General features: G+C 43.8%; 2 protein-coding genes and 1 pseudogene across 4 annotated transcripts; 2 read left to right on the forward strand and 1 right to left on the reverse strand.

The window, feature by feature from the left end:
* The first annotated feature begins 2,059 nt into the window (after positions 1 to 2,059).
* Positions 2,060 to 256,781, forward strand: DPF3 (double PHD fingers 3). Of its 3 annotated transcripts, XM_060004289.1 has the most exons (11): positions 2,060 to 2,173; positions 109,061 to 109,221; positions 124,858 to 124,965; positions 139,957 to 140,084; positions 146,842 to 146,937; positions 155,549 to 155,627; positions 176,974 to 177,111; positions 201,523 to 201,651; positions 245,725 to 245,837; positions 255,441 to 255,522; positions 256,089 to 256,781. In XM_060004289.1, exons 1-11 carry the CDS (start codon positions 2,142 to 2,144, stop codon positions 256,157 to 256,159), a joined length of 1,137 nt encoding a protein of 378 aa, XP_059860272.1. In that variant the 5' UTR covers positions 2,060 to 2,141; the 3' UTR covers positions 256,160 to 256,781. The 3 variants fall into 3 exon arrangements, 1 of the variants encoding a protein (XP_059860272.1); XR_009518321.1 differs by lacking the exons at positions 255,441 to 255,522; positions 256,089 to 256,781 and adding an exon at positions 204,529 to 205,911 and having other exon boundaries at positions 245,725 to 245,811; XR_009518320.1 differs by lacking the exons at positions 245,725 to 245,837; positions 255,441 to 255,522; positions 256,089 to 256,781 and adding exons at positions 204,529 to 205,911; positions 213,158 to 214,915.
* A 58,521-nt stretch (positions 256,782 to 315,302) lies between these two features.
* On the reverse strand, positions 315,303 to 888,427 carry RGS6 (regulator of G protein signaling 6). The gene is made up of 18 exons (XM_060004290.2): positions 887,843 to 888,427; positions 854,701 to 854,804; positions 497,624 to 497,723; positions 416,959 to 417,009; positions 413,870 to 413,976; positions 412,534 to 412,585; positions 407,054 to 407,118; positions 403,410 to 403,486; positions 400,675 to 400,756; positions 399,162 to 399,236; positions 397,585 to 397,683; positions 395,888 to 395,949; positions 382,041 to 382,151; positions 369,442 to 369,567; positions 361,120 to 361,306; positions 345,930 to 346,019; positions 342,157 to 342,210; positions 315,303 to 315,464 (listed from the first exon to the last, which is right to left on the reverse strand). The coding sequence occupies exons 2-18, from the start codon at positions 854,782 to 854,784 to the stop codon at positions 315,414 to 315,416; spliced, it is 1,473 nt and encodes a 490-aa protein (XP_059860273.1). The 5' UTR covers positions 854,785 to 854,804; positions 887,843 to 888,427; the 3' UTR covers positions 315,303 to 315,413.
* LOC132421158 (protein phosphatase 1 regulatory subunit 14B pseudogene) lies at positions 804,561 to 807,132 on the forward strand (annotated as a pseudogene).
* Positions 888,428 to 1,067,567: the final 179,140 nt, after the last annotated feature.

The raw sequence follows: 1,067,567 nt of genomic DNA on the forward strand, positions 1-1,067,567 counted from the left end.
TTAATATGTAATATAAATTTGTCTTCCCTTTCCTATTGTAAGCCTTGTTCAGGGCAGGCACTACCTTTCCTGCTTATTTATCTAGCTGCGTATATTACAATGCACTGTTGTCTTCTAATCTGAATTGCTGTGCTTTTGATATCTCAAAGAGGCTTTGGGAGTTCTGACTGGTAGTTCAAACTCATACTTCTTGGGTCAGAAAACAGTGCTTGCTTTTTAATGTTGTCAAGGCCCATCCCAGAAAAGTATTAGCTTTTGAACCAATCCCTTGACAAATTAATAAGGACAGGATTTTTTGAACTTAAAGGGGATAACTTTTTCAAACTGCAAGATGCTGTGCAAAGAAGTTACACAGGGAGGTTGGGGTTAGCAGATGTAAGATGCAGATGTAAACGATTATATATAGAATGGATAAACAACAAGGTCCTACTGTATAGCACAGGGAACTATATTCAATATCCTATGATAAACCATAATGGAAAAGAATATAAAAAAGAATGTATATATATATATATGTATAACTGAATCACTTTGCTGTACAGCAGAAATTAATACATTGTAAATCAACTATACTTCAGTTAAAAAAAAGTTACAAAGCAATCTATAGAACTTGACTCTGCTATTAACTAGGCAGAAAGAAGGGGTTAAAAATGTCAAGTCTTACAAACATACTGATTCAGTCATGTTCTGTTTATCTGTAACTCTAATAGTATATGGAGTTGAACTCGGAAAGTTGTGGAACGTAAAAAAATTTTTATTTTATTTTATCCATTGCTCTGAGGGGAACACTGAGAAAGGAAGTGAGAGGGCACAGCTTTGAAGAACTGGCAATTTGGTATCTCCTCTCCCCCCTTTTCACTCCTCCCCCACTATCTTAGCTATTTGACCCGATTAAACAACTTTGGGATGGTAGCCAGATTTCTGTATACTGACGAGGCCCCTATTCATGATTTAGTGCGATTTCATCCACCCCGACCTAACAGGCTGCCCAGTGGAAGCTTGGCTTCGCAGAGGTCTCCTGATTTTGTCAGGGGTTCGCCAGTGAGGCGTTCGCACTGACTTGAAGCAGACAGAGACTCTCTGAACGCTTTGGGTCACATCGGATTATTCATTAGCAAATTCTTTTCACCTTCTATCTAATCAGTTAAAGTTGACGCCAGAATCGCGTGTGCTACTCCCCGAAAGAGAGCCTGGCAACACCCAGGCTAGGTTCCACAACTTCTGTCTAGTTACTCGCTTTCCTAGGGGTAGAAAGCGTTTCCAAAGTTCCCTTAAACCTCTCCTCCCCTAAGCCTAAAGGTCAGAGCCTCAGGCCCCAGTTAGCTCTCAAGCCAGCCGGAATCTGACCATTTCAGAAGTTTCTGGTGTGTGCGAGAACAGAAGAGGTGGTAGTGGGGAACCGCCAGAGTTACCACCGCGCATTACGTAACGAAAGCCCAGGCTGCAGGAGGGAGCGAGCCTGACATTGAGACATTGCAGGGGGAGGGGAGTTGCTGTTCTGGAGTCGCCAGGAACGGCGGCGGCAGTTCAAGAAACCAAGAGAGGAAGGTGGCCGAGATAAAGACGACACTTCGGGAAGGAGAATATTAAGAAGCCGCAGGACCCAGAGTATTAGCAAACGGCAGGACACGTGTAGTAATTTGTTAGACGAAACGGCCGCCTTTCAACTTTTGCACGGGAACAAGGGGATTTGCCCTTTGCGGGATTAAAAACGTAACAGCAAAGCCAAAAGCTAATGAATGGGGTTCAGTGGTTTGTTGGCAATACTTAAATATTTCTGTCCAGGACTTAAACATTTCTGTCCAGGAGCGCAACTCTCTGCAGTTATTTAGAAAGTAGGGATTCAAACCAAACTAAAATACTCTCCTGTGCGTCTCCACTTTCCTCAATCCGAAAAAGAAGCTGCTCGCGCGGTACTGCCCCTTTAAGACCTGCTTGCTCTCGGGCTCTACAAAAGGGAGTGACCTCTGGGCTTTGACAGCTCCCCTAATAACTACCACCGTGCAGGCCCCGCCCACCTGGCGACCAGCCGCGCCGATTGGCCGGCGGGCCGGTATCCCGTGCTCTGATTGGCTCTCCGCTTCCCCTGAGCAAACCTTTAGAACTCCGAGACAGACAATATTCTGTTACATTGTAGCAAAATGGCGACTGTCATTCACAACCCCCTGAAAGCGTAAGTAAGACTAAAAAATGTACATATTCCGCGTGGTTTCAATTTGAAAAAAAAAAAGGCGCCTTCTGCGGGCCGAGCGCTGCCTATGCACTGCGCTTGCAGGCGCCTACAGCCGCGGCGGGGCTTCTCTCTTTTCTTTCAGCTCTTACTTCTTCATCTTTTTTTTTTTTTTTTTCCCTCAACGCGCAGAAATGTCAGGAGATGCAATTAACAAGAAGAAAATTGTCACATCTGTGTTCTTCTAAATTGGCGGACAGAGAGAGAGGGGTTATCGGCAGGGAAGCCAGGCGCTCGAGCGCTCTACAGCTAGGGGATCGTGGGCAGCTCGGGGACAGCACGGTCCCCTGAGCCCCCGGCTTCGCGGGGAGGTGAGCGCGGCGCGGGGGGCGGCCCTGCTGGGGGCGAGCGCCGGGCTGGGGTGGCCTGGGTGCACTTGGCTGAGCCCCGCGCCTCCGGAGCCCGCGGCCCCCGCCCCGCAGCTAGGTCCGCCGGGGTGAGCGGACCGCTGCAGCTCCGGAGTTTGCAAGACGCTCTCCGCCTTCCGATCGCTTGCGGGGAGTTTGTGCAAACCTTCCAGAGTTGGGAGGACCGCAGGGGGAGCAGCGGGTCCCGGGAGCCCTGGGGCCCAGGTGGTTGCCCGGGGCTTTCCTGCCGGGGCAGCCCCCGGAGCGTGACGGCGCTTCGGGCGGTCGCCGGTGTGTCTCCGAGTGTGTTTGTGGGGGAGCTGGCTGTAGTAAATTAACGACTCGGGTTAACTTGGGGTTGATTTGGAGACCGGGAAGCTGCAGGTCTTATGAATGGTGTTCTCGCCTCCCCCGGGTGAAAAGCCGAGGCAGGCGAGAGGCAGCTTGGGGCTCCCCGCCTGAGCGGGCTGCGTCTGCTCCCGGCCAGACGAGGGGCAGGTGCCTCTGGCCGCCGCCGGGAGACTTTGAGCGGACGCCCAGATCCGGGACGGAGGGGGCGGGCTGGGAGAGGACACGCGGGGGCCAGTCCGCGGGTCCGACAGCCAATTCCTGCTCGCCTTCCTTCCCCCTCCCTTTTATCCTGGCTTCCTTCCTTCCTTCCTTCCAGTCGGTGGAACTGTTAAGCCGCCAAGTCCGCTCGCGATCGCGGAGCCGGGGGTGGCTTCGGAAAACTAGCGTCTCTCTAAAAGGGGTGCTATTGGCAGTAATGTTGGCAGAGGGGCGCTCCCTCTCTCGGCGCGGCGTGGGTGGGTGGGTCTGCGCGCCTGGGATTAGGACTTCCCAGCTGGAAGTCGCGGGAGAGGGGAGGGAGAGGTGCGCGTGGGGGCCGTTTCGTGCCGAATTCTCGCGGGTGCGTGGCGGATGCCCACCCAGGTTCTTTCAACTTAGCGCATCCGCGTCAGCACCCGGGGCTCCCCTCGGAGTTGAAAGCCAGGTTCGCACGCGGGGAGGCGGGAGGGCGGCAGGGGGTTCTTAACGCGAAGGAACGCGCAGGGAGAACGGGAGGTGTTTGCACCAGCTTATCTCCTATTGGCAATAAGGGAAAGGGGTAGGAATGTCCCAGATCTCGGAGTTTTAAATGTCTGTATATGTATTAACGCTGCTAAGAGGACATTGGAAGCTGAGGCTGATTACAGAGCAGCCCTCGGCTTCAGTTCTCGCTCGGAAGCTCGGATAGGATACGCTGCACTTGAACGGTACAGCGTTTCACCCAAGAAAGAAGATGTTTTGTGGCAGAATAAACGGGCGTAACTTCGCCGCATCCCCTCTCCTCGTCGCTAGCGCTGCCACGCAGCTGATGCTGTGAGTTTTTACCGAACCCACAGCCGATTTGGAGTTTTCACATTTCCAGCCGAAAACGCGTAGCGGGGCTGATGCCTCCTGGTAAACTCAAGTTAGAGAAATCTATTTTCACATGTGCGCCAGGTTTGTTGCCTACTGGGAAAGCGGTACCCTAGTTATTACCCGGGAGCCCGCTTACGCGCGGGCGGGCGCAAGGTCTCTACACTGATTCCTGCCGCTCCAGTTTTTTATTTTTGCTTTTTGGACCGCAGAAGGGTGCGTATTTGGGGAGAGTGGCTGTGTGGGGTGGGGTTAGAAGTGGGGAAAGGGACAGAGAAGCGGGCTGATTATTGGAATTAGTTCTGAATTATTACACTTGTACTTTGTATAATTAGAAACAGGTGCAATGTGATGTATTTGTAATTCTGTGTCGCCATACACACAACACCCCAGCCTGCTTTTTCTAGGTGGCAGTTGAATGGTCATTTATAATTAGCCGCTCATTTTTTTGCATCCCGACCCCTTTCCCTGGCGGTAAGGGTGTGTAAACAATACCCCCGACCAGCCGAGCCTCCTGCGCCGTAGAAGGTTTTTAAACTGCTAACGTAGGAGCACGCATGTTGTTACAGCGAGACCTACAACATCTGCCTTTATTTTTAAAAACAACTTGTTTAATAGATCACCTTTATATGTTTCATTTGTTTTTAGAAGTTGCTGATCAGGAAACAATACACACGTGAATAAATTATGCATGGGCTAAATTAGAACAAAGCGCAGAGACGCATCCAGCGGAAGGGATGGATGGGGGTGCTGGGAGGAGGGGAGCAGGGAGAAAGGTTTGGAGAGCTATGTTTTTATCTTCCTGTGTCCCTCTTGACAATGAAACGGAGCTGAACAACATCAGCATTTTCTCTGTGTGCGTTCTGAGTCTTTCTCTCCCTTCCCTTAAAAAAAAAAAAAAGGCCAACACCAAGGACGCCCCCTATAGAAACTGGTCACACAAAGGTTTCCTCTAGGATTGGGGGATAAAGTGGTGGTAGGTAATGTTCTGGGAAGAAACAAGCCCAGGTTTCATGCAACATCTTTGTAGGGCTCTGCCTATGCTGAGTGTAGACCATTTTTCATCACACTAGCTTTTTCCACGCGGGACATTCAATAATTCAATAGCTTGAGTAACTGGATGGCACAATTTGAATCTCATTGCTTTGGGGTCTTCTGTAGGGCCCCAAGCTCCTGGAGCCACATCTCCTCTCTCAGCAGTTTAGCTTTCTTCCTGCCTGTCTTTGATCTCCCCTCAACTCCCTTTCTTATTCCTCCTCCTTGTACCCTTCACCCCCGTCCTCTCTGAAGCTGACAGCCTGGCTTTTCTGTCTGTTGTCGCCTTTAACATCTTATTACTGCCCAATAGGGTGTTAGAGGCAGAAACAGGAGCCGCCTGGACTGATCAGATCACAAAGGGGACACGGCAGGTGGCTCCACAACCAAGCAGTCACATCTGGGCTGATAGAATTTAAAAGCATCGATAGACATGTATGATGTGTAAATAGGTATTGCACATTATTTAATTTAGCAGCTACATTGTCTGAGCCTAGATGTGTGAGTCACCCTTATTTCTTACATGTACATGCAAGATAAGGGCCATGTAGTGAAGTAAAAGGCCATGTTATATAGGTAACATAAATATGAATTTGATAAAGGTCTATGTGTAAGTCCGCCACATTACCTATCGTATTCTGGTTGATTTCTACATACCTAGGAAACATAAAGCTTTTTTTTTTTTTGCCCTGCTATATTCTTTTTTTGTTTTTGCTTTTAATATAGATTCTAATCTTATTTGATATTCTACTTCAGGTTAGCCAGCCTCCCCCAAATCTGCTATCAACAGTTTAAACAACTTACTCTTTTATTAAATTATCAAAACCCTGGTTTGTATGCACTTAACTGGGAATGTCTGCCACCTTCTGCCAGACTGGATTATGCACGTATATATCTATTATACTAATTGCCTGCTTAGAAAAGAGTAACAGTTACTATTATTTAATTATTCCATATAAGCCAATAGGGATTTACCCCAAGAAACTATTTGTTTATAAATAATGAGAGCAGAAAACTATTTGGTCATGCTTGTAACATGTGAACATACATATACGTAATTGTATTGAAACTTTTTTGTAAGGAGTTTCCCTTGCTTGTAGGCATGATTTTACATCTCTGTTTTGTTATTAAGGACACAGCTCTGGGAGAAGCAAATATACTTACTCAGCCAAGGTCAAGCAGCTGGTCATGTGCATAGATGGACCTCAGATCTTCATCTTTTTATACAGTCTATGATCTGGAGACAGTGTATTCTAATCTAAAGTGGTTTTGTGCCTGTGAAAGTTGTGTAATTGTTGCCACTTAGAAGCCAGACCTCACTCTTGCTGTGGCACTCAGTTTAGATATCAGAGAGGATGGTGTAGGGGGGACACATTCCTGGTTCTAATCTCCTTCTGGCTCTTTCTGTTGGGGTGGGGGGGCGTGGGTAGGTACTAAATGGGGAACATTGCAGTTGGGAATTTGTGAACTTGCAGCTTTTTTTTTTTTTTTTTTTTTTTGTGGTACGTGGGCCTCTCACTGTTGCGGCCTCTCCCCTTGCGGAGCACAGGCTCCGGACGCGTAGGCTCAGCGGCCATGGCTCACAGGCCCAGCCGCTCCGCGGCATGTGGGATCTTCCCAGACTGGGGCACGAACCCGTGTCCCCTGCATCGGCAGGTGGACTCCCAACCACTGCGCCACCAGGGAAGCCCAAACTTGCAGCTTTTTATGGGCATTATTTTAGCCCCTTATGAAAAAGGACCCTCAGACATTTTAAGCCGACAGATGCCTAAGAACCACCTTCTGCATCTGCTTATGGTTGCCACTGGAGAAAAAAAATCCTTAAAATTTCCAAACTTTGTTAGCACACATTATTTTTCAGTGGGAAGAATGTCTGGTTTGGATGAGATACCCATAAAGGATATTAATTTCTGCCAGAACCCAAATGAAGGCATTGTCACAGGTTAAACCTCTGAAAATTGCCGGACCTGCAGACCACCTGGGAGACATCCAGAGGTCTCCAGTTGAATGGGAGCTGCTCAGTTCCATAAAGTGGGCAGGAATTCAGAGGCAACTTAATTGGAGACTCCTTATCCTCCTTTGTCTTTTTGGAATCATGCAGGTAGCTGAAATTTAGGTACATCTGAGAAACACTGTAATGTCTAAAGCTGTTCCAGAGCCATCTGCTCAGATCAAGGCAAAAAATAAAATGCCACCGTCAACAGGCTTTGTTTTGAGCCTGTGCCGGGAAAAGAAAGGAAACTGAGGCTGATGTTTCAGTTTTGAAAGTGCAGCCATGCTGATTGTAGTGGTGCTGGGGGTGGGTCATAAAAAGGCACCAGAATCCAGTCCTGTTTATTATCCCAACCTCTGCAAAGTAACTTTTGTGGTTTCTGAGTGTTCTGAAAGTCACTAGAAGACAAATGTAGCCCAATGTGGCAAGCTCCTGGCCACAGAAGTGCCACAACCACTGAAATAGTTTTTGCCCAGCCAGGGTTTTCCAGCAGGGGCCTATGTAAGCATGACCCTAGCTTTAAATAATCTTTAAACATGTAGGTATTTAACAAGAAAAGATAAAAGAGTGGCCTGGGGTGGGGGTGGGGAGAGGATAGGTAAGTGGATAAAACCACTGTGTGGTCTGGAACTTTGAAAAGATGATTGTTTAACAGCAACAGAGACTGATATTATGATCTACTGCAAGTTCCAAAGTTTTCTTTTTTTAAAAAATTTATTTATTTATATTTATTTTTGGCTGTGCTGGGTCTTCGTTTCTGTGCGAGGACTTTCTCTAGTTGTGGCGAGCGGGGGCCGCTCTTCATCGCCGTGCACAGGCCTCTCACTGTCGCAGCCTCTCTTGTTGCGGAGCACAGGCTCCAGATGCGCAGGCTCCGTAGTTGTGGCTCACGGGCTCTAGAGCACAGGCTTAGTGGTTGTGGTGCACAGGCTCAGTTGCTCCCCGGCATGTGGGATCTTCCCTGAGCAGGGCTCGAACCCATGTCCCCTGCATTAGCAGGCAGATTCTTAACCACTGCGCCACCAGGGAGGTCCCCTTCCTTGTTTTTAAAGTGTGGCTCTAAAGGGGAGTTAAGACTGGTAGACTCTTCCGTAGTTTCATCTTCTCTGATCCAGTCTTGCCACATTATGCTACCATTTGGGGTTCTAATCTCTCCCTTCTCAGGGCCCAAGCCTGAGGACCAGGTGGTGGCCCGTTTAAAATGTGGACTTTTCTTCTGATTATCCCTTTTGAACACTTTTCTTCTCATTAGCACTCCAACTAGAGGATGGAAAGAGAAGTGGGAAAACTAGCCTATTTTGTTGTTTACAAGCACTCAGATAAAGTTTTTGGTTGTGCAAAAGACTGGAATTATTGAGAACATCTATCTTTTTCTTCCTCTTTTCTTTAAATGTATGGAGGGAGACAGGGAACCAAGCAAAAGATTTTTCTTCTCTGGATTTCATTTATCTACAGTCTCCTTGGAACAGCTCTCCCCTCTACCACGGCACCCATCCCAATTAACATGTAAATAAAGTGCTTATTTCACTTCCATCTGGGCAGCTGCAGTTACCTGACTGTTCAGTGAGCCGAAGCATGTGGGCCTGTACTGATGTCTCAGTGAGCTTCCTCTGTTGTATCCCGTGATAACTGCTGAGGAAATGGAGGTGTCTAGCAGACACACAGAGTCTGGCCATACCCAAGTGGATATTAGCAGTGTCTAAACTGGAATTCACTGCCTCTCATTCAGTGACATGCCTCCAGAACATCCCAGATTCTTCTGGAGGTGTTATTATCAGGCTTTCCTTTGTTTGGAAGCTCCCTTGGCAATTTGCTACAAGTCTAAAGGAGGAAGAGGGGTTGTAAAGCCTATCAGAATTCATAAAAGCCTAAATTGTGAGAGATAAAATGAAAGAAAAACAAAACAAAATGGTCACCCTGACCTCCAGCATACAGAGGCAGCCCCTTAAATTTTTTTACTACTAGTGGTAAAATGCACTTAACATTTATATTTAGCATATATGACATGTAGATGTGCCATTTTAACCATTTTAAGTGTCAGTTCACTGGCATTAAGTACATTTATAATGTCCTGCAACCATCCATACTATCCGTTTCCAGAATTTAAAAAATCGTCCTAAACAAACTCTGTACCCATTAAACAATAACCCCTCATCCTCCTCCCGCCCCCATTCCAGTCCCTGCTAACCACCGTTCTACTTTCTGTCTCTATAAATTTGCCTCTTCTAAGCACCTCATATAAATGGAATTATACAATATTTGTCCTTTTGTGACTGGCTTATTTAGCTTAGCATAATGTCCTTAAGGTTCAGCTTTGTTACAGCCTGTGTCAGAATTTCCTTCCTTTTTATGGCTGAATAATATTCTATTGTATGTATATGCCTTATTTTGTTTATCTGCTCATCCAATGATGGGCACTTGGGTTGTTTCCACCTTTTGGCTATTGTGAATAATACTGCTATGAACATGGGTATGTAAGTAGCTATTTGAGTCCCTGCTTTCAGTTCTTTTGGGTATGTGCTTAGGTCCCCCTTCATTTTTAGACTTATTAAAACCCAGGGAGTACATTTCTAGATAGTACAGGCGACTCCCTCCTTGTAAACTTAAAAAAAAAAATACTGATAGTATCATAGAATTCAACCTTTTTACCCCCCTCCCCCGTGGAACAACCACTGTTTTGGGGAGGAGGGGTAAATGCCCTGGGAACCCAGAGACTCACTTCTCTCATCCCCAGCCACAAGGATTGCCTTCACTTTGTCCCCCTAACCCCAACCCTTTGAGAGCAGTGGCTCCCTGTGGGGGCCAGGGTTTGGGTTTGGGGGGGGCTCCAGAAGCTGCAGCAGTAGTAGTTACCTGGTGAGACTTGGAGTGAGGGTTTCCTAGGCAGAGTGGAGGTTTCATCTGGCAACAGGGGTTCAGGTGGAAGGAGCACCTGGGATGACAGGACAGCTTGAAAGTCAAGAGGTAGCAAATCTGGCCTATTTTTTCATAAGGTGAGAAGGGCTTGTATCTCCTTTCGCTTCCTTTCCCTGTACCCAGCCCTGCTTACCCCCTGCAAGGGGCCCAGATGAAATAATGGTTGTGAAAACATTTCAGAAGGTGTAAAGTACAAATGTGAGGTGTTACTAGAACTGCAAAGTTTCTCGTAGCTAACTGAGGCCTTCTCAGAGAGTCAGCAATGTCTCATAAACATTACTATATTAAAACTAAAATAAACGAAAAGATCCTGGCATTACATATCATATCTAATCATTGTTTCTCAGTAAATGCAAAGCCTCACTCGTCCAGCTGTGTGTAAATAGCCCTGGGATCTCAGTGGGCTTTTTTACATTGTCTGGGTTTGAAATAGGTGAGAATATGAGCTCAAGGGAAGTCCTCATTTCATTTCCCACTGTCAGCCCTGTACTGAGTCCACCCGTGATCAGAGGAATCAGACGCTGGCGGGCAGAGGGAGTGCTCTCCTGGAACTTGGGCTCCTGTCATCAGCCCGTCTCTGGCTCCTCCTTCTATCAAGAAGACTCCAGGGAGGGAGAGGGGGTGACAGGGGGGCTGGGGTTTAAATCTGCTTGTGAGCAAGGAGGGTGTGCTGTTGACATAGGGGGTCAGCGGCAAGAATTGATTCTTTATACAAGAGTAGACTATGGACAGCATCGTGGCGAGGGTCAAATATCAGAATGACAGAGTTATTTGCCAGCCTTGGAAATGCTTCAGATCCAAGCTTGCTGCAAACCCACAGCATTCCTGTACTTTATAAAAGCAAATTAAATGAGAAACGTCATCCCTACTCCCATTATCCTCAACCAAGGACTCTTTACATATCTCTGTTTGCTGCTAGTTGAGCTCAGGGAGAACTGTCTCACTCTCTTTGGAGCTTTTTTCATCCTGTCCTGGCCAATTCTGATTGCGAGCCTGCCCCTCGCAGCTAAGCGGCATAGAGCCTCCCTCCCTGTATCTAGGAGCTTCCACTCCAATGAAGGCCTCCAGTCCGTTTCTCCTTCCAGACCCTTGTTCTTTGGCAGGGCAAAGTAAGTGCTTGTAAACCACGAGGCGGACTGCTCCCTTAGGCTTCTAGTGAAACCACTGTCAGTTGTGGGGTTGGGGGGAGGGCGGAGGCAATGTGGTGCTGGAGGTGGGGGAGGGCAGGGTGGTTGGGGTAGTTGAAGTGGAGAGAATATATTCTCTCCTGCTAATTATTTTCCCTGAGGACTTAGCCAATGCAGAACCATCTATTATCGTGGGAGTGCTCTATGGTGGTTTTGCCTGTGATGAATGCTAAGTGGAAACAAGCAAGAAAAATTAACAGGCGGCTGCTTCTGTCCACCTAATTAAAATGCATATCCAAATGCATAATTCCTTATGTTTCCCCATGCACACACCCCCTTCCAATCCCAATTCTATGGAGGGAAAAAAAACCCACTTTCTCCTAATCATTTCTCTTGATTATATTTCCATCAAGGAAGAACTGGAGGGTTCCCTTAGAATAGAGAAGGGCCGTTTTTGTAATACACTAAAATTGCTGGTTTTTTTTTTTAACTTAGATTGGCCCCCAAAGTTCTGAGCTCTTTTTTGTTTAAAATGAAGAACAGAAACTTTATCTGACTGCAGAGAAAAGGGGGAAGGAAGGAAGTAGAGAAAGAAAGGAGGAAAAAGAAAGAGAAAGCAAGAAAGAAAAAAAAAAGAAAGTTCCCACAATTTCCACTGACCTTTTAGTTTTGCGCTAAAAGTCTGGCTTGGATCAACAATGAGAATTTTGAAGGTCTTTTTTATCTCCTCTTCCTCTTCATTTCTTTCCCTGACTTTGCACTGCTTCCCCCAACCCCCAAAACAAACATAGCCCAGGGTTTTGCAGAGAGAATTTAGAAGAGGCATCTACCTGTGCAGATCAGGTAGAGAGAAGAAACAAAAGCCTCTGCATCTGAGGCAAGATCAGAGATGCTGACATCATGGTCCCAAGTAAGTCTTGAATCAAACAAAAAATACCTCTTCACCCTTATCTTCCTCACTTTTTGTTCACCCGAATGATCATTTTCTCCCCGCTTGGAAGAACAGCTTTATTCAGTGGTCATAAAATATTTAATAAGACACGAAACTTAAGTCACTGTGTTCAACTGGACGTCACTGCCATCTCTGCAGCAGCCCCCCCCCCGGCCGGCAGCCCCCACCCCCGCACCCCACTCCTGAAGCCCCCTGACTGCCCTCCACAGAAGCCCCAGCTGTTGATTTATCAGGGCCGGCTGGCTCAGCAGTGCATGGAGATTGCTTTTAATTAACTCTCTTCATTTTTCCCAATCTTCAGGGAGCAGCAGCCCTTTAATGATTTTAATATTTTATCTGGATTTATATCCGCCTTATTTGTTGTTGTTTGACTTCCGCATTTGTTCTTCCTGAGTCGCTTCCTGACTGATATATATTTGTTTGCCCCTTCCCCCTGGCCCCCAAGACCTTCCAGGAGAACGGGTTCTGAAGAAGGCCCAAGCTTTCTTCCCAAGCTTTCTACCATTGTGCAGGGAGAGGTGCCTAGTGTTGGCCTGTGCCATGATTTGGATTAGAACTTTGGTCTTAGGAATCCCAGTCTCACCTGCCTCAGCAGAAGGAGTTTCTGAGCTTTTCATTAAAGAAAAAACAAAAAAATCTGAATTTTAGAAAGTGAGGTCTCTTTGCCTCTTTGATGCTTGCTGCCTCTGTAAGGGAGCGAGCTGCCCTGGAGAGCTGGATAAAAACTGCTCCCTGGGTCTGGAGGTCTGTCATCTTGCTCACCCCAAACTGACGTAGTTCAGTGGAACTGCTAGAGGATGATGACTTCAGGGCAGGGCTGGATGTAGGTGCAGTCAAGTCTTCCTGCCACTTTCTGCACCTTTAGATATGGCTGGGATTTGCTCAGCAACTGCTCAGAAGAGTAATTGTAGGTACGGTCTGAAAGAGGACCTGCAGAGGCACCAATTGCCTTCTCTATTTGAGGCTGCCTGCTTCCTCAGCCCTCGGTTCCCTGTTTCTGTGCCCACTTGTTACACACCACCATCTGAACACCTTCCACCCCCTCTTCCAGCTTCCTTTTGGCTGCAAAGTCTGCTTCTTCCCCCAACAGTCCCAGAGAGGCCTGGAAGACAAACTTGCGCGGGGGCTAGTTTTCAGAACCAGCTTGTCCACAGAATGCCCTTTTGGCATCTCTATTTGGTGATGTGTCTTCAGGGTTATTCGTTGCTAGGCAACTGCCAACTAAAGTTTGAGCCTGATCTGGGATTGCAGTGATTTGCCCTGGGTGACTTGTATCCACATTTAGGGACTTGGCTTTGCAATCCTGTGAACAGGAAATTGAGAAGATATTTTTCCATGTGCCTTTATGTTAAGAGGTATTGGTTTGTAAAATCTAGCCCACTGACTGGCACACGAATGTCTGTGCACACAATGTTTGTTTCGGTGATGAAAATGGCGATTTCTTCCCATCTCCTTGTATTCATCCCTTGAGCTCTGCTAATTCTGAAAACCTATGATATGTCAGGTACTAAACATCACAGTTTGGTGTTCAGGCAACTCAATGTCCTATTGAGTGTTTCTTTTTCACTTTTCCTTGGCAATTACAGGCCCTTTTGAGAATCCTATGGAAGTTCTGGATCATCTCCCCAGAAAAAATGCAGATAGGTGTGAACATATGCCTATGGTTTTATGGGGTTCACAGACTTGGAGGAGCCCATCAGCAGATGGGCTAGAGGTACATGGGCTCCAGGTTAAGAACCTTAGAATGAGCGATGTGGGTGAACTTGTTACCGTGAAAGGATGCTTCTGTATCCCTGCTCAGACAGGTGGCACCATTCCCACTTCCCCTATAGTCTTACCAAACTGCTTGTGGCTCCTCAGCCCTATCCTGCCCCAGAGGCACATGACGAACATCTACTTGCTCATCTTCCAGACACTTCAAAGTCCCCTCTTCCCTGGCAAAGCCCTTGCTGGCCCTCAGGTAGAATTGGCCACCCCTGTCCTTGGCCCCATAGTCCCAAGCATACTCTTCTCTCCCCGCCACTGAAATACTTAACGCTGGTTGGTTAGAATGTAAGGCCTTGGAAGACTGGAAGGGTGGCTGCCTGTGCTTTTCTATCCCTATAGGATCTAGCATAGCAGGCACTTAATAAATGTGTGTGGAGTAACTGAGCAAATGAAGCCAGCAGGCTCTTCCCACCTAATTTGCTTCTAGCTCTTTAGAGTCCACTTGTTTCTCATTCTCTCCCTGGCAGGAGTTTGGAAAAGGCAGCAGAATTCCTTTCCCCCAATTCTACAGTTTCAGTAGTCGGAAAATAGGCACAAGCTTGCCCTGCTTGCGTGTAGCGTGTGAGGCTGTGATGATTGTCAGCGTCATTTATTCTAGCCCGTTGTCTCTTTACCACTTCATCCTTGTGGATCTGAAAAACTTGGCTTTCCTTCCCTTTGGTCTTGGGAATTAAAGGCAAGTCTTTTTGCTCTGTCCTCTTTCAGGGACTAAGTAACCCAGGGCTTGTGACTAGCCACTGATAAATCAACCACACTTTTACTAAGTGCCTACTATATGCTCAGCTGTGTATGGGATTTCCTTTAGCCTTTGGTATACCTGAGGACTTTTATGGGTTTTTAAGGTGGAAGAGACCAGAAGGTACAGGTACTATAATGGTTTAACCCAAAGTTGGGATCTGGTGAGAGTCTGTTGCCTGTCCTACTGAGCTTTGGAGGTAACTGTGGCCCAGTCACTGTTTTCAGATAGATATTCTTTGACAGAATTTCCTATACTTTCATAATGCCTACATAGATATAACTTTCCCTATGACTCTCTCCCACCCATGTTCAGTGCAGGTAAATTCATGTGACAATGAAACAAAAAATGATGTCCTGGGGATCATGTGAGGACCTTTATTCTTCATATTGAGAGAGAGAGAAATCTCTATCCTCATAACTTTTGCATGTCCTCTTGCTGCTTTTCGACCCTCCAGAACATTCAGTGTTGGGACCATGTGGAGGAAGGTGCCACACTGGAGAGGCCTTTCTGTGTCAGAAGGAAGGTGGAGACAGGCTATTCAAGTCAAGTTTTAACTCAGATTCTCGTCCACTAGACATCCTTCAACGTGGAGAGCTAGAAAAAGTGCTGATGGTGCACGAAGTATAGGCTGGAGGAGCAGGGTTGTACCAAAGTGTTTGTGAATTCAGAGAGGTTCATACTGCACCAGCACCTACTCTGGAAGTTAACTCTCCTTCAGTCCCGGGTATAGCCCTTCAGTACAGAGGGTGCACATGGGGCCATCCGGTTCCTGGTGCTCATTTCCTTTCTGGGCAGCCATCCCAGTATAACAGATACTTATACATATTCTGTCCTCATTTTATCTAATTACACACATCTCTGGGGGATGGGAAACAGGTTTGGATCATTCGATTTTAGGTCAGTTATGCACAGGGTAGCTGAGATGAACACTGATCTACGGAGTTCTATGAAATTCAGAAATTTCCCATAGTTCCCTGGTCCATAGCACACCAGGGGGCATTGTTTGCTGTCTCAGGGGCTGGAGATCCCAGTCAGCATGGGGGAGGGATAGAGCCTGACTGGTTCGTGGGTCTGAATGTAGGAACCTTTCTGAGATGGAGCTAGCTCTTGATATCCTTGGAGCAATAGGATTCTTTTATTATTTGGTGCTCTGCCTAACTGAGAGACCCAATTATATAGGTCCCTCTTCTGGTGATCATTTATGTTCACCCATTATCTGCCTACAATGTGTTCAGCTTCCTGAGAAATACAGGCCAAAAGAAGCTCTGATGGATGCAACCATCTCTATCATTGCCCAGTGTTGCCAGGAGTTCCTGTCTCCTTTGTGACGCAGATGAACTGGTCTGGACAATATAAAAGCTCTGAAATGTCCCCACCTTTCTCCAAGACCCAGAGCTGGCAGCCTTGGGCAGTCCAACCTCCTGGCATCTCTGCTTCAGGCTCTATTGTAGCTTTTCAAATCCCCAGGAAGGAAAAGCCCACTGGTTACTCTTTTCTTTTACTTTCTGCTTCTTATTTCATTCCTTGACTCAGATCTAAACCTCCCCAATGCTCTGTGAGCCCTAGATAGAGGAATAATCCACTTAATGCTTCATATCAAGGTTTGCACCTCCAGCCTTGGTTTCGTTCTGACCTTGTCCCCTTCATCTGTGCCCTGTTGACATCTTTCTCCTTTCCTCATGCATCGCACCTTGATCAAAAAGCATTGAAGAGGGCTTCCCTGGTGGCCCAGTGGTTGAGAGTCCGCCTGATGATGCAGGGGACATGGGTTCGTGCCCCGGTCCGGGAAGATCCCACGTGCCGCGGAGCGGCTGGGCCCGTGAGCCATGGCCGCTGAGCCTGCGCGTCCAGAGCCTGTGCTCCGCAACGCGAGAGGCCACAACAGTGAGAGGTCCGCGTACTGCAAAAAAAAAAAAAAAAAAAAAGCATTGAAGAGGCACAAAAGGAAGGGAAGAGTATTCTGCCTAGTCCCCAGGAGGGCACACTCTATCTTATCTATGTGGGAGCAGGGAGAGAGAAGGAGGAAAAGGCAAAGCTTGCACACAGCAAACAGGTGAGAAGAAGCCGTGGAGAAGAAACAGAGTGCGTGAGGTTACATGGTGGGATTAACTGCGCTCTGTGAGCGGTCCAGCCCCCGAGGGGTCTGTGAAATTGGAAGAGAGAAAGCGGTCCCACGGTGGGTATGCCAGAGGTTTCAGGGAGGAGGTGGCTTGGAGCTGAGTTTGGAAGGAAAGTGGGATCTGGTCAGGCTCAGGAGTGGTGGAGGCTGAGGATGGAGAAGTTCAGGCATGAAAGGGATGTGAACAAGGATTTGGGAAGCATTTGAGTAATTCCTTAGAGAACCCTCTTCCTTTGGGGTGGTGGTGGGAGGGCCAGGTAGGAAGGGATGTGTGGGTGATAGCAAATGGATCCATGTGGCTGGACGGGAGTGGGAGGGGTCTATGAACAGAAGGTAAAAAATGAAATAGCCTGGGGCCAGGTAGCTCTGAGTGGAGCCCCAGTTTGGCAGCCAATTCTCAGGAAGAACTTGAACACCTCAGAGGCCAAAAGAGAGACTCCAGGGGGAGGTAGGGGTTGTCATCCTGTGTCCCTCAGCAGGGAAGATGTCCACCTCCAGAGACTCCCTCTCACTGATTCTTGGTTTCCTTGGTTATATGTTCTGGGTCTTTCCCAGGGCACCTCCCAGAGGGGGTGAGGGTGAGGGGGACCCTTGGGGGCTTGCCCTGGATGAGCCATCCATCCCATCGGGTACAGGACAGCCCTGGCCAGCTGCTTGGGCACATTTGCCAAGTGGTGCAGGATTGTAGGATAAAGCCTGTCCCAGTGCTGGATCTAAAGGTCTTTCCCCCTTTCTATACTTTAATCACCACCCCCTTTCTTCAACAAAAGCAACAGTGATCACAACCCATACATGGTTATAAATAAAATACACAAATCCAGTCTAGGGAAGAAAACATAAATGCTGACCCTCCAGTCTAGGGAAGAAAACATAAATGCTGACCCTCGTAGTGCAGTCAAAGGCTGGTGCCCCGAGGATTGGTTTCATGGTTCACATGGGAGTGGGGTTTGCAGGGAGTGAGGTGGGAGTGTGGGACGGGGCGCAGGCAGTGAGGCTACAGGTCTCTAAGACTGTGTTTCTTCCTGGGAGGATGGAAGTGGTTTACTCTGAAGGTAATGCCTCTCCACTCCCACCCAGGCACCCAGGCACCCCGTTACCCATCCAAGCTGCTTACCTAATGTTTATTTCCTCCTGCCGGAAGGCCTGGGCCCCAGGGAGCTAGCTTTCAGGGGGAGGCTGGTGTTACCCCAGTCCTCAGGTTCTTTGGAGCCTCAAACTCTTTGAGAGCTCAGATGCCCATCCTAGGGAGTGAGAGGGTGGCGAGCAGTGCCATGTGGCTTACAGCTTGGCTATGGGCTCTAGAGCTGGAGAGAGTGGGTTCACATCCAAGCCCCATGACCATGGGCAGGATTCCTAACCCCTCTGTGCCTCAAATTTCTCCTCTGCGAAGTGCGAGAGATGGTTTCTGCCTTTAGAGGGTTGTTGGAAGAATTAAACAAGTTAATATACGTACAGTGCTTAGAAGAGTTGGTGCTTCTTATCCTCGTAATAGACGTTGGCAGTGACCCCATTTTTCTATCTGTAAAATGCAGTCACACTAGCTGATTTTTCCCACAGTGGCCTCTTAAGGAATATAAGATAATAAGTAGGAGAAGCTCTGATTTTCTTAGAAGAAAGACACTCTAGAACTTGATGGCATTATTATTAGTAACTCTTAGAACAAATGTGCTAGAAGAGACTTTGAGAGAGATTTAGCTACGGGATGCTTTGTCCGGGAGTTCAGGTTATTGCATGCCACTGAATCGGTGCTGATATTGGGTCCTTCTGAGAAAGAACGAGAATGTCACAGCTGCAGAAACACAACACATTGAGGTGAACCGTCATGTGATTGAACGCCTGGCTCCTGCTTCCATTCACTGATGCCTCTTCCAAGGGAGAGGCAAGTGTTTTCTGCCCGAATGAACTCTGCCCTTTCCACAGCTAGAAAAGGGCTTGAACATCCTTCAGACCAGAGTGTGTAGGGGTGAGAGCTGGTCTGTGCACTTTGCTCCCATGTGGCCCGCCAACCTGTTGTCGGACACCTTGCTGATCGCAGCCCTCCTGTCCCGGTGGGTGTGTGTATACATGTTCCCAGCACACGCTTTTTGTAGGCAGCGATCTGTGCTTGACAAGCTGGCATTCCAAACTCCAGATCTTCCAAACACCAGACCCCTATGTTATTTTTAACTGTCCAAAGTTTTTTCCACGTCGTGTAATTGATGGGACTCCATAGCCTCGTCAGAGAATCTAAACTTCAGCTTGTTTTGCCTCCCTTGAATGGGCATATGTCTGATGACCAAGCAGAAAAACACCCTGTTTTCAGAGCTGACTGGTCTAAATCTTCATGTCCACCCCACACCCCGCGCATCTCTGGGGAACAGAAGTGAACACAAAGATAACCTGAGCTCGCCTGTTTCTGTGGCTCCAGATAGGAGGGGGGCAGATCCCTTCTGTCTGTGACCTTCTTGTCCCCGCTCTCTCTCGGCGTCCTGATAGTGAGGGACAAAGCTATGTTTTCAGAGAGATAACAGGCAGGGCATTGAGGAGTTGGGCGTGCAATCTCTCCTGGCCCTCTTTTTCAGCCCCCACATTCCCCGAGGGGCAAGTCACATTCTCATCATCCTCTGGGGACAGTCCTGGACAGACACTTTTATTTCAGAGAACCCGAGATCTTGTGGCGTCAGTGACCACCATCCTTGTGACACTGGAGAAGATTCTCAGCCCTCCAAGTCCAGGAGAAAGTGCGCCATCTCACACTGGCCTGTCATTTGCATTGTGAATTTCTCCAGCTTTGTGTGCCATTTCTCTTTTTCCTTCACACATCTCTCTAGACCATGGTGCACTTAGCACCTATGTTAGTCGAGCATGTACGGGTTACCAGCTACTGTGGCACTGAGTATACAGTGGTAAGCAAAACCGATATGGACTTCTATCTTTGTGGAGCTTGTGGTCCAGTTGGGGAGATAGACGTTAATCACATAAATATATAAATAAAAGTTGAATCTGTGTTATGTTGGAAGGTCAGGAAGATAGAAGAGAGTAGGCTGAGGGAATTGCTCTAGTCTAATATGTTGAGGAAAAGTTTCCTTGAAGAGGCAACGTTTCATCCCAGGCAGAGGGAACAGCACGTGCAAAGGTCCTGTGGCATGTTGGAAGAACCAAGGAAGGCTGCTGTGGCTGGAGTGCAAGAAAGAAAGGGAAAGTGTGGCTCATGATAGGGTAAGAGAGGTCAGGAGGGACCAGAACATGCAGGGCCCTGACGGATATTTTAAGGGTGTGCACTTTCTCCTAAGAGCAGTGAGCAGTCCAGGGTTTAAGTCAGGAAGTGACTTAATCCCATTTATGTTCTAAAAATTTCCCCCTGGCTGAAGGGAGATTTAGCAATAGAGCCTGGAAAGGATGGGCTGAATGAGTTCTGAGGAGGCTTTTCTGGGTAAAATTTAGAAAATAAAAATGAGACATATGCGTGTCATGAAGGACAGGCATTAGCTGGACAAGGTTGTGACGATAGAGTTTTCCCTTGAACTGCTTCCCTCCTTCCGCTCATTCTCAGTTCCATTTGGTAGTTTTTATTTTTTATTTTTCCATTTGGTAGTTTAAAGAAGCTGATAGGCCGCCCCCATCCTCGGAAGTTTTTGACACTGTGGAGAGATCTGTTTTCTTCCTAAGCAGAGTCTGGAGCAGTCCTCCTGCTGTCCCTGCTGCTCCCTCCAACTACCCTTTGAGCATCTCAAGGTGTGGCCCGAGGATTACGTACACAAGGAGCATGGGTGTGACTGGTGAAAGGTGAATTCTGGGCCGCCTCCTGGACCCACTGAATAAGGGCTGAGACCATGCACTCTGGTTCTTAGTTCTTCTAAAGCTTGGGAACCGCTGTTCTTTCAGCCCTGCACATGCATCAGTAAGTGTAATGACGCTTTAAATGGGAGGTGGGGGGTAGATGGGTACCAAGTGCTTTCGAGGCAAAGAAGGAAAGAAGGTCTTCTTTAGGCCTCACAATAATTTGCTTGAGGAGACAAGGCTCTGGTAACTTCATTTACCAGATGGAGTTGTGGGAGGAGGGAGCTCCAATTGATGTCTGACTCCAAGCACTTTCCTTTGCCTTTCTTTCTTCCCACTCTATTCTCCAGTGGGCAAAGGTTAAAAAGTACTGACTTATAATTTCCAGATGTAGTTCCTTTTTAAAAAAAGATCCAGTACCTTTTTGGGGGCTCATGAGATCCATCTAGAAAGTGAGTATCCAATTAGTACATGAAAGGGTGGAATTAGGTGAGTTAATAGTAATTATTATTATAACATTCTAATATGGAAGATATCAAACCTGTACAAAAATACACAGAATAACACAAAGAACCTCCATGTATCCAGCACCCAACCCAGCTTTAACAGTCACAAGGGGGGTGGGCATCTTTTCAGTTGTTCAGACTTTGCTCTGTGATGCTCTCATTTCTATGTCCATTGGATGAAATACCTGATAGGTGAGTGGGCAGCAGGAACAGAGAAGCTTTCAAAGTACCCCACCAACTAATGACCAAAGAGGGACAAAGCTCTTTTGATTCAATTTGTCTGTCAATTGTACAGCTCATAGGCAGAGCTAGTGCTTGGAACTGTAGATCTAAGAAATACCTTAGAGACCATTGATGGTCTCCCTCACTGTAGGACATGGCAGCAGAGGCCAGAGCAAGGTCTGGGGACAGTCCTCAGGCTCTGCACAGCTAATAAGAGGCAGGTCCTCCAGCCCTGCCTTCCTTACACAGCACAGAGGGTCTCTTGGCATTTTTGTTCTAGTATTTTCTAGCATGAAATTGTGGGACAGAAACCCCACCAGAGCCCTCATGGTTGAAATACCAGTATTCGACCACCTCAGCTTTTGCTTCCTCTTTGTGAAAAAGATCCTTGGTGTAGCCCAGCGGTCTCCTGGTCTGGCTAGGATAGATACATCTATGAGTACTGGTGAAAGCAAAGTGGGCCACATGCTCAATCGCCCTTAGCTCTGCCTGCCCTAAAATTTTAGAAGCCCTGAAGCAAAATATGACAAGTTAGTGAGTGCCATAGACTTTCAAGAAAGGAAGAAACCAGTTTCACTGACCAGCTTCCTGGAGGAGGTGGGGGTGGGTGGTAGGTGTTGATGGGTGGGTAGAAGTTAGGGAGTTGAGGATAGAGAAGGCTTCCCTTTAAGAGGGGAACCAATCTCTCAGCACCGCACATCGATCAGGAATTATTTAGCACCTCCTGAAGCGGAAGGTTCTGTACTTCACAGTAAGGGCGATACCGAGAAGCAGAGGATACAATTTCTATTCTCCAGGAACTTTCTGTCTAGTTGAGGGACAAGACATATGTTGAATATTAATATAAGTGGCAGACTCTAAGACGGTAAGATGCAAGTTGACTTTTAAGATCAGCCTGAAGAAGAGTGCAGTGGAAACTAGGAGGTGAATCACAAAGCAGCACGTAGTAGCAATATTAATGGCATGGACCCAATGTCTTCTGCGTGTGTGGCTGTGTGCTGGATGCGGCGATAACTGCCTCGTTACACGGCAGCTTTTAAAGTAAGAGTCACGCTCATTCCAGCTACCATCTCTTGAACACCTATGTCTGCTCGGCAGCCCTGTGTTGTGTGCTTACACACATGAACTCATTTAATCCTCCTAGGAAGCAGGCAGTATTAACTATTTTATAGATGAGAACACTCCAAAGAGTTTAAGCAACTTGCCCAAGACCTGAAGCATGGACCTGGGTCTGTCCATCCAAATGAACTTGGGTTCAAAAAGGAAGTGTGAATACCAGCCAGGCTGAGTAGTTGGGAGAGAGAAGGCTGAACAGGTAACAAAGGACCTATTATAGACACCTGTGTTAAAAATTTGGCACTGATCCTGTAGATGTTGGGGCGTTATTTAAGGTATGTCAGGATGGACGTTGAGGGTGATTAATTTGCAGGATGGTTTGAGTGGGAAAGCTGTGGCAGGAAGCGACTGGGGTCTACGAGGGGGTGGTGGTGGAAATGCGCCTGGTCAGACCAAGTAATGAAAACCCTCACAGCCCATCAAACTTAATTAAAATCAAATAAACACTCTGGCAAACCCGTCTCATACCAAGTAGAGGTAGAGATTCCGGATCTTACTAGGGCATTATTTCTGGTTTCAGTATAGCTGCAGGGACATAGAGCTTCATCATTATATAATATTTTTAAAATATGAATATGCTTTGCGTTGATAGGCTACCTTACACATCCACAGTGTCAGCCCTCAGCTTGGTCCTTGGTGCCCCACCATAATCTCTTTTCTCACCCCTTTTTATTTCTCCCCGACAGCAGTTGTTTCAGTATTTTACCATTTGCATGAAATTCCTCTCCATCCTCTTACTCTTAGCAGATGATTTCACCCCAGACTTGTTCAAGAAAATCAAAGTCGTGAAGCAAGGAACTTCCTTGTCATTCTTGCCCTCTGCCTCATCATGGCAAAAGCCACTTCTTCAGAGGGGCCTCCCCTGCCCACCCCATGTAATACTGTCCCTGCATAACCCTCCCATTACCCTGGTGTATTTTTTTTCACAGTGTGTACAACCATCAGAAATTATCTTTATGCATTTGTTCACCTGTCTTATGTTTGCCTTTCCTCTTGGAATTTACGTTCCATGAGAGCACAGACTGTGCCTGTCATGGGCACTGTGGCATCCGAAGTTAGCACATAGTAAGTGCCTGGAGCAATGGAAGGTGCTCAGACGTGGAAATGAATGAGTGGATTCCCATGACTTCAGCCAGCGCTCATGATTTGATCTTCCTCTCTCCTCCTGACTGTCCTACTGCCTACTCGACTCCATCGGGTTGTCCCTCCTCAAACTTATATTCTAAATAAAACTTTCTTCTTCCCCTAAAGCTGCTTATTTCTCTTGGGGTTCACTATCATTTAAGCAAAAATCTCAGGGTCATCTTTGGCTCTTCTCTCTCCTCACTCCTACATATACTTAGTCCCCAAGTCCTGTTGACTTAACCTTGGCAATGTCTCTGGACTCTGTCCCTTCCTCCATTCACCTCTCATTCAGGTAACATAAGTGCTCACAGGGACACTGGCAGGAGCTTCCTAATTGACTTCCTAACGTGTAATGTCTCCTCATGTCAGGCTATCCCTACCCACAGGGAGAGCTTTGCACTGTTCAGTTTCTTTATACTTTCAGTGGTGCCTACTGATTGTAGAATCCATCCATCTGCCCAGCTACCCATCCATCCATCCATCCATCAATCCATCCACCCACCCACCCAACCATCTAGCCTTTCCATCCATCCATCCATCCACCCACCCATCAACTATTTACTGAGAACCGATCATGTGCACTATGGGAGGTGCTAGGTAGAGAACTGAGAGCACAGTCTTTGCTTTCATATCAATTTTCAACCTTGTAGGGGGGGACAGATATAAACAACCCTGATCTTCAAGTGTTACAAGTGCTTTTTATTCATTCATCAACTATTTATTGAGTTTCCGCTATGTGTCACGCACTGCAGGTGCTGGGGATACAGCCAGTCAATAAAACAAAGTCCCTGCCTTCACGGAACATACATGCTAGTGAAGGAGACCAACAGTGGACAAAGACATAGGTATAAATGCTATGGGGAAATACAGTGAGGGCAAGGGGCACGTGTTTGTGGGTTGCCCCCTGGAGAGGGAATTCAGAGATGGCTTCACAGAGAGGGTGATGTCTGAGCAGATACCTGGAGGGCGGGAGGGAGCGGCACTTGCAGACAGCTTGGGAGGAAAGCATTCCAAGCAGAAGGAACAGCCAATGGCCTGTGCCAAGGCCCTGCTGGGCTGGGAATGTGCTTTGGGGAGTGTGTACAGGGCATGGTGGGATACAAAGGAGGGGAGGAATCTACTCTACCTGGAGGGACCAGGGGGCACTCCTCAGAGGAGGATGCCAAACTCCCTAGCATGACGATTCAGCCTCCCATTCCACCACCTGTCCATGGACTCTGAGCTTGAATCATGCCAGATTGTGGACTTTCCACCTCCAGGCCTTTGCTTCTCTGACCATCTCTGCCAGGTCTTCTTCCTCTGACCCCCACGCCTCTCCCTGATGATCTCTTCCAGCTTCCACTCACCCTTCAAGAACTGAGCCACCTCCAGGCAGAACCAGCTGCCCCTCTGTGGGTCCCATAGCACTTTGTTCATGCCAGGGGAGCACTTAGCACAGTGACATCCGGTGAGCTGTGTCTGTGCCAGTCACCTCTGCCTGCCAGAGCTCCCTGTAAGAAGGAACCATATCTTAGACCTTCCTGGGTCTCCAGCACCTTGCACTGTGTTGGGCACACTGTAGGTGGTTCGGTGCATGTCGTGTTGGAAAACATCTTGTTTTGTTATCAGACCTCTCTATATAGACATATGGGCAGACATACATGCCCCTTTTCTTCACATCAGTTGCTTAAAAAAAGTTCTGCTGTTCTTAGTGAAAGCAAGAAGGTCATGAAATTAATTTGTCACCCTGATGCCAGCTTCACTCAGCCGACTCATGGGCTGGGAAGGGGTTTTTAAACATGTGTTTCTAATTGCTGTGCTAATTTTTCTTCCCTTTCTCAGTCATCTTCTCTTCCCCTCAAACTTGTGGGTGGTAACGCCTTCAGGTCTGGTGGCACCTGCACCTCCTCCTCCATCCCTTGAGCAGATGTTTTCCAGCTTTGGGCCTGATAGAAGGGGAGGCGGTCTCTGATTTAGGAAGGGTGAGAGGGAGTAAAAATGAAGTGAGATTTCCTCCCCTCTCGAGATTCATTAGAACTTGCTTGTTTGCTTGAGAAAGGCCTGAAATATGTATGTTTTGCTATGAACTGGATCATATGTTTTTAAGGGGATTCTGTGATTTATTTTTTCCTCCATGATGGGGAGTTAAGACTATTTCTAGGTGTCCTGGGATTAATTTATTAATTCAGCAAATATTTACTGAGTACCTAGCACTATTCTGGGTGCTGGATACCAGCGGTGAAAAAAAATGGGCAAAATCCTGGCCTTCTTTAAGCCTTCATTCTAGCGGAGGCAGACAGATGGTAATCTAAGTAAGTGAATAACTGGGATGGTGCTAAATCTATCAGGGAGTTGTGGTAGGGGGTGTTGGGGGAGGACAGTTAAGGTGGCCAGGGGAGACCTCACTGAAAAGTGACATTTGAGGGTCATCTGGGGGAATAAGATTCAAGGCAGACAGAGGAGCAAGTGCAAAGGTTCTGAGGTGAAGCTATGCCCGATGTTTTGCAGAACAGCAAGAAGGCCAGTGTGATTGGAGCAGAGTTGGGGGAGAGTAATAGGAAAACTTTGGCTTATCTTTGGAGTTGGGAACCTACTGGAGGATTTTTACAGCATCACCCTGGCTGCTCAGTTGGGAGTAAACAGAAAGACCAGTAACGAGGGAGTGGCTGGGGCCAGGGTGGTGATTGCAAAGGTTGTAAGAAGCGGCTGGATTTGGAATACAAATTGTAGATAGGGAAGACAGCTTTTGCAAAAAAATTGGAAGTGGGCTGTGACAACAAGAGAGGCATCGTGGATGACTCCAAGGCTTTTGACCTGAGCAAGTAGAAAAATGGGATTGCTGAGCTGGTGAGGATCGTGGGGGAGCAGGCGTGTGTGGGCCCAGCTTTGCCCTTGTTAGGCTTGAGATGCTGATTCAACATTTGGATGGAAATGTCCAATAGGCAGGGGCGTTGTTGCATCTGCCCTTGTTGGACCTCCACCCGGGGAGGAGATTAGGATGTGGTCCAGTGAATCTTGTTGGGACCTGGATTCAGATTGGTTGTGCTGGGCATGTGCCATTGCACTTTTTTTTTTAATATGTATTTCTTTTCTTATTTTATTTTATTTATTTTTGGCTGCATTGGGTCTTCGTTGCTGTGTGCGGGCTTTCTCTAGTTGCCGCGAGCGGGGGCTACTCTTCATTGCGGTGCATGGGCTTCTCATTGCAGTGGCTTCTCTTGTTGCGGAGCATGGGCTCTAGGCGCGTGGGCTCAGTAACTGTGGCTCACGGGCTCTAGAGCGCAGGCTCAGTAGTTGTGGCGCATGGGCTTAGTTGCTCCACGACATGTGGGATCTTCCTGGACCAGGGCTCGAACCCATGTCCCCTGCATTGGCAGGTGGGTTCTTAACCACTGCACCACCAGGGAAGTCCTGTGCCATTGCACTTTAATTAAAAAAATATTTTTAAAGCATATTTGGATTCAATTCAAGAAATATCTACCAGTACCAACTATATGCCAGGCATTGTGTTAGGTGCTGAGGGTAAACACAAAAGTAGGGCTGAAAGGTTTTTTTCCTCTTTGAGTTTGTAGTCAATGGGGGAAAATGTGCAAAGCATGCATTTTTAGTAGAACAATGGTGAATCCACAATTAATACGAGATTAGACCCTATATCTTTTTTTTTTTTTTTTTTTTTTTTTTTTTGCGGTACGCGGGCCTCTCACTGCTGTGGCCTCTCCTGTTGCAGAGCACAGGCTCCGGACACTCAAGCTCAGCGGCCATGGCTCACGGGCCCAGACACTCCGCGGCATGTGGGATCCTCCTGGACTGGGGCACGAACCCGTGTCCCCTGCATCGGCAGGCGGACTCTCAACCACTGTGCCACCAGGGAAGCCCAGACCCTATATCTTGATGAATAAATTAAAACCTTCACTCACAACACTCTATTGCCATTATTGTGATAGAGCAAGAAAATTGGAAAATGTTTGTGGTTTTTCCAAATTGAATTTTTTTTTTGGCCAAGAAATTTGATTTGGAAGTCCTTGTGTCCTGATTGCAGGCATAAGTGATTCACTGAATAATGCTAAACATTTTCCCATGACCACACATTCACATAGGAGGCCCCTGGTTGTATTATTGAGGTCGTATAAGTCATTCCTGTAAGGGAAGTTTTGTTTTTAAAAACTGCTACAGTTATGCATCCTAGTAAAACTTTACCTAGTTCACCGTCAAATGTGGATGCAAATCCTTTGTCAAAGTGGCAGCAAAGGTTATAGACACTCTGATACGAATGTGGCAAGTGGTGGGCCCGGCGTGGTGAGGCCTGGCTGCCCTTTCCTCTGCCATCATTTACTTACCCAGTGGTGGCCTTGGTTTGGTCTTTGTGTCCCATGAAATGGGGAACCGGGGTGGGGTGGGTTGTTGGGTGTAATTCGATCTCTTGGCATCAGATAATGTTTGTCTTTATTTTGGACAAGATCCCACGTGATTCAGGGATGTCTTAGAGAATACACCCCTGACCCTAGATCTTGGAGCTACATCTACAGTAGCCCCTCCTCCAGTGTGAAAACTCTGCTGCGAAGGTGGCACTTTTGTCTTGTTCACCATCCCTGGCTCAGTTTCTGGCACAAAGTAGGTGATCGGTAAGTATTTGTTGAATGGGTCAGTGAAACGTGCCCCCCACCATCTACAGTCAAGCTGTTCTGCTTCTAAATAAACAGAGCCTGATAGTAGCTGACTTTGAACAGGGGTGTGTGGGAGTATTGCTCAGGCCCATACCTTCTGTCCCCTGGGCAAGGGTAAGGTCAGATAGAGTGGCCTGGGCACAGAATGTACCAACAGACCTGATGGATAATTCTAGAAAGTTTGGGGGAATGGTGTGGGAGTGGAAGAAAGCCACAGAAAAAAATGAAGTTAAACTGTAACAGTGAAAGAGAAGAGTTAGCCTAGGATGATGAAAAGCTCAGGTAGAAAGATTGCTGGCTGGGGACTTAGCTTAGCTTTTGGGAAATATTGCTTCCCTGTTGGCCTTGAAAGAGGCGTCTCTTTTGCTGTATATTATGAAAAATTTCAAACATACATAGTATAATGAATATCATATACCCATCACGCAGCTTCAACAATTAGCAACTCATAGCCAGTCTCACCAAAAGCCTACCCTGACCCTCCCATACTAGGGATATTTTGAAATAAATTCCAGACATCATTTTATCTATAAATATTTCAGTATGTCTCTACAAAACAAAAGGATTCTGTTTAAAACCAAAGTCACAATCTCACTGGAGTTAACAGTAATTTCTTAATAATATAAAATATCCAGTTAGTGTTGAAATATATATGTCTGTGTATATATGTATGCATATAAACATGCATATATATATTGTTTTAGTGGTGTTTCAAAATGAATTTATTATTTTTATAAAAATGATGTATATTTGTTACTAAAAATTGAAGCAACACAAAAATGTAAAAAGATGAGAGCAAAAATATTACCCCAAATCCATTAGATGAACGTCATTTTAGACACTTCTCCATGCCTATGTTTACAAAGAAGAACAAATAGAAGATGGGTATAAATGCTGTCAGAAATACTTTTTTATATTAAAAAGGAATCGCTGAGTAGTATTTTAGAGCTGAAAGGGCACCCAAGGCTCTTTAGCTTTTGCATAAGGCAGGGCTAGTCTGCAGAGCCCTTGAGAGCAGGGCCGTGCCTCAGTTATGTTTATACACCCATTCCCCCATCACTCAGGTGGCACTCAGGTGGTCAGTGACTGTAGTTTGAATTGAGGGGGCCCTTAAGAAATCACTCAGCCATCTTATGAGACAGAATGGCCCATGAGCTGAAATCACTTGCCAAGATCCCACAGCTACTTAGGGCATGTGTGGGGCTGGAGCCTGTGCTCCCAAGTCCCCTTTCAATGCTCTCTCTCCGGACCATGGGATTGAGCTGTAGCAAAGCAGTTCAGTGCACAAGCTTGGAGTCAGACACACCTGGGCTTAATTCTGCTCTGAATCTTTCTCCTGACTTAGTGGCTGTGAGACATCTCTTACCCACACAGTTTGCCTACCTCAAAGGGCTGTTGCAGAGAGTAAAAGAGATAATGCCTAAAAAGCTTGTAGCGTGGTTCCTAGCTCATACCAGGTGCCAAATAAATGTTAACTGTAATTATTATTATTTGTAGTAAGAGCAGCAGCCATAGTAAAATAGTATCATTATTTTCTCATTCTACTAGAATTGTCAACTGGAACTCAAAGAGAGCTCAGCCCTCTCCCAGCCTCCACTCCCCTCAGGTTCCTGGTTGCAGATGGAACACAGTCTATAACTTTGACTTTTGCTTTCTTCCTGCCATTGGGAAGAAAAGCTTCTCTCATGTGGGAATCCTTTTCCTGTATTGCATCAGCTTCTTGTTGGCAGTTTGGTGGTCAAGGTTCGTGTGTCTTCTCACTGTATGTAGTTTAGTGGTGCTGCCTTAACAAGAGCTTCGCAAATAAGTATTCTAAGCTCTTCAAATAGAAACAGCGGGCAAAGGGCTGGGTGCAAGACATTTGGCCTTCCCCGTCGCCCCTCCAGTCTGCTGACTCAGCAGCTCTTCCAAGGCCCTCCTCCAGGTCCTGGGTCTGTCAGGTCACTAATGGAATCTGCTGGAAGCAAATTAACTCATGAAAACAGGGCTAACAAATCGCTCCAGCTGTTGGTGTCCGCCCCAGGGTGGCTGGCATTTCCCCAGTCACTCAGAAGAGCTCACCTCACATTTCATACCTCTCTGGGGGAGCCCCGCTTTCTTCTGCATGGTTACTGAGGAGCATAGGGGTTGTGCTGGGATCTCAGCCCTCACAGAAGACCTATGGCCTGTACACGTGAGGCTGCCATCTGTGCAGCCTGACACGCCTTCCTGTGCGGGAGGCCCGAGAGCTGGCTGCATGCATTATTCACACTTCTGGGTTTGGGTTGGTTAACCATTTGCTTCAAGTTGAGGCTGGGAAGGGTTGGGGGTGTGGGGGGCAGGTCTTAAGCATGGTCTTTCCTTCTTCCCTCATCAAATGTGTGCTCTTTTCAAAATATCATCTCCTGTGAGGTGGAATCCATACTCCACCTGGGTCTGTTCAGTCCCCTGCAACTCCTGGAATGCAGTGTCCCTCCCTAGACCAGTGCAGGGTTTGGGGGGCCTTCATGAAGCAGGCTGGGGAATGCTTGCATCCTTCCAGAAGTAGAAGGCTGCCACTGTGACATTCTTCCTCTTCTCTCTCCTCACCCCTCTCGCCTCTCCCAAAGTTGCCTCATGGATTCCTGAGTAACTTGAGGGCGTTCTGGTGGGGGTCCTGCTGGCTACAATAGGGGTGATAAGAGAAGATGGAAAGGTGTTCTCCTTCTGCCTCGGAGAGAGTGTTCGGGGGGAGGATTTTTGGGGTCAGAGAAGCCCCAGCAGCATCCCATGGTGTCTGTGGAAGAGAATTTGAGTAATGGAGTGGGGATGGGACAGTGACTGATAATATGTCTGGGCTGGAAGGAACCAGAGACATCCTCTTCCTCATTCTGTCAGTGGAGAAAGTCCATGTCATGCCTTGCCTGAAGCCATTGCATGAGACGAACTCTGTGAGGGCCCCAAAAATAGGCCAGGCCTTAGAGAAGATGCTCATTATACACTTGTTTCTGTCTTTCCTTCCAATTCACCCAGGTCTTTGATAGCAGTGGTTGATCCTAGATTCTAGAACATAAGTTTCCTGACGTTTCATAAGAATAGAAACTACACCTGAGTGCAGGGATCATTATCTGGGGCTACTGCTGATTACTCATGCCTTGAGCTGTTAAAACCCCCTGAGATAGGGGTTCCCAGCTAACAGCACCCAGGTGTTCACTCCTGACCTCTCCATCTTCTCTCCTGGCCTCATGACCCAGGGATGTCCATGTCTGCTTTGTATCAAACTGACACATGGGATAAAGAGTCAGTAGAAGCCTTTGCTTTCCCTACTACCCCCTTGGCCAGTGGGACTCTGAGACTGTCTTAGTTAAAAGACTCTCTGTGCAGAAGCAGGGTGAGGTCAAGGAGAGAGCTCTAGGCTGGTACAGAGGAAGCCTGAGTTCTGTATCTCCAGGTGGCTGAGTCTTCCAGACTCAACCCAAGACCAATATCACTGGAATGCATTTCAATGTTCTGAACTGACCAGTGCTGCTTCTACAAACCACACTGCCCAGGTCAGTTCACCACTCTGTGCCTCAGTTGCTTTTTCTGTAAAATGGGGCTAATAATAATGGTCTACTATCTCACCAGGGATAATGATGAGATAGTATATATGAAATCTCTTTGAAAAGAAGGCAAAGGGTGGGCTCAATTCCTAGTTCCCTTATTTGTATTGTACTGTGTATTTTCTTCCCCCTGTCATGACAAATAAGCCATTTGAGAGGTAATTGCATTCATCTCACAGATAAAAAGTTGGCGAGGTAAGTGTACATCATCCTTGCTTAATAAATCAGAGCGATCATCATTGGTGAGTCAGTACTGGAGCCAGCAGAAGCTGGGCCCTGGGCCTCCCAGTTTGGTCTCCCCACCCCTCCTGCCTGTTACTTTTTCATATTCCATATCAAAGTCTCAATCGTTCTTTCAAGTCCCGTATAGTCTGGGCTCTGATCATCCGGGGACTGCACAATTCTTATTAATATTAAAGGTGAGATTTTTCTTAGCCTACTTCCCTTCGTTTCTAAATCAGTCTCTGGAAGGAGAGGGCAAAAGTAGAATTGGAAGGACATCTATGCCCCCCAAGGAATGCATTCTGGACTGTTGCAAATTCGGACTCCCTCTGGTGACTTTAAGGCTTGTGATGAGTGAAGTGTGAACACTAACTGATTAGCTGCAGAACTTCTGTGACTATTAGAGTTTTGATTTCAGTGTTAGGCTGAAATCGACAATTTGATCCTGCTGCCCAGCTCTGCCAAATACTAGGAGTTGAGAGACCCAGAGTGTACATTTTCCTTCATTTCAGACTCCTAGTCACTGATTTGCTGATAATAACTGTATCTAGCTGTATTCGTGAGGAAAACAGATGTAAGTGAAAATTTTGTAAATGAATTGGATTTTCCTGTTGGCCTCATCACTTAAACCCTGCTGGTTTTTTTTTTTTTTTTAAAACTCATTTCTAATTCCTTTGCAAATGGTTAAGAGCCCTTTGAGATTAGATCTGCATCTCTCAAGCTTCCAACAGACGTATTCTCTAAATAAACACTTAAATGATGGAAGAGGTTGGTGTCACTTGAAAAGTCCATTCTTTAAGAGAAGAAAAAGATGATTTTTTTTTTTTTTTTTTCCCCCGGTGCTCGGGCCTCTCACGGCTGTGGCCTCTCCCGTTGTGGAACACAGGCTCCAGACGCGCAGGCTCAGCGGCCATGGCTCACGGGCCCAGCCGCTCCGCGGCATGTGGGATTTTCCCGGACCGAGGCACGAACCTGTGTCCCCTGCATCAGCAGGCAGACTCTCAACCACTGCGCCACCAGGGAAGCCCGAAAAAGATGATTTTAATAATTGGAGGGATTCCAGCCTATCGGCTGTTTTTGTGAATTTGTGTGTTCTGGCCATTCATAGGGACCAAGAATTGGGAGTGGGAGTCGTGTCTGATTTGTGTAGAATGGCTTTTCAGTTGTGTTTCTCAGATAATCCCTAAGGAAGTTGAGTCCAGAAGCCTCAGTTGTTTCCTAGGTATTAGAGGTACATTTCTGCCTCTGACTGATGCAGCTTCACCCTCCTCTGTGAAGTAGGTTTCAAGATATTGTCCTTTCTTAGCTTGGTGCATTTTAGATGAAGCAGCCCGAGTGTTGGCAATATTGTGATGAAAGTTTATAATATTTTTTGTGTACGAGACAGCAAGCTATTTCCAAAACCTACTTGCTTACTTTGCACTGGCATGGGGACAAAATGCAACACTTGGGGAAAAAATGATCTTAGAGTGACTTTTCATTTTATAATTTTAAGCATTTAAGATGTGATGCACTGATTGTAAAAAAAAAAAAAAAGCAGAGTACAGAAGGGCATAAAAAGAGAAAAAAAAGAACAGGAAAAAAAAAAAGACTTCTTCCCGTCTTGCCCATTCTGCCCCCCGCAGTTAAGGACAGTTTTTTTGTACATCCTTCCAGATATTTTCTACGCCTCTGAAAGCATACACATGTATACAGAAGGCTATGTCAGAATGGCTGTTGGTAGTTGAATGAAAAAAAAAAAGTCCATTTTAGGATGATTTCTTTTATTTCTTTGACTAAATGGTAAATTGAGAGCAAACTCATTCAGACCCTTTAGGAAAATCCTTTCTATAAAAACTTAAGTATCTCCAATAAGCCTATAATTTGCCCATGGCATGGGCTCAGTTTAGGGGTGCAAACAGCACATAGTGTGCGACAAAGAAAGTTATTTGAAATTTTTGACAAAACACAGACTAAAAACATACAGTGTAGAAATCAGTGTGTAAGGTTACTGCCTGTGTGTGGAGAAGAGATTGTGGGGTGTTTTATAACATTTTTAACAGTGGCATACAACTTTTCCAGGTGTCTCAGAGCAAAATATTAAAGGTCGAATAAACGTTTAATGTGAGAATGTGTGACATTTATTGCCAAACACAGTGACAGACTGTGATCCTTGTGAGCTGTGGGAAGCTCTGGATTGGTTCTCCTGAGATGGAAAGACCAGCCTGGCAGGGGATGGCCTCTGTGTACACACACATATCCTCCCCCTCCCCCTTTCAAGAAACGGGCTGGGAGTACCAAAACAGACTCAGTGTGGCAAATTGGGTCCAGATTTCCGTTTTTCCTCCCATGTTCAGTGGCGAGTAGGCTCTAAAGAAGGGGTTTTGAGCCCAAATCCAGTCATTTGAACTCTTTCTCTGGTTCCGGGCTTGGTGCACACAGAGCCGTGCTCAGGGCTCTCACCCTGTTTCACTTTGCAGCCTCCTCTGGGATGGGGCAGTAGGAGCCTTGAGGGGCACCCTCAAAAGCAGTGGCTTCTCAGACGCCTCCTCCTTTGCCCCAATTCTGTTGGTTCATTCTTCTCCCGCAACTTGACTCTCTCCGGAGAACAGATCTGGGGCCCAGGGCCCAGTGCTCTGTTTTCTCTTCTGCCCTCCCTTCAACTACCTGCGGTACCTCTTAGCTTCCACATCCTCAAAAGGGATAATGTTCTCCCTGAAAGCATCTTTTGAGGATTAATTGATGTTTGCTCTATGCTTTGAACAGAGAATCCTATCAAGTCGCTCTGCTGTCCTCAAAGCTGGCCCTGGTTCCAGCTGGTGCCAGGCCTGGCCAATAGGGACGCTGGGCAAACGTGCCTCTCTCATTGGCTGCCTTTCTGGGCATATCGTTTGCCTGCTCAGTACCCACAGTAGAAGGGCGATTACCCAAATAGGAGGCACAGATCCTCAAGTGGACATTTTGTACATTGTATGTTTTTCACTTGGAGAAAGAGTATTTGCATCAAAATGATCATCCCACGGGAAGCCTGTTTGTGGCAATCTGTGACATTTTCTCGTTTGGAGATTGTTCTTTTCTCTCTCTTTTTTAAAAAAAGCCTTAGAAGTGAAGGAGCCAGAGTAGTTATAATCTGCCACCTCCCCAAGAAGTCCCTTTGCCTGCCATTTCTATGTTTATTGCGTGTGGTCGGGGAGGAAAAGGGCGTTACCTGGTTCATGATAAGCACTTTCATCTCAATGAACTCTTTGTTAGAGTTGCTTAATCAAAGGAATGGAAGCTGCAACCTACTTATTGGACAGATCCACATAATGCAGTGTGAGTTAAGAACTTGAGGGTTCTAAGGAGAAGATGAATAAGAAAAATAAGGTTTGTTTCAAGGACAGCCCAAACAGGGAGTTAGAAAAAAAAGGAAACGAGTCAAAGATACCTTAGCTGTCTTGTCATCATGGAGGACAAAGCTGGAGGGCCAAGCCAGCCAAGCAGGCTAGGGTCCTCTTCCAAGTCCTAGGATGGGTGTCAGGACACCTGGGATGAGGGATTGAGCACCTGCTGCTGACCATTCCAATGGGGCGTTTCAAGGGGAGCCTGCATTGCCTGCATTACCTATCAGCCCTCCAGCACCTGTTCTTGTAGAGTCTCTCAAGCACCGGGGCTGGGGGTGAGTGTGCGGGTGGTTTGTTTCTCAGCGCTGGTTTTATTAATAGCAATCATTGTTTCCCTTTTCTAAATTATATTCCTGGATTCTTGAAAAATCAGAGACGTGGCAACCCTGAACCTTCATTCCACCAAGGGACCACCAGCAGCTGCTGCCCCTTTTATGGGGCAGGGGGACAGATACTGGTTCACCACTTGGGGCAAATGTTGACTTCTCACCTGTGTGGGAAGTTCATGAGGAGATAGTGTTAATCCAGAAGCACATGTGTGAGCACACTTGTGTACACACACACACACACACACACACACACACACACACACACACACACACACACACACACACACACACACACACACACACACACACACACACACACACACACACACACACACACACACACACCATCCAGGATTTCGGCCCCGAGGGGATTACCTTATAGAAAGGTCACATCTCAGCAGGTTCAGAGTGTATAATCTGAATGAGAGGTTTGAGAAAAGTTAATCTGGGGTGAGATGAGGAGAATCAGATTATGATGGTACACGATAAAAGAGGTGTTTGTGATCTGAATGTTGAAAAATGCAGTGCCGGGAACTTCCCTGGTGGTGCAGTGGTTAAGAATCCGCCTGCCAAGTCAGGGGACATGAGTTCAAGCCCTGGTCCGGGAAGATCCCACATGCCTCAGAGCAACTAAGCCCGTGTGCCACAACTACTGAGCCTGTGCTCTAGAGCCCGTGAGCCGGAGCTACTGAGGCCCACATGCCTAGATCCCGTGCTCCGCAACGAGAAGCCACCGGAATGAGAAGCCTGCGCACCACAACGAAGAGTAGCCCCCGCTCGCTGCAACTAGAGAAAAGCCCGCGTGCAGCAATGAAGACCCAACACAGCCATAAATAAATGAATAGACCAAAAAAAAAAAGAAGACATTCACATTATCAATGAACAAGTGAAAAAAAAAAAAAAAAAGAAAAATACAGTGCCTTTCTTTGGCCTGTCCTTGCGTTTGGAGCAGCAGTGTGGAGGCGGGTAGTGACTAGAGAGAGGCAGGGGCAAGGCACCTGTATTTAAACCTCTGTGATGCTCGGGACAGTGCCTGGGACACCCAGGAGCTTGATAATTAGTATCTAACGATAGGCAGCCTTGGCTTTGCTGATGAATTCAAATTTGAGACCTGGAAGAATAAGCGGTCTCCCCGCTTTCTCAGTTTGCTCATCAGCAAAACAGAGACGCCACAGCAGGCACTGCAAACACAAATGCCCGTAGGGGCCAGGCAGGCCGTGTAAATGAGTGAAGGGATGTCTGGATGGGAAAAGTAGAACAGGGAATAGAGAGGACTGTGGTAAAATGGAAGTTCCTGTCCACCCATCGGGATGTCCAAATTCAACTCCAGCCATTTGCCACATGGGAAGGAGGGCCCACTGTTGCCAGGACTCCTGATTTTTCAAGAGAGGCTTGAAATCTGAATGTGTATATAAGCTCTAACAACTTTTTTTTTCACATCTGTATAATTGCTTTATAATGTTGTATTCGTTTCTGCTGTACAACAAAGTGAATCAGCTATATGTGTACATACATCCCCATATCACCTCCCTCTTGCGTCTCCCTCCCACCCTCCCTATCACAGCCCTCTAGGTCATCACAGAGCATCAAGCTGATCTCGAAGTGCTATGCAGCAGCTTCCCACTAGCCATCCATTTTACATTTGGTAGTGTATATATGTCAATGCTACTCTCTCACTTTGTCCCAGCTTCCCTTTCCCCCTACTGTGTCCTCAAGTCCATGCTCTACATCTGCATCTTTATTCCTGCCCTGCCCCTAGGTTCATCAGTACCGTTTTTTTAGATTCCATATATATATATGTTAGCATACGGCATTTGTTTTTCTCCTTCTGACTTACTTTGCTCTGTATGACAGACTCTAGGTCCATCTACCTCACTACAAATAACTCAATTTCATTCCTTTTTATGGCTGAGTAATATTCCATTGTATATATGTGCCACATCTTCTTTATCCATTCATCTGTTGATGGACATTTAGGTTGCTTCCATGACCTGGCTATTGTAAATAGTGCTTCAATGAACATTGGGGTGCATGTGTCTTTTTGAATTATGGTTTTTCTCAGGGTATATGTCCAGTAGTGGGATTGCTGGGTCATATGGTAGTTCTGTTTTTAGTTTTTTAAGGAACCTCCATAATGTTCTCCATAGTGGCTGTATCATTTTACATTCCCACCAACAGTGCAGGAGGGTTCCCTTTTCTCCACACCCTCTCCAGCATTTATGGTAAGCTCTAACAACTTCTGATATAACTAATTCAATTTTCAAAAAGCATAGTACAACCAAACAAAACATACTTGGGGGCCATATTTGTCCCATAGACTCTAGGTTTACAGCCTCTTTGGATAAAGCCTGCTTGGTGCCTCCCTCCCTGGCTGCTGACTCTACTTTGCTGAGTGTAGGGCATGAGGAGGAAGGAGCTGGTGGAGGTGAAGAATGGCTGTGAGGACAAAGTTGGGGTGAAGGTGGGATGTGAAACTTGGACCACACCATTACCAAGCTAGATGGGCAGATCTGGACTGTGCGGCTTCAAGGAGGAGAGTTTCAGGGCCTGGCAAGAATTGTGCATGGAGGCAGACCAGAGAGCAAATCCAGGGGAGGCAGCTGAGGGGAAAGGATGCAGTCTGTGGGTGGCAGTGGTGTGGGCAGCGGGGTGCAGAGGTCTGGGGACAGCAAGGGCAGCCCAGGGAGCAGGAGAAAGCAGGAGGGAGCTAGGTGGGTCCTGGGGCCTCGGCTGTTTGCCCTGTGCCCTGCTGAAGCCTGGTGGGTGTGTGTAGCCTCTCACCAACTATGCACAGAGGAAAAGTGTCATGTCCACACTGTAAGCTCGGTGCATCAGGCATCTATTCAGATAAGCATAAAACTTGGCCCAACCCTCCCAATATAGTAGGGAACAGAAGCCTGCCATACATGGAGAGAGGCAGAGTAGCATAGTGGGTAAGAAGAGTAAGTATAGGGCTCAAGCAACTTGGGTTTGACTCTGACCTTTGCCACTTACTAGCCATGTGGCCGGGGCACGTTACTTAACTTCTTTCTGAGCCTGGTGTGCTCATTTGGGGATAATAAATGTTCCTATCTTTTAGGGTTGTTGTGAGGATTAAATGAAAACGAATGCCATAATGTGTGTGAAGTGCTTAGTACAGTACCTGGGCTTCAGTAAGTGCTCAAATTGAACTCATCATTATTGAGAGACAAGCGGTAACCTCAGCTAACTTGTGGTTAAGCGCAAAATCCATCGTCTCAGCAGAGAGCTGACACAGATACAGTACAAATTTACTCCTCCCCTGTTACAAATGCTTCCCTAAACATAGGCTCTCTGGCCAGAGCTCCTGTTTGCAAGGAAAGCGGGAGACATTGTACCCACCTGGATAAGGGTCATCTACTGAGCTTGGGTAAGTCTGTTTGGCCCCAGTATCACCTGGTTTACATAATGGCCCCAGTATCATCTGGTTTACATAATGGTGTTTTCATTTATCTTAACAAATATTTGATGAGCAACCTACTATGTTCCAAGCGCTAAGAGAGGGTTTTGGGGATGCTGAGTAGAATAAGACAAGGTTTGGGACTTCAGATGCTGAATCTAGCATATAAGGGTAAGCTGCTATAAATTTCCCCAAACAGAATGGCTAAAGAAGACAGGTTCTTATTTAATATAAGTCCTAGGGGGATCATACCAGGCTGGCAAGGTAACTCTATGAAGTCATTCTTGGGCCCAGGTATTTTATTTTGTTTTTTTACCATTTTTCATCTCTTAGTCTTTCAAAATGTGGGAAGCAGGAGGTGAGGAAATCCAAGGCAAGCAGTTTGTCATTAAGGGGCTTCCACTCACATCTCATTGGCTTGAACTTAGTCACATGGCCACATCTAGCTGCAAGGGGTGCTGGGAAATGTAGTCTGGAGCTGATGACCATGTGTCAATACTTAGGTAAAGCCTGGGGGTGGAGATTATTATAAAAAGGGAGAAGGAATGAATACTGAGGGGCAGTTAGCAGTTTATGAGTCAGGGAGATAGAGAAGTAAATGAACTCTCACAACACATTTAGGTAAATGCTCCTCATCAGAGTACCAGCTGTAATCCTTGAGTAGAGAAATATGTTGTGGTCTTCATGGGAGCCTGGGCTTGGGAATCAGACTTCTGGGTTCAAATCCCAGCCCTCTCTTTCACCTCTGACACCTGCCCCATAGGGTTGGTGTGAGGATTAAATGAGTTAACCCACACGAAACTCTTAGAAGATGGTCTGAACCAGTGTCAGGGCTCAGGAAGTATAAACCATTCCCGCTGGGGAGTGAGGGTGGGCGTGTTTGAGAAAGTCAGTTGACTCAAGGGTATCTGGGGCATTGCTCATGGATTCACCACCTCTCTCAGGCTTATGTCTTCCCGTGGGTCTTGTCTCTCTGGATGCAACATTGGGTATTGAACCCTTGGTCACTGAGAAATGGTAATGAAGATGAACAAAGCCATCTGAAGGGGCTGGTGTTTTGAGAAAATAGAATCAATTAGTGATTGCCTGGACTGGACATAGTGGAGGAATTTAGAGAGGATGTTTCAAGGTCACACTTAGCCTTCTATAGCTTGAGTAGGAGCCAGTGCCTTTAGTTCATGGTCCACAGGCCTCTTCTTGGGTGTGTCTCCAAGTAAAGAGCTCCAGGAATTATTTTAAGACTCTACTACTCAGCTAAATAAAAGGGATAGTAAGCAGTGAGGCCTCACTGGGGGCCAGGGAGAACTTTGCCCTTGGGGAAGGCCCTGGTGGCCTTTCTAGGGCCCCTTCAGCAAGAGGAGAAAAAAGAAAAAGCTGCCGCCACTGGGTGCTGCACTGGCAGGAATTGGGGTGTCCGCTTACCGGGAGCTGGTGTCCTGTGATATGCAGAGGGTATCACATTTTCCATCTTCTACAGGTGTTGTGTGGAAAAAGAACCTTCCTCGTTTTAGAACAAGAGCCTTAACTTTCCTTGGCAACTCACACAGTGGATAGATTTTAGCAGAAAAATAAATAGACATTGGAAAATTGTTTTCAACCAGCTTTCTGCACTCTCATCTTTGGGTCTGAGGAGCTTTCATACCTTTTTACCCCAGGTCTTAGAATTGGACCTCGCACTATTCTGGAAAGGAGCATAAGATGCCATGTCACAGTGGGCACCGTTTTTGACTCTCTAAAAATATCTAATTGACTCCCAGGAAATGGGATGGACTTGGGAGAAGGGAGCACATATTGGAAGATTCATATGCATTTAGGACCCTCTGTGCCTGTAGAGAGGCCAGCAAAGGTGGGCCAGTGGCGTGGGTGTAGCATCTGGAGGCCTGGGTCAGAGCTAGTTCATGGGCAAGTAGGCAGTGGTTGCGTTCCTGCCTGCCTCTTGTAACCTTAGTTGACCTCCTGGATTTGACCTCTAGGTATCATGAAGAGCCTACATCTGGCTGGCCTGGGTCTTTAGTGGCCATGTCCTCAAGTTTTCAACCACATTTTCTCCAGCTCTGTGAACCTCATTTCTTCTCTATCACTGCTTCCCAGCTAGGCTTTCATTGTTCCTTACCACTGGGATGAATCACTTTATTCTTCTTCCCTTAAGAAAGGCTTATTAAGAGGGTGGGGGCGGTAGTGGGAGCTGATTAAACTTGGGTCTCCCATTCATTGAGGACTCAAACGAAACTTTGTTACCTCTGCATGAGTTTATATTGTGTAGTTACCAAGATGTTCATCACAAGACATCCAATGTATAGTCTGTGGCTAGACCACACTGTCCATGGGGTACTCTCTGAATTAATATTTTTAAAAAAAATCCTGTTAATGTCTCTTGAGATCATAATTATTTTACATTGTATTTAAGTTTGTGTGTGTGTATATGTAAAAAGTGTGAATTTGTTAAGTGTGAGCATTTAAAATGTGCCATAAGTGTAGTAATCCTGCTTTGCATTTCTTCCATTTTTTAATAACCTGGGCACCTTTTGAGAGGCCCTGTATTGGAGCCTGCTAGATCAGTGGTGAGCAATCCATTTTACACAAGAGGGCAATTCAGGAAAAGTAAACAAACATATTTACAAGTTTTTTTTCCCCCCCAATCAAAATGAAGAGAGCTTTATTGAGTCTCATGAGCCAGGAGTGGGTGGGGCGTCAAGGAATATTTATCCATATAATTTACTGAGAAGAATAGTATCAAGGAATTTTTTTTTTAAGTATTAAGGAATTTTATTCTTTTAATTTACTGAGAAAGTGGGCAGTGCTTTTTAGTCATTGAAAACTTACATCCAGGCGTTTGGAGAGAGTTTTCTAACTTTTCATTCTGGAATTAGACCTCTGGATGCCTGTGTGAACTTCATCACTGCATGGACTAACCCTGTAACCCACGGATCGGTGTTTTCTGTATATCAGTACCTCTCTTGCCCAGTATAGTGCCCAGCACGTAATAAGGGCTTAGTAAACGCTTGTTAGAAAGCAATATGATATAATGGTTAAGAAGGCAGATTCTAGCCAGACTGCCTAGTTCTGTCACTTACTAGCTGTGTGACTTTGGGCAAGTTTCTTAACCTCTCTGAGCCTCAGTCTCAGTCTGCAAAGTGGGGGTTATACAATCTTTACCTCACAGATGGAGATTGAATAAGTTAATGTATCTGAGCACTCAGAGCCATGCCTAGCATATGTAAACCCTGCATATGTGTTAGCTGTTACTGTAAATATTGTTATTGAAGTGAATGGAAACCAAGTTTGTCTGTGGTATTAGAGCGTTATAGAGAATCTCTTTTCTTCTCTGGCTTCAACTTTGATATCGTTGATCAGTTTTTCTTTCCAGTCTCTATCTGTAAAAATGGATTTGATTTCCATATAAAATAATGATGCCTTTTCCCCTCATTCCAAACATTTTTTTAAGAGAAGAAAAGCAAAAACGAAAATCCCGAATGTTTTTGAAGGAAACCTGGGTCCATCTGTAATGGATAGTGCATTGGATTAACTACCCGGCTGGAGGCTGCATATCTAGATTTTGTGAAACCGCTCTTTTCCAAAGAAAGTGCCAGTTTCTGTTCCCACTTTCATCTCTTCTCACAGAAGCCTCTTCTGCCACATTCAGCTAAGCAGTCTTTGCATGGACAGGAGAGTCCTCGGGAATGACACATGCCAGATAAAACCTGGCTCCAAGAGCCCTGTCCACCTGATTATTTTCCTCTTAATCACTTTTATTTTTGTTCAATGTCTTATTTTTTAAAAAAATATTTATTTATTTATTTAGGCTGCGCCAGGTCTTAGTTGCAGTGCGCGGGATCTTCGTTGCAGCATGCAGGACCTTTTAGTTGCGGTGTGTGAACTCTTAGCTGAGGCATGTGGGGTCTAGTTCCCTGTCCAGGGATCAAACCTGGGCCCCCTGCGTTGGGAGTGTGAAGCCTTACCCACTGGACCACCGGGGAAGTCCCTCAATGTCTTATTTATTAAAGTTTTAAAACTTGAAGTATAGCATATATACAGAAAAGTACACACTTACTCAGCTCAAGAAATTCTGACTAGTTACATTTACTTGTGTCATCCATGTCCAGATTAAGAAACAAGAGGACAGAAGCCCACCTGTGCCCCTTTCAGTTACCACCACACCTCCTACCCCTGCCCCCCACCACCAAGGGTGACCATTCTGATTGCAGCCCCCTATGGAGTGGAATCCTCTAGTATGTCCACTTTAGTGTCTGGATTTCCCCCATCAACATTGAGAGATTCATCCATAGTGTCGGCTGTAGTTACAGGTCTTGTAGGTTGTGCATTCTGGGTGCTGTGTAGTATTCCGTCATGTGAGTCTACTATGGTTTCTTTGCCTGTTTCTATTCTTGACGAGCTCGTGGCAATTGCCGGTTTGGGACTTCTCTGAGTTGTGCTGTGAGGAACATGCTGGCACATTTGGAGATCTGAAGTGTGCATACCTGCCAGTGGGGCGGCTAGGTCCCAGGGTAAGCTATGTTCAATAGATGCTGCCAAGAGCTCGTCGGGAGGTGGGGTGTCCATCATCTGCTCGAATTTGATGAAGACAATTGTTACGTGTTCAGATTTGATTTGAGTTTTAAAGCAGAATAACATTACACTAATTCTGTTGATTTTTATCATTCCTATTGCTCCGCTCTCATGTGCTATGAGCCATATGGTAACCAGGCAAATTCACTTGAGTTGCCGTAACAGCTTCTTTACAGGGAGGTTCTTGAAAGACTTAAAACTGCTACCTCAAATGGAAGGTTTAGGAGTCCACCCCTCCCCAGAGTGTCTCCTTTTTTTCAAGAACAGAAAATGCTATTACCACACCCCCTGCAAAAGAAGTACACCCCCTCCCCCCAACCTTATACCTTTTATTGAATGAAATTTGGAGCTTAGAGAACTTTTGAGTGAAAATCAGACGTCACTGAGATCACTGATTTTCCAAAATCTGGTCACTGGATCATTCCTCTCATAACTTCAATTACAGCTGCTCCTCTTTGGAATGTGACAAAGCCCGGCAGGTGGAGAGTCAAAAGTCCCTCTGTCTAGTCCTGACTTTGGGTTGTAAACAATCTCAGTGCAAAACGTACTTCAGGAAGGCGGAGAGACAGAGGCCTTCCTCTCCAGCCCCAGCAACTTTCTAAAGTGGGACCTCTGAGTCTTTTATAAATTTATTTATTTTTGGCTGCATTGGGTCTTCTTTGCTGTGCGCAGGCTTTCTCTAGTTGCCGCGAGCAAGGGCTACTCTTCGTTGCGGTGCTTGAGCTTCTCACTGCGGTGGCTTCTCTTGTTGTGGAGCATGGGCTCTAGGCACACGGGCTTCAGTAGTTGCAGCACGCGGGTTCAGTAGTTGTGGCATGAGGGCTCTAGAGCGCAGGCTCAGTAGTTGTGGCACACGGGCTTAGTTGCTCCGTGGCATGTGGGATCTTCCCGGACCAGGGCTCGAACCCTTGTCCCCTGCATTGGCAGGCGGATTCTTAACCAATGCACCACCAGGGAAGCCCAAGACCTCTGAGTCTTAAAGGGAGTTTAATTGAAACTCTTAGTTTTGGCTTACCCTCCCTTTCTTGACCCCCCAAACAACAAGCTAGAAGCAACATCCTATGGAATAACAGCAAAAATAGCACTTCACACACTGCTCCCTCATAAACTCCCCTCACAAGAGCACTCTTGAATCCTACCCCGATGAGCAGTTATTATTTTACTTTACAGATGGGAAAATTAAGACCTATAGAGTTGACACAGTAAGACCCTGGAAGAACTAGGGGTTGGAGGTCAGACCAATGCTTGGGATTTCTACTTCTAAGACCAGAGGAGTCCTTTTCTAAGGGGACTTTTTTTTTTTTTTTGGGGTACGTGGGCCTCTCACTGTTGTGGCCTCTCCCGTTGTGGAGCACAGGCTCCGGACGCACAGGCTCAGCGGCCATGGCTCACGGACACAGCCGCTTCGCGGCATGTGGGATCCTCCCGGACTGGGGCACGAGCCCGCGTCCCCTGCATCGGCAGGCGGACTCTCAACCACTGCGCCACCAGGGAAGCCCTCTAAGGGGACTTTTAAGGATGATGTGACCATATTGGGAGCTCATCATCATGTCCTTTTGATGGATGACTTACACATCCAGACTTGGGCATTTTGTCGGTAAGGAAATGGTCTTTGGTAAGAACATATACACAGGATTTTATAGCTGTTTTGTTTGTTAGTGGCCAAGAATTAAAACTCAGTGAATACCCATCAGTAGGAAAATGGTCTGATAGAAATGGTAACTTCATACCATGGGTCATTACAGAACCATTAAAGGGATTTTAGCAATGTATGGCAGAATAAACAAGAGGGAGAAGAGTGTATACCTCTCCCCAGACCCCTATTTATGTATGTTTGTGTGCGTGTAAAATTACATGGGTATGGGGACAAATGTGGAAGGACACAGACTAAAATGTTAACATGGGCCACCTGGGGAAAGCAGGGTCAGGGGTGGGATGCTAATGTGGGAAAATAGAGTATAGGAAAATAGCATAAGTGATAAAATGCATTTGAATAAATTATATATATACATATATGCATAAAGAAACTCATAAAAAGAATATGCCTAAATAAAAAATTCAAATAAACAAACAAATGGTCCCAATAAGAACAAGGCTGTGAACCGTATATGGGTCAGTTAGCTTGGCAAGGATGAGAGCTTAGTCTTGTGAGTGAAGGCTTTACCCTCCATGTCAGTTATGTTGCAAGTGAAGGACACGGGCAGAAGGGGATCAGGGAAAATGTGTGAGTGACTGAGCACAGACACACTGCTGCATCTGGCAAACCGATAATCATAGGTACCATCTTTGAAGAGTTGGCATTTTCATAATTTCTCAAAGTTACTTATTTTTTTTATAATTAAAATTTTTTAAAAAAAATTTATTTATCTTTGGCTGCATTGGGTCTTTGTTGCTGCTTGCGGGCTTTCTCTAGTTGTGGCGAGCGGGGGCTTCTCTTGCTGCAGAGCACGGGCTTTAGGTGCACGGGCTTCAGTAGCTGTGGCTCGCGGGCTCTAGAGCGCAGGTTCAGTAGTTGTGGCGCATGGGCTAAGTTGCTCCGCGTCATGTGGGATCTTCCCGGACCAGGGCTCGAACCCGTGTCCCCTGCATTGGCAGGTGGATTCTTAACCACTGAGCCGCCAGGGAAGCCCTCAGAGTTAGCTATTTTTGTTTTTGTTTTTGTTTTTGTGGTACGCGGGCCTCTCACTGCTGTGGCCTCTCCCGTTGCGGAGCACAGGCTCCGGACGCGCAGGCTCAGTGGCCATGGCTCACGGGCCCAGCCGCTCCACGGCATGTGGGATCTTCCTGGACCAGGGCACGAACCGGTGCCCCCTGCATCGGCAGGCAGACACTCAACCACTGCGCCACCAGGGAAGCCCAAAGTTAGTTATTTTTATCCCCATTTTATGGATGAGGAAAACTGAGAGCAAACACTCAAGGCCACATAGTGAGTGAGTGGTGCTGAGATTCAAGCCCAGGTCTGTCAGATTCCAGAACTCCTGCTTTTTAGGCCTCATCATGCTCGGAGTTCACATCCTGCTACTCTTGGTGGGGTGAACAGGGCCAGCTTGCTTTGATCCAAATGGAGATTTCTGCAGGGCTCTCTCTCACAGGTATGGGTCCTAAAGGACAGGTTTTGCTGTTGAAACGAGCCAAGCCATCATCTGGTGAATGTTCCTGTGTGTACTCACTGGCCTGGTTTTGGATGGTAAAGCTTCTTACCTGTGTGGGGGCAAAGCAGTCTGTTTGGGCCTCTGGTCCCAGGGGAGCAGGGCTACATGGAAAAGTAGGGCATCTGGACACCTACCTCAGGACAGGTGAAAGGCAGTCTGGCTTGTTAAAAAGGAGGACAGTGTTACCAAGTCTGACATCTGGCCCCTGAACCATATCAGCAGCCTCTTTGGGAGTAAATGGCTGGGCTTTCATGGGGCTCTGTCTCCCACCTCTTCTCACCACTCGCCCCCTAGCCCCACTAAACACAAAAGAACTAACAGTAGTGGCTTGTTTGGTGGCCTGGTAATGGGGCTTTCATCCAAATCACTGAGTGCCTGTGCTGTCACCAAGGGTCCCCCAAAGTGAGTACATAAGATAAAAATCTCCGTTCTTCATATCAGTGTCACCTGGGATGACCTTTCTCTTTTCTTTGCCCTGGTTTCCTCATTCATAAAATGGGGATTGGATTTTTTTCCTGCTTAAGAATAAAAGAATATATTTATGATGTATGATTTTTTTTTAACACAAGAGACATGTTATAGATTTAGCAAGGTAAAGCCAGTTCTGTGTGTTAGGTTTTGGCTGAAAACAACAGTGCTGCTGACACCAGTAGCAATCGCCATTTTTATTTCGTAAGTCTGGACGCTGCCAGTGCTGCAGGACCACTGTTTTCTAGCTGGTACTGTGTCCTAACAATGGCATCGATGACTTCCAGGAGCAGTCCCGCTGCATGAAGTTTAGCTTGACCGCAGAGGGCGAGCTGGCTGCAGGGATGACCTTCCCTGGGCCCTCCTGCCTTTCTGCATGGCCGATGGTCGCCGTTTCCCTGCTGGGGCTGTAGCAGCTGGAGCTGGAGCCTCCGCCTGCTGCCTTCCGTCACGGCCCGGGAGAAGGATCCTCTGCAGATCCCAGAGCAGAGGACAGAAGGAGGAGAAAGCGTGCAGCAGGCTGTCGTCTTCACTTGAGGCTTTGGGGAGAGGCCTGCCCATGCCTGAGCTTTTGCTCCCTGCCCACAGGTTGTAGACGGAGGCTCCTGGCCATGGGCAAACTGCCTGGTCTTTCAGAGCCTCAGTTTCTCTATCTTTTTAGTGGAGCAAAATCTTTTTGGACAAACCTGTGTAGCTGTCACGATTGTGAACAGTCATCTTGTTATTAGTTCCTTGAAGACTGGGACTCCAGTACTTGGTGCAGTGCCTGGCACACAGTAGGGACCCAAAGAAATGCTTTTCATTGACATGGAACCCCTAGAGCTTCATGGCTAGACAGCGTGGAAAGTAATCATTTAGGAAATATTTTTCTTTCTTCTTTTGCATTCTTCTGTGCATGATAATGATAAGTATGGGGTTTGTAAACCTTTCCCTCTAGCCTTATTTTTCTTTGCCTTTATTTTACTTAAAAAGTGATTTCTTTCTGTCCAGTTAAGTAAAGCTGACAGGACCTTATCACACATCCCTGTCCTGTTTGCATTTCTGAGAGCTGGTGAAATCTGTACTCTGCTTAAATGCAGGGAGAGATTGACCAGATGGGAGGAGAGCTTCTCTGTGTCCTGAGAGCTGCTCCTAACTCTTCTCTGCTTCCATTAGGGCTGTAGAGTCTTCTCAGGTCCCCAGACAGTGTAGTTTACCTGGGTCTAGATTAAGACAAGGGCTAGAGCTCCCACTGGGCTCCCAGGTATTGGATAGGAGGATGTCCTTTAGAGAAAAGGAAAAAAAATCCACCCAGATGGAATGATAAGAGGAATGACATCACAGTAGGCATGGCAACCACAGGGTAATCATAATCTCCCCACGAGGTGGTCAGAACCCCAAGGGAAGACCTGGTTTCATTGTGCTCCGTTTCCCTTTGGGGCGGGCAGGAGCAGGGAGGCATGGAGGAGGGGTTGCTTACCCAATGGCTAGAACAGGCCAGAGGTTTTGCTTTTCACTCCAGATCTGCCTCCCTGCTCTGATGGTCTCTCCGGGGTGGTGGGGTGCCACCTCGAAGCATTTTCATTCTGTCACTTTACTATCCAGGGTTACCCTGGGAGTTTGGCGGGAGAGGGGGAGCAAAAAGAGAGGGAAGCACGTCATTGGAGAGGGAAGTAGAGATGAAATCATCATCAGGAAGTTCTGCGGAACCCCAGAGCTCCGTCCTCAGGTTCTGCTCCCCAGAGACTCTGAGCTCCTCTGATAAACTCACGGTCCGTCTCCTGTCCCACACTCGGCTTCTTGGGGCCTTGACTTTTGCAGCCGACGGTGTTGAGCTGGGTGTCAACCACGTAAGTTGTGCTAATTTCAAAGTCACTTGTGTCCAAAGCCCAATGAGATTCGGAGCAACTGCCTGAGGCACCGTGTGGACAGAGAGCTGCTATATATATGTGGTGAATGCTGATGCTCTGGACAGCTTGGAATGCTGTCTCACGAGGTTGTCTTGAACATAGTGCAGGGGTTTTAGGTGTTGAATAAGGGGCAGGAACTGGGAGGTTGCCATTCTGGGGCTTCTGGGGCTTACCCTGGACCTGGAAATTTTTTCTCTTTTCTGTCTTTGTGGAGTTACTATGGCCAGGTCATGCCTGGTTGCTGTCTCTCTGTAGGTCCAATCAGAGGCTGCTTGTTTGGCATTTTGGGGTCGTAGAAGTGAGGCAGCCTGGCCAAGGCATGAGTAGCTATCATGAGGCTCCTGCTGCATCTCTACTCATCAGCAGGGTCCCTCACCCCCAACCTATGGTCATTTGAAGACATTTAAGTGTCTTTTGAGAAGCATGCTCTTTGGCTTCTTTAATTAGAATATCTGGAGTTTGGGCTTCTTTAGTCAGAATATCTGGGCAAGCTGGAGAAATTGCTTACCCAGCTCCTCTTGCCTATGGGTAACTTTGTAAAGTGAGTTTATTGTCTAAAATGTGTTTTTATTGAGATAAAATTCCCGTAACATAAAGTTCACCATTTTAACCGTGTACAATTAATTGGGTTTTTTTTTCAGTATTTTATTTTAAAAGTTATTTATTTATTTAAATGGAAAGGATTAAAAAAGAATAAAAACAGAACCATGCCATTCTTCCGCCTGAAAACAGCATAAAATAATTCCTTACTTCATTTATATCCAGTCAACGTTCAAATATTGATTTTTAGTATTTTAAAGTATACAATTGAGTGGTTTTAGTATATTCACAATGTTGTACAAACATCACCACTCTCTAATTCCAAAGCATTTCATCACCCCAGAAAGAAATCTTTTACCCAATAAGCATTCTCCCCTCCCCCAGGCCCTGGCAACTACAAATCTGCTTTCTGTATCTATGGATTGCCCTGTTTTGAATATGTCATACAAATGGAATCAGACAATACATGGGGTCTTTTGTGTCTGGGGTCTTTAACTTACCATGTTTTCAGTGTCTGACCATATTGTACCGTATATCAGTCCTTTGTTCCTTTTTATGGTAGAATAATATTCCGTTGTGTGGATATTTTATTTATCCATTCATCAGGTGATAGACATTTTGTCTGTTTCTACTTTTTGGCTATTACGAGTAATGCTAATATGAGCATTCAAGTACAAGTCTTCGTGTGGACACATGTTTTCAGTTCTCTTGGGTATATGCCTAGGAGTGGAATTGCTGGGTCGTATGATAACTCTATACTGAATTTTTTGAGGAACTGCCAAACCGTTTTTAGAGTGGCGCCACCATTTTACATTCCTACCAGTGGTGTATGAGGGTCCAACTTCTCCACATCCTTACTGACACATGCAATGATCTTTGTGACTATAGCCATCCTAGTGGATATGAAGTGACATCTCTTTGTGGTTTTGATTTGCATTTCTCTAATGATTAATGGTGCTGGGTATCTTTTCATGTGCTTATTGACTATTTGTATATTTTCTTTGGAGTAATGTCCATTCAAATTCTTTGCCCATGTTGTAATTGGGTTGTTTCTCTTCTTGCTGTTAAGAAGTGAGTTTATTTTAGTACATTATTGTTCCTTCCTCTACTCCAGCATGGTGTGACCAGCTTGGGGAGATGGAGGAGTTTAGTGGGCCACTTAAAATCAGGCTGAGGTCTCTGCTTCTTAGACCAGTCCTCAGTGTTCTTGGGGGGTGGGGGTCTCCTCTTCCTTGCCTACCCTTAAAACACTTCTGTTCCCCAGAGTTTCTGTCCTTGATTCAATTCTTGTTTTGCTCTCAGTTTCTCTCCAGTTGACCACCTCCACACCCATGACATCCATGACCATATGTATGCTGATTACTCTCAAATGCGTATATCTGACCCGCACTTCTCTCTGGGGCTCCATATTTACATATGCAGGTGAAACCTCAGCATGTTCAAAACTTACTACAGTCCTCTGCCAAACCTTCTCCTGGATCCCCCATCTGAATGACCAGCAGCATCATTTACCAAGTCAGCCGAGCTGGAAGGCACCTTGGACTCCTTCTCTCTCTCAGGCACATCTGCCCTCTTCCTGTCAAGGACTATCCATTTGCTGTTTTTAATAGCCCTCTCTAATTTGTCCTCAGTTCTTCACTCCCACTCTGTTCAGATTTTTGTCATTCCAATTAGACTCCCTAGTTTTGAGTTACTGCCATCCATCCATCCTCTGCCAGAATGATCCAATTATATCCATCCCATCTTAAAACCCAGTGCTTCCTTGTTGCCCTCAAAATAAACTTCTTATTCCTTTGTCCAGCATACAGGCCCTCCTGGATCTGACCTCTACCTATCTTTCCAACCTCATATCCTTCTGCCCATTCTCCTTTCAACCCTTATTTTGGCCATAAGGAATTCCTTCGAGTTTCTTGAATGGGTTGTATTCTCTCAAACCTCCATGCCTTGAATGCTATGCTATTGGCATGAGTTTTATATATATGGTCAAGGGTAGATTTTCAGGGCTGGATTATGGATTCCATCTGACCCAAATTAAATACTACTATGAATAGAGAACATGGTGACTGTGGGTCAGGTGTGGATTTTGATTCAATAATTCATTTATGTGAAAGAATTTCCATACTGAATAGGAATTAAACTGCATTCTGTTGTATTTATGAACCACCTATATTGAAAAGGTGATGAACTGTTTTGGGAAAATTCTGACTTTGCCCCATCCATAACCTGTTGTGACTTTATTTTCTGAACCAAAACCACCATGATACATGATGTGACAAGCATATGTGTATTTGGGGAGCTAATGGGACAAAATATGTGAACTCAGATATGGATCCCAAGGTTACCGTAGCTGCTGCCTACTATGAGCACATACCTGTCTGGAGCCCTATGCCTCTTAACCTCTGGGATGTCTTACAACTCTTTCTGAGGATGTTAGTCCTTAGATAGAGAAGCTGTGAGAAACTGAAGGAGTGAGTCCTGATTCCTTCCAAATAAATAAAACAAGTTAATTTAGATTATGATCTAGTGCTTTCTCTCCCTGAAATTTTTACATAGAAAAATTTCACACCTTCTGAAAAGTTGCAAGAGTGGTACAGTGAACTCTTTGCTTAGATTCACCATTTACTAATATTTGGCCACAGTAGTTTCCTCTCTCTCCTCCCATCTTATGCACATGTGTGCCCTGCACCCCCCAACACCCCCCATCCCCCAAACGGTCTTTACAGTTCTCTTTGTATTTTGGTTATAGTATTTTGTATTTTGGTTATAGTATCAAATGGTCTGGAGAAGACAGATGACACATGATGGGGCAGAGAAAGGAGTTTCTGGATTCTTGTGTGGAAGGTGACTTCTTCTCTTAACAGTTTCCGAATGGAAGGAGAAGCCATAGGACTAGATCGGTGGCCCCTTCCGAGAACTTGTTAAGCCTCTCCTCTTCTAAGGCTGCAAATGTGAGCAACTGTATTTTCAGGAAGGGTGAGGTTCAGTTCATAACACGCCTTGCTCTTCTCTGGGTATGTCTTGGAGCCCCCAGCAAAGCTGTGTGCCAAAACTGTAGCCTTGAGCTCTTAGCTCAGTGCTGCCGCTACCTGGAGCACACTGAGATGATCCTGAGCAAGTTCCTTTCTCTCTCCGAGCCTCAGTTTCCCCATCTGTAAAACGACAGCTTGGGTCACCTTCTCTTTAAGTCTCCTCCCTGTGATTATGTCCTATGACCCTGTGATGGCGAGAAAATCTCCGTCCTTTGGGAAATTGTCAGAAGATGCTTAATGTACGTGTGAGGTGAACCCCAGAAATGTATGTTGGCTGGACTTCGGCTAGCACCATGTCTGATTTATAATGAGGAGTGTTTTTTCCCCTTGTATGAGCTACCAGTGCTCTGTCTGCTGGGGCAGGAGGTGGGCTTGGTGGGGACAGAGGGAGCAGCGGGAACTCTGACCCCTTTGTTGGAGCCTCCCCCCCTCCCCTTCCCTTGAGTTTGCCTGCTTGTTTAATTTGTTGTTTGCCTTGTTTCCCATGCCCTTTTATAGATACTTTTGCTCAAGGATATTGCCACCTCCTTTTCCTGTCCCTGGCCTACCTCCAGTTTAAATATCTAAGGAGGATGAGAGCAACCTGACGATGTTGATGGAATGGTTGACTTAAATGGTGGACCTGAGCAAGGCTGCACTCTCATATGTGGGGTGAGAGTTACTCAAAGTCCAGGTAGTGGGTGGGTAGTGTGTTGATACAGATTGTTAGAGGGTTCCCCAGAGTTCTCACCCACAGAGCAGGGGTCCTGGAGTGGCCAGACTTCTTTTATGGGTTTAATTCCCATGAGTAGGTTTTGAGAAAGTTCTGGTAACAGAGGAATGAACTTAGATGTGCTGGGATTGAGGAAAGAACTGGTGAGAGCAGGGTGATTGGGGGTTCATTTATTCATTCAATAAATGTTTATTAAATGCCTACATTATGGGCAAGGTCCCTTTACCCAGAACATCCTAAATCTGGGTAGCCATCATTATGTGCCAGACACTGTGCTATGTGGTATAGAAGAGGTAGAAATAATATTAGTAATTGTCATACCCCCTCTGCCAACAATCACGTGCCAGGCATGTTGCTAAGTGGGTTACATCGATTCCATTTAATCCTCCCAACTCCGATGGAAGGTGCTGTCCTCATCCTTCAGGAGAGGAAAGGGAGGCTTAGAGCAGGCACTCATTCAAAGTCAGGCAATGAGTAAGAGGCAGATTTGGGACTTGAGGTCAAGTCTGATTTCAAATCCCATCTTCTTAACCTCTGTGCCTCTCCTTCCTCAAAGCTGTTTTATGGACTGATGCCAGTTCGTGATGAAGTTTTCATTGCTCTAAAATATAAGGATGATATAACTAGATTTTTCATAAGGCTTACTTTATTTAATTCAGTGGTTCTCAACTGAGATGATCTTGGCCCCAGGGGCTGTTTGGCAATGCCTGGAGACATTTTTTGGTTGTTACCAAAAAACTTGAGAGTGCTACTGGCATATACTGAGTAGTTACCAGGAATGCTGCAGAACATCGTACAGTGCACAGGATCGCTCCCCATTCCCTTCCCCCATCCCCACAGCAAAGCCTTATCTGGCCTAAAGTGTCTGTCAATCGTGCTAAGATTGAGGAACTGTGATTTTATTTGAAGGATTATCCCTAATCTTAAAACTATATTATTCTGACTTGTGGGTCATGTATTGTCTCCTTTCTTTTAAGAAACAGTGAAGTAGATGGCAGTTGGGTTTTAGAATGTCCTTATTGGGCAAAATAAACAAGTTGGCAAGACTGTGGTGATCTCTCTAATTTTTTTTTTTTTTTCTGTTGTGAAAAGTTTCCTGAACTTTGAAATCCAAACATCAAAGAATTACTCCATCTAGGTATTATTTAAAAAACCCTGTTTGTTAAGGATTAAAGAAGGAAACAGTCTCACATTGCAGTTAAGGCAGGCAATGCCTAAGGTGCCCTTGGGGCTCCTGGATTTGATTTAATAACTAACGTTCATTGACCACTTAGTGCCTAGTACTGTGCCAGGCCCTATGGGAGGTCAAAGGAATTTTGCCTTGATGGGCTTGTGATCTCTGTAGGATAAAAAGTGAACATGCGTAAAACAAGTAGGGAACAAGGAAATAACCTGGCAGATGATGGCTAAGTCACTGGTTGATGCTAACGTGGCAAACCAAGGGGTTTCTACCGGAAAGAATTTTAGATTCCTGGTTTGGGTCTGCCATCAGGTAGTTTACGTGACCTTAGGCAAAGCACTTCATTTCTCTGCCTCTTGCTTTCTTATTGGTTTCCTGTCTTGGACGAGGGCCCCTTAAGCCCCCGCGATAAAGCTGTCTCTGACACCTCCTTTCCCTCCTACCGCCGAGGGGACACCCAGTCCTGTTGATTCTATTTTGGAAAGGTCTCCAGGGCCTGCTCAATCTCTTCCTATTCCAGTGCATTCTCCACCCAGCGGCCAGAATAAACTTGCTAAAACATAAATCTGATCACGTCACCTGCCTCTGCTTAAAACCCTTGGTGGTTTCCTCGTTACCCACGGGACAAAGTCCAAGCTCCTTGGCAAGACTTTCCTGGCTCCCCAGCCCACCCCTCCAGTCTCGTTTCTCACGCTGTGCCCTTCACCACCGCTCACCCCGTGATCTGGACACAGCATCACTCTTCTCTGAGCACAGATGGCAGGCCCACCTCCTTGGAATTTCCTTTCCTCTCGGCAAAATCATACATATCTTTTAAGGTCTGTCTCAGTCATCTCCTCTGGAAGCTGCCGCAGATCCTGGAGACTGAGTGCGTGTCCCGTCTCTCTCCCCCACCGGACTGTGAAGCTGTTGAAGGTGGGGCCCGCATTTGTCTTGCTCTGTCTTGTAAACGTCATACCCTGTGTGGTACACAGTAGGTGCTCAACTGTTGTTGAGTAGAAAGCAAATGGAGAAAGGAGGAAAAATTTAGAGTGGAGATAACAGTGTTTATTCTTTGTTACCATCCAAGGTTACTCGTGGCATGAATGTGAGATAATATTTTTTGAAGAACTGAAGAATGAGAGGCTATACAAATGCAAAACAAGGTATTCATCATTGTTTTCAAAAGGAGACATTGTTAACTTTGGAACCATGGATGAAAAACCTTAGAATTGCCTCCATCACATCATCATTCATGTGTGTGCACATGTGTTTATGCCTAAACACACACACACACACACACACACACACACACACAGAGCAGGTCTAAGAGTAAAGGTTGTCGGGTGCTGGGAGTGGGTGTATCAATTAGAAAAATTCAGATAGCCAGAGCTTTGCACAGTTCAGCGAAAATATGCCTCGTTGGTGCAGGAACAAACGTGGCATGAATTGTGACTCGGTGGCCTGGACCTGCTCAGGGCCTCTAGTGACAATAGGTCCTCTTCTTTCCCAGAACTGGGGCTGAGTGTAGAGAGGACAGTGGCAGGAGGGGGAGGGGCTTGGCTTCCTTTTTCTTTTGTGTCCCCTTTCTTTCCCCTCTTTCTGATTCCTCTGTTTCCTGAATATTATCTGCCCTAGTCACCCACATTGAACATGGTACATCAAAGAAAGGAGAAGCAAAGAAATGGAAATAGAGGTCTGGACATGGGTAGCACTTTGCAAATACTATTGTACTCACCTTTATTATTAATACCTGCATAGGTACCTTATTCCCAGCACCAGCCCCCAGACTGTAATTCCATCCCAAGCAGGTATGTTCTTTGTATACTTTGGCACCCTCTGCAGGTGCCTCACACCGTAGTAGGTGTACACGAGTGTTTGCTGAATGAATGAGTGAACTCACAGAGTAAAGACAAAGTTTACCCCCTGTGCCAGTTCCCTGGTGTGTCGCGTCTCTCTCTTGTTTTTGGTATTTTCTGAAAGGAGGGATTCTTCTTCCTTTTACCCAGATGGAGGACAAGGCAATTGTCTTTGACACTCCCTGTGGGCACCCCTGCTGCTGCCCCACAGGTTTGATATTTCTATGGACACCACCAGAGGACTCAGAGGCACTGAGCCTTGGGCCTGGATCCCTCCTCTTCTCAGACTCCTGAAGGTTGCCCTGTCCCAGAGCTGGGGGGAGCGGGGCCCTACAGGGTGCAGGGAGGGAGCCTAAAGAATGAATTGGTTAAACTTTATTACAAAGGCTGGTCCTAATGTTTACAGGCCATTAAAAACCATTATTGTCTTCCCAGGCTGGGCAGACAGCAGCTAGCTCCTTTGATGCATGTCTTAGAGCGATAAGGAAAATTTATCCCTTGTTTTGACTTCAGAATTTCTTCTTGGTTTATTATTTGACGCACTAGTCAACTTTCTCTCCCAAAGTCCCTGGTCTCAGACAAGTTTTTCGAGTTGTTGGCAGGGGAGGTTCAGATTAGGATCCCATAACTTTGGAACTGGAAGAGACCTGAGATAAATGACTCTCCCTAACCTACCCCCTCCCTCTCCCACCTCTACCCCTATTTTTCCCCCAGAGCAGAGCAGTTCCTGGACATACCAGCTTCTCAAGGAATTTGCACCTATTGAGCTCTGAGCAGGGTGACTTTTCCCATGACCTTCAGCGAATCCTCCCGCCTCCATGATCATGTCTACTCTGCTGAGGCTTCCTAGAGCCCTCCCCACACTCCACATTGCCAGCCCCTTACCTAGCATTCCCAGAGTACCGTGCCCTTAGATGGGGGGGTTGTCTTTACTCTGCCCTCTTCTGTGATAGGCTTATCTAGGCTTCCCCTGAGTGGGCTGGGCAGAGCCCTTGAGGGCCCTCACCCACCTCCCAGACAATCGATCTCCCCCAGGGATCCCTCTTGAGGGGTGTGACTTTCCATCTGGACAGATATGGGCATCAGGATGTAGGCTGCACCCACCTTGCAGTGGTCAGGTTTTTGTCCTGTGATTCTGTGGAATGTTCTATGTCCTGGAGCTGAGAAGAAGCCCTCATACTGAAGCCTGGATACTGAAACTCACTTTTCAGCTGATTGATTGAAGAGTTCCAGTGTGCTCTGTTAGAGATGAGCCAGCTTGCCAGATCTTGGGCACTCACATGCTTTTTGAACAAATGGATGGATATAGGAATAAGGAATGTCAGCCAGTACCAGGTCAATCCTTATGGGTCTGTGTAGTCAACTCATTAAGTATTTACTGAGAGTATGCCGCGGAAGAGTTGGTGCTGGGGGTCAAAAGATGTGTGAGACCTTGTTCTTGACATTCAAGCATTTATATCTAGAGGGAAGTGAGACTCTTATAAGACAAGGCAGGTAAGCACACATGGAACTAGAGATACAGCGACTTGTTGAAGGAGTATAAAGGGTGGTGGGTTAATTCTGAATGAAGGGATCGGGAGAGCTTGGGGAAGGATATGGTTTGTAAGGATTTCAGTGAACAAGAGAAGAGAAAGGAAAGCAGACGCAGACTGGTAAACAGCAAGGGCAAAAGTTTTGATACGTGACAGTACCCTCAGCTTGCCGCAGACCAGGCCTGGCAGCGCCACCCAAAGCCACTTCTGTCTTCAGCCAGCGTGGCTCCAAATCCATCTCAGACAGCACCAAGTAATCCCCGGAATTCTTCCAGGCGCCTGGCCCTGGGCAAGGCCTGGGGCGGACACTTCTCTCCTCCGGACCACGAGGGCCCCACGTGGCTGGATTTGCTCTTTGCAGGGTGCATAGGACAAACTCAGGGGTGCCCTGGAGTTGGTGAAGGGTGTGGATAAGCTTCCAGCACTAGATCGCTCGGTCTCCATAAGTTTCTTGCCCCTCCCCGCAGCCGTTCTCGTTGCCAGGACTGGCGTCACCCTCTTCCCTGGCTTTTCTCATGCTGTTCGCTCTCTAGGAAGGCCTTCCTCTCATTTCTGTTTGTCCAGCTTCATCCACTCTTCCCCAAAGGCCCAGGCTCCTTTTGATAGGAAATGCACTTTTTTTTTTTAACATCTTTATTGGAGTATAATTGCTTTACGACGGTGTGTTAGTTTCTACCTTGTAACAAAGTGAATCAGCCATACATATACGTATATCCCCATATCCCCTCCCTCTTGCTTCTCCCTCCCACCCTCCTTATCCCACTTCTCTAAGTGGTCACAAAGCACCGAGCTGACCTCCCTGTGCTATGCGGCTGCTTCCCACTAGCTATCTATTTTACATTTGGTAGTGTATATATGTCCATGCCACTCTCTCACTTTGTCCCAGCTTACCTTTCCCCCTCCCCGTGTCCTCAAGTCTAGCCTCTACGTCTGTGTCTTTACTCCTGTCCTGGCCCTAGGTTCTTCAGAACCTTTTTTTTTTCTTTTTTAAGATTCCATATATATGTGTTAGCATACGGTATTTATTTTTCTCTTTCTGACTTACTTCACTCTGTATGACAGAATCTAGGTCCATTTACCTCACTACAAATAACTCAATTTAGTTCCTTTTTATGGCTGAGTAATATTCCATTGTATATATGTGCCACATCTTCTTTATCCATTCATCTGTCGATGGACACTTAGGTTGCTTCCATGTCCTGGCTATTGTAAATAGAGCTGCAACGAACATTGGGGTGCATGTGTCTTTTTGAATTATGTTTTTCTCAGGGCATATGCCCAGTACTGGGATTGCTGGGTCTTTTGGTAGTTGTATTTTTAGTTTTTTAAGGAACCTCCATACTGTGCTCCATAGTGGCTGTATCAATTTACATTCCCAAGGAAATGCACCTTTTTTTTTTCTGAGCTCCCAAAGCAGATCTCCTGCGGAGGGCGGGGTTGGAGATTGGGCCCTCCCTGTCTGTTGGGGCATGCCACAGGATGGCCATCCCAGAGACGGAAGGAAAGAATGGAGCTTCCTACTGTCCCAGTTTTATTAAAAACAAGTATCCAGGGTCAACATGTTTTTAACACATTAAAAAAAACGTTGCAAACCCTCCTGATTTTTCATGTTCTCAAGGTAACTGCTTAGTTACCGTCCAGAGAGTGGGAGGAAACCGAGAAAGAGAATTCTTAATCTTGAGGAGCAGGATTGAGCGCAGAAATGTCTTGGAAATGGAAGATTCCCTTGGCTCCTTTTTCCAGCAGCACTGCAGCCGTATATAACTATGGGCGAGCGCTCCCTCTCTGAGTTGCTTATCTCTGCCTCACATTCACAGACTTACCAGCCTGGAGTCTCCCTGGATTTTGGCCAAGCCAGTTGGGAATGCATAATAGCTGAGATATGGGATGGGGTGAGCCCACCACGTCCTTGCACGCTGCCGTGAAGTTCTCCCTTCTCCCCTTTCTCCACTTCCAGCCTTTCTTTGGCATTGGGAACTCGTCTTTGTGGTCCCACCTCTCTAATCTTTGAAAGAAGGGAGATTCAGATTCTATGTTTGCAGGTGGCTGTGCTAGTAATTATGGACACCCCTTGGAGACTGGGAGGGAGGTCTGGGTGAGCAGATTTAGGCCAAATGGCATTTAGCTAGTTGCCATTTTGAAATCTCAGTTAAAGGGCCGTGTGAGCTTAAACCGTCTCTATCAAACCCCATCCAGCTCACTTGCTTTTTATGACCAGTATTTTGGTTTTGCTTTAGTGTCTTTCTGTTTTGCTTTTTGACCTGGCAGAAATAGGGACGAGAAAAGGAAAGGCCACTGGAAAGAAGAACCTGTCTAGCCTGATGGGAGCAAGGGCTGCTGGGAAATTTGGGGAGGTCTGGTTGGGGGTCTGGAGCCTGCACTGGAGGTGTGGGAGAGGCACATGGTGGGGGAACCTCCTGTGCGTGCTCTTGCTGTGGCAGCAGCTCTGTTTTGGGTGTATACTGGGCACAGTGGCTGATAGAGCTACAGTACAGTTGTGGAAGCTAAAGCTTCCTTGTTGAAGATGTCTTGGGCGCTGTTAGAAAGGGTAGTTTCCATTTCACAGACAAAAGCTGAGTCACTAGCTAGAGTTACCAGGGGTCTCCTGGTGTGTCCTTTTCTTCCAGTGCCTTTAATGCAACACCATGGGATTCTGGACAATGGCTCAGTTCTCTTTAGGTGAGTGGGACAGTACTGACACACGCACAGGATTGTAATAAAGTCAAATGGCTTTGTTTGTTGTTTTACGTTTTTAAATTAAGTGTTTTGTGTGTGTGTGTGTGTGTGTGTGTGTGTGTGTGTGTGTGTGTGTGTGTGAGGGGTTGGGGGAGGGAGGGAGAGAGAACGTGAAGAATTTACCCCATAGCTACAGGCATGGGGGTGGAGTAAGCTGATGGGTTGATTGGTTATGGGACAAGGTGCTGGGGATGTTTGTTTCTAGGATAGCTGGTTTGATCTTTGTGAACCTTATCATTTTTTTTGTCTGTTTGATTTCATGTTAATATTCCTCCCTGTATTAGTCTGCTTGGGCTGTTGTTATAAAGTACCAGAAACTGAGACACTTAAACAACAGAAATGTATTGCGGTTCTGGAGGCCAGAAGTCCAAGATCAAATTGTCAGCGGGGTGGAATCCTGAGAGCTGTGAGGGAGAGCTGTTCAGGACTCTTGTAACTTCTGGAGGTTTGCTCGCAGTCTTCGGTGCTCCTTGTCTTGTAGAAGCAACACCACGATCTCTCCCTTCATCTTCACATAGTGTTCTCCCTGTGTGCATGTCTCTGTGTGCAAATTTCCCCCTTTTATAAGGACAACAGTCATATTGGATTAGGGCCCACTCTAATTACCTCGTTTTAACTCATTAGGTCTGCAATGACCCTATTTCCAAATAAGATCATATTCTGAGATACTGGGGGTTAGAACTTTAACATATGCATTTTGAGAGGACACACACAATTCAATAACACTCCCCTTTCTTCTTCTGAAAAAGGTGGTGTTTTTTTGTTTTTTTAGGGGTTTTTACTTTTTAAAAAAGAAAGACCTCTATGTGGTAAAAAATTAAAACACTACAGAGAGTAAACAGAAGAGGAAAGTAAGTCTCCCTCCCATCCTCAGTCCCTAGTTCTTCAGTTTACTTTTTTTTTTGGCGGTGCCGCACAGCTTGCAGGATCTTGGTTCCCCGACCAGGGATTGAACCCCGGCCAGGGCAGTGAAGGTGCCGAGTCCTAACCACTGGACCACCAGAGAACTCCCCCTAGTTCTTCAATACAGAGCCAAACACTGTCACCCATTCTGTTTCTTCCCTGTGTCTTTCTGGAGATGTTCTATGAGCATAAATGTCTATCTGTCCTTTTTTTTGCCCCTTAAAATAGTTGCATTCTACGTGCCTTGTTTTTCTGCACCTTGCTTTTTCAATGTAACAATATATTTCAGAGATCCATATCAATAGGTTTACGTCTGTCCTATTTTTAACAGATGCACAGTATTTCATTGTGTGGATATACCACGATTTATTTAACTTCACCTCTCTGAACAGACATTTAGGTGATTTCCAATCTTCGCTGTAATGAAAAAATTTATATATACATTTCTGTGCCCACTAGTGGAAGTCATCGATATATTTCCTTCTTAAAATTCTTATGTAATATATAAAGAAGTACATTTAAGCGATATTTGTTAAGTTCCTACTATGAACAAATATTTGTTATTTCATCATATTGATATTCGTATTTACTTAGCCCAGTGGCTTGTCCTAAGTCAGTAATGAAAATTCTTGCATATTGATCTCTAGTTTTGATTATTCTTTAGCATAGGTTCCTAGAAGTAGGTCAAATAATCTGGAAATTGTTAATTGGATCCTTATTCCCAAATTATATTCCAGAAATGTACCAATTTATGTTTTGCCAGCAGAGTGCTTATCTTACCCTACAAGACTAGCCTTATTATTAAAACAAACAAACAAAAAAAAAACTTTGCAAATTTGGTATGTGAAATACGACATTTCATTGTTTTAATTTTTTCTTGTTTATTAGCTATTATTTTTTTTAATAAATTTATTTATTTATTCATTATATTTGGCTGTGTTGGGTCTTCGTTGCTGCACGTGGGCTTTCTCTAGTTGTAGTGAGTGGGGGCTCTTTGTTGCGGTGCACGGGCTTCTCATTGCGGTGGCTTCTCTTGTTGCGGAGCACAGGCTCTAGGCATGTGGGCTTCAGTAGTTGTGCCTCGTGGGCTCAGTAGTTGTGCCTCGTGGGCTCTAGAGTGCAGGTTCAGTAGTTGTGGCTCACGGGCGTAGTTGCTCTGCGACATGTGGGATCTTCCTGGACCAGGGCTTGCACCCGTGTCTCCTGCATTGCCAGGCGGATTCTTAACCACTGTGCCACCAGGGAAGCCCTCATTAGCTATTCTTATTTCCTCTTTTGTGGCTTGTCTGTGTCCTTTGGCCTTTTATCTGTTAAGGTCTTAATGCTTCTTATATCAATTTGTATGGGTACTTATTGATTTGTCATATCTGTCATATATGTGGCAAATGTTTTTCTTAGTTTGTGGTTTGACTTTTAAAAAATTATTTTAAACCAACTTTATTATGGTATAATTTACGTACAATAAAATGTACTAATTTAAGTATGGAGTTCTATGAGTTTTGGCAAATGTATATATCCATGTAACCACAACCACAACAGAATATTTCTATCATCCCCCAAAATTCCCTTGTGTCTCTTTGCAGTCCACCCCATCTCTTGCCCCAGGTGACCATTGATCTGCTTTCTGTCACTATAGATTAATTTTTGCGGTTCTACAATTTCACATAAATAGAATCACAAAGTGTGTATTCTTTTAGATCTAGCTTATTTTACTCAGCCTTTTTTTTTAAGATTTATCCATGTTATTGTGTATGTTTGTTTGTTTCTTTTTATTCCACTCTATGAATATACCACAATTTTTTATCCATTCACCACTTGATGGACATTTGGGTTGTTTCCGATTTTTGGCTACTATGACAGAAGCTGCTATGAGCATCTGTGTATAAGTCTTTTTGTAGACAAATTTTTTCCTGCCTTTTTGGGTAAATGCTTAGAAATGAATCTGCTCAGTCATATAGCAAGCATGGTTCTATATAGGCAACTGCCATACTCTTCCAAAGTGGCTGAGCCATTTTATATTCCCATCAGCAATGTATGAGCATTTTGGTTGCTACACCTCTTCACCGGCACTTAATATTATCAATTTTAAAAATTTTAGCCATTTTAGGATAAAAAAGATGTGGTACATATATACAATGGAATATTACTCAGCCATTAAAGAGAATGAAATAGTGCCATTTGCAGCAACATGGATGGACCTAGAGATTGTCATACTGAGTGAAGAAAGTCAGACAGAGATAGAGAAATAGCTATCGCTTATATGCGGAATCTAAAAAGAAATGATACAAATCAACTTATTCACAAAACAGAAACAGACTCACAGACTTAGAGAATGAACTTACAGTCACCGGGGGGAAGGGTGGAGAGGGGAGGGATAGGTAGGGAGTTTGGGATTGACATGTACACACTGCTATATTTAAAATGGATAACCAACAAGGACCTACTGTATAGCACAAGGACCTACTGTATAGAACTCTGCTCAATATTGTGTAACAACCTAAATGGGAAAAGAATTTGAAAAAGAATTGATACATGTATATGTATAACTGAATCACTTTGCTGTACACCTAAAACTATCACAACATTGTTAATCAGCTATACTCCAATATAAAATAAAAGGTTAAAAAAATTTTTTTAGCCATTTTAGTGGGTGTGATATAGTTTAAGTTTGCATTTCCCTGATGACTAACGATACTAAGCATATTTTCACGTGCTTATTGGCTGTCTGTGTTTTTTTGTGAAGAGTCTGTTCAAATCTTTGCCCATTTTAAAAAATTGGATTCTTTGACTTCTTAATACTGAGATGCTAGCGTTCTTTATATGTACTGGATATAGGTCCTTTGCCACATATATGTATGACGAACACTTTCTCTCAGTCTGTGTTTTGCCTATTCATCTTCTTAACAGTGTCAATAAAATTATATATAACACACAAGATGCCATTTTAACCATGTTAAGTGTACAATTCAGTGAAATCAATTACACTTACATAGTTGGGCAACCGTTATTCCTGTTTTTAAGAGTCTTTTGAAGAATAGAAAATTTTTACAAAGTTCAAATTATTCTTTTCCTTTTGTGGTTCTTGCTTTTTGTGTCCTAAGAAATTTTTGTCTACACTAAGGTCATGAAGATTTCCCCCTATGTTTTCTTTTGGAAGTTTTATAATTTTAGTGCTTACTTTAATTTTATGATCCATTTGGAGTTATTTTTTTGTGTATTACATGAGGTCAAGTTTGATTTTATTTATTTTTAATACTGATATCCACTTAAATTAAGTAGAACTTAGTAGATGTTAACTATTATTCCTTTTTGTTAGCCACTGATTTATTTCATTGCTGTTTAGCTTAGAAATTCCTCACCCCCATTCAGCCATCAGATAGATGATAATTACCTATATAATTGTTTCTGTTTTTTTTTTTAAACCTCAGTTCTTTGATTCACTTGGAATGTGTTGAGCTTTATGTTAAGAGTTGAGGGACTGATTTGATTCCCCCTCAACAGTTAATTGAATAGTGGGAGAGGGAGTTCTAATGGGGACATAAGGTGGGCAGAGGGTAGAGCTTTTGTGAAATGCGGGCCGCTTGGGCTCGCCTGGGAAGACGTAGTTGTCGGAGACAAGCCAGAGAGGCTGGCTGGGGTAGCGGCAGCCCATGGAGGACCCCTGGACTCTGTCCCCTCGGGGGTCATGAGCCACTGATAGATACGATGGGAGTGTTGCTTTAACAATGTGTAGGTTGGTTCTGACCAGGGAGAGACAAGAGGGATGAGAACAGAAAGTGGGAGCTGGCAACTTGTAGCATTAAAGGGGGACTGACTGAGACAGAGAGGATGGGATGGGGGTGGGGGTGAGGAATTGCCCCCAGAAAGGGTGAACCCGGAACGAGGAATTAAACATTGACTTTGAGATTCAAGTTGAGCTGTTGGGTAGAACTTCTCTGCTCTAACCAGAAATAAAGAAAGCAGGAGGAGAAACTGGCTTTCCGAAGGAATAAAAGAAACTTTATATTTAAAAAAATTTAAGTCTTTAATCCATTTGGAGTTAATTTTTGTGTATGGTGTGATATAGGGGTCCAGTTTCATTCTTTTGCATGTGGCTGTCCAGTTTTCCCAGCACTATTTATTTATTTGTTCTTTGGCCACGCTGCGAGGCACGCGGGATCTTAGTTCCCTGATCAGGGATCAAACCCGCGCCCCCTGCAGTGGAAGCGCAGAGTCTCAACCATTGGACCACCAGGGAAGTCCCCAAAGAAACTTTAAAAAGATACTTCTGGAGAGAATTTATGACATTCCTTCAGAGTATAATCAGAACAGTGCCTTACCTTTTGTACATTTTAAAGTTTCCAAAATGCTTTTATACATACTTTCTTCCACCTTTTGAAATTCTTTCACTTATGCATTGTTTGATAGGCAGGGCAGATATTACCCCATTATCCGTCCTACAGAGGAGGAATGTGAGGCTCAGCGAGGTTAGCAGGCTTGGCCCAGTTCTGTTCTCTGAGTTACAGGCACTGCGGCGTGGGGAGCAGGAAGCCTGCAGTAAATTCTGATTTGGCTTCTATCTACTTGCTGGGAGAGTGTGGCCAGCCTCCCACCCTCAGTACCTCAGCTTTCTGATCTATTAAGTGGGGTTGATAATATCTGCACCCTTAGCCTCACACAATGGGGAAGTCCAAGCAAAATAACCTGTGTGAAAGAGTGCTGACAAATATACAGCAGGATGCAAACATCAATCTTATTAAGGTTGTAATTTCATCAAACTGGGGCTGGGAATCGGTTGGTCCCAGGGCAGGGAGAGCCGGAGACCCAGGGTCATGCTGACTCCACAGGCTGAGTTGCTGCTGAGGTGTCCAGAGGCAGGTACCATCTCTCATGGAGCAGGGAGGGGATGCAGGGCTCTGAGACGTGGTGAAGATGCCCATTCAGCCTCCAAGGTTAACATGCGGACATCTGAGAGCTCACATGTACTGGGAAAAACTCTGGATTTGGATTCTGAGGCCTTGGGCTTGCACAGGATTCTCACCATGCCCTAGCCCTGGGGTGGGATACTTGATCTCTCCGACTCTCAGTTTCCTTATCTCTGAAACGTCTCATTATAATACTCTGGAAATACGGAACTGCTTATAAGTTCCCCAAAATTGCTATGCCTTTGTGCCTTTGGTCAAAGTCCTGCTCCTTCAAAGCAGAGGTGAGAGAGAGAGAGAAAGAGAGAAAGAGAGAGAGAGAGAGGAAGAGAGAGAGAGGTGCCATACTGCTGGCCCTGAGGGAGGAACATGAGCCCAGGAATGCAGGTGGTCTCTAGAAGCTGGAAAAGGTAAGGAAACGGGTTTTCTCCTCAGAGCCTCCAGAAGGATCTAGTCCTGTTGACACCTTGACATCACCCCAGTGAAACTGATTTTGGACTTATGATCTCTAGAACTATAGGATAGTAAATGTGTAGTGTTTTTTTTTTTTTTTTTTGCGGTACGCGGGCCTCTCACTGCTGTGGCCTCTCCCGTTGCGGAGCACAGGCTCCGGACGCGCAGGCTCAGTGGCCATGGCTCATGGGCCCAGCCACTCCGTGGCATGTGGGATCCTCCCGGACCGGGGCACGAACCCATGTCCCCTGCATCGGCAGGCGGACTCTCAACCACTGCGCCACCAGGGAAGCCCTAAATGTGTAGTGTTTTAAGCCACTAAGCTTGAGATAATTCATTATAGTAGGAATATGAAACTAGTACAGTGCACTTAAGATTCATCCAAGTTATTGCATGTATGGATGCGTTCCATTGTATGGATGTATCAGCACTTGCATATTCATTTATCAATTGACAAACACTTGGGTTGTTTCCATTATGAATAAAGCTGCTATGAACATTCATATATGTAGGTCTTTGTGTGGACATATGTTTTCATTTCTCTTGAGCAAATGCCTAGGAGTGGGATTGCTGGGTCATAAGTGTATATTTAATTTTATAAGAACTGCTAAAGTGCTTTCCAAAGTGGTGCATTCCCACCAGCAGTACATGAGAGTTCCAGTTATTCTATATCCTTGCCAGTGCGTGGCATTGTCAGTCTTTTTAGTTTTAGCCATTATAATAGATGTTTAGTGATAGCTCATTGTGATTTTAATTGCATTTTCCTGATGACTAATGATGTTGAACATTTTTTCACAGGCTTTTTGGCTATCTATATTACTTCTTTTGTGAAATGTCTATTCAGTTCTTTCGGCCATTAAAAAAAATTGGGTCATTTGTCTTCTCATTATTAAGCTTTAAGAGTTCTTTATATATTCTGACTACATAACCTTTATCAGATTTATGTTTTGCAAATATCTGCTCCAAGTCTGTGTTTTTATTTTCATATTAGTGCCTTTTTAAAGAGCAGGCATTTAAAATTTTGATCAAGTCCAGTATATCAATTTTTTTTCTTTAATGGCTTATGCTCTCTGTGTCCTAAGAAATCTTTGCTTAACCCAAAGTCACAAAGATTTTCTTCCACATTTTCTTCTAGAAGTTTGATAGTTTTAGCTCTTATATTTAGCTGTATGATTCATATTGAGTTGATCTTTATACATGGTGTGAGGTAAGGGTTATGGTTTTTAAAATTTAAAAAAAAATTGATAATGCCTTTGACTAGTTAGGGTACCAGGTTAATGCTGGCCTCACAAAATGAGTTAGTATTATACTAGGTGCTGCGGGGAATGTAAAGGTCAGATCCAACTCTTGCTGGAGTCACACACATAAACACACCCCAAGAATTATAAAGGCAGAGTTTAATGAGCTCCATAAGGGAAGTACAGATGCACTGCTTTTGGCATTGCAAGAAGGAAGAGGCTGTGGGAAGCCTTAGGAAAGGCTTCCTGAAGGTGGTGACACTAAAAAAGCGCTTTAGTAGGGCTGCAACTTTGCCCGCCCTTGGGGTCACTGTTCAAACGCTAGTCTATTGAATGGTGCTCCCTTCAGGGCTCATAGAATAGAACATGGATGGCACCCCCCTAGAGTTGTAAGCAGTGGCCCTGCTAAAATACATCTACCAGCTGAGACACTATGGGGAAGGTGGGTGGGGTGGGCAGGGGTACCGTTTTAGAGGGGATTCTATTAAACTCATGACTGGTTGTTTTATATAAGAATGCTTTTGTCTCCCCAACTTTTTAATTAAACTCCCACTGATCTGCATCCTCCCCCCCATTGAATATGGTGCTGGAGGCTCTGCAGAGGAAGGGGCCCAGCCCTCATGGAGCACCCTGGCTTTGTGCTTGATCTCAGTTCTCCCACCAACTCTACAATCGCAGTTTCTTTATCTCCACTTTTGCAGATTAAAAAATGAGACGTGTAAAGGCTAAATGCCTCGCCCAGGGTCAGCGGCTAGTGAGTAGCAGAGCTGAGATTGCAGTCTGCCCCCCTAGCTCCCCTCGGCCTCTGCAGCACTCTCCCCCTGGGCTCTGAGACAACTGCACTTCCGAGGAAGGCAGGCACATAGACAGGAAAGGAATGGGTGCCAGGGGGAGGTCAGGACGAGATATTTATGAGTGGGTTTGTTCTGATTTAGCAAAAACACTCAGCGCTCTGGGCCGGGCTGCGGCTGACTGGCTGTGTGGTCAGGGTTTGCAAAGCTTCCAAAGATCCTTTTGCTAGCAGGGCTTTAAAAGCTGCAAGCTCTCAGCAGTTTCTATCAGTCCGGATTCTTTCCCCCCAGATTGAATCCTGTCAGGGTTTTACTGGCTTCTGTGTTCCCAGATTGACTCATGTCTCCCTCACCTGAGCAGCCCTGCTTTGTCCTCATACTGCTTCCTGTCACCAGTGCCTCCTCAAGAAAGAATTCTTTACCATTCTTTACCAGGTCCCCAACACCTGCCTCTTCACTCTGTCAGAACCCTCTGGTTTCTCCAAGAAATGTGGACTCAAGCACATCAGGGACAAAGGAACGCCAGGACCTAGTTTTGATCCAGCTTTGGGGGTTTACTCCTTTTCCTGGTCTCATGTTTTTAAAAGAGCACTCAAAAACAAGGGCACCATGAGAAGCAAATGCTTGAGGGGCTCAGATGCGCCTGGGAAATCAGAGGGCCCCACGTATGAAAGTTCCTGTTGCCCCCGACTCTGTTCCAATGCCCTGACCACGCGGAATGCCCTTATCCTCAGACCCCTCTCAGGGAGTCTTGCCGGCTTGCCCTGGGCATTGGCTTCTTGTCCTTTGTTTGGTCACCATGGGCCCTGCCCCTGCCAACTCAGAGGCAAACAGAGATAGGGCCGGGCCCAGGCTGCCCGACATTGCGGACAGCATCACACACTGCTCTGTGTCAGCAGAAAAAGCATCCACCGTCACCTGCATCCTAGAGCCCTCCCCCCACCGCCTTGTGAGGGCTCTGCGCCGGCTGGCCCTGCCCACAGGCCAAGCAACCTCTCTGCCCGCCAGCAGCGCTCCAGGAATTCTGAAGTGCAGCCCCGGTGGCCCTCGGTGACTTCATGGGAAGTGTTCTGGGTTGGTTCTCCTTGCCTCCACCTCCTTACAGGACTTGCCGAGGATGATGCCTCCAAGCCCCTCCCAGCTCCCAAAATACCAGCCCTGCCTCCTGGCCCTGCCAGAAAATGCTTAGCACATTAGCGGGTTTAGCTGCCACAGTTGCAGCCATTTAGGAAGCTGCAGAGGCACATAGATTTCATTCTGGAATTCTTTCCAGCTGCTCGCTATTTTGACAACACTGGGTGGCACCGTTACCAGGAACCTGCGGGGCCTGTGAGCTGGAAGTGGCTGGGGGCCTGGGGGTGGGTGGTGGGCGCAGCAGCCTCTTCTCCCTGGCTGGCCTCCCTCTTGCCTTCTGGAGCTAGCTTGGAACAGATCTTGGATACCAGTTGCCACTGTGCTGTGGCTTCTGCTTGTGGGAGAGACAAGAGGCAGAAAGACAGAGTAAAATGAAACAGCCCCACCAAACATCTTCTTGGACTCGCTGCAGTTGCTTTCCTGCCACTTAGTAGCTGAGTGCTAGTAAGAGAGTCACCAACTCTCCAGAACTCAGCTGTTCCCATCTGTGGAAGGGCTCACGTGACCCTCCCCTCCATCTCAGTATAATGTCTGGGGTCTACAAGAGATGATGTATGTGAAAGTGTTTTGTAAACTGTAAAGTGGCAAACATTTGTATTTCTGTGAGCTGCTGGAGGGCAGGGACTCTGTTTTGTTCATCTTTTTTTTTTTCTTTTTTTTTTTTTGCGGTATGCGGGCCTCTCACTGCTGTGGCCTCTCCCGCCGCGGAGCACAGGCTCCAGATGCACAGGCTCAGCGGCCATGGTCCATGGGCCCAGCCGCTCCGCGGCATGTGGGATCCTCCCGGACCGGGGCACAAACCCGTGTCCCCTGCATCGGCAGGCGGGCTCCCAACCACTGCGCCACCAGGGAAGCCCCTGTTTTGTTCATCTTTGAATTTCTTCTACCATGTTGGTTTGTTGGATAGAAAAGTAAATATAGTGACTTTCTGGAAGTATCTCATTTGCTCATTGATGGTCACTGTGGTGAAAAAAAGTAAGGCTATGGGGGTATTAGTTTGGTAGGACTTTTGTAGCAAAATACCACGGACTAGGTGGCTTAAACAACAGAAATTTATTGCTTCATAGTTCCGGAGGCCAGAAGTCTGAGATCAAGGTGTCCGCAAGGTTGGTTCCTTCTGAGGGCCGTGAGGGAGAATCTGTTCTAGGCCTCTCGTAGCTTCTGATGCTTTGCTGGCAACCTTCAGTGTTCCTTGGTTTGTTGAAGCATCACCCTGATCTCTGCCTTCATCTTCACACAGTGTCCTCCCTGTACGCATGTCTCTGTACCCAAATCTCCCCTTTTTAAAAGGACACCAGACATGTTGGATTAGGGTCCACCCTCATGACCTCATTCTAACTAATTACTTCTCAGCCCTATGTCCTGACATGTTGGACAGGGGTCTTCTGAGCCCAGGGGCCAGTGGAGGATAGGGAAGACCAAGGCAGTGTGCCAGGCCTGACTAGGAAAAGAGTTCTGATGCAGATGCAGGTGGTTGTGGGTGAGGGACCCCATTTTCTACTACCATTCTTGGATTTGGGGTGTGGGGGTTTGTTCCTAGACTGAGTTTTGGGTTTTTTTTCCTTCTGAGCAGTTCCTGTTAACTAAAATCTCTCCATTTGTGTTTAGACCCAAATGCAGTACCTGTTCTTGCTCTTCATCCCCCTTTCTTTTTCGTGCCCCTCTTTCCCTTCAAGACACCAACCCCATACACGCAGGATTCACCTTTCTTCCAACTCTGAAATGTGGGTACTCAGTTGCCAATGCAGAACATTGCGGGGTGAATATGGGTCCCATTCTCTGCCTTCCCCTCCTCCTTTTGAAACTGCACAACTCAGGTGGGACTCGAACCCAGCCAAGACTTTCAGATTGGGTCTTGAACTTGAAACAGGAGGGAAGGAGGCGGGGCACAACCTTTGAAAGAATGCCGTAGCTCGAGGACATGACATAAACCGATTAAAACCAAATGGGTCCAAGATGGCAGACAAGTCGACTTCCACTAGACCTTGAGCCTCAGTACTTGCTCATTGTAACACATCAGCAAGCTAAATGACACACCCGCAGGCGCCATGACAGTCCTAAGGCGACCATAAGGATCAAAAAATGGGCGGTGGCCCAATTCCTGGAAGTCCCCGCCCCTTCCTGAAATAGATGGAATACTCCACCCACTCATTAGCCTATGAAATTACCCACCACTATAAAAACTGACAACCCCATATCCTGGTGCCTTTCTCACCTTCTGAGATGGCCCACACTCTGTGGAGTGTGTTTCTCTCTAAGTAAATCCACTTCTCACCTATCACTTTGTCTCTCACTGAATTCCTTCTACGATGAGACATCAAGAACCTGAGTTTCATTAAGTCCTGAAACCAGGTGTGTGAGCTCAGTTGGAAGATTGTGGGGTTTGGCCAGGTTCGAGTCCTGGCCACGTGGATTCAAGTCCTAATCTGAGGTACACGGTTTCAAACCCATTGACTGGGACTCGAACCCACTGTCTTTTAATTGAGTCTCAGGACTTAATGAAGCTCAGGTTCTTTATGTGTCAGAGCAGAAGGAATTCAGCAAGAGGCAAAGCGATAGGTAGGAAGTGGATTTATTTAGAGAGATATACATTCCACAGACAGAATGCGGTCTGTGTCAAAAGGCAAGAGCAGCTGAAATATGGGGCGGTTAGTTTTTATGGGCTGAGTAATATCATAGGCTAACGAGTGGGAGGATTATTCCAACTCTTTTGGGGAAGGGGTGGGGATTTCCAGGAATTGGGCCTCTGCCTACTTTTTGACCTTTTATGATCAGCCTCAGAACTGTCATGGCACCTGTGGGTGTGTCATTTAGCATATGCTATACGGAGGCTCAAAGTCCACTGGAAGTCAAATCTTTGGCCAATTTGGGCCTAGCTGGTTCTAAGCAGTTTATGTCGTACTCACAATTCATTCGTTAGGGGTTGTGCCCTGCCCCCTTCCCTACTGTTTCCCTTGTCACCCTTTTTGTCCCCCACCACAGTCTCTTTTCAGGGCATATCTCTGATGGGATTCCCCTCATTCCATGAGCACCCCACTCTGCTCTGGGTGCTTGCACATCAAAGCATGTTCTGGGTGGTGTTCCTGGACCATGGTGTTGGTGCTGGTTGTGAGGGTACAGGGACGCCTTGGTGCCCTGCCTTCTGTGTTTGAGGCTTCACTGCGGGCCATCCCCATCTTTCCCGTGACATGCTCCAATTTAGGAAGGGGCTGACAGGGAAGAAGGCGTTTATAAAAACCACCCCCTGGGGCTTCCCTGGTGGTGCAGTGGTTGAGAGTCCGCCTGCCGATGCAGGGGACACGGGTTCGTGCCCCGGTCCGGGAAGATCCCACATGCCGCGGAGCGGTTAAGCCCGTGAGCCATGGCCGCTGAGCCTGCGTGTCCAGCGCCTGTGCTCTGCAACGGGAGAGGCCAAAACAGTGAGAGGCCCGCATACCGCAAAACAAACAAACAAACAAAAAAAACCCACCCCCTGAATAATAAGAGGGAATCTACTGAATTCTTACCGTGTACGAGGCACAGTGCTAGGTGCTTTCCATCCTTTTTCTTATTTATTTCTCTCAGTAATCCCAAGAAGCAGGTACTTTCCTTATCCTCATTTTGCAGGTGGGCAGTTGAAGTTTTGAAAGAAAATAAAGGAAATATGAACTTCCCAAACTGTCAGCTAAAGAGGGATGCATACAGTTCTCAAGTAGAACCTCAGGTTCTACTCTTCTTATCCACAGGGGGCCTCAAAGGGCGGGCAATGGCCCACTTGCATCAGAATTAGCTGGAGAGCAGAGTGAAAAGTCAGGCTCCTGGTCTCCACCCTAATCTACTAAATCAGGAGAGAGTGGGGCGGGGCGCCGGGAATCTACATTGCATAGTTGTTCCTCAGGGACTCTGGTACACCGCATGGGCTGTGAACCCTTCCCAGGGGTCTGCTTCTTCCCCAGCGCCTTCTTCCCTTCCTGTTCCACCGTGGCTGCCCAGAACCTGCCCTTCCCCACAGATCGCATCTGAAATGTAGGGCACGTGTGCTCTGCAGCCCCACGTCCTCCTTCCCTGGTGTTGCGCTGTCCGGAAGTTCTGGTGGAGGGAGGGCAATCGGGTATAGGGGAGCAGAATATGCCACCCCCAAATATGTCTCTTTGGCATATTAATTATTTTAAGCTGGTTATTTTCTAAGAAACAGACGACAGGGAAAAAACTCTGAACACCAGGTAGGAGTTACAGCTTTGTAAGCAACATTTACATTGGTAAGGGAAATCTCCATTTGTAAGGGCATCTCCCTCACTGTACCGAAGAGTTGACCAAGTCTCTGGAAACACTATCCATGGAGAAGGCAATGACTTTAAGCTGCCTAACGACCTTACCCTTTTTGGCTCTGCTTTTGCTGGTCACCCCCCAGAGCTGACCCCCCCTCCCCCAGTCCCAGCAGCCTCTCTGGTCTTCAGCTGAGAATGGTAATTAGGATGAGGACTTGGGCCGTTTGTGGGGAATTACTCAGTTTTCCTGGATTTCTCCCATGCATACATGTTATTACATTTTTGTTTGATTTTTTTCCTATTAATCTGTCTCAAGTCCAGGTAATTCTTAGACCAGCCAGAAGAACCTAGAAGGGTAGAGGAAAAATTTTTCCTCCCTGACACGGGCTTGCACACGGGTTGGGAGAAAGAGTGGCTTGTGTGACCTGTGCTGACCTGCGGGCTTCTTACCCTTTCTCCATGTCCCCGTGTCCTTCCCCGGCTCCACTCTGCCCCAAGGCCCTGGTGGAGGGACCAGGTCTTGGGTCATCAGGCAGTAGCCGGGCAGGGCTGGGCAGGCCTGAACCGTGTTTGGTGATGATATTAAAGTTTCCTGTGACTGAAAAGGAAGTGGATATTCTGGAGTGAAGTCTTTGACCCCGGCAGAAGCGTGGGGTTCTCCTGGGGCCTCCATTAGAGTCACACATCTGTTCTCTGCTCTATCTTCCTCTGCACACATTCTGCCTTCCTCAAGGCTCTTCCTGTACCCACAGTCCCATTTTGCAGCCCCTCATCAGAAAAAACACACCGCTACCAAAAAATAATGCCCCCCCGCAAAAAAAACCACCACAAAAACCCAGTATATTTCAGCAGCTTAAAACTTTTTTGAAGGAAGAAGTTACCGTTGTCCTACTTACTAACTGGGCGACAATTACTTAATCACCCATAAACTTTACGTTCTATCCTATGGAGCCTCTGCCCCATCTCTTTTTCTGAGATGTACAAGCACACCATACAGGGTGTATTCTTCATAGGCTCTTAGGAGTTCATAGGACGTTGGAGCTAGAATGTAAGCCCCATAAGGGCAGGAACCTGCTGTATCCCCAGAGTCTAGAAAGTGTCCGACATGTAGTAGGTGCTCAGTGAACACTTTCTTTTTTGACCGAATGAGTATTAGAGCTGAAAGGCACTGCCAATAAGCTTGTCCAGAAGGGCCAGATGAGCAAACAGAGGCTCAGAGAGGTGAAATCACTTGCCTGAGTTTGCACAGCAAGTAGGTGGTCTGGCTGAGGCTGGAACTCAGATCAACAGGACTGTTCCTGAACTCCCAAGAATATCAAAATCCAAGCCATGGCTTCTGAATTACATTCTATGAGGGCTGGCCAAAAAAGTTCATTCGGGTTTTCCTGTAACATCTTACAGAAAAACCCAAACGAACTTTTTGGCCTACCCATTATGAGCCCAGAGACGTCTGGCTGGTTCCCTGGTGGAAGAAGCTGTTGAGACCCCTCTCTCTTTCTGGGTCCAAGATCTCAGAGGTCTGGATAGAAGCAACAAGCTTTTGGGAGGGTTTTTTCCCCCCTCCCAGAATAGACAGCATCTCTGAAAATGCTAGCTTGGATTTCTAGGCTGGTATTCTAAACACTACCTCATCCTAAAAGTAAATGGTGAACTATTTTCACACACTAGTAAAATTTTAATTTGGAAAACTCTTGTCCTCGGAATGCAAAATTCACCAGTCATTTTATATCCTGTGGGCGGACCTAGTTACTAGAACCTTCTTGCCAATCCCACTTGTGAGCCCCACTTGTGGAGAAGGACCAGTGGGATTGGACCAGCTTAGTGGCTTTTACTGTTTGAGTTCAAAATGCCTTGTTTGTTTAAAAATGTTCATTCAGTTCAGGGTTCTCCCCTCTGCCCCCCCAGCACATGCACTTCTCTTTACAAAGCAGGACATTTTGATTCTATAGTGGGGGGTGATGGTGGTGGAAAGTTAAAATTGTTAATGTGAGCTTCCATCAGATATTCCTAATTTCACCTAATTTCTGCCGCCCTCCAAAGCTGACCCTTACTCCATTTCTCATCTCCCCTCTTCCAGACCTTCCATCCATCCTTGACCCTTTTCTTTTCCTTCTTCTTTTCCTAATTATCAGTCTTTACCCCAGTTCTAACCCTCACCACATCCCTCACCCCATCTCTGAGCTTATCTTTTCCAATCCCTGAGGTCAGGGTAGGGTGACCTTAGGAAGGGAGGGAGGTTATCTGTTTCTCACACTACCTGGTATTTTCTAAAAGCTGAAAGTTTAGTGGTTTGTCTTTTAGGCATTGTCAAAAGGCCCTTCTGTCAAAACTAGCCAAGTCAAAGGGCAGTAGGAAAGTTATGCTGGAGTCACTATCATGCCCCCTTTCTAACCTGTTAATAATAATAAGAATAAAATATTTTTTGAGACTTTATTACGTATTAAGCATATAGCACTAGACACTTTCTCTAGTACTTGTTTGCCAAATCCTCACAGCAAACCCTAGGAGTCAGGTGTGTTAATCCTTATTTGATTGATGGGAAAACAGGAACAAACCTCTTAAGGAGTTTGGTCAAAGGCATACAGTAAATAAGAAAGGCAATTACAGAATTACAGAGCCTTGTGTCCTGAAAGGCAATTACAGAATTATGGAAACACCTTGTGAGGTGTTTCTTTCAAGGTCCTTCTTGTGGATGTCCAACTGGTGGGCCTGCTTGGATATCTTGGTGCAGTGTGATGGTGGCCTCTGAAATGCCCAAGATCAGAGAAAGCTCTCCTTCTTAAACCCTGTAGGTAGGTAGGCAAGCACTCCCTTGGGCCATGCTAGAAATAAACCTGGGAATAGTTTTCCAAAGGGACGAATCGTATAGAGATGAGATTCGGTATTGAACTTCTCCCTGATCTTGCTGCATTGTGACTAATATTTAAGCACTGGGCAGTATGGGGACTAAAAAGAGACCAGCCTGCCCTCCAGGATCTCATGGTGCAGGGGAGACTGACACAGTTAATCTGTGGTAAGGCACACGGCACCGTGCTAAGGGAGAGCGGCTCAGTGAGCGGAGGATTTGGGAAGAGCGTGTCACATTTCAGGAGTCATTTGGTTGCACTTCCACTACAGGTTTTCCGTGCTTCCAAAACAGTGTTCCTTGCAAGAGTAGCCTCTCTCTAAGTGAAAGAGATTATTGCAAATGTAAAATGATTTCCCAGAGTTTGCAGGACTGAACTTTGTTATTGTAAGAGGCGATGAGTAGGGGCTGGTCAGAGTGCAGTGGTGTTTACACTTAATTGATCATAGCCAGTTACAGATTTCTGGGACTTCCCTGGTGGTCCAGTGGTTAAGACTTCGCCTCCCAATGTGAGGGGTGCAGATTCGATCCCTGGTGGGGGAGCTAAGATCCCATATGCCTGGCGGCCAAAAAACCCAAACATAAAAACAGAAGAAATATTGTAACAAATTCAATAGAGACTTAAAAAAAATAAAAGAGGTGATGAGTATGGAGGTGCTTTTCGTTCTTTACAGCCCTTGGCTGATGTGAGGTGAGAGTTGGAGCCAAGGTAGTAGATATGGAGAGATGGGTAGAGGGGTGAGGACTGGGTCCTACGATTGCCCTGTAGCCCCACCACCTGGCCCCAGATGCAGGGAACTTTCATTGAGGGAACTAAATGAAAGACGAGAATCAGGGTTCTGTGGGTTTCAAGGAGTACATGGCTAATACTGTCAAATGTTGGTAAAGCAGCATTATGACTAGGAGGTGGTAAAAAAAAAAAAAGGAGGAAATTAATGACTATGAAAAAGTAGTTCTGAGGAAGGATGGTGAAGAGCTCAGCAGAATGGACAGATGAGAATATTGTATATTTGAGGAGCTTCTCAGTAAATGTAGGAATGAGGTTGGATCATTGCTAGAAGGGCCTTTGACGATTTAAAAGAATGATCGTGCCGCCCCTGTGTTAGTATGTGGCGCAGGTGAGAGGAAAGGAGGCTGAGAAGTGTGGAGACCTGAGCGGGAGGGTGCCCGGCCTGGAGTCCAGGAGAGGCAGAACACAGAGGCCACCCTTCAGGAGGATGGGCCCCTTTGGAGAGAAGAGACACCTTTTCCTTAGAAACTAGAGACAGCCCTCTTTCCCACATGCTTGCTGTTATCAGGACACACCAAGATGACCCTGCGTGTCCATGGCATGCTGTTCCTACTCCTTTGCTCAGAGTTCAGGCTTCATCTCAGCTTTAGAAGCAGCAGACTTTCTCCTTCCTCCGTGACGGCCTATGGAGGCCGGTCCCATGCGGGGCTGGGGCTGCACCAGGAACTTAAAAGCAGGCATGTGTGTGTGTGTGTGGCCAGGGCTGGTAGGGACTCTCATTTGGCAATAGTAGGAAACTAAGGCTCAAGAGAGGAGAGTGATTACTTCTTTGTTGTTTCCCTCAGTTGCTAGCTCGATGCCTTGCATGGGGCAGAAATGGAACACCTGTTTCTTGAATAAACCAAGGAAAGAACTAGTTATTGCAGAGAGGTGAGAATTCAGTATTCTGATTTTGTTTTGGTCGCTGTCTTTTCCATGACACCATCCAGGGTTCTGTGTATTTTATACCAAACTCCCTGGAAACTAGTTTCATTGGAGTAGTGAAATGGCATCTCTTTATTAAAGTGGAATGGGTTCACTGAGTAGAGGCAGGTTCAACTACCTTTGTGTCATCCCCTGTCCCACATTCCTGTGTGTCATCCCCTATCCTTGGTGTTTTCTCATGCCCCACCCCCTGACTGCTTCCTCTACATTCTGCCTCCTTATTGAAAAAAAAAAAAAAAAAAACCAACCTCCCCACTCCTTCCCCCAATACTCTTTATCAATTCCAATGAAAGAAGTCCTTGTACTTAGATAATTACGTGGAAAAAAAAATCCTGCCCTCAGATAAATGTGAAAGGGTACCGGCGTGGGCAGTTTTCAGTCTTTATTTAAATTAGGGATTTTGTGGATTGTTGCTGTTTTGTTGTTGTTCTTGTGGGATGGTCTCCAGTATCCCAGTGTTCACGCAATGTCTTGACTTTACTATCGCTTCTCCTAGGATAATTATAGGTTGGCATAATGTAGCTATTGTTCTGTTTCACAAAGAAACACTGTCATAGAGTGATAGGATGGGGCTGGGGGGGCATGCAGTGTGGATCTAGAAGGAGGATCTTTGTGCTTGTGTGAGTGTGTATGTCCTGGACAGCCATGCTGCATCTTGAATTATTTTTCTTATGCCATTCTTTGGATCCCTAGCCACCTGTGCCCTATTCCCCCAGTTGTTCATCCCTTATTTTCTTCACCAAGTTCCCATTTTTGGCTTCTTTATACTCTTCCCTCCTGGGGTTATCACTGGGCCTAGTTTGAGGACTTCAGCTAGAGACGCTGAGCTGGGGTGTTGAAGGAAGTGTTTAAAATTGTTTCAGTGCCATCTCCAAATACAGTTGTATTCTGAGGCACTAGGGGTTAGGACGTCAGCATATGAATTTGGACCTAATTCAGCTCATAGCACCCTTAGAATCAAGTATTGAAATAAACTGAATTTAGAACTGATCTTTGAATTGTTTCACGGAAAAAAACATCATGTTTAATCACATTGCTTTTACTTAAAATATTTGTAATTAATCATATTTTAGTTAGGGTGAAATGGTTATTTTACCTTCCTCTTACATATTTAATTTTTAAGAAAAGTAATAAAATGATTTTTAAAATAAAAAAAAATTGTTTCAGTGAAGTTATTTGCCTGAGTCTGATGGCTCAAGGGCTCGTGGTATTGCAGATGCCCTCAGACATCATCCAGGCCAACCCCTTTCACTGGACATCTGAGTTGTTCAGAGCCCTTGCGCTACAAAGCTCATGTTACTTTCTGGGACATATTGGATAACTGGGCATTCATCCACTCATTCAACATAAGCTTACCGAGTGTTTGCCATGTGGCTAGGTCCTGGACTAGACGGTGGGTATATAGTGATGAGAAGAAAAGGGCACCAATCCTGCCCTCATGGAGCTTCCACTCCAGGTGCTCATGTAGGCAGGTGAAAGATTTGCAGGTGTTGTTAGGCCCACTCAACCCTTATGGAATCCAGGGTTGGGGGACATGCTGGCCTTGTCTCTTGAAGCTAGAAATTAGGACCAGATCTTCATGGCCCATGTGTCAGCTATTGCCAGGCAACACCTTTCTTTCTTTTTTTTTTTATTAAGGGTAGTGAGATCTCTTAGACTGAGATCTCCCTTGGAGATTTTTAGGGTAATACCTGTCTCACATTTCTCCTTCTCTCCCACCTCCCCCTCTCACCAGACTCTTCTGCACTGAGGCTGGTAGTTATGTGTAGAAATGTTTTGGATTCTAGCCATAAGCAGTTTTTTTTTTTTGACCAACCACCACTGGCATCTGAATGGGATGACTACCTATGTTACCGTGAACCTCAGAGGCCGTGGCCTTCACAGTTCACCCTTAAAGAAGCAAAGGCAGGCTTCACTGAAGCCAGGCGACGTGAGGGCCACTGGGCTGAGATTCTGTAAACACGCTTAGAAGGAGAGAAGATCTTTTCTATCCTCGGAAGGAACCTGCCTCAGTCTTGCCACCTGGAAAGGCAAATGTTATACTAAAAATTTATGTTCTTTATCTAACACTCAAATTTAACTGGGAATCCTTATTTTATCTGGTGGCCTTACAGGGCAGGGAAGGTAGAAAGGTGGGCAGTGGCCAGGTACCCTGCATCCCCACAAGGCTGATGGTGGCAGGATGTAGTTATTGGAGTGCCGAGGTCCCGAAGGATGATGTGACAGTTCCCCATGAGCAGGGTAGCGAAAGAGACAGATCAGAAGACAGGAGACTGAAAATCTCTGCCATTTGGAGAAATCGCCATGGAGGAATTGTACTCTCATGAGCCAAGAGAAAAGAGTGGTCTTTAGCCTTGCTTCTCACCCGGTTGTATCTGAAAATACATTCCGTAAAATAAACAAATGTATTCCCTTTGTGTATATTTTAAAAAGAATCCAAATTCTTTCCTCCTGATGAATTAAAACAAACACCCAGGGCTGAAAGTCCATGTGCTCAGGGACAATCAAAAGTGTGTCTCAGGCCTGGGGCTGCTTGGGGGCCTGTGCCTTGAGGTGTGTGCTGATGCGAGGGGTTGGGGGCTCAGCACCTTTGCGCCCAATCCCGGAAGTTAACTCTGAACTTTGATTTCTACATGACTCTCAAAAGCATAATGTATGAACACTGGGCAAGTCCTTGGAGATCAGCCAATCTGAGAACCAGAAACACTCAGAACTGACCAGCTGTGAGGGGTCTCGCTTTACAGATGAGGAAACTGAAGCCCAGAAAACTTAGTGACGAACTTCAAACACCCAAAGCAACAGAGCGGGGTGAGATCCAGGTCTCCTGACTCCCAGGTTGTATGTGTTTTACTGTGACTGTATACTCACTGGTCTTGTAGCCTCTCTCAAATACAAGCATATTGAGGGCAGAGACTGTGGGCCTCGTCTGTTTCATAGTGTCCCAGGGGGCCAATGACAGTCCTGCACACCAGCTGTTCCTGTTAGCCACAGGCAATGGCACAGTTGCTGACTGGTACCCACATGCTGCCATTTGTTGGTGCCATTCCCTTTGCTCCTCTGTGGCAATTTATTTTACATGGCTCATTCGATGCTTGTGATTCCTGGGCTCTGGGACTGAGTCATCCTGAAGGTGGATGCCTGGCAGGGATGGTATACACCATCGAGGGTTATTCCCAAGGAAACAAGTACTTCTTACCCCCCAGCAGCTACCCTTCTTTTATGTCCTTGGACTAGTTATGTGTGTAGCTCTATTTTCTCCCACTCTTGTAAGCAGTCATTTCCTGGCTGTAAGGAGAGATGAAATGCAGAGCCTCACACTTTGTGTTTGTGTCTCACCTTTGTCGTGGCTTACCCAGCACGACTGTGCCTTGTCCAGGTGCGTTGAGTATGGGTGCTGCTTCCTGGTCTGTCCATATCCGAAGCAGCTGAACCTACCTGGTTATGGGATCAGCCCGCAGTGATCCCTGGAAAGATTCTTTTGCTCAGAACTTTGTGATGACTTCACAAAGACAATGGAAGGGGGACTGTGGTTCATAGTGGAGTGAATGGTATATGGTTTCCTAAGTGATTGCCTGTGAGCATACACAACCACAATGAATGGTTCACAGTGTGGTTCTGTGTGAATCACCAGTTACCTCCCTGAGGTCATGGTGATGCCTTCAGCCAGGGGGCAGAGGAACAGGCCTTGTCCTTGCTCTGAGCCTTATCTCTCTAGCTGCTATCTCTCTGTTTTTTTTTTTTTCTCAGTTCTTTGAGCCACTTAGTGTCCCTCCATAGCCACCCTGGACTCCTCATATCTTTGCTTCAAGGCCCAAGCCTCACAGATACATTTGTGGACATCTGCCTGCAATGACTCCAAGTCCAGACACCAAAGCACAGGGCCCGCATCCTTAGTAATTCTTTCTGTTTGTGCGGCTGCTGCCCATATCTGAGTAGATGCTGAGGATTGACGAGAGGCCACTGCCTCGGGCCAGTTTTTCATGTGATGTAGCTGCCTGTGAATGCCAGGAATGGTTCCTTCTTGTGCCACAGTATTGGTGGGATTATGTTAACCACCCTGGCTTGGGAGGGAGGAGAATAACTACGGGGTGAACGCTACCCAGAGAGTCTTGTCCCCTAGTGTTCCAAAGATGAAAGCCACGTGGAATTAAGCATGTGGTTATTTCCTGTCCCGTACTATCAAGTGATCCCTGAATGCAGTGGCCTGAAGTTATTATTCTTTGTCTCATGCCTATTTGTAGGTAGGCTCAGTTTGCAAATACATAACCACTTGCTTGTCTGCCCATCTGCCATCCATCCATCAATTCATCCATTGGTTGATTAACTGATCTATACATTCATCCATCCATCCATCCATCCATTTAAGGAGACAAGGCAGGTAAAGTAAATGAGGAAAATGGGCTTGTTAAATACAATAGGGAGTGGTGGGGACTGTGGTGAGCTAGAGAGTGCAGTTTGCTGAGCTGCCGTATATAACATTCTCTGGCTCTGACCTCTCAGGTTTGATGTGTGGCACCTGATGGCCATAGTGAACCATCTTTATCTCAAAAGCATTTGGGTTGGAGTGGCCTAGAGCTGTTTGGATGGGGCCCCTGGCCTCTTCTTCAGCCTTGTCTAGAGTGTCTTAGTAAAACCAGACTCTGGAATGTGCATCTGTCACGGCTTTTAAAGGTTGCAAATGGCAAGAAACTCAACTCGAACTGCTTAAGCACGAAGAGAAATGTAGGGGCTCATGAAACTAAAAGTTCGGTAGCACATCTGCTTCATTTGGGCCTGGATCTAGGGGCTCACCTAGGTCACCTGGATTCCCTCCACCTCCCCTCTCGGTTCTTCTTTTCTCTACATCTCCTCTGCAGAGAGGTCTGCTTCATGGGGGTCTCCCAGCAGCTTCGGATATACAGTGTGTTAGCTTTTCCATACCAAGAGAAAGTAAGTGCCTCTTTCTCACAGCGAATCCAAGTCTGGCCCAAATTTGCCTGCCCTGGACCACGTGTTCATTCATCTTTGAAGCAATCACTAAGGCCTGGGGAGGTGGTTTTCTCACTGGCCAGGGCTGGGTCACAAGCCTCTCTCTAAAGTTGAGGGATGAAGTGGGGTTGATCTTACTCAGCTGATGGTGGGGAAAGCTGGTTCCCTAGAGGAAATCGGAAGTGTTGTTACTGGAAGGAGGTGGAATGGCAGCTTGGCAGACAGATGACCCATGCCCAGCACAGGGGGGATGGGTTGATGCACGGTCTCTGTGAGTGGGACCCAGGACACTGAGCAGGACCAGAGCTGCCTACTCTTTCAGCCCTACCTGCCTGGTTTGAGTAGCGACCACTGCTGACCTCTGTCCAGCCCTCATCAGGCACAGGATGAGTGTAGCACAGGGCTTAGTGGGCACAGACTATCTGTCCTCTATGCTCCGAGATGCTTGGGTCTAAGGAAACCTGATGCTCACCCCAGAACTATGACTTTCAAAGGTTTTGCAGTTTGGGAGAGGGCAGTAAACCAAGAGGGTCACAAAGTGCTCAGAGAACTCTGTGAACTTCCAACCTGGTTCTGCCATTGTAGGAGGAGTCGCCAAGACTCGTTTCAACAGTGCCTGACTTGGGCTTGGAACTCGGCTACACTGATCCCATGACTGGGCCCAAGGCAGAAACTGAGGCTGTTGGAAGAGCCCTACTTGGAATTTGGAGACTTTGACTTTCCACCCTGGGCAGAAGCTGCTGGAAGAGGAGTGGGACCAAGCTGTATCCTCAGCAGCTGGCAGCCCCTGGTGTGGCCTAGTGGGGACCCAGAGTTCTCTATTGGGACTTTGGTCCCGGAGAGTAAATCAGGCAGGTGTCAGGTTTGACCTTAGTCACATGGAATCCTCAGTGCCAGAAATACCACCTCTCGGATTGAGCAACAGTTTTCCCCTCACCATCAAGGATAATTTTAACTGTTTCCTACCTTGTTTTTGTTGTTGTTGAAAAGATGGCTACCAGAGAGCAAAATGTGGGAAGAAAGATAGAGAAAGGGTAAATGGAGCTTATAGAAGGATATATTTATAAAAGCACTTGAAACTGTTAATAAGTAAAACTGTGCTTAGTAAGAAGTAGAATTATTGATGGCGAAAAGCACCCAAGAGCCTTCACACTCCATCTCATTTGCTACAACAACTCAGTGAGGGGATGACAGGGGAGGGTCATTTTCCTTTTAATATCTATTTTACAGAGGTAGAAATGGTAATTAAGAGAATTAGTAAAGTCTTGCAGTTATTGGAAAAGTTGAGTCTAGAACTCAAATCTCTAAACAACTAGTCTGGTTTTTTAATCACCGTACCCTACATTATAACTTCAGGTGCAACTTTCTTTTTCACTTGACTAAACTTGGTGAAAAAGAATGTTGACTGAGAAGAAGAAAGGAAGTGGGTCTTCTTATTAGGTATCTCATAACCCAATTTGAGAATATTCCTTAAACCAAGGTATCTCAATAGAATTATGCGATCTGACATAGTTTCAACTTTCCAGCATGTCATTCATTAGTTCACAGTTTTATTGATTCAGTACTTTATTCATGAAGCAGTTACTGTGTAACTGTTACATGCCAGGCCTTGTATTGGCTATTGAGGACATAAAGATGAAAGAGACACTGGTTCCTATTAGTTTTGCTTCTTACCAAAACGCCCCAAGGCTTAGTGTCTTCGAAGAGCAACCATTTATTTTGCTTACTGTTCTGTGGGTCAACAGCTTGATCTGGGCTCAGCTGGGTGGTTCTTCTGATCTTGGCTGGGCTCACTTATGTGTGTGTTTCTGGTCAGCTGCTGAGTAGGTTATGGGCTGGCTGGACTAGAAGAGCCTCAGCCGGGATGGCTTCTCTCTGCTCCACATCTATATTCACCCTCCCGCAGGCTAGCCCACTCTTCCTCACATGCCAAGCAACTAGGCAGGCTTCCAGGAGAGCAGGGTGGAAGCTCGCAAGGCCTCCTGAGGCCTGGGCTTGGAACTGGCACAGCCTAGCTTCCATTGTATTCTACTGGCCAAGGCAAGTCAATGAGTGTATCCTAGCAGACGCTGCAGCTGCAGGAAGGCAGTTTTACTTAGTGTCCGATCCAGGTGCAGTGCTTAGTCTTATCCCCTACATGCCTTGCTTCTCACCTTACCCTGTTGGGAAGACCTACCCTCTCTCCTTTTTGCTTTTCTCTAATTCTACCTACCTTTCAGATTCTACCTTCACAAAACCTTCTGGGGATGATTCTAGACTCAACTGACCTCTCAGTTCTTTTTTATCAGCAACAGTATTTATAGATTACATTTAGCACTCACAGCGTATTTGAATTAGGGGCTGAAGATGTAAAGAATATCCTTGCCCCAAAGAGGTCTACTTTCTAGGAAAACAGAAATAATAATAATAATAAGCAAAACCTACCTCATAGAGTTGTTGTAAGGGTTAAATGAATTAATATGCACAATGCCTCTCAAGGTGTCTAAAACATGGTAAGGGCTCCATAGATCCGACATGCTGAGGGTTTTATGTGATATTTAACCATTCAACCATGTAAAAGGCAAATTTTCCTATCTCCTTTACAGATGAAGAAAGGGATGCTCAGATAAGTTATACAGTTTTCCTGAAGTCACACAGCTAATTTAGCAGGAGAGCTGAGATTCAAATTCTAAAACTCTTTTTAACCTCACTTGAGATACTTCAGTGAAGGAATCAAGTGACTCACAGTGATGTTGTAAGATAAAGTCCTTTTTCTTTGGGTCCCGGCCTCAGTTTGCCCATCTACAAAATGGGAAGGTAGAAAGATTCATAATGGGAACTGTTGACTGTAACCTGCAGCCCAAATTGATCACAATACAAACTAAAATAATACGCCATTATCTGTAAGAGAAAAAGACACATAGGGGAATGGAGTATGAGTTTGTGGAAGAGAAGAGTACTTGGGCCTCACACTCATCTTCTTTCTGCAGAAAGTAAACTGAGATCCCTGTTTCTGGACTATGTCCCGACTAGGAAATTCTGAGCATGAATTTAGGTCTTTGGGTGTCTCTGCTGAGGCCCCTCTGGCCTCATAGGGTCAGTCTGCATTGGGCTGAGTGGCCCTTCTGCTTCCTAGGGCCTGACAGGGCCTGCTGGTATTTGCTGACAGTCAAGTAGTTCATGTCAAACTGGTTTATTTAGTGACTGGGCTGATAAGAGCAGAGTAACTGACCAATGGGACCAGTGGGTAGCTCATTGACTGCCATTCACTAAACATTTATTGTGAACCCAGCATAGAGAGAAGGGTGTGTTTCATTCTTTATTCCTTATGATATAAGTGGTAAGTTAGTACATACTTCTAGTTGGAGAAATAGAAGCTGACACAGACACTAAGTAATGGAGCCAGGGCTGGGTGTCCAAAGCCTGTGCCCTTAGGCACCATGTGCCTTCCACTTTAATTAGATTTTTTCCTCAAAGTAGGACATCTTCAATATTCTTTTAATTTTTATTATTTATTAATTTATTTAAAAATTAAACTATAGTTGATGTACAATAGTGTATAAGCTTCAGGTGTACACCTTCAGTATTCTTGAGTTTAGGGAGGAACCTTACTCGTCACAGTCTCACTGTTGCTATAACAGATCTCCAGTGCCCTTTGCAGCAGAACCCACCTTTGGCAGACAGACTAGGGGCCCCTCAAAGATGTTCACACCCTAACCCCTGGGACCTGTGAATATGGGGAAAGGGACTTTGTGGATGTGATTAAATTAAGGACTTCGAGATGGGGAGGTTATCCTGGATTATGTGGGTGGCCCCGACGCAGTCACAGGGGTCCTTGTAGAGGGAAGCAGGAGGATCAGAGTCAGAGATGGTGATGTGACAGGGGAAGCAGAAATCGAAGTGGTGCAGTGGAGGGAGGGGCCGCAGACCAAGGAATGCGGGCGGCCTCTAGAAGGGGCAAAGGGCAAGGAAACAGATTCTCCCCCAGAGCCTCCAGAGGGAGCACAGCCCTGACGACACCTCGATTTTAACCCTCTAGGACTTATTTCAGACTTCTGACCTCCAGAACTGTCAGATATAAATTTCTGTTTTCTTATGGCACTAAGTTGTCATCATTTGTTACATCCAGCAGCAATAGGAAACCACTGTACCACCTTTTCACATGTCCTGTTGAATATTCCAAAGTTCCAACCTGCGAAGGCCTTTTCCTCTTTTGTGACCAAGTGCCCTTTAAGCAAAGGGGATAGAAGCCCTTGACCCACCACTGGGAAGATCTGTGCTATGAGTTAGGTTCCTGCTGGTGCGGATGGTTTGTACTGAATCAACCACACACTCATGGTTGAGCTTCTGAGCACTGATCCTATTGGCTAGACAGCTGACTGGTGGTGGAGGTGCTATCTGAGCCAGTGGCATTGAGCTGTTTTAGTTTTTAATACGTTCTGCTGCTCTTCATCCTGGTGGACAGAGAGCCTAGTGGAACAGACAGTCCTGCCTGAGAGTGACGCCAGCTGTCTTTTCTGCCACTGGTGGTAGCAGCGAGTGGAGGTGAGACCCCAACTCATAGTAACAACAGCTAATATTTACTCATTGCTCGCAGTGAGGTTATGTCATCTGTTCTCAGTGATCTACGAAGACGGTCCTATTATCCCCATTTTACAGATGACGAAAGTGAAGCTCAGGTCAACAAGTCAAACAACGGATACATGAGGAACCAGGAATCAAACCTGGCCTCCTAAGGCCAGCGCCCAGCCCTTCACTGAAATGCTTTGCTGCCTCTCAGTGGTGTGGCATGCATGGAGTCGTCACTCCTGACACTCTTACTGGCTCGATGAATGAATGGCTGTCACTCAGATAGGCCAGGAGCAGCTTTGTGAACCCCCATCCAGGCGTGGCAGGGTAGACTGAGGGGCTGCTAGGAAACCCAGCTGGACAGAGAGGAATTTACTCCTGCTGGTGCAAAAATAACATGGAGCTGGCTATCTCACTTAGCATCTTGTGCCTGGACTTGTGGGCGGGCCCAACTAAATTCTTGTTGAGTTTGCTGGTGTCTTCTCTCCAACAGAGCTCCAGGCACCAAGCAGGAGGTGGGGATGGTGATCTCTCAAGGTCTCCCTTTTCCTGGGGCTTCTCTCACCCCATCTTTGGATGCTCCAAAGGGCCCAACTAGGGTGGGAGTTGGGTGTGGGCTTATTAATTTCCTTTCTTCCTCCCGGAATATGGAAGAGAGAAGGGAGGAGAGCGTTGATGGATTTAAACTTAGTGTGAAGCTGTCAGGGGAGCCCACATGGCCTTTGCCTGCTTAGAAATTACCACGTCCCTAATAGATTGCCAGCTTGTGTGGATACGTCCTCCCTTTTGCTTTCTTTTATGTCTTGCTTTTGTGAGAGAGAGTTTACCACTGATGAACCTCATGGCAGATAATGAATAGAAGGCAAGTGACCCCAGCTGCCTCTGCCCCTCCTACCATCCCCAGGAATGCCTTGTCAGCCATAGTGGTCTTCTTTGCCCAGCCAGTTCATATGGGACGATGCTCCTTCATTAAATTGCCTCATGACTGCTGTCTGACAGTTTTGGTTTCCTTCCTCTCCAAATCTCCCTCAACTTATGACTTCATTTGCAGCACTGGTCAGAGCAAGGCAATTCTATTGATTTTCCTTCTTTTGTTCTCAGTTTCTCTGTATATTAATTGGGTCTAATCATGTTTGCCATTCTCCTATCTTTAGGGGAGATTAAATTGTTGGTGTTTAAAGGGAAGGGCAAGGAGTGTTTCTGATTAGAGTGAGAGTATTCAAATTACAGTAGTACACAGATTTAGAACGAGTTTTGTGTGTTTCAATACATATATATATTTTTAAAGGACATTTTCTGTCTGGCTGTTTTCCAAACAGTCTATAAAATGCTGTGGGAGCCATTCACCTAGAGATGTCACGTCAGTGATTTCAGATTTGGAGGGACTGGGGGAGAGGAGATGGGAGCTATTCACCTAGAGATGTCACGTCAGTGGTTTCAGATTTGGAGGGACGGGGGGAGACGAGATTCAGGACGGCTCTGGAGGTTTGGGCCCCATCTCACGCTGGGTCGCTGGAAATGGCTTCTGCTAATTGGACCTTGTCCTGTCAGGACACATCAGACAGGGCCATGGCGACACCCGAGCTTGTGGGGGTGGAATGGTCTGCAGGAGCAGGTGTCACTGCTGCCGGGCCCTGGGAGTGCTTTGTTACTCTGGGGAACGAGCAGGCCAGTAGTCATGTGGACCGAGGTCAGGAGGCTGTGCCGAGCTGGGTTCTCCAGGAGCCCAGGAGCCAGGACCAAAGCGTGGACTATTTTGGGCTGTGTGGTGACAGAGCTGGTGTGTGTGTGTGTGTGTGTGTGTGTGTGTGTGTGTGTGTGCATCCTCATGAGTGCGTGTCCTCCAAAAAATCACTCCCAAGACCAAAAATGTGTTTTTTTGCCATTGCCTTCCAAAAAAGAAACAAGGTCTTTAGTCCCTGAATTGGGGGAATGGAGAATATTAGGTCCCACAGCAGGGAGACTTCCTCCCTTTTTGTTTCCACCTGGTCCCTCCACCTTCCCCTTCACAGTTGCCTCATGACTGTCCAGGGCAGGGGTGTGGAAGGCCCGAGCCTGCGGCGGGTTTTGTTGAAATGCTGGTGTGTGCCCCAGGACGAGCACACAGCTTCCTGCTGGCTCTGCAGGTTCCCGACCCCCGGCTGGTCAGTGCTCGCTGTGGCCAAGCGATGCTGTGCCCCTTGGACAAAGTGATTCCAGGCAGCACGGGGCCCTCCACACCCTTCCCTAGCCCATACCCCACTCCACCCGACTCCCGTCTGGCCATGGGCGGCCAGTGACTCTGAGCTGCCTGCCTGGACTGGGTTCGCATCTGTGGCGCTCCTGCAGAGTGAAGTGCTGGGCTGTGAGAACGCGTGGACTGGTGGGAAGTTAAAGCCTGTGGCCTTGGACTGGCCTGTATTCTAATCCCAGCTCTACCACTTAGTAGCTTTGGTTAAATACTCTGTCCTCTTTGAGCTGCAGTTTCCTCATCTGTTGATTTTAGGGCGAACGTCTGCACATGGCAATTGAGTTCTGTACCTGCCGCACTGTGGTGGCCCGACAAGTGGTACTGTGATCACTGAAGTTGGGAGGTTGGCTTTGTTTGAGTCACTGGTGCCTATCTGCAGGATCCCCAGCAGCCTGCCCAGGAGAAGCCTGAGCCCAGCAAAGGAGACCCCTACCCTGGACCCGATAACCTCTGCTTTCGTTCTTGTCCCAGGCAACAGCTTGTTGTGGCCCTTGCAGGGCTGCCCTGGAGCGCCCCTTTCCCCCCAGTATTGCCTCAGTGGTTGGCAAAGAGCAGAGGCTGACAGGAAAACCTTCCAGCCAGCAAGTCAACGTTTATTTATAGGTCTTGGAGGGAGACAGCCCCCAGGCCATGAGGAAAGGCCTGGCGGAGGCAGCCGCAGTGAGCAGGGGCAGTAGAGGGGGCAGTGACCATGGTGGGGGGACTGGAGGAGGAGGCGTTTCTGTGTTTCAGGGTTCCAGCAGAAAGCCGCGGAGGAAACGAGGAGTGTTTAATAAGATGGCTATTTATGAAAAGGCGGACAGGGAAACATACAAGGGGATGGCAGCACCCCAGGACGAGGTCAAGGGGAGAGGGGAAGGTCACTGGGATGGCAAGGGGTAGCTGTGTGGAGAGGGCTGCCCGACAGGAGCTGGGACCTTCAGTAGATGTTGCAGCCACCCCACAGTGACCCAGTGAGGAGGCGACTGGGGAATTAAGTACCCCATCTCACTCTTTTTCTTCTCTCTGATCTGCCGCTGGCCCAGGCCACCAGAAGCAGAGGGGAGGGAGCAAGTGGCTGATCATACAGGACTCCTGGGGGCACTCAGCCCGAAGAAGTATGGCAGAGAGAACCTAGAAGGGCCAGTGCAAGACACTCAGGAGGCAGACAGAATGGGGACTGAACTCACCCTGCTTCTGTGTGGTCTTGGGTGAATGTGTGACCTTGCTAAGCCTCAGTTTCCTCATCTGTAAGATGGGATGGTAAAGACATTCTCTCTCTCATAGTGGGGTACAATGAAATACTAAGTACTCAGCAAGATTCCTGGTACGCTGTAAAGGCTCAATAAATGAAAACTGAACAGATCAGAGGGTTTACGTGAAAGTGTCCAACTGAGCAGCCGCCATGTGTTCCATAAGGCCCAGCGGTATATCATTTATACAGTGCCTACGGGATATTTATTGAGTGCCTCCTCTATGCCAGGTACCCAGTCTTAGGCACTGGGAATGCTGGGGTGAGCAAACCAGACCAGTCTTTCTCCCAGGGAGCTGACGTATCTAGTGGGGGGAAGACAGGTAGTAAGTAAATATAAGTAAAATAAGTTTTGATAGTTGGCAAGGTGCTGAAAAGGCCCTAAACCAGAGAGATGGGTTAAGAATGGGCGCTGTGGGTCAGGAATTCGGGGAGGGCCTTTCTGAGGGGGCGGGCTGAGCGGAGCGGAAGCAGCAGAAACAGCCTGCCCTGTGACGATGAAGAGAGGGCGCCTGTAGAGGGAGCTGCAGGTGCAAAGGCCCTGAGCCAGGAGGAAGTTGGTGTCTCTGGGGCAGACAGAAGGCTGGAGCCGAGCATGGGGCCAATAATGGCGTCTCCCTGCAGGGTGGACGGGAGGACTGGCACCTACACATGTGCAACTACACACACGCAATGACTGTTAGCTGATGGCTGTTCTTATTATCACTTTAATAAAAATTATTATTTTAGAAAAGAGTACTGTAAATAAGTGGGTAGGTACAATATAAAATGTTCCGATGGATCAGCAAACTTTTACTGTCAAGGCAGCGTGAGTGGAATGCTGAAGAGTGGAGATTCTGAGACAGATGGCCTGCTCACATCCTGACTCGGCCACTCCCTAGGTTATCTTGGGCTCATGACTTAAGCTGTCTGAGCCCCAGTGTCCTCACCTGTGATGGGGGATAGGAGGAGCATCTCTCTCACGGGGCCATTGTGCAGATGAAATGCATCTCTATTTCTTTCTTTTTTCTTTTTTTTGTGGTATGCGGGCCTCTCACTGCTGTGGCCTCTCCCGTTGCGGAGCACAGGCTCCGGACGTGCAGGCTCAGCGGCCATGGCTCACAGGCGCAGCCGCTCCGCGGCATGTGGGATCCTCCCGGACCGGGGCACGAACCCGTGTCCCCTGCATCGGCAGGCGGACTCTCAACCACTGCGCCACAAGGGAAGCCCTCTTTTTTTTTTTTTTAATATTTTTTATTAAATTTGATTTCATCTGTGTTTTTCACTTATTATTATTTTAAAATTAATTAATTACTTAATTTTAATTTTTGGCTGCGTTGGGTCTTTGTTGCTGCGCGCAGGCTTTCTCTAGTTGCGGCGAGCGGGGGCTACTCTTCTTTGCGGTGCGCGGGCTTCTCATTGCCGTGGCTTCTCTTGTTGCAGACCATGGGCTCTAGGTGCGCGGGCTTCAGGAGTTGTGGCGCACGGGCTTAGTTGCTCCGCGGCATGTGGGATCTTCCCGGACCAGGGCTCGAACCTGTGTCCCCTGCCTTGGGTGGATTTTTAACCACTGCGTCACCAGGGAAGTCCGTATCGCTATTTCTAAAGCGCTTAGAAGAGTGCCTGGCCCGGTGCGTGGTACTGCTGAGACTCAGGAGCAGATGCTGGCACAAGGGGACTTGAACCAAGGCCTGCTCTCAGGACCTCCCAGTTGGGGCTGGGACATGTGTTTATAGAGACCCCGGCCCCCCAAGGCAGCATATGATGGTTACTGCATAAATGGCCAGACCATTACTGGAGGGAGCCATCATTGGAGCGCTGCGGGTGGGGACAGAAGGCTTTGAGGAGGGATGTGAAGACAAAAAAAATTAACGCTAACCAGATCTGCTGGCATCAGTCAGCTGAAGACAAAAATAGTTAGATCAGTCTGCCCCAAAACATTGCTTCTGCTTTGCCTGTGTAGCCTTTTGCTGCAACCCCTTGCCCAGCCTCAACTTATCTCTCATGTCTATCAACACGGGACAGCCCCCCAACCTCCTCGGTCAGCTCCAGTGAGCCTTTAAATCTGCTGGAAGTTATTGAGACTCTTCTACCCTCAACTTCCCTCAGGCCAGAGAGGCGAGGAAAGGTTAGAGGTCAGAGGACTGGAGCTGGGGAGCTGGGAGGGCTGGGTAGAGGTGGAGGGCAGGGTGGGTGGAATTAACCAGAACCCTGTGTTGTCTGGCAACTGGCAGATTCTTCTGGTAAGATAAGTGTAACCCTCTGCAAGGTAATTATTAGAGAGCATAAATTCCCCAGATAACCTGTCCTCAGAAGAGATATTGATGACTGTGGGGCAGGCAGGTGCTCCAGGCTGCTCCCTCTCTGCTATATTGACTCCTGTCCCCGGCCTCCTCCTCCCCTTCCTCTTCCTCCTCTGTTACCTTTTCTCTAATCAGCTGCCCTGCCCGTCCCTCTTCCCCTACAGACGTCAGCCTCTGGCTCAAGTTGGCTCTTCTGTTCCTTTCTTTCTTTTCGCTTGCCTCTCAGCTCGCTTAATGACGGAGTTCCCACAACACAACCACGGCCTTGTGGTTGAGCAGAATTGGTAGATGAGGTGCAGCCCCCGTGGGAAGGAGTTTCTAAGAAGAAAAGGAGGCTCTGAGCTTCACTTGGGTCCAGGTCCCCAGAACGAGTCAGAGTTGGGCTCAGTGAAGGGCCTGGACTGGACCTGGTCCTGGGGATTGTAGATCAGGTACTTAGCAGTGCAGGCAGGTGGTAAGTACCTGTTGGTACATCGCTGCTCTTACAGTACTTTCTGAAGCCCCCTCTTCTCTCCAGGGCTGATATTCTCTAAATATTTATTTAACAAATATAAGAAGAGGCAAAGGGCTGGCTGAGGGGCCACCAGAGAAGCCGGGTCACTGGAGGCAACCTCTCCTTTCTCATCCCAAACAATTCAGTTCTGGCCCGTGACCTGCACCCCAATTCTTGACCGAACTGGACATGTCTTCCTTAGAAGCCCATTTACTGCCATCACTGACCATGTTCTGGGTGGGGGGAATCTCACTGTTCTCTGACTCTAAACAGCTTATCAGTAGGGTGACCTGATCATTTATCAGCCAAGCAGAGGCACTTCTGAGAGGGAAAGCAGGAGTTATTAGCAGTTATGCCAGGACCTCGATGTGAACCGAGACTGTTCCACAAAGACCGGGTCCTACTTCTTGAAGTTCTCTGCCTGAGGTAGTGCTGGTAAATATAAGCCTCTGCAACTTTCCACATTCCTGGTGGGGTTTTACTATGACTTAGAGATTGGACCCAGGGTGCTGCCTGGCTGACCTGCCTTGTCCCTTAATTGGGCTCTGTCCATATTCCATCATTTGGAATATGTGAGGATGATTCTCTCCATTTGAGAGGTGGGAGCCCAGGGCCCAGAGAGGCTGAGAGACTTGCCTACCCCCAGTGATTAAGTTCCAACTCTGACCTAGAACAGAGGTCCAGCCTCGATTCCCACCTCAGCCCAGCAGGGGCCAAGCACCATCCCTCTGTTCCATGGACTGGACCATCCTCATCAAAACAGCCAAGGGCTGGGATGCTTCTCTCAGCCTTATGCTGATTCTGATCACTTTCTGGGGAAGAGAGAGATGGATGAGAGAGGCAGGGAAGCACCAGGGGCAGAGGAAGCATAAATGAGAGTCTCTGCTGTGCCTGGTTGTTCCTGACGGTTTTATTCAGAGTAAGGGGGACAAGTGGGTTTTAACACCTCCTCTTTGACAGAGGGCACCCCAGGGAGGGGCACTGCTCTCAATCCCCCCACTATCTCAGCAACCGTCTTTAACTCATCAGGAGGAAATGAGGTCTGTGCAATTGTATGAAGTATCATTTTGCCCATTGGCCGAGAGTATTTCCTAAGTGCAAAAGGGCTTTCAAGGGAGGCTAGAAAAAAATTTTCAGTGATGAGTTTTCCTTGCTGTGGTTAACGATAATTATTAAATAGGTAGGGTGAGCTAGTGCTTGTTTTCCTTATTATTAACTGTATTTATGGGTTTTTATTAAGTTGTACCCAGCTGGGATAATTGTAAAACTATCTGCTTAAGACTCTTTGGCCTCCCATTCTATTTTCTTTCATTCCAAAGGTGGAGTCTTTTCATTATTCAAGGCTTATACTGTAAACCAGGAGTTGGCAAACTTTGTCTGTAAAGATTCAGAAGGTAAATATTTCAGGCTTTGCAGGCCGTGCGATCTCCACTGGAACCACTCAGTTCTACCACAATAGCATGAAAGTGACCACAGTCAGTACATAAATGAATGGGTGTGACTGTCTTCCAATTACACTTTATTTATAGAAATTCACGGTGGGCTAGATTTGGCCCGGGGACTGCAGTTTGCGGACCCCTACTGTAAACAGTGGAGAAGTCCCTGAACTGGCAGCCTGGAGGCTGAGGACTGACTCTCAGCCCTGCCCCTGTGTGACTGGAGGAAGTCACCTCATCTTTCTGGTTGTTGGTTTTCCTTGCAGTACAACAAAGGCATCAGACCAGACGGTCTCTAACGCTCTGGGGTTCTTAACTCTGACCCTAGTTTATGATAACCTGGCATCTTTCTTTTCCTCCCTTCAGTAGATGTTCAGACCCACAGGGCCTCTCAGAGTCCATCACCACTTGTCCACCTTCCAGATGGCTGTGGTTTCTAAACTACACCATGACATTTTGTATTTCTCTGATGGTATCTTCTCAGGCAGCCCCATAACCAACCTACTTCTTGAGTTACTGAGGATGACTCTGTGATTGGAAAGTTTACCTCTGGACTGTTTGGCAGTTTGGGAAACTGAGGCCCAAAAAGAGAAGTAGCTAAGATTACCCAGCAAATTGGTGATGCTCTTAGAGAAACCAGGTGCCTCCAAAAAAAGACGTATTGTCCAAGTCATTCCAGTTCTGGAGGCTCAACTCACCGTGAAAGGGCGGTGGTGTCCCTGTGGGAGGTTGATAGTGTAGCAGCCGAGAGCAAGACTGAAATTGCCTGGGCTTCTGTCTTCACAATGCCACTTAAAACCCTAGGCACATCGCTTAAAACTCTGAGTCTCAGTTTCCTAATCTGTGAAATAGGGGGAAATAGAAGGATGGGGTTGTTGTGAGGATGAAATGAGATTATACATATAAAGTGCTGAGAACAGTGCCTGGCACACATAGTAAGTGCCCAACAAATGGAAACCTTGCCACTGTTATTTTTATGATCATTATCATCTTGTCATCCTTCTATAAATATGTTGAGGGTGTCTCGTCCTCATTTTTATGCCAGACTCATCTTCACCTTTTGGGTTGGAGATGTGGGCTGAATGCTTTTCTCCTGTTCTGTATGTTAACTGACTCTTGATGAGGTGGAAAGACTGGGGGAAGAAGATGAGGAAAGGCATGGGAGGGGAAGAAGGAAGGAAGGAAGGAAGGAAGGGAGGTAGGAAGGAAGGAAGGAAGGGAGGGAGGGAGGGAGGGAGGTAGGAAGGAAAGATGGAAGGAAGGAAGGGGACTTGGGAAAATAGGTCCATGAGGAAAGGAGAATCAGGTTCTAAATCCAGTCATGTTTCCTAATAGTTGTTGGGATGGGAAGAAAAATAGACCTCCTTTAAGCAGTGTGGAGGTTTTGGTATCCTTTGTCATTATCCTGGGATGCAGAGGTTATGAGGGCCGATTTAGGTATTTCTAGAGTGCACTCACCTTTCAGTTTTGGTCTTGAGTTTTCAAGACAGTTCTACCTTTTCCACCAGAGAATTTAAATTTGGAGACATGACCAGCCTCTCGGTTAGCCTGGCTTTGTTCTGTCTTTATTAAAAGGTTTACAAGTATGTGCCTCTAAAAGCAGCAGGCCTGGGACAGTTTTCCCAGGGGGCTGCCAAGAGAAATTGGGGTGACTCTCAACCTTGTGGCAGGTTAAATGAGACTCAGTGCTTCTTTGTTTGGCTTGATGTCCCTTCGAAGGACGGCCCAGAGATCATTTGGTCTGCAGGGTGTTTGCTTCGGCAGGCTGATTTTAACCAACTCTGACAGGAGGGCAGAGGTCTCCAAGCGAGGTCAGGACCACAAATCCCATCCCAGCAGGTGCATGATGGGGAGACAGCGCCCTCCAGATGACCTTCAAGTTCCCATTGATTTCCCATCAAGCAGTGCTTCCCCACCCGCACGCTGCTCCTGCCTCTGCCACTACCGGTGGGCTTGGGGCTCTGGAAGAGGACATGTGGATCAGCTCTCTGAGAACGTACACACAGAGGAGGTTAATTCAGAGAGAGGCCCTTTCAGGGAACTGGAGTAAGTTACTCTGGGGACCACTTCTGGCCACCACTAGTTTATGGTGCCAGTATCAGTCCTGGAAAGTCCTTTTTGGGCATAGAAAGGAGTGGCTGATACCATGAATGGCAGCATTTATCCACTTGGTCCCACTTCTCTCCAGGCTTTGGGTTGTATAGGTGGCGTTGTGGGGTCATGAGCAGGATTTGGGTATGGACGGTAGACTTGGTCCCTCACCCACTGTCACGGGTGTGTGAGAGGATCGGAAGTGAGAAGGTGGCGGTGTGATTCTCACTGCCTGTGCTGGGGGCACAGTCCGCTGACCTTCTTGCCCTCTGGAAGGCTGGGCTTCCATACCCTCCAAACTCTGTGCTGCAGGTTGGCCTGGATCTTTCATTTATTTTTTCAGCGTTATCTGACAAGCATTTCCTATGTGCCAAATCCTGTGTTAGGTATAGGGGATGCAGTTATCAGGGAGATAAAGGTCCTTCTCGCCCAGAGTTCACAATTTTGTTATGTAGAGGTGATCAGCAGGCCAAGAGAAAGCAGAGACTTTTTTATATTTTTATTTTTTTTTAAAGTTATTTATTTTGGCCGCACTGGGTCTTCCCTGCTGCGTGCATGCCCTCTCTAGTTGCGGCGAGCAGGGGCCACCCCTCGCCGCGGCACATGGGCCTCTCATCATGGTGGCCTCTCTTGTGTGGAGCACAGGCTCCAGGCACGCGGGCTTCAGTAGTTGTGGCTCGCGGGCTCCAGAGCGCAGGCTCAGCAGTTGTGGAGCATGGGCTTCATTGCTCTGCGGCATGTGGGATCCTCCCGGACCAGGGCTCGAACCCGCATCCGCCGCATCGGCAGGAGGATTCCCAACCACTGAGCCACCAGGGAAGCCCCAGAGACTTTTTTAGAGCGGTAAATAGTATGGAAAAAACAAAATAGGGTATGAGATAGTAGAGGCTAGAGCAGGAGTGGAATAGGTTGGGCTACCCTAGATTCAGTGAGTGAAAAAAGACTTCTTTGAATAGAAGCCAGCCATGAGAAGATCTGGGAGAAATGTATACCAGGAACAGGGAATAGCATGTGTAAAATCCTGAGATGAGATGATTTTAGTTTATTAGAGAGACAGAAAGAAGTGCAGTGAGGATGGAGTCCAGTAGGGAAGGGGGGTAGGAGACAAGATGAAGCAGGAAAAGTGGGCACAGCCAGATAGTCTGGGGGCCTGTAGCCACGGGAAGGAGTTCAAATTATATTCTAAGTGCAGTGAAAGCCATTGGAGGGATTTAAGGAGGAGAATGTCGTGATCTGATTTCCATTTTAAAAAGATCCCTTGGACTGCTGCATCGAGAATTGACTACAGAGGATGTGTTCTTTGTGGCTGTGTTTTAAATGCCAGACCAATATTCCCTTTACTGGGGAGGGCAGCACTGAGGCTCTTATTTTCCAGCAGCAAAGATGGGGTCTAAGGATGTGTTTGTCCGAGAATTGTCTCTAATCCATGGGCTGCTTCTCCTGGCCATCACCCTCGGGGGACAGCATACTGGTGTCCAGCACATAGCTGGGATTTCAGAAAGGACTTAGTCTATGAACCAGGGAAACTAAAACTACTTAATCAATGAAGTTTCTGTGGTGGGTGTGTGTTTTCTTTCTAGGTCTGCTTCACCCTAGATAAAGCAACCCCCCCCCCCCCCCACTTTTGAAAGTTGGTTGCGTTCTACACATTCTTTAGCTTCTGGAGGAGAGATTTATTTTGTCAAGTCTGGATGCATTTGAAAGGCAAACCTTGGCTACAAGAAAAGCTACAGTCTTCCTCCCCGCCCAGAGCATCCCCCTTTTCTCACTCCCCTTCCCCCATTCTCCCATTATTTACTGGAAGGAATCACACTGCTTTTCTCCTACCTCTAGTCTCCTGTCCTTGGCTGCCCCTTGACTTCAACCCCAAGTTGCGTATGTCATCAGTACACCCAGTGGCAGCTCAGAAATCATGGCCAGGTTCTCAATATAAATTCCGTCTTGCTTAGGCAGCTTTGCATAATAAGTCCCTGAAAAATCTTCACCAGAGCAGATGCCGGAAAAGGGATTTATTGGGTCTAGCGGGCCTGAACCTCAGACTGAGCGGCATTTCAAGTCACGATGGGAGTTTTAGGGTTCAAATTCTTCGTTTGACTTGGCTTTTGCAAGGCGATACCCTCGTTCCCCAGGTGCCTTTCCTGTGATGTTAGGAAGGTCAGAGTCGCCTCCAGAGTGACCGCCCTAAGGAAGTCAGGATCTCCGTACGGTTGTCTTGACCAGGCCTTGTGGATGTTTTGTGAGAGATGCGGACTTCTGTGGGACGCGTCTGCTGCAGGTGAGTGCTGCCAGGTTAATCCATGTCTGCTGCCTGAAAAACATTTCCCACAGGAACAAAACAAGCTGAGTTAAAGTCAGTTAACCAGGCTTTCCTGCTCTGCTGTTACAACATGGCTGAAGAGCATCACAGGGTTCTCTTGTTCTTGCCCTTGCTTTGGAGTTTGGGGGAACTGTCCTTCAATTAGTGAGTCTCATATTTCTCAGAATCACTGGGGGAATCTGTCAAAAATCCAGATGTCTGGATCACAGGCACACCTCCAGCATCAGAATTGCACAATGCCACCCCACCCTCCTGCCCGCATTGATGCTGATACAAACCAAAGTTTGAGAACCTCTGCCCTAGATCCTTCTTCTGGAAGGTGGAGTGACGGCATTCTTGATAAACACAGAAGGGGTGTTTCCTGCATCAGCAGAAGAGGAGCAAGTTTTCCTGGGGTGATCTGATGATAGCACAGCACAATATTCAGTGAGCTTCTTATAGAGTTCACAGAAGAGGAATGTTTTGCATCTTGGCGTGAGTACTGTAGATGGAGAAATACAATCTCAAGAGCTGAAGTGACCCTTTTTAAGATGATGAAGAGAATTCAGTAGAATTTGAACTTATCCTGTGCTCTGGAGAAGCCACGTAACTTCAGGCTCACTTCATTATCATCTGGAGAAAGAAGGTCCTCAGCATCCCCCAACTGTGAAGCTCCCATGAGTTTGCTAAGGATGGCGTGACATTTCAAACAAGCAATCTGTATTTATCACATGCTTCTCCATTCTCAGCACTGTGCTTGGTGGGGTAGCACAGAAGTATATAACTCTTAGTCCCTGTCTTCAAGATGTTTATAATCCAGTTGGGTGGGGAGAGAGAAGGACGGTGGTAGAGACTGGCCAAACATGAGTGAGACAATTAGGGAGCTCAGAGAGGCAGAGAGCAAGAACCATTGGCAGGAATAACTGGGGAAGCTTCCTGGAAGAGGTGGGACTTCAGCCAGCCCTTGAACAGGGTAAGGTCAACCAGGCCAAGGACAGGAGGCAAGAATTCCAGACTCGGGGTGGGGGGTTCTGAGTAAAGTATTTTGTTGGGGTCCAGAAGGCCTGTCTGCTTCATATACGCAGGAAGGTCAGATAAGGATTCATTCATTCATCCACTCAGTCCTTCATCATCAACCCAACACAGCAAGCTCTGCTGGGCTTGGAGATAGAGCAGCAAACAAGCCAGATGTGGTTTCTGCACCTGGGGCAGGCTTTAGACTCCTGAGGTCATCGTGCAGCATCTACTCTGCTCTCCTTGATGCTCTCCTTGGTGCCTCACCACCCTGCTGCCTAATGTCTTGGCTTGGAGGTTTGTGTGGGTACCTGACAACCTCAAAGATACTGTTGTGTTTATGTGTGTCACATGGAGGGCATTAGCCTGCTCAGGCAGAGGGTCAAGTCATAAAGTGGCAGAAAACACTGCTCTTTGAAGGAAGGAGAGAGGAATCACCACTGATGACAGGCATTTACCTCTGTGAGTCAGAGGTTCTCATTTAATTATCTTGGAGCTGAAGTAGGAGCTATGTACCCATATTGTGGGAAGGAGAATTTAGGCTCAAGGAGAGTAAGTAACTTGCCCCAGGTTCGTGTAGCCAGTAAGCAGTGGAGCTGGACTCATCTGCCTGATTCCAAGTCTCTTTTCTACCTCAATACCAAGACTCTCCAAGGGCCTTAACAGCTCAGTAGAAGAATTTGGCACTCTTGGGAGCCATCTTGGCTTCTGTACTGAGGAATGCAAGATTGAAAACTGGGTTCGAGGGAGACTTCTTTTTGTCAGCTGGGTAGGAGAAGAGCTGTAGCGATTGCAGTCAGGAGACTGCTGCAGGAACAGGGGCCGGGTGCTGAGGACTAAGTGGAAGTGCCTGCAAACATTCTTTTAATATTTTTTTTAAAGTTGCAAGTAGACAGTCATGTAATCTAAATCCCCAACCTATATGTGCAAAAAACTCAGAAGACCATGCATGCACCATATGCTTTACTGCTCTGACTGAAACTCCTGCCATAAGTTAGTGGTATATGAGTTGTTGAAAGCAATTCAACAAAGAATTATTGGACACTTACTGTGTGCTGGGCTCTGTGTTAGATGCTGGAGGTGAACCACTAAAAAAGCCAGGTATGCAGGGCTGCTGGGTTACACTGCTCCAGTACGATTCACACTGGAGTTTATATGAAAGGTGCGCCTGGTGTGGTTTAGTGTAAAATCTGAATGGCTGTGTGCAGTGGCCCTGCAGATGTGGTCCCTGCCCTCGTGGAGTTTGTAGTCTAGTAGGGAAGACAAATATTAAATATTGAGTTGAGTTAAAATTGCCATTGTTAATAGTATTATTATTGTTGTTTTTGTTGGAAGAGAACAGAATGAGGAGGAAGGGGATTGAATCTCTCTCTTAAAATCCTCTATATCCCTTCCTATTTTATATAAGAAACCCTGTCTTAGCTGGGGCTGCTATAACAAAATAACCATAGACTGGGTGGCTTAAACAACGGACATTTATTTCTCACAATTCTGATGGCTGGGGTGTCTGAGATCAGTGTGGCAGCATGGTCTAGGTGAGGTCTGGTAAGGGCCCTCTTCTTGGGTCACAGGTAATTGCCTTCTTGCTATGTCCTCACATGGCAGAGAGAGAGAGAGAGAGAAAGAGAGAGACAGAGACAGAGAGGGAGGGAGAGGGAGAGAGAAAGCCATAATCCCATCTTGGGTGCTCTACTCTCATGACCTAATTACCTCCCAAAGGTCCCATCTCCAAATACCATCCATTGTGGGGTCAGGGCTTCAACACGTGAATTTCACGGGTGTGGGGGGGATGCAATTCAGTCCATAACAAACACTAAACTTGGTTTTCTTTCAAGGGCAGCTTGAGGAACAGTGTAACCGTGAGGAAAATGAAAAGGTTCCCCCACCTTGGCAAATATTGCCCCCTGCTTGCTAATTATTACAAAACACGACACAAATGGGAGATGGCTTTCCCTGCCACAGTTAGAGTTAAACGTGTTTAAATGCAAACAGGAGGAAGTTAGCAAATTGGTGTAGATGAGTTTTAATGTGTGTGTGTGGGCCGTTGTGGAAGTTGGGCAGCTGAGTGAGACAGCAGGAAAGCCAGGTGCCCACAGAGAAGAGGGGCCGATGGGGGAAGGCAGGGCCAGCAATCTGCCACAGGCCTGAGCTCCTCTTTATCTCTGCTTATCTCTGTTTATGAGCACAAATAGCTGTGATGGGCCAAGGTCCTGTTTTTACAGCTGGAAGGGACCTGTGGCCCGGGGGTGGGAAAGGAGAGAATGGGAGAGCTCCCCGAGACATGAAAGAATTCAGTGCCAGCTGGGCTGAAGGATAGGGGAGGGTCAAGGACACGGTGCTGGGGAGAGACAGAGCAGGGTTCCCTCAGGTCCCCGCTCCCACCCCTGTGGAGACTGGGGAGGGAGCAGTCTTTGGCAGGGCATGAAGAATTCACTCTTGGACACATGTTTGAGGCAGGGCAGGACACTTGTCCTTGGGTCAGAACATGGGACCACAGGGACAATGAAGAGGGAGGGGCCCTAGGTGTCTGGGTTGGGGGTCGGAGTTGGGAGCCTGTTCGGCACAGTGGACATGGAATCTACGAGAACAGGCAAGGTCTCGAGAGAGGGAGGTGGAAGTGTGAGGAAGGGGAGCAGGGCGTCTTGGAGAGGGTATGACAGGCTCTGAAGATCACATGTGGAGCCTAGCTGGCAGTCATTTTGGAGAAGTCTTATTTTTCTCCACTCTGAATCCTCTTTGGTGCCTAGAATCCATTTCTCCACAGATACGCTCAAGGAGGGCCACTGGAAAGCTCTCAGAGCTAGGATGGCTCTCTCACTCCAGAAGGGATGGCTAAGGATCCCACAAAACCCCTCACAAAAGCTCCGGCGCGGGGCAGCCAGCACTGCTCCAAGCAGCAGGCCGTGAGGGGCTCCTGCTCTGGCGGAGAGCCCAGCACTTTGTTCCCCCTGCCTTTCCTGCTTCTGATTTCAGCCTTGAGTAGCCTGAAGTCAGTTGTTGATGAGACCATCATTCAGCTCTGCCTCGTGCCAGCTTCTTTGAGCCCAAGACATCTATCACCCTGTGGAAAATCTAGCCCCCTTGGTTTGATGCAGACAGGTGATGGCTGAGGCTGGGCCGTGCCTGTCCCAGCCTGGGGCACACTGGTCACCACTACACGAAATGATTCATTTGCTGCCAGCCTTTCCCAGCTTCCTCTGCCCCTTCCTCTGCCCCTTGCAACTTTCTTTTCTTTTTTTTTTTTTTTAATATTTATTTATTTTTTATTTTGGCTGTGCTGGGTCTTAGCTGTGGCATGCAGACTCTTAGTTGTGGCATGCACGCGGGATCTAGTTCCCTGATTCGGGCCCCCTGCACTGGGAGCGAGGAGTCTTAACTGCTGGACCACTAGGGAAGTCCCTGCCCCTTGCAACTTTAATGCAAATGTCACCCCTGGGATCCTATCAATGTGGGATTTTTTTTTTTTTTTATGTGGTACGCGGGCCTCTCACTGTTGTGGCCTCTCCTGTTGCGGAGCACAGGCTCCGGACGCACAGGCTCAGCGGCCATGGCTCATGGGCCCAGCCGCTCTGCGGCACGTGGGATCCTCCCGGACCGGGCACGAACCCGTGTCCCCTGCATCGGAAGGCAGACTCTCAACCACTGCACCACCAAGGAAGCCCCCAATGTGGGATTTTTTAAAAAGAAATACCACATGGGGAGAGGAGAGATAAATTAGGGATTTAGGGTTAACATATACATACTACTATGTATAAAATAGGTAAACAGCAAGGACCTACTGTATAGCACAGGGAACTATACTCAATATCTTATAATAACCTATAATGGAAAAGAATCTGAAAAAGTATATGTATATATGTATGTATAACTGAATCACTTTGCTGTATGCTTGAAATTAACACAACATTGTAAATCAAGTATACTTCAATTTAAAAAAAAAGAAATACCACATTGAAAAGGACATTTGTCCTCTCTCCTGTTTAAATTGCTTTCCATGGGTTAGGGAGACCTGGCCATTGATTTTCTTCTAGAGAACAGAGCAAGCCCTGTGAAGCTTTTGGCTAATTAACTTTTGGAGAAGTGCAGCTTGAATTTATCAGAGGATGAAGTCTCTTTTCTCCTCACATATCTTAAAAAAGGCTTTAAACTTTTGTTTCCAAATCGCTGCCAATGCCTGGCCTGTTTAAAAGTGACTTCCCTGGAGGCGATGGCAGAGGGTGACGGCTGTCACGTTTTTGTAGCTTCAGTCTTTAATACGGTTGTTCCAGTCCTCAGAAAATCTCTCCTGTTTACATGAGGGAGGTATCATTCACACAAAGATTACATTTAAAAATACACATTTCCCCGCAGCATGCCTGTTACTAATAACATTGCATGTTATGAAAGTGGAAAGTATTTAAGATGAAATTAATTTTCACCCAGTGAGCCACTTTGTTTGACTTTTTCGTTCCATTCAGTATGGGGCATGGACTTGGCCAAACGCACTTCTCATTTTCAGTTCACTTTCTTGTTTCTCTTTTTGGGATTGAAGCTGTTGGAAGCGAGTTCCAGGCATATCGAGAAAAGTCTGATTTGAGATCCTATTGTAGATTTCTTTTGTACTGGCTTCCAGAAGTTTGTTTTGAAAATGGAAACCCTCTTCTCTCCAGTTGATGAGTTTTTTTTTCTTTATTTTTTATTCTTTTGAAGGCATCTTTATTTTATTTATTTATTTTTTTAACGTCTTTATTGGAGTATAATTGGTTTACAATGGTGTGTTAGTTTCTGCTTTATAACGAAGTGAATCAGTTATACATATACATATGTCCCCATATCTCTTCCTTCTTGCGTCTCCCTCCCTCCCACCCTCCCTATCCCACCCCTCTAGGTGGTCACAAAGCACCGAGCTGATCTCCCTGTGCTATGTGGCTGCTTCCCACTAGCTATCCAGTTGATGAGTTTTAGTGTACAATTTTCTTCCTTCCTTCCTCTCCCTCCCTCCTTCCCTCCCTCCCTCCCTCCTTCCCTCCCTCCCTCCCTCCCTTCCTTCCTTCCTTCCCCTCCCTCCGTCCCTCCCTCCTTTCCTTCCATGGTTTCTCTTTAAGCAGAAGTTTTGGAATTGGAATAGTTAACATCTTTCTTGGCAGTCTGTCAAAATATCCTGGGAAACCAGATAACGGCTTCTCACATCAGACGCTTCTCTGTCGTGTGTTCTTGTCAGTTCTCGTCCATGTGATGTGACTGGTCTCTGTTATGTGGAGGGAAGCTGGAGCCCCCAGGACACCCTGGACAGGCTGTGTGTCACCTTGCCTGGGCTGAGCTGCCCTCGACAGTTCTGTTACACTGAGCTGCATCGCCTTAGCAGAAGGAGGTATTTAAACTAGTGGGACACAGATGCGAACGCTTTGCAGGAAATGGTTCTTTATTTTTGATCAATCTCATGATCCTTGTTACTAACTTTGATTACATCAGCTTTTGTGCAGTTCCATTTTATAGCATTTTGATGGGCTTTCATTCCCCCTCCCCAATTCATTTCCAGCTGTGTGACTATTATAATTTGATTACAGTTAGGTTTTGCAACTGCTAGACACTTTCTGAGCTGTTATGCCGTCCTTGCGAGAGGGAAGATGCCCAGAGGTAAAAAAGGAGCAAAGGGCTTTTTTTTAGGAGGCACGTCCACAAGTAGTTTCCAAAAGATGCCTCAGAAGCTTCAATGATTGTATCCTCCCAGAATAAGGAATTTGCTTTAAAATTTTTGGTAGTCTGACCCCTTGACTTTTAAAAAAGTGTAAGAAGACAAATACTGTATGATAACACTTATATGTGTAATCTAAAAAATACAACAAACTAGTGAATATAACAAAAAAGAAGCAGACTCACAGATAAAGAGAACAAACTAGTGGTTAACAATGGGGAGAGGGAAGGGGGAGGGGCAAGATAGGGGTAGGGTATTAAGAGGTACAAACTATTACATATAAAATAAGCTACAAGGGTATACTGTACAATACAGGGAATATAGCCAATATTTTATGATAACTATAAATGGAATATAACCTTTAAAAATTGTGACTCACTATATATTGTACACCTGTAGCTTACAAAATATTGTACATCAACTACACTTCAATAAAAAAGTGAAAAAGAGTACAGAAGAATCCATTTAAATTTTTCTTTCTTTACTGCTCTAAATATTTTGGTTAAGAAATATATTATTTTAAACTTAGACCCCTCCCCCCCACCCCCCCCCCCATTTTGGCATTCTTGGATCTACATAGACCAAAAAATAGCGACATTCATAATGTCCCTTCAAAATGAGCTGCTTGAGTCTCCCTTTTGGCTCTGTAATCCCTGAGGCTCCTCCTCTTCCTGCCTTTTCCTCACTCTCCTCACTAAGAATCTCTGCTTTACCTGGTAGACATCATGTGATTACATCTGTAATTCCTTGGGCCATTATTTTTTTTCAATTTATTTTATTTATTTTTGGCTGCATTGAGTCTTTGTTGCCGCGCGGGCTTTCTCTAGTTGCAGCGAGCGGGGTCTACGCTTTGTTGCAGTGCACGGGCTTCTCACTGCAGTGGCTTCTCTTGTTGCCGAGCGCGGGCTTCAGTAGTTGCGGCATGTGGGCTCAGTAGTTGTGGCTCGCGGACTCTAGAGCGCAGGCTCAGTAGTTGTGGCACACGGGCTTAGTTGCTCTGCGGCATGTGGGATCTTCCCGGACCAGGGCTCAAACCCGTGTCCCCTGCATTGGCAGGCGGATTCTTAACCACTGCGCCACCTGGGAAGGCCCCTTGGGTCATTATTAACCTCTGCCATATGCCTATCTTTTACTTGTTAGGTATTTGATCTCATTGATTATGTTTTAAGATTGATCAATTATAGAATGTTGTATTTTTGGTTTTTGAAAAGGACATTGTCTTAAAATTAGTAGCATCACCACATGTCCAAGGATACCAAAGATTCAGACACTAAAATTTACTGTGCTTAATCAGATCACCACTCCAGCAAACCAGAAAGGTCTTTCTATTTGTGTATTAAACTCTGGGAATTGAATTATTTTGAGGTCAAAAATCAACTATTATTATTTCAAATGTTTCTTTTGTTTGTTTTCCATCAGAAAGTTATTTTTCTTTAAGTGTGTGGTTTTAAACGATTGGTGCATGCCCTTCTTCACCTCCTTCCTCCATAATAGCTCTACTTTTACAGGATGTTTCCTCTGACCTTCTAGTCTTTTCTATGGCGTGTTTCTCTTCTATTGTAATGGAAATCTTTGTATCTGTGCTGGTGGTTTGGGTTCAATCTAGAGTGCCTTTGTTGGTTACCACTGAGAAAAAAGTGTGGCTCATGGGGGATTTTAAGGGGCAGGGGGCTCTAGAAGCCTGGTGTCCTAGTAGATCCCATGCAGGAGGTTGTTCTAGAGCTACCTCCATTCTGGAGTGGGACCTCATGCTTCCTAGAACAGGGACGTGTCACTTTTACTGGTGGTTTATTCCTGGGGTCCTCATTTCTTTGTTAAAGGGGTTTCTAAGTTTCCTGGTGGATGTAGTACAGGAAATAGAACCTATTGGAGACCTGACACTGAGTTGGATTCCGCTGCTTGGCAAAGCTCTTGGTACACATTGCCTTGGTCTTCATAACAGCAAAATCTTCCCTGGGAGGTGGGTGGGTGACTTCAGATTCCTTCTGCGTGTGTTCTGGTTTTCCCTGACCTCATTCCTCCTCTCTCTGTCTCCCGGCAGGCTCGGGGACCAGTTCTACAAGGAGGCCATTGAGCACTGCCGGAGTTATAACTCGCGCCTTTGCGCAGAGCGCAGCGTGCGTCTCCCATTCCTGGACTCGCAGACCGGGGTGGCCCAGAACAACTGCTACATCTGGATGGAGAAGAGGCACCGAGGCCCAGGTGAGCCATGCCACCCCTGGGACTTGCACATGTTCAGGATCCCAGCCTGGATGCAGGCCGACTAGAGATTGTCTGGCAATCCCCGCAGCTTGGGTGTGCATGGGGGTGGCGCAAGCTGTACAGGGAGCCTAGGATGCTTTCAAGAAACTCAACTGCTTCTATAACTCCAAGGTGCTCCAAGGGTGCTCCAATGATGGTGTGGGATATTGAAGCCACATTGGCAGGGAGGGGCAGAGTGAAAGAAGTCAGGATGCTTAACCCAAAAAAGGGAAGACTGAGGCCATGACAGCCCTCTTCACCTTTATAGCTTAGTGGTTATAAGCTGGAAATCCGCAGTCAGATTTTGGTTTGAGGCTGAGCTTTGTCATCAAACCTATTGCCCTCAGGTTCCTCATCTGTAAAATGGGATAATAATTATACCTACCTCAGGACTTTGTCAGGATTATGAAAATCTTCATAAAAAGCTCATAACCTGAATTTAGCACTTAGTAAGTATGTGCTCCAAAAATGTTGGCTGTTATTGTTGATATTATTATTATTACTATTACTGTGATACTAGTCTTCTAGGCTCCAGAGAACAGAAGAAAGACCAATAGGTGGAGATCAGGGAGGTAATTATAAGAATTCAGTTTTCTGGCTCTATAAGGGTATATTACAAAAATTTGTTTTTAATTTTTTAATTTTTGGCTGTGTTTTGGGTCTTTGTTGCTGTGCGCGGGCTCTCTCTATTTGCGGCAAGTCGGGGCTACTCTTAGTTGCGGTGCGCGGGCTTCTCATTGCAGTGGCCTCTCCTGCTGTGGATCAGGGGCTCCAGGTGCATGGGCTTTAGTAGTTGTGGCCCATACGCTCAGTAGTTGTGGTTCGTGGGCTCTAGAGTGCAGGCGCAGTTGTTGTGGCACACAGGTTTAGTTGCTCTGAGGCATGTGGGATCTTCCCAGACCAGGACTCAAACCCATGTCCCCTGCATTGGCAGGTGGATTCTTAACCACTGTGCCACCAGGGAAGCCCTAAAATTTTTATTATGAAAAGTTTCAAAGCCATACAAAAGTGGAGAGAATAGTAAAATGAACTTCTATGTACTTATCACACAACCTTAACACCCAGTGATCAACTCATAGTCAATCATTTCATTTATGCTCACCTCCCACTTTCCTCCTTGAACCCTGGTTATTTTGAAGCAAATCAAGACAGCATATTATTTCATCTGTAAATTTTTCAGTGTGTATCTCTAAATGCTAAGAACATAAATAAACATACCAACCATAGCTATCAAAGCTCAAAGTTAAAAACAAGACATTAATAGCATCAAATATTTGTTCAACATTTATTTCCCCCTATAGTTGAAATCAGGATCCAAATAGGACTCCTGCATTACAACTGGCTGATGTGTCTCTTAAGTCTCTTTAAATCTGTAGGTTTCTTTCTCTCTCTCTCTTTTTCTCTCGTTATTTGTGGAAGAAACTGGGTTGTTTGCACTGTAGGGTTTCCCAGAGTCTGGGTTTTCTCACTGCATCCCCATGGTGTTATTCCTGTGAATTGGTAAGAGCAGATTCACGTTCAATTTTTGGGGCTGGAACAGTTCCTAAGTGGTGATGTGTACGTTCATCAGGAGGTTCATGGGGTCTAGATATCACTCTTTTACTGATGTTAGCAGCCCTTGATGAAAATTGCCTAGATCCTTTATTCTATACAGGGTTGCAGAATGGTGCATTCAATTTGAGGATATCATTATTTCTTCATTTATTAGCTCTACGGCGTTTATAAAGAGAAATATCTCCTCAGTAAAGTTTTAGTTATTGTGTGGTATAGTTCACATATGAAAGGATGGATAAATGATTTTTTCCCCTTTATTTATCAGTTTTCAAAATAATGAGTTGGTTCCCTAGTATTCTCCAAAGGTGATCAATAAAGTTATTTTTATTATCTTGAGTACCATCATGAATTCACAGATTTATACATTTTGGCTACATTTTAATCCATTGCAAGTATTATTCTTGATGCTTAAATTGTCCCATCTTTGGACAGTAGGGGTTTTGTCCGGTGCTAGTGTTTTGAAACTGCCTAGTAGTTTCTCTAGCATCCTTGATATCCTAATATTGGGACAAATGTTTCAGGCTCATCTTGTACATGTCCTGGCCCAGACCTAGAATCAGCTATTTCTCTAAGAAACCCTGTTTCCTCTTTTTTTTTTTTTTTTTTTTTGTGATACGCGGGCCTCTCACTGTTGTGGCCTCTCCCGTTGCGGAGCACAGGCTCTGGATGCGCAGGCTCAGCGGCCATGGCTCACGGGCCCAGCCGCTCCGCGGCATGTGGGATCCTCCCAGACCAGGGCACGAACCCGCGTCCCCTGCATCGGCAGGCGGACTCTCAACCACTGCGCCACCAGGGAAAACCCCTATTTCCTCTTTGTAGGAATATTATTTAGAGAGCACAATCTGGTGGTGCTCATTGCTTCTGGGTTGGTTGTTGATTCTAGGACTTTGCAGTGAGCAGAACTAAGAAATATGATTTCTTGTTTCATTATTTCTCTTTTTAAGGGAAAATACATTATGAAATTTACTGGTATTTCCCATTCAATTCAGTTTTTGACAGTTTTAACTATCTTAATTCTCTATCTCCTTTCTCCCACACCAAAAAAGGATACTGGCTCTTAATGAGGCCAGCATAATTACTTATCTGTTTTATTCTGTGATAAACACACAGCAATATCAGAATAAAATGAGACTACCATCAGTAAGGTTACTTAAATGGTTTAAGTTTTTATTTCTTTCTTTGCAATTGTTTTTTTGTCCTTAGCGTATTTCCTATTAAGGATGTAGAGTCAAATTACTGTGTTTAAGGTCACTTAAAATAATTCCTCTGTGTGGTTGTACTACTAACTCAATACACAGTTGGATTTATTTGTTTCATTTTTGCTTTCACTTATTAGGTATTGCTGGGGTTTTTTTTTTTGTATTTTATGTAATTACATTTTTAAATTAACTTTTTATTTTGAAATAATTATAGATCCACAGGAAGTTGTAAATATAGTACAGAGAGATCGCCTGTACCCTTCATGCAATTTCCCCCAATGGATATATCTTGTGTAACTATAGTGTAATATCAAAACCAGAAAATTGACATGGATGAAATGTGTGTGCATAGCTCTATGCCATGTTATCACACGTATAGATTTGTGGAACCACCACCACAATCAAGATACAAAACTATTCCATCACCACAAAGATCTCCCTCATCCTACCCCTTTATAGTCACACCCACCTCTTCCTCTCTTCATTTAAATCCTTTATCCTCTCGCATTTATAACAACAGTATCTTAAATATTTCCTCTACATACATTGGAAACCACATCAGACAGATGTCTAATTCTTGCTTCAATTGTCAAATATAATTTAGAAAACTTAAGTGTCTGTTGTATTTACTCATATTTTTACTCTTTTGCTGTTGTTTCTTCCTTTCTGATGTTCCAAGATGCCTGCTTTTATAATTCCTTTCTGATTAAGTACTTTCTTTAGCCATTCTTTTTAAGTAGGTCTGATAGTAACAATTCTTAGTTTTCCTTCTTCTGAGAATGTCTTGATTTTTCCCCTCATTCCTTTTTTTTTTGGCCACACTGCACAGTATGCAGGATCTTATTTCCCTGACCAGGAATTGAACCTGTGCCCCCTGCAGTGGAAGCGCAGAGTCCTAACCTGGGCCTAACCTGGACCACCAGGGAATTCCGCCCCTCATTCCTGAAAGATATTCTTATTTTATTTTATTTTATTTTATTAATTTATTTTTTTATTGGGGTATAGTTGTTTTACAATGTTGTGTTAGTTTCTACTGTACAGAGAAGTGAAGCAGGGTTCTCTGTGCTATACAGCAGGTTCTCATTTCAAGAGTTGATCTATTTTATATATATTAGTTTATATACGTTAATTCCAATCTCCCAATTCATCCCACCCCACCTTTCCCCCCTTGGTGCCCATACATTTTTTCTCTACATCTATGTCTGTATTTCTGCCTTGCAAACTGGTTCATCTGTACCATTTTTCTAGATTCCACAAATATGCGTTAATATACGATATTTGTTTCTCTCTTTCTGACTGACTTCACTCTATATGTCAGTCTCTAGGTCCACCCACATCTCTACAAATGACCCAATTTAGTTCCTTTTTATGGCTGAGTAATATTCCATTGTATATACGTGCCCCATCTGAAGGATATTTTTTTTGTTGGATATAAAATTCTGGGATGACCGTCCTTTTATTTTAACACTTGAAAAATGTCTTGCCACTGCCTTTTGGCCTCAGTAGTTTGTGATGAGAAATCTCCTGTCATTCAGATTGTTTTCTCTTATAAGTGAGGTATCATTTTTCTCTCACTGCTTTTGAGATTTTTTTGTTATTAGTTTTCAGAAATTTGATTTTGATGTCTTGGTATAGATTTCTTTGAGTTTATCCTTGTCAGAATTCACTCAGCTTCTTGAATCTTATGTTTTTTGCCAAATTTGGAAAATTTTCAGCCGTTATTTCTTTGAATATATTTTCAGCCTCACTTTCTTTCCCTTCTCCTTCTGGGACTCCACTGGGAAAGAAAATTCTGGAACTCCAAAATGTTAGATCTTTTGTTATAGTCCCATAAGTCCCCCAGGCTCCCTTCTTTTCTCCTCCTCCTCCTCCTCCTTCTTTTTTCCAATCTATTTTCTCTCAGTTGCTCAGATTGGAGGATTTCTATTATACACTCTCCAGATTCATTACTTCTTTCATCTATCCTCTGCATTCTGCTGTTGAGCCCATTCATTGTGGGTTAGTTTGGTTTTTGTCATTAGTTCTTCTTTATATCTTCTATTTCTTTGTGGGACTTTATATTTTTTCATTTGTTTCAAGTGTTGATGATTGTTTGTTTGAAACATTTTTATGATAGCTACTTTAAAATCCTTGTCAGATAATTCTAACATTTGTGTCATTTCAGTGTTGGTACCTGTTGTATTTTCTCATTCAAGTTGAGATTTTCCTGGTTCTTCATATGACTGATTTTGATTGAATCCTGGACATTTTGGCTATAATGTTATGAGACTCTAGATGTTATCTAAATCTTCTATTTTCACAGACCTCCTCTGACACTGTGCTGACAGGGGAAGAGAGGTGCCCCTTGTTACTGTCGGATGAATGTGGAAGTCCATGTTCCCCACTCGGTCTCTGTTGCCACCCTGGTGGGGGAGGAGTACCTTATTATTGCTGGGTGGGGGTGGGAATTCAGATTCCCCACTAAGCCTTCACCAATACCACCCTAGTTTGGAGGAGGAAGAGTGCCTCATTACTCTTCCTTGTGCGGGCTCCACTGACACGACGGGGGGTCAGTTTGTCACTTGACCTTCTCTGAAACTAACCCAGCAAGGGTATGCCCTGCTAGGCTGCCCCTTTCCTGGTCCTTTAGCTAGAGAGAGCAGGATTTCCTTTCTTTCTTTTTTTTTTCAATTTATTTATTTATTTTTGGGTGTGTTGGGTCTTTGTTGCTGCACATGGGCTTTCTCTAGTTGCAGTGAGCAGGGGCTACTCTTTGTTGTGGTGCACAGGCTTCTCATTGCAGTGGCTTCTCTTGTTGCAGAGCATAGGCTCTAGGGCTCTTGGGCTTCAGTAGTTGTGGCACACAGGGTTAGTTGCTCCATGGCATGTGGGATCTTCCTGGACTAGGGCTCAAACCCGTGTCTCCTGCATTGGCAGATGGATTCTTAACCACTGCACCACCAGGGAAGCCCTGAGAGCAGGATTTTCTTGGGGCTTTTTTTGTCTACATTTGTAGGTGTTTCTGGATTATCAGCTTTTCCAGAACTCAGTCTGGGATATATAAAGCAAAAGGAATGCCCAGGGAACTCACCACCCTGTTGTTTCTTGGGTCTGAAAGTCTCTAGCTGGTCAGCCTCTTTACCTTTCAGTATCTTATTTTTGTTGTGTAAACAAAGTCTAAGAGTTTTAGTTGTACTTAGTGGGAGGAATATGGAAGAGTATATCTACTCTATCTTTCCAGAAGCAGAAGTCCCTGGGTTGCTTTTTCATTAAAATGTTAACAGCTTGGGCTTCCCTGGTGGCGCAGTGGTTGAGAGTCCGCCTGCCGATGCAGGGGACACGGGTTCATGCCCTGGTCCGGGAAGATCCCACATGCCGTGGAGCGGCTAGGCCTGTGAGCCATGGCCTCTGAGCCTGTGTGTCTGGAACCTGTGCTCTGCAACGGGAGAGACCACAGCAGTGAGAGGCCTGCGTACAGCAAAAAAAAAAAAAAAAAAAAAAAAAAGTTAACATCTTTATTGAAGTATAACTGACATACAGTACTCTGCACATATTTAACATGTACAATTTGATAAGTTTTGACATCTGTATACCTGTGAAACTATCATCACAATCAATATAATGAATATATCCGTGACTCCCAAAAGTTTCCTTGTGTCTCTTGTAATTCTTCCTTCCTGTTCTTCCTCCTACCTCTACCTTATATGTCTCCCAATCCCCAGGCATGCTTTCTATACTGGAATCATATAATATCTACTTCGTTTTTTGGTGGCTGGTGGCTGGGGTCTTGACTTCTTTCACTCAGAGTAATTATTTTGAGATCATCCATGTTCTAGCATGTATCAATGATTCATTTTTTTTTATGCTGAGTAGTATTCCATTGTACGGCTATATCACAGTTTATTCATTCATCTGTTGATGGACGTTTGGATTTGTTTCCAGTTTTTGGCTATTTTAAATAAAGCTGCTATGAACATTTGTGTATAAGTCTTCATATGGACTTATAATTTCATTTCTCCTTGGTAAAGTACCTAGGAGTATAACGGCTATATCATAAGGAAGGTATATATTTAACATTTTAAGAAACTGTCAGGCTGTTTTTCAAAGTGGTTGTACCATTTATATCCATTCCAGCAATGTATGAGAGTTCCAGTTCCTCTATATTCTCACTAACATTTGGTATGGTCAACTTTTTAAAGTTTTAGCCATTCCTATTGTTATATAGTGGTATCTCATTGTGGTTTTACTTTGCATTTCCCTAATTAATGATGTTGGGCATATTTACATGTGCTTATTTATTATCCATGTATATCCTTTGGTAAAATATTCAAATCTTTGGACCATTTTAAAATTGGGTTGTTTGCTGGTTTTCTTGTTAATGAAAATAGATACAAGACCTCTCCAAATTTGTCCTTCTTTTTTGAAGTTATTTCAGCTATTCTAGGTTCTTCGAACTTCCATAAGAATTTTATAATCAATTTGTAAATTTCTACAAAAAGTCTGCTGGGATTTTGGTTGACATTGTGTGGAGGTTTTTTTTTGATTTTTTAAAAAAATATTTATTTATTTATTTATTTTTGGCTGCACTGGGTCTTCGTTGTTGCGCACAGGCTTTCTCTAGTTGTGGGAATGGGGGCTACTCTTCACTGTGGTGCGCAGGCCTCCCATCACAGTGGCTTCTCTTGTTGCGGAGCACGGGCTCTAGGCACGCTGGCCTGAGTAGCTGTGGCACTCAGGCTCGGTATTTGTGGCTCACAGGCTGTAGAGTGCAGGCTCAGCAGCTGTGGCGCACGGGTCCAGCTTCTCCGCGGCATGTGGGATCCTCCCGGACCAGGGCTCAAACCCATGTCCCCTGCATTGGCAGGCGGACTCCCAACCACTGCACCACCAGGGAAGCCCTTGTGTGGAGTTTATAGATCAACTTGGGGAAAACTGACAGTTCTCAATATTGAGTCATCCAACCCATGGATGTTATATATCTTCCCATTTATTATTATCCCTTTTAATTTTTCTCATCAATAATTTTTAGTTTTCAATGTACAGTTCTTTCACATTTTTGTCAGATTTATCTCTAAGTGCTTAATATTTTTGATAATATTGTAAATGGATTAAAAAAATTAAATTTCTGAGTTTTCTTTGCTAGTATACAGAAATACGATTATTTTTTGTGTATTCACTTGAATCCTACAATCTTGCTGTACTCATTTATTAGTTCTAGAAGCTTTCTATAGATTCCACAGCATTTTCTACATAGTTGATTATTTTAGTGAATAAAGAAAACTTTTCAATATCTATGTGTTTTATTTATTTTACTTCTCTATTGCACTGGCTGGAATGTCCAGTACAATATTAAGTAAACATGGAAAGAGTGGACATCCTTATGTTGTTCCTGATCTTAAGGTGAAAGCATTCATTCTTTCATTATTAAGTATGATGTTAAGTGTAGGTTTTTTTTGTTTTTTATTTATTGCCATACTGCATGGCATGCAGGATCTTAGTTCCCCAACCAGGGATCAAACCCCTGCCCCCTGCAGTGGAAGTGCGGAGTCTTAACCAGTGGACTGCCAGGGAAGTCCCAGCTGTAGGTTTTTTGTAGTTGCTCTTTATCAGATTGAGGATGCTCCTATTTCTAGTTTGACAGTTTTAAATCAGGATTGGATGTTGGTTTTTGTCAGCTGATTTTGCTGAGTCTATTGAGATGATTATGTGGTTTTGCTTTTGTAGTTTGTTAATATGATGAGTTACATTGATTGTTTTTTTTTAAAATTTATTTATTTTATTTATTTTTATTTTTGGCTGTGTTGGGTCATCATTGCTGCATGCGGGCTTTCTCTAGTTGTGGCAAGTGGGGACTACTCTTTGTTGTGGTGCGCAGGCTTCTCATTGAGGTGGCTTCTTGTTGCGGAGCACGGGCTCTAGGTGGGCGGGCTTCAGTAGTTGACGGCATGCAAGCTCAGTTGTTGTGGCTCACGGGCTCTAGAGTGCAGGCTCAGTAGTTGTTGCGCATGGGCTTAGTTGCTCCGTGGCATGTGGGATCTTCCCGGACCAGGGCTCAAACCCATGTCTCCGGCATTGGCAGGTGGATTCTTAACCACTGCACCAACAGGGAAGCCCATATTGCTATGTTTTTAAGTGTTCTAATATTTTCTTCTCCAGTGTCTAATCTGACATTAATTCCATCCAGTATGTTTTTAATCTCACACGTTGTAGTTTTCATTTTTAGAAGTCAAATTGGAGTCTTTTAAAACAAACTGTTTTTAATTTTTAAACATATGGAATACAAATAATAACTTTTAGTATTCTTGCTGCTAATTCTAACATCAGTGTCAATTCTGGCTTGGTTTCAATTGATTTTTTTCCCCCTCTCATTGTAGGTCATATTTTCTAGCTTCTTTACATGCCTTGTAATTTTTGATTGGATGTCCAACTTTGTGAATTTTACCTTGCTGGGTACGGTATATATTTTTTATTCCTGTAAATATTCTGGAACTTTGTTTTGGTTCACTGTCAAGTGACTTGGAAACAATTTGATCTTTTCTTATCTTGCTTTTAAGATTTGTTAGGTGGAACTGGAGCAGTGCTTAGCCTAGGGCTAATTATTCCTCATTAGTGAGGCAAGACCATTCTGTGTACCCTACCCAGTACTCCATGAATCATGAGACTTTCCCAGCATGCTTGTGGGAACAGACTATTCTCAGCCCCTTGTGCAAACCAGGCACACCTCTGTTCTTACAGGTGGTCCTTTCCTCTGCATTGAGTAGATTCCTTACAAGCATGCTCTCATCAGTACTGAGCTGAATACTTGAAGGGGACCCTTTGTGTATCTCCACAGTTCCTTCTCTGTGCCGCTTTCTTCTTTTTACTATTCTTTTCCTTGAATTCTAGTTACCTTGGTCTTCCCAGACTCTCAGCTCTTTCTCTTCAGTTCAGACTCAGGAAGTTGGCTGGGTTCTACCCATGTTCCTCCTCCTTGTGCTGCACTCTGGAAACTCTCTCAAGGAAGTAAGCCCAGGCAGTCATAGGACTCATCTTGTTCATTTCCAGTATCTCAGGGATCATGGTCCTTCATTGCCTGATGGCCAGTGTCTTGAAAACTCTTGTTTCATTTTTTTCTCTGTCTTGGCTTCAGGTGGGAAGGTAAATCTGGTCCTTGGTAAACCATTTTAGCTAGAAGCAGATGTTTGTTTTTATATTTTAATTTAATTTAATAATATAAAATATTTACATGGTTCTAAAGTCAAATCTACAAAGCATGGTATATTCAGAGAGAGCCTAGCTCTATTCTATCTCTGTTCTTTTACCCTGTTCCTTTCTTCTTTCTAAAGGCAACTTTCTCGTCTTCTTGTTACTATTATTCTGTTTTTATTTTCCCTGTAACTTCTTTAAAAAATTAATTTTTGGTTTATCTTTCCATTAAAAAACTCTATGCAAGCACACAACATATATGTATGTATATATATATGTGTATATCCCCATTTGTTAAAGAAATGATAGCTAGGCTACGCTTATGAGCTGTATGACCCTGCACCAGTTACTTAATCACTGCTTTCCTCACTATCCTCATCCTTTAAATGTCTCGTAGGCTTTTTGTCACAATGAGATAGCATTGAGTATAAGGTGCTAGCCTAGAGCAGAGTAAGAGCTCAGTAAATGTTAGCTACTGTTACTCTGTCAGCTTTTGAGTGTGATGGGACCAGTGAGGGTCTTGGGAACCTCTGGACCAAAAGAAGCAGGCAGCATTATGGATTTGAGGTCTACCTTGCCTGGGCAGTCCTGGCACAGGGGACACTGAAATTGAATCTTAGAGAGAAGCTTACAGGGAAGAATGGGAGGGGAGGCAGGAAAGGGATGGTTGGGGAGCCAGACAGAGAGCCACGCCGAGTGCTGTCACGTGGTGCCAAGTGCCCAGGACTCCAGACTTTCAGGGAAGAGAAGAGGCACTGTGGCCTGGGGTGGTTCAGGAATGCTCCACTGAAGAGGCGGTCCATGAGATCAGGGCAGCTCTTATATAAGCCAGGAGAAGAGAGGATGACAGAGCACTAGGAAATGACATGGCTATAAGTGCTTGGGAAATACATCTTCCCCACTCCTGAAGCCCTACCCGGGGCTTATCACTCATCCCTCCAACTCTGCAGTTGGTCCAAATTGGCATCCTCAGCCACAAACATTAATGGAGCACCTATTATGTGCTGGGCCCTGGGGAAATAAATATGAGTAAGATTTGATCTTGTTCGAAGTTCCTTATGTGGGAGTTTTTCAAACTACAGTTGTCTTGGTGAATCTCTATTATTCTGGTTCGGTAGGACTGGACTGGAACCAAGCTGCCATCTGCCCTTTTCGATAACTACTTCTGTAATTCTGATGCCCAGTCTTGGTGAAGAATCCCAGGCTCACGAGCAGGTGTAGTCACTGCCTCTTTCTTCCAACTCCCATTGCCCTCCATTTCTCCGTCCTCTCCGTAGGCTCTCCTTCAAACCCAAGCAGGTGGATGGGGTGGGTGGCTGGGATGCAGATGACACCTATTCACTCTTGGGACCGAGGGTGGACAAATTGGCATAAGTATATAACAGGAAGGTAGATTTTGATTCAAAATAAGGGCAAGGTGAGGCTCTTTATCACAGTAAGAGTTGGCCAACAGTCTGTCCTGTGAAGTAATGAGCTTTCTGTTGTGGGGAGCCTCGGGCCACCTGCCTGGGCTGCTGCAGGCAAAGCCCTTCTCTGGGTGGGCTTGAATGCCACCACTCAGCTCTGGTCCGGGGAAGAGGAAGCCATTCTGTTTCTTCTTTTCACATCTGTTCCCATCCCATTTCATCTTCTGAATTCTTAATGGCTCATGCTGTGTCTGTCAGAGATGCTCATACACTCAGGACCCACCTGCTGAACGTAGGCCACGCATATAACAAGTGATTTGCCTGGAGTCTGCCGACTGCACAGGCACCGAGCTCATCCTGCTGAATTTTCCTCTGAAGCCAGTTCTCCCACATCCAGTGTATGAGTTCCCATGTGGATGTGCGTGTGTGCATGTGCGTCCGTCATGCTTGTGCTTGCACCTAAGTGTACCTGGAGTTGCAGATCAAAGTGATAGCAAAGCAGTTTGCTCAGTGCGGTGTGTGAATGGAGGAGTTGCTGTGGCCTTGGTTAAGGGGAGGATTGGTCCCCCCTCTTGTCTACCGCCTCCCCCTTCCCCTCTTCCATATCCCCCCCTAGCCCCAGGCTCCCTCCTCCAGGTTAATTTCCCGGGCCCAGCTGTGCCTCTATCCTCCCCCTCCCCCCTCCTCTTCCTCCCTCCTCGTCCACCACACACATGGGCTTGAGTTACGTGCCTCCTGTTCTAATGAGATAAACAATATAACTCTCACGGGGCTCTGCTCATCCCTCTATAAGTGGAACTCCAGGGCTGAACGTGTTGGCCCTGTAAAGGCACCCTGGTGCCTGCCAGCCCAGGGAGGAGGGCAAGGAAGGGGGCGGGAGCCCTGAGAGAGTTCTTGGGGCCATTTGCTTGTTGATACGAGTTGAAGCAGACATCAAAGGGAGGCCTGTTTCCACCCTTGTGGCTAAAGGAGCAAAGAGCAGCCTTGTCATGTCACGTGGGCAGAGAGTCCAGGCTCGTCTAAGTCAGCTAATTCATGATAATTAATAACTGACATTTGTACAATGCTTCATGGTTATAAAGAGCTTCTTCTTGAATATGAGCTAATCCCCACGACAGTCCTTGTAAGGTAGGTATTATTACCGCCCTTATCTTACAGGCAAAGAGACAGGCTCAGATAGGTGTGGTGAGATTTCCAAGGTAGCAGGGAATGGGGGTATGAGGACTCGCCCTTGTCCTCTGCACTGTGGAGCTTCTCCAATCTACTAGAGAAAGTTAAAGAATGAAATAAAGACAATCCCTTCTTCTGGACATTCAAACTACTTACTAAAATGGACTCTCCTGGGAGAGTGGACCTGCAGCTACAAGCTGAGTGGCCCCAGGCAGCTGACCAACAAGTGTGGTGACCGCAGTCTCAGGGAGGGTGGAGGACTTGGACGAGCACTGACAGTTTTGACCTCTTGTCACTTAGACCTTTTGCGTATGCTGGTCTGGACCAGTTCCTTCTCACTAACCTGCTTTTGGTCAGGCTGGAAATACCATGAAGCAGCGCGTGGGGCAAGAAAGAGCCTAAGGCACAGAGGCTCCCGTCTTGGCATGGGTGGGGTGGGTTCTGTGCTCCGTTCAAGGGGTCCTTCCTGGACGGTTTGGATGTGGATGGAGGAGTCTCCTGGAGCCAGGAACAGCAGGGGCTAAGGGTCATTCACTTCCCACGTTTCTGAGGCTGGTTCAGTTCTGGTTGAATTTATTTGATAAGTATTTCTTGATATGCCCGCCAGGCACTGTGCTAAGCACTGGGGATACTTGAGGTGGACATGGCTCCTGCCACCCTGGATCCTATAAAACCAGTGGAGAGGACAGTCTAGGAAGCAGGCAGTTAATGACAGTGGCTTGGGAAAAATACAGGGAACCTTGGGAATCTACTGGAAAAACCATTAGACTAGTCTTGGTACATCAGAGAGGACATCCAGGCAGTAACTAGATGATGCTTAGACATCCAGAGGTTCTTTGTCAGCTATTGTAACAAGCTATAGAGTTCTTAAAAAGAAAAGAGTTGCTCAATTCCCCCACCCACCTACGTTTGGATTGGGTAGCTCTGGCATGGATTTGGGGCATTGGTGTTAATAAGAAGTTCTCCAGGTGATTTTGGCTTCAGCCTGGATTAAGAATTGCTAATCCAAGATAAGTGGGATTATGGGACCAGTTCTGGGATATGGAGCAGCAGGCCAGCCCTTGTACTTGGCCTTCTCTGGGATCCTGGGGAACACCAGCCCCAGAAGTGGCCAAAACATCTGGAAGGGACTCTGACTCAATGTACCCATTCAGGAATTATGGGGTGAGAGGTGACATAGCCCTGGAGTGAAACACACCAGAAACATCAAACTATTCCCAGTGATGCCTTCCCTCAAACAGAGGTCAAAAGTGGACCTCATATGGGAGCGAGACCAAGCTTATTTTTTGGATTCATTGTGTCTTCTATGAATCGGTCACAAGTCTGGTCCTCAGAGCTCAAGGCACTCAGAGCTTCAGGATCCTCCTACTGTGCAGAAGACCTTACAGTTATCAACAAAGTCAAGTATTAGAAGGACTCTAGGACATGATGAGCCCTTAGCTCATAACATCAGAGGTATCTCTGGAGCCTGTAGGCTCTATCACCCTTGATGGTTTCTAAGAATCACAGGGGGAAGGGTCAGAACCTCCAGCTTCTTCACAGCCTAGCAACCTGTGGGAGCAGCTGTGTGATTAAAAACGAAACTTAGCACATAGAAAGAATTGGAAAATTTTGTTTCCTTTAACTCTGGTCCTCTGCTTTGGACCCAAATCTATGCATGGGTAGAGATGACAAGTACAAATGAAAAATGAATGAATGGATGTGTAGCAATGAAACTTTTGTAGGTTTTTCTCTGAAAAATGCAAAAATGAAGCCGTTTTTTTCTCTTAACTTTTAAACCCCCCAAAATGGAAGACAGCAGATGGGAATAGGGTCCTGATGTTTTCTACTCATGGTCCTAGGTCTAGGAAGTGCCCCTCTCATAGGAGGCTGCCTGTCTCTAACAGCTGTCACATGCCATGTTTACTACAGAAGACCGAGTTGTGACTTCCATGAAAGTGAACTGGAACATATTCTTCCATTCACTCACTCACTCACTCACTCACTCATTCATTCATTCATTCATTCTGCAAATGTTTAGTTTGATTCTTCTCTGTGTCAGCCACAGTTCTGGTTCTGGGGATTGTGACCTGAACAAGACAAAGTTCCTGTCCTCACCAGGCTTTCACTCTAGCAGGGGTGGGTCAGTGGGCTTGCTGGTTCATTTTGGGGTGCATTGAGCAGTCTTTTTAATCTGCTAACCGCCTAACCAGTCTTCAGCCCTCTTCCTCTCCCCTCAGCCTCCACCCGCTGCCCTTTTCTCTGGGAACAAACCAGGGTCTAGTGCAGGGAGTCCACATTCCTCCAAGGCCTCTCTGGCTGCCCGCGAGAGTGTTGTCTGTTGAGCAGGAAGGCTCCTCATGGGGCGCTCGGCATGACAGATGCTGCTGCTGTGGAGCTGTCGTGTCAAAAGCCAAATCTCAGTGGTGATTCTTGTTGGGAGACCATGTGACACATGAGGCCAGCCGCTGAACTCCTGCCCATTTTTTTTTTGTAACGCCCAGGCTGGTGGGCAGGGCTGTACAGGGCTGCTGGCTATGCAGGCTTACATTCTGATGGAGGTGGCACAGGGATCCCTTTGGCTTCAGCGAGCTGCCAGCAGCTATCAGTGGGTGGATGAAGCCCACTTCTTCAGTGGGTAGGAGATCTAGCGCCTTGATCCTGTTTCCTTGAAATGTTTCCCAATCCAGGCTGTCCGTAGGTAGACAGAATGACTTCTGCTGCTCCCCCTTGAAGGGAACCTGCTTGGCCTGGACAGAGGGGCAGTTGATGGGCAGTAGCTGGATATGCACTGCCTTGGAAACACTGTGATGAGGGTAAATCTGGAAAAGTCCTTCTTGTGGTTTGGAGGTCCCTCTGATTTTCTTCCTAGGCCAAGAGAGCAGAACTGATTTTGGTCACAGTGATGGCTCATTTTGGCCTGTGTCTACTGAGGCAGCATGGTAGAGCAGACAGAGCAAGGGTCCTGGGGTCAGATGACCTAGATTCTGCCTGGGCTCTACCATCTACCAGCTGTGTGACCTTGACAAGTCACTTCACGTCTCTGGGCTTCACTTTCCTCACTGTGAATGAGAAGGTTAGATCCAGCCTGGAGCCTTTAATCTTTACACTGTCTCTGTCCACAGGCCTCGCCCCGGGCCAGCTATACACGTACCCTGCCCGCTGCTGGCGTAAGAAGAGACGATTGCACCCACCTGAGGATCCGAAGCTGCGGCTGCTGGAAATAAAACCTGGTCAGTGCCCTGTGGAGCTTGGCTGGGCCAGCGATGGGAGAGGTCGGGGGTGCTGGGCTGGCTGAGGACAAGGTTGCTCTGCCGCTTTGTCCATAGAGCTGAGTTTTCCAGGAGAGTGAACGTGCCTACATGGCGCTCTCAGGAATAAACACATCCACGTGGCCCCCAGCCTCACCAAGCTTCTCTCCCTCTAGGTGTTTCGGGCCTTCCCCTTCCTCTTGTCTTTCTCTTGCCACCCCAGGAGAGGAGAGCAAGCAGGCACAGTGTGGGAACAGGCCCAGGATGAATGACTTTCCCAACAGAGCTGAAGGAGCTGCAGCTCTTTTGGGCCAGGTGATACCTTCCCGTGGCTTCAAGTAAGGAAAACTTGTCCCAGGCTGTTTCAAAGGAGGACAGTGCACCATGTACCCTCTCCCACCCTTACTGGAAATGAGCTAATGGAGCATCTTACACGAGTGGGGCCAGTCACTAAAAATAGAACCCATCTTGGACATGGAAATGAGAGAGTTTGAGTTCAGAATTTGCCTCTAGGTGATGTTGATTCCTTTGTGGCTGTGCAGAAGGAATTGGTTAGTTTTCTTGACTACTGATCTGTTATTACACTTCTGAGCGGGTGGCAGTCTTCAGACCTTGCTGCAGCAAGGCCAAGTGATTGCCCTGGGTCCTTAGCTTTAAGGGAATGTCTGGTTTGGGGGATGCCAGAGCTGCGACATGACTCAGAGTGGTGGCAACCGTGCTGTTAAGTGGGGCAAAGGCAGAGCTGACATGCCCCCTCCCACTGTCACCAAACAACACAGGCCTGTCAAGGCCAGCTGCCTGGCAATGTTACCTCACTCCTGCCTTTTCACACTGGCTCCTTAGGCTGTGTTTTTTCTGCAAAATCCTACTTAACGGTTCTTCGGGATGCTTTCTCACAGTTCCCTTGTTAAGCATGCTTCAAGTTTTCACCCTAACTCACACTTCACTTGTGCAAAACTTTTATTTGTTAGGGGCGGGTGCTCCACCCAAGTTCTCAAATGGCCTTGCACAATTTACAGACCCTTGCAGACACTCCAGGGTGATGACTGGGGCTGTCCCAAACTCCCTGAGATGCAGGCTGTAGGAGAGCCAAGTCTCCTGGATCACGATTGTGAGCCACATGTGTCATTTTACATTTTCTAGTAGCCACATTTAAAAAAGGAAAAAGAAACAGGTGAAATTAATCTTAACAATAGATTCTATTTAACTTAACATATGACTAATATCATTTCAGCGTGTAATCAGTATAAAAATTATGAACGAGGTATTTTACTTTTTTTGGTATTGTTTTTTAATTCCATTGTGTATCTTTTAACACATTTCATTGCAAACTAGCCACATTTCAAGTGCTTGATTGCCACACATGGCTAGTGGTCCCCATATTAGCCAGAGTGGTTCTAGAATTATACTCAAAGTATAATCCAGGGCTTCCCTGGTGGCGCAGTGGTTGACAGTCCACCTGCTGATGCAGGGGACACAGGTTTGTGCCCTGGTCCAGGAAGATCCCACGTGCCGCGGAGCAGCTGGGCCCGTGAGCCATGGCCGCTGAGCCTGCGTGTCCAGAGCCTGTGCTCCGCAATGGGAGAGGCCACAACAGTGAGAGGCCCGTGTACCACAAAGAAAAAAAAAAAGGATAATCCAGTTAAGGATTACCTCATCACTCATCCGTGCCACTTCCAAGAGACCAGGACTCAGACCACTTTCAGATCTGGGACAACAAAGGAGGAAGCCCATACCTCCAAAATAAATTGTTCTTATTGACAATCGTTTATGTTTAATAAAGAAGCCGTAGATGGCATGGAGTCATGCCGTACTGACTTGTGGTCCGGCCACCTGTAAGTCTTCAAAACCAGTGTTTCTCAAACTTCAGTGTGCGTTCTGGGGATGCAGTCCTTGGGATCTGATAAAATGCAGATTCTAACTCAGCAGGTCTGGGGTGAGGACCAAGATTCTGCATCTCTACCAAGCTCCTAGGTGATGCCTGTGCTGCTGAGCTCCCCTTGACAGGCTCTAGAAATGCAGTTATGTCTATGATTCTTGGAGCCTCCCTTGGGCTCTACCATCAGTAGAGTTCTCAGAGGAGAGAGTTCCCCCGACTTGTGAGAGACTGGACACCGGCCTGGAGAGGAATTGTCTCAAGGCATGAGTTTCCTTCCACGTCAGACCTTTCTATGCATAATAAGGAGATGCCACAAGCAATTTGTCATGCCAGCACCCGGTTTGTCCCTCCTGTCTTCCTTTGCGTCCCTGCCTGAGTCCAGCCAGTGGCGGGCAGCTTTCAGCAACAAAGGCCAGGGTTAAACGTGGCTTCGACTTGTCCTTGACCCCAGGTCTTCAGAGCTAAGAGCTTTGTCAGGAAACCAGGTCAGGGCAAGGCGAGGGGGTGTCCACTCAGGAATCTGAGGGACCTCGGAGCAGGTCTGAGGGCAGGGCTGCAGAGCCCCCGCCCAGCACAGAGCTCATCTATGGCATCACAGGGTGGCGAGTGGGGAGCCCATCATGGCTGCTGTGAAGTCGTTTGTTCCTGGGCTAAACTTACACTGATGGAGTCCTCCCTAGGCCTGCAGTCCTCATCCCATCTCCCTCACTGTGAATATGCCATCCTGCCTATGTTTCTTTACTACTTGCTGAAAATAAAAATGTGTCTGTGTGTGGGTGGGATGAGGATGACAGCTGGGGCGAGCTCTTTGGAATTTGAAAGCATTCTCAATGTCCCTGGACCTATGTGTTTCTCACGCCTGACATCACCCCTCCGATCAGTCCTGAATAAACATCTTGCAAACCTCCCACTTGCCTGGGCATCTGAAGGACAACACACGCAACATCATTTCTCTCCGCTGACTGACAGCGGAGTTCAGCGTTCTCTGCAGCTTGCACCTGGCTGCAGAGGTGCGTGCAAGGTGTTTCAGGGCACAGCCATCACAACTCAGGCAACGCGAAGAGGGGCAGGAGCCTGCTGCCAGAGAGGGGCCTCCCCTGGACCGCTCCCCCAGGAATGGAGCTCTGCCCTTGCAAAGGGGAAGCTGAGCTGGCAGGAGACAAAGGTGGGTAGTGAATATCCACCAGAAGGCCCTGAAGCCGGGCAGATGTTGGGCAAAAGCCAGCTGATTAAAAAAGAGCCTTTAACTTCACTTTTTTTTTTTTGAATGAGGAAAAAGGGCTGGGAACAAACTTTTAACTTGTGTCCTTCTGGGTTAAATCCTCAGATAGTCTGCTTCGATCAGTTTAGCATCTTCTGACCCCAGACCTTTTGGTCCCTGTGGTCTGGAGCAGATTTTATCTTTGTTTTAGAGATTGGGAAACTGTGGCACTGAATTAGGAAGTTAATTTCCCAAGGGGCTGTCAGTGGTGAAGCCAAGGAAAAGAACCCTATGGGGGAACCTGTTGGAACTGGCGCCATGTTGCTCCAGGACTCAACACGCACATTCATCCTGGTGTCTCAGACCTGTAGGGCTCCCGGAATGTACCTGAGGCCTTGTGATGCCCTTCCGCTCCGGGACACTTAGGGAGCAGCCTGGCTCTTTGCCACCCTTGCCAAATTCCAAGGGTGATGGGAAGGAAGGCAGCCAGGAACAGGGTTCTGGTTCTTTCTCTTCGTTTTTTTTTGGCAGCCACCCAGTGACTGGGCATGAATGACCGGGACAATCACCACCCTACCACATGTTGGGGGAACGTGAACAGTCGGGCAGGGCCCCTCAGGGGATGGTAGGCTAGGGTACGGCCCCAAAGCAGAGGGTGCCATAGCTGGCCAACAAGCAAGTCTCAGGGGCCCTCGGAGGGGTGCCCCCCAAGGGGGCGGTCCAGGCAGAGGCCTGAGTCCCACCTGTGAGGGCAGCGGTGGAGAGGCCTGCTTTGCCTGCCTAGGGTGCTGTCCCTGCCGCACTGAACTGCCAGGACTCTACAGATGGGAGCAGGCTGTGGCCAACTTCCCCAGCTTTTGAAAATCCTGCATCTTAATTAGTTCCCTACTGCTTTTGTACATGGCCCACATTTTAATAATCTCCGGGCTTCTTCCACCGTTTTCTCTCTGATGTTCGGCGCGATTTCTCTTCTCCTCGAGGCAGTCCCGCCGACTCCTCCAGCACCCTCCCAGCCCGGGAACAACTTACGGAACGCTGCCAATGTGCCAAGCATGTGGCCTGAGATCGATGAGCCTGTCAGCTGGCTCCCTCTGCCCCCGCCTCCCCGTCTCCCGTGTGCGCCTCACAGGGATGAGCCAGGTGGGGTGGGCAAGACTGGGGGAGGCGGGGGCAGGGACCCGTGGAGCCCCCAGCCAGGTGTGAGCCAACGGACAGCGTGACCTTCCCCTGGCCCACAGAGGAGTCTGGCTGTGTCCTTCCAAGGGGGAAGGACGCTGAGCTCCCACCCCATATGTCAGTGCTTATCTGTCTCTGCGAGGGGGTTCCTTGAGCGTGGTATGGCGGGGAGAATGGATGCCTTCAAGTGCATCAGGGGGAAATGACCAGTCATTTATCTCTTTCCTGCAGTGTCAGAGCTGCAGCCATCCATCCTGGAGGCCGGCAACAGCAGCTTTTTCACAGCTCTTGTTGGCCTCGTGAGCTGGAGAGAGGTGGGCAGGCCACTCCGGCCCCTGCTTTGTGCCCTCCTGGCAGTCTGGGGGAAGGCGCTGGGTCCGGGGGACTGGGCCTGGGCCTATGACACTGCTCGAGTCTCGCAGGGCTCTGGGAGCCTGGGCTGGCCCAGGAAATGGGCGGCAGCTGGGAGTCGGCTGGGTGGCGGCGTGCACAGCTGCTGCAGAGTTTCCATGGCTGGGTTTTTCAGTTGGACCTGGGGGAACCATGTTTAGAGTGTAGGTTGTAAGGCTGTCGCCCTGTTACGCCAGGGCCTTTTCACTTGTATCTCTCCCTGCTGGAAGGCGCACATTTTGGGTGCAGAGGCCCACCCAATCCTTCATCTGTATCCCCAACACCCAGTACCGGACTTGGCACATGATAGGTGGACAGCAAAGATTTATTAAAGGGATGAAGGAAAGAAAAGTGCCTGGTGTCTGTTCCCAAGCTTGAAGAACATGGCTTAGCTCTCATCATGCCCATTGCACGGATGAGGGAGATTGAGTGGGAGAGGCGGAGCCTTCGGCCGCTGACCTGGCCTCCCCAACTAGCACCCAGCCTGGCCCGTGGGGCCTGTCCCAGCTTTGCCATCTTGCCTCTCTTTGGTTTTAGCCCATAGGGGCCTTCATTATGTCGAACAGCTGTGCTCTGCAGGAGACAAGCCCTCAAATAGGAATCACAAGGCCTGGGTTCAAGTCCAGACCTCTCCACCCACTGGCTGTGTGATTTTGGGCAGTCACCTAACCACTCTGGCCTTGATTCTTCATCTGAAATGCAGATCATGGCAGCTGCTCTGCTTGTTTCCCGGGGTTGTTCTGAGGGTCCAGTGGGAGGGTGGAGCTGGAGGACTTGGCACTGTGATGCCACCTCCACGCAGTGCTGCTAGGTGGGCCAAGGGGGCCTCAGCCGACCCTGTTCTGTCCCCAGCATGTGTTCATTGCAGGCAGCTCACTGCCCAGCTGGAAGAGTGTGTGCTGTCTGGCCAGAATGGGAACACAGTCTGCGTTAGAGTCTTTGTTTTTTTTTTTGCAGTACGCGGGCCTCTCACTGTTGTGGCCTCTCCCGTTGAGGAGCACAGGCTCCGGACACGCAGGCTCAGCGGCCATGGCTCACGGGCCCAGCCGCTCCGCAGCATGTGGGATCTTCCCGGACCGGGGCACGAACCCGTGTCCCCTGCATCGGCAGGCGGACTCTCAAACACTGTGCCACCAGGGAAGCCCTGCCTTAGAGTCTCTTAAAAGCCCGAGTCTAGTATCTTCTATCCTGAGGAGAAAAGACCTGGCGTCTGGCTGTGGGATCTACCTTTCCCAGAACCACAGCTTGCCCAAGCTCACCCCTTGTGTCCCAGAACTGAGTCCTCTCGCATACATTGTCCAGAGCACAGAGATAAACTTGGAAGGCTTCCTCTCTGTTTTACTAACGCCTGTTATCCCGTGGCGCTGGGCCAGGCCTGTCTGGCTGGGTCTTTTCTCTTGCCCTTGGCCTAGGCTGATCTGCCTTCTTCTCTGAGAACCGTTCCTCTGTGGACTTGCTCCGGTATGGCTCTGTACCTGTGCCCCTTGGCACTGGTCACCCAGCCTCCTTCACTGTGTGGGGATGCCCCCTGCTCAGGGGCTAGGGGCCTGCCCTCTGGCTGTATCTAGCAACCAGGACATAGGCACCATGAGGACAGGGCCCTCTCCTAAGCGCTGGCTCGTTGGCGGGGCTCCACACCTACTGCAGTCACTCCTAACTAGTCTCCTCACTCTGCCCTCACCTTCCTTCAGTTGACTTCACAGTGATCCTGTTAAAATATAGCCATCATCAACCTAAATGCCCACCAACAGACGGATGGCTAGAGAAGATGTGGTGCATATATATAATGGAATATTACTCAGCCATAAAAAGGAACAAAACTGGGTCATTTGTAGAGACGTGGATGGACCTAGAGACTGTCATACAGAGAGAAGGAAGTCAGAAAGAGAAAAACAAATATTGTATATTAACGCATATATGTGGAACCTAGGAAAATGTTACAGATGAACCAGTTTGCAAGGCAGAAATAGAGACACAGACATAGAGAGCAAACATACGGACACCAAGTGGGGAAAGCAGGCGGGGGGAGTAGTGGTGGTGGTGGGATGAATTGGGAGATTGGCTTGACATATATACACTAATATGTATAAAATAGATAACTAAGAAGAACCTGATGTATAAAAAAATAATAAAATAAAATTTAAAAAATATACATAGGCATCATAATGTCACCCTTTGCTTGAAACTACCAATGGCTTCAGAATTAGAAGTCAGCATTCTCGCAATGGCCTACACAGCCGTTCAGGCCCCAGAACTCTCTGAACTGGGCTCCTACCCTTTCCCTGGCTCACTGTGCTCTGGGCAGATAGGCCTCAGTTTCAGGGCCTTTGCGCGATGGCGCCTTTGCTTAGGACGTCCTTTCCTATTAGCCGCGTGGCCTCCTTCCTGCTCCTTCAGGCTCGTGCCTTCCTGGCCACATCTAAAAGTGGAACCGCCCTCCCATAACCCCCGATGCTCCAGCTTCCTCTCCTCTGCTCTGTCTCCAGAACATTGATTACCATCTGCCATACTGTGGGTCTTGCTTGTTTATGTCTTGTTTCTCCCCCACTAGAATATAACTTCTATGAGGGCAAGAATTTCTGTCTCTTGTTCACAGCTGTGTCCTTAGCACCTAGAACAGAGCCTGGTACATAGTAAGTGCTCAATGATTATTTGTAAAATGAATGAGTAGAGCAAGGCCTCTTCCACATGGTTCTGCTGTGATTTCCAAATCTGCAGCATGGACCCCCCTGGGATCGGAGCAGCATCTCGGCCTGTGAGCTGAGTCCCGTCCTCAGCCTCCTCTGTCCTCTTAACTGCTCCAGACTTGGCTTCCTCGCTTCCATTCCCCCTGGGCCCACGCCCAGTTGCAGGGAGCTGTGTCTCACCATGTCTGATGGTCTGAGAGCGTCAGAAGGTGAGGAGTTTTGCTGAGAAGTGCAAGGAGAAGGAGACTTTAGAAGGGGAAAGGGGGGGCTCACATGAATTGAGCATCGTCCCTGTGCAGACGCTGTATACCCATTATCTCATCTGGCCCTGTAAAAACACCGGGAAGTGGGCTTTGTTGTACAGGTGAGGAGATCAAGGCCAAGTGTGCAGTGTAGGGTACAAGAGCTGAGATTTCACCCCAGACAGCTTCTTGCACTTTCCAGCAATCTGTATTCCCTTGAATCATTTCACCACTCAGTCCATTCCCACCGTCCTTCCGCTCCCTCACCTTCCTGCTAAGTTGTATTGACGTGGTCTGCTGACCAGCCCAGTGGTGAGCTTCCTTTGATAGTGTGGGTGTTTTTCTGTGTCTCGGGGTGAGGGAATGCTTATCTATGCTGCCAACCTCTGGGTGCTGCTTCCAGGGGCCCATCATTGCGTGTTGGCTTAGGGGTGAGTGGGTAGGCACAGCAGAGAGTGGGGACCACAGGGCTCTTGGGGCCATGATCAGGCCTCCTGTTGTGTGCATATCTTGGGCTTCTAAAAGAAGCAGTAACGAGGGCCTGCAGGGTGCAGCCTGGGCGATGGGTCCTCATTGTGAACCTCATCTATTTTGAGCTTCATGAATCACAAAGCAGGGAGTCAAACGCAGCCAAGAAAATGGCACCCCTGAGGAATGCACAGATGGATTCCTGGGCCTGCCACCATCTCAGGAAATCAGGGCTTTGGTCCCCTCCAATCTCTTCGTCCGTAGGGTGAGAGATAACAATACCCCTCTCCTTCCCCGTGAGCCCGAGAGTCTGTTGGGCATAAATGAAAAAATGATTCCTAAGCTTCTTGCTCCTTGGTGTAAGCTGATGTATAAACCCACGGAAATGTGATGAGATTAACTCCTCAAAATAGTAAGTGGCCAGAAGAGAAAACCGCACATTTGTATTTTTAAAGAAAAACTAGCGTCAGGTGGAAAAAAAAATCTGAGCACTCATGATGTAGCAGGAGGATTGTCTGCCATTGTCTGTGGGGTTTCCACCTCCTTTGCACCATAACTCTATCTCCAGGCTCCTGCGTCAGAGAGCGCCCGTGATGGATGGACGGATGGATGTGCCTTGTCAGGGTGTTTCACCACGATTTCCCTGGGGGCAGTCTGTCTGTTGGCAGAGCACAGCCTCCCCAAAGATGGTATCTCTTGCAAACTCGACAGCTAACAGACAGCTCCTCTCTTTGTATATGTCCCCAAAGAAGAACTGTCTTAATCTGTTTTTTATATGGCATATTTTATTGTAATCCATATATGACTTGCAGGTTCCCAGTCCTCCATCCTGAGGCAAAAAATGCACGAGGAGTCAGAGGCTCCGTGAGCCTGTGACACCCAAGCGTTTGCATTTTTAAATGACCTGGGATTTAATTACTCACCGTGCTCCCATGTTGCACTTTCAGCCTCGTCTTGCCTGCATCCTGTTAATGAGCTCAGTGGTTCCAACAACCCAGTGGAAGCCTTGCATTTGGTGCATTGGGTGGCAGACTTGGAGCACCTGTGTCAAAAGCCTGTGGCTTTGATCTCCACCTGAGAGGATGGCTGCCCTGTCCACAGCCCTGGGGAGAAGCCATTGCTCTTCACTGGTGACTTTTTCTTTCTTTGTTTTGCTTTTATTTGTGCTTTCCTTTCCTCCCTCCCTCCCTCCCTCCCTTCCTTCCTTCCTTCCTTCCTTCCTTCCTTCCTCCCTCCCTCCCTTCCTCCCTCCCTCCCTTCCTTCCTTCCTCCCTTCCTCCCTTCCTCCCTTCCTCCCTCCCTCCCTTCCTTCCTTCCTCCCTCCCTTCCTCCCTCCCTCCCTTCCTTCCTCCCTCCCTTCCTTCCTTCCTTCCTTCCTTCCTTCCTTCCTCCCTCCCTTCCTCCCTCCCTCCCTTCCTTCCTTCCTCCCTTCCTCCCTTCCTCCCTTCCTCCCTTCCTTCCTCCCTCCCTTCCTTCCTTCCTCCCTCCCTTCCTCCCTCCCTCCCTTCCTTCCTCCCTCCCTTCCTTCCTTCCTTCCTTCCTTCCTTCCTTCCTCCCTCCCTTCCTCCCTCCCTCCCTTCCTTCCTTCCTCCCTTCCTCCCTTCCTTCCTTCCTTCCTCCCTCCCTCCCTCCCTCCCTCCCTTCCTCCCTTCCTTCCTTCCTTCCTCCCTCCCTTCCTCCCTCCTTCCCTCCCCCCCTCCCTTCCTTCCTTCCTTCCTTCCTTCCAAGACTTTCTATGCTTCAATCCTTGTTTGTCTGAGAGGTTTTTTCTTATTTGGAAACTGATTTGCTTCAGCTTGCACAGAAGCTGTCTCTGGTGTGATGGATCGTGCTGGAAGTCACCCAAGGAGTATCTCTGTTCCCAATTAGAAGTGCAGGCAGTGCTGCGTACGGGGGCCTGGGGAGGTGGCTGGCTTGGGTGACAGCTGCTGCCGCTCCGGAGAGAGTACCGATCCGTGGGTTTGTATCCATGTGTATAAAATCAGGCTAATTTAAAGATGAATTAGGTGTTTGTGTTTTAGACCATTTTCTTTTAATGTTAAGTGTTTGATGGCTCCTGTCAGGTTATGCGGTCCCCAAATTTGTGCAAGGGTCAAAATGAATACGCTTTTAAAGAATTATTAAATCTTATATCCAGATGAGCTGTATTAGAATAAAAACGAATCAATGAAATCCCTAAGGGCTCCATAGGGAGCGTGTCTAGGACGTGCATTGTGCAAGAGCTTGGACCTGTTACCTTATTTTTCCTTCCCTCTGGGACCTCCTGTGGTCTGGAGCCAGAGAATGTACCCTCTGCTGCTTTGTTGGGAGGGCACTGGTTAGCCTGTCACTCTGACCTTGCAGGCTTTACCCATAGTGCTTTGAAACCAGGGTTTGCCAGGGGTCGGCTAGAATGTTGTTCTGGAATGGTGCTTAGCCGGGTATCAAGTAGACAAAACTAAGAGCATATTTAACGTCCTTCCATTTTTTAGAAGCAAAATCATAGCAAATGTTCCTTTTAATTCTGTAAACCTGTGGTGTTTAATATGGTAGCCACCAGCCACATGTGGCCATGGAATACTTGAAATGCAGCTCATCTGAATTGAGATGCACTGTAAGCGTAAAATACTCACTAGATTTCAAAGACTTGATGTGAATAAAATAATGTAAAATATCGCAATCATTTAAAAAGATTGATTACACATTGAAGTGATCATGTTTTGGATATGTTGGGTTAGATAAAATATATATTAAGATTAATTGTGCCTGTTGCTCTTTCCTTTTATTAATGTGGCTACTAAAAAGTTTAAAATTACATGAATGGCTTGCATTATATTTCTATTGGACAGCATTGCTGTGCCATTAAATCAGAATCATTCAAACTTCGATAATAATAGCATGTAACATTTTTAGGACACTTAGAACATCCCGGGCTCTTTACTATATGATCTAATTTTGAATCTTGTTTTGAATTGAAAAAAAGCAAAGCCAAAATTGGTAAGCCTCCTTTTCCACTCTGTTTCTCACACTAGTTTTTGTGGGAATCTTTTCAGAGTTTCTTTATGCAGTGTAGTACCATGTTTAATTCTCACACCAACACTATGAAATAGATACGACGATCATCCCCATTTAACATATAAGGAAACAGACTTAGAGGTTTAGGTAACCAGCCCGTGGTCCCTTGGCTAATACATGGCAAGGCCAGGGTTTGACTCCAGGAGTTTCTGAAAGCAGAACTTCTATGAGCCAATTAAATATTTTGGTAATTAGGCAAGGATAATGCCACTAAATTTCTCTGTGACCCTGGGAAAGTCTCTGTGTCTTTCTGTGCTCTACTTTCCTCGTTAAGTGATTGGACTCCAGATGCTGTTGGGGGTCCCTTCTAGCTCTTCGAGTGTAGGAGAGCCCATTTCACTCTTCCCATTTTGCTTCTCTTCCCCCTCGTGCTTCTGACCCTGTGCCCATCTCAGAGGATCAGAGGACCAGAGGACCAACAGGGTAGACTGAATGATGGGAAAGCAGGATGGAGGAATGGTTAGCAGGGGAGGAAGAAGAAGCAGTAGGGCGAACAGCATGAGGGAGTTTACCAGCGATGGACAGCTCAGTACCGTTGTGCGGAGTGAACACCCCATGGGGATGTTGGCATAGAACAGAGCCCAGGACCTTGACACAGACCTGCCCTCAGCCTCAGCAAAGGTCTGCCCTTTATCTCGAAATATGAAAACTGTGGAGGTGGTCTAGGAGGGCAGTGAACATGCACAAAGGTTTGGGAAACGACTTTTCAGGGAAGGACCAGATCGAGGCAAGGTGAAGTCCGTATAGCGTAGAGATTAGGTGAATGGGTTCTGAGGCAGGTTGGGATCAAGGCTGGACTTTGCCCCTTACCAGGTGTCTGAAACTGAGCAAGTTTAAGCCTCCCTAAGCTGCAGCATCCTCATCTGTGAAATGGGATGATAACTGTGCTCAGCACTTGGGCGGCGGTGGGGATTAAGTGATACATAGCAATAACAGCTGACACATTTTGAATGTTTCCTATGTGCCAGGCACTCCGCGTGTACACAAACGTATCAGTGCTTGTTGGGACTCAGCCTGAGCCTGCAAACTTCTAATAAGAATACAATGAGTGGGGCTCTTGTCACAATCTTAACCGTATCTAGGAAAGAAGATCCTTTGGCTGCATTCTTGTCCTGCTGTGTGGCTTTCAGTGAAGTTACTTAACTTTTCTGAGCCTCAGGTGACTCATTTATAAAATGAGATGATAGGACTTCCCTGGTGGTCCAGTGGTTAAGACTCCATGTTCCCAATGCAGGGGGCAAGGGTTCGATCCCTGGTTGGGGAACTAAGATTCCACATGCTGCAGGGTGAGGCCAAAATAAAAAAATAAAAAAATAAGAAAAAGAAAGTGAGATGATTAAAGCAGATGATTTGTAAGGCCTTTTCAGCTCTAAAATACTGTGCAATTCTGGAAATAGGATTTATTTAGTGTTGAGAAGGCTAAGGGGGATACTAAAATATGAACTTCATAAATAAAAATATATATATGATGATTATAAATCTGAGGGATGGTGAACAGCTGTTCTCTTTTGGCTGAGGACAGGACATGAGGCAACATATTTTAATTGTTTTAGATTAATCATTTGGAAGCCTTTTGTGACTTGGGAGAAAGACTAATATGTCATTGGAGCAGGCTCTGGAGCTGCACACTCTGAACTCACCAAAGCAGACAGTTGGCTATTTTTCTGTGTGATGTTACTTCACCACACAGCCCTTCCTTGACCCCCGATCTAAAGTAGACACCCCCCACACACACACACTGTATTCTTTCTTCACATTTCACCCTGTTGCTTTTCTCTGTAGCACTTATGACATTTTGTAAGTGCATATTTATTTTTACTTAGCATTTAATGTCTATTGTTTTAAAATTTTATTTAATTTATTTTTTTATACAGCAGGTTCTTATTAGCTATCCATTTTATACATATTAGTGTATATATGTCCATCCCAATCTCCCAATTCTGTCTCTTTAGATTGTCAACCATCTAAAGCCGGGTTGGTCGCTATTTGGTTCACCTACTATGTACCTAGTTCTAACATGGTGGTCATCACATAGCAGGTGCTCAGTAAATATTTGTTGAATGAATAAGTGGGTGAATGAGTTTCAGAGGTGGTTGATTTGGGGGTAGTACTTCTTGATGGAGGTGGATCCTCTGCTTGCCTTTTTTGGTAAGAAAATCCCAAAGACCTTGTCTTTCAAGGGACTTTAGATACTGTTTCTCCTTCCCACCATCATCTCCTGGGGGCTGGTCATGCATGGGTGTGAGTTTCTTCAGTTTTAATGGGCTGCCTGAGCACCCTTTCTTATGGGCTGGCCAGCCTGCATCTGGCTCTGGTGGAGGAGATAGAAGGGGAATGTGGAGCTCCATTTGAATAAAGGCCAGTGGAACGTGGGTTGGTTGTGCTTGTTATTTCTGTCTGTTCCCCCAGAACAGCCTTTTGCCCTTCTTTATGCTGCCCTGTGCCCCAGGAAGCTGACCTCAATGGCTGTATCAGTGAGGCTCCCTTACCCTCTGGCTTCTGGTTGAGCTTGGCCAGTGGGAGGGCAAAGCAGGAAGACAGGGCAAGGAGAGAGAGGTTGGGTGTGTTGTACCCGGGTTCTCTGGCCCGAGAGCTCTCCATGGCTCTCTCCAGGTCTTGCAAACACACTCTTTCTATCCCCCAGGGATAGCAGGGCTCATGATCCCCCACTGTTAACTGCCCTGGTGCTTCCCCATTCCTTGTCCCCTAATTCCTGTCCACACCTCTGTAAACTCCATACAGATGGGCCGTTCGTTCCCCTGACCGTTTGCTCCGGCACCACCCCCTCATGGTCTTGCACCCATCTTACCTGATACACGGTAGGGACTACGCATCTAATCGCAGGGGATATGAAGTGCAGGGTCCGGGGAGAGGTTGGAGGAATATTTTGTAGTAAATCTGAGTATGATCGCCTGTACATGAGGTTTCTGTTTTTAATGAAAAAAACAGAAAAAAAAATACCCCAAAACAAACCAAGAAACCCTCAACCACCCTCCTTTGGGTTAGGAGTTGAAGAATTCTTGAGAAAGGGGTTCAGTTTCTCTCTCCGATTTCTCTCATGGGCAGGGCCGGCACTGGCTGCCACTGCTCAGGTGGCCCCATGATCTCAAGCCCCACGAAGCCAATCAGACTCTGATGTCTTCAGAACAGACGCCCCAGTGTGCGGGCACTGCAGCTCCCAGCTGCTGATCAGGGGCCTGTTAGGCATCTGCTCTCGTTCTTTTTCTTCACTGGGCTTCAGAGGCCTTTACTTCCCTGGTGAGTTGATAAGAACAGCCTCTCTGAGGTTGAAATAGCTTTTCATGGAGCAGACTGGAGCTGGGCAGCCAGCATGGCCGGGGGGAGGTCACGGAGTTGGCAGACAAGAGTTGGCATAGAGGGAGAAGATAATAAAACTTGAGGCCGACATTGGTGCACTGCTTTAGAGTTTTCAAAGCACTTGAATGTAAAGGAACACATTTATGCTCCACAAAATGGCCTGGTGGGGTGCTGGGCATTGTCGCCCTCACTTTGTAGACGTGCAAAAGGGCTCGGGGATCCTTGAGCGCCTCGCCCAAAGTCACGGAGCCGGAGGGTGGCAGAAGCAGGACAGAGACGCAGGCCGTCTCACCCCGTGTGCTTCTGGCGCCCCTTCTGCCCTGTCTCCGCCGTCTCTGAGGGAGCAGGCAGGGCTGGGCTCTGGCTCTGGGACTGTGAACTGGAGATGGAAACGCTGAACTCCAGTGTTCCTGTTCGTCCCGGAGGAGAGATCGCAGGCATCTTGAATCCTTGCCGGGGGCTGCGGTTCCCGCATGCCCCCAAGGGCCACCCTTCCTTTCCCTCCTATCTCTCCTGTTTCCAGTGGCCTGACACTGCTTTTCTGTCCTTGTTTTTCAGAAGTGGAGCTGCCTCTGAAGAAAGATGGGTTCACCTCAGAAAGCACCACCCTGGAAGCCTTGCTCCGTGGCGAGGGGATCGAGAAGAAGGTGGACACCAGGGAGGAGGAAAACATCCAGGAAATACAGGTATTTCTGTGCTTGCGGTACGGGTTGGGGGTGGCCCCCAAGCATCACCGTCGTGCTTCCGGAACTCCAGCCCCAGCTCTGGTCATTCTCTCAAGGGCCAGGGCTGCGTCTCAACTTCCCACCACAACTGGGAAGCTGGCCTTGGTCTCCCTGTTAGTCCACTCAAAACGTAGTTTTGGAGCCTACTGTGCGCCAGGCACCGTGCAAGGTCCTGGGGACACAGTGGTGAGTGAAACTGACCACATCCTCTTTCCCGCCCCCGGGAGCCAGCAGCCACAGCCCAGGCTTGGAAAGCTCGGTTGTCTGGGGCCGCCAGCCCTGCAGGGATCCCCATCGCACCCCTGCCTCACACACCCTCATCAGCTCTAGTTCACCGGCTGTCTTGTCCTTCCCCAGCACCACCCACCTGTCCTTCAAGGCCAGTTTAGAAGTCATCCCCCAGGCAGGTTGGTGGCTTCCATCCCCATGTGTTCACCACCCTCTGTGCACAGCATGGCTAAGGCTGCCACCACGCAGGGTCACCACGCAGGATTACAATGGTGTGCTCTGATGGTGTCTTATCTATGTGTCTTGAGCCCCCATTGTTGAATCCAATGGTTGGCACAGAAGCTCGTAATATTAATGAATACAAATATGAAATCATAGTTTTTAATAATTAAGCATAATGAAATTATTAAAATTAAATTACATTAATACTTTATATTAAAATTATATATTTTATGTTATACATATGTTATACGATTACATATTTATTAATTTTATATCCAATCTAATATTTGCATATTAATTTATTAACATTGTAATTAAATGACTACCAGTAAAATGTTTGGTTTGCTTCGTCAGTACCACAGTGTGTGGGTTCCGTCGAGTCAGAGACCGTGCCTTCGTGTTCACTGTTGTACCCTCGGGGCCTTGCACGTGCTCAGCAGAGTCTGGTCTCAATAAAGGTGTTGAATGAGTCAGTGAATGTGGCCTCCTTCTCTGCCATTCCTGCGTTCAGATGAATGGTCCAGTCTTTTCCGTTTGGTTGTCACAACATGGCTTATATTTGTTCCCTCCTCTACTTGACAGACCTACAGCCCTAGTAAAGATCCTTATTGACTGAAACCTTTATATGTCTGACACACCTTGGAGTTGTCTTCGACCCCTGTCTTTCTCTCACACCCAATATCCATTCATCAGGAATCCTGTCCACTGTGCCCTCAACACAAATCCAGAGCGTGGCCCCTTCTCACCACATCCACCGCTGCTGCCCTGGTCCGAGGCACTCACATCTCCTGTCTGAACGGTTGCAGTTGCTTTCTAAGTAGTCCCCTGCTCATGGCTGAGAGGGAGCTCAAACCCTGCACTGGCCCCTGTTCTCCCGAGAAGAAGCCGCGGCCCTCTCCCCTCTCTCTGACTCGCTGCTTCCTCTCTTCCTGGCTGACTCAGCTCCAGGCGCACCGACCCTCGGCTACTCACGTACACACCAGGTGCGCTCCACCTCCGGCTGTGCTCTGGCTGCTTCCTCTGCCTCACGGCCCTCTCCCCATATGCTGGGCTCTCACCCTCACCTTCTTCCAAGTTTTGGTTCCTGTCTCTTCTTCTCTGTGAAGTTTACCCTGACCACTGAATGTAATACCACATCCTGTGCCCTCTCTGCCCCGCAGCACTCCCGATTCTCTTACTCTGCTTTCCTTTTCTTTTTCTTTTTCCCCATAGGTTTTACCAGCATCTAACATACTTTATAATTTACTGATTTATGATGCTATTGTTTATTTTCTGTTTTCTTCTAGTAGGATGTAAACTCCTCAAGGGCAGGAATCTTTGTCTCTCTTGCTTGCACCCCTTTGTATCTCAAGACCTAAACAGTGCCTGCACATAGTAGGTGCACAGTAAACATTTATTGCGTGGATGCACGAGTGAACAGATTCCTGTGAGTTGCCCGTCTCCAGTCTGTCCCCTCTCCATCATGTCCGACTTTGATAGCTGACCTTTCATCCCAAAACACAATGCTGCTTGTGCCATGCCCTTGTTTAAAAAACTTGGCTAAAACACTTTTGTTTCTCGCTAAATGAATCTAAAGTGATGAGTGTGATCTTCTTGGGCCTCCTCTCTCCGCTCCTAACCTAGTTTTCAGGCTTATTTCCCACGATTCCTTTACTCCCTCTGTTCTCCAGCCTCCTTCCCTCCGTGCCTCTGGTCATGCTGTGCCCTTTATCTGGCATGCCTTTTCTTCCATCACCACGTGTACAAATTCCACCCACCTATTAGGCTCAGCCCTGATACCACCTTCCCCATGAAGCCTTTCTTGATCACCCCCCACCCCCTAGTTCTCTTTTTACCGCTGGCATTTAGGGCACCTAGTACTTTCTTTTTCTTCTTCTTCTTTTTTTTTTTTTTTTTGCTATTCATGTATTATCCCCCATTTTTGGACTTTTAGATCTTTGAAGTCACCGTCTGTCCCATCTGTATTGCCTGTTAAGAGTATTTTTGCTCAGTTGGGGTAATTTGACCGAGTCAATGAGTGGGACAGAACCATTGCCCAGAAGCCTTGATGCTCTAGAGAGAGGCAGCCCTTTCCTTTTCGAGTGGGCAGTGGGTTCGAGTCCTTCTCAGGCAGCATTGGGCCAGTATACGGGTCGTCATTGTCGAATCATCATCATCACCATCCTCCCCGATGTAACCAGAATGTCTACTATATGCAAAGCATGGGCCTACGACCTGCTGTGCTAAGAACTGAAACCAGGACCAAAAGCCAGAAGAGTTTACATGTTTTTATTGGCTTTGATTATTAAAATAAAGTGCACATGTAACAAATGGACTGTTTTGTTCATTTTTCCATTCATTCCATCAAAGTTTATTGAGTGCCTCCTCTGAGCAGGCATTGTGCTGGGCTCTGGGGTAACAGGGAAACCAAGAGAGACCTGTCCCCTCTGCTCATACTTATTTTGTAGCATGACATACAGACAGAAAGCAAGTAAACAAACAAGTAAAGTAACTGCATTTCAGGATAAATGCCATGAAAAGAACAGAGTGTGAAGGCTCAGCATAAGAGGAGGGACGGATTCTAGGTAGCATCCTAGGGGAGACAAGGGCTATACCCCGGTCCTGTGAGATGAGAAGGAGCCAGTAAAGTGAGGAACCTGGAAAGGGCTTTCTGGGCAGAGGAACAGTGCTCTTGAAGGCATCGCGATAGTTCTGAGCTCGTTGTGTGCAAAGAACAGAGGCTGGTGTGGCTGGAGCAGGGTGCCAGGGAGAGAAGGGCCGGGGAGGCACTTGGAGAGGTGGGCAGGGCCAGACCTGCAGGAGGCTCTTGGATTCATGGGACGTGAAAAAGGAAGCCATTTGGAGGATTTTAACCAGGGCAGTGAATTTGTGTTTCCTTAAGACCCCTGTGGATGCTGCATGGAAAGGAGACTGGATGCAGGGCCAGCAGTGCAAGGAGGGAAATAGCAGAATTTTGCACTCTTCCAGCTGGAGATAATGGTATCTTTAAAGAGGAATTCCTCTGATACACACACAATTAAAAAAAAAAAAAAAAGAGGAATTCCTTCTTTTTTAAAAAAGCACAACCACAAATGATCATTATCATCACCGTAAAGACTGGTTAGAGTAACAGGGAGCAAAGTTGTTTTAAAATGTGTTTATTTTCCAGATAATGTCCTTGGACAGGGAATGCAAGTGTGTCACGGGGGATGAGCTGCATCTCTAGTTGGACACCCCTGCCCTTCATTCCTAATACAGGATGCTCCCTCTGCTTCCTGAGCCCTGAATACGGGCTTTGTTTGTTAGGAACTCCTGGCTTCTCCCAAATTGTGTAGAGAGGCTTCTGGTGTCAGGGCCACGTCGCAGGAAATGCAGAAACACAGGAAATGCAGAGACACAGGAAATGCTGCTGTCACATGTGAGGCCTGGGGCTCGGACCAGAGGTTCTAGAGACACAGGGAAGCCAGTGAGAAGAGGGAGGGAGAAGTCAGTTTTCTCCAGGATGTTGAAGCTGTGCGGCACATCTAGGGACTAGTGCCTGCACAGTTTTCACCTTTACCAGCTTTCACCTTCCAACCCAGCTTTCACCTTCCAACCCAGAGTCCATACTGTGGGTACTAAATACCTTCATAATAAAAAATGAGAGTGGCATCAGAACTGCACTGAGATGCCAGAGGCAATGATCTTTAAATTCGAGGCACTTGGAACTTACCATGATTAAATGACTTCAACACCCAGAGAGTTTGCAAGATGGTTACACAAACAGCAACAGTTGTTGTAAGAACGACACCTTGTATTTATGCTACATCTTTTCACCAAAGGCTGCAGAGCATCTGACTTGTCATTGTCTCACTAGTGTTCCCCCCTACGGTTCAGGAAGCCAAGGCGCAGGAAGGCTAGGACACTTGCTGTGGACCCGGGCCAGCGTTTCCTAGCTGTGGGCCAGAGGTTGTGTCTGGCAGATGCCGTTGCTTCTCTGTTAGGTGGCGAAGGTTGACCCAGAGAGCCTAAGCGCTATCAGCTGATGGCTTCCCATATAAACCTGGTAGAGAAGCCAGAGAAGAATTTACTAGACCTATTTTGAGTTCTTTGGGAGGATTTGGCGATTAGCAATATCCTGATCCCTGCGATGGGAATGGAACTCTCTGACAAGAAGGCAATGGGAGAAGGTCACTGGAAACTCACCCCTGGGCTTCCTGCTTTGAGGACAGGCCCAGGGCATTGTCCAGGAGGCCACTGGAACCGTGATGGTGATACCAGAAGTCAGTACCATGCATGCTGCTTTCTAAGTCTTTTTTAAAAAAATTATTTAGCAGCATGAATGGTTTTTCTTTTTCAATTTTATTAATTTTTATTTTTTGTCTGTGTTGGGTCTTCATTGTTGTGCATGGGCTTTCTCTAGTTGCTGTGAGCAGGGGCTACTCTTTGTTGCAGGGTGCGGGCTTATCATTGCAGTGGCTTTTCTTTTTGCAGAGCACAGGCTGTAGGCGCACGGGCTTCAATAGCTGTGGCACGTGGGCTCAGTAGTTGTGGCTCGTGGGCTCTAGAGCGCAGGCTTAGTAGTTGTGGCGCACAGGCTTAGTTGCTCTGTGGCATGTGGGATCTTCCCGGACCAGGGCTCATGTCCCCTGCATTGGCAGGCGGATTCTTAACTACTGCGCCACGAGGGAAGTCCCACTTTCTAAGTCTTTTCATAGCTCGTGTGATTGTCACACTATTACCGCAAGGATAGGTGGATGCTGTTGTCCTGTATAACTTGGTGCCCACCCACCTTTCTAGCTTCATCTTAGGCCAGTCTCTTCCTGAGCCACTGAGCTCTGGTCACATTGGCCTCTTCATGCTCTCTGGACAAGCCATATTCCCCTCCCTGCTTCAGGGAGTTTGCTCATGCTGTTGTCTTTGAGTAGAATACTTTCCCTCCTCTCCTCCCTTTGGTCCCTGTTCCCAAGGTTAGTCTCTGTCCATCCTTTACATCTAAACTTCCTTAGTTCACTTCCACAGGTAAGCCTTACCTGACCTCAGATTAGGAAAGGTCCCTTCTAACAACCTCTCATAGCACCTTGAACTTGCCTGTCACTGTTTTCATAGCAGTTGTAATTATATTGCTATGTATGTTGATTGAATCTGTCCTTCCTTCATTAGACTGTAGAGTCCACTTGGGGCCAGGACTGTAGCCATTTTTTGGCTTATCTAGCACAGTACCTGCCATGTAGTCAGCCTTAGACAAATGTTTGTTGATTGAATGAATGATTTCCTATTTTATAATTGGGGAAACTGAGGCACAAAGCGATGATGACTCACCCAAGGTCACACAGTGAGCTTATAAAGAAGCCCCCAGGGCTCCTGACATGGAATCCGTGGGCTCCCCTTCCCCTTATCCCACTTCTACTCTGGGGGGCTGGGTCCTCTGCCACAGTCTCTCATCCCTCCCTTAAACCTAGAGATACGCACCTTACCTCCCCTTTCCTCCCCTACGCCAAAGCAAGTGAGGTGCTCAGGTCCTATAGGAAGTACTGCAATATGCCGTGGAATTCTCAGACACAAGGGCTGAGAGAGAAATGGGAAACTCTGAGCTGATGAACCTGACCTTGCTTTGGTCATGGATTCTGCTATCTGATCTTGAGCAGTCAAAACTATTTTCAGCCTCAGTTTATTTACCTGTAAAATGGAAATTGGATTCTCTGCTGCAGTGTGACTCACGGGGCTGTTGGAGAGAGAGAATTAAAGTTATGATCTTTAAGCTCCATTACAAGTAATGTGCTGTAACGAAAATCCATTACTCTTAAAAAAATAACAATGGAAGATTATGAATAACACATTCATGTCAAATTCTGTTCAGATGGACAGGAAGTTACTTGCTTTCATCAAACAGGGCAAGATTCCAGAATGCCAGGGAAAGGAGAAACATATTTTCATATATTTGAGGTGGCCCTTTAGGAACAAAAGGAAAATTACATGAAAGTAAGTTTTGACCAGACATCTTGGGCCCACATAGAAGGGTACCCCTACCAGAGTATTCTCTTTTTAGAAAACATTTCTTGGGCAAAAAGAGTTGAAAAAGTCGGTGTTCTAGGAGGAGTTGGCTGGACGGGTCCCAGGAGAGAGAGTTGGTACCGCCAAGAGCTCCAGTTCCTGGCCAGCATTTTGGAGGCCTAGCTTCCCAAGCCATGGAAGCATCTTCACTGTGTTAAAAAAAACACACCAAAACAGAACACCCTCCGAATTACCCTCTGATGGTTTTCTCCTTTGCATTTTATTTCTCAACGCTTCTATTTTCTTGTCATTTCAGAGGGTTTTGGAAAATGATGAAAATGTAGAAGAAGGAAATGAAGAAGAGGATTTAGAAGAAGATATTCCCAAGCGGAAGAATCGGACCAGAGGACGGGTAAGCCGTGAAGGGAAGAAAGAGATCAGGGAGGCCGGGGCCTGGCAAACAACTGGTCCCTAGATTCAAAATCCCACTGCAGCTAGATAGAGGGTGTATCCATGGTCTTCCTTGCAGGACACCCAGAGAGGAAACCTCCAGAAGAATTCTGGTTCTCAGGTGATAGCCTGCAAGAGTTTAGAGCTGGCAAGAGGGAGAGAAGAGGCAGACGGTGCCCCGAGGGGATGGTGAGGGTCTGGGGAAGGTGGAGGTTGAGGTGTGGGTGAAGGTGGAGGATGAGGGGAATGTGACCGCTGTCCCCATTCCTCAGTCATAGAATAAGGCGGAAAGTGTCCTGTCCCTGGGGCTGCCCCAGAATGACAGGGTCAGGACACCTGCTTTGGGGTACGTTTCACTAGGCAGAGAGTGGGAGCAAACTGGGAAAGCATGGGGGCCGCAGCTGATGGTTCCCAAGCCAGTGTGGCGGGGGCTTTGGAGGCGTGTGGGCCTGGAATGTGACAAGAAAAGGCCAGAAGCCTGGGGAATGGCCGAGGGGAAATCCGTGGTGGAAGGAATAAAAATATGAGGGTGACTCTTAAGGGGAGGGAGCGAAACCTGAGCGGTGCTCTCTGGCATTCGGGGTGGTCCTCCAGAGTCCTCATGTTCAAGCCCAGAGGGGTTTTCTGGGATTACCTTCAGGGCTCTGCAGGAGTATCTGACAATAGCCAGATGCAGCGGGACCTGCGGGGATGAACTGCTGCTTCCCATCTGGAGAATTAACTCTCTGAGGCCTGTCTGGCTCCTTCAGGCTCTAGGCGGGATGCTTACCCCTCCTGTGGATTAGGGGCTAGTCCTGGATGCCCTCTGAGCTTGGGTCCAGTGAGAATTATGGCAAGCCTCTCTTCCCGTGGTTCTTGCGTCTGAGTACACATCAGAAACACCACAAGAGCCTATCGAAATGCAAATTTGCAGGACCCACTCCCGGGAGTTCTGATTTAGGAAGTCTGGGGTAGGGCCTGGAGAGCTGTATTATAAGCAAGTTCCTAGGTGACTGGTGCAAGGGGCCTAGCAGTGCCCATGCTGAGCTGAGATGCTCCGACTTGGACAGGAGCTGGAATTTCTCAGTCCGGACAGGGTGGTCCTCTGATGCTGCACACCTTATAGAGTCACAACTCAGCTTCAGCCACGATCAATGTTTTGACACTCTTGTTTAATCTTTTCTTTACTCTCACTTTTGGTTGGTTTGTATGTTTGTGGGGTTTGTGTGTGTGTGCGGAATATTTGAATGCAAGCCCCTAGACATTTTTTCATTTAACCCGTACATACCTCAATGTATATCTCTAACAGGTATCATTATCATACCCAATAAAAATAACGATTCTAACATCTACTATCCAGTCCCTGATCCTTTCCCCCTGATTTTCTCAAAAATGCCTTTTTATAGTTGGTTTGTTTGAAACTTAGGTCTCTTGTATTCTATAACATTCTTCTTCCTTGCTACTCCCTACCACATACATATTTTTTTTTTCTCCATGCCATTTATTTGTTGAAGAACTTGCTGGTTGGTCTTGTGGAATTTCTCATATTCTAGATGTGGCAGACTGGTGGTGTTTAACGTGTCCCTCAGTCCTCTTTATCTCCTGAAAACTGGTGGTCTGATGAGAGACTGATTAGATTCGGGATAGTTGTGCGTGTGTGTAAGTATTTTTTGGTCAGGCTAGACTCTCTCTTAGGTGTGAGGTGTGCTTCTTATTGCTTCACATCTGGAGGTGTATGCTGTCCACTCGTTCTGCTTTCAGTGGTGGTAAAAATGATCAGTGGATTTGGGTGTTGTCAGCCAGATCTCTCCTTAGAAAGTGCCCCATCACCTTTTCACCTAATCATCTTAGTGGCCCCTGATGAACTTGCCTGGACCCATGCCTTCTTGGGAGGTTACAAAATAATGGATATCTTACTCCATTCTAAAGGAGGCTTTAGAATGTGGAGTTCCTGGGCCTTTTGTGAACTCCAGTTGCTGTGTACCTCCAGGCCTGCTTCCAACCGTTGTCTCAGCCCAAACCAAACTTACTCGAGTAGGTGATGGAGAATGGTCGTCTTTACATCTTCTCCACTCCCAGCTGAAATCTAGGCGTTGAACTTGTAGTTGGCAAATACGAATTGGGTGTCTTCTCTGTAAGAACACCGGCAGAAGCAGCAGCAACAGCCATTTGTACTTACTGTATACTTCCTATACATCAGGCAGTGTGATGAGCTCTTCACAATAAGAGCTACGTTACTGGACTACACCACAGTGCATCATAAACACAACAGGTCGATAGCGATATCATAAACACGATATCGATAGTGACGATAGGTCCTTTATACTGCATTCTCTATTTCTGCACTGTTCTTTACAGCAGCCACTGGCCACATGTGGGTGGCTACCAAGCACTTGACATGTTGCTAATTCAAATTGAAATGTGGTGTAGGTGTAAAATATTCACCATATTTCAAAGATATAGTAGGAAAAGAACGGTGAACACTTCATTAATATTTTTATACTGATGACATATTGAAATGGTAATACTTTGGATAGATTGGATTAAATAAAATGTATTACTAAAATTAATTGCATCTGTTTCTGTTTTTACTCTTTTTTAAAAACGTGGCTACTGGAAAATTTAAAATGACACGTGACCCCCATTATATTTCTCTTGGACAGCACTGCTTCTTTCATTCCCATACGTGGGTATTATTACTCCTAGAGAGGTTAAGGAACTTGTTCAAGGACATCCAACCTAGTAAGGAAGAAGCTAGGACTTGAACACAGGTCTGTGCTTTTTCTACTGGGTCACATGTGGCCCAGTGCCCAGCATGTGACCACTGACTATTTTGTTGAATGAATGATTGAATGATGGAAAAAGAACAGAAAGTCATATTTCAGATTTATGGGAGTTGAGCAAAGGCCTGAACACAGCGAGGGGGCTGGATGGGGCCTAGACTAGCTCTGGGCCCACCCGAGGCTGGCTAAGGGGCAGTCAAATGGCTCTCCATTGTGCAGTGACATTGTAGACATCCATGGTGGGAGGCGTGGGAGGACCTGGAAAGTGCAGGTGAGCCTACCTGTGCTGGAATAAGGTATGGAGCTGCTTAACCCACAGGCTCAAGGAAGCTACCCTTTAAGGTGTATTCAAGCTGCCACTGGCTCCTGGAGGACAGTCACTCCGTTTCTGTTGTCGGGACTGAGGTCTGAGGCTGAGGCTGTACATCTCAGTATGCGGTCCTTAGGCCGCAGCATCAGTGTCACCTGGGAGCTTGTTAGAAATGCAGATCCCCCCCAGACTCCACCCTAGGTGGGCTGAATTAGAGTCTGCAGTTTAACAGGACTCCCAGGTGCTCTGTGTGCTCATTGAGGAAGTCAGGGCTAAGGTAGTGATGACAAGAACAGTCTCTGCTTTGTTTGAACCGTGAGTTCAAATCCCAGCTCTACCACTTACTAGACTTTGGGTGGTTCAGGTAACCTCTGTGACCCTGACCAAATTGAATAAGTAGGCTGGGTCTCAGTTTCCTCATCATTAAAATTGGGGTAATAGTACACAGCCAATTTTGAGTGCTTAATAAAGGCTAGATATTATTAGGAGGGTGCAAGCAAAGGGAACAAATCTCAGAACCTTGACAATGGAGATTCCCTGAGGGGTGAGAGGAACTGAGGCCCAACAATGAATAATTGTATCTGTGGTCACTTTAGCCCAACAAATCAAAGCTCTTTAAAGTTCATGGAATTCCTGTGAGTCATCCATGTGAGTATTACCAATCAGTAAGTGTTTATGATGCACTGTGGTGTAGTCCAGTACTTTCAAACTTTAATGTGCATACAAAGCACCTGGTGATCTTGTTCAACTGCAAATTCTGATGCAGTAGGTTTGGTGGGTGGGGACTGAGATCTTGCTTGGTTAACAAGATCCCAGGAGATGGCAGTGCTGCTGGTCTGAGCACCTCACTTTAGATGGCAAGAGTGTAGAGCAGTGGTTCTCAATTTTTTTTGGTCTCAGGGATTCTTTACTTACAAATTACTGAGAGCCCCAAAAGCTATTGTTCTGGTGGGTTATAACTAGTGATACTTCCCATATTAAAAATCAAAACAGGAAAAATGTTAAATTTAAGAATACACGTGCACACAGAGTGATGACATCATTGTGTCGTGTAGCCGCTAGAAAACTCCACTGTGCACTTGTGAGAGTGAAAACTATCAAATGACATTTTAGTACTATAACAAAAATAGTTTTGACACTGGAGACTCCCTGAAAAGGTCTCAGGGACCTCCAAGGATCCCTTGACCACTATTTGAGAACAACAGATATAGAGCTACTAGCTCTCTGCTCGGGACTGAGCCTGTCCGAGTTGAGAGTCTTCTAGTTGTAGGAAACTCAATTTAAGCTTAAGCAAAAGTGGGAAGTATTTGAAAAGCTGCTGAGCCATTGTCCCATATTTGAGCAATTTTTGAAGATTCAGGAAGGACAAGAAGGTGGCGGGGATTTAGGATTGGGAAAGAGTAAGGAACCCAGGCAGCTCTGGCCTCTACTTCTCCTTCCTTTATTCTTCTCTTGCAGGATTGCCTCTCCTGCTTCTCTGTGCACGTGGCCCCATAGTTCCTGAATTTATGGGTCCCCCAAGTGACCTGTACTAACTAGAGTCACTGTTTCCCAATTCTGAGTACCTTGGGGGTAGAATCTGGTTGGCCCAGCTTGGGTCACATGTCTATTCCTGAGCCAGCCAATCAACGGCGGCCAGTAGGGCAGGGCTGTGTGGTGCAGTCATGGCAGCCATGGCCCACCAGTGTGTGAATGGGGAGGAGTGGAGTCGGGTGAGTAGTTCTCAGAGAGGGAGGATGGTTTCTTTTGGACATCAGCTTCAAAGTTTTCTGTAACAGATTCTGGAAACCTGGGCCTCCGCCTTCTAGTGGCTCTGTGACTATGGGCAAATCATGAACCCTCTCAGAACCTGTTTCATCAAGTGCCAAATGGGAATAATATTACTTGGTTAAACTCAGATGGTGTTGTAGGAATTAACTGAGCTAATATATGTGAAAGAGCTTTGGATGCCGTGTGCCCAGCGTAGTGCTAAATGTCACGGGTTCATAATAAAGTACGAAGTGCCATCTTTGCCCTCGAGGACCTTGGAATTAAATTGAGGAGAAAATGCTAATAGTCATGATACAATCAGAAAGCAGCAGGCTTCTGACCGTGCACTTATCAAATGCAATAACAGTTCAGAGGAAAGAGCAATCAACTGGGCAAGGAGGGGAAATAATTTATTGAGTACTTCCTGTAGACCTAGTTCTGTCCCCTGTGGTTTCACACCCCCTTATTAGCACTACAACTCTGCAATAAAGATGTTGCTATGCCCATTTTACAGCTGAGAAAACTAATGCTTAGAGAAGTAACTTGTCTGAAAACACATGCTAGTGTTTAAACCTATGTCTGTCTGACTTTAAAGCTGATGCTTTACTCCTCAGTGTGGCAAGAGGAAGATTCTTGGAGGTGTGGCATGTTAGCAAGGCTAAAGCATGGAGCAGATGTGGATGGGCAGAGTAGAGGCTGATCCGTGACCGGGATCAATCAAAACAAAGACTTGGACGTAGCATCAGCATGAGGTGATCCTGGTAGGACTGGCACTAGGTCGTCAGTGGATATGTCAGTGGGCTTTGGATGGCAGTGAACGAATGGATGACCACGGGCTCCCGTCCTTCACTCCTTTTGTCTAATTGGTCTGAGACTCATGCAGGATGGATCGGGTAGGGCAACGCAGAGGTAGAACCCCAGCTGGCGGGTTCTTTGAGCAGTTCAGGGGTTAATTGATGAGCTCCTGGATTAAGATGTGGAATAGAAGGGAAATGCAAAGCCTAAGATGGCTTTTGAAGGAAGACACAATAGCACTTGGATACAGAGAATGAAGAAGAAGAACCAAAGATGATTAACTCACTGACCAGCCGACTGGTGGATTGATTCATTTATGCAGCAAACATTTATTAAGTGCTGCTTGGGTGACTGGCCCTGTGCCAGGTTCCAAGTATAATGGTCACCCAAATAGACGTTTTCCACCCTTATGTGGGGGAGATGGAAAACCAACAAGTACACCAACACACATATAATGTCAGACAATGCTATGTGCTATGACATGAAGCAGGGTAGGGGTAAGAGACCGATGGAGGGGATGAGTGAACATGCATTGGTCAGGAGGGCTTCTCTGAGGAGGTGACATTTGAGCAAGACAAGTAGGATTCCGAGTTTCCAAGCTTGAAACATTCCAGGAGACTAGAAGTGTGCTCCAACCACAGGAGGCGTCCCTTGCCTGTCCCCTCAATGCCCTATAGCCACAATCCCCATTTTGCAGTTGGGGAAACTGAGGTGCAGGGAGAAAGCGGGAGCAGCAGCCACCCTGCCAGCAGCCCTGCAGAGCGCAATTAAACCCTGGCTCTCAGCAGGGCCCCCGCTTCCTGCTGGCTGCTCCCAGCTCCAGCTCTCCTCCTCTTCTCCTGGGTGGTATTTTTAGTCTCCCAGAACCTCCTCCCTGAGTCTGCTGTTGCCTCTGTCATTCTGCTTGACTTGCTTTCACCTGCTCCCAGGCGCCTGTGACAGGGCTGCGGGCGGCACACGTCAAGCTGTCCCCGGCTTCTCCAAGGGGGGCTGGGGCGGGGGCGCGGGCAGCTGAGGGTGACCACCCTCAACGTGGGCAGGCGGGGAGGCCTGTCAGTGCCTCGGGGTGACTGCCAGTGCCGCCCAGCTCCCTCTTGGGGTCAACTCTGAGTAATGAGGGCGAGGGGAGGGGACTGCGGGCTGGTGCGTGTGCAGGGGTGGGGGGCGGGGAGGCTAGGAGGGGAAGTGCCCTGGAGGGGAGGGAAGGAGGGAGGTGGAACTTTGTAATTTGTTTTGGAAAGAGACAGCCGAGGAGGTGGTGGCCTTGGTAGCTTGGCAGGTGGTGTTGATTGTGAAGGGTGTGTGTTTTGGGGAGAGTGTGAGCCCCGTAGGGCTGGGGTACAGGCCTTTCCACTGTGACATCCCCAGGGAAACTGTGTGTGTGTGTGTGTGTGTGTGTGTGTGTGTGTGTGTGTGTGTATGTGTGTGTGTGTGTGTGTGTGTGTGTGAGCAACTCAAGGCCTTTTGACCATGAAGTCCCCTCGGGGGTCACTTTTCCAGACCAGGCCCCTGGGACTGCCCCATTTTCCCTGCACACCAGGTGTTGCCATGTTTTATTTCTCATCTGCTGCACCTTCTTCTCTGTCCCCAAAGACCCCAGCAGGCCCTTTCCTTGGTTGGGAGTTTACTGCTACTCATTACCAGAGAATGACCTGGAGGAGGCTAGGGTGCTACCCATGTGACCGGTGTGGGACTTACAAAGGTCTAAAAATAAACCTTGCCATGTTCTTGTAGCCACTGTCCTGGGGCTGCCCAGCCGCCAGCTCCCTCTCTGGCTGCTCTTGTCTATCCTTGGAGGTAGAGCCCATCCCACCCTCACCCCGGATGATGCTGGTGGAGATGCACACAGGGTGGGGGTCTCAAGAGTCCAGCCCCAGGAGAGTGTGAGGTGTCAAGGGCTCTTGCCACTGGCTGGAGCCCCGAGGCAGACCACAGAGGGGGGCCTCAGCAGAAGCTTGCCCTATGGAGTAGGCTGAGCAGGGGGGAGGGGAGCTCACGCCCCGATGCTAGGCCTGGCTGCCTCTTTTTTTTTTTTAAAGCATTTTCTGGTCTATCTCATCTTTTTAAAAAATTTATTTTATTTATTTTATTTTTGGCTGTGTTGGGTCTTTGTTGCTGCACGCAGGCTTTCTCTAGTTGCGGCGAGTGGGGGCTACTCTTCGTTGCGGTGCCTGGACTTCTCACTGCGGTGGCTTCTCTTGTTGCGGAGCATGGGCTCTAGGCATGCGGGCTCAGTAGTTGTGGCTCACGGGCTTAGCTGCTCCGAGGCACGTGGGATCTTCCCGGACCAGTGCTCGAACCGTGTCCCCCGCGTTGGCAGGTGGAATCTTAACCACTGCGCCACCAGGGAAGCCCTGGCTGCCTCTTGAGAGACTTGAGCTGGAGGGGAGTGTGAACACAGGAGTCTGGGGTGATAGCTGCATGTATGCTACTTGCTCTAATTCGCCCATTATCTGGGCAGCTGAGGGGAGCTGGGTTGGCACCCACATGTGGTTTCAGCGAAGCTGGCTAAGGAGTTGGAGGAAGAGATCCTAGGGGCAACAGTAGAGGATGGGAATTCTGACTGCTCAAGGCTTTGCAGTCAGACTGTCCTGAGTTTGCCTCCTGGCTCTGCACTTAGTGAGCAAGTGACCTTGGGGAAGCTACTAATCCCTCTGTTGCCTCAGTCTCCTAAATCTGCCAAATGGAGATAATAGTAACACCTGCTTCTCGGAGTTGTGAGGATTCAATGAAGTGATACGGCTGAGTAGCTGAGTGATTTGGGTAGGTTACCTAGCGTCTCTGGGCCTCAGTTTCCTGGCCTGTAAAGTGGGGTTGGTATATGAGAGACTACAAATGTAGTATAAAGTTGAATGAGGAGATATGGGCGAAGCGCTCAGGGCCTCACAGAAAACGTGCTCAGGAACCGTAGTGATTGTCAGCATAACAAGCATCCCAATATTCCCATGTCTCCCCAGGCCCGCGGCTCTACAGGTGGCAGAAGGAGGCACGACGCCGCCTCTCAGGAAGACCACGACAAACCTTACGTCTGTGATAGTGAGTATGGCAGACGCCGCCTTCCTGCCCCAGCCCCATGCTTCCTGTGCTGCCCCAGTCTCAGGCTCGCTGGCTTCTGCTCTCGGGCCTGCCTGCTGCTGCCTCACCGCAGTCACGCCCTGACCTCCCCTCGTTGCTGCTCCAGGCCCTGGTGTTGCTTGCAGGAAGGAGAAGCAAGCCCGGAGGCCTCCCCGCCCTGTGCTCCTCTCCCTGCAGCGCCCTCCTTCGTGGCTTTCCTCCGGCTCTCTCTCTTTCACTCTCTGTCTCCTTAAGGTTCATCCTCTATTTCTTTCTCTGTTTCAGAGAATTCAAACAAAAGCATAACTCAAAATCCTCCAACAAAGGTACTTGGCTCCTGTGGCTTTTCATTTGTTTCCCTTTAACTTCCTTTCTCTTTCTCGCTCTCCTGTCCTAGGTGGGGCAGGTTATGAATCTTTCTCTGACCACGACTTAGTTTAATAAATGGCCCTCGATCCATCTCCAGCTTCTCTTGCTTGCTTCTGAAACATCTTTGGACAAGCGACTGCCTGGCTCCTGGGTTTAGGGTCTGCAGACAGAGATGGGGAGGGGCCAAGGGGCAGAGCAGCGGGGGCGGTGGCAGCGGGTGGGCCTCCAGGGACCTGCAGCTTTCCGAGGGATTGCTGTCAGCTTGAGAGAGCTTTTGGCTTTCTCACCTATCAGAGCACTAGGGGGTGGATTTTTTTTTTTTTTGCGGTACGTGGGCCTCTCACTGTTGTGGCCTCTCCCGTTGCGGAGCACAGGCTCCGGACGCGCAGACTCAGCATCCATGGCTCACGGGCCCAGCCGCTCCGCGGCATGTGGGATCTTCCCGGACCGCGGCACGAGCCCGTGTCCCCTGCCTCAGCAGGCGGACTTTCAACCACTGCGCCACCAGGGAAGACCCGGGGGCGGGGGGTGGATTTAAAAGCCTTGCCTTAGGGACTTCCCTGGTGGTCCAGTGGTTAAGACTCCACGCTTCCACGGCAGGGGACCTTGGTTCAATCCCTGGTCGGGGAACTAAGATCCCGCATGCCGTGTGGTGCAGCCAAAAAAAAAAAAAAAAAAAAAAAAAAAATCCTTTCCCTAGTTATCTTCTCACCATATCGGGTGCCATCTGCTCGCTCCATGGCAAGGGCAGCCCTCGAAACCCCTCTCCCTGACCATCTTCCCTTCCCACCTTCTCCTCTCTGAGGAAGCAGAGCTCCGCCGTGGGCGAGAAGGGGCTGCAGTGAGGATGGCAGCGGGACCGCTGAGGCAGGGCCCCGGGCACAGTGGTTCCTCGGGCGTCCTGCCCGTCTTGCCAGTGTCTGCAGTCTCTGTGAAAGTGGGAGAGACCCAGGGGAAGATGGGGCACAGGGAGTACATCGGGGGTGGTGCCCTTTTCCTCCCTCTTCACTGGCCTCTTTTGATTTCAAAAAGTTGTTCTGTGCCCGGTGGGGTGACAGCTGGTTGGAGAACCTTTTGCTAGAAGAACTCAAACTCCATGACCCCCACTTGGCTGCTTAATACACCGTGCAGATGACATTCCTGAGACGACTCCTGCAGGTAACATCTCCATCCCAAGCCGAGGCCGGTTCAGCATGAGGAGGGAGCAGGGCATGGGTCTGATGTCTCTCGGCAATACCAGGAGGTGCCTGCTTCCACCTGGGTCTTGCTTCCTGGATGGGGTTCAGTTTTGTTCTGATGTATAAAAGCCCAAGCATGCTAGCCCTCGGAAGACTGATTCTGGGCTGGGAAGGGTCCTTCAGACCCCCAGGGGGCAGGCTTTCCAGCTGTGTCTGGCCAGAGCAGCCCAGCTATCAAGAAGGCCAAGAGCTGCTTTGGAACTGGGGCATTGCCACCGCATTCCTCTTTCAAAAAGCTGTATTTTCTTAGGTGATTTTCTGCTACCGCAGATAGTGGGATTACCTTTCACGCTCTCTCTCCAGCTTTCATTGGGTTCTCAGCCGGAAATAATCCCAGACACACCCATGCGCCCTTCTCCACCCTCCCCTCAGTTCCTGTCTTCCCTGCCTTTGCCTCCTTAGTATTATATCCACGCAGCACCCTTGTGGGTGTCCCTGTCTGGCCTGGCTCACCCCCTCGCCCCCGGGCTCCTGCGGCTTTGTTTAGGGCTCTCAGTGCCATGTGCTGTTTCCTGTTCCCCTCCCCACGGGCTCTGTGTCTCCTCCTGTTTACCCTGTGGAGCTTGGGAGGCCTGATTGCAGGCCTGGTGGCAGCTTTCTGGAAGTCTCAGGGGCTGATGTCTTGGCTCTGCCTGCACAGGCGCTGCCTGCTTTTTCCTCCCTCGGCGGGACAAGGTCCACCATGGAACGCCCGTCTCTATCCTGGCTCTCTTAGGAAATTGTGTGGCAGCTCAGTGATTAATAGACTTTATTTTTATCTGGTGCCCTTCAGACATGTGATCCTTTGGGATACAAATGACCTTTGGAGAGGTCACAAGGCCCACCTCCCACCCCCACCCCCCAGCTGAGCAAGGAATGCTTTTAATAATCTCTAATGCATCCTAAGTAGAGAGGTGTCTCGTCAACTCCTTGAATGTCCCCAGGGATGGTGTTACCATAAGCTGCCCTTTCTTCCATGATTCCAACTGTGCTTTGAATGATTGTTTTTTCCTTAATAGGAGCTGAAATTTTTCTCTCCTACAGGCCCGCTTAGCTTTTGTGCATCTTTTCCCAACAAATAGGCACCTTCAGGATTTCGTCTATGCTGGAGGCCCTCATAACATCCCCTTGTATTCTTGGTTTACCTAGGGACGCATCCCATAATTTCTGCGATGGCCAGCTCAGAATTCTCTTCCAGGTTTAATTTAAGCTCAGCACTTTCATTGGAAGTAGCACCCAGGCCAAGTGGTTCAAAGAGTAACAGACACATTTCCTTGTTTATTTTACACGTCGGCTTTTAACACCACCCACGTCTGTAGAGAATAGAAGTAATTGGCCACCCCATTGCACTGTGTACCATCTCAAACACTTCCCACCCGGTGCCTGTCCTGACCCCCGGGCCAATGCCTCTCCAGGTGTGTGCTCTTTTCTACTTCTACTTTTGATTATTCCTGCTTCCATAAATCACTCTGTATTTGGCCCTATTGAGTCTCCATAAAGAGATACAATAATATGTGACTTCAATATGCAAGATTCAATAAAGGCAAATTTAAAGACATTGCCCAGTAGTTAAATTTCATTCACCACAGATTCACAATCCCTGCCATTTTTGTATTGTCTATGGATTGATTTGCATAATCTCCACTCCATCTTTCGAGTTATTTATGAAAATATGAGGCCACCTTGGACCCCACCACCTCTTTCCGGGTTTCTGTGGAGTAGTTGTAGCTATTTTTCAGATGTGATTGTATTTAACCATTCCTGGTGTATATTCCTATATAGTTGTCCTGCTCTGTTCTCGGTCCAAGCTTCCCTTTCAAGGTGGGTGGTTGAAATATTATCTTAGCTGCTAACTTCAGGTGATAGATAGTTTGCTTGTTACCTTTCACTCAGCCCTTGAATTTATTCCATCTCAGAGAAATATTAAAATCATCTGAACATAATTTATTTTTTACCCAATCCATGGTGTGTGTGTAGATGCATACTTCATTTTCCAGCAAGTAACCAATCTCTATTAATTATCCTGAAAGTTTACCCAGCTTCAGGATTAAAGTTCTGTTTCTTCCCTTTCAACCTCTTGCCAAAGGGAAAGTGTTCATTCCCTACAGCAAAGCACCTACATGTGACTTTGTAGGAAAGGCTGTTGGTGCTGGTCAAAGTGTGGACCTGGACCACCTGTGCAGTGATAACCGAGATGTTTATTAAAATGTGGATTCTTGGGCCTCACACCAGAGCTCCTACGTCAGAATCACTGGGAGTAGGCCTAGGAGTCTGCATTTTTGAGAGCTTCTCAGGCGATAATTATGAATACTGATTTTTGAGAATGACTGGTCTACCGCATTCAAATTTGAAGACTTCTGGCCTCTGACTGATCAGCCATTTTATTATTCCCTGTTTTTTGCATCTGGAAGTTCTGGAATCTCCAGGAATTCTCCAGGCAGAGTGCCACCAGCTTGCATGGCTGTTTTAGTTGGTCTCTTTAGAATCTTTCCTTTCTTTCAACATTGATATAAAACTCAGTAGTCCGAAATAAAATTCAGCAACCCAGTACTTGACTGTAGTTTACTTAATGGCTTTAAATCCCAATAATGTAATTAACTCCCTTTTATAGGTGAGATGATAACTGGGGATAGACATATGAAAGAAATCCTTGGGTTTGGGCTACTGAGATATTTTGAAAATAATTTCAAGAGTTTGCCATTTCTCTTCCTAACTGTTCCCAGCTCTGGATTTTCTGTTAGCATCACTGGGGAAGACTCTTGATGAGAGACTCACTTTTCTATTTTCTTTGTTCAAGGAGCATCATAGGAAAGAAGATGGTGGTGATGGGGTGATGTTCAGGGAGAAGGAGAACATTTTGTCTCTAAGCTTCAGCCATTTAGGGAGGAACAAAGCACCCATTTGCCCTTCTGCGGGGCACAATGGAAGTGATTTGTGAAGTTGTTTTTTTTCCTTTCCCAATTTTTTCTTTAAAAAAAATTAAATTTAATTACATTGTAGAAAGAACACTTAACCTGAGACCTACCCTCTTAAATTTTTAAGTGCACAATATATGTTGTTCAGTAGGGGTACATTGTTGTACAGAAGACATCTAGAGGTTGCTCATCTTGCTCGATGGAAACTTTATGCTTGTTGGCTAGCAATTTCCTATCACTCCCTCCCCACCAGCCCTGGCAACCACCATTCCAGTCTTCGATGCTTTGAATTTGTCTACTTTAGAGACCATATAGGTGGACTCACGCAGTATTTGTCTTTCTAGGACTGGCTTCTTTCACTTAGCATAATATTCTTGAGGTTCATCCGTGTGATTGCGTATTGAATAATGCAGTATTCCTTTTAAAGGATGACTAATATTCCGTTGTATGTGTATACCACATTTTCTTTATCCATTCATTCATTGATGGGCATTTAGATTGTTTCCGCGTCTTGGCTAGTGGGAATAACGCTGCAATGAACATAGGAGTGTTAATATCTCTTTGAGATCTTGATTTCAACTCTTTTGGATAAATACCCAGATGTGGGATTGCTGGATCACATGGTAGTTCTATTCTTAATTCTTTGAGGAGCCTCCAAACTGCTCTCCATAGCGGCTGCATCATTTAGCATTCCCACCAGCAGCGCACGAGGGCTCCAACTTCCCCACATCCTTGCCAACACTTGTCTTTTGCTCCCAGCTTTTTCTGATTACGGTGATAACCCCTGCTAATGGGTACTTACGTGTGCAGAGCACTGTGCTAAGCATTTTATGTGCATTATTTCTGTAAATCCCCACACTAACCTTGAGAGGCAGGGACAATTGACCTCACTTTAGGGAGAAGAAACAGGCTCAGAGGGGTGAGGGGACTTGTCCAAGATCACACAGCCGGTTAATGCTAAAGCAGGGATATGAATCCTCATTTCTCCAACTCCAGAGCTGATACACCCCAGCACATCTCTGCACAAACATCTGGCTACATGTGCCCTCCTCCAAACCAGTGTGGAGTTTGGCTGTCCTAAGAGCTGAGGAAAAACATGCTTTAACTGTGAATGAATGAGCGCTTGCTCATTATTTTTATTTTTTATTTATGAGGTGAAGCCCTGGCTACTGTTGACAGACGGCTTCCAGGTGTCAGGTTGGTAAGCTGGAGTCAGGCAGTAATTATAGCTGAAGTGGAATGGAATAGTTTACATAATTTTGAGCCTTTTAAATTTAAATCTATTAAAATCACTCTGCCTCCCACCCCTAACTGGGTCATTAGGGTAGCTTAGTGACAAAAGGCAAACAGACGTGATTGAAGCCCTCCTGGGAACTTGACTCACCTCTGAGTCATGTCAGGTATTCACACATCAGGAGTGATCCCTTTCAACTCAGCCTCCACATCAGCAAGAATTTTGTCCTCTACCACCCTCATCCCACAGACGTGTATTTTCGATCGTGTGGCCTGTGACTTCACAGTGTTTCCTCCCTTCTAGAAATCTGGTGGGGTGTAGCTCTGTCCAGTTGGGGCAGTGTCAGGACAGGGTCTGGGTTCCTCCCTGCTCTTCTGGGTGGTGTATACCCCAGGGAGAATGTATGGGGCAAGAAGCAGGGTCTGGGGGTGTCATCTTGGTTCCACCCCTCAGTGGCTATGGCACTTCTCAATGATGGGGAACTCCTTCCTTGAGTCTCTAGAGCTCCTCAGTCAGCCGTCTCCCCCACGCCATGGGCTCCGTTCTTCTCAGCTTAACAATGAGGCTCTTTTCCTGAGAGATAGGATGCTGGGCCGTGGGATATCAGGAGACCACCCCGCGGGGCCGAGAGCAGCCTGGATTGGCGCATGGGGCAGGCATGGTTGCTCCCAAGGCGTTCTAGAAACTCCGCTTGACCTCAGCCTCCTTAAAATCACTCCGGTTTCCCCCATACCTGAGTGCCCAGGAAGAATCAGATGACTGCTGCAGTGTTATTAAAAAAAAATTTTGAGGGCATTAAGGTCCCCCATTCTCTAAGGCTCACGTGCTTTTCGCTTCAAGCTGCAGTGGTAAAAGCCAATAACGCAGCCTTCAGGCTGGCCGCCCTTGCCGCTGAAGGGAAGCCGGCCTCATCCCTCAGTTGTTGCCGCTATTATCTTGCAGGTTCTTGCGTGGGGTGCGGCGGGGGAGGGGTGGGAAAGGCTCCGTACCCCAGAAACTTGATTTGTGGAGCAGGGCCTGTGGCATGGGATTGATCCCTGGAGACTGAGTGCATTTGTTCCTGCAAAGCTGGGTCTGTTTAAATATTTAAATGTCCTCGCTTCATGGACACAGGTTGCAGGTTGCCGCAGCAGGGCTGGTAGGAGACAGGGCTGGGGAGAGGCTGAAATTTCTCATTCATGCCCTCATACCCTCTAGCTCTCTCAAGAACCTTGCCCATTGACCACCAAACCTAGGTTTGCCTTTTCTGGGCTGTAACTCACACCCTCATTTATTTATTTATTTAATTGAAGTATAGTTAATTTACAGTATTGTGTTAGTTTCAGAGGTACAGCAAAGTGACTCAGTTATATATATATTGTTCTTTTTTCAACTGTTTTCCATTATACGTTATTACAAGATACTGAATATAGTTCCCTGTGCCATACAGTAAATCCTTGTTGTTTATCTATTTTATATGTGCTAGTATGTATCTGTTAATCCCATACTCCTAATTTATCCCTCCCCCCTTCCCTTTTGGTAATCGTAAGTTTGTTTTATACCTATGTGTACACCCTCTTGAATTACTTTCTTATCCAGTCAGAAACAGTATACGTTCATTGCAGAAAAATCAGAAATTACAGATAAGCATAAAGGGGAAAATAAAAATCACCCATAATCTTACTCTTCAGAGGTAATTTCCACTTTGTTTTGTTGTATCCTATTTTAGGGTTCTCGCTGTCCCTGTCTACTATACCCTCCCCCCAATAAATGATACATACCAGTTTAACCCATCCCCCCCACTCAACAACACATGAGGACCATCCTTCCATGTCAATAAGGACATTTTTATGACAACATTTTAAGGCTATATGGTGTTCCATGATATGGCCATGCCCCAGTTTGCTCAGCCATTGTTCCACTTGTTGGATGTTTAGACAGTTCAAAATTTGTTCACTATTAAAAACAATATTGCAGCTATATGTTTGCATAATGCTTTTATTTCCTAGAAGCAGAACTGTGAGGTCAAAGTGCCTGGTGCACAGCCTTTGATTTCTCTTATTTCAAGTCCTGGTGAGGGGTCAGGGAAGTGGGTTAGCAAGAGCTGCACAAAGAAGGTGCGCTGACTTTGGAGTGAGAAGCCTGAGGTCAGATTGTGGCCCTGCCACTTGTTAGCTTGTTATCCAGAATTTTTCGAGAAAATTGTCTTGCTGCTGGGAGTGTCCATTGTCCCGAGGTGTGGAGTGGGGATGTACACGGTTAGGAAAGCTACATGTGATAATATGTATTAAAATGTTTGCCCATGGTATGTGCTTAATGACTGTTTCTTCCACCTTTGCCTCTTCCTTATTTCCTTTGTCACCAATGTAGTTGGCAAGATAAGGCTGATATCCCAGGAGGAGATAACACAAGCAGTTTTCATTGAGTAGGCAGTGAGCACTGAAGGAATCCAGGGGAGGGAGTGGTCTGGGGCTGGGGACCGGTATGTCAGAGGGTGCTTCCCTAGGATGCCAAGCAGGTCCTCAGTGAGGGTGTATTGAATTGACGGACGTCTCCAGGGAAGGAGGGGTATGTGGGAATCAGCCGGAGGTAATAATAGTAATGGCAAAAGTTTGTTGATTTATAATATGGGCCTGGAATGCTAGGTTTCATCTATATTAATTCTTTAATCCTTGAAAAATACCAGGAGATAGATGGCATGATCATCTCCATCCTACAGATAAGGATTCTGTGGAGAAAAGGGGTTAATTAACTTTCCTGAGGTCACCCAGTGAATAAGTGGCAGATCCAGGACTTGATCCGAGTTAGCAATCTCTCTCTCTCTCCCCTGCAGTCTCCCTATCCCCCCACCCGTCACTCATCTCTTCCTGGAATCTACCTTACCTTGTACATAACTCTGCATAGGCTAACTCTCACACAGTATGATAACAGTTTGTCTATTTGTCCATTCTTCAAGCTAGACTGTGAGCCTTCTGAGGGCAGAGACCGTGTCATATTCAACTTGCATCCCAGACCCAGCACAGTGGCTGCTCCCAAAATGTTGAATGTGGGATGCACATACCAGGACAGAAGCTAGACCAGCGTGGCTGAAGCAGAGTGTTTGGGTAGGGAGATTGAGGGGCACAGAGCTGGATAAGGATGCTGGGAACATGAGACTGAGCTGTTTAGAGTTTGGCCCGTATAGTCAATGGTGAATCATGAATGATCCTGGAGACGTCTCTGGAATGGTTAATCTTGAGGATTAGGTGTTCAGGGGAGAGAGCCTGAAGCCTGTGGCTAAGAGGAGCCTTTTCCAGTCAGGAAGGAGAAGACATGAAGTCTGGACAGTGGTGAGAGCAGGAACACAATGGATGGGGCAAACAAGCAAGACTTTATGAAAGAAAAATCCACAGAACCTGGCAGAGGACAGACAGGATGTGGGGTACAAGAGAGAGGGAGGTGGCAACAGTGACTCTTCAAGTCTTGAGCTAGAGTAATGGAGACATGAGGGAGGCTTAACTGGAATATTCTAGAGGAGGAGGAGGTAATTTGGGGAAGTGATGAAACTTTGACATATGGGTTTGTGGACATGGCAGGACATCCAGGCAGAAATGTCTAAAATATGCTAGTATACATTTGTTTCCCCAAAGTTCGTGAGGATCTTATACCGATGTCGCAGGTGGATGGGGGCCTGCTTCAGGTAAGGGTCATTGAGACGCACTTGGTAGGTCAGGACTCACAGATCAAGGATCTGAAGGAGCGTTTATGGCAGATATTCACCCCGAGATCCCCAAAGAGAGCACACTGGCCAGATTCCCAAATGTTTGGAGGCTACTATACTTTATGATATTGCATCTGATTTTTTTGCCTTTCTCTGTTTACCTTCTCCAGAAATGTTGACAGTAATATTTATTATTTAAATTATTTTCCATGAAGATTAAAAAAAGAATGATATTTGACTCTTTAAGTGAATTAAGGACATGCTAATGTATGATTTCACTAGAATAAGGAATCAAAGACACCATCTCTATAAGGGATGGTGGCCCGAAGAAGATGGCTCTTGAATCAGAAGCCCAGGATTTGAGTCTTTGCTACAACACTCCCTAGCCACGACCTAGGACAAATCACAAAAACCTCTCTGAGCCTCAGTTTCTTTTTCTGTCAAGTGAGGGCAATAAGATTGACCTTAGAGGGTTTTCAAGAGGGTGAAATGAGACCGTGTGTAAAAATAATTAGTTCACTGCCTGGTTCATAAATATGCTCAATAAATATTTTTTTTTCTACTAATTCAAGAAAGGGTATTTATTTCACACGTGAGTCCCCAGTGGTGGTTTGTGCTCTGGCTGCTGGCATTGTCAGAGATCAGGGACGCATTCTGAGAGTGAACTGAATGATCAGAAAGAGCTACTGTTTGTTGAACATTTGTTGCGTGCCAGGCAATGTGCTAAGTACTTTACAAGGATGGACTCATTCAGTTCTCACAATACCCACATGAGGTATAAAACTATTATTATCCCCATTTTACAGACAAGGAAACTGAGGTTTGGAGTAACTTGCCCAAGGTCACACAACCAATTAGCTGACGTAGGACAACTGACCCCAGAGTTCACCAGAATCATGTTACCCTGCTTCTCAACAGAGCAGGAAAGAGTTCTGCTAACACATTTAATGCTTTGGTTTTGGAAGTTTCTGCATTTCTCTGCAGGGGATCCAGAATCAGGTTATAGAGTATTTTGAAATGAAACCTTGTTGCCTATCTCCGTTCTTCCTGTTTTTTTTTTTTTTTAAAAAACATGTAGCCACATTCACATACAGTAAATTCCTACAATATGCAGAATGCCCTCCCTTGATGAAGACAGAGGACTTGTGGATCACAGGCATTTGATAGATCCTGGCTCTGGGCTCACTCCTAATATATGGGTCAGTGCCAGACCCTGAGGAATGTGGCTTTGAAAAATCAGGATATTACACCCCACCCCTGCTCCAGCCCCTGTGTTTCTGTCCAGAAGAACTCAGCTTAAAATAAGCATCAAGGGTGGCCTGGAAGAAGACATGAAGCCACAGAAGGGCATCTGCCTACCTGGCTTGGTGGGGTGGGGAGAAGGGTGTAGGCAGCCCCTGGGTGGATTCTGTGGCTGGGAATCTACAGCATTTTTCTGTCACAGTTGAGGGAATAATTGCTTCAGGAGACACACAGTCCTCAGAGGACCCAGAGAAACAAAGCATTGTGCAGTGTTAGAATGGAAAGACTTAGAGATGGTCTGATGCAACTGCCATATGTTACAAATAGGGAAACCAAGTCCAGAAAGCTGTGGGATTTGTCTAAGGATGCACGGTGGGTTAGTATCAGAGCCAGGGCCAGACGCCAGGTCTGCAGAAGGCCACCCGCGCTGCTGGCCTCTGGCTCGGGAAGGGGTGGGGAGGGAAGCCCACCTGTGCTTGTCCAAGAGGAGCTTTTGGTGCCTAAATGTTGCAGGACCTGGGCCATCTGTGAAGCCACCACTTTTATCGCTTGAGCTTTGTGGAGCCATCACTGGCTCTTCTAGGCATTTAACATAGTCGTAGGGATAACACCCTACCCTGAGTACGCAGGTCTGAGCTAGTGGCCTTTTGCAGTGTTCTCTGGGTTTTGTCCCAAGCTCATTCACAGCAGGACTTTTCTCACTTGGGGCTTCCTCCCACCCGGGGGATTGGTGTAGACGGTCCTCCACCCGCCTTGATGGTTCTGCAGAGAGAAGACCGAGGGTTTTCAGGAAGGTGTGGAGGTCCCCAAACATCTGAACCGGTCTGGTAGGCTATGATTCTCTTGTCAAAATGGCCCTTGTTTGTATTTGTCTTGGCTCCAGCAGGACATAAGTTTCAACCTTAGATGGGCTGAATGGCAGAGAATTTGATGTCAGAGTGATTGTGGAGGTGTGGGCAGGATAAAGGTAGCAACAAGGGAGAGGGGGAGCCCTCCCCATCCTGAGTTCCAAGGAGCAGGGAGGACATTGGCTCCCAGGGGTAGCTGGATCTGGGAGGGAGGGTAGCCAGAGTGGGGTGGGCAGGGCACAGATCCCCACCTCCTCTCTTCTCACCCTCCGTCCTCCTGCCAGTGCCTCCCGATGGCCAAACTCCACCGGAAGCAGAGGGCAAGAGGCCATCGAGGTCAGCTCCAGGCACTGGGAGGGGTTGTGAATAGAGAATGACTAGCACGTCTTTGATTCTGTGTGTTTCAAAGTCAGACAGACCTGAGTTCAAATTCCGACTCTGCCATTTAGTGAATTGTTTCAATGCCCCCCAGACTCAGTTTCCTTCTCTGTAAAATGGGATGATAATCCCTACCTCCTGAGCTGTTGTGAGATTCAGTGTGAGAATGTGTGCCTGCCTGATAGTCTGTAAGTATGTTGCCTTGGAGGCATCAGCAGGTGACAGGCACTGCTGGGTCGATTTTACAGAAGAGGAAGTCAAGCTGCAGAGAAAGGGAAGTGGTGTCCTCAGGGCTGTGTGTAAGTGCCACAGGGCAGAGCTGGGAAAGAGATGTGGCCCGGTGACTCCCAAGGTCCAGGCTTTGTCTCTTGGACGCTCATCCTGTAATTGCTTTCAGTCGCTGCTTTCAGGCTCTCGGAAACCACTGGCTCAGATACCCACTGCGTGCTCCAAGTTGGGCTGATGAAAATGTGCCAGAGTCATTAAGTTATCAGTGGGGAAGGCAGCCGCTTCTCCCTGGCAGGAAGGATTCTGCTGTCTGCTGCAGCCGGCTTTGTTCACACAAACTGCCCCTGATTGTTCCTCCCTCCTCCCCCTTCTCCGCTTCCTCCCCCATCCTCATAAGGGGTGAGTGGTGTAGGGTTGGAGTGGGGTGGCAGAGGTGTGTTGTAAATATTCTGGGGTGGCACTGAAGGTATTCATAACTCCAGACAGGAGGTCCTGCCTGGCGAATGCAGCTCTGGATTGGGAAGTGGGCAAGCACTAATTCTGCAGCTTGACAGATGGATCTGCCCCAGGGGGAAGGAGAGAGGGGAAGGCAAGCTGGACCTTCCTCATTGTCACAGCCGTTCCTCTCCACGTGCGTGGCGCCTGGAACACACAATCCAGGTGCGTGCTGCCAAGGTGAAAAGAAGGACCTGAGGCTGTGCACAGGCTTGTGCCTGGTCCCAGGGGTGATGGCTTCAGGGGCGCATGACGCCAAGGAGCTTGCCCTGGGGAGGGAGCCTGGAGTGGGAGGATGGGGGCGCAGCCCTCTCTGAATGCTTCAGCTGTCTTGGGGCTCAGTCTGATTCTGCACAAGAGTGGGGAGTGAGATTGCTGACGTGATAAAGGGATAGCAGATGGTTCTAATACTTTATTTCCAGAATGTATCTTTCCCAACATTCTTTTCCTTGCAACTCCATCACCCCAGACTTCAGAGGACAAACTACTAGTCCTCCCCACCCCCTTCCCTTTAGGGTTTATTCCCTTTGCGGATCCGCAGTGTTGACAATAGCAGCTGACGATGGCTGACGCTTACTGTGAGCCCTGTACTATTTTCAATGTATTCTCTCTCTTCTTTTTTTTTTTAACATCTTTATTGGGGTATAATTGCTTTACAATGGTGTGTTAGTTTCTGCTTTATAACAAAGTGAATCAGCTATACATATACATATGTTCCCATATCTCTTCCCTCTTGCGTCTCCCTCCCTCCCACCCTCCCTATCCCACCCCTCCAGGTGGTCACAAAGCACCGAGCTGATCTCCCTGTGCTAGGCGGCTGCTTCCCACTAGCTGTCTACCTTACGTTTGGTAGTGTATATATGTCCATGCCCCTCTCTCACTTTGTCACAGCTTACCCTTCCCCCTCCCCATGTCCTCAAGTCCATGCTCTAGTAGGTCTGTGTCTTTATTCCCATCTTACCCCTAGGTTCTTCATGACCTTTTTTTTTTTTCTTAGATTCCATATATATGTGTTAGCATATGGTATTTGTTTTTCTCTTTCTGACTTACTTCACTCTGTATGACAGACTCTAGGTCCATCCACCTCACTACATATAACTCAATTTTGTTTCTTTTTATGCCTGAGTAATATTCCATTGTATATATGTGCCACATCTTCTTTATCCATTCATCTGTTGAGGGACACTTAGGTTGCTTCCATGTCCTGGCTATTGTAAATAGAGCTGCAATGAACATATTGGTACATGACTCTTTTTGAATTATGGTTTGCTCAGGGTATATGCCCAGTAGTGGGATTGCTGGGTCATATGGTCGTTCTATTTGTAGTTTTTTAAGGAACCTCCATACTGTTCTCCATAGTGGCTGTATCAATTTACATTCCCACCAACAGTGCAAGAGGGTTCCCTTTACTCCACACCCTCTCCAGCATTTATTGTTTCTAGATTTTTGATGATGGCCATTCTGACTGGTGTGAGATGATATCGCATTGTAGTTTTGATTTGCATTTCTCTAATGATTAATGATGTTGAGCATTCTTTCATGTGTTTGTTGGCAATCTGTATATCTTCTTTGGAGAAATGTCATTTTAGGTCTTCTGCCCATTTTTGGATTGGGTTGTTTGTTTTTTTGTTATTGAGCTGCATGAGCTGCTTGTAAATTTTGGAGATTAATCCTTTGTCAGTTGCTTTATTTGCAAATATTTTCTCCCATTCTGAGGGTTGTCTTTTGGTCTTGTTTATGGTTTCCTTTGCTGTGCAGAAGCTTTTAAGTTTCATTAGGTCCCATTTGTTTATTTTTATTTCCATTTCTCTAGGAGGTGGGTCAAAAAGGATCTTGCTGTGATTTATGTCATAGAGTGTTCTGCCTATGTTTTCCTCTAAGAGTTTTATAGTGTCTGGCCTTACATTTAATTCTTTAATCCATTTTGAGCTTACTTTTGTGTATGGTGTTAGGGAGTGTTCTAATCTCATACTTTTACATGTACCTGTCCGGTTTTCCCAGCACCACTTATATGTATTCTCTCACATAGCCTCACAACTGTGCAGTAGGTGTGCTGTCATGATCATCCCCGTTTTCCAGAGAGGATGCTGAGGCACAGAGAGATTTAGCTACTCACCCAAGGTCACAGTCAGTCAGCAACGGAGCTGGGATTTGAACCCAGGCTGTTCGGATCTAGCCTACCCACGCATCAATACAGAGCCTGCCTCTCTGAAGGGAGGGTCGACCCAGACGAAGGGCCAGAGCTGTTGGTGGCACTAAAATGACCACTGCTGAGTGGCTAACCCCTCTGGCCAGGCTTCCTAGTTACCTCAGAGGGAAATTTTGCCCTCGACTAGAGCTGGCTGGGTCCTGCATTCACTGTGGCAGCTCTTACACGATCAAGGTGGCTGTTTGGAATAACTTAGTCCCAGATCTCCACCCCCTGCCCCAAATGGTTTCCAAGGCCAGATGCATAATGCACAGGGCCCAGTGCAAAATGCAAATGAGGGCCCCTTTGTTTAATAGTATTAAAAATTTCAAGATGGCAAGAGCAAGGCGTTAAACTAAGTGTGGGACCCTTCTGAACCCAGGACCCTGTCTGAATGTACAGGTCACACGTCTACGAAGCTGGCTCACAAGTGTTCAGAGTGGCAGCGAGATGTGATGAAATACATAGAGAAGGTGAGACAGTGCTAGATTTTCCTTCTCTTCCAAACCAGTCAAAGCAGGATTTCCAAGGCGTTTGTCTTCATCACAATGTAGCAGTCTGACCCAGATGCTCTTCAACCAAAATAAATCTTAGCAATCTCTCGTCCCTAGGATGAAGTCATTTGAGGGACTGGGACTTGGGTCAGCAGCTTTGTTTTGGGGTCAGGCATCTTGCTCCATGAACTCCAATCTCTCCTAACCCTGCCTCTCAAACTCCCCTCCCTCCTGCCTCCTTCCCTTTAGCCTACGGGCCTGATCAAGACCTGTTCTGTTAAAGGACAATCCCCACTCAGCCTCCCTGGACTCTTCAGTCCCATCTGCCCACCAGCTGACTCCTTCCCCTTCCACAGCCATGCTGCAAGGAATGGTCCTTCGGCCCCATCACCACTTCCTCATTCCCCAAAGCATCCTAGCTTCCTGTAGCCTTGCGTCATCCTACTTGAGGCTGTGGATTCCCTGCTCACTCAGGTGACCTGCTAATTGCCAAGCCCAGTGCTGTCTTCTGAGTCCCCAGCCTTCTCGGCCCTTCTGGGGCATCTGACGTTATCCTGGCTCTGCCTCTGTAAAATGAGGATGTGCGTGGCTGTGAGCTGATTTACTTGAAGCACCAGAACAGGCCTGGCACATGGTACATGCTCAGTAGCTGTTAGCAGGGGCCGTGACTGGTGGTGTCATCGTTTCTGTCACCTGGAAGCCCTGCTCCTCTGGCCTATGTTGCTCAGTCCTTTGTGAGTATTTCTTAAAAATTTTAAATCGGTTTCTCTTTCTTCACCAGACTCTTTAAGATACCGGTGTTTTCTGAGTTCTGTCCTGTGTCCACCTTTCTTCTTTCTCTCCTCCTTCTCTCCTGGCACTTTTCTCTCCATATCCATCACTTCCACTGCCACCTGGCAACTCCAACATCCACATCTCTTTCCCAAGCACCAGGTGTATAAGCCAACCCCAGACTGAGCTCATTCGCTTCCTTCTTTAAATCTGATTTTCCTCCTACGTGCTTCCACCCAGTTGCCCAAGTCAGAAACCTAGGTATTTTTATTGCTTCCCTTAGCTGACATTGAGTGCAGGCCCCGAGCTCACCACTGGGGCTGCAGCAGTGTGCAGACACACAGGGCCTGCCATGCTTGCTGCTGGTGGGAGAGACACATACTGATACACGACTAGTCCTGGGAAGGTAACACACCAGTGTCCTAATTGTGATTGGAAAGACTCGAGAACTGAAGGATTGTGAAGCGTTCATCAGGCAAAGTGGGGCTGCGGGACATTCTGGGCAGAGGGAAGAGCTTGTGCAAAGGCTCTGTTGTGGAAGGAAAAATGTTTAAGAAACGAAAGGGCCAGTGGGCAGGAGGGCTGGGAAGGAGGCTTCGGGTGAGGCTGGGGGGCTGCATGGGGGCTGGATGGCGCGTGGCCAGGAAGGCCGAGTTCGTGGAAGTCATTTTGCGCTCCTCCTTTCTGCTGACTCCCACCCGCTCACCCTTCTACCAGATTCTCTCTAACCTCTCTCCTACCCCAAAGTCCTCATTGTTCACACACGGAAAATTAAAGGAGCCTATTGCCACCTCCGAATCCATCTTCGCACTATAACCTTAAGCAGTATTTCTAAAATGTAAATCTGATTAAGTTGGTCCTCAGGATGCATACAGTCCTCCCCCCACTTCCCACTGTCAGGATAAAGTCCTGCCCACCTTCCTCTCCTTAGTCCCCCTCACACCCACCCCGATGCCCCCTTCCCAGTGGCTTTACTGAATATCCTGCAGTTCCCCAAAGGTGCTGGCGGGACGTGCTTTGGTGCCCGCATGCCCTCCTCCTTTGTCTGCCTGGTGATGTCCTGCTCTCTCACAAGCTGCAGCTCATCCACCTGCTCTGGGAAGCCATCCTCGCACCCCACTTAAGCCCGTGAGCTGGCCCCTCCTCTTTGTGGGGCACAGGCTCGCATTGGTGCATTTATCCCACCTCCCTCCTTGCTAGTTGACGTGTATATCTCCTCTGCTAGACTTCGGACTCCTGGAGGGAGGGGACTGGGGCTCATTTGTCTTTGTCCTCTGGTGCTTCAAGGCTGGGTACACATTAGGTGTTTAATAAATGTTTTCTTGAAGACCTGGTGATGAAGGAATGACATGATATAAGCAGGTGGAGAAAAATGAAGCTCCACCTGGAAAGCTCTGCATACAGGGATTGTGGTTAAGGGGTCTGGCTTCCAGGGCCACTGTGGGCTGTCCGCTTCTGTTTCCTCTAATAACTGAACACAGGTCTCAGGGCTGCCTCCTGCTGCCCCCTCCTGCCACCTCCATCCATCCAGAAGGGCAGGCGCATGCAGGGCGGGCAGAGTTAAGCCTCAATATATTCAATCTTCTAGCAGAGTGGTTCTCAAACTGTAGTGTGTATTGGAATCACCTGCAGGCCCTGTTAAAACACAGATTGCCTGGCCCTACCCTGAGACTTTCCGCTTCGGTAGGTCCGGGGTGGAGCCCAAGAAACTGCATCTCTACCAACTTCCCAGGTGATGCAGATGGGGCTGGTCTGGTGACTACTCTTTGAGAATCTCTCTTTTAGCAAAAGGATCTGCTCTAAAACTTTCTATGGTATTGGGGAAGGAGATATGGGAAGCTTTTTGCTTGGGTTTGGTTTTGTAGGTTTTAAGAACTATTAGTGTGAGATTAATGTGGATAGATGGAGCCGATTCTACACACTTACCTCCTCTCCCATCTCCTCGCTTTCCTACAAAACGTTTCTGTGTTCACTCATCAACTATTCAATGGGTATGTTTTGAAGGTGTAAAATGTGCATGGCAGCACGGCAGGTGGAGTTGTTGACATCAAGATGAAATCGCTGTGACACTGTCCTTAAGAGAGGTCCTCCAGTGCAGTCATAACTATAATTCAAGGAGGTCAAAGAAGAAATGCCTACTCGGGTGGGTAGTGAGTTCCCCATCAGTGGAGTTGTTCCAGGAAGGCATCTAGAGTGTTCGTGGGAATAAAACAATTTGATAGTCAGTTAGACCAGGATCTTAAAATCCTGGAATTCTGTGATTAAGGAAGACGGTGGTAATTGACACAAGAAAATGAAACAAATAAACAAATAAAATACTGTGGAGTGTGCAGTAGGGAGATCTGCAGAGGCAGCTGAGGCTTCCCCATATAAATACTGACATTATTGGCCTTATTTTTAATAAACATTTATTCCTCACCAGCAATATTCCTTGTAATGAAATGAATTTATATCCAGTGACCCCATAATTTGCTGTTTATTGACCTTAGATCATTTAAAAGTTAAATAGAAAAAGTCACAAGCAGGCCCACGGTGTGCCTCAGGGGTCTCCTTAGGTCCCACTTCCTGAGCCAAATGGAATTGAGTTGTGTAGTGACATGTTATTATTATTATTTTTTGCAATATTTATGAGAGAGAGAGAGAGAGAGAGAGAGAGGGAGAGAGAGGGAGAGAGGAGCCAATTGTAGGACTTAAATTTATAGTCACTAGGTCACCAGCTTGGTCACCAACTTGATCACCAACTTGAATTTCAGACTCTCACCTTCTTAAGAAAGTCCAGCCAATTCCCAGATTCCATAGGAGAGGTAAGGGTCAAAGTCCCTCTTTCAAGGGGGGTATAGCACTTAAGATGTGGTAGACCACACTGAAGCCCCTTGCCCCTCACTACTGTTTATTGAGCATCTATTAGGTGTTGGGTACTGAGTGAGATACTTTACAAATATTATTTATAATCCCTCAAGGTAAGTAATACCATCATCATTTTCAGATTTAAAAAAAGGCACAGGGCTTCCCTGGTGGCACAGTGGTTGAGAATCTGCCTGCCAATGCAGGGGACACGGGTTCGAGCCCTGGTCTGGGAAGATCCCACATGCCGCGGAGCAACTAGACCTGTGAGCCACAACTACTGAGCCTGCATGTCTGGAGACTGTGCTCCGCAGCGAGAGAGGCCGCGACAGTGAGAGGCCCGCGTACTGCGATGAAGAGTGGCCCCCGCTTGCCGCAACTAGAGAAAGCCCTTGCACAGAAACGAAGACTCAACACAGCCAAAATTAAATAAATAAATATATTTTAAAAAAAAAAGGCACAAAGAGATTATGTATCTTGTCCAATTTCACACAGAACTCCTTAATTTATTTTTGGAAGTCAGCACAATTATGCAATTGAAAATCATGGTAAAAGGCCCAAAATTATTTATCTATCTCAAGTCTGAGTATAGACGCAAAATGCAAAATTAGAAAGTAGAATGCAGCAGTATATCAAATAGATAATACACCCTGACCAAATGGAGTACATTCTAGGAATGCAAGAATGGCTCAATAGTAGGAAGCATTAGGAAATCAACATAATTCACCATATCAGCAAACTAAAAGAGAGTCATATATTAGTAGATGCTGAAAGGACAGCTGGTAAAATTCTCCTGTAATAAAACTCTAACTCAGGAATAAGAAGAACTACTTAAACTTGATAAAGACTAAAAACTAGCTACATATATCATTCTAAACAGTGAACCACTAAATCCAATTTCACTACAATTGGAAAAGCTTGCTTTTGCTATTTTAAAATATTGTCTTGGTGATTCTTACAAATGAATTAAGCTAAGAAGATACAATAGTTTACATATATATGAGAAAGAAGAGATGACAATATCCATTTTTGCCAATGGTTATAATACCTGAAAAACCTAAGAGAATCTAGTAAGAAAGGAAACCCCACCAGAAATAATAAGGGTAGGGGGTAAGAGGGGTGGGTAACAGCTCTTCTCTATACTGTGGAGGTCATGCAGCTGGTCAACTTTGGCACCTGGAAGTGGGATTTGAACCCGTGTCTGATGAGGAACTCTGTACTCTTTCCACCTTGTGAAGTGTTTACACTCACTGCTAAAACCCAGTCATGTGAAGCGAGAGTCTCTTAAAGCTGGCAACCTCCGCTACTCCAGCAGATCCGGTGGGGTTTGCTCTGCTGGGGAGAGGTGGGGACAAGATGAGAGGGTTGGCATGAGATTTTTACTGGAAGACCCTTGTGGCTTCTGCTACCAGCAGTGCCATCCCTCCACGGGCTGAGATATTGGGCTTTGTGACAGGGAGGGTGGTGGCAGTGGTCTAGTCTTAGCCATTTAGGTACTGAGCAGCCGACCAAGGGAGCTGCCCCTTTCTTCTTCTTGGGTCCAAGAAATCATATTTGTGTTACTCGTTGCCTTTGTCTCCTACTGTCCACCTGAGAGGTGGTGCCTGCTAGGACACGTGTTTAGAGATTCGGGATATCAGAGGCTTCCCGGGCCATCAAGGGCACAAGCTCTTGGTTGCGACGTCTACCAAGGATGCCTCAGATTCATAGTTTTAATGGTGGAGGTGGAATGTGTTTTTCTGGCACAGAATCACTGGGTGATAGATCAAAAATATGATCCGTATAAAGCTTTTGTACTTCGTACAGAGTCAACCACAGGGTGGTGGAAGGAGTACTGCACAGGAATCCAGGAGACCTGGGTTCCAGTGGCTCTGCCACAGCCAGCTGTGTGTTCCCAGGCAAATCACTTAAGCTTGCTGGGCCTCACTTGCTTCATCTGTGCCATGGGGTGTTGGCCTAAATAGACTCCCAGTGCCTTTTAACTTCAAAGTTATAATAAGTGTCACCCTTACCAAAGTTATAATACTTATCACCCTTACCACTGTTCTCAGTGCTTTGCATAGAGATTAACTCATCATAACAACCGAAGAGCTAAGTACTACTGTTATGCTTATTTTCCCTCTGAAGAAACTGAGGCACATAGAGTGCAAGTGACTTTCCCAGGGTCTCACAGCTAGGAAATGATGGTACACAGTTTAACTTCCGTCTTCTCTGGTTTTTCTTTACCTGGGTTCTTTTCTTTACTTGTCGCAGCGGTGCTGGTGCTGGGGTGAGGGTCGGGGGCTGTTGGGAGTGGGAGACACTTTTGCGGGGAAACCCAGCTCTGGGGTGGATGGATGGGAGTCACTGCCTGGGAGAATGATGGCCGTAGCTGCAGAGATTGCTAACATTTGCGTTTTCCCTTCCTTTCCTCTTTTCCTCTCTAGTCTGCGGCAAACGCTATAAAAACCGGCCGGGACTCAGCTACCACTACGCTCACACCCACCTGGCCAGCGAGGAGGGGGATGAGGCCCAAGACCAGGAGACCCGGTCCCCACCCAACCACAGAAACGAGAACCACAGACGTGAGTTCCCAGTTGTTGGGTTGGGGGAGTGATGAGGTGGCTGGGCAGGGCGATGGAGCATTCCTTTTTGTTCACCTCGGGCATCTTCTGGTGGCACCTGTTGATTGGTCTCAAGGACCTGTGGTGAGTTGGCTATTTCAGCGCAGCCACAGTTGCCCCTGTGGGTCAGCTGAGCCTGAAGCTTAGAGTGAGCTGGGCAGGGGTGGCACACCCAGCTCTGTTCCTAGAGGATGGGAGGTAAGTGTTAAGGCGGAAGAGAAACATCCTTACCTGGCCATTGTCAAATGCCAGACCTGCTACTCCTTTCCCTCAGCTCCAGAAGATCCATTCACAGCTGCTAACCTGAGGTGGGCAAAGCTGTGGGGTGCGTCAGTTCAGGCAGCCATTCCAAATGTCTCCTTGGCCACCAAGGGACATAGAATATTCTTGCTTCATTGTCTCAGCTCTTAGAGGGTCACACTTTTGGTAAGGGCTCTCCTGCCTTAGAAATATGGCCCTGGAGCCTCCATGCTCTTCACTTGAGCACTCAGTCAGCAAACATGACCTGGGTATACTTGTCACTTGGGATGTTGGGCTCTGAAGACCCAAAATAATCCTGAAGATTTGTGTTTCCATTTCTATTCTTTCTTTCCTTCCTCAACTTCTAGTTATGACTTAGGGAGTCACAAAGGACTTAGCATTCACCATGTGACTTCCCTCTACAACATTCCGTATGGCTTCTAGTCCACCCCCAAATCAGGATGGGATGGGATAATGGGACCTTTAGGGCTTGCTTCAAGATGTGGGTCATTCTAGGATCATGGGGTGAAGAAGAACTGTGGACATGGCACGTGTTTGTTGTTTTTTTTTAACATCTTTATTGGAGTATAATTGCTTTACAATGGTGTGTTAGTTTCTGCTGTATAACAAAGTGAATCAGCTACACGTATACATATATTCCCATATACCCTCCCTCTTGCATCTGCCTCTCACCCTCCCTATCCCACGCCTCTAGGTGGTCACAAAGCACTAAGCTGATCTCCCTGTGCAATATGGCTGCTTCCCACTAGCTATCTATTTTACGTTTGGTAGTGTATATATGTCCATGCCCCTCTCTCACTTTGTCACAGCTTACCCTTCCCCCTCCCCATGTCCTCAAGTCCATGCTCTAGTAGGTCTGTGTCTTTATTCCCATCTTACCCCTAGGTTCTTCATGACCTTTTTTTTTTTTCTTAGATTCCATATATATGTGTTAGCATATGGTATTTGTTTTTCTCTTTCTGACTTACTTCACTCTGTATGACAGACTCTAGGTCCATCCACCTCACTACATATAACTCAATTTTGTTTCTTTTTATGCCTGAGTAATATTCCATTGTATATATGTGCCACATCTTCTTTATCCATTCATCTGTTGAGGGACACTTAGGTTGCTTCCATGTCCTGGCTATTGTAAATAGAGCTGCAATGAACATATTGGTACATGACTCTTTTTGAATTATGGTTTGCTCAGGGTATATGCCCAGTAGTGGGATTGCGGGGTCATATGGTAGTTCTAGTTTTAGTTTTTTAAGGAACCTCCATACTGTTCTCCATAGTGGCTGTATCAATTTACATTCCCACCAACAGTGTAAGAGGGTTCCCTTTTCTCCACAACCTTTCCAGCATTTATTGTTTGTAGATTTTTTGATGATGGCCATTCTGACAGGTGTGAGGTGATACCTCATTGTAGTTTTGATTTGCATTTCTCTAATGATTAGTGATGTTGAACATCCTTTCATGTGTTTGTTGGCAATCTGTATATCTTTGCAGAAATGTCTGTTTAGGTCTTCTGCCCATTTTTGGATTGGGTTATTTGTTTTTTGGATATTGAGCTGCATGAGCTGCCTGTATATTTTGGACATTAATCCTTTGTCAGTTGCTTTGTTTGCAAATATTTTCTTCCATTCTGAGGGTTGTCTTTTCATCTTGTTTATGGTTTCATTTGCTGTGCAAGAGCTTTTAAGTTTCATTAGATCCCATTTGTTTATTTTCATTTTTATTTCCATTTCTCTAGGAGGTGGGTCCAAAATGATCTTGCTGTGGTTTATGTCATAGAGTGTTCTGCCTATGTTTTCCTCTAAGAGTTCTATAGTGTCTGGCCTTACATTTAGGTCTTTAATCCATTTGTTTTTGTGTGTGGTGTTAGGGAGTGTTCTAATTTCATTCTTGTACATGTAGCTGTCCAGTTTTCCCAGCACCGCTTATTGAAGAGGCTGTCTTTTCTCCATTGTATATTCTTGCCTCCTTTATCAAAGATAAGGTGACCATATGTGGGTTTATCTCTGGGCTTTCTATCCTGTTCCATTGATTTATAATTCTGTTTTTGTGCCAGTACCATACTGTCTTGATTACTGTAGCTTTGTAGTATAGTCTGAAGTCAGGGAGCCTGCTTCCTCCAGCTCCGTTTTTCTTTCTCAAGATTGCTTTGGCTATTCGGGATCTTTTGTGTTTCCATACAAATTGTGAAATTTTTTGTTCTATTTCTGTGAAAAATGCCATTGGTAGTTTGATAGGGATTGCATTGAATCTGTAGATTGCTTTGGGTAGTGTAGTCATTTTCACAATGTTGGTTCTTCCCATCCAAGAACATGGTATATCTCTCCATCTGTTTGTATCATCTTTAATTTCTTTCATCAGTGTCTTATAGTTTTCTGCATACAGGTCTTTTGTCTCCTTACTAGGTTTATTCCTAGGTATTTTATTCTTTTTTTTGCAATGGTAAGTGGGAGTGTTTCCTTAATTTCTCTTTCACATTTTTCATCATTAGTGTATAGGAATGCAAGAGATTTCTGTGCATTAATTTTGTATCCTGCTACTTTACCAAATGAATTGATTAGCTCTAGTAGTTTTCTGGTAGCCTCTTTAGGATTCTCTATGTATAGTATCATGTCATCTGCAAACAGTGACAGCTTTACTTCTTCTTTTCCGATTTGGATTCCTTTTATTTCTTTTCCTTCTCTGATTGCTATGGCTAAAACTTCCAAAACTATGTTGAATAATAGTGGTGAGAGTGGGCAGCCTTGTCTTGTTCCTGATCTTAGAGGAAATGGTTTCAGTTTTTCACCATTGAGAACAATGTTGGCTGTGGGTTTGTCATATATAACCTTTATTATGTTGAGGTAAATTCCCTCTATGCCTACTTTCTGCAGGGTTTTTATCATAAATAGGTGTTGAATTTTGTCAAAAGCTTTTTCTGCATCTGTTGAGATGATCACATGGTTTTTATTCTTCAATTTGTTAATATGGTTTATCACATTGATTGATTTGCATATATTGCATTCCTGGGATAAACCCCACTTGATCATGGTGTATGATCCTTTTAATGTGCTGTTGGATTCTGTTTGCTAGTATTTTGTTGAGGATTTTTGCATCTATGTTCATCAGAGATATTGGCCTGTAGTTTTCTTTCTTTGTGACATCTTTGTCTGTTTTGGTATCAGGGTGATGGTGGCCTCATAGAATGAGTTTGGGAGTGTCCCTCCCTCTGCTATATTTTGGAAGAGTTTGAGAAGGATAGGTGTTAGCTCTTCTCTAAATGTTTGATAGAATTTGCCCGTGAAGCCATCTGGTCCTGGGCTTTTGTTTGTTGGAAGATTTTTAATCACAGTCTCAATTTCAGTGCTTGTGATTGGTCTGTTCATATATGCTATTTCTTCCTTGTTCAGCCTTGGAAGGTTGTGCTTTTCTAAGAATTTGTCTATTTCTTCCAGGTTGTCCATTTTATTGGCATATAGTTGCTTGTAATAATCCCTCATGATCCTTTGTATTTCTGCAGTGTCAGTTGTTACTTCTCCTTTTTCATTTCTAATTATTTTGATTTGAGTCTTCTCCCTTTTTTTCTGATGAGACTGGCTAATGGTTTATCAATTTTGCTTATCTTCTCAAAGAACTAGCTTTTTGTTTTATTGATCTTTGCTATCGTTTCCTTCATTTCTTTTTCAATTATTTCTGATCTGATCTTTATGATTTTTTTCCTTCTGCTAACTTTTGGGTTTTTTTGTTCTTCTTTCTCTAATTGCTTTAGGTGTAAGATTAGGTTGTTTAGTTGAGATGTTTCTTGAGGTAGGATTGTATTGCTATAAACTTCCCTCTTAGAACTGCTTTTGCTGCATCCCATAGGTATTGGGTCATCGTGTTTTCATTGTCATTTGTTTCTAGGTATTTTTTGATTTCCTCTTTGATTTCTTCAGTGATCTCTTGGTTCTTTAGTAGTGTATTGTTTAGCCTCCATGTGTTTGTATTTTTTACAGGTTTTTTCCTGTAATTGATATCTAGGCTTATAGTGTTGTGGTTGGAAAAGATACTTGACATGATTTCAATTTTCTTAAATTTACCAAGCCTTGATTTGTGGCCCAAGGTATGATTTATCCTGGAGAATGTTCCTTCAGCACTTGAGAAGAAAGTGTATTCTATTGTTTTTGGATGGAATGTCCTATAAATATCAATTAAGTCCATCTTGTTTAATGTGTCATTTAAAGCTTGTGTTTCCTTATTTATTTTCATTTTGCATGATCTGTCCATTGGTGAAAGTGGGGTGTTAAAGTCCCCTACTATGATTGTGTTACTGTTGATTTCCCCTTTTATGGCTGTTAGTATTTGCCTTATGTATTGAGTTGCTCCTGTGTTGGGTGCATAAATATTTACAATTGTTATATCTTCTTCTTGGATTGATCCCTTGATCATTAGGTAGTGTCCTTCTTTGTCTCTTGTAATAGTCTTTATTTTAAAGTCTATTCTCTCTGATATGAAAATTGCTACTCCAGGTTTCTTTTGATTTTCATTTGCATGGAATATCTTTTTCCATCCCCTCACTTTCAGTTTGTATGTGTCCCTAGGTCTGAAGTGGGTCTCTTGTAGGCAGCATATATATGAGTCTTGTTTTTATATCCATTCAGCCAGTCTGTGTCTTTTGGTTGGAGCATTTAATCCATTTACATTTAAGGTAATTATCGATATGTATGTTCCTATTACCATTTTCTTAATTGTTTTGGATTTGTCATTGTAGGTCTTTTCCTTCTCTTGTATTTCCTTCCTAGAGAAGTTCCTGTAGCATTTGTGGTAAAGCTGGTTTGGTGGTGCTGAATTCTCTTAGCTTTTGCTTGTCTGTAAAGTTTTTAATTTCTCCATCAAATCTGAATGAGATCCTTGCTGGGTAGAGTAATCTTGTTTGTAGTTTTTCCCCTTTCATCACTTTAAGTATGTCCTGCCACACCCTTCTGGCTTGCAGAGTTTCTGCTGAAAGATCAGCTGTTAAGCTCATGGGATTCCCTTGTATATTATTTGTTGCTTTTCCCTTGCTGCTTTTAATATTTTTTCTTTGTATTTAATTTTTGATAGTTTGATTAATATGTGTCTTGGCGTGTTTCTCCTTGGATTTATCCTGTATGGGACTCTCTGCGCTTCCTGGGCTTGATTGACTATTTCCTTTCCCACATTAAGGAAGTTTTCAACGATAATCTCTTCAATATTTTCTCAGTGCCCTTTTTTTTTCTCTTCTTCTTCTTCTGGGATCCCTATAATTCGAATGTTGGTGCATTTAATGTTGTCCCAGAGGTCTCTGCGACTGTCCTCAATTATTTTCATCCTTTTATCTTTATTCTGCTGTGCGGTAGTTATTTCCACTATTTCATCTTCCAGGTCACTTATCCGTTCTTCTGGCTCAGTTATTCTGCTATTGATTTCTTCTAGAGAATTTTTAATTTCATTTTTTGTGTTGTTCATATTGTTTGTTTGCTCTTTAGTTCTTTTAGGTCCTTGTTAAACGTTTCTTGTGTTTTCTCCATTGTATTTCCAAGATTTTGGATCATCTTTACTATCATTACTCTGAATTCTTTTTCAGGTAGACTGCCTATTTCCTCTTCATTTGTTTGGTCTGGTGGGTTTTTACCTTGCTCCTTCATCTGCTGTGTATTTCTCTGTCCTCTCATTTTCCTTAACTTACTGTGTTTGAGGTCTCCTTTTCACAGGCTGCAGGTTCGTAGTTCCCAATGTTTTTGGTGTCTGCCCCCAGTGGGCAATGTTGGTTCAGTGGGTTGTGTAGGCTTCCTGGTGGAGGGGACTGGTGCCTGTGTTCTGATGGATGAGGCTGGATCTTGCCTTTCTGGTGGCAGGACCGCATCCAGTAGTGTGTTTTGGGGTGTCTGTGAACCTATTATGATTTTAGGCAGCCTCTCTGCTAATGGGTGGGGTTGTGTTCCTGTCTTGCTAGTTTCTTGGCATGGGGTGTCCAGCAGTGGATCTTGCTGGTCATTGAGTGAAGGTGGGTCTTAGCATTGAGCTGGAGTTCTCCGAGAGTGCTCTCGCTGACTGATATTACGAGGGGCTGGGAGGTCTCTGGTGGACCAATGTCCTAAACTCGACTCTGCCACCGCAGAGGCTCAGGCCTGACACCTGGCTGGATTACCAAGACCCTGTCAGCCACATGCTGGGTCATCCTGGAGAAGATGGACTGAAGCCAGGAGAAAGCTAGAGGATGGGAGACCTGTCAGAAGGCTTGTTTGATGAAATCAGGCCCAGGGTGGTGACATTCTTTACCCAGGCTCTACTCGTGAAGGGGAAAGCCGAAGCCGAGCACATGCTTTCACAGCCGAGGCATGTGTGAGCGCGGATTCATGCCATGTGTTTTTAATTTTGCTCAAAGGATTTTGTGGTAGATGCTCTTAAACTGAACAATTCAGTGTAATTAAAGGGATCAGACTTTTAATAATGTTTAGACTCTAGGGTTTGAGGGTGATTCCTGTGCATTTCAGTCAATCAGCTCAATTAGCTGATGTCAATTGGCTGCCTTCACCAAATATTTGAAACAATGAACACACCTTGGCCAAAACCTTTCTTTGGATTAGTGTGGGTTTTCCCCTAATCCCCACCCCCATTGCCTCCTGTCTTAGTTTCCTTGGCTGCTATAACAAAATACCAAAGACTGGCTGGCTTAAAGAATAGAAATTTGGGGGCTTCCCCAGTGGCGCAGTGGTTGAGAGTCTGCGTGCCGATGCAGGGGACATGGGTTCGTGCCCCAATACAGGAAGATCTCACATGCCGCGGAGCGGCTGGGCCTGTGAGCCATGGCCGCTGAGCCTGCGCGTCTGGAGCCTGTGCGTCCGGAGCCTATGCTCCGCAACGGGAGAGGCCACAATGGTGAGAGGCCCATGTACGGCAAAAAAAAAAAAAAAAAAAAAAAAGAATAGAAATTTGTTTTCTCACAGTTCTGGAGGCTGGAAGTCCCAGATCAATGTGCCATCAGGGTTAGTTCCTCAGGGGCCTCTCTCCTTGGCTTGCAGGCGGCTGCCCTCTTGCTGCCTCTTCACATGGTCATCCCTCTGTGCACGTGTACTTCCAAAGTCTCTTTGTGTCCAAATTTCCTCTTCCTTTTTTTTAAAAAATAAATTTATTTATTTTATTTTTGGCTGCATTGGGTCTTCATTGCTGCATGCGGGCTTTCTCTAGTTGTGGCGAGCGGGGGCTACTCTTCATTGCAGTGCACTGGCTTCTCAATGCGGTGGCTTCTCTTGTTGCAGAGCACAGACTCTAGGCACGTGGGCTTCAGTAGTGTGGCATGCAGTCTCAGTAGTTGTGGCACACGGGCTTAGTTGCTCTGAGGCATGTGGGATCTTCCCGGACCAGGGCTTGAACCCATGTCCCCTGCATTGGCAGGCGGAGTCTTAACCACTGCACCACCAGGGAAGTCCCCAGATTTCCTCTTTTTATAAGGACACCAGTCAGAGTGGATTAAGGCCCATTCTAACAGTCTCATTTTAACTTTTGCTCTTTCATCACCTCTTTAAAGGCCGTAGATCCAAATATAGTCATGTCCTGAGGTACTGGGCGTTAGGGCTTCAACATATGAATTTGGGGGGGGCACAGTTCAGGCCATAACACCTTCTTTAATTCTTGCTCTCTTTCAGGGTTCAAGCCTCTCATGTGACAGACCCTTTGTTTTCTTACCAACTACTGTCATCTGGACAGAACCTGAAAAGCAGGCAGGAGGTGCCCACCTCCCTGTGCCAGCTTCTGAATAGCTATGATGCTGAGGTCTCTACCTGCCCCCTGGGGAGAGGTTCCCTTGGTCCAGTCACCCTTGTCTTCCAGAAAGGAAAATGTATTGACCTGTACTGGTCAGCTGGTTTTTGCATTTCCCTGTCTCTCCTCTCATCCCTTCGCTGATTTAAGTGGCGAAGGCATAGCTATTGTCTCATGCTGCGAGGAGTCCGAGAATGATCTCCTTTGATTTGGGTTGCTGTCTGGAAAGTGTTTACTAGTGATGGTTGCTCTCTCTAAAGTATTTATTAGCTTGGTATTATTTCTCACTTCCCCCAGTGCTGGCTTATCTCCTTTACATCTCTTATCAAATGTCAGTCCGTTTTGTCCCTGTGTATAGGTGCTTTCCTTGAGCCGTGGGGTTTGGAGTGCTTCTCTTTGGTCTGGGTCTCTTTCATGTGTGTGCACGGTGATAGCAGCCACAGAGGAAGGTTCCTTGTGACCCCCAAGTACACCGCGGACCCCCAGTGGGTCCAGGGGGTCTCCTCCTTAGCCATTCCTGTGGGCCCCTCCTGCCTGTCTGTTGACTTCCAAGATGGGCACTGGCCCCTATTTTTCTTTCTCCACCAGGATCTCCTCACGCAGCTTGTGGGTCCGTGTCTTCTGTCTCTTCATGTCTTCACTGTGAGGCCAGGCAGCCTTGCTTAGGGAGGAAGCTGCATCTTTTCTCCTGGTTGGAGACGCATCCCTAAGTATCCGGCCGTGTGTTCTCCTCTCTCTGTGGGTTTGCCAGTGAGCACTCCCACCCCAGCCCCCCTCGACTCCCCTTCCCCTCTCCCTGCTGATGAGAAATTGGGTTCTTCATAAAGGATCATCCAACTACCCAAGGAATTTAAACTGCATAGAGGACTTCCCTGGTGGTTCAGTGGTTAAGACTCCCCACTTGTACTGCAGGGGACACGGGTTCGATCCCTGGTTGGGGAATTAAGATCCCGCATGCTGCGCGGTGAGGCCACACACACACAGACGCACACAGACACACACACATACAAAAAACTGCATAGAAAAGAATAGCTGTACCTGATCTCATCTGGGGTCTTCTCACACGAGGAAGGTTCCAGAACCCTCACAAACACCTTTTTTTTTTTTTTTTTTGCGGTACGCGGGCCTCTCACTGCTGTGGCCTCTCCCATTGCGGAGCATAGGCTCCAGACGCACAGGCTCAGCAGCCATGGCTCATGGGCCCAGCTGCTCCGCGGCATGTGGGATCTTCCCAGACCGGGGCACGAACCCGTGTCCCCTGCATCGGCAGACGGACTCTCAACCACTGCGCCACCAGGGAAGCCCTACAAACACCATTTTAATGACATCTCCTCACGAGGCCTCTGAGAAGTCTGTGATTAGCTCTAATTTTACTAGCGGGGAGGGTACGGCAGAAAGGCCCTCAATGTCCATAGAAGCCCTCCCTTTCCTCTTCCCCAATTTCTCTGGATAAATCCAAGAGACAGCGGCTTTTCCCAGTTTCCCTGCACCACAAACACCAGCAATCTGTTTGCTTCTCTGAATGTGTGCTCTGTTCCCTCCCACATTCCCCTGGTGAGCGGCCCCCCAACAATTTTCTCGCGAGTGCTAATTGCCAGCATCATTAATAGCAGTCATTAGCTGCTCCCACTGTTTGGGGAGGGGGTGGGCCCCCACCCGTCCTGCCCTAAATGCCACTGGCGCTCTGTGGTGAATTGAATGCGACAGCTCTGCAGCACCCTAAGGTCTCCGCTTTGTGATCCTCCCTTGGCAAGGTTTCTGGAGTGGGGGAGGGAGGCAAGAGAGCTTGATCCAAGAGGCTAATCTGCAGGTCCCCCAGGAAAAGTTCTGGATGCCAGTGAGGTGGGAATGCTGACTTTTCCCTCTTGAGCAGTGCTGCAGCGGGAACCCCGCTGCTGGTGAGCACAGGCCTATGGGAAAAATAGCCCTACAGACTCAGGAGTTGTCAATGTCACGGGCATCTGCATTTGCACCACCTGCAGCAGTAGAGACCTTTTGACTTTGGTCCTCCTGCTGTCCCTTGCTGCATCCCCCCGGCTGTGTCTCCAGCAAAGCCCATTGCTCATCCTTGCTCCCGCTGCTGCTGAAAGGGCAGAGCGGAGTGCTGGAGCCAGCACTGACTGCCCCCCGCCCTCCACCCCCCGCCATGCTGCCCTGTGCTACCAGCTCAGCACTCGACTGCCATTCCTCCCACCCTCCGCCCCCTCCCAGCTGACGTTCTCCCGCCTTTGTTCCTCTCCTAGTCTCTCATTTTCTCCTGAATATACACTGTCTCCTTGGTAGGTTTGTCCCCTTTCCTTTGTGTCCTGACCTCTCTGTCTCAACTCCAGGCAGCCCGGGGATGCTTGGAGCTCAGACACTCCCGCTTGGGAGATAGGATTTTCTGATGGGGTCTTCCCTGCCTGAGCTGCTGCCCTTCTCCTCCCTTTGGGAGGCTAGATTCTTCTTCCTTCTTCTGTTTCTCTGACCACCTTCATCTGCTTTCTACAAATGAAATCACTGTGTGTGTGCACATGCGTGTATACGTGCATAGATATAGATACACACACACATAGGCTACATATATATGAATAAAAGGAGGGAGGGTTTGGGCAGGTTAGGACTCTGAGAGGTGCCACTCAGAGGCATCCTGTGTGACTCCTTAAATGTCACCTTGGTAAACAGGGTAGCAGAAAGAGCACTGGGTTAGAATTCAAAACTCCTTTGACACAGGCTCACAATGTCAAAGCTCTTCTTGAATTTCTTTTTACCTTCTCTGCACAGTGGGAATCTATTATAGACGATGTTTTTAAGGTACCTTTTTTGGGGGGTGGGTATGGGGATGTCTGAGGTCATGGACCTGTATGAAAAAGCTGTGTGAATAAATTCAGTCTGATACATTCATCTGTCCATCCATCGATGTATCCATCTATCCACCACCGTCTATTGGTTTAGTAACCTTGTATCGAATACTGCCTTGGTCCCTTTCCTTGAGGAGCTCTCAGTTGTGAGCAGGAATGTGTAATAGGGTGTGTATAGAATATGGTGTAGGAAGCCAAGGGCTCAAAGGCACAGCACACTTTCTACTCCTTAGGGCAGTAGTGTTCTAAGTGTGACATCAGCATCACCTGGGAACTTCCTGGAAATGCAGATTCTTGGCTCCATGTGGTAACAGGTGCTCTGAGGGTGCGGGCCAGCAATCTATGTTTTAAAAAGCCCTGCAGGGCATTGAAAGCTTCAGAACGTTAGAAACATTAGAACATTTAAAAAGCATTAGGGAGTTTGTAAAGGCTTCCCTGAGGAGGTGACCTTCAAGTTAGCCCTTGAAGAATGAGGAGACATTTACTGGGTGGGAGAGGGCTTCCCAGATAGAGGGAACTGCGTGTACAAAGGCAGGGAGGTGTGAAATAGCATGGTGCGTTCAGACAATTGGTAGTAGTTGTGTCTGACAGTGGTACTGGAGAAATGATGGAATGTGGGCAGGGGCCACAGCTGGAAGCGTCTTCTCTGCCAGGCTGTGTAGTTGTCATCCTGTAGGAAAAGGAGAACCATGATAGCAATTACTAGAAGTAAGAACAAATGATTTATAAAGAAATATGTGTGGCATATTATAAATTATCATATGGGGCTTCCCTGGTGGCGCAGTGGTTGAGAGTCCGCCCGCCGGTGCAGGGGACGCAGGTTCGGGCCCTGGTCCGGGAGGATCCCACATGCCGCGGACTGGCTGGGCCCGTGAACCATGGCCGCTGAGCCTGCGCATCCGGAGCCTGTGCTCCACAATGGGAGAGGCCACAACAGTGCGAGGCCCGCATACCGCAAAAAAAAAAAACGAAAACCAAACCAAAACAAATCAAAAAAATTATCGTATGGTGTATCTCTTATTTAATAGCATAAATGAATGTAAAATGCTCTCTGCAGCATACTTGGAGCTCTTATGAGGGAAATGTGTTTTAAAGTTTAGATCTATAAAATTTATTCCAAGGCTATTTCTCCGGTCCCTGGAATGGAAGTTGGGTTGTCCTCAGTCCCGGGAGGTCTCAGTCTTCTGTCTAATAGTGGTGGCCTGGCATGTAGCTAGGCTTTCAATATCTGTCAAGAGAAGAAAAGTCCCCACACCAGTGTGCCTTTGGAGGGCACGTTGTACTCTACAGAACTGAAAGAGGAGAGCCGAGTTGATTAAGGGTAATGTTGGCTGATTAGATAATCTGAAAATTAGTCTGATAATGTGCAAATTATCTAAAAGAAGCACATGATGTCATTGCCACACTGATGGGAAAGATCTAACAGATGTTAGTCTTCTGACATCTCTGTCCTCTAACATACAGCCCAGGGGCGATGGATACAGCTTTAAGAGAGAGAGTGAAAATCACGTTTGACACAAGCTTAAGAATTTTGGATCAGTCTGAAAGGTGCCTGAAAACCTATAAAACCCACACAACTCACTACTTACCCAAGCTTGACGCAGGAAGTTCAGGCTTCGTTACTGGGGAGAGAGAGGGCAATTCAGATCCAGGGCTCTGTCTGGAAAAGTGAGCTGCTTCTCGCTCCCCAAAGAGCAAATCTGGAAACTAACAACCGGTGTTCCTTAGGTGAATTATGATTTCACTAAACAGTTTACAGATTACAAAGCAAAGAAGAATCTGAGGTTGCTCTGTCCTTGAAGGTATACTTGGAGTTAACTCTCCAGACCTGTGGGTCATCCACACTCTTGACCCAGAGACTGAGAAAATGCCACTGGAATTGGCTGGGCCAGTGTGTGAATCACAACTCGGCCACCCTGCCATCTTCTGTCTGTGTAGATGTGGGTCAGTACTTACATTTCTCTGCTCCTTTGTTGCCTCATCCGTAAAACAGAGAGAACCATCGTTCTGCCCTCACGGGGTTGCCGTGAGCCTTCCTGAGGTGACGTGGGTGTCTGGCACCAGGCCCACACTCTGAGGGTGCCGACATCCCATCTCCGTGCCATTCAGGCCAGCAGAGCATGTCCAGGACCACAAATGGCTAACCTGCGTCGGGGCCCGTCTGTGGCCATGTTGATGCTGAGAAGCTAACTGCCTATGGGAGTCTCACTGGCATCAGGAGGAACTATCAGAGCCTGGCACATCCTTTGCTAAATCTTAGATAAGGGACCCCAATCCTTCCATATAAGCTAAACATGAGTATTTACTGAGTACTTACTGTGCATGCACCCACTCGTGGGGCCAAGTGTAACTGGGGCTCCAAAAAGATATAACATGTGGTCTCGGTCCCAGGACAACTTCTGGTCTAATTGGGGAAATAAGATGGATATGTGAAACCCGGTGGAAGGAAACTGTGGAGCAAAATCTAGCCGGGTGTGCATCCTGTATTTACCATCCCGTTTCCCCAGGATCCGGCATCTTCCTGCCACTTGCCTTTCTGTGAGCCTCTTTTTTTTTTTTTTTTTTTTGCGATACGCGGGCCTCTCACTGTTGTGGCCTCTCCCGTTGCGGAGCACAGGCTCCGGACGCGCAAGCTCAGCGGCCATGGCTCCTGGGCCCAGCCGCTCCGCGGCGTGTGGGATCCTCCCGGACCGGGGCACGAACCCGTGTCCCCCACATCGGCAGGCAGACTGTCAACCACTGCGCCACCAGGGAAGCCCTGTGAGCCTCTTTTATTTCTCTCACCTTTTTGGCCTATTACCTAGAAAGTTCGGGATTGAAGAGTTTCGTGTCCTGATCAATGACAAGGGCAATAATACTTGCTGACATTCCTTGAATGTGTCAGACACTGTGCTAGGCACGCCACATTTATCTCATTCATTCCTCACAGTAACCTTATAAGGTAGGTGCCATGTCCCCTAGAGAACACCAAGGCACACAGAGACTGAGGGATGTGCCCTTGGACACAGAGCATGAATGTGAATTCTCCAGTCATGTGTCACTTCTTGGGAAAGCCTACTTATTTACACCTTTGATCCTTTTTCCTGCCTTTTCAGAAATAAAATTATTTTACAGAGGAAAAGAAAGAGGGAAAGACATGGTGGAATAGCTACTTGTGCCAGGCACTTTGCACATGGCATCTCGTGTAATGTTTGCAAGTCTGTGAGGCATGTGCCATTACTCTCATTTTACAGATGAGGAAACAGAGGCTCAGAAAGGTTGAGGAACTCTCCCCAGGTCACACAGTTAGCAAGATGAGAAGCTGAGATGTGAATGTGCTTGAGTTGGACACCATTCAGTTATGTCAGGACATTGGAACCCCAAGTGATGGATCCCAATCTCAACCTGGGATGTTTATCATAGTCCTACTGATGTCCCTTAATTTCCCCCTGTAGGCCAATTGTCAAGTGCATCATATTGCATAGTGGCTTTTCAAAAGAAATGAATGTATTAATGGGCAGTATCGAGGTCAGCCTGGGCTGTGTAACAAAATACCGTAGGCTGGGTGGCTTAAACAATAGGAATTTATTTCTCACAGTTCTAGAGGCTGAAAGTCCAAGGTAAAAGTGATGGCAGGGATGGTGTCTGGTGGGGACTCTCTCCTTGGGTTGGAGATGACCATCTTTTTGCTGTATCCTCACATGGTCTTTGCTTGGTACATGTCGGTAGAGAGAAGCAAGCTCTCTGGTGTCTTTTCTTATAAGGGCACTAATCCCACCATAAGTGTCTCATCTCTCAATACCATCACATTGAGGGTTAGGGCTTTAACATATGCATTTTAGGGGAGAAACAATTCAGTCCATAGCAGGCAAATTTAATCTTCAGAATGAACTTTAGCTGTTTATGATGTTATATGGAAACCCCCTTTACAAATTCTGCTTGAGACTTTAATTCATAAATGAGTTTTGCTCTAGAAAAAAATCACACATCACTCAGTTCAATAATTTTCCTGCATCTTTCTCTGTCATTCTATGTCTCAGTCTTTCCAAGCTCTTATATCTCTTTCTGACCTTGTTCTTAAAAAAAAAAAAATAATGCTGTACCTGAAGTGAAAATCCTAGGATTAATCCTTGGCTCTGTTTTCCTTCACCACCCTTTTGGCTACCCCTCCAAAATATACCCCGAATCAGTTTCCGTTTCTCCATCCCTATCACCACTGGCTCTTGTCTGGATCATTGCAACTTCTTTATTAGTCTCTCTGCCTTCGTTCTTACCTCTTATAGTCTTTTCTCCAAGGAGTAGCCAAAGTGGTCTTTCAAAAGTATAAAATAGATTATGCCATGCCATGCTGTCAAAACTTTCATCACACTTGAATACAATCCAAACTCCTCACCTTGCGGGCCTGCATTTTTGCTTCTCAGAGCGAGGTCAGCAGTATCCACATCACCCAGGGCTCAGGTGATCAACCTGTCCAGGTTGGCCCAGGGTATTCCCAGTTTTAGACTGAAAGTTCTGTGCCCTGGAAACACCTCAGTGCTAGGCAAACCTGGATGTTTGGCTACCCCACGGGGAAGCGTGTAAGAAATGTGGGCTCTCAGGCCCTACCTGGACCTATGAATCCTAATCTGAATTTTAATGAGATCCCTAAGTGATTTATCTGCACAACACTCAAATTTGAGAAGCCCTTGCCTCTAGGGCCTGCTGACCACTCTGACTTGAGTTCCCTCGGGTGTGTTGTTGTATGTACCCGTGGCAGGATAGTATCAGGTGGGCCAGCTAAGAGCCACACTGCCTGGGTTCAGGACCAACGTGGCGTGACTTTAGACAAGCTTCCTCGTGCCTTAAGTATCATCTGTGTGAAATCAGAACACTAATGCCTCTGTATCATAGGGTTATGCAACGCTGAAATAAATCAATTCATATACAGCACAGCACTAACAGGTGTGTATGACACAATGTGATATGACCGTCATGTGTCTCAGAGCCGTGGTCCTCCAGCTTGAGCACATCAGAATCACCTGTTCCTTAAAACGCAGACTTCCGGATCTCCCACCCCAGAATTTTGGATTCAGTAGATCGGTGGTGGAGGCCTAGAGTTTGCATTTTTAAGAAGTCATGTGAGCTATGTGGACCACTGCCTTAGAGAAATCCAGCTTTCAAAGACCAATGGCCAAGCTGTGTTTCCCTTTAATTCTTTTTACTTTTGGATGCACCGAGTCAGGTAACCAGGAAACAGGTTGCATTGCTCAATCTGGGGGGAGAAACTTGGTTTTCATTCTTTTCCTAAGGCCCTGTCCTACCACGGGCGAATGTCTCTGTGGCTCCCAGCACCCTCTTCCCAGTTTGCTTTCTGGGTGTGTTCCTGGTCTGGGCCCTCATCTCTAGGCTGGGCTGCCTGTCAGCTCTGTGGTCCCTTGACTCTCTCCTCACCCTCAGGTCTGATGCTTGAGACTCATCCTTTTCTTTTCCCTGAGTACTGCTTTTTAGTCTGAAGGACACAGAAAATGCTGGTCCCTTGTGGACTGTTGGGGTTGACATACCCGAGTCCTGTGGAGGTGGTGGTGACGAGGGGTGGAGAGGGGCAAGGCTGAGCAAGAGAGGAAGGGAGCTTGCTGAATTCTGCCATCACAATAATAATATCCTGACAACTGAAGCAGACGAGGCTTATCCTGCCCTACAGCACTGGGATGTCCTGCATTTCTCTCAGGGGAATGACACCACTTCATTCACAGCCCTTTTGACATAGTTCCTCTCAAGTGAAACGTTTTCCCCCTCAACTGACTCATTTGGTGGCAATAACAAGTTGCTACACCAGGGCATGAACTGACCCACATGACCTGCCACTGGAAAATGGAAACATCTTGTGCTTTCCTTAATCAGCACTGAGAAAAGTAATCAACTTTGCTTAAGTCTTCTTCTCACTCTTCCGAAGCGTCAGTAACAGACCTGGGGTTGCTGGCCTAAGGCTGGAGCACAAAGGACATTACCAAAGGGTCATGTGACCATCTAGTCCCAGAAGTAGTGACATGGTGTCCAAACTCCTGGCAAGTGGCAACTCTAACCAGATACATCCATTAAGATGGAGACATCAGTGTGAGCAGACACGTGATTTCTGATTTTACAGCACAGTGTCTGGGAGTAAATATTTACAAGGTGTGTGTCTAACAGTATGAGTTTTGTGTTCCATAAAGATAGAGGAAAAGGAGATAGGTACAAGGAAGGGTGGGATGACTGACACACATTTAAAATTTTTAGAAAGATTCTACAGCTACCAAAGCACATAGTAAGACAGGGCCTATATTCTCACTGGACGGTTCAGGGCTCCTGGCAAGAGACCAAACATGAGGTTCAAGGGGCCCTGGGGGCCAAATGAGCCTGGGAGTTCTTAACTCCTTCCATCCTGGTTTTCCAAGAAATGCCTAAGGGAGAGGATTCCCGTGGGAGGGCAGACCCACTGGCTTTCTCCACCACCACTTTATTCTCTCCAGTGGGCTCTCCCACTCTTTATGTTGCTTCTGCCCCTCACTCTTTTTTTTTTTTTTAAATAAATTATTTATTTATTTTTGGCTGCATTGGGTCTTTGTTGCTGCACGCGGGCTTTCTCTAGTTGCGGCGAGCGGGGGCTACTCTTCGTTGCGGTGCGCGGGCTTCTCATTGCATTGGCTTCTCTTGTTGCGGAGCACGGGCTCTAGGCGCGCGGGCTCAGCAGTTGTGCCTCGTGGGCTCTAGAGCGCAGGCTCAGTAGTTGTGGCACACGGGCTTAGTTGCTCCGTGGCATGTGGGATCTTCCCGGACCAGGGCTCGAACCCATGTCCCCGGCATTGACAGGCGGATTCTTAACCACTGCGCCACCAGGGAAGCCTTGCCCCTCACTCTTTATGTCCCCTGTTATGGGCAGGACTGATGCTGGCAGTGCCTTAGGATGGTCACTGAGTACTTGGGACACTTTACATCCACTGAATTCCTGGTCTTTCACTTCCCTTTGCCTGGCAGTTGTGTTTTTTTTCCCCTCCCAAAAGCCTCTGTGAAGATCTGCCATCCTTTCATTAAGTATTTATTGTCAGCTCTGTGTCAATCACTGTGCCAGGTGTTGGGGATTCAGAGATTAAAGACACCGCTCCTGCCCTCAGGGAGCTCACGGCTAATAGGGAGAGAGATGTGTACACAAATATGAAGCAAGGATGAAAGGCTGAGTTCCTCTGGGTTTGAAAAACTTTGCTCTTCTTTCGCCCTATTATAATCCTCAAATAATAGGCCTAAAAGGGGCCTTAAGACATCTAGCATATTCTCTTGCCTCTAGATGGGCCTGCACTCAAAGAAACCTGGGCCAGGGACACCTTCCCAGGTGCAGACCCTCTCCAGAGAAGCCTGCTTCTGCGACCGTGCCTTTAACTGCTGAATCGCGCTCGTGTCCAGCTTTCTGGTAGCGTGCACTGCCATTTCAGCTCCTTCTGTCTCCTGTTGTCTTTGACAATACGGTGACTTAGGCCCATCCATAAACCCAAGGGCTTATTAAATCAGCCCTCGGCCTTTTCGTCTCCAGGGGGACTAATCTCGGGGCCTGGAATCATTCTGCATTAGCAGTACCCCCTCCTAAATCCCTATCATACACTCACCCTGTGCGCAATGCCAGGTGGCAGAATGGTGCGTGAGGTCTGACGGTCATGTGCTGAGTGGACCCCGGTGTTCGTTTCCCCCACCGGGCTCCCCAGCTGCCCCGCCTTCCACATTCAGGGAGGAAGGCATCATTTGTCTTCCCTCTGGAGCCCCAGGGTGGGACCAGAGTTGCTATTAGGTGGCCAAGAAGAACCAGCCTGAATGGAAGCCCAACATTTTTATTCCTTGGATCCGTGGGATTTATTTTTTCATCAGTTCTAGGGAAGCAATGAAAAAAGGTGTCAGGCCTTGGGGATAATTTATATGAGTAAACACGTAAGGGGTGGGGTGAGCGAGAGCATGAGAATTAAGGCCATTTATCCAGGCTTGGAGGCTCTGTGTGCCCTCTGGTCCAGCCTTCCCCACAGTCTTTATCTTGCCACTTTAACCCTCTCCTGACTCTACTCCACTTGGGCCCAGCACGGATCTCTTCACAGCCTCAGCCTTCCGCTGCCTCCCCCGCCCCTCCCGGGTCCCTCATTAAAGGCTGGGTGGAAGGGAGCAGGCTGCGGCGGTGGCCTCCAGCTGAGGCCTGCTCGCTGATTCTGAAGGGAAGGCACGTCGGCTCACCCCCTCCCTCCCCTCCCGCCCCGTCTCCGCAGCTTCCTCCTCCAGCCTGGCGTGTCCAGTGTGCCCTGTGTGGCCAGCCTGAGGCTGCCTTCCGCTCTCCGTCTTTTCCTTTCCCCTTCTCTTTACTCCGTCCTCCGAAGATGCGCTCTGCACCGCCAAATGGCACCAGGCTAGGATGCTTTACACTTGAGAGATGAAGTAATAACAGGTGGCAAGACCAGAGGCTGCCGGAGCCCAGGATTCTGGTTGCCATGGCAACATGTCAGACCCGTGGAGGGACGGAACTGTCAGCCGTGGAGGGTGGTGGGGGAATGAGTGAGGGGAGCGAGGAGAGGCACAGCGCCTCCTGGAGGGCTCTTCTCTGTGCCCCTGGGGTCCCAGAGCGCTGCACACCCCTGCTAGCGGCCCCTGGGGAGACAGCTGCTGGCCTGGGGCTGGGGTCAGGCTGGGTGGAGGGCACGGGACATGGCCCCACGTCTGTGCACACCAGGCCCTGGCAGGCAGTCGGAGCGTCTGCCCAGGATGTGAAGTCACGCTTTCGTGGATGTGCCATGGAGGAGCCTAAACTTCTGGCTTGCTTCCTCTTTCCCTAGGACACTAGGGCTGCAGCTCTGGTCTCGGCAGAAGCAGGTGAAGGGCTGCTGCTTGTGGCCAGCCTGTGCCCATCGCTCATGTTCCTCTTGAGCGGCAGGCAGGCGTATTGCGGCGGAAATCAGGCTGAAAGGGGAAAAGACAGCCCTGCCTAGGGGCCTTGTTTGCCCTCGACACGTGGCCCGAATGAAGTAGAGAACCCTGTAGTATGGTCATGCGCCACACTGCCGTTCCAGAATGACTGCTCAGCCTTTCCCGGGTGCGCTGGTGGGACTCTGGGGCTTGGCGTTTCCTTTCTCTTGGGTTGGTTTATTTGAATGTTCCCTCCCACCTTCTGTTATTATTATTATTATTTGGGGGGATTTCCTCATGAACTTTGTTCTGATTTCCATTTGTTTTCCTTTGAGCTCTTTAAACTTATTCCCCTCCTGCCCCCCAGGTAAACCCCTACACTCTCAAGGCTCACTTTCTTTTCTCAGCAGCTTCCTTGCATCGCTTATATGATCTCAGCCCATGAACATTCATCAACGGAAAACCAAAGCCATCGTCGCGGACGCTGCCATCGAGATACCACTTGGGTCTTTGGCCTCCCCGTCCTCTTGCTCTATAAAGTGGGACTCAATTTCCCATAAGCGGAAGCAGAATCTCTAGTTAAATGCACTTGCAAGGTCTGGGCGAGCTTCCTATTTATAGCAAAATCCTTTTTATAATGACCTCATAGACGGTGCCAGGAAATTGCTCACGGATGGGTCAGGCCAAAGGCCAATAAAGCCACGGTGTGAGCTTTACTTAAAAAAATTCCTTCATGAGCCTCTGGAATTCTTTGGAGAAGTGTTTTCACGGGTTATATGACAATAACTGGGGCCACCGGGATGGATTACAGTGGTAGAGACATTAAACTTAAGTTCAAAGGGAATTTCCGCTTCATCACGCCAATCTCAATACTTTTTATCACTTTGGGCTTCCCAAAGAAAGTACTGGGTGAATCACGTTTATGAAATATTATATATGCAACGTTGGCTCTGGACTTCCCAGAGGCAGAGAAGTGTGATTAGAGACAAGTCTCTGAGGACACAGGCAACCCGGAGGAGAATCCCGCTTCCTCCACTTCTTAACTGGGGCTTGAACCCAGCCCCTTAATCTCTTTGGGCTTCCGTTACCTCATCTGTCAAATGCTCCCTACTTCACAAAATGCTTGTGAGAATCAATGAAATAGTGTGTGTAAAGCATCAGCGTAAGATCTGTCACCATTTTGTAGTGTCATATGTGTCTGCTTCATCTTCTCAACAAACAGTTGAATGGGGGGCGCTGGGTGGGTAGGCACAAACTGGTGTCCCCTTCTCAAGAGACAGCGAGTCCTAGTCTTATACTTTTCCTGTATGTCTGTGTACAGGACGATGTCTCACCTACCAGAGTAGGGAATAGTACAGTGTTATTCTTCCAGCAACCCAGGGCTCTCGGCCACCCACTCTGTGTACTCGGGGAGCTAGACATGACCCAGGCCAGATGACCGACCGTTCATTTGGACGTGGACCAGCTCTTCGTTTTGGAGACTGGGGAAATAAACCAGGCAGTGAGTGATATTCAGAGTGACAGATAACTCTGCCTCAGTCCCCCTAGGAGGAGCTCCCGAGGCATCACTGGGCTGCCTACCTACCTCTCTGTCATCCTTTTCTAAGCCATTCATCTCACACATCATTGTTAACCATTTCCTGTGTGCAGGACACATAGGTTTTCCAACAATGTGTTGGATGTGGTCCCTGATCTGAAGGAGTAAACCACTGAATATGGGGTGATGAGGCAGGTGTATACATGTATAGACAAGCGAAGGGTCATAGAAGCAATGTCAACAGCGTGCTCTCCCTAAGGCCTGACTGGTCATTTCTGGCTGGGGACTTGGGAGAGCTCCATGGGAGAACCCTCACTAATCCTAAATACCCCAAAATGTACGAGAACCAGAGGTGAAAGCTATTGATTAGTCCATCCCATGCCATTTTACCAAGATGGAAGGAAGCTTGAGCTCACTGTTGTGAGGGGAGAGTAGGAACTGAAGTGGAAAGGATTTCACTGGAAAATGAGGTCTAACTGCTCATTATCACTTTCTACACTGGGCCCTCGCTGGACTAAAATGGTACCCGCTCACCTGGCATGTCACAACTGTACACACCAGGGCCTGCAGCTGGAAGTTTATCACCATTTTCATCCCTTTGGCCAGGGGCTTTGTATACCAACAAATGTATGCGGGGACCCTGCTCTGCTTCAGTCTCCTCGGAAGCTTCTCTTCATCAGGTGAATTAAATCCTCTTCCATTGGTCTTTCTCCATAGGATTGATTTCTCCATCACTGTCTGCTTTGCTCTACTGGATTGTTTCTGAATTTTTTATTTCTTGCCATATTAGAGTCCCTGATTCGGTAGGGTGTTCTGCCAATGGTCTGTTGGTGGTGAAAACTGTAGAATCATCTGGGCATTCTTATACTCCATATTCTACTTCTCCATCCTCATAAATCACAGGAATAGTGTGTTGGAGAAAAACCAGATTCTTTGTTGCTTAAAGATTTTGTGAAAGGGGAGAAAATCTGGCCTAAAAAAGAGAACAGGAGGCAGGTGATGAGCCTGGGCTTCCTGAGAGGTTTAGTGTGATGATATACATGGGATTCTTTGATCACTCTTCATGCAGGAAGCTACCTAAGTTGTGACTGGCATCTCCACATTTTATATCTAGTTCATAGCAATCATGAAACTTAGCTCTGTTTTACACTCAGCCCGTACATTTAATATAACCCACTTCTTCTTACTGTTCATCTTTTGATTGATTTCCATGATAGTCGCTTAATCAGGAAACCCCGAGTTTATTTGCTTCATAGACATACTTGGATTTTCTTGAGAGAGTTCTTTTTTTTCTTTCTGATGCGGACCATTTAAAAAGTCTTTATTGAATTTGTTACAATATTACTTCTGTTTTATGGTTTGGTTTTTTGGCTGCGAGGCATGTGGGATCTTAGCTCCCGGACCAGGGATTGAACCTGCACTCCCTGCATTGGAAGGCAAAGTCCCAACCACTGGACCACCAGGGAAGTCCTGAGGGAGTTCTAAAAGTGGTTAAGATGGCAACTGAGAAAGAAAAAAGAAAGGGACTTCTTTCTGGATTTGGGCAATGAAAATTTTATAGGCAGAATAAAATTTTTGCGGACGTCCTGCTTTTTGGAGATTATTTGCAAAACCATTCTGTATGACACGTATCTGTCTTTGAGATGCAGTGACTGATGAAGAAAAACCCACACTCCGCAGGCCACAGGGTGTGGCCCCCTCCTCTGTCTGCCACAAACAGCCCACATTTTTCTTGCAGAGAATTGTCTGCCTCCCTGAAGATGAAAATCAATGACTTAGAAACTGATTAAACAATCCAAATAGCAACTGATAAATGGATTAACCCTCTATAATGCAATTCTGTGAGCTTTTGTCTTCCGCCTTCCCCAGGTAAGTTTTTCTATTCCTAGAGGCAAAGCAGAAGCATGGAGGAAGCGGAGGCCAGGGGGAATCATATTAAAGTTGGTGAATCCGTTTATCACTTACTGTCTGGATGGTATTTCTGCTCACATATCTGCTTCCTTTTACAGATTTGTACCCTGATGAATGTTAGGCAGTGAATAATGAACGATAGGGGCAGACATTGGGGATAGGCGAGAGGAAGATACCCCGGTGGTTTAGGCTGATCCCATAAACAGAGAGACTTTTCTTCTCAGTCACAAACAGGGAGCGTTAACATGACAAAGAAATGTCCACAAAGGGATCAAAGAACAAGTAAAATGGAAGGATTTCTTCTCATGCAAAGAACCTGTCCAAGGCTTTTTAACCAGCCCCTAGACACTGAGATTTCAGTGCTTGAGGACATGTGCTGTTTTCACGAGGCTTTGTTTTTAAAATCATGTCCCAAGATATTCCTTTGTCTTTGTGTAGGGCCTTTCCGTAAGGGTGGCTTATGAAAGTCTTAAGCCTCCGATATGCTCACTAACTCACCGTTCAACCCATCTCCGGTATGAGGCTGAGCTAAGTGTTCAGTTCTGATTCTAGGCACTTGGGGTCTGCTGATTAACTAGTCCTGGGTGCTTTCCATGACCAACAAGTCTGGACTTCAGGGAGATGGGGCTGAACAAGAGTGGACACCTGTGTACCTGCCCACAGGTGCATCAGAGTCCCCCAGAGCATCTTCAGGGTCCTTCCTGCAAATGATCCCCCATCAGTGCTTCTTTGTTTTCCTTTTCAGAGACAGAAGGAATATCTCCTAAACGAGAGCATCTTTCCCAAGGGCAAGGCCTAGGTAGTGACCTTTCTCTCTTCCTCTAGTCGCACCACCGTTGATGGTTACCATCTGATGTTTGGGTCCCAAGGGCTCATTGTTCAGGGATGAGAGAAGTTCACTTGGTTGGTAAGGCCTTCTGGATGCTTCGCTGATCCAGGGATCCAATCAGAAGAGCAGAGTAGTTTCTATAAAAACACAGAGCTGACAAACATTACAATCAAACTCAGCTCTGGATGGCTTGCAAGACATTGGTATGGTTGAACCGAGGAGAATCATAAAGAAAACTTTGCCCAAGTTAACAACTCGGTTGTAACAAAACCTCAGATTCTAAACTTCATATTCTTTCTGGAGCAGATTCTGCCATACCATGGGAGAAGAGGGGCCGGTGGAGACTCACCAGAGCCTAACATTGGATTTTTAAAAAAATGTTTCCACAGCCCAGAAAGGACCGGATGGGACAGTCATTCCCAATAACTACTGTGACTTCTGCTTGGGGGGTTCTAACATGAACAAGAAGAGTGGGAGGCCGGAAGAGCTGGTGTCCTGTGCAGACTGTGGACGCTCTGGTGAGTGTGGCCCCTTCTCGCATCATGTGCCCGTAGACCAGGAACTCTTCCACTCGCACTTCTCTGCCATCTTGTGGGGGTCGGGGGCTGAAGGGTGGGTGCAGAAGTGACGGTGATGATACTTCGAGTGGAGATGGGTTTTCAGGTTATTTTGATTTGTTCCTTCTTGAGGCTTAAGAACTAGAAGTTATGCCCTGGGATCTGGGGAAAAGGGAAAGAAGAAGGTTTGGGCTTTTGTCTGTCCGGCCTTTCTGTGAGGTGGATATTTCTTTGTGTGTGTTGTTGTGGACGACAATGAGACAGTGTGGAAACACCCGGAGACACAGGCAACGTGCTTCCTTGTATCGGGTGACGTGCCCGTAACAAAGAGGTGCGTTGGTTCTGCAGAAGTGCCCGGGGCAAACCGGAAGAATGTGGAAACATGAATACTGGGAGAGCAGCCACATCTGGAGCTGTGGGGGGCACAGACCCCTGCGCTCCTGGGTAGCTGCATAGATGCCACCCCATTGGCCACTTATCCCATTTTCTCATGTGGAAAGCAAAAGAGAGCCCGGTTGATCAAGGAGGCAAAGGGCAGGTGTTCTTAGGACTCCTCTGCAGTTGACTTGGCATGTTTTGAATTTTCATCTTCAGTCTATTCAGAGACTAAAATTGGTCCTGTTCTTCCATTCTTAGAATGAGCACAGGTCTTCAAGTTTTGTGCAAGCTGTTTTGCTTTCCAATTCCATTATTTTGCGCTGGATCGTGGTTGGCTTTTCATATTGTTTTATGTTATAACGAGGCCAAAGTGCAAGGCAGGGAGGAGAGAAGGTTTCAGACTCATCTTTAGTCTCATCAACTGCTGACTGGTAGGTGAAATACAGTTTGGTTGGGTGGTTCGTTCCACCAGCCAGGAGTCATGGCTCCTTCCCACCTCTCTACCCAGCATCTGTTCTACTCCTAGTCCTGAGAGAAGGCCTGAGGTGACCACACCCGGCTTTACTGTAGCAGCTCAGTTCTTCCCTCGCTCCGTCCGCAGACATTAGCTTTAGTCCTTTTGTATTTGGTCTTGGGTTGTTTAAGCTTTAAGACTGACTTGAACAGCAAATCAGTAATTGGAAAAGCACTGTGGTTTTTACTGCATACAACCCTCCGCATTTAACCCTTAAGGACCCTGACAGGGTGGCCCATCTGTGCAATTCTGTCAACTCCTTCACTTGCCAAACGTGATACCTAACGTTGAACTCTTTATCCTACTGGTGCCAGCTTAGAAGAGAGGGCCCATGTGATAGTGGAGGGATTTAGATACTCAAAAAGAAAATGAAACAAATGAAATTCACTTCAGCATTTTTAAAAAGCAAGCGATCAGACAAAATCTCTACCACCAGAAACCAAGTTACTTGGTGGCATGATACTCTAGGCAGAATTTTATGGACTGCTATGGGTTTGGGAGGAGTTAGAGAAGGCAGCTTCAGAATTCTCAGTGAAAACTTCTGAAATTTCTCCTCTCCTTTTCCTACAAAAGACGGGTACTTGGATCTGATCCATGGGGGACCAGAAGTGGGCAGTTGTTTTTTTCTGTACAAAGCTTCTCTCTTCACAGCCTTTACTCAGCTGCTTCTTCCAAGGATCTGTCTGCTGTGTGACTCAGGGGGCCATTTTATACCAGCCTAGGTGTTCTCATTGCATTCGCCAGGGATTAATTTTGGTGGATAATTTAGTCAAGGTCTGACTCTGATGTTCCTGAAATAGTCAACACCTTGGGAATAAGCAGGTGGCATTAGCCCATGGGATATGCTTGTTAAGGCAGGTGGGCCAATACTTCTTCTCTAGGGCCTCCCTGGAGTCCTTCCAAGGAAGAGTGTGGAGCTCGGAAGAGCTGTCTTTTCCTTCCCATCTACCCCACTACCTACTTTTCCTGGGAGAAAAAGTGAGATTCCGGAAATTGGCACCCTAAGTGGTACCTTATGACCTCATCGGGGGCAGTCCTGGGGCCCATTTGGAACGTGAAAAAGTCTCTACCGGAGTTTTATAGACTTCAGGATACAGTCTTTTATTCAGCTTTTCCACCGCTACTTCCCACTTTCTCAGTGCTCTGAGTTAGATTTGACAACCCTGGACTTTCTGGAGTAACTCAGACCTGGGTGTGTTTAGGGCCTGGCGTGTGTGCGTGCATGCCTGTGTGCACACACACGTGTATGTGTATGTGCACGTGTGTGGGTGCAGATCACAGAAATGTCCTCCAGTGGTTAAAGAAAACGGGAGACTCTTTTATTACCTACCACTTATCAGACTTTCCAACTTCTTTTTGCTTTCAGTGCAAATGAACTACATGATGTAAGGGCAGAATTGAAAGGGTATGGAAAGAATGGGATTAGAAACGGGTAAAAATAAAAATAAAACGGATGGAGGCTTAACCACCTTGACTGGGTTATCTGACAGTAATACCTTTGTAAAGCTGACTGTCAAAGTGAAGGACAAACATTGTGCAAAGAAACGCCAACTGAAAACACCAAAGAAATACCAACCAGGCTTAAAAACCACCAAGGAAACGCATTGTCTGGGGTGGGTTGAGCGAGCGTGCATGCGAATGTGTGCCTTCGGAAGAGAAGAAAGAAAGATCGTGGTTGAATCTTGCGCTGTCAGAGCTGTGGACAAATATATTATGGTAGAGATGATGCCTTTTCAGGGAGGGGAGAATCCTTTTCCCTGGAAATGTTGGCTTTGTCCCGTTACCCCAAACCCCTGTCACCAGGTGACACACCCAGTTAATCCCTTTTGGTGTGAAATGGTTTATGATTTTGCTATTAAGAATAACACTGTAATAATGTAATAAGAATATTAATAATGCTGTCTGTTGCTTAACCCATGTGCTGATATATTCATCATACATGTCAGCTCATTTGGGAGGAGAAGGCAGGAAGGAGAAGGAGGCAGCGGCCGCAGCACGCACCACGGAGGACTTATTCGGTTCCACGTCAGAAAGTGACACCTCAACTTTCCACGGCTTTGATGAGGACGATTTGGAAGAGCCTCGCTCCTGCCGAGGACGCCGCAGTGGCCGGGGTTCGCCCACAGCAGATAAAAAGGGCAGTTGCTAAACGCACGGAATGGACCTTCTGGGCAATTAGCCATCACCCTGTGACTTTGGTCATTGCTCTGGTTCTGATATATATATTTTTTTAATGAAAGACAATTTAGGTTTTCCCTTCATCCTTGCTTTTTCCTCTCACTTTCCACTTGTCCCTCCCCCTTCCTTCCCTTTATTTAGGGTACATACAGCAGAAGCACAGACTACTGAAACAAAACAGAACAAAAGAAAGAATAACAGTCCTTCAGAGAGATGGCATCGTGATGTACTATTTATTTTCCATAGAAATGGGAAGTTAGGCGGATTATCTCGTTTTTTGGGGGGAGGGGATCTTTTTGACATGAGCAGAGTTGATTTCCTCAGTTTTCCTATTTATTGGCAAAACGAAGAGAGGAGGAACATTGGGTTTGGAAACAAAGAACCAATAACGTTAAAAAATGATATTTTATATCTTCTAGCTATGATTAGAAGCAGGCCTTTTTTTTTTTTTTTTGAGACAGAGAGAGAGAGAAGGGAAATCAAAGAAACTGAAGTAATATCCTGTTTGAAGAAAGCCTGTATGGGGGAGGATTTCCTTGACGGGAGAGGATGGTACTTGGTACCCCACGGAGCTGGTGGCTCCCCACGGCAGACCCCCTCCCCATTTCTCCTCCCCCGACCTTTCCATCTTCCTCTCTGCTTGCGAGAACATGCCAGCAGTTCCTGAGAAGCCGGGCAGCCTGTGCGTGGCCCCCGTCCAGCCCCTGGGCCCTGACCTGCAGCGCCTGTGGGATCCTCCTTCTCCGTCAGCAGAGCTGCTGTTTTCTTGTTGCTGGTTTTTTCCTCACTTTCCTCCTGGTGGAGAGCAATTTCCAAACACAGGAATGGAGTATAAGCAGAAAGTCGTGGACTCAACAGTGACCAAACCACCCGAGGCCGCGCTCATGGAAGAAAGGACGTTACTTCACAGTAGATTTCCCTCTCCCCTCACCCCTGTTTAAAAACGTATAAATACCCATTGGATGATCAAGTCTCCCATATTTCTTCTATTTTTTATAGTGCCCTCCAGGCACTTTGTTTTATGTTTCCAGTAGCACCTCCTGAAATAAACCAAAGCAACACTTGCTCAAGACCCCTGGGGTGATGAAGACCATCTACCTTGCTGGCCAGCCAGTCCCAAGGATGAACAGCTGTGCGGTCCTAGTCAAAAGGTATGTCCTGGCTGACGTGTCTTACAATAAGGGAAAACCATCATAGTTGTTTTAAGTTTATTCCTTCTTTCTTTTTTTCCTTTCCCCCGCTCCTAACTTGTCTTTTGTTTTTCTGGGTTCGGACCCCCTTATTCGTGTGGGAGGGGCCACTGGAACATCTTCTACCCAGCCATCTGCTGTCTGTGTGTGCATGCATACCTATGTGGGCCCAGGCCTAGGTGTGGGATCTGAGGCTTGCTTGGGCTCTGGGAGGCTCTGTGTGGAGAATGGTGGACTTCTGGCTTCAACTGCAACAGAAAACGGCTGGGGAGTGCTTGGCTAACTCTGCCTTCCTTGGCCATACCTGGAAACAGAGTCCAGGGAACTGAGGTTTGAGTTGGCTGCTGTCCTTGGGTAGGAATTGAGGCTGCATGTCTAGGGTGGAGTTCCTTCCTCCAGTTACCAATTCAACAGCCAGGGGGATGCATCCAAATTAAAGAAGATCTCTGATTAGGCACAACATTCAACCTAGTTGATTTGAAGATTCTAAGCTCCCACTAAGTGTGGCCAGGGTCTCCGGCCTTCATGAGAGCGTAGGTCCAGAGATGTAGGCACTGCCCTTTGGCTTGGGTTGGGAGATCCAAGAGGCTGCCCAGGCAACAGGCTTAAGTGTCTGGGAAGATCTGCTTTGACAATCCAGCCTTTGCAGAACCTCACGAATTAGACCTCTCATTAAAATAACAAACCAACCCAACAGAAGAAAGGTCCAAGCAAAGAAACCAACAAAAGGACTCCTTGTGCTTCCCTGGTAGCCTGAGACAGACAGGGCTTCCACTTTCCTCCTGCTTGAAATGTGTAAGTGCTCTCTTGGGCATTTGTGCTCAGTTGTGAGAGAATGAAAGGAACCACGTCACCCACTTTGGGGATGTTCTACCTAATCTGTATGTGGCCCTGTTCCTAGGAAATATGGCATAAACCTCCAACATTGTAATATTCCTACATGCTCACGTGTGTGAAAAAGCCAGCGTAGTTGGTTCCAGTTGGTTTCTGCTTAGGGGATACAACCTGCTCTTGCTGTCATCCTCCACCTCTTTACTTCATCTGTTCTGTTACTTCATCTGTTCTGACTCAGACATTGGATTCACAGCATTACGACTTGCTCTCACTGGTAAAATATGAGCTTCTACATTAATAAAAATATGTCCAATCAATCTATACTGTCATTTGTAATCTTGTATTGGGTTCGCCAAAAAGTATGTTCGGGTTTTTCTGTAAGAGCGTATAGAAAAACCTGAACGAACTTTTTGGCCAACCCAACAGTTGTTTGTAGTCCTGAAATTCTCAATGACAGCTTGACTTTGAACTTGAAATTTTTAAAAACCCACATAATCAAAACAAATTATAAAAAGTCACCTAATTTCAGAGTCTAGCTTGGGGTTCTGAGGGAGAACCAATAATGAACTGTCTAAACACACTCCCATGGAAAGATTTATCTGAGGATGACTATTGCTTATCTCTTTTAGTTTTACTAGTATAGCTTGATCTTCAGTGTCTCTTGCTAGAGGTGGCAGATATCCTCATCTTTCTCAGTTGGTGTAGCCAAGGTGAGCATAGTCACGCATCTTAGCATTGCCTGAGTACCTTGTCTCACCTTGCGAACAGTATCTTTCAACAGACTCAAAATTTACATCCTTTAAAAAAACAGGAAAAGAACTGGAAGGGACTTTGAAGATAATCAAGTTCAAATCTTTCACTTTTCATTGAGAAAGGTCAACCCGGAGAGACTGAGTTACATTTGAGAGGGTAAAGTGGACATTGCTTTGGAGGAAAATGTCTTAAGGGGAAGGAAGAAAACTCTGAAAGGAGGCATAGGAGGAGGAAGCTGGCTTTCCTGGATTTCCAAATGCCTTGATGGTCATTGTTATATCTTTATCCTCCTTTCTTTATATAACAATGGCCAAACATTTATATGCCAGGTCTTGTTCTGTTTCCCCTGGAATAGTTCATTTAATCCTCTTGACTACCCGTGAGGTAGGTGCTTGTATTATCCACAATTTACAGATGAGGAAACTGAGGCTTAGTAATTGAATGTACCTGAAGCCCTGCAGCTAATAAGGAGCCAGATTTTGGTCCTTGGCAACCTGACCCCAGGACTCATACTATTCACTTTTGTTATTGTTCTGTGCTGCCCCTGGCATATACATGGAAAATATATATATACATATATATCTCCCTTCCCTCTTCTCAGGCCTTTAAAAGGTGACTTTATTAAAAGCAATTTCAAAACTGAAGAGTAAGCAATTAGATCCCAAAAAGATAATTCCAATTAAAACTCTGTGCAGAATTTTATAGAGAGCTCATCTTCTAAATCATCATTTCCATACGTTCCCTCCTGATGCCTATTAGGGACAAAGATCTACTTTTTTGCGACCTCAGAAATTGCAAGAGTTGTGTGAGCAGTCAGCGCGTCTATCGTTTTGTTGTTGCTTTTGTTAAAAAAAGTATTGATACTCAAGTATTAATATAAAATAAATTAGAATCATCAGGATGAAAATGGTCTGACTAGTTTCTTTTATCATCATGTCAGTAAAGCACCACCCCAAATCCTTCAGAAATGTCACCTAATTTTATGAGACCTAGCCCAGAGATAGGAGAATCAAAGATAATAGAACTTTCTAAATTTGTTGCAACATTCAAATCCCCTGGTGGGAACTGCTGATGTAAAGGTGATTATCGTTGTTGTCTACCTGTTGTTTTTTCCTACCTAGGACAATCTAATCCTTCACATCTGTTACTGAGACTATGTAGAGATTAGACCCTCTAATCACCATTAACACTGGGAGTGAGTGTTAATTTAATTTTTTATAGGTACTTTAAAGTCACCAATGCAATTTGCTGCTGGTATTTTAGAGAGAAGGATTTAATAAAAATATGATGTTCACATCAATAGTGTCCCTTTAAGTCTTCCTGCTTACTTTGCATCTCTCTTTGCACCTAATGGGTATTGCCCCACTGCCTTTATATAGCACTTGAGGGAACACAAGATCATTACTTGGGGAGAGAACTAAAGACTGTTTGGAGGTTTTCACTTCATGGTGAAATAAAGTTAATTAATATTATCCCAATATGCCTCCTGTTACATCTGATGAACATGATCTTGAACTTAAAGTTTGAGCAGACTCATGTATTAGGAATTTTTCTGTGGGGGATCTTGTTCAGCCATTGGAAGTGACGTTACTTGTGTTGTGTATTTTCTGAGTGAGGCATTTTTGATCCAGGGAGTAGAAGACTAGAGTAGAAGAGTTCTGGGTTCTGGACTCAATTCCTGTGTGAGTTTGTTTCTGTGTATCTCTGCCATGGTTTCTCTGTCCCTAGGATATGGATGTTCCTTACCCTATCATAATATATAACCAACATTACCTCACCATGATTCTTAAAACAACCCCGTGAGGTAGAGTAGATGTTATTTATTTCCGTTTTGCTTATGAGGAAACTGAGGTTCGTTCAGGTTAAATGACGGTCTGAGGTTCCAGGGTCAGTAGGTGTTATCTGGGTCTTCTAATACTCTTTCCTCAGGCTGTAGTGATGTCTCCACAGATCTCACTTTGAAGATTTCTTGAGTAAAATTAGTCAAGGGCTTTGAGGTCTTTCATTCAAGACCTTACTGGATTGAGAAGAGGCATCTGATGCTGTAAAACCAAAAAACACCCAAGCTATTATCATCTTAGAATCCTGTTGAGAGGTTAGGTCTAAGTCTTCATGAACTTTCCCAAAGAACTGAGGTTGAGCTTTCTAAATGGTCAATGTGCTGATGGTGACATCAGGGTGGGGGTGAAGGTGGGAGGGATGAGGTGGCAGGGAGTGAACACTTCAGGCTGTGTTTTGTTCACATACCCAAGTACTTCTAACACTGAAACATTGAATTATATGATACTGTTGCACTTAATAAAAGTGATTTCTGACCATTTACTCAAAATAACAGTTTAGGAAAAAACATTCAGCTTGATTGATTTACAAAACAGCTGAGAGTGATGGAAGAGCCCTGTCAGAATTAAACTTTACCAACTTTTTATTGACTAAAAAGCATTGGCAATTAGGTTTCCAGAGTATTTCAACACTGGTCCTTAACCAATGACTAAGACTTAAATTTTTTTTTAAGTTTTGAAATAAGTTCATACTTACAAAAAACTTGCACAAATAATACAGAGAATTCCCACATACTGTTTACCCAGATTCTTCAAATAAACACAGTACAATGATCACAACCAAGAAATTCACGTTGAGGCAATACTACGATCTACAGACTCTATTCAAATTTTGCCAACTGTCTCACTCATGTCCTTTTTCTAGTTCAGGGTCCAATCCAGGATCACATGTTATGTTTAGTTGTCATGTTTTCTTAAAGTTCTTTAATCTGGGGTAGTTAGTTCCACAGTCTTTCTCTGACCTTCATAACCTTGACACCTTTGAAGAATACTGGCTATCATTTCATAGGAAGTCCTTCACTTTAGGATTGTGTGCTGTTTCCTAATGATTGAAAGCAGGTTATGCATTTTCGGTAAGAATACCACAGAAATGAGGTTGCATCCTTCTTAGTGCATAGTATCAGGGGTTCATGATTGATTTACTGCATTACAAGTGACTTAGAAATTTGGCCCTTAAGCTGAGGTTCAGGCTAGTATGTTTGTAGACCTTGGAGGAAAATATTTTCACTCATTTTGTGGCTAGGGGCAGCTCAGCCCTGTGAAGGATAGGATGAAATTAAACATGGGGCCAGTGGATTTATTTGCAATCTAGTTGGGCAGACTAGATATTCATAAGTAGTTAAAAATGTGTAAGAGTGTCATGGGGTGGTATGTGATTATTTTTGCTGGGAATCACAGTAGTCAGGGAGATTTTCTTAGGGGAAGCCATCCAGATCAACAAAGAGCTCTAGCTTGACGATTTAATCTGTAGGCAAAAGTGTCTATTGTCAGAGAGAATGGAGATAGAGCTCAACAAAAAGCAAAGCTGGGAATCACAACCTGAAACATGTAAAATGGCAAAAATCACATTATTTTTTTTAAAGTGCTTAAGTATTGTTCTGTAGCATTTTGTTCATGTCACTAGGATTAGTGCTTATTACAACATACTAGGATTTTTTTGTAGTGTTTCTCATCAAACAGATGATGTGTTCCTCGAGGGCAAAGATGATGTCATTCGTGTCCCTTGGACAGTACCCGACACCATTGTGCCACAATTATTTGTTGAAACAAACAGAACTGAGCAATGTTTCTGAGCTAATTAGTGGAAAGATTTAGTGTCTCATTCTATGCATAGTGGATGTTCAAGAAATTTTGTTGGCAGAAAGGTTGAAGTTGTAGCTGGACACAGCATCCATTGGTCAAGTGAGGAGGTAGATGAGAGCCAAGAGGCAGTGATGTGGGGTGGGGGGAAGTGAATGAGGACATGAGGATGGGGTGAGGGGGAAGTTGAAGATGTGTGGAGGGATGGAAAGTAAGCCTCCTGAAGGGGACTGAGAGGAGGAGACCAAGACATAGCAGGACATTCCCAGTGGCCTGCCGTTGGCCCAGAAAGAGAAAATGGATTTAGGAGCAGAAAGTTGGGAACCAACCAGCTATTTTCGAGATGGCTTAAGTAGGGCAGAAGAAGACTCGTGTGTGTGTGTGTGTGTGTGTGTGTGTGTGTGTGTGTGTGTGTGTGTGTGTTGGGGGGTCAAAGGTAGAAATTTGAGGAAATGGAAAGGGCATGGGGTATGGTTATGAGACAGACTCACCAAATGAGCGGCAGAGGGGCCAGGGGATCTGGGCCATTGGAATAGGAACAGGAAGACTCCTCGCAGGGGGTGAAAGTCTGACTGAAAGGCCAACTTGGCAGGTGCTCTCTGGGAGGTCTGGAGAAAGGCCAGCTGTTCTGTCACTGGAGTGAAGGGGCTGGAGGAGGTGGAACAGTGAAGAGATGAGCATGAGGGAAGAGGAGGGGAACCTGGGAAGGGGCAGCAGAGAAGCATGTCTGAGAGGGAGACAGAGGGATGGGATGGGATGGAGAGGAAGGAAACAGGAACAGGTGTGGAGGAAGGGCTCGGTGGTGGGTGGAAATGAGGCCTTTCTCAGCCTCCCTTTGAAAGCATAGGTGGATGGGTAGAGTCTTAGCTTTGGAAGTCCATCTAATCCAGTCCTATACACCTGACCAGTGAGTCATGCCTTGGGTACTAGGAGAGATAGGGGATGGGAAGGGGAGTTTCAACTTGGAAGAGGCTGATTGGCTCATTTGATTTTGAACTTTGTTCCCTGTTGGCTTGGCCGCTTTCCAGTTGGACCCCACCCCGCCCCGGCCCCCGCTTTCCTCCTTCCTTCGCCACTCAGAGTGAGCTGGACACTCTAGGGGGCACCCACCTCTGCCCTCAAGAACTGCTTCTGGGGTGAAATGTGATAGTACTTGGTTTTCTTGCTTACTCCTTTGTGCCGACTACTCCATTCCAAAGACCAAGATAACGTGGCAGATTTCGTTTCGGCTAGAAGCAAAATCCATGCCTGGTTGGTAACCATCCAGGCTAAAGGACCCACCGGGTTTGAACTGCCACCACGTTCCAAGGCTGACACTTGGGATCACGGGGCTAGTTGAGGACTGGACCAGATATCTTGGCTTGATTCTCTGTCTGAGTAATTCTGACACCCTCGGAATCACTTGGGGCAGGATTAGGGGTGAGAGTGTATGCATCAAAGCAGTGTCCTTTTGGCCTTTAGACCAAATGGGGCGTCCGTTGGGGTTTTCTATGACTGCCACTGGTCCTGTACCATAGAAACTACTCATTTCCACTTAGGTGACAGGCGACAGATTATACCGTAATGGTCTTTCTGGAGTATTTTAACAGGGAGAAGATTGTTTGTTTCATTTCCAAGTAGAGGAGAAAAAAAAGATTTTGCCAACACCCAGTTTTGCCTACTACGCCACCTAGGAATTGAAAAATCCAGCTGCATCGTGTTTCTTGTGTCATTCTGTTGCCCAGGAGCAACTGACCTGCCCCATTCCTGATTGATTTCGAGCTGCTGTTGTTAAAGGCACAAGAAACACTAGTCTGGTTCTCGTTGTACACAGCCGTGGCCTCATTCATGTGGCAATTAGTTAGTTGTTTCCGTTCTTTCTTTCTTTTTTTTTTTAAATTCATTTCATTTCCACCACTTCCTTAATTTAAATCTTTCTTTTTTAGGCAGTTGTCCTGTGCTGTTGTTTTTTGTTTTATCTTTCATTGCCTTTCCCTCTGCAGTCCACACTATGGCCCGGGGACTCTGGCGTCCTTCAAGCAAGCCATTTCCGAAGAAGGTGGAAAGAAGCCACGAGGATTTGCACCTCTTCCTCCTCCTCTTCCTCCTCCTTCTCTTCCTCTTCCCTTGCCTGGCCCCCTCCTGCGCATGTGTTTCCGCCAACACAGGAGCCTGGATTGTGGAAAAGCCTCCAGCACAACTCAGCTCAGCTCAGAGAAGTCTCTGGAATGGCCTCACTTTGTGCAATAAGAAGATTTTTTTTTTTTTAAATCCTCCATTACATTTTCTGTAAGTGTCTGTGAGAAAGTATCCAGGTCAGACTGGAATTGCTCTACAATAGAAATAACTGAACACAAACAGACTGACAAAAGAAAAAAGAGTTAACTATTTTATTTATTTCAATATTTAAAAGAAAAGGTGCTGTTGTGGCACGGTATTTTTGTTTAAAGTACCTTCAACTTCAAAAGTTAAAAGCAATTTTGTGAAGACATGAAAATCAAAAGAGGACTTAATGTAAAATAAAGACTGCATATTAACTCTAAGGAAAAGTAGCCCACATTTTTAATAAGAGAATAAAGATCAACTCTGCTCTCTCAGCCTTTTGAAAAAGCCATTCATGTATGTTCTTTAGGTATTTTTATTTCTGCAAGTTGGATGTGGTAAGTGAGGAGTGATCAGTTTTTTTTTTCCTTCTTCTTCAAAAGTCTATTGAAAGTGTTTGATTATGTGTTAAGACTTGACTGAAATAAATTAGCCACAAGGGCTATCAGCAGTCTCTCTGCTCCCCCCAAAACAAACAAACAAACAAACTCTCCCCTCACCCAAGGCAAGCCCCATTTATCTGAGGTCAAGAAGCAGCCTGCCTCCTGGTTATCATGTCTGACAAGGCCTAGCTCTGAAAGGAATTCCATCTAGCGATTAAATGTATCTCTACGAGTTCAATAGATTTGAACAAAGACAGCTTTGTTTAAAATAGTACAGTGAAGGCAGAGAGAAAGAGAGAGGGGAAAAAGAACAAAAAATAAACATCAGCTGGGATGATATTAATTCTGTTCCCTAACAGCTCCTAGAGGAGACTTGCAAAGGGAGCCGGCTTTGGGGGCCTGAGGTGCTGGGTGTCCCCAAGGCAAGGAAGGCCAGCCTGAAAGACGGAAGCCTCAAATTCAGTTGCTGGTGGGGGTAAAAAGGAGAAAGGCGAGTGGTCTGACCTGTCCTTCTATGGCCATGTTGGTGGAAGTGAAGGTGGATTATGAAATGCATTCAGCACTGTGTCTGAGGCCTAGTGAAGGAGCTGGGATGACCGGCCGGGCCACCGGGTTCTACTCCCAGTCTTACACGTTCATGCTCTTGAGTTTCCCTCACTGGCGAGCAGAGTCATAATGATCAACGCACAGTCTAACGCTGGATATTTCTCTCCGCAAAAGTCTTGAGCGGCAGTGTTAGTGAAAGGGTTCTGAGCCCGAGAGTCTCTCTTTCGCCTTTGCAAGGACAGATTAGATGGGCACGGACTTCTTGCCAGCCCTTTCAAGGCCAGTCCCTGGCGGAGATCACCAGGAAGGTCTCTATCATTTTGTAGTCCTTCCTTTGACATTTTCTGAGAGAAAATGTCCTTTTTCAAGATGCTAATAATTATAATAATAATCCACTCTCCAACCAACTCCCACAAGTTATAACATGTGTAGAATCATGATAAAGCTTTGCATAATGTAGGGTTTGTATCAAGTTTGTGTACGTTTCTGTTAAATAAAAGTCTGTTTCCAATGCTCCTATAGCATCTCTGTAAATTTTGCTTTTCCAACCTCATCCTGCATGAGTTCAACTTTCATACCGTCCTGTAGAAGGGACTCCTGAAAGGATTCTGCCCCTCTGCATGCCCGGGATTTGTTGAACCCTGTTGTTTTATTTAGAAGCGCAGTCTAGAACAGAGGTTGCCACTGGCTTAGCTGACAGGCGGTGGCTTGGAAAGTGAACAATGTCCAGGGTTGGTACCAGCGTCTGAGCTTTGAGTCCAGAGTTGCTGTCACCTACCCACCATCACCACGGCCACTGTCAACCTCTCCATGGCCTAAATGGATTTATGGAGAGCCTAGTTATGGATACTGACCTAATATACCCGTCCAATGTTGCCGTTGCACCTGTGCTGAGATAGTCTTGCACGAGAATGCAAGATTTAGCATGTGCTTGGAAAAAGCTGAGGTTACTGTTTCCACTGCCTGAAAGGTAGTGATGTAGCCGCCCCAGCTGCCAGTTGGTGCAGCTGTAAACCTACCACCCCCCTGCCTGAGATAGGTTTCTCCCATCTTCTCTGTTGGGTCCTCTAGGTCAGAGAGAACAGGACCAGCCTCTCGGGCCAGGTCTTGCCCTCTGAGCATTGCCAGCTCACGCTGAGGCCAGGTGGAGAGGGAACATGACATCATGTTGCTCCTGCTAGCATGTTCTATCTTACTTTAAAATGAACGTCACCTCGTGACATTCATTATGGACTTTATACGTTTCTCTAGCAGTAAAAAGAATTCTTTTCCCCCAATCTACCCTCCTTAGGCTTTTTTCTTTTCTTTTTTTTACTGTGGCAAAATACACATGACATACAATTTAAAACTGTGACTGTTTTTAAGTGTATGGTCAGCGGCATTACTTACATTCCCATTGTTGTGCAGCCGTCGCCACCATCCAACTCCAGAACTTTTTCATCTTCTTCAATTGAGACTCTCTACCCATTAAACGCCAACTCTCCATTTCTCCCTCACCCCAGCCCCTGGCAATCACCATTCTACTTTCTGACTCTGTGAATTTGACTATTCTAGGTACATCATGTAAGTAGAATCATGCAATATTTGTCCTTTTGTGACAGACTTGTTTCTCTTAGCGTAGTATCTTCAAGGTTCATTCATGTTGTAACATGTCGGAATTCCATTCCTTTTTAAGGTTGAATAATATTCCATTGCGTGTATATATCACCTTTTCTTTTCCCATTCATCTGCCTATAGATACTTGGCGTAGAAAGGAAGTTTTGCACATTTATGACACACCCACTTCCTACAGCGACTCATTTGAGACATTAGATCCAATTCAGAGGTTACCTAGAGGATTCAGTATCTTCTGAGGAGGGAAGTGATTACACCCGAAATCTTCCTTCTACTTTATACCTTGGAAAAGGGTACTTTGATGGGCGAACACTTTCTACCCAAAGTGTGTTTTACCTCACGACTAAGTCTTTCTTTGTAGAGACTGTCTTTGGGCTGCTTGTAGGGATGAGATGTCTAGCATGGAGCTGTAGTATCAGCGTAAATAAGGATAGAGGAGACCCAGGAGAATCTAATGTCTCTAATGGCGGGTCCTGAGGGCAGGGACTGCCTTTTCCAAATAACTGATGGTGAGTCGTTGGCAAAGCCTACGTGTGCTTTCTGTCTGTAGGTGATCACTGACCAAGTGGGAGGGGGAAAGTATACATGTGAGCCAGAGAATGAGAAAGATGAAAAGAAGTCATTTTTCCTCATCCATTTGGAAATATATTAGTTTGTATAAAGGGTTAGCTCTGGGTTTGACATTCAGATGCCTACAGAGCAGGTATCTTTAGTGAGTAAAGCAGGCCAGGGATGAGAAAATGAACAGTGCCAGGGAGACAGGGAGTAGCCGTTATGCTGAGCTTCAGGGCACAGGGGAGCAACAGAGAGTTAGGGGGTGTGTAGAGCCAGAGAGCACCTGTGCTCTGAATGGGGCAGCTGCCACCAGCTCAAGGGATGCTGCCTGAAAGAACACGGGCCCAGGCTTCCCAGGTCTTCTGGGTTTTTAAGAGGGGCCAAAAATTCAGAAATTTTGGTGAGATCTCCCTATTTTAAAATGTTGGTTGTAAATTAAAAACACTGAAGATCCACTTTGTGTGGGTGAAACCAAAGGTGAGCATGTGGCAGACACCCTCTGAAGGCTGTGGGGCAGCTCCCCAAGGCTGCAAGTCTGGTTAAAGTTGAAGTCGAGGTTAGGATGCCTTGACCAAACTCTTTCATGACAGCAGAACCTTGACTTAACCTATGGAGGTGTCTAGTGTATCCTGCCTTAGAACTGTTATGTGCTGGGAATGGGTCCCTGGGTTGCTCTCTGGATGGAGCTAGATCATTATTCACCATGTGCTAGGGATTCAGGATGGGGTTCCAGTAAAAACATTCCCCCCATCCAGTCCTTTTCCCTCTGAAAGAGCTCCCCTTTAAAACTCTGGGCACGTCTGTATAGTTTAGAGCTATGTTTTTTATTCCACTTTATTATTCATGATGAGTTATCTCTTATATCACATTTCTTTTACCCTTCTTTTCTAAGACCTTCAAATTATTCCATGAGACTAGAACGGAATTCAAGTTTTATTGTATCCCCAAACCAGCAAATTCACAACTGCTTTTGATTTAAAGAAAAACATATATGATATCTCACGAAGTGTCTTCTGAAATAAGATACATATAAGATGTAAAATACTTATAAATTTAAATAAAAATTCTGGAGGGATATATATATTTATATTATTTATAATATATATTTATATACACCATAATATATTATATATAACATATGTTTATCTATTATTATTATTACTCTAGAATTTTAATTTGGATTTGTCTTGTGATTTACATCTTCTATGCATCTTATTTCGGAGGACACTTTGTAAGAGAGCCAGGCCAGATTTCATGCAAAGTAGTATGCAAAAACGACTCACTTGGCTCAAGGGGTTTTTTTGTTTTGTTTTCTTTTGTCAGGGTGGAGAGAAGGTTATTCTGAATAAGCAATTTGTTTTCCTTGTGATTTATAATGAGGGGTTTGCAAACTTTTCCTATAATGACCCAGATAATAAATATTTCAGGCTTTGCAGGCCAGAAGTCTGTTGCAACTACTCAACTCTGGAGTTGTAGCATGAAAACAGCCCAAGACAGTGTGTAAATGAATGGACATGGCTGTGTTCCTATAAAACTTTATTTACAAAAATAGGCAGCTGGCCAGATTGGCCCAGGGGCCACCGTTTGCGGATCCTTGATTTAGAAAGCAACTATTATACTGTTAAATTGGATGGTGATAATATTTAGGGCATTTTCTAGGTCTCAGGACTAAGGAAAGAGAATTTCACATCATGAGGTGAAAGGCTAGGGGTGCATTTCAGGGTCAGCAATGTCAACTGTATTGAGGCCTATTTGCAAAAATGTTTCAGAGCCAAAATATTCCATCAAAGGATTTTAGAAAGCTGTCTACTAGATTTTCCAGTTTGAGTGCCGAGTCCAAACTACAATAGTGCAATGCTTATCTAAAGAGTCTGTCAATAATCTAGCTAGTCTATGTGCTGGCCATACAGAATAGTGCCTCTGGGGATGTGATGACTAATGTTCATCTCTGGCAACTTAAGTATGAAAAAAGGCCAACTTTAAAATGGACGGATTTGTGCAAATGCGTGTCATCTTATGAGATAAATGCTAATGGAAATTTAGTGGAACCTGACACAGGAGGCATGGAATTGCTGTAGTTAGAGAAATGGTCTCTTTCTGGTGACTACCGATTCTTCAATGACTGTGGCTCTGTGAAATTGTTAATCACGGGGTGTTTAACAACTGCTGTGATGCCTTTGAGGATGTTGCTGTGATGCCTTTCTTTCTAAGAACTCAGATTCTGTGGTCATATTCAGAATTAGGAGACTTCCCCCACCTCCTCAACCTCACATCCCAAAAGAACTGTTAAGAAATAATTTTCCTCCCTGAATGGTGGGGAAGATTCCTGATACCAGACATCCTATTGAATTCAAACCTTCTTACAGGGACTTCCCTGGTGCGCAGTGGTTAAGAATCCGCCTGCCAATGCAGGAGACATGGGTTCAATCCCTGGTCCGGGAAGATCCCACATGCTGCGGAGCAGCTAAGCCTGTGTGCCACAACTACTGAGCCTGCACTCTAGAGCCCACGAGCCACAGCTACTGAGCCCGTGTGCCACAACTACTGAAGCCCATGCGCCTAGAGCTTGTACTCTGCAACAAGAGAAGCCACCGCAATGAGAAGCCCGCGCACCGCAACGAAGAGTAGCCCCCACTCGCCACAACTAGAGAAAGTCTGCACGCAGCAACAAAGACCCAACACAGCCAAAAATAAATAAATAATTAAAATAAATAAATTAAAAAAAAAAAACCTTCTTTCAAATTGAATAGGAGGTGATCCTGAAGGGTGGCCTCTGAGCTAGTCATGCCAGGTGGCAGCAGCTATGCCAAATGTACCCAAGATCCCTCTTTAGCCCTTATTAGAGGATGCTCAGTTGTTTGGAAGGATCTGTAACTTTTCAGATCTCAGGATACCTTTTAGTGGTGCTTTTTGCTAGGTTCCCCTGGTTATTTCCAAGTTTCCTTAAAAGGGGCAGGAGTTGGGATGGACATGTTATATGTCAGCTCCATTTGCTGCAAGCTCTACCCTGTGATCACATCTGAGGTCACCCAGATGTCAGCTTTTAGGCATAGACTAAAAAAAGGAGAAAGATTCTTCAGACCAAAAGTTAGAAACTCCTGTTATGTATTTTACATAAACATGGTATAAGCGGCACAACCCCTTGGTTACCTGATCTTTCCTTACACCAGAATAGGAAATACTTTGTTGAGAGGTGGTAACAGTGGCCATCAATGGTTTAGCACCAATCTGACTGATATAATTACATTGACTGTGCTGTTAGTGATCGCCCGGCAAGGCAAAATCATAGCTGAGATGGATCTGGAAGTCCTAGTGGAGCACTAGTCGAAGGAGTGTTGTGTTGTTTATTTTTAAGTGAGCATGTTACCAGGCCGTGTTATATTGGAATAACGTGCAAGGGTTGGAAAGTACTTCGCCACCCTATTTAATATTTGACACCGCCATGTTCGAATTAGCTGAAAATAACTGTGGAAAAACCAAAAGGTACAAAAAAGATTAACAACATGTTTAAAGGGATGGACAGTAAGCCCCTTAAGAAAAGGTGAAAGGATTTGGGCTTGTTTAACTTGGGGAAGAGAATTAGGGGTCACTTAGTAACCATCATTATTTGTATCATTGAGAAAAATAGACTGACCAGTTGCCTTTGGTCTCTAGAGAGGACAGGAGGAGCACCTTGGGGCTTAGAACAAGTTGACAAACTTCTTTTGATATCAAAGATTTTTGACTATTGAGGTTCAAATGGAACTTGCTGATAGTCAAGGATTTCTCCTGCGTGGAGCTAGGGACGTGGGCTAGATGACCCTTTGGGGACCTGTCTACCTCTTCAATGCTTTGAATTGCAGCTGGGCAACCTGAAAGAGTGAGTGCCTGACTCACCACCAGGGTGTGGGAGGCATGGGGAAAATTAGTCTCACGAATGCTTATTACGATCGTTAACTAAAATTACATTTCTAGGCTTGCTCCTATTCACCCTGGAGCAATGTCCCAAGCCCGTATGGGGACTCTTCTTGTTTTGATAGTGTGAGACACCAGCTGGAGAGTGAATGAGGTGGCAAGAGACATTTTCCTCCAGAGAAACACCAAACATGTGAAAAAGGAACAGTGAGAAGCAGCAGAAAAAACCACTAAGGCCAAGAGGCCACGAAGTGAAAATTGTTCTGTTGAAACTCCACCTGAATTCCCCTCCAGTTCTCAGGTCATCGGACCCCACCATGTCCAGTGTCATCCTTGGTGCGTGGACCTCATAGTTGCTCATATGGCCTGGATATTATTCCCAGCTGGATTTTGGTTGAAGACCTCACTAATATACATGGTTGTCTACTCTCTTCTCCTCTACTTGGTGGGGAAGAAAGGTCTTATTAGAAGACAAAGTTAATTTGTATTTGTGTATATTAGACAAAAATTCTGTTTGGGAAAGGCAGTGATCAGGATGCTTTCTAAATAACTTAGAAAAGAACTCCTATAGAATGGTTTTGCTTGGTATTTGATTTAAAGAAGTAGCAAGGATTGTGCTGTATTTAGGGTGTGAAGTCAACTTTCTGGGGGCCAGAAATATGTCAAAGAGGTTGGGAATGGAGGTAACTTGTGTAAGGGGGGTGGAGGAGGGGCGTGATGAATTGCTAGCATGAACACTTACGCTGAAACTGCTACTTGGCTGAGTTATGGGTTCAGAGAGATTGGCAGTTGGTAATTTTGAAAACGTCTTTAGTTAAAATAGATTGTTTTCCCTCCGTAGACATCAACCTTTTGTCCACAACTGAAGAATAGATGAATACATTTTGACCATATACTGTTACCTTGCATAATGACCCCCTAGTTATTGGTTTGCTTTATGATACTGATCAATTAATCAAACATTTATTGAAGGCCTTCTATGTTGCAATACTGTGCTAGGTTTTGCAGGACATAAAAGAGGAGCAAAGGAGAACTGAAACAAACTTTTGGGGGTACTTTCTATGTGCTAGTCACCGATAGGCTTCTTATAGGTGTTAGCGTGTGAAAGCCATATTTAGTCCTTTCAGGTTAAGATTATTATTCCTGTTTCACAGAAGTGGAAATTGAAGCTCAGGGAGATGGAATTGACAAAGATAGTAGTCACAGCTGGTAAAGTCTGATATTTCTAATCAAGGGTTTTCTGGCCCTAAGACTCTCTCCACTGTATAAGAAAGCTTTTCTGTTCATGAGGAGGAGAGACAGGCAATTAGTATATTATTTAAGACAAGACCATCTAATTAAGTGTCAAGTTGGTGCAAAATGGGCCCAGCAAAGGGAGCTCAGCAAAGTATCAGATGGGCTCAGCAAAGGGAGTTAGGATTAGGAGTGCAGGCTGAAGTATGTCTTCATGGAAAGATGAGTAGGGCTTCCCTGGTGGCGCAGTGGTTGAGAGTCTGCCTGCCGAGGCAGGGGACACGGGTTCGTGCCCCGGTCCGGGAAGATCCCATGTGCCGTGGAGCGGCTGGGCCCGTGAGCCATGGCCGCTGAGCCTGCGCGTCCGGAGCCTGTGCTCCGCAATGGGAGAGGCCACAGCAGTGAGAGGCCCGCGTACCGCAAAAAAAAAAAAAAAAAAAAGATGAGTAGAGCTGGGTGGGTAAAGAGAAGGCAGGCCACTGACAGCAGCAGGGGGGAATGTCTGAACAAAAGCTCAGAGGTGCGAGTGACATTGTAGGTTTGAAGCTGTCACAGAGATGAGCCTGAAGGGAGTTGGGGGAGATCCTGGGCTGTAGTGAGGAGTCATAGGAATGTAGGTAGCATCCTCATTGTGGTGGGGCCTGATCCATAGCAAAGGAAACAGGAATGGTAGGAAGTCAGGGGCGTCATGAGTTCTCGAGCAGGAGAATGTGATGTTTAGGATGGTTACGCGAGGACAGCCCCAACACACATGTCAAGAAGTTTGGGTTTCGTACGTGCTTCCCACCAGGCTGCCTCTGACCCTGTTGTGGTTATAGGATCCTAGCCCTTGTGAGGAAGAGAAGTGATCAGAATTCCTTCTAAATGCCTTTTAACAGAACCCCACTGTATCCTGTCTTCTCTGTGACACTTGTCCAGCTGATGAAAGGTTCATCTTTCTCGGTATCAAACGATTCTGTGGGCATCGTCCGTGAAGTATACTCTGAAACCAGAGAATCTTCTATTATACTACCGATTGGTTTGCAGTGCATTTGGGGAGGAGTATGGGATATCCCAAGAGGCTGGTTGGCCCCAGAGAGCTTTATATCTGACAGACCAGTTGAAATTTGGGGTCAAAATCTATGATTGTCCTCCTAGTCAAGTTGGAGAAAGGGTTGATTTGGAAAAGCACCCTTTGGACTGAAAGGTCAGTGAATGTCACTGAGGAAAATCAAGGCAACCAGGCTTAGATTCCGGCCATGGCCTTTGTTTGGGGGTAGCAGCTCCTTTTGGTACCACTGTCTGGACACCCGTAGCTGATTTACCTGTTGGAGGATGAAGAAGCTGTGAGATTGCAACCCCCTGTCCTCATTTCCATTTCTATCTCATACTCCCCACTTCATCTTGTTGATGGATTCCTCACTGGCCCCTGAGGCTGGAAGAGGTGTAGCCGTGTGTGCAGACTACGGACAGTGAGTCCAAAGTTCACGGGTCATCTTCTCCATGGTAGCCAAGCATGGTTGGCTCTTCCTGACGTGCTACATCATAGCCACCACACTCTCCATGGAATCTTCCTGGCGGCCTTGACAGGCGTTACTGTCCCACTTAGCAGATGAGAGACCAAAACTCAGAAGGGTTAAGTGACTTGGCCAAAGATACACAGAAGTGGTAGGGCCCAGACTAGGCTCCAGATCTTCTTTCTGATATTAACACGAGTGCATTTGCATTGCTTGTTACTCGCCTGTAATGTTCAGTGACAATTGCCTTGGCTTAGGCCTGGCTAAAAGTGGCAGAGCCCTGGACGGAAAAGGTCATCTGACAGCACAGAATTGAAACGGTAGAATAATAACCACCTTCCCTGGAAAAATGATTGGATCCACCCCTTCCCCTTCCACCCACCCGCCCAACATTTATGCAGCACCTGGGCCTCGTACAGCACTATCTCACCAAACTCTTTCAAAATCGCTCTCTCCTTCATCTGCCTTTAGACTGTAACATTGCCATAGATCTGGAACAGCCAGCGTTCCGGGGCTGAGTTTTAACGGCCTCTAGCGCAGTGTTCTGTGTGTTTCATGCATCTACATACTGGCTTGAAATTTCCCTGCGTGTCCCATAGAGAACACCTCAGGCCTGCCTCAAATGGTGCATGAAGTCTATCATAGGCAACCCTCAGAGTGGGTTTTGCCCTGCTGAGGCTGAGAAAGTTGGCTTTAAACGAAGTCTCTGCCTGGTGATTGGCGCAGGGAGACAGAGCTTCAGAGACAGCAGCTTGCCCTCCCTGCTCCCTCGCCATTAATTCCAGGAAACTCTGCAGCTACTGTCCCTGCTCTCCTGTCCTCCTGGTCTCTCCCCTGCGCTAATCACAGCTCATTTCTGCTGCATGCCTCATTTGGGAGAAGAGCGCTCCAGGGCTCCCAAAATGTGAAGAGGGAAATTAAGGATGGTTGGCCAAATGGGTCAGTCCATCGTCACTGGGACCGCCGTCCTCCTCCCTGGAAGGCCCCTGTGCTTTGTCCGGGGCTCACTGGGTGAGAGTTTCCCCGTGGGTTTTTCCCAGGACCAGGTGGGGCTGGCTTTGGATGCTAAGGAGAGGAGGGGGACCAGGCTCTCTGAGCGCCAACTACACGTCATCATAGGTTCTCTAATCTCCTCACTTCCTTTAATGACCTGTGATGTTGGGCCTATATTACAGCTGAGGGAACTGAGGTGGAGAAAGGTTAAATAGTAATTTGCCCGAAACCTGGTAAATGCATATGTCTATTTGACTTCAAAGGCTGGGTTCTTTCTTTCCTTTTTTTTTTTCTTTCTCTTCCTTTTAACCATTGCCCAAGGAGGTGGACCCTCCCGCGTCCTCCCCCTCCTTCCTTAAACCATGGGCTCTGGGCTTCTGTTCATTCTTGTTTCCTGTCCTCCAGCCTCCTCTGGGAACCTGGCTTTTTCCTATTGTAACAAGAATCCCACTGGCTACTGGGCCAATCCATCTTCGCTGGGAGTCCTGTTACCCATTGGCTGGCCAGCATTGTGGGTTTAGCCATATGCTAATGAATCCAGGTTTCCCAGCAAAGGACAGACTGGGCAGTTGCAAAGAGCCAGCTGCCCTGGCCAGGCCTGTCTGTGCCGGGCAGCTCCGTAGGACCATTTTAGGTAGCTGCGCGCTTGTCAGGTGGGGAGCGAGGGGCTCTCTCTGACTCCCAGGTAGGGCACAAAGGGACTTCTTTCCCTTTCATTACTTCTTTTTTTAATTCCCCTGGGTATCATTTGGTTGACCTGCTTCAAAAGAAACTCAGTCTCCATCTTTGTAACTAAAGAGTCCAACCTGGTATTGGTCAGATGATCTTGAAAGTTCCAGGGCGCCATTTTAGCGAGAATGTGACGTTATAAAAAATTAACCTTTTTCTTCCATCCCCCCATCTTCCTGCCTTACCCCCATTGTCCAAGCGAAGGAATGTTTCTAAGGAGAGTCCCGCTTCTGTGAAAGCCTTTAGATCTATCCCTTCTGGAAATTTCTCCCTCCCAGTAGGCTGTGGAAAAGGGAGCTGGGCGCCAAGCGGACGGTACCCAGGCATACCTTAGCCTCAGGGTTTGATGTACATTCACCCTTCCGGAAGGCAGGGTCAGGAGGGGTCAGCTGGCAAGGCCCCAGGGGCTCGTTTGCTGTCGTGGCTGAACAGGAGCAGAGGCAGCCCTGGGAGCAGGATGCCAAGATGCCAGACCCCCCAGGGGACGCTCCCAGGGAACAGTCCGCGCTTTGGAAAGGTTTAGGAGGCCTGGGTGAGAGTCCCAGCCCTGCTGCCACCGTGCCCTGTGACCCTGGGCATGTCGCTTTACCATTTGGGGGCTCTGTTTCCTTGTTTTTTTGTTGTTTTTTTTTGCGGTACGCGGGCCTCTCACTGTTGTGGCCTCTCCCGTTGCGGAGCAGAGGCTCCGGACGCGCAGGCTCAGCGGCCATGGCTCACGGGCCCAGCCGCTCCGCGGCATGTGGGATCTTCCCGGACCGGGGCACGAACCTGTGTCCCCTGCATCGGCAGGTGGACTCTCAACCACTGCGCCACCAGGGAAGCCCTCCTTGTATTTTTTAAAGAAGGGTTTGGACCAGGTTGTCCAAGGTTCACCCTGGTGCTGACAGTCAGAGGCTCGGGTGGATCACGTCAGGAATGTGACACTTTGCTATCCTGTCAGAGAAACTGGTTTGCATTTTTCAAGCCCCTGGGGTCGCTCTGGTGGTGGAAGGTTTAGGCACTGTTGCGGGGGTCGTGGAGGGGAGATGGCGGTTTATATGTTTATATTCTCCCTGCACCCCCCTGCAGCATGACCACTGATCATGTCTGGGAGGTAGCTGCCCCCTCCGCCTGCTCTCTCTGTCCACCCACACGTGTGACCCCCCTGGCCCCCCAGCTCCATCCACTTCTTCTCCTGATTGAAAAGGCAGATGGAGACCCGGCTGGGTTAGGGTTGGGCAGGGCATCTTCCCTGTGGGTCCGGGGTGCCTGCGGAGGGCACACCTGCCGAGAATCACTGCTGTCTCCCAGCTCTGACTTCCAGAGTCAGGCCCCACTGTCCCGCCCGCTGGGCCCGTTTCAGATGAGGCTGCGTTGGCCCCATATGCTGCCCTGTCCTAGGCTGTCGGGTGCAGAGAAGGGGCCTCAGACCTGGTCCGATAGAGGAGGAAACAGAGACACAGGAGAGGCATGGCCCAGACCTCAGAGCTCCCTGGAGGCCCTGAGGGTGTGAGGCTTTGGACTCCCAGCTGAGCGCCCTCTCCCTCGCCTCCAGCTACCCCTTTATCCAGGCTCTGTTCCTCCCCTTTTGGTTTCAGGGAGCTAATTAACTTCTTTGCCTTTTAAGCCCGTCCGGTTCCTCGCCTTTAACTCTGTGAGGGCTGGGTTTGGAGGTGAGCTTGACCTGGTTTTGCCCTAGGATAATTTGGGGGTGCTTTTCATCCCGCATCCTAGATTAGCTGCCAGGGCTGGGACAAGCAGTTCGCCCAAATCCTCACGCCGCCCTGCCGAGTTGTCAGGTTCCCCTCCAGGCAGCGGGCAGTGCGGACAGGGGACAGCGGGTTGTGGAGAGGAAAGCAGCACCTCGGCGCAGGTGGGCGGCCCTCTGACTTGGGAAGCTGCCGGGTGGTCAGTGCTCTCCGCAGGGCTGCTCATCGCACCCCGTCCCCCCGCCTCAGCCTCCGTGTGTCAGGAGAAGGTCTCTCCCCACTGCCTCTTTCCTGTGGCCCAGGGGTGTGGTGGTCACCTGTGGGGAGGTTGGGATAAGATGTAGGTTTGCATCTTGCCTCTGCCACCCCCTTACTAGGTGATCTTGAGTAAATTACTTCACTGCTCTGAGTTTTAGCTTCCATCAGATGGGGACAGTGACACCCGAGTCACAGGCTGTTTTAAGAATTAAATGAGGAAGTATGTTCAAAGCGCCTAGCACCTAGGAAACACATTGACAAATGGTAGCCATTAATAGTACTAATACTACTGCCCCTCTGGGGAAGACTGAGAGAATTGAGTTTCTGCCTCTTGTTGAGAATTCAGCCAGTATGCTGGTTGTATCTCCTGAGTGAGCAAGGACCAAAATCTCTTTCCTGGGTTCTTATTTTCATTCTCTTACCCATGCCTTCTCGCTTCCTTCTTCTTTGTCTCCCACCTTTTTCTTTGTCTCTTTTCTTCCTTCAGCAGTCCTTCCCCCAAGATTTACTAATTCTTCCGCTCCTCACTTTCTCTCTCCTCTCTGTTCTCATGATTCTGGAACCGTGATGACCTCTTTTCTTTACTTATTCATGGTCCGAAATGCATCCTGGCCGTTCCGAAAGCTGGTACCATCAGCTTTTCTGCTCGCTGTGAGTTCCGCCTCCCAACCCCAGGAAGACCCTGCAGTCCCCCCCCGACTGCAGCCTCCCTTCCTGGCTGCAGGGTCAGCACCACCTCTTGAGATGGGAATTTTCCCACAAGGATCCTTTGCCATCTCGGATCTTTCTTACTTTCTATTCTTCGGGTTCCCAACCACCGTGGCAGTGAATATACGAGTCTGAAACTCAGCAGAGAGGTCTGTGCTGCAGATGTCACTTTGGGAGTGACAAGTGTGTAGGTGATATTTAGGGGAAGTGAGTCTAACTAGATAAAGTTAAGAGACTGGAGTAAGGAAGAGTATCCAGTAAAGGAGGCTGAAAAAGGGCAGCGGAGAGGTGGGAGGAGGGCAGGTGAGTATGCTGAGGAGAGAGTGTGCAGAAAGGGGGATGGAGAGTACTGGCCCTTTCAAGGAGCTGTGCTAAAAAGAGGAGCAGGAATGTGTCTCTCGATGGAGGGGGGGTTGCTCGGTCAGGGTCTCCTTGAGAGATGGGTGCTCTTCTGTCAAGAGCATATTTGTACGCTGGTCGACTAGAGAGAGAGAAACTGATGATGCAAGAGGGAATTATAGCAGGAACAAAGTTCTCAGGGAGGTGTGAGAGGTCAGGATCCAGGCACAAGCAGCAGCTGGAAGAGTTGTTCCTGGTAACAGGAGGGAGACAGGCGTAGGGGCACAGGTGCGGGGAGATGGGTGGAAGCCCGTGGAGAAGATGAGAACGTTTTATGCTTATTGCTTATGTATTTTTTCAGCTAAATGAGAAGAGTGCGAGAAAGGCATACGAGGTATGGGAGATTTGAGAAGATGGAGAGATGAGGGAGAATGATTTGTGGTCACCATTCAGTGGAGACTGGTTAGCACAGGGGTGTGATTTGCTCTGCTTGGGTTCAGCATGGAACAGGTGGAGGGCTGGGCTTAAGTGGAGTTGAGGTGAGTAGGAAAGAGGGGTGAGTAGATAGAGGCAAGGGTGTGATTTTAGGGGTAGATAAGGAGGCTATGGCTATGGGTGTATGAGAGGTGATGACTGAGGGGGTGGTAAGTGGTAAGAAGCGGTGAGGTCAGTGTGTTGGAGCCCCTGACCCCACGGACTGATGGCATCGTCAGTAAGTTAGGACCACGCTGGCTGTTACTAGCTGTGCTCTTTTGATTTTTTGGCTCAGGTATGTCCTTCTTAAAATAGTTGAACAGACGCTAAAATAGAAAATGGTGAAAAGCAATGCTTGTTCTGGGGCTGTTGAATTCACTCATCATTCAGTGAGTGCAGTTTAATTAGGTTGCAAAGATTTTCAATGGTTCATGACGACACAATGGAAATGATATCTTACATCTCTCCTACCCCTGTCAGATCAGTCCCACAAACACTGGGGTGGGCTCCTGTGTTTGTTCTCAGTAGCACAAAGGAAATATTCTAAGTGCTTTGTTGTCTGAAAGGCCTTATCTTGGGGAGAGAGTGTGTGTTGCCGGTCTCAAGCTGCTGAGAGGAAGCAAAGGCCCCCTGCTTATGCACAAGACCCCCCAGGTCTCTGGCAAACAGAACTGCTATCGGGAAGATAGCTTATGTGTGTCTGGACACTGGCCAGTATGAATTGCTGTCCTTTGCATCCAACAATCACAGGACTGTCTGAAACACTTAAGAGTATGTTGACAGTAGGCTCTGAGGTTGAGAGAAATACAGAATTTCTGGGAATGGGAATAGAGGGTTACTTGTTAGTGCCAAAACCAAGCAGAAGAGTGGTAAAACCTTGCCTTCAAAAAGAACGTTTTCCATTTTAACAAAGCCATAGCACATACCCTATTGCTGTGATCCTCACAATAAAAGGATGAGGTGGGCAGGAGAGATTTTGGAGCCTTCTTTTGACCAAGGTGGACTCAAGGTAGCTGGTGGACTTGCCTGTGGTCCTACACACCTGCGTCATGGCACAGTTTGTCGATATGCAGGAGCCTCGAGGAGAGTCTAGGAAGCAGAGTGTCACCAAGCGCAGCCCACGGACCCTGCATCAGGACCTGCATGTTTAAAACTTCTCCCCCGTACCCTAAAGCTGGAAAGCCACTGGGTCACCAGAATGGCGTTGCTGTGGGCTGGGGAAGTGGAAAGACCAGCAACTGATATTTCCTCCCTGAGGTCTTTGTTCTCCAAAGAAAAAGGAAAAATTCCCCCTTGAGGCCAGGAGAGTGAAAGAGGTGTGTTCTTTGGATGTGTGTTGAAGGAAGAGAGCATACAACAGTCTTCAAGGGGATTGAGAGACTGGGTAGAGGGCGCCCCAGTGGTTAAGATCCCGAGCAAGGAAACCTGGTTTTGATCAGCCCACATGGGGGCCTCGTCCACAAAGCAACTTGCGACTTGCCATACCCGTTTCAGCCACGGAGTTTTGCCCTTGACAGTGGCCACGAGGGGCTTCTGGGGAGGTCAAGGGAATCCTTCCTGATGTCATTCTTAAAGGTGGCACACCGTGGGTGCACTGGGTGTGCTCGGGCAGTTTGTCCAGCCTCTCAGCACTTTGGTTTCCTTGTCTGCATTGGAGAGCAGAAATGTCTTCACAGAAGTGGGCTATTTGGACTGGACTTGAAGGCTGAATAGAAGTTCCTAGGGTGGGCACAAGTGGAAGTGATATTTCATGGATCCTTTTATTCATATATGAATTGACGGATTCACTCACTCAATGAGAGTCTTTTTGATGGAGAGGTGGGGAAGGAAGTCAGATTAGAGAGAAGGAAGACTGGGTGGGGTTTCCCAGAAAGAGAGGGAGCGAATTTAGGGCAGTGCATCTTGCTAAAATGCAGATTTAGGTTCATAGGTCTGGTGTGGGTGTTTCTAACAAGCCCCTAGGTGATACTCATGCCACTGGTTCGTGGACCACACTTCATGTAATCAGAGCGTAGACTATCTGCTTGACAGGTTTGGCTGTGAATGGGAGTTGAGAGACGGCTCAGAGAGACCTTTGTGTGCAGAAGTGTGAAGTGCACAAAGAACAGGAGGTTTTGGGGGGTGGGGGTGGGGAGAGGGAGGATATCACGGCAAGTACTTTTCCTTGAGGCTGTTGCATAGGGTGTAGAAGTGGCTGGGTCAGTGGTCAGAAAGAAGATGAATCTAAGACAGGCAGCTGTGGCCAGGCAGCAAAGAGGCTTGCAACACAGAGGAGCTTACTTCCCGCCGTGGGCAATGAGAGACATAGGAATCGCTTAAGGAGGGGTGGGTTAGTACCTCATAACTAATGAAGTAGAAAAAAACACTAACCACTATTAATTTTTTTCTTTTTAGAAAGGGTCTTTCAGATGATTTTCTGTGTACACAGAAGTATGTGACTGCAGGAATACTGTCTGTTAGTCCAACCACAAAACAAGGCCACCATCTGGTTTGTGGTCCTAGTTGTTTCGATAGGGTCTCTGACTCACAGAAAGGCAAACAGGAGTTAAATGTCTGTTTGGTGACCTCCTTAAGGTTCGAATCCTTAGTGCTCACATGAGACTTTTAACCTATTAAGCTTAACAGTTTCCAGCTCAGAGGTAGCGACTAGGTTTCTTCTTGTATGCAAACTCACAGAATGGTCATGGTGGATTGGAGTGCTGTGTGGACAAGGATCCAAGGTCTCAGCATGAGGAGCGAAGAGAACGTTGAATTGATTAATGATGTCTGCCGTGAGTATGGGATGGAACAGTGGCACATATGCCACATATTTAGCTCTCTCTGAAGGGGGGTCAGATTTCTGGTGATGAATATCCTCTCATACCTATTCCTCAGGTGAACCAGAGTCATTTCAGAGACACTCAGTGCCTTAATTTCCCTGGTTATGGAACGGTGTTGATGACCACCTATCAGAAGGGCTCTGTGAATCTTCATACAGTTGTGAGGCTCTTGTCTACAGTTACAAAGTACCAGGAAAGGCTTTCCTTTTGCATTACTCTACTATCGATGGGTATTTTCGTACTGAATAAACTATGTGTCTTAGGGCATCATTTCTATTAAATCTGAAGACAATGCTGGTAACTGGAAATAGCCATTGATTTGCTTTCTCTTGTTCTATCTCAACTCCCTAATTTATCCAGAGGAAAAAAAGTAAAGCCCATGTAAAATCAACTCCTCCAGCTTTCTAAATAAACAGCGAGATCAATTCTCATTCATGAATTTGTTGGATAAATATTTGATTGTAAGGAAAAGTCAGATTAATCTTAGATTAGAATTTGACTGCTGGAAAATGATCTGTGAGTTGGACTGAGTGCCCAAAGATGCAGGACGAGTGCAAAGCTGGTGCTGCCTTTGTGTTGGGGGTTGGAAGCAAATTCTGAGTTAATACAAGGCCAGACAGATGGTGCTGGGTTTGGAGCCCAAGGATGTTTCTCCTCTAAGTAGGGTTGGTTCAGCTTGATTTTAGTTTTCTTCTCGTGGAGGGTGTTGAAGGATATCAAGGACCTCAGGCGCTCAAGGAGCCTGGGAGAGAGGCTTCAGGGGAAGCTGGTTGTCATCACCGTCATCCTCATTTTCCATTCTTCTGCCATCACAACTTGGAAAGTGGATTAGCGATGTGGGGGAATTGGGGGGTGAAGAGGGAGAGGATTAAAAGGAGTTGGCGAACCATTTTTGGGGCTTCAGGGTAGGTGGTAGGGTTGTAGGTGTCTTGATTGTGGTGCAGTCTGGTGAATGCAAAAGGGGGGCCCTGTCTGCTCTTTTCTTCTTCTCCTAAATAAGGTGAGTAAGAAACATTCCTATCCTTTCTTAACTGACAGTGTACTCGAGGTGTCTGGGGCTGATGCGAACTTGGCTTTGGATGCTATATGTCTTTGTGTGCTCCTCTCAGAGGCTCTACTGGGGGAGCTGGTGATGGGACGTCCATCCTGGTAGCTCCATGTGGGATAACTGGCCCAGCAAAGCTGCATGGGATAGTGAGGTAGGGAGAGGGGAAGGACACCTCCCCACCCCAGCCTCTGGCAGAGAAGCTGTGGCCAATGGGGGTCAGGGGACCTCTGTTGAGATTCTCAGGAGCTGAAGCCCAATAATGTCACCACAGGCCGCTACCCTACTTCCTGCAGCCTCTAGGGCCCCTTTGCGTGGGCTGGACTGTCTCACTGCGGGGTGAGTCTTCCCCCGGGTTTTCCAGGATTAGCCACTGCCAGATGGTGAGGGCTTGACGTCCTGCCTCGTGTGAGCAAGCCCGGCTTCCTGAAGGATTTCACTAGAGGCATGGAACACTGAGGCCCAAAAAGGCTTTAGGGGACAACTAGTCACCTGTGTGTGGTACAAACTGAGGAACTGAGGAAATTGAGGCACAGAGAAACTCAGTGACCTACATTACTGTGCCTTAGCGAACTTCTTGTGAATAAAAGGGGAAAATGCTATTATATTTAACAGCTTCAAGTAAGGAGCTGAACTCAAGCTGGGCCACCACGTTTAGGTTGGCCATCTTGGGTCATGATGTAGTGAGAGACCATGATGCAGAAAGAGTCCAAATGATGAGGGTGTGAAGACATGGCTACTGGCTCTGGTTCCACGACTTGCTGTCCACCTAAGCCATTCTGAGCCTCAGTTTCCTCACCTGTAAATTAGGAATACTTATGTCTGTCCTGCCTACCTCAGAGGATTTTTGTGGGGAATCAAAGGAAAGCAGGGAATAGAAAGGTGTTTACTTAAAAATATTATGAGAATTATCATTAAGATGGCCAAGCATTGCTTTCTTTAGCTAACATACTGGCTGTAGGTTGCTGCTCTGCTCATATCAGTCTGTGGAACTTCCAGGAAGTCCCTGACTTTCTAATATGGGGGGACTTGTTCCAGAAAACCTACATAGAAAGCTTGCTGGAGGTGAGAGAGGGGCTCAGGAAGGTGCAAGGAGGGTGGAGCAGGGTGAGGGTGAGATGGGAATAGAGGTCAAGACCAGAGGCCAAAGATGGCATCTTCTGTGGTGAAGAGGTCCCCTCTGGCCCACACCGTGCAGACAGGTTGGGACCAGGAAGCCACAGACGTGCTGTTGTTGCATGGTGAGGTTTCACACCTATTCACTTCTTTTTTTAGTCATCCCCATATTGTTGCATAAATTGTCTTAGTACCCACTATTTGTTCTTTTTTTTTTTTTTTTGCGGTACGCGGGCCTCTCACTGCTGTGGCCTCTCCCATTGCGGAGCACAGGCTCGGGATGCGCAGGCTCAGCGGCCATGGCTCCCGGGCCCAGCCGCTCCGTGGCATGTGGGATCTTCCTGGACAGGGGCACGAGCCAGTGTCCCCTGCATCGGCAGGCGGACTCTCAACCACTGTGCAACCAGGGAAGCCCTCCACTATTTGTTCTTTTAAAAAATTAACAGCCCTGCATGGAGCAGAGGAAATGAGATAAAATCCCAAACCCCACTTCTGCCCTTCATTGTTCAGCCCAGTGCTGGTCCTTCTGTGTCTGGGACTCGCCTAAGCAGGAGTCCTGTCAAGTGCCTGGTTTTTCTAGAGCCTTCACACCAGACCCCTTACTTTTTCTCCTTTGCTACTGTTTCAGTTATCTGTGGCTACGTAATAAATTACCCCCAGGTGCAGCAAACATTTATTATGTCATAGTTTCTGAGGACCAGGAATCTGGGAATGGCTCAGCTGGGTGGTTTTGGTGCGTGTTCTCTCAGGAGGTGGTAGTCAAGATGTTGGATGGGGCTGCGGTCATCTCCAGGCTTGACTGGGGTTGAAGGAGTCACTTCCAAGCTTGCTCATGTGGTGTTGGTAGGGCTGAGCTCATCTTGGGCTGTTGGACTGAGGGCCTCAGTTCCTTACTGGCTGATGACCAGAGGCCCCTCTCAGTTCCTTGCTATGTGGGCCTTTCCATAGGGCTGCTCATAACATAGCAGCTGACCTTTTTAGGAGGAGGGAGAAAGAGGGAGAGAGAGAGAGAGAGAGAGAGAGAGAGAGAGATCAAAATGGAAACCCGAGTGCCTTTTTACAATTTAGCCTCCATAGTTTCATACTGTCACTTCCTTTTTTACTGTATCTGTTAAAGCAAGTCATTAAGTTCAACCCACACTCAACAGTTGAGGAATAGCCTCTCCACCTCTTGAAAAGAGGAGAATCAAAGAATTCGATGGCATTTTAAAAAAACACCACAGCCACCAACATTACTAGCTGGTGATTATTTCCATCCTCTCTACTGTTCAGTCTGTCTTGCACTGCTGCTCTCCTGCCTGGGCACCAGCATCTCTCCTGGATCTGGCCATTCTTGGAGAATATGCAGGGCCACTTGACCAAACTCTGGAACTGTGGGAAAAGCCTCCACTAGGACCTGCCCCAGCCTTGCAGGCAGGGCTCTGACACCTGGGACTGAAGAGCTTCAATCCAAGGTCAGAAGGAACGAACTGGCTTCCAGAGACTTGATGCATCTCCTAGGGCAAGGATGGAAAGTGATGCTGGCAGGGCCTAGCTTTGGCCATGGAACCTACATCCAAAAAAATGACCCCTGCTATCAACGAATGGAATCAGATAAAGGCAATATTCTTAAGACTATTTTATATGGTATTTCCAAACCTGAGCCTGATGGACAAAGCCTGTGGAAGGAGAAGCATGTTGTGAGATAATCTACTGGTGAATTCTTCCCTCTACAATGCTGAAACCACCCAGTCATTCAGAGAGTGATGAGGGTCCGCTACTCTTGGGGATCACTTTACCCAGTTCTAATCAGCAATGGTTCACAGGGTAATACGTTCTCTTCAGTTCTTATCTTACTTCATCTCTCCCTTGATGGTGGTGGCCATGGACGCCAGGAAGGGCTCTCTCCAGGTTCTCCTCCTTTTGTGACCGTTGTCTCTTTCTCACTGAATTCTCTTCTTGATGCCCTTTCATGCCTTTAGTTCTGGTGGTTACCCTCCCCCCTCCTCCCAACGAGGTCCTTTTTATTTTTCAATCTGTGGTCTCTCACTGAGTATCTCACCAAGTGCCAAGGTTTCATCTACCACCCACACCTGATGATTTCTAAGTCTATATCTCCAGCCTGGTCCTCTCTCCTGAGTATAGACCTGTATTTTCTCAGCGACCCAAGGACAACTCCACTGAAAGTCTCATCACACTAAGTGCAATGTACCAACACGAATCTATTGTTACTCTCTGCAAGCCTGCTGTCTCCATCTCAGCTAACAGTGTTATCATCTACTCTGTGGCCCAACCTAAGAATCTTGGTGTTATTTTTAATTTTTTTCTCTTGCTCACACCAATGTCCAGGCAAGAATCATGTCCCATTGACTAATTCTACCTCTCAAATGTTTCCTACATTAATCACCACTGCTTCTAGGCTGGTCCTATGCTAGTGCCCCCACTAGAACATAAGCTGCATAGGAGTAGGAACTTTTATCTGTTTTGTTCACTGCTTAGCACCTCACACAGTGCCTGGCACATTGTAAGTGCTCAATAAAAATTTTCTGAATAAATGGATATTGTAACTGGTTATCCTGCCCTAGCCGTCTCCACCATACCGTCTGTCCTAACCACCAGAGTCATCTCTCTAAAGCATGGGTACAAGAAACTCAGCTCCCTGCTTAAAAAACTCTGAGGATTCCTCACTGCTTACAGAGTCAAATTCCAATGTGTATGCCTGTATAAGGGGCCCTTCACAATCTTTCCTCTTACCTCTTCAGCGTCATCGTTTGCCACTTCCCTTTTCTCCTGCTCTTCTTGAGCTACTCTACTTTGCCTGAATAAACCATGCACCTTAAATTTCTTGCAATTTCCTCTCCCTGTAATTCTCTTTACCCTTCTTTTCCCTTAGGAAATTCGTCCTTCAAGGCCCAGCTCAAATGCTACCTCCTCTCAGTGGCTTTCCCCAAGCTTCCCATCATTGATTGCTTCTCCATCTGTAAGCACTCTATTCATTCCCCTATTATAGCACTTATTACACTGTATTATAGTTTTTTCAAAAAATATAACCTATAATAGTTATCTGTTGCTGTATAACAGATTACTCCAAAACGTAACAGCTTAAAATATAAATATTATCTCATAGTTTGTATTGGTCAGGAATCTAGGTGTGGTTTTGCTGAGTGTCTTTGGATCAAGGTTTCCATGAAGTTGCAGTCAGATAGTCATCCAGAGCTATGGTCTCATCTGAAGGCTTGACTGAGAGAGGACCCTGTTCCAAGCTCACTCGCATGGTTTTTAGCAGGATTCATTTCCTCCCAGGAAGTTGGACTGAGACCTTTCCAAGGACATCTCACAACACAGCAACTGACCTCCCTTAGAGCAAATGAGTGAGAAAGCATAAGACAGAGTGCCAAAGATGAAAGCCAAAGTCTTTTTAAAACTTAATATTAGGAGTGACATCCTATCACTTCTGTCATATTCTACTTGCTAGAGGTGAGTCAGTTAAGTCCAGCCCACCCTCAAGGGGAGAGAATTACACAAGCTTATGAATACCAAGAGACGGGGATCATTGGTGGTCATCTCAGAAGCTGCCTATCACACCTCCTAAACCTGAGCCCCTCAAGGCAGGATCCACGCCTCATTCATCTTCGAAACTTCAGCACCTAGTATAGTTCCTGGCAGTTGTAGGTGCTCATTGAATTTGGTCAAATTCGATAGAATTATTTTTCTGTAAGAACCTGATCACGATAAAGTAAATTGCAAAGTCAGAAGAACCCTCAAATTAGAATTAAAAATGATTTAAAAGATAAAATGAAAGACAAAGTGTTTAAGTGTCATGGACACACTGTCAGTCCTCTATTTCTAGGCACTTCTATGATTGCTTCCCAGCAGCACATAGAAAAGGCCAGCAAAGCAAGAAAGCATCATTTTCCTTTTGACTTGGCACAACTCTGAAATATTTTTGAAAGAAAAAATTGGAATACCATTGCAAAGCTCCTCAGACAACTCGAGAACTTACACCACCCGTGAGTCCATCTTCCAGTTCATGGAAGATCAGCAGTTGGAGGATCACAGGCAATCAAGTGTTGACCAATCACTGCTCTTTTCTACCAGCTCTCCATCAATTATACCATAAAATCCTCCCAGACAGAAGATCGCAGGCTCTCCAATCTGAGCAACAATTTCTTCTTTGGGCTCACTTTTCCAAAGAAAACCCAAAGCCTTTAGCCAGCGCCCATGGCTAGATGCTCATGATGTCCAGAGAGGCCTAACATGCACAGCCAATGTCAGGGATTCACATACAATATTGATGTTGGGCTCTGGACAACGATTCAGTCTGGGCTCCATGCACTGCTGTGGGACAAGCATCACTTTGGCAGATGGTTGCCTCCAATCTACAGTTCCAAGTGAAGATTTAGAAGGAGACTTAACCTGAGTTGCTCATGTAGGGGACCCTCTTCTTCCATTCCTGCCTGGTAATATCTGCCCATTGTCACACAAACAGCTCAATATCGCTCATGATGAAACCTTACCCAAGGCCTCTGCTGCCTGCAGACTCATTGACCACCCATCTGTACAGACCCAACGTTTTGCATGGGGGTGGGTGGTGTGGTTGATGAAAAGTGCTTTTAGTTTCTAGATTTCTTGTGCTTTCTGTCGTGGTATTGGACTAGGAATGGGCTAGTTCAGTGGAACATTTGCCTGAAATTCTAGCAGAACTAACTTACTTTAATTTCCTTCTTAGTTTCTTTCACATTGAGTGTCAGCTGGCAAACTTTAGAAGGCTTGTTTATTTCACCAACCAGATGGGCAATTTGGGATCACAAATACCTCTAAAAATAGTGTTTATAGGTGGCATAGACAGAGCCACAGCTTTATGGATAACAGATTCCTATCATTTCATTTAATATATTGGAAAACTAAGGCATGTGAGGCAAAGTGACTTTTCTCAGGGACTCAGATGTTGCATCATATATCAAATTGTGGTACTTGCTCCATGAGGGCAGGTTTTGGTTTTCCCCACTACTGTATCCCCAGTGCCTAGAACACTGCCGGCCACATTTATTTATTCAAAAAATACTGTTGAGGGAATGAGTAAATGAATAAATGATCCTTGGTACTCAGCTGCAGTGACTAATTAGGGGCACTGGGATCATTACCGTGGTTCTTGATATCTTTCTGGTACCTTGGCCCCAACCTGGGACAGTCAGGTAAGTTATATAAAAGCAGGTCAAGGCTGTCCCATGCCCTTATTTCACTTTAAGAGGACTAGCTGAAGTGCCCTCAGGCTTATATGTGAGACCACACTTGACCATGAAAACTTGGGGAATTTCTAGGGCCATTTGAGAATGGAGCCATGAACCCTTAGTGATTGAGCCCATTAAAAGTGCTCCTAATGTCCTTGCTTGAATGGCTTTCTATGATTATTAATGATAATGATTGAAGCAGCAATCCCTGTGGCTTGTCTCCTGTGTGACATCTGGGTGCCCTAGAGTTTGACAGCTTTGAGGGAGGATAAACAGACCCCTAAGATGGGTCAGACTTGCTGATGGTAAAGTGTTTTAGCCAAGCAAAAGGCAGCCATGGCATCCACCATCATTTATTTTGAATGCGTTTTTGTTTGTATGGTCTTTATCCTTTCTACTCTTTCTCTTCTTTGTCCTCTTTGAAGTACATTAAAATGGTGAGAAAAAAGGGAGCCATGCAGGTGCCTCTGGAGTGCCATTGTGGTCCTTGATTTGTAGATGTCTTAGTATTAGAAGAACATCTGGGGCAGATGGGAGGTAAGCCTGTAGACCATTGTAGAAGGTTTGCAAAGCAGGGCTGGAGAAGCAATCTATGTGGGGAAGCAGTGCCCGGATAACACACTTGTCACAATGTATGTGCACAGAGTTCAAATTCTTGATGGCTCAGAATTGGTTCCTCCCTTTACAGATTAAGTATAATAACTCAGAGCTTCATTCCTTCGATAAGGAGAGAAAGAGAGAAAGGGAGGGAGGGAGAGACAGAGACAGAGAGAGACAGAGAAGGAGAGAGGGAGAGAGAGGATAAGTGAAAATGAATGGATCTGATGGAGTGAGATGGCTTCCCAAAGTGAGCTAGTAATATTTTTTTCTCCGCAAATTACTCTTTAATGTGGGTGATTCAGATTTGACTGCACTGTGCATAAATTCTTTAGCTAAAGCTTCTTATATATTTTTGCAATATGTAAATATTAGAAATTGTATGTGTGTATGAATATAGAGAACTGCTAGAAATTTGAGCCAAATTAGTTTCTAATGAATGCCTATGGAGACTTGTTTTTGGTGCTTTTTCAGATTGGAATCGATCCTACATATTTTATATGATATGATTTCTATAAACCAGGCATCAGACCAAGGAGTGCAATTTGAATCTTGCAGTTACTTGCCTGAGAACTGTGGTATTTAGGTTTTCCTTTCCTGAGAAATTAGTTTTTAAGAGATCAACATTGATGAATAAGGTAATAAAATATAATTGGGTGTTTATCATTTCACAATGAATAAATAATAGACCATGCGAGTTCCACAGTTGTTTGTATCTAGTTTATTTATGTTTTCAGCACATACCTAGCAAGATAATTTTTTTTCTGGAGCTCTAATTTAATCAGTGATGTGGCTTAGCCTAGTCCAAATTAAATATTGGCAATAATGTAATGAAAAACTCTTTTAATAAGGATCATAATGTAAGAGACACATGTCATAGCCATTTGTAGATTTCTTTTTGCCCAGGGTTTGTTGAAAATGAACTGTGTTTCTCTCACTGTGCTGAGTATCTATAGCCTGACACTGACTGGTTAATGGCTCTGTTAGCTTCTAAGTCACAGTTGTAGTGTGAACTCAATCAACAAGGTATATTTAGATATTTTTGTCCCTAAAAGGTTGGAAATATCCATGTGTGTGGGCAGTTGTGTATGAGCATGTGTGGAAGTAGGCAGCTGTAAATATAAAACTAACGCTGGTTTTGCCTGGATATTCATCTGTGTGCCTTCTCACTCAAATACCGCGAACTCCTGTTCGCTGTCCCTGAACATTGTCAGTGTCTATGCACATGGGTTCTGGAAAGCCATGACGTGTATCCTTCAGGTGGCAAGGGGGCAATCCCTGCTTTCAGACGCCTGCCTTCTCTTTTTCACTGAGTTCAGTAGACTGCAATTTCATACATACCAACCTCATGAACAATCTTCTTTCTGAGAGCGTCTCACATCCTGCTGGTTTCCCTTTTCTACCCAGCTGCTGAAATAGCACCCCAAAGCCAAATCTCTGTTGTCTGAAAGCCCTGTCCAGAAGTCAGGTCTCCGCACATGGTGGTCATGGGTCACATTTCCTGTTTCAACTTGTAGGGAAGATTGAGGTCCGTTTTGGAAGGGATTAGGGCTGGATTAAGAATGTCTCTTTACACCAAGTTCACCACTGGACCAACTGAACAAACGGGCAGAAGATTTATTGAACCCTCCTAATAGAACAAGTTTGGAGGAACACTCAGGAAGGACTTGGTTTTTAATGATCTAGCTGGGATGAATCATGCACACCACGCCACTTTCTAAATCCATTTTGGTAATTGAAATCTTATAAATGTCCTGTTGAATCATCTCACCCAGGGGACCCGGGAAGTGTTGTTTCCCCTTCACTCCATTGGGCTATTTAAATAGCAATGCAAGTATTCCTCACTTTAAGAAAACTGGATATATGGAAAATCTAGATTTCCAAGCAAGCACTTTAGAGAATGATGGTTAATTTTACAAAACAGATTAAGACAGGAATCTTTAAGTAGTGGGTGGCCATAAGTAAATTGCTTTACTGCCAAGGTGCCTCTTTATTTTCTACCACCCTTGAGTTGGAAAGACTATTATCCACTTACTTCCAAGGATTTTAGAAATTAGTTCTGGGCAAAAATAAGGACTTCTAGCAGTAAAACTTAGATATGGGCTTCTAGCACTTTCCTTAGCAACTTTTCCTTTTGTCCAACAGTATGCTTTATTCCAGTCATTTCCATGGTAGATAAGAAGTCTTATCCCTATAGTTTTATCTGGGAAATGACTTTTCCAGTTTGTAGAGAAAGGCAGCAGACAGGCAACCTGTTCTGGTGGCACAGAAAGGAGGACTTAGTTCTGGGCATAGTTTTTGCACCTGCTAATGGCAGCTTGGGTGACTTAACTCTTTGTGTCTCACCCTCCGCAGCTGAGAAGTTGCATCCCCTCCTTTCCTCTCCCACTTGAGTCTGAATTCTGAACTGAAGGAGCTCTGTAGCCAGAGCTGAGGCTAATCTTAGTCCTACATTTTACCTGGGGTGGAGGCTGTGTGAGCTTCGTTCCCTTCCTTTGGGTGTGAAGGTCTTTGGGGGGAGGCTGGTGACTTTCTCAAAACCGGAACACAGAGAAAGTCCATGGGATTTTTTGAGACACTTCCAACAGGATTTTCTCAAGCCCACTTGCTACTGTTCACTGGTCCAAAGCTATCCCAGAAAATGTCTTCAGTGGTCGAGAGGTCTTGAAAAGAGAGTTGGCTCTCAGTAAATATCTGGGGAGTGTTGTTGGCTTCATGAAGCATGCACCCCCCCCCCCCCACCCTCACCCCCGGAGGCATCCAGAGGCCAGCTGTGGAGCTACATGTCACGCTCTGGAATGTGCTGACCTTCCTTCCCGGGGAAGGTGACACTGCTGAGGGTATTATTATTAGTAGGGCAACTTCTGCTCAGCTCTGTCAGCAGGCCCTCATTCAGGGTCCTTATCGAGCAATGACAAACTCATGAACCTTTGGCAGTCAACACCGCTGACCACCCTCTCCTTCTTGAAAGCTCTTCTCTGGGCCGCTGAGACCCATACTTGAACGGTTTGCATCTTAGCTCTCTCCAGCCATCCTTCCAGTTTCCTCTGTTGGTCCTTTCTTTTGATCTTCAAATGGTTGAGTTACTCAAAGCTCAGTCCTAGACTTTTTTCTTTCTTCTTTCCTCTTCCTTTCTCTTTTTTCCCTTTTCCTAGATAATTTCATTAACTCTCATGGTTTCTATGACCACCTATTTAGCAAAACCTCCTAAATTTATGTCTAGTTCATATTTCTTTTGAGCGCTAAACCCCTATATTCGACCATCCGCTTGACATTTCCACCCAAAGTCTCACAGACTTCCCAAATTCAACATGCTCAAAACAGAGTTCTCCTCCCCCTCCCCCATTTGGTCCCTATATGCTTTCTGTAGTTCCTCATTTGAGTAAGTTTCACTGCAACCCACCTTGTTTCTTAGGTCGGAATCTTGAGACTATTTCTCATCATCTCTTTCCCACACTCCCAATGCTCAAATAATGGTCAAGTCCTGTCAATGATTTCTTTAATATTTCTCCAAGCTCCACCTCCACCATCCTTGTCTCTCTCCTAACAGCAACATCCACCTCCAAACTAGTTTCCTGGCAACAATTCTTACATCTCTACATTCCCTCTGCCCCCCGCCCCCAGTTCTTTCCTTAGACAGCAGCTCCTTCCTTCCTCCTTTCCTTTCCTTTCCTTTCCTTTCCCTTCTTCCCTCCCTCCCTTCCTCCCTTTCCTTCCCTCCTTTTTGATGACTTAAATTTTTCTTTGTGTTTTCCTTATTTAAAAAGACCTTTTCAACTTTTTATATTGAAATAATTAGAGCTTCATAGAAAGTTACAAAATATATTACTGAGAGGTGCCATGCACTCTTCACCCAGTTTCCCCCAATGTAACATCTTCCGTAACCATAGTACACTATCAGAACCAGGCACCTGACACGATGCAATCACAGACCTTATCCATACGTTATTGGTTTTACATTCACACACATGTGTGTTTATGCATGTATGTGTACACTTCTATGCAATCTTATCAATACGTAACTCACTGCAATCAAGGTTCAGAACTGCTTCACCACCCAAAGATCCCTCGTGCTGAAGGAATGCTCCTTTTAAAACACAAGGCAATTCAGTCACTGCCTTGCTTAAAATGCTTTAATGATTTTAGAGCCCCAGATCCTTAAATGAGGGCCACAAGGGCCCATGTAACTTGTCTGTAGCTACCTCTCTGGGCACTTCTTGCCCTCCTCCTTTTGCTCGGCAAGCCTCTGCCTACTGGCCTTTCCCTTCTGTTGAATTTGCCAAGCTCCTCCACTGCTCAGAGCCTCTCCACGTGCTGTTCTCCTCACGTGGAATCCTCTCCCTCGCCCACTCAGCTAACTCCCCCTCATCTGCCAGGTATCAGCTTAAAGATCTTTCTCAGGGAAGGTTTCCTTGACATCTCAGACTAGATTTGATTCTCCTGTGATTTTTTTCATTGCCAATTGTGTTTTTTCTTTACAGTACTTACACAATTATAGGTAAATAGGTATGTGTGTAGTTTATTAATTTGAGTTCTCTCTGACCAGACTAGAAGGGTTTGGGGGTGGGGGTCTTGCCCACCACTGTATCTTTTCTGTCTAGTGCCATGGCTGGCCTAGCAGATGTTCAATAAACCCTAGTTCATGAACAATTACTGTAAGCTGGCTGGTTGTGGCTGGGTGTGCCCTAAGGCCGCAGAACAGGGCAACATCAACCTGCTGTTCTAGGTATATACTCCATGAATTCATCTTCAACCTTACCAGATGCCCTATCTGAGAACCTGGGCATCTATGGCCCAGACCACCCAGAATCTCAAACTGGTATTTTCTCTCCTATTCCCATCCCAGTGTTCTGTGTGAGAGATCAGAATAGGGAACAACCCTGGCTAGTGTTCTTCTTAGACAGATCTTTGAGATGCTGTCAGGAATATCAGCTGGATGTTCATCCAGGCTTTTAATGTAAGCCTTTGCTCTCCCCAGAGTCGCTGGCATGGTGTCACTTTGAGAGGGTTATTCAGAGCTGTGAGGGTCTAAGTTGCATGGCTCCTGAGAAGTCCTAGAAATGCTTTTAGATCAGTCCTCTCCTCAATGCTCCCACCTGCTATTTGCTAGGTGTCCCCAACTCCCCTCACCATGAGTCATTCTGTCCCCACTCTCACTCTCAGAGATAACTCAGTGTGGTTTGCATTGGTGGTGGCCCAGATCTGAAGGGTCCTTATAGTGACTGAATAGACAGTATTTCCCCCAAAGGACCATGATAGAACTCTGTGAGGGTTTGGAAAAGAAGAAATGGGGGCCTCCTGCTGGGATGTGGCTTTGCCAAGGAGTGGTGGTACCGCGTGGGATCTTGACTGTGGGGGACACTGGGTTGGACACTGTGTTGGTTGCCCCTAATTGGTGCCCCATCTGTACTATCCTTCTTTAGAAGCTCACAATCCCTCACGTGAAAGAGGCGACACATGCACTATATGGTGGATTTGGCAGAATTGGGAGAAGGGTGAACCCCTAGCAATAGGCAAAACTATCAATTCTTTTGTGACAGAGTCAGTAAAGGGCTTTGCCTGGGGTGTCTGGGCAGATCCCTGTCTGATTCACAGCCCTGGGAAACCGGGGGTCATCATCCAAGTTTCCCTTCCCTGCCAAATAGGAGGTCAAGGTCTTCACGTTCTGTGGCTCACAGCTGTCCTCCTGCTGCTGGTGTCTCTCTTTTGAGTGGGCGGTGGCTGAGAGCAGAGCCCAGCTCCAGTGTAGGTCTGCTGGGGCTGGGTCCTCTTAGGTCACATTAATGTCCCTCCCTGCTCTTATTATTGGCTTGGCTAACGTGATACATAGGATGGAGAGAAGAGTTAGAGCCAGTGACGAGTCCTTTCAGGATAGACCTGGCTGTCGTGCTCCCTTGCAGTGGTGCTCCACTTCTTCACCCTCCCTGCCAGGCTGCTTCCCTCCATAGGGCCTGTTACTGTGCAGGGCGTGGACTTCTGCTTGTCCCCTGGGCGTGGGCATGGACACCTTAGGTGGCAGTGTAGTGCCTTCCAGTGCCCCCTGAGCTCTGTTCCCGGGAGCCTCACATGTTCCCTCTGATCTCCTCCCCGGTACCCTAAGGCAGTGTGCACAGCTTTGCAGGTCAGAAGGCTCGGCTGCAAATAGCCCATATGTGTTACCTCCCACCACAATCGATGCCGGGGAGGTAATGCTGCTGACTCTCACGGTGTCGCCTTGTGCTGTGCGATTTCCTTTCTCTTTCTCTCTGATCACCACTTTCTGTCCTCATCAACTGGTTACGTCTCTGGGGGAACATGGCTCTTAGGGCAAGAGGACTTGGATGACATCTCTCCTCAGCAAAAGGCTTAATACCTATTTCTCTCTTTGAGCGTTGATCTGATGTAACTGTGGGTGGTGGTGAGGATGGTGGGTAGGGCTCCAGCCAGGCTCCCACTTTACTCCAAAACCCGTGCTACCCCACCCTCCCTCCAAGTTGGCCATGATGTTGTGGCATTGAGGGGTGACAGGTCAGACCCTCTGGCCCTAATGCTGCCATTTCTGCTTCCTCCAGGTCACCCCACCTGCCTGCAGTTCACCCTGAACATGACCGAGGCTGTCAAGACCTACAAGTGGCAGTGCATAGAGTGCAAATCCTGTATCCTCTGTGGGACCTCGGAGAATGATGTGAGTGTGGGGCTTCCCGCATGGGAGGGAGAAATACAAGGAGCTGGGAGTCCTTCGAGGATTGGAGAGGAAGGCAGGATTCTCATCACTGGACTCCTGGGGAAAATATCCATCAGGACCTCCTTCTTGACTTTTGCCCCGAGGACCCTTGGGACCCTTGTGCTCCAGGGACCTTGGGTACTCTTCGTGCCTGTGGAGAGAGGTGCAGGAAGTGATGGCCAGAGGCTGCCTTGCTGGCCGTTAGCCCTCAAGGGTTCATTGATAGACAATGGTGCCCACTGCTTACGGTCGGGATGTGCTTGGCTCTTTACACTACGTTCTGGAGTGTGTCATCTCACTTGGTCTAAATGTTAAGTATAATAGATGCAGAATTTAAAAAACCCACATTTTGTTATGGACAATTTCAAATATATACAAAGATAGAGAAAATAGTGAAACTGAGGTACCCCCATGACTAGCTTCAACAATGATCAATACATGTCCAATCCTGTTTTTGTAAATATTGCCACCTCTTTCTCCACGATATTATAGTCCTAGTCATAATATCATTTCACCTGTAAATACCATATGTGTCTAAAAATATAAGGATTTATGTTTTACAGCTTGTGAATATATTTATTTTCAAGTTAAAAAAAGAGATAAGGACTTACTTATTAACAAATATAACTAAAATATTAACAATAATATTTTAAAAAATCAATGATTCCTTAATATAATGAAACATCCAGTCAACATTCCTATTGCCTCAATTGTCTTAAACATTGTGTTAATAATCATAAATTGTTTTAAAACGTTTTTATTTACAATTTATTTGAATTGGGATTCAAATAAGACTCATACATTGCAATTAGTTGATATGTCTTTAAAGTTTCTTAATATATAGGGTTTCCTTCTATTTTGATCTTTTTTCCCTTGATTTTTTTTTGTGTTACGCGGGCCTCTCACTGTTGTGGTCTCTCCCATTGTGGAGCACAGGCTCTGGACGCGCAGGCTTAGCGGCCATGGCTCACGGGCCCAGCCGCTCCGCGGCATGTGGGATCTTCCCGGACCGGGGCACGAACCCGTGTCCCCTGCATCGGCAGGCGGACTCTCAACCACTGCGCCACCAGGGAAGCCCTCCCTTGATGTTTTTGGTTGAAGAAATCAATTTATTTGTTCAATAGAGTTTCCCATGACTGTATTTTACTAACTGCATCCCTGTGGTGGTGTTTGACATCTTCCTCTGTCTCTTGTATTTCTTGTACATTGGTGCTTAGAGCTAGAGGCTTGATCACATCCAGGTTCTCTTTCTTTTTCTGTCTCTTTCTTTCTCTGTCTCTAAAATATATAAATAGCAAGACTACTTCATAAATAGTGAGGTATACTTTCATCAGGAGGTATGTAATACCTGGTGTCTCTCTTTTCATGATGGCAGCATCTTTGACTACACTGACTATTTCATTAGGGGTCGCAAATAGTGATATTCTTATTCCATAATTTCTTCTTTGTTTATTAGCTGGAATAATTCTATAAAGAGAAACTTTTCCAACCTCATATTTGGTTACCTTCATGTATAGATTATATAGAAGAGGCAGGATAAATACTAGATTCTTTCCCTTTATTTATCAGTTTTCAAAATAAGGGGTGGATTCAACACGTATTCATGATCAAACCCTCAAGAAAATAGAAATTGTGGGATATTTTCTTAACATGATAAACTTTTTATACCTTAGAACTAAAGCCATTGTCTTATTTAATGGAGAAATAGTAGAGGCATTTCTGCTAAGATCAGGAACCAGGTAAGGATGCCCACTATCTCTATTACTATTCATAATTTTTCTAGAGATATTAGCTAATGCAATTAGACAAGAGAAAACAATAAGTATAAGAATGGCAACAAAGTAGAAAGTTTTTCTCTATTTCATAACTTTAATAGTATATCTGGGCAAGTCTAGAGAATGAATAGTAAAGCTAACTCAAACATTAAAGGTAGCAGGATATAAAATTACCATACAAAAATTAATAGCTTTCATATGCACAAATAATAACCAGTTAGAAGACATTATGGTAGAGAAACTCCACTTACAGTAGCAACAAATAAGAAATATTTAGAAATAAACTTAACAGTAAGTATGTAAAACCTAAATAAAGAAAAATTTTAAATGCTTTTGAAAGGCATAGAAATAGATTTGAACAAATGAAAAGACATTGTGTGACCTTAGATAGAATGACTCAACATTGTAAAGATCTCAGTTCTTCCTAAGTTAATTTACAAATTTGATTCAAACCCAATAAAAGCTTTTTAATGGAACAAGACAAGTGATACTAAAGTTCATATGGAAAAACAAACATGCAAGAATAGCCAAGGAAACACTGAAAGACAACAAATTATGGAGGGAGTCTAGCCCTGCTAGATATTAAAACATACTGTAATGCCTCTGAAACTAAAACAGTATGGACAAAAAGACCAGTGGAATGGAATAGAAAACCCACAAATTGACCCAACTACATATGGACATTTAGTATAAAATAAAGGTTGTATCTAAAATTACTGGATCAAAGATGGACATTTTCATGAACAGTGCTGGGACAACAGGGTAACCATTTGGGAAAAGATAAAATTAGGTCCATATCTCATGTAATATGTAAGAACAGCCTTCAAGTGGACTGGGAATATAAATATAAAAAATAAAACCATACTAGTAATAGAAGAAAACATGGATGAATTTCTCTTTAAATATAAGGAAAGATTTTCTGTGACTCAAAATTTGGAAAGAATAAAAGAAAATGTTGACAAATCTGACCACATAAACATTTGCATAGTAAAAAAACACAATAAAGTAAAAAGACAACTGATAAAATGGGAGAAAATATTTGCATCATATACCACAGATAAAGGTGGCAATATATAAAGAACTCTTAAAATTTGAGGAACAAGGGACCATAAACCTGATAGAAAATGTGAAAAAGGTATCAAAAACAGTTCACAAAAGATATAAAAATGACCCTTACATATTTGCAAAAAAAAGTTTGAATGCACTCATAATTAAAGAAATTAAAATGTAAACAAAACTGAGATATCATTTCTTACCCATAAGAATGGGAAAGAAAAGTATGGCAGTGCATTCTGTTAATGAAGCTGTGGGAAAGGTGGCACCGTTATATATTGTCAGTGGGAATACAAAGTGGTACAACCCTTCTGGAGGGAAATTTAGCAATACCTAACACAGCTACTGTGCACTTGACTTTTGACTCAGCTCTCTCACCTATAGGAATCTACCCTAAAGATATACCCACAACTCTATGAAAATACATATGCGTAAGGTTATTCATAGTCACACTGTTTATAATTGGAAAATATTGGAAATGACCTAAATGCTTATACACAAAATGGTTGAATAAAGGATGGCACAATGAAGTACTAGGCAGTTGTAAAACAACAACAACACGATGTAGATCTTTATGAATTAATATGGAGCGATTTCCAGAATTTGTTAAATAAAAAAGCACAGTAAAAATGATATCTACAGTAAGCTGCCATTCTTGCAAGAAAGGCATAAGAAAATATACATATATCTATTTACTTGTGTGAAAGAAATACAGGAAGGATAAGCAAAAAACTAAAGAGATTGGTCATCTACAGGGTAGGTGGGAATGGGGTAGATAGAATGGGGAAATGGGGGTGGGATAGTAGGGATGGGGGGTAACACTTCTCTGAAAATACCTTTTGTATAGCTCTGACTCTTTGAACCAAGGTATTGTTTCACATACCCTCAAGATAAATACTGAAATTCAGCCAGGAGTTGGGGGAAGCGAAAATGGAATATGAACAGTAACAAATGAACTTAACTATAATATAAATAGTAACATGGCCATACTGAAGGGTAGGGAAGGAAAAAATTAACCTAGATAACTTTGGAAAGTAGTATTTGACTGTGTATTTTAAGGCTAAAGACAAAAATGACTATACACATATTATATGCTAGTTAGTAAATTTGTTTCTCACAGGCATGTGAGTTAGTCATTCTGAAACTACTTGATGTGTCTGCAGGTCTGAACTGATACATATATATTGTGAATAATGAGAGCCAGGTTTCCCAATGTCCGAGAAAGAAAAATCAAATAAAGGGGGAAGGCTAGACTGAGCCCTGTGGTCCTGGGTTGGAATAGGGGGTATCAGTATGAATTTATGCTTTTAAATATAATATATTTTGTTTATATATCTATAACTATTTATATGTACACACACATGTGGATAAATACAGAAATAAATATAGATGTGCACCTACACGTACATTTATTTCCTAACTCTGTCGTAAGGGCCTAGAAGCAATGACAACCCAGAAGCAATGAGGACCTATAGCACCCAGATATTGGTTTCTAAATACCATTCTCCAGTAAAAGGAGCCAGGGATTCTTGGAGAAATAGCTGGAGCTGGGAAAATGTAAGAGGAGGCCGGAGCCTCCTGTGGTACTAGAAAGTAAGGAGGTGGTAAAAAATTGGTAAAGGACACCGGAACCAACTTGAAGGAATCCCTAATGGCCCAATCTGGAACAATTTGAGCAACAAAGTAAATAATGATAGTATTGGATTATAACCCAAAGACAAAATAAATATTCATATTAACATTTTAAAAATTGAATAAGTGAATGAATTAATGAATGAATGGGGAAGAGGTAAACTCTTCCTTAGAGCAGGATTACAATTAATAAATGTAGAGGGCAGAGGGAAATCACCAGTAGACAAACATCATGGTATGGTTGTTGTAAGCAAGAGTCATCAATTGATGCTAAAATTAGCAGGCAAAAGTATGATGAGAAGCAGAATATTTGCTTGATCTCATAGTATCTCTCCTACCCGATTACTTATTAATATGTTACAAAGGGAAAAACCATAACTTTACCGTGGAAAAACTACACTACAGATACTATACTACCTTAACTATAGGATCAGAGTAACATTACTAGTAATAAGATACATTGGTGTCCGTGCCCCTGATAAGGTGCACTGAGAAGATCTCCTCTTATGGAAGAAAGATCAGACAAACTCAGACTGGGTGACATTCTACAAAATCACTGGCCTGGACTCTTCGAAAGTGTCAAAGTCATGAAAGACAAAGAAATCAAGGAACTGTCACAGATTCAGGGCACTAAGAATACCTAACAACTAAATGGAATGTAGGATCCTGAATTGAATCCTGGAGAAAAGGACTTAAGTGGGAAAAAAAGCTGGTGAAATTCAAATGAGGTGAGGTCTGCAGATTAGTCAATAGTGTCATGCTAATGGCAATGGTGATTCCCTGCTTTTCATGATTGTGCTGTGGTAATGTAAGATGTTAACTTTAGGGGAAGCTCACTAAAGTGTGCGCAGAAACTCTGTATCATTTTTGCAACTTTTCTCTAAGACTAAAATTATTTCAATATAATAAATTAAAAAATGATGGGATGTTTCCCTAGCATCTAACAAAAGTGACAAAGTTTTTAGAAAATAGTATCTATGGACTCGAGGATTTATACATACTTGATTTATTTCAATCCATTACAGTTAAAATTGTCCCATATTTGGGACAGTGTTCCCACTTTTGTTCCAGTGGGAACACAGTTTGGATCCTGAGTCCTTCTGACATGACCTCAGTAGTATTTGTTTTTTTAATATTTATTTATTTTTTGGCTGCGTCAGGTCTGCACACGGGATCTTTTGTTGCAGCGCGCAGGCTCTTTGTTGAGGTACAGGGGCTCCAGAGAGAGCGGGCTCAGTAATTGTGGCATGCAGGCTCAGTTGCCCCGCGGCACGTGGGATCTTAATTCCCCGACCAGGGATCGAACAGGCGTCCTCAGCATTGCAAGATGGATTCTTAACCGCTGGACCACCAGGGAAGTCCCTATCTCAGTAGTATTTGTTTCCTTGCTTTCCAATATGTAACGATACTTACACATTTCATGCTCCAGACCTGGAATCAGCCATTTATCCAATGACTCCTGGTTCCTTTTAGTGGGCAATGGTTTTTGGAAGATATAATATGGGTGATGGGGTGCTAATTTTTACTGCATTAGTCATTGTTTGGGAGCATTTTCAATGGACAGAGCTAGAAAATAGGTTTTGCTTGTTTTAAAGATAAAATACACTGTGAATTTACACTGATACTTCCAATTCATTGCCAGAACTAATTATAGGGTTTTCACTTAACCTTATCACTCTTACATCTGTATTTTCTTTTAACCATGTCAAAATTTTTGCTACTCATTACCAACATAACCACTCATTTGATACACACATAGAATATCAATTCCACTATTAACAACACTAATATGATTGCTGAAAAGAAATATATATATGTATGTGTATGTATATGCATATTTGCACTTGTTTTTGTCCTTAAGATATATTTGACTGAGGAGGTACAGTCCAACTACTTGTTTCCAAGTCACTTGGAATAGTTTCTTTCTGTGTGGTTATGCCACCAACTAGTACGTGATTAGATTCATTTGTTTCATTTTTTTTTTTTTTTTTAGTGACAGTTACCCTGTGAATTTTGCTTTATGACCATGTAAAATATTTACTGGCTCCAGAGTCCAATTTTTAAAATAAACAGTATGTTCAAAGAAATCTAACTTCTATCCCTACCTCTTTTACACTCTGCTTATAGGACCATTTTAAAAAATTATGGTTTATCTTTCTATTGTGTTAAATGGAAACGTGTGTATGTGCACATGAATCCATAAGAAAGTGGATGCATTTTCTTAGAAAATGGTAGAAAGATATACCTGTTTTCTTTACTTTGCGTTTTCACTGAATATCCCGGAGGTTACTCCACAGCAATGTATAGACATGATCTTAACTCCTTCCTACAGCTGCATAGCTCTTCATTAGTTTATTCAACCAGTCCTTTATTGATGGACATTTGGGTTGATTCTGGTCTTTGGCTTTACAAATAGTGTTAATGTAGAGGTTTTTTGTTGACTTGGCAGAACCTTAGGGGAGGAATCAAGGAGTGAGGCTGCTCGGGCAATAGGGGGTGCCTCTCACATAGCCAGGGATTTACCCTGCACATCCCAGAAAGGGATTCCCATTCTCCTGGAACTGTAGCCATAGGTGAATTCTGGTTCTTGACTACTTGGGAGTAAGATGTCCTGAAATTGTGTTTCTCATGGGGGTCCGCATGGGCTGGGGTTTTTTTGGTGGGTTTGGCTGGCAATTATCTGAGAAGCAAATGGAAAAGAAGAGAATATGGTGCTAGACAATGGTCAACCCATGAAAGAGACATTTAAACCCACAGATGCCTTGGTTTCCCTTTGGGAAAGTCCAATCCAGTATATTCTACCTCCTTGTATTTCTCGTGTCAGCACTAGAGTAGGAGTTATCAGTGTATTTCAGATATTAATAATACTGTTTCTCACAAGTCTCTCCCTGTTTTCTGTCCCTATCCTAACTGGTTTCTCCTTGTATTATCCCTAAATCATATTGTCATTTAGCTTATTTCAGCTCCAACAATAATGGTGTAACTCTTTTGGAATAAACCACACTGTTCTGGTTTTCATCCTACCTTTCTGGCTGCTGTTTCTTAGTCTCTTTCTTCTCTGCCTGGGCCTTAGCTTTGGTGTTCCCCAAGGATCTATTCTTGGCCTTCTCCTCAGTAACTTTTTTGAGTCCTTGATTTTTCAGAAAATTCAACGAAAGCTATGGATTTACCCTTTGCTCAGAAAAATGTACCTCTGTACCTATACACAGAGTTGTGCATATAATTTCTAGGAGTTCACGAACACCCCTCCATGAGCACAAGTTCAAAGACATCTGCTCTCACGTACTCTGGACTTCCCTTCCCAGGACCTCCAGTGCCATCTCATCACCAGTGACTCCCCAGTCCATATCTTACGCCCAGGCCTCTCTCCCGACCTCTAGCTGCCTCCAGGCACCCTCACCAGGTGATCTGTAGACCTACAGATCATGTTCATAGCTGAGGTTGCCTTCTGCCTCCCACAGGTCTGCTCCTCTGCCCACGCCTTAGTGGATGGCTACATCGTTTGGCTTGCCGACCAAGCCACCACCTAGAAGACATCCTTGATTTCTTCCTTATCACTCTCTACATCTAATCAATGACACTCAGATGGAAGCAAGCCCCTTTTCTCTCCCCCAAGCCACAACCCTAGTTCAGGCCACCATCATAAGTTATCTCTTACCTGGACGACTGTAGTAGCCTCCTAAGTGGCCTTCCAGCCTCAAGAACCAATCTCTCTCCACCTGGATATCTTTTCTTATACAGCAGCTAGTGAGATCTTTCTATACTGCAAGGCTGACCATGTTATTCCTCTATTGCTAACTCTTCGGAAGCTTCCCATTGTCCTATTGAAAGGTCTTAGCATGATATAAAAAAAAGATCATTCATGATCTCTCCTGCCCCATTGGCTTGCTCACAGGGGTTTTCAACTTCTATATCTACTTTTTCTAGGATCTCTACACTGGTGAGAGCCAAGGTGAGATTTGATACAGAACTTAACTTTGCAGACATCTTATAAGCCATCAAAGCAGGCCCAAAGGTCACTGAATAGAACAGGGCTGAACCTGGAGAATGGGGACCAGATCACAAACGCTTACTGAGTAGCTACTATGTGCAAGGAAGTTCTGAAGGAGATGCGGAGATGAGTAAGACAAGGTTCTGCCCCAAGGGCCTTGCAGTCTATAAAGGAGTGACAAAAGAGGCATGTTCCAGATGGACTGGGTGTACATGTCTACCACATGCCAGGCTTTGTAGCATAAAGAAAAGTACAATTAAGTGTCCTAAGGAAGAGAAAGTACTATGAGGATGCAAGAGGGGTCAGAGAAATTCCATTTGACGAAGATTAGTGAAGCTTTGTGGAAGAGAAGTGTTTGAAGACTTGAAGGGTGGGTAGGGAATGGTCCAAAACAGAAGGAGTCAGGCACTGGGAGAGTCTCCAGGCAGAGGGAACTGCAGGAGCCAAGGTGCCTACTGTGTCCTTGGAAGTTAACCACAGCACTGGAGGGGACAGTTCTCACCTGGCTCCAGCCTCCAGCCCCCGAAGAGGCTTTTGAGAGCTGAAAGGTGGCATTGCATTTCTCTAAACTTGCATAATGAAACCCTGAAAAAGTTCTGACGTGTTATGGATGTTACCAGCAAGTATGGTTGCTGCCCGTTGCACAAATGGGAAGAGTGAGGTTGAGAGGAATTCAATTAAAATTTGCAAACATTGAAAGTACTTTCTAGGCACTAGGCAATCATCCTGGAGAACACAGAAATGCATGAAATTAGTTTTCCGCCCTTATGGAGGCAGAATTATTGGCTATGTGAGTTCAGAAGGATAAAGAATCCCTTTCAGCTTGGGTGTGAGGTGGTGGTCTAGGAAGGCTTCTTGGAGGAGCTATGATTTGAGCGGAACTCTTAAGTGGGAGTAGGATGCGCATAGTTTGGGAGACAGAGGGGGAAATTCCAGGTGTGGGCAAAGCACAAGGCATGTTCAAGGGACAGCGAGGACACTAAATGGGGCCTGGAAAGGGGCGTCCAGGGAAGTTGATCAATGGAAATAAGGCAGGCGGAGTAGGTGGGGGCCAGATGTTGGTTCTAAATAATTCAAACTTTCCCCCTCTCCTCCTACTCTGCATTCCACCAGGACCAGCTCCTCTTCTGTGATGACTGTGACCGTGGCTACCACATGTACTGTTTAAATCCCCCAGTGGCTGAGCCCCCAGAAGGTAATGGTGATGAAGTCAACAATAACAACAACAGCTACTTCTACCACTTACTGAGCCCTCACTAATGTGCAGGCCTTGTGCTAAGGGCTTTACGTGTCTTGTCTCATTTAGTCGTCACAACCCTACGGAGCAGGTATGACCACTCCCATTTTACAGATGATGAAACTGAGGCACAGCTCAACCAGCTGACATTTCAACTTGAGGGCCAAGGAGGTGTTTCCCAGACATATGGCTGAGAGGGCGGGGGAGGTGTGAGCTTCTAGAGGAAGTGGTCCAGACCCGGTGATGCTGGTTAAGAGGCACAGCCAAGGAGGGAGGGTCTTCACTGCAGTTCAACCAATCATCTCTGAGCACTTTCTTTTTTTTTTTTTTTTTTAACATCTTTATTGGGGTATTCTGAGCACTTTCTGTTTCCCGAGCAGCTGAGCGACAGACTCAGAACTGGGACTCGGTCTCTGAATCGTGAAAGTCAAACTAAAACAGGGCTTACGAAAAGGTTAGGGTCGAGGGGTGGGGCTTCAGGGTCGGGGACGGGGCTGCTAGTAACGCCATCTCATTTCTTGTAGGGAGCTGGAGCTGCCACTTATGCTGGGAACTGCTCAAAGAAAAAGCCTCAGCCTTCGGCTGCCAGGCCTAGGGCCCCAGGTCACAGAATGGGGCTTGCCTCCGGAGAGGCTGAAGCAGAGCCCAGTTCAGATCAGATCGAGCCCCTACTCCTGTATTTCCAGACAGACCAACTGTAAGGAACATCAGTAACCACAGAGGGCGTGGACACGTGGAACCGAGGGGGCGAGACATCTGCTTAACTCCTACACACAGGTTTCCGTTCTTCAGCCAGCCCCTCCTGTTTCTGCCAGAAAGATGGTAAACTTTTGAAGAAGGACCCCAGCCACAGCCCTGTGGACCCCCCTCACATTTACCCTAGCACTGCAGCCCTCTCACTGGTTCCCATGTAAGGAGCCACTGGTCCCATTTTGTGACCACCCATCAGTCACTCATGCGTGGTTTGGTGTTTCCTATCTATTGTGTTCCAAGAAATCTTCGCACAGCCTCCCTGCCCCCAGCTTAGCCTCTTCATCCTGAACCCAGCAGAGGAGCAAAGAGCTGTGGAGAAGTTTTTATTTATTACAAGTCCCGCTGGAAACTTCTAGACTCGGAACCTAGAGGCTGTCTAGACGATGGAGCCCTGAAATCCCTCCTTGTTCCTTGGTCCCCGTGAAGAGGAAGTGCTGCTTCCCCAGCAGATATCCAGTGGCATCCACAGCCAGGGCGATCTCTTGATGGGGCTGGGGGTGGGGGGGAGGCCCTGAGGGGTGGATGGAAATGTTGTGAAGATAATTCTGAGGCCCCGCCATAGCCAGTCAGTATTTGCTGTCCATCAGGAATGGCCTGGCAAGGCACCGGACCTTCAGAGCTGGGGCATCCTTGAGGAGAGACAGGCCACAGCCTGTGGCAGAGGAAGAGACCTAGACGCTGCCTTCCACTCAGCCTGGGTCTGGAACTTTCCCTGGTGGGACTCAAGAACCAGGAAGGTGAGTGAAGGCTGCCAGGTCAAGGATCTGAAGGTTGGTCCCAAGGACTGCAGCTCTGAGAAACCCTTCAGTATTGATGTGACACTACGAATTCCTTTTCCCAAGTAATTCCTTCCTTCCACATAGTGTATGTTTGCCATTGTCTACTGAGACCTGACTCTTGAAATTTCAGGATGGGGGAGACATGATTGTTCCCTAAACAAATAATTGGGGTGATGTGATTATTTATGACCAGGGCGACAATCACACAGAAGCTTCAGCTCGAGGGCTGCTCCTGTCTCCTAAGCTCCCCAGTACATGCTGGACTCTCCTTTTGAGAAGCCAGAGCTGGGGAGGCTCAGTTCCCAGAAGTCTGTGTTGGAAGTCAGCCCTGTGGGCTGGAGCGGACCGGGCTGCCTTTGACTCTCCGCAGCAGTGGCAACAGCAGCAACACACAAAAACTGACACATTTCTGGAAAAATCATTTGCCTAAAGGACAGGTCTCGGTGAGCAGGACCCTGGCGCACGCTCAGCTTCCTTGACATCAGCTCCATCTCTGTGGTCTGGCTGCTTACAACAAAGGCCCAAGTTATTTTTAGTCCTTCAGCTCCTGAAGAAGCCCCTGGAGCCCCAGAGGCTCTGGCCGCTTGGGCTACCTCTGCCGGGCTGCGGCCTTCTCGCCGAGACTTGGCAAGAGCCCTTCTTCCTGGCTAATTGCTCTTGGCCGGCAGACTCGGGGCAGCCTGGCACACAGCCGAGCTGTGCTGGTCTCCCCCAGGTCCTCTACGGGGTGACCTGTGGCCAATGACGGGAGTCAGTCTCCTGCAGGAGCCTGTGGCCTTGGAGGGGGTTCCATGCATACATAAGGACCTCGTTTAAAGGGCCTGACCAGATGAGATTTTCATCTTCCTCATGAGATATTTCCTTCCCCCTGCTGGTTGGTGAACCCGTTTTGGATTCCGGAGGCCCAGGGAGGGTCTGGGAAGTTGCTATGTGGTCGCATCGTCCATTTACCCCGGGCGGGTCATATCAGAGGGCCAGATTTCCTCTCCTGACCACTCCGGCTCTCTGTCCTCCCACAAAACCCAAAGTAAGCGTCCTCAAAGCCTGGTTATTGGTTTTGAAAAATCACCTTGATTTAATTTTAGGAAAAAAGTCATCAAAATGTTCTCAAAAGCCACAAATGGCTTAAAAGTTAAAAAAAAGCAAATCTGAAACCAAAATAGTGACCCTACAAGTGACAGACCCTCTTTGGAGTGTGTGCAAATCTGTTCCCCACCTCAACGCAGATGATGGGGTGGCTCTGTTCTCTCTCCAGCCACACTTGCCGCCACAGAAGCTGAGAGGGTAGGATTGGGTCTCGCAGACCAAGGACGGTGCTGTAACCTTCCACAGGGATGAGGGTGGACAGGAGTCTGGACCAGACATCAGGAAGGCCCATAGTTCCCTTCCCAGTTTCACTCCCTGAAGGATGGGCCCAACCCCTTCTTCTTTGGAGACCTGTTTCCCCGTCTGGAAAATGGGGACAGCAAAGCCAGCTTGTGAGGTGGCACTTGCAGGACACTGCAAGCAAACAGAAGTCATGGTCACATTTATCACCTTCTGTGTTGAGAAAAGGAAAGTGTTGGTCAACAATTGCTCTTTCTTTGAGCCCCAGAGAATGAACTAGAATCACAGGGTGCACATGGATGGTCAGGGTTTTTGTTTTGCCCCTGCCATTGAGTAGCTGTGTGACCTTGGGCAAATCACTTAACATCTCTGAACCTCAGTTTGCCCAGCTGTGAAATGGAGAAAATACTTGTCCTGCCTGTCCCACAGTGACATCAGGAGTCTTAAAAAGCATAATGTTATATAAATCATCACTGGAGAGCTGGGCTTGTCAAGTAGGGACCCCAAATGATTTCTACACCCCCTTTCTTGTGTGAGTTAGCCAAGGTTAGACGCCTTCTTGGAATCTCCATTTTGACCAAAGGGGGTTTATGTTTTAAGGAAGAGGCTGCCTGTGGTCAGGGCCACTAGGTCAAGCTGTGACAAGAGAACTGTGACTGAGCATGGATCTGTGGTGGAAGGTGAGAGATCTATCCTGGGGCTGGGGATTTCAGAATGAAGATGCTCCCTTCTATAAGGGCAACACAGCCTAGAATGGGGTGCTAACTTCTGGAGACGGCTATAATTCAGCTCAGTGTAACAGTCACTTAAAAACTTTGGTTTAAAGCCCAGCTCTGTTAGTTTCTAGCTGGTTGACCTCAGGCAAATGACTTAACCTCTCTGAGCCTCATTTCCCACATCTGTGAGGCAGGGAGATATGGCTTCTCCGGCAGGGTTTTTGCGGGGACGAGAGGTAATGCTGCTGAAGGTCCGGGCATGGGCTCTGGCATGGGGAGGGACCCACACCTTGGTAGTTCTGGTCACTGGGTCCAGAGGCCACCACGTGGAGATAATGGTGCTGTTGCCTCACAGCTCAAACCCTGGGAACAGCCAGGGTGCCTTTCTTCTGCTTCACCCCGATGTTGTGGCTCCCGCCGACCAGAGAGGAGGTGAGGCTGCGGGATCCCAACCGGAAGTTGAAACCCTCTCTTTCCTGTGGGTATTTTTGAAACTGCTTTTCGGGCCTGTAGCAAATCCAGTTGGAGGCACTGGCGTGAGGAATTAGAGACAAGGCCCCTGCCAGGAGGTTTACCTTCCGGCGGCTTTCCTTCCAAACCCCCCACTGGCTCAGAGCCCCTAAGGCAGGAGCCAGCAGGTCCCAATGAGCCCCTGCTCCTGTCATTGCCCCAGGGTCAGGTAGGGAGCCAGGCAGGCCTAGGAGAGCAGCTGCTTCCCCAGGCTCAGCGCAGGCCGTCTGGGACCACGTAGCCAGCCCGCGGGGGTGGGGAGGGAGGGAGGCCAGAGTCCTTCCGAGCTGGGGAAGATAACAGGTTTTAAGGTTGGGGGAGGGTTTGGGTTTCACGGTGATGGTTGCATGCTACCCTGGAGAGTTACACTCATGGTGCATCTTATTTAGTCTTTGTGCTTTGAACACAGCATGATTCCTTTTGGCCCTTCCCTTTAAAAGTTCAGATATTTTAAGGAAGAAAAATTAGAGGATTATTATTACTTTTCCTATGGGGGCAAGTTTAGGAGAGAGATCTGTGCTCTCGAAGAAAGATTATGGGCACACTTAGGCTTCCAGACTCAGAGAAGAGGGGCCCCTAGTATCCTCTTTGAGTCGTGTGTAGGGGGTTGGTGGGGAGCTCTGAGGACCACCCACCTTCCCTGCCCCTCAGGTGGTTCTCAGACTGAATGCAGGTGCTGGGATGGCAGCCTCCCTTCCTCTCTTGCTCCCCGACCCCCCAGCCTCTCCCCTGCTGCCCACCGTGGGCCCCTCCTTAGGGTGTGCCCGTGCCCAACCCAAGGGAGACATGGCTCCCGGGGGGCAGAGCCGCGCTCACACTCCCAGTGAGGATGCCCTGACCACCACGCCTGCCTCCTTTTCAGAGCTGGGCACCGCTGTCACCTGTGGTACGTTCCCATCCCTGGAGATGGGGGAGGAAGGGGCGGCCCTGAGGGAGGAGTGGGGAAGGTCAAAGATCTTTCAAGTAAGGTAAAGAGAAGTGAAGAGAAGTAAAAGGAGGGGGACCTGAGGAGGGGGCCAGAGACCTGGTTTCCACTCACAAAGAAGTCCTGCACCTAAATAACTAGAGGGCATGGAAAGGAAGAGTTATTATAACCCCACCCCCCCTCCCCGCCCTTTTCTTTCCTCAGGCCTGAGTTCCTGGCAACGTGCTTTTCTTTTTTTCCCCCAAAAGGCCCAGCCTTTGTCAGTTCTGGACACCAGGACAGCTCTTCCTTTTTCAAGGCCCCCTGGCCTCTGGCTCCCCGTTGGTTGGGGGGCTTCAGAGGGCAAAGCAGGCAGGAGTGGTGCCCTCACCCAGCTGGAGGTGGGAGGTACAGAGGGTCTTCCGGTCGATGTGGATTTTCCCAACCCCACAGAAAAAGTGTCCTTCGAACTTAGTGAGATAAGCTGTTGAGGTCCTCCTGGTCTGGATGGAAGGACGGGGCTTGGTGGGGAAAGAGGTGGCAGCAAAGGACGGGCTAGATCACGGCCTGCAACCCTGGGAACAGAGGATTTCTAGGCGCTGCTTCCAGAGGGGTCGGGCCTGGGAGGCCCTCCCCATCCAGTCCCCGAGTCCAGGATGCCAGCATCTGGGACACCAAGAGAGGGGGCACCTGGCCAGTCCTCCCCACCGCCCGGCAAAGTGGATGGGGTTCCTCCTACCCCTGCTGTGTACTCCCCTTTTTGCGATCTTACCCCCACCCCCACCCCCAAAGGATGCGGTTGGATTCCTCTGGATGTCAGGTGAGGAATGGGGAAGTGGTGGGAAGCACAGAAACTTTCATTTGCCTCAGGCCTACAAGCCTCCCCACCTGGGCCCACAGCCCTGCTGGCTTCCTTGGGTCTCACTGGTCAGTGGTCAGAGGTGGGCTCTGCAGCTGTCAGTGGGTTGAGTTCCTGAACATTCCAGGGCTTGGGGGTCTGGTTATGATTCTCTGCAGCCACCAGCCCTGGGCGGGGCGGTGGGGGGGAGAAACAGCAGAACAGATGGGTTAGTTCAGGGCCTTTGAGGCAGCTAGAGCGGGGCTTTGACCCTGGGGAGCTGGGTCCCTTTCTAAGGAGGTGGGACAGCTGAGGTAATTGTTCTGAGAGGGAGGCCAGAGGGAGAGGAAGATGTCCCTGGGTGCTGCCTGCCCGGGTGCCCTGGCTGTGAGAGCAGGGACGCCCCCTGAGCCTCTCAGCAGCGGCTCCTGGGAAGCGTTGGCTGCGTGGCGCCTTCCCCAGGCTGCTGGGAAGAGAGGCCCAGGGAGCGCCTGCAGGGGACTGGGACTGGAAGGGTCTGGGCCTGCCCAGAAGGAACAGGGGCTCCCTGTGTGAGCGGAAAGCTTCGGAAGGGGCCGGGCTCCCGGAGGAGGCGCTCTGGGCTCTGAGTGAGCCCTGGTCGTGTCCCCTCAGATGGCTGAGGGGGCAGGACGGGGGTCAGAGGGCGCAGGGACGCCCCTGCTCACGGCCTGTGTTCCCAGCCCCCTCCCTGTCTTCGCTCCAGTGTTTTGAAAGAGGGTCATTGCAGGCTTTCCCCCTCTTTGGCCCCGCCAAGAGAAGGAAGTATTTGTGCTGATGGTGACATTTCCCAGGCAGGCCAGAGGAAGGCAGGGACCGGGACTGGCGGGCAGCCAGAACCCTCTTGGACAGGAGATACAATGACTAATCCTGACCTCTAGCCCAGGCAGCGAGCAGAGTGGCCATTCAGGATGGTACCAACCCAGTCTGGCAAAAAAGGCTGCTGTGGTGGGGAAATGAAGGGGTAAGTGGTCGCTGTAGGAAATGGGGGGGGAGGTGGGCCCCCAGGACCTCTCTTCTCCCTCAGCAACACGACCCCTCAAGTCTCCAGGTTATCTTCACACTCACTGCATCCCGTTTGCTTGCCTCTCTGCACCCCTATCATTCCTATCAATGTTATTAATATGGATGAGAACAGAGACGTGCACACACACACACACGCACACACACACACGCACGCACCCCTCGCATAACGAACTAAAGCGAACCTTATGTGTTGCTCCAGGACAAGAGGGAGAACTGCCAGTAACCAGGAGCTGCCAGACAAGATGCTTTCTTTCCCCCGGGTTCTCCCAGGCTGGCTCCCCCAGCTTCTAGCCCCTGCACAACCACAGGGAGTTGAAAAGGGAGCCTCGTGCTTGGAAAACCACTGGCTGCAAGGACTCTCTCATCTCTCCCCTTCACTCTCCCCTGCTTCTTTGGGGAAGATGTTTGGCAGTAGTTGGGAACCTGGAAAAAAAAGTCTCGATTCTGCTTTGTCTAAGGGATTGCAAAGATTTTATAGGTAGAACTGGGGCTGTGGGTTTTACTGACGTTGCCCTTTCATGATCATTCCCCACCGAGACCTTGGTTCTCCTCTTTCTTATCCAGCCTTCTCCCTTCCTGCACCTTCCCCCCCCACCACCACCCCCGTCCCTCCTGCCATGCCGGATGTTGCAGGACTGGGTGGTGGTGGAAAGAAACAGTAGCACAAAAGAAAAAAAAAATAACCCCCCTGCACATTTTCACCACGTAGTTGAAGAGGCCCAAATTAGGTACTAGTAAAAAAGGAAAGAAACACAAATATGTGAGCGAGAGCATGACAACAGAACAATCCCAGAGCAGAGGCGGTGGGGGCAGGTGGCTGGAGAGAGGCGGGGTAGGGAGGCAGAGTCCCGGCTCACCGATGCATCTGGTCCATGTGGCATTTGGGAAAGCAGAGAGTCACGCTTTGGCAAGAAATGCTCAGATGCTTAGGGAGCCTTTGTGCCTTGGACCGGGAAAGGGAGTGTGTCCATCCTCGCCCACCCCTCATGTGCCATGTTGGCCCACTCTGGGCATCTTTCCTCCAGAGGAAAATGAACACACTTCTTGCCTGCCATGATTGGTTGCTGGGCAGGCTGGTGCTGGCTAAAACACTTGGCCGGGTATTTCCCCAGATGTGCTGGGGAAATAAAGCACACCTCGGCCCAAAGTTGCTGCTTTTCAGCCCCCAAAATTACACTCCCCCAAGGGACCCTGGTCACCCTGGTGTGCCGTCAGGGGAGGTGTATGTGTGTCTGGGTCTCTCTGTTTGGGACCCATGTTCATCAGTAGAGGATGAGGCTTAGGTGTCCAGTTATTCTCACCCTCTGGGGGTTGGGGAGAAGAGAGCAGTTGACCTCAGCCTGGTTGCTTTTAAGTTTCCCAAGCACTGGCTGCCCTTGGAAGACGAGCATCCTTAACATGAACGGGAGTGAGACGATGAAGCCACCTGGGCTGGAGTATGTCACCAGCCAGAGGGACTCTGAGCCTGTGCCTCCAGATGCTGCCTTTCCACTCCTGGGACGGCGGGCAGGCAGGTGCGACTGGCAGGGCCTGATCAGAGGTAGAAAGTGACCCACGCAATGGTCTAGTCCAGTCCCCACTGGAGGAAGCAGAGATGAATAGTGGTGGGATGGGGGCCTCATGCATGGGTTGGGTGGACTCCCGTGGAGACCCCAGCCAGGCTGTCTCAGCTGTGCAGCGTTTCTGGCTTGGTGTGGGTGGGCGACGTGAAGGCATTTTCAGTAAATCTCCTATGCCCTCCTTTGGCCAGGTGTCCGTCAGACCCGAGTTTCACGCTCCGTTAGACTCCCGTTGTCTGTATTGACAGCACCAGAAATTGGCCATTTGCTCCAGCTCCCGCTTCCTCTGCACATGTCACAGCCAGATTCCAGCTGAGGAAGCCGCACCAAGTTGGCTCTCAGGCTGAGCGCCTGGGCTGGGGGAAGGCACATGTCTGCCTCCGGGTAGGTGTCAGCTCAGAGATGGCCTAAAGCAGCCTGCGTTTTCTCTTGGGGGCAGGCTCTTCCCTGGACGGCACGTGGCTCCCAGCAGGCGGTTTTGGTGATTTCTGTGGAGAGTCCAGGGACACGAGGCTTTCATGATGCCTGGCCGGGAGTCAGGTTTTAAAGTGCTTGAGAACCCGCAATGCATTCTGGAACTTGATCCATCCATCCATTTGAGAGCCTGTGGGCGAGGCTCTTCCAACTGACCCAGCTTCACCAGTCTCTTTTGCTGGCGGGAGGAGGGAGGGGAAGCCCATCTGACTTGGATCCCAACCAGGCCAGACTGGCAGCACGGCCCCCAGGCAGCTGGCCTTGGACCCTGAGCTCACAGCGCCCGCCCCCCACCCCCTGACCGGCCAAGGCTCCATGAAGGGTGGACATCGCTGGCCCAGTGGGCTGAGCCTTAAGACGGTCTCCCCTCCACCTCCACTCAAGTTTGCTCTCAGGCTGCGAATCCAGTCTGCTCAGACCCCTTCCCAGCCTGATGCTGACCCACTGGACCAATTAGGAAATGGAGGCCTGGGGGAGAGGCTGTCCCATCCACGTCACACAGTCCACCAGCACGAGAGCCAGAACAAGTCCTCAGACAGGTCTGTGCCTCCCTTCCCAAATGTGTTTAGACTGAGGGCAATTTAAAAACCCGGTTTCGATAACATTCCCCTCTGAGAGCCAAAAAGTGGAACATCTCTGCCAGGAAGCCTAGAGAAATTGATTTTCTTCTCGTAGTTGCCTAAAGCCCCACTGTGTTTCTCCTCAGAGAGAGGCTGGTTCTGGCGGCTTTGGTGGGCTTCCTGGGGTTCCTCTGGGTGGGCTGTGGCCCCTGGGGTAGGAAGGCTGAAGGGGTCCCTCAGGAGGGGATGGCAGGAAGCTGAAGCCTCTGCAGGCTCCGGTTGAGTCAGAGCGTGAGGAACCTGGGAATGGGTCCGTTTAGCTTCCACACTGCCTGTCCCAGCCGGTGAATAGACCGTGGGTGCCTCGCAGCCTCAGGCATTTACTGTCCCCAGATTGCTTTGGGCTGTGGTTGGAAAGGGGACCTCTGGAGGAGATGTTCCAATGATCTCCAGTTGCTGAGGATGCATTTATATCTCTAGACCTGCAGATAAGATGCAAATTCGGGGTCATTTCTTGCAGGTGTGGGGACAAGAGAGGAGGCCATTTTCACAGTGTATCCCCGTCATTCCGAAATGCTTTCTTGTCTCTTTCACCGTGCCCATCCCCGCCCCCCGCCCCCCCCACCCCCGCCGCCTCAACCCTTTCTAAAACTCTTAGTCATAAAAGAATGGCCAAGAGAGTTGACCTCCAGCAATAGAAATGCCTGTTAACAAGGGTCTTCCTTGTTTGCTCCCTCGAACGCCCTCCCCACTGGACCTTGGGATCCAATACCCCATTTCCTCCCACTGATGAGACAGCTTAGAGTCGTCCAGCCCTGAGCTGCTCGGGTGCTCTGACAGTGTCCAGGGCTGAGGCAGACACAGCTTTCACAGGGTTAGAGAGACGGGCTCCAGACTTAGGGAGCTGTGTGTAATGGTCTGAAGGAGAGATCTCCGTTGGCTCCTGTAAAAAGCCACCACAGTGGGGCTTCCCTGGTGGCGCAGTGGTTGGGAGTCCGCCTGCCGATGCAGGGGGCGCGGGTTCGTGCCCCGGTCCGGGAGGATCCCGCGTGCCGCGGAGCGGCTGGGCCCGTGAGCCGTGGCTGCTGGGCCTGCGTGTCCGGAGCCTGTGCTCCGCGGCGGGAGAGGCCGCAGCGGTGAGAGGCCCGCGTACCGCAAAAAGAAAAAAAAAAAAGCAACAGACAAACAAAAGCCCCCATCCCCTGACGATTTCAGGTGATTGTCACCCCTGTAGGTGCGTGTGCTCCACTCTTCTCCTCTGCCTTCCGGGGCTGCTCCTTTCTCCTGTGTGTTAAGTTTCCACTCTTTTGTGGCTTCTGGTGTGAAAAGTGCTGTGACATTTCTGCCCTGTCTGAGGGATGTTTTGAGTCTCTCAGTGTTTCGGTATCGGAGATGAGGCTGTGCCACGTCTCCCAGTGTCCTGAGAGGACGCGAGGGTCCTGTGACTGCCCAGAGAGCGGGTGTACTGTGAGTCTCCAGGAGGATCTCCAGGTTGGAAACAGCCCACATCTGGATTTGGATCCATTGAGGAGAACTTGCCCAGAAGTGGAGTCCACTGCTTCCTTCAGAAGAGGGCTGGCTGGGAGGACTGCCCATGAACCAGGACCCCTCCCTCTGCCCCCGCCTTCCTCCTGTCCTGACCGGCTTCTGGGAGGGGCGCCTGGGAGATGTCAAGTCCTGTAGCCAAGTTGAAGTGGGCATCGAGCAGCCTTTATCTTGGGGACCCCTGGACCTCAGCCCCTCCGTGGAGCCCTTGCACGTCCACAAAGACTGAGTCGCAGGCCCTGCCCCTTCCTTGCTGTGGTTGTATCCTCGTTCTGTGGTTGGTTAGCAGTGTCGGTGATCTACGTAGCGAATCTTTTTGTCTGCAATTTAGAGAATGTGGAAACAAATAAAAGCCTTCAAAACTCCTGGCAACTTTTGGTTATTCTCTCCCCCCCACCCCCCGCCACCCCCATCTTTAAAAATCCATCGCAAAGGCACAGAGCCTGTGTGAGTAGAGCCCTTTCATTCTGTGGTGTCCAGTGGGGCTACACGTGTGAGCGCATGCGTGCATGTGCGTGTGTGTGAGCACACGTGCGCCTGTGTGTCAGGCTCCAGAGAAACACTGGAGCTTACATGTTTGCAAGGAGACCCGGAAAGCAACACATTCCAGGTCCCAGTGGCTCCTGCGGGTGCAATTCTGACCCCGTCAGACACAGGCTCCAGGGAGGCCACGCTCACGGCGGCTTTCGCGGGCACAGCAGGCAGCACCGCCATGAGCTTCATCTGAGGGGCCCTCTGGGACCAGGGCAGGGCATCCTGAAGAGAAGCCCCCGGAGCTTCTGGGGGAGGTGAGGCCGATGACTCAGGATGACTCACAGCTGAGGTGGGGACGCGGTGGGGGAAGGAGGGACCTCAGGACCCATCTAGAAGCCAGCTGAGTCATTGCCCCTCCTTCCATCAAAGGCAGTGAGGTGGCTGCCCAGGGTAAGGAGCAAGAGGCTTTGCAGGAGGCATATCCGCCCTGAGAGTCCCCAAGCCTGCTTAGCGACCTCCACAAAGGAACAGCCTCTGGGGGCAGGACTTCTGAACCATGTGGAAGTGGTTTCCGGAGGCTGCAAGTTGGGAGTCAGTTTCCCCCACACACATTTAAGGTAAATAAGTAAATAAAGCCTCTAGCATGTGCTGGGCACTCAGGATACAGCAGAGAATCAAGACCCCACTCCCATGGGGCTTACGAACCACACAGGTAATAATGATACGACATCTGATGGACACAGCCCAGGGAGACATCCGGGGAGCCAGACCCCAACCAGGGACTTCTGGTCTCAGTCAGTGCGCTGTTAGTCAGAGTCTGCTTGTGCTTTTTTGAAGACACAGGTGGACATGGCAGCAGGGGAAGACGAGGTCTCTTTCAGTCCCTTTGCTGATTAAATGCTCCATTGTCCTTGAATAAGTCATCGTGTGCCTCCAGGCTTTCCCTTCCAAGCAGAGTGTAGGGCGGTTCTTTCTAGCAGAGGAGCTGTTGATTGTGGCTGCAGACATGGGCTGTCGAGCAGGTCGGTGGGCCGTCTCTGCGGAGGGAGTGATGTGCCCACCCAGGGGCCAGAGCAGAAAGGCCAGGCCTTCATCCGGTGTGGTGTCAGGTGGGAGCTGGGCTGGCAATGCTGAGTTGCTCATTCCAGCAGCGAGGGGACTCAGGCTTGTGACCAAGTTCAGGCAGGAAAAGATGGTACAAACACCCACGCACAGGCCTTTCATCCGCATGGGGGGCTGTGATGTTTCTGCTTTGACCCCAGGGAACCAGCTTTGCATCCCAGTCTCAATCCACAGTTGCTGAGAGAGGGCTTCAGGGGAGGCAATGGGTCTTGGGGCCTGGGAAAGTGATCTCACACAGACCAGACACTGATGTGGCTCTAGGGGGTCGCAGGGATGGAGGAGTGAAGGGGAAACCGGAGGGACCCAAATTGTGTTCAAGCAAATTCAGAGCAGAATGGATTTCCTTTGTTCTTTCCTTGGGGAGAGGAAAAAGCATGGGGCGGGGGGACTAAGGAGTGACCAGTGGGATAACCCCTCATGTTAGAGAGTCTAAGGGGGTGGCATTGTGACAGAGATAGTGTGAGTTCCCCTCCTTGGGGGAGCAGAAAGGAGTCGGAAGTTCTCAGTCTTACGTTATCTCCCTGGGTGACCTTTTGTAGATACAGGCATGAGAGTCTATAAAGCCATTCCCAGACTCAGGCAGGCTTGGGTAAGGAGCCAACAGATCAGGTAGGTACCCGTGCAAGCATCCGTGCGTTCTCCTGGCCTGGGTCAGAGGCCCCGGGACGTCCAACAATGCCTGACTCCAAGCAGCCCCTGGGAAGGACATGATTTCATGCCAGACACAATGAAGCTGGAAGTCTAGGTCATTGTACAACACTCTTTCTCCAAGTGCAGAGGCCTAGGCTTCTGGAAGGGGCCTTAGAGATGTCCAGGGGCCTCAGGGGGCAGGGGTGGATAAAAGGGTCCTAAGCCCCAAACCTGAACTCAGACGTTGACCAGCTCTGATTTCATGCATTTCATGTACTTCTGTTCAGCTGCTTTGAACACACACACACACAACAATGGGAAAACGCCTTTGGGATTCATGGCAGGAGGGGCACGAGGGGTGTCCCCTGAGGCTGCGGGAGGCCGTCGTGGGCCCACCACCCTCTGCCTGGAGACAAATGGACACAGTCTCTGCTCCCAGCTTTCCCCAAAGTGGGCCTGACAGGCAGGGGCGCTTCTCCCTTGGGTTTCTCTTAAGCAGCGCGGAGGAACATCCTTCACGACCAGGAGGTTTCACTTCCTCCTCTGCTGGGGGTCCCTGCAGCCTGCAGCTCACACTACCCTCCCTTCCCCCGGTGCCCCACGCCTCCCTCCCACCCTGGCCCGCACTGGCACTCTGTTGTCAGCTCCTCCGTCACATGCCTCAGCCCATCCATGCTCCAGCAGGGCCGGAACAACAGTGTGTTCCCAAGACGGGTGGGTTGAGAACGTTCCCGGGCTAAACTTTAGGTAATTAGCATTGTTAATGCTCGTTCTGTGATATTACAGCTTTGAGCCTCATTAAAGTGTTCTCCAGGGGGAGGCAAGCGGAGATCCAGGTGTCAGCTCTGCCGCTCACGCCATCGCCCGCCCATCTCCGAGCCTCTGCTCAGAAGCCCGGTTCAGCCCCGTCCCTCCCGCAGCGCCCCATCCCTGTCTGCTGGCATCTGGGCCGGGCCTGCCGCTCTCAGCTGGGACTCGCGCCTCCAGCCCCCTCTCCAGCGCAGCAAGTGCCGTGCCTGCTCTCTCTCCCTTCCACCAGAAGAGAAACGTGCCCCCAGGAGGGAGCAGAATGGCTGCTCTTGGTCCCTGTGGTCCCAACCCTGCTCTGAAAGAAAGGGGTCTGGCAGGAGCAGGCAATCGGAGCCTGCCCTCCGCGCCCCGGGGTTTTTTATCCAGAGCTGTTCCTTCCTTCACTTCCCACCCCCGCAGAGAAAACCCAAGGCGCTGTGCCCCCCACCTGCACCACCACCTCCTGGCTCGACTGGCATCTGCTGTGGCAGCCCCTCCTCGGAAAGAAACCCGAATCCCTCTGGCTTTAATTTCTGAGATTCCTGATTCCTGGGAGGGGAGGCAGGGGATGAACTATTTGCCAGACAGAGAAACATGAAACGCTTCTCAACCCCCTTGAAACCTTGAGGAGAATAATGCCAGCCCCTCCAGGGACTAAACACAGGCTCAACCCCAAACAGAGGGAAAACACAATTCCACAGAGCCTCCCTGGGGGCTGGGGGGGCTGAGGAGGGCCTGACACAAGGCCAGTCTCTCAGTCACCTCCCCTTTCTGATCCCCTCACACCTCTGCATGCTCTGTGTCCATGGAGATGCTCAGAGGGGTCATCTAAGCCAGTTTGATTAACGCAACTTGAACATCTACTGTGGGCTGCAGCCTTGAGGGTCACGTAGAGCTCTGTATCAACAATAGAACCTTCCCATGGGAACAGCATGCCAGCGGAGGGGGCTGGCATGTGCACAGGTGGCTGTAATTCAGGATGGAATGAAGGATGTATAGTCCTGAGTGTACGCAGTGGGGGAGAACAGATGCAGAAAGCCTGGGTGCATTGGAGGAGAACAGAGAGGGATGTGCAGGACTTCGACAGCAGTGACCTGGAATTTGGGAGTGGGCCTTCCAAATGGAGAGGACGATGGGGGCAAAGACCCCCTGCCACTTTATTCTAGGGACACTGGGCTGGTCCAGGACCTGTGTCTTAGGCCCTGGGACCCAGGCTGCCTCCCAGATCTAGGGCAAACTCTTCCGTGGAGCCCTAGTTGCCATCAAGACTGCACAGAGGGCCTTCTTCTGCAGATGAGAGCTGGTGTTGGAGGCTCTGAGTCCTTAACCTGCGAGAGATGAGTCTGAGGTCTTCCAGCAGCTCTCCTGTCATTATGTTTGGAATGTGGGCTTGGATCCTTGCAACCTTTACGCCTTCTCCCCACCCTCCATGCACCCTCCTGAAGGACAGCTCCTTATCCTACTCTCAGCTCTTTACATCTTAGTCTCTATCCTCTCTAGGTGGTTTCTTACAATCCTCCCTTCCCACAGCTACTCAGAGCTTCTCCACCCTTCCATTCTGTCTTTGGTCAGTGTATCTGAATTGTGTTCTATCTAGAATGTCACTGTCCTCCACTCCCCACCCTCTTGCACTCATAGTCTCTCCACCTGCAAACACTTCTAAGCCTCAACTCAGCCCTCTCCTTGTGGAACCTTTTCTGACTTGCCCGGGGAGCAGCCATCCTCAGAGGCTCCACCATGTTAGGTACACACCCCTCTGTAGCGCCTGGCACTCCTTGCCTCATTGGCGAGCTTTCTCGTTGGCACAGACTGTGTCTTATTCACGGTGGAATCCCAACTGCCCTGGTCTATATTCAATGAATGAATGGATAGATGGGTGGATATGTGAGTGAGTGAATGAATGAGCAAATCAGAGGAAATAAAATAGGGTGGGGTATGGAGCACAGTCTGCCTCTCAGACATAGGTCTTTTTCCTTCTGGGGAAAGGCCCTGGCAAAATTAGCAGCAGATCTGCCCTGGGCCTTGGGCCCTGTCGGGAGAAGGCGGCTCTGTTGGATGGGAAGGATTGGGTGGCTGGGCCTTTACTCATCTCTCTCGGCTGGGTGACTACAGCCCACTTAAAACCTGAATCCTTCAAGTCCCACTGCATTATTCACAGGATCTGTATTAAGTGGGCCACGCTGTGCTCCTCTTAAGGGAAATCCACTCTGCACTTAAAGAAATAATAAATTATGAAAATGATCTCTATGCTTCTCTGGGGTAAAAAGACCAGGTTTTTCCTTAAAGAGCTCATGAAGGACCGTGAAAAAATACATTATTACATTAGTCCCTAAACAGACAACCACACGCTAAAGCCATTGATAAAGAGCACCGAAAAGTACAAGGTTTAAAAGTGGTGATTTGTAAAGACTCTTTGATTTTAAAGGACTAGATAAGAATCAAGGCCCATCTTCCTCCAACTAGAACTGACTTTGGAGAGGAGTGGATGCAGCTTCTGGGGAGATCTTCCAGTTGTGCCTTTGTTGTTCAGTGGGTTGTGTAGGCTTCCTGGTGGAGGGGACTAGTGCCTGTGTTCTGGTGGATGAGGCTGGATCTTGTCTCTCTAGTGGGCAGGTCCACGTCTGGTGGTGTGTTTTGGGGTGTCTGTGGACTTCTTATGATTTTAGGCAGCCTCTCTGCTAATGGGTGGGGTTGTGTTCCTGTCTTGCTAGTTGTTTGGCATAGGGTGTCCAGCACTGTAGCTTGCTGGTCGTTGAGTGAAGCTGGGTGCTGGTGTTGAGATGGAGATCTCTGGGAGATTTTTGCCGTTTGATATTGTGTGGAGCGGGGAGGTCTCTTGTGGACCAGTGTCCTGAAGTTGGCTCTCCCACCTCAGAGGCACAGCACTGACTCCTGGCTGCAGCACGAAGAGCCTTTCATCCACACGGAAAAAGAGGAAAAGGGGAAAAAATCATAAATCTTGCTCTCGAAGTCCACCTCCTCAATTTGGGATGATTCGTTGTCTATTCAGGTATTCCACAGATGCAGGTACATCAAGTTGATTGTGGAACTTTAATCCGCTGCTTCTGAGGCTGCTGGGAGAGATTTCCCTTTCTCTTCTTTGTGTGCCTTTGTTGTGCCATAAAATCATCAGCTTTCCTCTAGTTATGCCATTTAAGAATATACACTGTAGTCCTGTATGCTTTCAGTTATGTCTTGAGGCCAAAATTATTATCCCTGGGAATACAGTTCCAATTACCTAATGGAAGTCAGGAAGAAAATACATTTCAATTACAAAAGTCACTGGACTCGGGACTTCTGGGGTTGCACAGTGGTTAAGAATCTGCCTGCCAATGCAGGGGACACAGGTTCAAGCCCTGGTCTGGGAAGATCCCACATGCTGCAGAGCAACTATGCCCGTGCACCACAACTACTGAGCCTGCGCTCTAGAGCCCATGTGCCACAAGTACTGAAGCCTACGTGCTCTAGGGCCCACGTGCTGCAACTACTGAGCCTGTGTGCTGCAACTACAGAGCCCATGTGCCTAGAGCCCATGCTCCACAACAGGAGAAGCCACCACAGTGAGAAGCCTATGCATTGCAACAAAGAGTAGCCCCTCGCTTGCCACAGCTAGGGAAAGCCTGCGTGCAGCAATGAAGACCCAACACAGCCAAAAGAAAAAAAAGTCATTGGACGCTAACACTTGGGGGCCCATTTGTGGACTGGAGGGAGGCACCAGGAAAGCTCATTGCTGCCTCAGTGAACACTGTGAAACTTGAAATATTTGGTGGAGGGGTTTTGGAGCCTGAGAATGCTTGGAGGGAAGACTAGCACTGTCACTCACAGTCACTGTTGGCAAGCATGTTACATTACCTCTGGGAGCCTCAGTTCTCTCATCTGTAAAATGGGTATAATGACACCCACTTTGTAGAGTTGCTGTGAAGATTGAAGACAGTGGCATGTGTGTAGTGCCTGGCACATAGGGTCCTTCTCCTTTCTCCTCCTATCACCCTCTCTCCCACCATTTAATGACAGCTGTGACAAAAGCTTCCATCTAGGAGAAAAGGTGAATAAGATCTTGTCCCTTAAGAAACTTAGTCGGCACAATAGGGCCGAGGAAAGTACATGGCTGGGGAGTCAGAGAGATGTGGCTTTGCCTCTTTGTCTCTTAATGGAGATAATTACCTCTACGTTTTATCTTGCATTTGTAGGAAGGTGAAATGAAATGACTCAGGTAAAGCACTTGGCCTGTACCTGGCACTCAATAGACGCCCACTAAATAGTTGTATGGTCGCATATGGTCAAGGTTACTCACAGAAATGAGGGGAATGTGGCAGAGGCCACAGAGGCATCAGATAATGTGCCACGAGAGCGCAGGGGGAGAGGACTTCCAACTGGAGAGAAAGCTAGGAAGGCTTCAGAGAGGAGGTGGCATTTCAACTAATTGGGACATTAGGTGATGGGAGAGAGATTATTCCAGGCATGTGTGGAGACAAGAAAATGTGGCTGGCCGTCCATGCTGGCCAGTGTGGACAGGAGTTTTAGGAGCTGAGGCAGGAAAGCCTGGGGCTGCAGTCTGACTTAGAAAGCCTTCAGTGAGAGAACGGAGCTGGGAGCTTCGATGGAGAGCTTCTAAAGGGTCACGAGCACGGGGTGCTGTGAACTGCGCTGAGCAGGCTGGATTTGAGGAGGGGCGAGGGAGGTCCCTGGCTCTCCAACCAGGGCCCTGTCAGTTAGAGCCTGCCGTTGACTTCAAGAGGACAGACCTCCTGGGCCAAGGCCAGATGCCAAGGGTGTGTGAGCGGGTGTGCCCAAGCCAGGGGGTTGGGGTTGAAAAGGAGGAGCGGGAGGCTGCAGCCCTTTGCCCCCCGCCCTGTCTACTGAGGGCTCCCCTCCCCTCCCTTCCTTTCCTCCCTTCCTCTTTCGTGGGGATTTTGCAGGCTGCAGGAGGGCTACAGATGAGTGCTGGGGAAACTGTGTCAGGAGCACAGGAGCAGACCTCCTGCCACGGGTGGGGATAGGAGAGGCTAGGGAGCTGGAACAGCCAGCGTGGGTGCAGTTGGCCTGGCCCCGTCCTCCTGTGAATCCTTCGGGGTCTGCAGCCCAGGGCAGGAGAGGTGTAGCTAGCGTGGTATCAGGGAGCTGGGCCCAGCCTCCGAGACTCAGAACTTGAGTGTGGTCAGGACCCTTGGATAACCTTTCTCTAGTCCGTGGATGGGCTTCCGACTTGGCTATAAAATTGCGTGTGTGCGTCTGTCTGCCTCAGGTTCTCAAAGGGATGGGTAGCATCCCCAGAGCTTAAACACCTCTTGTCCATGCAGCGCCTTCATTTCCCAGATGAGGAAACTGAGGCCTGGCGAGCGACAGTGACTCATTGGGTCCCACAGCCGGTTAACTGTCATCCAGGGCTAATTGCCTTTTCTTCTGAAAAGGATGTCTGTCAGGAGAACAGTGATGCTGGGAGCTGGCCCAGAAGTGGAAATAGAGAGGAGAGAGGGAGGGGGAAGGAAAGAAAGGAAAGCCCAGAATTGCCCAGGAATTAACCATCTGTGTGTTTTGTAGGGGCCAGTCCCCCCAGGATACCTGATCCCCTTCTCCAGGTATTGTTCAAGCTTTTTCCCAGGGAGGGACTGGGCTGGGCTGGGCGAGTGGGGAGGGAAGGGAGAGAGATTGAAGGCAGCAGTGAGTGAGAGTGTCTGTGTGTGTGTGGGCAGCAGCCAGGGAAAGAGAAGAGGACCCCGAGAACACAGGAGGCAGGCAGGCCCTCCTCTGCCGCCATCTCGGGCTCAGAAGTCCTCCCAGGGCCTTGGGGCCTGGCTGACGTGGATGTAGGCTGAGGGCCTCCACCAGGATTTTCCTGAGGGCAGTTCCACAAACACGAACTTGAGGGCTGGCTGGCTGGTCTTGGGTGTTGCCGTTAGTTCAAATCCTCTTCGCCCCCCTCAGTCCCACTGTCTCTTCTTCCCCACACTCGCCGGGCAGCCTTTACTGGCTTTGAAATCACAGACTTGGGCAGCAGGGAGGGACCTTAGGGACCAGCCAGCCCAGTGGTTTTCTTTTTTTTTTTTTTGGCTGCGTTGGGTCTTTGTTGCTGCACGCGGGCTTTCTCTAGTTGCGGCGAGCAGGGGCTACTCTTCGTTGCGGTGTGTGGGCTTCTCTTGTTGCGGAGCACGGGCTCTAGGCGTGCGGGTTTCAGTAGTTGCTGCATGCGGGCTCGGTAGTTGTGGCTTGCGGGCTCTAGAGCGCAGGCTCAGTAGTTGTGGCGCATGGGCTTAGTTGCTCTGTAGCATGTGGGATCTTCCCGGACCAGGGCTTGAACCCACGTCCCCTGCACTGGCAGGTGGATTCTCAACCACTGCGCCACCAGGGAAGCCCCCAGTGGTTTTCAAAATGTGCTCTGACAGACCTGGGGGCTCTGTGAGATGAACAGGTCGGGGAGAGGCTGACGGACCCCCATCTCCCCCAATGCTGTGGCAGTCGGAGCAGCACAGCTGTGACTGATTGGCAGTCCATCTACATTTTTGTTGGGGAAGGAGCTCCTTGGCTAGGAACACAGATTCTAAGCTCCTTGCCCCCCTCCCCCACCTTATAGAAGGGGAAACTGAAGCTGAACTTTGCTCCAGGTGACAGGGAGTCCAATGGCCAAGCTGGGGCTCAGGTCAGGCCTCCCAACCTCAGGCCAGTTGTCTGGTCTCTTCCTTCTCCCTGCGTTCCCAAGGGAAGGGAAGGCCTTGCAGAGGAGAAGCGATGGGCCTCGGTGGTTTTAGAGGCAGAGAAAGGGTGATGTCTGAGCCCCAGAAGGAGTGCGGCTCTCCCACCAGCAAAGCCTGGGCCCTGCGGCTCCTGCCCAACAGAGAAATGGGGGTGGGGGGATGGGCCAGGGCCCGAAGGGAGGCCCCGGTTTCACACTGTGGAGGTTTAGACGCTATGCTCCTCCAGCCCAGGGGTGTTGGGATGATTCTGTGTCCTCGTCAACTTGGTGGGAAGCTCTGACAAGCTCGTCTCTCTACCTTCCAAGGCTGAGTAGACAGATGAAAGCAGCCCGAGCCGCTGAGCTGGGTGCTCCAAGCAGAGGTGGCTTCTGGGCAGCTGTGGAAGGCCTCATTTGCATATATGCAAACGATGCCTGGCTCCTCTCTTTTCCAGCATCATCCAGGCAGACCCAGGTGCTGTTGGAAGAGGCTCAGATCCTGCATCAAAATTAGCTTCTTGAATAGGTTTTTTGGTCTCCCAATGTGAAATTTCCTTTGAACTCCTTCTAAAACCCTGGGACCCTTCCCGGTCTCTAGGTTTACCCTGCTTCCAGTCATGTTAGCTTCTTAAACCCTAGGCATTAGAGCTGAAGAAAAAAAAAGGATTTGGAGGCAGCCAGATGTGGAAGGCAGAGTTCAACCCGGGGCAGCCAGGAGGTTCTAGGTGCTGATCCTGGCTCTGCCTCTGGTTCGGTGTTACCTGGGGTCAGCCTCCTAACATCTCTGCACCACGATGCCTGGATGCGTAAACAAAGAAAGGGGCTGAAGGTCCCTTTCAGCTCCAACAGTCTGCAAATGTTTGTGAACATCTGTGTGTTAAGGCTCTTTGGTTGTAAATAACACACATACCAACTCAAGGTCACTACATTGAAATAGAGCAACATATTAGGAAGACACGTGGGTATCTCAAGAACACAGCAGTGGCAAGGGGGCAGGTTCAGAAGGGGAGGGGAAGAGAGGTGTGGCGAGCTGTCTGGTCCCTCCATCTCTTAGCTCCTTTCCGGGCAACGGCTTTACTCCTGTTTCTTGAGACCGATTATTCTCTGTTCCTCAGTGAGAATGAATGTCCCACAACACCAAGTCCAGGGAGAGTAACTCACAGAGACTGAGTCAAATATCTGTCAGGCATCAGATTCCAGATTGCTGGGAGAGAGCATCTTTTGGTCTGGCTTGAGTCAGGTGATCCCTGCTGGTCCGATCAGCCATGACCAGGAGGCCCGGGACATGGAGGAGAAACATGGCTGCCTGAGGCCCATAGTCTGACTCTGGGGGAAGGTTTCCAGGTGCTGGGCAGACACCCAAGGAGTCCACCACATCCTACTAAGTGTAAGGTGCTGAATTATAGTGAGAGCTACTGAGCCTTTACAATGAGACAGGCACTGGGCTAAACATATTTGCTACAAGATTTAACAAACCCATGAATTAGATGCTATTATTATCACATTTAATCCTCATGACTATCCCTCCAAGTGGGTTCCATTATTCTACCCATTTTACAGACGGGGAGTCTGACGATCGGTGAGGTTAAGTAACTTGCCTAAGGTCATGTAGTTAACACCAGGCAGAGCTGGGAGTCTCATCTGAGTCTCTCTGAGCATCAAATTTATCTTCTCTAAAACAGTAACTTCTATACAGTAGGACTGTTGTGAAGACTGGTGACGTAAGGTATGACAAGCGCTTAGCGCAGGTGCTTGGCAGGTAGTAACCACTCATTTAGGATGAAGTGGCTCATTGACCAATGCTTGAAGCCCTGTAGGGACTGGGGATTCAGTATCTTCAATAACAGGCAATTCTGCCTCTAGGCAGTCCTGACTATTAAAAAGTTCTTTATTTCCTGAACTTTTGGACTGGCCTGAAATTGCACTCTCAGTAACTTCTATCTGCTGGCCCTAACCCTACCAGTTAGGGGCTGCAGTAGGCAGAATCATGGCAACTCAAAGATGTCCATGTCCTGGTTCTCAGAATCTGTTATGTTACATGACAAAGAGAAATTGCAGAGGGAATTAAGGTTGCTAATCAGCTGACCTTAAAATAGAGATGGGCTTAATATAATCGCAAAGGTCCTTAAAAGATAGAAAAAGGAGGTAGAAGAGTCAGTTTCAAAGTGATGTGATATGAGAAAGACTCAACCAGCCATTCTTGGCTTTGAGGATAGAGGAAGGGGCCAAGAGTCATGGAAGGTGGGCGTCTCTAGAAACTGGAAAAGGCAAGGGAGTGGATTCTCTCATAGAGCCTCCAGAAAGGAATGCAGCCCTGCTGACACCTTGATGTTAGGACTTCTGACCCTCAGAACCCAAAGATAATAAACCTGTGTGGTTTTAAGGTACTATGTTTGTCACAGCTATAGAAAAACAAATGGAAATAGAATAGAAAATAGAACCATTGAACAGAAAAACGAATACAGGGGCATTCCAAGGAACTCAGATCCTTGAAGCCAGCATTCTGTTCACTTGAGTGTCTTCTCCTCTAGGCTGTATAATCCTGGTTCCTTCAAGTTCTCCCCACATGCATGTTTTAGAGTTCAAGCCATATCAAAACCAAGGAGAGATCATTAAGTTTAGCAATTATTGCTTCAGTGGTGACTTTCCACAGAGGCAAGCAAACTAAGCAGCACAGGATGGATGGATGGCGTCTCGACTGCAAGGGTTTGGGACTGTATGATGGCAGTGATGATGGAGGAGAGTAAATGCAGGTATAATTGATCACTTCTCAGCCACTCCCAACACCCTGCTAAATACCAGGGTAACCTTTAAAGAAGGCAAGAGGCCATCAATTAAATAAACAGATGCCTTGGTGGAGAATGAAAGTGTAAACACAGGCACCATCTCATAATTTACTGATGGTAAATCAGCCTATTCTTCAGTGGGCTGCTCTCCGTCTGCACTAAAGACAAAGGAAGAAATCCATCACAATGTTGTGAGGACCTTCATGAGACCTGCTAAGCAACAAAACAGATTACAGGAAAAGGTTGGACATCTTCCTGGGGTTAAAAATTATTTTAAACAAGTGGTTGCATATGACTTTGTCTGGAATGACTTATGCAATGCCTTTGGAGACTCAGGGGGATGCATTAGATGACCTTTGGACAGTGTATGTCATCTTTTAATTCTAGGATCAAAGGTTGTGATTTCGGCCTGCACATTTACACTCATGATTAAACCATATACACAGGTTGTTTGATACAGATGGAAAAACACACTGAACCATAGTTCCAGTGACCTGAGGATATGTATGACATATTTAGCAAAATCGGGCCAGGGATTAATATTGCTAAGGTCAGTGTGGTCATTTTGGGCATGCAGTGGGTAATCTTTCATAAGGGTTCACTACTCTTCCGTAGAGTTCACCTATAATGGACTGGCAGAGAGAGGTGGTTATTAGAAAATAAAATGCACTTAGAGTTGCTCCATGAATCATTTATGAAAGACACCATGCTTAGCAAAGACTACGAAAATATGGCTAGTAAGGGCAACTCAGTCACTATTTCTGGATGGCTTTCAAGCATGACTACTGACCACAGAAATGTGCCTGGATGCACTGGAAGGATTTAGGGTGGAAGGGAAAATGTGTGGGTGGAGAATAAGCCCAAGGGGCCGGCCTTCAGGAGTCACCCTGTGGTGGTACCCACACTGTGAGTGTCCCTCACGTGAGAAAGTGTCCCTCGCCTTACAGTCCTTCATATTCCCACTCTAGGCCAGAGGAGGAGAGGCCAGCTGGAGAGGCAATTAATTCAACAAAACTGAGGTTTGGACAATTAACTCCTACATATGCAAGCAGCTCAGCAGAGGGAGGAAAGTGGTTTCTCCTTAACGCAGCCGGCGAAAGATGGTGTGATGTTATCAAGGCTTTTGGGTAACCAGCAAAAAGTTTTTCAGTCCCCACTCTGCCCACACTCAGAGTATCAGAGCCATGATACTCTTAACAATATGGGCCTCAGGAGCCCAAAGAAGGAGAGAATCAGCTCTCTGGGTCAACTATAAATAGAACTTGTTAAGATCTTTCTAGAAGGCTGGGGGAAGCAATCAGCTAACTGAAGAACTGTCAGGAGTGTGCCCAGGGGCACAGTTGGACCTAGGTTTTTTGTTTCCTTAACAGTCCATAACTAAGGGGAATTGCATTTGCTTCTTGCAGGTGTGTCTGAATCGCAGCGGGCCTCCTGCTGGGGAGGGGGTGTGGAGGGAGAAGAAGAGGACGGCTACACCTGGGGGCAGGAGGATCCTGCTTTGAATCTTTGCTCCACTGTACTGGAGTCGTTCACTTTACTTGCTCTGGGCGCCTCTATAAATTAAGGCGCAGATGCTGTCCTCACAAAAATCCTACCCTGTTTTGAGAATTGATAGATGGTTAATAAACACACACTATTTGGGGGGCTTGTAGGGAGACAAACTACTGTCTCGGGAAAGTTAGATCTTGGTCCCATCTCCAGTATTAACATGTTCCTTGATTATAGATCAAGTCCCTGGGTGACTCAGCTTCCCAGGGCCCTCTCCTGGAAGTTCTCCTTCAGAAGAGGTAGGGTGGGCTGGGGAATTTGTTTCTTATCACCAGACGTATTTGGGAAACACTGGATTAACTGACTGTCTCCTGAATGTATCAGATCATAACAGTTATAGGGTGGATGTAAAAATACAGACTTCTAGCACCTCTAGCAATGAAGCTTAGAAAGTTGCTTTTTTTTTTTTTTTTTTTTTTTGCGGTACGCGGGCCTGTCACTGTTGTGGCCTCTCCCGTTGTGGAGCACAAGCTCCGGAGGCGCAGGCTCAGCGGCCATGGCTCATGGGCCCAGCCGCTCCGCGGCATGTGGGATCTTCCCGGACCAGGGCACAAACCCGTGTCCCCTGCATCAGCAGGTGGACTCTCAACCACTGCGCCACCAGGGAAGCCCGAAACTTGCATTTTTAACCAGCACATGAGGTGATTCATATGATCAGGAATGTTTGGCAAATACTAATTAAATTGATCTCTAGGGTCAAAATCTAGGACTATTTCCACTCCAAGCTGACGTTCAGCTAAGGTGTACAGGTCAGGCCATATTGTGGGTCAAAATTGTAAACGCTTCCAACCGGGTGGTAATGGCTGCTGCCCCCGCCCCTGCCTAGTGTCCCAACCCAGTGTCCTTTCTTCCTCTCTCAGGGCCCTTGCCCACCTCTGCACAACCCAGTCACTAAAGGGTAACACCCGACACACAGGGGGTCTCCAGGAGCCTGTCTCATTGCCATGGCCCAGCATCTCTTCTGACTGATGGGTGCGTAACTGCTGTAAAATATTTTTACATCCCTGCTTACCCTCCTTAAAGCAATAGTAAGTCCTAGACTGTTAAATTTTGTGAGGAGAAGCAGAAACCAAGAACAGCTCATGAGTTGCTTAATTTTTCCCTGCTTCGATCAGGTCTTGGTGGCTAGCTCTTTCTCTGCTGGTCGTGGTGCTGGCGGGGCATCTCATACCTTCCCAGATGTCTGTGTTACACTCTTGAGTGTGAGTAGTGGCCCCTTGGCTAATCTCGACACAGTAGAAGATCATTCCTACTGGTGACCACAGCCTCTGAGGTGTCCCCATGACTATCCACTACACTCTGCACAGGTCTGTCCAGATCACGGGGACCAGAGTGTCAGCAAGTCACTCACCGCAGTCACAGCTGAGCCTGGCTCTGCCCATCAGCCTACACTGGACGCCACTGCACTGGGTAAAAATGTAAAAAAAGAAATCCTTTCAGAACCATCTTTTTTTTAAAATGTTTCTGGCATAAAAATGCTTGTCTTCTAAGAAGGAACTCACTGTGAAGATACATGGAATAGACAGTGGCAGGATGGCAGTGTGGCTTCAGTGGTTAAAAGAACAGACTCCAGAATCAGGTTGTCGGCTTCGAATTCTCCATCACTACGTCTGACCTGGAGCAAACTGTTACTTAACCTTTGGAAGCCTTTGTTTCCTCATCTGTAAAATTCCGTTAGTGGGTGGACTGGATTAATCTCTCAGGGGCTTTGTGGGAGCTAAGTGAGATTTTTCAAGTAAAGCACTGAGAAGAGCATCTGGCATATAGGAAGAGCTCAATGATGTGTCACCTGAAGGCAAACTTTTTATGGAAAGCACCAGGGGGTAAATATTTCAGGCTTTATGGGTTATATGGTCTCTGTCGCAACCACTCAGATTTGTCGTTGTGGTGTGAAAGCAGCCATAGAAAATATTGTAATCGAATGGGTGTGGCTGTGTTGCAATAAAACTTTATTTACTGCTACAGGTGGCAGGCTGGATTTGACCCACGGACCATAATTTGCTGATGCTTCCTCTGAAGGAAGACAGGTATCTCATAGGAAGGCAAGAACAGCTAAGTCGCTAGGCTTCCTGGGTATTGGAATATAGCTCAGGAACAGGCAGGCTCTGCTGGGCCTTTAGGACTGGATAGCGTAGGCTCTCCTCAGCAGCAAGAATTGTTGTCCTTTTGCCATTTTGGGGATCCAACTCCTGTTTCCACTTCCTGCAGCCGCCCCTGCCACTGCTAATCAACCAACACACCCCCTGTTCACAGCCCTTTTCTCCTGTTATAACTTCTCCTTTCTCTGGTTTCTGCTTACTCTGCACCTGCATGGAAGCTTTTCTGGGTGTACCTTTTGGCTTCTACTCCCACACCTCGGTCTTGACTCTTGCCCTGTATTGGAGAGAATCCAGTTGAGCTGGTTAATCCCCATTGTCCCTGTTTGGATAGAAATTTTGTTTCAGACATATGATGGTTGATTTTCTGTGTCAACTTGACTGAGCCAAGGGTGTCCAGACTTTGGTAGAACGTTCTGAGTGGGCCTGTGTTGGTGTCTTTGGATGAGATTAACATTTGAATGGGTAGACGGAGTAAAGCAGATTGCCCTCCCTAATGTGGGTGGGCCTCATCTAATCAGTTGAAGACCTGAATAGAACAAAAAGGCTGACTCAGTAAGAAACTTTGCCTGCCGGACTCCTTAAGCTGGGACACTGGTCTTTTCCTGCCCTTGGACTGGAACTTATACCACTGGATCTCCTGGGTCTCAAGCCTTTGGACTCAGACTGGAACTATACCACCAACCCTCCTGGGTGTCCAGCTTGCTGACTGCAGATCTTGGGCCTTCTCAGCCTCCATAATTGCAATTTATTTGCAATTTCTTATAATAAATCTCTCTAAATAAATATATCTATATCTATGTCTAATCTCATATTTGTTCTGTCTCTCTGGAGAACCCTAACTAATACAAGATCCCTTCATAGGCCTCTGACCCTTGGGTCAATCAACATAGTGGTTGGGGATGAGGGTCAGGGAGTCCAGGATCTGCTTCTCTCAGCAAAGGGCTGTGGGAAGGAGTGCTTTAGCAGGGGCCCGGATTCTGGGGCTTGGCCTACCTTGTCGTGGTAGAAAATTGGTTTTCTGGCATCACTCATAGAGCCATCAGCCAAGCATCCCATAGCCCCTTGCATTACATTGCCCATTAGAGTCACTGTCTAAGTATTTAACAATATGAGAGGCAGCCTGTTATGGTGGAAGGTAGATGGGCTCCACAGACAGACAATGACCAAGAGCAAGTCACTTAACTTCTGGATTCCCAGTGTCTCCTCTGCAGAATGGAGATGATGGTATTACTTTGCATGACAGTGGCAAAAATTAAATGAGAGGATGTGTGTAAAAGTTACTGGTGTGTGTAAAGTGCTCACCAAAATACTAGTTTCATTCTTATCTTCTTCCCCCTTACCCCCAAATTGTAATTCTATCCATGGTTCTTTCCTTTTGGTGCTGCTGGTAGAGCTGGTAGAATTTTCTGGACCTCCTGTCTTAGTACTACAGAATATCCAGGTCCTCAGACAGTAATGGCTGCTCCAACGGCCTTACACCCTCCTTTGCAGGGTTCCCCACATTCACAATCCTCCTTACTTTCTCTGGGATCTCCTCTTCTCTCCCTTTGAATATTTCCATTAGCCAGCCCTTGCTCTATATAAAGGACCAGAACTGAGTTTAGCTATAAGGAGGGGCGATCTTTGGTTTTGGAGAAGCCATGGATTCCATGGCAGAGAGAGTGATAGGCTTTGAACAATCGAGATCCCTGAGATGTAAGTATAAAACAACGTTATTTTCATTTTCATTGTCCTTTTCAAATGTACTCATGGAGGAAAGTTCTTCCCTTACCCCGGAGGAGAACTCATGCCAGTTCCATGACTTTCCTGCTCCCTCTTAGATAATAAAAAGTCCTGCAGTCATGCTAAGTCACCAGACACTGTCTCAACTCAGAAATTAGAATGCCCAGGCCCATGTAATAACCCAAACTCCACACAACCCAATAGCTAGGGCTACTACAGGTGGGAAGCCTGTGGGTGGTGAAGGGGTGGGGACAGAGGGTCTCTTCTTTCTTTCTCAGTTCCTCCTCTTCTAACTCCCCAGTTGGACTTAAGGTCCTGAATTAGAGCAGGCAGGGGAAAAGAGAGGAGGGGGGCTTGGGCGCTCTTGCTTGACTAGCAGTAGGGAAGGTTGACATTCTTTCTTGGGTGTGGTTGGTCCATAGGAAACTCTCCATCACTGGGACTATTCCCTGCAGCTCTCTTGTCCAGGGTGGTCACTCTCCTCCAGCTCATCACAAAACTCTTCTCACAGGTCATAGGACCTGGAGATCATTTCAGCTTCTCCCTGCTGAGGACTGTTCACCCCTGAGGAAGCCCCTCTTGGACAGGGTCCAAGGTGACCACACCTACTCTCTCTTGCACCACTGGCTCACATCTGGTCCAAGGGAAGCATTCAGGTGCCCCTGCCCAGACACACTCTGGGAGTTCCTAGGTGAGTCCCAAAGCTGCAGCAGTATCTCCTTCCATCCACGGTGGGAGCAGCCAGCCAGCCCATGTCTCTCTGCCTTTTAGATTTCTGGGCAGGAATCCAACATGGGTCCACTCTGTCCCCCCCAATCACAGGGCACACTTACCAAGCTTTCTCAACGGTCTCCCTGAAGCCCCTTTCACTAGATTTGAGATGAGGAACAGGCCCCTCTCACCCTCCCTCTTGGAAGGGGTGAGGTTCACAGCACATCAATAATTTTTTTTCTAAATTAGTCTTCTCTACAAATCCTCTCCCTTGATTTCTAAAAGCCAGAGCATTTTATGCCTTCAATGTGAGTGTAGGTGAGAAATTTGAGTTCCATAACAAATTTTTGGACCTTCCCTTAAAAATGTGCGTCTTATTTTGGCACCAAATCGGAATGTCATGTCCATTGTGTCATGGTGCCTTCAGCAAAACTTTCCGTTTATCATCTTTTTATATTTACTTTGGTCTTAATGCAATTGCAGGTGGAGACAGAGACAGCCAAGGAACTTCTGAGGCTTGAAATACAGATACTAGGTATCCCTGTCCAGGCCATGCATTTCTTTTTGTTGACAGTCACTTGGGAGCCAATAACTGTGACTTACATCATCAGAAAGTCTTGTGGACACACTTGGCCAGAGAACACTGTTAACCTCTCAGCCTGCCCTTGGAGAGCATTTTCAGAGAGAGCTCTGGGTCCTCTTGATTTTCCTTCTTTCTGGCTTCTTGGTTTCTCCATGGGAAGACTGAGTAAGCCTAGCTCGCCTGGAGTCAAGTGTGGTTGGATGGTGAAGAATTCCAGGTGTTTGTTGCTATTCATCCTTATCTTGGATATTTGCAGGATGCTCACCTCCTGGGGCTGGGGAGGAGGGGGGACCTGGCTTCTGCAGAGTCTCTGTTGGAGGAGGGGAGAGGAAACCTGCCATCTAGGATTCCACCAAGGATACCCATCCCTCAGGCTAGATTGCTGTTTGTTGTAGCTCTAGGCACATTTTCCATCTGTTTTCACCTGTGGGTGTTTATTCTTTTCTGCAAACTGGTCTGCCACACAAGATCAGGCACCCCCTCCATTTACAATACCCACTCAGCCCCTCCTGCAGGTCACAGGACACAGTAAGCACTGGATGAATGCTGGGTGGGTGACTGAAGCCAGTCGGCTCAATTAGAAGCAGTCAACAGAGAACCTCATTTGCATTTAGTTCTGTTAATGTCACAAGTATGAGGGCCTTCAAAGTGTCAGCACCACCCCAGAGGCATTACATAGTTATTTTGGCCTGAAGCCAATGGAAGAGATCAAATTTACTTCTCCAGCCAAACCTGGATTAATATGCTTATTATGAAAAAAATATGTTGGGAAAAAAAGGAAAGATAAGACGAAAAAAAATCACCCGTATTCTACCATTAAGATAATTACTTTAATATTTTCCTAAATCTTTCCACTTTCATGCATATTGTTTTAAATAATCAAATTCATTTTTATGTGCAAATTTGTTTCTTTCACTTCATTTCCAATATCATTGAAAAGTTGTCCCTAAATGTCACTTTGATTCTTTATATAACATTTTTTTCTATTTATAAAAATAATGGATGCCTATTATAGAAAAATTGGAAATGGAAAAGTATAAAGACTAGGCTAAATAACATCATAAAACTTCCACCCAGATTTAGCTACTATATTTCCTTCAAGTCTTTTTTTTCTATGAATTTATTTGTATATATTTTACAATATTGGCAACCATATGCTGTGTATAGTTTAGTTAAATGTTTCTTTTTTTAATTTTGGTGAAGTAATATGTGAACATAGTTAAATAAAAATGGCAAGTGTAGAAGAGCTCAGGAGGAAAATCTGTCCCCAGTCCTGATCCACAGAGGCAGCTGCTTTTAGCCCTTCTGGTATTTTCTTCTGGTGGTTATGTCAGCCTGTATCTCCAGTTGACATGGGTCTACCGCTATTTCCTGCTTATCAGTGTTAGAAATTATCTGCTAGACTTCCTGCTCTTATGGTGTGGCCTCTCTGGCCTCGTCTCCTGCATGGTGGGAATTCCTCTGTGGGTTACTTTTTACTGTAAGCAACAAATATATCTTTTTATTCTTGTTCTATCAACTATATACAGTTATTTTGACCCTTCACTTTCTACAGGGAGGATATTAACCCCACACCCCGCCCCCTACCAAACACACAATACACACACACACACACACACACACACACCCCTTTTTCAGCTCTCCTCCACATATTCCATAGATCAACTTCTGTCTACAGTACTTTGGCTTTTCCCATGTCAACATGTACATGGTGGTCCACAACCATTAAGTTTTCCATCTTTCCTATAAATTCATCTGGAAAAGTAAGAATCAGTAAACAGTGGGTAAGGCATGGAGGCTATGTCACTGCGGTTCTCTGCAGAGCCAAGCAGTGCTCCAAGGGTACATTTGCTGCTTGGACAGCTCTCTGTTTTGCGTACGTTTTTGTTGTCAATTTCTTTACCAAGTTCCCTATCTCACCCCCACTTTTCCATCCAATCAGGTAATCTAAAGTTTGCTGTTTTGGAAGCTCTCTCTCATCCAGGGGCCTCTATCCTGCTCCAGTCTAGACTGACTGCCCCTGAGCCTGCTCCACGGCCCCAGCTGAGGCTTCCTGACACTCTTTTCCTGGCGTGGTTCCTCTTTTTCATGGATCGCATTCTTTCCTTTATTTAGGCCTCTGTTTGGGTACCATACATCAAGTAACTTCCAAAAACTTGGTGTGAAGGTGGTACATTTTTTGAGTCCTTGACTATTCTACCATAACGCCAGATTGATTATTGTGTCAGGTATAGAATTCTAGGTTCAGGTAGTTTACTCTCAGAACATTGAAATCATTACCTACAGTGCTGGTGAGAAGTCAGAGGCCAGCCTGATTCTGATTCCTTTGCAGATGACTTTTTTTTTTTTACTCCCTGGAAGCTTTTAGCATTTTCTCTTCAAGCATAGTATTCTGAAAATTTACAATAATGTTCCAAGTAAAGGTCATTTTTCAGTCATTGTGCTAGGCATTTTGGGTCCTTTTATTCTATAGGTTCATGTCCTTCAGTTCTGGAAATTTTTCTTGTATTATTTCTTTGATCATTTCTTCTCTTTATTTTCTCCATTCTCCCTGGAACTCCTAATATTTGGATATGGAGTTTCTCAACTGAACCTTGATTTCCTTATCTTTTCTGTTTTTTAAAATTTTGATTTACTTTCTTAGAGGGTTCCTATAATTTTTTTGGGATTTTTTATATCGATCTCTCTCTCTCTCTCTCTTTCTCTCTGTGTGTGTGTGTGTGTGTGTGTGTGTGTGTGTGTGTGTGTTTAAGAGTCGAACATACTGATGTTTTATTGGGGGTGGCATAGGGGGCACTTGATTGCTTTCTGTGCCACAGCATGGTGGGGTATGAGAACAGACTGTTCCACCTACAGATATTCAGTTACTTCTTCTGCAGTCACCCCCTTGCTTCATTCTTGCCCTTATTCACACCTGGCGTTTCTGAGTCCCCGTCCTTCTTCCTTTGGCCAAATCAACCAGTGAATGTGCTGTAGGTTGAGGGACACATCACCTGCTGGGTCAGTTACCACTCCTCCATCAGATTTCCAACTTGACCACATCTTTTCGAAATTGGGTCCCCTACTTGCTCTTTTTTCTTTACTGTCATTTAGTGGGGACTTGGAAAGAATGCATGTAGTTAATGTGCCATTTTTTTTTTTTTTTTACTGGAAGTCTCTACTTACATTTTTTTAAACAAAAAAACTTCATTGAGATACAGTTAAATGAAATAAAATGCACGTCTTTTAAGCATATAGTTCATTGAGTTTTAACAAATGCTTCACAGTCAAGATATAGAACATTTCCATCTCCAAAAAATTCCTTTGTGTCCCTTCTCAGTCAATCCTTACATCCTCTTCCTTACCCAGCCCCAAGTAATTATGATTTTTGCTTGTCCTACAGTTTTATATAAAAGGAACGTACAGTAGTACACTTTTGTGTCTGGCTTCTTTTTCTTGGTGTAATGTTTGTGAGATTTTTGCAGGTTGTTGTACATATCAATACTGTATTCTTTTTATTTTATTTTATTATTTTTTCTTTTTTCATTACACAGGCCTCTCACTGTTGTGGCCTCTCCCATTGCAGAGCACAGGCTCCGGACGTGCAGGCTCAGCGGCCATGGCTCACGGGTCCAGCTGCTCCGCGGCATGTGGGATCTTCCTGGACCAGGGCACAAACCCGTGTCCCCTGCATTGGCAGGCGGACTCTCAACCACTGCGCCACCAGGGAAGCCCTGTATTCTTTTTATTGCTGAGTAATATTCCTTTATATGTAAATGCCACAACTTGGTTATCCATTCACCTATTGGTGAACATTTGGGTTTTTGTCAGTTCTGATGAAGTGATGATGAGTGTTCCTGTTCAAGTGTTTTTTGTGGACATATACTTTAATTCTCTTGGTTAAATACCTAGTAGTGGGATTGCTAGGTTATGTGGTAAGAGTATGTTTAACTTTATGAGAATCTGACAAACTGCTCTCCAAAGCTGGACTATTTTTAACTCCTACCAGTAATAAATGAGATTTCCAGTTGCTCCACGTCTTTACAGTGTACTTAGTATTATGCATATTTTTAATGTTAGACATCCTAGTGGGTGTGTAGTAGTAACTCACTGGTTTAATTTGCATTTCTCTGATGATTACTGATGTTGAGCATCTTTTCATATGCTTATTGGCCATTTGCATAACTTCCTTTGTGAAGTATCTTCAAACCTTTTGCCCACTTTTTAATTGGATTATCGTCTTATTTAGTTCTAAGATTTTATTTTTGGAGACAAGTCTTTTGTGAGATAGTCCCATGTGGTTTTGAACCCTGTGTTTTCCCAACTTAATATTGTAAGCAATTTTTCATGCAGCTACTTTGTTCGAAAACATACTTATTATTTGTTAATATTCTGCCATACAAATGTATCATTATTTATTAAATAGTTCTCTTTTTATTGGACATTTCTGTTTCAGCTTTTCTTTTGTGATTACTCTAATACATATCCTTTTACAGAAACCTGGTTTCTCCTTAGGATAGATTCCTAGAAGCAGAGTAACAAGGTCAAAAGTTAGAGCACATTAACGGCTTTTGATATCAAGTGCCAAACTGCTTCCCAAAAGTTTGCACCAATTTAAAGCGCCACCAGTGGCAGGTGAAAACCACGCTTTATACCGCTGCTGCCAGCTCTCGATATCCTTATTTGATTTTTTTTTTTTTTGCTAATTTAATGAGTGGTAATGGTGGCTAGTTTTAAGCTGCATTTCTTAAATTTTTCGTGTAGTTGGATATCTTTCCAAGTGTTTAGTAGTCATTTGGTTTTCCTCCAGTGTGAATTGTTTATTCATCTCTTTTGTTCTCAGATGTGTTTCTGAGTCACGTTTCCCAGCTCTGCAAAGAACTTGCAGGGGATGAGCGCTCGGCATTGGAGTCAGGGAAGGAGAGAATTGCCCTGGCAGCTGACCAGAGAGCAGGGCGCTGGCTCCATGGGGCACCCGGGACGCCCAGGGACCCTGCACACTCCTTCCTTCACACAGGGCAACTAGTTTGTGAAAGCTTGCATTTATTTCTGTAAATAGTAAGAGGGCAACATAGTCCCCAAAAAATGCAGCACAAAAGCTTGCCTTCTGAGAGTTAAATTGTAACTTTTTGCCTAATGGAGCACAACAGTGATATGCAAGGTCACCAGACAGGGTCAAAATGGCTCCCAGGCCAGCAAGTTTTGATAGCAACCTCAACAAAAGAATTGCCAGACCTAAATAATAAGTTTGTCCCCCAGGAAGAGAGGGAAGGGGTTCTGTTCTCAGTAATCAAAATGAATGTCAAAATGCTCCCAGGCCTGTGGGTAAAAAGGTCACATGGGTCAAAATTCTCAAATTTCCCTGAATCCTGCCTCAAACTGACCATGCAGAGTGTCTAACCCCTGGGAAGGGCCCCCTGAATTTTTGGAGCCCAGGAGTGCCTCACATATTCTTACACTAGTTCCCCCACGTAGAGGTGGGAGTCCCCAGGGATGTGTCCCATGAGCTCATGAATGAAAGGCCCTCCCAGGTCTTTCTGGGAATCCCTAGGGCACGTCCCACATGTGCTTACAGTTGAGAGACCATTTGATGACATTTATGAGAGCCCCTGGGAAACCCCCATACATCAGTTCACAAACAAGTCTTCCCCAAGTATCTCTCGGAACTCCCAGGGGGGATCTCACAGGGTCTCACAGATAAGAGTTCCCCCAATATTATGGGGGTCCCCAGGTAGTGTCTCACCTCTGCACCCCAGCATGTTCCCCTGCCCAAATACCCCTGGGAGTCCCCAGGGAGCGTTGCATCTGAGCTCACAAATGAACCTCCCACTGCCAGCGCGGCCACTGCTCCAGCTCTGTGCCCCGTGAGCTCTAGAGCGTCCCACTGGCCATCGGATGGGGCACTGCCATCTCTTGGTGGGGGATGACACTCCCCTCTAGTGGAAGCCTTTGGAGCCTTTGGGAGGGCAGAGCTGCAGAATAATTTGAAGCCAAGCAGGGTAGCATCCATCTTTCTTCTCTGCTGGAGGGTAGTCAAGCTGGGCTGACTATGCCTCAGTGGTTTACATGGTTTTAGTCGACAGTTCTTTCTATTTTTACCGACAGTTTCGTTCTTAATGGGATTCAGATAGGAGTCTTGGTTTTGATGACAGAGGTTTTCTTGCTGGCTTAAGCTTATCACATGGCTGCTTCTCCCCCCAGGATGAACGCTTGCCAAGGAAAATCCACAGGCTTCCTTGTAACTGAGTGTATTGTTCAGTTGCTAGTTTAAGGATAAAGGGATGTATTACAAGGTGTGGCGTCAGTTTTACCAAAGAGTCAGGAAACCACCCAGGAGAAACACCCAATGACCGTTGGAGCAGAAACTCACTGCTGGGCCTACTTGGACACACTTTTTTTTTTAATCACCGAGGCAGGGACCAGGGAGTAGGACTTCCACCACGGCTTTTCCAAAAATCCCAGCACCTCTGTCACCTAGTTCTGACCTCCCAGCACATGGCTGCCATCTCACATGCTCACTTCCATTTTCCGAATGTCTGGTGGAAAGTAGGTCACATGAGATCTAGAAATGGATGTGGTTTTCAGTTCTCAGTCTCTGCAGTGCAGGAAGGCATGGGAGAAGGGGTTTGGCATGAGTGTTAGGTGAGCCACAGTGGGTCTCTCATGAACACAGCCCACCAGCTTACCAGAAACACAGACACTGCTGACCCTCAGTTTATGTTAAACCCATGCTCAGGGATAACGGGCCATCATGGTTGCACACAGTCCCAACACTCTCTGGGAGCTGTTGCCCTGGAACGAGGATTCAATCTGTCCATTCCTTGTGGCTATCATATCCCTGTTGGGTGGATAAACCCCTTAAAGCATCTTGTTTTGGTGTAAAATAGACAACATTACTAACTTATTCTCTTAGTCTCATTGGTTGACCACTTGATTCATTCATCAGATATTTACTGAGTGCCTATTATGTGCCACATACTGTGGCAGTAGTGGGGGACAGTATAAAGAATATGATACAGTCTTTATTCTTAAGGGTCTCAGTTTGTCACAGGGAAGGGGAGCAAGGCATCAGGTCATTATGAGAGATCTGTGAACGCTGGGGTAAAGGGAAGACCACGATGACCTGGGGGTGGGGTGGGGGACTGTGGATGGATGGCGATGGGCCTATTATTTCAGGACAGAGTGAGCCCTGCAATGAGTTCTAAAGGTCAAAGAGGTAGAGATTGGAAAGGCTTTCCTGACCAAAGAGTCAGGTGTCCAAAGGGAAACTTAGGAACCCTAAGTCATGAAGAAAGGCTGAAGATAATGTCCAGGTGTCGGGGGTGGGGAAAGAGGAGGACAGAGGCGTCAACAGGGGCCAGGTCCTGAAGGCTCTTGCGTTCTATGATCTGAAATTCAAATTTCATCCTGTAGAGAACTCAGATTGTATTCTGAAGATAGCTGCTGAAGGGTTTTAAACTGTAGAGTAACAGGCTCAGATCTGTCTCAGAAACATAGGACAGTCATGTGGCAGCCATGTGGAGAGGACCAGGGAAAGCAGATTGAAGACCTAGTCCAGGTGAGAAATTTTGAGACTTGGATTAGTGACAAGGTGGAAGGAGAGAAGAGGATGGGTGGGAGAGATGTAGAGAAGGTAGACCCCCAGGACACGTCTCACCTTTAATGTGATGGTGGGGATGAGGCAAAAGAGAGAAGAAGTAGATGCTTTGATGTATCACCCTGACCCCTTCAGGACTGAAGGACTTATTCCTCCAGCTGTTGGGAGAACTGCCCTCAGCTGAAGACAGTTTGCCTTGTCCAAGTTCACTTTGCTTTCCTAGATAGCCTGCATCCAATGACAGGTCAACGTTAGGGTACAGAAGCGGCAACTCAGACCCACCTTGAGACAACTCTAAGGGCCTTCCCAGCGTCAGAGCTCCCTGAGGCGTTGGCTGAAACCTTGGTTGAGACCTCACTGCAGCTCAACATCTTCTTTTACCTAATCCTGCTTTTCTCCTTTCCCTTACACAGGTGGAGATCACAAGAGCTCTTTCTAGTACATCTCCTTATGCTAACCTTCATCTAAGAGTCTGCTTCATGGAAAATGCAAAACCTGCAGTGGATGATGTCCAGGCTCCCCGGTTGTGAGCAGTGTAGATGCGGACGTCATTCACTGGGATGTGGGCTTCAAAAAGAGGAGGTGATTTGAAGGGGATAGGAGGGACCTCATGAGTTTAACTTTGGAAAAGTTGAGCTTGAACTTCCTGAGACTTTCAGGAAGTTGGGACTACATTTCAAAAGAAATGTGTACATTGCCAAGTATAGATTTGAGAGTCAGTAGTGTTCTGGGGTTAGTTAAGTCTTGGATTGATGCCTCCCAACAGGAGGCTTATACCAAATTTCCTGGAAGTGGAAGTGCCACGATCTTTGGATTTCTGCCTATTTGGCTTCACATCTGACTCATGACTGCACGCTGAATTCCTGATCCATTGAATTATTCTGCCTTTCAGCCCTGCTTCCCTAGATTCTGACCCTGGGCTTGGTTCAACCCCGTCCTTCAGACATACCTCAGCTCTAGCCTCTCTTGTACTTGCCTACTTCCTTTGTAGCCTCAACCCAATGCCCCAAGACCTGGCTTTTCTCCCTGTCTCCACGATCCAATGCCAAGCCTACTCCCGATGTGAATCCCTCTAGAATTCTGAGTATCTCAATGGTGAATATTGTTGAGCTAGTCACTGTCAACCCCTGCCTTCTCCAGACTCTCTTGGCTGCACATGGTGATGTTTTCGACACAGGCCTATATCGGTTTCTGGACCCTTCCACTGTCAGCCAGAGGTTTACTTTCTGTAGGATCACCCATTGTCAGGATACTGTTATTCCAGCTGTCTTTGGGCATCAACCTGTCTCACCTTGAGCCTTCGCACTAGCTATTTCCTTGATGCCAATGCGGTTAGTTGGTTCCTCCTTCTCATTCAGACTATAGTTTCAAATGTCAGCTTTTCAGAGAGGACTCCCTTAGTCATCCAACCTAAAGTAGCCACCACTTACCCTCTATCACATCGCCCTTATTACTTATCTAACATTTTCTCATTTGTTTGTCTTTCTGTCTTCCCCTGACTGGAATGTAAGTCTCTAAAAAGCATAGCCCTTCTAGAAACAATAAATGGTGGAGAGGGTGTGGAGAAAAGGGAACCCTCTTGCATTGCTGGTGGGAATGTGAATTGGTACAGCCACTATGGAGAACAGTATGGAAGTTCCTTAAAAAACTACAAATTGAACTACCATATGACCCAGCAATCCCACTACTGGGCATATATAAGAGAAAACCATAATTCAAAAAGAGTCATGCACCAAAATGTTCATTGAAGCTCTATTTACAATAGCCCAGAGATGGAAACAACCTAAGTGTCCATCATCGGATGAATGGATAAAGAAGATGTGGCACATATATACAATGGAATATTACTCAGCCATAAAAAGAAACGAAATTGAGCTATTTGTAATGACGTGGATAGACCTAGAGTCTGTCATACAGAGTGAAGTAAGTCAGAAAGAGAAAGACAAATACCGTAACACATATATATGGAATCTAAGGGAAAAAAATGTCATGAAGAACCTAGGGGTAGACAGGAATAAAGACACAGACCTACTGGAGAACGGACTTGAGGATATGGGGAGGGGGAAGGGTAAGCTGTGACAAAGCGAGAGAGAGGCATGGACATATATACACTACCAAACGTAAGGTAGATAGCTAGTGGGAAGCAGCCGCATAGCACAGGGAGATCAGCTCGGTGCTTTGTGACCGCCTGGAGGGGTGGGATAAGGAGGGTGGGAGGGAGGGAGACGCAAGAGGGAAGAGATATGGGAACATATGTATATGTGTAACTGATTCATTTTGTTATGAAGCAGAAACTAACACACCATTGTAAAGCAATTATACTCCAATAAAGATGTAAAAAAATAAATAAAAAATAAAAAGTATGGCCCTTATGGTAATTATTTACCATACTGTCCCCAGACTCAGAATAGTGCCTGGCCCGTGGTAGGCGTTCAGTAAATGCCTGGCACATATTGGATAGTCAATAAACATTGAATGATTGGCTGATTGAGTCTGTTTTTGGCAGTTGTGGACACTGATTAGCTTGAACGTCATACACTGAACACCCCTAGATACTGCCTCAACTGGAATTAAATCTAAAGATCCCCACACTGTGTCTCCAAGTTTCTGGCCTGCTCTGAAGCAAAACCTGCCTGACATATGACCATTTATGTTATGGGAATCCAGACTCATCCCCTGCCTCCTTGGCTACCAGTTCATTTCACCTCTTGGATGATGATTCTGTCTCATTTTGTTTTCTCCTGCACCACTGGCTTGATTGGTGGTGATTAGCAGAGGGTAGTCCATTTATGTGAAGCACCTGTTTCCCACCTGTGTCCCCATGAGCAGTCAGCTTTGGACCCAGTGCAGGAAGCCGGTGGGTGTCCTTCATAGCTGAGTGGGCTTCCAGAATTTTCTCCAGGAGTCAGATCCAAACTGGCACCGTATGGGTGACCATCTGTAAGTCATTTTGCCAGCATTGTGTTGAAAACATCTGCCAGCTTATGAAAGAGACCTGGGGAGGCCTGGGGGCACCAAGGAGGATTGACAGAAAAACTGGCTCAAGAAAAAGCCTGAGCTAGACAGAGTAGCTTCTACTTTGTGAGTCAGGGTTTAACTCATTTGCCTTCACTTGTTCGTGAAACCAGCGAATACCAGCTCAGAAGACTGTGTTCTTGCATCCCTCCCATCAGCCCAATTGGATTAGAGTGGACAACTGCATCAAAGGTTATTTTACCCAACCCAGGGTTGAAAAGCACATGGCGGCACATCAGAGTCCCCATGGAAAGGGGACTATGTTGGGTGGAGGCTATGGTTATGCTCCTAGTCTTGGCATCACGGCTGAGTCATTCATGCCACACTAGTCAGCCTACACTACGTGCTAATTACCAAGTGTTATCCCTTGGTCAATGATAAGGCTCACAGAACCAAGAGTCAACACATTTGATTGGATGGGTCTAGGGGGAATGCACCCATCAAAAGTGAGGGGAGACTTTGAGCTGAAGCTGAAGGTACCTCTTGTGAAAACATTTCTTAGTTCTGCACGTGTGATTTGCATGTGTGATTCTCCCATCTTAATCTCCAACTACACTCACCCCAAGCTATTGGCCCTTGGGATCACTGAATGACTTTCAACCTCTTCCATTATTTTATTTTACGAATGTCACCATTTGATGCTTTTGAAATGCTTTTTAAGTGTTACATGCTGTAATAGGCATAAGGGGTACAAAATTGACTACAACAGCATCCTTGCCCGGAAGGAGCCCATAGACAGGCAGGGGAGGGAGATGTGCATATCATATACTGTAACAAGTCCATATAAGAGGGACCTCTATCCCAAACTTGGGGGAAAAAGGGATCAGAGAAGACTCCTGGAGAGGGGGGAAACCTGAGCCTTCCCCTGAGCCAAGCTCTGAAGGAAGAATAGGATTTAGCCGAGTAGGGAGGAGAAGAGAAAGCACTCGAGGCAGAGGCGGCAGCATGTGCAAAGGCTGCTAGTGAAAGAAAGCAGACCTATTAGGTGAGCACTTTCAATACGGCTGCAGCATAGGCCGCGGAGGTAGAAAGAGTCAGATAAGGCGTTTGGACAACATCCTAAGGACGAGAGCTATGGAACATTGATCAGAGGTGTTGGAGGGTCAGACCTGAAATTTCTGGGAGATGATTCTGGCTGCAGTGTGGACAATGGCTTGGAGAGAGACAGAACTGCACGCAGAGGATCCGGGTAGGCTGCCGTGGTGGGAACCAGAAGCAACTGGAGTGGAAGTGGGGAGGAGGAGAGTGGTTGGGCTGAGAGATGTAAGGATAGAGTTGGTAACTGATTGTCTGTGGAGGAGGACGGTGGAGGGAATGAGCCTCAGACTTTAGGCTTGGAGAAATGGATGGCTGAGGGCGCTGTGAACGAAGAGAAGGACTCACGGAGGAGCAGGTGGGGACACGCTGTCCTCTTTCTTCAGCCTGAGAAGAAGTGGGCCTGGGCAGGAGGCTTCATCTACAGGGGACGCTGAGGACCCCTCTCTCATCAGGAGACCGTCCCTCGAAATGAGGCCGCTGTCGAGTCCCGTCGGGAAGCCTGAAGGGGCTGGGCTGGCCATCCTGGGCACAGGACGTTGCCCACAGAATGAGACCACCTGCCTGTGAACTGAAAAGAAGTACTTGTGAGCCCACAGGGTCTCTGGGCCCGGACTGGGCACGTGAGAAGGGCCACGTGGCTTGGACTTACTCTCACAGAGCAGTGGAAGAGGTAGAGGGCAGGGCTCTGGCTGGCAGGCCCTGATCCCTTTTGAAGGTCAGAGAAGTGTGCAGTCTGACTGTGGTTAGCAGGGGACCCGAGTCCTAGCTTCTTGGACGTGTAAGAAGCTGAAGAGCTACTTGAAAGAGATCATATGCATAGATTATACCAACACAGGCTCTGCTTTCTCTAGAAAGCAATATCAAAACGGCTTCATTCTCCACCTGCATTTGGCCAACAGCCTGATTATAGCCACACTAATAACCTTCAAACACTCTCGGGAGGGCCTTTCGCTCTGAAAGGTGCTGCCCCCCCCCCCGCCCGCCCCCTCCTTGCTCCCTCCCTACTTCATGCTTCTCTGGGACTGCAGGGACAACAGCTGTTTATTTCTCCCAGGGCCCGAGTTACTTGGAGGAGAGGCAGATGGCTGTGGGCTCATTCCTGAAGTGCACTTCTGGGGATCGTTAGCCCCAGCTCCCCGGCTGACAGCCCGCACAGGGCTACAGGTCAGAGCATGAACAATTCCCATGAATACGGATGCCGAGGATGGAGGCCGATCGCTTCCGTCCTGCAGGGCAAAGCTTTCGCCCTGGGTGGGGATGGTATTTGTGCTGAGATACAGGGTCGGGGGAAGGGTTGTCCCCTAAGCCCCAAAGCAAGACATTTTAAGGCTTAGGATTATGGCTCCTTGGAGAAAGATGTCGCTATCAGGAGAGGCAGCACAGAGAGAGATCTGGGTCTGCTGCAGAGTCTCTCCATTCGGTGCCTTTCTGTCGTGCCCTGACAGCACCCGCTTAGGAGCCTAGGTGGTCGTGGTACTGCAGGAGGGTTTTGTGATGGCTGAGAATTTGGATGGGCGAGCATCAGGATGTCTTCCCGTTCTGAGGGGCTACGCGTCCAGGCTCATGCATTAGCCGATGGCGTTCCCCCAGGTTTGCTCTTTGTCTTTCTTTCTTACTGTCCCACTCCCACCCAACCTCCGTGGTTCAGCCCGTATCCCGCTCATCTACTCCTTGAACCCACCCCGATGACTCCAGCCCACACCGGTGACTTGACCGTCTGAAGAGCTCATTCCGCTATGCCCCGCAGTTGTCATATACTCACTTCGTTATACGCTGCCATCTCACTTGGTTCTCTGCATGGGTCTCATCTATGCATTGAGATTGTGAGGACTTTGTGCTCAGGGACAATGTCCTATGACGTCTGTCTCTGGTCTCCTGTGGCACTTGGTTAGTGCTGAGCAGACAGCATTCTGAGGGATGAGTCTCCAGAGCTTCAGTGGTCATTGTCACTGGATAGCATCATCCTAGGGCTGTGGGAATGCCTCATCCCAAGAGAGATGCCACTGAAGACTGGTCCATGGGCTTCCTTTTAGTGTCTCTGGGCATCAGGGCTGGACATTTCCTCCTCTTCCTGCCCTTCCATAGCAGGAAGCTCTGTAGGAAGCGGGATGCGTCCTGAACTGGGTTTGTTATTTGGATGACGGGCTTCCCACCTGGTGGGACGTGCCGCACTCTGCCCTAATCTTGATGGTCTTCTGCTAAAGATGGTACATGTGGCACGTGACAGTGATGGCCAGGGACAATGATTGCCCATTTGGAGGCCTTGAATCATTCAGGGGCTTCCATATTTGTGTGTGTGTGTGTGTGGTACGCGGGCCTCTCACTGTTGTGGCCTCTCCCATTGTGGAGCACAGGCTCCGGACGCGCAGGCTCAGCGGCCATGGCTCACGGGCCCAGCCGCTCCGCGGCACGTGGGATCTTCCCGGATCGGGGCACGAACCCGCATCCCCTGTATCGGCAGGCGGACTCTAAACCCCTGCACCACCAGGGAAGCCCTGGCTTCCATAATTTGATGTCTTTGCCCGTCATTTCTTTTTCCTGAACGATCCCTCAGTGTCCCTTTCAGCAGTGTCCACTTGACAAATGCCTATTTACCCTCTACGCCTCAGCTCAAATGTCACCAGTCTTCTGTAGTTTCTTCTAATCCCTGGCTCCCAGAATTCCAAATGTTTTATAATTCCTTTCACTTGAGTGCTTTTCCCATGAAGCCACATTCATTTCAGTGCCCATCCCACTGGCAGACCCTGCAAATCCTTCCAGGCACAGACTCTACCTAGTTCACCTTTACATCCTCAGCACTAGGTTGACGCACCGTGAGTGCAAGGTACACATGTGCAGAATTGAACTGAGTGAATTCTGACACCCATAGGGAGCCATCGAGGTGTTTGAGGCAGGAAGTGAATATACTGGGATGGCGCTGGAGGCCTTCGGTCGCAGACAGGGATGTGACTGCAAACAGCCACGTGCTGGACCTCAGCCCAGGCAGAGGCAGGGAGAGCACAGCGAAGCAGAAGTTACAGGATTCGATGTCAGGTGGGGCGTGGAGGCTGGAGGAGGGAGGGGGCATCAGAGGCTGACGGCCAGACGTTAGGAGGTGGGGTCCTTGGGTGTCGTCAAGAGAGGCATTTCACAGGGGAGGAAGAGGATGCGGGTGTGTCGCAGAAGATAGCGGAGGTCCTCCCAAGCCAAAGAAACATTCGAAAAGCTCTTCGCTTTCCAAATCAGTAAAATGTCTTTCAAATGAGGGAAGTTAAGTTCTAATGGTCAGAATGGTAGGTTGGCCGTTTGTGTTCTGGGCTGGAGAGAGGTGTGGACAAGCTCTGAGTCAGAACCCCGGTGTGAGGGGAGGGTAGCTAATTTCAGCCGCTTGCTGTAAGGGTCCGGTGGTTGAAAGTCAAGAGTTCTGACCCCTAGAGGGAGAGGAGAGGATTTTACCCCGTGCCAATTCCCAGGCCACTCATCCCGCCTCTGTGCTTCATTTGACGATGACACACTTCAACTTCTTCGATTTCAAGCAAGATATGATCGGGGGTTTGAAAGTAACGTTTCTCTGTTACCAGGGCTGATGGCCTGCCTTAGATCGCCACTAACCTGAGCTGTTTCTGTGTCCCTCAGACCTGGCAATAGCAGGTCGGTGACATGAGGAAGTGGCTTTCTCCTCTGGGGGCTGCCCTGGACTCCTTCCAAGGACACGGGGACACGTAAGTCACCTTTCAGCCTTGGGTGGTAGGTGGTGCTTCGGGTGGCAAGGGTGCCTGCAGCTCCAGGGTCACAGTCTAGACAGGTGTGTGGTGCGAAATCACTCCTCCCACGGTGTGTTTTTATTATACACATGGGCAGCCTAACCCGGCTTTCTTCAAATTATGCTGGCCTAGATGTTTCCTGGTGACATTTCAGCTACTGCCCTCTCACCGTAGGAACTGGAGCTGCACTAAATGTATGTGCTCCTCGGAGGTGGGGCTAAAAGGGACCAGCTGTCGAGGGAGGCTGGGAGGGAGGGACAGAGGTAAGAGGTAGGTGCTAAGAGCTGGCGAATGCTACAGGAAGGTATAACCCTGGCCGTGTTTACATGCAGAGAACTTGGTTATCTCTTTAGGAGATTTTGTTCAGATGTCTGGAATTTAGTCACTGTAGACCATCCTTTCAAACTTGCCATGTATTTGCTCAGGAAATTTTCATATAGATATGAATTTCATATGCATATGAATATAGGATTCTGGGCAAGAGAAAATTACTGTTAGCCTTGGCATCGCTCTTGAGTTAGAGGCAGTTTAGGGCTCTGCTGTGAGTGTCAAATAATACCTCTGCCTGTTACAGCCCCATGTTGGGAACTTCAGTGCAGATATGCATGAAGGTGACCTTCACAGACAAAACAGGGGTCAGCCTCGTGACCCTGGAGGCCCTCTACCAGCAGCCTCACTCTTCAGATCACACCAATGGTTCCAGAAATAAAGGGAGGCGCTCTCTAAACCGAGGTCAGCGCTGTCACAAAGCCCATGTATTTATCTCACCTGAAAGGTATAAGGCATTTCAGAGCCTTAGGCTCTCAGATTAATATCACTAAGACATTTGCTTGATTTCAGATCTCCTCTGAAAATCATTCATTCTTCCCAAGGCATAGAGGACGGCAGGTTGGGGGCTGTTGGATCCACACTGCTGAGAAGCCCCGATTGACAGGAAGAGGAGAGGCGGGTTCCCGGTCTCCCAGCCTGCCTGCATCATGGGACTGCAGGATGCTCTAAGGACAGCCCTGCAGCACAAAGCTGTATGGTTACGGATACTCATTCTGATGACATTTCTGCAAATGAAACGAAATTTCTGGTCCAGATGGTTGAAACAAACAGACAAAAGGGTTTATGCTTCAAGGTGCCGAAAGCATCCTATGAAATGAAAGGCGTGTCCTAATCTGCTGCTTTGGGGCGCATTAAAGGATTGGCATTATTGTGCTGGAGACCCGGGTCCTTTTGCTCTGAATTATCATCACTTTAGAAAAACGTTTATTGGAGTCTAGTTGATTTACAATGTTGTGTTAGTTTCAGGTGCACAGCAAAGTGAATCAGTTATACATATACATATATCCACTCTTTTTTGGATTCTCTTCCCATATAGGTCATCACAGAGTATTGAGTGAAGTTCCCTGTGCTATACAGTAGGTCCTTATTACTTATCTATTTTATATATAGAAGGGTGTAGATGCCAAGCTCCCAATTTATCCCCCCGCCGCCCCCACCCCCCCACCCATCATCACTTCTTTTCTTTCTGTTACAGATTACAGGGTGATGTTATTCAGTGAAAACTCTGTATGCACTCTTTGGGGAGGAGAACATTACGATCTTTTAGCTGTTGTTGTTGCCGGGAACCCCACATGTGGTGGGCCGTGTGCATAGATACCCACCTTTACGCGGCCAGAGACCTGGAGGAAATGCCTGGAACAGAAAAACTGGAAGAATAAAATGTGTGCTGCCTGTGTGGAAGAGAAAGCAAAAGGTGACAGGAGAACCTCAAACCAAGGGGACTCTTTCCTCAACTGTGTTCACAAGACTGAAACTGGGTATGAGGCAGTTCACCTTGAACCCTATGGAGGGGTCTAATGACTGAAAAGTCAAACGGATATCGTCACCAGACCGTCCCCCTGAGAGGCCGTCCCACCAGATGGCCCTTAAAGACCCGGATGGAGAGCCTTGAGCTGTCCGAGGACGCCTTCTCAAGGAGGAGCCGGGCAGATGGGAACGAAGTCCAGAGCAGAAGTCAGCCAGCCCAAGGACTGCTGTGTGCAGAGCATCACACGCGGCACTGGCTTACCAAGGGGACCGGCTTTTATTTCCAGAAGTCATGGAGGTTGGGGAGGAAGGCTCAGCCCAGATGCACTTCTGAGGGCAATCCGGATGAAGCTGGAGGCTGGCATGCCCTTGCCCCCTTCACCGCTGCCTCCCAGCCACCCACCTGTGAACTCTGTCCCGGACCCTTCTCCTGCTGAAGGGACAGCAGGTGGCTATTCCATCATCGCCCCTCCTTAGTGCCCTCATCTGTGGACCTGCAGGTCACGTCTCCGGATTCCCTGAGGATGAGGACTCCAGTTCTCGACGCCCAGGCTCGCCCTCTACTGCACCTCCTGCGGTCATTCCAAGTGACCTCAACATCCCCTGGGATGACCCTTACCTCCACCCCGCTGTCCTTCCTGCTTCTCTCCAGTTCAGCTGCCTGACACCCCACGGCCACACCCTGGCTGCCTCAAAATTGCTCCACCTCTGATAGAATAAACTCGGAAAGGCCCTTCCTAAACACCACCTATTATCATTTCACCTCCCTCACGGCTTTTATTCCCAGGAAACCTGCTCCTAGCCTGGCCGCTCTGTCCTCGTGCCCTTTTGGATCATTCTGAGGTCTACTGACCCCACACCATTCTTCCATGCTGACTCGAGCCCTCTGAAATATTCAATACCCACCTCTTGCTTTCCGACCCCCATATTCATTGAGTCACCAAGGGGCTCTATATACTACCACAGCGTCGTGTGAATCTGTCCCCTCCCTCCATCCTCACTGCCAGGCCCTACCCTGGTTTGAGGCATCATGATGTCTTTCTTTGGTGTCTAGCTCTGACCTTTCCTTTTCCTTCACACCCACTCCAGTCCTCCATACTCTGTATGCTCCAGTCATGGGGTCCACTCACTGCTCCCTGAACAGGTCAGCAATTTTCAATCTACCCCCTTCCTCATTTCTGCTCAGGTAGTATTAGTTGCTCCTTACAATGTGCGTTTTATTTGTACCTGTGCCCCTCTGCCTTGTGTCACATTTGGTTAGTTACATGTCTGTCTCTTCTACTAGAAGGTGTGGTCCTGGAGGACAGAACCCCCCTTTTTTTTATTTTTTTTTATTTTTGCGGTACGCGGGCCTCTCACTGCTGTGGCCTCTCCCATTGAGGAGCACAGGCTCCAGACGCGCAGGCTCAGCGGCCATGGTTCATGGGCCTAGCCGCTCCGCGGCATGTGGGATCCTCCCGGACCGGGGCACGAACCCGCGTCCCCTGCATCAGCAGGCGGACTCTCAACCACTGCGCCACCAGGGAAGCCCCAGAACCCCTTTTACTCAACTCTGTAAGCGTGGCAGCCAGCACCACACCTGTCACATGGCCAATCTCAGTAAATATTTATAGATGTAAATTTCCCAGGACATGCCTTCCATCAGAACTGGCTCCCTGGGTCCTTTATCAGGTCAGCCACCAAATCCTGTCTTAGGGCCACCTAACTTCTTTGGGGGAGACGCACTCCTGCCTTCCTTCTGCCAGATGCTCCCTTCCTCTGTGGTCATTCTGACTCTGCCAAACAAGAGGCTGGGCTGTGGAGGGGGCAGCAGGGACTGGGGATGGCACAGAACCCTGTGTGAGTGAACTGGCAGAAGTTCTGTGGGCTCGCCAGCTGGTACCATGGGGGAGAGCCAAAAGGAAAGTTCGTTTTTTCCTGCCCAAAGCTCAGAATCCTGAGTGCAGTCGCGAGTCTTAGTGCTAAAGGCTTAGGAGTGAGAAGTGTCAAGGTCACCTCTGCTTCGTGCCTGACCGGGGAGGGGGCTTGTGGATGCTCTGCGTGTGTTGGTGTGTGTGTGGGTGTTGCCAGCCACTGGGCATGTCCAGACAGCTAATAACATGCCTCCACAGCGCCGCGAGAATGAAAGCCACTGATCCAATTTGTAATTTATCTTTTGGTTTGATCCCAGTGTTTTCCCTTTGTTTCTGACTCGATGCATTCATCTTCAGGCTCAGTGAGTTCCCTCTGGCAAAGTCTTGCATGAATAGAAGCATTTAGCTACTCAGTAGATTAGTTCGTGGTCACGTGCGTGGATACGTGTGCGTGTGCATGTCTGTGTGTGTGTGTACATACATGGAGCATCCTTAATCCCTAAATGAGGGACTTTCCTTCCAGAAGGGGAACCCAGGATTGGTTGCTTCTGTGAGGTTGGCAAGCAGAGAGCCAGTAGAGGGGGGTTGGAGTCGGTTTAGGAAAATTCTAGGCGCAGCCAGACTGCAGTGTATGGACCTTCACCCTGGGGAAGATGGAGGTAAGCATCTTTGGTTAGAGAAGAGGTGGAGAGGATGTCTTTTCTGGACTTCAGTCAGATCTTCTTCCCTTACAGTTCTCAGGCTGAAAGAAAACATAGGAAGCATCTAGTCCGGTGGTTCCCATCTGAATATGTATCCGAATCACCTGGGATTACTTTTGTCCCTATTTTTATTGAGATTTAATTGACATATACCATTGTATTAGTTTAAGGTGTGCAGCAGAATGATTTTATATATGCATATATTGTGAAACAATCGCCACAGTAAGTTTAGTTAACATCCATCACCTCAAATAGTTACAAATTTTTTCTTATGAGAACTTGTAAGATCTACTCTCCTAGAACTTTCAAATATGTAATACAGTGCTGTTAACGATAGTCTCCATGCTGTACATTAGATCCTCAGAACTTATTTATCTTATAATGGGAAGTTTGTACCTTTTGACCCCCTTCACCCCATTCCCCCCACTCCCTACCCCCACCTCTGGCAACCACCAATCTCTTCTCTGTATCTATGAGCTTGGGGGTTTTTTTTGTTTGTTTTTTTTTAGATTCCACATATAAGTGAGATTATACAGTATCTGTCGTTGCCTGACTTATTTCACTTAGCATAATGTTCTCAAGGTCCATCCATGTTGTCTAAAATAGTAGGATTTCTTTTTTTTATGGCTGAATAATATTCCATTATGTATATATACCACATTTTCTTTATTCATTCATTTATTGATGGACACTTAGGTTGTTCCCATGTCTTGGCTATTGTAAGTAATTTTGCGATGAACACGGGGGTGCATATACCTCTTTGAGATAGTGATTTCATTTCCTTTTGTTATATACCCTGAAGTGGAATTGCTGGATCATATGGTAGTTCTTTTAATTTTTCAAGGAAATGTCATACTGTTTTCTGTAGTGGCTGCACCAATTTACATTCCCACCAACAGTGCACAAGTGTTCCCTTTTCTCCACATCCTCACTAGCACTTGTTGTCTCTTATCTTCTTGATATTAGCCATTCTAACAGGTGTGAGGTGACATCTCACTGTGGTCTTGATTTGCATTTCCCTGATGATTAGTGATGTTGAGCGTCTTTTCATGTACCTGTTAGTCATTTGTGTGTCTTCTTTGGAAAAATGACCACTCCTCTGACTACTTTTTAATTGGATTATTTGTTTTCTGTTATTGAGCTGTATGAGCTCTTTACATATTTTGGATATTAATCCTTTATCAGATATATGATGTGCAAATGGGTCCTTCCATTCCATAGTTTGCCTTTTCATTTTGTTGATAGTTTCCTTTGCTGTGCAGATAGGATTACCTATGAAAAATGGAGATTCCTGGGCTTCTCAAAACTCCCCATTTGGAACCTCTGGAGGTGTGGCGTGGCAGTCTTTAACATTTGCCCTAAGGGGTGCTGGGCTGCCATGAGCTGCCTAGGGCCACACAGCTAATGGTGGCAAATCCAAGGCTAGAACCCAAGTCTTCTGACTCCATCCAGGACGTTGCCTCTTACAGCCCGAATGTGTCAGGGGCTTAAAGCTTTGGGAAACAAGGCTCATATGGGATGCAGGGGAGTGTGTTGAGTGGATCGCTTATCCTGCAGACTGCTAATCTGCCTAATTTAATTAGTTCCCTACAAGGGGGCTTGAATTCTCAGAGCGGGCAGAGATGGCTGAAATGGACCACTCGCTCTGGGATGACCAGGCATCTGCTGACCTTGTCTTTGATACTAGGCAGGATTTCAAAGTCCTCTGTGGCTCCCTTCACCTGCTCTCTCTAGGGACCAGCTCTGTTCTCTTGGCTACTTAGAAAAACAGGCTTCGATTTCTTCCTGGTCTACAGCTATTGCATCTCCCTCCCTTCCTCCTTCCCTTCCTCTCCTCCCCACCAACTCCCCATCCCCCCACGTAGCTTTACTGGAATAGGACTCATATACCAAACAATTCACTCATTTAAAGTATACAGGTCAATCATTTTTAGTATAGTCAGAGAGTTGTGCAAACATGACCACAATCAATTTTAGAACATTTCATTACCCCTAATAGAAGCCCATACCCATTAGCAGTGACCGACCGTCTAACCCTAAGCTATCACGAATCTACTTCCTGTCTCTATAGATCGGCCTGTTCTGTGCATTCCATCTAAGTGAAATTATACAATATACGGTCTTTGGCGACTGGCTTCTTTCACTCAGCATGTTTTCAAGGCTCATGCACGTTATATTAGGTATCAGTACTTCATTCCCTTTTAGAGCCAAATAATATTCCATTGTATGGATATATCATATTTTGTTTATGCATTTATCAGCTGATAGACATTTGTATTATTTCCATTTTTTGGTCATTACAAATAATGCTGCTATGAACTTGAGTCTCCAAATTTTTGTACAGCCATATGTTTTCACGTGGGTACATACCTAGGCGTAGAATTGCTGGGTCATATGGTAACTCTACGTTTATCTCTTTGAGGAATTGCCAACGCCAGACTTTTCTAAAGCGGCAGCAGCATTTTACATCCCACCAGCAGTGTATGAGGGCTTCAATTCCTGCGCATCCTCACCAACACTTGTTATTATCTGTCTCTTTAATTATAACCATCTTAGTGTGTGCAAAGTGGCTTCTCATTGTTTTTGATCTGCATTTCTCTGATGGCTAATGAGGTTGAGTTTTTCTTTTCATGTATCTGTCGACCGTTTGTCTATTGTCTTCGGAGCAACGTCTATATAGATCCTTTGCCTATTGGTGGGGGGTCTATAAAGCACTACTTGATAACGGAATAAATGATGCCTTGCTCCAATATGTACTATTGCTTCCCTTTGTTTCCAAGTAAGTTGCTTCTGTTACATAAGGAATCATGCATGGTCTTCAGTGTGCAGGTTCTGTGATCATGTGCTTCCTCAAATAGGGGCTCATGGACTTTGGGGGATTCAAATGATAACTTTTTACTGAAGAGGTTGTGGCCAAGGGGCCTGAGGGGTGGGTGGCAGTGAGGACCTGGCCTCCAGACCTTGATATTCCACCTCCTCTCGGCCTTTCCCCTCTGGGCCTTAGTTTCTTTATGTATAAAAACAAAACACTGAGGAATGTACCACTGATGTAGGCAACAATGTGCACTGGGCTGAGAAGCCAGACTCTAGAGACCAATACTGTATGATCCCCTTTATGTGCCTTTCGGAAAAAGGCAGAACTACAGGATCAGACAACAGACCAATAACTGCCAGGAATGTGGATGGGGGAGGGGATTCACCATGAAAAGGCGCGAGGGAAATTTGGGGGGTGATAAAATTACTCTCTTGAGTTTTGGTTGGTGGTTACATCATTGTATAAGTTGGTCAAAATTCATATCTATATTGAAAAAGGGTGAATTTTACTGTATGTAAATTATACCTCAATAAACAAACAAATGTAAAACACACACACACACACACACACACACACACACACACTCACAATTGGACTAGAAAATCTCTAAGGTCCTCCAGGGCTGATACTCACTGATTCTGTACTGCGGGTGTGGGCATGGGCAGGGCGGCAGCAAGAGATACCCGGGGCCTCCTCTAGTTCCTAATCTTTCCTTCCCTGATCCCTCCTCCTCTCCAACTCAACAGTCTTGGTGATGTAATGGAAGAAAGAGGGAAAACAGGCTTCCTTGGCTTGCTTGGTCATTTTAGGAATGAGGCCCTCCCTCCAAGAGGTAGCTGTGTCCATGTGGCTGACAGATGTTCTCTGAGGACGGTGGCCTTGCCCAGCTGCTCATCCTGGGTCCAAGGTCTGAGCAACTGGCCCCAAGTGGACTATTTCTGAACAAGAGCTCTGACTCCAGATCCTATGGAAGCAGCCCTGGAGGCTTGTCAGACAAATGGGAATGTGGACGGAGAGCTCACACTTCCTCCAGTTTCCGTCCGGGGTCCGCAGGAGGAACGCCACACGCACCGCCCCCGACTCTGCCCAGTTATTTACTGAGGCCTAACGTGGGATTATTGATCGAGTCCATCCAGGTTACACACAGTGAGGGAACCAGGCCCTTGCTGGGAAGACGAGAGCGAAGGCTTGTCACAGGCAAGAGAGAGACTGCTACCTGCGCAGGCAAACAAAACCCACACCTCCCGGCTGGCAGGAAGGGCTGGGAAAGCTGCCCAGCAGCGATTTGCAAACGTGCTGCACCTTCACCATCTGAGGGCCCCTCTCAGATGCAGCAACTGCTAACATCGGCACTTGTTTCGTGAGCACTTACTAGGTACCAGGCACAGGCTAAGCCCCCTCTATATGAATTCACAACAACCATACGATTCTGAAATTCCCACCCTTATCTTACAACGAAGGAAACGAGCTCTCAGACCGAGGTGTGCGGCCGAGCCACCGCCATCAGGGGCTGTCACTGGATTTGTCTGCTGAAAAAAGCCAGATCCGGCTGGGCCAGTGCCCAGGCTCTGAGAGGAATGAGCCCGTGCCTTAAGGGCAGTAGCATCACAGAGAGCTCCGCGCCAGACGGAGCTCATGCCGGTGTACATGCCCTACCCCAAGGCCTCTTTAAAACAAACCAGAGCCTGCAGCCTCTCAATGGCCAGGGAGGCGGGCCCCTCGATGTGCAGGGTCTGGGACAGATCCTGTAACCACCACTGTGGGTGCTGACGGGCTGGGGGCAGGGAGGGGGCCCAGGCCCGGGCGTCAGAAATCCCAGTAAGGGGAGCCAGGAGTTCATGGGCAGAAGCACCCTTGGGAAAGCAGGTTGGGGGTAGGCACGCCCTGTGACCCAGCAGGGGACACGCCCTTCAGAGGGCCTCCAGGATGTTTCTCCAGGCCAGAGTCTGGAAGCCGTCACGTCCTAGGAAGAGTCGGAGGATCGGAGACATCCATCTGAGGCCCTGAGCGATTGGGCGCTGCCACCAAGGTAAGGGACAGCCTCGTGCCCTTTCGGCCACAAGTCCCCAAGAGGAAGTGGGGAGAGAGGAAGCACGTGGGGGGTTGTCAGACAATCGTGGGTGGGCAGAGCTCTTACTGTTAGAATGGGCAGCCCCAAATCTCCACCTCGGACCTGAAGCAGATGTCTGTCCTTGGTGGTCAGTGGGACCTTGTGCACAGTGACAGCTTGCTAAACACAGATCTGGAAATAAGCCAGAGAAGGAGCTGCAGACTCCCTGGAGGAGGTGGCCATGATCAAGGAGGACAAAGAAGTGCAGCTCTTTTGTGGTGGGGCCACGACCTGACAGTGGGCTATGCTACAGACTGGACACTTCAGCGGCTACTGCAGGTGTGATCTTGGTCTTGACCTCGTGAGGCAGGAGTTCTCGCTCTGGGAGATGGCCCAGGGGTTCGGAGGCAAGTTGGGTCCCATGCAAATGTGGCCGAAGACCCATTGCCACACTTCGGAGCTCACTCTTGCTTCCAGGAGCAGAATTTCTGCACTGAAGCAAACTGCTAGGGGCCGGCCTCATCGTTAACAGGATTGCGGTACCGTGGTGCCTTTTTACCTTGTTCTCTTTCTCCTCTTGTCAGCCTGACTTCCAGGCTCTCAGAGTCCCGCTGCTTTGGCGTGATTGGAAGATGAGATTGTCTGTCGCTCAGGAAACCAAGACTCCCCATAAAGAGCCCCGTCTGTGTGTAGCAGACTTCCATCTTGGGACTTTTATTTAAGAGTGTCAGAGTGGTGTCTGGCCACTGCTGATACCAGGCCACTGTGCTTTGTGGTGCCGCACAGAAAATGGGGCACAGACACCACCCGGCCAAGGACACCCTGGTAGTCAGGGGCATCAGCCTTCTGTGACACTGTTGTCCCAACCAACCAGGATGTATACCCCACCCCAGAGCTTTCCCAAGCTGCTCAGCATCCTGCTTAGGAGCGAGGGGGAAACAGGCTGTGTGTGTGTGTGTGTGTGTAATGGTGTGTGTGTGTGGTGTGTGTGTGTGTGTGTGTATGTCATGGGGCAGGGTAGGGAGTGGGGAGCGGGGATGGGTGATAGATTTTTTTCTAGTGGTAAATCCTACCCAACAGACCCCCAAACCAAGGAGCCACACAGAGTGAGCTGGATTATAGTGGGTTCAAGTCATTTATTTTTAGATGGTACCAGCATGTTTGGTTCTGGAGTCCAATCCCCAAATTCCAGAAAAATAAACTAACGAGAACCACATGCACTATGTGAAGGCCATTCCGACGTGTCTGTGATCATGCGTCGATTGGGCACAGAATACAGACCCGGAGCCCTTGGCGCGGCGCAGGGCCTCCCTCCTCGGACAGCTGACAGCCTCTGGCTCTGAGCCCTCATCTGGGACGGGGGAGAGGGCTGAGGCCCGGCCATGAGGACCCTGTCCCTTTACGGCCCTGGGCCCCTTATTGCTACATTTGCTACTTTGCTACTTTATGGCCCCTGGGCTGCGCCCAGGGGATGCCTTATCAGCGGGTGGTGCTAAGGAGTAGGCTGCTGGCATCTGCCATTGCCATGGTTACACGAACACAGACCTCTCTTCAGAGGGTCCTGAGGTGAGTTCTCGGGATCCATTTGGCCACTTTTTGACTGTGCCACACACGGTCCTTGCTACGTACTCAGCTCAGACGGCCCTTTTGGAGGCTGGTGGCATGTCACCTTCCCCCTCAGGACCTTCCAGCTCCTGGACTTTGCTGGAACACCTCCCTTCACTATGTTCTGCAAGGCCCAAAGACCAACAGCCCTCAACTCTTTCCAGCTGCTGGGAAAGCTTGCTAGTGGCGGTTTTTGAAGCCCATGCACTTGGAGCATAATGCGAGGGGTGCATTTTTAGAAAAACATCAACTTCTACAACTAGCCAAGGAGCTGGACGGGTGGCAGGCTGCTGCTTCATGCCCTGCTGGTGAGGTAGTTTGAACACAACAGGGACCCTACTACAGGGAAAGCCCCTGGAGCACGTCTCCATGTGTTCACTGGTCTAAGAAGCGACTCAGGGTGGTGAGAGGTCCCTCCTGGGTGCTGGCCTGTACCTGACCCCTGGGCAGGGGTTGGTCTTGAGCACGACGCAGCTGACTGCACCGGTGGGCTAGACCCTGCTGCATTCCTGGGGCACAGCAACCCAGAGTGTCCCTTCCTGGAAGGGCAGGAGCCCTCTCTCCAGCCCAGAGAGCCCCTGCTGCTCTGGCCAGGCTCTCTGGCTGCTGCTGGGCACTCACATGTGCCAACCTACAAGCCTTACTCTTCCCATGTAGGCAAAGTCTATGGCGGTCAGATGCCCAATGCCTGGTGCCTGTGTGTCTGCCCTGATGGGTGGGTGGTCACTTCTGAGACTGCCCTGATGCTTTGGCTGGGGGGCTGCCAACATGGTATTTGCCCTGTGCATCCTTATTGGGAAGAATCCCAGACCCAGAGACCATGCCCAGTCAGGGGAGCTAAGGCAGGACAGGGCAAAAAAGCAGTTTATTTCACTACAGAATTGCCTTCGAAAGTCTAATCTGGTCTGAATTTTTGGCTGTGTCCACCAGGCCAATGGGGAACTGGCCGAGACCAGATTTTCCAAATGTACTTGCATTCTAAGGTCTGCATGGTAGACTGACCTTGGACTAGTCCGCTTGGGTGGAGCGATCCTGTTCTACCCCCCATTTCTGGGTGTGATCTGCTGGGGGGTACGTGGTGGCAGTCACAAGACCGAACACGCCTTAGTTGGGAGGCGGGACAAGGCGGGTTATTGCTCTGGGTTTGAATCCATTTGAAGCGCCCTTATGTCTGTCGAGCCGGCTGGATGTCCCCAGAGGTGTCTGGAAGCCTTCATCCTGCTCCATCTCAGGGCTGCAGTCCATCTGGCTCTGAGTGGGCCTTCTGGGGACCTCCAAGGTGGGTCAAGCCTCAGGAGCTGCAGCCAGGGGGACACAGAAGTCCTGGCCAGGGAGACTACCCCTGCCCCGGCTGCAGTCACAAGGAAGGACAGGAGGCAGCCAGCCCCTTGCTCTCGATAACTGAGGGCACAGAGGCACCTGCTGTCCTAGAACTGCCTTTGCCCACCGACCCTGTGTGTCAGTGTCAGCATAGCCTGGGCACCTCGGCAGGGAATAGCTTCCTCTGGGCAATGCTGGGTGCAGAGGAACACGATCGGGAATTTTGTTCTGAAACAAGAGGTCTGTGTGAAAAGCAAGGGGACAAAAAAAGGATGGGACAAGAAGAGGAGGGGTCAGAAGACCCCACACTATGGGAGCGGACTTCACCAAACTCATTTACTCATCAAGCAGTGGCCAGCTGTCTGCCAGGTGCCAGGTTCTGAGCCCAGGTTGTGTGGCATGAGGGGGAGGGAGTGTCTGCCCAGGATCTGGGTCTACAGCCCCCCCTTTGGAGGCACTCCTAGGACTCAGCATAATGTCTCTAATTTCCACTGTACCGAGAAGGGAGAGCAAACACTGCCATGGGGGAAACTGAGGCGCAGGGGTCAAGAACCCACCACGGTGCAACTGTAATCACGACTCCTCATGCCCTCGGTGGCCCCGCTGGGAGGGATGGAAGCTGGTGCCCCGGGGACAGGGCACGAAGGTGGGCTTGGAAAGATGGTCCTCGGGGAGCGCCCAGGAATCAGCGTCTGCAGACAAGCTTATGAGCCTCACCGGCTGGTGAAGTTGCCCACACAAGTATAGAAATACTGATTGCTGCTTTGCTTCTGTGTTTGCTGTTTATACACTCCCAGGGGAGATTTTTCACCTCCGGCCAGAATAGATCAAAGGAGGATGGTCATAGCAGGTGTGGAGGTGGGGGTGAGTGTCTGAATTCAAAAGCACGTTGCTTATACCGCTCTCTCGGAGGGCTCGTGGGAGTCACAACGATGACAGCGACAACAATGAGCCTAACAGCTACCATTTGCAAAACACCTACTACGTGCCAGGCACCCGACTCGGTGCCCCGTATCACTCCCTCACAGCCAGGTGGGCGGATGGTCGTTTGCAGGTTGAGCTCTGTGCTGGCGTTGCCCTGTGATGATTGGCATTGTGGAGGGCACAGCCTTTGCTGGGCCATCAGAGGACCACTGGGCCCTGGCCTCGCTCTGGGCACAGATTCCGCCCCAGCTTCAGACACAACTGAGACCTGGCCGCAGGGGCCCAGCCACGCCTGGGACTGCCAGCCTGGGGCCCAGCCCCTCCATCTGGGACCCTCCCAGCTCCCACCTGGAGCTGTCGGAGGGGAGGATCCCAATGGCCCCCGAGTTCACCGCTGCGTTTATTTTGAGTAAGACACGCAGGGACACACCAAGGAGCAAGGGGCCACAGCAGAATAAATTACGAAATAATAAAACATGTAAAAGATGGTCAGAACCTTCACGGCTGTTAAACCACAAGCTCTTTCATCAACACCAGTGCTTCCTCTGGTGTTGGACCCTCGAGACGTGTGGCAGGATTAGAGGGCAGCCGTCAACGCCTGTGGAGACCTCCTTGAAAGGTGGCCTCCGAGGGGGTTGGAAGAACTTGAGGTGCTGCAGTGCAGGAGATGGCTCAGTGCTGACGATGTGATTGGGGCGCGTGGCGTGAGGGCAGCCTGGCCCCGGGTCCTTGCACGCAGCGGCCGCAGAGATGGGGGAGGCGGGAGGCGGGAGGTGGTCGGGACACAGTGGTGTAACTAGGGGGGTGCCGTGGGTGCACCAGAGAGGCGGTGGGGTGTAATACTGGATGTGCTCAGGGCCAGGGGTCCTCTTGAGTTTGCTGGAAGGCGTGATCCCCGGACGGCGGGAGGAGTGATGACAGCCAGAGTCTAACCTCAGCTGACAGTCACAACGGGAGTCCCACCGGGTGCTCTGCCCTGAACGTGTTAGGGGCCAGGACCCCCTAGAGAGCGGGGTGTCGGCACACGACTATACAAGGAAGAGAGGGTTGTAAACAGGGGCCTCTACCTGGCTGACCCCAGGCTCCGTGGACTCGCCTTCTGGCCTCCCTCTGGATCACCCACCGCGTCTTCCCACCGTCGCCCATCACGGCCCTCACTCTTTCTCTTTCACAGTGACCAAATCTCCCCGCAGGGAAGCTCTGTCTGCAGATGTGGAGCGCGGCCGGCTGCCCGCGTGGTCCTCGGGCCCGGGCCCTGCGGGGGGCACTGTCAGGAGGACTGCATCAGGCCGGTGAGGCGCTTGCCCGCCAGAGACTTTCCCTGCAGAGACAGCGACACAGGGGCACCACAGGCGCACACACACAGAGGACAGACACAGAGAGTCAGACAGGTGGATTAATTGTTGGCATGAGCCACGAGGCCAAACGACTTAGCTCACCAACCCCTTTCATCTCTCGGTTTGGGCGCCTTAACCACAGACAACTGAACAACCGGGTCTTTGGGGCAGGTTAGGGGGTGAGGGTGTGTCGCTGGTACACTTTTGGGGGCGTGGGGATTTTACTTACTCCAAACCAGGCATTTTAACCTTTAGGTAGAGTGTCTCTTAATGCCCGTGGGCTGCCCCTGAACTTGATTTTATCCAAGTGAGGAAGGAAAGGTGGCCTGGGGACTAGTAAGATCACGGGGGGTGGGTTGACCCAAATAGATGATGGCTAAGAATCTGGGTGACTGGGAACTAAGGAATTAACTAGTCTGAAGAAGGCAGAAGACCTAGGAATCCTGTTTAAAATGCAGGATTGAGCTCTCCTTGGGTCTTCCCGACAACCTGTTCTGGGACTGGGAAGGTCTGGGGGCGCTGCCGAGGCTCGGAGCCTGGGCTGCAGGACACAGGGCAACGCACTCCTGTGTTCTTGGTCCCCATCTCTGGTACCCGGATGATTCCACATCAGGAAGTCTTACAAGCCCTTCGCTTACAAACTATGAAGCCGTTCTTGTCCTTTCAAAAACAAAAAGGATGAACTCTATCATGAGGCCTGGTACATGGGGCATAGAGGTCCTGAGAGAGGCCAGTTGCCCACATGCCCAGGAGGAGCCTCTGATGTGGGACTGGGCACCAACAGGAGGATGGGGAAGGCTCAGTCCTTTGCTTATTTCCCTATAGCCATAGTCTGCGCCCATTCCCTGCTCACCCTCTTCAGAAATCCATAGCATTGGACAGGCGTCTAGAGGAGAGTATGGCTGGACCCAAGCAGATTGATCACTGTGCCTGAGAAAACACTCAGAACCCATCTTAATATTGACAGTGGGTCAGCGCCATCTGCCTAGGGTAGCACGCGGTCGCTCATCAGCACGGGCTGCAGCGTTTGGTAGCGTGAGGTTTCAAGGGCCAGCAATTCCTCATGTTCATTTCCAAGTGGGGTGTGAGGGCTCATCCTGTTTACTGGGCTTGGCTGCCAGTACGCTGGATGTAATTAAAGAAAATTGATCAGGTTTGTGACGCCTGGTAGGGTACTCAATAAACCTGCTGATTGATGAATTGATGGATAATGGGCATTTCCAACAAACGAACAACATGGGCTGTGAGTTTGCTGGATGCAGGACAATATGTCATCTGGCTTAGCTCTCCACGGAGGGACGTGCCAGCTTGACTTTGAGAATTCCGATGGCAGGGATGGGAGCTTGTCCAGAAATGCAAATGCTCTCGGGGCAGTTGGGAAGTCTGCATCTACCTCCCCTTTGCTCTGTTTTTCCCCTTTCATGCCTCATGCTAGTGAGATGAAACTTTTCATTTCTTTCTTCCCTACAGACACACACACACAATCTCCCCATCAGCAACCTTATCTGAATCTTCAGATACACTAAACTTCGCCTGCAGCCGGATACATTTATACTGGGCTACGAATTTTTTAATCAGATTTTTTTTTTAATCCTAGAGGGTTTCAAGTGCCAGTCTTTGCAAGTCACTAAAAGCAGGATGGCTACTCCTCTGTGTGGAGTGAGTTGGGTACAACGGTAGCTCACAGATGGCAGAGGCTGACGGCCGAGGACTCCCTCCAGCCCTGGTTTTAAGCACACATGGAGCCGGGACTTTTCCTTGACTGCCCTTTCTTACACGGAGCTGTAGGCATTTGTCATCCAGGGGGTGGACCTGGGAACGGGCCTTCTCCATGCAGTCTTGAAGGCAGGAAGCATGGGGAAATGTGGAGCTGATGAGTCTAGGGGCCTCCTGGTATGCGGGCTCTACCAAACCTCCCCCAGCTCCTTTCACCCTTTTCCATCCCTGCTCATGTGAAAGGCACCAAGGAAGGCTGCTTTCCTCCTGGGTACCGCTGTGGAAACCACGCACCAAGTACCAGCTCCTCCCCCCTCCTTCCATCGCTCCTCCACCAGGGCCACAAATTACACATGGTTTGCCCTACAATGGCATTTGGGGCTCTGATTTAGCTGGCGGGTGTGAAAGAAAAGGAATCACTAACGCTTCTAAATAACAGTCCGTTGCCAGCGCAGATGTTAAAAGCCCGGAGACAAAGAGGGTGAGGTTTACCAGGCATCCAAACCCTCATTACAGCTTCATTCTCATTAGTGAGGTCATTTTGGCTGGAGAAGGGGCTGTGGTTGAGGGAGGTTAGAGGTTCTGTTTCTGGGTGATTGTGTGTCTGTCTGTTTTAGGTGGATTTGGCCCTGAGGATCCCTGCCCTCCACACCTCCCAGTTCTGTAGAGCGGGCTGGGCTGGGAGGCGTTAATTAATCTCTTCCTGCCTAAGTCCCGGAGCTCAGCCTCACAGCTCTGACTGCAAAGACCTGTGGCCAGCCCATCAATCCTTCCCCTCCCCTCCCCCAGCTGCTTGCCGCGCTTCACAGTTGGGGGCGGGGCTGCAGCTGACAGCCCTGGGGGAGAACACACCCTGAGACTGTTCCCAACCTCGAAGCCATCCAGGTGGTACTCCTTGGCATTTCTGTCTCCCTCTCCCGCTCCTGCCCTCACACATTTACCAAATGCCAGTTCTGCTGCTAAAGGAGGTCATGATGGCTCAGGTCGGCTCAGGGGGCAGCTCAGCCCAGCCGCAATCTGTTCACTAGGCAGTGACCTCGTGGGTGAGGCTGGAAGGTGGTTACTCATGCAGGGTGCAGGCAAGGCTAGATGCTGGCCTCGGGCTTTGGGGAAGAAATCCTGCAAACACACTGGCTCAGCAGCTGCCTCTCTTCTGAAGAGCTGAGGCTCTTATAATTTTCAGGGATCAAAGTGAAACCTGACAGCAGAGGCTACCGGTGTTCAGAGATGAGCTGCCCCAAGGTGTGTGCTGCTAGGGGCTTGCTGGGAGCTCCTAGCTACTGCTCTGCGCACAGAGAGGGGAGCTCCCACCCTGCACCTTCTAGGGCTCTTTCCTTCCTTCTCTTCACCCCCATCCTCGCCTCCAGTTTGGACGGTTCTGCAGGAGACACTTAGGAAGGGGAGTGGTAATTCTGCCTTTGCCTGGCATCTTGCTTAGTTACAGGGAAAGGAATTTTTTCAGGGTGTGAATGTGTGCTGTTCCTCAATGCTGGTCAGTTGGGAACAGATCATGGTGCCAGGAAACTGTAGCCAGCTCAGCCTGAGGCCTTGGCGTAGCTGAGCGAAGCAGCTGAAGGTGGTTGAAAATGCTATTAGCAGGCAGCCTTTGTCCAAGTGAAAAAATATACAGTGATTAAGAACTGAGCTGCAGAAGGTACATTCCAGAGACAGCAAAGCTTTGCATTCAGACAAAGTACTTTTCACCTTCGAGACATTTGGCCAAGTTTAATCCAATAGAATTTGTGATCCTTCAATTTCATGGACCGCAGGCTCAGTGCTGGGTTCACAAACACCCACACGTTCAATTCCCACCCTCCACCCTGACTAATCATTTCAGCTCTGCAGCCATCCTGATGGCTAGAAGCCTGGAAGAAGGTGGTCACGGAATCCTTTGTTTCTAAAAGGAATGGCTCCCTTTTGTGAGGTGCTTCAGGAAAAATCGACATGCTGCTTGACATGCTGTGGCTCTGTGCATCGCACTTCCAGATATTAATCAACAAAGCATGCACCATCCGGGTTACCAAGAGCTTTCGCCACTCACTTACCTGAGAGACTGACGCTAACCTCTTTGGCTGAGAGAAGGGCTGTGGCTCAGAGGGTAGCCCTGGGGGTCACATGGCATACTGGGGGCAGCGGAGCCAAGCACTAGTGGCTCAGGCAGGACCTTTTTCAACTCTAAGAAAGTAGAGACATCTGAGCTGCTGATGAGATTTTCTTGCTAATTTGCTCAGATGACCTAAGACCAAAGTTACAGATCTCAAGTCCACTAAGTCTAAACACATGCTATGAGGGGGATGGAAATCAACCGTGGTTGTCTCTAGGGGAGAGAGATGGAATTGACTGGGAAGGGGCATAAGGGAACTTTATAGGGTGATGGGTGTAGGTTACACTGGTGCATACATTCGTCAGATTCGTCGAACCATACATTTCAGATCTATTCATTTTGCCATGGGTAATTATGTTTCAGAAGAAAAAAAAAAGATTAGAAAAAAATCCAGCTATCATATCTCTGCTTTGAAATGTCCCACCCCTTGCTCTTTTTCAGTTGCTGTCCCAGCAACTTTGCCTTTTGGCTAAATTCAAAGTTTCCCCCTCCAGTATAGGAGAAACCCAGATTCCTCTGCTAGGGGAACTAGAACTTGCAACAGAACTAATTTGGAACATGATTTCTAGTCTCCATAGATCCAAACGGATCGCCTTGTGGTGACACACAGGCATTTTTCATCCCTGCTAATGAAAATCGGTGTTCTGCTGAATAGGGCTCACCAGGTGCCCTCAGCAAGCAAGAAGTGGGAGGTCCCAGAGAGAAGCTGTCCTTTCAAGGAGGCTGAAAGTTCCCTATGAGTAGACGATGCTCAGGTTCATAAATGATGAGTGTGTGTGAACTCACAGGCCTGTAGGGGACTTGCTGGGGAGAGCCGTAAGCCCTAAGAGCCAGGGAGAAAGGAAAGGTCCCAGCTTGGGTTTGTTGGGAGGGGGAGGAGCCACGGATTCCAGCCAAGTCAGGACTGCCTGACATCATGGCGTGACTTCCCTGGAGGTTGGTCCCCCTGGTGCCGCCTTCTCCACTGAGCAAAGCGAAAGGGATGATTTCAAAAGGAAGTGTAAGGTATTCCGTGGCATCTCCTTTCTCAACGATGTTTAAAATTGGAGAGAAAGTGCCATTTGCTTGGGATAGTTTAGAGGGCTAGAAGCTCTGGCAGGGGATGGTAGGAAAACCCATACTTGATAGAGAATAATTTGAAAACACTGCAACTCTCCTCTTTCATCATCAGCAAGATGGGTGGATGAGATGGGAACTAGGCAATGGTTACACATGGCTGATCCATGGCAGAGCTAGGCTGGAGCAGCAGCCAGGAAGCAGAGGCTGCTTCCGGCTTTGTCACGCTTCAGGGAAGGGGGAGGGGTGGGGGGGATGCCCTGTGACAAGATCCATTCCTGAGGTCTGTATTACTCCTGGGTCCTTGCCAAGCTTTCTGATCTCTCTCAGGAGCTGAAGGGCATTTTATTTGGTATTGAAATATTCTCTTTATTTGACTTTTTAAAAATAGGATACCACAGACATCCGAGACGCAGCCGGGCCGGTGACTCGGCTGTGGGTGGCGCCCCGGAGTCCGGGTAGGCAGCAAGGGATGCAGGACGCTCTCCGAGGTCACCCCCGGGGAGAGCTGAGAGGCTGACATGGTCTTGGTGCTCCAGCCGGGTGTCAGGCCTGAGCCTCTGAGGTGGGAGAGCCGAGTTCAGGACATTGGTCCACCAGACACCTCCCGGCCCCACGTAATATCAATCGGCAAGAGCTCTCCCAGAGATCTCCGTCTCAAAGCTAAGACCCAGCTCCACTCAATGACCAGCAAGCTACAGTGCTGGACACCCCATGCCAAACAACTAGCAAGACAGGAACACAACCCCACCCATTAGCAGAGAGGCTGCCTAAAATCATACTAAGTTCACAGACACCCCAAAAACACACCACCGGACACAGTCCTGCCCACCAGAGAGACAAGATCCAGCCTCATCCATCAGAACACAGGTACCAGTCCCCTCCACCAGGAAGCCTACACAACCCACTGAACCAACCTTATCCACTGGGGGCAGGCACCAAAAACAACAGGAAGTATGAACCTGAAGCCTGCGAAAAGGAGACCCCAAACACAGTAAGTTAAGGAAAATGAGAAGACAGAGAAATACACAGCAGACGAAGGAGCAAGGTAAAGACCCACTAGACCAAACAAATGAAGAGGAAATAGGCAGTCTACCTGAAAAAGAATTCAGAGTAATGATAGTAAAGATGATCCAAAATCTTGGAAGTAGAATGGAGAAAATACAAGAAACGTTTAACAAGGACCTAGAAGAACTAAAGAGCAAACAAATAACGATGAGCAACACAAAAAATGGAATTAAAAATTCTCTAGAAGGAATCAAGAGCAGAATAACTGAGCCAGAAGAACAGATAAGTGACCTGGAAGATAAAATAGTGGAAATAAATACCGCAGAGCAGAATAAAGATAAAAGAATGAAAAGAATTTAGGACAGTCTCAGAGACCTCTGGGACAACATTAAACACACCAACATTCAAATTATAGGGGTCCCAGAAGAAGAAGAGAAAAAGAAAGGGACTGAGAAAATATTTGAAGAGATTATAGTTGAAAACTTCCTTAATATGGGAAAGGAAATAATCAAGTCCAGGAAGCGCAGAGAGTCCCATACAGGATAAATCCAAGCAGAAACACGCCAAGACACGTATTAATCAAACTATCAAAATTAAATACAAGGAAAAAATATTAAAAGCAGCAAGGGAAAAGCAACAAATAACACAAAAGGGAATCCCCATAAGGTTAACAGCTGATCTTTCAGCAGAAACTCTGCAAGCCAGAAAGGAGTGGCAGGACATATTTCAAGTGATGAAAGGGAAAAAACTACACCAAGATTACTCTACGCAGAGCTTCCCTGGCTACGCAGTGGTTAAGAATCTACCTGCCAGTGCAGGGGTTTAGGGTCCGAGCCCTGGTCCAGGAAGATCCCACATGACACAGAGCAGCTACGTCCGTGTGCCACAACTACTGAGCCTGTGAGCCACAACTACTGAAACCCGCATGCATAGAGCCCATGCTCCACAACAAGAGAAGTCACTGCAACGAGAAGCCCGTGCACTGCAACACAGAGTAGCCCCCGCTTGCCACAACTAAAGAAAACCCGCTCACAGCAACAAAGACACAACACAGCCAAAAATAAATAAATAAATAAATAAATAAATAAATGATTTAAAAAAAAAAAAAGATTACTCTACCCAGCAGGGATCTTATCCAGATTCGATGGAGAAATTAAAACCTTTACAGATAAGCAAAAGCTAAGAGAATTCAGCATGACCAACCAGCTTTACAACAAATGCTAAAGGAACTTCTCTAGGCCAGAAACACAAGAGAAGGAAAAGACCTACAATAACAAACCCAAAACAATTAAGAAAATGGTAATAGGAACATACGTATCAATAACTACCTTAAATGTAAATGGATCAAATCCTCCAACCAAAGACATAGACTGGCTGAATGGATAAAAACACAAGACCCGTATATATGCTGTCTACAAGAGACCTACCTCAGACCTAGGGGCACATACAGACTGAAAGTGAGGGGATGGAAAAAGATATTCCATGCAAATGGAGATCAAAAGAAAGCTGGAGTAGCAATTCTCATATCAGACAAAATGGACTTTAAAATAAAGACTATTACAGGAGACAAAGAAGGACACTGCATAATGATCAAGGGATCAATCCAAGAAGAAGATATAACAATTGTAAATATTTATGCACCCAACATAGGAGCATCTCAATACATAAGGCAAATGCTAACAGCCATAAAAGGGGAAATCGACAGTAACACAATCATAGTAGGGGACTTTAACACCTCACTTTCACCAATGGACAGATCATCCAAAATGAAAATAAATAAGGAAACACAAGCTTTAAATGACACATTAAACAAGATGGACTTAATTGATATTTATAGGACATTCCATCCAAAAACAACAGAATACAGTTTCTTCTCAAGTGCTCGTGGAACATTCTCCAAGATAGATCATATCTTGGGTCACAAATCAAGCCTTGGTAAATTTAAGAAAATTGAAATCACATCAAGTATCTTTTCCAACCACAACACTAAGAGACTACATGTCTATTACAGGAAAAAATCTGTAAAAAATACAAACACATGGAGGCTAAACAATACATTACTAAATAACCAAGAGATCACTGAAGAAATCAAAGAGGAAATCAAAAAATACCTAGAAACAAATGACAATGAAAACACGATGACCCAAAACCTATGGGATGCAGCAAAAGCAGTTCTAAGAGGGAAGTTTATAGCAATACAATCCTACCTCAAGAAACATCTCAACTAAACAACCTAACTTTACACCTAAAGCAGTTAGAGAAAGAAGAACAAAAAAACCCAAAGCTAGCAGAAGGAAAGAACTCATAAAGATCAGATCAGAAATAAATGAAAAAGAAATGAAGGAAATGATAGCAAAGATCAATAAAACTAAAAGCTGGTTCTTTGAGAAGATAAACAAAATTGATAAACCATCAGCCAGACTCATCAAGAAAGAAAGGGAGAAGACTCAGATCAATAGACTTAGAAACGAAAAAGGAGAAGTCACAACCGACACTGCAGAAATACAAACATCATGAGAGATTACTACAAGAAATGATATACCAATAAAATGGAAACCTGGAAGAAATGGACTAATTCTTAGAAAAGCACAACCTTCCGAGACTGAACCAGGAAGAAATAGAAAATATAAAGAGACCAATCGCAAGCACTGAAATTGAAACTGTGATTTAAAATCTTCCAACGAACAAAAGCCCAGGACCAGATGGCCTCACAGGTGAATTCTATCAAACATTTAGAGAAGAGCTAACACCTATCCTTCTCAAATTCTTCCAAAATATAGCAGAGGGAGGGACACTCCCAAACTCATTCTATGAGGCCACCATCACCCTGATACCAAAACCAGACAAGGATGTCACAAAGGAAGAAAACTACAGGCCAATACCACTGATGAACATAGATGCAAAAATCCTCAACAAAATGCTAGCAAACAGAATCCAACAGCACATTAAAAGGATCATACACCATGATCAAGTGGGGTTTATCCCAGGAATGCAAGGATTCTTCAATATATGCAAATCAATGTGATACACCATATTAACAAATTGAAGGATAAAAGCCATATGATAATCTCAATAGATGCAGAAGAAACTTCTGACAAAATTCAACACCCATTTATGATAAAAACGCTCCAGAAAGTAGGCATAGAGGGAACTTACCTCAACATAGTAAAGGCCATCATTCTCAATGGTGAGAAACTGAAACCATTTCCACTAAGATCAGGAACAAGACAAGGTTGCCTACTCCCACCATTATTATTCAACATAGTTTTGGACGTTTTAGTCACAGCAATCAGAGAAGAAAATGAAATAAGAGGAAGCCAAATCGGAAAGAGGAAGTAAAACTGTCACTGTTTGCAGATGACATGATACTATACATAGAGAATCCTAAAGATGCTACCAGAAAACTACTACAGCTAATCAATGAATTCGGTAAAGTAGCAGGATACAAAATTAATGCACAGAAATCTCTTGCATTCCTATACACTAATGAAAAATCTGAAAGAGAAATTAAGGAAACACTCCCATTTACCATTGCAACAAAAAGAATAAATTACCTAGGAATAAACCTACCTAAGGAGACAAAAACCTGTATGCAGAAAACTATAAGACACTGATGAAAGAAATTAAAGATGATACAAAGAGACGGAGAGATATACCATGTTCTTGGATTGGAAGAATCAACATGGTGAAAATGACTATACTACCCAAAGCAATCTACAGATTCAATGCAATCCCTATCAAACTACCAAAGGCATTTTTCACAGAACTAGACCAAAAATTTCACAATTTGTATGGAAACACAAAAGACCCCAAATAGCAAAAGCAATCTTGAGAAAGAAAAACAGATCTGGAGGAATCAGGCTCCCTGACTTCAGACTATACTACAAAGCTACAGTAATCAAGACAATATGGTATATAGCTGATTCACTTTGTTATAAAGCAGAAAGTAACACACTATCGTAAAGCAATTATACTCCAATAAAGATGTTAAAAAAAAAAAGACAGTATGGCACTGGCACAAAGACAGAAATATAGATCAGTGGAACAGGATAGAAAGCCCAGAGATAAACCCATGCATATATGGTCACCTTATCTTTGATAAAGGAGGCAAGAATATACAATGGAGTAAAGACAGCCTCTTCAATAAGTGGTGCTGGGAAAACTGGACAGCTACATGTAAAAGAATGAAATTAGAACACTCCCTAACACGATACACAAAAATTAACTCAAAATGGATTAAAGATCTAAGTGTAAGGCCAGACACTATCAAACTCTTAGAGGAAAACATAGGCAGAACACTCAATGACATAAATCACAGCAAGATCTTTTTGGACCCACCTCCTAGAGAAATGGAAATAAAAACAAAAATAAACAATGAACCCTAATAAACAATGGGACCTATTGAAACTTAAAAGCTTTTGCACAGCAAAGGAAACCATAAACAAGACGAAAAGACAACCCTCAGAATGGGAGAAAATATTTGCAAGTGAAGCAACTGACAAAGGATGAATCTCCAAAATATATAAGGAGCTCATGCAGCTCAATATCAAAAAAACAAACAACCCAATCCAAAAATGGGCAGAAGACCTAAACAGACATTTCTCCAAAGAAGATATACAGATTGCCAACAAACACATGAAAGGATGCTCAACATCACTAATCATTAGAGAAATGCAAGTCAAAACTACAGTGGGGTATCACCTCACACTGGTCAGGATGGCCAGCATCCTAAAAATCTACAAACAATAAATGCTGGAGAGGGTGTGGAGAAAAGGGAACCCTCTTGCACTGTTGGTGGGAATATAAATTTATACAGCCGCTATGGAGAACAGTATGGAGGTTCCTTAAAAAACTAAAACTAGAATTACCATATGACCCAGTAATCCCAATACTGGGCAAATACCCTGAGAAAACCATAATTCAAAAAGAGTCATGTACCACAATGTTCATTGTAGCACTATTTACAATAGCCAGGACATGGAAGCAACCTAAGTGTCCATCAACAGATGAATGGATAAAGAAGATGTGGTACATATATACAATGGAATATTACTCAGCCATAAAAAGAAATGAAATTGAGTTATCTGTAGTGAGGTGGATGGACCTAAAGACTGTCATACAGAGTGAAGTAAGTCAGAAAGAGAAAAACAAATACCGTATGCTAACACATATATATGGAATCTAAAAAAAAAAAAAAAGGTCATGAAGAACCTAGGGGCAGGACAGGAATAAAGACACAGACGTAGAGAATGGACTTGAGGACACAGTAGGGGGAAAGGTAAGCTGGGACGAAGTGAGAGAGTGGCATGGACATATATACACTACAAAATGTAAAATAGACAGCTAGTGGGAAGCAGCCGCATAGCACAGGGAGGTCAGCTTGGTGCTTTGTGACCACCTAGAGGGGTGGGATTGGGAGGGTGGGAGGGAGGGAGATGCAAGAGGGAAGAGATATGGGGATATATGTATATGTATAGCTGATTCACTTCGTTATACAGCAGAAACTAACACACCATTGTAAAGCAATTATACTCCAATAAAGATGTTAAAAAAAAAATAGGGTACCACAAACATAAAACAAAGCTTCCCCCCCTCCAAATCAAGAGATAGGTGAAAATTGAATTATATTTAAAAAAAGCTCTCTGGATGAAGACTTAACATACACTAAACCTATGTAAAAAGTAAGGAGTATGGTCAAAATATAAACAGTGGATTCTTTTGCAATAGCCCACCATCTTATGTACAGTAATATAAACAATCAGGTTTTTCCACGTCAATCGTGGGTCTATGGAATCTGCCTGCAGTCGTGTCTGCTGAGAGCAATTCCCACAAAATGTTACTGGGATCATTAGCAGGTCCAGACACCTTACTCTAGCCTGGCAACTAGCAGTGCTTTTTTTTTTTTTTTTAATTTTTACTTAATTTTTTTTGTTTAATTTAGAAACGTTGAGTTTATCTGAACTAAATGTGAGAGGACCAACCTATATCCCCTATCTCCAGGGATTTTCTCTTTGAATTTCTTGTTCCTGCCCAACGGGGTGGCATCGTTATCTCATGCACCTTCCCTTCTCAAGTGCCCTCCTCTTCGACTCAACCAGACCTTGATGGTGGCAGTGTGGGGACGGTCCCCTTACCAGGGACACAGGTTAGCTGCCGAGGAAAGTTACTAACGGCCACCCATTGATTGAACATAGAACAGCTGTTGTGTGTCAAGCGCACTAGACATTTGAGAGACACCTGTGCTAATGTCCACAGCATCCTTGCCAGTTAGGTATTCCTTTAACCCTCACTGGACACATGAGGTTGAACCACTAGCCTGAGTGCACACAGCTGGTCAGTGGCCTTCATGGCCCAGCCACCTTCTCCCTTGTACATGACTGTCACTCTCAAGGAAGGAGGCAGGTGGAAAAGCTCGGGACTAAGGATTCCTCCACATCTACCCACACCAGACTATCTCTCTGGGCGGTGCAGGGTGATTTTCTCAACCTCACTGAGAAAGATGCTTCAGCTCTTGGGCACACTTGAGACCATCCCAGGCATTTCTGTTCTGCCTAAGCTGCTTCCCTTCCTCACACTGGGGACTCCTGAGAAGGAAAAGCTGCTACCTTCTGGCTGTCAAGCCTGGCAAAGTGGGACTTTGGCTGTTGTGCTGAGCTGAGGTGCACGTCACCGCTGCTTGGCGCTCATGGGTTTAAAACGGTGGCTACTGGACCGGCCAGTGAAGCTGCCACTTCTGTTTGTGGCCCTGTGTTATTGGTGTCGATGCCTCTGGGATCTCCATAGCAACAGTCCCAGGGAGGAGAGAAGCAGGTGTGATGTTTACCTTCCTGAGGAAGGGGGGGCGGATGCTTTACTCCAATTAGAACCAACCCCAATTAGAACCACGTGCCCAAATCGAGCTGGCTGGGGAAGCCCTCCCCGGCTGCCCTTCCTCGCACTTCTGACTCCCGCCCCCTCATCGTGCTCGTCACTTATGGGGCTCTGTGCAAAGTCCGACCTCTACCTGTTAGTTTTGGTGGGTGATGGGAGACCTTCCTCCATGGTCCCCAGCTGTGCAGGGACAAATCTGGAACCGGGAAGGCATGCTGGATGCCGGGAGTGACAAGCGCTCAGCAGCTGTGCCCGACACTGGTGGCACAATGCCCAGTCCCCGACTCCCCAGCCTCCTGTCCAAGTTGTGCATTTCCATTTTCCCTGCTGCTTTTTTCACCTCATGCAGGAGAAATGCCCCCCTTTTATTACCGGATCTCTTATCTCCTTCCTCTCGTTCTGACTGAAAAACCCTGGTGCTCTTTCTGCACTCAGCCTGCAGCAAGTTCTTGGTGGACACAGGGGTGGAGCGGAGGTGGGCATCCTGTTCACAAGGCCCCCCGATGGCACGCCTTCCTTAGCCCACGCTGTGCTTGCCTCCTCTTCCTTAAATGTACTCTGGCATCTCTGCGCTGGTTCACCCCAAACTAGGCAAGGGACCAAAGACTCAAGGAAACAGGGACGTGGCTGAGTTGCTATCGGCAACAACTCGATGCTGCTTTTTTTCCAACTAGGAAGTTCGAGTGACCCTTGACTAGGGCGACAGGGGAGAGCGCTGCTGAAGTCTAGTGGATGAGACAGCAGGAGGGATCACTTGCTCGGCAGTGTGAGATCCTTCTCAGGACCCAGGAGGACTCTAACTCCACCCTCCCAAGGGCACTTCTCATCTCCCGCGAACACGTTCACCCAGAACACATCCATGGCTTGGGGTCCTTGGTTAAGCCGGCTGCCAAGGCAGAGTTTCAAGGGCACAGGCTGCCAATATGCTGACTGTCCCCACCGCCCCAAAGCATAATCTTTCCGTGAATGTCCAAGTCCATTTGGATACACATTCAAAGAGGGCTGGCTCATTTCTCTTTCCTCCCTACTCTCAGGAATGCAGTTTGGCGGGCATTTATCAGACATGTATTTCTAACCTGAAAAAGTGCAGCAGGGGACAGGTCAAGCAGCAATTTTCAAGACATCTCTGGACAGAAACGTGGGCTGATGGAATTCTTAGCCACAGAGAACCTTCTTACTTCCCTACAAACCCTTTTCACATGTCGCTGCAATGCTCTCCATCCCTGTGACACAGGGGATGGGCGGTTCCCTAGCCCTCTTCTCCCCTGGTGGTCTAGCAGGTAGAAAGGTGAGATTTCCAAGTTTCCCACAGGACTTGGCCCTGGACCACAGAGGAAGAGCAATGGAAGCTGTAAGTGGGAGACTAAGCCTCAGGATGCTGCTGTTGGGTCTAAAAGCATCTTCAAAGATAGAGGGCATTTCTGCTAGGGGTCCAGGAGAAGCGAGTTACAGGATCAATACCTGAAGACATTATCTGTACATTGCCTCTGGGACAAGGCACTCATCTCCATGTCATTTCTAGACCCCTCAGCTTCTTGTTTCTTAGGAAGAAAAAACTATGGGTGTAAAAAAAGAGGCAGGAGAAATGGGCACACTAAAAAATGGGTGCCACTGTCCATGGAACTAGGGTGTGAGAACAGGAGGGGCGGGCAGAGATGAGGCCACGGACAAACAGATCATCTCTTCCGGATTTGGAGCACCTTCTGGGCAGAAGGATCCCAAAGAAGGTTAGAGAGTTCGGACGCCGGGATCACTCACCCACTGCTGGAAGGAAGCCACCTCGGGGGTGAAATGCAGCGGCCATTCTGACTCTGCGCCAACAGCACTAGGCAATTGTGTTTTTAGGAAGGGAAGTGAAGAATAACTTATCCAGCTGAAACCGTGAAGACCTGTGGCTTTAGGGGAGCCCCTGCCCAGACACGCACACAGCAGCAGCGGGCAGGCGGTCCATGCGCAGAGGCACATGCAGGTCTGCAGCGTATGTTACACACGTACCATACACTGAACACGGAGGCGTGTTATCAGGCAGGTAGCACATGCACCTGTGTGTGCAGCTGTGCACACGCTCATGTGAGTGTTTACACCACAGGCACTTGCAGAAGCATCTCATGCAAGGTTCACGAGCAACCACACGATTGGCTGTAGAGCTTCACGTCAGGCTCCTAAGATGCCAGTCTTTGACAGACACTGCAAACTTCAAGCATTTACCTTAAGATACATATATAAACCTGACTTTCCCCAGGAAAAAGCCATTCGTGTCAGTGGAAATGGCCTCTCTGCTTCTGTTTCTGTCAATACTGCAAGCAGTGGGAGCGTGCCGCCCAGGGGGCTGGCTTCCGAGGGATTTCAAAGCATCCCCTGCCACTTGGTTCTGACTCCTCCAACCACCCCACTTTGTAGCACGCAGTTAAAAGCTAGGAGCCTCTGTTTATCTGGCAGATGGAGCAACCAGACTTGGTGAGGTTGTACTGCTCAGGGTGGCTCCAGGCAGGCAGACAGCTGCCAGGTGAGGGTTTCTGGGAACGAGGCTTCTGCGGTGCAGAGCGCTACGTCCGCAGGACTGGATTTCATGCTCTTATAGGGGAGAACCATCTCCGATCTGTGTCTGGAAGCAGGAGGCATCTTAGGGTCCCGCACCTCAGGAGTCGGGGCAAATGTCAGATCCTGACAACGTAGGCAGTGTTTCCTTGGTGGCCCTCCCCACGTCCTGGCACCGCACTGCTACAAGCCCCTAGCTCCTACAGCTTCCTGGGAAGTGCACAGGGGCCCTGAGAAATAGACCACAGGGCAGAAGCTGGTGTGCTGGGTACCACAGTCCCTCCATTCCTAGGGAAAGCAGAGAAACTGGCTCTCCGAGTTGACTTTCAAAATAAGACAGTAATAATAGCTACCATTATCGAGTAGAGTCATGAGCCGGTTGCTGTAATAAACGAATGTGCTTTGCGCACAATTGTCGTATTTGAGATACACGTGTCACCATCCTCAACTGCAAAATAAATACAATAATACCTACCTTGCAGGACGTGGCTGGAAATCAGATAAGGTAATAAGAGCTAATGGGCTGCAGGTAACATCATAATAATGAAAATAATGATACAAAGAGTTATACTTAAGCATATATACTGCAAACACTACGCTAAGCACTTTATGTATTCTTTCCCTCTTAATCATTTACTCTTATCTTTTTTACAGATGAGGAAACTGAGGCTTGGAGTCTGAAACGCACAGTTAAGTGGTGGAGCTGGGGGAGAACCGAAGTCCCTCTCAGGCCAAGTTCTGCATGACACGGATGCCCACAGTGCGACAACGTGAGCGCCCAAGACATGGCAGCTGTCCTTGTTATGCCCTCATTTAGTGCCAACATCCACCCAGGGCAGCAGGCATCATTGTACCCATCAGGCAAGTGAGCGGCTTGCCCAGGGTCTTATACCAACTTCAGGTGGAGAAACAGGATTCAACGGGGGCTGCCCATCCCTGACCCTGAGCCCATTCTCTACATTCCGGTGGCCCCTAAAGGGATGTTGCTCTCAGGGGGCGGAGCCAGCAGGTCATCTTCGGTAGGGGATGAGGATGCAGTTGGGGGAAATATCACTGCCAGGTTTTTGACATTTGACCTCTCCTAGGTAGTGCTGTTCAGTCACACCCAGATAGCTGGCTGAGGAGCAGTGAGGACAGCTCAGGGCAGGGCGAGGGGCCAGCTGGAGCCTCTCAAAACAAACTCCTGCCAGGGCAAGATGCACGTCGCTGTGCAGTCCTCCGTGCAGTCCTGGGGAGGATGGAAAGAAAGGGGACCCTGACATCAAACCTACACAAAGCTGCTGAAGGGCAAGCTGGGGGCCCTAGTGGCCACCACCGCAGCCGCACGCCTTCCTGGTGGTCCTCATAACGTCCTACACATCTAGGAAGAATTCAGCAACGCTCTGACTGAGGGCTAGCAAATGAGGGGCTCTGAAGCTGTGTCGTTACCAAGGAAACCGCCCTTGAGGACATGACCACAGGGCGGTGACCGCTCACAAATACTCATGGTTGAATCCTTTACATAGTTAGAATGATGGAAGCCCTGGAACCTTCCAGGATCATTCAGGACAGAGGACCCATCAGAACTTCCCCTCTACTTTTGCCACAGCTCACAAGGTTGGCTTGAGTTTTGTACTGGCGGCTCCACCTCCATTTCCCAACTTAGTACGCTATGAGGGAAAGGGCAAGCCCTCTACCCTTACTTGACGGTCTGTCTTCTCCCATTAGCTGTGGGGATTTGGATGCATGTGCTCTTGGTACAAATGAGAAAGGCCAGGGGCATGGTGTAAATCAGTTCTCCAACCCTGGGAAAGAGCACGGGCACCCCCTGGATCCCCATACCTCTCTCTGCCCTACCTCTTATATCCAGGCATCAGTCACGCCCAGCAGAGTTTTAAAGGCCTGTATGAGGGAACACAGTAACAATCAACTCTGACTGGGCTTTCTTTAGCTCCAAAAAATGTCCTATTAAAACTTTGCTGACTTTATCGGGATCACCATGTTTAATGAGGGGCCTCAAAGAATTTGAAAGCAAAAGATGAGGAGAGGAAAAAAGCCATAAGCTGTAATCACCATAATTATACAATCCCATGATGAGTTGAAGGCAGCCCTGGCAATGCCCGAGAGAGGAGGGAGTGTCATTTGCAATCAGGTTGGTCCTCGGGACAGCTGGCAAGAATGTGACACGAGAGCCCTTCCCTTCCCCTGAGTTGGGCTGAAGATGAGTCCTCACGGAAGGGCCCAGGAGGAGGGGGCCCACGAGAGCAGTTTCCCCGTGGTCTAAGGTATCAGGGGGCGTGTTCTGTTCCTGGCCAGGCTGAGACAGTTTGGGGGCCAGCTTGTCTGCCTGGAACCTGCACTGGCATCAGGTAAAAGGCAACTGGCTTGATCATCTTTTCTTTCAACAAAACACCCTTTCTGGATGGAAATGATGTCAGGCCAAGCCTTCTCCAGCATAAGGCCAGGGCACCCCGCACACGCCAACCCTGGCTGTGCTCAGCCCCCCTAAGCCAACGGGCACCGGAGTCCTCCGTGCACTGATTTCCTCCTGGGCATTCAGGCGAGACAGGCCTGTTGCCCAGGGCTCAGCTGCAGCAGCAGCAGCGATTGGCTTAAAAAACCGAAAACAAAAGGCCAGGATGACGAGTGAAGGGCAGCAATTCCACTTCTTGACAGTGGCCTGGCCTTGCCTTCATCGTCATCTGGCTTTTCTCCCTCAAGGTAAAATCTAATCTTCTCCGGATCCCTCTCCTCCAGTCTCAGAAAACTCCCTCCATGTGATCTGTCCTCCTTTTCCGTAGCTTATTTATAAACCATATGATAAAATGCAGTAGTTCACAAATATTTAATGCATCCGAGGATGCCATTTGGAAGAGGTGATGGAATCCAGAGCAGAAACCTGCTCTACCATATCCTTGGCCACGCAGCTTCTGAACGTTTCCAGGGAGCTCCTGTTTTCCTTGGGGTGACATATTCCATCATTGGGAAGCTGCTACTGTTAGAATATTCTTAGAATGAGTGACCGTCCCCATGTCTTCTACGCATGGGTTCTAGCTTTGTCTGGAACAATCCAGAAATGTCCACTCACTCTGGGAGACGAACACACATATAGCTCTAGATGGTTATTGAATCTCTTTAGGGGCAGGACGCCTTTATCTCCTTCAGTCTCATCTGACATGGCTTCCAGAGTCCCCAGCTATTCTCTTCTGAATTTTCTCTAGTTTGTTGAAGTTCCCGATAAAGCGCAGGGGCTTAGAACCAAGATCAACACAGTCTAGAGCAACACAGAGAGCAGTGGAGCACTTCTTTTCTGACTGTTCCACTTTTGTTATTACAACCTAAAGTTGCTTAAAAAAAAAAAGTGATCGCATCCTGCTTTTGCTTCTATCAGGCTTGTAATCAATTGGAACCCCAGAATTTTTTAAACTTGAATTACAGTGAAGGCTAGGAATGCCACCCTGTAGTTGTGAGACTGAATTTTTTTTAACATAAATTTTATCTGGTTAAATTATACCTGGTTGTTTGGACCCATCATTCTACCTGAAGGAGATGGTTTTATGGTAATTCCATTACCTATCCAATGAGCAGTACCTTCCAGGTTTGCAACTTTGAGTGTGACTGACATGTTTGTCTCTCCATCTGAGTCATCAAAAAGGATGTGGATAGGACAGGGCTATGGCTGGACCCTTGTGGCCACAACTAGAAACTGCATTTCCCATGGACATAGATCTGTTAATTCACCATCTTATCAGCCATTAAGATGCGATGAATATACTTGCTTTCTCTAATGATGGGCAAACATAGAGGCAGCGGAGGTGGAGGGGGTACAGGGGACAGGAACCGATAGTATTTTCAACCTTATTGCACTGGTATCTGGTCACAAATAAATATTTTCTGGAGCAAGGGATGTAGTTATGACGGTCATCCATCTACAGTAAGCCAGGCTTGCAAGGAGGGTGTGGAAAGTTCCTGCACATATTACACCAATGAGGCCCATTCTTGTCTGGGGCTGTGGTACCATTGCTCAGGCCAAAATGAATCGACCGTGACCGGCGGGTGTGGCAGAACTCTTGCCATTTGGACGCTGCCACTGCCCGGGCAGCTATACACTCCCAACCCCGTCCCACCTTCCCATCTGTCAGGGAGCCAGCAAACAAACACTCAAGAGTCTTTCTCTCATTGGCCTTCAGGTAACATCACTAAACTGAAGATCCCACTGCTCCAAGCTCTTTTCAGCTCCCCTGCGGTGTCCCAGTTAGCATTCTGCTTCATAGCAACATTTTAGAGATTGTTCCTTCCTATAGATTTGTATCCTGCCCTCCTTCCAGAATACCATGGTTCCCAAACTCGATTTGAACCAAAGATACTCATTTGCTGCTCAGAAACAGGGGAGACTCCCGCGTTGCTTTCACCAGGAGCTCATTCTGGGGGAATGCCGCGGCTGGCTTACTTCTCAGCCTTTGACCTTGAGCTCTCTGACTTCTAACCGTCCTTTGACCTTGAGCTCTCTGACTTCTAACCGTCCAGTCTGGACACAGGCAGAGTTGGGTCTCTTCTCCCTGACCTTGACATTGGCAGCTTTGTCTCCTTCCTAGGTTCCTGCTATTCCAAAGCCTGCCTAATGCCTGGAGGTTTGTCTCCTGCCCCTTGCGTGGTACCGCTGCTCCCCTGGCAGGTCTGAGGCGGATTCTGTCCTCTGGAGAAGCGGGCGTCCTGTCCCCTGCGTGGCCTGCACTCCCCGCTGTTCATCCCGCTGAGGGCCCTGTGGTCGGTCACTTTCACCCTCTGCCTTCTCCCTGGACAGATGGGAGCCCATGGCCGTTCTCACGTGGCTGCCTGGGGACATGAGCCAGAAATCTGACGGTACAAGCAACAGGGAATGGGCTGAAATCCCACAGCCCCATCAGCCACTTCTAAAGAGAGAGATCCTTCTAGAAGGACGTCTTTCCTGAGTGGGGGGTAGGAGGAAGGCTCTGTTACGGCAAAGGGCTGCAGGTCAGCTCCCGAAATAGCTTCCCACCTGGCACATCCATCCACAGTGTGCCCCCAGCCTGCCTCGCGGGAGACTGGCAGGGATGCGATCTGGATCGGAATCACTGGCTGTAAACACACAGCTGTGCCTTTCTGCCTCATGGGAGTTTTTCACTTGACTGCTCGGCACACTGGGGTCTGGGGAAGGCAGGAGAAGCCCGGGGCGGGGGAGAGGGAGGGCCGGCCAGAGGAGGAGGGAGTAGTTTTGCAGAGCCTAGCTGTCCCCTGGGTCAGGAGGCTGAGTCACTGCCGCATTTCTTCTCGAGTGGGCACTCCGTGGGGAGGGCGTTTTTGGCTGCTTTTGGTTGACAGGTTGAACCATCAGCTGGGGGTTCCTCCTTCCAAGAGGACTGGCAGTGTCAAAAATGACAACCTCTGACCCTTTTTGATAAATAAAAATCTCACCCTTCCCCAGAGTTTCAGAAAGAACCCCTCCCAACACCCCCTTGGAGAGCCGCTTTATCTCTTTGTCTTCTCTGTATCCTGCCAGCTAAGCTGATTCAGCTGTCTTACATTTGATCGTTGGTTTATAAAAAAAATAAACTTTTACATTTTCATTTTCCAGCTACAAAACTATAATATTAAACATGCTTTTTCAAACTTCACTTGGACCCTAGATGGAGAGAGAAGGATCGAGACCAGAGGAGACTTAACCTACCACTGACTATAACCAGGTTAACACGCCCTCTGTGCCCTCTTTTTGGGCATTAAGAGAGGACAGTGGAAAGCCGGCCCGGAGTTCTCCAGGGAACTAGAAAGTGTGGTAGCAGGAGAACAGCAGAGTGATGCTGAGGTCACCAGATACTCAGAGTCTATTTTTCCCACCCTCCCACAATGCACGGGGTGATGTGGCAGCAGCCACGCAGAGCCCATCCCTCTGCCCGACTGACCTCACCCCCACCTCCCGACACACACCCAGCTGGGCATCCTTCCTGGAATGGCGGGGACTGCGGCACCGGCAAGACTGATAGGGTGCGTGGTGCCTACCCTGCTCTTTGCGACCTCTCCCTCCCTGCCCTCCAGGGGTCACAGTGTACAGTGAGCCCTGAGCGATGGGGCCTGTGCGTCAGGTGCCAGTCGCACTCAGTTCTGACGGTGCTTTATTGTCAAATCCCTGTCAAAGGATTTTAAATATATACCCAACTCAATTCCAAATATGGTTTCCTTCCCAGTGTCAAGGGCGGGCAGCCACTTCCCAGGCAGGAAGGCAGCTCCTCTCTCACTCTGAGGGACGATTAGCACGACTCGCAAATCTCAGGATAGAGAGAAGCACAGACCTATAGAACATTCCAGCTGAAAAGTCCACAGAGATGATCTAGTCCACACCATTGCTCACAGGAGAAAACCAGGGCTCAGAGAAGCACAGACCTATAGAACATTCCAGCTGAAGAGGTCCACAGAGATGATCTAGTCCACACCACTGCTCACAGGAGAAAACCAGGGCTCAGAGAGGGCGAGTGATGGGCCTGAGGCCACACTGTTAGCAAGCTGAGCCTGGAAGCAGGAGCCACCCTGCATGGAGCTGCTGAGGAGTTTCCCAGAGTCCCAGGGGAAGTCCTTGCTGCTCAGGACGGGCAGGTTTTCATGTTTTCCCTCCCCAGCACTGCTATGGAATCCGCCCCCATCTCTAGGCAGGCCCGGGTCTCACTGCTGCTGGATCTCAGCGCTCTGAGATGGGAGAGGCTGGCACTACAGTCTGCGACCCAGACGTCCCCATGGGGCCCAAGGACTGTTTGCAATCAGAATCAACTCTAAAGAATTTTTAGCCAATCGTTCCTTGCTGGAGGCCCCGAAAGGATTTTTTCAACTGAGGTCAAGGCCCTCTGGGGGTTCTGCTGAGTCTAGGTGTTTGAGAACTCATTGCAGCAGAGTGCACGGCTCTGCCCCTGACACGCTGAGGGGGAGGGGGAGACAGCCTCCTTGGGGAAGGAGCTGCTGTGGGGGGGGGGGGGAGGGGGGTGGGCGGAGCACCCTGGCTGCCGGCCCTCTGCCTCGCCTGCCAAGGGTCTCAGCCTTCCACTTCTGGTTCAGCACCTGGGCCTGGGGCCGGAGCTGCCTGGAAGGTGGTGGGAGGTGAGCTGCAGACTTTTTAGCCCTCATTAGCTTTTCCTTGGCTTTTGGTTGGGGCGGGAGGAAAGGGAGAGGGAGGGAGGGTGACAGCTGGCTCCCAGAACTTCCTGGTCTCCATCTGACTTTCCCGCTGCATTCCTTGGCAGGCAGGACAGAAACGCTTGGAGATGCTGCTTGGCGCACGCCAAGGCTCCCTCAGCTCCCGGCCCTTGCTGCTTCAGTTCCAAGGAGCACCTCGACAAAGCCCAACTGTGATGCTCTCTTACGAGAGTGATGAACACCTGGCTCTCATCTCTGCTCTCCTCTGAGGCCTCCAGCGTAGCTCAGGCACCAGCGACCCCATTGCCCATCTCGGGAGCCCGAGGCTACAGCTGATGAGGCTCTCAAGAGGACACCTGGGGCTTCGGCTGAGCGCCCAGGCAAAGGTGTCCAGGGAGGCTGATGCCACCGTCACCCAGGGCTGCCACTTCTGCTAACTCAAGTGCTATCCCTCGCAGATACCATGCAGAGGACTTCTTCTAGCGTTTCCTCCCAGAGCTCCTCCTGTGGAGTTCTCACCAGATGGCTTTGGCCACCATGTGAAAAGGGCAATCAAATCGCTGCTGTTGAGCCTTGGCTAATGGCCCTTGGCTAATGGCCCTCCTCCCATGCATCCTTGCTGTCCTCTATGTCAGAGTCGCCCCTTGTGGGGCCCTCCCTACTTTGCGGTAGACCCTGAAGGAATGAGCACGCCTAAGAGAGAGCAGGGGGATGGACAGCCTTTCCGCTCTGGCCACCCTCATTGTCATCTGTCAGCCACAAAACCAGGAAGATGGTGGAGAATGGCAGACTGGTGGGCACTGAGCAGTAGCAAGCAGTCTCTAGTTAGAGAAGACCCTCCTCCCCCCCCGCCCCCCGTCAGCAGTGCCTGGGACCTCCCACCAGAGAGTCTGCAGAGGAGACGGAGGGTGATGCAAAGGCAACCCGCAGAAGTTTCCTACTGTGGCTTTCATATTCTACAGCCACTGTGAAAGGAAGCTTCCCAGTGGACAGGACTAGGGAGAGAGAGGCTCCATTCATTTGACCCGAGGCCACGTCTTAGGCCCCCTTTGAGAAGCCGCTATGGGTTACAGCTCTTCCTGGGCCTGGAGCTCTTGGGACCGGGGCCACCACGTTCAGTGATGTGAGTCATCCACTGCACAAGGGCAGCTGAGGGTCAAGGAGGGGCTGAAATCCAGCTGCGCGTTGCTTGGCCAGCTGGGCATCCGTGGGGCTGGGCTCATCAGAGAGAGTCCTGTTTTCTGCTCTGAATAAAAATGCGATGTGGGCTGGCTGTGCCACGCCATGGACTTTGAGTGACGTCTGCTTCTGAACCTGGGCCTGCCCTGTCAAAAGCAGGCCATTATGCGAGCTCCGTGGCTCTAGGTGGCCCAGCTACACAATGCCTTGGCACAGCGTACCCCCCACTGGCTCTGATGTTCAAGCTCTGCGTGACTCAGAACGACGCTTCCATTGGAAGGAGCAGCTCACCCAGCAATGCCTCTGATGGGGATCGCAAGGCTCCTTCTGCACCCAAACCAGGGTGGCCCCAGCAGCTTCCGTGAACCGCCATGAACTACTCCCGAGGATCTCACGTCAAAGGGGGCCTCTGGGGCCTTCAACAGATAATCCCTCCACATCATGATACACCTGAGTCTGGGAAAGAACGACCTGCTTTCTCCACATGTTCCTCCTTTACCAAGAAAAGAAAGGACACTGGCGTGGGAGAAATTCTGGACCCAGATTCAGTTTTGATAAGAAGTGAGCTGACTGAGATAACTAACCATCTGGGTCAACACTTCTTGCCACTAGTTAGTCCTAAATGGCAGCGGCCTCACATCCTTGGCGCACGGACTGCCCAGCTTCACCCCCTCATTTTCCCATTATTGGCTCCACGACATGGATGGTCTTTTTTACACATATTTCCCAGCACCATGAGAATGCTATTGAACAAGTCTTTCACTGAGTTTTATAGTTTGCAGTATGTAGCAGATGAAATATTCACGTAGACCTTCTCTTAAAGAAATCAAGCACTTTATGTATATTACATCCAGAAGATGGCCATTAAAGTGCAAGGCATTTTCGTTGGCTGGTTAATTGCGTTTGATTAGAACACTGGGCTGTGGAGACCACGTTCTCGGGTTCCAGCCTCGAGTACTCTGAGAGTTGCTACTATTCTACGGCCACGGGCAGTTTCCTCAAACTCAGCCTCACCTTGTTACCCCAAGGGGTGTTACCCCAAGAGCACAAGGAACAAGGATGGATCAATACAAATCCATCTCCACCTCCACCACTGGAAACAAAAACTCAGAACGCCCCACCCCTCAGAGTCTTCAGAGAAAACATAGCATGGCATTTAGGAAGTTTTTGGTTTTGAAGTTCGGGCCTTCTCTCATATAGATTCTAAAAATCTCAGGAACGTGGCAGAGTTTTCTCTTTCAGCCGGCCCTGAAACATCTCTGTAAGTTCTCCCATGTGCACACTTCAGACGCTTGGAAGGTGGTGTCTGATGCTTTCTCGTTCCAAACGCTTTGTTAACAGACCTTGGAGAACCACTGAACCAACACCACTTCTGGGATGAAGGAACATCAATAAATGCTCTTCACAGAGCTTCACTGAGATCATGCTTGCTTTCCCAATACCCACTTCTCATGAAGAGCAGCCTGGAGATGTTTGGATGCCTCATCCAAGTACCAGGCTTCCTCTCACACCCTCAGCCCACGCAGTCAACCTGAAGGGCCTCCGTGGGGCTGCAGGTGTTCTGCTTTCTCCACAGTATACTCTGGGTTTGTCAACAAAACCCCTAAACATCTTCCACCTACAGCCTCCGGGCCTCAAAAGAGAGGGAGGGGTGGGTTCCCACCACTCTCTATCAGCCATCGGGGGTGAAGGAATTCCTGTTGGCCTTGCCTCTAACAGCCCGTGGCAGCTTCTTGGTGTATGATGTTACGTGTCCGTGGCAAACCAGCCATGAAGACAGACAGGGGAACCACAGGTCTTACACTGTGCAAGTTCTGATTTCTCATGAGGAAAGGCCATGGGGAGAAAAGACCAAAGAAGAGATGGGATGAGCACGCCTATGTTAATTGCCACCTCCTAGAGTTCCTGTGATGTTTACATCTAGCAAATTCAAAATGATGTTTAAGTTCAGTTAAGATGCACCTAGCTATGACAGGTAAATGACCAGGTTTTTTTCAACCCAGAATTCTTAGACTTTTCATTAAAGGGATAAGATAACGATACTAATCACACAGTAGTCAGGTTTACAAGGACTCTCCTCTTCAATAGAGGGAGGAAAAAGGCAAGTTAGCATCAGTGGGTTTCCACCCTTGGGGAAGGGAAATTTGGCCAGTTCCACACGTGGGATCCCTGCTCCCTGGCTGCCATGTTGGTTCTCTCTGGTTTGACGTGAAGGGTGCAGGCTGGGCCCCATGAACTCAGCAGCTTGTTTTTGACGAGTGAGTGAATGAGCGGGACTGAGTGCTTCCTGTGCATCAAGCCCTATGCCCCTGCCTTACAGAGAACATCATGGAAAGGGGAGATGGGTCTGTGCTGTTCTACAGCTCATAGCCCAGAATCTCTACCAGGCACCGTGGGGAAGACCCTCCCACGGCCGCTCCACCCCATGGCTACTGCCCTCCTCTCCCTGTCACGCTGTGCAAAGAAGGCTGACAAGGGGCTGTCAGGGATGTGGGAACTCATGCAGAGGCCACTAACACACACACACACACGCGCCAGCTGTAGACCGCATCGCCACAACCCATGCAGCACGGCCGCCTTAGGCACACGCAAAAGCCGCCGACACAGCAGCAGCGGCAGCCGGCCTCGGGCACCCGCACGGTTGTCAGAGTCCACAGGGGGAAATTTGGATGTTGTTTTAGATGAGCTATGGTTCTGAGCCAATTTATTTTATGGTCCGGTTGGACGGCCTTCTCCCTGGGCTGCTGCAGAGGGTGCACCAACCGCGCAGCCCCGAGGGCAGGGGGGAGCTCCTCCCTCCTCAAGGCCACAGACAGAAGATCAAATGCCAGGCCGGAGGCTGGGCAGTTGCCCCGTGCACTGTCTGCAGAGGGAGCCGCCGGGCCTTTTGTCTTTTGCAGATCCATCCCTAGGAGAGAAGCCGCCGACCCTCGACCCTCGACCCTTGCAAAAGAAAACAGGTGGGTGTGTTGAGGGGAAAGCACTGGGCTCCCTCCCATCCCAAAGGAAACGACAACAATCACCACCGTACACACAGAAAACAAAACAGAGAAAAACAACCACCAAAGAAAACCAGCTGAACTTACCACACTGCGAGTGAACTTTTCTAAGGAAGTTCTACGACCTTGCTCACTTTCTGGCTTTAGGGGGGAAAAAAAAAAAAAAGATAGGGAGAAAAATACAGAAAAAAAAAAAAATCTTCAGCTTACACATCGTTCCCCAAGAGCAGCAGCGGCAGCTAGTGAACCAAAACAAAAGCAAGACAGGGCGGGGGGGGAAAAAAAAACGGGACAAGAGAAGCAGCCAGAGCTGTGTGCAACAGTCAGTGGGAGAGACGGAAAACAGAGCCTCCCTGGAGCTGCGAGGAGAGAGGGGTGTTTGCTTCTAGGAGAGCCATTAATCGTGCTTTGGGGCTGAAGTAGGAGCCACCGGGCTGGGAGCCGAGCCCTCGGTCAGCAGTTTGGAACTGCTTGCTCACTGCTTTTGAGGGGCCGAGCCCACGCGCAGGAGCCAACTGGGGGCCCCAACGGGGGCCCCAAACCAGACGAGCTTCCAGGGCCAGCGGGGCCTGTGGGGGAATCCTGCTGAGACGGCCAAAGCGGCCGTGGGCGAGGTGAAGTCATCGAGTCCTCCATGAGTCTGGGTTAGGACTTTCTCTGAGATTTTTCTGCTCAGATGCAGCCAGGAAGTTTGTTAACTTCCTCAACATCCTCGTGGCCCCTAGTGACTCTCGTTCTGTGTCCTTAGACCAAGGAGGCTCTACCCAGGTCTTTTGCAACCACAAAGATCTTGGGCCTCAGAGGGAGCGTTCTGGACAGAAAATGCTCTTTCGGTACTCGGGCAGGTGACCCCTTCCAAGGTTTACTCACGGCAGGTGACAGCAGGCTCAGGAACCTCCCAGGGACTCCAGGCTGAGCGTCTCCCCACACAGGGGGAAGAGGAGGCAAAGCCCCTGGACGCTCCCCCCAGGCCTGGCCGTTCTCCTCTAGTGGAGGAGGAGGGGGTGTGGTGTGACCTGACCCTCTCCTCAACTTTCCTGCTTTTCCAAGGGGGGAGAATTACATCCCAAATACCTGCTAGTTTATCCCAGAGCCCAGTTCCAAGGTCCTGAATCCATGCCTGGGAAATCTGGAGAGCACACACACTCACGTGGACACACACACAGCAAATAATGGAAATTAGAGAGCTGAAGAATCAGCCAGGTGTCTGTGGGTCTGCAGGATGTGCTGGAAGCAGAGGGGGCCAAAGGTAGCCACTGTGGGTGTGGACAAGGTCAGAGGGCTTCCTCGGCTGTCATGCCCCATCCCCTCAGCTGGCTGCCGGGAGACAGAGAGGACGCTGCAGAAGGAAGACACAGCACAAAGGACACACCGCCGCAGAGCCAGGCTGGTCTTTCTCCTTCAGGCACAGGGAACTGAAGGATCCGTGCTTGGCCTGGCACCATACTGAGTCTCCCCACTGGGGACGGCAGGACTCAGCTTCAACCCAGTGGGCAACCCGGGGGCTGTCTGTGCAGCTCAAGTCAGGCCAGTCCTAGGCCCTGCAGCTGGCATTCTGCGCCTGGCATTCTTTTCCCTTGGCTCCTGAGCTGTTGCCCACAGAGAGTGGCCACTGGCCTGACTTATTCAGGTTCCTCTGCCTTGCACAGGTCCTCCGAGCTGCCCTGGAAAACTGTACTTAAGTACTGGTACGTAAGTGTTCTGGAGGGGCCCCTCAAAACTCAGCGCACCTGTCCTTGAGACCCGGCTCATCAGAGCAACTACCCTGATCTCTGAAAATACTAGGATAGACGAGGAATTAGGGAGGAAGGACTGGAAGGCTATGCCTCCAGACTCCATCAGGAGCCTTCCTGAGCAGAAAAGTGAGGCCGATTTACAGCCCTCCTCTTAGCTGGACCTCGTGGCTCACCTCCCTTCATGACCTGGACATGCAGATCGCATGGTAAGCCCATCCCTGACATCAGAAGACACTCTAGGCCTACCTGGAAGTGCCGAGTTACAAATCCAGTCCACGCCTGGAGACTCAGGGAGAAATGGAAGAAGAGGTAGGCTTGTCGCTGACTTTGGAAACAATTAACCCCTGGATATTGAAAGGGCTTTGGCATCTGCAAGAGCTTTCTGCCCCAAGGACACTCCTTGGTGTAGGGGCTGGAAGGATAATTCTAATGAACTTCATCTGGGACATTTTACGGGCAGGCCGTCCGTTCCTTCCTCATTCAAGTGACCTCCTCCGAGAAGCTTTCCTCGTACGGGAGGATCTGTGGAATCTCAGCCCCACTCCCTGTGCTGGGGTGCGTTTTCCCTTTGTGCTCAGACCCACAGGGAGACTGAATGGCCTCTGGCTTCTTCTGGGTGTGTGGACAGGCCCAGCTGGGTCAGACTGCTAGAGGCTCACAATTTCCCCACACCGGGATCAGTTCAGGGTCTTGAGCCGCAAGAAATAAGGAACAATTACTTTGCCTTCTCCCCTGAGATCTGGGCTGGAGGCACCAAAGGTCTCCACAACTTTTCTTGAGAAACTGGGTATCAGAGCCATTACTGGTGGGGATGTCCGCCAGCTGCATCAGGGCCTCTCCACCTCCACCCTCTGGCAAGGGAGCGGGCTGGAGGTCAGGCTTCACATTTTCCATCGTAGTAGTGACACCTGATGGAAGGGATGCAGGCCAACAAGAAAGCTGGGTTCCTCACACTCTGGGAGTCCCCAAAGTCTCCTTCTCTTTCTCAGGCTCTTGGGGATGTCCTCAGGGCTACCTAAGGGCAGGCAAGCAGGACATAAATGCTCTTCTAGACTCGGGAGTGCTGTGGGACCAGCCAGATATGGAGACAAGGATGCTGGCGCGTGAGGTCACAGTACACAGAAAGAGGGGCTGTGTGGCTGAGAGAGGAAGCCCGACAGACAGCGTGTTGCTGGACAACCACAGGCTCAGGGACTGCTGCCGGGAGGCTGAGAGGGAGAAGAAAGGGATGCGCGCAGTCCTAAGCGGCATGGCACGGGAGTCCCGGGACTTGGTGCAAGGAGAGCCCCATTAGCCACACGTGGGCCTCAGATGAGAACCAAGACGAGCAGAGCATTCGCAGGCATACTGGAACATTGAGCCGTCCCTCCTGCCTCCCCTTTTCCAGACCCCATGTCCCTCCTGGCTCTTCCTTCCCTCCTCCCATAAATCCAGCTGAGTTCATCCCTGCCTCAGTCACTCCCCACCACCCTGCATGCTGAGGGTCCCTGCACCCCCAAGTCCAGACACTGAGGGCCACAGGGAACGAGGACTTCATTCAGAGTGGAGGAGGAGGAAGGAGCTAGGATGCCATTACTTCTTGGTTAAAAGAAAAAGCAAATGCTGTGGGGCAGGTGAGGGAGAGGGAGGGGCAACCACCCCAGGAAGGACTTCAGATGCCAGATCGCCCCCTGGAAACCTATAAGCGTTTCTATCCAGAGGGGGGCGCCCCAATCCTTGCCTCATACTCGTCTCTGAGCCGGTTGGGGACAGAAAATCTGTGGGGAGGGGGCTGGACTCTTCAGTGGTTTCCTAAGGGATTGGCTGATGTCACTGCCAGCCCTGTACTCCTGGGCTGAGCCACTGCGGCCTCAGAATTTGGTCACACTCTCCGCTGTGGGCAGGACACGCAGATGGAGATGATGGGTCCAGGGAGACAGGATGCCACACCCTGGACCTTGTGGGGGGGCTGATGTGGTGACAATCCTAATTATATTCTATTGGAGTGGGACCAGATACAGAAGGGAAAGAAGAAAAGAGAAAGGAAATAAAACCCAAGGGATGACATTCTCATTTCACACCGGCAGGAAGCAGCAGGCAGAGGTCAACAGTGCTAAGAAAGGCAAGGCTGCCCCTCGCAGGTACCTTCTTCCTGGCGAGCAGCAAGTCCTGGTAAGCATTTGACCGGAGGAAGCGGGCATAGCTGTCGCTCTTCATCAGCTTGTAGATGTGCTCCTGGAAAGGCGGGAGGTGGGAAGACACAAGAAAGAACTGTCAACCAGTGCTAAAGGGAACTGCGACCCAACTGGCCACTGTGTTAGGAAAGAAACAAACAAACCGAAATATGCTTGTCTGTACCTGGAAAAACATGTAACATGTTGGCTTTGTTTCGTTTTTTTCCCACTCAGAAAACACCAACCAAAACCTATTTTCTCTCACAGAGTGAAAGATCCCTGAGGATCATGTCGCAGAGGCTATGTAATTGGGCCTTGGGGCCACGTTGGGATGCAGTACTGCTTAATGATTAAAACCACGGCACAGCAATAAGAAGGAAGAAGTTACTGATGCACCCAACCACTTGGATGAATCTCAAAGGAATTATGATGAATGAAAAAAAGCCCCAGAAGGTTACATACTGTATGATTCCACTGGTATGACATTCTTGAAATGACAAATTATAGGAACAGACAACAGATTAGTGGTTGCCAGAGGTTAGGGACAGGAGAGTGGCAGGGAGGGGAGGGAGGTGTGGTTATAAAAGACAACAGGAAGGGTTTTTGTGGGGCTGGACTCGCTCTGTATCTTGACACATCTTACACATGTGATAGAGTTGTATAGGACTAAACACATACACACACATACGAGTGCAAGTAAAATTGGGAAATCTGATAAACTCGGGGGATGTAGCAATGTCAACGTCACGGCTGTGATATTGTAGTATAGCTTTTGCAGATGTTACTGTTAGGAGAAACTGGATACATGGGATGTCTCTATATTATTTCTTATAACTGCTTGTGAAGCTAAAAGTATCTCAAAATAAAAAGTTTAATTAAAAAAAAAGTCTACAGGCAACGATGCAATTAGGTCAGTTTGTGCATGTCAGGGCCACCATCCCATCCTGGAAGGGGACACTTAGAACAAGATCGTGGGGGCATCTGGGCAAATATGCCAGGCCTGAGTCTTCCATCCAGGAGGGGCAGATGCTGGGGCATAGTGCCTTCCTGGGCTCCTAGAGGCGTTACATTCTGGCCATGGCAACGGATTCTGCCCTTCACTTCCGGCTAATTCCTATAGCCTTGTGATCCCTTCCTAATAGATCTGTCCTCATTAAGGGCAGGGAAAGCCTGTTTCATTAAAAGACGGAGCTTGTCCGTTGAAAAAGGTTATTTATTAGTGGAAATGGATGGTAGCTCAGCTGCACAGGAAAGCCTGGCTGTCCCAAGAGAGGACCTGTTAGGAGGAGGGTGGGCTTTCCCTAGGGAGGGTGGAATCATCAGGCAGGGAAGCATCTTGCCTGATGTACACTCATTGTTCATCCCACGGCGCTGGACAAGGGCCCCAGTGCTCAGGGGAATGGAGAGCTGGTCAGTGAAGAGAATGGTCAGCAAAGAGGCTGGACTGGTCATTAAGGACCTCTTCCTCGGGTACTCTTCCCAGGGGAGGAGGAAGGGGAGGTAGAGACTTCTCCTCAGCTGGGGGCACATTTAAGAAATACCTGGCCAGACTGCTGGTGCATCCCAGAGGAAGCTGGGTGATGACGATGGCTTGCCAAGACCCTCTTGCTACCCACCTCAAAAGAAAGTGAAGACAGAAAGCAAGAATCACCTTGCTGACATGTGGACCCCTCTCAGGCCATCCTCAGATGGACCATATGCAGACCTATTTGGGCACCAGCTTCATTCTTGCCCAGATGCCCCCATATTTATAAAAGCGGGTGCAGCCCTACTCGTGGGAATGGGGCCACTGAAAGGAACCCAGTGAAACGAAACACTGGCTTCAATCTGAATCTACTTTGATGATCCAGATGTGTTCTGAGTTAATAAACTTAGTGGGAACACATGTCGCTGAGTGTTTTTCTGCAAATTTCAGACAAAAACCCAGCCCACTCTAGTTTAAGCTCCTTGAGGGAACAATGTGTTTTTAATCTCTTATATGTGCATAGCGTCCAGCACAGGGTTAAACGTTAGCGGAATTTATGTTGCTTTTTGGTTCATTGAAATGCTGGTCTGAGTTTGCAAGTACTGAGCAAGTTTGCAGGCTCCATACTTGTTTTAGTTTATGATCAGATCCTGCTCTCTGTATGGAAGGAGAGTGGGGATCACACTCAACTCAAAGGAAGTCCCGATGTGGGCCACGTGGCTCAGCCCTAATGGCCTCAGGGCCTAGACCGAGGGACATCATGGTCTTTGCATTTGCTGTCCCTTTAAAGTGGTCTAACATTTACATCTTAGGTACAAATGTTAACCCAGAGAGAAACTATCTCGCTGTCTCCTTCTTCTTGTCTCAGGCATGGCTTCTGTCTGGCCCACGGAGCCAGGTTGCTCCTGAGTCATCTGGAAAGGCCTGGCCCTCAGGCCTGGCCCCTCTCCAAACCCCTCTCCAAGGCAACAGCCCCATGCTTCTTGTTCTGACTTCTCAGAGGAATCTAAATCCCCAAGTATATCTCACAAAATACCCCCTGCTCCCCCAAGAAGAGGAAGGAAGCCTTTCCCAGCCCAGCCCTTCTGGCCTTGGCAACAAATTTCACCCCTGATCTAGCTAATTCCTCCAGCTCATCGTGGGCAGGAAAAGCCACTGAAAGAAAGAACTTGTCAATTGAGAAAGAATATAGGATAAAGCAGATGCCTCAACATTTGATCCCCAGAATATTTGTTGAGCATCTCCTAGGTGCCAGGCACTGTGTCAGGCACTGAGATTCCGGCATCGCCAAGACAGAAGAGGTCCCCGCTGTCATAAAGCTTAGAGTTCACTGCATAAGGGCGTGCGTGACCAGCTGAGCTGAGGGATACAAGGAAGAAGAGCAGGTTCAGGGTGCTGTGAACGGGTATAACTGAGGATGACCTACCCTGTCCGAGGTGGGGAATGGCTGTCCCTCAACCAGAAAGAGCCTCATCAAGGTAGGAAGAGCTGAGTAGACAGGAATGTGTCTCCCAGTTCCTAGTCTGGTCAACCAGAGCAAGAAGGACAACCCAGGGCTGAGGAGTAGCAGGCAGTGGTGGTCCCCTCTCGGGGGTCGGGGGGGCAGTTGATGTGGGTCAGAGGGGCAGTTTGGGCACTGCTCTTGTCCTCTCTATGTCACATGCCAACTTGGCAATTCGTTGCCAAGGCCAGAGCCAAGGTGAGGACCTTGTGGGGAGAGAGTATGGCCTGTTGGATGTGGGCTGCATAAGGCAGTCTCACTCTGCCAACCTCGTTGCTAGCCCTTGGCCATCATTATGACCGTCTCAGATTACCCTGTAAGGAAACAACCACCAAAACAACACTAGCATGTGCAAGGCATGGTCTGAGCAAAACAGAATCCAAGAACCTCTGTAGATTGCTCATGCCCCCCACAGGGCCCGAGGCTCCAGGCCCCTCTGGGGCCTCCTCTCCCACAGCCTATGGATCCAGGACTCTCCTCTACCCTCCTCTCCTCCCCCAAGCAGAGAAGTGCAGCCTCTGATGTACCCAGTTATGGAACTCTGTGCCTTCTTCCTTGCCAGCTTTGTCTAAGAAACACAAAGACAGTAAACAGTGGGTGGGGGAATGGAGTGCTGAGGTTTTTCTGGGAATGAGAATTAAGATAGGACTCAGGGTCTTTGGCCAGTTCCCAAATGCAATGAGTTTATCACTGCCAGGGACAGCAAGTGTACAAAGCTCTTGGCAGTGACCCCTACTGATTTATGAGGGGTTCTGGTTTGTTTCCACTGCTTTGCAGACAATCAGTCTTAAGGAAAATGTATATCCAGAATCTGCAAGAAGCAGGAGAGCCACTGGCGAAACCAGCGAGCGCTCACCGACAGAATGAGAGAAAGCGCCAGAGAGAAAGAAGTTTGCATTTCTCTTCTTTGCTTTTTCTTGTCTTTTCTTGTTTTATTTCCTTCCCTCCCTCCCTCCCTCCCTCCCTCCCTCCCTTCCTTCCTTCCTTCCTCCCTTCTTTCCTTCCTTCCCCAGACCCCTCCCTCCCCTACTCCCTCTCTCTCTTTCTAAAAAAACGGATGATTGAGTTGACTGTGAACAAGCAGAACTACCAGAGTCCACATCTGCCTTCCTGACACGTAGGGAGGCACCTGCTCCAGGGAGGGTGAGGATGGTTCTCCATAGGTAGAGAAACTGATGCCCTAAGGCCCTAAGTCATACTGGACATCTTAGCTACAATTCTCAGTGGCAGGAGGGAATCACACCCCATGGCGGTTGACAGTTACAGTACATGGATGTCACCCTGATGAGACACTCCATCCTCATCCAGGGCCAAGCCCAAGGTGGGAGCTTTGCTTACCTGGGACGCTAAGGCAGAAGCAAAACCAACTGGAACCATGGGCAAGATTTTATAATAACTTTAAATGGAATGTAATCTATAAAAATATCGAATGATATGTTGTACACCTGAAACTCATATAATATTGTAAATCAACCATACTTCAATAAAAAACATTCAGGAAAAAAAAAAAAAAGCAATGGAGTGAAAGAAAAAAACCCTAAACCCAAAATGACTGGAATCAGTGGAGTCCGAGACATGCGGGAGGAGGAGGGAGTGAGCAGTGCAAGGTGTCTCAAAACCACACCTGCTACAAGTCAATGTTTTGCAGTGAGGGTCCTCATCTGGAAATCTCCTTTGGTTTTAGACAAGACACGGTGGGCCTCACAGCGCTGGGGAAGGTAATCAGATAAATGCCTGGGCCTTGGGCCCCAAGCACGCTGGAGCAGTTAGACTACTTCAGAACACCCTTACGTCCTCCTCTTTGCTGTGGGTTCCTGAAACAGCTACGATCTCATCCCCCAGCTTTAGAGCGTCCTCCTGGAGTGGGAGGCCGCTCAGCTGGAGCATTGCACAGCTGCCAGGAGCTTTTCTTGGGATTTTCAAGTGTCCTGTTTTTCTTTTGCAGATGGATGTGTCTCTGTCCTCTGTCCTCTTGGGAACACCCAAGCTTCCTGGAACAACATCCAGCCTTTGGGAACTGTTGGGTCCCTTGTGGTCCCTTGAAGGAAGATGACGCTGTGGGGCAGGATGTGACATTGCCGTGTGAGACGCTGGAGGAGGGGCTGGGCTGGGGGCCAAAGGTTTGGATTCAGGTCCTGAGTCTGCCTTTTCCAGCCCCGCCGAGCACACAATTAACCGAGGAAATACAAGGGAACACATGACAAAAACTATACACATGTAAAGTAATGATGATAACTGGCCTTCATGTTGGGACTGTCCTTGCCAGGGATGACATGGGAAGGAGACCAAAGACCAGAAGGTTCCCGGGGAGGAGGAAAGGTGAGCGGAGTCCAGCTGTATTATTTCCATTGCTGTTGTTGTTTGCTCTGAATCAGTGCTTAGGTTTAAACAACCCCATTTTACAGACAAGGACACTAAAGCTCTACAAAGTTGAGTGACTCGCCCAAGCACAGAGCAAGGATTTGAGCCCAGGGTTCTGTGACCCCAAAGCTCACACTCTTCCCTTGGTACACGGTGCTGTTCATGGTCCTTGAGTTGGGGTTTTGAGGGAGTCAGGTTCTGTGGCTGAGACAAAGTCCTCAGCGTGTGGTTAGCAGAAGCGTCAGGGGCCTCCTTTCAATCTTTAATCTGAGTCATCCCAGGGGTAGATGCAACTGCCATTCACCATCCCCTTTCGGGAACTGTTCACCACCACGTTGTCAGTGACAGCAACGGCCAAGTCTCCCAGGGTGACACAGGCTCTCACCTCACAGGTCATGTACGACTTGCCTTCCGCACCAGAAGGAAGGGCCGAACTGGCAAAGCTCTGAGGGCTGACCGGGCCTCTGGGAAGTCACAGGCAGCGAGTCTGTGTCACAGAAAGTCACCCAGAAGATGTATGAGTCTCACCTTTCAAGAGACTCTTGAATATCTTAAACCAAAGGTCTTCAGACCTTAGGCATGGTTAGCTGAAGCCTAAAGAAAATGAACACTTTTCTCATCATGGGTCCTTCAGGAGGACAGAGGGTGGGACTGCCCAGTGGTAGGGAATTGATGGGGATCCTAAGTCAGTATCTGCTTAATAAACGTAGAAAAGACTCACTTGAGTGCGTACAGACGCTCATCGGAGTGAAGGACAGTAGCTTGTCCTCGTGGATGCGGCTTCGGGTGACCATCCTAGGAGCCTGTGGATCTTTTCTTCCAGGTTTTTTCCTTCTTTTTTAAAATGAAATATAGTTGATTTACAATGTTGTGTTAATTTATGCTGTATAGCGAAGTGATTTAGTTTTATATATATATACATTTTAAAAAATATTCTAGGATCCCGTGGACCTTAAATGAGAAGCTCCCATTTGGATTTCTTTGTCCTTCTAAGTGGGACGTGGCGGACACTGTTTCCATGGAATGCAACATTCAAGTCATAAGGGAGTGTAAGAGTGAATTATCTTTTGCCTTTACATTGCAAAGCATCTGTATAAACACGTTCAATTTAACTGGCCAAAGGGCACGGTATTTTGATGCTGTTCAATCCCTATTCTTAGATAAGAGTAGCTTCAAAGACAGCTTTGCATATTTCCTTTCACCTACCCGAATACCACGGGTATTAACTTAGACAAATGTTTCCTTCTCCTCTTCAAGGTCATGGGGCTTGGTGCAAGAAATCTCTGCTCTGAAGCATCAACAAAGACATTTTGGAATTTAGTTCTCTGACGCCTTCTCTTCAAGAGCTACTCGTCTGTGTGGTAACAAACAGAAACCGCTCACAAACAACTGATTTGTTCTTTTCAAAATGCATCCCTCCCGCTGCCGTTCATTTCCCTAAAATAAAACCACCCACAGGATAAAATGAGTAATTCCTGGAGTAAGCATGCCACGGCATTTTTTATTAAGATATGTCTGGCATGGGAAGCCTACTAGGAAATGCCTCCAAACGAGGATTAATATCAGGAAACTTGGTGTAGTCTCGTGATACTGGCCCACGACGCCACCACCTCCACCACTGGGGCAAAGATTAACAGCCTTCACCAAGCTAGGAAGACATCTGCTTCTGAGTAATCTGGGGCAAATGTAAACGTGGGCTCCACTGGACTCTGGCTTTTGAACAAAGCAAATGTTAGAGGCCTTGCATTCCTTAATCAAGTTGCTTTTAAACATCTAAGTTTAGGTAAGAATAGAGACTGTTGACTAGAGGCTTCTTGTCTGCTCACTGTGGGTGTCACTCGATGGTGTATTTCTCAGCTCTTGTATCACCCTGACCTCATTTTGACCTCGAGGTTGCTCTTTGATCACTCCATGCATAGATGATGGCCAAGCGGAGGTTTGGTAACTTAGATTGGGGTCTGCTTAAGAGGAGAGCTTATGTATCTGTATATTCCCAGAGCCTAGAACATCTGGCCCTTAGTGGATATTCCAAGTTTTGCTGAATTGGCATGTTATAGAAATTGGATTTAACCAGTATTTATTGAGCACCTACTATATGTGCTCCTCAAGGTTGTGTGGCAAGATTTTTCAAAGTGGAAAACCAAGGGACAAATGGCCTTTTATTTATTTATTTTAAATGATAGGGACAGCTGAGGGTATTATTCTGGACTGAGTTGTCAAGGGAATTTTTTTATTTAAAACAAAACTGTGTGCCGAGCATTATTTTAATGTTGTAGGGATTTACAGAAGGTAAGGAAGGCCAGATGTCTGCTCCCAGCAAAGAACTTAAAATCCAGAGGCACTGGAGGCCAGACACTGCAGGTACAGGTCTGGATGGGGCATCTCAGCAGCTACTGCAGGTCAGGAAAGCAGGGTGGCTTGGACATGTAGGAAACCTACATGGGAACCTGCAGGGACCAAAGTCAACAGGCTGGATTGGTCCATCAGATTCAACTGTCAATCCCTTTGATGGACAGATTTCCAATCCAATCCAATCTCAGTGAAGTGGTTTCTTAGGCCTGTTTTGTTTTATTTGTAAAGAATGATGTGCTCGGGCTTCCCTGGTGGCACAGTGGTTGAGAGTCCGCCTGCCGATGCAGGGGACACGGGTTTGTGCCCCGGTCCGGGAAGATCCCACATGCCGTGGAGCAGCTGGGCCCGTGAGCCATGGCTGCTGAGCCTGCGCGTCCAGAGTCTGCTCCGCAACAGGAGAGGCCACAACAGTGAGGGGCCTGTGTACCGCAAAAAAAAAAAAAAAAAAAAGAATGATGTGTTCTTGGATAAGCTGTGCCCAATGGCAAAAAGCCACCTGGGTCCTTAATATCCTTTGCAATTTCCCTCAGTGTAGAACTTCACAGCCCACAGGTCAAGGTCTCCCAACTCGAATGGGAGAATGAATGTTCATGAAATGGATGGATGGGGAGATGGACAAATGACTGAATGGATCCAGTGACACAGTCCTCGGAACATCCTAGGATACTCTGAGACTTTAAAAATTGAAGCCAGGCAGCCACTGCACCAGCCTGCTGACTCCAGTCTCCCTCCTGCAGCCTGTGGAGGCTCTGGAAAGAGATGAACGCCCTGAGAGGAGGTCTCAGGCTCGCGATACTTCCTGTGGTTTCATTCTCTCCTCCAAAAACCACCAGCAGAGCTTCGGACTCCATGCCCCGAGATTCAGATCTCTCTCAGCTTCAGCCTGCTCTGCTCATCACCATTTCACTCCTCCTCTTTCAGCTCTAAGCCTTCAATGCTTTCCTACTGTCTTCAGACTGAGAAAGTTCAAATTCCTTAGGAAGATACTCAAGGCCCCCCAGATTTGGCTCCTACATACTTTTTATTTTTGAATTTCCCCCCCACCCCCAAGAATCCCTTCTAAGAGCAGACCCTTCTTGGGAGAACTCATTTTAGATCTAGCTTGGAATTTTGAGATCTCAGGGAATACTAAAGCCATTAATTTTTGTGAGTTCACACATATAAGTATATAGCACTTTACCTATTCAAAGAATTTTCAGTGCTATTAGCTCATCTGATTTCTAAAAAACCCTTAGACGGCTGTAGAGAAGACATCATCCCCATTTTACAGAGGAGAAAATTAGGGCACAAAAGGTCAAGATCCTTGCCTAAGACCACATAGCAAGTAGGTGGCAATGCAGCTCCTGCGGATGCCCCAAGATGGAGAACAGAGAATTCAACCCCTAGCATAAAGAACTGAGTCCTTAAAAAAAAAAAACCATGGCTCATTTTTCTTTTTTTTTCTCCCCTCACGAGGCTAAATCTGTGAAACTGGAACAACACAGCAAACAGCTGAGGGCTATGGTCACAGCCCACAGATCTTTATGGAAGATTTGGTCTTGGCCCAAATTTTCAAAAAAGCCAAATGGATCGGCAAAACACAAGTGCAAATGCTGGGCCCATGCTGACGGGGCATCTTGTGAGATATTTCCACAGGAAGCAAACACAGGCAATTAACTTTGCTGTAACAATGCATGTGGTCAGATAAAAGACAAAACCGTCCGAGGGAGCCTGCACCCCACCCCCAGGCCCCATTTCAAATGAATGCATAAAGCTGGCTGAGCCTTCACTCCGGCTACTGACCCCTAATAGCAGGACATATACTCAACATGTCTATTGGCATTTTGACCACTGTTGGTTGGCTTCTGAGAACCATGTGACCGGCTGAGGAAGCCACCCCAGAGCTCCTGATCCCAATAGGGGGATGGAGGGGGGCATTCCAAAGGGCTTGGGTGTTACCATTCCCACTTTTCAGATGGGCAGACTGAGGAGAGCAAGCTTAAAGGACTTACAATCTTACAATCCTAGACAAAGCATATGGCTGAAACAGGATCAGAGCCTGCTCCCCAGCTTGGGGACCTTCTCTAGGGACCTGGAGTTTCTCCAGGTCTCTGCATGACAACCAAGCCCTCAGCTCTAATAACCCAGGGGCAGTGTGATCTGAGCTGCAGACTTGACCAGCAAGTTGGGAGATCGGAGAGCAAGTCCTGGCTGGGTCTTAGCCTCCTCTCCTTACCTGGAAACTTCTAAGTCACACCCGTGCAGCGGGTGCGGGCAGCATTGCTGGCCAGGAAGGGTAAGGCAGTGTGAAGATCATGGTACTGGCTGACTTCCCCTTGGTCGGTTGGCTCCGTAACTCTCGACCTTGATGCAGAAACATTCGCGGAGATTGGTGGGCTGCTGTTACTGCACCAACATGGTCTACTCTAACCTACTCTCCCATATAAATGAAAGATTAACCACTCCCAAGTCTCTCTATCTTCTATCTTTCTGATGTGTTGAAGTGTTTCAATGATTTTCATGATATATTGTTCAGCACAGTGGTCTCAAACTCTGTCTATTTCTTTATGTTATGTGAACTAAGAATGGTTTTTCTATTTTTAAGTGGCTGAAAAAAAATCAAAAGAAGAATAATATTTCATGAACAATGATAAGAAATTGAGCTTTCAGGGTCCATAAATAAAGTTTTTCAACACAACCATGCCCACTTATTTATGTATTTTACATCGTGACACTGTTACGGTGTAGCTGTTTTTATATGGCAGAATTGAGTCGTAGTGACGTAGATCACATGACCCACAAACCTCAAAATTTAAACTATCTGGCCCTTTACAGAAGAAATTTAGCCTTTTAAATGAACTCTTAGTTTAGTGTAAAAGGCAGGCTACAGAATCACCCTATTTGCATAAACACTCTTTACACATAAGTTGAGAGAAACAAAACACTAGAATAGGCGTTATCTCTGGGTACTAAGGTTATATGCAATTATTTGAATTCTTTCACCAAACTTCCTAAACATAAAAGTATAAGAAAAGAGTATTGATGACATTAAGGAAATAATATCATAAATATCTTATCTTACTGTGAGCCAGACACTGTTAGCTGTTGACATGCTTCATTTCACTTAATTCCCTTTCTACAGTATAGGTACCATTGTATCTGTGTTCTACAGATGAGGAAAAGAAGACTCAGGGAGTTGAAGTAACTTGCCCAAGGTCAGAGGGCTAGTGAGAAGCACTCTGTATATTTATGATGAAAACACACTTAAGAAACAAAAGGGGACAAGCTGAAAAGAAATTGGTTTAGGAAGAGTACTTTATTAGAATTCAGAGAATCCCAGTCCTAGCAGACACTGAGGAGGTTAGAGATGCTTTGGGTATCCTCAGTAAGGTGATACAATATATTTGGAAGTATGTACCTGAAAAATGGCAGAGAACTGTGCTAATGAAGGCTGTGTATCCAGAAACATGTCACGGCACAATGTGCTGACCTCCCAAGTTTTCCCATCAACTATTTCTTGACTTAGTAATAACATAAATGTCAGGAAGAGAGGACTGGTTGACTAAACCATAGTACTTCCACACAATGGAATACTATGCAGCTATTAAAGAACCAGGCAATAACCACATCACTGCTGTTAGGTGGCACTGCGATTTTGAGACTGCTCTGTGGTGATGCAGGATAAAGCAAATAACGTGAAGTACTAATGCTATCATCTACGGCGTCCTTGAGAACCAGGATTCTCAGCATAGAGAAAGGTGACACAGACATAAGAAAGAAGTTAAATAGAATCCCCTGTAGTTTTGAGTTTGAATGCAAAGTATCAGTATGTACTCGTGATGTATTTTTATCAGAAATAACAACTACCTATTTCCTAGCTCTGGCCACTGGAAAGGCCTAAAAATGATGACCAACCCAGGAACAATGAGTGCCTCTAAGTGCCCAAATTATGGTCTCTAAAAACCATTTCCCCCTAAGAGGAACCAGTGATTCTTAGAGAACTAGCTGATGCCAGGTCTGGGGACTGGCCTGGATCATCTTAGTTTCCTTGGTGTTTGAATGACATAAAAGACTAGTAGGGTCATGTCAGAAGGAGCCAACAGGGCAGAGATGGCACGATCCAAGCATTGATAAAAATAATAAAATGGATAAAACACATCAAATATGTTTAAACCCACAGGTTTACAAGGATACGAAAAGACAGACACACAAAAAACCCCTCATTGGTCACCACTGGATGATGACAGTAAACCATTCATTATTTTTTAAATTGGCAAATAAAGGGACTGCATCCAACACACATTCCATCTTTCCTGTGTGAACTGTATTACTAGAGAATCAAATGGTAGATGCATTTGATTATTTGTATTTCAGTTAATAAATGAAGAAAGAATGATAGAATTAGAACAGCATTTTGTAACCCCTAATTAACTAATGGATTTAAGCAATAAGCATCAATAGCTGCTAAAACCACAAAGAGAGACAACTAGACATCATGTGCCTTCTGACAAGACAGCACAGCACAGTCTAGGAAGTAATTTTGCCCACAAAAATCAAACTTAAATCTGATTAAACACCTCAGTCAAATTACCAGTTTATAGGAAATGCAGATGGTAGAAGGACACGTTAAATAGTACCACAGCGTTGCAGTCAGAAAAATCCAGACATTGGAATCTCTCCAGCACAAAGGATCCAATTTCTTCATTAAGTAAATGGCAAGGGGTTGGGGGGGGTGAGTGGGGAGGACGTAAAAGGAACCCGTAGATTACGAGGCGCTTAAAAGACAAGGTGATCTACTGTGATGTGTGGGCCCTGTTTGGATTCTGATTTTGAATAACGATTTTAAAAAGGCATTTATGGAACTACCATAAATTTGAACACTTGCATGACATTTGATGATATTAAGAGATAACTGCTAATTTGTTAAGGCATTGTGGTAATGTTAAGACCAAAGGGTCAGTTTCTCTTAGAGAGATACACACCTAACTATTTACAGTGAAATGATACAGTCTTGGGTTTGCTTTAAAACAAAAGGTGAAAAAATAGGTGGGGACACAGATAAAAATGAGATCAGTCTTGTATAGACGATTGCTGAGTCTGGATGAGGGTCCACAAAGGTTTGTTTTTCCATTCCTTCTACTTTTCCGCATGTTTACAAGTTTCCATAATAAAACATGAAAATAAATCCTTCCTGATATCATGATCAGAGCAATAATACTGGGCAGGGAGCATCATGGTTCTGACCAGTCTCCCTTTTCTCGTGTTTCATGAATAATGGAGAGTTGAGCTTTGTGCTTCAGATTGTTCACCTGGGGAGTTTCTCCATCACCCATGGGGGTTCTCCATCACCCATGGAGCTTCTCCGTCACCCATGGAGCTTCTCCACTACCCATGGAGCTTCTCCATCATCCATGGAGCTTCTCTATCACCCATGGGGATTCTCCATCACCCATGGAGCTTCTCCATAACCCATGGAGCTTCTCCACTACCCATGGAGCTTCTCCATCACCCATGGGGGTTCTCCATCATCCATGGAGCTTCTCCATCACCCATGGAGCTTCTCTATCACCCATGGAGATTATCTACAACCCATGGAGCTTCTCTATCACCATGGGGTTTCTCCATCACCCATGGAGCTTCTCCACTACCCATGGAGCTTCTCCATCACCAATGGGGGTTCTCCATCATCCATGGAGCTTCTCCATAACCCATGGAGCTTCTCCACTACCCATGGAGCTTCTCTATCACCCATGGGGGTTCTCCATCACCCACGGAGCTTCTCCATCACCCATGGAGCTTCTCCACTACCCATGGAGCTTCTCCACTACCCATGGAGCTTCTCCATCACCCATGGGGGTTCTCCATCATCCATGGAGCTTCTCCATCACCCATGGGGGTTCTCCATCATCCATGGAGCTTCTCCACTACACATGGAGCTTCTCTACACCCATGGGGATTCTCCATCAGCCATGGAGCTTCTCTGTCACCCATGGAGCTTCTCCATCACCCATGGAGCTTCTCTATCACCCATGGAGATTATCTACAACCCATGGAGCTTCTCCATCACCCATGGAGCTTCTCCATCACCCATGGAGCTTCTCCACTACCCATGGAGCTTCTCTACACCCATGGGGATTCTCCATCACCCATGGAGCTTCTCTATCACCCATGGAGATCTCTCCACCACCCACTGAGATTCTCTATCACCTGTGGAGATTCTCTACTACCCATGGAGCCTCTCCATTACCCACGGAGTTTCGCCATCACTCTCCTCACCACGATATGTCGCTATGTGCTTGGGACACATACACACACATACAAAAATCTATTGGAAAAAAAAAAGATTTCTCATGACTTAAATATTTTGCTTTGAAGGTGCAAAGGGTGCGAGGGACTTCATAAAGCAAAGTCACTGAACTCTACAGAACCAAATCTACCTGGCACAGGTGTTCAGTGGAGCTCATGACCAGGGGGAGAGAAATGATAGTCGTGGTGTTGAGGTTGGTAGGTATTTCCATTCTGAAGTTCTGAGCAAATCTGGATGATGAGACACTGGCTGTGTTCTCATGCCATTACCTGCATCGGTGACTGTTTCCTAAATTATGTAACGTCTGTGGGAGGGCAATCTCGCTAAATTCTCACCTGGGGACCTTACAAGTGAGAGAAATGAAGAGGGTCGAGGGGACAAGAGCAAAACCTTAAGCCCTGTCATGGAGTGTAGGACGGCGGAAGGAAATAAACGTTAGGACCCAGGAAGTGAGAAATGGGTCTGATGCTCATCTCTAGAAATGGCCCCTCCCAGCCCTCAAGTTAAGCTTGCTGCTTAGGAGGCTTCTGTTTCTTTCGTCAGCCTCACCAGCAGTTGTGTGGTAACGGTGCTTAGCAGGGGTGTGTTTCCCTCCCCCAACCACCAACCATGGGTCCCTTAAACCCTAGAGCTCATCCTGTTGAAGCACTTCATTTACTGGTGACACTGCCCATTTCCTTGTCTGTCTCTCCCACTAGGCTTTAACTCCCTTGAGGGCAGGGGCTTTGGCCTGTTCCTCGTGGTATCTCATCACATGGCACAAAGCTCCCCAGTCACCACAGGGTTGGGAGTCACTGTGGAAGCAGGGCAGGGTGGTAGTTATGAGAGTGGGCTTGACCCCCGGCCCCGCCAGCTACTGTTCCCAGTTTGCCAATGTTGTGCTATGGTGTCCAGATTCTACTATGACTTATTACAGGACTTCAGGTTTTGTAAAACGCTCTGAGGTTTTCCTGGAAAAGATACCACGTGTAATGGTAAATTTCTATTTCTATTGAACAACGTAACTCATCTAGGAAAACAATCCTCCTGGAATTTTTCTGTGCACCTACCTGGAATGGTCTCCACTGATGGCCTTATAAATAACAAAACCTGAAATTGTGACTACATACAGCGCCTTGGATGTGTGTTAAAGGGTGGGGTGGTGGAGTGGAAAAGTGAACATCTTGGGACAGAACTATTCGACTAGACAAGCAAACCTGGGCATCTTCGAATGTGTATCTCCCTCCATCTTTGACGTTTTGACTGGTTATCTCGTAGCTGTGAGAATCCAGATTGATTGCACTTGGGGCTCCGGGGGCCAGAAACTCTTGCCAGATTTCTTCCACCCTCTTGGCCACATCTTGTAGGGGTTGTTTCTTGAGATCTTGGACAGCCAACCAGAACCTGAAATGGAAGCACAAAGACAGTCTGTTCCATGGGCTTAGTCAATAGCTGCTCTGCTGGACATGGTCCCAGAACTGACCTCCCATGGCATTCACTCTGCTGCATCCCCAAGCCTTCCCAGTGGCCACTTCACACATCACGAAGGCCGCAGGGCCTGCTGAGAATACAAAGGCGTTCCATTATTGCACTAAATGCATGTTAGAAGATCACTGTGCTCCTGATTACCAAAAAGAGATTTCTCTCCCTCTACATCAAGGTTTCTCAGCCTCGGCACTATTGCCATTTCGGGCTGGATAATTCTTTGTTGTGAGCGTTGCCTTGTTCATTGAAAGAGATTTAGCAGCAATCTTGGCTTCGACCCATAAGATGCCAGTGGCATCCCCTCCCCAGTTGTGACAACCAGAAAATTTCTGGACATTACCAAATGTCTTCTGGGAGATAAAATCACCCCGGCTGAGAACTACCGCTTGACATAGATGCCACGCCACAGACAATGTGAGTCCCTTTGCCATATCTGGTTGGGATGTGGCGGCATCCAAATGAAGGAGAGGTCAAAGAAGCAGATAGAATCTGGGCGTCATTAAGAATATTCGAGCTGGAAGGACCCAGTCATTCATATTATAGATGGAGAAACCGAGCCTGTTTGCAACACCAGTATCAGGCATGGTGCCTGGCATATAGTAGGTGCTCAATAAATGTCTGTTGGAATGCAGATGGGCTCATCTGGAACAAAGCTGAAGGGACATACGTGGGGAACCTCTCTACTAAAAGAGTCTCCAGGGATCACTGGAGAGAAAAACCTCGTGCTCACATCCATATTTGCCTCCCACAAATCCCTCAGCAGCAGCATGGTGTTAGAGAGGTGGGCGCGAGCTGTGAGCTCTTTTCTGCTGAGAGCAACAGTAGCCAGGGCCAAAGCTCGGACAACAGCTCCCTAGGTCATGAGGACGGTTCCCGAGGCATCCCTGGAGAGGGCTTTCAGCAGGACTCAGGTCTGGGTGGCACATTTCATGCCCTGTGAACAACAGAGTCCAGTTTCCCCATCAATGAGACATGAGGACAGGCTCCTGGCTATGTGGTTCCCACAGCCACGGTATCACACCTACTCAAGCCAACAAAAGGGCAGGGACAAGAGAAGCTGAACCACGACATGGAAGAAGGTGCATTCAATCTGTCATCGAATTTCACCCACAGTAAGATGTACTCTGTTTTTTAAAGGGTAAGCATATTTTTCTGTTGCTCTTCAGAGAAACGTCTGTGTAGTCAAGTGCATGGCCTAAAGGTGCCACCCAGTGGCCAACTCAGGTAATGCATCTCCATTTACACAAGGACAGAAGACTGGAGAGAGTGTGTGTGTATCCGTGTGTGACACAAGCTCTGTGAGCTCCAACTCTCCCCCTGATTTGCCATTAGTGATTCTAACGATCTCCCTGAAGAAAACCCTCATGGTTCCCTCGCTGGTCCTGAAGAGCGAGAGGCGGGGAAGGAGACAATCACTTCACTCGACCAGAAGATAAGGAAGTTCTCATCCCCGCTGTGCTGCTGTCTCGGAACTGCTGTATCTTTCTGGGCATCTCTCTCCTCATGGCACAGTGGGTACAAAGCAGGTGGAGGGGTACGTGAGACAGGTCTGGTCTGAGCACTTCCTATCTGGTGTAACTCTGAAATGCTTTCAGGCCCTGTGGGTGGGAGCCGTGGAGGGAACTGCAGGGCGGCCACAGGCTCAATCCTGGGCCACTCTGATCCCTCAGAGCTCACCTCTTCCTCGGGTGGCCTGGGTGGAAGGTGCCTGGGGTTCCTGCCACTGCCATCTGCCATCACCTGCCCTTCAACACCAGCCCTCTGTCTTTCTGCCCCAGGTCTTTGGTGCTCACGTCCTCTGGCTATGCAGGGAGAGGGAAACTAGTGGCTCTTTAACCGGAGTCTGGTGGGCAGGGGGTAGAGTTTGAAGGGGGCTGTTAACTGTCCAATTGTTCAGATGGGTCTTTGAAACTCAGCTGGGAGTGGGTCTCCTCCATCCCCCTGGACGTTCCCTAGGCTCCTCGGGTCTCTCTGTCCCCCTGCTAGGTCTGCCATGAAATGAAGGAGGTGGCCAAGTATTTAAAGGTGAAAATGGTCATCTGGCGATGACAGTACCTGTAAGGTTTTCTTCTCCTGGAGGACCGTGTTTGATGGGCAGGTGAAATTTAGGAAACCAGTCCTAAAGAAAGGAACTGGCGTTGGTTTTTCAGAGGACTGGAAGGAGGGCTAACGGCAGCTCGCTGAGTCCTCTGCAGCCCCAGGGAGCCACCTCGGGCTGAGGGCCGGGCTGGGAGCAACTTCTCCGGGCCAGTGTCCTTCCCAAGACCACCAGACCCGGCAATTTCTCACACAGATGACATCTGGGCGATTTCCTGCCCCCCTCGGTCACTGTCATGTGGGCGTCCCCTTCTGTCCCTTGTTCCAGTCCGCTCTGAGGAGCAGCTCTGGGGAGGCTCTGAGGCCCCGGCAGCTTCTGAGCGCTGCAGGCTCCCCGTGGCCCCTGAGGCCTCAGCGTCCCTTTGGCAGAATGACTTGGGAGCCACATTAATGCACATCGCTCAGCTGGGTATACAGAAGGTCTGGAAATTTCGGAATCAAATTTAATAAACTTTTACATAAAAAATTAAAAGGTTCCCTTTACCAGATAAAACCAAGAATAAAAAAAGCATAAAAAGAAACAACAGGCATGCTGGAGGACAGGAAAGAACAGGAAGGGGAGGGGCGGGGATGACATTCCCCAGACAGCAGCTTCCTCTCCCTGCGCGCACGGGGACCCGCTCAGCCCTCTGTCTGCCTTGGAGATGACCTGTCTCATCCCTCTCAGGCGACAGCAAAAATGCTATCACAGGGGCTTCCCTGGTGGCGCAGTGGTTGGGAGTCCGCCTGCCGATGCAGGGGACACGGGTTCGTGCCCCGGTCCGGGAGGATCCCACGTGCTGCGGAGCGGCTGGGCCCGTGAGCCATGGCTGCTGAGCCTGCGCATCCGGAGCCTGTGCTCCGCAACGGGAGAGGCCACGACAGTGAGAGGCCCGCATACCGCAAAAAAAAAAAAAAAAAATGCTATCACAACAGCATCCTGACATCCCATATGTGTTTACCATCACTGGCTTCAAGGAACCTTTGTGTCAATTAGAAATTCAGAACAGGCTTGCTTTGTATTTGTCATCTCTGAGCCCACGGGCCTGAGCTGGGGGCTCTGATCCCCGGATGTCCCGTCCCCCACCCCTTGAAAGAGGCCCTGAAGCTCCCCTCCCCCATCTACTGAGGATGGGAGGCCCACCGAGGCCTGCACAGCTTCTGCTCTTATCAAAAGCCTGCAGGTACCGCTGCTCCTCCAGGACACCAGCAGGGAGGAGGGTGCCAGTGGCGGCGGATCAGTGCCCACCCTGCACTAAGCCTCCGTGGCTTCTTGCGGCAGAAGGGCTGTCATGACTGGTAGGCCACGAGGACACGTGGGTATCAGGGAGACCACCTGTCCTGCTTTGCGGGAGTCGGCAAGGTGGGGAAGCCAGCCCTATGCCAGCATGTGATCCGTGTCATTGGCTTAGGAATGCAGGTGGCAACTGGCCTTCGCGGGGAGGCAGCCTGGGCTCAGACACCCCCGGCGCCAAGCAGCAGGGGATGGGACTTGAGGGCGGTCAGGGGCTGCCTCAGGGGGCCTCCTATCTCCTGCAGGGCTGGGGTGATGACAGGGAATGGGGTTTCCTCGCCAAGGCTGGCTGCAACAAGGGGAACCACGCAGCAGCTGGACACTCTCCATCCAACAGGAGGCCTGGGCAGCCCTTAGTTCCTCGTTTAGCTATCTTCTCATCAACTAAGATTTTCATGGATTAGAAAAATTCAGCTTTTAGTTCGTTCCCAGGGAAAAGCCAACTCCATGCAGAAGGAAGGGTTTCTGTGCCCTCTGCTGGTCAACAGACTCGGGCACAACGGACGCCACTTGACTTGGTCTCTGGTTGGGCTGGAACCCCACCACCAGCAGCACCACGGAAGCCGAGTGATATTCGCCAGGCAGTGGCTGAAATGCCACAGATTGTCCCAGTGTTGTGTGAGCACCTCTGTTCCCATTAACCATGTGTTTGCTTCGTGGGGAACACTGCCAGGCCTGGCCAACCTTCCGAGGTCTTCCTATGACTCGGGGCAACTGTGGGAGATGGCAGCGCTCCAGGCCAACCTGGCGACTCTCCTGCGCGCTCTTTAATTGCTTCTCCCTTCAGCTGACACTGTGTGGAACAGGGGTAATCAATCTGCAGGTTAGAAGAACAACCACATTCTCTCAGGAGAGCTACAGCTCGTAAAAGATGTACGGGGGATGCATGCTCTTTGCGGCAGGTTTTGATTTTTAACTCGTGCCCTGCTGAGCGGCAGTGGGTGTCAAGCCAGGTAGGACAGAGATCTGTGCAGGGGAGATGGAGGGGGGCAAAGGTGGCAAGGGGCTCCTGTCACCCTTCTAGGAAAACACACAGAGAAAAGAGAGGGACCAGGTCACTCTCTGGGACTCCCTGCTTCAGCACTGGGAGGCCCCACCTCGGAGGCATTCTAGAGGCCCTGAGCAAACAGCTGTCTCCAGGGGGGCCCACCGAACGGAGCCCCCGGCTTGGCCCAGGGTGCTGTAGAGAGCATACAATCACATGCTGTGCTGTCTGCAGCAAAATGCCCTGGTCGTGCCCCCTCAAGTGCCTGGAGATGCCGCCCCTCCCTCATCTCACAGGCTCACCCCAAGAAAAATGACGAAAAGGGACGTCAACTTACACTGTATGATCACATATGTAAGGCATCTTTCCTTAAAGGATCCAGGGTGACCTTTCACTGTGGTGAGAGCAATACCTATGTCTCTTTGGAGCTCCTCTGCTCTGTATTCTGAAGCTCTGGTATAGTTTGAACCACTTGGTTACTTAACTGACAGAATTTTTCTAGGTGTCCTGCAGAAATGTCTTGCTCTAAATACCCCTTTCACTGGAGAGATGCAAGGGAGTGCGGGAGGACAGATGTGGAGAGGCCTTTGCAGTGTATCCAGTTGAGTTCTGGTCAGTCTCTTTTCCTCCCCTGCTCCAGTGCCAGATGCCTGGGCTTGGCCAGTCCTGGGGAGAAAGGACAACCCCGGGGTGGCCAATACCACAGATGAGCAGGGTCCTCATGTGCCGCATGGCACGGCTCTAGGGACCACCCTTCACAGGGACCAACAGCAGAGATGCACCTGCAGGGCTGCTCGTGGCCATCCTGGACAAGGGGTGAAACGCATTCAGCTCTGTGCCCTCAGGACCTGAGTCACGGTGGGCGCCAGGCCAATATCTGTGGCCACAGGAATGACTGCAAAGGGAAGGGAGGGAGGTCCTGGTTCTGATGACCGAAGAGTCCTAACGTTGTGTGATTTCAAACCAAGCTTCCCCCCATATATCCAATTACGCTGAATATCATAAAAGTGGAGTCTGGGCTTGCAGAGAGGATTTTAGAAGCTCTTGGGCTATACTTTTTATCTCCAGCTGTTCTATTTCCTTTATCCGCTCTCCTGTCACGGATCAGAGGGGACCCTCTTTAAGTCTGGATTTATGCATCCACGCTGGGGGTGGAGATTAGTCCCTGGCACGCTCACGTGCGCTCACACGCATTCTCTCAGCCAGGACTGAACAGAGCCCTCCTGGCGCAGGAGCAAAAGGCGCTAGTGCAGGAGGTAAAGCAGGATGAGGTGCTGCACACCTGCCAGGGACACACTCCTCTGTGCACTCCCGGCCTGAAATGCACAGCGGATTTCGTGGCCCTGGATATGCTCGGACTGGGCGAGGCAGTGCTGAGTCAGCAGGTGCTCCCACCCTGGGGCCCCTCACGAGGACCAGCACCCTGTGGCCATCCCTCAAAGTCTCTGCAGTGGTGCAGGTGGCTGAGAAATAGTCAGGTAAAGGGGGCCTCTATACCGCTCCATCTTGGGGACCTGGGGGACAGGGATGAGAAGGGGACGTGGAAAGGGCTCCCAGGGGTTGCTCATGGGGACCAAGCTGGGGGTAGGACCTGGGGCTGAACTGGCCACACAGAGTCTGCCTGGGTGCATGATGGTGGCCACAGGGGGCGTGGCTTCCCACGCAGGACCCACCCGCAGGCACAGCCTGGGAGGCTGGTCTGAGCACCGTCCTGATAAAGAGTTTTAGAGTCAAGTCTACTGTCATGAATACTCAATAAGGAACTGAAGCGCAGCTCTGAGATGTGTTTAGTACAATGCCTCAGCACAAGGAGAGAACTCTTTTGTGTCATAACCTGAAATCAGATATTCAACCTTACCTGGTTTACAGCAGGCGCATGGCTGCCTGGAAAGTCATCGCTATTACGGTTAATCGGCATCTACACGTCCTCCCAGGACTTCGTGGTGTGGGAGGGTCCCCCTGCCACATCTTTGGTCTCAGGGTCTTCCAGCGTAGAACACTCCCCCTCCCTCTTTCTTGTCTATGTCAATATCTTGTACACTCTTCAAAGTCCAGCTTATGATTTGCCTACCCTGGTTTACACTCATCTGTCCCTTTTTAAAACACTTCCAGAATGGTTCTTAGAGGGCTTCCCTGAGGGCTTCCCTGGTGGCGCAGTTGTTGAGAACCTGCCTGCCAATGCAGGGGACACGGGTTCGAGCCCTGGTCTGGGAAGATCCCACATGCCGCGGAGCAACTAGGCCCGTGTGCCACAACTACTGAGCCTGCGCGTCTGGAGCCTGTGCTCTGCAACGAGAGGCTGCGACAGTGAGAGGCCCGCGCACCGCGATGAAGAATGGCCCCCGCTTGCCACAACTAGAGAAAACCCTCGCACAGAAACGAAGACCCAACACAGCCAAAAATAAAAACAAATGAATACATTAAAAGAAGGCTCAACATTTAAAAAAAAAAAAGGTTCTTAGAGTTTACACTCATTTATATTCATTTAATGACTTAAGAGTTTCTTGTGTCTTTTCCTCAAGGACCTACAAAGTCGTTGCAGGCAAAGATCACGCATCTTGACTTTCTCGCATCCCTTAGCAGACTCTTGGGGGCCGGGTACAGGATAGGTGTGTAATAAACATCATTTGATGGACGTACGGGACCGACATGGTCTCTAACCCTAAATAAATAACATGGAGTTTGCACATTGACACTGGAGCAGACAGTCCTTTGCCCACAGCATATGCTCTTTTTAAAGTAAAAAAATAAAAAAATTTATAAAGCCACTCTTTGGAAAAATGCCATTGGAAGATGGGAATTAAACTTGTATATAAAAGAGAGCTTGGGGCCAAGAAAACACTGAGATTTCCATCTAATCCACTGAGAAGCCAGCACTTGGCTAAGATCAGTAAGGGTCTTAGATAAGTCACATTTTCTATGTGGCTCTGTTTCGACATCTAATACACTGAAAGCCTGTAAACCACATTACCAGATTTTTCATGACCATGATATCTGCCCCTTTTAATGTGCTCCCTTTCCTTTCACTTACAATGGGCCCCATGTTTTGAAAGTTTTCATTTTTTCTACTAAACAGTAACTGTAAGCACATTAGACGTTTCCCCTCATCTTGATTAGTCGTAGCCCAATAGAAACAATCAGATGTTCTCAAGGGCATCAAGTGACGAGAGTAACCACTACACGAAGTTGCTAGAACTCCTCCCAAAAGGAAAAGCATGTTTTAATTAGCTTTTACAGTTGTGTCTCCAGGTCTTGAATGATATTTACTTTGGCTTTCTGAAATTCTGAAATGAGCCCGCTGACCATTCTTTCTTCTGTTTAGCCTGTCCAGTATTCAGGACCCTGGACTGGGAAGTTTTGAAGGGGATGGTCTCTGAACTGCCTTTCCACTGTGGATTTCCATGGTTTTATGGTTTTAGTTAATGGACAGCGTCATTAAATCCATTTGACCATTGACTTATCATTGGAGACATGTTTCCAATAACTTGAAAACATGACATCTGGACTTAAAGCACAACAAATGCTGGTATTGGTCACTGCTAATCTGCACATAAAGTTTGTTCTCTGTGTCAACCTCAGCCAGATTAACTGGAATTGGAATCTGAACCATAACATCTGATGGACAAAGGGAGGTGGAAAGAGGGATGCAAATTTCTTCATATACACTCTGCACACAACTCAAACCTTGGAGAGATTTACCTGAGGTTTTCGGAACTGAATTCCGACTCCAGAAATCGTAGAAACTGGTCCCGCCCCACCTGGTCCTTCAATATCTCGTCGAAAGAGAAGCCCCATCTCTTTACTCGGTGCTGGCTGGGCTCTTTGCTTTGGGAGGGGGAACAAAGGTTTAAAAGGTGATCAATACCAGGCAAAAATCTGTGTCATATTCTCTTCAGCAACTCAAATTTATTTTGCTGCCACGGGCCAAAGGGAAATGTCTCATATTTAAGGGACAGATTCCATAAAACCTGCACAAATCCCAAATGCAGACTTTTGTGCACCAGCACTAGCCAACAGTGAAAAGTCTCTTTAAAGAAGGTATTTGAAGGGGGCCACATTTAACTGACGGTCACCAGGATGCCCGCCAAGTGGCTGCTCTACAGGAACTACAACAACCCCACTGACTCGGCTTCCCTGGGCCACTCCTGTCAGTTCTAAGTCCAACTCTTAGGGCCATCATTTTTTTCACTTAAAAAAAAATAAAGAGGATGCCTTGTGAATCTGACCTTTCATCAAAGGTGTAGCCCCCGCCCCCCGCCCCTTCCTCAACCCACAGGGGAAAAACAGAGTCCAGTTTAGATCCAGTCGGTCAGAAATGCATCCACTCATCCAGGATAAACCTTATTCAGTTGTTTAGAAGCAGATGCTGATGACGGCCTAGGTGTTGTTCCCAGCACTTCACATCTGTTAATTCACTGAGTCCTTGAAACTACTCTGAAAAAGGTACTAGTATTGTCCCCATTTTGCAGATAGGGAAACTGAGGCCTAGTGACAATTTGCCCAAAGACACACTAGGAAGGGATGGAGTGGAGACTCTAGGTCAGACGGTGTGGCTCCGGAGTGCAGCTCTTAGCTCTGCTGTGCTACCTCACACCCATGGGACCCTCTCCAAACCAAAGCATGGGGGAGAGGGGGATGGGGAATTGCTCTTATTCATTTTGTGTTGGAAGATGAGAATATTTCCTTCAGCTTCTGTCCTTTCCATTTACAGTTCACTTGCTGTATTTATTCCTCTGACTCCTTCTAGCAGCAATAGGGTGCTAGGTCACAAGCTACACACTGCCATCTCCCTCTCACACGGTGGTCTGTGGACCAGCAGTGGAATCTCAGGCCCCACCTCAGACACGTGGAATTGGAATCCACAGCTTAACAAGATCCCTGGGTGATTTAAGTGCACATTAAACTCTGAGAAGCACTGGCCTAGCAATATTTATTTCCCCTCTTTTTTTGATATTCATTGATAAATTGATGTTTAATTTATGTCCAAAAAGAAGAGGAGGTTTGCAAGAATACAATTACTAAAACAAAACAATAACAAAACCCCAAAACTCTTAAATATAATAATAAGAACAAGTGATGACAAGTCATGGTAGGGGATGATTATTATACCAGAAAATCTAGGCTAGGGAAACTGCTGCAAGTGAACAAAAAAGTTTTGAGAGCTTCCTTGGAGCCAGGACAAAAAGAGATTTGAATGGATTACATAACTCTCAACATTCGAAAGAGCTAGCTTATGTTCGCCAGTAAAGACAACTTTTGCTCTGGTATTGAATTATAAGAGGAATTATCTCACAAGTCTTTAACATAAGAGGCACTGAAACACAATAAATGATGTTTCTGATACTTTTCTTACAACAAAAAGTGCAGGAAACTTTTACATACAGCTACTTTCAACAAAAGCCAGAAGCATAATTTTAAATTCTAGGGTGTGGTGAAGTTATTTTTATGGAGAGCCAAATAATGAAGTACATAGTTTCATTGTCATCCGGCTTGATACAAGAAAATTATAGAAACTGGAGGAGAAAATAGCATAATATTCCATTCATTTTCAATGGTCGCACTCAGGCTTTTTGCAGGAGCTCAACAGTAGCCGTCTCTCCGCTCCCCACAACCAAATTTGGGTTATTCTCCCAATGCAGCTCTGTTGCCAAGGACAGAAGGTGGAGATAGAAAGTGTGTAGGTGTGGAATGAAAGCTAGCCACGTTGGTTCGCAAAGGCTCCTGCCCACAGGGCTCAGAATCACTGCACAGTAGCGTCAACAAATGATGCAAGGAAGGTACATTTCATCTGCAAACACGAGTGCTGTGAGCGCTGCTCTGTAGTGTAGGGTACAGTGATCACATCCAAGTATTCCCCCTCTTTTTAAAAATGGACACAAACTTTTTCTTATCTCTAACAGACATTAAGTGAATAAAATGATGTTTCTTTGTGTTATGGAGTTGACATATTCTCAATATTTATCTCAGGAGACTACACTTAGTAAAAAAGGGGAAGAGAGCACATGTGTGGAAGGGTTTGGAAAACAAATAGCTCTAGACCAGTGCTACCTGATAGAACTTTCTGCGATGATGGAAGGATTCCATATCTGTGTTCCAATATGGTAGCCACCAGCCACATGTGGCTATTGAGTCCTTGAAATGTGGCTAGTGTGACTGAGGAACTGAATTTTAAATTTTACTTAATTTTAAATAATTACAGCTTAAATTTAAGGGGCTACATGTGGCTAGTGGCTACTGTATTGGAAATCATAGTTCTGGAATGAAGTGATTCAAACCCATCTCTTCTATTTCTGCACCGTTAGGTGTAATCATTATCTGCAGGATCTTCTAATTCTGGGGCTTGTCCTCAGGGCTTGGGGAGGCTCTTGCGAATCTCTAGGGATAGCTCAATAGGGTGACAGTGGAAGACTAAGCCTACCAGGTCAAACAATGGGGAATTCCATGAAAGATCTCTTCCAAAGGGCCAGGCTGGGCCTTCTGCAACGAGCCAAGAAGACAGATCCTGAATTCTCTCAAACTCAAGCCACAGAACCAATCAAATTCAGTAGCTTTCCAGGGCACAAAAAAATGCTGTTAATAGAGAAATCCCCCCTGGGGTTGAGGCTAGCAGCAAATATAGGACCCAGAGAGTTGCAGGAAAGCATCTCTTTCTGCCAGTGTCATGCTGTGACCTGGAATGGGCTCAGCTATCTGCTCTTTGCCACCAAAGTTGCAGGGCTCTGCAGGGATGGTGCTGGTGGCAGCTGCACCCCAATCGAAGGCTGTGCCCAGAAAGCCAGGTGTGGAAAGTTGCTTGGTCACTGCAGTGACTGCCTTATGGACACACACCTACCACTAGTGTCACCACTTTCTGGTACCCAAGCAGCGAGACTGCATTCATCCTGCCGGGTTCCTTGGTGGTGGCAGGAGTGGGATAAGGGCCATTTTGAGGGTAAGCCAGAAAGCTTGGGGTGTCACAGTAGAGGCAGAATCGGAGGCCTAGGACAGAGGTCGGGACATCCAGAAAGCTGCAAGCTCAGCCTTCAGCAGAAACAAGGAGGTCTGGAGAGACAGGATACCCTGGTGTGGTAGTTTCCTAGGGTGGCCACAACGAAGTACCAACAAACTGGGTGGCTTAAAATAGAAATTTATTCTCTCACAGTTCTGGAGGCTAGAAATCTGAAATCAAGGTGTTAACTGGGCCGCTCTCTCTCTGAAGGCTCTAGGGGAGAATATGTTCCATGCCTTCCTCTTAGCTTCTGATGTTGCCAGCAATCCTTGGCATTCCTTGGCTTGCTCATACATTACTCCAGTCTCTGCCTCCATTATCACATGGTGTTCTCCCTCTGTATCTGGTTTTTCATTAGACATTTACTGTGTGTGTGCCTGTGTCTTTGTTTTCTCTTTTTATAAAGACACCAGTCATATGGATTAAGAGCTTACTCTACCCGAGGATGACCTTGTCATCTTAACTAATTGCATCTTTAATGGTCCTGTTTCAAATAAAGTCACATTCTGGGATTGTGAATTTTTAGGTGACATTATTCAAACTAGTACATCTGGGTTCTTTCAATTATCCATTATTCACAATCCTATTTCTGTATCTGGACACTTCACATCTGCTCCTTTTCTTCTAGAACATCTGGTCATTGGGATCTATTCTATTAAAAGCTTCTTGGATACAACTTTTCTATATTTGTCTTTCTTGTATCGGTTATTTCCAAGCAACGTCCCTTTTAAGGTTTAAGATCAGATTTGAACATATTGCTACCACGGAATGGTCTCTGCGGTTATAAAATAATTCTGAAAAGTAAAATATCTCTGAACATCCATCCCCAGGTGACCAGGTCAATAATTTTCCCTTGGCCCAACTCAAACAAATAATCCATGGAACTCACAGCTCCTTTATTTCCATCCATGGTGTAGGAAGGCTTCCTTATGACATATTTCTAATTATGGTTTTATACCATCATTTAGCTTCTTAAGGGTTTATGTCATTGTCTCTCCAGGCTATCTTGTGAGCTCTCTGATGGAAGAGATCACATATCACGTGTCTTTGTATTCATCATAGTGCTTTTCACACAGCAAGTATTTAACGCTAAGAGGAAATCAATAGGATGTGTATAATGATGTGGATGGTGTGACCTTATACTGACAGTATTTTCTAATCGCTAGCTGGATGCTTTTTTCTAACTCTAATTTCTCTTCTGTGTCCATTGATCCTCATCAAATTCTGCCTCCCAGTGAGCGGCCCAAACCAACATATAGCAAAGACAGGTGGCTCTCCAAGGGAGTCTGTCATTCCAGTTGATCTCCCAACTAAAGAGCATGGAGGAAATCTCCCAAACTGAGAACAAGAAAGCCAGATTCACAAGAAGCAGCTATCTATAAAAACACTCAGCTATCTTCAAAAGATATTTGAGTTATCAGAAAAATTATGATACAAGGGATTGTTCCTTGACCCCATCTCAGGACCAGGGTGGTTGAAGGAACAATCGCAATTTTATTTAATGCCCCAAGAAAACCTGAGGGTCCTAAATACTTCAATGGGGAGTGGTCCTATTATTTGTTGCTGTGTAACAAACCATCTTCAAACTCAGTGGCTTAAAACAACAATTTATTCTTCTCTCTCAGTATCCCATGGGTTGACTGGGCTCAGCTGGGTGGTTCTCACTTGGGGTCTCTCAAGAGGTTGTAGTTGGATAGCAGCTGGGGTGGTGTCATCTGAAGGCTGGACTGGGTTGGACATCCACAATGGCTCATCACATGGCAGATGATGCTGGGTGTTGGCCAGGAGCTCAGCTGAGGCTATCAACCTCACGGTCTCCCTAATGGTTTGGGTTTCTCACGGCTTGGCCAACAGGTTCTAAGAAGGAGTGTCTTAAATGACCAAGGGCTGCTTTATGACCATTTTCTCAGAATGTTACTTCTGTCATACTCTGTTGGTTAAATAAGGCACCAAGGCCAGCCCAGATAAAAAGAGCAGGAGGTGTCCCATCCTGATGTTAGCAGCAGCCCAGGCATACCAAGAGAGAAGGCACCGACGGGGCCATATTCGGAGACTGACTGCCACAGTGAAGGAACTTGACTAATATCCTGGATGAACAGTTCTATTAAACTTGCTGGGCACGGGCAGCTCAGGGACGGTCTCTGCCTCTCAGCAGGTCAGGCTAGTTGGGAGTGGATGCCATTGGCCAAGCAGGATGAGCCGGCTTCCTTGTAGCTCTTTGCTCATGCACCTTTGCCCAGCATAGAGAGAAAGCCAAACGTATATCATGTGGTGAGAGCAAATCATGAACCACAATCCTGCAGGCAATGCCAGGTTCTTGTTAGATCCACTATCTGGCTGATGGCATATTCAGGAATACTTCCCAGAGACACTCTCCTGGTGGTGTTTAGACTACAGAGCTCTCTCCAACTGAGATCTGGCAATCTGGGGCTTATTTTCCCTCAATGACAAGCCCTGGCAATCACTACTTTCTTTATCAAACCTTGATTTCTCAGAATTTCCATTAGATAGACTTGAGGCACATCCTTTAAAAGGGCAGCCTTGTATTGCCCTCCGAACATGCCCTTTCTCATTCTTGGATTTCTAGATCTAAACGTTTGTCTGAGAAGGAGACAGGATTAAAGCACAATTTTCTATTATTTATGGTACAAGGTGCATCATCCTGCCAATGATTCTGTTAAACCCTGTCACCGTCTTCCACTGGGTTGTCTGAAACCTCCACAAGGCAGAGACAGCATGTTCATCTCTGTGGAATCCAGACGTTCTCTGCGACGCCCTCCGCCCTGGACATCGTAAAGAGTCTGTACCCATTTGCTCATGCCCAGTAGAAATCACAGCCCACCTCAGATGAACACGAAGTCCAAAGGGACTCCTGCTCTCTCCCATGCTGCCTTGACTCTTCCACACACCTTCACCCATCTTTACCAAAACCTCCTTCGCACAGTGTTTGGGAGGGTAGAGCCTTTACTGAAATTGGAGGGTCTTGAGAAGGGGGTACACATTGCCCCATCCAGCCGAAGGCAATTTAAAAAAATCACTGAGTCTATGCCCCAAGCGACATTAATGTCCTTTGCCAAATGAGGAGGAATCCTGAGGCCGGGAGGTAAGATAGCACGTTTATTCACCTCGCTACATGAGTATCTTGAGAGACCTTCTTGCTCAGAAGGTAGCACATAGTAGGTTCACAATACTATTTGTTGAATTAAACTGAAACTGAGAAAAAATAACCTTAGATTATTTTACTGGTCATGTTCAGCCTTTCTTTCACGGACAAAGGCTGTTTCATCTTTAGACTGAACCAGGATGTTGGCACTGATCCCCGACTCCGTGTCACCAAAGGCAGGTACCCAACCACTGCCAGCATCTGACTGGGTGGGAATGTCCTACTGGGAGAAGAAATCGGGCCTCACAGCTTCTCTTCATTTTCACTTGTATCTAAATAACTTGACTCTGCTTGAAGGTAGACAGAACACTGCAGGTGTTAGGTCAGGTGTTATGATTAGAGTAGAAGCCTGAGCAGTAAGAACAGAGCCAGAGCCTAGTTGTGGGGGCAGCTCATCCCTTGGGGACCAAGCTGATAGGCTGGGATAAACCAACAGGCCAGATGACTGCCATTTTCCCAAGCTATCACATGTTTTATTGCTGACTTTCAAGAAAGAAGGAGGAAATCCTGGTGTCATCATGGTGAATTCAATTCATGCCCTTACCTCTCCTCCTTTCCCAAATACCAACGAAATGGCCAACAGAATGGTCACTTCTCCACCTATCCTCCATCCAACCTATACCTTTTGAGTACCTACTATGTGCCAGACAGGGGTCAAGGCACTAAAATAATTTTAAGTCTTATCTAGAAAGAGAACCAGGGGGAGGATGGGATATAGAGTGACTGGATGGATGGGGTGACCACTACAGATTGAGTGGTCATAGAAGACCTTTCTTCTTTTTTTACATATACATGCATCTATTCTTCTTCAAATTCTTTTTCCATTTAGGAGAAGACCTTTCTGAGGAAGGGACACCAATGCTGAGTGAGACTTGAATGAGAAGGGAAGTCAGCTGTGTGACGGTCTGCGGAAGTGGTCCAGGAAGAGGGAACAGGCAAGAGCCTGGAGTTCCATGAAATACTAAAAAACAAGACAAAACATAGTGTGTAGAGGCAAAGAAATTTCCTACCAGCAGATGACAAACGCTGAGGAATTTCGTGAAGGTATGAAGCAGTTGGACTCACAGAACTGGTGACAAAGCTGATTGAGGGCCGCCTATGCTTCTAGTGGGGCCATCTGGGAATAAAGTAACTTAGTGTCCCCAGCATAAGTCTGGGAAAACCCCAAGCCCTGGGCAGCAGGACTGGACGTAGAGGCAGTTGGTGGGCACTGAACAGGGGACACAGGGAATAAACTCAGAAATATGGGACACAGGCTCCCTGGGGCAGAGAGGGTCTCCTAAGTAAAGGGGGGTGTTTTCTGGCCAGCTTCTCATGTGGGCAGTAAAGCCAGAGGGTGATGCCTCTGTAACCTAGGGGTGGTACCTCTGTAACCTAGGGGTGGTACAGCAAATATGGATGGGAAAAACATCTCAGCAAGGCAGGGAGACTTCGAAAGATGCTGAGGTCTTCCCCTACTTCTCATAGGTTTCTGCAGATCTATCTAGGTGTCCCTAAGATCCCTCAGCAGAAGGGAGAAAGGGTGGCCTTCTTGGGAAGCACCATGGAGAGGAAACTAAAGAACTTCAGAAAACTAATCAGGGCCTGAAACACAGCAGCACGCTTGGCTGCAGGGACGTTGGGCTAAGGAAAGTTGGGGCTCAACCACCCACGGACCCCCGCAGCCACCCATCCCACTTCCAGAGAGGACCCAGTCTTTCAGTCTGTTCTTGGACCGTATGTCCAGAACCCAGAGGAGAGCCCCGCCGATTTACCTGTGCCCTCCTCCCATTAATACACTCAGGTGAGGCCGTACAGCCACGTGACCAGAGGAGAGCCTGCCCCAGGTCAGGGGAACTCAGGAGCCACACCAGGATTTCTCAACCTGTGCTGTGCCTCAGAATCACTCAGAAGGCTTGCTAAAAATATAGGCACCCAGAACCACCCTGGGGCATCTGTATTTGAATGAGCACCTGCAGGTGATTCTGATGTACCCCGTGGTTTGAGAACCAGCCTCCCAAACAATTACTGAGGGAACCTCATCAGCTACTGGTATAGTCCATCTGGACCAGGGCTGTACATTAGCATAAAAGTAAGAAAAAAACGCCCCACTGCCAGAAATTCTGACTTAATTGACCTGGGGACGGGACTGGACATTGGTATTTTTTAAAATAAGCTCTCCAGGTGGTTCTAATGTATGGCAAAAGTTGAAAGTCAAGACCTTCATTTATGAAAACCAGCAGTACCCCAAATTTCTGGGTCTCTGAAAGGATTGATCTGCTCTGAACAGTGATTGGAGTAATGAGACAATGAACAGAAACAATGATTCTCTGATCGATGATACCCTGTGAAATAGACTAAGTGGTAGAAATAGAGGGAAGATATGAAAAAACATCTGTATCCCATCCTCAGGGCGATTCAAGAGGATAAACATCACTAGAACAGAGCAGGCTACTAAGAACAAGTAGTCCAAGAAATATTACAGATTCTTGGAAATAAAAAGCACGGTTGTCAACCACTCTTCTCAACACTTCGTAGGAAAAGAAAAACTCATTAAAGTATAAAATCACAGAATGGACACCACTGAAACTGGTGACTCTGAAGAGTAATTCAAGGAATTCTATCCTTGAATATAGAATAAAAAGACGAAGAGATGGAAAAATAGTAGAGAAAAGAGATAGGGCTGCTATACCCCACATGACCAGAATTCCTACAAAAGGATTTCCTGAAAAGAGAGGGGAGAATGGAGAAAAGTGTAGCAATAATTGAAAGAAAGAAAGGAAGGAAGGAAGAAGGAAGAAGGAAGCAAGGAAGGAAGCAAGGAAGGGAGGAAGGAAGGAAGGAAGCAAGGAAGGAAGCAAGGAAGGGAGGAAGAAAGGAAGGAAGGAAGGAAGGGGACCCAAGTTAAAGAAAGATTTAAGTTCTTGGATCCGATCAAAGGGACTACCGAGGGCATGTCAGAAATATTAGAAAGAAGATACCCATCTACATACTATATTCTTTTAATGTTGATTGAGAAATATGTCTCAAAGTGTTAGTTTCAAATATATCAGGTTGGGACTTCCCTGGTGGCGTAGTGGTTAAGAATCCGCCTGCCAATGCAGGCGACATGGGTTTGATTCCTGGTCCGGGAAGATCCCACATGCTGCAGAGCAACTAAGCCCATGCGCCACAACTACTGAGCCTGTGCTCTAGAGTCCGTGTGCCACAACTACTGAAGCCTGTGTACCTAGAGCCCGTGCTCTGTCACAAGAGAAGCCACCGCAACGAGAAGCCCATGCACCGCAGTGAAGAGTAGCCCCCGCTTGCCACAACTAGAGAAAACCCACACGCAGCAACGAACACCCAACGCAGACAAAAATAATGATTTTAAAAAAGAAGTATATATATCTATATCTATATCTATATATATCTATATATCTATATATCAGGTTAACAAAGCTCTGGGGAAGAACGGGATTTGGAGGAGGTAAAGAAAAACTTCTAGTTTTCATTTTTTATACTTCATTATTATTTGCTTGAAGCAATGACATTTTAAAATAAACCCCTTAAAAGTAGGACTAGACTAGAAACTAGAGTAACAAAAACTAATACAAAACTTGATTAATAAAGCAAAAGTCAAGGAAGAGAAACAGAAACAAGAAGAAAAATTAGATTCAGAAAACATAAACTATCAGGAAAAAGATTAACTATATGATCCGAGTAAATGTGACTGTTTTCTATCCCAAAGTCTAAGGCAAAACATACTAGAAAAATGGGCAAAAAAAACAAAAACAGGCAAGCCACGAAAGAAAAATGAGTATCTAGTAATCACGAGAAAAGATTCTCAAGTATGTTAACAAAGAAATAAAAGTAAAATATTTTTATTTTCATCTGTCAGATTTGCAGAGATAAAAAAACTTGATAATGCTTGGGTTGGTAAGGATGTGGGGAAATGGGCACTTTTAAGCTGAGGGCATGAAAAAGGTTGTTATTGTTTTGCTCCAGGGGAATCTAGCCATATGAACTAAAATTAAAATATGCATACCATTCTTAGCAATTCCAACACTGGACATTTATCCTGAAGAAATAATTGGACTTGTACATAAGGATGTTCCTTGTATCACTGTTTATGTTAACAACAACAAAAGGTTATAACCTAAATATTTTTTTTCCCAAACAGTGACAAACTTTATCATGGGGGGTTCCCACATGGGATCCCACCCTCTTAAATAAAAAGGTGCATAGAAAAGAAGGGATTTAGAAACCTTTGTACGATACCTACATCCTGGGCCCCAGGGAGAGAAGGGGGCAATTGCTGGGTGGGCTGCAGGGGTGGAGGCAGGGCACTTGCCACCTGCATGCCCACATCCGCCCTGAGCATGAGGGTGAGGGAGAGATGCTCTGGGAGGGACGAGGGCCCTCCCAAGTTTGGGGCAAGATGGCTGCGGGCGAAGTGTTATGACCTGGGCATTAGTTAAATAAATTACACTACAATTATGTAAGTGGACATGATGTAACTATTAAAAAGCATAGGCGGATCTATACGTGTTTACCTGGAAAGATTGCCATGGTATATTGTTAATTAAAAAATTACGGGACAATGTATATGTAAAGGACCTATTTATCCAAAAGAATATGATATTGTATATACAAATAGATCTAAAGGGATAGACAGTGAGTCAAAGGTTTTCACTCTTCCTTAGTTCATGGTGCTCTTAATGTCTCACTAAGTTTTTCATGGAGCCCCTGGGCCAAAACAACAACAAAAACCTTAACAGTTTTTTTTTTTTTCCTTAAAAAGTCAAAGAGCGTAATATGTATCTATGTCCTAACAACTTAATAGCTATTTGAAATACATATAAATTGAAAGAAAAAATAATATGTTTACTTCATTCCTAATGACCGCGTGTGTGCTGTGGAGTACTGCACATCTTCTCAAACTTTGGAATCAGACTGGACCTGCCCCCTCATTTCCTAGTCCATGTTGATTTTTGTCCAGTACTTGCTTTTTATCACAACAACTGCCCTGAAAACCCAGATTTGCAAAGATATGACATCACTGGAAGGAATGTAATGTGATCTAATGTTGAGAATGGTGAACGACCATAAGCTAATCGTCTACACAGTATCTGACATGGGTTGAACACCACTATGTTTCCCTCAAAGATTTAGAATGTCCCGTGGGAACCCTGTTGAGTTCCCTGCAGCAGCCTAGAGTGCCCTGGTGCAGTTTGGGAATCATGGCATTAGACTATTAACAAAGGCTCCTTCTGGAAAATGAGATTGGGCTGGAGGGAGAAAGAGTTTGCTTTGTTATGCCCATCTGGACAGTTTGAACTTTTTATAAGAAGTGTCTATGACTTCTATTACTTCTTATAAGGTTTTCCATTTTAAGAAAAGAAGCCAGAAAAAGAGCAAGAATGAAAGTGAATGAGAGAGAGATAAAGAAATGAAGAACAAATAAAGAGTTGTCTCACCGAGGGGCAGAGGGTACAAAGGCACACCACACTGGGTTTCCTTTTGTAATCGTGAACGTGGTCTAAGTCTCCCTGGGCTTCGGTTCCTCAGCTACTAAGCAAACACACTAGCTTCTCTCATCGATAAGGAGCTATGGGATGGAACCATTGCTGCCCGCTATTCCAGAAGAGCAGAGTGATGAAAACCACAGCTCTGGAGCCCTCTGCCTGGGTTCTAATCCTAACTCTGCCACCTACTTGCTGTGTGACCTTGAGCAAGTTCACTAACTCCTCTGTGCTTCAGTTCCCCATCTGTTCAATTGTGAGAATAATAATGTTTACCTCTTGTGGGGATTCAGTGGAAGACACTTACTGTGTGGCCAGCACAGAGTAAGGGCTAGCTATTATTGTTGCTGCTGCTAATGTATAAAAGCTAAACTGACCCACAGATTCTTGCCCTCCAGCAATCAGAACTAGGAAATGTGAAGGACTGTCCCAGTTATCATGACATCTACAGGGTCATAGAGGGGTCAGAGGGAAGCCACAAAGGATCCATGTACAAAGCTATTAGGAGGCAGAAACCATGGGTAAGGAATCCAGTTGGGTGGTTACTTGAGGGGTTTCTGTTCTATTGATAAAAAGAGTCAAATTAAGATAGGGTGTAACATAATTTCACGATCTCATGCATTGCCCCCCGCACTCCCAAACATTAAAACATTTTTTTTTTTACCTCATCTCTATGTCCCATAAAGCAATATCGTCACTGATCCAGGGATTGGACGGCTCAGCTGGCGTGACCAAAGGGTCATATTCCACATACTGTTCTGTGTAAGCAATTAAGCTGCAGGAGGGAAGCAGAGCCAAGAATGCCACTGATTTCCTATAAAAGCGTGTATTCTGCTTTACACAAACATTTTATCAGTCTTCATATAATTCCAAGTTAAAGGGGAAAAAGTTTACCTTCACTGCCACTTCCAACAAATCCAACTGTTTTCATTTGTCCCTGCTCCCTTCTCATGATGAACATGCTGTTTTCGCATCATTGCAGTCACAGTATACACGTGCATTTTATATCTTTTTCCCACTTAACTCTTTTGCTGAACCTTGGTGCCTCCTCCCCCGGTTATGCTAGCTTTACTGATACACTGGTCCAAGCCTGCCTATGTCTCGTCCTCCCACATGGACTACAGATCTCAAGGCATCTGGGGCACACAAAGGATGCTACAGTTTTTCTAGGCTGCCAGTGCATCATTCTCAACTGGAGGACTTCTTTATTGTAAAGACTTTAAAATCCTGGCAGACCAAAAGGAGTTAACATATTATAAACATTTTCCAAAAAGCAACTTAGTTTTTCTAGTTAAACAGCCACAGAATTTAAATAGCCACATAATCTTTTTAAACAAAATTTCAATTTTATCAAAATGCATGTCGATAGTTAAAACAATAAAATAGTACTAAATGATTTCTTTTACAAAAAAGCAATAGCAGTGTTTTCTCCTAGCCCTTCTCACAGAGGCACTTACTTTCAGTCCTTATTTCTTTTAGCATTTACCTGTATATTTCTAAATTATATGTTTTTATAGCTGCTCTTGATTATCAATTTTAGACGAGGATTAACTTTTTACTCACCAGTCCCCCCGACTCCACCATTTCCTCCCATGATCCTCCAAATATAACACTTTTTGTTAAATCAACAGTCAGTGTCCACATTATTAAACTGGGTAAAGACTGTCTGCTGCTGAGCTAAGTAGCATATTACCTTTTCCAAGTATTCTAACAAATCTGTAAAACATCTAGCAATAATGTTTCACAGCTTAAACACATCAGATAATCAAGCAGGGTTGTCTCCCTGTCTCCTGGAGGCCCTCTCCCCAAAGTCTGAAGTCCTCTCGCTCGAATCTGGACTGTTTGCTCTATAGGCTTGATGCAGAACCATCATCCTGGGCCTTCCTTCACGTCTATGTTACAGCCCCAGTTTCCTGGATTCCACGTCTGTCTGTTGGTTTTACCTCCTGGTTGTGTTGAAGCACATCCTTTAGTAGTTCCTAAGAAAGGATGCATAAGAGCTAAATATTTTGAGTCCTTGCAGGTCTAAAAATGTTTTCTTTTTATCTTTACACTTGACTGACAGTGCTGGACATAGAACCCTAGGTTAAAAATCATTTTCTTTCACAATTTTGAAGGCATTGCTTTACATTTTTTGATATCCAGTGCTATGCTACTGTTGAGAAGTCTGAATCCATTTTAATTTTTGTTCTTTTGTTTAGTTTCTCTTCCCTCTGGAAGCTTAAAGTCCTCTCTTTATTGCTGTAATGCTCTCAAATTTCACCATGACCCTTGCCGGTAGTTTTTATTCACCTTGCCAGGCACAACGGACAATCCATAAGTAAAAAAACAAAATTCCCCAAAATCTTATGGTATTTCTTTGCTAATTTCATAACCTTCATTTCCTCTGTTTTCTCTTTTTATAATTTTTTAAATTAAATATTGGAATTGATAATCCAATATTCCTAAATTTTCCCTCCTAATTTTCATCCTCTTTTCTTTTTAGCTCATGGTTCTTCTGAACTTTGTCTTTATTTTTTTCAATTTGGACTATTATTTTCTTACGTTTCCAGAGCTCATTCTTTTTTTTTTTTTAAAGGGCTTCAAATGCTTGGCTTTTATTTATTTATTTTTGGCTGTGTTGGGTCTTCATTTCTGTGCTAGGGCTTACTCTAGTTGTGGCAAGCGGGGGGGTCACTCTTCATCGCGATGCGCGGGCCTCTCACTGTCGCAGCCTCTCTTGTTGCGGAGCACAGGCTCCAGACGCGCAGGCTCAGTAGTTGTGGCTCACAGGTCCAGCTGCTCCGCAGCACGTGGGATCTTCCCAGACCAGGGCTCGAACCTGTGTCCCCTGCATTAGCAGGCAGATTCTCAACCACTGCGCCACCAGGGAAGCCCCAGAGTTCACTCTTGTTTATCATAGTATCTAGTTCTTGTTTTATGGATGAAATACCTTCTCGTATCTCTGAGGATGTTAAATCTATATTTTTATTGTCAGTTTCTTTTGTTTTTTGAATAGTTTTTGGTTCCTCCAAGTCCCCTTTTCTGTTTGTTTGTTCTGATCACACTCCTTTGTGTTGGGGCTCCCTCCGAGAGTCTGGAACATCACTGGACATCCATTTGTGCTTAAAAGTGAGGGACTAAAACCTGCTTGGAGGTTTAGAGTGTGTGTGGAAAGGATCTGCCAACTGATGGGCTTCGTTGTTGGGTCAGGGCAGCTTGCCTGTCATTTCACTAAAGCTCCACGTGAGAGATCTGGAGTCCTTCCTCGGGGGATATCTACTTTGCTCTAGAGCAGTGGTAGGCAAATATTTTTCTGCAAGACCCAGATAGTAAATATTTTAGGCTTGGCAGACCAGATGGTGTCTGTTGCAACTGTTCTGCTCTTCTGTTGTAGAACAAGAACAGCCATAGACAATCCATGAATAAATGCATGTGACTGTGTTTCAGTAAAACTTTATTTGCAAACATAGGGAGTGGCCCATTGGTTGTAGTTTGCCAGTCTCTTACCCATGGGCATCTACATTTGGCTCCTGGAGGGCTGAGAGCAGGACAGGGGAGTGGTAGAGGGTCCCACAGCTCAGTACACAGCTCGCTCAGGAATTCTCTTGCTTTCAGCTGGCCCTTCATAATATGATGTGCCTGAGTTCTGAGCTGATGTGACTCAGTTCCTCCGGAGAATAAAGTGCCCATCTCCCATGGTGGTGGTAAGAGGGGAGAGAGGGTCTCCTCATGCGGCACGGATCGAGGGATTCCAAAAGCTCCGGAGACAGACTACCCATACCCCTGGGGTTATCCCCATGCCTCCTTCTTGCCTTCCATTGTCCCTGGTGCCTTCAAGAGCCAAAGCCAGATTTTGTTGGGCAAATTGGTTTTGTTATAATTCTCCCACCCCTAACATGGAGGTCATAATGTTTTTCACTCTGTCCCCATTCACTTTCTTTTTTATTAAATTTTGAAATATTTCTTGCATTCAGAAAGGCATAAAAACTGTAAGAGTATCACCCTTGTACTCACCACCCAATAAAAAGAAACAACATTACAAACAGAGACAGAGGTCTGCAGTCATGCTCCCCAATTCTTTATACTTTTGACCTTGGAAAAATGTGTGGAAACTGTTAATCCATCCATTTGTTGACCTTGTGACTTCATACCATTTTCATTCCTTTATTGACATGTTACTTTTGGGAAGGGAGAGAAGACTAACGTACATCCACAATATTACCTTGAATGAATTTATTATAATTTATATAATAATTTGCTTTATATTGGACATAGACTTCTAATTTCTTTTTTTTAGTATATGTAGTGCTGGCTAGAGTAGAACACCATTGTTCAGAAAGGTTTTTCCATCTTTTGGGTTATTTATTTAGAATTAACATCCATAAGTGGAATTATTGGGCCCAAAGATATGAATATTTTTATGGTTATCGATCTACAATAAAACTTTTCCCTAAGCATCACCAGCTTGAGTGTCACCAGTTTCCTCTGCAATGGCAGATTCAGAGCCACAATGCCTGCTACTGAATTGCAAAGGGCAAGCATGGCCAAGTAGCTTACTTCTGAGAATGTGAAGAAATTCACTGGCAGCTCCATCTCATTGCTACTCAAAAGGTGGTCCACAAACCAGCAGCAGGGGCATCACCTGGGAGCTTGTAAGAAATGCAGAAGCTCAGGCCCCACCCAGACCTACAAGTCAGAATCTGCATTGGTAGTAAAATTGGCCAGGTAATTCATATGCACATTAATGTCTGCAAAGCACCACATCCCGTTCTTCAATTTTCTGAGAGGCTCAGGACACAGGATATTTTATTCATCAAATGAAGATGAAGGAGCCTGTGATACTTTTGGTTTTAAATTCGGTCGCAGGCTTCCTAACACCTCACAACGTTCTCACTGTCCCAGGCGTGGACCGTCCCCCTGCGGGGTGGGAGGAGCATTGGTCTAAGTTGAAAAACCTTGCTTCTAGCTGTGGGCCGAGCCATTGAACTGAACTTTGTCAGGTTCACCATATGTTACATAATGGCCTTGATGAGTACTCAGGACCATTTGACAAAAAATAATAGGAAAGCATTTCAAGAGTCTTCCAAGTACCCAAGGACTGTGAGACAGATGACTGCAACCACCACATGCAGCGCAGGCCCACCGTCCCGTAAATCTCCTGCTGGATGCGCATCCAGTGTGAGCGAGGCTTCATCCGTATGAGCCACACAGCATCTCAGGTAAGAGCGAAAGGGAAGGGAGCTCTAAGTGAGCACCGTGGCAGGAGGGATCAGGCAATAATTTGGTGCTGTGACAGCTCCAAGGGGAGTTACCCCTTGGCCACTTGGGCTAATTTCATTCTTCCTGAAAGAAATGGGTTTCCACATTAAGGAATATATCAGTTTCTTAGCGTTACTAGGAAACAAATTACCACAAAATTGGTGGTTTAAAACAACAGAAGTGTATTCTCTCACTTCTGGAGGCTAGAATTTTGAAATTGAGGCCACGTTTCCCTCTGAAGTCTCTAGGGGAGTATCTTCCTCGCCTCTTCCAGCTTCTGGCGGCTTTAGGTGACTGATCACTGGCTTGTGGCTGGATCACTACAATCTCTGCCTCTGTCTCCACACGGCCTTCTGTGAAGACATGTCTGTGTCTTCTCCCCTTCTCTCTCTTATCAGCACACTTGTCATTAGATTTAGGATCTACCTGGATAATCCAGAATGATCTCATCTCAAGATCTTCTGCAAAGACTCTTTTCCTAAATAAGGTCACATTCATTCCCGGGTTCCGTGGGCTAGGGTTGCACATATCTTTTCTCTATTCAGCCCACTGCAAGGAATGTGAAAGCACCCGGATGTGAGGATGGGGAAGGCACAGTTGGCACCTGACTCCTCTGTTCAGATGGACACAGTAACAAACCAGCAGCAGGTAACCTAAATCCTATTCAAGGGATGACAGGCTACACTGAGATGCTCCAGAGTGTCTGAGGCATGATGGGGTATTGGGGGCTTTCCTGATTATGAAGCATTCGGGCACCCACAGTGTTCTCAAAATCTGAGATGGAGTGTGTAGTCCATGGGGCTCTGCTCAGCTGTGACCCCTTTGTCCTCCCGGATGTCTGCCTCTGGCTGTTCCAGTGACCTCAGCCTCGGGTGACACTGTGTCTCTAATAAAGGACTTCTACTTGAGCAACCCAAGGCAAAGGCTGGGCCTTCATCTAACTAGTTAGTTACAAGTTATGAGGAAAAAACATTTCTTAACCAGAAGTGGATTTCCCAGAAGTAAAACGTAGGGATGGGAAAAAATTTTCCTCCCCATCTTTCCCCGCCCTGCCTCAGATTTCTGTGAGACAGGCTGAAGGTTTTCCCAGTAGACACCCCTGCACCCCCCAGCTTATGTTTTATTAGACCTTGCACGTGGCCAGGCCTCCTACCTGGGAAGCCAGGTCCAACCAGCCAGATCAGGTCCCGGACCCAGAAATGAGTGCCTGGGGCAAGGGGACAGCGGGGAAGCTCAGGAGGGGCTGGGAGAGTAGAGTTGACCCCTGAACGACATGGGTTTGCACCACACTGGTCCACCTGTAGGCGGATTTTTTCAATAGTAGATACCACAGTACTACACGATTGGTTGAATTCACAGATGCAGAAATGGATGGCAAGAACAATGGATATGGAGGGCCAATTATACTTTATATAATTTTCAAGTGCATGATGGTCATATCCCTAACTCCCAAGTTACTCAGGAGTCAGCTGTACTCGGGCACTCGAGGAGACTGCACATGGCTGCCTTCTGCTGCAGGAGAGGCAATGAAGGCAGCGGTCCACTGCCCAGCCCACGGCAGCAGAGGCTGAAATGGCCAGAGAGCAGCTGTGAGCACCACAAGCCAGGTCTCTTTTAGAGAAATTTGGGGCTATTCAGAGGAGCGGTTGGAGGAGAGGTGGTGAGATTTAATAGAGATGTTAGTTCAAGAGAAGTGGTCGAGAGCCCGAGGTGGGATTTTGTAACCACACAGGGGCACAAGACATGACTATGTAATAGGCATTAAGCATGAATGAAGATGTTCCTATGACCTAGCCCTACATCCTGCCTTCTCAGAGCAGGGTCCAGGCAGGTATCCAGGATATAAGTGGAGGACCACATGAAGAAAGAGCTAAGAACTTCCTGCAGAAACGCCCGACAGTCTGCACCAAGGCAGCAGCTCGTCAGTAGGGTCACCAATCAGTCAGCCAGTGCCAGTGGTAGCCAGTATTGGTCAGCAGGGAAATTTACTGTAGGAAGAGGAAAAGCTATTTTGTTAAGGTACAGTTACATAAATAAAGTTGGTTAGAGGCTTTGTAAAGGAAACAGTAAAATTATATGGGCATATGTATTTTCAATGTTCTGTCTTATTGGTAGAATTAGGATGTATTGAATCATCAGAATTACTTATATACCTCTCAGGGGTATAACAGAAATTTTTGATCAGCAAGGGACTCGGAAATGCACACACTTTAGAAAGGAGGATGTGCAGTTCGATCTTCTTGAGATTCTAAGACAAAGGGAGAGATTCGGTACTGTATTAGTTTCTAATGGCTGCTGTAACAAATTGGCACATACTTAGTGGCTTAAAATGACACAAATGGATTATCTTCCAGTTCGAAGGGTCAGAAGCCTGAAGTGGGTTTTGCTGGGCTGAAATCAAGGTGTCAGCAGGACTGTGTTCCTTCTGGAGGCTTTAGGGGAGAATCCATTTCTTTGCCTTTTCTACCTTTCAGAAGCAGGCTGCATTCCTTGGCTCATGGCCCCCTCCCATCTCTAAACCCTGCAAACCCCGTTCAATGTTTGGGTTTTGACCCCGGTCCCTGACACAGAGCTCCTGAAACCCTTGTAATCTCCTGAGTGATAGGAGTCTTTTGTTCTAATGAGGTGACTCTGGGTGGGCTTATGGATGGCTCCTGGATGGGGCTGGTCACCAGAAAGACCAAGCCATGATTAGAAGCTTGGAGCTTTTAGGCCCACACCCCATTCTCTTGAGAAGGGAGAAAGTCTGGACATGGAATTAATAATTGATCATGCCTACATGAGGAAGCCTCCAAACAATCCCCATAGTATGGGATCCAGGGAGCTTCCAGTTGGTGAACATATCTACATGGGGAGGGTGACGCACCCCAACTCCACAGGGACAGAAGCTCCTGTGCTTGGGACCCTCCCAGACCTCACCCTGTGTATCTCTTTGTCTGGCTGTTCGCCTGTATCCTTTATCATATCCTTTAATAAACTGGTAAGTGTAAGTAAGTGCTTCCCTGAGTTCTGTGAGACACTCTACAGATTAATCAAACCCAAGGAACGGGTTGTGGGAACCTCTGATTTGTAGCCAAGTTGGACAGAAGTTGTGGGTAACCCAGGAACCTACTATGACTGGCATCTGAACTGAGTTGGGAGCTGTCTTACGGGATTGAGATCTTAACTTGTGGGATCTTACACTATTTCCAGGTAGAGTGTCAGAATTGAGTTAAATTGTAGGACTCCCAGCTGGTGTCAGAGAATTGCCTGGCGTGAGGAGAAAAATCCCCACACATCTGGTGTCAGAAGTACTGTGACACACTGCTATATATAAGATAGATAACTAATAAGGACCTACTGTAGAGCACAGGGAACTCTACTCAATACTTCGTAATGGGCTATATGGGAAAAGAATCTAAACAAGAGTGGATATATACACATGCTTAACTGATTCACTTTGCTGTACACCTGAAACTAACACAACATTGTAAATCAACTAGACTCCAATAAAAATTTTTCAAAAGTACTGTGAGTGTGGCAGTTTCAGAGTAAAGGAAAAACACAGGAAAAGGAAGACTGGAGTTTTCCCTACACAGCATCCCAAGAGTGAAGTATGTATGTGGGATCTGGTTTACAAGGCAGGTGAGGGGAAGATGGAAAGATACAGTTAGGCTCCAGGGAAAATGGGCAGTGAGGGACGGCTTGCAGCTGTGGGAAATGATTAGTCAAGGAAAACAAAGGCATGGGATACAAAGCCTTATGGGATAGTGACCATCATTCTTACTTTAGAAATACAGCACAAATGTGCTACTGGATTCCTTAGGAAACTGGGGGCCTCTCAGTGGGAAGCAAACCTGGAGACTGAATGTGAGAAGGGGTGAAAAGGAGAGTGTGTTTGCACACCCTTTGATATATGCACTTTCTAAATGATGATGCACAAAAGGGAACCAGGTAGGAAGAGCATCTGATTAGGAAGGAATGAAAAGCAGAGCAGCACTTCAGACACGGAAGAAGAAAGTTTGGTTCTCATTAATTCATTCATCTATTTTTTTTCACGTTGGAGAAGATGGGGAGGAGAGACAATATGAAGAAATAATTCCTTAATTATGGGTCACCCAGAGAAAAGATATACAATAGAGAAACTCAGGATGAGGGAAGGGACACGGAGGTGAATTTAGCCCCTCAGAAAGAAGAGCATATACCAGGCCAGGTATTGCGACCCTTCTAGATCTTGGTCTGGATACAGTCACCCTGGCTACAGTGTTACCTCTGATGGTTTCTCTTCTATCACCTAACGTGAGAAGCAAGGACCCTGCGGTGTCTGGAATCACATAAAAGCAATGTCATAATGACCTCTTGTGTCCCTTTTATTCCTCCCTGAAACTATCATTAGACATTAAGTTCACGGACCTCTATCACCCTAGCATGTTTTTAATAGACCCTTAGGGTATGCAGTCCCTTGCTGTCTTATCTCATTTCATTAATTACATTTCATGATCACAGAGGGTCAGGAAGCAGAGGAGGAACCAGCTCCAATTTCAGGGTGCAGCAGTGATCTCAGACATGCTCAAGCAAGGTGATGGTAAAAATTCAATTCAGCAGTCAGCTGTGATGCACAAATGGCTCCCAGGGATGGGGTAAGGATGAGCCGAGTACAGGAGCAGCTATAAAATGACACAAAGCCATCTTTCCATGTGGGGCAGCACGATGTGATCCAGGCAGTGACCGGCTGGAGCTCAGTGCCACCAAGGGTGGGGAAACATAGCAAAATATAGAGACTTTTCGGACAATTTTGAACTAAAACATATAGATTTTTGCATTCTCAAAGTTGGTTTGTCCAGTGCTGTAAGGCTGGGGTGAATAAAAAGTGGACCCCTTGAGGACTCTTGCAAAGAAGACTAAGACCTCATCTATTTGGCAACTTCAACTACTGAGGAAACACAGGTAAGTGACCAAAAGGGGCTCTGAGCAGAGTCTACAATGAAATAAACTCTATGCCCCAAGGCTCACTGTCTGTTATTTGGAAGAGCACACCTCACGAAGACTCTTTCCTCTTGCTTTAGGATGGAGAGTAAAGAACTTGATTATTTGATTTCCTGGTGTGCGTAGATCAGTTTTAAAAATGGAGTCTATTTCCCCAGCTCTTGAATCTGATCTGAGATTGTGACTTGCTTTAGTCAATAAAATGCAGCACAAGTGTCAGAGTGCCACTTCCAAGCCTCAAGAAGCTTTGCATGCTTCTGCTCTCTCTCTTGGAATCCTACTATCCCCAGGTGAACAAGGTCAAACTAGCCTGCTGGAGGATGGGAGACCATGAGAAGGACTGCCCAATGGTCCCAGCTGAGGTCATCCTAAACCAGCTGAACCAAGCATGTGAGAGACCCCAGGCAAGATCAGTAGAGCAGCCAACCCAATCCATGGAGGCACGCAGACAAGAGGGTGGCCCAGTGGACACAGACATGTGCACATAGACGTGTGAGCACACAGACTGGCACATAAACATGTGACCAGTAGTAAATGCATATTGTTTGAAGACACTCAGTTTTCAGGCTTTTTTTTAGGCGGTTTGTTACTCAGCAATAGCTAACTGATACACCTGGCCTGGTACAGGTTGGAAACGGGAGTTGTTTAGCGAGGAAGAAGGGCTACTGGAGATAAGTCATGTTGACGGGAACAAGAAGACAAAGCAGCAACTAAAAAGCATAAACAGAGACTCAAAGAACATAATGGTCTGGGGCCGTTTAGGGGAAGGGAAGCATTTTGTGGCACTTGATTCTGATCACTGACTGAGTTTTAAAGCACAAAATAAGAACACTGACCCTGAGTTATCCAGAAAACTTAACTGAAATGCAGTGTCCTTTCTTTAAGAAGGCAAGGGCATGTTTAAGAAATATTTTCATTCAACACAGTTAAAATGAAAAGCTTAAGGTGTTAAGCATTATTCATCTGGAAAATTCATCTGTGTGTGCAGGGACCATACTTTCTGAAGCAAAAATTGGGTGACATTTCAGACAGACTTTTGTGCTGCTTCCAGGAAATGTAGTTTGGTTGCCATGATGTTGCAATTTTGGGGACATTTGACCACTCATAGGGACAATGAGACAAAATAGGTGAAATCAGGATGACCCAAGCAAGTCTGTGCAGAAGAGCCAACCTCTTCACATAGGGCCCCTCCTTCCTCAAAGGTGCCGGGTTAATGGTGCCATAGGAGGCACCCAGGGGAGACACACAGATTGCAGGCTGCAGGGCCAGCCTTCGGCAGCCTGCGGGGCTCTCTGTGCTGGAGACTGCAAAGAGAGAGGGTGGGAAGAATTGCACTAACACAGAGCTGCCATCTGCGGGGCCAGCCTCATTCCTTGGCCTGCCCTCTGCTCCTCTGGACACCACACACCTAGTTCATGCAATTCCGCTCCTCGCCAAAGCACCACACTGGAAAATAATAACAATCGTTCACATTCATTGAATGCGCTGTGTCAAGCACTGGATCAAGCTCTTGCCGTGGATTCCCCCGTGAACCCTATTAGTTAAGTACTACTGCTCTCTCCCCTTTCAAGAGGTGGAACAGAGGCAGAGAGAGGTGAAGCAAATTGCCCAAGGTCGCACAGTTAGAAAATGGCAGAGGCAGAATCCACACCCAGATGACTGGCTCCGCACCCACCCCCTAAATTGTTCTGTTCTGCTCCTTCCGTTTGCAAAGTTTCCTTTTTCTCTTCCCAGCTGGGTCTGGCTGCACCCTTTGGCCCAGCCTTGACTCTTGCCTTTTTTAGAACTGGACCTTTATGATCACCAGCCCTCCTGCCCTCTCCCCAATTTCAGTTCTCAGGGAACTAAGTGAAAAACGATGTGCACCTGTTCTCAAGGGGCTGCGGTCCTTTGCCTGATGGCCTCTGGCTAATTACCACCATCACCTGGAGCGGGCCCAGGGAACCCAGATCCGTCAAGGGGAAGTGGCGCCCACCTGAGATAGCTCAGTTGTCACCTCTGGCGAGCAGAGCAGTCGCACCCAAGGCCAGCTGCCAGTGCCACCTCTCTGTCTCCACCCTTGCAGAGCTGCTGACAGAGAGCAAGGCTCCAGGCTGCTTTATCTCCTGCTAACACCCGTCTCCTCTCCCTCCTCCTCTATCTGGGGGTTTCCTTGTGGCTCTAATGAAAAACCCTTGTGTCACATTGAAAAGTTGCCAGTTATTGCTGCTGGGAATAAAGTGCAGTCTCTGCTGGGTGGGGACTCATGAAAGCTTCGAGCTGCGGAGAGAGGAGCGCAGGGCTGGCATGAATAATCTCTTCAGTGTGAGCAGCCCCTGAAGCATAATTAGATGGTACCCCGTGGTAAACAAACCAACAATAGGCGCGTCCAGCTCCCCTCCCCCACCGCGGCTGTCTCCTTTCCCGCCTTGCACACCTGCACAGCCTCCCTCGTGCTGACTGGTTTGGGATCTTTCCTTACACCCCAAAGATAAGACCAAGCTGGGTGTCCCCTTTGAGGTGAGCTCTCAGGTCACTGTGGGTGGTGGGCAGTGGCTTCCCCAAATCCTCGGAGACCTGGTCAGTCCACCGCAGAGAATTCAAACTGCAGGTTCCTCGAGCTACTCGGAATCACTGAATCCAATTCCCTAGCACTACGGCTTGGGAATCTCCATTCTTAACCCCCTCGTTCACCTGGATGATCACGCTCAAAACCACTGACCCCAGCAGCCAGACCCAGGGAAAGACGCTCCCGCGTGCATGCTCTCCTAGGACTGCAAACTTTAAAGTGGCCTTGCAAGGCTAGCTCTGACCCTCACAGTATCCCAGGACAGCCATTTCTGGCTGTCCCTTTTTCACAGAGAAAGAAGCTTGTAGTTCCTCACAGGCTATGACACCAATGGAATCAAGGTCCTCCCAGCTACCTCACTAACAAGCACTCTTCTGGGACAAAGGCAACCACAGTGAGATCTAAAAAGCAACCTGAGAGCCTGTACTCAGGAAGCCCCACATTACGATAATGGGGTGCAGTGGCTCCCCAGCCGCCAGGCTAAAACTTGTAACCCCAGAACACTCGCCTAGTTGTGAGCTGCAGCCATGGCAACGTTCTCAAGCCCGTGCATTGGGGAAAATGGGAATATCAGTGATTCTCAACGGGGTCGAGTGTGTCCCCTCCTGGGGACATTTGGCAACGTCTGGAGACATTTTTGGTTGTCATAAACTGTGAGGTGGGGTTCTGGCACCTAGTGGGTAGAAGTCAGGGATGCTGCAAAACATCTTATCATGTACAGCGCAGCCTTCTGCGACAAACAAGTATTCGGCCCAGAATGTCCTGGAAGAGATACAAGATGCCATTAAAGAGATGAGCCCATATCCAGGGATGTCCTTGGCCACCTGAGGGCAAAGTGTGAATTCCGGTTTGGCGTTGGGTGTGGAGTTTTCTTTGCCTCAATCTGCTGTTATTTATCTAGAAAGAAGATGTGATGAACCCAGGGGCCAGCAGAGACAGGCTTACAGGTTGAACACACAGCCAGCCCTCTGTGTGAGGTGGGCTTAAAGGACCCACTTTACTGTTATAGCCAATAAATACTAAGACCCGGCTTAAGCCCTTGAGCTTTCAGATATTGGTCATTGCTTTACCAGTAGCATCTGGATGAATAAACCTTCAGCTTCAGATTTATTCCGTACAGACTCCCCAGGTGGTCCCCCCTCTTCACGGGGAGTCCAAACACGACCGTTTCGTTGACAAAATTGAGTTTCCCACGAGTGAAAAAGGTGGGACGAGCTCCTGGTGCAGATTGTAGCACAAATGCCCTGGCGGAAGCCAGGCTGGACGTCCCAAATATTTTCTTTACAGTTGAGTCCATGCAGTTGGCTGGTTGATGGTGTGTGGAGGTGGAACGCCTCCTGATGGACCGGTCCCCTCCTGTTTGCGCCGCCAGCACCTCAAAGGGCATACGTAATTTCTTTCCCCTTATAAAGTGAATCTGGGCATTTTATAGCCGAAAAGGGAGCAATTCCATTTGAATTAATCAAGAGGCTGAAGGTAAAAGTGCATTAGGTAGCTTTTAAGGACGTTCTTCCTTGATTGACAAGGTCCCTCGGCCACCCCCCTCAAAAGCTTTAGCAACAGAACATTTCTTGACATCACTCAGGGGAGGTCTGCTATCTCAGCTGTACTCACACAGGGTCTGTGGTTTTTTCACCCATCAGTTTAAGAAATGACTGTGGTCTGCCTCTTGGTACACACTTGTTAGCCATAACACTGTAACATTTCTCCTTTGTTAAATTAGAAGAAAGTAGTAATATTATTAAGGGGAAACATACCTTTCAGCCACTTTGGACATTTTTAAACGATGTCTGTCAATCTGTGCATTCAAAAATGTTATCTGGGGAAAGGCAGAACAGAAGTGTTAAGACCAAACTGGAATTTCCCCCCTTCACCCCAGGAACCCAAAACCCGTATTTCTACCAAGATCCAAACACCTCCTCTGGACAGACTTCTCCAGCCCTCCAACTCGACACTCCAGCAACCATTTTGCCCTTTTGGAAATTCCTACCCCACTAAGAAACACACTCTACAATTTAGCCTACATCACATATTCTCCTGTGTTGTGTTACAGCTTAAGTTTTTTGTTTTTCTTAAATAGATCTTTATTGGAGTATAATTACTTCACAATACTGTGTTTCTGTTCTACGATAAAGTGAATCAGCCATATGCATACATAGATCCCCGTATCTCTTCCCTCTTGTGTCTCCCTCCCTCCCACCCTCCCTATCCCACCCCTCTAGGTGGTCACAAAGCACCGAGTTGATCTCCCTGTGCTATGCTGCTGCTTCCCACTAGCTATCTATTTTACATTTGGTAGTGTATATATGTCCATGCCACTCTCTCACTTTGCCCCAGCCTCCCCCTCCCCCCACCCCGTGTCCTCAAGTCCATTCTCTATGTCTACGACTTTATTCCTGCCCTGCCACTAGGTTCATCAGTACCATTTTGTTTTTTAGATTCCATATCTATGTGTTAGCATACAGCATTTGTTTCTTTCTTTCTGACTTACTTCACTCTGTATGACAGACTCTAGGTCCATCCACCTCATTACAAATAACTCAATTTCGTTTCTTTTTATGGCTGAGTAATATTCCATTGCATATATGTGCCACATCTTCTTTACCCAGAAGTGAATGAAAACTTAAATATAGTACATATTCTACAAAGCTTAGCAACAGCATGGAGGTAACACATACACCATAAGGATCTGGTTTGGCTAATCTCCAGTGATCTCCTACCCAGCTTTCACACCTACCTCATGCCTATGTGCTTGGTGTACTTAACTGGCACTGAGTAGCTATTTTCCATACAGCTGTTTCCTTTTCCCCACTCAATAATAAAGTTGTCAAGGGAAGGCACCTCACAGTTTATGCCTTTGGGTACCCCCTAGAAGTCAGTAAAGCATAATGTAAAGTCAAGTCACTTCATTACCAGTGAACCCCTGGAAAGCAGTAATGTAATTAGGCATTGTCTGTGACCTGGGTTGACCAGTTAACTCCTCATCATGAAGGAAGATAACATGGAACCAAATAATGCTGAAATGGCATTGTGGGTAGGGTTTGCTTTATCTGTCAACCTTTGTTTTGAATCAGAGCAATAAAGCTGGTGGTCCTGAGCTGGCTCACTCTGGAAGTGCAATACAATTTTAAGGACGCTGTGACACGAGTCCCTCCTGCCTCCAGCTCCCACAGCATCTTGGGGGAAACCCGACTACGGCAGTCAGCCCATGGTGTTGGGGTAACTCATTTATGTCCTTTTCTAGTAACTGCTGGAGTAACTTGGTGGAGAATTTGTCTTCTCGAGGCTCCGTGAATTATTCACACACAGTGCCCAAAGGTTCAAGTCACCCACAGCTGGGTTCCACTGTGCTCTCCAGGAACTCAAAGCTCACTCAGCCTCCAGAGGTGGACATTCAAAAGGTTTTCAAGCTGGCCACATCTCCTCCTTAGAGTGCAGTAGCACATTCATTCACCTGTTTCCGGATGTCCTCTTTTGTAGTTTTCCTGATTGGCTGACTGGGGACGTGCACTGGGCTTTGCGACTGGGATTCTTCAGTCACGCCGTACACTGACTAGAGAAGAAACAAGAATATTGAATCATGCACCCTCAGAGTTGAAGGGGGTCCGAAGGGTCAGCTAGCTCAAGCGCTCATCTGATGCTTCCAGTCCCCTCCATGACATCCTGACAATAAGTGAGTGGCCTCTGCTTGAAATTCTCCAATAATGGGAACTCTGCCTCTTGAGGCAGCTGGTCCATCTTTGAGTTACCACTATTAGAAAATCCTTCCTTTCATTGAGCTTAAATGGTCTCCTTGTGTATCAGTGTTTCTCCAGATACAGTCCATAGACCATCTGCAAAGAGTTATCTTGGGTACTCGGTAAACAGGTACATTGCCGAGTTCTACCCAAGACCTCCTGAATCGGAATCTTCATGGGTGGGGTTCGGGAACCTGCGCTTTCATCAAATGCCCCAGGTGATTCTGAGACACAGGAAAGTTCAGGAACAATTCCTGAAGATTATGCAGGAAGATAAAGATCCCCTCTAGATTTTCTGTTTGTCAGCAGATGACATGCCTGTCTGGTACAAACTTGAGATGGCAGGGTTTCCAATTTTTTCCTTTTAAACTGACCAGTTTTCTGGACACAGATTTTCCACTTGCCCGCAGCTATAGCTACTTTTTAATCTGTTCCTTTTGTTAGAGACAGAGTAAAGACCATCTTTGTTCTGGGAAAGAAAGAAAACACTGAAGGGTGTGCAATTTATAGCTGAAATCTGTAAAATCAAGAAAGGCTCAGGGTGCATGTGGGCTCCATGAGATTCTGGAATATTAGAATTAGGGGGCCTTTAAAGACTAAATGGGGACATTTTAAGACTAACATTAAAGTATAATACAGTGGGCATCAATATCTCAAAGAAGAACAAAATATATAAGTAAATTCAAGAAGCTGATATATATGTCATGTCACATATATATTGATAGAGGAGAGAGAGCCACTGCCCCTTCCAGTATAGTGAAACACAAATGATCACTGGCTCATTCACAGTTGGGTGAGATGGTGATTTGACTTTGGGAGATCTAGCTATACTAAAAGACTTGCATTTGTGTCAAAGTACCAAGCTGGCCTTCACCTGTGGTGTTGCCCTACTTTTTGTTCCTTATGTTTCCCTTCCTCTCTGCTGTCTCCCCAGAGCCAACTGCTACTTACCCTTTAGACCTCTGCACCCTCGAGCCTGCTATGGAAACCCTTGGGAAGCCCCCGGTCTGGGGCACCCTCCTGGTCTTCCTGAACCATCCTGTACTTCCCACCGTTGCCTGCTGGCTTGCTTCATGCCTACCAGGCTGTGGGCTTTGTTAAGACTTGCCACTATATTTCCACAGCCAGAACGGTGCCAAGCACACGGCAGCCACTCCATAGATATTTGTAGAATGAATGATATGGTTTCAAAGGATGAAACGGGGAAGAACTACAAATAGTAAATTATTATTTGAACAGTACCGGAAATGGAAGGGTGATCCCAAGAATTTTTAATTCAGCTAAACTAGCGAACCTTTTTAACCTTTTGCGGGTTCTTCAAACGTCGACATTTTCTGATATCCATTTCTGTTGTGTTCACACAGCCTGGCTGAGAGAAAAAAATCATCATATAAATTACTAAGTGAACATCATACTTTCCAAGTTGGCTCAAGTGACACTATCAGAACCAATCTTTATCTTTTCCATTACAGATAATACATGACTACCCCCATTTTGCCATTTACAGTCTTTTTTTTTTTTTTACAAAGGTGTTTCACCTTCAGTATGTGTTCCTCCACAGAGTTCTCATATGAATTAAAACAGCTTACCTCATATTACCTAAGGATGATAAATAGAGAGTACAGTGTACAGTTTATAAGCGTAAACTTATTATTTAAATTGGTGGATGGCTTCAGTCAGAGCCTTTGTTCTTTCATATACCTAACCATCTAAAACCACTCCACTATCAGGATAGGGAATTTTTTTTTTTTTTTTTTGGTTTTGCTTTTAATCAGACTTGAGGAAGGCTGACATAGCTTATTCGTTTTAGTTCCATTTCATGAGGAAAATGTAAGACTTATTTCAGTAATACGAAATTAGAAATGCGTGAAACTCATTATTCGTGGATTTTGTATTTGTGATTTTGCCTACGTGCTAAAATTTATTTATAACCCCCAAGTCAGGGCTTGTGGTGGCTTCATGGTCACTTGGGACGTGCGCAGAGCAGGAAACATGTTGAGTTGCCAGACCCGCGTGTTCCCGGTGAGGTGCCTTATTTCATCTCATGCTGCAAACAAGTGTCCTTTGCACAGTCTATTCAGCACCAGTTTTACACATTTTTGTGTTTTTGTTGGTGATTTTGCCCAAGCCCAGTGCTGATGTGCTGTCGAGCATTCCTAAGTGCAGGAAGGCTGGGACGTGCTTTATGGAGAAAATAGGCATGTTAGATAAGCTCCATCTAGGCGTGAGCTATAGCGCTCCTGGCTGCGAGTTCAATGCCAGGTGGTCAACAATACACATTAAATAAGGTGTCTTTAAACCGAAACACACTTCAAACAAGGTTATGCATTGATCAGTTGATGAAAATGTGACTGGAGGCTTGCAAGAACCTAACCCTGTATCTCTCCCAGGATAATGGTTCAGCATCCGCTAATTCAGTGCTCTCGGAGACTTCATAGAACATAACCACCATAACAACAACGGTTGCATTTGAAAGAGAATATTCTAGAAGTTGGAATTGAATGACAGTAGAAATGGAAATTGCTTAACTTAGGACTGGAAACTTCAGGGCCCAAAGTTCCCCAGGTGGAATTCCCACAGCTCCCCATTTCCCATTCCATATTTTCATGGATGTATAATTTTTAAAAGGTGGAACTGACATATATTCCAGAAAATCTACTGAGATGATATGAATGGCAAAAACCAATTTCACAAAGCTTAGCAATTTTCTTAAAAGTGAGACGCCTGGTGGCTAAAGACAGTCTTTTCTTTTAAGCGAAGGAAGAGAGAAAACATAAAACTTAGAGAACTAAGCAGAGCTTCCTCACCACTGGCCTGTGGACATCCCAAAAGGCTCGTTCTTGACTATCCAAAATTTTCCTCTCTGTCTTGTCCTTTTTCCGATCAATCCTGAAAGAGTGAAAAAGGGGAAATCAGAGGCTTTTAATTCTGTTTTTCCTCCATGACCCACGTGTCAGCTCTGTTCTCCCTTTTTTAGGAGCTTTGCGTGCACAGGGCTCCTGGCACCTGCGTGGCCCCTGCTCTCTGCAGAGCTGTGCAATATGGGTGTATGGTTCCCTCGAGGAAGCCTCAAGAAGCCCACACAGGGTAAGAGAGCTTGTTATCAGCTAGGTTGCAAATGACCAATTATGTGTAATGAACAGGGTGAGCCTAATGAGGGTTCAGGAATGCAGCTGTCCATTTGAATTACTAAGAGCTGCATAAGTTGTTGACATGCCCCGCATCAAAGTGGCTACTATTGCATATTCAGATTATGGGAAGGAATATAACCATAGGCTTGTAGTGTTTCATCCTCAAACTTGAAATTTTGCTTTAGATTCAGAATCAGTAGAAATGTCTTCAAAATGCTGCAATTATGTGTTTTAAAAGTCACTTAAACCATCTGGCTTCCTAAAAGCAAAGTAATAACCCTCGTGTGTGACAAGATCCAGAAGGCAAATACCTCTGCCCTCAGCTGGGGGACGGACAAATTGCAAGACAGACAGACAGACAGATTCTTTATGTTGTGATCGCATAGATAAGAGTGTTTAAAAAAAAAAGCCTGTATTACTTCATATTATCTCTCTAAGTAAAAAGTAACTCGGATTAATTGCTTTGTAACTGCTGGTTCTTGGCTCTCTTGGGAGTACTTTCGTTTATTGGACTGACTGAAATAAAGTCATACTGTGATTTTTGTGAGAGTTACTGTGTACTTAAATGGCCCACAATTATAATGTAATCACAGAGTTCATCAAAAAAGTGAATCGAGAAATACCGTATAGGTACAAAGTGGCACTTTTCCCTCCTTTTATAACATTCGATGCCGTGTGATCCCGAAAGTGTAGATCAGCCCTCCTCTTCACTTCCCGGAGGCGTCTGAGTGCACTGGCTCAATCCTGCCTCCTTCTCACCTAGTCACCCACCCTCCTGCTTTCTCCTTCCTCAGGGGCCAAGGCTCTTCCTGATGCAGCTCAGCATCCAGTGTCTGGTGTCCACCACCCTCGGGGGTTTCTGGGAGAACCGGGGTGGTGGGCAGACCTGTGGATTCATGGGTGGGGAGTAGAGACTGCAGAGGGAGGGGGAGAGCGATGACACCATGAGGCCCACTGGACCCAGTGACTGTACCTGTGATCAATGTCACCCACACTGCCCAGAGAGGGCACAGGGGGTCCTCTGAAGACCCACGGGGGCTGCTCAGGTGCAAGCGGTGCCCAGAGAAAAGGTACTCACCTCCTCCCAGCTCAGCATCCCTTTCCCACCCCTCCTCTGTCCCATTTCTTCCATTATCACTTGAAGCTAAATAAGAGCCCGTTGCTAGAAAGGACAAGAGAGAACTGCACCTGAGCAAGTCCATTTCCCAGAATCAAAAGGATCTGGTTGATGACCATGTTTGTGGGGTGGGGGACATTTACAACCCACTTCTCCTGTTTCCTTAGAGAGGAAGAAATTTCCACTACACTCGCTGGGAAGGAAGAATATGGGAAAAACACTCCAACTTCCTCCTCCTTTCATCTCTTGTAGACTTTAATTTACTGGCAGATTTGAAAGAAGAAAGCTGGGGCTTCCCTGGTAGCGCAGTGGTTAAGAATCCACCTGCCAACGCAGGGGACGAGGGTTCGAGCCCTAGACCAGGAAGATCCCACATGCCGCGAAGCAAGGAAGCCCATGCGCCACAACTACTGAGCCTGCGCTCTACAGCCCATGCTCCGCAACAAGAGAAGCCACCGCAATGAGAAGCCCGCGCACCGCAATGAAAAGTAGCCCCCGCTCGCCGCAACTACAGAAAGCCTGCGTGCAGCAGCGAAGACCCGACGCAGCCAAAATTAAATAAATTAAAAAAAAAAAAGAAATTTAGAAAAAGCTGAGGTCGGTCCTTCTGGGCCCTGTGTGGGTCAGCCTGTTCTCAGGACACCTGTTCTCTGCGTGCAGTAAACTCACAGGGCTGGACTCTTCCCTGAGGCGGGGACAGCCCTGCAGATACCCAGCTCTGCCCAGGATGTTTCATTCCAGGGTAAAGATCTGTGGTCACAGGTCCAAAATCATGTCCTATTACTAGTTCATCAGTAACAACCTGACATTTCAGACTCCAGATGTCTGACTTCTCTGCCTTAGTTTTGATTAGTTCTGAAACCCTCCCCCTGGGAGATACGGTGGAGGGGCCACTTGTTGGCCTGCCTAAAAACTCCAGTATGTTTTCCTATGACGACGAACTCTCCAGACCGACAAGTAAAGTGGGTCTGATGGTTTCTAGTCTCTGAGCACAGAAGAAGGTTTGGAAATCCCCTTGGGAATTAGGTACATCTTCTCAGGACCAGAGCTCTACGTTTGGGAGGAACCCCATTGCCTGCTGAAACACACGCTTTGGGAATTGTTTTAGAGTGCCATGGGTGACAGAGATGCAACTTATCCATCCTGAACTTGATTTCTACTCAGTTGCTGTCATGAGAGAGACAGTGACTAACCAGAGCTGGCTGGCCATGGAAGGAACCCCCACTCTCACACCACCTCTGATTTCCAGAGAGTGTTTCTCTCTTTGCAAAGGGTCTCTATTAAGTTCACCTACTTTACTTGTGCTTCTGCTTGCATAAAGATGAATTCCCACTTCCTTGCAAAGGCCCTCTGGAGTCTTGCTAAGTTTTCCTAATGAGAAATGAAAATCAACAAGAAGGCATTAATCATCGTAAGTTTGCGCACCGACAGCTATGCTTATTACAAGGCAGCCATCTATTTCGGTTACTCCCAACAAAACAGTAGGGCCCCACTTTAAATCCACTGGATGTGAACCCCATCTGACTTTGCACCAGACCCTGCTGTACGGAGCAGAACTATTAATATTCATTTACGCACCCATTAAGTCTGACGTCTCTGTGGTTCCCGATTCCTCTTTCCTTGTGTGTTTTACAAGAACACGACTCACACAGCACTTATAAAGGCCACTGAAGATAGGGAGAATTGGTTGTGGTTGTTCACGCAGGATTTAGGGAAGGCATGAGGGGTGTTTTTGCAACTGATTGCAAAACCAAGAATGGATGTCTCAAGACTTGTCTTCTAGCAAGCAGAGGGCTAGGAAGGTGGCAGGAAAGGAGAACCCAGAGGACCTGGCATTAACAACTTGGAAAGTCCAGACTCAAAGGTGGGAAAGAAGGGAGTGTTTAGGTTTGTGATGGTCATGAAAGGAAAACCCCAAAACAAAAAGAAAGAAAAGGCATCCAGGGTCACATTTAGAGGAAGAGGGAAGAGGTCTTTTCTCAAAGCCTGTAGAGTAGCCTAAGAGCACAACAGGACGGTGCGGGGCGGGGGGGGGCGTTTGACAGGTTCCCTAATGACCCGCCTAATCCTGATGGAATGCGAGGCGAGAGCCCACATTATGCTGTGTATTTTCATAGAGCTCATGCCAACACTAACTGATTACCCTCATTAGTGGATTATTAACATGAAAGGAGCTTCAGGTGAAGACCAACACACGTGAACTCAGTTATCACCAAGGCTTGCTGTACGAGTACCTCAAAAAAACTGTCCCTTAGATTTTCCCACTGTTCACAGGAAGCAAAGCTGGTAAAGCCTGAATGTCAGTCAACTGGGGAGCAGTCACATAAATGATGACACAGTCATACCATGGAGTACTAGGCAGCCATGAAAAGTGAGAATGTAGATGATTATTACTGATATGGAAAGATTCTCAACATCCTTACAGTATACGACTGGAAAAAGAAGCAGCTTACACTATAATGTTTGTGGTGTGATTCAAGTTTTCTTGTTAGAAAAAAAAATGTATGTACAGAAAAAAGCTTAGGAGAGAAGGATTGCAGGCTATTTTCTCTCCTTTCTTTGCTGTTTGAATTGTTTTTACAAAGGGACGATGTAATCAGAAAAAATTAATAAAATTACTGAATTTTGAAAACAAAATGTCTTTTTAGTATCTAACCACTTTTAGACAGAACTTCAACCTGAAAGAACATCTTAACACCATATTCTTTACAGATACCAAAGCAGAATATTGTAGGGTAAGAGAAAAGAAAACAATAAAATATGTCAGGAGTTGGTGCTGTCTTGTTTCCGTTTAAGCGCTTTTTTAAACAAGGGAACTACAGGGAAGGGAGACACGGGATGGAGGGGCCACATGCTTCTGCCGTCTGGGTTGTTTCTGTAGGTCGTATTCAGGAAGTGACGTAGTCATGCCAAAGTTAAAGCACTTTGCACTGTGCGCACAAAGAGTCAGACAGCAGTCTTCTAGAAGAGGGGTGATTGCTGGTGCACGAGGGCAGATAGGGCAGGGACTGGGTGCCTGAGATGCTCAGAGCCACAGAACCGCCATGCTAGGGATGCTGGGGAAAATTAGAACGTTCCAACAGATTTATGTTTCACGGCTCCCTTGGATAAGCAAACTTTAGCCAGGTCCTCACACTCCCAGTAAACTCTTGCACTGCAACCTGCACTGCCCATTCACAGGTCCTGTGATGCCAGTGGGATCAAAGAGGGTGGAGGGCCATGCACCGGTCCTGCTCTCTGATGGCATGCACATTCCCCTTGGGCTGCAGAGAGGGGAACGGTGGCTCAGTGCATTGGTGGGCTTGGGTGTAGGTAACCGAGGGTGACAAGGTTTGGTAGAGTGGGGCCTCACGCTTGGTTTGGAAGACTGAGACAGCAAAAGTGGGAGGGACATTGGGGAGGTGGGTGGATCTGAGGAGCTGTTCATGATGGATTATCCAGGGGAGGATTCTTCACTGCCCCTAACGTTGCCCCTCCTCCTAGCTGCCGGCTCTTCAGTCATTCCATGGCTCAGCAACACCTCCTCTGGAGGGTATAAGAAAAGTTGGCCAGTATCCTAGGTTTTCTGTGACCCATACAAAGTGTGGTTTCGGGGGAAGAGTCTGCAACCCCAAATTTTAAATATTTAAAACATTATCTGTGAATCTTCAAGTTCTCTGTGCCTTGGCTCTGTGAAATGGGAATGGATATGAGTGTGGCTGGGTCTCCAATTTCTGTAAGAAATCACACCTTGTAGAGAAGGTGGAGGCGGAGGAAAGCTGGGAGGGTACATTGCCATCCGGCATACATCTTATCTTCTGGATTGGATTTGGTCCTTAGATTTTGCATTTACTGCCAAGCACAGGTGAATCAGGTATGAAGATGCCATTAAAAAAAAACGATCATATATTAAACGAAAAAATTATCATACAATAAATGTGTTCTTTTCTTCTCGTGTATAGTACTATACATTTTAACACATGTATATATTCACGTAACCACCACCACAATCGGAATACAGAATGGTTCCACCACCCCCCAAAACTCCCTCCTGGAATCTCTTTATAGCTGCATCCTGGAAGCCACTGATCTGTTTTCCCTCGTGATAGTTTTGTATTTACAAAAGTGTCACATAAATGGAATCACACAGTTTGAAATCTTTTGAGATTGGCTTCTTTCCCTCAACATAATGTCTTTGATACTCATCCAAGTGGTTAGATTAATAGTTTATTCCTTTTCACTGAAGAGCAGTATTCCATTACATGGCTGTAGCATCGTCCATTTAGTCATTCACCTGTTAAAGTGCATCTGAGTTGTTTTCAGCTTTGGGTTATCACACATAAATCTGCTATGGACATGAGTGTACAGGTTTTTGTGTGAACGTAAGTTCTGATTTCTCTAGGGTGTGTATGTAGGTATGTAAAAGTGGGATTACTTGGCTGTACAGTGTGTGTGTGTTGAACTTTATGAGGAACTGCCAAACCATTTTCCCGAGTGGCTGCACCATTTTGCACTCCCGCCAGCAATATAGGAGCGCTCCCGTTGTTCACCACATCCTCACCAGCACTTGGCATTACCAGTACTTTTAACTTCAGCCATTTTAATAGGTGTGTAACAGTATCTCACCATGGATTTAATCTGCATTTCTCTAATGGCTAATGATGTTGAACACCTTTGTCATCCTTATGTCCTCTTTGGTGAAGTGCCTGTTCTAGTCCTTTGCCAACTTTTAATTGAGTTGTTTTTTTTTACTGCTGAGTTTTGAGATTCCTTTATTTAAAGAAGCAATTTATTGTGATGGTAAGAGGAGCTGAGAACAAAAGAGGGAAAATAGAAGAGACTGTCTTTCCACTGTCTGAAGGGTTGGGGAGAGAAAAAGGGAAAAATACAAGCTGAGAAAGAACTGAAGGTATTTTATACTCTCCTCCCATACCTTTCCTGGAAAATAATCGTACTTACTGCTTCATAATCCGCCAGTTCCAGCCTTGCTTTATTCTGCATTGTCCTCTTACAGAGGTAGATGGCTGAAGGAAGAAGAGAAATTACAACATATACAAAACCAGCAGGGTGGTGGAATCGTAAATTCATCCACCCAGTTGTTCATCCACTCATCCAGCCAGCCATCCAGCCAGCCAGCCAGCCATCCATCCATCCAGCCAGCCAGCCAGCCAGCCATTCCCCTCTATGTGCTCAACCCTGTGCAGTCAAGAATACGTTTCTGGGCTTCCCTGGTGGTGCAGTGGTTGAGAGTCCGCCTGTCGATGCAGGGGACGCGGGTTCGTGCCCCGGTCCGGGAAGATCCCACATGCCGCGGAGCGGCTGGGCCCGTGAGCCATGGCTGCTGAGCCTGTGCGTCCGGAACCTGTGCTCCGTGACGGGAGAGGCCACAACAGTGAGAGGCCCGCGTACCGCAAAAAAAAAAAAAAAAAAAAGAATACGTTTCTATGTGGAAGCCATGACACCTGACCTCTGGGAATCTGTCAGATGAGGGCCCCCATCTTCCAATCCTGACAACCCCCTTCATCCTCCTCACTCTGTTTCACCCCAAGCAGGGCAGAGGCTGTGTCCTGCTCAGCACGAACCCCTGCACCTGGCACCAGGGCCTGGCCTGCCAGGTGGAATGAGTGGACAGTGGAAAGGGAGGACAATTTAGGTGTCTCTTCCCAGGCTCAGGAAGGGCTCTTAGCCCTCAGTTGCCAGGATATTCTTCCTCAAACATGGCCTTCATCACTTCCTCTCCTACCTCTGCTTCTTCGGTATCTCCTTCCTTCTCTAGTGCCAAGTAGAACGAGCCAGGGGAGATAACAGGTGAATGGTAGGAATGAACAATAGAATGACCAGGAGGCAAGGTCAGAGAGGACCAGGGCTGACCTGCTGTTTGACAACTTAATTATACCAGGAACTCTAGTCAACTCCTTGCTGGGTTAACCGACCTCCTCCATGTGGTCTGAAAAATTTCCTGATGCAGCCTACGATATGCTGGAGCCTTCTGGTAGCAGCCTACTCTGTATGCCCACACCTCTGCTCACACAGTCGAGTCTGTGGGTGAGAGTCAATTGTGTTTGTTCTCAAACCTGCTTATGTTAGGCATACTTGTTATTTTAATAATGTACATTCACTTAGTATTACACGCACTGGTGAAATTAATGTGAAAAGAGAGAGCGTTGTTGTTTCTATGACGATCCAGTTGAATGGCTTTTGAATAACCTGAGAAAGGAGAGTCAGCTAAGACAATTGCTGATGAATTTGGTATAAGTGAGAGAACTGAAAAAAACGTGAAAAAATAGTAGAAATCTGAGCGGGGCCAACATACAGTTGCTTTAAAAATATTTTCAAAATTCTTGATGCACTTTAAAGATGTCAAAACTGGGTGGTTTAAGTGTGGCTTATTTAAGAAAGAAACTCAAATTATGGGCAACAATAATCAAAGAGAATCTTTCATCCTACCTCAAAAGGCTGTTGAATGAATGTTTCTTTGTACATTTTACATTAATTTGAGGTCATTAAAGTATGTATGTATCACTTTTTCATACCAACTCACCAACTTTTCCTATGAACCAAACAGCTACAGCTCTGCACTGTGTCAGATAAAGGGGTATCTTCTCTATTACGAGGTACCTCCTTTGTCACCAACTAGGCAGCCTGTGGAATCGGGGCAACCTGCAGCAGAAAGCCTGGCATGTCACCAGCCCCAGCAGACCTGGTCCCAATGACCCAGGAGAGGTGGAGGTCAGCGTGGGTCGCAGCTGCTTTGACGACACTGCCTCAGACAGTATTTTGTATTGGCCAAATGTGAAACTCAGGAAAGTGTAACCCAGATTTGGTTTTTATTTAAGCAGAATCATCCCAAGAAATTTCCAACCCATCTGGGTCAAAATGGGCCAGCTAAGTTGAGAAGTAGAGTACCATGCGTGGAAGGCAAAGCCGGTACCTCTACTGATGACCACGAGCTACGTGATCAAATGCTGGTGGCCCCCTTCTTGTACAGCTAATGTCACACGTTGGGCAGTTGGTTCACCATAACCGGGAAGGCAGCAAGTAGCTATTGAGGGAAGCTTTCTCTTGGCACAGACCTTCCCTGGGGCTTGTCTGTCTGCACTTCCTTAGTGCCTCAACAGCGCTCCCTCTGACACCCAACTAATCACGTGACCACTGGCAACAAAGCCAAGTCCTCGAACAGGGCATCCAGGGGACTTGCTTTAAGCTCAGATGTTGGTTTTTCCTGGATGTGTAATTTCTCACTGAAAAATCTTTGTCTTCTTGCCCTCATGCTGGCATCTCATTGCCATCTCAATCTCACCAGCATCCTACCACGACAGAAACGGAACACAATTAAAAACTCTACAAAGTCAATAGATTCATGGGCTACATGTGCAATTAAACATTTACAAAGTATTGAACCTATCCTATGTCAATGACCTTAAAAAACTCACTCCCTTTCCAAGCTTTCTGTCTTTACTAGTGACATCGTAATTAACCTCAATCTCCTAAACTAGGGAACATATAAATCACTTATTTCTCCGTTGTCCTCATACCCTCTAACTACTCCTTAGAACAATGGATTCTTAGCATTGGAAGTAACCTCGGTGACCATCAAGTACAGACACCTCATTAACAGATGGAAAAATTAAAGGCTCAGAGAAGGGAAGTGATTTACCCACGGACTAGTTAGTGGTAGAGGTGGAACTAGAATTGAGGTCTAGTTCAGAGGAATGTCTCCACTATGACATTCACTGCCCCATTTACTCATTCATTGATTCATTCATTCACCCATTTAAAAATCTGAGTGCCTCTTATGTGCCAAGTAGTATTTTAGGTCTGGGGAAGTCACCACAACAGCAGAGCAGCTACCACATGTAGGGACGTCAGGCAGTGTTCTAGGGACTTTCCAAACGTCCACTTATTTATCCTCGTAATAACCTATGAAGTGAGTTCTGTTATTAGCCTCATTTCATAGATGAGGGAATTTTGCAGGTTATTCCCCATTGCTGGGGACCCACAATGGCTCTCTAAAGCTGCTGAACCTACTGTAAACGTCTCTCCTTGACTACGAAGACCTTTTAATAAACTTGCCCATTCCAAATTATTCAACCTTCGTAATCACTCTTCATCAACATAAGATCTCTGAGTACTCAGATCAGACTCCTCACCATCCTCTTCTTGCCCCCATCACGCTGCCTCTCCCAGCCCGGGATGCTTGGAGGGTAAGCCTATAACTCACTCAAATCTGTGACAGAGCAACTGACACAGAGTGGGTGGCCAGTACATGTTTGCTGAATGAGTGAAAGTTTCCTGGTTCTTCATCAATCCAAGCCATACCTATTCTGAACTCTTAGCTCTGGTGTCACATCCTTTCTGGCAAGAAGGTCACCACAGAACAAGTAAGATAGAACATCACGCTGGAGGTAATAATACCAACCACCACCATGGTTTTTATTGACTCCTTACTACATGCCATACACCTAAACTTATACCCATTTCTAATTAACAAAACAACACTGAGAGACAAGTACCATTATTATTCTGGTTTTAATATGAGATTTCCAAGGCACAGAGAGGTTAAGTAACTTGCTAAGATCACACAGCTAGTGGAGCCAGTCAACAATGGGCCCATTGTGCTGACATCTCTCTTGGTAAATTCTGATTTTCTGGCTAAACTGGAAATGGCGATGAGTAATTTGCATCCTGCACTCTAAGTTCTCCACCCGATTTGCCAAAATGGAGGTACAGGAATTCAAAATAATTTTGCTTTAGGGAGAGCCTGACGTTAATTGTTATTTTCATCCCTATTCCTGCTGCACGACTAAAATTACAAAAATCTGTAGAGAAAGGGAAATTGTGCCCTGCTGTATGCAGGGTAAGACGGCTGATGGTTGTGGGTTTATATTCAAGTAAATATTTGAATCTTACTTGGCCTCAGTTTTCTGGTCCCACTATCCTCCCACGCTCTCCATTGCCTGAAAAAATACTGGTTTTCACATTCACAAGGGCACACGGCTGCTGCATGGAACTGAGCTACAATTATTCAAATTCCAAGTTGGGCTTTTGTGAGCAGTATTTCAGCCCCAGAAGCACTTATTTTATGAGCAGCCAAGTGCTGCTCCCGTTCTGAGCCAGAAACCTGGCTGGACCCACTTATCACATCATTTAGGGCACAGCACAGTTCCAGAGGGACCCGCACTGGTGCCTGCACACAGCTGATGAGACAGTCACAGGGACCTGTCCTCTGCATCAGGGCTGTGCTCCAGACTTGAAAACAGAACAACTGTAGCCTTGTAGGGCAATGACTTGCCAGGATTCTACCCTCAGGACTGTTCCCAATTGCCGGTTTCCCACCCCTCAGAAGTATAATCCGGAGGGTATAGCTTATCACAGGGTCTCAGGGACAGGCTCCCCAGAATACCACCCAGCTGCAGCTGGCTCTGCCTTCCTGTGAAAAGCATCCTGCAAAGAACCCACGGAGAAGGTGCAGGTCTCATCACGCGCACCAGTCCCAAGGAGAGCTGCTGTGGGCTGCCCCCAGCAGCTGAGTCGGTGATGAGGGCACTGTGCAGAGGGACAGAAGGAAACGAGCATCTGAGTTCAAATTCTGCTGTGTCTACTGAGTGTCTGTTAATCACCTTTAATAAAGAGTCAGAACGCTCAGCAAATATTTACCGAGTGCCAACTATGCCTCAGGCATGCACTGGGCACTGGATGATAAGAGAATGACCAGCCTGCCCTCATGGACCTTACAATTGACCAGGCATCCAGACGAGTAGCATACAGTGTGAGAGGTATGAGGAGGGGGCCTCTCTGGACCTCAGCTTTATCTGAAGTATCGGGATAATGTAACTTTAGAAGACTGACACGTAGATGTGTTAAACAGTCTTCACGGAGAGAATATGGCAAGAGACTAATAGATCCCTGCCTGGACAGAGGTAATTCCCTGCTTACCCAGCTCCCAGCTTCACCCACTCTGTTTTCTTAGGTAGGGTAACTTTTGTATACCCCTTCCACGGTCTGTTACACTTTCCCTCTAATGTCCGACTATCAAAAACACCAATGAATTATTAAAAAGTCTTAACAAGTCTGTGAGAAAGGAAATGGACAGGGGGAGGTGGCACCTTGATCCAGCCCTCCCTGAAACCCTGTCCCAGGAAGGAGTGGTCAATAGCCCCCAGCACAGTTCTCCATGGCCCCACAGAATGAGCATTAGCCACACTTGATAGAACTTTTCTTCCCTTCCCCTATTCCCTTCCAATGCCTGCACCTTTCAGCGTGCACTGTCTTTCATCATTATGTGGAACAGGAACCTTAGTACATGTCAACAATATGAGAAAGGGTTAAGCAGGGCAAAGACCCTCCTCCTCACGCACCATGGTTGCCCAGACAGCAAGGATTTGCCTTCTGCATTCCCAGGAGTAACACTAAGTGTGGGCCGTGGCTTCAGTGCTTACCGTAGTCAGTGTTTTCAGGCTCCCAGCAGTTCGAAGGCCAGAAGTATGGGGCCTGCAAAAGAGCACAGGTGTCAGGACTCAGAACGCTAGCACTTGCCCTCCCCTGCCTGGGGCCCAGGGGCAGCCCTCCCCTGCACCCAGTAAGGACCCCTCCCTATGACAGGCTCTGTCCACGTGCTGACACCACACCCTAACTCTCTCCTGTTCTTAATGCAGCGGAGGCCAGTCAACATTTTAATCTAGGTGTTGAGAAATGAAACCTGAGCTAAGCCAAATAAATGCAAAAATGAGAAACAGTTTACAGGGCAAAACCTTCTTATCCCGAGGTAATAGAAGTCTAACACAGAAGTCAGACAAGCACTGTTTGCTGGGGCACAAGCCCCAAGTTCCTTTGTCCCTTCGCCAAGGACTGAATGGTGTCCTCCTAAATTTCTATGATGAAGCCTTAACCCCCCGTGTGACTGTATGTGAAGTAAGGAAGTAATTAAGGTTAAATGAGATCATAGGGTGGGGCCCTGATCAGATAGGATTAGTGTCCCTATAAGAGGAAACACCAGAGAGCTAACAACCTCTCTCTCTCTCTCTCCACCCTGTGAGGACACAGTAAGAATCAACCATCTGAAAGCCAGGATGAAAGCTCTCCTCACAAACTGAACCCTACTTGAAAATCTTAGACTTCCAGCCGCCAGAACCGTGAGAAATACATTTCTGCTGTTTAAGCCACCCAGTCTGTGGTATTTTGTTATGGCAGCTGAGCAGACTTAGACATCCTTTGACCCTGTCTGAAGAACTCCACTCCTAAACCCTTAGGTTAGATCTTGACACAACCCCTTATCCTCTGCTCCAATTCACTGTGGGACAGGATCTGAGGAGTGGGAATGGCTGGGAAGTGTTAATAGGTAGTGAATAGAAACTTCACACCAGGAAGGCAGCATGATATAGTAGAAACATCAAGGACTCTGCTACCAGGCTGACCTAGGTTCAAATCAAGGCTGTCCCCTGGATTTACTCAATGCCCTGTTAATTCTCCAAGTACCTCAGTTTTGCCAACTGTAAAATGGGAGACACTAATCCCCCCAAAGTTTGTTCTTCAGAATAACTGAGGAGATAATGTGTAAAGCACACAGTGAATAGTAGGTTCTCCATGAGGGATTTTTACTACTATGCGGGTAGGGCAACAAATGGCCCAGACAAAAGTTCGCTTGGTTGTCCCAGTGCTGGGACAGTATTTAAGGGTTGCTCCCTTAAATACTGTCAGTTTTTTAGGTAGTTCTAATCTGAGATCAGACAATGATGAGCAGAAAAGTTTCTTCAGGAGGACAAGCTGCATCCCTACCTGGAAACGATAAAAGGTGCCATCGTCCTTCATGGTGAGAACGTGGTCCGAGATTGGGAAGACGTAGCCCTGGGCAGCCACGAGGCTTCCCAAGTGTATTGCTTCAACTTCAGGGACAGGGCAGAAGACAGAGAAGTAATTAGGAAGCTGTCAGAATGCAGGGCTACTTAGCTGAAATGTAATTGGGGCGGGGTGGGGGGAGCAGAAAGGCAACCGGAAGTCAACTATCATCACCCCCAGATCACTGCATGATTGGCTGATTGATAGCTTCCGATAGGGCTGCACTGGGCCGGGGGGGGGGAGATGTCAATGGTTGGGGAGGGCCACATGTGTCTGGATCCCCTGGGTCCCAGCTCTGACATTGTTAATGTCCCTAAAGCTTCCAGAAGAAAGTCCACCTTCCCAGTTAAGACCATGGGCTTTGGTGTGGATAAGCCTGTATTTAATTAAATGAGATGCTTCACATAAAGTGCTTAGCAGTCTGGTGCAGGGTAAGTGCTCAGTAAGTGCTGGCAGCCCTGATTCATATTTTTAGTTTCATCCTTTCTTTTTTTTTAAGTCACCACCAGCAACGAGCACGCAGCCCATAGAGTCTTCGGACTCACACTGCATTTCCGGACATGACAGTCCCGCCAGCGATGAGGAGTGTGTTACCCTTCTTTTACGGACATAGAGGGAAAGCTCAGTATCTTAGAGAATTGGAGGATGGGCAGGCAGTGCAGTGGGCAGTAGCCCAGGGAGGCCAACCTAATAGAAATACTTATATTTTTGCCACAATCAACCGTTGTTTTGTTACTTTAGCACCAGCCATAAATAGATTCACGTAAATGGTTACAAATTTCTATTTACTCTGAGCAGAGCTAAGAAAAAAGAAATCTAAATGGTTCTATCATACATGATAATCTTGCACAAATATAAAAGTACTCTAACTGATAAAAACTAATTTTTGGCTGTAGAAATTATTTGACACACTCAGGGAGTCTCTAGGAATTATTAATTTCATAAGCTCTGAAGTTTTCAAAGTGACTTGTATTGGTTTTATTTGCAAACTCTTCAAGAGTCTTAGCAAATAATGAAACCTCAGTTGTGGATCAGGCAACGTAATTTTAAGAGCTGGCTCCAGAAGGCTGTTCCGTGACGACTGTGCTACAACTTTCAAGAGGTCGTATATAATCCAGCCATTTTGCATATTTAGAACCTGCTCTTCTCCTCTGGAAGGAGCGTACACTTGTAACTGGGAGAATCAGAATGAATGGAATTGTATTTTACTTGCTTAGTGGTGACCAGTTGGCTTTTGAAGTCTATATGCTTCAAGAACCATGGGTCCAGCAGAAAAGGGAAGTGTCATCACCTGCAACTGCTCCTTCTCCAGGGAAGGAAGAGTACAATCCAGTAAGAAGGGGACTTTCATGTCACCAATCTAGGAGCTAGAAGTCTCACTTCATTCTTCAAAAGGCTTTCGCTTGGAGATGTGGCAGATGGGAAGGAAGAAGAGGTGTTGGATACCCACCTTCCCAGGGCTTTTGTTTGCCTCATTTCTGCTGGTGAATTGTTCTTAACTTCTCCTGCTCATCTACTTCTCAGAAGCCCAGACAGGTCCCAACACCTTCATGTCCTCCCAAGGGCATCAAAGTATAATAGACCGTCATAGATAAGACTCTTATCATTCGGGACCTTTCACAGAAGCTTCTCGTACCAGCACCAGTGGATTCCTGAAGCCTGTTCTACCACTAGGGGGTTCAGGGTTCTCTGAATATACCATTACTGCTGCTACTATCACCACTGATGATAACGATAAAATACTTGTCAGAAATAGGATGACTGTTTTAGAAGGGCAAAGAAAACAGTGCTCTTGGAAGAGAAGAGACCACCACGAAGAAGGGTGACTCGACATACATGTAAATGAACTGGTAGAGACTTACTCAGTCCAGTTTTCACAAGTGGACCATCAGAAGTCTAGGCTGTGTAAGGCAAACACGTAGGGTAGTTGATTTGGTTTTTTTTCCTTAAAAGGATTAGCATTCATAGTTTCCCCCTGAGGATTAAGAACTTGACTAGAATTAAGAATTTCCACTACTCATGAAAGTGGCCATTAATCATGATGGGGAAAAAGGCTAGTGTTCCGTTCATGACCTGCTTTTCTGGCACTCAGATTTCTGGCGCCTATGTTTAATTGAACTCTATGTAAGTTGTATTGTTTCATAGTCAATAGTCTATTAGGAGCATCAGATTAAAATATAGGAATGACCGAGCTGACATACTGACCCCGGCAAGGAATCACAGCTGAAGGTCAGACACCTAGAATGGGCACTTGAAAAAAATCTTTAAAAAGCATAGCAATTGAAGGGCATTCAATTTGAGGCAAATAGGTCTAATCCCCAAGAACATCAGAATACATTAGTGGATGTCTGTAAATACGACCTTCAGGCAGCAAGAATACTTAGTTAAGATGGGGAGTATATAATAAATCAGAAAAGTTTTCTCATCTAGAATTTTCATTTTACTCTGGAACCCTGCATTTTCTAATTCTGCTATGAAAATAAATTTTACTGCTTATTTGCTGGTGGGAGGACAGATTTGGAAACCGTTTTACTGGCCAGGGTTTGCTGTTGCTTTCCTGGTGAGGTAATTGCATTGCACAATTAAAGTTGAAAAAAAAAAATCATTCCTTCACTTCTTGCAGAAGCAGAGAACAGAAGGAGTCTTAGCAAATAATTAAACCTCTTAATTGTGGATCAGGCAATCTAATTTTAAGAGCTGGCTCTAGAAGGCTGTTCCGTGACGACTGTGCTACAACTTATCTTTAATTGCTGTGGCTAACCAGAGTCCATCTCATTTCCCATGTTATTGTATTGGGCTCCCTGGCATTCTAAATAGTTGCTCATTTCCTCCGAGGGTGATTTAAATTTAAAGATAGGAATTCAGTGGAGAAAATAAATTAATTCTATTTGTAAATAGAGGGATTCTACATCTTGGAATTCACGTGTATAAGCCCAGTTCTCAGGAGGGCAGGAGAATCTGGTTTGCAATTTGGTTGTGGGTTGGTCACTAATATCATGGGGGTAAAGTCAGGGTCAAGGGTCAGGTACCTGGGTCCTCAATGGAGAGGTTCTTCATAAGCCACTGCACAATGTCAGTACCTGCAAGGATAAAGCAATGTCAACTGAAGACCTCATGGATGTTTAATTCTGTGCCAGAAGAAACATGGTTACCCAAGAGACTCCTAATTCCAATTAGCACACACCTGGAGAGCTAGGTAATATTGACACTTTTCCAACCTAACCAACCCATTCCATCCATTAGTATGCTTCTGTAGTCACAGTCCCATTATTTCCCCCCCAAAGTCCACTTCTGATGACTCAGGATGGTCTTGTATCCACATTTCCCTAGGGCGCTTCTGGAGGGGCCTTCCTGAGAATACATATTTTGATGACAGGCTAGAGGAAGTCTTATCACGCCTGGCCCCAGACCATTTCCTGAGGGAGGAGGCTCCTTTTATCTCACTATCCTCAACTGACGAGGCCTGCCCAACACAGATGACCTCACAGGTTCCTGAAAAAAATCTCTAATTTCCTCTGGCCTGGGCTCATCCGGAATGAATAAGCCCCTGTGTCTGTGGGAGAAACTTCTATGTGTTCACCAGAATCTCTCTCCTCTATCCCCTGGGCCACAGCTAGATTACATTTCTAGACTCTCCTGCAGCTGGGTATGCACTGAGTTCTGACAATGGAATGTGAGTGGAAACGCCATAAGCAATTTCCAGACTCAGACCATAAAACTCCTGTGTGACCCTCCACACGCCACACCATTCATCTCCATCTGCTGGCTGAATGGAGAGAACTCCAGGGGCCATGGGGAGGGCAGAGCCATGTGTGGAAGGAGCCTGGGATCCTGAACAGACATGAAGATTGAGGCCCATTTGGGTGACCTGATTGAAAAATAAACTTGGTCATGTTGAGCCCCGGATATTTGAGGGTTATCTGTTTTGGCATCTAGTAATGCCTTAACTAACATAAAATCTTAAGAATCAGAAGGGACTTTTAAAGCTTATCTACTCCAACCCTAGCCAATACACAAGCCCCATCCACGACACCCTGGACAAGAGGTGCTGTAATTTCCATTTGGAAAAACCCTAGTGCCTGGAAACTCACAAATTTCCTGTTGGCCAACCTGTCCCAGTTAAATCATCTTCGATTTCTCTCAACAGAAATTTGCCCTTCTCTGAATTCCTCTCTTTGGTCTTAGTTTTGCCCTCTGATGACAGAAAAACGAACTCAGACCTCTCACTCTGTGAGACAATCCTTCAACTATTTGGACAGTCCGTCCAACGTATTATCAATGTTCTCCTTGAGTTTCCTCCCCTCCAGGTGAAACATGCCTGGATTCCTCAGCTGTTTCTTCTGATGACATGATCTGGGGTCCCTCCTCATTTTGTTCACAATTCTCAGAATATATTTGCTTTTGTTTGCCTCCCTTTAAATGTGGCACCTAGAACCAGTGTTCTTAGGCCAGTGCAGTTCATGTGTGGGTAGAGGAGCCCAATTTTCTGGGAGGTTCTGAACTTCTGTGCAATCTACCTTTGTCACCCCAAAATCTCACTTTAAACCAGTTCAGATCTTCGAAGGTGGCTTTGTCACCTCAGGATGAAACGTTTGATGGAAAACAGCCTGAAAAGGGCAGCATTTCTAGATATCCGAGTCTTGTCATGGGTCTGAGGCATGGCGTGAGGGAGAGGGAGTGCCAGAAGCTCTCCTGGGATGGACTCCCAGCGAAAACACTGGAAACCCCAGCAGAGGGGTTGAACGAGTATTGCCCTTTTTCCAGGATTAAAATTGCTCAGAAATTTGACTGGGGTTCAGAAGTGACACCAGTACAGGCCTGAGTACCTAGACATTTTGTTTCTCTCTGGCTCTCTGGAAGGTGAATGAACCCCACACAGTAGACTGTCCTGCCCTTTCTGTGCTGTCCCCAATCCCAGGACTAGCCTCCACTGACATGGCCCTGCAAGTTCCCTGCATTTCAACCTCAAAAGCAAGACTTCTAAGCATTTCCCCACTCCTTCTCCCAGATGGCATCTATGAACTAAACTTTGGATCAAAAACACTCCTTTTCATTCACATTCTTAGAGAGAAAAGGAGAGTATGTTTCCGTGTGTGTGTGTGTGTGTGTGTGTGTGTGTGTGTGTGTCCACTTCCTCCAAATTATACAAGTTCAACATTTGTCCTAGGAAATGAAGAACAAAGCAGAAATCAAATACAAACTGTAATCCCAAGTTGGGGGTTGGGGGGAGAGACTCTAACCTGTTTTTCCCTCAAAAGAAAAACAGTCCTTTTTTTTGTGGGTTGCCTAGAAACGGAGAGGTTTCCAGCATCAGCAACAGCTCTCCCCCGGGCAAGAGGATTATCTTTCTGCTGAGCTTGCTGCACCATTATTTATCACCTGCCAAGATTGATTAGTCACCCTGGGACAATGACAGCCCTTCCTTTCCCCTGTTAATTACTGTCATCATTAATATCCATGTCACTAATTAGTATTCATTCACATTGAAACTCCTTCCTTGCTATCATATCCGCTCCCCCCTCCACCTCACCCCAGCCTTCGGTACCATTGTCTGGGTTTCTACCCCCTTTGGCTTTCTGCACTCATGTCCGGCCTAATTGTTCTTCCCAGTCCCCCAGGCTCCAGTTTGCATTCACAGAGCCGAAGATCACATGTAAGCATTTTTTTGGTAAAGAAGTGAAAGTCACAGAAGCTCCTGGCCTTCTCCCCTAGCACTGCGGGAACCACAGACCTGGGTTTCCTGTCGCTGGTGTAGCCACCATGACAGTCACTGTCTCATCTGGGGACGCGTGTAACCGTCCTCAGGCCCTAGTGGGGCTGGGCTGCTGCCCTTGGCTGTCCAGGCCACTGTCTTCAGTCTGTAGCAGCACCCACGCCACCGCCATCCCTGACACGCATGGGCACTGCTTGGGGGACCTGAGCACACACAACGATGTCTGGGGCTGTGGACAGTCTCATTCTCGTGGGCGTGGGGTATTTTAGGCTTCATTGGACTAATCCAGGAAGGGCCAGCCTCAGCCTTGTGAGCAGGCGGTAAACCGCTGCAGGTTCAGCCTCAGGAACAAGTAAGGAAGGGAAATCTGTCATAATATTATGTCCTTTATAAGACCTACAATTATTACACTGTAGAACCAGGCAAGAATAGTCCAAATAACCATCAGGAGAAAACTTTTTTTTTTTTTTTTGTGGCATGCGGGCCTCTCACTGTTGTGGCCTCTCCCGCTGTGGAGCACAGGCTCTGGACGCGCAGGCTCAGCGGCCATGGCTCATGGGCCCAGCCGCTCCGCGGCATGTGGGATCTTCCCGGACCCGGGCATGAACCCGTGTCCCCTGCATCGGCAGGCGGACTCTCAACCACTGCGCCACCAGGGAAGCCCAGGAGAAAACATTTTTATTCTTCTCTTTTCTCTTTCCTTTCTTCCTTCTTTCCTCCTTCTCCCAATCATTCTTTCCTTCTTATTCTAATAAGAATTTGCAGCAGACTTTTTTTTTCTGTTCTATCTAAAACTGATTGTTGCCTTTTGTTACTACTATTGGATTCTGGTTCTTATCTTTGCCAAGCTGCCCTGCCTGCCAAGGACTTAAAGCCAGTATAGAAACATTAAGAACAAGTGCACGATAGCTGCTCTTTATTCCCAAAGATCCCAAAACATTTGGCTGAAAGTTTTCTTTTTGAGGCTAAATTATCAACATTTATACTAGGAATATCCATGAAATACACCAGAGGGCACCTGAAACACTTCTTCACAACCTGCATGGATGGTTAATATAGTTCAGTATATATTTATTATATGCAGGTATGCTTTATGTTTCTGTATGTGTTGTAAGCCCGTATTTCAATGACGTCTTATATATGTATATAATTATGTTTATTGGCAGGGCCTTTGGACACAACTTGGGGATTCAATACATAAATTATGGCTCATCCATACAACAAATATTTATTGAACACCTACCGTATTAAATGAAAAAGCATATTGAGAACAGTGTATATCGTAAAATGACATTTTTACAATAGAAAATATATATTTATATTTGTATGTAGATATATACAAATGTGGAGGAGAAAAGTTCTGGAAGTATATTTATTTATTTATTTGTTTTATTTATTTATTTCTGGCTGCATTGGGTCTTTGTTGCTGCATGTGGGCTTTCTCTAGTTGTGGTGAACGGGGGCTACTCTTCGTTGCAGTCTGCGGGCTTCTCGTTACGGTAGCTTCTCTTGTTGCGGAGCACGGGCTCTAGGTGCGTGGGCTTCAGTAATTGTGGCTCATGGGTCCTAGAGCACAGGATCAGTAATTGTGGCGCATGGGCTTAGTTGCTCCGCGGCATGTGGGATCTTCCCGGACCAGGGCTCGAACCCATGTCCCTTGCATGGGCAGGCGGATTCTTAACCACTGTGCCACCAGGGAAGCCCTGGAAGTATATTTAAACTGTTAAATTTAGGTTATCTTGGGGAGAGGCGAGGGTCAAATTATGGGAAATTTCTGTTCTTTACATTTCCTTATTATTTGGAGTTCATAGAACATTCATATATTACTTTTGCACTGAGAAAAATCCTTTTGTGTTAAGGAGCAGAGAGGGAAGAATTGGCCTCTGAGCCTGAAGTGGTGCGAACGTGGAGAGTCAGGGCTACGGACCCAAGTAGAGAGGGTATATGGAGCACAGCCTTCTGCTGCCCCAGGCCCTGTGCTCTCGCTCCACTCTGGGGAAAGGGCAGAGGGATGAAGGCAGGACTCGCAAAGCTGTCTTCCCTCCTGAGGAGTACAGAGCAGGCGGCTTGGTCATGGGCCTCAAACTGGTCACCGTCTGGCCATCTGGCTGGCTCTGAGCCTCGGAGTGGCCTTCTGTAGACTCTAATAGGGCTGTTCACCACAGTCCTGGACAAAGGGTGACCCCCAGCACCGCTCCCTGGGGTTTGCTTACTTGTTTACTTGGGTAGAGTGAGACTCAGTGACCTCTTCCCAAGTTGTATTAACTCTAGATCAATATAAAGTGGATTTGAGTAAGCTGGTAAGATCTTCCGAGATTTTAGAAAGTTCTTTCTGGCTTGGGGGAGACCCTTACTATAAAAGTGTTCTATTCTGGGCTTGGCTTCTGGCGTTTTAAGCTCCCCTAAAGAATGAGGGATACCTGGATCTTCTTTTGAAGTAAGTCAAAACCCAAGCAGATCCTACTATGAAACTCTTCCTTCATTTTCCCCAAAGTTTTGTATCAATCTGAGCCCAAATTAGATTATGCAAACTTGACAAAAGACGGCTTCCAGTCACCTGCAAATTTCAAGTTACCTGCAACTTCGTAGCTTATATATCATGTTCTGGTAACCGAAGCAATTGATAACTTACTCATCAGTCCTCCCCACTGGAGAAAGACACTTCCACTTGAGTAAACTATTTTTCTGGAGCTCAACCAAGGATAAGACAGTTCCTGGGCTTCCCTGGTGGCGCAGTGGTTGGGAGTCCGCCTGCTGATGCGGGGGACACGGGTTCGTGCCCCGGTCTGGGAGGGTCCTGTGTGCCGCGGAGCGGCTGGGCCCGTGAGCCGTGGCCGCTGGGCCTGTGCGTCCGGAGCCTGTGCTCCGCGGCGGGGGAGGCCACGGCGGTGAGAGGCCTGCGTACCTCAAAAAAAAAAAAGACAGTTCCTGCCGTGAGCGAGCTCACAGTACTCCTTAGGCAAGGTTATGACTCTGTCCTCCATTGGATGTTCACGTATCTGCCAAGGTCTCTGCTGCACCTGTGAGTAGAGCGGGTAGCTTTGTGCCACCTCACCACGCATGCAGGTGCTACGTGCAGGCCAAAGCCCGCCAAGAAGGATGACATTCCCCAGTGCCCACTGTGCACCAGGCCACAGCTGGACACTTAACCCTGTTGTCACACAGCATCTTGACAATAACTATGTAAAATATAATAACTCTTATACCTGTTTTAAAGATTAGGCCCAGAGAGGCCCCAGGTCACATGCTAGTACCTAATAGAGCCAATCTTGGAATACAGGCAATCTCATGTGAAATATTATTTCCACTACACCATTCTGCCCCCCTTATCTCTGAATAACTTTCCTAGTACATAGAAGAATAATTGGAAAAGTTATCTTCTGTACTCTATTTCTTCCTTGAAGTACAGACACTAATTTAGTGATAATAATAATTATTACTGTCAGCTATTGAGCTAATAATTTATTGAGCACTTTCTATATTCCAGCCTTGGAATGATTCTACTATAATAATTATATGGTGTAAATAGATTATTATCTCCATTTTGCAGATGAATTGAAGGACACCCTAAGTAGGGAAGTTTTTAACAACTTTAGACCATTCTTTTATGACTTTGTTAAAAAACAATAAAAAATGCACAATTAGCTAGCAGAGAAAGCTTGTGAGCAAATGTTCAACTGGGTTTTGGGGGGGGCGGACACAACGAATAGCTGGCAGTAGATAGAAGGAAACACAGGTGGCAGAACTAGCGTGATAAAAAGTCTAGTGGCATTTTTTGAGAGGTATTGTTTGGCAATGGGCTTGAGTTTTTCCAAGGAAAATGGTGACAAATGTAACAGATATACACTTGCTTCCCAAGCATATGAAGCAATAAAGCACATTGTTTATAAAGCCAGGCAGATAGGAGCTCAACTCATGGTATGCCATTTCCAAGTTGTGTGATCCTGGGCAGGTCCTTTAATTACCACCCACCCCAATCTCCATTTTCATGGGTCACCCGGGGGAAATCCCACCTACTTCCAGGATAAAACAAGGTCATGTATACAAAACTCTCTCCAAAAGCCTGGCCCATGGTTTTGCTGAAATGGCCTGTTTATTATTAGGTAACCTACCTGCTCTGTGCCCTCATTTCCTCATATGAAAATGAGGACAGTAATAAAAGGACCTGCTGCTGAGGCTCTGGGGTTAAAGGAGATGCTGTATGCGCAATGCCAGCACAGCTCCTGGAACGTAGTAAGCAAAACACACATGAGCTACGGAGAGAGTCTGTGTTTTACATTCGTATTGGAGCCAAGTGTCTCACCAAGTCATCGGCGTGGCTCAGAGAAGCAGCAGCAACTTGAACTTCTTGTCATTTGCCTGCTTCTTCATTTTAGGCCTTAGAGAATCTCAAATGTCTTCTGATGCTTTTAGGAAGGGATCTGCTGATGGACAGCTTGTTGGACAGAAGGAGAAACAAAGGAGGCAGTTGCAGCAGGCAAACTTTAGGAGGCTGACAGGGCCTCGTGGAGGGGGTGGGACCCCCGCCTGACAGCTTTTGCGGCTTTGCTCCTCTGGAGGACATTTTCCAGGAAGCGAGCACCTTCTCTTGGAGCACTTATCTGGGTTTGGAACTAGACATCTACAGCGTGATGATTTGGTCAGTGTCTGCTTCCCTCTCTGTATCAGTTTCCTGGGACTGCCTAACAAAGTGCCACAAACTGAGCAGCTTAAACCACAGAAATTTATCTTCTCACAGTTCTGGAGACAGGAAGACCAAGATCCGGGTGTGGGCAGAGCTGGTTCCCCTGAGGGCTGTGAGGGAGTTGTCTCAGCCTCTCCCCTCACTTCTGATGCTTTGCTGACAGTCTTTGGTGTGCCTTGTCTTGTAGAAGCATTACCCCCATCTCTGCCTTCACCTTCACGTGGCGTTATCCCTGTATGTATGCCTCTGTGTCTAATTTCTCCTTTTTATAAGGGCATAGTGGATCATGGCCCACCCTAAACTAGTTTATCGTAACTAATTACACATGCAACAACCTTGTATCCAAATAAGGTCACATTCGGAGGTATCAGAGGTTAGGACCACAACATATAAATTTTGGGGATGACACAATTCAACCCATAACTATAGTTCTGAGAGAGCAGGACTCTGTTATACTGTTTATCTCTGGCACCAAGCAAAGACCTGGCATGAAGCTGGGGTTTCATAAACGCTCATTGATCAATAGTTATATTCAAATGGGCATCACATAATACATATCCATTCATATGCACATATTCATTACATTTAAAATTTTTTTCTCCATTTTTTATGGCCCATGGAAACTTCATCACAGACCAGCACCAACCTTGGTTGGGCCTTTTGCAACTACTGCTTTAGAGGAAAGGTTCAGGGTTTTCCACCCATTGACACTTTCTTTCAAAAACCACATCTCTCCTTGTAAAAAGAAGTCTCAACAAATGAATGCCTTAAAAAATATAAGGCAGGGCTTCCCTGGTGGCGCAGTGGTTGAGAGTCCGCCTGCCGATGCAGGGGACACGGGTTCGTGCCCCGGTCCGGGAAGATCCCACATGCCGCGGAGCGTCTGGGCCCGTGAGCCATGGCGGCTGAGCCTGCGCGTCCGGAGCCTGTGCTCCGCAACGGGAGAGGCCACAGCAGCGAGAGGCCCGCGTACCGCAAAAAAAAAAAAAAAAAAAAAAAAAAAAAAAAAAAAAATATATATATATATATATATATAAGGCAAATATATAAACAACAAGGATTCACTGCATAGTACAGGGAATTATATTCAATATCTTGTAATAAACTTTAATGGAAAAGAATTTTAAAAGAATATATATATATATATATGAATCACTTTGCTGTATGCCTGAAATTAACACAATATTGTAAATCAACTATACTTCCAAAAAAAAAAACAAAACAAAACCCATTAGGCAGCAATCTGAACTGCCTCCTCCCCGTTCAACCCTGGCTGGCACCTAAAGAGGACAACGAGTAGAAGGAGAGGTGAAGTCTTCAACTCTCTTCTCGAGGCAGAAAGACCTGGTGCCCCTTCCTCCTCTCACCTGTCCTTGCTGTTGGCCTCACTGGCTCCCAGGCTGCAGAGTTCAAACTGCCTGCGACTGGCTTTGATCCAGCCTGTGATTCTCCCTTCTAAATCGGAGGCTTTTGTGTCAGTCTGACTCAAACAGTTTGGAACAATTAAATCCAGACACACAAGACTGTCATTTTGAACCCAGTGATACCCAAGCATCACTGCCTTATCCTGTCCTAAAGCAGGGCAGGCCGGGCCCACCTCCCTGGGGTCTTCTTCCAGGCCAGGCACATCGGCTTGCCGGCCTCCGCGGGCACGTGGCAACTGCGCCCCTCAGCGACTCACAGCGTACACAGCAGGAAAGACAGCCAGCCCGGCGGACGGGAACCCCCTGGTGGACTTTCTTCCGCCAGCCACCCCCCCCACCCCCCCCACCCCCGCTCAGACGGCACTTTCCCGCTTCCCCGCACATTATAAAAAATAATAGGGGGCAGGAGACTGGGCGAGGTTATTACCAACTCATAAATCAACTGGGAGGCTCTGAGTGTTGTGGCAAGGTGTCTGGGACGGGCTCCCCCAGTTTGTTATCTCACTCGGGCTCCCACGATTGATTCATAACCTCATAACCCTCCCGCGTCCGAATCCCAAGTCTTCTATCTAATTGTCAGCAGCCAAGTACATGATTTGCAAGAGGATGCAGGCAGCGGCAGACGTGAGGGTGGAGGAGAGATTAGTTTTGTCAATCAAAAGCGTCCAGCGCCGGGAGGAGCACACCCGGGATTTAGCTTATTAAAGGGGAGGTCGGATACGGCTACGCAGATGGGCCTCACGCAGGGAGATGGCGAGTCTCGGCCACTGTGGGTGTAGCCTCTGCTCCCGGCGGGTGGCTGCTCCCATGACCGCCTCGCGCTCAATCCAAAGGCAGAAATGAAAACCAAATAAGCAGATTTGCAGCTTCTGGGGAGAAGTGAGCGAATGCCAGGTGTCCTGAGCCTTTCCAGGAGGGCTGGAAGGTGTCGGGGCTTTACTGCCTTCCAGTGTTGTCTAACGGCCATCTCATTTGTGCACATTTGAACCTGAAATGTGGTTTGTGAACATTTGTATTTAAATTCATCTGAGGGGTTAAGGCTTTCTTGAGGGGAGTAGGAGAGGGAGCCTTTGTGACGCCCAGGTCTGCAGGCTGCAGTCACTTTACCTGGAATCTGACCCATCTAACCGCACTGTTAGGGAATAATGCTGACACACTTCCCCAGCGTGCTTTAAGGCTTAAGTCTGCAGAGCGTGCTGGACACCTGCCACCACCTTGGGACGGGCAAGGTGTGCATAGCAGGCAGTGCGAGCAGGCCAGGTTTCAAGCGGAGTCTGGGACACACAGGTGCTTGGACAAAGACTTGATTGGTGTTGCACTCATGCCAGCTCCGGTACCCTGGAGCTCTGGCTTCATGGAACACACTCGGCTTTTGTAAACAGACCTGGGTTCAAATCCCGCCCAGCTCTGCAACTTGCTAGTTCATCACCTTGGACGAGTTACTCAACCACCTTGAGCCCCAGTTTACCCACTTGCAAAATGGGTCGATCACAGAATCTACCTCAGACTGTGTTATGAGTATTTAAATAAGGAAATGGAGGTGGGCACTTAGCGTAGTCCTGGGTACCGACTGGGCACAATGCTCAATGGCCATTTTGGTTCCTTTCCACTTATAGGTGATGCACACCTCTATCAGCCCAGAGTGGAATGTGGCCTGGGACTGATCTCTTGAGCAGAGAGCCTCAAGTAGGAATCAAGTCTTTCTCCCGGCTCTTCCCTGGGCCTGTGCTGCAGGCCTAGACTAGACAGTTCAGAGCTGGCTCTAGCTTCGATCTCTCAAGCTTCTCTGTTTCATTGAGATGAATGAACCCATCCTTTTAAAAATTGGTCTGGGACCTTCTCTATCAGTAGGGGATCTACTCCCAGTTCAATTTCCAGTTCCTGAGGCAAAACGTCAGAAGAACCCCAAGGAACCCCAACATCTCTCCTTCTCCATCCCAGCTACAGCCAAGCCCTTAGCCTGGCATCTCCCACAGGAGTGGCCACGAGGCAAGCAGCCTGTGTCTGAATCCAGGTTTCCCCTCCCGCCAGCTCTGTGACCTTGGGGATGTGCCTTACTCTTGCTAAGCTTCAGTTTCTCTAAGATATGATAAAAGCACAGTCTGAGAGTGTGGGCATGGGATAATTCCTGTAAAAAGTTCAGCCCTGTGTCCTTCAGTGCAGAGCACATGACCAGCATGTGCTGGCTTTATCATCATCATTATTATTATTGCCATTACTACTGACTGGACCACTTTCATTCATTTATCTGCAGTGATGATTAAGACGGCTCTGTCCTTAAACAAAAAAGGGCACTGGCAGGCTGCAAGGGCTAGACTGGAGTGTTTGTGGGATGCTTTGGGCCACAGAAAGAGCATGTAATTCCAGCCCACCCAGTGTCGGGAGAAGGTTCACAGAGAAGGAGGTGCTTAGGATCAGTGAGAAACAGAAGATTGAGGAGGAAAGCACTGGATGTAGGGCCAAGAACAAAGCCATCCAAAGCAACCACACCAATGGCATCATGTGACAGCTAACATTTATTGCAGACTGGAACAGCAAGTCGCTGTGAAAGGGAAAAGAGTCCTAGAAGGGCAAAAGTCACAGCACGCTCCGGCGTCACTTAGGTGCAAAGCACTGAGCCAGTCACCAGGGGCTGAGAGTCAAGCATGAATCAGAAAAAGAATCAGGCTTAAAAGCTACAGGGAGATGACGTCAGAGCTGCCGGGGAATGAGCTCATGTCTTCCTGGCGTCAGGATGCTCGCCTTTCCCCCCATCCCTCCCTCAACCCGGGCCTCATGGCCACTGCCAGAAGTGCTGTGGTCCCTTCCTGCAGTTGGCCTTGGGAGGTGATGTAATTGCTTGGTCAGCCTGCATCCCCTACACCTCTGCTGCTGGCTACCGTCCCGGATCCCTGCTCAGCTGCCTTCAGCGAGGCGCCCCAAACCCAGAGGGGCTCATGTGCAGGACACCACCACTGTTTCCCCTCCCTGTCGTCCTTCAGGGGAGGGCGCGGCCTTGGGCTTCTCTGGGGCCTGCTGCCATCTTGCCTTCAAGGACACCTCCCCCTTGACTCCCACTCCCAGCAACGGCCTTGAGTCCTTGGGACTTGGCTGTCTGAAGGGGTGGACGTTGAGGACCACAAAACAGAAGCAGTGGCAGGAGAGACAGGAGCCGGTCAGAGGCCTGTGTGTCCTGACCTTGCTGAGGGCGGGGGTGGGACCCGGAAAACAAGTCATCAGTAGGAAACGGGGGCACAGCCCACGGGGGAGCAGGTGGCAGCCAAGCCACACCACCCGCCTTCCCTGCCGCACTCTCTCCTCCTGAAATCCCTAACTCCTTTTCTGTCTCCGGCATTTAGGTAAGAAAAAACAGTGCAATAGTGAAGACAAAATGGGGTGACGGAGAGAGGGGACTGGGGGCTGTGAAGACAGGGAGGTGAGTGAGGTGACATTTACACGGAGGCCTGAGCAGCAGGAAGGATGCAGCGGTGCATCTGGAGGAACAGCAGTGACGTGGGAACCTGCAGAAGGAAGGCACGGGCGCCTGGAAGGGAGATGGGAGACGGAGGGGTCGCACCCTCTGGAAGCCTCTGGAGGGCTGGAGTAGGGGAGGGTTTTGTGTGTTTTTAAATGATCTCTTTGGCTGCTGGGTGGAAAAGGGATTGCAGAGGGCCAAGAGAAGCAGGAGACCAGCCAGCAGCTGTTTTCAGTGGGTGAGAACTCTAATGCTGGCTGGGCTCTGTGGTGGCAGCGAGACGGAGAGGAGCAAATGGGTCCCGGGTCTGTCTCAGAGGCAGGGCTCCTGGTCCCCTCTAATGCACGGGACACGGAGTGTGAGAACAAGAGGAGTCTGGCTTGACTTCCGGCTTCTAGCTTGACTAATTGGATGCAGGGGGAGCTCAGCCTACCTGAGATGGGGAAGCAGGTTGGGGAGGAAACATGGGTTCATTATTGGCTGTGTTCTGTCTGAGACAGATGTATACTGTAGCCATCCAAGAGGAGATGTCAAGTCTGCCAGTGGACATAGGAGGCTGGGTTTTCGGGGAGAGAGCAGGCTGGAGATAGTATTTGGGTGTCACTGGTGTGTAGGAACGTCCCTTAAGCAGCGAGGCTGGGTGAGGTCACCCAAGGAGAACATGTTGACTGAGAAAAGAGAGCAGCATTGGAGCCAAGCCCTGGGCCTGGCAATGGCCCAGCTGGCAGGGGACCCAAGCCTGCCCTCCCTCACTCGGGAATGCCTTCCGTTACCCTGAACGCCTGGGCTTCTCTCTTCTGTGACTTATCCTGCGATCCATTCCCCTTCCTTGGGATACAGCAAGAAAAATGAGCTCAAACCCTGGACCTTCCGCCGGGCCCTCTCGGAACCTGCCCTTCGAGCAACCTCCCTTTCTTGCTCACGTCAGGGAAAAATTGACACTTACCACCATGTACAGCACCTGACAGCTCTGCCCAGCGCCCAAGCCAAAGAGACAGCTAAGGGTTTCTGTGCTCTCTTCTGATTTATAACAAGTTTAAACTCGTTTTCTGGCTTTTCTGTCACTACGTTCCCTGAAAGCACCTTGTGGGACTGTGGAGCTGGCCCGTGGCCGAGCACTGCTGGGTGAACACAGCCTGGGAGTGACTTCAAGCTCCAGATCCCACCCGGGTTAGAGGCTCTGGGGTGGAATGTCGTCTTTCTAACGTGCAAGCCTCATTTCATTCGCATCAACTCCAGACCAAGAGAAGCTGGCTTTTGTTCAGAGAACGTGTGGAGAATGTTTCAAATGGAGAAACCCTGTAACTAGGAAAAGGACAGACTAAATATAAAACCCATCATGAGTTTATGCTTTCTAGACCCATTTCTTCATCATCGCCCCCGCCCCGAGTGCCGGCTTCTTCCAAAATGGATTAGACTTGAGGCAGTGAATACTTAATGATATTGCTAGAATTAATAAAGAGAATATAAGATTCACACAACGGATGGGAGAGAGCCATATGAAGAATGCCAGGGAAGGACGGCTGCTCTAAGTGATCAGAGAATTTAGTTTATGGTTCCTGGAAATAATAAAACAGTAAAGGATAGTGCTCTCATTTCTTGGCCTGTCTCTCCATTAGCACATACAGGGTCCTTAAAGAGAGAGACCCCGTCCCCTCAGCTGTGCCTCCCTGACTCACTGCAGATTTTCAAGGAAGACCTGATGACTATAGTTAAGAATGGGGGCCACAATCAGTGATTTTCATTTTGGTGTCGTCACTGTGCTGCTTTTTCTTCCAGACGTTGGTTTTGCTGGAGCTGGTTACTCCTCAGGGTGGCTTCTGAATCTTGAGAGTAAAACAGGCCAGATCTTTGCGATGGAAAGTCAGCTTGCTGCTTGCTATTGCAGATCATTGACACGTATGTTAAAGAAGAGGGGTCAACACATGCCCCATTGTAAGGTATTCAGGACTAGAACTTGGTATGTCAGTAGCCCATTCCTGCCCACCCTGACTCTCCAGGTGGTATTACAGTCAAATACGGTCAAACCTTTGGAAGAATGTTAAAAGCCCAGATCAATGCTGAGGTTTGTACGGCTCAGCGTGCAGGCAGAACTAAAGGCTGGTGTCTGATCAGATAACACGATAAAAACACTGTCCGTTTTACTAAAATATTTTCTCAGCAAAGGTCCTATTCATGCCATTGGGAGGGTAGTAGATTGAGAGACTCAGACTTGGAGTTTATTTATTTATTTTTTGACTTGGAGTTTATTAAGGAGTGAGTTGGGGATAGTTTCGAGGGATTGGGATTAGGTTCAGATGCACATTTTAGTAAAAAAAAAATAACAGCAGGGGCTTCCCTGGTGGCGCAGTGGTTGAGAGTCCGCCTGCCGATGCAGGGGACATGGGTTCATGCCCCGGTCCGGGAGGATCCCACATGCTGCGGAGCGGCTGGGCCCGTAAGCCATGGCCGCTGAGCCTGTACGTCCGGAACCTGTGCTCCGCAATGGGAGAGGCCACAACAGTGAGAGGCCCACGTACCGCAAAAAAAAAAAAAAAATAACAGTGGCTTAAACAAGATAGAAGTATATTTGGTAAAAGAAGTCTGGAGGTGGCTCCATGGGGTCCTCAGGAATCCATACTTTAATGTTTCTCTTCCATTTTCCAAGTGCTTGACTTTCACCCCGAAGGTCACCTTATGGTTCAAAATGTCTGCTGAAGCACCAGCCATCATGTCCCAGCTTCAGGCAGGAGGAAGAAGGAGAAGCAGAAGAGCTAAAGAATGCCTTTCCCAGGTGAGAAGCATATGAAGCGTATTTTCCGGAAGTTCCATATTCTATTCACATACTGTGACACACACAGTAACGGCTCCCCAAAGATGTCCATGTCCTCATACCCGGAACTGTGAGTATCTACGTTACATGGCACAAAGGACTTTGCAGGTAAGATTAAATCAAGGTCCTCAAGATGGAGAGATTAGCCTGGATTATCCAGGTGGGACCAATGTAATCACAAGGCGGTTTATGAGAGAGAGATAGGAGTGTCAGGGAGAGAAGGAGTAGTGAGGACAGAAGCAGAGGTGTGTGTGGGCTCCCACACGTGTGTGTATTCGAAGGAGCTCGTGGGGAGGGGTGGAGGAAGAGAGAGGGGATGGGGTGGGGAGAGCGCTAGTTAGCTGCTGGCTTTGAAAACAGAGGAAAGGACCACATGTCAAGGAATGCAGGCAACCTCTAGAAGCCAGAAAGGACAAGGAAATGGATTCTTCCCTAGAGGCTCAGAAGGAACATAGTTCTTCCAGGACCTTTACTCCTCTAAGGCCCGTTTCAGACTTTGGACCTCCAGCTCTGCAAGATAATACATTTGTATTGTATTGTTTTAAGCTGCTAAATTTGGAATTTGTTGTAGCTGCAACAGGACACGTATACTCACATGACTCAGACACCAGAATTCAGTCACTTGACCACACCTGGCTACAAGGAACTCTGGGAAATAATCTTATTGTGAGTCACAGGGTGCTTAGCCAAAAGTGGGGCAGTGTTACTGATGCGGAAAGGAAAAGTAGATGCTGGGGTCGGCACGGCAGACTGCCAGGCGGGGCTGTTATGCAAACGCAAGGCTCTCCAGTTAGCATAGCAGAAAAGTATTCTCCTCAAAACAGAACTGAATCCATAGTGAGGAAACATACCTAAGACGGTAGCATAAACAGCTTTAAAAGTATCGTGGCAACTGATTCAAAAGAGGATTCAAGTAATTCTTTAGGTAGAACATTCTCTCTAACGCCTATTTCAGCTGCAAGTTCCTAATCAGATATGCCTGAGTCCCGCTGTGAAGTCTGTAGTCTAAAACAGGGGTTTGAATTTGAGAGAAGCAACTCAGTTATCAGTAAGACTCTTGGTCTCCAAAATTTCTCTTGATAAAGTCAGACTGTAAGCAATTATAGCTTGAAATCTACCTTCTCTCTTTGTCCTAGCTAAATGCAAGGGCTGACACAGAAATTATAGATAGAACAACAAAAAAAGTACTTATAAAAAAATACCTGGTACGTCACAGATGTTCAGCAGATTTTAATGACCAAAGGAGTAAATGAGCAAGTGAATAAACCTAGGAATTTGACGGATTTCAGTACGGTTTCATCCATTCATTCTATGTCCTAGGATTAAGTTAACTGCTGGGTGCAAAGCCCAGTAAGATCTTCCTATGATCAAGGAGCTCACAGCATCAGGGGAAGATGGACCAGTAAACCAACAACCGTACTTCAGTGCACTGAGTGCTATGACAGATACATTTGCAGGAACTGGGAACATGGATGAGGGAAACTACATCAGACCTGGCTGCCAGGAGCATTTTGCTGGAGGAGATGTTGCTTGAGCTGAATCTTGGAGGACAAGTTGGAATTAGCTAGTAAGTGGGGGGACTGCATTCCAGGATGAGAGAACAACATAATCAAAGCCACAGAATCATGGCGAACAATATCAGCAAACATTTATATAGTGTTTACTCTGTGCCAGGCATGGTTCCAAGCACTGTATATATGTTAACTCATTTATATGCACAGCAGCCTGATGAAGCAGGTACTGTCATTATCCCATTTTACAGATGAAGAAAGTGAGGCAGAGAGAGGGTAGGTACTTGCCTGAGGTCACGTGGTCTGTAAAGTTAGGATTTGAACCCAGGCACTTTGGCTCCAGAGACATTGCTTAGAGTCAATCATTTGGCGTGGTTCCGGCTTTTCAAGCCAGAACTTAAAAGTTATAGGAGACCATTTAAGGATGAGCTTCCTCTAAATCCTACTTAAGATTCTCTCTTGCCGAAAAGACATTTATAGTTAGGCTTTTCTCGGTTCCCTGCACTACCCTTACCAAACTATAAGAAATATAGTGGCTAGTCCCCAGGCTGCCTAGGAGAGGGAAGTAATTTCTAGTTTCAACCTATGATCTGTTCACAGGCAAGGCAATTAGGACAGGTCACACAGAAAACAGGCAGAATGTGGCAAATTATTGGCATTACAGGAAACCTCTTTATCATATCTGACTTAATCTCAACCTTATAAACACCTCTTGCCAGTCTAGCTATGTGTGGTGAATTGGCAGGTACAAAGTTAAAGAAAAGAACGAGACAATCACTTATTATTATTACTGGCTGCACCGCATAGCTTACGGGATCTTAGTTCACCGACTGGAGATCGAACGTGGCCCCCGGCAGTGAAAGCACTGCCCTAACCACTGGACCGCCAGGGGATTCTGAAGACAATCACTTGTATTTCTAAGACTTCCATTCCCCAGATGCAGATGAGCTGGAGTGGAATGATGATCATTCTGACTGGGATGGGGAATGACACTCCCTTTCCAGAGTAACCCACTGGCTGCCATTAGTTGCAATTGTAGAATATGGCTAAATATTTCTTCCTTTTCAAGTGGTTACGCCTGGAAGCATGGTTCTGAGGTCACAGAAATTTTGTTAAAATAAACAACAACCCAAAACCCAGCAAAGGGAGCACATAGCTTATTTACCAGGATTACAGCTCTCACTCACCCACCCTCTCTGGAAGCAGAGGTGCTTTAACCAGAGTGAGATGGATACCTTTCTCCTGTTTTGCCCACCTGGAGAAGCTGGGAGGGACAGGAGCAAAGACAATGTGGGATCCTCAGGGATGTATTATGAGTTACTATACAAAGGAAAGAATAGTGTTTTCTGACGTGGACTAAAAATTATAAATAGATCTGGTTAAGGCAAATGATGCCAGGCCTTCCTTACCCTTGGATGTCTTATTTTCTCCACTATGTTTTCTCTTATGTACCATGGCCATGATCCCAGATCATAGCTGCCTATTTCTTGAGATACGTCTTCCCTCAGAAAGGTGAGAGGTCAGGGACGAGGCTGTCCCCCTCTCATTAAATGACAACTCTCATGCCCTTGGACCATGTAGAGCTCTACAGAGCCTGCCACGGATGAAGACTGGAAAACAGGACCTGAGACAAGGCAACTGGAAAAGGCCCATCAACATGGCCCAGAAGAGGCTCTGGGGAGGAAATTCCTCTGTCCCTTATATCCCTGGCTCCTGAGTCAAAGTCTGCCAGGGGCACATCTGGTTGGCAGAGCCTGGAACACATCATATGTCCTGGCTGTACCGAGAGCTGGGCAAGAGAATGTCTAATATTTCCCGCTTCTGTAGTTGCGAGTGGTCTTTGCCCCCAATGACACTCATTATTTGGGAATTTCCTAATCAAAGCAAGACATTAAGATGTTGGATAGACAAAACGAATGACAAACATCCTTTATTCTTCCTCCTCTTAAACACAGAATGGGAAAATCCCAAGGCCAAGACCAGGGTGAGGTCTTAAGGGGAGGAAAGCAGAGATTTCCTGGACCACCACCAGCATAAAAGGAGAAAAGGTGGCCCAACTGGGATCACCACTGGAGAACAAGGCAGGCATTTGACTAGAGAGCCCCGCCCTGCCCACTGCCTCACCGTGCGAATCACTCAGGGACCTAGAAGTGGTGGCAGGAAGCTTGGAAAGCAGTTGGATGGATTCAAAGAGCTAACATCTGGTAGGGAGAAAGATAAATACAAAGATCTTTACAATACCATGAGAAATGTCATAGTAGGAGCACTAGACTGCAGAGAGATTAATCTGGATCAAAGAGAAGTAAACTTTCGGACCCCAAAATAATTTGGGGCAAGAGATTCTTAATAAGTAGGGTCAAATATTTTTTTTTTCTTTTGCAGTACGCGGGCCTCTCACTGTTGTGGCCTCTCCTGTTGCGGAGCACAGGCTCTGGACGCGCAGGCTCAGCGGCCATGGCTCACGGGCCCAGCCGCTCCGCGGCATGTGGGATCTTCCCAGACCGGGGCGCGAACCTGCGTCCCCTGCATCGGCAGGCAGACTCTCAACCACTGTGCCACCAGGGAAGCCCAGGGTCAAATATTTTAATCCAAGTAGCTTGACCCTCTTAAGAGCCAAATGAATTACAAAGGCTACGGGTGCCAATAGCTGGGCCAGTCCTCCATAACATGACCTCAGCTACCTCTGTAGCTTTGTCTACTTCAGCCCATGACTAGACAAGCTGCTCAACACATCTGGGGTTTCCCGCCTCCAGGCCTTTGTTCCCGTGGCTCTCTCCACTTGGAATGCCCAGTGCCCACCTCCGAGAGAGGACATCAAGGGAGATTTATCCAATGACCATCATTTCCACGAAAGACCCTACCCCACAGAACCTTCTCCAGATTTGGGGTTGTCCCACAGGACATACGAACACTGTCACATGTGAGTCTCTCTTGTAATGATTACATCTGAAAGGTTTGGTCATGGCTCAACACAGAACAGGACGTTCACCTAGGATGCAAAGTCAGAAGAGAGCCCCAGGATTGCTAAGGCCAATTTCAAGAACAAACCAGGCCCCAGGGAGAGCTGAGAATGTTCAGTGGGGGGGCCCCCCTTGATCATCCACTGCTTACAACATGCTATGAGGGCCTGGGAGAGACCAAACCCTGCCAGAGTTCTCATAGAAACACCATCGTTCCAGGGTGAGGTGGAGCCTTCCAGAGATAAGTTCCCCCAGCTGTCCATCCATCCATCCATCCATCCATCCATCCTTCCATACAACAAACCCACAAATATGTACTAGATTACCTCTAGCTTGCGCTGTCAGAAATGTTGATACCAGCTAATTCCCCCTCATCCTTAGTCAGTGGGTAAAACCCAAGCGCCACTGGAGCCCCATTATTTCTCAGTTCATCTCCATGTTGCTTTGAGCTACCTCTTCCCTTAATTTGTCCCTGACCCATTCCCCATGCCCACATCTGGAACCTCTGTTCTCTGGCTCCATTGGTGAAAAAAGTTCCCGCGGGGCCTTCACCAATGCGCAGAAGGATCCGTCTACCTCCTGGTCTACACTGACCCTCCCCCTGCTGTTGTTTCCAGCGCCCTTTGTTCTTGTGCCACACACCACCCCCCGGCACCACCACCGAATTTGGGCCTAGGAGGGAAAGTAGGCATCATCTTGCCCATCATGATATTTCTCCTTTTTCCATGTAAAAATTCCTGATTACCTGAGGTTTATATATTCTACCAGTTTCCTCTCTACTCCTCCAGCCTATCATCTCTTTATTTTTGTTAACTTCTCCTCATTCATGGAAGACTTTGGCACCTGGATCACAATCTTGTTTTCCACCCTAAATCCTGCCACTCTCCTTGGTGACATCATTATCTATGTGTGGGACCCACTGACTATATGTCAGCTTCTCACTTCCCCGTCCTCTACTCCAGTGATCTTCAAGTTCAAATCATCTTACTCTTCCCGTTTGTAAGTTGCACAGAGATTCCATGTGGAGCCACAACTGAGTATGGTGACCAGGATTCTGTTCCAGAGCCCTAGAATTTAGAAAGTACTTTATCATGATTTTTAAAGGTTGTGCAAATACTTAAACATCTTTTTTCTCTTAGGAAATAGCATCTTCCTCAAACACATTCCAACCTCCAGCCAAGTGGGAGAAGTCCTATTTTTAACAGGTAATGTTCAGGACTCTTAGCAGGACCTACAGAAGGCCAAGCCTATACCCCCAGCCTCTCCCTGCCCACCCCTGGGCCTTTGCCCATGCTGGTCCATTGCTTACGGCACTTGGCCTCTGTATCTCCAACACTGCCTTCCGGGCCCAGCTCAGATGTTACTGCCCACCCCTGACTCCATGTGGTCCCACAGCCCATACATGTGCATCCCTATCAAACTGCTTGTCACACAGCATTGCTGTTGCCTGTCCAGCTATCTGTTCCTCTCACTATACATAAGCCATCTTCAGAAATGCACTGTTTTATCCATTTCTAAATCATCAGTGCCAAGCTCAGTGCCCACCACACGGTAGCCACGCGATAAACATTTGTGGAACAAATGAGCCTTTAAAACCCATAAAGTCCAAATGCTGGCGAACACAGATCTGACGCCCCTCCTCAGCGTCTTCCCCTGGTACTAACACAGTAGAACGGACTCGCGACCTTCCCCACCTCTCACTCCTACAGTCCTCGCATGTCTCAGCTGAGGGCTGCTCCATCCTTAGAGCTGCTTAGGCCCCAAATTTCAGAGTGATCCTTGAATTCTCTCTTCCTCTCACATTCCACATCCGATCAGTCAGGAAATCCATTCAGGCCGACCTTCCAAACTTAGAATATGGCCTGAAATCTAGCGTTTCTCAGCACCTCCACTGTTGCCACCTAGGACTGAGCCTCTGTTTCCTGCCTGATTCCTAACTGGTCTCCCCGCCTCCATCCTTGATTTCCCATGGTGGCTCTCCACATGGCGAAAAAGTGAAGCTTTAAAAATGTCAGTCGGGGGGCTTCCCTGGTGGCGCGGTGGCTGAGAGTCCGCCTGCCGATGCAGGGGACGCGGGTTCGTGCCCCGGTCCGGGAAGATCCCACATGCCGCGGAGCGGTTGGGCCCGTGAGCCATGGCCGCTGAGCCTGCGCGTCCAGAGCCTGTGCTCTGCAACGGGAGAGGCCACAACAGTGAGAGGCCCGCGTACTGCAAAAAAAGAAAAAGAAAAAAAAAAAAAAAAAAAAAAAAAAAAAAAATGTCAGTCGGGGGCTTCCCTGGTGGCGCAGTGGTTGAGAGTCCGCCTGCCGATGCAGGGGACACGGGTTCGTGCCCCGGTCCGGGAAGATCCCACATGCCGCGGAGCGGCTGGGCCCGTGAGCCATGGCTGCTGAGCCTGTGCGTCCGGAGCCTGTGCTCCGCAACGGGAGGGGCCGCAACAGTAAGAGGCCCGCGTGCCGCAAAAAAAAAAAAAAAAAGTCAGTCAGGACAGATCTGCTCAAAACCCTAAAATGGCCAAAGTCCTCACAATGGCCGACAAGACAACATGATCTGACACCCCTACTCAGCGTCCTCCCCCAGGTACCAACAGGGCGGACTTACATCTTTGCTCAGATGGCACCTTCTCCTTGAGGCTTCTCTGACCACGCTGGTAATACAGCAAACTGCCCTAACCCTGCTCTCCTGATTCCCTTTCTCTGTTTTACCTTTTAAACTTTCAGAAGCATGTGTCCCCTTTTGCATACTAGATGCTACTTATTCATTATGCTTATTATCTAGTCTGCTCCCACCGTGAAATACGAACTCCACAGGGGCAAGGAGCCTCGTGGATTTTGTTTGCTGACACTCCCGAGCACCTGGGAAAAAATATCTGGCACATCGTAGGTGCTTAATAAATATGAATATATTTTTCACACAAAATTAATTTTAAAAGTGTGATTCAGTTCTTTGATGTATCAGTCTTTTATTGCTGTCTAACAAAATGCCCCCAAAATGGATGGCTCAAAATAATCATTTATTTTGCTCAGGGATCTGAAATTTGGGCAGAGCTTGGTGGGTTCAACTCACTTTGCACATTGCAGCATCAGCTGAGGTGGCTTGACTAGGGGCAGCTTTCAACCTGAAAGTGAACTATGGCTGCAAGTTAGCTCTTGCTGATGGCTGGGAGTTCAGCCAAGGGTGTGAGTTGGGGGAATTCAGTTCCTTTCCAGGTGGGCCTCTCCATGGGCTCCTTGGGCTTCCTTACAGCATGGTGGCTGCATTCCAAGAGCAAACATCCCATGACAACAGGGCAGAAAGGCATGCAATTTTTATGACTTCGCCTTGGCTAACATGAAGTACCATGTTATGAAACGTTACCTCAGCCATACTCTATTGGCTCCACCTTTTGGGATGGAGAGGTGACAAAGTTCTAGAAGAGCATGTGGGATAGGACATATTATTCCAGACATCTTTGGAAATACAATCTGGCACACAGGGTTAATCCCAAAGCCTTGTTAATTTGTGACAACTATATTGAAAGGGCACTTAAGAGGGACTTAAGCCAATCACAAGCCTTCAGGAACACAATAGGACAGACTGAGAGATGTTAAGGAAATTAGAGCTTATTATGCCAAACTCAAGTGGACAGAGCAAGGGACTTGGACTAAAAGCATGTTTAAATCCCAACTTCCCCATTACTGTGTACAACCTTGGGAAAATCATGGAACATCTCTGAGCCTCAGCTTCCCCATCTGTAAAATGGGAATATTAAATTTATCTTGCCTACTTGACACTAATAATTGAATAGGCTCATGCTTGGGTAAGTGTTCCCAAAACTACAAAACAGTTTGCTCTATACCTTCATGTAGACCAACAATGGTCTAATGGTCATTTGGATTTTTGTTCTGAAGCAACAGACCACAGAGGAGGGAGCACTTACTGAGCTGTGGGTGTGGCACCCTGGACTTCACTCATCAACTGTGCGATATTAAACAGCCATTTACCTATTCTGAGTCTCAGTTTTGTCATGTGGAGGGATAAGGCCACCTGCCCTGCTTAACCCTGAGAATTATGGTAAGGACTTGATAGAGGTTAACTCAGGGGCTTACGGTAAGGTCTCAATAACATGGGTTATATCACTTGGTAGTAATCATATTATTATCTAAGCAGCCATAATTTTTTATTTTAGAAAAAAATACATTTTTGTGAATACAAAAGTAAAAGATTTTAATTCAATAAAAACTTTAGAAAAAACAACTAAGCATAAAGAAGAAAATAAAAATCACACAGAATCTCCCTCTTAGATTCTATCATCTCTTTCTCCTCTTTTTAAAAATAAATTTTTATAGTTTTATATTATATCTAGTTCCCTTCAAAGAAGTAGTTTCCCACTTTTGGGGGGGGGCAATGATAAGCAATAAAGCAATAAACAGTTGCGACTTTTCATACCTCCTCTGACTGCCTTAAGACAAATCTCTACAGTTGAAATTTCTGCTGGGACGAAATGAGATAGTGACATGGACATATATGCACTACCAAATGTAAAATAGCTAGCTAGTGGGAAGCAGCCGCATAGCACAGGGAGGTCAGCTCGGTGCTCTGTGACCACCTAGAGGGGTGGGATAGGGAGGGTGGGAGGGAGACGCAAGAGGGAGGGATATGGGGATATATGTATATGTATAGCTGATTCACTTTGTTATAAAGCAGAAACTAACACACCATTGTAAAGCAATTACACACCAATAAAGATGTTAAAAAAAAAAGAAATTGAAATTTCTGGATCACTTTCAAGGCTTCAGAATCTATGGCATAATTGGCCTTCAGAATATGCTGAACCAAATTCTCCTCCCTCTGTAAGTGCACACTTATTCCTCTTTCCCTATAACCTAACCAGCATTCTTGTTTATCATTGCCAATCTGATTGGGAGAAATGATAGCCCATTTAAGAAAATCACTTTTTTTAAGTTTAAATGTTTCTAATACATTTATTCACCATACATATTTCTTCTGTTGGGGTACCCAACTTTTTATATTGATTAATAAGAACTCATTAAGTATTAAGGATATAACATTGTATCTGAAATTTGTGCTGCACAATTTTCCCTCCTCCAATTTGTCATTTACATTTAAGGTGCCCCTAGAGGTAGTGTTTTAAAATATTTTATGTTCACATCTATCAACTCTTTTCTTTATGGTTTCTGCCTTTGCTGTCATGCTTGCAATATTGTCTAGATTTTAAAGAGATGAGTTTTTATAAGTTTTTGTTGAATTCATTTACTCATTCCTTCAACATATACTTACTGGATGCTTCCTACATGCCAGGCACTGTTTTAAGCACTGAAGCATCATCTAAAACATAGATCTGAACTCAAAATGAAAACATTTATCACGGAAGGGTTTATAAACTGAAATAAGCAAAACCCCAAACACATTCCACTCTATTCAAAGACCACTTGCACAGAAGGCTTTGGCCCTGAGCAGAGATTATAGCGATGCCACCCGGAACTCCAATTCCTGGCTCTCAGAGCGTTTTACAGTGAGTAGTGTCTATATAAGCATGATAATTGCTAAGGAGACAGCTATAAGAACATCTGTGAATGAGAAGGCCTGAAATGACACTAAAGAAAGGATTAATAGCATTTGTTCCACATCAAGGAATAATCATCAATGATATAATTTTTCATTTCCTTAGTAGGTTAAAGGCAGATATTATCTCTGCCCTAAGACCCTTTTTCGAATCTCTCTGAATCACAGAATCTTAGCGGGGGAAGAACTACCCTTCTTTCAAGGGTTTTCACTGCAAGAAGCTTATAAATAGCATTTCAGGTTTACTGCCCTTGGCTGGACCTCATCAACTCCAGAAAAGTCACCGTGTCCTTATTTGCCACCCCTAAACTGAACAAGCCTTGGATTATTTATTTGTTACACTTCACTTCTTTCTATTCCATATTTTTCTTTTGAAGTGAAACTTCATAAATCTGTAGAAAACTCACCCCAAAATTAGTGCCCTGCAAGAAATGTGAAGGACTTGAGCCCACAGTACTTGGGACATTCTAGCAAAGACAGTCCAGGACAGGGAGACACAGGCTTGTCTAGGTACAGACAAAGCACTGGGCCCTACCAGGAAAAGCCCCAAGCAGCCGGCCACCCAAGGAGACCTCACACCTTTGTTTACTGAAACCAACTCATGCGTGAAATGCCACCTGTGTGGCTTCACTGCCTGAGTAAATGTCGCCAGGAGACTGGAAACCACCTGCAGAGAGGGACAGGCTCCACTTTTGTTCACCATAACCCCAGTCCAGCGTGGAGTGAATGAATGGACGGGAATGAAGCTTTCAGCTAGTCTGAATCCTGGGGGGAGGGAGGCAGGGACCTTCACTCCTGACTTGTATGTGATAACGGATCTTGCAATGACTAAATTGATGTTATTTCTATTTCATATTATATCTTAGAATTAGGGGCCAGACATTTACTTTTGAGAGGAGAAAGCCAGCCTGAGGCCGTTCAGCATATGCATGAGAGACAGGAAAACATTACATGGAGGAAACATGGGTGGAAGAGAAAAGGTCCTATAAATGGGACAGATTTCTGCCTATTTCACAATCTGGTCTACAGCCAGCCCCGACAATGGTTCCTGAAAGAGTCCTTCCGAAGTTGTCTTTCTCACTCAAAACATTGCTGAAGGATTGCCTTCTGGAAGCCAGAAGCTTGAAACCGAAGTTTTGGCAGAGTTGGTTCTTTCTGGAGCCTGGGAGGGAAAGTCCGTTCCATGCCTCTCTCCTAGCTTCTGGTGGCTTCTGGCAATCCTCGGCATTCCTTGGCGTGTAGATGCATCTCTCCAACACTTATCCTCACGTGGCCTTTCTCTCAAGCCTCTTCATATTCTTAATAAGTGACTCCACTTGTATTTGACCTCCCACACCGACTGAATGGCAAATTCCTCCATGTATGACCCCAGTTTACCTGTCCCTTTGATACTCCTCAGTGTGACAACCCCACACCCTTATACGGGTACCCACTCCTGAGTACACAGGGCATTCCCATCCTCCTGGACTGGCCTACTGACCTGGAACTGAGTTCTCCTGAGAAAAATGAGATTTCTTTCTCTTACCCAACTCTAACCCGAGGGCCATCTTTCCACAGCAAACGGTGACTCCTCATTTCTCTAGATTTGGTTTTTCCAAGGAGGTAGACACTAACAAGAAATTACTAAGTTATTTCACTCCTTTATTATAATAGATAACAAAGATATGTATCTTTTATCTTTTATATTTATTTATATAGTATATCAGATATGAAGTTGCATATTACAATAACAATGATATAAGAATTTCATTCTCACACCCATTTAACTCTTGAAACGATTCTGTAAGGTCAACAGGGAGCGTTTTTCTCACTTTTCAGATGAGGAAACTGGAGCCCCGTGGCACGTGACGAGTAGTACTGTGTGCTCCAAGGGAGGAAACAGTGGGAGCTGTAGGCGTGGGCAGGCAGTTGGGGTGCATTGTCCACAGAGAATTTAAGAACAATAAAGACTATCAGTGATGAATATCGTCTCCCCTCTGATGCTGGGAATAGAACCCAGCCCTGGGGTTTCAGGTCCAGTGCTTCTCCTTTTCCACCACAGCCCCTCAGAGGTCAGGGCAAGGTGATTTCAGATGCAGCAAGAGGGGCGGCATCCACACACTGAGCTCACAGTCAGGAGAAACTAAATCCTTTCTCAAGTGGGTGTGGAGAGTCAGCTTGGGGTGGCAAGGCAGCCGCCAAAGGCATCAAACTATAGCAGGCAATTCTGGATTCTGGCGACAGCACTTCTCCATTCTGGGTTGCAAGATATTTCTGTGCAGCCTTTGATTTAGTTTAAAATACAAACGATTGCATGTTCCATAATTCTTACTACCAGGTAAACCTCACTCCATCCTCCCTGTACTCCCCGTCTCCCAGCCCATCCTGCCACTCCTCATCTCTGCACTGATCTTCCCTCCCACCTACCAGCTCACCCCTCTTTCCAATCGCATCCCTTCCACTCGCCCCACACTTTCAAATCATGGAAATGATTCCAACCCATCCATGTGGCTCTGTTTTTGTTCCTGGTTTCACAGGAATGAAAAAAGAAATCCTCTTCAAATTTTAAGACAGAATATCAGCTCAATAAAATCTAACTGAACTCATCTTTTTTGGGTACAAACATCCTGTTGATTTAAAGCAGAAGTTATTTGCTGGTGAATTGGGGTCCTCGCTTGAGGCCAGCATTTCTTCCCGCCTTGAGTTTTCAATTGCTCTGGGTTGCAGTACACAGATTGGCCACACCGGGGCGCTGTTGCTCTTGAAAGCCACAATGCTTCCCAGGCTGCATCTCCGATTAGGAAAAAACGCCAGGATCCGGGATTATGAAATTGATTTTTAATTTCTTTTAAATTAATAACCATCGGTGTCCTGAATAACTGCTTAATTTCTTGCTTCCAGAGGTAAAGATCTGAAATCTGTTTGATGTCGTTTATAGCACCTTCCAGAGGCAAATAATGAAGGCCAAGGGAAACCTATGGTTATAGCGAAAAGACACTTGTAAAGGCTTTTCACGAGTTTAAAAGTGTTCCTGGATCTTCCGGTTATACGGATTACATCAACATGCTAATTGTGGCGGTCCAAAAGATAAAAGGGAAAAAGTGAGGAGGCAGGAAAGAAAAGTTGTAGATTTACTAAAGGACAGTGGGAGGGGGCAGCAGAGTGAGCTGAGGCTCGCAGGAAGCGTTTTGCACCAGGCCTCGTAAATTATGCAGCAATGATGACCGGTTATTAAAGAAGTGTAACTGAGCCAGCGGTCTCAGTGGATCGGAGGCCCCGCTCCTTCAAAGTGTCTGCAGCAAACCCTGGGTCCTCAAATCCTCAGCTTCTCCCAATATATGTGGGTGCTGATCCTCATCTGCAATACTGGGTAGTATTTGGCTAAGACTAACTCCAAACACAGGCCATGTATTTGGAGACCCTCACAGAGAACGTGTAATTAAAAAGTGAAGCTTTTCTGGCCTTGTGAGATCCTTGTTACCCACATGTTTGCACTGGGTGGAGAGTACAAAGAAAATCTGGGGCAAGCCCTAGATTTGAGACTTAATTCTGCCACTAACTAAACCCTGCATTGTTCCAGGCACTTGGCCAAGTCTTGGGTCCATCATCTGTAAATTGAGGGGTCTGGCTAAGCTGACTTCTGAGTCCATTCTGATTCCGACCAATACCCCTCCTCCTTCCACCTGGCCCACTGCTGACAGCCTTCCTGGTCATCCGGTCCATCTCTCTGTCTCACAGCCACAGGCAGCCAAATTGGATCATTTACTGCACCCTGAACCAACCTCTTTGGCTCAACTTGCCCTGCCTGGAGGCTCCTTCCCTCCCTCCACTCCATTTCCAAGTTTTACTCCTATTTCAAGTCCTACCACAAAGGCCATCTCCTCCGAGAAGCCTTCCCTGATACCATGGGTGCAAAGAGTCTCCCCGCCCTTACTGAATTTGCAGCACTTTATCTATACTTCTCTTTAAGTATCTACCATTTTCTCTCTTGCGTTATAATGATTTGTGGAGACTGTTTGTACCAACTGGGTCTTTAGGGCCATACTTTGCATCTGATTGTTCCACCTCACAGAGTCCAGCCAAGTGCAGCACACAGCAGGAACCCAGGAGACAGGTGATTGAATTAACAGTCACATGTGCCCATACACACTGTATTTTGTGTAAAGGATCTGGACTTGACTTAAACACTCTGATGTCCAGCTGACAGGACTTGGTCTCTGGTGTCCTCATGCTGTCTCTCGCCTACAGCACAAGTGGGCTTACGGCATGGTTAGTGCCCAGTCTCTGGAGCCAGACTGCCCAAGTTCATAGCCTGGCTCTGCTACTAACAAGCTGTGTAAACTTGGGCAAGTTACAGGACTTCTCTGTGCACCTCCATTGCCTCACTCAGGTATTGAAGATAATGATAGCAGAGACTTTCTATGGATGCTGTGTGGATAAAACCAGCTAGTACTTGTAATGTACTTGAAAAAGTATGCCATGGAAAGCAAGCTGCTAATAAATGCTAGCTTTGAATAGTATTTGTATTATCACTAATTACAATACAAACACCCTATGACTTCTTGCCAATTAGCAGTGTCTTTCTTTCATGGTAAGAAAAAGAGCCCTTGTGTTTATTCCTATGCCTGCTCATCTGTCCAGCTAGCTTCACTGGTGTCCACTGCAGCGGGCTGGGAAATGCCATCTGAGCAGCCTGCTCCCTGGGTTGGCTCCAGCTTTGCGTCTTCAGAGAGAACCTCTGTTTGGCAAAAGCCTTGAGTGCATGGAAAACAGATTAACTCACTATCATTCCAGCCTGCCACCGGACATCTGCTAAATCGCACAATTTGATAATGGCAAGTGTTCCCCCCACCCCCTCCCAGGCCAGCCTAGGCGCCAGCCTGGGTCTTATCTATATGGAGTTGTGGCTGTCATTCATCTGACCACTTGTGACATGCATCTTCTCAGCAGATTTGTGCTTTTATCTGTTGGGATTCATGGACAGAAGAAGACAGTGAAAGGGATGAAGAGAGGTGAGAAAGAATGGCAGCCTGGCAGGATAAATAAGCTTCCAGTTGCCTTCTGAGAAGGGAGGTCTGGGACATTCTCTCTCAGCTGTGGGTGTGCCTCCTATCCTTGGGCCCGCTCAGTCTGCATCCTGGCTGCACTATTATTACAGAAAAACAAACAAACAATTTCCCTATCTTTCTGACCCTGCTCTAGTTTCCTTCTACCCCCCTTCCCAATTCTATTTCCTGGCAAAGAAGTTTCAGTTTAGACACTGGCATTAAAAGAGGAGGTTATATGTGCCCCATGGACGACTCCCACACTGCCTGGATCTATAAAAGGGCTTCTGCAGGGAGGTCCGGGCTGGGGGTGAGGGACAGAGGGAAGGAGGGATAACAGTGAAGCCCGGGCAGCCTCCAAGCTCCTGTACCTCCTCCTGGCTACCCTATAACCACCACCACGTTAAACTGAAAGCACAGCCTTAGATCTGCTGATCAGAAACCTGAGTACGAAAGGATGTGAAAGTATGCGGTCCATTTGCTTCTCATTACAGATGTGGAGACTGAGGCCCAAACAGGTGAAGGATAACAGTTAGCACCAACACAGCTCTGTGATGTGCCAGGCACCATGTGTGCTTTACACAGGTAACTCCCTAAGCCTCATAACAGCCGTTAGGTACTATCGTATGTGTATTTCATGTATATTTCGGTGGCGAGGAAACTGCAGTACAGATTTGCTAAGTCATTTGTCCAAGATCACCCAGCAAATGAGTGGCGGAACTGGAATTTGAACCCAGAACCAGCTCCATAGTCCATACTTCCCACGGAGTTATCCTGCCACCCCAGGGGTGTTTCTTTGTAGGAGCAGTGTTAATAGAGTGCCAGAGGGTCTAGAAATCTCCAAATCCAGGCTCCCTACGGTCTGGAAAAAATAAATAAACCCAAAATCTTCAGCCTGATTTTCTGCCCCTTCCCAGCCTAATGCCAAATCGCCTTTCCAGGCTCAGCTGCTGCCTTCACCCAAATGCACTGAACCCTGGTCAGCTGTTGGCTGAGTGAGGGACTGGATATGAATGAATACATGGAGGAGTTGAAGGGCTGAACCTTTCCAGGCTTACCGGCCTGCAGGTCTTTCCGTGGACCAGGAAAAATGTTTGACAATGTCATAATCCATATCTCAATAAATCTTTCCAGAGTCTGGTGCCTGTCATACAGTTCAGCTGGCAGGGAGCATTCCTGAAACCAGCACACTGGCTGTTGCAATCATTTCTTCCCTTGATGCAGATGTCAAAATCAGGATGCAGTGCTGATCCGTGCCTGAAGGGTTAAGTGCCTTTGTCCGTGCAGGCAGCAGCGGCAGCAGTAGTAATAGTGAAAGAAATTACCATGCTAGCAGCTAACATTTACTGAATGCTTATGTGCCAGGCACTGTTCTAAGCATTTTACATGTACCCATTAACCTGTCTAATCGTTACACTATTATGGGGATATTCACATTATCATCGGACCCACTTTGTGGTTGAGGCACTGAGGAATTAAGAGGGTCACATAGCTAATGTCAGAGGCAGGATTCGAACCCAGGAAGCCTGTTGTCAAAGCCCTTACTCTTACCCACACCCTCTAGTTGCCTTGGAGTGTTCAAAGAGAGAGGTGCTTACATCTTCCCGAGCCTGGATCTGGGGATGAGTTCCCTATTTGCAGTGGGCAGCTCCTGACTCATGTTGTATTAGAACCAGAGCCTGAGGTCAGGGTCTACTACTATTTCCTTACAGCATCGTGGAGTCCACTAACAGGTCTAAGACTCTAAACAGAATGATTTAGGTTTAATCTTGGGCGGGGGGGGGGGGTCCCTTTATACTTTGGGGTTAACTTTATGAACTGAAAACACTTTGAGGAATTAAAATTAAGAGAATCAGATTCACTTACAAATCTGATGCCTTATGAGTTTGAGGCTTCATACGCAGTGCTGGCATATTTGCAAAACCCCCATTCAGAGCTGAGAACAGGTGACAAGAAGAAAAGGACACCAGCCTTAAAGCCTGTTGCTTGGGGTCTGCAGAGGATAGAAATATTCAGCTCAAGGTTTCTCAAAATTGAGTCATGTATCTAGAGCTCTCCTGGCGCTCCAGCACTGATTTACATGATTTTTATTTCAATGTTACAAACACTGAACTAGGCTTAAACTTTTTATGCTTTTAGTTCTTATACAAGTATACAACAAGTGAATGCACAACTAAGTACAGAGATACAGATGGGTAAAATTCAAATTAAGAATTTATTCTTGTGATGGAGGCTGTTGTGCTCTGAAGCCCAACCACACACAGCTGCCATTTCTGTAGGGCATAAATAACAGTGGCAAAGGATGAATTCATGTGTCTTATTTTTGCTGACTTCAGTCCTTGGACTCTGAACAACACAGACCCCCCTCACTGGAGTCTGTATTATTATTCCTGCTATTATTTTAAAATAATGTACTAGTTTTTACAGAACCAATCCAAGTGTACCCTGAAAGACATGTTTAAAAACTTCGTTTCACAATCTCGTGGTTACCAAGGGGGATTAACAGACACACACTACTATATATAAAAAAATGAACATCGAGGACCTCCTGTAGAGCACAGGGAACTATACTATATTTGCTATCTAATGGAAAAGAATCTGAAAAAGCATATTTATATATGTTATATATATGTATGTATCTGAGTCACTTTGCTGTACACCTGTAACTAACAATACACTGTAACTTAACTATACTTCAATTGAAAAAAAACCAACTTTGTTTCATCAAAGTAAGAGTCTTTCTGTATTTGCTGCTAAAATGGCTATGTATCCAGATGGAACCCAGAAAAGATACCTGCTAGCAAGGTAAACCAGGGACGATGCCACAGGGCCGACTCCCTGTGATGACTCAATTCCCCCATCATTTTATCCTTCCAAATTACTGTGAAACTTCTGTTTGTTCAGCCTGCCATGACTTCATTTAGCAGAAATGTACCAATTACCTAATATGCCCTTTTCTGTCCCTTATCATTAGACTGTGACACTTCAAGTCGCATGTGACTGTGAGGGACTATGTCATTTCCATGATGCCAAATCGATCTATTAACTGCCCTAAGAAACTAAACTCCCGGTCTATAAAAATGTCATTTAACTGTACCTATCATGGCAAAAGGGAAGTTTCACCCGGTGATAGATTCCAACACGGTACAAAATGAGTACAAGACAGATGCTGTTAACCAAATGACAGCCAGATGTGCCTTGCAAATATTTAAAGTTAAATGATGTTATTTTAGATGAAGTCTAGGTTACCTGCAGGACTGAGAACAGAGACATGGAAAACTCTCGGTAGTACTTAGTTGTTTAGGTGGTATTAGGTTATGTGTATATATATATATATATATATATATATATATATATATATATATATTACATTAGGTTAGGGAATCATTTAGGTTATATATATATATATATACACACATATATAGTTATAAAATTGAAAAGATCAGAAAAACTGAAAACAATTATCATAAAAAATAAAACCACAAAAATTTAAAAAACTTAATAGAATCTGCAAATCCTCAAGTCACCTGAGAGCCACTGGGGGTGGGGGCGGGTCTGTAGATCTTAGTATATAAATAGCCTGGATTCAATCTAAAAATGCTTAGTGCAAGTCTGTCTTCATGATGGAATGACAAAAAAGGACTCTCAACATTTCCTTTAAAAAGGTTATTAGTGGATTAACCAGCATGAATTGGTTTATTAAAACTTGATTTAAATACAACACTTTCGGAAGCATATCTTTTGCATAAAGCTTCTTCTCTCCGGTGGTGTAGAGGGGAAGACTGGCTGCTATCAGTAAGCAGAGCAATTCCTGTGGCTTAGTTAGTTGGCTGTAACATTTCAAGTCTAGGGTCCCTGTTCCTACACTGGTCACCTCCTGGTGAACACAGATTGCAACAAATATTATGGTAACAGTGGAGCATAAGTTAAGAAAACGCCAATGGTAATGGTGTTTTTGATCTCTTGAGAGGCTGTGAGATGGTCCCTTCTCTTGAGCCTCAACTGCTGGGGGAATTTTAATGTCATCGCATTAGAAAGGTCACAGCATCTGTGTTTCCATACAAAGTCAGCTTCTAAAAGGAAGTAGTGTTTCTTGACACAGGGGGCTTTAAAAGAAGGCTATTCTAGATCACTGCCTGGAAGAGCACTGACTGTGCTGGGGTGAAACTGGCAGCTAAGGAATACAGCAGTCAGTGGAGGAACAGGGAATAGCAATACCGGATGTCCTGGAGGCTTTCCATAGACAGTAACCAGTACAGACTCACTGCTGCAAGATGGTACCCTGCACAACTGCACAAGCAAAGACTAAGAGGGTCACACACACACACACACACACACACACACACACACACAGGCACCCTAGCACAGGTGGCATGGGGCAATGCTGCATGGGACATATAGGAGAGGACCCAGATCATTCCAGAACTATCAGTGCTACGCCATATAAGTTAAAGGTGGTCACCAGTCTTTAAGAGAGCAAGACCTTGGGACTTGGTATTAGAATCTACAACACAATATGACACGATACAATACAAATCAATATAATTGATTATGAATAGTATATAACAATGTCAATGTAACAAAAGAAAATTGCATATAGTTTTCATTACCAAATGTGACCTTAGTCATCTTCATGAGTTATTTTCATAGGTCTGAGTTCATGTTACCTGTAGATATCTGAACAGCATGGACCAGCCCATCTATGAAATCAAGACTGGATGCCTGTGTTGGGCAAATCCCAGGCGGCAGCTGCTGCCAGCCCACCACCCTCCTTACCGAGGCTGATTTTCCTGAGGCTATTACCTGTAACCAACAGACACCTTCTTGTGTCGTTGGTTTGTGAGTCTTGGCCCTGAAATACTCAGGTAAAAATACCTCTATAGCTACACCTCAACTACAAGGAAAGAACAGACATGTCAAACACAAAGAAAACACAAAATTGGAACTTGTCACTATAGATGGGGCTCTTTACATCTTTGGGATAAATCTGACAGCTGGTGATAGAAAAGAGCCCCAGCCTATACTCCACTCATAAACAATCAGCAGCCTCTGTGCCATTCCAGTCCCCGGTCACCTACACCCACAGACAACTTCCTCTGTGTCAGTTTTCACAGCAAGAAAAACTCAGATGGCCACAATAAAGTGCTTGGCTGATGTTTTGCTGAGTAGCATTTTCTTTTGCAGTCAAAAGTCTTTTCCCCAGGCCTCTGCATACCTTTAAACCCTAACCCTAACCCGTTCCCCCCTCCCATTTACTGACTATAGTAACATTAAGACCTGGCATACATCCTCAGCAATCCAAGGACACCTGGAAAAGAGAGGGCCCTGCTGTACCAAGAAGACAGCAGCCCTGAGAAACTGAACAACATTCTGATTTTGGAAAGAAGCTACAAGGCAGAGACCACAACTGGAAGTGAAAGCTGATGACATGTCAGTAAGTAGAAAATTAAACCCCATCACCAAAGGACATCCCTGGCAGTGAATTCCTTCAGCTGGGGTTGAGGGGACGCAAGGAGACCCAGTGTCAATGGTGAGGTCGTGCTTCCCCAAAACTCTGGTCACTGGGAGCTTCAGTGAGTTTACATGTGGTGACATGAGGCTGCAGGGGTTAGAGGTGGTCACCATTTCTACATATTCACATCTGAATATATACATATACAAATATTGTCTATGTCATCGTGTGTAAGCTCTCAACAACCAACCTAAGTGGATGGCATAACTTTACCAAGAGGGAAGTTAAGACTTGGGTGACTGCCCAAGGTGACACAGTTAGTCATTGGTGGAGCCAGACACTGAACCCAGTTCTCCTGAAAGCGAGTTCTTTTGTCTTTGCTTTGTTAAAGTCCTTTCAGAAGTTTAAATAGCTAAACAAATGTAAATGATGATGATGATTGTTATTTAGTAGTCATTTTGGGTCAGTTTGCCACCCACCCTTCTAAGAGTAGACTGACTAGTCACTTTTTCAGGGAAAAGGAAAGGTGAAAATAACATGAGAAGATCCTCTTCCCTCTCTTTTCCATGTTACCTTCCTACCGCCCCTCACTATTCAGAGGCTCATGAACAAGTGGATTGAAGGCAGTCAAGACCTTGCAGGGATAAATTCCAGCCTCTCTGACAGGTGTCATCCAGCTCTCTTCCCATATTCTCACTGTAGTGACCCCATCCCAAAGAGCTGCTGATTCCATTTTGAAACATGTCACATTGTCAAGGATTTTTTTCCTTACACTGATCTTAAAATCGGTTTCCCTGCAACCTCATCTCACTGAAGTTCAACTTCTTGTGAACCCCTTTCAGTTTTTCTCTTCTCTGGGGTCCCCATTTCCTTTCACTGGTCTTCATGTTGACAGATTTTTCTAGCCTCATCACTGCTGGTCACTCTCCCAGTGAGACGCCGAGATGCGTCATTGTTTTCTGAAAATGGATGCCTCGCCATATAGACAGCACTTCGGGTGTGCTTGCCCTGTCAGAATACAAGGAGACTGTCACTTCTCTTAACTTAGGCACTGTATTTCCACCTGTGGCAGCAATAGCAGAGGCAGCCCTGCCACTCTTTCAGCCTTCATTCTGGCTCATCTTCAGCATATGATAGACAAACTAGCTCTATAAACCATAAAATTCCATTCCATAACATTTCATTTAATTTGGTCCATCAGTTGAGATCTCTAAAAATTTTTTCATTTGGCCTATTTGTCATGCTTGCCCTATGGGACCACAAAGACAGAGTCCTGAGGCATGCAAGGCTGCTAGCAGCATCTCTGCATTCATGGGGACAGCTCTCACAGCATCCTGATTGGAGGCAGAGCGATGGGCGACAGGGGTTTCCCTGAGGGATGAAGAGCCATTCTTAGGATCCGGAATCTGGAGCTCAGAAGCAGTGCTCGTCCAACAGAGAAGGAACATTCTGGCTGTGATTCCATCCAATGCGTATCAGACAAACTTCATCAAACACCTTCCCTCAAGCTTCAGGCAGTATTTTTCCATCTATCCAGAACTCCCACCCCTCCCATACCCTGAGGCATCTTAACTGAGTCACTCAGAATTGCTTTTCATTTCTTGCTTTGAATCAGTCATAACTCTGATATGAGTATACGTCTTCTACAAAAACGTGTGGGCCAGAGAGAGGATCCTGTGCCCTCTCTCCTCTATGCTATGTACACTTCACTGCTAGTTAACATTCACTGTGTGTTACTGTTCACCCGGGGTAGGCCCATCTTTACTGTATACCACCACTTCCCCAGCAATATTCCCGGCCAGACTGTGCAAGGTGCCATTGAATATTCTCCAGAAGTCAGATACTTGAGATCTTAAACATTCCTTCTAACTTCAGTAATTTTATCATAAATGCAACAATACACTATTTTGACCCTCTCTGGAAACTGAACATAAGTTTTTTCAGCACTCCTAGATAAAAATTCATATAGGCCCACAGACTGAGCGGGTTTGAAACAGGTAAGTGTTAGTTGACCGTCTTGATCATTTTGGCTTCATTTTGCCTTCAATCCTGTTCTTTTCTTACCAGTGAGATCATTGTCTCTGATAGAGAAGATAAACATGAAGTAGACACTGAATTCATCTGCTTTCTTATTGTCAAGTACTGTAACAACTCAACCTCTTTATGTAGTAAGTAATTCTGTCCCCTCTTTGTCCTTTTTGCTGGATGTCTTCAACTTGTCTCTCAGAATCACCACCTTTCTCCACCCTGCTCTGAGCCTGGAGAGGTTCCTGGATGGAGAGGATTCATGGGTCCTCTTGCCCTCTGGTTTCTGGTTTGGTTCAGCCAAAGGGAGGTAGCACCAGAGGGAGGTGGAGGAATGGAAAGGCAGTGGGATTAGCTCACTCCCTGCCTGATTCCATAGGTTGGCTGAGGTCCACCACTGAGAGCCACTGCTTCTGTCTTGAGTCCTCTCCCAAACAATTACTCTCAACAGGTTCCAACTTGCTCCATCCCTTGCTACTTTCTCTATACTCTTCCCATACCTTTAAAAAAACCCTTTCATTAAAATAGCCAGCCACTATGGAGAACAGTATGGAGATTCCTTAAAAAACTAAAAATAGAACTACCATAGGACCCAGCAATCCCACTACTGGGCATATACCCTGAGAAAACCATAATTCAAAAAGAGTCATGTGCCACAATGTTCACTGCAGCTCTATCTACAATAGCCAGGTCATGGAAGCAACCTAAGTGCCCATCGACAGATGAATGGATAAAGAAGATGTGGCACATATATACAATGGAATATTACTCAGCCATAAAAAGAAATGAAATTGAGTTATTTGTAGTGAGGTGGATGGACCTAGCGTTTGTCATACACAGTGAAGTCAGTCAGAAAGAGAAAAACAAATACCGTATGCTACCACATATATATGGAATCTTAAAAAAATATTGTACTGATGAACCTAGTGGCAAGGCAGGAATAAAGAGGTAGACATAGGGAATGGACTTGAAGACACGGGGGGCGGAGTGGGAAGCTGGGGCGAAGAGAGAGTAGCGTCGACATATATACACTACCAAATGCAGCTAGTGGGAAGCAGCCGCATAGCACAGGGAGATCAGCTCGGTGCTTTGTGATGACCTAGGGGGGTGGGATGGGGAGGGTGGGAGCGAGGCTTAAGAGGGAGGGGATATGGGATTTATGTATACATATAGCTGATTCACTTTGTATACAGCAGAAACTAACACAACATTGTAAAGCAATTATACTCCAATAAAGATGTTAAGAAAAGAAAGTAAAATAGCCTCAAATATCATCAGTGAGCCATCAGCTTCCTCTGAGACCCTCATTCACCCTTCTTGTCACTCCAAATATGTCTCTTTTTGTTCTTGTTTTTGACCTCAGTATAGGTCACAAGACTCTAACCCTTCTCAGCATTAACCTAACTGAATATCATTCTTTCAGCTTTGGATACTCTACGTTTATTTCTCCTCACCTTCCTTGCCGTGTTGCATTCATCCTTCTAATATTTGGGCCCTTCAGAAGGTTTCCTATGTAGCTTTCTGATTTATTTAGATATTTTTCCTTTTCTTTCTCATTCGAATCATTTGGAAATCCCAAACTGCCACGGAATCTCCAGGTTGGAAGTGTCCTGGGAGGTGACCTAGTCAATCTCTTCTCATCATCCTCTCATGTGGCAACATCTCACATATATAAAATCGTTTGTGAAATTGGCTCTTTATTTCTAGTAACAACATAGTTGTGATACCCTCACAAATGACTGAGTGGGTTGCAATAATGAGTCTTGTGAACCTTGCCAATTATCAAAGATTCTCCCATCTGCTTTGGAGCTCTTCAGAAGAAGAAACCTGGGCTGGAAAAGCTTACAAGAGACGGAGTAGAAATTATTCTTCAGGAGTTGATCCAACATGACGCGGACAAGGAAAATTTAGTTAACATATCTTTCTATCCCTACTCCAGGAAACACATTATGGTTTGATTTTATATCAGGGGTTTGTGTTCATAATGGTATTTTAAAGAGTTAGACTGTTGGTAAAAATAAGATAGCAAAGACTCATCATAATGTTTCTCTAATTTAATGATACTTAATAAGCTGAACAATAATAACATCAAAATAGTGGAAACCAATCAAAATTTTTATCACCAGCAACCAAAAAGGGAAAGGGACATAATGCAATGTCACATGCTTCCAAGCTGGCAGCCAAGGCAGTTCTGCAAAGAAGCAGGAGAGGAAGCCTCAGCCTACAGCTGCCGCCCCAGCCCCGCCTTCTGCCTTAAAATCAAACCTGGGAGTTAGCATGATGGGGAAACTTTCCCTATGAATCTGGAAAGGAGAGAACTTTCCCTTCTCACGAGGCAGAATTGGAGAGGTATGTGGTGAGAGATGAATGTAAGAAGGTATGTAAAGGATGGGGCTGACTTTCCATGACAAAAGTTAATTTATAGTATCACCTCATTTTCATAAACGTGTTTTTGGCTATCTGTCTAGTATGCCAGACTTCTACCTATACATAAGCATCAAATGAGTTTGAATATAGAAATGATACTGAGCAATTATGAGACTTACGGCTAGTGAACAGAATCCGCACAATATCAAAACTGTAATTTAGGGCTTCCCTGGTGGTGCAGTGGTTGAGAGTCCGCCTGCCGATGCAGGGGACACGGGTTCGGGCCCCGGTCCGGGAGGATCCCACATGCCACGGAGTGGCTGGGCCCGTGAGCCATGGCCGCTGAGCCTGCGCGTCCGGAGCCTGTGCTCCGCAACGGGAGAGGCCACAACAGTAAGAGGCCCGTGTACCGCAAAAAAAAAAAAAAAAAAAATTGTAATTTACTTTTTCCTCTCTATTAAAATGCAAGGATGATGATGGGTGAGAATTTTGTCTGTTTTGTCTACAGCTTATAGCTATTGGCCCAGCACCTTGAGAGCACCTTGCACAAAGGAGACCCTCAGTGAACATATATTAAATGAAAAATTGAGAATAAACTACAAAAATTGGGAGGAGGGAGCTAGAGAAATGGGAAGAAGTTAATATCCTTCCATAGCAGGGGGTCGATTGATACTATATAAAACTGAACCATGTAGTTAATAAAAATTTTATGACTACAATGACTTTTATAATCATTTTTGTTAAGGCATCTTTAGGGAAACCATATGTTGGGTAGTAAAGAAACATATGAGTTTCAGAATTCTTCCAGAGTTAGTTCAGTTTCCTTTACTTCTGTACATAAGTAACATCAATCTGAATATATATATATATTTAAATTCAAAAAGGGCCTGAGAGTATGATCCCAATTTTATACTTCGTCTATGTAACCAGCCAGCCAGCTTCTCTCTTTCTCTGTGTATCTGTGTATGTGTACACACACACACACACACACACACACACACATGCACATACACACACACACTCTTTGAAAGAGTGTGAACTGATGTCTACCTAATGTTCAATGTTGCTATGTTTGGATGGTGAGATTTGGAAGATTCTTTCTTTTCTTTGTACTTTTCTGCAACTGTTGAATTCTTTAGAAGGAGCACGTATGGTTTTTATAGAAACAAGACTGCAATTTTTCTTTAAGCTAAAAAAATGAGATAGTAAAAGTAGATACTGGTATAACATGTTATTGCCATAGATTGAAAATGTCCAATAATTTGATTTTGTTTGTTTTAAAAGAAATAATGATACTTATGAGGACAGAGTGTAGGTTGAATGTTGCTTTGTTAATTTACAAAAGTTTTCTAAATCTGATTCACCATTCCTACAGTCCTTTTTGAAGCAGGCTGTCACAGAGGCTCTGGGCTCCATTTTTAGGAGACCTAATTATTGGCTATTAAGGCTCTCCTGTAATTTATAGAATCATTGCAGAATGCATTCCACTGAACAATATATTCCTAGACTTGTCTCTTTTTCTTTTCTCTTCTCGTGCTATGGACATGGTAAATGAATCCGCTGGGTCTGCCAGCATTAGGATCACAGGGCCGTATGTGTTTGTCTATGTGCTTTAGGAGTTTGAATGAATGACTGAGCACTAATCTCACCACCTGTCTTCATAAATAACATATTTTCAAAATCATCACATTCTTAGGTCACAGGAGAGAATGTAGTTTTACTTTATGTTTGACCTCTAGAATATGGAAGGATACCCAATGGAAAGTGATGAGTTTCAGAGTTAGGAGACTTGGGTTCTATTCCTTGTGGCCCTGTTGGTCAACACACCTAACTTCTCTACAACTCAGCTTCATTATCTGGAAACAAGAGGACTGGAACCCTGGTTCTTGACCCTGATTGCATGTTAGAATCACCTGAGGAGATTTACCAACTTGTGATGCCTTGCCCCACCCCAAGCTCTGGGGAGCTTGGACATTGGAAAGGCTGTAAAGCTATACAGGTGATTCTAAGATACAGTCAGATTCAAGGACCACTGAGCTACTGATAACCAAAAATACCCATCTTACATCACAGAATATCCTGCTGCAGGCTCCGTCCTGGCTCCCTAACACTCTGAGAAAAGAGGTGGCCAAACTGTGTCAGATCCTCTCGTGGTGTGTAGCTTGGAGAGCCTCAGGCAGGACAAGGTACAAAAACACCCTAGCTATCTGAGCAGACAAACCAAAGGTGGAATGATGTCAGACTCTTGTTCCCAGGACACGTCACGTAGGGTTCGGTATTATCTTCAGAAGCCAGCCACTCTTTACTTGACTTGGCCATTAAGAGAGTCTCCCCGCTCCACTTGCTCTAGTTGTGATGGTGGGAGCTTGCACTGCTGCCAAACGGACTTGTAATGTTATTAGCTGCTGCTTCCCTATCTCTGCCCGTTGGCAGCTCACCTGGGAATTCCAAATTTTCCCCCCTACAACTGGCATGCAGAGTGGAGAGGTTACGAACCCTGAAAGTGCATACCTGACCCAGGAGACTAGGGTAGGAGCTGCCAGAGAGGAATGTGGAAGGCTTTGCGCACTCTCTCCACACTGTAGCCAGGCTGCCTGAGTAGCTTTGTAAAGCATCATCTTGGCAAGGTTGAACCACCTTCCCCAGGCTGCCTTTCCCCAGAGTTTCCAGTTAGGGTGGGGCCACAAGGGACATTCCTGTGCCGAGAGCAGCCGTGAAGCAGCAGATAAGGACACGCATGTTGTCCATTATATGGGGGCTCATCTCATTGGGGGGTGGGCAGCATCCAGGCTTGCAACTGTCCCACATTCCCCTGCATTTTCCTTTGGATCTTCTGACTCCTGGACTGGGTGTGTGTTTATCTCTATGATGACGGGAGCATCGTCCAGCAGGACCACTGGATCATCAGGGAGGCAACAAGAACTGACATGGTTTCAGTCTTATAGGGTCCAGTGTGTGCATGTGGGTCCCAGCTATTCCTCACTCTCCCTACTTTACATCCATCTTCCCTTGCTGACTGCCCATCCTGTGGAGTACGAGCTCCATCAGGTGATCAGATGTGAAGGCAATACTCTTACAGAGACCGCTTATCCAGCAATCACAGTTGGGTAATGTCAACTCCCTGTAACAAACACATATATTCATATTTATACTTACAATGATATTCATAAACGTACACACAGTGCTATATCCTAGTGCTTCTGCTTCTCTGACTGAACCCTGAGCAACCTTTTCAAAATTCATATCTGATCACGTCATCCCTATATAAAACCTCCAGTGCTTTCCCACTGCTCTCAAGACCAAAGTCCCTATGCGCCCCTCCAGCCTCCCACCAGGCCACGCTCCTCTGCCTTCTTCTGTTCCCACCACGATCATCCTTTAGTCCCATGAGCTCGCTGTGCTCTCGCCCACAATAGGCATTTTGCACATGCGGTCCCCTCTGCCTGGCTCTCTATAGCCATCTTTACCTGGCTAACGCCAACTTATCTTTCATATCTCAGCTCGAATGTCAGCCTAGTGGAATTCTCCTGTGGTCATCTCTTACATCACTGTGTCCCCCTCCTCTGAGCATCATCACATGCCCAATAGTTCATTTATTTGTGGGATTTCTTGCCTCATGTTCCTGCCACCTGGATTATAAGCTCTGGGAGGGCAGGGTGGACTATTTTGCTTTCCATTGTGTGTTCCTTACACCTAATACCTTGCCTGGCATGCAATTAACTTTTCTTCCTGGCACAAGAAGTATCAGTGGAATAAATGAATAAATAAAAGATGCTAGACAGATGAAGAAGGTGGCAGAGGGGGCTTCCCTGGTGGCGCAATGGTTGAGACTGCGCCTGCTGATGCAGGGGACACGGGTTCGTGCCCCGGTCCGGGAGGATCCCACATGCCGCGCAGCGGCTGGGCGCGTGAGCCATGGCCGCTGAGCCTGCGCGTCCGGAGCCTGTGCTCCGCAACGGGAGGGGCCACAACAGTGAGGGGCCCGCGTACCGCAAAAAAAAAAAAGAAGGTGTCAGAGGAGCAGGAGGAAATGACTAAGGGAACAAGAGGTAAAGGAAGGCAAGGAGCCCGGCCAGCCCTGGGGGTTCTTCAGGGTCAGCCACTGTGGCGAAGCCAGTCCTGATGGCACACGGTTAGGTGCTGTGCTTTTCTCCAACGCGAGGTAAGGAATTATTAACTCGTGTCAGATGGATGGTTGTTGGGAACTAAACGGATTTCCCTTTTTCACGGCCAATTTTTGCTAATGATTTTTCAAAGTCATGAGCACTGATATCCTTAACTACTGAAGCAATCACAATACCAATACAGTGCTGAACTTTTTTTTCTCTTGAAGTCTGAATTTCTTTAAAGTAAAAGCAGAATATGGAAATGAAACGTATCATTCCCTTCAGAATAAATTAGTGAGTTTCCGTGGAAGAAAAAAACAATTATCACATTCATGAATTATGGTTAAGTGTTCACCTTTCTTTCCAATGGCAATTTAACTAAGAAAAGCTTTCTGCCCTGATTTCAGCTGATTTTTCCATGTGCTTGCATTTGCCAAAATGTTTGAATTTCACAGTCTCTCCCTTCAGCAAGGACAGCACCCTCCTCAGCTCTGGATACAACCCTGGCATATGAAGCCTGATAGGAAGGTTCTAGAAGATCGGTGCTTATCTGTGGCCCCAGAAAGAAGTCGCTACCAATCTGTGAGGGTCGGGGCTACATCTCAGCCCTGGACTGAGAGCCAGACGCCTGGTTTTAGTCCTTGATTACACCACTAACTCGTCACGAGACCTTGGAGAGTCCAGTTAGCCAACTTCTCTGCGTCCCGAGTTCCTTGCCTGTAAAATGAATCAATTGGGCCAGAAGATCACAAAGCACCTTTAAACTCTAGTATATTATGATTCTACACTTACACTTTCTGGCAGCTATCATGGTAAATGGCTTTTATTAGACAAATACGATGACTTTTGGGAAGACTGGTGTAATAGCTAAATTTATGAAATTAGTACTTATCTCTACCTTTCCCGTGACAATGGGGCTTATAATTGAAACGTTTCGCAACCGTCCCAACGTTCTCTTTCTTTTCCCCATTAAACCTCTTCCTCACATCCATACTTGGGACTTTTCCAGGCACTGATATAGCTGATGTGAAAGGCTTCACCCTCCACTGAGAACCACGGCTCCTTAAAATCTTCTGCTTTATTTGGCAATAGAGGTTTGGCATTCATCTCTTTTGAGGACCCATTTATTTTTTAAGAAAAACCTTTTGCAGTTTTCCTGCACTTTGCTGTTCCTACCATCCGTTATTGAGTCTTTAACTACGCAAGTATGTTTATTCAGCGTGTGCTCTCCTTGGACCCAAACTTTAAATTCTAGTTTGACTTTTACTGTTAATTTGAGGATGCGCGAGCGACTCAGAAGAATTTATGAAAATTAATTCATTAGGCTCATTTCATTAACGTGACTCCAAGATTTTAATTCACATGAGATAGGCTTCAACTTCATTAATTTACACAGAGCATTCAAACTTGACTGTAAGCTATCCAAACAGTTCTGTTGTGGGATTTTTTTGCCCCCTGAGTCTCAAAAAACAGTTTGTGTCTAAATGACTAAAAAAACCAAATTAACCAGCCATAATTATTGGTGGACCTTGGGAAGTAAACAATTATACCACCGAGGAGGTTACAGCTCTCACAATCAGTTTCCAAATATTCCCTGGACCGTGTGTCAGGCTCTGGGGATCTGGTGGTGGGACACAGGTAACAGAGTCTCACGTTCGGATGTTGCAGGGACCTTTACAAAGTTTCCCTGGTGTTGTCTGGGAATATTTTGGTGCGTCAATTTAAAGGATTTTTGCCCCACCACACTTTCGTCACCCAGCGTGTGTCCTGCCCTTTGCCCCAGGGAGCAGTCAGAGAAATCTCACTTATTGCCTTGGGAGGGAGTGACTCAGCAAAACCAGTCGACCAAGAGTCATATCTCTGAGTCTGAGTCTCAACAGCCCATTCATTCTTTGAGGACCTCCCAGGAAAAGCAGTCTGTGTGTGGACTGCTGGCAAAGGAGAGAAGGGAAGGAAGCAGAGGGGCCGGGGTACCTAGCCGCACAGTTGCTACAACAAAGATTTGGGCATCTGGGACATAAATAATTTGCATCCCTCCACCTCCCAAGGGAAATACAGAGAGTCTGGGAAGTCCCACATCCCTCTGCACCCTAGTCTGCACAAGCTGTGTTCCCAGCATGATGTAGGGGCAGAAATAATGTGTCTGGCAGATGGGCCCAAGACTCCCAGTAGAGTTTTCACAGCTAACGGGTAAATCCAGTATTTTGTGTGCTTCCAAATAAAGGACCAATGAAGCACATGAAAGGTAACAAGAACAATACTACTGCTGATACTAATAATTGGAAACATTTTACAGAATATAGCTCTTACCATGGGGCAGACACTATTTTAAACACTGCTACACATTAACTCATTTAATTCTCCCCACAATCTTACAAAGTAGGTACTTTTATTATAAATACGTCTAATTTATACATGAGAAACTGAGGCACAGAGAGATATAGTAAAGTGGCCAGGACACACAGCCAGTAATAAGTAGAGCTGGGATTCAAATCCAGGGAGTCTAGCTCCGGAGTCAAAACCAAAGAGGTCTTAGAGTTGGGACAAAGAGGATGCAGCAGTGACACGTGTGGACGGGAGGACAAGTAGGCAGGAGGCTATGTACAGGATACCGTCCTGGAGGAATGACCACAGACTGGCAAAGGTCCAGAAGAGTTGCCCACCTTCCCTGCCGGAAACCACACCCCACGCCTGCCCCCACAAACTCACATGCAACTGAGAAAAGGAGTGTCACAGAGAAATCAAGTTCAGTCACAGAAGAATAAAGTTATAATTTTTGCACAGCCATGTGCAAGGACTGTACGAGTTATGGCATCCGCGTGGAGCATAACGGATACAGTTTACAAGTTACAAATCATGGAGACCAATAAGGAGCACAGTCTACTGAGCTCGTCGGCACATATTTGGGTCTATAGATTACCTCTGCTGTATTTGAAAAAAAAATATGTATGTTTCTCCAACATATATTCTTTTTTTTTTTTTTTTTTTTTTTTTTTTGCAGCACGCGGGCTTCTCACTGTTGTGGCCTCTCCCGTTGCGGAGCACAGGCTCCGGACGCGCAGGCTCAGCGGCCATGGCTCATGGGCCCAGCCACTCCGCGGCATGTGGGATCCTCTCGGACCGGGGCACGAACCCGTGTCCCCTGCATCGGCAGGCGGACTCTCAACCACTGCGCCACCAAGGAAGCCCCAACATATATTCTTTAAGTTATAAATACATGCTCCTGGTAAAGAAATTCAAATATCACCAAGGTGAGTAAATTAGTAAATAAAGGACCTCAGACACCATTCCTCATCTATCGTGGGCTGAACTGTGTCCTCTTCCTGCCAAATTCATATGTTGACGTCCTACCCCCAGAACCTCAGAATGTGACTTTATTTGGAGATAGGATCTTTAAAAAGGTAATTAACTTAAAATGAGGTAATTAGGGTGGGCTGTAATCCAATATGACTGATGTCCTTATAAGAAGAGATTGGAACACAGACACATACAGAAGGAGCTGATGTGAAGACACAGGGAGAGGATGACCATCTACAAGGCAAGGAGAGAAGCCTCCTGAGCTGGGACTTCCAGCCTCCAAACTGTGAGAAAATACATTTCTGTTGTTTAAACACCCAGTGTGTGGTACTCAGTTACGGCAGCCCGAGCAAACGAATATGCCATGTCTAACTGTTCTTACGCCCTATAGGTTTCCATGGACCAGACTTCTTTCTTCATTTCTGTATTTGGGGGGAGGGTAGAAAGAGATGTTGTGTATATTATATATATTTCTATTTAAAAAAATATTTTAAAATTTATAAAATTTTTATGCATAAAAATTATATGTGCAGTTGTATTGTAAATTCACTCCTGTAAGCATACTATTTGATGAACATTGGTAACTGTATACAACTGTATAACCACCATCACAATCAAGATAAAACAGTTCTCAAAACTAAAAGAGTTTCCCGGTGCCCCTTCATCGTGGATTCTCTTCCCAACCCCACCTGCAGCTCCAGGCAACCATTGATCTGCTTTCTGTCACGATAGTTTTGCTTTTTAGAGAATTTCAGATAAATGGAATGTTTGCTGTATCTTTGCGATTATCTTGTAAAAAGGCAATGCCACACCTTAGATTATTCAATTATACTTCTTATTTATAGGGAGCTGAAGATAAAATGTAAAAGGAAGCATGAGTTAGGGATCTGACAAACCTGTGCTCGAATCCCGGTGTTGCCCTTGTGACCTGCTGGGCAAAGACCTCTCGTCCGTAAGATGCTGCTGCCACGGCCTCCTCTTTGGGAGGATTGTGAGAGGACGGTCTTGATGTATATCCACAGTCTTCTCCATAAACGGTCGGTCTGTTTTCTTTATAATCATGGTGTGCCGAGGACTTAAAACCAGTTCCCTTCCTCTGAGTTTATCGGTGATCACAAATAGGGCAAGTTCCCTGGTATTTGCTGTTCACAAAGACATTGCCTCAAGAGGGCCACCCACGAGAACTCTTTGGAATTCAAAACCCGTGTCAAAAATGAAGACTCGGGCTTCCCTGGTGGCGCAGTGGTTGGGAGTCTGCCTGCCGATGCAGGGGATGCGGGTTCGTGCCCCGGTCCGGGAGGATCCCACGCGCCGCGGAGCGGCTGGGCCCGTGAGCCAAGGCCGCTGAGCCTGCGTGTCCGGAGCCTGTGCTCCGCAACGGGAGGGGCCACAACAGTGAGGGGCCCGCGTACCGCAAAAAAAAAAAAAAAAAAAAAAAAAGACTCACCCTATAGTTTAGGCTATGTAGTTTAGGATTATATGTATATTTATAGTTTTAGGCCAATTTTGAGACAACAATCAAGTTCCTTTCTTTTCTCATTATACAGGTGTGGGGGGAGGAGGACAGACCATAGGGGTGGGCGAAATGTTTTACTTGGGTCAGGAGTGACCCAGATGTTGCGTTCCGGAGTGGTAAGAGAGGCTTCCAATGATTCTGCCTTAGAGGTGGGCCCCAGTGGCAGTCATTTCATTTCCTGTAAAGAGAGATAGATGGCTCGGCTCCTTTCATAATGTCGGTGGAGATGGTGATAATGACCCCGGAGGCAGCTCTTGGTAAACACACTGTGCCGGGCTTGAAGGACACTTTCTCAGTTACTCTTCATGACAACTCTATGCATAGGTTCCATCGGCCTCCCCTTCCAGAAGTGGAAACAGGGCCACAGTCAGATACCCAGTGAGAGGCAGTGGTGAGGATCAGAGCCCCATCAGTATCACTGAATCCGGGTTCCTGCCCTCGTTGATATTATGTTGGCCCTTTGTTCATTGCCTTAGCTCATGTACAAGAGCTTCCCGATGCTCTGGGAAAATCCTCCCAATATTACTCACTACAAAAGTTGGCTGCCATCAGATATGCCTCTGCAAAGACTTTCAGATGGGAGGAAGTGAGACAAAAAGATGAGGGATGCCATCAGTGCCGGGACTGGAAATAGAAGGCAGGCAACCCCTGCTGCCCAAGATGCCAGTCAGCTTCCTTCGATCGCTTCCTGCTCGTGTGTGACCTAGTAAGAAAACCCCATGACTACTCTCGTAGGAGGGGAAACGCTTATCTGACAGCACCAAGTTCCGCAGCTTTGCCAAGCCCCTGGCACAAACGAGTTCTCTTTCAGCACATCCACGAGGAGCGTCTCTGTGGCAAAATGAAAGGTCAGCCTGTGACAGAAGCTTTCTCCACCCTCATTCGTGACTGAAAGAGTACAGGTTGAGAAGAGATTTTGGCCGTGTTTACAAATTAAAAGGCAGCTCAGGAAATGTGTTGCCTTCCCTACTTGTCCCGTTGGAATCCTTTGTCCAGCATCATGCTGAAGGTCAAAGCCAGCTCTAAATGCAGGACAGAGGAGGTGGCGGGGATGCCCGTGGCCGACTGCGTGAAAATCTCAGCCCACTGCCAGCCAGCCTGGGGTCCCCCAGGAGAGCGAGTCAGCCCCGACCCCCAGCCTCACCTTCATCAAAAAGGGCTCCACACAGCCATGCATCACTTCATTGTTTGAAGTATTAAATAAGAACACATATATCAAGTGCTGGTTCACCAGGAGCCAAGTCCCAACAGCAAGACTCTCCACTATGCGATCTAAGGAATACATCCCAATTGCCTGAAATTTCTTTCTCAACAGTTCTTTGGTAAGAAACACTGAGGAGACTTGGCTACTGGCTGTTGAAATCCCTCCAAATGTGCACACTGTCTGCTAACATCATCTTACAGCAGCAGTCTTCAGAAACTTTTCTTCCTCAAGTCATCATTTTGCAAAGCGAGCACCCCCTTACATATTTTTAGCATCTAAACATTTAGAAGGATACTGAAATGGCTGTAAGGATGTAATTGCAGGTGTAATGCATATACCACCCAAGCTTGACATACATTTTTCACAAGGCCTTGGAGATCTGAATTAGTTTACAGAAAAGGACTACCGTATAAGCAAAACGGCGAGCAAGGTGTGTTCTCAGGTGGGCCACGTTTAGGAAAAGATGTGCAAGTTGAATATTCCCTTAAGAACACCAACCAAGTCCCCTCCAGTTAAAGCACCCCTCTTCCTCCTGCCCGAAACACGAGATTTCCCACTGACCTCCTGGGGAGCTGAAAGGAAAAGAGGATTCCAGAGTATACCTATGTATCTGATACCCAGGACAGATCATTTTTAACACCCTCTCCTTACTGACAATGACCAATAAGTGAACGTTAATAAAATGGAAACATTCACAAAAGGCACAATTGTGGCCAAATCGCCCCACTCAGTCACATAATGTGTCACTTCTTGATTTGTGTGTGTGTGTTTTACTTTTAAAACCAAAAAATGACCCAAAAGAGAATAAATTTAATCATGAAAGCTATTTCTGAAGTTCAGGGACTGTTTCATGCATGAACTGAAACTTACATTTACCAAAGAAAAATATTACACTTTGCAGTTTTCACGGTTCTCACTGTTTTCAATTCCAGATACAAAATTTAAACTCCAAGTGGCCACACGGAATGGCAGAACTGACACAACTTAAGTTCTGTTTCTTCATCTTTACAATTACTTTGCTATCAGTGTTTATTTTCACCTGTTGTTTAAATAGTGCCATAGAGACACAGACTGCACCTAATACCAAACGGTCATGCATTAACTCTCCCAGTGAATGCTTGCCACTAAGTATGCTGGGAGGCCCCTGAAACTCTTGGTCCTCTGAGTTGATGTCCGTGTAGAATATGAAGTGTTTTTTGTTTGTTTGTTTTTTATTTTGTTTTTGTTTGTTTTTTTGGCTATGCCACACGGCTTGTGGGATCTTAGTCCCCCGACCAGGGATGGAACCCAGGCCACAGCAGTGAAAGCGTCGAGTTCTAACTACTGGACTGCCAGGGAACTTGAATATGAGGTTTTTGAGGATAGGTAATGAAAATGTGCTAATTTGAAGCTTACATAGATATTAATATGTATATTTTTATATATATATAATTTTATTCATTAGTAACTGTAGCAATTAAGAACTCAGACCAAAAGAATAATTTTGGGGGGAGCATATGATAACACCAACATTATTTAGAATTGCGGATGATAACACAAAGAAGAATGATTTTTATTCAGTTTTATTATTATTTTAAAATTCTCTACAGACCGTGTCCCCCGCTTCCCCACACCCCCATCCTCAAGGCCTGCCTTTGGAGTGGATGGCTCCCACAGCCCTGCCCTTGGTTCTCCACTGGAGGATACATGACCTTCCTTGGGAAGCAATGAAACAGAAGGAATACGTTGAATTAATCTCATAGAATGAGGTGAGGAGTGATCTGTCTTTTTTCTATTGTTTCTAAGAGTTTACATAAGATTGAAGTTACTTGTTTCTTGAATGTTTGCCAGCCTATAAGCAAAAACCTGGGACTGGTATTTTATTTGTGGGGATATCTTTAAACAGTCATTAAAAGTTAAAGGAATATTCATAAAATTTTTTTCTTCAGTCCTTTTTGGTAATTTAGGATATTTTTCTAGAAATATGACCATTTCACATAAATTCTCAGTTTTTGGCATTAAGTTGTTTGAATCTTGTTTACACCTCTGGTTGTATCTCTTTTTCATTCTGATATTTATGTGGTCTGATAGACAATCTCTTTTTTCTATCTCTCTTGACTGATCTTGCCTGAGGTTGGTCAATTTGGTCAGTCTTTCCAAAGGTGATTTGGGCCCTTTTGATCTATTTTTTCTGTCTTATTAATTTATCCTATCTTTAATTTCTGTCTCCTTTCTATGGGTTTATTGTTATTGTTTTTTATATTTCTCAAATTAGAATCATAGCCCATTTGTTTTCAGCTATTAGTTTCCAAGTACCATTTTATCCAGATCCAATAAGTTTCGATACCTAGTGTTTTCATTATTGTTTAGTTTTAAGTATTTACTAATTTCTATTATAATTTTCTCTGGTCTGAGGTATTTAGAGGTATGCTTTAAATTTCCAATCTTATTTGTTACTTATCTTTTTATTATTAGTATTACCAGATTAATTACATTCCTGTAACAGAATATGGACCCTATAATATCAAATTTTTGAAATTTATTGAGACTTGTTTTATGGTCTGTTATTTGCTTAGTTTTTAATAAGTGTTCTGTGTGAATTCTGAGTTATTGGCTATGTTTTTAATATATATCCATTTAATTGAGCCTGCTAATTTTGCTGTTCAAATCTCCTGTATAGTACTTTTTCATTTACTCTTTGCTTATCTGTCAATTACAGAAACATGTATATTAAAATTTTGCATCATAATTAGGGATATGTTAATTTCTCTTTGTAGGTCTATCATTTTTGCTGTTTTATACATTGAGGCTATGTTATTAGGTATACACAAATTTAGAATTTTTATATCTTTTTGGTAAGTAAAACTTTATTTATATTTACTCACCTTTGTTTTCTCTAGTCATTTTTTTTTGTCCTAAATCCTATTTTTTTCTGATATTAATATACCCATGCCAGCTTTCTTTTATTAGTGTTTGGTCTATTTTTCTGTATTTTAGGAAAATCTCTTATAAATAGCATATAGTTTGATTTATAAAAAATGCAGTCTCACAATTTTGCTCTTTTAAATGCAGAGTTTACTATTTATATATATTGCAATTATCCATGTATTTAGACCAATTCTCACTAGCATATATTTTTCTTTGAGTTGCTTTTTCTGTTTGTTTATATATATGTACTTTCCTTTTTCATGCTTGTTGGATTGAGGTTTTTCTTCTCTCTCTGAGGAAAAAACGTTTACATTTTATTCCTGTTCTTCTAGAAGTTCCCTAGAAAATTTAAGACACAATGTGGTAGCTAGTAGAATAATGGTTCCCTCCCCTCCAAAAAAAAGATGTCAACATACTCTTCTCGGAATCTGTGACTATATTACCTTATATGACAAAAGAGACTTGGCATATGTAATTGGGGATCTTGAGATGGAGGGAGATTTTCCTGAATTATCTGGGGGGCCCAATGTAGTTACAAGGGTTCTTTAATGTGGAAGAGGGAGGCAGAAGACTCAGTGGCTGAGTCATGCAGCCTAAGAAGGGCTCAGCTAGGTGTTGCTGGATTGGAAGATGGGGGGGCGGGTCATAAGTCAAGGAACATCGGCACCCTCTAGGAGGTGGAAAAGGCGAGAAACACATTCTTCCATAGAGCTTCCAGAAGGAACACAGCCCTGCCAATACCTTAATCTTAGCCTCATAAGACCCATTTTGAACTTCTGACCCTAGAACTGTAAGATAGTAAGTATGTGTTGATTTGGCAACTCTGCAGTAATTTGTTACAGCAGCAATAGGAAACTAATACATATATAAAGCTCAAAGTCCAGAGCAGTGCTATCCAAGAAACATTTCTGCAGTTATGGGAATGTTATACTTCTGTCCTGACCACAAATGGCTATGGAGTCCTTAGAATGAAACTAGTACAACTAGAGAACTGAATTGCTATATTTTATTTAACTTTAATTCTGATTTAAAAAGCTATATGCGGCTAGTAGCTACCATATTGGACAGTATCAGTCTAGAAATACTAAATGTCTTTATCCTGTTTCTAAACAATTACAGAAACTTTATACATGATAACTCATCAACCCCCTCTCAATTTGCATGCTTTTATTTTCTGGTATTTAAAAGTGATTTTGCCTTTCTATCAATTCCTTCACACGAGAGATTACTGGTTTTGGAGAGATTACTGGTTTTGCTTTATATAGCCCATGTTTGTTTAGATTAATCACCGTGTTCCTTACTTACAGTTCCCTTTTGCACCTTAGACTTTCCCTGGGATAATTTTCCTTCTTCCTGAAATATATTCATAGAAATTCCTTTGGTAAATGTATGTTAATAATACATTCCCTTCATTCTTTGTGTAATTCTGCTCTCATTGAAAGATAGTTTCATTACATGTAGAACTTTAAGTGATTGTTACTTTCTCTAAACACTTGGAAGATTTTCTTACATTGCCCTGTAGCTTCCATTTTTACATATGAGAGGTCACCTGTCAGTCATTTTTTGGATAAGCAATCTGTCTTTTCTCTCGTTGTTTTGAAAATCTTCTTTTGGTGCTTCTCCAATTTGATGTCAATGTAGCTAGATATAAATTTGTTTTCATTTATCCTGTTTGGAATTTGTTTGAGTTTTGGAAGCTGAGGACTGATGTTTTTAATCAACTCTGAAGTGTCAACTATTATATCTTTAAATCAAGAAGGAAGTAATAGAGCAAATGGGGATGAACTGCCCTTCCCATTTTTCTATTATTTCCTTCTCAACATTTGATTAGGTGTTACAATTTCTCACTTTTTTCTACAACCTTTCTTTCATATTATTTCTGTTTTTGCCCTTCCATACTATATTCTGTGAACTTTCATCTGCTCTATCTTCTAGTTTATTATTTCTCTTTTTAGCTAAGCCAAATCTTCTGTTGAACATTTCTGTTAAGTTTTTAATTTCAGTTATTACATTTTTCATTTCTAGAATTTTTGTTTGACTCCTTATCAAAGCTCTTAGTCCTTTTTGAGAGTATACAATGCTTACTCCTTCAAGATACTTCCAATACCCGCTCATTTCTTTAAAAATATTAGGTAAAATATATGAAATTGCAGATATTGACCAGTTTTGACTTGCAAAAATGACAATTTCATATACTCTGACCTAACAATTCATCTATATCTGTATGTGATAATTCCAACATCTGCAATCTTTATGGGTTGGATTCTTCCAGTTGTGCTTTCTGCTGACTTTCACTCATGCTGGTTTGTTCTCTTATATTTCTAGTGATTTGGGGGGTTTTTTTCTGGGAATTTTTGAGGTCCATATTTAAACTGTGTTCCTCCAGAGAGGCGATGTGTTTGCTTCTGCCAGGTACCTAGGGGTAGTACTGAAATGCAGAAACTTTATATTTTTTTGCTTGGCTTTTTTGGGCCACATGGAGTTTGGTGAGACACATTAGCTAGAGGAGATTTAGGATTTGAAATTAGAAATTATCTAGGGAGATATTTTTTCTCCTTTCTTTCACTCTAATAATAACCAAGGCTGAAATGATTATTCCTATCATCTCCCTTTCAGAGGCTCTTTATCCCTAGTTCACCCAATAATGGCATTGCCCCTCAGGGGTCTCTGAAGTGACCGTCTCCCTACTCAGTTTTGTTTCTTGACACCCACATGCATAGGCTCTTAAAATCCAGGTCCTGGACTACGTGGGATTGATAGATGTCCTCTGAGAAAAGGCTAATCCTATAATAGTTGACTTTTCTGGATTCTCACTTTCTACCTTATAGCCTCAAAAGATTTCTCTTACTTTCTTATCAGTTCAGTGTTCTGACCAAAGGGTGTTCTTCTGAAATCTAGTTGGCTATGTAACCAGAAATAGAAGCCCTGATTCTTTTTGTCACTAAGTATTATATCCAGTTTATGGCACAATCTGAACTTAATGAGGTACAAACATGAAATGATTTTACTTCTAATCACTGCCCTCAAACATGAAAAGTCAGATCTCCTTTGCCACTGTTTAATGGCATCTTGGGTAGACCCTTTAGCTTTCCGGTTACTTGCATTTACAATTTAATCCCAATTTAACTCATTTCTTTTCCTTCTTATTACTTTTATTATCTCTTATCACTTTTCAGGGGGACGTGTGGAATAGGGTGAGCTCTGATCCTTTATTTCTCCTCTTTCTACCTCTTTTTCAGTCTTCACAGAGATACTTCCTTGAGCCTCCAAGGGTCACAGGTATCCTGGGGGCCAGGTTCCTTATCTTTCTCCTTGCATATCATACCACACTATGGTCCCTATTTGCCTGTTGGTGTGGGCTGCCCCATCCAGCCTCTTAGCTTCAAGAAGCAGACATCACTCTTGGTTCACATACATCCACAAACTCAAAGAGATACCTGCCAAGCTTCCCATGAATTTTTCCACGTTTTCCTTCCTGCTGGCAGAAATAAGAAAGAACTATGGCTTAAAGAGCTCAGTAAGAATCTAGTTAGGGAGAGGATCCACTGTGCCCCTTCTGTGGCACTCCTAACCATCACTAGTGATTTTCCTGGAGCCCTCCTCACCTAGTTTAGAGGGAGAAATGCTCGGATTTAGGAAGTGTTGTTTAGAAAAACCTACAACAGTGACTCTGAAGAGGGGCCTCTTTGGACTCCCCAACCCACTCTCCATCTCAGCAGTTTGCCTACATACCTCAGGATAAAGGTGGGAGTGTTTCAGCCAATATAGATAGTCCACAAGTGCTAGCTATGATGAGCTCAACCAATATTGGGTGTCATCATTAGTGTTCAGGAAAATAATACTCTATGGGCATCATATCTGAAGAATCTATAGGGTAGAAGAACCCTGTAGAAGATTCTGAGCCAATGATATGGTTCTTGGATCTAGAAAATGATGTCTTAGAGCCCAAAACTATTAGGTTAAGTGTCATAATCCAAGTTGGGCCTCTCACTGTTGTGGCCTCTCCCGATGCGGAGCACAGCTCCGGACGTGCAGGCTCAGCGGCCATGGCTCACGGGCCCAGCCGCTCCGCGGCATGTGGGATCTTCCCGGACCGGGGCACGAACCCGTGTCCCCTGCATCGGCAGGCAGACTCTCAACCACTGCGCCACCAGGGAAGCCCTATAATCCAAGTTTTATATAAAAATAACTCCAAATTTCCTCTGGCCGCAACTGAGGGTAGAAGTAGGCTTTATCTGTGTAGAGAATGCCTTATTAATGTCAATGTGCTAAGGAAAAAAAAAACCCTTTATGGATGATACAATGACAACTTCTAAATTCGGCTTAGATTTTTTTGAATACATAATACATGCCATAATTATTTTAATATGCCAGTACAAATGTTTTGTGTTTCCATAAATTAAAGTTTTATCTGGTACAACTGTCCTCAGTAGAACAGAATGACAAAATCAACTGCGAAAGCAGCTAAGCTGAAAGTTAATGGTCTACATGTTCACAATCTTTACATAGACTTCCTGCCAGCAATATGATTTGCTAGAGTCTTCCTACCAGCAACACATCCAGCCAATTTAGAGTATAGAATTCTGTGCTACAACAGTTGATTCCATGAATTCAATAGTCATTGTTGCTAACATACCACCCCTCGTTACAGGCACTGTGCCCATGATAGTTTCTGATTCTTTCTTTTAAAAAGACTCAGTGAGGGCTTCCCTGGTGGCGCAGTGGTTGAGAGTCCGCCTGCCAATGCAGGGGACACGGGTTCGTGCCCCGGTCCAGGAAGATCCCACATGCCGTGGAGCAACCAGGACTGTGAGCCACAACTACTGAGCCTGCGCGTCTGGAGCCTGTGCTCCGCAACGAGAGGCCGCAATAGTGAGAGGCCCGCGCACCGCGATGAAGAGTGGCCCCCACTTGCCACAACTAGAGAAAGCTCTCGCACAGAAATGAAGACCCAACACAGCCAAAAATAAATAAATATTTAAAAAAAGACTCAGTGACCTCGGGTCATTTACAATAAATTTGGACTTCATTCTCTCAAATTTTATCTCACTCTGAAACAGACTTTTTAATAGAAGTGTTTAAAAAGAAATGTTAGAGTCCAAATCAGAGGACTGTGTGGTGTATTTTCACTTTTAATAAATGAGCTGTCTTTTCCTTTTTCATACCATTTCTTCTCGAAGGAAAAAAAAATCAAACAAGGAAAAATGTGAAAAGATGAATTAATATGACATTTAGAGTAAGATTTTAATGGCACTAAGGCCAAGAATATTATGCCTTTTGCTTTCACAATTACAACTTGACAGAATTTCAGGATGTTGTTGCTGAAGTGAACTTCAGAAGAAGAAAGTGAAAATGCATACATCGAAGCAAAATGTGTTACAGAAGAGTTATATTTGTTAAGACAAACACAACATAGTCAATATTTAATTAAGCATTGTCTTTTTCAGAGCTGGCCCCTCAGAGCTTATACCCTCATTTCAAGCAGTACTGGCTATGCTACAAATATTTTTGGAAATCCTCTTTGGAAATAAACTTATGCACCAGTTCCTAAGGACAGCAAGAAAACCCACTTCGTTCATTCAGTCATACCTTATTTAAACCAAAATAGGCACTCTGCCCTGGCAACTGGTCTTACCCAGACCTTATTCACCAAACTGACTTCAAACTACTTTTTAATAAAAAAGGAAAACCTTCTTTTTAATCATGAAATATTACATACAATATGTACTGTTTAAATTCTTTAAAGAAAACATTCATGTTACCATAACAGAGATTAAAGAAATTTCCCTAACATTCCAGGAGTTCCTTGAATGTCTTGCTCCAATCAATACCTGCCTGTAAGTAAAGAGTAGTCACTTCCATCCTTTTCCTATCACTTTTATTACTTATTATATATTCCTCAATGCTATCATTCCATAGTTTGGTTTTTGAATGTTATATAAATGAAATCATACAGTATATATCCTTCTGCATCTGCCTTCTTTTGCTCCATATCTTGTTTATTAGATGCATCTAAAGCAAAAGTAGGCAAACTATGGCCTGTGATCTATTTTTGTAAACAGTTTCATAGGAATACAGCCATGCCCACTCGTTGACATGTTATCTATGGCTGCTTGTGCATTACAATGGCAGAGGTGAATAATTGCAACAGAGACTGTGGCTCACAAAGTCTATAATATTTGCCACATGGCCTTTACAGAAAAAGTTTGCCGATTTAGATATAATACTTGATTCAATTTGCTAATAGTTTGTTTCAAAATTTTGCATTTATTTTTGTGAGAGAGATTGTACTGTACTTTTCTTTTTTGTCATGTCTTGGTCTATTTTTGGTATCAGGATAATCTCAGCTTCATCAAATGAGCTGGGAAGTACTCTCACCTCAATGTAGAATGGGTATACTTCTTCCTTTGAATCTTTATGTAGGAAAGCAACTGGGACTATAGTTTTGTTTGTGGGGAAAATTGTACCTATAAATTCAATTCCTTTAAACAGGTATACTTCTACTAAGTTTTAAAATTCTTCATGAGTCAGTTTTGGTAATTTGTGTTTCAAGGAAGTGTTACATTTCATCTAGGCTGTTAAATTTGTTGATATAAGGATATTTTTGCTTTGTAAAGAATTTTAGATCAACAATTACTTGCTTTCAGCTTATTATCTTTCAGCTTCTACTGTTTCTCAAGAAAAGTAGCTGTCAGTCTAATTATTGCCTTTATCTTTGCCTTTGGTTTTCTGTAATTCTTCTACGATGTGTCTAAGTGTAGATTAATTTTTTCTGCTTGAGGATTGTTCGGCTTCCTGATTTTGTGGGCTGGTGTCTTCCATTAGTTTTGAAAAGATTCCCAATTTCTCCTCAAATATTGGTTCTGCCTTACTCCCTCTCTCTTCTACATATGACTCCATTAACCATTTGTTTAACTTTCTCATATTTCTATGTCTTTTACCCTCTCTTCTCAACTGCTCATCCTATTCATTTTCTGTCTTTATTCTGAATTATTTTCTGAGTTATCTTCCATTATAACAATTCTCTTTTCAGCCACATTTAATATGCCATTAAACCCATGCACCGAGTTCTTAACCTTGGTTATTAAAATTTTCTGATTCTAGAATTTCTATTAAAAATGTTATATGAGTATTTTTTTATGGTCTGTAGTTCTCTGCTGAAAGTTTCCTTTCTGCTTTCTATCTATGTCATGAACATAGTCATGACAGCTATTTTAAAGTTAGTGTCTTAATAAGTTCACTATCTGGAGTTCCTTTGAGTTTGTTTCAATCATCTATTGTTTCTACTAGTTCTCATTCCTGTTACTTTTCTCCTTATGTGCCTGGTATCTTTGATTGTTTACTGTCTTTATATTTGGAAAGTCATTGGTGGAAATGATTTGAGAACTAGAATAAAGTTATCTTCCTCTAGAAAATGTTTTTATCTGCTTCTCCGAAGTGCCCGGGGTACTAATGATCTGGAATCACTTTTCACCAATGTCAAGAATTTAGAATTTTCTGACCTATCCTGATTACTGAAAGTTGGTCTTCAGTCTGTATGAAGATTGAATATTTTCATTTCACTTTTCAGTCTTCCACAGTCTTGATCTAAAGTATGGTGAATTTCTCAGGGTCCTCATCTTCAGTGGTCTTCAGACTTCAGTTTTAGTTACCCTCATCCCATGATGTTATCAAAAGCACTGCTCAGCTCTGCAATTGCCTGTTTGGACTGTCAAATGTCCCCAGGGTAAAAACTGTCCCTAAATCGAAGATTATATCTATGGATTTTCATACTATTGTGAATCTTGGCCCAATAATTCTTTACTCTCTTATTAGGTCTCCAGTGATATCAAGTCAAAATTCCCGCCAGCATTCATAGTTGCTCTCAGCCAGATGGTTGGTTTGAGTAGGCTAGTCCCCTAGTTCCCAAAGCAGAAGTCTCAAAATCAATTATGACTATATATGTATATGTAGGTGTGTGTATATATACATAGATGGATTTATGGCTGTGCTTCTGCTGAGGACATTTTAACAAACTCTAGAAGCTTTAAAAGTTCTTATCAAAGAGAAATTCTGGAAATAATCAAATCAACTACAGTACTCTTGAGATAAATATGCAACTTTCCAACGTGACTATTTGAAGGGAATAATACCTACATATGTATATATTCTGGCATGCTAATTAAAAATATTATATTTATATATTATTAACTGGTTGAATTTAATTCACCACGAATATAGGAATAGTAGGATTACTGAGGCTATCTGAAAGGTATGTTGCGCTACATTAGGACGTCGATAAATAAAATTTGTGTTATAGCATCATTAAACAATTTAGGCTTACTACTTGTGGAGTAATTATACCACATAGGTACGTCAATACAATTTGTTTTCAAGATTACTATTATAACATATTTTTCCACTAAAACTTTGAAAGAAACCATTTTAAACTTGTGCTTGTTTCTTTTTCAATTAATAACACCTTAATTTTCTACGATGTCATTTTCTTCGTGCTACAATATGTGTAGTGCGATTTTGGCATTATACTAGCTCTCTGGGGCTGCTGTACAAATCACTACAAACTTTGTGACTTAAAACAACAGAAATTTATTCTATCACAGTTCTGAGCCAAAACCAAGGTGTTGGCAGGGCCACACTCCCTCTGGAGGCTCTAGGGGAGCTTCTGATGGCTTCTGGCACTCATTGGCTTGTGGCCACATTGCTCCAATCTCTTGTTTCTGTGGTCACATGGCCTTCTCCTCTTCTGTGTCAAATCTTTCTCTGACCCTCTTTTATAAGGATACATCTGAGGGCTTCCCTGGTGGCGCAGTGGTTAAGAATCCACCTGCCAATGCAGGGTACGCGGGTTCGAGCCCTGGTCTGGGAAGATCCCACATGCCACGGAGCAACTAAGCCTGTGCGCCACAGCTACTGAGGCTGCGCTCTAGAGCCCATGAGCCACAACTACTGAGCCCACGCACTTAGAGTCTGTGCTCCGCAACAAGACAAGCCACCGCAATGAGAAGCCCGCACACTGCAACAAAGAGTAGCCCCCGCTCGCTGCAACTAGAGAAAGCCCTCGTAGAGAAGACCCAACACAGCCAAAAATAAGTAAATTTTAAAAAAAAAGGATACATCTGGTTGCATTTAGGGCCCACCTGAGTAATCTAGGATAATCTCCCTATCTCAAGATCCATAACTTAATCACACTTGCAAAGACCCTTTATCAATATAAGATAATATTTATAGGTTACAAGAATTGGGACCTGATATCCTTGGGGGCCACTCTTTGGTCTGCTACAGGCAACCAACAAATTATCTCTAAATTGAGTCATTTTTGTCAGTTCCTTTCACTTTCAATGATACAGAAGCAGAACGAGAATAACAAAGGTCAAGAATGTTGACCAATTTGGGGTAATGCTCCAGTTTCCTAACCCAGTTCTCTTGTTTTCTGATCTGACAGAATCACAGTTTAAGAGAAAACTGATGACTCGGATTAACCCAGGGATATATTCAATTAGACCATCTAGAGGAGTGAGTGAAAAGAACTAACTTCAGACAGGCCTTCCTACACATTCTTCATACACTGAAGAATCGCAAAAGGTCAGAGCCAGAATGGACCACAGATACTGCTTAATCCAAACCTATTAATTAACAGATGAGGAAACTGAGGCCCAAAAGGCTGATGACCAGGTCAATGGTCACACAAGCAGTTTATAGCCCTAGACTCTTTCACCCAGACTGCACTGCCAAGAATCCATAAGGAAAATACATTTAAATGCTTATGTCACCATAAAGCCATTAAAAAGAAATTTGTGGCCTATGAAGAGATAGAAATATACACATGAAAAAATGTGTTGAGATAAACAGAATAAAAATCCATGTATACACCTAGCATTACAATCTGAAAATTACTGTGTCATAAACATTTACAAGGAGAGCTATGTGGGGATATTTTTTTTATAATTCTTTTTAAAAATTGTTTTTGGCCACACCTTGCAGCATGTGGGATCTTAGTTCCCCAACCAGGGATCGAACCCATGCCCCCAGCAGTGGAAGCATGAAGTCCTAAGCACTGGACCGCCAGGAAGTCCCTATGTGGGTATACTTTTAATCACGTTCATTCCTCTGTTTCTTGATTGTGAGAGAGAAGTAGAATTGGGACTAATGGGTTGAAGCAACAGGGCTGGCTGTGGATAAGTTTCAGTTCACTATAAGAAGAAGTTTCTAAAGGTCAAAGTTGTCCAAAGTGGGAATGAGAGATGATGACATTCATCCCTGGAGGTTATTAAAGCTGAGGCTGCAGAGCACTTGGCAGGAATGTGGAAGTTGTACTGATTCCCAAATTCAAACAGGCTGTATTAGATAATCTGGGCAGATGCTAAAACCAGAGGTTCCTGAGACCAGGCACATAGGGATGTCCTTGGATGTGTACTCTTAATAAGCTACCCAAGTGATTCTCGTGTTTGGGGGGAATGCATCAGACACCTAAAAGGAACTGTTCCAATTCAAGAGTCTATAATTTTCCTCATAAGGTAATGGAAACAACACTGTAATTGTAGCAAGGAATCCAGATTCTTTCTTGGTTTGGTCCCTAGGAAGCTGTGTGATTTTTGAGCATATGACATCATGTCTGTGGGACTCGATTTTCCTGTCTGCAAAAATAAGTGAGACTAGATATATCTTATGGCTCCTAGATGGTAGGAAATTGTGTTTCTGAGGGTGGCCTGGAAGAAATTAATCTTCAAACTCCCTGGAAAATTCCTCATGACATTCAGATGACAGAGAGCTGTCCTGGAATGACTGCCTAAGACAGCTGGGCAAGGCCATGCGAGCTGGCTGTTTTCCTGGAGTTGGCAGGCATTAGGCCCAGGACATGTCTGTCACATGCAGGGCAGGTGGGGAGTGGAGAAGGCTGGCAGGCTGGAAGTTGGAAACTCAGAAACCTCCCCATTTTGGCTCCAACCACCATCTTTGTAATCTATTTACTGTTCAAAAAGGAGGGTCCAAGGAGGCTGATCTGCTGTCCTGAAAGGGAGTGATAAGGTGATCAGGAAGTGCCCTTTCTGTGGGCACCCTGCCCAGAAATACTAAGCCTCTGGAAGGTGAGAGGGGTTGGCAACTATTTTTTCTTATGAATGAGCCTTCCCTCCCAAAAGGCAATGAGCCTTGGCTTTTGATCTAATACTAGGTTCTCTTTCTTCCCTACTTTCTTTCTCTAATTCTCCATCTGTGTTCCCTGAAGGTCATTTATTTGCTAAGCCTCACCCCTTATACCTCTTACTTTTTCACTATTGAGGGAGGAATTGTGTTCTAATGGCTATCTCTTGTGTTTGATCTTCCCCTAAATATACCCATTCCTTATCTCAGTACATTTACTCCCTGGGATGGCCTTCCTAACCCCGAGACATCTGACCCACAGATGAACCAATGGACATTCCTCTACTCTCTTCATTCTACCAAGGTCTGTGAATTAACCTATGAGCTCCTATCTGAGAGATGACGATGACTTCCTGATGTTGGCAGGGAAATTTCAAATCAAAATCATAGAAGATGGGAGTGGGTTAACAGATTATCTCAGGCTAAGTAAGGGACAGACTGGTACACAGCTTGCAGATGAAGATGTACAAATTTTAGTACCGAGTCATGTTCCTGGAAACCCCTGCCACTAAGGCTCTGATGACTCCCAAATCCATATCTCTTACAGAAAATGTTCTCTAGAATGTCGAAGTCCCTCATTTCCAGCACCACCTAAATGCCCATTTAAAACCTCCTACTCAGCATGACCAAGTCTGTTCCTGTGTCTTCTCTCCCACACCTAGAGCTTCCTCAAATTTTTATATTAGGTTAGGTCAATAAAGGTTATCATTACTTTTGCTAAATTTATTTATTTAAATGTATTATGTTTATTTTTATAAAATATTTATTATTAATAAAGATCTGCCAGGACGTGGAAGCAACCTAAGTGTCCATCGACAGATGAATGGATAAAGAAGATGGGGCACATATATACAATGGAGTATTACTCAGCCATGAAAAGAAACGAAATTGAGTTATTAGTAGTGAGGTGGATGGACCTAGAGTCTGTCATACAGAGTGAAGTCAGAAAGAGAAAAACAAATACCGTATGCTAACACATAGATATGGAATCTAAAAAAAAAAAAAATGGTTCTGAAGAACCTAGGGGCAGGACAGGAATAAAGACGCAGATGTAGATAATGGACTTGAGGACATGGGGAGGGGGAAGGGTAAACTGGGACGAAGTGAGAGAGTAGCATTGATATATATACACTACCAAATGTAAAACAGATAGCTAGTGGGAAGCAGCTACGTAGCACAGGGAGATCAGCTCGGGGCTTTGTGACCACCTAGAGGGGTGGGATAGGGAGGGTGGGAGGGAGGTGCAAGAGGGAGGGGATATGGGGATATATGTATACGTATAGCTGATTCACTTTGTGATACAGCAGAAACTAACACAACAATGTAAAGCAATTATACTCCAATAAAGATGTTAAAAAAATTAAAGAGATCTGCCCACTAAAGTTAGATCAGATATTTAAAGTCCAGCAGACAGAAAAGAAAATAACACGATGGGAAAAGGTTTTATTTTTAAGCATCAACAATCCAAATAGGTGTTTTCTATCCAGGCTCTGTATAGGTCCTGCAGGAATTCACCAGATAAATCTAATTTGTAAGGTAGAAGGTCAAGAAATGCCTACCATCTCTTATGTCACTGATTCCAACTGATATATACCAACACATTAGGAAGGTTATAAACAAATGTACCACAAAGCCTGCTTCAAAAGGGACTCATCTGAAAAAAACAACATGCACTCAACTCTGATCTTTTTGTGGCAGTGGGTTCCATGGGTCCCTTTGATGGCCACCTGTGAATTCTAGAAAACTTTCAGTGTTCTGCTCTTCTTACAGCTACATCTTTCCCCCACCTCTATGCTCATTTCTCAATAATTCTTTTTCTCAAAGTCCATATCGCCCAGGTTTTTTTTTTTTTCAAATACATTCTTGTTCTGGGACCACCTTCTTTACTCTAAAACCTTCAGTTTGGAGTTTCTCACCCAGACTCACTCGTTTCATCCATTACAAATGTATACATCTGCATATTTCTGTGTATTATGTTTATTTGGTGTAGATCATTAACAGGTGCTTCTTCACTTTTTTAACCTTTGAGATGATTTGGGTAAGTTGGGGAGATGTTCAACTCAGCACAGTAGCTGGACAGCACAGAGGTGGGCCTCCCAGCAGGGCTACTTCCTGCAGATGAGTATGATTCTGATCTTTGATTTTTACCAGGCTGCTGAGAAAGTGGTGATCAGTAGCTTTGCAGGGCTTGTGTTAGTGAGGGCATCTTGAATGCACTGGGACACATGCTCCTCATCAATATAGTCTTTGGGAGGAATCTTGCACTTCTCAGCTTTCACCAGAGGTCCCTCACTGTTGTGTTGTCTCTTCTTCCTCACTGAAATCACTTTCAGTTTACTCAGGTGGTTGGCCACATGTAGGTATGGACAGTTTGTTGTCCAGCAGTGGAAGAGAGAAACACTGTGTTGGTTAAACCAGCCTCATTATGTCCATCATTCTTAACCTTTACGTCTCAATCTTTACTAAGGAAATGGAGTCCCAATACAGAAGAGATAAAGCTACTCCCAACTGCTGGTCACAGAGGGGAAACTCTGATGTTGGTGATAAAACTGCTGACATGTTTGAAAGGGTGTTTGCTGGTTTGTGATGGGAGACTGGCTACTTCACAAATGGTTAGAAAGGGTGGAGGCTGCTGAGGACGAGCAAAGGCTGCGAGGTAGGCCAATGACTGTTCTGTAGACACAGCTTCCACTGGTGCAGTAACAGAGCGGCCGCATATTCATGGATTTCTGCTTGGGTTTGGTATGATGTCAGCGATCGAGATTTTCTCTGTATGTGGCTCTCTACTCTAGTGCCAGCAACTTTAGGAGGATGAAGAGGAATAATGATTTCCTGAAATACCGTCCCAGGGCTTTTCTCTCGGGGAGGTTGGTGGGGGTTAAGAGCTAAGGGCTGCTGTGCTGGTGCTAGCACTCTGGCTCTGGGTCTGAACATAATGCTCATGGGATTGGCTGCAACTGTGACTCATCCAAAAGCATTACAATGGAATTCTTCATTGGTGTAGACTGAAGTTCTTGGGTATTGGCTGGAGTTGCGAATGACTTTCCTGTGTTCTAATGGTTATTTTTTCCTGTGCCACAGCAGGTGCTGGCTGCATGACATGTTTGATACTTTGAAGAGGTTGAGCATGAGATTTCTCTTCTGTCATGGGCTTGACGAGCTACCTCAGCCCCCAGCCTGTGCTGTGCTGGTTGTATGGGACCGGATATTGCTGGACAGTAGACACTGAGTTAGTGTCTGGTTAAGCGGTGGTGGTTAATCAGAAGGTGAGTATGTTGGCAAAATGCATTCTAACTCAATAGAATGGTCTGCTGATGCTACTAGCATCCGAGTCTTTTGAGAACTCCATCATTTAAACAGAGTGGGTTCTTAGCTTTCCCCAATGACTGGTGATGGTTAAGCATGTCTCAGGGCTGTTGTTAGTTACCATTCATCCATATGCTTTTCAGATCTCTGAATTCTGTGGTTATTGTCTCTTGCGTTTGGAAACAATTCTCCATGGATCTCTCACACAGTGGTACATCTTGAGAGTGAGGCATTGCTTGCCCTTTATATTGGACTATGTTTTCAAGGACATTTAGTCCAAGGATGATGTTTACTTTCCATGTTCGATGATTATAATAACGGCCTCCAACTTCGGGATTACATCTTTTAAAAAATCCTTTATTATGATTTTGTGGCATTTCAGAAGAGAAAAGATGTATGTATTCAATCCATCATGTTAACTGGGATCCAATTTTGAATGAGTTACATTATGCCTCACATTAGTCACCAAGTCCTATCAATCTTATATTCTACCTTTTCCTCAGATGTCTGGTATCTTACTATTCTTTCACAGTGGGCCCTGGAGGCACAGGTCCTGCCACTGACAAGGTGTGTGACCAAGGAAAAGTAATGACTGCTCTTGAATTTGCAGTTTCCCCGATTATAAGATGGAAAAGATACCAGTTCTTCTCTTAAAGGATTTCTGTGAAGATTAAATTTGGTGTGGCTCTAAAGCTGTGGTTTCAGCTGATGCTGTGGTGGTTACTCCTTATTTTCTACTTAGACTCCCTCATCTAAAGCCTCCCTAAGTAGTCTCAGATTCCCTATCTCTTCCTGCTCGATCTTTCATCCACTTCTAACACATAGATATGATTTCTCCTCCTATTTAAAAACCTCTAATGGCAGCCCATTACCTTTGGGGTACAATCCACAAGTCAAAGTTCATTTTTAATCTGTAATTATGGTGAAAACTCATATCCTTTTTATAAAAAAAAATCTTTATTGGAGTATAACTGCTTTGCAATGTTATGTTAGTTTCTGCTGTATAATAAAGTGAATCAGCTATACATTTACATATATCCCCATATCCCCTCCCTCTTGCACCTCCCTCCCACCTTCCCTATCCCACCCCTCTAGGTGGTCACAAAGCACTGAGCTGATCTCCCTGTGCTATGCGGCTACTTCCCACTAGCTATCTATTTTACATTTGGTAGTGTATACATGTCCATGCCACTCTCTTTGTCCCAGATTACCCTTCTCCCTCCCCACGTCCTCACCTCCATTCTCTATGTCTACGTCTTTATTCCTGTCCTGTCCCAAGGTTCGTCAGAACCTTTTTTTTTTTAAGATTCCATATATATGTGTTAGCATACAGCATTTGTTTTTCTCTTTCTGACTTACTTCACTCTGTATGAGAGACTCTAGGTCCATCCAACTCACTACAAATAACTCAATTTTATTTCTTTTTATGGCTGAGTAATATTCCATTGTATATATGTGCCACGTCTTCTTTATCCATTCATCTGTCAATGGATACTTACGTTACTTCCATATCCTGGCTATTGTAAATAGTGCTGCAATGAACACTGTGTTACATGTCTCTTTTTGAATAATGGTTTTCTCAGGGTATATGCCCAGTAGTGGGATTGCTGGGTCATATGGTAGTTCTATTTTTAGTTTTTTAAGGAAACTCCATAATGTTCTCCATAGTGGCTATATCAATTTACATTCCCACCAACAGTGCAAGAGGGTTCCCTTTTCTCCACACCCTCTCCAGGATTTATTACTTGTAGATTTATGATGCTGGCCATTCTGACTGGTGTGAGGTGATACCTCATTGTAGTTTTGATTTGCATTTCTCTAATGATTAGTGATGTTGAGCATCCTTTCATGTGTTTGTTGGCAATCTGTGTATCTTCTTTGGAGAAATGTCTATTTAGGTCTTCTGCCCATTTTTGGATTGGGTTGTTTGTTTTTTTGATATTGAGCTGCATGAGCTACTTGTATATTTTGGAGCTTAAATCTTTGTCAGTTGCTTTGTTTGCAAATATTTTCTCCCATTCTGAGGGTTGTCTTTTCGTCTTGTTTATGGTTTCCTTTGCTGTGCAAAAGCTTTTAACTTTCATTAGGTCCCACTTGTTTATTTTTGTTTTTATTTCCATTTCTCTAGGACATGGGTCAAAAAGGATCTTGCTGTGATTTATGTCATAGAGTGTTCTGCCTATGTTTTCCTCTAAGAGTTTCATAGTTTCTGTCCTTACATTTTGGTCTTTAATCCATTTTGAGTTTATTTTTGTGTATGGTGTTACAGAGTGTTCTAATGTCATTCTTTCACATGTAGCAGTCCAGTTTTCCTAGCACCACTTATTGAAGAGGCTGTCTTTTCTCCATTGTATATTCTTGCCTCCTTTATCAAAGATAAGGTAACTATATGTGCATGGGTTTATCTCTGTGTTTTCTATCCTGTTCCAGTGATCTATACTTCTGTTTTCATGCCAGTACCATACTGTCTTGATTACTGTAGCTTTGTAGTATAGTCTGAAGTCTGATTCCTTCAGCTCCATTTTTCTTTCTCAAGATTGCTTTGGCTATTCGGGGTCTTTTGTGATTCCATACAAATTGTGAAATTTTTTGTTCTATTTCTGTGAAAAATGCCATTGGTAGTTTGATAGGGATTGCACTGAATCTGTAGACTGCTTTGCGTAGTACAGTCATTTTCACAATGTTAATTCTTCCAATCCAAGAACATGGCGTACCCCTCCATCTGTTTGTATCATCTTTAATTACTTTCATCAGTGTCTTATAGTTTTCTGCACATGGGTCTTTTGTCTCCTTAGGTACATTGATTCCCACGTATTTTATGCTTTTTGTTGCAATGGTAAATGGGAGTGTTTCTTTAATTTCACTTTCAGATTTTTCAGCATTAGTGTATAGGCATGCAAGAGATTTCTGTGCATTAATTTTGTATCCTGCTACTTTACCAAATTCATTTATTAGCTCTAGTAGTTTTCTGGTAGCATCTTTAGGATTCTCTATGTATAGTATCATGTCATCTGCAAAGAGTGAGTGTTTTACTTCTTATTTTCCAATTTGGATTCCTTTAATAGCTTTTTCTTCTCTGATTGCTGTGGCTAAAACTTCCAAAACTATGTTGAATAACTGTGGTGAGAGTGAGCAACCTTGTCTTGTTCCTTATCTTAGTGGAAATGGTCTCAGTTTTTCACCACTGAGAATGCTGTTGGCTGTGGGTTTGTCATATATAGTGGGTTTGTCATATTTGCCATATATAGCCTTTATTTTGTGGAGGTAAGTTCCCTCTATGCCTACTTTCTGGAGGGTTTTTCTCATAAATTCTTGTTGAATTTTGTCAAAAGCTTTTGCTGCCTCTATTGAGATGATCATATGGTTTTTCTCCTTCAATTTGTTAATGTGGTTTATTACATTGATTTGTGTATATTGAAGTATCCTTGCATTCCAGGGATAAACCCTATTTGATCATGCTGTATGATCCTTTTAATGTGCTCTTGGATTGTGTTTGCTAGTATTTTGTTGAGGATATTTGCATCTATGTTCATCAGTGATATTAGCCTGTAGTTTTCTTTTTTTGTGACATATTTGTCTGCTTTTGGTATCAGGGTGATGGTGGCCTCATAGAATGAGTTTGGGAGTGTTCCTGCCTCTGCTATATTTTGGAAGAGTTTGAGAAGGATAGGTGTTAGCGCTCCTCTAAATGTTTGATAGAATTCACTTGTGGAGGCATCTGGTCCTGGGCTTTTGTTTGTTGGAAGATTTTTAATCACAGTTTCAATTTCAGTGCTTGTGATTGGTCTATTTGTATTTTTCCTGGTTCAGTTACCTTGCTACTTCATCTGCTGTGTATTTCTCTGTCTTCTCATTTAGCTTAACTTACTGTGTTTGGGATCTCCTTTTCGCAGGCTGCAGGTTCGTAGTTCCTGTTGTTTTTGGTGTCTCCCCCAGTGGGTAAGGTTGGTTCAGTGGGTTGTGTAGGCTTCCTGGTGGAGGGGACTGGTGCCTGTGTTCTGGTGGATGAGGCTGGATCTTGTCTTTCTGGCGGGCAGGACCACCTCTGGTGGTGTGTTTTGAGGTGTCTGTGAACTTAGTATGATTTTAGGCAGCCTCTCTGCTAATGGGTGGGGTTGTGTTCCTGTCTTGCTAGTTGTTTGGGATGGGGTGTCCAGCACTGGAGCTTGCTGGTGATTGAGTGGAGCTGGGTCTTAGCGTTGAAACGTAGATCTCTGGGAGAGCCCTCACCAAATGATATTACGTGGGGCTGGGAGGTCTCTGGTGGTCCAATGTCCTGAACTCCGCTCCCACATCAGAGGCTTAGGCCTGACACCCAGCCGGAGCACCAAGACCCTGTCAGCCACACGGTCTTCCCTCTTGCTGCTGGACTCTGTGTGGACCACCACCCTGTCCTCATCACAGATGGATGCTTTCACGTAGGTAGTTGTGGAAGGAATGCGTCACACACTGGTGGAGAGGCGGGGTGCTGGACAACCCGACGGGCTCCAACAATGGGTTAAACTCTGTTAATCACTTTTTGTGTGTAATCCACAGCTGTAAGGATGAGAGGGACAGAACTTGAAGGGTATACAGCAGGTGCCTCGCTTGTGTCTTGCTGTTCCATAGGCTGTTAGCCGTCAGCTTTGGATTTCATTCCTTGTTGCCAAAAACACTTGTGGGTCCACATCCGGCGGTGGTTGGGGATCAGGGTCTCTCACGGAAGCCGTAGTCCCCTGAAAGCACAGCTACCGCATGGAAAGGAGTGCCACCTCAGCTCCTCGCCACTGGCCTCTCCACAGGGCTCCAGGGATTCTTAAAGTGGCATACTGCTTTTCACATGAGAAATAAGCATGTTTTTGAAGATCTGCTAGTATTGTAGGATCCTCTGTGGAGGTGGGGGGTGGCTGTGGCTCACTTCAGGGACAGACACTGGCAGCAGTAGTTCTGGGAAGTCTAAACTTCATATCCTTTTAATTCCTGTGGCTGCTCTGCCAGTGTGTTCCTCTCCTCAAACACATATATTACCGTATCTTAAACTCCAGCCACATAAACAAGCTCGTCCCTGCTGAAACCTGGCATAGGTTTCCTGTATTTGAGCCTCTGGAAATTCTATTTTCTCCACTTGAAATGACCTTCCTCCATTTCCTCCTCATGAGTAAGGCCTAGTTCTAAAATTATTTCCTGTGGTAGATCATTAGAATATTGGCCTCCAATGAATCATGTCTCCCTATTGTCAATGTGACACTGCTACTCCTACACCAGGAGATGGAGTTGGTTTCTCCATCCTCTTCAATCTAGGCTGGTCTTGTGACTTTCTTTGAAGAATGGATTGTGGTGGACTTGACATTGTATGAGTTCTGGAGGCTGGGCCTTAAGAAGCCTTTCTGTTTTCATCCTCTGTCTCTTGGAACTCTGAAACCAACAGGCTGTGAAGCAGTCCAGTCTAGCCTACTGGGGGATACAAGGAGATGTGGAGGAGAACTGAAGCCTCAGCGAAGAGTAGGCACCACAGCCAAGCAAGTGAGTGAGGCCATCATAGACCCTCTAGCCTCAGATGAACCATCGGATGACTAGGGCCATATGGGTGAGACCAGCAGAACAACTGCCCCAATTGCTAATTCATGGAGTCATGATCGTGAAAAATGAAAACAATCATTATGGTTTGTGGTAGTTGGTTATACAGCAATAGATAACTGATACACATCCTCAGAGAAATATTCTAGATATACTCAAGAAAAACTCATGATTCTCTCCTCTGGGCTTTGTTTATTCTTCTAGTATAGTGCATAGCTCATATAACTATTGGTCTACCTGTATCTGTTTCTCTCACTACATTAATAGCTTTTGAAAAGCAGAGATCAGGTTTCTACTCAGCATCATGTCTCCTGTGCCCACCCTAGCGCGTGGTACAGAGGAATCATGTGGGTTTATCACCCAGGTCATATACTCACCATTTCCTGCAATGCTTTACCTGCTCTCTGGAACACATGGTCAATCATAAGTAAGATTTTTCTTTAATATCCTCAACGTTTTCAGTTAATATTCCCTTTATCTTCTTCTTTTTTTTTTTTTTGCGGTACACAGGCCTCTCACTGTTGTGGCCTCTCCCGTTGCGGAGCACAGGCTCCGGATGCGCAGGCTCAGCGGCCATGGCCCACGGGCCCAGCCGCTCCGCGGCATGTGGGATCTTCCCGGACTGGGGCACGAACCTGTGTCCCCTGCATCAGCAGGAGGACTCTCAACCACTGTGCCACCAGGGAAGCCCTCCCTTTAACTTCTTGTTCTTACCAAATAGGACTGCTTCCCTGTAGCCCTCTTAGGTGGTGCCTATCCTCCCTGCCCCATGCCTTATACCCCTCGGGGTTTGAAGGCAGGTAAGCAACCTCTTTGTTTCTCATGGCTTCATTCAGACTGTCTCCAATCCCTCTCTCTTCTCTAAAGAACACTCAGCTTCGACTCCCATGACATCGGGTTAAACCACCTGTACCCCTTGCTGTGAAAGTCACGTAGTGATACCTGGGTCCCAGCCTCTATTCCGTAAGGACTCACAAGCACCCTCTCTAACACTCCCCAGTAGTGATTTCAATATCCAGAGAGCTCAATCTTCCAAAATCATGACCTCTTAGAGTTCCTTGACCTCCATTCTATCTCACTTATTCCCATAGTCATACCTTCCATCTTGACACCACCAATATATTGCAACTCCTCTACAATCTCAATTTCAAACATCCACTATCTAATCACCACCTCATATATTTCCAGCCCTCTTTCTCTCACCTCCAGTTCCGAAATTCCTTTGTCATTGGAACCTACAAATTTATTGTAATCATTACTCTTCACTGTTCTTTACCATCTCATGTTCTCGCTTCCCTCCTTAGTCAGTTAAAATTTAATGGTCAGGAGGGAGGGAGACGCAAGAGGGAAGAGATATGGGAACATATGTATAACTGATTCACTTTGTTATAAAGCAGAAACTAACACACCATTGTAAAGCAATTATACCCCAATAAAGATGTTAAAAAAAATTTAATGGTCAGGACTTCCCTGGTGGTACAGTGGTTAAGAATCTGCCTGCCAATGCAGGGGACATGGGTTCGAGCCCGGGTTCAGGAAGATCCCACATACCTCGGAGCAACTAAGCCCGTGCGCCACAGCTACTGAGCCTGTGAGCCACAGCTACTGAAGCGTGCACACCTAGAGCCCATGCTTAGCAACAAGAGAAGCCACCTCAATGAGAAGCTCACGCACCACAACGAAGAGTAGCCCCCACTCGCCCCAACTAGAGAAAGCCCGCATGCAGCAACGAAGACCCAATGCAGCCCAAAATTAATTAATTAATTAATTAATTTAAAAAAATACAGTGAGTTAATGTTTAATAAAAAACTTAATGGTCAATCATTTTAGTTATTCTCTTGCCTCTCTTTTGATTTATAACACTCTCATACTTGCTTTAGCCTTTTAAGGACTTAATGAAGTCTAATTTTCTACCTGATACATGCCTGAAATCAAGGGAGCTAAATGCGGCTGGAGAAAGATTTGCCTCTCTTTAAATTCATAAATATTAATAATAACCAAGAGGGTCTTTAAGCTACCTAGAAGTCAAAACTCTGTTTCCCTAGTCCAATCTCTTTACTCTCCTAAATGACTAATTCATAGCTTCTAATCTCTTCCCAGTCCTTTAACATCTCTACTGTCTTTGCTGCCCATATTACTAAGAAAATTTAAACAATTAGAAGAAAACTTCTACAAGCTCCCACCACCCCTTTATGCTTATTTGTACCTCTGTGCATTTACTATGCTTCCCTCCTCTTCCTATGAATACACTGTACATGTTTCTAGCTAAACCTACCCATGTACCTGTGCATCAGATTCAATCCCTTACCTCCTTGTCGAAATCAGTCCTTGAATTTTCCCTCTTTCTCCTGCACCATTTTTTCCTCTTTACTGAATCAGTCTCATCATCATACAAACATACTGTGACTTTCATATTAATTAGAAAACCTACATATTCTAATCTCATTTACCCATTTAGATACTACTGCACTTCTTTCTTTTAAGGAAAACTCCTACGAAGGCTAATAATATTCACTACCTCAACTCACTCTCCTCCCATTCTGACTTGAACCCACTCCAGTAAGGCTTTTTGCTCTCAATGCTTCACGGAACACGAACTTATCAAGGTCAGCAGTGAAGTCAATGTTGCTAAATTCAGTGGTCGAGTCTCAGTCCTTATCTTACCTGACTATCAGTTACATTTGATATAGTAGATCAACTCTACTCTTCCTTGAAATACTTTCTAGAAAATGTGGCTTCCAAGAAACCATATATCCTCCTGATATTCCTTGTCTCCAGCTACTCTTTCTCAATTTGTTTTGCTGATTTCTTCTTTTCTCCATGTCCTCTATATACTAGAGTATCCCAAGTTTTAGGACTTGGACTATGTTTTCTACCTACACTCACTCCTTTGGTGAGCTCATTAATTCCATGCTTTAAATACCATCCATATGCCAATGACTTATGTCCCAGCTCAAACTCTCCCTGAAAAATCTAGATCCACAAACCCAAGTGCCTACTTGTTATTTCCAGTTGAATGTATAATAGGTCCCTAAAATTTGACATGTCTAAAAATTAAGTTTTTACAAAAACAGACATATAGATGGAGTAGGTTAGAAAGCCCAGAAATAAACCCATGCACTTATGGTCAATTAATCTACAACAAAGCAGGCAAGGATATACAATGGAGAAAAGACAGTCTCTTCAATAAGTGGTGCTGGGAAAACTGAACAGCTACATGTAAAAGAGTGAAATTAGGACGTTCTCTAACACCATATACAAAAATAAACTCAAAATGGATTAAAGACCTAAATGTAAGACCAGATATTGTAAAACTCCTAGAAGAAAACATAGGCAGAACACTCTCTGACGTAAATTGCAGCAATAGCTTTTTGGATCCATCTCCTAGAATAATGGAAATAAAAATAAACAAATGATACCTAATTAAACTTAAAAGCTTTTGCATAGCAAAGGAAACCATAAACATGAAAAGATAACCTACTGAATGGAGAAAATATTTGCAAATGATGCAACTGACAAGGGATTAATTTCTAAAATACACAAACAGCTCATACCTCTCAATATTAAAAAAACAAACAACCAAATCAAAAAATGTGCAGAAAATCGGAATAGGCATTTCTCCAAAGAAGACATACATATGGCCACGAGGCACATGAAAAGATGCTCAACATCACTAATTAGAAAAATGAAAATCAAAACTACAATGAGGTATCAACTCACACTGGGCAGAATGGCCATCATCAAAAAGTCTACAAATAATAAATGCTAGATAGGGTGTGGAGTAAAAGGAACCCTCCTATACTGCTGGTGGGAATGTAAATTGGTGCAGCCACTATGGAGAACAGTATGGAGGTTCCTTAAAAAACTAAAAATAGAGTTACCATATAATCCTGCAATCCTACTCCTGGGCATATATCTAGATAAAACTATAACTCAAAAAGATACATGCACCCCAATATTCATTGCAGCACTATTTACAATTGTCAAGACATGGAAGCAACCTAAGTGTCCACTGACAGATGAATGGATAAAGAAGATATGGTATATATATATATATATATATATATATATATATATACACACACACATACACATACATACACAATGGAATATTACTCAGTCATAAAGAAGAATGAAATAATCATTTGCAGCATCATGGATGGACCCAGTGATTATCATACAAAGTGAAGTAAGCCAGACAGAGAAAGACAAATATCATATAATATTGCTTACATGTGGAATCTAAAAAAAAATGATACAAATGAACTTATTTACAAAACAGAAATAGACCCACAGACATAGAAAACAAACTTATGGTTACTAAAGGGGAAAGGGCGGGGAGAGATAAATTAGGAGTTTAAGATTAACATATATACACTACTATATATAAAATAGATAACCAACAAGCACCTACTGTATAGCACAGGGAACTCAATATTTTTTAATAACTCAATATTTTGTAATAATAATAAAATAATATACATATATATGTATAACTGAATCACGTTGCTGTACACCTGAAGCTAACACAACATTGTAAATCAACTGTACTTCAATTAAAAAATAAAAATAAATTTTTTTATTTCTTACACTTCAGCTAAACCAACAAACAACCCCCCTGCCCCACTCACAGTCTTTGTCATTGAACTTAATGGCAACTCTGTTCTTCTAGTCACTCAAGCCCGAAAGTGTAGAGTCATCATCAATTCCTTTCTTTCTCTCATATTCTACATCAGATCTATCCGCAAATACTATTCTGCCTTTAAGCTTGAATTGGAATCTGACCACTTCACATATCTCCAATGCTGACAGCCTAGTCTGAGTCACCATTTTTACAATAGCCTCCTATCTGGTGCTTAACCTCCCAACTCCCCAGAGTACGTAGAAAGCAACAGAGTGATCCTGTTGAAATATAAGTCAAAGCATGTCACCCCATGCTCAAAGTCCTCCGGGGGCCTTATAATGACCAAGACGCTACACGATCTAGCTCACCATTATCACTCTGACTTCATCTCTATTATCCTTTCTTTTCTTCACTGTATTCTAGTTCCCTCTTCTTAGTTCCTCAAAACACCAGGAACATGCCTGCCTTGGAGTTTTAGCACTGGCTTTCGGGAATGTTTGTTCCCTCAATATCCACATAATGCAACCCCTCATCTCCGTCCACCTTTACTCAAATGTTACCTTCTCAGGAAGTTCTTGCTTGGTCACTAGTTCCAAAATTTTAACACTCCTATCCCCTTTTCATACTTATTTTCTTCATTGGTCTTTATCACTATGGAAATTCTGCAAATTTTCCTTATTTATTTTGTTATCTCCTCTACTAGAATCTAAATTCCATGAGAGCAGAAATTCTGACCTGTTTCATTTACTTCTGAATCCCCAGTGCCCAACAATGCTTAGAAAATGGTAAATACCCAGTAAATATTTGTTGAGTGAATGACCAGGTATACTGAAAGAAGAACCAGATGGAACTTTAATAAATAAAAATAGGATAATTGAAATAAACACCTGAAAGCTAGACTAAAGGTAAAATTATTTTTCAGAGAACACCACAATGTCAATGAAAGAGATATATGCCATTGTTCATCTTATGAAACTAGCATAAATTTGGTACTGAAACTAGCATAAATTTGGTACCAAAACCAGCAAGCAGGGTAAATAAGAAAACCAACAGACCAATCTTGCCCACGAAAATAGATACAAAATCCTGAACAACATTTTATCAAGCAAAATCCAGAAATGAGTGAAAAAATATAATATATACTAGCCAATATTAGGGTATAATTCCATTTATATAAATTTCAGAATGAGAGAATACTAAGAATGCAAGCATCTTTCATTACCCAAACCTACTTGGTACTTGAGTTCAGACAGTGACAGTCTGAATAATAAGTTGGGATACTTATGGGTATCTCAACTGAGTACATTTATTTTTTAAAGTAACATATAGTATATTGACTCTTTTGGGGTTTTTTTGGTGTGCTGTTCTATGAATCTTGACCTATGTATAGATTCATGTCACCAACACTAACCCAATCAGAATACAGAACTGTTACGTCACTCCAAAACTCCCCCAACTCCCAATCCCTGGCAACTATTGATCCATTCTCTATCACTATAGTTATTTTTTTTGGTTTATTTATTTTTTAGAATGTCCTACAAATGGATTCATATAGTATCTAACCCTCTGAGATGGATTTTTTTCATTCAGACAAATGACTTCGAGATTAATCCAAGTTGGTACATACGTCAATGGTTCTCTCCTTTTTATTGCTGGATATGGATGTACCACAGTCTGTTTATTCATTCACCCACTGAAGGACATCTGGGTTGTTTCCAGTCTTTAGAGATGATGAATAAAGTTTCTACGAATATTGACAAGTTTTTGTCTGAAGGTAAGTTTTCATTTCTCTTGGATAAGTACCTAGGAGTGGGATTGCTGGGTCACATGGTAAGGATATGTTTAACTTTGTAAGAAACTTCCAGAGTAGCTGCATCATTTTACCTTCCCACCAACAGCATATGACAGTTCCAGTTGCTCCATAACCTCACTGACACTTGGTATTGTCAGCATTTTTATTTTAGCCATTCTATTGGTGTGCAGTAGAAACTTAGTCCTTTTGTTTCCCCCAAATGGGAAAGCAAATAGCTAGATTTTGATAGTTAGGGAATCATCTAAAATTTTATCTTAATTTATTTGGTTATTGGTTTGGATAGTAAAGGATACACACCTATGTGGAAAGATTGTGAGGAAAAGCAACAATTTGCTTAATATAAAAGTAGATAGTGGTTCCTCTGGTGGAAAAGGAGGTAGATGCCATCCACTACGTTCCCTAGAGGATCTAAGGTACCGAGGATGTGTTCTTTATGAAGCAGCATGGTGGTACATGTGACCTGTTCTATTCTTCTTGAAACTATACGGATGTGTTTGATAGATTTCACAATTAACAATTTTTAAAGAGATATTTGAGCACAGAAAACACACAAAAACCCCGAAGTAATGCAGAAAAACATTTTAAAACCACTTCTTTCAAGAGTTCAAGTACAATGAGTTAAAACACAATAAAGCATTTTGTAGAATTTGAATATAAGACTTTTTTTTTTTTTTTTTTTTTTTTTGCGGTACACGGGCCTCTCACTGTTGTGGCCTCTTGCGTTGCAGGGCACAGGCTCCAGACGCGCAGGCTCAGTGGCCATGGTTGACGGGCCCAGCCGCTACGTGGCATGTGGGATCTTCCCAGACCGGGGCACGAACCCGTGTCCCCTGCATCAGCAGGCGGACTCTCAACCACTGCGCCACCAGTGAAGCCCCATAAGACTTTTTTTTAAAGCTTGTTTAAAACTAAAATAATTTCTTTAATATTTCTGCGCTTGTGTACACCCCATAGGCCAAATGGCTGATGGGCTAGCCAGTTTATTAAGGAGTTTGTTTCTTTCCAGAAGCCTCAACCATAGGCTGGTCATGGTTAGACCATTCTTAATGACTGGCAAACAGTAGCTTCTTCCTAGAAACCAGGATCAGAGCTTGACTTTATATAAGAAGCACGGTGAACATATCATCTTTGCTATTCACAAACTATTAGACACCTCCCAGGTCACAGTCAAAGCTACACAACACTTCAGCAACACTTCCTTGTTGCCATCAACATCTTGTAAGGAGAACATTTACCTGTGACAACACTGGGGATCTTGGAGAGAAAGCTCTTGACTGTTCTGATAGGCACACCACCTGTCTTGTCATCTTGCATCTTTGTAATGATGTCTTCAATCTGAAAGAGAGGAAAGCAAAGAAGAGTTATTGTATCTCACAAAGTAATAGTAAACAGTACCTTTATAAACAGCCAAAATGTGGGCACATGGATGCCAATAAGAGGTATTAGGAAAAGCCTCTGCCTCAGCCAGTAAACTTAGTAGCAGGATCTGCTATGGGCCAAGTGCTGGGGAGAGGGAGGCCAGGGGGTTATATATAATAGCATAAAGCATGGTCTGTAAGAATAACCGCTTGCTCCCAGTTCAGCAAGTAAGGAGAAAGAAATTCTTGACAGGATTGGATCCAACATGCAATTCAATATGTATGTGACGAAATTCCTCCTCTTTCCTGAATTGGGTTTATATATAGGTTGAACCATATGAAGTTTCCACATTCAACCTAAAAATGGCAATTTCCTATAGTTTAACCTAACATATTAACATGCTGCTGTTAGAAGTATAGGCGGGGCTGCCTCTGGGACCAGAGAAGGATTCAGCCAGAGTCACATCGGGGAAAAAATAAAAGAGTATAAATCAAGATATGGAAAGTGCTGATCTGGAGAAGTTGGAGGACAAGTGTCACGGTTGTGAGTGGTGGCACGAGGGGGGTCATCTTTAGCCAGGACTAAGATGGAACAAGAACAGGATCCTCGGGCTTCCCTGGTGGCGCAGTGTTGAGAGTCCACCTGCCGATGCAGGCGACACGGGTTCGTGTCCCGGTCTGGGAAGATCCCACATGCCGCAGAGCGGCTGGGCCCGTGAGCCATGGCTACTGAGCCTGCACGTCCGGAGCCTGTGCTCCGCAATGGGAGAGGCCACAACAGTGAGAGGCCCGCGTACTGAAGAAAAAAAAGAACAGGATCCTCTCCTTTTGGACTAGAGAAGACCACACTATCATGAGAAAGACCATGGTGGGCTACGGCTTGGAGCCAGGTGAAATTGTATTGACGAGACAAGATACTGTGTACATAGACTGAAAACAGAACAGAGAAGATGGACTACCAAGGAGGTAGGTGCCTAAACTGGGAAACCAATCTGTAGCTGAGAATTTACAAGCCAGATGCAATTTCCTGGGCAGAAATATTCGGAATAGGATACAGAGCAAACTGTAAAAAGGACATAGATCTTTTTGTTTGTTGAGTGGTAGGGAAGGGCAACTGGAAAAGGGAAGAAGATAGTGCTTAGTTTTATCACATATTTTGTTCCCCTGAGCAACAGAATGTATTTGAAACATCAGGATGGATTCTCTGAGTGCTTCCAGAGTAGAGTCACATAATTTTAAGTCTAGACATTTAAAGCTGGAGTTCACCTAGTCTAATGTACTAGTATAGCAATTTGTGAGTAAGTTTCTCAAATCACATGACTAACAACTTATTTGAAAGAAATAGGTAACTTGTTAGAGACAAAGTTAGCATAAGATATAACATAATAATAATGATAATATATAATAGCCAAAATATATTAAGAATGTATTATGTAGGTACGATTCTAAGTACTATAGATATATTATCCTATTTAATTCCCATGATTACTTCATAGCCTAGATTCCACTATTATCCCCATTTTCAGATAAAGAAGCTGAGATTTAGTGAGGTGTATCCATCAGGGTAGACTAAGTTAAGCTGTGGTAACAAATAACCCTCGAAATCACAATGGTTTAATGTAACCAAGTTTATTTTTCTCTCATGCTACAAGTCTATCGGAGATCACCAGGAGGACTCTGTTCAGTGCAGTTACCCTGGGACCGAGGCTGACGGAGTAGCCACCATCTCGAATGTTGTTGCTCATTGTGTTAGAGAGACAAGAGAGAATTCTGGAGACTCTTGCATGAGTTGTTGCATGTTATAGCCCAGACGTTACTATAATAATATCACATTTCTTTGGACAGGACGAGTCACCACCCAACCACAAAGGAACCAGGGGGTCCAGTCTTCTGGGTGCCAGGAAGAGAGGGGAGAGGACCATCTGTGAGCAGCATCAGTGACAGCACAGAGATTAAACCACCTTCCCAAGGTCACACAGCTACCCAGTGGTGGATCTGAGCTTGAACCCAGCCACATATCCCAGAGATCAGGCTTCTAAACCCTGGGGTGCTCTGTCACCCAGTAAGAGTCTCAGCGGAGCAGCCAAGCAGGAAGACCATTCTCCCCTGGATATTTCTTGGTTTCCCAGAGAAGAACTGATAGTGAGAAGCAATCTTAAGCTCCCTGCCCTTAGGCAGTGGTTGAATATATCACACCAGGAAAAAGGGTCATTCTCTGAAGACCTGTATTCTGTTAGATGACAGGATAAGGAGGAATTTCAACCACATTCTTGTTAATAGTCTCAGCTAGAGCCCCACCTTTTGTCCTCTAAACTCAACTCAACGATTCACAGTAGTTTGAGTATTTATTACTTACTGATAGTTAAGGAGAGTTATTCCTAGAAAAATGATCAGATTTTCAAAGTAATCTATGCTTTTGATCTAGTGTGCTATGTGAAACCAGAAGTATCAGTTACATTGCTGCTTTTTACGAAATGGCCAGAAAATCACTGGGAATTGGAGGAAAGCCAATATTTCAATTCAGTTAGACCCCTGACTTGACATTAGTTGGTAAAGGTTCCAGTCTGTTCTGATGTGGACTGGATTTAAAAACTGACAGAGGACATCTCCATGATTGTTTTTTCCTCTGCTCTGTTTAGTTGCTTTATCACACCATTGAATCTTAAAAGGACCTGTCTACTAAAGAAGAAGACCTATCCTCTTATGTTGGCCCACAATGTACCAAGAGGTAGATCACTCGTCAGAGGTTACAGCTAGATCCAAAGGACAATCTCCTTAAATGTCCAGAAAGGGGATAACGTTCTAGCAATAGTTTACAGCATCAGAGGTGTAGAAAAATGTTTCATTGATCCCTAATTCTTGACTCCTTCCCAGAATTAATAGACACCCAGATCCTTGTTCTGGCCTCATGGTGGGTGGAAAGTCTGCTTCTTGACTTTGGGGCTTAGCCATGTGACTTGCCTGGCTAATGGGATGTTATTGAATGTGATGTGAGCAGAGGCTTTCAATGCACCTGGATGGTGATGCTTACCCGCTTCCCTGGCCCTCCTGCATCAGATAGTTGTTCCAAGGAAGGTGAGAGACATCTAGAGCAGAAGGGACCCAACCCATAGCTAGACAGTCAAAACTCAGCTGACCTGCAGACTCATGAGCGAGAAACGCATGTTTATTGTTGTATGCCACTGAGTTTGGAGTGATTTGCTATGCAGAAAAATTGTGGCTCTAGCTGACTGATACACAGGGCTCTGAAAAAAATGCATTTGTCAAAATTGATGAAGCCACAACAAATAATAAGAATCAATAAACCTTAGAGGTAGGGCATCCTAGAATCCAACCCTTTTAAAGAATGCAGAAATTCCATCTACACCATTCACCATGTGCTTAAAAATTCTTAGGGTGTATTCTACCAATATTATGTCAGGCAAATTTGTGATAGCTGAGTTTGATTCCATAGCATGGTCCACTGTGACATCAGCTAATAATACTGTCTCTGAAATTTTTTTCATGGTTTCTGGCGAAATGCTAAGAGTACAGACCTACCAAAAGATCAAAAGTGGGCTCCCAGGAGCTTATATAAATTATAATGACAAACATTTTCAGAACATCTATGTTATGATCAATACTGTCCTAGGTATTTTAAATCAATTATCTGATACTTTTCTCAGTCTTAAAATTTATTTAACAAAGATATTGAAATTAAGGCTCAGAAAGGTTAAGTCATTTATCCAAGGATACACAGCTATTAAGTGGCAAAGCCAGGATTCTTACCCAAGTCTTCCTGTCTCCAATGCCCAAGCTCTGTCTATCAAATCTAAGGTTCATCTCTTATCCTCAACCAGTGCCTGCCAACATGCTTTTTAGATACAAGGCACTTAATACTGTTTGCATTAAAGGGAACGTTTAGTTCAGTCCTAAGAGGATAAAGGAGAAAAAAGAGAAATTGATCCAGATAATCAGATTCTCAACCATCTCAAGGTTTATTTTGGCCCAATGACTGTTGATGTCTGGTTGCTCAGCATTTTCTCTCTTTGTCCCAGGGGCTTGGTTGGACTTATCCTCTATTGGCAGATCACAGCTCCTGGGTTGGGAATGGGGAGATGGGAGGTATATACTTTTGTTTTCTTGACTGTTCAGTTCCCTCTAACTTCTGGTACCTTTTGTTCCTGAGGAAGAGCAACATCAATTCCCTGAAGTTCTGTGTCATCAGGGAGCATGTTGGACCTAAGTTACACTGTGCCAATCAATAAGCAGGTGGCCCTTATCTGACAGCCAAGTGATGCGGAGAAACCACGTGGCCAGCTCGGCCAGTTCTGCCTGGATGGCTCACAACAACCAAATGCCCTTCTCTAAGGAGCTCAGAGCTCAGCACTGACAGGCAGGTAAAACATCCTTCCAAACAGCAGGAAAAGTGGAAAGCACTGTACCATAGAGTGGGTTTTCTTTGAAATGAGGAATATTATGAGGACAGTAGACATAATTCACTGCAAGAGCCATGGGGTATAAGAGAGGAGTGGGGAGAAGCAATCCTCCATTTACAAACTGAAGCCACAGAAGGACAGTAGGAAGAACACTGGTCTGAGGCCCGAGAGAAATGCCAGCCTCAGCTTCACTGTTTTGCTGTGTTGACCTTGGACAAGCTACTTAACCTCTCTGGACTTCACTTCCCTCATCTCTACAGCGATAGCTCTGGTTGCTAAACTAAGATTTCTATTTCTAAAACATGAGAGACTCCTCTAACTTGACAAATGCAAAGCTGTGTCTGCAAGGAAGGAATAGGACCAGTAATCAGGCCCCTGGGTCACCATTCTGCCCGTCTGTCAGGTGGAACCATGCAGAACGCTTCCCAGTGCTGAGCAGTACAAGGTGGGGGAAAGGTGCTGGGCAGGACCAGGGAGTTTTGATGTTTTTAGAAATCATTTCAGACAGATGGCATCAGAAGTCAGACAGAGACATGATCCAAAGAGGCCTTGACACTGGCGTTTCTTGCCCAGCTCCATCTCTGTTTGGATAGATGGCATGCCTAACAGAAATGACTAAGGGCCAATATTAGTTTTGTTTGTGTAAATTAATTATCTGATAACTAATTTATTTAGCTCCTCCAATCTTTCCTCAGTGGAAGATTAGAAAACATCAAGAATAGGCAAACTATGTTGCCATTATTAAAAAAAGAGTCCACCACGACTTCAGCAAAGAAGGCAGAGTATGCCTCAGGCATGAAGGTCTTTTTTATTGAAGCATTTCATCTTGACTTAGCAATCAGTTGCCTATTTCTAGCTACTAATGACTGTTACTTCATCTCCTGCATTCTTGAAAAACCCCTTCTGTTTTGGTGTCTGCAAATGAGTGAAAATGAATCTTTGGACACATCTTATCAGCCCAGAAGCAGGAATCAGAGCTGGTAAATGATAATCATATTTCTTAATCCAAAATGGGCATGCTTCACTGAGTATGGTCTGTCCCATATGTGTGCCATAAGATCAGGCCATTTCTCACTTTTATTTTTAAAAACACCGCACACTGCTATTCTCAACATTTAAATGTCCTCAGCTTCACCTACTGGTTTAGTGGACATTTAATGAGCATCTACAAAGTGCCAGGCACCGATTTAGTTTCTATGGTTACAAAAAGTAGGTAAAAGAGAGAATCTGTTCCTCTTCATCATGGACTATTAAATTTCAGAAAGACTCAGGGATGTAGGCTGTGTTGGAGACAGCAGAGCCAAGTATGAGTTCCAAAGAAGCTAGAAACACTAAGGAATACACTTTCAGAGACCCTCAGAGGGGGAACCATCAAGACTTCCGCCCTTTTCCTCCATCCCATTCAAAAGACTGATTTCAATGTCAGGAGCAGACTTTTGAGATTCCTTGTGCTATGACAATGATTGCAATGCCTGCTAATTTGTATTCAGTTAAACTTACTTTTGAATCACTGTATCAGCCTAGAATGCTTTTGACGGAAAGTTTTAAAAAATCCAAACTCAGAGCAGTATGGAGGTTCCTTAAAAAACTAAAAATAGAGCTACCATATGATCTTGCAATCCTACCCCTGGGCATATATCTGGATAAAACTATAATTTAGAAAGATACATGGTGCGGAAGGGGAGAGGCAGAACGTGAAAAGGTGGGCCTCTGGAGTGTGGAGTTCCGGAGTTTGCAGGTAAACTTATAAAGTAATATAAAAATATTGTCATATGAGATAGCCTCATCCACCAGAGAGGAGACAGCAGAAGCAAGAAGAACTACAATCCTACAGCCTGTGGAAAAAAATCCACATTCACAGAGAGATAGATAAGATGAAAAGGCAGAGGGCTATGTACCAGATGAAGGAACAAGATAAAACCCCAGAAAAACAATGAAATGAAGTGGAGATAGGCAACCTTCCAGAAAAATAATTCAGAATAATGATAGTGAAGATGATCCAGGACCTCAGAAAAAGAATGGCAGCAAAGATCAAGAAGATGCAAGAAATATTTAACAAAGACCTAGAAGAATTAAAGAACAAACAAACAGAGATGAACAATACAATGACTGAAATGAAAACTGCACTAGAAGGAATCAATAGCAGAATAACTGAGGCAGAAGAACGGATAAGTGACCTGGAAGACAGAAAGGTGGAATTCACCACCGTGGAACAGAATAAAGAAAAAAGAATGTAAAGAAATGCAGACAGCCTAAGAGACCTCTGGGACAACATTAAACGCAACAACATTCGCATTATAGGGCTCCCAGAAGGAGAAGAGAGAGAGAAAGGGCCTGAGAAAATATTTGAAGAGATTATAGTCGAAAACTTCCCTAACATGGGAAAGGAAATAGCCACCAAGTCCAGGAAGCGCAGAGAGTCCCATAAAGGATAAACCCAAGGAGAAACATGCTGAGACACATAGCAATCAAACTGACAAAAATTAAAGACAAAGAAAAATTATTGAAAGCAACAAGGGAAAAATGACAAATAACATACAAGGGAACTCCCATAAGGTTAACAGCTGATTTCTCAGCAGAAACTCTACAAGCTAGAAGGGAGTGGCATGATATATTTAAAGTGATGAAAGGGAAGAATCTACAACCAAGATTACTCTACCTGGCTAGGATCTCATTCAGATTCAACAGAGAAATCAAAAGCTTTACAGACAAGCAAAAGCTAAGAGATTTCAGCACCACCAAACCAGCTCTACAACAAATGCTAAAGGAACTTCTCTAAATGGGAAACACAAGAGAAGAAAAGGACCTACAAAAACAAACCCATAACAATTAAGAAAATGGTAATAGGAACATACATATCAATAATTACCTTAAAGGTGAATGTATTAAATGCTCCAACCAAAAGACAGGGTTGCTGAATGGATACAAAAACAAGACCCATATATATGCTGTCTACAAGAGACCCACTTCAGACCTAGGGACACATACAGACTGAAAGTGAGGGGACAGAAAAAGATATTCCATTCAAATGGAAATTAAAAGAAAGCTGGAGTAGCAATACTCGTATCAGAGAAGATAGACTTTAAAATAAAGAATGTTACAAGAGACAAGGAAGGACATTACATAATGATCAAGGAACCAATCCAAGAAGAAGATATAACAATTATAAATATATATGGACCCAACATAGGAGAACCTCAATACATAAGGCAACTGCTAACATCTATAAAAGAGGAAATCAACAGTAACAGAATAATAGTGGGGGACTTTAACACCTCACTTACACCAGTGGACAGATCAACCAAACAGAAAATTAATAAAGAAACACAAGTTTCAAATGACACAATAGATCAGATAGATTTAATTGATATTTAGAGGACATTCCATCCAAAAATAGCAGATTACACTTTCTTCTCAAGTGTACATGGAACATTCTCCAGGATAGATCACATCTTGGGTCACAAATCAAGCCTCAGTAAATTTAAGAAAACTGAAATCCTATCAAGCATCTTTTCTGACCACAATGCTATGAGATCAGAAATCAATTACCGGGAAAAAAACGTAAAAAACACAAACACATGGGGGCTAAACAAAACGTTACTAAATAACCAAGAGATCACTGAAGAAATCAAAGAGGAAATCAAAAAATACCTAGAAACAAATGACAATGAAAACACGATGACCCCAAACCTATGGGATGCAGCAAAAGCAGTTCTAAGAGGGAAGTTTATAGCAATACAATCCTACCTCAAGAAACAAGAAACATCTCAACTAAACAACCTAACCTTACACCTAAAGCAATTAGAGAAAGAAGAACAAAAAAACCCAAAAGTTAGCAAAAGGAAAGAAATCATAAAGATCAGATCAGAAATAAATGAAAAAGAAATGAAGGAAACGATAACAAAGATCAATAAAACTAAAAGCTGGTTCTTTGAGAAGATAAACAAAATTGATAAACCATTAGCCAGACTCATCAAGAAAAACAGGGAGAAGACTCAAATCAATAGAATTAAAAATGAAACAGGAGAAGTACCAACTGCCACTGAAGAAATACAAAGGATCATGAGATTACTACAAGCAACTATATGCCAATAAAATGGACAACCTGGAAGAAATGGACAAATTCTTAGAAAAGCTCAACCTTCCAAGACTGAACCAGGAAGAAATAGAAAATATAAACAGACCAATCATAAGCACTGAAATTGAAACTGTGATTAAAAATCTTCCAACAAACAAAAGCCCAGGACCAGATGGCTTCACAGGCGAACTCTATCAAACATTTAGAGAAGAGCTAACACCTATCCTTCTCAAATTCTTCCAAAATATAGCAGAGGCAGGAACACTCCCAGACTTATTCTACAAGGCCACCATCACCCTGATACCAAAAGCAGGCAAAGATGTCACAAAAAAGAGAAAACTACTGGCCAATATCACTAATGAACATAGATGCAAATATCCTCAACAAAATACTAGCAAACACAATCCAACAGCACATTAAAAGGATCATATACCATGATCAAGTGGGGTTTATCCCAGGAATGCAAGGATACTTCAATATACACAAATCAATGTGATGCACCATATTAACAAATTGAAGGAGAAAAACCATATGATCATCTCAATAGATGCAGAGAAGGCTTTTGATAAAATTCAACACCCATTTATGATAAAAACCCTCCAGAAAGTAGGCATAGAGGGAACTCACCTCAACATAATAAAGGCCATATATGACAAGCCCACAGCCAACATCATTCTCAATGGTGAAAAACTGAGACCATTTCCACTAAGATAAAGAACAAGACAAGGTTCTCCACTCTCACCACTATTATTCAACATAGTTTTGGAAGTTTCAGCCACGGCAAACAGGGAAGAAAAAGAAATTAAAGGAACCCAAATCAGAAAAGAAGACGTAAAACTGTCACTGTTTGCAGATGATATGATATTATACATAGAGAATCCTAAAGATGCTACCAGAAAACTACTAGAGCTAATAAATGAATTTGGTAAAGTAGCAGGATACAAAATTAATGCACAGAAATCTCTTGCATTCCTATACACTAATGATGAAAAATCTGAAAGAGAAATTCAGGAAACACTCCCATTTACCACTGCAACAAAAAGAATAAAATACCTAGGAATAAACCTAGTAAGGAGACAAAAGACCTGTATGCAGAAAATCATAAGACACTGATGAAAGTAATTAAAGATGATACAAACAGATGGAGAGATATACCATGTTCTTGGATTGGAAGAATCAACATTGTGAAAATGACTATACTACACAAAGCAATCTACAGATTCAGTGCAATCCCTATCAAACTACCAATGGCATTTTTCACAGAACTAGAACAAAAATTTTCACATGTTTTATGGAAACACAGAAGACCCCAAATAGCCAAAGCAATCTTGAGAAAGAAAAACAGAAATGGAGGAATCAGGCTCCCTGACTTCAGACTATACTACAAATCTACAGTAATCAAGACAGTATGGTACTGGCACAGAAACAGAAATATCGATCCATGGAACAGGATAGAAAGCCCAGAGATAAACCCATGCACATATGGTCACCTTATCTTTGATAAAGGAGGCAAGAATATACAATGGAAAAAAGAGAGCCTCTTCAATAAGTGGTGCTGGGAAAAACTGGACAGATACATGTAAAAGAATGACATTAGAACACTCTGTAACACCATACACAAAAATAAACTCAAAATGGATTAAAGACCTAAATGTAAGGCCAGACACTATCAAACTCTTAGAGGAAAACATAGGCAGAACACTCTATGACATAAATCACAGCAAGATCCTTTTGGACCCATCTCCCAGAGACAGGGAAATAAAAACAAAAATAAACAAATGGCACCTAATGAAACTTAAAAGGTTTTGTACAGCAAAAGAAAACATAAACAAGACGAAAAGACAATCCTCAGAATGGGAGAAAATATTTGCAAATGAAGCGACTGACAAAGGATTAATCTCCAATATATACAAGCAGCTCATGCAGCTCAATATCAAAAAAACAAACAACCCAATCCAAAAATGGGCAGAAGACCTAAATAGACATTTCTCCAAAGAAGATATACAGATTGCCAACAAACACATGGAAGGATGCTCAACATCATCAATCATTAGAGAAATGCAAATCAGAACTACAGTGAGGTATCACCTCACACTAGTCAGAATGGCCATCCTCAAAAAATCTACAAACCATAAATGCTGGAGCGGGTATGGAGAAAAGGGAACCCTCCTGCACTGTTGGTGGGAATGTAAACTGATACAGCCACTATGGAGAACAGTATGGAGGTTCCTTAAAAAACTATTCTGATCTGCCACTGCCAAGCTCTAGAAGCACTTCTTGAGCCAAGGCCCTGGTCCCTTGGATTCACTTTCAGTTCTTAAAATGCAACTAAGCTTGGAATGGAAACCTATTAACCTATTACCTGTGGCCTCCCAGAAAGTGTTAGTCCATCAGATGAGCTAACTCTCACCAGAAAAAAACCCATAGAGCAGGGTCACCCTAAATGCTGGGGACAGGGGGAGCTGGGGGTGTGGGAGGAGGGGTGGAGTCTGAGGCTTGAATTCTAAGGTGGGTAGGCCCGGGTGAGGGGCTGCGGGTGGAAGGGGTTGGGTGGGAGTGGGATGCAAGGGCCCCTCTAGAGCCAGGGGAAGCCTGAGATTGCCAGGCCGCAGGGGGAGAGTGTCCGGGAGGGTGGGGAGATGCTTAATTGGGTGGGTGGGGCGGGCAGGGAGGTGAAGTTCTTATCTCAAAAAGCCTTCAGAGTGGCTTTTTTGCATGTGGTTCTTACCCTTGCTTTGTCACAAGGAAATCACGCCCCCTCTGAGGCTCTCAGTCGCCTTATAAATGAGCTAGGTGAGCTCCATCATGGAACACACTTTTGCAGAGAATGTTTAAGACAGACATCCCTCATTTTCCTGAAATCCAAGTGCCTCTGTGGGTTCTATTTGGATTTCTGGGTGTTTCCAGGCCAATCCAGACCAGGCGTCTTCCCTTCTGCCTTCAAGGTGAATGATGATTCCAAGGCGAGGGGTGGAGGAGTAGGGAAGGAGAAACACTCCCCGACTTGCCTACTGTGAGGCCTTCACCTCTGTGCCCTGCCTGCGGCTCCAGGTTAGTGCAGGGTTCAAATGAGCCGTACGTGGACGCTCTTTCAAGAGCTGGGAGGAGGCGTTCTTGGCCCAGCTCCTAGGCCCCATTGCCCTGGAGAGAAGAGGGGTTCAGCCTGAGCCTCAGGGCAGGTGGGCTCTGGCATGGCTGGAGGGCTTTCCCACACTGGGCCTTATGGGGAAGGACAGCACCATTAAAAATATGGGTGAGTGGCCATAAAAAAAATGAAATCATGTCTTGTGCAACAACATGGATGGACCTAGAGATTATCGTACTAAGTGAAGTAAGCCAGAGAAAGACAAATATCATATGATATCACTTATATGTGGAATCTAAAAAATTGATACAAATGAACTTATTTACAAAACAGAAATAGACTCAGACACAGAAAAGAAACTTATGGTCACCAAAGGGGAAACATGGGTGGGGAGGGATAAATTAGGAGTTTGGGATTAACATATACACACTACTATATATAAAACAGATAATCAATAAGGACCTACTGTGTAGTACAGGGAACTCTACTCAGTGTTCTGTAATATGGGAAAAGAATCTGAAAAAGAATCTGAATCACTTTGCTGTATACCTGCTAATACAACATGGTAAATCAACTGTACTTCAATTAAATATTAAAAAAATATATGGGTGAGTGCCCTAGAAAATGTCCTTTTTGTCCCCCAGGGGCCTCCTTTTGGACACCAATTACATGCTGGTCTCAGACATTCTCCTGGGGCATTCAAGAGCCTGGGGTGTAGGGGAGGGGGGGAGGGTTTAGGGGCGGGGACTGGCAAGGAGAGAAAATGGTACCTGCATTTGTGATAATGTGTGTGCAGCGGAGAGAGAGAGAGAAAACTTCCATCTGACAATGAGTTCTGACAGATAAAAAGCCTTTGCCCACATGTAGGTCATTCTGGGGTGCCAAGATTTGATGGGAGTAGAAATCTGGTGTGTGTGTGTGTGTGTGTGTGTGTGTGTGTGTGTGTGTGTGTGTGTGTGAACTTATTACCTTGCAGGGCTAGAAATAAAACTCAGCCAGTAGGTGTTTAGCTTTCAGTGCCTTCTCTGGCGGGGAGAGCACGAGAGCCCTCAGGGAGTATGATGGCAAAGGTGTCGCCTCCCCATGGTCACAAGGCACGTTGGGAAGGGCCCTTTCCTGGGTCTCTAGCACAGGGCGCGGCTGCTCTGTGGGAGCCCAAGCCAAAGCAGTCTGCGGTTTGAGCCCCTGACACCAGCAAAAGACAGTGTACAAATCAAGCAACACAGTGAGTGGCTGCGAGAAATATGATTTTGACAGCGGGAATTATCAATGAGGTAAATAGAGCAGCGGGGACTGTGTCCGGAGGAGAGAAAGAAGCCACAGAGCTGCCTAGAAGTCTGAGCATCTGCAGAAGCAGGCGTGACAATGATCCCCATCCAACTGGGAGGCAACAGCATCCTCCCAATGACATACCGATTAGGTCCCCTCCCTTCCTTTGCCTCCCCCGGAGCTGCCCTATGGCTCAGGCAAGAGCTGGTTATATTCCCAACTGTTCAGAGTTGAAAAAGCTCAAGGACAAAGCATCAGCAAAGACCTTTATGTGACTCAATTTCATGATAATAAAGTAAATTATAATTTGCTACGAATAGAAGATGACTGTGCATCCTCTACGCCTATCCCATTCTGGGGGGGGGGTAGATGTGATGGGGGTGGGACTGGGGTCTGAGACCCACAATGGGTGGAACCCCCATGGACCAAGAGGCAGTATGGGCCTCCATGGTGAGGTTCTGGGGTGAAGAGCCCTCTGCTGTGCCATCCATCAGCTGTTCTGCACTGATGGCCCCCCCACAGGAGGGGGCCATGCGGAACTCAGCCTTGCTCCTAGCGAGCTGTATAACCATGGGTGAGCCCGTGCCTAGTTTCCTTCTGCAAATAAAAGCATTTCATGGCTTCCAAAATCCTCTCCAGCTCTATATAATCTCCTTCCTCCAAATCTTCAGCTTGACCCGTCCCCTTAGGACCTGCAAGGAATGCTGCGTTCCCAGGCGAAGGCTCCCCTCCAGATGCCTCTGTCTTTTGCCACAGCCTCTACCCTCTCTCTTCTCCTGGGAGAGGGAGAAACTTACCTGAAAGATGGGTACAATAATCCCTCAGTATTTACACGGGACTGGCTCCAGGACCCCCACGGATAGCAAAATCTGAGGAGGCTGAAGTCCTTTACCTAAAAATGCTGTATACGGTCAGCTCTCCATATCCGTGGGTTCAACCAACCTAGAACAGAAGTCCACTGACACGGAGGGCCGACTGTATGGGCCACAAAATTGGTCCCTGGCTGCTGCTTCTTGGGAGCCTGGTACTTACAGAAAATATGGCTCATCTCTGCTCCCTGCCCCAGGGTAAAAGGTGCCAGGATCCTGCCCCACGGGGTGAGGCTTATGGCTTCCTGCACCGGGTGAGGAAGTGTGCGTCCATCCTGGGGTTCATAGGATGTCCAGTGCCATTGTCCCCCATGTTCTCTGACAGGTCATTCAGTAATACAGGTGCTATTTTGAACTTCACCTGCCTCTACTCCTCTCTCTTTCCCTCTCGCATTGGTTCCAAATCCAGATGGGGACTGGTGGTGTTATTAAATGGACTCTCTGAAACCCCAACGATAATCCTTGAGTCCACAGTGTCAGGGCGAACCTACCACCCGGACTGAAACATTGCCAACTTCCTTTTTTGGAGAAGCTTTCGGGACTCTGCAAAGCTCCTCTGTAGTTTGCAAGCCATCTGGACCTTGTAGGAGCTAAGTTCAAGTTGTCCTCAAGGAGAGCTGGTGCTGGCAGCAGCCCGCAGTGTCTGTCAGACGGTTTCCGCAGCCAAGTGGAAGCTGGGGCCACAAACGGCACCTCCAAAGTAACTCGGGTTGAACCGTGTCTAGCCGGATGCAGAGCCAAGAGCCCCTTTCCTTAAATAATTCACAGGCCGCCTCTGGGTATGTAAACACAGCCCCATCTAATGGGGGCTGACAGGTGATTTCATGCATCATTTAACTCTGCATTGCCGAGGAATGCAACAGCGATTAGACAATCAGAATAATTTCACATCTGCAAACGGCATTTTTCTCTAAGGAAGAAAATGTTGCAAACACGAATTGTAAAAGAAGCATTCATCTGGAGAGCCCATGGAGAAAAACAAAATTGGGTATTTGTTACAGTGATAAATTGGACACACTGCCCTTTTCTCTCCTCTGCCAGGGTTAGGGATGGGTGAGTAGCCCTAAGAGAGGTTCTCAAGGCCAGTGGGTGTACAGCTTGTGCTCTGCTCCAAAGAGAGTGCCAGAAGCCATCGAAGAAAAGGAAGGAGAAAGAGTGACTAGAAAGGAGACAGAGAAAGAATGAGAACAAAAGAAAAGGGCAGACCATCCTTGAGCTTGGAGCCTTGGTCTGAAAGGACGCTTGAAGCCCCAGGTCAGGCAGCCCCTGGAGGACACCAAGTGGAAATGCAGCTCTGTAGTCTGTCCTCCCAGACAATTGTCTCCAGGGATGACTTCATCCTATCCAGCCCTCTCCAGTAACGACTTTGCTAGGCAGGCCTATCTCACCAAGCAGAGGACATTAACAGACCCCTCAATACAGCCTGTTGGCCTTGTGTATATTCCTCGATTGCAAATAAAATCGGATGCCTGGTCACTTCTCTGACACACTGCTACACTCAGCTAGGAAAGTCTTCGAAGTCCATGGGCAAACAGCTCAATTTTCTTGAACAACAGGGTGGCTTTCAGCCTCTGGCGGTTTCCCACAGCAAGCCAGTGCAGGTGCACGTAACAGGTGGATCTATACCCCACCACCCCCACCCCCTCCTTGAGTCTTCCTGATCTTTGCTTTTGGCCAGGCAGCCTTCTCTCTGTGTCTAGCAGATTCCTGGGCCTGTTGGCTGCCTTCTCCAGAGTCACCCTCCAGATGGTCTCAGCTGAAAGCCCTTGCTGGCCTGGGCCAGCAGCCTGTCTGCATTGTCTATGAGAAATTGATTAATCGAGGGCAGGGGAAGCCCCGCTCCATGACAGACCACGGGCCTTGGAAAGCATGCGGACTGATGGAAACTCGAATGTCATCTGGGAAGACGGGACACACCAAAAACTTTTACATGTCATCTCAGAAGAAAAAATTCTTGCAGGTGTTCAGTTGAAAGCTGAGATGGAACCCATCACCCCCATCTGGTCAGGGGTCTCTAGGTCCCATGCAAGGCTGCTGCGAGAGGGTCTGGAATTCCTTCTGACAAGCAAGCATATTAAGTTTAGATGTGGGCCCTGTGGATGAGAAATTAGATATCCTGTCACTAACACGGGTTTTAAAATCCCACTCAGCTGAGGCATATGAAAAGTTAATGCCCTTGCAGATGAATCAAACTCAGAGAAAAATATGGCAGAAGCCTTGATTTTTCAACCTGCCAACAAACTCCCTGGCATGAGAGGGGAAAATATGCTAAGAGGGTATTCACCCCCCTTGGGTGCCCCATCTCCCCAGTTCCTGATGCTGAGAGTGCTGCTGGCCTGAGGGATTCCCAAAGGCTCCCAAACATTCCTCCTTATTTACGTCGACCCCTTACAGAGGAGAACACGGCAAGGTGCACTGAAATTACAGACGTGCCAAGCAAGGACAGAAGTGCAGTTCCTTCTGCGGGGCCACCCGAACACCCACTGGCTGTGTGTTACACGCACATGGTAGGCATTTAATACATGCACTTAATGCATTGTCCAGGGCTGGTAATGCATTCATACCAGTCCTGAACAAAGACTGGTAACTGGGGAGAAGTGGACTGGAAGGTTTAAAACCATCATCTGGGATAGGGAGCCTGACGGTAGATCCTGGAAAGGCTCCTGATGCTGGAGAAACATTTGCACCTACAGTATTGGTCCTGCACTAATGTTTACAGCACACCTGCTATGTCTGCTGCTGTGGAGAACACAAATTGTGTGATACCATCAAGAAGTTTATACTTCACCACGCAGGAAGGAGTCTTTCCTCCACTTACAAGTTTGATGTATTGGCCTCTGATGCTGGTTTTACTCTTCCTTGGTATTCTGGCTACAGTTAGTCCACGTGGCCACCGGTTCACTGGTGATAACTCTTTATCAGTCATGCTTACCCTCTTCAATTCATTTTCTACCACTAAATGGCTTGGGCCTGCAGTCATTTGAGTCATGGTTTCCTCCTCCATATTCATGTGTAAGGATTCTGAAGGTAGGAACCATTTCTTGGTCCTTGCACATAGTAGCTGTTTAATACTCTTCCAAAAATATTTGCTGAGTGCCTGGTATGTATCGGGTGCTTTTCTAGACAGACTGACTTTAATCCAGACAGCACGTCTGCGCGGTGGTTGTTCCCATTTTAAAGTGATGCTATGGAAGGGCAGAGAAGTAACAAAACATCTCCAGCGATAAACGGCCACCAAGTGGCAGTCAGGAGTGATGGAGGCAGGGTTTGAACCCAGGTATCTGAAACCCAAGGCCAGTACATAATTGTGTTTGGCAGCTTTAGTCCTTCAACCTTATTCTAGTGGTGCCAAGGACTGGTTAACACCTAGACTTGGCTCTTAAATAAACAGTGTTACTTTTACAGTGGGAAAGAATGCCTGACTGGTGATGTATACTGCTCTCCCTCTTACTTAATTGTGCCTAAGGAAGCCATATGTTTAAGCCATTCGTGTATTACAGAGAAAATTTAAAACACAGCAAAGCCCAATAATAGTGAAATCACTGCAACTTACTTTAATTCTCAGGGGAAAGAGGTGGAGGGCATTTACTAAACAATTACATGTAATTGGCAGGCTCTGTGCAGTCTGCGTTCCCATGATTATCTCATGTAGCTCTGATCGCAACCTGGGAGGGAGTACTGTGATCATGCCTGCTCCACAGAGAGGGAAAGCAGGGTATGATTTGCTCAAGGTGAAGATAGGAGACCGTAGGATTTGCACTGGGATTTAAATTAAGTCGATTAACCTTTTAAATAGGTAACACATATACAGGATACGAAATTTAACAGATAGAAAAGGGGCACATTAGAAAGGAAGTCTGCTTCTCAACACAGACCCCAGGTCACTCGAGTCCCCTCTCCAAGGCATTCACTGTTATCAGGTTCATGGGTATGCTTTCAGTGATGTTTTTTATTCATATGTAAGCATACATTTTATATATAATAATCATTATTACTATTATCGTTATTTTACAGCAGTGGTGTCTTACCCTGTAGTACTGTCAGCACTTTGTTTTTCTCAGAAAACATACTCATAAAGAATATAGGATTACTTTGTATAGGTTGACCGGATCTTTGTGGTAATGAGTTTATATTGATCACCATTCAATTTATAATCTTTTGCTCTTAACAACGTGGCGATGACTAATCTTATACATACCTCATTTCATACAAGTGCATGTACACACAACTGCACACAGGTGCAATGTAAGGTAAACCCCTAGAGGTGGAATTTCTTAGTCAGAAGATACATGCAAATTATATTTTGGTAAATATTTGGCAATTTGTTCTGAATAAACATTGTAACAATTCATGGTCCCACCAAAAATCTATGAGGGCACCTTACTTCCCTAGTGTCACCAACAATATGTAACTAAGCTTTTTGATCCATGTCAATCTGAAATCTGGTAGGTTTTTGGGAAACTGGCAGTTTCTGTAGTCTTAATGTACAATTCTCTTCTTTTGAATGGGATTGGGCATTTTTCAACTGTTTCCATCATGAGTATTTCTTTTTGGGAAGTACCAACTTCATTCATTGTCCGCTTAATTCTATTTTTTTTTTAAAAAACAGCTTTTTTGAGGTATAATTGATACACAAAAAACTAGACATATTTAATGTATACAATTTGATAAGTTTGGAGATATGCCTCTGAACTGTGAAACTATCATCACCATCAAGTTAATAAACATATCCATCACCTCCAAAAGTTTCCTCCTGCTTCCTTTTATTCTTCTATTCTTTTCATGTGTGTATGCATGTGTGTGTGTGTGTGTGTGTGTGTGTGTTAAGAACACCTAACATGAGATCTACCCTCTTGACAAATATTTAAGTGTACAATACAGAACTGTAAACTAGCATTTTTAATATGTTAAGAAGAGAAGTCCTTTGCAAATTATTTTTCTCAGTAAGTCACTTTTTTATTTTGTTTATGGTGTTTTCTTCAACACAGCAATTTTTTATAGTAGATAGAATTTATTAATATTTCAACTTATGGTTTTCGCATTTTGTGTCTAAAATAGAAAGGTCTTCCCCAAAACAGGCTAATAAAATTTTTCCATTTTTTTATAGTGCCTTCATGATTTTCTTTTTTATATTTAAATATCTGAGTCATCTGACATTGCTTTTGGTGTAGGTTTTGAGGATGGAATCCAGCTTTATTTTTTTCCAAAAAGGTATCCAATTGTTTCAGTAGCAGTTTTTAATAGATTATCTTTTTTTTCCATTGATAGGTAACACGTCATCTATCACATGTAGTCTGGTTTATTTCTAAACACTCTTCCATTGGGCTTCCTGGTTATGCAGGTATGGTACTGTGTCTATATATCTATCTATCTGTCAATTTTTTTTAACTTCTGTAGCTTTACAATGTATTTTGTAAAATATGTGAAAAGCTAATCCCCACTCTTAGTTTTCTTTGTCAGTTTCTCAGGCTGTGCTTATTTGTACTTGAGATTTAGAATCATCCTGTCTTCTCAGAACACCTATTAGTGTTTGATTGCGCTAGTCTAGTTTAGCTAAGACATCTTTAGGTTAAATAGGGCATCTCTTTGCATTTGCTTAAATCACCTTTTACTCTCCTCAGTAGCATTAAAATGTTTTATTTGGCACATTTCTTGTTAAATTTTTCTCAATTGTAAATGGGATCTTTTCAGTTATATTTTCTAACCAATTTCTGTTTGTATTGGAAGGTTTTTAGTAGTAGTATTTTTATACTCCATCACCTTAATGAGTTTCCTTATTGTTTATAACATTTTTTCCATGATTCTTTGTGTTTAACAGTATATAATATATCATCTGCATATAATCATAACCTTAACTCCTGATTCCAATTTCTATGATTATTTCTTTCTCTCTTCTACTTGGGCTGGCTAATGTCTACTTGGGCTGGAGTAATGTTAACTAATGCTGTTGATTAAGGTATCTTTTCTTGTAGCTGACATTAATGGCACTGTTTCTACTTTTTCTCCAGTAGGTATGTTAGTAGCTTTGGGGACATATGTTGCTAAGTATGTGTGTATATGTGTGTCTGTGTGTGTAATGAAGTATTTTATTATGGGTTTTTCATCAAGAATGGAGACAAATTTTATCAAATGCCCCTTCAGTTATCTATTGAGATAATAAAAATGATTCTTAATTTTGACAATATTATACAAATTAAATTAAGATGGTTCTAGATTTTGAAACATTCTTACATTTTTAAAAGAAAAAAATCCCACTTGGGAATATAAATTGGTATATTATATTGTTGAAACTAGTATGGAGTTTCCTCAAAAAACTAAAAATAGAACTACCCATACGATCCAGCAATTCTACTCCTGGGTATATATCCCCAAAACCAAGAACACTAATTCAAAAAGATACATACTCCCCAATGTTCACAGCAGCATTAGTTATAATAGCCAGGATATGGAAGCAACCTAAGTATCTACAGAAGAATGGATAAAGATGTGGTATATGTGTATGTGTGTGTGTGCATGTGTGTGTGTGTGTATATATATACACACACACACACACATATAATGGAATATTATATATATATTTATTTATAATGGAATATTACCCAGCCATGAAAAAGAATGCAATTTTGCCATTTGCAACAACATGGATGGACCCGGAGGATATTATGCTTAGTGAAGTAGTCAGACAGATAAAGACAAATACTGGATGTTTTCATTATATGTGGAATCTAAAAAATAAAACAAACAAGTATAACAAACAGAAACAGACCCACAGATACAGAGAACAAACTAGTGGTTACTAGTGGGGAGAGGGGTCAGGATCGGGGCAAGATGGGGAAGGGGATTAAGAGGTACAAACTATTAGGTATAAAACAAGTAAGATAAAAGAATGTAATGTGCAGCACAGGGAATATAACCATTATTTTATGATAAGTTTAAATGGAGTATAATCTATAAAAATTTTGATCACTATGTTATATACCTGAAACTAATATAATATTGTAACAACTATCCTTCAATTAAAAAAGAAACCCACTTGGTCATAGTCAATTCTTGTCTTTGTAAGCTCTTGGATTTGTTTGCTAATATTTTAATTAGGATTTTTTTGCACCAATATTCATAAGCAATATTGGTCTTAACTTTCTTTTTTTGTTCTCTCTTTTTCAGGATACAATTGATGTATGCTAGCTTCTATTCTGCAAGAGTGTAAATAATATTGGACCTGTCTTTTCCTTAGAGGTTTGGTGGAAGTTATCTGTGAGATATTCTGGGCCTGGTGCTTTCTTTGGATAGGTTTGCTTTTTGTCCATGTTCTATATTTCTTGTTGCTAATTTATATTCTTTTCCTTTCTATCAGGGGTCATGCTTGGGAATTTACATTTTCCGGGAAAATGATTTATCCATCCATCTTGGTTAGTTTACTAATGATTTATTGCTTTTTTCCTAAAGTTTATTTGTTCTTTTTTCCCCTAATTTATTGTTTCCTGCTTTAATCATTCATCTCTTCCTTATATTTTTCTTAGGTTAATTTTATTTTTCTTGTTTTTAGCTTCATGAGTAGAAGACAATGGTTTGATTTCCTATCTTTGTTTATTAATTTAAGTACTTATGTCCATGATTTTTCCTTTGAGCAATGGCTTTAGCTGATCCCTTATAACCACATATGTAATATGGTTATAATCACTATCAATTTTAAATACTGTGTAATTTCAGATCAATTTTTTTTTTAGACTCAGAGTGATTAGAGGATAATATCTGGGAAATTTATTTGGGTTTTCTGTGTGGGCTAAAGAACAGTCAGTCTGGGGGAATCTTCTGTGGACATGGAAAAAAGGATGAAGTACTCTCAGTTTTTAGGGATTGTTTGATATATATAACTTTGTTATGTTATTTAGGCCATTTATATCATTACTTTCTTTTGGTCCATTTTATTTGTTAAACCTCCTATAACTAAAGTATTTCAATATTTTTCCTTGTATTTTGTGTAGCTTTGCTTAATAACTTTCCATGCTACTTTTTAGTTGGTACAGAAATACTTATGACTGCTAGGTCTTCCTTGTGGAATATATACATTATCATACAAAGTATCTTTATTTTTCTTGCTTAATGCTTTTTGATCTAAATTCAACCTTGTTTTATACTGAGATCATGGCCTTTTGTTTCCTTTTTGTTGGCATTTGATGATATTCCTTTGTTCATCCTTCTACTTTCAAGTTTCTGAGTCACTTTGCTTTAGATATATGTCTGGTATATATAGCATATGGTTAAGTTTTATTTAATTACTCAATTGTGAGCTTAGTCTACATATTTATTGGTGTGACAGATGTGTTTACTCTTAATTCACAACATTTTGTGTCATGTTTTATGTTTCTATTGCTTTATTTTTTAAAAATCTTATACTTCTCAGTCTATATTTTCTTTGTTTTGTTTTTGCGACTGTTCCTTGTACTATCTGGGCAGGTTTGTGCTATGATTAATTTTTCCAGTGAGCCCTATTATAAGTAAACTATTTAATTATTTAAATTCTCTATTTCTTGAAACACTAACTTTTAACTTCCCACTCTGAACAATAAAAACTGTTGTATACCTGTAACTTATATAATATTGTATATCAACTATACCTCAATTAAAAAAAAACTGTTCTCCATTTTCTCTTCCATCACATGAATTTCATTTAAAATATATGCAGATATAGATAGATATATAATGCATATGTAATTACATATGTCTATATATGTATGTATATATATAACTAAGCACATACATATATAGTCTTATACTTTTTACCTTTGTATATTTAATATCCTTAAAGAGCAATTACTTGATTTATCATGTTTAAATGAGATCCTTTGATTTTCATCTATAAATGATGGAAAAAACAACATATACATCCTTCTGACTTCTCTATTCTTAATATTTTATTAATTATAATATCTATATATATTCAGGGCTTATACTTTTTTTCTGCAACCAAAATTTCCATATTTATTTTACTTTATTTATTTTTTTAAAGTTTTAAAATTAATTGTTTATTTTATTTTTGCCTGCATTGGGTCTTCGTTGCTGTGCGTGGGCTTCTCTCTAGTTGTGGCGAGTGGGGGCTACTCTTTGTTGCGGTGTGCGGGCTTCTCATTGTGGTGGCTTCTCTTGTTGCAGAGCACGGGCTCTAGGCTCACGGGCTTCAGTAGTTGTGGGGCGTGGGCTCAGTAGCTGTGGCTCATGGACTCTAGGGCGCAGGCTCATTAGTTGTGGTACATGGGCTTAGTTGCTCCGCGGCATGTGGGATTTTCCCGGACCAGGGATCGAACCCGTGTTCCCTGCATTGACAGGCAGATTCTTAACCACTGCACCACCAGGGAAGTTCCCCATATTTATTTTAGATTTAATCCAAAAGCTAAATGGATTCAGTGTTTACTTGGAAGTTCTTTCGCCAGATTTTCTCCATTCATCTCTTAGTCAGCTACAGTCTTTCCTTTAATAGTTTTTTAAAAGAATGACTCATGAGAACTAACTTCTATGGGTTCTCAAATGTTGGACAAGTTTTATATACTGCCTTTATTTTGACTGACAGTTTGGCTGTGCATAAAATTCTTAGGCCACACACTTTTTTTTCTTTCATTGAGGGCTTCATAGGCATTTTCTCTGCTATCTTTGAATGCTTCTGCAAGGAAACCTTAGGTTAGCCTGACTCTTAAAAAACTTTTGATCTTATAGAGGTTACTTGGTATTCCGGCCGGCTTGACCAAATGATTATTTATCTCTGAAGCTTATTAATACCCCTAAAATACAGCATAGTGTTGACAGCTCTTTAACAAATTTTCCTGGAACATGGTTGATCCTTTCAATCTATAAATTCTCATCATCTTTTATTTTTTCAAAGTTGTGTGGAATTATATCTTTGACTATTTCTTTGTGTTTCATTTTTTTAGTTCTTTTCTTCAGCGATATTTTATTAGGTACCTGTGGTGTCTTCTTTGTCAGCCAAATCTACCATTTTATCTCTAGTCCTTTAAAAATATTAGTTCCTTTTTCCTTTATTTGCTTTGATAATCCTGCCCTTCAGATTCCCTTTTCTATTTTCAGCAGTGTGTATTTTGCTTTGTTTCTTCAAAGTCATCTTCATATCTGTGCTGCTTTTCCCACTTCACTTCTTTGGCCAGCTGTATCATTTGTTTCTTTTCTCCTCTCATTTCACCGTATCATCCCTGACCTCTTCATCTGTTTTGAACTTGTCAGCGGTTTCTTTAATTTGTTTGAGTTCTCGATCACATTTTATTTTTCAGTTGTCTGTTAGAATCACTAATAGTCAGTGTTCTCCATTCACCATTTGTTTTTCAGTTCTTTTTCTCGTTTTCTATTGCAATAGCTTTGTGGTAGCAAGTAGTACGTTATAGCATCCTGGGCTGGTTCCTTTTTTATTGTGACTGTTCATCAAATGTGGAGAATTCTTCTCAATCCAGATACTTGAAAGAAGTTTGTATGGGTAGGAGGCAGGCTGTTGCTGTGCTGGTATAAATTTGCCGTGATTCACCATTAAATCTCATGATAAAGGTTTGTGTATTTATGAGTTATTTTAGCTGTGCTTCCTCTCAGCCAGCAGGCTACAGCAATGCCTTACCAATCTACCTGCTCATTTCCTTTTTGGCTTCATCTGCTACTATGTGGTCTCAGGTAGGGTCTAAGGAAGCTTTTGCTTCCAGCTTTGTAATACTCTTGCCACTTTTCAAAGGGTTATTGGTTTCATCCTTTAGGGTATGCTTACTCTGTAGTGCCAACTTTGGAGCTATATTTTCCATTCGCTTCGTCAAAATCTATAGCCTGGTCACAGTCACTTTGTCTTAGCTCTTCCTGAAATCCTGCTCCATTGCATTTGACCAGCCGTATGTCACAGACTGTGGTTCATGGATACAGAATCTCCTAGCTTTACTAAAAATGGAATTTATACTTTTTACTCTTGTTTTTCTGTTTTATGATTTTCAAGAGTAAAATGGGAAGAGCTTTCTTTCTGATAAAATCTTAAAATTTAAAGGACACCATGCTGTTTTTACTATTCCAAAGTGGAGTGGGCAGGGAGACAGAACACCAATCAATGGCCTCCTGAATACAAAAAGGGATTATTATTTTTCTTGTGTAACAAGGATTCTAACATCAGGCAGGCTAGGGCTAGTGCAATTGGTCAAGAATGCCATGTGTGGGCTTCCCTGGTGGCGCAGTGGTTGAGAGTCTGCCTGCCGATGCAGGGGACACGGGTTCGTGCCCTGGTCCGGGAAGATCCCACATGCCACGGAGCGGCTGGTCCCGTGAGCCATGGCCGCTGGGCCTGCGCGTCCGGAGCCTGTTGCTCCGCAACGGGAGAGGCCACAACAGTGAGAGGCCTGGGTACCGCAAAAAAAAAAAAAAAAAAAAGAATGCCATGTGGTCAAGAAGAGTCACGTGGCTCTTCTTTCTGGTTTAGCGTTTAGAATCACTGTTCTACAAATCAACACAACATAGGGGACTAGAGTCAAAAGAAACCAAATCAAGTATTAAACTTTGAGGCCATAAGTGTGTCAGGAAGCAGCTGGCTAGAATATTTAGGTAAAGTAGCTAAGACCTTTGACAATGAAAATAAAGAGAAGGGACAAACAGATATTTTCACCATTCAGAGGCCCAAAGAACCTTCTCTAGGATGAGAAAATACCGACCTTTAAGAAAGATTGATTTAATTCTGGAAGGATACTAATGTTAGATTAAGTTTAAAAAGTACCATAACAGATGAATCCAGAGAGAGAATATTAGAACACTTTTACCTTGGTTGTTATGTATTTCGTAACTGTTCCCTCAAACTGTTATGTCTTGAATAATTCTACTATTATTATCAGCAACAATAATACTACCAACTGTGTGCATATTATGTGCCTGAGCCAGTGCTAAGTGCCCTGAAAATCCCTGCGAGGTGGGGCTATTATTATTCCCAATCATACATGAGAAACTGAGACTTAGCAAGTTTAGCTGACTAGCTCAAGGTCACATAACCAATAAGTGCTATAGCCAGCACTAGAACCCAGGTTTACCTGACTACTACATCCTTTACTTTAATCACTATTAGTCATCAGTTATCTAACTTATATTATCATTTTAATGGAATTGCATTCTAATTCTAAGAGCAACATTGACTATACATATATGCAATCACCTTTCTCAGTTACCTCTGCCTCAGGAACAACTTATACACTAGGAGCTACACTTTGAGAAATGCAGGTGTATTAATTTGGCTGTAGGGGGCTGGAGAGGTGGGCAGGCAGACAGAACACCAATCCGTGGCCTCCTGGATACAATAAGAGATTATTATTTTCCTTGTGTAAGAAGGATTCTAACATCAAGCAGTCTAGGGTTAGTACAAGTGGTCAAGAATGCCATCAAGGACCTGGACTTCCTGTTATACCAACCTTAACTGCGCAACTTTCCTTCTCATGGTAAAGAGTAGCCACTGAATGCCTAGAGAGTGAATCTTCTTTTCCTGAGCAAAGGGCAAAAGGCAAAGAGGATTTACCTGTTGCGGGGGAGGGAAGCTTTCCCATGGAATTCCACCTACACATCATAGGACAGACTGTTTCTACTGGCTACCAAGCCAAGCCGCAAGGAAGGCTGAGAATTGGAGGTTTCTGGTCTCTGTGGAGGGATTAGACAAGATAGAAGGGGCTCTAACAAGGGTCAAGTGAGCCAATCCGTTGGGTCCCCCACACTGCCTGGGAAGTACTTTTATGAAGAAGTGGTGGAAAAAACTTTATTCCTTCCTAGCCGTGGTCTTGGACTACTTACACAGCCTCTCAGGGTCCTGGTTATTCATCGAGAGAGACAGAGCTAACAACTGTATAGTGTTGGGAGAGAATTTAATGATCCAATGCTTACACAATTGCCTAACCCAGTACCTAGCACATACATGGCAGTTCTTAAACATTGCCGCTAGGTTCAATAACATTCCAATCTGTCAAAATTCTTAATTAACTTAGGAGTATCAAACACCCTTGCTAAAAATAAAAGATTCCCCAGAAAAATGCAAGGGGGGTTATTTTGTCAACACTGAATTATGATTCTCTCCAGGGCAGCTATTATTCAGTTCACCTACAGATTTCATGAGTTATTCAATGTTTCAACTACTAACTAAATATTTAACAGGTGCTATACTTCCAATTTACTGCCAGGAGCATTTAAGAAAACACAACAAAAATTCCTCATACAACATTCCCCAGCTAAAAAAAAAAAAAAAAAGCTGGCAATAATGTAATTTCAAGTATCTCCAACAGAAACATATTTACATTTCCAGATTCTGTTCTTTCTCTACCTTGGACTGAATTACTCAGTTAAGCTTCCCTGTTGTGGTAACTGCATGTGGTGATTACAGTGGAGAAATTCCATCGTGGCCTTTGTTTCTAATCTTCCAAACTGATATTTATGTATGTATTTTACTCTGGTCTTGCTTTAGGAAAGTGAGTTTAATAAATCACTAAGGGCATCCAAATATGATCTTCATATGTAAATAGTTCCTACCAAAAAACAAGATGGTTGTGATTTGAAGCAGGGTGGGAAGAGGGGCAGCTTAAGGCTGGAAGGGCACAGAGCCTGAAGCCATATCTCACACAATTTCTGTTATGTGTTTCCAAATATACATCAGCTAGTTCTATGAAACTTCAAACGCACAGGATTTCTCATGGGAGGAATAAATTCTCTGTATGCCACCTATCTCTCAGTTTTACATAACTTGGAGGAGTTTCACTCTGAGGAGACTTAAGGCAAGGCATAGTAAATGTATTCCCTGTTTTTAAATTTCCATAATGTGGAGTGACTTCTGTCTGCTTATTTCAGCAGGAAGTGCCCAAGTCGGTGGTGCTGAACACATTTTTAAAAGAAGTCCAATATGGCACAGTGGTAAAATCACTAAACTCAGGCTTGGAGGTCTTGAGTTCAGTCTCTGGCCTTGCCACTCTGTGTCACAGAGCCTACACTGTTGTGTGCTTCATCCAAGAGGTGTCTTAGCACCCTTCTCTCTCACCTCCAGTGTAAAGGCTGGAAAAGTAAACACCCTCTTTCTCAGCCTTTTATGTAGCTAAGAACTTCCAAGAGACATAGTTCTAAGCCACTGAGAAATAAGCAGAGGATTCTTGAGAAAGTTTAACTTTCATGAGAAAAGGAAACAAGGTGGCTGATACTGCTCCTTCCCACATTTCTTCTTCTCTTGACCATGGTTGTGATGCCTGGAGTGAAAGCAGCCATCTTGTGACCTTGAAGCAAAGACCATGAGAACTGCAGAAAGGAACCATGATGTCTGTGAGCTGCCCAGCCCCTCAGGCAGTGGTCTGCTTCCAAGACTCTTATTAAGAGGACCATCTCCCCACCAAATACAGACACAGTAATTCAGATTTTCTGCTATGTGGAGCCAAAATATTCCCAACTGACCCAGTAACTATGGAAGGTTACTTTATCTCCTCCTCTACAAAATGAAGAGGTAAATAACATACCCAAACACACAGATATTGTGAATTCTGAATAAAACAATGCATAACAAAATACTTTTTTAATTATGAAGTTCCCAGACAAGGAAATCAAACCCTCAGAAACTGTGTGGTTGCTTTATTTCACGGAAATGGCTGAAAGTTGGGGAAACAAGTATAAGAAGTGACTTTACAGCTAATCTGAGTCAATTGTGCTTAGACAGAGGGTAGCAAAATGATATCCTCTGTGAAGTGCAGGCTTTTATTTTTTTCTAATACCATCATTTTCCTTTGTTCGTTTTCTTCACCTCAGTTTACCTTCTCCATCATTTCCTCCCCCTCCACCCATATATATATATATATATATACACACACACACACACACGCACACACACACACACATACATATATATACATATACACATATATATATGTATATAGAATATATATATTCTAGCCTCTTCTTATGTATCATGATGCTGTTATTTCTTTATTTTCTTGGGCTGCCTTTGAAAGTGCTTGGGAAATACAGACACAAGATAGGAAGGTTGTCTAGATAAGCTATCCTTTCTTAATCCTACCACCTGGCTCCCTAATTTCAGGGGCAGAAAGGAAGAAGCAGTTTAATCACCAGAGGGAACCATTCTAAGTGGGCTTGTCAGAGAAGTTGCAGTAGGAGGTTTAGGAGTGAAACCAACTCTTCCTAGGGATACATAGCTATAAAGGAAAGAAGAGAGAAAAGGAGAGAGGAAAAGAAAGAAAGCAGTAGTCTTTACTGACTGCCTATTACGTGGCAGGCTGCCACTGTACCAGGAACTGTGGCCAGAGCCAGGTTCACAGATGTGCCCTGCACAGTTGCACGGAACCCTGGGCTCAGAAGGACCCCATGCTTGGTTTAATGCTCTGCTGTCGCCATCTTGAAATTCTTAATAGTGTTCGAACAAGGAACCTTGCATTTTCATTTTGCACTGGGCCCTGCCAATTAGGTAGCCTCTGTGACTGTGGCATCTGTGTCATCTCCTACGAGGGAGGTGGTATAATACCATCCCCAGTTGAAGAAACTGAGGCCCAAGGTACTGAGGAAGGTTGCCTGAGGTCATACTCAGTAAGTAAAAAGCTAGATTTCAAACTTAGCACCGAGGTCCTTCCAGCTCCAAGGCTGTTCTTTGCTGACAGCTGATTCCCTTTGATAGGAGAGCTAAACTCTGGCAAATGCCTGGAAGGCAGAAATGTGAGGATTCAAAAAAAGCCAAATCTCTGAAGTCAAAGAATATTAGCCTTATAGTGACGAATACTAGCACTGAAGTGAGGCCAGTTAGGTTCCTTGGCTTCGCATGGATGGAAGTTATAGAAGGGATCGTGGGGTAACACCTCCACCACTTGGTCTTCCAGCTGCCGTCTATAGGGTGCGCTTCATGTGTCAGGGTCTCTTCTAAGCCCTTGGACATTCAATCCTCATAATCGCCTTGTTGCAGTGGCATTGTAACTCATTACCCTCCTGACACATGAGGAAATGCTATCTAAACATTTTAGAATTTTGCAAACACTTTCACATTTGTGATTTTACTTTATCCATACTACCATGCTATAGGTCAACTGGGGCAGGTATCATTGGGTCATCTGACAAATAGAGAAATTAATTCCCGGGAAGATTCAGACATTTGCATAAAGGAACACATTAAGTTAGAGGGCAGAGCTAAATCCAGAACCTGGCTTTTTCTTCTGAGACAGATCCTTCCCCCACTAAAACACAAAAAGATGAAAAGGCAAAACAAACACGAAAACACAAAAAACTTAATCGGCCACTTTACAGCTTTCTTCACTAACATTTCTTGGCAAAATGATGAGTGACAACAGAACCACATGAGGATTTATCCCAGAGTTTTCAATGGGTGCATTTATCTCAAAGCTATGGAACAATATCTGCCAGAGAAAATTAGGGCTGAGGACCAAGAAAATATTTACCAGCCAAATAAAGCAACTCTATAAGCTTGTTGGAAGCTTCATAAGGAGCACCGGAATGCTCCACCCCCCGACAGAAACTCTGCAGGGGCCATTCTGTGCACGCGCAAACCGAACCCAGCGACTCCAGGCTGCCCCCAGAAGCCGGTGCCCTTTCATGAACATCACATAAGGTCCCCAACAACACTTGCTTCTTTTTTCAATTACTAGAGATTCTAGGGCTGGAGTTTTCTGCTGGGGCCTCTTCAGAATGCTGCCTAAAGAAAATGAAGAAATCGGGCTTCCCTGGTGGCGCAGTGGTTGAGAGTCCGTCTGCCGATGCAGGGGACACGGGTTCGTGCCCCGGTCCAGGAATATCCCACATGCCGCGGAGCGGCTGGTCCCGTGAGCCATGGCTGCTGAGCCAGCGCGTCTGGAGCCTGTGCTCCGCAACGGGAGAGGCCGCAGCGGTGAGAGGCCCGCGTACCACAAAAAAAAAGAAAAGAAAATGAAGAAATCGATCTTGACCCTTGTAACCTTTTGATTCGGCAGGAGAACCAGGAGCAGAACTCTTTGCAGTTTCCTCCTGCGTGGCTGAAGGTCATTCTTCCTTTTCTCACTGCTGAGTGATGACTTCCATCACTAGAGTTCTAAAACCAAGCCACAACTTTGTATGCAAATGAACTGTATATATCAATGATGGTAATAAAACCCAACAGTGGTCCTTTGGAGTGACAATGAGAGAAGTACTTGGAAGGCACGGCATATTCCAGGGATGCTTTTCATCATCATCATTAGAAACAAAGAGGAAGAAGAAAGAGACAAACCACCTGAACAATACGTGGGAAATTGCCAGATTGCCAGGAAAGGTCTCTCCTGGGCTTGGCTGTAATACATTTATACTAGATTTATTTGAGTGAGAAAAACAGAACGGCTACAATCATGTTTTCTCTTCTATTTTTTGTTTAAAGCTCTCTTGACCTTCGGCAGCAGGATTATCCCACTTTGATGTGAGTGCATTAAACATTAACAATCTTCCCATGGTAGTCTCTCAGACCAAATCTTATTAGCATTTAGTTCTGGCATTGGTTCTTGCTGGTGAATTATTTTAAAAATATAAGAGTCTGAGGTTGTGTGATAAACATCACATAGCCACATAACAGAGATTATTAAAGGCCTTTGAAGATGTGAAATAAGCAAGACCAGTATCACATGAGGCTCTTATCCCTTGTTTTACTTTCATTAAAATATTTTGTGGAGCAAAGAACTGTTCGTTTTGTGATACAATCCTGAGCAAGGTTGGAAAAGCTTTAAGTACACGGTCCCTTGTAGGAGATTAGGACTAAAAGGATGGTCTTCCCTTCTCTCCCCACTCCTTGGCTAGAGTGAGCACACAAATCACTCCCCTGTTTTCTAGAATAATTCTAAGTCAAGTTTGCTGGATGCCTGGGACACAGCAGGGTCCTGTTTTCGTTATTCTGTCATGAATAACACCTGTTTTACCTTCTGGGAACTGGGAAGTAGACGTCTGGTTGTCTTTTCCTAAAATTACCCTGGGCCCTATGAATTCTGAATTCTCAGATATGAAATCTGATCATGATGGGATAAGCCAGTGAGATGAGTCCCTGGGAGGGTCTGGTTCTAACATTCTCTAAAGCAGCAGCCTGTGTCTTGCGAAGCTTCAGGGGAGGCTGGCTGTGGACATGCGGACGGAGCTCGGTGTGTGTAGATTGTGCATACAGATGTGAAGGTGAACAGGTCCAGTGGGGCTCCAGCCTTCTCTGAGGAATCCTCAAGCAGAGAATCTGCTGCAGAAAGGCCACTCCATGGACATTATTCACCCAATCATCTTGTTAACATTTGTTTGAATAAGAAGGGGGGAAACAGAATCAGTTTCTTTTCTGCCGGTGCTTTTCTGCCAGTGTTTGCCCCCAGTAACTAAGCTAACAGCACACATTAGCCTCCTTTGTCCTGACCAAATAGAGAGGAAAGAAACCCAGGGGATAGGCAAATGATGTGTTGAAGTCGAGGTCAAGAGCCTAGGAATTGGTCCACTCCAGAAAGACAAATCTCCGGACTTTATACCCAGGAGGTCTCTGAAAATGAACAGTTTAACCTTCTGCTTCCTAGAGAACAGACAAGAGAAACAAACCCTCCTGGGCACTGGCCACCACCGCCACCGCTGTTATATCTCTGGTGTCAGGCGTCCTCTCCGGCAGCAGGAAGAGAAAGGCGTCCTGGCATGCTCGGAGCAGCAGTCCTGGCCCCCCACCAGACCCTGCACCTGTCTCTGCTCAGCAGTGTACAAGGGCTTCGGGAACCCTGGGGTGGACAAGATGCCGAAGGGTCATCACTAATAGATGACCGACAGGGCGTGCGTGACGAGCCGGTGGAGGGGGAGGGAGGGGGAGGCAAGGAGAGGAGGAGCTGTCCTCTCACAAAACTCAATTTACACCAGTGCTTGGGGGAAGGAAGAGAGGAAGGAATGATCTGCCAGAAAATAAAGGCTGGGACAAACTAACGGTTGCAATACCCAGAATACATCTCCAATCTTTGAGTTAAATACTGATCATACAATTTTGGTCAATCACAGATATGACGATACAGGTGACCTGTCATCGTGGGCTCTCTCCTCCACAGGCTGTGAGCAGAGATTCGAGGCACCAGTCTGCTGCCATCACCACCAGTGATTTTTTTTCCTGAGCATGAAAGAAAGAAGCTCTTCACCAGAGCGTAGAGCTTAAAAGGATTTGCTGTTGCGTTCAGTGTGTGTGTTCTTTCAAATGCATGAATTAATAATAGAACCATATTGCACGAGGACCAGGTTAATAGAACTTTTCTAAACCAAGTGTAAACATACAAGCTGCCAACTTCAATCATATTGAAAAATTCGAAGAGCCTAGAGTGAATGTCGGGTTGTGATCCATCTCCTGTCGAGACGCAAGTGTGTTCACTCATTCACCATCCATTTAGTTGTTCATTCACTGAGCACACATTTATTAAGAGTCAAATGTGTGCCAGCCAGTGTGCTAGGTTCTAGCCACCAAATCATGGTTCCTGGCCTCGAGACACTTTCTTCCTATTACGACTTATAACCTGAGGAGTCAGGAAATCCAAGCTCCTACATCCCCGTCCCTGCGCCCATCCTCACTCAGGCCCTGAGGATGTGTGGGTGTCAGCAGGCTGATGACAGGTCCCTCAAAAGAACTCTGGCTCTGCATGAAACTTTTTATAGAGACTTACGAAGGGTGTGTGGATAGATCTCTGGTGTGAGGGGGTGGAGAGTAAGAGTGACCACATAACACAAAATATGGAGAAGCTAAAAATAGGAATTTAAAATCAAAAAGACATTCCACACCAGATAAAACCAACTGCACTTCACAAAGACGGCAAACACTGATACTGAGGTCATTCACTCTATTATCCCCAGTGAGAGAGGCTTTTTAGAGAAAAAGATTCTGAGGTGAAACCAAAAAGGCATGAAATGACTGGATGATTTATATTATTCGTCTAGATTTGGAGAACTGATCAAAGTTCAAAACTTCCCAGCTCTCCGGGTGCAAGTGGCTTTTTCCTTTCTATTTTATTCCCTCTGTAACAACTGAAAGGCACACCCTGCACCCTTTGTGGACGTGCTAAACATGAATATGTGTATTGTGTATTTTGTCAGCTGGAATTACGTTTACTACTCATGGCTAAGTGCTCTGTATGAGAATCTGCCATTTTATTTGAGCAGATGTTTAGAGTTTATTTGAGCAGCTCTTCATATTAATTAATTAATTAATTAAGCAGCAGAGGGTTGAGCATTTGCTATGTGCAAGGCCCAATTCTGAGCACAGCTGGGTGGTTAGTCAAAGACCCTGCCTTCTCTAGCTTATAGAATTATAGGGGACTATAAAAGACAAGGGCACGAATAACTCTAAAACAGGATAAACAGTAGGAAAGGACACAGGGGAGGAAAACAGGAAGCTTGGAGGGGACAAAGACAGCTTTTTCTTGAGATGATCAAAATGGGGCTTTGGAAGAAGGAGGGTTTGGGTTAAGTCTTCAATGACAGCTGGACTTGCTCTATCCTGGTGCCTGGAACATAGTGGCTACTCTGTTGACATTTGGTGTCGGGAAACCATAGAAGCTGAAGTTAAGAATAAGATAAAGGTATCCTTTCTCCTTTACTCAGTGTTTTTCTGAAGGCCAACCCAAAATAGACAAGGGAAATAAATAACGACTATGAAAACTAAGAGCAAGGAAGTAAAATCATCATTATTTGGAGAGGATATGACTGTATACCTGGGAAACTATTATAAGTAATAAAAAATTTAATTAGATATCTAGGGGAAGTTCATATCTGGAAATCAGCAGACTTCATAGTTGTAAATTACAACTAGTTAAAAAACCCCAAAGGAAGAAAAGACTATAGATATCTAGGAGTAAATGTAATGAAAAATGTGTAAAATCTGCATAAACTAAACTTTAAAACACTGTTCAGGAGCATAAAGACCTTTAAAGAAATAAAATGCCTATCACATCTTTTGAGGGGGAAACTCCATATCTTAAAGATTTAATTGTTCTTAATGTATGTTTCAAATAATCTCAACAAAAATAGAAATAGAATTTTTCCACAGAGTTTGTAGACAGGATGATTTTAGAGTTCATATGGGAAACAAAATAAGTATGAATAAGAAAAAGAAGACAGATGCAGATAGTAACAGACATTAATTGTATTAATATACATATACTCATATTATTAGATGAAGAGACTGATAGATCCATGGAACAGAACACAGACCAGTCTCTTAGAATTTGATAAAGGGGACATTGCATGTTAGTCAAGAAAAGATGAATTACACCCAAATAGGTATTCAACTGAAAGAAGAAAAGTTGTGGATCTTTACCTTATACCTCACATCTGTATAGATGAATCAAAGATTTAAATGTAATCACTAAACCATTACAATCCACACAAAAACATCAGGAGAATTTCTTTATACAACAATAGAGTGGAGAAGACCTCACTGCGTGTGATCCAAAAAACAGAATCCATACAAGAAAATAAATTTAACAACATAAAGTAAAATAAAGGTCTGGACAACAAAATCTACAAAGTCAAATGATAAATGACAAGTTTTCAACTCCGTATTATAGAAAAAAGGGCTAATTTACTTTATATAGAAAAAGCTTACTCAGTCAGTAAGAAAAAGACCAGAAATATAAAAGAGCCTTAAGTATATGAAAAGATGCTTACACTCACTTCTAATAAGAAGAATATAAACTAAAAGCACAGCAACTTGACATTTTTCACTTATCATCTGGGCCAAGATTAGACAGTTTGATGACATCCTGGTTGACAAGGATGTGGGGAACAGGTTCTCAGAAGTGGCCTATGACAGTCTGAATTGCTATATGTGTTTTATGAAGAGCAAGCTGGCTATGTGTCTCCAAATTTTAAATGTGCATAGTCTTTGACCCATACGTCAGCTTCTAAGAATTCACTCCTTCAGATGTGAGGTGACATTTGCTTAAGAAAATTTACTAAAGTGTCTGGCCTTACATTTAGGTCTTTAATCCATTTTGAGTTTATTTTTGTGTATGGTATTAGGAAGTGTTCTAATTTCATTCTCTCACCTGTAGCTGTCCAGTTTTCCCAGCACCACTTATTGAAGAGGCTGTCTTTTCTCCATTGCATATGCTTGCCTCCTTTATCAAAGATAAGGTGACCATATGTGCGTGGGTTTATCTCTGGGCTTTCTATCCTGTTCCAGTGACCTATATTTCTGTTTTTGTGCCAGTAACATATTGTCTTGATTACTTTACCTTTGTAGTACAGTCTGAAGTCAGGGAACCTGATTCCTCTAGCTCTGTTTTCCTTTCTCAAGATTGCTTTGGCTATTCGGGGTCTTTTTTGTTCCCATAAAAACTGTGAAATTTTTTGCTCTAGTTCTGTGAAAAATGCCATTGGTAGTTTGAAAGGGATTGCATTGAATTTGTAGATTGCTTTGGGTAGTATAGTCATTTTCATAATGTTGATTCTTTCAACCCAAGAACATGGTATATCTCTCCATCTGTTTGTATCATCTTTAATTTCTTTCATCAGTGTCTTATAGTTCCCTGCATACAGGTCTTTTGTCTCCTTAGGTAGGTTTACCCCTAGGTATTTTGTTCTTTTGGCTGCAATGGTAAATGGGACTGTTTCCTTAATTTCTCTTTCAGATTTTTCGTTGTTAGCGTATAGAAATGCAAGAGATTTCTGTGTATTAATTTTGTATCCTGCTACTTTACCAAATTCATTTATTAGCTCTAGTAGTTTTCTGGTAACTCTCAGAGGAAAACATAGGCAGAACACTCTATGACATAAATCACAGCAAGATCCTTTTGGACCCACCTCCTAGAGAAATGGAAATAAAAACAAAAATAAACAAATGGGACCTAATGAAACTTAAAGTTTTTGCACAGCAAAAGAAAACATAAAGAAGACAAAAAGACAACCCTCAGAATGGGAGAAAATATTTGTAAATGAAGCAACTGGCAAAGGATTAATCTCCAAAATTTACAAGCAGCTCATGCAGCTCAATATCAAAAAAAACAAACAACCCAATCCAAAAATGGACAGAAGCTCAAAATAGACATTTCTCCAAAGAAGATATACAGACTGCCAACAAACACATGAAAGAATGCTCAACATCGTTAATCATTAGAGAAATGCAAATCAAAACCACAATGAGGTATCCCCTCACACCAGTCAGAATGGCCATCATCAAAAAATCTACAAACAATAAATGCTGGAGCGGGTGTGGAGGAAAGGGAACCCTCTTGCACTGTTGGTGGGAATGTAAATTGATACAGCCACTACGGAGAACAGTACGGAGGTTCCTTAAAAAACTAAAAATAGAACTACCATATGACCCAGCAAACCCACTACTGGGCATATACCCTGAGAAAACCATAATTCAAAGAGAGTCACATGGGGCTTCCCTGGTGGCGCAGTCGTTGAGAGTCTGCCTGCCAATGCAGGGGACACGGGTTTGAGCCCTGGTCTGGGAAGATCCCACATGCCGCGGAGCAACTGGGCCCATGAGCCACAACTACTGAGCCTGCATGTCTGGAGCCTGTGCTCCACAACAAGAGAGGCCGCGATAGTGAGAGGCCCATGCACCGCGGTGAAGAAGAGTGGCCCCCGCTCACCGCAACTGGAGAAAGCCCTCGCACAGAAATGAAGACCCAACACAGCCAAAAATAAATAAATAAATGAATAAGTAAATTTATAAAAAAAAAAAAAGGGCTTCCCTGGTGGCGCAGTGGTTGAGAGTCCACCTGCCAATGCAGGGGACACAGGTTCATGCCCCGATCCGGGAAGATCCCACATGCCACGGAGCGGCTAGGCCCGTGAGCCATGGCCGCTGAGCCTGTGCGTCCAGAGTCTGCTCCGCAACGGGAGAGGCCACAACAGTGAGAGGTCTGCGTACCACACACACACAAAAAGAGTCGTGTACCACAGTGTTCATTGCAGCTCTATTTACAATAGCCAGGATATGGAAGCAACCTAAGTGTCCATCGACAGATGAATGGATAAAGAAGATGTGGCACATATATACAATGGAATATTACTCAGCCATAAAAAGAAATGAAATTGGGTTATTTGTAGTGAGGTGGATGGACCTAGAGTCTGTCACACAGAGTGAAGTAAATCAGGAAAAGAAAAACAAATGCCGTATGCTAACACATATATATGGAATCTAAAGAAAAAAAAGGTTCTGATGAACGTAGGGGCAAGACAGGAATAAAGACGCAGACCTACTAGAGAATGGACTTGAGGATATGGGGAGGGGGAAGGGTAAGCTGTGACAAGTGAGAGAGTGGCATGGACATATATACACTACACCAAATGTAAAATAGATAGCTAGTGGGAAGCAGCTGCAGAGCACAGGGAGATCAGCTCGGTGCTTTGTGACCACCTAGTGGGGTGGGATAGGGAGGGTGGGAGGGAGATGCAAGAGGGAGGGGATATGGGGACATATGTATACATATAGCTGATCCACTTAGTTATACAGCAGAAACTAACACAACAATGTAAGGCAATTTTACTCCAATAAAGATGTTTAAAAAAAAAGAAAGAAAAAAAGAAAATTCACTAAAGCATTGCCCAAAGAATGAAACTAAATATCTGCCAATAGTGAACAAGATAAATAAGTTTGTATTTGTACTGTAGAACTTCTTGCAGCTGTTAAGAAGAATAAGATGTTGCTCTATGTATAATATGGAATTGTTCTAATCGTCTCCTATTCACTCAGCTGGTGAGAGAGGGATCCCCTGCCCTCCATAGTAGGATGTGGCAGAACACACAATGCCCTTCACCCGACAGATGGGCTAGATGGCAGTGTATTAGACATATGTACTCAAAGCCTGGGGGAGGGGGCCACAGCACATCATGCAGGGCCCCATAGGGGATGCACTCCAGAGTAGAATGAACCAGTAGAGTGAAGACATTTCACAAATGATAGATGAATGGCCAATAAGTATTTGAAAAGGCAATCAACATCATTAGTTACAGAGAAGTACAAATTAAAACTTCAATGAGATACTATAATATGCCCACTAGAAATTAAAAGGCTGATAGTATCAAGCACTGGCAAAAATGTTGCTAGTGAGTGTGCAAAATGGGGAATCATTTCAGAAAATTCTTTGACAATTTTTGAAAAAGATAAACATACATCTCCCCTATGATGCAACAGTTGTACTCCTAGGTGTTTATCCAAGAGAAGTGAAGACATATGTCCACAAAAAGCCTTGGACAAGAATTTTCAGAGCAGCTTTTTCAAAGCCAGACACTAGAAACATTCCAGGATTCATCAACAAGAGAATGAATAAACCACACTTTATTCATTCACACAGTGGAACACTCCTTAGACATAAAAAGGAACTAGGTATTGATGTATGCTGAACATGGATGAATCTCAAAAATATTGTTAAGCGAAAGAAGCCAGACACAAAAGAATATTTGTTGCTGCAAATGGCAAAATCTCTTTCTTTTTTACGGCTAAGTAGTATTCCTTTGTGTATATACACCACATCTTCTTTATCCATCCATTTATTGATGGACACTTAGGTTGCTTCCATATCTTGGCTATTGTAAATAATGCTGCTATGAACATTGGGGTGCATGTTATCTATTCGAATTAGTGTTTTTGTTTTTTTTTGGATATATACCCAGGAGCGGAATTGCTGGATCATATGATAGTTCTATCTTTAGTTGTTTTGAGAAACCACCATTCTTTTCCACAGTGGCTGCACCAATTTACATTCCCACCAAAAGTGTACAAGAGTTCCCTTCTCTCCACATCCTGGCCAACAAAAGTGTATATTTAGATAATGTGGTGGATTACACAAGTTTATGCATTTGTTAACAGAAGATCAAACTGTGCTCTTAAAAGCTATGCATTTCATTTTATGTAAATATATCTCCATTAAACAAATAACTGAAAAAACTTCTATCGAGATGTTTATATGCCCAGCTGATGTGCTATTTCATTCACATGTAAACAGACACTAATAGCAGTTTCCTTCGTGCACTTATTTATTTATTTTGTGGTACGCGGGCCTCTCACTGTTGTGGCCTCCCGCAACAGGCTCCGGACGCGCAGGCTCAGCAGCCATGGCTCATGGGCGCAGCTGCTCGGCGGCACGTGGGATCTTCCCGGACCGGGGCACGAACTTGTGTCCCCTGCATCGGCAGGCGGACTCTTAACCACTGCGCCACCAGGGAAACCCCGTGCACTTATTTTTATTTACTCTCTTCCCCCGGCTGCTTAGATCCAATAGAATGTCCAATACCAACATTATAGTCAGCCTTCCAATTCTACATTAATCTCTATAAAATATTCTAAATATATATACAACAAAAAATGTTTAGAGTGGGGGAATTTGGAAGGAAATGGTGTTTTCTATCCACAAAAGCTGGTAGAAGATATTATTACCACAAATTATTTCATTTCAGAGCGATAGCAGTGGCTTTCAAGTTGGCTCCCTGGAGGAGTTTCAGTGGCCACCTCTGGGCCAGGCAAGAGGCCAAGGAGGGTAATGAACAATGAGGACCACTCTTCATCTTCCCTTTCCAGTTGTCCCAGACACCTCCCCCTTTCTCAGTTACATACACTGGAGTTTCAAATAAGATCTTATTTGAGAAAAGGATTCTGATGTTAAAATTTGAAAAAGCATGCTTTGTTTCCTCCTACTTTTAATATTCTACCATTCTAAGATAGAACTTGGTGGCCTAAATCACAATTTTTGGACAAGGAGAAACTTTTGGAAGGGATTCTGGTTTTGGCAATAACCAGTAACAAGATCCCTGTCTTAGCCTGTTTGGGCTGCTATAACAGAATACCATAAACTGGGTAGCTAATAAACAACAGAAATTTACTTCTCACCGTCCTGGAGGCTGGGAAGTCCAAGATCATGGTGCTGGCAGATTTGCTATCTGGTGAGAGCCCACTTCCTTGTTCACTGATGGCTATCTTTTTGCTGTGGCCTCACATGGCAGAAGGGACAAGGGAGCTTTCTCAAGCTTTTTAAGTCTCATTCACAAGGGTTCCACCCTCATGACGGCATCATCTCCCAAAGGCCTCTAATACCACCTCCTGATACCATGACCCTGAGGGGTAGGTTTCAATATATGAATTTTGGAAGGACACGAATATTCAGACCATAGGAATCCCTAACCAAATGAACTCAGTTTCTTCAGCGTTCCCCTTACCTGGGGTACCTGCCCAGTCTACATCTCCTCTGAAATTGCTCCCACCACGTACTCCCAGTCCCTAGGTGTGGGTCAAGGAAGCTATGTTTGAATCATGTGACCTTATCCTGAAATTTCAGTAACAGTTAATTAGATCCAAGGGTGACCTAAGCTTAATCCAGGAAAATCAGGTCCCTCTCCCTTCAATCTAGCATTGGGACAACAAGCAATAGGTCAGTTGGCTGTTTGGAGGTAAGAGTGCAAACGCCTGAAATGAAAGGACCCATTGAGCCAGGGCTGGGGCAGACCCTGTGTAAGTAGAAGTGGGTGAGAGAATGAAAAAATAAAGAGAGGCAAGGATGGGAGGACCACTTGTAGTTCTGTGAGAGGAAACAGTTCCCACCTCCTATGCCACGTAACCTGCTGTGCTATACTGTCTGTCCCCTCCATTCTTTTTGGACCCTCCATTGACTTGGGGATTGAATGGGTTTCCAATCCTTTCAGTCCAATGGTCCTAATGATGGCAGCCTCTTGTCTACTGTTTGGACAATAATTGTGTCTATAAAGAGTGATGTGGATACTAAAACAGAGGTAGTGAGATCCCACTTTTGAAAATAAAGCCCAGCAAACAAAGCAAAGTACTCAGCACTCCTGTTCCCCATTTGGCACCTTTTTGCAAATTAGGTGTGGTGGTTAATTTGATGTGTCAATTGAAGTGAGCCATGAAGTGTCCATATATTTGGTCAAACATTATTCTGGGAGTGTCTTTGAGGGTATTTCTGGATGAGATTAACGTCTGAGTCCGTACACTGAGTAAAGCAGATTGCCCTCCCTGATGTGGATGGACCTCATCCAATAAGTTGAAGACCTGAATAGAACAAAAGGGCTGACTCTCCCATGAATAGGGGGAATTTTTCCTGCCTCCAGACTCAAAGCAAAACATTGGCTCCTCCTAGGTCTTGAGCCTGGTGGCCTTCAGACTAGAAATGAAACATAAGCTCTCCTGGTTCTCAGGCCTCTGGACTTGGATGGGAGCGACCCATCAACTCTTCTGGGTCTCCTGCTTGCTGACTCACCCTGCAGCTCTTGGGACTAGCCAGCTTCTATCATTGTGTGAGCCAATTCCTTATGATAAATCCTTTCTGTTTATATACATCATATTGGTTCTGTTTTTCTGGAGAACCCTGACTAATACATTAGGAAGGATGTTCCTTCTGGTTGGATGCAGCCTGTGAGCAGACGGCACCTTTGTGCAAATTAGAACAAGAGCCCCTTGCTGTCAGAGGTGGGGAGAAGCAGAGCATGGGTTGGATGTTGGGTCCCACTTGCCCCCTTGGTTGGGCTCCATCAGACAAAGCTCAGCCTCTGGGTCTGTCAGTAGTGGCCCTCCCATAGCTTGAGCCCAGGGGTTGGCAAACAAGAGCTCGCGGGCCAAATCCAGGCTGCCACCTAATTCCGTAAGTTTATTGGAACACAATCATGTCCATTTGTGGCTGTTTCTGCACTACAATAGCAAAGTTGAGTAGCTGCAACAAAGAGATCATGCCTACAAGCTGAAAATATTTATTATCTGGCCCTTTACAGAAAAAGTTCACCAACCCTTGGCATAGCCCATGTCTGATAATCATTTCCTTTAGATCCACGCTCCTAAATAATGAAATGAATCTACTACCGGGAACAGAATATACAACTCAAGTGCTGGAATTGAATGAGTACTTGGGTCACTTGGTCAACATTTGCTTAAAAACACAACGTAATGCTGGGATCCGATAGGAGTTCATTTTCCCCCATGAAAGGCTGAGGAGTGTATTCTCTGGCAGGATAAATCAGGCCTACTGATTATAAGAATACATACGATTCTGTTTCTATTTAAGCTTTGGGGAGAGAGAGAGAAGAGAAGCAAAACTCTAACCTATCAGAAGAAACTTTCAAAGTCTCACGCCAATCACAATTTGAGGAATGCTGTGTACCATTTCCACAGTTTTTTGAAAACGGGCCTCATCTGTTGCTTTTCTACTTTTCTGCGCTGCCTCAGTGATCTTCAACAGGCAGAGGGATCGTGAATAATAATTCGGGATGAAAACACAATTTTCTTGAACTTGTTACATGACAGTGGCTTAAAATGAACTAAAATAGATGGATGGTGGGGGTGTTCTGATGGGAATATCTAGTAAGAAAATACCTCTTTGCTGTAACTGTATGTAGGGTTTTGTTTAGAGTTTCTTTAAGAGGGAGTAAAAGAAACTAACAAATCCAGAGTGATTTTTTTTTTTTTTTTTTTTGCAAAGGATGAGTTAAAAAGGGATGAAATTCTGACAGATGCAAAATAACCACACACACACAAAAAAAAAACCCAGAGAAAAACCAGTATGCTTCAAAGATGAGAAAGAGCATTTCACAGGAGACTAAGAGCTGTCAGCAAAGTGACGTGTTCAGAAAATGCGACCATGCTCTCAATCCATCAACCTGTGTCAAGGTTCCTGTGTCACATCTTCAGAACCGCTCTGGGCCTCTCTCCCCTATTCAGGAGGAGGTGAGATTTTGAAATCCTGGTGGACCTTTACAAAGAAATCTGTTACAAGGATGAGAGTCCCTCCTTCCTTCCAGCCAGATGGGATGGCTCACTTTCATGCTCTTAAGAAGCTGAAGTTAGTAATATATTTCTTATATCAAGAAAGCTTTGGGTTCAGCCCATCCTGCAGAAGGAATTTCTAAACAAGTGGAGGGAGGCAAGTAAAGCCTGCAGAGCACTGTAGTTTTGGAAACAACCTGTAGAGGGCACTGTTAAAACAGTGTGATGGGGAAATGTCAGTAAACGGAACATAGGACCGGGAATGAAAGGTTTATTTTATTACCAGGACCAATTCCTTCCCCTCCAGTGTGCTGATAGGGATATCATTCTAAGAGTAGGGCCCCCCCTCGGCCATTTTAATTCCACTGTCCTCCTCGTCATGGCTCAGCCTTCATCCTGTTGGCCTGAGTCTCAACTTCTCTGCTTTCCCTGGCAGTGGGAGATGTGGCTGTCACTCCTCCTCTGTGCCTGTGGTCAGGGAAAGTTAAGTGTGGTGACATCGAGACACAGGTTCCAGCCACTGTGCCGGAAGAGACAAGAGCAGGGCAGATGGCAGTCAGAGCTGACCACGCTGAGGTGTCAAATCTGTGCTGGTGACTCGAATACAAATTTACTAAATATAAGGCTTGAAGCCCTGGCAGGGATTAACTTGATTCCATGCTGTTAGGGAAAAGCAATAAACTGGAGAAAGCAGTTTCCACACCTCCTGGGGTGAGGATCTCCACCCACAGCCTCTTTTGCTCAGGATGGTCTGAATCATCCTGGTCTGCAGAAATGGGTCCAATTGAGTTTCTGTGCTTGAGTCTCTCAGCCTTGGGTTCCTCTGGCATGTGCTACCTAACACTGGCTTTTTAAAAACAGATTGGAAAATATATATATACACACACACACACACACATTCACACAGACACACATGCACATCTCCACATACAACACATACACATGTATACACACATACATATGCATACACATAATATATATATGCACAACATACACACATGCATGTATACACATACACACATAAATATATACACATATACAAATATACACAGTTACATATAGATACACACATATATATACACACATACATACACATACACATAACACATGCATACACATACACATGTGCACACACAAATATGTATGCACATAATATAATATACATACATATATGCATATATACACACATAAATATACACATGTACAGATACATATACACCATATATGTGTGCATACACACATGCACTCATGCATATACACACAATACACATGTGTACATATAACACATGTATATACATATACACATACATACATGTACACATACACATATATACACACATGTATACACACACATATATATGCATGCATATACACACACCTGTGTGTGTGTGTGTGTTCGACTGGACATTCATGTACAACTATTTCAGGGTTAACAACAGAATGTACTTTGGGGCCTGCGATGAAAATCATTGGAAGATGATTAGCTCCTAAGGTACAAAAAGCATCTTCTTCTTTTTGCGACTTCCTATTGTAGTCAACGTTTGGCCCTGTATACACGTGCACTCAATAGGCAGTACTGATGTACTCAGCCCTGACTTTCTTTTCAAACCTGCTATGGTGAAGTGATGAGGGTCCTAAAAGAAAATCTTTCTGAGAACAAGCTTTTCATCAGCCTTGCCCTTCACAACTTTAGAAAAGCTAATCTGCTCTTTCTGGCTCATCAGAAAGGTTGGCCTGCTGGTCTCAATCCAACAAACACTTTTCCACACTTGGTTTGTACAAAGAGCTCTCTTAGGTACTATGAGGTTACAGAGATGAATAAGATGAGGACCCAAACCCTTGAAAACTTTAAATTCAGTGGGAAGAAAAGTCACACAAATGCCTGTAATATAGACAGGACAAATGCGTGCTACAGTGCTGGTATAAGAGGAGTGCTTTAGGAGCATGACAAAAAGAACAATGAGCTCTTAGCAGGGACAGAAGGAAGTGGATGTGAACACAGATATGGAGAATTAACAGAATTTCCTAAGGGGAGGAAGAGAGAAAGGGCAGTTTGGTTGGAACAATGGCCTGGGAAGAGGGTACGGAAGAGACAACAAGCACTGCCGACTGTGGCTGGCCTCCTCAGCTCGTGGAACGACGTGGGGAAGGAGATGGACATGGGAGGTCTCGGAGGAATGCCATGCTAAGGGCTTGAATATAACAATGTAGGGAAGGAGTTGAAAAATTGGTGCCTGGGAGATCACAGAGAAAGAGCTGGCCACAGCCTGGCCAGGTCAGACAGGGAAGGGGAGAGCACAGCACAGGCAGAGGAGGAGACAGGGAGAGCGGAGAGGCACGGTCATCTGGGGAGAGCAGACACAGAGGAAAATTCACCCCCACTGCTTCTCCCTATCTTCTACCCTGAGATGCCGGCTCCCTGGAACCCGCAGATTGAAAGAACCTTCCGCCTTGGAAAGAACCCAGATTCAAACCATTCTCCCCTTTGTACATGTTTGGCAGCTGCAGAGAATTCAGCGCAGCCTTGAAGGTTTCACTGGTGGGAGCAGTGGCTTTTAATTAACTCATGTGAGGATCCGCTAAGATAGGTGCAAACTGAATGTCTTCCATACGACCCTCGATGAGGACCAATTTCTAATTAACACAGATTCTCTCACTGCAAGCCTAGCCTTCCACCTGCTTCTCTGGTGACAGAAGCAACACTGATGTATCAGCAAGTCAACCCTCAAAGATGGGGTCCTGTGAGTTCCAAGAACTTGTAAAAGTCTGAGACTCACAAAGGGGTTTTACTCAGCAAGGATCAGTTCAAAGGGACTTGCAAATACCTTCTGCTGAAGTTGGAGAAAGGGATGGAGCTGAGGGTCGGAGGGCCTGCCGACGGTCTGAAGTAAAACTTCCCACTTCCTAGGAGCGAAGCTAATGAAGGCATTAGGGAGTCACTTAGGAATGGGGAGGGCAAAACAAGAATGGCCTGCATTGCTGATGGCCTGTTGGTGGCCTGCATTGCTGGTGGACCAGGCGGGGGACGTGGGGATGACGTCACCTTCTTGAGAATGAACCCAAACGGTGCACAGATTGGGTGTCACTCTCAAACTTGGAGATCAGTCCAATCTTAGCCTTTATGCACCTGCAGAATTCTTTGCAAGAAGACTTCTACTATTTCCTCGTTTTAAGAGAGATTGAGCCTCCTTGGCTTTCTCTATCCCCTCTTTCTCATGTGTGATTTTCCATAGTACAATGAACTCTTCATTCCTTTTTGAATGAAAAGTTCTATTTGGCTTGATGGTGAAGAATAAACACATTTGAAATGCCAATTTTCTTCATGCTTAATTTTTCTCTTTGTATCCAATCCGAGGAATGACAGGAAAAAACAGAGTTCTGACAAGAAGCAACCAATAACTTTCAGCAAATCCATCAATTAGGGTCATGTTTACACTTCCTGGAGTCAACGAAACATCTGCCTAAATAGGTTTTCTTAGTGTATAAAGTCATAACCATCTGTCCACATGAGATAATATGCTGCTTAGGTTTTATAAGGATGTGAGAACTGCAGGCTTACATTTTCTGTCGGAAGAGGGCTTTGGCTGCATAAAGAGTGTTGGACGTGGAATCAGATAACCTGGGCTGAGTCTCTCCTTTGACACTTGGTAGCGGAGAGGTCCTGGGCAAGTGACCTTTTGATCTAGCATTTGTGGTAACTATTTCCCAGGATGCAAAGATCCTGGGATGAATGTCTAGCTTCTATGATATTGGGCACTGAGTGATTAAACAATACTGTCCTAAGGAACTTTTGCTAAGAGTAGGGGTGGAGACTGAAACTTTAGCTGTACTGCCAGGAAGCAGCATGGCATCCGTGCTTCCGTGAAATGGGCAATTCATCGAAAGATTGGATTCTAAGTGATAGAGGGCTCATCCTGACAACAAGCTTTCAACCCTACAGCAGAAAAAGAGAAAATTCCGCAGGGAGAACACGGGAACCAAAGGACATAGAGAGGGAGAGCACGTTAAGGATCCTGGAACCAGCCATCACTTTCCAGATCAAGTGGGTAGAAAGCAATCACCAGACGGTAGACAAGATACAGAAATGAAGACCCACACTGGACTAGACAGATTCCCAGAGCAGCTGATTAAGGACTAACACAAATTCCCTGGTATGGAGAATTTAAAGACATATCAGAAAATGCTATATAATCCCTTCTAGTTTACTGTATATACATTGGTTATAATCCTCATTTCAAAATGTGCGTTTAGTGGCTCCACAGAGCCCTTCACCATCTTCACAGTATTACCATTTTTCAAGGACTCCCCTAGATACTGGCATTTAATAAATATGTAGGCCAAGTGGACCTCATCTAAGTCTCAGAATCAAGGTTCAGGTACCCAGAGAGAGCAAAGCCAGGGAAACTAACTCCCTTTAAAAACTGTCTTAGCAAGACATTTCTGGCAGGGTGAGCCATCCATGACAAAAGCAAGCTGATGTGTCACCTTCAAGGTGCTGTCCTTCTGCCAGGCACTCTTGCTCATGCTTCTAGAACTCTCAGCCTTCTGAAGTACCTGACCTTCTTTCCCCCAAGCCTCCCTCCTAACTTCATTCTCTGTATCTCCTCGGCCAGCAACCCTCACTACAGCCACCACTGCATACAAGACTTATCCCCTCTGCTCAACACGCATCCTCTCTCCCCAGATCATGACTCTGACCTCCCTCCAGCCTGCGGTTTCATCTTTCCACTTGGACTTTGCGACTCTGGAAGACCACTGGGGTCATTCCTTTCCCACCCCAACCAGACCAATATGACCTTCTTTTCTGCTTATTACCCCTGGGGGCAGCCCCCCAGCTAACCTACCCTAGAATTTAACCTACCCGGTCAACTATCAAGTCGATTTCCAGCAGGGGATCCCTTTCACTCAATAGTATCATGGAATGAATTTCAGTATTACGGTGTTACCTGAGAAGCCAAGACACCAGAATAATGGAAGAGTCCTAAAAGTAACAATTGAGTTTTCTAGTACCTTTTGAAGAACAATTCCTGACTTAAAATTGTACATATATAATATTTATGTTATCCTACCAGCTAAAGAGAAATTTTGGCTCATGTCTTAAACCAGGGGAAGCACAGGCACGGGCAGAGCAGGTGGCCATCGCTGCCTCTGTGTTCTATCCTGTCTTCCAACCCCTCTCCTAGTGGCAAGTTGTAGACTTGGAAATCCCAACTCTGTTACAGTCCCATATTAAGGCTTTCTGGCAATTTGGGCATTTCAAATGGTTTAATGAACTCTGTTACCTGAAGAGGGTAACACATCGACTATCTGTCACAGTGAATGAAAACCAATCGATGCTAATCTTCTGGTACCCAGTCACCAATCAGTGGGCAGGGTCATATGAAGGTCAGCTATGTTTGATGGAAAGAAGTGACCAATGGGACCTTACTGCCATCACGTCCATGTCTTGTGGATGCCACAACTCAAAGGTCTGCACCACAGCCAGGGTCCTAGCAGTCCTTACTGACGTCCTCCAAGTTTCTCATTTTTGTCCTCATCTTTTCCATTTCAAGTCTAGAATACATGAGTGATCCAGAACACAATAATCTTTAAAAAGAGCTAAACGTCTAGAAGCGCCCTATAACTGATGATACCTTTATATCAGCTACAGTGATTTTTTAAAAACACAAATGGGATCATTTCAGGTCTGCATAAAATCTTTCAATAGCTTCCCTTGTACTGTGTATAGCATTCAAACCCCTCAGTGTGGGCTACACCACCCTGCAGGATCTGGCTCTTCTGTACCTTTCCAGGTGCATGGGTTACCAGGTTGCTCAGCAACCTCCAGCCACTCTTCACTCTGTACCTCAAGCACATCATACTCATTCTGCCTCAGGGTCTTTGCACCTGCAATCCCTCTCCTACAACGGGCTTCCTCCAGATTTTCACATATTTGCCTCCTCAGGCCTGTCTCAAAAAGTCACCTGCTCACAGAGGTCTTGCCTGACCAACCTGTATAAAGAGGGCCCCTCCCCTAGTCACATGGTCCCATCACCTCCTTTTATTTTCTTTACTGCCTTTATCACTCTAGTAGTAGAAACTCAGTATCATTTAAATTCATGAAATAAATGCATCTAGTTCCCAGTGGTCACTCCTGCCCCAAGAATCTGGTTTTACTTCTCACTTTTTAGCTTGCTACATATGCCTTACTCTCTGCGTTAATACACCAATAACTATGTCTGTATTAACAGCAACCAATAACTTTCAGCAAATCCAGTAAATTAGGATCAGTGTCATGCCTGCACTTCTTGTTATCGTCTAAACATCTGCCTAAGTAGGTTTTCTTAGTGTATAAAGTTATAACCATCTGTCCACATGAGATAAGGTACTCCACCTAAGTTTTGTAAGGTTGTGAGAACAGCTGGCTTACATTTTCTGTTGGAAGAGCCTTTGTGTAAAGAGTACTGCACACGAAGTCTGAAGACCTCGGCTGACATTTGGTAGCAGAGATCTCGGGCAAGTAACCTCCGTTTCAACATTTAGAAAAGGGAAATCATAAACACTTCCCAGGATGCAAGTGAATGTACAGCTTCTATTACGTTGGGCATTGAGCGATTAGGTAATAAATTACTGATTGATTTGCTTTGATCTGTCTCTTCTCACTACACCGTAAGCTCCGTGAGAGCAAGGACGTGGTCTCTGTCTTGGTAACTGTGTCCGCAGTGTGGGGAACAGCTCCTGGTATAGAGTTGCTGCTCACTACGTTTGCTGAGTAACTACATTAGCAGTTGGTCATTGCAATTGTTCTGGGAGACAAATACATCACCCCCACTTCACATGGGAAGAGCCTGAGGTTACAAAAGGCTGGTCAGGATGGCAAACCTGAGACGACTCCACCACGCACATTCTTTGTACCGTGATGTGATGGTTAATTTTATGGGTCAACTTGACTGGGCTACAAGGTACTCAGATGGCTTGTCAAACACTATGCTGGGTGTTTCTGTGAGGGTGCTCTTAGATGAGTTTAGCATTTAAATTGATAGACTGAATAAAGCAGATTGCCTTCTCTAATGTGGGTGGACCTCATCCAATCAGTTGAAGGACTGAATAGAGCCAAAGGCCAACCATCCCTCGATTAAGAGGGAACTCCTCCTGCCTGACTGCCCTTTGAGATAGGACATTTTTTTTTCCTGCCTTCAGACTTGAATGGAAACACTGGCTCATCCTGGCTCTTGAGCCTGCCGGTCACCGGACTGGAACTACACATTGGCTCTCCTGCGCCTCCTGCTGGCTGACTCACCCTGCAGATCCTGGAACCTGTCAGCCTCCACAACTGCCTGAGTCAATTCCTTCTAATGAATATCTTTGGCCCTTTATAGGTCTGTTTCTGGGCCATCGATTGTTCATCTCAGTCTGCTAATGGCTCCCATCTCCCCTGACCCAAGACACAATTTCTCTTTAGAGACTCTGGTGGCCTTGTAATGTGTCAACTTGGGTAGGCTCAACTACAGTTACCAGAATTTCCTACTTTATATGCTTCTGACTGGAACGGGCCGTAAGAGGCCTTCATGTGTGAAATTTAGAGGGCAGAAGTGAAAGAGCAGCTTTACTAATATACCCTATATATCCAACGATGCCAGGAAAAATCCTCCTCATGCCTCAAGGCTGATTTTTTAAAAAATATTCATTCATTTATTTATTTGGCTGCATCGGGTCTTAGTCGCAGCACGTGGGATCTTTTCTTGTGGCAGGCGAACTCTTTGTTGTGGCATATGGGATCTAGTTCCCTGATCAGGGATCGAACCTGGGCCCCCTGCATAGAGAGCACTGAGTCAGCCACTGGACCACCAGAGAAGTCACCTCAAGGCTGATTTTCTTTTTTGCTACTAGCCAGAGAAAACTCTCTTTTTTTTTTTTCTGTACGTGGGCCTCTCACTGTTGTGGCCTCTTCCCGTTGCGGAGCACAGGCTCTGGACGTGCAGGCTCAGCAGCCATGGCTCACGGGCCCAGCCGCTCCGCAGCATGTGGGATCTTCCCAGACCGGGGCACGAACCCATGTCCCCTGCATCGGCAGGCGGACTCTCAACCACTGCGCCACCAGGGAAGCCCAGGAAAACTCTCTTCTTTTAAAGGGTTCACGTGATTAGGTCAAGCCCAGCCAAATAATCCCCCTGCCATAAAGTCTGTGTCACATAACATATCTGACCACAGAAGTAAAATTTATTATACTCAGAGATCCAGAGATTATGCAAAGGTGGTACAGCCTCGGAGGCGCTCTCAGAACTCTGCTTACTACAGTGCCCTAATTAAACTCATGACGATGTAGAAATCTACAGGCAAGACTCACTCTTATGCATTGTTCTTGGTAGACAGAGGAATTGCTTTCACTCATAGGGCTGCTCTTCTTCTACCTTCTCTTTGGGCAAACAACACTCATGTTCTCATTAATGATTAGGTAACACAGATTAGGGCACTACAGAAATGACAAATTTCTCCTTTCCCTTAAAATTTTTATTTATTATATCATTTAATTGCAAAATTAATACATGCTCATTAAAGACATGTTTAGAAAATCAGAACAGTAGAAGTAGTAATCCCACTATATCTAACTATAATCATCACACAAGACAAACAAACGTTTTGTTAATTGCTGACCTGCCCACAGTTGAGGCTACAGTGCTTTTGGCATTTGCTGGAACCAGGGTGGCAAACTTTCACTCTGGTGGGTGAGAATAAATTTTCTGTTAAAGGAAACAGTTGTGTTCTTGTTAATTAACCCAGAAAGTGGTTAATCATGATGGCAGGGAACCAGGTAAGCTGCATTTGTTTCCTACTGTTGCTTTAACGAATCATTACAAACTTAGGGGCTTAAAGTAACACAAATTAATTCTCTTACAGTTCTGGATGTCAGAGGTCTAAAATGGGTGGCAGGGCTGTGTCCGTCCTGGAGGTTCTAGACTAAAATTCATTTCCTTGCTTTTTTTCTTTCAGCTCTTAGAGGCTGCCTGCATTCTTTGGCTTGTGGCCCCTTCCTTCTTCAAAGCCAGCAGTAGCATCACTCTGACCTCTGCTTTCATCACTATAACACCTTCTCTGACTCCACCTCCTGTCATCCTCTTATTGACTACATTTGGCCTATGTGGATAATCTGGGGTAATCTCCCTACCTAAAGATCCTGAACTTACTTACATGTGCGAAGTCCCTTTTGCCATATAAAGTAATATATACAGAGGCTCTGGGCATACAGACGTGGACATCAATGAGGGCCATTATTCTGTCTGCTGTGTGAGCCTTGGGCCTAATGAGAACAAATTCCTATGGCCTTTGGTTTCACTCCTGGAGGAAATGGAAGGTCTAGGGTGGTGCCAGTGGTGAGGATTGAGCTGCCTTAATTGCGCGGTCACTTGATGGCAGGGAGCAGAACCCCCAAGCCCCAGATGCAACACTGATGGGGCCTTGGTTTGAGAGCTCATGAACATGCACCTGAGTTACAATCACACTGGTGGGAGATGAGAGGCCAAGACGAATTGGACAGACTCAATCAAGTAGAGCATGACTCTACTTCTTAGGTCAGAGGAGAAAGACGTTTCTGCACCCAACGTGGATTGATGCTAGAAATACTCCTAATCCACTGTCTTTGCCACTAAAGGTTTGCCTGGAGGTAAATCCTCTCTGGGACACTCCTAACTGCGTGTAACGTGGGAAGGAATGACCCCCTCCCTCAGATCTCTAGGAATAATTTGGACATTGACCCCAGTTGTGTGAACTGTCCTAGTCCAATATTAGCACAGTTTCATAGGGAGGAAACATTGCTGTTGAGTAGCAATAAATGGTTCCAAATTGTTACATACTTGAGCGGAAAGTACTTGCCCTTTTGCAACTAGGCATGTTTCCATATACACTCCTGACGATATTCCACTTCTATTTGCACATACCAGGGTCAAAGACGTCTTTTTTACACTTCTTCTTAAGCTGAATTGATGATTCTGTAAATGGATGCAACTCCATGTACCTGCCATACTTAATATATTCACGTCTCCCCACAGCCACCCAAAGTTATTCTTCGAGCAACTACAAAGGTGACATTTCCTAGGTGTCCTTTAGGCCCGCTCTGGGGGATAAAGGTCACCACGAGAGATTATACTTGAGGCATCAGAAGCCAGTAAGTGAAACTAACACCTTCGTAAGGCAGGGATGCTTATCAGCAGCTGGTAACCATATTTCCTCTCATCTTTTATTACTTTAAAGCTTAATGGGGCCCCTGCACTATTCCACAGCTTATCCACACTGGCTGCACAGTGCCACTTACTTCCTGTGTATATACCACTTGCTTCCTTGCCACCTATACTCCTGCTGCGTTAGCTGTTGACCCAATTTAATGCCTAGCTGGAAACTTCCCTTTCAGTTGTGATTAAAGGGAAAAAAGGAGAGAAGAGGTGATTCAGTTACTTGCATATGTATAGTTCTTTGATTAAAGGAAAAAAGGTAATGAAGGAGGAAGTTGTCTAATGACCCACATACGTACGCAGTGTTTCTTCTTAGGCTTGGGTTTCTTGCCCATAATGCAAGTTTCGAAAAGCAGAACCAACCTTCTCAAGTCACTCTAGAATCCTCACTTTCAATTACGTGTGACCTCATGCATCTCCAAGTCGATTTCCTTAAAGCCGTGTTTCAACTCTAGAGCCAGTTTTATCTCTAATTCACCTCATTCACTGGCATGACTCTTTTGGCATAATTTCCAGTTTAGGAAAAAAAGACTGGGGGCGGACACTGTGCATTACAGTCGTCAGGGGCAAGATGATGGGGCCGGCCCAGGACGGGGTAAAAGGGGTACAGAGTCTGAGCTGTAGGTAGACAACATTTTGTACACTAGCCTAGCATTCTGATGCTGTAGCGATGGCAGGACATTTTCAACAGGCCAGCCCTTCTCCGTGTTTGTACATTTGTTAGGGAAGAGCCATGGAGAGCTAGAAACTGAAAGGGGATTTGAGAACATCTAATTCACCACCTTCGTTTTAGAGAGGATGAAGTGGAAATCCAGAGAGGTCTGATGACTTGCCCACAGTCAGTTGGCAGTTTGTCTACAGAAGAGAAACCAAAATCTAAGTCTTTTGATTACCAGGCAAGTGCTATTCCCATATAACATGGTGCCCCTTCCTTTCCCTTTGGATCCGTAGCCCCAGTGGCACTGGGTAAGGTGAGATGAGGTCACTCTTGGCAAAACCCTCCTCTCACCTGGGCCCAAAGTGCATCTCCTTAGCCCTTACCCTCCTGTTCGCAATCTGTGGTTTTGGAGGATGGATGACAGTCTGTGATAGGCAGAATAATGCTCACCCCCCACTCATCAAATATGTCCATATCCTAAGCCCTAGAACCTGTGAATACGTTAGGTCATACGGCAAAAGGGAATTAAGGCTGTAGATGGAATTACGGTTGCCTGTCAGCTGTCCTTGAGGTAGGAAGATGATCCTGCACTATCCAGGTGAGCCCAAGGTAATCACAAGAACCCTTAAAAGTAGAAGGAGGCAAAAAAAGATGAGTGACGCTGTTTGAGAAGGACTCGACTCACTGTTGCTGGGTTTGAAGAGGGAAGAGGACCGCAAGCCAAGAAATGTGGGCAGCCTCTCGAAGCGGAAAAGGCAAAATTCCCCCTAGAGCCTCCAGAAGGAACATACCCTGTGAATACCTTGATCTTAACTCAGTGAGACCCATGTCAGACTTCTGACCTCCAGAACTGTAAGATAATAATTTGTGTTGTTTTAAGCCACTACTTTTGTGATAGTTTGTTATAGTAGCCATAGGAAACCAATACAAAGTTGGAATGACTCCACACAGATTGTTACACATTAAAATGTTCCATTCTCCAACCAGCTCCTTTTGACTCTTGACCAGGTGTGAACCTGGTCAGATCGACAATGGAAACAAGGGGGATGGATTCAACAGTTTCTCACTCTCTCAGAGACACAACCTCTCCTTCCCCTGACCTCCCAACACGTTGTTGGTGCTACTTCTCTTGCACCGTTAACAACCTGATTGATAGGCCTGGGCTTTCCAACAACAACTTTTTCATCCATCAACCAGCAGAACGCTTGGAAACACTAGGTAGCCTGTGAATGCTTGTAGAACTGAAATGCAGTCCTAAAGAGAATGGCTGAATTTTTTTCGCAGTTCTCAAAGAAGTAGGCACACAGCACATAAATAAAGGAAAGCGATTCCACCTAACTTTTGGTGTACTGAAGAGTTTATTTTGGCAGAATGAGGGCTGGGGTAAGGTGTGACTGCATGAAAGGGAGAATTCATGGCCTTTGATGTATTATAGAGTTCTTTAATGACTCATCCTCTCCAACTGCCCAAAAACAAATGAAGATGTATTTTGAGGCCTGGTTGACAGGCAGCATTGCAAGTCCAAACTATTGTTGCTGCAATGGGACAGCTTGTCACAGCAGCCTAATTTATTCTCTTTCTCTGAAAGCCTGGCACCAGCTCTGCAACTGAAACTGCTTTTGTCTGAGTCTCAACTATTACCACCAACCAAGCCAAAATGTGTACTCATTGTGCGCTGTCTGGTTGCATGCTAATTGTGGCCGTGTCCTCGGGTGACATCTGAAAGGCTGGGCAGTTGACAATGAACAACACATCATAGTCTTTGCCCGCTCTCCTCTCTCTCACCCTTTCCCCATGGCAGCTCCTGGGATCAGGCCATTTCATTTCCTTTCTCTTTACATGTCTCCCTGCCTTGGAGAAGTCCATTTGTTCTGGCCGTCACCCAGTCATTCTTTTGCACGGACCAACACTGTGAGCATGAACCTCGTTTTAGATGACGGCCGAGTCCCAGAAAAGTTGCACAGGAGCTGACATCTTGCAAACTAGAGCATTTTGAAGGCAAAGAGGAGAATGTGGCAGAGGGAAACCTGATCTAAATTGTCCCCAGTCGCCTGGGTCTCCTCTTCCAGCCCCTCCTCCAGGAAGTCTCTCCAGATTTCTGCCGAGTGGTTTCCCCTGCATAGCATTTCACTTGCAACATTTTGGGGCACATGCAGCGAATTCTGGCTTTTTGTTTTCTTCTCCCTCCAAAGTGTAAACTTCCTGAGGGCAAGACATATACACCCTTTTACCTTTCCTATCCTCTAATAACACTACAGCATAGTTTACACAGTAGGGACTCAGCCCATATGTGGTGCATTAAATTAAAGGTGCACGGCACTTCATCGAGATAAAATGTGTATGTGTGGAGTCGGGGAGGGAAGAAAAGAGGGAGCGAGAGAGAGAAAGAGTGCTCGAGCATGAGCTCTTTTTAATATGTATTTTCTCTTTAAAGTTAAGGAAGTGCTGCTCTGGAGGGAGAAAATATTCTGTCCTATTTTATATCACCCATAAAATCATATATTAAAACATACATTATTCAAAATTTCATACTAAAAGGGAAGTCAACCAATTCTTACTAAAATGTGGTGATTGTGACATTAAAACACATCTGTACTGAGTTTCTTATTAAAAATCTTGGGACTTCCCTGGTGGCACAGTGGTTAAGAATCTACCTGCCAATGCAGGGGACACTGGCTCAAGCCCTGGTCCGGACAGATCCCACATGCCGCGAAGCAACTAAGCCCATGGGCCACAACTACTGAGCCTGTGCTCTACAGCCTGTGAGCCACAACTGCTGAGCCCATGTGCCACAACTACTGAAGCCCGCACACCTAGAGCCCCTGCTCCACAACAAGAGAAGCCACTGCAATGAGAAGCACATGCATAACCCCCGCTTGCAGCAACCAGAGAAAGCCCGCGTGCAGCAATGAAGACTCAACACAGCCAAAAATAAATAAATAAATTTATAAAAAAAAATCTTAAGGACAGGATCACACTCATTAGAAGTCCATCCAGATTTAAAACGTTTTTCAATATCTCGAATACCTTTACGTCTTTGAGGTTGTGGATTTAGGACACAGAAGGGTATTTCCTTTCCCATATACACTTAGCTCCAATCTTATGCAATAAGCAATAGCTTGTTAATGTTGATCAAACCAAGTTGGTATCTTAACATTTATCCCTTCATTCAAGACAGAGTTTGAACTTGGAAGCTCACACGAATCCACAGAATCCTAAGATTTCCGGCATGAAGATCTCCAATGTAGTTCTAATATTTCTCGGTAGCCTGTCTTAATTGATCTCCGTGTGAAGTTAACTTTACCAAACAGAAGTGTCCATTGGTTAGGGTGATTGTGGATGCAGCTGTATGTGCACAGAAGTGTAGTGGCCTCTGATGTTGGCAATAGCAGCTGTTCTCTTAGAACGAATTTATCTAACAACGAACTTCAAACTAAGGGAGAGCTCAGCACTCAGTGTGATTTTGTCTTTAGTTGTGTCAACAAAGCATACTGACATGCAACTGAGTATAGAACATCACATCTTGGACTGTGAGGAAATAAACCAAGTAAAGGAAAAGTTAGGTCTGGTTTTCAGAGAGCTTGAGTCTTTGATACACATTCAGAAGAAGGGAACACAAACTAAGCAGTAGGTTCTTGTATTTAAGAAGAGGTATTTAACCTCAGTGGGACAAATGATATAACATTTTTGATGTGGAAAGAAGGGTAATGATTGTCTACTAACTTGCATAATTTATAGACAGGAAAGTTGATGACCAGAGAGATGACATCCACAGCCCAAGGACACCCCATATCTGCAAAACCCGTATCTGTGTCTCTGGGACACAGAAACAATTTTGCATCATGAGATCAGCCTTTGTAGTCACAGAATATCAAAGTCCAAATGGATGTCAGAAATCAGGGGCCAATTTCCTCCCCTGTAAATGCATTCTTCAGCTATTTCCTGAAATGAGCTGTTTTCTATCAAAATGATCATATAAAAATTAACCAGCAGAATAGTGAGCATCTGCAAAGAGCAGAGATGCTTGGATTTAAAGTCCTAAGATTGAATAATCCATTCATTTACCATTCAAGTTTATTGAGCATGTACTATGTGCCAGGAATTGTGAGAGGTACTAGGAACCCAGCACTGAATAAGACAGATAGAAGTCATGTCCTCATGGAGCTTACATTCTAGCAGGAGACAGACAATAAACAAATACATGAGTAAAATACGCAGTGTGCCAGATTATGAATAATACCATGGGGAAAAATAAAGTGCTGTGGAGGAAAGAGGAATTCTGGGTGTGGGGGGAGGGAGTGGGAAAGGTTTTTACACAGGATCATCATTAAAAAGGCATCGTTCCAGCAAAGACACAAAGAAGGTTAGACAGTAAATCATGTAGTTCCCTGGAACAAGAGTGTACCAGGCAGAGGGAAGAGCAAGTGCAAAGGCCCTGATTATTCAAGAGACAGCACGGAAACCAGTGTGACTGAAGTAGAGTGAGCAAGCGTGGGCAATGATAGGCAGAGGGATAATGCGGGTAGGAGGCAGGTTGTAGCCCCCGTATAGACTTTTGCTTTTATTTGGAATGAAATGGGATTTCCAGTCAAGAGTCTGATCTGACTTATCTGCCTGTGTGCTGGAAATTGACTTTAGGGGAACAAGGGCAGAAGCAGTGAGACCAGGGACAAGGCTATCACAATGGTCCAGCAGAGAGATGATGCCGGCTGGGAACAGGGTGGGAGTGAAAGAGGTGATAGATTCTGGGTGTATTTTAACAGAGCAGTGGTTACCAGAGGGGAAAGGGGTGGGGGAAGGGCAAAATGGGGGAGGGGGTCAACAATATGGCAGTGGATGGAAAGTAGACTTTTGGTGGTGAGTATGATGTAGTGTATACAGAAGTCAAGATATAGTATTGTACACATCAAACTTATATGATGTTATAAACCAGTAAAAAAGAAAACAAAAAGAAAAGTGAAGCCAGCAGGAATTCACTGCTAGACTAAAAGAAGGATGCAAGAGAAATACAGGAGAGGTAGAATCACACCAAGGTGTTTAATATGAGCATTGCAGGACCATCTACTGAAGTGGAGAAGCCTGAAGGAGTATGTTTCGGCAGGAAGATCAGGTCTAATTACCAGCTGTATATCACTGGGCGAGTCGCTTAACCTCCCTGAACCTCCATGTCTCCCTCTGTATTCGGTAATGCCTGTTTACTCTACAGAATTGTTGTAAGATTCAGCCAGGATAATATGTAAGGTGGCATCTTTCCTGGTATAAAGTGTAACACTGAAGGATGTTATCACCTTGCGGGGAAGGATTCTCCTACAGCTGTCCTGCCTACCCATCTCCCCTCTCCCCACCATCCTTCCTCACCTGAAATCTTTCTCTCTCTGAGCCAAGGGTGAATGAATCACCCCTGCAAAGTCTATTAGAAATCACGAGTAGCTTACAGTAACCGGCGGATGAAATCCTATTTTGGAGAAGAGTGACTGAGAAGTCACGTGCCACAGAGCCGGTGTTCAGCGCCGGGATGCAGCCTCTTTCTCGCTGATTTGTGATGCAGAGTAGGAGGCAGTCAGAGAAATATCATGGGTGTGCTATGCCATTTCCCTCAGGTGGAAACCGCCCAGGAGAGAAAGTTCCTTGCCTATCAAACAGTGAGGGGAGACTTTTAAAAAAACTGCTATGGAATTTAAAAGAAAGAAAAATAGCATAGAAGAGGCAAAGAGGAGAACAGGAAGTTCCCAATATGGTATCTTAGGGAAAAACTCACCTTTCGGTACCAGCTTGTCATTCTTATGTTAACAAGAGAGGGCCACCCAAGGCGGGCCGTATTCCAAAAGGTGAGCTCGCCAGGAGCTGGAGCGGCTATTCTGAATGAGTGTCTGCTACAACGTCCTGGACGCTAGACTAGCGTCGCTAGACTAACTACCTGACAATCCTAAATGTCAGCAAATTTCAATATGTAAAACATAAATACTTTATCTAAAAACCATGTGTAGAGTAATCGGGGGAAATGAGCACTCCTGAAAGCTAAGTCAGATTCTTCCGCTCAATGTTCAGATGTAGTGTGCCTGAGTGTGTGAATATGTATGTCACTGAACCATCAGTGGCTCCAGAAACTAAGATAATGACAGAAATAAACATATTCTACGCTTCAGGGTAGAAACTAATTGGCTATGGGGATGAAATAATTTTTATTCTTTTTCTTTTTGCTTGTCTTAAGAATCAGTAATACACAGTGGGCTGAAAGAAGAGATTCAAGTGTTAGGGATATTCTAGCAATAGCAGTCTTTCTTTCTTCTCCCAGTTCAATTAATGAGTGTCTTCTCCGACTTTTAATAAGTCATTGGCTCCATGGAGTTGGAATGACCCAAAATATACTTGTTGCCGATGCTCATGATGGTTTGCGTCTTTCTCCCTTGTCACATCAGAAACCAACCAACTCATGGGCTATATAAAAACAGGAGGTAGAATGGATTTGGCCTGCAGGCCACAGTTGCTGGCCCCTGGTCTAAGATACTATGACGTGATGGGTAAAAGAGACTTCACTGAACCTGGCTCAGGCTTGATACGGTTGAACCCTGGGGAGAAAGAAAAGGGCCTCATATCCCCCAGCCTGTCATACCTGGGAAGAAATCTAGAAATGCCTATCAGCTCAGTTCTGAGCCCCCAAGCTGTGAGATTAGAAGAAGTATCCCTAAATCGTTCCCAAAAGCTCTGACACCTCTTCGAGAAAGTGGTTAGAGAGGGAAACTCTCTTTCCTTCAAGTCTTTTCATTTCAACTAGTATTTCTTGAATCCTGTCCTAAGTACCAACGATTTATGAGACAATCTAATTTGGCGAAAGCAGCACAATATAGAAGAAGGTCGGGTAACAAAGAAGGCAAGTGTGAAGATTAAAGATGGTGGCCAACTCTGCTATACCACCCGTTAGGAGGTGGGGTCCAGGTTCTCGTCCCTTAAAGCTGGGAGGACTTTCTAACTGTGTGGCCATCAGAATATGGCAGAAGTGACTCTGGGCCCAGGCTTAGGACACCTGGAGCTTCCACTTCCTTTCTCTTGAAATGCTCCCTCTGGGGGAAGCCAGCTGCCATGCTATCAGTCTGAGACAACCAAGTGTAGGTGTGGGTGGTCCAGGGAACATCCAGCTGAGCACACCTTCCAGCCGCCCCACCAAGGCGCCAGGCACGTGAGTGAAGCCGTTTAGCATCCTCCAGGTCACCCATCTGCCAACTGAAACCACCAAGTGACCTCAATTGAGGTCCACAAGGAGCAAAGGAATTTGCTGAGCTCTGCCAGAATTCCTGATCCACAAACCCAGGAGACGTGATAAAATGTTTACTGTTTTTTTTTTTTTTTTTTTTGCGGTACGCGGGCCTCTCACTGTTGTGGCCTCTCCCGTTGCGGAGCACAGGCTCCGGACGCGCAGGCTCAGCGGCCATGGCTCACGGGCCCAGCCGCTCCGCGGCGTGTGGGATCCTCCCGGACCGGGGCACGAACCCGTGTCCCCCGCATCGGCAGGCGGACTCTCAACCACTGCGCCACCAGGAAAGCCCCAAAATGTTTACTGTTTTAAGCCACTAAACTTTGGTGTAGTTACATAGCATAGATAAGGAGAACAGCAAGTATGAAGAGATGCGTTCCCTCTCCCTTACTGCCCCCAAAAGTGGCATGACTGAAATTCAGAGAAGGAAAAGATCAATATGGGATGGAGTAGGTAGGGAAAGCTATAGGAAGGAAAGAAACTGGAGACGGGGTTGAATCTGAAAGGGAGGCTCTGTATGGGCAGGTGGCTCCCAAGAGGTCTTCTCTGCCCTCCAGTGCATGGATCAGCACCTGGCAGGAAATTCTCCATTTGAACCACCAGGCCTGTGGCTGAACCAGCTGGCAGATTCTCCATGAAGTGGAGAGAAACATGGGGTCAAGCGGCTTGGACCTGAAGTGCCGTCTTGCTGCCAAAGATCCTTGGCGTTCCAATTTTCTGATACCTCATTTTCGCAAAGATGCTGAGTCCTGTGTCACCATCTTAACCAACCACAATTTCAAAAACAGCACTAGATTTATCAATCCCAAAGTGTTTCCCAGATGAGGGCATTGCCTATGCACATAGCCAACCCTAAACTCCTCATACGGAGTATTTGAAAAGTCAATTCCCACAATTCTAATAAGACAGCTGCCCCTAATTCTATTCTCCCATCTCCACGGCAGCACATATGTGATCATCTGGATTTACCAGAAGATGCTCTAAATCCTTCCTCCAGCTCCCTCCCGGCAGGCAGCAGAAAGAGGTGCAGCAAATTCACCCATGACAGTTGCCAGGCACCAGTGTGTAGCACTGAGAAGTTCTCGAAAACATGACATGCTGAAATACAGCAAAGACTCTTCGCTCTGACAGATGGGATAACAGAGACATCGTGATGGTAAATGGTTGACACAAGCTGCAGGAACATTAGCAAAACTCCAATCAATTTTGCCCTCTGCCTCTCCCTGGGAGAGACCAAGCATTGCAAACTTAAAAATTCTCTTGAACTTCACGGTTGCAAGTGGTAAACTAATTTATTTTTGGATGCTTGAATTGCTTTCACTCCTGGTAAGGGTGTTCTCTAATTTCTGTGCTCAAAGACAAAAAAGATGTGGAAAGTCCTTTGGTGAAAGCCCCACAAGGGGTTTGAAATAGAAAGTTACGAATGAGTTTCACGTTGACCTCATTTCACGTGGTAATAACCATTTTTGGTGAGAATGCTTTCCTCTCCCTGGATAGTAAGTAGTACTTTAAAAAAAAAAGAGTAAAAAAACCTTTTAATTTCAGGTATTGTGGCTTTCTAACTCTTTGCCCACCAGGAACCTCTCAAAGTGAAGATATCAGCACAAAATTGGTTTTTCTTTATAGTTATCTACCCCCCACAGATACACTCATATACTTGAAACACTGGAAGGTACTGCTTTAAGTTCTTTAAGTTAAAATGTTTCATAAGTTTTAAATTTCATGGAGACCAGTCAGACCTACTGAGATTCCAACAGAGGTATTCACAAGTACCTACTATGTACAAGCAAATACAGGTCCAGAATCCTTGTTTACAAAGGATAAGAGGCCAGACAAGAAATTCAGGCAAGGCTTTATTGGGGTCCCTGCTGCAGCAGAGGGGAGCGAAAACAGGTAACAGCTTCCCTTGCTCACTCCCTGAGAGGGGGGTCCGAGCAGGTTCCTTATATGGGGTGAGGGTAGGGGTGTGTCCAGGGGTCAGGCCAAGGGGTGGCTTAGGTGGTCTGCCTAAGTTCAACTCAACTCTGTTGAGTTCAGGGGGCATGTGTAGTACCCTGCTTTTGCTCCCGACACCCTGTTTTTGCTCCCAGCTCTTCAGAAGTGGCAGTTGGGTTTTCGGTCTTTTTGTATCTTGTTGTCCATAATTTGCCCCAACTGCCCATGCACGCAGTTATATTTAGTCCCTCATAGTTTATTTGTATTTTGTTGCTGGAGAAGTTTGGCCAGGTGCAAGCACTGCAGCAAAGGGTCCCAGGTCCCAGGTCCCAGCCTGTCTCACGGCTACTGTAGACTTTCTCTATTCCCACTTAGTGTCAACATTGACATGTTTCCCTGCAGAAATGTTAATGAGCTAGAATCTGGGTGCTGCCCCAGATCCTGCTAAGAGTGTCTATATAAAGAGCTATATCTGACTCCAAGCAGTTCAGATGGGGGATCAGGCACCTGCATCCACATGAGAGGGGCCACACAAGGTGTGCAGGAAAGAGCAGAGAAGAGTGGGGATGGGGGAGGAGGACAGAGATGCAGGCCATCCCTGTAGACAGCCTGCAGGTGGCAGGAAGTGGGAGCCACCCTCTGCTGATGGTGACAAGGCTGTGTAATCTGAAGGATCTGCAGAGAGACACCTGCAAAGGTCAACATGATGCCAACTGGCTTTCCAAAAGATTCTAACCACCTTAAAATAGAATCTCTTCAAATATGATTAAGACGAACTAATTTGAACCTTCCCTGAACTATCAATTACAAAATTATAAAAGTTAAAAAAGGACAAATAAATTGTCTCATCTCAGAAACTTAGAAGGGCAAGACCGTGGCATGTCCTACAGTTTAAACTGCCCAGAATCTTCTCTGTTTGAGAGCTGGGCCTCTCCCACCTGCAGGGGTCCAGGCCATCAGCAAGTATCCCTACCCCATGTCGGGGCAATCAGAGCTGATCCTTGGGAGAGAGCGTCCCTCCTTTCAAAGTCACAAACGTTAAGAACTGGGTCAGCCTGAAGCTGCCCCAGGTCACCGACGCCACCACAGGGAGAGGACCTACCTGAGGAGGAAGCCAACGCAGTGGAAAATAGGGCTGGGGCAGAGGACAGACACATGACCACGTGAACCCTGGATGCAGCTGACATATTTGACCCTCAGCCATATGCTATGTGAGCCAAAAAATGTCCAGTTTTTCTTTGGCTAGTTTGAGCCGGGTTTCAGTCATGTGTAAAAGAAAATTCCACAGGCAGTTGGCTCTAGAAGTCTCCTAAATTTGAAATTAAAAAAAATGTTGTTTTAAGAAGTGTTAGCTTTAAGAAGAAAAAACTTTAAAAGAATCTCTTCCTCCCTCTCTGTTACGGACTGAAGTACATCCTCCCCAAATTCATATATTGAAGCCCTAAGCCCCAGTGTGACTGTATTTAGAGTTAGGGTCTTTAGGGAGGTAATTAAGGTTAAATGAGGTCATAGGGTGGAACCCTAATCCAACAGGACTGGTGTTTTGATAAGAAGAGGAAGAGAGACCAGAGCTTGTGGCTTGTGCCCTCTCTCTCTCTCCCTCTCCCTCTCCCTCTCTGCTTGCACAGAGAAGAGGCCATGTGAGGACACAGCAATAAAGTGGCCATGTACAAGCCAGGAAGTGATGTCTCATCAGAACCCAACCCCGATGACACCTTGATCTTGGACTTCTAATCTCTGGAATTATGAGAAAATAAATTTTTGTTATTTAAGCCACTTGGCCTGTGGTATTTTGTTATGGCAACCTGAGCCAGCTAATACACTCCCTATGAAGTTTCTGAGAGGGTCAACTCAACAGTTTGTCACTTTGCAAGGGTCACCCTCAGCCCTGCACTCTCTCCCACCAACACCTCCAAAAGGAAAAGCCACATGGAGGATAAACGGGAAACCAGAGTCTGCCTGGAAATGCTGGAAGGCACTGGTGAATAACACAATAATGGAAGCAGTCCAAGATGTTTTAGGTTAATTTCTTCACAGTTTCTACAAAACGTGAAGTTACAGTGATTTAATAATCTCATCTGAAATTACCATGACTGAAGATCAAAATCAAAATACCGTTTTTAACTATTACATATCATGACTCAAAAATTATCTCTAGAATAGATTCACCTTTGACACTAATTAAGCAAGACAACCAATTCAACTGTAAGAGAAAATATTTTCAAGAAAAGCCTAGAAGACTATGATTCTGACTTTTTGGTCACAAGAATTCAACTTTGAGCAAGAAACACTGCCACGAAAACCGGTTATAAAGCTGGTAAGAGAAGAGGCCTCCTTATGTGGAAAGATTCATATGAGAGTCTTGTCAAATAACATGAGTTCCATGGTGTTGGTTACTGGTTTATGGAATGGTGGGAATTTAAAGATATGGTTTCCCTTTTCTCTCACCACTATCTTCACATCTTCTGTTGCATGTTCTGTTGGAGCTGCCTTCCCTGAGGCTGGACAGCATCTCAGGAAGATCCCATTGTTTTTCAATCACTTTCACTCATAAGAACAGTCTTATCTGTGGAAACGAAGACTCACTCATTTATTGAAGGTCTAGTGATCTCATATCCAAACTTCACACTCAACCAATTCGAAGCTTCTCTCCTCCTTCCCCGTCTCCAAGACCTGGAGTGGGGAGGGGGCTCATGGCCTTCCCTTTTACTCTCCCACACCTCTTTCACTGCCCCCCACCACCCTGCTGCTTGTAGCTCCTCTAGGGTCAACACAAGGGGAAGTGACATCAGGGCAGAGGGGGGCTGCACATCTTCTTACATTAGTTTGTGCTGTTGGCAATTCTCTCTTGGCTATCAAAGTTGCTTGTGTGAGGCGACAGTCACATATTGATACATTCGAGGGGTGCATTTGTAGGTTCTTCAGAGGACCCGCATGGAACTCCCCCTGCCCAGTTCCCAAGGTGGTTGAAGAACCACTTGACCTCTGACCTCAGCATATACTTCACAGTCTGTGTCCACTGCCTGGGTCACCTCACCCCAAAAGGCCAGGACCTAGCAATAACGCTCAGACTCTCTGCCTTTCCCAGTGTTGCTTGACTCAAGGAGAACATACACGTCTTTCTCTGCCGAATGGTGGAAGGTGAGTTTGCCACTGCTGACACCCTCTCCTGACCTCACTTTCATGGGCTGCTTTAGCAACTTCCCAGCTACCAAACTCTCTATATGGGAAGCAGGCCTCTGTCTCTGTATTCACACACCCACAAAGTCTTCACCGTGCTCCACTCTGATGGGCCAGTGGCAGCTCAGCACGCATCTGCCTGGGGAGGGAAATGTCACCCTCTTATTGCTGCCATGACCCCAACCTCTAGTTTGGAGAACTTTTCCCTTGGTTTGGGGTGAGAGGAGAGCCCTCCTCTCCTTTCTCCATGGCAGTGGGAGGGGGAATGAAGCCCAGGACTCTTTACTGAGATGACTGTCTTCCTTCTCTTTCTGAATTGCTAGTCGTCTCTAATATCAGCTAGAACTTGGGAGCCGGTAGTCACGAGACCAATTTTGACATCTTTTATTAAACACTCCAGAGCCATGTCTAACACTGTGTTTCAGAATATTAGATAATTAAAACTCATTTTCAACTTTGGAGTATTAATTCTTTCTGATAATTGGAAAAGTCCCCTCAACATCCTCACTTCAAATTATGTTTCTGGAAAATTAGCAACTCGGTGCTGAGAGCACCACTAAATTTAATGAGTCTAGAAGCCACAAGTGAACCTTGACTTAAAATACCAACCTTACCGGGATTCCACTCTAATAGTAATGACTATTATAATCATATAATAGAGCCTAACAATCATACTTTATACATGTAAAACATGGCTTTGCTATAATACTGTTTTCTGATTAAAATATACAGCTATGTTTATGTAAAATTTTTTTAATTTTATTTTTAATTTAAAAAGTTTTAAAATTATAGTTGATTTACAATGTTGTGTTAGTTTCTGCTGTACAGCAAAGTGAATCAGTTATACATATACATATATCCACTCTTTTTTAGATTCTTTTCCCATATAGGTCATGTAAAAATTCTTTAAAAAAATTTTATTTGATTAAAAAGCAAATGGAACAAATACTCTGGGTAAGCTACTTTCTAGCAGCGGTGTACTTTGGGAGGCACATGACTCTGTTGAAGTTCCATTAATTAGCTATTTCTCACTCTTGTTCATTTAAGCCCTTTAACCCTCAGTGATGCGATTTCAATAACAATATTCTATACTTCCCTCGTAGTACAGTTTGTACAGTGTGCCAGCATTTTCCCATACATTTTCTCAGTCAGTCCTCTCAGAATAAAACATATTACTGAGCCTACAAAAAGGATTTTATAGAATAAGAGTCAGTAAATCAGATGCTCATGTTACCAAGAAGGTTATATAGGAACTGAGGCAGTAGGGAGTGGTAAGGACGGTGGCGATCCTGAAATCACAAACCACGTTAAAAAAAAAAATAAGCAGCTGCTACTCAGTGCCATCGACCTCTGACATGCAGCTCTGATGTTACCTGATCATCTGATTTTTTAAAAAAGAAAATCTAAAACTTCATCTATTGTGAAATCAACCGATTTTTTAAAATATGGGATCAAGTTTTTTGGACATCAAGCCAAATCAAAACAAATCAAAACCCCTACAAATGCTGGCATCTGTGGGCTGCCCGTTTGCAACCTCTCTCTGTAGCAGATATTGTTGGTTGCCTTACGCAGTGTCCCCTCTGTGCAGACCCTTGAGAGCAGTCTCCTTCAGTTAAGGTATCTGGAAGAGGAATATTTTTCCTAAATTTCTAGCATGTTGTTGATCTTGTGGACACGATGATGAAAGAGAATGATCAAACTTCCATTTTCTCCTGGGCTGCCAGGAAGCCCAGAAGCAAATTTGTGGCCTACTCCTAGCAAGCACGCAGATCTAGACAGAAGGAACAACCCTTGGCCCTGTTTCATACTCCCCCGCTTCACCTTTTCTTTCTCAGCTACTTCTAGTTTATGTCATCTTGCTGTATTTTATACAAACATATAGGTCCACACTAAATCCTCCTTGGAAAGCAGGGTATAAATGATTTTCACAACAACCCCTGTGAAATAGACACTATTGGTCCCATTGATAAGTGAATAAACTGAGGCTCCACAACGTTAACTGACTTGATCATTAATCAACGCCTGAATCAGGAAATGAGAAGACCCAGCCTATGTCTTCTGGCTCCAAGTCAAGTGCTCTACTGACTAGGAGAAACAAGGCAGTCACATAGCAAGGATCTCAAACTCAGATGCAACCCAGACTTGGATACTGCTGGAGAGGGCCTCGCTCAAAGCCACTATAGGGGCACAGTTCCCTAGAACACAATGTGATCACAATACAAATGGTGCCCCCTGGAGTTGTGTAGTGTATACTGCACACACTTTCTGAAGGCATTAAAACTCCCTGTGCTAATAACAACAAATTCATGGGCTGAAATGGAACCCCAGTTTGAGAACTGGGTTGCAGAACCTGACCAAATATAACAAGGGCACACAATAGATAAAGAATGCAATTCAAATACGTCTTGTGAAGATAAAGTGGTGTATCCCACAGTATGTCCTAGAGAGGACCTCGCTGCAATGTCCTCTCTCAAATCCAGGCCATGGGGCAGATTTACGGGTGAGAGAACACAAAGAAGGCCTTTGGATTTTTCTGTAACCAAATCCCTGGAGAGTACTCCAAAATGAATCTGCCGTGTATAAAACTCTGTTCTTTGCCTAGAATTGAATTACAGCGTGGTTCCAATGTATTTGTATTAAATTACAACTATAAGAGCACAGGATGTCCCTAGGTCTTAAGGAATTAGTTGTTCAAATTCAGTATTGTTCTTATTCTTAGTTTCTTTTCTCATAAGGAACGCTAGAACAGTGTTTTTAAACCTTTTAAGCAGTAGAACTGTTTCCTCCAAGCACTTCATGCGATGCCAGTGCTCTGTGGCTGGGTGATTATTGGGAGGGGGGCTTGTGGGCTGGGCCTGGGTGGGCTGCCCTTCTTGGACCAGAGCTGTTTTCAACACAGCCTGACCCTTCCCTCTCTCCTCTAGGGTAGCCAACCCTCAGGGCTCCTCAGCTATTATCTTATTATTGAGCCTGCTTTAATGTGGTATAAATGTTCAAAGGAATGTCTAAAGTAGTTTAAAAGAATCTTAGGGTTCCATAAAACATGGTTCCTGCTGGGTGATAATCTATGAGGGACATTACAACATCACTAAAACAAACAAAAACTATAGGACCAGCTAATTCTGGTTTCCACAGCAACTTCTACCATCACTGGCAAAACTCCCACTGAAGTAGAAAGCACCTTCATATGAATTTTTTACAAAAGCACTCCTCTTGCTGGTGTCAACCCACCTGTATAGCATGTTTTGGGGGTGCACATGTATGTCACAGAGTAGTATTACTGCAGGCCTTGCCCCCAACCCCAAGATCAGTAAGTTGACAGCTATTTGTAGTTATTAGTTACATTCAGATGAAATTCTAAAACTGAATAAAGCATAGTATAACACTGGGGGGGGGCAACAAGTGGTTTATTTCACTGTTTAAATTTTAACATGTGTCAAAAGATGTTGTATATTTCTGAAATCACAAAAGAAATTGCAAAGGAAAGCTACAAAAAAGGGGAACCATTTTACTGACATATGAGCCGGGTAAAAATATACATATTTGAATAAGACTTTCCTTGTCAGTTATTACTTAGTTCTATCCCTACTGAATGTGAACAACTCATTCTAGTTTGTAAGGAGTGGTAGCAAAATGTGGAATGGAAATAAAAGTTTTCCAACTAAGTAAATGCTGTCTAGTGTACATGTTAAATGCTTATTATGAACATAAAGAAGTATGAAATATTTAGTAATAGAAAATCGGTTTCTTTGAAGCCTTCACTAAAAAGCATCAACTGAATAAAGAATGTTAGCGCCCCATTCACAGCTTGCCTGGCAGCTACACGGCTTTGTCCATCTCTGGGAACCAGTGAGGAAATAAATTCAGAATCTTCGTCTAAACAAACACAGATTTCAGTCTAATACCCCACTAGTCTCACTCTTACTAGACATAGTAAGACTTCAGTTGATGGAATAATTGTGGCAGGCACAAGGCCCCCAGCATTTTGGTATCTGTCCGAGGGGTACTATAGTTTTTTGGTGCTGTCCTCGCCCAGTTCTGAGGCTTTGGCCGAAGGCTGGTCAGTTCCCCTTCCTTAGCAGTCAATTAAGTCCACAATCCCAACCACCTCCCTTACTGTCACTCACACTCCGGGCCACTGTGCACCCACCCTAACCGCCCTGGGGCCAGGTCCCAGACAACCAGGGTCAGCCCCTTTGCCCCAGAGTCTGCTGAAATTTTCCAAATCAGCCACTCCTAAACCTGCAGCTCTGCCTCACCCCTTCTTTCCTGTGGAAACCACAATAAATGGACTTGACCACTGCCTCTCCCACCCCTCCTGCCTGGTGACCGACCCCAGTGCTTCCCCAGAGTGGCCCTATGTGATGTGCTGTGTTCTCACAGGGAACTGTAAGTGACAAAACTGTAAAGCTCTTTCTGGTTTCTCTTTCTTGAGTACATCTGGCCTCACCATACCTCATCCAAGGTAATAGGATCAAAATGCTAGTCTATTACCTTTCACTCTAAACAAAAACTCTAAGACTAGGAGAGTTTGTAGGAGATGCTATAGGGAATGTCCAGAAAGCGTAAGCCACTGTCATGGCACCAATGAGCCCAACCCACCAGGACTGAATGTTCTCTGAGCAACAAAGCGATTCTGCCTTTTGTTTTGTGGCTCCATCTGGGAGGTATAGTTTGAGACACAAAGGGATTGATGCTTCTCTCTGATTTGTTCGCCCTTGGGCATAAAGAAGGCAAGCAAAGGCCCCTTGTGAATTGGGAATTTTCCAGAAATAACAATGGAGATCACAGAGCAGGTGCAGAGGGTTTCTGGCAAGTTTAAGCTGGACAACACGTTACACAGAGAAGCAATTAACCAGACCTCAGAGAGGAACAGGAACTGTGGAAAGGGCAGCTCTCACACACGCACTGCCGAGAAGCAGATAGGGCTCAACATGGAAAGGGGATAAGACAAAGGAGGCCACAGGTCCAAGCAGACGGTCACACAGTAGGCCTGGACCCGAGAGTGAGGAAGAAAGGCTGCTTCCGGTCATGTAAGGTGATGACTTCAATGAACTCACGTTTTTAATCGCCAAGCGTGAGTTTGATAATTAACCATTACACACCAGGGAAATGCAGGTATTGTGGCAGTCTCTGATTTGTGTTTTTTCGAAGGCCAGCCTTGTGAACAAAACTGCTAACAGATTTCATCCACCACAAATTTAACTTAAAAATTATTTCAGGTGAGTTCATACTTTTAAAAATATTCAAGAGCTCATTAAGTTAATTGATCTATTTATAAAAGATTTGAGGTTGTATTGGTTCAGTAGAACAATCCTTGCCACACACTGCTACCACAGTCAAAACATCATCTAAGTAAATTCTACCATTATGATCAACAACCCAAACATCGTAAAGAAGCAAGTAACTTAGAATGCCACATGGGGTCCAACTGGGATGGTAATGAGAAGAGAAGGGGTTCTCTAAAATCTCATGCCAGATAGACCTATAGCAGGAAAGATAAACAGTTATGCTATGGTACCAAACACCCCACAAATCTTAGTGATTTACAACAGTGAGGTTTATTTCTTAGTTATGCTACATATCCATCAGGGGCTGGCCATGCTCAGTTTTCTAATATTCTCTCCCAGGACTCAGGCTGACAGAGTAGCCACCACATGCACCAGATCTTAAAATGACTTGCATTCCACTAGCCAAAGCAAGTGTGCACCCAACGTCAATGGTCACATCCAACTTTAAGGAGATAAGAAAATACAATCCTACAGCAGGGTTTGCAAACCATAGCTCACAGCCCAGCCAACTGTATTTATAAATAAAGTTTTGTTAGAACATAGCCATACCCATTTGTTTACATATGGTCCAAAGTTGTGCTCTCCATAGCATTGAGTAGCTGTGGCACAGACTACACATGGTCCACAAGCCTAAAGTATTTACCATCTGGTCCTTTAAGAAAAAGTGTGCAGATCTGTGACCTACTGTATTAGTTAGCTTTCACTAGGTTATGCCACAATAACAAACAGCCTCCCAATCACAGGGGCTTACAAAAACAAAGGTTTCTTTCTCATTCTCATTACATGTCAGTTGTGGGCAGGCTGTGGCTGTGATTTGGGTCTTCTGCACAGGCTGATCAAGTATTCCTTATTATAATACACCATTCTTGTGGCAGAGAGAAGAGAGCATGGCTGAATCTCACAATGACTCTTAAAGCTTAAGCATGGATGTACATAGTTACGTTACTTTTGCTCACATTTTATTGGCCAGTGAAAGTCACATGGCCCAGCCTTACATCATTGGATAGAGAAGTGAATGCCCTACGATAAGGAGGCACTGTGAGTTACCTGATTATATGCAGGGATGTGTAGTACTCTTACAGAGAAGGAACAATAATTGGGAACAATAACACAATTGACCGTCCCTACCAGGTGAGCAGTTTGGTGGGGACAGCACCAATGGCTGGCCAGGACCTTAAGAAATCCTGGTGTGCAGGCTTCCCTGGTGGCGCAGTGGTTAAGAATCCGCCTGCCAATGCAGGGAACACAGGTTCAAGCCCTGGTCCGGGAAGATCCCACATGCCGCGGAGCAGCTAAGCCCGTGCGCCACAACTACTGAAGCCCACGTGCCACAACTACTGAAGCCCACACGCCTACAGCCCGTGCTCCGCAGCAAGAAAAGCCACTGCAATGAGAAGCCCGTGCACTGCAACAAAGAGTAGCCCCTCCTCACCACAACTAGAGAAAAGCCTGCACGCAACAATGAAGACCCAATGCAGCCGAAAATAAAAATAAATAAAATTTTTTAATTATTAAAAAAAAAAAGAAATCCTGGTGTGCAAAAGTCAGCTCAGCACTATGAAAAAACCCTTTAAAAGACCATGGATCAGGGGCTTCCCTGGTGGCACAGTAGTTGAGAGTCCGCCTGCCGATGCAGGGGACACGGGTTCGCGCCCCGGTCCAGGAAGATCCCACATGCCGCGGAGTGGCTGGGTCCGTGAGCCATGGCCCCTGAGCCTGAGCGTCCGGAGCCTGTGCTCCACAACGGGAGAGGCCACAACAGTGAGAGGCCTGCGTACCGCAAAAAAAAAACCAAAAAACAAAACATGGCTCTAGAATAAGTCTCTCTCTGAACCTCAGAGTCGTCCTCTTATAAAATGAGGTAATCGAACTGCATCACTGTTTTCAACCTTTTCATGTCAACACATTTTGAGCATCAACCCCTCCCCCCACCATGACTATTGCTCCACTTTGAGTAACTACAGACTGAGAAAATGCATTTGGCTAAAACCACAACATTCATCAATTGCAAGCCACTGTTTACTATATCTAAAGGTTATCTTGAGATAATTATGAATGACAGTACTTCTCCCCTGTGATTGCTAATTAACACTTGAGCAGATTTATACAGGCTAACAGGGAGATGGGAGCAGACATGTTGGCTTTAAAGGCAGTTCTTCCAGAATTACAGACATTTATGCCATTACATAAATTTATACCACAGATAGCTATAAAGAGATTGGCACTAAATTCACTAGATGGCAATCATCCGTTAATCTGTGTGTCTCTGTGGCTTGGGGCTGTCTTCTTCAATACTGTATTCTAGGGACTTAGTACATAGTTGATGCTCATTAAATATTTCTGAACAATTTTAATATCAATTTCAATATCAATTCCTTAACTGATAAAAGGAATCATGTGTTCCATAACGTTTTTAAATCATTTTTTATCTTTTCTGTCAATCAAGTCCATGCATACATTTGAAAAAGAAGGGCTGACATATGTATAGGTGAATCATATTACGTATTTAGTTTATAGATAATGCTTGATGCTTGGATGGATTTCCATTACTTGCAACTCTTAGCCCTCAGGGGTCTCTGGCCCATGAGTTGGGATCACTGCACCAAAGAAACACAGGTAAATCAGTCCTACGCTAGTGCAAAAACTAGACTAACACATTCCTTCTAATTTAGTTCGGAGCCTTTATTCCATTGGTGTTGCTCATCCAGGGAGTAAACTATAATTGAGTGACTAAAAAAAATTCTCCCCACCTTCAACAAGTTTCTCACTAAGGTTAACAATCAGCCTCTAAGGTCATAAAATACTTATGTGTTAAACAAGACTTGAGTCCAAATCTCCAGGTGGGCCTCTGCCCTGGATAAAGGCTAAATGAATAAATGATTGACTCTATCCACTTACAAACTATGTGTTTTGTTTGGTATCTGATCACATACTTGACAGTGTCATCTGTTCCTAATCCTCACTATGCATCAAAATCACCTCACCTGGGCTTCCCTGGTGGCACAGTGGTTGAGAGTCCGCCTGCCGATGCAGGGGACACGGGTTCATGCCCCGGTCCGCGAGGATCCCACGTGCCGCCGAGTGGCTGGGCCCGTGAGCCATGGCCGCCGAGCCTGCGCGTCCGGAGCCTGTGCTCCGCAACGGGAGAGGCCACAGCAGTGAGAGGCCCGCGTACAGCAAAAAAAAAAAAAAAAAATCACGTCGCCAAAACTTTAAAAATATAGGAGAGGTACCTGGCCCCTACCAGATTCTGAATCAATTGCTCAGATTTTGAGAGGGGAATGAAAAAGGCAAACGATGTCCAGGTAATGTTATGAAAATCATTTGACCTCATGGAACCCCTGAAAAGGTCTCTGAGACTCCTGAGGAGGGTCCCTGGATCATACTTTGAGAACTGCTGGCCTAAGATAGGGGATGCAAATAAAGATGGTTTTCACTGACATAGCTTAGCGTCTGCTAACATCTCTTCAATGAGTACCTCTTCAGTGTTGTGAAAGTACCTGTCTTGGGGGTAAAGCCAGAAATTAACTGCTGCTATTGATTTTCCTTCTGTCCCCTCATGTGTCTTTAGAATGCACAGCTGAAGCAAGTTCTGTTTCCTTAAAGATAAGTGGTTGCATTTGGTCACCCAGATCAAGGTTTCATTTTCTGATAAAAAATGATCATATAAAATCATAAGAGTACAATGAAGTTTTTAAGGGTGGAGGAGTTGCTTTGGAAGGATTTGAGTTGGTGCTATAGAGCAGATATCTTGATCAATCAGATATTTCCACTAGGTGTGTTGAGTGGGACACAAGAGAGGAAATAGGAGGCATAACCCAGGCTTTCAGGGCATTTACAACCTATTTCAGAAAAAAAAAATCTTAGAAACAAATCTAAGTTGGCAAACAACTGCATGCTACATCTTGTGGGAAACCATAGCATGCTAGAAGAATTCAGAGAAGAAAGAAAGGAGGTGGAATAATCGGCCAAGTCTTCACGGAAGAAGTAAAGTTTTTCCAGGTATTTACAGAGACATGAGGATGGGGAAGGGAGGGGCAGGAAGAGCCCAGGGTGGTGGCACAGGGGCACAGCTATCCCCAGAGTGGGTCTTAAGAGCTCCCTCCTTGATACAACACAATTATCTTCAGAAATGATCCTAAAACGAGTAATAAATAAGGCTAGAAAACATAAAGAATTGTCTTCTATTAAGTTCTATACATGTAATTAAGCCAGTAATTAATTATTACAACACAAAAAAGGAGGAAAAGTAATGGATTAATCATTTCAATTACATTAAAGTATTTGTTTGAAAGGCACAGAAAAGAAGCACTTCGAAAGGGGTAAACTCTACAAGGTTCAGAGACAGATTTGCACATAGAACTGCAGTAAGGCCAGCCTTGTTTCTGTGCCCTTACAGTTCTTGTGTTATCCTTGTTCATTTTGAATCTACTCTCGAAATACAGAAATATGTGGTGTTACAGGGTTTAGAGACACAAACTGTGCTGGAAGCAAACTCAAATTATTCCAAATCTTATGAACTTAACACTTTGTATTAGTCAGGATTCTCCAGAGAAACAGAACCCATAGGAGATTATAGATTGATTGTAATTATGGAGGCTGGGAAGTCCCATGATTTGTCACCTGCAAGCTGGAAACCCAGGCAAGCTAGTGAAAGCTAGTGGTATAATTTGGACTAAGTCCAAAGGCCTGAGAACCAGGGGAGCTATGACATAGATCCTAGTCCAAGGGCAGAAGTAGATGCGATGAGATGTCCCAGCTCAGGCAATGATGCCTGCCTACATTGAGGAGGGTGATCTACTTTACTGAGCCCACTGATTCAAATACTAATCTCATCCAGAAACACCCTCACACAGACATACCCAGAAATAATGTTTAATCTGGGCACCTCATGGCCAGTCAAGTTGACACGTACAATTAACCAACACACACTTGATTGTATGTAGCTGAGTCCACATGTGTAGGGAGTCAAAGGACAAAACTGCGAGTTCCCCAAATTAACTTCCAAGTAGAATATAATATTTCTGAAAGAATAAGTCATAAATGTGCTACGTTATTATTATTAAGACTCAACAATCATTGCAGCAATTGTTTAGAACTTAGCTAACAGAAGAATTTTCTACCGATTATATTCCATTTAAAGTTATTATAAAGTATAATCAATAAAAATATCAAATCACTATGTTGTACTCTTGAAACTAATAAAATATTGTAAATCAACCATACTTCAATAAAAAAATTTTCATTAAAAAATAATTTTCTAGGGAGGAGTATTATTCATCATTTAGAATTGTTGGAACGTGGTGATAATAAAAAGCAAATCAACGTTTAGTCAGCTTCATTAAAGTTTTTAAAATTTCCATGGACAATGCACTCCGTATTGCCTGCACCTGAGGCCAGGGGCACCCATGGCCTCACCCTGGTTCACCACCAAAAGCTTGAACATGGGAGGGAGGAGTAGGAATGTGGGGTGCTGGGATGGGGGAAGCTTGCTCTAGGTCCTGCACTAGCTCTCCCGCCATCTTTTTTCCCTTCAGTTACTTCATGACTCTAATTGGCTTCCTGGTGGGAGGGAAGGAGCCAGTGGCTGCCATGTGGGGACCGACTGTTCTTGGAGCAGCTTCCCAGTGGAGGCTCAACAGATGACAGCTATTCAGTATGGGACAAAGGTCATCAATAAGCCCTCCAGGAGAATTCCCAGCTTCCACCCTATGCTTTTGTTTATTATCTATCTAGCTTTTCTTGGGGGGGGGTGGAGATGGGGGCAGGGTCGGGGGCTAGCGCCCTGTGCTCAACCCACCCACCCCTTTTATAATTTTGGAGATTTTCTGTATCAGACTTTCATTACTTTCCTCAGTGTCAACACTACCTACCCACACTTCCTGAGCAAACTGCTACCAGGGGGATAATAGCTCCCACTGCTTTATGATCCTATCTATTCCTTATCCTGTGCTTCCCACTTTTCCCTCAGGGAGAAGGGGATTGGCTGTGAAACTGAGCAGGAGCCTGTGGGGCCCTCCCGGATACAAAATCCCCTCCATGTCCCCCATTTATTGTTGGCAGAAAAAGGCTTTAGTTTCCCAGGTCTTCCCTGAGTTCCAAAGAGCAGACTCAAGCAGATACTAGTTAGGGAAGTGAGAGAATACAGAAACAAACAAACAAAAAAAACAGTCAAGCAAGAAAAGTAATCATAGCTTAAACTATAGTTCAGTGATAAAACACAGTCCTAGTTCCTTCTCAAGGGATATACATAACAATCTGACGCACATCTTTGAGTTGTTCTGCAAAACCTTAAGACCCCTCATTCAGACGGATGATGGTGACTATAGGCCAACCACAAGCATATAGACCCCAGACTAGTTGTGAGGCAGTAGATGGGCTCCAGGTTAGACATTTACATACAGCCTCCTGTTTACTCTTCCAGATAGAAACAACAACAGGGACAGGGTTAATAGCTGGACTTTGCCTTCGGTGGACACTTTAAGATATCAGTAACGGCAGGGGCAGAGAGGAGCTGAGCCCTGCCCAGATAAGTGATAAAGAGACTGCATATTTCTCATTCTTGAGGTCAAGAAGACCTTCCCGACTACACATGCACAGAAAGGCTCCTTGGGGGTCAAAAAGGGAGGGGGCGCCACCCCACAGTAAGTGATGTCAACCTACCCATAGGCCTCTTCACTAGAATCCATCTTGGCTAAGAGATGTGGGTGCACACAGGGAAGGATCCTGAGATAAACTAAACACAGACTCAGAACCAGGCAAAGCAAGATGATTGGCCAGAGGAAACCCGGAAGAAATGGTCCATATAAGTGATTCAAGCTACCATGAGGGTGCAACCTTTCTCTGAGTCTGCCTGTGTGTGTCTATTCACAGTACTCTTTTCCTCCAAAGAAACACTTTGTTTCACTACTTTCCGTCTCTATGTGAAAATTCATTTCTACAAAGCCGACAGGGCAGGGCCTTGTCACTGGCCACTGTTCCTGGTGGTCTAGTGGCTAGGATTTAGCGCTCTCACTGCCATGGCCTGACTACAATCTCTGGCCACGCAACCGAAATCCTGCTTCAAGCCACTGCAGGCCGAGGCCACCACCTGAGATCAGTTGGAACCAGAAGGCTGATGATTAAGATACCAGAAACATCACCATGTTACTTCACCACCATCCAATCAGAAGAAAGTCCACGAGCTATGACCCTCACCCCAAATGTTGCCTTTAAAAACCCTTCCCTGAAAGCCATCACGGAGTTCAGGTCTTTTGAACATGTGCTGCCCACTCTCTTAGCTTGGTGTCCTGCAAATAAACACCATACTTTCATTCACAACATTACGGTGTCTGTAGATTAGATTGGCTTTGCTCTGCTGCACACAAACCGACCCAAGTTTGGTTTGGTAACAGCTATACATGATCTCTTAGTGTCACCCCTTGATGAGCTTTCTTGCCTGGAGTTCCAGCTCTATTGTGTTCCCGGGGCTATTAAGTCATCAATATCTCTCAGGGTCTTCAGAGTCTCAGGTTTGCTCCCTATGTTTAGCTGTTCCTAGGGTAGACTGTGGGGATTTTTCCAACTTGCTAAATATGCTGTTTCTATCTTCTATATATAATTAGAGTCACTGGTTCAGACCAACGAAAATATGGAGGAATAAAATTTAAAGTAAAGCTCTAACAAACCTTTGGAGAGCAACATTTCTGGTCCCTGAGCTCCCAGGCTGTTATTTCTCTAACGGAGTGAATGGCATTCCCTTTACAGCTTCCTTATTGCTCTAGAAACTTGAAAGTCACTTTGTCCCAGACTGAATAGCTGAATTAGTGACACCAGATACCAGGGTTATGAAGGTAAGAGAAAAAAAGGTGTTTTTCCTAGAGGAAACGTTTAAATACCCGTTGAAATGGGAAGGCGATGAATCTATGTGGCAAGTATGCAGTGAAGAGCCCAAAATGAATCACATGTATCATGTATAATGTTGAAGGGGAGCGGACTTTGTCACCCCAAACTATGCCACTTTGGCATGAGGATTATTTTGAGCTAAAGGCAATCAAACCGTAGCACATTCAGGGAAGCTCTTTAACTCCCCTCAACTGCCTAAATTTACATTGGAAGGGGGGGGGCTATACCTAGAGAGAGCTATAATCAAAGATACCTTTTTACCTAAGAAACTTCTGCATAACAGGGCAACCTTTGTTTTCCTAACATCTCCTCTGCCTTCCTGTGAATGACCCTCCTCCCCTTTGTAGCCCCAGACCCCTACGCATTTCCTTAGCTCAGGATGCTATATAAGCCTCACTTACGTGGCTGCCCTGCAGGTCTCATATTTTTATGGGGCTCTCATACATACAAAATTTGTTTTTCTCTGGTTAATCTGTCTGATATCAGTTTAATTATTAGACCAGCCAAAGAACCTTGAAGGGAGGAAGGGAAAATTTTTACATCCCTTCAATGTCATGAATAACGAGCCTTTGTTTTGCGGTATGAACCCATTTTCTTACTTGTCAAGCCTTCCGATTATGTCTCTCACACTGCATTATCCACAAAGCTACCACGGGATGGATGTTCAAATCAAGGCTTACTGCAAAAGTCAAGATTCAAGGAACTGAGATTTGCTTGAATAACATCTGTAGAACAAACTGTTTCCTGGATGAACATCAAAACGAGGAGAAACTAATTTAACTGTCCATCTCTGATATTTATGACTATTTATTCCAAACAGTGTCACTCAGAAGTTTTAAACACATCCCACGACTGAAAACTGAAATAAATGAACTCCAGCTAATACTGTATCAAGGGGTAGGTTAAAAATTCTTTGAAACCCACAACTACTATCCCTCCCCACCCCCATACACTAGAGTCAATTTTTGCCTAATTTTCTTCTGAAAGTAGTTGTCAGTTCCAAGCAAATATATTCATATTTATGATAAAAAATTATCCTTGCAACCTTTCTTTCTTTTCCCCTTTTATCCTCCAATATCATCCCTCACAGGTAATTTTTATCTGTTTAAAATGCCATAAAACACCATTACTACTAAATCTCAGCATAACTCATGCTCGAAAATGTATCATTTAGCACATTTATTTGTGACATTAAAAAAATAAAAAGTGTGGGGACCCACTCAGACCCCCCAGTGTTAGTATAAAGATGATTTTAAAATGAAAACATTTGAGTTACAGAAGATATAGAAAGAAATCTTATCTAAACTTCCTTTATCTGACTAAAACAGAGCTTCCCAAAAATACAGCTGCTATTAACCTCCCTCTGAGGAAGTTTCAGCAAATTCAGCTGCCATGGAGACAGACTGCCCCCTGCCATTAGCATCAAAAAAGCCCAAAAGAACATTCCATATTTTCCCACTGAAGCCCTAACACTCCTCCACCCCAACTTCCATGCCCTTTGTTAAGTTGGTATATAAACACTTATTTCTGGCTATTTAGTAAGTTACTCATTACCAAGTGGCTCTCTAGTGCATATGTAAGTAATGTTCATCTTTTCTCCTGTTAAACTGTCTACTGTCAGTTCATTTGCAGGACCCCAACCACTGAACCCAAGTTGGAAGAGGAAAATTTTTCTACCAACAAGAGCAAAGTAAAGCTTTGAAAAGAAATAGATCAGTATTTGATATCCCATTTTATTGAATTCATCAAGTTTCTGAATTTAAAAACTATTAAGTTAATAAGTGAAAATTGAAACCATGAGAGACCCACAGGGCCTTCCTGGTGACAGACCCATCCGTGTCCTCCATTTCTTGTTTGTAGAAAAAGGCTTTGTCTCTTAGGCCTCCCCTGAATTCCAAAGAGCAGACTCAAGCAGTTACTAATTAGGGAAGTGAGGGAATGCAGAAACAAACAAACAAAAGCAGTCAGGCAAGAAAAGTAATGATAGTTTAAACAGTAGTTCAATGATAAAACAGTCCTAGCTCCTCCTCTAGGGATATACATAACAATCTGATGCATATCTTTGAGTTGTTCTGAAGAAACTAAGACCCCCACCCAGGTGGAGGGTGGTGACGACATGCTGACCAAAAGGACATGGACCACAGACTGGCTGGAACCAGAAGGCTAGTGATAAATATTACTAAAACATCACTCTGTTATCTCACCACTGACCAATCAGAAGAAAATCCATGAGCTGATTACACATCCTACAACCCTCACCCCTAACATTGCCTTAAAAACTCTTCCCTGAAAGCAACTGGGGAGCTCATGTCTTTTGAGTATTAGCTGCCCATTCTCTTTGCTTGACACCCTGTCCTAAATGCTGTACTTTCCTTCACCACAAGCCCATGTCAGTAGATTGGCTTTGCTATGCTTGGGCAAGCAAACTCAAGTTTAGTTGGGTAACAATATGGTTATTAGCTTGTTAGATATATTAAGTGGTGTGGCTGCAGTGAACCAGGCATGCTGAAATGCTTCTAGTGGACAGGAAATTCAGACAATTTCCTGGATACAATTTCCTATATCAATTGCTCTTGATACAATTTTTCAACTTGTATCAAGAGCCTTAACAATGTTAATATCCCTAGACATGAAAATTTCTAGACATCTAGGAGGTAGTAAGAGATGCTCTCAAATATTTATTTAAAGAGCTACTCAGCACAATATATATTTATTTTTCAAGGACAAAAATTACAAACAACTTAAATGTCCAATAATAAAGAATAGCTAAATAAAATGTTAAGGGGTAAAATAAAGTTAAAAAAAATGCGTGTGATCTAAATTAAGTTTGGTATATATGCTTGGGAAGGCGTTTAGAAGGAAATACATAAAAATTCCAATAGTTGCTTTCTCTAATCTGGAGAATTATGGGTGATTTGTTGCTTCTTCTTAATAGAAGATAAAAAAATAAAAGACTAAGCTTTGGTAAAAGAACCAACCAAAAGGTACCATGATTACTTATGGACCCAATTAGCAAACATTGTCTGGAGAGTTGAATCAAGGAACAGGGAGGGATTTAAACCTTTCTCAAAAATAAAAACAAAATAAAGGACACAGTACTGTTAACTAAAGGCACTGTTTTTGTTGAAGGGGGTTCAGAATGAGCTTCCCCCAAATGTAACACTTTGGCATGTGGGTTATTTTGAACTAAAGATAATTGGGACCCTGCAGGCTCAACAGAAACTTCTGCCTCTCCCTTGACTATGTAGAAGAGTTTAAATTGGCAATATTTCTCAGAATGAGAATTACTACCAGGGATAAATTTTATCTGAGTGAACTATCTGCATGGCAAGGCAAACATCTAATTACTAAACATCTGCTTTTATTGTCCTATGAATTGCCCTTCTCCCCTTTGAAGACCTAGGCCCCTTTCCCATTCCTTAGCTCAGGATGGTAATATGTACTTCTTTTTACCCTTCTGTCTTTGAACCTCTCATTATTTGGGTTCCCCATATGTATGAAATTAACTTTGTTTTTCTCCTGTTAATCTGTCTCATGTCGATTTGATTATTAGACCAGCTGAAAGAATCTTTGAAGGGTAGAGGAAAATTCGTTCTCCCCAATAGTATCAATATACAAACAGACTTGCTTACATTCATATTTGTTCAACACAGTTTGAGTTCCCACTGTACGCAAAATCCCACGCCACTCTTTTTCCTTTCCTTCTCTTGTAAAGGCATAATTCTAATTCTTGAAATGAACTACAAGTTATCACAGAATGGGTTAAACATTAAAATGCTAAACCACACAGGTAAGTATTATAGAAATTTCTGCTGCAAACCCCAAAAATAACATTTTAGTAAGGAAGGGAAATGCAATTAAAAACTCAATTCTCAAACCACTGCACCATCTTTCCAATGTAGAAAGTGCTGGAAATAAAATCACCAGACTCTTAGTATATTGATAAGGAAACTTAAATATTTATTATTTCTAATTTTAGTACGCAACTTAAAAAAATTCCCGGAGGAATTGCCTACCACCATAAATTTTTACCAACATAATTAATAGCAATAGCAGAGCCAAGAACTAATAATGAGGCTGTAAACTTAATTAACAGCAGCAGTTACAAAGCAAGTGGCACTTTAATAGCCGGCAGAGTCACTGGCAAGTGTTACGCTGCTGCTCAGATTCTGTTTTCCCTGAGTAAAAAAGCTTTCTGTCCAAATGAAGTCACTTCTGATAGCTAAGAACCATAATCAGAGCTGCATTTAAACATTAGACTTGCATTAAAAAATCCCCCAGGAATGAATTTCGGTAAATCCTTCCACTGGTTAACTCACAGTTGATTTGCCTGCTCACTGGTTTGCTGTCAATGAGGGTAGGAGGTGATAAGGGAAATTAGCATCAGGGCTGGAGCTGTAACAGCATTAAGTGTACAGGTAGAAAATCATACTAATGTAAAAGATTCCCTCAATCTGAAAACTAAAGATTCTTGTGGAGATGCCAGTTTTACAGGGACACTTTGGGGAAGGGGGCTATAGACCCTGTTAGGCTACATATTCCAGGGGTTTCCAAAGTAAGCAAAAAACATATGCCTACAAAAAGACTTATATAAGAATGTTCATAGCAGCTTTATTCATAATAACCCAAAACTAGAAATAGCCCAGGCAACCATCAACAGGTGAATGGATAAGCAAATTGTGGTCTCTCCACACAAAGCCATACTACTCAGTACTAAAAAGGGCACCGATTACTGATATATGCAAAAAAAGATGATGAATCTCAAAAACATGCACTGAAAGACTTATGCAAAATAGTGTATACTCTATGTACTTATCCCCAATAGTATATAGTCTATAATTCTAGAAGTGTATGAAGTTCTAGAAGAGGCTAAACTAATGCCTATTGAGAAAAATCAGATCATTGGGTACCCCTGTGTGATTGGCATTACACAGGTGTATGCATTTGTCAAAACTCACTGAATAGAAAATTTTAAACTTGTGTCACTGCATGTAAACTTTTACCTCAATAAAAACCATAAACACATATTAAACTCCAGATGATCACAGAAATGCTGAAGTCTTTAGGGCTGAAGTATACTGATTTCTGCATCTTACTTTAAAATGTATCAAAAATAAGATGAAGAGAGAAATGGACAGATGGATGGACAGTGACAGATACAGCAAAATGTTAACTGCAAAATATAGGTGGTGGGTACATGAGTACCAACTGTACAATTCCTTCAGATCTTCTGTTTGTTTGAAAAGTATCCTAATAAAATGTTGGGAGGGTCCCTGACCACCCACCCTCCCCCCTTTTCATTCTGCCAAGCAATTTTAAGACATTAAGAAAATGAAAGTGTGTGATACACGGTTTCTATAAGAACACATTTTTCTATGCGTCATGAAAATTGCATTGTCTGTAAATCTTGCTTTCTTTCTTTAATTATTGAAGAAGGTACAAAACGCTGGTAGTAAGTTAGCTCCATTTGATTTGGAACAAGATAATTTAATATCTTTTAAAAATATTTAGAGAAAATAACCCCACTTTCTAATATAATAAATACAGGCTAATTTATGTATCTGTATCAAAGGTGCATGGGGTTTGCAATACTGGACGTGAGGTAAAATTCTGTGGGTTTTTCACAGAATAAAATATGCAGAGTACATACATATGTCCATCAACCAGCTATTAACAACTAGGAAATTAGCAGACTATATAATCACATATAATATTAATAAGCCATATAATCACATCCTGGATTTGGGGTTACAAAAAGGCAACGCTGAGCCAATTTATTTTCTCTTAGATATTAATGTCTGAAATGCAGGGGACTGCTACCAGGTAAAGGGTGTCACCTTTGGATGTGACACTATAGATGGAAATACTTGAAATAAAAGTGATAAAGGAAGTAGAAATTGTAAATGATACATTGTTCCAGATATCATCTAAAAGATACTAAAAGCAGGACAAATTGTCTTCTTCTTTAGCATCAAAGTTTATTTCAATCACGCCCAAGAAAGGCCTTCAACATTCTTTTGTCACTGTGCGTCACCAGCTCCAGTCCCACCAGGCCAGCCTGGTTCTTTAAGAAGAGGCAGGAACACAAGTCACCCCAGAACACGCCCTGTCTTCACTTGATTTTCATTTGGCTCAGATACTCTTAGGTTTCCCTCCCTTCCATTGCCTCACCAAACTGAGATTAGGGTGTGACACCACGTCTTTAGAGCCCAACAGACTGGAATTTACAGTCTGATCATTCATCCATCCAACGTACATTTATTCTGCCTGCACCTATGTTGTATCCCACACTGTTTCAGGTGCTGGGAACACGGTAGTGAATAAAACAATCCCACTCTTGTGAAGCTTACATTCTAATGGGAGAAACTGACAATAAACAAGCAACTAAATGACTCTACATAGGATGGCAATGGGAGCTCAGCATGACCTAGTTTACTCAGCTCTAAGATGGGGAAAATAATACCTTCTTTCGGGTGGGAGGTGAGGTTGATGGTACGGTGCCTCCCTGCTTTTCTTACCCTTCCCCATAAATCTGGAAACAAAACATCTTACAGCCATAAAACAAAAATAATGGACCGAAACAGTGATATGTAAAGACATCACAAAGAGAAAACACACTCTCAAAGACGACAACTTGACTGAAGGGCCAGTATTAAAATATCTAAAGAAAGCCTGTATCAGCCCGATTGGATGTCAGCCAGCATTGGAGACCCTGAAAGCAGAGATTGACAGAGGCTGGGCCTGGTGTCCCCTCACTGTGAAAGTAGCTGCGACATCCAGGCTCAGACCCTCACAGGTCTGTTACCCAGCCAGTAAGATCCCCTACCTCATCCAGCCTGTGCTGCTTCACACTCTGAAGTAACCTTAAGATCTTAAATTGTGTTATCATATAAACCTGCCTTCGGAGAGAATGCACCACTCAGAGAATACGTGTCTCTCGTTCTCTGGATTATTTTCTTTCTCACTGCAAGATAAGTGGCTGGCAGTCCTGTTTTTATACATCAGTCCCTTATGAGTCAGGATAGTGTGTGTCAGTCTCCTAAACACCCATTCACCTCCGGTTACAAACCAGAATTTTGAGCCTACCCAGCGGAGATCCAGACCTCAGAAAATGGTTAACCCCTTCGAGGTACAGTTATTGTGTGGGGTTCTGTCAGGGGGCCAGCCTGACTTAACTGCTTGCCTTCCTCAAAGTGAAAATGGAATGATTGGAAAAATTAAGGCAAGTGTACGCTAAGTGCTTATCAAAACATGGAGCGCAACAGGTGTTCAATAACATATACAAGCCACGCAACACTATCAGGATTCAGCTCACACCCCTTCTGGACAGTGAACTTTGCTAAGCAAACCACAACTGTGCCTCTCCATCCCCTTAACCAACCCTAATCACAGCCACCATCCCTGAATGCTGTGGTTGAAATTCCCCTACACCACAGACACTCAGGAAAAACAACTAGCTGCTGAGTGCCTCACACCATCACCACAAAAACCCACGGCCCTGGAGACGGACTTGTCTTCCACAGAGCCCAGTCTAGCTGATGCTCTTGTCACAGGCGGCGAAGCTCACCGTACTGCCCCTGCCTGTAGCCTTCGGTTTGTCTCACATAAGCCTGTAACCCTTTCCCTTCCAGCTAACTGTGCAACCAGAGTAGAGGCACCACACTGTCCTTCCACTCACTCTGGAGGTTCATACAGAACCAGCCCTGCCAAAGATGCACTAAGAAATAGTTACTGAAAATGGTATTATAAGAACTGTACTAATTTCAAGGACACAAAGAATCAACCCAGATCCTTTGATGTGAATTTAAATTTAAGTGACATTTCATATGCAGACATTGTGGAAGCCACTGATCGCCATTCATTTTCTTTACTTAAAAAAAATTTTTAACATCTTTATTGGAGTATAATTGCTTTACAATGTTGTTAGTTTCTGCTGTATAATAAAGTGAATCAGCTATATGTATACATATATCCTCACATCCCCTCCCTCTTGTGTCTACCTCCCACCCTCCCTATCCCACCCCTCTACATGGTCACAAAGCACCGCGCTGAGCTGATCTCCCCGTGTGATGCAGCTGCTTCCCACCAGCTATCTATTTTACATTTGGTAGTGTATATATGTCAAAGCTACTCTCTCATTTTGTCCTGGCTTAACCTTCCCCCTTCCTATGTCCTCAAGTCCATTCTCTACGTTTATGTCTTTATTCCTGTCCTGTCCCTAGGTTCATCAGAACCTTTTTCTTTTTTTTTAGATTGCATATATATGTGTTAGCATATGGTATTTGTTTTTCTCCTTCTGACTTACTTCACTCTGTATGACAGACTCTAGGTCCATCCACCTCATTACAAATAACTCAATTTCATTTCTTTTTATGGCTGAGTAATATCTCATTGTATATATGTACCACATCTTCTTTATCCATTCATCTGTCGATGGACACTTAGGTTGCTTCCATGACCTGGCTATTGTAAATAGAGCTGCAATGAACATTGTGGTACATGACTCATTTTGAATTATGGTTTCTCAAGGTATATGCCCAGTAGTGGGATTGCTGGGTCATATGGTAGTTCTATTTTTAGTTTTTTCAGGAACCTCCACACTGTTCTCCATAGTGACTGTATCAATTTACATTCCCACCAACAGTGCAAGAGGGTTCCCTTTTCTCCATACCCGCTCCAGCATTTATTGTTTGTAGATTTTTTGATGATGGTCAGTCTGACCGGTGTGAGGTGATACCTCATTGTAGTTTAGATTTGCATTTCTCTAATGATTAATGATGTTGAGCATTATTTCATTTGTTTGTTGGCAATCTGTATATCTTCTCTGGAGAAATGTCTGTTTAGGTCTTCTGCCCATTTTTGGATTGGGTTGTTTGTTTTTTGATATTGAGCTGCATGAGCTGCTTATAAATTTTGGAGATTAATCCTTTGTCAGTTGCTTCGTTTGCAAATATTTTCTCCCATTCTGAGGGCTGTCTTTTGGTCTTGTTTATGTTTTCTTTTGCTGTGCAAAAGCTTTTAAGTTTCATTTGGTCCCATTTATTTATTTTTGTTTTTATTTCCATTTCTTTAGGAGGTGGGTCAAAAATGCTGTGATTTATGTCATAGAGTGTTCTGCCTATGTTTTCCTCTAAGAGTTTTATAGTGTCTGGCCTTACATTTTGGTCTTTAATCCATTTTGAGTTTATTTTTGTGTATGGTGTTAGGGAGTGTTCTAATTTCATTCTTTTACATGTAGCTGTCCAGTTTTCCCAGCACCACTCTTATTGAAGAGGCTGTCTTTTCTCCACTGTATATTCTTGCCTCCTTTATCAAAGATAAGGTGACCATATATGCGTGGGTTTATCTCTGGGCTTTCTATCCTGTTCCATTGATCTATATTTCTGTTTTTGTGCCAGTTCCATACTGTCTTGATTACTGTAGCTTTGTAGTACAGTCTTCCATCTCATTTTAACGGCACCAACAGCAATCAAGGTAGCCCAGCTGGAATCTTGGAAGTCTTTGTATTTTTACTCTCCTTATCCTATCTCTTTGCTCTGTCCCTAATCCTTTCGCTTCTGCTTCTAGCATCCCTCTAAACTCAGTCCTACCACTGTTATTCCCACGTTCACTGACTCATTACACAACTTTCTTGTTGATTTCCCTCCCTCTGACCTTACCTTGCTCTATTTCTGCGAATACCAGAATTATCTTTCTCAAATATAAATCTCATCGTGTCACTTCTCTGATTAAAATCCTCCAGTGGCTCCCTACTAACAGCAGGAGGAAGAACAGATTTATTAACATAGCAACCTATCTTTGTATGTTAATATTCATCCTCTCAGTTACTGTATGTGTTCTGTCCTCCTGGCTCCCCTGGGGACTTCTCCTTATCTAACAAGATTCAGTTCAAACATCCCTTCCACCGTTTGGCTTTCCTGGTACCCTCATACAAAATTAGGTGCCCTCTCTAATCCCAGGACACCTCTGTCTCTGTGATTATTAGAGCATGTATTGGTTTTCCCTCCTCCCCAATGAAGCACCTGGCATGCTCTAGGTGCTTATGAATAGTCTGATGAATGGCTGGTGTTGGGAAGGGGCTCAAAGCTTTTAAGATCACTGTCACACAAAATGCCAGGGGTTTGGTGAGCACCTTAATTCGCTCTTTTCTTCATTCTAATATTATATACTAGGGTATTTTTTCAATCTGGAAACACCTAATTTTACTATGAAAATAAAGTGAGAAATAAGGTTCACGCAATGGAAGTTTTTCTCTATATCAATTCGCTTGAACACATGCATTCCAACATTAAGGCACAAACAACACCTTCGTAGTTTAAGTCGCTTTACAAACGACTGCAAGAATCAATCCCTTTGAAAGAAATGCTACCTATCTAGTGGACAGCAGTGCATGGAGGTTGTGTGTGTATTTGCTTGTTCTGATTTACTGGGTGTCCTCTTCGGCAGTGCTTCTCAAACTTTAAAGCATACGGGAGTCACCTAAGGCTCTTGCTAAAATGAAGATTCTGATTCAGGAGGGGTAGGGTGGGACCCACGGTTCTATTCATCTAAGAAGCTCCTAGGTGGTGTTGATGCATGGTCCATGGACCACATTTTAAGAGGCTCTACAGTGCTTACATAAGTGGTGGCTCTGGAGCCCGCAAACATGACATCAAGCCAAAGCTAATAGAAAGGTTTCCCTTTCCTCCCATAGATCCATATTGACACATCCGCTTATGTGCCATGGTTTAGCTAGTTAGAAGACAGAAAAAATCATATTCTTTGTCTGGTACCCTTAGATAAGACATCTAAAGTCTAAAACTTTACCATCTGACACGAAATGCTAAACGTGAACATACCAATTAAAATGCTCCTTTCTTAAAAAATACCACTCTTGAAGGCCAATTCATAACTGGCTTTAGAAACTGCTAAATGCCTAATTAAAAATGATTCCAGTGGCATTTTCAGGGTTTTTTTTTCCCTTTGAAATTTCAGAGACAGAGGCTGATTACTTTCACGAGAGGGGTGGGCGTTAGTTATAGATTTGGATTTTTAATTATTCTTAGTTTTCCAGAATAAAGTGAAAATTACATCTAAACAACACTTGACTCTGAGGAATTCTTTTTTTAAGCAAGGAAATTGGATTCTACAAAGCACTTGTTTCTTCAGAGACTTCGAGATGAGCCACAACAGCAGCAAGACTCCTAAACGTTAATGGGTGTAAAGCACAGAAAGATGTCAGAAAATCCAATTTACAGAATGAGCCTAAGCGTTCACTAATGGGCACTTGGTCAAATAAAGTATTTGCATAAATATTACAGAATACCAGCAGCCGGTAAACATAATAAAAGAGATGTATCTACCGATATAGATATTTGAGATATATTAAGGGAAGAAATCAGATTTGATTACACTAAATATAGTATGATCCTATATTTGAAAAAAAAGATATACAATGTATGCTAGAGTAACACACTCCAAAATAATATTAAGTGGTTTTGGCAGTGGTATTATAGGAGATTTGATTTTTGTTTTTTCCAAAGTGTATAGTTTTTTAAAAATCTTATTTATAATGGGCCCAGACTAAGCTATGGGCCATTTCCACATAGCCCTAGACTAAACCCTGAGATTGCAAAACCCAAACGCTAGAAAACACCATCTCCATTTATGGTAGCAAAATATAAATACAGAGGCCAAAACTGACAAGGAGCCCACAGTCCTCAGTGGGGAGGAAAAAAATGCATTAAACCTGCCTTTAATTATGGTTCCCACCAGGCCCCGATGAGCAAACGTGGGGAAATGTGGAACTTGCCACCCAAGATAGGTTAAGCCTCATATATTCCTGTGGAGGAGCAAATATTTTTTGTGGCAATTCTGACAGATCTGAAGGTCTGGGTCAAGGCCTTGAGGGACACTGAATTCCTCAGGTGGTTGTTATCTATTTCCTCCACATAAACCAGGCCCTTTTCCTTCTTGCCATGGCTGTGATGCGGGGAGCCAGCTGAGGGGATAGAGCAACTGACGGGTGATTTCGGCTCAAGTCTGAGGTTCCTTATCTGGGCTCCACGGATCAGTAGGGGGAGGTCTAAAAATCCGCCCCCACCCCAGAAATTAAATGTAAAACTTTATACATTTATGTACGTGCATTTGTGGAAATCAGAAGGCATGTCTTTTATCAGATTCTCAAAATGTCAAGTACCCTAGGAAAAGAAATGAATTACTGACACACAACTTTTCAGAAGCAGGAGAAAAAACTTCAGCACATCCATGTTTCTTGCATGTATAATAAAAAATAACAAAACCCCCACTATTTTATGCAGGTAACTCAAATACACACAACTAAACAAGACCACATAAAGCAGGAAAAGGAAAACCAAAAGCTCTAAAGGACAAAAAAATCCCCCAAAACATTACCAGGTAATTCTCATTACCTGCTGCAAATTTGACCCCTGCTCCCCTTCATAGCTTATATCAGTTATTTAGGGCAAAAACCCCAATAATAAATACAAGTTGAATGATTCCTCAATACTTTCTTACAAAATGTTCTGATGTCTTTGTTGCCTGTGAATTGCTTCTCTGTCTCTTCTTGCAGGCATCTTCTGTGGTGGTTCTCAATCTTTAGTGAGCCCCCAAATAATCTGAGGTGTTTATTAACCACACAGGTTCCTGGGTCCTACCCCAGAGGTCTGGAGTGTGGCCCAAGGGCTGATCTTTTTAATAAACATTCCAAATGATTCTGATGCAAGTGGTCTTCCCACCATATCTAGAGTAAAGCTGGCCTAATGTAAACCTTTGTTCCACTGCAAAACCCCCTCTGGATGGGATGAAGCAATTACCCTCTCCCTCTGGTGAGAACACCTTCTTTCCTGACTCCGGAAGATACGGCCTTCCAAACTGTCCTCCTCTATTACTACTAGATTGGATAGTGTCGCCTTTTCTCAGCTGTTCCAGTTAAACCTCCCAGACTATACCTGCATGAACAGCTTTTAAATGGGTCACACCACCCTGAACCACAACCAATATGTGTTCTAAGCAGAGACACCACTTAACACACTCATTAGAAGTTGAACACAAACAGATTTCTTCTTATCACTGACAGGGACTAATGACCATAATGAATGAACACTTTAATTCAATCTATTAGGGGTGACAAGCAGGAGTACGATCAACACCCAATCAATGAATCTGCTAATTGAGCTTCACAGCTACATTACAGTTAGGTTTTAAATCATTATAAGAATCTCTTTAAGAGAGTGAGTTATCTGCAAGACGTTAAAACCAGAAGGCTAGGTTTCTATGCTGGTCTGTTACTGCCTTCCATAGTAAAAACTGGGAAGAATATCCCACAGTTTTTCTTTTTAGGGTTGATAGACTGATCATTTGTTTCCCAAGCTCATCATGAAGACAAATGAGAAAATTTCATCAACAAATCTGAACTCTTGAAGGGAAAGTCTGTATAGCATTCTAAGGAGTTTTAATTAGCATGCAGCCAGACCTCACTAATTTGGATTCCACACATACAAAATTTGTTATAGTTTGTTAAAAAAACACACACAGTGAAATTGAATCTTTGTGGAAAGCCGTTTTAAGAAAATTAATGAGATAAATAAAACAGCTCAGGAAATATGTAACCTTAATGAGTACTCAGTTTTGGAACTGAAAGGAAACTTGAAGATCATTTTATTGAGGTGATTTATTCACAGTTGCACCCATACTAAACAAATTAGCACTTAGGGCTCCTCTCTTCCAGTCCAGAACTCTCTTCATCCTATTGATTATTATTGATAGGATCTCTATTAGTCAGATGTAGATCTCTGTATACTCAGTAAATATTAGCCAGTTACCTAGAGCCCAGATTTCTTTTGCCAGGTCCTGATTCCAGAACCGATCTTTTTTTGTTTTTTCAAACTCACTCTACATTTCTGCGATTGGCATAATCCTGGTTATATCTGTCAAGAACCCTTAAACTGAATTATAGCTGATCAAAGTGATACCATTTTTTAGTGGTGAAGGTTCCGGATCCATCTTGACTCTATGAAGACAGAAACTGGATCCGTCCCACCCTGCACTGTATATTGGGTTCTCTTGGAGATGGAACAAATGTTACTGCTGAGATCTTTCATAAAGAAAATGTAACGCTCATGGCACTCATGACAGTTTTCAGGGTTCAAGTAGATGCTAAGGAGTATAGCAGAGGGAGATCCCCAGAAGGCAAGCAAGCTGGATGCTAGGATGGCTCAGAAAGTGCCATTTACCTGGAGAATTCCCTGGTCTGGGATCTGGCCCTCATCCTCCCAGACTCAAGACCTGGTTTATTACAGGCAGACCAGATCCATATCTTAGAGGCTGGGATGGAGGACTCAGATGAACTAAGCTCAGAGATGCTGATTCATGAAATCTTGTATTTAAATGTATTAACCAGGAATCAGACCACAAGGCTCACATCAGTAGTGCCTATCACTCTGTTATAAATTACACAAGGGTCAAATCTAACCAGCAGGTTGCTTGGCAGTCATGAAAGTAGATTAAGGATAATGAGTAATAAATTTTAATGGCATATTCACAATAGGGATAGAGTGGACATTTTCCCTGCCTACTTCACATCCAAACTTCCCTTTCTTTTTCCTATCAGCACTTATCCCCCCATGGAGCTGCAAACAAGTAGGTTTAAAGGGATTGACCCCCTCCCTTCAAAGGGGGGGCCCTTAACTGGACTAAACCAATTAGCACACAACACTTCTCTTGCCAAAGTAATTGGATACAGGGTTGGTATGGGATCGAAGTTGACCCAATCAGTGAAGCTCAGGGATTTTTTTTTTACTTTTTTAAGGGGGAAATAGATGGTTTCCAGCTGGCACACTAGCTACTCATGATTGTGTTTGGCTCGATGTAAAAGTAAATTCAATGAAACGATTTAGATAAATCAGGTTTCATTTTCCATCTCATTAAGTAATCAAGAAGAAAAGTTGAAAGTAACCACTGTCATTTGTTCAGGGGCTTAAAAAGGTCAGTTCTAAAGTCTTAGCAATTCTCCAGGCCTTTCCCTCATGAGCACAACATGACTTCTACAGCTTCAGACATTACAACCACGTCCAGACAATAAATAGGAGAAAGGTACAAGAAGGAAGGGCAGCACTTTGGAAAGCAAAACTTTTAAAGAAATGATCAGCAGACTTACACTTGTGTCTCATTGGCTATGTCACTTGGCCATTCCTAGATGCTGAGACGTTTGGGAAATACAGTATTTCAGCTGAGTCATTTAAAAACAGATGTTCCTGTAGTTACAAAGAAAATTAAGGTGTGTAATGGATAACACTATAAAGATTTTTGCAGATATGAACTAAAAAATCTTGTAATATTTTGGCATGTAAAAATTACAAGAGTAGCAATAACAGAAGAAATGTTTTTCTTCCAAGTTATGAGTTTATGATAAGCTCTCTGTGACATATTTGTATCTCATTTCAGATAGATGAATGGAAGCAAATGAGGGGGATCATAGGAGTGGGTAATGAGGAATCGATATCCTCTTATAGGGAATTCCCTTTAAGAATTCCAGTGGTTAAGACTTGGCACCTTCACTGCCGTGGGCTTGGGTATGATCCCTGGTCAGGGAACTAAGATCCCACAAGCCACATGGCATGGCCAAAAAGAGAAAAGATCCTCTTACAGGGTTTTCAGGTGTGAGTGAGCTATGAGTCATCTGAATCCTCCCAGATGTCTCCATTTCAATTCTCAGGGTCCCATTCTTCTCATCCCAATGCCCTAACTTTCACGTAAGGAACCAGCAAGTCTGTGAATTCAGCCTATATTGTAATACAACAAACCACAGGATCAGAGCATATATTTGATACTCAGCTTCATCAACGTGGTGGCTCTAAGAGATGATATTCTTTTAGGTCAGACATAGACATTCCCTTGTTTTCTGAGCCTACATTGAGGTAAGAATTGAAAACCTGTTTCCTTTTTCTTTCTTTAAGCTCTCTAGCACACATATGTAACTAGTACAACCACATTCCTTTAGCATAGTATATGACGGCAGCCACTTGAGCCCACAGCAGCCTAGTGTCCTAGAGGCACTTCACTCCAATTAACCACAGCCAGTGTTTAAGAAAATGTTTCACTCTACATGCCTTCAAACCCAACTAAATTAAATAACTAATCCTAGATTCCCATTTCCTTAATAGTCTGTTATGTGAAAACACTTTCAGCACCACTTACTATTCTTTGCTGCAAAACTTAGTGGCCAAAACCAGAATCTACTTTAACCAGGCTAAGGAGAAAGAGATGAATAAAGGTAGCTCACAGAATCTCTAGGAGGGCCAAGGAACCAGACTTGGCTGCTGCAGATCCAGAAACAACCCAGAGAGAAAAAACACTCCACCACATCACACACTCACATTGATCCTCATTATGGGACACCCGTGCTGCTTGGTTCTAGATGCTAGGAACTTTGTCTCAACCACCCCAGAAGAACCATGTCAATGGAGAAATATGTCCACCACAGTCACTGTGCCTGAACGAGAAAGAATGTAGCCCTCATTCTTGCTGTTGGTAAACACCATATGAACACGAGGAAAGCCAACCCTAGGTTAAGGTGACATTGAGGAAGGCTGAGCACAAATGGAAAGAAACTGGGTCTTTGAAATATCATTGGGCTACTAGATCAAAGATCAAAAGCCTGTTCTACCTTGAATTATTCAGTGAGGTGAGTGATTGAATTTGTTATTAGTTATGCCATTTGAATTTGGCTTTCTAATGTTTACAGCATGGGGTAGATTTAAGAGATACACCTAGCATGCAGACATTCAGATCATGTCTTTGAGCTAGGTTGTTATTTTTCTTGCACAGTGCTTGAATCAGTACTTCCAACTTGTGGCTTATCAGGTTTCTATTTTCTGTCCCATGGGCTGGTTGATCTTAATGAGGTAATGCTAATTCAAAATTTAAATGTAAATTATATCATAAAAATATTAGAACAAAAATGTGAAGTCTAGGTAATCTTGGAGGTATAACAAGATAGGAGACCTTAAATCACAAAAGGGAAACAGACATACTTGATTATTAAAAAACATGGTAAAGATACTCAAACCAAAAATAAGACAAGTAATGGAGTGGAAAAATATCTGCATAATATAGAACAAAGGGTTGACATCTCTAATAGACAAAGTTTCTATAAATTGATGAGAAAAAATAAGCCACTTAATAGGAAAAGTAGCAAAGTATATAAACATGTAAGTGGTCAAAGACTGCATGAAAATGTATAAGAAACACAAGAAAATACACTCAACCTCACTAGTAGTTAGCAACAAGGAAATATTTTTCACAAAAATTTCACAAGTATTTTAAAAATATAATTAATTAATTTGCTTGCTCCAGGTCTTAGTTCTTAGTTGTGGCAGGTGGGCTCCTTAGTTACAGCTCACCAGCTTGTTAGTTATGGCATGCAAATTCTTAGTTGTGGCATGCATGTGGGATCTATTTCCCTGACCAGGGATCAAACCCGGGCCCCCTGCATTGGGAACGCAGAGTCTTAACCACTGCACCGCTAGGGAATTCCCTCACAAGTATTTTAAAAACAATAACATTCAGTGAAGATGAAGGATAGTGAGCATGACAAACACATTGCTGGTGGGAATATAGCCACCAGCGATATTATCATTTGTGGATTCCATATTTACAAATTCACTTACTTGCTAAAATTTATTTGTAACTCCAAAATCAATATTTGAAGTGCTTTTGCAGTTACATGCAGTCATTTGTGGACATGTGCAGAACAGTAAAATTATAGAGTCATTCAATAGGTACATTTCCAACTGAGGTCAAGCAAGGTGATTTTCTGTTTTCTTCTTCAGCTCACATACTATAAACAAGTGTCCTTTTTACCATCTATTTAGTGAATGCTTCCTGCATTTTTTTTGCTTTCTGTAAAGTGACTTTGCTGTTTAAATAGCCTCTAAGCATAATGCTGAAGTGCCGTCTCACATTTCTAAAGACAAGAAGGCTGTGATGTGCTTTCAGAGAAAATATGTGTGTTAGATAAACTTGGTGCAGGCGTAAGTTATAGTGCTGTTGGCTGTGAGTTCAATGTTAATGAATCAATGATATATAATAAATAAGCCATCTTTAAATAGAAACACATAAAACAAGGTTACATATTGATTGGTTGACAAAAAATGTTGGGACCAAAGCTTGCAGGAACCTAACCTTGTATTTCCTCTAATGATTTAGTATCCACTACTTTAGGGTTCACAATGTTTTTCATAGGACGTCATTAAGTGGAATGATAATCAACTGCAATTTGCCTCAATCTTTTAGGAAAGTAATATCCCAATAATAATAAAATTAAGAATGAATTAAAAGGATCATACACCATGATTAAGTGGGATTTATCCCAGGGATGCAAGGATTCTTCAGTATATGTAAATTAATCAATGTGATACACCACATTAACAAACTGAAGAATAAAAACCATATGATCATCTCAATAGATTCAGACAAAGCTTTTGACAAAATTCAACACCCATTTATGATAAAAACTCTGTAATAGCAGCACTATTTACAGTAGACAGAACATGGAAGCAACCTAAATGTCCATCAACAGAGGAATGGATAAAGAAGATGTGGTACATATATACAATGGAATATTACTCAGTCATGAAAAAGAATGAAATAATGCCATTTGCAGCAATGTGGATGAACCTAGAGATTGTCATACTGAGTGAAGTAAGTCAGACACAGAAGGACAAATATCACAGGGTATCACTTATATGTGGAATCTAAAAAAAAAATGGTACAAATAAACTTATTTACAAAACAGAAGTAGAGTCATGGTTATAGAAAACAAATTTATGGTTACCAGGGGATGGGGGGGGGGATAAACTGGGAGATTGGGATTGACATATACACACTACTGTATATAAAATGCATAACTAATAACAACCTGCTGTATAGCACAGGTAATTCTACTCAATACACTGTAATGGCCTATATGGGAAAAGAATCTTAAAAAAAGAAAAGTGATTATATGTATATGTGTAACTGATTCACTTTGCTGTACATCTGAAACTAACACAACATTGTAAATCAACTATACTCCAATAAAAATTAAAAAAAGAATGAATGTAGCTTTTGACCCAGAAATACCATTTCTGCAAATCTATCCTCCCAAAATAGGAGCATTAGTTGTAATGGCAACAAAATGAAATATAACATTAGAAAGTTACCTGAATGTTCACTGATGGGGAAATGCTTGAATATCTTAATACATCCATACCATGGAAAACAACGCAATAATTTTAAAGAATTTATGTATACAGTTCTTCCAAAGTTTTTTTCAACTTTTTCTTATGGTACTTGGTAACTGTTGTGCCAGTATTTAACCTTAGATGGAGTTTACCAAGTTAGATGGAGTTGATCTGCATTTCCAATCAAACTGACGTGTGCGTGTGTACATACCTATATACCTACGTACATGTTTTTCAACCTGAAGGGTTTTCTATTAAGACTTGAGAAATACAAATTTCAAAATAATATGTGTAACATGACCCAGTTTATAAAAATAAACAACAAAAGCAAAACAACAACAACTACCGCCACCACTTCTAAAACTGCATATATGTTTGAATGGGTATCGTGGAGAATGGGGTAGAAGGATGCTTACCAGCTACTAATATTGTTACCCCAGGGTAGAAAAAACAGAGGGGTCAGGTAAGTTTACTTTTTTTTAATCATGTTTTCAACCTTAGTTACAATAAACATATTTTTTTAATTAAAGAGAAAATATCAAAAAGAAAATTCAATTGAATATATTAGATAAACAAAATGCCAATTATTTTATCCCACTCCAAATTTTCAGTGCTTGTGCAATGAAGCCCCAGAATCTGCATTTTCACAGGCACCTCAGGAGATTCTTAGGCTGGTAGTCTTCTCGCCATGCTGTGAGAACCCAGCTCTGGGCTAACATCACCCTTTTATGCACACAGTCTTCTTATGGGAATACAACCGATGAGGTTGTCACAGCTAAATGCAACCACCATCCAGTTCTACTTCCAAGAGATCGCTCCTGTATCACCTTGACTGGAGTTCTGGGTGTTTTCAAACTCTTCAACCATGCATTGATTGAAACTCTGTTACTTTCCCACCACAGATGGCTAATGGCATCCATTGTGTGTGGGTTTACCGCATTTAACCCTCAGGAGGCACCTTGATTTTCCTTCTCCAAGCTGTTAGGGGAAGGGGTCTGCTGCCAGCCCCGCGAACCAACAAATTTGTCATTTTCCTTATGAGATCTGTATTGGGAGACGCCATCACCGTAAAACGAGAAACACCCCCTCCCTGTTCCCTATACAGACAAGGTACAGCCTTTCTCCATTGCTGAAGGAAGGACTTACCTATCTTCACCACAAAGTCAAAGTTCATTCTTTCTTTTCTACATTTACAAAGCAAATGTTTCTTCCCTCCAAAAGCAAATATATTCTCAGTCTATGTAATTATTAAAGAGAATTGTGACCTTGTTGCCCAATGTAAAAACTATGTATCTCATGAAAGATATAGAAAGAGGGAAGTAGAGAGTAAAAGCAAGAGAAAAGCAACAGCCAGAGAGAAAGGGGGAGAAGGAGGGGGAGGGGGATTAAGCCTGATTAACTATTCCATATTATTTGTACAGTTTCCTTACTTCAATTGATCTGTTCCCAGTCAGCAAGTATTATTTTGAACTTACTTTAATTACTGTTTCCTTAGTACCAAAATTGTGAGACCTGCAATTTAATGTGCCTGTGTTCGTATTTTCCTTTACATGTTAGTGAAATGATGTTTAAATATCTTATTACATTTCACTTTTAAAGGGCCCGGAAAGAAATTTAGTCTATCTGAAAGGAGTCAGCTCTCCCCTCAGTAACAAGACTTATAACTCCTTGTGTCAGGGCTGTGTCTTACACTTGTTTTGCTGCCCCCACAGTAGCTATTAGGAGAAGATAAAATAAATGGCAAAGCCTGCGTGCTCTAAATCCATCTGCGGTCCCTTCAGAATATACATGACATCTTTGCATTTAGAGACAGCGTGATCCGACAGCTAAAATATTGGGCAGCATCCAGTGAAGCTGGCTAGACTAAAGGCGGTGCCTTGCTCCGGTGAGGCATTGTACCTTACCAAGTGAGGCTTTGAGGATACCACTCAATCTCTTTGAAATGAAAATGCTATTTCCACGGAACAAACTAGATTTGTAGTCCATGTAATTCTCCAAATGGCTCCACCACCTAAGGTAGAATGTATGCTCATGTGTACTGTTTGTCATGAGATCCTATGATGATAGAATGGATATTGAGTGCAATACAGTACTACTTCAGTATCTAGGATACTCTCTGTCTTCTAGGACCTTCAGAAGTTCTGGGAAGTTGAGAGAGGAACACAGCATTCCCTCTCTTTCTAGCCCCACTTCTGTCAGCAAAGAGCAGCCCCCCACCAAGTACTCAGAGATAGATACAGCCCCAAAGAGATAATGGACAGAATGGATCTCCTGCCTCTGATTGGCTGCAAGTCAATCAATGAGCTCCTACATGCTTCAGTAAGAATGTTGACTGGGAAACGAGGAGTGCATAGCAGCCCCTGGTGTTGAAGGCACAATTGAGGCAACAAGTTGCAGAGAGTCTGACAGTGAAATGAATAACAAAGTGCAAATATGGACTCTTCTCTGGACTTCAATACCAGAAACTCACAAGAGGGAGGGCTTCATGGCATGCTGGTGAGAGCCCTAGACTAGAAAACAGAATAACCTAGTTCAATCCTGGCTCCGCCTCTTACAAATCAGGTGATTTCATGCAAATCACAATTCTCAAATTTCATTTTTTCTCATACGTAAAATGGGAATAATTTCATTGCTCTTAAAGCCTCATGGCAAGACGGTTTTCTTCTGCTTTTACCTACTTCTTTCCTTACCCCCTTTCTGATAAAGGACTATACCTACATGTTCTTCCAGATATTATAGGTATAATTTTAAAATTATACTATTAATTGCTACTTAAAATTTTTTTTTTTGCTAACATTTCATGGGTCAGGGGTAAAAATAAGATGGCAGCCAGATGCCTGTATTATATCACAATAGCCTTTCAGAAAGTTAGCCCACATCATCTGATTCTCGTAGCTAATTTCTAAACATAAGAGTTGGTAATATATATATACATATACATACACATACACATATATGTACATACATAAAAGACAAACTCATATTTAGAAATTAGCCACAAGAGTTTTATATACGTATATGTCTATATAGGTGTATGTATGTACATATATATGTGTGTGTGTGTATGTGTACATATATATACATGTTAGATAGAAAGTGTGAACTCTGGTAGACAGTGTTTTAGTTTTGGGGTTTTTTTTCCTGGCCAAGTAAGAGGTCCCCATTATACCTGACCCAAATGAGCTCAATGTAACTCAAAAACACATGAAAGAAAAGGAGCTACTCTATCCCAGAAACACATCAGCTCCACTGTTACTGCCAGATAAGCCAACATCCCAGCACCGCTTTATCACCAACAACTACCTCTTGGGCACATCACCGTGATTCACAGTCTCAAGGAGCAAGCCAGGTCACTAAGAAAAGGTCATGTTCAATAGACTCAGTGTTAAAAAATATAACAGTGTCAAAGAAAAACTATTCCAGACTTAGATAAGGAGAGAGTTTATTTTAAAAGACTGTTTCAAAAGGGGAGGGGAATTAGTGCAATGGGGACAAGGCTCAGACCCTAAGATCTAGAAGCCTCTTTCTGATCACAGGAGAGGCAGAAAGGGCCCTTGCAACAGAGAGGAATAAACAAGGCTGGGAGGAGCGGGGTGGGGTTGGGGGGTGAGCAGGGGGCATCATCTGCAGCCAGAAGATTCTCAGGAGGGGCCATTAAGGAGGGCTTGCTCTGTGTTCCAAAGCCTGCTCAACCTCAAGGGTGAGTGGAGGCCTCTGGCCTTAACTGAAGTTTAGTCATGTCAAATTAGCAGGCATTTTGTCCAGAGGTCAGTGGGGCACATTCGCTTAATCACGTATGAGATCGAGAATAGGCTTCTGGAGGGTCTGTGTCTGGCCTTGTCACAGGTAAAAGAGGGCGTCACCATGAATCTTATGTGAGTCATATGTGGGAGGTGACTGCAGCAAACTGTGTCCCAGACTGTTTTCCAGAATCACAGGCGAAGTTCAACACCATCAGTAGTTCAGAAACATGTTCATTTAAACCAAAAACCACTCTTGTTTGTGAATAAACCGTCACCTACCTGGAACTGTTTGCCATCTAGACTTTAGGCAACGGCAGCTGCCAATGTATCATGGTTTGGGTGCTAATCTAAAGGTCCGCCCTTACCCACTGTCTCTCGGGCCATTGTTCAGGAGGATGTGATGATGATGCAAAGGTCTTTGGGAAGAAGGGCCTACTTTCCCACTAGACGGTGCTGGTACCCGGGGTGCTTCGTAGGACCCTCTGGCCAGCACGGGTGGATGACACGACAGAGTGCAGCCTGAGATGGGCAGGAGGACAGTATGTGACTCACCCTCCCATCCAGTCTGGATTTAGGGCCTCTCTCCTGACCCATTTCAGAACATCAAAGAGGCACTCACAGAAAGCCTGGAGCAGTCATCCTGCCCATTTCATAGCTTCTGAGCGGGAATATAAAGGAATCGTGGTAGGAACTGGGAAAGCAACACAAAGATGCTGGTGAGACTACTTTCCCCCAAGAAGAAACCTAGTTAACCACAGGCCTAACTCCTACGGGTTAAGTTCCTAGGGTTAACAAATCAACTATAAAATAACCCAGGGGAATGCTGGTCTCAGCAGCTTTGGTCTCTCTCTACCCCTTCCCACTTTACTCCTTTACCTAGGCGATGGAATACAATTAGTTTACAGGCCTGATAGGAGGGGCTTTCAAAAGGGATAGATGGTCAAGGACCTGTGTATGGTCCTGCCTTTGGACATTCTCTCTGTTCAGAAAATAATGTAAATTGGCAGGGAAGATGCTCTTGACCCTCTCTTGATATACAAGGTACCAACTGACATCCACTGGAACTTGACCTATACCCCATCAGGGAAGTTGAATTCTTTTACTCTTGCATGAGCCTACAAAAGGGGTTATTTTGTGGGTTGGTGTCCAACAGAAAAAACTAAAGAATCACTCCTAGATGAGTGATTTGGGGTTTTCTTTTATCTTCCCAAATTAAGAACAGTGGTAAACATATACTGGGAAACAAACATTGATTAAGCATAAAGGAGAGAAATGTCACAGAATGCAAGAATAGAAAACTGTAAAAAATTATTAAATCTCTGTTTCACTGGAAAATTTCCAAAAGTAACATGCCTGCCAATTTTTGAAACATCTCAGCCGTATCCAGCTACCCACAGCATCTATTCACAGCTCTTGCTGACACAAACACTACTGTCATGGTGCCACATAAGTCATAACACAATCTACCTCCAGTTTCCCTATTACCCTTCTCTCTGATAAATTGTTGGTGGCCAATACAGGCAATCAGCAAGGTCAGCTTGGCTGAAGTGAGTCTTTGATTAGGTTAAGCTATCAATATAACTATAAGATCAGACAGCTAATCATGGGTATTTAGCATAATTAGCATTGCCACATCCCCAAAGCACTGCCCGGTGATTCAAGCTTAGAAGTCTTGATGGCGAGCCCTCAAAACGGGCAGAAAGTGAGTGATGTACCATGGAGGTGTCAGGAGGATGCTACTCTTTGGTCACAGCTAATTTTATTTATTTTTTATTCCCGGTCTTTCCCAGGCAATAGATCTATGGCTCTAGGCGTTCTTCCCCAGCTAATATGTTGATTCTACACTGGTTTCTTTGATGATGGTTTTCACTATGTGCAAGTCCAACTTGAGATAAAACCTAGCTGCTTGGAGCTTCAAGATGGCAAAAGAGTAAGATGCGGAGATCACCTTCCTCCCCGCAAATACATCAGAAATACATCTACATGTGGAACAACTCCTACAGAACACCTACTGAACGCTGGCAGAAGACCTCAGACTTCCCAAAAGGCAAGGAACTACTCACGTACCTGGGTAGGGCAAAAGAAAAAAGAAAAAACAGAGACAAAAGGATAGGGACAGGACCTGCACCAGTGGGAGGGAGCTGTGAAGGAGGAAACGTTTCCACACACTAGAAGCCCCTTGGCGGGCGGAGACGGCGGGTGGCGGAGCGGGGGGGGAGCTTCGAAGCCGCGGAGGAGAGCACAGCTACAGGGGTGCAGAGGGCAAAGCGGAGAGATTCCCGCACAGAGGATCGGTGCCGACCAGCACTCACCAGCCCCCGAGAGGCTTGTCTGCTCACCCGCCGGGGCGGGCGGGCGAGCGGGCCTGGGAACTGAGGCTCGGGCTTCGGTCGGGGCGCAGGGAGAGGACTGGGGTTGGCGGCGTGAACACAGCCTGCAGGGGGTTAGTGCGCCACGGCTGGCCGGGAGGGAGTGCGGGAAAAAGTCTGGAGCTGTCTGAGGCAAGAGGCTTTTTCTTGCCTCTTTGTTTCCTGGTGCTCCAGGAGAGGGGATTAAGAGCGCTGCTTAAAGGAGCTCCAGAGACGGGCGCGAGTCGCGGCTAAAAGCGCGGACCCCAGGGATGGACATGAGACGCTAAGGCTGCTGCTGCCGCCACCAAGAAGCCTGTGTGCGAGCACAGGTCACTCTCCACACCTCCCCTCCCGGGAGCCTGTGCGGCCCGCCACTGCCAGGGTCCCGTGATCCAGGGACAACTTACCCGGGAAAACGCACGGCGCGCCTCAGGATGGTGCAACGTCACGCTGGCTTCTGCCACCACAGGCTCGCCCCGGACTCCGTGCCCCTCCCTCCCCCCAGCCTGAGTGAGCCAGAGCCCCCGAGTCAGCGGCTCCTTTAACCGCGTCCTATCTGAGAGAAGAACAAACGCCCTCAGGCGACCTACACGCAGAGGCGGGGCCAAATCCAAAGCGGAACCCCGGGAGCTGTGCGAACAAAGAAGAGAAACGGAAATTTCTCCCAGCAGCCTCAGGAGCAGCGGATTAAATCTCCACAATCAACTTGATGTACCCTGCATCTGTGGAATACCTGAATAGACAAGGAATCATCCCAAATTGAGGAGGTGGACTTTGGGAGCAATGATATATATATATATTTCCCTTTTTGTCTTTTTGTGAGTGTGTATGTGATTTTGTCTGTATAGCTTTGCTTTTACCATTTATCCTAGGGTTCTGTTGGTCCGTTTTTTTTGTTTGTTTGTTTTTTAGTATAGTTTTTACCACTTGTTATCATTGGTGGATTTGTTTTTTGGTTTGGTTGCTCTCTTCTTTCTTCCTTTCCTTTTTCTTTCTTTTTCTTAATTACTTAAAAAAATTTTAATAATTATTTTTTATTTTAATGACTTTATTTTATTTTATCTTCTTTCTTTTTTTTCTCCCTTTTATTCTGAGCCATGTGGATGACAGGCTCTTGGTGCTCCAGCCAGGCATCAGGGCTGAGCCTCTGAGGTGGGAGAGCCAACTTCAGGACACTGGTCCACAAAAGACCTCCCAGCTCCACGTAATATGAAACGGCAAAAATCTTCCAGAGATCTCCATCTCAATACCAAGACCCAGCTTCACTCAACGACCAGCAAGCTACAGTGCTGGACACCCTATGCCAAACAACTAGCAAGACAGGAAGACAACCCCACCCATTAGCAGAGAGGCTGCCTAAAATCATAATAAGGCAACAAACACGCCAACACACACCACCAGATGTGGACCTGCCCAAGAGAAAGACATGATCCAGCCTCATCCACCAGAACACAGGCACTAGTCCCCTCCACCAGGAAGCCTACACAACCCACTGAACCAACATTAGCCACTGGGGACAGACACCAAAAACAGCAAGAACTACAAACCAGCAGCCTGCGAAAAGAAGACCCCAAACACAGTAAGTTAAGCAAAATGAGAAGACAGAGAAACACACAGCAGATGAAAGAGCAAGGCAAAAACCCACCAGACCAAACAAATGAAGAAGAAATAGGCAGTCTACCTGAAAAAGAATTCAGAATAATGATAGTAAAGATGATCCAAAATCTTGGAAATAGAATGGAGAAAATACAAGAAATGTTTAACAAGGACCTATAAGAACTAAAGAGCAAACAAACAGTGATGAACGACACAATAAATGAAATTAAAAATGTTCTAGAAGGGATCAATAGCAGAATAACTGAGGCAGAAGAACGGATAAGTGCCTGGAAGATAAAACAGTGGAAATAGCTACTAAAGAGCAGAACAAAGAAAACGAATGAAAAGAATTGAGGACAGTCTCAGAGACCTCTGGGACAACATTAAATGCACGAACATTCAAATAATAGGGGTCCAGGAAGAAGAAGAGAAAAAGAAAGGGTCTGAGAAAATATTTGAACAGATTATAGTTTAAAACTTCCCTAATATGGGAAAGGAAATACTTAATCAAGTCCAAGAAGCACAGAGAGTCCCATACAGGATAAATCCAAGAAGAAACACGCCAAGATACATATTAATCAACATATCAAAATTAAATGCAAAGAAAAAATATTAAAAGCAGCAAGGGACCAATAACACACAAGGGAATTCCCATAAGGTTAATAGCTGATCTTTCAGCAGAAACTCAGCAAGCCAGAAGGGAGTGGCAGGACATATTTAAAGTGAGGAAGGAGAAAAACCTACAACGAACATTACTCTACCCAGCAAGAATCTCATTCAGATTTGACAGAGAAATTAAAACCTTTACAGACAAGTAAAAGCTAAGAGAATTCAGCACCACCAAACCAGCTTTATAACAAATGCTAAAGGAACTTCTCTAGGCAGGAAACACAAGAGAAGGAAAAGACCTACAATAACAAACCCAAAACAATTAAGAAAATGGTAATAGGAACATACATATCGATAATTACCTTAAATATAAATGGATTAAATGCTCCAACCAAAAGACACAGACTGGCTGAATGGATACAAAAACAAGACCCATATATACGCTGTCTACAAGAGACCTACTTCAGACCTAGGGACACATACAGACTGAAAGTGAGGGGATGGAATAAGATATTCCATGCAAATGGAAATCAAAAGAAAGCTGGAGTAGCAATTCTCATATCAGATGAAATAGACTTTAAAATAAAGACAATTACAAGAGACAAAGAAGGACATTACATAATGATCAAGGGCTCAATCCGAGAAGAAGACATAACAATTGTAAATATTTATGCACCCAACATAGAAGCACCTCAATACATAAGGCAAATACTAACAGTATTAAAAGGGGAAATCGACAGTAACACAATCATAGTAGGGGACTTTAACACCCCACTTTCACCAATGGACAGATCATGCAAAATGAAAATAAATAAGGAAACACAAGCTTTAAATGATACATTAAACAAGATGGACTTAATTGATATTTATAGGACATTCCATGCAAAAACAACAGAATACACTTTCTTCTCAAGTGCTCATGGAATATTCTCCAGGATAGATCATATCTTGGGTCACAAATCAAGCCTTGGTAAACTTAAGAAAATTGAAATCATATCAGGTATCTTTTCCAACCACACGCTATGAGACTAGATGGCAATTACAGGAAAAAATCTGGAAAAAATACAAACACATGGAAGCTAAACAATACACTACTTAATAACCAAGAGATCACTGAAGAAATCAAAGAGGAAATCAAAAAATACCTAGAAACAAATGACAATGAAAACACGATGACCCAAAATCTACGGGATGCAGCAAAAGCAGTTCTAAGAGGGAAGTTTATAGCAATACAATCCCACCTTAGGAAACAAGAAACATCTCAAATAAACAACCTAACCTTACACCGAAAGCAAGTAGAGAAAGAAGAACAAAAAAACCCCAAACTTAGCAGACGGAACGAAATCATAAAGATCAGATCAGAAATAAATGAGAAAGAAACGAAGCAAACTATAGCAAAGATCAATAAAACTAAAAACTGGTTCTTTGCAAAGATAAACAAAATTGATAAACCATTAGCCAGACTCATCAAGAAAAACAGGGAGAAGACTCAAATCAATAGAATTAGAAATGAAAAAGGAGAAGTAACAACTGCCACTGCAGAAATACAAAGGATCATGAGAGATTACTACAAGCAAGTCTATGCCAATAAAATGGACAACCTGGAAGAAACAGACAAACTCTTAGAAATGCACAACCTTCAGAGACTGAAAAAGGAAGAAATAGAAAATATGAACAGGCCAATCACAAGCACTGAAATTGAAACTGTGATTAAAAATCTTCCAACAAACAAAAGCCCAGGACCAGATTGCTTCACAGGCGAATTCTATCAAACATTTAGAAAAGAGCTAACACCTATCCTTTTCAAACTCTTCCAAAATATAGCAGAAGGAGGAACACGCCCAAACTCATTCTACGAGGCCACCATCACCCTGATACCAAAACCAGACAATGATGTCACAAAGAAAGAAAACTACAGGCCAATATCACTGATGAACATAGATGCAAAAATCCTCAATAAAATACTAGCAAACAGAATCCAACAGCACATTAAAAGGATCATACACCATGATCAAGTGGGGTTTATCCCAGGAATGCAAGGATTCTTCAATATACGCAAATCAATCAATGTGATGCACCATATTAACAAATTGAAGGAGAAAAACCATATGATCATCTCAATAGATGCAGAGAAAGCTTTTGACAAAATTTAACACCCATTTATGATAAAAAACCCTCCAGAAAGTAGGCATAGAGGGAACTTTCCTCAACATAATAAAGGCCATATATGACAAACCCACAGCCAACACCGTCCTCAATGGTGATCAACTGAAACTATTTCCACTGAGAACAGGAACAAGACAAGGTTGCCCACTCTCACCAATACTATTCAACATAGTTTTGGAAGTTTTAGCCACAGCAATCAGAGAAGAAAAAGAAATAAAAGGAATCCAAATCAGAAAAGAAGAAGTAAAGCTGTCACTGTTTGCCGATGACATGATACTGTACATAGAGAATCCTAAAGATGCTACCAGAAAACTACTAGAGCTAATCAATGAATTTGGTAAAGTAGCAGGATACAAAATTAATGCACAGAAATCTCTTGCATACCTATACACTAATGATGAAAAATCTGAAAGTGAAATTCAGGAAACACTCCCATTTACCACTGCAACAAAAAGAATAAAATATCTAGGAATAAACCTACCTATGGAGACAAAAGACCTGTATGCAGAAAATCATAAGACACTGATGAACGAAATTAAAGATGATACAAATAGATGGAGAGATATACCATATTCTTGGATTGGAAGAATCAACATTGTGAAAATGTCTCTAGTACCCAAAGCAATCTACAGGTTCAATGCAATCCCTGTCAAACTACCACTGCCATTTTTCACAGAACTAGGACAAAAAATTTCACAATTTGTATGGAAACACAAAATACCCCGAATAGCCAAAGCAATCGAGAAACAAAAACAGAGCTGGAGGAATCAGGCTCCCCAACTTCAGACTATACTACAAAGCTACAATAATCAAGACAGTATGGTACTGGCACAAAAACAGAAATATAGATCAATGGAACAGGATAGAAAGCCCAGGAATATACCCACGCACATATGGTCACCTTATCTTTGATAAAGAAGGCAAGAATATACAGTGGAGAAAAGACAGCCTCTTCAATAAATGGTGCTGGGAAAACTGGACAGCTACATGTAAGAGAATGAAATTAGAACACTGCCTAACACCATACACAAAAATAAACTCAAAATGGATTAAAGACCTAAATGTAAGGCCAGACACTATCAAACTCTTAGAGGCAAACATAGGCAAAACACTGTATGACATAAATCACAGCAAGATCCTTTTTGACCCACCTCCTAAAGAAATGGAAATAAAAACAAAAATAAATAAATGGGACCTAATGAAACTTAAAAGCTTTTGCACAGCAAAAGAAACCATAAACAAAACGAAAAGACAACCCTCAGAATGGGAAAAAATATTTGCAAATGAAGCAGCTGACAAAGGATTAATCTCCAAAATATACAAGCAGCTCAGGCAGCTCAATATGAAGGAAGCAAAAAACCCAATCCAAAAATGGGCAGAAGACCTAAATAGACATTTCTCCAAAAAAGATATACAGACTGCCAACAAACACATGAAGGAATGCTCAACATTATTAATCATTAGAGAAATGCAAATCAAAACTACAATGAGATATCAACTCACACCGGTCAGAATGGCCATCATCAAAAACTACAAACAATATATGCTGGAGAGGGTGTGGAGAAAAGGGAACCCTCTTGCACTGTTGGTGGGAATGTAAATTGATACAGCCACTATGGAGAAGAGTATGGAGGTTCCTTAAAAAACTACAAATAGAACTACCATACAACCCAGCAATCCCACTACTGGGCATATACCCTGAGAAACCATAATTCAAAAAGATTCATGTACCACAATGCTCATTGCAGCTCTATTTACAATGGTCAGGACATGGAGTCAACCTGAGTGTCCATCGACAGATGAATGGATAAAGAAGATGTGGTATATATATACAATGGAATATTACTCAGCCATAAAAAGAAATGAAATTGAGTTATTTGTAGTGAGGTGGATGGACCTAGAGTCTGTCATAGAGTGAGGTAAGTCAGAAAGAGAAAAATAAATACCGTATGCTAACACATATATGTGGATTCTAAGAAGAAAAAAAAAGGTCATGAAGAACCTAGGGGCAAGGTGGGAATAAAGACACAGACCTACTAGAGAATGGACTTGAGGATATGGGGAGGAGGAAGGGTAAGCTGGGACAAAGTGAGAGAGTGGCATGGACATATATACACTACCAAACATAAAATAGATAGCTAGTGGGAAGCAGCTAGTGGATAGCGCAGGGAGATTAGCTCAGTGCTTTGTGACCACCTAGAGGTGGGATAGGGAGGGTGGGAGGGAGGGAGACGCAAGAGGGAAGAGATATGGGGACATATGTGTATGTATAACTGATTCACTTTGTTATAAAGCAGACACTAACATACCATTGTAAAGCAATTATACTCCAATAAAGATGTTAAAAAATATATAAATAAAAAAATAAATAAAACCTAGCTGCTTGACCACCCCCCTCTCTCAGGTTATGGTAAAGCTGCATTGACCTGTAATGAATTTATTGTCCATGTCTAGTTTTTTATTTTAACCTTACGCATCCTCACTACCTGTTCCTCTCCTTAGTTTCCAAAGCTTGATTAATATTGAACATTAACTTTTTTCCTTAGAGTCAGAGTAGGAGCAAATGGTACCTCAGTCCTCTTCTTCCTCTCAAACTTCAGGGCAGGCTGGTGAACATCAGTCCTAAATTCAAAGGCCATCTGGAAATAGAGTCTTTCCCAGATGAACCTTGGACCTCAGGTCTATTTTAAGACAATTCTTGGGTTTGGGGTCATTGTGGATCTCAGGAACTTATTATCTATTGTATTATATCGTCTCTCTTGGCCTTTTAATTCAACCTCTCCCTTCCAGCTGAATCCTTCCCATCAGCTTTTAAACCTGTTCAAGTATTTCCCATCTAAAATAAAGTATTTCCTAGTGCTCAATTCCCTGTATTCCTCCAGCTACCATCCTATTACTCTCTTCACAGCTAATTTGAAGGAAGCACCCATATCTACACATCAGTTTCCTTATCTTCCGCTCACTCCATCGCCTACCAATTTGACTTCAAGCCCCACAACTTCCCAGAAACAATGCTGCAAAAGTCACTAATTACTCCAAGTCTCTAAATCCGAACTATATTTTTCAGTTCTCTTTATACTTGATATTTTGACACTTTGACCACTTCCTCCTCCTTGAAACCCTACCCTTGGCTTCTGTGACACCTCAATATCCAAGTTTTCCTTATCTTTCTCGCCTTTGGAAATCCCCCAAATCTGTCTCTTGATGTCCTTTCTGAATAAGTGCAGGCTGGGGCCAAGGTCAGTATCAGTGTCCTCCTCTGTTCACATATATTTGTCTCCATTTCTTTGATATGTTTAGCATTTTCTTAGGAAATTAGGCTCTCCCATATTTGAAAGCAAAGGGTAAAAGGGACGGTTTTGATTTTAATAAAGGATGAAAAATGTGACACTGTTCATTTTCTATTGATATTTTGTTATTAAGTATGTTGATTGAAAACATGCATACATACAAATAAAGGTTAGTATCCTTTATTGCTCACTTGAAGAACACTCGTTTGGGAGCCATCACCTTATAAGATGGTGAAAAATTTAAAAATAAACTAGGAAAGGACAGAAGAGAAGTACAGTCAATAGTGTAAGAAGAGTTCTGAGAGGAAGTACCTGGGGATTTAAGACAAAACAAGATGGAGAAAGGAAAAAGCAGAAGACCAAGTAGATCAATCCTAAAAGGGCATTCTACTGCTAAGGGTCATCTCGTTTTCCAGATTATAGGGTACAATGACTTGAAAGTGCTTCCCACCCCACCTAAGAATATTCTCACTGAGACAGAGTTTAAATAAGATTGAACCTGTTATCACGACAAAGACCTGAAATGACAAAGTCACTTCAATTTGCCAGAACTGAAGTGACTCAAAACAAAACTCTTCTTCCTTTCAAATGACATAAAAATTATTTCCCTCAAAGATTTTCCACCTAAAATACTCATAATATGGTATCATGTCCTTCCCTGATTAGATACAAATAGGTGTTAAACTTATGGCAAATTTGAGGATAAAATGAAGGTTTGTGGAGCCCAAAACTATGTGAGAAAGGTACAAGCAATCTGATCTAGAAGACTCTGGAAACTCACCTTTCTGACAGAGAGAAAAAAACAAAACAAAACAAAACCAGGCACTAGAGAGAGTTGCCATTTCCCATCTTTCTCTGAATAACTTGCTTCTTTGGGGCTAAGAACTGTGTGCTCAGGCTGTCTATGGCTCTCACTAAATATTAATCCTTAACCTACATGCAGATAAACCACATTCTTCAACACTTTTCCGGATAAATTCCTCCATCCATCAAAATTCCCACTATAAAGGAAAAAGGTAATTCAAGAGCAATTCAACTTGATTATCACTCCTTGCAGACAAGAGATCTACTGTATCCTAGGTATCTTTGTATTCCACAAAGTTTGGTCCATAGAGGGATGCTCTTTAAATATTTACTGAACAAATATAGCAATAATCAGTTTCAATAATTCTTAAGTACCCTTAGGCAGATAACTCAATGATTAGTAACTGTATTTACTTGGTCAATATATTTCTATAGACTGCTTTATAAAGAGTAATTACACAAGAAAGAGCTGGGTTGTACTATAATCTGCATTCTTATTCTCTAAAGAACTAACCTGAAAAAATATAAACTGCCCATATACAGAGGACAAGCATTATAATTTAGATGTTCTTACTACTGTATGTTCTCTGAGCAAGAGAAGTCAGGGACAAAGTCAGTACAGAAAATCTTCTGGATTGAAGGTTGTTCAGTGTTTCTGTCCTGGACAATTGTCCCCAAACTGAATGTCACCAAGTAGGGGACAATAAACTGGAAGTCTGGCGAGGGCAGAGGGTTTTGACCTTCCAATTGGCCTATACATAGCCCACCACATCACTTCCCTTAGCTAATTAAAGGACTAGATACAAGCACTTCACTTTCTGTTTCTTAGGGGATTTTGAATTGAAATGCTTCGCAATTGAAATGGCACACGTTAATGAAATCATTTATTTCAAAAACAGTAGTAACAGCTTATAAAACCTAGCGTCTTGAACTCCAAAGACTCAAATGATTGCTTCCTTTTAAAGAATAGAACTTGTGTGCTTTTTATCTGCTTTTTGTTTTTATCAAATGCCTGAAGATAGCTCATACTTTGTTCTTGTTTCATTAATAGAAAAAAATCACTCACTTGCAAAGTGATTACTTCATTATTTCATATTATTTCATTGATAGATAAAATCACTCCCCTACCATGGGAGAGCAGATAGGGAGAAAGAGCAATAAGCCTTTTTGATTAAATGACACAATGTAATGTAAAGTATTGTATGTATTACCCAGCTCCTAACAGGCATTCAGTAGTGTTAATTCTCTTCCCCTATGCTATATGTCAATCAGCAGAATTTTAAGCCTGGATAAACCAGCAGCATTGAACAGGTTCTGTTGAAACACTCAAGGTAGCCTCTGGGGTTATTTTATTCATTCAACAAATGCTTAGCCTCTAATATTCTCAAGCACTGCATTTTGGGCTGGAGATGCAAAGCTGAATAGGACTCAGGCCCTTTCCTCACAGGGCTTAAAATCTAACAAGGAGGAAAGACCGGTACGCAGAGTATTACACTGAGATATGACGTTGGTTAGACATGGGATACAAGTCTTGGAACTCTAGGTCACAAGGGACAGAAAATCCAGCCCTAAGTGGTTTAAGCAAAAAGGGAATATTTAGGCTCAAATGACTGAAAAGTTGAGGAAAGAGCTGCTCAGGGGTGGTTTCATGAAAGGACCTCCACACGGTGTCACCAGGACACTAGTGCTTTCTCTACGCTGCTCTGCTTGCTTCTGTGCTGGCTCCGTGCAGCAGCAATAAGCCTGGCATACACTATGCTCAAGCCCAGAGAAGAAAAGAGAGGTTCTCTCCTTCAAAATCTAAAATTTTCATGATGACGCCTAATGGCTCAAACAGGGTTGTGTGTCCTCTTCTGAACCAATTACACAATCTAGGAGGAGGAGATTAACTGATCACCTTAGCTAATCAGGAATCTACCTCTAGAGCAGAAGGCCGAACCAATCTCCACCAAACCAGACCAGCTGAGTACAGAAGTGGTGACCAGCAACTGCAGCCACATACAGAGCCCTCACCATGTTTCTGGCACTTCCAAGCCCTGAGATATATTCATCTGCTTCCTCTAATTAATGACCTTAGGAAGTAGAGACTATTTTTATCCTATCAATAGATGATGAGCTTGAAGCACAAACTGATTTATAACCTTGCTCCAGGTCTCCACACATGCTGAGCTGTTCTGTCAGAAAAAGGGAGCAAAAGCTCCCCTTTGCTGTTGGGTAGCAAAAGCAAGAGATGCCCAGGACCAAGGGTAAGCCCAAGGATGCTGTGGGAATCACAGAAGTGGTTGAATCAGAAATGGAGAAGTGGGCTTCCCTGGTGGCACAGTGGTTAGGAATCCGCCTGTCAATGCAGGGGACACGGGTTCGAGCCCTGGTCCGGGAAGATCCCACATGCCACAGAGCAACTAAGCCCATGCACCACAACTACTGAGCCTGCGCTCTAGAGCCTGCGAGCCACAACTACCAAGCCCGTGAGCCATAACTACTGAAGCACCTAGAGCCTGTGCTCTGCAACAAGAGAAGCCACTGCAATGAGAAGCCCCCACACCTCAATGAAGAGTAGCCCCTGCTTGCTGCAACTAGAGAAAGCCCATGCCCAGCAATGAAGACCCAACACAGCCAAAAATAAATAAAATTAATTTATTAAAAAAAAAAAAAGAAATGGAGGAGTAAGTAAGCCAGTGAGGTGGGAGGCTGACAGGAGTTGGAGGTAAAGGTGTTGCCCAAATGCTGGAGAATAAACATAAGCCAGAAAATGAGAGACCTTGTAGTCCATACAGGGACGGTAGACTTGTATCTTGAAGGCAATGGGAGGCCGTGGAAGATTTTATTCCAGACACTGACAGAGCTTAGGTATAGACTATGGGCAGTATGGACGTAGGGATGGACAAGCCTGAATGCAGGGAACCAGGTAACAGGCTCTTGCATTAAAAGTTTACCTTGTCCCATTTTTAATTCCTACTTCCCAGCAAACTCATGTACCTAAAAACCATAATATTATAACCATTAGATATATTATAATTTAATATCTACTGACACATAAATGTGTTGATTATGTAACACTTTGGGGAATAATCATGTTTATCGCATATTTTGAATTCAAGTAAGATTACAAAAATGTCTATGTGGAAAAATTACATTTTTAAAAAATAGTACACGTGTAGAAAAAGGTATAGAAGATTCATGGTAATTGTATTTGGGTGGAGGGATTATAGACTTTTTTATGTTACTCTGTAATACGTTTGAAAGGTAATTTTTAAATTGTTTTATGAAAGTTATAAAAGCAATTTATGCTAATTGTAAAAAATTCAAACAATATGCAAGTATATACAGTAAAGTGGGAAGCAACCTTCCCATCCTCTAGAAAATTCTATTCCTTTCCCAAGAGGAAGAGTAACTACTATCAACAGTTTGCTGTGTATCCTTCCAAACAAATCTATGTGGGTATTCGTGTGTGTGTGTGTGTGTGTGTGTGTGTGTGTGTGTGAATGATATATCATATGTATGATTTCATATATCACATTCATATATACATAAAATCTCCTACAAAAGGGATCATACTGAGACACTGATCTACTACTTAACTTCATCCAGACAACAAAATATTATGTCCATCTTTCCGTGTAGAGGCATATAAATCTGCTTCATTATTTTAACTGTTGCATGGTACTCCACAACAGAGGTACAGTGTAATTGATTTACCTGGTCTATTATTGATGAACATTTGAGCCGTTTCTAATTTTTTCCTATTGCAAACAGTACTGCAGTGAAACTCCTTGTATATGTGCCCTTTTGTATATGTGCAAGGATGATTTAAGATTAATTTCCAAAAATATAACTTCTGGGTCAAAGGGCACATACATTCTAAATTCTGATAGAAGCTGCCAATTTACCTCCATAGAGACGAGCCCAATTTATACTCCCAGCAGCAAACCGTCTATGACTGTGTCACCATATTCTCATCAACCCTAGAGATTAGCAATTTAATTTTGGTCAGTGGGCAAACAAATAGCATTTCATTCCACAGTCCACACTTCGGAAAACACTGCTCAATACTTATTTTTGGTTTTTGAGCATTAGCCAGTAAACTATTTTAATTTCAAATGTTTTTATTAGTCTTTGCAAAATACTTATCACTGGAAAACTTGGTACAGAATATTAATTTACTTCTTTGGCTTAAAAGTACAATTATCTGAATGGATTTGCAGCTGATTAGTTATGGATCTAAACGGATAGTCTCCTATAGGACTACAGAAGGAGAAGTACAAAGACACGCTGAATGTACGGTGAACCCAGAACTCACCTCTAAACTGGTGTGTGGAATGAACCCCTGACCTGTTTAGGATTGACCTGTGAGAGGGGACAAGAACGGAAATATATATTGCCATTTGGGAAATTTTTAAAGTATAGTTTTAAAAGCAGCCTGCTCGCTCATTGCATATTCCCATGTACAGAGCTGCAGAGGAACTGACTGCTTCTTATTCACTGCACAGGACAGCTCACCAGGAAAGACAGGAGATGCATTTTGGGAATTTGCATGGAAGGAAGAGAGTAAACCATAAATGGAAACAAGGAGAGCATCTTGGTGGTGAACATGAGTGACTGAGGGAGAGGGTGGACCAATTCCCAGAGGTGATACAATGGGAACATATGAGCTAACATTGTCCAGCCCAGGCTTCTTTAGAGGAAGCTCTGCTTCGCATTAAGATTATACTATGAATATTTAGGGATCGTAGTCTGGATCTCCATGGCTCCTCTCATGCTGTCAGGGGTCTAAAGATGTGACAGTTACTGAATCATCATAGAGAACCCAAGAGGCTGTGCAGGAAGACACAGTCCAAGGTGGTCAAACTTCATGGCTCAAGGACATGCATTTTATCTCACGTTGATAGGCAGAAAGTTTGGTGGTTTTCCCCTCGGATACAAGCACAGTTCTACAATGTAGATATCACGCTTGATTTACAAAGGATGGAACCGAGGCTTAGTAAGGTTAAGCCTAAGATCACATAGTTTCTATAGTAGTCAGCCTCTAAGATGCCCAAGGACACTCACCCTCCTGCTGTTCTCACCCTGTGTAATCCTCTTCCCATGAGTGTGGGCTGGATTTAGTGACTTGCTTCCAAGCAGTAGATTAGAAGTGATGGTATGCCACTTTTGAGATTAGGTTGTAAAAACATTAGAGCTTTGAGTTTTTGTTTGGGGTGATGAAAAATTTTGGAAATGGATAGTGGTGGTGGTTGTGAATGTACTCAATGCCACTGAACTGTACACTTAAAATGATACATATACACATATATATGTACACTTAAAATGATACATATACACATATATATGTATACGTATACATCCACAATTTTTAAAAGTTCAAAAAACAAAACAGAAACACTGTGGCTTCATCTTGGGACTCTCTCTGAGATTCCTCTCTCTAGAGAAAGTCAGCTGCCATGTTGTTAGCAGCCCTTTGGAGAGGCCCAGGCGGCAAGGAACTGATGTTGCTGGCCAGCAGCCATTGAGGATCTGAGGCCTGCCAACAGCCACATGGGTAAGGTTGGGAACGGGTCCTCCTCCAGTCAAGCCTTGAGATGACTGTGGCCTTGGGAAAGACCTTGAACCAGAGGTACCCAGAGGAGTCATGCCCAGATTACTTATGAACAGAAACTGTGAGAGAAAAACTTAAGTTGCTAAATTTGGGTGTAATTTGTTATGTAGCAATAGATAAATGACAGCTACTAACTGGCAAAGCTGGGATTTAGATCCAATTTTGCCTGTCCTCAGAGTCTGAGTTCTTCACTCATTCATTAATTTATTCATTTACTCAAGTATGTATTTGTGCTGTGTACCTGGTATATACAATACATAATGTATTAACAGTCTACTTTTTCTAAACAAACAGGATCCCTTCTGCATAATCTCTGACTTCATATCAGGGTACTGACTTGCCATTCAAGCAGAAGTGGGCAGTCACAGCTGTACACACTTCTATCTACTACCCCTGTTAACACATTCCTGCTCTCCCCCTTTCCTTCCTTCCAGGGACTGCATCTCTAGTCCGTGTGGAGAAATGCATTTCCAGCTTGCAGTAAAGCTAGAGGCAAAGACACCATGCAGGGACATGTGGGCACTCACCCTATTTCTTCTCCCCAGAGAGGAAGTGGCCTTGCTGATTCTGAGTTTGGCTACAAAACTAGGAGAATCAGTTGTTTAAAAATGTTCTGTGAAACACAGGGCACAGACTATTGTGTAAGTTCTCCCCTAAGTCCCCAAAAGAAAGGCCTGTGGAATGGGTGAGAACTGAGCTTCTCATTTCCAGAGAGAGGCCCTCTTACAGGACAAACTCTTTGCAGGCCCACTGTGGAATCTGGAAGACAGGGGAGACTTCATGAAATATGCTACATGTGCTCCTACTCTTAACACCTCTCTTCCAAAGATATTTTGTGCCTTCAGCTGACTATTTTAGCCCTCCCTTTAACTGTGCAATGGGGGTAACACCCGGTCTCTTTCCTTCTCACCTCAGCATCAGTGATTTGGGTACTATTACTCTCTCATTGGTAAAGATGACTTGCTTTATAAATGTATTTAGCAGTCCCTAATTTGAATAAATAGACACGTCAAAACAAGAGAGATTTAAAGTACATGAGTGCTAAACATTTCCTATGTTAATACTCGTCATAGAAAAGGTGGATATTTGATGTGAGTTTAAACCCAAATCTGTCTAGATTTCCAATCAATGTTAAAATGTACCAATGTACCAGTTCTTAAGTTGTTTCACCAGTCAGAGGTGCTGAATAATTTTACTCTTTACATTATATGGGTATCTAGAATAGTCTAGACCAAGGGTTGCCAAATTTTTTTCTGTGAAGGGTAAGATGGCAATTATTTTAGGTGTTACTGGCCACAGACTGTCTCTGTTCAAACTATTCAACTCAGCCATTGTAGCTCAAAAGCAGCTACAGACAACAGACACTATGTAAATGACTGGATCTGTCTGTGTTTCAGTAGAACTTTATTTATCAAAATAGGCAGCAGGAGGAACTTGGCCTCCTGTAGTTTGTCAACCTGTGATCTCGACTCTTTTATTCTAGCTCACCAAGTTTATTTGGCATGTGGGAATGGTGAGGATACATAGCAGAGAAGTTGTTATTTAATGAGCCACAATTTGAACATATCCAAATTCACTTCTTTAATTAAAAGTCTTGTAGATTCACTTGGAGTAGTGTTATCTAGCAAGCTAAACAGCTCAGGCTTCAGATGATCACTGCTGAATTTAAAAAGTCAAATTCAAAAAGATACATGCACCCCAATGTTCATTGCACACTATTTACAATAGTCAAGACATGGAAGCAACCAAAATGGCCATCAACAGGTGAATGGATAAAGATGTGGGATATATATACAATGGAATATTGCTCAGCCCTGGAAAAGAATGAAATAATGCCATTTGCAGCAACACGAATAGACCTAGAGATTATCATACTAAGTGGAGTAAGTCAGACAGACAAAGACAAATATATGATATCGCTTATATGTGGAATCTAAAAAAAAAAGAATGATATAAATGAATTTATATAGAAAACAGAAATAGAGCCACAGACATAGAAAACAAACTTGTGGTCACCAAGGGGGAAAGGGAGAGGGAAGGATAAATTGGGAGTTTGGGATTAACATATACACACTGCGATGTATAAAACAGATAACCAGCAAGGACCTACTGTATAGCACAGGGAACTATACTTAATATTTTGTAATAACCTATAAGGGAAAAGAATCTGAGAAACAATATATATATATTGTTTCTCAGACTCTTTATAAACAATATATATATACTATATATATATAATATAAACTATATATATAATATACTATATATACTATATATATTTGTATATAGTATATATATTTACTATAGTATATATATACTATATACAATATGTATACAATATAAACAATATATATGTATGTATAACTGAATCACTTTGCTGTACAGCTGAAACTAACACAACATTGTAAATCAACTATACTCCAAAAAATAAAAAATAAACCTACAATGAATGGAAGGCAAAAAAGTGTCAAATTCAGTGTAAAGGGAATGAGAGCAACACAGTATTAAGGGGAGTTTTCCTAATTTCTCCAGCCTAGACTGCAATTATTCACAGATCCTCATTGGATCATGAGCTCCTCAAAGACAGGAAAACTTTACCACTGTGCCGAGTCTTTCGGTATACAGTAGGTGCTCAATAAATGTTAGTTGAAGAAACTCTTAGGGACATATGTGCCAAATTACTAGTTGCCAGAATAAGCAATTAATTGGCAGCAATCCTGACATATTTGGAGGTATTGCCATGGTAAGAACACAAAGCAGATGTAAAGAGATGACAGGATTCTTATCATCACATATTAAAAAACCAGGACCAAATGAGCACCTCAGTGGCCCCCTGCCTTTGCTTTTCAGTTGCTGGTGGAAAGAAGGAAAGAATGAAGTGAATGCCACTGAAGCACCATTTCTCTGCAAAGCTCACGGTGGCTGACCTAATCCTCAGAGGGTGGGCAATGCTTGCGCGATCACGAATGACCTGAGTTGGCTGAGACAGCTCCAGTGTCTTCCATTATTTTGGTTACTCACAACAACAATTTCTTCCTTCTAATTTCTCTAGCAAAGTATTTTCAGCAGTAGATAGCTTCTTTTAGGAACTGTCCTTAAATCCTACAATACTCCATTAGACCTTTGATGATTTCCCTAGGCATGACTACGTAGGAAGTCATCTTCAGTCAAATGTCCCAAATAGCATTTGAATCTTCTGCTTTTTGTGTCAGTCTCAGGTGGTTCCATAAATAAGTCAAACACATTGAGAGAATTTATTTTTAAAGTCTGGGATCCTCCTGAAGATTCAGGGCTTTGAGGTCAGGGAGGCATAGACTCTGATCTTCACAGCAAACTCAGGATTCGATGCAGTGAACCATAGTCACTGAGGGGGCTTGGCCATTTTCAGGAAAATCTCTGTCCCCATCCTCTTTCCTTGGTGCTCCCCCCATCGTCCCACTCTTCCTCAGCACCTCTACTGTGGTCAAATCTTTAAGAGAGGCCAAAGCTTCTTATTCCACAGTTGGAATAAAAAAGCTTTAAGTGTGAACATGCTTAGAGGAACTAAGAAACGAACAAACTAAATGAATTTAAATGGAGATAAAAGTGAGGTGTCCGGGCCTTCCTTAATATGGCTGAGAGGCAAGAAAGAATCAAAGGGCACTGCGTCTCAAAGACGGTGAGAGAAAGACAGGGTGAAGGTGGGAGACGCAGCAAGGGAGGGCTGACAGATGGAAACACAAGCATTTAATTCACAGCTCAGCCTCAGGCCAGCTCCACCAGGTAGGTGTCCATGATTAAAGCAGCATCTCGCCAGCTTCCAATGTCCTATTTAAAGAAAGTGTTGGGTTGGCCAAAAAGTTTGTTAGGGTTTTTCTGTAACATCTTATGCAAAAACCTGAACAAACTTTTGGCCAACCCAATAGCAACTGATGTTGAGAATAGAGTAGATTCCCTCATTAGAGAAATCAAGGAATCTTACACAAAGCAACAACCATCTAGAATTTCCTAATTGCCCAAACAGGACAGATTAGTTAAGTCACTTTAGAGAATCAAACAAGTGAGATGTACATAAGCTGAAGCGCAGTGCAGAAATGATGGTATTTAGAAGGCGCACCCCAGGGGTCTGTCAGAGAGTAAAGATTGTAGGCTTTGCAGCCCGTAGGGTCTCTATTTCACAACTGCCACTATAGTGCGAAAGCAGCCACAAGCAATCTGTAAACAAATGGATGTGGCTAAAGTTCAATAAGATCTTATTTACAAAAACAGTCTGCGGCCAAATGGGGTCCTCGGGCTATAGCTTGCAGACCTCTAGCTTCCATCATGTGAAAGAGAAGACACACCTTTTCCCCTCTCAGACCTTGTACATCATAACATCTTACAAAGGATTAGGTTCTAAAGTTAGCAAATCAATAGTCAGAATTACCTCTTAGATTCTAGAATCGCCTGTAGGAACAGCCACTTACTGAGGGAAGAGCATATCACATGTCCCACACCAAGTTCCTTAAAAGTAATTCACTCTGACAGCCAAAGAGCTCATGCCACAGAAATTCTCTCTCATGCCAATAGATTCTCAACTTAAATATAAATATGGGGGCTTCCCTGGTGGCGCAGTGGTTGAGAGTCCGCCTGCCGATGCAGGGGACACGGGTTCGTGCCCCGGTCCGGGAAGATCCCACATGCTGCGGAGCGGCTGGGCCCGTGAGCCATGGCCGCTGAGCCTGCACGTCCGGAGCCTGTGCTCCGTAACGGGAGAGGCCACGACAGTGAGAGGCCCGCATACAGCAAAAAAAAAAAAAAAAAAAGTATATATATATATATATATATATATATATATATATATATATGTATATATGTATATATATAAGTATGGAAGGAAGTCAGTGTACAACACCTTTGGATAAGGCATAGGTGCCTTTTAAAGGAAAGATAAAATCTCCTGGACCTTCAGCGTCATTTTAGATTACTTTTATTGCAGTGTTGCTTAAATATGCATAAAACTAACAAAATTCAATACCAAGTGCTTTTGCTTACAGCTCTTATGCAATCCTGAAACTAAAATAAACGTAAAAATTAAATACAAAGCCAGTAATGGTCCACTGCATTAAAATAATGCAATGGATCATGGTGTCCTGCTGCAGTGAAATCATGCCCTGCAATTTAAAAATGTCACTAACCACCACAGCCCCGGACTACGGCAAAACATCATCGCGCCCTCCCTGGGCCTTTGCTTAGTGTGTACACATCATTTACAAATCAATGCCCCTTCCTTCGCCGCCTTGTTGGCCGGGATAGTCTCATACCTGCTCATAGAAACCAGTGAAAACTCTGAAATTCAGCAGCAGATGATCAGAATGTATGCATAGTCACTGTTTCCAGAGAGGACTCAGGGTCCCCTGAGGATGGGCCTGAGCACCCCAGTTTGAGAACTATTGCCATGGAGACTGGATTCCATAAACCTAGTCATGTTTCTGCAATCTTTCGAGCACGTATTATTTTCACCATTCAGGTGACACCAGGCATTCACTTTATTCTTTCCTTCTACATTGATCAGTGGCTCCTCCAGACTAGAGAACAAGGCAGGTGGACTATTCTCTAGACGCTCTGGTTCTAAGTTGAGTTATAACTGTATGCCTTCAGCAAAGTCACTTCTCTTCTCTGAGCCTCCATTTCTCCACCTGCAAATTAGGGGGTTGAACTCCAAGGGCCCTTCCATCTCTTATAGTCTCTATTGCTATGAGCTATAAAAGAGGGAACAAGACCAAAGCACAGTATTGGTAATCAGGTGTTCATAGATGCAAGCAAAATATGTCACATAGTAGGAACGCCATGGATACCTGTTCATTTGAAGAGAAACATCAGAGCAATAGGACATTACAACTAAATGGCCCTAGAGATCATTTAGCCTACAGTGCCTATTTTATAAATTAATTTATTTGAATGCCTGCTCTGGGCTGGGCCTTATGTTGGACGTGTAATAGCAAACAGGACAAAGTACTTGCTCTTATGGAGCAGAAATTACAGTGAGAGGGACTGAGATAAATCAGCAAGCAATTATAATAGTAAAAAGTTATATATATATACTAAAAAATAGTAAAAATTTTATATATATGTAAAAAACGTAAATTTTTAAAATATAAATTTTATATATGTAATTTTTACTACACATAGTATAGTTTTACTATAGATAATAGATGTATATAATATTATATATACAAATAGACATTGCTCTGGCTACTTTAGGAGCACTGGTGGGCACCTGACCCTGACCTGGAGGATCAAGGAAGGATTCTGGAAGAACATCACTCATCAGCGAATCCTATGTCTCCTTGGCGCTATGGAGACAGCAAGGTGTGGTGGCGAGTGTGACCCTTGGGAAACACACACGCCCTGGGTTTTGAAGGACACCAACTCATCTCTAGCTGACATCTGCCAAGTGGAAATTGGGGCCCCAATGTGCCGTGTCTTCTGATTATTTGGATTAAAAAAAATTTTTAATTGAAGTATAGTTAATTTACAATATTGTGTTTGTTTCAAGTGTCAGCAAAGTGATTCGGTTATACATATATATATATATATATATATATATATATATATATATATAAAAATTCTTTTTTTTTGCGATTCTTTTCCGTTACAGTTTATTATAAGATATTGAATACAGTTCCCTGTGCTATACAGTAAAACCTTATTGTTTATCTATTTTATATATGGTAGTGTGCATCTGTTAATCCCATACTCCCAATTGATCGGGATTTGGGGGATTTATTGGATTTTTAAAATAAAAACCACTGATTTTTAAATTTTGGCACTTCATTTTAATGTTTCAAAGTACTATTAAATAAAGGCTTCATCCAGCCCATCTGTTGCCCCCTTGGAACTCTCTGCTCTTTACGCCCTGGTCCCCTGGGCCTTTTCTTCTTGCATCTGCAAAGTGTTCTGCCGGAGCGTCCATCACAGGATGGGAAGATGGTAGACACAGGACTCCTGCCTGAGACAGATATTTTTAATTTAAGTCTGAGACAGCACTCTGACATAGGTATTTGAACGAAATAATCAGAGAATGTTTGGAATTTAGTTCTCACACTGCTCCGACAGGAGGTCAGAATGTGCTTCATGAATGAAAGCGACTTGGGTTTCTAGGGAATTTATAGATTTTTAAAAGCATTCACCAAATTCTGTTTTGGGTTACTCCCCAACACTCAGCGTTAAGCTGCTCCATCAGCCTTGGGAAACTTCCATTTTGTATCAGAACAGGCACTTGTCAGGAGGACAGAAGCCCAGGATGGGAGAAGCAGAACCCAAGTCGTAGTTCCAAAGTAGAAAATTAAACTCTGATGTGCACTTGACAGATGCATGGAAATCAAACTCCAAGTAGTTGAAGAGGAAGGTTGCCATGGCGTTTTTGCAAAGCACCACTACTGAGAATGAGAATTCTGTGGTACACATATTTTTTTCCTTTCCCTGCTTTCTCTCCATCAGGCAGAAAACATCTGAAGAGTTGTGGGAAGAGAAAATCTGGTGTCAAGGAAAGCCCTTCACAGCTGGGTTTCTGGGAGGGTGGTGGTGACATCCTATAATGACAGGGACTCTAGGTCCCCCTTCTTTCATGCACCACAGTGCTTGGGGGTCAGGGGCTCAGCACCTCTCCTCCCACCCCACAGGGGGCAGGCAATAGCATTAATCAGCCACTGCCTAATTACCAGCTAACTAATTAGTGAGGGGGATTGCTCCCAGGGCCCTGCAGGTGTCTTAATAATTAATCCATAAACTGGTTAATCTGTCAACCCCTTCCCTTGATCTCCCAGCAAAAATCCACGGTGAGCTCTACTCCCAGCCCCCGTCCCAAGTCACACAAGAGAAAAACCCTAGAGTTATCTTCCATCTTTCCTCTCTCCATATCCTCTTCCGATCGCTTACCAAACACCACCAGATCTACCTACTCGGTGTCTCTCTGACGTGTCCTCCCCTTTGCCTTCTCTCTGTTTCTCCTTTGGTTCAGTCCCCCCAACCCCCCCGCCCCCCATCTCATGCCTCAACTACTGAAACACTCTTCCTACCAGATCTCCCTACCAGGTCTTCCTATCACTCTTCTTCCCACTTCAACCCATCTTTCCTTCTGCTCCACAAAATACCTACATGAAATAGGCTTCCATATGTCACTCCCCAGCTTAAAAATCTTACCTTAATCCCCCCACCTATACAATTAAGTCCATAGACTTCTGTGTGGCAATCAGAGCCTCCATGATCTGTAACCAGCTGCACTGCCTTGCAGAATAAGCATTTACTCTTAAGTCAACCACATCAACACTGGCCAGCACGGAGGGCTCTCAGCCCTGGTGTTTCTGTGGACACACAGCAAGACGATACTTTCCATGACTCTAGGCACTGCAGTTAAATGGCAATAACATGGTGACTTAATTACTTGCAGCTCAAGAAGTAACCTGTAAAAAAGATCTCCACGTTCACTTCCCTGACCCATTCGCCACCTTACTTGACGCTTTGCAAATCGTTGATTGCTCTCTCCCTCTTCTTTCACTTATTTTTTCACACTCCTCATTTTTCTCCTGCCTTCCCAACTGCTACTTCAGGTCCTCCTTTGCTAACTCCTCCTTTCTTTCCTCCCCTTGGAGGACCCACTGGCCCTTGGCTCTCTTTTTAATCCCTACACCCATGCCCTTGGAGATGTCCTCTGGTCCCATGGCTTTAATTAAAAACCTTCCAGACTCTGATGACTCTGAAATTTACATCTGTAGCTCTGACCTCTCCCTCAAGCCCAGATATGAATATCCACCTACTTGATATCTTCACTAAGAGTCACCTCAATCTCAATACGTAAAGACAACAAATACAGTTGACCCTTGAACAATGCAGGGGTTAGGGGCACCTATCCTCCATGCAGCCAGAAATCCCCATATGACTTTACAGTCCACCCTCAGTATCCATGGTTCCATATCTATGGATGCAACCAACCATGGACCATGTAGTACTACAGTATGTAGTAGTTACTGAAAAACATCTGTGTGTAAGTGGACCCATGCAATTCAAACCTGTGTTATTCAAGGGTCAACTGTACTTGTTGACATCACTCTAACCTCCAACCTCCTCCCTCCTCTAGTTTTATTTGTTTATTCTTTTTAGACATCTCATTAAATAGCATCATCATCCGTCTAGCTACTCAGGCCAAAAACCTCGGTGACTTCTTAAGCAGACCTGCTCTAACTGCCCTAGTTAAAATTGCAACAGTTCCCCTCCCCAAGTGTCCCTCCTCTATTTTCCCTTTTTCCATAACATACATCATCTTCTGAACATGCAGTATAAGTTACTGTTTTTTACATTTATTTTCTGTTTCTTTCTTTCCCATGCTAGAAGGTAAGCTCTGCAAGGGCAGGAATCTCTGACTATTTTGTTCACTGGTATATCCAACCACATAGGACAATGGTTGGTCCCTGATGGGTGATCAATAAATATTTGTAAATGAACTAATAAGCCAGGCTTGGCTTGTCTCCTTCCTTCATAGCCCACATCTGGCCCAGCAGCAACTGTGAGTGAGCACTACCCTCAACACACACAAGGATCTGACCTCTTCTCATCACCTCCACTGCTAACACCCTGTTCCAAGCCACTTTCATCTTTTACTTGGATTATTCTAGTAGCCCCTCAACTGATCTCCCGACCCCACTCCTGTCTTGCTCCACTCATCCACTTTTCATTGCACACAGTAGCCAGAATGGCCTCTTTAAAGCATAAGTAAGACCATGACCCTCCCCTGCTCAAATCTCTCCAGTGATTTGAGAGACCTTCCATAACGGACCATGGTCTGCACAACAGCCCTCCTGCTTTGTCCCCTGCTCACATCTCTGGTCTCTCTTCCTTCTACTCTTCCCACGCTTCCCAGCCACAGTGGCCTCTTCCTGATTGTTGGATAATCACCCTTACTCTGGACTCAGAGCTTTACATGAGCTCTATACCTTGCCTGGTAAACTTTTCCCCAGACCTTTGTATGGCTCCCTCCTCCCATCACTCACGCCTCTGTTCAAATGTCACCTCTTCGGGAGGCCTTCCTTGACCACCCCATTTGCCACTTACTGCCAGCATCAAACATCATCCCTATTTGCCCTAATTCATTCTTCTCCATAGCACTTATTACTGAAAATAAAACTTACTTGATTACTTGTTCATTGACTGTTTCCCTCGCGAGAGTATAAACTCCAGGAGGACAGGGATCTTTGAGCTGTTCACTGCGCATCCCCAGGGTCCAAAAACTGCCAAGCACACAGCGGATGCTCAGTGTGTATTTGTTTAATGCATGAATAAATGAATGAAGGAATAGAAACCCATTGAGGTCACACCCAATCCTCTCCAAGGCCTGCACTCTCTGTGGGGGAAAGGATGTAGCCTTGCATTAGAGGGAGTGATAGCTACTAATGGAAGATTTCTCAGGCCTGACCTTGAACCACAGCAGCGTTCAGGCAGGAGTACAAACAGCAGCTGAGGTCTTCCACCAACGCCTAATGGAGACATTTGGACCCTGTGTTGGGTCCTTACTCTGATGAATACTTCAGTCTATGCTTAACTTCTGCAAAGGTCTGCCAAGCAAACAAGTCTAATAAGAGACAGTCCCTCTGTGGAAGCCGATTTAACTGGAAGGCTAATAAGAGAGCCAGTTCCAATTAAGCCTTTCATGGTAAAGAGGATAAAGTAAGCCTGAGAGAGGAACAAGAGAAAGAAAATTATATTCTACCAGGGGATACTTTTTATTGCCTTTTATTTATTATTTTATTGCCTTTTATTCACCGTGGAACTTATACCAAACCCTCAGCCTCTAAGAGCAGAGATATACAAATTGGATGTTCTAAGGGATTAGTGGGAAAAGGAGGTCTAGAAATTGGCAAGGCATTAATGCTAAGAAAAGGTTCCTAATCTCCTTTGTCCTTTTGCTGGAAAGTGAAAGGGGAATCTTCTCCAGTACTTTCCCCTGACAGATGGAGCCTAGGGAAGTAGAATGAGGACAAAACTCAGAGTCATACATCCAGGTAGGAGTTCTTGCTGTGCTACAGACTCCGGGACAAGTCAGCTCACCGCTCTGAGACTCATTTTCCTCATCTGTAGAGGGATGGCTTCATCTTTTTTTTTTTTTTAACCACCTTACGCCCTCCTCAAAAGCATTTGTTTGGCACAGCTATCAACAGAGATCATGACACAACCTAATCTACCTGGCAGAGTTACTGTGAAGAGGTGAAAGAGCTCTGCAATGGTGAACAAGGTGAAGGTGTCACACCTACCACCAGAAAAACAACTATTTGAAGTTTCTGATCCAATATCATGGGGTTACACCAGAAGCACATGAGATAAACACCCATTAATTGTTCATTAATCATCAATGTGTGAGCCACTGTGCTATGAGAATTACAAACGAACTCAGTCCTGCTCTCATGGAACTTACAACCAACTGGAGAAGTTAGATGTCAATAAACAAAATGTCTACTGGGCAAATGCTCTCAAGGAAGGGGACTCACTTCCATGAAAGCATACAGCAGAGGAGCCTGACCCTGAGAAGGGACACTTGAGTGAGCTCTGAAGGGTGAGCAGGAAGGCCAGCCCTGGGAGGTATCTGAAAGGGAACAACCTGTGCAAGGGCCTGGGGAGCGGGGGAGGAGGAGGGAGCATGGTGAGTTCCAGAAAGGTAAGTGTGAATGGAGAGAGGTAGAGCTGTGCGGTGAAGTCTGCGGTGGTGGCCTCTCAGAGACATCAAGAGTGTGGCTCAACAGAAACTATCAAACTCTTAGAGGAAAATATAGGCAGGACACTCTATGACATAAATCACAGCAAGATCCTTTTGGACCCACCTCCTAGAGAAATGGAAGTAAAAACAAAAATAAACAAATGGGACCTAATGAAACTTCAAAGTTTTTGCACAGCAAAGGAAACCATAAACAAGACCAAAAGACAACCCTCAGAATGGGAGAAAATATTTGCAAATGAAGCAACTGACAAAGGATTAATCTCCAAAATTTACAAGCAGTTCATGCAGCTTAATAACAAAAAAACAAACAACCCAATCCAAAAATGGGCAGAAAACCTAAACAGACATTTCTCCAAAGAAGATATACAGACTGCCAACAAACACATGAAATAATGCTCAACATCATTAATCATTAGAGAAATGCAAATCAAAACTACAATGAGGTATCACCTCACACCGGTCAGACTGACCATCATCAAAAAATCTACAAACAATAAATGCTGGAAAGGGTGTGGAGAAAAGGGAACCCTCTTGCACTGTTGGTGGGAATGTAAATTGATACAGCCACTGTGGAGAACAGTATGGACGGTCCTTAAAAAACTACAAATAGAACTACCATATGACCCAGCAATCCCACTACTGGGCATATACCCTGAGAAAACCATAATTCAAAATGAGTCATGTACCAAGATGTTCATTGCAGCTCTATTTACAATAGCCCGGAGATGGAAACAACCTATGTGTACATCATCGGATGAATGGATAAAGATGTGGTACATATATACAATGGAATATTACTCAGCCATAAAAAGAAACGAAATTGAGCTATTTGTAATGAGGTGAATAGACCTAGAGTCTGTCATACAGAGTAAAGTAAGTCAGAAAGAGAGAGACAAATACCGTATGCTAACACATATATATGGAATTTAAGAAAAAAAAATGTCATGAAGAACCTAGGGGTAAGACAGGAATAAAGACACAGACCTACTAGAGAATGGACTTGAGGATATGGGGAGGGGGAAGGGTAACCTGTGACAAAGCGAGAGAGAGGCATGGATATATATACACTACCAAACGTAAGGTAGATAGCTAGTGGGAAGCAGCTGCATAGCACAGGGAGATCAGCTCGGTGCTTTGTGACCGCCTGGAGGGGTGGGATAGGGAGGGTGGGAGGGAGGGAGACGCAAGAGGGAAGAGATATGGGAACATATGTATATATATATAACTGATTCATTTTGTTGTAAAGCAGAAACTAACACACCATTGTAAAGCAATTATACTCCAATAAAGATGTTAAAAAAATTGTAAATGCCAAAAAAACAAACAAACAAAAAAAATAGTGTGGCTCAAGACCTCATTTACAAACACAGATGTGAGCCATAGTTGCCTATTACATTTTTAGAAAACAATGCATTAAATATTTTTTATCTCAATTGCTGACTCTTTGGACACTCCCTTACATTGCACCCTGGCCCTGGCTCCACCACTGGGGAAATCACAAGGGGTTTAAAGAAAGGGAATCACATGATTGTTGTCCCCCTTTAAAAGATACTGCAGGGCTTCCCTGGTGGCGCAGTGGTTGGGAGTCCGCCTGCCGATACAGGGGACGCTGGTTCGTGCCCCGGTCCGGGAGAATCCCACATGCCACAGGGCGGCTGGGCCCATGGGCCATGGTCACTGGGCCTGTGCGTCTGGAGCCTGTGCTCCGCGGCGGGAGAGGCCATGGCGGTGAGAGGCCCGCGTACAGAAAAAAAAAAAAAAAAAAAGAAAAGATACTGCAAAATTCACTTGGAATAATATTGATGAGATAACTTTTAAAATATGGTAGTGAGGAAGCCTTTTCATGGAAAACGAGCAAAGGGTAAAAAACCCACCAAGAAAAGAAAATAAGCATATTGCTATTGAGGAGAGAGAGATCTATTTCTACCGGATGCGCAGCAGTGCTTTGACAAGTTCACTATTTGGGAAAATTTACATTTCTAATCTCAAGGATTTACGGAGATTTCAAAAGCACTAATGTAAGGATTGAACAGCTCGAAAAGAGGCACAATCAGGAATTTCTGCATGTTAATAGTGTAATCCATGTTTTGATGGGCTGCACAGGCTGTTGGAAAGTTGAGATCACATTAACGGTAATAAACTATACATCTCAAATTCTCAGTCCCTGCACTGCACCCCCTAGACTCTCCTCCACATACTTCTAGAAGTCTCTGGGCTTCTCCCACGTATCTGCATAAACACATCTCATCCCAGGAAGCCCATGCGGGTGCCCAGGCCCTGCCCCGGTGCAGCCTGTGGAAAGTTAGGGGGGGCCATTACCCCACTGACTCTCCATTGCCCTTGAAGTATCAGAGCTGCTGAGCAGTTGCTGTTGCCCTGAATCTTGCACATGTTTCAACCACAACGCATTTCTCCCTAGAAAGACCAATAATACAAAAAAATAAAATACTAAGGGAGCAGTTGATGCAAATAAGTCCAGCCCCAAGTCAGCAAACGAGGAGCTGGCAAGTTAAACCGTAAGAAAAAAGGGTGTTACATAAAAAGGACCAAAAATCTGAATCCAGACGGCATGGTGGTTATATCTATGCATGAGAGTTAAGGGGTCATTTGTGGGATTACTAGTTCAAGGAAGACAGGTCCTTTTTTTTGGCCCTGGTTCAAGAACCAACTGACTGTTGAAAATCTATTAAGAGCTAGCATCTACTTACTGCTAGGCATGTACATCATTAAGTTCTTGTTGATAAAAATCACTTACTTCACAAAGAACAAGGCCCTACAATTTCAGTGAGCTTCTGACGGCAGCCTCAAGGTGCAGCTCCTTCCCTAAACTTAGTTCCTGAATCTCTGTATACAGTTTTATTGCCCATTCATTTCTTCCTTCATGGCATTTATCAACACAATTCATTGCACATTAATTTACACAGTTAAGATCTCTCTCTTCTCCTCCAGACTGTAAACTTCATAAGACATGGAAAATCTTGTTTTGCTACCCTTCCTGATGTTACTCCCAACCAGTATAAGACCTGACATATACTACAAGTTTTGTGGAGGGAATAGAGTCAATGAAGCAACTGCCCACTTTGGTGTTCAGACATTCTGTTTGGAATTGAACCTCAACTGTAAATAAGGTTTTATTGGAACACGGTCACACCCATGTGTTTAAGTATTATCTGTGCCTACTTTCTAGCCACAGTGTAGACTTGAGCAGTTGTGACAGAGACCATATGGCCCACAGCGTCTAACATAGTTACTATCTGGCCGTTTACAGAAAACCTTTACCATCCCTGAATTAGGCCAGCACTTTTACTAAGATTAGAATTACTCTTCCTTTGTACATCCTCAGCACCTTGTTCCACTGAATAATGTTCCAGACCCTCTGGCTTAAAACAGGTAGTTTTCCACTGGAGGTAAAAAAGATTACATAATAAATTTTCCTGCTCAGTAAGAGTCTTCTCTCTATTACTAAGTTCTTTTTTTTTTTTTTAACCATTAATCACAGAATTTTAAAGCTTCTCAGGGTCGTGAGAGATTAATCAGCCTCATACTGGAAAGGGACTACTCTTAAGTCATCCCAGGAAGAAAATGTTCAACACTTTCAGTCAACAAGACCAGGGAAATTAAGGCTGTGTCATAACACAGAATGGAGCGCATGACAGAACGGCAGGTGAAAAACAATTATTTGAGATTGTATTCATCTTAATGCACTTTTATCAAAATGTGAATCAGGAAGAACAAAAGCTGAAAGAAAGATGCAAAATGAAGCCAGGTGTTCAGATAAAACAGTGGAATTATTCTTTCTTTTCCCAGGTTTTAACTTATAACTATGGTGATAACAAGTGACAGCTGTACATGTGGTTACTGAGCACTGTACCAGTCGAACATGCATTTCATAGGCGTCATCTCACGTGATCCTTACACCAATCCTAAGAGGGAGGTATGGTCAGTTCTCATACTTGTGGTAAATATGGGCTATAAAGTTGCTGTGAAAAACGGTGAATGTGAACAGTCAGTGAACACCACACCGCTGCTCCTATGAAAAATACAGGGTTAGGTTCCTGCCAGCCTCTGGTCACATTTTCATTAACCAATCAACACATAAACCTTGTTTTATGTGTGTTTCTGTTTAGAGACACCCTATTTAATGTATACTGTTAATTCACTAACACTTAACTCACAGCCAACAGCACTTGTAACTTGTGCCTGGACAAAGCTTATCTAACACACATGTTTTCTCCGTAAGGCATATCCCAGCCGTCTTGTGCTCAGGAACACTAGATAGCACTTCAGCACTAAGCTCGGGGGCCATTTTGAACAGTGAAATCAACCAAAAGCACAAAAATGTGAAAAATGTGGCACCAAAGAGAGTGTGGAAAGGACACTTGTTCACAATATGAGATAAAACAAGGTGACTAAGGGTCACCTTGTGACTCAAATTTTTCTCCACTCTGCGTGTGTCTGCAAATGAGCACAAAAGGGCTGCAAGTATTATTTATTTATTTGTTTTTTGGCCACAGCACGCAGCATGTGGGACCCCTGCCTTGGAGCTGCAGAGTCTTAACCACTGGACTGCCAGGGAAGTACCATGCTACAAGTAGTGACTTTGGGGTTACACATAAGTTTTAGTGAGTAGTGGATTCATGAGTATGGAATCTGTGAATAAGGAGGATCGAATGTATTACTATTTTCCCCATTTTACAGATGGGGAGTCTCTGAAGAAAGAAAAGGAAAAGGTAACAGGAGAGGAGGGGCGGGAAGGGTGGAAAGGCTTGTAAGACCATTTTCTAAGGGATTTTTAAAATCAGGAAGATTTTTAAGGGATTTTTAAAATCAGGAAGACTTCCTAATGTTGAACTTGTTTGACTAAAATTTCGAGCCCTTTCTTCTTTCGAGCCCTTGCTTCTTTGCCTACTGCCAAGACCAAAAAAGACTGCTAATCTCTGTGCACTCAAGTCCACTGCCGACTTGGAAAGAATCCAACCTAAGGAACCAAGCCATACCTTTATGGCAGGACTAGTAACCGACTAGCACTAACTGACCACCCGTGTGCCCTGAGCATTTTAGGGTTGTAGAGTTCGCACGACACACTGGTAGCCACATGATAGGGGCATCTTCAAAAAAATGTCATCTTTGCGTCAACCAAGTTCTGCCTTTGTAATTGTTCACAGCAGTGTGGTTTCCCAATGTATTCAAGACATGTGTGGCAGCATTCTGTAAGGCAATGTTCATTTATTTAGGTTCAAGTTTCTTAATGTCAATTGCGTATTTTTTAAAAAATCAATCCATGTGTCTGAATAAGCCAGGACATTTGCTTAGCCAAATAAAGACCATAAACCAACAATAATGGCTTTACATTTTCCAGGTCCATTAGAGCATTTGAGGCCTTTCCTCGCTCATTCTCTTTTTCTTGAGGCGTTTGCTATGATTACAAAGCAGAATATCCAAACGACCATTTCCTGACATTTTCCATTTCGGAAGGAACTGACCCTTCCACCTGAACGTGTAAGATCATTACACCAGCCTTTCTGCGTCTGCACACAGTCATCTCAAGGGCTCAAAAGGAGTTTCTGTTGCCCCAGAGACAAACACTATTCCCATGCATTTATGCAATCAGATCCCACGACTGCTTCCACTGCCTCACTGAAGGTGGGACACATGTATTCAGCAACTATTTAAATAGCACATTGCCATAGTAGCTAGGCACTTGGACAAGTTGGCTATTTTTGCAAGAAAACAGAAAAAACAATGCAGATGAAAAATAAAGAGGTCGGTGCTAAGGCCTGTCAGTGATCATCCTGCCTGGCGAGCAGAGCAGGAAGGTTAGAATCAGGTCAAACTGTCCCCAGTAAAAGGCGTCAGTCATCTGGAACGTTTTTGTTATCCCAGACAGAAATAGGTTGCCTCAGCATACTCCAAGTTGGCCAGTTAAAGTTCTTATGAAGGAAGAAATAAAGGGAGTAGATGTCAAGCAGAAGACCTCTCACCTCCCATAGGAGGTGGGCCAAAATTCCTGGGGGGAAAAACATATCAAAGCCTTTTACAGGAAATGTACCTCCTCCAACCAAGGGCAGCTTGCAGGCTCACGCTGGGCCCTGGGTGATGTGCTATGTGGTTCTTATGCAAACTCTGGCTGCATATGATCTCCGCTAGCGCCCAGCAAAATACGCTTAGAAAGAACCCAGGGCAGGAGAGCAGACAGATTTTACCTACACTGAGAAGGATTCTTGTGCTCCACCTGGTTCAGAGAGAAAGAAATGGGATCAGGTGGTGACATCTGCTTTGGTACCTGAAAAAGCAGGGTGGTGGGCTTGACAGACATCTCCGGACATAGGCTTTGGAGTCAAAAGCATTGAACTAAAATTGCCAACACCCTCCTTACCAGCTGTCTAAACGCTCATCACCCCTTCGAGACTCATTTCTTCCATTTATAGAGGAGATAACCACCATACTCACAAGGGCTGTTTTGAGGATCAATGACATAATGCTTGGAAAGTGGTTGATACATCAGAAAATCATGTACAAATGCTAATTTTTATGATTTATAATGACTGCAATTTCTTTCCTGTAGAGTGTTTACATCTACTTCACAATCCAGTCCAAGTAATTCACACTCCACGCTATAACCACATCCTATCCTTCATTTATATACTGCCATTTTGAGGTAGTAAATACTGACGAAAATACATTTGTTATTGAGAGGACTTGGATATAATTATTACGGTTATCAGGAGTTTTCTGTGAGGGCATTTTAATAGGATTGGACCTGTCTCAAAACGAAGCATGTCCTTTACAGAAACACTCAGATAGGAATATACATATAATATGCTCAACAGAATTCTACACTTGTATAAACAATATTTTGTGTCAATAGGAGAAAAGTATGTATCTTCTTGGGCTTAGGAAAATAATAAACCTTGCCAAATGACAGAAAAGCAAACTTGGCATTTTCCCATCTACCCCATAAGAAACCCAAGGCTAACTATATAAAGCAATATAACCGAGTCCTCTTCTCCAGCCTATTGGCTCAAACAAAGCATTTCTAGGCTGGAGTACCTGTGATACGCATAGAAATGGTCACCCTTTATTTGTAGCTCTTACATAATGAGTACAATACATATTCAGAGGAAAGTATAAATCAACTATAAACTCAATAACTAGCAACAATAATATCATTTTTTTGGTTTCCCTTAAGTGGTTTGTTAGATTGGGTAGTTTTGTGTGAGTGTAAAATACTTTTGTAACATGAACAGGTAATCGCTAAATGCTACTATTTTTATTGCTTTATTAACTCTCTTCAAGAAGTGTTTGTAAGCCTCAGAGACTCTTTGTAAATTGTATCATTCATTTATTCAATAAATAGTTGTGGCGAGCCTTGTGTAAGACAAAAAGATGAATGAGGTCCAGTTCCTGCCTATAAGAAGCTCCTTGAAAGAGAAACAACATTTGACCAGTGCCTCAAAGGGTGTGTAAGACTGGGTTATGTAGAGACAAGGCATAGGGACAATAAATTTCTTTTTAATTAGAAAACTATCAAAAGCAAAGTTCTCTCACTAATGGTACAGAAACTACAGAGGCTGCAAACTGGCAGGAAATACTTAAAACGTGTAGACAGCTAATAAACAGTCTCTAAAAAATGGCATATTATCAGGTTTTGGTCCACTGATCATCTAGAATACTTACCCATAGTTGAGCCAACACAAGCAAATACACCTTCCAGGAACGAAAAATCTTCTTTCTCATCACTTACCAAACCCCTCAATCCCCGGGGCACACACAGTCACGGAGAGGCAGCTCAGATTCACAGGAGAAGGAAAAAGAATTCTTCACATCTACTTTGAGATGCGAGCACATTTGCTGTGATATTTCTTCTCCTCTTTGTTTTTAAACTTCTCTGCAATCTCTTTCCGCACTTGCTGCATGCCCTCTCCCTATCCCCAGGTTTATATATCACTTATTCCCTTTAAACTACAATGTTTCCCCACCCCTATCCTACTGTAAATTGATGTACTATTTATGGGCCAAATTGGAACTGGGTGTCCTGCCTTGGGGTTGAAGATTAATAACTGTTCTCAGTGAATGAATGATAAAACCACTGCAGGACCAGACAGATATAAAAATGTACCTGCCATTATGCCTATATTATTATGATAATTTATAGACCTACAATGCAAAGAATAGGCCAGACCCAGAGTCCATTAATCACACAAATTATACAAGAGCCTACACTGGGTCTTAGATCTACATTCAGGATAAATGTAAGTCTGTGAATGTAAAAGATAGAAGAGTGGTTTGCAGGTACAGAGGCACTTCAGCCAGGTTTGAGCATTACAATGCAATTACCTAAGCCAGGCTTTCTTTGTCCCCTGCAGAAATGGAGGACTGCCACTGAATACTTGATATCTTACAGCACTTAGCTTGACCTCATATTAAGGAGACATAAAGTAAGGTTATCCTATCAGATTAAATTGAAGAGGATTTCTGAACTGTAATTAATAGCATATCTGAAGGCCAGGAAAAATATATTTCCAAAATCACAGCCCCAGAAGCATCTACCTTTGACCTGCATGGTCTCCATCAAATGTTACGGGGAATTTACCATGAAGGTGAAAAAGGTACTAGCTTAGGGTGGGCCATGCAGCATGAACTGACACGTTATTCTTTCTTTCACTCACATATCTCCTGAACAAGACACAGTATGAAAAAAAAAAATCATCAATGACCACAACACCAGATGTTTTTCTAAACTGTTTCAAAATACATTTTTTTTGGTAAAGTTCTGCTAAATCTTGCTCCTTCCAAACTTTGACCAAAAACAGTCATTGGGAGAGTTCCCCAGAATGGATTTTTCCCTCTTACACACTAGAAAATTGCTGTGGATCTTATCTAAAATAGTGGGTGTGCTCCCCTGATTTATTACTCGCTTCTCTGAAAACATCATCCATATTTTAATTTGCCCTCATCTGGACCATGTTTCCACTTGACTTTCGATGAGGATGGATGTTCCTTTTGGCAGTTTCCCAGAATAGCCCATCCACCATCTCTGTCTCAGGGAATTAAAAAGCCACAGTCAGCTGGGCTGTACCCCCAGCATTGACCTAGCATTTTAAAATTCGTGGGGTTTTTGGAGTTAATAGAAAATAGAGGCTGTACACTTTCTAAAGGAAAACGAAATTTGGAAAAAACTCAAACTGATATCATTATGTAAAAACAATTTTCATTTCTGAATTGTTGTGAAAATCCCAACTTAACCATAATGCAAAACAAGGAGCAGAAAGCAACAAATCTCAGTAATTTTCCTTCTTTTTTTTTGTAGTAAATTGGTCACTTAGTAATCTGTGAGTATACACACATTCAGCACTGACAACACTCTTATTGTTGCCACTGTATATGTGGATCATAAAGACAAACTGTTTGTAACTCAAATTAAGTGTAATGTGAGCTGCTCTTATAACCCATATTAGGCACATAAAAGGCACTCCAATGTTGGTCAGAAAAAAAAAAAAGAACTTCGTATTGTTAGTAGGACTATCAAAGAAACAGTTAGCTAGGTTTCAGGGTTAGAGAGAACCTGATTATTTTATCATATCATCAAGATATTTTTAAGAAAATTTCAAATCTGGTTGAAGAAAGGCCTTCACTCCACACAATGCAGATGGGTTTAATAATACAGTACATTATGCTGAAGGAATCAGCTTAGTCCTGCTAAGCCACATCCTATGGCACATACAGATTTCCCAAATCGCTGCACCTGGAGGCTCAAATCCCAGCAGTGTCAATTCAGCTTTTTATTCTTCAAAGGCAAACACATTTCAGTAACAAGCAATTTACTCTCTTGCAGAGCTCTGAATGATGGCAAAAAACGAGTGTCCTGTCAGCACCTCATGGTCAGGATGGATCTGGCTTTGAACACTGTCTGCACAGCAATTACAAGGGCCCAGATCAAAACATCAGGTAACTGAGCCTTACTTATCTCGTTGGCATGATGACCACCCGGCTTCTGCCCCTGCTACTCAGCTAGTCATGAAGGCCAAGGATGGGAAATCCCATTTCCCACACTGAACTAACCAAAAAGTCCCAACAGTGGCTTCCTAAGATGTGAGTCATTAAATGGGGACAAATAAAGCAGAGTGTTTTTAATTAAATCAACACTGTAGCGACACCAAAGGGCTGCATTACAATGTCAAGTTTCCATCTTCTGACCAGACCTTCCAGAATTGAGACCACCTGAATACAAACAGAGGTAGAGAATTATGAGACAAGAGGTTTCTTACTTTCTGGTTACCCTGCCACTCAAGATACAGGGGGTGAATTTTCCATTCTTTTAAAACTGATGATGAACCAAAATATGCCTCAGGACAAGAGACTTTGGAGCATTTCTGAGACCGAATCTCCCATGACAGCCTGAGTCCATAATGACCTGAGTTCAAGATTTTCTCAGGAGAATTAAGAAAGGTTATGGATCATGAAGGCTAAGATCAAAACTGCCATCATCTGTCTTTCATAAAGTTTGGAGTGAGCCACTCAAGCACTCATGCATTCTATTCAATTAAACGAATATCGATTGAACACCTCCAAAAACGGCGGCTACGTGGAGAAGTGCTTTTGTCTAGTCCAACTCAAGATTTCCGGTACCAAGATTTCATTTCCTGGGGGAGTCTGTTGCTTAAGTGTTAACACTCAACACGGTGACTAACAGGTAAGCAGAAGTGTAACACACCCAAGGGTCAACAGATCGCCTCAGTCCTTGACAGTTTTCATCACCACATAAGTAATGGAGAAGAAAAGAACTTGGCTTATGATTCTCCCCCCAGTAAAAGGCCAAACTTCCTTCTTAACCACCCATCCACGTCCCATCTCTAATTCTGAAAACCCAAGTAATTCTCAGTAGAGATGATCTGCCCGAGAACCAGGACAGAGAGCCCTTGATCCATTGGAACAAATGGGTTCAAAGTCGTGTTCTTCTGACGGTGAGGAACTTGAATGTGCATTAGAATCATCTGGTGGGCTTGTTAAAACACTGATTGCTGGCTCCAGCCCCAGAATGTTTGATTCAGTAGGGGGGGCTTGAGTACTTGCATTTCTAACAATTTCCCAGGTGATCTCGATCCTACTGGTTCAGGGACCAAACTTTGGGAATCACTGTTATATGAGAGGACTCAATTCAGGAATAACCTAAAAGTACAGCCCCTTCAAATACGGTGTAAACAGCACACTGGCAGGGGTGGGGGGCGGGGGTTGTACAGATCCAGGTCCTGCAAAACTGGTGCTGCCAGGTGTCAGGGAAGATATTTGGCCGAGTATGCCTTGCTTCCTTGGTGACCAGAGACATGCTCTGTGTGTAGCAGGGGCTCAGAGAAGTCTTGCTTTTCCCGTCCTTGCTGTGGGGCTATGTTACTGCTAATTGCCAGTGCTGCTGCCTGTACCACTTGGAAATATCTGCTAGTTCATTCAACACCGGACCCACCATGTGCCAGGCACTGTTAGCCGAGCAGTGCCTGCCAGCCCAAGGTGGTTAGGCAGAGATTATTTAAACAATGAAAACATGAAACCCAGCCTGATAGCCTTCCTGAACCATGACTGCTGGATTTAGGGATCCCAGCAGGCCCACCAACTTGGGACTGGCACTCATATGTAGATTAAGCATACATTTTCGCCCTAGAAAAGGAACTAAGGAGATAAACTTGCATAACAGGGAAAAAGATCTTTGCTTGCAGTTTTGGGAATAATCTGTTCCAGTGCTAGGGCTCATTTTTCATTTCTCAAAGCAGCATCTTATTTTTCCAAGAAACAGTCTTGGGCCAGATTTCTATTTTATAATTTTCTGATTATTTTTATGACTGAGCTTCTCTTACCTTTCACCAGATCAGACCTATGTGCTGGATTCCACATGACAAAATGTGGTATAAAAATGTTTCGAGACTATATTTACTGATAGTAACAAACTTAAGGGAGGGACTTACCCCAAGATCAGAGTATATCAATTTTTTCTTGATCTATGAGAGCACTGCCACAAGTGCTCTTTTATTAAATCTGAAATGTTGAATTATTTATAGAAATTATAAAGACCTTTTCCCTTTTAAAAATCCTGTTATTACCTGAGATGTTCACTATGAATATCCTGCTTGTTGCATATTCCTGCAATTTAGGTAACTTGTCACCAGGTGGCGATAATACATCAGCACCTCAGCCTTGCGTAGGGCTCTTGGCAAAACTACTTTCCACTTTCTCTTTATTCAGTATGAAGGGTTGTATATACTAGATACCAAACTAGAAACCAAGACTAGAAAGATGGACCGATACAGCCCTTACATTATCACAAATATATTTATTATAAATAGCTAAACTTCAACAAACAATAAACACAAGTTGTAAAGATATTTTAATGCAGCTCTTGAAAGAAAGAACAAACTAGAACTCAGTGAGGTCTAGAACTTCTCAGGTAGGAGGGGTCAGGAACAAGTGGCCTCTGGGGATACACCTATTCCCAGGACCAGGATAGCCTGAGGAGAAAGGGAGTTTCCCTGCTTCAGGAGGTTGGTCTGTTGGAGTAGAGGAAGCATCCTGAGGTATCACAAGCATGGGCTCTACCCAGTAGGCTGTGAATTAGCAACTAAGAGCCCCATGTTATTTCTCCAGAGTCCCCTCCCATCTTAGCAGGAGGGTCATTTCACAGCCCCCGATGGGCATCGGAAAAGCTGAGGTTGACCTGATTTCTCCAGTCACTGAGCTGAAATGTGGAGGGAGAAGCTTTAAGATACAGGCGTGTCCTCTGGGGGATGCTGATTTTTTTGGTGATTTGACCCAAGTCAAGGCAGGAGAGCGAGGTCTGTGTGATGTCTAGGAGCGGGCAGGGACTGGGTATCAGAGAGAGTTCAGTGTGTAAGGTGCTGGCTGCAGTGGCCATAACTGGAGTTACTTTGTGAATGGATGAATGAGTGAAAGAAAATGGTCCACTTCCTTACATCCATCCTGAGATGTGGTTTTCAGTGAGCGTAACAGAACAGCCAGTGAACCAGCCAGGAGCAGTGGCTGAATCAGTGAGAGAGGGGGAGGAAATGGACTAGCATCTGTGGTGGACAGCTGTCGGGGTCCAGTGTTCCCTGACAGGATACAAAAAGTGGTGGAAGAGGAGAGAGGTTTAGCTACTTCCCATGAAGGACCAATGGCATATAGCTGGCCTGGACAAACAAGGAAAGTCCTACGGATATATTTTCATATTCTTTTAATATCCAGGAATGGATGTTAAGACAACAGAAGAAAATAACTGGGCTTCTCTTAGTAATCTCCATGTGATTTTCTCTTACACTAGAATTGATCACTGACAACTAAGCTACTATTCATACACATATGAGCTGATGAGAGCTCACAGGTCATTTAGGGATCACCCTGAACAGCCTTTTTATTTACAAAAGAGAAAATAGGATCTGAGAGATCCTGTGATATGCCCAAGGTCAATTATTTTGCGTTGTGCTGATGGACAAAGCTAGAACGCAGACTAAAAATCTTCCAGTTTTTAAAATCTATCCTCTGTCATTTGACTCAGCTTTCCCTGAGCCTAGACATATTAAAAGCTGATTCCCAATGAGTCGTCCTCAGTCTCTGGTTAGATTGGCATCAGGTCTCCTCTGGGGGCTCTTTCCAGCACCTTCTCTTCTGGCCCTGCACTGCACAAGCCATTCACTTACCCTGCTCACAACAGCCTTTTCAATCTCCCTGCTTTCAGACACCCTGTTTACTATCTTTGACCTCAGCAGAAGAACAGAACAGACCAGGTAGAAAGCTATACCTAGGCCTACCTTACAATGCATAATCCCAGTCTTATAGATATTTCCAAGAGAAATGAGTGCCTTTGTCCACTGAAAGACATGCACAGGGATATTCATAGCAGTTCCATTCAAAAGCACCAAAAATTGGAAACAATTCAAATTTCCATCAACAGGTGAATAAATAAGCAAATTGTGGTTTATTCATATGATGGGTTATACACAGAATTTAAAAAGAGAAGAAAATACTGATACATACAGCAACATTGAAAAATCTCATAAATATTCTGTTGAGGGTAAGAAGCCAGACACAAAAGAGTCCATATTACATGTGTTCATTTAGTGAAGTTCAAGAGTAAGAACAGGCCAAATTAATCAACGGTCATAGAAGTCAGAATAATGGTTACATTAGGGAGCTACTGACTGAAAAAGAGCACAAGGCACTCCATCTAGGGAGGTGGGAAATTCTATATCTTGACCCGAGTGAAGGTTATATAGGGGTGTGTGTGTGTGGGCGTGTATGTATGTGTGTAAAATTTCACTGTGACAGATAAGATTAGTGCACTTTATATTTTCAGCCTCTTCTATCTTAAAATGCTCTTGGTAAATTTTCAGGCAGATTCAAACTATTTCATTAACTTATCACTGTTCACAGCCCTAAACTGGCTCTTTCCCAGCCTCCTCCCCCCACTTCCTAGAGTCTGAATTCCCAGCAGATTTCAGGCTTACTCTTGGCACTTTCTTGGCTGCAAAGACAGAGAAAAGTCTGGTATGTGGGTAAAGGCACGTTAGTGGAAACAGGACACAGAACAGTTGCTTCATGGCCATGTCCTCAACTGGCTCCGTGTGCTGACTGGAATCCTTACCCCTTTGGTGGCATCTGTTTCTGTGGTCTTTTCTCCTTGCCCCAAAGGTACAAGAGCAGGTCTGCAGGCCCATTTTCAGTAAACCTAAGTTAGGGAGCAGAACGCCATTCTCCCCTTCTTGCAGAGACTGCCGACGTGATCTCCCTCACGGTGATCTCCCGCACTTCATCACCCTCGGCACGACTATAGCAGTTCATTTAGTAGTGCTAACCACCAGGCCACCCAGCAACACCTCAGTGCAGTCCCCACCCCTGAGGAGCCTCTGACCCAGTCTCGCTGACTGAAGCACCCATTTGACATTTGTGTGATGCCTTGTTTTATCCTAAACTACTGTCTCCCAGAAGAGTTTACAGTTTGCTAAGCCAATATCTAGTCTTTTCCATTCCACGCAGACTTGAGAGGAGTGTGTCTTATTTCATCTTCGTATTTCCCACGGGGCCAGCCCAGCCCCATGCCTAGACCATAATATACACTCAGTACAATTTTGTTGAATAAGTGAATGCATGCGTGCATAAACAAATGTAGCAAGTCATATAGATACGATAGGTTACAACCATCCTACTTTGCCTCTAATGTTTTTAAAAAGTTGTTGGTTATTGGCACAGAGACCGTGAAATATAACTATGACTAACTGAAAATTCTAAAAATCACAGCGTGTTCAGACATACGCTCTCTTGCCTTCTTTTGCTTCCTTTTTCTTGTGTTGGGATATTTAACCAGAGGCCAGGAGTTCCAGATGCATGGTATGAAAATGGCAAACAGAATGAGAGAATTATCCAGGGTTTTGAGAGGACAGAGAGGATGATTTGCTGGGGGCGGGGGGCGTGGCGGAGGAAGACTCTTGGTCAAAGCAGAGAAATTGCCAGGAAAACATTTAGTAATGTCAGTACCAAACAAAAAAAGCTCTGCTTCATGGATGGCCATGCCATGACATACAGTTAAGTCCCTCCACCATATCTGGAACAGCTCCAGGCAGGGTAAATCAATCCCTTACTGTATTACCCAGAGACAAGACCTGCCTGGGAGCCCTCCTGCCTCCTTTCCTTCCTCTGCAGCAATGGAAGGTCCTGTATCCCTTTCCATTTCCTATCCAGTGAGTAAAGGCGATAGGGTCCATCTTGCACAAGGGCCTCTGTGAGCGCTGCCAACGAAACTGCCATCTCCTGATGTCACTGTGACCCTCCGACTCACAGCTATGCCACCATCTGGTCAACCCTCTCTAATGGGTCACCTGAAGCTGTCTCCAGGTGACAAGTCACTCCAGATCTTCAGGCAGTGAGGAGGTCCTGAGCTGCAGGAGGGCTGAGGACCAGGACAGAAGCCTTAGCAAACAAACGGTCCCTGCACCCTACCAGGTCCACTTCATGTGAAATACTGAGACAGAAAGGAGGATTTCCCCAAGAACTGGATTCTGTGGAACATTTCGGGGAGTTTTTTCTGAGACCCTCTTTTCAAGTTTATTCCTGAAAACATCCTTGAGCTTCCTTGCCTTACGGCTGGGAGGCTCAGAGACTGTTCCCAAGAACGGCGGGAGACCAGGGCATCTGGTTCTGCCCCAGGCTGCTTAACAGTCCTGCAGGGTCTTCTGTCCGTCGGGAGCACTTGGGATGGTGGCACATCTCCAGGGAGGAGCCACCACGCTGGCCATCCCCCCACCCCCATCCCCCGCACACTCGGGGCAGGTAAGGGGCCTGCCCTTGTATGCTATGCACAGCATAAGAGGCTGGGGCCCTAGCAATCTAAAAGAGTATTTTTTCTTACAAGTGGCCTGAGCATCTTTTCAAATCACTCTGTGGATGGGAAATTCTAGCAGCTGAGGATCCAAAAGGGAGAAGTATGAAGTGCTGTTGAGAAAGAGGTGAACTTTTCCCTTACTTTTAGAGCAATAACCGTAACAAAGGTACTTCTATTTAACTATTATATTGAGGAGAGGGGGCAGGAGGTTGCCCATAGGTTTTGATTTCAAGAATCTCGGGCTCATGGAATATTTTTAAATAAAATCCATGTCAGATCCAAAGCCCAGATGACCAGCTCCTGTTGAAATGTCCGTCACCCGTTCAAGGAGCGAGGTTGATGGAGAAGAATGGGAAGACGTGCCGTGTCATGATGGCTCTCTCCCCGAACACGCATTTTATTCTAGAATCTCCTTGGCAAGTCTAAGCATGAAGGTGGCGTGGCATCCTGGTGCCAAAACACTGAGGCTCGACAGAAAACAATGCTGTCACTGAGACAGGCTATGGCATAGGTTTTCCTGGGCCAGAAAAAGGGATCCCAGGCGGAAAGGAGTTTTATCTTTCCATGCTCACTTTGGGAGGTCTCCTGCACCCCTGAGCGTGGCTCTAGAATACCTGGACACTACTGATATCCTGAGCTCAAAAATTCTTTGTTGTAGGGGGCTGTCCTGTACATTGTAGAATGTTAGCCGTATGCCCGGTCCCTACCCACCAGACACCAGCAGCATCCCCTCCCCCAGCTGTGACAATAAATACTGCCAAATGTCCCCTAGGATGCCAGGATCACCCCTGGTTGAAAACTGCTGCTTGAGAGCAAGAAAAGCCTCAGATAAGGTGAGAGCGGGGAAGAGCTGGGAGGCAGCCCTATGCCGAAATGTCACTGTAGCCCAGCCTACTTTGTTTTTCTTCAGAAGCACGCACCATCACCTGGCACCATCACCTGACAGTTGATGAATTTGTTTTCTCTTTGGCTCTGACCACTAGACAGTCAATTTCTCCAGTGCAGTGACTCTGTGAGTCACTGATGTAATGTCAGTGTCTGGCACACAGGCGGCACTCAGTAAATATCCACCAAGCACGTGAAAGGGATTCTAGGACACACTGTGAGAGTTAATGCCACGCTGCTAACTTTCCATGTACCTAAAAAGCTGATGTTTTAAAGTCACGACGGGTGGTAGTTGCAAAGTATCAGAAGGATGCCAGCAGGGCACCACCTGAGTTATGTCCATAAATGCTGGGGAGTCCCCTCAATGCCACGGTTTTCAAACTGTAGGTTGTATCTCATTTGTAGGTCATGAAGTCAGCTTTGTGGGTCATAAGCAGCATTCTTCTCAGTGGAATAGAATGGAACAGAATGCAATACACCAAGGTATATCACATATACTAAGAGTGTTTCACGAAATGTTTGCATATATGTATGTGTGTATACATATGTAACACATGATCTAGAATAATAATATAGAATATTATATAGACAGTATATGCATGTAAGTATGTGAGTTCTCCACGGTACAAAAATAAACTTTAAAAACCACGAACTAATTTTTATAGTCCCCCAGATGGTAACTAAATACCACTCACTAAGCCTCAAGGGTGTTGTAAGGATAAGACAACATTTGTAAAATACGTTGGCTTCCTCCCCTGGAAGCATTACTAGCTTACACAGAAGACTATGACGTTATCTCAAAAGGACTGCTGAGTGAGGCTCTATGGAAATCTAAAATAGTTCAAATGCATCTTAAATCATCACAGTTCTTGATTTTTGCAAACTCGCACAGCCCGTTAGGAAGGGAATGAAATTGATTTTCTTGGAAGCCCCACCCTGCCAATGAGTCATTTTCATATCCCTGAGCAGTCTGAATCTTTGCAAAACTTCCACATTTAAGTGAGTTAGGCAGACCCAGAATCACAAAGCGCAAAGCCTCAGAGAGTGACCATGAGGCACGGGCAAGCTCCCATCTCCAAGTAGAGGAAGTTGATTAAGACCCCAGCTCCTACTTGCAGCAACATGGATGGACCTAGAGATTATCATACTAAGTGAAGTAAGTCGGACAGAGAAAGACAAATACCATATGATATCACTAATATGTGGAATGTGAAATATGGCACAAATGAACCTATCTATGAAATAGAAACAGACTACAGACAGAGAGAATAGACTTGTGGTTGCCAAGTGGGTGGGAGGGTTTGGGGAAGGATGGATTGAGAGTTTGGGGTTAGTAGATGCAAACTATTACATATAGAATGGATGAACAACAAGGTCCTACTGTACAGCACAGGGAACTATATCCAATATCCTGGGATAAACCATAATGGAAATGAATATAAAAGAGAATGTAAATATGTTTATAACCGAATCATTTTGCTGTACAGCAGAAATTAACACAACATGTAAATGAACTATACTTCAAAAAAAAAAAAAATGAAAAAAGACCCTGGCTCCGGGAGACAGATGACCTGAGTTAGAATCCTAAGAGTCATTGGGTGGGTTACTTAACTTCTCTGTGCTTCAGTTTCCTCCTCTGTAAAATGATATAATGATGGTCTCCATTCTTAGGCTTGTTGTAAGAATTAAATGAGAAATGCACATACAGCACTTGTTAATAATTCAGAGTTCAACATAAAGGTCAGGCTACTTGAACTCACATTTTGTGGGTACTGTTACTGTTTCCCCTCCTCTGTCACTAAACATAATAATGATGAAGCCAAGGTGCGCTATCAGGCTATAAAGCCTTACCGTAAAAACCACAGGACACGTGTTTCCTTTTCCTCTTGTTTCCGAAAGAGACATTTCACCCTTAAAAACAAAATCTCAGCACATATCACCCCCAAGATATTTTAGTTGAGAAGTGAAGGAAAGCTAAAATTCGGTAAAACCTCTATCACAGTGGTACCTAAGCTCTCCAACACCTTGACGGCCCCCTGCGCTGGGAAACACTGATCTATTGCTGGTGTAGACCAACTACAGAAAGCCTCAAAGAATCTTCTTTTCTCTACCGCTAGGCTTGTGGTTCTTGTATATTACATTTTTCTGCTTGGATTTTGACAACAGATGTCACTCCTCTCTACAACAGTTGGCTGAAAAGAAAGAAGCTGAAGGAATTTGTGTGTTCATGCATGTGTGCATATGCATGCCTAGGCATGTGTGTGCATGCACGTGTGCACAAATTCTTTCAGCTTTTTTTGTCAGCATGTGTGTACGTGTAGGCATGAGAATGTGTATACATGCCTGCATGTAGATATATGTACATGCATGCCTCTGTGTGTGCACATATATGTGTTTAAGGAAATAATGAGGCTTAAACATGCTGGTGTTTTAATAATTTAGTTCTAGGTATAATGTAAGCCAATAAGCAAAAATTACCTAGATTTCTTAATTTAAAATGTATAAATATAGGGAGTTCTGATGAAGCTTTAAAATACTGACTCTGCCCAGTCCAACACAGACAGCTATTCATATGCACATCCAATGAACTCATCCATCTTGTGAATATCTTGCATCTCCAGCTCTATAGCAAAAAAATCAGTAAAACTCTTATTAACACTTTAGAGACTGATCTTTGGGGCTTTTTTCTACCTGTCATAGGTACAAGAGATTATTCTTTTTTTTTTTTTTTTTTTTTGGCGGTACACGGGCCTTTCACTGCTGTGGCCTCGCCCGTTGCGGAGCACAGGCTCCGGATGCGCAGGCTCAGCGGCCATGGCTCACGGACCCAGCTGCTCCGCGGCATGTGGGATCTTCCCGGACCAGGGCACGAACCCTCATCCCTTGCATTCGCAGGCAGACTCCCAACCACTGCGCCACCAGGGAAGCCCGCAAGAGATTATTCTTGATCGGACTATTCTCTGTACTAGGAATGAATGAATAAATAGATGAACATATAAATAATTGTACCTTCATGGTAACAGAAAGATACCTTTTATCATTTTAACTTGTATAATTAAGCTATAGAAAGCAATGTTGGCCTAAAGAAATTAAAGGCAGTCAAATGAAAATAAGATAATTGAACTAAGAGAAATGAAAATTTATATTCTTGAACCTGCATCTTCTTATCATTCGGCTTCCATGGGGATTTTGCGAAAGAGTGGCCTCCTCACCCATTCATGGAAGCAAGGGCAATTTTCACCCTTTAACTTTGGTGCTACTGGGAAGTGAAGGAGGCAGTTGATAAAAAAGGGTCGAAAGATGGGGAAGAGAGGAAAATTTACAAAATATATACAGGGCAAATGCAAATTTGCCGGTGTCTTGTAACTTTGGTGATTTCTAAAAATTATCCACAAGGGTTTCACTCGTGTCACTTCTTAAGGTCTACCTTGGTCTTTTATATTAAATAATTTGGATAATGGAGGTATAATGAGATCATTTTGGTGGGCAGAGCCTATTAGTAAGAAGGGGATACATTACAGGTGCACAAAGTTCTGCAAATACTCTGTGAGTATATTAGCCAGGGAAGGCTAACTGCTCTAACAAACAACCCCTGAATCTCAGTGGCTTAATACTAATAAAAGGTGATTTCTAGTACATGTACCAATCTAAGATGGCTGTTCCTAGGGGCCACTCTCCTGGGTGGCTCACCTCTAAGCACAAGGCAAGGACCCAAGCTTCTTCCATCAAGTGGCTCTGTCACCTCCTAGGACAGTATTTCTCAAATGTTAATATGCATAGGTATCACCTGGGGACCTTGCTAAAATGCATATTCTGAATCTCTCCCCTGGATACCCTGCATCTGCAGACAGAGGAAGATAAGGAGAAAGAGTAAATAACAGTATGGGCAGGAATCCATCCCTTTCACCAACACCCCACTGGCCAGTCTCAGTCACATGGTCACACCTAACTGCAAGGGAGGCTGGGTAATGTGAACCAGCTGTGTTCGGGAGGAAAAACAGTGTTATTAACAGTTAGCCACTCTCTGCCACAATAAGAAAAGAAGAAATAAACATCTAAATCATTCATCCTTCCTACTTGCAAGCTCAAATCAAATTTATTCAGAAGCAAGAGGCACAATCCCCCTAAATAAGCCATTGTTTCTCTTGAAACTCTGAAACCTTAAGTCTAAATCATTTATTGTAAATTCTTAGAGCTGTCATACAGCAATATACCAGACACGTGAATTCCTTAAGCAAGTCATAAGGGACTGTCTACAGTTTCCTTCTCTAGAGATTGGATAAGTAGATTTTCTTCTTAGAAAATATGTGTATTGTAATCCAACAGAATTGATGTTAAAACATACAGCAGAATATTCACCCCCTGAATCCAAAAAAGCTATTCTGATCCTTATGTCATCACTCTACTAGAAGAATCAATTTGGAAAGATTAATGTGTTCTTCAAAGTAAAGGGAGAGGGAGGGAAGAGGCACAGAGCCTGCAAAAAATTGCTTAGTGATTGGATTCTGTCTTATCCAAACAATAACAGCTTCTCAAAAGATAATGGTTAATACATAACAATTTTACTTCCTGTGCTGGTGTATACATTGATTCAAAAGTAACTGTGATGTGGCAGTCGGGGATGGGAAGCCTATCTTGTTGCCTCAGGTAAAACCACCTGTGAGCAAAGGGAAGCGAGATTTGGAGGACATGTAGCCCTGAGAGGGTAGAGGACCAAATTAACGATGAACATCACCTTAAAGATAAGCCACCTCTGGGGAAAAGGGGGCCCTCCCTGCCTGGGACCCCAGGCTTTGGAGGGCTCTGCTCTGGCTCTTCCTCTTCTCAGCACAAGGAGCCCAAGGCACCACGGGCACGTGCCCTCGTAGGCCCGTTTCCTCCTTCTAGACCAGCACTGCCCAAGAGAAATGTCAGGGGAGCCACAAATGTGAGTTACATACCTAAGTTTAAAGTTGTTAGTAGCCACGTTAGAAAGTAAAAAAGAAACAGGCAAAATTATTAAATTTAATACTATTTGATACAATTATACATTTATAAGTATTAATTTTATTAATATATTTTATTTAACCGAATATATGCAAAATATTATCATTTCAACATGTAATCAATGTGATGATATTAATGAGATATTTTACATTCTTCACTTTTCATGTTAAGTCCAGTGTGTGCTTTACACGTACAGCACGTGTCAGCCAGAGCTCCATGGCCGCCTGTAGGGACTGTGTCTGGCAGCACAGTCCTAGACCAGGCTCTGGGTCACGGGCCCCGGATTCTTGACAGGATCCTGTGTCCGCTCGCAGGGCCTGGGGGAGCCTGTCCTGAGCTCATGCTCTGAGGTCTGAGGGGGACCACAGAGCAGCTGTTTGCAGGGGGTGTGGGTGGAGCTTCGACATGTAGCCTGGCTCCCATGCATGTGTGCCAGGCACCACACAATGAGGGCTGGGGCAGGGGTGCCAAAAGAAGGGGAGCAGGACTCAAGCTGGAGCGGGCTCTCTCCCAGCTCCGCCGTGTGCTGAAGGAAGAAACTGTCCTATTTACTGTTGGCTCTTTCTTTAAAAAGAACTATAAATCACATCACCACTAGCCCCTCTAATAGGGCTTAGACACTGGCACAGGCAATATTGGCTGCATTCCCTTTCTGTACATTACCAATATTATATATTGAGAAAGGGCTCAATAAGGGTTAGCTATTAATAAGAGAGTGATATTCAAGCTATATGTACTGGTACAGCTATACTGATTATTAAGTTATTAAAATATGTCTTTAATGGTGAGTATACAGAAATTGCCCTGAGCTCTCCCACAGTCCTCTATCACTGCCCCTCACACCCCTTCCCCAGAATCCCCACCAAAAATCTCCCACTATTCAGCAGCTGATGGGCTAACACCAGGCACAGGCAGGATCTTCCAGGCAAGTGCTTCAATAGGGCCAGTGGGGATCAAAATCCCCACTGGATAGGCTATTCATTATTCTAACCATCACCCCTAGCTATTCAATATTAGCTACTGTATTTTGCATATTCTGACCCACTCCTCCTTGTGATGATGTTTTAGTTTACCCACAATAAACAAATGGTCCTTATTTCTATTGACTATTAATTAAATTTCTGGAATAAGGATTCTGTTTTACCATTGATAGGCCCTGAAGTTTTGTTAGTTGTAATTATGGATGGGATAAGGAAAGATAAATGAAGGAGATCAGAGGTATCGTCTGGCATACAGCAAATTCTCTGCAGAGTACTGTTATATAGAAGTACAGAGATAATTAATATGAACTGTTCAGTGTTCATACAGCATAGTACAGAGTCTAGGATGGCCCTCAATAGTCCCCACCTCTTGGTATTCATACGCTCATGTAATGCTCATGTACACTCCCTTGAGTGTAGACAAGACCTGTGACTTGCTTCTAACCAACCGAATATGACAAAGGTGATGGGCTGTCACTTCTCTGACTACATCACATAGAATTGTAACTCCTGTCTTGCTAGCAGACTCCCTTCCTTGCTGGCTTTGAAGAGCCAAGTTGTCATGATAGGGAGGACCATTTGGTGAAGAACTAAGGGTGGTCTCTGGCCCACAGCCAGCTAGGACCTGAGGGACTTCAGTCCAACAGCCCAAAAGGAACTAAATCCTGCTAGCAACTATATAAATGAGTTTAACGTGGCTCATCCCCAGGTAAGCTTTTAGATAGGACCCCAGTCCTGGACAATACCTTGATGGTAGCCTCATGAGAACCCCCTGAAGCAGAGGATTCAGTTAAGCCATGCTCAGATTCCTGACCCACAGATACTGTCAGATTATAAGTGTATGTAGTTTTAAGCATCTGTGTTTGTGGTACTTTGTTATACAGCAATATATAGCTAATGCAGTTAGCAAATATGGTGGAAATGTATAAAAATACATGTATACTCATATAAATGTGTGTATGTATAGAAAATTTTTAGAATAAGAAACTCTTAACAGGTATTACCGTGAGGGAAAGAGACTCAGATTCAGGAGGAGAAAAGGAAGATTTTACTGTGCTTGAATAATCTTTTGTATTACTTTAGTTTTGCTGCTGTGTTCATGTTTTATTTTTATAAATAAAAAACAGTACTAGCTTAAATGTACAATAGATTTGAGACCATTTTGTTCCAAGCATTATAGTGTATCCAAGAAAACACTATAATTTTTAGAACTTTAATCCTGTATTTCTAACCAGGATCAGATTGTTAAGCCAATAAAACATGAGTCCACTAGTTCTGATCCACTAGCTTTGCAAGAAAGGGACCCTGAAGGCACCAGCCTTGTTATCTCACAGGTGGGAACTCTGGCGGGTGGGGGCTGGTTGTGCCTAATTAAGGAACTCAAACTGAGTTGGGGAGGAGGTGCTAGGGTTCACCTCTTGCTTTTTCAGATGACGCTTTTAACCCCGACTTGACCCCTCTGAACGTCCCCTCCAAGAACAAGAAGCAGAAACTACAAACACACACTCTCCCTTTAAAAACAATTCTCCCTTCAAAAATTACTCATTCATCTGAAATGTGCAAGTGGGCTGGTAAGGAATTGAAAGAAGTTAAATTATTAAATCTAAACCTGTGCCCAACATTTGAAATAGCACCTGGCAAAAACCCACACAAAATGATCTGATAAACGAATGAAGAATAAATGAGTCCAGCTACCAGTCCTCAAAAGTTGCCACCAAAAATTAGGCAGGAAAAACATTCACAATAAATTGAGAACACGTGACAAGGAAGAAAATATGGAACGGTGGGTGTCTGGGGGATGATCACTGTGCCCCACCATCTGTGTGATATCTGCTGAAATCAGTAGGTCTAGAGAAAGGTGCATTTTTTTTCCTTACAGCATTTTCAAATTGTGAGATGAACCCACTGCTGCTGCCAATCATTTTTGACCTCGAACCTTAAGGATGGCTTCTATGCTTCCTTAGATTCCTCAAAACTCCTTCTATCTTTGGTCTATTTCTGAAGTCTGTCACAGATGGGCTTCCTTAATGCACTTAGCTGGCTAGGGTCGCCATATAGTAAAGTCTTCCCCATCCAGACAATTCCTGAATTGGGAAGCTCCTGAGTGGGTGAAACAACGTAATTCCCTACTCTCTCTTCCATATACGTTTACTAGTCTGCATTCAGGACTCACATTGAGAAAGTATAGACACAGAGAAAGGAGCTTACAAATACAACAAATGATCGGAAGCCCTTGAATTCCACTCACCTACATGTTTTTGAAAGTTAAGAAATATAGTAAGAGAAAGAGAAAACTACAATGGAAGTGGAGATTTTGAAGTCAGGAGTAACAGAGAGGAGGGAGTTATCTGACCATCAGTTAAAAACCAGTAAGGTATGGTGGGGTCTGTCTATCTGTCTGTCTGTCTGTCTTTCTCTCAAAAATGGGGCCAGAAGGAGGAGTGGTTTGAAGGGACTTGCACAGGAAACACAAATTTTGAAACATTCAGATTAGTCACTGTTGATTAACTCTAAAATTTGTGCGAATATGTACTCTAAGGAGTTGGGATAAATTCACTAATACAGGGAGTTTATACAAAGGGGTTTTCTAGAACGTGTGACAAATTTATATCAGAGCATTATTACACTAAGCATAGCAGGAATTGCCAGAAAGGGTTTTAGCTTCCCAGATGACGGCATGTCAACAGAGGACAGGCCCTTTTTTGGAGTTTAGAGTGCCGGAGAAGCAGACGACATGAGCAGGCCCGTCACCAGGAAGAACCGATGCCAGTGGCTGGTTGCCTGGCCTCAAACACGCGGCTCAGCCCAGCACAGTTGCTCTTTTCAGCGGTATTTTCAGAAAACGAAGGGCTGGTATTCGTAAACATGCTGCTTGGTGGAAAGATGCCCATGCACTAAGCAAGCTGTAAAAACCCATGCGGGACATTGTGCCAGAACAAACTACGAGACCACGACAAATGAAAGCAGGGCCCCAAGGGAAACCCAGCAACACTCTTTTAAATCATGAGCTCAGGGACGGCTATTGGTTGTAAAGCAGAACTACTGGCAGCGGAGGTCCTGGGAGACCTGCTCATTATGGGTGAGGCCAGATTGCTAAAAAACTCCTTCACATCGTGTTTCCTCGTGGTGATGCAACCCCTGAACTGCTTATTCCTCCTCACACTCTGTTCCCCACAAGGGACTCTACCTATTCTATGTCCTTCGAAAGCTGTCCTTGCATCTCCAGGCCGGAGCACATACGTGTGATGTGATTCTTCCTTGCCTGAGTCTGACTCACCTTCTTGGCTTGGTGGGCAATGCAAGGCGAGTGCCCTGACTTCTTTGCTTTTCTATCCCAAGCACGGTTCCTGGCTCCTTGTCGGAACTCACAAAGCATGAGTTGAGCTACCACTGAAGTAGGTGCCCCTAAGACAGACCAGGTGGACCTATAAGGAGATTTCACACTCCTGGTCCCACCCCAGCTCTATCTGGCTGCTCACGCCCTGTCCTCTTTAGACATTTGCAAATTAACCCTGACTTTACCAATAGAAAATAAATGACAGCAGTCACGGTCATACACCACCTCATCAGGCCTGTTGGAAAATAACTTTCAAACATGTTATGTTTGTTAAAATTCTAGAACAAAAGATGGTTACAAATTGAAGTCATTATTTATTCAAAATGTACCTCTAGTGCTTAAGAGTTATCACCATTCACCTCAAGAGAGACAACAAAAAGGAAAGAAGGGAGGGAGGAAGGAAAGAAAAGGAATGAGGAAGGAATGAAGGGAGGGAGGGTTAAGTCATGAAATGCCCCACCCACTTCCGACCGAAGAGCCCTGGTTTTGAGTCCCACAACTGCACCATGCCACTTCATAACTAGGAGCTACTAGCTCAGTCAGATTGAACTGAGGTTCGGTCTCCTCACCCATAAAATGGAACATCATCCCTCTATCCAAGGGTCGTGTTGAGGATTTGAAGGGCTGATCACTCCAGGTGTCTGACACAGGGAAGATCTCCAACACTGAAATCCTGGTCCCGTTTTCTCCTTCCTCTCTCCTCCCCCTTCCTTTCTGTGCCCTCCCCCAGGGCTGCTCAGGCATGGAGCTGCAGGGAACATCCAGAGAGCAGCCGGATGAAATATTCCATCTGAGTTTTACTTGATACAGCGAGCAAAACAAACCACCTGCAAATCAAAGACTTAGTTTTCTTTTTATGACTCCAGAGTAGTACGGTTCTGAAACCCTGTGCCTGGAGACAGGTAATGCCTTCCCTCTCCTGGGCTGTCTTCTACTCTCATGAGAAATCTCTTTGCATAAAAAAATACAAAATGCCCTGGTGGCGCAGTGGTTAAGAATCTGCCTACCGGTGCAGGGGACACGGGTTCGAGCCCTGGTCTGGGAAGATCCCACATGCCAAGGAGCAACTAAGCCCATGCGCCACAACTACTGAGCCTGTGCTCCAGAGCCCACGAGCCACAACTACTGAGTCCGTGTGCCACAACTACTGAGCCCGCTAGCCTAGAGCCCATGCTCCACAACAAGAGAAGCCACCGCAATGAGGAGCCCACGCTCTGCAACAAACAGTAGCCCCCGCTCGCCACAACTAGAGAAAGCCCGTGCGTAGCAACGAAGACACAAGGAAGACCCAACGCAGCCAAAAAACAAAATACAAAATGCTACAAATGAAAAGGCAGGCTATAGGCAAGGTGGGGTAGGGGAGGGCAGGTTTGATCAATCAGCTTGCTGGCTAGAACAGGTCATTTTTTTTCTTTCCTAAAACCTTCTTAGGTGACCAACTACCAACACATGGAATGTTTTCATCTTATTTACCTCCTGCTTTGCACCCCTTCCTCCTGCCACTCCCCCCGGAAAAGAGGAACAGCCCATGTACTTGAGCAGAAAATTCCCTTCCCCTAGCTTCACAGCAGGGATTTCAAAGCTTCTACAACTGCAGTTTTGCTTAAACCCAAGTGTTTCTCACCTGGGTTTCTCCCAAGATCTCCAGCTTTCTGGGCATTACTATTCATTCATTCATATATTACACATTTATTTTTAATGGCTCAAACAAAACCCTCACCAATCTCACTTTCTTGTGGGAGTCCAGTGCCTTCTTCGAAAGTTCTGTGGATTCCTGGTGGATTTACAGTCTCTGTCATCTGTTGACTTGCATTTGTGGGCCGCACTGAATCTCATTTGCATTTCATCTCCTGTCAGTCTCTTTTACCACTTCAAACTAACTCAACGTAGAAACCGTCTGAGTTTTACTTTCTAAGAAACAAGTCCTTGGTATGTACAGTAGGCCTCTGTGAAGGTTTTGGGGAGTGCAGTGAACAGAGGTTACAGAATAGCAAAGCTCAGTAATATTAGGCATTACTGTTCCCTGCTGCTCCGTCCCCCACCTTAGGGACCATCTCCTGGCTGAGCTCCTCTGTCCCCTGCTCCAGACGTCATGTTGCCTAGTCCCACATTCTCATCGTATCCACCCCTCTTCTCTCCACTTCCCAGAACTCATAAACTTCTTCAGCTTCATTTTGCGGAGTAATTCGGCCTTATGTCTATTCTGCAGCGTCCTTCCAGACAGCACTGCAGGGAATGGAGGCAGGCTAGGGTCCACCACTTTCACACTCCAGAGAGTCCATCAACAGTATTTACCTAAATAACAACTTGAAATAAATCCAACCGTTCCCTCCAATGAGTAACAGAAGAGCAATCATTTCTCCTTCCCCATATAGCATATTTTTCCCTTTTTGCTGCACTCATTAGGCATTTTATGCTAGTTAATGTAAATGAACAATGTCAAGTGCATACAAGTCCCAATTATGGGCTAGACTGTAATCAAAGTTTTGATTCTTGAAATCTTGATAAAGAAATCACGTTGCTCAAATTTCATAGTGGAATTCTCTCTGCTATTAATCCTGCCCTTGAGTATATTATAAAAACACAGTGGAATAGATGAGAGAAAGAACAAAGGAGATGAAATGATTTGAAGTCAAATACCAATGATAGAATCTCTTACTTCCCATGGGTTTCCCACAGAACTTAAGAACGAGAGGAGAACAAAGAAAACAGAAGCCCCGTTGTACAGTGGAAGAAAGAACTCACATTTCGTTTTCCTCATTCGTTATCCAGCACTCCGGTTGGTAGATATGGCCAAATAGTTTAATTCAAGTAAGGCTGGCCACAAACACAATTCTATGTGGAAGACATCACTGCTCAGCACTCCTGTAGTTTTGCTAATTGCAAAGGTTGGAGGGGGAGGGCCCATAATGACATGCAGAAACCTCATGGAAACAGAATATTTCAACAATGACTTCACAGTGTCTTTCTTGAGCCCCCAGTCCATGGCATCTGTGTGGAAGATCCCACTTGGCCCCTTTCAAGACTGGCTTTGGTGTGAGAATGGAAACAAACAAGCAAAATTCACAGACTCTTTCATAGTCCAGTGTGATACTTACAAAACTTCCATTAAACAAGAAAGGGTCTACATCACCTCTCCTTTTATTTTTTACATGCTCTTCTCCTTGGATCCTACAAAGGCTGCAGAGTAGGTGGTTTGCATTAGTTCGCTAGGGACGCCATAATAAAATACTACAGACAGAGTGGCTTCAACAACGGAAATGGATTTTTCATACTTCTGAAGGCTGCAAGTCTGAGATCAAGGTGTCGGTAGGTTTGGTTTCTTTGGAGGCATCTCCTCTCTCCTTGGCTTGCAGATGGCTGCCTTCTCACTGACTCCTAACGTGACCTTGCCTTTATACACACATCCCTGGTGTCACTCTATGTAGCCAAATTTCCTCTTCTTATAAGGACACCAGTCAGATTGGATTACGGCTCATCCTAATTTACACCTCTTTAATGGCCCTATCTCCAAATACATGCTGAGGTACTGGGGGTTAGGGCTTTCAACACATGAATTTGGAGAGGACAATTCAGCCCGTAACAGTGACCAAGGTAAATAATTTACCAACAGAACTGAGTCTGTCTTGACCCGACACCACCTCCATCCATCCTTGCCACATGCAATGAAACAACAGGAATCATTTGTAAAGCAAACAGTAGTCCTCTCCTATAGCATTTGATGACTCTTTCATATATTTATTCAGTTATAGATTGCTTTGATGTTCAAGGGAAAAAGAAATAGCTATAATTCTGCCTTTATTAAAGCACACTGGTTTTGTTAAAATTACTTCTACTCTTGTACCTGAATTCAAAGTGCTTTGAGGCGTAATATAGGCATTCCCAGTGGCCCAGGGAGGTGGTACAGATTATACCTAAGCTTTTGATTTGACTGAACATTTGTCATTTACTAACACCTACTATTTACTAGGCATTATTGAGTTCTGGCACAAAGTTAAGTAGGTCTTAGTGCTTACCCATGAGCTGGCTCATAACCTAATGGGTAAAAGACACATGCATAGAGAACTATACATACTTCATAAGATAAAAATAATTTTATAAAGCATTTTAAACTGAATTTAAAATTTTGAAATTAGCAAGATTGGACAACTTTACCGACATGTGCAAAGTTCCAAGTTGGCCATACATGGTCACATTAATGATGGCCTCCTTCAGCCTTGCCTTATCACTAGGAGAATGCTGATTTCTCCCCGTTTATTTTCATTGTCCACGCTTGAGGATGCAATAAGAAGACCACACTTAGGAGAACAGGGAGAAAACTTTCCTGCTCCAGTGCATGGAGTGTACCATCGGGAGTCCTAGAAAAAATATCACAGGCTATATGTTGAGCACTGGAAACATCATAAAACCCACACATGGAGGTCACGTGGCAGAGCCGGCATACGACGGGGAAATCTGAGGCAACTGGATTCCACTAAGCTAATACCAGAAACCATCACATTCAAAGATTGTCTTTACCATCAAATAGCCAAGAAGGGTTCAAAGTGCAGCTACCTGGACAGCATTACAACCCATGATGCACTGACCAAGAGGCACAGTTCTGTGAAATCCTTCTCCCCCAAAGATTGCCTCTTTGATCACTTCTCAGGAGCTTACATCCTTGTTCTGTCCCAAGGCCATCCTATAGTAGCTCACACTTTGGCCTCACCTTCCTGGGGAAAGCCCTGTCATTTTGGTGTTCTATTTCTCTTCTAATAGGCATCCTCAATAGTGAAATAAAATTTAGGAACACTGCCATATGCCCCGGGACGGTTCATTTAATGTCTTAGAGCTTCAGTCACTTCATCTGTAAAGTAGGACTAATTACTCTTACTCCACGGGGTTGTTTTAATGGCAAAGAAGAAAACAGGGATGTGCTTTGCAATTCATAAAACATTATAATAACAACAACAACAGTAATAGCTGCTGCATTCTTTGAAAGCTGACTATAGACAAGGCACTTTATGTGTATTAGCTCTCTTATCTTCTAATCAACCACATCAGACACGTGCTACTATTATGCCCATTATTCAGATGAAGAAAAAAATCAGAGAGAGTAAATAATTTGCCTAAGGTCACAGAGAGACAAAACGGCAGAGCTGGAATTCAACCCCAGGCAGACTGGCTCCAGAGCCCTTGTCGATGTCACATGGGATATTCTAAATGTTCTGTACTGTGTCACATGTCTTAGGTTCCTGAACTAGCTATCATACATTAGTACTTGTTTGTCATTTGGTAAACAAATTCGTCCAGTAGTTCATTGGCTGCTATTTTCACTCCTCTTACGTAAAAGGAGTGCACATTTACAGAAATTATCTTAAAACACTGCTTTATTCAACCAAGTAATTCTAGTGATGGGATAACAGGAACCAAGAGACAATGAACATAATTTTGGGCATATGGTGGGTGGAGAAGGGGGTTGTTGGGTCTTGAAATACCTCTTAAGATAGCCTGTAATTACTAAGTGGACGGCCCTAAAAGAGAAGGTCTCCAAAAAGACTGGGTGTTATGGGCTGAATTATGTCCCTCCCCCAAATTCATACGTTGAAGTTCTAAACCCCCAGTGCCTCAGAATGTGACCATATTGAGAGATAAGTATCCTTATAGGGGTAATTAAATTAAAATAAGGTCATTAGGATAGGCCCTATTCCAATAAGACTGGTATCCTTACAAGAAGGAGAAATTTGGACAGAGACACACACACAGAGGGAAGGCAGTGAGAAGATGGCCATCAACAAGCCAAGTGGAGAGGCCCGGAACAGATCCTCCCTCACGGCCCTTAGAAGAAACCAACTATGCCAACACCTTGATCTCAGACTACCAGCCTCCAGAAGTGTGAAAAAATCAACTTCTGTTGTTTAAGCCACCCAGTCTGTGGTACTTTGCTATGGCAGCCCTAGCAAACTAATATACTGGTCAAGAGAATATTGTGTCCTGCTACATGTAAAGGAATGAAATTAGAACACTCCCTAACACCACACACAAAAATAAACTCAAAATGGATTAAAGACCTAAATGTAAGGCCAGACACTATCAAACTCTTAGAGGAAAACATAGGCGGAACACTCTATGACATAAATCACAGCAAGATCCTTTTGGACCCACCTCCTAGAGTAATGGAAATAAAAACAAAAATAAACAAATGGGACCTAATGAAACTTCAAAGCTTTTGCACAGCAAAAGAAACCATAAACAAGACAAAAAGACAACCCTCAGAATGGGAGAAAATATTTGCAAATGAAGCAAATGACAAAGGATTAATCTCCAAAATTTATAAGCAGCTCACACAGCTCAACATCAAAAAAACAAATAACCCAATCCAAAAATGGGCAGAATACATAAATAGACATTTCCCCAAAGAAGATATACAGATTGCCAACAAACACATGAAAGGATACTCAACATCACTAATCATTAGAGAAATGCAAATCAAAACTACAATGAGGTATCACCTCACACCAGTCAGAATAGCCATCATCAAAAAACCTACAAACAATAAATGCTGGAGAGGGTATGGAGAAAAGGGAACCCTCTTGCACTGTTGGTGGGAATGTAAATGGATACAGCCACTATGGAGAACAGTATGGAGGTTCCTTAAGAAACTAAAAATAGAACTACCATATGACCCAGCAATCCCACTACTGGGCATATATCCTGAGAAAACCATAATTCAAAAAAGAGTCATGTACCACAATGTTCATTGCAGCTCTATTTACAATAGCCAAGACATGGAAGCAACCTAAGTGTCCATCGACAGATGAATGGATAAAGAAGATGTGGCACATATATACAATGGAATATTACTCAGCCATAAAAAGAAACGAAATTGAGTTATTTGTAGTGAGGTGGATGGACCTAAAGACTGTCATACAGAGTGAAGTAAGTCAGAAGGAGAAAAACAAATACTGTATGCTAACACATATATATGGAATCTAAAGAAAAAAAAAGATTCTGAAGAACCTAGGAGCAGGACAGGAATAAAGACACAGACCTACTAGAGAATGGACTTGAGGATATGGGGAGGGGGAAGGGTAAGCTGGAACGCAGTGAGAGAGTGGCGTGGACATATATACACTACCAAATTAAAATAGATAGCTAGTGGGAAGCAGCCACATAGCACAGGGAGATCAGCTCGGTGCTTTGTGACCACCTAGAGGGGTGGGATAAGGAGGGTGGGAGGGAGACGCAAGAGGGAGGAGATACGGGGATATATGTAAATGTATAGCTGATTCACTTTGTTATAAAGCAGAAACCAACACACCACTGTAAAGCAATCATACTCTAATAAAGGTGTTTAAAAAAAAGAGAGAGAATATTGTGTCCTTGAGGGGCACCAGACCTCAGAGAAAGCAATAAGAATGGATAAAGGAATAGTAGTCCTGCATCTTCACATTCACTTATATCATTTCATCTACTCTTCACAACAAGCCAGCATTTAAGTATTATTACCCCCCACCTACACAAGGCTGCCAAGTGCATATTCCTAAAATATTTCTTTCAACATGTTGCTCACCTGGCCAAACACCTCCAGTAGCTCCCCACTGTCTCGAGGAAAAAGTTCAAATTCTTCCCGAGGCGTTCTGAAAAATCCCTTGTCATTTATAAGCCATAGAACAGGCAACATCCTCCCACAGTGGCACACATCCACAACATGGTAGTCAAGGAAACCTGGGTGCTCATCTCCCAGAACAAGGAGGAAGTTCTACACCCCCACTGACCACCTGTGCTGCCAAGGGACAAGAAGCAAGATTTTCTATACGAGAGACCTTCCCTAGTTTCAAGTGGGTTACAAACATACACACCTGGGAATCAAAAGATTCTCCAACTTCTAGTGCTTCAAATCCTGAGCTACATCCCTGTTTCCATTCGGCCAAATATCCAGCCTTCTCACGTCAAATCCTGGGCTTCTAGTTGCTAGGAGTCCACGTGGAGGTGAAGACTGAATGCTATGGTGCAGTGCTTAGGCAAATTGCATTTTCTTTCCTGTTTAGGCATAGTGTTCAAATGATCTTTCTTCTAAGGACTCCAGAGAGAGCTTTAAAGACATTACCTAATTCAACACTTCCGATATGAGAGGGGAAGGGTGTCATATCGGCCTGGTTTGGGAGAGGAAATTACTTTCACAAGAAGACACAACCAAGAACATCACCTTTCCAGGCAGTCCTAATGACTGCCCTGATCATTACAACAGACTGAGAGCAATCTTTTTATCCCGAACTCCTCTGGTTCCAAGCCCATTTTTCTCTGACTGTCTCAGTCTTGGATGACACGAGAAGTCTAGTTTTTGTTTTCCTGCAGGCTCAGCCTTGAGCCTGGAGATAAATGAAGAGCCCCGTCATCCAGCCAGAAGGCAGGCCCTGGAGTCAGCCTCACTGTCTATGAGAGCGGCAAGCCCGATGTGAGCATGACAAACAGGCTTCAGCCTTGTCCTCTGACCGCAGCTCGTGGACACAGCCCACACCACCTCCTTGTGTCCAAGGTCCTTATCTGAGCTTTTCCTTCTGGAACTGCAGATTCCATCTTATTTGCTAGAGAACTGTCAATCTGCCCCATCCTTGCATCACTCTAACCCTTAGCAGCCGCATCCTGTTCTTGTGCACTGTATAGTCATCAGCCTAATGAGTAAACGTTCCCCCTGCAAACCCTGCTACTGCCTAATTAGACCTCTGGGGTGAAAACGCTCTTACATATCACAAGTCCATTTTAACCCCCCTCGGCCACCACCATTTGTACTGCTCTCCTAGACGGCCAGTCCCTTCAGTCACAGGTTCACAAGCCTGCCTGCACACTGGAATTATCCATGAGATGACAGAACTCCTGGGACCCAGGCTGCACCCCAGATAATTACATCAGAATTTCCAGGAGCGGGACCCATGCATCAGCATTTCTGTAAAGGTCCCCACGTGATTCTACTGCACAGTCAAGTCTGAGAACAATGGCTCTAGGCCATTTCCCCAGTGGAATCGCATTTCCTCACCGGCACAGAGCTGAGGTCCCAGCACGGCACAGGGCTGTACCCAGGTAGGTAATGACAACATCAGAAAATAACACCAAAGCCAGAGAACGAAGATAAAGTGGTTCCCCAGCCATCGCAGTAGATGCAATGATCCAAACAGCTGACATTAGAAGGGGAAATTGCCAATTGTTGGGCGTTTGGCCGCTGTGCTGGTGAAAGTGGTTCAGAGCTTCATGTTATATTCAAAAAATGGCATGTAGTACATCATAATTGGTAATCAGAAAACCCATCATAAACTTAAAGAATCCAAACCACTAATAATTAAGGTCGGAAACCAGAGTAAACCTCCATCACAGCCCAGCTCATTACACTGGGTTTTACGACACCCTGGGGACAAGCCATTTCTCCTGAAATGACACAATTGCATCGAGCAACCACATACACTATTACTAATGTGCCACGAAGGAGGTTAGTTCCGGAAGATCATATCCTGGGTGGGAGGTTGAATAAGCTGACCTTTAAGATTCTCTTTAGTGCTGGCAAGTCTTTGATTCCAGGTGACAAGCCCCGAGGGTTCTAAAGAATGCTAGGAAGGAAAGGAATGACCTGTGGTCTGCCTGGGGACGCTGCTCTGCTCCAGAGCTAAGCCAGGAGGCACAGAACGCCCTGCTGCTCAGACAATGTCACAGGTTGGATCTGGCACGGCTGCAAGACCTGAGCTGACTAGAGACAATCATTCCGGTTCCAGAAAGCCGGGGGCGTGACTCAAAGTGACAGCCAGGAGGACTGTGGGGCGGGGGGTGGGGGGGGGGTGGGGGGTGGCCTGCACTCCAAAGGGAACAATTCGTCTCTCCACCTTGTTTACTGGCTTCCCAGAAATCCAGTAATGAAGGCTGGTGAGCAAACTGTGCCACAGTGGAGATGCCTGCTTCGCTCTGATCACCTTCAGGTAGAGGGCCAAATTCCCTCAGGGCTTTTGTTCCTGCCCACTACCGAGGGCTGGGTCACCTCTCCTAGGCTTGCGGAGCACCTCTGAGAAGCGTTTCTCTTAGTGTGCAGCTTGGTAACCTGGTCATGTCCCTGTAACTCATCAGGGTTCCCTCGTGACCACCAGCCTCACCAGGGAGCACCAACAGAGAAGGGATGCGGGGTCTTCCCACTGACTGGGAAAACAGCCATCAGAGCAAACAATGAAACAGCTGGAGAAAGGCATTTGCATAAGTAATTAATTAATTAAGGTAGGCAGAAGGAACATCTATGTAGAAAGGAAAGATTTGGAAACTTGAGTTAGCCAGGATGAAATTAATTACAAATTGCTTTCATGTCAGTTGGCTGGAGCCTGATGCCGAGGCCAAGGTCAGATATCGGACTTCCCACACAGCCTGCTTAGCGCTTTGCAGGGACATCGAACACCATGAACACAAACTACTTCCCTCGTCCCCATCAAATGGTCCCCCAACATCTCGTTGATAACAAGAGGGATAGACTGGGAAAACGGCTAAGTCTCCTTCTGAAAAGTGTGTCAGCATTCAGGCAAACATGGTCCCCAGTGAAAAGGAGGTAAACTGCCTTCATGTCCCACCACTGTCTTTACGCTCCGCTTTAGGCCAGGCCCAGCCCACCTTCTTTTTGACACTAGGCTTTAAACTTGTGGTCCCAGGGAGTGCCAGGATGCAAGGCCCTGTAACCCAGCCCATCCTACACCAGAGGCTTCCAAATTATGCACCAAAAAGAACCCTCAGGGCCTGGTTCAGGGGTACCACCTGGGTTTCAACAAGGGGCCAGTTTTTCATAGAGCCCGCCCGCCCTGTTGGCCCTTGGAGTGGGATAATTTCTTACTGTCTGGAACTCTCCTACTCTTTTCAGCACATTTTACAGCTCTAGTCCCCACCCCCAAAATGCCAGTAGAGCTCCCAGTCATCAGAGAAACCTAAATACGCCCCCATTCGTTTCTGAAAGGCCTGGGGTAAGGGTGACAATAATGCGCCTGGTAGAAAATGCTTCACAGGCCATCCCTACTTGTGTATGTCTTATTGGGGCATGTTTTCTGCTAAAGCTTCCTTCAAACCAGTGTTTATAGTTTACAAAGCAATGGAATGCTGGCCACTGCTCCCCAGGAAGCCAGAAGCCCCACTGCAGAGCTGACCCAGGTGGTCACCTCGCAGCGGCTCCCACACGGCAGCTGCTACAACTGCTCCAGTGACTAGGAAGGTACTGCCCTCTGAAGTAAGCCCAGGTCATCCCTGGACCATTCGCTAGAAAGTTCCACTGTGTATTGCACTGAAATTTCTCTCTCTCCAAGACTTCCGCCTGCTGGGCCTGCGTCTGACCTCTACAGGCCACAGGAAATAAGTTTATTACCTCTTCCACCCAGCTGTCCTCTAAATATTTGAAGAAAGCCGCCTTAAACTCTCCCAATTTAGCAAGGAGACTGACTCAATTCTTCTTACACAGTTTTATCATTTTGAGATCACTTACTATGTCTCAGTCACGTCACTGGTGTGATCTTTGATGATCACAAAACGCCATCAGGTAAGTTTACTATCCCCATTCCACGGAGGCAGAGCCATTAGCTTGAATCTCCACGAGAAGTAAAGGGCACAGCCTGTATTGTTTCCGAGTCCACACTCCTTTCATTACAAACCTGTGGTCCCCACACCTGACTCCCAGAATCCCGTGGCAATGTCTATTTTACAAATAGAAACACACAGGTTCTCAAGCAGATTTAGTGAACCGGAACCAGATGATTCTGATAGAACTGATTCAGAGATCGGCATTTAAAAACTGCTGCCTCGGGTTCCCCGGGTGGCGCAGTGGTTGAGAGTCCGCCTGCCGAGGCAGGGGACACGGGTTCATGCCCCGGTCCGGGAAGATGCCACATGCCGCGGAGTGGCTGGGCCCGTAAGCCATGGCCGCTAAGCCTGCGTGTCCAGAGCCTGTGCTCCGCAACGGGAGAGGCCACAACAGTGAGAGACCCACGTACCGCAAAAAAAACCTGCTGCCTCATGTGAGAGTTAACCTCCTCAGCTTCCAGTTTCCCTTTTTGGGGGAACAAACTTTATATTTTAAAAATCAACATTCTGCCTACAATGTGTAATCCAAATGGGGCCTGACCAGTACGCTCCAGAATAGACCCACGACTTCCCTTACTCTGAGCTGATGTGCCAACAGTGAAATCTGAGTTTGTATTCCATCACCTGGAAGAGTAGGGAAAACTCCACCCAAAGGCACGGCCACCACTGCCTGCCGATGCTGGAGATGCAACAGGGCCACTCACCTCTGAGTCTGTCCCTGTGGCTGCCTTCTCTCCATGCTCACCTCTGTGAAGCACATCTCTTGAAGACAATTAAAATTACACAGTGCCCTGATTTCAATCCTGCTGTAACCATGCTGAATATTTTCCACTTAAAAAAAATTAAGTTTTAATTAAGTTTTCTCATCAAAACACCTGTCCTGCTGATAATGTCAGGAAGGTCTGAGAAAGTAATTTCGTGCACAATCTGTTTTTGACATACTTCTTCTCCACTGGGACATTTCTTCTGTCTCCTTTACTTCATTAGCAATCCCCCATTGCCATAGGAAGGCCCGCTTTCTTCTCTATTTACCGTAATAGAGACAAAGAACCGGGCTCCTTCCTTTGTAGACAGCTGCAACTCCTGCACTGAATGAACTGTTAGGCATCAGGTTCCACCTGTGAGTCTTCCTTGGCCCATTTCCCTTCATGGTGACCATCTACCAGGGCAGATAAAAGGGCCACAGCCAGAGTTACATGAGGACACTTTGGTGGAGCCTATCACTACGTTTCATATCCCCTCTCCCAGGCCAACATATCTAGCTGTTACACTTAGAAATATGCTAGACTTCCTGATTTCCTGGAGGTAGAAGTGATGAAAATGATACCCAATTATGAACACATTCAAAATTGTTTGTTCGGCATTTGGCAAACTAACACCAACACTCTCAATGCCCGGCTCTAACTCCTGATGCTAGTTTCCTGGAGTTGCTGTTACAAATCATCACACGCTGGGTGACTTTAAAAAACCCAGAAATTTATTCTCTCAGTTCTGGTGGCCAGAAGTCTGAAATCAAGGTGTTGACAGGGTCACATTACCTCTAAAGGCTCTAGCGGAGTAACCTTCCTTGCCTCTTCCAGCTTCTGGCGGCTCCTGGCAATCTTTGGTTTATAGATGTGTAACTCCAATCCCTGCCTCTGTATTTTCACATGGACTTCTTCCCTCTGTCCCCGTGTCATTTCTCCTTTTCATAGAGGGACGTCAGTCACTGGACTTAGGCTCACCCTAAACTCAGGATGATTTCATCTTGAGATCCTTAACTAGTTCCATCTACAAAGATCCTATTTCCAAATAAGGTGACATTCTCACCTTATTTGGAAATAAGGTGGACATGAACTTGTGGGGACATTATTCAACCCACTACACTTGCCCCGAGGCAGTCCTATTGAGGTAGTCCAAGAGTGAGATGGGAGGAATTTGAAGCCATAACCAGGAACAGAAAGACCAAGATTCCTGCAGTTAACCCACTAAGGGATAAAGGAGATCCACTCCCTGTTGGAACCACTCATGCATGTTTTGTGGGTTTTTTTGACTCATCTTTCCAACTGGCATAAGGCAAACAACAAACCCAAACGAAGAGAGATTTGAGCATGTCTTCAGTTTAACTTTGGAGACATATGATCCAAAATTTGTAGACTAGAACCAGAAAAAAAATTGGCATGAATCATTTCATCATCAACAGAGTTCTTCCTAACCCGTGCCAGTCACTGGACTGTTATCTCTACTTTTGATCTTTATTTAATAAATCTGAACCTGTACTCTTCTCTGACAGCTTGTTTCAGGGTTCAAAACAACGGATTTCAGGGAATTTGGGCTCCACCATAATTTGGTCCCAAACTTTCTTTTAACCTATATTTCCCCCCTACTCATGACCCCTCATGCATTCTCTAATTGGGTCAACAGCACTTCCATTGAATACAGTTTCTACTTTCCAGCTTCCAACTGTTCCCTCCAGCTGGAATGCTCTTTGCTTTCTTCTCTTCTCCTCTCACCCCAAGTGGTGCTTTTAGAACATGTTGGCAAATTCTTCAAGGCTCCTCCCATCAAAAGGTGGACTCTAATTCCTCTCCCTTTGACCTGTGTCCCTACAGCCTGGCCTAGTGACTCACTTCTAACGAACAGAATGCAGTGGAAAGCAGAAGTAATGCTGATGACTTCCAAGGTGAGGGCACGGAAGGAGGTAGGACCCCTGCCTGGCTCTCTACTCTTGTGACACTCAGTGGAGCCCAGCCAACCAAGCTCTGAGAAGCCCAGCAGCTACAGGAAAAGGCCAGGGGTAGGTGTTCTGGCCACAGCCCCAGCTAAGGTGCCAGCCAACAGCCAGTACCAACTGCCATAGAGTGAGGAAGCTTTCTGGTGATTCCAGCCCCCAGCCTTCAGGCTACCCCGGCCGACACCAAGCAGAGACGAGCTATCTGCAATTCTAAAATTCCTACCAAAATTCCAGACTCATGAGCAAAATCAATGTTGTTGTAAACCATAACTATTGGGTGTTTGTTACGCAACATTAAGTAACTGGAGCACTCTACCTCTGGCCATCTCGACCTTTCTAAAATCCTTTTTTTTCTTAGATTACATAACAAGAGCCTACTTTATGACACCATATAACAGGTCAAACTCAACATGTCCAAAGTAAAACTCAGCTTTCCCCCCCAAATCTTATTTTATCCCAGTTTTCTATCTCAGTGACTGGAACCACCATTCACCCTATGAGCAAGCTAGAAACCTAAGGGTCATGCTAACACCCCTCCTCCAAACCACAGTCAATCAATACCAAGTTCTATTGCTTCTGCCTCTTCCACATCTCCAGAATCCATTCACAGCTCCCTTCTCCATAATGTGCATTTGAGATACTGTCATCTTTCACCTGGATGCACTAGTGCCCTAACTGCTCTTGCTACCACTCCACTCCAATGGCACTAGAGTGGTCTCTGCAAACCACAAATGGGTTCCCTTCACCTTCCCTGCTTAAAACCCTTCACTGATTTCCCACTGCTCTTAGGATCAAACCCCAAATCCTTAAAGTGGTTATAAGGTCTTACATGGTCTGGCCTCCACCTCCCACTCCAGATTCATCTCACCCTGAGATCCCCCTAGTTCTCTGGGCTCCAGCACCATAGCCGGTACCCTCTCTCAATTATGCTGTGCTATCCCTCACCACAGAACATGGGCACCAGCTGCTGCCTCTACCTGCAGTACAATTCTGCACCCCACTCCTTCCTGAGTGAATCTCTCCTCAGTCTTCCCTTAAATATCCCTTCTTCAGGGAAGCCCTTTGCCCCAGACATGAGATTCCTCTATTTTACATCTCATGTCGCACACTACACTAGTATTTGTGCGTGTGGTTTTTTGATTCAAGGGTGTCTCCTCTACTATACTCAACTCCAAGAGGGCAGGAGTGGTGTCTTCTTTTGCTCTCCACTCTATTCCTAGTTCTTAACCACGTAGTGTGTGCACAACAAATATACACTAAGTGAGTGAACCATTTCCCCTCTCTTTAAATCTACCACAATATCTTGCTCCAAATAGATTTTCAATACATTATGAATGAGTGGAGAGGTTATTTCAAATCACTCCAAAGGGTTCTTGCAGCATAAAAAGCTTAGAAGAGAAAAAGTCGAAACTCAACGCTCAAAAATACAACCATCTTCCAGCTGTTGATCCATGAGTTCTCGAAAGAAAAGGTTCTCCTAGGGGTGCGGCAAGGGGGAAGCAGGTTAAAAACAGAAGATGTATCTTGCACACTTTTCCTTAAGGGCCTAATAGCTTTAGTATTTTGTCCCTTACAGACTCCCAAATTTTGTTAAGTGGGCAGTAGTTGTAAACAACACTACATGGAAAGAAATGGAAAGAGACTGGTGTCACGAATCCATGAAAATGAGACCAATTTATTATGGTTGTAATTTTTCTCTAATTTTTTAGGATAAAGGTTTTTTAGATTAAATATGCCAAGAAACATGATGGCTCTCTAAACGCATAATAGCCACATGGCCTGATCATGGGACATCATTGGCTCAAGATTCAGCAATAATCTTCCCAATTTTGCCAATGTCTCATCGATGGTTTTGAAACTCCCCAAAGATAAATCCAGTTGTTTCTTCAACTTCTTTGGTCTTCTTTACTTCACATCCCTAAAAGGTCTGTGACTGAAATGCTATTTACTAATCTGATGTTACCTTGGTCCTAATCTGGTGGCAATAAATATTACTGACATCAAACGAAGATTTTATTAAGCACTATCTTCCCTGCATTACTTTTTGTTACATACATTGTTTAAAAAAGAATGATTTAATAATCTAAACAAACCACCAAAAGAACTCTAAGTAAGTTAAAAATTTGGATTAAAAAGGCAAAAATATTAGACATTGGACCTTAAAGACACGTTCTGGCAGGAGAAAGGTCTATGGAAGGCTAAGTGAATATTCCCTTGGCTCATTCCCAGTTGCTAAAGGGTTCACTGCTTTCACCTTGACATTAATTACTCCCCAAAAGCTGTTAATAACGTTGGTAAAATGGGCCATATTAGAACCAATGACCTGCAATCCTCATCACTTTCATTTCCAACTTGAACAGTATAAGAGGCCAGTAGTTTCTCACTTACAATTCCGCAACAGAAATAAACGTTATTTAATCAACAACTGATCAAATAAAAGGCAAATGGAGGGCAGGGAGGAATAAACAGAGCCAGAAAATTTTCCCTCTCCACCCAGGCTTCCCCCCTCCTTTCTCTCAGGTACTTCCTGTGGTCTTTGAGGGCTATTTCTCTGCTACCAACTTCTTACACAATGACCACTGATTGTGTAAGAGCTTTGCTATAAGTCTGAGAGATGGGAAATAAGACTTCCTATAAATGACATTATTAATATTGACTTGTGTCCATCTGATACTGTGTTCGGCTCTTATTTCAGAGTGATAGACTTCAAGTTCCTCAGTGTATGAGCCCCTCCAGCAGTGTAAAGGACTCCTGAACCAACTGCCCCAGCACCTGCTCTTAACTGCCTCTACTAAATGAAGCCTCACCTGTGGATGAAAAAAGAGAAATGGAACCATCCTTGAACGTTAAATGCTGTAAATTGATTCTTGAAGGAACAAAACACAAGTTATATTAGGGGACCACAACTACTAAAACTAGTCTCATGAAGAGCTGGACCCTGGGGCCCTATCTGACCATCAGCAATTGGCTGATGACTCTTCGGGGAAGAAAGAGTTCCTCTCTTCAAACCAATTGAAATGCCACTGCCCTTGATTCTCTCTGCTTTACATCAGAAAAACTCATGAAACAGAAGGAAGTGATCTCAGAGACCCACGGGACTTCCCTGAGCGATTTTCATGCAGGCCTCGTGAAGCCATGATGCAGAGAAGGGGACTGCATCAGTATATTTATTTTAATCACTGAAAAGTTTTCATTTATAATTCATAGGTACTTAGACTGCTTGGGATGCCTTATTAAACAGGAAGTCTTTTTTTTTTTTAACCTCTTTGTGACCACAGGAAAGAGAAACCTCTTCAGTGTCAATGTATAAGAATCAATTGTTACCAAAATAGAAGCTGGTGCCCACTAATTACAGTGCTATCCAACCGGCATTTATAAAATCATCATCACCGCTGTTTGAAGACAGGAACATGTAATTTAGCCTTAAGTGAGTACAATTAACAGGTTTTTAAAAACTCAGCAGTAACTATCTGATGACTGCTAAATATACCCATTCTTCTCTCTTAGAAAGTCTTATCTGAGTAGTTCCCCAAAGTAGGGAAGTTAATAGTAGGCATCAAGAGAGACATCAGAGGATAAAAAATTACTTGGATGTATAGTTAATGGATTTCCCACTGTTAACAAGCATTTATTAAGGACCCAATGTGCTCCTGGATACTTTGGGGGATTTTTTGTTTAATGTAAAATCCGTCATCTAGGAATATAATTTGAGTCCATAGGGAACCCTATGGAACATGGGTACCTGAAGTTATTTATTTCTGGCACTAAAGTTTACAGTGAGTCCCAGGTCCTACGCAGGAATATACAAAGATGTGTTCAGTATTGACATGTTGGAGAAATCCAAGTGGGGACACAGACAATGAGAAGTGATGGGCTCTTGAAGGTACATCAGGGAGGGACCTCTTTGGAGAGTATGAGAAGTCGCCTGGAGACAAGGACTTTGGCCTGTGCCCTTCCTCGCTGTCCAGTGGAGAACAACCTCCAGGAGAACCACCATGATGACAACTACGAGACTTACAAGAGATTTCCGTCCCTTTGCACCTCTAGAGAGCTTAAGACATTTCCTAGAAAATCACCTCCTACAAAGAGGGGTAGAGAGTCAGAGCTGTCCCTACTGGGCCCACTGGGGCACTATGACTGGCCACTGACCAGAGAGAGGTCTGAGAAACATCAGCACTGGGAGAGGCGGATAGATGCAGCAGTTCCAGGGCTGTGGGCACAGAAGAGAGGGAGCCCTGGCGGAGCTGACGAGCAATATTCCCCAAATCAATCCTTAGGGAGATGGAATTTGCATGATGACCGGAGCTCCTGTGTCACAGCTCAGTCAGCAAAATGAGGAACGGGGCACTAAAGACCTGTGTTAATGCTCTTGAGCTAAGTGTTGTCCCCTCCCTGTGTCAATGTCCCCAACTACTGAGTGAGAAAATGGCTCCAGAAACTCCAGGTGAAGGCTTTGATCAATTGTACGGACTCAGAATATGCCCACGTCTCTGGATGCTGCCTTACAATGTAAATAGAGGACAGAGTGTTTGCTCTCATAAAACTTCCCAGATGCACGCAACAGTAAACGGTAAAGCACGTCCTGATACATGAAGTTTGTTATGTCTTGACAAGGTCCACTGCACATGTTACACGGAAGGAGTTAAAACGGTCCAATAACCTCTCTCAAGTCAAAGTAAAGGCAGCAGGGGTCAAGTCCATACTTATGAATGAAGGATGGAGACAGGCTTGCCAGACGCCCACCACAAAAAGTCTCATGCCTATCCCCGGGACCAAGGTCCAGCCCGCTGAAAAGCCCTGCTGCAACTCTCAGGCCAAGACAAGAAGCCAGTACAGATAGCCATTCTGGAAAGGGGTAGATTCAAATGTGACCTTCTTGGACGCTGGCCAGATGCTGGCTGTTATCACAGGTGCTTTTCCGCAGGTGCCTGTTTTGAGAAACAGTACTTTAATTTTGTAATGGACTTCTGTCAACATTTGTAACGATGTTTTTGTAAATCATTTCTCCCCTTCTAAATTGTAATAATAACAGTCACCAGCTCCTTCCTTCCACCCCACCCAGGCCTCTAAAAATGGAGAAAACAGCATGGTTCACCAGGCTGTGGAATAAGTCCTCTGCCATCAAACTGATGCTATCACCAGCTCTCCACCAATTAGCACCCTGTGTCGCCACCAGCTAGCATCCTGTGTCAATTCCATCCCACTAAACACAGTTTTCTTAGACAAAGGTGCCCGTCATGTCACATCCAGGGCTTTGGAGAGAAACCACTAATGAAAATGATTATAAAGCCTTTTTCAACTCTAAAGATGTGATGTCTAACAGCTGAAACAGTAATAGGGCTCTAGTTCCTTTTTCGCCTACAAAAGATCTTACCCAGCACTCTAGCTAAATGTGAATTTGATTTACTTTTCAAGAAGCTGGTTATGGCCACTGGTGCCCTAAAAGCTTCTCTCCACCTTGTTATAAAGACCATGCCCATTGCAGGGGGAGCAGCCTAGCACAGAGTGATACGGTTACTGGTAAACGATTACATAAGGCCAATTCCATCAAGAAATGTCAGGACCTTTTTAACTTGGAATTGGGGAGAGAATTTCTCATCTTTCCTTTGGAATAAATTAGTGGCATTTACAAATCTAAATGGTTTGAAATAACAGGGTCAAATGGGAGGAAAAGTCTGACCAATTTTTGTTGTGATTTTTGAATTATTATTTAAATATGCAAGTGTAGGCACAGAATACCCAGTGGTGGAAAAAAATCCGCCTGAGAAATGTGAAGTGCTCTCATAATGAATGTGAAAGATTTAAGCCTTTTGGGTTCCAATACTTGATTCAATATTTTTATCCTCTTGGTTGCTTTCTTTTCTCTTCTTCCTGGATTTCCCTAGTCCCTACTGTTGAATGGATAGGCAGAAACCATACGCAAATAAACCTCTGGAGCTTAGCTGAGACTCTACCTATCAACAGATTTATTGCTTTGTATTTTAATGCTCAGTGCCAACAGTATTTCTTTGTCTTTGTTTTCTGCTTATTAAACGCAAACCAAAATAATCCTGCTTCCCCACAAGGAACAAGTTTTCAACAAAAAAGTTAAATTAATAGTGATGCATATGGACCACAGATATCGCTAAACTGCCTGAGCAGAAGGTAGGTTATGCCAGGTGACTACGCAAAGCCACATAATATCAAGTGACTGAATTACACAGGGTCACTGGTTGTGAGCAATAGAAATTCTGTCCAGCTACCTTCAACAGAAAAGGGATATATGGGAAAAACACCGAAGAATAGAGAATTGACGGAAGTGTTAGAAAACCAGGCAGAAACTACGGGTGGCTGCCCCAGGATCTAGCTGCCTCTGGCAGGGCAGCCAGCACCAGCACACCGGCCTGCAGGCTGCTTCTCACTGCCCAGCAACACTGCTGCCTTAAAACCTCTCTCAGGTGTCTCCTGGCCTCTACAATACCTTCCCCAGATCCAGTGTCCAGAATAAGAACACTGATTGGCCAAGCCTAAGTAACGTACCCCTGCTCTAGCCACCGGGAGGCAGGGAGATGGAGTATGCAGCCATCTCAGCTTCTGAGATAGAAGGGATCTCCCTCCAAGAAAGAAAATCCAGGTAAAGACCCGCTGCAGTGAAGTGTGTTTCCATCAGGGAGGATGCAAGTGTAATTTAACCACAGGGAGAGTGACGAAGACACCATCCCTTCCTTTTAGGGTACTCATATGTCCATTTGTGTGACGCTGCTGGAAAGGTACCAAACTTCTCCATCTCGGCAGAGGTCTCGGTCAGTTTTACACTTGCATTCTGGTTTTTAGTAACAGGTGACATAACTTACCTTCTCATTCAGAGTATCTAGCAGGCCCTTGGCACCCGAGGATTCCATATCTGTGTCTCCTATTCTTAGTGTGTAAACTTTACATGTAGAAATGCTTTACAATAGTATTCATACCTACCATATACATACAAAATAACCTATGCAAGGCCCCCAGCACAAATGTGAATGAAACTGGTGAGGAAATCCTGCTTGACACCTAGTGGTTGCACCTCAGTTTGTAGTGTTTGAGAATCTGGGGATCCTATAAAGTTTCAGCATGCCCCTCACCATGGCTTTTCTTCGTTGAAAAGTATGCAGGGTGGGGTTAGAAAGACAAAGGACCTAGAACATAAAAATGAGAGAAGTCATAGTCTAAGGTAACCTCTTTCCATTTCACGTAGAAACTACATGAGATAACATCTTAACATTTTTCAGGGGAATAGGTTCTTAAGTTAGCATGTAAGAAAACGTTACAAAAAAGGAAGGAAGGAAAGAAAGGAAGGTGGGAGGGAGGGAGGAGGGAGGGAGGGAGGGAAGGAAGGAAAGAAAATAGGTCAGCGTAACTGAATGTTTATATGATAACCCACTGAAGTGACAATTTGATGGGCAGCATATTCCAATGAACAAAGCAAAAAAAAAGTTCAAAGACAGCTTTCCTAAAGTAAGCTTGGTAAGTTTCACTTCCTCATACCTCAGTTCTCTCACAGTTACAAAATATTGAACACCTAACATAAACCATGTATTCGCTCTGCACTGGTGATACAAGGTCAGTTCCTTCTCTGTAGCTATCAACACAGAGAGTGTCTCCTTGCGGGGACAGTGGGAGCATGAATTGGATCCATCCAGATATGACATAATTCCTCAGGAGAAAGGCTGCATCAATCCACTGCATCTGTGACATGGGCAGACAAAGTCACTCCGGCAAGTGGGGGAGGCAGCTCCAGCAAAGCAGGATTTAGAAGAGGGAAATGTGATCATTGCCAGAAAAATGGTGCAATGAATTTCCTTGCATTCAAAATCAGATACACATCACTGTCCAAATTAGATGCTCAGAAACAATAAAAAAACTGAGATCATGCGAAAATGTTCTAGCTAGGTGTTTCCTCCTCCTTTTTCTATTTCCACAGTAGGTTTAACCCTAAATACTTAAGACATCCTACTATTCAGGAAAATAGATGTTATTTTAATAACCCTCCTAAAATGACACCATGTAACCATCTGTTATGAACCCTTGCAATCCTGCGTTCTCCACTCATCTCCGAATTATCAGTATCGCTACAGCCACCCACCCGTCCAACCACACCCCCCCAAAAAAATGTCGGGGGAAGAGAAGGAAAGAGAAGTTTGGCAGGAAGAAAAGGAATTAGGCTCCTCAGAATACATTTTTGTTTACTATTCCTCACCTCTTTCTCATCCTATAAACAGCTTTTAAAGTGGGGACAAATTCATAATATTAGATATGAAATACATGCCAGAAAGTGGAAGATACGGAGCAGGGGAAAGGAGGACTCAGGGAGGTTTAGAGCTGGAAGGGAGCTTGCTGATGATTCCACCCTCACATTTCCCAGCTGAGAAAACTTGAGGCCTGTGTCTTTGGGTGAACCCCACAGTAGCAGCCACTCAGCACCGTGCCAGGTCTAGAACCAAGTGAATCTCTTGCTCCACAGGTAAGGAAGCTCAAGACACCAAAATACTGTGAAGTTTATAATATAAAAATGCTTAAGGCCAAGGTGACATCGTGTTAAATGTCACACAGAGCAAGACACTGATCCTACCCTAGTGGTTGGCAAACTCAAGGCATAAGACAGCAACTCAACCACTGCACGCATACAAAATTAAACTATTTTAAAAACATGTGGGAAGCGTATTAAATGGCACATTCCCACTTTAATTTCTGTGCCCAGAGATCTAATTAAGGATTATGTTGTGTCCATAGAACCATGGAAAATGGAAATGTCTCTGTAGGATTAACTCTGAAGCCTCAACATTTTTGAAGTATTAGATATCATGCCAGGCAACTCTAAAACTACTAGGTGTGGTCTTCAGGGAAAGGAGATGTTAATACCATTTCTAACAGATGGGGCATTGGTCACCACATATGAGAAGACAGTAGCGACCAATTAAAGACAAAAGCCTTAGTGAATGTGGGGTGTGTGCATAGACCTATGTGACACCTATCCTTCTAGAGATGGCCAACACACTCAAACGTAACTGGGTGCAGCAGGAAATCACCAGAGAGCTTCAATAAATAGGTACTCAAGTCAAAGCTGACAATGGAAGAAAAACCATGGCAGCAGTATAAATGTTAAACTCGAGGGGGCTGATACAAGTGATTAGGAAGCCAGCACACAGAATAATCTAGGCAAAGAAGACTAGCTGCTAGGGATGTCAAATGGGCTTCATTTTTTAATGACAACTCCAATCAATTGAAAGCGGTTGCCTAGAGATTTGTGTTGAGAAAGTCTATGTTGGGAAAGAGCATTATGATCTGCCATGGAGAAACCCACTTCTATGAAGAGTAGTCGATAAGATTACTGTAAGTATAGAAACACAGACTGAATATGAATGACATTCTCTAGAAGCAGCACTATGATGTCACCACCAATCACATAAGTGTGCATCCCATGAGATAAGAGACTGCTTAAGAGATAAGTGGACAGCTTACTACGTGCAAGCTTGGCTCATGGCAGAAGGTAGCCTTAGAAAGTAGAGGAGCCACACAATTAGGAACTTACCTAATGGTGGAGGAATGGACAACATCAGTTATGCCCATCCAATCAGACCCTGTGTTACCGTACAATACAGTATCTTCCCATCCTCTGAATGGAGGAAGCACTTGGAAAAGGCACATGTGGAAGGCGTGGGCTTTTAAGGAGAAGAGGGTTATTGCAAACCTGGGAGAGGGGAAGTCTAGTAAATGCTCTGAAGGACAGAAGTTGGAACTATTAACAGACACCACTGTTCAGCATGGTCAGCATTTACTGATTTTCCTGCAGAAGCCTCAATATACTTATTTTAGGGGTTTCTCATATATAGCAAAGGATACCTAGTGGGAAACTCTGGACTCCTCAGTCTCTCAGTTCTAAGATTGGAGCCGGGTAACTAGATCGAGTACATCTTGAAATCTATAAAACATTAAACAAACAGCAGATTAGAGAGGATAAAAAACTGAAAGTGTTGGAAAAACTGAAGAGCAAAGTGAGGTAGGTAAAGGGTGTGAAGGAGAAATGCCACCAGAGATCTTGAAACTCTGATGAGAGATGACAGAAACACAGCCAGTCCAAGAGCTGAAAAGGAAACTTCAAGGTGATACAGGAACAGATAAATGGATGCTATCACTACTCAATAAGATAAACATGTCGTTTCTGCTTCTGCCACATCTCTGGTCTTCTGGGTTCCTTCTTTTTTTTTTTTTTTTTTGCGGTACGCAGGCCTCTCACTGTTGTGGCCTCTCCCGTTGCGGAGCACAGGCTCCGGACGCGCAGGCTCAGCGGCCATGGCTCACGGGCCCAGCCTCTCCGCGGCATGTGGGATCTTCCCGGACCCGGGCACGAACCCGTGTCCCCTGCATCGGCAGGCGGACTCTCAAACACTGCGTCACCAGGGAAGTCCCTGGGTTCCTTCTTTTAAGAGGAAGCCATTCCAGTGCATTTAAAAGTCAGTCACATTTTAAATAAACACCACAAAAATACATCTTTGAAAATAAACCACTGGGATATAAATGCCAATGGAGCACGTTTCCTTTAGTCCAATGCCAAACACCTTTTGACCGAATGTGCTCCATGAGCAAAACATTGCCAAAGATACTGAGATCAATGAGGCCAAGTCTCTGGCCTCATCAGAAGCTGTTGGTGCAGGTTGTTTCTGACAGAGACAAGTCTACAAAGCAGGTCTAACTTCCAAACCTTTGACTGGAGATGTGTTAACAAAGCTTCGAGAATATTTACCCACATTTGTAGTGAAGTAATTCTTCGAAACACCTGGATTTCTTAATTGTCAATAAGACAAAGAGTGCGTCAGGTGGATACTTCAGCTGCCAACTGCTTGACACATGCAACAAACACAGAGAATCAAAATGGCAACTTCCTTCATTTTTTGAAACATGGACCATATTCAATCCTGATACGTATCAGATGCTTAATTAAGGTGACTGGATAAAAGAATGATGTCAACGGTCTCCACCGCCGAGTTAATCAGGTCTGATAGGTATGACAGGTTGATAAACAAATAGTTGCCAATAATTATTATACAAGACAATGTCTGAAGAGTTGTAGTCTAGCTGTGTAAAAAGTTATAAGGGGGTCGGCGGCCTCTCGCTCAGCCGGCAGCCCACCCCCGGACAGGAGGAAGGAGCCCTCGTGGGCAAAGCTGGTGTGGCTGGCATCAAAGGCAGCCGTGACCCCACATTCCTTCTCCTGCTGCTGTTTCCGCTCCAGGCAGGCCACAAAAGCACAGCCCACAGCATGGCTCAGCCTCTCGCCCAGTGGGAAGAGGTTGGGGCGGGCTTAGTGACATTGTGCGGTGCAGACCAGATGCCAGGAGCCCTGGGTTCCAGCAGCTGGATGCTGGGTGACCCCAGATGAGTCCCTTCACCTCTCTGGGCCTCAGTGCACATCTGCACAATGAGGGACAAATGCCAGAGACAAGAGTGTAATACTGTATGGCTCCATTTATTTTTTTTTTAAGATTTTTTTGATATGGATCATTTTTTTTAAAGTCTTTATGGAGAGGGCGGAGTCAAGATGGCGGTGTGCAAAGAAACTGAGCTAGTGTCTCCCCACAACTAGGGCACCTGCCGGCTGCTGGTGGGGGACCCTGACACCCAAGGAGACGGGAGGAACCCCCGAGTGAGCCAGTAGGACGTTGGGGGACAGAGGGGGGAAGAGAAGTGGAGGCCAGACAGGATAGGTGCCCCTGAGGCTGGGGAAATCAGGAGAGGTAGATGGGAGGGGCCTCCCAGCAGGAGCAGGAAAGGAGCAGAGGGCGATCCCCCGGCCCACTCAGCCCAGAGAGCCTGCTGAGCTCCCAGGAAGGTCCCCTTCCCTCCAAGATCATCCCCTTACCCCTAGTCCTGGGGGCATGAGAAGAAAGCTGAGAGGAGAACAGGAGAGGCCATTGGGAGGGGCCCTCTGGGACAGGAGCAGGAGAGGAGAAGAACGTGTTTGCCCCATCCACTCGAGCCCAGGAAGCCTGCTGGGTTCCCAGGTGAGGTCCCCCTCTCTCTGAGACCAGGGGTGGGGGACACACCTGGGCCCCTTCTGTTCCTTGAGCCTAAGCCCCAGCCCCACAGCTCCCAGGGCCTTTACCAGCCCTGTGGGTCCTAAGTATAGGCCCCATCCACCACCCAAACTTCGCCCTTACTTAGGCCCCACCCTCCACAGCCAAGGTCTTTTCCCCTTTTTTCTCTTCCTCTTTCCCCTCCTCCTCTTTTTTACTATTGTGGTACTGTTGTACCTTCCAGTTGTTGATTCATCTATATTTTTATTTTTATATTCTTTCTAACATATCTGTTAGTTTCCTAGTCTAATTTTATTTTTTACTTTACTATTGTTCGTTTTTGGGTTTTTCTGGCAACAACACGTGGCTTGCGGGATCTTGGTTCACGAGCCAGGGGTCAGGCCAAAGCTCCTGTGGTGGGAGCTCTGTGTCAAAACCACTGGACTAACAGAGAACCTCAGACCCCAGGGAATATTCATAGGAGTGAGGTCTCACGGAGGTCCTCATCTCAGCACCAGGACCCAGCTCTACCCAACAGCCTACAAACTCCAGTGTTTGAAGCCTCAGGCCAAAAACCAGTAAGACAGGAACAGAATCCCATTCATAAAAAAAAAAAAAAAAAAAAAATGACACAGCAAAAAAATATGTCACAGATGAAGGAATAAGGTAAAAATCTACAAGACCAAATAAATGAAGAGGAAATAGGCAATCTACCTGAAACAGAATTCAGAGTAATGATAGTAAAGATGATCCAGAATCTCAGAAACAGAATGGAGGCATGGATTGAGAAAATATAAGAAATGTTTAACAAAGATCTAGAAGAACTAAAGAACAAACAAACAGATGAACAACACAATAACTGAAATGAAAAATACACTAGAAGGAATCAATAACAGAATAATTGAGGCAGAAGAACAAATAAGTGAGCTGGAAGACAAAATGGTGGAAGTAACTGTCAAGGAGGAGAATAAAGAAAAAAGAATGAAACGAATTGAGGACAGTCTCAGAGACCCCTGGGATAACACTAAACACACCAACATTCGAATTATAGGGGTCCCAGAAGAAGAAGAGAAAAAGAAAGGGTCTGAGAAAATATTTGAAGAGATTCTAGTCGAAAACATCCCTAACATGGGAAAGGAAATAGTCACCCAAGTCCAGGAAGCACAGAGTCCCATATAGGATAAACCCTAGGAAAAACACACCAAAACACATATATATATATATATATATATATATATATATATATATATATATATATATATATATATATATATATATATATTTTGTAATTAATTAATTTACTTTGGGCTGTGTTTGGTCTTCGTTTCTGTGCAAGGGCTTTCTCTAGTTGCGGCGAGCGGGGGCCACTCTTCATCGCGGTGCACGGGCCTCTCACTGTCGTGGCCTCTCTTGTTGTGGAGCACAAGATCCAGATGCACAGGCTCAGTACTTGTGGCTCACGGGCCCAGTTGCTCCACGGCATGTGGGATCTTCCCAGACCAGGGCTCAAACTCATGTCCCCTGCATTAGCAGGCAGATTCTCAACCACTACGCCACCAGAGAAGCCCCAAGACACATATTAATCAAACTAACAAAAATTAAATTCAAAGAAAAAATATTAAAAGCAGTAAGGGAAAAACAAAAATAACATACCAAGAAATCCCCATAAGGTTATCAGCTGATTTTTCACCAGAAACTCTGCAGGCCTGAAGGGAGTGGCAGGATATACTTAAAGTGATAAAAGAGAAAAACCTACAACCAAGATGACTCTACCCAGTAAAGATCTTATTCAGATTTGATGGAGAAAACAAAAGCTTTTCAGACAAGCAAAAGATAAGAAAATTCAGCACCACCAAACAAGCTTTACAACAAACGCTAAAGAAACTTCTCTAGGTGGGAAACACAAGAGGAGAAAAAGACCCACAAAAACAAACCCAAAATAATTAAGAAAATGGTAACAGGAACATACATATCAATAACAACCTTGAATGTAAATGGATTAAATGCCTCAACCAAAAGACACAGACTGGCTGAATGTATACAAAAACAAGACCCATATATATGTTGTCTACAAGAGACCCACTTCAGACCTAGGGACACATACAGACTAAAGGTGAAGGGATGGAAAAAGATATTCCATGCAAATGGAAATCAAAAGAAAGCTGGAGTAGCAATACTTGTATCCAATAAAATAGATTTTAAAATAAAGATTATTACCAGAGACAAAGAAGGACACTACATAATGATCGAAGAATCAATACAAGAAGAAGATATAACAATTATAAATGTTTATGCATCCAACATAGGAGCACCTCAATACATAAGGCAAATGCTAACAACCATGAAAGGACAAATTGACAGTAACACAATAATAGCAGGGGACTTTAACACGCCACTTAAACCAATAGACAGATCATCCAAACAGAAAATAAATAAGGAAACACAAGCTTTAAATGGCACAATAGACCAGATACATTTAATTGATATTTATAGAACATTCCACCCAAAAAAACCAGAATACACTTTCTTCTCAAGTGCACATGGAACATTCTCCAGGATAGATCACATCTTGGGTCAAAAATCAAGCCTCAGAAAATTTAAGAAAATTGAAATCATATCAAGCATCTTTTCTGACCACAGTGCTATGAGACTGGAAATCAATTACCATAAAAAAACTGTAGAACACACAAATACATGGAGGCTAAACAGTGCACTACTAAACAACCAAGAGATCACTAAAGAAATCAAAGAAAAAATAAAAAAATACATAGAGGGTTTCCCTGGTGGCACAGTGGTTGAGAGTCCACATGCCAATGCAGGGGACATGGGTTCGTGCCCCGGTCCGGGAAGATCCCACATGCCGCTGAGCAGCTGGGCCCGTGAGCCATGGCCGCTGAGCCTGCGCGTCCAGAGCCTGTGCTCCGCAGTGGGAGAGGCCACAACAGTGAGAGGCCCACGTATGTACCGCAAAAAAAAAAAAAACAAAAAAAAAACCCATAGAAACAAATGACAATGGAAACACGATGACCCAAAACCTATGGGATGCAGCAAAAGCAGATCTAAGAGGGAAGTTTATAGCAATTCAATCTCACCTCAAGAAACAAGAAAAATTTCAAATAAACAATCTAACCCTACACTTAAAACAACTAGAGAAAGAAGAACAAAGAAAACCCAAAGTCAGTGGAAGGGAAGAAATCATAAAAATCAGAGAAGAAATAAATGAAATAGAAATGAAGAAAACAATGGCAAAGATCAATAAAACTAAAAGCTGGTTCTTTTAGAAGATAAACAAAATTGATAAACTCTTAGCCAGATTCATCAAGAAAGAAAGGAAGAGGACGCAAATTAATAAAATTAGAAATGAAAAAGGAGAAATCACAACTGACACCACAGAAATATTAAGGATAATAAGAGACCACTAGAAACAACTATATGCCAATAAAATGGACAACCACGAAGAAATGAACAATTAGAAAGGTACAATTTTCCAAGACTGAATCAGGAAGAATTTGAAAATATAAACAGACCTATCACAAGTAATGAAATTGAAACCGTGATTAAAAATCTTCCAACAAACAGAAGTCCAGGACTACATGGCTTCACAGATGAATTCTATCCAACATTTAGAGAAGAGCTAACACCTATCCTTCTCAAACTCTTCCAAAAAATAGCAGAGGGAGGAACACTCCCAAACTCATTCTATGAAGCCACCATCACTCTGATACCAAAACCAGAAAAAGATATCACACAAAAAAAGAAAACTGTAGACCAATATCACTGATGAACATAGATGCAAAAATCCTCAACGAAATACTAGCAAACAGAATCCAACAACACAGTAAAAGGATCATACACCATGATCAAGTGGGGTTTATCCCAGGAATGCAAGGATTCTTCAATATATGCAAGTCAATCAATGTGATACACCACATTAACAAATTAAGGAATAAAAACTATATTATCCTCTCAATAGATGCAAAAAAGCTTTTGACAAAATTCAACATCCATTTATGATAAACGCTCTCCAGAAAATGGGCATAGAGGGAACCTACCTCAACATAATAAAGGCCATATATGACAAACCCACAGCAAGCATCACACTCAATGGTGAAAAACTGAAAGCATTTCCACTAAGATCAGGAATAAGACATGGATGTCCACTCTCACCCCTCTTATTCAACATAGTTTTGGAAGTCCTAGCCATGGCAATCAGAGAAGAAAAAGAAATAAAAGGAATACAAATTGGAAAAGAAGTAAAACTGTCACTGTTTGCAGATAACATGATACTATATATAGAAAATCCTAAATATGGCACCAGAAAACTACTACAACTAATCAGTGAATTTGGTAAGGTTGCAGAATACAAAATTAATGCACAGAAATCTCTGGCATTCCTATCCACCACCAACGAAAAATCAGAAAGAGAAATTAAGGAAACACTCCCATTTACCACTGCAACAAAAAGAATAAAATACCTAGGAATAAACCTGCTTAAGGAAGCAAAAGACTTGTACTCAGAAAACTATAAAACATTGATGAAAGAAATCAAAGATGCCATAAACAGATGGAGAAATATACTATGGTCTTCGATTGGAAGAATCACTATTGTGAAAATGACTATACTACCCAAAGCAATCTACAGATTTGATGCAAGCCCTATCAAACTACCAATGGCATTCTTCACAGAATTAGAACAACAAATTTTACAATTCGTATGGAAACATAAAAGACCCCGAATAGCCAAAGTAATCTTGAGAAAGAAAAACGGAGGTGGAGGAATCAAGACGTCTCCCTGACTTCAAACTATACCACAAAGCTACAGTAATCAAGACAGTATGGTACTAGCACAGAAACAGAAATACAGATCAATGGTACAGGATAGAATGCCCAGAGATAAACCCATATACATATGGTCACCTAATTTACGACAAGGGAGGGAAGAACGTACAATGGAAAAGGACAGACTCTTCAATAAGTGGTGCTGGGAAAAATGGACAGCTACATGTAAAAGAATGAAATTAGAACACTTCCTAACACCATATACAAAAATAAACTCCAAATGGATTAAAGACCTAAATGTAAGACGAGACAGTATAAAACTCTTAGAGGAAAACACAGGAAAAACACTCTTTGACGTAAACCTCAGCAAGATCTTTTTTGACCCACCTCCTAGAGTAACAGAAATAAAAACAAAGCAAAAATTTTAAAATGGGACTTAATTAAACTTAAAAGCTTTTGCACAGCAAAGGAAACCATAAACAAGACAAAAAAACAACCCTCAGAATGGGAGAAAATATTTGCAAATGAAACAACAGACAAAGGATCTATCTCCAAAATATACAAACAGCTCATGGAGCTCAATATCAAAAAAACAAACAATCCAATTTTAAAAAAATGGGTGGAAGACCTAAATAGACATTTCACAAAGGAAAACATACAGATGACCAAAGAGGCACGTGAAAAGATGCTCAACATCACTAATTATTAGAGAAATGCAAATGGCTCAGAATGGCTATTATCAAAATATCTAGAAACAATAAATGCTGGATACGGTGTGGTGAAAAGGGAACCCTCCTGCAGTGTTGGTAGGAAGGTAAATTGATACGGCCACCATGGAGAACATTATGGAGGTTCCTTAAAAAACTAAAAATAGAGCTACCATATGACCCAGCGATCCCACTACTGGGCATATACCCTGAGAAAACCATAATTCAAAAAGAGTCATGCCTCTTTTTGTTCCAGGCACTGGCCCTCATCCTGTCCTTCACTCAGATTGCTTCTGAGGAACATTCTGCCCACAAATTAAATCTTGTTACCTTCTCATTTGCCCCATGATGGCATTTTGGATAAATATCAAAGAATATGTTTTTCAGATCAGTGTTCCCAGCCTTTCTGAGTATGATTCCTTTTAACATCAGTCCTTTTTGTGCACTGCTTGTCTGCTAATTAGGAAAATGGCATAGTGGTCAATAGCCACGTGAGCTTTTAAATGGATTTATAATGTAGGTATCCACCCTAAGCACTCCTATCTAGAAATACAAAGGCTGCACACATACAGAAGACAGTACTCATTCCATCTACACCTCACACTTGATGTTCAAACAGATTTGCAGGCTTCTTGTGCCCTGAGAAGTCCTGGGCACAGAGACTGGAGATCCCCACTTTGATTTGCTTATTTTAGAATCACCATGTTCTTACTAGGTGACTGCTTATGGTGGTTTCTGTTTGTTTTACTGCTCTCTCCACTGTTCCTTTTTTTTTTTTTAATTATCACAAACTAATAAATCTCATGAGCACTGGTGAGTAAAAAAAACAAAAATAGAGTCATGTACCACAATGTTCATTGCAGCACTATTTACAATAGCCAGGACATGGAAGAACCTAAGTGCCCACTGACAGATGAATGGATAAAGAAGATGTGGCACATATATACAATGGAATATTACTCGGCCATAAAAAGAAACAAAATTGAGTTATTTGTAGTGAGGTGGATGGACCTAGAGTCTGTCATACAGAGTGAAGTAAGTCAGAAAGAAAAAAACAAATATCATATTCTAACACATATATGTGGAATCTAAAAAAAAAAAATGGTACTGATGAACGTAGTTGCAGGGCAGGAATAAAGAGGTAGACATAGAGAATGGACTTGAGGACACGGGGTGGGATGGGGAAGCTGGGGCGAAGTGATAGTAGCATCGACATATATACACTACTGAATGGAAATAGTTAGCTAGTGGGAAACAGCAGCATAGCCCAGGGAGATCAGTTCGGTGCTTTGCGATGACCTAGATGGGTGGGATAGGGAGGGTGGGAGGGAGGCTCAAGAGGGAGCGGATATGGGTACAAATGTATACATATGGCTGATTCACTTTGTTGTACAACAGAAACTAACACAGTATTGTGAAGAAATTATACTCCAATAAAGATCTATTTTAAAAAAATGTCATAAGGGGTAAGGATGAGAGAATGACCAATTCTGGAGAAGAATACCAGTCAGACTTTTAGGAGGTGGTGGCTTCTAGGATGGGTCTTAAAGACTGCCTAGGATTTTACCATACATTTTTTTAAAACTTACTTTATAACCATAACTCAAACTTCCATGGAGCCCAGACCAACAGTGAGCCCACAGTTAGCACCCAAATTAATTAATAGTATCAAATCTATAAAACAGAGTTACTTTTCTTTAATGTTTATTAAGAATGTAGAGGTAAGAGCTGAAATGATGGAGGAGGGGGATGCTTTAACCCTTGACATTGAAATTCTCTTCTCCATTTGATTCACCAAAATTGCCCCTTATTCAGTCTATCCTAATTAACTCCCCAGAGAATTATTTTCAAGGCACTGTTAGTTGGTTGTTGCCTGAGGCCAAACTCCAAGCTAGCTCTGGGATGTGGGAAAGATACAAATGTCTCTTGAGAATTTCAGTTACAAGGTGAGAGAGAAGGGGATAAAATTTTCTCATAAAGATTACTATTAAACTCAAAGGGTAGATGGAATTCATGTTATAGGTTACCACTGGCAGATTATCAGAAAATGTCCCTTAAAAAATAAAACTCTAGATGCAGAGCATTAAGGATTTTTAAATATCTGAATGGAGACAATAAGGTTCTTCCCAAGACAAAGTGATGATATATAAACATATAAATATATATACACACACACACACACACACACACACACACACACACACACATAAATAAATAAATAAAATATACATACATATATATATAGCTTTGCTAATGTGGACAGGGAAATCCTCAAAAGACAAGACTCCAGCAAGAGACACCAGAAGAACCTCCAAGCTAGACGCAGTAAGACAATGATGTCCCAAAGCTGCAGTCAAACCCCAAAATAGCTTTTTAGCAAGATCGAACTTAAAAAAAAAAAAAAAAAGAAACATTTGAGAAGCCGGAATTAGATGACTGAGTTGAAGGCCTAGGAATCCGGCCCAAGAGAATAATCTGTGAGCAAAAGAAAACAGACAGACCAAAACTAGGAGGTCTGACTCAGGCTTGGGTGAACAGAAGACAAGGGTGAGGAAGGAAATGATGGACACAGTCAAGTTCAGGGAAACGAGAATCATTCGTTCTCTCCTCCAGGCAGAGCCTAGCAGACACGAGAGCTGGGGAGCTCAGGGAAGTCGTTGCCAAGGAACCACGACTGGGAATCAGAGTCCAACACCGAGATCTGTCACAGGGATTTCCCGTCGCCGTCCTCTCCCCACAGGTGTATCAATTCAACAAGTTGCTTCTGAAAAATCCCTGTATGTGTCTGGCGTGTGTGCACGCGAGGCACAGCATCAGCTCTCTGGGAGCCTCTGCTCTAGTAACAATGAAGATACACAGTAGGGCCGTTTTCCAAGTGAATGATAGGAAAACAGTCACTTTCAAAATTCCATCCATTTTGCATCAGGTAACAGGCCAATTCGAGTTTGTGGAGGGCCATGTGGTGGATTAAGAGTGGCCATGAATTCTCTGTCATCACCCCTGTGGGATAATAAAATACATATTTTGTTTTTGTCCCAGTTCTGGTTCTTGGCACAGAGCGTCAAGAATTTCCTAAGTGATAGGAATGTCTTTGATCATGAACCCCTTTGGATTATACCTGAGTTTATGCTACCAAGGAGACTCAAGTTGGGCCCTTTGACAGTTTCAAGGCAGAGGCTGGCCACACCTGTGATTACACAGTGAGAACTTTCAGCTCTACCCCCTACTTACGGGGAGCAGGGAGGGGCTGGAGACTGAGTTCAGCCACCAATGGCTGATACTATATAATCGATCATGTCTTGACAAAGAATCCTTGACAAACACTCCTGAATAATAAGTTTTGGGGAGCTTCCTGTTGGTGAACATGATGTCCCAGGAGAGCAATGCACCCCTACTCCAAGGGGACACAGGCTCCTGCACTCAGCATCCTCTGGCCCTCACCCCATGTCTCTCTTCATCTGCTTGCTCATTTCTATCCTTTATAATCAACCATAATCCTAAATCTAGCACTTTCCTGAGTTCTATGAATTGTTCTAGTGAATTATGAAACCTGAGGTGGGGTTGTGAGAACCCCCAAATTCGCAGTGGCATGGGCAGAACAGTGCATAACTTGGGAATACCTCGCTTGTGGCTGAAGAAGGGGGGGACTGAGCCCTTAACCTGTGGGATCTGTGCTAACTCCAGGTAGAATCAGAATTGAATTGAACTGTAGGACACCCAGATGGTGTTAGAGATTGTTGGGGAATCACAGTGGAGCGCCATGAAGAGGTGGAGTTTACTTCCCTCCCTTTAAATCTGGGCTGGCCCCCATGACCGCTTAACTAAAAGAAGGTGGAAGAGGGGCACACTGATAGCTCCAGGTCTAAGCCTTTGAAAGGCCTGGCAGCTTCCACTTTTGTACTCAGGAGACCTGAGCCACCCCTTTAGAAGTTCAGCTCCTCTGCTGGAAAGTCCACATAAGGAGGAAAGGCCCTGAGACCCACCTGGAGAGAGAGAGAGGCCTGACATCCTGTAGCCAAGTGGAGCCTCCAGAAACTCCGGTCCCATTGCAAGAGGGACACCCAGGAAAACTGGGAGCCGAAACCAGCGAACCTCCAGAGCTGCTGCTGTCATAAGCCACTCTGTTTTGCAGTAGTTTGTTATGCAGCCATAGATACTCAACACAAACAACACAGTCAGGGCAAGGTGTACCGAACAGTCTGAGAAAGGCATGTTTAATATCAACATCAAAAATCATTTCAGTCCGTTTGTTCATCCCTTTGTTTATTTATGCATTACACATTTACTGAACCCTTCCTTGGGGCTAGGGTTTAAGTAGGTACTGAGGGCACAGATGAAAGACAATTCTTGCCTTCAGGGAGTTTCCAACCCAATCATCTCATTCACTTTTTTCCTTCTTCAATAAAGCTGTCAATTTTTATCCTCCGGAACTATTTTCTTCTTTAGATTCCCCACTTTCTAGGGCAAGCAAGACTCAACTCGTTTCCTTTTGTTCGTGAAGTTCTCCCAGACCCACCTGGTCTCTGTCTTTCAATTTCTCCAATTTTAAATAAGGTGCAAAGGGAGCTAACAATATTTCCAAAAGATTGTTATGAGGTAAAAGCAAAAATATTTTTTAAAAACTTTATACCTTGTAGGAAAACTTTCCTAAGCAGACAACATTTTACTGGCAGTTCAAAGATGTGTTTGCCTAGAAATCCTGTGAATTACATTAAAAGCAACATCAACAAATGACCATTAGGAGGAGCATCTGCTGGGCAGACAAGACGTCAGTCATCTGCTTCTCTGTCCCTGCCAGAGCTAACATGGAGCATACGCAGATGCACACAGATACTTTGTGGGGTCCAAGGGGGAGCAGACAGGCTCCTTCTACTTCCTAGCAATGTAACCACATGTTTCTGAGCATACCTCAACGGATTACCTAGCATCCATCAATAAACTGTACACTTCATGGATTGAGCCTAGGCTGGCACTTCCGTTCATAATGGAATGTTTATTTAATTAAGCCTCATCATGAGAGACTCCAAGTGCATAAGGGTATGTAATGTTTTTAAAACATCCATCAACTGGGCTTGGCAGCAAAAATCAACACAATCACGTGCTTTCACATTGCCAGGTTGAACAAAAACAATGCAATGTGTGAGTAACGTTTAATAAAAGCAAATATTTCCAGTGTATGTTGAGCAATCATTTAGGTTGAGAGCAGAAATGAAAACATAGGCACAAATTGTATTGACTGACATTGGCCAATAATAAACTTAAGTTTGATTAAACACCGTAAACTACATTTATAGAATCAAGCTATTTTGAGCTAGATTGTCATAGTTTATAACACATGTTTTAGTCCTAAATGACTGTAAGCCTTTAATCTTACTCTCCTCAGCCTAATAAATACTCTGTAATAAGACATAGTCATAAGCATCTCTATAACTGTGTTTTTCAAAAGTCCTGATTATTTTTCTATAGAAGGCAAAAACTGCAAACAGCCCAGGTGTCCTTCAATGGTTGAATAGTTAAACGGTGGTATATCCACACCATGGAATAATACTCAGCAAGAAAAAGGAATGAACTGCTTACACATGTAATAACTTGGATAAATCATGAGGTAATTGTGTTGAGGAAAATAAAACTACCCTGAAATGTTTCATACTGTATGATTCCATTCTTGGAATGACAAATTATAGAAACAAAGAACAGATTTCCAGAGGTCAGATATTGGAGGGAGGGGGTATGATTATAAAAAGAAAACTTAGGGCTTCCCTGGTGGCGCAGTGGTTCAGAGTCTGCCTGCTGATGCAGGGGACATGGGTTCATGCCCCGATCCAGGAAGGTCCCACATGCCGCAGAGCGGCTGGGCCCATGAGCCATGGCCGCTGAGCCTGCGCGTCCGGAGCCTGTGCTCTGCAACGGGAGAGGCCACAGCAGTGAGAGGCCCGCGTACCACACACACACACACACAAAAAGAAAACTTAAAGGAGTCTTGTGTTAATGGAGCTGTTCTGTGCCCTTGCAGGACATCTGGTCCTGTTGAAAATGTCCAAGACATGTGGTCCACCAAAAAAGGTCCTTGATATCTGGTCACATTTGGTCCTGTTCAAAATGTCCATGGAAACATTTGTCCATACCAAAAGGTGCTTGATATTTGGTCCTGTCCAAAGCCATCTGGCATGGACATTTTGGATAGGACCAAATTTCAAGGACCTTTTGGTGTGGACCAAATGTTTTATGATATTTGGGACAGGACCAAATGTCTGCTAACCATTCTGTACTTCATTGTATCAGTGTCAATCATCTGATTATCACACCTAGTTGTGATATTGTACTACAGTCTTGTAAGATGTTACCATGGTGGTGGGGGGGGAGGCAGGGTAAAGGGAAATATGGGATCTCTTTGTATTATTTCTTACAACTGTATGTGAATCTACAATTACCTCAAAATTAAAAGTTTAATTTTTTAAAAAGTCCTAGTTAATTGTGTCCTGTGCTAGAATTCTGCTGCATCTTTAAGTGAATACAATTTTTTCATTATCCTACATTTTAAAACCATTAATGTGTTCTATGAGAAAACAGTGTTCCCAAAGTAATGAAACCCATCTTAAGAATTAACGCTTGTTTTTAAATCACAGTTTAAGAAAAAATTAAACAATTAAATATTGAAATATATTCAGGCTGTACTCAGATCATATAAACCTCACAATTTAAAAATTAAAGATGAAAAATGGTATAGTAAACCAAATGCTCCTTTACATACCCTATTTTTACTTAACAGAAATTTTCACTTTAAAGAAACCTGTTGCATTTCTATACACCACCAACAAACTATCAGAAAGAGAAATTAAGAAAACAATCCCATTTACAATTTCATCAAAAAGAATAAAATACCTGGGAATAAATCTAAGGAGGTAAAAGACCTAGACTCAGAAAGCTATAAGACACTGATGAAAGAAATTGAAGACAACACAAATGAATTGAAAGATACACCGTGCTCACAGATTAGAAGAATTAATGTTGTGAAAATGACCATACCATCCAAGGCAATATACAGAATCAATGTAATCCCCATCAGAATACCATTGGCATTTTTCACAGAACTAGAAAAAATAATCCTAAAACTTGTATGAAACCCCAAATAGCCAAATAGCCAAAGCAATCTTGAGAAAAAAGAACAAAGCTGGAGGTATCACACTCTGATTTCAAACTATACTATAAAACTACAGTAATCAAAACAGTATGGTACTGGTACAAAAAACAGACACATAGATCATAACAGAATAGACAGCCAGAAATGAACCCACACTTATATAGCCAATTAATCTATGACAAAAGAGGCAAGACTATATGATGGGGAAAAGACAGCTTCTTTAATAAATGGGGTTGGGGAAACTGGACAGCTACATGCAAAAGAATGAAACTAGATCACTTTTTTATCCCATATACAAAAATAAACTCAAAGTGGATTAAAGACTTAAATGTAAGACCTGAAACCATAAAACTCCTAGAAGAAACCAAAAAACTCCTAGAAGAAAACATAGGCAGTAAGCTCTTTGTCATCAGTCTTAGCAATATTTTCTTGGATCTGTCTCCTCAGGCAAGGGAAACAAAAGCAAAAATAAACACATATATAAACATATATAAATATATATATATATATATATATATATATATATATATAATGGAATATTATTCAGCCATAGAAAAGAAATGCCATTTGCAGCAACATGGATGGAGCTAGAGATTATCATACTAAGCTAAGTAAGTTGGACAGAGAAAGACAAATATCACATGATATCACTTTTATGTGGAATCTAAAAAAATGATACAAATGAACTTATTTACAAAACAGACTCACAGACATAGAAAACAAAATTATGATTATCAAAGGGAAAGGGGTGGCAGGAGGGATAAATTAGCAGTTTGGGATTAACAGATACACACTACTGTACATAAAATAGATAAACAACAGGATTTACTATATAGCACAGGGTACTATATTCAGTGTCTTGTAATAACCTATAATGGAAAAGAATCCAAATATATTTATATATATATATTTGAATCACTTTGCTATATACCAGGCACTGATACAACACTGTAAAACCACGGTACTTCAATTTAAAACAAAAAAACCCAGCCTCATGGAATTGGCTACATACAGTCAGCCACATCCAACGCCCTGATTTAAAGACTGCCACACACGAAACAGAGAGCTCAAGCCTTTCTATTTTCTTACTAAGAATTGCCTAACTAGCACCCACCCAAAAAGGCCAAAGTAATTAAAAGGTATCAGCTGACCAAATATACGATGAAACAAAAAATCTCACAATGCCCAAAGACTACCCATCATGGGTCTCCTTTTTGGAAAATGAGCACCACCCCTTTGCCAAAGGCCCTGTGTGAGCAGGGGAGCCCTGGAAAAGGCTTGAGACAACCATGACTGCACACAGCACATCTAAGGGGATGCCTTCCTGTGCTCTGCAGCCGGTGGCCAGAGACAGGAGGTTCCTGTGGGCTGCAGTCCACACGACTACACAGGAGCTTTGTCCCTCACCTGAGAGCTGCTAGGGGGTATGGCCACGTCACTGCACATTGGTCCCTGCTAGGAGATCAGCCAACCCCGGCAGGCAGCGCTTCCCTGGCACACCTGCCGCGAGTCTCTACTGACTGCAGACAAATGAACACGTAAGAAAAACGAGGACTTCCGTCTCTGAGACAGAAACGAAGAGGAAGAAAGAGTCTCACCCCAAACGTCTCAGAAAAGGATGCAAAAAGTAGCTGGATCCTACTTGTTCACTCTATGTGTCAGGCAGATCACCTCTGATATGTGAAAGTGGGATGGAGGTGGTGGGGAGGGCCTGGGGAGCACTGGGAAAGGTAAGGAGACAGCCCCCCTGCACGTGCTCAGCACACACCTTGCAATTCTGCAAACCCAAACCTAATACATAAAATTGATGATTTAGCATTTCTACAGCACAGCTGAGGAAACATACAGTGCACCCTCAGTCATCCAGCCAGGTTAGCGCAGTCTGGGAAAGCTCTGTCCAGCACCTGATAAGGGTAAGTCCCCTTGGACGTCTCCCTTGAAACCAGGCAACGCTCGCTCTCCCAGGAGTTACTATGGCTCAGCCTGCAGTGCCCAAAAGGACCTCCCTCGCAGGAAACAAAGGTTGGAGCACTAATTCTATTACAAACATCTGGAGTCTGGAGGGGGTTGACAAAGTTTATATTTGTTGACTAGTGAAAGAGAACCTTTGAAGATGATTCCATTAAAAATCTTTGGAGGGCTTCCCTGGTGGCGCAGTGGTTGAGAATCTGCCTGCCAATGCAGGGGACACGTGTTCGAGCCCTGGTCTGGGAGGATCCCACATGCCGCGGAGCAACTAGGTCCCGTGAGCCACAACTACTGAGCCTGTGATCCGCAACAAGAGAGGCCACAATAGTAAGAGGCCCGCGCACTGTGATGAAGAGTGGGCCCCGCTTGCCACAACTAGAGAAAGCCCTCGCACAGAAACGAAGACCCAACACAGCAAAAATAAATTAATTAATTAATAAACTCCTACCCCCAACATCTTCTTTAAAAAAAAAAAAAATCTTTGGAAAATGTCAACTGGTTTCTCTCCATTAGCTCAGAGAGCCTCATTCTTGCCCCTGGTGCAGTCACCTTCTCTTTTCACATCATTTCATCTGGCTTTTGGCCTTTACACTACTTAGTATTGGATAAGGGCCTGGGAGGTGGGGAGGGGAAAAAAAGCTTCAGTCTGAAGTTAGTCCTTAATACCTAGCATCTGTGTCACTGAACTGTTCCAGACACTTTTATGTAAACTGAGCAAGAAAAAGAGCCCTTTCTACAGTGAAAGTTATAGAAAGATAAACAATTTATAATTCAAAAATTATACAAAAGAAAATTACCTTTGTAAATCTGTATCTATAACAATGGCCAGTTACTGCAAATGCTTTTCTATTTCTATTTTAAGGAATCCAGATTTTTTTTTCACCAGCAATGAATTGCTTAAAGCCTAGGGTAAACTGTTTATAGATTAAATTCTATTTCAAATGCCTAGCACACACTTGCTATTTGGAGGTGATTTTGGTGAAATCCTATGGTGATTTTTCTCATACAGGATTTAAGAATCCTATTGCAAAGCCCTTAATTTAAATATAGATTTTCATAGAGTAAGTCTTTACCTAGAATCCCAGGCTCATTTGTTGCTACGCTTTCTGGAGAAATGTGTTCATTATGAAGAAAAAAGTTTCATTAAGCCTATCTTGCCGGCAGTGGTTTGCTGCAAACTGTACAAAGCAGGTTAAATTGATGAGTTCCCTGGGAGTTTATAGGATGAAAAATGCAGCTGCAGACACAGTGACATTTTTATAACTCATATTGAAGGCTCTCATGGAATAAACAACATAGGAAAGCAAAAGAGACTGGATCAGTAAAGAGATTAAATGCCTGTTATTATTACTAGACAGTGAGTGAAAAAACTCAGTCCCAGGCTCTGGCTGCAGGAGACCATATAGCACATGTCACCCAGCTTCCATTGCAGGTCTTAATTAGTGCTTTGGCTAGCAGTTTAAGGGGAAGTTTTAAGTGGCTGCTATCTACGGTGATTCTGTATATTCTGTTACTTATTGATACTGTGGGGTCATTGCTGTCATTACTCAGAGGTATCAAACCCTGGCCAGCCTGGGATCAAGTTGGTCCTTGAGCAGATCAAGGACAGGGGACATCTATTATGGAGTCAAGAAGAGGGCATTTCCACTTCCATGTTTTTCATCTGAATGTTTTTCAAGGTTATCTATTTCCTTGAAGAATATTTATTTCCCAGTAAAGACACAGCACCCTTGCTTTATATAAGGTTCTCGTGAAAGGTTTGGTGCAGGTCAAATTTTTGAAAATTGCATTGCTTAAAATTCAAACTTGGGTCTGTCATTTTAAAGAAGCCTCTTACTAATTCTTCAGCGTCATATGACAAACACTTTTTCATCACAAGAACAAAAGGTGACTCCTAATTTATCTGATTCTAGGTGATTTTTGCCACACCAGGTTTCCAAAGTGCCAGTCTTGTGTTCATTTTGAGCACACATTACACTTGATTGTACTGTATGTTTGGTCCTCTCATTAAAGCATGCAGAAACTGAAGCAGACTATCTGAGAAGGGAAGTATTCTTAGAGAAATAAGAAATATCTTCCCAAACCACACTCCGAGTTTAAAACTGTATTTCATGAGTTCTACCATTTGCATGAAATCTTACCTTTTCTGCTTTAGCAGTTTTTCTTAATTCCTACACCTTAATCTGTTGAATACTGGAGAGTTAAACAAAGAAAAATGGATATGTTACAATAAAAAAACTAGCCCTATCATCATAAATTTTAAGATCTAGAAGGAAAACTTATTTACCATTTTAGAAATGAGAGATTTCTACATGTCTTGCCCTTAGCCACATACAATGAGTAACCTACTAAAAATGTTTGGTTTTCTATTTCTTTCCATTTTTTCCCCACATTTTAATTTTTACCTTAAATAAAAGAAAGATTCTTATGACGTGTACAGACTGAACAAAAAGATAAACTAGAACCCTGAGTGCTGGCCTGATTGGGAACTGAACAGGTGAAACTATAGCTTCTAACAAACGTGGTGGTACCTCTGTACTTATTTAAGAGACTAAGCCCTAGACCAAGATTCCTAGAGCATCTGTGCCAAGGGGAAACCAATTTTACTAGGGAGAGGTGGGAATTTTAATGAAATCCAAGAAAGTAAAAAGGAAACATGCATACTGACAAATGATGACTTTGGAAGCCAAAACACACTAGCTGTGTGGCCCTGGGCAAGTAAATTTAATCTGAGTTCATTCTTTCACCCACAGACCCCTTCTAAGCAGAGCAGGCAGATCTCCATGATGTGTATAAAAGCCTCTGTTCCTGGCTACAGATTAATGGATGAGAAACCCAAAACTGAGTCAAGGCAATATTGAGAGATATTGAGAGTTATTCCAGTTTAGCAAGTAGCTACCGGACTCAGTCATACACACCCCCATCTCAAAGAGTTTGACCATGATGCCTAGAGAATCAAGAATGGTAACAGAAGCTGAGAGATTCATCATAATGGAAAGCACTGACCCAGCTCCGAGTAAATGATGATTCCATGATATTGTTGATTTGTTATCTTCCGTACAATAAAGTATATTCTCAATCAGGGTTTCTCAACCTTGGCACTATTGACATTTTGAGCTGGGTAATTTTTTTGTTGTGGAGAGCTATCCTGTATACTGTAAGATGATTAGCAGCATTCCTAGCCTCTACCCAGTATATGTCAATAAAACCCTGCCCCCAGTTTTTGACAACCAAAAACATCTCCAGACATTGCAAAATATCCCCTGGGGTGATGGGGACAAAATAGCTCTTACTGAAGATCCACCTTTCCAGACTGAAGTGTTGTTGGTTTCTGGAACACAAAGGTGATAAAGATAGATAAAAGTTCTCAGTAGAGTGAGAGAGTCTGACATGAATGTGTGTGATACTGCGGATGGGAAACGCAGCCCGGCACACTCCAGGCAGAGACCATGAACAAAGGCTCAGGAGGGCAAAAAAGCTACATCCTCCTAAAGAGCCGTGAGCAACCCACTGGGGATCTCCCATGTTTCCATGAGCCAGAAGGCAGTAATGAGTTCTCACCTCCTCCCGCCTTCTCGAACGATGCTCTTCACATACACACCAATTAGCACAGCAGTGTGTGCCGCTTGGTTAGTGATCACTCATGGAGTTGAACTGCACATCTGTGCAGGTGAGCCTCTGGATATGCAAAAACAAGGTGTGACTTGAGAGGTGACCGTCCACCAATGTAGACAGGTCTTCAATGGAAGCCATCAATGTCTTCTCCCCCGCCCCATTGCCATCTAGCAAAAAATGGCTACGTCATACAAGCCCCCCCATAGCTGTGGAATAGAGCACTGTTTGTCAGTGGGTTGGCAATACAGGTGAAGCATGGTTTAAGAAAAGTGTGGCTGTGTTTGCCAGTTCTGGTCTCACTGTAGGAAAATTTTAAAAGCTGAGTCAGAAATTCTATAGTATGGTCAAGTTAATCCTTCTCAGCAGCAGTGAAGTTTGTGAGCTGGGGGAAGGGTGGTTGGGGGTGGCACTGAGTCAGTGTTGATACTGTGTTGGTGAAGAGGATGCAGGAGTCTGAGGGAGAGGGATACGGTGAGAAGAACTGGACCAGGAATCCAGGAAACCTAAGCTCCAGCCACTAGTCTTTCTATGGGAACCGGGCAACTTTCCCTCTAAGGACCTTTGATAACTCAACTTTTACTAATTAAGGTACGATGAACATACAGTAAAATGCACACATCTTTGGCATTTTGTTTGATGAGCTTTGATGACTGAATACACAAATGTAACCATCATGCAAAGCAATATACAGAACACTTCCAAAACTCCAGAAAGTCCCTTTATGCCCCTTTTGAATCCATCCTCCTCCCTGTCACACAGGCAACCACTTTCTTTCTTTCTTTTTTTAAAATAATGTGTATTCTATTTTTTTAATTTAATTTAATTTTATTTTATTTTTGGCTGCATTGGGTCTTCGTTGCTGCGTGCGGGCTTTTCTCCGGTTGCGGCGAGCGGGGGCTACTCTTCATTGTGGTGTCCAGGCTTCTCATTGTGGTGGCTTCTGTTGTGGGAGCATGGGCTCTAGGCGCATCGGCTTCAGTAGTTGTGGCACACGGGCTTAGTTGCTCTGCGGCATGTGGGATCTTCCCGGATCAGGGCTTGAACCCATGTCTCCTGCATTGGCCAGGGAATTCTTAACCACTGCGCCACCAGGGAAGACCCAGGCAACCACTTTCTAATTCCTTACCCCACTGGTTACTTTTACAAGTTCTTGGATGTCATATATATGGAATTCAGAGAGTGCACACTCTTTTGTGTCATGCGCCTTTCACTTAATGTTTCTGAGATTCATCCATGCTGTTATGTGTATCAGGAGGGCACTCCTTTGACTCCTGAGTACTACACCATGTATGAGATAGACACCACAATTTGTCTACCTACTCTCCTGTTGATAGACATTTGGGTTGGGACCAGTTTTCAGCTGTTATAAATAAGGTAACACTATTGAACATGTCTTTTTGTAAACATTTGTTTCCATTTCCTTTGAGTTACTTCATCTTTAAAACGTCAGGTTGTGCCATGATTTTGAGCTTCCTCTGCAGGTAACTTGGGGATTGCTATATGGGTGAAGGGAGGAGAAAACAGCACATGCAAAACTCTTCCCATCATGTTTCCACCAGGACTGCCCTTCTAGCTGTTTTATAGACGAGGCATTTGTGTAAGATGTCATTTGTAGGAAGGGTTCCACACAATATTTGAAAACCACCTCAACAGATAATCGCTAATGTCCCTTTCAGTGCTAAGAATCTAGAATTCTTTAATAGTTTCAAGGAAAATATTTCATAGCTTATATCTAAATGATGCCGTCTAGATTTTCCACAACAATCTCCTCTTCACACTCCTCTAATGGATGCTGCATTGCATAGAAAATACAGAATGACTCCATTGGCAAGACCTTTACAACTACTCTCCAAGTCGGTTTGGATATTTATCAAGGACCACCTGCAATACTTCCACTTCTACCACTGCTCTAATCATAGGAATCTACTGTCTTCACAAAACAAAACAGGCAACACCTAGCTCTGCATATTTTCCCAAGCTCTTTCTGCTACAAGAATATTCTTGTCAATCTCTTCTGCCAAGGTCCCATCCTTTGCTGTTCAACCAGACTGAAATTTACACCCTCCTTGAGATCTTCCTAAACTCACTGTGATAGTTTGCATGTCCATTAGAACACATATGGAAGGGGAGACCTTCAAGACGGCAGAGGAGTAAGATGTGGAGATCACCTTCCTCCCCACAAATACATCAAAAATACATCTACATGTGGAACAACTCCTACAGAACACCTGCTGAATGCTGACAGAAGACCTCAGACTTCCCAAAAGGCAAGAAAATCCCCACATACCTGGGTAGGGTAAAAGAAAAAAGACAAAACAGAGACAAAAGAATAGGGATGGGACTTGTACCTCTGGGAGGGAGCTGTGAAGGAGGAAAAGTTTCCATACACTAGGAAGCCCCTTCACTGGTGGAGATGGGGGTGGCAGGGGGAACCTTTGGAGCCATGGAGGAGAGCGCAGCAACAGGGGTGCAGAGGGCAAAGCGGAGAGATTCCCGCACAGAGGATCGGTGCCGACCAGCATTCACCAGCCTGATATGCTTGTCTGCTCACCCACCAGGGCTGGTGCGGGCTGGGAGCTGAGGCTCGGGCTTCAGAGGTCAGACCCCAGGGAGACGACTGGGGTTGGCTGTGTGAAGAAAGCCTAAAGGGGGCTAGTGGGGAGGGAGTCCGGGAAAAAGTCTGGACCTGCCGGAGAGGCAAGAGACCATTGTTTCGGGGTGCACGAGGAGAGGGGCTTCCTGCTCTGTGTGCCCACAGATGGCAGAGCACCACCTAAGTGACCTCCAGAGACAGGCATGAGCCTCGGCTATCATCTTGGATCCCAGAGACAGGCATGAAATGCTAACGCTGCTGCCTCTGCCGCCAAGAAGCCTGTGTGCAAGCGTAGGGCACCACCCATACCCCCTGCCCGCGGAGCCTGTTCCGCCCGCCACTGCCAGGGTCCCATGATCCAGTGACAACTTCCCCGGAAGAACACACAGCACGCCTCAGACTGTTGCAGTGCATGCTGGCCTCTGCCAACACAGGCTTGCCCTGCATTCCAATTATGACTACTGTACCCCTCCCTCTCCCGGGCCTGAGTGAGCAAGAGAGCCCTAATCAGCTGCTTTAACCCCCTCTTGTCTGGGCACGGTACAGACACCTGAGGGTGGCCTACACACAGAGGTGGAGCCAAAACCAAAGCTGAACCCCAGGAGCTGTGCAAACAAAGAAGAGAAAGGGAATTTTCTCCACGCAGCCTTAGGAGCAGCAGATTAAATCCCCGCAATCAACTCGATAAACCCTGCATCTGTGGCACAACTGAATAGACAACGAATGTTCCCAACACTGAGGTGGTGGACTTCGGGAGCAACTGTAGACTTGGGGTTTGCCTTCTGCGTCTGATTTGTTTTGATTTTATGTTTATCTTAGTTGAGTTTTTAGCGCTTGTTATCATCAGTGGATTTGTTTATTCGTTTGGTTGCTCTCGTCCCTTTTTTTTGTTTTTTTCCTTTTTTCTCTTTTTGTGAGTGTGTGTGTATGTTTCTTTGTGTGATTTTGTCTGTTTAGTTTTGCTTTGACCATTTGTTTTGGGGTTCTCTCTGTTCATTATTTGCTTTTTTTTTTTCTTCCTTTCCTTCCAAGCCATGCAGCGGGCAGGGTCTTGGTGCTCTGGCCGGGTGTTGGACCTGAGCCTCCAAGGTGGGAGAGACAAGTCCAGGACACTGGACCACCACAAACCTCCCAGCCTCATGTAATATTAATTGGCGAGAGCTCTCCCAGAGATCTCCATCTCAACACTAAGACCCAGCTCCACCCAAAGGCCAGCAAGCTCCAGTGCTGGACGCCACAGGCCAAACAACTAGCAAGACAGGAACACAACCCCACCCATTAGCAGAGAGGTTGCCTAAAGTCACCCTAAGTTCACAGACACCCCAAAACACACCACTGGACACGGCACTGCCCACCAGAAGAATGAGATCCAGCCCCACCCACCAGAACACAGGCACCAGTCCCACCAACCAGGAAGCCTACACAAGCCACTGAACCAACCTCACCCACTGGGGACAGACACCAAAAATAACAGGACCTATGAACCTGCAGCCTGAGAAAAGGAGACCCCAAATACAGTAAGTTAAACAAAATGAGAAGGCAGAGAAATATGCACCAGATGACGGAGTAAGGTAAAAACCCACCAGACCAAACAAATGAAGAGGAAGTAGGCAGTCTACCTGAAAAAGAATGCAGAGTAATGACAGTAAAGATGAATCTCAGAAATAGAATGGAGAAAATATGAGAAACATTTAACAGGGACCTCGAAGAACTAAAGAAAAAACAAACAATGATGAACGACACAATAAATGAAATTAAAAATACGCTATAGAGGAATCAATAGCAGAATAGCAGAGGCAGGAGAACGAATAAGTGACCTGGAAGACAGAAGAGTAGAAATAACTGCCACAGAGCAGAATAAAGAAAAAAGAATGAAAAGAATTGAGGACAGTCCAGAGACCTCTGGGACAACATTAAACACACCAACATTCAAACTACAGTGGTCCCAGAAGAAGAGAAAAACAAAGGGTCTGAGAAAGTATTTGAAGAGATTGCAGTTGAAAACTTCCCTAACATGGGAAAGGAAATAGTCAATCAAGTCCAGGAAGCATAGACAGTCTCATACAGGATAATTCAAAGGAGAAACATGCCAAGACACATATTAATCAAACTATCAAAAATTAAATACAGAGAAAAAAATATTAAAAGCAGCAAGGGAAAAGCAACAAATAACATACAAGGGAATCCCCATAAGGTTAACAGCTGATCTTTCAGCAGAAACTCTGCAAGCCAGAAGACAGTGGCAGGGCATATTGAAAGTGATGAAAGAGAAAAACCTACAACCAAGATTACCCTACCCAGCAAGGATCTCATTCAGATTCAACAAAGAGATTAAAACCTTTACAGACAAGCAAAAGTTAAGAGAATTCAGCACCACCAAACCAGCTTTACAACAAATGCTAAAGGAACTTCTCTAGGCAGGAAATATAAGAGAAGAAAAAGACCTACAAAAACAAACCCAAAACAATTAAGAAAATGGTAATTGGAACATGCATATTGATAATTACCTTAAATGTAGATGGATTAAATGCCACAACCAAAAGACATAGATTGGCTGAATGGATACAACTACAAGACCCATATATATGCTGTCTATAAGAGACCCACTTCAGACCTAGGGACACAGACAGACTGAAAGTGGGGGGATGGAAAAAGATATTCCATGCAAATGGAAATCACCAGAAAACTGGAGTAGCAATACTCATATCAGACAAAATAGACTTTAAATAAAGACCATTGCAAGAGACAAGGACACTACATAATGATCAAGGGATCAATCCAAGAATAAGACATGACAATAGTAAATATTTATGCATCCAACATAGGAGCACCTTAACACATAAGGCAAATGCTAACAGCTGTAAAAGGGGAAATCGACAGTAACACAATCATAGTAGGGGACTTCAACACCCCACTTTCACCAATGGACAGATCATCCAAAATGAAAATAAATAAGGAAACACAAGCTTTACATGACACATTAAACAAGATAGACTTAATTGATATTTATAGGACATACCATCCAAAAACAACAGAATACACTTTCTTCTCAAGTGCTCATAGAACATTCTCCAGGAGAGATCATATCTTGGGTCACAAATCAAGCCTTGGTAAATTTAAGAAAATTGAAATCGAATCAAGAATCTTTTCCGACCACAACGCTATGAGGCTAGATATCGATTACAGTAAAAAAAAAAAAGGTGTAAAAAATACAAACACATGTAAACAATATGCTACTAAATAACCAAGAGATCACTGAAGAAATCAAAGAGGAAATCAAAAATATCTAGAAACAAATGACAATGAAAACACAATGACCCAAAACCTATGGGATGCAACAAAAGCACTTCTAAGAGCAAAGTTTATAGCAATACAATCCTACATCAAGGAACAAGAAACACCTCAGATAAACAAGGTAACCTTACACCTAAAGCAATTAGTGAAAGAAGAACAAAAAAAAAAACCCAATATTAGTAGAAGGAAAGAAATCATAAATATCAGATCAGAAATAAATAAAAAGAAATGAAGGAAACAATAGCAAAGATCAATAAAACTAAAAGCTGGTTCTTTGAGAAGATAAAATTGATAAACCATTAGCTAGACTCATCAAGAAAAGAAGGGAGAAGACTCAAATCAATAGAATTAGAAATGAAAAAGGAGAAGTAACAACTGACATTGCAGAAATACAAAGGATCATGAGAGATACCTACAAGCAAGTTACGCCAATAAAATGGACAACCACGAAGAAATGGAGAAATTCTTAGAAAAGCACAACCTTCTGAGACTGAACCAGGAAGAAACAGAAAATATAAACAGACCAATCACAAGCACTAAAATTGAAACTGTGATTAAAAATCTTCCAACAAACAAAAGCCCAGGACCAGATGGCTTCACAGGCGAATTCTATCAAACATTTAGAGAAGAGCTAACACTTATCTTTCTCAAACTCTTGCAAAATACAGCAGAGTTAGGAACACTCCCAAACTCATTTTATGAGGCCAACATCACCCAAATAGCAAAACCAGACAAAGAGGCCACAAAAAAAGAAACCTACAGGCCAATATCAGTGATGAACATAGATGCAAAAATACTCAACAAATACTAGCAAACAGAATTCAAGAGCACATTAAAAGGATCATACACCATGATCAAGTGGGGTTTATCCCAGGAATGCAAGGATTCTTCAATATACGCAAATCAATCAATTTGATACACCATATTACAAACTGAAGGATAAAAACCATATGATAATCTCCACAGATGCAGAAAAAGCTTCTAACAAAATTCAACATCGATTTATGATAAAAAGTCTCCAGAAAGTGGGCATAGAGGGAACCTACCTCAGCATAATAAAGGCCATATATTACAAACCCACAGCCAACATCATTCTCAGCGGTGAAAAACTGAAACCATTTCCTCTAAGATCAGAAACAAGACAAGGTTGCCCACTCTCACCACTATTATTCAACATAGTTTTGGAAGTTTTAGCCATGGCACTCACAGAAGAAAAACAAATAAAAGGAATCCAAATCAGAAAAGAAAAAAGTAAAACTGTCACTGTTTTCAGATGACATGATACAATACATAGAGAATCCTAAAGATGCTACCAGAAAACTACTAGAGCTAATCAGTGAATCCGGTAAAGTAGCAGGATACAAAATTAATGCACAGAAATCTCTGGCATTCCTATATACTAACAACGAAAAATTTGAAAGAGAAATTAAGGAAACACTCCCATTTACCATTTCAACAAAAATAATAAAATACCTAGGAATAAACCTACCTAAGGAGAAGAAAGACCTGTATGCAGAAAACTGTAAGACACTGATAAAAGAAATTAAAGATGATCCAAACAGATGGTGAGATATACCATGTTCTTGGATTGGAAGAATCAACATTGTGAAAATGACTATACTACCCAAAGCAATCTACAGATTCAGTGCAATCCCTATCAAACTACCAATGGCATTTTTCACAGAACTAGATCAAAAAATCTTACAATTTGTATGGAAACACAGAAGACCCTGAATAGCCAAAGCAATCTTGAGACAGAAAAATGGAGCTGGAGGAATCAGGCTTCCTGACTTCAGACTATACTACAAAGCTACAGTAATCAAGAAAGTATGGTACTGGCACAAAAACAGAAATATAGGTCAATGGAACAGGATAGAAAGCCCAGAGATAAACCCACGCACATATGGTCACCTTATCTTTGATAAAGGAGGCAAGGATATACAATGGAGAAAAGACAGCCTCTTCAATAAGTGGTGCTGGGAAAACTGGACAGCTACATGTAAAAGAATGAAATTAGAACACTTCCTAACATCATACACAAAAATAAACTCAAAATGGATTAAAGACCTAAATGTAAGGCCAGAAACTATCAAACTCTTAGAGGAAAACATAGGCAGAACACTCTATTACATAAATCACAGCAAGAACCTTTTGGACCCACCTCCTAAAGAAATGGGAATAAAAACAAAAATAAACGAATAGGACCTAATGAAACTTAAAAGCTTTTGCATAGCAAAAGAAACCACAGACAAGACGAAAAGGCAACCCTCAGAATGGGAGAAAATATTTGCAAATGAAGCAACTGACAAAGGATTAATCTCCAAAATTTATAAGTAGCTCATGTAGCTCAATATCAAAAAAACAAACAACCCAATCCAAAAATGGGCAGAAGACCTAAACAGACATTTCTCCAAAGAAGATATACAGATTGCCAACAAACATATGAAAGGATGCTCAACATCACTAATCATTAGAGAAATGCAAATCAAAACTACTATGGGGCTTCCCTGGTGGCTCAGTGGTTGAGAGTCCGCCCTCTGATGCGGGGGACGCGGGTTTGTACCCCTGTCCGGGAAGATCCCACATGCTGCAGAGCGGCTGGGCCCCTGAGCCGTGGCCGCTGAGCCTGTGCGTCCGGAGCCTGTGCTCCGCAACGGGAGAGGCCACAACAGTGAGAGGCCAGCGTACCACCAAAAAACAACAACAACAACAAAAAAACTACTATGAGGTATCATCTCACACCGGTCAGGATGGCCAGCATCAAAAAATCTAGAAACAATAAATGCTGCAGAGGGTGTGGAGAAAAGGGAACCCTCTTGCACTGTTGGTGGAAATGTAAATTGATACAGCCGCTATGGAGAACAGTATTGAGGTTCCTTAAAAAACTAAAAATGGAACTACCATATAACCCAGCAATCCCACTACTGGGCATATACCCTGAGAAAACCATTATTCAAAAAGAGTCATGCACCCCAATGTTCATTGCAGCTCTATTTACAATAGCCAGGACATGGAAGCAACCTAAGTGTCCATATACAGATGAATGGATAAAGAAGATATGGTACATATATACAATGGAATATTATTCAGTCGTAAAAAGAAATGAAACTGAGTTATTTGTTGTGAGGTGGATGGACCTAGAGTCTGTCATACAGAGTGAAGTTAACTCAGAAAGAGAAAAAAAAAATGCCATATGGTAACACATATATATGGAATCTAAAAAAAAAAAAAAAAGGTTTGAAGAACCTAGGGGCAGGACAGGAATAAAGATGCAGACGTAGAGAATGGACTTGAGGACACGGGGAGGGGGAAGGGAGGCTGTGACAAAGTGAGAGAGTGGCATGGACATATATACACTACCAAACGTAAAATAGCTAGCTAGTGGGAGCAGCCGCATAGCACAGGGAGATCAGCTCGATGCTTTGTGACCACCTAGAGGAGTGGGATAGGGAAGGTGAGAGGGAGACGCAAGAGGGAAGAGATATGGGAACATATGTATATGTATAACTGATTCACTTTGTTATAAAGCAGAAACCAACACTACATTGTAAAGCAATTATACTTCAATAAAGATGTTAAAAATATTTTTTTAACTAAAAAAAAAGAACACACATGCTCTCCATGTGTGTAGTATTGTAGCAACTTGTACACATACCTGCATCTTCACTTCCAAACCTCAAGAGCCAGAGACAGTCTCCCCTTCTCCCTTGCTCGCTCTCCTTTGATTCATGTATAGCACCAAAAATAGTCCTTGCTCGTACAAGGCTAAAATCAATACTGGCTGAATTTGATTTGTGAGTATGTATAGCTGTTATTTTCCTAAATCTTTAAACCAAGTAAAACTTCAGGCTGTTCACAGAAGGAGCAAAAAACTTAAAGGACACCCATGGAACATTCACTCACAAGGCTATCTCCCTCAATGACCTGTCAAACACATGGTCATTTTGCAAATCCTGCCTCCCACAAAACTACCACTGGCACAAATGGCCCATGGAAAAACAGTGCTGATTTTCTTTTAGGACAACCAGGGTCTGATTTCCTGTCCAAGCCCAATAATATCTAATAAAAAATGCTTCCTAAGTGCCTGCAGTGCTAGCTTTTGCCATTGGTCTAAGTCAACTGCTATTTGGAACTGTGTTAAAAAGCTCATTCTGCTCCTATGTAGTCTTCAGCTCATATAATTCCTTCCTTAGCTTCAGATGCTGTTCCTTCCCTTTCTTTTTACATCTCCTCAGGAAAAGTGAAAGAAAGGCATCTGTATTCCTTAAACTACCTCCCCAAATCAATCTCATTACTCTACAGAATTATTTTGCATCAACCATATATCCTCCAACTTTTACGTGTCCTGGAAATCTTACAACATAACAGAAAATAGATAATATCCATCAAGAAAACATACATTGAAGCAAGAGAACGGATTAATGCCTTTTGGAAGATTCCACTGAAAGCTAGGCCAAATAATAAAATTTGGAGGAGTAACCTTTAGAGAAGCACTCCGGATGATCTATTTTTTCCTCAAGTAACTCTTTAAGCACCCAAACCACTCCTATTTCTTATCGCTTTAAATTAAAGTGTAACTAAAAAGTGTAACATTTTCCTGCACTGCTAGATAGACTATGCTGAGAAGACATCAATTTTATCTTGATGTCTCATGATCTTCATTGGGAAATCCATTGCCACGCTGGCCTGTCACACAAAGAAGCCCTCAGGATGACTTAGTTATGGTGGTGTCAGGGCTAGTGACCCTGTACTGACCTCAGGAAGACGTTTCTGAATCCTGGGTCTGCTGTCCTGCTCACAGGCTGTCAGATGCTACATGTCACCCCTGCCTGGAGCAGGGCTCTTCTTGGCATTTACTTTTCTGCTTCTACTCAGACAACCGGGTGTTTTCAAACAGGGTCCAAAATGAAAGTAAATCATTTTTCCAGGAAAGACAGAGTGACTCTTCTATGAGTAAAGAGCATGAATGCTCATGCTATGTAATTCAAATATAAACGGGCATAAAACCAGTAAAATCCTATGTAGGTATGGGGGTTGGGGAGGAGGGGGGAAGAGAGGTAGATGGAGAGAAATAACCTAGAGTAAAGGTATTTGGGTCAGAAAGAAAAGAATATTACAGGCAGTAGTCAGGTAGGAGATTTTCAGATTTTACCCAAATGCAAAATCTATGTGGGTCCTTCCCACTACCGCCTTAGGGAAAAGCTGATGTTTACCAAAGGCTGCAGAAGGCCTGTTTTTAAAAGTGGGGTAGGGGTGGGGCTTAGCACTTGAGCAAGGATGCTGATGTGTACACGCAAGGGCCAGAAACTCAAGTAGCCAGCATTTAAGAAATGTCAATGATAAAAGTGCTAGATTTCCAGGTCCAATTTTGATCACTGCCAGACACTGAGACTCAAAACTACCATTTGCTTATTAGGCGGAACAGCCAGCTGCAGGGTTATCATGGATAACAGGGGGTTATGCTGCAGGGGGTTATCATGGATCCCTGTAGGTCACTGGATGTAGGAAGTAGAGTACATGACGCTGCAGGACAATGAGGCATTTGTCTACCCCACACACAGTGGCCGCATGGTTCTTTTAAATAAATTAGATTACCTCATTCTCCTGATCAAATCTCTCCCATGACTTCCCTGAGTAGCCAGGTTTAAATGCAGGCTCCGTACCATGACCCCTGCAACAAAGCCCCCATGTCAAGCCCCCAACCCCACCGCATGCACTCCTCTCTCCCCTTCACATGTGCTCCAAGTCCCCTGACATTTCTGCCCTCCAACACCCCAAGCTCGTTCCCCCCCAGGGTCTGAGCACTGGCTCTTCCTTCTGCTTGAAGTACTTTGCCCCCAGATCTCTGAAGGACCACCTGCATCTCAAATCAAATGCCAATCCTCCACAAGGCCTTTCTCAACCCCCCCGAACATGGTCATGGAACCACGCAGTCCTAGTTTATACTCTCAATGTCACCTTGTAGTGTCCGAAAGTATCTCAGTGGTAACTATTATCTGTCCTTTCTCCTGAAACAGCAGTTCTCAACTAGGGGTGATTTCCCCCCCAGGGACATTTGACAGTGTCTAAAGACATTTTTGGTTGCCTCCACTTGGAGAGGAGTGAGTGGACTACTGGCCTCTGGTAGGCAGAGGTCAGCAACACTGTCTGACATTCTGCAATGAATAGACCAATGCCCACAACGAAGAATTACCCAGCCAACAATGTCAGTAGTGCCTTGGCTGTGATGACCTGGAATAGAACCTAAGCACCTTAGGGCCGACGCTGTTCTATTAACTGCTATATCCCCTGTGCCTTTAGCACTACCTGACACAGAGCAGGTGCTCAATCAACATTTGTTAACGACTAAGCTACTCTTGTTCCTGGATTTCACTGATGAGGCGTCATTGCTACACCATGTTATATCAATGGCGGTATATTATTTATAGCATATATGTGTTATAATATTCATATCCATTGATGTTTATGTACCTCCGCATCAGATATGACTATCAGTGCAGTGTGCTACACTGCATTACTGGTTTTTCTCAAATAATCCTTATGATGTCATTGCAAATTCAAGAGTTAAAAGATTCCCATCATGGGGAGAGGGATAAATTAGGAGTTTGGGATTAACAGATACACACTACTATATATAAAATAGATAAACAACAAGGACCTACTGTATAGCACAGGGAACTATATTCAACGTCTTGTAATAACCTATAATGGAAAAGAATCAGGAAAAAATGTATATATGTATATAAAACTGAATCACTGTTCCGTACACCTGAAACTAACACATTGTAAATTAACTATACTTCAATTAAAAAAAATTTTAAAAAAGATTCCCACCAGGTAAGCAGATCCTTAACATGCAATACAGAACTGATGGTTGCATCTAACACTCTAGAGCCCTAATTAGGCAAACTAGGTAAACAGTGGCCCTTACAAAATGGTGAACCAACAGGGATTATTCCAATTTGGGCGGGCCATGTGTGATCAATGGGCTTGTGAGACTAAGTGTAGTAGATTTGTATCGTGTTAACCTAGCTAAAGTGGAACTGTGTTTCCCAAACCTCCCTCTCCTATGGAGTTCCGGGTTGGCATGGACCACAAGAGGCATTCATTCTGTGTGTAGCTGAAAGAAGGAAGTACGGCGGCAGCTGTGGCACTTTTGCATTTGAAAGGTTGGTGCAGGGTGCCAGGGGCCACTGCAGCTCTTACGTTTATCATTTGTCTGTGGGCCACCTAGCTGTCAAGAGGCAGCCAATGAGCCTGTCCAGCCATTTGGGAACTCCTCCTTTACCTTCCCTGACTCCTGGCCAGGTGCTTGCTTGTCCCATGATGAAGGTCAGTCAGCTTCTGCTAGAGGTCAGCCCCATCCTGGAAGTTGCTTGAAGGCAGCAAGAGACCAAGGTGCTTTCCAGCCCATCCTCCTGGAGTCCGGCTTATCCCCAAGGGTCCCAGTTCATCTTTGCTTCCTCCACTTCATGTCCATCTTTCCTTCCCACTGCCTGCCCTGCCAACCTCAGGCCCCAGGGTCAAATACAGAAGTAACAACCTTCTACTGACTGTTTAACCAGATCCCCCAACTGCCTAAGTGAAATCCAGATCATAAATGCTAGTGGCTCTGCTTCTCTGATCACACCCTGGCTGAGACACTGGGGTTGGCAATTTGGTGGCCTTCCCGCGTCCTTCTGTATTCAGAGACGTTCCACATTGATAAGATTGCCACATTACTGAGATCCAGGTAGATGGGACCTTACTAGAAGGAAATGAATTTTAGCATGTAGATACACTTAGTGTGGGCTCCAGATAATTAGAAAATGACTTGCTAAATCAGATAAAGTGGTCATACTTGCACAGTGCCTATGGTTATGATTCTTCCCATCTTTTTAAAAGTCATTGAAATTGATTTTAACTAAACAGAATGGATGCCTATCTTTTTGCATCACCTGATGATTTACTTGTTTTCCTTTATCATAATCACTTGTCCCACAAGGTAATCACCCTCCCACTCAGATGTCTGGTGAAGAGCCTTTGGATCACTTGGCACACATGACGTGCGATGTTTAATGACTGTCACCCAAGTAATTAAACATACTGGGAAAAACAGCAGTAAGGAAGATGGGGAGATTTTGTCTGTCCCAAACCTCAGGAAGTAATTTTTATTTTGTGACTGTAATATTTTGCATCTGTCCTTATACACTCCTCATTGAGTCCATCTTCATAAATATCGTACTTGGTAACTCCTGCACCATGTTTACAATGATGAATTAGAATGCAGCTGGCATGTTGTGTTCAGGGCAGATTTCTCTCTGTTTGGCCTCTTAGCCATTTTTCTCAAACCACATTACAAAGAAGACAGAATTGAATGACCTTTGCAGAATCTGACAGTTTATGAAGGCAAATTAGCCAGTCTAGGGTCAGAAGGTACAAACCACCCAGGAATGGCTTTCAGCAGGTAAAGCTTACAGTACAGATGTGCAGCTGACACCAACCGAGGACACAGTGGCAGAGGAGGAACTGGATCTACAGACCAACTTACTGTGAATGCTGGGGGAGAGCAGGGGTGGGAGGGAAGGCGAAGCATAGAATAAAGCTTTCAGGTCAAACAAGGATGGAAACGGACAAGGTTGGTAGGCGAGGCACATCTGTACCGTGCATCTCTCTCTCCGTCCTTACACTAACACATATACACATTTAAACATCCCCTACCTGAGCAAGTTATGAAAAATAAGGACCACAACCAAAACTGGCAGCCACTCACAAGCAACATTCCTCAAGCCTGATGATCTCTGGGTACAAATCTCCTGTCCTTTACTACAAAGCCACCTCCAGCGGATCCTATAGGTACAGATGGCTTGAAGAACTTTCATTACTTTCCAATGTTGGCAGTGCAGTGATGATACTACAATCTGTGAATGTACCTGTGGTCGACTGCATTACTGGCCCCAACTCTTCAAGCCTCTCTGCATCCATGCCCTGGCCACGGCCTCACAGTGAGCCGTGAACTGCCCCACCCCTTGACTTTGGGCTTGGCCATGTGACTTGCTTCAGAAGAGACAGTAGGCCAGCCCCAAGCCTAAGTCTGGAAGATGTGTAAAACGTGCCCTGGTTGACCCACTGGTCCAGGAGAGATGAGAGGCCTGTGGAACAGAGCCATCCTGCTGGCTGACCCACACGCCTGCAACGAGAAGCAGAGCTGTCCCACTGCTGCAGCCTGCAGCACGGCAGCCTTGCACAGCCCAGCCAAACCCCCGCCAACCCACACGTGCATGCACGATAATAATAACTACATTTTGGTAGTGCTTTGTTACATCAAACTGAAAATGCAAGAACCCTTTTATAAATCGAAACCTCATACAGAGTCCTGTAAATCAACCAGATGAAGGTGGATCTGTAGGCAGGATGTAGGTCCTTGCGCCCCCCTGTCCCCACTCATCACCATAGCTTCTGAGGCACCTCCACATGCCACAGTTTGAAAGCAATGACTCCAACAGAAAGTGCACTCGATCAGAAAATAGAAGTCCTGAGTTCAAATCCAACTCGAGATCACTTAACCACCCTTGAGATCCGGTTCCTTCCTAGGTGAGGAAAAAGAGAATAATGCAGAATGCTTGGTCAACCAACCTCTGAGGCAGACCAAAGTCAGAATACGTGTAAAAATACAGGGCACACTGATGAAAGGCATCATTGCTGCCACCTCCACCACCCCTCCATAATCACCCACATGATGGGGTGGACCTGACAGAGGTACTCCCTTCACCATAATCTAAGTGAGAACTAAGGCGTGTTTGGGGGCTCAAGAGAATGGTAGCTGGGAGTTTTCAAACGTCCTTCTCAAGCTCCCCACTGACTTCAAGTGAGAAATGGGACAACACGTAAGAAAATTATTTTCTTACAATTATTTTAATTGGACACAGATGGGTTTTTTAAAATTTTATATTGGAGTACAGTTTAGGGAACTCTGCTCAGTATTATGTAACAACCTAAATGGGAAAAGAATTTGAAAAAGAATAGATACATGTATACGTATAACTGAATCACTATGCTGTACACCTGGAACAAACACGTTATTTTCTACAATTTGATTCAGGTATATGACAAGTTATATCTAGCTATCTAGCTATCTAGCTATCCATCTATCTATAAACATGTGCTTATTATCACTTCATGTGTTTTCTTATGCTCAAGGTAACAACAAATGATCTATAGAGTTTGGGCTTTGGTGAAACAAGAGAGACACACACAGATGAGGAGCTCCCAGACTGTAGTTTTTCTCAGATATTCAAGGCCCATTTGTGCCAACAGGCAGTAAAGCATAGCAGACAACCAAAGGCTTTTTGGAATCAGATCAACTGGGGTTAAAGTCGGAGCTACTTACGAGTTGTGTGACCTGGTTGGCAAGTCTTCTAACTTCTGTGAACCTGTTTCCTCATCTGAAAATGGTGTTTGTATTTTCTAGGCCTAGGACTGTTGGAAGGATTAACTGAAATAATATCTATAAAATGATTAGTGTAGTTTCTAAGAGTCCAATAAACAATTACTATTATAATTATTATTGGACAATGGACTATTTCACGTCCATTATTCTGCCCTCAGAGGACCGTTATTATTTCGATGACACGACAGGCTTTCTAATTAAGAGCCTGGGCTTTGGAGATTGATGAATGAGGCTTAGACCCTGCCTCACTGCTACTCAGCCGTTTGGTGACCTTGAGCATAGTGCAGAACCTCTTAACCCCTGAAGCAGAAGCCAGGTCCCTGCCCTTAAAGACTTGACAGCCTCGTAGGAGTATGCATCAGGACAGATTATCATCACCACCAACAACGGGTAACATGAAAGAAACACAAGCACAAGTGCTAATGAAACAGAAAGATGGAGCAGCTAACTACCTGCCGTGGTGTGTTGGAGGGGGTGGATGTGATGCTACCAGGAGGCCCTCCCGGCCCATCTGTGGCTGGGAGTGCAAACACTCCTCACCAATCAACATGGTAAATGCCACCATCTGCCCAGTGTCACAAGTACCATCAGAATAAACCTCATGCATTTTACAGCCATATTTCTCTAAGACCCAGAGCCTCGCCACTGGAGTCTGACCTCTCAGAGGGATTATACCAAAGACACAAGCAGCACGGCAGCTAAGGAGGAGAGCAAAACTGAGAATTGGCAGTAGAAGCCGACCCATCTAGCTCCTTTAACGTTTTTGGTTAAAAAACATCCTAGACATGGATTAACTATCAGGTCACTAGTTGAAGCTGCCATCTGCCACTTTTTGTGGGTATACAATGATTTACGCAATTGGTCTGAATGCTCCTCCAAGGCTCCCTTTTTGAGTCCACGTTGAATGGCTATTTGAAGCTCCCTCAAGCCACATACCCCCCCCTCACTCCACTCCATGGATGCTGCTGGCCACACACATGCAGATGTGGTCCTCCCCAGGTCTCTTGATATGTGTCAGCAGTACACTCTGTCAGGGAAACGTATTTTATCAAAACCCTGTTGGGGGTGCCGTGAATAACACATAATGGTAACTGGAGGGGTTTTTTTAAATAAATGTATTTATTTTTTGGCTGCGTTGGGTCTTCGTTGCTACATGTGGGCTTTCTCTAGTTGCGGCGAGCAGGGGCTACTCTTCGTTGTGGTGCGTGGGCTTCTCATTGCGGTGGCTTCTCTTGTTGCAGAGCACAGGCTCTAGGCTCGCGGGTTTCAGTAGTTGTGGCACACGGGCTCAAGTAGTTGTGGCTTGTGGACTAGAGCGCAGGCTCAGTAGTTGTGGCGCACGGGCTTAGTTGCTTCGCAGCATGTGGGATCTTCCCGGACCTGGGCTTGAACCCATGTCCCTGCATTGGCAGGCAGATTCTTAACCACTGTGCCACCAGGGAAGTCCCTGGAATTTCTGAAGTCCTACTATGTTCTAGAAATTTTAACACTCCTTTTAACATATTTTTGTGGCTCTGTTATTCAAAGTGCATTTTAAAGAGATAAATGTAGACAGCATATATGACCCATCCTGTCTTCCCATTTGAGATTTCATTATCTTTGTAAGTGGCAAATCATATAGAAATGCTGTGCATTCTACTGGGAGGTATACTAATTTAGCCTGAGTTACTACTTGCCTTCCATACGAAATGGCCATTCACCAGTTAAATTTGTTTCTGATTATCCTGGAAGGAAAACAGCAAGAACATCCACCCACTCTTGAGATGGTATCTGTCAGCACTTTAGTACATTTTTTTCCATGTAAGGAGAGTTGGACGTAATTTACTTTAGCTAAAACGAATCGATTTCTTTTTACAGTAACTGTGGAAAAGAAAATGTTACTCAGTAAAAGCAAAAGGGGGCAGAGAGAGGCAGCCTGGAAGGAAGAGAAGGATTACACACCATTATAACTCTAGCCCTCCTAGCAAAGAGCTCAGTGAAGCACACGGAGAGAAATTTGAAAGTCAAGCAGGAGTTTTAATTTGATTTCGGGAACAATGAGAAAGCATCAGTGGGTGCTGGGTAGGAAAGTGGCCTAGGGAAAGAAGCGTTCCGGGGCCTCGGTTGGTTACAGTGTTTGATGGATTTGAGAAGGATAAAGGTCAAGACAAGAAGACAAGTGCGGAAGCTACTGGATGTGACGAGTCCTGGAAGAGATGGAGGCCTGGCAACGTGTGGGCCATGCCTCCCGCTCCCCAGCCTCTCGTGGTCCTTGTGAGGCCTGGGCCAATGGATATAAAGGATTGGACACGAAGTTTTTTTCTTTAAACATTTCCGTTTTTAGTTATTGCTTATTCTACAGCCCTAGGCACCAAAGCAACAGGTTGTAAAGAGTTCAAGTAGAAATCTTACATAGAAAATGGCCCAAAAGTTGATATGTTGGCACGAGTAAGGAGCACGCACTGGATCTACACTCTGATGCTCAGTGAACTAACTGGCTGAGTAGGGAGGGAAACAGAAAGGAAAAGGGCAAGAAAACAAAAGCGGCCACCTCCCTCCTACAAGACCTATTCAACAGGACAGACTCCCTCCCAAGATAATCATTCAGGGTAGTACTTCTCTCCTCTCCTGCATGTGCACGCACAGATGTGCACATATGTAGGGAGGGGGAGAGGTGGGGGGAATGAGGCACACAGACCGTGGTGTCCACAGTGATGATAAGAGAGGCTAGGAGGCTATTATCTGCTGCCCAGAACACTTTAAAAATAAAATAAGAAAGAGTTTATGTCCATAGACTCACAGTTTATTAGCAGGGTACTTCTGGGCGACATACTCCTCGTGTGTAAACCAGGCATGAGGATAATACTTTGCCAGGAGGTGCGGATTAGATAAAAACATGTATGCAAAGCAGCCGAGTCACTCAGTGAACCGTGATCGCCGTGTCGGCCTGAACAAAATAACTCTACAGTGAGAGCTGCCATGCTGATGGTTAAGAAAGGAGAATTCACAACATTCTTCAAAAAACAGCATACATTGCACATCAGGAAGTTTTAGTTTTGGCTAATAAACCCATCTTCTTGATACTTAGTGATGAGCTAGAAGGTGGAGGTGGAAGGGATCCTGGATTGGGGGGTTAAGGAAAGGCAGGCTTGAGGTCTAAATCTCAAAGCAGCTGTGTGACACTGGCCAAGTCATTTCCCACTCATTTTACTTCCCCACAACATCTCAGTGTGTGATTTTGGTATATGATGGGCCAGGTAGGCAAGGGTCCACATATTGTTAAAGCACTTAACATAGTAGCTGTTCATTGTAAGAAACTACAGAAATTTCTTAAGGTTATGAAGAAATAAATAAAGTATATGTCCTGAGAAGGAGACTAAACTGTGTTGATTAACCTACTTCTGCCCCAGATCTCACATACTTCTTTTTGTATTGTCATCATCATCCCTATTTGCTCCGTAATTGCGCACGGCAAAGATACTGAGTTCACCCATCTCTGCGTAATAATCCATTACATTTTACAAGCCAATTCTTTCCATTACTTCTCATAATTACATTTAGAAATTTTTTGTCCCAGCTCCAAAACTGATATCTCTCTCAAGTCCAAAGTTCCATAATCATCATTTTAAAAACTGGGGGGTTCTAAGATGGCAGTGGTAGTAGTAACATAGTTTTTTGGATCTCTTGGAATCCCCACATATAAACATTCAGAGCAATTAAATAGAAAAATTCATTTAATTCATATAAAATGGACGGACACCATTTACAACAAAACTAGGTGACAAGGTATCCCCACAAACACCAAAATACAGCAGGTATGGATAAACCCCCAACAGCTACATGACTAGCCAACTCCGACCCCCAGAACAGGGCCTCACATTGGAGAAAAAATACTGGGAGAAAAATCAAAATTAAGCAAAACAGAAATAACAAAGGTGAAAAACCAGAAGAGCCAGTTAACAGTGGGGAAGGGGAAGAAAAGACAGGAAACTTCAGACAGCAAGGTAAAAAAACAAAAATCAATACTACGTGAATTGAAGAGGGAGCTCTGTAAAGTTAGAAAAAGCTATATAGAATCAAGCCTCTTTCTTAAACTTCAAGAAAATGAGCAACAGAAAAGCACTGAGATCAAATTCCACACAATATTACTGTAAGAAATAAAGAGGGAAAAAGGAATAACAACTGTACAATGAAAGCACCCTAAGGAAAACAGCCTCAAATATCAGATCATGGCTATAATATGCAATTTCTAAACTTGCCAACAGATACCAAAAGAATATACTAGACACAAAGGAACAACAATTTCTTCTTAGGAGTTAGAACTAGAAAAAATTCAAAAATGAGGTGACAATAACAAAAAAACAAACAACCCAATCCAAAAATGGGCAGAAGACCTAAATAGACATTTCTCCAAAGAAGATATACAGATTGCCAACAAACACATGAAAGAATGCTCAACATCATTAATCATTAGAGAAATGCCAATCAAAACTACAATGAGATATCATCTCACACCAGTCAGAATGGCCATCATCAAAAAATCTAGAAACAATAAATGCTGGAGAGGGTGTGGAGAAAAGGGAACACTCTTGCACTGCTGGTGGGAATGTGAATTGGTACAGCCACTATGGAGAACAGTATGCAGGTTCCTGAAAAAACTACAAATAGAACTACCATATGACCCAGCAATCCCACTACTGGGCATATACCCTGAGAAAACCATAATTCAAAAAGAGTCATGTACCAAAATGTTCACTGCAGCTCTATTTACAATAGCCAGGAGATGGAAACAACCTAAGTGTCCATCATCGGATGAATGGATAAAGAAGATGTGGCACATATATACAATGGAATATTACTCAGCCATAAAAAGAAACGAAATTGAGCTATTTGTAATGAGGTGGATGGACCTAGAGTCTGTCATACAGAGTGAAGTAAGTCAGAAAGAGAAAGACAAATACCGTATGCTAACACATATATATGGAATTTAAGAAAAAAAATGTCATGAAGAACCTAGGAGTAAGACAGGAATAAAGACACAGACCTACTAGAGAATGGACTTGATATGGGGAGGGAGAAGGGTAAGCTGTGACAAAGCAAGAGAGTGGCATGGACATATATACACTACCAAACGTAAAATAGCTAGCTAGTGGGAAGCAGCCGCATAGCACAGGGAGATCAGCTCGGTGCTTTGTGACCACCTAGAGGGGTGGGATAGGGAGGGTGGGAGGGAGGGAGACACAAGAGGGAAGAGATATGGGAACATATGTATATGTATAACTGATTCACTTTGTTATAAAGCAGAAACTAACACACCATTGTAAAGCAATTATACTCCAATACAGATGTAAAAAAAAAATGAGGTGAAAAACTCGAAAGAATTATAAATTTTAGAAATAAAACCTTAACTAGAAAAAACTTAAGGGTGAATTTAAAAAATAATACCTTCAGATAAATAGAAGGGGAAAATAGAAAAATTTTTAAATCAAAAGAAATGAAGAAAGATGAAAATGTTTCAAGGAAAAGTGACAAATTTTGAAGACAGCCAAATAAGATGCAACATAAGGATAACAGAAGTCTCTGAAGAAAAAAACTAAAACAAGAGGACGTAACAAATTTTTTAAAACTTAGAGAAAATTTTCCTGAAATACAAAAACTTTAGAAACTACATGTTAATGTATAGTTAAAAAATAAACTACATACATGAGAATAATGACCCAGAACTACCAATCCCAAGACACATGCTACTAAAAATTATAAGACATTAAAGAAAAATTTAAAAATTCTTTGGGATTCTAGGCAAAAAGGAGAACATGTCTTATAAGAGAAGGAAAACTGGATTATCATCATATCATAGTTTTATGCCAGAAGAAAACTGAGTAACATATTTAGGGTACTCAAGAAAAGAAAATGTAAGCCAAGGATTTTATATCTAGCAAAACTGAACCATAACCTCTTCCTAAGGAATCTACCAGAGGATAAGATTCAGGAAACCAAATGACTAGAGAATTATTGATATAAAGATAGTGGTATTAAATATATAAAATTAAGAATTAACATTAAATGAGGGTTGAATGGGAGAGAGTAGATCATATAATAACTATTATCTGATAATACAGATTAGGTATTACAATAAAATATTAGGGGGAAATGGAACTAGCATATGCACAAAAAATTTTACTCTTTTTAGTAATGATAACTGGTGCTGGTAGTAATAATATTGTGTGTATAATGTGGAATAGAGCAAATGAGTAATTATGAGATATTTTAATCTAGCATTCTCTATGTCCTTGAGAATCAAGATTCTTGAGGTGGAAGAAGGGAGATACAAAAGAGGTTAGGTAAAAACCCATAGTTCTAAAGTGTAAATCTCAGAAAAAACGTAGGAGGTATTTTAACTTTATATACATTTAAATATATATTTAATTATAAAAGTATATAGATATACTATACCTATATATAGGTATAGAAAAAGATATGCATATAGTTATAAATATTTCCTAGCTCCATCATGGAAAAAATGCAGGAAAAAGGACCAAGGCAATAGCCAGGAGTGCCTAGTTTGTGGTTTTGACATACCATTTTCTTATTAAGAGACAGAGGTTTCTTGAAGAAATGGTCTGAGGCAAGAAATGTACAACATGAGCCTGGAACGCGGAAGGAATCAGAGTATACTAGAGTCATATCCAAAGGAATCAGGAAGCGGGTTGAAGGGGCTCCCACTGGCCAACGAATGGAACAATTTGAGATTTAATAAAGATAAGGTTTGCTATTGTTTGATACCCTTCCAATATGTTTAAACCTAGTAGTTCATAATGATATTTTTTAAAAAATTGATCATCTTCTGGATATGACAAGGAAAACAATTCACCATGTTGAAACTAGGTCAATAAAAGGAAAGATGAACATTTGATCTGCTTTCATGTACGAACCCTATCACTGAGAAGCCATCTAGTGATATAAATTTACTCCACAGAAATTATTCTAGCTAATAAGTGAAAATGAAATGGAAGAATATGCCAATATACACCTCCCAAAAGATCTAGGTATTGAGCATCTATGGTTGTTAATATCAAACAACAATAAAACTAGACATCATGTGCCTCCTGTTGAAAGAACTCAATACCACCTAGAGTCTGGGCAAAAGGATCAAGCTTGGGTTAGATAAAGCCTCTATATCCAGCTGCCAATATGCACGAAATGCAGAAGAACACACTGAACTGAACCGTGAGTATGCTATCAGCAAAATCCACACTCTGGGAAGGTCCAACAGGTCAAACAATCTAGGTTCTTCAACAGAAACACTGAATGATAAAGAAAGTGACAATGGAGGGAACCTGTAGATTGAAAGAAAAAAGTTAACATCAGTGGAAAAAACTAAACTATAACATCTGGGGATACGCAATTCAGTGATATAACTATAAAGAGACAAGTAAAAAATTACTGTAAAACTCAAGAGAGTGGTTTTCTCGGAAGGAGGAAGGAGCTATGGTTAGGAAGGGGCACATGAAAGGGCTTCTGAAGTGACTGGAAAAGTTCTAGTTCTTGACCTAGGTGGTAGTTTCCAAAAAAGTCTACCTTATAATAGTTCACCAAGCCAATGGTTCTCAAACTCAAGCATGAGTGGGAAACCTCTGTTTCAAGAGACCCCACCTCCATAGTTTGTGATTTAATGTCTCCACAGAAGCTCAAACATGTGTATTTCTAGCAAGTTCTAATATAATGCTGATGCTGATGATATGGAGTCCACACTCAAGAATTTTTGCATTAAGCTATATTTGTTTTATGTGGTTCTTTTCAGTCTGTATTTTATTTTTCAGTGAAAAGGTTAAGTGAATGATTGAATGGAAGGATAGGATGGATGGACAGACGGATGGATGGATGGGTGGATAAACGGATGGATGGATGAGATTGATGGGATGTATGCATGGGATGAGTGGATTGAGTTGGTTGGGTGGGTTGGGTGTGTGGATGGATTTGGTGGGTGGAAAGACAGGCAGACAGACAGACAGATCAACAGAACTAGGGAAAAATCATACTAATACCTTGAGAAGATTGCCTTACCATTCATATATTATACACCTGGTCTCTCTCTGTTCAGTGATGTGTTACACAACTTATCTCACTAGGATAAGTTGGGGTACCCACTAGGTATCCCACTGTGACCTTTGGACTGTTTTCTCCCAATCATTATCTGAAAGTTTCTCAATGCAAAAGACGAGTTGGAATGTACTTGGTGCCCACGTTGAAGACATCTAATAATGGTTTGTTGATAAAGTCGGACACTGTTTTCTTTTTCCTCACAGGAAAGATATTATATGTACAAAGCCTACATCTGGATATTTCTCTATAATCTTTTACTTTATTATTAAAGAAAAATTCATTCCATTGCATCTTCTGACAGGACTTCTCTTCAGAAGACTGCTATGGCACTATTTAGAAAAGATAAATCCTGGTCTCATAAATTATCAAGTATACATCTATAAGCATTTCTTATCCTCTCAACATTCATCAGATGAAAATAAAAGGCAAAGTGTACCTGAGAGCCGAGAATAAAAATGCGGTGTAAGTTCAAATATCAGAAACTAAGCTTTAGTCATTTAAGTTTTAGGAATATTTCCTAGAAAGAAAAGAAAAAAAAAAAAAGCAGAGTAGTAAATAAAATAACAAATGTCCTGAAATATAAAAGAGACAGCAAAATTCCTAGAATTTTAAGAAAATCAAGCCTTGGTTATGCAATATCAAAGGGCATTCACAAGATTTATCTAGCTCATAAATTCAATTCTACAACTGTTTATATGCCTGCTGTGTGAAAGTACAAAAATGAATAGAACATAATCCTTGCCCTCAGGACATTAAAATTGAAAAAGCTCCACCACATTTTAACCTCTAAGACCAGGCAAAATGTGAGTGGTCATATAAGAGAGGTACAACAACAAAAAAAGAGAGATTTGATTTATTAGAGGCAAAAACACAGTTGGCCTGTCCCTCTGGTAGAGGAGTCATCTATGAGTTATGTACGGAATATCCAGAGAAGGCTTCGTTCAAGCCTCATTTCCTCCTACATTACTGGCTGATGCCTGATATTCAATACACGCAGCTTCATACTTATGTTAGGATTTGATTCCTACAGGGACTGTAATAATAGTCTAATAACCTCACTGCATTCGTGTTTCAGCACAGTTATTCTTAGGTTGGGGACCATGGACAAATCCATAGACATGTGAACTTCCTCCTGACTCTTAAATGTTTGTATGTTTTGTTGAAATAGTAATCTAAAAAATATTGATAGAGGCATAATCAGAGCTTTGTACTCAAAGTGCTGTCCCTGGACCACAGCATAAGAATCGCCTGAGAGTTTATTGGAAATGCAGAATTCTGGGCCCTATCCCAGTCATTCCGAACCAGTCTGCATCTTACCAAGATCCTCTCGTGATTTATCTGCCCATTAAAATTGGAAAGGCACTAAATCAGATAGCCATCTGATAACCAAGCACTGCCAGGTGACTTCACTGTTCGTGTTTGTGTTTACATACAGTCAAGTCGATATCAAGTAGTGCTATTTTAATCACTGCAGGCTAAAGAGAAGGGACAGAGATGGACTTGATATCTAAATGATGCTCTCGTGCCAAACAAAGGTCTAATAATGTCACAGTACACTGTGTAATGGAGGGGTTTGCAGTCGTCTGAACAGAGAAAACTGAGAACCAAGGCATCAAAGGCCATGGCGGTTTGAAGTCAGGAATCGTTTTAGTAAAAACAACTTTGTCCGTCATGTTATGTTAAAGCCGTTACTTTGAAATTCTGAAGTTTTTCTTGCCTTTAACTTTTTAAAAAATTTCTATTGAAATATAGTAAATATATTCTATTTACAATGTTATGTTAGTTTCAGGTGTACAGTAGTGATTCAGTTATACAGATATATATAAATACATATATATATTCTTTTTTTACATTCTCTTCCATTATAGGTTATTACAAGATATTGAGTGTAGTTCCCTGTGCTATACAGTAGGTCCTTCTTTATCTATTTTATATATAGTAGTGTGTATATTTTAATCTCAAACTCCTGATTTATCCCTCCCCCGCCTTGCTTTTAATTTTTAAATCTTTTCATTTTCAAAGTTATTTTTTATTTTATGGATGCATGAAAGCTATACACAAGCATAATTAGTTTATATATAGCTTTATGTTTGTACATAGTTAAGTAACATTATAATAAAAATATAAATCCACACCTAACTTCACAAGACTGCTGGAAATATCGCTCACATTTGGTAAACACTACAATGGTGAGAACAAAGGATTGGAATTAATTTTGACAGAGAAGAAAGGAAAAAGCAGGAAGAAACAGGATACCTGGACGTCGGAGAACAGCACCACCTAGAAACATCTCTCCCCCCACACCTTTGCTTCCGGTGAGAGTATATCAGCCCTTAAATAACATTTTCCGGGTGAAGAGTCACTGCTGTTCCTCCCACACCATTTAAAAAAAAAAAAAAAGTAAAATTAAAGGATACTCAATAAGCTCTGGGTGAAATGTCTAGAGATAATAGTAGTAATATTAATAATAAGTAGCAAAATAGCAATTACTGGGTGCCAGGCATTCTTCTAAGCCCTTTACTTACATTAACTCACTTAACTCTATTAATAACCTCTGACAAAGCCATTCCTTAGGAGGGAGGGCATATGGGGACATATGTATACATATGGCTGATTCACTCTGGTGTATAACAGAAACTAACACAGTACTGTGAAGCAATTGTACTCCAGCAAATATCTATTTAAAAAAATGGCCACACTCCTTCATTCATAGGTGGACTCTTGTTTCTCTACCCTTTGAATCTGGCTGGTCTTAATGAGTTGCTTTGACCAGTGGAACTCAGTGGAAGTGGAATGCGCCATTTCTGAGTCCAGGCTTCCAGTGGCCTTGCCTGCTTCTAGCAGACTCTCAGGAATCCTATCTCTACCATGGGAGCAAGCCCAGGCATATTCATTTCAACCTAGTAAAAACCTTTTCACAATTTGATTTTCTTTCCTCACTGGGCACAATATAAAAATGATTTTCTGTAAATGTTTTAGGGGCAAAGTTTTCTTCTATTCTTGTTTTTCCCTAAGTTGTTGGGAAACAACTAAGGGAAAACAAGTTCCAGGGAACAGGAAGAGGATAGACGTTAGCTTGCTGATTGATGCTATTGGGGAAAAAGGAAACACAATGAGAAGTGGTTTTCCTCCTGTATTTTCAAGAACTTGAATAAAATTACATAAAAGGTGTTTAGTTGCCACAGGTAAGACAGGAATTTTCCACCAAAATATTAAATTAGAAATCATTTCAAAGTGCTGAGTTTTTTGCTTTTCTTCCTAAGTGGTACTTAAATACAGTGCATGCCGCACTTGACACTCAGCCACATATTTGCAATTTGGAGACTTTTTAAAGACGATTCCTGATGGGAAAGGATGGCACTGGGCTGGCTGTAATGCATTTGTGAAGGGGCCTTGCTCACGGAGAGACAGGTAAAGATTGCACAAGGGCTGAGAAATGGCTATTTCCTATGTCTTAAATACTAGAGCTCTCAAATTCCTCCTGAGATATTTTGTACACAGTGTTCAGCTCTGAACAGCGAGCCAAGCCTTTGGTTCTTCTTCTGAACCTTACGACAATCTTGTCATCTGGATTTTCTGGAGCATTTCCTATTTTAAATATTCTCTTCCACTGTCAAATCATGGGCCCTGAGTTCTGGGTTCAGAAAATAATACAGGATTTCCCAGGCCTTGTGATTTCAGGAACAAGTGGACTTTTAGGGGAAAAAAATAATGATCGAGAGACGGACATTAGGTTGCCAACTTTTAGCCAATAAAAGTATTTAAAAAATAATGAACACATTTCTAAAAGTTAATTGCATTTCTACCACTGACTCAATGTATAATCCTAGTAAATTACTTAAGCTCTCTGAGCCTCCATGCATTCCTCTATAAAATGGGGACTTTGGGGGCTTCCCTGGTGGCGCAGTGGTTGAGAGTCCGCCTGCCGATGCAGGGGACACGGCTTCGTGCCCCGGTCCGGGAAGATGCCACATGCCGCAGAGCGGCTGGGCCCGTGAGCCATGGCCGCTGAGCCTGCACATCCGGAGCCTGTGCTCCGCAACGGGAGAGGCCACAACAGTGAGAGGCCCGCGTACCGCAAAAAAAAAAAAAAAAAAAGGGGAGTTTGAGAGTGTTTCCTACAACATCTGACACTGTATGTGCTCACAAAGTTAGCCATGACTGCTGTCGTGATTACCGCTATTATCACTTTCATAAAAAGGAACGAGTCCAAAGACAAATAATGCTAGCCAAAGCTATAGGGAAGAGAGAAGGCAAGTTCCTCACAAGACCAATGGCAGAGTCATCAATAGGTCTGGCTCAATCTTTTTCTAGGGCATCAATAGCTCCTAAAGAGAGCAACCCCAGAACTACTGAACCAATCAAGTGGAAAAAGGGTCTCCAAAGAAGGCAGAGAAAAATCAGTATTTCCCTGGGCAAACCAGCTGTGGCAGGATGGGGTTCTGATGTTTGGGACACAAATACCATATTAAAGCTGACGCTCTCAAATCAGTATTACCACCATCGTCTGACCTCTGCCCGCCTCTGCAGTCCTACTGTGTCTGTCTCCTAGACCCTTGGTTTAAGCCATACTTTTCACCTGACTCAACTATAGCTATGTCCCAGGGAAAGCATCCAATGACACTGCTCACAAATCATAGTAAGGCACCTACATCTACTTCTATCATACACTTACCACAGTGCTATTGTTCAATGTTTAAACGTATGTCATTTTCATAGTGAAAGTAATCACAAATTCATCATACTATTAGGCGTAATATAACAATCATTTTACATCCATAATTCCGCATTAACACAATAATTACATTTAGCTGTATTTCCTGCCTATTGTTTTTTTTCCCCCCAAGAACATTTACACAGTTTTGGTCACAGTGTACAATTGTTATCCTACTTTTAAATTATTTGAGCATTTTTCAAATTACTTCACAGTCTTTAAGATCATCATTTAATTGCTGCATAACATTCCATGAAGAAAATGTTTTTAACTTACATAAGCATATCTCTACTGAGGGACACATAGAGCATTTTTGGTTATTATATAAATAGAACCAAAATGAATAATTTCCATGCATATGGATTTTTCCATATTTTGAAATAGTTCCTAAAATTAGATTCCCAGAAGTTGTGAGGAATGAGGGCTCAGTGAGGAATGAGCGCTGATGGCGTTGGATATATTGTCAGATTATTTTAATGAGAATATAGATGTTTCTTGCGCATGAATATCCCTTTTCATCTCAGTCATTTTCCAATGTCATTTTGGACATTGGAAAATCATCCAATGATTTTCCAAGTCATTCTATCTACTCTCAGCATTCACTCTATTCGGCCACTGTGGTTTCCTTGCTGTCTACATACCGCCTGTAGAAGATCTACTGTATAGAGACATAAATTGTCCAGAGACACCCAGAATATCTTACCTTGGTCCAGAATGCCCTGCAAAAGTTGTGACTTAGGTGTACCTTGGGGTCCCCTCTTCTCTTCAGGGAGCTTTCTCATGGATGGGCTATTAAAATATGCCTATAACTCAGTGGACTAATGTATTTTAAAATGTGTTTTAGAAAGCATATTTGAAGCTCCTGAAAGTCTGATTGATAATACTCTGGATAATATAAAAATTACATACTTTTCAAATTCTCAAATATGTCCTAATACTGGTAATGTACAAGAGGACTCATTTTATTTTAGTTTTGCCAACGTTAGGAATCATTGATTTCTGTTAGTATTCTTGAGCATAGAACTGATGAAAAATGGTGCACTACAATGTGAAGTTTCAAAAGAGTGATTTTTTGTTTATATGTCTGCCTGCCTCCACAAAACTAAGTCTTCTGAGAGCAGAAACCATCATATTTTTCCCTGACACATTAGCACTCAATAAAGATTTTGGCAGAGATGAAAAAGAGAGGCAAAAGAGAATAGGAAAAGCAGCAAATGAAGCAGGAGATGCTACATGAGAGGGAAGGGAAAACAAGAACCAGAGTCCTAAGCATGTAGGGCGTTTGCACTACAAGTAGGTAGCTTCAGAGAAAATATTCAAAGACGTGATTAGGATTAAAGAGAGAATTAAAGCCCTCATTCTACTAGTATCTCACTACTAATTTCTCTTTTATATTCATGCCAAAAAAAGTTCATGGCTTCTGAGGGTTAATTCTATTGAATAGTTTAAACATTAGGAAACCCTCCCCCTGCCCAAGTGGAACTTTCTTCAGAGCAGACTACTTAACAACAACAAAAAACAGATCTGACTTTGTTGCTGAAAGTGGGGTCCGGCTGCTCCCCACTCTTAAACCAATACTAGAAAGGCAAGCTTGGTGGAAAGGAAGGTTTGCTTTATTTCTGAGGCCGGCAAGCAGTGGGGAGAGGACAGACTCGTGTCCAAATGCCGACTCCCCCCTTCCCACCCCCAAAAATCAGTGGGCAAAAAGCTTTTAAAGGGGCGTTTCAGGGGTGTATAGGTAGAGGGAGGGGGCTACGCTTAGAAACAGCACAGTCAGCTCTGGCAGTCATCTTGAAATTGGTCACGCGGTGGTCTGATCAGCGTCACCTTGATCGTTTTGGGGTACTATTAATAGTTAGTTCTAGGGTCGGTTTGCTCCCATTTCTTTGAGGCCAGGTCTCAGAACTGTGGCGGCTTATGTCACGGCTACAGTCTGGTCATCACGTGGTTAAGTTCTTCCACGTGATGGGGGTTTCAGCATCTACAGGACAGCTCACAGGATATGGCTCAGAATATTATCTACAGCCCTTGGGGAAGAACTAAAGGTCCTTGACTACGCTTAATGACTAAACTATTATTATTTGGTCTCGTTTGACTATTTTCCTTTGTTTCTGCATTTTTTCACTTCTCCGATTAAACTTATTCTTTGGCTAAAGTTTTTCTACAGACAAAAGGCAGGAGGAGGACATGGGTGGTGTGGGGAGGGCAGTAGCGAAGGACCAGAGGGTCCTGCTCCATTTCATGAGCACATTTAAATGCCCACAAAACAGCCATTTAAAGAAATTTATACTGTCCTGGAAATAAACCTTAAAGACGTGTAACTCTCGCCACCTGTGCCTGAGTCCAAAGCCAGGCTAGGCTACTTCCTGGCTGCGCGACCTGGTGTTTAAGCTATCAGTTTCTCATCTCGAAAATGGGGGTAATCAAAGCTCCTAGCTCAGAGGGGTGTTGGGAGATTAACGAGTTAATATGTGCTTAGAACAGTAACTAGTACACAGTAAGCGCTCAATAAAAAGGATGCTATTATGATCACTGTTAAATAAGCCAATTGATGAAAACTCTCCAATTCGGAGGGATGCACAGAAGTCTTGATATGTCTTAAAATGTGTATAATATATAAGAAAGAAGTCCGTATGTAAGCTGTTCATATATCTTTTGTCAGCCTTGTGTATGTTAGGGCTTTTCGCACTTAGCCTCACAACAGCACATATAATTGGCATTTTCTAGAATAATTTATCCAAGAACCAGGCAGGTAACACAAATGGGAAAAGAGAGTGTGGGGTATAATTTTGTAGGAGGAGAAGGGAGGCTCATCTTCTGTCTGAAGAGGACAATGGCCACTTGGTTAGAAGCAATTACTGCTGATTGGGAATCAAGGTCCAGTTTTGCCAAGTCTCCCAAATTTTCAAGAGAAAACTAGAACTCTGGATTCTTACATGCAGTCTCCTGATGGTTAAATGCTGACGACTCTTTCAACTGTTTCTAAATACCCTGTGCAGGTCAATCAAAATGTATCTGTGAGACAAATCTGGCTGAACCTGCTGATAGTTCGTACTCTTTAAGCTTGAAGAAAAACGATGTCCCCAAACCGATGTCCCCCAGGCCACACCTTCCAAAGAACCAATTCCCACTAAGGGGAGGTGTGAAGGCGTGAAGTGTTAGTGCTCAGCTGATATCCACGCACTGCTGGGCTCCCAGGCAGTCAGGCGCAACTCCAGTGAGTGACTGCCACATATACACCCTACCTAGCCTTCGGGGGACAGAAAAAGAAGTGAGGATGGGCACTCACCTCTTAGCCAAGAGGCCAGACACATGCACGGGAAATGACAGCAAAAGTTAGGTTACCTGTAACTGCTCAATTGTGTGGTCCCCATTCAAGACTCCATCGGGATTTAGGGGAAGGGAGACTCCAAGGTTCTGGGGGCTCCAAGGGGACCACAAGGAGGCTGGCCTCCTGAACCAGACCACAAGGAAGGGGAGCCTTTGGAGGAGAGAGACGGGTATATGCTCTAGTAAAGAGACTAAATGAGCACCAGCATAACTGTCTCGGGTTATTATAACATCTCTTCCATCTTTGACATTGAAAAAGTGTGTATGGTCCAGTTTGCTGTTTTTCGCGTTTGTTTGTTTTGCTTTGGTCGGGGCAGGGTATAAGCCACTTAACACAATGGCTGCCGACCATCATAAAAATGACCTATATATCGGCGTAGCTGACTCTCTGTTCTGCTTTCAAACTTTTCCCGAGCCCCTGAATACTATGCTTTCTTGACTGATGGCATTAGGCTAAGAGGGGGTCCCTGCCCGTTAGAAGCCACAATCCAGGGAGGGAGGTGCCTATACAGAGATAAGGCAACAGACATAGGGTTGCAGCTGTGGAGCAGCCTGTCCAGGGAGCTGAGGTGGCTTCATGCAAAAGGCACCAGCTGGGCTGCATCTGAGGGCGAGCAGAAGGCTGCCAGGCAAAGAATGGGGAGCAAGGGTGCTCCAGATGGCAGCAGCAACACAGGCAAGGCACAGAATGGTGGAAGCTAGTAGTTTATAGCAGCAAAGGTACCCGCCCTCTTTTCCACCTCTTCATTCTTAGTCTGTTTGTTAATTATGGACTTCCTGTGTCTCAGCAAGACAGGAATCTCTGAGGATCCCTACAGATTCTTCAAACTTGCTCTGCTTGTGCCATTCATTCACATGAAAAGGCAGCAAAGATGAAAAAAAATCACTAAAGGTCAAAATAAAGAGAATGATTTAAAGTGCCTATGTTACATGCAGATGTATTTAACTGTGTCCCTATAGTCTTGGCACAAAGAAAGATGATACTCTTCATAAAATCAATTTTGATCTCATTTATTTTGGACTAGAATGTTCTCTGCTAGGCCTCCAATACAAGAGGAAATATTCACACATAAAAAATAGAAATTGTACATCAAAACACAGTTCAGGGTTGGTTTTGATTTGAGCTTGGGGTTGTCAAGTTTTATGTTTCATTTCCAACTGTTAGTATTAAAAGAAAAAAATTTAAAGGTTAATGTTTGCTTCTTTTTCCTCTGAAAGGGAAAATTTTTTAAGGTATCAATATAAAGCTAAAGATTTCAACTCTACTCATAATTACCATTGTCATGTTCCAAGATGGCATGAAAAGGATACCCTCGGGTACCAGGACGGCAAATCTTAGCATCCTGGCTCCATTGCCTGCTACATGCAGCTGTATCCTCACCCTTTCCTTCTCTTTCTGGCTTCTGATGGTCCTTTCCATCCACAAGAGGAAAGGAAGGAGACTATGGTAGCTTGTCTCCAAAGATGGTCCCCAACTGACCATGCCTCATGCCCCGCCTTTGTCTGGGCTGTCCTTCATAACTAATGGAAGGTAGATGCTGCATGACTTTCAAGGTTGTAAGTCTTGCAGCATCTGCCTTGAATTCTTAGAACCTTTAAGTTCAGAATCCAGCCACCAGCCTGTGAGAAGCCCATGCCACATGAAGAGGCCACATGATGAGCCATCTTGGACGTCTAGCTCAGCCCAAGTTTTCCAATAACTCCAGCCCCAGCTGCCACTGGAGAGCCGGAGCATGAGCAGCTCCAGCTGAGCCCATCAACCCATGAAACTGTGGCTTATTACACAGCATGACATGACCAGAAGACAAATGTCAGGGAAGGAAAGGAAAGCCTGAAATTTGAAAACTTTTTTTACCCTGTGGCAACGTGGTGAATGAGATTGAACTTTGTGGCCCAATTTATTTTTTAATTGAATGTAGTTATTAATTATCTCTTGCTCCCCTTCCCTAGTGATCACCTGAAGATAATCAAGGCATAAAAGTATGCATTTCCCAAGAATATATGAAGAAGTAACCAGCTCCATTTCATGTCTATGTATCTTTCTTAATTATCTTCAAGGTCAGCAACAAAAAGGAAAAATAAAAGCAAAATCTTCTGAAACAAAGCAAGATCAGCTTGTCTCCACAAGCATCCTTTAGGCAGTAGAGTCAACAAGCAGATACATTGATGTGGGCAGTGCGCCAGATTTGCTATCTTTCGATTTTAACTATGGAACAGACATGACATAAATATGTAGTGGTTTTCCATTTTCATGATGATGGCATTCATTTTTATATTAAATGCTTAACTGCAAAACTCTCATGTGCGATGTATGATAGGTTGATGATTGGCAGTTAGTTGCCTTGTCAGTATCCATTCCCTGTGTGTTCCTTGTCAATGTCTTCCACTTTGTTTGAAGCTTTAATGTCTCAGCTAAATATTCAACTTTCTGAGCTTTCCTTGAAAGCAGAGCACCCACGTGACTCGGTTATGGCCATTTAGAATTAAGAGCAAGTCTGCTGGGGAGTTATGATGAAACTCTGCTATCCTGATAGAAGGGGAGAGCCATGGACAGCATCACCACTTCACATCTCCCTCCTAGAATATGGACGTGACACCTGCAGCAGCCATTTTGCAATCATGAGGCAATAAACGTAAGGATGAATGCTAACACATTAGGAAGAGCAGAACAGAAAGCACCAAAAAACCCAGATCTCTTATGGAATTTCCAAGCAGCTGAAGGAAGCCTAGAAATTGCCTATCATTTCTAGATTTGTCATGTGAGAAAAATAAACCCTACTTGTTATTCCAGTTTTCCATTACCTGCAGTCACATGCATTTCTTCTTGATAGTGCTAAGTCATTCATTAAAACCTAGTAAGCCCTTGTAAGATTGAGTTCAATTATAGCTCCTCAAATATAATTTTTCTTCAGACTATACTATGCTCCACGTGGTTGATGATGAGGTACATTTTTGCCCACTTCAACCACTCATTTACATAAGTGACATATTCACACTGAGAACTTGTTCTTTAAATAGCATTCTGCCATCAAGAGCCAACTACTCAGACTGACAATCAAAAAAAACATCAGATAAAAGAGCAATAGACTTTCAAAAGCACAGCGGTTTAGAAAAGTAGCAGAGTGATTTGTGGGAGGCTTTTTTTTTCTTGCTTATTGTGTAATAGCCATAATATTCCTGTTTTGGAATATACTTGCAGAAACAACTGTTGTGGTTATCAAACAGCTCAGCTTTGCTTTAGCATTTTATCACCCACAAAACCACATTTATTGTCTCTCTACTCCTCCATGGTTATCAGAATCCCATAATTAAGGCATAATGAAAGTAAACAGTGTCACAGAAAACTAGATGTCTTTACAAGGAGAGTAGTTAAGACAAGACAAATATTCCTAAAGATAGCAGTAGAGCCAAGTGGAATTGCTAAGTTCTGTTTGTGTGTGTGTTGGTGGTGATTAAAAAGAAGAATCATCATGTAAGTGAAGTATTTAGGGAACAAATTGCCTCTTGATGGATAATAAATTAATTTGGAAAATTCACATTGAAATCAAGCAAGCATGCCAGTACTGTAAGACCCCTACACAAACACCCCAAACCCCCAGAAAAGGAAGGCTATTCCATCCACGAAAAGCTAAAAATGGGGAGGACCAAAATCTTATCTTCCCTCTAAGATCTATACCTTAGTTACTTCCAAAATGATGTGGTATGTAAAACAAGGCAAATAAAAATAAAAGAAAACGCTTTAGTTAAAAAGCCAAAATGTAAATGTACTGAAGGTAACTGGGATGTGCCAGGCACCGCAGCTGGGCACTGTATTTAGATGTGAGATTCCTGGTAGTTAAGGCAAAAGGAGAAACCCTTTACTTTATATTGCTTCCAGGGCTTCCCTAGTGGCGCAGCGGTTAATAATCCACCTGCCAATGGAGGGGACACGGGTTCAAGCCCTGGTCCGTGAAGATCCCACATGCCACGGAGCAACTAAGTCCGTGCACCGCAGCTACTGAGCCTGCGCTCTAGAGCCCGCGAGCCACAACTACTGAGCCAGCTCACCTAGAGCCTGTGCTCCACGGCAGGAGGAGAAGCCACTGCACCGCAATGAAGAGTAGCCCCCACTCGCACAACGGGGACCCAACACAGCCTATACACACACACACACACACACACACACACACACACACACACACACACATATATTGCTTCCATTGTTAGATAAAAGGAAGTACATAAATTCAATAAGAGAGTAGATTTTTCCTTGTAGGGAATTTTTATGGAAATTACAATATCAAGATAAATATTACGGTTCACCATCTCTCAATAGCTCTAATCTTTTTTTCTGGCACACAACACTAATTATTGTTCTATATTTTTATAATACACCTATATAATTCATATTTACCTTTAATTAAATCTTTAATTTGTTTATCTTGCCAAATAATAACTGTAAACCCCGTGAGGATGGAGGGATTATTTCTGTTCTGTTTACCTCCAGAGCCTAGTCCAGTTTCTGACCCATTTAGGTACTCAATCCATATTTATTGAATGAATGAATGAACTGTTTTGTCAAAGATAAAATCCCAGAAATCCTCCTGCCCCAAACCCCAAGGTAGAATGTATATGCATGTGCAGAAGGTGGGTCATTATGCACGTCTGCTCAGCACCATCTGCAATGACCATGGCAACAACAAAAAGGAAAAAGCCGAAACGTCCACCAACAAGAGAATGGATTCGTACAACAGCATGATTGAGAAATTAAATAAACTGGAGCAAAATAGATCAAAATATTTTATGTAAAAAAATCAAATTATAGAACAAGGCTTACAGGATAACATTTCTATCACTTTAAAATATGCAAAACAACACTATATATAGTTGTTTCAAAGCATGTATGGGACAGAAACACCACATTTAAGATATTGGATGTCTTTTTTTTTATATAAATTTATTTATTTACTTTTGGCTGCATTGGGTCTTCGTTGCTGTATGCAGGCTTTCTCTAGTTGTGGTGAGCGGGGGCTACTCTTCGTTGCAGTGCACGGGCTTCTCATTGGGTGGCTTCTCTTGTTGTGGAGCACAGGCTCTAGGTACACGCTCTTCAGTAGCTGTGGCGCACGGGATTAGCTGCTCCGTGGCATGTGGCATCTTCCTGGACCAGGGCTCAAACCTGCGTCCCCTGCGTTGGCAGGTGGATTCTTAACCACTGCACCACCAGGGAAGCACTAAGATATTGGATGTCTTTAGAGAGGAAAGGGGAATGGGGTGGAGTGGGGAACACCCAGAGCTTCAGTCATATCTGCAGTGTTCTCCTTCTGAGGCTGAACAGTCGTTATATTGGTGATATAAATGTATATATAAATACGCACACATTTTTTGAATGCCTGGAATATTTCTTGATAAAATATAAGGAAAGCCTGAGAAACTGTCATAGAAAAGTCTAAGGAGACATGGAGAGATGACAGCTAAGTGTACTATGGTCATCTGGATGAGATCCTAGAATAGAAAAAAGACATCAGGTAAACACTAAGGAACTATGGAAAAAGGAAGGACTGTAGTTGATAATGATATACCAATATTGGTGTGTTAACTGTAACAAACATTCTATTCTAATATAAGATGTTAACAATAGGCCAAATTGGATATAGGGTTTATGGGAACTCTCTGAACTATCTTCACAATTTTTCTGTAAGTCGAAAACCATTCTAAAATAATGTCTTTTAAAAGAAGTAAACAGCACAAAAACATTCTGCAAGTGGACCTTTCTTACAGCAATCCTTCAAAAAAGGTATAAGATGTAGTGAACTTACTAAGTTTAGTAAGAATCTTCCTACAGGAAGCTAAGAAAATATGGTCCAAGTGTGTTGGGTTTTGATAAGCCAACTTAGAGAAAAGAATTTAGAGAGCAGTCAAGTTAATACATCCCCTAGACTGCTGTATTTCTCTCAGATATCAGACAGCTCCAGTTCGCCTTTTGCAAGAGCTGGACAGTAGTCAAACATGATGCCCTTCCCCTGGCATGAGTACCTCTGAGAACACGGGCTCAGGGCAAGTTGATCATTAACTGGCCTGGCTTCTCTCCTCTCCCCAGCTTCCCCTGTCCTTGTAGGTTCTCTACCCTGCTTCCTTAGGCCACTGTCATTGTCAAGTGCAGCCAAACTACATCCTCTTTAAAGTAAAATAGAGTTTAAAAAAAAAAAAAAAAAGATTCCCTGGCAGATACTGACGTACCACATGGATTTCAATATATTTAAAAGGGATTGCATTCTTGAAGCCAACCTCAGAAGAGACAAAAAGTCACAGAAATGTAGAGCCAGAAAGAAGCATGGCACCCTGCTCCTGTGTCCTCCTTCTTTAAGGATGAATTAAGCAGGCTTTGAGGCAGTGAGGTAATCTGGTAAAGGTCCCCTCCTCCGCAATGCCCCATCAAAAACTACGAGCACATAACGCCCTCCTCATGTGAGCAAGGGAAACATGACCTCAGTAGTGACTGGGCATCCTTTGAGGGAGGCAACCACCTAAGTGAGCTAGGGGGACACTCAATACAACAGGGGGAAAGGCCCCAGGGCTCCACATGAGAGCAGGCAGGCGAGAGAAGGCCAGGAGAGCCCAAGAGATGGTAAGGGCTGAGTGGGAAGTGACCAGTAGAAAGTCCCCTCCTTGTTGCAGGGTGGCTGGGGGTCCTATTAAACCTGGTATTGACATTCCTGCCCTACTGCATTATAAACACTTGCGCCACCCCCATCTCCTCTGTTTCTAGTGAAGTCCACCACACTCACAGCTGCTCAGACGAGGGGTCTATTTAGTGGAAGGCACTGGGGCAGAATTCTGTGCCCAGGTGACCGAGAGAATGCCCCTGGGCATGAGAGACTGGGGAGAAGGAGACTTTCACGGACTGTGGCAATGGACACATGAGCCCCACCCTACACAGATTTCAAGGGCACCAATAAAAGACAGCAGCAAGGCCAAGTTGAGTCCGGCTAACACTCTGTTCCACCAAGTATGCTGGCCTGAAGGTCTCCAAAAAGAGAACTTTGTGGGGACTGCCCTACCTTCCCTTTAACCTTCTCTAAGAAGGACCTACTTTTCACTGGTCCATGCATGAGTCTGATCGCTTAAAGGAGAGCTGCCTGTAAAAAACAATTAACAAGGACCCAGAGCCAACAAGGACCCACGATATAAAAGAACTCTGAAGGCACTGTAAGAAATCTAAAGGGATTCAGGTTTAATGTCTAGCCACCATTAAAGCCTTTCAAAAAAATTTTGGGGGGAGGCGGTGGAGTGAGAGAAAAGAGGGCTCAAGACAGACAGAACCCAGAAGCAGCTCCAGGAAGAAGAATCTGTGATGAAGACTAAGAGAAAACAATAGATCTTCAGGAGGAGAATCAAGCAACATCGGTATCAGCTTCCCTGAGGAAGGGAGGTTGGTGCTCCGAGGGAATTCTCAACAACATCAAATGTAAAAAGAACTGCAGTAAGACGAAGTCTGAAAAGTGTCTGTTGGATTTTGTCTGTAGGAGATCATTGATGACCTTGCAAAAGCAGTGTTTGTTGGCCAAAGATAGTTGTACAAGTTGTTGACTGAAAAAGGACACCAGCCTGCACTGTGCTCATGAACTCATTCCCTGCAAGGAAGGGATACATTTTCCCTAATTGGGGCAAAGGTACCAAATGTGCTTGTGAAAAAATTGGTGGTTTCATTAGAGTGCAGGAGGCAAAATCCTACTGCAGTGAGTTGAAGACTAACCAAGAGGAGAGAAAGAGGGAGCATTCTAGGGTCTAAGCTCAGCCCTCCTATTGGGCAACTTCAAACTGACAGAGAGGATTTTTATTGTAGAGGGAAGAGATGAATCAGGGAGAGGAGTTAGAAGAACAAACGGAAGAGGAAAGGGAGAAAGAACTGTGGGAGAATACGGACCTGACTTCTATTGCTAATGAAACCTAGTGCTCATTCTGTTCATCCCTGTATTTGCAGAGCTGCATGTGGGTTTCAAAGCTATTTCACGTTCCATGGGATTCTCAGAACAGCTTGGGAGGTAGACAATGCAGCACTGTTATCCCCTTCTGCAAGTGAGGAAACTAACATGCAAAAAGTTCAATTAAGTGATAGAGCCAGAGAATGAAATCTCTCGGAATGGACTGAGGATGGACCTTGTCTGCAAATTCATGTGCCTCTGCTAGCATTGTCACTTAGGAGTGAGTTGCATCAAACCACTGGGCCTCTGTTTGCATGACTATTAAATGGAACACATAATATCTGCATTATGGAGACATGAGGAGGAACTGGGACAAGATGTACACACAGCCAGGACGGAGCCAAGCACAGACAGTCAACACATATGAACTTTCTTTTCCTTACTTTACTACCTAGAACTCATATTCTGGTTCTGACTCCAGGTTGATAGTTATCAACTAGATGGCCACTATGTTCATGTACTCATTCATTCATTTTCAGATTTACGTAAGTTTTGGTTTAAAGAGAATCTAAGAGAGTTACTCCCTAGAAACAAAGTTCCTTAAAGAATTTTTATTGTTAATAAAATTTGGTGTGCTGTATTTACCTAACATCTGTGAAAGGAAAATCAAAATGGAGCTGCTATTGCTCAGAGAGCTCTCTAAAATCGAGCCAAGGGTAATTCCCTAGTGGTCCAGTGGTTAGGACTCCACGCTTCCACTGCAGGGGGCAAGTGTTCGATCTCTGGTTGGGCACCTAAGACTCTCATATGGCACAGCCAAATAAATAAATAAGAAATAAAATGGAGCCGGGAGGCCACTGAGGACGTGTGACTTATGCACATCTTGGCCCAGGGAGAATCTGATCTTCTGACCAGTTATTGCCTTAATGCAGGCTTCCAGAACATCTGCCCAATGTTCCAGAAACTCAAGACTTATTGGACCCTTTCACACTAAAACAATTTGTAACAGCCTATCCCTTAAGGACTAATCTTTCCTTTCTTATGTCAGGGTCTATCATGATTCTTGGACAACCTGTGGCTTTTGCCTTTGGGGGCTTTCGCCCTGACTCTTCCTCTTCCCCAGAACACTCTTTTGGTTTTACCAGAATCTGTGTCTCCCAAATTGCAATTCTTAAGACCCCCGCAAATAAAGCTCTTTGTTCTTTCCTTCCTCGATACCGATTACTGTTCAACACATCTTGCAATGTGCCTCATAAAAGTACCAGTTAACTATGAAGCTGTTTCCAAACCCCCTTCCCCTGAGTCCACTCGACTGGAGCCCTGGTGTGTAAATGGCAGTTGGTAAAGGGCGGTGGGCGGGGGTGGGGGGAAGAACTGTCCCATATGGAAGCCTGAGGAGCTGAACCATGAGCTGGTGACAGAGAGGAAGTTCCAGACCTGGCCTGGGGAGAAGGTTGGGAGAAAGGATCAGAAAAAGAGAGTTATCCCTCAGAGGAATGTAGAAGCATTAGCATATGAAAAATGCATTAAATGATTTAATTATCTGGTTCTAGTAAATTTTTTTTCCCCACTAAACCATTTCCATCAAAAGATCAGGAAACAGGGCCAGGCAAGTCGCTTTTTAAATTCAACGATGATTTCTCAGCTGAGAAAAAACAAATTGGATAAAGCAAATATCTTCATATCCCTAACAGAAAAGACACAGCGTAGACTAAATAACTCAGTTTTGATCATCAGGAAACAAATACATAATGTGTGGGAATGTAAACTCAGATCATCTGACATCGGCCTAATTCTTTTGGCAATATTAATTTAAATGTACACTAGCAGGTTACAGCATTAAGAAGTGTTGTTCAGCAGTGTGCACTTATTTTCTATTCTTCGTAATATTACTCTGGAAAAATGGAAAGGTTTCCCCCATGCTTGTTGGAAGTGATCTATGTCATAGACACACATAACAGTGATGTGTTCAGTTCTGCTTTCATGTCCTGAACACTTTCTATCTGCCAAACAGTGTTCTGGACACCAGGAATGCAATGGGGAATCACTCAAGATTCCTCTTCCCCTCGTGGAAATTAATTCTCACTGGGCAACCATTAACACACCAGAATAACTTCAGAGATCAGTAAGGGCAATGAAGATAATATAAAGGTGCAATGAGACAGTGTCCCTGAATGGGGTGAGGGCGAGGGGCAGGCTCCTTTAGACACGGTGGCTCCCTTCTGAGAATGATGAGACTATGACAGTTTTGCAAAGGTCTGGAGCAGGAACATTCTAGGGAGGGGACAGCATGTGCAAAGGCCTTGAGGAGGGAATGAGCTCAGGGTGACTGAGAAAGAGAAGAAAGACCAGGGTAACAAGAACATAGGTGAACCATGCACAAAATGGCACAAGACAAGGCAGGGAACACAGGCAGGGGCCAGGTGGTGGCGAGCCCCACTAGCACATAATAAAATCACGGATGTTATTCTAAGGGCAATGGGAAACCACTGGAGAGTTTTTAAGCGAGAGAGTTATCTGGTCTAATTTAAGCCTTCTAAAGGTCATGGCGGCTGAGGACAGAAACGGGCTGGGAAGCAGAGCAGGGGGGGCTTGAAGGGAGCAGGGAAGCCTCACAGCTGTTCAGACAAAAGATGATGGTGACTTGATGTCAGTAACTGTTAAATGGGATGGTTCCCTTCCCCTCTGTGTAGCATTTCAATGCATCATTTCAAATGAAGTCTCACTTCTGTTTTGCCAAAGAGAGCAGAAGCCTTCATAGAAAGGTAGTGATATGTGGTGAGTGTTGAGGTGAGATACCCCCCCTCTCAGCCAGCACCTGTAAAGGGAAAGCACCTGCAGAATCAAGGAGCTGGTCACTCAGAAACACACTGTTGTGATCATGGGAAATAGGAGCTCATCACAGCTGGTAGCTTCTCCCTTGATTCAAATGAACAGCACCCACATTTATTTCTTAGGAACGAAATGTGCCCCACAGGTCAGTGATGAGCAAAACCATGCCATTTAATCAAAACTTTGCCACCAAAGGTAGCTCAGCTGCTGGCAACACAGAGGGCTGGTGCCTTTATTTTTAAGAACGAAGTTTCACCTTAAATGCAGAGAAAGAGATGATTCAAAAAGACGAGGTCTTTTCTCCGCTCAGCCCAGAGCACCAACTCCTCCTCACAGGTCCCTATCTATTGGCTTGCCCATTCTCACCTGGCCCCGTGGTCCCAAGATTTCTCTGACCTGTATTTCTGCCTTTAGTAGCTACAGGCCTGTTTGCTCTAACAAAGACTCCCTCCTTTCATTTACATTACTCTAGATGGTGGATCCAAAAAGATATTGCTGTGATTTATGTCAGAGAGTGTTCTCCTATGTTTTCCTCTAAGAGTTTTATAGTGTCCAGTCTTACATTTAGGTGTTTAATCCATTTTGAGTTTATTTTTGTGTATGGTGTTAGAGAATGTTCTAATTTTCATTCTTTTACATGTAGCTGTCAGTTTTCCCAGTATTCTGTAATAACCTACATGGGAAAAGAGTCTGAAAAAGAATGGATATATGTACATGTATAACTGAATCACTTTGCTGTACACCTGAAACTGACACAGCATTGTAAATCAAATATATCCCAATATAAAATAAAAATTAAAACAAACAAACAAGCAAAAAAACAAACTCTCTCCTTAACCAAACTTGAATCAGGCTCCTCGGACTCCTCTGGAGTCTTTCTGACTGGGCCTTGCCCTTGGGCTCTGTCCTTGGCCTGCTTATTCCAGTTCTAGCAAGAATCCTGCTAAGTCAGTTTAGTGAAAATCCCCTGCCCTTGGTATCTGATCACCCTCAATATCTGATCAAATTCCTCATCTCCCACCCATAGTATCTTGTCACCCTGGCCTGCCTTCAGCAAGAATCCTGTCAAGAGTTGGTCTAGGAAGAATCCTCCTAACCCCTGATATATCCCCTTAATAATTTCCCATCCACTGACCCCCTCACTCTGCTCCTTGGCTATAAATCCCCACTTGCCCTTGCTATATGCAGCAGAGGTGAGCCTGATCTCTCTACCCAACTATAAAACTCCATTGTAGTAGCCCCAGCCCCACCCCCAAATAAAGTCCTGCTTACTATCTTTAACAAGTATCTGAATAATTTTTTCCTTTAAACATTCTCTGAGGATAATAATTATAAATACAAAAAATAGAGTGCAGCAGAAACTTTAAAAATCTAAAATTTGGAATGGATGAGCTCATCCATGGGACCTATTTCAAAAGATCTTGGATGATCAGAACTGATTGCTCATAACCAGGAGAAACTATCATCATTGATCCATATGTGGGTCTTTAAAAAAACGTAAAAAACACAAACACATGGAGGCTAAACAATACGTTACTAGATAACCAAGAGATCACTGAAGAAATCAAAGAGGAAATCAAAAAATACCTAGAGACAAATTACAACAAAAACATGATGATCCAAAACCTACGGGATGCAGCAAAAGCAGTTCTAAGAGGGAAATTTATAGCAATACAAGCCTACTTCAAGAAACAAGAAAAATCTCAAATAAACAATCTAACCTTACACCTAAAGGAATTAGAGAAAGAAGAACAAACAAAACCCAAAGTTAGCAGAAGGAAAGAAATCATAAAGATCAGAGCAGAAATAAATGAAATAAAAGAGCAAAGATCAATAAAACTAAAAGCTGGTTCTTCAAGAAGATAAACAAAATTGATAAACCATTAGCCAGACTCATCAAGAAAAAGAGGGAGAGGACTCAAATCAATAAAATTAGAAATGAAAAAGGAGAAGTTACAAAGGACACCGCAGAAATACAAAGCATCATAAGACTCTGCTACAAGCAACTCTATGCCAATAAAATGAACAACCTGGAAGAAATGGACAAATTCTTAGAAAGGTATAACCTTCCAAGATTGAACCAGGAAGAAACAGAACATATGAACAGACCAATCACAAGTAATGAAATTGAAACTGTGATTAAGAATCTTCCAACAAACAAAAGCCCAGGACCAGATGGCTTCACAGGTGAATTCTACCAAATGTTTAGAGAAGAGCTAACACCCATCCTTCCAAAAATTGCAGAGGAAGGAACACTCCCAAACTCATTCTATGAGGCCACCATCACCCTGATACCAAAACCAGACAAAGATACTACAAAGAAAGAAAATTACAGACCAATATCACTGATGAATATAGATGCAAAAATCCTCAACAAAATACTAGCAAACAGAATCCAACAACACATTAAAAGGATCATACACCATGATCAAGTGGGATTTATCCCAGGGATGCAAGGATTCTTCAATATATGCAAATCAATCAATGTGATACACCATATTAACAATTTGAAGAATAAAAACCATATGATATCATCTCAATAGATGCAGAAAAAGCTTTTGACAGATTTCAACACCCAGTTATGATAAAAACTCTCCAGAAAGTGGGCGTAGTGGGAACCTACCTCAACATAATGAAGGCCATATACAACAAACCCACAGCAAACATCATTCTCAATGGTGAAAAACTGAAAGCATTTCCTCTAAGATCAAGAACAAGACAAGGATGTCCACTCTCACCACTATTATTCAACATAGTTTTGGAGGTCCTAGCCACAGCAATCAGAGAAGAAAAAGAAATAAAAGGAATACAAATTGGAAAGGAAGAAGAAAAACTGTCACTGTTTGCAGATGACATGATACTATACATAGAGAATCCTAAAGATGCTACCAGAAAACTACTACAGCTAATCAATGAATCTGGTAAAGTTGCAGGATACAAAATTAATGCACAGAAATCTGTTGCATTCCTATACACTAACAATGAAAAATCAGAAAGAGAAATTAAGGAAACAATCCCATTCACCACTGCAACAAAAAGTACCTAGGAATAAACCTACCTAAGGAGGTAAAAGACCTGTACTCAGAAAACTGTAACACACTGATGAAAGAAATCAAAGATGACACAAACAGATGGAGAGATATACCATGTTCTTGGGTTGGAAGAATCAATATTGTGAAAATGACTATACTACCCAAAGCAGTCTACAGATTCAATGCAATCCCTATCAAATTACCAGTGTCATTTTTTACAGAACTAGAACAAAAAATGTTAAAATTTGTATGGAGACACAAAAGACCCCGAATAGCCAAAGCAGTCTTGAGGGGAAAAAAGCAGAGCTGGAGGAATCAGACTTCCTGACTTCAGACTGTACTACAAAGCTACAGTAATCAAGACAACATGGTACTGGCACAAAAACAGAAATATAGATCAGTGGAACAGGATAGAAAGCCCAGAGATAAACTCATGCACCTATGGTCAAGTAATCTATGACAAAGGAGGCAAGGATATACAATGGAGAAAAGACAGTCTTCAATAAGTGGTGCTGGGAAAACTGGACAGCTACATGTAAAAGAATGAAATTAGAACACTCCCTAACACCATACCCAAAAATAAACTCAAAATAGATTAGAGACCTAAATGTAAGACCGGACACTATAAAACTCTTAAAGAAAACATAGGAAGAACATTCTTTGCCATAAATCACAAGATCTTTTTTGATCTACCTCGTAGAGTAATGGAAATAAGAACAAAAATAAACAAATGGGACCCTGAAACTTGAAAGCTTTTGCAAAGCAAAGGAAACTACCAACAAGACAAAAAGACAGCCCTCAGAATGGGAGAAAATACTTGCAAACGAATCAACAGACAAAGGATTAATCAGAAATGCTTTCCACCTGATCAGATATCTTAAAGGTTTTACAGCTTAGTTTATTATCTGAGAGCAACTCCAGCTTTGGGGAGACAAGTAGCCACAATCCTAGACACTGAGCTGCTGAAAATTAACTTTGGTCTTTTTGTTTTTTATGTATGCGCAAGCTTCAGCAGAAAAATCAATAAATGAGTTTTGACCAGATATACGCAGGCCTGACAGATTTCATCTGAGGAATTTCCCACTGATTGCTAAAAACAATAAAAGCAACAAGCAAATACTCGCAGTAGCTGCTATCACAATCATGCCTTCTCTTGAACTGAGAAAGGGATTTATTTTTCACCTGAGATGAGGGGAATTACAGGACCTGTTCAATCTTATAATTCAATTTCTTTATTTTATAGATGAGGTACCCAAAGCTGAAAACAGTCAAGTCGACCTGGGACTTGCAGAGGTCCCTTAACTGCTTAATCCAGAAGGTTCTAGTCTATTACTCCCAAAACCACCATGGTTTTAGCAGGAAAAAAAAGCAAAGACCTATGCATCATAGAATTTCGACACATGACCATTGCCATTGCCGACAATTCTCAACCCTGATGCTTTGAGGTGCAGATGCCAGTGAACTTCTCTGTGAAGCCTGAATAACCTCTCTGCCTGTTTTCCAGACAGTCCCCAAGTACAAGACAGATACGCAAGCTTGTCTAATTCAGGCCATTTCCCCCACGTGTCACTTCTTCTGGCTCCTGGTCAAGTAAATCACAGGCTCTTAGGTGTTTTTTTTTTAAAATAAGGACCTACTTACATTCATTAGAAAAATCTTTAGCAGAAAGCTTGGCAAACCACAAGACTGGGAATGAATTAGAGAATAGCATGAAATTCAATGCAGCCTGTTAATTTTTATTAATAGTCTGAAACCCACAGCTTTGAGCCATCCTTTCTGAACAGCTCAGGAGACCAGCCTCATCAGAGGGAACATCAGGGGTTTCAGTGGGCTCTCCTGGTGGTCTCTACGACACCCACCCATCCCCTCTTTAGCCCCATGCTTCAGTGGAAAATAGCCCTCTCCAAAAAACAAAAAAAAAAAAAAAAGAAAGAAAATAGCCCTCTCCTCAGCTTCGAGGGGTAAAATTCTGATTCGTCTGTCAGGGTTTCTCAACCTCAACACCATTAACAGTTTGGGTTGGATAATTCTTCGTTGTGGGCCTGTCCTGTACCCTGTAGGATGTTTAGCAGCATCCCTGGCCTCCATCCACTAGATGCCAATAGTCCCCCTCGGCTGTGACAAGCAAAGTGATCTCCAGACATGGCCAAGTGCCCCCTGGGGGTAAAATCAGCTCTGCTTGGGAACAACTGGTCTATGTCAGTCAGGGGAATTCTATTTCTCTTACCATTGGTTTAAACATGCGAGTGAATTCTGAGTACTGAGACCCTGCAGGTGAATTTTCTAGGCGGACACATGAGGGCCTGGCCTGAGGTGAAGCCGAGTAGCCCTTGTTATTGGAATGGAACCATTTCTTTATTCTTTAAGCCAATTTGAGCCGGGGATTTTTGTAACTTTTAGCCAAAAGCATCCTAATACAATATCCTACTGTAATGTTCATTACAAATACTTATAAAACAATACTGACATTCAAGATTCAAGTTCCATGACACTGTAAAACATGCTTATTTTCTCCCTAAGACTTCTTTCTGCTGCTTCCAGCATTCCTTGCCATCATCCTCTAAATCACAAACAACTATCTAAGTACCATGAGAAAAAAACTGAATGGCTATAACTCCTGTCTTCTAGACAATATTTTTAAATATATTATATTTTTTGAAAAGGTTTGAAAAAAATATGACAAGAGGTTTATACTTAACTCTTGCTTGGACTAAATGAGAACTTACTGCATTCTTTTCTTTTTTTTTTTTTAAGGTCAACAAATATAAGAAGAAAAAGTAGGTGTGGTAATAATTTTTTAAAGGAGACAAAGCTTCACTGACTTTACAACTTCAGTTCTCAGATTGAAAAGCTTTACTGAGTTGAAGACAGACTTCATTTTTAGAATAAGAAGTCTCAGAAATCCTACTCAGGCTTAATAAAAAAGTCACCTGGACATACTCTGGAGAAATTTCTTCAAGGACAAAAGGGGAAATTCTGCACTCTTCCACAGAGACAGAGCAAGTAACTTATAAAGGAAAAATAATTCCTGTAACATTGTACTTCTCATCTGCAATCCTGGATGACAGACAACAATGAAACAGGGTTTACACACCATGTGAAGGAAAAGAACTACAATCCAAAACCACAAGCTAAAGTACATATTTAAGGGAAAAAAATATTTTTGGAAACAAACTCAAAAAAGTATACAAACACTGGGCTCTAAGACAGCATCCTGATCAAATAAAAATTAAGCAAAAGCAAAGATCTCAAGGGGAAGATGAAGAGTATGAGAATTAGTGTTGAGCAGTACTTTTTTAGGGAAATAGGTTGAATATATGATAATGTAGTGAAGTAAAAGTAGATAATATAAACGTGTCTAGTGATATGTTTTAAAAGCTGTGATCCTTTAAACAATAGAAGCACACTGCAAAAAAATTACTGGGTTGGCCAAAAAGTTTGTTTGGGTTTTTCCCATAAGATCTGACAGCCAAACCCGAGAAAACTTTTTGCAACGCAATAAAAAGTTAATAGTATCTTTTTTTTTAACATCTTTATTAGAGTATAATTGCTTTACAATGGTGTGTTAGTTTCTGCTTTATAACAAAGTGAATCAGCTGTACACATACATATATCCCCATATCGCCTCCCTCTTGCATCTCCCTCCCACCCTCCCTATCCCACCCCTCTAGGTGGTCACAAAACACTGAGCTGATCTCTCTGTGCTCTGCAGCTGCTTCCCACTAGCTATCTATTTTACATTTGGTAGTGTATATATGTCCATGCCACTCTCTCACTTCGTCCCACCTTACCTTTCCCTCTCCCCATGTCCTCAAGTCTATTCTCTATGTTTGCGTCTTTATTCCTGTCCTGCCCCTAGGTTCTTCAGAACCTTTTTTTTCTTAGATTCCATATATATGTGTTAGAAAAGTTAATAGTATCTTAAAACTAAAATTCTAAATTAATTCAACTAGCCCCAGAATTTTCAAGGAAGAAATAGACGAAAAAATAATGACACAAAAGCCTTTTACAGGCCCTCAATTCAGGGAGAGTATGTGGGTTTAGAACATGGTAATAAACACTCCAGTTGGCAGAGGACATCTAAGATGTTCTTTAATTTTGGTGTATCTGTGGATACACCAAATATCCAAATATGGTCTGATATATGACTGTTAGAAACAGGAAGATGAGAATTGGCAAAATAGATGTATTTAATTGAATGAACAAATCAAAGTTAAAGGAGATTTACAAATTCTGATAAATCCAGTAAAAGTAGAAAAGGAGAAAGTAGAATATTTAAATAATAAACATAATAGAAGATGGAGGAAATAATTAAAGACATAAGCTACAACCACGATGGATGAATGAAGTTGGAGATACGGATGCAGAAGCATAAGGAAGGGTAAACTAACTGTAGCGCCAGGCTGACACTGTGGGAATGGGGGGCCGTCACAGGGTTCTAGGGGAGAGGAGTCCTGGTGCAGGGGGATTTGAGAATTTTGACACCCTCACTGAGAACTTGAAAAAAAAAAAACTTAAGGGGATAAAGACAGGCAATGCCTACAGGCTAGCTTAGATTGAAAGACTTAAAACTACAAAGATGCTGATTCTCCCATGAACTAGCTAACAATTTAATGTAATCTAAATACAACTAGCAAAGTTCTTGAAACTTTACTAAATGTTTAACAGTCATTTAAAAGAATAAACATTCAAGAGTAGGCTGAAAAAAAATTTTTAAGAAGAGTAACAGGTGTATTTGCTGAACCCATATGGCTCTATATGTAGATACAAATGGGTATCCTGCTGTAGTCACAATGGTAAGGAACAGGCATAGGAAAAGACAGGTTAAAGGAAGAATTAGAGGACTTCAGCATACAGCAAATTTTTCAAGAGCATTTAATAAATATGAAAAGTGGCATTTAACAGCATTTTCCAATAGCTTTATAACCTTGCGGTAGGAAGGGGCTTTCTACGCATGCCATCAAAGCTAGAAACAATGAAGAAAAAGACTGAAAGACAGGATTACATAAAAGTTAGCATTCTAGAAGGAAGAATAAAACTAAACTTAGGAAAACTGGGGCGAATATTTGTACTATGTAAAATAGGCAAAGACTAATTTTTTTAATGTTTTTATTATATACGGAGCCATTACAAACCAATAAGGAGAACAATTCAGTGAAAAAGTGAGCAAAATTATGATGAGGAAATTAATATACAAAAGTCTAAGAAAGCTATGGGAGGATCCTCAACTCTACCATTAAAAAATTATAAGTCAATACAGTTTTATTTATCTTAATTACAAAGCTTGAAAGGACTGTAAATAAGCAGTGTTGGCAAGGAAAAGGAAATTGTAATGCCCTCTTGCAGGAATATAAATTGTCACAAGTCTTGTGGGATAATCTGGATATATATACATATATACAAACATATATGTTACATGTACACATTTTTTAATCCAGCAATCCTCCATCTAGAAACAAGTCCCAAGTAAAAGAATACTGATCATAGAGTTAATTAGAATATTGAAAAACTAAAAATAATTAAAATGTTATACAAGCAGTTGATTATATAAGGGGACGTCCGTACAAGAGAATATTATATAACTATTAAAAACTAGTTTTCCCCTTTCATTACTTTAAATATATGGTGCCACTCCCTTCTGGCCTGCAGTTTCTGCTGAAAAATCAGCTGATAGTCCTACGGCGATTCCCTTGTATGTTATTTGTTGCTTTTCCCTTGTTGCTTTTAATATTTTCTCTTTATCTTTAATTTTTGTCAATTTGAAGCCAGAAAGAGAAAGGCAAATATCATATGATACCGCTTATATGTGGAATCTAAGAAAACAAACAAACAAATGAACTTATATACGAAACAGAAATAGACCCACAGACATAGAAAACAAACTTGTAGTTACCAAACGGGAAAAGGGAGAGAGGGATAAATTAGGAGTTTGAGATTAACATATACACACTACAATATATAAAACAGAGAATCAACAAGGACCTACTGTATAGCACAGGGAACTGTATTCAATATTTTGTAATAACCTATAAGGGAAATTATCTGAAAAAAATACATATATATGTATGTATAACTGAATCACTCTGCCATACACCTAAAACTATCACAACATTGTAAATCAACTATACTTCAATAAAAACATTTTTTAATAAAAAATAAAAATTAATTATATATATTAAAAAAACTAGTAAGATTATCAATAAAGTTAGAGTGAGGAAGACAAAACAAGAACAGAAGAGGGTATGGCTCCAGCATACTTCATCCTCTCTTTACCCCCGTGGAGTGAAGCAGAAACCAGAATTTAACCGTGCGGTGTCAAGGTGTCTATGGAGGTTGCACAGCAAAGCATCACCTCCCAGCTGCTCTGGCAGTGCTCTGCTCTCCTGCTAGTAAGGGCTTTATAAAAAGAAGCAGCAAAATGCAAATGCTGTAAAGACAGAGGTAAATTCACACGTGCCCTAGCCAGGACCTCTTGGAGACAAGGTCTATAGGAGTTTGGGAGCATGTTGTCCTCCAAAGAAACCAAAGGTCTTCAAACGTTAAGAAGGAATTTGAGGACTGCATCAAAGTTACCTTGAGCCCTCTCTTGGGAAGAACTCCTGGGTATCACCGACTTCTTGTTCTTCCCACTGATTTTGGTCAGATGTGTATAAAGACAATCAATTAGGTTTTCACATATTCCCATCAGCCTGCCAGTTCCAACACTTGCACTTATGTCTGGAAGACATCCAAGGTACCCAGGACTGAACATGCTGATACCTGCATAGGCTATGTGGCACTGGAACAACTATGGCAGCCTATGAATACACTGAGAAAAAGTCTGTAAAAGAAGGTGTCAGCCTGTGAATACACAGAAAAATTGATAAGAATAAATAATAAAAACATTAACAATAGTTCTTACTTCTAGGTGGTGGGATCATAGGTAATTTTCTCTTTCTTTTATATACCTTTCTTAATTATCTCTCTTTTACAGTGAACATGCATTATGTTTATAATAAAAAGTAATCCATTCTACTTCATGAGAAACAAAAGATAGGCTAGTTTATGGGAAAGACAAAATATAAAAGCCTGATTAGGATTTTATCTTCATCTTGTGTCTGTTCATATATTCAGACATCGTGTGTGTAGTGTGTGTGTGTGTGTGTGTGTGTGTGTGTGTGTGTTCTTTTTTCCTAGACTATAAAATCCTTAAGTGCAAGGCTGTATCACATTATCTTGTTGGGTATACAAATAATGAATAAATACATGAATGTACAAATTAACAAAACTGACTCTTTACAATGAGAACAAAGAACTTAAATAATATTTTATAAATGCTCTGATTAGCATGATGTCACAAGTCCTGGTTTACTTTTAAATACTATGGGGAAAATAGATAATTTTCTTAATGATAATGATATCTAATTGGAGATATCAGACTGTTAGGCTGGTACTATACAAAACTTGATTTAATTTCTTACCGCCCTCCAAATACTTTTGACAGAAAATATCCAACAACAGTAATAATTTTTTAATCAGTAGTATATTTAAAATAACAACAAATGTTTCCTTTGTGCCAGCCACTACTCTAAGCATTTTACATACATTTACTCATTTTATCCTCATGGCAACACTTTAAGATGGAGACACTGTCATCACCATCACCCCCATTTTCCACACTGACATTGTGAAACTTGCCAAGGTCACACATCTAGTGAGTGGCAGAGCCAGGATTTATTTGCACCTAGTTAGTCTGAATGCGGCACCCATATAATTAACTACTGTCAAGTAATCCTCAAATTTAAACACACATTAGAAGCACTGGGGGAGCTTTTAAAACTGCTGATGCCCCAGGCCGCATCCAGACCAGATACATCAGGGTTTCTGGGAGTGACTCCCAAGGTGCAGTATTTTTAAAGCTCCCCATGGAGGTCCAACGTACAGCCAAATTTGAGAACCACAGTGCAATGCCATATTGCTCTAATGATTACAAGACTCACCTTCACTCTAATGGGATGCTGCTTAATATATTTTGACATGAAAATTAACATCCATTTGAAACTAACTTAATCTGCAAATCACATATTAAGTTGCTAATTGAGTGGATGACGGGTGATTACCTGAAAGGACTGTGAACCACTGCTTTCTCAGAACAGAGCTTCTAACCCCTAATTTACAACACATCAAGCTTTCCAGACCTACATTTACGCTCTTCCCCCAAAAGCGCTGGGGGTGGGCGTTAGATTAAAGGAGCAGATGCATGAATCCAGGCTGATAGGTTACAGTAGCATTAGAAGAACTAGTTATACTGCCCATCACTCTGACACCATTCTCTCTTTAAAATACTTCAGGTATCTACTAGCTACGTATATTTATATATATGTACATATATTTACATATATACCTATATCTCCACAGAGTCTCATACATGTACCTATCTCTACATAGTTTCATATATACATATATATATGCCTATATACACATAGCATCTCATACCTATATACACAGAGTCTCATATATATATCTACATGCATCCACATGCATGATTCCCGTGAAATAAGCTAAGCACTGAAGCTGGCTTTTGCTTGAGGTCACTTGTCTAATTCCAGGATCCCTGAGCTTTGGTTTACGGCCCAACAGCAGGGCCACAGCAAACAGGGAAGTGCTGAAATCCAGCCTGTGCTCCCTTTTCCAGCTGCATGCCTACACGTAGAGGAGATCCTCCCAGCACCAGCACCAACATCACCACCACCACAAACAACACATAGATGAGTGCCAGGAGCCCTGCCTGTCTCACATCTTGGCCATGGATGCAAGAAGAAGAAAATAAAATCAACCCAAAAATTTCATTACGACAAACCAAAACCCATGCAAGTTTACAGCACAAATTCATACAACAATCAGGGTCCCAGAAAACTCTGAAGTAGAATGTTTAATGTTCAGGGTCATACTTGGTAATACGTCAGGCACATAGCGCTTGAAAACACAGTTTTGGTTACTTGGTTGGTTGATTTTTAAGTTTGATACCAAGACTCTATAGGAGGCAAAACCTTACCTGAACTGGTATGAGGTTATTGTCATTTTTATCCCACTTTACGTGAGTATTCGTGTTTCACTGCAGAAATCCTAGTGTGTTTGATTAAAAAGTGCCACATCAGACCTTGCTAAAATCCAAAAACATCCTGAATTCCAAAATACATCTGCCCCGGAAGTTTTTGTGGTCTTTTTAAAAAACATTTGTCTCTAAAGTCTAAGAACACTGGGAACAGAGAAGAAAATGTAATTATTCAGTAGCATAATAATTATTCAGTCTCAAAAACTGTTTTTTTCAAGAAATTAAGTACTTAAGTAAAATCCCAAGTCACTACTCACTGGGGGTTTAAAATAGCACTGACCTATTTCAGTTTTTAAGGGGATAGCCATCCTCCAGACAGAGCGATCTCCTTGGATATGCTTCTCTTTGAAAAGAGAGGGATGCCAAATTAGCTTAAGACCAGTTTAAAACAGAAAACAAACCCTCTTGATGAGATTAAATAAAATATATACATATAATGTAGTTTGTATGAAAGTGCTATTATCTTGCATATTTAAAGAAAACACAATCTCAGTGAAAACAAAATTTCCAGTTGCTGAGCTTGAAGTAGTAACATAACAGAGCGAAATACAGGCCTAAAAATCTGTAGAAAAAGATTGGCCCCTTATAGCGTTTTGCCAAACTGTTATCTACATTTGATTCTCAAGGCACTGAACCCAGAGAGACAAGACAGCAAAAGTAAAATCTCCAGTGACATGTTCCCCCCACAGTTAAACCACACACCTTCACAGATGCACAGTACATACTTCCAAGGCAGCAATAAAGTGGTCGCATCAGGCTTAGCTACATTTGTTCCTTTTGAGATCCCTGTGCATTTTATGGAGGACTTACAAACTTCACCTGCGAGGAGAGAAGACTTACTCCCAAATGTTCAGAGCAGACACTCTGACCTCAGTCCATAACGTAAACAGTTAACATCCAATCAACAGGCAGAGACATGAGTTAATAATGAGGGCTACTTTCAAAAGCCACACGATGCACAAGTGCCTTCCACTCCCTGCTCCTTTTCAAATGGTGAGTTTGAAAACATTCACTGTCAGGAGAGGCTGGGTCAAAGGTTTGAAAATAAAGGAACACCCGGATGAGCCCAGTGACTTTTGAGGGTTTGTTATTGTTGTCCTAAGGACAATAAGAGTATGGCAATATAAGATAATTCTAAAAGGGAGAAATTCTACTGGGAAGTCAAAGATGGGTTAATTAAGCAATGCATAGCCTCGTCCTAACTCTACCAAATTAAACCAATGGTCATATTAAGACTAAAGGTATTGTGCACCATTCATTTACCCCAAAACATGTATTAATGCAGGAATCAATCTAAAACTATATCAATAGTTGTTGTCAGTATTTCTGGGATAAAGTCCCTGACACATCTAGGAATCTTGACCTGTAAACCATTTGATAACAACCAGTAATGCAGGGAAAACACAAAATTTGTAACCCTAACTCCCCTACCCCAACAGGATAAAATAAACAGGGAAGTTGAAAGCTAAAATAAAACCAATGCTAGATGCTGAGATAACGTTTTCTTTTTTTTTTTTTTTTTGAGATAACATTTCCCAAGTGTGCCAGCTGGATATTTAATAAAAGTGAATTATCATATTTTGCTGTCAATTCAGAAGGCTCCACTTCTAGACAACATATGTTAATCATCAGTAGAATTTCTCCTAAAAACACAATGTATGTGAGAATGCTTACAGGAGCTTTTCAATAAATTGGAAATGAATCTGACTATTGTAATAGTTCTATGCCCAAGATACGGTAAAAAAATAATGGCAAAATTCATCTGTGACATTAAATATATTTACATATATATAACAAACTTTACAATTGCCCTATCTTTGATGAGAACATCTTTATAATTCCAAAGAAAGTTTTTTTTATTCACTGATGCTTCACAAGATAAATACACATGACAACTCTTCAGGAGGGATATTTCTTTATGTGCTATTATTTAACAATCAAATAGATGACATCTATCCAATGATCTCTCATATGTGACACACCGAAGCTTCTATTGTTGTGTCAACCAAGACCTTATATTCCAATTTTATCTTCTATGTGAGGCTCAATGGCTTAACTGAAATGACATCCCTGCAATTCTAGCCTGTCAGTTAAACTGCAACAAAGCAGTGAAATTCAGCAGAATCCAACAATCACTAAGTATTCAGTTCTGCTTTCTCACTCATCTTCTTTTATGAGTGAAGACACAGAAATAGTTGCCTAATTTTCATAACTTGCCCAAGAATATCAGGGTGAATATCCTGATACAAAATGAGTTGAAGTCATATTTGAAAAATACATTTTTCCCCAGCCATGCAGCAAAAGTAAGTAATTTCTTAAATGTCTTCTTTTGGAGATTCAGCTTGAGGAAAGCTGCCAACTTTTTATTTCAGTGCATTTCCAGCTCATTCCCTCTAATGCCCCAACTTCAACACTTCAATGTCAGTGGCCCCGGAACCCACTGACTTGACCACCTCTTCACCGTCAATCACAGCCTCATGGCTTCACCTTCCTTGTCATCTCACCTGACCCATCACGCTACACAATAATCATGCCCCTGCGTTTGTCCCCAGTCCATCTCGGCCTCTTTCTGCTTCCACATTCTTCAGCTGGCAAAACTACAACCCTGATTAAATACAATTATCCTTGGATTCTCTCCCTATCCCAGAGAAACTGACACAATCCAGAGAAAATAAACAACTATACTGGCTGGTTTTGCTTTAAAGATCGGACACTAGGGCTTCCCTGGTGGTGCAGTGGTTGAGAGTCCGCCTGCAGATGCAGGGGATGCGGGTTCGTGCCCCGGTCCGGGAGGATCCCACGTGCCGCAGAGCGGCTGGGCCCGTGAGCCATGGCCGCTGAGCCTGCGCATCCGGAGCCTGTGCTCCGCAACGGGAGAGGCCACAACAGTGAGAGGCCCGCGTACCACAAAAAAAAAAAAAAAAAGAAAAAAAGAAAAAAGATCGGACACTACTCTCAAAAGGCTTTCAGCCTTACCTAATGACCTTACCACACTTCCCTGACCATCTTACACTATTACTGCTAGAAAACTATTTTATATTTTCTACCTCTTCCTCACACTCATCTGATGACCTGATTCTTATTTTTCTTAGAAAACAGGAGCATGCAAAAGATAACACTGCATCTTCCCACAACTATGTATACTCATCTATGTGAATCTGTACAAATCTAGAATATGCAATGCCTTAGCTTCATCCCCTCTTGCCTATTAAAGGAGACCTTCTGTCAATTCTTTCCTCTAAAACTCCCATCAGTTTTCAAATATATTACAGTAATTCCCATCTTTTAAAAAAATAAGCTAAATATTTCTGACCTCATATCCTATATAGCTATTTTCCCCCACTCCCCCCCATAGAAAAAAAAATCTCTCAAGAACTATGTATCCTGTCCCTATTTCCTCATCTCTCATTTCTCACCTGAACCAATTCCAATCAGGCTTTTTCCCCCAATTAACTGCTGACAATGATACTGTTAATATCACCATGATCTCATGCTGCTACCTCCAATGCTCAAGTCATGGTCAAGGTCTTCAACCACTCAGTAACATTCCCATGGTTCTTCACTCCTCTCTCATTTTTTACACTCTCTTCTTGTAGCTTTGTGACACTTCACTTGCCTGACTGTCCTCCTGTCCTCAGGGGCTGTTCCTTCCCAGTCCTCTTTACTGGTTCCTCTTCAGCTCTTCAACCTCTAAATGCTGGACCCCAGGACTCGGTCTTCTGGCATCTTCTCTTGGCCCACTACAACTTACTCCTTTAGGGATCTCATCCAATCTTGTGGACTTAAATCCACCTACCAACTGAACACCCAACCTTATTCCCCCAGCCCTAACCTCTCCCCTGAACTCCAGGTTCATAGATGCAGTGGTCACCTTCTCTTGAATAGGTAACAGCATCTCAAACATTTTCCTCATCTAAGAAAATGGCATCATCATTCAGCCAGATGCTCAGGCCAAAGTCCACATACAGTCAGCAAATCCTAACAGCAGAAACTTTCAAAATATATACTGAGTCCAACCAGTTGGTTGTAAGACATACAACCAACACTTGCTAGTTGCATCCAAGTCCCATCATCTCCCACCTGGACTCATGCATAAGCCTCCTAACCCATCTTCCTGTTTGTTCTCTTGCTCTCTATGGACTACTCTGGGGTCATCTGTTTAAAATATAAAGCAGATCATAGCTCTCCCACATTCAAAACCTGGATGGCTTCCCATCAGGTGTAGAAAAGGTCCAGAAAGCCCTGGATATCTGTCTCCTGATCACCTCTTTGGCTTTACCTCCCCCCAGCTTCTCCCTTGCTCACCTCTCCCTCACACCTCACACTAGCTTCCTTGCTATTCTCTAAATACTATGTCCCTGCCTTAGAGCCTTCACAATTGCTATTTCTGACACCTGGAATACTTTTCCCCAGGGGATTCACAAGCTATCTGAAATCATGCACCTTACCATTCCTGATCCCCCTGCTTTAGTTGCTTCCACAGCATTCATTCACTGATATCATATTGTTTGTTACTTGTTTACTTCTTTATTCCCCAACTTCTTCACTAAAATGTAAGATTTATGAAGCTAGAGGCTCTGTTTTGTTCCTCACTGTACCCACAGCATCTAGAGCTGGGCTTGGTTTATACCAGATGCCCAATAAATGTTTACTGAATGAATTACCAATTTAACCAATTAATGAATTACCAATTTAACCAATATTAGCTATGAGTATGTGTAGTCAGGCAGGCTGTCCCCACATAACAAAAAGATAAAGTACAATTTTGATTAATAGATGCGATCAAAGCAAATGTGTATTGTTTTAAAGATTTTATTTCTATTTCCTAGGTAGATAATATCAAGATAGAAAGAACAACAGAGATATAACTCATAATTGGTTTTCTTACCCCCAGTTTCAGATTAAAGATATCATGCATCCACTAGCTAATTAACATCAAATCTTAATCCCCTGCATAGGTGTTTTGATCAATTATGATCTGAAAGCATCATTAAAAAAAAGTTACTTTTCCTAGTTGAAATTAGGGTCTCAGGAATATGCTGAAAACTCAATCCTATGCTACAATCAACTTCCCTCTTGTTCAGTAATAAATGTGGTTAAATAAAAGGTATAGTGAAGTACCTAGTTCTTTCTTGATTATGCAAATGCATCTTCTCTGCCCAATTAGATCACAAGCTCCCTAAATATAAGGTTACTTCTTTGACCCCCTGTAATAGTCAGAATAGGTTAGGCTACACTGGGTATGCCAAATCTCAGTCCCTTATCCCAACAAAATGCCAACAAAATAACATTGCTTGAAACACATGTCTAATACAGGCCAGCTACAATTCAATTTATCATGGTCAATGAAGTACCCAGAAAGATACAACTTCCCTCCTAACACTTGCTTTCAAAATCACTTGGCAATGAATGTGGTAGATCATGTACCAGTTCCTTTTTTTTCTTCTCTCTGTTTTGAAGTACAGTTGATTTACAATGTTGTGTTAGTTTCTGGTATACAACGAAGTGATTTAGTTTTATATATGTGTACTGTATATGTGCTATAAAGTAGGAACTTATTGCTTATCTATTTTATATAAAATAGTTTGTATCTGCTAATGCCAAACTCCTAATTTATCCCTCCCCCACCCCCTTTCCCCTTTGGTAACCATAAGTTTGTTTCCTATGTCTGTGAGTCTGTTTCATAAATAAGTTCATTTGTGTCATATTTTAGATTCCACATATAAATGATATTATATGGTATCTGTCTGTCTCTGACTTACTTCACTTAGTATGGTGATCTCTAGGTCCATCCATGTTGTTGCAAATGGCATTACTTCATTCTTCTTTATGGCCATGTAATTCCATTGTACATATGTACCACATCTTCTTTATCCATTCATCTGTTGATGGACATTTAGGTTGTTTCCATGTTGTGGCTATTGTAAATAGTGCTGCTATGAACATTGGGGTGTACATATCTTTTCGAATTAGAGTTCTCTCTGGACATACGCCCAGGAGTAGGATTCCTGGGTCATATGGCAACTCTATTTTTAGTTTTTTGAGGAACCTCCATGCTGTTTTCCATAGTGGCTGCACCAACTTACATTCCCACCAACAGTGCAGAAGGTTTCCCTTTTCTCCACACCTGCTCCAGCATTTGTTGTTTGTTGACTTTTTAATGATGGCCATTCTGACAGGTGTGAGGTGATACCTCATTGCAGTTTTGGTTCGCATTTCTCTAATCATTAGTGATATCGAGCATCTTTTCGTGTGCCTGCTGGCCATCTGTAAGTCTTCTTTGGAGAAATGTCTACTTAGGCCTTCTGTCCATTTTTTGATTGGGTTGTTTGTTTTTTGTTATTGACTTGTATGAGCTGTTTGTATATTTTGGAGACTAAGCCCTTGTTGGTTGCATTGTTTGCAAATATTTTCTCTCAGTCCATAGGTTGTATTTTCATATTGTTTACCGTTTCCTTGGCTGTGTAAAAGCTTATGAGTTTGATTAGGTCCCATTTGTTTATTTTTGCTTTTATTTCTATTGCCTTGGGAGATTGATCTAACAAAACATTGCTATGATTTATGTCAGAGGATGTTTTGCCTATGTTCTCTTCTAGGAGTTTTATGGTGTCATGACTTATATTTAAGTTTTTAAGACATTTTGAGTTTATTTTTGTGTGTGATGTGAGGGAGTGTTCTAACTTCACTGACTTACATGGGCTGTCCAGCTTTCCCAACACCACTTGCTGAAGAGACTGTCTTTTCTCCATTGTATATTCTTGCCTTTCTTGTTGAAGATTAATTGACCATAGGTGTGTAGGTTTATTTCTGGGCTCTCTATTCTATTCCATTGATCCGTATGTCTGTTTTTGTGCCAATACCATGCTATTTTGATTACTGTAGCTTTGTAGTATTTTCTGGAGTCTGGAAGGATTATGCCTCCAGCTTTGTTCTTTTTCCTCAGGATTGCTTTGGCAATTCTGCGTCTTTTATGTTCCCTATAAATTATAGGATTATTTCCTCTAGTTCTGTGAAAAAATGTCATGGGTAATTTGATAGGGATTGCATTAAATCTGTAGATTGCTTTGGATAGTATGGCCATTTTAACAATAATAATTCTTCCAATCCAAGAGCATTTCTTTCCATTTCTTTTACTCATCTTCAATTTCCTTTATCAGTGTTTTATAGTTCTCAGCACATAAGTCTTTCACCTCCTTGGTCAGGTTTATTTTTAATGTGATTTTAAAAGGGATGCTTTTCACTTTCCCTTTCTTATATTTCATTGTTATGTAAAGAAATGCAACCAATTTCCGTAGGTCAATCCTGCTACCTTGCTGAATTTGTTTATCAGTTCTAGTAGTTTCTGTGTGGAGTGTTTAGGGTTTTCTATATATAGTATCATGTCATCTGCATATAATGACAATTTGACCTCTTCTCCAAGTTGGATACCTTTTATTTCCTCTTCTTGACTGATTTCTGTGACTAGGACTTCTAATACTATGTTAAAGAGAAGTGGTGAGAGTGGGAATCCTTGTCTTGTTCCAGATTTTAGTGGGAAGGCTTTCAGCTTTTCACTGTTGAGCATTATGTTGACTGTTTTATTAAGCTGAAACATGTTCCCTCCATACCCACTTTGGTAAAAATTTTTATCATAAATGGATGTTGAATTTTACCAAAGGCTTTTTCTGCATCTATTGAGATGATCATGTAGTTCTTGTCTTTTCTTTTGTTGATGTGGTATATCACATTAATTAATTTGCGTATATTGAACTATTCTTGTGACCCTGGGAAGAATCCAACTCGATTGTGGTGTATGATTTTTTATATGTATTGATGGGTTTGGTTTGCTAATATTTTGTTGAGAATTTTTGCATCTATATTCATCAAAGATATTGGCTGGTAATTTTCTTTTTTGATATTGTCATTGTCTGGTTTTGGTATCAGGGTGATGGTGGCTTCAAAGAATGTCTTTGGGAGTGTTCCCTCCTCTTCAAACTTTTGGAAGAGTTTGAGATGGATCAGTATAAGTTCTTCTTTGTATGTCTGGTAGAATTCTCCAGTGAAGTCATCTAGTCCTGGACCTTTGTTTGCAGGGAGTTTTTATATTACAGATTCTATTTCACTTCTAGTGATAAGTCTGTTCAAATTATGTATTTCTTCTTGATTCAGTTTTGGTGGACTGTATGTTTCTAGCAACTTGTCCATTTCTTCTAGGTTGTCCAATTTGTTGGCATATAATTGTTCATAGTATTCTCTTATGGTTTTTTTGAATTTCTGTGGTATCGGTTGTTACATCTTCTCTTTCATTTCTCATTTTGTTTATTTGCATCCTCTCTCTTTTCTTCTTGGTGAGCCTGGCCAGAGGTTTGTTGATTTTGTTTACCCTTCTGAAGAACCAGCTCTTGGTTTTATTGATTTTTCCTGTTATTTTTTTAATCTCTATTTTATTTCCTCTCTGATCTTTATTATTTCCTTCCTTCTGCTAACGTTAGGTTTTGTTTGTTCTTCTTTTTCTAATTCTTTTAGGGATAGGTTAGGTTGTTTATTTGAGATTTTTCACATTTTTTGAGGAAGGCCTGTATCGCTATGAACTTCCCTCTAAGAACTGCTTTTGCTGCATCCCATAGATTTTGTATGGTTGTGTTTTCATTGTCAGTTGCCTCAAGGTATTTTTTAATTCCCTCCTTGATTTCATCATTCACCCATTGTTATTTTAGTATCATGTTGTTTGGTCTCCATGTAATCGTTTTTTCTCATTTCTCTTTCTGTAGTTGATTTCTTGTTTCATGCCATTGTGGCCAGAAAAGATACTTAAAATAATTCCTATCTTCTCAAATTTTTTGAGGCTTGTTTTGTATCCTAGTATGTGGTCAATCCTAGAAAATGTTCCATGTGCACTTGAAAAGAATGTATATTCCTATTTTTGGATGTAATGTCCTGAAAATATCAATTAAGTCTAAATGTTCTACTGTATCATTTAGGATTTCTGTGGCCTTATTGAGTTTGTCTGGAAAACCTATCCACTGATGTGAGTGGGGTGTTAATGTCTCCTACTATAGTCTCCTACTAGAGTGGGAATCCTTGTCTTGTTCCAGATTTTAGTGGGAAGGCTTTCAGCTTTTCACTGTTGAGCATTATGTTGACTGTTTTATTAAGCTGAAACATGTTCCCTCCATACCCACTTTGGTAAAGTATTATTGTATTGTATTATTGTATTGTATTGTATTATTGTATTATTGTATTATTGTATTCTCATCAAACTTTCCCTTCTTGTCTGTTAGTATTTGTTTTACGTATTTGGGTGCTCCTATATGGGGTGCATATATGTTAATGGGTGTAATATCCTCTTATTCTATTGATCCTTTTATCATTATATAGTGTCCCTCTTTATCTTTCTTTATGGCCTTCGTTTTAAAGTCTATTTTGTCTCATATGAGTATTGCTACCCCTGCTTTCTTGTCATTTCTGTTTGCATGAAATATTTTTTTCCATCCCCTCACTTTCAGTCTATGTGTGTCCTTTGCCCTAAAATGGGTCTCTTGTAGGCAGCATACTGTAGGCTCTTGGTTTTTTAATCCAATCTCCCACTCCATGTCTTTTGATTGGAGCATTTAGTCCATTGATTTTTAAGGTAATTATTGATAGATATGTATTTTTTGCCATTTTAAACCTTGTTTTCCAGTTGATTTTGTATTTCTTCTTTGTTCCTTTATTTGTTTCTCCTATTGTGGTTTGATGGTTTCCCTTCACATTATGCTTATGTTTTCTTCTTTTTGGTTTTTGTGAATCTACTGCATGTTTATCATTTGTGGTTTTTCAAGTATGATCTACTTGCCATGCACCAGTTCTTAAAGGCTCCAACATTCTGTTCACATTTCATTGGCCAAAGAAATTCACATGGCTCCTTCCTATCTTCAAAGGAGGAGGGAAGATGAAATTCTACAATCCTGCCAGAATATTTGCAGCCTTTATGACTGCCACATTCCCCTCACAGAGCCTTGAATAATAACTTTTACAAAATAGCAGGTAAAGACCTTCCTGTTTATCTCATACATTCTACCCATTCACATATGTGAACACACAAATGACCTCCAATGGATAGCCCCAACCCCTGGTGGCAAAATCCCTGGAAAGAAGGAAGGAAGAATTCATATTTCAAAAATTAAAAGCAAAATTAAACAATGCTACACTTCCTAGCAGTTTCACAATAGCAACCCAAAGCTTCTATCACAAATGCATAAAATTTATTTGAGAATAAGACACAAGTGAACGAAACTCTGCTGAAGATTCCTTGGTAATGCTTCTAATTTTGTAGACACTTGACTTAAGATCTTTCTTGGCTATGATCCAGGTTTGCTGCACCCTATCTATTTGGAGAAAAACAAGCACTGACCTCAGATGATTTCAAATTCAGCTAAAGATGATCCAGAAGCCAAAGGAACAAGATAAGACTAATGAATAGGCAAAAAGTGTTGGCGTCTATGCAGAGATTTATATATGACAGACTAAGGACTCTTCATAAGAAAATGACAGATATTACAGGTGAAACGAAAAAGGAATATCTGCAGTATTCCAGTCTTTATAGCTCAGGTTACATAGAAGCATATGGATCATGGTTTTTAAAAAAAGTGTGTGTGGGGGGGGATGTGTACAAGAATACTAAATATAAAGAAAAGATTATAAGCAATTATGGAAATGAAGAGTAAATACTTGCTGGAAACTATTTATATATAAAATAATTTTATTACAAAGCTTTCATGTTTTATACATCAACTGTGAACATTAACACTTGCCCAACCTCTTGATTCATCTAAGAGGAGATTTTAAATCACCAAAGACCTAATGGAAAGGTATGTGATGACTGATGCTCCTTTGAGTGCCTAGCCCAGTGTCCTCTCACAGCATAGGATGTTGGAGGATAAAGAGAAAATTCTCAATGCATCTGAACAGTCATGCTTTTTCCATCATGGAGACCTATTCAAAATGTGTAGGCAAACAGGGAAGTAGATGGCTGAACAACACACACTCCTGCAGAAGTGTCTTAATCTGCTCTGGCTGCCCTAATGAAATGCTACAGATTGGATGCTTTAAACAATGGAAATTTCTTTTTTCACAGTTCTGGAGGCTGGAAAGGCCAGATCAAGTTCTAGCAGGGTTCAGTTTCTGGTGAGAGTCCTCTTCCTGGCTTGCAGATGGCCTTCCTCTCACTGAGTCTTCACACGGTCTTTCCTCTGTGCTCAAATGGAGATCTCAATCTCCCTCTCCCTCTCTCTTGTCTCTCGCCGCCACCCCAGTCACCCCCTCATAAAGCCACTAATCCCATCATGAAGGCCCCACCCTATTGACCTAATCCAACCCATATCACCCCCCCAAAGGCCCCATCTCCAAAACCATCACAATGGGGGTTAAAGCTTCAACATTCCAATTGGTGACTGGAGTGGGGGCAGAGGGAGTTTGGGGTGGGAATGATACATTTAGTTCCTGAGAAGAGATAACACAAGCCATGACTGAGTGATAATGAAACATGGACTCTTCTCTGAAACAGTCTCTGAAGGTTTCTAAACACACTGCCAGGTTTAAAACAGTATGGTACCTTGTTTTAAGGGCCAGGGTACTTCACAGTTAAATGAATGTACACAAGTAAGAAGAAAGAAACTCATTCAGCTTTTCAGTGAACCAACACATAACAAGTTCTCATCAAACTCTCCCAAACAATGTCCCTGCTCTTCTTTCAGACTGAATCCTTCCACACTGCATTAGGAGAATTTTAAATGATGGAACAGACACATAGATACAATGCTTCCAAAGACAATGTAAAAGCTGAAAAATTGTCATCCTGCTCTGGCTCCCAGAGTCCCTGAGGAAGAATATTGAAAATATAAATCCAGTTGTGAACTGCTAACATAAATTAACTACTTACTTGATGCTAGGCACTGGGTTGATTGCTATTTTAGATTCAGCTTAATATAATATTCACAATATTCCATTTTACAGATGAAAAAAACAGGGACCCAGAAATGTTAGATAACTTGTAAAAACATCACCCAGTCAAAAATATGAGAATCAGGTTTCAATCAATGTGCTTTTATCCACAAAACCATCTTTGGGCTGGGAAACAATTTGTTGGGCCACTAACTAGCTATGGAGCCACAAGCAAGTGACTTCATGTCTTTGGAATTCAGTTTCTTCATTTGTAAAGTGAGAGAATTAGACTGGGTGATTGCTAATTAGGTTTTCCTTTCTCAAGTTTTACAATTATTTTTAAATAACACTTGGCAACAAAAACAAAAAAGACTTTTTATACCTACCTCACAGAGCCTGTTATAAAAGATAAATGAGTTAATGGATGCCAAAAAACATGCTTTTGATGATGAATAGCCATGTGATTTTAGAATTTGTCATCATCATTTCATGACCAAAGAAGGACCTCTCTGCCAACTCTAACCAGCTCTCAAAATATTTAATGCCAGGAACACTGGAAAGAAAGTGAGGATGAGCATACACTCCCGCTAAAGGAAAATCACCTTGAAACACAGGCTCAAATGGCAGCTGTTTCACTGAATCAATTTCAGAAAAACTTTTCTGAAGATGGGTATTCTAACACAACTTTTTTTTTTTTTTGCGTTACGCGGGCCTCTCACTGTTGTGGCCTCTCCCATTACGGAGCACAGGCTCCGGACGCGCAGGCTCAGCGGCCATGGCTCACGGGCCTAGCCGCTCCACGGCATGTGGGATCTTCCCGGACCGGGGCACGAACCCGTGTCCCCTGCATCGGCAGGCGGACTCTCAACCACTGCACCACCAGGGAAGCCCTAACACAACTTTTTAAGACCCTTGCTGAAGCTTCAGCATGTCTCAGAAGACTGGATTGACTATAGCCACGCCTTCTGCGTGTCAATGCCTGTGCTCTGGAAATACTCACATGAAAGATGACAAGCAAAAAACAGTCATGAACTGACAATATGATATGATAACTAGCATCGTCTACCAGGATAAGAAAACATTTTCATCACAGCAGATTTAGTGGCAGCTACTCACAGATACCATTGTGATCCTGGAGTAGAACCCAATGAAAATGTTAGCACATCCTTCAAGAGCCTTGGAGAGAGTGTGCAGAACTTATCCAGCATTAATTTCCAAGCCAGGTGTAAATTCTACAAAGAATGAAATTCTAACTTTCTGAACATACTGAGAACTTGGAGAGATCATGGGTGACAGGAGTGTTTCTTGACCAGCTGACTCCGTACTACCAATGAGCACTAAGTAGAAGTACAAAATGACCCTCAGAAGGGCCTTGGAATAAGCCTTTAGGAAGTCATTTGAAAAGATGTCCTGGATAAATAAATGGATAAATAAACTGTGGTACATCCAGACAACAGAATATTATTCAGCACTAAAAATAAATGACCTGTCAAGCATGAAAAGACATGGAGGAACCTTAAATGCATATTACTAAGTGAAAGAAGCCAATCTGAAAAGGCTATATGTTGTATGAGTCCAACTATGACATTCTGAAAAAGATAAAAGAATGGAGACAATAAAAATATGAGTGATTGCCAGGGATTTGGGGGAGGACGGGATGAGTAAGTGGAACACAGAGGATTTTTAGTATAATGAAACTATTTTGTATGAAACTATAATGGTGGACACATGTTGTTATACAGTTGTCAAAACCCATAGCGTGGGGGCTTCCCTAGTGGCGCAGTGGTTGAGAATCTGCCTGCCAAGGCAGGGGACACGGGTTCGAGCCCTGGTCTGGGAGGATCCCACGTGCCGCGGAGCAACTAGGCCCGTGAGCCACAATTACTGAGCCTGCGCGTTTGGAGCCTGTGCTCTGCAACAAGAGAGGCCGCGATAGTGAGAGGCCCGTGCACCGCGATGAAGAGTGGCCCCCACTTGCCGTAACTAGAGAAAGCCCTCGCACAGAAACGAAGACCCAACACAAACAAAAATAAATAAATTTAAAAAAAAACCCATAGCGTGTACAACACCAAGGCTGAACACAAATGTAAACTGTGGACTTTGGATGATAATGACATGTCAGTGTAGGTGTATTGAATGTACTACTGTGGCACAGGATGTTGATGGTGAGGAAGACTGTGTCTGTGGCGGGGGGGTGGGGGGCAGGTGTCAAGGAGTATGCAGGTACTCTGTAAACATTCTGCTTGATTTTGCCATAAACCTAGGACTTCCAAAAAATAAACTCTATTTAAAAAAAAGAAAAGAAAAGAAAAGAATTCACTGCCCATGCAACTCAATAGCAAAAACAAAAAACAATGCAATTTAAAAATGGGCAAAAGATCTGAATAAACATTTTTCCTAAGAAGATGTACAGATGGCCAACAGGTACCTGAAAAGAGGCTCAACATCACTACTCATCAAGGAAATGCAAATCAAAACCACAATGAGATATCACCTCACACCTGCTAGCATGGCTATTATCAAAAAGACAACAAATAACACGTATTGGTGAGGATGTGGAGAAAAGGGAACCCTTGTGCACTGTTGGTGGGAACGTAAACCTGTACAGCCACTATGGAAACCAGTATGGAGGTTCCTCAATAAATTAAAAACGAAAACTCCCATATGATCCAGCAATTCCACCTGTGAGAATTTATCTAAAGAAAACAAAAACAGTAACTCGAGAAGATACATGCACCCCCCATGTTCATTGCAGCAGTAGTCACAAGAGCCAAGATATGGAAACAACCTAAGTGTCCATCAACAGAAGAACAGATAAAGAAGATATGGGGTATGTATACAGAAGAATATAATTCAGCCATAAAAACGAAGGAAATGGTGCCATTTGAGACAACATGGATGTACCTTAAGGGCATTATGCTAAGTGAAATAAGCTGGACAGAGAAAGATAAATACTGTATCTCACTTATATATAGAATCTAAAGAACAAAAACAAAAGAAAAAACAGGCTCATAGATACAGAGAACAGTTTGGTGGTTGCCAGAGGCTGGGGCTCATGCAGGAGCATAACCACAGACCCTACGACACTGTTCTTGAAGAAGCACCAGATACAAACTAGAATACTCCCTCAATATATCACACAGTCCGGACACAGATATGCCCACAGTAGCAAACATTTTTTGCATACAAAGGATATATATCACAATGCCAACATATACGATGGCACTGCATTTATTACAGGTTAACACGAGAAGGAGATGTAATTACTGAGAGTGATTATGAGGTTTGCACGGCAAAATATGGACACAAACATCCTAATGATGTTTCCTTGACAAGCTACCATGTGCTCACAAATGGAATGGAAACTTCAATGCACACTGTGTTTCATGTAGATATACACAGCTGTATTACAGCCAGTCGCACATGTAGTACAATATGAACGTAAATTAAAATACATAGGTCAAAGGCCCAGATTTCATGGTAAAGCCCTAATTTGGGGAGGAGAGCATGCACGGAATACAAGGTTTGAAAACATGCACAGAAATATTTCCATCCACTTGTATGTGAGTTTAGAAAGAATTCTTAAAGTTGCAGGGAAGTCGGTGCCAACTAAAGCCACTATCAAGGGCCTAGTAAGAACAAAAATACAACACACCGATTTTTGCTTTTTCAACCTGTTTTTAATAAAGTCTTTATGTACTGTTTCCTCAGAAAACATAACCCACCTCAAAATCAAAATCAAGCGTCCTGAGCCAATGGCAGACAAGTAAACATTTTCAGCCTTATTGTTGGTTACCTGTGGGGACAGGCGCACCAGAGAGAGTCATTTATACATACGTCATGCTCAACGCTTTCCCTAAACAAAAAGCCAAATGCCATAAAGCCATGAAGTCACTCTGCCCCTCCAAAATCAGACACAGGCACCTGAATCAGACATCAGTCACTTTGACTGCCTGGCAGCCCCCAGCCTCTTTATTGGGACACATTCCCCCCTTTTCACAGGAAAACTGCTCCTTTCTCCCTTTGCACCATAAGGCTGACGATCGTAGTGCCCCACCTTCTGTGCAGCTAACTGATCCTGGGTCAGGCATGGAGCCAAAACCAAGCCAGAGCCTTCCCAGGGTGTACGCTCCGGAGCTGGGAAAGCGATGTACTCCTGTGCTGTGCAGGACAATGCAGCACTCCGGTCCAAAGGCACACCTGTCACTAGGCGGGAGAAGCCAGTCACAGAAGGACACCATGGTGCAGAAAGGAATAGAGGCTTGGGGTCCTGAGTGCTGACAGGTCCCTGAGCCCCAGCTGCACCCCACCCCGCTCTTTGTTAAACCCTTAAGCTCCCTTCTGCTTGCTCGCCTTGGTATCCTCTCCCTTGCAACCCAACGTGTCCCAAATAATCAAAACCCAGAGGTAACTGAAACTTAGACATGCAAGTCTCCAATGAAACATCTGCTCTTGGTTACAAACCTACAGAATGAGGCACACAGGGCAGCCCAGGGCCATGCCCAGAGTGTGGTCCACACGATGGTCCACAGGAATGAGGTGAATTTTGCTAGGACATTAAAGGTTATTTTTTGGGGGGTGGGAGGGAGAAGTGGGCCCAGACGAAAAAAAGAACATTTAAGTGTAGAGAAGATAACACACGTTCCAAACTCTGGCAGATTTCCCCACGTGCTGGGAGTCTTGTTGGAGGCGCGCTGGAAGTAGGGCTAAGGACAAACAGAGCAAAGGCTTGACCCCTCAGCAGCTGTGTGACCTGGTCCAGGCTTCTCAGCTCCTCTGAGCTTCCCGTTTGTTCCCTCATTTGTAAATGAAAATCCGATCTAAACTGCAGGATTAGAAGGAGGGAGTTTTTCTCTAAGGGTGCTCCTGGACCAACCTGTGTCACCTTCACCTGACATTCTTGCCAGAATGTAGATTCCTGGGCTCAAACCCAGACCTTTGGAATCAAAGTCTGCATTGTAAAAAACAACCAAAAAAAAACAACGGCCCAGGAGAATCTTATGTGCACTAAACTTTGAGATCCACAGTTGGAAGCATAAAATAAGCGATAAGCACAATTGATAGCCCATAACTTTCACTGAATGTGTCTACTGTTTACTTCTACTGGCAACAGACACACACACATGCGCGCGCACACACACACACCCCCCTCTCAAAATTGGCTAAACTTAAATTTAGAAGCAGGAGAATGCTCCAAAGCAACACAAAATTTATACTTTAGAAAACTGAAAAAGTAATGGTATCAGACTGCCCTGAGCTTATACTTATTTTTCAAGATTTCTTTAATTGAAAGCAGTGATTCTCAACCTTGCTGGCACATTCGAACCTGCTGGGAGGCTTTTAAAACTCCTATGTTCAAGGCTGCACCCCAAATAAATCAGCCTCTGGAGGTGGGGTCTAGGCATTAGTACTTTTTAAAATTTCCCAAATGATTACATGTGCAGGCAAGGTTTTAATATTTTTAGCAAGTATGGGGGAAAAATGTCAACTACATATCGATATAACTGGGAGAAAAATGTGATGCCATTAAACTAAGCCAGCACTATCAGGTAATTGCTCACTAGCCAATATATATGAAGGGAACCAAATCGTATTCCCTGACTTTTTTCTAAGTGATGGACAAATTACTTTAAAAGTGTATCAGTAGATTCATACCCCAAAAATTAGCTAAATTAAATAAGTCTGAAGATGCAAAGGGTTGGTGAAGATCTGGATTAATAGAATCATTTCTGCACTGCTGCTGGGAGCATAAATTGATGCAATAACGTTGGAAAGCACTTTCATGTTATCTCGTAAAGTTGAACAATCTCACATCCTGCCACACAGCAGTAGCTGCTGTTCTACCTTTAGAAGAGAAACCTCAGCACAAGCATACCAGAGAGCAGCCCTGGTCATAGAAGCAAAAACTGGAAACACCCTAAATGCCCAATGACAGGAGTATGGATAAGTCATAGTATAAATTACACTATAATTTATGGATGAACTGAAGTATAATGACAAAATATTACACAGCAGGGGCTGCATGGATGAATCTCAGGAACATGATGTAGAGTGAAAAAGCAAGTCTCACTAGACTGTATAAGCCAGGGATGACACCTCTTCATAAAGTTCAAAGCCAGGCAAAATGAAACAATGTATCACTTAAGCATACATGTAGATAAAGAGGGGGTAAAGCAAGACAGCAACAATGTTCAGAATAGGGGTTACCTCTGGTGGCAGAAGGATGGAGAGGCAAAGGAATAAGAAAAGGAGAATTGTCAGGCTTCCCTGGTGGCGCAGTGGTTGAGAGTCCGCCTGCCGATGCAGGGGACGTGGGTTCGTGTCCCGGTCTGGGAAGATCCCACATGCCGCGGAGCGGCTGGGCCCGTGAGCCATGGCCGCCGAGCCTGCGCGTCTGGAGCCTGTGCTCCTCAACGGGAGAGGCCACAGCAGTGAGAGGCCTGCGTACCGCAAAAATAAAAGAAAGAAAGAAAAGAAAAGGAGAATTGCAGAGATGGATGTAACAAATTAACAATGTTCTGATTCTTAGATGAGGCAATGTGTTCACATTTAAAATGTCTTCATTTTTAAAATAAGTAAAATAATGAAAGAAGGCATGGACAGTTGGTGGTATGTCATGAACTAAGAATTAAGGTGGTTCTAATTCTGTGCACTAGAGTTCTAAAGAATGGAAGGAAAAGAAAATTCTATCAGTAAAGACAATAGAACCCAATCTAATAAGAAGGAAATTCAAAGGACTTTCAATGATTCTAAGTCAAATACTCATAAACTAGAATCACTCCATCTTGCAGGCTCCATCTCACTTTAGAAGCAAGAATCTCAAAGTTGTCAGGCCATGGTACCGAAATGTCATCTTGGAGCACAGGGGCACCTTCACCTTGCCAGCCAAAGGTGCCTCTGGTGTAGCTAATTGAGAATACCTAGGAAGGAAAAAAGTCTCACAGACCATACCAAAAAAAAAAAAAAATACAATTATTAATGTAACAATTCCCAGTTTTTTAAGGGTTATATTCTTCATAATTCTATAAGAAATTAATGTAATTTACCTATGACACAGCAGGAATCCTAAGGTAGGACGGCTATATCTAATATTTATTGTGGCTTGGGGAGACAGGAGCTACTTATTTCACGATACCCTCACTCAAAAGGTAATTGATAGCAGTTATAGGAATTTTTATTCTTTTCTTCCCTCTGCTCTTGAGATGTAAAATTTATCTGAACCATTTTGTCTTATCTCCGTTTCTTCCTTTTAAAACCAAGTGACAGGCTCAGTTCTTTCCCATTAGAAACTTTGGAAAATATATTTTGACTTTCAGGAAGCATTTGAATACATAAGCCTAAGGTCAGCAATTCTGACAGGCAGCAGTCGGAGAGAGGACAGATTTGTCTAGCATTTGAGTCAGCAGGTCTTTTTAAGATCAATTTCATAGAGGAATTTTGAAGAGATGATTTCTCCTACACAACAAGGCTCTTATTAATTTAAAGACAGTGTTCCAGTTTTACCAAAAATAAATTTTAAAACTCCTACTTACGTATGACATAAAGTGAAAACAGAAAAATAGTTTTGCCTGCGGAAACATAATGGCCCTTAGCAGTTATTCTCAAATTTGGGATGCCTACAAACTTCCCGAGACCATGCTAAAATGCAAATTCCTAAGTATCACCTAACCTACTAAATCAGAAACTGCGGCATAGGACCAAGAGGCTAGACCGCAGACCACACCTTGTAGGAAACATTGTGTCACAACTTACAATGCAAATCTGAACACACGGTTTGTCCTGGACATCAGACACACTGAAAGAACCCTTGAGGGTCTGACACGTATCCACTCAATTTTATAAATACACTTAAAAAGATACTTTTGCAGCCTTTTGGAGTTAATGCCCTTGCAAAAATGTCTCAGCTTTCTTACCTATACAACCTGATAGCAATGCTTAAGGAACTAAACAAGAGCAAAAATACAGTGTTGGGCCAGTTCTAATCACTTGAAAAGGCTACTTTTCTTAGCTCTCCTGATGTTTGAATTCAAATAAATCATTGCCAAATAAGGGTATTTAAAAATCCAGTAAGAAAAATTCCTCCTGCTGGGGAATCTAGTTCCTTGAGATCCTTACGGACTAAGACACCAAAACAGGTACAGTTCTGCTCACTGATCTGCCCTATTTTCAGTCCATGTGTTGAAATACGTCTTGTATACCAGCTGGTATCAAGTCCAACCACAGTGAGCCTTCTTATCATTGCAGCCAGACACCACGGAGCAGGCACTCAACTAAGTTATTTCCTCTGTATTGATTTTACAAATGTTTCAAATCAGTAAATTATGAATAGTGTGTGTGGGGTGAGGGTAAGGAACTTCTACCACGCACGATCATTCTAGTTGTCCATTAATAAAGTCTTTTAAAGGTTTTTGATAAAACGATACATTAACACGTTCTATGTTTAGTGCCAAATGTACTAAAAATATTTTTTGTCCAAAGATTGTAATAAGGTCACAATGCTATTTGATTAAAAGGTATAAACCAAGAGGCTTTAAAAATTTTTTTTTAAAAAAGTACTCTTCTGGCTTGGATAGAGATTTCTCTTCCAAGTCTTTAGTGCTAGAAGAGCTTTCCCTGATGCTCAAAGCACATCTTTCTCAGTCTCCTGCCTGCTCCCCTTCCTCTTCCTGCTGACATTTGCACAGATACCAAGCCAACCTTCTTTTGCTCTCGATCTTCACTTGCATTAGAGGAAACGAGCCATGCCACTAAAATTGCTATATTGGCTAGAATCTATAGAAGCAGGAAGGGCATTAGGGTTGCATGGAGAAGAATGAAGGTCAATAGAATCACTTCTTCGTTGGGTCAGTCTTGCTTCTCAGTGACCTGGTGATAAGAGAATTTATAGCTTACATACTAAAATCATGACAGTATCTTCTGATAATACCTTTATCTCAAAGTTTTCAACTTCATGGAATTTTACCATGAGAAAATGTCACGGAAATAAAACTTTTCATTCCTTCTTCTAGAAAGTGCCTGAAACCTCTGAGTAGGATAAACTGCCTGTACACTTCTACACCTCCCACTCCCAAGAGCCTTGCCTTTCAAGATTCCTTTGTAGATGCAGACTTCTTTTTTTAAGTATATTCTGGTTTTGTATATGAAATTAAGCCACTTAACTGTTATTCTGATTTTCTATGTGCTTTCTCTTACCTTACAAATTCTTTTATCTGCAAACAATATTTGCTTCAGTGCTGTTTTTCCATATGTAAAGATCCATGACTGTACCAATTTCTTGGTGTAGTAACTTTTACCATTAAAAAAATAATCCCCTCTTGTCCATTCATGCTTTTTGCTTTGAAATTGTCCCTGCTTTGTTTTTGCTTTCACTTGCCTAGATTCTGTGCCTGTCAATTTATTGTCAAACTTGGTGCCCTTTTGTTCAGGTACTTCTGTAACCAACAGGGAGGCAGACTGTGCTTTTTTTTCATTGTATCTGAGACTCTGTGTCTTCTAATAGGGAAATTTAGTGAAGTTTTGCTAGTGTTATTTCCTATCACAGTTTCTTACAGATCATGTGTTTACCTTGTTTTTCTAATTTTGAATGATGTATATGGGTATTTCTTTTTAATGTGAACAAGGGCATGGAGTGAAAAGTATGAGCTTGCCTTGTCCCATATGCCTCTATAAACTTTAAGCAATTTATGCTGAATTGGGATTTCCTTTGCAAATTTTTGTTTTTCCAAGAATTTCTACTTGCCTTTCTTTTCTCTTGTTGACAGAATAAACATGTCTTTACTCCATCACCAAGATCACCTTAGCTGGTCAGTTTTAGACAGGACTACTGTTCAGCTATAGTTTTGGCTTTTTTAGTGTCATTTTTTGGTTTATTTGCTATATTTTCCACTTTGTTAAACTGCTTTTTTGATACAGAAAGTCATCAAAGAAATTTTCAGAGACAATGCATAGTACGTAAAATTGCAAGTCCTTTCCTGTCTGAAAAGTAGGGATGGGTCAACGGAAGATTTCCCTTTCAGAGTTTCAAGAAGAGAAACCCATCAGCAACTGAGGCAGATGACTGCCAGAGGACAAGGCTCAGAGACAAAGCTCCGACTATATTTAACTGCGATCACCAAGGGCATTTTGAGGGTGAATGTTGTAGCCAGCCACGCTGTGTTACCTGTTGCAGTGCCATGTTCAAACCCATTTGCTTGCTTCCGGCTGACTGCTCCTGACTCACCCACTCCTCCACTTTCTACTGGTGGGAACTTAGCGGGTTTGCAAAAGACTAGATCTGTTTTTACCATAGGAAAGTTGTAAGTATAAAGGTAGATATCATAAGGGACTTAACACCATTTTGCTGAACTTTCCCAATATCCTGACCTGTGGTTTGAAGCCCCTCCTTCATTTTGAACCTAATGCCCTTGAGGAAAACAAGTAAAACCTGAGTCCAATGCCATGGCCAGCTCTCTGTGTTCCAAACGATAGCAATTTCTAAATTAACATCTGTCAAATTTGCCATTTTCCACTTACATATTTCTCCTGCTATCACAGTGGCTCTCTCCTTAGGGGTTTTCCAAGGTTTTGCTGGGAAACAATTCTACTTATTTGTAAGAATGAATCAGGAAATCAGGAGTTAAAAACCTTTCTCTGTCTTGAAATTGGAACCACCCAATACAAATATAGAAAAAAATTTTTCATGGTTACATTTTTTTTGATCAACTTTCCAAGTGAGAAAATAAAATCCTGACTTTCTATTGTGGCCATAATTTCAAATCTCTGTGAATTAGCTCTGGGCGATTATTTACAAATCATCATCATAATAAAAATAATATTAGTCTCTCAATATTTAATGAGTAGGCAACACGGAATACAATAGTTGCATAGGACTTGTGAGATGAATGAGGTCAGACCTCATCCCTGGGTATTGGAATTATAGAGGTTTTTATTTATTTTTTAGCTCTTCTCTATTAAAAACAAATGTCTACAACTGCCATGTATTGTTGGTGAAATTAAAAAGTTTAACAAATAAAATAGGAATGATGATGGTTTGGTCTGTTATTTTAGAGACTGAGGAAACTATTTTATATCTCTATTTCCTCTGCTTAAGAAAAAAAAAAGTATCCCTTTAACAAGGGACAGTCTAAAAATAAATAAATAAATAAATTTGTTTTTTAAAAAAAGCAAGGGACAATCTATATGGAGAGCAGACTAACCTCATTACTTGTGAGAACCACTGGTAAGAGCACTGGTTGCCTGAAAACCTGTGAATATTTAATGACCACAAATCTCCATTCTGATGTAAAAGGAAAATCAGCCCAGAAGAGTCCCCCACCTCGTACTGCTGCATGATTCCCTTCCCTTTCTGTGGCCCTGCAGGGGAGAGAGAAGGCAGCAGGGTATCCAGGAAAATAGGTGCTTTGCACTAAAAAGGGTGTGAGAAGAAGGTAGTATGGACGCACCCGTGGCAAAGACAGGACTACAGGGGTTGTGATACCTGAAGAAATGGGTTGAGGGCCTCACTAATCCTAGAACAGACTAGGAAACAAAGGTATCGTTCTGAAGCTTGACAGAAATTCAGAGTTAAAGTGCCACTGGGTAACTCCATTAAAGTGAAAACATTTAAAGCTGGGTGATAATTTAGCTACTATTTACCCTAGGATACACTGTGATGACCTGTTCTGAAATATGACTACATGGAAAAATCTGAATCAACATTCTCCTAGGTTCCCACTTTGCCCAGAGAATTCCTGGTTCACTTGAGATCCTCGTCCAGGTACCATGTCATGTGTCAGCTTAACTCAATAGTGGCTTCATACACATGAGACGATACCCCCCAGTCTGAAGTTTGCAAATTCAGACCATGATGGAAAGGCAAAGGCCAGATATCACATTTGGAATAAGCCTATTAAGCACTGTTGCTGCCACATCTGTTAGGCATCATCTCCAGTAACTCCAGACTCGCACTCCTATACGAATGAATCTTTCTCTGCTCTGTGTCCTCAGTCATCATTTACCTCTCCTTTGCCGCAGTCCCACGGCAGTCATGGGACTGGCTAAACAACCTAAAAAAGTATGTCTATAGGATGGAGCTAATAAATGTTAGTGGCTAGAACAGGACTTACTACCAGCTCTGCTTATTAGCTGTTTGACCTTTGGGTCTTCAAGTTCAAAGGGGGAATAATACCTCCCAAGTCTGTTGTGAGGATGAAACAAAATAAGGCACATGAAGCCCTTAGTGCAGGACCTGGCCCATGGTAAGTACTCACTGAGTAACAGCCATTTCTGTTGATTCCATCACTCTTTCCAGAAACAACACAGTTCAGTCATGGACTTCTATGGCTTAACAATCCAAGGCAGCTAGGCAGAAATTCGAGACACCAGAGTTTGCCAAAGTAGAATACTATCTGGGGCAGCCACAGCTCTTGTTATACATTATATTATAAGGTCATGGGAACAGCTGCCTACCCAAATTACTATTAGAGCTGGTATTTGGGGTAGAAAGCATCTACTGTAAAGAAAACAAGGATTTACTATTTGTCTGAACATCAATCCTCAGGCATTTTTCAGCGACTGGATAATCTAACAAAATCAGAGAACCATGAGACTAGGTGAATAAAGGTGTTATTATGTAGAATCAATTTTTATTATTTGTTAATATCAGGAGGCCATGAATTGTTCACTGTGGCTGAAAATGAGTATGATTTCAACAAAGGGAGATATATTTCTTCTACGTCTGAACTCAGAGTCTGATTCTATGTGACATTTCTCCTAGAATCCCCCTGTAATCAGCTACCACATTCTGAAATAATAATAATACCTGAAAAGTATAGTCATTAAGGGATATTTCTAATGCCAGCATAACTCCTTGGAGTGGGGGATAAGGAAAAGAAGGAGTAGGAAGAGGAGGAGAAGGATGAAGGGAGAGGGGAGCAACTGTTCACACACACACACGTGCACACGCTACACAGGACATTGGAGCTTGTTAATCTCCTCTTCCCACATCAGCCAAAATAGGTTACTTACTCTTAAAACATAACACTAGGAGTTGGATCCTAGACTCTTCCTAATTGATGTCTTCATCACAAGCCATGTAAATGCTATACAATTAGAGAATTAAATTTAGAAATGAAATGCTTCAGGTTACCAAATATAAGATTAAAAATAGATACTGGACACGGGAACTTAAAAGCAATTAAAATAAAACGAGAGGTGTGCGTATGCACAACACCTAAAAGTTCAACATTACAGTCATAATCAGGTAAGAAAAACAAAATTTATGGAGTGAATCTGTGCCTAACACTAGCCTGGCAATTTGAAAAGAAGAAAAAAAAAAGATACTCCCCTGGAGAAACACCTACTAACATTTTCACCTGCGTAACCAAGAACAGATGATGTCATTGAGATTCTGGGGCACAAAAGGAGAGACCTAAGACCTCCAAGAACTTCATTGCCACCAGGCTCTTTGGAGAACAGTTTGAATTTCCCAATACCCGCCCACCAACACACACAGACACACACCCTCAAAGGTACACACACCACACACTCCAGGATATGCCCTAGAACCATGATGACCATAGATTAAAACAGCAGCACTTGCTTTCATTCTTTAGAGCAGCAAGACCTCTGAGAACATATCAAGATACTACGTGGATGAGCAGAAGCCAAGACAGAAGCAAGCTGGCAGCTCACACCAGAGCTGAGCACTAATCTCACAGACTTAAGCAGATAGAGTGGTCTGGTTTAAATTTAGGTATTATCCTTACAGGAGCTGCTGGGCAGGGCTGACTTTCCAAGTTCCACTGCTACCTTCTGGTCTCCCGTTTCGTCTCTAGACCTGCTTCTGGGTTGTCGGTGTCTCACCTGCCCGCCTTCTGTTACCTGCTATCCACCTGCCTGCCTGAGTCTCACCCAGGGTCTGCCTGACTCTGGGCTCCTACAACCACATGTGCTGTTTGTGATTCTCCGTGTACCCACCAAGCAGTTCATGGGTTCAGAAACTTCACTGAAGGCTGGGGGTGGGGCCCACACAGAGGGTCATATTCCCTGCTACTGGGCACCCCCTCGGTCCCCTTGTCTCTCCTCTCCCCACTGCTTCAGAAGCCAATCAGCTCCTCTTCATCTTTCTGAGTCAGCCCTTTGGAGGTCCCATCTGCTACTTCAAACTGACTTACCAGCACATTTCTTCCAAACAAATAGATTAAATCTCCCTAAGAAGAAATCCTGTAATTAACATTGCTCTCCATATTTTTTTCTGAATTTTCTTCCATGTTTCTTGAGTGACTGCTCAAACATCATCTCCTAAGAGAGGCTTTTTCTGACCACCCTATCCCAAAGTTTCCTTCCTCCCCATTAACTACTCCCTCCCCTGCCCCTATCACTTTCAATCTCCTAACCAGGTATTCATGGCGTTTATTACTCTGTGATGCTATTTTATGTGTGTGCTTATTGCCCCATGAGACAAGAACATTGTCTGATTCACACTCTCCCCAGAGGCTAAAACAGCGCCAGAACACTGTAGGTCTCAATAAGTAAATTGTCAAATGCCAATTATTTGATAGCCCATTGTACTATCAAATAATGCGTGTAACACAGAGATGAACTAGACCAACAGACAGTTCATGATTTAGTATAGAAAAAGAGACAGACACACATGTGCAGTAGATGGTGGGAATGTGTACCACAGAACCCAAAGAATGGCATATTAGTTTGGTATGGGTGAAGGAAATAAATAAGAATGGTCTTTCTATACGAGAAGACTTTTTTTTTTTTTTGGCTGCACGGCTTGTGGAATCTTAGTTCCCTGACCAGGGACTGAACCCATGCCCTTGGCAGTGAGAGCATGAAGTCCTAACCATTGGACCACCAGGGAATTCCCAGGAGAAGACTTATGGACTGAATTGAAAGAGGCCCAGGATCTCAGTGGAGGAAATGAATTCTGGGTAGAGAACGCTGCCTGCACAAAGATATGGAAACGTGGCACCACCTGCACGATGGGAAGCTTCAAGTGGTGGGCACAGGGTGTGTGCAGGCAGGATGGCCAAAGAGAAAACTTTTCAGGATGGAACTTGGTGCACATGGCCAAGCTGGTATATCCCAGGCCCTGACTAAAAAATTTTGTCTCACCAGGTCTTACCTGCCTGGACTTCTGTATCTTAGCCCTTAGACTTTCTCTTAAATATATTGAGATTCTGTTCTTCTTTCACTCGTATGGATTCCAATCAAGGCTGCCATGTTGCACGTCTCCAAGGGGCACAATTCGTGTGGTGGCTCTGATTCACTTCTCTTCCTCACTTCTTATCCCAAATACAGACCTCTTGTCTTGGATCCTCGTTTTCTCTCATTTTATATTTATGTTGTGTTTATTCTTGGTGCCTTTGCCTTCCTCTTCTACTATTTTATGGTTCCTTTTGCTCCGCCTCTACTGTCTCTGGTTGTTCTTTGATACCTTTGTACTATCAAAGGGTTGAGGGCTATCATATGTCCAGTTTCTTGGCATCACCCACTTTTATATTTTAACAGGGTCGCATAAGCTGGAGTCATGAGAGACTATTATATAACCCTGAGTTACTCTTCATTAGTTATGATTTAACTGTTCAGTTTGTACCAGAAACTTCTTCTCATGGTGTACAATTAAACTTTGACTACAAATAATAAGCCACACCCATTGTGCACCTCCAAAGCACTTTACATATATCACCTCTAATCCACAAAAGATTCCTGCAAGATTCTAAGAAAAATGGGGTTCTGAGAAGTTAAGTAAATACCCCAAGATCCTACAAAATTCAAACTTAGAACTTTCTGAATCCAAAGCCATGTTCTTTCTTCAACACCGAGTCACTTCCCAAAGCAAGTTTCTGGTCCAGGACTGAGGTAGCAGACAAGGGCCAAAATGCCCCCAAGTAACCTGAAAGTAGGGACAATTAGGATTGGGGCGAAAGGGGCAAAGTCTGGAGGGAAAGTTAAGGTGGTCAGAACCCCAGGTATGGTATCCCATGATTTATCGCTCTGCCTACTTTCCACCACCACCACCCTAGCCCTGTCTATGTCTTTGCCTTCCTCTCCCTCCATCCTCCTGTTCAATTACTATCCTCCGCTGGTCCTTCATGGGTGTTTTTCTGTTCCTCCAACACATCAAATTCTTTCCTTTGCCTTCACTGTTCCTTTGGTTGGGAACGATCTTTCGTGATCTTGAGATGCCTCCTTTGCATTATTCAAGTGGCTCAGGGTGGCCCCTTTAGGTGACCTTCCCCCAGTGACTACTGCTTCAGGAGCACCAATTCTAAGTCATTCTCTACTTCATTCCTTTTTTCTTTATCTTCTGCTTATCTTTCACCAAAATCATCTATTTGTTTATTTCTCCCACCCACCCATGCCCCCATCCCCGTCCAAGCCCCCCTCACCAGACACAAACCGGAATATGTGGTTCCAGAAACCACTAAAAGGTCTCACTTCCCCCTCTCTCCCCAGCAGTTGGCATAATGTCTGGCACAGTGTAAATACTCAGCAACTACTGGACTTTTATGCCTCCTGAGAAGTTGGATAAATATGCTGAATTTTCAATAAACTCATTTGGCAAAGAAAACTTCAAGTTTCTCTTAAATTTATATTTTAAAACTTGGTAATAGAACACCCAGCACCCAGATCTTAGTTTCTAAGACCATTCTCCAATAAAAGGAGCCAAAATTCCTTAAAGAAATGGTAGATTGCAGGGCTGGGCAGATAACATACAAGACGAACATGAGCATCTAATGCAGGAAAGTAAGAAAGTGCTCAACACACACACACACACACACACACACACACACACACACACAATGATAGTGGTTTGTCAAAGGGACATAGAAGCCAACTGAAAGAACTCCCAGCTGGAACAACTGGAGCAACAAAAGAAAGTGGCATTGGAATTACAGCCCAAAGTAAAAAATAAATATTCATTTGTCCATACTGATATAAATAAATTGTTAAATAAATAAATGGTTGATAAATGGGGGAGGAGAGGCAAAGCTCCCATGCAGAAGATTTCCAATTAATTTATGTAGCTACTCTTCCCTTAAGGAGAGGGAACATAAATCTCCATTCCTTAAATGTGGGCAGCACATAATGATTTCCTTCCAAAGAGGACAGTATGAAGGGGGGGATAGAAGTGTAACTTTACAGTGGAGAAACCACTATCTCACTATATTTCTGCAAAGATGTTCATAGCCCCGTATTTATAATAAGCTCCCAAAACAGAAATATGAGATATGGTTATATGGTCAAATAAGGTATTAGAACAATATGTAGCTACTGAAAAAAAATCACTAAATGCTTATCAAGAAAAAAAGTTCATTATATAAAGTCTGGTGATCAGAGAGTAAACAAAACTGTATACAAAAACATTTAAAGTTATATAATTTTGAACCCATCATACAGATACATACAAAATGTAAAAGAAATACTCCAAAATATTAATAGTTATTACTCAGGTTGAATGGGTTACAGATGATTTTTAGAGAGTAATTTTCTAATTATGAACTTAATGAATGCTTATAGTAATATATGTAATACATACTTTTATAATAAATGTATATAAAGCTGTAAGCATTCATTAGATTCATAATTAGCAAAATACTAAAATTATTAAAGGAATTTTTTTTTACTATTAAAACTCTGAGAATACACAAAAAGTAAGCAATAAAGTCCTTCAGATTTTATAGTTTCAATAATATGATATTCTATTCTAGCACCATTTAAAATTTTTATAAGATAGCAGTAGTTCTACCATTAGTTACAGAAACAAACATGGAACCATATCTCCTGGCTTTCAATACAAACAACCTTTCCACTGCCCTACACTGATAGGTTTAAAATTTGATCTTCCTGGGAGGTGATGTCAGCAAGATGGCAGAAAAGGAAGCCCAAGATATTATTTCCCCATAGAGATACTGACTTATCAATGGTCCAAAAGCCTTTATGAGCTCTCCAGAAACAGTTAAGAAGTCACAGTACTCCAGGCAAACACAAAGCCAAGAATAGTCTCACCAAAATGGGTAAGAAAAAGCCATTGCATTTCACCCTCAATAGGCTTTCCCTGGCACAGATTAGTGTGGTCAGGAGAAAATACCCAAGTTGTGGTTCAGGAGGGAAAGAGAAGAGTAAAATGTAGATCCAACATTCTGAGTTTCCAGGGGGCTACTACTGAGCACTAATGGGGAACTAGCATAATTAGGATGCATGAGGGCTACCAAGAACAAAGGAGAGCTTGGTGGCTTCTTGCTGCACCAAAGAACTTGCATGATTGCAGAGAAACACCAAAGGGAGCAAGAGATAATGAGCTCTAGGAAAAGAAATTACAAATCTCTCTAATTGGGAAAGTATACACACAAGCCCAGAGAAGATGCATCCCAGAAAAGGTTGGAGGAGTCTCCAGATTCTCTAGCCAGACTGACTGGGGAAGATCTTCTCCTATATGAAGCCAGTCTGCAAAGACTAGGTGAGGTGGCTTTTTTTTTTAATGGCAAGTCCCAGCAAAAATAAAAAGGCATAGGAAGAAGCAGGGAAACACAGCCCAATCAAAGGAACAAAATAAATCTCCAGAACTGATCTTAAAGAAATAGAGATATACTGACTACCTAAAAAAGAATTCAAAATTACCACAGCAAAAAAGTTCAATAAGCTAAAAGAGAACACAGACAGACAACCAAATGAGATAGAAAAATGATGAATGAACAAAATGAGAATACCAACAAAGAGGAAGAAACTATAAAAGAAGAACCAAACAGAAATTCTGAAGCTGAAAAATACAGTAACTGAATTGAAAAATGCACTAGAGGAGTTCAACAGCAGATTCAATCAAGTACAAGAAAGAAACAGCGAACTTGAAAATAGGTCATTTGTAAGTATCCAATCAGAGGAGCAGAATAATAAAATTTTTTTAAAAAGAAGAAGAAAAGTGAAGAGAACTTGAGGGGCTTATAGAACAACATCAGATGTACCGATAAACATATTATGGGAGTCCCAGAAGGAGCAGATGGAAAGGGGCAGAGAGATTATTTGAAGAAATAATGGCCAAAAACTTCCCAAATTAGGAAGGGAATAGACATCCAAATTCAAGAAGCTTAATGGACTCGGATAAACCTAAAGAGCCCACTGAGACACATTATAATCAGCTATCAAAAATAAAAGACAAAGAGAGAATCTTGAAGACAGCAAGTCAGAAGTGACTCACCATGTACCAGGAAGCTCCTAAAAGATTATCAGTGAATTTTTAAGCAGAAACATAATAGGCCAGAAGAGAGTGGGATGACATATTCAAAGTGCTGAAAGACATGAATTGCCAACCAAGAATACTGTATCTGGCCAAACAGTTGTTTAAAAATAAAGAAGAAATGAATATTTTCCCAGGTAAACAAAGCTGAGGAGAAGTTCATCACCACTAGAACTGCCTTACAAAAAATGCTAAAGGGAGTCCTTCAAGTTGAAATGAAAGGATGCTAGACAGCAACATGAAAGCATATAAAAATATAAAGTTCTCTAAATATATTAACAAATATAGAATACTGTAATATATTAGAAGAAATAAATTAAGCAAAGTTGCAGGATACAAAAAGTAACATACAAAAATCAGCATGCAAAAATCAGTTGAGTGTCTATATACTAACAATGAACAATCTAAAAAAGGAAACTAAGAAAGCAATCCCAATTACAAGAGCATCAAAAGCAATCAAATACTTAGGAATAAACTTAACCAAGGAGGCAAAAAATGTATATACTGAAAGCTATAAAAGATTGCTGAAAGAAAGTAAAGACAATACAAATAATGTGAATACACTCCATGTTCATGAATTGGAAGACTTAAAATTGTTAAAATGTCTTATGACCTAAAGTGATCTATAGATTCAAAGCAATCTCTATCAAAATCCCAATGCCTATTTTTGCAGATGTAGAAAAAACAATCCTAAAAATTCATATGGACTCTCAAAGGAACTGAAATAGCCAAGATACTCTTGAGAAAGAAAAACAAAGCTGGAGGCTTCATACATCCCTATTTCAAAATCATTTTACATAGCTACAGTAATCAAAGCAATATGGTACTTGCATAAATACAGACATATAGACTAAAGTAACAGAATAGACAGGCCAGAAATAAACCCTATGGTACATGCTCAGGTGATTTTCAACATGGGTTCCATGACTACATAAAGGGTAAAGAATAGTCTCTTCAACAAATGGTGCTAGGAAAACTGGATATCCACATGAAAAAGAATAAAGCTGAACCATTACCTTATACCATGTACAACAATTAACTCAAAGTGGATTAAAGACCTAAATGTAAGAACTGAAACTATAAAATTTCTAGAAGAAGACACAAGGTAAAGCTTTACGACATTGGATATGACAATGATTTATTGGATATGACACCAAAATCACAGACCTCCAAAGCTAAAATCGACAAATAGGACTACATCAAACTTTAAAACTCTGTGCAGGAAAGGAAGTGATCAACAGAGTCAAAAGGCAACCTACCAAAATGGAAGAAAATATTTGCAAACCATGTATCTGATAAGAGGTTATCCAGAATATATAAATAACTTCTAAAACTCAACAACAAACAAATAACCTGATTTAAAAATGGGCAAAAGGGCTTCCCTGGTGGCGCAGTGGTTGAGAGTCCGCCTGCCGATGCTGCCGATGCAGGGGACACGGGTTTGTGCCCCGGTCCGGGAAGATCCCACATGCCGCGGAGCGGCTGGGCCCGTGAGCCATGGCCGCTAAGCCTGTGCGTCCGGAGCCCGTGCTCCGCAACGGGAGAGGCCACAACAGTGAGAAGCCCACGTATCACAAAAAAATAAATAAATTAAAAAATAAATAAAAAATAAAAATGGGCAAAAGACTTGAATAGACATGTCTTCAAAGAAGACATGAAAATGGCCAACAAACATGAAAAGATGCTCAGCGTTACTAATCATCAGGAAATGCAAATCAAAACCACAATAAGGGGCTTCCCTGGTGGCGCAGTGGTTGAGAATCCGCCTGCCGATGCAGGGGACACGGGTTCGTGCCCCGGTCTGGGAGGATCCCGCATGTCGCGGAGCGGCTGGGCCCGTAAGCCATGGCCGCTGGGCCTACGCGTCCGGAGTCTGTGCTCCTCAACGGGAGAGGCCGCAACAGTGAGAGGCCCGCGTACCGCAAAAAAAAAAAAAAAAAACCACAATGAGAAGTCAGCACCCTTCAACCCATTAGGATGACCACTATCAAAAAAAAAAAAAAAATTACCAGTGTTGGCAAGGAGGTAGAGAAATTGGAACTCTTATTCGCTGTTAGTGGGAACATAAAACAGTACAGCTGCTATGGAGGTTCCTCAAAAAATTAAAAATAGGATTACCATATGATTCAGCGATCACACCTCTATATATTTTGCACATATATCCAAATGATTTGAAAATAGAATCTTAAAGAGATATCTGCACACTTGTATTCATTACAGGATTATTCACAATAGCCTAGAGGTTAAAGCAAAATAAATGTCTATCAATGGATGAATTGATAAGGAAAATATATATATATATATATATATATATATATGCAATAGAATATTATTCAGCCTTAAGAAAGAAGAAAATACTATCATATGCTACAATATGGATGAAACTTGAGGACATTATGCTAAGTGAAATAAGTCAGCCACAAAAAGACAATTACTGAATGATTATACTTACATGGGGTACCTAAAGTAGTCAAACGCTTAGAAACAGAAAGCAGAATGGTGGCTGTCCAGGGCTTGGCGGGGTGGGGGGAAAGGGTTCAATAGATACAGAGTTTTCATTTTGCAAGATGAAAAAGTTCTAGGAATCTGTTGCACAACAGTGTACATATAGTTAACACTTTTGTAGTGTATACTTTAAAATCATTAAGATGGTAAATTTTATGTTATGTGATTTTTACCACAAGAAAAGAAATGTATGAAAAATAGTCATATTGGTAATCAAAGATATGCCAATTAAAATGCTGAAAAAATGCTAAAATATTATTTATTTTGCCTTTCCATTTAGCAAAGAAAAATTCTCAATGATAGCAATAGGCAGTGAGTTGACTAACCCTGACAGACTGACACGTTCATTGCTTTAATCTTTTTGGAAAGCAATTTAACAATACACAGAAAAAGCTTTAATAATAGCTTTATCATTTTATCCTCTGATAAAACTCTTCCCTCTCTCCCAATTTATTCATTCCTTCAACAATGAATATTTAGCATTTATTATGTTCCAATTATGAAACTTACAGTATGGAGGCAGAAATTAAGTGCTACAAAGTAGGTATACAACAGGCCATTAAACTATATAACAGGGAAATTAATCTAGTCTGTAAGCTGTAAGAATTTAAGTACCCCAAAAGGGGGTAGGATGGAGGTATGATAACATACCAAAATGTTCATTTCAGCATTATTAATAAAATATTGGAATTGGAAACATAAATAGAAGGGCTAACTCTGTAAACTAAGTGTTCATAGGAATATTATCCCAATCATTTTTAAAAAGTGCTTTCAATGGCCATTTGGGGTAGTCATTAGAGCTTTTCCCAAATATTTTAGTTCTCTTCCTTCTGGACACATAGTAGGATTGCACTTGTTCACCTTCTTTGAAGTTAGCATGGCCATGTGACTTGCTTTGACCAATGAAATGTAAGCAAGTGGTGTTTCCTTTCTAGGAAGAAGATTTTAAAGCTAGTGAAGAGTGACCACACTCTCTTATTTTGCTTTGATGACTGCTAATGCTTGTGTCCAAATGGAGCCCCCATCAGAGTCATCATGGATCCCTGAATTCATCATGGATCCCTGAATTTGAATGAACAAAGTTTCCCTGTTGAACCACACTAGATACGTAACAAGAGCAAAAACTAAATCTTTGTTGTGTTAAGTCACTAAGATTTGAGGAGCTGTGTCACAACAGTATCTAGACTGATGTAGTAACCCTACTCCATAAGAAAAATGCTAATTACATTAAATTGTTAGTATAAAAGAACACAATAAAAACTATATATGCTATGAGTATACCTCTTCTTTATAAACACCGTATTCCTAGAAAAAAATACTAAAAGTACACACACCCAAATATTTATAATGATTATCTTTTGATGGATATGTAGGAAATTCTTCCTACCTCTTTTTTTTTTTTAACATCTTTATTGGAGTATAATTGCTTTACAATGGTGTGTTAGTTTCTGGTTTATAACAAAGTGAATCAGCTATACGTATACATATCCCCATATCCCCTCCCTCTTGCATCTCCCTCCCACCCTCCCTATCCCACCCCTCTAAGTGGTCACAAAGCACCAAGCTGATCTCCCTGTGCTACGCAGCTGCTTCCCACAGCTATCTATTTTACATTTGGTAGTGTATGTATGTCAATGCTACGCTCTCACTTCATCCCAGCTTATCCTTCCCCCTCCCCGTGTCTTGAGGTCCATTCTCTACGTCTGCACCTTTATTCCTGTCCTGCCCCTAGGTTCATCAAACCATTTTTTTTGTTGTTAGTTTTTTAATAGCATGCATTCATATATGATCTCTAATGGGTAAAACAACATTCCTTAAAGAGCATGGAAGTCACAAAAAATGTTCAGAAGGAAACTTTATCATGTAAAATTTCCAAACTGAAAGTTTTCCAGTAAGAAGAGATTATCCCTTCATATGAACGTGCTGCCTTTAAAAATGGGAGCTATCTGGCCAATGCTTTAATCTATGGAGTATATATTTATGCTTATCCACAAATTTACAACCTAACACTGTGTGTCCTGTATCCTGTGTTAACTAATCTCAAACCCTAGAAGTTTTTTGTTGCCAAAGGTCTTATTTCTTATCCTTTCTAGATTCCCAGCTCAATACCCAAATCCTATTCAGGCCCCAGAATTCATATCAGCTACAAATGAGCCCAATTAAATCTTGCTTTATTTAGAGACCACCACTGACCTAAAAAATAAGATAAGTCACTGGTCAGGAAAGAAACAACTCTACTTTGGGCTGTAGAGCCTATTCCCCAGGGAATCTGATTTCTACTGTCTTCTCCCTGCCCCTTCAGCATTAAGACAATGATATTGTTAACACAAGATGTTTCCAATTAAATTACAGTGGCTTAAACAAATATTATGTTCCACTTATCTTACATAGTGGTACATAGTTTACATAATGGTTGAAAGACTCCTTCTGATGCAGTAAAAATCCTACATCTTTATCAAAAAGGAAAAGAAATTAGCTACAATTATAAAATATTTTCTATGAATCATAAAATTTGATCATTTTTTCTACCTACAAGAAACTCTGATTATGAAAACATACAACATAAAGCACAAATCCATACCATAATCAACCATGTCCATGATATGATCAACACTGATACCAAGCTACATCTACTTTCCTTGGGTTAGTATTTGCATATTATATTTTTCCATCTTTTTATTTTTCAAAATTTTATTTCTTTATCTTTTAAATATATCTCCTGAAAGTTTTTAAACTCTGACAGTCTTTGTCTTTTAATTGCAACATTCAGTCTACTTATATGTAATATAATTACTGAAATATTTGGGTTTGTATCTACCATTGTGTGCAGTGCTTTTGTCCCAATGTTCAAATTCTCTTTCTCCTTCATTCCCATTGGCTTATTTTTTTTTTTTTTTTTTTTGCAGTATGCGAGCCTCTCACTGTCATGGCCTCTCCCGTTGTGGAGCACAGGCTCTGGACGCGCAGGCTCAGCGGCCATGGCTCACAGGCCCAGGTGCTCCGCGGCATGCGGGATCCTCCCAGACTGGGGCACGAACCCGCGTCCCTGCATTGGCAGGCGGACTCTCAACCACTGTGCCACCAGGGAGCCCCCCCATTGGCTTATTTTTAATTATTTTGTTTTCAACCTGTTAGCATGGAAACTATACACTCTTACTATTCTTTAGGGGTTATTCTAACAATTACAATATATGTCATTAACTTATCAAAGACTAATACTGACTTATATTTATACTTCTTCCCAAACAATGCAAAGACCTTAGAACTCCTTATCTTTTAACCCTCTAGAATGACTGAGGGAGCAATAAACAAGATGAAGAATTAAAGGAAGAGAAAAGGCTAGATATTTTTGCCTGTAGCTGTATCTTTTTTTTTTTTTTTTTTTTTTTGTAGCTCTATCATTTGCGAGCAGACTGCTGGCCTCCTCAAGCAGGAAAAAAGAAAAATTCCATCACTACTTAGACTTCAACACAAGCGCCTAGTTTAAATTTGATACACAGCATTCACTTTCAGTTCTGTAATGAGCTAGTTCTCATCGCAGAAAGAATAAAACACTTGATCACCTTCTCCCCATCTTGAGGCCCAAGAACATCATTCTTTTCGTATCCAAAGCCCCTCTCTCTATCCAAAGAAAGAGAGAGAAATGCTTTTCATCACATGAAGTTGGAGGACCCTTCCATGAGGCACTGCATTGGAGCTTACTTATCACATCATACCACTAGTTAGCAGGAACCAGGAAACACATTTCCCACCACATCTGCGGTTTGGTTCAGTTCCTGAGCCTGCAGCAAAAGAGAGCACTTATGGGTGCTGGATGCAGACTGTGCAAGAGGAAGGGCCTCTCTGTAAGGATGAAACTTTAGAAACCCAGCAGAATAAACCTCAGGAACTTTCACAGTAGTTCACATTAGTGAGCATCAGGTGATCTTGATACCTCCGTAACCAAGAAACCCAGGAGTTGAATTATATTCAGAAGACACAGAGTCTGATATATATCAAAATACAATGATGGCTTCAGCTTTCTCACATGGCCAAGTGACAAGGTGAATGTATATCAGTAATCAGCAAGGTCACTATTATACAATTTCTGGCAAGACCTACAGTCTTTGGGTGACAAGGATTATGCAGCTGCTGCTTCATTTGAAACTATACTGTAGGTCTCCATGATAGAGACCCAGCTAGTAATAACTGCAAGAGGGATCATGAAAAACTGGTTCCTGCTACAGATGACACTTAATAATGTTTACAAGCACACTGTGACTTGCAAGCAATGTCCATATCCAACACGTTATCCATCCACTGTTGATTATTCCCAATGACAGGAGATTCTTAACAAATTATAATCCTGACTAACTCATCAATGGAACCCCAACATCAAGAGCCAGTACGATGCTAGAAACTGGCTCATATGTCATAGGGATTCCACTTTTTTTTTTTAAACATGGCTTGTGGACTAAATTCAGCCTGCTTTTTTTTTAATTTATTAACTTGTTTATTTTTATCTTTTGGCTGCATTGGGTCTCCGTTGCTGCACACGGGCTTTCTCTAGTTGCGGTGCGCGGGGCTACTCTTCATTGCGGTGGGTGGGCTCCTCGTGTTGAGGAGCACGGGCTCTAGGCGCATGGGCTTCAGTAGTTGTGGCATGTGGGCTCAGTAGTTGTGGCTCGTGGGTTCTAGAATGCAGGCTCGGTAGTTGTGGCGCATGGGCTTAGTTGCTCCACGGCATGTGGCATCCTCCCGGACCAGGGCACGAACCCATGTCCCCTGCATTGGGAAGCAGATTCATAATCCCTGCACCACCAGGGAAGTCCGGGGATTCTACTTTTTATGACTCCAACCATTTAGGCTGTATTTCAACTACGACAGGACCTATAAATGAGGAACTGGCAGAAAGACTTCAAGAAGAGTACCTGTTTTTTGATTCACTAGAAGACCAAAAGCAACAATGAGAAGAGAGCGAGTCAACCCATGTTTATTTTTCAACTATACCGTCCGTCTGAGAATTTCACCAGAGCCACAAAGCCAAACAAATAAGTCTTCTTTCGCTAGTTCAGCTACCCACACTGAATCACACATAAGACTTCCATATCCATTACAGACATATTACAATGGAGCACAAACACAGCCTTAGAATAGGATCTCTCTGTGCTAATTTAAACAACACTACTTTAGCAATGTGTTCCAGAAGGATGCATGTCCTTTGAAACCATATTACGAGGATATTGCTCCAAAGGTTTATTCACTGCACCTTGAAGTGTAGCATTAGCAGTGCTATTACGATAACAAACGTTAAGTCACTATCCGCAGTATTTAGTATGTTTAAATAAATTCTCCTTTCAGAGATAACTATAAGATGTATTAGCTAAGAAGGAAGAATGATAAAGGGCTATGCTCTGGGCTCTACTAGTTCCTTGCTTGTCTTTTCATTTCCTGCTACTCAGTGTAACTGGTACTCAGGAATTCTGCAAACAACTGCCAATCTAGTGAGGGAGTATCCACAAACCAGACTGCAATTCAAACGTGAATAAGCAAAACACATCCCCACGTGTCCAAGCAGTCTGGAGGTATGGCTGAAGGAAGGGGTTCAGAAGTTGGGGCTGATGAAAAGGAGAATGATTTCCATCTGAACTGGAGTTAATGCTTTTGGAAGAGCAAAGCAGCCAGGAATGAAAGAGCAGCCTACCCAGCCCCACAAAACTGCCAGGCTGGCCTTGTCATCACACAGCAGTGTAAATCCAATGGCTTTGTCAGCAAAAGCCAGCAGCACCCGCACGCAGTCCCCCAAGGCAGGGGCAGTTCTCAAACAAAAACAATGAGCACGTGTGACATTCATCTCCTACAGCAATTGAAATCAGGCTTCACGAATTAACAAAAACACTCCCAGCAGAAGATGGTCAGGTGATCTCACTGAAGCAACAACTGTGTTAAGAGGAATAAAAACAGAGCATATGTCAGTCTTTTATGGGCATCTATCCCCTCTGTAAGAATGGTGATCAGGATAAATCCTATTTGAGAAACAGACATCGAGCTTCACACGTAAGGACTAAGAAAAACAACTGGCTAATGTATTTAGGAGTAGACCAACCCCAACTTGGACTTGGGCACGTTTCACAGTAGTTTGGGGCCTTACTCTGGCCCCAGCCTCCCCAGACTCTGTACCTGACACAATAGAGCAGCTTTATAATGAAGTGAATCATCTCTTAGACCTGTACTTTTTATATCACTGATTGCCTGTCACTGGGCCCCATCAGTGGTAGAGAAACCACCCCACTTCTGGGACTCACAATGGGAAAGTGTGGGCAGGGGCAGCAGCACACAGTGGAGGGCATCCTGATTCACATGCTCAAGGGCATAAACACTGTGATAGACCTAAAGGACCTTCGAACCTAATTTCAGAACATGAGTGTGTACACACATGTGCAAACATGTGTACATCCTTTTTAAAGCAGAGGACATGGTCCATTCCTGGGTAGTTTCCTGCTTTTCCATTACATTCGGAGCAAAATCCAAACTCCCAAAGCCCTGGAGAATCAGCCTCCTCTTCTCCTCCTTCCCAAAACACAGGGCGACCTCTCTTCCTCAGGGCCCCTTAAAAGCTCTAGGTCTAGATCTGCGCATGCCTGAACCCCTCTCAAATCATTCCAGTCTCTCCACAAACCTTCCCGCAACAAACAGGTTCTCCTGAGCTTTCCATTCCGTCATGCTCCTCTTACCTGTGCTATTTTCTCTGTAGCCAGACACTCCCTGACATGTGCCCTGACATGTGTACTTGCCTGTTTTGTCAAAGGACAATGAGAACACTACTCAGGATCTGAAATCAAACTACAAGGCTGAATTTACTGCTCAGATAATATGGAAGAGCTGTGCTGGCCAAAAGGTCTCTACAAGCAGAACAGGTGACGGATCTCATAGAGGGCTTTGGAAAGCGTGGAGCTCTGTGATTCACGGATGTTCAGAGTCATTCCTGGGCTGACAACAGGTGGGTGCTCAGGTAAGGCCGATGTTGATTGGCAGGTTTTCTGGAGCGCATCCATCCCTGATTGGCTGACTTTCAGAACTGGGGGGCCAACACTGGTTGGTTTCAAAACCAGCTTTCACTAAGACAAGTTGGCGCGGACCAAGTGAACAGATTTAAAATTGGTTCTGCTGGCTATTTGTTACCATAGCTATGGAACAATCAAGCTTTTCCTAAGTTTGAGAGAACTTTTATCCTATTATTCTCTAAAGGTAAACTCCATTCAATTTGGTTTGCCTGTTCATTCATCCTGTATCCCCCGTATCTACTACACCTGGCACATTCATGTTGACTAAATCAGTCAATGGTTTGGGGCAGGGGGTTGGTAGATTACTGATAATGGGTGCTTTTATTTTAAGATTTGCCACTTTATTCTCACAGCACAAGATAGCTGTTAAGTGCACGGCTTTATAATCACACAGTCCTGGCTTTGAATTTTGGCTCTAACATTACCTAGTTTATGGCCTTCCTGAATCTCCATTTCATTAGTTGAAAGAAGGGTGGGAGGAAAGAATAACAGTATCTCCCAAGTCTCCTCTGAGGATTATGGAAACAATGCCCAGTTTCTAGCATGTTAAGTGTTTAAAAGCATAAATCATGTATATTACTACGTGGAAAATTTCTGAAAGGCTCAAAGAAGACATTCAAGACCATAAAGCCCAGGGTGAGCAGGCGCAGCCCTATGAAAAGGCATAGAGTGGGCTTCCCTGGGGGCGCAGTGGTTGAGAGTCCGCCTGCCAATGCAGGGGATGTGGGTTCGTGCCCCGGTCCGGGAAGATCCCAAATGCCGCGGAGCGGCTGGGCCCGTGAGCCATGGCCGCTGAGCCTGCGCATCCGGAGCCTGTGCTCCACAACGGGAGAGGCCACAACAGTGAGAGGCCCGCGTACCGCAAAAAAAAAAAAAGGCACAGAGTAAGGTCTGAGATAAGAGACTTCAAGAGGCGCTCCTGACTCCAAATCCTCCCATTCCCCCTTTCCTCCAGCCCGCCCTTCACCTCGGCCCCCACTGTGATCTGGATTTCCACTCCCTTCTTCCCAACCCCCCAGCCCGACCCCACAGGCCAATCACTCCTGATATTCCCAACATTAACATCCCCCATGCCTGGTGATGGTTAACTGAGTTAAATCATCTTCTCCCAAAAGAAACACTATTTAGCAAGTGCATTATATTGATCTATTTATTTGATTAACTTTGTACAGTTAATTGCAACTTATATAGCAGAAACCAGACAGTGAGACACAGGACAGGTAAGTTTCGGAGGGGGCACTCAGACATAAAGTCCATGTATTCTGTTGCTTTGCCCAAGTCCAGTCCTGGCAAAAACGATCGTTTTCTAGGTCTTCATAGGACTTAACATGCTCGCTCTCGCTCTCTCCCTCTCGCTCGCTCTCTCTCTCCCTCTCGCTCTCTCTCTCTCTCCCTCTCACGCTCTCTCACACACACACACACACACACACACACACACACACACACACACGAGGACACATACAATCTCACTCAGCACCTCCATCCCCAGCTCTTGCCAATCAAAATCTCTAGTGCCTTTAATTAGGTTTATGGGCACAAAGGAGGCTGAGTATTTTTTCCTTTGCCACTGTCTAAAACCTGACCAGAGCTGAGTATGTCTGCCCATACTGATGGTGAACTATACTCCTGTAAGACTTGGCTTCACAGGATGTGGATTTTGCTTTATCGTTATTAAAACAATAATCGTTATTATTATTGTTGTTGTCCCTGGACCTCAGACATACAGATATATGAAACTGCACTCACTCTATGTGAAATGCAATAAGAATCCCAGCAAGGACTGAGTGAAATGATGAGGATGATTTTAATTTTTGTGACTTTGTTTGAATTAAAAAAAAAAATCCCACAAGGACTCAGAGGCAAAAAATATACAAATCAATTTTCACTGCAAAGTAAAGGAGCTGTTACAGTGGAGGATTCCTGGACTGAATGTCAAAATTATGACATAGTGTGAGTGTGTTTCGTGTTTGGTAATTGCTATCACTGTTGCTTTTGTTGTGGCCACCCATTTACAATGCTTTGTGTCAGTTTATTTATCTCTTATAAAAATAAAATACAGTGTGTATGTGTGTGGAAAAAAAAAAAAGAAGAATCCCAGTGAGGCCTGTGGGCAGCTGGCCCTGGGCTTGAGTCCTCTCTCCCATGGACTGGCTGTGTCACTCTGGTAAGGCTGCCTAAGCCTGCTGAGCTGTTATTCTGCTTTCTGCCCATCTTGTGGAACTGTTCTGAGAATGTGAACATATAAACCACAGGCACAGCGTAGGGACTCATCAGGCAGCAGCTTAAAGTAGGCAGGGGTGCCGCGCACTTCAACCCACAGGCTGCCAGTGCTGGGTGTGAAGCCATAAATGACTTTGGGGGAGAATTTCAGAGAAAATACAGGATCCATGGGAGTAGACGTTCTCCTGAAGAATAGGGGGTAATTGGGAACAACGGGAACCCACGTGACAGAGCACAAGCCTGGGGCGGAACTGGTCTCACATCCCAAAGTTTAGCCGTAAATGAAACCTTCTGAAAGGTTTTTGTGGGCCTCCTGTGAAACTGACTCCAAGTAAAGAAACTTGGTTCTAGCCACTTGTCTGAACTCTGCAGGCACATTCAACAGAGGAATAAGAAAGTGTGATGAATTGCTGGAGGGCACGCGCTCGGGTGAGGGTTCCGGGTGAGACCTAAGGCTTCTCTGAAGCCTTCCACCCAAGATTCAAGATCTCATTTGCTCCTGCTCTTAGGAAGGCACCACCTGGTGGCCGCTACCAGAAATGACAGCGCAGAATTAGCCTTAACCTCTTCCAGCAACAAAGTATTTTGTATTTATTCACTCAGCAAATATGTATTGAGTCCTTACTAGGGGCCAGACAAGTGTTAAGTGCTGGATGTACATCGTGTATAGAATAAAATTCAGTGGCAGCTCTCAGCGAGCTCATTGTCGACACAACTGCTGAGTAGAGGAGTTGCACGTAACCAGAAGAGTGAAGAAGAACAAGGTCTTGATCCAGCTTGGACCAAGCCCTCTACTCCCCAGCCTCCCCCTCTATGCCATCCCCTCCCTTGCCTCTGGAGAATTATTTGCAAATAAATGGTATTCCTTTGCTCCAGGGTCCCTAGGTTTTTCTACCTCATTCCTCCTGCCTCTATACCCATCTTTCCAATTGCACCGGACCAGCTCTCATTCCATTTTCAGAATGAAATTTCCTGCTCCATCCTCCCCTAAGGAAGGCTTGGATTCAGGAGAAAATTTTGTTCCTTTTTTGTGAGTTTTAACTGTTTCCTGTGATTCCAACTGCCTCTGATTAGTTCCCCTTTTCCTTCCCATGCTTCCTTGTCTGCCTTTTCTTCCACTAAGAAGCGGGTAAGTGAGAGACAATGAATTAAGAAATAAGAGGAATATTCCAGTCCTGCTTTTCTCCTAGTTTCAGCCCCTGACATTTTAAACCAACATTTTCAGAACTCTTATTTCAGAATTTCCCAGGGCACATTCTAGTGAATATCTACTTTTAATCTCTTGAGGATGGATTTGATTTAGGAAAATTGTCTAATTTTAAATGGAGTCCCTACTGATGATTCAGATGGGTGAGTGAACTGGACTCGTGTCATCGTGGGTCCAAAAATGAGTCACAGTTATTAAAGAAGTAAATTGGCTTTCTTGGGTAGCTGTAAGGCAGTTTAGCAAAGGGGGCTCCTCCAAATGTGTTTTGAGCTCTGAGAAGGTTTAGTGAAATAAGTATGTATCTTCCAAGACTCTTACTTAGAAAGTTATACTCATTTTGGACATATACGTTTTCTCAATATTTTAGGATCACATGTGGGAAAGTACTAAGGAAATCAACGGGAATGGCCAGTTGAGGATCAGAACTAAGAGCTACAGGTGCTCAAAGGATGGCCCAGTGCATCCTATGACATCAGGATCGGCTTAAGACAGGCAGGACACTCCTAACTAGGTGGAGGCTGGAGGTAAAGATGGACACAAATGAAGGTAAGAGAGGATGCAGTGTGAGCTGGGGCGTGGAGAGTAGTTAACACAGAGGGGGTGAAAAAGCACCCACCTGTGAGCACAGGGGTAGCCGTGTTTGCCAACAGGACACATCTGTGTGTGCCCGGAAGAGGTTGTCACAGGAGAGAACTCAGATATAGAACGGGCAGACAGGTGAAGCGTGGTCCAGTTATGAAAGGCTTTGAAAACTATTTCAAAATGGTTGGACTTTCCCCCACAGATGGTGGTAAGCATGAAAGATTTCTGAGCAAAGGAGCAATCAAAGCAGGGTCTTGATACACACAAGGGCAGGGTAGAGGCAGCTTGGGCTCCTGGCTAGAAGAGGCCTGTGGATTCAGTGGGACCTGAGTTCAAATTCTGACTTAACCACTTATTGGATCAGTGAGTGACCTTGAGGGAGTCTGTTTCCTCACCTGTAAAATGGGGATGATAATAATAATAAAGCTCCTATGGGGATCCAGTGCCCCGCCTGGAATAAGCACTCAAACGACGGCGTGTATGTGCCAGCACTTGGGCGGTGACAGATGGGTGAGAAGAGAGGCTAGCAGCCCAGAGAGAACACTTAGGAGGCCTTTACAGTCATTCTAAAACGGACCGGCAAAGCGCTCAGCTGGCAGGGGTTTCCTTTTCACAAAGGCGGTGGAAGGGATGCCACAGAGATTTCCAAAGAAAGTCAATGAGGCCTGGCGATTGGTTGAGGAAAGAGGAGGGAAGGGTGGGGACTCAGGCCTAGAGGCTGCGGTCTGGGAGAAAGTGGTGCCACGAGCAGAGAGCAGAGAAGGGAGGGAGGGGCTCCCCATGCCACTGGCTCTGTCTGAGTCAGCAAGACCTGGGGAGGAGAAGATCTGAGGCCCAGTGGGCTTATTCCTTCATTTCCTTGGAGACTCTGTTCTCCCCCCGTCAGAGAGGCTTTCCCTGGCCAGCTCCTACACGCTTCTCCTTCAGAGCACGTGTGTAACTATCTGACATAGTATATGTTTGTTTACTGATGGGTTGTACTGTCTGGCTGTCTGCCTAATAAAACATGTGCTCCAGGAGGGACGACCTTTGTTTTGCTTGTTCCACATCCTCGGTGCCTAGGGCAGCGCCTGGCATACAGTAGATGTTCAGTAATATTAGTGTTGTTATTCAAGTGCTTTTAAAAGTGTCTCGCATATAAAACATGTTCAGTAAATATTAGCATTTATTGGTGAGTATCTCAAAAAATTGTAAAGAGAAAGGCAGATGGGAATTGTTGAACCTTGGAACACTCCCACGTACTCACCAGGAAAAGGAAGAATTAACAGACTCTCCAAGATTAGAAATTTGGGCCTCCTTTTAAGGCAGGGAAGAGAGGTGAGATGTGCCCCTGGGGAGGGCCACACCTTGCACCATGTGGCCAGAGGCTTTTTCAAGTGCTAATCCTGAAAACAAAAAGAGGGAGGCAAAACCACTTCACCCACGGATGGGTCAGCAGCTATGAAAGGGGAAGAATGGGTATTTTGTGGCAACAGAAGAGGCAGGCGCTAGGGCTGAGTAAACTTCTGAAATATGAAATTAACTTGTAATGGCCTCTTTGTCCCAATCTTTCCCTTTCCTCTCGTCAGATCATTTGCAAATCCAGATTCTGGCAGAGTTCACAAGAGCTCACTTAGCTGGGAGACCAAACATCAAGCTAATTAGCAGATTCATAACTGACTGCTCCAGATATACAGGGACTGCAAGATCAGCTCCTCCAGCAAATACGCCTACTGTGCACTGGGAAAATTCTTGGCAAAGCCATTAACACAACTTCATAGTGAGACAGGTCTATGTTGCTGGTAGAATAGAACTTCTGCCACTTCTCAACCTCCCCCATGTAGAGGAGGGCTCAGAGAAGCCATGACTGCCCAAGCACCTCCTCTCAGGTAGCATCAGGTAACATACAGCGTTCCAGAATGCTCGTGCAAGCACCAAGCAAAAATCCCTAAGGCTACTTTCAACTCAAATAAAGATTGTGCTGCTAAATTAGATTGTGAACAAGGTGAAGTGCCCTGGGGTCCATCCTCAGCCATTAACTGAGACTAAAACGTCAGCCACCTGCAACTCCTAATCACAAACTATAATGACCACTGACTACATCTTTGCAGAGGCCTTGATTTCAGAGGATGAGCAAATGAACCAAGAGGGGATATAAAAATTCACTTGTCTGTGGCCTTCCAGAAACTACATGCATGACAATACATCCTTAAAACATGTTTCAGCAGACTGGGAGTAAGGTACATTTCTCGAAAGTCAACATGGAAAACACTGGGTCGCTATTAATTCCCTGGAGCTCTACTGTGCTCAGAAGGAAGTGCACTCATGCTCCTTTTTGCAACTATTAATAGCCCCTAGGCAACTGCTTTTCAGATTTTTCTTTAATTTAAACTCACCCCAAACTGCAAATTCTCATAGACAAACACAATCACGATTCTATTCTGGATTACCAGGTGAGACAACTGTGTAAATATATTAGGAATATATTATATGAGATGGAAAATAGCATTGACCTTCACATTAGTCACCTTGAGAACGGGCACACTTCATACTTAGTGTTACTGATGTTCAGACCACTTAAGAGGAGGGAATGTCAGATAAAGCTAAGTTCCTTGCCTGGCTCTGCCCCTGACAAACTGCTAGGCCAGTTACTCAAGTTCTCCATTGGCAAAGAGTTATGGGGTCTTCGTAAGAATTACATGAGTTAATATCAGAGGACTCTGCATGCTGCCTAGTTCATGATTAGTTCGTTTAGGGATCCGATTTGGGGTTTTGCTTTCTGTTTTACTGGGTTTTGTTTTGCTGTTGGGTGTTGAATCCTGAAATTGCATTTAAATGGCGATCTCTCATTTCAGCAAGATGTTGAGCTAAGATGACATACACATCCAAACATTCCTGCTATAAGCACCTAGATATATCAGATACAATAATATTTTTTGAGTAACTATTATTGTCATCATTAATGCCATTTATTTTTTTAACATCTTTATTGGAGTATAATTGCTTTACAATGGTGTGTTAGTTTCTGCTTTATAACAAAGTTAATTAGTTATACATATTCATATGTTTCCATATCTCTTCCCTCTTGCGTCTCCCTCCCTCCCACCCTCCCTATCCCACCCTTCTAGGCGGTCACAAACCACCTAGCTGATCTCCCTGTGCTATGCGGCTGCTTCCCATTAGCTATCTATTTTACATTTGGTAGTGTATATATGTCCATGCCACTCTCTCACTTTGTCACAGCTTACTCTTCCCCCTCCCCATATCCTCAAGTCCATCCTCTAGTAGGTCTGTGTCTTTATTCCTGTCTTACCCCTAGGTTCTTCATGACATTTTTTTTTCTTAAATTCCATATATATGTGTTAGCATACAGTATTTTTTTTCTCTTTCTGACTTACTTCACTCTGTATGACAGACTCTAGGTCCATCCACCTCACTACAAATATCTCAATTTCGTTTCTTTTTATGGCTGAGTAATATTCCATTGTATATATGTGCCACATCTTCTTTATCCATTCATCTGTTGATGTACACTTAGGTTGCTTCCATGTCCTGGCTATTGTAAATAGAGCTACAGTGAACATTTTGGTACATGACTCTTTTTGAATTATGGTTTTCTCAGGGTATATGCCCAGTAGTGATGAAAGAAATTTAAAGATGATACAAATAGATGGAGAGATATACCATGTTCTTGGATTGGAAGAATGAACATTGTGAAAATGACTCTACTACCCAAAGCAATCTACAGATTCAATGCAATCCCTATCAAACTACCACTGGCATTTTTCACAGAACTAGAACAAAAAATTTCACAATTTGTATGGAAACACAAAAGACCCTGAATAGCCAAAGCAATCTTGAGAATGAAAAATGGAGCTGGAGGAATCAGGCTCCCTGAATTCAGACTATACTACAAAGCTACAGTAATCAAGACAGTATGGTACTGGCACAGAAACAGAAATATATATCAATGGAACAGGACAGAAAGCCCAGAGATAAACCCACGCACATATGGTCACCTTATCTTTGATAAAGGAGGCAAGAATATACAGTGGAGAAAAGACAGCCTCTTCAATAAGTGGTGCTGGGAAAACTGGACAGCTACATGTAAAAGAATGAAATTAGAACACTCCCTAACACCATACACAAAAATAAACTCAAAATGCATTAAAGACCTAAATGTAAGGCCAGACACTATCAAACTCTTAGAGGAAAACATAGGCAGAACACTCTATGACATAAATCACAGTAAGATCCTTTTTGACCCACCTCCTAGAGAAATGGAAATAAAAACAAAAATAAACAAATGGGACCTAATGAAACTTCAAAGCTTTTGCACAGCAAAGGAAACCATAAACAAGACCAAAAGACAACCCTCAGAATGGGAGAAAATATTTGCAAATGAAGCAACTGACAAAGGATTAATCTCCAAGATTTACAAGCAGCTCATGCAGCTCAATAACAAAAAAACAACTCAATCCAAAAATGGGCAGAAGACCTAAATACACATTTCTCCAAAGAAGATATACAGATTGCCAGCAAACACATGAAGGAATGCTCAACATCATTAATCATTAGAGAAATGCAAATCAAAACTGCAATGAGATAACATCTCACACCAGTCAGAATGGCCATTATCAAAAAATCCAGATACAATAATTTTTTAAATGCATACTTGAACCTGCAATAAAGAATAGGAAATTACCAGGTGCCAGAAACAAAGCCTCAACTGAAAACCAGAAGTAAGCAGAGGAATCAACTGGGCAGCCACTCCTGGGGCTGAGGGGGACCACAGGGCAGAGGAAGGAATAGAATAAGCATTGATCCAGGGGAAGTAAGGGTGTAGATGTCAACTAGCACATGGGAACAGGAGGCTAAGCCCTTGAGTCCTGCCCGAGAGAGGAGGGTGCTGCCCAAAGCGAGGCCCTGCAAAGAGCTGCGACCCCAGGAAAAATGGGCTGAAAAGTATTTCCCTACCAGCTCAGCTAGCTTGTCTATCTCTGGCTTCAGGAGAGGAGAACTAAAAGCTTCCTGCAAAATTTGAACCTCATAACCTCTACCTCTGGAGCATTTGGGGTACAAATTTAGGCTACAGTCTGGAAATGCCCAACCTAAGAAATTAGCATAAAAATTGGTCCTGGGCCAACGATGGGCATGGGAAAAATGAGAGCAAAACTCCCACAACCCATGCTACAGACAATTAGAAAAGTCAGACCCAGGAAGCTCACAAGTGATAAAAGCACAGTGAACCAGAGGATTCCAGCCCCTAAGAACCGGAAATAATAGAAAACTCTGAAAGAGAATATAATTAGGTATGTTTAAAAGGAGAGAAAAACCAATCACAGATGCGAAAAACACATCTGATAAAACTCAACATTAATTTATGATTTCTTAAAAACAACAAAATTCGGCAAACAAGAAAACCTTTCTTACAAATCTAAGACTAGAAAGACATTTTCTTAACCCAATAAAGGGCACACGCTAACCAGCCCATGGATAGCATCATTCTTAATGGCACAGCACTATAAGCTCTCCTTTTAAAGTCAGTAATGAGACAAGAAAGGTTACTATCACTTCCTGTGTTCAACACTGTTGAGGGGGTTCACAAACTTTCTGTAAAGGGCCTGATAGCAAGTACTTTAGGCTTTGCAAACTAGAAAGTCTCTGTTCCAAGTAGTCAACTCTGCTGTTGTAATGCAAAAGGAACCAGAGACAATAAGAGTGTGGCTGTGTTTCAATAAAACTCTATTTACAAAAACAGGTATTAGAGTGGAAGTCCAAGCCAATACATTAATTCAAGAAAAATAAGTGAAAGTTACTGTGATATAATAAAATACATGTATCTGGGCTTCATCCCGGTTCCTAGCACAGAGCTCCCAAAACCCCTGGAATTTCCTGAGTGATAGGGGTGAGACGAGTGTCTTTTGCTATTCATAAGTCCCTTTTAACCACAGGTGAATATATGCTAATGAGGTGACTCCTGGCAGATGAAGCTGGTTACCAGAGGAGAGGGGAGAGGGGCTGGAGATTGAGTTCAATCACCAATGGCCAAGAATTTAATCAATCATGCCTATGTAATGAAACCTCCATAAAAACCATAAAGGACAGGGTTTGGAGAGCTTCTGGGTAGGTGACCACATGGAGGTGCTGCGAGGGTGGCGTGCCTGGAGAGGGCATGGAAGCCCCGTGTCCCCCTCCCCCCATATCTTGCCCTATACATCTCTTCCATTTGGCTGTTCCTAAGTTGTATCCCTATAATAAACCAGTGATAGTAAATACAGTGCTTTCCTGAGATCTGCGCACCATTCTAGCAAATTACTGAACTCAGGAGGGGGTCATGGGAACCTACTAGTCAAAAGCACGGGAAGCCCAGACTTGTGATTGGCATCTGAAGAGGGAGCAGTCTTGAGGGGTCTGTGCTAACTCCAGGTCGATCATGCCAGAATTGAATTAAATTGTAGGCCATCCAGTTGGTCCACAGAAAACTGAAATGTGTGGAAAATCCACGCATGTGTTGTCAGTAGAAGAACGGTTTTCCTTTAGTCACACAAACTTAAAAAAAAAACCTGTCATTATCAAAAAGTTATATATCCATATGCATAGGAAATGCAAGACTATCTAAAGATAAACCATGAAAATAAATGAGAGTTCAGTAAGATATACAAAAACAAGCAATGTTCCTATGCACTAGCAACAACAGGAAAACATAATAAAAAGATGCCATTAACAGTACAAACACAGGGGGCGTGACCAGGCCAGGGCCGGCCCGGGGGCTCTGCACGCTGCAGCTGGCCCCGGGTGCCCCCTCCGCGGCCCTCTCCGCGGAGCCAGGCTGAGCCAAGCTCACGGGCTAAGCCGAGCCAGCAGCCTGTGGCCAGCCGGCGGCCCTCCTGGAGGTGGCGGCGCAGGAAGGGGACCGACACTCACACATGGCCCCAGCGGCAGCCAGGGCTGACAGTGGCCCTGACGGGGGCGCGGCGTTGGCTGCTCCGGCCCCTGGACCGGGCAGTGGCGGCCCAGGGCCCAGCGTCTACTTTCGGAGACCCCTTGGGGCCGCAGGCGAGGGCCCGGGCACCACGGACGATGAGTGTCCAATGAGGCGCCGAGAGAAGGTCACGGTCAAGTAGGAACACAAGGAGCTACGGAAGCGCCTCAACCTGGAGGAGTGGATCCTGGAGCAGCGGATCCTGGAGCAGCTCATTCGCCTGCCAGCAAGAGGAGATCCCGGAGCTGGAGACTGATGTGGATAACTCCTGGACGTGGAGGGCGATGACACCCAAGCTGCCAGGGTCAAGGAGCCGCTGATGGACTGTTACAAACCCACTGAGGTCTTCATCTCTGGCCTGCTGGACAAGATTCGGGGCATGCAGAAGCTGAGCGCACCCCAGAAGAAGTAAGGGTCCTTGACCCAGGTGAACGATGGCTCCCACAGGACAATCGCTGACCCCCAACCTCATAGCAACAGCAATACCGGGGGGCCCTGCAGCCAGGCCTGCTGCCATGAGCACAGCTCCCCATGCCCCTGGCCCAGGGGCCTCTTCCCTGCCCCCTCAGTTTTCCATTTTGGGGTTTTTTTATTATTATTAAACTGATGGGAGTTTTTGTGTTTTTATACTGACTGCGGCACGGACTCTTTAATAAAGCTAGGATACGCCTCTGGTGCAGTTAAAAAAAAAAAAAGCAACAGAAATACAGGGTATGGGATACTTAAGAATTCCCTCAATAAAGATAGGTAAGAAAAGTATATCAAAAATTGGGAAATTCTATTGAAGGACATTAAAAAAGAACTAAATAAACACAGTATAACATGTTTGTGGGTGAGAAGACCCATTATCATAAGAAGACAAATTTTCATAATGTATCTGTAAAACGTCTGAGTAATTCCAACAAAGCAAAACAGGGCTGCACATTCCTGAAACATATTTTAAAGTGTAAAGAGCCTGGTATGGCCAAAACAATTCTGAAGGTAAAATACTACAGAGCAGTTAAACAAATCGACATGGATAAACATACAGTATAATACAATTCATGTCCATGTTAAAACACTCCCTCCAAAAGGCCGAGACACACCTGGGATTGGCAGAGGTGTGACTACAGAGGGAGGGTGGGTGCAGATGGGCATGGGGCAGGGTAGGGTTTTAGGAATACCTAAAATGTATTTTTTTGGAGAAAGAAGAAAGAACACATGCCAACAAATAGCAAATAGCATCCGATCACAAATATGAATATCTAAAATTTTCTATATAATTTGGAAATTAGGTAAAAATTGAGTTTTTTGCCCGTATTTTAATGAAGAATTCAATTTATGCCCAGCTTGTTTGGGAGGCATACAAGTCTTAAAAAAAAAAAAAAAAAAACTCCCTGCTGAGCCAGAGAATGCAAACTCAGTCACCTGGATTCCTTTCTTCCAGTGCAACACTGACCCAGGCACAGCTGGGATCATCTTCACATCTGGTTTGTGGTCTGAGCTGGTTAATGTTTTTTTTTTTTTTTGCGTTACGCGGGCCTCTCACTGTTGTGGCCTCTCCCGTTGCGGAGCACAGGCTCCGGACGCGCAGGCTCAGCGGCCATGGCTCACGGGCCCAGCCGCTCTGCGGCATGTGGGATCTTCCCGGACCGGGGCACGAACCCGTGTCCCCTGCATCGGCAGGCGGACTCTCAACCACTGCGCCACCAGGGAAGCCCTGAGCTGGTTAATGTTTAACCTGCATCGTTTAAGCCTAAGCTCACACCATAGTCTTCATTACACAAACTAATTCACTTGGGGAAAAACAAAAGTTAGCATCCATTTAAACATCAGTGCTGGATATACACCTGTCTATCATACAGAGTCCCATAGTGTTCTACAGGCTTGATATGTTTATAATTTGAAACATTATTTTTAAAAGAAACACTGTTCAGAACAAAAATCATACCAGTCTTATGACACAATGAAAAGACATCTAAAATCCTACGTTGCCTTGGACAGGACCAGTGCTCCCTGGTCCCATCACCCACCTCAGCTGCTGGACTCAATGCCAGTGATTCTTTCCCTTTTCCAAAAATCAAAGCCTCCTACAAAGAATGAATATTTGTCAGACTTGAAAATATTCCCAAGAATATGCCATAGGCTCAGAAGACAACTTAAAAAAAGGATTCCAGAAATGTTTGGGGCCATAGCAACATCGATGGAAGCATCGAAGGATTACATCTATCCCAAGGTCACTAGTTTGAAGAGAGCAAAATCCATTTATACTGTAAATCTGATTTTTCTTTAATTCAGCAGCGGCAACTAAAGTCACTCCTCTCCTGACTGTCAGTGTCATCTAGTATGGGAGTCAACACACTGCACAGCTAGGAGCGATGTTGGAACCAGCATTAAAAATGACACCACACCCTTACAAAGAGCGTGCCATTCAACACAGGGCTCATGCAGTGGTTGTAAATTACCGCAGATTCTCGCAGCATCCGGGTGGATTTACCTAGGTGTTTGGCTCAGAACTTGGAAACTTGTTAATCAAACGCTGAACCCCATGGGTCAGTAGAAAGGAAACACTATTTTCACAGTGAGATCAGATCCAGCAGCTGCGATAAGGGCAGGGCACCACGAGGGAATGGCAGAGGAATCAGAGCCTGATCGGCTTAGAGGGAGGCATGTCCAAGTAGCAAACATTGCCTGCATGGTTTCTGAAGCTGCTCACCCTCAAGTCCAATAAAAATCAGAAGAAAAGCCTGCAAGACCCATCCCACTCTGTGGACAAGAGTTCCCTTGTCCATCATCAGTTCATCACACAAAGCCTGCATTATGTGTACAACTTACAATCAACAAAGCATAGACATGTTTGTTCACAAATGTGTATTTAGTTCACGAGTATTTACTGAGTGCCTTCCATGGCCGAGTGCAGGACTGGTATACAAACGGTGACCTGAAACAGCCGCGTCCCTGCCCTCATCAAGTGTGGGTAAATTAAGTATGCTGTTCACAAAACCAATGACAAAGTTCTTCTAAGAAGGCTTTAATTCTCCCCTCATTTGTCGCCGTAGGAATCTGCCTACAAAAGGGCTCCGACTCACCTTTTAAATGTGCAAGATTACACACTATCCCTATAAACTCCCACATGTTGAGATTGCCGTGTTCTTGGCTCCTGGCCATTTAAACTGGTAAAACAGAGTCTTTAATACATAATTCATCTTACTGAAGAACGTATCCACGCTTCATTTTACAGGAGCTATTTGATGATTAACCTCGCTTACTCGACAAGGGACTCGACTGGCAATAAAGGCTAAAGTTTCTTGTTTGCTAACCCTATGCCAGGCACTGTTAAGTATTTCCCACGTACTAACTCATTTAGTCTTCACAACGATACAGCCATGTGGGTATTACTTTTATCCTCAATTTACAGATGAGGGTAAATGAGACATTCCCAGGTTCACAAACCTGCCCAAAGTCACACAGCTGGTAAATGGTTGAGTCACAATTCAAATTGTGGTCCAAGCTCTTTACCACTCACAAAACTGCCTCCGATACAAAAAAGGGGGAGGTAAAACCTGATGGCCACACACTAATTCTTATACACATGGACCTCATCCAAAAAGGAAGACGGCAGAAGCTGACAACTGTAAAGCAATAAAAAAAATACTTTAGAAAGGTCAACCATCTGCGTGGGGTGGCGGGGTGGAGGGTTAACAGACTTGGTCACTAAAATACCTTGGAGGGCATTTCAGAGTGGAAAGGGCATCTCAGAGTGGAAAGTGTTTTAAGTGGGAAGCAGGGGATGGGTGATGAGGAAGTTGAAGGCTGCCAGCACAAGGGACTGATCGTAAGCGTGGCAGGAGAGTAAAGGAAACGCACAGAAGTCCAGCTCCGAGTGAAAGCAAGTCTAAGGAAAAGGATGGCTGTTCTATTTAGTGTTGGAGAAACCTGAGCATCCTTATAGAAACTGGTAGAAAGAGGAAGAAATGCAGGCATGAAAAGCAGAAAAACAGATGACGTGTTCAAGAAGAGGGAGGACGGGCTGGAGAGGGGACCTTTTGAAAGAAGGATAGACGAGTTTTTGATAAAAGAGGAGGAAAGTTTTCTAATTAGGTGGAAAGGAGATCACATGAGAGAGGTCCTATTAGATCACCTTGAAATTATCAGGAAAACAGGAATCAAGGTCATCTGCTAAGACTGAAGGAGATTTGAAGAGAGGGAAACGTTCTGATAATGACCACAGGAATCAATACGGTTGTGTGTGTGTGTGTGCGTGTGTGTGTGCATGCACACATACCCACACACGAGAACAGACACACCCTTTGATTAAAATACTTCTCTAAGAAACTGTAAATAACTCCTCAAGGAAGTCTACTTCTAGTATATATTTTAGGTTTTTCTCCCACATCAAAGCTATGGTTTCTATCTTCGTATATAAGTCTATTTTGAGATACTGTGCAGAGGAGGGGACAATATGAAACAAGAAAAGTTCATTTGTCTCAACTTCTATGGAGGCAATAATATGATAAACAGGCAAGGCTCAGTAGAGAAATGTTAGTATCTTATAAGGCCCTGAAACATCTGTTAATTAATTTTTCAGAAGGAAGGTTTTATTTCAATGGTAAGAATAGTTATCATCACCAAGGCATAGGAGAGAGAAAAAAAATCAGGGAAACTAAGAAGTGAGGAACAGAGACGAAGCATGGTCTGACGGCCACATACTACTTCTCATACATGTGGACGTCATCCAGAAAGGAAGATGGCAGAAGTGACAACTGTAAGGCAGGCGGCTGCCTCTGGGACTGGTTCTTCCAGACAAAGGAACAGGAAGGGAAGCCTCCTTCCTTATACTGACCCAGGATCGCGGTTTCCCACAAAGCAGCCAGATGGGCTATAAAATTCTTCAAAGGTAGAAATATCAATTCACTCAACAAATATTTCTCTAACACCTATGTTCCAGGCACTAAGCTAAATGCTGGGGAGAGAGAAATGACGGGCTTCCGGTATTAGTTTATCTACGGCTGTGAGGATTAAAACCACTCTAAAACTCAGTGGCTTAAAATAACAAAACAATTGTTATCTCACAGTTTCAGAGGAGGTGGCTCTGGCTCAGGGTCTCTGTGTTGGGGGTCCCCCAGGGTCAGTGACCGCTGGAATGAGGCACAGGACTCACATGTGGTATTATTTATAGCTCTGATTCATTACAGCAAAATCAGCAATGGGTGCCTGGAGTGAAGTCCGCAGGAAACCAGGCACGAGCTGCCCAGAGTCCTCTCCCTACCAAGTCACACAGGACAGGTTTAACTCCCCAGCATCGTATTGTGACTACAATTTGTGAAATGTTCTCTACCAGGGAAGCTCATCAGAGACTCAGTGCCCGAGGTTTTTATTGGTGGCTGTTCACATACCCACCCTCTGTCTAGCACATACCAAAATTCCAGACTTCCAGATAGAAGCAGGTGTTCAGGATAAAAATACTGCTTGCACAGTTTAGGGACAGTCAACCACTCTCACCATCAGTTAGAGAATGGTGAGAACCCTCCCTAAATCCAAGCTCCCAGATGCCAGCCAAGAGCCAATCTTGCAAGCAGGACTTCCTACGGATGGCAGTTTCAGGCCTGCTATGTGAATTCTTTTCTATGCAATGTCCCATGAGGTTGTAGTCAAGGTGTCAGCTGGGGCTCCTTCATCGGAAGCCTTGACTAGAGCTAGAGGTACGCTCCTAAGAAAGCTCTCGCATGCAGCTACAGGCTGGAAGTTCTTCCCTGTGCAGGGCTCTCCACGTGGCTGCCTGCACATCCTCAACATATGGCAGCTGGCATTCCCCCACGGCAAGTCATCCAAGAGAGTAAGAGATCAAGAACATGCCCCAGATGGAAGCCACAGTCTCTAATACGCTAATCTCCAAGTGACATACCATCACTTCCACTGCTGGTCACAAAGACCAACTCTAGTACAATGTGGGAAGAGGAGGGGATGCCAAGAGTCAGGGGTCATGGTGGGCTGTCTTGGAGGGTGCCTACCACAGCCTACCCTCTGGCTCCCAATGATTCAAATCCTTCCTACATGCAACATACACTAACCCCTCCCACGGCCCCTAAAAGTCTCATCCCATCACAGCATCCGTTCCACGTCTAGACGCTTGTCATCTAGATCATGTCTAAGTACAGATGAGACGTCTTCGGTATAGTCTCTGATGTATGGCTCCTCTCAATCTGTAGACACCTGTCACTCAAGCGACACACACTCAACACGCAATGGTGGGACAAGCAGAGGATAACTGCTATAAACACTCCTGCTCGCAAAGGGGGTGATGAGGAGCACGTAGGGGCAGCAATTCCAAAATCCTGCCGAGCAGATGTTCCTTGATTTGGTCTAGAGGTGAGGTCTGAGAATAGTTCTCTGTGACCCTAATGCCACCCTGCGGGCTCCTGGTTTTGGCCTCCCCATCATCTTTCCGTTTTCATGAAGGGTAAAACACCTTTGCAGAGGCGTAGTTTCCACAGCTTGCCTCCTACTTGTTGATGCCTGGGGGTCCAAAGACCTCTCTTCATTTTGTTCTATGTTCCTTTCATTTCAAGCTGATGGCGCCACTCCAAGTACGACTCTTAAGAACTCTGAAGGTCTTCTGTGACTCCTTTTAGGATTCATTCCATTAGACCAAAGCCCCACCCACCAACCCCTGTGCATTTGGTCCTTCCTCACCCTGGGCTTTTGCTGGGGTACCATGTCCTTGAGCCTCCAAGAAGCGCTCTTGTTTGATCAAGTGGATCTGTGAAGACAAACCCTTAATCTCTTCCGAGGGCTTTTTGGCTGGCTGCTTGGTACTCTGAGACACCATCTTTGATTTTGTGAGATCTTAAGATTTTACAGTCACACCCGTGGCTTCACGTTTGGAGCCTGTTTTCCTAAAAGGGGCCCCAATTTGATCTTTGCTTAGAAGCCATTTCTTGCTGCAAATCTTCAAAGACAGCTAGTCCTGGCTCTTTTGTGCTGACTGCTTCTGCCCTCAGCTTCTCTCCTCCTGCAATTTTACTATAAGCAACAGGAAAAAAACAGAAGGCACTTTCAACACCTCGGTTAGAAATCTCCTTAACTGTATCACCTAGTTCATTAGGTACATTTTTTATTTTCCACATTACTGCAGGCACCAGTATGGCTAAATATTTTGCCACCACATAACAGACTCTCCCTTTCCCAGCTCCCAGTATTATTTTCCTGTAAGCCTTCACTGGCAGCCTCCTGAAAGTCCAAGCTTCTATAGACAGTGTATTCAAGGTGCGTTAAGCTTTTATTAACCTGTTCCTCAAAGTCCTTACAGCTTTTTCCACTGCACACTGCCAAGATGCAAGGCCACTACCACATTTTAGTGTTTCGTTACATCAGCACCCCACTTCTACTACCAAAATCTTATTAGTTACCTATTGCTGTGTCATAAGCCATCCTGATGAAAACAATAAGCGTCTATTGTCTCACATGCTTTCTGAGGGTCAGAAATTGGGAGCCTAAATTTAGACGGATTGGTTTCAGCTCAGGGTCTCCCGTGAGTTGCAATCAAGCTGATGGGCAGAGTCTGTAACAGCTGAAGGCTCAACAAGGGGAAGATCTGCTTCTAAACTCACTCACATGGTTGTTGCCAGCCGCCCGTTTTTTATTAGCTGCTGCCACGTGACTGAGTCTCTCTCCATGCGTTGCCTATTTTCCCAGCCCAGCAGCTGGCTTTCCATAGAATGTGGTCCAAGAGAAAGAGCCCAACATGGAAACCTCAGTCACTTATAACCTAATCTTGGACATGAAAAACCATCACTTCTGTAGTAATCTATTTTCAAAGGCGTGAATACCAGGAGGTGAGGATCACTGGGGCCCATCTTGGTGGATGGCTACCATGTTTCCTACCTGGAAGTCTAATGGAATGATAGCCATCAACAACTACTTACAATAAAATTTAATAAGGGCCATAAAAAACACATGGGAGAAGTTATCACCAGCTTACCCTGAGGAGTCAAGTTGGTGTGACAGAGGAGGTGATGTGTATGTAATTTAGGGCCCTGAAGGGATGAATGAGATTTGTCAGACACGTGGAAGAGCCTCGGCCTGCCGGAAGCTTCCCACGCATTTCTCTTTTTGCATATCCTACCTGCCTGGTAAATTCAATAACCCCAAAGCTCTTCCTAAGAGCAACTATGGAATGACTTAATTTAATATCAGTGTTTCTGGAGGACACATTACCGTTTAATAGCTGAATCAAAAGCATAATGGTAGATGACAAACGCTATGCTTGGAAATGTCTCATGTAAAGGTCAAACTTAAGGGGGAAAAATGACAGATGAATAAAGCAAAAATACACTGTTTGATAACAAATGTCAAAGTCAGAATAAATGCCCCTAATTTGATAAAGCACACAACTCTTCAACACATAATAGTGATTATTTAAATAAGAAGGCAAGAAGAAAGATGGAGATGGAGAAAGAAATGCTAACCAAAGGACCTCCACGTGAAACAGATGCAAAGCACAGTTTAAAGAGTAGGTGGAAAACTAGGTTAGGCAAGCACACTGGAGTATGAAAGCTAATTTTTCATTTCTTATTATAAGTAATAAAATCTTTTTATAAAAATCTGTAAATAAGCATAAGAAAGAAAGTAAGATTCACCCATAACCTTAAATTCTAGGGATAACCACTAACTGGATTATAGACTATACCCTTGTAGACTGCTGGATAGATAGGTAGAGATACATATATACCACACACACATATATGTATGTATATATATGCATGTATGTATGTATAGTGTGTGTAATTTTGGAAATATGTCATTTTTGGAAACGGCTCCATGTTTTTCATGAACACAAAATTAACATACAAATATTAAATTCACTTATGGGTAATGCATTCTAAAGTCTAAATATTATGGAGAGGTATGAGGGAGAGTAAAATTCACCTGTACTTCTTTTACTCAGGGGGAAAAACACTTTACTGTTAACATCTAGTATTCTCCTTATAGACATATTCAATGCAAATATGATTTTAATGCAAAAATAGGCTCATGCTGTTTTAAGTGCTTCTCTCACTTAAAAGTACATGGTAGCTACCTTCCTCCATGAACACGTGTACACCTACAGTATTTTTAATGACTATATAGTTCCAGAATAGGTATGTACCATAACTTATTTAACCAGTCCCTACTGATGAGCATTTATGCTGCTCCCAATTTTCCATCATTGTCAACAAGCCTCAGCATTGATACCTTTGTGCACACGTCTTTGCACACTTACTGGTTACTTCGTCAGGATAAACTTCCAGAGTTAGGTTGGTTATGTCAAAAGACAGTCACTTTTTTTTTTTTAATTTTATTTATTTATTTATTTATTTTCGGCTGTGTTGGGTCTTCGTTGCTGAGCGAGGGCTTTCTCTAGTTGCGGCGAGCGGGGGCTACTCTTCGTTGCGGTGCACGGGCTTCTCATTGAGGTGGCTTCTCTTGTTACAAAGCACAGGCTCTAGGCGCGCAGGCTTCAGTAGTTGTGGCACGTGGGCTCAGTAGCTGTGGCTCGCGGGCTCTAGAGCGCAGGCTCAGTAGTTGTGGCGCACGGGCTTAGTTGCTCCACAGCATGTGGGATCTTCCCAGACCAGGCTCAAACCCATGTCCTCTGCACTGACAGGCAGATTCTTAACCAGTGTGCCACCAGGGAAGCCCAAGACGTTCAGTTTTAAAGAACTTCTATGCGTATTGCTGCATGTCCCACCATAAATGTTATACCAATGTATACCCACACCAAGAGTATAGAAATGTCTCCGGCCACCACCTTCACCATTACTGAGTACTATAAGCATATACAGTCTTAATTTTCATTTCTTCAGACATGAATGATAATATATTAAGACAATACACTTTAAAATGTTTAAAGAGCATTTAAACTTCTTCTCTGTGAATTACACATCCTTGTTTTTTACCAAATTTTCATGGAAGTGTTCACTCTTTTCGTATTCATTTGTTAAGTGCCCTCCCACCCAAATGCACACCCATTCACATGTTTAACACCCTGGCAGCAAAGTGTTATCAGCAGAACACAAATAAGAACTCACAGGGTTAGGAAAATGTTGAGCCACGTTCAAATCTTCCTGACTCCAAAACTCAGCCATTTCCCACAGCAGTGCAGACTATGCTTACGCCTCTTCAGGACTAAGAGCCGGCATTCCCAAACCGCTGTTCATTTCAAACTCCTGACACCCGCTCCTCACCCCACACCGGTTTAAGCAGGCATAGCATTTTTGAGGATGCCCAGGTGATTCAGTGGGCAGCAACGTTTGGAACCACTGACCAAAGATTCCATCCCCCAGCTGCTGGGAATGCTGCTGGCTCACAGCCCTCGGCTGTCAGCCCTCTCTCAAATTGCCCTTGGTTGATAAGAGTTAACTAATTTAAGCTCATGTCCCTTCTTGGGCCTGCTGCCTCCTACGACTGGAGGATATGAAGATACAATGACCCATCCTTGGGACTTCCTTGGCGGTCCAGTGCTTCAGACTCTGTGCTTCCACTGCAGGGGGCACGGGTTCTATCCCTGGTCGGGGAACTAAGATCCCACATGCTGCGCAGCACAGCCAAAAAAAAAGACCCATCCTTGTTGCCCTACCTCAGAAAATCCCAGTTCCAGAATTCCCACTGGGTAGGAGGCCTCATGACTGCAGTGAAGCCCATCTTCTCCTTCTGCCCAATTCTGCCTCCTCCCCCTCCCCCCAAGTGCTGACCCTGAGAGATTCCCTAACAATGTCCTACACACTCATCACAGAGGCTGCTTCCTGAGGGCAACCAGCCTGTGTCATGACTACATGGAGCTTCCCCTAAAAGAATAAACTTCCTCTAAAAGAAGAAACTAAACAAAATCTTCCTCAAAAGCCTTACATACAGCTAAAGGTAGTTACCAAAGCATAGTCAGAAATCCTTTCAGGTGGAGTTATTGTTTAATGAGAGTTTCTGTTTGGGGTGATGAAAAACTTTTGAAAATAGTGGTGAAGGTTGCACGAAATTATGAAGGTAACGGATTAATGCCACCGAATTGTACATTAAAAAGTTAAAAAGGCAAATTTTATGTTATATACATTTTACCATAATTTTCAAAAAGTAATAACATAATATACCCCAAATCATTAAATTGTATACTTTAAATGGGTAAATTGTTCAGTAAAGTTGCAGGATACAAAATTAATATACAGAAATCTGTAGCATTTCTACACATTCATAATGAACTATCAGAAAGAGAAATTTTTAAAACCACCTCATTTACAATTGCATCAAAAGGAAATGCCTACGAATAAATTTAATGGCTGAGTTTTGGAGTCAGGAAGATTTGAACGTGGCTCAACATTTTCCTAACCCTGTGAGTTCTTATTTATGTTCTGCTGATAACACTTTGCTGCCAGGGTGTTAAACATGTGAATGGGTGTGCATTTGGGTGGGAGGGCACTTAACAAATGAATACGAAAAGAGTGAACACTTCCATGAAAATTTGGTAAAAAACAAGGATGTGTAGTTCACAAAACCCATGTTACAATTGCATCAAAAGGAAATGCCTAGGAATAAAATGCCTAGGAATAAATTTAACCAGGAAGGTGAAACACCTGTACTCTGAAAACTGTAAGACTTAGAGGAAAGAAATTAAAGATGACACGTATAAATGAAAAGCTACACCATGCTCATGAATTGGAAGAATTAATATTGTTAAAATGTCCATACTACCCAAAGCAATCTACAGATTCAATGCAATTCTTATCAAAATATCCATGGCATTTTTCACAGAACTAGAAAAAATAATCCTAAAATTTGTATGGAACCACAACAGACCCTGAATAGCAAAAGCAAACTTGAGAAAGAAGAGCAAAGATGGAGGTATCATGCTCCCTGGCTTCAAACTATACTACAAAGCTACAGTAATCAAAACAGTATGGTACTGGCACAAAAAGAGACACACAGATCAGTGGAACAGAACAGAAATCCAAGAAATAAACCCACACTTACATGGTCAATTAATCTACGACAAAGGAGGCAAGACTACACGATGGAAAAGACAGCCCCTTAAATAAATGGTGGTGGGAAAACTGGACAGCTACATGCAAAAGAATGAAATTAGATCACTTTCCTACCCCATATACAAAAATAAACTCAAAATGGATTAAAGACTTATATGTAAGATCTGAAACCATAAAACTCCTAGAAGAAAACATAGGCAGTATGCTCTTTGACATTGGTCTTAGCAATATTTTTTGGATCTGAATCCTCAGACAAGGGAAACAAATGCAAAAATAAACAAATGGGACTACATAAAACTAAAAAAGCTTTTGCACAGTGAAGGAAACCATCAACAAAACGAAAAGACAACCTACTGAATGGGAGAAGATATATGCAAATGATATGTCCAACTGTTACCTAATGCAAGTCCATGTGCCCGACACACAGTGAGGTCAAACAATACCAAAACGTCAGAGTTTGAAGCAGAGAAAAGTTGATTGCAGGGTTATGCAAGGATATGGGTGGCTCATGCCTTAAAACCCCCCGAACTCCCCGAAAGCTATCAGCAAAGCCCTTTTATAGGAAAGGTGAGGGAGGGATGTGGTTAGTTGTTGCAAACTTCTTGGTGTCAGATCCTTTGTTCTTGAGGTCAGGTCACGTGTTGGTCACAATGTTCCTGTAACCCTCCACCAAAACACATGTTATTCTTTGTTCTGACAAAAAAAGGGCAAGGTCCCAAGGCTCAACTTTCACCCTCTGAGGTTTAGGCCCTGGCTAAGAGGAGGGGATCCCTGAGCAGCTGGATACCCTGGCCTGGGAGTGTTCGTCCAGTACCCAGTCTGGGCCCTCCCACCAGTGCCCAGGCCTGGCTGAGGAGGCAGATCTCAGCTAGCGGCGCCCTCATGGCCAGATTCCCAGCCCCTCCCCAGCCATCATTACTGAGGGAGCCAGGCACCCAGGACCCAGCCGACCTTCAGGCTTTTCATTTAAACTGGAGAGAACCATTTGTATAGGATCAATAGGAATAAACGTTGTAGCAAATACCCATCAGGTGAATTCCCAGCTCACAACAGCTGCCCTTCTTTGAGAATAGCCCCAGCCACAGAGGTGGACCTGAAGTAATGATGTGCAGTGTCCTTACACCTTAACCCCGACCTCTGGCCACCTCCTAGGGGGAGACAGCTAATCTAAGCTGGACTAATTTTTGAAACTTGAAAGGAGAGACTGAAGCTGGTTGAAGATGTTACCTTAATGGCAGTGTCCATATATTCCAGTTGCTGAGACCTCCACGGACTGCGACCCACACAGACTGCTGCAGGCATTAGGTCACAGAGGAAGGGATGTGGGAGAGGTTCGCTGCTTCTTCAAGGCCTGGGCCCGGCCAATGGGAGGCCTTGGTAAGAGCTCTGGAACCACTGCAGGACACAGCCCCCAGCCTGTCCCCGGGCCCCCCAGCTCACCCACTGGCCCCGAGGCTGGAGGGACTGGAGGCCCCCGGGGAGAAGGCCCTGATCTGCCTCTCACTGAACTTTCTGCCGTGAGGACCACTGCAAGGCTGACCATTGGTGCTATGAGTCTCGTGCTAATGGCTGCACGCCCTCCCCATGCCTATTACAAAACAAGGGGTTAATATCCAAACTACATAAAGAACTCATACAACTCAATATTAAAAAAAAAATCCGATTAAGAAATAGAGGAACTGAACAGAAATTTTTCCAAAGAAGACATACAGATGGCCAAGAGGCACATGAAAAGATGCTCGACCTCACTAATCATCAAGGAAATGCAAATCAAACCCCCAATGAGATACAACTCACACCTGTCAGATGGCTAGTATCAAAAAGACAACAAATAACAAATGTTAGCAAGGATGTGGAGAAAAGGGAACCCTTGTACACTGTTTCTGGGAATGTAAACTGGCACAGCCACTGTGGAAAACAGTATGCAGCTTCCTAAAAATAAAACTACTGTATGATCCAGCAATTCTACTTCTGGGTATTTATCCAAAGAAAATGAAAACACTAATTCAGAAAGATATGTGCACCCCAACATTCATTATAGCATTATTTACAACAGCCAAAGTATGGAAGCAACCTAAGTGCCCAGCAATATATATATATATGTGTGTGTGTGTGTGTGTGTGTATATATATATACATATATATATGTATATATACACATGTATACATATATATATATACACATATATATACACAAAATATAATGGAATATTACTCAGCCATAAAAAAAGAGAAAGAAATATTGCCATTTGTGAGAACTTGGCTGGACCTAGAGGGCATTATGCTAAGTGAAATAAATCAAACAAAAATATCATATGATTTCACTTATATGTGGAATCTAAACAAACAAAACAAATGAACAAACAAAACAAGACAGCAACAGACTCATAGATAAAGAGAAAAAACTGGTGTTTGCCAGAGGGGAGCGGGGTGGGGAAGACTAGGTGAAATAGGTGAAGGGGATTAAGAAGTATAAAACTTCCAGTTAGGGCTTCCCTGGTGGCGCAGTGGTTGAGAGTCCGCCTGCCGATGCAGGGGACACGGGTTCGTGCCCTGGTCCGGGAAGATCCCACATGCCGCGGAGCGGCTGGGCCCGTGAGCCATGGCCGCCGGGCCTGTGCATCCGGAGCCTGTGCTCCGCAACGGGAGAGGCCGCAACAGTGAGAGGTCCACGTGCCACAAAGAATAATAATAATAATAATAATATTGAAATAATCTTATATGGTTTAAGATAGTAACGGCATACAATGGTGAGCATTTCATAATGTACAAAAATATAGAATCACTATGTTGTACACTTGAAACTAATATTGCAAGCCAATTTTACTTAAAAAAAATAAGGTAAACCACTTGTTCTCCACAAAAGAATATAATTAAAAAATAAATGGGTGAATCACCGATATGTGAATTATACCTCAATAAAGCTGTTAAAAAAAAACCCTTTCCGTGCAGTGTAAAGACATGGTGGTCAACAAATGAATAAAATAGCAGCCTCAGCTCCATTAATCCATAAAACACTGACAATATTTTTAAGCCCTCATCCAGCGGTTTTCTTTCACTCACTATCTCATTCCCTAACATACAGAAACAAAACGCTCATTGATTTGTACTTTACCTATCTTTGGTCAGCAGTAATTCAGGATTTATATGCTGAGTGGTACAGGAAAAAGAATAAGCTATTGCTTGGACCAGCTCCCAGGGTTAAGAATATTTAAAGACTATTGAGAGCTAAGATATTGGCAACATTACTAAATTCAGTTTTGCGGTAGCACGTGTTTAATTTAACTAAAGCACAAGTTCACACGTACAGAAAACCATCATGAAGCTAGACAACAGACCATTTCTAAAAGAGAAGCAAAACAGGCTTATTTATAAAACCAGAGTGCGCCAAAAGCAGCAGTGCCCAAAGAATATCAGATGCAAAAATCTCTCCCCAGTACACAGTCCACTGCCACTACTCCAGGATTTATAAAGTACTTCACATTTGCCAACTCCTCCATAATCATTATCATTAGCCATCCCCAAAGAGCCCAGAAGTTTCCAATTTTTAAAAGACTGGCAAACCTCTTGTATCAATGTATACCTTCCCTTAACAAAAGACCTCCATTCAATAAAGGCCAAGCCTCCAATAAGAGTAACTGTCATTTAAAGTCTGTGGTTTCTTGCTCCTGGCCCTCCACAATCAATGTACTACCAGAAACCATGATGTTTTACAAAGCTTATACGCTGAAGTGCTTAAGAATGAAAGAAAATGCTAATGTCAAAAATGCCACCCAAAGCATAATGGAAAAAATAATGAGGGACTTTCCTGGCGGTGCAGTGGTTAAGAATCCGCCTGCCAATGCAGGGGACACAGGTTCTAGCCCTGATCCGGGAAGATCCCACATGCTGTGGAGCAACTAAGCCCACACACCACAACTACTGAACCTGCACTCTAGAGCCTGCGAGCCACAACTACTGAGCCCGTGCGCCTAGAGCTCGTGCTGCGCAACAAAGAGAAGCCACCGCAGTGAGAAGCCCGTGCACCACAACAAAGAGTAGCCCTGGCTAGCCGCAACTAGAGAAAACCCGCACGCAGCAATGAAGACCCAACACAGCCAAAAATTAATTAATTAATTTTTAAAAAAAGGAAAAGTAATGAATTTGGAGCTGGGAAACGACCTTCAGTCTTGAATCTGCTGCTCACAACCTGTGTGACCATGGGCTAGTGAATTAACCACTGGGAATCTCAGTTCCTTTATCTTCAATAATGGGCTTAATGATCATACTTGCACTGCCTATCACACAGACTGCTGTGAGGTCAAATGAGATTAATGGCTATCTAAACATTTCAACAACTAAAGTTCTATAAAAACATGCAAGAGTACTATAACACTTCTAAATCTCTAAAGAGCTCTGGAGAAACAGAGCTCAGGGCCATTTAAGTATAACACAGCTGTTTAAATATGAGAGTGAGGAAGTGAATTCCACTGAGGGAAAAATATTAATCCAAGTTACCTCTTCTTACATCCATTTCATAACTCATTTGAGACCAAGCTGATTATGTTGTAGAAGCCACAGATGGAGGTGTGAAAGGAAATAAGAGTTAGAATATGCCCTTGATGTAGACTGATGAGATCATTTCCATCTGAAACGCTAGCGTTGTCTGGCTTGTTGTTTGTTGTTGTGTGTGTTGTTTTTGTTTATGATCACAGAAAGTACTGATGTAAAATATTCCATTCCTTTGGGGTTTGGGCATACTTACGTTTTTCTAGAAAAAACCCTGGAGAGACTAAATTTTCACAACCTGGTGTACCCATTCTCTAGTAGAGTTTAAAGGAATCCTGTGAGGTGAGACAGAAATCATCGATACGCTGATTTCATATTCTGCAAATGTATAACCTCTGAAATTTCAAAGTCAGGGACTGATTTCTTCCCGCCGAGTGGAGACTGAGATGGGAACTAGTACGTGTTCCAAACGTAGGGGAGCCACACGGCTTTGAGCAGTCGCCCAACTGCTCACATTTGTGTCCCACCTCACAGGTTGCCAGGAGAGGCCACCGGCAGAGCCAAAGGCATCGTCAAGTCAGACACAAGCAATGGACCAAAGAATGAATCCTGAAATCCAGATCTAGATGATGTTCCTCTTTCCACCCACTGTGGTGGGGAGGGGAGAAATCAGGAGACATCCTGACACGCAAAGTCACACGTGGTATTTAGGCACTGAAGAATTAGTCAACTTCAAAACAAAAATTTCAAGCTACTGTCTTCTCTTCTCTTTCCTTTCTGTATCAAACTCTTCATGAGAATGGTCCCCAGCCTTCTGCCTCCACTGACTCACCCCACTCTACACAGCCCTCTCAGGGGCCACGCAATGTGATGGTGGGATCACCACGTCCAGTGGCCCCTGGTGAATTCTTCTCCACCTCCTGTGGCATGCTACACTGCTGGCCAGTCCTTCCACTGAGAACAGCTCTTCCTCTCGACTCCTCTGATACAACACCCATCCTGGCATTCCACCTACTCCTCCCATTCCATTTGCTTATCCCTGTCCCTCTCCTGGTTCTTGAGGACCTAAGTCCTCTGGATTCTGCTTTGGGCATCGTCCACTATCCACACTCCCTCAGAGATCTGAGCTCTTCTGTGGCTCTCTATCCAGCTGTACGTGACAGTTCCCAACCACCTCTCTTGTCAAGATCAAGGCCATATTTCCAATCACTGCTCCATGTTTCCATTTATCCCCTCAGCACTTTATATCCAACATGGAACCCACCACCTTTCCTACAAAAACAAGCTGATTTTGCCCTGACTTCTGACTCTGACTTCCCCGGGGCGGGGGGAAGAGGAGTGATGGGAGTGATGGGAATAGGCAGGACCAAGAACACACTCTCTGCATTAAGGGGCAGCCCCTCAGTCTGGCCAATTATCGCCACGCAGTAATGAGGGTCTGATGTTCCCAGATCTGTTTTTCAAAAAACGGCAGATATCCAGAGTTTTAAAAATTGGGGATGAGGAAAGGGAAGGATCACAGAACGCTTTCACCAGAGGGACTGAAAGGAATACAATAACAGTAACTGAGATGAGATTAAGAGGGAGGAAGAGGTTTGGAAGGGAAACCCTGTGTATCCAGTTTTGACCTGCTGAGTTGCCAGTGCTAAAGCTGCTAAGAGGGATGTCAGAGCTCTGAGGCTGGAGCTGTGGACGAGAGGTGCAGATGACCGAGAAGACTCTGGCTACTTTGTTATCTGGCCACCCCACCTCAGCCCTCAGTTCCACCTAGAACAGGAGGAAAAACACTGTTAAACACCCCATCTTGTTTGTCCTGAGGATGGTGAAAACACCAGGCTGGTGTCAGTTTCCTGAGGCTGCCGTAACAGTATCACAAACTGACTGACAGAAATGTACTGTCTCACAGCTCTGGAGGCTAGAAGTCTGAGATCAAGGTGTCAGCAGGCTCCTGCTTCTTCTGAATGCTCTAGGGAAGCAGCAGCTCGAGGCTATTCTCCTAACTTCTCGTAGCTCCTTGGTCTGTGGCAGCATAACTCCAGTCTTTACATGGTGTTCTCTCTATGTGTGTCTGTGTCCAAATATTCCTTTTTGTAAGGACACCAGTTGTACTGGATTAGGGGCCCCACTTTACTCCACTATGACCTCATCTTAACTAATTATATCTACAATGACTCTATTTCCAAATAAGGTCACAATGTGAGGCAAAGAGGATTGGGACTTCAAGGTATGGTTATGGGGGGAGACACAATTCAACCTGTAACAAAGCTCTAAACCGCAGTTTCCTTTCTTCCAGAGTTGGGATCTCTAAGAACAGGATTAAGGCATGCCATCATTTATTTATAGAAAATTACTATGTTTAAGAAACCATGTAAGTCCTACAGGGAATATAAAAATGAATTTGATCCCATTTCTCAAGGACCTTCCAATGGAGCTGGAGGGAGAGGACATGCACAAAAACTATACTACAAATAAGTAGGTTATAATTGACTTGAAAATAATATAAATACTGTAAGAATCAAATAGGGGGAAAGAAGGCACTTTTGTCTGTAAAAATCAGGAGTTGATCCTTAGATAGAGTTTTATTACAGGATTGAAGGAGGCCCATAATTCTGACAGATGGAGACTTGTGGTTGGGACAGAGAAACTGAAGACATTCCAAGTAGATAGAACAGGTTGAGCAAAGAAAAGAGAAAATACAAGCTGTGTTTGGGTCGGGTCTGTTTGCCCAGAGAATTGGGTATGTATTGTGGAGTCATGTGATAGAAGACTAAAATTATAGTTTGGGAAACCTTAATTGGCAGGAAAAGGAGTTTTGTATCTAAATTAGTAGGCATCTGGAAGTAATTTAGGTGGCCAAGAAAAGTAGTTCCTCTAATACTGGCTGAACACTTCTCCATCTGGGGAGATATAAGGACATCCACGTATATGATGTCCTAGGTCCCCAATCAGATTCAACTCAAAAATGACTTCATGGAAACACACTATAACCACCAAAAACCAGAGACAAAGAGAGAATTTTGAAAGCAGCAAGTGAAAAGGATTCATCACATAAAAGGGAACTCTCATAAGGCTATCAGTGGATTTCTCAGTAGAAACCTTGCAGACCAGGAGAGAGTGGGATAAGATAGTCAAGGTGCAGAAAGAAAAAAACTACCAAACAAGTATACTTTATCCAGCAAAGCTGTCCTTTTGAATGAAGGATAAAGATTTCTCAAACAAAAGCTGAAGGAGTTTATCACCACTAGGAATACCTTAAGAGAAATGCTAAAGACAGTTCTCAAGCAGAAATGAAAAAATGTTAATTAACAGCATAAAAACATACGAAAGTATATAACTCCCTGGTAAAAGAAGTTATATAGTCAAATTCAAAATACTCTAATACTACAAAGGTGATGTGTAAATCACTTAATTCCAGTATAAAAATTAAAAGAAAAAAGGGATTTAAAATAACTACAGGTACAATAATTTGGATATGGATACACAATGTAAAAAGATGTAAATTGTAACATCAAAAACATAAAATGTGTGGGGTGGGTAGTAAAAGGTAGAGAGTAAAAGGGTATGTGATTGAAGTTACCACCATAAAACAGATTGTTATAACTGTAAGATGTTTTATGTAAGTCTTATGGTAACCTCAAGGCAAAAAACTATTACAGACACACAAAAGAGAAAGAGAAAGAAATCTAAATATAACACTAAAGACAAATCATTAAATCACAAGGGAAGAAAGCAGAGAGGAACAAAGGAACTACTAAACAGCCAGAAAACAATTACAAGATGGCAATAGTAAGTCCTTACCTATCAATAATTGCTTTAAATGTAAATGGATTAAATTCTCCAGTCAAAAGACACAGAGTAGCTAAATGGATTAAAAAAAAAAAAAAAAGAAGACCCAACGAAATACTGCCTACCAGAGACTCATGTCAGCTTTAAGAATGCACATAGGCTGAAAGTGAAGGGATGGAAAAAGATATTCCATGAAAATGGAAACCAGAAGGGAGCAGGTGTAGCTGCACTTAGACAAAATAGACTTTAAGTCAAAGATCATAATGAGAGACAAAGAAGGTCATTATATAATAACAAAGGGATCAGTTCATCAAGAGTATATAATAATTGTAAATGCATGTGCACCCAACATCAAGCACGTGAATATATTAAGCAAATACTAAGAGATCTGAAGGGAGTAATAGACAACAATACAGTAATAGTAGGGGACTTCAGTACTCCACTTTCAACAATGGACAGATCATACAGACAGAAAACCAATAACGAAACACTGAACTTAAACTACACATTGGATAAAACAGACCTAAAGTACATATACATTCTAGCCAGCAGCAGCAGAATACACATCCTTCTCAAGTGCTTAGAGAATATTCTCAAATGTAAATCATATCTTAGGCTACAAACAGGTCTTAAGAAATTTAAGAAGATTACTATCATATCAAGTATCTATTCCAACAATAAAGGTATGAAACTAGAAATCAATAACAGGTGGAAAGGTGGAAAATTCACAAATATGTGGAAATTAAAACACTTCTGAATGGCCAATGGGCCACAGAAGAAATCAAAAGGGATTTTTAAAAAATCTTTGAAATAAACAAAAATGGAAATACAACATATCAAAACCTATGGGATGTAGCAAAAGGAGTTCTAAGAGGGAAGTTTATAGAAACAAACACCTATATTAAGAAACTAGAGGGCTCAGCCATAAAAAGAAACAAAATTGAGTTATTTGCAGTGAGGTGGATGGACCTAGAGTCTGTCATACAGAGCGAAGTAAGTCAGAAAGAGAAAAACAAATACCATATGCTAACACATATATATGGAATCCTAAAAAAAAAAAAAAAATGGTCATGAAGAACCTAGGGGCAAGACAGAGATAAAGACACAGACCTACTAGAGAATGGACTTGAGGATACGGGGAGCGGGAAGGGTAAGCTGGGACAAAGTGAGACACTGGCATGGCCATATATACCCTACCAAATGTAAAATAGATAGCTCGTGGGAAGCAGCCGCATAGCACAGGGAGATCAGCTCGGTGCTTTGTGACCACCTAGAGGGGTGAGATAGGGAGGGTGGGAGGGAGGGAGATGCAAGAGGGAAGAGATATGGGGATATATGTATATGTATAACTGATTCACTTTGTTATAAAGCAGAAACTAACACACCATTGTAAAGCAATTATACTCCAGTAAAGATGTTAAAAAAAAAAAAGAAAAACTAGAGGGACTTCCCTGGGTGGCACAGTGGTTAAGAATCTACCTGCCAATGCAGGGGACACGGGTTCGAGCCTTGGTCCAGAAGATCCTACATGCCGTGGAGCAACAAAGCCCGTGCACCACAACTACTGAGCCTGCACTCCAGAGCCCGTGAGCCACAACTACTGAGCCCATGTGCCCCAACTACTGAAGCCTGCGTGCCTAGAGCCCTGTTCTGTAACAAGAGAAGCCACCGCAGTGAGAAGCCCACGCACCACAATGAAGAGTAACCCCCACTCGCCACAACTAGAGAAAGCCTGCACACAGCAAAAAGGCCCAATGCAGCCAAAAAAAATTTTTTTAAGAAACTAGAAAGATTTAAAACAAACAACTTAACTTTACACCTCAAGGAAACAGAAAAAGAATAACTAAGCCCAAAGTTAGGAGAAAGGGAATAACAAAGATCAGAATGGATGTAAATGAAATAGAGACTATATAAATAATAGAAAAGATAAATAAAATTAAAAGCTGGGGGGCTTCCCTGGTGGCGCAGTGGTTGAGAGTCCGCCTGCTGATGCAGGGGACACGGGTTCGTGCCCCAGTCCGGGAAGATCCCACATGCCGCAGAGCGGCTGGGCCCGTGAACCATGGCCGCTGAGCCTGTGCGTCTGGAGCCTGTGCTCCGCAACGGGAGAGGCCACAACAGTGAGAGGCCCGAGTACCGCAAGAAAAAAAAAAAAAAGCTGGTTCTTTGAAAAGATAAACAAAGCAGACAAAGCTTTAGCAAGACTAAAAAAAAAACGGAGAGGAGACAAAGAAGTAAAATCAGAAATGAAAGCGGAAACATTATAACTGATACTACAGAAACAAAAGGATCGTAAGAGACTACTATGAACAGTTATATACCAAAAAGGTGAATAACCAAGAAGTATTAGATAAATTCATACAAACATACAACATTCCAAGACTGAGTCATGAAAAAACAGAAAATCTGAGGAGACCAATAATGAGTCAGGATATTGAATCAGTAATCAAAAACCTCCCAACAAAGAAAAGCCCATGATCAGATGATTTCACTGGTGAATTCTACCAAACATTTAAAGAATTAACATCAATCTTTCTTAAACTCTTCCAGAAAACTGAAGAGGAGGGGACACTCCCAAACTTAATTTACAAGGGCTGCATTACCCTGATATCAAAGGCAGACAGACAAGGACACTGCAAGAAAAGAAAATTGCAAGCCAAAATGCCTGAAGAACATAGATGCAAAAGTCCTCAACAAAATACTAGCAAACTGAATTCAAAAGCACATTAAAAGAATCATATGCCATAATCAAGTGTGATTTATCCTTGGGATGCAAGGATGGTTTAACATATGCAAATAAATAAATGTGATACAACACATTAACAGAATGAAGGATAAAAATCATAGGATCATTTTCAACATCACTAATTATTACAGAAATGCAAATAAAAACTACAATGAGGTATCACCTCACACCAGGTAGGATGGCCATCATCAAAAAGTCTACAAACGATAAATGCTGAGAGGGTGTGGAGAAAAGGGAACCCTCCTACACTGTTGGTGGGAGTGTAAATTGGTACAGCAACTATGGAGAACAGTATGGAGGTTCCTTAAAAAACTAAAGACAGAGCTACATATGATCCAGCAATCCCACTCTTGGGCATATATCCAGAGAAAACCATAATTTGAGAAGATACATGCACCCCAGTGTTTACTGCAGCACTATTTACAATAGCCAGGACATGGAAGCAACCTAAATGTCCATCAACAGAGGAATGAATAAAGAAGATGTGGTACATATATACAATGGAATACTACTCAGCCATTAAAAAGAAAGAAACAGGGCTTCCCTGGTGGTGCAGTGGTTGGGGGTCTGCCCACCGATGCAGGGGACACGGGTTCGTGCCCTGGTCCAGGAGGATCCCGCGTGCTGCGGAGCGACTGGGCCCGTGGGCCGTGGCCGCTGGGCCTGCGCATCGGAGCCTGTGCTCCACAATGGGAGAGGCCACGGCAGTGAGAGGCCCGCGTACCACAAAAAAAAAAAAAAGAAAAAGAAAAAAAAGAAAAGAAAAAAAGAAAGAAAGAATGCCATTTGCAGCAACATAGATGGACCTAGAGATTGACATACTGAGTGAAGTAAGTCAGAAAGAGAAAAACAAGTATCATATGATACCACTTGTATGTGGAACCTTAAAAAAAGTTACGAATGAAATTACCTACAAAACAGAAATAGAGTTAGAGATGTAGAAAACAAATTTATGGTTACCAGGGGGTAAGGAGGGGGGTGGGATAAATTAGGAGACTGGGATTGACATATACACACTACTATATATAAAACAGATAATTAATAAGGATCTTCTGTATAGCACAGGAAACTCTACTCATTACTCTGTAATGACCTAAATAGGAAAATAATCTAAAAACGAATGAATATATATATATATATGTATAACTGATTCACTCTGCTGTACACCTGAAACTAACACAACATTGTAAATCAACTAAACTCTAATAAAAAAATTTTTTTAAATCATAGAATCATTTTAATAGATGCAGAAGAAGCATTTGACAAAATTCAACATTCATTTCTGATTTAAAAAAAAAAAACTCTCAACAAACTAGGTGTAAAAGAAACATATTTCAACATAATAAAGGCCCTATGTGACAAGCCCATAGCTAACATCATACTCACCAATGAAAAGCTGAAAGCACTCCTTCTAAGGTCAGGAAAAAGACAAGAATCTATTCAACACGGTACTGGAGGTCCTAACCAGAACAATTAGGCAAGAAAAAGAAATAAAAGGCAGCCACATTAGAAAGGAAAAAGTAAATATCTTTATTTTCAGATGACACAATCTTATACATAGAGAACTCTAAAGACTCCACCAAAAAAACTGTTAGAATTAATAAAAACATTCAGAGAAGTTGCAGAATATAAAATCAACATACAAAAATCAGTTGCATTTCTATACACTAAAACTGAACTATTTGAAAGAGAAATTAAGAAAACAAACCCATTTATGGTAGCATCAAAAACAATAAAATACTTAGTAATAAATTTAACCAAGGAAGTAAAAGATCTGTACCCTGAAGACTATAAGACATTGATGAAAGAAAATGAAGAAGACACGAATAAATGGAAAGATATCCTATGTTCATAGATTGGAAAAATTTACACTGTTAAAATATACATACTACCCAAAACGATTTACAGATTCAATGCAATCTCTATCAAAATTCCAGTGGTATTTTCCATAGAATTGGTAAAAAACAATCCTAAAATTCATATGGAAGCACAAAAGACCCAGAATAGTCAAAGCAATCTTGAGAAGGAAGAAAAAACTGGAGGCACCACAATTCCTGATTTCAAACTATATTACAAAGTTATAGTAATCAGAACAGTATGGTACTGGCATTAAAAACAGACACACAGACTAACGGAACAAAACAGAGAGCCCAGAAATAAACCCACAAATATATGGTCACCTAATCATTGACAAGGGCACCAAGAACATACAATGGGTAAATAATAATCTCTTCAATAAACAGTGTTGGGGAAACTGGAATCTATATCCAAAGAATGATACTGGACCCCTCTCTTACACCACTCACAAAAATTAAATGGAAATGGATTAAAGATTTAAATATAAGACCTGAAACTGTAAAACTCCCAGAAGAAAACGTAGGGAAAAAGCTCTTTGACATTGGTCTAGGCAACAATTTTTTTGGATATGACACCAAAAGCACAGTCAACAACAGCAAAAATAAATGAGTGGGACTACAACCAACTAAAAACCTTCTGTACACCAAGGGAAACAGTCAACAAAGTGAAAAGGTAACCTACAGAATAGGAGAAATTATTTACAAACTATATCTCATAAGGGGTTAATATCTAAAATATATAAGGAACCCATATAACTCAATAGCAATAATAATAATAATCCAATTTAAAAATGGACAAAGAACCTAAATAGACATTTACCAAAGAAAACAATCAAATGGCCAATGGGTACATGAAAAGATGCTCAACATCACTAATCATCAGGGAAATGCAAATCGAAACCACAATGAGGTATTACCTAACACCTGTCAGAATGGCTACCATCAAAAAGTGTTGAAAAGGATGTGGAGAAAATGAAACCCTTGTACATTGTTAGTGGGAATGCACATTGGTACAGCCATTATGGAAAACGGTATGAAGGTTCTCCAAAAAATTAAAAATAGAACTACCATATGGTCCAGCAAGGTCACTTCTGGATACAGATCCAAAAGAAATAAAATCAGTATCTTGAAGAGATATCTGTACCCCTGTTCATTACAACATTATTCACAATAGCCAAGACATGGAAACAATCCAAGTGTCCACAGATGGATTAATGGATAAAGAAGCTGATATATATACAAAACAGAATATTATTCAGCCATAAAAAAAGAAGGAAATCCTGCCATTTGTGACAACATAAATGAACTGGAGGACATTACACTTAGTGAAATAAGGTAGACACAGAAAGACAAATATTGTACGATATCACTTATATATGGAATCTGAAAAAAAAAAAAAGTTGAACTCATGGAACTAGAAAATAGAATGGTGGTTGCCAGGGGCTGGGGAATGGGGAAAGTGAAGAGACACTGGTCAAAGGGTACAAACTTTGTTATAAAATAACTAAGTTCTGGAGATCTAATGTATAGCATAGTGACTATAGTTAATCATACTGTATTGTACACCTGAAATTTGCTCACAGAGCACATCTCAAGCATTCTCATCACACAAAAAAAGTAACTACTACATGAGGTGATAGATGTCTTAATTAAATTTACTGTGGCAAGTATTTCATAATGTAAACCTATATCAAATGATCATGTTGTGATTTTTATACACAATTTTGTCAATTATACTTCAATAAAACTAGAACAAAAGAAGTGGTTCTTCTGTCCTAGTGCCTAGGATGCCTTACTATTACACCTTTTCCCCGTCAGAGACCCTCTTCTAATTTGATGGTCCTCAAGAGAAGCCCAAGATAGAATATATTGAAGCAGCTACCCTTTGGGCTCTTTAAATCTAATAAAGCACCAAAACTCTGATCTTTGTAAGAGCATAGGTTCTGTCTTAGTTGATCCTAGTGCTGTCTTAGTCTCGCAGTGCTAACCCCAGCTTTTACAATCAAGATATTTGCCATGCATGCTCACACTGTTTAAGTAAACATATACCCCCCCCCCCCAGCATGCTTTTAGAATAAGCCTGTAAGACTCAGAACAGTACAGCATCGGGGTTGAAGTCAAACTCCAGTATTTACCATCTGTATAGCCACAGCAAGCCACTTAACTTTTTGGTGTCTCAATTTCTTCATGTATAAACGAGGGGTAATAACAATAGCCACAACCTAGGATTACTGTGTAGATCAGATTAAATAATACAAAGCATTTAGCATTGTGGCTGGAATACAGTAAGTGATCTGTAAATAGTAACTGTTAATTTTACTATTTTTATTACTGTTATTATTATACAATTATGGGTCTACACCCATTAATTCATCTAGACTCTCCACAATACACTGGTTAATGAAAACCACCTCTAAAAAAATATATTGTCAAGGTGTGTGCTGTTCATGGCAGCTAAGATGTGTTGCCATGGCCACAGCAAAGTAGTAGTTCCAGTTAAAGAACACAAATCCTAGTGACTTAAGAGATGGAAACTAAAGGAACAAGTTCCCCAGAAGAAATAAGTTCTCTCTTAACTTACAGATTTTTTTGGTTTTTTTCTGTTTTTTAAATTCCAGAAGTCTGACGGGTGTTATTATGTTAAAAACAGGATACTTTTCTCTTTAATTCTTTTCAAATGTAAAGACAATATTGCTTTAAAGTAAACAGGCTATTTTCATAACAAGCAAGGTAACATTAACACCAAAGGAGTCCCTTATTTGAAAGGCTCCAACAAATCAATAGAAGAGACAAATGATCTTAAAGAATAATGAGGAAAAGACATGAATGAAAAATTCACTTAAGAAGACATATAGGGGAGGGATAAATTAGGAGTTGAGATTAACATATACAAATTACTATATATAAAGTAGATAACCAACAAGGACCTAGTTATAGCACAGGGAACTATACTCAATATTTTATAATAACTTATAAGGGAAAAGATTCTGATAAAAAGATATATATGTATGTATAACTGAATCACTTCGCTGTATACCTAAAACTCACACATTGTAAATCAACTATACTTCAATTTTAAAAAATATAGATGAGAAATATGCATAAGGTTAGTGTTTATCTGTATTTATAATTTTTAATGTGATTTAAAACAATGAGGTTTGATTTACCTATTACCACAAAGGTTTAAGAGTCCCCACTATAGGCAAGGGTGTGAAGAACAAAAAGCCCTGTTATATACAACCTGAGAAACGGACATCAAATCAACCTGGCAACATAGATCAAAAGCCTTAAAATGCACTTGTTATTTTAATTCTAGGAATTTATCCTAAGGAAATAACCACCAATATGCATAAAAACATAATGAGTGGTTAAGAGCTTGGCCTCTCAAAATCAAACAAATTTAAATTCTGTCTTTTCAACTTGCCATCTAAAGTGAGGCCAATTACCTACCTGTTCTTTATCTGAGTTTCTTCATCTGTTAAATAAAAAGAATGATACCTACACTTCACAGGGTTATAGGCAGGAAAAGAAAGTACATAGAGCAAACCCAGAAAAGTGCCAAGGTCAGCATAAGGCCTCAAACAACAGTAGCTATTATTCTGATTGGTTAAGTAAATCATGATATATGGATAAAGTAGAATACTGTTTAGCCATTAAAAATGATATTCCAGAGCAAACATAGGCAAACTAGAGTCAAACCTATGAGCCAAACTTGGCCCACTGTCTGTTCTTGTAAATAGCTTTATTGGAACATGGTCATGATCATTCATTTACATATTATCTACACTTTTGCACTATAACAGCAGTATGTCCCACAAAGCCTAAAATGTTCACTATCTGGCTCTTTACAGAAAAAGTTTGCCAACCCCTGATCTAGATGAATATTTAAATCATGGGAGAATGTTCTCAATCTATTTAGTGAAAAGAAGTTTCCTAACAGCAAGAATAGAAAGTCTCCATTTTTATTAAAATATGCAAATAGGAAAAAAGGTATGGAAGTAGGTACTTCAAAAGTTATCTCTGGGGCTTCCCTGGTGGCGCAGTGGTTGAGAGTGCGCCTGCCGATGCAGGAGACACGGGTTCGTGCCCCCGTACGGGAAGATCTCACGTGCCACAGAGCAGCTGGGCCCGTGAGCCATGGCTGCTGAGCCTGCGCGTCGGAGCCTGTGCTCTGCAACGGGAGAGGCCACAACAGTGAGAGGCCCGTGTACCTGTAAAAGTTATCTCTGAGTAAGAGGTGGAGCTTTACACATTTTATTTTCTTTTTTGTGTTTTTATCTATAATTTCTGGGTTTTCTTTTTACAATAAATGGGAACTATTTCTGCAATAATAAAAAAAAAACTAAAAGAAAGAAACTAAGCTGTTTTAATTATGACACAGAGAGAAGACAACACACGTAATGGTAAAACGGATATTTTTAACTGGTGAGAGAAATACGGATTTGTATTCTCGTCTTCATTTCTTCTTATTCTCTCTCACAGACAGGAATGTGAAAGATGGGGGAGAGGGAAGAAAGAAAGCAAGGAGGGAAATGTGACAGCAGAATTGTTACATGACGTGGAGAGCAGCCAAGCCCTGTCATTCCTAAGATAAATAAGTTTGCAAAGCTTGGAGAGTTGCTACCAGTCTTTGAACCAAAGACTGAGTTACACGATCCATCCTGTAAAAGAAGTCATGTGGCCCCAAATCTCATCTGGGAAAGATAATGGGATATGTTTCAGGAATGCTTAATCAACAGGTCTGTTCAGCAAACATTTATTTAGTGCCTACTTGGTGCCAAGCGTTTACAGTATCATAGGGAGACAGACACAGAATGTGACACATACAAAAATTAAAATATTTACTTGGCACAGAGGGGTGAGTGAGGTTCTTGTCAAGGAGAATCAGATTCAGGTTTTTTACTCAGATGCTAGCTGGGGAATGATGCTCCCACTGAACTGCAGAGGGAGAAGTTTCAGGAGGGCAAACAAACATTTATGTTCTACCAGTTGAGTCTGCAGTAAGTGAGGAGAATTCAAACAGAGATGCCCTTTTGGTAGCTGGATGCAGGTGTTTGGAATTTGGAGGGGGGATAGCAATTTCAGGATCGACAGATCAGTATATGAGTACAGGAGTTTGCCCCCAGACCACATGCATAAGAGAAGGAGGCCAAGGATTCCTGGGGCGGGCGGAGGAAGTTACTCCAGTGACAAACACTGAGAGGGAATGTGCAAGATTGGGGCGAAACCAGGACAGAGTGTTTGTTATACATGCTTAAGTTGGATCTTCTCCAGTATTTAAAATTTGCCTAAGATGAAATTTGTTCAGCAGTAAGCGGCAGTTCTGATTAATGATATATTCCTGTGTCTTCAAGAATGCAAACCTTCTTTGAAGCTGCATTTCCCTATGATTTTTCAGCCTTTTTCTGAGCAGAACACATGCATTATGCCATGTGGTAAGGACCACGTAAATGGGAATCCATTTCTGGTTTTGTTCTGTTTTGTTTGGCCTAAACCACAAGCAACAGATGTGGTAAATGAGGAAGAGAAAGGGATTCAGACATACACTGTATTCAACAGAGCCACAATTTTAAAGTAATGTCCAAAGACAGCTAGGATGTGAAATTTGTCTTTGGAGGCCGGTTGGTGACCACCAATGAGGATGAAGATGAGCCACCACTGACGGTGAGCCTAGACAGTAGCATGGTCCTTGGCTAAGATCAGTTTGAGTGACACGGTCAGGCCAGCCCTGCCTCATAGAGAAACAATGGCAAGTAATGTAAAGGGCACCAGACCCCAGGTCAGAAGGTCTGGCTCTGCCACTAAAAGCTAGTTGACCCTAGACAAGTCTCTTAACCTCTCTGAGCCTCAGTTTCCTGATCCACAAAGTAGAAATAAATAATACCTCAGGACTGTCATGAACATAATGTAAAGGATATGGAAGGAACTATAAAGGGGAAGTTAGTTTTCTTCCTGATTCACTGAGGTATAATTGACAAATTTGTATATATTTAAAGTATACAACATGATAATTTGACATAACATATAAGTTGTGAAATATTTGCCACAAAAAAGTTAATGAACACACCCATCACCTCACATAGTTACGTGTGTGTGTGTGTGTGGTGAGAATGCTTAAGATCTACTCTCTTAGCAAATTTCATACACAATACAGTCTGATTAACTATAGTCATCATGCTCTACATTAGATCCTCAGAACTTACTCATCTTATAGCTGAACGTTTGTTCCCTTTGACCAACATCTCCCCATTTCCTGCCGGCCATCCTACCACCCAGTCCCTGGCAGTTCTGACTCTACTCCACCATTCTACTCTTTGGTTCTATGAGTTCAACTTCTTTTTTAGATTCCACATATAAGTGAGATCATACAGAATCTGTCTTTCTCTTCCCGGCTTATTTATCTTAGCATAACATCCTCCAGGTTCATGCATATTGTGTCGCAAATGGCAGGATTTCCCTTGTGGTTCATGGCTGAATAATATTCCATTGTACACACATACCATATTTGTTTATCCATTCATCCACTGACAAACACGTAGGTTGTTTCCATATTTGGCTATCGTGAATACAAATCAAAACCACAATGAGAGTAATAACCTAAATGGGAGAAGAATTTGAAAAAGAATGGACACTTGTATGGGTATAACTGAATTACACTGCTGTACACCTGTAACTAACACATCATTATTAATCAACTGTACTCCAATATAAAATAGAAATTTTTTTAAAACCACAATGAGATATCACCTCACACCTGTTAGGATGGCCATCATCAAAAAGACAAGAGACAAGTATTGACAAGGATGTGAAGAAAAGGGAACACTTGCTCATTGCTGGTGAATGTAAGTGGGTACAGCTAATATTAAAAAAACAGTATGGAGGTTCCTCAAAAAATTAAAAAGTAGAACTACCATATGATCCAGCAAGCCCACTTTGGAGTATATATACAAAGAAAACAAAATTAGGATCTCAGAGAGACACCTGCACTCGCATGTCTGTTGCAGCATTCTTCACAACAGCCAAGACACAGAAACAACCTAAGTGTCTGTTGATGGTACTTAATATTATTCCTGAATACTATATCTCAGTGATTGGGACATTTTGCTTATGAGCTTGTGATAGCCCTGCTATCCTAGATTAAAGACCAGAATTAAGCAGCTTCCCAGGTGGTTGGACTGTTCCTTCCAGGTCTTATGAAAAGAGCCTGGTCTGTGAAGAAATGACTTCACACCTTGAGTGGAACCCCAGGCATGAGCTTACCCACCAGAAGCCCCTCTCCTCGCAGGCAGAGTGGGAATAACAGCAGTGAACTTGCAGAGGTGCTATCAGTGTGAGCAATCACGTGCCAAGCCCTGGCCAGATACCCAGACAAAGTGGGTCCTGGAGGCAGGAGAGCCATTTGGATGCTGCATCTGAAACGTAGGTAGCTAGTGCTTTTCCTACCAGGAGGACATTTCAGAACACACAGCCCAACACTTCCAACGGCTCAATATGGTCTTTTTCATTAAAAAAAACAAACAACCAGACAAACAAAATCTCTTCTGTAAAGCACTGGTACAAACTCTGTGACCCCTCAGTAAAGGGGAACATACCCTTCCAGGGTGGAATGACAGGACCTGTGTGTTATTTATAGCACATGAATGCACCCTGGTCCCCGAGTTATCTCGTATGCCCATCCTGCAGTTAAGTTCTCTCCTTTGCCCATCCTGCAGTTAGACTCTCCGTGGGTTCCTGGAAATGAGCCAACACTATGCAGAATCACTGGGTCTTGGTTCCTATGGAAATATTGTCCCAACAAGGACGTTGGCAGATGCTTCTTCAGTCTCTTCCAAATCCCCTAAACAGAGACTGCAAACGGCTCTGTAAAGGGCCAGTTTGTAAATATTTTAGGTTCTGCCAGTCATATGGTCAGTGTCTTGTCATAAGCACTCAACTCCTCCACGGTGGCACAACAAAGGCCACAGACAACTGGTGAAGCAATGGCGTGGCTTTGTTTCCATAAAACGTGATTTACAAACACTGACATTTGAATTTCACATAATTTTCACACATCATGGAATGTTGCTCCTCTTTTGATTCCTCCCAACCATTTCAAAATGGAAAAACCATCCTTAGCTGGAGTGCCATACAAAAACTGGGCCGGTGATGGATTTGGTCCCAGGACAAGTAGTTTGCCGACCACTGTCCTAAAGTTGTAATGTGTCATCAGCAGCAGTAGCTTGTTTGTTTTCACCTACTGACCACTTCTTCCCAGGAAGGCAGTGAACTTAATGATATTAATAACTTCTTGGAGAAAAAGCTCACTCCAATCCCTTGCTGGCAGTTAGGCTCTACCATATGCTTCCTTGACTAGCTCCCTGGAGGGGCTCATCTACCTTGAATCCTTCTAGCAGCCAGGGTCATGCTCTTCCTGGGCAGTTTTACTGCCAATACTAGCACTTGTGTGCCTTTTGTTGGCCATTACATGTCACAACTCCTCGCCAGCGCATGAAAAAGGGTGGAAAGAGGGGGCTCAGGAAAGGCAACAAGCAGACTGCCATTCCTCTCAGGCTAAGGCGAGTGCCTTTTCTTTTTTTTTTAACATCTTTATTGGAGTATAATTGCTTTACAATGGTGTGTTAGTTTCTGCTTTATAACAAAGTGAATCAGGTATACATATACATATGTTCCCATATCTCTTCTCTCTTGTGTCTCCCTCCCTCCCACCCTCCCTATCCCACCCCTCTAGGTGGTCACAAAGAACGGAGCTGATCTCCCTGTGCGATGCGGCTGCTTCCCAATAGCTATCTATTTTACATTTGGTAGTGCCTTTTGACAGCACTCTCTCTTATCGCTTAAAAAAAAATGTAAGGTCATGGTCTTCTACTGTACTGGCTGGCCAGCCATGGGGAAAGTGTTTATTAATTATATTGCTCAGTACCATAATTTGTATAGATTCTAAAATATAAAATAACTGGAGACAAACAGTCCTAAAAGGAAGCCACACGATATGGGGCTACAGTAAAGGAGGTTTTCCTTCATTTATTCTGAATGCACCTGCTCGGTCATTTCCCTTCAACGGCAAGGGCTTGCTTGTGTCCTGAGCAGGGCCTAATAAGGGCACCCAGTGAAGAGGAAGGAAGGTCTTTAACTGAAACACCCTCCCATCCTCACTGCCGGTTGCTGAAAGGCTTCTCTTTTCTGCCCTCAGATGGACTTGGCCCAATACAAATGGATATCCCAGACTTAATTTAGGTTGTATCTACCAAACACTGAAAGGAATACCAATCCTTCAGCACACACCCTCCCCAGCTATGAAAAAAAGATAAAATTCCAAAATTATTTTTCCTTCCCTTTCCAAAGATAGACAGTGTGACCGGCAGAATAAATGCCCCTTCCAAAGACGTCCACAACCTAGTCCCTAAAACCTGTGAATATGCTACCTTCCATGGCACAAGGGACTTTGCAAGTGTGATTAAGTTAAGGGTTCTGAGATGAGGAGGTTATTCTGGGGTATCTGGGTGGGCTTCATGTAATCACAGTTTCCTGTGAGAGAGAGGCAGGAGGGTCAGTCAGAGAAAGTGACACAGTGACTGAAGCAGAGGTCAGAGTGATAAGCGGTCCTGAGTTGAGGAATGTGGGCAGCCTCCAGAGAAAGGAAGGAAATGGATTCTCCCCCAGAGCCTCCAGAAGGAATGCAGCCCGGCCAAATCATTTGCAACTTCTGACCTCCAGAACTCTAAGAGAATAAATCTGTTTCGTTTCAACTTGTGGTAATCTGTTACAGCAGCAGTAGAAAACTAATACAGGCATCTGCTAAAAATGTGCCAGATAAAGTATCGTTTCTAACAAGTCGGCCGCTTTGTCTCATGACACCTAACCCTGGAGGATGAAAGGAAAGTTCTAGCCCTCTCTCAGGCAGGGTCCCTAAACTCCAGAACCACTAAACATTTAAATAAAATGAGATATAAGATGGCAGGTTGAAAGGGGCGAGTGGGCAGTTCGAGAACACTGTAGTCATGTATGAAAAGCGTTATCCAAGAGGACTGCAAAGGATGAGATAGAAATGGAATGTGACTTATTTATAGCAAAGCCTGCCTCCCCTCCCCAGTGGGTGACAGAAGGGCTGTTTTAAAGTTTTATTCTTCAAACTTGGCTGCAGGACTTGGCTGCTTCTCAGGACTGTGCTTTTGTATTGAGCTTTAAAATATAAGAAGCAACCCCACGGTTAAACTATAGGCAGGGGTGGTGAGGCAGGAAAAATGCTGTGGGGAGTGAGGAGAGGCTGAGCTGTTATTCTTATTTAGTTAGTTGCTTAAGATAAACAAATAGAGGACACAATAGCAAATGGCTTGGAAAGGTTCCAGGTTGAAAGTGTCTGAATCCCCCAGCATTGAGGCTCCCGAGACAAGGCGAAGCAGCTGGTGTAGAGGTTGAGAGTGAAGCAGACACTGGCCCTGATTATTAGAAATCCCCTCACTCTCTTTCTCTGCAGTCTGCTGACACAGAACTTTACCCAGGGAAACGTAGTCTATCCATGCAAAAACCAAGATTGACCCTCTAGAAAAAAAAAGTGTGTGTGGGTGTGGGTGTGGGTATCAGGAGTTACAATACAGTTTATGCCTTTTGACCTAGGAATTCTAAATTCTGCTATTAATTAGGAGATACTACAAAATTAAATTATGGGACATAATCCACTTAGGATATCAAGCAACCTTCAAAACTATGATAATGATAATGTATTGTGGCACAGATTAATGCTTAGGATATGATAGGGAAACATCAAATTGTACATACACTATGATTACCCATTAGGTTAATGTATTATATATACACTGCTGATACAAATTAAAAAACTGGGAGGAAACAGACCAAAATGTTACTGTAGTCATATCTGCATGGTAGGAATATGTGAGATTTTTTTTTTCTATAGTTCATGCTTCGATTCTTTCAAAATGCAATTATAACTTTTAAAATGGAAAACAAATTGTTTCTTAAGAGGAAAGGGAGAAAGAAAATCAGTTGGTGGAAACCAATATCTTGCCATGTGAGTTTCAGAACTAAAAATATTTTATGATTTCATGCTTCAGGGTCTCCATACAAAGAATGAGGCTATTATTACATCAGGCACAGCTCCTAGATTTAGTATTACAAAATATACTATCTCCTAAATACATCTTATGTTCGATTTATTTATGTATGTATGTATATATGTATGTATGGCTGTGTTGGGTCTTCGTTGCTGCGCACGGACTTTCTCTAGTTGCGGTGAGAGGGGGCTACTCTTCATTGCGGTGCGCGGGCTTCTCATTGCGGTGGCTTCTCTAGTTGCGGAGCATGGGCTCTAAGCACACAGTCTTCAGTAGCTGTGGCAGGCAGGCTCAGTAGTTGTGGCTTGCCAGCTCTAGAGTGCAGGCTCATTAGTTGTGGCGCACAGACTTAGTTGCTCTGTGGCATGTGGGATCTTCCAGGACCAGGGCTTGAACCCATGTCCCCTGCATTGGCAGGTGGATTCTTAACCACTGTGCCTCCAGGGAAGTCCTATCATCTTATGTTTTCTTAACATCTCATATTTTTCTCAGATAGCACCCATCACCTAGAATCATTTCTTGACTCTCTTTCTACCAGACTGAATCCTACCCTTTCTTAAAGATGCAATTCACGTCATTTCTCTTCAAATTTCTTTTCCTCTGGATGCCTACCCTGTGCACACCAACTCTCCTGTAATTAATTATAAACAGCCTTGAAATTTCCTTTTTTTTTCTTTTTTTATGTAATTCAACTTATTTTTAAAAACCACATGCTTTAAAATAAAAAGCAAGCCCAGATTCAAATACCCATACCAGTTGTTTAACCCTTCTGAAACTCAGTTTCCTTATCTGAATTATAGGGTGACCACCACCTACCTAACAAGCTATTCTAATGATTAAATGATTCAGTGTATGTTCAGCACCCAGGACAGCGTCTGGTATACACTGGGTAGCTAATAAATGCTTATTTTCTTCCTTAGTCTTGCACCACCCCTGGTCTCCCCAACTGGGGAGATTGTCTAGGACAATCTAAAATTGTCTAGGACAGGGACCATGTGGTACCCTACTTTTTATTCCCCCACACAAAAGTGGGGGGGGGAATAAATTACAGTGCCTTACCAGAAGCAGATGTTCAATAAATATACCACTTGTTGGGGCTTTCCTGGTGGTGCGGTGGTTAAGAATCCGTCTGCCAGCACAGGGGACACGGGTTCAAGCCCTGGTCCGGGAAGATCCTACATGCCACGGAGCAACTAAGCCCGTGTGCCACAACTACTGAGCCTGTGCTCTAGAGCCCATGAGCCACAACTACTGAAGCCTGTGCACCTAGAGCCGGTGTTCCACAACAAGAGAAGTCACCACAATGAGAGGCCCGCGCACCACAACGAAGAGTAGCCCCCACTCGCCGCAACCAGAGAAAAGCCGGCACACAGCAACGAAGACCCAACGCAGCCAAAAACAATAAATAAATAAAATAATAAAATAAATAAATTTATTAAAATATATACTACTTGTTGATTTGTTTTTTGCAAGGAGCGCTAAGCTTCAGGCAGAGAAAAATTAGAAACTATTACAGGTTGAATTGTGTCCCCCCAAAAGACATGTTGAGGTCCTAACCCCTGATACCTGTGTATGTGACCTTATTTGGAAATGGGACCTTTGCAGATGTAATTAGTTAAGTGAATATCAGATCTGAATTGGACTGGATTAGGGTGGGTCCTAAATCCAATGACCTTATAAGAAGGCCATGTGAAGACACAGAAGCAGAAGGCCATGTGAAGGGAAGTAAAATGGGATTTATGCAGCCATAATCCAAGGAACACCAAGGAATACTGGCAGCCACAAGAAGCTAGGAAGAGGCAAGGAAGGATTCTTCCTTAGAGCATTCAGAGGGAGCACAGCCCTGCTGACACCTTGATTTCATACGTCTAGCCTCCTGAACTGTGATAGAATAAATTTCTATTATTTTAAGCCGCACAGTTTGTGGCAATTTGTAATCGCAGCCCTAGGAAACAAATACAAAAATGTTCAGAAGTGTCATACTGACAGGTATAAACTACGTCCTGTTTTCTAGACCAAAAAGCTCTTTAGAGCCAGGTAAGATTTCCTTTAGATAAAGCTTCTTTTCAGGCCCATTTCCTATTAGAGTTATTTGCCTGACATAGTCCCCCTTTCTAGAGTTCTGTAGAACTAGGCTGGGGTGAATAAATGTCATTTGGGTACTGTGGTGATATTACACTTTAGAGTCATCTTCCTCCTCCTACTTACTCCAGTGACTGGTGCCACCAGTCACCCAACTACCCAGGCCCAAATCCTAGTCATCAGCCCCGAATTCTTCTCTCTCACCCTCCAAGTCAATTCTACTTTCTAAATATACTGAAAGTCTCTCATGTTCTTCATCTCTACCACTGCCACCCTAAACCAATAAACCACTCAGGAAATGTCTTTTCTAAAACATTTTAAGAGCAAACTGAGGCTATCAGGGACAGATCTATCTTCCTTCAAAGCCAATGTTCTAAGGTTCTACTTCTGGCACTGGCTAAGTAAATGTTTCAGGAAAACCCTCCTGCTGAGAGTAACCAGAGAGACTGAAAAATGTTTTGTTAAATTTGTCTGAAGGCATTGGAACGCTACAAAGGCAGTAAGAACTTTAGACCAAGATCTGAAAAAGAAGAGAGCTAAGAAGATGAGCCTGGCAACTGGAGTTTCTTTTTCCTCTCAGGACACTGCCAATTTCTTAAGCAAAAGGCATGACAGAGAAGATGATCTGTGCTTTCAGAAGTCTCATGGAGCTCAAGGGACAACAACTGAAGGTCAGAGTCACCAAGGATGAGGAAACTGAGCAAACATCCAGGGGTTTTGTTGGAACCAGAAGAGCTTGCACCCAAGAGTAAAGGTGATCTAGAAATATACTAGCCCTAACAAGAACTAAAATCCTGCTACATATACTCTCTGTATCTGATTAGATTAAGGTAGTCTGCCCCTTGCCTAACTGATAGAAAAAAGAAACAGTTAGAACTAAGTACCCTCTGGAGTAAGATAACATTCCCCCAGAGCCTTAAAAATTATCTCTCAATGTTAGTTGTATAAACAATGTGCAGAACTTAAGAAAAAAATAACTAGAAAAAAAATTGAAGACAATATAAACAATCAAGCAAGTGATATCGATTTTGAAGTATCAGGTACTAACTTAATAACTATGATTAATATGTTTAAGGAATTAAATGACAAAATAGAGAATTTTAGCAGGAAACTAGAAACTATGAAAAGGAATTCAATGGAAATTTTAGAACTTAAATAGTAATAACTAATGTTATAAATTCAATTGGATGGATTTAACCACAGATTAGATACAGTTAAGGAAAAAATTTGTAAACTGGAGGTTAGGTCAGTAGAAAACATCCATATTGAAACACTGAGGAATAAAAAACACAGAAAACAGCACAAAGAACATGAAACACAGAGAAAAAGTCATACTATATGAACTAAATCCCAAGAAGAGTAAAAAGAGAAAACTAGACATAAACAATACTTGAGAAGATGATGGCTGAGAATTTTCCAAACACCAATCAAATAAAAAGAACTGCTATTAACTTTAAGAAGAATAAGTAAAAAGAAAATAACAGCTCATAGTAAAATTGCTAAAACCAAAGTGAAAGAAATCCTAAAAGCAGTCAAAGATTAAAAAAAGAGATGACATTCAACAAAGTAACAAAACTGACAGATAACTTCACAACAAAAACCATAGAAGCCAAGAGACAAAGAAAGTTATCATTAAAGTGTGGAAAGAAAATAACTGACAATCTAGAATTCCATATGTAGGAAAAGCACCCTCCAAAAAATGAAGATGAAACAAAGACATTTTTAGAAAAAGAGAAACTGAGAGAATTTATGTCCAGCAGACCTGCACTACAGAAGACACTAAAGGTAGTTCTTCAGACAAAAGAAAAATGACTCCAGATGTAAACACAGAGGTGCAGAAAATAATTAAGAATAATGGAAACAATAGTTTTTAATACATCTACATAACCATTATATTTAGCAAGTAAAAGAAAAAGGATAAAGTCTTATAGGGTTTTAAAAATAAAGAACAGTCAATCTGACCATATCCCCGGATGTCAGTAACCATCACCCTTTCAAAGCAATTATTAGGTCTACCAGAACAGAAGTTCAGTAACCTAACTGTGGGATCATCCCAAATATGAATAATTAATTAATTAATTCCCTTTCAAGAGACATTTGATTTATTTCCATCTTTGGATATTATTCACCAAAGAGTATGGATATTCTTTTGGAATGGGTGTATGTCTATATCTGTATTTATATCTTTGTATATTTCTTCCATTCCCTCATTGCCTTTTTTCAATTTTGATTTGTATTTGCAAACTAACAGATTTTTTAAAAATAACCCTCCTACCCCCCCCAATGATTTAACACATTTATTTTCCTTTCACAGACATTTATTAACTTTTAGTTTTTCTTGTTCAAAAAAAAAAAAATCCTGAGAATGGGGAATCCCCTCAGTGGCCACTCAGGTTCTCCATAGTACAAGGATACAGGAGTATCAATAGCTAGAGTAATAAACTGTCTGCCAAAGTGTAAAATCTTAGACTCTTTGAAATGAAATGAGGGGAAAAAATTGAAAAAATGAAATGAAGCCTTAAATACACCAAAGGCTTTCAAACTAGAAAGTTATATTCAGGCAAACACATCATATTAAACCACACTGAGCTATTCTCCACACTAAAAATACCATCCCTTTCATCTGTGGACACTGATAGCACTGGTCTGGAACTTGCCTGCACTCCTGTCTCCTGCCAACCAAGATAATGGGATGGGAAGCATTTCCCCTCACAAGTTTAATCCTAGGGGAAATGGAAAACAGAACAGTTTTTTCCTAAGGCAATTAAGAACCTTCAAAATATTTAACGAAAGGAATCTTAAAAAGCAGATTGAACGATTAAATTAGTTACCCAGAACACTCTCTGTAGTTTGTCCTTGGGAATTTTATTTAATGTTAAAAAAAAAAAGACAAGAAAATGAAAGACAGCCAAGACCAGAAAGTATTTGTTTTAAACATACTGACATCCCTGTGTTTTAAAATTTTACTTAGGTTAACTTTTTAAAGAAAATTAAAAAGAAAGCAAAGGAGGCTATGAAAGAATAAGCATAATAAAATGTGGATTTCTTTATTACGGATCATTAAAGCCCTGGGATGTCAGAATTGAAAGTGCTTTTGAGATCACTCAGCCTAGTTAACACTTCATTTCACAAATGACAAAACTGGACTTCATAAAACATAGAAACAACTTGTGCAGGGCCAAAAGTGAACTAGCGGGGCAGTGACAATAAGTAGCCAGATATCCTGGTCCAGTTACAGCCTCTTTCCATGACCCTCTTGATTTATCTACATACAAGAAGAGGGGAAGGCAATCCAGTTCCATTGTTATTTGGTTCAAAATTTTGTTGCCCCAGAGACCTTCAGGCAACTCCCAGGTATAACCTAGTTAGAGGAACCCTCTCATTCCCTCTCGTTACCATCAGATCTGCCCTGCATCGTATCAGTCACCAAATCCTGTAGATTCTACCTCCTAAACAGCTCTCAAGCACTTCTCTTCATCTACATTATCACTGCCACTGAGTTGGACATCATTTTTTCCTCCCGTGAATTCCTGTAAAGTCACCAAACTATTCTTCTGCTTACTAATCCTACCATTTCTCTTACAGCCTCCCTCCGCAGGGAGGGACGACTTCCCTGATTTAAATCCTTTTGTGGAGAATTTCATTGCGAAGAGAAACGAGATCTCAGTGGATTCTCTTTGCTTCGGGGATTAGACTTGTATGAGTCAGAGGCTTATCGGCAAACAGATGGCAAATAAAATATAGGACAATTCAAGTAAGGTTTATTTCAGAAAGGATCAAGTATAAAGAAGTAGCAGGGCATAGGGGAACCATGAGGGAACATTCAGGAACCTCTGACTTGTGGAAGTAGAACCCTATGGTAAATGGCTTCTGAAGTGGCCCATGATGATCTCTGCCTCTGGGTATTTGTGCCCTTGTATAAACCCCTCACCTTGACTGAGCGCTAGACCTGGAGACTTGCCCCTAATGATAGGGATGGAGTGTTACAGCCAAGATTAGGTTATAAAATAGTATGACTCCCATTGCCAACCCCCCCACCCTCCACCTCTTCCTTGCTTACTCTGATAAAACAGGCTTCTATGTTGTGACCTACCCTATAGAGAGACACATATGGAAAGGAACTGAGAGTAACAGACAACAGACTGTGAGGAACCGAGGCGATCATTCAATAACCCTCAAGGAATTGAATCCCACCAAGAACCACATGAGTGAGCCTGGATGTGGGCCTTTCCCCAGTTGAACTTTCAGATGAACCTGCAATTCCAGCCAACATCTTGACTGTAGCTTGTGAGAGATCCTGAGCCAGAGGACCCAACTAATCTGCACTTGGATTACGGACCCACAGAAACTGTGGCAATAAGTGTCGTGTTTAAGCCATTGAGTTGGGGGGTGATGTGTTATACTGCAATAGATTACTAATACAAACTGGAACCACCACCCCAAGGCCCAAAAGGATGAGTCGAAGAAAAGGGTATCTGGACCCAGAGGAGGAGAGCAGTCTGCCTAGAGAGGACCAATGACCTTCAGTCAAGGGACACAGCCAGTGTGAGACCTTGCCAAGAGGGGGCCAGGGGAAGAAATACCCTGACCTTGCTCTTCTTCCCACCCCCCCCCACCTCTCCTCAGGCTCCCATGGACCAAATTCAGTTGAAAGCCAGAGGTCACAGGAGCCCTGTAGATGCAGTCCACATGGTACACTGCGCAGCATATAGAGCAGGGGAGTGTGGGCGCAGAGACAGAAAGAGAAGATACCTGCACAGCATCCAAACTCCTTGCCTGATGTATAAGATCTTTTATGATCTGGCCCTAATCTACCTAACCAGCTTTATTTCTCAACCTTCATCACAGAAACCTAGCTCCAGGAAAACAGCCACTGGAAGTTTCCAGAACTCAGTATACATTACAACTCTGTCCCTTTGCATGTGCTAGTCCTTCTGCCTCCACAGTTTTTCTCCCATTCTCTGCAAGGTTAATTCTTATTTGTCTTTCAAGAATTAAGGCAGGCCAAACCCTCTGGATGTCTTCTATGACATCATCATCCTCTCTCCTGATATGGACCTCCCAACCCTTCTATCTCCTCCCAGACCCCTCAATGTACCTCTATGTGCATTGCAATTGCCTAGTTATCCCATCTCTGCCCCACTGGCCAATGGGTTCTTTCAGGGAATAGTATCCATCTTGCCTTCCTAGCATCTAACAGTGTCTGGCACACAATGACACTCGATACATATTTGCTAATTAAAGAGTTTCTAATCCTCATCACGCCTTGGTCATCAGGGTCTGCAGGTTCCCTGACTCGCAACTGCACTGGCCTCTACAACTGCCGTCAATGCATTCCAAAACAATGTCCTGCTGCTAGCTTTCTCAAAATCACTGCAGAGAAGTTCTGTGCACATTATTTAGTCCAATCCCCATCACTTTACATAAGAGGAAATGAAGCCAAAACAGTATTTTATTTATTGAGTTTATTTATTAAGTTTACCCTGTGAGTAAACAGGGTTAATTGTATCATGCTTCTTTCTATTTTATGTAGACACTAAATATATACATATTTTTTGTAAGAAGTGTTCCTTAGTTGGGAAGGAGGAAGGCAAAATAAGAAACAGAGCCAGGAAGATGAAGTTCCCCATCGAGAGAACCAAAGCAGTAAGTGATCCAGGGCTCTTGGCTCCCTGTTTGGCATCTTCCATCACATTGTACCACCTCCTGACCCTAGCCCGGGTCACGGTAAGCTACAATTTTCTCTGTCCACCTACCATTTAATTTCCCAGAGTTCTACCAAATAACATTGCCAGTCCAGGTGGAAATTTGTCAGGAGACATTACCAACACCTCTCAGAGAACCAGATAAAATCAGAAAGCAACCTACTCTTACTCAAAAGAATTCCTAGCTATAAAAGAAAGTAAACATTTCAGAACATCTTCACCCAGGAAAAAAGAGCACTAGCAAGAAGAATGAAACTTGAGCATTACAAATGTTCAAAGGTAACCCAAGTCACACCTCTGAGAATAACCTCGAAAACCAAAGATCTGCCACGTGGTATTTTCATTTATTTAATTTAACCAATGGCTTTCAGCCCCAACAATGTAGTAGTAATGTTAGTTTGTGATTGATAACATAACAGGAGAGAGGACACCAATTGGGCTGTCGAGTTACCTGGACACAATCACCAGTTCACTGGGAAATTGCCAAGTAACCTTCAGCAAGTTATGCATCTTCCCCATACTTTAATTTTCCGATCTATAAGATGAGGGTATTGACTAGAAAATCTCTAAGATGAAGCTACTAAAATTCCTCAATTCTAACTCTATAAGAGCCTGGTTTTTCTACATCTTGAAAGATCTGCAAATAATTACAAATCAAAAACCCAATTCAAGACACCAACTTCCCCATGACTTTACACTGCATACTCCACCTGGATATTTTAAAAGACACTAAATAAATGTGTTTCAAACTTAGCTGGGCATCAGATTCTCTTGAGAACACTTTAAAACTCAGATTCCGAGGACCCAGCTCAGACATATTAAACACAAACAACTTGGGGGTTCTTTGAGGACCAGCATTTTTATAAAGTACCCCTAAATGATCTGATGTATAGCCAGGTTCAAATATCATCATTACATTGGGCAATTCAATGACCCCAGGATCTTTTGGATCCAGGATTAAAAAAAAAAAAAAAGAAAAAGAAAAAAAGGTTAACAGGTCTAGACGACAATGAATAATTAAGGCTTTCTTTTAAGTAGACTTTTAATGTGACCAATACATTTTTCATGCACACCTCCAATCCAAAATGTGAATAGGAAGGATTAAAAAAAACTAAATTAGAAAGTCTGCTCAAGTCAATAAATAAATCATGCCTTGGGAAAGGATAACTTCTCATAGTTAATGACATAGAACACATGAAAAGAAAATAAAGAGTATTCTGAAAAGTATAGGCTTAAGAAACCCACCCATCATTACTCATATGTCAGAAGGTTACCATCCTAAATGGCATTTAAAAGTCACAACAACATTATGGACACTTATTAGTCGGAGGTTTACTCAAAAGTTTCATTTCTCTAGATTTAGCTTTTTAAATGTCAGCATCTGAATCAACACAACATAGTCCAAGCAAAAATTTCACACTGAAAACATCTGACAAGAGAAAGAAATAACAAGCAAGAGAAAGAAAATTAAAATGAAAGCACTATTTCCACATTTTTAATGTAAATTTTTGCTGTAGAACTCTGAGAAAAGGTTTGATTTTATAGCTATGACCTTGAATAAATCATTATACAAGAGGACTTCCATAGAAAACATTTTGGATCAAACTTGGTTTCAAGATTCAATCTTTACCTATACCTTGAGGATAGTGTCCTGCAGTAGGTAAGTCTTGGTCATAGGCAGTGGTCAGTCTACAGCAGAAAACTAGGTGAATATCCCATGTTTCAAACACAACCAGGGCCTAAGTTAGTCAAACTAACTAGGTTTAAATGATTCCAGGTCCTGGACCCATACGGGGCAATAAGTGTGCCTGCTTTCTTTCTAATAGATGGCACAGATCCAATGTCCTTTTTATACCAATTAACTAACATAGCAAATAACATGAACACATACATACCCCCCACAGATTTATCATGAGGAAGCAAGACAGATTTCCAATATAGAAACCAAATAACTAATAGTCATTTCTCTAAACAATTACAGCATTTTACAACTTTGTAGCTAAATTAAAATTTAAAAATGAAGAGCCCCCTGATACCACCTAAAAAGTAAAAATCAAGTTCCCACAAACCTGTAGGAAGTTTTGCCTTTCAACATAATACCAAACATTCTTGTGAGAAGATGTTTGTATTACATGACCTTTACATTTCTTATTAACCTTTAATAATCCATTAATTTGCAATCTCCTGAATAAAATAAAAATATCTGCCTTGTTTTCCTGTGTCATAAAAAGCAACTCACTGTATAAATGCACTTTAATCACCTTATTAACAGCACCAACATTTATATATTTTATAATTTATTTCCTCTCCAAGTGTTACTATCGCTACAAGACCGAAAGATAAAAAAAAAAAAGAAGCATTAATCATGGACCACTTCTATACCAAGCAGGATGTAAGATGCTTTAATTACTTTATCCAAATGAATCTTCACAGTAACTCCTGGAGGTACTATCCTTTCTCCCACCTTTTCCCCCTTTTCTGGATGGAAAAACAGAGACTCACAGAAGTTAAATAACCAACTCCAGGTCACACCACTAGGAAGTGGCGGAGTTGCAATTTTAACCCAGATCTGACCCCAAACCCCATGTTCCTATGTGCTTGGCAGAGGGTCTCCTAGTTTGAGGTGGGTTAAGAAGGTAACGAATAAACGTGTCTATATTATTCTATATGCCTCACAACTTGGTTAGCCCCACTAATCTTTTTTTTCTTTACTACAACTTAATAAACATCTCTCTTAGGGATGGGTTATCTAAGCATTCTTTTTCAAAGCAAAGGATTAAGGAATTTGGTACTAAAAGCAAGATTAGTTTGAGAGCTCTGTTTTTACAAGGAAAAAAGAAAAATTCACCATATTGTTCATCCAGGAATATCTAGTTCAACATTGCACATATGATTAACATAGACAGAACACAGACTCTTGCAGAATACACAGAACTCAGCAGACAACTCAAATATTTAGCGAAATGAATGAGATGAACTCATTTTCCTTATTAATATATGATACAGTTAGGCTACATTTTTACAAACATGCAGACATCAAAAAGGTGTATGAGAAGCAGCAACTGTTGCCTCAAATTCAGCAATGCACAAATAAAACTTATGTACTATATTTCCTTCCTTTAAAACATATGCTTCCCAATATTCCTATTTGAATTAATAGCACCAATGCCTTTCTATCACCCAAGGTCAAAAACCCAGTTATCTCTGACTCTTTATTCACCTTCTAATTTCATATTCATTCCGTTTCCAAGTCATTGCTAATTCAGACTCTTTAATCTCTCTGCTCAGTCCTGCTCCTTTCTGAGGGGCATTTTCCCTGCTAGATTAGGGTCCTCCTTACCTTTCTCACAGATACGGAAGCGCCCCACCAAAGCCTCCAACCCACCCTCGATAACAGTCCACTTGGCACACTGGCGCAAGGCTCATAATCCCAAAGAAATGTTGATCTTACAACTCCTGGCACTGAAGTTTTTGATGATTAAATTGCCTATGATTCAACATTCTAAAATCTGGCTCCATCCCAGACTCTCTTCCCCAAATCTCTCCTCCATTTACTCCATTTACTTGTAATTCATCCTCTGCCCAAGCTAACTGGTTCTGGTTGCCCTTCACTTCCTCTAGCTCTTTGCCTTTGCTGAATGCATCTCACTGCCTTGAATGTTGCTCTTCACTTCTATTTTCCACAGAAGGGAATCCTACAGATCCTTTAAAACTGAGTTCAAAGGCCTCTCCTCCACAGCCCATCCCAGATCTCAGAGGCTGGAAGTAATCGCCCCCTCCCCTGAGATTATGTAACACTCTACTTGCACTTCTCTTTTGGAAATTAACACTTGGACACTGTAACAGTTATCTGTGTACATCTTATGTCTCCTACCAGCTGCAAACTGTCTAATACATACACACCTCTGTGTCCCTCCCACAGTATCTAGACCAGATCTTATCTGTACTACGGGTTTGAACACATTCAATTAATTAATGTTACACTAAGGCCTTTACACAAAATGACAACACGTGTCTATCTGCATTGTTCAGCAATCTTTGGTTTAAAGAAAACTAAGCCATAGAGTGTTTTTCAAGTGTTCAATACCAAGGATGACAAGACCTAACTTCCTTGAATTTTAAAATTCGGGAATCAGAGGATATGAGAAGAAAATTATTCATTCAACAGTCAAGGCCGTTTAGGCAGAAAACATTTGTGGAGCCATCAACCATCAGTCAACCCTACACAGAACACAGACACGTACACGGCAGCACCCCCAGCGTTTAACCAGATGCCTTACTTTGCGGTAGACTATCATATTTGGAGAACTCTCCTCTGGGTCTGCAATCCCCACTGTTCTTTGATCCCCGGATCCCTGAGCCATCCTGGGTGTCTTCACTCACACTGTGAAAATAAATAAATAGACCATTAAGACAGGAAAGAATTACATAAAGAAATGCCATGCAAAGAACTAAGTATCTTTTGTCAGGTGGCATGGAAACAAAACGTGATGTAATTTCTTTTTTTCCTCATTACTTTAAGCAGTATTTTTTTAGGTTGGGGATAACTGTAGTCTCATTATCCACATACATTCTTCTAATTTCAAAGCAACGTGTGTTTTATTTTCAGCCCAGAATCATTCACTCTAGGGGAGATCATACCCCAATCTTAAATAATCTCCTGGAGATAGACGAAGCCACTCATTTTCATGTTGATTTTGTCTTATCAAAGCTCATTTTATGATTAATTCTATGCATTAAAATATGAATATTTTATCAAGGAATTGCAAATCAAAACCACAAGGAGATACCACTTTATACCCACTAGGATGGTTATAATAATTTTTTTAACTCAAATAAGCATTGACAAGGATGTAGGGAAATCAGAACCCTTGTACATTGTTGGTAGGAATATAAAATGGTTCAGTCACCATGGAAAACAGTTTGCTGGCTCCTCAAAAAGTTAGAATTTACCACAGAATAGAATTTACCATATAACCTTGAAATTCTACTCTTAATAACTAAAAACAGGTATTCAAACCAATATTTGAACACTAATGTCTGTCAGAGCAGCACTATTCACCGAAAAATGGAAATAACTCAATGTCCATCAACTGATGAATGGCTAAAAAAAATATGGTCTCTCTCTACCATGGAATGTAATTCAGCCATCCAAAGTAATAAAGTACTGGGGGGGAGCTTCAAGATGGCGGAAGAGTAAGATGTGGAGATCACCTTCCTCCCACAAATACACCAGAAACACATCTACATGTGGAACAACTCCTACAGAACACCTACTGAATGCTGGCAGAAGACCTCAGACCTCCCAAAAGGCAAGAAACTCCCCACGTACCTGGGTAGGGCAAAAGAAAAAAGGTAAAACAGAGACAAGAATACAGACGGGACCTGCTCCAGTGGGCGGGAGCTGTGAAGGAGGAAAGATTTCCACACACTAGGAAGCCCCCTCGCGGGCGGAGACTGCGGGTGGCGGAGGGGGGCAGTTTCGGAGCCGCGGAGGAGAGCACAGCAACGGGTGAGGAGGGCAAAGCGCAGAGATTCCCGTACAGAGGATCGGTGCCGACCGGCACTCACCAGCTCGAGAGGCTTGTCTGCTCACCCACCAGGGCGGGCAGGGCTGGGAGGTGAGGCTCCGGCTTCGGTCGGATCCCAGGGAGAGGACTGGGGTTGGCAGCGTGAACACAGCCTGAAAGGGCTAGTGCGCCCCAGCTAGACAGGAGGGAGTCGGGGAAAAAGTCTGGAGCCGCCGAAGAGGCAAGAGACATTTTCTTCTCTCTTTGTTTCCTGGTGCGCGAGGAGAGGGAATTAAGAGCGCCGCTTAAAGGAGCTCCAGAGACGGGCGCGAGCCAAGGCTAAAAGCGCAGACCCCAGAGCCGGGCTTGAGACGATAAGGCCGCTGCTGCCGCCACCAAGAAACCTGTGTGCGAGCACGGGTCACTAGCCACACCCCACTTCCAGGGAGCCTGTGCAGCCCGCCACTGCCAGGGTCCCGGGATCCAGGGACAACTTCCCCAGGAAAACGCACGGCACGCCACAGGCTGCTGCAACGTCACGCCGGCCTCTGCCGCCACAGGCTCGCCCCGCCCTCCGTGCCCCTCCCTCCCCCGCGGCCTGAGTGAGCCAGAGCCCCCGAGTCAGCGGCTCCTTTAACCCCGTCCTGCCTGAGCGGAAAAACAGACGCCCTCCAGCGACCTACATGCAGAGGCGGGGCCAAATCCAAAGCTGAGCCCCCGGGAGCTGTGAGAACAAAGAAGACAAAGGGAAACCTCTCCCAGCAGCCTCAGGAGCAGGGGATTAAATCTCCACAATCAACTTGATGTACCCTGAACCTGTGGGATACCTGAATAGACAACAAATCATCCCAAACTGAGGCGGTGGACTATTGGGAGCAACGATATAGATATATATTTCTCCCTTTTTCTCTTTTTGTGAATGTGTATGTGTATGCTTTTGTATGTAATTTTGTCTGTATACCTTTGCTTTCACCATTTGTCCTAGGGTTCTGTCTGTCCATTTTATTTATTTTTTTTTTTAAGTATAGTTTTTAGCACTTGTTATCATTGGTGGATTTGTTTTTTGGTTTGCTTCCTCTGTTCTTTATTTTTATTACTTTTTAAAAAAAATTTTAATAATTATTCTTTATCTTAGTAACTTTATTTTATTCTATTTTACCTTCTTTCTTTCTTTCCTTTTTTTCTCCCTTTTATTCTGAGCTGTGTGGCTGACAGGATCTTGGTGCTCCAGCCGGTTGTCAGGACTGTGCCTCTGAGGTGGGAGAGCCGAGTTCAGGACACTGGTCCACAAGAGACATCCCAGCTCCACATAATATCAAACGGTGAACATCTCCCAGAGATCTCCATCTCACCACCAAGACCCAGCTCAACTCAACGACCAGCAACCTACAGTGCTGGACACCCTATGCCAAACAACTAGCAAGACAGGAACACAACACCATCCATTAGCACAGAGGCTGCCTAAACCCATAATAAGCCTACAGACACCCCAAAACACACCACCAGACGTGCACCTGCCCACCAGAAAGACAAGATCCAGCCTTATCCACCAGAACACAGGCACTCCTCCACCAGAAAGCCTACACAACCCACTGAACCAACCTTAGCCACTGGGTACAGACAGCAAAAACAATGGGAACTACGAACCTGCAGCCTGTGAAAAGGAGACCCCAAACACAGTAAGTTAAGCAAAATAAGAATACAAAGAAACACACAGCAGATGAAGGAGCAAGGCAAAAACCCACCAGATCTAACAAATGAAGAGGAAATAGGCAGACTACCTGAAAAAGAATTCAAAATAATGATAGTAAAGATGTCCAAACTCTTTGAAATAGAATGGAGAAAATACAAAAAACGTTTAACAATAACCTAGAAGAACTAAGGAGCAAACAATGATGCACAACACAATAAATGAAACTAAAAATTCTCTAGAAGGGATCAATAGCAGAATAACTGAGGCATAAGAACGGATAAGTGACCTGGAAGATAAAATAGTGGAAATAATTACTGCAGAGCAGAATAAAGAAAAAAGAACAAAAAGAATTGAGGACAGTCTCAGAGACCTCTGGGACAACATTAACACGCACCAACATTCGAATTATAGGGGTCCCAGAAGAAGAAGAGAAAAAGAAAGGGACTGACAAAACATTTGAAGAGATTATAGTTAAAAACTGCCCTAATATGGGAAAGGAAATAGTTATTCAAGTCCAGGAAGCACAGAGAGTCCAATACAGGATAAATCCAAGGAGAAACACGCCAAGACACATATTAATCAAACTATCAAAAATTAAATACAAAGAACAAATATTAAAAGCAGCAAGGGAAAAACAACAAATAACACACAAGGGAATCCCCATAAGGTTAACAGCTGATCTTTCAGCAGAAATTTTGCAAGCCAGAAGGGAGTGGCAGGACATATTTAAAGTATTGAAGGAGAAAAACCTACTACACAGATGACTCTACCCAGCAAGGATCTCATTCAGATTTGACGGAGAAATTAAAACCTTTACAGACAAACAAAACCTAAGAGAATTCAGCACCACCAAACCAGCTTTACAACAAATGGTAAAGGAACTTCTCTAGGCAGGAAACACAAAAGAAGGAAAAGACCTACAATAATAAACCCAAAACAATTAAGAAAATGGTAATAGGAACATACATATCGATAATTACCTTAAATGTAAATGAATTAAATGCCGCAACCAAAAGACATAGACTGGCTAAATGGGTACAAAAACAAGACCCATATATATGCTGTCTACAAGAGACCCACCTCAGACTTAGGGACACATACAGACTGAAAGTGAGGGGATGGAAAAAGATATTCCATGCAAATGGAAATCAAAAGAAAGCTGGAGTAGCAATTCTCATATCAGTCAAAATAGACTTTAAAACAAAGACAATTACAAGAGAAAAGGGCACTGCATAATGATCAAGGGATCAATCCAAGAAGAAGATATAACAATTGTAAATATTTATGAACCCAACACAGGAGCACCTCAAAACATAAGGCAAGTACTAACAGCCATAAAAGGGGAAATTGACAGTAACACAATCATAGTAGGGGACTTTAACACCACACTTTCACCAATGGACAGATCATCCAAAACGAAAATAAATAAGGAAACACAAGCTTTAAATGATACAGTAAACAAGATGGACTTAATTGATATTTATAGGACATTCCATCCAAAAACAACAGAATACACATTCTTCTCAAGTGCTCATGGAACACTCTCCAGGATAGATCGTATCTTGGGTCACAAATCAAGCCTTCGTAAATTTAAGAAAATTGAAATCATATCAAGTATCTTTTCCAACCACAACATATGAGACTAGATATCAATTACAGGAAAAAATCTGTAAAAAATACAAACACATGGAGGCTAAACAATACACTACTTAATAACCAAGAGATCACTGAAGAAATCAAAGAAGAAATCAAAAAATACCTAGAAACAAATGATAATGAAAACATGACGATCCAAAACCTATGGGATGCAGCAAAAGCAGTTCTAAGAGGGAACTTTATAGCAATACAATCCCACCTTAAGAAACAAGATACATCTCAAATAAATAACCTAACCTTACACCTAAAGCAATTAGAGAAAGAAGAACAACAAAATCCCAAAGTTAGCAGAAGGAAAGAAATCATAAAGATCAGATCAGAAATAAATGAAAAAGAAATTAAGGAAACTATAGCAAAGATCAATAAAACTAAAAGCTGGTTCCTTGAGAAGATAAACAAAATTGATAAACCATAAGCCAGACTCATCAAGAAAAAGTGGGAGAAGACTCAAATCAATAGAATTAGAAATGAAAAAGGAGAAGTAACAACTGACATTGCAGAAATACAAAGGATCATGAGAGACTACTATAAGCAACTATATGCCAATAAAATGGACAACCGGGAAGAAATGGACAAATTCTTAGAAATGCACAACCTTCAGAGACTGAACAAGGAAGAAATAGAAAATATGAACAGACCAATCACAAGCAATGAAATTGAAACAGTGATTAAAAATATTCCAACAAACAAAAGCCCAGGACCAGATGGCTTCACAGGCAAATTCTATCAAACATTTACAGAACAGCTAACACCTATCCTTCTCAAACTCTTCCAGAATATAGCAGAGGGAGGGACACTCCCAAACTCATTCTACGAGGCCACCATCACCCTGATACCAAAACCAGACAGTGATGTCACAAAGAGGAAAACTACAGGCCAATATCAGTGATGAACATAGATGCAAAAATCCTCAACAAAATACTAGCAAACAGAATGCAACAGCACATTAAAAGGATCATATATCATGATCAAGTGGGGTTTATCCCAGGAATACAAGGGTTCTCCAATATATGCAAATAAATCAATGTGATACACCATATTAACAAAGTGAAGGAGAAAAACCATATGATCATCTCAATAGATGCAGAGAAAGCTATTGACAAAATTCAACACCCATTTATGATAAAAACCCTCCAGAAAGTAGGCATAGAGGGAACTTTCCTCAACATAATAAAGGCCATATATGACAACCCCACAGCCAACATTGTCCTCAATGGCGAAAACCTGAAAGCAGTTCCACTAAGATCAGGAACAAGACAAGGTTGTTCACTCTCACCACTATTATTCAACATAGTTTTAGAAGTTTTAGCCACAGCAATCAGAGAAGAAAAACAAATAAAAGGAATCCAAATCGGAAAAGAAGAAGTAAAGCTGTCACCATTTGCAAATGACATGATATTATACATAGAGAATCCTAAAGATGCTACCAGAAAACTACTAGAGCTAATCAATGAATTTGGTAAAGTAGCAGGATACAAAATTAATGCACAGAAATCTCTTGCATTCCTATATACTAATGATGAAAAATCTGAAAGTGAAATTAAGAAAACACTTCCACTTAACCATTGCAACAAAAAGAATAAAATATCTAGCAATAAACCTACTTAAGTAGACAAAAGAACTGTATGCAGAAAATTGTAAGACACTGATGAAAAAAAATAAAAATGATACAAATAGATGGAGAGACATACCATGCTCTTAGATTGGAAGAATCAACATTGTGAAAATGACTCTATTACCCAAAGCAATCTATAGATTCAATGCAATCCCTATCAAACTACCACTGGCATTTTTCACAGAACTAGAACAAAAAATTTCACAATTTGTATGGGAACACAAAAGACCCCGAATAGCCAAAGCAATCTTGAGAACGAAAAACGGAGCTGGAGGGATCAGGCTCCCTGACTTCAGACTATATTACAAAACTACAATAATCAAGACAGTATGGTACTGGCACAAAAAAAGAAATATAGATCAATGGAACAGATAGAAAGCCTGGAGATAAACACACACACATATGGTCACCTTATCTTTGATAAAGGAGGCAAGAATAGCCTCTTCAATAAGTGGTGCTGGGAAAACTGGACAGCTAGATGTAAAAGAATGAAATTAGAACACTCCCTAACACCATACACAAAAATAAACTCAAAATGGATTAAAGACCTAAATGTAAGGCCAGACACTATCAAACTCTTAGAGGAAAACAGGCAGAACACTCTATGACATAAATCACAGCAAGATCCTTTTTGATCCACCTTCTAGGGAAAGGGAAATAAAAACAAAAATAAACAAATGGGACCTAATGAAACTTAAAAGGTTTTGCACAGCAAAGGAAACCATAAATAAGGTGAAAAGACAACCCTCAGAATTGGAGAAAATATTTGCAAATGAAGCAACTGACAAAGGATTAATCTCCAAAATTTACAAGCAGCTCATGCAGCTCAGTATGAGAAAAACAAACAACCCAATCCAAAAATGGGCAGAAGACCTAAACAGACATTTCTCCAAAGAAGATATACAGATGGCCAACAAACACATGAAAGGATGCTCAACATCACTAATCATTAGAGAAATGCAAATCAAAACTACAATGAGATATCATCTCACACCGGTCAGAATGGCCATGATTAAAAACTGTACAAACAATAATTGCTGGAGAGGGTGTGGAGAAAAGGGAATCCTCTTGCACTGTTGGTGGGAATGTAAATTGATACAGCCACTATGGAGAATAGTATGGAGGTTCCTTAAAAAACTACAAATAGAACTACCATACAACCCAGCAATCCCACTACTGGACATATGCCCTGAGAAAACCATAATTCAAAAAGAGTCACATACCAAAATGTTCACTGCAGCTCTATTTACAATAGCCAGGACATGGGAGCAACCTAAGTGTCCATCAATAGATGAATGGATAAAGAAGATGTGGCACATATATACAATGGAATATTACTCAGCCATAAAAAGAAATGAAATTGAGTTATTTGTAGTGAGGTGGCTGGACCTAGAGTCTGTCACACAGAGTGAAGTAAGTCAGAGAGAGAAAAACAAATACCGTATGCTAACACATATATATGGAATCTAAGAAAAAAAAAAGTCATGAAGAACCTAGGGATAAGGCGGGAATAAAGACACAGACCTAGGCTTCGCTGGTGGCGCAGTGGTTGATAGTCCGCCTGCCAATGCAGGGGACACGGGTTTGTGCCCCAGTCCGGGAAGATCCCACATGCCACAGAGCGGCTGGGCCTGTGAGCCATGGCCGCTGAGCCTGCGTGTCCGGAGCCTGTGCTCTGCAATGGGAGAGGCCACAACAGTGAGAGGCCCGTGTGCCGCAAAAAAAAAAAAAAAAAAAGACATAGACCTACTAGAGAATGGACTTGAGGATACGGAGAGGGGGAAGGGTAAGCTGTGACAAAGCGAGAGAGTGGCATGGACATATATACGCTACCAAACATAAAATAGACGACTAGTGGGAAGCAGCCGCATAGCACAGGGAGATCAGCTCGGTGGTTTGTGACCACCTAGAGGGGTGGGATAGGGAGATTGGGAGGTAGGGAGATGCAAGAGGGAAGAGATGGGAACATATGTATATGTATAACTGATTCACTTTGTTATAAAGCAGAAACCAGCACACTATTGTAAAGCAATTATACTCCAATAAAGATGTTTAAAAAAACTAAAAATAGAACTACCATGCGACCCAGCAATCCCACTACTGGGCATATACCCTGAGAAAACCATAATTCAAAAAGAGTCATGTACCAAAATGTTCACTGCAGCTCTATTTACAATAGCCAGGACATGGAAGCAACCTAAGTGTACATCAACAGATGAATGGATAAAGAAGATGTGGCACATATATACAATGGAATATTACTCAGCCATAAAAAGAAACAAAATTGAATTATTTGTAGTGTTGTGGCTGGACCTAGAGTCTGTCATACAGAGTGAAGTAAGTCAGAAAGAGAAAAACAAATACCGTATGCTAACACATATATATGGAATCTAAGAAAAAAAAAAATGTCATTAAGAACCTAGGGGCAGGCTTCCCTGATGGCTCAGTGGTTGAGAGTCCGCCTGCCAATGCAGGGGACATGGGTTCGTGCCCCGGTCCGGGAAGATCCCACATGCCGCGGAGCAGCTGGGCCCGTGAGCCATGGCCGCTGAGCCTGCGCATCTGGAGCCTGTGCTCCGCAACGGGAGAGGCCACAACAGTGAGAGGCCCGTGTACTGCAAAAAAAAAAAAAAAAAAAAAGAACCTAGTGGCAAGACAGGAATAAAGACATAGACCTACTAGAGAATGGACTTGAGCATACGGGGAGGGGGAAGGGTAAGCTGGGACAAAGTGAGAGAGTGGCATGGACACATATACACTACCAAACGTAAAATAGATAGCTAGTGGAAAACAGCCACAGAGCACAGGGAGATCAGCTCGGTGCTTTGTGACCACCTAGAGGGGTGGGATAGGGAGGGTTGGAGGGAGGGAGACGCAACAGGAAAGAGATACGGGGACATATATATGTGTGTAACTGATTCACTTTGTTACAAAGCAGAAACTAACACACCACTGTAAAGCAATTATACTCCAATAAAGATTTTTAAAAAACAAACAAAGTACTGATACACACTACAACATAGATCAACCTTGAAAACATTATACTAAGTAAAAGAAACCAGACACAAAAGGTCACTGCTAAGGACTGAATATTTATGTCCCCTTAAAATTTATATGTTGAAGTCCTAACCCCAAATCTGATGGTAGTAGGAGGTAGAGCCTTTGGGATTTGATAAGATCATGAGGGCAGAGCCCTCATGACTGGGATTTGTGTCCTTATAAAAGAGATCCCAGAGAGCTCCCTTCTACCGTGTGAGGACACAGTGAGAAGAAAGCCATCTATGAACGAGGAGGTGGGTTCTCACCACACACCAAATCTGCTTAAGCCTTGATCTTGGACTTCCCAGTCTCTAGAATGGTGACAAATAAATTTCTGTTGTTTATAAGCCGCTCAGTCTATGGTATTCTATTATAGCAGCCTGAGTGGACTAAGACAGTCCTATATTGTACAATTCCATTTACATGAAATATCTAGAATAGAGAAATCTATAGAGACAGAGAGCAGATTCGTAGTTAACAGCAGCTGGGGGTGGGGAGGAAGGAATGGAATGGCTGCTTAATGGATATGGGGTCTCCTTTAGGGATTATGAAAACATTTTTGAACTAGATAGAGGTGATGTCTGCAGAACATTGTGAATGTACTAAATGCCACTGAAATGTATGCTTTAAAATTAATTTTAAATTATGTGAATTTCATCTCAATTAATAAGAATGAATTTTTCTAATTTGACCTTTTTTTTTAACAGCCTGAAAAGACAGCAGTGAGACAATGACAGCATATGGAATTTTTGAGTTAAAGAAGCAAGTTCAATTCTTGGTATGATGCACTATTTGCTGGGTGACCTTGAACAAGTTAAATAACCTGTTGGGTTCCCTTTGTTACCATCCTTTTAAAGTGAACATGTTGAATGCCTGCTATGTGCCCAGAACCATGCCAAGTCACCTTCCCCTACATTGCTCTCATCAGTAAAATGTGAATTCCACTGAGTACTCACAGGTAAGGGTCAAATAAATCGAGTGTAAAGTATTATATAAAGCCATTAAAGTCCTATACAAATGTTATCACTAATCTAAGAGCCTGCCTGGGTTATTTGCACAAAATTCAGAGGCTTTTCATCAAAGAAACCTCTATAAATACCATACTTGACAGAAAAGGCCATTTCAATTTAAAATAAAAACTCAGGAAACATTTTATTATAAAATAAGTTGGTACCAAAGGTCATCCTGTAAAAACAGATTTCAGCGGAAGATGGGGAAGAAACAGGAATTTATAATTTAAGCTAAGAATTTAATTGCCCCAAGTATCCCATTTGAATAATGTTGCTTGTTTTCTTCATCATTTATGAATCAGGGTGCATTTTAAAAGTTAGATTACAAGTAGAAATAAAGAGCGTCATTCTATTATCTCTACCCACTGTAATATCAGTATTTCTATGAATATTGTACTACATGAAAACACTCATTATTATTCTAGTCAGTAGCTTTTCAAGTTAAATGAACAACACACTGTTTCATTTTTAAACAACTACTTATTTACCTACTCTTTTGCCTGAACACAGAATATGACACAGCATGAAAAAAAAAACTGAGTCCATTTATGTATCTCATTTATCTGTGTAACAGAGTCATCTTGTGTTTCTATTGCTTTATTTTAAAACGAACACTTTCACTTTAATGAGCATATTATCTTCCACCCAGAAAACTGTGCAATGATAGCAAGTTTGGAAATGAAACAATCGTGAAACAATCGTGTCAGCCCTCCTTTCGCCTTTCCCTGGCCACCCCTCCACCCCCAAGAGCAACATTCCTGTGTGTTGAAACAGGCTGGTGTCCCAGGCTCTGGACTTTAGACTGCTCAGTGAATGTACATAGCCTCTATGTTTGGAACTTTAGTGAGTCTAATATGTAGTAGAAAAGCTTCTATTTTTGGTTCCTCTATCAACTCATTTTGAAATTCAGACAAGTCATTTAACTTTTCTGTGTCTAGAAAGAAGCATTTCTAAAATAGTTATGCAACCACTTTCTAGTCTACATGTCAACAGATGTTAGAGAGTACTAGATGTGAAACCTACACAGGTAAGTATGTTCTAATTAAATCATTGACTATAGAGTTGGGTTCCTAAAATTAAAGAACTAGATTTTCATTCACTACAACATAGTATAAATATTTATTTTTAAATGAAGTACAATAAAAATGAAGCAGGAGTATTTTTAATTTAGTGGTAGAGAAAAACAAAACCTTCTTTAGGTTACTTAGATATACATGTATATACATACAGTAAATAATATAGGGACTTTTAGTATTTGTGAATTTTTTCTGAATACACACAACTACATTTCAATAGAAAGAAAACACGTTAGTAATAATCTTTTTCTCTAGTCGCTTTCAACTAACAGAAGAGGAAAACTGCAAATGTGTTACAACCACGCATTTCACGATCTCCGAGACATGACAGCTAGTGGCGACAAGCTGGCCTCTCTCATCAGACAGATCTATGTCTCTTACGTCTCAATCCAGGCTCCACTCACTAGCTGTGTGGTCTGGGGCAAGTTACTTCACGTCTCTGTGCCTTTGTTTCCTTATCTGTCACAAACCGCAGTCCCAGCATAGTTGAAAACCCTCTGAACTGAGAAGCCTGGATCCCCCACCTGATCTGCAACTAACTAGCTGTTGGAACCAGGTCAAGCCACAGCCCCAGGGGACGTTAGCTATACATCCTTAGTATTCCAGCTCTGTCCTAGAACCTCAGAATTTCAAATTTCTAACTTTTCTTCAGAGACTCACCAGAATGTTCCATGCCACCTCTCTTCCATCATCACTCCTTATATGCTAGCTCTTCTCCTCTAATCATGACGATGTTCATGCCGAACTTCTCAAAGAATCACCAAACTGCTAAGCTAGAGCATCCCCTCCCAGACTCAGCATCCCTCCCCATGGAGCAATTCCTGTAATACTACCACCCACCACTAGGTGCCGCAGGACTCAACGTTTAATCTTGGAGCAAACACTGAGAATCCCATGCTTTGTGCTGGAGACATAAAGATAAATCAGACACAGATCGTCTCTCCTTAAAATGTTCAGAGTCCAGGAGGGGTGACACATGTCCAAAAATGCAGGACTCTGTAATATGTGGGTGCTCAGTTATGACAGCACAGAGCAGGAAGAGGCGGCAACTACCATCAAAGCAGAAGGATGAACAGGAGGGGGAGGCAGAAGAGGCCCTTGCAGCCTGCGTCCCAAATGAACATCTGAAGCCGCAGAAGTGGTAGACACCCGGGAGGAAAAACACATGACGATGATCTGATCTCAAGGAGATTAAGTGGAAGACAGTCAAATGAGGAGAGTGAAATAACAGGGATTTGCACCTAGCTGAATTCATATGACTTTGCTCACTTGTTTATCAGGGACCTCTGCTGCTAGAGAGCCAGTTCTGCCTGGGCAGAGTCTTTGTCAGTTGGGTTTACCCCTCTATTCCTGGCACCTAGAAGGTACTCAAACTTTTTTTTAAATTAATTAATTTATTTTTGGCTGCGTTGGGTCTTTGTTGCTGCGCGCAGGCTTTCTCTAGTTGCGGCGAGCGGGGGCTACTCTTCGCTGTGGTGTGCAAGTTTCTCATTGCGGTAGCTTCTCTTATTGCACAGCATGGGCTGTAGGCGCATAGGCTTCAATAGTTGTGGCGCACAGGCTCAGTAGCTGTGGCTCGCGGGCTTAGCTGCACCACAGCATGTGGGATCTTTCCGGACCAGGGCTTGAACCAGTGTCTCCTGCACTGGCAGGCAGATTCTTAATATTTTTAATGAATGACAGAACTGATAAGATTTCACTAAGATACAGTGTACTCCGTCTAGAACACTCATCTGGTTAACGAGCCATTAAAACTGCTCAGCAAAGAAGGCTCTTTATCCACAAAGACCTAGGGATGGAATCACACAAGAAGATTTCCCCCAGGGTTTATTGACATGGACCAGCCCTGAACTCAGGAATCCACTTTTGGAATCCATGAGCAAGTTAGATCAGAAGGAATATGTGGGAGGGTGGAAAGTATAGTGAGGAGGGACCCTGTGAATAACAGAACAATTGAGCATCTATGACTCTGATTAGTAAATCTTTTGAAAGTCAGGACTGCAATTCACTCCAAACTTACATTGCATTTGTAGCTTCGGTTACAACAAATGCCAGCTGTTTTCATTTGTAATGCCAGCCCCTCAGCAAGCAAAGCCTAGGGTCCAGCAGATAATGATGCTGAGCAGGGCAGGTGGGAAGGACCTTGATGATGTGGAAAAGGGAGGGGCTTTGAAGTCAGACCAGGAATCACATCTCAGCTCTGGCCGCACCAAGGCTGCTGTGTGGCCTTTGGTAATTGATTCCTCCACCCTAAGCTTCCAGCTCTTCACCTGGAAGCAGAGAACCCTCTACTTTGCAAGGTTGCTTTTGAAGAGGGAATAAAACAAGTCACACGAATTTCCTTGGCACTGAATGAATTGTTGCAACTGACCAGCAGTCTTATTTTTGGCCAGTGTTTGGCCAAGTGAAATTTCCAGGCCACTGACATCAGAATCACTGGAGAAAGACTTCCTCCTCCTCAGGTATTCTGACTCCGTGCATCTGAGATGGAGCCATTAGCAGTTTCACAAGCTTCTCGGGTGACCCTGATACACAACTAAGCAGCAGACCACTACAGTTACACTACAACGCCACTAAAACCAGCATCACACCCAGCAAGAAGCCCTACACATCATGCTCGCCACTTCTAGCGTCCAGCCCTTGAAACCCGATTCAGGGAAATACCTTTCAGGAGAGGCAACCAAACCCTGCTTGTAATATAGTCTGAATATTTATGCTGCCACATAAGAATTTCTGTTGGTGCTATTTCCTCCCCTCCGTGTTATATCCAATTCACATAGTTTGCCTCAGCCCATTAAAACCCAGTGGATTTTTTTTCTGACATCAGCAATGTTAAGTACTTCAGAAAAAAAAGAAAATTTACAGATTGTGTGCTAGCTCAGTAGTACAAGCTTGTTTATACAGCTCTAATCTGACTGAGTGGGCAGGAACCTCAAGAGGGAGGAAAGAAGAGCAATAGCTCTAAAGAACAAATAACTCTTTCTATTACTGCAGAGTCTGCCAACTTGACGTCTCCTATATACTCAAAGTTCAGATGCTCCATGACAGCTCAAGTGTGTTTCAAGAAATGCACCAAAGATCTGAAAACAAGGCACTGGAGCTCAGCCCCTAGGGCAATGCTGCTGGCAATGCCAGGCACCCAGTATTTTACTAGACTGTAATCTCTTGATCATTTTTGGACTTCAGTTAGAACTCAGGGGTTCCCAAAAGCTGGTCCAAGGACCTGAACCAGACTAGGAGACTCAGAATCACTGGAGAGGGGGGCAGATTATAAAGATACATGTTCTTGGTTCCCACGCTCCAGAAATCCTGATCCAGTAGGCCCAGGATGGTCCGTGGAGATTTCTAAATGAAACGTTCCCCAGGCGATTTGGAAGAACGGTCAGGTTTGGAAACTAGTGACCTAGATTCCATGGAGCCTGCCTTCTCTTTGCCTGATCCCTTCATCCCACCCCATGCTGCCGACAGTCTGGGCAGCCACACTGAAGGGGAGGCTCCTTTAGCTTCCCTTGAATTTGGCCAGAAAGTCACTGTGATGGATAAAGCCTGGGTCCTGAGGTCCTGAGAACCGGCTGTCAGTCCCGGCCATGCCACTTAAGAGCTGTGTGACCATGAACAGCACATTACTAAGCTTATTTAGCCTCTCCGAGCCTTGGTTTCCTCATCCATAAAATGGAACAAATACTCATCACCTGTACCAGTGGTTCTCCGCCTTGCCTGCTCATTAGAATCACCCAGACGATGACAGAAACTCTAACGGGTGGAGGTTATCACTCCCACGCTACAGATGAGAAAACTGAAGCTTGAGAACATAGGTCACTTGCCCAAAGTATCAATAGAACAGCTTGTCAGCCAAGAATCTAGAATTCAAATCCAGGACTGACGGCAATACCCACAGAGTTTCCAGTAGGGCAGCTTGGTCTCCAGTGGAATCACTGATACACAGTAGTTAAAACAAAATTTTGTAAATATACAAATTTCAGTATATACTTAAATATACAGTATTTTGCACCTAGAGACTAATTATAGCATACTCAGTAGCAGGTACTTCTGGTACATAGTACAACTGGTACATAGTAGGTTCTCAACTAATTAATGGGTCTTTCCTTCTTCTTGCTAGTGTATCGGTGAAGCTGACATCCCCATACCAATCCTACCTGAAGACATATGAATAAATACAGTCTTCCCTAAGTTGCTTGGCTGCCTGACAGCCTAAACAAACTAATCTACCAAAGCTACTTGTAAAGAAAATTATTTTTGCAATCCTTCTATTAAACAAAAGTCCTAAAAATAATTCAGCTGGGAGGGAGAAGTGGAAAGTTCTTCACATACCAGGATGTGCTGGCTGTGTGATGTGCCTCACTGTTCTATTAGTGCAGTCGCCGCTTGAAGTTCAGGTCCACTAGGAGTCCCCTCTTACCAGGGGCTTTGAACTCCACACAGCTCTGGACACGCAGAGCCCGCCAGCTCCTCACTGACTCCTTCTGCCTTCTGAATTCTTCTTCTGTAAACAGCATGCCCACTACATCCTTCCACCTCCTCTCTGAACTCCGACCTTCTGTGACCTTCTTGGAAACCTGGCTTGCCCCAAAGACATCCCCTCCCTGAAACCTACCTGTCTTCACCCCACCTATCTCAAGACCAAGAAGTAAAGCAAGCATCCGCCTGGTTCTCCACTGCTGCTTCAAATGATTTCCCTCCCGTCTTCCTACACAAACCCCTGCCCTCATGAGATTCAGACCATCTGGCCATGCCACTGTCTACCCATTCTCACTGCTATTTCCTACCTCTCTCCTGTTAAGCCTTTTCATTTCCTAAAGATTCCAGCTTCGAGGTCTCAGAGGTTTTCTCCATCCCTTGGTCAACCTCAGTGACTTTAACATTAGAGCCAAAGCTGGTTTCTCCACCCTTTTCTTTCCTCATCTGAACCCTTTTCCTCCATCCCTCCTCCTCAGCTACCACCTTGCATGGCCACATGCTGAACCTTGCCATCGCTGGGGACTGTACCACCTCAAATCCCAACACAAGCTGAGAAGGTACACTCTGTCCACTGCCCCTCTTTCCAGATCACTTACTGAACATTCTCTACAAATATTCAATCCATTTCAACCACACCTTTGGTACTATTCATTACTGCGCCTCACTCTGCCTTCACTTTCCTCTCCCCCTGGCTCCATCGTTATAATCACTCCTCATCAGTCCTTCGCAAATATCCTCAACTTCCTCACCTCCCCCTTTCTGTGTCATATTTCCTGACAAATCTCCAACGCCGGGGGAACCCGACTCTCTGCCATACGATATCCAAGCTCACATCCGAGCAGGTGAATGCTTTGGGGTGGGGAGGAAATCACTCACACCAGGCTGACAAGCTGCATTTTAAATTCATGAGTACAAACTTTAAATGAGTTAGCCATAAATAAATAAGTAAATTAGTTAGTTCGTCAACACTGCCCACCAAACCTAAAAGGTTTTCCTGTCAAGCTTGCTCTCTCCCCTTCCGAGTTGGCTCTCTCGTAACTTCTTGTTTGAGCTTCACACACGGTCTCAGTTGATGGGCTCGCTTCAAAATCTGTGGAAGAAATGGAAGGCAGCAGAAGGCAAGTCTCTCATCTTGAGACACCCTCACCTAAACCACCATGTTCTTGGTCTTCCTTCCACTGCAGTAGGGGAAGTGCTGCTGCATTTACAGAAGGGAAGTCGCTCCACTTTTGCCCTTAATTAGAAGGTGATAGAACATTGTTCCTCCTCTACACCCTCCCACCACACCGACAGGCTCTGGTATAATAACAGTGGATTACAGCTCAAAGACCTCCAAGACACTGTCTCTGAAGAGCACATAGGGAAACCTTAATTTAAGAGAGAAGGCATAAACAAGAACACCAGGGGAATCTGAAGCTTCTCGCACTTACAACAAACATTGAGCACAGCCCAACTCCTGGCCAAATTAAATAAAACCTCACGTGAAAGGCCTGGTTACTTCAGTTCCTATTACCAGATACATTGTGTTTGGCTTTCAGCAAAAACTCATGAGCCATGCTAACAGGCAAGGAAAAAACACAATCTGAAGAGACAAGCAGTCATGAAAACAAGATACGACACGGATTTTGAAATTATCAGATAGGAAATTTAAAATAACTGTGATTAAATATGTTGAAGGTTCTAATGGAAAAAATAGATGGCAATGAAAGCAGAGATAGAAACTCTTTTTTAAAAAAAAAATCCTTAAAAAGGAAATGCTAAAAGTCAAAAACACTGTAACAAATGAAGAATGCCTCAGTGGACTCATTGGTGGACTCTAAATGGCCACGGAAAAATTCAGTGAGCTTGAGGTCAATAGAAACTTCCCAAACTGAAAAAAAGGGAGAAAAAAATTTTTAATGGAACAGAACATCCAAAGACTATGGTACATATCAAAAGGCATTAAGTGTAATTGGAGTACCAGAAGGAAAAGAAAGAGAAAGGAGAAGAAGAAATATTTGTAGGAATAATGACTGAGAATTTTCCAAAGTTAATGACATACACCAAAACACAGATCCAGAAAGATCAGAGACCACCAATCAGTATACATTAAAACAGAACAAAACAGATCACTACACCTAGACATACTGTATTCAAAGTGCAGAAAATCAAAGAGAAAATCTTGAAAGAAACCAGAAGAAAAACCTTAACTATGTAAAAACAAGGATAAGAACTACAGGGGGCTTCTCACCAGAAATCATACAAATGAGAGTACAGTCAAATACTTAAAATGTTGGGTTTTTTTAAACATCTCTATTGGAGTATAATTGCTTTACAATGGTGTGTTAGTTTCTAAATACTTAAAATGTTGAAAGAAAAAAAACACCAACCTGGAATTCTACATCTAGTGAAATGATCCTTCGAAAGTGAAGGAAAACTAAATTTTCTCAGATCAATACTGAGTGAGTTCATCACTAACTGACTTGCCTGCAAGAAATGCTAGGAGTTCTTCAGGCAGAGGAAAATCATATAGGTCAGAAACTTAGATGTACCAAATGAAACAGCAAATGTCAGGGAAGAAATAAAGGGAAATAAAACCTTTTATTTTCTTATTCTAAATTGATCTAAGAGAAAGGAATAAGATTCTTCTGAACAGTGTTCGTGGGACAGAAAAAAAATATTTTTAAAAAGATTAGCACATCAATGCCTAACACAGAGCTCTAAAATAACCCTTGACAATCAGCTAGTTCAAGGGTTGGCAAAGTAGGGCCCTTGGGACAAACCTAGCCTGCTGCCTGTTTTTCTTTTCAATGTTTTTTTATTGCGGTAAAAGTCACATAATATAAAACATACTACTTTAACCATATTTAACTGTACAGTTCAGTGGCACTAAGTACATCCACATTGTTGTGCAACTCTCACCACCATCCATCTCCCGAGTTTTTCACCTTCCTAAAGTGAACCTCTGTCCCCATTAAACACTAACTCCCCATTCCCCCTCTCCACCCCGACCCGTGCCTGTTTTTGTGTGGTCTGTTAGCTAAGAATGATTTTTACCTTTTCAGATGGTTGAAAAAAGTTAAAAGAGGGTTTCCCGGGTTTCCCTGGTGGCGCAGTGTTTGAGAGTCCGCCTGCCGATGCAGGGGACACGGCTTCGTGCCCCGGTCTGGGAAAATCCCACATGCCGCGGAGCGGCTGGGCCCGTGAGCCATGGCCGCTGAGCCTGCGCGTCCGGAGCCTGTGCTCCGCAACGGGAGAAGCCACAACAGTGAGAGGCCCGCGTACCGTAAAAAAAAAAAAAAAAAACGTTAAAAGAAGAAGAATATTTTATGACACATGAAAACTGTATAGAAATCGAAGTTCTCGGCCCATAAACAAAGTTCTATAAACGCCCATCTGTTTCCTTATTGCCTTCGCTGCTTTTGTACTACAAGGGCAGAGCTGAGTAGCTGCAGCAGAGACCATGCGGCCCACAAAGCTCAAAGCACTTACTCTTTGATCCTTTACACAAAATTTTTTCTGTTCCCTGACCACGCCCAATCACTTAATTTTTCAGAGGCTGAAACCAAGGCCTGGGAGATAGAGTTACACTAGCATGTCATCTTCCTGGTCAGTAACAAAGCAGCATGAAAATGCAGGTCTTCGTATCCCAAGTGCCTGTCCTCTCACATTAGAGGACTTATATAAGTATGGATTCTAAGATCACGGTGTCTAATACTACTGACTAATAGTGACTAATATTACTGACTCTGGGGACTGCAGAATTAACATTTTATTATTCTCTTATTTCACATGAAAGGTGGCATGACTGCTACAGGAGAAATAGGAGTGATAGGGAAGCTTTGCCAGTTTCTATGCACAAGAATATGGGATGACTAAGAGATGAAGAGGACGGCATGTTCCCAGGGGACCAAGATGAAAAGTACTTGGATTGGCTTTTTTTTTAAGAATGTCAGTTTTATTCCTTGGGATTTTGTTTTTTTCTTTCTTCTTCTTTTAATTGTAAGAACAGGTAAAAATCAGTATCTTTAAAACTGGGCACTTAAATACGGGGTCCAGCTCTTTTATGACTCTACAGTGCATACGTGTGAAGTTGCAATAGTAGGTTTTTCCCCTTCTGGAGATAGCAACACTTGACAAAAGAAAGATCTATTCATAAAGCTCACCAGGCAGGAGCAATATAGGTAAAGAAATAACAGCTGAATAGGTTCCTGAGGGTATGATTTTACTCATATTATGTAGATAGAAGACAAAAATAGTTCAACTTAGAATGTACCATATCCAACCCCTGAGAACAACTAGAAAAGTTGGATAAAATTTTAAAAGAAGTGCTCCCAAGGCAATGAGGACACATGAAGAAAAGGGAAGTGCAGAGGAGAACAGACATTCCATGAAACATTGCTTTAAGGTATCTTCTCAAATCCAACATCCACTCATGAAAATACTCTGAGCAAATTTTGAATGTAAGGGAACTTGCTTAATTTGATAAGGGGTATTTTAAAAACACATACAGTGACTCTGGAAGCTTTCCCACTGACATTAGGAATGAGACAATGATGCCCACTATGACCACTTCTATTCACCATTATATTAGAGGTCTCAGCCAATGCAACAGGCAAGAAAAAGAAATAAAAGGCACAATGACTGCAAAGGAAAAAGCAAAAACTTTTTTTTGCAGGTAATTGGATTGTGTACATGGAAAAGCCATAATAATCTACCTATCAGACCTGTTAGGATTAACAGGTGAATTTAGCAAAGTCACTGGATACAAGGTCAATATATATAAACCAACTGCATTTCCATATACTCACAACAAGCAATCAGAAAATGATGTTTTTAAAAGATACCATTTATAATAGCATCAAATACCTTCAAAAACTGGGAATACATCTAAAGAAAAACGTGTGATACATTTACAACATAGAGAGATACAAAATACTAACAGAAATGAAAGCTCTAAATAAATGAAGGGATTACCATATTAATACATTGAAACAGTCAACATTCTAAAGACATTAATTTTCTCCCAATTTGGGTTAGGGATTTAATGCAATCAAAATCCCATCAAAAGGACTTCCGTGGTGGCGCAGTGGTTGAGAGTCCGCCTGCCCGTGCACGGGACATGGGTTCGTGCCCCGGTCCGGGAAGATCCCACATGCCGCAGAGCGGCTGGGCCCGTGAGCCATGGCCACTGAGCCTGCACGTCCAGAGCCTGTGCTCCGCAACGGGAGAGGCCACATCAGTGAGAGGCCCACGTACCGCAAAAAAAAAAAAAAAAAAAAAAAAATCCCATCAAAAGATGATTTTAAAATTTAAATAATTTAAAATAATGCAAATGGCTAAGAATAACCAAACTATTCTTAAAATAACAACAAAGCTGGAGGAGACATACTAATGGATATCAAGATTTATTATTAAGCCATATTAGTTAAGAGTGTGATATAAGAATAGACAAATAGAACAATGGAAGGGGCTAGAAAGCAGAGAGAGATCCACGATCCATGTATAAATGATCACCTGATTTATAACAAAGATGGCACTTCAGAGCAGTGGAAAAGAAGAGACTTTTCAATATGTAGTGCTGGGTTAACTGGATATACTTACGGAAAGCAAAGTAGATCTTTTTCTTATGCCATAGATTTTTTGCCTAAAGATAAAAGGCAAAACAACAGGGCTTCTATAAATTAAAGTGGGAAAATAGCTTCATGACCCTTAGGGTAGGGAAAACTTTCTTAAGCAGGCACAGAAAACAATAACCATAAAGGAAGAAACTGATAAATTGGATTATTAAAAGTAAGATCTCCTATTCATCAAAAGAGAGTCAAGTGGAAAGCCACAAAATAGGAAAAGACACTTCAAATACAAATAACCGGTAAAAATATTTGTATTCAGAATTTGTTTTAAAAAAAAACCTCCAAATCAATAAGATAGATAATCCAACAGAAAAATAGGCAATAAACTTGAAGAGGGAACACAAAAGATTAAGTAAAAGCAACAAAAAATTACTAGCAAGGCACAATAATCATTAGTCACCAGAGCAAACTGAAACCACAATGAGGCACCACCACCCACCCACCATAATGGCTAAAATTCAAACGTTTGACAATCCCAAGTGTTGACAAGTATGTGGAGAAACTGAAACACTCATAAACTGATGATAGGAGTATAAACTGGTACAACCACTTAGGAAATCTCTTTGTAAGGCCCTCCTAAAGTTGAACATTATGTCCCCATGTCCCAGCAATCCAGTCGTAGGTGCATACTAAACAGAAACACATTCATACGTGCACCAAAAAACACACTAGAAAAAATTACAGCCGTATTATTCACAGTAGCCCTAAACTGGCAATGTCCCAAATGCCCATCAACAGTAGATGAATAAACCGTTTGTGAAATGTTACAGAGTGGGCTGCTATACAGCAGTAAAAATAAACTATGGCTACATACCACATCATGAATAAATCTCTCAAACAGTACTGTGCATAAGAAGCCACAAAAAAGAGAGTATATACATTAAGTGTAATTCCATATATATTTCACATATTTCAAAAATGAGAGTGCTATGGTGTTAGAAATCTGGTTAGTGGTCACCACTGGGGAAAGGGGGGTATGTAGTCCCACTGGGAGGGTGCATGCAGTAGTTTCTGGGGGAATGGTAATAAATATTCTCTTACTTAACCTAGGAGTGACAATATAGATGTATTTACTCTTTGAAAATTCAGTGAGCAATGAGTTGTGTACTTTTCTGGAAAGAGTGCCAATATTCTGGGAAAAGGATATAGGACAGAGTATCTCTGATTCTCATGGTGGCACTTGAGCCATCTCAGGTACAGCCATGAAAAAGTGATGTAGGGCTTCCCTGGTGGCGCAGTGGTTGAGGGTCCACCTGCTGATGCAGGGGACACGGGTTTGTACCCCGGTCCGGGGAGATCCCACATGCCGCGGAGCGGCTGGGTCCATGAGCCATGGCCGCTGAGCCTGCACGTCTGGAGCCTGTGCTCCACAATGGGAGAGGCCACAACAGTGAGAGGCCCGCGCAGGGAGATCAGCTCCGTGCTTTGTGACCGCCTGGAGGGGTGGGATAGGGAGGGTGGGAGGGAGGGAGATGCAAGAGATATGGGAACATATGTATATGTATAACTGATTCACTTTTTTATAAAGCAGAAACTAACACACCATTGTAAAGCAATTATACTCCAATAAAGATGTAAAAAAAGAAAAAGTGATGTAATTGCAGAGATACAGTTGCAGGGATGGTGGAGGAGCCAGAGGTTGTATCTGTCACCACTATATACATACACACTTACCCCAATGTTTGTGTGTAGGCGTAGACCAGGAGCAATAATCACTGAACGAGAGAGCTGGTATAGAAGTGAAACAAGATTAGAAACACACAACTGAAGGAATGCTTCACATTATCCAAAAGCTTTATTTTGGGTATTGAAAGTCTTCCAACTCACAAAATATCTCAGAACTTCCAAAGAGTAGTTGAAATACTCTGCACTTGCTCTTAATAACTTTCTACTCCCCAGCAAATAAAATCCAAAGTCTTCCAGCCAGGTTAGAAGATTGAGGCAGTTACTGTATCTTCTTGCCCAGTGTATGTGTGTGTGTGTGTGTGTGTGTGTGTGTGTGTGTGTATGTATACATATATATGTGTGTATATATATGTATATATATTTGCTGTTAAATTTACTTCTTCTGATACAGAAAGATGGGCTTGTAAACTGTCCTCAGCAGAATACGCCAAATCACTGGGCACACTGATTGGACCAAGATAGATATGTGATTCTAACCAGGACCAATCAGGGTCCTTCCTTGAGACTGAGATAAGAATACTGGAAGAAAGAAGGCCCATTCCCTGTGAGGGATTAGGCTGAAAGGATATGAGGGGAGGGAGATTAATGACCATCTTCTTTTTTTCTAGTGTCACAGAAGAAGGATATCAAGACGATGAGGTGTAAGAAGTGCTGATGATATCATTTAAGTCCCTGGATCCAGCCATGCCTGAATTCCCAGATATATTAGTCAGATAAATTCCTTTTTTGCTTGAGTTGGTTTGAATTTTGTTTTAGTGCAGTCGTTTTGTTTTTTGTCTACATCCAAGAGAGCTCTGAATCACCATTAACATCATCACCTTCATCATATATATGTGGCATTTAATCCCTTCAACAGACTGGCCCCAATTTGCATTTCTAGTCTTATCAATCACTATTCATCTTCATATAACCAACAACATGACCAATCTCAACCACAGGAAACATTCCGCAACTAAGAATTACCAATAAGTAAAGTTCAACTTAAAACAACCTACTTCCAAACACACTTTTGATAGCCAACTGGTCATTCCTGTTAAGGACAATTAGAAAATATAAGAAACTGGGGATTCGAAATGGATTTTTTTTAAGTGGGGGAGTATGGCAGATGGCAGGCTGAAGAAGTGGTTTTTGCAGAGAAGCTTTTGAAAGCTAAAGGAAGCCAAAGAAACGAAAACCTAGAATTAACAGCATATGCTTTGGCATGAAGTGAAATACCCTATGCGTTGGGGTGAGACATCAGAGAACTTCCTAATCGGCCATGCCAAGCAAGTTAAATAAAGTTTAGCCCAAGATGTATCCACTTTAACCTTAAGCCATAGGAAGATCTGGGAGTCAGTGGTCAACCTCTCAGTCTGAAAGTCTAAAAGGCATTGAACATTTGGACAGAGATCCTGACATCGTGGGGAAAAATGCCCATTCGCATGGGAATTGTTCATTAACTATAATAAAGCAAAACCAGTTACAAGCATTTCACTGCAAGGGAGCAATCTCCTGAATAACAGTAAGAAGTAACTAGAAATTCATTGTGACATACCCTCTATTATCAACATAAGGTGAGGAAAATGTCACTCAATCTACTTTGTTTTCTCATTTTACTTTCAGTAAACATAAATTTAGATTGCCCCATCCCTGTTTCCCCTTAAATTCTAAGTTCTTCAAAATGAACTTCCCTGCCTGAAAGGTCTTTGAGGACGGGACTCTCAGTAGAGAGGTATTAAAAATCCTTTGCACACTTTGTCACTTCTATCCTTTCACTTACACTGAAATGCCTCAAGCACACTTTGACCACCTCTGTCCCCTGCCGCATCACTGCAGATCCCCAACTCTGCAGGTCCTCCAACATCCAATTCATCCATTCAACCTCTTCAGTGAAATCTCCCAGTGGGAAGTAATCCCTCCCCCATTCCATGTATACATGCCTGTCTTACCACATTCTGTTTCTCCATCTTTTTCCCCTCAACAGAATTTTAAACTTCTTGAAAACAGAAGCCATATCTGATTAATCATCATCTAGAAAAGGGCCTTCAGTAGTGGGACCACTGTCATCACGAACAAGGAGCAGAGACCTTAGACTAACTGTCGCCTGGGGTAGGAACACCCCCTCCCCTTCCCCCATCCTCCCCCACCCCCAAACTAAGAGTGACTAAGGGCTTCCCTGGTGGCGCAGTGGTTGAGAGTCTGCCTGCCGATGCAGGGGACACGGGTTCGTGCCCCGGTCCGGGAAGATCCCACATGCCGCAGAGCGGCTGGGCCCGTGAGCCATGGTCGTTGAGCCTGTGCATCCGGAGCCTGTGCTCCGCAACGGGAGAGGCCACAACAGTGAGAGGCCCACGTACAGCTAAAAAAAAAAAGCGTGACTAAACCTCAGATTTCCAGGAATACTCTCTCTTACAGGAATGCCTGCGAAGCAATCACAGTTTCTCAGCCCTATTCTGCACCTGGGGAGAGCACAGATCAATAGCATTAAGCTGCTCTGTCTAACGTCACAAACCCCTGGCTACAGGCAGGAACCAGCAGCCAAGTCCCTAAACCACCTGCCATTCTGAAAGTTAAAAGTGCCTTCCCCTTAAAAAAAACTCCAGTATAATCAATAAATGTATCTTTTGTGAATGCATCCTTTCTATTCTGACCAGCTGCTGAATCAGTCTTTGTTTTAGGATGTATGGTCAGCAAAATAATATAACGGTAGCTTCCTGCTAGGTTTGGAATCTAAATGCTCTAGCACTTACATAGTGGCTCCAGGGAAATATACACAGTATACTGTTTTTAAAGTTGTTGTCTTTCTTCTACAGAGGTCACAAGAAGAAAAAGCACTGCCAGCTCAAACAAGCGTTTTGTTTGGATTGGGCATTGTAGATCCCTGTAATATTTTTCTAATTAGAATTAGTTGCTAATGACTAAAATGGATTAAAAATGGATGACAACAGCTTTCTGAGCAGCACATACCCTTTGCTTTAACACAGTCCTTACCTGCCCCTAATGCTTCCCAACCCTGAGGTCCAGCACCAGATGCCATTCATCGTCACACATGGGTGGCTGTTTGGCTTTTAGAAAAAAAGAAAGTGTTATTTGGTACCCATGTCTCTTTCAAAAATGGGGCAGAGGGCCCCATGTTTCAAGAAACTGGGGATAAACACATTTCTTTCTGAGAGTAAAAACTTTCTACATGTTTTACACACAAACAGAGCATGGTTTTGATGAAAAAATACAACTTAAGTTACCACTGTGAAAGAAACCTCACTCCAATAAAGATGTTAAAAAAAAAAAAAAAAGAAACCTCACTTGTTTCACTCATCTGCTTTACCTAACTGGCTCTGTGTTTGAGTGTGCAACCCATTTTCTAAGGCTTTTCCCTTCCTTCATTCATTTCACAAACAGCTCTCAAGCAATTACTATGAATCAGAAACTGACAGATGTTGAAGCTACAAGAGGGAATAAAACAGAGTCCCCGCTCTCAGGGAGTGTACATGTTAGCGGACAGAGACAGACAAAATACAAATAAAAACATATAGTGCAATGTCATGGTGATAAAGCTCTAAAGAAAACTGGAGCAGATAAGGCAATACAGAGCACTGTTGAGGCAGGAGTTAATTATTTTAGCTACGCTGGTCTGGGATGACTCTGATGATGAAGATTTTACATTAGTTTTTACTCTGAAAGCAAACAATAATTGGTTTAATTATTATTATTATTAACACCTCTTATCTGAAAAGATTGCTGTTATCCCCTCTCTTCACCTATGAAATTTCTGCCTATTTCCCAAAGCCTCTCTTCCAGGTCTGATTATACAGTGTTCTCTCTCTGAACTGGACTGTACTTACTGTCTTCATCATCTATTTGCTACCCAATCTGACTTATAAAATTCCGTGCATTATTTTCCTAAACTGTCACTGAACATCCTTTGTTCATTTTCTGTTTATTTCTATTTCTCTCCAAAACGACTGAAATGAACTCAAGGGAAGGGTTTCTGTTCATCCCTGACCTTGTGATATATCATAGAGACGTGGGATCTTAGGGTCGGATAAGATCTGGATTTAAATCTTGGTTTTAATAACTCAAAAACTACCTGACCTAGGGCAAGTGGCTGAACCTCTTCTTCAGCTTCAGTTTCTTCATCTGTAAAATGGGAGTGATACCACCTAATTCTTGTTAAACTCTTTGATCTACAACAGGCTTTACATGTGCTAATTCTAAGGTCAGTCCACTGCTGTATGACAGATCCGTAGCTCTGTAGGCTGGGCAACTTCTGGCTCAGGAAACCAACTTCTCTCAAGCATTTACTATGAGTGTTGCCTCATGGTGGGGGCAGGATAAAATTATGGTTTAAAAAAAAAAAGACCACAGCCTAGTGGGAGAGACAAACATGGACGTATAATTACAAACTAGGACGAGGACCTCACTATACCATGGATCTCAGGTGGATCTAGCCAAGCAGAATCAAGCAAACAATAAGAATGGGGGTTAGAACCATTTGCACCTTGCATATTCACCTGTAACTGCTTATGCGCCTGTACCCAGACCAGTCCATGCACCCACATCTGGTCCAGTCTGCACATCTGCACCAGTATTTGTCCATCCTTCCTTCCATTTTCACCCACCCATAGATGTCACTCTGCAAGTCAGTAACTCAGCAAATATTTACCAAACCCCTACCATGTGCCAAGCACTATAAGAGATACCAAGAAAAGAGAGGAAAATAGCACAGGGCCTTGTCTGGGTGTGGGTCACGGTCTGGCCCAAGAGATATCAATGTAGCCGCAGCCCCTATTTTTCACTTCTCTTCCTGCTGGTGACTAATGGCCCTTAGGCTCATGGAAACAGATCTCTGGCTGCCACAGAAGAAGATCATCCTCACTCCACCCTTTCCACTTCCAGTGTTTGGGCCACTTGCTTTCTTACATCAAGTGTCAGAACTATGGAGTAAGATTCTCCAAGGAACTTAGGAGTTCCTCAGCTGCTAGGCTGATGGAGCAAGTCCTCAGGAATAGAAGAAAGTTGGAAACGATTGCCCTGAAATACTTAGTATTTCCCAACAGACTCAGGCTGGAGGAGGTCACAGAGAGGATGTGGCTTCCAGTTGACCTGCAAGTTGAATCCCGGCACTCAGGAGGCTCCTCACTCCTCCCCCATGCTTGGAATGTACATTCTGCCCACCATCCCCCTGGGGAGCATGTGCAAGGATGCAGCCTTGAGAGAGAGAGAGAGAGAAAGGTGTTGTTGAGACCATCTGGACTGAGGACTTGACTGAGCCCAGTTAAAGCCTCAGAGTAGAAACACAGGCCTGAAAAACATAAATTTTTAAGGTTCTGGATGGTGGGTACAGAGATCTACCCCCCAGGCCCTGTGGAAGACAAGCCTCTTATGTAAGTTTCCTTGCTTATTACATCTTTCACCTACCAACCTGGAGGTCTCCCTCTTTCTTCCTTCTCCTCCCCTTCCATGTGTGGGGACCAGTTTCAGATTTCATTCAGGGAACAACCAGGGTTGTAACTCATTATCAAAATTCTTAGAAAACAGGAAGTATGGTGTAACAGGGCCCATCTTCTCCAGCTACTGGGCCTCCTCTGCCCTTCTCCTCACAGCCACACATACTCAAGGGGTATACTTTTTATTTTTATTTTACAGACGAGGACATTGAGGTTCAGAAACACAATGAACAGGGTTTAAAACGCCTGTTGTGCTACTTAAAGAGCTATGGATGGTAGCTCTGTGGGAGCTCGGGGCTGGCCTGGATTGAACGCAATACAGGTGCCTGGGGACCTCTGAGGGCTGCCACCACCCATCCACGTTCATACAGGACACTCTCATCTCAGGAGCCTCTGATGAACGTGTGCTTTCCCCTGTGCAAGAAAATAGCCTTTAAGGGTAGGGCAGACAGCAGTGGACAAGGGAGCTCTACCATGCCAAAACTTGAAGGTGGCTTTTTCCTTTGATGGTTTTACCAAAGTATTTCGAAAAGCCCAGACAGCTGTCTCCACCACAACTCATTTGAATAGCCTCACTCACAGGAGCATCTACTCTGTTCATATTCAAATATTTACACATTTTTCAGTTTCCATCTGTAAAAATGGGTGTCCTCTGCACCCTGTGTTTCTAACACCAAAGTGGAAGGAAGGGATTCATTTTCTAGCCACAAAGTAGCCACACAAGGAAGACCAACAAGTTCTGAGTGTGGCGTTTCAGCCAGCTGGAACCTCCTAGCTAGCAAATGCACTCACTCCGCGCCCTCTTCCCTTGTTTCCTGGGTCATAAGATGCAGTCCTCCCTCGGAGACTGGTCAGGATGCTCTAAGGAGCACTGTTCTGCCTTTTGGGGGGATGGGGGCGGAGTCTGGGCCACTGCTTGCTTTGTGGGCTGCCTTGGTAGTTGGGATAATTAATAGTGAATTTCCTCCCCCTTACTGGAATGTGCATGTGGTAGAAAAAGAATTGCCTCTTACAGGTCTCAGGGAGGCAGCTGTGAAGCATTGGAGAGGCTTCCTGGTTTGTAACATCTCAAGCACCTACTCTGAGTTGTTACTTGATGTAACTCACTTGGTTTAATGTGCACTTTATCTGCCTACTTATGAGCAGTTTTGCTGTCTCTACAGTTGGAAGAACTGGGTTTCATGACTGATTATTATTCTTATTACAGATTTAATGGTTCCAAATTGTGGACGATGATCTCTTTTATCCTGACCACTTCGGAAAGTTTTTTTCCCCATGGAGAAAACTGATAGCAGTTTGAACAAAGTTTACTGGGCACTTACTGGCAGTTACATTCCTAGGCATGGGGCAGAGGGATGCAAAGAAAAGTGCAACAGTGTTTCTGCCCCCAAGGAACTTACCATCTAGTTCTCAGGGTGGTCCCCAGACCAGCAGAATCAGCGGGACCATCATGCTAGAAATATAAATGCTCAGGCCCCATTCCAGACCAACTGAGTCCAAAACTCTGGGGGTAACCCCCAGCCATCTGTGTTTGAAAAAACCTGCTTCAAACAAAGATCATCCTCATCAAAGGTCAAAACGACAAGTATGTGGTTAGCTTATTGAGCTAAATCTAAAAGTATGTGGTTAGCTTATTGAGCTAAATCTAAAAGTGTCATTTGTCCTTTGAGGAAACAGGCCCAGAGCCCAAAAGCCACATGAGGAGTTGGTGGAGAAACTGAAACCAGAACTCAGGTCTCCCACCACCACCCCCAGCCCTGCATGGCCAAGGTTCTTTCTGTTTCTTTTCTGTTGCTTTAAATCCTAAATCTTATGGGGAGCCAAGTTTTGCCAATCCAAAGTGCAAACACTGGTTTTCAAAGACAACAGAGAAACTGGTCACTTTGAAAATAAAGACCACTAACAAAAATTAAAACCTGATATATCAAAGCCATCCAGCAAACTTGCAGTAATTTCCCAAACCTTTAACACACATCCAAGTTTCATTTACAATTTGAAAATTGCGGGGGGCGGGGGGGGCGGGATAGGGAGAAGGGTAAAAATACAAGGAATAATGTGATCAGAATATAGTCTAGAAAAATATATAGTATGCAGAAATGTCAACAGTGGTTCACCTTCTATGGGAGAATTACAAACGATCTTCCATTTTTTCCTTTGTATTTTCCTGAATTTTTCCCAATGGTTATTTATTACTTTGGTATCAAGAAAAAAGTAAAACCACTTTTTTGAAATGTTACATCCATAATCACGCAACATAAAGGTTTATTTTGTAATTCTATTTCTTTCCATACAGCAGGATAGTGTGTGTGTAGTAATTATTTATATCATGCCATATGTTACAATGAAGATGAAATTTGGTAAATATATTCCATCCAGCTGGCACTGAAAATGAAGAGGTTAAATGCTTTCCTAGGTTCAAAGCACTATGAATTAAGATGAGCTAACTGTGAAGCTAAAGGAAAAATTAATCCCAGTATTGAGATCTCTGAGAGCATCTCTTTTGAAAAACATTGATGTGACACATAGCTCCTTACTCATATCTCCCTGATGTTGAACCCCTGGCACAATACAGAAGGTTTGGCAATTCCTGGCAAAGTCTTAGGAGTTCAGGGGATAAAATGCATGGGAGAATATCAGAGAAATAAGAAAGAAAATGATCCTATTTTTATATAAAAGTCTGTTCCTGTGGACAGTAAGACATCCAAAATTACTGACAAATTTCATTGTCCTAAATAGCCTTTAAAATTTTTTTCTTTCTCAAGAAATGTTTGCTCATTTAAAAAAATATCTATATTTGCCATCTCATTCCACAAATCATAAATAAATAAATAAATAAGGACTGTCTCATTTAAAGAGATCTTTCTGCCACAGAAGCATTGTTGCAATGCTTCACTTGATAAGATAAATTTGTGCTGGAAGAAAACCTAGCATTGTTTTACTGAAACTCTCAGCAATATAAATTCAGTGCGTGTTAATTAAAGTTTCTTAAAGGAGACAGGGAAGTAAAGTTAAGAACAAATGTAATTACTTACTATGGAAAAGAAAACGCCAGTGGCTACCTACTTCAGAAAAATACCTCACAGAAGCTGACATTTCTAGAATTTCCAGACACTTTCAGAAAAGGACAAATTATTTGGGGTAAAAAAATATATATAGTAATACATCAACATTTATAGTACATAAGCTCACCAGATCTACACCACAGTTCAGCTTAGTAATATCAGAGAACGCAGGAAGAATTTACCAATTTACCATCTTGGTTTTCGCTGTTCAGCATGTGAGCGTTTCCTTACAAAGGTAAATCTCTGAAGAGTCTCCAATTTCCCTCAGTCCTCTACTTGCTTTCTCTCACAGGGCAGTCCCACCCATTACAAAAATAACAAATTAATAAAAAAGAAGAAAGAATATAACGACTATACCACTCACAGAAAGTTTCTCACCAACCCCCCAGTGCCCACTCCATATAATTACCTATCCACCTGGGAAAACTGGTCCATAAAAGCCTTACCTATTGAGCCAAATCTGACAGTTTCCTTTCAGTTTAACACTTTTTGACAACACACACAAACCTGTGGCTCAGACTCTAACTCCATCCGGACGCTTATAAGCCCATTTCTTATTCTTCCATCTCTCATGAGCCCCCTCTGCTAAGAAAAAGGGTCCAACCCTTTTGGGACCCTAGGAAAGTAGGTCCCAGTTTACCTACTACTGCTTATTTTTGCAGTTTTACTTTTGGACTGCTAAAAGGTATTGATCAGAAACTATCTGCAGATCCAGCTGCTAAGCACTAATAAATACTGAGGGAACAATTCCAAGCCAAGAACAATACCCAAAATATCTTAAGTTTGTAGCGTGGAAATGCCACTCGTCTCAACAAGAGAGAAGGAAACAACGTTCCTACTCCATCAAAATAAAAAATAATAAGTAGAAGATTCATCATCTTCCATTCTGAACAAAATTAAATTTTCTGGGTCACTTTCCTTTCCTGTCTCACTGGGCCACTTCTTACGCAGCCTGACAGTGACGGTAAACACGGTCCTTCACACGACCCTTTCAGCTGTCATCCTCACGGAGCAAATACCCACCCGTCCCTTTCCTGCCGCGGTCCCCAAACAACAGACCTCGCCACCCACCCCTGCCCTCCACACCTCGCCTGTCGCTTGCTTTTCTTCCAAACCACAAATGGGTGAGCTTATTCAGAGAAAAAGTTAATGAACATCTGCTTTTGAGGTAAAACTGCCCTACCTGTGATCACGGAATCAGAAGATTGGAAGTACCTAAAAGCACGCACCCTCTGCCAGCTCGCCCCGGCCGGCCGGTGAGTGCCTCACACCCAGAAACCCAGGAACATGATTTATATGCAGACCTGCACCCGTCCCACACAACTCCACACGCCAGCTTGCCTAACCACTTATGTAAGCTCGTGCCTCTATAGTCCCAAACTGCACACACACACACACACACCCCGACACCTGTCACGTATCTGCAATGGACAAGCATCTACACCCAGGAAATTAAATGAAATCAACACACATGAACTGGAAGGGTGAAGGGCATACCGTTTTAAAACATCTTTTCCCCCATTTGTTTCTTGCTCATTTCTGTAACAACTACAATTACCTTAGCAACCAAAGAATTGCGTTGACTCCCCCTCCGGTTTCTGAATTTCTCCTAAAGACAAGCTTGCGCCAGGTTCATGGTAAAGCTAGAGGAGTCCAGGGATCAAGGGGCCGGCAGCTTCTTGGGGGCGGAGGGGACGCCTGGGTGAGTCTCCGCGCGGCTCTCCAACGTCTCGCCTGGTCTTCCCGAGTTTCCGCGGTGGAGAGCGCGGGGTCTCAGCGAGCGGACCGCGAAGCCCGAGGCCGGCGCGGAGGCGCGGTGGGTCGCATGGTGTCAAGGGCGCAGGTCGGTCGGGTGTCTCCAGCGCGCTGGGGGATGGCCCCGCTCTCCGCGCTCCTGGGCGCTCCCCGCTCGCCCGCCTCTGTCGTCCCAGGCCGGCGGGGTCCGTAGAGCTCGGTCCGCCCCCTCGGCGCCCGCCCGCCTGCTCCCGCAGCTTCGGGAATCCGGCGCCCGGGAGGAGCTCTCGCCGCCGAGCAAGGCCGAGCGCAGGAGCTGCCCCAAGTCGCGAAGGTGCTCAGCTCCGCCGCTCGGGAGCTGCCGCAGCGGCGCCCGCTGTCGGGTGTCGAGCGAAGCTGCAGCCGGCGCCGTGCGCACCTGGGCTCTCGCACCTGGACCCTGACAGGCGCGGGGCGGGGCGGGGCGGCGGCCCGGGCGGGGCCGAGGCACCTGAGCAGAGCCTAAGGGCGCCGCTGCCCGGCTCACCTGTTCCCAGCGTCGCGGAAGGTGCAGATGGAGATTTGCCCGAGAAAGGGGGAAAAAAACCTAGAAATTCCTGACACTTGAGCTCCGGCGAGAAAACTGGCAGAGCGACTCAGCGGGGCGGAGGCTCCTTCCGTCAATTCCGAGAGCTGGCTGCGACTGGAAACTTTGGTGGCGTCAGGGTTGTCTTGGGGATTCCTGGTCCGGAGTGGATTGCCCGGTAGTTCTTGAATCCCTCGCTGACGTGTAGCTGGCGCCCTCTAAATTAAAACGGGCCACCGCGATCCTCAGGGATAGTGTTACTCACGTCGTCATTTTTATTGTTTCAACCTTTACACCACATGCTGTATTTGGAGTGTTTTATGAGCCTTCTTATCGCGTACACCACAAAAGAACTTTCAAGAAAATTTAACTCTGCAAATAATCTTGGAGAAGAAGAGAAAAAGTAGGAGACAGAAAATGAGAAAGGGTAACTTGAATTGACGGCCTTCTTTAATGTGGGAGCTTTGAAATTTGATGCTTAGTTAAGGATTCAGGAAGCTGCAGGTGGAAATAGAACAAGATTGTTGGTGCTGGACGGTAACCATGGGACTGATGTGCAATACCGATGTTATCAACATCAAGGATAAATTCAAGATTTATTCTTATATTGTATTGTGTCACCAGGAAAAAAAAAAAAAAACCTTGCAAATAAATATCTAGGTTCCATTAAGGATGGATAACCTGGACTCCCTTCATCCATATGGGTCCAGAGGTGAAAATCTAAGGTCTCCTTCCCAACATACATCTCCTTTCCCGCCATTCTACATTGATTAATGGGTGTATTCATTCTTTCATCCAATAAACAATAATTAGCATATACCTTGTGTTAGACCGTCCGCTAAGCACTAGAAATGGATGGCAGAACAGTCTCTGCCATCCAGGCCCCCGACCTAACAGTGCACAAGATATGTGTATTACCGTGGGCTAAGTCCTTGAGAACTAGAGAGAAACATGCAACCGAAAGAAACCACACCCAACCTAGTGAGTAAAATATAATTTCAATAAATTCCCCAGTTATTTCACTTATTAAGTTGAAATGTAAAGTCTTTCCTTCCCCAGGTTTAGCATCTGGCTTAAGCGTGGCTGAGAAGCTGGCTGTGGCTCCACCCTTAGAGCATAGCCTGCTTACTGAGAAATAGGGGGTGACAGGGGGCTCTTCCTCTGTGGGGAGCTCTGAATATCTGAGACCAGCAGCTTCGTGAGGGTCAGGCATGAGGGAACAACCACGTGGAAGTATGAGCAAAGGGATCCAGGTGTATCTGAAGAAAGGCCTTTCTGTGGACTTCCCTTAATACAGTAGCATCAAAAATAATAAAAATAATTAGGAATAAATTTAACCAAGGAGGTGAAAGATCTGTACACTGACAATTACAAGATATTGAAGAAAGAAATTGAAGATGACATAAATAAATGGAAAGGTATCCCGAGTTCATGGATTGGATAAATTGATATTGTTAAAATATTTGTACTACCCAAAGTCATTTATAGATTTCATGCAATCCCTTTCAAAATTCCAATGGCATTTTTCACAGAAATAGAAACAAAACCCTAAAATTTATATTGACTCACAAAAGACCCTGAATAGCCAAAGCAGTCTGGAGCAAGAAGCACAAAGCTGGAGATGTCACAATACCTGATTTCAAATTATATTACAAAGCTATAGTAATCAAGACAGTATAATACCAGTGTAAAAACTGAAAAAGAGACCAATGGAACAGAATAGAGAGCCCAGAAATAAACCCATGCATATACAGTCAACTAATATTTAACAAGGGAGCCAAGAACACTCAGTAAGGAAAGGATAGTCCCTTCAATAAATGGTGTTTATTGAAAACTGGATATTCATAAGCAAAAGAATGAAATTGGACCCCTATCTTACATCACTCACAAAAATTAACTCCAGATGGATTGAAGACTTAAATGTAAGACCCCAAACTGTAAAACTACTAGAAGAAAACATAAGGAAAATCTCTTTGACATTCGTCTTGGCAACAATTTTTTAATCTGATGCCAAAAGCACAAGCAACAAAGCAAAAATAAATAGGTGAGACTACATCAAACTAAAAAGCTTCTACACAGCAAAAGAAACCATCAGCAAAATGAAAAAGCAACCTACAGAATGACAGAAAATATTTTCAAACCAGCTATCTGATAAAAAGTTAATATTCAAAATATATAAGCACTCATACAACACAATAGCAAAAAAAATCTGATTAAAAAATAGACAAAGGACTTGAATATAATTTCTTATATATGTACGGAAAATATCTGATTTTTCATAAAATGTTTGATTACACATATGTACATATGTATCACACAATACACATATATACATACTACACATATTTTAATAATGATATATAATTTTTATTTATATAATTTATATATTTATATTATAAATATAATTTATATATAATGATAAAAATAACTAACTTAATAGGGACAGACCACACTTTTTCCTGGCATGGCCAAGAGATTGGTTTACATACTGGGAAACTGAGCAAACAAGTAAATATATCAAGGATATTGAGAGGCAGGTTTCTCACTGTTGGAGGAGGGAATTACAGATATAAAAAGGGGAAAGATTAGAATAAACTCAGTGAAGTGGCTTGAAAATACAGGTGATAGTATGAAATGATTTTTAATTTAGGTAGATAGAAAGACATATATACTTATGTATGTGTATATATACATTGATCTATTTCCTAGCTCTGTCCACCAAGAAATCCTGAAAGCAATAGCACCCAGTATAGTGAACACACTTAGAACTCAGATTTGTTTCTCAATACCATTCTCCACCAAGAGGAACTATGGTTCCATGTGTAGTGGGTGAAACTGGACTTTGTTGAGCAAAAAAATAAGAAGGTACTTAAAGAATTATGGAGATGTGGCAAAAGAATATAGGAGCCAGTTTGAAGGGGTCCCCACAGGCCAAATCTAGGACCATTTAAGCATCAAAATAAATAATGACAGCAGCAGGTTGCAACCTTTGCATAAAATAGGAATCAACGAGTCCATGCTGATAGAAAAAGAGAAAAAAAAAAGAGAGAAAGGAAGTTCTACTGGTAGAATGCAAAAAATAGATGAAGAAAGAAAGGTAGAATTAGAAAATCACCATTTTGCAACCATTATCATAATAATTGATTCAGGTCAGAATCATCAATGGATACTAAAATTAGTGGGTAAAAGTTTGATGAGGGACAGGATATTTATAGTCTCAAAGCATGTGCCTAAAAAATTCATTAATTCTCATTAATATATTATTATTTATTAATAAACACAACATACTTATTAATTAACAATCACAGCTATAATACTTGGGAGATACCATCTTAATCAACCGGCAAAAGTTTACGTAAATAAAGAACAGTAATGGGAAAAATCACCCTTGTGTTGTGTCCTGATACAATATATAATCTTTAAAGTAAAGATTGTTCCAGACTGGAGGATGCTAAAGGGACAGCTAAATGCAGGAGATGATCTTGAATGGAATCCAAGATCTATAAATGACATTAATGGCATAATCAGCGAAACTTCAATGCATTCTGTTGAATTAAATTGGATCAATGTTATTTTCCTGATGTTGAGATTGTACTTTATTTAGGATAGTTTCCTCATTTTTAGAAAGTACACACTGAAGTATGAGGGGGCAAACGGGGCATCACATCTGCAACTTAATCTCAGATGGTTCAGAAATGTTAACAACTCGAAGGGTATACGGGAGCTCTTTGAACTATTTTTGCAACTTTTTTGTAATTTAAAATGATTTCAAAATAGATTTTTTAAGAAGATACATTACCCAAAAAACCATCTTCTCTTTTCAAAAAATGTTCAAATTTTTAAAGAAAACATTCTCAAAGAATGTTTTCTTTAAGAATCAACTCCCTGTGAGCTGTATTGAAAATACAATTTGGTCTACTACTTCGGGAATGTATACAATGTGATTCAGCCCAACATTTCATTCATTCACTCAGCAGTTATTTCTTAAGGGCGTGCTGCATATAAGGATCTTTCCCAAAACTCATCTAAAGTATAAAATAAAATAAGTTTATAGTTAAAATCTTGAATCCTTTTATTACTTCATTATCAATTCCTGATTCATAATCAGGAGTTGCAGAAAAGTATGTAATAGAATTGATTGTGGTATAGCTCTCAAACTGTGTGACAAATCAAACAGAAGAATGAAAATGAGTTGACAATTTAGTTTCAATAATTGTATTGGCAGGAGAAGGTAGGAAAATATGGTTAGTGTCAATGCATTTGGTGCATGAGTTTACGGCAGTGGATTTGGGGAGGATAAGGAGTCTGGTATCGTGTGGCCTATTTTCCAGGACTGTGAAATTGTGACACTTGACGGCCGATGCTGCTTTTCCTCAAGCCCCCACCCTTCCTTTTTCTCACTCTTTAATGTTGTCTTTTTTTCTGAGAATTAAGAGCTGTTTTCTTTGCACTTTGGCAATTAAAGGAAAAAAAGATTCTGAGTTAGGTTTTTCCCCCTGTTAAAGCCTGAAAGAAAATTAATTTCCTGTTTAGATATTTTAGAGAGAGGTCTTTCTCAAAAGGGTCTTTCTTGAAGGCCACAGCATCTGTATCACCTGCGGTACTTATTAAAACTTAGCAGTAAAGATTCTCAAGTACCTCCTCAGATCTGCTGACTTGAAATTTCTAGTGATGGGACCTGGGACTCTGCCTTTGAACAAATATTTGCGTTGGTTTGAAAACTGGCACCATACACGGAGGGCAGGGAGAGACTGAAGAAAGAGACAGACCCCTCCAGATTGGCAGGTGGCAGTTTTAACAAGCAAGGAAACTTACATAAGAGGCTTGCCATGGGCAGCTGTAAGGCAAGTAGATTTCCACGCCCCGCCAGAATCTTAAAAGTTTACACAGAGGCCTTACCTGGGTTTAGTCACGTATACCCTCCAGATGGTCTCAACAACACCTTGCCTCAGTCAAGGCGACGGTCTTGGAACACTGTGAGAATGTGGTCAGAATGTACATTCCAAGGACGGGGAGGCAGTGAGGGGCCTCTGATTGCCCAGGTTCAGCTCAGAAGTCAACCGGAGGTCACATCTTCTCCATGACATCCTCCAACAACTTGTGACCAACCCGTAGCCTGCCCACATTTCTGTTACTACTAATTGCATAACCTCCTTCTCAGGAGGGGTCTATGACAGGCAAGCGAAGTACAATATAAAGGGGATTTTTTTCTCTTTCCAGCACAGTTAATACAGTTTAGTACTCGATTTGCAGCTTTGAAAATCACGTGTCTGGGAATGGATGTGTTTATATCTTGGGGCTGTAATGGTAATGTTTTGAAACTCAGGAGTAATGTTACTCAGATTGGAATGCATATTTACAAAGTCCCAGTGCTTAAAAATCAAGATGCAGGAATAGGTATGTGTACAACCAGTGCACATGGGAGAAAATTTACATCAACAATAACAAGTTTTTAAAAACCTACACCAGCCCCAAACGAGCCATGGGATTCTCTTCACACCCATTTTTCAGACCAAGCTTCTTCATCAGATCACCTCCTAGGCATTATTTCAGGCACTGCCATCCAGGATCTTCTGGTTAGAATCATCACAGAATAGGCAGCTGTTTGTGTGATGTGCCTTGAAATATTGGACACGTCACCTCAGCCAAAGATATTTGTTCCTCACCTCTACCCTGTCCCCCTGAATTCCTAGGTTCTGGGATTCCCTCGGTTTTTGATAACCAGTTACAGGCATGTTTGATTAGGACCATGGTAAATAGTCAGGGATGTACTTCTACTAGAAAATTCCTTTATTGAGGCAAAATCTGTCAGTTACAAACAGGTAGCCCCCCCAAACTGAACACATAACACCCTCTGTAAAACGTGGCAAAGCTTTCGTCCTAATAGAACTGTATTTTAATTAATTTATGAGCTTTTGCAAATATTTAAGAACCAGAGCTCAGCTCATAGGGTATTCTCAGCCCTCTGCACAGTCTTGTGTTTGCCAACACCTAACTGATGTTCCAAAGAACACGGAAATGAAATTTGCACCATTTGCCCAAACCAAAGCCTAGGTCGATGAGTCCTTCTCAAGACAACAGAACTGTACCCTATGCTCGAAAAGAACTTTCCCACAATGTCATGTCCTTTTGTTCCTTTTCATGCCATCACCCAAGACCCAATAATTGTTTTCTCTTTAATCTGTAGAACATTTTCATCAGCCCCAAAAGTTCCCTCATACCGCTTTGCATCCAATCACTTCCCTCCACCCTCACTGGGCAGCCACTTACCTGTCTTCTGTCCCTATGATTGTGCCTTTTCTAGAATGTCATATAATTGAAAACATACAGTACACAGTTGTTTGTCAGGCTTCTTTTGATTGGCATAATGCCTTTGAGATTCATCTATGATGTTGCATGTACCAGCAGTCCATTCATTTTGAGTGCCTGTAGTGTTTCATTGTATAGATATACCAGTTTGTTTATCCACACCAGCCATCTTTTGATAAGTATCGCACTTCTGATATGTTATTCTCCTAGGAGGCCATGACCCATTCAAACATTACTGGTACACAGAATATAAAAATAGACTCTGTAACAGACATTGTTGTCTACCAAACCCATTCCCTGCCCGGTCCCCATCCCTGATGCCCCTCAGTTTCCTCCTTCATCTTTGTTGGCTTCTCCCCCTTCTAGTAGCATGAGTCAGGGAAGAGGACCCAGTCCCACTTTCACCAGAGTGAATCTTCATTGGATTAAGCTAATCATAGTGATTCCATTTCTATGGCCATGTTATATAACCAATGGAACTTGATGGAAAATCTGCTGGGAGCTTCTGGTAAAAAGCTTCTTGGGTCTTAATCCCTGCTCTCCTGATCCCCTCAGCCTCCACAATCTCCTACTTAATGTGACTAAGTTCCTGCTCTCATAGGAGCCCGCGGAAGGTAAGCTATAGCAAAATTTTCAATGGGTGCTGGGGTTCCCTTTTGTTGGTTTCCTATCACATTGGTTTTTGTGGCAAACAAATAGAAAGAGCATGGTAGTGCATTCTCCAAAATGCCTGACCAGTGCTGCTCAAAACCGTCAAGGTCAACAAAGAGAAAATGAGATAGATTGGAGGAGCCTAAAGAGAAAATGGCATAGATCGGAGGAGACTAAAGACACTTGGTGACTAAATGCAATGTAGTATCCTGCACTGGATCTGCAATACAGCAGAGACATTAGTGGAAAAACGGGTGATACCTAAATGAAGTCTGTAGTTCAGTTAACCGTATTGCAGCTGTGCTAATTCCTCAGCTTTGATAAATGTACCATGGTTATGTAAGATGTTAACATTAGGGAAATCTGGGTGAAGGATATGTAAACACTCTGTACTATCATTGTAACTTCTCTGTAAGTCTAAAAATTATTCCAAAAAATTTTTTTAAGTTTTAAGGCCATAGAATATTTTGAAAGGTATAAGGCTTTTGTGATTTATTGCTTAACGTGTAGCACCTCAACTGCTTAGGATGGTTTTGAGAGTTTCTTACTTCATTTAACAAATATTTACTGAGATCTTACTAAATGTCAGGCACAGTTTAGGTGCTAGGAATATACCGTGTACAAAACAGATGAAAAGCCTGTCCTCGTAGAGCTTACGTTGTAGTATGGAAGGTTAAAAGAGAAAGAAAGAATCGAATAAATGTATTGTCGGATAATAATAATGTCATAAGGAAAATAAAGCTGGATAACGTTATTTTAGAGCAGGAGGTTACAGAAGGCTTTTATGATAAGCAATATTTGAGCATAGACTGAAGGTGAGGGAGGCGAGCCATGCAGATATCTAGATTAAATCCTTCTGAGACAGAAGCAACAACTTCTGCAAAGGCTCTGAGGTGAGACTGAGCTTGGCATGTTAAAGAACAGCAGAATATACAAGGAAGAAAGAGTAGAAGGACGCACTACTATATATAAAATAGATAACTAATAAGTAGCATAGGGAATGCTACTCAATACTCTGTAATGGCCTATATGGGAAAAGAATTTTAAAAAGAGTGGATGTATGGATATGTAAAACAGATTCACCTTACTGAAGACCTGAAACTAACACAACATTGTAAATTAACTATACTGCAATAACATTTTTTTAAAAAAAGAGGAGGAGATATGTTCAGAGAAATGCCTGGGGTTCAGATCACAGCAGACCTTGAGACCCTGATACTTTGGATGTTATTTTAAGTGCAATGGAAAGCTGTTGGGGGGCTTTGAGTAGGAGAATAACACAATCATGTTTATTATTTAAATTCTAGCTGCTGTGTTTAGAATAGACTATGAAGGAGGAAGCACAGAGACTGTGGCTATTGTAGTAAACCAGCATGGCAAGGGAGGATGGTGTTTTGTCTTGGATTAGAGCGATAGAGATGAGAGTAATAAGCAGTGGTTGAGGTTCAGGATATGATTTAGCTGATAAGACTTGCTGATAGGTTGGAGAAAGATTGTGAGAAAAAGAGAGGAGTCAAGAATGATTCTAACCTTGAAAACGAGGAAAAAGGATAGTACCATTTACCAAGGTGAAAAACAATGAGATGCAATAGGTGTGCTGGAGACCAGCACTCAGTCCGGGGCCGTGTTGTTTTGACATGTCTGTTGGGAAGCTGTATGTTCATCTCGGTCCTTTGAGGGAGAAATGAGGGCTGCAGATATAAAACAGGTGGGATTTAAAGTCATGAAACTTAGATGATTTCCTATAGCAATGACAGTGTCTGCAGAAAGTAAAACAGGGTCAAAAAGCTTGAAAGAATCCTCGAAGCAAATAATTTGTGTTAATTACACATACTCTCTCACACACACAGATATCCTGATACATGCCCATGGGCCTTCCTCTCCCACTGAAAATCACTGTTCTAGTCTCTCTTATGAGGCATCCAACTGGGACATCAGACTGTAATGCATTTTAACCTGCATTTCAGCAAGATATAAGTACGTCTATTAGGATTAATATACACATGAGCAGGCAATTAGCATTTAAAATACCCTAATCAGAAATGCTGTTCTAAGGGTGATTGCCCCATGTTGATCTTTTCACAATTTGCAAGAAAGAATTATAAAAAAAGGTTTTGAGTTCATTTTAATGAACTCAAAACACTTTCTTATTCCTATTTTTTTCCCATTCTGGCCTCTTTTTCAGATTAAGTCTTTATTTCCTACCTCTTTCTCTTCGGTAGACTTCAGCTCCATCATGTACACTCAACCCTCAGCTCTCCTCAGCAGCCCTCACCCTCAGTGGTTCAGTTTTGGGGTTTTCCTTCCATCTTGACCCTCCTCACACTGTTGACATTACAGCTCTCCTCGTTTATAAGGAACATGATTATTCCACAGCAAACTGTGAACCCAGCAGCAACCAAAAGTAAATCCTCGATATTGGGGTCTGGATGATAAGGTTGCTGAGCTGTCTTGAGTACGGGTACCTTAGGCTCATCTTCTTCTCAGCCCTATGGGCAATAGATCTCGAAGACCTGGGTCTGCATTAACAGGTGTTATGGATTTGCCTGAACCTATGACAATTCGTATACCCTGTTCATGCAAGGGAAGGCTGTCTGTAGTATTTCTAAGCCTACCTACATATCTTGAGCCCCTCTCATTTCACAATGAAAAAATATTTCTAATGTGCATTGTGCTAATTAACCAATCCTCTGTGATAGGAGATAAAGATAATTGAAGCTGCGTTTAGTAAGCACCCAACCCCCTCCCCCAACACACACGGGCTTTAGATGAGAGTCACTATGAACTCCCTAACTCCTCCTGGAATAGGCATTCCTCTAGGATATTTCAGATATTAACTAACGGCCTGCTTATCTGTCCACCTATACATCTAACTAACATATACATCTTGTTGACGTGCGGGTTAAAATGCAGGTTCGTCATCCCCAAAGTTCTGCTGAATCAGAATCTCCAGCAATGGGAGCTGAAAGTCAGCAATGTACCAAGCTCTGTGATTAATTCAGGTAGTTCTGACACCCTAGAGTTTGAGGATTCCTGCTGTAGAGAGAAAGAGAAGAGGCTTCCTGCGCTGGCCCCAACATGCATTTACTCTGGAAAACTCTGAGCAAGCCAAGGGAGGAACCAACCTTCATTCTTCTTCCCTTCAGAGGCTGAAACTGTGCAAGAAGCTGTGGAGAAGTTGGGAGCAACTCTGGAGGATTTATGAGCTGCAGATGACAGAACCCACTCTTTATCCGGAATTTCCCAAGATTCTCCAGGCACGTGACCGTAAAGGAAATGGGCCCTTGTCTCTTTTCTATGTACCCCAGCACGAGGGTGGATCATATATAATTTGATAAGGAATATCTCTTTCTGAGAAAAAGAAAACATATTCTTTAACCAAGAAGAGGAGAAGAATTAAATACTTTAAATGCAACTACCTAGAAACCACAGCTGTTCTGTACCTCAGGTGGGTTTCAAACAAATCTTTATTGTAGTAATTAGTAACTCCCTGGCTGTTTGCCATGTATTATATTTGATTTTCATTTAAATGTATATCTTATAGTAAAATTATACTATTCCTAAAAAATAGAACAACTGACTAAGATGAAGATTAAAAACTAATCCCCAAGGAGTATCCAACAACAGATGAATGGATAAAGAAGATGTGGTATATATATACATATATATGTGGGTATATATATGCATATGTATATATACAATAAAATACTGCTCAGCCATAAAAAAGAATGAAATTTTGCCATTTGCAACAACATGGATAGGCTTAGAAGGTATGAGTCAGACAGAGAAAGACAAATACTGCATGATATCACTTATATGTGGAATCTAAAAAATAAAACAAACTAGTGAATATAACAAAGAAGAAACAGACTCACAGATATAGAGAACAAACTAGTGATTACCAATGGGGAGAGGGTAGAGGGAAGGGCAAGATAGGGGTAAGAGATTGAGAGGTACAAACTACTATGTATAAAATAAATAAGCTACATGGATATATTGTACAGCATACGGAGTATAGCCAATATTTTATAATAACTATAAATGGAATATAACCTTTAAAAATTGTGAATCACTATGTTGTACACCTGAAACTTACATCAACTATACCTCAATAAAAATGTTTTTCGAGTACGATTATATACCAGTAGTAATGATACTGTAGGTTTAACATGACCAAATGGAATTCATTCCCACAGGAATTTGACACTAACTTCACAAATCAGCTTACTGCAGAGGCAGTTTCTTTAGGCACTGATCGATACCCAAAATAATACAGTTGTTGTCAAGAAAGTAAATTTGGTGTGACTCAGAATCGATAAATATTTTACAGACTTAATCCCCAAGGAAATTATCAGAGTGCTTGGTTTTGAGGACGATAGATAGGTTGTTTAACAGAATTGCAGACCAAGAATGAAAACGACTTCACGTAATGGAAAAAGATCGAGGTTTAGGAAACTATGCACACATAAATATTTACACCAAGGGAATATTTTTAAGTTGGAGTCTGTTTTTTAACTACTGAAGCAACTCACATGGGAACACAAAATTATTTGGGGGAAAACTAGATCTTTGGATGTATCTCTTTCCTCTGAATTAATGAAGAATTTCAGCCATAAAATCCCAATCCCAATAAACTATGCATTTTCATTCCCTTGGGAGGTCTCTAAAATTAGGCAACCTTAAGAGAAGGAATCTATTAGCTAATCCTTTCGTGGGATCAAGCGTTTAGCAACTGATTTAATGTAGCAAGTGGAAACAAGCCTGTGAATGGTACGTGCAGCCTCCTCCTTTAATTTCACTGTGTGGATAAATATGAGAAGTATTGTCCAAATGAGATAAACTCAAGCTGAAAAGTCTAAGAACCACCAATATAAAATGGACACTTAGAGCATTCTTCCAGGTCGGCCTTGTATTAGAGAGGCTTAAATTGCCAAGGAAACACGTAACACTAGAAGCCCTAGATGTTAATTTTGCCATGAATTCCTGCTACTTATTTTGCCGATGAACAAAGGGGCCCAGAAAGAACCATGGGACGCCAAATGATTACAGTTGGAACAGAGCTCCATCCTCCTGGTTCCAGCCCTGCGTTCTTCCTAATGGTGCTTGTTAATGTTTTCCCTGCCGTTCGTATTTGCGTTGTTGTTTTAGCTGAAGAACACTCAGAACTCAAATAATGATGGGGGAGCAGCTGGCCCACATGGGGTTCTGCTGCCTAGGCCATGACCTCTACTAACCTTGACGGCTCACAGGGTCACGGGTAGAAACCACTCTGGTTCCCACCTCCCCAGACTCCCTGTTGCTTGGCCTTCTGGAAATCTAATAATTCCATGCTTCTGCCTTGCTTTGTAAATAGTGGGGGTAAAAATCTTTTCCCTGCCCAACTGCTGTATGTATACTTTTTAAAGCAGCAGCAGGAAAAGAGGTTGCATGACCTCAACCCAGGAGCCAGTCTGTGATGAGGTCTGTCACAAGGACCATGTGACCCTGATACAGGCCAGGGAGCTCTGGCGGTATCGGAGCCAGTATGCCCGTCGCCCTGCCTCTCCACACCTCAAAGCTGGCAGGGCGATCCAATGAGGGACAAGTGTTGAAGGTCATTAGTGACACTAAAGGTGGTCCTCATAGCAGAAGCATTGGTAATTAACTCAAAAGGATTTTAAGATCTTAAGCCAGCCTGACCCAGAGTGGTAACCTGTGGCATCCTATTTCTGCATCTGCTAGAACCCTGACCCTGGACTTTCTGCCACCTGTTTTCAGCCATTCTCCTGTAACAACCGGACTAAGATTCCTCAGCTTAACCCTCTGCACGCTCTAAGGTGTGGGTTCTCAAATGGTACTCACCTAAACTTTGGCTGGGATGCTTTTTGAAATGCCTGTTTCCAGGCTGTGCACCCAGGGGTTCTGATTCAGTGACTTTGGTATCTGTCCTGGGAATCTGCATTTTAACAGTGTGACTGTGGATCACTGGTTCTCCACCCTTGGCCCAGCACTGCTGACCAGGACACAGACAAGCCTCCTGATTGGGCCAGCAGGATCCTCCATGGCCACTCTGCCAGGCTCACCCCAGCCTTTGATGCCCTAATTGCCTGGTCCTTTCAGGCGCCTGCTAGGCTGGTCCCCTCAGAGACCCCATGCCTTGGCTGCATCTGACTGGGTGTGGCCTCAGCCTCTGAAGAATTCCTAAACCATTTTTATCTCCCAGGCCTGCGGCTCTAAGCTTGAAATCAGGCTAATTTTCTTTTCAACCCTCAAAACACAAAGGATCCATTTTCCTCCCTTTCTTGGGCAATAAACTTATTTGCCTTGAGGAACCTAGACTTATGAAACACATAGGACTATTTACTAAAATTTCTTGAGAGCAGCTTCTCCCTCAGCCTATGGCATCCGTCTGTGCGGCCCTTTGAGTGGCTGCTAATGGAAAATTCAATCAACAATAAAGAGATCTCTTGGCCTAGGTCACTGGAAGGTCCAGAGCCAGGTCAGGCCTCAAGCCTGTCTTGATTCAGTTTCTTTTTTTAAAAAAATTTATTATTTATCTTTGGCTGCATTGGGTCTTTGTTGCTGGGCACAGGCTTTCTCTAGTTGTGGTGAGTGGGGGCTACCCTTCGTTGCGGAGCACGGGCTCTAGGCACATGGGCTTCAGTAGTTGCAGCATGCAGGCTCAGTAGTTGTGGCTCGTGGGCTCTAGAGCGCAGGCTCAGTAGTTGTGGCTCGTGGGCTCTAGAGCGCAGGCTCAGTAGTTGTGGTGCATGGGCTTAGTTGTTCCGCAGCATGTGGGATCTTCCCGGACCAGGGATCGAACCTGTGTCCCCTGAATTGGCAGGCGGATTCTTAACCACTGCGCCACCAGGGAAGCCCTCGGTTTCTTTCCATATGCTTTTTTTGTTCTGTTTTCAATCTCTCTTTTGCCTTCCAGAGTGTAGGCAGCACCCAACTCCATAGCCACGTACCACAGAGGGAGAGAGACCGTGTCTGCCACAACAGTCCAGGCAAAGTAATCCTGCGATTCCTCCCGACTAGGCATGTCTGTCCCGTGCTTGCCCTAAGCCAGTGACCACAGACTGCTGGTTGACTTACTCCCACGTGCCCAGTAACATAGGCTGGATGGCCGGGGTGGACACTGGGCCCTTGAGGGTGGGGGAAGGGAGGGACAGGATGCGAGGTAGTCATGACAACAGCCGAATCAGCTACTGCTGGCCCAGAGTTCACCCAGGGGATTCTCGGACTAAAAGCAGCAGGAACCAGGCACAAAGTAAGCCTTTAGTGGTTAATCTGCTCCATGTGAATACAGGAGAGGGAGCCGTGAGGGGTAATGGAAAGGGTAGGGTTCCCATCAAATGAGGAAAGGGTTGACCTGACACACAAGTTTCTCTCCTTTACTAACCCTTTCCTCCAGGTTGAATCTTGAAGTTTTCCCCAGATAAAAGTCGCTTCACATTTCATGGCTCTTATTCCTTAAGTAATTTTGCATCACTTAAAAAATCTGACATATCTCCTCCTAAAGGCATGGTGCCTATTTTCTTTGTAAGCTTAAAAATATGCTTAAGCAGAGGAACAAATTGAGCTAAAACGTTTTTAACCATGAAAACAGTAGTTTGTACATCTAGATTTTTTTTCCTTTGAAGAAATTGGTATCCCATTGTTTTTTTGTATGTTTGTTTTTAAACTACACCTGTTTTATAATTTGCAGGGGTGGATTAAGGACCCAGAAACAAAAAAGATCCAATTCTTTTAAGAGAAGCCAACTGATAACATTAAAGAATCACTTGTCAGCTAGGAGGGATCTGAGTGAGTTAAGGCTCAAAACCAAGTTAGAAGGGGGAAAAAAAGATCAGTTAGGGCTCTCAGAGATTCTAGGTAGAAAACGGGCTCACCAGGGTCCATGAAAGATCTCCAAGAAGAGGGAAAATAAGAAAAGCGACACTTGGTGCTTGGTATGGGTTCCCCAAATCTATTCCACCCAAATGTAGCCCATGAAGATCTTATGTTCCCATTGGCAGAGAATGACTTAGGAAAGGATGGAAAATGAATTATCACTAACAAAGAAGCTTTCCTCACTTCTCTGAAGAGACACAGGGATGGACAAGTCCTCTTCTTCCACTGGGGACGTGGTCTTGTTGGGACGTGGTGCCTAGAACTTGGCAGTCAGTTGGCCTGAGGACCAAAGTCACCAGGGAGAGCAGAATAGGAGAGTCTCAGAGAAGCAGAGCCAGGGCATGCCTGCCACCTAAAGCCTGTCCTGACTCTGTGCTTCCTGCCACATGAGGTGATAAACTTCCCTATATTAAGCCAGTTGGAGTAAGGACTTTGAATTACTTGCAGCAGAAAGTTTTCTTATGCAAAGTTTTCTGGTAACTATGGGTTCCAACACTTACATTCTAGCAGGTAAACTTGATAATACTCATAATTTTAACTATTGGTATAGGATGCTTTGGGCTGCAAAGTAGGGAATACATGACAAACAGGCTATAAACAATAAGGATATTTCTCTATCTCGCTTAACGAGAAATAGGGAGGTAGAAACTTCCAGGCTATCCTTTTGTTCTTGCATGTCCCTGCTTTTTTCAGCAAAGAAAATTGTTCCTAGAAGCCCCTTAGCATGTTTTCCCTTGGCCATAACTGGGTAGGTTACATGGCCATCCTCCCTTCAAGCAAGTACCTAGCCTTTCCAGCATCTCATGGAGCTGGCTCTGCCAGGCAGGAGGATGTAGGAGGGGAATGACTGGTGGGTAGGAGACCCTATCCCCTTAGCCAAATCCCCCCAGTCCAACAAAAGTGAGAGGCCCGCGTACCGCAAAAAAAAAAAAAAAAAAAAAAAACAGATAATCAACAAGGACCTACTGGGTAGCACAGAGAACTCTACTCAATATTCCACAATAACCTATATGGGAAAAGAATCTGAAAAAGAATGGATATATGTATATGTATAACTAAATCTCTTTGCTGTACACCTGAAACGAATACAACATTGTAAATCAACTATACTCCAATATAAAATAAAATTTTTTAAAAAAAGTGTCACTGCCTTAAATAGAAAACTATCATGAGTTGCCAATGATAATCAAAATAAACATAGAACTATTAAAATAGAAGAATATTCTTATGTTTAACTACAAGAATCATCTCACAGGCCACCAGTGGTCCATGTATCTCACTCTAGAAACATTGCTCTAGGAGGGGGGCTTTTCTCTCCTCCCAGGAGTTGAGTTAGCATTTAAAATGCTCTGATCAAAAATGTTTATTCTAAGGGCAATTGCGCTAAGTTGATAGGTTCACAATTTGCAAGAATTAAAAGAAAGATTTTCAATGCACTCAGAATGCTTTCTTATTCCTATTTTTCTCCATTCTGGCCTCTTTTTCAGATTAAGTCTTTATTTCCTACCTCTTTCTCTTCGGTAGACTTCAGCTCCATCATGTACACTCAACCCTCAGCTCTCCTCTGCAGCCCCCACCCTCAGTGGTTCAGTTTTGGGGTTTTCCTTCCATCTTGACCCTCCCCACACTGTTGACATTACAGCTCTCCTCGTTTATAAGGAACATGATTATTCCACAGCAAACTGTGAACCCAGCAGCAACCAAAAGTAAATCCTCGATATTGGGGTCTGGATGATAAGGTTGCTGAGCTGTCTTGAGTACGGGTACCTTAGGCTCATCTTCTTCTCAGCCCTATGGGCAACAGATCTCGAAGACCTGGGTCTGCATTAACAGGTGTTACAGGTTTGCCTAAACCTATGACAATTCCTATACCCTGTTCATGCAAGGGGGTAGAGCTCCCTATGTAATATTTCTTAGCCTACCTACGAACCCCACTCATTTCACCAATGAAAAACAGGATTTTTCTGTGATCCAATGGGACTCTCAATTCTGACTGAAAATGGATGTTTAGGCCACCCTGGCAAATGAGAACGGAGGAGCGATTTAATAAGGTTTAGAAAAATAAAGGTGTGTGATGTTTCTTGGATTGGACTGTTGCAGGGCAAAGTAATACATTTTAGTCTCATAGGAATTAATCCATCTTGGTCAGGACAGGCAGTGATACTGGCAATTTCACAGAGAAATCTGCTGGATGCTGGATCACAATGGAAAGCAGCTGCTCACACTACCCACTTATAAGCTAAATGTAATGGTGACTCTGCTTTTTACACTTTGCGGTTCCCTGGAGACATAAATATTTACATTTGTGAAGACATTTACAAAGTATTTTCACATATACCTTTTCTTTGAGACCTCAGATCAAGCCAGGACAGGCAGTACGTCTTATGGACAAAGAGACCTTGGGAGATCAGACGAGGTCATACCAACAGAGCTGGGGGAAAAAACTCAGGCATAATTGCCTCAAACCCTGTCACTTGGTCATGCAGGCCCCAGGGAATACAGTTCCAAAAGAAATTCATGTTTCCCCAAATTGCATCTTTCCTCTTGGGTTTGAGTGGCGCCACGACCCAGTCATCCAAGCTGGAAAGTTTGGCATCTTCCTCTACATCACCCACTCTCTCATCATCACATCCTTCTTAATACGTCTCAGATCTGTCCCTTCCCTCTTTACCCACTGCTGCTGCCCTCATCCTCTCTCACCTGGACCCTTGTAATTGAGTTTTAACTGGTCTCTTTGCCTGTACTTTGGAAACGCCCTCCAACCCAATTATCCACTACCCAGCTGCCTGAGTGAATTCTCAGTATGTAACTCTGAACGATCACCCCCTTGCTTAAAAGATTTCGATAGCTCCTTCTTGAATAGAGACTATAGTCTAATATTTCTCTCTCTCTGTCTTTCTCGCTCTCTCTCTCTCTCTCTCTCTCTCTCTCTCTCACACACACACACACACACACACACACAGAGGTAACTGTATGTTCCACCCCTACTAAATTGCATTCACTTTTCAGCTTTATTGAGTATGCCAGATAATCTTCTAACTGTGTTTATTCTCCCTGGCAGGGCATTTTGTCCTGCACTGCCCATTCAGCAAGCCAGCACTGGCTTATAGTCAAGACCCAACTTATAAATCATGTTACTTCCCCTAGGAAGTTTTGCCTCCATAGAGCTGACACTCGCTCTCCTGTGGCCACATTGTACACTAGAGACACTTCTGCTTTGAGGCCTGAACATGCCTTGTCATGTTCACCTATTTATTTTCTGTCTCCTCCTAAACTTGAGCTCCTAGAGGGTAGAGAAGTGTCTTGATTATGTTCACATATCCAATGACTAGCATGGAATAAAGCATCATGCATTGTAAATAAGTGAACTAATTAATTTCTATAGCAAATAATGATTACTCACAATAATAGTCAAACCAGATTTTCTCTTCTCTATTAGATGAAGCTGAATGAAGACCATCCCCCCAGGGGCGGGGGGCACTCAGAAATTTGTCTAGTAGATTTGCCCAGGAAATGGGTAACCCTCTTTTTAAAGGGAAAAAAATAACCCACGAATGACCAGTCCCTCAACTCTTTACACTTGACCTTCATCAAACAAACAAGTGCCAACCCAAAGGCTCTTCTTGGCCAACTTGTCAAGGGTAGCTTGTCCAGCCAATCGGTGCTTTCTTCTTAGGTCAGAGTTCCTCTCTCCTTAGTAACTTATTGATTCTAGATGAAGGGAATAGCATGCATACACTGTCTACAAGGAGCAACAAGAACTCTGATGTGGCCAAACTTGAGGTTTTCTTTTAGGAAGCCATGGGAAATAAGGCTGGGTAGGTAAGGCCAGATGTGAACAATAATATGTTAGCACTGCAAGAGAGCTTAGAAATCAGCTTGTCCAGAGTCTCCCAGAGTGGGGTCTACATATCATCATAGTGGAATGTAATTTGAGATAGATAGATAGACAGATAGATAAATATTTTTAATTCTGTGTTTATTTATGTGTGTTAAGGAAGAAAGTCATTATCACATCAGTCCCACAATTTCATATACATTATAGCCAAGACTTTTTTTTTAAAAAAAGGGACTGATATAAACGAATGTGTCAATTTAAAGGGAAAAAATGTTAAAAAGTCATAATGTAAGTGAAAAGTCATCATGGCAAGTATGCTAAGAGTGATGCCTGAATGACTGAAGGTGGAGAAATGCCAAGCTGGTACAACACCTCTTCATGTCTTGGGCAACGGAATCAAGACCCAGAGAGGCTAAATAACACGTCCCAGGTTAAGCCCATGGAGGGCCTGGAATTCCACAGCAATAGTTCAGGCACTGACTGTTCTATATAACTTCAACATAACTAATTTTAAAACGCTTTTACTGTTGTTAAATAAAAATATTAAAAATAACTTTAAATCCAGGAACTGCTTGAGGGCAGAGAGGAAAGGTAGAAAAGGATGAGGGGTAAACCCTACCTACATCACATGGCCTGACCCCAAAGCCACCATCGCCTCCTGTTCCTGCTTCAAAGACAAGGGAAAATGCCAACATTGGAAACTCTCGCTAGAAGACATCCCGAGATGATCAGTCATTCTGTGCTGTCCCCACCCTTCCGCTTCATCACACTTGAAGTTTTGCCGGCTGGGATTTTTGCTGCCTTGGCAAACATGGTGATGGTGTCAAGCCTAATGTTTCCTGAATTTTTGCAGAAATGCTGAGAAGACTTCCATGGGGCCCTACTGTCAATTATCTGGGGAAAAGAGAAGTTTGCAGACATTAGCAACAAGAACTGTGTGAGGTGAGGCTCTGGATTTTAATGAGGATTCAAATTAGAATGTCGGCTATTTCCTAGAGCTTACTAAAAATAACCTGGGAGCCTGCTTCCTCCCCTAGCACTTCATTTGCAGTGCCTGCTCATGCCAAAGATGCACGAGGGCTGGAAAATCCTCTTTGAGATCAGCACTGGAGCTGTTTGTTCAGATAAATGTAATTTAGCTGTGACCTGCTCTCTCATGCACCAATGGGCATGCTACCTTCAGGCTCCTGTCAGATTTACACTTGAGGAAGCTTGAAGTTGATAAGGGGAACACACACACCAAGCCCTGTTGATTTTGCCTCTAAAATCTCTCTTCCCGTCACTGCCGCTAACTTAGCCCAAGCTACCATCATTTCTTGCCTGGGCTACTACAAGAGCCCCCCGGCCTCTTCTTTCTACCTTGAATCTACCACCCCCAGCAACCTATCACATTGTAGCCAAAACAATCTTTTCCAACAAGAATCTGAACACATCCTCCGCCACGACTGTGCCCACCGCCACCAATTAAAATGGTTCAATGGCTTTTCATTGCTTGTATGATAAAGACGAGAATCCTCAACATGGTCTACAAGCAAGGTGCTCCCTGATCAGTGCCATAGAACCTCTCCAGCCTCAGCCCCTCCCCAATTTGCTCTCCCAACTCCAATCCACTGTCCTTACTCTAGGGCCTTCTGCTCAGCAGGCCCCCATGGGCCCCCAGCTCCAGCCCCATCCTTCCTCCTTTAGCTGCCTAGTTCTTAGTCATCATTCAGCTCTCAACCCAGTCATCACTTTCTTAGGAAAGCTTTTCCTGACCCCTCAGAATAGGTCAAATCCTCTCTCAAATTGCCTCTCCTAGCCTGACAAACCTCTCCTTAGCAGCTCCTACCACTGCTTCATGTGCACATTTATTTAGTGATCAATTGATTACTAGCATTACCCCTCCCAACACACACTCTAGCTCCGTGGAGGCAGGAACCATGTCTCTTTATCCATCCTTGTATCCTCCACATCCAATACTGTGCCTGGCACACTCAATACTTGTTGAAGGATGTAAACATTCATCCCCTGGAGGGTCCAAGCCTCCCTCTCTTGCAGAGGTCCTTCCCGAGAGAAAGGAAAGGGTCACCCCATCTAACTACAGTGCTTCCTCTACCTCAGTCCGCCCCACAAACTCCCTGGTTTCCTATCCCTTACTGTCCTCACCTTAGTCCTTTTGACGGGAAATATTCTGTATAAGATAGATTTGTGGGGAGGTCCCTGAATTTCCCCAAAAGTGCTGACATCTGCCTGGATCTTCTGGAAGAATGGTCCCTAAATACACCACATTGCCCTTCTCAATTCTCAGTTTCTCGATTAAAATGGAAGAGCTCATATATCATTTTCCTCCTTAGGTTAAAAATACATTTTTTAACATCTCATTGCAGAGTCTTAGGCACTCACTTGTACTGTGGAGGAGATTTAGGGAAGGAAGGGCAGAGAGGGAGAATTAATGGTGTAAGCAGAGGTGACCCAGAGTTTTTTACATGAAGTTTTAAGGAATCTGTCTCCATTGAGGGCAGGGCGGGGGTGGGGGGGAAGGTGAGGGGTGGGAAGACAGGGATGGTGAGATAAGCAGCAGGACCTGGAAAGCAAAGAAAGGTTAAGAAAAACTGATGTAAAAGGTGAGATTTCCTTCCTCGCCCACTCATCCCACACCCACATCTCCCTGACCTGAAGTGGACCAGGTCTGTGGTTTGGAGTGAGATGGACCTGGGGGCCAGGGCGAGGTCAGTGCCTTCAACAGGGCATCTCCTGGTACCCTGCTCAATGTCTTTCCTGGAGGAGCAGCATTCAGCATCTGGAGCTCTGCAAATCCAGTCCAGCCTGTGATGACAGAGTTATTATTGGCATGTTCTTGAATTTTATTGGGTGTTTTTAAACAGCGATTACTGCGAGGACATGCACAAGTCCAGGAGAAGTCTGTAAACGCTGGGAAATTTATCTGCTTGCTCTGTGACAGCTGGGCCAGCTTCCACATGACAAATGTTTGGGGCAGGGTCAGATCAGGACTACAGATGGTCGCCGGCAGGGAGCTACTATTCTGGGGGCACAGGTCATGGGAAAGGCTCACAGTTCAAAGTTGGCTTCTGTGACTGTCCCATAACTTTTCCTGCAGCCTCATGTATCACAATCAACAGTCCCATCAAGTTTGAGGTAATCATTGGATATTTTTGTTTAAAGACCCTGATATGGTGCTGCCGTACAAGCCCCTAATATAAGTGGGCTCATTTTACAGAAGAAGGGGCAGGCAGCCTCAGACCTCCCTTGCCTCTTCATAGAAGGGGGAAGAAAAAGGAAAACATTTAAATATCTTGTTATGTTCTATTTACGTACATGTTTTCCAATTTCTGAGGCAGGCTGAGTTTTAGGAATTCTGTGCCCCTTGCAAAAAGTACAGCTGCAAAAAGTACAGAAGACTAGACATCAGTGCACTTTGTTAGGAAACATAAATTCAGATTTCCAAAGGGCAAAGAGCTGAGTTTTGAGATAGTTCATGTGGGAAAACTTTCCCAGCTACGTGAATGAGAGAGAAAGATGAGGGTCACACCGGCCAATGGGAAGTCCAGGTAGCTCTTCTGTTTCTCATTCACTTTCTATCCATGGATGGGAAAAGAAACTGATCAAAGGCAGAGAGTGACCTAAGGGTTTTGGGGGAAGAGCAGAAAGCAATTACAGATCATGGTCTAGGGCTAGGACTCTGGTTTTCAAATGCTAGTGCATGACAGAACCACTTGGGAGCATTTTAAAAATGCAGATTGTCCAACCTTCACAGTATCTGCAGTTCCAATGGGCATCTCATGATTTCAAAACAGTCTGAGGAAAAACTGTGCTAGGATACCAAAAATCACAATGGAGGGTGCAGGGAAGGATAATGATATCCAGAAGCCACTATCATTGTTAAAAGCTCAGAGATAAAAGACAAATATTATGGGCTTCCCTGGTGGCGCAGTGGTTGAGAGTCCGCCTGCCGATGCAGGGGACATGGGTTCGTGCCCCGGTCCGGGAAGATCCCACATGCCACAGAGCGGCTGGGCCCGTGAACCATGGCCGCTGAGCCTGTGCATCTGGAGTCTGTGCTCCGCAACGGGAGAGACCACAACAGTGAGAAGCCCGTGTACCACAAAGAAAAAAAATAAAAGACAAATATTAGGTAAAGTATAAATCCAAGAAAAATTTAGGATGTTAAAGAGGTGAGCTCCATTCAAGCTTCAAACAAGACTAAGGTTAGCTTAGCAGTCATTGAAAGTATCTGCAAATTAGTGAATTTGTTACAAAAGTTTGGTTGTTAAGAGAAAGCCCAACTCAAAACGGCTTAAGCAAAAAATGGAAGGTATAGAGGTATATCTGGTCTCCAGGGATTCAGGGCTCAAACATCACCAAAACCCAGTCTGTCTGTCTTTGCCTCTTGAATGTTACATTTCTTCTGTCTTGGTTTTCTTTTCATAGGCCCTCCTCTTGTGGAGAGGATATCTGCCTGAATTTCCGAACTTTCATACTTGATTCCAAGTCTATAAAAAAGAGAACTCCTCTTTCCAAGTTATTCCAGGAAAAAAAAAAACAATCCCAGGATTTTTTCTGCTTGGACTAGCTTGGGTCACATGACTACTTCTGAAACAATCTCTCTGGTCAGGGATTAAAATATACTGCTTATACCTGGATAATTTTTCCATGCCTAGATCTGGGGAGGGGGGCGGTGGGCGAAAAGTCCAGGGGGAAGAGGAGATGTTATCCTGAGAAAAAACTCAGGATGTTCTTCCCAGAAAAAGTGGAAATAGAGTTTGGGTAGCAGAAGCCACAATTGTCTGCTACAGCAGCTGAGAAATATGGTCATCTGTTTAGCTACACAAAAATGTTACTATCAGTTAATATTCACTTATTTTAATATTAAGTATGGAGGTATATATTTGAATATGGGTGTTACATTATTATAAAGGCTTGTTTTGTTATTAATATTCCCCAGTGGATTATAACCCCTATGAGGGCAGAGAAACTGTGCTTATCTTGTTTATCCATGTGGACAAGCAGTCTCCAAAGTGAGATGTGTACAAAAGTTTGGTGCACAAAAATAATAGTAGAATTTCTACTTATTTTTCTTACTAACTTTTTTAGGACAAAAGGAAGCTTTATTAACATTTTGTATATTGATGTATGGATTGGCAACGACACCCTCACTATGTTCAGATCTCCATGGTAATGGTAATAAGGGGCTCCAAGAGAACAGTGTGAACTCCACTGGCTAATTTGCTCCTCTGGCTCCTGGCCTTCCACTCTCCACTCCATCTCTTCCTCTCACTCAGCACCTTTTAGATTCACTACCTGATGCAAGACCTCTCACTCAGGAGCTGCCCTCATCCAAGTGGGAGCCCCACCTTCTTTCCCACCCCAGGAGGTCAGACACTAGCAGTACAACCTGTTAATCCCTATCAATCTTTATCTAGAGCCTCAGTAGTAATGAACACAACCTTTCAAAATGTGGATTGGAGATCAGGTTGACCTCAATTGTCAACCATCTAGGATTTATCGAACATCTACTATGTCCAGAGCACCATGACAGGAAGAGGGAGATAAGGAGATTCATGAGGGAAGGGCCTTGCCCTCAAGGAGCTCAACCATGTAACTATAGAGATTGCTGACATGCAGAGAGAGGAGGATGGTGATAATGCGGTCTTTCTTCAAAAGGCATCATTCCCCTTCTGCTGTTTTAAAGGGAACACTGCTGTTAATATGGCCACGTCTTACTGCATTCCAGCTCTTTTCAACATAGTGTTGGACTCCACCCTGCCATGCCTAGACAAATAGCATTAAATCTTCCCTAGGTCGAAACAAAGGAAGCTGGAAATGTACCTGATTTATCCAGTGAGAAAGGAAATTAGCCTGTGGACAGAAACTAAGGAGTAAAGATTTAATTCTCAGATTAGGAATCAGATACATGCCTTCCTCAGGGCTCATGCCAACAAGGTAAACAGACTGGCTGCATTATTTATCCATCTACAATGGCTGCAGGCAATATCACCAATGCCTAATTTTCTGTTTCATTAAGATTTCAATTAATCTCTTCCTCATTTAGTCTGGGAGAGGGATTGATCTGCCTTTAGGTAAATGCCACACAATCTTTTCCTTTCAAAAGGCAAATAAGTTTATATGTTTGATGTATTTCCTTTGTCATAATATGGTTCAGAAGCAGCATCTATTCTTTCTATTTCTTTAACTATATTGACTTTGCCGGAAGTTGTAGTTTCAAAAATAGTTCTTTCTGCCCCTAAGAAGAGAATTTTTCTCTCTCTGAATCTTGTATTTCCAAACAATTTCTCTCCTCTCTGAGGAACATACCTCAGAAGAAAACTACTGTTTGTGAGCATTCAGACTTTTTGAAACTGTATTGATGAAGTAAAATGTCCCAAGAGATCCCCAAAGTTCTCTCTGAGGTACCCAAGCCTCCACATCTAACAGGAAGCAAAGGTTTTACTTTTTCTTTAAGCCTGACAAGATCTGGTTATCACTCAAAAATATGAAATATATGAAAATGGTTGCCAAAAGAACCTTTTGGTAATTATTTTTTCTACAAAATGAGTGGAGCTATTCATGTTCTTCCACAGCCTGCTTCTCTCTGAACAAAAAGAAAAACATCTAAGAGGAGAAAATAGGTTATTCATATCTCATAGGTGAATCACTGATGTAAGCAACAGAACACTCTAAATGGCTTGAACGCTAAAGGGATTTAATCTACTATACAGCAAGTCGTCCAGAAGCAGGTTGGTTTCCAGTTGTTCAACAATGTCATCAAGAACCAGGTTCTTGGGCTTCCCTGGTGGCGCAGTGGTTGAGAGTCCACCTGCCGATGCAGGGGACACGGGTTCGTGCCCCGGTCCGGGAAGATCCCACATGCCGCTTAGCGGCTAGGCCCGTGAGCCATGGCCGCTGAGCCTGCGCGTCCGGAGCCTGTGCTCCGCAGCGGGAGAGGCCACAGCAGTGAGAGGCCCGCTGACTCTCATCTCGGGCTTGACACATTATGATGAAATGATGACTGTAGCCACCTCAAGCATCATGTGTTCATATATCAACACCCCAAGGCTGGAGGACAAAATGTCCCATCCCTATTTGCCTATTTGCCTTTTAAGAGGGGAACAGTTTTCTTTTCCAGAAGCCCTGCAAAAACAAACAAACAAACAAACAAACAAAAAGGCTTTCCTCACATTGCATTGACTAGAATTGTATTACACACTCACATTCCCCAACCAGGAGAGAAAATTTTATATTGCAGAATTCCCAGCAAAAGGCTCAAGCTACAAGTTGATTGGATCACCTATGAGTCAATCTTTGTGGCTAAGGGAATAGCACAGATCATTCTAGGCCTACATTGCTTGAACCAATCAGTTGAGCAAGAGGAAATGGGATTACCTGGATTCGTTTTTGCCACATAGCGCCCATCTCTAAAACTGAGGGGTTGGGTCAATCCCACCCAAACAATATAGTTTTTACTTATCGTGAAAGAGGTAAAATCAATGCTGGGGAAGCAATGACGGTTTCTTTTTTTTTTTTTTTAATTTATTTTTATTTTTGGCTGCGTTGGGTCTTGGTTGCTGCGTGCGGGCTTCCTCTAGTTGCGGCTCTTCCTTGTGGTACGTGGGCTTCTCCTTGCAGTGGCCTCTCCTCCTGTGGAGCACGGGCTCTAGGTGCACTGGCTTCAGTAGTTGTGGCACGTGGGCTCTAGAGCGCAGGCTCAGTAGTTGTGACGCAGGGGCTTAGTTGCTCCGTGGCATGTGGGATCTTCCCGGCCCAGGGCTCGAACCCATGTCCCCTGCATTGGCAGGAGGATTCTTAACCACTGCGTCACCAGGGAAGTCCCAATGACAGGTTCTCGAGAGTGTTTTCTTAGAGCCGGAAAGTGGGGGAAATTTGCAAAAGGGATTCTGTTTACAAAAATACTCACTGAAACATAAAACCCTGCTATCGTTCCAGGGAGGAGAAAGTATGACCAATGAAGATTTTTCCTGGTAAAGTCTATAAAGGAAAGGGTAAGTACAAATTCAGTCTTGAGCGGTTGGATTCTGGGTGGAGTTTACATTTTTAAATTATTTTTGCTATCTGTATTTCTTATTTTTTTCTACAGTCAACTTGAGATATTTTCAAATTTTTTTAAAGCCCACTTTGAAAGAGGGAATGAGAGGGTGCTTTACTGACAAGTACTTGGAAAGCCAGCCCAGAGGACATCACCAGCATATGGGTTTTCCCACATTAGCATTATTAAAGGAAATCAGATTTTAAAAAATAATGTTGGAGATATTCTTAGAATTAGAAGAGAATTCATCACAGGGTGAATGTTCCTAATGTATTTAAAATATAACATAATTGATAAATATGTGTCTTCATATTTTTAGGAACATTTCTATTGCTTTTACCCCATGACAATTCCATAGGACACCCTGGCTCACAGATGCTAAGGGACTCAGCTGAAAGTATATCCACTAGATTGTACTAAACCCCAGTGACCAGTGATCATCTAAAAAAGAAATTTCTATAACCCTCAAAAAGATAAAGCCTTTACGTTATATGCTAAGCCCCTGGTTTTTCCTTCAAGAAAAAAATTGTTTTAACGTGCATTCCTCACTTGAAAGGAGTCCTCTCTTGCTGTAACCATTCTTTAACAAAACCTAACAATAGGTAGATGAGACCAGCAGCAGGTATCACTCTATTTCCTTCATGTTCCCAGTCCTTATAGGCACTTAACAGTGTATCTGATTCAAACTTTAACAACCAGGTGAGTAAATTTTATAATCACCACATTATAGAAGAGGAAATTGCAGCTTTGAGAGATTAAGCAATTTGCTAAGACCTCTCAACTCCTAAGTAGATCAAGATTCAAACCCAATTCTTCCTTATTCCAGAACCCACATTCTCTTTACTTCACTAATGCTGTCTTGCTGGCAGATAAGCAGAGTATTCATTCACTCCTTCATTCAATAAATAATTATTGAGCACCTACTACGTGCCTGGCTCCATGATAGACAGTATAGAGAGACATATTCTTTGGTCTTCATGAACTATGGACACTGAGCGGGATGGCAGAGAGACAATAAACAAATGAACAAACTAATAAATATATAATCTGAATGGCAACAAATACGATGAGGGAAAAGAAGAGGATGTAGAGTATAGAGATGTAGTGAGCTTACCTAATGCAGTCCAGCCCTTCACAGGTGCGTGGTATCAAGAAGACAATCTCTGCCTAATAGCCGCACCTGCTTATAGGTAGCTGAAGCAGTAATAAAAGCCAGGTCAGACCAATTTTTGCTACACATACTGAGAAAGAAAAATTGTCCCTGAATGGAGGCAGAACTCTGTGGTCTGATGTGAGTTAGCTGCTCCTTTGGAGAGGTAATTTCCATTTCTGATAAATTGCATAAGCTATTTTCTGATAGACTTCAGTGAGCTCAAGAGGTCTTTCCAGAAAATTTCCTGCGCTGGGTCTTCTGTTTTCCACCCGCCACCAGCTCCACTCTGCACCTCTCATCACGCTCATGAGCCCTAGAAGCTAGCTTGTATGGACTGCATTCCTGGGCTCCCTGGCCTTCCAGCTTGGGATGGGTTTGGCCAGTGAGAAGCACCAGCAGGAGACTGGAGGGTAAAGGGCAGGAGGAGAGTGAGGTTGGGTATACACGCCCTGGCTCTCTCCCTGCAAAGACACCGTGGGTTGGCTAGACCCCTCTCCTGAAGGCCTCTGTTCCTGGGAGATGGTGCTTTCTGTGTAGCTCTCTTCTTCCGGTCTAGTGCCGGCTCCCTTCCCTTGGCCCTTCAGGTAAGAGTAGCAATGGCTCCCACTGCTGCCAGCTCTGAGGTGCACACCCCTTGTTAGTATCCCCAAACCCCACACGCACACCACAACAAACAACCTCTCTCCAACCGTCTTCACATTACCCATTTTGAGTGAACCATTTGCTTTCTACCAAGACCTAGACTAACACATCCACTATCAACCTCACGAGTTGTCTAGCAACCTATGACCAGTCTCCTAGGGTGTCTAATGATCTTTAGACATTCTTTTTTATTTTATTTTTTAAATTAATTTTTATTGGAGTATAGGTGATTTACAGTGTTGTGTTAGTTTCTGCTGTACAGCAAAGTGAATCAGTTATACATATACATATATCCACTCTTTTTTAGATTCTTTTCCCATAGACATCATTACAGAGTATTGAGTAGAGTTTCCTGTGCTATATGGTAGGTCCTTATTAGTTATCTATTTTATATATAGCAGTGTGTATATGTCAATCCCAATCTCCCAATTAATCCCTCCCCCCCTTGCCCTCTTGGTAACCATAAGTTTGTTTTCTACATCTGTGACTGTATTTCTGTTTTGTATCAATAGATAAGTTCATTTGTACCATTTTTTGAGATTCCACATATAAGCGGTATCATATGATATTTGTCTTTCTATCCGACTTACTTCACTTGGTATGACAATCTCTAGGTCCATCCATGTCGCTGCAATGACATTATTTCGTTTTTTTTATGGCTGAATAATATTCCATTGTATGTATGTACCACATCTTCTTTATCCATTCCTCCATCGATGGACATTTAGGTTGCTTCCATGTCCCGGCTATTGTAAATAGTGCTGCATTGGGGTACATGTATAAACATTCTTTTTTAAAAAATACAGCCTAGTAGTGATTATCTAAACAATTTTTCCCCTACAAAATATGTGTCAATTAAGAAATATTGAAGTTAGTGTGCTCATAAACCTCTTCCCTGGCAGTGGGTTTGAGAAATACCTTTGAGATATACTTGCAATTAATTTGCCTGAGTAGTTACTTTAACACATAAACAGAAAAAGAGTCATACATTCTATTCCATAAACAACGCAGTCCCAGCTTTCTGTCCTTTTGGGTGCTGGGAAAGAATCTTTCATGAAAAGTTTACTTAAAGCAAATGTGGTAATACTCTAGCAGCAGATTCAGTTGCCAAGTCAAAGCAGGGTCACAAAAATTCTCTAATCAGCATTTGAGTCCAAGGCAAATTTGTAATCAAATCCTAGAGAGACGTATGGGCCTTGCTAAATCCTCACACCCTGTTTATGTAAAGGTAAGAGCGCCCAAACAATATTTCTAGCAAGTCCACACATTTGAAGACCACTCACCTCATCGGTGGCAGAATTCTAACATCCACTATATTCATCCGAGTCTCTAGTGTGGATCACAGTTAAGGAATGCTGAGGTCCCTCTACTGTCAACTGTCTCTGGAGTATAGACTTTATTCAGAACTTTCAAATGCTAGCTAATTATCCCTTTGGTGTATAATTTCTGATTAGAATACTTCAAATATTAACTAACTGCCTCTGAAGTGTAGATAAAAGCCAACTAATACAGATTTCACTGTTTACACGGAAGTGTTTTGAATTACAAACAGTATAACAGATAAATGCCCTTGGACAGAACACTGCCATCCCATGAGGCTGGCTCAGGTCACTTATTCATCTGTATGTAGAGCACATTATTATTGCCTTGTCACACAATTTCTATAAGAAAAAACTGCATACTCAACATTGATAAAAAATCATCATGAAAAGCCATAAAATGCCATTGTATTACAGAAACCATATTGTGTGTTAAAATCCCTAACAATCCCCTGTCTTATATAAACTACATTTAATTTCTAAGGAGGCATTCATAGTTTATTGAATAGCCCTATTGCCATCTCAGTGACGTGCTATCCTTCTAAATTTACCACTTCCTTTTGCTCTGGATAACAGTTTACATAGTTTGCAAATCCGAGGCCACACACTGGACGTGCTCAGTGTGACATGCTCAGGTTATACTGTGACACTCCCTCTTCACTGGCACCATCCCTCTTCAGAATTTCCCCCTACAGGAGAAAAAGCCATTCCTCCATCCTTACTCCAGTAATAGAAGTGGGTGGCATCTATCATCCTGTCAATCTTAGTTCATTCATTATTAAGAAGCTAATGTGAGCATAATTCTCAGCTGACCCAGGAAGACTGAAAAGGAAAATTTAAAGTGATTGTAGGAAGGCTGTATCCATCTGGCTGAAGATTACTGGCAATTATTCCGTTTTTAAGGCAGGGAAGAATCTATTTTTATGAGGCTTATTGGTGGCTAATTGCTTGAAAATATTCAACAGAATACAATTTCTCAGGCGTCCAAACAGCTCCCAGTAGCTTTATTTTTCTAACATGGGTCCAATCCACTACAACTGTTTCCAAAGGGCTGTCCATAGTATTTTATCATGAAGGAATTTCATTGTGTTGAGATAGAAGGCCAATTAGATACTAAGATGAAAAAGACTCTTCACTGAAATGATGGGTATTGTAATAAGATTCATGTGCAATGTAGTCATGTGAAAGATCATTCAAAAAATGAGCTATTGTATTAAAATCTCCGCTTTGTTACTAATATAAAAATACATTTTATGACAGGCATTCTACGCACAAGTTAGGAATCCATCAACTGATTAGAACCAATTCAGTTAGAAAGTCCTTAAAATTGAAGATGAGATACCTAAGGTGATTTGTCCAAGTAGAGAGAAAGAAAACGAAGAAAAGTGTGACAAGGAGGTCCTGGGGAAAAGCTGGAGAAGACAGTCTACTAATTGGATATCCTGATGCTAACAGAATTTGACATGAACTTGTTAAGAATCTCTAGAAACGTCCTCAGAGACATCTTAAGGCTGGCTGTAAAGGATTATAACAGTTTGGGTTTTTTTTAATGGTGGCAAATTATCTGGTATTCCTCTCATCAAGAGTGGGTCTCTGCCTTCTCCCTTGAGTGTGGGCAGACCTCTGACTGTATCACCCAGTACAGTCACCATGTGACTTTTGAGACTGGGTTGGAAATGGCCATATAGCTTCCACCTGGTTTTGTTGGAATGTTTGCTCCATGTTGGAAGCCAGCTGCTGACTACTCACAGACTGCCCTGCTGAAGAGGGCACGTGTGGACACTCTTGTCAGCCCACAGGGAGCATCAGCTGCCCCCCATGTGATGAGCCATCTTGCACGTCCAGCCCAGTCAAACCTTTGGATGATTGCAGCCCCAGTACACATCTGACTGCGATTACATGCTAAGAACTAAGTGAGAACTTCCCAGCTGAGTCCTTCAGAATTTCTGGCCCTGGGACAGTTGGACTTATAGCAACGGTAACCAAAATGAGGACTGATTTGTTGACCTACAGGAGATTTGTGTGTGCATTTTACAGACAGAATATTCTGGGACTGCATTAGGCAAACTTAAAAAAAAAAAAGTCAATGTGTTGGCTGATTCTGGCAAACTGTCCTAATAACTGTGGTACCTTCTTTTCTTTCCAGATCAAGAAAAGTGCCCCTTGTCTACAGACACTATATAAAACTCAAACAAGGGGCTTCCCTGGTGGCGCAGTGGTTGAGAGTCCACCTGCCGACGCAGGGGACACGGGTTCGTGCCCCGGTTCAGGAAGATCCCACATGCCGTGGAGCGGCTAGGCCCGTGAGCCATGGCCGCTGAGCCTGCGCGTCCGGAGCCTGTGCTCTGCAATGGGAGAGGCCACAACAGTGAGAGGCCCGCGTACCGCAAAAAAAAAAAAAAAAAAAAAAAAAAAACTCAAACAAATTACCTTTCACTCCAGAATCCATTTTCTCATATTTTATTTTACTAGAAATCCCACTGAGTACTGAAATATTTTCTCAAATCATATAGATTTGAGATATAAAGACAAAATTCTTTTTTTTAAAGTGTCTTGTTTTTAAGCCCAAACTGAATCAAATCCTTCTGAACTAAGCCTTTTTCACTAATAACAGCTTTATTCTTAAAGGTTTCACTAGCTCTGAATCAAGGTCTGTTGTGACTCATGTGGTGTGTGGGTAGCAGTTAAAGACTTTCTGGAAGGGTAAGTTACTCCAGGGAAAACATCCCGAGTGAATTTTAAAAATACGTTGTAACAGTTATAAAACATCTATGGCAGGATCTGCAGGCAGCCCTAGAATTAACTGCCTGGAGGATTAGCAGCAGGTGCATGGTTAGAAATGGAATAGTCTGGAAAATAACCTTTTAAAGAACGGGTTAGAATAAAGGTCTACGCTCACCAAAATAACATCTGACAATTGGCTTAACGGGAAGACGGATGCCCCAGAATTATGAGGCGTTAGAAGGAAACACGAAGTGCAAGTCAGAGACTAGTTCAGCCTCTAGACGAGATCTCCTTCTCATTCACATGCACACACACACCCCCTGGAAAATAGTCTTACAACCATACAAATCAGACCGCTACTTACTGTAGTTCTTCATGGCAGACCCTCCTGCACTGATTTTGCCTCTCACATCGCGTCGAAAGGACCCAACATGAAGCACGCTGACCAGATCTCTTGGTCTGCTCACAGCCAAAACGTGGCAAAACGACAAAACAGAAAAATTATGTTCATTGCCCTCTTGCTTTTCCTTTCTGTACTTTACATCCCCTAAGTGCACTGCCCCGTAGACCTACCCCACTTCACTATCCCCTCTCTGACCGAGTAGGTGTGGCCTATTTGGTTGAGGGTCCTTGATAAAGTCCACAATGGGGCTTTTCCAACTCCCCTTCCCCCGCCCACCAAAAGTTGCCCCTCCAGTTTCCCATTCTCGGAATGCTAACGTCCCTCTGTGGCATCTCCAAGGCCTTTGGGGGAAAAAAATCAAACTCCCTATCTTAGTGTTTAAGAATATCCACAATTTAAGATCCAACCTCTCTTGACAGCTATATTTCTCACCCGTCCCTTCTCCAGACAAAGGTAGTTATTCATTGCTTCTCCTTCTTCTTCTGGTTGCTGTTCACCATGTACTTTCCCACAAAGACCATACCTTTGCTCCTTGCCTCCAACCCAGAATGCCCTCCCCCCACTCCAAGCATACTGAAGTCCCCCTTTCTTTTAAGACCCAGATCAAATCTGACCATCTTCATGAAGGCTTCTCCTCTACCCAAGCCCTGGTGATAATGTCCTCCTCTGATTTCTTTATCACTCACTTCGCCCTTAGCATGGGTGGTGTCGAAATGCTATTCATTTATTTATGTTTCTCTTTCTCAATGTGGAGCAGTGACAGTGTCGTGTCTCTTTGGTCCCTCTGAGGCACCGTGCTCCACACTCAACTTATATTAGATGACACGCACGCTGCTGTGAAGAGAAAATCTACGTCACATGCTCCTGACTTGGTACTCTTCCCAGGGAGGTAATATAGCTCAGTATTGCCGTTGTCATTGCTTTCAACGATGCAGTAACTTTCAGGAATAAATGTAAAGGTATATATTTTTAGCTCCTTAGGAGCCAAATGGAGACGATATATTGAGGCAGTTCAGCTGACCCTTTAGACCAAAGTAGATCTTCCTGCACACTTACCATCCCATCCCAGCCTGCGTGTCCTGGTAATTAAGTCAGACACCTGCGCACTCTCTCAAATTCCCTTGCCCACCTCCTTCCTTTTCTGTCCCGATGGGTGTCTTCCCTGTGCCAAGTCACCCCTCCACTTGGGGACTTAAACATCCAATTGCAGAGCATGGGATCTGGCCAGTCTGAGCAGCTGTTGAGGGACCAGCTGGTGATGCTGGAAGGAAGGGAGCATTTGCTTTCTATGGGGTGAACCTTGACCAATGAGAAATAGGAAATGGGAGGACCAAGGCTGATAAATTCTTCCTCACCTTTATCACCTGTTAGCTACTTCAGGTGGGGTTCCTTCCTTGCAACCTGTCTGGGCAAAGTGCTGCGTATGCTGAGTGAACACACCTGCTGAGCAGCCTGTTTTGTCCCTTGTCTCTTTGTGGCTCATTGTGAAGTGGTGACTAGTGTGTAACGTAATGCAATCGCATCGCTTCCCGTCATCCGTGGCCATTTCTCTTTTTCCTTTTACTCTCCCTGCTTTGGGCTTGTACCTCCCTAAAAAAGGGTTAGCACCTTAATCCTTGCCTCAGTCTCTGGAGTACCCAGGCTAAGACAGTTCCCTTTATAATCATCCCATTTTAGTATTGTGACCTGGAGTTCCACTTCACAGAATGGAGTACAAATAACAGCTTTCCAGGAGTATCTCTAAGTTCAAGACTTGAGCTCCCATCTCCCCGCTTTATAGAAAGTCTGCCATTCTTTCTGGAATCTTCCTCCTCTTATACTCCAAAACTTACTAATTTACAGAAAGCCAGACCTGCGTATTCTTGAATCACTAATGGAATCAGAATAGCCCCTCGAGGCTGGAAGACGTCCAGGTCCTGCTTTTAAAAGAACTAGTACATGCATCTCTGGCCCTTTTCTCCTTCATTCTGGCTAAGAGCTGAAGACAACTGGGGTAGCTTCCTTGTCTTGAGATGGAAACCACAAGTTGGGAATGAAAGAGTAGTTCAAATAGCCCTGGACAGCTTATCGCTGGAATGCTACATATGAGGGGGAATTTTTCCATTTTGCTCAGGCCACTGTGTTTGAGGTCTCTTTTATTATAGCAGCCGAACATGTTCCCTGTTTTCTCTGATTGCTCCGGGACCCTGCTGTCATCACACTGAGAGATGTCTCTGATGGACCATGTCACCGCTTTTGCTGCTGGTGCTGGAATCTGTTGTCACCGCCTGCTGAAACCCCAGCATTCTGAAGATGTATTCTCCTGTGTGACTCACAAAGTTCTTGTTTCCAGTCACTAACCCACAGTCAGGCCAGCTCAGTCTATCTGAACAAGTTCAGGAGGAAAGAAGTCATCTGTGGAAGACTGTTCATCGCTATTAGTTTCCTGATATTTGTTCTTCCCCTTCTCCTTACTAATGGAAACCTGCTTTTGTAATGGAGTAGCATTTGCCGTCCTTCCACCCCAATACAGCTTTTGCCCAAGGTAATGAAAAGCTATAGTTCCCCAACTCCTTGTGTCTGAGGCTGCCCACAAGACACAGTTTTGGAAGAAGTGACTTCAAGGAAGATTTAAATTTCCTGTTGCACCTTGTCCCTTCCTTTCCTTCTTAGTGAATGGAGAGCGAGTATCAGACCCAGGTGGAACGGCCGTTTTGCAGCCTTGCGGAGGAGAGTCTGATGCTTGGGATGGCAGAGCAGGGGGATAGAAAGATCTTGAAACACTGACCACATCATGGAACCACCTGTTTGCTATATGAGGAAAAATAAACCCCAATTTGGTTAAGCTCCCGCAGTCGGGACTCTATCATATGCAGGCAAAAGCAATCTCTAAGGGATATGCCCCACCAGAAAGCCCTGGGTTTCTTCCAAGCATTTGTCAAAGTGTATCCAGCAGCCTTCAAGTTATACCTCAATTGTTTTCCTCCAGAACAAACAAACAGACAAAATTAAAGTACTACCTTACAAAAAGTGCAATACACTGAAATTACTTGTATATTTCTTGTGTTTTCTGCTAGACTCTAAGCTCCATGAAGGCAGGAGCCAGGGAGTTCTTGTTCATTGCCTTAGCCTCAGTGCCCAGCACACTGCCTGGCATATGTCTCCAGATAGGTACTGGGTAGAATGATTACTAAATGAGAGAATGCAAACATTATTATCTACTAACTTAGATGACTCATTATTGGAATGCAACTCATTCATACATTTATTCATTCATTCATTTAACCAATTTTAATCACCTACTCCAAGATGTGCACAGTGATTTTTTATTTTTTTTTTTGCGGTACGCAGGCCTCTCACTCTTATGGCCTCTCCCGCTGCGGAGCACAGGCTCCGGATGCGCAGGCTCAGCGGCCATGGCTCACGGGCCCAGCCGCTCCGCGGCATGTGGGATCTTCCCGGACCAGGGCACGAACCTGTGTCCCCCGCATCGGCAGGCGGACTCTCAACCGCTGCGCCACCAGGGAAGCCCCAACAGTGATTTTTTTTAACATACTTTATTGGAGTATAATTGCTTTACAATGGTGTGTTAGTTTCTGCTTTATAACAAGTGAATCAGCTACACGTATACATATATTCCCATATACCCTCCCTCTTGTGCACAGTGATTTTAACTGAGGATCTTTTTGCCGTGCGTAAGGCAAAGTCACTGCCCTCGATGAGCTTAACTTCTAGTAGGAGGGACAATCAACTCTTAAACAGAAATATAAGAGATTCAGATAGTGATAAGTATGGTAGGCAAAAAAGCTACTTTACCTGGCTTATTCCTAGAAGACCATATGTAAGCATAATTTATTGTCAGTATATCAGCATGGCTTAAACCTTAGTCACATCAATCTAAACAGTCCAAGCCCTGGGACTTCCCTGGTGGCACAGTGGTTAAGAATCCGCCTGCCAATGCAGGGGACTCAGGTTCGAGCCCTGGTCTGGGAAGATCCCACATACCGCAGAGCAACTAAGCCCATGCGCCACAACTACTGAGCCTGCACTCTAGAGCCCATGAGCCACAACTACTGAGCCCATGAGCCACAACTACTGAAGCCTGCGCACCTAGAGCCTGCGCTCTGCAACAAGAGAAGCCAGTGCAATGAGAAGCCTGCGCACCGCAATGAAAACCCAACGCCTCCAATAAATAGATAAATAAATAAATAAATTTATTTAAAAAAAAAAAGGAAAGAAAATCATTAAACAGTTCAAGTCCTGAGAACTAATTGTTTTCTAATGACTAGCAAGGGATGAGATGTTCTATTTTCTTCTTTGAATTTAGTATCACATGCATTTCTGAAGAAAATAAAGACAGAGAAAGGAAGGGAGGGAGGAGAGAGAGGGAGGGAGGAGGGAAGGAGGGAGGGAGGGAGATGGAGGAAAGGGAAAGGGTGGGAGAGGAGGGAGGGAGGGAGAGAGGAAGGGAAGCAGGAATTTTATCCCCTTATTAAACAGCCTTCCTCTTCTCTGGCCAAAGACTACATGGGAGAGAAACAAGGCCAAAGGGGAGGTCATCTCTGAAAGTAGCAGCGCTGGAAAGAATTGCCAGTATCCCACAGGAACAGCCTTTGAACTCTCCTATGCGCAAAAGAATGTACTGTGTTATTAATTTTGCAGCTCTTGTTTGTGTTTCAAACCCTCTGACAGCCTCAATCATTGTTACCCCTCAAATCCCCGCTGGTTCTCTGATGTGATTACTGACTCCCCAAGCGAACGCTCTTGAAATCCGAGGAGGACCACTAAGACTTTCCCCATGTGCTCTGCCCTCCTTCTACCATGTGAACTCCAAAAGCAGAGCGAGCTGCCTCTTTAAGAATTTGCTCTTGTAAGAACTGGAGTGAAGAATAATTTTAATGTCTAAAATCTAGAGATGGCTATAATATCCCCTAGCTCAGGCATCCTAGGAATTAATGTCACATGCCTTTATTACTGAGTTAGTTTGGCAACTTTATGAAGGAAAAAAAATTAACGTGGTTATGTTAGTTAGAATTGTTTGTTTGTTTTAGTGCTGGTTAAATGATTTGTTTACAATTTAAATACAATTGTCTGTTTCAATAGGCAAGTTAGAAGAATGGCTGGCCGGGGGAGAAAGCTATCTGCACCCAGCTGAAGGTCATATTGAGGGAGGGAGATTGTACTGGAGAGGAAGTTTCTAGATTAGCAGTGCTGTCGCTTCCTAGGATGGGAATAGATAGGGTGAGGCTAGTGAGGCATCTTGGGTGCTGACCCTGCACTCGGACAACACTGAGAGGGAGGCCTCCTTATTTTTTAAAGTCTTTATTGAATTTGTTACAATATTGCTTCTGTTTTATATTTTGGTTACGGGATTTTAGTTCCCCGACCAGGGATTGAACCTTCACCCCCTGCATTGGAAGGCGAAGTCTTAACCACTGGACGGCCCGGGAAGTCCCAGAGGCTTCCTTACATTTTGTAAGGAACCCACTCACTGCATCTGGTTCCTAGTTCTGGCCCTGGGGAATTGAGCTCTGTGGGGCTACAAGACATTGAGGGAATCCAGACATAAATTCTCCTAGTAGTGACAAATGGGCATGCAAAGGTGGAAAACAGGATTGGTGAAAAGTTGACAGATTTAACTACTAGAAAATAGAGACCTCATTCTCTGTCCGAGAAGAACAAAAGTGTGTCTTGGCTTAGAAGAGAGAGTCACTTTCCTAAGGTAAGAAGAGGTGCTGGTTACAAATATCCAACCTGTCACTTTGACCCCCTCCTGCCCCTTCATGTTCTTCTTTCATTTCCACACCCTGCCTATCACTGAACTAAAATAATAAACAGGCACAAGTCATGAAATGAACTAGAGTAGGGAAATATACATCACAACTGTTCAAAGAGAGAGCAGGATTCTCCATAAGAAATGAAGACTCCAATCAAGGATAAGGTTTCTTGACCAAAGAAGTGGTGTGAGAGTTGGAAAAAAAAAACCAACTTCCAAATATCCTGTTCCAGGGAGACATCTGAAGGGTTGAACAAGTCCAGAAAACAAACACCGTTGGAGACTCTTTGGGAAGCAGAGCAAGATAGACCAAGAAGCCGAAACCATCCTTATTAAAAGTATACAGATTTTCTAGTTCTTTCACAACCTCTGTTAAACCTGCTACAATATGCCACAAGGCATGAACTGTAATCTTGGCATTCACTTTGTTTCCTCCTGGGCAGAAACCATCTGCATTGCAATTGAACAACAATCATTTGTAATTCTGATGATTTTCAATATACTAAAATACATAGAGTTGTAAAATAACTGAATCAATCATAAATAGGAAATAAAAAACAGGTAAACATCCCTAGAAAATCATCTCCACGCAGGGTAGACTGTTAAACAGCACCCAGCACTGCACTGAAAGGACATCCAGTCATCCTTTTTGCCTGTGTCCAAGTTTGGAATCATTTTTCATAGCAAACCACACCTTTTTAATGTGCTGTCCAGAAAACAGGGACTCGGATATCTGCACATCGATGTTCATAGCGGTATTACTCACAATAGCCAAAAGGTGGACCCAAATGTCCATTGATAGATGAATGACTAAACAAGAAGTGGTATATCCATACAACGGAATATTATTCGGCCATTAAAAGGAATGAAATGTTGACACATGCTACAACACGAGGAAACTTGAGGATGTTATGCTAACTGAAATAAGCCAGACACAAAAGGACAAATAGTGTATGATTCCACTTATATGAGGTACTTAGAATAGTCAAATTCATAGAGACAGAAAGTGGAAGAGTGGTTACCAGAGGCTAGGGGGGAGGAGGGAATGGGGAGTTAGTATAATAGGTACAGAGTTTGAGATGATGAAAAGTTCTGGAGATGGGTAGTGGTGATGTTTGCACAACAATGTGAATATACTTAATGCCACTGAGTTGTACACTTAAATTTTATGGTGTGCATTATTTTACCACAATCAAAAGGAAGGAAGACAGGAAGGAAAGAAGGGAGGAAGGAGGGACGAAGGGAAGAGGGAGGAAGGAAAGAAAAAGTGCTGTCCAGTTGTTGGCCTCACCTTTAGTTTTGGGGGTTTGTGATTTTGTCTGCTACTGTGTGTCAGGCTCTGTGCTAAGCAACTCATTTAATCTTCACAGCACTGTGAGGAGTTATCCGCTTATCTGATAGATGACCTACAGAGATTCAGAGAGGGTAATTCAGTTCCCTTAAGTCACACAGCAGAGCCAGTTCTGTCTCCATTCAAAGCCTGTGCTCTTAAACACTCCTCTCTACTGCCTCTTCTTTCCAGGCAAATCTTTCACTTGTGAATAAAGCAAATTTTAGAATTACCTGTTACATCTCCAAGCTCTTTCGTCTTTTGCTTTCGAAGAAGGGGAATGAAAATATCTTTTTCCCATAAATCCACAGTGAGTTTTTGGCCTGTGAGCTCCTACAACTTTGAAGCCCAGTTTTTTCTCCCTTTTCATAAGCCTCGGGCTCAGAATTAGGAACCCAGACAACGGGTGTGTGTAGGGCAGAAAGCGAATAAACTGTGAAGTGGACGACATCCAGAAAAACTATGCCCAAAATGTCTGACTAAATGTCACAAAACCAGACACAGAAGCAAAGGTTTGGTGGGACTCTAAGAACTAGACTTCTAAATCAGCATCCCTCAATGAAGGGAGCTGTGGCTAGGATAAAACAAACTGAATTAAAAACAAAAACAAACAAACAAAAAACTCATTTCTATTAGGTTTTGGAGTATGTTTTCTACATTCACACATACTATCTCTTCAATTATTGCTAGGTTCTACCCAATTACAGCATGCGATTCAAAACTCCCTTTAAGACCATGAAAACCCTGGGCCTTTCACACAAAAGGAATGATTAGAGACCCCAGGGTCCACAGCAGCCCGTGAGCACCCCTTAAGCCAGATTAGGGTCCAGGAGCAGAAAATAAAGCATTTTAGTGAGCTGGAGAGAAAAGAAATCATTCCCCTCTCCGTCCAATCAGAGAATCCAGCCGTGCCACTCAGATCACGGAAACCTAATCCTGGGAAGTTGTGCGCACCACGGGCGAGAGGGTGGGATTGTCAGTGGGAGAAGGAAGCCCTGAGTCACCAAATGGATTCTTCTTTTATCCAATCCTGTGGGCGGAAGTGTGGCAAACTGCTCGTTTTTAAGGAGTGGGGGTGGTATTGTGTTCACTTGTAATTAGAACCGAATAAACCTCAGTCAAAGACAGAGCCAGAGCCCTGCTGGGCGGCTGCCCACGGGCTGCTCCCAGCAAAGCTCTCAAGGAGGGATGCCTGCCTTCCTGCTCCCTCCCCACCCGGCTCATCTGCCCACCCTGTCCGCCCCCGCGCAGGTCAAGCTCAAATCTGCTGCCCCAGGAAATCGTTGTTGGAGGTCTGGATGTAAGTGGGTGATAGGACACAGTGAAAGATGCTCCAGGGAGATTTGCCCGACAGCAAGGTGAGGAAATGAGCTGGAGAGGAAAGAATGCTGTTGGCTAAGTCCCCTGACAGTAACTCAGGTGTGAGATGATGGAGACCTGGGTCAGGGCGATGGGAACAGCAAACAGGAAGGGGAAGAAGGAAATCACCTGACCTCGATGGCCATGCGAATGTGGTGGGTGAAGGAGATGGTGTTCAGAGAGCAGCACATCCAGGTTTTGAGCTTGTTGGTGACACCCGGGTCTGAGGAGCAACCACACGAGACGGTCTCTAGGTGGTCAGGAGGAGAGACGGGTTTGGAGGAGTCCACAGAGGTGATGTTTGAGGAGTGGGCTTCTTGGGAATTAGCTCTCAGAGGGAAAAAAATCAAGGCAAAAAGCTAAAGACCAAACCTTGGGAACACACAGCATACGGTGTGAAGGAGGGCAAAGAGTCACCGAGTGCAGACAGGAGGAAAGAACACAGAAGTTATTCAGAGTCTAGCAAGAAAAGGATATGGGAGTCTTAGGCAGGCAGTCTGGCTTCTATCAACCAGTTCTACAGCCTGTGCTGGTCTCCATTTTTAGGAGTGGAAGGTTCTGGGGGAAATACTCTGGCTTGGGACTTTCCCTCCATTCCCTTTTCCCTGACGTCACCATTAAAGTTACCCTGTGCTCACTCACCAACTACCTCCTCAGCCCTGAGGACGCACATTCCTCAGGAAGAGGGTCTCAGTGCAGGAAGCTTTCTCTGCGCTGTTGCATTCTGATCCGGAGGTCAGCAGGCACCCTGGGGGCTGGGAAAGCCTCAGCAGGATGGCTGGGGCAGCTGTTTGACTTCTCCCCTGCCCCCACCTCACTACTGTCATTATCCCTCTTCCCAGGAGGACTTGTATACAGCCTGTACCACCTCACAGAGGTACAAGCATCAAACTATGTCCACCTTGCACAGTGACCCAGGTGGGAGGCCCGAGGCCACTTAATAAGGCTGACTTCTCCCTTAGCGCAGCGCTTAGCTGGGCCATCTCTGTGGACAGTCCTGGCACCCTGGGAACACACGGGAGAGGGCAGGACCCTGGCTGCTGCTTCCCCTGGGCTGCGGGTCGGCCTTGCTGCCTGCATGTGGCCTCCCTCCAGATGTTCTGGAGGGGCTACAGGAACTGGGCGGTGACAGCAGCCAGGCCCCCTAGTCTTGGAATTCTTTGGGGGACTCGCGGCAGCCTTGGTGTCCTTCCTGGACACCAAGCCGGTATCACACACAACGGTGCCTGACTCAGTGAGGAAGGTACAAACCCCCCAAAGCTACCCTCACTCTGGGTGAATTCTCAGACGCCCCAGATGTCTTTAGCATCAACCCCTTAAACTACTTCTTTGGATACCCTGATAGTGCTCAGGGGTCATCTGCAAATTTCGCCGCCTACCCTTGCTCCCGAACAGCCTCGAGCATCTCCTAGGGAGGATGTGCGTGTGCCTTTCACTAACACTGAAGCTCTCCATTCTATTTTCTTCCCGCACTGGAGGTGAATCAGACTGGTGTCATTGTTATCCTGGCTCTACTCAACTTTCTTTAGCTTAGTTGCAAAGGGACGAATAGTTGAATGAGGAAAAAAAAAAAAAAGCTAAAAATCAGTAGGGATGGTTTTGCCTTTTGTCATACAGGATCGGTCACGGTGCGCTTCCAAAAGGAATTGACTGGGTGATGCTCCGAAGACCTTGGCCTGGAGTTGAGCAGCTCATTCTTCTGGTAAACCACACTGTGTCAAGTGTTGATATGCTGATCCAGTGGTTTGCGGCTTTTAGCCACAGGTTTGTCTCATTTCCTTAGGAGGCATTCTATAGTTGGAACACTGTGCTTCCTTTCAAAATGGACATTTTAATTTAGCATACTGGAAGATAAGTCATTTTCCTTTGTTGGGAAAGCTTGTCAGTTTCAGTTTTAGTCTCTGTAGGGACCATAGCAACAATGTCTGGAGAGCACTTTTGTTTCCCCAATGCCTGTCATTTCCACCTAACTCCATTTGCAAAGTGAAGGACAGTCTCCCTGCCTTCGCTTGGGAAAGTTCCCCTGGAATCGCAGTCCAGCCCTGGTAGGCACAGTGGGGTTGGAGTCTGACAGCCTGTCTGACTCTGCTTTCTCCTGGCAGACAGTGGGCACTTGGTATATCGCACGCCTCTAGCTAACGGCATCTTCAGCGCTAACACTCACACTATTCGAGTCGATTCTCAAGGCAAATCTGGCACAGAAACCAGAGAAGGAGTATTTTGAAAATCAAGGCAGGTTTGCACACCTGTCCCTGTCTGAGTTCCCCAGAAGCAGAGCCTGAGGCAAAGACTAATATACTACTCCTTATTAAAGAGTACGATCCCAGGGAAGTGGGTGTGAGGGGGAAGAGAGCTGAGGCAGGGAAGGAGGGGATGTTGGTGTCGGGTGCGACTGGCTACTCAGTCTCAAATGCTCCCCTTCCAAGGGGTGCTGTAAACTGCAGTTCAGGGCAGCCTGTCCCTGGAGGAAAGGAGGATGTATCCATTTCTCATTGGGTGACCACTCTTGGATCATTCCTTGGGACCCCAGCAGACCTCAGGGCAGAGTCGTGGCTCCCCACCAACAGGGATGCCCCAGGGCAGGAGTTAGGAGTCTAGTAGAGCAAAAGGCCAAGAGGCTATGGAATTGGGCCCTCCTGAAGGTGACTGGGGTCCTTGAGAAAATGTTTCCTGGAGCAGTCAAATGATCAAGGGTACCCGGGACAGGTGAGATCAAAAGGATCAGAAATGGTTCCTGAAGTGTACCACACATTGGCTTTCTAGAACTTTCTTCCATACCTGTGCTATGTGACCACCTCATTGCAAGATCCTGTCCAGCCGTCGGGATGGCATATCATTTGGCTTGAAACAGTATAGTCAATTGGACAATTTTTTTGAAAAGGAATATATATAATTGGTTTAAAAAGGGGGAATCCCACACTGGAGTGGAAACACAAAATGGGCCTAGTTTTCCAGTGCCAGCTCTCCACTGGGCTCTGTGGAACACCCTTTCCCACAGGAGGAGTGAGCTTCCTTAATGACATTTCTGTTGAATCCCATAGCTCCTCAATTACCTTCAGTTATCAAAGTCATCTCATTTTAGGGGCTTCCCTGGTGGCACAGTGGTTAAGAATCCACCTGCCAATGCAGGGGACATCGGTTCGAATCCTGGTCCGGGAAGATCCCACATGCCGTGGAGCAACTAAGCCCGTGCACCACAACTGCTGAGCCTGTGCTCTAGAGCCCACAAGCCACAATTACTGAGCCTGTGTGCCACAACTACTGAAGCCCGCGCACCTAGAGCCCGTGCTCCACAACAAGAGAAGCCACCACGATGAGAAGCCCGCGCAGCAATGAAAACTCAACGCAGCCAAAAATTAGTAAACTAATTTTTTCTTAAAAGTCATGTCATTTTAGTCCTTGAAGTTCAGTCTTGTTTGTTTGAAACTTTCCATTTCAAATTCATTTCAAAGCTCCCCATCCTCCCCGCCTCCCACCAAGCCCAGGCTAGTTTTCTATGGTCTGGATATGGATGGGTGATTAGGTGCTGGTCTCAACAAGCTTCAGTGATGTGAGACAGTTTCCCAAGGAGTCTAGGATCCCTAAAGACAAGTGATCTCATCCTCAGGATGACCCCACAGGCAATCTAAGCTATATTCATGCAAGGCCTAGGCTCTTTGCTATTTGCTATGACGTTCCCTAGTTAGCCCTATCCCAACCTCATCAGTTCAAGGAGGCTCATAATTGTGGAATCGGCCGACACAAGAGGAATCTACTTTCTGTATTTCTAGGAGTGAAACATATAGAGCAATGGTCCTTGTTCCCACCTGATCTGGACATCTCTTATCATCTCTCCCAGGGCTCTTTCTTTAGTCTTAACCAGAAGATGAGATGTCAGCCTGCCTTTCTTGAAGACACTCCCAAGTTGTACAAATGTGATTCTCCCCAGGTCCTGCCCCTTTCACTTGTCCTGGAGCTTATTCCCTCTCCCCATGAGGGGCACAAGAAAAAGGAGACATCGCTGTTCTTCATAATATTTTCCTGCTTAAAAAACCATTTCCCTCCCCCAAAGTCCTATACTGGGAGATGGTGTGGGCGTTTAGGATGGGGTCAGAGGGATACTGGGAGGATGGAGTTTGTGGTGGTGTGGGACCTGCTGAAAGTATTGCCTCTCAGCAAGTCATTTTGGAAAGCTGCCATCCCTATGGCTGGCCATTCTCTGCGCTTACAGTGTGGGGAAACTTGAGGTTTTGTTTTCAGCAGTTAAGTTAGTTATCAGTTCCAACCAAGATGAGAAAACACTCCCACTTGGCACCTAGCTTCATCCTGTTACAAAAATATCTCCAGTTGCTGACTTTTTAAGTATTAACAATTCTAGTGCCTTTGGGGGTGATTCTGCAGCCTCTACAAATCTTTGTCTGTTTCTCTAAATATTTTCATGTTTTGGTGAGGGAGGTTTGCTGTTTTTTCCTAAATTGTTTAGTTCATTTTCAGTCAGTTATCCCTGGCCTTAACATTTGGAGTGTCGGCCATCGTATCCAAGTTCAGGCAGAGGACAGAAGATGAGAAGGGCAAGGGCCCACTCCATCCCTTTTAAGGAAATGTTCTGGAAGGATCACATAGCCCCTCTGCTAAGGTCAGATCCCAGTCCCAAGGCCCATGCAGCTACAGGGGAGGCTGGGAGAGGCAGCCCTCTGGCTGAGTGCACTGCTGCCTCAAGTAAAATGATGATGGTGCAGGCAGCTGCAAGTCTCCATCACATCCCCAAAGCATGAAAATTCCAGATCATTCTCTTATAGTTTACTTTATTAAGGAAGTTTCTAAAATTATTTTTCTTACTAAAAAGGCAATGGATGTTCATTAAAAGGAAAAAAATAGAACATAGGCAACTATAAAGAATTCCCATATCAATCCACCTATTAAAAAAATCACCAAAGCATACATCTTCCAGATTTTTTCTGTGCGTGTCCATACGTCTTTTCTACAAGAATGGGTTACACATTTATATCCCTTAGGTCTAAGTCTTGATACATAGCTAATTTGGGGGATAGCTGGGGATTTTCATACTTCTTTGAAACATGCTATAACATGTTTAAGCAATCTACCTATTGTTGGACATGGAGTTTATTTCAACTAGTTTTCTTTCGCTCAGCATTTAAAATGTTTCTAACTTTTCATTATCATATACAGTGCAGAGCTGGAATACATCTTTGAAAATTAATTCCAAACGTAAAATATCCAAAGAATAAGGAAAAAACTCACTGCACTTAAAAAAGGCAGGGAGAGGAGACAAAAAATGCCCAAACAATACATTAAGGGTTGCAAAACCTCCCTCCTAGTCTGCCAAAATGATTAATACATGAAAAATCCATGATCAAGAAGCATTCATTTTTGACCCAAATTATCTTATTGTCCAAATTATATTCGACCAAATTGCTTTTGCTCAAACTGCTTTCAACCAAATCACCTGCACCTGAGTTAAATAAATGAACTCTCTTGGAAGGCACAAGGGCGCCCCACTTAACCTGCACTCTTTTCTTTAGGGAAGTGTTGGAGTGAAGCTGGCAGAATGCACTAGTGCCCTTTCAAACAGAAAAGAGAAGGTAGACTTTTCTTTTTATATCCTAATCCCTTGGGTTTTTAATTTTATTTATTTATTTTTTATACAGCAGGTTCTTATTAGTTATCCATTTTATACATATTAGTGTATATATGTCAATCCCAATTCATCCCACCCCCCACCCCCACCCCCAACCCCCTTGCCGCTTTCCCCCCTTGGTGTCCACATGTTTGTTCTCTATATCTGTGTCTCTATTTCTGCCCTGCAAACCGGTTCATCTGTACCATTTTTCTGGATTCCACATATATGCGTTAATATACGATATTTGTTTTTCTCTTTCTGACTTACTTCACTCTGTATGACAGTCTCTAGATCCATCCACGTCTCTACAAATGACCCAGTTTTGATCCGTTTTATGGCTGAGTAATACTCCACTGTATATATGTGCCACATCTTCTTTATCCATTCATCTGTCAATAGGCATTTAGGTTGCTTCCATGACCTGGCTATTGTAAATAGTGCTGCAATGAACATTGGGGGGTGTGTGTCTTTTTGAGTTATGGTTTTCTCTGGGTATATGCCCAGTAGTGGGATTGCTGGATCATATGGTAATTCTATTTTTAGTTTTTTAAGGAACCTCCATACTGTTCTCCATAGTGGCTGTATCAGTTTACATTCCCACCAACAGTGCAAGAGGGTTCCCTTTTCTCTGCACCCTCTCCAGCATTTGTTGTCTGTAGATTTTCTGATGATGGCCATTCTGACTGGTGTGAGGTGATACCTCATTGTAGTTTTGATTGGCATTTCTCTAATAATTAGTGATGTTGAGCAGCTTTTCACGTGCTTCTTGGCCATCTGTATGTCTTCTTTGGATAAATGTCTGTTTAGGTCTTCTGCCCATTTTTGGATTGGGTTGTTTGGTTTTTTTAATATTGAGCTGCATGAGCTCATCCCTTGGGTTTTGCTCAAACAAGAGTCCCCCAAAGTTAGAGCACCTCCAGAATATTTAATTAGAGATTTCCTGACATTCTTCAGATATAAAGAGGACGCCCAGCAGACCCATCTGGCCCTGATTTATGAGAAATGAGGAGGCTTTCACATGCATCCTTTTGATTCCTGGGCCAACAAGAGAACATACCACTGCTTTCCTACAGTTTTTCTCAGGATTTCTCTGAAACAAAATTAAATGTAACTGCTCGTGCTTACATGCGTGGATTCATTCTGCCAAGGGCCTCTTTCCTTGCAAGGCACTAAAATAACATCTTATGGCAATATAGCCTGGCTCCTTTGTCCTTTTCTGCCTTTACCTCGTTCACTCCAGCGATAAGGCCCTCTCCAAAAGGAACCAGAAGCCAGTATGTGATAAAAGGACCAACCTGGGTCATATCCATCAGGTAGATACAGGGAGTTCACGTGAAAAGAATGGGTGATTCTGAGCTGAGCACAGCCTGTGTACCCAGGATCCCCTTGGGACTGGGTTCTGTGGAAAGCTCAGTGCCCTGAAGATCTGAGAGGGCACCTTTGTAAATATCAACATTTTTGTTTCTCTTTTAGTCATTTGAGATGGTAATCTTTTTCAAAATACAGTTTACACTTTCCAGCTCTCTAAACAGAATTTTAAAAATATAATTAAGCCCTTTCTTGACGGGGGTCACCTTATGGAACATCATTTTAAACATTTATTGAGAGCCAGTTTTTGTTCCAGGCACTGTGACCAGGGCATACAAACATAAATAAGACAAAAACCCCACTGCCAAGAACTCACAGTCTAGTGGGAGAGACAGAGAACTACACAACTACTTACAAAACTTCCTGATAATTAATTGGATTGTGAAAAGGATGGTTTGGAAACACGGAAAGTAACACCTAATTCTTACTGACTTTCAGAAAGGGAAATGTTTAGAGGTAAGTTGATGTCAAGGATTAAGTCAGAAATGCTTCATTTGGTTCAAAAATGGTGACAATGATGGAAGAACATTCCAGGCAGAAAGGAGCACATGCAAAAACCCAGGGTTTGAGGACGTGTTTGGGGGAAACTTCCAATGGTTTGGGATATCCAGGAGGTAGTGTGCATAGGTGAATGGTAGAAATGTGGACCAAGTCTTAGAGAGGCTAATGTATCATGATAAAAGATCCAGTTATGACCCTTGAATGTCTCTCACAGAGATAAAATAGATAAGCTTGTGATACTCTTGGAGGATTTTAAAAATCTCATGTCATTTATATATGGTATAAGATAAAGAAATATTTTTGAGTTAAAAAATATTTTTAGGTTAGTAGATTACAGGTTATATTACAAGATTCAGTTTTTAATAACTGTTTAATAGTATTTATTTAAACAGACAAATTTCTTCTTTGTTCCATTAATAGGCAACACATGCTCCTTAATTTACCTCGTTAATTACATAAGGAAAAGCATTGTTTCTTGTCCAGTACATTTACCATTAACATCTTGTATTGTGGGTGTATTTTGAGATTGAGCACACCTAATATAGAATGATTTTGACTACACTTTACAGTAGCAAAAATAGATTAAAACTGCTTTTATGACCTAATATTGGAATGCTTGCCTTTGCTATGAAAAAAAATACCAACTGGTTTACTTTTGAAACATTAGTGTTTGTTTCTAAGTGATGAAATTAGGAAAGGCCTTCGGACTGCTCTTTCCCAGCTCTTCTAGCCGAGAACACTTTGTAGGTATTAACAGTCTTTATACCCTATAAACCGGACACCAGATTACATGTAACAGTCACAAGTATCAGAGATCCCTTGATATACTATATAACAAGTGTTGTTAATAGGTGCAATTTCTAGATCTGATGAAATTATCTTGAAGAGATTTAGAGAATGTTCTTTCTTATGTTTTTTCATTCTTTTGTTGCATTTTGATGTGAGTACCTAAATGTGTCCCATCTTTAGCCATTAATTCCTTACGGGTATAAATTTTAAAATACATAACCAAAAACGCAAACAACTTAAAATAGTGTACCAGCTAAAACCCCACTGTGCTTATCAGTGGTCCCCTGATAACCCAGCTGAGTAATTGCTTCAAGAGGGTTTTCCTTCTTCCCATCTGATTAACCACCGTGCAGGCCCACTCAAGAGGGGAGCAAATGCTTGGGCTTTCACAGGTGGGAATAATTAAGTAATTCTAACATTCCTATTTCAAGTTCAGAAAAATAGAATCTGAAACAGGAAATCAAAAAAAAAAATTTTTAAGGGCATACACCCCCTAGGACATCTGGGACATTCCCTGGCTGAGAAATACTGCTACTGAAGGATTTTAAGCATAATTTGGTTTGCATGTTAAAATGATCTCTCTGGCAACAGCAGTGGGGACGAATTAAGGAGAGGTGAGCATGATGCTAAAGAGGCCTGATAAGTGGCTGCTAATAGTCCAAGCAACAAGTAAGAAGAGTCTATACCTGGGCAACAACGGTGCGCAGTGGATTACCACATTGGTTCAAGAACAGGGATCTAGAAGTTAGAACAGTTCATCTACAATTCTATAAACACTGACCCATTGGGACCATCTGAAGTGTGTAGTGCTATTTGTCCTAAACTAAATGGTCTCCATCTGCTGTGGGTACCAATAACCATGTCTGCTTATTTTTGTTCTTCCAGTTTTATTGAGATATAATGGACACACAGCACTGCATAAGTTTAAGGTGTGCAGCAGAATGGTCTGACTTAACATACCTCATGAAATGATTATCACAATAAGTTTAGCAAGCAACCATCATCTCGTATAGATATAAAATTTTTTCAAAAGAAAATTTTTTTCCTTGTGATGAGAACTCTTAGGATTTCCTCTTAACAACTTTCACAGATAACGTTCATCAGTGTTCATTATATTTATCATGTTGTCCGTTACATCCCTAGTACTTATAACTGGGAGTTTATACCGATTGACCACCTTCATCCAGTTCCCCCTCCCCCATGCCACCCCGTCTCTGGTTACCACAAGTCTGATCTCTTTTTCTGTGAGTTTGTTTTTGAAGTATAATTGACCTACACCACTATGTTAGTTCCTGCTACACAACATAGTGATTCGATATTTCTATACATTATAAAATGGTCACCACCGTAAAGCTAGTTACCATCTGCTGCCCTAGAAAGATATGACAATTATGGACTACGTTCCCCACACTGTACATTTCATTGCCATGACTCATTTATTTTGTAACTGGAAGTTTGTACCTCAATCTCCCTCACCTGTTTCTCTCATTCCCAGCCCCCTTCCATCTGGCAGCCACCTGTTTGTTCTCTGTATCTATGACTGCTTATTTTTTCAATCATGTTTTTACCCTTCCCTTGTATTCAGTTTTTAGTTCCTGCTCTGCCTTCCTGTAGCATAAAACTACTCCCTTCTAATTTTTTACTTCCAATCTGTTCTGGATTTAGAAAACAGATATCTAAGTGTGTTAGAATTGACATGAAGCAATAATACCTTAGCCGTTAGTGTGAGACTCAGGAGCATCTCAAAAAAAAAAAAGCATGAAATAGTGATGTCTTCTTTGTCTGCTTATACGTGCTGTTCCTCATAGTACTGTCATTTGGGACCTGTCTTAGTTTGGGTTCCCTCAGAAGCAGATCCTAAGACAAGGACTCTAGGATAACTAGTCTTTTGGGGAGGTGAAGGGAACACCGGTGGGGGGCAAGCATGTGTTCTTGAGGCAGCCGCCATGGTGGATGCCTGGAGCTTATCCCCCAGGGGAGACTCTGGCAGCCAGCATACAGGGTATGCCTCGGATTTACTCCACACAAGGGGCCATTTCTACACCAGTTCGCATAAGTCGTTGCTTGAGGGCTGCTCCTAGGGAGCATTAATTCCCTGGTACTTCTGCCTGGCGGTGTGAGCAGCTAAGTGGGCTCCAGCAGCAAGAGAAGGTCCGCACACAAAGAAACGCAGGTGCTGACAATGAGAGACATGTTGGGTACACGCTCAAGCGGTAAGAGCGAGAAACCTGTTGGGTACACGCTCAAGTGGTAAGAGCGAGGGGCTTGGGCCAGAAATCCAGTGACTGCAGAGGGATTTAGGTCGTCACGTTTACAGAGGGCTGGAAGTCTGTATGTTTCTTTATTCTTATTTGTGTTGTTGTTGTTGTTATTATTATTGCCACTGTATGTTATCACTTTAGAGAACCCCAAATGCTCTCAGAGCTCACCTCCCATTGCTGTGGTCAAAAGCTAAATAAATGCAGGTCATGATGGTTAATTTTATACCTCACGTCGACTAGTCTAAGAGATGCCCAGATCGCTGGGAAATCATTATTTCTGGGTGCACCTGTGAGGGTGTTTCTGAAAGAGATTAGCATTTGAAGTGGCAGATTGGTAGCCTCATCAGCACAGCTGGGCATCATCAGCTCCCCTGAGGGCGTGAAAAGGACCAAAAGGTGGAGGAGGGGTGAGTTTGCGCTCTGCCTGAGCCGGGACGTTTACTTCCTCTCGCTTTGGGAGCTCAGTACTCCTGGTTCTCAGGCCTTCAGACTCGGACTGACCTACACCACCGGCTTCCCTTGTTCCCCAGCTTCCAGATGGCAAATCGTGGGACTTCTTCATCTCCATAATCACGTGAGTCAATTTCTATTTTTTTATATATGTACATTTATTTGTTTACATTGATTTATTGTATTTATTTGTTTACAAATATCCGATTGGTTTTGTTTCTCCGGAGAACCCTGACTAATACACATATATATTTCCATATTTTACTTATCACCACATATGGGCCATCACAGCAATACAGTGGGAGGGTAAAGATTAGAGCTAAAAACACAGCAGAAAAGGAGAGGCCTAGTTGGGGAAGAGAGCAAAACCGTGAGACAGTTTTTCCAGGTAACAGCATTAACAGACCCTTGAGGAGGGAATTCAGGAAGATAGCAACAAAGGACAGTGCTGAAAACACCTGTGTCCCTCCCAAAGGCTGGGGCGTCTCTACAGTGGAGAGGAAATGGTGGAGATATTCCAAGTGCCACAGAAGTGGGTCGGTGGAAGAGCTACCGGAAGCCTTTGCTCCCCCCAGTGTGTGCAAATCGTGAGTGATGACCGAGCCTTTAGCCCCAACTGCTGGGCAGTCCTACGTCATCTGCAAGCCTGGAAACTACCATATGGGTCCTCAGCTCAATCAAGACCTAGTCAACGTGGAGCTACAACTTGTAATTCTTCCTGGAAGCTTCCAGGAACGGAAGACACTTTTTATTCTCAAATCCTGACAGACTGGAGAGGATCTTTTCTTAGTCAGACTGAGAGTCCTCCTGGTAAAGCGATTCTTACTGAGGCGGAGTTGTTCTCCACAGCTTATTCAACCAGATAATCCCCCTGAAAGACAAATGCTTCTCTGGGCTATTGCAAACTGCCTTTCTGCCCACCCTTCCTCATGAAATCAAATTAACCCTCTCTCCCATGGGAGAATCTATTGCAGAAACTACTAGCTGAATACCCAACATCCATTTCCTCTCCTTCATTAGTAACAGAATTCTGATCTTATCCTGGACTGCATTGGGCCCAGCTAAAAAACTACATTTCCCAACCTCCCTTGCAGATAGAGATAGCCATGTAACCAAGGTCTGGCCACTGAGAGGAAGCACACATGCACCGCCAAACAAAACTCCTTGAACGGACTTAACTCAGTTGGAAGTTTTTTGCATATCCTCCCCTTCATCTTTCTTGTTCCCCTGGAAGGTAAACAGAACAGTTGGAGATCCATCAGCTATGGCCCATGAGGTGACCCAGAGGATGTAGGCTATATGCTAAGGATGGAGGAGCAGAAAAATGGAAGGTTGGGTCCCTATTGTGTTTAAGTTGCTGTGGTAAAAACAGCTCCTGACTGAAATGCAAATGAGTTCTAATAAGGTTAGAATGACGACTTACTCTTTTTCCACATGTTTCTTGTTTCACATGTTAGAGAAAATGACTGTTTCAATGATAAATTAAACACCTATTCTTTCCCCTCTATTATCCTATTATCTTTAAAGTATTTGAGATTGTTTTACCCAAATTTGTAGTATTAGAAGCAATTAAATTAAATACAGATGAATCTGTCTTTAGCGTTTTCCTTAGGAACTGCTCAATAAGACTAAGAGCTATAAGAATCTTGAGAGGTCATTTAGTCCAATATCTAATTCTTAGGGTTTTCAGAAATTATTTCAGAAAAGTAAATGTCTATTATTATTAAAGATTCAAATGTTATTTTTTAAGTTAACATATGATGTACATACAGCTCTATGGATTTTAACACATGTATTGATTTCTGTAACTACCACCACAGTCTGAATGCAAAATAGTTCTGTCGCCCCAAAAAAGTGTCTCCTGTTATCTTCATAATCTCACCACCCCTAATCTGTTCTCTGGCACTATGCTTCAGTCCTTTCAAAAATGTTGTATAATGGAATAATACAGTGTATAACCTTTTGAGAATGTCTTTTTTATCATTTAGCATAATGCCTTGAAGAAAATCCAGGTTGTTACATGTATCAGTAGTTCAGTCCTTTCTATTGCTGAGTAAAATTCCATTCTATGGACATATCACAGTTTGTATTTATTCATCTTTTGATGGACATTTGGGTTATTTCCAGTTTTGGTTGATTTTCAATAGAGCTGCATGAACAAAAGTTTTTATTTCCCTAGGGAAAATACCTAACAGGGTGATTGCTGGATCAATCCTTCTCCTCCCATTAAATATTGAGAGCTTTTTATATACTGTGCATACAAGACCTTTGATATGTGATTTATACATATTTTATCCAAGAGTGTAGTATGTATTTCATTCTGTTAACACTATCTTTATCAGAGCAAAAGTTTTTAACTTTGTTGAAGTCTAATTTACCAATATTTTCTATTGTGAATCATACTTTTAGTGTCTTATCTAAGAATTCTTTGCCTAATCAAGATCAAGAAGATTTTCCCCTATGTTTTTCTGTAAAAGTTCTATACTTTTATCTTTTACAATTAGATCTATGATCTATTTGAATTAAGTTTTGTGTAGATGTGAAAATTAGGTTGTTTTGGGTTTTTTTTACATATGGATATCCAGTTGTTCCAACACTATTTGTTGAAAAGATAATCCTTTCTCCATTGAATTGCCTTTGAACCTCTGTTGAACATCAATTGGTCATATCTGTGTAGGTCTATTTCTGGTCTCTCTATGCTGTCTCATTGGTCTATGGTTTGTTCCTTCACCAATACCACACTGTCTTGATTTCTTTATTTTTTTAACATCTTTATTGGAGTATAATTGCTTTTCATTGTTGTGTTAGTTGCTACTCTATAACAAAGTGAATCAGCTATACGTATACATATATCCCCATATCCTGTCCCTCTTGCGTCTCCCTCCCACCCTCCCTATCCCACCCCTCTAGGTGGTCACAAAGCATCAAGCTGATCTCCCTGTGCTATGCGGCTGCTTCCCACTAGCTATCTATTTTACATTTGGTAGTGTATATATGTCCATGCCACTCTCTAACTTCATCCCAGCTTACCCTTCCCCCTCCCCATGTCCTCAAGTCCATTCTCTACATCTGCTTCTTTATTCCTGTCCTACCCCTAGATTCTTCAGAACAGATTTTTTTCTTTTTTAGATTCCATATATATGTGTTAGCATACGGTATTTGTTTTTCTCTTTCTGACTTACTTCACTCTCTATGACAGACTCTAGGTCCAGCCACCTCAGTACAAATAACTCAATTTCGTCTCTTTATATGGCTGAGTAATATTCCATTGTATATATGTGCCACATCTTCTTTATCCATTCATCTATTGAAGGACACTTAGGTTGCTCCCATGTCCTGGCTATTGTAAACAGTGCTGCAATAAACATTGTGCTACATTTGTCTTTTTGATTTATGGTTTTCTCAGGGTATATGCCCAGTAGTGGGATTGCTGGGTCATATGGCAGTTCCATTTTTAGTTTCTTAAGGAACCTCCATAATGTTCTCCATAGTGGCTGTATCAATTTACATTCCCACCAACAGTGCAAGAGGGTCCCCTTTTCTCCACACCCTCTCCAGCATTTATTGTTTGTAGATTTTTTGATGCTGGCCATCCTGACCGGTGTGAGGTGATACCTCATTGTAGTTTTGATTTGCATTTCTCTAATGATTAGTGATGTTGAGCATTCTTTCATGTGTTTGTTGGCAACCTGTATATCTTCTTTGGAGAAATGTCTATTTAGATCTTCTGCCCAGTTTTGGATTCGGTTGTTTGTTTTTTTGATATTGAGCTGCATGAGCTGCTTGTAAATTTTGGAGATTAATCCTTTGTCAGTTGCTTCATTTGAAAATATTTTCTCCAATTCTGAGGGTTGTTTCTTCGTCTTGTTTATGGTTTCCTTTGCTGTGCAAAAGTTTTAAGTTTCATTAGGTCCCATTTCTTTATTTTTGTTTTTATTTCCATTCCTCTAGGAGGTGGGTCCAAAATGATCTTGCTGTGATTTATGTCATAGAGTGTTCTGCCTATGTTCTCCTCTAAGAGTTTTATAGTGTCTGGCCTTACATTTAGTTCTTTAATCCATTTTGAGTTTATTTTTGTGTATGATGTTAGGGAGTGTTCTAATTTCATTCTTTTACATGTAGCTGTCCAGTTGTCCCAGCACCACTTATTGAAGAGACTGTCTTTTCTCCACAGTATATTCTTCCCTCCTTTATCAAAAATAAGGTGACCATATGTGCATGGGTTTATCTCTGGGATTTCTATCCTGTTCCATTGATCTATATTTCTGCTTTTGTTCCAGTACCATACTGTCTTGATTACTGTAGCTTTGTAGTATAGTCTGAAGTCAGGGAGCCTGATTCCTCCAGCTCTGTTTTTCTTTCTCAAGATTGCTTTGTCTATTCCGGGTCGTTTTCATTTCCATACAAATTGTGAAATGTTTTGTTCTAGTTCTGTGAAAAATGCCAGTGGTAGTTTGATCGGGATTGCATTGAATCTGTAGATTGCTTTGGATAGTATATTCATTTACACAATGTTGATTCTTCCAATCCAAGAACATGATATATCTCTCCTTCTGTTTGTATCATCTTTAATTTCTTTCATCAGTGTCTTATAGTTTTCTGCATACAGGTCTTTTGTCTCCCTAGGTAGGTTTATTCCTAGGTATTTTATTCTTTTTGTTGCAATGGTATATGGGAGTGTTTCCTTAATTTCTCTTTCAGATTTTTCATCATTAGTGTATAGGAATGCAAGAGATTGCAGTGCATTAATTTTGTATCCTGCTACTTTACCAAATTCATTGATTAGCTCTAGTAGTTTTCTGGTAGCATGTTTAGGATTCTCTTTGTATAGTATCATGTCATCTGCAAACAGTGACAGTTTGACTTCTTCTTTTCCAATTTCGATTCCTTTTATTTGTTTTTCTTCTCTGATTGCCGTGGCTAAAACTTCCAAAACTATGTTGAATAATAGTGGTGAGAGTGGGCAACCTTGTCTTGTTCCTGATCTTAGTGGAAATGGTTTCAGATTTCCCACCATTGAGAACGATGTTGGCTGTGGGTTTGTCATATATGGCCTCTATTATGTTGAGATAAGTTCCCTCTATGCCTACTTTCTGGAGGGTTTTTATCATAAATCGGTGTTGAATTTTGTCAAAAGCTTTTTCTGCGTCTCTTGAGGTGATCATATGGTGTTTATTCTTCAGTTTGTTAATATGGTGTATCACATTGATTGATTTGCATATATTGAAGAATCCTTTCATTCCTGGGTTAATCCCCCTTGATCATGGTGTATTATCCTTTTAATGTGCTGTTGGTTTCTGTTTGCTAGCATTTTGTTGAGGATTTTTGTATCTATGTTCATCAGTGATATTGGCCTGTAGTTTTCTTTCTTTGTGATATCTTTTTCTGGTTTTGGTATCAGCATGATGGTTACCTCGCAGAATGAGTTTGGGAGTGTTCCTCCCTCTGCTATATTTTGGAAGAGTGTGAGAAGGATAGGTGTTAGAAGGATAGCTCTTCTCTAAATGTTTGATAGAATTCTCCTGTGAGTCCATCTGGTCCTGGGCTTTTGTTTGTTGGAAGATTTTTAACCACAGTTTCAATTTCAGTGCTTGTGATTGGTCTGTTCATATTTTCTATTTCTTCCTGGTTCAGTCTCGGAAGGTTGTGCTTTTCTACGAATTTGTCCATTTCTTCCAGGTTGTCCATTTTATTGACATATCGTTGCTTATAGTAGTCTCTCATGATACTTTGTATTTCTGCAGTGTCAGTTGTTACTTCTTTTTCATTTCAAATTCTGTTGATTTGAGTCTTCTCCCTGTTTTTCTTGATGAGTCTGGCTAATGGTTAATCAATTTTGTTTATGTTCTCAGAGAACCAACTTTTGCTATTGTTTCCATCATTTCTTTTTCATTTATTTCTGATCTGATCTTATGATTTCTTTCCTTCTGCTAACTTTGGGGTTTTTTTGTTCTTCTTTCTCTAATTGCTTTACATGTAAGATTAGGTTGTTTAAGATTTTTCTTGTTTCCTGAGGTATGATTGTATTTATGTAAATTTCCCTCTTAGAACTGCTTTTGCTGCATCCCATAGGTTTTGGGCCATTGTGTTTTCATTATCATTTGTTTCTAGGTATTTTTTGATTTCTTCTTTGATTTCTTCAGTGATCTGTTGGTTATTTAGTAGCATATTGTTTAACCTCCATGTGTTTGTATTTTTTAGTTTTTTTCGTTTAATTGATATCTAGTCTCATAGCATTGTGGTCAGAAAAGATGCTTGATATGATTTCAATATTCTTAAATTTATCCAGACTTGATTTGTGATCCAAGATATGATCTATTCTGCAGAATTTTTCATGAGCACTTGAGAAGAATGTGTATTCTGTTCTTTTTGCATGGAATGTCCTATAAATATCAATTAAGTCCATCTTATTTAATGTATCATTTAAAGCTTGTGTTTCCTTATTTATTTTCATTTTGGTTGATCTGTCCATTGGTGAAAGTAGGGTGTTAAAGTCCCCTACTGTTATTGTGTTACTGTTGATTTCCCCTTTTATGGCTGTTAGCATTTGACTCATGTATTGAGGTACTCCTATGTTGGGTGCATAAATATTTACAATTGTTATATCTTCTTCTTGGATTGATCGCTTGATCATTATGTAGTGTCCTTCTTTGTCTCCTGTAATAGTCTTTATTTTAAAGTCTATTTTGTCTGATATGAGAATTGCTGCTCCAGCTTTCTTTTGATCTCCATTTGCATGGAATATCTTTTTCCATTCCCTCACTTTGTCTATGTGTGTCCCTAGGTCTGAAGTGGGTCTCTTGAAGACAACATATATATGGATCTTGTTTTTGTATCCATTCAGCCAGTCTATGTCTTTTGGTTGCGGCATTTAACCATTTACATTTAAGGTAGTTAGCGATATGTATGTCCCTATTACCATTTTCTTTATTGTTTTGGGTTTGTTATTGTAGGTCTTTTCCTTCTCTTGTGTTTCCTGCCTGGAGAAGTTCCTTTAGCATTTGTTGTAAAGCTGGTTTGGTGGTGCTGAGTTCTCTTAACTTTTGCTTGTCTGTAAAGGTTTTAATTTCTCCATTGAATCTGAATGAGATCTTTGCTGGGTAGAGTAATCTTGATTGTAGGTTTTTCCCTTTCATCACTTTGAATTTGTCCTGCCTGTCCCTTCTGGCTTGCAGAGTTTCTGCTGAAAGATCAGCTGTTAACTGTATGGGGATTCCCTTGTATGTTATTTGTTACTTTTCCCTTGTTGCTTTTAATATTTTTTCTTTGTATTTAATTTTTGATATGTTGATTAATATGTGTCTTGGCATGTTTCTCCTTGGATTTATCCTGTATGGGACTCTCTGTGCTTCCTGGTCTTGATTGACTATTTCCTTTCCCATATTAAGGAGGTGTTCAACTATAATCTCTTCAAATATTTTCTCAGTTCCTTTCTTTTTCTCTTCTTCTTCTGGGACCCCTGTAATTCGAATGCTGGTGTGTTTAATGTTGTCCCAGAGGTCTCTGAGACTGTCCTCAATTCTTTTCATTCTTTTTTCTTTATTCTGCTCTGTGGTAGCTAAATTTCCACTATTTTATCTTCCAGGTCACTTATCTGGTCTTCTGCCTCAGTTTTTCTGCTTTTGATTCCTTCTAGAGAATTTTTCATTTCATTTATTGTGTTGTTCATCATTGTTTGTTTGCTCTTTAGTTCTTCTAGATCCTTGTTAAATGTTTCTTGTGTTTTCTCAATTCTATTTCCAAGATTGTGGATCATCTTTACTTTCATTACTCTGAATTGTTTTTCAGGTAGACTGCCTATTTCCTCTTCATTTGTTTGGTCTGGTGGGCTTTTACCTTGCTTCTTCATCTGCTGTGTGTTTCTCTGTCTTCTCGTTTTGCTTAACTTACTGGGTTTGGGATCTCCTTTTTGAAGGCTGCATGTTTGTAATTCCCATTGTTTCTGATGTCTGCCCCCAGTAGGTAAGGTTGGTTCAGTGGGTTGTGTAGACTTCCTGGTGGAGGGGACTGGTACCTGTATTCTGGTGAATGAGGCAGTATCTTGTCTTTCTGATAGGCAGGACCGCCTCCAGTGGTGTGCTTTGGGGTGTCTGTGGCCTTATTATGATTTTAGGCAGCCTCTCTGCTAATAGGTGAGGTTGTGTTCCTGTCTTGTTAGTTGTTTGGCATAGGGTGTCCAGCACTGTAGCTTGCAGGTCGTTGAGTGAAGCTGGGTCTTGGCGTTGAGACAGAGATCTCTAGGAGAGCTCTCGCCAATTGATATTACATGGGGCTGGGAGGTCTCTGGTGGTCCAATGTCCTGAACTCAGCTCTCCCATGTCAGAGGCTCAGGCCTGACACCTGGCCAGAGCACTAAGACTGTGTCAGCCACACGGCCAGGTACGTGGGGAGTTTCTTGCCTTTTGCAAAGTCTGAAGTCTTCTGCCAGTGTTCAGTAGGTGTTCTGTAGGAGTTCTTCCACATGTAGATGTATTTGTGGAAAGGAAGGTGATCTCCACTTCTTTCTCCTCCTCCATCTTGAAGGTCCTCCTGTATTGATTTCTGTAGCTGTATAGTACGTCTTAAAGTTTGAGGAACCAAGCTATACAATTTTATTTATTTTTATTGAAGTATATTTGATTTACAATGTTGTGTTAGTTTCTGGTGTACAACAAAGTGATATATATCTTCCATGAGACCTCATTTCTCACGAGCTGCCTTCCCTCTGATGTAGGTGAAGAGAGGAAGTCTTTTTTTTTTAATATCAGTTATTTTTTTATTGAAGTATAGTTAATTTGCAATGTTGTATTAGTTTCAAGTGTACAGCAAAGTGATTCAGTTTTACATATACATATTCTTTTTCCGATTGTTTTGTAGTTTATTACAAGATTTTAAACATAGTTTATTATAAGATATTAAATATAGTTCCTTGTGCTATACAGTAGGACCTTGTTTATCTATTTTATATGTAGCAGTGTGTATATGTTAATCCCAAACTCCTAATCTATCCCTCCCATACCCCTTTCCCTTTTGTGACCATAAGATTTTTTCTGTCTGTGAGTCTGTTTCTCTTTTGTAAATAAGTTCATTTGTATCATTTTTTTAGATTCCACATATAAGTGATATCATATGATATTTATCTTTCTCTGTCTGACTTCACTTAGTATGATAATCTCTAGGTCCATCCATGTTGTTGCAAATGGTCATTTCATTCTTTTTTATGGCTGAGTGACATTCCATTGTGTGTATATATATATATATATATATATATATACACACACACACACACACACACACATCACATATTCTGTATTCATTCACCTGTTGATGGACATTTAGGTTGCTTCCATGTCTTGGCTATTGTAAATAGTGCTGCTATGCATATTGGGGTGCATGTATCTTTTCCAATTAGAGTTTTTTCTGAAGATATTCCCAGGAGTAGGATTGCTAGGTCATATGGTAGTTCTATTTTTAGTTTTTTAAGGAACCTCCATACTGTTTTCCATAGTGGCTGTACCAATTTACATTCCCACCAACAGTGTAGGAGAGTTCCCTTTTCTCCACACCCTCTCCAGCATTTATTATTTGTAGACTTTTTGATGATGGCCACTCTGACCAGTGTGAGGTGATACCTCATTTGTAGTTTTGATTTGCATCTCTCTAATAATTAGCGATGTTGAGCATCTGTTCATGTGCCTGTTGGACATCTGGATGTCTTCTTTGGAGAAATGGCTATTTAGATCTTCTGCCCATTTATTGATTGGGTTGTTTTGTTGTTGTTATTAAGTTGTATGAGCTGTTTGTATATTTTGGATATTAAGCCCTGTTGGTCACATCATTTGCAAATATTTTCTCCCAGTCCGTAGGCTGTCTTTTTGTTTTGTTTAGGTTTCCTTTGCTGTGCAAAAGCTTATAAGTTCGATTAGGTCCCATTGGTTTACTTTTGCTTTTATTTCTATTTCCTTGGGAGACTGACCTAAGAAAACATTACTATCATTTATGTGAGAGAATGTTTTGCCTATGTTCTCTTCTAGGAGTTTTATGGTGTCATGTTTTAAACTTACGTCTTTAAGCCATTTTGAGTTTATTTTTGTATATGGTGTGAGGGAGTGTTCTAACTTCATTGATTTACATGCGGCTGTCCATCTTTCCCAACACCACTTGCTGAAGAGACTGTCATTTTCCATTGTATATTCTTGACTCCTTTGTCGAAGATTAATTGACCATATGTGTGTAGATTTATTTCTGGGCTCTCTGTTCTGTTTCATTGATCCATGTGATGGTTTGGGGCCAATATCACACTGTTTTGATTACCGTAGCTTTGTAGTATTATCTGAAGTCTGGGAAAGTATGCCTCAGCTTTATTCTTTTTCCTCAAGATTTCTTTGGCACTTCTGGGTCTTCTATTGTTCAATATAAATTTTAGGATTATTTGTTTTAGTTCTGTGAAAAATGCCATGGATGATTTGATAGGGATCGGGTTAAATCTGTAGGTTGCTTTGGGTAATGTGGCCATTTTAAAAATATTAATTCCTCCAATCCAAGAGCATGGAATATCTTTCCATTTCTTTGAATCATCTTCAGTTTCCTTTATCAATGTTTTATAGTTCTCATCATATAAGTCTTTAACCCTTTGGTCAGGCTTATTCCTAAGTATTTTATTTTTTGATGCAATTTTAAAAGGGACTTTTTAATTAACTTTCCCTCTCTGAATTTCATTCTTAGTGTAAATAAATGCAGCAGATTTCTGTATGTTAATCTTGTATCCTGCTATCTTACTGAATTTGTTTATCAATTCTAGTAGTTTTTGTGTGGAGTCTTTAGGGTAAAACTTTATTTTTTTTGAAAAATTTTTTTGGCTATTCTAGTTTCTTTGCCATTCCATATGAGTTTTAGAATAAGCTGTCCACATCAACAAAAAGTTCTTCTGGAATTTGTATTGGAATTGTATTAAACTTGTAGGTTAATTTGTGGTGAACTAACATGTTTACTCTTTTGAGACTTCCAACTCACAAGGTTTACATCTGCATTTTTCAAGGTATTCTTTGCTTTCTTTCATGAGTTTTGTAGTTTTCAGCATATAGAACCGATACATGTTTTGTTAGATTTATATGTCAATATTTCTTTCTCTCTGTTTTTGGGGGGTCTATTGTATTTGTATTAAATTTGAGGTTCTAATTGTTCATGCTAGTATATAACAAATACAGCTGATACTGTGAATTGACCTTGAATTCTGCTCTGTCAGTGAACTCATTTATTGTTCTAGGAGGGTTTTGTTTTTGTTTTTTGTAGATTCCTTGTGATTTTCTTAAAATCATCCCTATTCACAGGTAATATGATTATTTCTTTCTTTCTAATATGTATGCCTTTTTTTCTTGCCTTATTGCACTAGCTAGACTTCAATACCATGTTGACTAGGAGTGAGGAGAGTAGATATCCCAGTCTTGTTTCTGATCTTAGAAGAAATACATTCATTTTTTCATCATTAAGTATGATGTTAGCTGTACATTTTTTGTAGATGCTTTTTATTGGGTTGAGAATGTTACCTTCTATTTCTAGTTCACCAAAAATTTGTATCATGATTAAATGCTGAATTGTGAAAAGCTTATTCTGTACCACTTGGTAAGATCATGTCATTTTTCTTCTTTAGATTGTTAATATGGTGGATAACATTGATTGTTATTTGAAAATTGAGCCAGTCTTCTTGCATCACCAGGATAAGATGCACTTGTTCATGGTGAGATAGCTAGGTAGGTAGATGGATGGGTGGGTGAGTGGATGGATGGATAGACAGGTAGGTAGGTAGAAAGGAAGGAATGTAGAAAGGAAGGAACGTAGAAAGGAAGGAAGGTACAAAGGAAGGAAGGAAACAAGAAAGGAAGAGCTGGATTTAATTCGGTAATACCTCATTGAAAATTTTTGCACCTATGTTCATGAGGGTTATTGGGCTGTGGTTTTCTTCTAATCTCTTTTCTGGTTCTGGTATCAGAGTAATTAAGTAATCAAATAACAAGATGGGAAATATTCCTTCCTATTCTATTTTTTTGCAAGAGATTATAAGGAATTTGTGCTATTTCTTCTTTAAATGATTAGTAGAATTTGCCAGTGAAACCATTTGGGCCTGGAGAGTTCTTTTACAGGAGGTTGTTAACTATGAATTCAATTTCTTTAGTACTTATCAAGTTATTCAGGTTGTCTATTTCATCTTGGGTGGGTTTTTATAATTTGTGGTTTTCAAAGAAACAGTCCATTTCATCAGGATTGGTTGACTTTCTGTGTGTAGAGTTGTTTTTAGTATTTCCTTTTTATCCTCTGCAGGTCTGTAGTGAAATTTTTTCCATCCCTGGGTAATTTGTTGTAGGGTGACCAACCATCCCAGATTGCTCAGGAATGGGGGATTTCCTGGGATGCAGGACTTTCAGTGCTAAAACTAAAAGAGAGTGGTTACTCTCCTCTTTCTTCTCCGTCTCCTTTGGCAGTCTTGCTACAAGTTTATTGACTGAAAAAAATGTACAGCCTAAAAGTTGAAAATTATGTCTTATACAATGGACTTACTGAGGATTTAAACCAGAGAGACAGCCTCTCAGATAGCTCTGAGGGACTATTCCGAAGAGGTAAGGGAGGAGCCAGGTATATAGAAGTTTTTGCAAAAAAAAAAACCCCAGGTAGTCAGAACATCAAAAGATTACTGCTAATTAAAGAAAACCAGACATCTCAAGTTAATGAACTTAATACCTTTCTATGTATGGGAAGATGCAAGAGTCTGGATTTATTGTAATTATTCCTTTGATATGCACCTTAACCGTCTAAGGCCAGTATCCTGTCTTCCTCCACCCTGAGTCCCCTCAGGGTGCACCACTGGGGATGGCTGCACTGGCTGATGGATTGATGGCCTCAACATCCTTTGTTTACTGATATGGCAGGTGACAGGCTTTGTCCACAAGTTTATCAATATTTATCAAAACCAGCTGTTTATTAATTTTTTTTTCCTGTTTTCAGTTCAGTTAACTTCTACCTTTATCTTTCTTTATGCTTGCTTGGGGCTTATTTTGCTCTTCTTTTTCTAGTTCCTTAAGATGGGAGTTGAGATTATTAATCTGAAACACTTATTTTCTAATATAAGCATTTAATGCCATAAATTTCCCTTTAAGCACTGCCTTAGTGGCATTCCACAAATCTTAATATGTTCTATTTTCATTTTCATACAGTTCAAAATATTTTCTTTGAGACTTATTTTTTGACACATGTATTATTTAGCAGTGTGTTTGATTTTTTTCAAACGTTTGGGAATTTTCCTGTTCTTTTGTTATTGATTTCTGTCTTAATTCCATTATGATTAAAGTACGTAATTGTATGACTTGAATTATTTTGGTTAGGGTTTCTTTTATGATCCAGGACATGATCTATCCTGGTAAATGTTCCAAGTGCACTTAAAAAGATATCTAAGCTCCAGAGCCTGCCTACCACTGAGCTAGCAATGAGACATCTGGTAAATTGCCCCATCTCACATGGCCCTCTGTTTTCATGTCTGTAAAATGAGAAGAGTGAATTAGATAATCCCTAAAAGTTCCCCTCTGTCTTTAATATGTACCCCTCATGTCCATGAGTAAACAGGAATTAGACAACTTCCATTTGCCACGAGTAACAAAACAATTTTATTTTATCTGCTCCTGAATGAATGGACATAGAAAACACAACCTGCTTGTAAAGCCCTGTCTTTAATTACCCAGAAGCCATGGGTAATTTGAGGAAGTGCATAAAAAAAAACTCCGTCCTAAAAGGCAATTTCCACAACCTTAATTATATTAAGGAGGGCGTATGAACCTGTCAGTTTTTCCTCAACTTGAAAAGATAGTGCAAGTTCCTCAATCTCTTGCCAGTCAAACTAGTGGTACAATTTCTATCTATTCTGGGATCTATTCTGTTCTGGGATCACAGAAATGATTCAACAACCTCCTTGTAAAGCAACCAGCACCTAGCCCTTTATCTCTTCCTGATCCATCTTAAATAGTCATTTCACCGCTATCACATCCATGAAGCCTAAGATTAAATAAAAGCAGAAAGGATGGGATTTCAGAAATATATCCCAGAACATCTCCATGAGTAGAAAACTGAAGAAATCAGAGAAGTGAGAATGAAATGGAGGGCATCAGCTCCAGGGGGAAGCTTATGAATCCTCGTCCCCATAACATGAACTTCAGAGGCAGGGTTTTATGTAGCTTGTATCTCCCCATATGCCATTTTTGAGCATTCATGGTGCCTTGAAAAAAGCAAACATTAAGAATTTTAGAATAGAAGGGACACTCACTTATCAAACATCATCTGAAATCAAGAAATAGATCTCTCCCTGAAAACGTTCAGTAGAGAGAGCTTACAACCAGGACCCTTTGACATGGTGGAACGCTTAACCTGAGGCACACACCATGGCAGGGGCCAGCAGAGGGCAGCATCACGGCAGGAATATGGAGGCAGGTCTGGAGTATATGGATGAGGCCAGTGAAAACTCTGCTAACAGAAAACCATTGTGCTCTGCTCTTGGAAGAGCTTAATCATGAGCTGGAGCTTCACAAAATAATCAAGGTGGGAAATTTCTTGAAGTTAAAATTTTAAAAAGCTTTTTATTATGAAAATGTTCACACACATGTGCACACACATACATACACACACACAGAAGTAGAGAGAAAAATATAGTGAATCCATGTATCCATTCTCCAGATTCATCATTTATCAGTATTCTGCCACACTTCCTTACCTATACCTATTTTCTTTCTTATGTTAGAGACAGTTGGAGTTTAAAATTCTAGGATGCATGTTTTTTATTTTTTTAAATAAATTTATTTTTGTCTGCACTGTGTCCTCGTTGCTGTGCACAGGCTTTCTCTAGTTGCGGTGAACGGGGGCTACTCTTAGTCGCGGTGCATGGGCTTCTCATTGCATTGGCTTCTCCTGTTGCGGAGCACGGGCTCTAGGCGCATAGGCTTCAGTAGTTGTGGCGCATGGGCTTAGTTGCTCCGCGGCATGTGGGATCTTCCCGGACCAGGGCTGGAACCTGTGTCCCCTGAATTGGCAAGCGGATTCTTAACCACTGTGCCACCAGGGAAGCCCGGATGTATGTTCTTTAAAGGTGAAATTCTGTGGGTAGTCCAGTCTTGGTACAGTCCCACATTGCCACTGAGGACCAAGGTTTCTATCCTTCTGCCCTGACACCCTTAGGTTGTAGGCTAATCCTCAGGATGGCAAGATGGCTGCTCCACCTCTAGGAATCGTGTCAACATTCCAGGCAGGAAGAAGGTCCAGGTTAAGAGATACATGCTAAAGGGCCACTTTTTGCATTAGAGATGAAGACAGGATACCGGGGGAACAGTAAAATTTGAGGTCCAAAAGTAAGCTTTACAAACCACATAAGAAATAAGGGAGAATACAAAGAAGTCCAACTCAGAAAAAATGCATTTATTGATTACTTCTTACAGCTCCAAATGAGACCAAGCCTTTATACAAATTATCTCATTAAATCTTCACAGCAATCCAATTGAGTAGGTGAAATAATTTTACAGATGATGAAATGAGACCTTGAGAAACTTAATAGCTTTCTCAAGGCTACAGAGCTGATAAATGGTGGCTCCAAAGCCATCTCCTTTTGCTGTTCTCATTTCCTTATTACTGATCTTCTCAGAGTTACAGTAAATGTCACTCACTGAAAAATCTGTAATCTTCACCATCAAAAGCCACTGTTGTATACGTATGATTCCAAACCCAGGATCACGGAAGTGCACATTCTTCATGTGTCCACTGCAGAATACTGCCCACCAGGCTGCAGGCCTGGCTGTGCCTGCACCACAGGGGCCTCTGGGTGAGGGTCTGTGCTACCTCTGGGCCGAGGCCCCGTGCCCAGGCTCAGATGCATCTGCTTAAAGAAATGGAGTCAAAACCTCCATAAAGTTATTGTTTTTCTGTTCTTTCCAATAAAAGAAAATGCATGTAGCTCCACCAGGTCTCAAAGTGACCTTCTGTCAAGGGCCTCTGAACTGTCTTCAAAGAAGGGAAGGTATTGCTTTGTGCATAGCTCTTGGGATGGTTTAATCATGAACTGCACATAAAAGCAAAGATAAGAGATTTGATGAAGTCCTAAATTCTTTTTTAACTTTTTATTATGAAAGTTGTCAAAAGTACACAAAAGAGGAGAGAATAATATAATGAACCCATGTGCTCATCCCCTGATTCGACCATTATTCACTTTCTGTGCCACTTGCTTCATCTGTTCCTTTTTATCTGTCTTCTTTTTTGGTGAATATTTTTTCAAGCCAATTCCCATGGTCAGGTCATTTTGCCCCTAAATCTTTCCATGTATATCTCTAATAAGTAGGCATTTTCTTATATAAACACAAAACCATTTTCACAACCAGTGGTATTAACACCCACTCTATGTTCAAATTTTCTAATTGTCTCAAAAATATCTTTTAAGACTTGGTTTCTTTAAAACAGGATCTAGACAGAATCGAGTCACTGCTTTTGACTGTTATGTTGCTTAAATTTCTTCTAACCTAGAGTAGTGTTAACATCAGAACAACACCGACAAGGTCTTCAACTTCTTGGGTTCCTCAAACACCTCTCCCTCACCTCCGGGTCTTTGCACTTACTGTGCTTTCTGCCTGAAAGATGTCCCCAGGCCCCACACGTCACCTGGAAATCTCCTACTTGTCCAGCTTTCAGATCAGATGTTTTTCCTTCTATGAAGTGGCCCCCTACCAGAGCTTCTCTTATTAAATATAGACTTTGATTTAACAGTTCCGGGGCGGGGTATGAGATTCTGCATTGCTAACAAGCTCCGTGGTTATAACAATGCTGCTGGTCTGAGGACCATACTTGGAGTAGCGAGGGACTAGATTATTCCCCACTTACTCTATCAGAGCACTTATCACACTGTATCGTAATGGCCCCTTTGAATATCTGTCTTCCCTCTAGACCAGGGTTTGGCAAACTACTGGAGCTGTAGGAACACAGCCATATCCTTTCATCTAGGTCTCATATGTGGCTGCTTTTAAGCTATAACACAAAATTGAGTAGTTGTGAGAGAGGCAGTATGTCCCACAAAGCCTAAAATACTTACCTTCCGGCCCTTCGTGGAAAAACTTTGCTGACTTTCCTCTAGACTGCAGTGCAGGGATGATGGCTTTTTCACTAGAGCATCACAGAACCTAGTCCAGGGCTTTGTATATAGTGGGTACTCCACAAGTAGTCATTAGATGATGAATAACGATGGTAGCTGACAGTAACTGAGAGCTTACCACATGCCAGGAGCTGTACTAAATGCTTTACATGCACCATCTTGTTTAATTTCCACAATAACCCTATGTAGGGGGTAGAGTGTTCTCACATTTCAGATGAAGAAACAGAGGGTTAGAGGTCCCTGTCCTGCCAGGTTTAAAGTACTAACAAACTCATGTAATCTGACTAATACACTTTAAAGAAGTGATTGAAAAAGGTGGCTACGGAAAGCCAGGCAAAGCTATTTATCCTGGGCCCATTTGGGGCAGCCTGGGTCATTGTCTCTGTAAAAGTGGCTACCAAAGGGACTGGCTAAAAATTCAAAACATTCTTAGTGTTTACATCCAAATACACTAGGTCAGTTGAATATATACACAAGCACATAAAAGCGCCTTCTTCATAATAAATACTATCCAATTATAAAGGGCCCTAGCAACTCTTCTAAGAGCTCAAAGCAAAATCTGCATTTAAGAGAGTAGCACTGTAAGATCAAAAACTACCTGGGGGCTCCTTTTCCTTGGTAGCTCTTTCCTCCCCACAACCCACCCCAAAACCTCCCCCAGTATAGCACATTCCCTAGCCCTAAGCCCCTGCAGGCATTTAATGAGAGACCGCCTACAGGGAAGGATTAAACAGATAAAATCTGTTAACCTTGAGAAACCTTATCTACAACTGTATTACCTAGCACCAGGATTTCCATCATATAGAGAGGTGGCAACTAATTTAACCTTTATATTATTATTTTGTTTAAAGTCAGTGGGTTGAAGTGACATAGGCAGTGTTTCATGGGCATAGTAATAATTCTAGGAATAGAGTGTACATGTCTTGTGTCCCAATGTCGTAAGAAAGAGGAATTGAAAGAGAGACAGAAAGAATGAGAGAGAAAGGGAGAGAATCACAGAGAATGGAGGGTGAAGGGGAGAAGAACAGGTACGAGACAGATAATAGCCTGCCAGTGAAGCTGAGCCAGCCTGGAAGCAGTGGTGAGAACTAGGGGGGAAAACAACCTTTGCTTATGATCCTAATTTGTATATTTTATTATTATTTATTTTTTATTTTTTTGCCGTACGCGGGCCTCTCACTGTTGTGGCCTCTCCCGTTGCGGAGCACAGGCTCCGGACGCGCAGGCCCAGCGGCCACGGCCCACGGGCCAGCTGCTCCGTGGCACATGGGATCTTCCCGGACCGGGGCATGAACCCGTGTCCCCTGCATCGGCAGGCGGACTCTCAACCACTGCACCACCAGGGAAGCCCCTAATTTGTATATTTTAAATTTTATTTTATTTTTCATAATTTGTATATTAATAGATATATGTGTTAAGACTTTTTGAATCTTATTAAAAAAACTGGAGTACACATTAAAGAAGCTCGAGTCGTATTGATTATAATCATTGAAGAAACTTTGATGTAAAAAAATTAGTCCTATTCTTAATCCCAACTCATTCTACAAGGCCAGCATCACTCTGATACCAAAACCCAGAGAGATTTCAATTTTCAAAAACTAAGGATATTAAAACATCCTATATGTTCAAAGAGTTAGATGGACACATGGAAGAAATAAAATGACCCAAATTGAACTTTTATACAAAAAAACCTATAATGTCTAAGGTGAAAAAAAAAACTGGATAGAATTAATGGCATATTAGACATTTCAGAAGAAAAGATTAGTGAACTTAAACACAACAGTAGAACCTACCAAATGAAATAGAGAAAAATGAATTTTAAAAATGAGCTGTGAGGGCTTCCCTGGTGGCGCAGTGGTTGAGAGTCCGCCTGCCGATGCAGGGGATGCGGGTTCGTGCCCCGGTCCGGGAGGATCCCGCATGCCACGGAGCGGCTGGGCGCATGAGCCATGGCCGCTGGGCCTGCGCGGGCGGAGCCTGTGCTCCGCAGCGGGAGAGGCCACGACAGTGAGAGGCCCGCATACTGCAAAAAAAAAAAGAAAGCTGAAGTGATTAGATTAATATCAGTAACATTCAGAGAAAAGCATATTACCAGTGGTAAAGAAGGTCATTTCATAATGATGAAGAGATCAATTCATCAAGAGGGCATAACCATAATAATGGTTTATTCATCAAATTAAAACTTCAAGGAGAAATAGACAAATTCGTAACTATAGTCAGAGATCGTAAAGCCCCTTTCTCAATACCTTAGCAAGGTTGTAGTATATAAGATCCACATTAGTAGAACAAATAGTGATAAAAATCAGTAAAAATAGAAAAGACTTGAACAACATAGTCAACCAACTTGACCTGACTGACACTCCCCCCGACAATAGCAGTATTCACACCCTTTTCAAGTGCACAAGGACAATTTACCACACTAGACCAAATTCTGGGCCATAAGATACATCTCAGTAAATTTAAAAGGATTCAAGTCATATAAAGAGTGCTCTCTGACCACAGTAAAATTAAATTACCAATATCTGAAAAATCTCCAATTATTTGAACATTAAATAACATGAATACTTCTAAATAATCCATGAGTCAGAGAAGAAATCAAAAGGGAAGTTAGAAAGTATTTTGAACTGAACAAAAATGAAAGTACAGCGTATCCAAATTTGGGGAATGCTACAAAAGCGTTACTTAGGGGGAAATTTATAGCTTTAAATGCCTAAAGTAGAAAAGAATAAAGGTATCTTACCAGTGGCCTGTTTTCAGCTTAAACTAGGAAAAAAAAATAGAAGAAATGAAACAATAAAGATTGAAATAAAAATCAGTGAAATAGGTAATAGAAGCACAATAGAGAAAATCTGTAAAACTAAAAGCTAATCCTATGATATGAACAATAAAACTGATAAACCCCTAGCCAGACTGATCAGGAAAGAAAACACAAATTACCAATATCAAGAATGAGAATGGCTATTTCACTATACATTCTACAGATAGTAAACAAATAGTAAGGAAATATAATCCACAACTCTATGATAATGAACTTGATAATTTAGATAAAATGGACCAACACCAAACCCACGCAAAAAGAAATAGACAAACTGAATAGTTCTATATCTATTAAAAAGAAAAAAAGAAAAGAAAAACTTGACTTGTTGTTAAATACCTTCCCAAAAAGAAAACTCCAGGCTCAGATGGCTTCCCTGAATATTTAAGTTCTACTGAATATTTAAGGGATATTCAAGGAAGTTCTACTTGATATTTAATGAAGAAGTAATATCAATACTACACAAACTCTTCCACAAATGTGATGAGGAAGGAATACATCCCAACTCATTCTACAAGGTCAGCATTACCCTGATACCAAAACCCAGAGAGATTACCATTTTTAAAAACTACACAGATCAAAATCTCTCATGAACATACATGCAAACATTCTAAACAAAATTTTATCAAACTGAATCCAACAGTATATAAAAAGTGCAATACAGGATGACCAAATAGAATTCATTCCATGTACGTAAGATTGGCTTAACACTGGAAAATTAATTGATGTAATTCAGCCTATTAAACTTTTTAAAAGGTTGTTAAAAAGAAAAAACATGATCATTTTAATAGATGCAGAGAAAGCACTGACAAAGTCCAACATTCGTTTCTATTTTTTAAAAAAACCCTCAGCAAACTGGAAATAGAAGGGAACTTTCTCAGCCAGATACTAGTAATCTAGAAACACTTAATGTTAACATCATACTTAATGGTGAAAGACTGAATGTTTTTCTCCTAAGATCTAGAACAAAGATGTCTGCTCTCACCCAGTCTATTCAACATTGTACTGGGGGTTCTAGTCAGTACCTCAAGGGAGGAATAGGAAATAAAAGTCATCCAGATTGGAAAGAGAGAAGTAAAATTGTCTTTATAGACAACATTGGGTACAATTGTTTAGAAAATCTGTTGGAAATCTATTTTTAAAAGCTACTAGAATTAATAAGTGAATTTAGCAAGGTTGTAGTATGTAAGATCCACATTAGAAATCAGTAATATTTCTATTTACTAGCAAGGAACATTCAAAAATTGGAATTTTAAAAATTATGATAGTATCAAACATGAAATACCTAGGAGTAAATCTGACAGATATTAAAAAACATATACATTGAAATCTATAAAATTAGCTGTGGAAATGAATAAGTCAAATGAATAAGTCAGTAAGTCAAATGAATAGAGATATATGCTTTGTTCATGGGTTGAAAGACTAAAAGTTGTTAAGATGTCAGTCCTCCCCAAATTGTTCTTTAGATTCAATGCAGTTCCTATTCACATCCCAGCAGGGTTTTTTTGTTGTTGAAATTCACAAGCTGATTTTAAACTTGATATAGTAGCAAGCAAATGTCCTAGACTAGCCAAAAATAACTTTGAAAAAGACAAGTTTGGAAGGCTAATACTACCTGATTTCAAGACTTATTATAAAGCTACAATAATCAAGACAATAAGCCATTAGTATAAATATTAGAAAAATAAATGAAAGGCAGAGAATAGAGCTCAGAAATAGGCCCACACATATATGGATAATTGTGTTTTGAAAAAGTTGCAAAGACAATTCAGTGGAGAATGGATAGTCTTTTCAACAAATGATACTGGAACAATTGGATATCCATAAACCAAAATATAGAACTCCTGTCCAATCCTCCACCATATACAAAAATTAAGTTAAAATGGATTACAGACCCAAATACAAAAACCAAAACTGTAAAAATTTCTAGAAGAAAACATAGGAGAAAATCTTTGTGCCTTTGGTTTAGACAAAGCTTTCATGGATATGATACCAAAAGCAAAAATTGGTAAATTGCACTTCATCTAAGTTAAAAACTTCTTTTCTTTGGAAGACATTGTTAAGAGAACAGAAAGACTGAGAAAAAAATATTTGCAAAGCATATATTTGATATCCTTATATCCAGGATATATAAAGAACTCTCAAAACTCAAAAATAAGAAAAAACCCAATTTTTTAATGGGAAAAGGAGTTGAATAGACACATCACCAAAGAAGATATACAGATGGCAAATAAGCACATGAAAAGACCTTCAACATCATCAGTCATTAGGGAAATACAAATTAAAACCTCAAGGAAACCCTACTACACATGATTAGAATGACTGAAATTAAATGGTATGACCATACCAAATGTTGGCAAGGATGCAGAGAAACTGGGATTCTCATACACTGCTGGTGGGAGTGTAAAATGATACAATCACTTTGGAAAATTGTTAGACAGTTTCTTAAAAAGTTAAAATACTCCTACAATATGACTCAGTCGTTCTAGCCCTTGATACTTACCCAAAAGAACTCAAATCATATGTCCACACAGAGACTTATACAGAATTATCCATGAATGTTCAGACCAGCTTTATTTGTAATAGCCCAAAATGGGAAACAATCCAAATATACATCAACAGATAAATGAATAAACAAAATGGGGCATATCCATACAATGAAATAAAAAAGTAATGAACTATTCATACATGCAACATGGATGAATCTCAAAATAATTACGCCAAATGAAAGGAATACATACAGTATAATTCTCTGTATAGAAAAATTCAAGAAAATGCAAACTAATGTAGAGTGATAGAAAGCAAATCAGCTAACAGAACATTGTAAATCAACTATACTTCAATAAAAATTTTTTTAAAAAGATAAACACCTCCCCCCAAAAAAGAAAGCCAATCAGTAGTTGCCTAGAGGGAAAGGATGGGAAGGGGCAAGAGGAAGGAGTTACAAAGAGGCAAGAAGAAAGGTTTTCTTGGGGGGTGGTTATGTTCATTATCTTGACTGTGGTGATAATTTCGCAGGTGTATTCAAATTTTATTTTAATAAAATTTAAAGTGCCTATGTGCAGTTTATCATATGCCAATTATATTTCAGCAAAACTGTCTTTTAAAAAAAATCTTTTATTTCAAATTAATAGAGTAGGACAGAGGTATGTGCAGCTCATTAAACAAAGCTGAACGAAGTAGATAAACTTGTCCCGGGAAACATTGTGAACAAGATGCAACTTCTATGAAGCTTTCCTTCCTGCCTACACAGGGCTCTCTTTCTCCTTCCCTGACATTCTGTGGCATTTCCTGCTTGCCTGGTACTCAGGATTCTCCATCCCATTCCCAAGAAGGATCTGTCTGAGAGTAACTCTTCCCTCTTGTCTTTTTTCTTTTCCTTCTTATGGAGCCTATTCTTAACTTATCTGTCAGTTTGGGAAGGAGATGCTTTACTAAGTCACACAAACTTTTGAAAAGAAAATGGAACAAAGGAACATTAGCAGCAGCTCATCATGCTGTCTCCTTAGCTCTGCCTCCTTCATCCCCTGATGATATTTGCATTTCAAAAGAGGCAATTGCTTTTATCCAAAATGTTACAAGTGGAATTTGAGGCAAATACTTTGGGGTACAGGGGATTTGCTGGCATCCGTTTCATACTTTAAAGCAGTCTCTGTATAAATAATATTCCCTATGCCCTCTTCTCATTGGTTAAAACAAATTTATTTGGAACCTGCCAAAAGGATTATTTCATAGCTTTGGCCACTTTTTTTTTCTCATAAATATACATGACTTTGCATTTTAGGTTCCAGATGTTACTGGAATCTGTGAGGTCAAAACACCACAAGAAATGCTTTCCTAACTTCATAAAGCAAAAATCCCAGAAATCTCATCTCCTGAGGCCTGTTCTCAGGAGAATGCTAACCTAATTTTCAGATAGCGAATTAAATCTTGGATGTGAGCCCTATACAGTGTCTGAAGTGTTCATAAGATATTCCAAATTCTCAGAGACCATGTGCCTAGACAGAGAACTACGTCTCTAAGATGCCAGTTTTTCTTCTGGGACTGAAATAGTTAAACATTTACTGAAGAACTGTTATGTGTCAAGCCCCAGTTGTGGAGCAATAAGGACCCAACTGTGAATAAGACAGTCAGTATTCCTGGCCTTATTGAGTTGAAAGTCCATAAGAAAAGACATATCGCCAACAAGCATGATAATTTCTAGTTCCAAGCATGGTGAGTGTTAGAGAATCCTATGAGCATGTAAGGCAGGAGAATCTCACCAAGGAGTATCAGAGAAGCCTTCCTGGAGGAGGAAATGTTCGAGATTTAAAACATGATGAGGTAAAAATAGAGAGGAAGAGTGTTTCAGACCTAGGGTGAGTATGTGTCATGCTCTTAGAGAAGGAGAAACCATATTATATTTGAAAATCTTAGAGGTGAGCAGTATGAATGAGGTAGACCAAGGGGCAAAGTAGCTCAAAATGAGGCTCAGGCAATAAGCAGGATCTAAATCTTACAGGAACAGGTAAAGAATTTTGGTCTTTAACCTAAGAACCATGACAAGCCATTTAAAAGGTTTGAGCTGTCAAGTGTCACGATCAGATTTGCGTATCCAGTTCAGAATGTAACAATTGACTTGAGATCACTACATCACGTGTGGACCTAGTGGTTCAGAGGTGGGCTCCTAAGCATCACTGCTGGGTTCATGTTCTGCCTCTCTCCTCTGTTAGCTCTGCAAGTAATTTAACTTCTCTGAGCCTCAGTTTCCCATCTATGAAAGAGAATAACAATGTTATCCTCCTCATAGGGCTGCTACAAATATTAAATCTGTTAGTACATGTAAAGTAATTGGGATTGTGCTTGTCATATAGAAGATGTTCAAAAACTTATCTCCACTTGTATTTGTACAGCTCTCGGGAATCTCCAGCATAACATGTATACATCTGGGTTCCGGTTCATCTCCCCTCCCCCTGGATGCTATTCCCCTTTTAGCTTTCTTCATCTCAAAATAATGTGGCATCTACCATTTTTAGAGCCAGAACCCCAAATAACTACATTATTAGTATAAGATTGAGCCATCCTGCCCCAATCGGGAGACCATAAGGAGAATCAAGTGTCTTGAACCTTGGCACCAAGTGAAGGGGAGAAAAATCACAAGGACTATGACCAGAGACATTTTGTAAAGATAAAAGTATTAGTTCAGCAGGAAGACATAATAATCCTAAATTATTATGTACCTCATAATAGAGTTTCAAAATGCAGGATGCAAATTTGACAAAACTAAAAGGAGAAATAGACAAATTTGCAATCATAGTTGGAAGCGTTAGCACTTCTCTTTCAATGACAGATAGGCCAAGTAGATTTCTAAAAATCAGTAAGAATACAGAAAATATGAACACTACGAACCAATGCAACCTAATGACCATTTATAGAACACAATGGCCCAAAGTGGCAGAACATGCTCTGAAGTGCCCATGGAACATCCTCCAAAATAGACCGCCTCCTGGGCCATGAAATAATCAAAAATGTTCAAAATATTGTAATCATACAGAGTGTGTGTTCTGAACAGAGTGGAGTTCAATTAGAAATCAGTAAGGTATTACAAAAAGATCCACAGTTTAAAATATTGTCCAGCATACTTCTTAATGACCCATGAGTCAAAGAAGAAATCTTAAAAGAAACGAGAAAATATTTTGAGTTGAATAGTATTGAAAATACAACAAAATTTGTAAGATGCCCCTAAAGCACTGCTTAAAGGAAACTGTATAATTATAAATGTAGATCTTTAAAAGAAAAGAAACGTTTAATATAATGATCTAAGATTAAGAGCTAAATGAAGAACAGCAAACTAAACCCAAAACAAGTAACAGGAGGGAAATGATAAAGAGCAGTAATTTAAAAATGGGGAATAGAAAAACAGCAATGAACAATTTTAAAGTCAGAAGTTGGTTCTTTGTAAGATTAGAGTTATTTTTTCCTTAAACGTTTGATACAATTCATCAGTAAATCCATCTAAGCCTAACATTTTCTTTATGGAAAGGTTTTTAATTACAAAAACTCTCAAATAGGGCTTCCCTGGTGGCGCAGTGGTTGAGAGTCCGCCTGCCGATGCAGGGGACATAGGTTCGTGCCCCAGTCCGGGAAGATCCCACGTGCCGCGGAGCGGCTGGGCCCGTGAGCCATGGCCACTGAGCCTGCGCGTCCGGAGCCTGTGCTCCGCAACGGGAGACGCCACAACAGTGAGAGGCCCGCGTACCCCCACCCCCCCAAAAAAAAAAAACTCTCAATAATAGAATAAATTTCCCAAATTGTTTTATGAGGACAACATAGCTATAGCAAAACTAACAAAGATGTAAAAAGGAAGAGAAATTACAGAGCAATACAACTCCTGAATATCAATATAGTAAAATGGTAATCCTCCATGAACAAGTGGGTTTTAACCAAAATAGTTTGATGGAACATTCTAAAACAAATCAGTATGGTTTATTAAATTAATAGAATAAATTAATTATGGTTTATTAAATTAATAGAATAAAAGAAAAACATACAATTATCTCACAGATGCAGAAAAAATAACAAAATAACATATCTCACAGATGCAGAAAAAATAACAAAATAAAATTCGACACATTTATGATAAAAACTCTCAGCAAACTCGGAAAAATGGACAGTTCCTCAGTCTTACAGAGGGCAGCTACAAAAAAATCTATAGCAATGGTGATTACACACGATATGGATGTGAATGCCATTGAACTGTACAGTGACAAATGGGTAAAATGGTAAAGTTTGCATCCGAATCCCTGCTCTGCTCTTAAGACAAACTATAATAATATCACATCAATGGACTTTAAGACACACATGCTTACTTGAGATAAAGAGGGTCACTTCATAATTTTTTAAAAGATTCAATTTACCAGGGAGCTCTAAAAATATTAAATTCGTATGCATCCAATAATACAGCCTCAAAATAATTAAGGAAAAAATTGACAGAACTGTAAGGAGAAATATACAAGTACACTATGTTAATAATTGATAAACTAAAGATACAGAAGATTTGAACAACACTTTTTAGTTGGTCAGTTGTTTAGCTTCTGTTCTTGCCTCATTCCAGGCACTCTGAGCACTGCTTTGTCTCAAAACAGGCTTGAACCCTACAAAGTACATTTTCCATACTCCTTTGTCAGTTGGCTTCAGTTTATACACTTCCAATGAGAGGCACTTGTCAGAGGTTATAAGGCAGAAGGAAAGGAGAAGCCTTTTTTCTTTTTTTTTTCTGTTTCTGATGGTACCTCCAGCAACCGCAGCAGCAATCTATGTGACTTCCGGTTGCTGGGCTCCTACATCATCCGTCACCATGCTTTGTTTGCACAAAGCAGCAGCAATGGTTCTAGTAACAGCAGTCGGTGCTTGAGCACCCTCAGATGTGCAATGATTCTGGGCTCTGGATAAAGTCATTCTAACTTTTTCTCCTGGGGGGAGGAGGTTGCTAATTGCTTTGTGCATTTACTAAGCTCCCTTTGTTTTGCTCTTCTAGCCCTTCTAAGAAATTTGTAACCAATTTCCTGTATTAAATTTTTTCTGTTTGAAATACCTAGCATGGTTTCCATTTCCCTGAGAGGATACTAACTGATAAAATAATAAAGTATAACATTGCACTCAACACTGCAGAATACATTTTATTTTCAAGCACACACTTTACTAGCATTGACCCTTTACTGGGTCATACAGTTGAAATCATACAGAAAGTGTTCTCTTTGTAATCACAATGCAATAAAACTAGAAATAAATTATGATGGATAAGTAGAAAAAAAGGTTGGAAAGCAAGGAATGATAACAAATGAGTCAAAGAAGAAGTAACAGCTAACTAATAGCAGCTTGCACATATGTTGCTCCAACTGTGTGCCAGGTTCTATTTAATCTGCACAAAAATCCACCTGAGGATTCCACAAAAATTCCACACATAATCAAAATGCTATACTGTTTCTCATCATAAAAGAAATTAGAACTATTTAAAGTTGAAAAATCATAAAAATAACACTATATGTGAAAACTTGAGGTATAAGGCAAAACAGAACTTACAGGGATATGCTTTACATGCTTATAAATATGAAAAGATTAAAAGTTGGAAATTATTGAGCTATAGTTAGAAAATGAGATAAATATTTAGAAAAAGGTTAGCATCTCAAAGGCAATGGAAGGAAGAAAATAACAAAAATAAAAACAGACATTGATGGAATAGCAGATAGGACCCAAACCAGAAGCTGATTTCTTGAAGACTTACAAAATTGAAAAAGAATCTCTTGAAAGATTCCTAAGAAAAGGCAAAATAAACAATATTAGGAATAAAAAGGGAGACATACTCCAGATGATGCAGTCATTTAAAAGATAATGAGGGACTTCCCTGGTGGTGCAGTGGTTAAGAATCCGCCTGCCAATGTTGGGGACACAGGTTTGATCCCTGATCTGGGAAGATCCCACATGCTGTGGAGCAACTAAGCCCTGTGCTCTAGAGCCCGTGAGCCACAACTACTGAGCCCACATGCCACAACTACTGAAGCCCGTGCACCCTAGAGCCCACGCACTGCAACTACTGAGCCCATGTGCCGCAACTACTGAAGCCCACGTGCTCTAGGGTCCGCATGCCAGAACTACTGAGCCCACGTGCCTAGAGCCCATGTTCCGCAACAAGAGAAGCCACCGCAACGAGAAGCCTGTGCACTGCAGTGAAGAGTAGCCCCCGCTCGCCACAACTAGAGAAAGCCCATGCACAGCAACGAAGACCCAATGCAGCCAAAAATAAAAACATAAAAATAAAAAAGATAATGAGGATATTACAAACAACTTTGTGCCAATACATTTGGAAATTTAGATGAGTAAGTATTTAGAAAAATATGACTTACCAAAATTGAATCAAGAAGAAATAGAAAATCTGAATGTTCTAAAACCATTTAAAAAATTAAACAGTTTTTTAAATCCTACAAAGAAAATTTGAGTCCCAGATGGCTTCCTAGCTAGTTCTAGTAAAGAAATTTAAATACAAATAAAATAACAATCTTATGCAAGCCGTTACAAGGTATAGAAAAAGGAAGAATCTTGAAACCAAAACCCAACATGAAAAATACAAGAAAATTACAAGTCAATCTTTCTCATGAACAAAGATGGAACAAAATCAAAATATTAGCAAACCAAATCCAGCACAGCATAAAATTGAGACTATCTCATAAACAAGTTTGGTTTATCCCAGGAATGCAGTTCTGGGTTGACACTTATTTTCTTTCAGCGCTTTGAAAATGCTGTTTCACTTCTTACTGGTGCCCATGATTTCTGTTAATTATGACCCATTTGGACATAGATTTCTTTGGTATTTTTTTTGAGATTCACTGAGCTCCTTGAATCTGTAGGTTTATGTCTTCTGAGAAATTTGGGAAATTTTCAGCCACTATTTCTTCACTTATTTTTTCTGTACCACATGCTTTCTCCGCATGTTCCAGGACTCTGATGCCACAAATGTTAGACTTTTGGTATTGTCCCCTAGGTCTCTGATGCTCTGTTAATTTTCCCCCCAATCTTTTTCTCTCTCTGGTTTATGTTGGATAATTTCTATTGGTCTGTCTGCAAGTTCACTGACTTTTGCCTTTGTCATCACCATTCTGCTATTGAATCCATCCAATGGAATTCTTATTTCACATTTTGTATTTTTTAGTTATAAAATTTCCATTTGTATTTTCCTTATATCTTCTGGGATTTTTGACTGAAACTTTCTATCTTTCCATTCTTTAAAAGAGTATTCACCCTTACTTCTTTTTTTTGACCATTTTATTTATTTATTAAATTAATTTTTATTGGAATACAGTTGCTTTACACACCCTTACTTCTTGAAGCAATGTGTAATAGCTACTTTAAAGTCCTTGTCAGATAATCTCCACATCTATGTCGTTTCGACAGTTGGTGTCTGTTGATTGTCTTTTTCTATACAAATTGAGATCTGTCTGGTTGTTAATTTGCCAAACTATTTTGGATTGTATCTTGGACATTTTGGATATTCTGTCATGAGACTCCAAGTCTTGTTTAAATCCTGTAGAGAACGTTGACATTTTTGTTTTGCCAGGATATAGACCTGTTTGGGTTCAGGCAGCAAGTTCTGACCAGTCTTCCATAGAATGTAATTCCAGCGTCAATTATGTTTTCAAAGCATTTCCTGTGCTATTCATATCTGTCTGTCGTGTGTGCCACCTAGTGGCCAGTCTGGGACTTAGGTGTTAGCCTACCCAGTACTTCATTTTCAAGTTTGTAGTATTCTCTTGGGCCCACGTATGCGCAATTTCCAGGAGAACCCAATAGATTTATGGGTTTTTTTCCCCCAATAACCCCCTCTATGTGATATTTCTGCTACTTTCTGACTCTCTGGGGCTCCCCTTTATGGTCCTTTGGCCAGAAAACTGGGACTTGTTAATTGAGCCCTGTTGTATATATTTCCTGCGCCGTTTATAACAGAGGCCAAATGGTAGAAAGACAGAGAGACAAACCAAAACAGGTTTATTTTACCCTTTTGGGACCTCAGCACCTCTGATCAGAGAGAAAATTCCCATCCCTCAGTTTTAGGCACCTGCGGATCCCACTACTGCCACTGTCATTGCTGTTGCCACCACCATCACAGGATTGTCGGGGCTAGGGCGTAAGAGAATGGAGAAAACAAAGAGAAGTGGAGGATTTCCCAACTTGTTAGGAGTCCCCTTTCCCACTTTTCAAGCCAGAACTAGAGGACTTCTCCTGCCTTGGTGCTTACTTCCTGGTTTCAGGCTGCCTTGAGTCCAGGCTGGGGGAAAACAGAGGAAGAAAGTTGGGGAGGGAGTGGAATTCATCACTGATCTGGTGATTCTTCGAATTCTGGTCTTCTTCCCATCTTCCTGCTATAATTTACTTTTTAGAGTCCTCAAATATCAGTTCCAAGGATTCTGTCCAGGTTTTATAACTGCATTCAGTGGGAGAGACAAGATACAGTGTCTACTCCATCTTACCGGGAACTGGAACTTTGGCCCCTTCCACCTTGCTCTTCACCATCCTCAATGGTCCAAGGTGGTTGCCAACATTCCAGTTCTCACGTCTACATTCCAGCCAACATGAAGGAGGAAGAGACAAGAGTGCATCCCCTCTCTTTAAGGATACTTCCTAGAATCTCATGGGACCTTCCCTCTTATATCTTATTCATCAGAACTTTGCCATAAGACCTCAACAAACTACAGACGGGGTTTTATTTTAGGTGACCATTTGCTTACATAAGAAATGGTGTCTGTGTTAAAAAGGAAGAGAGAATTAATGTATTGGGGAATAAGTAGCAGCTTCTGTTGCAAGTGGCGAGTTTTAGCTCTTTCTAATTTCCTGTTCTAATCCTCAACTCTTAAAAATGTCTCAAGTGTAGATAGAACTGAAGTCAGTCTGACTCAATTATAGAAGACGGAGGATTATTGTAAAATAATCCAGGCTGCTCGGCATTGTCTGCTAGTCTCTCTGCAGTACCCCGTGAGGGGCGTCAGGGCAGCTGAGATTTGGGAGTCAGAGAACAGGACTATTTTTGGCACCCCTCCCACCCTTCCCCATAGGCTTCAGTCAATCTGCAGAGCTCTTTGGATTTCATCTGAGTTTGATTAGAAGATGCTGGCGTATGCTGGCCCTTTAACCACACTTTTTAACTTTTATTTCCCTGAAACTTCTAGCTCTGGTTTCCTGTCTTGCTGAGAACCTCAACCTAAAATAATTGGCAAGCCTGTTGACATTCTGCTGGCCCTGAGGAGACCTGGGAAAAACATGGCAGTTACTCTGATTCTTTTCCGTGGTAATGAGTAGGATGTCATATAAAATCAAAGAAAGGAACTGATAGGGAAAAAATAGAGTGTAAAAGAAGAATTTAAAACCAAAGGCGGGGGGGCTTCCCTGGTGGCACAGTGATTGAGAGTCTGCCTGCCAATGCGGGGGACGCGGGTTCGTGCCCCCGTCCGGGAAGACCCCGCATGCCGCCGAGCGGCTGGGCCCGTGAGCCATGGCCGCTGGGCCTGCGCTTCCCGAGCCTGAGCTCTGCAACGGGAGAGGCCGCCGTGGTGGGAGGCCCGCGTACGGCAGACAATCTCTATAAATAATCTATATTTCTGCCTCTGGCACTCATTTGTGATGTGTGTGTGTGAGTGTGTGTGTGTGTGTGTGTGTGTGTGTGTGTAGTTTACATGTTTTAATAATTGTCAGAAGTACAACCTCTTTAAGTTTGGCCCTAAGCTAGTCCTACCCTCCTGTAAGACCTTGTATGGTATGCTGTTGCCAACATGCACATAACTAGTTGCCTGTGACAAATGTATCCTCACACTTTCTTCCTCTTCCCATAATCTGGATCTTCATTTTGTAAGCCCTGTGTTTTTCATTGCATTTCATGTATACCAAGCTTCCCTTCCTGCCTTACCTGGAATCTTTTTGAGGACAGAGAGCTTGCATGTCATTGCTTGAAGATGGGCTGGTTGCGTCTCAGAAGGTAAAGTTTCCATGTAGTCATCTGAGCCTGAGAAGGAGAGCCACGTCTCCTATGAAGCCAGTCTTGGTCAAGTGACCCAACCTAGACTTTCTGGAATTCAGTTTTGCAAATCTCTGGAGCAGTTGCTGTCAGCTACTGCACATAAAAATCACCTGAGTCTGATGTAATTGTTATACCAGACACTGTTACATCAGAAACCGTAGGGACGGGATTCAAGTATTAGTGACTTTTTTCCAGCTTCAGTGAGATATGACTGACAAATGAAAAATTTTATATATTTAAGGTATACAATGTGATGTTTTGATATATATACATTCTGACATGATTGCCACAAAAACTAAATTACATATCTATCACCTCACAAAGTTACCTTTTTCTTCCTTCTAGTGAGAACAGTTGAAATTGAGTATATAATACATTATTATTATCTGTAGCTACTATGCTGTACATTAGGTATCCAGAACTTATTTATGTTTTTTTTAATTGAAGTGTAGTAGATTTACAATATTGTGTAAGTTTCAGGTGTACAACATAGTGATTCAGTTATACACACACGCATATTCTTTTGCAGATTCTTTTCCCTTATAGGTTCTTACATAATATTGATTATAGTTCCCTGTGCTGTACTGTAGGTCCTTGTTGTTATTATATACATAGTAGTGTGTATATGTTAATTGCAGGCTCCTAATTTATTCCTCCCTCACCCCACCTTTCCCCTTTGGTAACCATAAGTTTGTTTTCTGTGTCTGTGAGTCTCTTTCTGTTTTGGAAATAAGCTCATTTCAGTCTTTTTTTTTCCTTGTAGATTCCACATGTAAGCGGTATCATATGATATTTGTCTTTCTCTGTCTGGCTTACTTCACTTAGTATGATAATCTCTAGGTCCATGTCCCAGAACTTATTTACCTTATAACTGAAAGTTTGTGCCCTTTAACAGACATTTCCCCTTTTTCCCTATCCCCCAGTCCCTGGTAACACCATTCTATTTTTTGTTACTATAAATTTGACTTCCTTTTTAGATTTAACATATAAGTGAGATTATGTAGTACTTGTTTTTCTGTGTCTGGCTTCTTTCACTTAGCATAACGCCCTCCAGGTTCATCCACGTCACACATGGCAGGATTTCCTTCTTTTTCAGGGCTGAATAATATTCCGTTACGTTTTTTTTTTTCACATTTTCTTCATCCATTCATCTGTCAAAGAATACTTAGCTTGTTTCCATATCTTGGCTGCTATGAGGAATACTTCAGCAAACATGAGAGTACAGATATCTCTTCAAGACAGTGATTTCATTTCCCTTGGATATATATACCCAGAAGTGGGATTGCTGGATCATCCAGTAGTTCTATTTTTAATTTTTTTGAGGAACCTCCATGCTATTTTCCATAGTTGCTATACCAGTTTACATTTCCACCAACAGTGAATAAAGGTTCCCTTTTCTCCACATCCTAACACTTGTAATCTTTTGACTTTTTGATAATAGGCATCCTAACAAGTGTGAGGTGATATTTCATTGTGGTTTTGATTTGCATTTCCCTGGTAATTAGTGATATTAAGCATCTTTTCATATACCTGTTGGCTGTTTGTATCTGTTTCCATCTTCTTTGGAAAAATGTCTATTCAGGTCTTTTGCCCATTTTTTAATCAAGTTATTTAGAGTTTTTTGCTACTGAATTGTATGAGTTACTTATATATTTGGGATATTAATTCCTTATCAGATATATGGTTTGCAAATATTTTCTCCCATTCTATAAGTTGCCTTTTCATTTTGTTGGTTGTTGCCTTTCCTGGTACCCCCAAATTCCATGGGCTTTCTTCACTCTTTTTCATTCGTTTTGTTCCTCTAACTGGGTAATTTCAAATGACCTACCATTTAGTTTGCAGATTTTTTCTTTTGCTTGATCAAATCTGCTACTGATGCTCTCTATCACACTTTTATTTCATTCATTGTATCCTTCAGCTCCGGGATTTCTGTTTGGTTCTTTTTTTGTGATTTCTATCTCTTTGTTGAACTTCTTTTGTTCATATATTGTTTTCCTGATTTCATTGTGTTGTCTGTGTTTTCTTGTAGTTCACTGAGCTTCCTTAAAACAATTATTTTCAATTATTTGTCCAGCAATTTGTAAATCTTCATTTCTTTGGAGTCATTTAGTGGAAAATTATTGTGTACCTTTGGTGGTGTCATATTACCTTGACTTTTCATATTTCTTGTAGCCTTGTTTTAATGTATACATCTGATGTAGCACTCACCTCTACCAGACTCTATGGACTGGTTTCAGTGGGGAAAGACTTCACCTATGAGTGTGTCCAAGGGCATTGGCTGGGTGGGGTGTGGCAGCTCCTGCTTCATGGAGGACACAGTGGTATAGTCTCTGTGCTTGTCCATCACCTGAGGTCAGCCTTTGCAAAGATTACAGGGGTCCTCGGCAGCCATTGTGATAAGTGACCACAGCAGTGGTGAGAGCTGTTGGGGTCTTTTATGGCAAAGGTTCTGGGCTTTTCCTGGTATCTTTTTCTCCTATGGGGGAAGTTATGGCCAAGGGAATCCCTCTTGGCACCAGGTCTGGTTTTTGGATGTACTCCCAGTGGTGGTGGCACCAGTGCTGATGTACACGCACCCATGGGGCAACCATGGAACCAGTGTCTGGAGCACGGAATGTGCAGAGTTATAGCTGGTCTGGGTCCTGCTGTAGGTGATGCCAGTGCCCTTGGCGTGGGCACTCACAGAGCAGCTGCTGAGCCAGTGTTCTGAGCACAGATGTGTGCTATATTTACAGATGGCTCTGGGGTCCAGGACACAGACGTGCCCGTTGAGGTGGTGGCCTAGTGTCCTCGGCACAGGTACTCACAGAGTGACTGTGGAGCCAGAAGCCAGAGCACGGGTATGAGCAGTGACTGTGGCTCCGTGGTCCCCAGTGCAGATGCACGTGCTGCAGCTGTGCCTCTAATTTCCACCGTGCTCACAAGGGGCCACAGAGCTGGGGTGCAGAACTAGGCCAGGGCACAGGTTAGTCCACAGTGACAGTGGCTCTGGTCACTGAGACACAGGTATACACAGAGCAGCCATCGCTCTTGGGTCCAAGGCATGTATGGAGGCGGGGGATGGGGTGTGTCAGCCCTGATCCCAGGATGGCACAACAGCGGCTCCTTCTTGGGACAAGAGCAGAGCAGCATCTCCCTCTCCAGGGGCGTCCATGGCTGCGATGACTGTTGGTTACCTAGTAAGGTGGAGGTTACCTAGTAAGGTGGAGGTTGCCTAGCAAGGAGTCCTCTGTGGAGCAGGCTGCTGGGGTTGGTGCCAACACACACGGTGGGGTCCTTCCTCTGCTGTGAAAGCTTCAGGGAGTCTGTGGCCATTGCAGAGGCTGTTGAGGTCTTCAGAGGCAAAGGATGTGAAGGTCCGTCACAGGGCAGGCCGCTAGGAAACAGCGTATCAGCGGGTATCACTGATAGTCCCCAGGCTTCTTCTTTGTTCTCAGCCATCTCCAGACACCTCAGCTATGCAGATCTCCCCAGCAATCCCTTCCGTGCAGTTATTCTTCATTTGCTGTTGTTGTTGATGTTCTGGGTGTCCCATTGTGTTGCTGCAGGTTCTTAATTGGACTTGAGTCCTCCCAGAGCTATTTTTGTTCACGGATAGCTGTCTAACTGTTGTTTTATGTAGGGGGACTGAAGGCTGGTGTCTCCTACTCCACCATCTTGCTGATGACACCTTTCCAGGTATTAGTGATTTTTAAAGCTCCCAGGCAGAAGTGGTGTAGTGGTCGTGTTTAACAACCAGCTCTCCAAAAGAAAAAAATCAGTATGCATATAACTACATAAGCTTATTAGAAATTTTAGTGACATAAAAGACGTGTAGCACATAATTTACATATAAAAATAAAACATAATGGTCTTTATTGTAAATTCCATTTAACCAATTGATTCTCACAAAATGCTTCCATTTATTTATCTTTTATTTTTTATTTTTTTGTGGTACGCGGGCTTCTCACTGCTGTGGCCTCTCCCGTTGCGGAGCACAGGCTCCGGACGCTCAGGCTCAGCGGCCATGGCTCACGGGCCCAGCCGCTCCGCGGCATGTGGGATCTTCCCGGACCGGGGCACGAACCCGTGTCCCCTGCATCAGCAGGCGGACTCTCAACCACTGCGCCACCAGGGAAGCCCCCATTTATTTTTACTGAACTCTTTTATTCATAGTTAACGTACAGTTGTAACTGACACATGAGCGTAGTTCAGACATGAATGTTGATTGATATTCTCATTTATGTTAATGAGGAAAATGAAAGTGAAACACGTAAAAGTAGGTCAGATTTTCCTCAGTTGTCCATAACATGAGTAACTTCTTTATTTAAACAGATAATAATGTTGAAGTCTGGAGGAATATTTCCTCAAATTTTTGTCTTATTCACAGTGTAACTGTTATAAACAGGACATACTTTTAAGTTTAATCTGAATTATTGACATTTTTTTCTATCATTTCATTAAGTCTTAGACAATCAACAAGACAATAGATCAAGCCCAGATTAAAACACTTACCAGTTTTCGTGGTGCAAATACTCCCATGATGGTCACTTTTAAGCTTACCGTGAGACATCACTGAGCACAGGAGTTGGGAAGAGATGACTGGTTACATACCATCATGTAGGGCTTCCGCCCTACACATACAATAGATGTAAACAACCTCAAGAGCATAGAGAGGAGTAAAATAATTAGGGAGTGATGGGCTTTGTTTTAAATATCATGTAGCTAATTATATTTTCATATAATTAATTTTTAATAATGGGTCTTTCAACCAGTGGTTCACAAAATTTCTGAAATTTTCTGAATTGGTTTTCATGAGCTAGTATATACAAACTCCAGAGCATCACTTCTTCCAGATGGGTCCAACGGGCTGCCAGGATTGGAAGCACTAACACAGAGGAAAATGGGACAGGATTCTGTTGCTCTGACGTCTGACGCCACAGGCTGATCCACATGGCTTTCTCAATGTCCAGGCTGGCTTAGCTTTACTTCCCTTTTCTCCTTGTGTTTGCTCTTTTCTTTTAATAACTTCTTTTTTTAAAAAAAATATTTATTTATGTATTTATTTATTTGGTTGTGCCGGGTCTTAGTTGTGGCAGGTGGGCTCCTTAGTTGTGGCTCACCAGCTCCTTAGCTGCGGCACGTGGGCTCCTTAGTTGCAGCAGGCGGGCTCCTTAGTTGAGGCTCATAGGCTGCTTAATTGCGGCATGCGGACTCTTAGTTGTGGCATGCATGTGGGATCTAGTTCCCTGACCAGGGATCAAACCCAGACCCCCTGTATTGGGAGTGTGGAGTCTTAGCCACTGCACCACCAGGGAAGTCCCTCCTTGTGTTTGCTCGTGAGCTAGAAAAGCCTCTATGGATAACCAAAGGGGCAAGTTCCACATCAGAGGGTATCTGTCAAAAAAAACCCTGCCTTTATTTTGGACATTCAGACCAGTGGTGAATGTTCAGAGCTGTCCATTCCCCTGGATGGGAGAGGGGGGCAGGTTTCACCTGGAGCTGGAGAAACCATTCTGTTAGCAGAGCCAAACGTGCTCTATTCCAAGGGGACCGTCCCCACATCAACTCAAAAAAAAAACAGTAATGATGCTCACCACTGCCTTTCTGAGCCCCCATCAGGCCAGTTGAGAGAGAGTTTCTAGAACCAGTCTCTGTTTCTATAGCAGCCTCCACTGCCACCCAGAAACAAACCAGGCCTCTTCTGACTTGTCACCACCCGGAAGTCAGTGACCTTCCTCCCACTCCAGGGCTCCCTGGGAATTACTGACCACAGATAAACAGTTTCTAGCCAGTTCATCTTCCCACAGCCCGGAACCCACTGCTCCACAGTCCATTTCCTCATAATATGTTATTTGCAAAAGCACGATTCTGCATGGTAATTGCTGAGGCCCTTGCACTTGAAGATAATCTAGTTAATAACGGAGACTCAGTTCACTTCATCATTCTTGTTGTTTGTCCTGTGGCTCTAAATATATTAAAAATGTCCGGTTTCCTTTGGTCTTCAAGACCTTTGATGGTTTAATTATATCTGCTGTCTTGCTTCCTTTTTCCCTCTCAGAAATCTCCCATGGTTTTGTGTGTGGTTTTGTTTTTTGTTTGTCATTATTGTTGTTTTCTGCCTTTCCTCACTCTTAGAAAAACTGCTAGCTCCAAGTATTTAAAACACTTTGCATCTCCTTGGACCCTAGATTTTAGCTACTTCAGCATGTATCTCATTCGCCCCCTGCAATTTCCACGGCAAGATTAGCCCCTGGAGGGTTGACGGCCTCTGTCAGATCCATCCAGAGAGGCAGCCTCATCACTTTGCCGCCCTTCTGGCTTAAAACAATTTCCTTACGTTGAGTCAAAGTCTGCCTTTCTATAACTTCAGCCCATAAATCCTAGTTTTCACCACTGTAACAACACTGCCTCATATAAGATAGCATTTCCCAACATTTTCTGATATAAAGAACTTCCTGAGGGGCTTGTTAAAAAACAAACCAAAACAAACAACAGAAAAAACAGATTCTCTAGTCCTACTATGTACCCAATGTATCAAAGGTCAGGGAAGAGCCTGGGGTTCCATGTTTTTAACAAGCTCCTCAGGTGATTCGTATGATAAAAACACTTTTCTACAAGATTAAACTGCTTATATTGGAAGGCTATTAATTTCCGTCTCCAAACTTTTCTCTTTTCCAAAATGAAATATCCCTTGTTCCTACAACCAAACCTTCCAAGAAACAGTCTCCAGACCTCCATCCAACCTGTTTATTCTCCAGTGCAAACAACAGACACTATTGATTTCCCTATTCAAATATGACACTCATGTGTGAAAACAGTCTTCACTGATTGATGTATTTATTCTCTTAACAAACGCTTATGAGCACATGTTAATGACAGGCACTGCGTTGAAGATAAAGAACAAGATTATCACAGTTCCTTTACTCCCAAAGCTTATAGTAAGAGAGAGAAGGAGAAAGGAAGGGAAGGAGGAAGAAATGAGGGAAGGAAGGAAGAAAGGAAGGAGAAAGAGAAGGGAAGAAGCTGTCGATAAAAATTAATCAATAGTCAATCTAAGAAAGAAATAGAAAATTTTATTCGAGTCAACCTGAGGATGATAACCTGGGGGACAGCCTTTCAGAAAGCTGAAGCACAGTTATATACGTTCTTGAGACAAAGGGTTAGACATCAAATGATGAACTGACAGTTTACATGATCCAGATCTGTGCGTACAAAGAAGGTATCTCCTAAGGAGGTCCAGTTAATGCAGATGCGTAATATACACTAAAGGGGAGGAAGGAGGCCCAAACAAGCAGAGAAACATTTTATATTTAAAATTTTTATTGTCTTGCACTAAAATATGAATTTTATTTCATCAAAGCTAAAGAGACAAATAATTACAAAATGTATGACGTACTATGAAAGGAGCAAGTATAGGGAAGGAAAAATAAATTTCCCCCTACCTTCTGAGTTCTTAGCTGAGACCCCTGTAGTAAAAGCCAGATTAAGAAAATAAAAACAAACGAAAGTTTATTATCATGTATACCTTTTGTATACACGAGAGATACCCAGGAAGACTGAGTAACTCTCCAAGGTGGCTCAGAATTCAGGGTTAAATAGCATCTTAGTAGGGAGAGGGAAGGAGGGATGTAGGCCTGTTAGGGGAGAGTAAATGGTTGCCAGGAAAGATGAAGGGGCCTTTAGCAGAATAGATGGGAGGTATGATGGTGACAAAGTCTGTACGTGTGGAGTCCACCTCTAGTCCCCCTCCACTTGGTAAGAGTCTCGATCTTCCCTGGTTGATGAAACCCCCCTTCCCCAGGTAGGCAGTTTAAGACAGGTGAGTTCCATTTGGAGAGTCTGTCTTTTTTTTTTTTTTTTTTTTTTTTTTTGCTGTACGCGGGCTTCTCACTGTTGTGGCCTCTCCCGTTGAGGAGCACAGGTTCTGGACGCGCAGGCTCAGCGGCCATGGCTCACGGGCCCAGCCGCTCCGCGGCATGTGGGATCTTCCCAGACCGGGGCACGAACCCGTGTCCGCTGCATCGGCAGGCGGACTCTCAACCACTGTGCCACCAGGGAAGCCCAGAGAATCTGTCTTTTGACAAATAAGGGGAGTTCAGAGACAGCCTCTCCCTGCATTTACTGTTTTTCAAGAGTCTAAAGCTCAAAATAATCAATATAGCAAAGTGGCCTATTTTGGGGTGGCATGTTTTGCTACCCTTCACAAGCAAGGGGCTGGAATAGGACGGCAAGGGAAGGTACCTCTGAAGATGTGTTATTTACACTCAGACCTATAAAATGAGAAGGAGCTGTTAAAGTAACAAATGCTGAAGCCGTAGGGGGCAGGGCAAAGGGAGTGTTTAGTGGACAGAGACCCTTAGTGAGCAACAACCTGGCATGTTCTAAGGAGTCCCAGAAAATCAATGTGGCTGGAACATGGTGTGTAGGAGAGAGATTTAAGGTGAGATTGGAAAGCGGAACAGAGACTAGACCACAAACAAGACTTACTAGTACAAAGGAATGTGGATTTTATTCTATGTGAAATGCAAAGCCACCAAAAAATTTCAAGCTGGGAAGATAGGATCTGGTTTTTATTTTAAGAAGGTCATTCCTTACACACTACTATATATGAAATAGATAAACAACAAGGACCTATTGTATAAAACAGGGAACTACATTTAATATCTTATAAAAACCTATAATGGAAAAAAATCTGGAAAGTATATATATAATTGAATCACTTTGCTGTACACCTGATACTAACTCAACATTGTAAATCAACTACACTTCCATTTCTAAAAAAAGAAAGTCATTCTTCAGAACATCTGATATAAACAAACTTATGCAAATCAGTATCTTTTCCCTTCTCCTGGAAAACATACAGAAGCAATAAAGAAAATAAAAACCCACAAATTCAGTTTCAGCTATACTAGGAGACAAATAAAATTTACAGGCCTTCAAAATATGCTAAAAGATGCCCCCAAACAGTTAAAATAGGGTAGAAAGTGAAGACAAGAAGTATAGAGAATTACAGGAGGGTTCAGTGGTATCATATCTACGAAAGTGTCATAAAATACTCTTCCCGAAAGTGACAGATTCACCCAAGGTGCAAAACTGTCTCTTCCTTACAATACAAGTATGGAACCTGAGATGAGCAGGGCTGGTGACAGGTGACCTCCTTGGTCTGGCTTGCATCAGAGAAGCAGTGGGGATGGACCGTTCAAAGAATCACCAAGTGAGCCATATTTTCAGAAGACTGTCTCTGAGGCAGCTGATAGCAGAGAGCCTTTGAATTCTGAAGCCTTGCAGGTTACTTGCTGCCCTAGCCCAAAGGAATCTCCTGCAAAGAGCTTCCCCCAAATGCTTCTCACTCAAAGGTGAGTGATCATAAAGAAGCTGACACAATATTGATACAAAGATATCATAAGAAAAAAATGGTGGAAAAGAGCAGTAAAACCTACCAAGAGATATAATTGCTACCAGAACAATGAAATGGATGGAAATCCTGAGCAAATTTTTTTTAATTTTATTTTTTTATTGGCGTACAATTGCTTTACAATGTTGTGTTTCTGCTGTACAATGAAGCAAATCAGCTAGATGGATACATATCTCCCCTCCCCCCTGGACCCCCGCTCCTGTCACAGAGTGCTGAGCGGAGCTCCCTGTGCTATACAGTAGGTTCCCACTAGCTATCTGTTTTACACATGGTAGTGCATTTATGTCAAACCTAATCTCCCAGTTCGTCCCACCCTCCCCTTACCCCGTGCCGCGTCCACATGTCCGTTCTCTACATCTACGTCTCTATTCCTTCCCTGCAAATAGGTTCATCTGTATCGTTTTTCTAGATTCCAAAAATATGCGTTAATATATGATATTTGGTTTTCTCTTTCTGTCTTATTTGCTAAGAATTAAAATAACCTAATGAGGTAATTGCTTCTATAAAGGAAAAACCACAAAGCACAGATGTAAGAAATCAAGGAAGAGATGGCAAACTTCAGGAGGAGATAAAACTTGACCTAGAATACCTCGATTTTAAAAAATTGTACATCAACCATACCTCAATTCAAAAAAAAAAAAACCTTGAACTAGAAAAACTCAGGAAAATTAACACAACGTTGTAAATCAACTATACTTCAATTTAAAAAAAACTCAGGAAACTATAAAAGGAAAAGTAAATTTGGAAGGAGCACAGGGTACATAGGCATTTCAGAAAAACATAAGGTACACAAGGTAGAAATAAAACAAAGACTAAAACGAAATGGCAACAAAGGAAAAACTAAAAAGGACGAGAGAAAACAGTGATAAATATGGAGAATGGATGAAAAAGAAACCCAACATACCTTTAGCTGTAAGAAGGAAGAAAACCAAGACAATGTAAAAGAAGAACATTCAAAGGTAAAATTCAAGAGATTGTTCCTTCTTAAATTTGCATATTAAAATGATACACCTTATGTCAGGGAAGCTTATTCTTGACCGTGTAAAAATTATACAATAAAAAATGGGAGAGAAAGAGAGAAAGTTGTTAGGCAATAGAATAAATTCAGAGGTGGTCTCATCTGTAGAAACAAGAGCCAAAGATATCATTTAAAACAAATTAACAAGTAATCAAAGTATAAGTACATATAATGGTTCAAAAGAAATGCTAAAAAATATTGACAAAAATCAGGTGAAGAAGGAAAAGAAGGAGAGGGTGTTACCGAGTCCAAGCTCACTCTGCTTGCTGCACGACAGGCCAATAAATCAGAGGCGAGGTACTGAGGCAAGGAATACGACTTTATTCAGAAGGCTGGCAGACCGAGAATACGGCAGACTAAAGTCTCAAAATAACCATCTTATCGGGGTTTGGATGCCAGTTTCTTTTATAGCACGGAGGAGATGAGGACGTAAAGTAAAAAGGCCATAAGTTTTGCAAATATCACCTGGAATGGCCAGCCTCCAGGAGGGGATGTGTTTATTTCTTCTTTCTTGTGGCCATCCACAGGCGGAACAGGGTCCAATGTTTCCCTGAACAAAGGCACTTTAACATTCAGGCAGAGGGGCAGAGTTTCCCAAGGCAGGCCATTATGTACAGGCAGTATCCTTTTAGTGAACAAAAGCCACGGAAAGCAAAGGTTAAAGTAAAGCAGATCCAACACGTAGTCCGATTTGGCTCTTCCCTGTTACAAGGTGAGTAAAAAGAAACATGTTAACTTTATCACTTCTCTTATTAAGGAATTAATGGTTATTTTCTAAAGAAACAAAGGACTAAGGGCATTAAGTGAAATTACATTTAAGTTGTTATTTATTAACAGAACAAAAATAGATACCTTTCTAAATATCAGAAGTACTGCCCCAGAGAACCACACACAAAGGAAACAGACTATAAGTTTTTAAAAAACTTTTCTAAATTCAGGAAACATACTATAAATTAAAATAATAGAACTGAAACCAAACATATTTGTTACATCAGTTAATATAAATGGCTTACCTTATCTATTAAATAAGAAGATTTTCAGGTTGGATCTCAAAGCAAAAACTACCTCTATGCAGCACACAAAATAGACACCCGAAAAAGAAAAGTTATGTAGCAAGGTTGGAAACAGAAGTTTATGTTGAGACGTACTAGGCAAATGCAAATAAACAATCCAAACAAAACAGAGGTCATGGTCTCAAATATAAGGTAAGGTAAAATTTAAGCCAAAAAACATTAAGTCGAGCAAAGAATAAACAAGATATAGAATACCTAAATAATGAATAAGGTGTATATCTAAACTGATATACATCAAACTGTGTATCCTAAAAATAATTTAAAATATGCCTTCTTGACTTCCCCGGTGATCAGTGGTTAAGACCCCGTGCTTCCACTTCAGGGGGCACAGGTTCAATCCCTGTTAGGGGAAGTTCGACATGCCACGTGGGGTGGCCAAAAAATTAATTAATTAAATATGCCTTCTTTTTGGGTACCTAGAGAACTTTCTCAAAAATTGACCATACATTAAATCATTAAATTCACAAAGGGAACCTCAATAAATTTCAAATAGTAGAAACAGTACAAACAATATTTTCTGGTCAAAGTCAATAAAATTAGAAGTTAATAACAAGCAGAAAACATTTTCCATCTGCAAATTTTAAAAACTCTTAAACAACTTTAGGGTCTAAAAGGAAATATAAACAGAAATTGCAGACTTCCTAGAAAGGAAAAAAAAATCATAAAGATGTATCAGAAGCTACAGAAAACTTCTAAAGTCATACACAGAGGAAAGTATTTAACCTTAAAAATACTTACAAAAATAAACATGAAAGAAAAAAACATCCGAATTAGGCATCTGGCTCAAAAAGTTAAGAAGTGAACAACAAAATAAGGTGAAAGAAGACAGAAGAAATTAATACGGGTAAAAGCAGAAATTAATGTTAAAAAAAAACAGCAGAGGCAATAAATAAGTCAAAAAGTAGAATCTTCAAGAAGTAAAAAGTTGATAAACCATGTGGGGGACACTGATTTCCCCAGTTCTTGAAAACTTGTTGCTTCAGCTGTCAGTGGCTTTGAGGATTGTGTCAGCCGCAGAGAGTCACCTCACTCAGGTCATACCCCTTCTGGAGCAAGTGGTCTATATCCACTATCTCTTCAAAGCAGGAAAAGAGGCCTGGCCGTGTGGCCCATTGGGGGACAACTCTGAAGGCCATTCTAGCTCCAGAGCTGCCCAAGAAGTCACCAGAGGTTAGCATTGGACCTGGATCTCTTCTCTCTCTGACCACTTCTGCTTCCTACCCCTGCCTTCCACAAATCTTGATTCCAGCAGCATTCCCTAACAAACATCTGATTCACTCACCTCTGCCTCATGGTCTACTCCCCTGAAAACCCAACTCACAGCAAAGCACTAGCTAGCCCAGTCAGGAGAGAAAGGGCAAAAGTACATAGATACAGAATGATGGATCGTTAAAGGACAATAATCATAGATACAGAGGAAATTAAGGGAATTACAGCATGTTAATATGAATGAAATGGACATTTCTCTAGGAAAATATAACTAAATAAAACTAACTCAGAAGAAAGAGAAAATCAAAACAGCCCTTTTCTATAGGCAAAAGAGAGAAAGTTCAAAGAGATGACCCCCAAGATGGCATCAGGGAGTTTCACGTGGGAATTCCACCAAAACCTCAAAGAATTGATAATTCTAATGCTCTCTTTTAGAGCATGGGAAAAAAAAGAAAATGTTCAAATTCCTTTTACGAAACCAGTATAATAATAATAACAAATCTGTCAAAGCTTGTACTAAACAAACCTACTATAGATCATTCTCATGTAAGGATATCAATTCTAAATTCAACAGTTTATTTAAAACTGAAACATCATGGGGCTTCCCTGGTGGTGCAGTGGTTGAGAGTCCACCTGCTGATGCAGGGGACACGGGTTCGTGCCCCGGTCCGGGAAGATCCCACATGCCACGGAGTGGCTAGGCCCGTGAGCCATGGCCGCTGAGCCTGCACGTCTGGAGCCTGTGCTCCGCAACGGGAGAGGCCACAACAGTGAGAGGCCCGCGTACCGCAAAAAAAAAGAAAAAAAAACTGAAACATCATGACCAAGTGGAATTTATTCCAAGAATGTCCAAAAGATTCAATATTAGCAAAACTATTAATATAATTTATCATGTCAATGGCTCTCAGGAGACTATCATGTTCACAGATGCCGAAATGCCATTTGACAAAATCAATAAACCAATCTTGATCACAACACACAATAAAGTAGGTGTATGTGATTACTTCTCAACATGATACATCTATTTCATGCCTGAGGTAAAGTTAATAGGGACTATGAGAGGCAGTCCCACTAAAGTCAGGAAGAAGCAAGTGAGCTGGTTATCACCACCATTGTTCAATATTAACCTCAAGGTACCAACCAACACAGTCAAAAGAGGGTGAGAAATTACAAGCATAAAAAATATAAAAGGAGAGGCTAAAATTATCATTGAAGATATTAGTCTGTATCTGTAAAACCCAAGAAAATCAACTGAAAATTCACTGCTAACAGTAAGAGTTCCGTACCATAGAGGGATACAGAATAAACAGTTATATCAGTAGTTTTCACACCACACACACACACACACACACACACACACACACACACACACACATAGACACACACACATATATATAAACAGCAACTAGTTAATAGATATAGTGGAAAAATCTTTTTAAGTAGCAATAAGAAGATAAAAGAGCAATAAGCATAACAAAAAATATACAAGGATATATGAAGAAAATGTTTAAAAGTTACTAAAAGACTACATATAGAATGGATAAAAAATAAGGTCCTGCTGTATAGCACAGGGAACTACATTCAATATCCTGGGATAAACCATAATGGAAAAGAATATTAAAAAGAATGGAAAAAGAAATAAAAGGAATACAAATTGGAAAAGAAGTGAAACTGTCACTGTTTGCAGATGACATGATACTATACATAGAGAATCCTAAAGATGCTACCAGAAAACTACTAGAGCTAATCAATGAATTTGGTAAAGTGGCAGGATACAAAATTAATGCACAGAAATCTCTGGCATTCCTATATACTAATGATGAAAAATCTGAAAGTGAAATCAAGAAAACACTCCCATTTACCATTGCAACAAAAACAATAAAATATCTAGGAATAAACCTACCTAAGGAGACAAAAGACCTGTATGCAGAAAATTATAAGACACTGATGAAAGAAATTAAAGATGATACAAATAGATGGAGAGATATACCATGTTCTTGGATTGGAAGAATCAACATTGTGAAAATGACTCTACTACCCAAAGCAATCTATAGATTCAATGCAATCTCTATCAAACTACCACTGGCATTTTTCACAGAACTAGAACAAAAAATTTTGCAATTTGTATGGAAACACAAAAGACCCCGAATAGCCAAAGCAATCTTGAGAACGAAAAAAGGAACTGGAGGAATCAGGCTCCCTGACTTCAGACTATACTACAAAGCTACAGTTATCAAGACGGTATGATACTGGCACAAAAACAGAAAGATAGATCAATGGAACAGGATAGAAAGCCCAGAGATAAACCCACGCACATATGGACACCTTATCTTTGATAAAGGAGGCAGGAATGTACAGTGGAGAAAGGACAGCCGCTTCAATAAGTGGTGCTGGGAAAACTGGACAGGTACATGTAAAAATATGAGATTAGATCACTCCCTAACACCATACACAAAAATAAGCTCAAAATGGATAAAAGACCTAAATGTAAGGCCAGAAACTATCAAACTCTTAGAGGAAAACATAGGCAGAACACTCTATGACATAAATCACAGCAAGATCCTTTCTGACCCACCTCCTAGAGTAATGGAAATAAAAACAAAAATAAACAAATGGGACCTAATGAAACTTCAAAGCTTTTGCACAGCAAAGGAAACCATAAACAAGACCAAAAGACAACCCTCAGAATGGGAGAAAATATTTGCAAATGAAGCAACTGACAAAGGATTAATCTCCAAAATTTACAAGCAGCTCATGCAGCTCAATAACAAAAAAACAAACAACCCAATCCAAAAATGGGCAGAAGACCTAAATAGACATTTCTCCAAAGAAGATATACAGACTGCCAACAAACACATGAAAGAATGCTTAACATCATTAATCATTAGAGAAATGCAAATCAAAACTACAATGAGATATCATCTGACACCAGTCAGAATGGCCGTCATCAAAAAATCTAGAAATAATAAATGCTGGAGAGGGTGTGGAGAAAAGGGAACACTCTTGCACTGCTGGTGGGAATATGAATTGGTTCAGCCACTATGGAGAACAGTATGGAGGTTCCTTAAAAAACTACAAATAGAACTACCATATGACCCAGCAATCCCACTACTGGGCATATACCCTGAGAAAACCAAAATTCAAAAAGAGTCATGTACCAAAATGTTCATTGCAGCTCTATTTACAATAGCCCGGAGATGGAAACAACCTAAGTGCCCATCATCGGATGAATGGATAAAGAAGATGTGGCACATATATACAATGGAATATTACTCAGGCATAAAAAGAAACGAAATTGAGCTATTTGTAATGAGGTGGATAGACCTAGAGTCTGTCATACAGAGTGAAGTAAGTCAGAAAGAGAAAGACAAATACCGTATGCTAACACATATATATGGAATTTAAGAAAAAAAAATGTCATGAAGAACCTAGGGGTAAGGCAGGAATAAAGACGCAGACCTCCTAGAGAACGGACTTGAGGTTATGGGGAGGGGGAAGGGTGAGCTGTGACAAGGCGAGAGAGAGTCATGGACATATACACACTAACAAACGTAGTAAGGTAGATAGCTAGTGGGAAGCAGCCGCATGGCACAGGGATATTGGCTCGGTGCTTTGTGACAGCCTGGAGGGGTGGGATAGGGAGGGTGGGAGGGAGGGAGACGCAAGAGGGAAGAGATATAGGAACATATGTATATGTATAACTGATTCACTTTGTTATAAAGCAGAAACTAACACACCATTGTAAAGCAATTATACCCCAATAAAGATGTTAAAAAAATAAAATAAAATAAAATAAAATAAATTTTAAAAAAAACTGAGGGCTGCCTGGGCAGGATAGGGGGCTGGGGTGCAGGAAGGGACATGTATTATGTTCACCATCAACACAGTTTCTCTTCTCTTTGTGTCATAATATTTATAAACACATAATATTTATAAACATAATATTTATGTAAATAAATTTACTTATTTACATAAATATAATGGCTTCAACTTTATTTTTTTTTAACAACTCAAACAAACATCACAGTAATGGCTGAGGAGACATGCCAGAATTATACTAAGAGGTACATAGCGCAAGGTTTTCAGGCTACTGAAACTCAGCTGTTGCAAACTTAGCAAATATATCTTTGTTAAGAGGTCAGGTCGCTCATGTCACATTTTGTTTTGAAGGAGCCTCTATCAGGCTCAACAACCCCAGGACATATTCATTAAGTGGCTTTTTCCGCGATAAAAGGTCACTGCCAATGTTGTTCTTTATTTTACCAATGGGGCTGTGATTTTGGATGCCAGGTAAACAGAGAGTCTTAAATGATTCACTGTCCTCACAATCAACTGTCTTTATCCAACTCTCAAACTTCATTTTTATTTGTGATCAAGTCACGTGCAATTTAAAATATTTATTTTCACCTTTGTGTTGAATGAGCATACGCAGTCAGTCATGAAAAAGAGTATCTGCTGCAAAAAGGCAACTTTGTGAGTCACTTTTCATCGTCAAGGTCACCAATAAAATCCTTTGCCCGTTCACGCTTTTACCTTTGCCTCAAGGTCTCATTTTCTCCAAAAAGACAAACAACCATTTAATTCTTTGCCTGAAAATTTTAATGAGCGCCTTCTCCCAGCTGAAATCGCATATAGATACGTGTTAGCACAAGCTTTCAGCTTCCTCTGGAAAGGTCAGTATTCAAACCACTGATCTTTACACAGTTTACATCCTATTTTTTTACCAGTGAGTAAACTGAGAACGCGGATGCCACTGAAAAGATCAAGACTCAGGCTCCGTGATGGTTAGTTTTCAGTGTCAACTTGACTGGGGTAAGGGATGCCTGGATGGCTGGTAAAACATTATTTCTGGGTGTATCTGTGAGGGTGTTTCCAGGAGAGATTAGCATTGGACTGAATCCAGTATTTATCAGCAGACTGAATAAGGAAGAATTTCCTCACCCATGCAGGTGGGTGTTATCCAATCTGTTGAGGGTCTGAATAGAACAAAAAGGCAGAGGAAAGGCGACTTTGCTCTCTGCCTAGACCAGGACATCCATCTTCTCCTGCCCTTGGACATCAGCGCTCCTGATTCTGAGGCCTTTGGACTCAGATGGGGACTTACATCAGCTCCATTGGTTCTCAGAGCTTTAAGATCAGACTAGAATTATACACCACTGGCTTTCCTAAGACTTCAGCTTGCAGGCAGCAGATGGTGGGATTTAGCCTACGTAATTGCCTGAGCCAATTCCTAATAATAACTCTCTTTCTACGTATCTGTATATTTACTATTGGTCCTGTTTCTCCGGAGAACCCTGATACAGACCCTTTGAGGAAAGGTGATCTAAACAATTGTGGTGTCACGGTTGGTGCACGGCTGTGGCTTCAGTGTGCACTGCTTTTCCTGAGTGTTGCTCTCATGTGGACATGAGTATACGTATATGCTAGCTGAATGCATGCTCACTACCTCTTAGGTACAATCTTATAAAAAAGAAGATGGTACTTCCAAAACCATAACAAGTAAGCTGTGGGCAATTTTTAAAGTGTAGGAGGTATTTAGATGCTTATGTTAAACCTGGGCTTTATAATTGTGGAGATGCAAATGAGCACAAACTTTCATATGATAAAACTCCTGTGTGGTAAAACTGATCAGTAAAGAACCGTTGTTGCAGTGACATTGAAAATTCAATTATGCAAGTTTGAATGAGTCTCAGGAATTCTTGTGGCTAACAAGAAACCTGTCTGGGCTAGAAATAAGACGATGGAGACAAATAAAATGGCTTGAAGCTTCTTTCAATATTTCAGAATCATTTAATAGGAGAAAACTTGGTAGAGATCTGGGTTGTGGATCTGGGTTTAGGCTCAAGAAGAGACGGCCAAGCTGAAATGATGCATTTTTGCACGTTCAAAAGATGTCCCTGAACTCTGACTGAAAGACTAAAGTCAACCCCATTTTTACTTCTGATTGGACTAAAGCCATGAATGAATTTGACATTTTATTGTGCTTGTTTTTCTCCATTTTAAATGATGTGTGGGTGAAAATCTGTTGATTTGCAAACTCCTTTCGGTCAAGTTAAAGAAATTTTTAATGAGCTCCATGAACCACTTGCATGGATGTGGTACTGCTATCTTTGCTAGTCTATGCTGGTCATTCACTGTGGAGCCTCAGACTGCATCAAATCTGCTGTAATCATCATTTACTTCAGTGTATTCTGAATGTCCTTCATTGTCACATGGACATCAAAGCTTGCACGCTCTTACATGGTTTTTAGCCATCTATCTGTGCTCCCAGTTGAAAATCTGAAAATTAAATTTAAAAATTATTCCACTTAAAAATAGAATGACATTAAGATCCCTCTCCCTCCCTGTCCCTCTGGCCCTCTCCCTCTCTCTCTCCCTCTCTCTCCCTCTCTCTTTCCCTCTCCCACTCTCTCTCTCTCTCTGTCTCTCTCTGTCTCTGTCTCTCTGTCTCTCTCTCTCTCTGTCTCTCTCTCACACACACACACACACACACACACACACACACACACACACGGAATTTTCCATACTTTTGTCTGGAAACACACAAGGTGTGTTTCCTTGTAGGTTGATTTTGGAGGGAACTCAATCCATCTTTGGCTGGCGGAGCATCTAACCTGAACTGGATTAGGAAACCACATCATGTCCCATAACCACATTTTCCTTCCATGTCCAGTTTGACCCTCTGCTGCCCCTCTGCTTCCACACACATCTAGAGTCAGCAAAGGCAAACCTCCACTAGGCTCCTGTTGAAGTCCAAGTGGTCTGAGTTTGCAGGACACAAGAGTATGGAGTCAGGACTTCTTTATTATGTAGGAAGGAACGAAGATCTCTAGGAGGGTTGGAAATTGCCAGACAGGAAAGACTGGGGAATGGCCGTGTGTGTGTGTGTGTGTGTGTGTGTGTGTAAAGCCAAAGGAAGGACCTGAAATAAGGAGATAGAGGGCAATGAAGTTGGGAGGAGTTAAGCACACTGGAAGCCGAAGAGACAAGACCATCAGATAGAGCAAGGAAATGAGTTAACTGAAAAGAATGACAACCTCTAGACCTCTGAGTCTGTAGTTCTTTGGGATGTTTATTTGAGCCCTTCAGAGAGGGAAGGTTTAATGCTCGTTGCAGGACCCAGCAGCAAGGGCAGGTAAGAATCATGGGAATTGGAGGCGGATGACATAGGAGCCAATATTCAGCTCACGAATCACTTGGTTTATTGTACACAATTAGCACATAACACAGGTTAGTTAAAGTAGGGAAAAGAGGGTAATGAACCACCTCAAGGAGAGTCTGGAAGGAGGCATCTCAGCGTGAGCAGCAGTTTCCAGTCTGGAAATTGGTCTTGTGACAAGCATGAGTCAGGACAAGCTCCGACAGGGCAGCAGTGTGGAGTCAGGTCCCCCAGCAAAGAGCCTTCAAGCCACTCAGCTTAGTGGTTTCTTTTTAAGAAGTAACGATTACCCTAGGGAAGGGATCTTGACTATCGGTCACTCTTTCTGTTCCAGGGACGTACATTGCCCATCATACTTCTTATCTAAAGTAACACTCTTAGTTTACACCCTAAGACACTTGCAGTCCTACAGCAGACATTTCAAAATAACAATTATCAAAATTCCCATTGGCCACTGGGACTCCATTTAGAACTACTTAACATATCTTAACATAGCTTAAATCGTGTAAGTTTCACATAAGATGAGTAGGAACCATAACACAAATAAATCACATCATAACGCTTCATCATCCAAGTCTAACACGTGTTCTAGCCAGAAGGAAGGGTGAGCTGCCCCTCAGCAGGTGCACTGCAGTCATCCCCTGTGGTCCCTCGAGCATCTCAAGGTCCCCAAATAACTCCCCAGCCTGGGTCCCCAAGGCTCCTTCCCCTGCCCTCCCAGTGCAATTTCCTGCTGGGACCCTGCCTCACCGGTTACAAGTAGTTTGCCTCTATAGGAAGAGACACCTGTGGAAAAGAGGGGGTACAAATCCCTGAAGCCCTCCTCATCCCCAATTACAGCCCCCGTTACAACAATCCCTGCTTAGTTTGAAATGCATTTCTCTTTCCAAGGAGCATGGCCTCTTCGTGACAATGGCCAACATGAGATGCTGCTGTTTTCCAAGCACTTTAACGGATCTCTTTTTGGCCTTCACAACAGTCACGTGAGCAAGTGTCAGGTGGAGTTCTGTGCTACAGGTGAGGAGGGTCAGGTTCTGACTTGGACTCCAAATCCAGTGTGCATCTCACTACACTGTATCTTTGAGAAACATCTAATTCTGGGCCTTCTGTGGCATAAACCAGATTGTTGGACCTATCCCTGACACTATTTCTCCTTTTTCCTCTCCCCCTCCTCTGTGCCCCAAAAAACGTTCTCTGAAATGTTTTTAACAGAAAAGATACTTCAGTGGGTTTCAGGAAGCCCAGGTACAACACAGATGAAAAATTCGCTGAGCTTTTGCCAAACAAACCTCTTGCAACCTAATCACATTTGACCCCTTCCGCAACCTTTTGCATATTATTATTATTAATATTATTTTTTTGGCTGTGTTGGGTCTTCACTGCTGTGCACAGGCTTTCTCTAGTTGCGGTGAGCGGGGGCTACTCTTCACTGCGGTGCGCGGGCTTCTCATTGCAGTGGCTTGTCTTGTTGCAGAGCACGGGCTCTAGGCGCACGGGCTCAGTAGTTGTAGCGAACAGGCTTAGTTACTCCACGACACGTGGGATCTTCCCGGACCAGGGCTCGAACCCGTGTCCCCTGCATTGGCAGGCGGATTCTTAACCACTGCGCCACCAGGGAAATCCCCAACTTTTTGCATATTGAAAAGAACTGGTTTGTGCTGTTTACCAGCTGAATCACAACAGAGCTCTTTGTTGTAATTTTTTACCGTTGCTTCCAGAATTAGACATCACCCTATGAAGAGAATGCAAATGGGCACAAATGGATTTGTTTTGCTTCTATTTCATTGTTAATTATCTTTTGTTCACTGAAAATACCCTGAATGAAACCATAATCAGGGTACGCCCTTGAGAACTGTGTTTCTGGTGCTGGGCTTCCTGAGTTCTTCCCTCCCTAACTGAAACAGTCATTTTAGCTTATTAAACATATATGGGAAGCATCGCATCTTTTTCAATTCCATCCCAGTTTTAAGTTTAAGGGAAATTTTAGTATTTGGATAAATACAGGGAAAAATAGTATGGGCAAGGGTGAGGAGAGAAAAAAAGGGAGGTGAGAAAAATACAGACTAGTACTCTATGTTTCTCTGGGGGTCATTTTATAATGGAAGATGGGCTAACACCAGTCAAGAAATCTAACACAGAAGGTTAGAGATGGAAAGGTCTCTAGATATCATTTACTCCATCTATTCCAGCCTCATTTTTCTAGATAAGGAAGGTAAGGCTCAGAGAGGTTAAGGGGGTTTGCCCCAGGTCACACAATAAGTTATGGAGTAACCAGGGATGATATGACCATATCACAGCCCTGGGAAGCCTCAAAGGCAATATCTTCCCCACTGGATACCAGCTTTCTCAGGAGTTACTCCCGGGAAGTCAGTCTTCCAAGAACCAAAGGCCAAGCTCAGTTTATTTCAGAGCCAAGGCACAAGAACGTGGACCAGGATAATCTATTTCAAATAAGCCGCTTTTTTGGGTTTGTGCCAGTAAGAATTTTCAAGCAGTCGTACTCCTGAAGTCACTGTGACTACCTGAGAGTTTTGCCCTTTGGTTGTTGTCTCCTTTCTGGATTATGAGCCAGAGCTCAACGACTGCAAATATTTACTATCTCCATCTCTCCACTTCCCAGTCCCTCCCTCCATATTCCCTCCACATATAAACACACAGTCTGGCCTAAATTAACCAGATAATCTATATGAGATACGTCTGTTTCCTCTGCTTAACTTATAATTGCAGCTGTGCAATTCGTCTAAGGGTATGCCTAAATTAAGCTAAAAGTAACCATTGTGAACATTAGAAATCTAACTTCCTGCTATGGCAGCCCTCAACCCCACAATGCTTCTTGCCCTGGGACTTTGCTCAATATCATAGAAATGTAAAATAAATGTAAATCTATTACGGACCTCAAAAAAGGGGAGTTTGTCGGTAAAGTGTCAAAGAAGCTTGTTATACCAGGATGTTAAAAGGGCACTCAGTCTGAGTTTGGCTGAGCCCCAAGACTAGCTAGCAAGTAGTCACTCTAAAGGACTTGCTCAGGAGTTTGTTAAAAACCAGTTTTGTACTTATGCAATGCAGCTAAGTAGTGCTTAAAGGAAATCCATGGCTATAAACACCTACATAAAAAAGAAGAATAGGGCTTCCCTGGTGGCGCAGTGATTGAGAGTCCGCCTGCCGATGCAGGGGACGCAGGTTCATGCCCCGGTCTGGGAAAGATCCCACATGCCACGGAGTGCCTGGGCCCGTAAGCCATGGCCGCTGAGCCTGCATGTCCAGAGCCTGTGCTCCGCAACGGAAGAGGCCACAACAGTGAGAGGCCTGCGTACCGCAAAAAAAAAAAAAAAAAGAAGAACAAATAAATATACATGAGTCCTACTGATACAAATAAGTTACTGAATAAACCAATAAATCACAGATATCCTATGTAGAAAAATTGCAAATAAATTATGTAGCTACTCCACTCTAAAAGAGGGGGAGCATGACTCCCTGTTCCTTAAGTGTGGGCTGCGTATAATGACTGCATTCCAAAGAGTACAGCATGGGGAGGAGATAAACAAGAGTCATTTTAGGGCTTTCCTGGTGGCGCAGTGGTTGAGAGTCTGCCTGCCGATGCAGGGGACACGGGTTCGTTCCCTGGTCCGGGAGGATCCCACATGCCGCGGAGCGGCTGGGCCCGTGAGCCGTGGCCACTGAGCATGTGCGTCCAGAACCTGTGCTCCGCAACAGGAGAAACCACAGCGGTGAGAGGCCCATGTACCAAAAAAGAGTCATTTTACAGTAGAGAAATCTGCCAAACACTGCTTCAGCCAGGTAATCAAGTTCAACATCAACAGTTATAAATCAAGTTGGTAGTATATACCCTTAATATGCTGTGATAAAAATGACACTTTACCTCTCTTATTTTCCTCCTAAAAATTCATAGCCCCAGTGTAATCATGACCAATACCTAAGACAAGTTCCAATCAAGGGACATCCTACAATATACCTGATCAGTACTCCTCAAACTGTCAAGATCATCCAAAACAAGGAAAGTCTAAGAAACTGTCATAGCCAAGAGGAGCCTAAGGAGAATTGACAAGTATAATGTGGTATATACTAGATGGGATCCTAGAACATGAAAAGGACATTAGGTCAAGAGAATGAGAAGACAAACTACAGAGTGGGAGAAAATATTTGCGAAAGACACATCTGATAAGGGACAATTATCCAAAACATACCAAAAACTCTTTGTTGGGTCTTCACTGCTTTCTCTAGTTGCGGCGAGTGGGGGCAACTTAAAAAGTGGGCCTTAAAAAGTGGGCCAAAGGCCATACTCAATAGACATCTCACCAAAGAAGATATACAGATGGCAAATAAGCATATAAAAAATGCTCCACGTCCTATGTCTTCGGGAAATGTAAATTAAATCACCAATGAGATACCACTACACATCTATTAGAATGGCCAAAATCCAGAACGTTGACAACACCAAATGTTGATGAAATGTTGGTAAAATGATACAGCCACTTCAAAAGACAGTTGGCCATTTCTTACAAAACATACACTTACCATATGATCCAGCAATTGCATTCTTGGTATTTACCTAAAGGAGTTAAAAACTTACATCCATATAAATTAAGAGTTTGGGATTAACATATATACACTACTATATAAAAAATAGATAACCAACAAGGACCTACTATATAGCACAGGGAACTCTACTCAATATTCTGTAATAACGTAAATAGGAAAAGAATTTGAAAAAGAATGGATCTATGTATATGTATAACTGAATCACTTTGCTATATACCTGAAACTAACACAACATTGTAAATCAACTATACATCAAAAAACCCTGAAAATATTAAAAAAAACATGTCTGCACAAAAAACTTACAGATGTTTATAGCAATTTTATTCGTAATTGTCCAAACTTGGAAGAAACCAAGATATCCTTCAGGTGGGTGGATAAATAAATTCTCGTACATCCAGACAATGGAATATTATTCAGCACTAAAATAAATGCACTATCAAGCTATGAAAAGTCATGGAGGAAACTTAAGTACATATTACTAAGTGAAAAAAGCCAATCTGAAAGGTTGCATACTATATAATTCCAACTATATGACATTCTGGAAAAGGCAAAACTATGAGACAGAAAATCAGTGGTTTCCAAGGGCTGAGAGTTGGAGGGAAGGGTGAATATGCAGGACACAGAGGATTTTTAGGGCAGTGAATTATTCTGTAAAATACTGTAATGATGGGTACATGGCATTATACATTTGTCAGACCCATAGAATGGACAACACCAAGAAAGAACGCTAATGTGACCTGTGGGCTTTGGATGATTATGGTGTGTTAATGTAGGCTCATTAATTGCAATAAAGGCACCACTCCGATAGGGGATGTTGATAATGGGGGAGGTTATACATGTGTGAGGGCAGGGGTTATATGGGAAACTTCTGTACCTTCCTCTCAATTTTGCTGTGAACCTAAAATTACTCTAAAAAGATAGTCTTTTCATAAATTTTTATTTTGTCTTAAATTAAAATTTTAAAAGGACATTAGGTTAAAATTAAGAAAATCTAAATAAACTAAGGACCTTAGTTACTAATAATGGTGGGTTCAAGGTACTTGTTTTTCAGGAAAGGTTGTGGGCACCTGACAGCCGCTCAGGTGGGGCTTAGACCCTGCCAAGAGCTGCAGATAAGGGTGGAAGTGTCCTGTGGGATGTCTAAAGGTGAGGGGAAGAATGAGTGTGTAGAGACAGGCTATATGCACCTGCAGTATGGGAGCCATGCAGGTGACAGTCACGTTGAAACAACTGCCTAGCCCACCTTCCAACACAGCGTCAGCCCTGGCTGGGATTAGGGCAACGGGAGCAGGACACTTAGGGTGGGCACAAAATTTAAGGGGACACCAAAAAACTCAGTAATCAAGATAAATAATATTTTGATACAGTATTTTTTAAAATCAAAATTAATGGTAAAACATTCATGATGAACAAAGTATTAATATTTTAAATAAAGGCAGGATTGGTAACAGTGCCGCAGCAAGCCATACGGGAGACTGAAGTGAAAGGAAAGACGTGTGCTCTCTACATACTTTTTTTTTTTTTTTTTGCGGTACGCGGGCCTCTCACTGCTGTGGCCTCTCCCGTTGCGGAGCACAGGCTCCGGACACACAGGCTCAGCGGCCCTGGCTCACGGGCCCAGCCGCTCCGCGGCATGTGGGATCTTCCTGGACGGGGGCGCGAACCTGTGTCCCCTGCATCGGCAGGCGTTCTCTCAACCACTGCACCACCAGGGAAGCCCCTACATACATTTTTTAATGCATCTTTTTAATGGTTAATTTTTTCCCAGAACATTAACATAGTTGAAAAAATACTGAGAAATTGAAAAATATTTTGAAACCACATTACTTTAAATTTAAATATTTTATCTATAACCCTAACAGATTTGCTATTATTTTAATTTCCTGGCTTTAATGAACACAAACTCATCAATAACATTTTCAGAATCAACTTTTTTACTTATCTCATTTTCATTTGAGAGAATTGCTGTGTTTGACAATTTCTCTTGTGTAAGTGAGCATTGGAAATACTTTTTTTTTTTTTTTTTTTTTTTTGCGGTATGTGGACCTCTCACTGTTGTGGCCTCTTCTGTTGCGGAGCACAGGCTCCGGACGCGCAGGCTCAGCGGCCATGGCTCACGGGCCCAGCCGCTCCGCGGCATGTGGGATCTTCCCGGCAGGTGGACTCTCAACCACTTCCAGGGAAGCCCCTGGAAATATTTTTTAAATTAATTTCAGCTTATCCTGTCTTTAAAAAACATTGACATGTTGTTCATTAGGGATTCTTGCATTAGTTTTTTTTAAATGTGGGATTAAAATACTATTTATCTTGATTGCTAATTTGGGGAGCCCCTTAAATTTTATGTCCTAATCCCAGCCCTGGTGACAGCCATGTCTGTACCTGTCAGGTAAGACCTCTCCCTACTTCTCCTCCCTCTCCCCTGCTTCCTGGAAGGATTAGAAAGTCTGTGGTCAGCACACGGAGAAAGGAGGATGGGAGCGCTGGTGTAAGTGCTAGATTGGGAAATCTTGAAGAATCCAATCAGGCCTCCTTTTCCTGGGGCAGCCTGACTTAAAGGAGAAAAGAGCTTGTAACTCTAAATGTACTTGGAGTTTTAACTATTTCGTGCAACCAAATATCCTAATTACTGAAATGAGACTGATTTTGTGACTTCAGGTGACCAGAAGATTTTTCCTTATCTGAGGGTTACCAAGACAGTCTGGGCTTGCCCTAGACCTCACCAGGGAGTCAGGAAAAGGAGCTGCACAGAGCAGATCTGAACCAGGACCTAGGGGTGGAGGCACCAGTAAGGTTGTTTGAGGCTGCACCTTAGAGGTCAATCATTTTTGTTCATTGCATTGGTTATGGAAGGTTATCACTCCCGAAGGAAGTCTCATATACGAAAGAGAGGAGGACGTGATCAGAGCGACTCCCTAGGACTTTTATGTTTTCATGTTTCTCCAGACCCTGAATTTAAGTAGGTCAGATTCGTTGTCAGAAAGACGTGCCTGTTTTCCAGCACTCTTTGCGCCACTGCAAGAAAACCTTTACTCTTCTTTCTCCTTTGAAATGAGTGATCTGTAATGTTACTTCTGCCCATATGAAAGTCTGAAATATTCATTTCTTCTCCCAACCTTTTAATCAAAAACTAAGAGTAGGACCTATTCTAAACTGACTATCTTTTTTTTTTTTTTTTTTTTTGTGGTACGCGGGCCTCTCACTGTTGTGGCCTCTCCCACTGCGGAGCACAGGCTCTGGACGTGCAGGCTCTGCGGCCATGGCTCACGGGCCCAGCTGCTACGCGGCATGTGGGATCTTCCCCGACCGGGGCACGAACCCGTGTCCCCTGCATCGGCAGGCGGACTCTCAACCACTGCGCCACCAGGGAAGCCCCTGACTATCTTTTTAATAGAATGAATTTTAAAATCAAGAAATCCCTTCAACTACCCTCTTTACCCCTCTCCCCAGTTGCAGTGTTTCCTTTTCAATCTTATTCAACATACTCTTGATTTTAATATCTTCCCCTTTCAACTGTACTACACAGTAATTTCCTAAGGGAGGGCTGAGTCTTCTTATTACATATCTCTATCAGCTTTTAAGTCTCTCATGGCCATGAACACTTATAGTGCAATAACCCAATTTCAAGGGAGATTGGAAAGGGAAAAAGTACCAGTGCAGACAATTATGTTTGTGTGAAGTGGAGTTAGTGGGACTGGCTTGAAAGTTGTGAGAAAGGAGGACCTTAGGGAAGAAGCTAAAGAGAGAACTGCTAAAGTTTGTAAAGCTCACCCACCTCCCCTGCCATGAGCATTTCAGTGGGTTACAGCACGCTGACACTCATTGTCAGGGAGCCACACATAAGGATCTATTCCCAAGCACAGTTGACCCAGGGGTTGCATATTCACAAGCCAGCAGGAACCCCAGAGGCCAAGTCAATGAATGGTGCTGTCTGGGTCTAAGAAAACCCTGCATGTTAAAAACTTAGGAACAGCCTTTATTTCTGCATAGAAATATGCCCTCTTTTATTTCTTGAAAACTGCAACTCCCTTGGTTTTTTGTTTTTCCATTTTTTGCTAGAATTATGATGCTGCTTCTTAATGCTATTATAAGAAAAATAACAAGGTGAGTGTGAGGATAAACAGCAACTGACACTCAAGTTCAGGTAGACATAGGGGATGATGGGGACTGTGGTTTGAAGAGTACAAGCCCCATCTAGTGGGGAAACCATTGTCACCATGTCATACTGGTTGTGTAGCCAGGCATTCCTTAAAGAAATCTAGATATTTACATGCTACCTTCCTACTCCTAAATGTTCGTTGCTCTTTTCTTAACACTACATGGGCCGATACTAATGGGCTAAACTAATCCCATCTACAGGCTGGATTTTACCAGAGTAGGACAGTTTTACAACATCTACAGTACATACTCAGAAGTTTTGTCAAGCCCAGCTAAATATTTTTGTAAACAAACAAAAACTAAAGGAACTTCTGTTTCTTTTCAATTGGAAAGATATATACATATACATGCGCACACGTATATACACATATCATATATGCAGTAAATAAATTCTGGTTAACCCAGTATCATGCTGAAGAATCACTAAGCATCATTTATTCATCCATCTCTGGCTGCCCTGTACCCAGGTATATGCTCATGAGAAAAGCAGCTCAGTTGCAAATCAACACCTGTAATTCAAGGTGAGTTTTGATTTGAAACCATTGCTTGTTTTCTCTGTTTACAGCATCTTAATACATAGAGTAGATTACTTCTGACCAGAGGCCATTTGGGTTTCCAGTAATATCTGAGATTCTGCTTCTCTTGAGTGTGATTCCCAGGACCCTCCAAAGTAAAATTTGGGCATATCACATAACTTTTTTTTAAACCACCCAAGCACACCCACTAAATTTTATATTCACATGAAGTATTAAAAGACACTCCAAATCAGGAGTTTCCTGGCAGTCCATTGGTTAGGACTCTGAACTTCCACTGCAGGGGTCATAGGTTTGATTCCTGGTCGGGGAGTTAAGATCCTGCATGCTGCGTGGTGTGTCCTAATTAAATAAATAAATAAACAAAATCAGTCCTTAAAAAAAAAAAAAAGACCGAGACTGGAGGGCATCTTTTCCCTGTATTAAAAAAAAAAGAAAGACACCCCAAAACTCATTATCTTAAAAAGCTTTATATTGGACTTCCCTGGCAGTCCAGTGGTTAAGACTCCGCTCTTCCAATGCAGGGGGCGCAGGTTCGATTCCTGGTTGGGGAATTAAGATCCCACATGCTGCACGGTGCAGCCAATAAATAAATCTATTAAAAAAAAAAAAAAGCTTTGTATTGAAGTCTCTTCCACAGAAGAATACTGCCATCGTAAGGCTGGCTGTATCCAACCGGGGGACCCGCTCCCTGGGGAGAACTGCGCTCTGCCTCAGAGGTCTGTAAGGCAATCAGCATTTGGGGGGTGTTTTTCCTGGATGAGAGGGAGGAGAAGGCGGCAGCCACTCCCAGATCCTGCCCAGAGGCTGACCTCCATGTTACAGGAGAAGGCCATGTGATGGAAAGACCTCTGGGATTAAGTGACCACAGAACCGGACAGAGCTCTGAGATATCCATACAGAATCCAAACAGATGTCATTAAGTATCTATAAGAGTTATGGCCTGGGCAGGGAGAAACAGGAACAAAGGGAAAAGCTTCAGGACACAATAATGCAGTAAACAGATTAGCAGAATCCAATCCAGTTGCAAAGCAGGCTTGCAGAGTGGAAAGGAAATGAAGATACAAATGAAAAGAGAGAGGTATCATTTCAAACCAGAGAACCCGGACTGCAAGACCACACTATTGGTGCAACAGTTTTAAAGGGGTTCAAAATGTAGTGCATATCCAGGGATGACTCCTCTACCTACCTGCCACTCTAGGCTGCTCATTACAGCCAAATCCTTCACGGTCTTTGGTTCACTGAAATGATACCCTCAGTCTGGGGATGGAGTAATGGCTTCCTTTACCCCTGGGAAAGATTTAGACTTAAGGAGATGGTGAAGTACATCAGTTCCATAGACTTAATACTTTTCTATTCAGTTTAAGAAAAGATTTTGTGAACATTGGGACAATCTGTATATTTGATGCTTAAAGTGTCTAAAATGTTTAAGAGAATTTGGAATATTAGGAAATAAAACACTGTCTTGTGGTTCCAACTTAAAAAGTAAGATGGAGTAGTTAATTTTAGTTTGTGATTTTTAAGTTCATAAGTGTTAAGAGAATTTTACAGGTTTACTGGAGCATTTAAGATCGATAATCACTGATGATTCTACTAGATTTATTAGATTTGTTAGTGTTGTTTAAGTATTTAGGAAAGTTACTTATTAATTCAGACATTTAAAAACTTTTTTAAATGAAAATGGAATATATTACCTTTATAATCGTGTTGAATAGATTTAAAAGAATTTTATTAACTGGATTAAATAGGGCTATTTGATAAATAAAAATATAAGACATAAGTTGAATGTAAAAGTTGAGAGAAAAATTACACTTTTGAATTTATAACATTAATAAATCAACTATTTATTTTAAGGACCACCCCCCCACCCCAAATAGCCCTAAATAGTCCTCAAAGAGGCAGAAATGTTGCTCTGGATATGCAGAAGCTTCAGGAAACCTTCATTCTAATGCTCTTCCATCGTTGGCCGTGTGACCTTGACTAAGTCATTCTGTCTCTCTGGTCCTTAAGCTTTTCCTCATTTATAAAATAAGGGAGATTGTCTAGCTGGTCCCTAAAGCCCCTTCTAGATCTAATATTCTAGAATTCCAGGACTACTTGTTCCATCTGCAATCCATTTTGACACGCCAAGGATTTTACTGGTTGCTCAGGAAGGCTGCCATTCCTTGATAACAATCCCGTTTGGCTGTTCTCCAAGGACTCCGTTTAGTTTATGGCTTTTGATAGCATCCTACTTACTTATTTATTTTTAAACCTTAGGAAAATGTTTCCTTCCTCAACCCAGCTAGGACAATAGGACAAACCATAAACAGGGAAGGCCTCATGATCTGCAAAACATTCTGACTCTTCTTAACCATACCTTGACGTAGGCTTTTTGGATCTTAGTGTTGATTGTTTATTCCCCTTTGTCCACACAATGCCAAAACATCTGGTCAAGAAGGTCAGTTACAGTCCCAGATTGGTTGGATGAAAGAAGCTGAACAATTACAACAGTTTTACAAGACTCTATCTTATAGGTGAATCAACCAGTTGCTTGTCTTTTTGGCCAGTTATTAGCAGAGCCAACTCTTCCAATGTGTTGGATTGACCACGGGCAAAATTATGATATTGGAGAGGTTGTTCCCATGTGCGGGTAGCATCTCCCACTTCCCGGGGTAGGAGGGGTGGTTCTCTTGAATCCCTTCTGGAATTCTCTTTCCCCTCCACCAATCCCTCTGCCTGTGTTTCCATCTGACTCTATTTGTTCTGGGTCAGCTCTCAGTGGCACCATGTATGAACTCTGTGAGCAACTGACTAGGTCATGTACCGCCTACTCCATGGTCTGCGATGTCAGTCCCCCCAGCGACCCCCAGTGATGTGCAGTGACCCTGTGTGTAATCTTGGACAGGTTATTGACCTCTCTGGTCTCCAGTTTCTTCATCTGTAAAAAGATGTAATAATACCTACATCGTGTGATAGCTTTGAGGATTTAATTAATATAAGTAAAATACTTAGTGTGAAGCCTAGCACAAAGTAAGCACCTAGAAGATAGTATCTCTTTTAATAATTATTATTAAGAACTCTTGAATGGGAAAGACCTTCAACACATACGTGGAATTCCCATCAGAAGACCCAGCCCACTTCCCATCCACCAAGTCCAGTCCCAAGACAGCATTGTGGGGGGAAGGAGTTGAGTCATCAGTGCCTAGGAAGACACTAAGGTTGACAAATGGGGACCCACGGTGCCTCTCTGGATAGTGGAAGTAGGGTCATTAGATCTTAACTTGCCACAGCTTCTTAACCATGACACAGAAATAATTATAATACTGGTTTTTGAGTTGGCGTAAAGATTGAATAATTACATAAAATATCTCTCCCAGAGCCTGGTACATTGAAACATCTTGATAAATGTTGACAGTGCTTAGAGTGTAAGCTCCTTCGATTCTCTCTTGTCTGCTCATGCAATCCTAGTGTCCAGCTCGGTGCTTGGTTCAATATAGGAGCTCAATAAACACTTGTTGAATGAATGAATACTATTAATAGTGTCATTGTTTCCTGTGGAAAATTAAACGACAAAAATCAATTCCTAATGAATAAGATTGTATATCCACTTGGGCAAAGTGCTCCGGAATCCTTAGGTCAAAACAGGGGCTTGGTAAACTCTAACTGGGGAGCGAGAATGCAATCCCAGAAGATGTCCAGAAAGGTGGAACCTTCCTTGGCAAACACCACAGTGTAAATTAAGAAAGTGTTGCTAGCGGGGGCATTGGTAGTTTTAATGAAACCTATGAAGTTGAGGCAGATGTGACTGTGTATCTGGACCAGTGGAGACTTCAACCCTTCCTGGCAGGTGTGTGGAATAGAAACAGATACATCAGTGTTTTACAGTTTGATGACACTAAACATTGAGCTCAACCAACTAACTCCCTTGTCCTGAAATTGGCTCTCAAAGCAGCCTTTTGGTTTTAATTTAATGAGCAGTTGCAAATGTGAAGGGTGTAGGCATGTTTGGCTTATACAGTGGGTTTTAAAACTTTTAAAAATTAATTGCTAATATTTATAAATCAGGAAATTTCTTATGCAACTCTGTATCTCAACTTTTAAAAAATCAGAAATTCTGCACATACCACCCCCTGAACAGCAACAACTGGGTGGAGATCATATTGGCTGCATAGTTTAGAAAGGGAATAGGGTCCCCTGTTCAGCACAATTCCCATGTCTCCTTTTGACCTCACATCTGGTCAATTCATTTCTTTGCCTGCCTGGCCCCACAGGCATCGGAGTTTCCCATCCCTCCAGAGAGCCAACATGCTGACCAGCTGACACAGTACGTCAACTGTTAAGTTTCTTGCTAAAAATTAATGAATCGTCAGTTGGGCTTTTGCATCTGCCTCTTATGCATTTGGTTAGTGTGAGTCAGCCCCTTGGGTCAGCTCACCTTGAAACACACACACACCAAAATCAAATGTGTAGGTTTGCTCAGGGTGAGGCTCAGATTCCCCAGAGGGGTCCTGCCTCAGCTGACACCAACTGTTCTCTGAACATCATTCTTCAACTTACCAAATATCTTCAAGAATTCCTCAAAGCCCAGAGAGCAGACTGCCAGACCATCGTTCACCAGCTGAGTTGCAAATAAGTCACTGACCAAGTTAATCTATGAGCCTACTACAGATGCTTGAAGAAGCTCTGTTTGGTTTTGACTGCCCTTGAAGAACTCAGCCTTAGATGTCACCTAATTGTCTTGTGCATAACAAAAGCAGATGGCAAATTGCTATTGACAGACTCATTTCTTCTTGGTTCCGTTGACATCTCTTGGTGGCTTCCTTCATTAGCTCTTCATTCCTCTCAGAGAAAGCCCATGACCTTGGAGGCCCTTGCCCTTCCCTTCTGAATCTGCATCACCCCTATAATGGAGTGAAGGTGTCTTTCTGCTACCCTAGGATCTAGAGTCAAACAGAGACCACACGTGCGCTCTCAGCTTGCAGCCTATCCTTCTCTGTTTCATCTCAGCAGGAAAAAGGTCTTTGCAATCCCATGCTTTTTTTTTTTCTCTCTCTCATCACATCAGAGCAAAAGCAAACAATAATTTAAATAACATCTTTTTATAATAAGAAAAACCTTCGGCTTCCAACACAACTGGAAAAGAAGCCATTTGTCGCTGCCTGGAATGAGCTGTCCGCATGCACTTGGCATTACTTCCCCACTGAGGGTGATGGATACACACTGAGCCATCTGTACTTCTTAATCAGTTCTCATGACCAACATGAGGCATTTGCAAGTCACGTGAGGAGAATAATTTGTGGTCAGACATTGAAACTAACAGGCTGAAGTATGGACTAAACCCTTGGCTTCATTCCTGTTGCTCCAGTCACTGAAGTAACCAGCCCAGACTTCCACGGATTCTCACAGGCAAAATACCTCAGTCACTTTTCTTTTTCTTTACAGTAAGGAAATAGGTATTGAAAAATACATTCTCTCCTTTGAGAATGTATAGAAAATAGCCTTGTATTCTACACACAGGAAGCAGGATGTCTGCAGTGTCTAGTGCTATGTTAATGGATTCTTCTGGAAATATCAAGGTTGATGATCTACCCAGGGGGTATGGTCCATAAATACACTTGCCACCCAGAGAATCCTAAGAATAAAGGGAGCTTGAAGAAAGCAGTTCTTGACAGCCTCCAGGAACTAGTTACACTTTCGTCCCTAGATCACTTACATTTCTATGGCTTACTTACTGAATCTCCAACATTTGTGGAATCTTTATTCCTCAGATATGCTGAGAAAATAAGCCATCACCTTATTTGCTCCAAAGTCTCAGGACCAAGAGAATAATAGTAAGTCAAGAGGCTGGAGTTTGAAGGAAGTCGGAATTTTCTCTGAGCTTGTGTGACCTTGAGATGCACAAAGAAGTTAAAGGTTTGCCCTCCTGGAAGGTAGGAGTTTAAATGTCTTCACGTCTGAAAATTAGATGCCCCTTCCTAGTTTTTCATAAGTGAAGTAACTCCACAGGTGCAGACAACTCTAAAGAGAACGAATATGTGTTTCCCTTCTCTTCAGTATATCCACACAAAGTTCTTGCTCCATGGTTTAAGATTTCTAAAAACTTTACCTTTCGGGCTCAAAGTCAGTCTGATCAGAGTATCCGAAACAATGAAGAGTCTGGGCAGGGCAATTCAGAACTGATCATCATTTTCCAGGATAAGACAAGGGAACATTCCTTAGTGCTGGAAAGAGCTGGTTCAGTAGCTAATACAAGATTTAAACTCTAGAAATATAGTAGGTGCTGAAACCAATGAGAACAAGTGAATAACTGAAATAATAACCAGGCAAACTAACAAACCAATGAACAGATGAACTTGTGGAATTCCTGATCCCAGCAGGAGAGGTGGGCTGAAAACCATAAGTCTCAAAAGGGTTTTCATCTTTATTTTAAGTTTATTTATTTATTATTTATTTATTTATTTTTGGCTGCGTTGGGTCTTTGTTGCTGCGCGCAGGCTTTCTCTAGTTGCAGCGAGCGGGGGCTACTCTTCATTGCGGTGTGAGGGATTCTCATTGCAGTGGCTTCTCTCGTTGCAGAGCACGGGCACTAGGTGCACAGGCTTCAGTAGTTGTGGCTCGCAGGGTCACTAGTTGTGGCTCACAGGCTCTGGAGCGCGGACTCAGTAGTTGTGGTGCACGGGCTTAGTTGCTCCCCAGCATGTGGGATCTTCCCGGACCAGGGCTCGAACCCATGTCCCCTGCATTGGCAGGCAGATTCTTAACCACTGCGCCACCAGAGAAGTCCTGGGTTTTCATCTTTTGTCCCCCACACTCAAGACTCCTGTATAGATGAACAGCCTTAGGCATCTTATCATTCCCATTTCTATTGCTAATTCTGAGCCCATCCCTTTGTCTCCTGTGCAAGAAAACTCACTTCTGAGCTGCTCTAAGGGTTGTCAGGACTGGCCAGGATCCAGCCCTCCCTGCCCTGCCACATCCCAGCCTTACCTGCTTCCCCCCGCACATTTGTGAGGCCAGTAGAGCACCAGATGAATAGCAAGACATACATCCTCTCTCCTCCTAGATTCCTAACCATCAAGGGGTCTTTCCCCTGGACTCAGCCCCCAGAGAGAAGGGATGGGGCAAGAACACAGGGCCACACACCAGCACCTTGGCTATCGTCTTCCTCCCCAACTCTCACCCTTGATCAGGCTTAGGACAAGAGGACTGACTGTTACAACATCGGTCTTCCTTCCCAGGCCTATTGCATATGGCACGAATGTTGGCTTTGGTACTCAAAAGCTGGGTGTGCTCCCAACTGGAAATGTAAATGTCCATTTGGAAATTCCAAACCCAAGAAATATGTAGGTTTTTACTTTGCCCTTTGCACTTCACTCTGACAACTCTATCTTGAGAACAAAATCTGACCGATGCTAACAAGAGTGTAGGGACCAAGAGGAGTTATGGAAAAGAAAACCATCACCCCACTGCACTTGCTCGTCCAAGAAGCTTCTGGAAATCCAAGAATACAACTACGCTGCCCTTTTATAAAAGGCTTCTCCACTCATTATTTTATTGCACCTAGGATGTTTCTCCCTGCTGCCAGCACTCGCGCTGCCTCTCTCTCCAAGGCACCCAATAGAGCACATCTTCATTGTGCTGGCCCTACACGCAGGAGGGCCCCTCAGCTGCTGTTCCCAAGCCATGTGCCAGACCCCTCACATGTTCTGCTTCTCTACCTCCAGGGGCAAGGAACCAAGGAGAGGTGGCCTCCAGACAGATGACAGGTTGTTGGCATAGCCACCTTGCCCTGGTGTCACAGCCCCTTGAACCCCTTTGATTTCCTCCCCCGTCTTCCCCACTCACCCCAGAGCCCCTCCCTGACAGTTCACTTTGGATGAATTTCACCCTCCAACTTCCTGTCAAGGGGAACATCTGACTTTCTTTTCCTTCCTGGGATAAGGAATAATCAAGAGGCTTAGGATGTGAACAGGAAGAAATTCAAAGATGTTTGATTTGGCTTCAAGGCTGCTACGTGGCCCCCAGTCTTTCCTTTGGTAGAAAGAGAGCCCAAGTCTTTAGCAGGGCTTAGCCCTTTCAGCCCTGAAATTTGTTTTCAGCGCTTAGCTTAAAGATGTGATCCTGGGGGCTTCCCGGGTGGCGCAGTGGTTGAGAGCCTGGGTGGCGCAGTGGTTGAGAGTCCACCTGCCGATGCAGGGTACACGGGTTCGTGTCCCAGTCCAGGAAGATCCCACATGCCACGGAGCGGCTAGGCCTGTGAGCCATGGCCGCTGAGCCTGCGCGTCCGGAGCCTGTGCTCCGCAGCGGGAGAGGCCACAGCAGTGAGAGGCCCGCGTGCCGCAAAAAAAAATAATAATAATAAGATTTGAGCACAAAAAGGTGAATGCAGATAAACATCGATGATTATATTACCAAACGTCCAACTCCAGAGGCTTAAGACATCACATAAATATTACTTGCCATGAAAGATATTATTTTCAGAGTCAAGTATATGAGTTGGAGAAACCATTTTTATTCATTTATCTCTTGTGTTATGACAATTTTTTTCATCCATATGAAATTTAAAGGCCGTTGGCCTATTCAGACAAAAATTTTCCTACTCTGGAGGCCACCTTAAGTAGGGGTTACTTAGTAAGATAATCATTACCTCTCAAAATTCTCTGTAAAGAGGTTTTAATTAGAGTTTTCCAGTGCCTCTGGTTATGAGTTGTTTTGCTTTGGTTTGACTCTTGCATCTAAATGATTGATATCAACCTATTCCCTCCTGTCCCCCAGGAGAACCATTCCCAACAGGCAAAAGCAAAGTCAGCTCCAAGGGCAGATCTGGGGTTTTCAGTCTGCTGTGAAGAATAACCCTCTGGTTCTAGGGGTGTTATAAATGTATCTGTCTTCAGGGACCGGTAAGAACAAACCCATATAAATAGGAAGGGGGTGTGTGTCTGTAAGGTGTGTTTGTGTTTTACAACTGCAAATTAGCAATAGGTGAGAGTTTACTAGTAGGAGGTTAAGCACACCAGGAAAATACAAGTGTCATCCCTGTGGGCTGGAGCAGAAGTGATCCAAGGCAGACATCGGAGGACACAGTTGGACCAATGCCAGATTCTTCCCCATGACTGCCGGGGATGACAAGGGTTAGTTATTAGGCAGAAGGTATTTGGAATTAATCCAAAAGTGGATCTGGCCTCAGATTAGGAGTGCAAAGAAATGACCATTTAAGAGAGTCCAGATTTAGAGAGAAGCAGCTGAGACAGAAACCAGTGCCAGCTGTGAGGAGTCTGGGGGAAAGGGCCATTTCCAAACTGAATTGCAAGAGGGAGGAAAGCCAGAAAGAACTTTGTTCTCATCTAGAATGGGGGTCATCAAGAAGTGTAGTGGGTCAAGCTTCAGCAGCTGAGGACTTCAGATGAAAAGCCAAACCTTTCTGTGAAGTTAGCACTACTTGTAAAACTGCCCATGAGTCACATTTGACACTCACAGTGAAGAATAAAGGACTTACCCTCTGACGAGAGGGGTTTCATGGATTGGGATGAGTTCATATGGAGGAGAGAAAAGGATCTTGGCAGTGTGGCCTAGAAGACAGAGCGATAAACTGACACAGGCCCATCCCAGCTCCACCCACCATTAACTAGGAGAGGACCTCGGGCATGTCATTCAAAGGTCTGGGACTTCAGTTTTCTCATCTGGAGGAGAATCAGCCAGTCCATTCATTAGGGAGGCAACACATGTAATTGAGCCGGGACCCGTGCTAGGTCCAGAAGAAGCGTGCAAGCATTTCACAGTCGAGGGTACAACTAAGTCATCTCTAAGTTCCCTTCCAGCTCTAAAATGTAACCTGCTATGGAGAAAAGAGCTTAGGTTTGGGATGCCTTGCTGCCCAATTTGATTCCCAGCCCTGACAATTACTAGTTGTGCATTAGGGAAAGTTACTTAACCTACCTAAGGCTCAGGAAGGTATCTAAAATAGGCATAATAATAAGCATCCTGTCAGTCACTACAAGAAATAAATAAGGCAATTCCTCTCCCATAGCACAGTGCTGCTACTAAGAGGCCACAGTGTTCCCAGCCCCTCAGCATCCAGGTCTGACCAGGTGAATAGGTGACTAGTTCTTGCCAATTGAATGCAGCACTACAGATGTGAGTCATGTGCAAGCCAAGTCTTACCAAAACCTGTTTACTTTCTTCCATTTCCATCAGCAGATTAGGATGGAGTTAGTCTGACTCCATTAACCACTTATTTTTCCATATGAATTTTGTCACCAGTTTGTCCATTTCTCAATAATATCCAGTTAATATTTCTTTTTAAACCAGGATCGTGGCATAAATCATCTTAGATAAAATTGATGTCTTTAGTTTTCTTATATGGAAATATTTTGTCTTTTCCATTTGTTCAAGTCTTGTATATGTCCCCACAGAGGAATTTTTAAGTTTCTTAAGTTTATTCCTTTGTACTTCGCCTTAATCACCTGGACTATTACAGCAATTTAATCAGTTTATAAAAATGTGCTGAGGGGATGGAGAATTAAAATGCTTAAGAAAGTTATAGGGGACTTCCATGGTGACTCAGTGGTTAAGAATCCGCCTGCCAATGCAGGGGACATGGGTTCGAGCCCTGGTCCAGGAAGATCCCATGTGCCGCGGAGCAACTAAGCCCGTGTGCCACAACTACTGAACCCATGTGCCACAACTACTGAGCCTGCAGGCCTAGAGCCTGTGCTCTGCAACAAGAGAAGCCCCCACTCTTGCAACTAGAGAAAGCCCACGCGCAGCAACGAAAACCCAGTGCAGCCAAAAATAACTTAATTAATTAATTAAAATTTTTTTAAAAAAGAAAACAGCTATAGGAATTCTTTTTTTTTTAATTTGACTACGCCAGGTCTTAGTTGCAACATGGGGGAATCTTCATTGCAGCATGCGGGATCTTTTTTTTAGTTGCACCATATGGGATCTTTAGTTGCAGCATGTAGGATCTTTAGTTGCGACACGCAGGATATTTTAGTTTCGGCATGTGGGATCTGGTTCCCTGACCAGGGATCGAACCCCGGGCCCCCTGCATTGGAAGCATGGAGTCTCAACCACTGGACCACCAGGGAAGTTCCAAGAAAGTTACAAGAATTCTATACTAGGAGGATGGCAACTAGAAAGGAGCTGGAGGTGTGAAAAACAGAGACTGCAAGACGGTGGGGAGAAAGAGAAAAGAGGGGGAGAGAATGAATCTCTATACAGCGCCTTCCCCTATGTTGCCCTCTTCCCCCACTTTTTCCCCTTTTTCTTCCAAATATCAAGCACTCCCTACCAAAATAATCCATTTTAATCTCATCAGTCCCTTCTGCAAATGTTTGTGTCTCAGTCTCATCAGTCCCTTCTGCAAATGTTCGTGTCTCAGTATCATCAGTCCCTTCTGCAAATGTTTGTGTCTCAGTCTCATCAGTCCCTTCTGCAAATGTTCATGTCTCAGTCTTATTTTTTTCCCCCTCCACCCAATACTGACAGGGCAGCAGCAGTTGGGATGGATTTGTGCCATGATGTCTGCTGGCAAGGGTTCTAGTCCCATGGATGAGGTTGACAATGACTGGTTCTTTCCTAGACAAATTGTATCCATGAGTGTATTATGATCTGCATGAAACGGAAAGCCAACCAGTAGTGACTTAAACACCTAGGTTTCTTTTCTTACACAAGAGGTCCAGGTGCATGGTCACCAACGTTAGTTGAGAGGCTTCAGGATTTTAGGACTAAGGTCTCCTCTATTCACTTGGCCTTTCCCTTTTGGTCTCAAGGTTGTGCTTCATCTTTAGCCATCAAGTCCATATTCTGATCAAGAAGAAGAAGGAAAGGAAACTCCAGAATCTCTATCTAAGAAGCAAAGGTTTCCCGAAACACCAAGCTTATGCTTCAAAGGCCAGAAGTGGGTCACGTGGCTCCACTTTATACAAGGGAGGTGAAGAAAACAGCCTTTTTTTCACAATCGCATCCCCCATATCCCCAAAATGCGGATTCTTCTGGAAAGGGAGACAGTGAGGATGGGTATTGATTGAGTAAGCAACTAGAAGTTTCTACTACAAATGTAAAATCAAATGCATCGCCCACCTCCACGATGCATTTTCCTCTGAGCACTCCCACGTGTCTGGAATCGTGTGGCAGAGATTGCTACCTGCCTACCTCCTCATCCATTCTCCCCTTCTCCTGGGAATCAGAACCTGGATTCAGAGCCGCCATGTATTTCCCAGCCTCCTTTGTGCCTAGAGTGGCCATGGGACTACGTCCTGGACTATGAGATGTGAGCAGGAAAGTTGGGTAGGACTTCCTGGAGGGTTCCTTTAAACAGAGAGAGCACCTTTTAGTCCTTTCCACCTTCCTTCTTCCTGCTGCCTGGATATATAGAGATATATGGGTAGAATATATTCTTACAATGTGTGGGTTGTAGCTCCAATATGCAGCCTGGTCACTAGAATTAACATGTTACCCCATTTAATACTGATAACAACCTATGAGATAGGTACGAGTATAAACATCCACTCGTTAAGGATGAGGCAGATGAGACTTAAAGCGCCTAAGTAACTTGCTGTGGACCAACTCTTAAGTAGCAGGTCCAGGATTTGAACTCAGGCCATCTGACTCCATAGTTTACTTTCACCCCATACCACTCTGCTCACTGCCCCAGCCTTTCTGATAACCAGCAGAGGTGAGGTATGGAAGGAAGCAGCACAGGCACATAATCTGAAGTCTGCGTGTCCTTCACGTGTCTGTCCATCCATGTGACCAGAGGCTCCTCACTAGCTGCATTGCCCTGGACTAATTACTAACTTCTCCGTGTCTCAGTTTCCTCATGTGTAATGTGGAGATGTTCAGAGATGATCACGGCGAGATTGTGAGGATTAATGAGTTAGCATGTGTAGTCCTTGGAACAGGGCCTCACACCTAGAGAGCACTCAGGCAAGGTTAGCTATTATTGTTGTCATTGACCAATGTAACAAAGCCCATCTGGGCATCACTCTTTCCCCAGCGTAAACCAGGACTTGTCTATCATGAAGATCACTCCAGCTACAACGGGCGTCCTGGGAATGAGGAGAGGAAAGGAGCAATACATGAGCTCAAGAAACCAGAAGCCCCTAGAGGACCCCGAGACCCAATGTTTTATCCCCCAGAAACCCTATAGCTGCAACATGTCTGGGGCAGGCTGTCTCTCCAGCCACCACCACCATCCCCTACAACTGTGCCCGTGGCTTCTATCTTCTCTGTTCCTGTAGGCAGGGCCCAGGAGCAGCTAAAAGAGGCCTCAGGGCCAGAGGTCACTTGTTCCAGGGTCAGCCTGGAGACTTATATAGCCCCTTAGGAACCTCCTAGGCCCCTGACCCAGGGAGGAAGGGGGATCACAGAGCCCACAGCACCTCAGACCTCTGAAACCTGTCTGTCTCTATTTTTCACAGATTAAGATTGGGTGACCAGTCTGCTTCCTCGGTAACAACCCCTTTGGCCAACAACCATATTGTCTTATAAGAGTCTGGCCCTTGGGTCTTCCCCTCTTTTGGCTTACCCCCTTCTTCAACCCCTTTTCTTTCCATAACTGCCAGACATGGCCCTTATTTGGCCCCTTAACTCCATCTTTTCCCTTCAGACATGGTATATGGTATATATAAGCAGCTAAAATCTTTATCCCACCTCTCACAATACTTCCCCACCCCACCCCCATCCAGGCATGGAACAAGGTTAGGAATATCTTCTTCTTGGAAACCTCTGTCTCTGTTAACTCATCCGGCAGACTCTGAGTCCAGGACACATTGTTGAGAGTGCCTCACAATGCCCAGGTTTATCACATAATGACAATAAAATTGCAAAGTGTCTCAAATGGCTGTGGCTACCTCAGTAGGCTTCCACATGCAAGGTCTCAGAGGAACCTCCTTTGTGCAGGTAAGAGGACACGATTCCCCTGGCAAAATTCAGGAATTAGACAGGTTCCAGGCAATTCATTTGGCAGCAGGGAAGCTTGCATTAACCACCTCTTGGTTTCCCTTAACTTCCCTTGTTCCACCCCTTCATGTCCTGTAAATGAACACACTTCTCAGGACTCCTCTGACCGAGGGTGGTAATGAAGGGGGGAGCCTGACTCACACTTCTCCTGACAAAATGACCCTGGTTGCAACCCTGCATATTAATAGATTTCAGATCTAAGTGGTTACGATAACCCAGTCCCTCTGATGGTGGCCTAGGAGAGACCTCTTTTGTCTCTTCCTTCTTGTTCTTCAGAAGGATTTCCAGAAAAGCAAAGGAATAGAATTATGGTAGCCTTGTCTTTCATCACCTCTCCTTTTATGTTTGAACCACTTCTCTGTGACTCCTGCAGTCCATGGGCATAAATCTCTGACCACAAGGTAACAGTCCCAGCTCAGCCAGGTGGCCTGCCATTGCCCCCAGGAACCATGTCTCCCACACCCAAAATGACCTAACTGATCCCTTTGACTATTTCAAAATGGCAGTAAGAAGCTGAATGTTCTCCATGTTGGGCCTCACCTGTGGAATGTGGATGAAGGAATATACTATATGTGACAGGGTGTAGATACAAAGCAGAATTTGGGAGTAAACTTACAAGCAGTCAGAGGAGACATGCGTCCCCCACCACCAAGCTCTCATTATCCGAAGGAAAGTTCAGGAGCCAAGGCACAGAAGGATGTACCTTGCCCTGTGCTCCATCTGGAAACTTTCCCTCTGTTGCTTTGCATTTTTATAGGGTAGCCAGAGAACAGCCTCACAAACAGGAGAAAAGAGTCTGAGCATAAGCTCCAACTGTCCAGGGAGTTTGCAGACCTATGCGGATAGCACCTGGAGACCTTGTGGGAAGTCCAGGCTGTGTGCAGCCCCTTATACTGATCCCAGGTGGCTTGTTGCCAGGCAACCTGCAGAGACTATCTGGGGTCATTCAGTGGACAATCTTGTTTGTCGAGCACTAACATCCCGATCTTGGGATGCTAAGTGCTAGCAACGTGTTTTAGGGGATACAGAGCTGTGGGCATTGTGATACAGATTTTTAAAATTTATCTCTTTTCTAATGGTAGTTGAATAAAGACAACTCAAATGCTTAGTATGAATTTACACATTTAGAGATGTGTGCAGTGTCTCAGTGTGCAATTTCTTTCTGAATAGCCTTACCATCAAATAGACTTCCCATCACAAAGTTATTTGGCTACAAAACTTTCCTAAAACACTACTGTTTTGTTTTGTGTTTTACTTTGTATTATGAAAATTTTCAAATATATACAAAAATAGAAAGAATAGTGTAATGAAACCCCATTACCAGTCACTGAGATTCAGCAATTTTCAACACACTGCCAATCTTGATATATCCATACCTCCTACCACTTGCTGGTTATTTTTTAAACAGTTTTATTGAAGTATAATTTCCATACCATTAAATTCAGTCATTATACTTATATAGGTCAATGCCTTTAACTAAATTTATAGATCTGTGTAACCGTCACAAAAATTCAATTTTAAAACATTTCCAACACTACGAAAGTTCACTCATTCCACTTGTAGTCAATACCTATTCCCACCTCCAGCCCCAGGCAAACACTGATCTATTTCCTGTCTCTACAGATTTGCTTACAAGTCTTTGTGTGGACATACTGCTTTCATTTCTTTTGAGTAAATACCTAGGAATGGAATAAATGAGCCATATGGAAAGTATATACTTAGCTTTTTAAGAAATCACCAAACTGCTTTTCAAAATAGTTGTAACATTTTACATTCCCACTAGCATTATATTAAGGTTCCAGCTTCTCCACATCCTTACTAATGTCTGTTACTCAAATATTGTGGTTATTTGAGTGGCTATCTCACTGTGGTTTTGATTTGCATTGCTCAGATGGCCAGTGATGTTGAATATCTTTTCATACGCTTATTAGCCATTTATATATCTTCTTTGGACAAATATCTATTTAGATCTTTTGCCCATTTTTAAATTGGGTTATTACTGAGCTGTAAGAATCCTTTCTATATTCTGAATACAAAACTCCTTTCAGATACATGATTTCCTAAAGTTTTCTCTCATTCTATAGAGTTTTTCACTTTCTTAATGATGTCCTTTGATGAATGCAAGTTTTCAGTTTTGATAATGTCCAATATATGCATTTTTTCTTTCGTTATTTGTGCCTTTGGTGTCATATCTAAGAAGCCATTGCCTAATCGAAGGTCATGAAGATTTATGCCTATGTTTACTTCTAAGAATATTATAGTTTTGGCTTTTCCTAAAATGGTCTTGTTCCATTTGGAATTAATTTTTCCGTGTGGTGTGAGGTAGGTATCCAAACATGTGGATATCCAGTTTTCCCAGCACCATTTATTGAAAAGATCATTCTTTACTCATTGAATTGCCTTGGTAACCTTGTTGAAAATCTGTTGACTATAACTGTGACAAACATTCCCTCATTTCCATTCTGTTGACCACTATGTCTATCTTTATCAGTACTTCACTGTCTCGATTACTATAGCTTTATAGTAAGTTTTGAAATCAGAAACTGTCAAACTTTGTTCTTTTTTGCTATTCCGGACCCTTTGAATTTCCATACATATTTTAAAATCAGCTTGTCAATTTTTGCAAAGAAGCTGGCTGGGATTTTGATAGGGATTGCATTGAATCTGTAGATCAATTTGAGGAGTACTGCCATCTGAACATTATTAAATCTTCTGATCCATGAACATGGAATGTCTTTCCACTTGTTTGGGTCTCCTTTTAATTTCTTTCAATAATGTTTTGTAATTTTCAGAGCATAAGTTTTGCACTCTTTTTATGACATTTATTCCTAAATATTTTAATATTTTTAATGCCATTGTAAATGGAATTGCATTCTTAATTATATTTTTGGATTGTTCAATGCAAGTATATAGAAACATAATTGACTTTTTATATTGATCTTATATCCTGCAACATTGATGAACTAATTTATTAATTCACATAGTTTTTTAAGTGGATTCTTTAGGATTTTCTATATAGAAGATCATGTTGTCTGCAAATAGAGATGGTTTTACTCCTTTCTTTCCAATCTGGATGCCCTTAATTTATTTTTCTTGCCTAATTGCTCTTGCTAGAACCTCTGGTACAATGTTGAATAGCGGCAAGATAGAATATCCTTGTTTTGTTCCTCATCTTAGAGGAAAAGCATCCAGTCTTTCACCATTGAGTAAGATGTTAGTTGTTAGATTTGCCCAACTCCTCACGCCACCATGCTAAAAAGTCCCATGTCCAGCACAATTGGCTATTCTAGGTCCTTTGCATTACCATATGAATTTTAGGATCAGCTTGTCTATTTATGCAGAAAAGGCAGCTGGGATTTTAATAGAGATTGTGTTGAATCTGTACATCAATTAGGTGAGTATTGTCATCTTAAAGACATTAAGTTTTTTGATCCATAAACTTGGTGTATGTTCTAAAGTAGGTATCTGTCCATCTCTTAGGTATGGACCTCTAGAGAGCCTTCAGTTCCTTAGCACCATAAATAATGCTCTAATAAACATTCTCATAAATAAGTATGTCTCCTTATGAACCTATGTGAGAATTATTTTGGAAAATGTAACCAGGAGTAGATCGCCTATACATATGGTGTGAATTTATATTTAAATTTACCAAATAGTGCTAGACTACTCAGAAAAATGGCTATGCCAGTCTACCATCCCACCAGCAATGCATGAGTATTTCTGTATTCCCAAACTTTATGCTAATAATTGGCATTATCAGTCTTCCTAATTTTTGACACCCTGATATATGTAAAATAATATTCTGTTATTGTTTTAATTTGCATTTATCTTATAATTAATGACTTTTTTCATATGTTTGATGGCCTTTTGGGTTTTCTCTTTAAATCATATTCTCATGACCGTTGTCCATTTTGTATTAGGGTTTCTGTCATTTTCTTGATGGTTTGGAAGTTTTTTATATACTCTAGATCCTTGTTATTCAGAAGCATTGGCATCAACTGGGAGCTTGTTAAAAGTACAGAATTCAGGGCCCCACCCCAGACCTACAGAATCAGAATCTGCAGTTTAACAAAATCCCCCAAGGAATTAGAATCCCTATTAAAATTTGACAGCAGTGTTCTAGATATTAATCCCTTTTCAGTTTTAAACACTGCAGATATCTTCTGTCATTCTATCAAAAGACATCCATGATTTATTTTGTTGAAAATAAATACTTAATTTTTATTTAGACAAATAAAATTTTTGTCTTATGGTTTATGCTCTTAGTTCAAACAATATTGTTGACATTTTTTCCTGTTAATTATATAACCTTTTATATTTAGTTATTTTTTTCCATCTTGAGTGTATCTTTTCATGTGGTGTTAGGTAGGCATCCAGTGTATTTTCACCGTATAGTTGTTATTTTTCTCAGTACCATTTGACAGACAAGCCAGTCAGTCCTCATTGATATGTGGTTCCATGTTTATCTCATATTAAGTTCTCCTATACCTTTGGGTCTTGCTGAGCTCTCTCTTCTGTTTCAATAGTCCATTTGACTGTGCTTGTGTCAATATCACACTGTTTATGGGTTTTTTGTTGTTGTTGTTTTTGTTATAACTCTGTGATGTGTTCTGTATTTGGTATGGCAAGTATCCCTCTTTATGCTTCTTTTTTAAAACTATCTTACCTATTTGTAGACTTTGACTTTTTTCCATATAAATTTTATCGTAAGTTTATCAATATTCTCAAAAAGTTCAAATTGAATCTTCATTTTGATAATAGCAAATTTTTAGATAACTGGGGAATGGATTGTTGTCCCATTCTAGAACATAGGATATCTCTCCATTTATTGGATCTTCCCCTATAGCCCTTATAGATGACTTGGTATTCTTGGTTAATTTTTAGAAACTTTTTATTTTTGATACTATTGTAGATAGCATGCTTTGTTGTTGTTGTTCTTACATTTTCTAGTTAATTGTTGGTGGTATAAAAACTGGTATTGGTTTTTTCATTGATCTTTAATCCAGCAATATTTCTGTGGTGAGTTATAAATTTGTCCACATATTCCTTGATCTTCCTTTCAAGAAGTGGAACCTATCCTTCTCCCCTTGAGTGTAGATTCAGTGACCCATGTCTAACAAATAGAATGTGGTGATGGTGTGTGTGACTTCTGGGACTTTAAATCATAAAATTTAATTCAGTTTCCTCTATTTTCTTTCAGGGCATTTGCTGTTTGAGGAGCCACCTGCCATAACATGAGGACACTCCAGCAGTCTTATGGAGAGGTCTGCGTGGTGAGGAACTGAGACCTTCTGCCAATGGTCATGTGAGTGAACCAACTTTCAAGTGAATCCTCCAGGTACAGTCAAGTCTTCAGGCTGATAACTGTAGGCCTCAGCCAACATCTTTACTGCAATTTCATGAGAGACCCTTAACCAGACCACTTATCTAAGTCACCAGTGACCACATATTATATGATTCCATTCATATGAAATGTACAAAATAAGTAAGCCTATAAAGACAGAAAGTAGATTAGCAGTTGCTTGGGACTGGGGGAGAATGGGATGATAGCTAAGGAGTATGGGGTTTCTTTTTGAGATAAGAAAAATGTTCCAAAGTTGACTGTGGCGATTGTTGTGCATATCTGTGCGTATATGAAAATTCATTGAATTGTATACGTTACATGGGTGAATTGTATGGTGTTATGGGCTGAATGTTTGTGTCCCCCGCCCAAATTCACATGTTGAAGCCCTAACCCCCAACGTAATAGTATTTGGAGGTGGGCCTTTGGGAGATAATTAGGTTTAAATTAGGTTATGAGCATGGGACCCTCATGATGGGACTAGTGCCCTTATAAGGAAGATGGAGAGATCCCCTCTCCACATGCATGCACTCAGGAAAGGCCATGTGAGCATACAGCAAGAAGGTGCTGTATACAAGCCAGGAAGAGGCCCTCACCAAGAATTAAATCTGCCAGCACCTTGATCTTGTTCTTCCTAACCTCCAGAACTGTGAAAAATAAATACCTGTTATTTAAGCTACCCATCTATCTTGTTATATCAGCCCAAGCAAACTAAGACATATGGCGTGTGAATTCTATCTTAATAAAGATTAAAAAAAAAAGAAAGAAAGAAGGCAAACAGAAGGACTATTGCATCAGTTCATTTCCTCCTTGGAAATCAACTCTGCATAACATGGGATAAGGTAGCTTTTTCTAGGACCCTTGAAAAACTCAGGAATCTTGTTATCCCTAACTCTAGATTCATGAGGCCAACCTTCTTTATATTTACATAACTAAGAGGGACTCACAAGAGAATGATTTTTCTCAATTAAATAAAAACACACCAAGCTACACTTGTCAATAAATTGTCAATAAAAATCCAAAGAAAACTACAATAACATTTTTATATGAATCAAAAAAGGTTTTGATATAAATACAAAGGAGAAATAAAATCTTGTATGTTATTCCCTTACTTTTACTGCTTTGTATATAACACTGTTGATAGGAAGTGCCCACACACATCTTTCCCAAAACACATATAATCCAATGTGGAATGGACTAAACATTTGTATATATTTGATGTTGGCCCAAACTACCTAAGTGATTCCAAAGCTGATACCTCATTTCCCTAGTAATTAGTAAGAAGAGTTATTAAAAATTGTGTTGCTGGGCTTTCCTGGTGGCGCAGTGGTTTAGAGTCTGCCTGCCGGTGCAGGGGACATGGGTTCGTGCCCCGGTCCGGGAGGATCCCGCGTGCCATGTAGCAGCTGGGCCCGTGAGCCATGGCCGCTGGGCCTGCGCGTCCGGAGCCTGTGCTCCGCAACGGGAGAGGCCACAGCAGTAAGAGACCCGCGCACCGCAAAAAAAAAAAAAAAAAAAAAAAAAAAAATGTGTTGCTTTACAAAATAAGCCAAATTCCTTCTGTGTTAAATTTCTTGGAAGACTCTATTTTAATTCCTAATCCAGCTCAGTCTGGAAAGGCTGACTGCTCAGCTCATGGTGCTAAACTATATTGTTGTGCTGTATTTAAGATGTTTAAGGTAAATTAATTCAGAGTCGCTGCTAAGTGTGAGCTCATCAATAAAAGCACAACAAATCAGATTTTTCCTCTGTAAGTGGTTTCAACAGCTGTCTTTTCACCCTCCCTGGTCCCCCTCCCCCTCTTCCATGCTTGTTATCTCTTTAAGAAATCAGCCTCCTCCAGAGCCAGGAGTTTCACCTTCTCTTTTGCTTCTTGCTGTATCTCCTCACCCTTCCCAACACCTAACCCAAGCACAGGGGTGATAGATGCAGGAATCACCCAGCGGAGTAGATCACTGTGGCTGTCATGTCTATGCTCTAAACCCAGGCTCTGGATTCTTTAAAAGCGCTTCTCAATCAATCAGAATCTTTTTACTGTTTTTTTAACACATAGTTATGACAGTGATAGCTACCTGGTTTTCTTGCCCCCAAAATACAAGAGGTAGCAAACTGGTGGTTGGAGGTTAGCCCCAATCAGATACCATAAGCATCAGATCACAGAAAGGAAGAAGGTAGAAAACCCTGAACTTGAAAATCACAGCCATCACTTAATGCAGATGCAAGAAAACTTATATCTCAATAGCCACTTGGGAGTTTATTGTTCTGTAGAAACAGAATTCCTGAGACTTGGAAAGATTATGCCACGCTCAAGATAGTCTCTTGGGTTGGCCAAAAAGTTCGTTCGGGTTTTTCTGTAAGATCTGGAAAAATCCGAACTAAAATTTTGGCCAACCCAGTATTTCAAAAAGCAGAGAAATAATATAATAAAGTTATATATGTAGGTATGTATGGAAAAGTTTCATTCAAAAAGGTAAAGAATGTTTTAGGGCTTTCCTTGTGGTGCAGTGGTTGAGAGTCCGCCTGCCGATGCAGGGGACGCGGGTTCGTGCCCCGGTCCGGGAAGATCCCACATGCCGCGGAGCGGCTGGGCCCCTGAGCCACGGCCGCTGAGCCTGCGCGTCCGGAGCCTGTGCTCCGCAACGGGAGAGGCCACAGCAGTGAACGGCCCGCGTGCCGCAAAAATAAATAAATAAATAAAAAGGTAAAGAAAGTTTTAAAACATTGGCACTTGGAGAAGAAAATTTTGTTATGTAAGAGTTAGCCTTTTTAAAACAGCCCATTCCTGGTTACTCTGGATTAATGAAGGTGAACCTGATATAGAAAACAGCTAAGAGCAAAGAGTGAGTTGCTAACATTAGCAATTCTCACATAGTAATATTCGGTGAAATTCCAGAGTCCCCTCCTTAAACAAATGCTGAATACCTAGGATGTGCCAGATGCTGAGTTAGGTAACACGAGGAAATCAGATATGGTACCTGACCCAGAGAGCCTGGGCCCGGTGAGCAGGGCGTCTGGATCAAGAAATAATTACCACACAGTGTGGTACTATTGAAAAGTGGTTCAGAGCCGTAAAGGGAGCAGTGTATTCTGCTTGGAAAGAATAAGAAAGGCTTGAAATAAGGTGTACATTTTGGGATGTGTTTTATTGGGGTTTTAAGGGTGATAGTAAACCTCATTCATCCCCTTGGAGTTTGAACCAACTGAGAAATAGAATAGGGAGTAAATGTCGCATATAAAACTGGATCCGAGAATGAGGCTTGGGGCCATGGGTGGAAAACATCTTCCCATTTCTCTCATAGTCTAGACTTCAGTACCTGCACACAGGGAGTTCATGAGAAAACCAGGTGAGCAGGGCAGACTCTGAGCCAGCCGCAGGCTGGGTTGTGAAGTGTGGCACAAAAGCTGAACGCAGAGGAGAGAGAAAGGCCACGTGTAGGGGCGATTTTAGCCTGTTAGCCTCACTGAATAGAGAAATACAACTTTTCTCCAATGGTCCGGTCAAAGAAATCATGCCTCCTTCCATAAGGAGATACAGTCAAGAGGAAAAGAGAGGGGCCAGTGGTGTTTCTGCAGCACTGTTTTCTCCTGGTGAGTGTAGCAAGTGTACCCTCCTCTCAACCTCAAAATGATCAGCAGTGATAAGCATCACATGCCACAGGTCTTGAAGGACAAACAGAGACTCAACAGGTGGATGAGAGGGAGCATTCCAAGTAGAGAAAAAACAACGGCAAAGCAGGGCAGTTTCAGTGTCCAAAGTGCCTTGGGAAATGGGGAGTAGTCATAGGGAGTTTGTGAAATATGTCAGTTTTCTAACCAAAGGTGGTCAATGCCCCAGAATAAATATTTCTATTTCTCTAAGTCTAAGCCCTTACTTCTTACTGTACTCAGTTCAGGATCTAAAAACAGCACAGAAGGGCACCACAAGTTTGTATTTATCTTGCTTGGGGTTTGCTGAGCTTCCTGAATCTATGGGAGGAAATCTGTCTTTCATCAGTTTGGGAAATTTTTAAGCATAACCCCTTTAACTATTGTTTCTTTCCATTCCCTCTTTCTCTCCTTCTGAGACCCCAGTGACCCCACATGCCACACTGTTGATGTTTATGTTTTCATATTTTTCTTCTGTATATTTATTTTAAATATTTTCTAGTAGGCTGTCTTCCAACTAGTTAATAAATTATGTTCACAATCTGACATTAAACCCATTCATTGAGTTCTCAAGTTGAAATATTCTATTTTCCAGTTCTGGAATGTCCATTTGATTCTTTTTTTATAGATTCTATTCCAAATGTCTGGTGAAATTCTCTATTCTGTCATCTCTTTTGTCCATCCTTTTCTCTACTTTCTTGAGTATATTAACATAGCTATTTAAAAGTTCTTATCTGTTACTATCTGGACCATCTATGGGTTTATTTCTATTGTCTAGGTTTTTAATTTAGTTATCTGTGGTACAATGTTGCTTTTCACGTGTTTGGTAATTTTTTATTAGATGCCAGACATTTTGATGAAAGACGTGTAAAGGCTCCAAATGATGTTATCTTCCCCTTTTCCTCTGTTAGGCATCAGGCAGGAGACTGTCCATCAGAGATTGAGCTGAATCAGGCCTTGGATGAGATTTTGGTAAGAGTTTTGGCAAGGCTCGGTCTGCCTCCAGCTTACCCTGTGCCTAGGGTGTAACTCTGCAGAGTTTTCAGTTAGAGCCTGGCAGGTCTTTGGCTCCTTCACCTGAAGACCACAGGAGAGCTCTGCCCTTCACAGGTTTCAGCTTAGCTTTTTTAACATCTCACCTCATACAGATTCAAAATTTAGTACATGTCCTGAGAGGGAGCCCAGCCATCTGTCGGAGGTCCCCTAGTCTTCAGTTGTATCACCTCAGTTTCTCCTAAATATCATAAGCCCTCCACCTCTAGCTGCAGACTTAGAGGCAAGCCTCAACTCCCAGGCTCTAGCAGCTTCCAGAATTCATAAGTGACCCCAGGTAAAAAAGGCCTATGGAATCTCAGTGTCAGTGTACCCCTCTCCCTATAGCTTTCATCAGTTGCCTTTTTGTTTTCAGTTCATTTCCACCTGGCCATTTTAGTTTCTTCAGCACCCCTAGACCATAGGATATGTCACTCTGCCTTTTAAAACTTGTCACCTAACTCTTTTGTCACCCTCACAGCCTCAGATTCAGAAAAGTTTCTTGGGGGGAGCTAGCCATGAGTTGGAGACTCCTAAAACCCCCGCTCTGAGCAGTGCAACCCCGCAGGGCCCCCGAGAGTTTTGCTACTCCCTCCTTTGCGTGGTGCTCAGCCCAGCAGAGAATCAGAAAATGACCCAGGGAAATAAAGGGCAGCCAACTGTCCACTCAGCTCCAGACAGTTCTCCCCTTTCTGAAATTTTAGTCCATTTATCCTTGTGGCTTCCTCAACTCTTTGATGCCATTAAAAATATGACTTTTGTAATTTATCCAGTTTTTTCTGCTCTTTGTCAGTAAGTGAGCTGGTATGCCATGACCTACTCTAGCCTACCCAGAAGCAGAACTCAGCTTCACAAGTTTGTCTATGCCCTCGGCTAAACCGCTACTCACCGTGCCCCACCCATCAAATGTGAACCCTCAATATGCCCTTCATTCTGCAGTCTTTCTCCTCATTGGACTCTTCACTTCTATAAATACTGGTGGCAAGCCCCGGTCACCAAGTTTTCACCCCCCCCTACAGCCCTGGTCTCCGTGGTCACCACAGCCGTGGTCTCCCCTGTCCACCACAGCCCTCCACTAAGGATCTGCACTCAGTGTGGGGAGAGGTGTTAGAGTGCTGAACCCCCGTGTCTGGTGAGGCATAGCTCACAGACTGAGCTGTGGGACTAAAAAGGCTCTGATGCTTCTCACACTCCTGGGTCATCATCCTGCCTGAAGGGGAGTGCATGCCTTTAGGAATGGAATAAGAAAAGAGTTTTTAAAAGCAAAGTCTGTGGGTTTCCCTGGTGGCGCAGTGGTTGAGAGTCCGCTTGCCGGTGCAGGGGACACGGGCTCGTGCCCCGGTCCGGGAAGATCCCACATGCTGCGGAGCGGCTGGGCCCGTGAGCCATGGCCGCTGAGCCTACGCGCCCGGAGCCTGTGCTTTGCAACGGGAGAGGCCACAGCAGTGAGAGGTCTGCAAACCGCAGAAAAAAAAAAAAAGCAAAGTCTGCTTAGAAAAGATTTAAGCAAAGGGTCATGATTCAAATTTTGGCCCTCATGTGTCCCAAGGGAAGGAAAAACATTTGCGTAAAAATATTTTTATTTTATTTTTTGAAGAAAAATAAGCAAATTTTAAAAATGTATTTATTTTAAAATTCTCTATTAGAGTATATTTGAGTTACAATATTGTGTTAGTTTCAGGTGTATAAGAAAGTGATTTAGTTATATATACACATATATCTACTCTTTTTTTAATATTTATGTATGTATTTATTTATTTGGCTGCACCGGGTGTTGGATGGTGGCATACGGGATCTTCACTGTGGCATGAGGCATCTTTAGTCGTGACATGCAGGATCTACTTCCCTGACCAGCGATTAAACCCAGGATCCCTGCGTTGGGAGCAGAGTCTTAACCACTGGACCACCAGGGAAGTCCCTACATATATCTATTCTTTTTCAGCTTATTTCCCCATATAGGTTATTACAGAGTATTGAGTAGAGTTCCCTGTGCTATATAGTAGGTCCTTGTTGATTATTTTATATATAGTAGAGTGTATATTAAAATTGGGAGATTTACACACACACACACACACACACACACACACACACACACACACACACCCCTAGATTCCTGTTGCTTCTTTAAAAACCAAGTGATCTGGTAACTGGGCTCATAGTCTCAGAAGCAAATGCTGTCCTGAGGCAGGACATGCCCCTCCAGCAGAGCCTGGAGTGGGGTCAGTGGGTTGCTTAGTGTAAGCAGGGGCTACGAGTGCAGAGCCAGCATTTGTATCATCACCCAGAGAGTGAATGCCTCCTTACATTTTCACCCCAATGTCTCACTCTCCTCACCTACCTCACTGCAGTCTGGTCCTGCCCTCCAGTGCCTCACCTGCCTCCTTCCTCGTTCAGGTAGCTCGCCTGGCCCCCGTGTGTATGGAGGAGGCTGCATGAGCAACTCCGGCTCCTGTAAGGACTAAACCAACCATCACCCTCACACACACACCTCTTCTCTTGTCACAACAGCAGACACAGCAACCCAGAGAAGCTCATTCTGACTACTCAGCCACAAAAAGAATGAAATAATGCCATGTGCAGCAACATGGGTGGACCCAGAGATTATCATACTAAGTCAGTCAGACAGAGAAAGACAAATATCACATAACGCTTATATGTGGAATCTAAAATATGACACAAAGGAACTTATTTACAAAAAACAGAAACAGACTAACAGACATAGAAAACAAACTTATGTTTACCAAAGGGGAAAGGGGGGGAGGGATAAATTAGGAGTAACATATATACACTACTGCATATAAAAGAGATATACAGGGGCTTCCCTGGTGGCGCAGTGGTTGAGAATCCGCCTGCCGATGCAGGGTACACGGGTTCGTACCCCGGTCTGGGAAGATCCCACATGCTGCGGAGCGGCTAGGCCCGTGAGCCATGGCCGCTGAGCCTGCGCGTCCAGAGCCTGTGCTCCGCAACGGGAGAGGCCACAACAGTGAGAGGCCCGCGTACAGCAAAAAAAAAAAAAAAAAAAAAAAAAAAAGAGAGATATACAACAAGGACCTACTGTATAATACAGGAAACCATATCTTGTAATAAACCATAATGGAAGAGAATTTTTATAAAGAAAAGGAAAGCTTATTCCGAAAACTCTCCCTCTTTCCTTCACGACTCCTTAAATGGAATGTTTGTATTAATTACAAACAACTTCATTATCCGGTGGGAAAGCGAATCTGTGGCCCTTCACAGTGTTCCGAGTCCCTGCACAGCTCGAACGTGCCTCAGACGAGAAGCCAGTTGCTAGGAGACCAGCAGGCAAACTTCAAGAGTTGAGTGGTTTCTACTCTTTTTCTCTGAAGTTCTCTATCCAATCCCAGCCGAGCCCAGCCTATCAGTACATTAAGAAAAATAAAAATGGCAAGCACGCACACACACTCTCCCTTCCGCAGCTTCAAAGAAGACTTTGTGTTATCAGAGAAATAACAAAACTTTTTATTTAGAGTTTATTAATATAGAGTAAAATATAGTCTCAGCTTTCTAAGTTTTAGCTGGAACTGTGCTGTCTGCTTCCTTTAGGATATCAGCATGCTGTGCTGCTCTAGTCACCCCTATGAAGTTGCAAGGGCTTTTTTCTTTTTCTTTTTATGTTCCTTCTTCTAGAAATATGAAGGTGATGGGTTGGACCACAGAAAGAAACCTAAAAATATAAAAGAACTAGGAAACTCTTCTACATTGAATTTGCAATGTAAAGACAACTTTGTTGATCATATAACTTGGATCCCTTAGAAGATAGGTGAATCCAGTTAAATGATAAAAGTCCTAAAATATTCACAACGAAAATATGCGGCACCGATAAGAGATTATTAAATATCACGTGCCACAGACATGTCTAATTTTGTCCTTCCAGTGGCAGATGGTGAACAGGATGTTGAGAAATTGAGGTCGGGGTCTCCGAGTCTGCAGGAGCCCTTAACGGGGCTCATTTGTAAACAGGAACTCTTTTAGGCATCCTGGGCTGGGGATCCTGTGATCTCTTTCAGCATTTCCTAAAGTTTTCCGTCTGGGACAGGCTGACCCCAATACTATGCTGGAACCTATCCTTTATGCCTGAAAGAGCTGGAAGGATTGCAAGCACAGTCTAACCTAGAGAGACTAAAATATTTACTAATATATACTATTATGTGTGCATCTCTGCTTTCAATGAATGCCTAAAATTTAAACTTTTTTTAGTTCTTCACTTAGAACAAGAATATTATCTTTTACAATATTTGTAAAACCAGTTAAAAACATTCATTAACTTCAACGTCCTTGTTTTCTTCTGGCAACTCAATGATATGTATAAAAATGTTAGTTATGCACCATGATTTTGTCCCTCCTTAGTACAATCTAGTTGAATTGGAGATATGTATTTTTTTTGTTTTTTTTTGGTTTTTTTTTTTACAGTACGCGGGCCTCTCACTGCTGTGGCCTCTCCCGTTGCGGAGCAACAGGCTCTGGACGCGCAGGCTCAGCGGCCATGGCTCACGGGCCCAGCCGCTCCGCGGCATGTGGGATCTTCCCGGACCGGGGCACGAACCCGTGTCCGCTGCAACGGCAGGCGGACTCTCAACCACTGCGCCACCAGGGAAGCCCCTGTATGTTTTTTTGACTTTATTACTCATAAATTAATGATCTCATTTTGAATTCTCCATCCTAGGGAGGGATTAATTCTTTCATTTTTATCCAAACTACATATTTCGGCCATTATAGCATCACAGTTCAAAATCATTTCTGTTAAACTTAAAAATTACCTATTGTTTTCTATAAATACTGCACTGTTAGTGCCATCAAAAGCATCATTATATTTGGCTAAATATTGGACGTATAATATTTCAAGTCTTAACACGTATCTCCTTGTCATTGTTGAATATCTTGACTTTGGGCTGCTTATCTAGTCTTCTGTCCATTTTCATAACGACATGAGTGCATTTTGACATGCAAACCTGCTCACTTTCAGCATTTCCTGTGTCTAAAAAATGTAAGCAGTCCATTTCTCTAAAGATTTTCTATTTCTTTTCTCTTTTCAGCCTTTTTGCTGATTTCCTCTGTCAGATTTTCTATTTTTTCATCATCCTGATTTGTTCTCCTATTTTCAAGGACCTGGAGAAATTAAAGGGAATTGTATCCCAAATGCACACAATTTTAATATCTATTTATCAAAAATGTAAATTACCATAAATGTAAACATTAAAATGATTTGGTAGATTACTTCAAATATGTTACCCCTAGACCTTTACATACACAGGCTGAAGAGTAATATAAATTGTTTAATAGCACAAAATGGTCCTCAGCCGCCATATGCACCTGTTGTGAATGTCACAGAATTGGGACCATGAACTGGAACATGAAGAGAAGCTAGAAAATGGACACTTCGAACTATGAAGAAGCAACACTTTGCTGTGCACAAAGCTATTCCTTTGATGCTACTTAAGAGGATGCATTTGACAAGCTAACGTGTTTTTCCTCCACCCTAGACACTCTCAGTGCTCAACTCCTCCCCACATTTCACAGTGGTATCCAGCTCCTTTCAAGCATTCTGTCTCCACCACCTTTTAGTTTGAAGCCACAGAGCAAAAGACAAGGGCAGGCATTTCTCTGAGGCCTGATAGGTTTTAGTAAGGCGACTGTTTAGGGTTTACAGGTGAGTCTGTGCCAGCACTGGGGGTTGTGTCCTGAGTGAGTGTGTGTGTGTGCGTGTGTGTGTGTGTATAGTGTGCGTACATGCATGATTTGTGGGCCTTGTATAGCGTGGCACCCCTCTTGCCCAGGTTTAAAGGTTGGTGCTGAGAGTGAGGGGCCATTTGGGGCTTACCACTGCCTCAAGCTCTGCTGGGCACAGAGAAACAGGAAGACTGGAATGAGATTCTGGGAGCTTCCCCCATGCCCGGAAAGGGGACGGGAGTACTTAGGTTCTGAGCACAGCATCCCTGGGATGTGGCAGGACCTCGAGGAGAATATCTGCTGGAACACAGCTGGGGCTGTGACCTGGGGAGTGACCTCCATGCCCTGGCTCAGCAGATAAGAACAGCAGGATATGGTGACCAGAAGACCTGGGACCTCCCTGCTAGGACCCCTGGGACCTTTATATGACCGTGGGAGGGCAGGTGAGAGCTTCGGTCATTACCAAGATGGAATTCCCTTTCAATCTAGCCAGATTAGAGCAGATAGGATAGATTTGGATTGGGAAGAAAGGAAAGAAATGTGACATTTCTTACACGCCGTTTTATTCAATAAAGTCATGATCCACTCCATAAGTAAGTTGGGTGAATCCTGACACTCTTCTCCTCCTTTTATCTCTTGAAGTGGGGGGAGCTCATGGTCTGGGGAAGGGTGGACTCCAGGGCCTTCCCTGCTGGACAATCTTGACATTTCTGGAACTTGCTTTAGGGGAAAAATAAAATGTCTGGGTACTTAGCAATCACTTTGTGGAGAATTCCTGGTCAGAGAAATCAGGGCCCCCGCAGCTCACCCCACCCCACTCCCTAGTTCTTTCCAGTTGCTCTGGCTGCCCAGGATTTTGCAGGTGCTGGTGAGGGGAGGTTATAGGTGGTAGGAGGTTTTCCCATCAGTCTGAGGGGAGGAAAATGGAAACCACGTGGAACCACCAACAGAAGTTCTCTGTCTTCTGAACACCTTCTGGGTTGAAGCAACGCCATGTTTTAAATTGAAGTATAGTTGATGTATGATATTATATAAGTTTCAGGTGTACAACACAGTGATTCACAATTTTTAAAGGTTATACTCCCTTTACAGTTATTATGAAATATTGGCCATATTCCCTGTGTTTACAGCATATCCCTGTAGCTTATTTATTTTATGCATAGTAGTTGGTACCCCTTCATCCCCTACCCCTGTCTCACCTCTCCCCCTTCCTTCTACCCCCTGGTAACCACTACTTTGTTCTCTATATCTGTGAGTCTATTTCTTTTTTGTCACATTCACTATGTTTCTTAAAAAAAATTTTAGATATAAGTGATATAATGCAGTATTTGTCTTTCTTTGTCTGACTTATTTCATTTAGCTTAATACACTCTAAGTCTATCCATGTTGTTGCAAATGGAAAAATTTCATTTTTTATGGCTGAGTAATATTCCATTGTGTGTACACACCACATCTTCTTTATCCATTCATCTGCTGATGGACACTTAGGTTGCTTCCATATCTTGGCAATTGTAAATAATGCTGCTATAAACATTGGGGTGCGAGTATCATTTAAATTAGTGTTTTTGGTTATTTTGGATATATACCCAGGAATGAAATTTCTGGGTAATATGGTAGTTTTGTTTTTGTTTGTTTGTTTCTTTGTTTGTTTTGGCTGTGTTTTGTCTTTGTTGCTGCTCTAGTTGCAGCGAGCAGGGACTACTCCTCAGTGCGGTGCACGGACCTCTCATTGTGGTAGCTTCTCTTGTTGTGGAGCACGGGCTCTAGGTGTGCAGGCTTCAGTAGTTGTGCCTCGTGGGCTCTAGAGTGCAGGCTCAGTAGTTGTGGCTCACAGGCTTAGTTGCTCCGCGGCATGTGGGATCTTCCCGGACCAGTGCTCAAACCCGTGTCCCCTGCATTGGCGGGTGGATTCTCAGCTACTGCACCACCAGGGAAGTCCTTATGGTACTTTTATTTTTGGTTTTTTGAGAAACCTCCATACTGTTTCCCATAGTGGCTGCACCAATTTACATTCCCACCAACAGTGTACAAGGGTTCCCTTTTCTCCACATCCTTGCCAACATTTGTTATTCTTAGACTTTTTGATGATGGCCATTCTGACAGGTGTGAGGTGACATCTCATTGTGGTTTTTTTATACATCTTTATTGGAGTATAGTTGCTTCTCAATGCTGTGTTAGTTTCTGTTGTACAACAAAATGCATCAGCTATATGTATACACATGTCCCCATATCCCCTCCCTCTTGAGCCTCCCTCCCACCCTCCCTATCCCACCCCTCTAGGTGGTCACAAAGCACCGAGCTGATCTCCCTGTGCTATGCGGCTGCTTCCCACTAGCTATCTATTTTACATTTGGTAGTGTATATATGCCCATGCTACTCTCACTTCACACCAGCTTCCCCTCCCCAAACCATGTGCTCAAGTCCATTCTCAACGTCTGCGTCTTTATTCTGCCCTGCCCCTAGGTTCATCCGTACCATTTTTTTTAGATTCCATATATATGTATTAGCATACAGTATTTGTTTTTCTCTTTCTGACTTACTTCACTCTGTATGACAGACTCTAGGTCCATCTACCTCACCACAAATAGTTCAATTTCGTTTCTTTTTATGGCTGAGTAATATTCCATTGTATATATGTGCCACATCTTCTTTATCCATTCATCTGTCAATGGACACTTAGGTTGCTTCCATGTCCTGGCTATTGTACATAGAGCTGCAATGAACATTGGGGTGCATGACTCTTTTTGAATTATGGTTTTCTCAGGGTATATGCCCAGTAGTGGGATTGCTGGGTCATATGGTAGTTCTATTTGTAGTTTTTTAAGGAACCTCCATACTGTTCTCCTTAGTGGCTGTATCCATTTACATTCCCACCAACGGTGCAGGAGGGTCCCCTTTTCTCCACACCCTGTCCAGCATGTTTGTAGATTTTTTGATGATGGCCATTCTGACCAGTGATACCTCACTGTGGTTTTGATTTGCATTTCTCTAATGATTAGTGATGTTGAGCATCTTTTCATGTGCCTGTTGGCCATCTTTATGTCTTCTTTGGAGAAATGTCTGTTCAGGTTGAAGCAACATCTTTATCATTTGCTCAGTGCTCTGTGGATCCCTTTGCCTTTACAAACTGCCTCTTCACTGCCACCCCAGGTACCCAGAAAAGTCCTTGAAAGAAATTGTGCTCCAAAGGCCACCGGTCAATGAGTGGGTCACTCCCAGCCCCGCCCATTAGCTCAGACAGTGGCTGTGGGTCCTGCTCAAATTCAGATCAGCGGCTATCCCAGTCCTTCGAGAGCCAGTCTGAGCCGAGTCTTCGTGCCTTCAGATTTTCTCCTGGCACAGCTCTGCTTCTCTTGAAGCAAGACTTAAAAGCATCCAGCAGAGGGCGCCAGCAGCCTGCCGTTGGCTTTCAGGCCAGGCTTCTGAAGCGTAATAAGTATTCCAAGGGCTTGTTGGCTCTTCCCCCTGGAACTGGAGCGCCCCGGAAAACACACATTGACTTAAGTGAATGCCTCCCGAGGGCCCGCTGTGGTTTCCTTCCAAATTCATCACCTGTGTCGCTCTCCCATGTCAACCCGTCTTTTCTCAGCCGCTGTGTTACTAGCAGGTGGAAATACAGCTTGTCTAGTAAGGCTCATTTTTCTCAGATTTACAGAGGGAATTTACCTTCTTTTCTGATTCTTTTGCAGTAGACAGTCCCTTCCCTCTCCCTAGAGCTTAAATGTGTGCCTTTCCCTCTGGTCCTCTTTGAATGGCTAACCTGTGGACACCTGGAAAAGCGTTGGGGGCGTTTTCTGTCTCTGAGGACCCCGAATCCTTTATAAGAAGCACCTTTTGGTAATGAAGCTAATCAACTCCTGAGCCAACTATCTGATACCTGATTTTAAACAGGTGTTGTTCAAGTAAGGACCCCTGCACTTTGTTCTACAAAGAGGGGCTGAACCCAATCAGCAAAGCCCAGGTGAAGCGCCTCTTGAGGAAAATGGAAAGCCGCAGAGGCAGCCTCTCTCCACCTCCGTCTCCACCGGGAGCCCGTGGGCTCCACCAGGCCAGAACCCCTCTTTTCCTTCCCTCCTTCCTTCCTTCTGCTGAGAATTCCTTGCACCTCCCACACAGGGTCCCCACAGACCTTGAGGGGCAGGTGCTGTAAGTTTCTTGAGATCAGGGCTCACAGTTGGACTCTGGGTTTCAGAAACGCCTCCGCTTTCACCTTCCAGGACGGCTGCCTTCCCTTCCTCAGCCTCGTCCACCACTGGGGCTACCTGGTTATTTTACTCTTTTTTTTTTTTTTTGCGGTGCGCGGGGCTCTCACCGTTGTGGTCTCTCCCACTGCGGAGCACAGGCTCCGGACGTGCAGGCTCAGCGGCCATGGCTCAAGGGCCCAGCCGCTCCGCGGCATGCGGGACCCTCCCGGACCGGGGCACGAACCCGTGTCCCCTGCATCTGCAGGCGGACTCTCAACCACTGCGCCACCAGGGAAGCCCTACCTGGTTATTTTAAAAGGTCCCGGTTGCCTGCACGCTGATCTTCTCCGGAGCATCACAGAGGTCTCTGCTCCACAACTTTCAACTGCTGTCGGGAGACTCCGCAGAAAAACATTGACAGCTTCATGACTCGGGGCAGACATTGATGATGTTTAACAAAGAAATGGAAGTCTGTCACTGTCTTGCTCAGACATTCCAAGAATCCTGGCGCCTAAAGGGCCAGGAGCCAGCAGTGGAGATCAGGAGGAAACCTGGAAGGAGACGGGTGAGTACGGGGGGTGGGATTGGGTGGTGGATTCATCTGGCTGACCGGTGCTTCCCAAGGGGCCCTGTTTAAAATCAGTGGATCCCAGACTGGATGTGGTGTGTGGTGGCCACAGGCCATGTCCTCAGCCTCAGCCAGTCAGCACTGTCATCAGTGTCCTTTGTGAGGCCACATGTGCGCATGACACGCTTTGAGGGGTAGCGTGTGTGCTAAATGACAGAATCGGCATTGTTAAAATTATTCAAGAGACTGAAACAGTCAATCAAATCTAACAAGACAAAATTTGATCGAGATAAATGTGAAATTCTGAACGCGGAAGGAATACCCTAAAATGCCGCGTGTGAACGAGTATCAGGTGTTGGAGCTTCCTGTGCTCCTGTGGGATAGGGAGGCCAAAAAAAGGTAATCTTCGGCCGCATCACAGGGCATCTGGGATCCAGAAGTGGAGAGGTGGTTACTAATACTGCAGGGTTGTGTCCATTTCTACCTGTTGCCCTCTGAAGGGAGCCCAGGCAAACAAGTGACCAGGATGGTGAGGGGACTGAGGCCAAGGCTGCTAAGTGGCAATGAGAAGCCCAAGGATGCTTGGTCTAGGAGAAAAGACTGGTGTAGAGAGGCCTAGAGAAAGAGGTGTGATGCTTTTCCTTGGGGTTTCAGAGGATAGAACCAGGCCCAACAGGCTGGGAGGAACATTGGTCCAGGGCATCCCACAAACCTGTGTTCAAACCCGGCTAAGTGACTCAGCGATCTCCTCAGCCCACTGAACCTTGAACCTCAGGTGTAAAGCAGGGATGCTGGTATGTCTGGATGGGACAACGGCCACAAAGCGCTCAGCAGAGTGCCGGAAGCATTGTAAGGCCTGGATAAAGTGCACTTGTAGTTACTATTAGGGTGTACTTAGAGGGGGATAATTTTGGGTTTAGTGCAAAAGAATCTTCTAGCACTTGGAGCTTCCCCTCCACAGAGTGCAATTTGGGGAGGTTAGGAACATTCAGGAGGTTATAATACTGAGAATGTGTGTACTTTGCTGCCCCAGCTAGATTGATTACAAGTATCGCTCTTGGTGTCAAGGGAGAAGTTAGCCCTGCTTTTAAAAAAAGAACTGTGTTTGGCCCATCCTGCCACTGTGCTGCAGAACAGCTAGTCAAAGGACAGGGCTGGAGATGTCCCCACATCTGGACATGGGGAAGCTGTCCCAAACCTAGGGCAGTGGTTCATCGCACCCCCATTAAGTGAGGCTTAGAGGCCGCGAAGACAGAGACTGGCTGGACGTGGCTGGAAAGTTGAAAGGCATTTAGGTGCCAGGGGGAGGTGGATATCCCTTGCTCCTCCGAGGGCATCTTTCATGAAGAGTCACGTGACATGGGATGGGTGGGGCTCACTGCGCCCCAGCTGAGGGTTTTCCTTGATTCCACTTCCTGCGTGGTCAGTTCTCTGGCGGGTTAAGCATTGGGGCCCATCAGGCAGGCCGTGCGACTTGCAGGAGGGAGCTGTTTAGGGGATTACGCTGACAGATCTCCCACAGGAAGCTCACCGGCTTGAGGTGCAGGAAACAGGGCTGCCAGGCCGCTTCCCATGCCTCTAGACAGCAGGCAGAGGGCGTCGCAGCCCTGCACACCCGCATTCTGGCGCATCGCTTCCCTGGCAGCAGGAGGGAGGCCCTCGCTGGAGCTGCAGAAGCAGCAAGGGGACTTTCCCTAGAGCTTCGGCCCCTGGCTCCCTGCCTGCTGGCTGGGGCTCCCCACACTGTACCACTTCCTACCAGCCACCTCCAGACTGCTGTGCTTACCTTTGTCCCTCTGGTAGCCCTTAAATGGCCTTTGGGTCCTAAGGGCTGCCACAAATATATAGTGAATCCTGAGTTCTCAGGAAGGTGGTGATGACCTAGGGAGCCAGCTCTTTCTTGCTCCTTCAGAGTTGGGGGCCTCTCAGGCCCCACAGCAATTGTCGACCTTGGGTGGACAGGGTTTTTGGTTGGAGACTCTCAGGCTTAGTGGGAAGGGGGCTGGGGTGAGGGTTGACCATCTCTTCTTCTGCCGGTCTCTTCTGATGGCATGCCATGGCACTCAGACCAAGCTGGGGTAGAAAATAAAAAGGTGTGTTTATCAACTGGTGAACCTCAGACCTGCTGATGGGAGTGGTGGTGAAAGGGGTGAGGGGCAGTGGGCCCTCTCTGTCCAGCAAAGACATTGAAAAGCGCCTGCCCTTCCCCCCCATGACCACGTGAGGAATGAGGTAATTGTCCACAGGTGAAATCAGCATTCATGTTTCTTACGGCTCCTGATGAAACTTCTGGTATTCTAGTCTTTTTATGTTAATTGAAAAATAATTGACCATATAATACTATATTAGTTTCAGGTGTACAGTATAATGATTCAATATTTGTATATTGCAGAATGATCACCACAGTAAGTCTAGTTAACATGCATCACCACACAATTTTCTTCCTGTGATGAGAACTTTTAAGATCTACTTTTAGCAACTTTCAAATACTGAAGGCAGTGTTACTAACTGTTGTCACCAGCCTGTACACTACCTCCCCGTGACTTATTTATTATGTAACTGGAAGTACGGATCTCTTGACCCCCTTCACCCATTGCACCCACCCCCCAAGCCCCCACCTCTGGCAGCCACCAATCTGTTCTCTGTATCTCTAAATTCAGCCTTGGGGGAGAGCTTTTTTGTTGTTTTTTTTAAGATTCTATAAATAAGTGAGATATTACAGTATTTGTCCTTCTCTTTCTGACTTATTTCACTCAGCATAATGCCTTCAAAGTCCCTCCATGTTGTCTCAAATGGCAAGATTTCCTTCCTTTTTATGGCTGGGTAATATTCCTCTGTGTGTGTGTGTGTGTGTGTGTGTGTGTGTGTGTGTGTGTGTGTGTACACACACACACAACACTTTTTCTTTATCCATTCATCCATCCATGGATACTCGGGTTGTTTCTGCATCTTGGTTATTGTAAATAATGCTGCATTGAACATGGGGGTGCATATATCTTTTCAAGTGAGTGTTTTTTATTTCTTTGATTAAATACCAAGAAGTGGAATTGCTGGATCACAGGGTAATTCTATTTTTAATTTTTTGAGGAGCTTCCATACTGTTTTCCATAGTGGCTGTACAATTTACATTCCCACTAACAATGAACATTCTTGCCAACACTTCTTGTTTGTCTTTTTTTTTTTTTTCTTTTTTTTGCGGTATGCGGGCCTGTCACTGTTGTGGCCTCTCCCATTGCGGAGCACAGGCTCCGGACGCGCAGGCTCAGCGGCCATGGCTCACGGGCCCAGTCGCTCCGCGTCATGTGGGATCTTCCTGGACCAGGGCATGAACCCGTGTCCCCTGCATCGGCAGGCGGACTCTCAACCACTGCGCCACCAGGGAAGCCCTTGTCGTCTTTTTGATAATAGCCATTCTGACAGGTGTGAGGTAACACCTCATTATAGCTTTGATTTGCATTTCTTCGATGACTGGTGATGTTGAGCACATTGTCATGTACCTCTTGGCCATTTGTATTTCTTCTTTGGAGAAATGTCTATTCATATCCTCTGCCCATATTTTTTAATTGAGATACCATTGGTATTTAACATTATATAAGTTTCATATGTACAACATCATAGTTCTACTTCTGTATACACTACAGTAGATCACCACCAAAAACTTAGTTTCCGTTCATCACCATACAGTTGACCCCCTTTACCAATTTCACCCTTAACTTCTGCTTACCACTGCTGTTTTCTGTATCTACATGCTTGTTTGGTTTGGCTTGTTTATTTATTTATTGTGTTTGTTTTTTATATTGCATATATGAGCAAAATCATACGAAATTTGTCTTTCTCCATCTGACTTAGTTTACTTAGCATAGTACCCTCAAGGTCCATCCATGTTGTTGCAAATGCCAAGATTTCATTTTTTATGGCTGAGTAATATTCCATCTTCCTTATCCATTCATCTATTGATGGGTGCTTAGGCTGTTTCTCTATCTTGACTACAGTAAATAATGATTCAATAAACATGTGGCTGCAGATATCTTTTCAGGTTAGTGTTTTCATACTCTTTGGATAAATACCCAGAAGTGGGATAGCTGGATCATATGGTAGTCTATCCTATTCTTTTTTTGAGGAACCTCCATACTGTTTTCCACAGTGGCTGCACTAATTTACATTCTCACCAACAGTGCACGAGGGTTCCCTTTTCTCCACATCCTCACCAACACTTGTTATTTCTTGGCTTTTTGATAATAGCCAGTCTAGCAGAGATGAGGTGATATTGTGGTTTTGATTTGCATTTCCCTAATAATTAGTCATGTTGAACATTACATTCATGTGTGTGTTGGCCATCTGTATATCTTTGGGAAAATTGTCTATTCAGATTCTCTGCCCATTTTTTAATTGGGTTGTTTTTGTTGTTGTTGAATTGTATGAGTTCCTTATATACTTTGGATATTAATCTTTATCAGATATATGATTTGCAAATATTTTCTCCGCTTGGCTAGGTGGCATTTTCATTTTGTTGATGGTTTCCTTTGCTGTGCAGAGCTTTTTAGTTTGATGTGGTACCACTTGTTCAGTTTTGCTTTTGTTGCTTTTGGTGTCAGATCCAAAAAATCATCACCAAGACTGATGTCAAGTTGCTTACCGTGTATGTCTTCTTCTAGGAGTTTTATGATTTCAGGTCTTACATTCAAGTCTTTAATCCATTATGAGTTAACTTTTGTGTATGGTGTAAAATAGTGGTCCAGATTCATTCTTTTGCATGTGACTGTCCAGTTTTCCTAACACCACTTACTAAGGAGACTGTCCTTCCCCATTATACGTTCTTGCCTCCTTTATCATAAATTAACCATATATGTGTGGGTTTATTTCTGGGCTCTCTATTCTGTTCCATTGGTGTGTGTGTCTGTTTTTATGCCAATACCATACTGTTTTATTGTACCTCTGTAATAAAATTTGAAATCAGGAAGCATGATACCTCCAGTTTTTTGGTTCTTTATCAACATTGATTTTTGGCTATTCAAGGTCTCTTGTGGTTCCATACAAATGTTAGGATTCTTTATTCCTGTGAAAAATGCCATGAGAATTTAATAGGGATTGCTTTGAATATGTAGATTGCTTTGGGTGGTATGGAAATTTTAACAATATTCTTCTAATCCATGAGCATTGATTATCTTTTGTGTCTTCTTCAATTTCTTTCATTAATGTCTTGTACTTTTCAGTGTACACGTCTTTTACCTCCCTGGTTAAATTTATTCCTAGACATTTTATTCTGTTTGATTCAACTGTATACGGGATTGTTTTCTTAATATCTCCTTTTGATAGTTTGTTATTAGTGTTATTAGAAACAAGATTTTTGTGTATTGGTGTGTGTCTTCCAACTTTACTGAATTTATTGATTAGTTCTAATAGTTTTTTGGTGAAGTCTTTAGGGTTTTCTGTATATAATATCATGGTGTTTGCAAATAGTGACAGTTTTACTCCTTCCTTTCCAATTTGGATGCCTTTTGTTTCTTTTTCTTGCCTAATTGGTCTAGCTAGGACTTCCAATACTGTGTTAAATAAAAGTGGTGAGAGTGGGCATCCTTGTTTTTTTCCTGACCTTAGAGGAAATCTTTCAGCTTTTCAAAGTTGAGTATGTGGGCTTGTCATATGTGGCCTTTATTATGTTGAGGTATGTCCTCTCCATACCCACATGCTGAAAGTTTTTATCATAAATGAATGTTGAAAACTTCAATGGCTTTTTCTGCATCTATTAAGATGATCATATTATTTTTGTCTTGCATTTTGTTAATGTGGTGCATCACAATTATTGGCAGATTGTGGTGTATCACATTTTTTTTTATTGGAGTATAGTTGCTTTACAATGTTGTCTTAGATTCTGCTGTGCAACAAGGTGAATCAGCTATATGTATACCTATACATATGTTGTATATGTATACATATACATGTATAATACATGTATAATACGTGTATACATGTATACGTGTATTATACATGTATACATATATTGACCTCCCTCCCACTCCCCCCTCCCAATCCCATCTAGGTCATCACAGAGCACCGAGCTGAGCTTCCTGTGCTATACAGCAGGTTCCCACTAGTTATCTATTTTACACATGGTAGTGTATATATGTCAATCCTATGCTCCCAATTCGTCCCACCCTCCCCTTCCCCTACTTTGTCCACATGTCCATTCTCTACTTCTCTGTCTCTATTCCTGCCCTGCAAATAGGTTCATCTGTACCATTTTTCTAGATTCCACATATATGCGTTAATATACGATATTTGTTTTTCTCTTTCTGACTTACTTCACTCTGTATGATAGACTCTAGGTCCATTCACATCTCTACAAAAACACATCTCTGTTCCTTTTTATGGCTGAGTAATATTCCATTGTATATATGTACCACATCTTTATCCATTCATCTGTCAATGGGCATTTAGGTTATTTCCTTGTTCTGGCTACTGTAAATAGTGCTGCAGTGAACATTGGGGTATATGTGCCTTTTTGAATTATGGTTTTCTCAGGGTATATGCCCAGTAGTGGGATTGCTGGGCCATATGGTAATTCTATTTTTAGTTTTTTAAGGAACCTCCATACGGTTCTCCATAGTGGCTGTATCAATTTACATTCCCACCAACAGTGCAAGAGGGTTCCCTTTTCTCCACTCCCTCTCCAGAACTTATTGTTTGTAGATTTTTTGATGATGGCCATTCTGACTGGTGTGAGGTTATACGTCATTATAGTTTTGATTTGCATTAAAATTAGTGATGTTGAGCATCTTTTCATGTGCCTCTTGGCCATCTGTAAGTCTTCTTTGGAGAAATATCTGTTTAGGTCTTCCGCCCATTTTTTGATTTTGTTGTTTGTTTTTTGATATTGAGCTGCATGAGCTGTTTGTATATTTTGGAGATTAATCCTTTGTCAGTTGCTTCATTTGCATATATTTTCTCCCATTCTGAGGGTTGTCTTTTGGTCTTGTTTATGGTTTCCTTTGCTGTGCAAAAGCTCTGAGGTTTCATTAGGTCCCATTTCTTTATTTTTGTTTTTATTTCCATTTCTCTAGGAGGTGGATCAAAAAGGATCTTGCTGTGATTTATGTCATAGAGTGGTCTGCCTACGTTTTCCTCTAAGAGTTTTATAGTGTCTGGCCTTACATTTAGGTCTTTAATCCATTTTGAGTTTATTTTTATGTATGGTGTTAGGCAGTGTTCTAATTTCATTCTTTTACATGTAACTGTCCAGTTTTCCCAGCACCTCTTATTGAAGAGACTGTCCTTTCTCCATTGTATATTCTTGCCTCCTTTGTCATAGATTAGGTGACCATAGGTGCATGGGTTTATCTCATAGGTGCGTGGGCTTTCTATCCTGTACCATTGATCTATATTTCTGTTTTTGTGCCAGTCCCATACTGTCTTGATTACTGTAGCTTTGTAGTATAATCTGAAGTCAGGGAGTCTGATTCCTCCAGCTCCGTTTTTCTTTCTCAAGATTGCTTTGGCTATTCAGTGTCTTTTGTGTTTCCATACAAATTGTGAAATTTTTTGTTCTAATTCTGTGAAAAATGCCATTGGTAATTTGATAGGGATTGCACTGGATCTGTAGATTGCTTTGGGTAGTATAGTCATTTTCACAATATTGATTCTTCCAATCCAAAAACATGGGATAACTCTCCATCTGTTTGTGTCATCTTTGATTTCTTTCATCAGTGTTTTATAGTTTTCCAAGTACAGGTGTTTTACCTCCTTAAGTAGGTTTATTCCTAGGTATTTTTTTCTTTTTCTTGTGATGCTAAATGGGATTGTTTCCTTAATTTCTCTTTCTGATATTTCATTATTAGTGTATAGGAATGCAAGAGATTTCTATGCATTAATTTTGTATCCTGCAACTTTACCAAATTCATTGATTAGCTCTAGTAGTTTTCTGGTGGCATCTTTAGGATTTTCTATGTATAGTATCATGTCATCTGCAAATAGTGACAGTTTTACTTCTTCTTTTCCAATTTGGATTCCTTTAATTTCTTCTCTGATTGCTGTGGCTAGGAATTCCAAAACTACGTTGAATAATAGTGGCAAGAGTGGACATCCTTGTCTTGTTCCTGATCTTAGAGGAAATGCTTTCAGTTTTTCATCATTGAGAATTATGTTTGCTGTGGGTTAGTTGTATATGGCCTTTATTATGTTAAGGTTCCCTCTATACCCACTTTCTGGAGAGTTTTTATCATAAATGGGTGTTGGATTTTGTCAAAAGCTTTTTCTGCATCTATTGAGATGATCATATGGTTTTTATTCTTTAATTTGCTAATATGTTGTATCACATTGATTGATTTGCATATATTGAAGAATCCTTGCATCCCTGGGTTAAATCCCACTTGATCATGATGTATGACCCATTTAATGTGTTGTTGGATTCTATTTGCTAGAAGTTTGTTGAGGATTTTTGCGTCTATGTTCATCAGTGATATTGGTGTCTAATTTGTGTGTGTGTGTGTGAGATATCTTTGTCTGGTTTTGGTATCAGGGTGATGGTGGCCTCATAGAACGAGTTTGGGAGTGTTCCTCCCTCTGCAGTTTTTTGGAAGAGTTTGAGAAGGATAGGTGAACTCTTCTCAAGTGTTTGATAGAATTCGCCTGTGAAGCCATCTGGTCCTGGATTTTTATTTGCTGGAAGATTTTTAATTGCAGTTTCAATTTCATTACTTGTGATTGGTCTGTTTATATTTTCTAATTATTCCTGTTTGAGTCCTGGAAGTTGTATCTTTCCAAGAATTTATCTATTTCTTTCAGATTGTCCATTTTATTGGCATATAGTTGCTTGTAGCAGTCTCTTAATGAACCTTTGTATTTCTGTGTGTCAGTTGTAATTTCTCCTTTTTCACTTCTAATTTTATTGATTTGAGTCCTGTCCCTTTTTTTCTTGTTGAGTCTGGCTAAATGTTTATCAGTTTTGTTTATCTTCTCAAAGAACCAACTTTTAGTTTCATTGACCTTTGCTATTGTTTTCTTCATTTCTTTTTCATTTATTTCTGCTCTGATATTTATGATTTCTTTCCTTCTACTAACATTGGGGTTTTTGTTGTTGTTGTTGTTCTTCTTCTTCTTTCTCTAGTTGCTTTAAGTGTTAGGTTAGATTATTTGAGATTTTTCTTGTTTCCTGAGGTGAGGTTGAATTGCTATAAACTTCCCTCTTAGAACTGCTTTGCTGCATCCCATAGGTTTTGTGTTGTCATGTTTTTGTTGTCATTTGTTTCTACGTATTTTTTCATTTCCTCTTTGATTTGTTCAGTGATCTCTTGGTTATTTAGTAGAATATTGTTTAGCCTCCATTTGTTTGTGTTTTTCACAGTTTTCTTTCCCTGTAATTGATTTCTAATTTCATAGCGTTGTGGTTGGAAAAATGCTTGATACAATTTCAGTTTTCTTAAATTTTCCGAGGCTTGATTTGAGACCCAGTATGTGATCTATCCTGGAGAATATTCCATGTGCACCTGAGAAGAAAGTGTATTCTGCCACTTTCAGGTGGAATGTCCTATAAATATCAATTAAATCTATCTGGTCTATTGTGTCATTTAAAGCTTGTGTTTCCTGGGACTTTCCTGGTGGTCCAGTGGTAAAGAATCCACCTTCCAATGCAGGGGACCCAAGTTTGAGCCCTTGTCTGGGAAGATCCCACATGCTGCCGAGCAACCAAGCCTGTGCGCCACAACTACTGAGCCTGTGCTCTAGAGCCCACGAGCCACAACTACTGAAGGCCATGTGCCACAACTACTGAAGCCCGCACGACTAGAGCCCATGCTCCATAACAAGAGAAGCCACCGCAGTGAGAAGCCCGCACACCTCAACAATGGGTAGCCCCCATTTGCTGCAACTAGAGAAAGCCCATGTGCAGCAACGAAGACCCAATGCAGGCAAATATATATATATATATATATATATATATATATATATATATATATATATAAATGAAACAACAACAACAAGGCAAAACAGAACTACAACAGCAAAAGGAAAGAAAAGAAAAGAAAACGGCTGGAAAAGGCCTTGGTAGGGGGCCAGGGTTTAGCTGGGGGGCAAGGCCTATGCTCAGGACCTCCATGGCCGGAAAAGGCCCTGGGGGTGTGGGGGGCGGGGCTTAGGCGCAACACGGATGGAGGGGGCCCCTGAGGGCTGAGGTTTAGGCCCGGGACCTAAGTAGGCTTGCTGGGGACTGAGCAGGCGGGGGAGATGCTAGCCTCCTTCCCCTCTGATCCCCCAATACCCTGAAGGTCTCTCCCTATCCCCACTGATCCCTGCTCTGTGGGTGGGCCCCTCAGATCGTGGGAACCCCTCCCCTCCCCCAGCCGTCCCTTGGGGTGCCAGTCCCATCCTGTCTCCTCTCCTCCTTCCCCCTGCCACATCCTACCCAGTTGCTTGGGGATTCCTCCCATCCCTTTAGGTGCCCGAGGCCCCCAAACAACACCTGGTAGGTGCCCTAATTTTGAGGAAACTCGAACTCCACATCTTCCTACTCCACCATCTTGACTCCTCCCCGCTGTATCACATTGTTGAACCATACTTTCATTCCTGGAATAACTCCCACTTGATCAGATGTATTATCCTTTTAATGTGTTGTTGAATTTGGTTTTCAAATATTTTGTTGAATTTTTTGCATCTATGTTTACCTGGGACATTGGCCTGTAGTATTCTTTTCTTATGGTGTCCTTTTCTTTCTGTCTTAGTACCTTTTGGTATTAAGGTAATGCTAGCCTCAAAGAATAATTTGGAAGAGTTCCCTCCTCTTCTATTTTTTGGGATATTGAGAAGGAAGCTGTCTGGTCCTGGACTTTTGTATGTTGGGATGTTGGTAGTTGCTGATTCAATCTCCTCCCTAGTAATTCATCTGTTCAGTTTTCTATTTCTTCTTGATTCAGTCTTGGTAGGTTGTATGTTTTTATGAATTTATCCATTTCTTCTAGGTGTCCAATTTTTTGGGTGTATAACTGTTCACAGTAGTCTTTTATGAGCCTTTTTTATTTCTGTGGTATCAGTTATAATATTTCCTCTTTCATTTCTGATTTTGAGTCCTCTCTTTTTCTTGGTGTGTCTAGCTGAAGGTTTGTCAATTATGTTTATCTTTTCAAAGAAGCAGCTCTTACTTTTGTTGATTTTTTTCTATTGTCTTTTTAGTCTCTATTTCATTTATTTCTTCTCTGATTTTGTTTCCTTCCTTCTACTAACTTTGCTCTTTATTTGTTCTTCTTTTTCTAGTTTCTGGCAGCGTAAAGTGAGGTTGTTTATTTGAGATCTTTCTTGTTACTTGATGTAGTCCTTATTGCTATGAACTTCCCTCTTAGAATTGCTTTTGTTGCATCTTACAAATTTTGGTATGTTGTGTTTCCATTTTCACTTGTCTCAAGGTATTTTTTAATTTCTCCTTTGATTTCATCTTAGACCCTTTGGTTGTTCATTAGCATGTTGTTTACTCTCCACCTATTTGAATTTTCTGGTTTTCTTCTTATAATTGATTTCTAGTTTCATACCATTGTAGTTGGAAAAGATGCATGATATGATTTCAGTATTCTTTTTTTTTTTTTGCGGTACGCGGGCTTCTCACTGTTGTGGCCTCTCCCATTGTGGAGAACAGGCTCTGGACATGCAGGCCCAGTGGCCATGGCTCACGGTTCCAGCCGCTCCGCGGCATGTGGGATCTTCCCAGACCGGAGCACGAACCTGTGTCCCCTGCAACGGCAGGCGGACTCTCAACCACTGTGCCACCAGGGAAGCCTGATTTCAGTATTCTTAAATTTATTAAGACTTCTTTTGTGGCCCAACGTATGATCTATCCTGGAGAATGTTCCATGTTCACTTGAGAGAATGTGCATTCTTTTGCTTTTGAATGAATTCTTATGTATCTGTTAAGTCCATCTGGACTAAGGTATCATTTAAGGTTGATGTTTTCATTTTTTCTCTTTTTTTTTTTTTCTTTCTGGTACGCAGGCCTCTCACTGTTGTGGCCTCTCTCGCCGCGGAGCACAGGCCCCAGACGCATAGGCCCAGCGGCCATGGCTCACGGGGCCAGCCGCTCCGAGGCATGTGGGATCCTCCCAGACTGGGGCACGAACCCACGTCCCCTGCATCAGCAGGTGGACTCCCAACCACTGCTCCACCAGGGAAGCCCTTGATGTTTTCTTATTAATTTTCTGTCTAGATGATCTATTCAATGATGTAAGTGGGGTTTTAAAATTTCTACTATTATTGTACTGCTATCTATTTCTCTTTTTAAGTCTGTTAATATTTGCTTTATATATTTAGGTGTTGCTGTATTGGGTGCATAAATATTAACAAATGTTATATCATATTGTAGAATTGACCCCTTTAGAATTATGTCATGATCTTTTTTAACTGTTATTACAGTTTGTCTTAAAATCTAATTTGTCTGATTTAAGTATTGCTACCACACCCAACTTTCTTTTGGTTTCCATTTGCATGGAGTATTTTTTCCAATCCCTTCCCATTTAGTCTGTTTCCTTACATCTGAAGTGAGACTCTTAGAGGCAGCATAGAGATTGGTCTTGTCTTTTTATCCATTCAGCCACTCAATGTCTTTTGCTTGGAGAATTTATTCCATTAACATTTAAAGTAATCATTGATGTGTATGTACTTATTATCATTTTGTTAATTGTTTTCTAGCTGTTTTGTAAAACCTTTTTTTTTTAATGAAATGGAATGTAAAATTAACTTTACTTGTTAGAAAATGAAGATTTTTCCATAAAAGTTTACATCTTTCTACATTTACATCACTTTCATATTTTTTATTTACATCTTTATTAGAGTATAAATGCTTTACAATGGTGTGTTAGTTTCTGCTTTATAACAAAGTCAATCAGTTATACATATACATATGTTCCCATATCTCTTCCCTCCTGCATCTCCCTCCTCCCACCCTCCCTATCCCACCCCTCCAGGCGGGCACAAAGCACCGAGCTGATCTCCCTGTGCTACGTGGCTGCTTCCCACTAGCTATCTACCTTACATTTGGTAGTGTATATATGTCCATGCCTCTCTCTCGCTTTGTCACAGCTTACCCTTCCCCCTCCCCATATCCTCAAGTCCATTCTCTAGTAGGTCTGTGTCTTTATTCCTGTCTTACCACTAGGTTCTTCATGACATTTTTTCCCTTAAATTCCATGTATACGTGTTAGCATACAGTATTTGTCTTTCTCTTTCTGACTTACTTCACTCTGTATGACAGACTCTAGGTCTATCCACCTCATTACAAATAGCTCAATTTCGTTTCTTTTTATGGCTGAGTAATATTCCATTGTATATATGTGCCACATCATCTTTATTCATTCATCCGATGATGGATACATAGGTTGTTTCCATCTCCAGGCTATTGTAAATAGAGCTTCAATGAACATTTTGGTACATGACTCTTTTTGAATTATGGTTTTCTCAGGGTATATGCCCAGTAGTGGGATTGCTGAGTCATATGGTAGTTCTATTTGTAGTTTTTTAAGGAACCTCCAAACTGTTCTCCATAGTGGCTGTACCAATTCACATTCCCACCAACAGTGCAGAAGTGTTCCCTTTTCTCCACACCCTCTCCAGCATTTATTGTTTCTAGATTTTTTGATGATGGCCATTCTGACTGGTGTCAGATGATATCTCATTGTAGTTTTGATTTGCATTTCCCTAATGATTAATGATGCTGAGCATTCTTTCATGTGTTTGTTGGCAGTCTGTATATTTTCTTTGCAGAAATGTCTATTTAGGTCTTCTGCCCATTTTTGGATTGGGGTGTTTGTTTTTTTCATATTGAACTGCATGAGCTGCTTGTATATTTTGGAGATTCATCTTTTGTCAGTTGCTTCACTTGCAAATATTTTCTCCCATTCTGAGGGTTGTCTTTTCATCTTGCTTATGGTTTCCTTTGCTGTGCAACTGCTTTGAAGTTTCATTAGGTCCCATTTGTTTATTTTTGTTTTTATTTCCATTTCTCTAGGAGATGGGTCGAAAAGGATCTTGCTGTGATTTATGTCATAGAGTGTTCTGCCTATGTTTTCCTCTAAGAGTTTGATGGTTTCTGGCCTTACATTTAGTTGTTTAATCCATTTTGAGCTTATTTTTTTGTATGGTGTTAGGAAGTGATCTAATCTCATACTTTGATATGTACCTGTCCAGTTTTCCCAGCACCACTTATTGAAGAGACTGTCCTTTCTCCACTGTACATTCCTGCCTCCTTTATCAAAGATAAGGTGACCATATGTGCGTGGGTTTAGCTCTGGGCTTTCTGTCCTGTTCCATTGATCTATCTTTCTGTTTTTGTGCCAGTACCATACTGTCTTGATTACTGTAGCTTTGTAGTATAGTCTGAAGTCAGGGAGCCTGATCCCTCCAGGTCCGTTTTTCGTTCTCAAGATTGCTTTGGCTATTCGGGGTCTTTTGTGTTTCCATACAAATTGTGAAATTTTTTGTTCTAGTTCTGTGAAAAATACGAGTGGAAGTTTGATAGGGATTGCATTGAATCTGTAGATTGCTTTGGGTAGTAGAGTCGTTTTCACAATGTTGATTCTTCCAGTCCAAGAACATGGTATATCTCTCCATCTATTTGTATCATCTTTAATTTCTTTCATCAGTGTCTTATAATTTTCTGCATACAGGTCTTTTGTCTCCTTAGGTAGGTTTATTCCTAGATATTTTATTCTTTTTGTTGCAGTGGTAAATGGGAGTGTTTTCTTGATTTCACTTTCAGATTTTTCATCATTAGTGTATAGGAATGCCAGAGATTTCTGTGCATTAATTTTGTATCCTGCCATTTTACCAAATTCATTGATTAGCTCTAGTAGTTTTCTGGTAGCATCTTTAGGATTCTCTCTGTATAGTATCATGTCATCTGCAAACAGTGACAGCTTCTTATCCGATTTGGATTCCTTTTATTTCCTTTTCTTCTTTGATTGCTGTGGCTAAAACTTCCAAAACTATGTTGAATAAGAGTGGTGAGAGTGGGCAACATTGTCTTTTTCCTGATCTTCGTGGAAATGCTTTCAGTTTTTCACCATTGAGGATGATGTTGCCTGTGGGTTTGTCCTATATGGCCTTTATTATGTTGAGGAAAGTTCCCTCTATGCCTACTTTCTGCAGGGTTTTTATCATAAATCGGTGTTGAATGTTGTCGAAAGCTTTCTCTGCGTCTATTGAGATGATCATATGGTTTTTCTCCTTCAATTTGTTAATATGGTTTATCACATTGATTGATTTGCGTATATTGAAGAATCCTTGCATTCCTGGAATAAACCCCACTTGATCATGGTGTATGATCCGTTTAATGTGCTCTTGGATTCTGTTTGCTAGTATTTTGTTGAGGATTTTTGCATCTATGTTCATCAGTGATATTGGCCTGTAGTTTTCTTTCTTTGTGACATCCTTGTCTGGTTTTGTTATCAAGATGATGGTGGCCTTGTAGAATGAGTTTGGGAGTGTTCCTCCCTCTGCTATATTTTGGAAGAGTTTGAGAAGGATAGGTGTTAGCTCTTCTCTAAATGTTTGATAGAATTTGCCTGTGAAGCCATGTGGTCCTGGGCTTTTGTTTGTTGGAAGATTTTTAATCACAGTTTCAATTTCAGTGCTTGTGATTGGTCTGTTCATATTTTCTATTTCTTCTTGATTCAGTCTTGGCAGGTTGTGCATTTCTAAGAATTTGTCCATTTCTTCCAGTTTGTCCATTTTATTGGCATAGACTTGCTTGTAGTAATCTCTCTGCAGTGTCAGTTGTTACTTCTCCTTTTTCATTTCTAATTCTATTGATTTGAGTCTTCTCCCTTTTTTTCTTCATGCATCTGGCTAATGTTTGATCAATTTTGTTTATCTTCTCAAAGAGCCAGCTTTTAGTTTTATTGATCTTTCCTATCGTTTCCTTCATTTCTTTTTCATTTATTTCTGATCTGATTTTTATGTGTTCTTTCCTTCTGCTAATTTTGGCGTTTTTTGGTTCTTCTTTCTCTAATTGCTTTAGGTGCAAGGTTAGGTTGTTTATTCGAGATGTTTCCTGTTTCTTAAGATAGGATTGTGTTGCTATTAACTTCCCTCTTAGAACTGCTTTTGCTGCATCCCATAGGTTTTGGGTCGTCGTGTCTCCATTGTCATTTGTTTCTACGTATTTCTTTATTTCCTCTTTGATTTCTTCAGTGATCACTTCATTATTAAGTAGTGTATTGTTTAGCCTCCATGTGTTTGTATTTTTTTTACAGATCTTTTCCTATAATTGATATCTAGTCTCATAGCGTTGTGGTTGGAAAAGATACTTGATACAATTTCAATTTTCTTAAATTTACCAAGGCTTGATTTGTGACCCAAGATATGATCTATCCTGGAGAATGTTACATGAGCACTTGAGAAAAATGTGTATTCTGTTGTTTCTGGATGGAATGTCCTATAAATATCAATTAAGTCCATCTTGTTTAATGTATCATTTAAAGCTTGTGTTTCCTTATTTATTTTCATTTTGGATGATCTGTCCATTGGTGAAAGTGGGGTGTTAAAGTCCCCTAATATGAATGTGTTACTGTTGATTTCCCCTTTTTTGGCTGTTACTATTTGCCTTATGTACTATGGTGCTCCTATGTTGGGTGCATAAATATTTACAATTGTTATATCTTCTTCTTGTATCGATTCCTTGATCATTATGTAGTGTCCTTCTTTTTCTCTTCTAATAGTCTTTATTTTAAAGTCTATTGTGTCTGATATGAGAATTGCTACTCCAGCTTTCTTTTGGTTTCCATTTGCATGGAATATCTTATTCCATCCCCTTACTTTCAGTCTGTATGTGCCTCTAGGTCTGAAGTGGGTCTCTTGTAAACAGCATATATATGGGTCTTGTTTTTGTATCCATTCAGCCAATCTGTATCTTTTGGTGGGAGCATTTAGTCCATTTACATTTAAGGTAATTATCGATATGTATGTTCCTTTTCCCATTTTCTTAATATTTTTGGGTTTGTTATTGTAGGTTTTTCCTTCTCTTGTGTTTCTTGCCTAGAGAAGTTCCTTTAGCATTTGTTGTAAAGCTGGTTTGGTGGTGCTGAACTGTCTCAGGTTTGCTTGTCTGTAAAGGTTTTAATTTCTCCATCAAATCTGAATGAGATCCTTGCTGGGTAGAGTAATCTTGGTTGCAGGTTTTTCTCCTTCATCACTTTAAGTATGTCCTGCTAGTCCCTTCTGGCTTGCAGAGTTTCTGCTGAAAGATCAGCTGTTAACTTTATGGGGATTCCCTGTGTGTTATTGTTGTTTTTCCCTTGCTGCTTTTAATATGTTTTCTTTGTATTTAATTTTTGACAGTTTGATTAATATGTGTCTTGGTGTATTTCTCCTTGGATTTATCCTGTATGGGACTCTGTGCTTCCTGGACTTGATTAACTATTTCCTTTCCCACATTAGGGAACTTTTCAACTATAATCTCTTCAAATATTTTCTCAGTCCCTTTCTTTTTCTCTTCTTCTTCTGGAACCCCTATAATTTGACTGTTGGTGCTTTTAATGTTGTCCCAGAGGTCTCTGAGACTGTCCTCAGTTCTTTTCATTCTTTTCTCTTATTCTGCTCTGCAGTAGTTATTTCCACTATTTTATCTTCCAGGTCACTTATCCGTTCTTCTGTCTCAGTTATTCTGCTATTGATCCCATCTAGAGTATTTTTCATTTCATTTATTGTGTTGTTCATCATTGCTTGTTTCATCTTTAGTTCTCCTAGGTCCTTGTTAAATGTTTCTTGCATTTTGTCTATTCTATTTCCAAGATTTTGGATCATCTTTACTATCATTATTCTGAATTCTTTTTCAGGTAGACTACGTATTTCCTCCTCATTTGTTAGCTCTGGTGGGTTTTTATTTTGCTCCTTCATCTGCTGTGTGTTTTTCTGTCTTCTCATTTTGCTTATATTACTGTGTTTGGGGTCTCCTTTTTGCAGGCTGCAGGTTCGTAGTTCCCGTTGTTTTTGGTGTCTGTCCCCAGTGGCTAAGGTTGTTTCAGTGGGTTGTGTAGGCTTCCTGGTGGAGGGGACTAGTGCCTGTGTTTTGGTGGATGAGGCTGGATCTTGTCTTTCTGGTGGTGTATTTTGGGGTGTCTGTGGACTTATTATGATTTTAGTTAGCCTCTCTGCTAATGGGTGGGGTTGTGTTCCTGTCTTGCTATTTTTTTGGCATAGGTTGTCCGGCACTGTAGCTTGCTAGTCGTTGAGTGAAGCTGGGTGCTGGCGTTGAGATGGAGATCTCTTGGTGATTTTTGCCGTTTGGTATTATGTGGAGCTGGGAGGTCTCTTGTGGACCAGTGTCCTTTAGTTGGCTCTCCCACGTCAGAGGCACAGCACTGACTCCTGGCTGTAGCACCAAGAGCCTTTCATCCACACGGCTGTTTTATCTGACAGTCCAGCAGCTCTGTGTTCATTGCCAGCAATGTGCTCCTGTATTTATCCCACATAGTCTGTGTTAAGAAGAGCCTTATTGGAAGAAATTTAGCACAATGAAAAAGAACACAGGCTCTGGGATCACATCCTGACTCAGCCAATTGTAGTTTGTGTCACCTTGGACAGACAACTCACTCCCTCGGCCTCCATTTTCTCATCTTACTTTTCTTGTATCTGCTGTTCCTTGGGGAAATTGGTAGTTGACAAGGAGATTATCTCTTTATAGAGGGATATCAGCAGGTAGTTACAGCAGCCCTCAGCATTCCACCGGATTTCCTACAGGTGTGCTCGCACTCACAGACCTGGCCTAGCCAACTAGGCACTGACCTGTCTCATTACGGCGAACGCCTGTAATTCCTCTTTTTCTTCCTTTTTCTGTTGCTCTCTTCCTTTGTAATTTGATGATTTTCTGTAGTGGTATGCTTAGATTCATTTCTTTGTATCATTTGTGTATACTCTCTAGGTTTTTTGATTTGTGGTTAAAAAAAAAAAAGCCATGAGGCTTATTAGATTCCACATATAAGTGATAACATACAGTATTTGTCTTTTTCTGTCTGACTTATTTCACTAGGCATGATACCCTCCAGGTCTACTCATGTGGGTACAAATAGCAGAATTTTATTCTTTTTTATGGCTGTTTGGGTTCATCTTGTTTGGGACTCTCTGTGCTTTCTGTACCTTGATATCTGTTTCCTTCTTCAGGTTTAGGAAGTTTTTAGCTGTAATTTCATGAAATCCATTTTTGACCCATTTTTCTCTCTCTTCTCCTTCTGGGACCCCTATAATGTGAATGGTGGTATGCTTGATGTTGTCTCAGAGATCCTTTAAACTGTTCTCATTTTTTAAAATTTATTTTTCTTTTTGTTGTTCTGATTGGGTGATTTTCATTATTCTGTCTTCCAGATCACTTGTGCATTCTTCTGCATCACCTAGTCTGCTCTTAATTCCTTCTAGCGTATTTTTCATTTCAGGTATTGTATTCTTCAGTTCTGACTGGTTCTTTTTTTTTTTTTTTTTTTTTTTTTTTTTTTTTTGTGGTACGCGGGCCTCTCACTGTTGTGGCCTCTCCCGTTGCAGAGCACAGGCTCTGGACGCGCAGGCTCAGCGGCCATGGCTCACGGGCCCAGCCGCTCTGTGGCATGTGGGATCTTCCCAGCCTGGGGCACGAACCCATGTCCCCTGCATCAGCAGGCAGACTCTCAACCACTGCGCCACCAGGGAAGCCCTTGTTCATCTATTCTTTTCCCTAATTCAGTTAGTATTCTTATTACTAATGCCTTGAATTTTTTATCTGATAAATTATTTATTTCTGTTTTGCTAGTTGTTTTGTGAGGGGTTTTCTCTTGTTCTTTCAATTGAAACAAATTCCTCTGTCTTCTCATTTTGCTTAACTTTCTCTGTCTCTATGAAATTGGGTGAAACATTTACCCATCCCAGTCTTGAAGGGGTATCCTTGTGTGGGAGCATCCTTGTACAATCTGTATGTGGCCAGTGGCTTTGGTGAGCTGGATCTGGCATGAGCATGAGTCACATCTTCCTCAGGGTGTTCTGGCAGCTATCACCTTGGTAGGAGATGGAGCTGGAGATGGAAGGGCTATGGCCAGAGCCAGGTGTGAGCTGTGTCTTCTCCTCTGCTCAGTGGCCAGCATCACCCTATTGGTTGTGGGGTCAGGTGTCAAGTCGCTGGAGCAGAAGCACTGAGGGCCAGGTTCAAGTTGGCTTTATTCCCTCTAAGTGTGTGCTCTCCTGCATCGTAGCACTGGCACCCTCACCTCAGAGGGAAGCACTGATGGAGCAAGAGGAATCAGAGTGGGTGCTTGACATGGGTGTGGGTGCAGGCTCTGGCAGTCCCAGTACCAATAAGAGTTCTGGACTACTCCCAATCCTCTGCCTCTGTGAGCACCAGCAATGGCCATCCTCACTCTGTTCAGATGCTGTGCCAGGTCTGAGCTGGTTTCTTCTTTTACAAATGGGCACTCCCCTCAGCTGCAGCAGGCCTTGCCCCAGCGTGGAGCTGCAGCACAGAGAAAGAGGGAGCTGTAATGGGTGATCAGCTCAAGCGGGGCTGTGTGCTGGGCTAGTCACAGGAAACCCACAGGAAACTGGCAGAGTCCTGGGCAGTTTGTCTTCTTCCTCTGCCTTCTTTTGGCAGTAAGCAAGTATGTGCATGCTTTTCACAAGCGGAGTCTAGGTTTCTTACAGCCCTTCTATCAGTCCCTCTGCTTTTCAAACCAGCGTGGGGACTTTTCCTCCCTGGTGACAGACCGCAGGGTTGGGGTGCCCAATATGTGGATCAAACGGCTCACTCTCCAGGGAGGAGCTAAAGGTCATGCTTCCCCTTCTAGGAGTGCAGGAGCTGGCATGATTGCTTCTCTTCCCTTCCTGTTTCCTTGTGGATCTTTCTTACAGCCTTGGTTGTATGTGTCTCTCTGCCAGTCTCCAGTTTGTTTTCAGTGAGAATTACTCCACATGTAGACGTATTTTTGATGTGTTCATGGTAGGGGGCAGGCAGTAAGCTCTGCCATCTTGATCTCCCTCCCTCTTTTTTCTTAACTTTTGACACTTTATAATGTGTCTTGGTGTGGGTTTCTTTGGGTTCATCTTATTTGAGACTCTCTGAGCTTTCTGGATCTGGATGTGTGTTTCCTACCCCAGGTTAAGGAAATTCTCTGCCATTATTTCTTCAAATAAGTTTTCTGCCTCTCTCCCTCTTCGCCTTCTGGGGCTCTTATAATGCAAATGTTGGTCCATTTGATGTTGACCCATACGTCAATCCCATAAGCTATTTGTATTTTTTGCTGCTCTGATTGGGTGAGTTCTACTGCTCTGTCTCCGAGTTCAGTGATACTTTCCTCTGCATCTTCAGGTGTGTTGAACCCCTCTACTGTATCTCTCAGTTCAGTTACTGTATTCTTTGGCTCTGTGACTTCTGCTTGGTATTTCTTTCTTTCTTTTTTTTTTTTTTAACATCTTTATTGGGGTATAATTGCTTTACAATGGTGTGTTAGTTTCTGCTTTATAACAAAGTGAATCAGTTATACATATACATATGTTCCCATATCTCTTCCCTCTTGCATCTCCCTCCCTCCCACCCTCCCTATCCCACCCCTCCAGGCGGTCACAAAGCACCGAGCTGATCTCCCTGTGCTGTGCTGCTGCTTCCCACTCGCTATCTACCTTACGTTTGGTAGTGTATATCTGTCCATGCCTCTCTCTCGCTTTGTCACAGCTTACCCTTCCCCCTCCCCATATCCTCAAGTCCATTCTCTAGTAGGTCTGTGTCTTTATTCCTGTCTTACCACTAGGTTCTTCATGACATTTTTTTTCTTAAATTCCATATATACGTGTTAGCATATGGTATTTGTCTTTCTCTTTCTGACTTACTTCACTCTGTATGACAGACTCTAGGTCTATCCACCTTATTACAAATAGCTCAATTTCGTTTCTTTTTATGGCTGAGTAATATTCCATTGTATATATGTGCCCCATCTTCTTTATCCATTCATTCGATGATGGACACTTAGGTTGTTTCCATCTCCTGGCTATTGTAAATAGAGCTGCAATGAATATTTTGGTACATGACTCTTTTTGAATTATGGTTTTCTCAGGGTATATGCCCAGTAGTGGGATTGATGGGTCATATGGTAGTTTTATTTGTAGTTTTTTAAGGAAGCGCCATACTGTTCTCCATAGTGGCTGTACCAATTCACATTCCCACCAGCAGTGCAAGAGTGTTCGCTTTTCTCCACACCTTCTCCAGCATTTATTGTTTCTAGATTTTTTGATGATGGCCATTCTGACTGGTGTCAGATGATATCTCATTGTAGTTTTGATTGGCATTTCTCTAATGATTAATGATGTTGAGCATTCTTTCATGTGTTTGTTGGCAATCTGTATATCTTCTTTGGAGAAATGTCTATTTAGGTCTTTTGCCCATTTTTGGATTGGGTTGTTTGTTTTTTTGTTTTTGAGCTGCATGAGTTGCTTATAAATTTTGGAGATTAATCCTTTGTCAGTTGCTTCATTTGCAAATATTTTCTCCCATTCTGAGGGTTGTCTTTTGGTCTTGTTTATGGTTTCCTTTGCTGTGCAAAAGCTTTGAGGTTTCATTAGGTCTCATTTGTTTATTTTTGTTTTTATTTCCATTCTCTAGGAGGTCAGTCAAAAAGGATCTTGCTGTGATTTATGTCATAGAGTGTTCTGCCTATGTTTTCCTCTAAGAGTTTGATAGTGTCTGGCCTTACATTTAGGTCTTTTATCCATTTTGAGTTTATTTTTGTGTATGGTATTAGGAAATGATCTAATCTCATACTTTGACATGTACCGGTCCAGTCTTCCCAGCACCACTTATTGAAGAGGCTGTCCTTTCTCCACTGTGCATTCCTGCCTCCTTTATCAAAGATAAGGTGACCATATGTGTGTGGGTTTATCTCTGGGCTTTCTATCCTGTTCCATTGATCTATATTTCTGTTTTTGTTCCAGTATGCTTGGTATTTCTTATATGTTCCATCTCATCGTGAAATTCTTACTCTGTTCATGCATTCTTTTCTCAAGCTTAATGAGCATCTTTATCACCATGTATTTGAAGTCTGTATCAGGCAGATCACCTACCTCCATTTCATTAAGGTCTTTTTCTGAGGTTTTATCTTCTTTTTCATTTTGAACATTTTCCTTTGTTTCTTCATCTTCCTTGACTGTGCTGGGTTTCTATGCATTAGATAAAGCAGCCACCTCTTCCAGTCTTTAAGCAGTGGCCTCATCTAGGAGATGAAACTTATCATTGTACCCTGCCCTAGTTTTCAGAACAAACCTTTGTGATCGTTCAAGCTGCTTATTTTATTTTTAATAGCCCCTAGTAGTTGAAGATGTGAAAAGACCTGTCAGTATCCTAAAGGGGAGGATTTCAGTCAACACCTAGACTCTGGCTAATTGGAAGCCAGACCTTCAGGCAGTACCTTTTAAATGATGCAAATATACCTCTCTCAGGGGAAGACTGGGAGATGAGCATTTCTCCCTGTGCTGAGACTTGATAGCTAGTTAAGAACTGTGTTTTTCTTTGCTACCAACCCATTGAACTCATGAACACAAGTTCCACTGGCCATTAGAGCCAAGTGATCAAGGGGCATCCCCTGGGTGGCAGCCATAAAAACAGGGTACCAGACATAAAAAATGGGGCACCAGATACAGGCTCCATTGCAGGAGATAATGGTGTTCTGGAGAACAGCAGAGGGAGAGTGTGAAGATAATGCCTGTCCTCCAGGTCTCCGGAGAGGATTACAGTTGGCCGTTAAATGTGTGTTTCATTAGAAGCCACCCCTCAGGCTACAACTAGGAAGACAAGCTAATAGGTTTCTTTTGCAGGAAGAAACTGGGCACTTCCATCTGTTGCCCCTCTGCCGTGTCCTGCAAATGATAGCCAGTTAAGATTGTGGTACCTGTGAACATAAACTCCACTGGCCACCCAAGCCAGGAGATCTAGAGGTGTCCCCTAGGCAGCAGCCACAAAACTTGGGGTACCAGACAAGGGTGTAAACTCCTTTCTGGGAGATACTAACAAGCTGGGGCAAGGCAGAGGGAGAACTCAAACACAGCCACTGCTGGCCGCATCTTTGGAGAGTACTCCAGTAGAGCCCTAGATGTGTGTTAAATTAGATGCCTGCTCCTCTGGCCATTGCCTTAAGATAAGCTAATAAGCCTCTTTCACAGCAAGTCTGGGGCCTTTTCATTTGGCAGCCTTGGGGTTGGTGAGTCTGCACATGAGGCCTTTAAGGACTGCTTCTCAGTTCACTATAGCCTTGTGGGTCTCATGGACACAAGCCTCACTGGCTTTCAATGTTAGATGTTTGGGGGATTCATCTCTCAGGTGGTCTTAAAAGTTGGGGTGCAAAAGTGGGGTCCAAACCCTTTGCTGTTCAGGGAGAAGCTCAGCTTTGTGAGTTTCCCCCTGATCCTGGGTTTATAGTGAGATTGTGCCCCAGCCTCTCCTTCCCACTTTGATGTGGGATTTTCTCCTTTGCCTGATGTGTAGGAGTCACTCATCTAGTTTTGGGGTTTGGGATTTGGGGTGTTCATGGGAAGAAGTGAGTTCAGGATTCTCCTACATCGCCATCTGGAACTGGAGCCTTGTATTCCGCTCTTAAGGATTTAGCGGTCTGTGAAGGGAGAATGGCTCTGAACCCATGGGAACCAGAGGAGAGGCTGGCTCTGGGAGATAAAGACGGTGCATATTCTTTGACAAGCCTCTCTTTAAAAGGTATTTCCCCTCCCCACGACTCTGGGCCTGACGAAACACGAGAAGTGACACTAAGCCATTTTGGGGCCTACCTTTTAAGAAGACTGGCCATGTCCACCTTGGTCTCTTGGAGCCCTGAGTACCCTGTTAGCACAGCCCAACCACGGTGCTAGGAAGAATGCAGGTAGAAGCTCTGAGACTGTAGAGAGAGGGGAATGGGCCCTGCTGGGCTCAACCTTCCACTGTTCCTACTGAGGGGCAGCAACATGAGTGAAGTCATCTTGGACTTTCCAAACCAGTCCAGCTGAATACCACTGAGTCACCCGTTAATGTCACATGGAATCGAAGAATCACACAGCTGAGTCCTGCCCAAATTCCTGACATGTGAGATTGTGCATAATGCAATGGTGGTGGTTTAAACAACCAAGTATGAAGTAGTTTAAGTGGCCGTCGATAACCAGAACACTGGCTGAAGGAAGAGGTCCTGGCCAGGAACACTGGCTCCAGCTGTCCTGCTGTAGCCTTGGCAGGCAGTCGGGAGGCATTTGGACTTTTGCCTGGGTTTATACTTGGGAGCTGGGCTTGTTTTGCTCCTCTCAGCCTGTTGCTTTAGCAGGCAGACTGCAAGCACCTTGGGCATGGTTTTCCAACAGATGGGTTTCGAAGTATAAGCTGGAAGTCTCTTTGTCTTTCTATTTGCTAAAAACAGGGACCAGCTTTGAAATCTATGACTTCTATCTGCTCACTAGTAAGGATACAGAGCTGGTAGCAGGTTATTACAGCAACATCAGTAATGAGATCTGATTAGATCAGGGTGTAAAATTAACATTGTTGCAGTTTATCCTAAGGAGTAAGAGTGTTAGATACAATATTTAGAAGTTGGTTTTAAAATAACAATTTTAATTGGCTTCCACTTAAGCAACTACTTCTTGTTTTAAAAAAAGGAAAACCGGGCTTCCCTGGTGGCGCAGTGGTTGAGAGTCCGCCTGTCGATGCAGGGGACACAGGTTCGTGCCCCGGTCCGGGAAGATCCCACATGCCGCGGAGCGGCTGGGCCCGTGAGCCATGGCCGCTGAGCCTGCGCGTCCAGAGCCTGTGCTCCGCAACGGGAGAGGCCACAACAGTGAGATGCCCGTGTACTGCAAAAATAAAAAATAAAATAAAAAATAAAAAAAATAATAAAAAAAGGAAAACCTGGGAGTAGGGGGAGGTGAGGCTGAGAATTCTCAGCCACTGTATAAATGGCTGCTCAGAGGGTAATTCTACCCTTCTGTCACCAAGAACCCTGGCTGGCCAGCAGGGCCCAGGCTGCCATTCTCCACCTACTGGGGGAGCAGCAAGGCATCCAGGTATCTCAAGCCAGATGACCACTTGGCCTACAACACCTTGCCTTAACACACCATTCCCTTATTCAGAAGAGCTGGCCAAGAGTTTTTGAAAGCTTAGGGCAGAGTTTCTCAGAGAGTGGTTCAGGAGCCATCCATGCCATAAATATTTGGGATGCTTATTAAAGTGAAGCTTCCACAGCTCCACCCAGACCTAATAATAGCTCTCCAGGTGGTACTGATGCATTTTTTTTTTTGAATGCAAAGACTATAACTTTTTTTTTAACATCTTTGTTTTTTTTTTTTTTTTTTGCAGTACGCAGGCCTCTCACTGCTGTGGCCTCTCCCGTTGCGGAGCGCAGGCTCCGGACGCGCAGGCTCAGCGGCCATGGCTCACGGGCCCAGCCACTCCGCGGCATGTGGGATCTTCCCGGACCGGGTTACGAACCCGCGTCCCCTGCATCGGCAGGCAGACTCTCAACCACTGCGCCACCAGGGAAGCCCTTTTGTAACATCTTTATTGGAGTATAATTGCTTTACAATGGTGTGTTAGTTTCTGCTTTATAACAAAGTGAATCAGTTATACATATACATATGTTCCCATATCTCTTCCCTCTTGCATCTCCCTCCCTCCCACCCTCCCTATCCCACCCCTCTAGTTGGTCACAAAGCACCAAGCTGATCTTCCTGTGCTATGCAGCTGCTTCCCACTAGCTATCTATTTTACGTTTGGTAGTGTATATATGTCCATGACACTCTCTCACTTTGTCACATCTTACCCTTCCCCCTCCCCACATCCTCAAGTCCATGCTCTAGTAGGTCTGTGTCTTTATTCCCGCCTTACCCCTAGGTTCTTCATGACCTTTTTTTTTTTTTCTTAGATTCCATATATATGTGTTAGCATACGGTATTTGTTTTTCTCTTTCTGACTTACTTTACTCTGTATGACAGACTCTAGGTCCATCTACCTCACTACAAATAACTCAATTTCATTCCTTTTTATGGCTGAGTAATATTCCATTGTACATATGTGCCACATCTTGTGCTGCTGGTGGGAATGTGAATTGGTACAGCCACTATGGAGAACAGTATGGAGGTTCCTTAAAAAACTACAAATAGAACTACTATACGACCCAGCAATCCCACTACTGGACATATACCCTGAAAAACCCATAATTCAAAAAGAGTCATGTACTACAGTGTTCACTGCAGCTCTATTTACAATAGCCAGGACATGATGCATTCTTAAGTCTAGGAACCATTGGCTTGAGCTTCTCAAAGCCTCTTTACTTCCAGAGTTGGCCTGCGATCGGACAGAGATGTTTTCTTGAATTGATATTTGTAGGGAGAATATCTATATTGTATCAGAGAAAATGTTGAAGCACTTTAAAGTTTCCTCTCTGCTAAAGGGTCCCCAGAAGAGATGGTTTCCTCTTAGTCCTCCAGCCTTTAGGGACACTTTGTTGTCTTCCCTGGCTCTCAGCCCCACCCCATTTATGGCCCAGTGTCTGTGATGCTGTCTAGATCCCTTTGGTAAGGATCCATGCAACCAGGCTGTGAAGGGGGCCCATAAGTTGAAACCAATACAATTGAGAAAGTACAGATTAAGTATTGGCTCTGAAATCAGAGGGCTGGGTTTGAATCCCAGCTTTACCATTCACCAGCAGTTTTACTGCAGACAAATTACTCGACCTTTCCAGGTCTCAGTTTCTTGTTTTTGTAAAGTGGGGACAAAACAAGCACCCTCCTCACAGGGCTGTTATAAGTATTCAAAGAGCAAATGCATATAAAGCAATTGTGTCTTTAATTCATATTATGTGTGATTAGATTATGCAGGGGAAGGGATTGGAAACCATGACACACGAGGACAAGTTGAGAGAATAGAGAATTCTTATCCTGGGGAAGAAATAATATGGGGAAGACTTGATATTTCCCAACATATTGATGGTTATTACCTGGGAAGGGAAATTTATATTTGTTTGTGTAATTTAAAATGGTAGGACTGGGAGTAGTTACAAAAATTAAAGGAAAATGGATTTTCTCTGAATAAAAGGATGCACTTTTTAAAAAGAGGAGTAAATATAAAGATAAAATGTGCTGTCTCAGGAAGTAGTGAGCTCCCCATCACTGGATGTATTCAAACCCCAGGTGCCTGAACTTGTGGCTGGGTGATGAAGGGAGACTGACTCGTGGGAAGGGAGGTAGAACCGTAATGTTGAAGGTTCCTTTCCATCCTGAGTCTGTAACTCATGACTCCAAGTTTATTTAAACAGGGCAGAGTCCACAAGAAAAGGTGATGAGTAGCATCTTTGCAAAGTGGTTCCTGACCTAACTTAATTCTTGGTTTCAAGTCCAGGAAACCACCCAATCAGACATAATATGTTTCCTGTAACTTGTATCCACTGGTTCCAGTTTTGTCTCTAGAACCACAGAGATCAAGGCTGCTTTCTCCTTCACACCATGGTGTGTCAAATACTTAAAGATAGTGATCAGTAGTTCCATATCCCTGAACCCCTCCTACCCTCTACTGAGTCTTTTCTCTTTGGGGGTAGAATTGCTCGTTCCCAGTGCCTGTAAGTGAAATTCAAGTTTTTACTCCAGCTGGAATCTTTAATATTAAGGTAGATTGCATTGACAGCACATGTTTTAATAGGCATAGCCTCATTAATTTGATATGTGCCTACATTGGGCTGAACGTATCTTTGTAACAACTCCTGCAAAACAGTTTGCTAAACGTATTCTTTGCCTTAAGATTGTAGAGCAGTGTTTAAGCTTCTTAAGAGAAGTAACTGTGTTCAAATACCCCTAAGCTCTTTAGAAAAATTACTAGGTCACTTACAAATCCATTCCCAGCTCTTCACTAAGACAAGGGACAGAAGGACCGCCTCCAGGCAATTTTATTAGTTACTTCTAGCTTGCTATTTGAACTTGAATAAAACTCCTTTCTTAAATGTATTTTCTCAGAGCTTTCACTCCCAGGAACACAGAGCAGGTGGAGTCGGGGTGGAGTGGGAATGTCTGTGCATAACGGGGCGGGGCGGGGTGGGTTGGCGGAAGTGCCTCCCTGGGTTTGGCCTGGGGATCTGGACACCCACTCAAATGTCTTCCTACCAGTCTAGTTACATAAATGTGTGCAGCGAGTTGGGGGTAGGTAGGGCAATAGGGAGTAGAAGTGTCAGTGCTGAGTGGGAGAACCCACACCCTCCCAGTCATTTATACTTTTGCCAAGGGAAATGGATTTGACTGGTGGATAGCCATTTAGTGATTCTGTTCTTACATGCTGAATTACAGAAATGTGTAGGAGAGGTACGGCTGGGTGCGCTCATTAGAGATTCAGGGAGTGTTCTCATATCTAAAAAAATGTGTACAGAGATGGGTCCCTTTAAGAGAACAGAGCATTCTGGTTAAGGACAGGAAGTGATGGGTGCATCCCTAGAACATGTGATGAGATCCCTTAAGGAAAGTATTTAAAAACAGAGTAAAATGCCCAAAGTTTAGGGGATTTTGCCTGGGAGATCATTCAGGTTGAAAATGGGTCACGAGGGATACAACTTGCAGGATAACATGCGCTGCATGTATTTGCAGGTGGGGCTGTCCTGGCAGAGGAGCCCTTTAAGGGGTATAGTAACGTGTGCTCATTTAGAAGTAATGGGAGGACATGTGAGACAGGCATGACCAAAGGCAAGTGCGGTGAAGGTGTATAATGAGAGGTGTAATGAGAGACAGGGAAGGTGAAAGCTCTCTTGGGTTTCAGGTATGATGACTTGGATGCGCTAAGGCATGAGAGGGGGAGATGCTTGGATATTTAAGGATGGAGGACCGGAGGGGCTCAGCTGACAAGGAAACAGAGGAGCACGACACTGGCCGACTCTTCTGGGGAGAGGTGGGAGACCCGAGGAAAGGAGAGCAGGAAGGGGACAAAGCAGCAGCAAATCAAACCATGGTTATAAAGATCTCCAAAAAGACAGCCAGTGTCTTCAAGCCTGAGCTGCGGCTTATCTAAAGGATATAGAGGATCAGCAATGCTTTCCTTCTCTCTGGACAGTGGCACAGAAAATGGGCTGTGATGCAGCATGAGGATAGATTTCTTAAGTTTGGAGCAGGTATGAGGGCAGTCGGGAAATCTGCTTGTCTAGTAACTTTGAGGGTTGATAGGTTCTTGGAGAGTAGGGTAAACAGGACGGGCTGAATTTGGAAATTAGTGACTGGAATTCAATGCTCCCAGCCTGGGACCTAGTCTCCCGGGGTTTGCACTCCTGTGAAGCCGCGCACTGTGGGCCTGGCTGAGGGCTCTTCACTGGCTCCCAAACTGTTAGCCCCTCAAGGTCACCAGGGTCATTCCTTGCTGACCTGGTAACTAGTGTCATACCATTAGTGGTAGTTAAGGACAATCCAGTCACATCCAGGTAACACAAGAATTTAAAAGTCAAGTGGCAGAAAATTTCATGCAAAGGGGTCTCTAAATTACCTTTTTAGTAAAAAAGAAAAAAAAAGTTATTTTGCCTAAGCTCTCTTTAGCCATAATTTAAGCCTGTTTCCTCCGGCAAGGTGCTCTGTGGTTAGCCAACCTGTCAAAATAATACTCAGGTTTCTGGACAT

Source organism: Delphinus delphis, chromosome 2, assembly GCF_949987515.2.
Source record: "Delphinus delphis chromosome 2, mDelDel1.2, whole genome shotgun sequence".
In the NCBI taxonomy this organism is placed as follows: Eukaryota; Metazoa; Chordata; class Mammalia; order Artiodactyla; family Delphinidae; genus Delphinus; species Delphinus delphis.

Coding starts and splice junctions, on each gene's coding strand:
- DPF3 (XM_060004289.1), top strand. CDS start 2,142: ATGGCGACTGTCATTCACAACCCCCTGAAAGC. Junction 146,938..155,548: donor AGAATCGGACCAGAGGACGG/GTAAGCCGTGAA, acceptor ATGTCTCCCCAG/GCCCGCGGCTCTACAGGTGG. Junction 177,112..201,522: donor CAGAAACGAGAACCACAGAC/GTGAGTTCCCAG, acceptor ATGTTTCCACAG/CCCAGAAAGGACCGGATGGG.
- RGS6 (XM_060004290.2), bottom strand. CDS start 854,784: ATGGCTCAGGGATCCGGGGATCAAAGAACAGTGGGGATTGCAGACCCA. Junction 395,950..397,584: donor AAGAGGACATCCGGAAACAG/GTGAATGAATGT, acceptor GCCTTTCCCCAG/ATAACATTTTTGAATGCACA. Junction 315,465..342,156: donor AAAAGTTCACTCGCAGTGTG/GTAAGTTCAGCT, acceptor CTGTCTCTGCAG/GGAAAGTCTCTGGCGGGCAA.